Source organism: Ovis aries, chromosome 5 (assembly GCF_016772045.2).
Source record: "Ovis aries strain OAR_USU_Benz2616 breed Rambouillet chromosome 5, ARS-UI_Ramb_v3.0, whole genome shotgun sequence".
In the NCBI taxonomy this organism is placed as follows: Eukaryota; Metazoa; Chordata; class Mammalia; order Artiodactyla; family Bovidae; genus Ovis; species Ovis aries.
In genome coordinates this window covers 61,239,369-62,392,801 of record NC_056058.1, presented here as the reverse complement: position 1 = coordinate 62,392,801, position 1,153,433 = coordinate 61,239,369, and the positions used below count along the sequence as shown (strand labels likewise).

The 1,153,433-nt window shown below is 39.9% G+C and overlaps 2 protein-coding genes, 1 long non-coding RNA gene, 1 other non-coding gene and 1 pseudogene across 4 annotated transcripts; 3 read left to right on the top strand and 2 right to left on the bottom strand.

Moving 5' to 3' along the window:
- The first annotated feature begins 202,261 nt into the window (after positions 1–202,261).
- On the top strand, positions 202,262–701,652 carry LOC121819660 (uncharacterized). The gene is made up of 5 exons (XR_006059999.2): positions 202,262–202,362; positions 477,773–477,943; positions 564,064–564,164; positions 641,061–641,148; positions 701,554–701,652. It is a non-coding gene; the product is annotated as an uncharacterized LOC121819660 (long non-coding RNA).
- Positions 215,990–216,467, bottom strand: LOC101112058 (large ribosomal subunit protein uL22-like). The gene has a single exon (XM_042250656.2). The coding sequence runs from the start codon at positions 216,450–216,452 to the stop codon at positions 216,012–216,014; it is 441 nt and encodes a 146-aa protein (XP_042106590.1). The 5' UTR covers positions 216,453–216,467; the 3' UTR covers positions 215,990–216,011.
- A 73,403-nt stretch (positions 701,653–775,055) lies between the features above and the next one.
- LOC105606728 (small ribosomal subunit protein uS3-like) lies at positions 775,056–775,664 on the bottom strand (annotated as a pseudogene).
- Positions 775,665–983,115: 207,451 nt separating this feature from the next.
- Positions 983,116–1,003,133, top strand: NMUR2 (neuromedin U receptor 2). Its single transcript, XM_004008998.6, has 4 exons — positions 983,116–983,994; positions 993,701–993,785; positions 995,949–996,074; positions 999,114–1,003,133. The coding sequence occupies exons 1-4, from the start codon at positions 983,278–983,280 to the stop codon at positions 999,407–999,409; spliced, it is 1,224 nt and encodes a 407-aa protein (XP_004009047.1). The 5' UTR covers positions 983,116–983,277; the 3' UTR covers positions 999,410–1,003,133.
- Positions 1,003,134–1,060,229: 57,096 nt separating this feature from the next.
- Positions 1,060,230–1,060,301, top strand: TRNAS-GGA (transfer RNA serine (anticodon GGA)). The gene has a single exon. It is a non-coding gene; the product is annotated as a tRNA-Ser (tRNA).
- The last annotated feature ends 93,132 nt before the right edge of the window (positions 1,060,302–1,153,433 follow it).

Here is a 1,153,433-nt window from a genome sequence, read left to right as displayed (position 1 = left end):
ACTTCAGTATTCTTGCCTGGAAAATCCCATGGACGGAGGAGCCTGGTAGGCTGCAGTCCATGGGGTCACGAAGAGTCAGACACGACTAGGCGACTTCACTTTCACTTTTCACTGTCACGCATTGGAGAAGGAAATGGCAACCCACTCCAGTGTTCTTGCTTGAAGAATCCCAGGGACGGGGAAGCCTGGTGGGCTGCCGTCTATGGGGTCGCACAGAGTCGAACACGACTGAAGCGACTTAGCAGCAGCAGCAGCAGCGTATATGCTTCCATGCTACTCTCTCCATTGGTCCCACCACCTCCTTCTCCCACACCCCCGTGTACACAAGTCTGTTCTCTATGTCTGTGTCTTCATTGCTGCCCTGCAAATAAGTTCATCATTACCATCTCTCTAGATTCTGTATATTTGTATTTATATATTTGTTTTTCTCTTTCTGACTCACTTCACTCTGCATAACAGACTCATCCACCTCATTAAAGATTTGATGTCTTCTTAAAGCATTGGAAGCATGTGACAAAGACAGAGGCCTTAGGCTGCTTAGTTGTAGGACTAGGATGGACTCATGGGCAAGACCAAATATTTCTTCAGTAGACAGTCCTTGGTCTGTGAAAACCTTGGACAAAAGGACAACTGAGGTCCCACAGGTTGGCACCATGGAGCAAAATTTTAGAGCTCATGGTCTGTGGAGGTGAACTGTCCTATGGCTGGCCCATCAGCCCTATAAGCAAGACTTTAACTAATGTATTATATATCTCAAACTCTGTAGCAAATTACTCTAAAACTTAGTGGCAGAAGACAAGACACTTATGATCTCACAGTGTCTGTCGGTCACGGAGTGGGTAGAGTTGTTGATGGGTAGTTCTGACTGAGGATAGTTTAAGGGGCTGCTGTTGAGGTATTGGTTGGAGCTGCAGTAATTTCAAAGCTTTACTTGGGGAGGATCTGATTCCAAGAAATGGCTTGTTCACACAGCTGTTGGCAGTTACCAGAAAACCCACTTCCAAACTTGCTCATGCGGACCCTTGTATAGTGTTGCCTCAGGAAGTGGTAGCTGCCTTCCTCCAAAGCAAGCGATCCAAGACAGAGCAAGAGGGAAAACTCCCACAACATTGTTAACTGGCTATACTCCAACACAAAATAAAAAGTTTTAAAAAAGAGAAAGAAAGAAAACCAAAAATGGAAGTCGTAACCTTTTGGTAACCTCATCTCAGAAATGACACACCATTACTTTTGGAGTATTCTGTTCAGTAGAAACTAGTTAATAAGTTCAACCTACATTCAGAGGACAGGATTACCTAAGAGCCTATCACATTAATTTATAATTTTATTTGATAAAATCTGCCCTGCTACAAATAAATAAAAATGTTTGAGAAGAGCTTCCACTGACTATGGCCATGATTAGACTAGAGCAGTTGTTTTCGATTCACCTGGGTTTCTTCAAAAAAATACTGATATCTGGGTCCCATTACTGCAGAGTCTTATTTAACTGGTGTGTGATGCAGGATGGGAAATGAGATTTTTCAAAAGCTTCCAAAATAATTCTAACATGTGGCCAAGATTAAGAACTGTTGGCCTAAAATATTTTCCCAGGAGGGGGTTCTCATCATCGAACATGATCATTTAAATATACCTCAGTAGCAAATTTTAATAACACCAAACTTTGAATATTGTGACACCATGGTGAACTCTCAGAGATAAACTAGTTGTGAAAGGTATTAAAGATCAAATGAATTGATCTGTTCCGGGGGGTTGTTAGCATTGAGCCAACTCAGTGTTTTGAGGTGTTAGAGAGGGTATCTGCCAAAAATGATGTTAGTTTCAAACCAGTTGAAGTTTGGAGCTGTTTATTTTTGGAAACAGTGTGATACCAGGGCTAATGGTATACTGAGGACACTTGCTCATGAAAATAAACCTTCATCAGGAAAGTTATAGGAAGACGCTCTTCTATTTATTCACTCTATCAGGAAAACCTGCAACTAGCTTTTCAGAAGTGGTCTAAAGGTAGAAAACACTAGTTTTGAAAGAACAGACTCTTTTTTAATCCCCACTTGAATCATTAGTTGATCCAATAAGATTTTTTCTCCTCTATGGGTCCTGCTTCTTTTAGTGGGATTCAGGTGACCATCCTCTATACATATACCTGACATAGTGAAGAGGGAGGCATCATAATGAAGTCAGACATCTCAGCTCAGATTTTGAGGATACTTTCCTCTTGCTTCAGTTAATTTATTAGTTTCATCTGATAGGAATATATGTTGCTGCTGCTGCTACTAAGGTGCTTCAGTCGTGTCTGACCCTGTGCGACCCCATGAACAGGCTCCTGTGTCCCTGGGATTCTCCAGGCAAGAACACTGGAGTGGGTTGCCATTTCCTTCTCCAATGCAGGAAAGTGAAAAGTGAAAGTGAAGTCGCTCAGTCGTGTCCGACTCTTAGCGACCCCATGGACTTCAGCCCACCAAGCTCCTCCATCCATGGGATTCTCCAGGCAAGAGTACTGGAGTGGGGTGCCATTGCCTTCTCCTGGGATATATGTTACATTAATCTAAAATACTTTTTGGTAAAGTTTCTCTTCATATGTGCATACACATACAATTTTGTTGTTGCTGTTCAGTCACTCAGTCATGTCCTACTCTTTGTGCCTCTATGGACTGCAGCACACCAGGCTTTCGTGACTCTATCTCCCAGAGTTTGCTCAGACTCATGTACATTGAATCAGTGATGTCATCCAAACATCTCATCCCTGTGGTCCCCTGCTCCTCCTGCCTTCTGTCTTTCCCAGCATCGTGGTCTTTTCTAATGAGTTGGCTCTTCCCACCAGGTGGCCAAAGTATTGGAGCTTCAGGTTCAGCACTATTCCGTCCAATGAATATTCGGGACTGATTTCCTTTAGGATGGACTGCTTTGATCTCCTTGTTGTTTAAGGAACATTCATGAGTTTTCTCCAGCACCACAGTTTGAAGCATCAATTCTTTGGCTCTCAGCCTTCTTTATCGTCCAACTTTAATATCCATCCATACCTGACGACTGGAAAAACCATAGCTTTGACTAGACTGACCTTTGTCAGCAACGTTATGTCTATGCTTTTTAATATGCTGTCTAGGTTTCTCATAGCTTTTCTTCCAAGGAGCAAGCATCTTTTAATTTCATGGCTGCAGTCACAGTCTGCAGTGATTTTGGAGCCCAAGAAAATAAAATCTGTCACTGTTGTCACTTCTTCCCCATCTATTTGACATGAAGGGATGGGACTGGATACCATCATCTTAATTTTTTGAATATTGAGTTTTAAATCAGCTTTTTCACTCTCCTTTTTCACCTTCATCAAGAAGTCTTTAGTTCCTCTTCACTTTTTGCCTTTAGGGTGGTGTCATGTGCATATCTGAGGTTATTGATATTTCTCCTGGCAATCTTAATTCCATCTTGAGCTTCATCCAACCTGGCATGTCAGATGATGTACTCTGCATATAAGTTGAATAAGCAAGGTGACAATATACAGCCTTGACATACTCTTTTTCCTAATGTTGAACCAGTTTGTTGTTCTATGTCTGGTTCTAACTGTTGCTTCTTGACCTGAATACAGGTTTCTCAGGAGGGATGTAAGGTGTTCTGGTATTCCTATTTCTGTAAAAAATTTTCAGTTTGTTGTGATCCACACAGTCAAAGTCTTTAGCATATTCAGTGAAGCAGAAATAGATGTTTTTCCGGAATTCTCCCCTGCCCACCGCCCCCGCCAATTTTGATTTAGTGGATGTTGCCAATTTGATCTCTGGTTCCTCTGCCTTTTGTAAATCCAGCTTGTACATCTGGAAGTTCTCAGTTCACATACTGTTGAAGCCTAGCTTGAAGGATTTTGAACATTACCTTACTAGCATGTGCAATAAGTGCTATTGTGTGGTAGTTTGAACATTCTACTACTACGGCTGTGCGGCACTTGAGTGGCGTCTATGTGGTGCTGGAGTGGTGGCTGCATGGTGCTGGAGTGACTTTGAGGAGATACCCCAGGTCCAAGGGCAAAGGAGAAGCTCCAGAAAGATGGTAGGAGGGGCAAAAATGCATTTAGAATCAAACCCCATACACGCCAGAGAGGCTCAGAGGGTTCAAACAAACCTTGTGTGCACCAGGACCCAGATATCCCACAGAGACTGAGATAGAACTGTGTTTGAGTGTCTCCTGAGGAGGTACAGGTCAGCACTGGACTGCTGCAGGGGCAGGGGCTCTGGGTGCAGTAGACCTGGGTATGGCATAAGCTCTCTTGGAGGAGGTCGCCATTAGCCCCACCATAGAGCTGCCAGAACTTAAACAGGAATGGAAACAGACTCTTGGAGGGCACAAACAAAACCTTGTGTGCACCAAGACCCAGGAGAAAGAAGCAGTGACCCCACAAGAGACTGACCCAGACTTGCCTATGAGTGTCCAGGCATCTCTGGAGGAGGCGTGGGTCAGCAGTGGTCTCCTACAGGGTTGGGGGTGTGCACGAGACCTTTGGAAGGAGGTTGCCGTTGTCTCCATCACCTCCACCATAGTTTGGCCTCAGGTCAAATAGCAGGGAGGGAACACAAGCCTGCTCATCAACAGAATATTAGATTAAAGATTTACTGAGCATGGCCCCACCCATCAGAACAAGACCCAGTTTCCTCCTTAGTCAGTCTCTCCCATTAGGAAGCTTCCATAAGCCTCTTATCCTTCTCCATCAGAGGGCAGACAGAATGAAAACCACAATCACAAAAAACTAAACAATCTGATCACATGGACCACAGCCTTGTCTAACTCAATGAAAGTATGAGCCATGCCATGTAGGGCCACCCAAGACGGACGGGTCATGGTGGAGAGTTTTGACAAAATGCGGTTTACTAGAGAAGGGAATTGCAAACCACTTTAGTCGTCTTGCCTTGAGAACCCCATGAACAGTATGAAAAGGCAAAAAGATAGGACACTGGAAGATGAATTCCCCAGGTCGGTAGGTGCCAATATGCTACTGGAGATAAGTGGAGAAATAACTCCAGAAAGAATGAGGTGATGAAGCCAAAGCAAAAACAACACCCAGCTGTGGATGTGAGTGGTAATGGAGGTAAAGTCTGATGCTGTAAAGAACAATATTACATAGGAACCTGGAATGTTAGGTCCATGAATTGAGGCAAATTGGAAGTGGTCAAATAAGAGATGGCAAGAGTGAACAAGATGACCATTACATTTACTACTGTTGGTAAAAAATTCCTTAGAAGAGATGGTGCAGCCATCAGAGTCAACAGAAAAGCCCAAAATGCAGGGCTTGGATGCAATATCCAAAACGACAGAATGATCTCTGTTCCTTTCCAAGGCAAACCATTCAAGATCATAGTAATCCAAGTTAATGCCCTGACCAGTAATGCTGAAGAAGTTGAAGTTGAACGATTCTATGAAGACCTACAAGAACTTCTAGAACTAACACCCAAAAAAGATGTGCATTTCATTACAGGGGGACTGGAATGCAAAAGCAGGAAGTCAAGAAATACCTGGAGTAGCAGGCAAATTTGGCCTTGGAGAATGAATGAAGCAGGGCAAAAGCTAATAGAGTTTTGCAAAGAGAATGCACTGGTCATAGCAAACACCCTCTTCCAACAACACAAGAGAAGACTCTACACATGGACATCACCAGATGGTCAACACCGAAATCAGATTGGTTATGTTCTTTGCAGCCAAAGATGGAGAAGCTCTATACAGTCAGCAAAAACATGACTGGGAGCTGACTGTGGCTCAGATTATGAACTCCTTACTGCCAAACTCAGACGTAAATTGAAGAATGTAGGGAAGACCACTACACCATTCACATATCACCTAAATCAAATCCCTTACAATTATACAGTGGAAGTGAGAAACAGATTTAAGGGACTAGATCTGATAGACAAGAGTGCCTGAAGAACTATGGATGGAGGTTCATGACATTGTACAGGAGGCAATGATCAAGACCATTCCCAAGGAAAAGAAATGTAAAAAGGCAAAATGGTTGTCTGAAGAGGCCTTACAAATAGCTGAAAAAGAAGAGAAGCGAAAAGCAAAGGAAAAATGAAAGATATACCCATTTGAATGCAGAGTTCCAAAGAATAGCAAGGAGAGATAAGAAAGCCTTCCTCAGTGATCAGTGCAACAAAACAGAGGAAAACAATAGAGTGGGAAAGACGAGAGATCTCTTCAAGAAAATAGGAGATAGCAAGGGAACATTTCATGCAAAGATGGGCACAATAAAAGACAGAAATAGTATGGTCCTAACAGAAACAGAAGATATTAAGAAGAGGTGGCAAGAATACACAGAAGAACTATACAAAAAAGATCTTCACAACCCAGATAATCACTATGGTATGATCACTTACCTAGAGCCAGACATCCTGGAATATGAGGTCAAGTGGGCCTTAGGAAGCATCATTATGAACAAAGCTAGTAGAGGTGATTGAATTCTAGCTAAGCTATTTCAAATCCTAAAAGATGATGCCGTGAAAGTGCTGCACTCAGTATGCCAGCAAATTGGGAAACTCAGCAGTGGCCACAGGACTGGAAAGGGTTAGTTTTCATTCCAGTTTCAAAGAAAGGCCATGCCAGAGAATGCTCAAACTACCTCACAATTGCACTGAGTAAAGTAATGCTCAAAATTTTCCAAGCCAGGCTTCAACAGTACGTGAACCGTGAACTTCCAAATGTTCAAGCTGGATTTAGAAAAGGCAGAGGAAGCAGAGATCAAATTGCCAGCATCTGTTGGATCTTCAAAAAAGCAAGACAGTTCCAGAAAAAGATCTACTTCTGCCTTACTGACTATACCAAAGCCTTTTATTGTGCGGATCACAACAAACTGTGGAAAATTCTTCAAGAGATGGAATATCAGACCACCTGACCTGCCTCTTGAGAAATCTGTATGCAGGTCAGTAAGCAACAGTTAGAGCTGGACATGGACAACAGACTGGTTCCAAATAGGGAAAGGAGTAAGTCAAGGCTGTATATTGTCACCCTGCTTATTTAACTTATATCCAGAGTACCTCATGAGAAATGCTGGGCTGGAGGAAGCACAAGCTGGAATCAAGATTGCCAGGAGAAATATCAATAACCTCAGATATGCAGATGACACCACCCTTATGGAGATAGTGAAGAGTAACTAAAAAGCCTCTTGATGAAAGTGAAAGAGGAGAGTGGAAAAGTTGGCTTAAAGCTCAACATTCAGAAAATGAATGTGGTATTGGAGAAGATTCTTGAGAGTCCCTTGGACTGCAAGAAGATCCAGCCATTCCATCTTAAAGGAAATCAGTACTGAATATTCACTGGAAGGACTGATGCTGAAGCTGAAACTCCAATACTTTGACTACCTGATGTGAAGAACTGACTCATTTGAAAAGCCCCTGATGCTGGGGATGATTGAAGGTTGGAAGAGAAGGAGAAGACAGAGGATGAGATGGTTGGATGGCATCACCAGCTTAATGGACATGAGTTAATGGACTTAATAGACTATACCTTCCACCTGTACATTAACCACAGAGATTACACAATGATGCTCAAGAATCGTGAGAAAAAATGTAACGTACATGCTTGTTTCACAGATGCTCCTTGATGCCAGGACAGGTATGATGTAGTCATGAGGAGAAAATGAATAATACTTTTTCACATTGGAGTTGTTAATATTGGGTATGAATTATAAAAGCTATTAATTATATTAATACTATAATAAATATATAACAATAATATAATTATAATTCATTATAATACTATAATAATTATATATTATATATAATATAATTATATATTATATATATAATATAATTATATATTATATAATTACTACCATGACCTCCACTGAACTGAGTAGGGGCCTAGTTATTGTACTGAAATTGAAAGTGTTAGTTTCTCAGCTGTGTCTGATTCTTCACGACCTCGTGGACTGCAGTCCACCAGGCTCCTTTGTCCTTGGGATTCTCCAGGCCAGAATACTGGAGTGGGTTGCCATTCCCTTCTCCAGGGGTCTTCCTGACCCAGGGATTGAACCCAGGTCTCCTGCATTGCAGGCAGATTCTTTATCATCTAAGCAACCAGAGAAGCCCTACTTACTCTATTAACCACTTTATAAACATTATTTTCTTTCATTCTACAGTGGTTCTGTGAGTTAAGAATTACTGCTTCTGTTTTATTCATGAGGAAATGGAAGCACAGATAGAGTAAGTAACTTTTCTAAAGTCACACAGACAGGATGTGATAGAGCCAGGGCTTTTAATTCAGATCTGTTGATCTTTGAACGTACACTCTTTGGATGATATGAAGTGTTACATGAGCGAGGTGACCTGCACTATACAAGTTTAGGGAAAAATCATTTTTGTGGGCTGAGTTTCAGATCATTTTGCTCACTCCTGTGATTCAGAGTTCCTGAGTTGGTAGGATCCCATGATTCTGAAAGACAAGTTCTTTGGCCTCATGGGCCTTTGTATCATGGCCCTTGACTCTAAGGCACAGAATGAAAGGCTAGAGGAAATGTGCACAGTTTATGTTGTATCTTTGGAGAAGGCAATGGCACCCCACTCCAGTACTCTTGCCTGGGAAATTCCATGGACGGAGGAGCCTGGTAGGCTCCTCCATGGGGTTGCAAAGAGTCGGACACAACTGAGCGACTTCTTTCACTTTTCACTTTTATGCATTGGAGAGGGAAATGGCAACCTACTCCAGTGTTCTTGCCTGGAGAACCCCAGGGATGGTGGAGCCTGGTGGGCTGCCATCTCTGGGGTTGCATGGGGTTGGACACGACTGAAGCAACTTAGCAGCAGCATGTTGTATCTTAAAGATTTCTTCACAAAATAATAAAAGTCCAACTGTGATAGTGAAATAGTCCTAAATCTAAAGCAGAGCTGCTCTTTAGGAAGGCTGTTGACTTGAGCAATGCAGAGTACAATGTGTCACGGAAGAAACCATCATGCATTTTAGATGAGATTTATTGTTAGCTCACCTGCTTGCTAGGATTTAAGATAGAATGAAAAATGTGCTGTAAATCTATGCAAGTCATGTTAAGAGGGCTAAGGTAATTCTAAATGATCCAGAGTTGGGATGAAAAGTGGAAACACAGGAATATCCTAGAAGATGCAGTCACTTGATCTGACCCTTGAAGAATGTGTAAGACTTCTACAAGCAGACAAGGGGAGTTGTTAAATGCTGGGGCTCACTCCTGAGAGCTGAACGTATACAGTTCAGCTCAGTTCAGTCACTCAGTCGTGTCTGACTCTTTGCGACCCCATGATCCACAGCACACCAGGCTTCCCTGCCCAACATCAACTCCCAGGGTCCACATAAACCCATGTCCATCGAGTCATTGATGCCATCCGACCATCTCATCCTGTCTTCCCCTTTTCCTACTGCCCTCAATCTTTCCGAGCATCAGGGTCCTTTCAAATGAGTCAGCTCTTTGCATCAGGTGGCCAAAGTATTGGCGTTTCACCTTTAACATCAGTCCTTCCAATGAACTCCCAGGACTGATCTTCTTTAGGGTAGACTGGTTGGATCTCCTTGCAGTCCAAGGGACTCTCAAGAGTCTTCTCCAACACCACAGTTCAAAAGCATCAACTCTTCAGCACTCAGCTTTCTTTATAGTCCAACTCTCACATCCATACATGACTACTGGAAAAACCATAGCCTTGACTAGATAGACCTTTGTTGGCAAAGTAATGTCTCTGCTTTTTAATATGCTATCTAGGTTGGTCATAACTTTCCTTCCAAGGAGTAAGCATCTTTTAATTTCATGGCTGCAATCACCATCTGCAGTGATTTTGGAGCCCAGAAAAATAAAGTCAGCCACTGTTTCCCCATCTATTTGCCATGAAGTGATGGGACCGGATGCCATGATCTTCATTTTCTGAATGTTGAGCTTTAAGCCAACCTTTTCACTCTCCTCTTTCACTTTCAACAGGAGGCTTTTTAGTTCTTCTTCACTTTCTGCCATAAGGGTGGTGTCATCTGCATATCTGAGGTTATTGATATTTCTCCTGGCAATCTTGATTCCAGCTTGTGCTTCTCCCAGCCCAGCGTTTCTCATGATGTACTCTGCATAGAAGTTAAATAAGTAGGGTGACAATATACAGCCTTGATGTACTCCTTTTCCTATTTGGAACCAGTCTGTTGTTCCATCTCCAGTTCTAACTGTTGCTCCTGACCTGCATATAGGTTTCTCAAGAGGCAGGTCAGGTGGTCTGGTATCCCCATCTGTTTCAGAATTTTCCACAGTTTATTGTGATCCACACACTCAAAGGTTTTGGCATAATCAGTAAAACAGAAATAGATGTTTTTCTGGAACTCTCTTGCTTTTTCCATGATCCAGCGGATGTTGGCAATTTGAGCTCTGGTTCCTCTGCCTTTTCTAAAAGCAGCTTGAACCTCTGGAAGTTCATAGTTCATGTACTGCTGAAGCCTGGCTTGGAGAATTTTAAGTATTACTTTACTAGCGTGTGAGATAAATGCAATTATGTGGTAGTTTGAACATTCTTTGGTGTTACCTTTCTTTGAAATTGGAATAAAAACTGACTTTTTCCAATCCTGTGGCCACTGCTGACTTTTCCAAATTTGCTGACATATTGAGAATGTGCACATTTTTCCATTAATCAGTATTGCACCATGGAAATTGGAAAACCCTATGTAACAGTACCAGGTTAACACTAAAAAGAAAACTAGGAATCCTTTGCAATTTTAGATGTCCAAAAGTGTAAATACACATTAGGGGAAGTTTGGTGACCTTGGAGGACGGAGTGGTGGGTGAAGTTGACAAGATAGGATTGAGTCAGGTTATGAGAGCCCTTGAACATTGGTGGGGGAGGCTTGATTTCATTTTACAGACATCACACTCATCATGAACTTCCCAAGTGGCTCAGTGGTAAAGAATCCCCCTGCCAATGACAGAGATGCAGGAGAGGCGGGTTCGATCCCTGGGTCAATCCCTTGGTTGGGAAGTTCCCTTGGAGGAGGAAAAGGCAACCCACTCCAGTATTCTTGCCTGAAAAAGTCCCATGGACAGAGGATCCTGACAGGCTACAGTAGAAAGGGTCACAAAGAGTTGGACACAACTGAGTGATCACACCACTCATCAAAGACACTTTATGATGCCATTTGTACAATGGGTAATGCTTTCAGTCCTAGAGTCACAATTCGACCAGAAAAGTGAGAGATTAGAAGCGGGAGACCAGTTGAGTAGCTGAAGTAGTACGTAGGACAATGGGAATCGGACAGAAACCTGGAAAGGGTAGTAACAGTAATATGAGAGAGAATGAAAGAGACAGAATGACATGGGTTGACAATTGACTGATTGGAAGTTATTGGGGTAAGATAGGTGTCCAGTATTACTAAAGTCAGTCACTTCTTGGAGTCAGTTTGTGGTGTTATTTGCAAATATAGGAAAGACAGGGGAACAGTATGAGTAAAAAGTAGTACCCTTAGTTGGACATATTGTATTAAAAGATTTTATGGTCCTTAAGAAATTGCAGTGTAAATCTCCGGAGAAAGGTCTGGGATAGAGATAAATAGCTGGTAATAAAAGTCAAGGAAGTAGAGAATAGGACACAGGAAGAGAGCACAGGGACGCAGGGCAGTAATGGAACATTCCGGTAAAGCTTTGTTGTTTAGTCACTCAGTTGTGTCCAACTCTTTGCAGTCCCATGGACTGCAGCACGCCAGTCCTGTCCCTCACTGTCTTCAGAGCTTGCTCAAACTCATGTTGATCGAGTCAATGATGCCATCCAAACATCTCATCCTCTGTCATCCCCTTCCCCTCCTGTCTCCAATCTTTCCTAGCATCAGGGGCTTTTCTAATGAGTCGACTCCAGTAAAGCTTTTCCTCTTCCCTTTCCTTCATTTACTAATCTATGTATTTTAAAATCTTCCATTGTGAATTGTGTAACCATATATCCTACTTCATCTGGGCTGCCCTCAGATTATATTTTTTGATGCAGTATAAGCTTCCCTGGTGGCTTAGTGGTCAAGAATCCTCCTGTCAATGAAGGAGATGTGGCTTTGATCCCTGGGTCGGGAAGATCTCCTGGAGTTGGAAATGGCAGTCCTCTCCAATATTCTTGCCTGGAAAATGCTATGAACAGAGGATCCTGGTGGGCCACAGTCCATGAAGTCACAAAAGAGACCTCGCAAGTAAACAATAACAACAATGTAATTGCATCAAGAAATAGCATCACTTCACACTGGCAGAAGTATCTCTGTTTGGATGATAAATCATATCCTTAATTATGTGCCCAAAACAGTGCTGTCAGTCAAGAATTTAACAAAATATCTCATGTAGATCCTGCTATTAACGAGCTCAAAAAAAAAAAATGCTGTTCTTGTGGGTTGTGAAAGTAAATTAAGATTTATGCCTTCTCTCTTATTTAATTTACAATCTGGAGGTAGGAATGTCCTTATCTACTTACACTATAATTCAAGTACTGGAAAGCAGAGTACGAGTGCCAACACCATAGCATCCATCAGTAGGAACTAAAATACTAGAGAAAGAGATCCATCATTGGGATTGATGTTTTCATTTTGTCTTCAGATCTGCTTTTTGAGTATCTTCACCTTCCTTTGTGCCCAAGGAGCCTGATAGGCATTGATAGTATCAATGGGCTCCTTTGTTTTTTGATTTCCAGTGGATTTAATGAATGGAAGGAACCAGAAAGTAGATCCTAAGACAGTGGAACTGGGAGGCTTATTCCTTAGGCTCCATTAATGCTGAGCCACTGTAATTGCTTCATCCCTCTGCTAAGCACAGCTCTGGATAGCTACACTCTTTGGGTTCTAGTAATAACGCCCTCATCTTTCAGTGCCCTTCATGTGTACAGGTCCTTTCCAGGCCCTGTCAATGTATTGATATGGTCACGTGTTTTTGGATACTTTGTTAAATAGTGTCTCCTAATAGAATCCTGCAGTGGCCATAGGACTGGAAAAGGTGTTTTCATTCCAATTCCAAAGAAAGGCAATACCAAAGAATGTTCAAACTACTGCACAATTGCACTCATCTCACATGCTAGTAAAGTAATGCTCAAATTCTCCAAGCTAGGCTTCAGCAATACGTGAACCGTGAACTCCCTGATTTTCAAGCTGGTTTTAGAAAAGGCAGAGGAACCAGAGCTCAAATTGCCAACATCCCCTGGATCATGGAAAAAGCAAGAGAGTTCCAGAAAAACATCTATTTCTGCTTTATTGACTACGCCAAAGCCTTTGACTGTGTGGATCACAATAAACTGTGGAAAATTCTTCAAGAGATGGGAATACAGACCACCTGACCTGCCTCTTGAGGAATCTGTATGCAGGTCAGGAAGCAGCAGTTAGAACTGGACATGAAACATCAGACTGGTTCCAAATAGGAAAAGGAGTACGTCAAGGCTGTATATTGTCACCCTGCTTATTTTACTTATATGCAAAATACATCATGAGAAATGCTGGACTGGAAGAAACACAAGCTGGAATCAAGATTGCTGGGAGAAATATCAATAACCTCAGATATGCAGATGACACCACCCTTATGGCAGAAAGTGAAGAGGAGCTAAAAGCCTCTTGATGAAAGTGAAAGAGGAGAGTGAAAAAGTTGGCCTAAAGCTCAGCATTCAGAAAATGAAGATCATGGCATCTGGTCCCATCACTTCATGGGAAATAGATGGGGGAACAGTGGAAACAGTGTCAGACTTTATTTTTGGGGGGGCTCCAAAATCACTGCAGATGGTGGTTGCAGCCATGAAATTAAAAGATGCTTCCTCCTTGGAAGAAAAGTTATCACCAACCTAGATAGTATATTCAAAAGCAGAGACATTACTTTGCCGACTAAGGTCTGTCTAGTCAAGGCTATGGTTTTTCCTGTGGTCATGTATGGATGTGAGAGTTGGACTGTGAAGAAGGCTGATGCTGAAGAATTGATGCTTTTGACCTGTGGTGTTGGAGAAGACTCGAGAGTTCCTTGGACTGCAAGGATATCCACCCAGTCCATTCTGAAGGAGATCAACTCTGGGATTTCGTTGCAAGAAATGATGCTAAAGCTGAAATTCCAGTACTTTGGTCACTTCATGCGAAGAGTTGACTCATTAGAAAAGACTCTGATGCTGGGAGGGATTGGGGGCAGGAGGAGAAGGGGACGACAGAGGATGAGATGGCTGGATGGCATCACTACTCGATGGGCGTGAGTCTGAGTTAACTCCTGGAGTTGGTGATGGACAGGGAAGCCTGGCATACTGTGATTCATGGGGTCACAAAGAGTTGGACACGACTGAGTGACTGAACTGAACTGAAACATGATCCTCAAGATTGCATGTCTTAATCCCTGGAGCCTGTAAATATGATTAGATATTACTTCATGATTATGTAGTATCATAGTACTGCAGAATTGGCATTAATTTAGGAATTCAGGGTGGGATTGATCTAATCACAAAAGCCCTTAACTATGGAGAGCTTTCTACAACTGGAGGCAGAAGAGGAAGGCAGAAAGATTTAAAGCAGGCTTGGGATTTAATATATCACCACTGGCGTGAAGATGGAGAGGGTCACAAAAAAGAGGTCACAAAGTAAGGGTCACCGGCACCTTTAAGGAAGTGATGGAAACCCTCAGTTGACAGCTTTTAAGGAAACAAGGACCCCAGTCTTGTAGCTGTAAATTCCTAAATCCGGCCAACAACCTGAATCAACTTAGAAGCAGATTTTCCCCCAGATGCTCCAAGTGTGGACACAGCCTGGCATCTTGATTTTAGCTTTGTGATATCCTGAGCAGAAGTTTTAGAGAACTTCTGACTTAGAGAACTATGAGCTAACAAATGGGTGTTGTTTTTAGCTGTTAAGATTTGGATAGTGGATTGTACACCAGCTTCAGCTTCTGTGGAATAGGATAGCCTTCTCTTTCTACTCCAGTTTACCTTTATACTACTTCTCTGTGTCAGGTAATTTGAGGAATCTCATTATGGGTAGCGTGAGTTGGTTATTTATTTAGTTTGGATTGAGTGGGACATCAACTTTTTCTTTCATTAAAAAGTATGACAACACATTTATAGGAGACTTGGAAAATACAGAACAAAGTTACATATAGCTCCACTATATTACAATTATTTTTTAAGTAGAGAAATTAAGATTTTTAGTTGGAGTTTTAATATCAAACTCTCAAAAGTTAATAGAATGAATAGACAGAAAAGTAGAAGGATGTAGTAGACCTGAAAAGCACCATGAACCAATTCAACATCATTAAGATTATGCAATTTTCACACAACAGTAGGGTACAAACTCTGTTCAAGTTCCCATAGACTATAAACTAGGAGACACTGAAATATATCCAGGGACATAAAACAAGGTGCAAAGATTTCATGGTCTAAAGGTATTGAAATCATACAGAGTCTGTTCTCTTATCACTATGGATTTATGTTAGAAATCAAAATCAAAAGATATTTGAAAATCACTAGTGGGACATCATTTTTATATGGTTCACAGTCACTTCTGTGAATAGACTACTGTGGGTAGTCTTCCTGGTAGAGGAATGGCTTCCAGAAGTACTCCTATAACCTCCTGCGATGGTTCATCTGACATCACGATAAGAAAATGCCTGGCCAGAGCTGAATTGTGACATGTCGGACAGTGCCTGATACAGAAGTAACTGGGTCCCAGAGAAGTAAGATTTGAAATATATACAGCCAAAAACCTAGTCTGTAGAAAATTCTTCCAAATCTTACATGACACATTAAAAGAAACGTGGTAAACATTTTCCAATCATAATTTCAATGTCATCCTAAACATTTATATGACATTACCTAAAACAAGTTATGGAACTGAAGTAAATAAAAAAAGATACTTACGGGTTTTCTCAACTTTGATTTAAATGGTAACCAATTTACATATCATCACCAATAACAATTTATGAAGCAAATCACTGTTGTTTGACAAAACAGTCAAAGAATATGCAGCTAAAAATTTAGGGAGAAAGTGATACAGCATTTCATGAGACAATTAATGAAACTATGCTCTTTTTTTCTAGCTTTTGCAGTGTTTATGGCAGTTGTTTAAGCTTTGCTTGCGCTTGTAATTGTTTTCCTATTTGAAAGCATTCATTTATAGTATAAACAGTATATTCTTTTTGTTAAAGTTAATCAAGTGCATAAGTGAGTAAACTTCGGGTGCCACAGACCCTGGATCTCCAACTGTTGTTGAACTTAGAGTTCTGTGCTTTCTTGTTTGTTTCTTTCAACCTTGCTTGCATGGAGGAAAAAGTGCTTTATTCATTCCCCTCAAATTGCCCAGTACTTTTTCTTCATGGTTTCCAACTGGTACCCTCAGTGTTATCTTGAGTGACATTAAACCATGGATTAAACAATGGGAGGAGAGTGGGCTTTCCTGGGCAAAAGGAGAACGGAAGAGAAGGAGGGAGTAGCCTTTCCTGGGCAAAAGAGTTGCAGGAGCTGAAGAAAGGATAAGGGCACATGAAAGGCTTTGAGCGGGGCTGGAGCAGTAGTGGGGATTCATATGCACATTAAAGCTGAAAATTTAAAAGTCCCACATCCATAAACCGACACTAGCTGAATTTGTCCAACTGTTATTTTTGCTTATAGTCTGTGGCATTTTTGCTATTGTTATGCACGTTTTGTGTTGGTCTTGGAGATGATCGACACTGACAGATTTGGAAGCTTCTTTCTGCTAAATTACTGAACATTAGGAAGCTTATTGGGCTTCTCTGGCAGCTCAGACAGTACAGAATCTACCTGCAATGCAGGAAACCTGGGTTTGATCCCTGGGTTGGGAAGATCGCCTGGAAAAGAGAATGGCTACCCACTCCAGTATTCTTGCCTGGAGAATTCCATGGACGGAGGAACCTGGCAGGCTACAGTCCATGGGGTGGTAGAGAGTCGGACACAACTAATCAACTAACACATTCACTTTCAGGAAGCTTTTGGGAGGATCAGGGTAGTGTTGTCACTGTATGTATTATATACATATGTACATTATACAAGTACACATGCAACCACACCATCAAGTGGAGATATCACCACAAACCTAATTTGGCCTCTCAGTGGATGATAGAGAATACTGTTCCCCTAAAAGATGGCTGAACATTTCTAAAACATTGCAAAGGGTGAAAATGGGACTGCTGGATGTTGGTACCAAAACTTTAGACAGGACTCCTTGTTAAAATAGAAATGCCCTACTGGTGAAATTTACCACTCCTTCATTTTACTTTTTTTAATAACTTAAAAACTTAACTCATGTTCAGTGGAAAAATACTAAAAATACAACAGAAGAGAAATTAAATTAATTACATAGCAGTATTTTACTATGTGCTTCTGAATTTTTTTCTGTACATGTCTATATTTTAGACAGCCTTGTCCTACAAATACACTTTTTATAACTACCTTTTTAAATTATAAATAGAGAATGATTTTTCTCAGATCACAAGTATTCTTCTCTATCTCAATTTAGACAACTTCTGTTGTTTTGCCTGCTAAGCAACCAAAACAATGACCAAAAAAAATCAAGAAACACACCATCCACAACTGTCATAATCATTTTGATTAATGATAGCCTTTATTAACATTTTAATGCAATGTAATTTTTAATGCCTATATTATATTTCATCATATGACTAAGCTGTAATTTAGTGAAAGAATCCCACACATTAGATAATAGCTTGTTTTCAGTTTTTTCTGTCATAGATAAACTTAAGATGAACACTCTTGTTCATCCACTTTTGTGTGTATATATATATGTGTGTGTGTCTGTGTGTGTATATATATATATATATCTGATTATCTTCTTAGGATGAATTCTAGTTTTAATTCTTGGCATGCTTTAATGCTGTAGAAGTCTAAAGTGATAAACTGTTCCTCATTAAGCCAGGTGTCCAGGGCTTTACAACCTTCCTCAAAGAATAGGCTCTCTAGGGCAGCCACATTATCTGTTGATTTGCTGGGAGAACATTAGAACCAAAAACTAATAATTCAAAGAGCTTAATATTGTCTGTCTTGCCCAAGGTAAGAGAAACCCAAGTAAAATGGTAGATGTTGCAAGAGGGCATCAGAGGGCAGACACACTGAAACCATACTCACAGAAATCTAGTCAATCTAATCACACTAGGACGACAGCCTTGTCTAACTCAATGAAACTAAGCCATGCCCACAGGGCAACCCAAGACGGGCAGGACATGGTGGAGAGGTCTGACGGAATGTGGTCCACTGGAGAAGGGAATGGTGAACCACTTCAGTATTCGTGCCTTGAGAACCCCATGAACAGTAGGAAAAGGCAAAATGATAGGATACTGAAAGAGGAACTCCCCAGGTCAGTAGGTGCCCAATATGCTACTGGAGGTCAGTGGAGAAATAAGTCCAGAAAGAATGAAGGGATGGAGCCAAAGCAAAAACAATACCCAGCTGTGGATGTGACTGGTGATAGAAGCAAGGGCCGATGCCATAAAGAGCAATATTGCATAGGAACCTGGAATGTCAGGTCTATGAATCAAGGCAGATTGGAAGTGGTCAAACAGGAGATGGCAAGAGTGAACGTTGCAGTGAACTAAAATGGACCGGAAAGGGTGAATTTAACTCAGATGACCATTATATCTACTACTGCAGGCAGGAATCCCTCAGAAGAAATGGAGTAGCCATCATGGTCAACAGAAGAGTCTAAAATGCAGTACTTGGATGCAATCTCAAAAACGACAGAAAGATCTCTGTTCGTTTCCAAGGCAAACCATTCACTGTCACAGTAATCCAAGTCTATGCCCCAACCAGTAATGCTGAAGAAGGTGAAGTTGAATGGTTCTATGAAGACCTACAAGACCTTTTAGAACTAACACCGAAAAAAGATGTCCTTTTCATGATAGAGGGCTGGAATGCAAAAGTCAGAAGTCAAGAAACACTTGGAGTAACAGGCAAATTTGGCCTTGGAATACGGAATGAAGCAGGGCAAAGACTACTAGAGTTTTGCCAAGATAATGCACTGGTCATAGCAAACACCCTCTTCCAGCAACACAAGAGAAGACTGTACACATGGATATCACTAGATGGTCAACACCGAAATCAGATTGATTATATTCTCTGCAGCCAAAGATGGAGAAGCTCTATACAGTCAACAAAGCAAGACCAGGACCTGACTGTGGCTCAGATCATGAACTCCTTATTACCAAATTCAGACTTAAATTGAAGAAAGCAGGGAAAATGGCTAGACCATTCAGGTTATGACCTAAATCAAATCCCTTATGATTATACAGTGGAAGTGAGAAATAGATTTAAGGGCCTCGATCTGATAGATAGAGTGCCTGATGAACTATGGAATGAGGTTCATCACATTGTAGAGCAGATAGGATTCAAGACCATCCCCATGGAAAAGAAATGCAAAAAAGCAAAATGGCTGTCTGGGGAGGCCTTACAAATAGCTGTGAAAAGAAGAGAGGTGAAAAGCAAAGGAGAAAAGGAAAGATATAAGCATCTGAATGCAGAGTTCCAAAGAATAGCAAGAAGAGATAAGAAAGCCTTCTTCAGCGATCAATGCAAAGAAATAGAGGAAAAGAACAGAATGGGAAAGACTAGAGATCTCTTAAAGAAAATTAGAGATCTCAAGGGAAGGTTTCATGCAAAGATGGGCTTGATAAAGGACAGAAATGGTATGGACCTAACAGAAGCAGAAGATGTTAAGAAGAGATGGCAAGAATACACAGAAGAACTGTACAAAAGGATCTTCATGACCCGGATAATCACGGTGGTGTTATCACTAATCTAGAACCAGACATCTTGGAATGTGAAGTCAAGTGGGCCTTAGAAAGCATCACTACGAACAAAGCTAGTGGAGGTGATGGAATTCCAGTAGAGCTATTTCAAATCCTGAAAGATGATGCTGTAAAAGTGCTGCACTCATTATGCCAGTAAATTTGGAAAACTGAGCAGTGGCCGCAGGACTGGAAAAGGTCAGTTTTCATTCGAATCCCAAAGAAAGGCAATGCCAAAGAATGATCAAACTACCACACAATTGCACTCATCTCACATGCTAGTAAAGTAATGCTCAAAATTCTCCAAGGTAGGCTTCAGCAATATGTGAACCGTGAACTCCCTGATGTAAAAGCTGGTTTTAGAAAAGGCAGAGGAACCAGAGATCAAATTGCCAATATCCACTGGATCATGGAAAAAGCAAGAGAGTTCCAGAAAAACATCTATTTCTGCTTTATTGACTATGCCAAAGACTTTGACTGTGTGGATCACAATAAACTGTGGAAAATTCTGAAAGAGATGGGAATACAGACCACCTGACCTGCCTCTTGAGAAATCTGTATGCAGGTCAGGAAGCAGCAGTTAGAACTGGACATGGAACAACAGACTGGTTCCAAATAGGAAAAGGAGTACATCAAGGCTGTATATTGTCACCCTGCTTATTTAACTTCTATGCAGAGTACATCATGAGAAACACTGGACTGGAAGAAGCAGAAGCTGGAGTCAAGATTGCAGGGAGAAATATCAATAACTTCAGATATGCAGATGACACCACCCTTATGGCAGAAAGTGAAGAGGAACTAAAAGCCTCTTGTTGAAAGTGAAAGAGAAGAGTGAAATAGTCGACTTAAAGCTCAACATTCAGAAAACAAAGATCATGGCATCTGGTTCCATCACTCCATGGGAAATAGATGGGGAAACAGTGGAAACAGTGTCAGACTTTATTTTTGTGCTCCAAAATCACTGCAGATGGTGGTTGCAGCCATGAAATTAAAAGATGCTTACTCCTTGGAAGAAAAGTTATGACCAACCTAAATAGCATATTGAAAAGCAGAGATATTACTTTGCTGACTAAGGTCCATCTAGTCAAGGCTATGGTTTTCCAGTAGTCATGTATGGATGTGAGAGTTGGACTGTGAAGAAAGCTGAGTGCTGAAGATTTGATGCTTTTGAACTGTGGTGTTGGAGAAGACTCTTGAGAGTCCCTTGGACTGCAAGGAGATCCAACCAGTCCATTCTGAAGGAGATCAGCCCTGGGATTTCTTTGGAAGGAATGGTGCTAAAGCTGAAACTCCAGTAGCTGGGCCACCTCATGCAAAGAGTTGACTCATTGAAAAAGACTCTGATGCTGGGAGGGATTGGGGGCAGGAGAAGAAGGGGACGACAGAGGATGAGATGGTTGGATGGCATCACTGACTCGATGGACGTGAGTCTGAGTGAACTCCAGGAGTTGGTGATGGACAGGGAGGCCTGGCGTACTGCAATTCATGGGGTTGCAAAGAGTCGGACACAACTGAGCGACTGAACTGAGCTGAAGTTTAATTACATCTAATCATTATCAAACATGTAGCTGGCATTCCAAAGTGTTTTCCTTAGTATATTTAAAATGTGTTCTTAGAGAAAATATCATTTTCCTGTAAAATCAGTTCTCCTTTTCTTGACTGTCAAATTATTTTTGTTGTTGTTTAGTTGCTCAGTCATGCCCAGCTCTTTTGCAACCCTATGGTCTGTAGCCTACCAGGTTCCTCTTTCCGTGGGATTTCCCAGGCAAGAATTCTGGTGTGGGTTGCCATTTCCTTCTCCCGGGTATCTTCCTGATTCAGGGATCAAACCTGCCTCTCCTGCATTTGTAGGCAGATTCTTTACCGCTGAGCCACCTGAGAAGCTCATGCCCACATTCTTAGTATGCATCAACATCTTGTTTAACGGTTCATAGTATTTTGGGTACAGTCATAGATTACTTCAAGGAGAACATATCTCCTCTAAGTTATAAAGCATCTTAGGACTCTGACTCCCCCCAGACCACAAGCATATTTACTACATTCCTGCTCAGAGGTCCTCAAAGAGTCATGTTTCTCTTGAGTACTTCACTAACATCAAGTGAACCCTATCCTTCTTGAGAATCCTTTTTGAGTATCTTTGGGGAATTTTCATACTTGCTCTGATTTCTGCTTATCACCTCCTGCTCTGGACTTATCCATAAGTTCCCTCTTGTAGCTAAAAAACATTTATTCATACCATGCCACTCTCTGTAATCTATTTTCACTGAGATAAGAATTAAGTCCCTCTCTTAGAAAAAGCTAATGTCAAATTGTAGAATTGATAGTACTTAATGAAAAGCTAGGGAGTAGAGAGAATTACAGTACAAAGATGGTAGAGATGTGAAATTAAATACTGGGAATAGTAGCTAAAATATATCGCTACTGTGGCACCCACAGAAGATTTCCCGGTGGTAATCTTTCTCCTGCGAGCCTGGTCTGAAGCCACATTGAGGTGCCCATTGGTCTCCCATAGATTAGAGACCCCATTTCTGTCTTCTCCACTCTGATCTAGACTCAAACGTAAAGGGGACTGAAGATTGTAGCTGTTGGTAAAAGTATAATAAACTTTTGCAGGGAGGGAACTGCCCCCCCATGAATGACACCTTTTATATTCATAAGTAAAATGCTTTGCCTGAAACATTTGGAATATGCCACTGCTTTGGGCTTTTCTAAGAACCATCAGTGGATACTTTCCTGAAATATCTCTGACTCAGTGACTCACCAAAGTGGTCTCTTGAAACAAAGGGCAGGCCAGCTTGAAGAACGCATTCTAGCTTCACTCGAGAATGCAGAGCAGATTTCTGACATCCTTCCCCATTCCATCATTTTCGGAAGTCCAATGATAATTTTAGTAACTCATCTCCTATACCTAAAATAAATTGCTGGCAGATTTAAATACCAATTTGTCTTTCTCACATAACCATACCATTGGGCAGAATATTGTTAGATGTTTTAGGTCTTCTCCAACCCTACCAGTCCCTTACATAGATTCAATTCATAGCCACTTGCTCCATTCAATACTTTTTAACTTTTTCTCTTACCTCTACTGATATCTATTTCTTCTGAAAACTGTCTACATCACAGAGGATTACTTGCTAGATTAATGGTCTACTTCGCAAACACTGGTCTAGATATTTTTTTAGTATAGTTGATTTATAATATTATATTAGTTTTAGGTATACAGCATTGTGATTTGGAGATATACCTGAATTTTTGTTGATTTTTTTCCTTTATAGATTATTACAAGATGTTGAATATTAGTTCTCTGATCTATACAGTAAATCCTTGTTGTTTATCTCTTTTTACCTATTGAGTATATATCTGTTAATCCCATATTCCTAATTTATCTGTCTCTCCCCCCTTCCCCTTTGTTAACCATGCTTATTTTCTATGCCTGTGAAACTGTTTTGTAAATCATTTGTATCATGTTTCAGATACATATAAGTGATATGGTATTTGTCTTTCTCTTTCTGACTGACTTCACTTACTATGATAATCTCTAGGTCCATCCATATTGCCGCAAATGGCACTATTTCCTTCTTCTTTTGGCCTAGTAATATTCCTTTTTAATATATCTCACATCTTCTTTATTCTTTTGTTGATGGATACTTGAGTTGTTTGCATTGGTTTAGATTTTTGACTGCAAGCTTTTTGAAGGCAGAGGCTTTGTCCTTACTTTCTTCAGAGATGCTATTGATTGTTAGATTGCTGGGCATACACACCAAGGAAACCAGAATGGAAAGAGACACATGTACCCCAATGTTCATCGCAGCACTGTTTATAATAGCCAGGACATGGAAACAACCTAGATGTCCATCAGCAGATGAATGGATAAGAGAGCTGTGGTACATATACACAATGGAGTATTACTCAGCCGTTAAAAAGAATTCATTTGAATCAGTTCTGATGAGATGGATGAAACTGGAGCCGATTATACAGAGTGAAGTAAGCCAGAAAGAAAAACACCAATACAGTATACTAACACATATATATGCAATTTAGGAAGATGGCAATGACGACCCTGTATGCAAGATAGGAAAAAAGACACAGATGTGTATAACGGACTTTTGGACTCAGAGGGAGAGGATGGGATGATTTGGGAGAATGGCATTCTAACATGTATACTATCATGTAAGAATTGAATCGCCAGTCTATGTCTGACGCAGGATACAGCATGCTTGGGGCTGGTGCATGGGGATGACCCAGAGAGATGTTATGGGGAGGGAGGTGGGAGGGGGTTCATGTTTGGGAACGCATGTAAGAATTAAAGATTTTAAAATTTAAAAAAATAGCTAAAAAAATAAAAATAAAAAACAATAAAACAAACGATTAAAAAAAAAGATTGCTCCATTATTTAATAAATGCTCTTCAGAAAACAAACCAAAATCCCACTTCATTAAATGTATATGTAGGTTCATAACTCATCCCAGGTTTAGAAGCATTTATATTGGGATAGAGGGAATAAAGACATCCATCCTACTTAGAGGAAATATGGCCTCTCATAGCTCTGAGGTCTTTTAGAGGGCAATTATTCCAGCCTCTCAGCAGATGCTCTTCCCAGAGCAAGTGTGCTTAAAGTGAATGAGTGGAATGCTGGTAATCATGGGTTCTCTGAATTTATAAGCAAACATGTGTTTGTGTGTTTGTGTACAGGCTTTTCTTTAGAAAGGATCAGCATATTTTATTAACCTCTTAAAGCAGTTAATAACCTCAGCATTATTAAGAACAACTAACTGAAATAACCCTAGTGGGTGGTCATCCAGTCTAGGTCTGAATATCTGCAGAGGGAGTCCATTCAGTCAGCTCTTCCAACTGTTAAGGTGCCTTGGCTAAAGTTGACCTAAAATTTTCTGCCATGTGTTTCTTGTTCCAGAATATATTTGTTTGTCAGATGCTTTGTTATAAATAATAATGATGATAGACATTGATTCATAGCTTGAGTGACATATGTTGGCTTACTAATGGTCACAAAGAGTCAGACATGTCTGAGTAATTGAAATGAACTAATGTTAGAAAGACTTTTGTGAAGACCATGAACTATTATTTCTTTTCTTGTCAAACCAGTGAAGTTTTTATTGTTCTTTTTTTTTTTTTTTGTCTAATTTAGCATGCAAATCATTTAAGAAGTAAGTTAGTTTGGTGAAGGAATATCATATAGTTAATGCTCAGTAAAAGTTAACTGAGTGGATCAATTAAGGAAAGAATGATAAATGAATGATTAAATGGAAAGATAACTGAGATGTGTGGAGTATGAATTTGTGAATGAATGAATGTATAGATTAAGATAATATGCAAATTAACACGTGTGAATCTAAGATGCTACATTTCCTATATGTCAATTATTGAAGTTCTCTGTTGGACTGTACCAATATTATTTATAGTCACAAATTCAATATAAGAAGTCTACCTCTTCTGAATATAGTCTTTCAATCTTATATCCTTCCAGCTAGCCATTCATCCACCCAGCAAACACAGCGACAATCCTGTATGTATCAGATGAAGGAAATATGATTTAGTGATACATATTAGACAGTGACAAACAACAGTGGACAAGAAAAGCCCATACTGCGAATGATAGCTGCCACCAAAATTGCAGGGAATGCAGGATTTGCCAGTTAAGGTACACATTACTGATTATACTTGTCCAAATTCCTCTGCTTGTCGACAGGAAAAACAGTCCCAGAAAAAGACATCACCAGAAGAAGGTCTGTATTGAGTAGATTCATGGTCCCTAAAATGTTAGACAAAATAGGATGAGGCATACATAGTTAAGAAGGCTTTTAGTTTAGGGGGAAAGTGCAGCTGATTTCATAAACATATTCTTGAAATAAACTGATATAAACCCTGGGAAATGAATCACCAAAATTCAGTTACCTGCATTCTTACATTCCTCCTATATAACTATTTCCCCCCCTGTTGACAAGTGCTAAGGAGGCAGCATGTAGTGAAGAAACATCAGGAAGGCTCAGAAGGGCAAGGGGCTGGCCTTAGCTCTGCCAATGATGTGTCACGTGTGTTTTGAGCAAGTGGCCATCTCTCTGTTTGAATGACTCATCTGTAAACCAAGAGGGCCAGATGCAAATTCCCTCTGGATTTCTCAGATCAAAGACACCTACTGATACAACAACCTGTAAGGACTACTTCTTTCTGGGAGGGGTTTTTGTTTGTTTTTTGGAAGTGCTTCCTGACACCGGGAGATGGCAGGTATGAACTCTTCAAGGCAGTCTTCTCCTTTGGCAAACCATGGTAGTTTTGCTCCAGCTGTGTTGTAACCTCTTCCAGATTTCATGAAATAGTGCTTCATTGAACTTCATGTTTTTTTCCAAATACTTGATCTTTCTTTCTTTTTGTGTTCCTGGCATAGAAGAAATCACAAACTTGGCTACGCATCTTGAAGGAAGAAGGGAGGAAAAACTCAGGAATCCTTTATGAACTTTTTACAGCATCATGGAGCGCGTCATAAGGCATTGATTGTCACCAATGTAACTTTTTATTTTGTTTTGTTTGCTGTAGCCACTAACATGCTTTTATGTTAAAAAGTGAGTGCAGACAGAGCAGCCATTCAGAGAATGAGGAGTATTTAAAACTTCGGAGGGGTTGGAGTTGTGGGGAAAATGGGAGGCATGTATCTAGAGGAAAGGTCACTCAGACTCTGGATTGTGTTCAGCTGCTCCAAAACCACTAGGAACAGACCCAAAGAGGGGTGATTAAGAGAGAAGGGAGGAAACACTGACATCTGTTGAATGTGTTAGATTTGTTAAGTATCTTTGTGGAAGCTCTTCATGAGTATTGCTGGGTCAAGTCAGCTTCAATCAACTTTTCATTCAACAATTATTAAAAATCTGCTACATGCCAGAAGCTTTGCTGAGTGCCAGCTAGGGATCAAAACAGCCCTGTCTCTCCTAGAGTTTAGCAGTGGAGCTCATGACTTATCCTTTTAGTTTAAAAACTTTTCTCTGAAAGAAGCAAGATAGGGGTCTGTCAAACTGGTCCTGGGGAAAATATTTTGGTACATAGAGTATATATTCAAGATCATCCTAGGAAGTCCAGTGAGGGGATTGGTAAGTGAGACAATGGAAGTGAACTGAGAAGGGGCTTGTGAATGAGTGGATCGCCAGTGTGGGCAAGTAGGACTTGTCCTGCTGGGGACCCTCTGAGGGACTGTGTAGACAGGACATCTCAGAATTGACCTTCACCAGGTACAAGGAAGCCAAGGTGTTCATCCACAAACTTCTGTCCTTTCTGGATTGAGGCTGCTCCAGTCATTAACTCCCTGGCAGTCATGTTGGATTTAGCCCTAAACTTGTGAAGTCTAATGCTATCTCTAAGCAGATTGCATCAGAATTGAGTTAAGTTTTATGACCCCCAACTGGTGTCAGAGACTTGCTTATTGTGGGGAAAACTGTCCCCACCTTTGGTGACCAGACATGTTCTCAGAAGTATGTGTGTGAGTAGTAAAGAAAACCACACAGGAAGTAGACCAAAGTAAAGTTTTTCCTTACAATGGGTGGAAAACTGACTTTTACTAAGCCCTGGTTCTGAGCCCTGGGTTGGTATGACATGAGGGTAAGAGAAGCGAATGAGTGAGCTGTAGTATCTTTTTCATCCTGAAGGTTTATAAAACCCAGTTGGAAGCACATGATGTTATGAACAGCCTGCTGCTGCTGGTAAGTCACTTCAGTCGTGTCCGACTCTGTGTGACCCCATAGACGGCAGCCCACCAGTCTCCCCCGTCCCTGGGATTCTCCAGGCAAGAACACTGGAGTGGGTTGCCATTTCCTTCTCCAATGCACGAAAGTGAAAAGTGAAAGGGAAGTCGCTCAGTCATGTCTGACCCTTAGCATGGACTGCAGCCTACCAGGCTCCTCCATCCATGGGATTTTCCAGGCAAGAGGACTGGAGTGGGGTGCCGTTAGTGTCATGGACATTCAGTAAGAGTCAAGTGTTGGGTCCAGTTTTGATTTGCTGGTTAAACTTCTTCACTCTGGAAGCAAGCCATTTCCTCATTTATAAAAGAAATGTCATCTGTGTCACAGGGTTGCTGTTCCGATTGTCTGAGGATTAGATGAAATACTGTGTGTCTTAGCCTAGGCTCCCTGGACGGTAGAGTCTGAGACACAGTTCACATATAACACATACTTGAGTGTTAATGCTTTTTGGGGGGTTAGGTTGAAACCTCAGACTGGCCTGAGAGATGGAGCAAGAGTGAGCACAGTATCTGCTCACCCTGTCTTTGGCCCTCACTTGTAAAATATTGTCCCTTTGAGAGATTTTACCCTCCTGGTAGTTACTGGAGGACAGTCATCATTTGGGATGGGGGTACAAACTGACACAGGAGTCCCATGACTCTCACCCCCAGGGAGGCTCTGGTGCACATGGCCAGAGATTTATGACCATGAGACTGATGTGTGCTGCTGCTGGCTGCTCCTGGATCAGATCCAAGAGCTGAGTAGGGGGAGGGGAACAGACAGGATTGAGAAGTTTGAGAAAGAACACAATCTTGGTCAGAGACAGTATATGCAAAGTATCTTTTTATGTGTGATGTATTAGGCAATATAAGGCAAGTCATTATAAATGACTTTGGATCTCCAGATTTGAGTTCTGGTACCTAATTTTATATTTTTTCTTTCTTTCCTCTGTTGTGACTTGTCTCAGACAAATACGTTCTTTCTACTGTATGCGTTCTTACAAAATAACTTAAAAATGTTTAGTGAAGACATGAGTGAAGAATCTTGCCTAATTTTATAGGCATCTATTTTTGTAAGGGCCCAAATATAATTGTTTTCCTCTAAAGAAAAAATAGTTGATATTTATTGTGAACTTACTTGCGTACTGGGAAATATACCTCTCGTGTACCACCTCACTTAATCCTCTTTCAGTGTCATTGTTATCCCTGTTTTACAGGCGAGGAAACTGAGACTTAGAGAAGTTAAAGGTGCTGCTCAAAGTCACACTTGTGAGTTCCTCGTGAGATGCAAGAAATGTGCTAGAGTTTTGTGACTTCTGCTTTCTGCTCAATTACTGTGTCTTCCTTTTGCATATTAGGGTTCCCAGACTGAGTCTGTTTAACTGAGGTAGAGGAAGTATTACTGGCCATTATTGTCATGTTTCTATGATCCTTGACTCTGGAGACAACTTTAAAAGCTGTATCTGCAAACTTGATTGGACATATTCCTATTAGAATCTTGCTCTCAGGTCAGTGTTACTGAATAGTAAGCTCCGCAAGGACAGAATCTGTGTCTGCTTCATCTTTGCTTACTCCAAGTCTAGAAGAGCACTGGGATGTATTAAGCCAGTTGTAGAACAGATTATATACAGGCTGGAGGTAAGACTCGAGCATTAGAAGTGACTGCTAACACAGAGGCTGGCAAATCATGGTGTATGGGCCAAATTCAACACGTTGTCTGCCTACGTAATTAAAGATTTACTGAACATTTGCTCATTTGTTCATGCATCTTCTTATGACTGCTTTTGTGCGTGTGCTACAACAGTGGAGATGAGAAGTTCTAATAGAGACTGTGTGGCTCACAAAGTCAGAAGTGCTTCCTATTTGGCCATTTGAGTTCTCCCACCCAGGCTCTAAGGTGTGCTTGAAGTAGACCCAGAAGCTACAATAAAATGTCTAGATGAATGGAAGTGATTTGAGCTATCAAAGTGCCTTCTGACTTCCCCTCCCTTCTCTCTAATGAAAATAGTTATCATAATGTCAGATTAAATGTATAAAAATGGAACCAAGTGTCTAACAATTGAGAGGTGATTAAATACATTGTAGAATGCTGTGCCATCACTAAAAATGCTGCCATCAATAGAAACAGGTTTATAGTATAATAAAAGTAAAATAAATAAAAATACTGAATTCCATTTAGTTCTACTTTTGTGCTGAAAGATATGTACAGTTCAGTTCAGTTCAGTTCAGTTGCTCAGTTGTGTCCAACTCTTTGTGACCCCATGACCTGCAGCACGCCAGGCCTCCCTGTCCATCACCAACTCCCAGAGTTGATATGTACACTTATCAAATAAAAGGTAGGGGGAAAAACCCAGAAGGTTACCAATGTTCAGGTGAGAAGATATTGCTCATTTTGTTTTTTTGTTTTATGTTTAACTGCATCTTCTATCTTTTTCTACAATGCACAGGCATTTTTCCTTGATAAAAGCATTTAATTTTGAAAATGTTGGGAAATATAGACTATCTCATAATGTGATAAAAAAAAAAAAAAGTCCAGACAATTGTCTCTGTGAATAGGGTGGCTAGTTATGGGCCCATCCAACTTCTTTTCCTTAAATGTCCTTTTTTCTCTGGGGGCTTCTTCTCCATTAGATTATTGTGGCCTTTACTACATCAGTCTCCAGGGAGCCCCTATTCCCCCTTAAAAATTGCAAATGTATGAATTGAAACAACTTTTCTTGTTTTCCTTTGCTCAGCTGAGACAGGCTGACATTTTCAAAAGGAACTTTAATACTCAGAGAGCAAAAAGGCAATAATTACAGAAAATACAAAAGGCATAACAGTTGTCATGTTTAAAATGCAGGTTTCCCCTTCTCAAAAGAACTAGCTCCTCGTGCAATCAGAAGCAGATTTGGTGCTATGCTGGAGCCTTGCCTAGTTCCCCTGAAGTGGGCACCACTGCATTTCTGCCACCTGAGATCAGTGGGGCCAATAGCCTCCACTATAGATGAGCATAAAACATCAGTTGCTAAAGCTCTATCCATCTGGGACTTTCTCACTTGGTTCTCCTCCAGAAAAGGTTCCAGTAAACCCAGAGACGACTGACAAGGTAAGAGATGTCACTTTTTGTTATTTTAGCAGCATCTCACATCACAGACATATATATGCGTAAATACCTGCACATATATAAATATATACACATATATACATTACACACATATACATGCAAACATGTATTATACACCAACAAAAACATGTAATTAGACACGCACATACATATGCTCACAGTGCAACAGTAGAGAATGTAATAACTCATTTCTAGCTTAGCGTCTTTTGTTCTTCACAGACAAGGAAGTAACCAAGTTGAAGTCCATCTGTTACTGCTTTATCACAGTTTGTGACATGCCCAAATGTCAAAAACTGCCCATATGCAGTGATAGAACATTTTCAGCATTCACCATTTTAATGTACAAGCTGAAAATCCAGAAGGCATCAAGACCCAAAACCTCTCACCTTTGCCTTGAACATGCTCTAGAGTCCCTCTGTGATATCACTTTGCCATCCTCTTGCCTCTGAGAAGCCTTCACTGCAGACCTTAGGATGAAGTGATTCCCCTCGCCACTGAAATAATAAAGTCTTGCTTGCATTTGCCTGGTAGCTTGTACCATAAAACTGACCAGTGCTGAAACTAATTGCGTCCCTCTCTTTTGTCTCTGTAAGCAGCTGAGGGTACCAACTGTTTTGTTTTTTTTTTTTTAATTATAGTATCCCCTATACAGGGATGGATTTTTAAAAGAGTGGATTGCATGTGACAGCGGTTTAATAAACAGCTACTGAATAAATGTATTTTAGTAATCATAGAGACAGTCTGACGAGGTAAATCTAGGATTAAATTGTTAAAGTTCCCAGGAGATCGATTTATACTCCGTTTTAAAAAGAACTTTCTCAGAATCCACCCTGCATAATGTTGTGATGAATTGTTCTGGAAAATTCCACTGGGCGTATTCTAGTCAAGATGAAAGTCTGCTTTTGAGGACTATTATGATGCAGATTCACGCCCGCCTGAGATGAAGGATTGAGCTAGATGTCTTCTAAAATTCTTTCCAGCTTTACCTTCCTGGTAGCTCTAAATCCAAATACAGGCAAGAAGTCTCACTGGAATACGTATTGTGATTTGCTCAGGCTGTCAACAAGCTAGGCTGCGTCTGTGTTGTGCATATCCATCATTAGGTAGTTTTCTGTTTTCCCTGTCTAGTCCTCCTTTCTCAGCTATAGCTGTTAAACTATATTAAGTGACATCATAAGAGCTAAAAGGCATTAGCAACCATTGAGATAATGGATGCTTCTTGGAAATTCACAAAATGCTTGTGTTTTGTTTGAGGATAATTTGGCTTTGAGTTAAAATATTTGCTAGGTTTCTCTCCCTATTCTTCCCTAAAACGGCTGGTTTCCTGAAACTGGGTCTTCGTTTCTGAGAATTGCCTTGTTCTACTGCCTGGCCTACCTGTGATGCTGAAATCCTATTTGCAGCAACCAAATTACTTTCTCTGAATCCAATTTATACAGTGACAGATGGGGGATTCCAAAAGGGAAAGTTTCCATTCATATCCCGCAAATCATCTCCATGGGAAGAAAGTTAGAAGTAAACTTGGTGACATACACAGCAATTTAACTTCTGGAAACCATCATCTTCCATTTTTAAATTATTTCTCTATAAAGTAAGCTGGGCCCAGAATAAGTTTGTACCTCACAATTTTCTGACATTTGAATTAACCATTAATAAGTGAGGATGAATTTATTTTACAAAGCAACATTATAAAATTTGTTTTCATTTTCTTCCTGTCTTCCTCTTTGAATACTTGTACCATTCATGTCACAAACACTACTTGATCAAGACCTAATTCATCTCAAGAAATTAAATGCTCAATTTCTGATATTTCTCCTTTTTGAAAAACTCACAGAATTACTTTGGTTCCAAACTATTGCATACAGATTTTTAATGGAATGATTCATTACTAGGCCAATTTCCTTGTCTGTTAGCTTATCTTTTGGAGGGGTATCTTGTTTCTGAAAGCCTAGACAATTGTTTCGGCTGCTGTTTAATATGTTCATAATGAAAAATCACAAGATTGAAAATATTCTGAACAGAGTGAAACAAAGCATGGTAGAATTCCATGGGAACTACACTCCTTGGAACCCCTGCACAGCTGTTGGGGAGAGGGAACTGAGGCCCTGGGGTTGTAAGTGATATGTAAAGTCACACAGAAAATTGGTGACTATAATAATAATAATCACCAACTTTCTTGTGCACTCATGGAGTTCTAGGCATCTTTTAAAATTCTTTTTCAGCTGTCAACTCATTTAATCTATTGAATCATCTATGGGATGATTGCTATTATTAGCAGTAGATGAGAAAAAAAAAAATGAGATACACTGTTAAGTGATGGAGTCAGGATCTGAACTTGAACAGAGTGGTCCCCAAACCTTGCTCTTGCTCATGAGGCTTTTCTGCCTTTTTTCAGAAACATGTAGATTCATTTTGGTCATAGTCTATAAATGTCTGCATATATGTAGGGGGTTTGGATCCCTGGCTTGGGAAGATCCCCTGGAGAAGGAAATGGCAACCCACTCCAGTATCCTTGCCTGGAAAATCTCATGGACAGAGGAGCCTGGGCTGCAGTCCATGAGGTCGCAAAGAGTCGGGCACGACTGGGAGACTAACACTTACACTTACTTATATGTAGGGGAAAAGAAAACATATACACAGTACGTATATCCTACATGTATATTGTTCTCTTTCATTTGCAAAGCTCTGCCTCTAAACAGGGAAAGGATGACTAACAGCTCCTTCTGGTAGGTTGATTATCATAATACAAGTTGCTCCAAATGGAACACCATTGCCCTAGCTAATCTTAACATCCCCACATCAGTAGCTATTTCAAGAAAAAGCAATTCCCATCTGTTATAGAAACATATTCAGTGACAGCACACATCTCCTTATCTTAGTACCATCCCATTGCAGTGCAGTGGTGAAAACAGCATGATTTTCTCCCTTAATTCTGGAAAGTGCTCTCTAAGCCAAAACATGTGAGAGGGTTCAGTGCCTTCTCTCCTTTTTTTTTTTTTTTTTTTTCAACTAAGTAAGTAAGTGTTAGTTGCTCAGTTGTGCCTGACTCTTTGCGACCCCGTGGACTGCAGCCCACCAGGCTCCTCTGTCCATGAGATTATTTTAGGCAAGGATACTGGAGTGGGTTGCATTTCCTTCTCTAGGGGATCTTCCCAACCGAGGGATAGAACCCAGATCTCCTGAATTGCAGGCAGTCTTTACCAACTGAGCTACAAGGGAAGTGCCTTCTTAATTGTAAGGTACAAAAGGGTGACTGCGAAGTGAAAAAGAAAGTGCAAGTGTTAGTTGCCAAGTCGTGTCCGCCTCTTTGCAACCCTATAGGCTATAACCCTCTAGGCTTTCTGTCCATGGGATTTCCTAGGCAAGAATCCTGGAGTGGGTAGCCATTCCCTTCTCCAGGATATCTTCCCCCCCAGCGATTGAATCCAGGTCTTCTGCTTGCAGGCAGATTCTTTACCGTCTGAGCCAAAGTGACTATATATTCTTTGTTATCTCATTTTGAATTCACCTAAGTGATCAAAGACTTCCCTGGTGGCTCAAATGGTAAAGCATCTGCCTACAATGCAGGAGACCCAGGTTTGATCCCTGGGTTGGGAAGATCCTCTGGAGAAGGAAATGACAACCCACTCCAGTAGTCTTGCCTGGAAAATCCCATGGATGGAGGAGCATGGTAGGCTACAGTCCATGGGGTCGCAGAGAGTCGGACATGACTGAGCAACTTCACTTCTTCACTTCAAGTGATCAAATGTATGTAATAAACTTTTTGGCTTTATGTGCTTTTTTCCAGAATATAATGGATCTTGATTCCTTTTCTGCACAGTATAGTTTTCCTCTGGAGAAATGGTCTACCCCAATCTGGTGGATTTGTCATTCACATGGCTCTTCCTTGCCTGTGACAGGTACAGGCTCACGACCCACTATCCAAGCAGTGAGTTCCACCTACATGAATGCTGTACATGAACAAAACCGGGACCGTCAGGGTTTCTCCCTAGATCCTCCTGCATGAGTCATTGAGGAAAGAGTTCTTTCCTCTCTTGAGGATTTCAAGGTATGAGGATAACATACCTTGGGATTGTTGAAGGCCTTTGCTGACATACTGAAACTGCCTAAGAATTCAGGGGAGAAAAAAAAAAAAGATTCAAGGGAGGGAGATAAGAGACACAGAACCTTAAATTCTTGAATTAAGCCATATCTGAAGATAGGATCTAATTGGTTTTCCATTGTGCACATTTAAAACAAACAAACAAAAAGTGTTTCTATCATTTGTAATCAGAGTCCGAGTACATGGACTCCTAGAACTGAAAATCAGAAGGGATCTTAATGATGTAATCTCCCACTGGGTAAGTGATGCCATGCATTGTACTTCTGTCTTTGTTACCTAGGTACTATCTCTGCTTGAATTCCTTAGGAGGTTTGTTATTATATGGGTTGGCCAAAAAGTTTGTTCTGAGTTTTCTACCTGAACAAACTTCTTGGTCAACTCAGTACTTGGCCGTTCATTCCACTATTAGCCAACTCTGGTTTCCAAACAGTTTGTTTTTCCTAATATCAAACAAATTGCCTTCTTGAGCCTTCCCTTCACTAATTTTACTGATGTTCTCTGAAAGAAAAGTGAAAGTGAAGTCGCTCAGTCGTGTCTGACTCTTTGTGACTCTGTGGATTGTAGCCTACCAGGCTACTCTGTCTGTGGAATTTTCCAGGCAAGACTACTGGAAAGTGAAAGTGAAAATGAAGTCACTCAGTCATGTCCGACTCTTTTGCAACCCCATGGACTGTAGCCTATCAGGCTCCTCTGTCCATGGGATTCTCCAGGCAAGAATACTTGAGTGGGTTGCCATTTCCTTCTCCAGATCTTCCCAACCCAGGGATTGAACCCGGGTCTCCCACATTGTAGGCAGATGCTTTACCATCTAAGCCACCAGGGAAGTCAAGACTATTGGAGTGGGTTGATATTTCCTCCTCCAAGGGATCTTCCCAACCCAGGGATCGAACCCAGGTCTCCCGCATTGCAGGCAGATGCTTTACCATCTGCTCAAATAAAAGTCAACTTGCTTCTTAAAATAGTTGAAGACACTTATCTTGTCTTATTTATTTCAAGCATTTCTTCAACTTTATTAGTGAATTCACCCTTTATTAGCGAATTTCTACTCTTCACCCTGCCCACATCATGATTTGTAAGCTTTCTGGTTCCACAGACCTCTAAATCTTCCATTCAGCTGTCTCAGAGACTACCCAGGGAAGGCCAAAGAGTCTGCTGTTCAACCCCACACCCTTTTTATCTATGTTTCTGTTTGTCTCTGATACCGCTTCATTTGGAAAAAAAAAATATAAATAAGAAAAGACTGTATACACATGGTATTTTGTTTGTTTTCAGTCTTCTTAAATGCTTCCCTAATGCCAATATTATGGACTTCCCTGGTGGCTCAGATGGTAAAACGTCTGCCTACAATGCAAGAGATCCAGGTTCAGTCCCTGGGTTGGGAAGATCCTCTGGAGAAGGAAATGTACTCTTGCCTGGAAAATCCCATGGACAGAGGAGCGTGGTAGGCTATAGTCCATGGGGTCACAAAGAGTCAGACACAACTGAGCAACTTCACTTCACTCATGCCAATATTAATCAGAATATGACACACACCCCTCCGGATGAGGGTTGATTTGTTCAATCTTTATTTAGATTACAGTTGTGATGCAGGAGCTATGTTTTTACTGAAGAAGGCTGGCATGGCTTCTAGCTCTGCAAAGTCCAGAATCCACTGAAATTCCCAGATCTTTGATTATGTGAATAACTACGAATCCTGAATGTTCATGTGAGTCCAGTTTTTACAGATAAAAATGGTAAAATAGATAAATGTGTTACTCTTTGAATCTGAGGAGTTTAAGTCCATTTTCTTGCTATTATCAATGGGTTTTATGTAAAATTAAGGTCACAAATGTAACCCTTATAATAAGAGGTCCATTAATTCATAAATGCTTAAGGAAAAGCCATAGTGAACTGCCTCATTGCCTCTACTTCTACTCCCTTGAGGGAATCAATGTGAATAGTCTGACTTATATTCTCCCACAAGAATCTATGAACTCATACATATGTACATATATATCAATTTAATTTTGTGAATGTCTTTTAAAAAACATATTTAAAATGGATAACCAATGTGCCATGCCAGGCTAAGTTGCTTCAGCCATGTCCGACTCTTTGTGACTCTCTGGACTATAGCCTGCCAGGCTCCTCTGTCTATGGGATTCTCCAGGAAAGAATCGAGTGGGCTGCATGCCCTCCTCCAGGGGATCTTCCACACCCAGGGACTGAGCCCACATCTCTTATATGCAGGAGCATTGGCAGGCGGGTTCTTTACACTGGTTGCCAGCTGGGAAGCCCCAGATAACCATCAAGGGTGTTCTGATGTTATGTGGCAGCCTGGCTGGGAGGGAAGTTTAGGGGAGAATGGATATATAGCTGAGTCCCTTTGCTATCCACCTAAAACTATCAAAACATTGTTAATCAACTGTACCCTAATATAAAATGAAGTTTTAAAAAACAATCCCCCCCCCTCCAAAACTTGGCCTTCCTAGAACTTGTAGTCTAATAATGGGGAGAGAGACAATGTACCGTAAAATTGAGTAAAATACATAGTAAGGAGAGAAATAAAGTAAGAGGTGGGGTTAGAAGTATTGATGGTTGCATTTTGATGTAACTGGTGAGGACTTTAGTGGGAAGAGCATCATATTTGGGGAAAGGGAAGAGTAAGTACCAGTCCCTGTGGTGGGAGTGTCCTTGCATGTTCAAGTAACAACTGGGGTAAAGTGACTGATGGAAGGATGGATTAGAAAGGATGGAGGTCAGAGTACTGATGGGGAACAGCCCCTGCTTGGCATTGAAAGTCCTTGTAAGGACTTTGGATTTTGCTCTGAAAGAGACTGAATGGTTTTGATCCAAGAAATAGCATGCCATGATTGACATTTAACAGTATCACTTTGGCTGCTGTGCGGAGAACAGATTGAAGGGTAACAAGGGTCTGAGAAGGCAGCCCAGTTGGAAGGCCGTGATAATAATCTAGGAAGGAGAGGTTGGAACAGGATGGTGGAAGTATGCGTGGCAAGAAGTGACAGCATTCTGGATAGATTTTCAAGGTTGAGTTTCCAGATTTGCTGAGGGATCAGATATGGGCTGTAAAACTAAATGCAGAGTCAAGGATGGTACCAAGGCTTTTATCCTAAAAACTCATGGAAGAGTCACCATACATTCAAGGAGACAGACTGCAAATTGAGCAGAATTTTTTAAAGCAAGACGAGAAATTAAATTTTAAGGTATGTTCAAGTTTGCAATGCTATTTAGGCATTATTTTAGTAGACATATGACATTCCATAAGGGAATTAATCTAACCATCACTTTGTTGCTTCAGTTCAGGTTATTTCAGATTTTACAAGTATAAACATTATTGCAGTTTTTCAAGGCCAGATTCCTATTGGTCAAGTGTCACCTTAAATGTCACCTGCTTAGAAGGTCCTTTCTTTATCACCCATTTCAAAGTTGCACATCATCACATCACTCTATTTAGTCTCTAGATAACATTTATCTCGTGTACTTTTCCTTATATATTTATCATCCCTCTCTGTCCCTTGGAATGCAAGCTTTGTAAGAGCAGAACCTTTGCCTATCTTTCATGATGGGCACAGAGTAGGTCTTCAATAAATGCTTGTTGAAAGAATAAACATTGTGTATGTATGCAGAATGTCATGTACCGGCACTTTTGTTTTTATAGGCTGGATTTCCCAAAAGTGATATTGCTGTGTCAAATTGTGTTTTTATCTGTACCAATACTGCCAGATTAATTTCCTAAAAGGTTATATTATAACACTTCATTCTCCCACCAAGAATTTAAGAAAGCAATCATTTCTCTGCTTCAATTGAAGTGTTAAGTGATTTTATCCTTTGATGTTTTGCTTCAGCATTGGTTTCTTATTTTTCAGTCTTTTTGCTTCTAATGGCTCCAAATAGCGTGAGTAATTCTCATACAGTTAATGAATTCTTGTACAAGGCAGCAACAATTTCTTTAGGTCTCATTGAGATTATCTTAAAGAGAGTGTTCACTTTTAACCTCCAAGAGTGTTTGATGTTGTGAGTTGAGGAGTTTATCAAGGATAGATTTAACTCTTCAGTCCTTTCCTCTTTAGGGCTTGGAACCTTGAAACCACTAAGAGAATAAGGCTTTTCCCTTTAAAATATCTAATGGTTTTTAAAAGAGAGATTTATGAAAAGAAGTTCTGTAAATCCATATTTTAAAATGCATGCATGTCGGACCATTCTAGGAGAGAGATGTGAATAATGGTATAATTAATGTAATAAATGTTGAATCCATGTTGAAAATAATTTATTTCTGCATAAAATCTATGAAGCTGTAAAGCCCTTCCATCTGAAACCGATTATTTATATCTCCACTCAAGACAGGTAGATGCTGGTTCCCACCCCTTGTCTGCTTCCCCTCCAGTGGTCCTGTCAGGATCTTCATCACATCGTTCGTCTGTGAGGAAGGTTTTCTTTGTTCCTTGACTGTCATTTGCCCTTCGTTGTTTGGTTTGAATCTCTTGTTTTCATCTAGCTGTCATATTTTCTTCCCACTCTCAGAGTCAGGATAATGTGAGAGTAACAAAGTCTGAGACTCTGTGTGTTCAGGTGCCTCCCCTGCTCTGAACCTGTTGTCTGTGAAGTTAACCCAGCATCACAAGCTCATTGTTACAGTTTTTCCAGCAAGAGCATGTTGGGTACAGGAATGTGTGCCTATTAGACTGGTGGACTTGCAATGATGAGGACTCAGTACCCCAAATCCCACCATCCAGCTAAAACGAAAGTATTATGTAAAAATTCTTGCTGATAAATTAAGTAACAGCATTTGTGAAGCGTCTGCAAACCAGATATTCTGTAAAGTCTGCCTCCGATACCGTATGTGGTGGTGGTTTAGTCACTAAGTTGTATCTGATTCTTGTGGCCCCATGGACTGTAGCCAGCCAGGCTCCTCTGTCCATGGGGTTTCCCAAGCAAGACTACAGGAGTGGGCTGACATTTCCTTCTCCAGGGGATCTTCCCAACCCAGGGATCAAGTGTCTGGCATTGCAGGCAGATTCTTTACCCCTGAGCCACCAGGGAAGCCCCACAATCTCTTATCCACAATTCCAAATCCCAAGCCTGCTAAGAACAGCAAGATTTGATCTGAACTTATCTGAGGTAAGGTAAACCTGACCTGAAATGACTTGAGCCTATTTATAGTCTTTATTCCATTTTAAATGAACAGTCACACATTTCTCTGTAGAGATAGTAATGTGGACTGTTGGGACATACTGATCAGATTTTATTGGAGGTGATAAGTAATATAAAGTTTATATAACTTTGCCTGTCAAAATATAAAATAATTGAAAGTTTGAAACTCAGAGGTTTGCAGTAAAAACTTATAAGCCTATAGGTCAATCTATATGAATATTGATTGCATAAATGATTACACTCATGGATGGAAAAATATAGAGATCACATATCCAACAGCAGTATCATATCAGTAGTGAAGGAGGTAAATGGCATTAAGGTATGCTCAAGTCTTTTCATGGATGAAGAGAGTAAAAAACAATGGTAATTTTGGGGTAATACACAATAGAAGAAGAGTATGTATTTCAAACTTACGGAAAAATTAAATATAAAATCCTTAACAAATCTCAAAACAAGGCAGAGAAGAGTAAAAAGAACATAGAACAAGGAAGGAAAATGTAAAACACACAGAAATGTACATTACATTTAATGGATCTAAACACTCTGTAGATGTTAAAAAAAAAAGAGAGATTAGAATGAAGATTAAAAAACAGGAAAGAAAAACTTATTTGGGATTTCTCCAAAAACTCAACATTCTATGCATAAAGGTACATTGAGACTGAAAATTAAGGGGGAAAAAAATACACTGGCAAACACTCACTAAAAGAATGCTAGTGTGGTCATATTAATTACTTACAGCAAAAGATTTACTAGAGATAAGATCATTTCATAATACTAAAAAGTTCGATTCATCAGGAAGACATAACAATCTTATACATATCATAACACTTTCTCAAAATATACAAAGAAAAAAATAGAAATACAAGGAGATGTAGACAAATGTATAAAACTAATCAGACAATTTTAATACATATCTTTTAATAACTGATAGAATAATTAAATCAAACATCAGTTAGGATCTAGACAAATTGAACAGTGTCATTATGGCAGAGTCCTGAGTGCAGGATGAAAGTGAAAGTCGCTTAGTCGTGTCTGACTTTTTTGCGACCCCATGGGCTATATAGTCAGTGGAATACTCCAGGCCAGAATATTGGAGTGGGTAGCCTTTGCCTTCTCCAGGGGATCTTCCCCACCCAGGGATGGAAGCCAGGTCTCCTGCATTGCAGGCAGATTCTTTTACCAGCTGAGCTATCAGGGAAGCCCCAAAAGTTGACATAGTAGTTATAAATAGAATATTAAGTTCAAATGGTGTAGAACATATATTCTTTAAAGCACATGTAAAATATTTATAAAAAATGGTCACAAAGGAAATTTGAATAAATTCCAATGTTTGAAATTACATAGAGCAGTTGTTGTAACCCCAACACAATTAATAGACAATAACATATATTTGGATATTAAGAAATATATTTCTGAATATTCTTTTGATTAAAGAAAAGATTATAATGAATATTAGAATATATTTTAAATGAATAATAAGGAAAGCACTACAATTTAAAATTGATGGGTATAGCTAAAACAGAGATTAGAAGGAAGTTCATTCCTATCAGTGTATATAGTAGAAGGTAAAAAAGCCTAAAAATTAAGAAGCTAAACATTAGAAAAAAGAATAGTAAAATAAACACAAAGAAAGCAGAGAAGACAGCAATAGAAGTTAATTTTTTTAAACTGTGAGTATGTAATAGAATCAACAAAGCCAAACAGTGTTTCTCTGAAGTAACTTTTAAATTGATAAAGCACTCGTGACTGATTGCTCCTGCTTCTCTCCAGCAAGAGGGAGATAAGACCCAAAACACTAATAATCATGAAACATGATGCTAAATCATGAAAGCATCATACTACTTTCAATCCAAAATATATATAAGAACATCTATATAAATTCTAAATTAAATACTATTAACAAATGGAATTCAGCATTATTTATTTAAAAATATAATGCAATTATAATCAAGCTGAGTTTATCTTACTAAAGTAATATTGTTTATCTTTAAATCAGTGTAATTTATCACATTTAACAATATGGATAAAATAAATTAATAGATTAGGAGAAAATCTGATAAAGCTTACCATCCAATCAGGATAAAAATTCCTAGTAAACTAAGAACAGTAGTTATGTTCTTTATATGATAAAAGGTATTTACAAAAATCACAACAGATGTCATGCTTAATGGTGAAACCTTAAATTTTTTTCATTGATATTTCCTTAGAAGCAATGTAAGCCTTTCCAATATTATGACTTCTGCTTAACACTGCATCTGGTATCCTGATCAGTACATTAAGGCAAGAAAAAAAGACATAAGGATTAGAAATAAATAACTTCCATCATTAAGAATTATTTAATCACATATGTAGACAATCCAAAATAATTTACATATAAATTACTAGATTTACATATAACTTATTATTAATTACAACAAATTATTGTAATATAATCATATAATTTAAAGTATAATTTACATTATATAAAATATAATGTATGTTATATATAGTTTGTCGTTTATAAATATATAGCATATAAATTACATACAAATTATTACATATTAATTTGCATATAAATTATTATTATAAAAAGAATTCAAGATTGTATCTAATTTGCTGAATACAAAAATCAGTGTACAAAAACTGACTTCATTCTGTTTACCAACATTAAACATTGTGAAAATACAATTTTGAAAAAGACATCATTTAGGGCAGTTTTGAAAAGAATGGAGTACTTAGCGTGAAATCTACAAAGAGATATACCAAATTCCTGCAGAGATAATTGCGGAACATTACTGAGAAAATTTAATGAAGAGCTAAATAAATGGAGGAAAATACCATAAGCATGGATTGGAATATTATGTCAGAAAATATGAATTATCACTGGTGTCTTATAGATTCAGTGAAATTCCAATCAAAATCCTAATAGTTTTTATATGTATATACATATGTGTGTAACTTGATACGAGAATTATATATATATGGAAATACAAATGAATATTGTTCAACAATAAAACGGGATGAAGTACTGAGGTATCTACATCATGGATGAACCATAAAGACATTTTGCTGAGTGAAAGAAAGCAGGCGTGAAAGGCCGTGTATTGTATGATAGCACTTCTATGAAGTGTTCAGAATAAATAATTCTATATGTAGATGAGGAAAGTAGGTTATTTTGTCTAGGGCTAGGATATTTGATTAAAAATGGAAAATGACTGGTGATAAGTATGGACTTTCCTTTCGGGTGAAGAAAATGTTTTTAAAATTTGTTTCAGTGATGATTATACAACTCTGTGAATGTATTAAAGCCATTGACTTGTACATTTTAAATGAGCAAATTACAGTGTGTAAATTGAATTTACATAGTACAGTAATATTTAAAAATCCCCAAACTGTATAGTATTTAGAAAGGCATGCTTAAGTAGTAAAATGATAAAGAAAATCAAGGAAGTGAATAAGATAAAACTCAGGAGAGTGGTTTTTTTCTATGGGAGAGAAGGAATTAAATTAGAAATATAGCAGAAGGAAGCGGGTGACTCTGGAGTGCTGTTTTTGTCTCTTGCTTTACCTGGGTTATGGCTACACATGCCTTTATTTTACATTAGTATACTGAATTGTCCACTTATGTTTTAAATATCTGTATCTGTGTTTGTGTTATGCTTCACAATAAAAATGTAACAGAATGTAAAAAAATTTATATAAAGGCATAAATAGGAAAAATGATACGGTTAGCAATACGGTAAACCTATCAGGTAGTCAGTCATGAAGACACACCTGTATTGCTGGGAAGGAAGGCTCTGGGTCTGTCTGTCAATTCTCCTCTAGACGCTCCTCCTTTCGTCTCTTGGTTAGTTGGGTCAAGTTTTCTATCCCTAGAACATTAAGAGGAGCCTGTTACCTAAGACAAAGCAGTGATGATACATTTGTTTTCTTTTGTGTCCTCCATACGTTCTTATGAGAGTAATGTAAGTAAGCAGAATGTGAGGATGATGTAGCAGTGATGATGGTGATGAGAACGGTGATGGTGGTGATGATATAATGGATAGCCTTCATTCGGACATACCCTAAGGCAGACAGTGTACTTCATCTCAGGTAGTCTTCAAAACGATCATGGAAAGCAGCTAGTGCTTTTCTTACTGATCTTTTTTTCCCTATATAAGAAACAGAGGAATGGAAATTTCAGATGAAACACATGCAAGGTCACCCATCTGGAAAATGAAAGAGCAGTGATTGAAATTCGATATATTTCCTGAATCTGTTTTTTTGTCTCTACCTTTTGAATAATAAGTTTCGTGTGACTACATCATACCCTCTCATACTGATTTTTTTCCTTTTCCATCATTTGAGAGAGACAGGGAAGGCAGTACTAATTCCAATCTATGAGAAAGAAAAGGAGTCTTAGAGGCATCAAAGCATGCTTAAATTGTGGCAGGTGACACTGTAATCCAGAGTCCAAAGGTCTACAGATTTGCCTGACATGTCATGAGGTCTCATTGGTAATTAGGTACCTGGGGCGTGTTTCTATTACTCTTTTTTTTTCTTAACTGTGGAATTACTGAGGAAACATCAATCTTACACGTGCATTTCTTCCCGAGTCACTTGAGAATGCTGTAATTAGGTTGAGTTGTTTAGCCATAGCATGTTCTAAGTGGAGCTTCCTATACTTCAAATCAAATTTCTCTGCTTCTCTGAAGAGCCTTTTCCTCCCTCCTCCCCTTAGCCTTTGCAGAAAGAGCAAAGCCTGGACCATATCCTCTGGAGATATTTCCCCCCAGTAGTCTCTTCTGCCCTCCCACAGGGATCCTGGGACCTCATTAACACCTCCTATAGGAGCTCATTCATTTCCTCCCCTCTAACCACAGGGAACTCAACAATTCGTGGAGCTCCTCTCCAGCCGAATAATAGAATGCATTGACAGTTGTTTCTTTGGCAGCCTGACATAGTTTTGCATCTCCTGCTTGTTCACACTCCTTAAGAACAAAGTGAGTTAATGACAGCATAGGGTCCTGGTTTTTCTGCTTTCCTTCACAGCATGAAAGGACTGAAAAGGAACCTATTTTTAAGAATTGTTTCTTCTTTTTCCAAACAGAAAATGCAGGCTCAGATGGGAAATGTCCTGCTTAAAGTGAGTTAGTGACTGAGAAAGGATTAGAAACCAGATCTAACTCTTAGGTTTGTATTCTTTCCGTAATTCAGGGTTGCATACATTTTTGAGATCAATTATATCTTGGTGCTTTTGTTATTTAGGTAATAGGGGTTCCAATTACAAAAGGAGCATGATGGTAGGAATATCCTGAGATGGTATGAATGTCTCTCAATTCAGGAATAGCTCAGATGGCTAAAATTCAAGGAAGCAGAAAATGTTAATGATAAAAATATGATTATAAGATGATAGAATGGATTGAGAGGAATAGTACTCAGGATTGTGATACTCAAATATGGTTAACACCATTTAAAACTTGAATGTGGGAATACTATTAATCATTGTGACAAATAATATCATTTAGGACAAGAATATTCAAAACATTATCTCTTAACCCAAATGTGAAAAAGTCTGGTTCAGACTACATGGGTAGTCTGATTGGTTGGTGGAAAAGAATATGAACTTGAAATGAGAAGGCATGGGTTGTAATTCTGACCCCAGATGTGTTTAGCAGAGATATTTCATCTCACTGATAAAATGAGAAAAAAATACATTATATCCATAGTTACTCAAATTTTTTGTACATAAGAATCACTTAGGGGACTTAGTAAAATGTAGATTCTAGGGGCCCATTTCCAGAGTTTCTGATTCATTGATTTGGGAGAGGGCTATAGAGTGTGTATTGCATTAAATTCCTGATAAATTTCTAATGAACGCACTTCTAGGACCATGCCTGAAAAAATGAAAATATACTGGGAATAAGGACCCATCAAAGATTTAACAAGTTTTTAGCATTTGCTTTCTACCAGCAGAAACCTAGAATCTAGCTGAAATTCTCTGCCATTTAATAGCACTTTCAGAACATTACCTGTTTGCTGTCTTGGGTCATAATGCCATACATTCAATTTATGTGTCAAATTTATGGGCTTGTGTGGAGGCCAATGCTATCTAGCAGGAGGGAGCATTAGTCTGAATTCCAAGGCAAAGTATTAGCCTGTTTGACCACGACTTCATTTCCTTTGATTCCCCAAGTAGATGTTATAGGTCTCTAGTGCTTTCAAAATAGTTGAACAAGGAGAGGCTCTTCCAATTTTTTAATTAAGCAAGCTTTGACCTTCAAGGCTGTAATTGCTCTTGACATCTAACTTATTGCTTAATTAAAACACAGTGAGATACAAGACTTCTCTTCTGGAAAGAGTGTCATGGTTATTTCTATTTTATTAAAGTCCCTCTTTTATCTGAAAGGTATGGGCTGAGGTGATCATAAGATAATGTCCCATTTCAGAGAGGAAGGATCCAGCAGGCCTCAACCTGAAGTAAGTCATATCTTTCCGAAACAACTAGAGCTTATGAAAGTATTAGGCAGAAAGAAAACAAACAAACAAAAAAACTAAATCATTTTGTTGTGTTATGTCAGTAGAAGAAACAATGAGAAATTAAGAATGATGGCATTTCCTTGAGCAACTGAATAGAAATAATTATTTTCCCCTCTTTTAAAAACAAATACAAAATTATACCAATTTTCTTTCTTTATATGCCTTTTTTTTCGTATGGCTTTTTAAGTGCCTTTGCATCTGCAGGAAGAAATATTCCATAAAGCTTTTTTTTTTTTTTTTTTGCAAAGTCATTGAGGGTTTTAAATGATAATGTGTTTAAAAATTAGAAAGCCAACATCTTTTCCCTCCTCTATTTTCAGAAGAAAGACTTGTGAGAAAGAATGAGGGCAACAGAAAAAGGAAATTGTTAAGTACAGAGTTATGGATGATTTCTCTAAATTATCCTGGTAACTTGAAAAATGTTTAGAAGAACTAATACTGCACCATTTAGCCTATTGGGTGTTACGGTGACTTAATTAGACAACAGAGATCAGATTTGCTAAAGAATTGTCAGCCTTCTAGCTTAACTGGCTTGAATGATTCAGCATAAAGTTTATAGTGATAAGATCATGGGTCCTCACATGTTGGAACGTGAAAGGGTCTTGGAGATCAATGATTCCAGTTCCTTCAGACATGGATTCCGAGCGGAGGAAAGGACATAGCAGGACAGTAGGTGGGAGACAGAATCAGAAGAATTCAACCCTTTCTGACTTGCTTTCCTTAATCTGGTGCCATGTTTCCATCATGGTAGGAATGAGATACAGTCTAAATGGCCACAGTAGACATCCGTTCTTGGGTTTCTCTGTTGGGAAAAATAAGCAAAGCTAGTTTGTTCCTAGAAGATGAACACATACTGCCAGTATATCTTTTAAATGTAAGTGTGCCTCTGTGTGTGTTTGAGTGAACTCTGGGAGATGATGAAGGACAGGGAAGCCTGGTGTGCGGCAGCCCATGGAGCTGCAGAGTCAAACACAACTGAGCGACTAAACAGCTGTGTGTGTATCTACATATATTTACAGTGTTTGTGTCATTTTTTTCCCCACTTCACATTGTTCTCTAAGAATTTTCCCAATGTTATTAACACTCTTTGGAAAAAATGACTTGGTAGGATTCCATCCCATTTTATCACATGGGAATAGCATATTCTTCACTCACTGGTTAATTTTCAATTAACATTTATAGTTTTAAAAATACTGATGGACACTTTTTATAGAAATCTTTGACTGAATTACTGAAGTTTTTCCTTGGTTAAATTCCTAGACTCAGAATAGCTGGGTCAAAGGGCAGACTTTTTTGTTTGTTTGTTTGCTTGCTTGTTTTTTAAATTAAGTTTTATTGAGATACAGGTGCTTTATAATAGGTCCCTACCCTCTGGGATATAACGCCTGATGATCTGAGGTGAAGCTGATATATGAGTAATAGAAATAAAGCACACAATAAATGTAATGCATTTGAATTATCCCGAAACCACCACCCCCACAGTCCATGGAAAAATGGTATCCTTGCAACTGGCTCCTGGAGCTGCAATGCTTGGGGACCACTGTTTTCTGCTGTAGAGCAAAGTGAATCGGTTATGCAAAAACACATATTCCCTCCTTATTAGATTTCTTTCCCATTTAGGTCACCACAGAGCGTTGAGTAGAGTTTTCTGTTCTATACAATAGGTTCTGATTAATTACCTGTTTTATACATGGTGGTGTATGTATATCAATCCCAACCTCCCAGTTCATCTCACCCTTTTCTTCCTCCCTTGATATCCATGCGTTTGTTCTCTACATGTAGCTGTCACCTGCTGTGCAAGTAAGTTCATCTTTACCATTTTTCTAGATATCACATATAAGTGATATTATATGATATTTGTTTTTCTCTTTTTGACTTATTTCACTATGACAGTTTCTGGTTCTGTCCACATTTCTGCAGATGACGCTGTTTCATTTCTTTTTATGCTTGAGTAATAATCCATTTTATATATGGGCTACATCCTCTTTGTCTATTCCTCTGTTGTTGGACACTTAGGTTGCTTCTATGTCCCGGCTATTGTAAATAGTGCTACCGTGAACACTGGGTTGTATGTATCTTTTTGAAAAGACCCATTTTGGGGCTTCTGATACATCTTGCCTTGGGAGTCTTCAAAGGAGGCTAATAAACAGGGCCCTTCTTTCCTGTTTAGATCCTAAACAAAGTGAGAATTAAGACAAACAGTAAGGCATATGGAAGTAAAAATGTCACACAATTGTTAAAACGGTATCAGAGCTTAAGTATTTTAGCTTAAGTATCTTAGTATACTTAGCTTAAGTATCTTAGCTTAAGAGCCCAGTGGACTTCCTAACTAAGCCCCATGGTCAAATTTACAGCATGCAGAAGAGGATAAATACCTGCTTCTTACAGGCAGTGCACTCACTGAGAGAAGAAATGGGAGCTGTTGAAGGCAGCATGCACATTTCCTTTCCCCAAATTACTGTTTGTGTGAATTACCCCACTCGCTTTTGGTGCAGCCAGAAAATGAGCAGAGATATCTGGGAGTATCTTGAATATTGAAATTCCCTCAAGAATCGAAGAAGCATTCCTTCCCCTAAGTACTCAGCAAATTGCTCCTCCATCCAACATCTCCTGACTCTACTAAGTGCCAGGTACCCTACAGAACACTGAAGGGAACTGGATGAATTAAGACACACTGTGTGCTCTGAGGTGACTTTAGTCAATATTTCTCAAAGACCTTTCACATACCCAGTTTGATGGGGTTTCTATGTGCAGTGCCCTGTGAGATAAAAGAGCACTCCATCTTAGGACTTGGGCATCTAGCCTACTAGCAGCAGAGAAAACCAGTAGCTAGAATTGTATTGATCCCCCATTCCCTGAGAGCAGGATGACAACCTGAGAAATTAATTTTGCTTCAAGACAAAGGATGCTGTTCAAAGGTTATAATAGTACTTGGTCTGTCCGGGTAGTAATGGTGGTAATAATAGCAGGAGTTATTATGTATTGAACACTTACTAGATGTCAGCCTCTGTGTAAAGCCCTTCGGGATGATTTCTCCTTGAATACTATTCATAACTCTAGGAGTCAGGTGCCAAACTGAGGCTCAGGGAGGTTGTTAGTAGTAAGTCCAAGGGTATCAGTTACTGGGGGATAGATTCAAAGTCAAGTGTGTTTAACAGCAGGGCTTGAACTTTTAACTATTACATTTCAGATGGAGGAGAAGAACAAGTGATTCCTCAGATGTATAGAGCAGTCAGGAAATCTTGGGAGAAAGGCTAGTTCACAGGTTCAGAGAGATGATCAGTAAGCACCTGGGAAATCTCTTAGCGGGTTCCATGGCTCGTGTTGAAGACACAAAGGGAAAGACAGAAAAAATCAGGTCACAACCCTAAGAGTGTGTACCAGAAGCAGAATTTTCAGAAAGAGTGGCTGTGATACAGACTGTAAATGAAGCAGAAGTTTAGTTCTTAAAAACAGAGTCTAAAATTTGAAAATGCACAATGCTCCTCTTGTATTTGTCAGAAAGACCTATTCCTCTGTTTTCTTAGGTTCAAGAGTTGGGGGTGGGAGGGTGAGAATTAAACAAACAAACAAAAAAGAGTAACAGGAGAAAAAGCATGTAAGTATTATTTATGTTTAATTGCACTGGTGTTCACAGAAAATAAGTGAAACTCAAAGAGGCTAGGCTTGAGGGCTTATAAATCCTTTTAGCAAAAGAGAAGGGATATGGGCTTCAGAGACTGGTGCATTGTGGAGAAGTATAGGGATGAAACTAATGGGCGACAACAGTTGTTTTAGTGAGGTCTGTTTGTACGGACTTATCTCAGGCTGACTCTTTGCCTCCAATAATGTGTCACCCTCTTCTTCTTGGTATGGGGGAGGGGTACACTGTCACAAGGAAAATTTACGCCATCTGCATAAAAAGAGATTTATGCTTTACCTTTAGGCAGAAGAGGATGAGGGCAGAGAACTCTTTCTGCATCTGTTGATTCTCAGTTACATGCAGGCCAAAGTATTTCTTAGGTCAAAGTGGCATATTTTAGGGTAGTGTATCCTGATCCCTTTTACTGTGTGTCCTCTTCTAACAAATCTAATAAAGTGGGATTGATGCTTTATGATTGGCAATCATAAATGGAGTTATCAGTCTACTCTTTCCAAGGCAGAGGATATGTCCTTGGAACAGAATTCTCTGAAATGGTTAATTGGCTGAGATGAGTGCATCAGTCTGGGTCCTCCGTGAAACAGGCACCAAGATGGGACTGAATGTGCAAGGATTTTATTTTAGGGACAATACTTGTGTAAAAGAAAAGAGGGAATGAATCAGGAAGGTTGAGAGAGTTGCAGTGCCATGAGACAATGTGAAAGAGAGATAGAAGGTGGAATGAATCATCATGAATTGCCATGCAATCTATGAAAGGTTCAGCCAAGACATTAGAGAGTCTCAATATGATGCAGGACATTAGTGGTGTCTGTCTCCTAGGATGGCTCTGTCTTAGGGGCCCCTCTGGACCTAGTCCTTAGCTGGCAGCCAGAGGGAGTCATGGTGCCTGTGCCAGTGTGGGGGTGGATTTCAAAGTTCATCAGTTGGGATCCTAAGTCACCCTCCCTTTGGTGACAAAGGTCTGGATAGTCAAAGCTATAATTTTTTCCAGTAGTCAGTACAGTCCAGATTTTAGTGACAGTCACTCAGTCGTGTCTGACTTTTTGTGACCCCATGGACTATACAGTCCATGGAATTCTCCAGGCCAGAATACTAGTGTGAGTAGCCATTCCCTTCTCCAGGGGATCTTCCCAACCCAGGGATTGAATCCAGGTCTCTCACATTGCAGGTAGATTCTTTACCAGTTGAGCCACCAGGGAAGGTTCCAGATGTGAGATTTGGACTGTAAAGAAGGCTGAGCACTGCAGAATGGATGCCTCTGAACTGTGGTGCTGGAGAAGACTCCTGAGGGTCCTTTGGACTGCAGGGAGATCAAACCAGTCAATCCTAAAGGAAATCAACCCTGAATATTCATTGGAAGGACTGATACTGAAGCTCCAAAACTTTGGCCAACTGATGTGAAGAGCTGACTCATTGGAAAAGATGCTGGTGCTGGGAAAGATTCAAGGCAGGAGGAGAAGAAGGCAACAGAGGATGAGATGATTGGATGGCATCACTGCCTCAATGGACACTAGTTTGAGCAAACTCTGGGAGCTGGTGAAGGGCAGGGAAGCCCGGCATGCTGCAGTCCATGGGGTCACAAAGAGGTGGACATGACTGAGCGACTGAACAACAACTATAGAAGGTGATCAAGGAACATTCTCAGGACTGTACAAGTATATATCAGAGCATGCTTCAGTAGCATGCAGCTGAGAAACTGAGACACAGTGAGATTGATGAATTTCCTCCAGATGAATGCTGGCTCTGAGATAGAAACTGAGGTTGCCTGGGTGTGAAGTTCCTCTCTCTCAGAACTACTCAGTATAGAGTTCTGCTGTAGAAGTTTTCTCAAACTTGAATGTGCATCAGAATCCCCTGGAGCCTTGTTAAGATGGTGAATTCTTGGAACCATCCCCAGAGTTTCTGAGTCTAGAGATCAAAGCAGGGCCTGGGAATTGGCATTTCTAACAGATTCCCAGGTGAAGCTGATATTGCCAGTGAGGGAAATAAGCTTCGAGAACCTCTGTACTCAGTGTTTTATGTTTTTTGGTTCTCTGCGTGCGCACACACACGTGTGTGTGTGTGTGTGTGACTAGAGGTAGGGGGCAGGGGAAAATGTCTTATTTATTTTATAAACTCCCCCTTGCACAGTTGAAATACTGTGCCTAAGCTGTCATAGGTATGTAATAAATATTTGTGAAATTGGATTGCCTTTACTTGAGGAAAATTTTATGAAATACTCAATATCATGAAAATAGACTCATCTTTTCAGAGGAAAAACATTGGTGCTGACTCATATTTCTGCCAGAAAGGACTTCTCCTTGGGAGAAACAGAAGCTGCCTTGTCTGTTTTCCCTATCCCTGTGGCAGTTAACACCTCTCCTACTTCAACCATATTCACTGAAGACAGGGAACAAAAGAGGGCAGAAGCAGGGTGGCAAAGTCAATGTGATGTCTAGTTTGTGGAAGGTTCTATTTTACTTATGCAGACACACACACACACACACACATACACAAACACATACATATGCATATGTGCTCAGTTGTGCCTGACTCTTTGCGACCCTTTGGACTATAGCCCGCCAGGCTCCTCTGTCAATGGGATTTTTCAGGCAAGAATACTAGAGCGGGTGCCATTTCCTCCTCCAGGGCATCTTCTTGAACCAGGGCTCGAACCCGTGTCTCCTGTGTCTCCGGCCTTGCAGGTGAATTCTTTATGTGCTGAGCAATCAGGCAAGCCCATGTATACATATGCATAAATATATATTAAATAAATATATATGTAAATAAATACACATACATAAAACATATATATGTATGTGTATATATAAAAGACTATGTATTATAGAATAGAGTATTATGTATAAATATACAATAGAATTTATTTATCTTTGATGCATGCAACAGCAAGTACAAGGGAAGATATTGTGGCTGCTGCTGTTGCTGCTAAGTCGCTTCAGTCGTGTCTGACTCTATATGACTCCATAGACGGCAGTCCACCAGGCTCCCCATCCCTGGGATTCTCCAGGCAAGAACACTGGAGTGGGTTGCCATTTCCTTCTCCAATGCATGAAAGTGAGAAGTGAAAGTGAAGTTGCTCAGTCGTGTCTGACTCTTTGTGACCCCATGGACTGTAGCCTACCAGGCTCCTCCGTCCATGGGATTTTCCAGGCAAGAGTACTGGAGTGGGTTGCCATTGCCTGCATGCATCAGAGATAAATAAATTCTATTGTATAAGTAGAATTTATTTATCTCTGATGCATGCAACAGCAAGTACAAGGCAAGATGTGGTGGCTGCTAGTTTTCCCATCTGATGATAAGGTGAAGTGAAGTCGCTCAGTTTTGTCCGACTCTTTGCAACCCTGTGGACTGTAACCTACTAGGCTTCTCCGTCCATTGGATTCTTCAGGCAAGAATACTGGAGTGGATTGCCATTTCCACCTCCAGGGGATCTTCCCGACCCAGGGATAGAACCCCGGTCTCCGGCATTGGAGGCAGACGCTTTAACCTCTGAGCTCACTTCCTTCCCTGGGGCTTCTGGGTTTGTTACTTTGTATAGTCAGATGGTAAGCAAAAGTTCATGGAAAGACTTAATCTTTGATGCAGCTCCTGCCTGGTGAGGCCCTGACCTGCCCAGTCCTGTCTGCGGTAGTCCTGAATATTAAGAGTATTGTGTGCCTGGCACTGATCTAAGAGCTTCACATGCACAATTTACTTATTAACCACACACACAAAAAAACTATACAATGTCGGTCTTATTCTTATTCCCATGTCACCAGTTAAAAGAATGGGGCAGAGAGTGAATAGAATGGTCTGCATTCGGGGCTGGCAAATGCTGGATCTATGATTTGAACCCTGTTCTATTTGGCTACAGTATCTTTTCACTCAACCACAACTTCCCTTGTGCTGATCAGCTTGCAAGGATCACTGAACCCTCCCCATACACAGCAATGAGATAACTAAGCAGAAAGAAAGCAGGAGATTTTCTTTATGTCATACAGTGAAGTAACAACAGAATCAGAACTAGAACGAAGGTCTCCGTGTTTCCTGAGTCAATGTCAATGACTTTCCTAGTTGCCATGCCTAAGCATCATTATTCCTCTCTCTGTTTGGTTCTTCTCCATGACAACTGGGCATCTTTTAGTTGTCCCTCTCATGACTCAACGCTAACATAATTTCTGTCCCATCTCTGCTTGCTGTTGCTGCTGCTGCTAAGTCGCTTCGGTCGTATCCGACTCTGTGTGACCCCATAGACGGCAGCCCACCAGCCTCCCCCGTCCCTGGGATTCTCCAGCCAAGAACACTGGAGTGGGTTGCCATTTCCTTCTCCGATGCGTGAAAGTGAAAAATGAAAGTGAAGTCACTCAGTCATGTCCTACTCTTAGTGACCCCATGGACTGCAGCCTACCAGGCTCTTCCGTCCATGGGATTTAGGCTTAAAGTCCATTTTCATTCTCTCCCATTCCTATTATCCCAGGAGGCCCTAGGATCTCCTTCAGTTATACACATAATTTCTCCACAAGCCATTTACCTAGATGTTAGGTCTGATATCTCATTGCTGAGGGAATGATGCTCTGAATATCATGGCTGATCATTTGCTCACGCCTCTTCATTATATATAATTACCAAGGAACCCAAAAAGGAACTTGTCAGGACTTTCATCACATGGGCAAGCCAATGATTACAATCAGTATGCTCACTCATCTCCTTCAGACCTGGAGAAAAGGGGGACCAGCTAGCTATAGGGCCTTTGTAATCATATCTTCCAAGGCAGAGAAACTACCCAAGTGAGAAGAAACTGCTTTTCCATTGCCTCCCGGAAACACTGTGTCATCGCTTTTCATTAGTGTCCTGTGAAATTTAGGATGCCACCTCCATTTTGGGTTACTAGAGAGGGTGCTACAAATAATTATGATGTTGATATTAATAATCAACATTAATAACAATAATATGAATAGCAATATTGTGAATGCAATACTAATGTGGCTAGTGAGTAGGAAAAAAAAAGAATTCAAGCAAGGTTGAGGACTTATTTACCTCATCTCCCACCAAACTCATATAAAAATAAATGCCTTCCATGTCCTCTTAGATTCTTTTATTGGGTTTAAATTATTCCAACTAATTATTCACATGTTCTCTGTTACTATTTGTCATAGAGGTTCTGGGCCTTATTACCCAAAGTGTGGGAACTGTTGATCCTCTGGAGTGGTGGTTTCCAAATTCTGGTACAAGAATGGATGCTTGCACGATGTCTATACTATTGCATGGAAGAATGAATAAATAAATCTATACAGGGTACAGACTGCAAAGGTTGTTACTCCCTAATCTCCTCCATGGGACCTCCACTGGCTCTTGGCTGCTTCCTCATCACAGTATTTCCATTCCCAGGAACAGTGCAGCATACAACAGGCTTTCATTACATATCCTTTCAGTAAGTGAATGAATGCATTGTCTTGTTTAGGGAAGAGTTTTTTCTTTTCTGTGATTATGTCCTTTTTGGTGCTAAAATATCTTTTTCAAAAGAAAATAATATTAATAAATAGAAAATATTTTTGATGCCCTTACATGGCAAAACTAAAAGCTAAGGATCCTGTCTTGGTCACTTAAATTTGATTTTTTAAATTTCACTGGGTTGGGTATATAACAACCTGGAAATCACTGGTGTAATGTATTTCTTAATGTTAAAATGGAGAAATTACTGTCCAGAGAGAGGAAATAACTTGCCTGAGACCCCAGTATATAGATTTTTATCTGTCCCCCTATCCCCCCTTTTGTTATATGGAGTTATAGGTTGATTCTTTTTCTCCTTCCTTCCTCCCATCTGTTAATTTTTTTAGTCTTGCGTTTTCATAGATTATCGTGGTCTCTACAAATTGTAAGCTCTTTGAAAATGTGAAAAAGTGAAGTCACTCAGTCGTGTCCGACTCTTTGTGACCCCATGGACTGTAGCCCACCAGGCTCCTCCATCCATGGGATTCTCCAGGCAAGAATACTAGACTGGGAAATGTGGGTCATGCTATATCCTTATTTTATGGAGTTAAAAACACCCTTTGTTTAGGATGGTGCTATCTGTGATATGGCAGTTTGGCCTTGAAGATTAAACTTTGTGGATACAAATAAAAGCAAGGAGCTCTTTTCCTTTCCTTTTTGGATATTAATCCCTTTTCTGACATATGGTTTGCTAATTTCCCCCCATTCTGTAGACTTTCTTTTCTTTCTATTAGTTATTTCTTTTGCTAAGCAGAAGCTTTTGAGTTTGATGTGGTCGTGTTTGTTGATTGTTGCTTTTGTTGTGTAGTTGATGTCCTGTCCAGAAAATCTTTGCCAAGACTAATATTGATGAACTTCATCGCAATGCTTTATTCTGACAGTTTCATGGTATCAGGTTTTATGTTTAAGCCTTTGATGCATTTTAAATTAATTTTTATGAGTTGTGTGAGATAGGAGTTCAGTTTCATTTTTCTGCATGTGTTTCTCCACTGCTTTCCAGCACTATCTTTTCTTCATTGGGTATTCTTGGCTCCCTTGTCAAATATTAATTGACCATATATACTGAGACTTAATTTTTGACCTTCCGTTCTACTTCATTTTCATATTTCCCTGATGCTGGGAAAGATTGAGGGCAGGAGAAGGGGACGACAGAGGGTGAGATGGTTGGATGGCATCACTGACTCAATGGACATGGGTTTGGGTAAACTCCAGGAGTTAGTGATGGACAGAGAGGCCTGGTGTGCTGCAGTTCATGGGGTCGCAAAGAGTCAGACACCACTGAGCGACTGAACTGAACTGATTCTGCTTCATTGGTCTATATGTTTGTTTTTCTGCTAGTACCATAACTGTTTTTATTGCTACGGCTTTGTAGTATGATGTAAAAATCAGGAAGCCACAGGAAGATGCAAAGATGCTCAAATCAAAAAATCAGAGGAAAACATATTAAAACTTCAATGAACTATCACCTCACATCTGTTGAAATGGTTATCATCAAGAAGACAAGACATCAGGTGCTGCTGAGGATGTAATGAAAAGTGAACTCTTTTATACTGTTGGTGGGAATGCAAATTTTTCCAACTATTATGGAAAACAATATGGGGTTTTATCAAAAAATTAGAAATAAGTTGTTGTTGTTGTTCAGTTGCTAAGTCACGTCCGTTGGGTAGTCTTTGCTACCCCTGATTTCTATTACAATTGACTGATTCAATCTTCTTGTAGTTCAAGGGACTCTCAAGAGTCTTCTCCAGCACCACAGTTAGAAAGTATCCATTCTTTTGTGCTCAGCCTTCTTAATGGTCCAACTCTCCCATCCATCCATGATTACTGGAAAACCACAGCTTTGACTATGTGGACCTTGAGGTCTACCCTACAATCTGGCAGTTCTATTCTAGGATAATATTCCCAAAAGAAATGGAAACAGGATTTTGAAGATATGTATGTATATATACTCCCATGTTTATTGCAGTGCCATTTACAATAGCCAAGTTATGGGAACAACACAAATAATCATCAGTGGATAAATGGATAAAAAAGATATTGTATACATATACACAATAGAATATTATCCAGATGTGATAAAGGAGGATATCTTCTCATCTGCAGTGACACAAATGGACCTTGAGCACATCGTGTTCAATGAGATTAAGTCAGACAGAGAGAGACAAATGCAGTATGATATCACCTGAATGTTTAACTTAGAATTTCATAAAAAAGAGTAAAATGGTTGCTAGGGGATGGGCGGTAGGGGAAAGACTGATGGTGTTTAAAGGTACAAACCTGCAATTAGTAGTAAATCAGACACTGAGATCTAATGCACAATATAGTGAACATAGGCAACACTATTATACTACAATTTTGTAATGTAATAAAAATCACTATGACAATGATATATAAACATATATTCATATAAACTTATCAAAATAATACAGTGTACACCTTGTTGCTTGGTCACACAATTGTGTCCAACTTTGCGAACCCACCGACTGCAGCATACCAGGCTTCTCTGTCCTTCACCATCTCCCAGAGCTTACTCAATCTCAAGTCCATTGAGTCAGTGGTGCCATCCAAACAACTCATCCTCTGTTGGCCCCTTCTCCTCCTGCACTCAATCTTCCCAGCATCAGGGTCATTTCCAATGAGTCAGTTCTTTGCATAAGGGGCCAAGTATTGGAGCTTCAGCTTCAGCATCAGTCCTTCTGGTGAATATTTAGGAGTGATTTCCTTTAGAATTGGCTGGTTTGATCTCTTTGCAATCCAAGAAACTCTCAAGAGACTTATCCAACAACACAGTTCAAAAGCATTAATTCTTCAGCGCTCAGCCTTATGGTCCAATTCTCATATCTATACATGTACATCTTAATTTTACTTAATGGTATACAAAAAAAGTTATATAACAAATATGTTATAAAACAAAAATATAAACCATTGTATCTGCTACTGTGGGCAAGAATCCCGTAGAAGAAATGGAGTAGCCCTCATAGTCAACAAAAGAGTCTGAAATACATTACTTGGGTACAGTTTCAAAAAGGACAGGATGATCTCTGTTCATTTCCAAAGCAAACCATTCAATATCCAAGTCTATGCCTCAACCAGTAATGCTGAAGAGGCTGAAGCTGAATGATTCTATGAAGACTTACAAGACCTTCTAGAACTAACACCTCCAAAAGATGTCCTTTTCATCATAGGGGACTGGAATGCAAAAGTAGGAAGTCAAGAGATAAGTGGAGTAACAGGTAAATTTGGCCTTGGAGTACAGAATGAAGCAGGGCAAAGGCTAATAGAGTTTTGCCAACAGAATGCACTAGCCATAGCAAACAGCTTCTTTCAACAACACAAGAGAAGACTACATATGGATATCACCCGATGATCAATACCGAAGTCAGATTGATTATATTCTTCACAGCAAAAGATGGAGAGGCTCTATAAAGTCAGCAAAAGTAAGACTGGAAGCTGAGTGTGGCTCAGATCATGAAATCCTTATTGTAAAATTCAGACTTAAATTGAAGAAAGTAGGGGAAATCACTAGACCATTCAGGTATGACCTAAATCAAATCCCTTATGATTATACGATTCATGGGGTCACAAACAGTTGGACACGACTGAGTGACTGAACTGAACTATGATTATACAGTGGAAGTCACAAATAGATTCAAGGGATTAGATCTGATAGATAGAGTACCTGAACAACTATGGATGGAGGTTCATTACACTGTACAGGGGGCAATGATTAAGACCATCTCCAACTAAAAGAAATATAAAAAGGCAAAATGATTGTCTGAGGCCTTATAAATGGCTGAGAACAGAAGAGAAGCTAAAGGCAAAGGAGAAAAGGAAAGATATTCCCATCTGAATGCAGAATTCCAAAGAATAGTAAGGAGAGATAAGAAAACCTTCCTCAATGATCAATGCAAAAATAAAGAGGAAAAAAATAGAATGGGAAAGACAAGAGATCTCTTCAAGAAAGTTGAAGATACCAAGGGAACATTTCATGCAAAGATGAGCTCAATAAAGGACAGAAACAGTATGGACCTAACAGAAGCAGAAGATATTAAGAAGAGGTGGCAAAAATACACAGAAGAGCTATGCAAAAAAGATCTTCATGACCCAGATAACCACGATGGTGTGATCACTCACCTAGAGCCAGACATCCTGGAATGTGAAGTCAAGTGGGCCTTAGGAAGCACCACTATGGACAAAGCTAGTAGAGGTGATGGAATTCCAGTTGAGCTCTTTCAAATCCTAAAAGATGATGCTGTGAAAGTGCTGCACTCAATATGCCAGCAAATTTGGAAAACTCAGCAGTGGCCACAGGACTGGAAAAATTAGTTTTCATTCCAATCCCAAACAATGTTCACACTACCACACAATTGCACTCATCTCACACGCTAGCAAAGTAATGCTCAAAATTCTCCAAGCCAGGCTTCAACAGAACATGAACCATGAACTTTCAAATGTTCAAGCTGGATTTAAAAAAGGCAGAGGAATCAGAGATCTAATTGCCAACATCTGCTGGATCATCAAAAAAGCAAGAGAATTTCAGAAAAACATCTACTTCTGTTTTCTTGACTATGCCTGAGCCTTTAACTGTGTAGATCACAACAGTCTGGAAAATTTTTAGAAATGAGAATACTAGCCCACCTTACCTTCCTCTTGAGAAATCTGTATGCAAGTCAAGGAGCAACAGTTAAAGCTGGACATGGAACAACAGAGTGCTTCCACATTAGAAAAGGAGTTTGTTAAGGCTGTATATTGTCACCCTGCTTATTTAACTTATATGCAGAGTACATCATGGGAAATGCCAGGCTGGATGAACACAAGCTGAAATCAAGAATGCTAGGAGAAATATCAATAACTTCAGATATGCAGATGACACCACTCTTATGGCAGAAAGCAAAGAACTAAATAGCCTCTTGATGAAACTGAATGAGGAGAGTGAAAAAGTAAGCTTAAAACTCAACATTCAGGAAACTAAGATCATGGCATGCTGTCCCATCACTCATGACAAATAGATGGGGAAAAAATAGAAGCAGTGAGAGATTTATTTATTTATTTATTTATTTTGTGGGGGGGGCCTCCAAAATCACTGCAGATGGTGACTGCAGCCATGAAGTCAATAGACTCTTGCTCCTTGGAAGAAAAGCTATGACCAACATGGACAGCGTATTAAAAAGCAGAGACATAACTTTGCCGACTAAGGTTTGCCAAGTGAAAGCTATGGTTTTTCCAGTGGTCATGTATGGATGTGAGAGTTGGACTCTAAAGAAAGCTGAGTGCCAAAGAATTGATGCTTTTGAACTGTGGTGTTGGAGAAGACTCTTGAGAGTCCTTTGGACTGCAAGGAGATCCAATCAGTCTATCCTAAAGGAAGTCAGTCCTGAATATCCATTGGAAGCACTGATACTGAACCTGAAACTCCAATACTTTGGCCACCAGATGAGAAGAACTGACTCATTGGAAAAGACCCTGATGCTGTGAAAGATTGAAGGTAGGAAGAGAAGGGGACGACCGAGGATGAGATGGTTGGATGGCATCACTGACTCTATGGACATGAGTTTAAGAAAGCTCTAGGAGCTGGTGATGGACAGGGAAGCCTGGCGTGCTACATTCCGTGGGGTTGCAAAGGGTCATACACGAATGCATGACTGGACTGAACTGAATACAGCAAATTAATCCAATTAAAATCAAGGAAATCCTATTAACCATCACTCTTGTTTCAGAATATAATTGGAGACAAGGAAAAATAAACCTGAAAGTGACTTGTAAACCCTATAAAATTTTGTCATCTGCAGTCCTAATAGGGAAAAAATTGATTTATAGCAGATCAATTAGTTCGTAAAAGTGGAATGACACATAGAGCATTCACCTTGAACATGGATTTTGAGACTAGATTTGCAAAGTTGATTGATATCCCCTGCCTACCCAGCTCTGAGTCCTGGGATATTTTTAAAATATAAAGGACCACGTTTCTAATATTTAAACCAAAGATATATATGTAGATGTGCCTGTGTGCTAAGTCACTCCAGTTGTGTCTGACTCTTTGCGACCCTGTGGACCATAACCCGCCAGGCTCTTCTGTCCTTGGGATTCTCCAGGTAAGAATGCTGGAGTGGGTTGCCATGCCCTCCTCCAGGGGTCTTCCTGACCCAGGGGTTGAACCCACATCTCTTAAATCTCCTGCACTGGGAGGCAGGTTTCTATCACTGGTGCCACATGGGAAGCTCCCATATATGTAGATACAAACACCTAAATGAAATTAACTTTATTAATGATTCAATGAACGTCACATAGATCTAAAAAGAAATGTAATAATTTACTTTTGTCTAGGTATTTGCTCTAGATGCCTGACAAGACACAATAGATGTCTCTTTAACTCTATTCTGTTACTTTCTGCACCTTTTCACTTTACCTAGTATTAGTTATTCATAAAAATCTAATTAGTAATTTGGTTGAAAGTTCCTTTTATACTAATTGGTCAGAGTGGACGTTCTTACTAAAATTGACCTGATCTACTAAGGTCTGTTCTTTTCCTGTCTGGTTCTAATTCCAATTATGTTTTATTTTACTTCTAACTTTGATTATAATTTCTTATTTAAGTTGTTCTTGTTTAATATATATTTATGTACTTCTAATATCTCAAATAATAGTGTAATAGGGAAAGCTTCCTTTTATTTTCTTTGCCTTTTTATATTATCTGAGTTTATACCCTTGCACACATTAATTGTGCAAATTAAAAATCAAGCAAAATCAAAATGAAATTAAGCCCTAATCAACTAAAAGATCAACCAAGTCCCTGTGTCTTCTGCCTCATTCAAACTTTGTCCATGTTAATAAAACCAATGAAAACAAAACAAATAAAACCTGATAAACTTGGGGGAATTTTTACTGTGATCTTCTATTATTATTATATCAGGAACCCTTAAATACGGCCCTAAGTGTTGCCGTAAGATAGGTCATTAAGGATGAACCCAGCTCCCAACATGGTTTTCAGTACAACATGCCCATATGCCAAAAGGGTGGGGGCGTGAGTTATTTGGGCATGGCAGCTCCCAGAAGACACATTCAGTATCAGTGTTCCAATCAGACACTTGGCTATGAGCCTCTGGATCCCACTTGTCTTCCTCCTACTGCTGAATGTCAACTGAGGAGAGCCTGTTCTTAATAGGAAGAAAAAAGAGATAATAGAGAAGGAAGCGATCCTTCTAAAATTGATTTGATGCTCTCAGTTCAGCCATAGCCTCAGAGGATGAAGTCATACAGTCAGGCTCCTGCCCTGTGGGGGACAGAGTATCCCATCCCAGGTCTAATCACAGGACCTTAATAAGTTCTAGGAGAAAAACAAAGCTCCTTGTGTGTACATCCATACCAATGGATCAAATGAGTTATGTCCAGCCCACTCATGTGGTTCTTCCACTTGTCTTGGGGACTGACCTGGCATTGTAGACAGTCTGAGATGTGTCTGTGCAGGGGCATGAGTGTGTGTGTAAGTGCTTGGGGGTGGACATGGGGCATATTTATGAAATGGATGTGATATGCAATGCCAGGACAAAAATTTCTGGTGAGTTTGAGTAGTGAATTTAGGAAAGGTTGCATTTTAAGTTTTACCTATTATTTATACCACATATATCCATTTGCAAAGTGCTTTCACATTGCAGTCTCTAAATTAATCCTAACTAGATTCCAATGACATTAATAAGACAGGCATAATTATCTTCCCCCTCCCCCCCCCAGATGGTACAACTAGGTTACACTACTTGCCTGCGGTCACATATTCAGAGTTGCTAAGTGGTACAGTCATGGCATAGGACTTATCTCTAAAAACAGTGTCTCTCTCTATTTCCAAACTTGCTGTAAACATATAATAACTAGTTAGTTTGCTAGTTTCAACTCTTTAAAACTTTAAATTCTGACTATATCAAATAACTGTGGGGAATCTGGTTTATCCTTTCAGGGTGAGGGCATTTTTCCCCTCTGGTGTAAAAAGAAAATTTTCTCATAAAGTTGCAGTAATAATACTGCTGACATTCAGATTCTCTTCACACAGATTATCTCATTTGAATTGCAGAACAACTCTTTGAGATGAGCAGGCAGGATATAGTTCTTATGACAGTTTAGTGTTCCTAGCAGTTCATTTCTTACTTATATGAAGTGTCACAGCCCATCAAATGCACTTCCAGCCTTGGAAAATTTCTCCAGCCTTTGTTGGTAACATTGTGTGTTTTCCTTCATCCTTTTTTTTTTTTTTACCCATATCCTGCAGTCTACCCTTTGACCCAGCCCTGGCACCGAATACTCTGAACTTGCCTGAGAGTTACACATTCTTACTTATTTGGGAAAAGAGTCAGTTAAACTGCTTTGACAGAAAGAGAAACTGAGACCAGCAAAGCTCAATGACTCACCTAGAGCCTGCTTATAACTTCCGACCAATAAAGATGCAGGAATTTTGTCATTATGAAGACCCATCCAGAGTCTCCCACACCAGAACTGACATCTGAAACAAGCCAAGCTACCGTGTATCTTTGATGTACTTCTTATATATCAAATAAGGAAAATTCTTTTTGGTGTAGTTAATTCAGGGGCCATTATGTTTCTCTAAATAGCTTCTCCAATGGATTATTGATAGCTGGAATTTCATTTTGGTAAACACTTCATTTATGTCTTTCACTTGTCCCTAGGAGATCAGAAATGTCATTGAGAGGGGTAACAAACTACTGACCTCTTTTAACTATTATCTAATGGCATCCAGTCCCATCACTTCATGGCAAATAGAAAAAGGCAATGCCAAAGAATGCTCAAACTACTGCACAATTGCACTCATCTCACACGCTAGTAAAGTAATGCTCAAAATTCTCCAAGCCAGGCTTCAGCAATACATGAACCGTGAACTCCCTGATGTTCAAGCTGGTTTTAGAAAAGGCAGAGGAATCAGAGATCAAATTGCCAACATCCACTGGATCATGGAAAAAGCAAGAGAGTTCCAGAAAAACATCTGTTTCTGCTTTATTGACTATGCCAAAGCCTTTGACTGTATGGATCACAATAAACTGTGGAAAATTCTGAAAGAGATGGGAATACAGACCACCTGACCTGCCTCTTGAGAAATCTGTATGCAGGTCAGGAAACAACAGTTAGAACTGGATATGGAACAACAGACTGGTTCCAAATAGGAAAAGGAGTACATCAAGGCTGTATATTGTCACCCTGCTTATTTCACTTATATGCAGAGTACATCATGAGAAATGCTGGGCTGGAAGAAGCACAAGCTGGAATCAAGATTGCCAGGAGAAATATCGATAACCTCAGATATGCAGATGACACCACCCTTATGGCAGAAAGTGAAGAGGAGCTAAAAAGCCTCTTGATGAAAGTGAAAGAACAGAGCGACAAAGTTGTCTTAAAGCTCAACATTCAGAAAATGAAGATCATGGCATCTAGTCCCATCACTTCATGGGATATAGATGGGGAAACAGTAGAAACAGTGCCAGACTTTATTTTTTTGGGCTCCAAAATCACTGCAGATGGTGACTGCAGCCATGAAATAAAAAGATGCTTACTCCTTGGAAGAAAAGTTATGACCAACCTATACAGCATATTAAAAAGCAGAGACATTACTTTGCCAACAAAGGTCCATCTAGTCAAGGCTATGGTTTTTCCAATAGTCTTGTATGGATGTGAGAGTTGGACTATAAAGAAAGCTGAGTGCAGAATAATTGATGCTTTTGAACTGTGGTATTGGAGAAGACTCTTAAGAGTCCCTTGGACTGCAAGGAGATCCAACCAGTCCCTTCTAAAGGAAATCAGTCCTGAATATTCACTGGAAGGCTTGATGTTGAAGCTGAAACTCCAATACTTTAGCCACCTGATGCGAAGAGCTAACTCATTTAAAAAGACCCTGATGCTGGGAAAGATTGAAGGCAGGAGGAGAAGGGGACGAGAGAGGATGAGATGGTTTGGATTGCATCACCGATTCAATGGAAATGAGTTTGAGTAAACTCTGGGAGTTGGTGATGGACAGGGAGGCCTGATGTGCTCCAGTCCATGGGGTCACAAGGAGTCGGACGTGATTGAGCGACTGAACTGAACTGACGTAAACAAAAGTTTTAGTCCCTTTGCGAACAGGATTGAGGAGACAGAACATGAAGATAGATCATGGTGGGGAAGCGTAATCAATAGCAGTCACAACGATGGCTAATTACTGTTCTCCTGTCATTTTTACATAACTCTACCTATCTTTTATCATCTACTCTTCAAAAAAAGAAGGAAAAAAACAGTTCATAGTGCATAATATCATCGGAAGAGGAAATCAGTTTATGTAGAAGGAATAACTGTTTCAAGGCCATCATGGTTGAAACAGATTTTGTTTGTTGATATGCCCAATATCATGCCTTTCTTCTGTGCTCTCTGTCTCAGGCTCTATTCTTTCAAGGAATAATACAAAATAGACTTCTTAAATGCAGAAGTAGCCATAGAACTTCCTGTTATTCCAATGGAAGAGACAGATATGGCCTACTTCTCTATGAAGACCCGTCACTCTTCTGTAACATCACCCTAGGGCCTAAACTTTTACTTAGGTACACTTCTTTTTAATTATGCTATGTTCGTCTCAGACTTGCAGACTCTGTTAGCCTACTCAGAAATTTTTAGGAAGAAAGACCAATAAGGACTGTTTTTTTCCCCACCTGATTGAAGTCATAGAAACACTGAAGACTGTCACTGAAGCCCAGAGCAATTACTACTGGAAGCTGTTCAGCCCACACTTGCCCCAGGCACAGACCTCAGTCACAGGGAAGTCAGAAATGAGTCTGTGCCCTTCCTAGGATAGCTAGTTGATCCTTTATCCTTCTCCTGCTTTTCTCTGGAAGCCCAGGATGTAGCTCATTCCATTTCTGTTGTGCATTTCTGACTCTTTTCTACATGTGCAAACAAAGGTGAGGCTTTTCTGGGGGAAAAATATTAGGCATTGTTCAGTAGGTTGGGGAGGAAGTTCCTGCACCTTTGAAAGTGTATCCCAAAGAAAACACTGTGGTGGAAAGAGCATTGAGCTGGGAATCAGGGGCACCTTGATCCTGGGCTGAGTTCTGACACTGAGCTGCCTTCTGACCATGGATAACACACTGGGTGGCCACACTCCTCCCAGCAATTCAGTGTGCCTGTAGTGCCAGCTACCTTTGCTCAGTTCTGCCCCACAGAAGGTGAGGACTGCTATTGTTGAAGTGCCCAGAAAAGTCTCTTCTCAGGCTCTTTTTTATCTTTAATTTTTATTAATTAATTACTTAATTTATATTTTTGGCTGCAGTGGGTATTCATTGCTGTGTGTAGGTTTTCTCCAGTTGCAGCACTCAGGGGCTCCTCTCTAGCTGCAGTGGGAGGGCTTCTCATTGAGGTGGATTCTCTTGCTACACAGCATGGGCTCCAGAGCGCATGCGCTTCTATAGTGGTGGCTCACCGGCTTTGTTGCTCTGTGGCATGTGGAATCTTCCTGGACTAGGGATCAAACCCATGTCCCCTGCATTGGCAGGTGGGTGTTAACCACTGGACAACCAGAGAAGTCCTCTTCTCAGGCTGTTGGTCCTTCAAAATAAGTGGACAAATATGACACATAGAGATCATCTCTAAAACCATCAACAGAGGCTAAGTTTCATGAATTGTGAAATGGGGAGTGACTGCTAATAAGTACAGGTTTCTTCACTGGGTGATTTAAAAAGTGTTCTATGATTATAGCAATGATAGTAAAATCCTGTAAATGTTCCAAAAAGCATTGAATTGGGGTGAATTGTATGTTATATGTCCTGGGGGAGGACATGGCAACCCACTCCAGTATACTTGCCTAGAGAATCCCATGGACAGAAGAGCCTGGCGGGTTACAGTCCATGGGGTCACACAGAGTTGGACACGACTGAAGTGAGTTAGCACACACATATACACATATGCTATATGGATTATATCTCAATAGAGCTACTGTTATTCCTTTTTAAAGGACTTACAGGTCATAAGTTAATTGTTTTCTTGCCTCAGCACATTCTTTTGTTAATTTTGACCTTGAGAAATATTGCCCTTTGTGACAAGGCGTGCTTTTCCCAAAATAAATGAAATATATTCTTTCCACTGAATATTTAGGGCAAGGGGACATCGTGGGCGCACTGTTTGTACAGCTTGATAGGCAAGAACAGTACATTTTCTTCTTGGTATGACATTAGTCACACTTTTCTGGAGACAAATTAAAGATTTGAGGGTGACTAAGTAGGCCCACCATCCCAAATACCTACCTCTACCCCCAAAAAGTCAATTATTCAACCTGAGGGAATGATATTTGCAGTTTCTGGTTTCTTTGAGAAACTGAATCTTACTTTGAATGAATACTTTAAATCTTCAAGTGAATAGGCTCATCCAGTCTGTTCCCTATATGAATGTGGTGTTTCCAACAGTGTTGAAATTCTTGAAGAAGATGTTGAAAAGTGAGGTGTGGATTTGAAGTGGGAGAGAACAGAAAGAGGAAATGAAGGCACCAGAACCAGTCTTCACTGAACTTTCAGTCCATGATCTAAAGCTGCTGTGGATGTTGAGGCAAGGAGGGGTTAAAATTCAGAAGTCAGGATGTTTTCATTTTCATGCACAAGCTAGGTGCAAGTTGAAACTGGGAAAATAATGTTGTTCAGAAGAAAAGGGTAATTTAATTGGAATTTTTAAAAAATGGTTCACTCTACATGTGTGTGCCCTTAGAAAATGTGTTTGAATTAGAGAGCAAAAGGAGGAAGAAAAGGAAATGATTTTTAAAAAGGAGATGACAGCAACAGAATTAAGCCCAAACCCTTTACATTAAAGACCAGAAGTGTTCCTTTCATCTAGGATTCCATTAACCTCAAGCTACACGGTTCTTCCCCCTCAGCAACTGGGGTGACTCAGCACAGGATGTGATGCAGGGAATACTTGTGTGGGAGGTTAGGGTTTTTATGCCCAGCCATCCTACCCCTCCCAGTACAAAAGATTCCTCTGGGAAGTGGCCCTTCACAGACTCCACTCATAAGTTTCCTGTGGAAACAGGCATGTTTTCACCTGGTCTCTCCCAGCTGGCCAGAACTGTTGTCTAAGAGTGAACATATGACTAATCTATATAAACAAGTCTCTTCCTTAGGATTTCTCGTGCCCAGTGCTTGTTTTCTGAGTAAATGATTGAGCAAAGTTCAATATAGAACACAGTATTATTTTAACACCTAAGTACCCAAAGGGATCTCTGAACAGAATATTTTCAGTTAGCGCTTCTAATAAAGTGTGGTGTTGTCATTTGCTTCACAGATAGTACTGCATGGAACTGGATACCCTGCGGCTGCCCCCCCCACCAAAAAAAAAAAAAAACAAAACACCTCTCAGGCTATTGAGAAATTGATATCACTTAAATTGATTTATAATAGCTCAAACCACACACAATAAACCAGTAACTGAATTGAACACATCATAAACATCCATCTTGACTTTACCTCCTAGCTGAGCAGATGATGCTGCCTTAAGCTTGATAAAATATTTAAGCTGATGTAATATAATAATAGGGTATTCGCATCAGGGATAAGATCGCTTCTCTTTGGCTTTGCTCCTTTAAGGGGGGAGAATGTATGAATGTATTGCTGTTACTAATGATATTTCAAGATCAATATCATAGCAATTCCTAGGTAAATATTTTTGACATAGAAGAAGCTACCTGATGTGGAGAATAGCCTAAAACCTTCTTCTGTCCTGCCCATCTAGCCATGTGAACTGAAACAAAATCTTTCCCCCTTTGAGTCTTGGTTGCCCCCATTATAAAATTATGGTATAAGATTAGATAAACTTTAAGTCTTGAATCTAAACATGGTATATATCACTAAACTAAGGCCTTTAACAAGACAGGGGCTTCCTTGGTAACTCAGACAGTAAAAAATATGCCCCCAAGGCGGGAGACCTGGGTTCAGTCCCTGGGTGGGGAAGATATTCTGGAGAAGGGAATGGCAACCCACTCCAGTAATCTTGCCTGGAGAATTCCATAGGCAGAAGAGCCTGGCGGACTATAGTCCATGGGGTCACAATGAGTCAGACACGACTGAGCGACTAACGCTGAGCTGAATCAGACAAACTCTAAATACTGCCAGTGCTCTGTGAATAATTTTATAAAAAGAGTTCACAATTTCGGGTTCAGAGGCACTAGTATGTAAATGCCACATCTGCCATGTATTAGTCATGTTTTGACGAAGCCACTTAGATGATCTGAAGCTCAGTTTCCCTGAAATTCAAAGTGGGAATAAGTCAATAAAATAATACCTTACTGAGTTCTTGTAGAGTGCAAAGGATGTATTGCATGGGAAGAACCTTAAGCTTTTTTGTGTTTTTCATGGTAGTAAAACATGGTAGAAATAGTAGCAGTAAGTAGTAGTATTCAAGTGATTGTGATATCAACTTATGTTTATTGAGCACTAGTTATATACCATATGCTGATCTGAGCATTATATGTGCACTGTCTCATTTCATCCCCATAACAGGCCTTTCAGAAAAGTACCTAATTTACCTACTTTCTAGTTAGAGCAAAGGGCTTATAAAACCAAAGTTAACTTGCTCAAAGACACAGTAAATAAATGGTGGTACTCAGATGCAAACCTGGGGCAGTCTGAGTCTGGAATGTGAGCTTTTACCTACTGTGTTATACTGATTTATTCCTCCAGTATAAAATAGATTCAGATTTATATGTGGAAATTTCTTCTTCCAGGAACGTTCTTACTTGAAATGAAGAGTTCCATTGAGAATACCAGAAAAGCTATACCCCCAAAAGATCTGTTTAAAGATGTTGGGGAAGTAGTAAGGCAGAGAGCAATTAACAGACAAGCCACCAGAGAGAAAAGGAGCTCAGAGAAGTGAAACCGACATTCAGCACATTTTTTTTTTTTAAATTGAGTCACTGACCAATTAGAAAAACTGCTTTAAATTTTTTTAAACTGAAAAACTGAGCAGAACTTTCATGAGTTTCATTGGACTAAGAGCCATACTGGCCACCAAAACGAGGGTCCTTAGTAAATAATCCAGGTTTTAATCATGGACTCATTCTAATAGCAGAGGTGACCTGGAAATAGATGAATCCTCATAAAATATTGAGGTCTCCCTCGAAATTAACCCAATCCACAGCAGTGTTAAAATAACTGTTCCTGTTCAAACTGCCTTGTTGTTTAGTTGCTCAGTGATGTACGACTGTTTGTGACCTCATGGACGGCAGCACACCAGGCTTCCCTGTCCTTTGCTGTTTCCTGGAGTTTGCTCAAACTCATATCCATTGAGTCAGTGATGCCATTCAACCATCTCATCCTCTGTCATTCCCTTCTCCTCCTGCCCTCAATCTTTCCCAGCATCAGGGTCTTTTCCAATGAATCGGCTCTCATCATCAGGTGGCCAAAGTATTGGAGCTTCAGCTTCAGCATCAGTCCTTCCAAAGAACATTCAGGGGTGATTTCCTTTAGGATTGACAGGTTTGATCTCCTGGCAGTCCAACGAACTTTCAAGAGTCTTCTCCAATACCACAGTTCAAAAGCACCAATTCTCCGATGCTCAGCCTTCTTTATTGTCCAACTCTCACATCCATACTTGGCTACAGGAAAAACCATAGCTTTGACTATATGGATGTTTGTTGGCAAAGTAACATTTCTGCTTCTTAATATAATGTCTAGGTTTGTCAACTAGACAAATGTATATTTTGTCTACAGTGTAATACACTGTCTAGCTTTTCTACCAAGAGCAAGCATCTTTTAATTTCATGACTGTTGTCATTGTCCACAGTGATTTTGGAGCCCAATGCCTGATAGAAACAGAAGCCAGTCTCTACGGGCATCTAGAGCCTCAAATATCCTCTGAAACTGTTCATATAATGAAAATAAAGAATTGAATAAAAAAGACAAACAACTTGAGTGACTCAGCATAGAACTGACCAGTGATGATGAGAACACAATAGGACTTCAAGAAACTCAGATGTTAAGAGTTAGGAATTTTAATTAGTTGTAACTAGCATTATATCTGCTACTGCAGGCAGGAAGCCCTTAGAAGAAATGGAGTAGCCATCATGGTCAACAAAAGATTCCGAAATGTAGTACTTGGATACAATCTCAAAACGACAGAATGATCTCTGTTCATTTCCAAGGCAAACCATTCAATATCACAGTAATCCAAGTCTATACCCCAACCAGTAATGCTAAAGAAGCTGAGGCTGAACAGTTCTATGAAGACTTACAAGACCTTTTAGAACTAACACCCAAAAAAGCTGTCGTTTTCATGATAGGGGACTGGAATGCAAAAGTCAGAAGTCCAGAAACACCTGGAGTAACACAAATTTGGCCTTGGAATACGGAATGAAGCAGGGTAAAGACTAATAGAGTTTTGCCAAGAAAATGCACTGGTCATAGCAAACACCCTCTTCCAACAACACAAGAGAAGACTCTACACATGGTCACCACCAGATGGTCAACACCGAAATCAGATTGATTATATTCTTTGCAGCCAAAGATGGAGAAACTCTATACAATCGGCAGAAACAAGACCAGGAGCTGACTGTGGCTCAGATCATGAACACCTTATTGCCAAATTCAGACTTAAAAGGAAGAAAGTAAGGAAAACCACTAGACCATTCAGGTATGACCTAAATCAAATCCCTCATGATTATACAGTAGAAGTGAGAAATAGATTTAAGGGACTAGATCTGGTAGATAGAGTGCCTGATGAACTACGGAGGGAAGTTCGTGACATTGTACAGGAGACAGGGATCAAGACCATCCCCATGGAAAAGAAATGCAAAAAAGCAAAATGGCTGTCTGGGGAGGCCTTACAAATAGCTGTGAAAAGAAGAGAAGCGAAAAGCAAAGGAGAAAAGGAAAGATATAAGCATCTGAATGCAGAGTTCCAAAGAATAGCAAGGAGAGATAAGAAAGCCTTTCTCAGAGATCAATGCAAAGAAATAGAGGAAAACAACAGAATGGAAAAGATTAGAGATCTCTTCAAGAAAATTAGAGATACCAAGGGAACATTTCATGCAAAGATGGGCTCGATAAAGGACAGAAATGGTATGGACCTAATAGAAGTGGAAGATATTAAGAAGAGGTGGCAAGAATACATGGAAGAACTGTACAAAAAGGATCTTCATGACCCGGATAATCACGGTGGTGTTATCACTAATCTAGAACCAGACATCTTGGAATGTGAAGTCAAGTGGGCCTTAGAAAGCATTACTACGAACAAAGCTAGCGGAGGTGATGGAATTCCAGTTGAGCTGTTTCAAATCCTGAAAGATGATGCTGTGAAAGTGCTGCACTTAATATGCCAGCAAATTTGGAAAACTGAGCAGTGGCCACAGGACTGGAAAAGGTCAGTTTTTATTGCAATCCCAAAGAGAGGCAATGCCAAAGAATGCTCAACCTCCCGCACAATTGCACTCATCTCACACGCTAGTAAAGTAATGCTCAAAATTCTCCAAGCCAGGCTTCAGCAATACATGAACCGTGAACTTCCAGATGTTCAAGCTGGATTTAAAAAAGGCACAAGAACCAGAGATCAAATTGCCAACATCCGCTGGATCATGGAAAATCAAGAGAGTTCCAGAAAAACATCTATTTCTGCTTTATTGACTATGCCAAAGCCTATGACTGTGTGGATCACAATCAACTGTGGAAAATTCTGAAAGAGATGAGAATACCAGACCACCTGACCTGCCTCTTGAGAAACCTATATGCAGGTTAGGAAGCAACAGTTAGAACTGGATATGGAACAATAGACTGGTTCCAAATAGGAAAAGGAGTCCGTCAAGGCTGTATATTGTCACCCTGCCTATTTAATTTATATGCAGAGTACATCATGAGAAACGCTGGACTGGAAGAAGCACAAGTTGGAATCAAGATTGCTGGGAGAAATATCAATAACCTCAGATATAGAGATGACCACCCTTAGGGCAGAAAGTGAAGAGGAACTAAAAAGCCTCCTGATGAAAGTGGAAGAGGAAAGTGAAAAAGTTGGCTTAAAGCTCAACATTCAGAAAACGAAGATCATGGCATCTTGTCCCATCACTTCATGGGAAATAGATGAGGAAACAGTGGAAACAGGGTCAGACTTTATTTTGGGGGGCTCCAAAATCACTGCAGATGGGACTGCATCCATGAAATTAAAAGACACTTACTCCTTGGAAGGAAAGTTATGACCAACCTAGACAGCATATTTAAAAGCAGAAACTTTACTTTGCCAACAAAGGTCCATCTAGTCAAGGCTATGGTTTTTCCAGTGATCATGTATGGATGTGAGAGTTGTACTGTGAAGAAAGCTGTACCGAAGAATTGATGCTTTTGAACTGTGGTATTGGAGAAGACTCTAGAGAGTCCCTTGGACTGCAAGGAGATCCAACCTGTCCGTTCTGAAGGAGATCAGTCCTGGGATTTCTTTGGAGGGAATGATGCTGGCCACCTCATGAGAAGAGTTGACTCATTTGAAAAAACTCTGATGCTGGGAGGGATTGGGGGCAGGAAGAGAAGGGGATGACAGAGGATAAGATGGCTGGATGGCATCACTGACTTGATGGACATGAGTCTGAGTGAGCCCCAGAAGTTGGTGATGGACAAGGAGGCCTGGTGTGCTGCGATTCATGGAGTCACAGAGTCGGACATGACTGAGTGACTTAATTGAACTGAACTGAGCATGTTCAAAATATTAAATGACAAGATGGAGAATATTCATAGAAAACTGATCTATTCAAAAACTAGGAGTCATAATATCTCAAGTTAGTAATAGTAGATAAGTATAAGAGTATATTTGCAGAGTAGAGAACTAGAAGAAAGGTCGGAAAGAAATACATAGTCTGAATCACAGACAATCGTATGAAAATGCAGAAAAAGACAGAATGCACATGTAAATACATTCGAAGGATTAAGCATAATTAGAGGCCCAGAGGGAAAGATAGAGCGGAAGCAATACTTTAAGAAAAAGTGACTTGGAATTTTCCAAAATAATAATTATATGTATAAGGACATGTGTACAGAGAAGGCAATGACACCCCACTCCAGTACTCTTGCCTGGAAAATCCCATGGATGGAGGAGGCTGGTGGGCTGCAGTCCATGGGGTCACTGAGAGTTGGACGACTCAGTGACTTCACTTTCACTTTTCACTTTCATGCATTGGAGAAGGAAATGGCAACCCACTCCAGTGTTCTTGCCTGGAGAATCCCAGGGACAGGGAACCTGGTGGGCTGCCATCTCTGGGGTCGAACAGAGTTGGACATGACTGAAGCGACTTAGCAGCAGCAGCACATGTGTATACATTACTGCCCCTATATGTGTGTGTGTGTGTATGTATGTGTGTGTGTATGTATGTGTGTGTGTGTATATATATATATATATTTCCTCTTTTGTCATTGTATTATTAATACAAGTGCATAGTCTGTGATTCTTCTTCTTCTCTCTTAAGGTAAATGAAAATTTCAAGCTGTTGAAATAGTTGAAGAAATGTGGATATTTAGGAAACTTGTACTTTAAGAGCAGAAGGGCCCTTTGATGATGTGAGATTTGTTTGAGTGAATGAGAAATGTTGGGGAAAAAAATGAGTACCAGAGGCATAATGAGTCTGGCTTCAGAGTCCTTGCTTCCTTACATACGATGGAACAGCAGATCATGGTTTGGGGATCAGGAGGATGTGAGGCAGAATTGTTTTTGTTTTGAGAATAGGGAAGTGCCTACTCCCTATCTACTCCCTCATCAGTTGTGTCATTCAGCCTCTTTAAGCTTCAGCATCCTCCTCTAAATGTAAGAATAACAGTGCAATTTCCCCAGTTTTTTTAATAAGTTACTGACCATGTATGCTAAGAACTGGTGCAATGCCTGGCACATGCATGGTGCCCTGTTAATAGTAGTGCCCCCTACACACCTTTTGTCTTTCTTTAATTAATTATGAAAGTATTTTCTGACTTTAACATAGGATTTCATATGTCTCTATTAAGAGAGTGATGATTTTCTGCCCAGCAGAACCAGAAAACAAGGAATAACAAGAATTCAGGTGCAGTATTGATTTTATGGTCAGTAATATCAGTACCTCTGAGAATATTTGGTTACCCAGAGGCTGGGACAGAAGAGACACAGTAAATATTTAGAATTAACAGTAACTTCTTGAAAAGTTAGCACCCCAGTGAGCAGGGAAGGGATCTGGTAAGAGAGAAATTGCCCAGACTTCAAGAACACTAACCAGTGGTCACAGAACTATTTGGGGAGAACCCACCCATGTGTTTACTTCCAGTGGAATGGTTTTATTCTATTAGCGTATTGTGGTTTCCTTTTCTGTTTTATCCCTTGAGATATTTCCCTTTCCATAATAGCAAGTGATTTGATGTTTCTTGTATTCCAGTTTCTCTCTGGTGGCATAGTTTCAAAATTCTTATTAAATATATTTGTCCCATTGGAGTTCATATTTTATATAATATGCACCTACTCATAATGTGATATGAGATAACAGGTAGTACACATTTTTTACCCAAGGATAACAAAAGCAAAATGTTTAAGAGTTGGAAGTGGGATATGTCTAGTATCTGTCCTGTGGTGAATCAAGGTCTTTGAGTTGCCCAAATCATACTTCCGAAGGGCCTAAACCATCAAAATGCATGTTGTCTTTCTTCCATATTTATTAGCTAGTAATAGTGTCTTGAGAACTGGATGAGGTATCACAGGTAGAGTTATACATAGAAAACCTTCAATAATTATTAGTTGTTATAATGGTGAGTTCAGTTCAGTTCAGTCGCTCACTTGTGTCCGACTCTTTGAACTGCAGCACACCTCCCTGTCCATCACCAACTCCCGGAGTCTACCCAAACTTATGTCCATTGAGTCAGTGATGCCATCCAACCATCTCATCCTCTGTCATCCCCTTCTCATCTCGCCTTTAATCTTTCCCAGCATCAGGGTCTTTTCAAATGAGTCAGCTCTTCACATCAGGTGGCTAAAGTATTGGAGTTTCAGCTTCAACATCAGTCCTTCCAATGAACATCCAAGACTGATCTCCCTTAGGATGGACAGCTTGGATCTCCTTGCAGTCTAAGGGACTCTCAAGAATCTTCTCCAACACCACAGTTCAAGAGCATCAATTCTTCAGCACTCAGCTTTCTTTAGAGTCCAACTGTCACATCCATGACTACTGGAAAAACCATAAACTTGACTAGATGGACCTTTTTTGACAAAGTAGTGTCTCTGCTTTTTAATATGGTGTCTAGGTTGGTCATAACTTTCCTTCCAAGGAGTAAGCATCTTTTAATTTCATGGCTGCAATCACTATCTGCAGTGATCCTGGAGCCCAAAAAAATAAAGTCAGCCACTGTTTCCCCATCTATTTCCCATGAAGTGATGGGACCAGATGCCATGATCTTTGTTTTCTGAATGTTGAGCTTTAAGCCAACTTTTTCACTCTCCTCTTTCACTTTCATCAACAGGCTTTTTAGTTCCTCTTCACTTTCTGCCATAAGGGTGGTGTCATCTGCATGTCTGAAGTTATTGATATTTCTCCCGGCAATCTTGATTCCAGCTTGTGCTTCTTCCAGCCCAGTGTTTCTCATGATGTACTCTGCATATAAGTTAAAGAAGCAGGATGACAATATACAGCCTTGACGTACTCCTTTTCCTATTTGAAACCAGTCTGTTGTTCCATGTCCAGTTCTAACTGTTGCTTCCTGACCTGCATACAGATTTCTCAAGAGGCAGGTCAGGTGGTCTGGTATTCTCATCTCTTTCAGAATTTTCCACAGTTTATTGTGATCCACACACTCAAAGGCTTTGGTATAGTCAATAAAGCAGAAATAGTTATTTTCCTGGAACTCTCTTGCTTTTTTGATGATCCAGCAGATGTTGGCAATTTGATCTCTGGTTCCTCTGCCTTTTCTAAAACCAGCTTGAACATCTGGAAGTTCACGGTGGTGAAGCTGATGATAATGATGGCTGCCAGGGTTTTCTAGCAGGAGTCGCAGAAGAGTGTAAAATGAATAAAAGGAAGTATTCCTCTTCTGTATAAAATCTATAAAGCATGCTGGATACAGAGATTCTACAGGTTGAAACTATAGGTTTGTGGAAGATGAAACTAAATGAGATAAACCACTGAATCTACCACAGGTTATCCAAGGGATGAGATAACTTTGTCTTGTGATCATGGATTTAAGTCCTGCGGAAAGCCTTCATAGTTGACTGCCCTTAACTCTTTGGGACAAATACTCACTCTCTAACAAAATGCAAACAAGCCAGGTAATTTGTCACATGAGGATGACTGAGAGTCATTCTCTGTGTTTGTTTGCTTGTTTTTTAAATTTCAATGTAGTTGATTTACAATATTGTGCTATGTTCTTAAATGAGAGTGTTTCTTCCTACCTCTAGTAAATTTTGGCTTAAAAGGAAGAACCAATCTGTGCTTCAGAGATACGCTTCTACAGACAAGTTTCATAATATTAGGTTGGCTAAAAAGTTTATTCACTTTTTCTGTAACATATTATGGAAAAACCTGAACATACTTTTTGGCCAACTTAATATTTAGGAAGCAACAGGACATCCCTGTTAGAAAGTTAGGAAGATGAGAAAAATGTCACTTGGCTCTGCTAATCATTGATAAGATTGGTGATGAAAGGGAAATGTACTATTCAGTTTGCCCTTCAAAGAGGACTGGAGCTTCAGGCTGCTCGGAACTCTTCAGCTGGTAACATCTTCATGCTGTCAAGAGTCAACCTCATCCAACATCATGGCCTTCCTAGATGGCCCACATCCAATAACTGATCAAGGTTGGGATATAAAAGCCCAGCCACTTGGGGCTAATGTAAGCCATTTAGTTCTGGAATTTTCTGTAGGTTGGCTAAGAATGTTGCTGGGTCTGCTTCACAGCTCTCTGCTGAATCCTGATTTCCTCTCCTCCCTTCTATAGGTGTTAATTCAAAGGGCACCCACCCCCAATAAAATGCTGCACCTTTAAAATGTTTCAGAGTCTGTTCCCCATAAAACTCAAATTGTGACATATTTCTACTACATGAGGTAAGTATAAAAAACTCTGAATTTAAAGTCTAAATATTAGGAATTCTAGCACTGTCTATGTCACTTGTTTTCAGACATCTCACATCTCTCAATGGTAGGTTTTTGTGTGTTTATGTGTGTGTGTGTGTGTGTGTGTGTGTGTGTGTGTGTGTGTAAAATACAGATAGAAATACCTTCCTCACCATGTCAAATAAGAAATAAAAGAAAGAATGATGGTAAAATTGCTATAAATATGATAAGACAATTTGTAAAACCCAAAGCATAATGATGATGATAATTACTGAACCCTCATTGTGTGTTTATTTAACCCCTGAACAAGACTTTTGCAGATTATTGTTTCTATATTAATACATAAACACAAATATTAACACGTTACATTCTTGAATGCTCTGGGAAAACCTTTCAAAGAAGTTCTTAAACAGTTATGAGCTTGGAAAATACAGAAATATATGTTTTTCTCCAAATGAATAGGTAAAAATATAATGGTAAAAAATGATGGCCAGAACTTTATTGTAATTACCCATATTTGTATTCATGTAACACAACTGTATATACTTTCATCTCAAAATTGAGATTTCTATGAAAGACAAATAAATACAGGGAGCTTCTGTTTGATATTTAGTTTGAACTGTATGCTTTTTTCCATTTTCCTCCAGAGTAAAGTTTTAATGTTTCATATATTGAAGATGCCATAAAGAACAAAAAAGAGAGCATTTAATTAATTAGGCAACCATGCATCTTATACTCCTATAAGGAAATCAGGAATCCAAAAATTCATTTCCAGTGCAGAAAACTAGATATTTACAACTTGTTTCAGGGAGGCTATAGTTTCAGGGAGGCTATAATCTATAGTTATGCCTGTAGATTTCAAGTAAAAAGAAAAAGTCTATTAATTAACCAGACTTTCAAGCCTCAAATAGTCCTTTATATTTATTCGTACATTCATTCACCCATGATAATTTAATGTGGTACAGTGTACAAAGCTCATGGCTCCTTGAAAGCAGCATTTACTTCTCATTTTTGTTCATTGTTACATCCCAAAGGGTCTGGTCCAGTGGTTGGCACAGGGTCCATGTTCAGGAGTATTTGTTGAATTGGTGCATGGATAAATGAACAGCTGAAAGCCGAAATGGATTAGACCTGCATCATAGGTCCTTGTCTCCTCCTACCACTTGCACCACCTGTCTCCTCCAGCCAGACTATCGATTTTGCTGATTGTCCACATTTTTGCTTTTACCTCAGCAAGTTCATCAAGCTCAGTATTCTTTTTCTTTCAATTAACTGGAAAGAAACATTTGAAAAGTATACAGATCCTAAGTAGAATCGTGACTTTGTACAAGATGAATAAATACATTCATAAAACTAGCACTAGGTCAGAATGTATATGACCAACCATCCGGAAAGCCTAGTCTATCATGATTCCCTGTATTTCACAATTTTAGTTTTCATAAGCTTTTAGTTTTAGCTGAACTTGAATTTTTAACAAATGGAAATACACGGAATGTATTCTTTCATATCTGGCTTCTTTGGCTGCATACTGTATTTGAGATTGATCTCTGTTGGATATCTTCATTTCTGGACACCATCCATTGTGTGAATATACTATGACTTATTTATCCTTCTCTAAATAGACATGTGGCACTTGACTTCTTTTCAGTTTTGGCTACTAGGGTTAATGCTGCTGTCAGTGATCTTATGTATCCTTTGGTACACAAATTAAGCATTGTGTTAAGCATGCATTTGGGAGGGTGACAGGGTATGTACTTTTCAGTTTATGTATTACCGAAGAGTTCTTCAAAATGATTGTATTGGAAAACACTCAGTGTATGAGTGTTCCAGCTCCCCCACATTCCTGCCAATACTTGCTATTTTTTTTTCCATCCCAGTGTGTGTGTAATGGTATGGCATTGTGGTTTTAATTTGCATTTCCTTAATTAAATTGAGCTCTTTTTCATATGTTTATGGGTCATTTAGAAATCCTCTTTGGTAAAGTGGCTGCTTGACCATTTTTCTGTTTCTCTAAAAAAATAGGAGTTTTAGAAGTTTTAGTATATGCTGGTTGTGAATTCTTTGTAGATGAATGTATTACAAGCATATTTTCCCACTCTATTCCCTATCTTTTACTCTTTCTATGTTGTTTTCATTTTTTTTTCTGATGAAAGAAATTTCTAAATTTGAAATAGTCCTGTATAAGAAATCTGTCTTTTCCCCTCAGTTCATAAAGATAAACTCCTATGTGTCTTCTAAAAGCTTATTGTTTTCCTTTCTCTGTTTAGATGAACATTCTACCTAGAGTTTTGTATACAGTTTGAAATAGGACTTAAAGTCTATATATATTTCCATATGGATATCCAGTGTATCTAGCATAATTTATTGAAGAGACAGTGGTTTTCCTTCTTCTCTGTAGTATCTGTCACCTTTACCATCAGTCATGTGACTGTATGTGTGAGTCTATTTCTAGACTCTGTGAAAGTGAAATCACTCAGTTGTGTCTGATTCTTTGCAACTCCATGGACTATACAGTCCATTAAATTCTCCAGGCCAGAATACTGGAGTGGGTAGCCTTTCCCTACTCCAGGGGGTCTTCCCAACCCAGGGATCAAACCCAGGTCTCCCCACATTGCAGGCAGATTCTTTACCAGCTGAGCCATAAGGAAAGTCCATCTAGACTCTTTATTCCGTTTTATTTCATCAGTCTTTTTATTTCTATCCGTGTGCTAATAATATAGCACTACCATTATTGTTGTTACTTTGTAATCAAATCTAATACTTGGTAAGTCTTCCAGCTTTGTTCTTCCTTCCAAATAGTTTTAACTCTTTTCCTTTGAATTTCTGTAACATTTTGTAATCTGCATATAAATTATCTCCTCTCTCCTGTGCTTCCATCTACTCTCCTCTTCCCTTCCTTAACAAAAGAAAAAAACTAAAACAAAAACTCTTGAGTAAGATTGAAAATTTGAAAATTTGAGCATCAATAAATGCAACTTACAAGACTACCAGAAAAAGGGAAAAAAAAACCACAGATATTTTAACTCCACATATACTTTGAACTCCACAATACACTATTCTATATGTTTTTATTATTTTTAAATTTTCATGTTATTGTTATTCATTTTTGTTATTCTCTATTTCCATTGCTTATTGCACTTCATGCTTACATGTAGTATCATGTTCTTTGTCCCTGAGGAATCACATGTACCTATATATCTGAATTCATATGTATGTATATAGTCTTACCAATTTTGGCCATTTTATAGTAGTTCAAAAGCTACTTTCTTCCTGAGTCATGTGCTACCTTTGTGTCCATGACAAATCTCTTCTGATTTTCTTCATTCCACACTGGCTGCAGCTTCTCTGTCCCTTGTAGGCTCACTTCCTTGTGTCTGGCCCTTCAGTATTAATATCTTACAGGGTTCTGGACTGTCATCATTCACTGACTTCACCTTGTCGTGCTAAGACCCAAGGCAAACAGATGAGCAGAGAAACCCTGGTGGAAGGATGTAAGTCATGAAGCTTGTGTCTTTATCAAAAGGAGAAGTGTGTTAAACATAAGTCAATAATACTGCTTTTCATCTCTTTCTGGTGATTGAAGGAAGGAGCTATCCATTTCTGACTTTTAAATGCCAACTCCTAAACTTGTAGAACTTGCTCAGATTTTCACCAGAGCATTTTCAATTATTGAATGAATGATCACGTTTAAATATCCTGCAAATACTAAATGCTCAATAAGTCCAGAATAAACGTATAACTCAGACCTGTCCTACCCTACTGGCTACCAATGCTTTGTGAATAATACCGTCATTGACCCAACTGCTTAAGCCAGAATCCTCGGAGTACTCTATATTTCCTTGCTGTCAATACTTAGCTCAGAAGTTGCAACCTCCCAACTCCCTGTCCCAGGGATTTTAGCTGCACCGTGCGCGCATGCGCGCGCGTGTGTGTGTGTGTGTGTGTGTGTGTGTGTGTGTGTGTGAGAGAGAGAGAGAGAGATTGTATATATCATATTTTATCTTTGACATGTCTGTACTCTCTAACTGACTGTAATAAGACAGGCAGAGCTGTGTCTTATTCATCTCTGAGTACCTAGTGTCTCACTACATTGTAAATATTTTTAACCACTTTGCATATTTCAAGGTAAAGTGGGAAAAGTGTCATGGAAATAGAGCAGCTTTAGTGGTCACCAGTAGAAAAGGATCCTTGAGACTGGGGACATCACAAAAAGGCTTCATTGAGCAAGTCGCAGGTAGCATTGGATGCTAGACTGACACTTAATATTGATGTTTCCTAGGACAATTTATATAACATGTATAATCCTATGTGGCCTTATATGTAAATTGGGGATCGTCATATTTTTTCTTCTTTTTTTTTTTGCTATATCTCTGAGAATGAAATGAGATGGTCCATGTAATACACTAAGGAAAAGGCCTGGCATCTACAATAACCGCCCAATAAACCTGGGCTGTCTATACTAATAAAATAACTCAGGCACTGACAGCTGGGAGAGTTCAGGGCGCAGATGGAGGGCAGGGAATCTGTGTGGTTCATAAAACAAGACACGGAGGAGAATACTACAAATTTAGGTTAGAAAGGGACGTGAGATTTAATTCGACAGAAATGAGTCAATGTCCTCCTAAATGGTCTTAATTCTAAAATATATAATAGTCTGAATAATAGGACTTAATTAATGGGAAAAAGAGTGGGCATATGGCTGGCGTGTAAACTTTTACTTCCTGAATTCTGTGATCACGTCAGACAGCACTAACTGATGTTACATCCAGATGTGGCTTCCAAATTCTCAATAGATTGGTCCAGATAGGCTTTCTCAATCAATCAGGAACTGACTTACCATCTCTTAGTAGCAAGTGTCTCTGTGGCTCCATTTAAATTTGTGTGTGCTGACATAGCTAAATCAAGGGAAGAAGCTCAAAGATCTCTGAGTAAATAATATGAGAATAATTGAAAGAATAATTGTTAGTACAAAAAGCACATTTCTAGTCTATACCCTGAAATTCTCAGGCTGGTTTTTTTTTTTTTTAATATCTTGCATTAGTATGACCCATCAGAGCTTTCAAAATCCATACATATGATTTCATCCTCAGAACAATCCAGGAGGGTTTGAAACTAAATTTACAGAATCCACTTCAGACATAAGTAAACTGATGTTTTGTGATACCTTAAAATTATCAAAGTGAATTAATGTTAGCACCAAGGTTGAAACACTGACCTTGGACACTTACTTCAGAGCTGGGAGAAGTGGGGGTTGATTGTTACTAGTAGGTTTGGCCCTTTAGCTCAGTATTCTAGTTTGGATCCAGTTTCTAATTAACAGACATGATTATACAGTGGAAGTGAGAAATACATTTAAGGGACTCAATCTGATGGATAGAGTGCCTGATGAATTATGGACAGAGGTTCGTAACATTGTCAGGAGACAGGAATCAAGACCATTCCCATGGAAAAGAAATGCAAAAAAGCAAAATGGCTGTCTGGAGAGGCCTTACAAATAGCTGTGAAAGAAGAGAAGTGAAAACCAAAGGAGAAAAGGAAAGATACACCCATTTGAATGCAGAGCTCCAAAGAATAGCAAGGAGAGATAAGAAAACCTTCCTAAGCAATCAATGCAAAGAAATAGAGGCAAACAAGAGGATGGGAAAGACTAGAGAACTCTTCAAGAAACTTAGAGATACCGAGGGAACATTAAATGCACAGATGGGCTCGATAAAGGACAGAAATAGTATGGATGTAACAGAAGCAGAAGATATTCAGAGGAGGGGGCAAGAATACACAAAAGAACTGTACAAAAAAGATCTTCACGACCCAGACAATCACGATGGTATGATCACTCACCTAGAGCCAGACATCCTGGAATGTGAAGTCAAGTGGGCCTTAGAAAGCATCACTACGAACATAGCTAGTGGAGGTGATGGAGTTCCAGTTGAGCTTTTTCAAATCCTGAAAGATGATGCTGTGAAAGTGCTGCACTCAATATGCCAGCAAATTTGGAAAACTCAGCAGTGGCCACAGGACTGGAAAAGGTCAGTTTTCATTCCAATCCCAAAGAAAGGCAATGCCAAAGAATGCTCAACCTCCCACACAATTGCACTCATCTCACACACTAGTAAAGTAATGCTCAAAATTCTCCAAGCCAGCCTTCAGCAATGTTAGCCGTGAACTTCCAGAAGTTCAAGCTGGTTTTAGAAAAGGCAGAGGAGCCAGAGATCAAATTGCCAATGTCCGCTGGATCATGGAAAAAGCAAGAGAGTTCCAGAAAAACATCGATTTCTGCTTTATTGACTATGCCAAAGCCTTTGACTGTGTGGATCACAATCAACTGTGGAAAATTCTTCAAGAGATGGGAATACCAGACCACCTGACCTGCCTCTTGAGAAACCTATATGCAGAAAGGGAAGAGGAGCTAAAAGCCTCTTGATGAAAGTGAAAGAGGAGAGCGAAAAAGTCAACTTAAAGCTCAACATTCAGAAAAGTAAGATCATGGCATCCAGTCCCATCACTTCATGAGAAATAGATGGGAAACAGTGGAAACAGTGTCAGACTTTTTTTTGTGCTCCAAAATCACTGCAGATGGTGACTGCAGCCATGAAGTTATAAGACGCTTACTCCTTAGAAGAAAGGTTATGCTCAACCTAGATAGCATGTTGAAAAGCAGAAACTTGACTTTGCCAACAAAGGTCCATCTAGTCAAGGCTATGGTTTTTCCTGTGGTCATGTATGGATGTGAGAGTTGAACTGTGAAGAAAGCTGAGTGCCGAAGAATTGATGCTTTTGAACTGTGGTGTTGGAGAAGACTCTAGAGAGTCTCTTGGACTGCAAGGAGATCCAACCAGTCCATTCTGAAGGAGATCAGCCCTGGGATTTCTTTGGAAGGAATGATGGTAAAGCTGAAACTCCAGAACTTTGGCCCCCTCATGAGAAGAGTTGACTCATTGGAAAAGACTCTGATGCTGGAAGGGATTGGGGGCAGGAGGAGAAGGGGACGACCGAGGATGAGATGGCTGGATGGCATCACTGACTCAATGGACGTGAGTCTGAGTGAACTCCTGGAGTTGGTGATGGACAGGGAGGCCTGGCGTGCTGCATTTCAGGGGGTCATAGTCAGACACGACTGAGCAACTGAACTGAACTGAATGTCATTGGAAATAAAGGACTGATGTTATTATCATTCAACCACCCAGAAAATGTGACACACTCAGCACTGTTCTAGCCTGTTGTTCAGATGGAACATAAAGCAATATGCTGCTTCTGCAAAGAGACCTAACCCTAGGACGCAAAAAATTAGGACCCATGATTTTACTAGAGTATGCTTCCAAGTCTTTATTTGAACTTTTCTATTATTTCCTTTGAAGATAGCTAAATCTTCCTTAGTATATGTTTTTCAAAAGTGTATATAGAGAAGGGTATTAGGAAACTTTAAACTTGATTGTTGCTTATTGAGGGTCAATCATAGACAGTGATTAAAATAGAATATAATCTGTTCAAGCTGTGGAAAATAGAAATTGATTTGCCAACATTAATTACATTTTTTAAACTTAGGGGTACTGAATGAAGGCTGTGTGTAGAGTGGTTAAGTGTTGAGTGGTTAATAAGACATAGTTTGGTTTCAGACAAGGGCATAGTTTGCAAGCTGACCATTGTATGTTGCCAAAGGGAGACCTGGGTTCAATCCCTGGGTTGGGAAGATCCCCTGGAGAAGGTAATGGCAATCCACTCCAGTACTATTGTCTGGAAAATCCCATGGACAGAGGAGCCTGGTAGGCTACAATCTAGGTGTTCACCAAGAGTTGGACATGACTGAGTGACTTCACTTTCACTTTCATGTGACTTTTAGCCTTAGTTTCCTCATTAGAAAAACTGGAATATCAATTCATGTGGGCTGTAAAGAAAACTGAATGAGGTAACACATCTATAGATAATCCCAAGGATTTATTAAATATCTCATCTACTTTAGTTATTCCTTAATCTTACTGTTGAACCTAGGGTACCATACTGAGAGGTGGATTGTATAGAATCTTTTCCATATCCATTACAAACTGCTTGAGCTATAGAAGTATACAGGATGTACAAGCTAGTCAGGACATTCGGTTCAGTTCAGTTCAGTTGCCCAGTCGTATCCTGCTCTTTGTGACCCCATGAATCACAGCATGCCAGGCCTCCCTGTCCATCACCAACTCCAGGAGTTCACTCAGACTCATATCCATCAAGTCAGTGATGCCATCCAGACATCTCATCTTCTGTCGTCCCTTTCCCTCCTGCCCCCAATCCCTCCCAGCATCAAAGTCTTTTCCAATAAGTCAACTCTTCACATGAGGTGGCCAAAGTACTGGAGTTTCAGCTTTAGCATCATTCCCTCCAAAGAAATCCCAGGGCTGATCTCCTTCAGAATGGACTGGTTAGAGATCATCTAATTTCAAGCCATCGTTTCCCAAAATGTTCCTGATGATCAATCTATTGTACTGTTTAGAACCCAGATCACTATACAAAGTTCATCCTCTTCATTCCAAAGGGACATTCGACAGTGCAGTGGGGCACAGGTTGGGAAAGGGGCCTGGAGACATGAAGAGCTTAAAGGGAGATGAGAGGAAATTTAACCTGTTGGAAAGGAAACTTGGAATAAGTGTAGACTTGTATCAGAGGAGAAATATGCCCCTAAGCCCTTTTCGCAAAAGCCCGTAGCCAAAGGCAATCACTTGGAGCAAAAGAAAAAGTTGAGTGGAATGAATTAAAAGTGTGTGCCAAGGCGGAACAGACTTGCTAACAGTGAGAGACTCATTTAATGAATATCAGCCAAGGTATAGATTTATGCACAATAAAATTCTGCATTTGACAGATTTTCACTATTCTACATTTCAAGCTTATTCAAAAAGCTAACAGTTTTTCTCAATAGGGTCATTCTTCCCAGATGCATTTAATCAGTGATAAGAACAACAAAGAGGCCTCATTCTGTGCCTCAGCCTTTATAGTTCTCTGTATGCTTTTTCTGTTTTTAAAATAAAATTACTCTTTGGGGGAAAAAAAAAAAAACTGACAGGCCTAGGCAATGCTCAAAGCATTCAAAATGTGGGTGAGTTTTTAAGAATATCAAAGCTAGAAGTGTCCTTAGGGGTCATATTAGAAGTCATTTTCAGTACAGGAAACTAAGACACCAACGTGATTTAGAGCAGTAAACAAGTTCTTCTGTAGAAATGCTTTATAAATTTCTAGGTTCTGAAGTCTTATGCTTGGGGAAAGTAAAGTAGGTGTTTATCTACTTGTTATGATTGAGATGCTTCATCTGTACTACCCCTATAAGGTGTTGATGCTTGAAAAGCCAGTGGTCTTTGTGTCAGGCTTTACTTTTGTCATCCAAGGAGTGTAATGGTCATATGCTACTTGTACCCAGCAGGGCAAGTATAACATGGGGGTTTTTCAAGAGAAAAATTATAGAAGTGGTAGACTGCATAGGCCAGGCTTAACAGCTCTGCAGGTATTATGGCCAACCATTTGGAAGAGAGGCCCTGACGAATGCTCTACATACTTACAGGGTCAGAGGGACAAGGAACATCCATTGACTGTTTCAGTAGTGCAATGGGCAGGCTTCCACTGCATTGTAAAGCTGGTTGTGCTCACCTTTTCTCAGCTGTGCCTTTGTGACTTCACACCACTAGCTTGGTGTTGGCCATGGTGAGAGCACTTGCATGTAAGATATTGATGAACTTTGCAAAGTGGGAATTTTTTTACTTTTTGGAGGTGGTGGGGAGCTATTCTAGTAACATGCAGCTGCAACTATGTGATAATGGAAGCACTCTGGTTAGAGGTATACCCTTGTTAGAAAGGTGAAGACTTGAGTACTCAGACCTCTTAAGCTCACTTTAGTAAAGCTACTCAGAAAATGTGTGTGCATGTGTGAGTATGTGAGCTGGGGGTGGGGAGGTGGGCATGAACATTACAGGGCCATCCAGACCTGTCTCTCACCAGCTCTCTTGTAAAAGCTCCAAAGAGTGAAGATAATTCTTATAACACTAGCTGATATCAAAAAGCCCTTACCATGTGCCAGTTACTTGGCTAATTTGCCATTTAGTTCTCAAAGCAATAGTTGAGTTGATACAGCTACTACCATTTTGTAGATGAGAAAACCAAGGCCTATAACATACTAATAACTTGCTTGAGAAATAAGAGTATTAAGAGGCAATGGGAAAGTTCTGTCAGGTTCTAGACCTTGAACTTCTTTTTTTTTAATTTTTAAAAATTATTTTAATTGCAGGCTAATTACTTTACAATATTGTAGCGTTTTTTTTGCCATATATTGACATGAATCAACCATGGGTGTACATGTGTCCCCCATCCTGAACCCCCCTCCACCTCCCTCCCCATCATATCCCTCAGGGTCATCCCAGTGCACTGGCCCTGAGTGCCCTGTCTCATGCATCGAATCTGGACTGGCCATCTGTTTCACATATGATAATATACATGTTTCAATGCTATTCTCTCAAATCATCTAACCCTCGCCTTCTCTCACAGAGTCCGAAAGTCTGTTCGTAACACGTGTGTCTCTTTTGCTGTCTTGCGTATAGGGTCATCATTCAGTTCAGTTCAGTTCAGTCGCTCAGTCGTGTCTGACTCTTTCTGACCCCATGAACCACAGCACACCAGGCCTCCTATCCATCACCAACTCCTGGAGTCCACCCAAACCCATGTCCATTGAGTCGGTGATGCTATCCAGTTATCTCATCCTCTGTCGTCCCCTTCTCCTCCTGCCCTCAATCTTGCCTCGCATCAGGGTCTTTTCAAATGAGTCAGCTCTTCGCATCAGGTGGCCAAAGTATTGGAGTTTCAGCTTCACGATCAGTCCTACCAAAGAACACCCAGGGCTGATCTCCTTTAGGATGGACTGGTTGGATCTCCTTGCAGTCTGAGGGACTCTCAAGAGTCTTCTCCAACACCACAGTTCAAAAGCATCATTACCATCTTTCTAAATTCCATATATATGCATTAATATACTGTATTGGTGTTTTTCTTTCTGACTTACTTCACTCTGTATGATAGGCTCAAATTTCATCCACTTCATCAGAACTGATTCAAATGTATTCTTTTTAATGGCTGAGTAATACTCCATTGTGTATATGTACCACAGCTTTCTTATCCATTCATCTGTTGACGGGCATCTAAGTTGCTTCCATGTCCTGGCTATTGTAAACAGTGCTGCAATGAACATTGAGGTACACGTGTCTCTTACAATTCTGGTTTCCTTGGTGTTTATGCCCAGTGGTGGGGTTGCTGGGTCATATGACATTACTATTTTCAGTTTTTAAAGGAATCTCCCCCCTGGTCTCTGTAGTGGCTGTACTAGTTTGCATTCTCACCAACAGTGTAAGAGGGTTCCCTTTTCTCCACACCCTCTCCAGCATTTATTGCTTGTAGACTTTTTGATGGTAGCCATTCTGACTGGTGTGAGATGGTACCTCATTGTGGTTTTGATTTGCATTTCTCTGATAATGAGTGATGTTGAGCATCTTTTCATGTGTTTGTTAGCCATCTGTATGTCTTCTTTGGAGAAATGTCTGTTTAGTTCCTTGGCTCATTTTTTGATTGGGTTGTTTATTTTTCTGGAATTGAGCTGCAGGAGTTGCTTGTATATTTTTGAGATTAATTCTTTGTCAGTCGCTTCATTTGCTATTATTTTCTCCCATCTGAAGGCTGTCTTTTCACCTTGCTTATAGTTTCCTTCATTGTGCAAAAGCTTTTAATTTTAATTAGGTCCCATTTGTTTATCTTTGCTTTTATTTCCATTACTCTAGGAGATGGGTCATAGAGGATCTTGCTGTAATTTATGTCAGAGAGTTTTTTGCCTATGTTTTCCTCTAGCAGTTTTATAGTTTCTGGTATTATATTTAGATCTTTAGTCTATTTTGAGTTAATTTTTGTGTATGGTGTTAGAAAGTGTTCTAGTTTCGTTCTTTTATAAGTAGTTGACTTGTTGTCCCAGCACCACTTGTTAAAGAGATTGTCTTTAATCCATTGTATATTCTTCCCTCCTTTGTCAAAGATAAAGTGTCCATAGGTACATGGATTTATCTCTGGGCTTTCTATTTTGTTCCATTGATCTATATTTCTGTCTTTGTGCCAGTACCATACTGTCTTCATGACTGTAGCTTTGTAGTATAGTGTGAAGTCAGGCAGGTTGATTCCTCCAGTTCCATTTTTCTTTCTCAAGATTGCTCTGGCTATTCGAGGTGTTTTTATATTTCCATGCAAATCGTGAAATTATTTGTTCTAGTTCTGTGACAAATACCATTGGTAGCTTGATAGGTATTGCATTGAATCTATAGATTGCTTTGGGTCGTATACTCATTTTCACTATATTGATTCTGTCAGCCCAAGAACATGGTATATTTCTCCATCTATTTGTGTCCTCTTTGATTTTTCACATCAGTGTTTTATAGTTTTTTATACATAGGTCTTTTGTTTCTTTAGGTAGATTTATTTCTAAGTATTTTATTCTTTTCATTGCAATGGTGAATGGAGTTGTTTCCTTAATTTCTTTTTCTGTTTTCTCATTGTTAGTGTATAAGAATGCAAGGGATTTATCTGTGTTAATTTTATATCCTGCAACTTAACTATGTTCATTGTTTAGCTCTAGTAATTTCCTGGTATAACCTTTTAGGGTTTTCTATGTAGAGGATCATGTTATCTGCAAACAGTGAGAGTTTTGCTTTTTCTTTTCCAATCTGTATTCCTTTTATTTCTTTTTCTTCTCTGATTGCTGGGTCTAAAACTTCCAAAACTATGTTAAATAGTAGTGGTGAAAGTGGGCACCCTTGTCTTGTTCGTGATTTTAGGGGAAATGCTTTCAAGTTTTCACCATTGAGGATAATGTTTGCTGTGAGTCTGTCATATGTGGCTTTTACTATGTTGAGGTATATTCCTTCTATTCCTGCTTTCTGGAAGGTTTTTATCATAAAATGTTGAACTTTGTCAAAGGCTTTCTTTGCATCTATTGAGATAATCATATGGTTTTTATCTTTCAATTTGTTAATGTGGTATATCACATTGATTGATTTGTGAATATTGAAGAATCCTTGCATCCCTGGGATAAAGCCCACTTGGTCATGATGTATGATCTTTTTAATATGTTGTTGGATTCTATTTGCTAGAACTTTGTTAAGGATTTTTACATCTACATTCATCAGTGATACTGGCCTGTAGTTTTCTTTCTTTCTTTTTCTTTTTTTTTTTGTGTGGCATGTTTGTCTGTTTTTGGTATTAGGGTGATAGTGGCCTCATAGAATGAGTTTGGAAGTTTACCTTCCTTGGCAATTTTCTGGAAGAGTTTGAGTAGATAGGTGTTAGCTCTTCTCTAAATTTTTGGTAGAATTCAGCTGTGAAGCCATCTGTAGACCTGGAACTTCTAAACATGGTTCTTTTCTATAGATTATTCTTAAGATAGTGGTTTCCAGCTTATGGACTGTGGATCCCAGGGAGAGGGAGGTATACAATGAGCTGAGAAGACTTGAAGGGGTTGTTTAATCTATATACACAGAAATCATTATGTATGAACCAAGAATAATTATCTCACATGTATTTATACTACTGTATTCAAAATTATGTGAAGATTGTTGAGATGAATACATATTTACTTTTTGAATTTATATTCGTATTCATTAAATGTCTACTATGTTCTAGACATTTCACCATATACAGGGCATGCAACAACAAAATAGATAAATGTGGTCTGTGACCTAATATAGTTTCTTTAAAAATTAATGCTAAATACTATGATGTATTGGAGAAGACTCTTGAGAGTCCCTTGGACTGTGAGGAGATCCAACCAGTCCATCCTAAAGGAAATTAGTCCTGAATATTCATTGCAAGGACTGATGCTGAAGCTGAAGCTGAAACTCCAGTACTTTGGCCACCTGATGCAAAGAACCAATTCATTTGAAAACACCCTGATGGTGGGAAAGATTGAAGGGGGAGGAGAAGGGGACAACAGAGGATGAGATGGTTGGATGGCATTACCGAGTTGATGGACATGAGTTTGAGTAAAATCCGGAAGTTGGTGATGGACAGGGACGCCTGGTGTGCTGCAGTCCACGGGGTCACAAAGAGTTGGACACAACTGAGCGACTGAACTGAACTATGATGTGAAGGCTGCCTGGTGGCTCAGATAGTAACAAATCTGCCTGAAATGTGAGAGACCCAGGTTCGATCCCTGGTTTAGGAAGATCCCCTGGAGAAGGAAATGGCAACTTACTCTAGTATTCTTCCCTGGAGAATTTTGTGGACAGAGGGGCCTGGCAGGCTACAGTCCATGGGGATACAAAGAGTTGGACGTGGCTGAGCAACTAACACTTTCACTTTTTTTTCACATAATATGAGATAATAAAAATTTTGGTAATACAAGAAATACCTTGTTTTGGATATGTTCAGGAACTCCTGCCTCTGAAGGGAATGTCCCTTGCCCTAGCAGTCTTCCCCCGCCCCCCAGCAGTCTTGTCCCTAAAACTAACTGCCACTTGTGCTATACGTGCTGCTAGTATCCCATCATTAGGACTCCTGTAACAGCTCCTAACCGATCTGTAACCCTCCATTTCCTCTTTAACCCAATCTCCCCTCCATGCACTGTCCTGTTCTTCTTCCTAATGCTTAGATATGATAAAATCATTTTTTTTAAAAAACTGGATGATAGTCAAGTCTGACCAACAGAATATGGATCTGAGAATCAATGTATTTTTCTCCAGATTTGGTGTAAGTCCAAAGTGGCCCAGTGCTAAAGACTCCACCTGCCAACACAGGAGATGCTGGAGACATGAGTTCGATCCCTGGGCCAGGAAGGTCCTTTGGAGCAGAAAATGACAACCCACTCCAGTATTCTTGCCTGGGAAATCCCATGGACAGAGGAGCCTGGTGGGCTACAGTCCAAAGGGTCACAAAGAGTCAGATATGACTGAGCATGTGCACATAGGTGTGCTGTATAAGTGAACTATACTCATGTCAAACTCAACATTCAGAAAACTAAGATCATGGCATCTGGTCCCATCATTTCATGGCAAATAGATGGAGAAACAATGGACACAGTGAGAGACTTTTCTTTTTTGGGCTCCAAAATCACTGCAGACGGTGACCCAGCCATGAAATTAAAAGATGCTTGCTCTTTGGAAGAAAAGCTGTGATCAACCTGGACAGCATATTAAAAAGCAGAGACATGACTTTATTGACAATGTCTGTCTAGTCAAACTATGGTTTTCCAAGTAGTCGTGTATAGATGTGAAAGTTGGACTATGAAGACTGCTGAGTGCTGAAGAATCAATGCTTTTGAACTGTGGTGCTGGAGAAGACTCTTGAGAGTCCCTTAGACTGCAAGAAGATCCAACCAGTCCCATCCTGAAGGAAATCAGTCCTGAATATTCATCAGAAGGACTGATGCTGAAGCTCAAACTCCAATTCTGATGCAAAGAACTGACTCATTGGAAAAGACCCTGAAGCTGGGAAGGATTGAAGGGGATGACAAAGGATGATATGGTTGGATGGCATCACCGACTTCATGGACATGATTTTGAGTAAACTCCATGAGTTGGTAATGGACAGGGAAGCCTGGTGTGCTGCACTTCCTGGCCACAACTGAGTAACTGAACTGAATTGACTGACCCATGTCACTTTAGTGTTTATTATTTAGTTATTGTGCTTCCTTCATCCTCCTCAAGATCTCTGTTTTCTATTCTCTCTTCTGTTTCCTCCTCTCTCGCCTCTTCTTTTATGCTCTCTCTCTCTACCTCTCTCACCTATGTGTATACACCAAAAGAAAAAACAAAACAAGAAAAAACAGTACCCAAATAATAAACAATATTTTAAAAACATTTAAAAGGCTTTACTGAAGCTAAGACCTCATCTGACTAAAAGTTTAGATACTTATAACCTTTGCAAATATTTTTCCAGCAAGTCATAAGACTTTTCTCTGTCAAATCTAAAATCTGTATCTTTTTCTAATCCACCTGCACTTTTCTTTTCACATAGGTTATTTTCAAACATAATTGATGACTGAAAAATACTGTATATTAAGCATCAGATAGCAGGACATCCTGGAATGTGAAGTCAAGTGGGCCTTAGAAAGCATCAATATGAACAAAGCTAGTGGAGGTGATGGAATTCCAGTTGAGCTATTTCAAATTCTGAAAGATGATGCTGTGAAAGTGCTGCACTCAATATGCCAGCAAATTTGGAAAACTCAGCAGTGGCCACAGGGCTGGAAAAAGTCAGTTTTCATTCCAATCCCAAAGAAAGGCAGTGCCAAAGAATGCTCAAATTCCTGCACAATTGCACTCATCTCACATGCTAGTAAAGTAATGCTCAAAATTCTCCAAGCCAGGCTTCAGCAATATGTGAACTGTGAACTTCCAGAAGTTCAAGCTGGTTTTAGAAAAGGCAGAGGAACCAGAGATCAAATTGCCAGCATCTGCTGGATCATGGAAAAAGCAAGAGAGTTCCAGAAAAACATGTATTTCTGCTTTATTGACTATGCCAAAACCTTTGACTGTGTAGATCAAAATAAACTGTGGCAAGTTCTGAAAGAGATTGGAATACCAGCCCACCTGACCTGCCTCTTGAGAAATCTGTATGCAGGTCAAGAAGCAACAGTTAGAACTGGACATGGAACAACAGACTGGTCTTGATGAAAGTGAAAGAGGAGAGTGAAAAAGTTGGCTTAAAGCTCAACGTTCAGAAAACTAAGATCATGGCATCTGGTCCCTTCACTTCATGGGAAATAGATGGGGAAACAGTGGAAACAGTGTCAGACTTTATTTTTTGGGGCTCCAAAGTCACTGCAGATGGTGATTGCAACCATGAAATTAAAAGACGCTCACTACTTGAAAGGAAAGTTATTACCAACCTAGACAGCACATTAAAAGGCAGAGACATTACTTTGTGAACAAAAGTCCATGTAGTCAAGGCTATGGTTTTTCCTGTGGTCATGTATGGATGTGAGCGTTGGACTATGAAGAAAGCTGAGCGCCGAAGAATTGATGCTTTTGAACTGTGGTATTAGAGAAGACTCTTGTGAGTCCCTTGGACTGCAAGGAGATCCAACCAGTCCATTCTGAAGGAGATCAGCCCTGGGATTTCTTTGGAGGGAATGATGCTGAAGCTGAAACTCCAGTACTTTGGCCCCCTCATGCGAAGAGTTGACTCATTGGAAAAGACTCTGATGCTGGGAGGGATTGGGGGCAAGAGGAGAAGGGGACGACTGAGGATGAGATGGCTGGATGGCATCACTGACTCGATGGACATGAGTCTGAGTGAACTCCAGGAGTTGGTGATGGACAGGGAGGCCTGGCGTGCTGTGATTCATGGAGTTACAAGAATTGAACACGACTGAGTGACTGAACTGAACTGCACTGAACAGATCTAGATATATTATCAGGTTGTTATTGCTCAACTAATGTGCTTTTGAAAATCAATTGGTGTTTAACCTGAGAAAACCACCTTTTAAAATCTTAATGAAAACTTATTATGAAAAAGTTAATTAAAATATGTCACTCTTCCCTCTCCCCTCTTCCCCAAGTATAAGGTCTTGCTTTGTATGTGTGTAATCGTGATCTGCAAGGGGAAGTTTTCCATATTCATTTTCAGAGACTGCTGTTTGAAATGAATGCACACAATATTATTTTAGGAAACATGATCAATATATTCCTCCACATGGTGTAGAGAATGCCAGAATGAATCAAGCATGATTGGGGGGCTGATTTCTAGTTTCACTGGGCCAGTGTAGAGATGCTTAAACTGGCTTGGTGACAAAAGCCAAGGACATCATGGATAAGTGGCAGGGGTAGGGCATCCTTTCCATTCCCCTCCCTCCCATCAAGTCTCCAACATTGTGCGTTTGTAGAAATGTTTCTGGACTGGGATACTTCCTGCATGGCCTCCTACTTGTAAAACCACATGCTAACACTCTACAATTTCATTAATGAAAGAAGGCTAATCGGGAGATCTCCATTAAATTTCAAAGTGAACATCTGGTATGGAACATTTGTTAATTTTTTTCTTTTCTTTTTTTTTTTCTTTTGTCTTCCAAGGAGGTCCTCACATTCAATATCAGGATGGGAGTATAATTGAGACCTTCCCTGCTGTCAGTATAACTGTCTTTCATTGCTAAAGCACAAATAATTACTTATAAAACAGAAGGTGGTCTGCTTAAAAAATTCAAGTAAATGTTGTTGGTATTTTTAGATGTCCTTTGCTATAGACCTTTTTTATTCTCTCCTGGATCAAGTGGCCACTCTTAAAAGAGCCAGTTAGCATGTGTATACTCTGACATCTGTTTCCTATAGGTGCATTTGCCTTTCACTTCTCTTTTATTTTCCCACTTGTTGAAGATTGACCTTGTTTCATCCCTAAAGTTGTCTCTGTCTGAAGTGTATGGGGATCTGTGTTTTTATTTATACAGTTATATCATCCAAGGATCCAATCATGAACTTAGCACCTCATCGTATTTGCCTATCTTCATCACCAAGTGAGCACAGAGAAGTGAAGTTGTTTGTTGAGAGAAAATGATGGAGCTTAAAATTTAGTATATCAAGTTGGATTGAGGTGTGGTGCCAAATCCAACCATATCTCAAAACTGAATTTTCTACCCATATTCCTGAGTATGTTTTTATTTTTTATTTTTTTCTGTCCTGCTGTCTGTAAAAGCTCCCCAAATTGTTGGTTATTTGGAAAGCTACTATTGTCAGAGTGATATCATGCATTATAAGCAAGATAAACCTAATGTTTCTAATTTAACACATTTTTAAAGGACACTAGCATCACACAGCAGAGAAGGCAATGGCACCCCACTCACGTACTCTTGCCTGGAAAATCCCATGGACAGAGGAGCCTGGTGGGCTGCAGTCCATGGGATCGCTAAGAGTTGGACAGGACTAAGCGACTGCACTTTCACTTTTCACTTTCATGCATTGGAGAAGGAAATGGCAACCCATTCCAGTGTTCTTGCCTGGAGAATCCCAGCGACGGTGGAGTCTGTTGGGCTGCCATCTATGGAGTCGCGCAGAGTCGGACACGACGGAAGCAACTTAGCAGCATCACACAGAACCAGTAGGAAGGCTGAGAGACCAGTTGTGGACATACGGAGAAACTAATTCATATTCTGTCTTTGTTTTGTAAGACTGGTAGTTGCCTAAATTAGGGTGTATGCCCACTATCATTTAGCTAGATGATAGGAGAATGAATCTGGTGTAAGATACCTCAAGGAAGTCCTTAACCATGGCAGAGTATCTCAAATAGCCTCCTCAACTAAGTCATAGAACAGAGAAAATGGTTTGTATGACCCTTTTCTTAATTCTTTTAAGAATGGTGTATAACTACTACCATTCTACATGTGTGGGGAGAAAAATAATTATGTACAATGGCTGCTTAGACATCAAAACTTTATTCTTTTCTTTTTAAAAAAATTTTTATTTTTACTTTATTTTACTTTACAATACTGTATTGGTTTTGCCATACATTGACATGAATCCACCATGGGTGTACTTTCTTTTCTGATATACAGTTGGCTTCATTAGATAAAATAGACATCTTAGTTTACTGCCCTGCACTCAAGAGTAGATACACTTCCTCAAAAGGAAATCAGAGTGCTATTAGAAAGTAGAAGCGGAGTAGACAAAACAACATTTCTACTCTGCTACATATACAGTCTATTTTTGACACAAGTCAGTGCTTTCTAAAGTGTTTTATGTGAAATACTAATAGCCCTCTAGCCACTGATAGGTATTTCTAGGCAAAAGTGTTCCTTAAAAATGTTTCAGAAATACTCTATACAGTAATCTTTTTCTAGGAGATTAATAATATGAAAGGCTCTAAGAATTCCTACAATAAGTAGTCAAGAGATCTGTTTAACTGTGTTTCCCAAACTTCCGTAACTTTTTAAATCTTTGGATAGAATATCCCATAGAATTACTATTGTAAAGAATTTACTTTAGAAAAATAGTCTTAAAGAAATATGTTCTGATACTTTTAGGTATTCTCCAATTTGCTACTACTACTCCAGGGCTTAAATACCCATGATGGAAATGGTAATAGCCAAAGGTGAGGATATTGAAATAATGTCTAAATTATTTATTTGTTGTTCCTTGCCTAATTATCCACTATTTTCCTACCTCTTGTCATATGGCTGTGCCCATAGAAAATGAGAATTTTTTTTTAATGTGGTCTTTTCTTCCCTTGGATGTACATTGGAGAATTACCTGGAGAACTTTAAAAACTATTGTCTTCCATCTTGAACTATGAACTTAGCCTTATGTGTAAACAGTACCTTGACAGAATATCCAGTGATGGTGGGAAGCCATTATGACTTGAAAAAAACTAAGTTTATGTTACACAAAGGCATATTGGAACTTAAGATTCTAAAACTTTATTATGTGCCAGAAACATCTGGCAGGCTAGAGGTCACACCTCAGAGTTTCTCGTTCAGTAGGTCTGTGATGGGCCCTGAAGATTTAACACTTCTACTGAGTTTCTGGATGATGCTGTTGCTGTTGGTCTCAGGGATGTACTTTGAGAAGCATTTTTCTAGAAGATGAAAATATACAGTCAAATGTGTTTTTAGCCTAGTGGTCCTGTTTGCTTCCCAAGTTGGCACAAGAATTTGTTTATATGAGATCATACTATTTTTTGTCATGTGCTATGTACACCTCTGGGAATCCCTGGTGGTTTAGATGGTAAGGAATCTGCCTGCAACACAGGAGACCCACGTTCAATCCCTAGCTTAGGAAGAAGGGAATGTCTACCCACTCCAGTGTTCTTGCCTAGAGAATTCCATGGACAGAGGAGCCTGGCAGGGTACAGTCCATGGGGTCACGAAGAGTAGGACACGATTGAGCAATTGACACGCACACCTGCAAGTTTATTACTCTATTTTCACTGTAGCTTGTATCGCATCTTGAACTGGTATTGTGTTGTTCAGACTTGTCCACTATACAATGAAGGAAAGCTATATTCTCAGAATTGATTTTTTTTTTTGATTTGCCTCAAAATCCTTTATTTGACCATGCATTGGGATTATTTCTGCTGATTAATCAGAATAATTATTCTGATTATTAATCAACCATAAGAATTGATTTTTGTGAAGAACATAGATTTTTGTTCACTGGGGATTGGAAGCAACAAAAAATATATGAAGTATGTCTATAGGGATAGAGGTCAAGAGGAATTTTTCTATATTCGTTTTCAGAGACTGTTTCTTCAAAGAAAGAAGCAAGTAAGCTCTTACTTTGAAAATACTGATAGTTCCTGTGTTTGTGGAGGTACCCAAAATAAAATCAGGAGTGGTTTAAATTATTTTCTCAGTGAAGTTCTGAAAAATCACATCTTTGTGAGAATCTTCTTCAGCTCTTAAAGTATTACATTAATAGAAACATGACCTGAAACTTAAAACCAAAGCTTCAAATTGGTTTGCCACAAAATGTTAAATCAGTATTTTTTGAAATAATAAATGATCGTCACATTGTATACCAATAATAAATGGTATCAAATTAAATTTTCTTTTAATATTTTATAATCTATTTTAATATTATTTATTTTATTCTCTAAAACATATAAAATTGTTTTATGACATAATATGTTAAAATACTAGGGCTTATATATACTTTATAGTTAAATAAATATGTATATACCAGAGTATAAGCACATTTATGTATGAATAAACTTTTTACTGATATAATTTACAGGAAAAACATTTTGGAAATTAATTCTTTAAGAAATTCTTAGAGATGCTATTTGAAATTGAGACTCTTGTGTGCCTGGATCAATTCATCTAAATTGATTCTGTCAACGTACCAGCCCTAGTACCCACCAGCTAATATTAAACCATCTCTATATGTTGTCAATTCCAAGGCCAAATTTGCCTGTTACTCCAAGTGTTTCTTGACTTCTGACTTTTGCATTCCAGTCCCCTATCATGAAAAGGACATCTTTTTTTGGGTGTTAGTTCTAAAAGGTCTTTTAGGTCTTCATAGAACCATTCAGCTTCACCTTCTTCAGCATTACTGGTTGGGGCATAGACTTGGATTACTGTGATATTGAATGGTTTGCCTTGGAAACGAACAGAGATCATTCTGTCATTTTTGAGACTGCATCCAAGTACTGCATTTTGGACTCTCTTGTTGACCATGATGGCTACTCCATTTCTTCTAAGGTATTCCTGCCCACAGTAGTAGATATAATGGTCATCTGAGTTAAATTCACCCATTCCAGTCCATTTTAGTTCGCTGATTCCTAGAAGTCAACGTTCACTCTTGCCATCTCCTGTTTGACCACTTCCAGTTTGCCTTGATTCATGGACCTGACATTCCAGGTTCCTATGCAATATTGCTCTTTACGGCATTGGACCTTGCTTCTATCACCAGTCACATCCACAGCTGGGTATTGTTTTTGCTTTGGCTCCATCCCTTCATTCTTTCTGGAGTTATTTCTCCACTGATCTCCAGTATCATATTGGGCACCTACTGACCTGGGGAGTTCCTCTTTCAGTATCCTATCATTTTGCCTTTTCCTACTGTTCATGGGGTTCTCAAGGCAAGAATACTGAAGTGGTTTGCCATTCCCTTCTCCAGTGGACCACATTGTGTCAGACCTCTCCACCATGCCCGCCCGTCTTGGATGGCCCCACAGGGCATGGCTTAGTTTCATTGAGTTAGACAAGGCTATGGTCCTAGTGTGATTAGATTGACTAGTTTTCTGTGATTATGGTTCAGTGTGTCTGCCCTCTTGCAACACCTACCATCTTTCTTGGGTTTCTCTTACCTTGGACGTGGGTTATCCCTTCACGGCTGCTCCAGCAAAGCACAGCTGCTGCTCCTTACCTTGGATGAGGGGTATCTCCTCACTGCTGCCCCTCCCGACATTGAACGTGGAATAGCTCCTCTAGGCCCTCTGGCGCCCCTGCAGCCACCGCTCCTTGGACGTGGGGTCACTTCTCCTGGCCACTGCCCCTGGCCTCAGGTGGGGGTAGCTCCTCCCGGCCGCCGTCCCTCCAGCATGGGCTCCTCCTGACTTCTGTCCCTGACCTCGGACGTGGGGCAGGCTGCACTCTGCGCGTCGTCGCAGCCGCCATTGACAACACATCTGAGGTGTCGTCACATCTAAGATATGCAGATGACACCACCCTTATGGCAGAAAGTGAAGAGGAACTAAAAAGCCTCTTGATGAAAGTGTAAATGGAGAGTGAAAACGCTGGCTTAAAGCTCAACATTCAGAAAACGAAGATCATGGTATCTGGTCCCATCACTTCATGGAAAATAGATGCAGAAACAGTGGAAACAGTGTCAGACTTTATTTTTGGGGGGCTCCAAAATCACTGCAGATGGTGACTGCAGCCATGAAATTAAAAGACACTTACTCCTTGGAAGAAAAGTTATGACCAACCTAAATAGCATATTGAAAAGCAGAGACATTACTTTGCCAACAAAGGTCCGCCTAGTCAAGGCTATGGTTTTTCCAGTGGTCATATGTGGATGTGAGAATTGGACTGTGAAGAAAGCTGAGCGCCGAAGAATTGATGCTTTTGAACTGTGGTGTTGGAGAAGACTCTTGAGAGTCCTTTGGACTGCAAGGAGATCCAACCAGTCCATTCTGAAGGAGATCAGCCTGGCGATTTCTTTGGAGGGAATGATCTTGAAGCTGAAACTCCAGTACTCTGGCCACCTCATGCAAAGAGTTGACTCATTGGAAAAGACTCTGATGCTGGGAGGGATTGGGGGCAGGAGGAGAACGGGACGACAGAGGATGAGATGGCTGGATGGCATCACTGACTCGATGGCCGTGAGTCTGAGTGAACCCCAGGAGTTGGTGATGGACGGAGAGGCCTGGCATGCTGCGATTCATGGGGTCGCACAGAGTTGAACATGACTGAGCAACTGAACTGAATTGACCTGATATGTTGTCAATAAGTTAGTAAGTTAACTTGCAGTTGAATAGCCACTAAATACCAAAGTCTTAGACTGGGTTTTGGTGAAGAGGGGATTTCTTTGAACCAAAGCTGGCTTTTAACTCATGAAAACAGCAATCCTATGCATTTATTACCACACGTTAAATTAGCGCAGCATCAGTGGCAAAAGGTGGGTAGTCCACTAAAGTGCTAGCCATGATCAATGGTTGCTAAGCAAATGCTTATTCATAGAAGGCCATTGCCTTCTGTTATCCAACTAGCCAACTCTAAGCATAATTGACAGGAGAAAAAGCATAAAGGGAAACATGGTGGGCTTGTTAATTGTATGGGATGAAGAAAGTGCCAGAGCTCATTTCTGGTGTATTTCTGATTCCTTGAATACTAGAATGTTAGAGTGCATCCCAGGCTGTGCAGACTGTATATATTCCACAGGTCTTCAGGACAGGTCCTTAATGAACTCCTAGAAGATAACCTCTAAGTCATCAGAATATACGGCCCAGTAAGAGCATCTTTGTACATATGAAGACTTGGGCCATGCCAGATAGTTTATGCTAATAGTGTAATTTATAGTGAACATGTGTTTTTATGGGCTTCCCAGATGACTCAGTGTTAAAGAATCCACCTGCCAATGCAAGAGATGTGGGTTCAATCTCTGGGACAAGAAGATTCCCTGGAGAAGGAAGTGGCAACCCATTTCAGTATTCTTGTTTGCGAAATCCCATAGATAGAGGAACTTGGCGGGCTACAGTGCACAGGGTCGCGAAGACTCAGATGCAATTTAACAAGGAAACAACAACCTGTTTTTGCTCATCTGGGGCCCTGGACCATGCTGTATCAGTTTGACCTCCAGGGTCAATGCTGAAGATTGAGTAACTAAGATTAGTCCTACAGGAGTCCCCTGCCTGTATGACCAACTTCCACTGTGGATACCAAGGCTCAGGTGAGCTTCCTTGCTGGGCATGTTTTCTACATGTTGTCACACATTATTGTTGGGAGAATTAAGCATTGCTGTGTGCCTCTGCTGGGAAAAGATAGCTGGAAGCTTGCACCTGGTTTCTCTTGGACTCTGTCCTATTGCATTTTACCTTTACTGATTATCATCTGAAGGTGGTCTTGAGGATTCCTGGCACCTCACCCAAGCCTCCACCTGCCCATAATTTTATCTCCATTAGGTCAGGGATCATATTCATTTTTATGCATATTTTTTGTCTACAGTGTATTAGGTCTTCATTTTTATTTGTTGACTAAATAAGATACTTCTGTAATAAGGGAAGAGATCTTTCCATGGTAAGTTTTCAAGCTGTTCATCATCATTGTCAGAGGCCAAGCTGGGTCCTGTCTTGGCCCCACCCTTCCTTGCTGCACTGTGGGTTCCTCATTTCCCTAATCATGGACTGTGGCTTTGGTAGCACTGTCTCTGTCCTCTTTCTCAAAGTTTGGGGTAAATGCCAAGGGTCCTTTTACAGAAAGTCCGTGGCCTGTAAATAGTGAAATTTCCCCTTAAACAAGCACCACAGAAGAAGTATGTAGTACATAGCAAAGAGGCATCTGAGAAGGGAGAATTCACTTCCTTTCATGGGTTCCCAAAAAGTACATTGAAATTAAATATTAGAAAAGAAAGTGAAAGTTAGTCATACAGTTGTGTCCAACTCTTTGTGACCCCATGGAATGCAGCCTCCCTAGCTCCTCTGTTCATGGAATTCTCCAGGCAACAGGGTGCTGGAGTGGGTTGCCATCTCCAGGGGATCTTCCAGACCCAGGAATCAAACCCAGATCTCCGGCATTTCAGGCAGATTCTTTACCAACTGAGCCACCAGGGAAAATGTTAAAAGGGGCAGAGAAAAAGGGCCTTTCTGGAAGGTGGGAAAAATAGAAATCAATATCAAGTTAAGAAAAAGTTTGTCATAAATTAAAAATATTAGGTACTCAGGGTGTGCATGAATTTCCTAGCAGAAACTCAACCAAGCCGCGTGTTCATCATTCAGCAGAATTTTAATTAATTTTCCAGTTCTAAGGGAAATGACTAAAATCAATTAGGAAAACATCTTTCTATGCAGTCCTTAGGGAAAGCTCCAGTGAAGCAGATGTAAAAGAGACTCTAGAAGAAATGGTTATTCTCTACCAGACTTCTGTAAATAAATGATCAGACTAGGTTTAATGAAAGGAAACTGATTTTGGAAACCAGCGAGTCTCCATTTGGTGATCTTTGGTAGAAATTAAGAGAGACAGAAATTGTCTCAGCAGAAACTCATACACAGTTATGAATGTTAGAATGCTTAGATGGTAAAGAGTCCACCTGCAATGCAAGAGATCTGGGTTCGATCCCTGGGTCAGCAGGATTCCCTGGAGAAGGGCATGGCAACCTACTCCAGTATTCTTGCCTGGAGAATCCTGTGGACAGAGGAGCCAGGCAGGCTATAGTCCATTGGTCACCAAGAGTCAGTCAGACACGACTGAGCAACTAACACTAGTTTGGGTGAAATCTAGGTATATTGAGTAATTTTTTTTTTTTTAATACATGAATTCAGTCAATGGTCTTAAGTAAGAGCCAAACTAAGACATTTGAATTTTACCCTTAATTCACTGGGAGCCTTTGAAAGGTTCACAAGTAGGAAATCAAATGGTAAGCTGCATCTTGAGAAGCTGCAAGCTAGGTTGGTTTCAATGAGAAAGAGACTACAGAAGGATAAACCAGTTAGGAGGCTTTTATGAAATAAGTTGAGGAGGAAACAGCAAAATCTGCTTTTTAGTCTTAACACCAGTTTGCAACAGAACTGTGAGTTCCTGAATTATCAAAAGCAGCCGCATGTTCATTCTTTTGGAACCTTGGAACTGGCTTCCTCCTCAAAGGAAGCATTTTGAACCCATTGTAAAAATCATATGTCAGCTGGGAACCACAGAGTTCCCCTAACAATTTTCTAAGAGCATTAGAGGTAATAGGAATGACTTAGGTTAAAATCAGCGTGAAATCCCAATGACAAATAAGATACCCTCTCGTATATCACAATTTAACTTTTGTTAGTATAGGTTTATTAGTAGCTTTATTGATTTATATTGAATCTAAACATGCAAAGTGGACACAGGCCAGAATTGGGGCAGTTATTAAGCCAATGACCATTAAAAGTGAATGAACTGATTTCTGGAATTATATTCCTAAATTCATTTCATGAGCAATAACTTGAAACTCTGAATTATTTTCATTTCATATATCCCTTTCCCTGACAACCCCTTCTCTCTAACTCTGCCTGTAGTACCTCAACAATCCTTTGGTCTTACAAGGTCCTCCATTCCATGATCCTACAAGATTTTCACTGTCCCTCTTCCTTGTGATACCCTCACTATCCCCTTATCCTGCATCAGTTGTTGCAGTCAGTTCCTTGATTCTCTTCTCCCTTTCATGGACTGGCAAAACTTCATCTGGTTGTAGGGAGCTCAGCTCAGTGCTCTGTGATGACCTAGATGGGTGGTATTGTAGGGGGAGGTCCAAGAGGCTGAAGATATATATATGTATACATATATATATATATACACACATATAGCTGATTCACTTCATTATACAGCAGAAATATAAATATTATATATATTGTAAAGCAACTATACCCCCAATTTAGAAAAAGTAAAAAATTAAACACTATCTGGCTCAATCCACTTTTCCTTGTACTCTCAGTCACATGGGTCCCCAAAGTCCAGGATCTAATGCCTGATGAACTGAGGTGGAGCTGATGTAATAATAATAGAAATAAAGTGTACAATGCATGTAAATGCATGTAAATCATCTCAAAACCATCCCCCTACCCCCAGTTCAGTTCAGTTCAGTCACTCAGGCATGTCCAATTCTTTGTGATTCTTTGGACTGCAGCACTCCAGGCTTCCCTGTCCATCACCAACTCCTGGAGCTTGTTCAAACTCATGTCTGTCGAGTTGGTGATGCCATCTAACCACCTTATTCTCTGTCATCTCCTTCTCCTCCTGCCTTCAATCTTTCCCAGCTTCAGGGTCTTTTCCAGTGAGTTATTTCTTTGCATCAGGTGGTCAAAGTGTTGGAGTTTCAGCTTAGGAATCAGTCCTTCCAGTGAGTATTCAGGGTTGATTTCCTTTAAGATTGACTGGTTTGATCTCCTTGCAGTCCAAGGGACTCTCCAACACCACAGTTTAAAAGCATCTGCCATACGACCCAGCAATCCCACTGCTGGGCATTCACACCGAGGAAACCAGAATTGAAAGAGACACGTGTACCCCAGTGTTCATCACGGCACTATTTATAATAGCCAGGACATGGAAGCAAGCTAGATGTCCATAAGCAGATGAATGGATAAGAAAGCTGTGGTACATATACACAGTGAAGTATTACTCAGCCATTAAAAAGAATTCATTTGAATCAGTTCTAATGAGGTGAATGAAACTGGAGCCTATTATACAGAGTGAAGTAAACCAGAAAGAAAAACACCAATACAGTATACTAATGCATATATATGGAATTTAGAAAGATGGTAACGATAACCCTGTATGCGAGACAGCAAAAGAGACACAGATGTATAGAACAGTCTTTTAGACTCTGTGGGAGAGGGTGAGGGTGGGATGATTTGGGAGCGTGGCATTGAAACATGTATAATATCATATGGGAAACGAATCATCAGTCCAGGATGCATGATACAGGATGCACAGGGCTGGTGCACTGGGATAACCCAGGGGGATGGTACAGGGAGGAAGGAGGGAGGACGATTCAGAATGGGGAACACGTGTACACCCGTGGCAGATTCATGTTGATGTATGGCAAAACCAATACAATATTGTAAAGTAATTAGCCTCCAATTAAAATAAATAAATTCATATATAAAAAAGGATTAACATTAAAAAAAGCATCAATTCTTCGCTGCTCAACTTTCTTTATGGTCCAAGTCTCACATCCATACATGACTGCTGTTAAAACCATAGCTTTGACTAGATGGACCTTTGTTGACAAAGTAATATCTCTGCTTTTTGTCCCTGGTGCTGAAGAAGTAGGGATCTCTGCTCTAGGACACAACCTTCTCTTGTTTTTTTCTTCTATTTCCCTGACTGATTGCTCTTCTTCTTCCCATCCTCTTAATGACTGGGATTGCTCATTCTATGTACACTCTACTCTCTCTATTCATGCTTCTTTGTTGATCTCATCTCATCTTGGCTTTGAATACCATCCGGATGCATGCATGCCTCCATCCGAGATCTCCTAATTTGCATATCCAGTGTTTACTCAGCATCTTATGTGGTTTAGCTAATGACTCTTAGCCTTAAATCTGCTCTCTGAAACTGCTCATTGATCCAGTCTTGGGACTGAGATACATTTTCCAGATTCCTTTGCCACTGACTTTATCTTAGATGCTCCTAAATGGAGTCCTGAGAGAGAATTGGGTCGCTTGCCTTATCTGCCCTTGATGTGTCTTTTATTTCAGCTGCAGTGTGGGGAGCAGTGTCATGCAAGTTCAGTGTTCTACCTCAAGGGCTTGCCATTATCTTTCAGCTCTTATGCCTCAGAGTTTTTTCCTGGGCCAGAGGACTCATTTAACCTCTATACAGGTACAGTACAGAATTTCAAAAGAGTGAACATCCTTGCATAAAACCCTCATCCAGTGGGACTGGTTAAATATCCCATCCTTTTGGCCTTCACATGAACAGTCCTGGAAGGAATTCTGGATATGTGATTGTGTGCTCAGTCAAGTCTGACTCTGTGACCACATGGACTGTACCCCACCAAGGCACCTCTGTCCCTGGAATTTCCCAGGTAAAAATACTGGAATAGGTTGCCATTTCCTCCTCCAGGGAATCTTCCCAACCCAGGGATCGAACCTGCATCTCCTGTGCCTCCTGCATTGCAAGCAGATTCTTTACTGTTGAGCCACTAGGGAAGCCCTGAGATTCTGGATACTTCTCATTAAAAGAATCCACCTCTTGTTGCTTAAAATCAACAACCTTCATAATATATTCATTTGTGTTGCTTTTTCTTTTGCAAATTGTTTTCACTTCCTCACTTCTGCTTTCTGGGATCATATTTCAATAAACTACCTGTACCCAAGTCCTTGTGGTTTACTGTCAGAGAACTCAGACTAAGACACAGAATTCAAAGGGAGTTCTCTTTGATTGTTTTATTTTCTAGATCTTTCAGGGTCATTCCCAAGTGGCAGCAATAGCCCAGCTTCTGGCTCCCATCAGCATGCTAGATCCCCTTTAATCTACTCTAGCACTTATCACCTTCTCATATGCTATTTGGTTTACTTGTTTACTATTACTTATAGTTTATTTATTGCAACTCTAAGTTCTTTGAGGACAGAGATCTTGCTTACTTATTCACTGATGCATCTCAGCTGCCAAAAAGCATGTCTGAGCACATGGTAAGCGTTCAATAAGTATTTATTAAAACAAAGACTGAACAAAAGTACCATGCCTGGTACTTAGTGAGTCATTGCTACATATTTAGTTATTAGTGTTGATACTTCCTCCAATGCATCATAGAAATTGGACAATCAGACACACCATTCACATTTTCTCAGGCAAAACATAGCAACTAGACAGATTTGTTGTTTAATCACAGGCCATTGGCATGGTTTATGCCCACCCAGCCCAACTCTGTCACCTCCTGTTACCTGAAGTTGACTCCATATTACCTAGGGCTACACACTGCCTTCCTTGGAGTTCAATTGAGAATTTATAGCTAGGTACACTCAGGTTTTTCATGATTAAAATTGAACCTTCGATTCACTCTACCTTCAGGAGAAGGTAGATAAGAAGCCAGATAAGAAGTTAATTAATAGAGTGTTCAGTGTGTACTACAGCCAGAAATTCAGTGTTTTATAGAATGTGTTTTTCCTTTTGATCGAAAAAAAATTTTTTTTCCAAACTGCCATAGAATTTTTTTTTTAATTTTTCCCCCCTCTGCCTAAGTCATAGAGACACTGGATATTTGAAGCTGACCTTTAAGATACCCTGGTAGACCAGTGTTATATACTGGTGTGGAGGGCAACAGTGATACATCAGAAATAAATCCAGCTCCCTGTAAAGGCTACAGGCATACAGAATAAGAGAACAGGCTATTAGAGGGAGACTTAGTTTCTCAACATTCCCAAGCAGGTCAGTGGCACAGGGAGAACTGAACACCTAGTTACCCTACCCTTGGTTAATAACCACCTGGTTAATTTGTTCATCTTTATAGAAATACCACATGTAGTTCTTGAAAAATCAAAATCACACATAAAGGGAAAAATCTGCCTTATCCTCTTTTAAACAAGTCTTGAATTTTGTCTTTATTATGCAGGGAGGATTAGGTTTTCATCTTCCTCTTCCCTCTTCATTGGGCTTGGATTCTTTTACATGTTTTAAATGCTGCATAAAGAGGGAAAAAAAAAATCCCCCAAATGGACCACATGCTGACAAGCTCGTGGTGTTACCACATGGATCTAGGGCATTATGTTTCACAATTTCCTGGGTGAGAACCCTGCCTTCTACATTGGTGCTTTCAACTGGGGGACTAAATGTTCTCTGGAGAAGGAGATACGGAGGAAACACTGGCCAAATGGAATTAAAAGTCAAGAGCCTCTTTGTTAGGAAATGATGCCTTTGATAACCTAGATTTTTGGAAACCAGACTTCAATGTACAAGTATTTTGGTATCCCAAACTCCTGCCCATTAAGAACAGAAAAATAATTTTCCTAGGCACATCAGCAGATGGAATTAAGCTGAAACTGGTGTCCCATCATCTGTTCCCATCTGACAGTGAAGCTCTCCAAGTACTTACTAGAGAAAAAAAAAACAACAAACAAAGCATATTAAGCCCTATAAGCTCTCAATTTTGTACCCAAGTTGAATATCAAACTGCTTCAAAACTTTCTCTTGTCATATCCAGGCATGTTAGACTTGAAAAAAAATCCCTGCTGTGGGTCATATCATCTTAATTCCATGCCTATACATATGGGATTCCTTCCATCTAGAACACTCATTGCCCTCCTCCTGCCCACCATCCTCTTGCCCAGTGTTTAAGAACAGTCCTCCTTGAGTTCCGGTCCTAGGTCTACACTAACTAGTTGTGTAACACTATAGGAAAAGAGCTGGATCTCTGTGAGCCTTACTGTCCTCATCCAGAAAATGGAAACAGTATCGCAGAAGATTTTCATGAGATTTTCTAACGTGAGGAATAAACCCATATTAGTGGAGAAGGCAATGGCACTCCACTCCAGTACTCTTGCCTAAAAAAACCCATGGATGGAAGAGCCTGGTAGGCTGCAGTCCATGGGGTCGCTGAGGGTCAGACATGACTGAGCAACTTCACTTTCACTTTTCGCTTTCATGCATTGGAGAAGGAAATGGCAACCCACTCCATTGTTCTTGCCTGGAGAATCCCAGGGACTGGGGAGCCTGGTGGGCTGCCATCTATGGGATCACACAGAGTCAGACATGACTGTGCGACTTAGCAGCAGCAGCAGCAGCAGCAGCAGCAGAACATTTGGAAAAGTGATGGACACATGGTGAATGCTCTGTAAACATCAATCTAATAATTGTTATGAACATGCTTGAATTTTGGAGTCAGACACACTTGAATCAAATCTAATTGATTCCTAGCTTGGCTACTAGCTAGCTGTGTTTCTTACATTTATGTTTCCTCATCTGTAAAAGGTGAGGCGACCATCATCACCTCTTCATCATCTAACTTCTTCATAACATGTTATAAGCATTGAATGTGTTAGCAGTATGCCTGGAATATGATTAAAACTAATAATACCTAATAATTCCATAGTTAGTAATTCTCTCATTTTTAAGTCTTAGCTGTGCTACTTTTCTCAGAAAAAAATCTGTATTCGTTAAGTCCAAATGACTTCCCTGGTGGCTCAGATGATTAAGCGTCTGTCTACAATGTGGGAGACCTGGGTTCCATCCCTGGGTCGGGAAGATCCCCTGAAGAAGGAAATGGCAATCCACTCCAGTACTATTGCCTGGAAAATCCCATGGACAGAGAAGCCTGGTAGGCTACAGCCCATGGGGTCGCAAAGAGTCGGACACGACTGAGTGACTTTACCTTAAGTCCAAATGATATGCTGTCTTGACTGAGCCTCACACCCTGAACGGCTGTGACTAGCCTTACCATAGTGTAATTTCTGTTTGTTTGCCTATTTACCATTCTAGACTCTGAACTTCACTAAGGCAGGAATATTGCCTGGTTTATTCCCCACTGTATCCCAATTAACCAGCACATGGCCTGGTACATGGTAGATTCAATAAAAGAATGAAAGCCTTATTTCTATCAGTCTCTTCTCATCCTGTTTTTTTTTTTTTTTTCCTCTCATTCCCCCTATGCTAAAGTCATCCATGTGTATTTCTTTAAAGACTATGCTGACCTGGAAAAACCTGGGATTGAATGATTTTTTGCTAGACAATATAGAATTTAAACATTTTTAACTTAGTTGTCAGTCATCTAAAAACTGAAGACTTAATAATCAAATCTGGTTTTCTGGATTCTCATGAAAAAAAATTTGATATTTGACAAGACTGAGGCCCATATGTAAGTTTCACTTAAATATGTTCAGAGTTTAAGGATCCATTTTCCAAAACTAGGCTATCGTTTGTGGACTGCAAACAAATGCACAACCTGAAAGGTGAGATTTATGTTTTATTTGGCAGACTGCTGAAGACTTAAGCTCAGAAGACAGCCCCTCATATAGCTCTGAGGGACTGCTCTGAAGATCCAGGGGAGGAGCCAGGATATGTAGAAGTTTTACAACAAAAACTAGATAGTCAGAACATCAAAAGATTAATGTTAATTAAAGAAAACCACATATCTCAAGTTAGTGAATTTAGTATTTTTCTATGAATGATGCACAAGTCTGGGCTCATTGGAACCACTCCTTTGATGTATACCTTGACTGTCTAGGCCAGATGACATTGTTTGTCCACAAGCCAAATAGTATTTGCTTCTTTGGGGATGGTTTGAACTCTTCACTCAGTCTATTTCACTCGTTTGTGTGCTCTTTCTGACCATAAAGGCTTTGACTTTAAAATCCTTTGGCTAAGATGAATAAACAAACTGACAATGGGTATGAAGGGAGGAGAGTAAAAAATTGATAAGATCCCATGATCAAGAAGGATATTTTTCTATACTTTTATTGAAATATGTTTGATATATGTGAAAGTCAGTCATGTCCAACTCTTTGCAACCCCATGGACTGATCCAGAATTCTCCAGATCAGAATACTGGAATGGGTAGCTGTTTCTTTCTAACAATGTATAAATTTAAGGTATGTGTGTGTGTGAGCTCCTCAGTCATGTCTGACCCTTTGTGACTCCATGGACTGTAGCTCACCAGGTTCCTCTGTCTGTGGAATTCTCCAGGCAAGAATACTGGAGTGGATTGCTATTCCCTTCTCCAGGGGATCTTCCCAACCCAGGGATCGGACCCAGATCTCCCGCATTGCAGGAGATGCTCTTCCATCTGAGCTACCAGGGAAGCCAAATTTAAGGTATACAGCATGTTCATTTGATACACATAAATTTTAATAGCCATTGTAGTGATAATTAGTACCTTTATCACATTAGATAAGTGTCCTTTCCTTTTAGTGGTTGGAAACATTTATTTCTTGTCTCTTAGAAAGTTTGATAATTGTAATATAGTACTGTTGTCTATATTCATTATACTGTACATTAGATCCTAGGGCTTATTTACTACTCATTATAAGGTACCATTAAAAAAGTACATGTCCTATCCCTCCACTCCTCAGCCCCTGGTAACCACCTTTACTCTGTTTTTACAAGTTTGACTTTTTTTTAGATTCTACATGTGAGTGCTATCATACAGTAGTTATGGGCTTCCCTTATGGCTCAGCAGTACAGAATCTGCCTGCAATGCAGGAAATGCAGGTTTGATCCCTGAGTTGGGAAGATCCCTTGGAGGGGGAAATGGCAACCCACTCCAGTATTCTTGCCTGGGAAATCCCATGGATGGCAGACTGTAGTCCACAGGGTTGCAAAGAGTTGGGCATGACCCAAGCAACTAAACAGCAACAGAGTACAGTACTTGCCTTTCTCTGTCTGACTTCTCATTTAGTATGATGTGCTTAGGGTCCACCCATGTTGTTATAAATGGCTTCATTTTATATGTGTATATATATTAATATATATAAATACACACACATATATATATATACATTACATATATATACAGATAAATATGTATACATTTAAATGTATGTATGTTTGTGTGTGTGTGTGTATAAGTGTATATACATTTTTATCCATTCATCTGTGATGGGCTCTTAAATTGTTTCTGTATCTTGGCAACTGTGAATAATGCTGGAATAAATATGACAGTGCACATGTCTCTTTGATATCTTGCTTGAAGGGTATTTTTTCTCAACCTAAAAAAAAAAATACCTTTTTATGTTCTTTAAATGAGTATGTACTAAGCTGCTGTACTCCATGACAGGCAAAGTTATCTTGCTGTTGTTTAGTTGTTAGTCGTGTCCAACATTTTTGTAACCCCATGATTGTAACCTGTCAGGCTCCTCTGTCCATGGGATTCCCCAGACAAGAATACTGGAGTGGGTTGCCATCTCCTTTTCCAGGGGATCTTCCTGACTCAGGAATTGAACCTGTGTTTCCTGCACTGGCAAGTGGACTCTTTACTGACAAGCCCCCTGGGAAGGCCAGGTGACATGATAGGAAGCGTCTAAAAGTCAAAATGTATCTACTTCCTTGCATAATCCCCTCTGACTATGGATGAATGGCAGTAGCTGCATGGGCTAGTATTTTCATCTGAAAACATGGCTAATGCTGTGTCACCACAAACACATCACCACCACTTTATACCATGCCAGGTCAGTTTAATGCGAGCATTAAGAGGTGTGATTATGGAACCTGAAAGAGTAAGGTTCTGCTTACTAGGAGCATGATCTGGGGTGATTTTTAAAACCTCTGTGAATTCAGTTTCCTCTTTATAAAACTGGGATAGTTATATTACCTGCCTCTATGTGTTGTTACAGAGATTAAATGGGATGATTCATCTAAAGAACTTATGAGCTCACACGTGTAATAAACTTCAGATGATAGTGTTTGCAGCAGTTGAAACAGTATAAAGGAATTTGTTGCTGAGGAGGTTGTGGAATAATGAACAAAGACTTCTGAAGGATAAGAAGTTTTCAGAAGCCATCCACTTTATAGAAGAAATACTTTTTGAAGTAAATACAAGGACTATTAGACAATAATAATGTTCCGCACACATAAAACGTTTCCTCTGATCCCTGACTTATAGGAATTAATAGAGTAGTTTTTATATCATAATCAAAGAATAGAAGCCAGGGAGGCATGGGGATTTTAATGGCTTGTTTATAACTGACTTGTTGGAATAAGTAGAGGACACTGACTGCTTTTAAAATGATACCTTCCCAGTAAAAATATTTACATACTAGTTAAGATAATGAGCTTTGGGTTGAGATTAATTGAGTTTGAATTTTGGCACTACTGCTTAACAACTGTATGCTCATGGGCAAGTTGTTTAAATTCTCTGTGCCTCAGTTTCTATATGGATAAAATAATAAACTCAAGCATGTCCTAAAGCATATTGTGTGGAATAAATTAGTTAAAATGTGTAAAACACTTAGGACATATAATGTGCAGAACATTATAAATGCTTACTAATTTTTTTCTCATATATTTAAGATGACTTGAACCAGAGTTAGCTTACAGATATTGCCATAAAATTGTAATTTTATATAATTACTAATTCATGCACAAGAGAATTGAATTCCTTCATTTGTGTTGTACTCTTCATTGTTGTTTTTTATTCTTTTTTTTTTTTCAAAGATCAGTTTCCCTTATGGTTCATTTTCAGTAGTGTTGTGTACATTTTGTGGGTTTGGACAAATGCCCAATGACAAGAATACATCATTATACTATTATACAGATTATTTCCATTGTCCTGAGAATTACCTACACTCAAGCTATTTATTAGGGGCCTTCCCAGGTGATGCTAATGGTAAAGAATCTGCCTGCCAATGCAGGAGACATAAGAGATGTGGGTTTGATTCCTGGGTCAGGAAGATCCGCTGGAAAAGAGAATGGCTACCTACTCCAGTATTCTTGCCTATAGAATCCCATGGGCAGAGGAGCCTGGTGGGCTACAATCCATAGGTCTGCAAAGAGTTGGGCATGACCAAAGCAACTTAGCACACACAAGCTATTTATTGCCCCATCTCTGTCACCCCAGGAAACCACTGATAATATGGTTTTTGTTGTTGTTTAGTAGCTAAGTTGTGTTCAACTCCTGTGACCCCATCATATGGTAGCTTTCAGGTTTGTTTTTTTTTTTTTTTTTCTTTTAAGGAGTCTCCAAACTATTTTCCATAGTGGCTAGAATTCGTAAACACATTACTAAGTATAAGAAACTAATATGAAAAGGGTACATGATAAATGATTCCAAAGATATAGTATGTTAAAAACATATGCTGTTTTCTTATTCTTAATGCGCTTCCCTCATATGACCTAACCAGGAAAATTGACTGGAGTTATACTAGAATGTAGAATACAGCCCTGAATTTAATTACAACCTAAAAGATATCTTTTATTCAGTCCAGACTTTTGCCAATAAAATGAGTTTCCCAGAAGGCTGGCAAACCATTAGGTATAAAGAGGCATTTGTAGAAAGACAAAATATGGAAGGATAAAATGGATTCTGATTCTGAGGATTCTCACAGTCTTAAGATTGCACACAGGATCTATTGCCAACATGGTAAAGAATTATCAGATATTGTATTCCTAGATGACTTAAAATTTTACTGAAGAAAATTATAATGATGGTGTATTTTTAAGAATTTCTTCAAACTTTTCTGTAGAAACAGAGAACTAGGATAGGAAAACAATGTTCATCAATAATATCTATAATAAACCTGCAATTTGGAAAGCTGGAGACAAACCACCAGCTATGTGTGTGCTATGTTGGAATCTATGTGGAAGAAAGCAGAGGGAAGTAATGGGGTGTTGGATAAAACTGAGACTAGGAGAATTCTTTTTTTTTTTTTTTTTTTTTACAGGTTCTAATTTTATTTTATTTTATTTATTTTTTTTGTGTTTATTATTTTTTATTTTTTATTTTTTAGTTTTTTATTTTTTAAATTTTAAAATCTTTAATTCTTACATGCATTCCCAAACATGAACCCCCCTCCCACCTCCCTCCCCATAACATCTTTCTGGGTCATCCCCATGAACCAGCCCCAAGCATGCTGCATCCTGCGTCAGACATAGACTGGCGATTCAATTCAAATGATAGTATACATGTTAGAATGTCATTCTCTCAAATCTTCCCACCCTCTCCCTCTCCCTCTGAGTCCAAAAAGTCCGTTATACACATCTGTGTCTCTTTCACTGTCTTGCATACAGGGTCGTCATTGCCATCTTCCTAAATTCCATATATATGTGTTAGCATACTGTATTGGTGTTTTTCTTTCTGGCTTACTTCACAGGAAACCATGGTGGGTTAATTTAAGAAGAGCAGTAGACATCTAAGGACTCTGCATATTCTAGCTCAAGAGTGAGCACAAGGCATTGATAGTAAGGTATAAGGTATCCAAAATATGATGCACCCAAATACTGACAAAATAATGTCTCTGCTTTTGAATATGCTGTAAGGTTGGTCATAAGTCTTTTAATTTCATGGCTGCAATCAGCATCTGCAGTGAATTTGGAGCCCCCCAAAATAAAGTCAGCCACAGTTTCCCCATCTATTTGCCATGAAGTGATGGGGCCAGATGCCATCATCTTAGTTTTCTGAATGTTGAGTTTTAGCCAACTTTTTCACTCTCCTCTTTAACTTTCATCAAGAGGCTTTTTAGTTCTCCTTCACTTTCTGCCATAAGGGTGGTATCATCTGCGTATCTGAGGTTATTGATATTTCTCCCAGCAATCTTGATTCCAGCTTGTGCTTACTCCAGCCCAGCATTTCTCGTGGTGTACTCTGCATATAAGTTAAATAAGCAGGATGACAATATACAGCCTTAATGTACTCCTTCTCCTATTTGGAACCAGTCCGTTGTTCCATGTCCAATTCTAACTGTTGCTTCCTATTAACAAGGGAACATTTCATGCAAAGATGGGCTCAATAAATGACAAAAATGGTATGGACCTAACAGAATCATAAGATATTAAGAAGAGGTGACAAGAATACACAGAAGAACTATCCAAAAAAGATCTTCATGACCCAGATAATCACGATGGTGTGATCACTCACCTAGAGCCAGACATCCTGGAATGTGAAGTCAAGTTGGCCTTAGGAAGTATCACTATGAACAAAGCTAGTGGAGGTGATGGAATTCCAGTAGAGCTATTTCAAATCCTGAAAGATGATACTCTGAAAGTGTTGCGCTCAATATGTCAGCAAATTTGCAAAACTTAGCAGTGGCCATAGGACTGGAAAAGGGCAGTTTTCATTCCAATTCCAAAGAAAGGAAATGCCAAAGAATGTTCAAACTACTGCATAATTTCACTCATCTCACACGCTAGTAAAGTAATCCTCAAAATTCGCCAAACAGGCTTCCGCAATACGTGAATTGTGAAGGTCCAGATATTCAAACTGGTTTTAAAAAAGGCAGAGGAACCATAGATCAAATTGCCAACATCTGCTGGATCATCGAGAAAGCAAGATCTATTTCTGCTTGATTGACTATGCCAAAGACTTTGACTGTGTGGATCACAATAAACTGTGGAAAATTCTGAATGAGATGGCAATACTAGACCACCTGACCTGCCTCTTGAGAAACCTGTTTGCAGGTCAGGAAGCAACAGTTAGAACTGGACTTGGAACAACAAGCTGGTTCCAAATAGGAAAAGGAGTATATTAAGGCTGTATATTGTCACCCTGCTTATTTAACTTATATGCAGAGAAAATCATGAGAAATGCTGGGCTGGATGAAACACAAGCTGGAACCAAGATTGCTGGGAGAAATATCAATAACCTCAGATATGCAGATGATACCACCCTTATGGCAGAAAGTAAAGAGGAACTAAAAAACCTCTTGATGAAAGTGAAAGAGGAGAGTGAAAAAGTTGGCTTAAAGCTAAGTTCAGTTTAGTCGCTCAGTCGTGTCTGACTCTTCGTGATGCCATGAATCGCAGCATGCCAGGCCTCCCTGTCCATCACCATCTCCTGGAGTTCACTCAGACTCACGTCCATCGAGTCCGTGATGCCATCTAGCCATCTCATCCTCGGTCGTCCCCTTCTTCTCTTGCCCTCAATCCCTCCCAGCATCAGAGTCTTTTCCAATGAGTCAACTCTTCCCATGAGGTGGCCAAAGTACTGGAGTTTCCGCTTTAGCATCATTCCTTCCAAGGAAATCCCAGGGTTGATCTCCTTCAGAATCGACTGGTTGGATCTCCTTGCAGTCCAAGGGACTCTCAAGAGTCTTCTCCAACAACACAGTTCAAAAGCATCAGTTCTTCAGCGCTCAGCCTTCTTCACAGTCCAACTCTCACATCCATACATGACCAGAGGAAAAACCATAGCCTTGACTAGACGGACCTTAATCGGCAAAGTAATGTCTCTGCTTTTCAATATGCTATCTAGTTTGGTCATAACTTTTCTTCCAAGGAGTAAGTGTCTTTTAATTTCATGGCTGCAGTCACCATCTGCAGTGATTTTAGAGCCCAGAAAAATAAAGTCTGACACCATTTCAACTGTTTCCCCATCTATTTGCCATGAAGTGATGGGACCAGATGCCATGATCTTCGTTTTCTGAATGTTGAGCTTTAAGCCAACATTTTCGCTCTCCTCTGTCACTTTCATCAAGAGGCTTTTTAGCTCCTCTTCACTTTCTGCCATAAGGGTGGTGTCATCTGCATATCTGAGGTTATTGATATTTCTCCCCACAATCTTGATTCCAGCTTTTGTTTCTTCCAGTCCAGCGTTTCTCATGATGTATTTTGCATATAAGTTAAATAAGCACGGTGACAATATATAGCCTTGACATACTCCTTTTCCTATTTGGAACCAGTCTGTTGTTCCATGTCCAGTTCTAACTGTTGCTTCCTGACCTGCATACAGATTTTTCAAGAGGCAGGTCAGGTGGCCTGGTATTCCCATCTCTTTCAGAATTTTCCACAGTTTATTGTGATCCACACAGTCAAAGGCTTTGGCATAGTCAATAAAGCAGAAATAAATGTTTTTCTGGAACTCTCTTGCTTTTTCCATGATCCAGTGGACGTTGGCAATTTGATTTCTGGTTCCTCTGCCTTTTCTAAAACCAGCTTAACATCAGGGAGTTCACGGTTCACATGTTGCTGAAGCCTGGATTGGAGAATTTTGAGCATTACTTTACTAGGGTGTGAGATGAGTGCAATTGTGCGGTAGTTTGAGCATTCTTTGGCATTTCCTTTCTTTGGGATTGGAATGAAAACTGACTTTTTCCAGTCCTGTGGCCACTGCTGGCATATTGAGTGCAGCACTTTAACAGCATCATCTTTCAGGATTTGAAACAGCTCAACTGGAATTCCATCACCTCCACTATCTTTGTTCGTAGTGATGCTTTCTAAGGCCCACTTGACTTCACATTCCAAGATGTCTGGTTCTAGACTAGTGATCACATCATCATGATTATCTGGGTCATGAAGATCTTTTTTGTACAGACATCCAGGAAATGAAGATCATGGCATCTGGTCCCATCACTTCATGGAAAATAGATGGGGAAACAGTGGAAACAGTGTCAGACTTTGTTTTTCTCGGCTGCAAAATCACTGCAGATAGTGACTGCAGCCATGAAATTAAAAGATGCTTGCTCCTTGGAAGAAAAGTTATGACTAACCTAGACAGCATATTAAAAAGCAGAGACATTACTTTGCCAACAAAGGTCCATCTAGTCAAGCCCAGGTTTTTTCAGTGGTCATGTATGGATGTGAGAGTTGGACTGTGAAGAAAGTTGAGCACTGAAGAATTGATGCTTTTGAACTGTGGTGTTGGAGAAGACTCTTGAGAGTCCCTTGGACTGCAAGGAGATCTAACCAGTCCATCCTAAAGGAGATCAGTCCTGGGTGTTCATTGGAGGGTCTGATGCTGAAGCTGAAGCTCCAGTACTTGGCCACCTCATGCGAAGGGTTGACTCATTGGAATAGACCCTGATGCTGAGAGGGATTGGGGGCAGGAGGAGAAGGGGACGACAGAGGATCAGATGGCTTGAATGCATCAACAACCTGATGGCCATGAGTTTGGGTAAACTCCAGGAGTTGGTGATGGACAGGGAGGCCTGGTGTGCTGCAATTCATGGGGTTTCAAAGAGTCAGACACGACTGAGTGACTGAACTGAACTGAACCTATTAAGAGGGGAAAAAAAAAAAACAACAACAATTTTCTGACTTGTTAGCAAAGTAAAATGTTGCTATATACAATGTGGATACCTAAAATAACGTGCTTGAAGGGGAGGGGAAATTTGGACAGAGAAATGCACATAAAAAGAAAGAGAAAGTCATGATATTGCTACCATACAAGGCGAAATATAACAAAAAGGCATAACAGAGACAGGAGGAAAACTAGAGGTTCCGCTTCACAATGAAGTTATGCCAGTGGGATATCTTTGGAGGGAATGAGGCTGAAGCTGAAACTCCAGTACTTTGGCCACCTCGTGTGAAGAGTTGACTCATTGGAAAAGACTGATGCTGGGAGGGATTGGGGGCAGGACGAGAAGGGGACTATAGAGGATGAGATGGCTGGATGGCATCACCAACTCAATGCATATGACTCTGAGTGAATTCCGGGAGTTGGTGATGGACAGGGAGGCCTGGCGTGCTGTGATTCATGGGGTCGCAAAGAGTCAGACACGACTGAGCGACTGAACTGAACTGAACTGAACACAGTATTTTCATTAAGGAGAAACAAAAGCAAGATGAAAAGATAAAGTAACAGACACACTGATTATAAGGAAATGTTCATATATTTTTCTCAATCTTAACAAGGAACATGAACTAAAAGTGAGTTGAAATGTAGAAGACTTAAATAATGTAACCAATAAAATAAATCTTGTTGGTATCCAACTGTAAGCCCAGATAATGGAGAATATACTTTCTTTCTAAGTGTACATGCAGTGCCCACAGGAATTGATCATATAGACCAAAAAGAAAAAGTTAATTTGAAATAATGCAGATGATACTAAGAGCATTCTCTGGTTGCTATGCACTAGAATAAGCTATAATGAATTCAAAACTGTTAATGTCCTTAGCCTGGAAATGAAAAAAAAAAAAAAAAAAAGGAAAAAATCCTGCTACTAAACAACTCTTGGGTCACTGTATTTCTTAAAAATTAACAGGATTGTCCCCCCATCCCCCTATACACACCCACATACACTAGAATCAATGGTATATAGCTAAAGCAGTACTAGAGAAAATTTGAGAACATTGAATATCCCCAATACCAAAAATCAAACTGTGAATGTAAGCAAATTAAAAACAAAAAACAAAAGCTAGTAAAGAAAACCACAGTAATGGGAAAGAGACCAGAAGAAATTCATAAAAGCAGAATTTAGTTAGAAAACAAAGAATGAGTAGAATTAATAAGTCCAAAAGCTGATTCTTTGAAAGCAAAAATAAATATAGACAAGCTCCTAGGTAACATAAACAGAAAAAAGAACACATGCCTATATAGAATTAGCAATGACAAGGAAGAAATAATCTTCAAACAGAAGAAATTTAAAGTCATGAGAGACTATTTTGTACAACTCCGTGCATTTAAGTTTGAAAACCTAAATGAACTGGATGATTTTAAAGAATACAACTTATCAAAATTGGCCTCATTAAAGACACAAAGTCTAGAAAGATTAGACATGTATAGAAGAAATAGATAAAATGTTTAATGTACTCACTCCCCAAAAGCATCGTGCCTTATATACCCCCTTCCCCGCCCCCAACACTGCCAAGGGACCTAAGCCAATTTGAAGATGCTCTCCCTGGCCATTTGAATGTAAAGAGTAGCTGTCAAAGACTGAAGCATGCAAAATATCTCATCTATGATGACAACAAAACAAATCCAAACTGGTTACCCTGGAAGGATACTAGTAAACCCACATGGAATTTTGAAAACTACGGAATAACAAGAAAGAATCATGCATTTATCCTATTTTCCTATATGAACCATATTGCTTGGTACCCAAATAGATGGTGAAGGCAAGTTTCTCTTTATAGAAGTATTACAGCTAATAAATGAATATCATCATTTCACAATCTGTAATGAATTAATGGATCATGGTATATATCTTAAAGTTCTGCTAACATTACAAAAAGAGAGACAACCGGATCTCATATGCCTCCTGATACAACAATATAGTGTCACTTGTGAATTAGTCCTGCCAAAACAAAAGCAAAAGAAATCAATCCTCAATCTGATTATGACTTTAGATCCAAATAGTTCCCAAATAGCCCAGGGATACAAGCATAAAATCTATACTTCAGGAAGCTCTACAGGACAAATAATCTGGTTTCTTTATTAAATAAATTGAAGAAAAAAAAGAGATGGAGAGGAACTTATAGATTAAATCAATATTAAGGCATATATCGTCTCAAATATAGACTTTATTTGGATCATCATTAAAGTGGTGAAAAAGCGAACATGACATAATTGGAAATGGGATCATGGATTGAATATTTGTTAACATTAAAGAATAATTATTATTAACTTTTGATTGAGGAGTCATAATGATCTTATTTTTGTTACAAAAAGAAAAAAGCCTTTACCTTACAATTTCAACACTGCAATATTTACAGATAAAATATGTCTGGGATTTCATTCAAATAAGGAGAAAATAGAAATAAGTAAAGCAAGATTGGCCATTAGTTGAAAATTGTTAAAGCTGGTTTATGTATATATGAGAGTTCATGATACTATTCTTTTTATTTTTGTGCATGTTTGAAGTTTTTCATAATATAAAAATTAATAAAAAAATGCATTGCTAAAATTAGGGCATAACCCTTATGAATATCACATGGTTTTGATTAACAGAAGTGGGAGAAAGTGTTCCATTATCTCTGCTTTAACCTATTTGAGATCGCTCCAACTTCAATAGCAAAGGAAGTATCGAAACGCTAACAGGGGCAATAAATTCTGTCATTGTTCCTCTGATTCTTTCTCCATTTCCAGACATTCATTCAGCTTGCAGTTATAGAGCTGCTGATATTGTAAAAATGTTGCTTAGCAACATGTTAATGGGGAAAAACACTCCTTAAACCACTAAGGTTTTTGTCTTTTGAAATGTACTAGTTCAGCATATGATACCTCCCACAGCTCAGTTTAACAAGAGGAAAAGTATCAAGTCTCTGAATATAGTTTTTTGTTTTTGTTGTTGTTGTTTAGTCTTCATAGCTGGGTCTGAATTTAATAAGACTATAAGAAATGGAGTCTGACATTGACTCTGAGTAGTTTAGAGATGATAGACTATAGCACTCTACCCCTTACCTAATATCTGGGGTAAGGATGGAGGTCGTGAGGCCCAGAGGATATATAGAGAAAATGCCCCAATCTTTATCATCCACTTGGTATCACTGCCTAAGAAAATGAATCAACTACTTTACCATCTAGAAGTTGGGCCCAGGGAGTCACTCTTGAAGCCTTCGTTCCTTTTTCCAGGAAATCAGGGTATTTGACCAAATGCTCCTAAAGAGCTTTTCTGTTATGCCATGTTTCTTTATGGAAGAACCCCTAGTCCAGCCCTTCTCAAACTTCAGTGTGTCAGCTGTGCCTTTCCTGGGCATCCTATGAACATGTGGATGCTGATTTAGCAGGCCTGGGTGGGGCTTTGAGTTTCTGCATGTCTCACACCTCTTAGGAGACGCTAATTATGCTGGTTGGTGAAGGGGAGGGAATCACGCTCTTACAGCCAGTCTCCCCAGAACTTTGAATAAGCAGAGAAATTAGAGTATGTGATTTGTTAGTCTTGGCATGGTATATGGCTAAGAGGACAGCTTGAGCATTGAAGAGATTTAGGTTCAAATCTTGGCACTGTCTTTAGAAGTGTGACTGAGCCATGCTGCCCTTCAAATTCGTCATCTGCAAAATGAGCATTTTGGAGAAGGTTGAAGATTGAATAAGAACAATATCACTTGTAACGGTCTTAACCAGGCACATGGTAAGCACTCTGTAAGTGTTAACTATTGTTGGAATAAAGAAAGGCAAAAGAGCACTGATGAAGGGCTATGTTCCAGTATGAGTCTTTGTCCCCTTATTTATGAGTGGGGCACTACGAAAAATTGGAAAGAACTTGGGCTGACTCAGGTTGGAGTTTCTCTTCACTGCTGCAAATATGGCTGTCATATCCTTCACTGGGCTTCAATTTACACACCTTCCCAGTGAAAAGGCTGAACTCATTCCTACCTGGTCCGAACAGCCAAGGATGTGTTTTAGCTCCTCAAGTGACACGGTCCCTGGGCTGCACCAAGGAGTTCAAGTAATCCGCTCCGTATTTAATAAATTGAGGGGAGAGGAGAGTTAGGTGGCAAAAAGCTTATCAGAATTGAATGAAAATCCTAGACCCACAAGAATTTGCTAAGCAATAGATCTATTTTATTTTTTTTTTTTTTTTTTTTTTTTTTTCTGTTTTATATTTTTATTATTTAATAATTTTAAAGTTGTTTTTCCAAAAGAACGCCACATCTAACAGAGTTTTGCTTCCACTTTTCTTAAAAATAAATAAAAATCAGAGACCTGTATGCTTTCCATTTATTTTCAAAACACAATCTGATCTAATCAGTTAAAACTTCACCTCTTAAACAGCTCAGACTGAACTGTGATCAATCTTTTCTCAGACACCTCATGCACACTCACTTCCTTTCTGACACCGTTCAAATACAGCTTTAGTTTTGAAGGTTCTCCCAGCAGCTGACAATGTCTATCAGCATGATGACCTCTGACATCTTAAACCAGCTGGTCTATTTTTTTTTTTTTTTTAATTTTTAAAATTTTAAAATCTTTAATTCTTACATGCATTCCCAAACATGAAGCCCCCTCCCACCTCCCTCCCCATAACATCTTTCTGGGTCATCCCCATGCACCAGCCCCAAGCATGCTGCATCCTGCGTCAGACATAGACTAATCCAGGTCTTTGTAGCAACAGAGAGCCAGGGCCGTGATTTAATTACCAATGGGCTACATCAGAAGCAGAATTGGAGCCAGTATCCCTGGAGTAGGGTGAAGCACAGGTTAACCAGTTCTGGAAAGAACAGGTTAACTTTTGAACCTTCCTATTACTTTCCTGCTCATACATCTTCTAGGTCTCCAATGTGCCAAGCTTTAGATTTTTAATCAAATGTCTTTGGGACTATAAAATTTTGTCCATTTTCTAAAGGATTTTCTAAGCATCTGTCAGCTCCTGTCTGAATCATACATAAATGTGCAATGAATCACTTCCTGTTTCACACCAGGATCCCCACCCCCACTCTTTCACAGACATCCTTCTCCTTCCCCACCATCCCCCACCATTTGAATAGGATAAATGAGGAAACTGATTGTGTCATAGATAGCATCGTTTCTCTTTCAGAACCACCAGGGCTCAGAAACTCTTGGGGGAGACTTCCTCATGAGAGAGAGTTTAGGGGATCTGTAAGAGTGGGGCTGGCACTGAGAGCAAGGAGCTCATTCTACGGAGGGTTTAGTGACTGACATGGCTGCTCTGAACTAGAAAAGAGCTTGAGGATCCTGTGAGCATCAGCGTAGTGATAAAGGAAATCCTGAATTCTTAGGGAAGCAGCATAAACACGACATAATGAAACCTAAGGAATTTCGCAGCAAGCACAAGGTTTTAAACGAGATAACTTTGACTCAGATTCCTGCTTCATCACAGGACAAATTTGCCTAACTCAATAGGCAAGGTCAACTAAATAGGTGACCTTGAAGAAGTTACCTTACCTTTCTCATCCTCCTTTCCCTCTATTGTAAAAAGGATAGCAAAATACCTTTGTCTCAGGATTCTTGTAAAGATAAAATGAGATTTCACATTTAAAGTACTTGGGATGGTGTCTTAAACAATAATAGTATAATAATAGAAAATTGTCCAATTGAGTAGATTTTCCAATTGCTTTTCTAAGTTCTCCAGCATAGGATTTAGAGTGAAGGTGTCACCCAGAGAGCGTATAGGCTGGATTTTACCTGCACGTTTATTTTAGACTGCCCTTTGCAGCAGTGGTCAAGGAGCTTTTTTGTTGTTGTTGCTAGTCTTTAAATTGAGAGATTTTATAATTTTGCATCCTCATCTACATTTCTTGAAACGTTATGAATTATCGGAAAATCTGGCAAACACAAACCCCACATTCCTGCATGATAATTACTAGCCAGAAGTGAGAAGGGGTTGCCTCCCCCTTTTTTTTTTAATTGGAGGTTAATTGCTTTATGGCGTTATGTTGGTTTCTGTCATACAGCAATGTGAATCAGTCATAAGTATATGTATACATATCCCTTCCATCTTGAGCCTCCCTTCCACCCTACCTCTTCCATCCCATCCCTCTAGGTCATCACAGAGTGCCACACTGGGCTCCCTATTCTATACAGCAGCTTTCCGATAGCTATCTGTTTTGCACATGGTAGTATATATATGTCAGTGCTACTCTCTCAATACACCTGACTCTCTCCTTCTTCTCACTGTGTCCACAAGTCTGTTCTCTACGTCTTCATTTCTATTGCTGCCCTGCAAATAGGTTCTTCAGTACCATTTTTCTAGATTCCATACTTACATATTAATATAATTTTTTTCTTCTTGACCACAGTCTCCACCATCCCTTGCCCCTTGCTCTAATACTGTTAGGTAGCTAGAACAGGAAAAAGGACTCCAAAATAGTGTTGGCTAAAAGGCTAGAAGTGGTGGCTAAAAGGAAAAAGCCCACGGAAATAGAATGAAGACCAGAGTGAGAACTTCAGGTGGAACAAATCGCCCTCCTGGCTAGCCCAATTTACATAGGGCAGGCTCAGTGGGAGGAGAAAAAACATAAAAAGAGAAGCCAAAATTGAACCTCTCTTCTCTTTGCATTTTTTGGGTTGGCCCATCTTCATGCCTCAAAGATGTGTTTTCCTTTGCTTGCCAAATAAAACTGAGCTCTAACCAAGCTGTAACACTGGCCCAGCATTTATGCTGAGCTGTAACTGAGCAGTAACACTGGTCATATTTTTGCTGCAGTGACACAGAACCGAGGAAATTACACACTCGCCCAACATTACTGTTACACTATTTTACTTCATGTTCATTGCATTCTGTGTTAGAATTGATATTAGTGTCTGCCTTCCCTTGATATGGTACCTACAATGTAACACCATGCTTTAGTGTGGTTTGCTTGACAAAGACAACTGTGAGCATGTTATTAGACACAGAGGCATCCGCTAGTGATTTAAGGGAATGTCGTGTATCAGGGTACATTATTAGAGTAGCCCATTTTGGGGTACCTTCCCAGATCACACACTCTTTAAAATTATTTTCTCTTCCCACCCACAACCCTGCTGAAGGGGTGTGGGGATTAGCTTGAAAACACCAGAAACCTTGTGAGACGACCCTCAGCTTGGTCAGAGAAGGGTGGAACAAAAAGTCAACTCCTGATCTGAGACAGACCAATCAGATTCTCTCTCCCACAAGTTCTGAACTGCAACAGTGTGAAGCTGGCTCTGTGGCTGCTGACAACGGTACTGAAACGAACAGTCCATGTAGAATTGGTTCTGGATGGGGGTGATAGGAGATGTAGCCATAAGGCCATGCAAACCAAAGTTCCGGAGGAGCATATGGTAGCCAGGAGTCACTAAAGAAGTAAGTCTGTTGAGAGAAAGGCAGAGGAGACTTAGCGGATGTGAGCAGTGGAAATAACCTTGTGGCCTTCCAGAAAGAAAAAAAAAAAAGGTATCCATTACTGACCTTCCAGTTTGGGTTGGAAATGCCTCAACATGTTCAATCACTTTTTCCTTGACCTTCCTTTCTGATCTCTATGACACCTCTCATTACTCTCCTACCTCTCAGAATCCTTCTGCCAGCCCCTGATTTTGACTTCTTTTCTAACACTGAACTCAAGATGTGGAGTTTCCTGGACTCCATTCTAAGTTCTCTTCTCTTTTCAATTCACATTTGCTCTGCCATGGGCTGAAAGTCTGTGTCCCCCTTGCCCCGGATTCACATGTTGAAATTTTGGAGTTGGGGCTTTTGGGATGATAAGGTCTTGAGAGTGGAATCCTCAGGAATAGGATTGGTCCTCTTATATAAGAGACCTGGAGAGCACCCTTACCACTTTTACCTTGTGACGATACACCAAGAGAACAGCTGTCTATGATCCAGAAGCATGTTCTTACCAGATACTGAATCTGCCGGCACATTGATCTTGGGTTTCTCAGCCTTTACATCTGTGAGAAATGAATGGCTGTTGTTTATAAGCCACCCAGCCCATGGTATTCTGTTATAGCAGTTTGAACAAAGACATCTTTTACAGATGATCTCAGTGTAATACTAGTTATATGCTGATGTAGGCTGTATTTTTCTTTTTTTTTTTTTTTAATTGTCTTACTCCTCATTAGGATGTGAGTTCAGTCACCTTGGGCAAACTTTACGTGTCTGGTTTATAGAAGTACCTGACACATTATACTTAATGAAAGTGTGCTAAATGAATGGATGGATGAATAAATGAACTGGATTTATGTTTTCTGCCTGGACCCAAGCTATCCTCCCTGTGTTTGGTACTAAGCCCCTCATACTGGATGCCTCTCCAGTTCTCTAATTTGACAAGATCTTTCCTCCTTAAAGTCTTAAAAATTACATTGCTTTTGCCTACAAAGTTTTCCTTGGGTTCTTCCTTCAAGTGTGGACATAAAAGCTTTGTCCTCCATGGTATCCCACTATTTCCCACATGCTTTCTGTAATGATATACTATTCATTACATGCATAGCCTCACATTGTTTTCTTAATTTGTAAATATGTGTGAGCTTTCTGTTGCCATATATTTGCCTGTTTCCCAACCTACTTTTCATTTCTTTTCTCCAATATACTGTTAACTTCATGATGCATCTTCAGTTCAGTTCAGTCACTCAGTTGTGTCCGACTCTTGTGACCCCATGAATCGCAGGACGCCAGGCCTCCCTGTTCATCAGCATCTCCCGGAGTTCACTCAGACTCACGTCCATCAAGTCCGTGATGCCATCCAGCCATCTTATCCTCGGTCGTCCCCTTCTCCTCCTGCCCCCAGTCCCTCCCAGCATCAGAGTCTTTTCGAATGAGTCAACTCTTCTCATGAGGTGGTCAAAGTACTGTAGTTTCAGCTTCAACATTATTCCTTCCAAAAAAATCCCAGGGTTGATCTCCTTCAAATTGGACTGGTTGGATCTCCTTGCAGTCCAAGGGACTCTCAAGAGTCTTCTCCAACACCACAGTTCAAAACCATCAATTCTTTGGCGCTTAGCCTTCTTCACAGTCCAACTCTCACATCCATACATGACTAGAGGACTAGACGGACCTTAGTCGGCAAAGTAATGTCTCTGCTTTTGAATATACTATCTAGGTTGGTCATAACTTTTCTTCCAAGGAGTAAGCGTCTTTTAATTTCATGGCTGCAATCACCATCTGCAGTGATTTTGGAGCCCAAAACAAATAAAGTCTGACACTGTTTCCACTGTTTCCCCATCTATTTCCCATGAAGTGATGGGACTGGATGCCATGATCTTCGTTCTCTGAATGTTGAGCTTTAGGTCAACCTTTTCACTCTCCACTTTCACTTTCATCAAGAGGCTTTTTAGCTCTTCTTCACTTTCTGCCATAAGGGTGGTGTCATCTGCATATCTGAGGTTATCGATATTTCCCCCAGCAATCTTGATTCCAGCTTGTGTTTCTTTCAGTCCAGAGTTTCTCATGATGTACTCTGCATAGAAGTTAAATAAGCACGGTGACAATATACAGCCTTGATGTACTCCTTTTGCTATTTGGAAGCAGTCTGTTATTCCATGTCCAGTTCTAACTGCATACAGATTTCTCAAGAGGCAGGTCAGGTGGTCTGGTATTCCCATCTCTTTCAGAATTTTCCACAGTTTATTGTGATCCACACAGTCAAAGGCTTTGGCATAGTCAATAAAGCAGAAATAGATGTTTTTCTGGAACTCTCTTGCTTTTTCCATGATCCAGGGGATGCTGGCAATTTGATCTCTGATTCCTCTGCCTTTTCTAAAACCAGCTTGAACGTCAGGAAGTTCACGGTTCACGTATTGCTGAAGCCTGGCTTGGAGAATTTTGAGCATTACTTTACTAGCATGTGAGATGAGTGCAATTATGCAGTAGTTTGAACATTCTTTGGCATTTCCTTTCTTTGGAATTGGAATGAAAACCAACCTTTTCCAGTCCTGTGGCCACTGCTGAGTTTTCCAAATTTGCTGGCATATTGAGTGCAGCACTTTCACAGCATCATCTTTCAGGATTTGAAACAGCTCAACTGGAATTCCATCACCTCCACTAGCTTTGTTCGTAGTGATGCTTTCTAAGGCCCACTTGACTTCACTTTCCAAGATGTCTGGTTCTAGATTAGTGATCACATCATCATGATTATCTGGGTCATGAAGATCTTTTTGTACAGTTCTTCCATGTATTCTTGCCACCTCTTCTTAATATCTTCTGCTTCTGTTAGGTCCATACCATTTCTGTCCTTTATTGAGCCCATCTTTGCATGAAATGTTCCCTTGGTATCTCTAATTTTCTTGAAGAGATCTCTAGTCTTTCTCGTTCTGTTGTTTTCCTCTATTTCTTTGCATTGATCACTGAAGGCTTTCTTATCTCTTCTTGCTATTCTTTGGAACTCTGCATTCAGATGCTTATATCTTTCCTTTTCTCCTTTGCTTTTTGCCTCTCTTCTCTTCACAGCTATTTGTAAAGTCTCCCCAGAGAGCCATTTTGCTTTTTTGCATTTCTTTTCCATGGGGATGGTCTTGATCCCTGTCTCCTGTACAGTGTCACGAACCTCATTCCATAGTTCATCAGGCACTCTATCTGTTAGATCTAGGCCCTTAAATCTATTTCTCACTTCCACTGAATAATAAGGTCATACCTGAATGGTCTAGCGGTTTTCCCTAGTTTCTTCAATTTGAGTCTGAATTTGGTAATAAGGAGTTCATGATCTGAGCCACAGTCAGTTCTTGGTCTTGTTTTTGTTGACTGTATAGAGCTTCTCATTCTTTTGCTGCAGAGAATATAATCAATCTGATTTTGATGTTGACCATCTGATGATGTCCATGTGTAGAGTCTTGTCTTGTGTTGTTGGAAGAGGGTGTTTGCTATGACCAGTACATTTTCTTGGCAAAACTCTATTAGTCTTTGCCCTGCTTCATTCTGCATTCCAAGGCCAAATTTGCCTGTTACTCCAGGTGTTTCTTGACTTCCTACTTTTGCATTCCAGTCCCCTATAATGAAAAGGACATCTTTTTTGGGTGTTAGTTCTAAAAGGTCTTGTAGGTCTTCATAGAACCGTTCAACTTCAGCTGCTTCAGCATTACTGGTTGGACTGGAATGGGTGAATTTAACTCAGATGACCATTATATCTACTACTGTGGGCAGGAATCCCATAGAAGAAACGGATTAGCCATCATGGTCAACAAAAGAGTCTGAAATGCAGTACTTGGATGCAATATAAAAAAAAATGACAGAATGATCTCTGTTCGTCGCCAAGGCAAACCATTCAATATCACAGTTATCCAAGTCTATGCCCCAACCAGTAATGCTGATGCATCTTAATATATTGAATACCAAGCACAATTTCTAGAACAGAGTAAATATTCAATAATATGTTCTTAATGGATGAATGGATACTCATGTTATATTATTCTCTACACAAACCTCCTTTTTACATGAGCAGTTTGATTTGATTATTGTTTTTTTGTAATCAGAGAGCTTTGACTATTGCAATTATTAGTGATGAGCAGAAATTTATACAATTTTAGGTGCTTTTGTGAGTACCCTCTTAATAGACTTGAAAAATACAAAAACATTACAGATGACTTTCTAATGACATTAATCATGTATGTTTCTATAGTCTAAAAAGTGAATTTACATCTATTCTCAGAGTTTATTCTCATGACAGTCTTGCACAGTAGAGGATAATTGAGACAGGTCAAAGATCTAATAGGAGACACAACCAGAGCCCAAGTTTTCTGTTTATCTGCCTCTTGTGCTTTTGCTATATCACAATGCAGCAATGTGCCTAAATTGTTAAATTTATACTGCTGTCACTGCTGCTACTAAGACTACTACTAGCTATGATTTATTGAGGGTTTACTACAAACTAGGCACTGAGCTATGTGGCTTCCTTTAATTACATCAGTTAATATTCACAATGACCTCGTGAGTTTGATACTTTTATAGTTCTTTTAAGACAGATAAAGAAAGTAGGCAGAGAGATGTCAGAAATCAAAGTGGATAAACCAAGATGTGAGCCCAGATTTTTCTGATCTCTGAAACCACACTACAAGTTACTAATGTCTTCCTTGTTACAAAGAGAAGTAAAAGAACATCTGGGACTTTGGAAGTCACTCATGCAGGATAATCTTGTCACTCAAATTTTTGGTAATAAACCCAAACCCTTTGAGGTATAATGACAAGTTATTCAAAACCTTATGGGAAGAGGAAGCACAGAAAGATGGGACTGAATATGAGCGGCTTCATCAACATCCCCTTTGAAATGGGGACTTAATTAATGTACTTAATTGTTGAGAGATACATAATGAGATTATTCAGAGCCTTGGCTGTGCAGTCTTTCCTATTGTTAACTGTGTTAATTTGCAAAGACACTGGTTGAATGAAAACAGGTTAAATGGAAACTCTCTTTTTTTCAGAGTGGGATAAAAGGTAATCACACTGCGTAATTTGATTTTGATGCACGGCTTTCTCCTCTTTTTAAATACACATACTCTTTATAAATAGGTGAAAGAGTGTGATCATCTGGTGAGCAATGGAAGGCTGATTATCACATATGTGACAAAAGGAATGCTGTCAAGCCTTCCTCCATGAGGAAGATTCCTGGCTCATTTTCCATTCAAGTAGAATAGAAAGGAAGGAGGGAAGAATAAAGAGAATATATTCAAAGCATGTGCCTCTGTAGAAAGCATTGTCTCAGGATCCCTCAGACCCATTCTTTAGCTTAATCATGGGATGAGTTGAGAGAGTAGCATTGACATATATACACTGCTGCTGCTGCTGCTAAGTCACTTCAGTCGTGTCTGACTCTGTGCGACCCCATAGACAGCAGCCCATCAGGCTCCTCCATCCATGGGATTTTCCAGGCAAGAGTACTAGAGTAGGGTGCCATTGCCTTCTCTGATATATACACTGCCATGTGTTAAATAGATGCCTAGTGGTAAGCTGCTGTATAGCACAGGAAGCTCAGCTTGCTGCTCTATGATGTCCTAGAGGGACTGGATGGGGAAGGTGGGGTAGGAGGGAGGCTCAAGAGGGAGGGGATATATGTATACATATAGCTGACTCACTTTGTTGTATAGCAGAAACTCATGCAACATTGTAAAGTGATTATAGCCTAATTTAACTTAAAAAAATTTTTTTTAAAGTAAAGTTGGATTATTCTAAGACCCCATCAGTTACAAGGCCTGTAGACATGGAGTTTCCAGGATTAAGGCATTAAATGAGACCCTAAAAGTACTTAGAGTTTAAATAGAATATGGTCATGTGTAAGCATTTAGAAACAAACTGACATTTTCCTTTCCCTCAATGTATGTGTCTAGTTTTCTTATTGGATGAAAATAAGTGTGTTGGCATTCCTTGTATTAGTAAATGAAAAAAAAAAAAAAAAGAAGAAGAAAGAAAGAAAAAAAAGCTCCTGTGTACAGATTGAAAGGCACCCATTTTGAAGATGAAAGGAGTCCTTGACATGATTCCTCCTATGCCAGGAACTAAGGAAATAGTTAAAATACCCAACTATCACATCTAGGATTATACCAAGGGGACACATTAAGAGATGTGGGGAAAAATAGAAAAGAGGGATGGGGACAGAGGTAGGGCTGTGGAATTGGGATTATATATTAGCATCAAAGAACCCAAGTACCTATATTCCCAAACTTGATTTGATATTCATTGAATTAGATAGTCAAATACATGCAGTTTAAAAATATATTCAGTTACCTAATTGAAACTTATAATAATAGTAATGTTAATAAAAATTTGTATTCTAAATGTATTTTTCATTTTATTCCCATACTCCCCTGCCCCAAATGACTTAATCACATTTGAGTCCTTATGTTGCCCTTCTTTCAACCTTCCAAATCCAAGGTTTGGTTAAAAAGCAAATTATCATTATAAACAGCCCAACCCTCTGGTCTCTGGACCTCACAGAGAATGGTTTTTGAAATAATTTTTCACTCAATTCACACTCTGAAAGATCAAAGAACTCTTCTCTGTGCCCCTTCCAGAAGCCCCTGTGGGATTAGCCAATCATGAATATAAATCACTGTGTTTGTTATGTTTCCAAAATACCCATTCATAATCCATCTTCACATTGTTCAAAGAAATGCGGGGTCAGATCAGCTCTCACCTTCACAAGGCTTTGTGCTTCTGTTTGTGCAGCCAAAGTAGCATTGCACTTGAGGCAATTAGCTGCTTGCTGCTGTGGCTGCAGCCAAAGGTCTTCCTGAGGGAGCGGAGAGGAGACCTCCTCAGGAGGCTGCTCCATTCAGGCATCAAGTGTGGCTCTTAGCCAAGAAGACAGCGCCTCTTTCTACCCTCTGACTCAGTGCCTTTTGTGTGCAGCCAGATAAAAGTGAACAATGGCCACCTCCTCTCTCCTGGAGGTGACAAGCAGAGGAAAGTAGAAAGCTAGCTTTTGAAAACTCAGCCATTAAACTCCATGCCACCCCAAGAGCCTGACCTGAATCCACTTTCTGACAACCACAGGAAGCTATTGTGCTTTTCTTTAAGAAGCTCTCAGCTTGGAGAAAGACCACCAGGAGGGAAAGGGAGTGCCTTCCTAAAGCGTCTTAGAGAACATCAAACCTGGAAGGTCTCAGTGACTTTTGAGACCCACCTCCTTAATTTATAAATGAAACCCTGAGGACAAGAAGGATTTAATTTAAACCATACAGCCCAATGCAGGCTCCTCCATAAGTCATCAGAACAACCTGTTGATAAGTCAGAGCTGACTTTATCACTCACTGTGGGAAGAGAAAACACTACCTACATAGCCAGTCTTGATTGCATCTAGCTGGGGAGGAGCAGTTAGGGTGATTGTTGAAGCCTGGCTTAAGGTGGGTCCTTTAGGGGAGGAGGGGTGTCTTGTTAGGATTGGATGGGATCATGATATGATAGTTTAGAGTTGGTAGACACAACAAGGCAAGGACTTTGAGGTAAACAATTAAAAGAATCTGGGGCTATAAATAGTCAGCTAGTATTTTCTGTTGAAGAATTGATGGATCTTTCAGATAAGTTCTTGGAATGTACAATAAAGTTGTTTTCTCTTCCTGGGAAAAATTTTCTGGAATAGTGAATCTATGCTGATGAAGACAGAGGACTGGTAAAGTCATATCACAGTAGGCAGGAAGCTGAGTGGGGATAGATAGTTCAGGGTCTCAGAATTCATGCCCGCAATTTATAAATGAAACCTTGCTACAAGCCACACAGCCCTTTACTGCAGAAACATGAATTGGAAACCAGGTACCAAACTCTGCTCCTACTGCTCATTTTATGACCCAATGATGGATTATGTGAACCAAATGAATAAAATCAATTTCTGGACTTAAAAACTTTTTATTTGAAAGGTTGGAGAAAGAAAAGATAGGAATGAAATTAAGAGTATTGTGTGTGGGAGAAATTCTGAAACATCTTTCTGAGGAGCTGACATTAGAGATGTGACCAGAAGATGCAAAGAACTCAGGAGTTCTTCAAGCTCAAAGAGAGAAAGTTGGGGTTTGAGGAAAAGAAAGAGTATGTGTGACTTGAACCCAGTGAGCAAAAGAAGAGAGGTAGGATATGAGGTGAGCCTGGAAGATAGGACCAGATTCCTGGAGGACTTTCGGGTGCTCTCAGAATGCCTGGCCAGGATAGATGGGCCTGATGTTGCATATGCAAAATGTGCTCTGCTTGTTTACCTCATGAACACTCACAGTACAAGCCATTCCACCATAAGTGTTGGATACTTGATCCACATTTTCCAAGGAGAGGGTTGGGAAGATACTCAGATATTCACTTGTTCATTTTTGCATGAACAAAGTGAGAAATACATCAATTAAGCCAGCTGTGGGGCTTCACAGAGCAATAAATTATCTCTTTTTTTTGGTTTGTTTGCAAGAAATGCTTGTGATTCCAGGATATTCTCCTCTTATTCTTTGCCATTATCACGCTCCAGCATTCATTTTCAATTTCTAATGTTGAGCTGGATGGTTTTTATGGCATCTCAGCTAGAGAAAAATTAAAACGAATATACAAAATGAAAGGCAAGATTTATTTGAGGGTGGGGGGTACTCTTTTGTAGTTCATTCTCAAGCAAAAAAGAACCTTTTTGTAGGATTTAATTATGTGCACCATTTTCTTTTAAAATGCAGATGCAGGCACTAATTGGACAATTCACATCTTCTACGCCCAGTATTATCAACAGATGATGATTAAAAAAGTTTAAGAGCATTGCTTGATGCTTTCATGAAACCACTCAATAGTTTATATGCAAGCTTATCAAGGCTGTGTAACAGATCTGAAAAGCCAGAAAATCAGTGAGTAATAGAAAATAGTTAAGTACTCAATTCATTAACTGGAATACTCATTTTTATTTCATGAATTCAGATGCAGAAAAGTATTTGTGTACTGACACTTGGATGTGTGAAAGCTGTTTTAAAATTCATTCTATTTTCATTATTACTTCTCAAGAAATGAACACCACCATTGCAGATAAATGCATTGGGCAGTCTGGGAAGTTCAAAGGTGTTAGTTTCAGGGTAGACCTTCCCTCAGGACAGGGCAGGACATTGTAAATGATCTGGGAGGAAGAATGGCTCAGCAGTTAAAGGTGTGAATTTTCAGTTTTGAATCTCACTTTTATTCTGGAATATTCTGTCCGTGAACTTCAAGATGTTCAAACTGGATATAGAAAAGGCAGAGGAACCAGAGATCAAATTGCCAACATCCGCTAGATCGCTGAAAAAGCAAGAGAGTTCCAGAAAAACATCTGTTTCTGCTTTATTGACTATCCCAAAGCTTTGACTATGTAGATCAGAACAAACTGTGAAAATTCTGAAAGAGATGGGAATATCAGACCACGTGACCTGCCTCCTGAGAAATCTGTATGCAGGTCAAGAAGCAGCAGTTAGAACTGAACATGGAACAACAGACTGGTTCCAAATCGAGAAAGGAGTACGTCAAGACTGCATATTGTCACCCTGCTTATTCAACTTATATGAAGGGTATATCATGTGAAATACTGGGCTGAATGAAGCACAAGCTGGAATGAAGATTGCCAGGAGAAATCTTGGCAGAAAGTGAAGAAGAACTAAAGAGCCTCTTGGTGAAAGTGAAAGAGGAGAGTGAAAAAGTTGGCTTAAAGCTCAATATTCAGAAAACTAAGATCATGGCATCTGGTCCCATCACTTCATGGCAAATAGATGTGGGAACAGTGGAAACAGTGACAGAGTTTATCTTTTTGGGCTCCAAAATCACTGCAAATGGTGACTGTAGCCGTGAAATTTAAAATGCTTGCTCCTCGGAAGAAAAGGCATGGCAACCTGGAAAGCATATTAAAAGCAGAGACACTACTTTGCCAACAAAGGTCCTTCTGGTCAAAGCTACGGTTTTTCCAGTGGTCATGTATGGATGTGAGAGTTGGACTATAAAGAAAGCTGAGCACCAAAAAATTCATGCTTTTGAACTGTGGTGTTGGAAAAGACTCTTGAGAGTCTCTTGGACAGCAAGGAGATCCAACCAGTCCATCCTAAAGGAAATCAGTCCTGAATATTCATTGGAAGGACTGATGTTGAAGGTGAAACTCTAATAATTTGGCCACCTGATGTGAAGAGCTGACTCATCTGAAAAGACCCTGATGCTGGGAAAGATTGAAAGCAGGAGGAAAAGGGGATGACAGAGGATGAATTGGTTGGATGGCATCACTGATTCAATGGACATAAGTTTGAGTAAACTCCGGGAGTTGGTGATGGACAGGGAGGCCTGGCGTGCTGCAGTCCATGAAGTCACAAAGAGTCAGACATGACTGAGTGACTGAACTGAACTGAACTGAATCTTACTTTTATTCTGAAAATCTACTCCATGACCTTGAGAAAGTTATTTAACCTCTATGATCCTTAGTCTTCCAGCTTTTAATATGGGAGTAATAATAGTAATGATCTCATATGTTAATGTATGTCTCTGAGGATTAAATCAGACTAGCTAAAGCTTTTTTACTTCTTCCAGCTTTATTGACATGTAATTGACATACAGCACTATATAAGTTTAAGGTGTATAGCATAATGATTTTACTTATATGTATCATGAAATAATTTTAGTAAATTTACTGAACATCTATCATCTACAGATACAGAATTAAATAAATAGAAATATTTGTCCTTGTGATGAGAATTTCTAGGACTTAATCTCTTAAAAACTTTCATGTATAACATACAGTAGTGTTAGTTTATTGGGTTGATTTATGTATCTTATAACTGGATGTTAGTGCATTTTGGCCATTTTTGTCTAAATCCCCTCCCCCCTCCTCCCCTCACTCCCCACCACTGGTAACCACAAATGTAATCTATTTTTCTATGCATTTCTTTACTTCTGAAGTATGATTGACCTATGTTAGTTCCTATTACACAGAATAGTGATTCTATATTTCTCTACTTTTTGAAATGATCATATCGGTTAACCAAGTTATCATCTGTCACCAAAGCAAGATATTATGTAGTTGTTCATTGTATTCCCCACGCTGTACATTTCATATTCATGACTCATTTATTTCACAGCTGGCACTTTGTACCTCAGTCTCCCTCACCTTTTACTTTCGTCTCCTCATCTCCTCCCCTCTGGCTAGCTCTGGGTTGTTCTCTGTATCTTTATGTCTGTTTCTGTTTTGTTATGCTTTTGCATTTGTGTTTTAGATTCCACATATAAGTGAAATTGAACCGTATTTGTCATTCTCTGATTTATTTCACTGATGACAATACCTTTAACTCAAGACCTAAAATTTTTAATATTTTGACTTATTATCATATAGAATGATTAAGATATATTAATATGCTACAGTCAGTTCCAGAGGAAAAGGGCTGCTACTCTTGAGTGTGTGTGTGAGCATACATATCTGTGTTTCTTTCTGTACACAAGGGTTCATGTATAAGGCAAAATATAGTTTACAGTGAAAAACTACAGTCCCCCTGCTTGCCTTTTTCTATTCTTTGTCGTGTTCCTCAGAGATAAACTATCTTAACTATTTCTATTTTTCTTTTTTTTCCTGAAGATAGCCCCATGTATCTAAATAGTCTGTCTGCACACCATTTCTTGATTCATCAGCTTTAGGCAATATCTTTTTACTCCATTGTATAAGAACTGAAGATTTATTCATTCTATTATTTTCCCCTCTTATCTTCCCCATATGTTTGATGATTATATTAGTATTTTTATTTCTTCTATTGCTCATTTTTATAACTTTTAAACAGTAAAGTTATATGTATATATTTTTATTCTATCCACTTTAGAAACTGTCTGGACTTCTCTCTATAACTTGAAAGTTTTAGTTCCTCAGACCTTTCTTCTTTAATTTCTTTTTTTTAAACTTTTTTATCTTGTATTGGGGTATAGTCAATTAACAATATTGTGAGAATTTCAGGTGAACAGTGAAGGTACTCAACCATATATATACATGTATCCATTCTCCTCTAACCTCCCCTCTCCTCTAGGCTGCCACATAACATTGAAGGGTTTCATGTGCTATACAGTAGATCCTTTTTGGTTATTCATTTTAAATATAGCAGTGTGTCCATGTCCATCCCAAACCCCCTAATTATCCCTCCGTGGCCCAGCAACCATAAGTTCGTTGTCTAAGTCTGTGAGTCTCTTTCTGCTTTGTAAGTAGGTTCATTAGCCTAATTTCTTTTCAGATTCCACACATAAGGGATGTCACATCATGTCTCTACTCCCTAATTTCTGAATACTGTCTCTGTGTGTGTCTGGAAGATGTCTTAGGAAAGAGTTTCTCTAAGTAGAACTTGCCATTGGGATTCCTGTGCCTGTGATTGATGAACAGCATGCTTCCAGGGGGAACCTGTAAAGGAATACGGGAGTCCGAGCAGGGAAAGGGCAGAACTGGGGAAGGATGTGGTTTTCAGCTAGGGTCTGGTTTCTGCCTCCTCTCATGAGGAACTCTAGATTATAAATTGTACCCCAGAATAAGGCCAACCTTTGGAGATCCCTTGAGATTCCCTGGTGGCTCAGAAGGTAAAGAGTCTGCCTGTGATGCAGGAGACCTGAGTTTGATCCCTGAGTCAGGAAGATTCCCTGGAGAAGAAAGTGGCAACCCATTCCAGTATTCTTGCCTGGAAAATCCCATGGATGGAGGAACCTGGCTGGCTATCATCCATAGCATTGCAAAGAGTCAGACACGACTATGAGACTTCACTGTATTTCTTACTGGAGGTCCCTTATTTGGCAGTCACTGTCTGTAGGCTCCCTGCAGGAGGAAGAGCATGGCTTCCTTCAGGGGGAGAACTACACTCTGGGAGCTGAGGCCAGTGCTCTGAGCAGAGGGCAGCTGTGAGCTCTTATCAGCCAGCAGTCTCAGCAGCTATAAGATGGGCACCCAGGCCAGATCAGGGGGTCTGGGTGGAGTACTAACAATTCAACAGTCCCTAGCATGTAGGTGATAACAAGGAGGGTATGATGAAGACAGTGTTCTCTCAACTTTTACATTATTTGGGATTTGCGGTTTACAAAGCATTTTTGCTTATTTTTCATTTGGTCTTCATTCAAACACACACACCATCACCATACTACCATCACCATCACCAACAACATCAACAAAGCAATAGGAGGTAATGTTGGTGTTATTTTCTCTATTTTAAAAACTAAATACATGATCATATGTGGCTTGTCCAATACACATAGTAACTAGGGAAAATTGGAACTAATTCCAGTTTCAGAATATAGTTTCTATATAAACATCTTTGGTTTCTATCTTCATAGTTCTTTCAAATAGTATTCAGTCTATTTGCTGTATATTTATGTTCCTCTATGTTTAGCCTGGAGAAGGAAATGGCACCCCACTTCAGCGTTTTTGCCTGGAGAATCTCATGGATGGAGGAGCCTGGTGGGCTGCCGTCCATGGGGTCACAAAGAGTCGGACACAACTGAGCGACTTCACTTTCATGTTTCATTTTCATGCATTGGAGAAGGAAATGGCAACCCACTCCAGTGTTCTTGCCTGGAGAATCCCAGGGGCGGCAGAGCCTGGTGGGCTGCCATCTATGGGGTTGCACAGAGTCAGACACAACTGAAGTAACTTAGCAGCATCAGCCTTTCCCTCTAGAACCTCTTCCCACCATTAATATACACGTATATATGCATGCATGTGGAAGGAGGGGAGATAAAGATAGGTAGATAGATGGATCAATAGATACATTCATTTAGATTACTTCCTTTTTGTGTGTAGCTGATTAGTTCCCTGATGGTGAAGTACCAATTAATGAGGCTTTTGTTGCTTTCTTTTTATATTGAAGTTCTGCGACTAGAGCACAGTGTGATCTGGTAACTTTGTAACTTTTTAATGAAACTGGGGAGTACTTGTCTGAGACCTGTCTTACTCTAGCACACTGTCTACTTGTTGTCTGTGAATGGACTGTTCTGAGGCAGACCTTGGGAAATACACCATCAACCGCTGTGAGTGTCTGTCACCTAGATTACTCTCTCTGGAGAATCGTGGGTTGGGATGTATGCACATTTGAAAGAGTTATGAGGAAAGCAGAAGCAAATGACAGTAAGCATTTACTTTCTGGGAGGGCAAGAGTTGATGCACACAATTCTGAAACAACTATGGGCAAAATCACATTCAATGACAGGAGAGCCAAGTGTCCAGTGTGCATTCCTCAGATATTACTTGCAATGTTGGAAGATTATGGTCAAGAAATGGACTTCTGGAGATCTGCAGGATGATGGTTTAGTTCCAAGTATAAGAAAACCCAATTGGCAGTTGCTTATAATAAAAGGGCCTTTATTGACTCAGATAAATAGGAATAGCTGAACATAGGGTTTAACTGATGTCAAGTTCTGCTGGATAAAGCAGTGTTCGTCAGAACGCTATGCTCATCAGCGCCGTCATCAGGGCCTGGTCATCTGTCATCCTTACTCTGTTGACAAGATTTGCAGATCCATATAGTGGCAAGATGGCACACCAGCTCTGGGTTCACATCCTTTTATGTTCAAATAGGACAAGGACAAGGAGCTTCTTTTTTAATACCTTCATCAAAGGGCTTGAGATACACTGTTTAGTCAGTTCAAATGAGCCTAAGGAAGGAGCTACTTTGAACTTCAACCTAAATCACTCTCAAATTAGTGGTGGTGTCTCAACCAAATCGTACAGTCTATGAATGGGGTTGAGGGTGACTTGCCGGAAGAAGTATGTAGTCAGAAGAATGAACCTTGGGCTTTAGACATCTGCCCACTCCAATGTTTTAAAGGAAAGACTGACCTCTAAAGTCTGGAAAAACTGAAGATCAGCTGGGTTATACTTTTTTGAAAGGGAATTTCACCAGCAAAAGAAAAATTCTCTTGTGCTGGTTTGAATACTTCTCGGAGAGTGGTTGTATGGGATTCTCACAAGCCAAGTGGTTTGTCCCCATGAGCTTTATAGTGACGAATAAAAGACCACAGCACAGCTTCCTACTGCAGCCCCCATGACTCAGGAAAGTGAACCTAAGCTCTCCTAAAGCCATCTCCCTGCCAGAGCAAGTGGTAAATAAAACATAAACCACTTTTGTACATGTTTCAAATTTTGGTGTAGATGAAAGGCAATTTACTTGTGGCTCAAAACAGAATTCCTGGCAAAAAGCAAAGCCTATTAACAAATGGAACAGTCCCCTGGTGACAAGATGGAGGCGTGCAACTGGGTACGTTTGTCATTTTAACTCCAGGGACAGACTTGAGGTATTTTAATCATGCTGAAGTAGAATTATAGGTAGAAATAGCATCCTATTTGATATAGGAAAAGCTGCCAGCATTGCTCCTCTGAACAGGTTTCCTTCTACATTTGAGTGATTTGATAAGAGAACTTAATATTCTGCATTTACTTAATTCCTCAGTATCTAAAAACACATAAATGTCAAATCTATTTTTTTTTCAAATTCATGTTTCCGTCCATATGCTTGCAAGTTACTCCTTTGAATGTACTCTTGTAACCAAGCTATCCTTCTGCTTAAAGACTTTCAGAAGCTTTCATTGTCCACAAAAGAGCTGTGATTCAGTAGCTAAGTATATGAGGCCTTCTGAAGGAAACACCTGAAGTATAGACTTTATTTCTACCATTTCTGTATGAACGAGGAGAGGCTAGTTTCTGTTGGGTGTCTTAGTTGTCTACCATTGTGTAGCAAACAATGACAGACCTCAGAGTTGAAAGCAATGTTCATTTCTTCTCTCCTACTTTCTGTGGGTCAAGAATCTGGGCACAGCTTGCTTGGCTCCTCTGTTCAGGGTCTCACAGGCTACAGTCTAGGTACAGGCTAGACTGCTATTCTTTCTGGAGTTTGAGGGCATCTTCCAAGTTTACCTGATTGCTGGCAGAATTCAATTCCTTGCAGATGTACGTGGGCGAGGGGTTCTAGTCCTGTCTTTCCTGTGACTGTCAGCTAGAGGTCACTCTCAGCCCCTAAAGGCCCACCATGCTTTGTCACATGGTCTTTTCAGACCATGGCCATCTACATCTTCACAGCCAGAGTGGGATCTGTTAAGATGGAGTCTACTGTTACATAAGGTGATCGCAGAGATACTTTGCCACCACCTTTGCCATATTTAGGACTTCCCTGGTTGCTCAGACGGTAAAGTGTCCGTCTATAATGTGGGAAACCCGGGTTCAATCCCTGGGCCGGGAAGATCCCCTGGAGAAGGAAATGGCAATCCACTCCAGTACTCTTGCCTGGAAAATCCCATGGGCGGAGGAGCCTGGTAGGCTACAGTCCATGGGATCGCAAAGAGTCGGACATGACTGAGCTCCTTCCCTTTCTTTCACTTTGCCATATTTGGTTGATTAGAAGAGGGTCACTAAAGAGGAGAGGATTACACAAAAGTGAGGAGACCATGGGGTGGAAATCATGTAGACTATCCGAGAATTCTGTCTACCACAGTGTGATAACAACCAGCCACTATGTTTCTGTGCCTTAAAACAGTAATGGCTTGCGTCTGTCAAGGGCTGGCTGAGGGCCTTGGTTGGCTTTGTGTCTTTGACAGGGAACCAGTCTGAAGGAGACTCTGACTCCACACTCCATTGCTGCCCAGGTAGAGTAAATGCATGGAGCAAAACTTGAAAAAAGTGAAAGTGTTAGTTGCTCAGTCATGTCTGACTGTGACCCCATGGACTGTAGCCCACCAGACTCCTCTGCCTATGGGATTCTCCAGGCAAGAATACTGGAGTGGGCTGCCATTCCCTTCTCCAGGGGAATCTTCCTGACCCAGGGATTGAACCCAGGTTTCCTGCATTGCAAGCAGATTCTTTACCATCTGAGTCACCAAGGAAGCAGCAAATCTTGCTTCTTCTCAAATCTCTATCAAGTGGCTTCTCTTAGTTTTAAGGGGTTGGGGAAGGTACCCCAACATAGCACTGGAACTGTTTGGTGCATGGCACAAATGAGGACTGACTTCTCCACCAACAAAATCTCTTTTTGCTGTGTTCTAGATAGAGCTTACTCTTTCTCTTTTCACGGCATTGGTCCATTGTCTTTTGTCAATCGGAATGACTTTTCTGCCACCTTTTCTTTACAAATTCCTCCTGGTTCAGTGCAAAAGTTACTTCTTCAGTTAAGTAATTTCTGATCTTTCCCATTAAAATTAATTTTCTCTCCTTGGATCTCCCATAACACTCCTCTGTGCTTTCTCCGTCTGTCTTCTACGGCTTTTATTTTATTCCATCTGGAGAAAATTATAATTTGAAAAGGTACATGCACCTTTGTTCACAGCAGCACTGCTTACAGTAGCCAAGACATGGAAACAGCCTGACTGTTCATGAACAGATGAATGGATAAAGAAGGTATATATCTATCTCTCTACATAGGCTCTCTCTATATAAATATAGGCTTTATCCATATATATAGGCTTCCCAGGTGGCACAGTGGTAAAGAATCTGCTTGCCAATACAGAGGGCACAGGAGATGCAAGTTTGATCTCTGGGTTGGGAAGATCCCCTGGAGTAGGTAATGGCAACCCACTCTAGTATTCTTGCCTGGAAAGTTTCGTGGACAGAGGAGCCTGGCAGTCTACAGTCCATGGGGTCACAAAGAGTCAGACACAACTGACCACGTAGTTGTGGTATGTGTGTGTGTCTCTGTGGGTGTGCATGTATGGATTATATGGCATTTACAATTTCTTAATTTTATCTCAGCTAAATATGTTAGATGTCTTAGCTCCCTATTGGATTGTGAACATTGTGAGGATGGTAAATTTGTCTGAGTCACAGCTCTTTACTCTAAAGGGTCCAGTACGCAATCCAGGGCTATACTGAATGTAGTGATACTGTTCTGGGTTGAGTGAAATTGATCTTGCTTCCCCAGAATGTCTATTTACAACGATAGCCAAACTTTGAATTATTTAGGGAAAAGATTTGCCTAATTTCCTTATTCTATCATAAACTCTTAATTTTTTTCCAGTTAAACTCATTTCTGAATATAACCTAAATCTCTCCTTAAAGCAGAAAAGCAGTGCTTTTTTTTTTTTCTCATTTCCTCTTGTTTATCCATAATGAAGATCATAGATCACACTACACAGTTGGAAGAACCTTAAAGATTGTCTAGGTCAGTGATTTGAAAGTTTTTGTTTATTTTAAGAAGCTGACTCCTCAATTCAAATGAAACTTAAGCAGAGCACAAAACTAAAAAATAGCAACAATAACAACAAAAAGCTGATTATCTGATTGAAATGAGAATGACAAGTTCAGAATCCTGGTCACTTAATGTCTTCTGACCAATCACCAGTCCCAAGTGGACTTTGGGACAACTCTATGAAATACTAGACGTTTAGTTTGAAATCCCTTGGTGTTGATTCAGCTTTTCATATTGCAGATAGGAAAAATGAAGCTTGAGACACAAAGGCCTTTTCAAGACATGGAGCTGGAGAATCTATTTCCATAAACATTTATGGAACACCTACCAAGAGTTTGAATACAAAAATACAGCAAGATTCTTGATATAGGTACTAATAGAAGCCTCATTTCCTAACTCTCTGCCTCATGACTTAGATGGGTCCATTGGTCAAGACTTGTTTCCTCTGAGTCCACTTCGGTGACTTAGCAAAGTCAAGGTCAAAGAATAAATGGTTAATTTCAAGTCAGTGTCTACAGTAGATTTGAGAATTGGGTTCATGCTGAGTTCAAAGCCAAATGAGATCCTAGCTCACAGTCAGAGCCTCCTGTGAAGGTGTGTGGCAGCGCCATTTATTCACCTTGAATTCCTGGAACTCTTCCCTCTCGTCAAACACAGGAGAAAGGTCAGTCTCTTAGAGAAGCTCACTCTTGCTGGGAATTCATTTATATTTTATGCAGATTGGCATCCATGTGCATGAACAAGATCAGAAGGAATAAGATGATCTTATCCATCCAGCTGCTTTTGCACAGGGTGGTCCTGTGGCTGGTTAGCTATAATTAGAAATTGACTTTTCCTCCCACTTGTGGGTGGCTTCAGTCACAAGTGGGAGGAAGTGGGTGGCTTCATTGGCATCCATTCAACATCAGTTGTTGCCCATAACAATATATCCTCCCCTTATCATCATGGAATTTGTATACTGTTAGGAAGTTTGAAGAATTGCACAGACAAATGGAAAATATATTAATATATGAATAAGTTCTAAATTATGCAGTATGAGCTCTAACTGCTGCTGGAGTTTGAAAATGGCACAAATCAGTATATATAAGAATAATTGGTAGAAATGTTCCTTGGGGAGGAAGTGTCAATGAGGATCCTGAGAGATAAGTCAAATTTGAATTCAATAGTTGAGTGGTGGTTAGCAGAGATGAGTGTTATTTTAGGCCCTGGCTATGTCATGGGAAGAGACATGAAAGGTGCAATGAGTATATTTTCCTGGTAACTAAAATAAATTGAGAACCTAAAATGTATGATGATTGTATTTCTCATTTGACTGTGATAATCTGAATAGTCTCATGAGGAAGAGAGTTGTTTTACAAATGAAGAACTAAAAGTGGTTAAGTAATTTTAGATTTAACAGTTAGTGAACTATGGAGCTAGAATAACGCAGGTTTGTATTTCTGATGCCAGAAATGGCATTATTAAACAAATCTGTGGTCTTTTGGCACATGTAGGAAGTAGTGAGGGCAAGAATGTGATGGTCCAGGGTAAGGTACATTGGAGAAAGAACGATAAGAAGATGTGTAGATAAGGTGGAATCAGAACAGGTTTACAGTCTTCAAGAGGGATGATGTTGCCCTCCAGAGACATTTTTGGTTGTCAAAACTTGGGCAGGCAGAGCTGCTTCTGGCTTCTAGGGCTAGACACCAGGGATGCTGCTCATCACTGTAAAGTGCACAGGAATTGAAAAAAAGTGAAGTGTTATTTGCTAAGTTGTGTCCGACTCTTTAAGACCACATGGACTGTAGCCCATCAGGCTCCTCTGTCCATGGAATTCTCCAGGCAAGAACACTGGAGTAAGTAGTCATTCCCTTGTCCAAGGGATCTTCCCAACCCTAAGCTTGAACCTAGGTTTCTTGTGGCTCCTGCATAGGCAGGTTGGTTCTTTACTGTCTGAATCACCAGGGAAGCCAAATATTGGTAGTGCTGAGAAAGTTTCTTTTAGATAGAATGAGAAAACTGCACTTGTCTCTTTAGGGAGAAGATCCTTGGCTAGAGAACGGAAAAGGCTGATGTGACCTTCTAGGTTTGATATCTCGCGTCAGTGGTCATTCATCACCTAGTTCTCTGAAGCAGACTCATCATCCCTCACCCCTCAGTTCAGTCGCTCAGTCGTGTCCGACTCTTTGCGACCTCATGAATCACAGCACTCCAGGCCTCCCTGTCCATCACCATCTCCTGAAGTTCACTCAGACTCACTTCCATCGAGTCCGTGATGCCATCCAGCCATCTTATCCTCTGTCGTCCCCTTCCCCACCTGCCCCCAATCTCTCCCAGCATCAGAGTCTTTTCCAATGAGTCAACTCTTCTCATGAGGTGGCCAAAGTACTGGAGTTTCAGCTTTAGCATCATTCCTTCCAAAAAAATCCCAGGGTTGATCTCCTTCAGAGTGGACTGGTTGGATCTCCTTGCAGTCCAAGGGACTCTCAGGAGTCTTCTCCAACACCACAGTTCAAAAGCATCAGTTCTTCAGTGCTCAGCCTTCTTCACAGTCCAACTCTCACATCCATACATGACCACAGGAAAAACCATAGCCTTGTCTAGATGGACCTTAGTCGGCAAAGTAATGTCCCTGTTTTTCAATATGCTATCTAGGTTGGTCATAACTTTTCTTCCAAGGAGTAAGCATCTTTTAATTTCATGGCTGCAGTCACCATCTGCAGTGATTTTGGAGCCCCCAAAAATAAAGTCTGACACTGTTTCCACTGTTTCCCCATCTATTTCCCAAGAAGTGATGGGACCAGATGCCATGATCTTTGTTTTCTGAATGTTGAGCTTTAAGCCAACTTTTTCGCTCTCCTCTGTCACTTGCATCAAGAGGCTTTTAAGCTCCTCTTCACTTTCTGCAATAAAGGTGGTGTCATCTGCATATCTGAGGTTATTGATATTTCTCCCAGCAATCTTGATTCCAGCTTCTGTTTCTTTCAGTCCAGCGTTTCTCATGATATATTTTGCATATAAGTTAAATAAGCAGGGTGACAATATACAGCCTTGATGTACTCCTTTTCCTATTTGGAACCAGTTTGTTGTTCCATGTCCAGTTCTAACTGTTGCTTCCTGACCTGCATACAGATTTCTCAAGAAGCAGGTCAGGTGGTCTGGTATTCCCATCTCTTTCAGAATTTTCCACAGTTTATTGTGATCCACACAGTCAAAGGCTTTGGCATAGTCAATAAAGCAGAAATAAATGTTTTTCTGGAACTCTCTTGCTTTTTCCATGATCCCTGGTTCCTCTGCCTTTTCTAAAACCAGCTTGAATGTCAGGAAGTTCACTGTTCACGTATTGCTGAAGCCTGGCTTGAAGAATTTTGAGCATTACTTTACTAGCATGTGAGTTGAGTGCAATTGTGCGGTAGTTTGAGCATTCTTTGGCATTGCCTTTCTTTGGAATTGGAATGAAAACTGACCTTTTCGAGTCCCGTGGCCACTGCTGAGTTTTCCAAATTTGCTGGCATATTGAGGGCAGCACTTTCACAGCATCATCTTTCAGGATTTGAAACAGCTCAACTGGAATTCCATCACCTCCCCTAGCTTTGTTTGTAGTGATGCTTTCTAAGGCCCACTTGACTTCACTTTCCAAGATGTCTGGCTCTAGATTAGTGATCACATCATCATGATTATCTGGGTTGTGAAGATCATTTTTGTATAGTTCTTCCATATATTCTTGCCACCTCTTCTTAATATCTTCTGCTTCTGTTAGGTCCATACCATTTCTGTCCTTTATCAAGTCCATCCTTGCATGAAATGTTCCCTTAGTATCTCTAATTTTTTTTGAAGAGATCTCTAATCTTTCCCATTCTGTTGTTTTCCTCTATTTCTTTGCATTGATCACTGAAGAAGGCTTTCTTATCTCTTCTTGCTATTCTTTGGAACTCTGCTTTCAGATGCTTATATCTGTCCTTTTCTCCTTTGCTTTTCGCCTCTCTTCTCTTCACAGCTATTTGTAAGGCCTCTCCAGACAGCCATTTTGCTTTTTTGCATTTCTTTTCTATGGGGATGGTCTTGATCCCTGTCTCCTGTAGAATGTCACAAACCTCATTCCATAGTTCATCAGGCACTCTAACTATCAGATCTAGGCCCTTAAATCTATTTCTCACTTCCACTGAATAATCATAAGGGATTTTATTTAGGTCATACCTGAATGGTCTAGTAGTTTTCCCTACTTTCTTCAATTTAAGTCTGAATTTGGCAATAAGGAGTTCATGATCTGAGCCACAGTCAGCTCCTGGTCTTGCTTTGTTGACTGTATAGAGCTTCTCCATCTTTGGCTGCAAAGAATATAATCAGTATGATTTCGGTGTTGACCATCTGATGATGTCCATGTGTAGAGTCTTGTCTTGTGTTGTTGGAAGAGGGTGTTTGCTATGACCAGTGCATTTTCTTGGCAAAACTCTATTAGTCTTTGCCCTGCTTCATTCCGCATTCCAAGGCCAAATTTACCTGTTACTCCAGGTGTTTCTTGACTTCCTACTTTTGCATTCCAGTCGTCTATCATGAAAAGGACATCTTTTTTGGGTGTTAGTTCTAAAAGGTCTTGTAGGTCTTCATAAAACCATTCAAATTCAGCTTCTTCAGCATTACTGGTTGGGGCATAGACTTGGATAACTGTGATATTGAATGGTTTGCCTTGGAGACAAACAGAGATCATTCTGTCATTTTTGAGATTGCATCCAAGTACTGCATTTCAGACTCTTTTGTTGACCATGATGGGTACTCCATTTCTTCTGAGCGATTCCTGCCCACAGTAGTAGATATAATGGTCCTGTGAGTTAAATTCACCCCTTCCAGTCCATTTTAGGTCGCTGATTCCTAGAATGTCGACGTTCACCCTTGCCATCTCTTGTTTGACCACTTCCAATTTGCCTTGATTCATGGACCTGACATTCCATGTTCCTATGCAATATTGCTCTTTACAGCATCGGATCTTGCTTCTATCACCAGTCACATCCACAACTGGGTATTGTTTTTGCTTTGGCTCCATCGCTTCATTCTTTCTGGAGTTATTTCTCCACTGATCTCCAGTAGCATGTTGGGCACCTACTGACCTGGGGAGTTCCTTTTTCGGTATCCTATCATTTTGCCTTTTTCTACTGTTCATGGGGTTCTCAAGGCAAGAATACTAAAGTGGCTTGCCATTCCCTTCTCCAGTGGACCACATTCTGTCAGACCTCTCCACCATGACCTGCCCGTCTTGGGTTGCCCCGCGGGCATGGCTTGGTTTCATTGAGTTAGACAAGGCTCTGGTCCTAGTGTGATCAGATTGACTAGTTTTCTGTCAGTATGGTTTCAGTGTGTCTGCCCTCTGAAGCCCTCTTGCAACACCTACCATCTTACTTGGGTTTCTCTTACCTTGGGCATGGGGTATCTCTTCACGGCTGCTCCAGCAAAGCACAGCCTTTGCTCCTTACCTTCCACGAGGGGTATCTCCTTACTGCTGCCCTTCCTGACCTTCAACATGAGATAGCTCCTCTAGGCCCTCCTGGGCCTGCGCAGCCACTGCTCCTCGCGATGCTCCTCCAGGCCTCTGGCCCTGGCCTTGGGTGTGGGTGGCTCCTCGCAGCTGCCGCCCCTGGCCTTGGGCTCGGGATGGCTCCTCAAGGTCACAGCCCCTGGCCTCGGGTGCAAGGTGTCTCCTCCCAGCTGCCGCCCTTGACCTCGGGTGCGAGGTGGCTTCTCCCGGCCGTCCCTGACCTCGGACGCGGGGTGTCTCCTCCCGGCTGCCCCTGACCTTGGACCTGGGGTGTCTCCTCCCGGCTGCCACCCCTGACCTTGGATGCGGGGTGTCTCCTCTCGGCTGCCGCCCCTGTTCTCCGACACAGGGTAGCTCCTCTTGGCTATTCCTGCGCCGTCGCAGCCTGGCACTCTGTGCTGCTGCCCCTGACCTCCGACGTGGGGTAGCTCCCCTCGGCCGCACTTCGTGCGCCAGGGCTCTCGCAGCTGCCTGCGCCCTCACCCCTAGATGGTCTGTTTTCAGTGTTTCCTTGCATTGCTCTTTTGTCTTTCCACTCATCTTCCGCTCCACCTCCCGCACTCTGTGGAGCCTCCATCGTCTCCTACCTGGAGTATGGCGCTGACCTTCTCCTTCCTTGAAGTTCTCTACAGAGTAGTTGAAATCATTCTGATAAAAAAGCAAATCTGGGCAAGTTACCTTAGTGCATAAAGCTCTCCAAGATGCTCGTAGAGGGCCCAGCCTGGTCTTTTCATCACAAGTCTTTCTCTCCTGACCTTTTTCTTTCAGTTCCTGGAAGGCCCTCTCCACCCACCCTCTTCTTTTTCTCTAGGACTTATATCACTTCTTCCTTTGCTTTGCAGCTTAGCCCATACCCCGTCCCTTATTCTTTATCTTTCAGTCTGGATCGTGTGTCCTCATCCTTCAGATTTCAGCTTAAACATCACTTTCTTAGAGAGAACTAAGTCAGGATGTTGTTGTTTAGTCGCTAAGTCATGTCTGACTCTTTGTGACCACATGGGCTGTAGCCCACTGTCCATAGGATTTTCCAGGCAAGAACACTGAGTTACCATTTCCTTCTCCAGGGGATCTTCCCAACCCAGAGATCAAACTCACATCCCCTACATTAGTGGTGGATTCTTTATCATTGAGCTGTCCCCAGGGAAGCCCCAAATCATGACCTACCACCTTGTATTTCCCCTTTCAAAATACTTCTCAGAGGACTGACTATTAGATCAACATCTGATATCCCTGATGGACTATAAACTTCAAGTAGGTGGGAACCGTTTCTGTCAATACCATATCCTCAGCACTTAGTAGGGACTCAGTAAATATTTGTTGAATTAGCTAATAATTGAGCATAGTCAAGGGCACTGAATAGGAGAAGATATGCTTGATTCTCCGTCCATTTAAAGCTCTTGTATTTCAAAATGTGTACAGCATGGGCAGGAATAGAAGTTAGCACAGATGTTTCTCATTCAAAGAAAAGGAATACTAGGCAAATGAGAAATTCAAGTGGACACCGGATTTGGCTAATTTGATGACAAAAACCTTTTTGGAGACACAGTGAAAGCTATAATATCCTGAACAAGCAAAGCCTTTCTTTTCTCTTCAGCATCATCACGATGGCTTGGTAAAATCTGGACTTTTTGTTGGCTAGGAACATTACAGCCCGGCAGAATGCAGACAGTTCATACAGTTATTTATACCTTAAGCTGCTGCTTTCCCCTCAACCCGAGAAGACACAGACAAGGTACAGAACATTCTCCCTCAGAGCAGCCAGCCACTAAAATATCATTTTTAATGGGAGAACAAGTGCTTCCCACATTTTCTCTATGAAAATGTCAAATCTTTCTCCCTTTTTATTGCTACTAATCCCTAGCCTTCCATCAGAAAGTAGATTCATTACAGGACCAAAGCTGCCACAACTTAACAAAGAGAAACTGGTAACACCCTAGGCAGAAATTTACTGCCATCTGACACACTAGATCCCCTGAGTGGTATAAGGATAATTATTTTCTTACATATTTATTTATTTATTGAGAGGTAAAGAGGTAGCCCATTACAGTTTTATTTTTCTTCCTTGCATAATTGTTTATAATGATCTTTAATTTTACTCTTGGAGTGAAAATTCAAGTCTCATTACTGGGAACTTGATTAATTGGACTTTAGCTATGAATGACAAATTACATGAATAAAGCACCTTGTTTGAAGACAATGTCTGTTCTGTTCTATAGAAGATAATCAATAGCACAATTCCCTATTCTTTGCTGTTTTTGAAGGGTGAGTGTAACTTTATGAGTACAAATTTGGTGTCACAGAGTTATTGTTTTTAATGGAATCAAGCATGTAGCCAGTTCTAAAGGCTTTTTTTTTTTTTTTTTACAGGCAATTTCTATTTGCCTTTCCTCCCTCCCTTTCTTCTTTCCTTTCTCCATCCTGCTTTCTTTTCTTCCTTTCTTCTTTCCTTCCTTCCTCTGTCCCTTCCTCCCTTCCATTTCCCCTCACTCTCTTCCTATAAATGCACATTAAATTCCACTCTGGACATTATTCTGTCTAGACTTTGGGAATTCAGTAGAGAATTACATACAGATGACTAGCTTTTATAGACCTTATGTTGTAACAAAAGGGAAAAAATAAAGACACAATAGAAAATTAAGTGAAATACAAAAACCAGTATAATTGCTGTAAATAACACAGAAAAAGAAAACAGAAAATGATGAGGTTAGGCTGGTCATATAAAGATTTGAGAGATGTATGTTCTAGACAGCAGCAAAGTCCAAGATCTTGACCTAGACTACAACATGGCATGTTTGCAAAAGGAAGGCTAGTGTGGCTGGATCAGAGTGAACTCTGTGTGTGGGAAGGGGATAACTGGAGTGGTCAAAGAAATAACACAGAGACTTGATGTTGTGGGGTTTTAAGAGTTATGATCAAGATTAAAATAACACTCTAATGTTGAGTAAATATGGGAAGAGTTTTAAGAAGAAACAGTACAAACATTTTTTACACATATAGTAAAAGTTTATTTTACATTTGAGAAGTTTAGTCTGGCTTATCTGTGGAGGAGAAATTTTAGTGGGTGATCATATTGGAGAGAGGAGATGTTTCATGAGGAGATGTTTCATTGCAGTGTTGTAGGAGAGAGATAATGATGATCTGTGATTATCTGTGAGATAATGATGACCAGGTGATCATAGTGGAGACAGAGTGGATGGACTTGTCCTACTTATGGGCTGCTGTGCTGTGTGGTGGGGAGGAAGGTAAAGAGCATTCATTTTGCAATGTCAGTGAATAACACCTCCTGGACCACAACTCCATTGTGTTTGAGGATACCCAACGAATTTGGGGCTTCCCAGGTGGCACTAGTGCTAAAGAACCCTTCTGCCAATGCAGGAGCCATATGAGATGCAGGTCGGATCCCTGGGTCTGGGAAACACCCTGGAGGAGGAAATGGCAACCCACTCCATTATTCTTGTCTGGAAAATCCAAAGGACAGAGGAGCCTTGCGGGCTACAGTCCACGGGGTCACAAAGAGCTGGACACGACTGAAGCAACTTGGCACAGCATGGCATAACCCCACTTAGTGGGCTTCTAAGGTGGCTCAGTTGTAAGAATCCACGGAGACCTAAGAGATGTAGGTTTGATCCTTCGATCAGGAAGATTCCCTGAAGTAGGAAATGGCAACCCTCTCCAGTGTTCTTGCCTGGAAAATCCCATGGACAGGGGAGTCTGGTGGGCTGCAGTCCATGGTGTCACAAATAATTTGACATAACTAAGCATGCACCCACAACCCCTTTTGGAATCAAATAGTAGTAGTATAGGGTTTGAGAGATCCGTAAATTATTAACTAGTCAGCTCCCTAGGAATCTCTATTTATCCTGAATAAATTTCAACTTTTAAAATTCTTCTTATCGTAACACATTGAGAACTTTTAGGATTCTAAAATGATTATATAAATTTTTATTGCTTCTTCCAGCTTTGCAGCATCTGCAAATTTGATTCAAATGCAATCAATGTCCTTATCTATCTCAGATATAAAAATATTTACTGGAACTTGATTGAGGATGAGGCTGTGTGGCAAGAAGACTAGAGTCTGATCTCCTATTTAACATCAGTGCACTAATCCACACTCTAATTAGGGTGATTTACTTGTTTTAAAATCCAGTTAAATACACCATTGTTAGTCTTTCTAACTGATGGAAATTTTAATGTTACAGTTCATTTAAGGGTAGATATATTTAGTCATATGAGTCTTTTATGCTCCTCATTTTACACCATGCAGACACCCCTTTCAATTGTATACAGCAATATCTAAACTTGTGGTTTTGCCTGTAATTTCTATTCTAGAGCTAGGGTGCGACAAAAGGAAATATAATTTTGGAAGTGATGAGGTTAAATGAAAATTTGCTTTATTTTACTTTACAAAAAAACCTTTTTTGCATGCTGTGAAAATATCATGTTATCTCCTTTTTGATTGCCTGCTAAGAAGCTCAAAAGCTATATTAATTTAGATTTTTAGGATGTAATTTCAATTTTATGTGTTTGGTGTTTGCTAAACTGTTTTCTATGTTATAAACATCTTTTCTCATTAGTGCATTTTATTGTAAACCACTTCAAGATATTTTATACTTATCTGATACTTTTAAGTACCAAGTAAGTAAGTAAGTGTGTTAGTCGCTCAGTCATGTCTGATTCTTTGTGACCCATAGACTGGAGCCCACCAGGATCCTCTGTCCTTGGAATTCTCCAGGTAAGGATACTGGAGTGGGTTGCCATTCCCCTCTCCAGAGGATTTTCCTGACCCAGGGATCGAACCCAGGTCTCCTACATTGCAGGCAGATTCTTTACTGTCTGAGCCACCAGCAAAGCACCACTTCAAGATATTTCATATTTATCTAATACTTTTAAGTAGACTTATACGTTTATAACTAATGTATTGCTCAAAATGTGTGTGCATAAACAATAAAAGATGCATATGCATGATGTAATCATGATTTCATTCCCCAGAACTAAAATTGATAAAACTTTAATCTTACTATAATTTTAGATATTACATAATCCCAATATCTCCCCAATATTTTTGAAGGTTGGATTTAGTAGTCCTAATTTTCGATCAGCTACAGTATTAGGCAAGGTGGCTTTCCCAATAGCCAGTGGTAGTTGTGCATTTGTGTGTATGTGTGTGTCTGCACACCATGTGTTGAAACAGGCTTCAGCAATGATGGCATTATTTTGAAATGTTATTCATTATCTCATGTATGAAGTTGAGACGTGGCACTCAAGAAGGGGGTTAGAGCTGTCAGCATATAATGCTTAAAACTGTGGACTGTTGGAAAGTTGAACTAATAAAAGACAAGGGCTGTCTGTTAGGTATGAATTAAAATACACTCATAATGAATGACAGTGCTTCAAACACTGGAAGAGTGATGCTTAACCTCTGAATGTTCTTTGGTTCAGACAGCTACAGCCTAACAGAGAGGCTTGTTGTTCTGTAGGGTTAACAAATTGTACAATCCCAAGTCTCACCTACCTTATAAACAGGCATCTGCTTCCAGCCTCTCATCAGTAACTCTAGACTCTGAAAGTTCAGGCTCTCTCCCATTGGGAGGATTTGATGAGGTGGTGAATATAAAGCACTTAGATGGGTGGGGGTGGTGTTCAGTCGCCAAGTTGTGTCTGACTCTTTGCAACCCCATGGACTGTAGCAGGCCAAGCTTCTTTGTCCCTCACCATCTCCTGGAGTTTGCCCAAGTTCATGTCCCATTGAATCAGTGATGCCATCCAATCATCTCATCCTCTGTCACCTTCTTCTCCTTCCAGCTTCAATCTTTCCCAGAATCAGGGTCTTTTCTAATGACTCAGAACTTTGCATCAGGTGGCCAAAGGATTGGAGCTTCAGCTTCAGTCCTTCCAGTGAGGATTCAGTGTTGATTTTCTTTAGGATTGACTGGTTTTATCTCCTTGCTGTCCAAGGGATTCTCCAAAGTCTTCTCCAGCTCTATATTTGGAGATGGATGGTGCAGTGGTAACGAACCCACCTGCCACTGCAGGAGATGCAAGAGATGCAGGTTCAATCCCTGGGTCGGTACCGGGGTCCAGCCCCGGTGGATCCAGGGAATTCGAAGGGTGGACGGCGTTGGCGTGGAAAGACTTGTTTATTGATTGATATAAGATTAGATTAAGAAACTAGAGCATAGTAGGAAGATTAAGTGGAGGAAGAGGGCTGAATAGCTTGGTTTATGCGGAAGACCAATAAAATTCCAGACAAGGAATTTGCACCATCTACGTTGGGCCACCGGCGCCCGCTTGAATATCTAAGGGTGCCTCGCCTTAAGCTCCCTTTCGCGCGGGTCTTTACAGCCAGGGCAAGTAAGTAGACCTGGTGAGCCTCCGCGCCCCAGGTGGAGATTCAGCCTGAAATTAAAGTAAAGAGCAGAGAGAGGGAAAGGGAGAGAAGAAGAGAGAGAGAAAGACACGGGGGGGGGGAGCCAGATTCCCAAGAAACTAGGCCGAGAGACTAGTTCGAGAAACTGGTCCAGGAAACTGGTCCCATCCTTTATTGTTCAGAAGGCCTTTTATACTTTTGATAAAACATGGAGATCAATGGGTAACACAAAATTATGTAGCATTCGCAGCCCAGACTCTTTCTATACATCATTTTGTATACAAAAGGTCTCAGGTGATTTACATTATCTTCTGGCCAAGAGGCTTGTTAACACTTTTGGCTCTCTTCCTTAATGAATGTTCATTTTGTTTCCCCTGAAGTGTTTTTTCTTTAATCTACATCTCCTTAAAGCGCTAAAGTTACAACTCTATAGAACAAAGGCGCAGTGGGTTATAACAAAAAAGGTACTTAACTCAAGGATCTAATGTTGCTAATACAAGGTCTACTACTTGTTTTTCTATATACCAACTATATCTAAAAATAAAGGATATGAAAATTTGGCAGCAAGCATTGACTCAACAAATGAAACTTTTAATCAGTCCTATTCTAAAGATTTTGACTCTTCGGAAGCCCCTACATTCCTGGGATGTTTTAAGCTTCCTGTGCCTCCTGTGGTCAGGAGGCCTCAAACAATCACATGCACAGCTGTACGAGTCCTGCAGGCAGGCTAGAAAGCCATCGGAGGGGTTTTTGGATTGAAACACTCTTTCAAATGCAGAAGACTAAAGCCCTGAATTGACTTTTTTTCCAGAAAATGTCAGAAGAGTGGAAAAGCAGAGCACAAAGCCCAGCAGATTTTTGTTGGGGTACATGCTTAGGAATTTCCAGAGAGGTCCCTGAAGTCTGAGCACGCCTTGCGTATGTCAGCTTCCTTCCTCATGACCTTGTCACGGGTGGGATTCCTCACACTGGCTCCTGGCAGGTCGGGAAGATCCTCTGGAGGAAGAAATGGCAACCCAATCCAGTATTCTTGCCTGGAAAATTCCATGGACAGGGGAGCCTGGCGGGCTACAGTCCATGGGGTCGCAAAGAGTCAGACATGACTGAGACTGAGCACACACAGATGGGTGAATGGCACCCAGTCAGCAGTGGCTACACACTGGCTCTTACTGTTCCTCTGAAGGAAGTAAAGTTTGTCCCTTTTCTCTCTCAGGTGAGGGTTCTGAGAGCTGCTCATAAGAGCTGCTCATAAGAGTAATGGGTTGCTTGTATTGGTGACCAGGTTGGTAGCCCTTCTTCCTCTGAGTGGTTTTTCCTCCTTCCCTCTTCATTCCCATGTGCCTCGAAAAATTTTCAGGCCTTTGCCTCAAATGCTCTTTTCAGATGACATCCAGGAGAATATAATTATGTGCAGCACACTTTAGGGCAGATTATCCCGAAAAGCATTCATTTGCTCACTCATTGAAAATATGTTTAGTGAGCAGTTACTCCTTGAAATAAACTAAGACAAGTATGATCTTTGAGTCTTCTCATTTTTGACAGCAGACATAATCAATGGTACAGTTTAGGAAGTAGCTATAAACTGTCCTCCATAACTGATGTTATTCCATATTTGTCAGTTATGTAACAATATAATAGTTAATTTGTTGAACACTGATTATGTTTTGAAGTGCTTTCTGTGAATTATCTTGTTTAATCCTAAAACATATCCTATGAAGTAGGTTCTATTATCCCAATATTAGAGATGATGGAAAAGAGGCTAAAGAGACTACATTACTTCATAGAATCTCTAGTAAAGTAGCTGGCCTGAGACCAGAGAAACACTTTTAATCACTACTTTGTTCTATATGCAGCAACTCGATCTTCTCTCTCTCTCTCACGTTTACTTGACACTTAACTTATTTAAAGAGTATATAATCAAGAATTACAGCATATGAACCATGAGAAAGATAGTGGTAACCTCACCATTTCTTCTCATTTTATGGCTGGAAAAACTGATGCTAAAAGCATGCTGCAATCTGACCAGATACATGGTAATGGACAAAAGAAAAGTGAATTAGTAGAGCTTCAGGAACACATCTGACTCACCATTTCTCCTAGCACCTTATACTTCGATTCCTTTTTCATTTTCATTTTATTGGCTTCTATTTGATTTACAGTGTTATATTAGTTTCACATGTACAGCAAAGTGATTCAGCTATAAGTGCATATATGTACATATATTCATTCTTTTTAAGATTCTTTTCTCATACAGGTTATCACAGAATATTAAGTGGCATCTCCTGTGCTATGCAGTATGTCCTTGTCAGGCTTCCCAGGTAGGGCTAGTGGTAAAGAACCCACCTGCCAGTGCAGGAGACAAAGGAGACTGGGGTTTGTTCTCTAGAGGAGGGCATGCCAACTCACCCCAGTATTCTTGCCTGGAGAATCCCATGGACAGAGTTGCCTGGTGGGCTACAGTCCATGAAGTTGCAGAGATTCGGACACGACTGACATGGATTAGCACAGCGCAGCACATACAGAATGTCCTTGATGGTTATCTAGATTCCTTTTAAACTAAAAAAATCATGGTGAGAACATTTAAAATCTACTCTCAGCAAATTTCAGTCGTATGATGATACAGTATTGTTAACAATGGTCACCATGCTGTATATTAGATTTCCCGGAATTTATCTTGCTTGACTGAAACTGTGTACTCTTTGGCCAGCATCACTCATTTCCCCTTTCCTCCAGCTCCCAGAGATCACTATTCTACTCTATTTCTATGAGTTTGGTTATTTTAGATTCCATGTATAAGTGAGATCATGTACTGTTTGTCTTCCTGTGTCTGACTTATTTCACTTAGTGTAATGTCTCCAGGTTATTTTATATTATTACAAATGGCAGAGTTTCCTCATAGTGTGTGTATGTGTGTGTGTGTGTGTGTGTGTACTTCTTTACTTGTTCATTCATTGACATTTAGATTATTTTCATATCTTAGCTGTTGTAAATAATGCTGCACTGAATATGCAAGAGTTACACTTAGATTCTTAATAATTATTTGAAAGATGAATAGGTAGAGGTGTTGATAAGATAGAATATTCACTAGAATAATTATTATAGCCATAAAATAATATTTTTGTCATTGACCCTTTAATGTTCTTTTTTTTACAGACTACATTCTGAGTGCAAGAAGTGAGAGTGTTTGAAAATATTCAGTAACATTGTATTATATGTTAAATTGTTCGTGATGATACATATAGGGAAACGAGTTGTCTTTTACACTGTTGGTGGAAGTGAAAATGAAATGAACCGAAAAGCCATTTGGTGGACTATTGCCCCAGGAAGAAGTAGCACATTTTGCTGTTTTTCTTCCCTTGTGATAAATGATAATTTATAATTAAAGTGAAAACTTATGTATATATTTTTGTTTGCTTTCAGAGAGAGATGTTCTGTTGTTCTCTAAACCTATGAAAGAAATTGTGGTAGAATTTCTCTATTTAAATCTTTATCTATATTGTCTTGGAATTTTTATTTCTCTTTTGTTCTCTGGACTCAATCCTTTCCATATTTTCAGAAACTTAAGGAAGATTAAAATGTTTATCTCTTATGCCTCCAAGCATTTTCTGAGTATTTCTTAGGCAAAATTTGCAGGGAGAGGGAGTCAACAGATTGTTTGGGGATAGAGTATTGCAATTTTACAGTGTTACTTGTCGAGGAAAATGTCTGAGTAAATGCCATGTAAATATAACCAGAGAATCAGTTTACCTTGTTTCAGGTCTTGGTCCATATGGCTGTTAGAGTTCCCAAGGGTCTCTCTAAACTTTGTAGAGGGAGATAATCAAAATGTGCTAGTAATATCCTTCTAACACAATAAGCCAAAATGTCCAAAATTATGAATGATCTGTTAATTTCTAGAATGTAGGAACTGCTGTTTTGGGACTCTGGTCCCAGTCTCTCAGCATCCCTAAGCAACATTAAATCAGTTTGAGAATTAAATCAGGCAGGAGTATATTCAGCTACAAGAAAATAGAAAACCCCCCACTTTATTGGCTTTAAGAAATAAGAGTGCTATAAGCAGTTAGGAGGTAGGCAATCCAGGAGGAGGTGCTGTAGTAGTGTTGTGATCCTTTGTCATCTCATGGTTATAAGATGGCTGCTGTATCTCTAGGTCTCATTTTCCCTTTCCAGGAAGAAGGAATTAAAGGCCTATTTCTAGCAGGTCTCTGTCTTTATGTGCAGAAAATAGATCCTTTCCCAGAAACATTTTCTCAATCTCATTGTTTATCTCTGTGTACAGGGCCATTCTTATATGCAAGTAACAGCAAGAAATCAAAAAATTTAGCTTTTCTATCTTTTGTAGTATAGAAGGATAAGAGAAACGTGGGTTGTGCATAAACTTGGGATAGCATTCTGTAGGACTCTCAACTTGATAACCAAAATAGCACAAGTTTTTATGCACAGAGCCATGGAAGATATGAATCTAACCATCATGATTTGTTTCTATGCCCAAGTGCTAGACTGGTTTTGCCAGCTCACTCCTCAAAACTAATTTATTTCAAGGCATGCACAATAATTGAATGACTAATTTCTACTGAGATTATTTCCCAATAAAAGGTTACTGATTAATATAGAGTTTATGTTTTGTCCTTCCATAGCGAACATCTGTTCTATTCGCTGCCAAAATCCATTCCTCCTTCCTCTGGCAATAGAAAATCCAGCTTTCCTTTCTGGAGCCAAACCACCCACATGTGCAGTCTGTATGATTGGAATGAGGCTGATTCTATCTCTGCAGGGGCCAGTGAGTCATGCATAAGCCAAGTGGGCACATGACTTTCACTAAGATTGATTGGACTGGTTGATTTCTTAGCGATGGACATGTGACACAATTTAGGTCAATGAGAGAGAAGCCTAAAGCCCTAGCTGATACTGCTGAGGAAGAGAGACTTTCTTTTCTGCTAGCTTAGAGCTCTGAGGCTCTAAACCTGGAAATATTGTAGGACGCTACATGGAGAGACCGTGTAGTGAAGGCGATACTGACCTGGAGGACAGCAGAACAGAGGTGGAAAGTAAGGCTGTACTGGGTCCAGCCATGTCTGATGCCAGTATATCCCTAAGCTTTCTAGCTACGTTAACCAGTAAATTCCCATTCTTTTTATTTTGCTTAAGCCACTTTGAGTGTTGGTCTCCTTCTCTGACACTGCCCTGAAAAATACAATATCTAAAGGAAATTTTAAAGTAGACTATATTCTTAGTCAGAGAAATAAATTTCTATTGGGAAAATCTGAGCACAAGTTCATACCAGTGTGGGAGGTATATTTCTATCCTTTGAATCATGTTATATATGTGACCAAATACTTCCACATGAGTAGATACAAAGATAACAGGAAATTTTGGTTTACCAGCAGGCAGAATATGTGTTTAGGGACCAAAGTTCTAGTTCTGACTCACACACAAAAAATGACTGTTTTATGATCCAGTTCAAGTGGCTTCAGCTTTCTGCACCTTAACACTTGCATTTCTAAAATTGGGTTCAACAAAACACCTGCTATGTCAAACTGCCAGTTGAGGCTCCAAGGAGACAATATATTTCATGGCCCTATATAAAACCCACAGCAGCAAACAAGCAAAACACATCATCTAAAACAAGGATCACCGAACTTTGTCCACTAGCCAAATTCTGTCTGCCACCTGTTTTGTAAATAAAACTTTTTGGAATACGGCTGTGTTTCATCATATAAGCATTGTCTATGGCTACTTTGTTCTAAAGTGAGGAGTTTCACCAGAAATTATACAGCCTAATTATTTACTATCTTGTTCAATTGTTCAGTTGCTAAGTCATGTCCAGCTCTTTGTGACTCCATGGACTGAAGATGTCCATTGAATCGGTGATGCTATTTAACCACCTCATCCTCTGCTGTCCCATTCTCCTATTGCCTTCAACCTTTCCCAGCATCAGGGTCTTTTCCAGTGAGTCAGCATTTCACATCATATGGCCAAAGTATTGGAGCTTCAGCATCAGCTATTCCAATGAGTATTCTGGGTTGGTCTCCTTTAAGATTGACTACTCGTGCCACGTAGATCTATCTACTATCTAGACCTTTGCAATAAAAGTTTGCTGTCTTTCAGTCTAGAATTAGGAAATCCTTTTAGCACTAAAGAGAAATACTCTCATGTCTAATCAGCATCCTCTGAGAGATTAGTGGGTATTCACTGTGCTCCTTCCTTCTTTTCAACTCTTCTCAACTGTAGTTGTAATAGCATCAATATAGAAACACTGAGCTGCATGGAAAAATGGAAATGGGAATAATTCACAAAAAAAATTTTCTTTTTAAATATGCATTGCACACAGCTGTTGAACTATAATTTGATTATTATTCTGTTGGAACAAAGGCATTTTGGATGGCTAAATTGGTGCTTTAAAATACAAGCAAAAAATGTCTCAAGTTGGAGTCCAAAGAAAAGTTTCTGCTTCATCAGCTTGTGTGTATCACATCAGCATATGGTTGAAAAAGTTGAATCAATTGCTTGAAGAGCCTTGTCCTCAGGTTTTATAAAGATGAGGACAGAATGGAAGTATTGCTATGTAGAATGGGTCACTGGGCACAGCTCTGCATCATGCATTTATTCATTGATGCAAAGTATATTTGCTGAGAGCCTGATATGGGCCCGTCATGGTGTGGAACACTGCAGTTAAGACTTCGGGCAAGACAGGGTGATTGCTCATCATCTCTGCCCTCATGAACTTCACTTCTACTGAAGATGCAGTTTTCATTTAGTTCCTTCTTGATTTCTTTTTTTGGCTGTACTGACTCCTCATTGCTGTGCATGGGCTTTCTGCTACTCTACTAGTGGAGGTGTGCCGTCTTCTCATTGTGGTCGCTTCTCCTGTCGTGGAGCACAGGCTTTAGAGTGTGGGCTCAGTAGTTGTGGCCCAGGGGCTAGGTTGCCCTGCAGCTTGTGGAATCCTAGTTCCTGGACCAGGGATCAAACCCATGGCCCCTGCATTGCAGGCAAATTCTCAACCACTGGACCACCAGGGAAGTCCCAGTTTCTTCTTGATTCTGATATGCTGGTGTCTAACTTTTGCTTGAACACAATAGAAATGCAGCATACATTTCTTAATTGAGTAGATATGTTCATTAGAGAATTCATTATTATTATTGCTCTTAGTATTAATCTGAAATAAAGTTTCTTGTACCACCCCTTTTTGTCCTGGAAGTATGCTCAGAACATCACAGATCACATTTGCTCTCATTTTCACATAGAAGTCTTTCCGATAAAGTGTTCTCATGATCCATTGCTTAGCTCCAAGCTGAAAGATCCATATTTCTTGCAAATGTAGATTGTAGAAATTTGATATTCTGTGCTGTGCTTTGTCGCTTGGTTGTGTCCGACTCTGCCACCCCATGGGCTGTCACCCACCAGCCTCCTATTTTTCAGGTGAGAATACTGGAGTGGGTTGCCATTTCTTCCTCCAGGGGATCTTCCCAACCCAGGAGTCCAACCCGAATCTCCTATGCCTCCTGCATTGCAGGCAGATTCTTTACCTGCTGAACCATTGGTGTAGCCCAATGTTACTTTCATTCCAAATCATCCTCGGTGTGTTAGGATACGCCTGTTGAAATTTGTAACAAAAGTCTCATTAGACTGAATTTAATTTATTTTGCTCCTGAATACAATAATAATAAAACCTAACAACTCCTTATTAGGGCTATTTCTAATGCTATGAAATTAATCTTATTATTCACATTAGTTGTGAGAATGGGTACTAGTTACTAGCTTGAAAATTGAATTGGGGGCATATGAAAAGCTAGTGGAGGTGATGGAATTCCAGTTGAGCTATTTCAAATCCTGAAAGATGATGCTGTGAAAGTGTTGCACTCAACATGCCAGCAAATTTGGAAAACTCAGCAGTGGCCACAGGACTGGAAAAGGTCAGATTTCATTCCAATCCTAAAGAAAGGCAATGCCAAAGAATGCTCTAACTCCCGCACAATTGCACTCATCTTACACGCTAGTAAAGTAATGCTCAAAATTCTCCAAGCCAGGCTTCAGCAATACGTGAACGGTGAACTTCCAGATGTTCAAGCTGGTTTTAGAAAAGGCAGAAGAACCAGAGATCAAATTGCCAACATCCGCTGGATCATGGAAAAGCAAGAGAGTTCCAGAAAAACATCTATTTCTGCTTTATTGACTATGCCAAAACCTTTGACTGTGTGGAATATTCTGAAAGAGATTGGAATACCAGCCCACCTCACCTGCCTCTTGAGAAACCTATTTGCAGGTCAGGAAGTAATAGTTAGAACTGGACATGGAACAACAGAATGGTTCCAAATAGGAAAAGGAGTATGTCAAGGCTGTATATTGTCACCTTGCTTATTTAAATTATATGCAGAGTACATCATGAGAAATGCTGGGCTGGAAGAATCACAAGCTGGAATCAAGATTGCTGGGAGAAATATCAATAAGCTCAGATATGCAGATGACACCACCCTTATGGCAGAAAGTGAGGAGGAACTAAAAAACCTCTCGATGAAAGTGAAAGAGGGGAGTGAAAATGTTGGCTTAAAGCTCAACATTCAGAAAACGAAGATCATGGCATCCGGTCCCATCACTTCTTGGGAAATAGATGGGGAAACAGTGGAAACAGTGTCAGACTTCAGTTTTTTGGACTCCAAAATCACTGCAGATGGTGACTGCAGCCATGAAATTAAAAGACGCTTACTCCTTGGAAGAAAAGTTATGACCAACCTAGATAGCATATTGAAAAGCAGAGACATTACTTTGCCAACAAAGGTCCGTCTAGTCAAGGCTATGGTTTTTCCTCTGGTCATGTATGGATGTGAGAGTTGGACTGCGAAGAAGGCCGAGCACTGAAGAATTGATGCTTTTGAACTGTGGTGTTGGAGAAGACTCTTGAGAGTCCCTTGGACTGCAGGGAAATCCAACTAGTCCATCCTAAAGGAAATCAGTCCTGAATGTTCATTGGAAGGACTGATATTGAAGCTGAAACTCCAATACTTTGGCCACTTGATGCAAAGAGGTGACTCTGGAAAAGATCCTGATGTTGGGAAAGATTGAAGGTGGGAGGAGAAGGGGATGACAGAGGATGAGATGTTTGGATGGCATCACTGATTCAATGGACATGAGTTTGTTTAAACTCTGGGAGTTGGTGTTGGACAGGGAGGCCTGGCATGCTGTGGATCATGAGGTCACAGAGAGTCAGACACGACTGAGCGACTGAGCTGAACTAAACTGATAGTTCACTAGTATTCATTTCTTCTTTTTAATTGTTTTCCCCCATATGTTTCATTTGAAGCTGTTTATATTGCTATGAATTCAAATTTACTAATCTTTCCTTTTGAAATGCCGAAGCTGCTATTAATTCCACCAGTTTATTTTTTCATCTGAGATATTGCATTTTTCTTCCCTTGAAGTTTTTTCAGGTCCTCTTTGTATCTTCAGCATTTCTGTTTAAATCTGATCGTATATAATACAATTGTAACAGCTGTCTTTACGTCATTGTTTACTAGTTCTAATTTTTGTGATCATTTTTTATTGGTTTTGATTGATTTTAATTGATTACTCTTCTTATAATGAGTTATGTTTTCCTGCTTCTTTGCCTCTCTGGTAATCATTGATTGGATTCATAATTTGTTGGGTGATGCATATTTCTTGAGGTTTAATATGGTATGTGGTTTAGTTATTTGAAAACAGTTTGAATTTTTTAGGCTCCTGATTTTATGATTCCTTAGGTGGGACAGAGCAGTACTTCATCTAGAATTAATTTTTCCCTTACTAATGAGGCAAGTCCTTCCTTAATATTTAGCCCAGTGCCTCATGACTCTCCCATGAATTTTCATTTCCAGCTTGTGGGAACCAGTTATATTTCCAGCCTGGTTTGAGAGTCAGTTGCTGCTGCTGCTGCTAAGTCCCTTCAGTCGTGTCCAACTCTGTGTGACCCCATAGATGGCAGCCTCCCAAGCTCCGCTGTCCCTGGGATTCTTCAGGCAAGAACAATGGAATGGGTTGCCATCTCCTCCTCCATGAGAGTCGGTTACTCCTCCCTCTAATCCCATCAGAGGTGTTGTGTTTTTTTTTTTTTTTTTCCTCCTCTGATCTTGAGTAGTTTACACACACGTGCATACACACACATTCATCCACTCATTAATATTCGGCTGAATACCTGAGGGAGATACTCCTTAGGCCTCTTTGAATACTTTCTCCTTTCTGCTGCTTTCTATGGATTCTAGTTACTTTGGTTTTTCCAAATTCTTAGCTGTTTCCTCAACTCAGGGGGTTTGAGGTAGATCTCAGATCTCTCTCTCTGTCCAGAGCCTGAAAACACTCCCAATACAGTAACCTGGGGCAATCATGGGATTTACTTTGTTTATTTATTGTCTCATTGCCTTATGTCCAGGGTCGTGAAACCATTGTTTTATATATTTTGTTTGTATTTAGTAGTTTAATATAGGAGAACTAATTGGGTCTCTTTTATTCCATCTTGGTCAGATATGAAAGTCAGAAACTCATGTTTAAAAGTCATATTCATGGAATGGTTTCTGAGTGATCCTGCCCTAAAGCAGATGAATGAATGAAATCACCTGCTCAAGTCTGTCCCCCTCTATCGCCTTGAGTCCTGAATTCTGCTACTTGGATGCTGTTCTGAGACGGGAATTTCTCCAGCAATCTGGATTTCCTTTGGAGGTCCATGATTTGCCTAGCCTGAATCATATCAGGCTGTAACCATATTTAGCTCTTGAGAAGGAATTTTTAAGTGCTGTCACTCTCAGGCTGCAGGCCTTCACAAGCTGACATTGTCATTATTACCTTTATCTGATTCAGTGTCATAGAAACTCAAGTCTCAGACACATCAATAGAGTGTTTAAAAAGGCTAACATCTGATAAATAATCACCCACCTGTCTCACCCACACATACTTTTATGGACAAAAAATTGCTTCTGAGTCTTCCTGAAAAATGAAGGCACTGCCATGATTATTATTGTTAAGAGGTGGTGAATGTAGAGCTGGAGGTTTACCTCTCCTTGTCGTTCTTTGCCCATTTTAGCTTTTAATCTGAAGTGCTATAGTCCTACCTATGGTAGGACTTGGGCAATTACAACTTGTTAGAAATACTGAATGGGCTTTGGAGGTAGAAGCAGGACTTGATTCTTAAAGCCAGGTATTATCCATGGGAGTCCATGGTATTTCTTAACAGTGGTGTTGGCCTACTATTGTCTCTCTCTCTTCCCTCTGGATCTCCTGGGCTCCCCAGCCAGGGCCTCAGCTCCGTGGGAACCTATTACAACATATTGACTCTTTGACTCTAGAGTAGAGCCTCTTATTGTTCAGTTAGCTTTTAGTTGTGAAACATGAGATTAAAGCTGCAAAGACCTAATCCAATCCTCTTTAGAGATAGGGAAGTGGAGGTTTTGGAGAATATGGGAGATGCCCAGGTCATACGATGAGGCTGTGACTAAACCAGTGACAGAATACAGCACGCTCCACTTGCTAGCAAAGTTAAATACCATAGTCACCAAATCAAGTTCTCTAGAAATACCCACCTAAAATGATGGATATTGCCTATACTCCTTCATAAAATTTTCACAGGATTAGAGTTTGTGGCAGCATTTCTTTGGATGATCTCATTATGTAGGAGGTGAATCAGGCCCCCAGTTTATATCTTTTTCAAACTCCTTGCTCAGACTTCTTTGCCAAAACTCTTCAGATCCTAATACTAATTCTATATAATAGGAGGAGGACACTATCTTCTGTTTTGGTATATGACTGTATACTTTTAAAAGCAGTAGTATTTAAGTTTTGTGTTTTTTTTTTTTTCATTTTTTCTGTAAAGGAGACTGGTCATATTGAGCCATCCCCTAATCACCCACTCCGTCTTCCTGACAGAAAGGCGTGTGTGTGATGGGTGTGAGAGGTTTCTTTTCCTGTAGATCCCCTAGAGTAGGAAGTGGCAATCCACTCCAGTATTCTTACCTGGAGAATCCCAGGGACAGAGGACCTGGCGGGCTACAGTCTATAGGGTCTGTATACAGTCTATAGAGCCTGACACGACTAAGCCATGGAGCATGCAGGCATGTGGTCTCAGTCAGACTGCAAATAGAGTTGCCCTGAGTTTTACTGTACCTATCAGTGTTACTAGGAGTTTTATTTCTGCAGATTTTTCCTTTTACTGGCCTTATATAGACAAAGGATGTCATGTGACTCAAGATTTTTCCAATCAGACTGTCTCTCCCAGGACTACAGATATTAAATATGTCGCTTCAGGATGAGGACCAATTTAGAGGTCATTCATTAGGCTTGTAATAGATATAAAATTAATGTTGTGACAGATTTCACTATAAAGATCAGATAATCATTTGTCATTAAAAGCTAACTAATATCTTACTTGCCTTCAAAAATATGGGTCCAGGGATGTGCCAAGATTGTGAATGATATTCAACAGCAATTATTTGGATAGAGCATTTCCATTTCCTTCAGTTTTCTTTGATTTTTTCCACTAAGTGAACTCAAATGTCAGCAGCTTGCTTGAAAGGAAACTTCATCAAATCTGAGGCACATACTTCATAAGTGAGAATCCTCCAAGCCTGATTGATGAAGGTACTTATCAAATTAGACAGTATCTAACTCAACAGTATATATACTCAACAGACTGTACTGGAAACATATTTGATTTATTTACATATTTAGATAATTTCCCCTGTAGGGTTCATGGTCCTGGCTTTACTTTCATGTGACCCCCTGCTACACTAGCATCCTTTCATAGGCAGGGGGTCAAGGAGTGTCTGCTGACATGGAAAATGTTTATTCCCATCAGTTTCCAATTCTGTAGCTTGTCTGATAACCTCCTAATAAAGTCCTTCCTATTGCTTAAGCTATCTGGAACACCTTCTATTACTTGTAGTCAAAGAATTGTAAGTGATACACATCTTCACACTGCCTGAAGAAGTCAGTCATGGCTGAGCTTGGTACATACATTTACTGTATAATGAAACTGAAGCTTAAAGAGAGTCAATTACTCAACATTTTAAGATTGTTAGCACATTATAAGTGAGTTAGCTGCTGCTGCTACTGCTAAGTCGCTTCAGTAGTGTCCGACTCTGTGCGACCCCATAGACGGCAGCCCACTAGGCTCCGCAGTCCCTAGGATTCTCCAGGCAAGAATACTGGAGTGGGTTGCCATTTCCTTCTCCAATGCATGAAAGTAAAAAGTGAAAGTAAAGTCGCTCAGTTGTGTCCAATTCTTAGCGACCCCATGGACTGCAACCTACCAGGCTCCTTCATCCATGGGATTTTCCAGGCGAGAGTACTGGAGTGGGGTGCCATTGCCTTCTCCCAGTGAGTTTGCTGCAAAGCTGGAATTACAGTTTGTCTCTTGACTTTTAATTCTGTACCTTAATTTAACTATGTTGATTTAAGCACTGTATGCTTTTTATTTACTTATTTATTTTAGATTTTTGTATGTGGACCATTTTTAAAGTCTGTTGGATTTGTTACAATATTGCTTCTGTTGTATGTTTTTGGTTTTTGGCAGTAAGGCATGTGGGATCTTAGCTCCCCGACCAGGGAGTGAACCTGCACCCCATGCATTGGAGGGCAAAGCCTTAACCACTGACCACCAGGGAAGTCCCTTGTGTGTTTTTTATTTTATTTTTTAATAAAATTATTTATCTTAATTGGAGGATAATTGCTTTACAGTATTGTATTAGTTTCTGCCATACATCAACATGAATCAGCCATGGGTATATATATGTTCCCTCTGTCTTGAACCTCCCTCCCACCCCCCACCCCAGTCCAGCCCTCTAGGTTTTCCAAGAGCACCAGCTTTGAGCTCCCTGTGGCGTACAGCAAGTTCCCGCTGACTGCCTACTTTATGTATGGCAGTGGATATGTTCCAGTGCTACTCTTTTCATTCGTCCCGCTCTTTCCTTCTCTCACTGTGTCCTCTACTCTGTTCTCTAGTCTGTGTCTCCATTGCTTCCCTGCAAATAGCACCATGAATACTCTTTCTAGAGTCCATATATACACATTAATATATAAAATTTGTTTTTCTCTTTCTGACTTACTTTGCTCTGTATATAGGTTCTAGGTTCATCCATCTCATTAGTACTGACTCAAATGTGTTCCTTTTTATGGCTGAGTGATATTCCATTGTATATATGTACAACAACTTCTTTATCCATTCATCTGTCATTGGACATCTAGGTTGACACTTGATAAAAGAACACTCTCTGAATTCAGGCTGTCATAGACTTAGGTCCTGAAATAATGACTGGAACACAAATAGTTGATCTGGAACATGATTCCAGGAAACACCAGTAAAGGATTGAGGAACTGAGATATAAGGGGAGACCGATAAAGGGTGTGTTCTCAATATCTGGAGCTTACCCCCCTAGAGAGTTCTGAAAGCCTCTATTATGGACTGACTTGTGTCCCCCTAAATGTGTATGGAAGCCTCCACTTCCCATGTGACTACATTTGGAGATAGGGCCTTTAGAGTGGTAATTAAGGTTAAATGAGGTCCTAAGGGCAGGACCCTAATTCACTTAGACTGGTCTTCTTTCAAGTAGAACAAAAGATACTAGGGAAACATGTGTACAGAGCAAAGGCCACTTGAGGACATAGTGAGAAGGCAACCATTTGAGGCATGTGGAGAGAGGTGCAGGCTGAAACCCTAATCTTGGAATTCTAGGCTCCAGAACTGTGAGAAAATACGTTTCTGTTATTAAGCCACCCAATCTGTGGCAGCTTATTATAGCAGCCCAAACACTAATGTGGCCAGTGCACACCACATGCCTCAGAGTTATCCCACCTGAGGCATGACAGCAGCAGGATATATACATCCTGGTGGTTCTCAGAGTGTGATGTCTGGACCAGCAGAATCTCCATCATTTGGCAGCTTTCAGAAATGCAGGTTCTCAGTCCCATCCCAGACCTACTGAATCAGAAACTCTGGGATAGGCCCTGCAGCACATGAACCAATCGAAGCCTCACCACTTGTAAAAACACCTGGTGTTTCCCACTGAAATTTGAGAACTTCTGTTATCGACAAGTTCTCATCAAAAATTAGTTAAGGACTGCTCTTTAAGCCTGCCCCTGCATCTCTGGCTGGCCAGGCAGGTGAACAGAGTGGGTTTTAGTTGTTCGTGAAAGCCACAGACAGACTCATGTTTGGAAGGTAAGCTGGTATGAGCTAAAATGAGAAGGGCCAAGAAAGATATGTGTGAAGTAGCACCTGCTCAACTATTCATGATGACTGTTCTGAGGAAGTATCTTCTATTATTGGGCACTAGAAGTCAGCAGCACTTCTTTGCAACTTCTCTCTGGTCTTCCCTTTAGTTGAAATTTCCGAGACTAATGTTTGTCTCTCCACATGTGTGGTAATATTTTTGAGAACAGCAAAGCATAGAGAGAGAGGGGGAAAAAAACCCTATGTATTACATTTCAGGAACTGCAATCAGGACCTTAAATGTGGTTAATCTTTGCAATAATCCTGAAGAGTAAATATCATTATCCTAATTTTACAGATGAGGAGGTTGATATATAGAAAAAAAACTTGGCCAAGATCCCATAGAAAAGGAAATGGTGAAGCTAGGATCTGAACCTGTGTGGGCCTGACTCTAAATATTCATGATCTTTCCACTCTCTGAACCCCTAGGAGTTCATAGTGATTTCTCACATATGATATATTTTGACATTTTGTTGTGAGCATGTCTGGAAGAGTGAACATTTTAGCCTGCAGTTGGAAACTTTCACTTAATCTACATGAGCACTGAGGAGAGGAAGCCAAGCCTTAGACTGTAACTATCACGAACACTGGAATTTGCTCAAAAGGCAAAAAAAAAAAGGGGGGGGGTCTATTACGAATGCTTGTTCCTAAGAGATTCCTAGTCTCCTCTAATAAACTCTTTCCAATGCAGCTTTCTTAGGAGGCCTGGGCACCAGGCCAGCACGCCTAGCTGTGGTCTTGTACTTCTCATCTGTTGAGTTTAATTGTGTGCACAATGTTCCTTTAATAAGAAAGCTGGGGCACCTCTGTTTTCACTGCTCTAGCAATGTGGGGAGCCCATAGAAAGATTCTCACACAGGAAAACTACTTAGGAAAAAATCCTCATTGGTACCAAATTCCTGAATAGGTGCAAATTAGAAGATTTTTGATTGAAGAGAACTCTCTCAGTGCCATTCAGTCTAAACTTACCCTTAAGGATGAAATCCTCCTTGGAACAGATGGTAAGCATAGGCCTCCTTGGACCACCGAGCACACAAGCTGTGAGGCCTCCACTTCCAGTGGAGAGCAATTGGAAAATCAAAATGAAAACCAGAGTTTTTCAGAGACTTATGACCTGAACGTGTCCTGCATTAGCGGGAACAAAGCATGACTCTTTGTACTGGGATATATTGCTATCAAGCTCCATCTTTCATTATTTCTTCCAGTTATCAGTAGGGAAATGGTGAAATAGGCAATATTTATCTCTAGGTCCCCAACCCTTCATCTTTTGATTTCACCTCCATTGTAGGGGACCAGGAGATCAGACAGTGAGGGCTCACATGTCTCTGCTCATAAATGTATAGATGCCAGCTTCTCTCCACGCTGTTGTCCAGGAGATCTTTAACCATCATTAAGTGAAGCCATTCCTGCCAGACCTCTTCCTGGGCACTTGCTCTTGTTAAAAGCAACTCAATGGCAAACAAACCTGCAATCTGGGCATCTATTCCTATGCCTAGACATAAGATTCTTACTTACAATCATGGCTTGTTTATTCTGTCCATGGTATCTTACTGTCTTTGGAATACTGCTTGGAAGTAAGAGTCACTTGATCTTTCACTGAATCTTTTTCTCTAGTTTCTCTTGAAGTGGCCTGATTTTTCCCCCTGGAGTGCTCCCTAGAACCCCACAGAATCAGTATTTTTAAGTTATACACTTCTAAACTCATTATTCAAAATTAATGAATATCTTTCTAGCATTTTTCATGTAATGTAGTATCATACAAAGAAATAGATTGCAAAATATTTATAAAGCTATGACTATATAGTATATATATAGTATACATACGTGACTGTATTCTCTTCACAGATGATTTTAAAATCAATAATTATGTCAGCTGGCACTTTTTCATCTTCTTTTGAGAGACTTGGATAAAATTACTTTCAGGTGCCTAATTTCTTGTCCTTGTCCTTTATTAAATAATGTTTTTTAATTAAAGTATAATTAATTTGCAATGTTGTGTTAGTGTCAGGTGTATAGCAAAGTGACTCAATTATATATATATATGTATATGTATTTAAATATATACTTTTTGTTTTTCAGACTCTTTTCTGTAATAGGTCATTATAAGACATTGTATATAGTTTCTTGTACTATACGGCAGAATCCTTGTTGTGTTTCTGTACATGGTGGTGAGTATATGTGAATCCCCAATGCCCTATTTTTTTCAGTTAACTATTTATTTTAATTGGAGGATAGGTACTTTACAGCATTGGGGTGGTTTTTGCCATACGTTGGCATGAATAACCCATGGGTGCGCATGTGTCCCCGCATTCTGAACCCCTCCCACTTCCATCCCCAGGCCATCCCCCTGGTCTGTCCCAGTGCACTGGCTTTGAGTGCCCTACTTCATGCATCAAACTTGCACCAATCACCTATTTTACGTGTGGTAATATACATGTTTCAGTGGTCTTCTCTCAAATCATCCCACCCTCACCTTCTCCCACAGAGTCTAAAAGTCTGTTCTTTACATCTGTGTCTCTCTTGCTGCCTTGCATATAAGGTCATCTTTACCATCTTTCTAAATTCCATATGTGTGTGTCAATATACTGTATTGGTGTTTCTCTTTCTGACTTACTTCACTCTGTATAATAGGCTCCAGCTTCATCCATCTCATTAGAACTGACTCAAATGTGTTCTTTTTTAATAGCTGAGTAACATACTGATGTGTATATGCACTACAACTTCCTTATCCATTCATCTGCACATGGACATGTAGGTTGTTTCCATGTCCTTATTTGAGGCTCTAATATTGAGGCTTTTGAACTGTGGTGTTGGAGAAGACTCTTGAGAGTCCCTTGGACTGCAAGGAGATCTAATCATTCCATCCTAAAGGAGACCAGTCCTGGGTGTTCATTGGAAGGACTATGCTGAGGCTGAAACTCCAATACTCTGGCCACCTCATGAGAAGAGTTGACTAATTGGAAAAGACCCTGATGCTGGGAGGGATGGGGGGCAGGAGGAGAAGGGGACGACAGAGGATGAGATGGCTGGATGGCTTCACGGACTCGATGGATGCGAGTCTGAGTGAACTCCAGGAGTTGGTGATGGACAGGGAGGCCTGGCGTGCTGTGATTCATGGGGTCACAAAGAGTCAGACACAACTGAGCAACTGAACTGAACTGAATATATATAACTGATTATAGAGGGCACTAAATTATATTCTCAGCAGCGGAGAATAAGAGTTTTTGATTCTCTCTGTCCTAAGTGTTACCCTTCTTCTTCCTCTCAGGTAAAATTATACCCCTGTCCTGACTAGACTTTGACACAAAATAGAGATTCTAGAGAAAGCAAACCACTAAAATAGAAAGATGCAATAAATTCATACACACACACACACACACACACACACATTGTCCCATGGTTGTATTTTCTTAATTAACCTTGTAAATTAAATTCTTCTGCATTGATGAAAATATATTTTCTTCTGCCTGACTCAATTTGGGCTGTGAAACATTATCCTTCAGACTATTTCTGCTATTGGTCTCTTCTTGAATATAAGTTGTAGCTTTTAATGACACATATAATATGCATGTTCAGTAATGTTTAACAATCGTTTTTCAAGTCTGTGCTAAGAGCAGGGCTATGCCAGACATGGAGAAGGACATGGCAGCCCACTCCAGCATTCTTGCCTAGAGAATCCTGTGGATGGAGGAGCCTGGTGGGCTGCCATCTATGGGGTCGCGCAGAGTCAGACATGACTGAAGCGACTTAGCAGAAGCAGCATACCTGACACTGGGCAATGCTGGGGGAAGAAATGAATATGACATGGCCCTTGTGCATTGTGAGCTTTCTCACAACTGAGTGAACGATTGTAGTTGTAACCCAAGGTCCACTGGGTATGCAGAGGCTGTATCAGAGGAATCAAACTCAGTGAGATAACAGATAAATTATAGTAATATGGTCGCTCCCCTTAAAACTACTTTAAATGCTCATTGTGAAACGTGTTAATAATTTATTAAGTGCTTCAGATATCCTATTTCATTCAGTCATCATCACATCAATGTGAACTAGCTACTGTCATCCATTTTTCAAACAGGATGGGTCTTCCCAGGTGGTGCAATGGTAAAGAATCTGTCTGCCAATGTAAGAGATGCAGGTTTGATCCCTGAGTTAGGAAGATCCCCTGGAGAAGGAAATGGCAACCTGCCCCAGTATTCATGCCTAGGAAACCCCATGCACAGAGGAGCCTGGCAGGCAACAGTCTATGGTGTCACAAAAGAACTGGACATGACTTAGTGACTAGACAACAAAACAAAAACTGTGGATAAGCAAGTTGCCTGCAATTGCATTGTTAGAAAGTATTGGAGGCAATGGAGAGCCTTTTGGGAAAGGTAGGGTATGTGATCTAGAAGAAGGGTCAGGCTTCAGCAGACATCTTGGAGTTAGAGGGATCAGGCAGGGAATAGAGCCTGAGAAAACCACTGCAGTAGGACAGGCAAGGCCAGCTATAAAGAAACAGGATTAAGGAACAGAAGCCAGGAGATGACAGAAGATAAAGGAGGATAGGATCTAGTACGGAAAGCCTAGAATGCCAGATTCAGGGTTGCAGCTTTTACCATGTTGGCAGCCCAAAGGTCATGTTCTAGAGCCTGTGCAGAGGCTGAGATCTGATCAGAGCATCAGAAGGTAAGCATCATTTGACTGGATGAGACTAGGAGTTCTGTACAGAATGATAGATGAAGTCATGGTATATTTATATATCTAAGTGTTATATTTGAGATCTTAGGGCTAGAAATGTAAACATAGAAACAATTATGATTCAGATTTCGTTGTCGTTTGTTCCTGAAATTGAACTGTCCCTAGGAACCCCACAGCACTCTCCATCTATCTCACTGAGCAGTTTCATCTCACCAGTTTGTAGCCCAAATGTGCACACTTGTGTTCAACTCAAAAGAACAAAGGTAGATAAATTTGTAAGGAGCTTTCCACCATTCCCTTTTGTTATCTCTGTATATTTTAAAATCTAATTTCTAAATAGACTTGGTGCTTTTTGAATGTAGGATTAGCCTTCAATTTATGTTTTTCTAAGTACACAACACTTAACACAGTATTTTTATGTATTCGGTATTAAGCATGGAATGAATAAACCACAGATGAAATCCAGACTAGTATCCCATACTTTGTTGTCTATGCCTGAACACATACCTAGAGCTGCATCTGGATCTCTACTGAGCTCGAGCCAATGTCCATTAACAGGGATAACATTTAGCACATTTAGACACGAGAAACCTATTTACATTTATATTGGTGTCTAAAATCATCTGTTGGGACTGAGCTCATTTTAATTTATTACAGTCTTTACCGCCTGCCAGGAAGCAATGAAGTACTCAAATTTCACTTGCGTTTCTTAGTAGGAGCCCAGCCTCAATCAATATTTGGGGGGATGACAGTTTTGGGGGAGGCTCAAGATCTGATTCTAGCTGATACGTTACAGTCATTCATAATAGAACTATCATGAGGATTCTGATGAAAGAATTTGCCAACAGCTGTTCCCTGTATTTAGAATTGTTTCTGAATCCCATGGATAATCAGCGAGCACATTTCTCTGAGGATAGATCTTGGTCGCTAGAAGCTACTTATAAAAAGAGCACTGGATGGGGAGTCTGGAGATCAGCTTTCTCTCTAGAGCTTAGTTACCAGTGAGCTCTGTGAAATTGATAATTGGTCTTCTGAAAGACGGAGGTGATAATTCAGCCTCAGTTCAGTTCAGTTCAATTCAGTTGCTTAGTTGTGTCTGGCTCTATGCGACCCCATGAATTGTAGCACGCCAGGCCTCCCTGTCCATCACCAACTCCCGGAGTTCACTCAGACTCACATCCATCGAGTCGGTGATGCCATCCAGCCATCTCATCCTCTGTCGTCCCCTTCTCCTCCTGCCCTCAATCCCTCCCAGCATCAGAGTCTTTTCCAGTGAGTCAACTCTTCGCATGAGGTGCCCAAAGTACTGGAGTTTCAGCTTGAGCATCATTATTCCAAAGAAATCCCAGGGCTGATCTCCTTCAGAATGGACTGGTTGGATCTCCTTGCAGTCCAAGGGACTCTCAAGAGTCTTCTCCAACACCACAGTTCAAAAGCATCAATTCTTCGGTGCTCAGCTTCCTTCACAGTCCAACTCTTACATCCATCCATGACCACTGGGAAAACCATAGCCTTGACTAGACGGACCTTTGTTGGCAAAGTAATGTCTCTGCTTTTCAATATGCTATCTAGGTTGGCCATAACTTTCCTTCCAAGGAGTAAGAGTCTTTTAATTTCACGGCTGCAGTCACCATCTGCAGTGATTTTGGAGCCCAAAAAAATAGAGTCTGACACTATTTCCACTGTTTCCCCATCTATTTCCCAAGAAGTGATAGGACCAGATGCCATGATCTTCATTTTCTGAATGTCGAGCTTTAAGCCAGCCTTTTCACTCTCCTCTTTTACTTTCATCAAGAGGCTTTTAGTTCCTCTTCACTTTCTGCCATAAGGGTGGTCATCTGCATATCTGAGCTTATTGATATTTCTCCCAGCAATCTTGATTCCAGCTTGTGTTTCTTCCAGTCTAGCATTTCTCATGATGTGCTCTGCATATAAGTTAAATAAGCAGGGTGACAATATATAGCCTTGATGTACTCCTTTTCCTATTTGGAACCAGTCTGTTGTCCCATGTCCAGTTCTAACTGTTGTTCCTGACCTGCATACAGGTTTCTCAAGAGGTAAGTCAGGTGGTCTGGTATTCCTATCTCTTTCAGAATTTTCCACGGTTTATTGTGATCCACACAGCCACAGGCTTTGGCATAGTCAATAAAGCAGAAATAGATGTTTTTCTAGAACTCTCTTGCTTTTTTGATGGTCCAGTGGATGTTGGCAGTTTGATCTCTGGTTCCTCTGCCTTTTCTAAAACCAGCTTGAACATCTGGAAGTTCACGGTTCATGTATTGCTGAAGCCTGGCTTGGAGAATTTTGAGCATTACTTTACTAACGTATGAGATGAGTGCAATTGTGCGGTAGTTTGAGCATTCTTTGGCATTGCCTTTCTTTAGGATTGGAATGAAAATTGACCTTTTCCAGTCCTGTGGCCACTGCTGAGTTTTCCAAATTTCTGGCATATTGAGTGCAGCACTTTCACAGCATCATCTTTCAGGATTTGAAATAGCTCCACTGGAATTCCATCACCTCCACTAGCTTTGTTCATAGTGATGCTTTCTAAGGCCCACTTGACTTCACATTCCAGGATGTCTGGCTCTAGGTGAGTGATCACACCATCATGATTATCTTGGTCATGAAGATATTTTTGTACAGTTCTTCTGTGTATTCTTGCCACCTGTTCTTAATACCTTTTTCTTCTGTTAGGTCCATACCATTTCTGTCCTTTATTGAGCCCATCTTTGCATGAAATATTCCCTTCGTATCTCTCATTTTCTTGAAGAGATCTCTAATCTTTCCCTCAGGAAAACACTCAGCCTCAGGACTTTAGAATCATCTTAAGGCCAACTTGCTCTAGGCATAGCCAATAAAGCCATCATAGTCAACTGAGAAGCAGGTGGGAAGAAACTCTACTGAGGAAATCTGATCAAAATTAGATCAAATCAAGTTTTTGGGAGTGAGAAGAAAATTTGGAACCACTCCATGGAAATCTCCCTATTTGCTTTATAGTCCATCAGCTTTTATAATCTTTATTGAGATCTCTTTAGCTGAAGTCATATTTTGCTTTACATCTCTCTCCTGTAACTTTATTGCCATTCCCTTCAGATCTTTACAAACCTTCATGCTTCGTGGAAAAATACTTGGGAGGTAAGGAAACAGGCCTACATTAGCAAAACAGAAAAAAGAAGAGGTTATCATGAGTGCATTTTCAGGACGTTTTTTAAAAAAATTATTGGAGTGTAGCTGCTTTACAGTATTGTATTCTTTCTGCTCTACAGCAAAGTGAATCAGCTATAGTATACATATATCCCCTCTTTTAGGATTTCATTCCCATTTAGATCACCACAGAACACTGAGTAGAATTCCTTGTGCTATACAGCAGGTTCTCATTAGTTATCTATTTGATACATAATCATTTATATGTATCAATTCTAATCTCCCAATTTATTCCACCCCTCTTTACCCTCTGTGTCCATACATTTGTTCTCTACATCTGTGTCTCTGTATAGGTTCATATGTAGAAGATGTGGAACATATACAATGGACCTCTTTCTTTGCTCTCTTGGAGTCAGAGGATGAGATACTTGGATATCATCACTGATTCAATGGCGATGAGGTTGAGCAAGGTCTGGGAGATGGTGGAGGACAAGGAAGCCTGACGTGCTGCAGTCCATGGGGCTATAAAGAGTCAGACACCACTGAGTGACTGAACAATAACATGGAGTCAGACAGAATGGGTTTGTGTGTGAGCTGTATTGTAAGATGGTTCGCATAAACTTGTACAGACACTTGCTTAACTTCTACCAGTCTTTGTGCCCTCATGTGTAAAAGCGGAAATGATAAATGTATGTGCTTTAAAGGGTTACTGGAAGATTAAGGTATTTAAAGTGCTCCTGGGTAGGCCTATGTTGATGAACAGAGCGGTTACTCTCAGAGGGTGTACTCCCCTTGATATTTTGGAGCATGCAAAGTTGAATGCGGTGAGGGCATCTTCTATAGCAGTCCATATGTTGTCTGATGGTTGACATATACCCTCCAGATTGAGCATCATGGAAATGCAGAGAAAGCATATATTTCAAGTGAAAAATGGAGAATCTGGAAATCATACAGCAGGTGATACTGGATCAGAGAAATGAAGGATGGAAGAATTGGGTTAAGGTGAGGGAGTAGGTAGCTGTATGTATTATATGCTGTATGTATGAGGCAGGTACCACCATCCTCCAATCTACCCATCTTTCCCTCATTTACCTTCCGGTGAATTATATAGTGCCTCTTGGTAACTTTGAATCTCCTTGAGGACAGTCAGTGATATTCTATTTTAACATTCTTTCACCTACATATATATATACTGCAAGGCTCTTCCTATAATATTCTGAGCTCCTTACTACCCACATTCCAATAGCCTTCCCTAGTGTTCTTTCTCTTTCCCCCTAATCATTTCTATACTTTTTTATAGCACTAAATTTCCAGCCAGTGAAAGGAAGATGGTGGAGTTACTGAACTCCCTCTATGAACCAGACTCTATAGGGAGCATTTTATATACCCTATCACAGGTGTATAGGTAGGTAGTATTATCTCATTAGAGTTTAGGAAATTGCAGCTGAGAAAAGTTAAGTATTCTGTCAGTAGAAGTCAGGATAAGAAATAAGAAGCATAGTAACGTAAAAAACCTTGAATTTCAGAGTTTCAAAATAACAAATATGTGTTTCTTTGCCTTTCTCATGTTCCTTTCCATCCTGGGTTGTCTGGTAGCTCCATTTGACATGTGTTCAGCCTGGCACTCAGGCCAGTAGAATGGACATTCCCAGTGATGATCTGCCCATGAGGCAGAGGGTCAGAGGAAGCATGATGCATGTTGTGCTGCTTTGGAAGCATTCCACCCGGAAAGGACATGTGTTACTTCTCATCTTTCAGTGGACATGGCGAGTCACAAGGCCATATTTCCTCCCGAGGGAGAAGGAAGTCCAATCTCATAATCTAATCCAGGAAGAACTTAGAATGTTAGTGAACAGACTAGTGACTGCCATATTGCCCAATGATGCCTTGGTCCATCCAGTTCGTAAATGTGTGCTCTTAGAGACAGCAACCCCTGCCTCTTAGCTAGGGATCAGATAAGCCCCACTAAGCTAACAATTGACCTTTAAGAAGCAAATATTTGTTTGACTTCTAACGGTGAAATTTCAGACCCTGCTTAAGGTAGAGATGAAAGATTTAAGCTAAGGGCCTTGAGGGGCTCTTCAGATTACACAGTATAGGACTCTGTTCTGTGGCCTATGAGATCTCCCCCCACTTTTTTTTTTTTTTTCTTTTTTAGCTCTCCTTTTTAAGTCTGTACCAATTCCTGATGGAGATGAGTCAGACTCGGGATTGTAAACAGAGAGGCAGGCAAAGAAGTGACAAGAGCGTTAGACACCTATGCAAGAGCTAGATCTTGCCCACAGCTTTGCCATTGATAACCCATAAGCTGTATGAACTTGGACACATGCATTCCCCTTTCTGAGCCTCAGTTTTTCCTCCTGAAAGATGGAGCTGTTTTAGATGGACTACTTCTCAAGCTGCAATGTGTTTATGAATGCCTTGGATAGTTCTTTAAAATGCAGATTCTGAATCAGTAGATCTGATGTGAGGCCTGAAAGTCTTCATCTCAACAAACTTCTAGGTGATACTGAAACTAGACCCCTGGATTGTACTTTGAGGGCCAAGACCTAGTTTCTAAGGCCAATTCTTAGAAGTCAGCTCACATCATTTGCTTCCTCTTATGTGCCAGGCACTCTGCTAAGGGCTGTTGATACTGAGATAAAGAAGGCACAGGTTCTACCAACTAGAAATACATTCCAATGAGGAAGCAAGACAAGTAGAGCATTTCAGAATAGTATGAGAAATAACAAAGTAGAAGTTTGTTACAAGGAAATGAGATGCCATAGAACCAGGGAGGAGTGACTGAATTGATGAGGGTGGGAGGGTGATGGTATAGGGGTCAGAAAGTCACAGATCCTGTGGACAAGTGCTAAAAACTGTCAAATGTACATATAAAGGGAGTCTCTTTATCTCCGTGGACATTCAAGAACTCCTTTGACCAAGGGAGGCACAGCTGTGGGGACTGGAGAGGAATTATTTTGATCAGTAATCTTGACTACTTCATCTCTCTCCGTGATTGCTTTCTCTGTGGCTTCTCATACACAGCTGTCTGTGGGCACCACGCTGATGAAAGATTTACTCCCCTGGTGGAAAGCTGGGGTCTGTTTGGAAGCTCCGGCAAACAGGAAGCTGGTGAGTTTACCGCAGAGGCAGCACCTTCGCCCCCGCTCAGCTCCCAACAGGCCAGAAGCAGTGAGTCAGGGAAGGAAAAGCAGGTGGGTGGAGAGAGGATGCAGTCTACATCTGTACCAGGCAGGGATTAGGTTTCCGAAAAGAACACCTGAACACACAGCCAGCCACCCGGAAGGAGACAGGAGGTGTTCCCATCCCTGAATAACAGGGGGCTAAGCAGAAAGCAGCTTGATTCAAGGACTGTGGAGAAGGGGAGAGGGCAGGGAAAGGAGGAAACATCCAGGGGTGCAATCTTCCTCTGGCTGAGCATAGGTTTATACTGAAACAGTTAATGTGATGCCAAAAGGTGGTCACACTAAAAAGGGGCCTCAGGTGTCAGTTGGGAGAAGTGGCTTCTGGCACCAGCTTACGGTGTGACCTTGGGGAGGTCAGCCTCTTTCTGAGACTCAGTTTTCCCAGCTATGTGGTGGGAGTGTTGGGCACAATTTCTTGGGCGACTTCTCACTTGAAGAGTCTCTGATTAAATTTCCATGTCGAAGTTCAGTTACCCTGTCCCATCTGTATCTAACAGAGATCACCTCTTGCATCCTCAGCACCTCCACCTGCCACTTCTCCTGTACGACTAGATTTGTGGTTGAATTTGGTAACCTCAGAATCTGTATGTTTGTCCCCACTGATCAGATAACTATCCAGATAAATACATCTTTATTCAGGCTGTGAGCCTGAACTTTTGTATATGTGTTTGGCTGTGCCAGGTCTTAGTTACAGCTTGTGGGATCTAATTTTCTGACCAGAAATTGAACCCAAGCCCCCTGCATGGGTAGTGCAGAGTCTTAGCCCCTGGACCCAAGGGAAGTCCTCTGAAACTTCATTGCTTTCAGAGAAGGAACTGTGCTTTGAAAAGCACCATCATCCATGCTGGGTCTATTGTAGCAGTTTCCTGGCCACTCTGGAGGCACTCTTGTAACCCCGACACTTCCTTATCCAGGTGTAGTCCAGAAGATCTTCTGTCATGTAAATAAGATGGCGTCACTCCCTGCTTACATTGGCCTCCTTATGTGTACAGTAAAATACAGACTTCCATGTGGCCTACAAAATCCTCTATCTTCTGACCCCCATTAGCCTCTGAAGTCCCAATGTTGTAGCCATGCGTTCTAAGAAACAAACTCACTCAGAAGGACAATGCAGATAGCGGAGTGCAGTTTATTACACTGGCAGACCCAAGGCAGAGTCTCCTCTTAGCCAAGGACCCGGACCAGTTTTTGTGAAAACCTTATATACCCTAAGTGTCCCTGCACAAACCCACTTCCCCAAATTCCCTGACAATCAAAGTTAACCTGTGATTCATATGCCTTAAGCCTAGGTAGTTAACAGTGGACAATTATCAGTAGGCCTGTGGTCACTCCCCAATAAGCATAATAGAATGTATGATTCTATTTGGTTATACAGGTAATTAGGGTATTCTTTTAGCAATGGAGAGCCCTGAGGGTCTTCCTTCCAGGGGTCTGGTTTTCCAGTTGGTATGTCATTTCCATAGATACTGGGCATATAGCTCAAAGTCCACAGTCTGGCCCAAGATGGAGTCCTGCTTTCAAGGTAGAGCCTGTTTTGTTTCCTCCTTCACCAATACTTAACCTCTTCCCAAGTCTACTGTGTCCTACCCTTCCACATCTATCTTCTGTTCCTTGAAAACTCCAAGCTTGGTCCTACCCCAGGGCCTTTAATCTTGCTGTTACTGTTGCCGGAAATGTCCTCTCTCCAGACCTGTACACGTGAGGCTCATTCTCATTCAGTTCTCAGTGCAAATGATGCCTCATCACTGAGACCACCCTTGACCACACCAGCCCAGGTACTTCCCCTACAATGTCATCCTCTGGCTCTTAACTTTGGTTTGTTGTCTTTAAAGCGTTAATCATGACCTGGTATTACACTACTTACCCTTTGCTTCCTGTGTGCTTTCAGCACCCCTAACATACAAGAGCTCTGAGACCAGAAACTTTGTCGTCTTGCCTCTAGAGTAGTGTATGTACCTCTAAAGTAGGTGCTCAGGGAATATGAGATGGATAAATGGATGGAAAATGGAAGAAAGAGTGGGACAAAAGGCAACAAAGGGGAAAGGAGATATAGGTGAGAGAAAGTCACATTACTGACAAGACATAGTCCTGAATGTTTTTCTTTATCAGTCTTGTGATATAACTTAATCTTTATACCACACCGCATGGAAGTGGAGAAGCACTCTGTTTGAATCCAGTCCTTGGTGGCTTCGAAACCTAGAGAGGTTAGTTAAGCAAGCTGTTGGACAGGCCTGAGCCCCTAACAGGTGGAATGTGATGCCACTTAAGTAAAAAATTTCAGCCAGAGAAGAAAGGACGCAGTTTCAAAGAGATAGAAATGGCTTCCAGCTCCACAGTGCTTCCTGGACTCCCTGGATGGGGTCTTAACCACGCTCCATCAGAGCATCAGAGCCTGAGGGGGTAGCTTAAGACTTCGATCCTTATTTATTTATTTTTTTTTATTCTTGTTTTTTCAACCAATTTTTTTTTTAAATTTTAGTTTTTTATTTTTTAAATTTTGAAATCTTTAATTCTTACATGCATTCCCAAACATGAACCGCCCTCCCACCTCCCTCCCCATAACAACTTTCTGGGTCATCCCCATGCACCAGCCCCAAGCATGCTGCATCCTGCATCAGACATAGACTGGCGATTCAATTCACATGATAGTATACATGTTAGAATGTCCTTATTTTTAAAGCAAATCCATCTGAGGGGGGTAAGGCTTGTAGCTCTTTTATTTTGTGACTAACATTAGCATGAGTAGGTTTAAGTGTGTGTTGAGAGATGGGAGGTGAGGACAGAGGGGCAGACCCTGAAAGACACCATGAAGAAGGATTGTCAAGCCTGGCTGCACATTACAGCCTCTGGGAAGATTTTAAAGATATTCATGCCCAAATTCATTCCAAGTTGCTCTGGGGGCAGGCCCAGGCTAAGATACTTTCTGAAATCTCCCTAGATCAGTTATATAATGCAGCCAGAGTTGGGATACCTAAAGAGAGGGATCCAGGAAGACACAGCTTGTTCCAAGACATCCCCTTCATCATCTGGGGATTTTGCTGTGAGATTGCCAGGCAATCAACAATCTCTGAAAGCCAGCCACATCTAAGATCTGGGGATAGAAGCTTTGGGGAAGATGGCAGAAAATTTTCTCAGACAGGTCTCTTACCCCCAGGACCTTGCAAAACAAACAAATATGGATTGCATACATTAACTGTCAAATAAATTAAGAGCAGGGTTTTTCAACCTTGTCACCATAGACAATTATTTGTAGTGGGGGTTGCCCTGGGCATCACAAAATGTTTAGCAGCATCCCTAGCCTCCCCCCACTAGATGCCAGCAGTGCCTGTTCCCAGTTTATAGCAACCAAAAATGTTTCCAGACATTGCTATCTGGCCCTTGGGGAGTAAGATCGCCCTTGTTTGAAAACATTTGTGGTTTACAATCAAAGCCTCTATGGTGAGGTGTCAATGTAATGAAATCTTCATTTCATTAGGGAAGATGTCAATGAATATAAAACTGAGGGAAAAAAAAAAAAAAACCCTGAGGATAAGAATGCATTAAATTCTTAAAATGTATGCATGATGAAATTTTGAAGATAATAGTTGGCAATTTTTCTTTTATTTGAAGGATACAGTTAAGTAGCCTTTTGCAGATGATTTGAAATGATGGAAATGGTAGCAGAGAAGTTGTGCCTGACACCAATAAGGCAAACACCAAAGAAACAACTGATTTTGAAACTTTGAAAGGTCCGAGGAGATCTTTGAAGCTTTATTATCTGGGGAGAGGAGCAGATTCATGTTTCAAGAGCAGAACATAGGTGGCCCTCTTCCAAAGATAGGGTTGATTGTACTACTTGGGATTCTGACAGGGGACTTAGGATTTTTGTGGGCTTCTGAGGCAGAAACGCTAATCTCTCACTGCAGTGCCCTTGAGGTGGTACCACTTTCCAATGCGGGAATACCTGAAATGGATGCTCACCAGCGTTGGGAATTTATCCCCTTGACCTTGGCAGCTGGAACTTGTTTGCAAAATTGGGGAGATTGATAGCTCAATCACAGTTCAAGTTGCCTTCATTTTAAATTACTGTTGAACCGCCAGGTAATGTGCGGTATGAGGAAAGTGCACCGAAGGTGCAAGAGGACACAAGCAGCCTCCAGGGTCATTTTAGTCTGCAGGGAGGGAGGGACCCTCCAGGTTGGAGAAGCAAAGGAACCGTGGACTCCGTGACTTTTGCCGCTGGTATAGTTTAAAGGGCCATTGACTTCAGTCACATACTTTCATGCCAACTGGCTTGAGTGGGACCCCCAAAGTGGCTGTCCCCTAAGCAGGTGGGAGGCCCTAGTTGCTGATTGCAACCATGGAGGTGTGATGACAGCATTACTGGAGTGCTGAGGACTACACAGCCTTTGCTCCCATTTTTTCTGGAATACAAGGGGCCCAGGCAGCTATGTAGCTCAGGGGAGTGGTAGAGCAGCAGGGAGGGGGATGAATGTTAAAGCCGCTGGGGACACAGGGCTGGGTTGCTTTGATTCTAAGAAAATAAAGCCATGTGTTATCTCTTGTACTTGAGTTGCATCGAGTAATTCATTCGTGTTATAATAATGAATCTATTTTAGAATTGTATCTTAATGAACTAAACACAATTGTATGAAAGGGTTTAGCTACAGGGATGTTCATTACCCCACTTTCTGTTAGAGTGAAAAATTGACAAAAGATGTAGATGTTTATTGATTTAATACCAGGTAAATAGATTTTAGTTCATTTATACCAAGTGGTATGCAAACTATAAATATAGTATTGTGGAAATCCCTTTAATTAGTAGGGGGAATTGAGTATCTTTTAAACAGAAAATAGGTTACAAACACCACACATTTTTGAAAACTGAGATGGAACCAGCTTAGGTACACATATATCTAAAGAATCTGGGACATATATATTAAGGGCTAATAGGAATTTCTCACTGGTGGGATAATATGTTATTTAATTTTTTTCTTTGTGTTTGTATTTATTCCGATTTCTCTACAGTGAGTATGTGTTGCGTGTAAAACAAGAAAATGCATTTTGAAAGATAAGGGAGTAAGTATTGGAGGAAGAAGAGCAAATCTCACCCAACGGTACTTGGCAATATTGAAGAAACAGGGATTGGAAACGGATTTCGCTCTTCTTTGGAGAATACCCCTTCTCTTACCTTTGTTCCCTTGATAAAACACTCTTGGTGGTGGAGTGGCAATGGATTATTTCACTTTGTCTAAAACCCTATCTTCTTTCAACTCCTGAAACGTTCCACTGTACTGACTGAGGGGGAGCATTTTCATTAGAAGGTTGCCTGTGTTTCTCAAGGAGGAATAAGGGCAAGAGGTGCAGCTCTTCCTCCCCTTCCCCAATGCAATTCCAGTCTGCTTTTTTCTTTTCCTCTTTAAACTCCCAGGGCATTTATTTTTATACTGTACAATTTAGATGGATTGCAGGGCATTTTACATTGTTTTCTAATGATGTATGAGTCTTTTCCTCAAGCTTGATTAAACCTCAGATCCAGGATCCATCTTTTACAGATTTTTAGGTTGTTATTCTCTTATTATCATGACCACAATTGTTGGGTGGCTGAGGAAGAATTTCTCAGAGAGATGGAGTTTGAGTTTTGATAAGATTTGACTTTGATGATATGTTGGTCAAACTATATTCCATAAACCCAAGGGCAAATGGAAAATATTACTCAATATTTACAATAGTAAAATAGTAATACTGTGTTTGTGAACAGTGTATAAGTATTGTATTCTTCCAAATCATGTTCACTTATATTCATCAATCCTCCGAATATTGAAGTGAGTAGGGTAAATGAGTAGGAACTTTCTCCATTTTTACAGATAAGAAAAATAAAATACAGAGAAATTAAGTGACCATCTAAAATGACTTACAGTGGATTAGTTGCAGATCTGAGACTAGAATGTTGGTTTCTTGATTTCATAACTGAAACTGGTTTCATATCAGCACAAAACCACAACTCTTGGCTGAACTTTAATATGAGCTTATTTGTTTTTGGATTTTCAAGTCACATAAACAGTAGTCCTCTCCTCTAACATTTGTAAACTATAGACCGTTTGTAATGAAGACCAGGGAACTTAAAGATGGAACAAATGTTGGAACTTAATTCTGAACCAAGGAAGAATATACACAAGGGGCATTAGTTCAGTGTAATAAATGTTGACAATGTTTTTAACATCCATGGAAGCAACCCAATATTCCACCAAGGGTGGGGCAGTCTCAGAGGATGGACCGAGGAAATGAACTCTAACCATGAGACTGACTAGGATCTTCTCCCTTCCCAAACCATCCTTTCCATCACATATTTGGCAGAACTGGGTCCACAGAGCAGAACTTGAGGCTAGCTGCAAGGGCAAAATGGACCACTGTGCAGCTGGAGAATGGCCATCTTGCACACCGCAGGGAGACCCACTTAACCAGGTTGCCTAGGTATGCAGTGGAAAATGGGGCCTAGCCAGTTTCCTGACTTTAAGTGGCAGAGGTCATTCTCATTTGTAAAACTTTGCCCAAGGGACAATGTTGGGATGCCAAGGTCTGGGAGCATGATTCCTACCTTCTTCCTTGGGTAGAGGAGGGGTAGTGGATGTTCATTCCAGTCTTCATGTTTCAGGAAAAAAACAAGAGTAATACCGAAGTCAATAGAGGTTATCTGTTGATTACTCTCTGAGTTAAACCCAGCTTCTTACTCTGACCCGAGACTGCGCTGTATTGACTCCCTGTTCTTTCTTTGGCTTCATTTCTTATTCTTCTCGCTTTCTTCTCCCCTGTCCATCCCCTCCCCACTTCCTTTGCTCTAGCTGCACTGGTCTTCAGGCTGTTTTCCAACCATGCCTGACATATTCCCGTCTCAGGACTTTTGCAATGGCTATTGCCTTTATTTAGAGCAGTCCTCATCCAGTTATCCACATGATTCAGCCTTTCACCTTCTTCAAATCGCCATGCCAATATCATCCCCTCATTGAGAACTTCCATATCTACTGTCTGTTGTATCCCATACGCCCTTGCTATATCTTACTTCAATAGCACTCATCACCATCTAACATACCGTGTTTTTAGTTTGCTCTGCTTTGATCATTGCCTTCTCCCCTCACTAACATACACTTTGTGAGAGCAGATCCTTATCATCTGTCTTGGCCGTTGCTATATTCACATGGCCTCTGTGACAGGCGCAGACTATTCAATATGTATTGTTGAATGAATGAGTGAACAGATAACCTTATTGACATGATATGTGGGCAGATGGAGGCCCAGAGAAATGAAGTGACTTTCCCAAGGTGACTGGAGAAGTGTCCTGGCAGAGAGAATTTATCACCTGATGGAACCCAGGTCTTCTGACTCCCACGTTAGTTCACATCTCACCACATTAGTATGTATTTCCAAATAGGGTGTCCTGATGTTATTCAATGGCTATGCACTTAAAGATTACAGAGTGGCATTTTACTTTCACAGATTAACATAGAGACAAAGGGGAAAAATTCAGTTCTCCAGGGAGAGTGGGCAGCCCCTGCTGGTTGGACTTTTAGAATTGAGGTTTTCCATTCTTATCCTCCCCAAGAACTTCTTTTGAACCAGGGAAATGTAGCTTTCATGAGAATGAAATTGAAAACACCAAAACTTTCTCATCTGGTGGAGAACTTCAATAGCTATTTCAGGAACAGAGTACAAACTCACAAACTAGGGTAGAGATTGCCCGCCCTTATGGTTTGTGTTGGACTTCATGATATTCCTTTTTTCATACAGCCCTCCATAATATTCAGGAGTCATCAACTTACAGGAGCCTAGCCCTTTAAAAGTGCAAGGCCGCAGGGAAGCTGTAGGGCTGTATAGTGAGTAACCTTTAAGAAGCTGGGAGTTAAAGATGTACCTATTCTGTGAGAACTCAGTACCTTTATCTATACATGATGGGTTAGTACAGAGATTAGAAAAGACCTCACTAGCGGATGGAATATTTCTTAAGCCCAAACACGATCTCATGACTTTCTTGGTCTGTGACATCCAGAGGTTTTTCCATCTGAGTTTCAGTTTCCTCTCAATATCGTAGCACCAGATAAAGTCATACGTGTCATTTTCTTGCACAAACCAGTCTGATAGCTTCCCACGGACATACATGCCTCCTGTCACACCTCCTCACCTTTCATTTCCTGCTCATTTGTTTTTTCCTTTTCTATGCGTGGTGCCCTTCTTTTATGCATGGTGCCACTGGCCCTGTTCCCTCCCATGTAGAGACTTCCCCACAGGACACCTCATGATGCTCTTGCTGAGTAAATGGTTCCCAGCTTTCAAATCTACACTGAGATGTGCTGCCTTCTCCAGGGAGCATCTCCTCCTCCGGCCCTCCAATTGGGTGTTTAGGCACCATTATAACAGCTCTCATAGAACCCTGCTCTACTGTGCTGGATGTCTTTGGTTTGCCCCACTTCTGATCCATGTTGACCCTTCCCCCTCATCCTATGTGTCAGGGAAGGCTGATCTTCAGGCTATACTGCAATAAGATCTTTGCCTGCAGCTTCTGTTTCAGGTTTATTAGGCAGGAGATGAGAGGCAAGGGAGGAAGAGGGTGGGCTGCTGTGGGTTGTTTCTGTCTCTCCCCAGGCTATAGCTTCTATCAGGCAGCTGCCTCTGCACAGCTCTCCCCTTGGTAATCATCCTTTCCACTGGCTTTTCAGATTCAGACATCATAAGAGCTCCCAGCTCTTGTAACTTCAGTTGTTCTGTCACTAAGTTGTATCCAACTCCGTGTGACCCCATGGACTGCAGCACACCAGGCTTCCCTGTCCTTCACTGTCTCCCAGAGTTTGCTCAAACTCCTCTCCCTTGGGCTGGTGATGTCATCCAACCAACTCATCCTCAGTTGCCCCCTTCTCCTGCCCTCAATCTTCCCCAACATCAGGGTCTTTCCCAATGAGTCAGCTCTTCGCATCAGGTGGCCAAAGTTAGTGGAGATTCAGCTTGAGCATGAATATTCAGCTTCCAGTGAATATTCAGGGTTGATTTCCTTTAGGATTGACTGGTTTGATCTCCTTGCTGTCCAAAGGACTCTCAAGAGTCTTCTCCAACTCCACGATTCGAAAGCATCAATTCTCCAGTGCTCAGCCTTCCTTATCGTCCAACTCTCATATTGTACATGGTTACTGGAAAAACCATAGCTTTGGTTATATGAACTCAACTTTTGTCAGCAAAGTGATGTCTCTGCTTTGTAATATACTGTCTAACTTCAGGGCACTGCACTATTCCTTGTGGGTTTCCTCTACTCATACCTTTAAGAAGCAGTCTATCTATTACCCTAAAATACATATCCCATTTGTTCCTCTCAGACTAGACTGATGCATTTGTAAATTACATTTGTTAATTCCCTAGTTTTCTATCTTGTCTCTATTCCCTCCCATTTTATCCATCCTCCCTCCAAGTAGAGAGTAGATTCCATTGGAGAAAGGAGCTTCCTTGTTCCCATCTGTGCTTAAGACACTTTTGGAATTACGATTGCACACTGTCAATATTAGATTTTTTGGAATAAATTTAAAACAAAATATAGTGGATTGGTTTGTGTGTTTTTATTTGCCCATGAAAATCTTGGTTTTTGAGTTTGGTTTCATTTGTAAGATATAATAAGATTATCTTATAATAAAAGTCAAAAATTTAAGTGAATGGCAAGGAGAACTGTGGGTGGGAAGGGGTTTTTATTGTTGTTTAAAGGCCAACCAAACTGGGGAGGAACTGAAGAAAAGATTCATATGACATGGACTTTGGGAAGCAGGTATAGACTATTAGTTAAAGAAATGTGCAGAGAAAAAGTCATGGGTGTAACTATCTGACACAGACTTCAGACACCTGAGGTTTGTCTTGATTTAACCCTTCCTTTCAGTGGCATTTATGAGATACTTCATTGTCAAATGCATTATCTCAGCCTATAGCTTTTTCCCCACAATAAAATGTCTTTAGGAAAGTTGAATAAATATTTTTCTTCAAGTGGTGTACTTGGTTTGCTAATAGAACATGTGTTTCAGTCTTTGGAGAACCAAGGCCAGTTTTATCTCCTTTCTTCATTAGATGTTTTGTAAATTGACTTTTTTTTTTTTTTTTACAACAGCCACATTCTATAAAGTGAACTAATCAAAAAGCATCTTTAGATAGATAGAAAATTATCAGGCTTTATTTAATTCCGACTATTGTATTTGAAATCTGCTAAGCCATTCTTCAATGGAAGTTTAAGAAATGTAAATACACACACACACACACACACACATATGCCACTCAGTCATGTCTGACTCTTTGCAAACCCATGGACTGTAGCATGCCAGGCTCCTAGGTCCATGGAATTATCCAGGCAAGAATATTGGAGTGGGTTGCCATTTCTTCCTCCAGAGGATATGTATTTGTATGTGTGTATGTATATATATATGTATATATATGTGTGTGTGTGTGTGTGTGTATACACGCATATATATCAAATAAAACAGTATGATTTAGGGAAGCTATCCAAAAAAGAAAAAAAAAAACAAAAAACTAAAAGCATCTAGGTACTTAATCCTCTAATGACTATAAGCAAGTAATAATATAATGTAATTATTTAAGCTATTTTGAGGTTAAGTAATTGAACTACATAATTTTTGAACTAGAAAGTAAGTAAAATATTGTTGTAAAACACAATAAATCATCAGGTAGTTTTGTAAATGACTTTTTATTCATTTATTTTATAAATAATTACTGAGCATCCTGACTTTGTGAATTCAACAGTGATTCCTGCCTCATTGACTGTCCAATATAATGTAAGTATCTCACTTTAGGTCCATGAATCACCTGCTGAATCTTTGGAGAGACTCTTGGAAATGTATTTTCCAAAAGCTTCCCAGGAGATATATCATAATCACTAATTGACCTCTGCAAAATTTGGTAAATCCATGGACTGAAAGCTGGCTTGGAGTTGGGGAGAAACATCTGCTATCCACCAAGGGTCCTGGATAAAATGCAGGAAGTTATTTAAATACACAGCTGACCTTGTTAGACCTTGAGGACATTTCAGATTCAGTTCAGTCGCTCAGTCGTGTCTGGCTGTTTGTGACCCCATAGACGGCAGCACGCCAGGCCTCCCTGTCCATCTCCAACTCCCGGAGTTTACCCAAACTCATGTCCATTGAGTCAGTGATGCCATCCACCCATCTCATCCTCTGTCGTTGCCTTCTCCGCGTGCCCTCAATCTTTCCTAGCATCAAGGTCTTTTCAAATGAGTCATTTATTCACATCAGGTGGCTAAAGTATTGGAGTTTCAGCTTCAACATCAGTCCTTCCAATGAACACCCAGGACTGATCTCCTTTAGGATGGACTGGTTGGCTCTCCTTGCAGTCCAAGGGATTCTCAAGAGTCTTCTCCAACACTACATTTCAAAAGCATCAATTCTTCAGTGCTCAACTTTCTTAATAATCTGACTCTCACATCCATACATGACTACTGGAATAAGCCATAGCTTTGACTAGATGGACCTTTCTTGGCAAAGTAATAAGCTCTGCTTTTTAATATGCTGTCTAGGTTGGTCATAACTTTTCTTCCAAGGAGTAAGTGTCTTTTTGTTTCATGGCTGAAATCACCATCTGCAGTCATTTTAAAACCCCCCAAAATAAAGCCTGCCACTATTTCCAGTGTTTCTCTATTTATTTGCCATGAAATGATGGGACTGGATGTCATGATCTTTGTTTTCTGAATGTCAAGCTTTAAGCCAACTTTTTCACTCTCCTCTTTCACTTTCATCAAGAGGCTCTTTAGTTCTTCTTCACTTTCTGCCATAAGGGTGGTGTCATATGCGTATCTGAGGTTATTGATATTTCTCCCAGCAATCTTGATTCCAGCTTGTGCTTCATTCATTCAGCCCAGCGTTTCTCATGATGTACTCTGCATATAAGTTAAATAAGCAGGGTGACAATATATAGCCTTGACCTACTCCTTTCCCTATTTGGAAGCAGTCTGTTGTTCCATGTCCAGTTCTAACTGTTGCTTCCTGACCTACATACAGATTTCTCAAGAGGAAGGTCAGGTGGTCTGGTATTCCCATCTCTTTGAGAATTTTCATAGTTTATTGTGATACACATAGTCAAAGGCTTTGGCATAGTCAATAAAGCAGAAGTAGATGTTTTTCTGGAAGTCGCTTGCTTTTTCAGTGACCCGGGGGATGTTGGCAATTTGATCTCTGGTTCCTCTGCCTTTTCTGAAACCAGCCTGAAGTTCACGGTTCACATGTTGTTGAAGCCTGCCTTGGAGAATTTTGAGCATTACTATACTAGCGTGTGAGATGAGTGCAATTGTGCAGTAGTTTGAGCATTCTTTGGCATTGCCTTTCTTAGGGATTGGAATGAAAACTGACCTTTTCCAGTCCTGTGGCCTCTGATGTGTTTTCCAAATTTGCTGGCATATTGAGTGCAGCACTTTCACAGCATCATCTTTTAGGATTTGAAATAGTTCAACTGGAATTCCATCATCTCCATTAGCTTTGTTCATAGTGATGCTTTCTAAGGCCCACTTGACTTCACATTCCAGGATGTCTGGCTCTAGGTGAGTGATCACACCATCGTGATTATCTTGGTCATGAAGATCTGTTTTGTACAATTCTTCTGTGTATTCTTGCCACCTCTTCTTAATATCTTCTGCTTCTGTTAGGTCCATACCATTTCTGCCCTTTATCGAGCCCATCTTTGCATGAAATATTCTCTTGGTATCTCTAATTTTCTTGAAGAGATTTCTCATCTTTCCCATTGTATTGTTTTCCTCTATTTCTTTGTACTGATCACTGAGGAAGGCTTTCTTATCTCTCCTTGCTATTCTTTGGAACTCTGCATTCAAATGGATATAGCTTTCCTTTTCTCCTTTGCTTTTTGCTTCTCTTCTTTTCACAGCTATTTGTATGGCCTCCTCAGACAGCCATTTTACTTTTTTGCATTTCTTTTCCATGGGAATGGTCTTGCTCCCTGTCTCCTGTACAATGTCATGAACCTCCATCCATAGTTCATCAGGCACTCTATCAGATCTAGTTCCTTAAATCTATTTCTCATTTTCATGTATAATCATTAGAGATTTAATTTAGGTCACACCTGAATGGCCTAATGGTTTTCCCTACTTTCTTCAATTTAAGTCTGAATTTGGCAACAAGGAGTTCATGATCTGAGACACAGTCAGCTCCTGGTCTTGTTTTCGCTGACTGTATAGAGCTTCTCCATCTTTGGCTGCAAAGAATATAATCAGTCTGATTTCAGTGTTGACCATCCAGTGATGTCCATGTGTAGAGTCCTCTCTTGTTTTGTTGGAAGAGGGTATTTGCTATGACCAGTGTGTCCTCTTGGCTGAATGCTATTAGCCTTTGCCCTGCTTCATTCCATACTCCAAGGCCAAATTTTCCTATTATTCCAGGTTTTTCTTGACTTCCTACTTTTGCATTCCAGTCCCCTATAATGAAAAGGACCTTCTAGACATTCTAGAAGGTCTTGTAGGTCTTCATAGAACCATTCAACTTCTGCTTCTTCAGCATTACTGGTTGGGACATAGACTTGAGTTACTTTGATATTGACTGGTTTGCCTTGGAAATGAACAGAGATCATTCTGCCATTTTTGAGACGGCATCCAAGTACTGCATTTTGGACTCTTTTGCTGACTATGATGGCTACTCCATTTCTTCTAAGGGATTTCTGCCCACAGTAGTAGATATAATGGTCATCTGAGTTAAATTTTTCCATTGCAGTCCATTTTAGTTTGCTGATTCCTAAAATGTCAATGTTCACTGAGTCCTAAAATGTCAGCGTTCACTCTTGCCACCTCCTGTTTGATTACTTACAATTTGCCTTAATTCATAGACCTAGCATTCCATGTTCCCTTGCAGTATTGCTCGTTACAGCATTGGACCTTGCATCCATCACCAGTCACATCCACAACTGGGTGTTGCTTTTGCTCTGGCTCTGTCTTCTCATTCTTTCTGGAGTTATTTCTCCACTGATCTCCAGTAGCATATTGGGCACCTTACCGACCTGAGGAGTTCATCTTTCAGTGTCCTATCTTTTTGCCATTTTATACTGTTCGTGGGGTTCTCAAGGCAGGAATACTGAAGTGGTTTGCTGCTCCCTTCTCCATTTGACCACATATTGTCAGAACTCTCCACCATGACCAGTCTGTCCTGGGTGGCCCTACAGGCATGGCTCATAGTTTCATTGAGTTAGACAAGGCTGTGGTCCATGTGATTAAATTGAGGACAATTTACAGGATCCAAAAACAAAGATCAAGGGAATCCAGTCTACTAAAGCAAAGAATTAAGCCTGAAAGAGTGGCTGCCTCGAGGGACACTAGGAACCTTAGTCTGGGGTTCCAGCAGTCACACGAAGAGCAGGAGACCAAAGCCTTCATATGCAGCTGTTGGATGTTTGTGGATGAGAGTCCACTCCAACCCTTGCCTGGTAGAGACTCTCTGGGAAAGGTGACCCCACATTCTTGCTTTCCCTGAACATTCCTGGCTTATACCTGTTGTCTCTGTATTGCTACTAATAGTACTTGCCTCCCTATCATCAATACCCAGGCTTGGACAATGAATGACTTTGTTCATCTACTGAAGGGCTCTTCAGTGGAAGAATGGGCAAGGAAAAAGAGAAAGCATCCAGCTTCAGACAGAGAGATTGGGAGATGCTGAAAAAGAAAGAAAATATCCATTTTGGCCTTGACTATGGTAAAAGAGATTTGTGTGTTTATTTGCTCAGTCATGTCCAACTCTTTTGTGAGCCCATGGACTGTAGCCCCCCAGGCTCCTCTGTCCATGGGATTATTCAGACAAAAATACTGGAATGGGTTGCCACTTCCTCCTTTAGATCTTCCCAACCAGGGATCAAACCTGTATCTTCTGTGACTGCTGCACTGCAGATAGATTTTTCACTCACTGAGCCATTAGAAAACACTACTAAAATATATATCTCCTGAAAATTAACAAGTAGACTGCATCCTTACTTAGCATGCAGGTCAAAACGTTGTATATATGCATTGTGCTTAAAACCTGAGACATTTTTAAAGAGGGACAATCACTTACAGTTTAACCAAATAAAAATAATGTTATACTGTCTTTTTTACCCTCTCTTCATTTTTTTTAGACAAGTTTATTTTTTCTTCATTTTTATATTGGATAATATTTTATGAAGAAACATTATGTACTGAATTTCACTCAACATAATGAAAAGTTTTATTTACATGTTATAAACGATATTTAGGATGCCTGTTTTATTCTACTGAGTAACTGCAATTCAAGGAAAACTGTTATACTGATCATTTAAAGTGTTACCAATGTTTGCTGTTTGAACAAATATCATGATAGGCATTTTGAGTATAAATATTTCCTGACATTTAAAATAGATTCTCCGTAGTGAAATTACTGGGTCAAATAAAAAGGTCACTGTTAAACTTCTTGATCCATGTTATCACCAATTGGTTTCCAAAAGGCTGAATCAATTTTCACTCTGTTTCATTTTGACAGGATTGGACAGTCAGTTATTGAAACATCTTTCTGCACAGGTTATGAATATCTATAGCCCTTTGGAAATGAGCACTGTTCCTCCTCCACTGAAGGCCCTGCCCAGGAATTATCCATAAATAACTGGCAAGATGAGGAAAGGAGAAGGGGAAGAAACCACAGGAGCCACAGCCTGTCACTGTGAATTTGGCAGTAGGAATTCCATAACTCAGACAGCCAAGGTATAAAAGGAATATTAAAGCTGTAAATAATTTCCAGTTAGCACCATTATCTATGTCCTGGGCTGCCTTGCACCCAGATTTCTGTTGGTAACAAGAGCTGAGATGCTCCTTCAGCATGTGGAAGAAAAGCCCTCACATCTTCTCTGGCAGAAGAGAGAGAATACCCATAGCACAGCCCAATGGTCTTTCTTGGGTTCTAAAGTACACAGACCTATTCAATGCCTAAATACGTCCATTGTATTTGGGAGAATCTGGAGACTTACAGGTATTTCTGAAGATGGATGATTCATAATAGAAATGGAAAGAACATGGAATGTGAGGAATAAAGGATGGGGGTTGAAGTTTTCCTTTTCCAAAATAACTATATGACATTGGATGAAGGTGAGGGGGATGATAATGTGATAAAGATCTATTCAGTAGATAGTTATACCATTTCTGCAGTGCATCAGATAGCATTCCTGACTCTGGAGATGTGTTAGTGAATGAAGCAGACAAACACTGCCCTGGTGGAGCTGACTTACATGCTCTCAATATATGACAGGCAAGAAACATAATAAGTATGCTGTGTAGTGGGTTAGAGGGTAATATGATGGCTAGTTTTATACACTAACTTAGCTGGGCCACAGTGTCTAGATATATAGTCAAACATTATTCTGGATGTTCCTATGAAGCTGGTTTTTTATTTTTATTTTTTTCTTTTTAAGATGAGATGGACATTAAAATAGGTGGACTCTGAGTAAAACAGATTACCCTCCATAGTGTGGGTTGTCCATATCCATTAAATTGAAGGCCTTAATAGAGCAAAGATTGACCTCACTCAAAAGAAAAAGAACTATATTGGGTTGGTCAAAAAGTTTGTTTGGGTGTTTCCACACAATAATATGGAAAAACCTGAATGAACATTTTGGCCAATCCGATATCAACGGAAGAACTTTGACCTTAAACTGCAACATCATTTCTTCCCTGGAACTCAGGCCTGCAGCCTGCAGATTTTGGTGTTGTCTGCCTCTATAATTTTCTAAGTCAATCCCTTCAAATAAAACTTCTCTCTCTCTCCTCTCTCTATCTCTCTCTTCTCTCTCTATTTCTCTCTCCTCTCTCTCAGTATATTCTGTTGGTTCTATTTTGATGGACAGCCCTAACATAGGTGATAAACATTATGAGAAAAATAGGAAAATGAGAAAGGAGATTGAAAATCTGTTGATTTCCTCCTTGAATCTTACCTCTTTCTCCTCCACTCTGATTCCAAAAATGTGGATTTAATACTGGGAATCGGTGCATGTGTTGTTTCTTTTATAAGCAATTCCGTGGATCTTAATAGGCAGCCAATATTTGGTTTATTCTTTCAAAATCATCTGTCTGGATTTGAATCCCCAAGGTTTACTTACCCATGGAGATCATGATTATTGTCTCCTCAGGAGCAGAAAATGACTTTTTTCCTTCTAGCAACAGAGTTTATGGCCTCTTTGAGCTAACAGATACAATAGAAGTTCTGGAGTTTCGCCATGTTCCAACTTTAATGATTATAAAAATCAGCTGGTATGATGGTGAAAATACATAATCTTAGGCACCAGTCCTAGAATTCTGATATAAATGGGCTTGGGCCCAGGCATCTGATTCAGTCGCTGATGAAAAGACACATTCTCTGAGAAGCATGATCTCATTCAGATGTCTCAGCTAAGGCCAGAAATGGGAAGTGATGGACTTAAGGTTACTAAGTGCGCCAGGAATATAGGTCCAATCCTTTTTCCCTTTTCAGCTCTGGCCTCTTACCCTCTGCCAGTGTCTTCCCTGGACCAGCAGCATTAGTATCCCCTGCAATCTTACAGGGAAAGCATATTCTTAGGCCTACTGAGTCAGAAACTCCAGACCCTGAAATCTGTATTTTATAACTTCTCCAGGTGATTCTGGTGCTTGCTAATTTGAGAATCCCTGCTTTACCCCCCATTTCTTGGTGAGGGGCTACTTTCAGTATGTAATAGTCAAAAGGTAACCATGTGGCCCTTATTAGAGGTGTTAGGCGTCTCCATGGTGACGTGGCATGATCCAGCCCCCTTTAGCCAGGTGTTGTCCATCAGCGTAATTGTGCTTCTACTTACCTGAAGCTAGAGCCAGGCTTCTGCTTTTTTCCAGTCTGCTCCTTGGGCCTGGAAGCCTGCTTGTCTGTCCCGCTTCTCCCTTGGTGCCCACAGCACGCTTCCACCTTCAGTGTCAACACCAGGGTGAGTCACTTCTAATTATTAGATTTTATGGTGTATCATTTCCTCAGGGAGGCAAGGACTTGGGTCAGAATCTGGCCTAAGAATTTCAAAGCATCCGTGAAAGGAGAATAAGGTACATTTTCTATTAAGGACCGTGGGCTCAAAAATCAGATGTGAAAATTTCCTCCTGTGCCACATTTTCTCCTGTCACTGGACAGGGACCGATTCAGTCCTTTTCTTCACCCAAGAAGGGAAGGATGGGGAGGCCGAGTTGTGCTCATCTCACCCGAACGGTTGCTTAATGATAATGAGCTGTGTTTTTACGGTGCCTTTTATCCAAATAATTTTACAGGCTGATTTTCTTTTCACCACTGCTTAAAACATACTTCATAGAGTCCCAAGGGTGTACTCTCAGAACCCCGTAACCTCTGCATTTGTTAAGTCTTCCCTGCTCCCTCTGCTTACACAGTCTGCAAAGAAAGATGGGTAATGAGCAGCGGAGTTTCTGTAATTAAGCTTGCAGACTGACAGAAAGGAGATTTGATCTATTCTTACTCTCCGGTGTGGCACCAGGTCCAATTCATTGATGTGTTCTTCCGATTTTACATCTTTGTCAGGGTTTCTCTGGGGAGGAATTGTGTTAGAGTGTGAGGGAGGTGCGGCTGAACTACTAAAAAGCCAGTCTGAATGCTGCAGACCATTTGTAGGAGAGCAGTGCTCTGGGATTGGCTCTCCTCTGATGAGTCCATTGCCAGGAATCAGCTTCCCAGAGTGTGGGGCCATGAGAGAAAGCCACGTTGAAGTGTATGGACCCTTACACTTTTAGAATTAGCCAGTAGGGAGAGAGTGTAGGACCACAAAGCAAGCTGCTTCCAAGTCTCTAAACCTGAAGGTAGCATGTGATTGGGCTATGATGTGCATGGCTTTTTGTTGAGGCACAGGGAAGGGTATAATTGGGAGACCAGGTGGAGATTAGGCGAGAGGACCTGTCCTAGATAGTGGGCGGGTCCTCTCTCGATGGCCATTGGAATAGCCTCTCGAGCAAACAGGAGGGCAAAAGAGTCTATGAGAGTGTAATTCCTTTTCAAAAAATCCTGGAATGAGTTGTTTCATCTGTAGATATACAGACAGAAATGTTTTTGTATGTCCTTTGTGTTTATCCTTAACTCCTTATATGCTCAAAAGTAAAAATCTCAGCAATTCCGTTTAGACCTGTCACCCAACTAAACTTGAGTTTGCTCACCTGCAAGCAGTAAAGCCAGTCTACTGACTCTGGGTTGTGATGAAACAAAGTACAAGGAGTCCAGGGCAGCTGGTGCTCAAAAGACCCAACATTCTCAAAAGCTTTCAGGGAGAAGTTTTCAAAGGTGGGGTGAAGGGGGATGTGGTGTGTATAATCAGCTTGTAGATGTTCATCTGATTGGTTGGTGGTGAGGTAATCAGGAGTCAGCATCAACAACTTTCTAGCTTCAGCCCCTATGAGGTCTGTTACGTGTTTTGAGGCAGCATATAGTTTAACTTCTTCCACCTGGTGTGGGTTTCAGTATCTGTAAAACCTTCAGGACATGGCTCAGAATATTACCAATAGCCCTTGAGTAGATAAGGTTCTTGAGTTTAATGACTGAACTATTATTATTTTGTCTTGCTTGACTGTTGCCCTTTCTTTCTGCATTTGTTCACTTCTCTAAATTTAGTGATTGACTAAAATTTTTCTACAGACAAAAGGCAGATGGAGGACATGGGACAGGAGGAGTGGGCTGGGTATCTGTTCTGGGAAGGCCCCATAGTGTCCTGCTCAGTCACAGACCTGCTGAATGAGATCTGCTCTCCAAAGGTGTGACCCAGGGAATCCTATTATTAAAAGCTGCTATAGAGGTTGATGGATGCGCTTGGATACTTTTGGCACTTGGTCCACAGGAAACGTCTAATTACAACTCAAATTTGGGATTTATCTACAAGTGTCCACTCAGTTTCCACTTTTTGCTGTTCAGGTCACCCGCCATCTCTCTGTTATTCAGGTTTGATTCCTGACTTAGGCTGATTGATAGAGTGGTGACGATTTGGCTGCATTTCCTGAACATTTGCTGGTTACCAAATCTGAACCATTTGTTCATGCATGACCTTCTTTAATTCTCCCAATCATAGGTCTAGTGCTCGAGGCAACTGAAATTCAAAATTATTTGTTCCCGGTGACGCAGTTAGAAAGTGATGAAGCCAATATTTGAACCCAAGTATATTTGACTGTACATCCTACACTTTTGATAACCATGATGTATCAAGACTCATGTATGATCTTTTAAAATTATGTAGATAAAGCAATGAGTCTGGAAGAGTGGAAGAGAAGGCTCTAAGTCCAATAACGTTATAGACAGTGATAGAACCTTTCTATGACTCCTTTTTCAGCCCTGGATTCTTTTCCAGGTGCTTGATCTGTACACATGTAGGCCACAGACTCCTTGCCAGAGTCCATCCTGTCTCTAGTCTTGTCTTCTGTAAGAACACAAGGACTTCTCATCTATATGACATCTTGCTTTCATTCTCCATCCCAGTGTGGAAAGTTGCTCTCTTTTGATTCTACACCTCTAGCTCATTCAGTAAAGCATGTGTTACATTTGTCTTGGCATAACCTGTCTCTTTGCAAGTGTGTGATCAGTCCAGAGATTTAGGCTTTCCGGAACTGCCCAATTCACAGTAAAGAGTCTGACTGAGTTACAAAACTGATTGCTAGGTAGAGCATCATTAAGTGCAGGGGTGGGGGGGGGACTGAAAAACTGACAAGGAATCTATGAGTCATGAGTTAATTTTGTGGAATCTTTTCCTTTTTTAAAATAGTTTTCCTAAGAGATGCAATATACACAGCTGTATAATAGCAGATGTGTCTCCAATGACCCTTAAAGGCTGCTCTCTTTTGCATGACTGGTGGATTCTTTTCAAATCTGGGTCATACGTTTTAATCCCTCAGGGTTATTAAGAGACTTACTACTGGGATGTGAAACAGACTATGGTACACAGCAGGCACCTATGGAATAGGTAAATGAATTAATGAAGGCAGTATTTCCCAAAGATAGAATGAGTACCACAGGTATGCAAGACAAGTTGGGCAGATTCATGGGCATTTTTCAAATTTTAGTAGTTACCTCTAATTGGTATTACAGAAAAACTAGCACACTGAGCTGTACACTAGGATGTAAATTTCAGTAGAAGTGAGTTATGGTAATTGAATGAGTTGTACAAGTATGGCATATATGCATACTTTACATGGCAGTTCATCTTTAGAAACAATAGGTGAGTTTGTAGTAAGATACTAAATTTGATCATCTAAAATGGGAATAGGAGAAATGTGTGGCAGGGGGCTTCATTGGCAGTCCCATGGTTAGGACTCCGCGTTTTCACCACTGAGGGCCTGGGTTTGATGCCTGGCTGGGGGACAAAGATCCCACAAGCCTCATGGCATGACACCCCAAAAAGATGTGGTATGCAAAGGCAGGGAACACTAAAATGAAGAGGGGTGCCTTGAAAGGAGAAAGGTATCCAGAGGAACCACCTGACGCTAGAAAGTAACACTGATCTTTTCCATGTTTTATCTGTAGGTTTAACCTCGCTACTCTCTCTGGGGAGCTCTTATAATCATCCTGCTTTGAAAGCTCCCTTACCAGTATTAGAAGGGTTTCACAGTTGTTCATTGTTGAGAGAAATCCCATCCTAGATTCTTAGAACAAAATAAAACTGGTTCATTTTTCCTCTGACTTGGAGCTAGATGGGGAAGGAACGACTGCAGGAAATCTGGAGGCATGTTTATTGATCCAGTAAAAGTCATAAAATAGTCATGGTGGGCTGGGGGACAGGTATCACTTCCTAATGATCTCTCAGTCTTGGGAGATACCAGAAAGACCTTAGAAAATTGCTTTGTTCAGGACTGTTCCACGTCTTTGGAGATGAGTGTCTGAGGCTCAAAGATAAGCAGTGACATGAGAAAAGCAGCACAGTGACAGGCCAATTGCCCTTCTTGCTAGTTTGGGAGCTAATGGTGGGTTCCATATAAGCTTTCCTGGAGTAGCCCGGGGGCTCTTGGGGGAGAGAGAAGGAAGTAGGGGAGAGATGCAATGAAAGCGTTCAGTAAATCTGTATTGGCAATTGAGGAAGTTAGACTTTCTCAATATGTTCTCCAAGTATTGTTCAACCCCATCTTTTACTAAAGCAGTAATTAAAAAACCTTTTTTTTTTTTTTTGAATCAAGAACATTTTGGGAATCTAATAAAAATAAAATCTGCACAAATAATTTTATATTTAAAAGAATATAGTCTCCCCCTAAATCTAAAGACCCCTGAATGGTGGCCTTCAAAATTTGCATCAGTGTCCTAATTCTTAAAACCTGTGAATATTATTTATAAGAGTAAATATTACCTTATATGCCAAAAGATCTGTTTAAGGATTTTGAGAGAAGGATCTTATCCTGGATTATCTAGGTGGATCTTAGAACAGTAAGTGTTCTTACAGGTTGTGAAGAGAGGGAGATTTGACCAACATAGTAGAGGAGATGATATGACCAGAGGAGCAGATGTTGATATAATACGGCCCTAAGTCAAGAATACTGACAAGTTACCAGAGGCTGGAAGAGGCAGAGAATGGGTTCTCTCCTAGCACCTTTGGAGGGAGTTTGGAGATGCTGGCACCATGACTTCAGACTTCTGCCTCCAAGACAGTGAAGAAATTTCTATTGCTTTAACTTATCCAGCTTATGAGAATTTGTTACAGCAATCAAGGCAAACAAATACAGCCTCCTGTTCCAGAAAGTAAATACAAGGCTCTTGAGAATCCATATTGCCATGATTAAGAAGCATGTAATGGGAAGGTGACAGTGTAGTTTTCACTGTCTTGTTTATACCCACAAAAGCTCAGTGTGCTGATGATCTTTAGTTTAAATTTTTCCATAAACCTGGTTCCTTTTCACCAAACTTAATTTCCCCTTATCTTTGGATCCCTTGTGAATGGGAATGATGTCCTTAGCATATTTGGAAAGGATAAACATGAGTCATGATGGATACATTCTGGTTTAAACTGTCTGTTTCAATAGTTGCTGACCATTTTAAACTATTTCTAACAAGGCAAACTATTTCTGCCAAGACACAAAGTCTCTATATTAATGTTAATTTTGAAATCCCTAATTAAAATGAAGAGGGTAAAGTGAAAATTAGATTCAGTTTTGATAAAATTATAAGAATAAAGAAATCCTAATTCTGGTGCATGATCAATAAGGAAACAAATCACAGAGAAACAGAACCTGTTTCTGCTGAACAGGACTTGAAGGAAAACCCTGTATAAGATCTAGTTCCTGTCTGGAAATGAAGTGGTACTTTTCCATAATGTGTTAAACTCACTTTGAGCCCACAGGTCACTGGTTCCCTAATGTCCCTAATGTGCTGGGACAACCCAGGTCACTTACTAAGATTAAGATCCTGGGGCCTTCCACAGTAATCCATTGAAAAAAATCTTGGGAGGACTGGCCAGGGAATCTGCATTTGTAAGTAAGTTTCCCAGTGGATTATTTTCCAGGACGTTTATGTAGCATATTTTAAGATTCATCACCTTCAACTTTTCTCTAGAAGATTGTCTTGATGGGATCCAGAGATGGGATATTAAGATCCAAGTGGAAAAATAATTGTTTTTATATCATCCCCTAGCCTGTCCAACTAGATAGAATGATCATATCAGGCAATGATCATGTAATGGGATCAACTTGGGAGAAGAAGGAGAGATTGGTATCACTTCTTCATCCAAACTGGCAATATATTTTTCAAGTGTCTGGTATTCACTGGTTAATTTGATCAGCCCATGTGAACTTGTCAGCAGATGAATGGATAAGAAAGCTGTGGTACAGATACACAATGGAGTATTACTCAGCCATTAAAAAGAATACATTTGAATCAGTTCTAAAGAGATGGATGAAACTGGAGCCGATTATACAGAGTGAAGTAAGCCAGAAAGAAAAACATCAATATAGTATTCTAACACATATATATAGAATTTAGAATGGTAATGATAACCCTGTATGCGGGACAGCAAAAGAGACACAGATGTTTAGAACAGACTTTTGGACTCTGTGGGAGAGGGAGAGGGTGGGATGATTTGGGAGAATGGCATTGAAACATGTATACTATCATGTAAGAATCGAATCGCCAGTCTATGTCCGATGCAGGATACAGCAGGCTTGGGGCTGGTGCACGGGATGACCCAGAGGGATGTTGTGGGGAGGGAGGTGGGAGGGGGGTTCATGTTTGGGAACGCATGTACACCCGTGGTGGATTCATGTAAATGTATGGCAAAACCAATACAGTATTGTAAAGTAAAATAAAGTAAAAATAAAAATTAAAAAAAATTTTAAAAAAAGAAATGTAAATTGGGGAAATATAGAAATTGAATTGATATTATAGATTACTATAAGAAATGAACTCTGTGGCTTTTAATTAACCTGTGTGAGCAACTATCAAAACATACTTTGCAAGAACTATAATATCACTTTCAAATTCCTTTTTCAACATTTTATTATCATGTACTACCAAGCAATCACATTTGAGATCTGAATTTCTATAAATTGTATTTAATTCAGTTTTTATCCTTGGTTAGTGATAGACATATCATCTCTTTTTATTGGACACTATTATTTTTGGCCAGCAACCCATAAAATTAAAATTTATTTATACTTGCCTACTAGAAAGAAAAGTATAACAATGTTTTATCAAGGAACAAACAGGGAAAGAAAAGAGGAAAGATATTAATTAATGAATTTCAACCAGAAGAATGAAATAATGTAAAAGTTTTACCAAAGCTAGATTGGAGGGGGAAAGTAATCCACTTTCATCAGAATGTAAAAGGTGAATTATTTTACCTTAATTTAACATAAAATGTAAAATTCAAACAAAATAAATTATATTAAAATTCACAGCAAATGTAAAATTAGATACAATAAAAATATCCTTGATATTTAGAGCATGATATTCAAGAATATATTTTAATTAAATTTTTTTACAAATAAGTATATTACAGAAAATATATCTAGGATCATTGATCTTGACTTTTTTTTCATTAGAATAGTTTATCCATTGTTATCCTTAGTACTGTCTATTCCGAATATCTTAGTTTCCACTAACATTCAGATAACAATACAATAAAATGAAATAAAATCTTTAAGATAATGCTTCTGATTTATTTTAAAAAATGAAATGAGGATACTATTTTGTCTTGTCATATTTGCTGCCACTCGGATATTTACACTTTAAGAAATGCTGAAAAATGTATAAAATTAACAAAATGACCCACGACATATTTTGCTTTGAGTAGAAACTGATCCAATAAACTTTACAGGAAGAATAAAGTAAAACGAAAAAAAAAAAAAAAAAGATGGTACTCCCTTTTCTGTTATTTTTCCCAAGCCAGGTTATTGCCTCCTTGTGCTAATGTGTCTCTGTCTTATACCTAGTGTTCCATTATGTGCCTTCATTCAGGGGTTGTTAGTAGAAAACAATAGTAACCACCTTTGGTTAGTTTCAAAAGAAGATGATATTTATTAAAAGAATGGATAGTAGCATATAAAGAGTATTCAGGAGAGCCAGAAAACCAAGCTTTGAGGTCATGAAGTTAAAAACAATGCCCCAAATTTGTCTCAAGTTGATTTAGAGGATTTCCTCTGCAGCTGGTTATGTGACAAATTGTCCTTACTTCAGCATCCAGCTTCTGATGAAGAGCCTGGGATGGGATCATTTGATATAACAAACCCAGGTCATGTGTCCATGCCTAAACTGAAAGGGCTAACTGGAAATAAGATCATATATTTTCAACTTCTGTATTGGCCAATTCTTTCTTACATAGTAGGGAACTTCTCAGACACAGGAAAAAGGTTCCTTTTCCATTGATTGTCAAACATTATGTTTTAATTCCAACTTCTTTATTTCCTCCTTTACAGTTTTTACCCATCCTTCAAGTGTCAATACACATTTAGCCTTTTCTAACAATGTTCTTAATGACTCAAACTACATTGATCTTTCTTTTCTGCTCTATCTCACTAATAGACTGAGTCACACAATACAAATTATAAACCATTTTGGTCTCTTTGCCTATTGTCTCTTGTGCATACATCTATTCTCCCAAAGATCAATCATCAGCAACTCCAGAATAGACTCTCTATTGACTGCTTACACAGTTGGGTATTGGGGAGCATGTGTGGCTCTGTTGGGGGCCATCTGCTAATGCTTGTTGATGGGCTTCAGCAATTATAAGCAGAAAAATATGAATTGCCTGCAGTGTGTAAAATGAATATGAGCATAATAAATAAGAGAAGAAAGATCAGAAGCAAACATAGCAGGGACTCAGTCATAAAAGAAATCAGCTTTAGAGAGGGAGCCAGAATAATGACACCTAATCTAATGATGAAATCACTTTCAAAGTGACTGGAAGATAATATTTACAGAAAAGAAATCTGTTTCCAGCCCAGCAGCAGACTCATCCAGAACTTTTTCCCAATAAGTTTCTTGTTCTCCTGGGTAGTAATAGTTGGAGTAAAACATGTGAACACGTCTTTAAAAATTGCTGGGCAGTGTCTTCTTGCAATGATGTTTTTTGCACAATGGCAGTGTCTATCAGATGGACTAATTAAAGAGATTAATTAGTTCCCACAGACCCCCAGTCTCCAAAATCTAATGTCCGATGATCTGAGGTGGAGCAGATGTAATAACAGAAATAAAGTGCACAGTAAATGTAATGCACTTGAATCTTCCCCAAACTGTCCCCTCCACCCCTCTCCCCCAGTCTGTGGAAAATTTGTCTTCCATGAAACCAGCTCCTGGTGCCAAAAAGGTTGGAGACTGCTGCTCTATAGTATCCTCAGTATCTTTTTTCCCATTTAAATCTGTCACTAGTGAAGGTACTTGATATCTCAGTAACCTTGAGTTCTTTGATCATCAGTCTGTGAGAATAAATGAAGTCAAACTAACTTTTAATTGACAAGTTAAATTTCTAAGTGATCTGCTCTCTGGGAAGATTCATTTTAGCCACACCTCTGTCTTTTCATCCTTCCCAGCTATACAGTGGATTTTCTCAAATCTCCAGGAAGGTGTGCATGGGTGCTCGTGAGTGTGTCCACCCTGCAGGGCACCAAGCTTCAAGGGGTGTATTAGCCAGTGTGCTGGAGCCTCCCTGGTGTCATGGCTATACAATGATGTATGGTCAAGTGACCAGAAGGCCCCTCAGTACTGCACCAGTAGGTGGCCCCCAAAGCAGTGCTGCTTGGCTCACCCAAGTTTATTCCGGTAAACTAACTACACCATTCTTTCCTCTCTGAGTTAATCAAGAAATTTCTTCCTGCCCCCTATTTCCCTCCTTCATGCCCTATCTGGATGTGTCTAGGGTCAGATTAAGTATGCATCTGTAATAGCTGTCATAGTGTGTGCAAGGTCTGGACTTCCGCACTGTGGTCAACTGCCACTGTGTCAAGATGGTTCTGCTTGACATCTTTCTTTCATGGGATAGGCTGTTTTGCAGGAGGTCCGTTGGCCCTCTTGTTTCTCTCTGTTTCTACTCAAAGGGATTTCCAGCATCAGCAAGCTGATGTGGGAGATTTGAATGTGGAGGCAGGAAGGAAAGTAGGGAAGATGGACACTTCTAACTAGTCTTGTCTTGAAAAGGTATCAGATTTTGAACCTCCAATGAAGATGTTCTTTGCTCCCAATCTTTTGCTTAGTCATGATAGTAAATTTGCTTCTAAACCTGATCAAAGATATTGTATAGGAAGGACTGCCAGTTAATGAACTTCAGTTCTTAAAATTTTCCAGCTTATTTTGTCTTAGTGTGCGCTTGTGTGCATGCCTAGTCACTCGGTCGTGTCGGACTCTCTGTGACCCCTTAGACTGCAGCCTGCTAGGCTCCTCTATTCATGAGATTCTCCAGGCAAGAATATTGGAGTGCGTAGCCATTCCCTTCTCAAGGGGATCTTCCTGAACCAGGGATTGAACCTGGGTCTCCTGCATTTCAGGTGGATTCTAAGGACAGTCTGATGCTCAAATCTTAAGTCAGTATCTTTTTTTCCATTTAAATCTGTCACTAGTGAAGGTACTTGAATCTCAGTAACCTTGAGTTCTTTGATCATCAGCCTGTGAGAATAAATGAGGTCAAACTTTTTATTGACAAATTAAATGGGCTCCAGCACACTGGCTAATACACACCTTGAAGCTTGGTGCTCTGTAGAGTGGACACACTCATGAGCATCCATGCACACCTTCCTGGAGATTTGAGAAAATCCACTGCATAGTTGGGAAGGAGGAAAAGACAGAGGTGTGGCTAAAATGAATCTTCCCAGAGGGCAGATCACTTAGGAAGCTACCCATGAAGACCTTTAATACTATAGTCACCACGAGAGCAGATCTCATCAGGAAGATATCAGATGTACCCATGTGGTTCCTCTTGCCTGAGCCATGTTGTCAGGCTGAGGGTTTTTCATCTCTGGGTCCTGGTTCTTCCAGGGGCATCTATGCTCCAGGAATCCAGGGGATTTGACATGGCTTATGGGTTTTGGTGAGGTAGAGAAGCAGAAAGAGTGAGCCTTGAATACTCAGAGCAGTATGAGGAAAGGCACCTTTGGGCTAAGGAAACTAAAGCTTTATTAGTAAGCCTCTCTGAGCAGGCTGTAAGAAGTCAGGGGAAAAAATAGAGGGTAGACTGTTGCAAACTAAGTTCTATTTAACAAGCACTTATTGACCATATTTTATGATCCATAAAATAGTCACCATATTTTATGTGTTAACCTTGCATTATGTTTGAGCATATTAGTTATTAATTAGAGCTGGACATTGGAATTGTCTGCAGAATTTGTTTTTGAAAAAGTGCACCAAGGAGATCAGCCCTGAGATTTCTTTGGAGGGAATGATGCTGAAGCTGAAACTCCAGTACTTTGGCCACCTCATGCAAAGAGTTGACTCATTGGAAAAGACTCGGATGCTGGGAGGGATTGGGGGCAGGAGGAGAAGGGGACGACAGAGAATGAGATGGCTGGAAGGCATCACTGACTCAATGGACGTGAATCTGAGTGAACTCTGGGAGTTGGTGATGGACAGGAAGGCCTGGCGTGCTGCGATTCATGGGGTCGCAAAGAGTCGGACACGACTGAGCAACTGAACTGAATGTCTTTTCTTGGTCTACATATACCTCATTGATTTCTTTGGGGACAGAATTTGCAGATCTAAATGAAAACAATACAAAAACCAGGTCAAAAAGTCCTCTATAGCTGATTCTATGCCCATGCCCATTTAAGACCTTCTCTGCGATTGTGAAATGGAAAATTCACAGTGCTTGTTCTTGAGATGCTAGTAGGAGAATCTGGTATGTCAACAATTAAGACCATGTGACTTCTAATGGTTTAGAATGTTCATGAGTAGTGTAAAGATCACAGCATACCCTATCCCCAGTCTTTTTACACTTGTGTAGACAAAGGAAATGGTCTAATTTTTTTTTTTAACTTTTTTGGTTTGGTGTCAAACTATACTATCTCATTTTTTTCTCTTGTTTTCCTACTTTCTGCATCTATTACATTATATAAGAAGTATCTACTCCTTGCTGGTTAGTGTCATTGATGGTGGATTAAAAAAAAATTATTGAGTGAAATATTTCTGATTGCTAATTTTTGTTTTCTCCTGTTCTGGGTGGTTTTGATAATTAGTATTTTTGTTTAAAAAACAGCCATTTTATTTGTTTTTGTATTTATCTTTTTTAACAAAATTGGAGTATAGTTGTTTTACAGGGCTGTTTCTGCTCTACAACAATATGAATCAGCCATATGTATACATATCTCCTCTCTGTTGAGCCTCCCTGTCACCACCCCTACATTCCACTCCTCTAGGTCATCGCAGAGCACCATGCTAAGCTTCCTGTGCTATACAGCAGCTTCCCAGTAGCTATTGTACACATTGTAGTGTATATGTTGGAGAAGGCAATGGCACCCCACTGCAGTACTCTTGCCTGGAAAATCCCATGGACGGAGGAGCCTGGTAGGCTGCAGTCCATGGGGTCTCGAAGAATCGGACATGACTGAGCCACTTCTCTTTCACTTCTCTTTCATGCACTGGAGAAGGAAATGGCAACCCACTCCAGTGTTCTTGCCTGGAGAATCCCAGGGACGGGGGAGCCTGGTGGGCTGTCTCTGGGGTCTCACAGAGTCAGACATGACTGAAGCAACTTAGCAGCAGCAGTGTATGTATGTCAATGCTACTTTCCAAATTTGTCTCACCCTTGCCGTCCCCCTTTATGCCCACGTGTCCATTCTCTACACTGATGTCTCTATTTCTTCCCTGAAAATAGGTTCATCTGTACCATTGTTTTTTAACATCCCATATTTATGTGTTACGATACGGTATTTGTTTTTCTCTATTTGAGTGAATGAATGTGAAAGTCACTCAGTTTTGTCCAACTCTTTGTGACCTCAGGACTATATAGACCATGGAATTTGCTAGGCCAGAATACTGGACTGGATACCATTCCCTTTTCCAGAGGATCTTTACAACCCAGGGATCTAACCCAGGTCTCCCACATTGCAGGCAGTTTCTTTACCAGCTGAGCCACCAGAAAAGCCTTTCTGACTGACTTCAGTCTGTATGTCAGACTCTAGGTTCGTCCAAACCAGTACATATGAGCTAGTTTCATAGACAAAATGTTTTTGTATATATGTTTGTCATTCAGATAACACATAGAAACTCTATGCTATCTCCAGTGATGTCATTTCTTTTTCTCAGTATTTTCCCTCCAATAAGCTGAGCTGGAGCTTGTCTAGCTCATAAGATAGTGTTTTTTACTTTATTTACCATTTTTTAAAATCACAGTTGTGTTTTCTTTAAAAAGAAACATACGTGTTTTTGGCTGTGCTCAGTCTTCCTTGCCGCTTAGCAGGCTTTCTGTGGTTGTGGCGAGTGAGGATCACCTTCTAGGTGCAGTGCCTGGGCTTCTCATGGGGTGGCTTGTCTCGTGGAGCATGCGCTCTAGGCAAGCAGGCTTCACTAGCTGTGTCGCTTGCGCTCAGTAGTTGAGGTGCAATGGCTTAGTTGCCTGGCAGCTTGTGCAATCTTTCTGGACCAAGGATCAAACCTGTGTCCCCTGCATTGGCAGGCAGGTTCTACCAACAGGAAAGTTTGTCATCATGTTTTCTATTATGCTTTGATGTTTACGTATTTATTCTTTCATCTTCTTTCATTTGGCCTATTATGTTCTGTTTCAGCTTTTGTAGGGAGATGCTTATTTAAAGTTTTAAAAAATAAATTCAGTTGGCTATAATTCTAAGCACCATTTTAGCTCCTTCCAGTGGTAACATATGATATTTTGATTGTCATTCAGTTAAAAGCATATCCAATTCTTACAAGAATATTTCCAGTTTGATTTTCTTTATAGCATGAGTTATTTTAAGCTTCCAAATCTTTAAGGTTCTTCTTGTTGTTGTTTTCTAATATAATAAATTGTGGTCATTGGTCCTTTGTGGTATAGAACCTTCACACTTTCTATAAGTCACATGAGTTTTGAAACATGTATATTTTTTACTTATTGGGTGAAGGGATATATATGTCCCAGTGTGTTACCAAATTTTTCTTATAAATAAGTAAGGCTTCAATTTTTTTACTTGCATTTATTTTTTGCAGCATTTATTCCCGGGCCATAAGTTTTTGTTTCTTCAGTTTCTTCTGGGGTATCTTTTTCTTCTGTGCAACCTCCTCTTCTGGTTTAGGAACGATCTGTTCTTTTTCAGTAAGGATCATCTCAGTGTGGCAGGGAGAGCTCATGTAGGGGTTGATCTGACTGTGAGTTCTGTAAGTCCTGCGCCACATCTTGGGGGCTTTGTTCACCTGGATGTGCTCAATGACCAGAGAATCTACATCTAAGCCCTTAAGTTCAGCATTACTCTCTGCATTTTTGAGCATGTGTAGTAAAAATTCAGCACTCTTTTTGGGCCACCGACCCTGCATCCAGCCCCACTGTTTGGCCTGTGCATACCTGCCAACTCCACTGTTGTGACGACGGAATGGCACACGTTGCTTCATTAAAGTGACATCCTTCAGGTACTTGGTGGCTTTTCGAATATGCATACCCTTAACGGCCTGGACAGTTTCACTAGTGTTCTTAAAATGAACACGATTTGAACCTCTTGATTTGCATGATTTTGTGGGGTTTTCTGGGTTGAGTGAATAGTACACCACTTTTAGGGGTCATCTCAGGCCGCTTACTGAAAAAAAAAAAGAGGCATCAGTTTTTTACTATACAAGTAGATTACAAATCTGTCACTAAAGTTTTTCTTCTATTTCTCAAGCTATGCATATGGCAGAACATGCAAGATGTTTCAACCTTTAACTTCAAAATAATTTTTTAGTTTCCAGAAAAGTGGTTTTAATAATAAAAAGAATATCTATATACACTTGACCTAGATTCATGGATTGTTAACATTTTACTCATTTTGTGTTTTATCATTAATAAGTATAGTCTGTATGTGTGTACACACATGCAATTTTTGGTGAACTATTTGAGAGTGTTGTGTCATTGCCCTTTAAACTGAATGCTTAAGTATATATTTCCTAAGAACAGGATACCTTCTTAAATAAAGGGCAGTTATCAACTTCAGTGGGCATCCCAGGTGACACAGTGGTAGAGAATCCACCTGCTAATGCAGAAGACACAAGAGATGAGGGTTCGATTCTGGGGTCAGAAAGATCCCCTGGAGGAGGAAATGGCAACCCACTCTAGTATTCTTGCCTGGAGAATTCTATGGACAGAGGAGCCTGGCAGGCTACAGTCCGTGGGGTCACAAAGAGTCAGACATGGCTGAGCACATGTACACACATCAACTGTAAAAAATATAATATTAATATAATGGTTAAATATATTATCTACATTCCATTTTTATCAGTTGACCCAGTGTCATTTATAGTATTTTTCCCTTTTAATACAAACTCCAGTCTAGAGTCAGGTGCTGCATTTAGTTATCATGTCTCCTTTAATTTGATACATTTCTCTAGCCTTCCCTGTTTTTAGGATATTGACACATTTGAAGAATAAAAGCTGCATTCTCCTCTCTCCTTTTTAATGGGCTCGCTCTTGTTTTTCATTTATCTTCCCTCAGGGTTGTTTTTAAATTATGTGTCTGAGTTGGACAACTGCACAGTGGCCTGTCATTCTTGGGGACTTGCTGGGTAAGTCTGCCCCTCATCTGTGATGTCAACTTTGATCACCTAGTCAAAGTGTTGTCTTATTTCTCCACAGTGTATGTTTTTACCTTACAACTTGGTACTTGAAAACCAATTAGCAGGAATAATCTTGAATTCAAGACTCAATCCTGATTAAATGGGATGGACTCAATGCAAAATTTGATTTAAATGATGACAGTGATGATGCCACATACATAGAAAGAGGGCATGAAAAGATATATTACTCCAATGAAGACGTTTTCTTTTCTTTTACTTTGTGGTTAGACAGCAGGACAGTCAACTTCCCAAACAGGCCCTTGAGAGAGAGCAGGGAATGGAGACTGGCATTTACAATGGTTAGGGGCTTGGACCTGGTAAGACTGCCTATAGGTGGGCAGGAGCTTGATGGATTTGAAACTCCTGCCAATAAATGGAGTATTGTGGCCTCCTTATCCTTTTACTCAGAGGGGGACCAGAGAGGGAAAAGAGAGGAATGAGACTTAAAACCCGTCACTAGTTAAACATCAAATACTGAAGCCAGGCTCTTTATTACAAAATATAAAACCTTTCATGTCTTGATTCTGAGCATCATATCCCCCATTAATGATTCTTGCATGAATTAGTCTATATTATAATTCAATGAAAATACTGACTTTATTTTCCCAATTATTCTAGCTTGCTTTCCACATTTTTCTGGTCAGCCTTCAATATTTTACTGTAAACAGGAGCCCAACATTCTGAGTGTTCCCTCCTAAATTGGTCTTCTTTGTTAAAACTGTGTAGTGATCCACTGTTATTTCAAACAAAAAGTTTAAGTATAGTACACTATACAGCTTTCTCTATAGGTACCCCAAAATTTACCAATATTTTAAATCAAGATTTCTGTTCTTTGGTAACCTCTACACTTTCTAATTGAGTTCACTTTTCTTCTCTTAATAGTTGATTTGGGTAAATTATCTTAGTTCTCATATACCTGTAAATAATTGTCTAATGGATTTTGAATAATTGAATGGATAACATTTCTTGGTTGATGAGGTTTTTGTTGTTGCTTTTATTTTCACTTTTTTAGCACTGCCCAGAATGGACAGTGATTAAAAATCGGCTTTCAGATTATTTGAGGATAAAATATAAAATATCCTTCATTTGAAGATAGTTGGTCTTTGATCCTTGATAATTTGAGCTTTTCTTCCTTCCTGAAGGGTGATGATAATGTTTCCATATGTAGACTTACTGTATTTATCCTTGGCAGTAGCAGTTCTCTTTTAATCTAAAATGTGAGTTTTCTTTCATTTTGAGAAAAAAAAAATCAACTACTTTTATTCAAATTTTGCTCTTCCACCTTCCTCTTATTGTTTCTTTAGAGCTTCTACAAAATCCATGCCAGGACCCTCCGTCTGTCTTCTCTGTCACTTAATTGCTCTTCCGTCTCACTCTCGCCTCTTTCTGTCATTGCCTGCTTGGGCAGTGTTTTGGGGTAGACTGATGTTGATAGTGTGCTAAGGTCTATTCCTTTCTTTAATGGTAAGGGTTTTTTGCTTGTTTACTTTTTATTCAACTCAACAGAAGGATGTCTTTTGGTTTTATTATTCTCAGACTGTGATGGAGTGAAGATTTCATCTGTGCTATTTCTTAATAACAAAGTCTGCAAGATAGCAAATGAATCAAATAGTTGTTCTTTTTTATTGTTTTCATATGTTGTTACTGTTTTGTTTGCTTTGCTTTTGCCCTCCATAACACATTTTCTTCTTGAGCCTCCATACTCCATAGTTTAAGTATTTCTTCAAAATACACTCAATGGCACATTATATTTGGGGGGAGAGAAAAAAATTCTGATTAACAATCATTTTTGACCCTGAGTGTCATTTTGGATTCTCTGATTTGGCAGACATAAAGATCCATGAAACTGTTACTGTTTTATGTTCATATAAATGTCAAGTTACGTGACTGGTATATTGGCTACTTTGAGGTTTAGATAATTAGAATTTCAAGCTGAGTGTAAATAATGAATCCAGTCTGAGTATAAGCCAATAGTGATATCTGACACTATGAAAGACATTCTCCATTTTAGCTCCTATTGAAAAAGTTAAACAAAACCCTGGATATGAATAAACACAAAGAACTCTTCTACGTATAATGAGTTCAGATCAAGTGGTGTATAGGTAGCCTGGGAAATACATTCATCTAGACATTTACGTTTTCTCTGTGAGGACAAGTGTTAAACTAGTCTGATATGAGTGACAACTATTTCCACTGATCACTCAGATTCTCAGTGTTTTATGTGAAGTCTCTGTTCACAGTCAGTTTTTTTTTTTTTTTCAAGTTTTCAATTAGGTATTGTCCCTAAATTTAAACAGTTCTATATTTGTCCCCTACAAAAATTTTTGGTGTATAGACATAGTTAGTTGATGTTTTGACTTGTTAAATCATTGAGTCCAACTATTTCTGTCTGTCATCCCAACTATAAATGACAAGTGTTCACCCAGTTTTGTGGAAGAACCACCAAACCATGACTATATATATTTGGTCAGGATGTTCTAAAGGAGAAATGGAATAATATTACAAAATGCAAATGTATTAATTCCTGAAGCCCCCCTCCATTGTTAAACCATTTTAAATCCAGTGTTCACTGCTAATTAGGATGTTAGACAGTAATTAACCTGACTGTTACACAATCAGATCTGTAGTCTTTTTCCCTTGAAAGGTGTTCTTTTTTTAAACTTGCATTCAAATTGCACCTGGCTTTGTTTACTCAGTTATTCTTGCTTATGTTTGCCCAGGCTGGTAGCACTTCTCAAAGTGGAAAGATGACTTTTACAGGGGTGGCTGAAACCACGCTGGGGACTCCGGAGACCACAGGGAGCTCTGAAAGCCAGGCTCAGTGGCAGGTGAAAATGTGATTCTGAGAGGCGTGACTGCGATTTTGAAGCCATAATGCGTCGTCATCTTCCCCCCAAGTGACCATGTGCACCTGCTCTCTCTCCAGATATTTACATTTTCTCAGAATATCACTGTTTAAAAAAAAAAAAAAAAACAACCCAAAAACAATACCATGGATTCTGTCATCCTGAATTGAATTTCCTATGTGGCTAGGGCGAGGAAACAATGGTGATAAATATGCAGGGAAGAAAGCTAGATGCCTTTTTGAAAAGGTTCACACGGGTTTCATTTGGAAGGTGTTTAAAAGGTTCTGTTTTTAAATTATTTATTCCCCCCTGGGGAGGCCTAATATCCAATCAGAAAGCAGAATGAGGCTGCATTGTGCAGATTCGCAGAAGCCTTTAGACTTTGCCCTCTCCCTCTAAGCTTAGGCTGATGAAGAATTCCATTTTCTTCTGGGTCTCATAGTTCTCCTGCCCTCCTGTTGTTCTCATACACCCCTCTGCTAACAGAGGAGGAAACTTGGGGCTTTTTGTTTCCTTTTTTGCTGTGATGAACATACAGGTGAGTTTCAGGGAGGAGGAAAGTCTCTCCTATTCTTGGTTCTTTTGGCTGTTGCAGTAAATAAATGGACACAATGGAGGAAAAAGATAATAACTCCTATGGGAGTTCATAGGAATATGAGACTCAAATGACCAAAGCAGACAGCTGTTTTACTGTTTGCGGGGGCGGGGGGGAGGTGCGGGTAGGGGGGTACAATACATTTGTAAAGAGTTGACAAGACAGAGGGGTTTGGGTGAAGGGTAGTAAATTAGAAAGTAAAGTGGTAAAGAAATAGCAAGGTTTGTTGATAGAGCCTTCTCTGGTGATAGGACTTCCTGGTACAGGGAGGGATCCTTTGACATGGGGGATTTATTGCCTGCTTTTGTTAACACAAGTTTATATGTCTGGTGCACAGTGAGGTCAGACAAACTGAAACATCAGAGTTTGGAGCGGAGAAAGGTTTATTGTAGGGTCAAGCAAGGAGAAGCGTGTCTCATGCTCTAAAGGCCCCAAACTCACTGAAGGGTTTTGGCCAGGCGTTTTTAAAAGACAGATGAGGGAGAGTTTGTAGGGTCTGTGATGTTTTGTGCACCGTTCTCTGACTGGCTGATGGTGAGGTAACGGGGCGGTGCCACAGGGGTAAACAGCATGAGAAGGCCTCGGGTTATGTGCTCATGGTCATCAAGTAGTTAACACCTTCCCTTTGTTGGTGAGGGAGAGGTTTTTTTTACATCTGCTAAACAACTCAGGAAATGCTCATCAAATACTGTTGTCTAGGTACTTCAGAGAGGAGCTAAAGCAGAGGATATGAGGGAATGCCCCATGGGATCCTGCTAGGTTTCACTTTCCAGGATCAAGGAGGGTCAGTGTGTCCTTCTCGTATCAGTTGTTCAAGTAACTTTAACTGCAAACAATTGATATACCAAAGTGACATATTTGGGGTAGCCTTCCCTAAACTCCATCATAAGGAAAAAAAAATGAAGCAAAGTATCTTTCCATAATATCAGTAGTAGTAATGATTATAATGCTAATAGCAGCAATTATTTGAGATAAGTAAGGTTACCTTTTCCTCAGATTTTAATCACGCTCTCACTGAATCATCAATAGAAGTCACCATTTTAGTTACCATATTTCATTTGAGAAAAATGACTCTCAACCAAGTGAGGTAGCTCCCTCAGGTCACACTGCAAGGATGAGATGGTTGGATGGCATCACCAACTCAATGGACATGTGTTTGAGCAAGCTCCAGAAGACGGTAAAGGACAGGGAAGCCTGGCGTGCTGCAGTCCATGGAGTCACAAAGAGTTGGACAAGACTGAACGTCTGAACAACAACATAGGAAATGAACAGTTATCAAACAGCTAACAATTATCTTGTGATTACTACTGTGAAGTGTAACAAAGAATAGGAAGTGCTTATAGCAAGAGAGCCTATCTTGTATGGATATATCTTCTTCATGGCAGCCTCTGCCTCTCATCCTAGAAGCTACAAGCATACTTTGTTTACCCACTTCCTTTTCAATTAGAAAAAAGGAAAAGAAATGTAGCCCATGCTGACCGCTTGGAGCTGGGAAGCTGTTGAAGTGCTTCTGGGAAATGTTTTACATCCTGATAAAGGCAGACATGGAGAAGACAATGGCACCCCACTCCAGTACTCTTGCCTAGAAAATCCCATGGACGGAGGAGCCCAGTAGGCTGCAGTCCATGGGGTCGCAAAGAGTCAGACACGACTGAGTGACTTCCCTTTCAGTTTTCACTTTCACGCATTGGAGAAGGAAAGGGCAACCCACTCCAGTGTTCTTGCCTGGAGAATCCCAGAGATGGGGGAGCCTGGTGGGCTGCTGTCTATGGGGTCACACAGAGTCAGACACGACTGAAGTGACTTAGCAGTAGCAGTAGCAAAGACAGACATGGAAGGAGGGACCTCTCCATTCTCTGGATGCTAAGGGTCTCCCTGTGATGGCTGGGACTCTTGTAGCTGTCTTAGGAACCTAGGAAACAGCAGACAAGTAGGGAGAACGTAGGGACCTGATGAGCTGTCTGAACACCAGTGTTAGCCCTGGAACTCTATCCCCAGGTGGATTTTTATGTGAGGAAATACATTTATTTTTGTTTAAGCCATTTACATTATAGCGTGCTATTGATTGCAGCTGCAGAGTTCCTACATGGTAAGGAGGCTTCCCCAAAGAGGCATTAGTGGTGGCATATAAAGGATCAGTAGTTGTTAGCTGGATGAAGAAGGGGTAAGAAGAGTTGCACACACAGGCAGGACAGAAGACCCCAAGGTTGAAGTGGCATGTCATATTTGTAAAATGGAAATTAGAACAGTATGGAATCAAGTTTTAAAAATGAGAGGGAAAGCAGTGCATGATGAATTGAGAAGTGAGAAGATGCCAGATCATGTAAGGACTGCAGGCCATGGCAATGGGATGGAACATAAACCCAAGAGTGAGAAGTTTACTCTAAGGTTTGTTTTGTTAGCAAGAGTTCATGTGCCTGGCACAGTGAAATCAAACGAAGTGAAATGGCAGAGTTTGGATCAGAGAAAGGTTTATTTTAGGGGCAAGCAAGGAAAATGGGTGTCTCATGCTCAAAAAACCTGAACTCCCTGATGGTTTGTGGGAGAAGTATTTATAGGCAAATTGTGGGTGAGACCTGCAGGACATATGATTTTCTTCTCATTGATTGGTGGTGGGTGACAGGATGGTGCTCCAGGAATCTTGTGCTCAGCCTGAAACGACCACCCTCCATCTAGATGAGAGCCTTGCTTCCTTCAGAAGAACTAAAAAATGCTGTTTTGTATATCCCTTGAAGAGGAATCAGGATTCTGTCTTAATAGCTGCAATATTGTTCCTTTGCCCTTTTTCCTTACTTCCCTGGTTAGCAACTTAAATCTGCTCTTTGGTAGGAGGCTGAAGCCTTTATCCTGCAAATAAGAAAGGGGGACACAGAGTGGCTTCTGTGCCCAGGGTCCTGCTTGGATTCAATTTTCAGCAGAGTTCTATTAAGCACAGTGACTTGGAGTATCTATAAGCACCAGAGAAAGTGGAAGGAAGCATGGGAGACTAGAGAATGGAAGATACAGAAGAGAGGGACTGGCACAGTGGCTGTTGGGAGGAAGATCAAGCAGAAGTTTGCAGATTATGTCAAGAGTAACAGCTGTTCTGCTCATGTGTAAGTGGGCTTGAGGTCAGTAACTCTGCCTGTGGACTTTCTATTCATCCTGGCCCTCAGCCCCACAGGCACAGACATGTGACCATGAGGGTCTTTAGAACACTTACGTAGTCATCATCCTTCTCCAAAACCTTGTTTTGTTTCAGAAAATGTGGCGACTAAGACTGGCCTATCTCTGCTCAAATTCTCATCTGAATTAGAGGCATGTTTGTCCCTGGAGCCCTGGTCTTATGGCTCCCAGTCAAGCAATCTTTCCAAATTACCATTTTTCTCCACAGTTATTTCTAGAAGATGTTTAAGACTTAAATAGGATCATCCAGAATCTTATTTTGTTTATAAATCTGTGGCATTACTGCATTAATCCTTTGTCAGACAGTCACAATGTCTAATTCTTCTCTCCCCACCCTCACCTCTCATGGCCTTGCTGATGATCAGAGGGGTAAAGTACAGAATGCGAGCTAAGAAATATACAAGTGGTTGGGGCAAGGATATGGGGACAGTTTGTCTCAGATTTGTTAAATAAGACAAGGAGGCAATGAGACTAAGGGGGCTCTACTGCCATGGAGGCCTAATAAGCAGCAAATAAGGCTGGAAATAGGCCAAGGTTATGAAATTGAAAGCTATGGGCCACTGATCACCAACAGCAAAGTAGGGTTTAGGCTATAGCCATCAATGACTTTCTTTTCTTCCTTTTCTCTGTAAATTTCTTTGCTGAGCTTCTGTTGCTGGAGCACTCCTGAACACTTGTGGTTTGGTGTTTGATTTGAAATTGATTTTTGCTAAAATAAACTGAAAAGTGAAGGTGAAGGTCACTCAGTCATGTCTGACTCTTTGCAACCCCATGGCCTATGCATTCCATGGAATTCTCTAGGCCAGAATACAGAAGTAGCCTTTCCCTTCTCCAGGGGAATCTTCCCAACCCAGGTATCGAACCCAGGTCTCCCACATTGAAGGCAGATTCTCTACCAGCTGAGCCACCAGGGAAGTCCAAGAATACTGGAGTGGGTAGCTTATCCCTTCTCCAGCGGATTTTTCCAACCCAGGAATCGCACCGGGGTCTCCTGCATTACAGGCAAATTCTTTATCAATTGAGTTATCAAGGAAGCCCTTAAACTGAAGCATATGTGAAAAAAAAATTAAAAAGGTCTTTTACCAGTTCAAAACTACTGATTTGGGGCTTGATTGGTTACTATTAAATCCTCATATTAATATTACTAATTCAGAAGCCCAGTATTAGAACAGAATTTATTTCCTCTGGTCAGGAATAGACTGGAAGTCTTTTCTTTCACTAATTGTCTTTCATTGTTCTCTTTGTCTCCTTAGGAAATTGCTTTTGAATACTTGGCTAACTCTTTTTTTATTTTCTCAATTGGTGCCTTCTTATGGCTGCCTGATAAAAATCTAATTTCCTTCATCTGGTATATTTTAGATCTAGCTTCCTTTACCTGCTGTATCATATATTCATAACTTGAGTCTTTAAAGCACGGTGCCAGATTTGAATATGGCAAGAAAACTGGGAAGGTCTAGAGTGGCTGGCAATGTCTCCCACCCTCAAGTCTAAATTGGATTCTTTAGTCACGGGATGTCACAAATAGCCCAGAAAGGGAAAACCATAGCTGTTATTCTGATCATTCCAAGACATTGGTTATGATGATGATGGAAGGAAACTGAAGTTGGGAGGAAATTTTTAAAAAATACATGATGTATTGGGTAGTGATTTGTGTATGCATTCCTCATGAATGTCCCTTGGTTTAAGGAAGCGTTGGCGACTAGATGTTTTCTTCTATTCATGTTAATAAAGTCTCCTGAGATAGAGTATGGTCTCTGCCTCCATCTTGATCATATAACATTAAGATTCCATAACCCAGAATAGAGGGTATTGGTACAGACACTTCATATACATTCATGAAATAGTTGATTATTTAAATGTCATCTATACATGCACAGCTATTAGAATCCTGGGTTGCAGAGGAAGAAAACTATTTTATCCTTTTAGGTTCTTGTGTCTGGTCAAAGAATTAAGTTGACATGAGACTGATTCGTAGGAAAAAGTCAAATTTAATTTCATATGCATGGGAACCCCACTTACATGAGAGGACCCCCCAAAATATGAGAGATTCAGGTACAGAAATGTAAAATGAAGTATATACAGTTGAACCTGCAAAATGTGGGAATTGGGGCACCAATCCCCAAACAGTTGAAAACTGGCGTGTCATTCTACAGATTGTCCTCTCCATTTGTGGTTCCACGTTCCTGGAACACAATTTTTTGAACAACTGGACTTCTCTGGTGACTCAGACGGTACAGCGTCTGTCTACAATGCGGGAGACCCGGGTTCGATCCCTGGGTTAGGAAGATCCCCTGGAGAAGGAAATGGCAATCCACTCCAGTACTATTGCCTGGAAAATCCCATGGACAGAGGAGCCTGGTAGGCTACAGTCCATGGGGTCGCAAAGAGTCGGGCATGACTGAGCGACGTTCCTGTAGATTATGCAGTACTGTAGTATGTGTCTATTGAAAAAAAATGCCTGTATAAATTGACCCACACAGTTCAAACCTGTAGGTTTGACACAGTTCAGTGAGAGTCACCTGTACACCATCCTGAACTAGGGGATGAGATAGGGCCCTGGGGCTTCCAAGAATAAGAGGGTTATTCACAGAAGAAGAGAGGATGTTTGTTGTGCCATACTGATGGGCCAACATCTAAATTTTACCTCTGGTCATAACTCTTTTTCTAGGGAAGATAACCCAATTTAAATTTTTCTCGGTAGTTAAGGGGCCACGGTTTGTCTTGAGCCCACATGGTCTCCCTTGCCATTAGCTCAAAAAAATCCACATGCCAGAGTAGTATTGGGATGGCCAAAAACTTTATTGGGGTTTTTCTGTAACATCTTATGGAAAAACCCAAATGAACTTTTTGGTCAACCCAGTACATATTGGGGAGGCCTTTTTTGAACAGCTTCACTGGGTTTTGTGTACGGAGAGTCTGTTCCCTGTCTTTCTCTATTTCAGCACAAGTAGAAAAATGCCACATGCTAGTTTAAGGAGGAATAACTGAAGTGTATGTGGAACAGAGGCTACAGCTAGTCAAGACGCAAGGCAAGCAGTTAATATGAGCTGGGTAGGCTTCTTGTTTTACCCAGAGAGGATGTTTGCAGCCTGTTATGTTTATTCCCTTTTCCTAGTTAACACTTTGTGCTTCTATGAGAAAGAAGACATTACTTACAGGGCACCCTTCTGCCTTCTGTCTTATATTCTGATTCTATGGGAACATTTTAAAATTCTGTAAATTGCAGATATCTTGTAGGCATGTGGATTCTGTCTGGTCTGGAAGAGGTTCAGTTCAGTCGCGTCTGACTCTTTGCGACCCTGTGGACTGCAGCACCTCCCTGTCCATCACCAACTCTTAAGAGTTTACTCAAACTCATGACCATTGAGTCAGTGATGCCATCCAACCAGAACAAAATCTTTAACATAAGTTAATTTTTATACCTATAGGGGAACCATGATTTTTACCTTTCCCTGATTTTTTTAAAAAAAAAAAAAAACGATAGATTTACCCTATTGTGACTCTGTAGTGTTGGGAGCTCACGTTCTAAAGTTCATAAAAATCAACCTGATACTTGAATCTGAGTATCAGTCCTGTTGATAGAATGAGAAATTAGGCTTTATTAACCCAACCCTCCTCCAACACACTATTTAGATATGACCAGTTTTCTCTCTCTCACTGAAAATCTTCCTTTTTGCCTCAATCTACTTGGATATGCGCAGTTTCTTTCTTGGAAATAATGAAGTGACAAGTTTTCTATAAATAGGAGAGAAATCATGAATATTTTCCCATTGTTTTGACAGTTCAAAGGACTTTAGTGCTTAAAATGATGGTTGGGAGATGTAAGTTTCGTGATAGAACAGTTTGTTCCCTGGGATTACGTACTTGAATTGTTTTCTGTCTGCAGCATAGATGAAACCACCAGCTATAGATTAATAAATTCATCAGCCTAGATGTTTGGCATAAAGGGAAGCCATAGGAAGTGATACAAAATAAATAATTTAAATCTCATGTTCTTCTGATTGACAGCTATTGTTCCCAAGAATATGACAGGATCAGTTACACCTATGAAAATCAAACATCTTTCTAGCCTCTTGCTTTGCAAGTGCAAAGCTCTCCTTCACTGCAGAAGCACACCTAAAGAAATAGATCTTTTTGGCAGGACCATTATCTTTCTTGATGAGATATGAACATATTAGAGTTGATTCTCATGTGAAATTACCGATGGTGTTAGACTGAAAGATAAAATAAATGAATTCAGTTCAGACTAACAAGATGTGAAATCAGATACGAGAGATGGATGGATATACACCTTAAACCTTATTTTTAAAACATAAAGATCACAAACACCTGGGAGATGTTTTGTGTTCAGCTGGAAAGTAAAAGTGCAATATGTTTAGAAGTATCTGGAGGCCTGATTGCATTTATTTTTGGAAGGATGAGGTGCTGGTAATACAAACACTGGTACATCCCCAGAGTTTCAAAGCAAGCTTAAGGTGGTTTCACTTAGGAAGCATGTCCCACTTCTTGAAATATTCTTGCCTTGATAATAAATAGTAATCTGGAGAGAATCTTGTACTGAAATGGGAATGCCTTTATTAATACTTTTTTTTTGAATATTTAGTTTGGATTTCATACCTGGGCTGAAAATAAAATTTTTATCCTGTTGGGTCAGAAGGCAAGCAGAGACTTCAGTAGTGCTGTTATTTTAAGCACTCTCTTCCTTTTCCAGCTCTTAAATTCTAAAATTACTTTTTGAAAACTGTGCATTATTATGAATATTGTTGGTTTGTGTGATGGATGGCTCCTTCCATTAGGGTCTAGAAATGCACTTGTGAGGCTATGTATTCATCCCATGAGCCTAGGAAGGTCTGAATAAAGACAGATAGGAACATACTTGCCTGTTAATTTTACTCTCCTAACAAGGAGGGTTGACAGTGAACAGGTAAGAATAGTTCTGGCAAACGAAGCTCCCTTCTTATCCGTTACTTTGATGGATGTATCAATCACCTTATGTGAGTTTTTTTTTTTTTAAATTTTAAAGCCACTAGGTCAAGTCCAGCTCTTTTGCGACCCCATGGACTATAGCCCGCCAGGCTCCTCAGCCCATGGAATTCTCCAGGCAAGAATACTTGAGTGGGTTGGCATTTCCTACTCCAGGGGATCTTCCCAACCCAGGGATTCAACTCACATCTCCTGCATTTGTAGGCAAATGCTTTACCACTGAGCCACCTGGGAAACCCTATGTGATAAATACTGACAGAAAAAAATGGGGATTCATTGGTAAATATTGAGACTCAGATCTTATTTTCATAGCTTAAGGTTAACAAAGAAGTCAGAGATTTTAAAGGAATAACCTACAAATAAATCACTAAGTGTTAAGTCACTAAATATTTACCTCTCTTCACATCAACACCAGTGCAGGCATTGAAAAAGTTCTTTCTCCTGATTGTGTCAAAGTCCTCTGTAGAAAGATATTTTTCTCCATATTTTCAATTGAATGAGCCTGATATTAGCTGGAATGACTTTTATGATGTTCCCTTCCATTTCTCTTTGCCAACAGAACCATCAGCAATTAATGATGAGGATAAAGGGACAATCATAAGGGAACAGGAGGAGGTAGAACAGCAAACAGGACCTGGAGGGGAACTAATGTTGAGGGGAAAATTGTATAAAAAGAATGATAATCTGACGTGTTGTTTTTCTTGACTTTGCTATTGTAAAGAAATAGGGAACTGACCTCTCTTAAGGCTGTCATGACAAATGATAGCAAAATCGATAATGATTATATCAGTATCTCAAAGTGTTAGTGTTACCAATGAACGAAAGAAACATTTCTAGTAAAAATAATTACAGTCACCTTTAGGATAGGTACAGAAATTTGAGCAAATGAATATTAACTTTACTCTCTGCTGACCTTGGAGTTCTGCAGTACTAACATGAGCTTGATTTCCAAAAAGAAACTCACAAGATGATTCTTTGTGGGCTGCTGCTCCTGGTTTTCTTTTGTTTGTTCATTTGTTTCTGACCAGTCCTCTTGATGGCTAAGTGAAATGGAAATTCCCTGAATCGGGAGCACTGGTCTTCATCCCTTTGGAAGGCCCATTGGCAAGCTAATGTTAAGTGTTCTTATACAGGTGTAATTCTGGAAAGAGTTTTCACCTCGAATGCCACCATATAAATCAGTCTTAATGCCCCATTAAAACAAATGAACATGTGCTAATGATACCAACTCATGCTTCTTTCATGAACAACAGTTGGGGCTGGGGATACAGAGCTCTTCTGTGTCCAGTGGAATGTGTCCGTGGAGACGGGATTGCTCACTTTCATGGACAAGCTAATCAAACACAGCTCAAACAGAAATCGAAATAAATCTCTTAATCAATGACTCATTCCAGCATATTCCAGCCCCTGCAATCAACCAGGTAATTGCTTCACCTGGCACTGCCTCGTGGGCGCTGGAAAGTGAGGGTCTGCTGTGCTCTACAGAGCTTAGATTTCAGAGAAAACTGTTTTGGATCATTGCCAAGAAATTTAACCCTCGCTATAGGTTTCTATGATTTTTTTTCTTTCAGGTTTGGGTTCAGCCTTAGGAGATAGAGGTTACCCCAGTTTTTCAGAGGAGATATGACAGATGTTATTGTATCCAAGTCACACAGCCATTATGTATCACAACCAGAATTCAAGCCAATTCTGGTTTACAGCGAAGCATGCATTTTCAACCTGGAATCCTATTGTCTGTGCTCATCGCTCAGAACAGAGCCTAGATGAATGGGCTTGTTGTGTGAGTCCATAATCTTTGGTTGGGAGGAAACTCCAAAACCTGAAATCTATTCCTTGGCAATATTTATCATTACTTGTTTCTATAACTTGTTTATAGAGATTGAGAATGAAAACTGCTTGTCATGAAACTGTCCTAGCATATTAAAATGAAAGTGAAGTCACTCAGCCGTGTCTGACTCTTTGCAACCCCATGGACTGTAGTCTACCAGGCTCCTCTGTCCATGGAATTTTCCAGGCAAGAGTACTGGAGTGGGTTGCCATTTCCTTCTCCAGGGGATCTTCCCAACCAAGGGATCAAACCCAGGTCTCCTGCATTGCAGGCAGTCACTTTACCATCTGAGCCCCTAGGGAAGCCCTACGCCATCAAGATTTCCACTTTGTTTTGGTCATTTCTCTGTGCTTTGTTCTCTTTTCTGCATTTTCCCCCCACTCCTCCAGCAACTACTCTGTGGTCAGTGTTCCTTTTTTACGTTAAATTGTCCCTATTTTTTCTCCTCTAATCTGGCAGGATAATGGACTTCTAAATAAGAGCAAGTTAAATGATGCTTGCATTTGCTTGTACATTTTACTCTTCCCTTGTTCTGAGGAAATTTAATCACCTAGTGAACAACAAAGTTTATTAAATTTGTGAAGTCTCAAGGATATTTGGACACCTGATGTTTGAAGGGAACAACCTTAAACAGAAGAGCAAACACTAGACATGTCTTACAAAGAAACCGAAAACACCCCATAAATAACTGCCATGTGGGGCTTTGTGGTGGGTGGGCTTAGAAGCTGCAAAAGGCAGTGAATCTTTGCCTTTTTAGATAAAGTTTCATGCTTCTGTTGTATGTATGTCCATATGGCTGCGTCCTATGCTTTCCCCTTCATGACATTTCTCACAGTTGCAAAGACTCATTGCAGTAGCTTCTTCTACTAGACTATAAATCTATGAAGATGAGCACCAATCTGTCAGCTGCTATTCTCTGACCACAGTGACAGGTATAGAATTGCATTTCATAATGTTTTAATTAATTGATTTCATTACCATCTTAGTAGATTTCATTACCATTTTAGTAGATTTCATTGATCACTTGAACACTTACTTTGTCAAGGTTTGGGGCTCAGTGTTATGAATTAGGAAGGAGTATGCTTCCAATCTTTTATTGAACTCACAATTCAGTGGGGAAAGAATCAAGAGACATATTTATGACATTTATTAAAGTGATAGTAGCTGACACGGGTGTTGAGTGCTGTTGTTGATTAAGAGTCAGTTGTGTCTGATTCTTTGTGACTCCATGAATTTTAGCCCACCAGGCTCTTCTGTCCATGGGATTTTCCAGGCAAGAATACTGGTGTGTGTTGCCAATTCCTCCTCTAGGGGATCTTCCTGACCCAGATTCTTTACCACTGAGCCACCTTAGGTAATTATTAATGATGATGTAGTCACCCTTGATTTAAAATTTACTTTGTCAAGTGTGTTGTACATGTTATCTGATGTCAATTACATAGACTGCCCCAGGCTGAAGTCATCTTAGGTTTAAATTAATGATGACTGAAATGGCTTAATTAGCTTATATGCAAAGTACATCATGAGAAATGCTGGGCTGGATGAAGCACAAGCTGGAATCAAGATTGCAGGGAGAAATATCAATAACCTCAGATATGCAGATGACACCACCCTTATGGCAGAAAGTGAAGAGGGACTAAAAAGCCTTTTGATGAAAGCGAGAGAGGAGAGTGAAAAAGTTGGCTTAAAACTCAACATTCAGAAAACTAAGATCATGGCATCTGGTCCCATCACTTCATGGCAAATAGATGGAGAAACAGTGGAAACAGTGACTTTATCTTTTTGGGCTCCAAAATCACTACAAATGGTGACTGGAGCCATGAAATTAAAAGAAACTTGCTCCTTGGAAGAAAAGTTATGACCGACATGAACAGCATATTAAAAAGCAGAGACACTGCTTTGCCGAAAAAGGTCTGTCTAGTCAAAGCAATGGTTTTTCCAGTAGTCATGTGCGGATGTGAGACTTGGACTATAAAGAGAGCTGAGCACCAAAGAACTGATGCTTTTGAACTGTGGTGTTGGTGAAGACTCTTGAGAGTCCCTTGGACTATAAGGAGATCCAACCAGTCCATCCTAAAAATAATCAGTCCTGAATATTCATTGGAAGTACTGATACTAAAGCTGAAACTCCAATACTTTGGCTACCTGATGTGAAGAACTGACTCCTTGGAAAAGACCTGGATGCTGGGAAAGATAGAAGGCAGGAGGAGAAGGGGACGACAGAGGATGAGATGGTTGGATGGTAACACTGACTTGATAGACATGAGTTTTAGTAAACTCCAGGAAAATTGGCAATGGACAGGAAAGCCTGGTGTCCTGCAGTCCATGGGGTTACAAAGAGTCAGACGCAGCTGAACTGAAACTGCTCTCAGGCACGTAATCATTTGGCATAATCAAGTGGCAGATCTGGGATCTAAAGCTAAATTATCTGACTTTAAAGACAGAACACTCATTCCCAAAGTATGTTGCTTTACGTAATAATCTCCCTACCTCTGTAAGAAGAGAAAACAAACACAGATTTGAGAGTTGGACTCCAGGAAGTCTTCTGGAGAAGGTGATACCTTGGAGAGACTTTCAAGGAGTTAGGATCCAGCCAGGTGAATTTGAATTGTATGTGCAGATCAGAATAAAATATACATTTCAAGAAGCGTGGGCAGTGGAGGCTAGATAAAAGGCCATGTCCCCAAATAGCATATTTACTAGGGGATGGAATTTATTTTATAAGTATAGGAGGAGTTTAAGATGTGACCAAAGCAAGGGTGTTTGAGGTAAGCTTTTTAGACAGGAGAAGTGGAAACTTTATTCACTTAAAGTCATGATAAATCTATCAGGTGAATGTTATGTGCTTCCATAAAAATCAAGGCTTCTATTCTGTGGAAGCAGACATCTAATAAGCAAGTAAATGAGATAATTAAGGACTGCGATACACTCTTTGATGGGTGTGAGCAAGGTAAAAGTGATGTTGAAAAGCTACTTTTTGTTGGGAAAGTTGAGAGTGCCCCTCAGAAGAACTGCTTTTTGAGGCAATATCTGAAAAATGGGGACAGAATTAACCACACTGTCAAGGCATTGCGGCCTGTGAGTGTGAAGAGGAAAGTTTTAAAAAGTACAAAATAGTGCAATGTACTGAAAGGCAGCCAAAGGTGTGGTGTGAAGGTAGTTTGGCTAGCGATTCATATGAAATCACAGAGATGTGTAAGCCATGGCAAGAAGGTGAGAATCTGAACAATTTACTAAACTTCGTAACTTGGTCTGATTTACTTTTTTAAGTGATCACTTTTTTTGCTCAAATAAAGAATATTATTGTCGATTCTAGTGACAATAAACATACTGGGGTTAGATACATAGGGGAAAAAAATGTAGAGAACACATTCTGAGACTGACATGGAACTTGATGAAATCATCAGGGACTGAGGCTTCTGCTTTTTTGCTCCACTATCTTTAGACCTGGTTTGCATCCTCACATATGCACAATGGCTGCTAGAACTCCAGCATCGTTTCCATCATCCACATAGTAGGGAGACAGGATAGGGGGTGATAGCTGTCTGACTGGTCCTGGTTCCATTTCCTGCAAGTTTGGTTCATTGACTTCCAAATATTAATCATTAGCTACTGCTAACTGCAGGAGAGATCAGGAAATAGAGCCTTTTAAGCTGAGTGTAGTGCTATGCATAAGAAAACCAAATTTCTGTTACTAGGCAAGGGTGCTTACTGGGAAGGCAAGCAGCAGCTTCTGCCACAAATGTAGTGTGGGCAGTGGATTGGAGATGACAAAGTATAAATGAGAGGGATCATTGAAATCTAGAAGATTGAAATTTTTGGCTCAAGCTACAAGGGAGAGTTGGGGTGGTGATGGAGTAAAAAGTTAGAGATGAAGAAAAGGGTGAGCTTGAGAGCTATTTTAAAGTTGGAACAGACAGGGGTTTACTGAGATTTCCCTCTCCATTATTCATGCAGTCAAGACTTTGAGAACAATTTTTTTGATTTTTAACATGTTTCTTTCTTTCTGTTATAAAGTAAGAAAGGAAAGACATGGAAAGTTACTGGACAGGGTAGGGATAAATGTAAAATTTATATTTTGGTTTGAAGGTAACACACACTATAAATATAGGCCACTAGATAACCAAGTTACCTACAGACCTAAGAATTTCTTCTGTGAGAGGGTCCTCAGGAGACTAAAGGAAACCCTTTCAATCTTTTCTTCAAAAACAGATTCACACCACGCTGGGTTTTATGCATTTGACAGCTTCCCAATGTACATAAATTCTGTAAATACTTTTTTTTTTTTTTCCACAACTTCAAAATTTTTTTTTAATTTTAGTTTTTTATTTTTTAAATTTTAAAATCTTTAATTCTTACATGCATTCCCAAACATGAACCCCCCTCCCGCCTCCCTCCCCATAACAACTTTCTGGGTCATCCCCATGCACCAGCCCCAAGCATGCTGCATCCTGCGTCAGACATAGACTGGCGATTCAATTCACATGATAGTATACATGTTAGAATGTCATTCTCCCAAATCATCCCACCCTCTCCCTCTCCCTCTGAGTCCAAAAGTCCGTTATACACATCTGTGTCTCTTTCCCTGTCTTGCATACAGGGTCGTCATTGCCATCTTCCTAAATTCCATATATATGTGTTAGTATACTGTATTGGTGTTTTTCTTTCTGGCTTACTTCACTCTGTATAATCGGCTCCAGTTTCATCCATCTCATCAGAACTGATTCAAATGAATTCTTTTTAACGGCTGAGTAATACTCCATTGTGTATATGTACCACAGCTTTCTTATCCATTCATCTGCTGATGGACATCTAGGTTGTTTCCATGTCCTGGCTATTATAAACAGTGCTGCGATGAACATTGGGGTACATGTGTCTCTTTCAATTCTGGTTTCCTCGGTGTGTATGCCCAGAAGTGGGATTGCTGGGTCATAAGGTAGTTCTATTTGCAATTTTTTAAGGAATCTCCACACCGTGCAGAGTCGCCAGAGTCAAAAAAGAAAAGGGGGGAAAAATGCGATGCTTTGCAAATTTGGGAAGAGCGAGCATTTTAGCAGCTTTCAATCTATTTGATTAAATGTAATATAAGATTTCCTTATGTCAGATACAGCCCAGTGCATACTAAACAATGTTGTCATGAAGCAGAGAAAATCAGGTTAAGCCAACTTATGAGTCTGGGTAGATTGACAGGCCTTCGTATTGGAATTCAAATATTTAGAAGCAATAAAGCATGTGCTTTCAGATCATGACGACTGTGAAGGGGCTTACAATGTAGTGAACTGAAATATTAGCCAAGAAATTAATGCGCACACAGTACAGCATAATTTGTTTTCAGCACAACACTTGTCAAATTTCCACCTGGGGACGTACTAGGATAAAATAGTCTTTTTCAAAAATGAAGATTGCACACAGATACTTACTAGATTTATGTTAACTTAAGGCAGATGATTTCCACAGGGTCCTAGACAGAATTACGTAGTAGCCGAAGGGTGCTAGTTGTATGTTTCAGGAGACGAGTTTCAGCCTTGGCTTCATTCCTTCTAGGCTTTGTGACCTGAGGTCATGTAAACTGTCTAATCTTCAGTTTTCTGCTGTGAAAGTGGAAGTAAGCTTTTATTACTGGCTTACTATGGATATTTTGACAATGTGGGACAACAATGAGTTATTGATGGTATTGAGAAGTCACTTAGGACAAAATAAGAGAAGAATCCTCTGAAATAACTAATTTTTCCACCTCCCTTACTAGTAAGTTGTTTTGCCTTTTGGTTGGCTGATAAGAATAAAAATGATACTCTAGTCTCTTGATGGGTGAATGCAGCCTACAGGCACACTCACATGTGTATATACACACATGTATACATGTGTGAATGCGGTCACTTCATTTGCGTCCGACTCTGTGACCCCATGGGCTGTAGCCTGCCAGGCTCCTCTGTCCATGGGATTCTCCAGGTAAGAATACTGGAGAGGATTGCCATGCCCTCCTCCAGGGGATCTTCCTGACCCTAGGATCAAGCCTGCATCTCTAAAGTCTCCTGCATTGGCAGGCGGGTTCTTCACCACTAGCGCCACCTGAGAAGCCCTCATGTATATATACATACATACAAATGTATACACACCATCTCTACCAACTGAGCCCTGCTTTTACCCACAGGTATGTACCTACACACACATGTTTCTCCCTATGTGGTATTGTTTTGTAATGATTTTTCACAATTGAATTAATTGCCAACTAATTTCATATACATGTATGGACTCCTGGCTTCATACAATTTTTTTAAAAAGTCACATTTTCCTAAATGACATCTCTAAGCAGAGTTTGTATACCATTTTAGGGGGGCACAGACTTTCCAGTTTACTATAGTTGCTAAGAACCACTGTGCGTTTAACTTTGCCAATTGATCCCTGAAGATATTTGAGTTTTCTGCCCTTGAATTAGAGTATGATTTGACAAAAGGTAAGTTGCAACCACTTGAATCTTCTCTCTTGATAATGTTATCTGGCACAGCTAGTCACTTTTGAAATAGGTGAAACTTCTACAGGACAGGCCATTCAAGAGTACAAGATTGAGTCCAACCATTTTACTTAAGAAAAACATAATTTGCTTATAATAATGAAAGACAATTTGAACTGGCCAAGAAAGACGATTCACTATTGAAAGAGTGTCATCTCTGTAGTGTTTTATACCAAGGGAACTAGTTGTCAAGCTTCCTTGAAACAGGCGTAGATTTGCCTTGGGCCATCTGTGAGCTGCATCCTTCCCCTTGCTGAGATAAAAGATGGGATCTTCTAAAGCTAACACATCCATAGTTTTTAACTAGTAACCTTGACCGACTGAGCCTTGCTATTAAGCTTTGACTCAAAGTCAACCAGAGAGAGTCTCTTCCAATGTAGTGAATTAATATTAGCAACTAAGCACACACACACACAGGGAATTAAATATATAAGCAACATAACATATAATCTGATTTCAGCTAGACCTGAGTTTACACAGCATCTTTGTTTTAGAATATTTAGTATCATTCAAAGCAGTAGTTCTCAACTGGAGGCAATTTTAGGTCCCCAGGAAATAGTTGGCATTGTCTGAAGATATTTTTGATTGTGAGAACCCTATTTAACTTGTAGATTCCAAGGTGCTGCTGAACACTTTATAATGCATAGCAAAGCCCCCTGTTAAAAGATTTACCAAACATACAATGCCAGTAATGCTCAGGTTGAGAAACACTTTTTAAAGACCTTTGCAGCTTTCTGATATTTAAGATAAATTTATACCAGGTATTTAATACAAGTTTCCATTTCTTGTTGATGTTCACTTACTCAGTCATGTCAGACTCTTTGAGACCCCATGGACTGTAACATGCCAGGCTTCCCTGTCCTTCACCAACTCCTGGAGATTGCTCAAACTCTGTCTGTTGAGTCAGTGATGCCATCCAACCATTTCGGTCTCTGTAGTCCCCTTCTCCTTCCACCTTCAATCTTTCCCAGCATCAGGGTCTTTTCTAATGAGTCAGTTCTTCGCATCAGGTAGCCAAAGTCATCAGATGAATAGTCAGGATTGATTTCTTTCAGGATTAACTGGTTTGATTTCTTTGCAGTTCGAGGGACTCTCAAGAGTCTTCTCCAACACCACAGTTCAAAAGCATCAGTTCTTCAGTGTTCAGCTTTCTTTATGGTCCAACTTTCACATCCATAAATGACTGCTGGAAAAACTGTATCTTTAACTATATGGGCCTTTGTTGGCAAAATAATAACTCTGCAGAAATACAATTTGTGTACTGAACACCATTTCCAAGTCACAAATTCTTTAATAATAATTGAAGTTAATTTTGTTATGCTAATCTAGCTAAACTGAAACTAAACTTCCAGGAGTTTCCTTTCTTACCTAGTTATGGATTAGCATGGACCACAGGACATTTTGAATGAGATTTGGAAGTCAGAATGATAACTATCTTGCCTTTTTAGATTGAGCTGTTGCAGGCTGGCCGGGAATAACAGGTGAGCCTGTAGCAACTAAAATTACTTTTTCTTTCAGCTTTTTTGACTTCTGAGCAAGATGGGTATTGCTCCACATGTTTTATTCTCTTGGGTCTGTTTGTGTGTGTGTGTATGGATGAAACAGCTAGGTCTCTATTTTTAACTTTTTGAGGAGCTGCCAAACTTTTCCAAAGTGCCTGTTTTGAGCTTCTCCACATCCTTACCAACACTTATCTGTCCAATTGATAATTGCCATTCTAGTGGATATGAATTGGTATCTCACTGTTGTTTTAATTTCCATTTTCCTGATAACTAATGGTGTTAAGCATCTTTTCAAGTGCTTACTGACTGTATATCTTTGGAGGATTGTCTATCCAGACCCTTGGTCACTTTTTTTGTCTTTATTTCTGAGTTGTAATGGTTCTTTATATATTCTGGGTATAGGCCTTTATCAGGTTGTTTTGCTTTCAGGTAGTATTGTTTTACTTTCTTAATGGTGCCTGCTAAAGCACAAAAGTTTACAGTTTTGGTAATGTCAGGTTTATCTCTGTTGTTTCTTTCAGCTTTTACTGTCATATCTAAGAAACCATGGCTTAATCCAAGATCTTGAAGATTTAGACCTATGTTTTCTTCTTAGCATTTTATAGTTGTAGCTATAAAATAGTAGGTCTTTGATCTGTTCTGAGTTACTTTTCATATGTGGTGTGAAGTTGGCACAACTTCAGTCTATTATATGTGGATATCCAGTTGCCCCAGAATCATTTGTTAAAAAGACTGCCCTTTCCCTCATTGAGTTGTTTTGGCATCCTTGTTAAGAATCAAATGACTGTGAATTGGGAGATTTATGTCTAGACTCTCAGTTCTATTCCACTGATCTATATGGCTATCCTTGTGCCAGTTTCAGACTGCCTTGATTACTCTAGCTTTGTAGTAAGTTTTGTGACTGGAAATTGTGAATCCTCCAACTTCTTTTTCAAGATCATTTTGGCTATCTGTGTCCCTTGAATTTCCATAGGAATTCTAAAATAAGTTTGTTACTTTCTGCCAAAAGTGAGTGTTGTTTTAAGACACTAAGCTTTGGGATAATTTGTTACACAGCAATAGATAACTACCACACAGCCAATCTGTGTGGTACAATCCTCTGTCGTAGAGGAGGCACTCAACTAGATAGAAAGTGTATCTGCAACATGTGAAGGCAGAAGATGCAGTGGGAATAAGAGAGGCTTCTGCTCATCTGTCTCCTGTTTTACATTTCTGTCTCTCTTAAAAATTTCTGTAAAAACTTCTGAAGCTATTGAACACATAGCAAGATGTAAGTAAATTATGGACTTTTGTTTATTATACATATTAAATAGTGGGTCAGACAGCTTGAACAGGGATGTTCCTGAGCATAGCTGGTAATATATTGAAATGTTTTACAGGTCAATGAGGGGTCAGAAAGTGATCACTCTATTTTATAGCCTTGTCTGTTTCCAGACATGTTCTAATGAAAAAGTTTGCTTAATCTTTCTGAGAAGACAGAATATTCATGTTAAAAATTCAGGTTCTGGAATAAGAGCTAGAAATTGAATTCAATCCTGTTGACCATATTTATCAGATATCTGATTTAGGCTATCTCCATCACCTCTCTAAATCCCAACTTCCTTTTCTATAAAAAAAAAAAAAAGGAGAAAATTTAGAGTACAAACTTCAGAGATATTTATGACGATTAAGCCAGATTGGATTCATAAGCACATAGTAGATGCCTGGTCCATAAATAGTGGTTAGGCCTATTAGTGGGTTTCCCAGGTGGTGCAGTGGTAAAGAATCCACCTGCTGATACAGGAGACAAGGGTTCAATCTCTGGGTTGGGAGTATCCCCTGGAGAAGGAAGTATTCTTGCCTGGGAGATTCCATGGACAGAGGAGTCTGGGGGGATACAGTCCATGGGGTCACAAAGAATTAGACACGATTGAGCACACGCACTCATCATGCACCTATTAATAATAACAGCTTATGCACTCAAACAGAGTTAAGCCCACTTTAAACAAACACCAAGATGCAGTTAAATGATCTTGTGAAAGAGGAAAATTGGGAAATGATTTACCCAGAGAGGCCTCTAAACAGGTGACTCCACTTAGAATACAGATGCTATATGATACCATATTCTGGGAGCACAAAATTCTTGTCTAGGCTCTGTTTCCAATTGTATTGTACATTGAGAAAGTCGCTTCCCATTCTCTAGAAATCCTTTTACACTGATAGTATAAAGTCATGGAATTAAGCAGCCATGTCTTAAAGCTCTTTCTAGATCTTGAAGCTGCAGTAAAATCTGTGTTAGGACCTGGGGCCGGGCAGGGGGTGGTGGTTGGTGAAGAGGAGAGAACTAGAAGTGTTGGAAGATGTTGCCTACTAAAGATCCATGAGAAGTGAAAAATCAAGTGGGTTTTGAATCCTAATGGGAGTCAGTTTTTTTCTGCACATGCATTGATTTTATAAAACAAGGCATGCTGTGATGTTACTTAATTACTTGCCACACTATAGAGCAAGTATCATTTTAACATGAAAAGGTGAGCTGAGTAAATGAAGCATTGACCATGTAGCTTTGCCATGACATGGGTGAAAGATTGACAGATAACATTGCTTAAGAGAAAAGGACAGAGACTCAGAATCAAGGTTCTACCATCCTTGACTTTTACCATCTCAACATGTCTGTCATTCTGTATTTATTTTTTGTTTTGCTGGCGTGGCACACTGTGTCTTAGTTTCCCTGCGAGGGATCAAATCTGTGTCCCCTATACAGGAAGCATGGAGTTTTAACCACTGGATTGCCAGGGAAGTCCCTGTCCTTCCATACTGTTATGCAGAACAACACTGCTTATTCATGAGGCCAGGTACATACACGACAAATCAGAAGTCTGGATGAGGTCGAGGATTTGGAAGCATTTTAGTTCCTGTCAATAGTGCGACAGGTCTCTTGGTTGTAGACTCAAACTGATGTTAGGGGAAAAAAGAAATACATAAATTCAGTTTCTTTCTTTCTTTCTTTCTTTTTTTAAAGTGCATTATTTGAGGCACAGCTGTAATCAGGGGTTGCAGTGATGTGAACTGCATCATCAGGTCCTTCCCTCCACCCCAAAGTCTTAGAGTTCTGCTTCCCCTGTTAGCATCCTCCTACAGCAGGCTATCTGCATGTAATGCACTTGCCTCAGCTGAGTACCGTGCTGGTCACTGAACCAGTTTCTGTGCCTCTGATTCTCCAGTCCTGGCCTCAGTCTTCCCTGAAGCTGAGGGACAGGGTGAACCTACTCTTCCTCCCTCCGAAAACTGAAAAATGGCACGATTTGAAAGTGGAGAAGATGGGTTGTATTAGCAGGAGACATGAATGCTCGGCTATTAAAAATAAAGGCTCACTGTTGAGGTGGTGTGTGGAGCTTGCTTTTTTTTTTTTTCCTTCTGGTTTGCTTTCCCTGTTAAGTTCACTTTCATAAGCTTTTTCCCACAGATGAACTTACTTACAGAAGGTTGCACAGGGTGGGTGAGATGAGAAATAACTCATCTCTAACTCCTAATCTAAGGATCATTTTACCATCATATACTGTTACCTCCAATGAGACAACCAGAAAAGTTATGGTTTTTTTTTTTTGAAGCAATGCTGATAATTGAGAAAATGTGTAGAGAAAAGTGATGGGGATCATTAGAGACCCAGAAAACATACTGTGCAAGGAATAGTAAACTAATTTGAGGTATTTGCTTGGAACAAGGGAAGACTAGATGACCTGGGGAAAATGGAAGGCAGGGGGAGATAAAAGATAGTTGAGGGTTACTGTTGGAAGAATGCCATAGAGCAGGGCTCCCCAGCCTCTGGGACCTAATGCCTGATGATCTGAGGTGAATCTGGTGTAACAACGATAGAAACAAACTGCACAAGAAATGTAATGAGCTTGAATCATCCTAAAATCATGCCTACCTGTCACCTGCCTAAAATCTACCTGCCCCATGTCCTCCAGTCAGTGGAGAATTTGTTTTCCATGAAACCAGTGCCTGGTGCTAAAATGGCTTGGGACCACTGCCATAGAGCCTGATGATTTTCAATGTATAAAATATGCAGGAAGACATTTTATGGTTTAACAAAAAGAATTATTTCTAATATGCAGCCTTGAAGCCACAGAATGGATTTTCTCAAGGACAAGAGAATGCTCAGTCTGGAGAGGTTTTCAAGAAAGCCTAGTTGAATATTTGTCAGGAATTCTACATAACAGCATTGTCCAAAAGATACACAGCGAAGCCACATATGTTAATTGACATAGTTCAGTTCAGAGAAGGCAATGGCAACCCACTCCAGTACTCTTGCCAGGAGAATCCCAAGGACAGAGGAGCCTGGTAGGCTAGAGTCCATGGAGTCGCTAAGAGTCAGACATGACTGAGCGACTTCACTTTCACTTTTCACTTTTGTGCGTTGGAGAAGGAAATGGCAACCCACTCCAGTATTCTTGCCTGGAGAATCCCAGAGACAGAAGAGCCTGTTGGGCTGCCATCTATGGGGTGGCAGAGTCGGACACAACTGACGTGACTTAGCAGCAGTTCAGTTCGGTTGCTCAGTCGTGTCTTACTCTCTGAGGCCCCATGAACCGAAGCATGCCAGGCTTTCCTGTCCATCCTAACTTCCAGAGCTTGCTCAGACTCATGTCCATTGAGTTGGTGATGCCAACCAACCATCTCATTCTCTGTCATCCCCTTGTACCCCCTCTCCAATCTTTCCCAGCATCAGGGTCTTTTCCAAGGAGTCAGTTCTTCACATCAGATAGCCAAAGTATTGGCGCCTCAGCATCAGTCCTTCCAATGAATATTCAGGACTGATTTCCTTTAGGATGGACTGGTTGGATCTCCTTGCAGTCCAATGAGTTCTCAAGAGTCTTCTCCAACACCATAGTACAAAATCATCAATTCTTTGGTGCTCAGCTTTCTTTATGGTCCACCTCTTACATCCATACATGACTACTAGAAAAACCATAGCTCTGAGTAGATAGACATTTGTTGACAAAGTAATGTCTCTGCTTTTTAATATGCTGTCTAGGTTGGTCATAGCTTTTCTTCCAAGGAGCAAGTATGTTTTAATTTCATGGCTGCAGTCACCATCTGCAGTGATTTTGGAGCTCAAAAAAATAAAGTCTGTCACTATTTCCGTTGTTTCTCCATTTATTTGCCATGAAGTGATGGGATTGGATGCCATGGTCTTAGTTTTCTAATGTTTTAAGCCAGCTTTTTCACTCTCCTCTTTCACTTTCATCAAGAGGCTTTTTAGCTCCTCTTCACTTTCTGCCATACGGATGGTGTCATCTGCATGTCTGAGGTTATCGCTATTTCTCCTGGCAATCTTGATTCCAGCTTGTGCTTCTTCCAGCCCAGTGTTTCTCATGATGTACTCTGCATAGAAGTTAAATAAGCAGGGTGACAATATACAGCCTTTATGCACTCCTTTCTCTATTTGGAACCAGTCCATTGTTCCATGTCCAGTTCTAACTGTTGCCTCTTGACCTGCATACGGATTTTTGTGGAGGCAGGTAAGGTGGTCTGGTATTCCCATCTCTTTCAGAATTTTCCACAGTTTATTGTGCTCCACACAGTCAAAGGCTTAGGCATAATTGATAAAGCAAAAGTAGAGGTTTTTCTGGAATTCTCTTGCTTTTTTGATGATCCAGCAGACATTGACAATTTGGTCTCTGGTTCCTCTGCCTTTTCTAAATCCAGCTTGAACATCTGAAAGTTCACAGTTCATGTACTGTTGAAGTCTGACTTGGAGATTTTTGAGGCTTAGTTTGCTAATGTGTCAGTTGAGTACAATTGTGTGGTAGTTTGAGCATTCTTTAGCATTGCCCTGCTTTGGGACTGGAATGAAAATTGACCTTTTCCAGTCCTGTGGCCACTACTGAGTTTTCCAAATTTGTTGGCATATGGAGTGCAACAATTTCACAGCATCATCTTTTAGGATTTGAAATAGCTCAAATTAGAGTCCCATCACCTCCACTAGCTTTGTTTGTAGTGATGCTTCCTAAGGCCCATTTGACTTCACATTCCAGGATGTCTGGCTCAAGGTAAATGATCACACCATTGCGATTATCTGGGTCATAATTTTTTTGTACAGTTCTTCTGTGTATTCTTGCCACCTCTTCTTAATATCTTTTGCTTCTGTTAGGTCCATACCATTTCTGTCCTTTACTATGCCGATCTTTGCATGAAATGTTCCCTTTGTATCTCTTATTTTCTTGAAGAGATCTCTAGTCTTTCCCATTCTATTGTTTTCCTCTATTTCTTTGCACTGATCACCAAGGAAGGCTTTATCTGTCCTTGCTATTCTTTGAAACTGCATTCCAATGGCTATATCTTTCCTTTTCTAGTGGCTACACATTCTAGACGTATTCTCGTGGGCACATAAAATCAAACAGATGAAATTAATTTTAGTAATATACTTAACCCCATACAGTCAATCCTCTGAAACTCTGTGTTCAACATCCACATATTGAGCCAACCTCAGATCTTGAGCTGTGTAGAGCCACAGTTGGTTGAATCTATGGATTTGGAATCTGTCGATATGGACAGCCAACTGGGGATTTGAGCCTGAGCAGATTTTGGTTTTCTGCACTGTTTTTGGTATCCCTCCACAGATAACGAGGGAGCACTGTGTACCAAAAATGCTACTGTATCTATTGTTAACCATTTTTTTCAAAAGTTTTAATGAGATCTTACCTTGTTGTTTATAACAAATCTTCAAAATCCAGTGTGCGTTTCACACTTAGAACACATCTCCTCTGGGACTAGCTGCATATCAAGTGTTGAACAGCCATATGTGACTAGTGCAAAATGCAGCTATGAACGCCATGGGGAGGGTATTTATAACTTCAAAGTTATTTCAACTCAGAGTTTCTGAGTCTGTGGGAGGAATAGCTGCCATCCAATCATTTCCTTCTTGGAAACCGTCACCAGCTTTCTAGCACCTGCAGAAAAAGAAGCGTAAACTGAGTTGTATGATTCATGGTATGCTCTATGGTAAGGTTTTGGAGGTCAGGGACTATTTCTTTCATGTTCATCTTTGTTCCCGAGGACTAAACATAGTTCTAGTCTTTTAGAAAGTAGTGATTTTTTTTTAAAAGATGGATGGATGATTTGGAGTTAATCTTGCTCTGCATTTTATCTCCTGATTCTCGCTTGTTGGTGTTGGTGGTTTAGTGATTCGGTCATGTCCGACTCATTGTGACCCTATGAACTGTAGCTCACCAGGCTCCTCTGTCTGTGGAATTTTCCAGACAAGAATACTGGAGTGGGTTGCCAGATCCTTCTCTAGGGGATCTTTGGACCCAGGGATCGAACCCACATCTCTTGCTTGGCAGGAAGATTCTTTACCACTGAGCCACCTGGAAAGCTGATTCTCTCTTGAATTAACCCTACATTCTACCTTAATGTAGCTCCAGTTAATTACACTCTTACTAATGAGAGCTGTTCTATTAAGATTTTTCTTTGAAAGGGCAGAAGCTGTAACTTCTTTAGATTGGCAAACTTTCACACATTGGTGAGAATCAAATTTCATTTAGAATAGGGACTCCAGTACCTCTGAGGCGTTGCATGGACCAGAGCCTTCTGACTATAACTGTTCTACTTTCAGCTCTTGCTTTCACCCAGAGTGCTGACAGTCTAGGTCCAGTATGAGGGGACTTCTCAATTCACCATGAAATGAAGCAGCAGTGTAGACCCTATGGTCTCTCTCCTTCTCTTTCAGTTGTGCATGGGTGAGAACCTTTGGTTGAGTGGAAAAATGAGTTGGATTCACATCTTGGGAATTGAGATGCTACTTTAACTTCAGCACTTTGAAATGTATGACCTTGAATGTGGCTCTAAACCTCTGTGTACTTCAATACTCTATTTTTAAATTGACTGTAATGATAGTTGCTCCAATTAAAATAAGGGATATGACCAACTTATGCTGTGTTGTCAGTCAATCACTGGTTAAATGCCAGATATAGTCACATTGCTTAGATTCGAATCTCTACTTCAATCCCTCTCTCTCTCTCTTTTTTTTTTTTTTCCTGAATGACTTAAAGTTATTCAGCCTCTGAGCCTCTTTCTTTTGTATTTTAAATTGGGAATCATAAATTTCTTGCAAGAATTCGCTATGGTATTGTGTGAAAAAGCATTTACAAATGCTATTAAACATTTGCTTTTTTGTTGCTATTGGTGTAATTGAAAGAACATGACTGATGTGACTTATGGCCAGTTCTTCCGGGCTCTGAGCCTTCCTTTCATTTTAGAAAAGAAGTCTTAACATTCATGCTGTTCTTACAAAGTTTTTGTATGAGAAAAAGAAAAAAAAGTGATATATGTGAGAGGATTTTGTGAAGCACAAAGTGCCATATTGCATGTGTTACAACAGCAAGGCAAACGTGTTTGTGATGTCTAAGCTGGACTGTGTTCATACGAGGCTGCCAGCTCCAGGGAAGCAAGGCCTTTCTGTTTCTTCTCCATACTTTATCCCCTAGGACCAAGCACTGTGCCTGATAGACTATCAGTGCTGGTTGGATAAGCACAGGGCCTGATCACCCATTTGGCAACAGAAGTGGAAATTTCTCTCCCTACAAGGAAAACATTCAGGGTCTCCTGTTATTCTTTTATCTGAAAGCACAATGGCACCATTGCAAGAGCTACCAAAATAGAAAATGAAATCATTTTAGTCAAACACTTTCTCTGTGATTAGAGACTTTGTTTCCAGTGAGCTGACATCCTATTGAAACTTTGTAGAGGGAACTATTTTAGAAGCCAGGTGGCATTATGCAGTCTGTGTTTGCTTATCTTTTCATTTCCTCTCTTTTTTCAGTGTCTAAAGTGATTTGCATAACAACAGATTCTTTGTTTTCCTAAAGTTGAGGTTTCTGAGTTGGGCCTCACCTGAACTCAAATTCTGGGATGGTGATATTATAGTCATTGGGGTAGAAATGCCTCGGTGACTGAGCAGATTGGGGCCAGTCTGGTTCAGAGACTGTCTTGTTGCCAATACTGTTGGTAATTGATTTTGGTTTTCATTTTCCTAATGGTCTCTGAGGACCTGGATCTCTGTGGCACTGGCTTTCTGGTGGGTATTTGGAATAAAGAAGGAACGGATGTAAAACAAATGCATACGAGAACAAAGACATACATAATAAAACTCATAAAGTAGGGTAAAGTAGTTTTGAGGGTTGAATAGGGGAGTACAGGCTAGTTTTCATTTTCCAAATGATGCCCGCTCTTTCTGAGTAGTGGGAAGTGATATGGCAAGCTAGTAACACAGGTCATGGTTGCAACTGGCTGTTTCTTCAGGGGTCGTCTTATTAACTCACTCTTTAGGGCATTTCCTTAAGCACATTCCTGAATGAAGTTAATTGTACTAGTCTGCAAATTATTCGAGTTCTTACAATTCCACAATATCTGAGACCCTGTACTGTGGTTTGGGGATACCATAGTGAACTAGAGACAGGGTTCCGGTATATCTGGAGCTCATTGTCCAGTGATAGTAACCATATCTTTATATGGCTATGTATTCAGAGGTTATCACAATCATGTGATAGAAAAGAAAAGTGCAAGATGCGACAGGAAAGAGGAAAGTATGGATCTGAATTACATCATGAGACCCAGGAAGACTTTTCTGAAGGTCAGAGTTGCCTGAAGTCTAGTGAAGATTGGAGGCCAGAAGCGTCTATGGAGGGGAGATGGGACTGTGTCCCATTCCTGGGATGATGTGTGGCCTGACCAGGAAGAGCTGGACCTGCATGGCTCTGCACACCAGAGTCAGGGTGAAGCTGTAGAACAGATAGGGGCTGGATGGTGCCAAGTCTTACAGGCCATGGTGAGAAGTGCGAGTTTCATCCAGAGTACAGTGGGAAACCACAGCAGAGTATTAGAGGTGGGTGAGTGGGTAACATTCAAAGAGCACATCAGGTTGGTCCACCCCTCATAGTGAGGTTCCTTCCTCACAGAGAAGCTTAGCCCCTTCTTGAGCAGCTTTTCCATTATTAGGAAGCTGAATTGAACACCATACACATTATATATTCACTTTGTACTCTTCTCTCCATTGTGTTGCAGAACGACAGATCTCTTTTTTTGAAGCCTCTTCCATGAGTTGCATCAGGGTAGCATGATAGACAGAGCCCATCTTTGAAGACAGACAGACAGACATAGGCTCTGTTGCATTTTACCTGGGTCTCTTGAAGCAAGAACCTTCACTTTTCTGAGTCTCAAGTTTCCTCATGGGTAATACAAGTTCTTGTCAAGACTGATACAACAGTGTGTCAAAGGCACCTGGCATACATATCAGAGACTCAGTAAATCTTGGCTGCTATGATTAGATTTGACCTGCAGGCTCACAGAAATCATCTCACAATGAGCCTCTTGGCAGGTATCCTGCTAAGTATCTGTCTGTTTACTTTATTATTATTAAACTTTACAATATTTTATTGGTTTTGCCATACATCAACATGAATCCTCCACAGGTGTACACATGTTACCCAATCTGAACCCCTCTCCCACCTCCCTCCCCATACCATCCCTCTGGATCATCCAAGTGCACCAGCCCCAAGCATCCTGTATCATGCATCTAACCTGGACTGGGGATTCGTTTCATATATGATATTATACATGTTTCAATGCCATTCTCCCAAATCATCCCACCATCTCCCTCTCCCTCTCCCAGAGTCCAAAAGACTGTTCTATACATCTGTGTATCTTTTGCTGTCTCACATACAAGGTTATTGTTACCATCTTTCTAAATTCCATATATATGTGTTAGTATACTGTATTGGTGTTTTTCTTTCTGGCTTACTTCACTCTGTATAATAGGCTCTAGTTTCATCCACTTCATTAGAACTGATTCAAATGTATTCTTTTTAATGGCTGAGTAATACTCCATTGTGTATATGTACCACAGCTTTCTTATCCATTCATCTGCTGATGGACATCTAGGTTGCTTCCATGTCCTGGCTATCATAAACAGTGCTGCGATGAACATTTGGGTACACGTATTTCTTTCAATTCTGGTTTCCTTGGTGTGTATGCCCAGTAGTGGGATTGCTTAGTCATATGACAGTTCTATTTCCAGTTTAAGGAATCTCCACACTGTTCTCCATAGTGGCTGTACTAGTTTGCATTCCCACCAACAGTGTAAGAGGGTTCCCTTTTCTCCACACCCTCTCCAGCGTTTATTGCTTGTAGACTTTTGGATAGCAGACATTTTGACTGGTGTGAAATGGTACCTCATTGTGGTTTTGATTTGCATTTCTCTGATAATGAGTGATGTTGAGCATCTTTTCATGTGTTTGTTAGCCGTATGTATGTCTTCTTTGGAGAAATATCTGTTTAGTTCTTTGGCCCATTTTTTGAATTGGGTCGTTTATTTTTCTGGACTTGAGCTGCATAAGTTGCTTGTGTATTTTTGAAATTAGTTCTTTGTCAGTTGCTTCATATGCTATTATTTTCTCCCATTCTGAAGGTTGTCTTTTCACCTTGCTTATAGTTTCCTTTGTTGTGCAGAAGCTTTTAATTTTAATTAGGTCCCATTTGTTTATTTTTGCTTTTATTTCCAATATTCTGGGAGGTGGGTCATAGAGGATCCTGCTGTGATTTATGCTGGAGAGTGTTTTGCCTATGTTCTTCTCTAAGAGTTTTATAGTTTCTGGTCTTAGGTTTAGATCTTTAATCCATTTTGAGTTTATTTTTGTGTGCGGTGTTAGAAAGTGTTCTAGTTTCATTCTTTTACAAGTGGTTGACTAGTTTTCTTAGCACGACTTGTTAAAGAGATTGTCTTTACTCCATTGTATATTCTTGCCTCCTTTGTCAAAGATAAGGTGACCATAGGTGCATGGATTTATCTCTGGGCTTTCTGTTTTGTTCCATTGATCTATATTTCTGTCTTTGTGCCAGTACCATACTGTCTTGATGACTGTGGCTTTGTAGTAGAGCCTGAAGTCAGGCAGGTTGATTCCTTCAGTTCCATTCTTCTTTCTCAAGATTGCTTTGGCTATTTGAGGTTTTTTGTATTACCATGCAAATTGTGAAATTATTTGTTCTAGTTTTGTGAAAAATACCATTTGTAGCTTGATAAGAATTGCACTGAATCTATAGATTGCTTTGGGTAGTATACTCATTTTCACTATCTTTATTCTTCTGATCGATGAACATGGTATATTTTTCCATTTTTAGTGTCCTCTTTGATTTCTTTCACCAGTGTTTTATAGTTTATACATATAGGTCTTCAGTTTCTTTAGGTAGATATATTCCTAAGTGTTTTATTCTTTTCGTTGCAATGGTGAATGGAATTTTTTCCTTAATTTCTCTATTTTCTCATTATTAGTGTATAGGAATGCAAGGGATTTCTCTGTGTTGATTTTATATCCTGCAACTTTACTATATTCATTGATTAGCTCTAGTAATTTTCTGGTGGAGTCTTTAGGGTTTTCTGTGTAGAGGATCATGTCATCTGCAAACAGTGAGAGTTTTACGTCTTCTTTTCCAATTTGGATTCCTTTTATTTTTCTACTCTGATTGCCATGGCCAAAACTTCCAAAACTATGTTAAATAGTAGTGGTGAGAGTGGGCATCCTTGTCTTGTTCCTGACTTGAGGGGAAATGCTTTCCATTTTTCACCATTGAGGATAATGTTGCTGTGGGTTTGTCATATTATGTTGAGGTATGTGCCTTCTATTCCTGCTTTCTGGAGAGGTTTTTTTTTTTATCATAAAGCAATGTTGAATTTTGTCAAAGGCTTTCTCTCTATATATTGAGATAATCATATGGCTTTTATTTTTCCATTTGTTAATGTGGTGATTCAGTTCAGTTCAGTCTCTCAGTCGTGTCCGACTCTTTGCGACCCCATGAATCGCAGCACGCCAGGCCTCCCTGTCCATCACCATCTCCTGGAGTTCACTCAGACTCACGTCCATCGAGTCTGTGATGCCATCCAGCCATCTCATCCTCGGTTGTCCCCTTCTCCTCCTGCCCCCAATCCCTCCCAGCATCGAAGTCTTTTCCCATGAGTCAACTCTTCACATGAGGTGGCCAAAGTACTGGAGCTTTAGCTTTAGCATCATTCCTTCCAAAGAAATCCCAGGGTTGATCTTCAGAATGGACTGGTTGGATCTCCTTGCAGTCCAAGGGACTCTCGAGTCTTCTCCAACACCACAGTTCAAAAGCATCAATTCTTCGGTGCTCAGCCTTCTTCCCAGTCCAACTCTCACATCCATACATGACCACAGGAAAAACCATTGATTTGTGGATATTGAAGAATCCTTGCATCCCTGGGATAAAGCCCACTTGGTTATGGTGTATGATCTTTTTAATGTGTTGTTGGATTCTGATTGCTAGAATTTTGTTAAGGATTTTTGCATCTATATTCATCAGTGATATTGGCCTGTAGTTTCAGGTTATGTTATTAGGTTGATCGTGGCCTCATAGAATGAGTTTGGAAGCTTACCTTCCTCTGCAACTTTCTGGAAGAGTGTGAGTAGGGATAGGTGTTAGCTCTTCTCTAAATTTTTGGTAGAATTCAGCTGTGAAGCCATCTGGACCTGGGCTTTTGTTTGCTGGAAGATTTCTGATTACAGTTTCAATTACCATGTTTGTGATGGGTCTTTTAAGATTTCTATTTCTTCCTGGTTCAGTTTTAGAGAGTTGTACTTTTCTAGAATTTGTTCATTTCTTCCAAGTTGTCCATTTAATTGGCATATAATTGCTGATAGTAGTCTCTTATGATCCTTTGTATTTCTGTGTTGTCTGTTGTGATCTCTCTATTTTCATTTTTATTTAACTGATTTGATTTTCCTCCCTTTGTTTCTTGATGAGTCTGGCTAATGATTTGTCAATTTTATTTATCCTTTTAAAGAACCAGCTTTTGGATTTGTTGATTTTTGTTATGGTCTCTTTTGTTTCTTTTGCATTTATTTCTGCCCTAATTTTTAAGATTTGTTTCCTTCTACTAACCATGGGGTTCTTCATTTCTTCCTTTTCTAGTTACTTTAGGTGTAGAGTTAGGTTATTTATTTGACTTTTTTTTTTATTTATTTCTTGAGGTATGCCCGTATTGCTATGAACCTTCCCCTTACCACTGCTTTTACAGTGTCCCACAGGTTTTGGGTTGTTGTGTTTTCATTTTCATTCGTTTCTATGCATATTTTGATTTCTTTTTGATTTCTTCTGTGATTTGTTGGTTATTCCAAAGCATGTTGTTCAGCCTCCATATGTTGGAATTTTTAATAGTGTTTTTTCTCCTGTAATTGAGATCTAATCTTACTGCATCGTGGTCAGAAAAGATGCTTGGAATAATTTCAATTTTTTTGAATTTACCAAGGCTAGATTTATGGCCCAGGATGTGATCTATCCTGGAGAAGGTTCCATGTGCGCTTGAGAAAAAGGTGAAATTCATTGTTTTGTGGTGAAATGTCCTATAGATATCAAGGTCTAACTGTTCTATTGTATCATTTAAAGTTTGTGTTTCCTTGTTAATTTTCTATCCATAGGTGTGAGTGGGGTATTAAAGTCTCCCACTATTATTGTGTTATTGTTAATTTCCCCTTTCATACTTGTTAGCTAGCATTTGTATTACATATTGCGGTGTTCCTATGTTGGCTGCATATATATTAATAATTGTTATATCTTCTTCTTGGATTGATCCTTTGATCATTATGTAGTGTCCTTCTTTGTCTCTTTTAATAGCCTCTGTTTTAAAGTCTATTTTATCTGATATGAGCATTGCTACTCCTGCTTTCTTACCAATAGCTGTGAAAAGAAGAGAAGCAAAAGCAAAGGAGAAAAGGAAAGATATAAGCATCTAAATGCAGAGTTCCAAAGAATGGCAAGAAGAGATAAGAAAGCCTTCTTCAGCGATCAATGCAAAGAAATAGAGGAAAAGAACAGAATGGGAAAGACTAGAGATCTCTTCAAGAAAATTTAGAGAAACCAAGGGAACATTTCATGCAAAGATGGGCTCGATAAAGGACAGAAATGGTCTGGACCTAACAGAAGCAGAAGATATTAAGAAGAGGTGGCAGGAATACACAGAAGAACTGTACAAAAAAGATCTTCACGGCCCAGATAATCACCATGGTGTGATCACTCATCTAGAGCCAGACATCCTGGAAGTGAAGTCAAGTGGGCCTTAGAAAGCATCACTACAAACAAAACTAGTGGAGGTGATGGAATTCTAGTTGAGCTATTTCAAATCGTGAAAGATGATGCTGTGAAAGTGCTACACTCAATATGCCAGCAAATTGGAAAACTCAGCAGTGGCCACAGGACTGGAAGAGGTCAGTTTTCATTCTAATCGCAAAGAAACGCAATGCCAAAGAATGTTCAAACTACCACACAATTGCACTCATCTCACATGCTAGTAAAGTAATGCTCAAGATTCTCCAAGCCAGGCTTCAGCAATACGTGAAACATAAACTTCCTGAGATTCAAGCTGGTTTTAGAAAAGGCAGAGGAACCAGGGATCAAATTGCCAACATCTGCTGGATCATGGAACAGGCATGAGAATTCCAGAAAAACATCTATTTCTGCTTTATTGACTATGCCAAAGCCTTTGACTGTGTGGATCACAATCAACTGTGGAAAATTCTGAAAGACATGGGAATACCAGACCACCTGACCTGCCTCTTGAGAAATCTGTATGCAGGTCAGGAAGCAACAGTTAGAACTGGACATGGAAAACAGACTGGTTCCAAATAGAAAAAGGAGTGTGTCAAGGCTATATATTGTCACCCTGCTTATTTAACTTCTATGCAGAGTACATCATGAGAAACGCTGGACTGGAAGAAACACAAGCTGGAATCAAGATTGCCGGGAGAAATATCAATAACCTCAGATATGCAGATGACACCACCCTCATGGCAGAAAGTGGAGAAGAGCTAAAAAGCCACTTGATGAAAGTGAAAGAGGAGAGTGAAAAAGTTGGCTTAAAGCTCAGCATTCAGAAAACGAAGATCATGGCATCTGGTCCCATCACTTCATGGGAAATAGATGGGGAAACAGTAGAAACAATTCCAGACTTTATTCTTTTGTGTTCCCAAATCACTGCAGATGGTGACTGCAGCCATGAAATTAAGAAACGCTTACTCCTTGGAAGAAAAGTTATGACCAACCTGGATAGCATATTCAAAAGCAGAGACATTACTTTGCCAACTAAGGTCCGTCTGGTCAAGGCTATGGTTTTTCCTATGGTCATGTATGGATGTGAAGTTGGACTGTGAAGAAAGCTGAGCGCCAAGAATTGATGCTTTTGAACTGTGGTGTTGGAGAAGACTCTTGAGAATCCCTTGGACTGCAGGGAGATCCAACCAGTCCATTCTAAAGGAGATCAGGCCTCGGTGTTCATTGGAAGGAATGATGCTAAAGCTGAAAGTCCAGTACTTTGGCCACCTCATGTGAAGAGTTGACTCATTGGAAAAGACTCTGATGCTGGGAGGGATTGAGGCAAGAGGAGAAGGGGATGACAGAGGATGAGATGGCTGGATGGCATCACAAACTCGATGGACGTGAGTCTGAGTGAACTCCAGGAGTTGGTGATGGACAGGGAGGCCTGGCGTGTTGCGATTATGGGGTCCCAAAGAATCGGAAACGACTGAGCAACTGAACTGAACTGAACTTCGTGGAATATATTTTTCCAGTGCTTCACTTTCAGCCTGCATGTGTCCCCTGTTTTGAAGTGGGTCTCTTGTAAGACAACATATATAGGAGTCTTGTTTTTGTATCCATTCAGCCAGTCTTTGTTTTTTTGTTGGGGCATTCAACCCATTTATGTTTAAGGTAATTATTTATAAGTATGATCCTGTTGCCACTTACTTTGTTGTTTTGGATTCGAGTTTATACACCCTTTTTGGGTTTCCTGTCTAGGAGAGCTGGTTTGGTGGTGCTGAATTCTCTCAGCTTTTGCTTGTCTGTAAAGCTTTTGATTTCTCCTTTATATTTGAATGAGATCCTTGCTGGGTACAGTAATCTGGGCTGTAGGTTATTTTCTTTCATCACTTTAAGTATGTCCTGCCATTGCCTCATGGCCTGAAGCATTTCTATTGAAAGATCATCTGTTATCCTTATGGGAATCCCCTTGTGTGTTATTTGTTGTTTTTCCCTTGCTGCTTTTAATATTTGTTCTTTGTGTTTGATCTTTGTTAATTTGATTAATATGTGTCTTGTGGTGTTTCACTTTGGGTTTATCCTGTTTGGGACTCTCTGGATTTCTTGGACTTGGGTGATTATTTCCTTCCCCATTTTAGGGAAGTTTTCAACTATTATCTCCTCAAGTACTTTCTCATGGTCTGTCTTTTTGTCTTCTTTTTCTGGGACTCCTATGATTTGAATGTTGGGGCATTTAATATTGTCCTGGAGGTCTCTGAGATTGTCCTCATTTCTTTTAATTCATTTTTCTTTTTTCCTCTCTGATTCATTTATTTCTACCATTCTGTCTTCTACTTCACTAATCCTATCTTCTGCCTCTGTTATTCTACTATTTGTTCCCTCCAGAATGTTTTTGATCTCATTTATTGCATTATTCATTATATACTGACTCTTTTTTATTTTTTCTAGGTCCTTGTTAAACCTTTCTTGCATCTTCTCATTCCTTGTCTCCAGGCTATTTATGTGTGATTCCATTATGATTTCAAGATTTTGGATCATTTTCACTATCATTATTCATAATTCTTTATCAGGTAGATTCCCTATCTCTTCCTCTTTTCTTTGGTTTGGTGGGCATTTATCCTGTTCCTTTACCTGTTGTGTATTCCTCTGTCTCTTCATCCTGTTTATATTGGTGTGTTTGGGGTGGCCTTTCTCTATTGTGGCAGTTTTTGGAGTTCTCTTTATTGTGGAGTTTCTTTGCCGTGGTGGGGTTCTAAGGGTGGCTTGTCAAGGTTTCCTGGTTAGGGAAGCTTGTGTCAGTGTTCTGGTGGGTGGAGCTGGATTTCTTCTCTCTGGAATGCAATGAAGTGTTCAGTAATAAGTTATGAGATGTCAGTGGGTTTGGAGTGACTTTGGGTAGCCTGTATATTGAAGCTCAGGGCTGTGTTGCTGGAGAATTTGTGTGTTATGTCTTGCTTTGGAACTTGTCAACCTTTGGGTGGTGCTTGGTTTCTGTGTAGGTATGGAGGCATTTGATGACCTCCTGTCGATTAATGTTCCCTAGAGTCAGGAGTTCTCTGGTGTTCTCAGGATTTGGACTTAAGCTTCCTGCTTCTGGTTTTCAGTCTTATTTTTACAGTAGCCTCAAGACTTCTCCATCTATACAGAACCATTGATAAAATATCTCCTTTCGAAGACAATGGGCTGCTTTTCTGGGTGCCCGATGTCCTCTCTTGGCATTTAGCAGTTGTTTTGTGGAATTTACTGAGCGTTCAAAGGTTCTTTTGATGAATTTGTGGGAAAGAAAGTGGTCTCCCCGTCCTATTCCTCTGCAGTCTTAGGACCACCCTCTGTCCGGTTACTTTAAACAGAATTGTAAACCTCCAGGAATTCTGGGGCACCTGAGGTGTGGGTTGGCCCCCTTCCCCAGGCTCCGCCCCTCCAGCTTATTTGCATTGCCTCTTCCTCCCTAAGGTGAACTTGGAGTCTCCAGGACTCTCTTCTCTTTCCTCTTTGGATGTGGTCTCTCTTTATTTTTCCTTTTCTTAAATTGTCTGTCTCTCTATCTCTCTCATTGCCTACTTTCCCTCTGTTTTTCCTTCCTCTGCATTATCTCTCTCAGCTTCCTTATGCAGGGCAAATTCTGGCCCTCTAGCTGACATTCCTTCTTACCTGTTGCTCAGCTGTACACAGCGGGGGTGAAGAGGTACATGATTCCCACACCAAATCCTCTCTACAGTTCTTAAATGCATTTGTCCTTTGCTTTGATTCATACCATATCCTACAATGGCTTCTCTAAAACCAAAACAGATTTATTTTTCCCACTTGTTTCACAACAGGTGACATAGATTTGTGTTTCCTTGGAGAAAATAAAATTTATTCCTATAAATGCACAAAGCAGAATTCATTTACTTACTTGTTTCTGCCTCTCTTTTAGGCTGAAATATAAGTATTCCCCTATTTTTTTTTATTCTTTCCAAAACACTGTGCTGGATGCTATCCATCCAGACATTGGTAAGATACAGTTTTGTAAGGAGTTTGCATTTTAATGGAGAGAGACATCAAATGTATAACCACCAAAATGATGTCATTAGAATTATGGGAATTGTTAGGAAGAAAACATAGCAAATATAACCTCATTTTGGCAGGTAAAGTAGTCTCCACTGTGAAAATGATGCCTATGGTTTAACATAAATTAAGAATGAGTATGAGATAGGAAGCTTAAAGAAACGACACTTTTAATGGCCCAAAGTAGGCAAGACTTCAGCTTGTAGGAATAAAAAAAAAAGTGCAACTGTTTCTAGATTTGGAATATAGTCATTCAGGGAGAAGGTTTGGGAAAGAGACAGAGACTTGGACAATAGTTCAGTGAGACTTCTATAAGGCTGGTGATGCCAGTAGTACATTGATGTGGAAGAGCTAGCCACCAAAGGAATTCTGAGATGACAAGTGTTTCTTCTGTATGACAGAAGAAATGGTTAGTTTGGAATCAAAGCTTCTACTATCCTTCCTGTCAGCCACAGAAACACAATTAGGAAAGACTGTTGAGTGTAGAATGTGACAACTTATGTTCCTCAAGATCTGATACTATTTCTTTGGTACCCAAAGAATCAAGTGCCCAAAAGCTGATGAAAGAAAAATAATGTGTATTTTAAAATAAAGGGATACACCACATGAGCAGCTGGAGAGAAAGTTTGGGTTTCTATGGAAACCTCTCCTAAAATGTCTCCTTTAGGCAACAGAGCCAACTTCCCAAATGCCAGCAAGAAGCAGAACATGGGCTGAGGCAGTGCTTATTGGACTGTCACACTGAGTGAAGCTCTGGTGGTTGGAAGGAGAGGACTTCGAAATGAGCCAAAGGACTCCTCATCCAAGTTTCTCCCCTGGAGATGACAGGAAGGTTGGGGATGACAGCTCTGGGTATGACATCAGGTATTTTCTTGCAAGGTGCTGAGACAAGAATGGCATAGATGACATCACATTACAAACAAAAATAAAAGGAAACAGAAAACTGATGTGCAGTTTAGCCATGAGGAAATGATGGTGATATAAGAGGCACAGGATCTGAGCCCTCCCCTGCTTACATCCCTATGACGTACAGAGCCCACCCACCCCTCCAACATCATTTGGGGTAATTCTCCCCCAAACTCAGCTTCTTCATTCTCCCTGCTGGTCTTCAAAAACCCAGGGCACATTCCTTCGTCTCTGTTTCTGCTTGGTTCCCTTTGCCTGTGTTCCCACTCAGATCTGTGTGTAGCTGGCTTCTTATGTGCCAGACATTGGGGCTTCAAAAGCCCTCCTTCCCCCTCTATCAAATGTAGGTCCAGGGAATTCCCTGGTGGTCCAGAGGTTAAGACATCACCTTCCAGGGTGTGAGTTTCATCCCTGGTCAGGGAGCTAAGATCCCACATGCCTTGGGGCCAGAAAACCAAAGCATACAACAAAATCAATTTTGTGACATTCAGTAAAGATTTGAAAAATGGTCCATGTCAAAAAAAATTCTTCTAAAAAAAAGTAGGTCCATATATTTGCTACCTCGGGGAATATTGGTCACATGATTTCTTGTTGTTGTTGAGTCACTCAGTGTGTCTGACTGTCTGCCTCCCCATGAACTTCAGCATGCCAGGTTTCCCTGTCCTTCACTATTTCCCAGAGTTTGTTCAAATTCAGGCAATGATGCCATCCAACAGTCTCATCCTCTGTCATCCCCTTCTCCTCCTGCCCTCAGTCTTTTCAGCATCAGGGTCTTTTCCAATGAGTCAGTTCTTCACATCAGGTGGCCAAAGTACTGGAGTTTCAGCTTTAGCATCAGTCTTTCCAATGAATATTCAGGACTGATTTCCTTAAGGATTGACTGGTTGGATCTCCTTGCAGTCCAAGGGACTCTCAAGAGTCTTCTCCAACACCACAATTAAAAAGCATCAATTACTCTCACATCCATATATGACTACTGGAAAAGTCATAGCTTTGACTAGATGGACATTTGTGGGCAAAGTGATGTCTCTACTTTTTAATATGCTATCTAGTTTGCCATAGCTTTTCTTGCAAGGAGCAAGCACCTTTTAATTTCATGGCTGCAGTCACCATCTGCAGTGATTGAGTCCAAGAAAATAAAGTCTGTCATTGTTTCCTTCCCCCCCCCATCTATTTGTCATGAAGGGGCTTCCCTTGTGGCTCAGCTGGTAAAGAATCTGCCTGCAGTGCGGGAGACCTGGGTTCAATCCCTGGGTTGGGAAGATCCCTTGGAGAAGGAAAAGGCTACCCACTCCAGTATTCTGGCCTAGAGAATTTCATGGACTGTATAGTCCATGGGGTCACAAACAGCTGGACACGAGCAACTTTCACTTGCTTTGAAGTGATGGGATCAGATGCCATGATCTTTGTTTTCAGAATGTTGAGATTTAAGCCAACTTTTTCACTCTCCTCTTTCACTTTCATCAAGAGGCTTTTTAGTTCCTCTTCACTTTCTGCCATAAGGGTGGTGTCATCTGCATATCTGAGGTTATTGATAATTCTCCTGGCAATCTTGATTGCAGCTTGTGCTTCTTCTAACCCAGCATTTCTCATGATGTACTCTGCATAGAAGTTAAATAAACAGGGTGACAATATATAGCCTTGATGTACTCCTTTCCTGATTTGAAACCAGTCCTGTGTTCCATGTCCAGATCCAACTGTTGCTTCTTGACCTGCATACAGGTTTCTCAGGAGACAGGTAAGGTGGTGTGGCATTCCCATCTCTTTCAGAATTTTCCACAGTTTATTGTGATCCACACAGTCAAAGGCTTTAGCATAATCAATGAAGCAGAAGTAGATGATGTTTTTATGTAATTCTCACCCCACCTTACTTTTTTTTAATCCAACGGATATTGGCAATTTGATCTCTGGTTCCTTTGCCTTTTGTAAATCCAGCTTGAACATCTGGAAGCTCTCAGTTCACATACTATTGAAGCCTAGCTAGAAGGATTTTGAGCATTATCTTACAAGCATGTGAAGTGAGTGCAATTGTGTGGTAGTTTGAACATTTTTTGGCATTGCCCTTCTGTGGGATTGGTATGAATATTGATCTTTTCCAGTCCTGTGGCCACTGCTGAGTTTTCCAAGTTTTCTGGCATACTGAGTGTAGCACTTTAAAAGCTTTTAGGATCTGAAATAAGTCAGCTGGATTTACACCACCTCTGCTAGCTTTGTTGGTAGTAATTCTTCCTAAGACTCACGTGACTTCACACTCCATTGTGTTTGGCTCTAGGAGAGTGACCATACCATCGTGGTTATCTGGGTCATTAAGACCTTTTTTGTGCAGTTCTGTGTATTCTTGCCACCTCTGCTTAGTCTCTTCAGCTTCTTTTAGGTCCATCCTGTTTCTGCCCTTTATTGTAGGCCACTTTGCATGAAATATTTCCTTGGTATCTCTGTCTTTCTTGAAGAAGTCTCTAGTCTTTCCCATTCTATTGTTTTCCTTTGTTTCTTTGCATTGTTCACTTAGAAAGGCTTTCTTATCTCTCCTTGCTATTCTTTAAAACTCTGCATTCAGCTGGGTATGTCTTTCCCTTTCTCCCATGTCTTTCTCTTCTCTCCCTTTCTCAGCTGTTTGGTTATTTCATTTATACCATTTGCGAGGATCTTCTTTTTAATTTTTGTTTTATTATTTAATGTTTTATTTCAGTTCATTGTTGATCAGCAGCTTCTCCTTAGAATGTGAGATCCATGGGAGCAAAGGAAGCCAATCTCCTTGAGAGTGCCAGGGCTGAGAAAAATCTCCAGCAGGGACAAGATACTTTAAAAAGTACTGAATGAATGATCCATATCCTCAGGAAGTGTGTATATGGTAACTGATGATGGTGAGGAGGCACACACATGATAGGAGATACTGTCACACAGCTCTGGATGACCAAGGGTTAATGAATCTGCATCTCATGAGGGAAAAATGTCTATGTAAAACCACCTCTGCAGTAAGCCTTAGGATTGCAATCTTTTGGTAAAGAAACAAGATCAGAGAAGCTAAGCTTGTGAAGTTGGAATTTGAACTATATCTTGTTGGTCTAGATTTGATTTCCAGGGAAACAACTTTTTGTAGAATGAGAATTTTGTGGTTTAAAACTTGAGGTTTTTGAGACAGAAAGGATTTGGGTAGAGAACAGATAGCATGCTAGAACTGAGTGGTGACAGAGGGCGAGAATAGTCCATGGGGGATTTCTGTAGGGGTTGGAGGCAAGAAGATATGTAGGATTGGCTGAGAGAGACAACCAAGTGCTCAGCATGTGGGTTGAATCCCCAGGTATCCATCCATCCCCAGGCTCAGGAATTGGATGCTTCCATGGTTTCACAGTAGAGTTGGTATCAGACGTAGTAGAAGGAGGTGAGGTTGAGTGGGCTGGTTTGGACTGGATAATGCAGGATCCTTGAACTCCAAAGTATGGAGTTTACATTTAATACAAAATGTTTCTAATATGTTTACAGATTTTTCATTCATCTGAGCCTGCCCTAAATTATATTTATGTCTGGAATGCTTGTTAATTTACAGAGAGTTCACCTATGCTCATCTCCTTTCACATACTCAGGTATTATTATAACCATTTGAAAAAAGAGGCAACAGAAACTTGAAAGATTGATACCTGGTGAAAGCCACTTACGGTGCTGGTTCTAAAGTGCAATATTTGGACTCTTGGTGCTGTATTATTTTCCATAGGTGAATAGTTCTTGATGTTGGGAACTTTTTTGATAGTATTCTAAAATATTACCTTGTACAGTTTTCTTTCTTATACGTAAAAGTTAAATACAAAAACCAGGACTTCTTTACATGAAACAGATGTAGACATCAGCACGAATTCTTCAAAGCATGAGTAAAACAGAAAATGTTAACCATTTTCTTCCCCCACAATCATTTATACTCTGTTGACTTCAGTGCTTCTGTGAAAGTATTCTTAGAAGAAGAATAATTTATTGTGTTTTCTATAAATGATGCTCAGCATCAGTTTTCCTTTTTTCATAAATTAATGAGTCATCTCTTGCAGTGCATATTTTTATAATATTGGCAAGTCACTTAATCTCTGAGCCAGTATTCCTACTTAATTCTCTTTCCTTTGTTACTTCATTCCTATCAGTGGTATTAATAATGCCTTTCAGTCTGCCTTTGAAATTTGTTGTGGGTTCCAATGACAGAGTGGATGTGAAAATATCGTGTAAACTAGAAAGCATCATATAGCCTTCTATATACTCTTTTATCACTGTGCTATACTGTGCTTAGTTGCTCAGTCATGTCCGACTCTCTGCGGCCCCATGGACTGTAGCCTGCTAGGCACTATGCAATATCATATTGTTTGTCTTTTTCTAGAAGTATTCCCCAGTGTGTTTAGCTTCAGGTTCCTTTCTTGTCCTTTGATCATAATTAAATTTGTCACTCTCTCCTTTAAGTGCTAGGTTTACGAGTCATATTTTTCACATATGTGTAGGAGAAGGAAATCACAGATGTCCATCCCATTGGGTTCTGAGTGACTGTCAGCACGGCATGAAATCCAGAAAGACATGAGGCGATAGTCACAAATGGGCAGTTCATAGTACCTACGAGGGCGTAGGAATGTGTTTCATCTAATTTAAAAATAAACAAACATGTAAAATAGGCAGCTAGTGGGAACATGCTAAATAGCACTGGGAGCTTAGCTCAGGGCTCTGTGTTGACCTAGAGGGATGGGATGGGAACACAGTGGGAGGTCCAAGAGGGAGAGGATATATAGTTGATTCACATTGTTGTACAGCAGAAATGAATGTGGAATTGTAAAGCAATTATATTTCTATTAAAAAAAAAAAACCGACACATAAGCTTTGAACTAACTTTAAAAGCCAGAAAAATGCATATAAGCATTTATATTTCTGACTTCTCTTGGAAGCTTATAATATCTGATAATGTTTGTTTCTGATTGTTTTTATTCTTAATAGTTGGGGCATAGCACTTTAGAATGGGATATGAGTTCCTCAGTCTGGTAGATGTACCACCACTTGCAATTGTCTGCCTGAAACCAAGACCTGTTGTCAATTTCCATGTATTATCCAAAGACCTGCTGTCTTTCCTACTGTGAAGAAATCTCTCTCAAAAGTGTGAAAATGAAAAATAAATGAAGAAGACTGCCATGTTTCCAAAAAGTGAGACAGAATACTTGTTTGTGGAAATGAAAACTATGCCTGTGTGTTTAAGATTCCAGCAAAGCATCTGATTTTCCTCATACCTGGCCTACTTCATTCATTTGCATGACTTGCCTGCCTCCTGGAGGTATTTGAGTTTACCTCCCCCTGCCTCCACCCCATACTGTTTGAGCTTTGCTCAGCCTTTCCTTGGGGGTAAGGGGTGTGTCTCATCTACTACTTTTATTCTTGCAGCCCAGAAAGGTTACCCTTTTACCTGAATCATGCCTCATCGCCTCTGTATTTCCTTATTGGAGGGAGGGTGCCCATGGGGAGAAGGGGGATGCCTCTTGCCATTCCTAGCTCTGGGGCACTTATTCCACATCACTGCATCCTTACCTCTGACAGGTAAGCTTCAGGGCTCTGTCCTTTCTGAAGACTGACAAGAGAACTTTGTCTCTCCCCTTCCTTCATCTCTGACTGTCCGAGAATTCTTCTGTGCCCAGGGAACCTCATCTGTCTGGAATCCAGGTCTGTGGATGCCTGCTTTTGACTTTTAGTAGTTCAGATCATCTGTTTCTATGTTTTGTCGGAGTTTAGCAGTGGGCAAAGTATAGTAGGACCAATAAGATATACGCACCTTTCTAGAAAACTTCATAATTTAAAACACTTCAAGAGAGAATTCAAGATGACAGATATATCCTAACAATGAGAAATTGAGTGGTGTGTATGCAGCTTCTTTTCTTGCCTTTTTACTTTCTAAGTTAACCACATAACACACATTACTTTTGCTATCTGAAAATGAAATTGATGGGGAAAAAATATGAAAAGCATTCTGCATGATCTAATTTGAACTTTAGTGGAAAAGATTAGGCTAGTACCTAAGGAATAAAACATGAATCACAGGGACTTCCCTGCTGGTCCAGTGGTTAAGAATCCACTCACCAATGCAGAGGACATGGGTTCAATCTCTGGTCCAGAAAGATCCCACATTCCATGGGGCAACTAAGCCTGTGCTGAAGCCTATGTGCCCTGGAGCCTATGTTCTACAACAAGAGAAGCCTGAGCTTCTACCACAACTAGAAATTAGCCCTCACTTGTTGCAACTGGAGAAAGCCTATGCATTGCAACAAAGACAAAGCACAACCAAAAATAAATAAATCTTAAAACAGCAACAACATGAAGCACCGTCAAGGCATTTCCTCCCCCTGATTCTTCATCAGACCGTACCCCATTGGCCAGAATCCTGGTTCTCTAAATTGCTCTATTTTGTTTTGAGCTTTTGCACTTTAGATCAAGAATATTGTCTTAAAGTTGAGGCAGTAAGATGCGGATTCTTGTTTATTTATTTGTTTATTTTTCTGTAAGGTAGAAGCGTACAGAGCAGGAGCCGGGCAGATGAGGTGAGTGAAGAAGGTAGGGTGTGAAAGAAAAGGGTGCCGGGAACTGTTAGGGGCTGGGCAGTGTGTGCTCCGTCCTTGCAGAGGAGGGCCAGCCTGGCTCTGGTAGGTCGTTACCAGTAGGAGTAGGAGTGCAGGGCAAGTCTAACCTTATTTCATGACTTTGAAGCTGAACATCCACTCTATACATACGAGATGTCCTAATTATTGTTTGCCTTCACAAACAGCATTCTGTGTCCTCTGGTACAGCTGCAAAGGGATATCTCACTGCCAGCCATGCAACTTTTTAAGTCATCGAACTTCTCCAGGCCTCATTTTCCACCTTTTTTGGGGAAGCAGAAGATAATACCTGCCTGGAAAAATTGACATGGGGGTTGTCAACAAGGAAACTCTGTTGAAGTAACTACTTATTGGACAACTCTTCTGTTGGGGTTAGCTAGAGGACTAAAGCAAGAAGCAACCTCAGGGTTCTTAAGTTGCAAACAGTGGAAGATAGATCTCATTAAACAGAAAAGGAATTCAGTAACTAGCTAAGAATCTTGAGGAAGATAGGAGAAGTAGATTCAGAGACTGTGGACCCAGCAACATCTAAAATCATGCAACAGGATCCACCAAGATAGTACAATCTTTGGGCACCAGATACCTCACCATATATTGTTTTTTTCTTTTCTTTTTAAAAATTAATTCATTTTAATTGGAGGATAATTACTTTACAATATTGTAATGGTTTTTACCATACATCAACATGAATCAGCCACAGATATACATGTGTCCCCCCCATCATGAACCCACCTCCCCACCGTGTATTGATGAAAGCAGCAATGCTGCATACCACACCCACAAACATGGGAACTGCTCATCATGTTTTGCTGCCATCACAGAAAAACCCAGTGCTCCCATTACTCATATGTAGTTCAACACTTGGTGCTGATAGGTGTGTTTGGCAGAGCCCAGGAGCCATGTCCAGGCCCTAGACCCCAAGAGTCTCAATTTTATCTCCTATGGAAACACGTAGATTGGGTTTTGTGAAACACTGGATTCCCTAATACAAGAAGGAGGTTTAGATACTCAGGGCCAACCAAAGAACCATATCCCCTAGAGTTCCTGTCCTCCAGGAATTTTCAGTCAAATTGGAAATACATAATCATGTTTTCAATATGTAACACAATTTTAATCTATGACTGGTTTCTATTAGTAGACATTTAGCTGTCTCACTACTCTGAATATACCTAGAAAGATTACCCAGTGGAGGTACTGTTGCTAGCTTTTCTTCTGGGACACCCAGCTGCTCCCCAGCACCTGTGTCTCCAGAAGTCTGTATCTTCCCATTATTGCTGGCCTTTCCTCAGCTGGAAGTACTGAGCAGATTGGGATGCTGTGATCATCTCTAAGAATAGAAAGCTAAAAATACCTTGGGGAGAGGGCTGGCTCCTTCTGGGTTGAATAGGGCCAGCTGATCTGCAATCCATCTTCTCTGTCTACCTTCATTTATACACCTTTGTGTTTTCCCAGAGTTTTGGGAGTGATGACAGTGTTTTGCAAAATTGTCTTCGGACTCTTCTGACCTATGGATCTTACTGTTAGATTCTGTGCCTCTGTGAAAAGATGGACTGAACTCTAGGTGATCTTGAAGCTTTCCCCTTACCCATTGCAGAAATCCCATTAGAACATCTCAATAATCCTTATGAGACTTTAAACTGTGGAAGGCACGGACATTATCTTTGATTATTACACTTTACCCCTAGTGATTAATACCCTGCATGGCTCATGATTGGCACTCAGACATTTGTGGAGTGAATGATCATGCATTACTCAGTGTTTTTTTTTTTTTAATCACTTGGAAATGAAGGAAACTCAAGACCCAAGTAAAGTGAAGTGAAAGGGGAGGGGGTGTCTTAAGTAGAACATGTAACTGTGAAATCCCAGGGTACCTTTAAGCATGGGTGGCTCCAGAAACTCTGTTCTCTCCTCATCCTGAGTCTGCTCTACAGGGATACATTCTTTCAGGCAGAACTTTCCTCTAACTTTGCCAACAGTTCTGGGAGAAAATGGTTTTACCCTATTAACATCTTGAAAATAACCCAAGATGGAATCTATTAATAAATGGATGGCTAGATTGCAGGCTGATCCAGACAGACTTTGCAGATGGGTTATTGATGGGTTTGGTCTATGCCATGGATTCACCCTCGGAGTCCAGGAGAGCCTAATCAAATTCTGTGGGTTGAGCAGGAAGTAATTGGAGTATCCTAATAGGAAAAGGAGTGTCAAGGCTGTATATTGTCAGCCTGCTTATTTAACTTATATGCAGAGTACATCATGAGAAATCCTGGACTGGAAGAAACACAAGCTGGAATCAAGATTGCTGGGAGAAATATCAATAACCTCAGATACGCATATGACACCACCCTTGTGGCAGAAAGTGAAGAGGAACTAAAAAGCCTCTTGATGAAAGTGAAAGAGGAGAGTGAAAAAGTTGGCTTAAAGCTCAACATTCAGAAAACGAAGATCATGGGATCTGGTCCATCACTTCATGGGAAATAGATGGGGAAACAGTGGAAAGAGTGTCAGACTTTATTTTTGGGGGCTCCAAAATCACTGCAGATGGTGACTGCAGCCATGAAATTAAAAGACGCTTACTCCTTGGAAGGAAAGTTATAACCAACCTAGATAGCATATTCAAAAGCAGAGACATTACTTTGCCAACTAAGGTCCATCTAGTCAAGGCTATGGTTTTTCCAGTAGTCATGTATGGATGTAAGAGTTGGACTGTGAAGAAAGCTGAGCCCCAAAGAATTGATGCGTTTGAACTGTGGTGCTGGAGAAGACTCTTGGACTGTAAGGAGATCCAACCAGTCCATTCTGAAGGAGATCAGCCCTGGGATTTCTTTGGAATGAATGATGCTGAAGCTGAAACTCCAGTACTTTGGCCACCTCATGCAAAGAGTTGACTCATTGGAAAAGACTCTGATGCTGGGAGGGATTGGGGGGCAGGAGAAGGGGATGACCGAGGATGAGATGGCTGGATGGCATTACTGACTCGATGAACGTGAGTCTGAGTGAACTCCGGGAGTTGGTGATGGACAGGGAGGCCTGGCATGCTGCGATTCATGGGGTCGCAAAGAGCCAGACATGACTGAGCAACTGAACTGAAAGGAAAACTGAGGTAGTATTACCAGTAGGCAGGAGAATAGATACTAGATGGAGTGACTTGAGTAGCGTCCCCCAAGAGACCAAGAGATATGTCTACCTGGCACCTGTGGATGTGACTTTATTTGGAAAAAGGATCTTCGTATGTGTAGTTAAGGATCTCAAAATGAGATCATCTGGGATTTGTGTGGGCTCCCTAAACCCAGTGATTGGTATCCTTGGAAGAGAAAGAAGATGAATGGAATCAACAGTGCAAACATGGAAGTACATACTGGAGTGATGGATGGGTAAGCCAAGAAATCCTATGGATGGCCAGCATTCACTGAAGCCAGGAGACAGGCATGGGGACAATTTCTTACTCAGGGCCTCCAGAAGGAAGCAGCCCCAAGGACACCTGGATTTTTACATTTCTGGCCTCCAAATTTCCACTCTTTGAAGCTAGCAGTTAACTATAATTTGTTAAAGCACATACATGGGGGAAATAGAAACAAGTGATGTTTACTATGATCAGCAAGTTAGCTTACTCTGGTCTGCAGTGTTCCCTGAAAGTCAGGAGACCACAAGAGATTCGGTGGGGATTTGTACTGACTTCAGCCAGTGTTTACTTCACTCTCACTCCAGTCCATTAGGAACCCAGCTGTGCTGTCAGCTTCTAGGATAGACCTAGTTTAACAGAATATATGAAATTTAAGCTATGCATTTCACCACTAGAAAAAAGATAACAGACCCACAGGACTGTGACGTGTGTGTGGCAGACGGCCCAGAGCTAATGTCTGCGAGAATGAGGAGGCTGCACTTGTCCTTGTTTGCCACATGGAGTTTCCCACTCATCCACTTCTGAGACTTAAAATGTAAAACCTTCTCCTGTGAATAACTTAGACAGAGGGTTCTACTGTGTTGTCCCAGAGATGCTGCGCTTCAACTCTTGTAACATAGCATCTCCTGGTGCTTATGATCATAGGCGAGAGGGACAGACAGACACTCAGAGACAAACACACAGACCCACATCATATACGTAGTGAGACAGAGAGGAGAGAGACCAGACACCAAGGTGTAACCTGGTGTGAGTGTTTGGTGGTGGGGAGATGTTTTTCTTTTTTTTTTCCCTTGGACTCGATTTACCTTTTCCTGAGAATAGGACACATTTAATCTCTATACTGATTCTTCCAAGTGTGTTATTTTTCCAGTTCATTAGCTGCATTTCTTTCCCTCCCCCCACCCCCCCGGGCCTCAAGCAACACTAACAGAAGCAGCATCCTAGCATGATTTGTCAGAGGCTGACTGCCACCGTGCAGACCAGGGCGCCTGGGAGAGCAGGGCCTCAGTGTGCCATGTGGGGCTGTCTGGGTTAGGGAAAAAGGCACTCAGGAGATGCTGGGCTTCAGTTTATGTGTTTTCAGAGGGTCAGGTAAGAGGATGTACTGAAAGATGGATTTAAAAAATCAATTGTGTATCAGTCATACTCCCACCTTAAGGTCAATACAAGTGACTTCTCATTAGGCAGGTTAAACATGTTCAGTTTGTCTTAGATTCCCTAAGAGAAAGGGAAGGAAGGAGAGAGGCAAGGGGAAGGAGGGCAAAGGAAAGAGGAGAACAAAGAGTATCTTTTTGTTGTTAAAATTGAAACAACTACAAGTTGACTAACCTGCTTTTAAGTGAAATTTAAATCTCAATGCCCTGGCTGCATGTTATGTGAATTTGCACCAAAGACACCCATCAAGAACTGAATTACTTAAAAAAAAAAAAAAGTCTTTTATGGGTCCAGTGCCATCAAATACAGAGTTAAGAACTCAAAACAGATAGATAGCTTAAATCTGTCAAGCAAAGGACATTTTAGTTGAAAAGTAAAGTTATTTAAGTTTATATCTTTTAATTTTTTTATTTTGGTAAAAATCACATAAGTGATTCTATTTTAACCATATTTAACTGTACAATTGAGTGGCACTAAGTATATTCACATTGTCAAACTCTCACCATCATCCATGTCCCAGATTTTTCATTTTTCTCAGCTGAAACTCAGTCTCGAAACACTAAGTCCCCATTCCCAATCCCCTCTTGGCTCCCGGCATCATATAAATGGAATCAAATAGTATTTGTCTGCACCTAATATATATTGGTAAACACCTAATGTATATTGATAATGTGTATTGGTAAACCTAATGAATATTAACGAACACCCTCTTCCAAGAACACAAGAAAAGACTCTACACATGGACATCGCAAGATGGTCAACTCAAAAATCAGATTGATATTCTTTGCAGCCAAAGATGGAGAAGCTCTATACAGTCAGCAAAAAAAAAGAAAAAAAAAAAAGACCAGGAACTGACTGTGGCTCAGATCATGGACTCCTTATTGCCAAATTCAGACTTAAATTGAAGAAAGTGGGGAACACCATGAGGCCATTCAGGTATGACCTAAATAAAATCCCTTGTGATTATACAGTGAAAGTGAGAAATAGATTTAAGGAACTTGATCTGATAGAGTGCCTGATGAACTATGGATGGAGGTTCATGACATTGTACAGGAGGCAAGGATCAAGACCATCCCCAAGAAAAAAAAATGTAGAAAAGCGAAATGGCTGGGAGGCCTTACAAATAGCTGTGAAAAGAAAAGAAGCGAAAAGCAGTGGAGAAAAGGAAAGATATACCCATTTGAATGCAGAGTTCCAAAGAAGAGCAAGGAGAGATAAGAAAACCTTCCTCAGTGATCAGTGCAAAGAAATAAAGGAAAACAAAAGAATGGGAAAGACCAGAGATCTCTTCAAGAAAATTAGAGATACTGAGGGAACATTTCATGCACAGATGGGCTCAATAAAGGACAGAAACGGTATGGACTTAACAGAAGCAGAAGATAATAAGAGGTGGCAAGAATACACAGAAGAGCTATACAAAAAAGATCTTCACGACCCAGACGATTACGATGGTGTGATCACTCACCTAGAGCCAGATATCCTAAAATGTGAAGTCAAGTGGGCCTTAGGAAGCATCACTACAAAGAAAGCTAGTGGACGTGATGGGATTCCAGTTGAGCTCTTCCAAATCCTAAAAGATGATACTGTGAAAGTGCTGCACTCAATATGCCAGCAAATTTGGAAAACTCAGCAGTGGCCACAGGACTGGAAGAGGTCAGTTTTCATTCCAATCCCAAAGAAAGGCAATGCCAAAGAATGCTCAAACTACTGCACAATTGCACTCATCTCACACGCTAGTAAAGTAACACTCAAAATTCTCCAAGCCAGGCTTCAGCAGTACGTGAACCATGAACTTCCAGATATTCAAGCTGGTTTTAGAAAAGGCAGAGGAACCAGGGATCAAATTGCCAACATCCGCTGGATCATGGAAAAAGCAAGAGAGTTCCAGAAAAACATCTATTTCTGCTTTATTGACTATGCCAAAGCCTTTGACTGTATGGATCATGATAAGCTGTAGAAAATTCTGAAAGAGATGGGAATACCAGACTACCTGGGCTGCCTCTTGAGAAACCTGTATGCAGGTCAGGAAGCAACAGTTAGAACTGGACATGGAACAACAGACTGGTTCCAAATAGGAAAAGGAGTGCGTCAAGGCTGTATACTGTCACCCTGCTTATTTAACTTCTATGCAGAGTACATCATGAGAAACGTTGGGCTGGAGGAAGCACAAGCTGGAATCAAGATTGCCAGGAGAAGTATCAATAACCTCAGATATGCAGATGACACCACTCTTATGGCAGAAAGTGAAGAAGAACTAAAGAGCCTCTTGATGAAAGTGAAAGAGAAGAGCGAAAAAGTTGGCTTAAAGTTCAACATTCAGGAAACTAAGATCATGGCATCTAGTCCTATCACTTCATGGCAAATAGATGGGGAAACAGTAGAAATAGTGTCAGACTTTATTTTGGGGGGCTCCAAAATCACTGCAGATGGTTATTGTAGCCATGAAATTAAAAGACACTCCTTGGGAGGAAAGTTATGACCAACCTAGATAGCATATTCAAAAGCAGAGACATTACTTTGGTAACAAAGGTACATCTAGTCAAGGCTATGGTTTTTCCAGTAGTCATGTATGGATGTGAGAGTTGGACTATAAAGAGAGCTGAGTGCTGAAGAATTGATGCTTTTGAACTGTGGTGTCAGAGAAGACTCTTGAGAGTCCCTTGGACTGCAAGGAGATCCAACAAGTCCATCCTAAAGGAGATTAGTCCTTGGTGTTCATTGGAAGGATTGATGTTGAAGCTGAAACTCCAATACTTTGGCCACCTGATGCGAAGAGCTGACTCATTTGAAAAGACCCTGATGCTGGGAAAAACTGAGGAGAGGAGGTGAAGGGGATGACAGAGGATGAGATGGTTGGATGGCATGACTGACTCAGTGGACATGAGTTTGTGTAAGCTCTGGGAGTTGGTGATGGACAGAGAAGACTGACTTGCTGCAGTTCTTGGGGTTCCAAAGAGTCACACACGACTGAGCAACTGAACTGAATATATACGGGCATGCATTTTTAAGGTTAACAATATATATCCTACAAACAGATTTTACCTTCTCACCCCCAACCCTGGTTCTGTACGATAGGTTCTCATTAATTATCCATCTTATACTTGTGTGTGTGTCAAACTTGATCTCCCTGTTTTCCCACCCTGACTTTCCCCCTTGTCATCCATATGTTTGTTCTCTACCATCTCTGTGTCTATTTCTGCTTTGCAAATCGGTCCATCGGTAGCATTTTTTCTATACTCCATATAATATGTTTGTATACAATAGTTTTCTCTTTCTGCCTTATTTCGCATCATATGACAGTCTCTAGGTCTATCCGCATCTCTGTAAATGGCACAATTTTATTCCTTTTTATGTCTGCGTAGTATTCCTTTGTATATATGTACCACATCTTCATAACGTTTTTCTGACAATGGACCTTTAGGTTGCTTCCATTTCCTGACTATTGTAAATTGTGCTGCTATGAAGATTGGATGCATGTATTTTTTGAAATTACAGTTTTCTCTGGATTAGGTTTATACTGTTAAATATAACTGTTTTGCCCTGATTTGGAGTAGTGTGTTGAGTAGGAGCCTCAGGCACAGACCAAAGGAATAGTACACTCACCACAGGTCCTCAATTTCCAGTGGTCATTCTAAGGTGGAATTTTTTACAAAGCCCTTTTGTTGATTTCTGTTTATCCTTGTCTTCATTCTTCATTTGCTCTTCTTCTACCTTCTCCTCTTAACTTCAATAAAAAGGGCTTCCTCTTATTTATTTATATATTTTAAATATTGGGTTACTTTTAATGTACAAAATCTAAATATTTGGGTAGACTTTGAGAAGGAAAGATGTTTCTGGGTACCATCAAGTCTTAATTAGTGGGTTGCTTTATTTGGGGCTCTTCTTTTCTACTTTAAAACAACTTTGTTCTTTTAAGTACCATCCTACCTAGGATTATCTGTTTATCAAGCACTTGTAAGTAGAGCTCTCTGTAACTGATTTAATGAAGACAAAAAGTTCTTTCTAAAGAGAGTTCCCTATTTGGCCATAAGGTGCTAATGCCTGGTGACTCATGTGTGACAGAGGTTCCTGGATATGTTTTCCTAGAACACAGGAAGCATGGAGTGGCTGGGTGACCTCACACAAGTCTCTGAGCTGGGCTGGGCTCCTTTTATTTTCTGAAAAAGCGCTATACCAATTGATGGCTAAGATCACTTAGGGCTCAGAAATTCTTCATTCTGTGACTTGAGTTATATTGATAATTAAAAATAATAGGTCAGATTTATTGAGCACTAGGCTTCCATCGGACATGACTGAAGTGACTTAGCAGCAGCAGGCTTCCCAGGTGGTACTAGTGGTAAATAATCTTCCTGCCAATGTCAGAGACATAAGAGATGTGGGTTCGATCCCTGGGTCAGGAAGATCCCTTGGAGAAGGAAATGGCAACCTCTTCCAGAATTCTTGCCTGGAGAATCCCATGAACAGAAGGACCTGGTGGGCTATAGTCCATGGAGTCCCAAAGAGTCAGATATGACTGAAGGGGGTTAGCATGCAGCTCCATTGTAATCTTTGTGCAAAGCATCTGACAGCCCCTATTCCATGTGATCTTGGAATCACAGATCTTGGAACCACACCAATCTAGTAATAAATAAGGTACTGTTAATATGCCCATTTTACATGTGAGAAGACTGAGGCTTAGGGAGGTTAATGGATAGGTCCTCACTTGGGACACAGCTGCACTCTACTGTAGATTTCATTCTAGCTTCTGTTAAGCTTATCAAATAGGGTTTGAATTAATGGGATTTTACTGAACTAGGGAATATTTCTTGCTTAACGTCTTCCCATCCATCCTGCTAATTGCTCTGATAATTTTAGGCTCAGAGGCTTTCATCCTGCTCGACTTGGAAGGATGAGGGATGGAATAAAGGGCACGGTACCTGCAATGCTTGCTTTGACCTTCCACATCAGGGCCTTTACTCAGTTAAATTCCTCTGTATTATACAGGAATGAACACCAACCCCGTGAGACTCTGTGACTCACAAGATCATACTCTTGTTCCAAATCCTGATGGGCTCAGATTTAGTTCTGCCAATGCATTTGTTAATGACCAAACAAACCGACATCCCATTTTTGTCTCCTGTTCAGGACTCCTAAGCAGCCACACTTCTTGTCTACTTACTGTGCTTTTCTTTCTGTGCAAAATAAAGGGGAGAATGCATTATCAGTGCAGGTGATCCATTACTGATTTTGTCAGGAAAAAAGAGATACCCTGCAAGCTACCATATTTAGACAGCAATCTTGGTGTTCAGCCTTCCTCCTCCCAGTTGCTACTTTATTTCTCTCTAAGCATCTCTCTCTCTTTGCTTCCTGGATTCCTCCCACTCTGGCTTTAGGTGCTGGCATCCTCTGCTAACATTCTGGAGAGAGCACCTTTTTATTTATCTTTTTTTTAAAAAAATACTTGTGGCCTCTAGAGAAATGCTTTGCATTGGAGGTGTGTGGGAGCTTGTTCCGGGTGTGTGAAGGACAATCAGTAGCCTCCCAGGGCTTCAGGAAAACAAGTAGGGGTTCCTTATAGGGTTCTTTGCTGCATGGAATTCTCTGGGAAGTTTTCTTTTTTTTTTTAAAGAGTTCCTATGATGTGTTCTTAGATTTTTGTTTTTAAACAGAGAAAGGAATAAAGAACCCTTATGGAGTCTTGCAGCATGAATGCAGGACCTATTGCTGTTACTTTGAATGCCACCCAAGCTCTGATACCCCTGAGATTTTCCTTGACCCTTTTGTGAAACCTCAATACATGGGTGAAACCTTGGCAATTGTCTCTTTTTCACCAGTTTCTCATGATCTGTTCAGTTTCACATTGCCTGTGTCACCCCCAAAGCACTTCTTTGGAAGGAATGATGCTGAAGCTGAAGCTCCAGTACTTTGGCCACCTCATGCGAAGAGTTGACTCATTGGAAAAGACTCTGATGCTGGGAGGGATTGGGGGCAGGAGGAGAAGGGGATGACCAAGGATGAGACGGCTGGATGGCATCACTGACTCGATGGACGTGAGTCTGAGTGAACTCTGGGAGATGGTGATGGACAGGGAGGCCTGGTGTGCTGTGATTCATGGGGTCGCAAAGAGCTGGACACGACTGAGTGACTGAAGTGAACTGAGCATAGAAGCTAACAGATTAAAAAAAGACACTCATTCACTCACTGAGTGCCCCATCAGTAGTCAGACACTATCCAGATGCTGTAACCACAATGTTTCCTTTAATCTTGACAGAAGCTCTAATAGGTGGTAGTGGTCTTGTCTTCATTGCACATACAGGGGCAAGAAGCTTAAAGAAACTGGTCACACTAGGAGTAATGGAAGAAACAGCAGCAGCATGTGTATCTCTGTAATTTCCCATACCATGTCTGCACCAGTCTGAAGCTAAACGATCTCTCTGAGACTTCCTGTAGAAAATCCTTGGGTAAGGATCACGAAGAGTCAGACGCAACTGAGCAACTGAACTGAACTGAAGGAGACATGGGCTGGAGCCTTACCTCGTCAGCGTAGGAGTGAATACTTGTTTGTGACTCAGAGAAATGGGTGTGTCATGCACTTTGTCAATATCTAATGAGGATGAATATTGGCATACCCTAATAGCCAGCTATTGTACATATATAGTGTTAATTATATCCTAGGAAGACTAGTATTCTGTGCCAAAAGAGACACATCTGAGAACATCTATTGCATCATTGTTGCCATGGTAAAAACTGGAAACAAATGTCCACTAATCAGTGAATGGGCTAATGAATTGTAACTTTTCATGACATAATAATAGAATAAGTTTACAGTGATTATAGTATAGTACATTTACAGTAAACTTATACTCGCCATTTACAATAAATGACTTTACATCAGTTTGTCAGTATAGACAAAACTAAAATCCTTTGCATTTCAAAAGTAAATGGTATCATGTTTGGGAATGCATGTAAGAATTAAAGATTTTAAAATTTAAAAAATAAAAACTAAAAAAAAAAAGTAAATGGTAAAAATGTGACCCATATGAAAATGTTAAAAATGTACAAAACGTTATGTTGATTATGTAAATTAATATTATGAACATGTGTAAGAAACATAACATGAATGGGAGAGTTATGCACCTATTTCAGGGTAGTGGTTTCCTGCAAAGGTGGAAGAGAATGAGGTGGTGGCTAGTAGAGGGTACAGAGGTTCCAGTGTATTCATGATACTTTTTTTTTTCCCAGTAGAAATTCTGAAAAAAAAGTGTGGGAGAATGTTTGATTATTAAATTCCAGGCAATATGAGCACACAGGTGCTGCTGACATGTTTCGTTACTTCACTGTCAGGGTGATGCAGGCCAGTGACTCGGAGTTGAGGTGCTCACTGCCAAGTAGGGTTGAGGGTGATTCATGGCAGCATCTCCTGTTCTTTCACTTAAGGTTGTACTCTGAGGAAGTGTGCTGCTAGAGAATCTAAGAGAGGAGCCTTTTTGTTATGTACATACATATACATATGTATGTATACATGTGCATGCAACATTTCTTTCTTTTCTTTGACATAAATAAGGAAGAATTCGGTTTATTCAAGGTTTATGAAGATCTTAATGCAAGGAAACCATGTCTCACTAACAAGTCTGTAAGTGATGCTTTCTTGTTCATTTCCTACCCACTGAGATTTATTCAAGTAATAATCCCTACAACAGGGTGAAAAAATGAGGCAATAAATGCATAATGTGCTTGATTAAATGAAATCAGCCAGGCCATTCATGGAAAGTGAAGCACAGAGCTGGAGAGGGTAGAATGATGGCTTGAGGAGCTGAGGCATTTTTCTTGGCTGTGGTTCGGGTGTGCTGGGTCAATGTCTGTGTCTCTCAGAGCCCAGCTCAGCAGTAGATGGTCTCTGAGGAGTCTCTGCTGTGGAAACCTCATGGGCTTTGTGTTCGGACAACCATGTATCTCACTGGCTTTATTTGCTGCCATTTAGTCTTCCAGGAGGTCCCGTGGACTGCAAGCAAGGGATTAGGGTTATTACTCACAGATCTGGAATGATTTCAGGGTGTGGTATGGTCTTTGTCTTTTTAGGTCCCAGATTCTCAATTTTCAGAAAAGTCATTGTTTAAAGATATCATTAAAGCTGAGGAAGATTGTGGCACTGTGCTTTGTCTCATTGTCTATTTTTTGCATGTACTTAAGATTGCCGGGAGAAATATCAATAACCTCATATGCAGATGACACCACCCTCATGGCAGAAAGTGAAGAGGAACTGAAGAGCCTCTTGATGAAAGTGAAAGAGGAGAGTGAAAAAGTTGGCTTAAAGCTCAACATTCAGAAAACGAAGATCATGGCATCTGGTCCCATCACTTCATGGGAAATAGATGGGGAAACAGTGGAAAGAGTGTCAGACTTTATTTTTTGGGGCTCCAGAATCACTGCAGATGGTGACTGCAGCCATGAAATTAAAAGATGCTTACTCCTTGGAAGGAAAGTTATGACCAACCTAGATAGCATATTCAAAAGCAAAGACATTACTTTGCCAACGAAGGTCCGTCTAGTCAAGGCAATGGTTTTTCCAGTGGTCATGTATGGATGTGAGAGTTGGACTGTGAAGAAAGCTGAGCACTGAAGAATTGATGCTTTTGGACTGTGGTGTTGGAGAAGACTCTTGAGAGTCCCTTGGACTGCAAGGAGATTCAGCCAGTCCATTCTAAAGGAGATCAGCCCTTGGTGTTCATTGGAAGGACTGATGCTAAAGCTGAAGCTCCAATACTTTGGCCACCTCATGTGAAGAGTTAACTCATTGGAAAAGACTCTGATGCTGGGAGGGATTGGGGGCAGGAGGAGAAGGGGACAACAGAAGGTGAGATGGCTGGATGGCATCACCGACTCGATGGACATGAGCTTGAGTGAACTCCGGGAGTTGGTGATGGACAGGGAGGCCTGGCATGCTGCAATTCATGGGGTCACAAAGAGTCGAACGCGACTGAGTGACTGAACTGAACTTAAGTGAGGACCTTGGTTTAGTAATGCACTGTGGTTAATATTTCCATGGGTCCCCACCCCCAAACTTTAAAGGGGATTTGCGTTAATTCATGGGAAGGGAATACTGGAGAGGCCAGAAGATGGGGTGTATACGAGGCAAGAGGGAGATTGATTTAGAAAGAAGATAAATACAGGCTGGCAGAGAAGACCTCCAACTCAAAGTAACATCAAGTGGTTTGGGGCATCAGCTTCTAAGTGTTGAAGTTAGGGGTAGAGTAGAGTGTGGCACTTTTCAGAAGCTTTCTGTAGGTTACATTGTGACACTGTTAAGTCACTCAGTTCTGTCCAACTCTTTGTGACTCCATGGACTTCATCAGGCCAGGCTTCCCTGTCCTATTTCCCAGAGTTTGCACAAATTCATGTCCATCGAGTCAATGATGCCATCCAACTATCTTATCCTCTGTCACTCCCTTCTCCTCGTGCTGTCACTCTTTCCCAGTATCAGAGTTTTTTCCAATGAGTCAGCTCTTTGCACCAGGTGGCCAAAGTATTGTAGCTTCAGCTTCACCATCAGTCCTTCCAATGAACATTCAAGGTTGATTTACTTTAGGATTGACTGGTTTGATCTCTTTGCAGTCCAAAGGACTCTCACCACAGTTTGAAAATATCAATTCTTCAGTGCTCAGCCTTCTTTATGGTCCAACTGTCACATCCATACTTGACTACTGGAAAAATCATTTTACACTATAGAACTCATTGAATAGTCCTTGTGAGGCTTGGGTTAATATTGGAAAGTTTATAACTTTGGCTGTACAAATATGCATGTTTAAAGGCAGTTCTGACCTTCTAAGGACTTACTGAATCCCTGGGATTTATGCAGGTTACATATGCTAAATTTCCCCCAAAGGAAGCCTAAGGTAGGTCCTGCTAGATCTAAATGGATTTAAATGTTAAATATATTTTCCTTCCTTTACCTTTTTTTGTGATTAGGTGGTAAGAAATTCAACTTTGGCATCTAGAGGGAAAGAGCATTAGTGACAGAAATGTTGAAGATAAGGCTGATCTGTGACTTAAACATTGAAAAAGAGAATTATGGGGTCAATTTATTCAGTAAATCAGAGCCAGAAAAAAAAGCAAGGTTTTTTTGACAAAAGTTTTTAATGGTTGGTTTTGAAAACCGCTGGGTTGGGATTATCCCCAGAGAAGGGAATCGCTACCTGCTACAGTATGCTTGGGTAGAGAATTCCATGAACAGAGTAGCCAGGAAGGGTAATAAAGAATGGACATGACTGAGCAACTAACACACAACACTTCAGGGGATTTTAGTATAAAGAGCTTTTTTTAATGAACACATTGATTTCTCAGATATTTTGGTCTGATTTTTGGTTGTTTACCTGGAAAGATATGGAGACAGGAATCAAGACCATCCCCAAGAAAAAGAAATGCAAAAAGCAAAATGGCTGTCTGAGGAGGCCTTACAAATAGCTGTGAAAAGAAGGAAAGCAAAAAGCAAAGAAAAAAAAAAAAGGAAAGATATACCCATTTGAATACAGAGTTCCAAAGAATAGCAAGGAGAGACAAGAAAGCTTCCTCAGCGATCAATGAAAAGAAATAGAGGAAAACAATAGGATGGGAAAGACAAGAGATCTCTTCAAGAAAATTAGAGATACCAAGGAAACATTTCATGCAAACATGGGCTCCATAAAGGACAGAAATGTTAGGGACCTAACAGAAGCAGAAGATATTAAGAAGAGGTGGCAAGAATACATGGAAGAACTGTACAAAAAAGATCTTCACGACCCAGATAATCACCATGGTGTGATCCCTCACCTAGAGCCAGACATCCTAAAATGTAAAGTCAAGTGGGCCTTAGAAAGCATCACTATGAACAAAGCTAGTGGAGGTGATGGAATTCCAGTGGAGCTATTTCAAATCCTGAGAGATGATGCTGTGAAAGTGCTGCACTCAATATGCCAGCAAATTTGGAAAACTCAGCAGTGGCCACAGGACTGGAAGAGGTCAGTTTTCATTCCAATCCCAAAGAAAGGCAATGCCAAAGAATGCTCAAACTACTGCACAATTGCACTCATCTCACACGCTAGTAAAGTAATACTCAAAATTCTCCAAGCCAGCTTCAGCAATACGTGAACCATGAACTTCCAGATATTCAAGCTGGTTTTAGAAAAGGCAGAGGAACCAGGGATCAAATTGCCAACATCCGCTGGATCATGGAAAAAGCAAGAGAGTTCCAGAAAAACATCTATTTCTGCTTTATTGACTATGCCAAAGCCTTTGACTGTATGGATCATGATAAACTGTCGAAAATTCTGAAAGAGATGGGAATACCAGACCACCCAGGCTGCCTCTTGAGAAACCTGTATGCAGGTCAGGAAGCAACAGTTAGAACTGGACATGGAACAACAGACTGGTTCCAAATAGGAAAAGGAGTGTGTCAAGGCTGTATATTGTCACCCTGCTTATTTAACTTCTATGCCGAGTACATTATGAGAAATGCTGGGCTGGAGGAAGCACAAGCTGGAATCAAGATTGCCAGGAGAAATATCAATCACCCTCAGATATGCAGATGACACCACCCTTATGGCAGAAAGTGAAGAGGGACTAAAAAGCCTCTTGATGAAAGTGAAAGAGGAGAGTGAAAAAGCTGGCTTAAAACACAACATTCAGAAAACTAAGATTATAGCATCTGGTCCCATCACTTCATGGGAAATAGATGGGGAAACAGTATCAGACTTTATTTTTCTGGGCTCCAAAATCACTGCAGATGGTGACTGCAGCCATGAAATTAAAAGACGCTTACTCCTTGGAAGGAAAGTTATGACCAGTCTAGACAGCATATTCAAAAGCAGAGACATTACTTTGCCAACTAAGGTCTGTCTAGTCAAGGCTATGGTTTTTCCAGTAGCCATGTATGGATGTGAGAGTTGGACTATAAAGAAAGCTGAGCGCTGAGGAATTGAGGCTTTTGAACTGTGGTGTTGGAGAAGACTCTTGAGAGTCCCTTGGACTGCAAGGAGATCCAACCATTCCATCCTAAAGGAGATCAGTCCTTGGTGTTCATTGGAAGGATTAATGCTAAAGCTGAAACTCCAATACTTTGGCCACCTGATGCAAAGAGCTGACTCATTGGAAAAGACCCTGATGCTGGGAAAGATTGAGTGCAGGAGGAGAAGGGGATGACGGAGGATGAAATGTTTGGATGGCATCACCAACTCGATGCACTTGGTTTTGGGTGGACTATGGGAGTTGGTGATAGATAGGGAGTCCTGGCATCCTCCGGTTCATGGGGTTGCAGAGTCGGATACGAGTGAGTGACTGAACTGAACTGAACTAGAAAGATAAACGTGATATGATATTTAAAAGCTTAGGCTTCTGATATGTCAAACCTGTACTTGCTCCTTAGTTTCACCATTTTATTTACTTGCTCTTGGTCTAGAGGACATTTCTTAAATTCTGAGCTTTATCTTCTCATTTCTAAAATGTGAATCATAATTTGATGCCTATCTCATAGGATGTTATGCGAACATATGTGATAAAAGCAATCTACTTAATACAGAATATATAAACATTCCATATATTTGCTCCTTTTTATTATTTTCTATTTGAAATGTATTGTGTGTGTGTGTATAAGGGGTTAAGGGAGACAGGGAGAGTTGAAAGAGTTTTTTGAAAATCTGATTCCTTTCTCTACCCAACAAAGGAAAAGTGGTATTTTCCAACATGACTAGGGTGGGTCAAATGTGTATGGCTATGGAAATCATTGGATAATAGTTATTTGGCAAACATTTATTTTGAGCCTATGTTCTTGGCACTATGTTAAGGAGTTGAGAATTAGTGAAGAACAATATATAGTTCTTCTGTGAAAGACTTTATGTTCCAGTGACGGAGGCCATATCTGTGATAGGAAATTCAAACACAATGTGGTGAGCTTGAAGCAAAGTAATTTGTAAGATTATTTTTAAGAACTAAATGAGATAATAAATGTGAGATGCTTTAGAGTACTGGGGAGATCACTTTTTTTTTTTTTGCATCTGTGTATATCCAACACCTAGCACATGACCTGATACATAGTAGTTATATAATTAATATGTGCCAATTGAATAACGAGTACTGACATAGAGCCTATACAAGTGTTGCCATCATATGTGTTACTGCATGGGGACTGTAAGTATGAGATTAGTTAGGGGAATCAGCAAAGAAGGAGATAATATTCAATCTAAGACCCAAGGAGGACAGGTTGAGATTAGTTACGCAAAAGACAGGATTTTCTCAGCAGTGAGAGTGGCAGATGTAAATATCTCAGGATGAGAGAGAGCTGGGCATGTCGATGGAACTACAAATGCCTTATTCCCCATGGCTGAAGCACAGTGGAAGGTGGGGATGGCTGAATGGTGGCACTGAGAAGGAGGGAGGGATTGTCAAGGCTCTTTGCCCAGTCAAGAAATGTGGACTTGAATCTGGAGACCAGGGACCACTGCGGGTTACAAGGCTGAATTGACCTTTTAGGTGTCCAGGTAATGCTGCCTTCAGTGCTCAAAAAAACCTAGTGATGGGCTACCTTGAAGAGAAAGAGTGGTTTAGGAATACAGGAGAGAGGCGGTGGGAGGCCTCATTAATTGGTAGGAGAGAAGAAAAGAGTTGAGACAAAGGACTGGTAAAATCCAAAAGTTAGAGAAGAGTATCAGAAAAGGAAGACATGGTGCATGAACACAGTGGAATATTAATCATTCCTGATGAAAGTGAAAGAGAGTGAAAAAGCTGGCTTAAAAGCCAACATTCAAAAAGCAAAGATCAGGCAAAAGATGGGGAAACAATGGGAACAGTGATAGACTTTATTTTCGGGGGCTCCAAAATCACTGTAGATGGTGACTGCAGCCATGAATTTAAAAGACACTTGCTCCTTGGAGGAAAAGCTATGACATACCCAAACAGCATATTAAAAATCAGAGACATTACTTGGCCAATAAAGGTCTGTCTAGTCAAAGCTATGGTTTTTCCAGTAGTCATGTATGGATGTGAGAATTGGATTATAAAGAAAGCAGAGCACTGAAGAATTGATGCATTTTTTTTCTTTTAAAAATAAATATTTGTTTTTCAATTGAAGGATAATTGCTTTATAGAATTTTTTTGTTTTCTGTCAAACCTCAGCATGAATCAGCCATTGGTATACATATATCTGCCCCCCTGCCTTTTAAACCTCCGTCCCATCTCCCTCCCCATCTCACCCTTCTAGGTTGATTCAGAGCCCCTGTTTGAATTTTCTGAGCCATACAGCAAATTCCCATTGGCTATCTATTTTACACATGGTAATGTAAGTTACCATGTTACTCTTTCCATACATCTCACCCTCTCTTCCCCTCTCCCTATGTCCATCAGTCTATTCTCTGTCTGTTTCTCCATTGCTGCCCTGTAAATAAATTCTTCAGTACCATTTTTCTAGATTCCATATATATGCATTAGAATATGATATTTATCTTTCTGAATTACTTCACTCTGTATAATAAGTCTCTAGATTCATCCACCTCATTGGAACTAACTCAAATGCATTCTTTTTTATGGCTGAGTAATATTCCATTGTGTATCTGTACTGCAACTTCTTTACCCATTCATCTGCCAATGCACATCTAGGTTGCTTCCATGTTCTAGGTATTGCAAATAGTGTGGCAATGAAAAATGGGATACATGTGTCTTCTTCAATTTTTGTTTCCTCAGGGTATCTGCTTAGGAGTGCAATTGCTGGGTAATATGATGGTTTTGTTCCTGTTGTTTTTTTTTTATTATTTTAAGGAATCTCCATACCATCTTCCATAGTGGCTCTATCAATTTAAATTCCCACTGGCAATTCAAGAGCATTCCTTTTTCTCCACATCCTATCCAGCATTTATTGCTTGTAGACTTTTTGATGATGGCCATTCTGACCAGTGTGAGGTGATATCTCATGGTAGTTTTGATTTGCATTTCTCTTATAATGAGCAATGTTGAGCATCTTTTGATGTGTTTGTTAGCCATCTGTATTTCTTCTTTGGAGAAATGTCTGTTTAGGTCTTTTCCCCACTTTTTGATTGGGTTGTTTGTTTTTCTGGTATTGAGTTGTATGAGCTGCTTGTACATTTTGGAAATTAAACTTTTGTCAGTTTTTTCACTTGCTATTATATTCTCCCATTCTGAGGATTGACTTTTCACCTTGCTTATTGTTTCCTTTGCTGTGAAAATGCTTTTAATTTTAGTCAGGTCCCACTTGTTTAGTTCTTATTTCCAATACTCTAGGAGGTGGGTCATAGAGGATCTTGCTTTGATTTATGTCATCAAGTGTTTTGTCTGTTTTCCTCTTAAGAGTTTTATAGTATCTGGTCTTACATGTAGGTCTTTAACCCATTTTGAGTTTATCTTTGGATGTGGTGTTAGGAAGTGTTCTAATTCCATTCTTTTGCATGTAGTTGCCCAGTTTTCCCAGCACCATTTATTGAAGAGGCTGTATTTGCCCATTTTAAATTCTTGCCTCCTTTGTCAAAATAAGGTACCCATAGGTGCATGCATTGGTTTATTTCTGGGTTTTTCTATCTTGTTCCATTGGTCTATATTTCTGTTTTTGTGCCAGTACCATACAGTCTTGATGACTGTAGCTTTGTAGTATAATCTGAAGTCGAGAAGGTTGATTCCTCCAGCTCCATTCTCCTTTTTCAAGACTGCTTTGGCTATTCGTGGTCTATTGTGTTTCCATATGAGTTGTGAATTTTTTTGTTCTAGTTCTGTGAAAAATGCCATTGGTAATTTGATAGGGATCACACTGAAACTGTAGATTGCATTTTTGTAGTATAGTCAGTTTCACAGTATTGATTCTTCCTACCCAGGAACATGGAATATCTCTCCATCTGTTTATGTTGTCTTTGATTTCTTTCATTATTGTCTTATAATTTTCCATGTATATTTCTTTTGTCTCTGTACGTTAGTTTATTCCTAGATACTTTATTCTTTTTGTTGCAATGGTGAATGGGATTGATTCCTTAATTTCTCTTTCTGATTTTTCATTATTAGTATATAGGAATGCAAGTGGTTTTTGTGTATTGATTTTATATCCTGCAACTTTGCTAAATTCACTGATTAGCTCTAGTAATTTTCTGATAGTATCTTTAGAGTTTTCTATATATAGTATAATGTCATCTGCAAACAGTGAGAGCTTTACTTCTTCCTTTCCAATCTGTATTCCTTTTATTTCTTTTTCTTCTTTGATTGCTTTAGCGAGGACCTCCAAAACTATGTTGAATAATAGTAGTGAAACGGGGACATCCTTGTCTTGTTCCTGATATAGGGGAACTGTTTTCAATTTTTCACCATTGAGAATAATGTTTACTATAGGTTTATCATATATAGCTTTTACTGTGTTGAGGTATGCTCCTTCTATGCCCATTCTTTGAAGAATTTTAATCATAAATGGGTGCTAAATTTTGTCAAAGACTTTTTCTGCATCTATTGAGATTAATATATGGTTTTTATCTTTCAGTTTGTTAATATGGTGTATCACATTGATTTCTGTATATTGAAGAATCCTTGCATCCCTGGAATAAACCCAACTTGATCATGGTGTATGAGCTTTTTGATGTGTTGCTGAATTCTGTTTGCTAAAATTTTGTTGAGGATTTTGCATCTATATTCATCAGTGACATTGGTCTGTAGTTTTCTTTTTTTGTGTTTCTTTGTCTGGTTTTGATATCAGGGTGATGGTAGCCTCATAGAATGAGTTTAAAAGTGTTCCTTCCTCTGCAATTTTTTGAAAGAGTTTTTGAAGGATAGGCATTAGTTTTTCTTTAAATGTTTGATAGAATTCTCCTGTGAAGCCATCTGATCCTTGGCTTTTGTTTTTTGGGAGGTTTTTGATCATAGCTTCGATTTCAGTGCTTGTAATTGGGTTGTTCATAATTTCGGTTTCTTTTGGTTTCAGTCTTGGGAGATTGAACTTTTCTAAGAATCTGTCCATTTCTTCCAGGTTATCCATTTGTTGCCATATAGTTGTTTATAATAGTCTCCTATAATCCTTTGTATTTCTGCATTGTCTGTTGTAACCTCTCCTTATCCATTTCTAATTTTGTTGATTTGATTCTTCTCTCTTTTTTTCATGGTGAGTCTGGCTAAGGGTTTTTCAATTTTGTTTATCTTCTCAAAGAACCAGCTTTTAGTGTTATTAATCATTACTGTTGTTTATTTTGGAGAAGGCAATGGCATCCCACTCCAGTGCTCTTGCCTGAAGAATCCCATGGACAGAGGAGCCTGGTAGGCTGCAATCTGTGGGGTCGCAAAGAGTCAGACACAACTGAGCGACTTCACTTTCACTTTTCACTTTCATGCATTGGAGAAGGAAATGGCAACTCACTCCAGTGTTCTTGCCTGGAGAATCCCAGGGACAGCAGAGCCTGGCCAGCTGCCATTTATGGGGTCGCACAGAGTTGGACACGACTGAAGTGACTTAGCAGCAGCAGCAGCATTGTTTATTTCACTTTATTTTCATTTATTTCTGCTTAGGTCTTTCTTTCTTTCCTTCTACTAATTTTGAGATTTTTTGGTTCTTTTTCCAGTTGTTTTAGGTATAAAATTAGGTTGTCCATTGATGTTTTTCTTGTCTCTTGAGGTAGGATTGTATTGCTATAAGCTTCTCTCTTAGAACTGCTTTTGATGTATCCCATAGGTTTTGAGTTGTTGTGTTTTCATTGTCATTTGTTTCTAGAAATTTTTTGATTTCCCATTTGATTTCTTCAGTAATCAGTTCAGTCAGTTAAGTCGCTCAGTCGTGTCCAACCCCCTGCAACCCCATGAACCATAGCACGCCAGTCCACCCTGTCCATCACCAACTCCCGGAGTCCACCCGAACCCATGTCCATCGAGTTGATGATGCCATCCAACCATCTCATCCACCGTCATCCCCTTCTCCTCCTGCCCTCAATCTTTCCCAGCATCAGGGTCTTTTCCAATGAGTCAGCCCTTCGCATCAGATGGCCAATGTATTGGAGTTTCAGCTTCAACATCAATCCTTCCAATGAACACCCAAGACTGATCTTTAGAATGGACGGGTTGGATCTCCTTGCAGTCCAAGGGACTCTCAAGAGTCTTCTCCGACACCACAGGTCAAAAGCATCAATTCTTTGGCTCTCAGCTTTCTTTATAGTCCAACTCTCATATCCATACATGGCTACTGGAAAAAACCATAGCCTTGATTAGACAGACCTTTGTTGGCAAAGTAATGTCTCTGCTTTATATTGTGCTCTCTAGGTTGATCATAACTTTCCTTCCAAGGAGTAAGTGTCTTTTAATTTCATGGCTGCAATCACCATCTGCAGTGATTTTGGAGCTCCCTCAAATAAAGTCAGCCACTCTTTCCCCATCTATTTGCCATGAAATGATGGGACTGGATGTCATGATCTTAGTTTCCTGAATATTGACCTTTAGACTAACTTTTTCACTCTCCTCTTTTACTTTCATCAAGAGGCTCTTTAGTTCTTCTTCACTTTCTGCCATAAGGGTGGTGTCGTCTGCATATTTGACCTAGATATTTACAATTGTCATGTCTTCCTCGTGGATTGATCCCTGATCATTATGTAGTGTCCTTCATTATCTCACGTAATATCCTTTATTTTAAGGTCTATTTTGTCTGATATGAGAATTGCTACTCCAGCTTTCTATTGCTTCCCATTTGCATGGAAAGTATTTTTCCATCCTCTCACTTTCAGTCTATATGTGTCTTGAGGTCTGGAGTAGATAGACAGCATATATATGGGTCTTGTTTTTGTATCCATTTAGCCAGTCTGTGTCTTGTGGTTGGAGCATTTAATTCATTTACATTTAAAGTAATTATTGATATATATGTTCCTATTGCCATTTTTGTAATTGTTTTCAGTTGATTTTGTAGATCATTTTCTTGATTGTATTTCTTGATTATATATGTCCCTTTAATATTTGTTTTAAAGTTGATTTGGTGGCACTGAATTCCCTTAACTTTTGCTTGTCTGAAAAGCTTTTTATTTCTCCATCAATTTTGAATGATGGGTACAGTAATCTTTGTTGTAGATTTTTCCCTTTTAGTACTTTAAATATATCCTGCCATCTCCTTCTGGCCTGCTGAGTTTCTGCTGAAAGATCAGCTAGTAAATGTATGAGGTTTCCCTTGTGTGTTACTTGCTGCTTTTCCATTGCTGCTTTTAATATTCTTTCTTTGTATTCAGTCTTTGTTAGTTTGATTAGTATTTGTCTTGGTCTCTTTCTCCTTGGGTTTATCCTGTATGGGACTGTCTGTGCCTCTTGAACTTTATTGACTCTTTCCATGTTGGGGAAATTTTCAACTATAATCTCTTCAAAAATTTTCTCATACCCTTTATTTTTCTCTTCTTCTTCTGGGATCCATATAATTCGAATGCTGATGCATTTGATATTGTCCCAGAGGTCTCTGAGACTATCCTCAGTTTTTAAAAAATTCTTTTTACTTTATTCTGCTCTTCAGAAGTTATTGCCACCATTTTATCTTCCAGCTCACTGATTCATTCTTCTGCTTCAGATATTCTGCTATTGATTCCTTCTAGAGTATTTTTAATTTCAGTAATTGTGTTGTTTGTATCTTTATGTTTATTCTTTAATTCTTCTAGGTCTTTGTTAATTGGTTCTTGCATTTTCCCAATTCTGTTTTCAAAGTTTTTGATCATCTTTACTATCGTTATTCTGAATTATTTTTCAGGTAGTTTGCCTATTTCCTCTTCATTTATTTGGACTTCTGTGTTTCTAGTTTGTTCGTTCATTTGTGTAGTATTTCTCTTCCTTTATTTTTTTTTAAACTTGCTGTGTTTGAGGTCTCCTTTTCCCAGGCTTCAGGGTTGAATTCTTTCTTCCTTTTCATTTCTGCTATCCTAAGTTTGGCCCAGTGATTTGTGTAATGGGGAGGTTTGTGCTAAGGTTGTTTTGTTTTTCCTCTGATGCGCAAGGCTGAGGTGATAATCCTGTCTGCTGATGACTGGGTTTGTATTTTGTTTTGCTTGTTTAGATGAGGTATCCATCACCGGGTGCTACTGGTGGTTGGGCGAAGCCAGGCCTTGTATTCAAGTGGTTTTCCTCCGTGTGAGTTCTCACTATTTGATACCCCTATGGTTAGTTCTCTGGTTGTCTATGGTCTTGGAGTCAGTGCTCCCACTCCAAAGACTCAGGGCTTGATCTCAAGCATTGTGTGGTTCTATATATTCTTTTCTGCTGATCAGGTACTCCTGTCTGCTCTCAGCTGGTGTTCTGCATGCACTTCTGTGTTTGAAGGTGTATTCCTGATGTATCCATGAAGTGAGATGTACTCCATGTCCACCTACTCCTCCAATATCTTGTTCTCTGAATTGATATTTTTGAACTGTGGTTTTGGAGAAGACTCTTGAGAGTCCCTTGGACTTCAAGAAGATTAGACTAGTCAATCCTAAAGGAAATCAGTCTTGAATATTCATTGAAAGGACTAATACTAAAGCTGAAACTCAAATACTTTGGCCACCTGATGTGAAGAACTGACTCATTTGAAAAGACCCTGATGCTGGGAAAGATTGAAGGCAGGAGGAAAAGGGGATGGCAGAGGATGAGATGGTTGAATGCCATCACTGACTGAATGGACGTGAGTTTCAGCAAGCTCTGGGAGTTGGTGAAGGACAGGGAAGTCTAGTGTGCACAGGTCATGGGATCACAAAGAGTCAGCCACGACTAAGCAACTAACTGTACTTAAGAGCAATGAAATTGGGTTATTTTCAGAGATGTGGATGGACCTGTTGACTCATACAGAGTGAAGTCAGAGGAAATAAAATATTGTATGTTAACTCATATTTGCAGAATATAGAAAAATGGTACCAATGAACCTATTTTCAGGGCATGAGTAGAGATATAGACAAAAATGTATGGACATGGTCGGGGGGAAGGGGATGGGACAAATTGGGATATTGGGATTGACATGTATACCCTACCATGTGTGCAGTAGATAGCTGGTGGGAAGCTGCTGCATAGCCCAGGAAGCTCAGATCTGGTGCTCTGTGGTGACCTATTGGGGTGTGAATGGGGGCGGGTGGGAGGGAGATCCAAGAGGGAAGGGGTAATTACACACAGAGACACATACATGAGCGTGCATGCATGCTTCCCTGATAGCTCAGTTGGTAAAGAATCTGCCTGCAATGTGGGAAACCACGATTCGATTCCTGGGTTGGAAACATCTGCTGGAGAAGATCTTCAGTATGCTTGGGCTTTCTTTGTGGCTCAGCTGGTAAAGAATCCGCCTACAGTGCGGGAGACCTGGGTTCGATCCCTGGATTGCAAAGATCCCCTGGAGAAGGAAAGGCTACCCACTCCAGTATTCTGGCCTGGAGAATTCCATGGACTGTACAGTCCGTGGGGTCACAAAGAGTCAGACACAACTGAGTGACTTTCACACACACATGCATTTCTGATTCACCTTGTTGTACAGCAGAAAGTAACACAATATTGGAAAGCAACTATACTGCAGTTAAAAAAAATTTTTTTTTAAAGAGTAAAGGCAAGATGTTTGAGGATCAGTAGAAGTTGTCTAGGTATAAATAATTTTGATGGAAGAAAGAAATCTGATATTTTTATAATACCTACAAAATAACTTTTTGCTCTGGGTTTCTCATGGCCACTATTAGTTCTTTTTGGCACTACAGACATCATTAACTGGAGGAATACAGCACATGTGAGAGCTGTAACTTTATTAAGCTCTTTTATCAGGTTCAGTAACTCTATCTCTCTCTCTTTTTTTTAACCACTGGATTGAGTCACTCTATCAACATCAAAAACAAAACAGCCTCAGTCACTCTTGTATCTTTGAGTGAGCCACTTGCCGCCTATAGACTGGCATCAAAATAGTGGACTTAGACTGTCTTGTCTGTGCTGTCCCCAGAATCCAAGGCAAGTAGCACTATCAGCTTCTTTATTTCTTTTTTCATTGATGTTTATAGCAATTATGATAGTTATTATCAAAATATGTATGAAAGAATTAAAATTTAATATGATGAAAATGCAAGCTTAGCTTGACTTCCCCTCTAATATTATCAGATTCTTGGAAATGAGAAGGAAATAGAGAAAACTGGCATTAATGCCTTAGGATGCTAATCACTCCAAATCCTAGCCTAGGTAAGATTGTACTATGATTCCCACTTGCCTAGATCTTTTGCCTCAGTCTCTCTCCCCTGAAAGAAATAAGTCAAATATCACAGGAACACTAGGTTTTTCACACCCTCTGAGATCTTGGAAAAATGAGGTGCTCTGTGACAACAAGGTATTATTAGAAGGAAAAGTTCTCACAAACAAAGTACATTCTCACTTGCTTTATAAGCCTGGCAAAGTGAAGAAGGTCAGAAAATGTCTTTAAAACTCGGCATAACCCAAAGCAGGACTTCTCCCAACCCTCTTTTTTCCTATCTTGCCTCTCTTGCTTCTCTACCTCTACTCTAGTTAAGACTATCATATATGTTGGTTAATAGTCCTTAACATGTTGAATTTTCCAGATGCATCCTCTTGATGCTATTTTGCTCAAGTGATATAAAACCTAATAGCAAAAGGAGCCTCCAGCCAGCATGACCTGAGGATGGCTTCCTTGAGAAGGACGAAAGTTGGGCAGGCAATTTGTACTTTGCGTTAAACTGGACATGGTAGTTTCTGCCTTCTCAGAACTTCTCTCCTTGAAAAATAATACATTCCTCTCCCCACTTTCAAGACACCCTTGCTCATATGCAGATTGACTTCCATTCCAAGTTCCAGGAACTGAATGGATGGGAGTCCTAGCCAGTGGCCCTGTACAATCCTGGTCTTGGTGAAAAGTCTGGACACGTGGCCTGAGTCAGACCAATAAGATAAGCTACTGGGACTTCAGTTTGAAATATTCAGAAAGAAAAGCCAGCTATGTCCAGTGGTTTAGTGATCTGTGGTGATGTGAGCCTGGTTCTGCTGGTGACTATCTTTGTCTTCATTTGGTAGGAAGCCTACTTGAGAATAAAGCCTTCACAGTGGACAAAGTGGAGTTGAGATGGAAAGTACTGACAGTATTTGATTTTCTTGGCCCAGGAAGGGCTAAAATCTATTTTAACTCGAGCTTGTTTGTGGCCCATTAGGATTACCCTGGCTTCTTCCTGTATCTAGATCTGCCAAGTCCAACTTCCATGGCCAAATGTCTTCTCATTACATGTTTAAATCAGATCAATTGAGGGAGGACTCCTATTGTTTTTGCTCATCTTTTTGAGCCATAGATTGCTGTCCAGACCTTTGGTTGGCTGCCATTGGGCTTAGTGTCAAACTCTGCACATGGAACTCAGCAATGCATATTTTAACAAATACAGGTGATCCTGATGCATGTAACAATTTGAGAATACCTGCTCTAATGCATGTAACAATTTGAGAATACCTGCTCTAGTATGGCACCCCACTCCAGTACTCTTGCCTGGAGAATGCCATGGACGGAGGAGCCTGGTAGGCTGCAGTCCATGGGGTCGCTAAGAGTCGGACACGACTGAGCAACTTCACTTTCTCTTTTCACTTTCAGGCCCTGGAGAAGGAAATGGCAACCCACTCCAGTGTTCTTGCCTGGAGAATCCCAGGGACAGGGAAGCCTGGTGGGCTGCCATCTATGGGGTCACACAGAGTTGGACATGACTGAAGTGACTTAGCAGCAGCAGAAGCTCTAATATAAAATTCTATCACATAATCTTTTATTGAGCCTTTGCTGTCCCAAGTTACTTTTCAATTTTATTTCACAATTTTCTGCATAGTATACTCTTTGTGCTAGGATTAGCTGTTTGTTTGTTTGTTTTTTTTTTTTCATTGTCTTATTGGCATGTGTTTTTGAGTAATAGTTTAAAGTAACAGAAAACCTAAGTAACATTGGCTGGAGCAGAAAGAATTTCTTGGCTGAAGCAAAGCAATCGGGAAGTTCAGGAAGTAATTCTGGTTGGTTTTAGACTTGGCTGGATCCAGGTGTTCAAATCACCAGAGATTGCTCTAATTTTTTCCATGTTGGTTTTCTCCTCAGGCCAGTTCTCCCTGAGATTACAGTTCTTGGCCTCTCCAGGTTTATTCCCTAAATCAACCTAGCAATCTCTGCAGAAAAGTGTGCTGTTCTTTGCTAATAGTTCAGAATTGACCTCCTTTTTGAACTGAATCAAGTAGCTAATAGGGAGTATGTTGAGTTTTATTTTTATTTTTTAACTTTTATTTTATATTGAAGTATAGTCGATTAACACTGTTTCAGGTGAACAGCAAAGGGACTCAGCCATACATATACCTGTTCTCCCCCAAACTCCCCTCCCATCCAGATTACCATATAACATTGAGCGGAGTTCCCTGTGCTATACAGTAGGTTCTTATTCGTTCTTATTGGTTATCCATCTTAAATACAACAGTGTGTACAAACTCTCTAACTATCCCTTCCCTCCAGGGAGGATGTCCAATTTTGATAAGCCACACCAAAACCAGCTGCCATTCCTAACATCCTGTGCATAGTATCACCTGAGGGTGAGTGAGGGGTAGCTCCCCAAAGGAAAATTGGGGCTCTGTACCAGAATAAATATAATGACTATGTAGGCAAAAGAATAGATCCCCACTGTCAGGAATGATCATTTCAGATTTGAAACACTGTGCATTTCTTCCTACCTTATCTACCTTTTCAAAGTACACTTTTCCTTTAAAAACCCTATTACTATCTACCTCCTGCCATGAACATTCTCTGATGCTTGCTGTCGATACAGTGTGCCAAATGTCCTTGTGAGCCATCCACGTGACCCTGCATGTATGTCTGTGTAGTCATCCCCTCCAAGCTATGAGCAACCCAATGGTAGGATGACTTCTACTAATGATATCATTAACTCTTGAATTTTCATCTGCATTGAGTGAAGGAATGTGTGTGTGTGAGTGAATGCATGCCATCAGAAACAAATGAATGAGCAGAGAAGTCAAATGAATAATAAGCAGGTACAGAAGTCTAGTATGATATATGGATTTTGTGAGTAAAGTCTGTCCTGGCTTGAATTCTAGTTCTGAGATTTCTTCCAGTGCTGAATCATGCATTGTGAGCATTAACCACTGAAGTGAAAGTTGCTCAAGTCATGTCCAACTCGTTTGTGACCTCATGGACTAGAGTTCAAGGAATTCTCTAGGCCAGAAAACTGGAGTGGGTACCCTTTCCTTTCTCCAGGGGACCTTCCCAACCCAGGGATTGAACCCATGTCTCCTGCATTGCAGGCAGATTCTTTACCAGCTGAGCCACAAGGGAAGCCCAAGAATGTTGGAGTGGGTAGCCTATCCCTTCTCCAGTGGATCTTCCTGACTCAGGAATTGAACTGGGGTCTCCTGCATTGCAGGAAGATTCTTTACCAACTGAGCTATCAGGGAACTACTTCTCTTCTCACTTACGTTCAGTAGTAATAGTTCTTAAGCCTATAGGTAAGGGAGTCTTGAATCATGTGGTAAAGCATACAAGACAGACTTCTCAAACCCAGGATAAAATTAGAGGCATAAATATTAGAGATAGAAGGAACTTGAAGTTTATTAGAATTGCAGTCTAATTTCCTAAATTTTACATAAAATACTTGGGTTCAGATATCAACACATTCCCTTTTCAAAATCTTCTCAAACCAGTGAGTCAATAATTGAACACCACACCCCTTGTACTTCCACACAATCAAATGTACCATATACCGTTTATTTATTTCCACAAGGATATAAAGCCATGAAGGTCAGAATTTTTGTTCTGACTTGCCACCTCTACTGTGGAAGAAGCCAATTTTGCATTTATTTACAAACTCATTTAGATATTCATAGTTATTAAATGTGCCTGTTCTTTGAACTTCCTGGTTTAGTATCTCCATGGTTCTTTATTAGTAATCAATTAAATAAAATCCTTAATATATGGTTATTTTATATCTGTGTGAAAGTCCTGATTTTACAGCTTTTTAAAAATTATCCTTTAAAAGTTGTATTAGATATTGTTGCATCTAAAGAGTCAGAATAGTACTTGTCACATAGTAGGCACTAAATAAGTATTTGTAAAAATACAAAAAGTTTTAGTGAGCACCATTGGCTAGAAATGCACATCAATCCCAGGTAGTTTTAGGGCTGAATTGACTCACATTGTCAAGTTCAGCAGATATTCTTCTGGTAGTACTCTTTGAAAACTCTTTTCCTACTTTCCATTGTTACTTTGCATCAATGTCAAGAAAGAAAACTACTTTCTTGATCAATGATTCAAACCCCCACTTAATTGCATGTAAACTTTACACCAAGATGTCATAACTGTTTAAGAAATAATGTGTTAGCCCTTTAGATTTTTATATTATTCATAAAAATGAGATAAAATATATTAATTTTTAAATATTCAGTACCTATCACCTCCCCCCACTCCCCTCACCTCCCCATTTGGAGCTGCTGATGAAAGGCAGAATTATTTCTGGACTTGGCCAGCCACTGCTAGAGAAGGTGTTAGTTTCAGTTGTATAGCAAAATGGTTCAGTTATATACTGAATATATTTCAGTGCGCACAAAATAGATACAAAATGGGTATCTATTTTTCAAATTCTTTTCCCATTTAGGTTTCTACAGAGTATTGGGCAGGTTCCTATTTTAGATAAATATCCATATATATATATATATATATATATATATGTATGTATGTATATATGTATATATATCTATGTATATATGTGTATATATATATATTTAATCTCAAGACACCTGAGAGGTAAGTGGTATCAGCCCCATTTTTAGATAAAGGAAATAATCTTGAGAAGTAAATTATTTTTCCAAGGTGATGCCACTAGTACTTAAATCTTGAAATCACTTTCCAGTTGTTAAATGGATGTCCAAGGCTGTTTTACAGTTGTCTAAAGTACTTTGGAGATCTTGACACTTCTTTTCAGTATGATGCTTTTGAAAAAATGAAATTGAAGAATGTAATTTTGATCAAAGGCATGCTTTGATACTATAAACTTAGCAGAAATTGAGAAATTTTGAGAGTTTAACTAAAGTACTAAAAAATTATATAGTTGTTTAAACATGAATTTCAAAGAGCTGTCTTAAAGCAATTTAGTAACATTTTCCTTCATTTTTGAGCATGCTGATAAATCTATGTAGTCTCAAACTTACCACCTTTGTATGACCCTAAAATTCCACCCTGATGAGATGTCTCTTGCCTGTTCCATTGAAATGCCTGTTCCCATTCTTTCACACTGTAGTGTTCTGCCTAACTAAATGTTCATAAATACTTCTGCTTCCAGAAAGATACAAGTAAGTTTCTGTATTCTTCCCACTAAGTAAAATTAAAAGTCCCTAGACATAAAATACATAAAACAAACATAAGACTCTAAGAAGTGGGGAGAAGAAAGCAGACCAGCTCCATAGTTTCATTAGCAAATTATACTGGAGCAATGAGACATTCCATAGGCAAAAGAAATGACAACAAAACCCCAAAACAGTTTGGCCCAAGTGTCACACCTTACAGAAACATTAATTCAAGATGGGTCATGAACTTAATTGTAATATGTAAAACTATAAAGCTTTACTTTAAAAAGAGAGAAAATCTTTGGGATCTAGGACTCCCTAAACAACTTCTCAGACTTCACATCAACAATGCAACCCATAAAAATGAAAAAGTGACACATGGGACTTCATTGAAATGAAAACTTGCTCTTTGAGAGACTCTAGTAACAGGATAAAAAAAAACAACAAATGGGGAGAAGATATTTGCAAATCATACATCCAACAAGCCACTAGTCTCTAAAATATATAAAGAGCTCTTGAAGCGTGAGTATAAAGCAAACAATTTAATTAGGAAACAGGAATAATATATGAAAAACTTTTCACTGAAGAGAGTATGCAGATTGCAAATAAGGCCATGAAAAGATATGTAACGTCATTAGCCATTAGGAAAGTGCAGAATAAAACCAATATATTGTCATACACTTAGCAGAATGGCTAAGATTAAAAAAAAAAAAAAAAGAACAACACAAAATGGTGACAAGAACGTGAAGAAACTGGATCACTCATACATTGTTGATAGAAATATAAAATAGTACAGCTACTCTGGCAAAGAGATAGGCAGTGTTCTTTTTTTTTTTAAACTAATCAAGCTACAATGTGATCCAGAAATTATACTCTGAAGCATTATCCTAGAGAAATAAAGGTAAGTTCATATAAAAACCTGTACCCAAATGTTTATTTATAACAGCTTTATTTGTAATTACTCCAAACTGGAAACAATCCAAATTCAGTGGGGGAATAGTTAAACATACTCTGGTATATATGTACCAAGGACTACCACTCGGCAATAAAAATAAACCAGCAAAGCATACAACAACCTAGGTAAATCAACGGAGATTTATTCTGAGTGAAAAAAGTCTATCTCAAAAGGTCACCAACTAGGTGTTTCTATTTATACATTAATAATCTTGAAAGGACAAAATTTTATAAAGAGGTTACTGGTTGATACTGGTTTAAGACAAGTAGGTGTGGGAGAGACATGGTGTGTCTATAAAAATGTAACGTGAGTGATCTTGTGATGATGGAAATATTTTGTATCTTGATTATATTAACAAAAGTATCTTGAGAGACTGTGCTACATTTTGGTACCATAAGATGGTACCTTTGGGGAGAAATAAGTAAAAAATACATACGATCCCTTCATAGTATTTCTTAAAATGCTTGTGAATTAACAATTACCTTAAAGTTTCATTAAAAATCTTTAAAATAACCAAAATATTCTAATGAACAGTATAAAAAAGGGTTCAAGAATCATCATAATGAATCACATAAAGCTGTAAGAGTAGTGCTTGGTATGTCATAAACTCTGGATAAGTATTCTTTTTCCCAGTAATTTTATTTGCTTTTGACTGTGCTGAGTCTTTGTTGCTATGCAGGCTTTTCTCTAGTTTTGGAGAACGGGGACAATGGTCTAGCTGTGGTGCACAGGCTCCTCATTGCAGTGGCTTTTCTTGTTGCAGAGCGTGGACTCTTGGGTGGGCAGGCTTCAATAGCTGCAGCACGTGGTCTCTAGAGCCAGTCAGCCGCAGCTACTGAACCACAACTATTGAAACCCATACGCCCTAGAGCCCATGCTCTGCAATAAGAGAAGTCACTGCAATGAGAAGTTTCCATGTTTCCTGCACTGGCAGGTGGATTCTTTATCACTGAGCCTCCAGGGAAGCCATGAATGAAGTATAGTGGATTTACAATGTTGTGTTAATTTCTGCTGCATAGCAAAGTGATTCAGTTATTTATAAAATATGCATTTATAAATATACATACATATATACACATAAATATATATAAATGATATATACAATTGAATCATTTTACTATACAGCAGAAATTAACACAACATTGTAAATGTTTACATATATATGTGTGTACATTCTTTAAAAAAAAAAAAAATTTAGTTTTGGCTGTGCTGGATCTTCGTTGCTTTGCCCAAGCATTCGTCTCATTGTGGCAAATGGAGGCTACTCTTCGTTACAGTGTGCAGGCTCCTCATTGCAGTGGCTTCTGGTTGCAGAGCACAGGCCCTAGGTGTGTGGGCTTCAGTAGCTGCAGTGTGGGCTCAGCAGTTGTGGCTTCCCGGCTCTAGAGTGGTGGCTCAGCACTTGTGGCACAAGGGTTTGGCACTCCATAGCATGTGGAATCATCCCAGACCTGGGATCAAACTCATGTCCCTTGCATTGTAAGACAGATTCTTAACCACTGGACCACCAGGGAAACCCTACATATTCTTTTTTGATATTCTTTTCCATGGTGGTTTATCACAGAATATTGATAATTATTTTAATGGTGATAATGATTCGGTTGTAGGAAGATAACCCTGGTAGTGATGAAATAGGTATAAGGAAAGAAGCTTGAAGATAGGTGCACAAACTGTGAGGACCCTCCTTATCTGTCTAGACTCCCAAGAAAGTTAAATAATACCATCCATGAACCTCTGGTTCAAAGTTAGCAGAGAGAGTTTTGCATTCTTCTCATGCTTTATTTACCCTGTGGATCATCTGGGTTCCCAAGGGACCATTTGATATGTTAGAGTGCAGATTTAACAGGAGTGAAGTCAATTGCATCTTTAAAAAAAATCTATAGACTTACAACCTTAGCAATTCTGAAAGTATCATAATGACAGCTTATAGGTTAAGTGGATTTAGATGTAGAGGGAGGTTTTCCTTTGTCAGCAAATTAAGTTGAAACAGATTGACGCTTCTGGAATGCATTAGGACAACACTACCATGATTCTACAGTGAGATATTTTCTTGGGGCAAAATACCTGATCGTGTTTTTCAGCAGGGGTGCTGTTAACCTTCCTGAGGGATCCTTTTAACCTTGCAGGGCTGTATTAACTATTGAGCTGTTGGGAGTCCTGGCTGTGTTCATTAAATGTCACAGTCCCCCCTTAGCCCTTGTGATGACCACATATCACCCTCTCCACTACCACCATCACCCACAACATAAAAGGGTACATTTCCAAAAGTTCTTGCATAGTGGCAGGTAGGTACACACCTGATTGAGACCCATTTGAAGAAGCTATCTGGTAGAGGAAAGGCTAGTTAGATGCAAATCCAACCTGTCTACAGATAATTTAGCAATTAAGAGTTGGAACTTAGCAGTCTGACCTTGAATAAGAAAGTTACCCCTTCTGATGCCGCAGTCTCTTCTGTAAAATGGAAAAAAAATGGTAATATTTAGTACAAATTTATACAGTTCTAATAGTTGTATATCTGAAGAGTTTTCTGAGAATTGGCTCTTTGGCATCTTGTCTGGTACACGAAAAGTGCACAATAAAAAGCACTACCACATTTAATCAAGCCTAAGATGCTACAAAAAACTTCTGCTTCATTGACTATGCTTAAAGCCTTTGGCCATGTGGATCACAACAAACTGCAGACAATTCTTAGAGATGGCTTGCCTGTCTCTTGAGAAACCTGTATGCTGATCAAGAAACAACAGTTGGGAGATAGTTTATGTGACCCCTCAAACTTAGATCGCCCCTGGACTTTCAAATACAAACATCCACAATGCTGTAATATGATCACTGAATAAAAGTATACCACTTTAAAATAGAAGAACAGTTGAAACTAGACATGGAACAACCGACTGGTTCAAAATTGGGAAAGGAGTATAGCAAAGATGTATGTTGCTACCTGCTTATTTAACTTGTATGCAGGGTACACCATGCAAAATGCTGGGCTGAATGAAGCACAAGCTGGAATCAAGATTGCTGAGAAAAATATCAACAACCTCAGATATGCAGATAATACCACTTTAATGGCAGAAAGTAAAGCAGAACTAAAGAGCCTCTTTATGAGTGTTAAGAGAGTGAAAAAGTTGGTTTAAAACTAATTAAAAAGACTTAAGATTATGGCATCCAGTCCCATTACCTCATGGCAAATAGTTGGGGGAAAAATGGAGACAGTGACAGATTTTATTTTCTTGGCCTTCAAATGGTGACTCCAACCTTGAAATTAAAAGACACTTGCTCCTTGGAAGAGAAGTTATGACAAACCTAGACAGCATATTCAAAAGCAGAGACATCACTTTGCTGACAAAGGTCCATGTAGTCAAAGCTATGGTTTTTTTCCAGTAGTCATGTGCAGATGTGAGAGTTGGACCATAAAGAAGGCTAAACACTGTAGAATTGATGCTTTTGAACTGTGGTGCTAGAGAAGACTCTTGAGAGTTCCTGAGTTGGGACTGCAGGGAGATTAAACCAGTCAATCCGAAGGGAAATTGACCCTTCCAATGAATATCCAGGACTGATGTTGAAACTGAAGCTCCAATACTTTGGCCATCTAATGGGAAGAGCTAACTCATTGGAAAAGACCCTGATGCTGGGAAAGACTAAAGGCAAAAGAAGAAGGAGATCACAGAAACTGAGATGGTTATATAAGCATCAACTAACTCAGTAGACATGATTTGAGCAAACTCTGGGAGATAGTGAAGGACAGGGCAGCCTGGTGTGTTGCAGTCTATGGGGTTGCAAAGAGTCAGACACAACTGAGCGACTGAGCAACAACAACAATAAGATGCCATGGATTATAAAACTCACCATCACTTTTAAACTAAAGAGGAAGAAAAAACTGCCAATTAAATGGTGACACACTGCTCTCTCATCATTTAGAATACCTGGGTATTTATACCATGATATAAATATATACTTTAGATTTATTTGGAGACTTTTTAATCCTTTATTAGTGTTGTGCCTATTTTAAAACAAAAAATGAACAAATAAACTGTTCCTAAAACTTTGTTCAGAATTGAACTCTGACACACTTTTAACTGGATCATCAGTAGTGTTTTATAATCTGTCAGCCAAGCCAGTCTGGAGTTGAACCAATTTTTTTGCAATACAAAATCCTCCTCTCTGTCATCCAGAGCACTTACAATGGAGCATTTTTAGAGCCGGCACCTGAATAAAAGCCGACCTCTGAAGGTGGCTTTGCAGCATAGTAGACCAAGCCTACTTGTGGTGGCTACTTAAGCAACATTTGGAAAAAACTGACTTACCTCTACTGTCTCCACACATCATTCGCCTCCTCGATTGCCTTCAGGATTTCCTCTAAGCTACTGACACCCGTTTTGTTTTGTTTTACATATTTCTTGTTGTTTGTTAATTATTTTTAAATTTTATATTGGAATATGTGTCTTCTTTTTAAGTATTTTATTTTGTATTGAGGTATAGCAGATTAGCATTGTTGTGATAGTTTGAGGTGAACAATGAAGGACCATACATACACATGTATCCATTCTCCCCCAAACCTCCCACATTTCATTTATAATGTTGTGTTAGTTTTAGGTGTGCAACATAGCGATATATCCAGAGCTTCCCTGATGGCACAAATGGTAAAGATTCCGCCTGCCAGTGCAGGAGATTTGATCTCTGGGTTAGGAAGATCCCCTGGAGAAGGGAATGGCTATCTGCTCTAGTATTCTTGCCTGGAGAACTCCATGGACAGAGGAGCCTGGCAGGCTATGGTCCATGGTGTCGCAAAGAGTTGGACATGACTGAGCAGCTAACACTTTCACTTTTCATACATATATACTTTCTTTTTCAAATTTTTTCCCCATAAGGGTTGTTAGAGTATTCAATAGAGTTCCTTGTGATCTAGATTATGTCCTTTTTGATTATCCATTTTATATATACTAGTGTATATTTGTTAATCCTCACAATTTATCCTGATTTATCCCTAATTTACCCCTCCTAATTTGTCCCTCTCTCCCCACTTTCCCCCTTAACCATAAGTTTGTTTTTTTCTGCATTTTTGGTGCTTAGATTTTGATGTTTCCAGGTGCCCAGGCAGTGGTACCTTCAATATAACTCAAGTCCAGCACTTGGCTGACAGCTTATAGAACACTGTGAATTGCAGAGGGCATCCTCATTTCAGAGACGTGAAAAGATTAAAAGGTAGAAAATTTTACTTCTGAAAAGATAAAAGCTGTTAATCAAAATATGCATAGTTTTAGTGAAAGAAAAAGTTATGTGTGGACTACCTATGTATATGAAATAAATCTTATCCTGAGCCCTCTATCAAGTGACAATTTGTCATATGATTCCGTGTGACTCAAAGGATGCTCTATGGACCGTGACATGGGGACATGTCAGAAATGCAGAATCTCGGTCTCTGGCACACACTTGTTAAAATGCAGATTCTCATTTAGTAAGATCTCCAAGTGACTGTTATGTCTGTTAAAGTTTCAGAAACACTTCTGCTTTTCTTTTTTTTTTTTTTTTTTGGCTGTTGTTATAGAGCCAATGTATTTCTTGGCTGGTTTGCTTAAAATGGGACTTCCTTGCATATGCACTAACACACCCGGCCCCCTCCCACCTTGCACCCTCTCCTTTTCTGCTAATTCAGGTCACAGGTAAGAAACGTATTTGGAACATCCTCTTGTGTTGGTTTCAAAACTGAGATGTTATCACATTTATCCTCTTCACCTGTCTCATCACATTTATAGGGGCAAACAGGCAGTACCGCTTTAGTGAAAATTCACCCACAAGTTACAGCCTTTTCTAGAAGGCACCAGGCTAGCAGGGGAGACTAGAATTTTACTAATAAAAATCCACATGCATTGAGATTGGCCCGTTTTCTTACTGGCATTTCTCAAACCTGTTTGACACATTAATCCTAATGATGCTGGGATTATAAGCTATCTTTTCCTGGCGTGGCTTTTTGAAACTCACTGATTGAGTTGGCTTCTTCAAACCAGAGGCTGGGAAAAAGCGGCTCAGAAGAGGAGCAGAGGAAAGCCTAGCGGCATTGTTCTGGAAGCAGTGTGTGTCTTGATCTGACCTTTGAAACACCTTCTGTTTGGAAACACTATCTGCCCTGAAAACAGGCCCTGGCCTCTACCTGTACTCCTCTTGCTGTCTCAAGGCCAGTTTGCAGCTATGTTAACAGAATTGGAAGACTCAGAATTTATTTTGCAAGTATAAAGTGGTCCACTTAAAAAGTAAATAAATAAATAAAAGAAGCTTCACTCTGTGGTGCTACTACAGGCTAAGTGTAAGGTCATTCTGGGTTAGAGACTGGCCCAGAAAGGGCCGTTCTTAAGACTCGCTAAACCTCGGTTTCCTCCTCTGATGTGGGTCGTAGTAGATGGCCTCATGGAGGATAGACCACTTGGAGATGGAGGGGATGCTAAAACGATAGGGAAAAGAAGTACCACGGGACCACAGGCCCTACCTTAGCATCCCTCGCGGCCAAAGACAAACAGGAAGGAGGAGGTGTTGGGCAGAGACAGGGCTCATTTTGTAATACTCTTTCAGTTTCTCCTAGCTGATTCCAAGGATTACAGCTGCCCGATAGTATAGGGCAAAATCAACAGAGGATTTGCAGCTTCCAAACATAGATCCATGGAGTGGAAAACCACCAGGTAGGTACTGTAGAAGCTGAGTTCCAGAGAGAGAATGGACTTGGCCAAGGTTACCCCAGATCTTAATAGCGGACTATGTAAATATATATATATATAAAAAAACAACTCTTATTCAGTTCTAAATACTGTTTTAAACATTTGCTGTACGTGTATTATTTGATGGAACTCTTTTAGTACCCTGGAGAAGGGAATGGCAATCCACTCCAGTATTCTTACTTGGAGAATTCTGTGGACAAAGGAGCCTGATGGGCTACAGTCTATGAGATGGTAAAGAGTCAGATACAACTGAGCAACTAACACACACACGCACATCATCATTATTAATATTCTCCTTATTATAAGGAAATTTGGCACAGAGAAGTTAAGTAAATTTCCTAAGGTCACATAGCCAACATATTGCTGGTATTCAATCCCAGGTCTTGTGGGCCAACTATATCCTATTATTATCATTCTGCAAACTGTGTCTTAGAGAGTTTCTATAACTCCACTTCATGGTAGAATCTGACCTTGAATGCTGACAGCCTGACGTCTATGCTCATTCTCTTAACTGCACTGTTTTGGAATCCAAGTCCCTAGACTCTTCACCAGTGCTCCTAACTGTTCTCTAGCTTGCCATGAAACTGGGTGATTGGATGGAATGAATGGAAACAGGAAAACTGGTCCAAGAGATACTATTACTAGAGCTCAAATAGGGCTCTAAAGTAGAGGTAATTTTTGTTTTGTTTTCCTTCCTCTCTTCTATATGCTTAGTTATAAGTTTAAGGGCTCTATCAGCATCTCTGGTTATGTTTTATAATAACATTTTATGGAATAATTGCTATTGTACTAGATGCAGTACTAAATGTTCTATGATAGCTATTATCTCTATTTTATATATATGAAAATATCTAATATTTATCTACTGAACTCTACTTTTTAACTCTATCGGATAAAATCATTTGCACCTGAATTTCAAGCTCCCAGACTTAGTTACGATTTTAACATAGATTCTGGCACTTACTGGCAAGTATAGTCTTGAAAATGTATTTAACTTCTCTAAGATTCAGTATCTTATTATATATGAAGTCATTTACAACAGTAGTCACTGATAGGATAATTGAGATAACTGAAAGAGATGCTGCAATGTAAACATTTAAGTGATGCCTAGTATACAATATGGAGAAGGCCATGGCACCCCACTCCAGTACTCTTGCCTAGAAAATCCCATGAACAGAGTTGCCTGGTAGGCTGCAGTCCATTGGGTCGCTAAGAGTCAGACACGACTGAGCGACTTCACTTTATCTTGTCACTTTCATGCATTGGAGAAGGAAATGGCAACCCGCTCCAGTGTTCTTGCCTGGAGAATCTCAGGGACAGGGGAGCTTGGAGGGCTGCCATCTATGGGGTCACACAGAGTCAGACATGACTGAAGTGACTTAGCAGTAGAAGTATACGGTAAGTCCTTCATAAAGGATAGCCCACTATGCTTGACCTTCAGAGGCAGGTGGAATCTTATGACTTGTCTATTTTGATGTTCTCATATTCTAGATTTCTGGGTAAGGAAGAGGCTCGTTCAAGGTCACACAGCAGCTAGCAGTGCTGGGCACACGGTTGTACATAGTTGATCTTATGCAAAGTAGAAATTGTGATATTAACACAATAATATTCTCCTTTGTAATGTTATGTATATATGTATTAACATGTAAGTAAGTAGGGAAAACCACTAAACCATTCAGGTATGACATAAATCAAATTCCTTATGATTATACAGTGGAAGTGAGAAATAGATTTAAGGGTCTAGATCTGATGGATAGAGTGCCTGAAGAACTATGGAATGAGGTTTGTGACATTGTACAGGAGACAGGCATCGAGACCATCCACATAGAAAAGAAATGCAAAAAAGCAAAATGGCTGTCTGGGGAGCCCTTACAAATGGTAGTGAAAAGCAAAGGCAAAAAGGAAAGATATAAGCATCTGAATGCAGAGTTCCAAAGAATAGCAAGAGATAAGAAAGCCTTCTTCAGCAATCAATGCAAAGAAATAGAGGAAACAACAGAATGGGAAAGACTAGATATCTCTTCAAGAAAATTAGAGAACCAAGGGAACATTTCATGCAAAGATGGGCTCCATAAAGGACAGAAATGGTCTGGACCTAACAGAAACAGAAGATATTAAGAAGAGGTGGCAAGAATACACAGAAGAACTGTACAAAAAAGATCTTCAAGACTCAGATAATCATGATGATGTGGTCACTAATCTAGAGCCAGACATCTTGGAATGTGAAGTCAAATGGGCCTTAGAAAGCATCACTACGAACAAAGCTAGTGGAGGTGATGGAATTCCAGTTGAGCTGTTTCAAATCCTGAAAGATGATGCTGTGAAAGTGCTACACTCAATGTGCCAGCAAATTTGGAAAACTCAGCAGTGGCCACAGGACTGGAAGAGGTCAGTTTTCATTCCAATCCCAAAGAAAGGCAATGCCAAAGAATGCTCAAACTACAGCACAATTGCACTCATCTCACATGCTAGTAAAGTAATGCTCAAAATTCTCCAAGCCAGGCTTCAGCAATACGTGAACCGTGAACTCCCTGATGTTCAAGCTGGTTTTAGAAAAGGCAGAAGAACCAGAGATCAAATTGCCAACATCCGCTGGATCATGGAACAAGCAAGACAGTTCCAGAAAAACATCTATTTCTGCTTTATTGACTATGCCAAAGCCTTTGACTGTGTGGATCACAATAAACTGTGGAAAATTCTGAAAGGGATGGGAATACCAGACCACCTGACCTGCCTCTTGAGAAATCTGTATGCAGCTCAGGAAGCAACAGTTAGAACTGGACATGGAACAACAGACTGGTTCCAAATAGGAAAAGGAGTGCATCAAGGCTGTATATTGTCACCCTGCTTATTTAACTTCTATGCAGAGTACATCATGAGAAACCCTGGACTGGAAGAAACACAAGCGGGAATCAAGATTGCTGGGAGAAATATCAATAACCTCAGATATGCAGATGACCACCCATATGGCAGAAAGTGAAGAGGAGCTAAAAGCCTCTTGATGAAAGTGAAAGAGGAGAGTAAAAAAGTTGGCTTAAAGCTCAACATTCAGAGAACCAAGATCATGGCATCTGGTCCCATCACTTCATGGGAAATAGATGGGAAACAGTAGAAACAGTGTCAGACTTTGCTTTTTTGGGTTCCAAAATCACTGCAGATGGTGACTGCAGCCATGAAATTAAAAGACGCTTACTCCTTGGAAGAAAAGTTGTGACCTACCTAGATAGTATATTCAAAAGCAGAGACATTACTTTGCCGAATAAGGTCCGCCTAGTCAAGGCTATGGTTTTTCCTGTGGTCATGTATGGATGTGAGAGTTGGACTGTGAAGTAGGCTGAGCGCTGAAGAATTGATGCTTTTGAACTGTGGTGTTGGAGAAGACTTGTGAGAGTCCCTTGGACTGCAAGGAGATCCAACCAGTCCATCCTGAAGGAGATCAGTCCTGATTGTTCATTGGAAGTACTGATGCTGAGGCTGAAACTCCAGTACTTTGGCCACTTCATGCGAAGAGCTGACTCATTGGAAAAGACTCTGATGCTGGGAGGGATTGGGGGCAGGAGGAGAAGGGGACGACCGAGGATGAGATGGCTGGAATGCATCACGGACTTGATGGACGTGAGTCTGAGTGAACTCCAGGAGATGTTGATGAACAGGGAGGCCTGGCGTGCTGCGATTCATGGGGTCACAAAGAGTCAGACACGACTGAGCGACTGAACTGAACTGAGGAGGACTGATCTAGAGGGTTGTTTAGCACTTGCTTCAAATTGTAGCCAAAAAAAGTGAAGGATTTTCTTGCTTCTAGCTAAGACTGATTCTAGTCTTTAACGATAAATGAAGATTCCGTTCAGTTCAGTTCACTCACTCAGTCATGTCTGACTCTTTGTGACCCCATGAATCACAGCACACCAGGCCTCCCTGTGCATCACCAACTCCTGGAGTTCACTCAGACTCACATCCATTGAGTCCATGATGCCATCCAGCCATCTCATCCTCTGTCGTCCCCTTTTCCTCCTGTCCCGAATCCCTCCCAGCATCAGAGTCTTTTCCAATGAGTCAACTCTTCACATGAGGTGGCCAAAGTACTGGAGTTTCAGCTTTAGCATCATTCCTTCCAAAGACATCCCAGGGCTGATCTCCTTCAGGATGGACTGGTTGGATCTTCTTGCAGTCCAAGGGACTCTCAAGAGTCTTCTCCAACACCACAGTTCAAAAGCATCAATTCTTTGGTGCTCAGCCTTCTTCACAGTCCAACACTCACATCCATACATGACCACAGGAAAAACCATAGCCTTGACTAGACGGACCTTAGTCAGCAAAGTAATGTCTCTGGTTTTGAATATGCTATCTAGGTTGGTCGTAACTTTCCTTCCAAGGAGTAAGTGTCTTTTAATTTCATGGCTGCAATCACCCCCAGAAAGAAGTCATGATCTTAGAAGGTCAAAAACATTTTAGATGCACTGTTTGATAAGCCATAATGTTCATGAAGGGTTGTTGAGAATTTTCCAGTGATGTCATGAACACTTTCAGAAGCCAATGCTGATAATACTTATGTTTGAATGAGACTTAGTCTTAAATACTTTATCACAGCTTTTCTACTCATTATTCTAGTTGAGATACCGGATTAGATGATCAGTTACCATATATTTGGATTTAAGAAGTAATATTTTAAAAACAAGTAAAGGAAATCTCTGACATGGATTCACCAAATATTTTTCCCCCTTAACTAGAAGTTTAAATGACAAGAACAAAACATACGAAAACCAGTCACTATTTTTTATAGTAAGAGAAATATTTTAACTCTCCAAGTGTAGGTAATACATGAACTCAGGATGAAGGGTACTGATTAAAAGGGAATATAATTTTTGTGTAAAAAAAAAAAGTCATTATTTTTCTAGTTTTATTTCAGGTGATGAAAACTTAGGGATAGACCAGCACTGTCCCTGACCTATTCTAGAAATTGTTAGACCAGAATCTTGGGAGTCTCAAAGCCCTCCCGCTTCCCTAGGGTACATAGCACCATAACCTACTGAAGGTTTTCCCAAGGCACATACTCCTCCCTCTGTGGAGGCCCTACCATGTGTGCCTCCTGGTTTCTTTAATCTATCCATATGCTATGGATTCTTGGTCATTATGAACTCCCATTACTGCTGGAGTATGTGACATCTCCTGAGCAGTGTGTTGTTGTAGGAAAACAAACCCCCCTAAATGAATCTGTTGATCATCAGATCAACAGATCAACCAGGGGTTATGAGTGAAAGTCTGTTCCAGTGGAGCCCATGATTTTCATATCCACAGAATTTACCTGGTGCATTGGTTTGATGCTCTACACAAGAATAGAGTGGTGGTATGGGAGGAAAAAGCAATGAGATTACCCAGTACTGGCTTCCGTCCAGTGTACATGTTGCTTCTATCATCAGGGACTAGACAGAATTAAAAAAATCCACCCTTCAGATTTAGGCTAGATTGATTTACCAGTTACCTGTGTCAGGAGTGACGCTGGGCTTCCTCTGTGCTCTCTGTTACGCACTTGGCTCTCTCTGGCCATCTTCTCCTGCTAGGTGAGGCAAGTGAGGCTCCGACAGGCTCAGCGCCTGTGTCACGCAGTCAGTAGCCACAGGCAGATGCTCTTAGCCTGTATTTTTCTTGTTGGGATGTTCATGGGTTGTAACTCAGGGACCACCTTTAATATCTCACTCTTGTTTGTACGAAGCGTCTGTTTATCCTATTAAACTAACATTTCTTTCTGTCTCTGCCAGTCTTCCATCACCAGCACCGAGCACCTGGGTAGCAAACAGAGTATCATAATACAGTAGCCCCTGCTACTATCAGCTCTGCAACGGCCATGGGCAGTTTCCCTCTCTGCATTCTCATTTGCTGTCTACAAAATGAGCACCATGACAGTACCTACCTCCTGGAGTTCTTGTTAGGCAAAAGGGGTATAAACACTGTCGACACATAAAGATGCATCCTGTGAGATCCATGAGTTTCAGTTTTATTTGGGGATTTCCTGACAGCTTCTCTGATAGCTCTGAGGAACTGCTCCAAAAAGGTAATGGAATAGGTCAGTATAGATGTGATTTTGATGAAGGGCACATGTGCAGCCAAGCACACATCTGGTTAGAAGCTTGCTGCTAGTCACTAGGAACAGATACCTCAGTTAACGATTTTAGTGCTTTTCTAAGTATGGGAAGATGAAAGAATCCAAGAACAAAAGATTTCTCCTGAAAATAACAACTATCTAAAGGCTTGTTCTGCCAGTTTTTCTAGCGCACAAAGTGCTTCATTCCTGATTACCTCCTTGACCTCCTTTCGGGATGTGTTGACGTTCCAAGGCTATAGTGACTAGTGACTGAATTCTTATACAACCACTTGTTGTTCAGTTGCTAAGATGTGTCTGACTCTTTGCAACCCTATGAGCTGTAGCACACCAGGCTTCCCTGTCCTTCACTATTTCCCAGAGTTTGCTCAAACTTATGTCCGTTGATTTGGTGATAACATCCAACCATGTCATCCTCTGTCTCTTCCTTCTTCATTTGGCAAGTGACATTTTTAAAGTTGGTATTACTTAGCCCAAATCTTGACATGTCTTATCCATCATTGCCATTAGCTCTTCAGTTCAGTTCAATCACTCAGTTGTGTCCGACTCTTTGCGACCCCATGAATCGCAGCACACCAGGCCTCCCTGTCCATCACCAACTCCTGGAGTTCACTCAGACTCATGTCCATCGAGTCCATGATGCCATCCAGCCATCTCATCCTCTGTCGTCCCCTTCTTCTCCTGCCCCCAATCCCTCCCAGCATCAGAGTCTTTCCCAATGAGTCAACTATTCACATGAGGTGGCCAAAGTACTGGAGTTTCAGCTTTAGCATCATTCCTTCCAAAGAAATCCCAGGGCTGATCTCTTAGTGTTATATAAATAGAATTTTAAAATATCAATTGTAGATATTTAAATCAGCTCTTCATATTGCACACAATTTCTTCAAAATGTTTGGTAAATTGTACTGTACTAGCCTGTCTATCCTAAAACATCTGGTTCCTGTTGCTTTTCTCCTTCCATTTTCCTTATCACACAGTGATTTAGTAGCTGAAATCAGAAAGATGTCATAGTTTTCCTAAGGCATGGCTCTTTAAAGGTTGCTTGGGACAAAAGCAAAGAGGAAAAGTGAGTCTGGTGTGGTGAAGAAAGCCTCAAAGCTGTGTACTCAGCCCCTGCCCAGTGCCTTGAGAGTAGAAAGCACTCAGCTTTTAATTGAATGAATGTTTCAAAACATTATGCACACACGAGGATGTTTTAGATCAGTGGATTGTAATTGGGCCTCAGTGTATGCGACGACAGGCTTTTGTTAGAACATATTTAATCATTAAAACTCTGGGATGATGGGACTTCCCTGGCAGTCAGTGGTTTGGTTAGCATGCATCCAATGCAGAGTGTGTGGGTTCAATCTTTGGTCGGGGAACTGAGATCCCACATGCTGTGCAGTATGGCCAAAACAAACCGAAACTCGTGAATGAGTGGCTAAAGACAGACAGAAGTGAGATACAGGGGTTTTAGTCACAAAGAGTAGTAGATGCTCGTGCTTTGCATTGCTTTGTATACATCTTTATTTTATTTTTTTAAATGGGAAACAGTACAAGCTTGTAGAAATCAAATGTTACAGAACGTATTTTTGGGGAAGAAATATTTTTTCTACCCTTCTGGGTCCTCGTGACTGGTTTAGAAATTACATTTGAATTAACATGAGACTGATTAACAGAGAAAACCAAAATTTAATAACATGTATACATCAGAGAGGCCCAGAAAAACCAGAATGCTTGAAACTCTCACTTTAAGTACTATCTTTAGCTTAAGATAAAGGAAGCTGTCTGTTGAGAGTAAAGGTTTGGCACTTCAGAGGGGAAGGCAAGCAATTTACCTGGAGATGGAAAAGCAAATTTTGGTGAATAAATGTTTGATGGGCCATGCAGAGACATGGGACAAGAGTAGATTCTGATCTCTAGGCCTGATCCCCCCCACCCCCATTCCCCCTGCCACATCACACCTACCTATATTCACTGCAGATATCTCTGGTGATAGAGAGACTATTGCAGGAATAGAATATCAAAATTCTTCAGGCAGTTAAAGGGAAGGAAACTTTCTCCCTGAGTCTTTATACATGTATTCGTTTGGCTGCACTGGGTCTTCGTTGCGGCACGTGGTTTCTAGTTCCCTGGTCAGGAATCAAACCCAGGCCTTCTGAATTGGAAGCAGAGTCTTAGCCAGTGCTCCCCCAGGCAAGTCCCTCTTTTGAGCCTTGATTGCTTTCAGCTCAAAATAATCAGCATGCCAGAGAGACATTTTCGGGTGGCCAGTCTTGTTCCTCTGTAATGTATGATGAATATGTACTTGTCTAAGTCATTTTCATTGGTTGACCCTTTCATAACAAGTAAGATCTTTAATACTATTTTTGCTTTCCCACAGCCTCCAAAATAGATCTGGGCCCATAATTGTAGCTCAGTGTATGAATAGAGGGAAATTATCACTGAAAGATCATCTGTTCCTCCAAGGGGGAGACTTTGTATCAATTGTTAAATAGTATGCTTAAGAGGGGAACAGAAACCCTGCTCTGAGGTACCGTGACTCAGGTACCGTGACTCACTCGTGATTGTGCCTCCAACTTCTTTGAGCCTCTTTTGTACCATTTGTAAAATGGGGATAATAATATCTACTCTATAGAGCTGATATGAAGACCAAATGGGATGTGAAGATTATTTGAAGCCCCTAGTGCAGTGCCAGACACAAAATCAAAGTACTTCAGAGCAGCTGGTGAAAGACATGCTTACCCATCATCCACCAGATTTATTCTTTTCCTGTCCTTCTGAACCTGTAACCATGACCAGTGAGATTTAATGAGCTCTTAGCTCATCGTTTGTACAGTAGAAATGCTAATACTTAATACATCACAAATCTTGTAGAAATTCTCTAGGTAAAATGAAAGAACATTCAGCAGAGAAAAGTTAATTTGGAAATAATTTAGAATTGTAGGCCAACTCATAATCACTTGCAGGTGACGTTCATTCTCTATCAGCTAAAAAACCTCAATTCTTTTCTCAGCTTTTAATCCATGTCTTGACTACCTTCCAGCTGTCCTTTGGGTAGAAATTAATGTAATTTAAATCAAAAAGTTAAGTAATTGATAGAGACAGAAAATAGGTCCCTGGAACTCAATTCTTTGGCAACAAATTTGGGTTCAGTTTGAATTTAGAAGATGTTTGGAGGAAGAGATTCATGGAATGTATGACATTGACAATGACTCCATTGAATGAATGAAGGAGGAAAAGGAATGTCTTCACCCTTGGTCTCGCTGACATCTGAAGTCTCTTCTAAATCTGAGAACCAAAGACTCCACAAGTCTTAGTTTCTTTGCTTTTAGTTTAATGAAAAAAAAAATACAAAAATCAAGAGATGAAATAAAGAACATGTAATTGCCTTTTCCGCCTTGCACCTGACAAAGCCACAGGAAGGAGAAGAAGTAGATTAACTGCAGGGAAAATTGCCCTCACTTTTCTCTGCTAATGCACATTAGTCCCCCACAGAGGAGCTCTGATTTTTCCAGTGGTGTACATTTGCACAGTTGGGTTCATATTTTGCTCTCAAGTGCAATAGTGCTTACATCAAAGCTAATGCAATAAAGCTGGAACTGACATGAGGTTCCTGGGAACATCATTCCTGTGTTCTTGGCAGTTACCTCTAGGACCCTCAACCTGTTATTAGGGAGACACAGAGGAACACTGTGTCCACAGCTTATGAAAGGATGTTTTGCATCTGAAGATACGGCTCTTGAGTTTACTCTAATCTTAAGACATTCCTAAAGACAGCCCAGCCTGTGAGTTTAACATTACTTTTTCTTGAGCAAGTTGGGATTGTGTTTTCAGTTACTTGCAACCAAAGTGTTTGATAAATGTGCCAACTCTGTGTTGGATCATGGCCGAGGCTTTGGAAATTCTATGGAAATCAACCACTGTTGCCTGTCCTTATATGACATACATAATTTAGAGGAACAGACACGTTAATTGGGGAAGCACCAATTTAGTAGATACTTCTAAAACATCTACTCAAAAAAATATAATACTTAGTTCAATGAGAATTTATAATGGACTGAAAAAGAACAGTAGAAAAGGCTTTCCTGAAAAAGTAATTCTTAAACCTGCAGAATCACTAGAAATGAAGTAGGTGAGCAGAAAAGGCAAAGGCATTTCAAAGAGAGGAAATGACATAGATGGAGAAAACATGGCATAAATGCCCTGTGATAGGAGGAACAAGGCATGGTCAGAGATGGGGAAAAGATCTGTACAGCAAGTTTTGAGAACAAGAAGCAGATTGATTGGGGTAATGGTGGCTGGAAAGATGAGTAGGGAGATTGTGCAAGGCCTCAAAGGCTATTTTAAGGAGTTTTGTCTTTTATTGTAAGAATAGTAAAAAGCTGTGTAGTCCATGCTCTTATAATGTAAATTCAAGGCTCCTAGAGGAAAACTAGGTTTTTCCAAGGTTGGATGTCCCTCATTCAGCAAAGTTCAGCCCCGAACACAAGCCTCTCACTCTCAGGTGACCTACAGAAAGAACTGGTGATAGTCGCTAGTATTTGGAACATGCCTATGGGGCAAAGACCTTGAATGGACTTGAGAAATCACAAAGTTTGCTTTGAATATACAGTCTTCACATAAAACAGATTATACCTGTCAAAATCTGTATAGACAGGAAGTAGAGTAATGGTTCCCAGGGGCTGACTGAAGGGATAAAGTTACTGTTTGTGTTTTAATTGGAGTGTAATTGCCTTACGATGTTGTGTTAGTTTCTTCTGTACAACAAAGTGAATCAGGTATAGCTACACATATATTCCCTCCCTCTTGGACCTCTCCTACCACCCCCCATCCCACTCCTCTAAGTCATCACAGAGCACTGAACGGAGCCCTGTGTGCTATACAGCACGTTCCCACTGGCTGTCTGTTTTACACGTAGCAGTGTATACATCAGAGAAGGCAGTGGCGACCCACGCCACTGCTCTTGCCTGGAGAATCCCATGGACGGAGGAGCCCGGCGGGCTGCAGTCCATGGGGGTCACGAAGAGCCAGACACGACTGAAGTGACTTCCCTTTCACTTTTCACTTTCATGCATTGGAGAAGGAACTGGCAACCCACTCCAGTATTCTTGCCTGGAGAATCCCAGGGATGGGGGAGCCCGGTGGGCTGCCGTCTGTGGGGTCGCACAGAGTTGAACATGACTGAAGCGACTTAGTAGCAGCAGCAGCAGCAGCAGCAGCAGCAGCAGCAGCAGCAGTGTATACATCAGAGAAGGCAGTGGCGACCCACTCCAGTACTCTTGCCTGGAAAATCCCATGGACGGAGGAGCCTGGTAGGCTGCAGTCCATGGGGTCGCGGAGAGTCAGACACGACTGAGGTGACTTAGCAGCAGCAGCAGCGTATATATGTTAATACTATTCAATTTGTCCACCCTTTCCTACACACCGCTGAGACCACATGTCCTTTCTCTGCATGTGCATCTCTATTACTGCTGTGGAAATAGGTTCATCTGGATCAGTTTTCTCAATTCCACATGTGTGTGTTAATTTCTGATATTTGTTTTTCTGACTTCATTCTGTATGACAGACTGTATGTCCATCTACCTTTCTACGGATAACCTGATTTTGTTTCTTTTAATGGCTGAGTAATATTCCATTGCAAATTTATAGTTTAATGGATAGGGTTTCTCTGTGGGGTGATGAAAACATTCTAGATATGGATAGTGGTGATGGTTTCACAAAAATGGGAATGTAGTTAAGGCCACTTAAGATAGTTAATATCTAAACTTTATATTTTACTGCAATAAAAAATCTTAAGATATATATTGTTACTTCTCTCTTTATATTCATACTGTAAATACATTTATGCTGTAAGTAAAATAAGAATGTATTACTTGATAAAACTATAAAGAAAAATTACATACGTTTCCTCCTGTTAGTTTACTCACATAAAGGATGTCCTTTCTCCAATAGAGAAGGCAATGCTTCTAAAAGATTTTTTCTTAATAAAAAGAGATGGCAGAAGAAATAAAAGCAGTCATGAACTTTTATTGTGTGTTACTCCACCACAAGAAGATGCTCTGCCTAAGGAGTGCTTTTTATAGTTCTTTTATGTATTTGTTAACTCTATAAATAAATAGAGCATGTAGTTTCAGATTTCTGTAACACTGAGATTATCACTTCAGAACTAACTTAAAACTCAGTGGTTTTTTTTTTTTTTAATCACTTACCCTCTCCCTAGGTAAGAAGTCTATTCCAGTTTAGATTATTTAGACAGTTACATACGGTTTTAGAGTAAGTCTTTTCCTAGAGTGCTTTATACTGGAGTTCCCCAGTCTTGGTTTCCTATCCTTGATGTTCAGCTTCCCGGAAGGAAATAGACCAATGAGAATAGCAAGGTGCACACTTGATATTTCTGGGAAGAGTATCTTCGTTGAGCTGATTTGCCCCGTAAGATGACCAGATATGTGAAGAGTCCTTCAAATGCCATAAGTTAATGATTGTATTTCCCATGCACTATCTTCCTTAGGAAGTATCTCTTGTCTGTTCAAGTGTTTCTGAGAGGACCTGTGTTCTAAGCCTCTCACCAGAGCGGTAGCCCTGGTGGAGGTCCCCTTGAAACCTTGGCCCTTGGGAGTAAACACCATACTCCAAACTACTTAGATAAATGAAGAAATAGAGGACTGTTGTTACCTCCTTAATTTTAGTCATTACATTTTACTTAACATTACCTTCAGCCTTTATGAAAACCTCTGTTAATTCTGCTTTTTTCTTACTTAAGTTTGATCTTCTCATTTTCCTGCTGAAATCCATTCTGTGTCAGCCCATTGTTCTTACTAAAACATTAAAGATTCCCAATATAGTCTGTTGGGGAAGGCAGTGGCACCCTACTCCAGTACTCTTGCCTGGAAAATCCCATGAACAGAGGAGCCTGGTAGGCTGCAGTCCATGGGGTCACTCGGAGTTGGACATGATTGAGTGACCTCACTTGCACTTTTCACTTTCATGCATTGGAGAAGGAAATGGCAACCCACTCCAGTGTTCTTGCCTGGAGAATCCCAGGGACGGGGGAACCTGCTGGGCTGCCATCTATGGGGTCGTACAGAGTGGGACACGAGTGAAGTGACTTAGCAGCAGCAACGGCAATATAGTCTCTAGGGAAAAACTTTGATGTAATGGAAAAGGGAGTCCAAGGTTTTTTTAAATTTTGTTTTGTTTTTTAATCTTCCTCTTCCTACCCAACTTGATGTGCTTGGCTTCTTTCAGCCTTCATTAGTCTTCCTAAATGTAGCACATTAAGAGGTTCAAAATGTACATTTTGAATCATCATGAAAATATGCTTAGCTGTGCACTTTTACAGTCTAATTTTTCCCCTTGTGGGGTATTCCACCTCTGTAACTTAATTCTCTGTCTGGCGATTTTTACACCTGGGAAAAAATAGAATGTCTGAGCAAGTACATTGCATTCTTCCCCCCGTCCCTCTTTCCCTAAATAATAGTTACACCCATTACTGTCTCTGGGAATACCATCTGATAATAATCATCTATTGTAATGAAAAGGTTATGTAACCCTTCCAGTGGAAGCCATATCACTTAAACATTTTGAATCAAGTACTCATTTGTTTTTAGGGAAACTGTTGTTTAGCCCTTTGCTAGATTCAGCAGTGAGATGGAACTTCCAAAACTGTTTTTGCTTTTAAGTAATAACCTTTGCTGTTACATAAAGACAGGGCTATCACAGCTTTGAATACAGTTTAACAAGGACTTTCATGTACATTATCTCTCTAATCCTTTCAATAATTCTTTCAAGGCTGTTTAGGAATCAACACTCAGTTTTACAGTTGACAAATTTGCATCTTAGAGAATTAAGTGGCTTACTCCAAGATTCACTACTGGTAGGAATAGGCGTGGGAACATAGACAGAGCTCTTCTGACTTCTAGTCCATTGTGACTTTGGGATGTAGTATTTCAAGCAGTGTTTCTACTGATTATAAAAGTAACTTTTTTTTTTTTGTAGAAAATAAAGAGAAAATAGGAAAATATGTAAAGGTGAAAATTAGAGATGCTTTCATTCCCACCATCCAGTGAGCCACTGTTAACATCTTAGTGTTTTTCCTTCCAAAGTCATCTATATGGATGCGTGTGAGCAGTTTTGTGTATGCATGCATGTGAATCCTCAGCAAATTTGACTCATGTTGTATTGTAACTGAATGAGAACAGGTGCACAGCAATGATGATGAGACTACCTCAGTGTGTGTCATATAAACTGGATTTGTTTTTCTTGTCTTTCTACCCGTTAAGAAGAAAAGTACTGATTAGGACCAGAGAAAGTGTTTGTCCCAGTTCAATCTGTTTTTGCTCTCTTCCAAGAGAGAAAATGTTCCTGGGAATTTAACACCACTAAGTCGTTAAGATGCTGTCATCTGGGTGAGATGTATGTCCAGCTCCAGCTATGCCTCGCTCCAAGAGTGTGTCTGAGTCCTTTTCTAGTAGAAAATGAACAACCTCAATGACAAAATAAGGAGGCCATAGGAAGGCTTGGACGTAAAATCTTTCAGGATGTAATTACCAGGGATTTCATTCTTAGACTATGATAAGAACTTGACTTTGTACTGATGCCACTGGAAACAAACTAGAAAATAGCAGATTGTGTCATTGTTGCTTGGTGATGGTCCAGAAGGGACTGATTTTTCCCATTGGGTGGGATTAATTCCAGATTCCACTGGAAAATTAGCCAGATCATTATATCTGTGAGAATGACTCTAGCATTTGATAAATTAGATCATGGAATCAAAATGTCTGGGAATGGATACAAGTCCTACTTGAACCTAGTAGTGGTGCTCTATGTAGGTTACTGAACTTTCATTAGCAGGCCTATACATGGTAAATAAATTGTTCCCTAGAGTATTACTTTATTGTGAGGTTTAAGAAAGGTGATGTGTCTAGAACAGGGCCTATTATATACAAAGCCCCATATAAGATGTTGTAACGGAGGTCATTTTTCAGCTCCATTGGTTGAAAAGCTGTCTCTTAAGGGAGAAGTAATCTCTTGGCACTAGATGTTAGGCCTTTGTGCCATGGAGTATTGAAGCGTCTCAGCTGTCCAAGTACAGGAGTTTAAGTTTCTCTTCTTTTGTATTTATCCCTCCATGACCCCAAAGTGAAAAGTGACTCTTTGAATGGTCATGCTAAGAGTGTGTATCTTGGTACTTGAAAATAGCTCCCCAAATCCCCCCCATCATTCTCCCCCCCCCGCCATTCTTAAGGGCCACATTATGCACCTGTATGACTGTGTAGCCCATCAGCTCTTCTTCTTTAAACTGAAAAATAGTTGCTTTACAAGGTTGTATTAGTTTCTGCTGTACAATGTGGTCAATCAGCTATATGTATACATATATGCCGACACTCTTGAACCTCCCTCCCTCACACCCGTGCCATGCCATCCATGTAGGCCATCACAGAGCACTGGGCTGAGCTCGCTGTGCTACACAGCGAGTTCCCACTAGCTATGTATTATTTTACACATGGTAGTGTAATATGTCAATCTAAATCTTTCAGTGATAAGCCTCTATCCTTCTCCATCAGAGGTCAGACAGACTGAAAACCACAATCACAGAAAATTAACCAATCTGATCACATGGACCACAGCCTTGCTTAACACAATGAAACTATGAGCCATGCCATGTAGGGCCACCCAAGATGGATGGATTATGGTGGGGAGTTCTGACAAAACAAGGTCCAATGCAGAAGGGAATAGCAAACAACTTCAATATTCTTGCTTTGAGCACCCCATGAACGGTATGAAAATGCAAAAAGATAGGACACTGAAAGATGAACTCCTCAGGTAAGTAAGTGCCCACTATGCTACTGGAGATCAGTGGAGAAATAACTCCAGAAAGAATGAAGAGATGGAACCAAAGCAAAAACAACACCCAGTTGTGGAGGTGACTGGAGACAGAAGTCAAGTCTGATGCCGTAAAGAGAAATATTGCATAGAAATCTGAAATGTTAGGTCCATGAATCAAGGCAAAATAGAAGTGGTCAAAAAGGAGATAGCAAGAGTGAACGTTGACATTTTAGGAGTCAGCGAACTAAAATGGATAGGAATGGGTGAATTTAATTCAGATGACCATTATATCTACTACTATGGGCAGGAATCCCTCAGAAGAAATGGAATAGCCATCATAGTCAACAAAAGAGTCCAAAAAGGAGTACTTGGATACAGTCTCAAACATGACACAATGATCTCTGTTCATTTCCAAGGCAAACCATTTAATATCACGGTAATCTAAGTCTATGTCCTGACCAGTAATGCTGAAGAAGCTGAAGTTGAATGGTTCTATGAAGATCTACAAGACCTGCTAGAACTAATACCCCCAAAAGATGTCCTTTTCATTATAGGGGACTGGAATGCAAAAGTAGGAAGTCAAGAAACACCTGGAGTAACAGGCAAATTCGGCCTTGGAGTACAGAATGAAGCATGGCAAAGGCTAATAGAATTTTGCCAAGAGAATACACTGGTCAGAGGAGACACCCTCTTCCAACAACACAAGAGGAGACTCTACACATGGACATCTCCAGCTGGTCAATATCAAAATCAAATTGATTATATTCTTTGCAGCCAAAGATGGAGAAGCTCTATACAGTCAGCAAAAACAAGACTGGGAGCTGACAGTCGCTCAGATCATGAGCTCCTTATTGCCAAATTCAGACTTAAATTGAAGAAAATAGGGAAAACCACTAGACCATTCAGGTATGACCTAAATCAAATCCCTTGAGATTATACAGTGGAAGTGAGAAATAGATTCAAGGGATTAGATCTGATAGCCAGAGTGCCTGAAGAACTATGGATGGAGGTTCATGATATTTTACAGGAGGCAGTGATCAAGACCATCCCCAAGAAAAAGAAATGCAAAAAGGCAAAATGGCTGTCTGAGGAGGCCTTACAAATAGCTGAGAAAAGAAGAGAAGCAAAAAGCAAAGGAAAAAAGGAAAGATACACCCATTTGAAGGCAGAGTTCCAAAGAATAGCAAGGAGATGATAAGAAAGCTTTCCTCAGTGAAGAGTGCAAAGGAATAGAGGAAAACAATAGAATGGGAAAGACTAGAGATCTCAAGAAAATTAGAGAACCCAAGGGAACATATCATGCAAAGATGGGCTCAATAAAGGACAGAAATGGTCTGGACCTAACAGAAGCAGAACATATTGAGAAGAGGTGGCAAGAATACACAGAAGAACTATACAAAAAGATCTTCATGACCCAGATAACCACGATACTGTGGTCACTCACCTAGAGTGAGACATCCTGGAATGTGGGTCAAGTGGAAGTTAGGAAGCAACATTATAAGCAAAGCTAGTGGAGGTGATGGAATTCCAGATGAGCTGTTTCAAATCCTAAAAGATGATGCTGTGAAAGTGCTGCACTCAATATGCCAGCAAATTTGGCATACTCAGCACTGGCCACAGGACTAGAAAATGTCAGTTTTCATTCCAACCCAAAGAAAGGCAAAGCCAAAGAATGCTCAAAATACTGTACAGCTGCACTCATCTCACACACTAGTAGAGTAATACTCAAAATTCTACAAGCCAGGCTTCAACAGTACATGAACTGTGAACTTCCAGATATTCAAGCTAGATTTAGAAAAGGCAGAGGAACCAGAAATCAAATTGCCAACATCCGCTGTATCATCAAAAAAGTGAGAGAGTTCTTGAAAAACATCTACTTCTGCGTTATTGATTATGCCAAATTCTATGCATGGATCACAACAAACTGTGGAAATTTCTGGAAGCAATGGGAATACCAGACCACCTGGCCTGCCTCACGAAAAATTTCTATGCAGGTCAAGAAGCAACGGTCAGAACTGGACATGGAACAACAGACTGGTTCCAAATAGGGAAACGAGTATGTCAAGGCTGCATATTGTCTCCTACTTATTTAACTTATATGCAGAGTACATCATGAGAAGCGCTGGGCTGGATGAAACACAAGCTGGAATTCAAGATTGGTGGGGGAAATATCAATAACCGCAGATATGCAGAAGACACCACCCTTATGGCCAAAAGGAAGAACTAAAGAGCCGCTTGATGAAAGTGACAGAGGAGAGTAAAAAAGTTGGCTTAAAGCTCAACATTCAGAAAACAAAGATCATGGTATCTGGTCCCATCACTTCATGGCAAATCGATGGGGAAACAATGACAGATTTTATTTCGGGGGGCTCTCAAAGCACTGCAGATGGTGACTCCATCATGAAGTTAAAAGATGCTTGTTCCTTGGAAGAAAAGCTATGACCAACCTAGACAGCATATTAAAAAGCTGAGACACTACTTTGCCGACTAAGGTCTGTCTAGTCAAAGCTGTTGTTTTTCCGGTGGTCATGTATGGATGTGAGAGTTGGACTATAAAGAAAGCTGAGTGCCAGAGAATTGATGCTTTTGAACTGTCATGTTGGAGAAGACTCTTGAGAGTCCTTTGGACAGCAAGAAGTTCCTACCAGTCCATCCTAAAGGAGATCAGTCATGAGTGTTCAAAGGGAGGACTGATGCTGAAGCTGAAATCCAGTTCTTTGGCCACCTGCTGTGAAGAACTGACTCATTTGAAAAGTCCCTGATGCTGGGAAAGATTGAAGGCAGGAGGAGAAGGGGATGACAGAGGATGAGATGGTTGGATGGAATCACTGACTCAATGGACACGAGTTTGAGTAATTTCCGGGAGTTGGTGATGGACAGGGAGTCCTGGCATGCTGCAGTTCATGTGGTCTCAAAGAGTTGTACACGACTGAGCGACTGAACTGAACTGAATCTCTCAGTTTGTCCCACCCACCCCCCCCACACCACTTCTGCATGTCCGTTTTCTACATGTGCATCTCTATTCCTTTCCTGCAAATAGATTCATCTTTACCATCTTTCTATATTCTACGTATGTGTTCTTGAAGAGCCACTCATTCATAATCACACCAGGACACTCTTTACTCTCTTCACTGCATTGATGTGTTACTGATTTTCAGAAGCAACGGTAGTAAAATTCGATGGTGCCTTGGCACATTAGTAAAGAATGGCTTCAAACCATCCTATAAGTCATCTTATTCCTCATTCATGCACATGTGCAATGTGTTTTCTTTAACATGCCAGTTTCACTTAGAGATGCCTTTCATAAAGCCGTAAAAATCATTAGTATTATTAAACCTAGACCTTTGAGTACACATCTTTTTAATAGCCTATGTGATATGGCAAGTATATGTAAAACACCGTGATGGTTGATGAGAGAAACTCATATTGCTGCTTGAACTACAAGCCAGACTAGCAAGTTTTCTCATGGTACTCCATCTAAGTTTAAAATGAAGCTATAGTCATGCAAACTTTGTTTTTTTTATGGAAATTTTCTCCAAAGTGATCAAAGTGAGCTTGTCACTTCAAAGAAAACAACTCAATAGTATTTGTTGCCAGTAATAGAAATTTTTGAAGCAAAATTTAGAATTTGAGGAAGCTCCTATCTAACTCTACAGTGAGCCTAACAGTTTCTTTTAATTCAGATTGTTCTGAGATTGATGGTGATATAAACAAAGGTGTTCTTTTGATATTTTACAATCAAGTGTGTCAACATTGAGAAGATTTGCACTAGTCAGATAAATAATATTTTCTGGATATACGATGTTACAAAATTGTGAGTGGGTAAAAGGTCCATTCAAAATACAAGATGACTGGTAGATTTTACTGTAATACGGTATCAAATTTCATTAATATGATTATTTCACATTGTAATGTCTTAAAAATATACCACTTATTAAATTTTAGTATAGTATCAAAGAATAACCATAATTACCTTGAAAAGTCTACTAAAATATTCTTCCTTTTTAAAACTGCATGTACTATATGTGAGATGAGATTTTATTCATGTATTTCAAAATAGCATATCAAAACAAACATAAGAAAGCAGCTATTTTTATTACACCAGCTATTAAAGAGATTTGCAAAATGAATGTAAAACAATGCCACACTCAGTTACTTGTTTCTTATTTTGAAAATAATTTCTATATTAGTATATAATAGATTGAGAATAATTTTAAACAAATTAATGCATAAATTTTTATCTGTTTTAATTCCTTCTTCTTGTTCAGTCACTAAGTCATGTCTGACTCTTTGAGTCCCCATGAGCTTCAGGATGTCAGGCTTCCCTATCTTTCACTATCTCCTGGTGTTTGCCCAAGCTCATGTCCGTCGAGTCGGTGATGCCATCCAACCATCTCATCCTCTCTCATCCCCTTCTGCTCCTGCCTTCAATCTTTCCCAGCGTCAGGATCTTTTCCAGTGAGTTGGCTCTTTCCATCAGGTGGCCAAAGTACTGAAGCTTCAGCATCAGTCCTTCCAATGAACATTCAGGGTTAATGTCTTTTAGGATTGACTGATTTTAATTCCTAATGTGGACATATTGGTAGATAACAACCCATATATATAAAAAAAAAAAACTATTTGGAGTCCACAGTAATTTTTAGGAGGATAAAGTGATTCTAAAAGTTTAAAAATTACTGGTGTAATCAAAGACACATGCCTAGTTAAGAGAGTTCATAAGAGGAGTTATTTTTCTTAAATGTATACCCGAAAGAGAATCAAAGAACAGAGGAGGAAGGAGAGGGGTGGGGGAGAAAGAGAAGTGTCAAATTTGTAGTCTTTTTGTTTGTTTGCTGCCTCTTATTCCAAATATGATATTCTCAAATTCTCAGGAATGTCTCATTTTTATGCATGATGCTATGAGAAAAGGAGACAGACTCCAGAGTAGGAAAGAATATTTGTATGTGTTTGGAGGGGAGAGGTGTAGATTGGATGATTATGGGGAAAACCACATCATTTTCTTGATCATAAATTTTCATGTTTTAAAGAGGTTTAGTGTGAATGGTTTATAATTGTCTGCCACAGCTTCAGAGAATTCTTCAGACCAATGAGACTGTTAATCTAAGAAGAAAGCCCCCAAAGCAAGATGATCCTCTAAATACCTTTGGGCAGATTGGAAAAGAAAAGTTGAACATCTGGACTGAAGCTTAAGACAGTCTTGTAAATGTTTATAAGCTTGGACTTAATGAAGCTCTTAGTTCACGAAATAACTTAACAACTTGCTGAGTTTTCCCCTGGAAAAAGGTACTTCTGAATATAACCCTTCCTGTTTAGCAAAACAAAACAAAACAAAACTTTATTTTATATAGGAGTTTAGCCAGTTAACAATGTTCTGATAGTTTAATGTGGATAGCAAAGGGACTCAGTTATACATATGCATGTATCCATACTCCCCCTAATCCCCTCCCATGCAGGCTGCCACATAACATTGAGCAGAGTTCCCTGTGCTGTAAAGTAGGTCTATGTTATCTATTTTAAATACAGCAGTGTGTCTATTTGTCAATCTCAAATTCCATTAACTATCCCTTCCTCTGGTAACCATAAGTCTTCTGTAAGTCTGTTGTCTGTTACTCTTTTGTGAATAAGTTCGTTTGTGCCATTTCTTTTTAGATAAACACAATCCTTTCTGGTTGAACTGGGTGATACCATATAGAAGGACCCTGAACTATTCTGAACACATTTTTGCACTCAGTATCTTTTTTTAAAAATTGAATATAGTTGATTTATAATATTGTGTTAGTTTTAGTTGCTCAGTTGTGTCCAACTTCTGTGACCCCATGAACTATAGCTGCCAGGCTCCTCTGTCCATGGGATTCTCCAGGCAAGAATACTGGAGTGGGTTACCATTTCTTTTTCCAGGGGATCTTCCCAATACAGGGATCAAACCTGGGTCTCCTGCATTGTAGGCAGATTCTTTACCATCTGAGCCACCAGGGAAGCCCCGGTAAATATCTATATATATATTTTTTCAATTCTTTTCCATTACAAGTCATTGCAAAATATTTCACTTTCGTATTTGTAAAACAACTCAAGAAATATACCTCCGTACTGTTTTCTAGGGAGGTCAGAGGGAGCTGAAGTGGAGGATGTAGGGGAGGGGTGTGTCTGGGGAAGGCCTCATAGGGAACTACTTAGTTACATATCTATTTCCCTTTGTGTGTATCCAGGAGGATAGGATATCTGTGTATAAATGGCACAGTGTGGATACTGGCACTCTTGCTTGAGAAACTGTAGTTTTCTTTATTCTGTGTGTGTGTGTGTGTGTGTATTTAAAGGAACTTTGATTCACTCATCTGCCCTTCCTAAGAGGTAATATTTTAAATCCTTACTATCCAGTGGTTCCTTTACATGTCTTCCCTCACTGAATCCCCATAGCCACCCTGCAACCTGGGTTCTATGACTCTCCTCATTTTCCATTGTATTCAAAGCCACACAGCTAGTTGAGTCATAGAATTAGGATTCAAACCCACATCTGTTTTACTCTAGAGCCTATTTTATTTTCAGGTCTATTATACTTATGGAGCAAAATAATTCTACAATCAGCCCCCAGATTTATTACCTCTTTTAATGAATGTCTCTGTCTGTACCACCAAAATAAATAATCATACTAGAAAATGCAGGGCAAAAGATGCAGTTTTCATAGGGAAGGGAAAAGGACCAGTCTCTTGCACATGCTCCTACTTTTTTTCTCCTTGGGCTGCCTGGTGCTAAATGGTTTTTAAATAGCAATTGAACCACCCACAGAGAGACCTTGATTTACAATTTTTTTTTCTGTACATCAGTGCTGTTACTCTGCCTGTTTTTGGAGGTTCGGTTGAGTTTGTGCTTAAAATAATGGATGGATATAACGTGTAAGCACAACGCAAGTGACTAAATTTGAAAAAGAAAAATGTGTTTATATACATATTTTCCTTTCAGTCTGTTTCTGTGGAGATTAAAAAATATCTGGCACCTGAAGCTGCAGTTGTAGCAGAGAGAAATATTTTAAAATACTTAGAGTCACAGAATGTTATAGCTGGAAGGGATCATGTCTGGGAGCTGGTGACAGAGAACACATAGCCCATTCTATCTAAGATCTCGTATCAAGGGAGTGGTTGTGGTGTGGCTTGTGAATCATAGTTTATTCATCAAGGGGAGAGGGATGGCTTACCTTCTAAGCCTAATTTTCCTTCATTTGTAAAAGGTAGGCAGTAAGAGTGCTTACCCCAGAGGGCAGTTGTTACACACCTCATACAAAGATTGCTTATCACTAGGCCTGACCTACATGGGCTCAAGAAATGCCAGCTGTCCTCCTTTTTCTGCTCCTTTCATTCTTCTATATTATCATTAAAACTTTAGTGACTTATTTTTTTAAGACTTCTGTGTTTTGCATGCTCTTTCCTTTGATGCTAGAGATTTGTCATTTTTATTTGGAAAGTGAGTGATCATTGTTCTTTCTTTGTAGGTTTCAATAGATGTCATTGCCCCCTTCATTTTCAAACAAAACCTAGTTCTGGTATCTTCACAATTTAGACCATTATTCGCTTCTGTCATTCCCATAAAAATTCTGGGGTGTTTCCTAGAGGTCAATCACTGAACCTGATGTTTACATACACATCACTATTTCATTCACCTTATGCAAAACGGCTAAAGTCAACATTATCTTCACTTTTTGGTTGAATAAGTTAATCGGGAGAGGTTATGCAACTTATCCCAAGTTATAGCTTGTAAGAGGCAGAGCCTCTGTGCTATTTTAAGTCCAAGCACAGTATCTTACCTACTGTGCCATAAAGCCAACAGGGACCAAGAATACTTAACCTTCTGTCATGGAACTAGTTACTTGATTACAACATTGTTGCCAACCCTTCCATGATTCAGGGTTAAGCTTCAGGGCCAGTGGAGAAGACCAAACCCACCATGGCAACTGTGCATCACTTTCACCTGAATGTGTCTACTAGAACTCTAGAAAAGCCTGTATTCATGTGAGTTTTAACTCCAAAACAACCCATGGATCATTTCTTCCTACATTTGGCCTCTTGTATGAAGATCTCGCTGGACAGCAGCTGTCCCCTTGATGGCAGCGTTGAATGTGGGATCCACCTTCTGAGTTGTGTAAGTCTCAAGTTCTCCTACTTCCAATGAACAGGAGTTCTCTTATCTATGGGAGGGGGGAGGTCATGCTTTTCTGTGTGAATATATTAAGTACCCCTATTTCATAACATAGTTCATCCCTTTGGGCAGTTCTAATTACTGTTCATTTTTACCAGAACACTATTGTATTCCTTAGTAATTCTTTACGTTTATACCGATGATGAATTTCTTTCACAAGACTTAACATTTTACCTTTTTTTTTTTAATATACATATTCCTTCTGAAGGATTATCTACCTACAACAAGGGCATCATCTTTGCCTCTTCAAACGACCCATCATTTGGATTTAATTTCAGAAGCTGTCTCAGGCACAAAATCTTCCTGATCTTTTTATCTGACTCTTTCCTTCAAACCCTACCCCACAAGAGACAGACAAAAAACTAGACAAAACTACACCTGATCCTCAACAGAGTTTTAGGTTTTCCTCTCCTGTGACATTTAACACTGTATACCTTGTTTCTCTGCACTTGCTCCATCCTCTAGTCTGTGCTTCAGCAATGATGTAGAGATTATTGTATAATTAGGGTGCTTTGAATCTTTAAGAAACAGAATACCCAAATAAAATTGACTTATGTAGTGACATATTTGTTATCTCATTGAACGGAAGTTCTGAATTAACAGAGTTCTAGAATTTCTTAATTCAACCTCTCCACAGTTCTAGGCCTGCACATTTTGTTCTGTGAATTTCTTCATTTGCCCCTCATGGACTCAAGGTGGCTGCCACAGCAGCAAACACCACCTCCATAGGGGTGAAGGAAGGAGAAGAGGAAGAAAGCAGGTCCATTGCCTCTGTAAACCTGGGAAACATAATCCCCAGTCATTCATCTGGAAGAAGAGATTTCCCAAGAGTTCTCCATTGGTATTTCTCTATGTCTCGTTAGCCAGAAATGCATCACAAGCCTGCCTTCAAACCAATGACCAGCGAAGGAGAATGAATGGATTATCACTATTGGCTAAGATCGGTCTAAGTTTCAGTTCAGTTGCTCAGTCGTGTCCGACTCTTTGCGACCCCATGAATCATGGCACGCCAGGCCTCCCTGTCCATCACCAACTCCCGGAGTTCACGCAGACTTACGTCCATCGAGTCAGTGATGCCATTCAGCCATCTCATCCTCTGTCATCCCCTTCTCCTCCTGCCCCCAATCCCTCCCAGCATCAGAGTCTTTTCCAATGAGTCAACTCTTCTCATGAGGTGGCCAAAGTACTGGAGTTTCAGCCTCAGCATCAGTACTTCCAATGAACACTCAGGACTGATCTCCTTCAGGATGGACTGGTTAGATCTCCTTGCAGTCCAAGGGACTCTCAAGAGTCTTCTCCAACAAACAGTTCAAAAGCATCAATTCTTCGGTGCTCAGCCTTCTTCACAGTCCAACTCTCACATCCATACATGACCAGAGGAAAAACCATGGCGTTGACTAGACAGACCTTAGTTGGCAAAGTAATGTCTCTGCTTTTGAATATGCTATCTAGGTTGATCATAACTTTTCTTCCAAGGAGTAAGGGTCTTTTAATTTCATGGCTGCAGTGATTTTGGGGCCCCCCAAAAATAAAGTCCGACACTGTTTCCACTGTTTCCCCATCTATTTGCCATGAAGTTATGGGACCAGATGCCATGATCTTCCTTTTCTGAATGTTGCGCTTTAAGCCAACTTTTCCACTCTCCCTCTCAGTTTCATCAAGAGGCTTTTTAGTTCCTCTTCACTTTCTGCCATAAGGGTGGTGTCATCTGCCTATCTGAGGTTATTGATATTTCTCCTGGGAATCTTGATTCCAGCTTGTGTTTCTTCAAGGCCAGAGTTTCTCATGAGGTACCCTGCATAGAAGTTAAATAAGCAGGTTGACAATATACAGCCTTGACGTACTCCTTTCCCTATTTGGAACCAGTCTGTTGTTCCATGTCCAGTTCTAACAGTTACTTCCTGACCTGCATATAGGTTTCTCAAGAGGCAGGTCTGGTGGTCTAGTATTCCCATCCCTTTCAGAATTTTCCACAGTTTATAGTGATCCACACAGTCAAAGGCTTTGGCATAGTCAATAAAGCAGAAATAGATGTTTTTCTGGAACTCTCCTGCTTCTTCAATGATCCTCTGGGTGTTGGCAATTTGATCTCTGGATCCTCTGCCTTTTTTAAAACCAGCTTGAACATCTGGAAGTTCACAGTTCACATATTGCTGAAGCCTAGCTTGGAGAATTTTGAGCATTACTTTACAAGCGTGTGAGATGAGTGCAATTGTGCGGGAGGTTGAGCATTCTTTGTCATTGCCTCTCTTTGGGATTGCAATAAAAACTGACCTTTTCCAGTTCTGTAGCACTGCTGAGTTTCCCAAATTTGCTGGCATATTGAGTGCAGCACTTTCACAGCATCATCCTTCAGGATTTGAAAGAGCTCAACTGGAATTCCATCACTTCCACTAGCTTTGTTCATAGTGATGCTTTCTAAGGCCCATTTGACTTCACATTCCAAGATGTCTGGCTCTAGATGAGTGATCACACCATAGTGATTATCTGGGTCATGAAGATCTTTTTTGTATAGTTCTTCCATGTATTCTTGCCACCTCTTCTTAATATCTTCTGCTTCTGTTAGGTCCATACCATTTCTGTCCTTTATCGAGCCCATCTTTGCATGAAATGTTCCCTTGGTATCTCTAATTTTCTTGAAGAGATCTCTAGTCTTTCCCATTCTGTTGTTTTCCTCTATTTCTTTGCATTGATCACTGAAGAAGGCATTCTTATCTCTTCTTGCTATTCTTTGGAACTCTGCATTCAGATGCTTATATCTTTCCTTTTCTCCTTTGCTTTTCACCTCTCTTCTTTTCACAGCTATTTGTAAGGCCTCCCCAGACAGCCATTTTGCTCTTTTGCATTTCTTTTCCATGGGGATGGTCTTGATCCCTGTCTCCTGTACAATGTCATGAACCTCATTCCATAGTTCATCAGGCACTCTATCTATCAGATCTAGTCCCTTAAATCTATTTCTCACTTCCACTGTATAATCATAAGAGATTTGATTTAGGTCATACCTGAATGGTCTAGCGGTTTTCCCTACTTTCTTCAATTTGAGTCTGAATTTGGTAATAAGGAGTTCATGATATGAGCCACAGTTAGCTCCTGGTCTTGTTTTTGTTGACTGTGTAGAGCTTCTCCATCTTTGGCTGCAAAGAATATAATCAATCTGATTTTGGTGTTGACCATCTGGTGGTGTCCATGTATAGAGTCTTCTCTTGTGTTGCTGGAAGAGGGTGTTTGCTATGACCAGTGCATTTTCTTGGCAAAACTCTATTAGACTTTGCCCTGCTTCATTACGTATTCCAAGGCCAAATTTGCCTGTTACTCCAGGTGTTTCTTGACTTCCTACTTTTGTATTCCAGTCCCCTATAATGAAAAGGACATCTTTTTGGGGTGTTAGTTCTAGCAGGTCTTGTAAGTCTTCATAGAACCATTCACCTTCAGCTTCTTCAGCGTTACTGGTTGGGGCATAGACTTGGATTACTGTGATATTAAATGGTTTGCCTTGGAAACGAACAGAGATCATTCTATCATTTTTGAGAGTGGATCCAAGTACTGCATTTCAGACTCTCTTGTTGACCATGATGGCTACTCCATTTCTTCTGAGGGATTCCTGCCCATAGTAGTAGATATAATGGTCATCTGAGTTAAATTCATCCATTCCAGTCCATTTTAGTTCGCTGATTCCTAGAATGTTGATGTTCACTCTTGCCATCTCTTGTTTGACCACTTCCAATTTGCCTTGATTCATGGACCTGACATTCCAGGTTCCTATGCAATATTGCTCTTTACAGCATTGGACCTTGCCTACTGACCTGGGGATTTCTTCTTTCAGTATCCTATCATTTTGCCTTTTCATACTGTTCGTGGGGTTTTCAAGGCAAGAATACTGAAGTGGTTTGCCATTCCCTTCCCCAGTGGACTACATTCTGTCAGATCTCTCCACCATGACCCGCCGGTCTTGGGTTGTCTCACCGGCATGGCTTAGTTTCATTGAGTTAGACAAGTCTGTGGTCCTAGTGTGATTAGATTGACTAGTTTTCTGTGAGTATGGTTTCAGTGTGTCTGCCCTCTGATCAGTCAAAATCTATCCCCTGGGGCTAAGGGAGGGGCCTGTCTTTGATGAGCCATTGCCATCTGTCTGCTGAATAAAATTGGAGTTCTATTAGCAATCACAGAGGAAATGGCTCTATTTAAATACACTGAATCTGTGTTCTATAGATGAAATATTTGCCACAGCTTTGACTTAGCTATCTCTGCATTTCTCAAAATTGCTGCTCAGATGTCAATGAATACTAGTGGATGTATTGTTTCATTAATTTATTTTATTTCACAAATATTAATTTAAAGATTTACTATATAATGAGACTGTTCTGCTGCTGCTGCTGCTACTGCTAAGTGGCTTCAGTTGTGTCCGACTCTGTGCGACCCCATAGATGGCAGCCCACTAGGTTCCTCTGTCCCTGGGATTCTCCAGGCAAGAATACTGGAGTGAGTTGCCATTTCCTTCTCCAATGCATGAAAGTGAAAAGTGAAAGTGAAGTTGCTCGGTTGTGCCTGACTGTTAGTGACCCCATGGACTGCAGCCTACCAGGCTCCTCCATCCATGGGATTTTCCAGGCAAGAGTACTGGAGTGGGTTGCCATTGCCATCTCCGTGAGACTGTCCTAGGGATTATATACAATAGTATATATAATCTGATGGGGTCCCTGCCATTAATATCAAAATTAAAGCTATGCTTACAATGTACCAGGGACTTCCCAGGTGGCACTAGTGGTAAAGAACTCAGCCAACCAGTGCAGGAGATGTAAGAGATGCAGGTTCAGTCCCTGGGTTGGAAGGATCCCCTGGAGCAGGGCATGGCAACCCATTCCAGTTTCTTGCCTAGAGAATCCTGTAGTCTGAGGAGCCTGCCTGGCTACAGTCCATGGGGTCACTAAGAGTTGAACACAACTGAAATGGCTTAGCACACACGGTGCTAAAACTTTATGCATTATTTTAATCCTCAAAAAATTCTACAGGATTAGTTCTATTAAAAATAACCATGTTTTTCTTTTCTTTTTTTTTTTTTAGTTTTTTATTTTTTAAATTTTAAAATCTTTAATTCTTACATGCATTCCCAAACATGAACCCCCCTCCCACCTCCCTCCCCATAACGTCTTTCTGGGTCATCCCCATGCACCAGCCCCAAGCATGCTGCATCCTGCGTCAGACATAGACTGGCGATTCAATTCACATGATAGTATACATGTTAGAATGTCATTCTCCCAAATCATCCCACCCTCTCCCTCTCCCTCTGAGTCCAAAAGTCCGTTATACACATCTGTGTCTCTTTCCCTGTCTTGCATACAGGGTCGTCATTGCCATCTTCCTAAATTCCATATATATGTGTTAGTATACTGTATTGGTGTTTTTCTTTCTGGCTTACTTCACTCTGTATAATCGGCTCCAGTTTCATCCATCTCATCAGAACTGATTCAAATGAATTCTTTTTAATGGCTGAGTAATATTCCATTGTGTATATGTACCACAGCTTTCTTATCCATTCATCTGCTGATGGACATCTAGGTTGTTTCCATGTCCTGGCTATTATAAACAGTGCTGCGATGAACATTGGGGTACATGTGTCTCTTTCAATTCTGGTTTCCTCGGTGTGTATGCCCAGAAGTGGGATTGCTGGGTCATAAGGTAGTTCTATTTGCAATTTTTAAGGAATCTCCACACTGTTCTCCATAGTGGCTGTACTAGTTTGCATTCCCACCAACAGTGTAGGAGGGTTCCCTTTTCTCCACACCCTCTCCAGCATTTATTGCTTGCAGATTTTTGGATTGCAGCCATTCTGACTGGTGTGAAGTGGTACCTCATTGTGGTTTTGATTTGCATTTCTCTAATAATGAGTGATGTTGAGCATCTTTTCATGTGTTTGTTAGCCATCCGTATGTCTTCTTTGGAGAAATGTCTATTTAGTTCTTTGGCCCATTTTTTGATTGGGTCGTTTATTTTTCTGGAGTTGAGCTGCAGAAGTTGCTTGTATATTTTTGAGATTAGTTGTTTGTCAGTTGCTTCATTTGCTATTTTTTTCTCCCATTCAGATGGCTGTCTTTTCACCTTGCTTATAGTTTCCTTTGTTGTGCAGAAGCTTTTAATTTTAATTAGATCCCATTTGTTTATTTTTGCTTTTATTTCCAGCATTCTGGGAGGTGGATCATAGAGGATCCTGCTGTGATTTATGTCTGAGAGTGTTTTGCCTATGTTCTCCTCTAGGAGTTTTATAGTTTCTGATCTTACATTTAGATCTTTAATCCATTTTGAGTTTATTTTTGTGTGCGGTGTTAGAAAGTGATCTAGTTTCGTTCTTTTACAACATGTTTTTCTAACAAGAACACTGTGTGACCCAAAGCAGTTAAGAATCTTGACAAAGTTGACAAAGATGCATCAAGCCAAGTTTTGCATAAACCCTTTTTACATGTGTGTGTACATGTATGTCATAGATAGACCTATCTTGCTTGTTGGAGTAGTGAGCTCTTGGATTTTATTTTGATTTACAGGCTATCTTTTTATGTTCTCATAAATTCCATAAAAGCCCCTTGTATCTTACAGGGGTTTGGAGGAAGAACCTACAAAGTGCTTTTGATGATGATCCTCACCTTATTTTGTGACTTCACTTTCTGAAGAGAAAGCTCTGGCTTTTGAGGAATCCACTTGTAGACTGGGAAAGTAATTTCAGTCATTATTTTACCTCTTAGTTTGAACTACCTTCTGTTTTCATCAGTACCACGAAATAAACTTCATGGCTTGGTGCTAATTAAACACAATGTAGACAACAGACCTATTTTATTCTCCCTGTATAATATCTTAGAAATTAAGCTACCCATGCTAAAAAGTGGAATTGTTTCACGTTGAACGGGGATTTCCACCCAGTAATGAAAAACAAACTGATAGCACTGGGTGTGCGTGTTGGCAAGGGTGTGTAACAGGGCAACTGTTGGCAGGAGCCGAGTAGCTGCTGCCTATCTTGGATGGGGCCAAGACACCAGTGTGCCACCATAGCAAACATTTTACAGCCCATTGCTTTACTCATTTTAGGTGTCTGCTATATTAGTCAGCATCTGCTATAGCCAGCAGCTCCAAAACTTTAGTAACAACATCAAAAATTGAGTGCAACAACAAGCATTGCTCGCCCAGGTTGTGTGAGACCTGGGGCTCAGCCGGAGCTCTGGCAAGTGGCAGGGATCTGTGGATGTACTGCCTATAGGTAGGATCACAGAGGGCCTTACGCTGAGAGGGGTCCCGCTTTTGATTGAAGCTTCTGTTGTCTTGCTCTCAATTTGCAAGGGGCCCTAGATTGCCATTTTTCACCAGGTTCTGAAAACCATGGAGCCAATTCTGGTGTGAGGCACACCAGGTCTCAGACTGGAGGAGCAGCCACTTCCAGCACATGCTGTTCTCATGGCAGAGGCTTAAGGTCATGGGGTTAGAGTCACCACAGCATGCCTCTTTTTAAAAGTATTTTATTGAAGTATGGTTGGTTTACAATGTGCTAATTTCTGCTATATAGCAAAGTAACTCAGTTGAACATACCTATATTCTTTTCCATACAGTTGATCACAGACTACTGAGTATAGTTAGTTCCCTGTGCCGTACAGTAGGACCTTGCTGTTTATCCATCCCATGGATGGTAGTTTGCACCTGCGACTCCCAATCCTTTCCTCCCCGCACGACCAGGCAACCACAAATTTGTCCTCTGTCTTTGAGTCTGCTTCTGTTTCATAGATACATTCGCTTGTGTCATATTTCAGATTTCACATGTAAAAGTAAAGTTCCTCACTCATGTCTGACTCTTTGCGACCCCATAGACTGTAGTCTACCAGGCTCCTCTGTCCATGGGATTTTCCAGGCAATAGTACTGGAATGGATTGCCATTTCCTTCTCCAGGGGATCTTCCCAACCCAGGACTCGAACCCAGGTCTCCCGCATTGTAGACAGATGCTTTACCATCTGAGCCACCAGGGAAGTCCTTTCACATGTAAGTGTTAACCTGTTTTCACATTCTGACTTATTTTGCTTAGTTTGATATTCTCTGGGTCTATCCATGGACTGCATGTTGCTACAAATGGCAACATTTTATTCTTTTTAATGGCTGAGTAATATTTCACTGTGTATATATACCACATTTTTTTAATCCATTCATCTGCTGATAGACATTTAGGTTGTTACCATGTCCTGTCTATTGTGAATAGTGCTGCTTTGAACATAGGGGTGTATGTATTTCTTTTTGGACTATAGTTTTTCTCTGGGTATATGCCTAGGAGCAGGATTGCTGGATCCTATGGTAGCTCTATTTTTAGGGTTTTGAGGAACCTCCATACTGTTCTCCATAGTGGCTGCACCAATTTACATTCCCACCAACAGTGTAAGAGGGCTATTTTTCCTCTGCACCTTCTCCAATATGTATTATTTGTAGACTTTTGAATGATGGTCCTTCTGACTGGTGTGAGAAGCCTCTACCAGGAGCTAGTACATGGCAACTTTCCATGAGTCAGGCATGTTGTCTTGTAATCTAGCCCACATACATAGTTGTGAGGAAGAATGCTTCACTCAAGAACGCATCTATCCTGCCCTGGGATTTGTCACACTTGAAGCAGTGACAAATTCCATTCCTATACACCTGATATCCTGTCTTGAGCTGATGATCAAGGCTTAGTTGGATAGAGTGCCCAGTTGGTAATGTCATGGGATTTATAAGGTAATACCAAATGGCAGGTAATCAGTTTACCTAGAGCTGATAGTGGAGTCTTTAAAAGGTGTAAAACCAATCATGTTGGCTATAGTTTTTCTCACAAATTATTCCTTGTTCAGATTAAAGACTAATTTGAATCTTATTCAAAATGCACCATGAGTCGTTTTACGGTGTTTTAGTACTAATTTGTCTTCATCATGGGTGTCGTTTTTTCCACTTGGTTTTTCAAGCAAAGATGATAAAATTAAATAAATTGACAGTCTATTTAGCTTTAATATAAAGATCTTTTGTGGAATATTAGTGCTCCCTAATTAATTGAGTTTTCAATTATCTTGTGACTTATAGAATCTTCAGTCATGACGTATACCCCATCTGCAATGTCAGGACCTAATTTTAGGCTTCGTTATCATGATTGAGCTGAGAATCATGGCTTTATGAATCTTTATAAAAAGAACATATAGATGCCTTTAACATTCTGTCCCTGTTACATAAAAAATTCCTTTTGACAATCCCCAGAAATTCCTTTGTTAACAGAGAAATCTGTAGTTCACACAGAAGACAGATTTCTGAATCTGAACTGAGGTTGTGGGGCAGTCAGTCACTAAGCTCAGACTTGCAGGCTGTGGTTCAGGCTGTGCATCTGAAGTGGGAATTCTCTGATCACAGGGCAGAGCGGTACTGAGGGAGCTGTGGTCTCAAGGAAGGCAATGAAATAGGGCTAGGTTTGTTGGGTTGAGACCTTGGTTAGGAATTTGTACTGAACTATATGACAGTTTCAATATTCAGTTCCTAAAATGTTGCCAGGAGGCAATCTTACCACAAAATCTTAAGTAATTATGAAAAGCCTGACCACTTTGTTGGTGTCATGCCATCAGGTTTTTCAAAGATTCCATCCACCCATTCTCTCATGTGCTCATTACAACATTCAGGTGCCCAAGGTAGTCCCATATTACTATTATTTCTATTTTACATACAAGGAGATGGTAATCCAGGGGTCAAACAGTCTGCAAGGGGAAGAAAGAAGGGAGATTTCCTAAATGCTGGCCATTGCTGTGGCTCTGCTGGGATCGAAGTTAATATATCCAGTAGAAATGCGTTCCCTCCACGATTTATCTATGTAGAGCTAGACAAATGTGCAGGTTTCAGATTTGGAAAGAACTGGGTTTGGCTCCCAACCTCCTTACTAGCTGAGAGACCTCAGGTAAGGTATACAAACTACCTCAGGTTCCTCAAACACATGCGTTATTATCTTGATTACTTGAAATATAGCATGAAAAACATTGAGTATGGTTACTGGGACGTATTAGTCATGGAGGTCCTAGAATAAACTTCCTGTAAAGCTTTGATCAGAGAAATAACAGAAAAACTAGAGACCAAAACGTCACCTTATGTAATGATAGAGGGCAGGTTGGAAAATATAGCTTTAAGTCTAACTGCCAAATGGACTTGATAATAAGCAAGCTCAGAATGAGTCCCCAGTCATGGAAGTACTTTTCTGAGATAGGCCCCCCTCACAAAAGAGCCACAGGTGACATGGATAAGCAGAGGAGGAGCTGTGTTCTCCAACAAGGCAAGGGAAAAGCTGATGAAACATTCTTAGTTACTCTAAACAAACTTGTCAGTCAGAAAATCCTCTCCATTACATGGGGGACAAAGTGAATAAAAGAGTGGAGACAGGCTATTTAAGCTCTTCTCGTAAGAAATTAATATTAAGAGTGCAGAAATACTCAGCACTAACATAATTTTTAAATAAACCCTACCTATTAGTGTTATTGGAGTTAAAGTAGGAGATTTAAAAGTATACTCAAGTGTCCATGACTAGAATGTTTCCAAAGTTACACAAAGCCCCAAAGTTTCACAAGTTTCCAAAGTGACACAAGTCCTCACTTGGGTTAATCCCACAATAAGATTGCTTTTAGATGGGGCCGAAAACAATTTGTTATCAGAAGAAGGTTCCATAAACAAGCTAATCTGTACCCAGGACTTAGCTCTATCAAAATTCTAGATTCCTTTAGAAGTAGAAGCTATGCCTTTGTATGTTTATCTTTCCCACAGTGCCTTGCAGACCCTTTGCCACTAATAATTACACTGATTGCTCATCTAGCTTGCAAAGCACTTCTGTGTTGATGATCTCATTTGGTCTTTTCACCAGTCCTGAGAGGGAGGGAGGGAGGAAGGGGAAAGGTTACTCACCTCATTTCACATTTGAGGATGTTGAGACCCAGAGCAGCCGCACAAGCTGTGTGACTTGTCCAGCTTAGGAAGCAGAATGCCAACGTTTGATTCTCCAAATGGAATATGGGTCACTGACTCTTAACACAGTGTGCTTTCCATTAATATTTTATTATTTTATCTGAATGGTATTGATTTCTTTGGAAATAGTTGACCTAACATGTATGATCGTAGGAATTCCAGCAGCATTCAAAAGACAAGGTAAACTTCCCAGACTGGGAGGGTTTGGAGACTTGATTTACTTAGGGTTTTTGATGATAACTCCATGTTGTTCATCCATTCAAATGAGATAGCACCAAATTTGGAGGTGAAAATGATTGTCATAAAGGGAGAAGGCATTATAAAGTTGGTAACATCTCTTCTAGGTCTGCTACCTGAGTTATTGTCTCCCAGAGATACAAAAGCCATTAAGAAAAAGGCGATTTTAGCAGTAAGAACAAATTAAGTTATGTTTTGTCTTGAGCATCATTCATTAGAGCCATATCACTGTGTCACTAGCCCCAGTCATACCCCACAGCACAATGGAAAAAAGACTATGGTGGGCAGAATAATAACCGTCTCCAATGTCCACATTCTAACGCTCGGAGCATATGACTTCATTACCTTGCATGGCAAATGGACTTTGAAGCTGTGATTAAGTTAAGGATCTTGAAATGGGGAAATTATCTTGGGTTTTCTATGGGGCCCAATAAGATAACAATTGTGTAAATGGGAGGAGACAGGAGAGTCAAAGAAGAGTGTTATAAATAAAGTACAAGTTGGAATGATACAGTTCATGGCTGGGGCCCATGAGCCAAGGAATGAGGCTACCGTTAGAAGGTAGAAGAAGCAAGAGGAGATTTCTTCCCTCAAGTCACCAGAAGAAACAAAAGAATTGCAGCACTTCCATCACCTTGATTTTAGCCTTGAGAGACACATTTTGGAGATCTGGCCTCTAGAACTGTGAGGTGATAAGTTTGTTTTTATGCCACTAAATGTTCAGTAACTTTTTACAGTAGCAAGAAGAAACAATGTAAGCCGCATAGGGTTTAAATTTTGGTTCCTGAATTTAGTTGCCTCATACTTTAGGCAAGCTATAACTAAGTAGCAATTAACAGTATTTACATCATTGTAATGATAATAGTGCTTTATTCATCAAATTGTTGTTGCTAGTTGAGATAATATATGAAAGACATTTGAGCCCTGTGTTTCACATACTAGGACACTGATGAATAATTACTATAATGCCATTAAATATCACTGTGTGTTTTTTACTTTAGTATTTCATCAGCTGCAAAATCATAGAAATTAACTTCTAAATCTAAGAATCGCAACAAGTCTATGAATACCAGAGTTGACCTCAAGGGGAAAAAAAAATCAGCTTGTATTTCTTCTATGGGGTGTCCCTTGGGGCTCAATGGTAAAGAATCCACCTGCAATGCGGGAGACCCAGATTTGATCCCTGGGCTGGGAAGATCCCTTAGAGAAGGAAATGGCAACCCACTCCAGTATTCTTACCTGGAAAATCTCATGGACAGAGGAGCCTAGCGGGCTACAGTCCATGGGGTCACAAAGCGCTGGACACGACTTAGGACTAAACAACAATTTATCCTATATACAAGAAAATAAGAAATCAGATCTGATTCACCTTAGGAATGGGAAGTAGGTTATAGAGAGGGTTATCTTACAGGTTCCTTAAGAGAATATTGAGAGGGGCTCAGAAATATAGTCAGTACTAACTACAGGTTTGTAGCAAGTTACTTCAAGTTTTCCAACAGAGTCTAGATTTTGAGGAAAATATAAACTATGAATTTACATAATTTATACTTATTAAAAAAAAAAAAACAAAAAAAAAAACCTTTAGCTGGAGCACTGCCTCCTTCACCTGTGCAGCTAGTAGCAGTTCCTGTTCACCAATCAGCCTTGGCTTCTTACCCTTCTTCGTGGAAAGAGTTTCCTATCCCCCACCCTCCCACCCTCCTGCCTTTCTCAAGACACAGCCACAGCACTGCTGTGTAACTGTGCGTTCTGCTTTTCTGTCTTTCTCTTTGACATTAAGTTCCTTGAAAGAAGGGATGGTGCCCTTCTTGTTCACTCATCTCTGGGCACATGCCTCACTAAGTACGTATTTGAGGAAAGGAAGGATGGCAGGTGCTTCTTTGAGTCCTATCCTGGACATTATGAGCCTTGTAACCTTGCCAATCTTCTAAGCCTCCATTTCTAAATGTGTCAACTATAGTGTTTTTCCCATCAGTCTTGTAGGTTCATAGTGGGGTCTAAGGAAAGTAACTCAAATCCAGGAGTGCATGGTGGGTTATATAAGGGACACATCTCTGCTTCAGATCCACACAATGCTCCAGTTTCATCTGGTGAGCACACATGGGTGCCTTCCATCTTGAGCATGGTTTTCAGCCTTGAATGTAGCATGAATAGAACAGGCTGTCTTTGTTCTAATAAAGTATAAAGGTCTAGTGGCTAATTCACAAGAGCACAGGAAAGATCACCTTCTTTATCTGAGTAAAAGGATCTTCTTTCCATTTTCCAAGAAGATTCGAAGAACACATGTTAGCCTGTGTAAGGAATAAGGAAGTGAAGGAACGTTTTTACCCTGTGCTGTACTCAGTCACTTCAGTCGTGTCTGACTCTTTGCGACCCTATGGACTGTAGCCCACAAGACTCTGTCCATGGGATTCTCCAGGCAAGAATACTGGAGTCGGTTGCCTGCCTTCCTCCAGAGGATCTTCCTGATCCAGGGATCAAACCTGGGCCTCCTGCATTGCAGGTGGATTCTTTACCTCTGAGCCACCAGGGAAACCCATTTTTACTCTACATAAGTCCAAGTCTAACAGGGAGTAAATATATATGTAGACAGCTCAGAGATAAAGGCAGCCCATGGCTTCATCTCTAATATCAGTCCCACCAGGGGCATGAGGGATGACAAAACAGTGGTGCCTCACTTTTTGGAAAGAAATGGAATCTGAGTTGAGTTGAGTTGTTGTTGTTCAGTCTCACAGTCATGTCTGACTCTTTGTGACCCCATGGACTGCCAGGCTTCCATGTCCATCACCAACTTCCAGAGCTTGTTTAAACTCATGTCCATTGAGTCAGTGAATGCCATCCAACCATCTCATCCTCTGTCATCCCGTTCTCCTCCTGCCCTCAATCTTTCCCAGCATCAGGGTCTGTTCTAATGAATTGATCTTAATCAATTGAGTGTTTGTGTATGCAGGGTAGATCATAATCTATGTAATTACTTGTATGGAGGCTGAAAAGGAGGGACTGATTACTAAGAAAACAGAAAAGCCTGATGTGACATGATGTAGAGTGTTTTAATTAGATAGCAAAGGAAGGATGTTGGAAGATAAAACTATAAAGTATATTGGGACCCATGATTTAGACCTCCAAATAGCTGTTGAGATAAGGCTTGATTCTAATGACAGAGAATCATTACCGATTTGTGAACAGAATATTGCCGCAGAACAAAAAAAAAAAAATAGGGACTAGAGGGGGAATCATAATTTGTTGCTTCCTACTTCTGCCTGTTAGTGCCTTCAATTATGGTCCTATCACCATCTTCCCATATGATTAGAGATTGCACCCTTTATCCCCACATTGAGATTTGTATTCCTGGGTAAACTATATATGTTTTTCTTTTGTTGATGGTAGACTGTTATGTTGACTGTATTGACCTAACATAGTTGTGATATTTTGGTTAACTTCCTCCCCTCTCCCTACTTTATTTCCCTCTTTATTTCCTTCCTTTCTTCCTTCATTGCGCTATAACTGACACACAGTAAGCCTCACATATTTAGAGTATACAGTTTTGATACATGCATATACCTGCAATGTGTGCCTGCTCAGTCGTGTCTGACTCTTCTATGATCCCATGGACTGTAGCCCACCAGGCTTCTCTGTCCATGGAATTCTCCACGCAAGAATATTGGAATGGGTGGCCATTTTCTTCTCCAGGGGATCTTCCCAACCCAGGGATCAAACCTGCATCTCCTGTGTCTCCTGCATTGGCAGGCAGATTCTTTACTACTGAGCCACTTGGGAAGCCCATATACCCGCAAAACCTTCATCACAATCAAGATAGTTAATACATCCATTTTCTCAAAGTTTGCTCCTGATTCTTTGTAATCTCTCCCTCCATTCCTTCATGATTCCCTAACACTGGGCAACTGGTGAGCTGCCTTGTGTCACTATAGATTGGTTTGCATTTTCTAGACTCTTACATAAATGGAATAACACAGTATGTTTTTTTTTTTTTTTTTGCATGATTTCTTTCACTCAACATTGTCTTGAGGGTCATTTGTCCTATTGCACACGTTAGAGTCTTCCTTTTTATTTCTCAGTGGAATTCTAAGGCACAAATATGCTACAGTTTTTTTATGCATTCACCTTCTGATACGGGTGTTTGGGCTGTTTCCAGTTTTGTAACTGTTAAAAACAACCTGCTGTGAACATTGGTGGGTAAGTCTTTGTGTGATCATAGGTTTTATTTTCCCTTGTTTTTTTTCATTTCTTTGTCTTCATTCCTTTCCCCTGAAGACAGAGTACCTGAGTAGCCCCAGGCAGTGGGTAAACAGCAAAAGGACACACAGAGTATTGGATCCTGTGTTTCTGTGAATTTTCTTTCATGAGCAATGGAGTGGTAGGAAGACACCATCAGGAGCTTGCTTGGAGGTTTGGGGAATTCTAAATAATGAAACATAAAGTAATGATTCATAAAGGTTGAAAATGTGTGCACCTAAAAAATGAAAGTGAGGAAGAACTTCCTACATGCTTGAACTATTTAAGAGTGGGATTGGGATTTTATTAGAGCAGATGAACTTTAAGCTAGGAATGGCATGCAACAGGAACCTGGGCAAACACTCATGGGGGATATATTTATCTTTAGTTCATTTCAGTCCATAAGTGTATATTGAATGTGTATTGTTTGCCGGACACTAGGGCTATGATGACAGATAAATCACAACACGCTCACAACCTAGCATGGGAGACTAGCAAGTGAGCCAGCGATTGCAATATAGTATAATAAGCATTTGTAATCAAGCATTTGCAGAGAGTGACAGGGGAACATCTTATCAGAAACATCTGGGCCATTGAGGGGGGTGGAGCAGTTAGCGGAGGACTCCAGGAAGAGGGCCTGCTGCTCTCATTTAGGGAATGCTGGGCAAGAGAGGGAGAGGAATGGTGAACCAAGGAGAGATAGATGGTGCAGACAAGGAGAGCAGTGTGTGCAAAGATGGGAGGCCTAAGAAAGATGACATTGCTGGGAAAAGTAGGTTCTGAGTCCCGGGTACATGACATGAGGTGAGAATTTCTGATGAATGCCAATCCCATGTGTTTTACTTTCCATTTTTCTCTTTTTACTGTATCATACATAGATTTTTATATGCCCTTAAAGCATGAAGAGCTGGTGTGCCAAGCTGTGGAGTTTGGCAGTCAGGATCCATAGTAAGGGCTTTCAGTGGATCCAGACACAGATTGGCTTTAGAAAAATAAAGTCAGCAGGATGTCAAACATACCTGCATGGGGAAAGGCGCCACACTGCATGGTAACATGGGAACCTGAACTAAGGTGAGGATAGAAGAATAGAGAAAAGTAACAGTTCTGAGAGGTTTCTAACATTAGGAAGGTATCTGATAACCTTACACCAAATCTTTTACCTAGATGCAGGGGTCCCCAACCTCAGGAATTTAATGCCTGTTGATCTGAGGTGGAGCTAATGCAACAATAATAGAAATAAAGTGCACAATGAATTGTGATGCTGAATCATTCCTAAACCATCACTCTAACCTCAGTCAATGGGAAAAATATCCTCTATGAAACTGGTTCCCGATGCCAAAAAGATTGGGGACCACTGAGTCCTAGGGAGTCAATGAATCTATCAGAGTTTGCTGCAAGAAATACCCAAATGATAAATAAAAAGTCTCGCCCACCACACATACTAGCACAGAGGGACAATGACCACCAGGGCATTTGTAGATTGCAGTAGCCAGACCTGGGATTTCTAGTTGCAAGTGTCTCTCTCCTGACTCCCAGACTCAAGGAGCATTGGTGGAAGTTGCCTCGCTGGGGACATTTTTGATGAATGCCAATCCCCTGTTTACTTTCCATTTTTCTCCCTTTCATGTTTCGAACATCGAGTTTTATGTGCCCCTATTTCATCTGCGTAACTCTTTTGTTGCCATGGAAATCAGCTTCAATTTTCTCCCATTCTGGCAATTGTGTTTTTATAGTCTCCTGCTTTCAAAAAGATAAGCTGTCTTATATTTATTTCTTGTGGATGCCACAAGTTGACCTCGCTCAAGACACAGCCAACCTTTACTTCAAGAGTACACTGCAGTTATTTATTGTAGCTGATGTCATTTTGATTTCTGCCTGTGAGATTGGTTTCCAATAAAATTTATTCTGGCTTTTGCATACCTCTGCTATCCAGGGGCTAGAGCTTGGCAAGTCTGCAAGATTAAATTCTAGGTGCACTCAGGCTCAGGACACTGAGATCGAGCTATAAACTCTCTATGAAAGATGAGGGAAACCAGTTTGGATCAAAGGAGGAAGTTACAAGCAGTGAGTTCTATTCCCAGCTCATCTGCTAATTGGCTCTTTCAACTTAGTCTTACCACTTCTATCTGTATCTGCATTTCCCCATCTCTAAAACCAGGAGGATTGAGGAGATTAGATCTAGTCATGAAGTGAAGCAGTGTAAGAAAAAGATAAAAGTACAACTTGGTTAAAGTAGGGAGAAAATAATTATCTTGATTTGAGAGATTTCTGACCATTTTTATCTTTTGGATTCAAGAGGATTTTCTGTAACTATGAAAAGCCTGCGGTTATGAGAGTTGTTTCTATTGTCTGATGTCTGGTTGCCATAGTCGCAGCTTGAAATTAATTGTAATTAGCTCATTTCTCCTGGGGTTTTCTGATTTGGTGTATCCTGAGTTGCTCAAGTCTGTGTGCGGTCACAGACCCACCAATCCTACATGTATCTTGAATTCAAACTACAGGGCATGCAATAGTATTGGGTTGGCCTATTTTTCACTGTTCAGATGTTTTATTAGACATTGTAATGAAATATGAAACTTCTATGGAAATCTAAGATTTTGTAGGGCATGGTTACAGTAAGAATAATTCATTCAGTAAACATAGATTGAATGTGAGAGGCACGAACCATGTTAAACACTGATGATAAAGCTGCAAATGAAGAGGATCCCATCCTCAAGGAAGCTACAGTTCAGTAGGTGCATCAAGCATGTGGAAGACTAATGTGTACAGTGTGTTGAATGCCTGTCTCATAGAGGGAGGCATACTAGGCTTGTCATCTAGGCACAGAGCTGGTGGTGGAGGTGGTGGCTGCAATGGATGTATAAAGCTTCTCCTAAGAGATGAATGCTGAACGGAATCAATGTGAACCCAATAGGAAAGGGCAGAGTGGTAATAGTAGTGTTTGTTGCTCAGTTGTGTCCAACGCTGTGTGACCCCATGGACTGTAGCCTGCCAGGCTTCTCCGTCCATGGAAATTCTCCAGGCAAGAATACTGCAGTGGGCAAACATTCCCTTCTCCAGGGCATCTTCCTGTTCCAGGGATCAAACCCAGGGCTTCTGCATTGGAAGGCAGATTTTTTACCATCTGAATCACCAGACCCTAGGGCAGTGCAGGGAGGGAAAGTGTAAGGGAGTAAGAAGAGAATAGGATGCAGAGGCTGATGAGGGCCACATCTTGAAATGTCTTGTTTATGGCTTTGTATATGGACAGTGACGCTTGGTGTTTATCACTGAAACAGTGAGGAAATGTCAGTGTCCTAAAGTAGCTATTTGACAGAAACCACCTCAAAGTGACTAAATAATGTTTATTTTGTCACAAATATAAAAGTATCTTAATCTAAGAAGGGATACAATGGGTCATCAAAAAGAGACTGAAAATACACAGATGTCAAGAGCCTTTAGTATCCCCTCTCTTTGCCTCCCATGGCTTCTAGGCTTCTCTCTGCTTGTCTTCTCCATCCTTCTTTCTCAAAAAATTGCCTTGCCTTGTTAGTCAGGGCCCACGGTAGGTATTGATAACTCCCACATATACAACTTATGATTCTGGCTCCAAGGAGACCTGTGTATAAAGTTTCAAGCGCATACAAGTTCACATTTACAAGAGAGAGAATCAGATTGGCTTAGAAACCACTCTGTCTCTATGGATTAGAGAAAGGAGTGGGATGAGATGGAATAATTACCAAATAATTAAAAATATGGTTTTGACATTGAAAGGGGCTTAACAGCCTTTGAAGGATAAATGAGTGCAATCATCAGATTAAAAAAAAAATTCTGAATGTGGTATGTATTCATGTTAACAGGTGCTACCAACAGAGAATACAAAAAAAATAATCCCCCTGACATTCTCCCCTTCTCATTTTTATTCAATGACCTAGTTGTTTAGTAAATACTGAAAAGCACATAATATATGTAAGACAGCAGGCTGGGCACAGAACAGAACTGAGAGAAGACAGATATAGTCCCTGCCTTGACAAAGCTTATAGTCTAAAGTTATTTTTAAAAATATTTTTTAGTGCATCTTTCTAAAAATATTGCATGGGTTTATAGGAAATGTGTTTATAGATATAATTTTAGTCTACAGATCATTTCATCTGCATTATATATAATATATATTGTATGTATGTATATGAGTGTATATATATATAATTTGTGGCCTATTTAAATTTAAAGTATAAATCTGGGAGATAATCTTCTATCAGCATGTGCAGAACTTCTTCCCTCCTTACAGCACAGGACCCAGTCAGATATTCTGGCTGTCTTGGACCATCTCTACCCTAAGGGTGCTATCAGCCTGAAATATGGCCCTTATTCTCTGTCCAGCCCCTTTTTACCCTCCACCTACCAAGTCTCAGTGGTGGGGTCTGTTCATCTCTTACACAGACCCCACAGAAATAACTGACTGACTCTCAGCTCAGTGATGCTCTGTATTCCTACGGGATACGTGGAAACTTGTTCTCTTTTCTGTGCTGTGGTACTTAGGTTCTACATAGTTGCCAGGAACACTGGCTTCGTGATAAAACTATTACCCCTAAGGGAAATAAAGAATTAATTTCCTACAGGCTCTGGTCACAACATTTTCATCAACTGATCAATATATAAGCTTGTTTGATGTGTGTTTCTGTTCAGAGACCTCATGCTTAACGTATATCGCTAATTGATCAGCATTGAATTCACAATCCACAGTGATGTAACTCATGCCAGCACAGAACTTACCTTATGCACTTGCTTCCTCCATAAGGCACATCACGGCTCTCTTATGCTTAGGGACACTAGACACACTTCAGCACTCTGCTCAGGGGGACTCTCTTAAACAGTGATAGCAGCAAATACAAACACAAAAATGTGGAAAACATGGGATTCAATAGACTGTGAAAGGACTCTTGTTTCTAGGATGAGAACTGACGCAGGAAGGCAGAGTGTCCTTTTGTCTGACGTCATCTGGGGACATGCTTGCTCTGTGGTTCAGATTTTCAGTGCTCTTTGCCTGTCTGCAAATGACTGCAAAGGCGCCGTGAGCATGGAGAGCAGCACTGGGGAGCAGAAGTGGTTGTACTCCAGGAGTACTGAAGAGCCTGGAAGATGAAGAGTTCCATCTCCAGAATCATTCTGTTTAATTTTTTGAGGCCACTCTTTTTGGATCCCACCCAACTTGGAAGTCTCCTTTGGAATTCTAAATTAAAAGCTAATCATGAACTGACTTACAAAAAGCTGATCGCAACTTTTGTAAAATCATTTCTTTGGAATTTCTGTGCCAAGAAGGGGTTTAGTGGGGTATGTAGTATTAAATATTTAGTTACATATGAAAGAATTTATAGGTTATTTCCAGCTGTAAGCTATTGAGAATTTGTTCATTACAGATTCTTTTTATATTTAGCATCTTTGTAAGAAGAGAGTCATAGGAAAATCACTAGCACTGTAATCTCAGGACAGAAGAATATGTGCATTTAAAAATTTGATAAATACTGTATAATTGTGCTGCGTGTGTTGTGCCAAAATTTCTTATATTGGGATAAAAATACATAAAATGCAAAAAGTGGACCAGCAATACCTATGGGTATTGTATGCTAGTGGTAAAGAATCTGCTTGCCAATGCAGGACACGTAAGAGAAGTGGGTTCGATTCCTGGGTCAGGAAGATCCCCTGGAGGAGGGCATGATGACCCACTCCAGTATTCTTACCTGGAGAATCCCATGGACAGAGGAGCCTGGCAGGCTACAGTTCATAGGATCGCAGAGTCAGACATGACTGAAGTGACTTAGCATACATACACACCCAATATGTATACACACACACACTCAGCAGTAGAATATACCAAGTATCTCATAAGTTTGGCAGTTGTGACCATTACCATATTTTAAGGTATCTTAAAAATGTTACGCCGTTTTTAAAATTTTCTTTTCTTTAAATACACTTGATGCTGAGCATCTTATGTTATTTGGTTTTCTCTGAATTGCCTTTGCATGTTTTCCAATTTGCCCAGTTGTTTCATCAATTTCTAAGAGCCTTTTAAAAATTTTTGCATTGAAGAAATTATTCCTTTATTTCCTCATTTAGGACATGAACTATGATATAAACACCTGGGGGGAATGCCAGCAACAGAAGATAATGAGTATAGGTGCCAATTGAGAGGTAGCGATGATAAGAAAAAACAGGGACATTCCAGAGAAATTGGAGCACAGGGTAAGAATCTGAAAATGATTTTACCTCTGTGGTCTGAATTTGTGTGGCCTGTCCTCTAGCAGATTAGCAGCCTTATCACCATTCTGTTCCAACACTGTCTCGCTCACTCATGTGGCCCAAGGAGGTCCTGCCAGCTGGGAACATAGAAGCAGTACAGAGGTTAGGAACCAGAGCATCACTAAACTCCACACCACCGCTGCTGGCTTCCATGGGTATAGGTCAGACCATTAGGAATGTGTTCATATCTTCCCTGTTTTGCTGCAGGTCAGGGTGATGAGTTGTATTATTGGTGCCACAGTTCAAAACTCTCATTGGACTGAATAGATTTAGATCATGCTGGAATCAGCTGAGATGGGAGAGGAGAAGCTTTACTAGAGGTGTAGGAGGGGGAGGGTGTCCTAGAGGTGGAAAATGGCAAATGTACATGGAAATATACCATGACTTGAACAACAGCAGTGTGAAAGTTATAAGCATGAAATAAATCTGTAAAGTGGTAGACTGTGGTCAGATTGTGGGACCTTTTCTTACCAGCCTACATATTTGGTAGCAAGAAGGAGCTACTAAGGCTTGGGCAGGGCTGTGGAAGTCCCTGCTTTGAGAAAGAGTAGAAGGTGGTGAATCTGTCTCCAGGATTCAGCTCGAGTGGCTGAATTTTGTAGACTGTGTCACTTTATGCAGCTTAGTCTCTGAAAGTTGGTTTCACCTTGTATATAATGAGGTAAAACCAATATGAACATCATAAGATTACTATGAGAATTATAGAAGGTACTACATAAAAAAGTGCCTAGCTCACATCCTAGAAAATAGTAAGCTCTCTCTAAGTATTAGTAGTTATTGATGACTACTGAAAATAATTAACACATTTTTTAGAAGGAAAATGTGCTTCTATATTGAGAATCTATATTTTAACATATTCTTTTACCACATGGCATTTAATTTTTTTTTGCAGATTTCTAAAATTGTACCACTTGCTAACATAGCCTGAAGCCTCAAGTATAATAAATGAACACCACTTTAAATATTTTAAAAAATCTAAACAACGCCCTCCAAATATACAACAAGCAGAAGCATTTTATACATAACAGTGCTGAATACAAATAGCCCTTCTGGCCAAGCTGATATATAGGTAGGTTGATTTTTTGCTTTGTTGCTGAAGTTTAGAAAGGGAGTGTGTGCTAAGTCACTTCAATCATGTCTGATTCTTTGCAACACCTTGGTCTGTAGCCTGCCAGGCTCCCCTGTCCATGAAATTTTTCCAGGCGAGAATACTGGAGTGGGTTGCCATGCCCTCCTCCAGGGGATCTTCCCCACCCAGGGATCAAACCTGAGTATCCTACATTAAAGGCAGATTCTTTACCACTAGCATCACCGGAGAAGCCCAGAAAAGGAGTGAATATAGTCAACTGTAGCTACAGCAGTATAGACAGGAAATAGTCTTTCTCCAAAATATTCTTCTTCCTTCACCAAGGGGTGAGCCAGCCCCTGTAAGGATGACTCAAATATTGTGACCAAAAAAAGTACAAATAAGGTAAATCTCTGCCTTTATGAATTTATAGTGCAGTTAGGTACATCAGATGTTGTAGTCAGGTTAAAGACACAAAATTTGAAGTTTCCAAAAAATGAAATTGAATCCAGGATCCATCCCTTATTAAATGACACCTTGTATACCCTGCTCCCTCTGAGCATTTTCTCATTTGTAAAATAGAGATGATAAAACTATTCATAGAACAGTAGTGATAATTAAATAAGTGCACAGCAGACTTTGTGTGCCCTGTATAAATGGAGTATTTTAGAGTGCTACATACAGGATGGAAGGAATGCTCCATGAAATTAGAACACAAGTTGCCTGATCTTGCAATTCAATAATTCCATCACACTTTCTTTCCTGGGCCCTTGTTGCTTCAATAATACAAGATTGGATTGAATCAATGGCTATTACACTTTAGCACATGTCAGATTCACTTGGCAAGTTAGTTAAAACATCGATCTCTGGGCTCTACTATAGAGTTTCTGACTTGGTAACCCATGAATTTGCATTTCTAATGAGTTTTACTAAGTTCCCAGGGTACGCTGGGGGCTTTTCTCTGATAATCACTGGCCTGCATTATGTTCCTTTTTCCAGAAAGAAGAGACTCTTTCCATGTCAAGAAATTCAAGGTCCTAATCCTGTCTTTGTTGTCACAATGACTGTACTTAGTGTCCTTTGATTGAATAACCCTACAATAACCAAAAAAAAAAAAAAAAAAAACCACACACACACACACTGAACTGAATGAGTTTTTATTAATTTCAGCCAGGCTTGTTAAAGAATAGTTAATGTCTTTGAATTTGTATCATCAGCCTCTTGTGGATTGTTGCATTTTTGAAATGTCAGACCACACATTAGAATACTTTAACAATTAATTGCAAAGCAAATTTTCAAGTCTTAAAAAGATGCAGGATTTTGTAAAGTTTAGGGATGTGCCACTGGAATATGATGCAAATTCATTGGCAAATAAGGTGCTAACAGTGAGTCAATTGAGGAAGATCAAATCATCAAGGGTGATAAAACAAGGACATAAATGATGATTATTGAAGGTAAAGCAGAGTCCTCAAATAAATTGATAAGGCTCGCAAATATGATGGCCAAAAACAAGCTGCTTAACTATAATGTTGCAAGCATAAAATAAAAGATGTTGTTCTTGTGCTGCCATATGCTTTTGCTATAAAAAACAACATAAAAGCACTAGTCTCATCCCCAATCTTTGATTCATGCCTTTGTTATTCTAAACATCAGTGCTTGTCTATAAAAACCTAAATCCTGTTAAATATATGCAATGGTAATTCTCAAGAGAAGTCTCAAATGTATTGTTGTTTGTAGTTTGCTATGAAACTTTAGTATCTACTTTAATGGAGCCACTTTTAAGTATCCTTTACTCTGAGAGTGGACTTTTTTTTTTTTCCCACAGATAGCTAAGTTAGTCAATGAATGAATGATGGATAAGCCTTAAAAGAATATAGAAGAATGAGGAGAGAAATCAAATCAAGTTAGGTAGTTAAGGAAAAATATGTCAGTAGAAAGTTAACTAGGCCTTAATGAATAAGTTTCAAGAAAAGGAGATAAAACCTAGTATGGATGCTTCATAAGGAATTTGACCTTGGAAAGTATCCCACCACAAAATTTTGATGCAGTGGCAACATCACTGGTTTTAGTGTGAATACATTTCAGACAACTGAAAAGTTTTCATCTGTAGCAAATTGAATTAAGTGACTATGTTTCCCCAGTTGTTGGACTGCCACCAAATAGCCAAAGTGACTGAATTGTGCAGTCCACTGAGACAAGCAGGTGACTCGATGGGGATGACCCAGAAAGATGTTATGGGGAGGGAGGTGGGAGGGGGGTTCATGTTTGGGAATGCATGTAAGAATTAAAGATTTTAAAATTTAAAAAAATTAAAAAAAAAAAAAAACTCATTGTTCTTAGCTATGTGAGTGTCCATGACTTGGTTACCATCAGATGCCTCAATCAGCAGCTTTATGATCTGATCAGAAAGTTGAGAGAAGAGACCCTTTGGATCTTCCTCAGCAACACCCTTGGTACCCTTTGCTATTACCTTGCTTTCAGTCAGTAAGGTGACTTGGTGGCACTTGTCTTGGTGGCAAAGTGACTCTTTAACTGAGGCTCTCTGGGAGGAAGGCCACATGTTACTTCTTCTGCCGTGGAGGCAGGATTGGGACTACCTACCCTGACTGCTAATGCTTCTATTAGTATCCTCAAAGCTTGGCTTGGCAGTTTTCATGGTGAATGATGGGTAAGCTTCCACCAATTAGACAGGATCTTACTTCTTACTTTATCTGTTGGCATGACAGGTGACATGAAAAAAGGACTATTCTTAGACTTGAATGCATTTTAGAAACCTAAACAAGTGCTTGCATATATTTGGAGTACTTATTTAAGATCTGAAAGTTCTATACAGTCAGCAAAAACTAGACCAGGAGCTGACTGTGGTTAAGATCCTGAACTCCTTATTGCCAAATTCAGACTTAAAGAAAGTAGGGAAAACCACTAGACCATTCAGGTATGACCAAAATCAAATCCCTTACAATTATACAGTGGAAGTGACAAACAGATTCAAGGAATTAGATCTGATAGACACAGTGCCTGAAGAACTACGTGACATTGTACAGGAGACATTGATCAAGACCATCCCCAAGAAAAAGAAATGCAAAAAGGCAAAATGGTTATCTGAGGAGGCATAACAAATAGCTGTGAAAAGAAGAGGAAGCTAAAGGCAAAGGAGAAAAGGAAAGATATACCCATTTGAATGCAGAGTTCCAAAGAATAGCAAGGAGAGATAAGAAAGCCTTCCTCAGCGATCAATGAAAAGAAATAGAGGAAAACAATAGAATGGGAAAGACTAGAGATCTCTTCAAGAAAATTAGAGATAAACAAGGGAACATTTCATGCAAAGATGAGCACAACAAAGGACAGAAATGGTATGGACCTAACAGAAGCAGAAGACATTCAGAAGAGATGGTAAGAGTACACAGAAGAACTATACAAAAAAAAAAAAAAAAAAAAAAACTTCAAGAGTCAGATAACCATGATGGTACGATCACTCACCTAGAGCCAAACATCCTGGAATGCGAAGTCAAGTGGGCCTTAGGAAGCATCACTATGAACAAAGCTAGTGACACTGATAGAATTCCAGTTGAGCTCTTTCAAATCCTAAAAGATGATACTGTGAAACCGCTGCACTCAATATGCCAGCAAATCTGGAAAACTCAGCAGTAGCCACAGGACTGGAAAAGGTCAGTTTTCATTCCAATCCTAACAAAGAATATTCAAACTACCATACACTTGCACTCATCTCACATGCTAGTAAAGTAATGCTCAAAATTCTCCAAACCAGGCTTCAACAGTACGTGAACCGTGAACTTCCAGATGTTCAAGCTGGTTTTAGAAAAGGTAGAGAAATCAGAGGTCAAATTGCTAACATCCACTGGATCATTGAAAAAGCAAGAGAGTTCCAGAAAACATCTATTTCTGCCTTATTGCCTACACCAAAGCCTTTGACTGTATGGATCATGATAAACTGGAAGATTCTGAAAGAGATGGGAATACCAGACCACCTAACCTGCCTCTTGAGAAATCTCTATGCAGGTCAGGAAGCAATAGTTAGAACAGAACATGGAACAACAGACTGGTTTCAAATAGGGAAAGGAGTACGTCAAGGCTGTATATTGTCACCCTGCTTCTTTAACTTATATACAGAGTACATCATGTGAATTGCTGGGCTGGATGAAGCACAAGCTGGAATCAAGATTGCCGGGAGAAATATCAATAACCTCAGATATGCAGATGACACCACCCTTATGGCAGAAAGCAAAGAAGAACTAAACAGCCTCTTGATGCAAGTGAAAGAGGAGAGTGAAAAAGTTAGCTTTTTTTAAAAACCAAACATTCAGAAAACTAAAATCCTGGCCTCTGATCCCATCACTTCATGTCTTAAAGATGGAGAAACATTGGAAACAGTAACAGACTTTATTTTCTTGGGCTCCAAAATCACTGAAGATGGTAACTGTATCCATGAAATCAAAAGATGCTTGCTCCTTGGAAAAAAAAAAAAAAACTGTGACCAATCTAGACAGTATATTAAAAAGCAGAGACATTACTTTGCCAACAAAGGTCCATCTAGTCAAACCTATGTTTTTTCCAGTAGTCATGTATGGATGTGAGAGTTGGACTATAATGAAAGCTGAGCACCAAAGAATTGATGCTTTTAAACTATGGTGTTGAAGAAGACTCTTGAGAGTCCCTTGGACAGCAAAGAGATCAAGCCAGTCATTCCTAAAGGAAATCAGTCCTGAATATTCATTGGAAGGACTGATGCTAAAGCTGAAGCCCCAGTACTTTGGCCACCTGATGTGATGAACCAACAAGTTGGAAAAGACCCTGATGCTGGAAAAATTAAAGGTGGGAGGAGAAGGGGACAACAGAAGATGAAATGGTTGGATGGTGTCACTGATGGGATTGACATGAGTTTGAGTAGGCTCTGGAAGTTGGTGATGGACAGGGAAGCCTGGTGTGTTGCAATCCACGGGGTCACAAAGAGTCAGACATGACTGAGCAACTGAACTCAACTGAGAAGTTTCAAAGAATGCAGATTTAAGTGAACATTAGTAAGAACCCCTGAGAAACCTGCAAAAGATGCTTAAGAAAAGTCCAGTATGAATCACATAGATAAGAGATCAAAATAGAGGGTCATGATTATTATAGACAAAGGATTTTGATGGGCGAGAGGCATTTAAAACATCCCAGGACTAACTGAATAAAAATACTAGGTGCAAATAGTCGAGCAGCCTTAATCAAAACATAAAATTATAGAAAATCTTGAGTTACCATGAGAGTGTTATTAATGTCACTGTAGATGTTAGGGAAAAAGTCACACACCCAATACATAGCAGTGTTTTATGAATGCATAAACTCTGCCTGAATAGGGGATGTTTTGCCTGGTGTACCTACTTACTGCTAGTCCAGGATCACAAACTCTGAACTTCCTGGGTTCAGACAGTTAACCAAGTTGATGCATATAGACATTTGTGGACTGGAGTGAACCACAGTGCACACAACTCGTAACACTGGGAAGCCACTGTAGAGCTCCCACAGGTTTCATGTAGTATCACTAATCCAGCTGGTTAGGTCTTCTAGTTTTTAGGAGAGTCAGGATATTTACATGAGAATTATTATTTAAAAATTTTGGCATTAAATAAAAGCAAAAACCAACATTGTGTAGTAAGAAAATACTCTCTCTAGACAATAAAACTGAGGCTCAGAGAGAAGAAGGGGTTCGCTCAAAATGACCTGGTCAACCAGGGTTGGCAGAGCTAGGCTTAGAATATGGGATCCTAAAGCTCTAAGTTGCCTCTTGTGACAGAATCTGTGTTTAGGTCTTTGCATTTTCCCATCAAAAAAGAGGAGAGATGTTTAGGTACCAGATTGGACCATTTAAAAGCCTACAGGTTCAAGAGTAGTTGGTAGCAAACTGGTAGTAGTGAAAATATTAGTCGTTCAGTCGTTTCTGACTCTTGGCGATCCCATGAACTGCAGCAAGCTGGTAGCTAGCATTATATACATGCAACTTTAAGCCCAAGGAAAAGTTGACTCAGTCTCCTCTTAAAATGTCTTTAAAGAAGGGGTGCCACTCTTGTTGCCTGAACTTTTCAAGAATCAGAATGTCTCAGAGGTTGCTTGTCAAAGCAAAGAGCCTCATTTTCTATACTTTGAAAGGGCACAGAGAGGTTCAGGGGAAAACGTTTGAGAACTCTCCTAAAAGGGATGGGGGAGAATGATCCTCTGAGGCACTGACTGAGTTCTGAACTGCATCTCATTGGAAGAAAGCAGCAGCCAGCAAGAAACACTTAAAGCCTTGATGATCGAGTCCCAGACACTGTCTGAGAGATGAAACTGCTCTCACTACTTGTTATCAGTGGGTTCTTGATGCCAGAGATTTCCAGACTTATCAATTCCAGGGAAAGTTTCTAATTCTGAGTGCTTTGTTCTTATTCCATAAACCACCAACTGCTGAACTGTATAATTTCCCTATTGTCCAATCATGGAAAAATAACATAGGGAAATACAAAGATTTTCTGAATGTGGATTCAGAGATGGAAGGTCCAGGAGAGGAAATTATACTTAGGAAATCTGGGTTCTGGTCTTGGATCTGACCCTGCCAGGTTGCGTGACCTTGAAGATTTCACTCCATGTCTTTGGATCTGAATGGCCTCAAAGAGAGGGGGAATTCACAATAGGTCAAACAAATGTCTGATTCATTTTAAATAAAGAAGAACAACACCTCTGCCTATATGATTGTGGAGTGCTTCATGTCAGTTGCCAGGTATTTCTGAAACTGCTCTCCTTGAACCAAAGAACCAGTCAGCCATGGTGCCATCTGGGGCATCAGTATGGGTGAACAGCCTGCCCAGAGAAGACTTTTCTACACATCACCCTCATCCTTTAGAAAGGACAATTGTTTGCTTGTTTCTGGATTTTGTGTATGTCTTCCCTACCACTGGCCCCAGCACTCGAAATCACTGACTTTCTGGGAACCTCAGAGACCATGTTAACTGTTGCCAAGTGGAGGATGAACATCTTAGATGTAGCCCTGCTGGCAGTCCTTGAGCCCTTCCATTCATGGAACACCCAGGACCTTTTGAGGGGCTTCCCTGGTGGCTCAGATGGTAAAGCATCTGTCTGCAATGCAGGAGACCCGGGTTCAATCCCTGGGTCAGGAAGATCCCCTGGAGAAGGAAATGGCACTCCAGTACTCTTGCCTGGAAAATCCCATGGATGGAGGAGCCTGGTACGCTATAGTCCATGGGGTGGCAAAGAGTCGGACACGACTGAGCAATGTCACTTCCAGGTGGCTCCGTGGGTAAGGAATCCGCCTACAATGCAGGAGAATCAGAAAACATAAATTTCATCCCTAGGTGGGGAAGATCCCCTGGAGGAGGGCATGACAACCCACTCCAATATTCTTACCTGGAGAATCCCAAGGACAGAGGAGCCTGGTGGGCTATGGTTTATAGGGTCGCATAGAGCTGGACATGACTGAAGCCCCTGAGCATGCACGCATGCAGAAACTTTGGAGGTAGGCCCCTCTGTCATTGCTCACTTGAAGAAGAGATGAGAGACCAAGTTCACCACTTCACAGACCTGGTGCCAAATCCCTCCTTTACTAGGTGGTTGATTCTAAGGGAAGACTGAACCGTAAACACGTGCTTCAGATTCTAATATGAATCCCAAACATGTTCTTTTGCGAAAACAGACATTTTTAGAAAAACTTTTATTTTAGTGAGGGGGGGGGGCTGTTTTTTTTCTTCCAAGTAAGCCACAAAAATGGTTACAGGGTGTTGCCTTGAATAAGCAGAGTTTATGTTTCCCTGGGGCCATGTATTGCTTCTTTTCTAGTTATTGTCATTGCTGCATGGACCTTAATTATTGTTTTCCATGGATGGAAAGTTGCATTTGTGCCGTGTTGTGCTCAGTTGTTTGAATGTTTTTTCTTCCTTATTCTTTGCCTAATATGAGCAACACACAATCTGACATGATCTATCTTGTCACCTCTACATTGTCAGGGCCTGGAGCACAGGATGTCCTCTTATTTGTTCAGCAGGGTGGTGGTGCATGTTGCCCTGTCTGTCTGGCATTCTCTGTTCTATTCTTTGCTACATCTGTTCATTGTTAAGATCTAAGCTTAAATGTCATTCATTTTCGAAGTTGTTCCCTGACTTCCTAATCCACATTAAACTCTCACTTAACAGACTTCGAGAATGAATTTATAGCTACCTAGGGGGAAGGAGTAGTTAGGGAGTTTGGGATTGATATGTATGTACTACTGTATTTAAAATAGATAATCAACAAGGACCTACTGTATAGAACAGGGAGTCCTGCTCAATATTAGGTAACAATCTAAATGGAAAAAAAATTGAAAAAGAATAGATACATGTATATGTATAACTGAATCACTTTGTTGTGCTCCTGAAACTAACATAACATTGTTAATCAACTATACTCCGATATAAAATAAAAAGTTAAACGTAAATTCTCCCTTTATAGTCTGTAGACCATCTCTTACTGTGTCACACCTAACTAGTTGTCCTATATGTACTCTTATCAAAAGCTTCTCTTTCCTTGTACTTTAGTTCCATTAGGGAAAGGACAGTGCTTTTACTATTTATCATTGTGTTCCTTTTAATTATCACTGAACCTGCTACAGAGAAGATGCTCCATAAATATTGGTGAAAATTGGTGAAAAATCCACAGGAAAGATTATATTAGCCCAAGGAAATGGCAACCCACTCCAGTGTTCTTGCCTGGAGAATCCCAGGAAAGGTGGAGCCTGGTGGGCTGCCATCTATTGGGTCGCGCAGAGTTGGACATGACTGAAGCGACTTAGCAGCAGCAGCATTCTCTTAAGGGTGAAATTGTGCTTGTGTGTGCTTATTTGCTCAGTAGTGTTCAACTCTTTGAGACCCCATGGACTGTAGCCCGCCAGGCTCCTCTGTCCATGGAGATTCTCCGGGCAAGAATACTGGAGTGGATTGCCAGTATTGGGTTGCCGTGCCCTCCTCCAAGGGATCTTCCCAACCCTGGGATCGAACTCGGTCTCATGCATTGCAGACAGATTCTTTACCATCTGAGCCACCAGTGAAGCCCCAACTAAATGACATAAAGTCATATAAAAAATTACAGGGCTCATTTAAAAATGTATAGTATTCAACTAGCTATAACCATATGTTGATTGTCAATTCTGGCTAGGTGTCTAAATATTTCATCTTTCAGTAATGCCACCATCCTCCCAGATAGATTCAATTATTCTTATTTAAGTGAAAAATTTGAAGCACATGAGATTCCAATTCATAAAGCTATTGAGTATTGGAATCTGGAGTTGAGTTTGACATCAGAGCCTATATTCTCTCTTCTATGCCATGCTGCCTAGCATGTTGCCCTGTGTGAGCTTATACACACATATATACATAGTACAACACGTGTGTTAGATGTAAACTCCAAAGCCTAAATTTCCAATCTGTAAACTGGCCAGCCTACAGCTCAGCAGCAAGTGTCTTCTCTCTCCATAAACCTAATCAGGGGAGTGAAATCACGCAGAAGAGTCTCTCTGCCAATATGTTTCTGTCCCAAATGTTATTGCTCAGCCATATGGCTTTTTAAAAGTCACTTGCAAATATAAGGTGAGGCTTGAGAACAATAATTAAAAGTCATAGATCACAGGTTAATTAATCCCCAGCTTCACTTAGCACCTGGCCGCTAAAATATCCAACACCATGAATGACCTGCAAATCACAGGCCAAATAAACAGACGTTAACTGGCTTCTTCAACTGGGTAGTCATCCTGACAACCTGCAGTATATACAGTGAAGTCTAGTGCATCAAAGGCATTTTAATTAAATTTTTTCTCTTTTAATTTTCAAAGAGCTGTGTGAGCATGGCCAGACAGGTATTAGCATCTTTGCTGGATTTGTTTTCATCAGGTGACATTTAATGACCCATTAATAAATGTCCAGAATCTTTGCTAAGTACTGTATCTCCTCTTAGGTCATTTAGTCCTCACAGAAGCTCTGAAAGCTAGGGAATATTATTATTCTTGTTTACAACTGAATGAGCTGAGGTTTCGAGGATTCAGTGCCTTCTGCAGAGTCATCTGGCTGATTGTGGTTAGAGCAGAGTCATTGCCACATCACTTGTATTAGCATCATTTTCTTCTTTTATCAACAAGTGCTTTCTGTTACCAAGGACTCTTGTGATTGCTTGGCACAAATAGTTCTGGTCCCTGTGGACCATGTAATCCTATGAAATGCGTAATAGCATCATTCCTATTTCACTAAGTGAAAGAATTGTAACTAAAAAGAATCTTATAACTTGTCCATGACCGTAAAGCTGGTGAGTGGCAGAACAGGACTTGAACTCAGCAAGCAGTGTCTTTATTTCTGCAATCCTGAACTAACTGCAGCCCTGGACTAACTCACTTTTGATCCTTAGTCTACTGTCCCTGGTGATACATCGTTTTGTCTTTAATATATGCAGGATCTGAGAATCTTCTCCTTGCTGAAGTTTCCCAGTATGCATGTAGGAATACATGTGATGGAGTAAGTGGAAGACTTACATTTAGTAAATTTCCAGAGGTCATAACATTGTGTCTATGGGACTTCCAGTGGTTGCTGGCTGGGAATGACCATTAACAAGCAAGCTTCCCCTGTATCTTCCCAGAACTGAACAGAGCTGTGGATGGGCAAGAGCAGGTGGTCCAGCAAAAGTAGCGCCATATGGTGATTACTTAGGACCATGTGTCAGAGTCAGCAGACACCTGAGGTTTGGCTGAAGCTCTGCTAAAGGTTAGGAAAGAAGTCACGCTTCATACATCAGGTTTGGTGTGGGCTATCGGAAAGTGGGATACTTCAGATTTGAACTCACCTGCAGCATCTTCTTTGATCTCTAAATATCAGCACTTCCTCCTCCCTATTTCTGCAAATGTAGCCCATCCCTGAGGCACCTCCTGTCATATTGTCTTTTCCTTCACAAACTATCTTATCTGCTTTTAGTCTGTTTTCATCTGTAATTTAGATGTTTATATTAGTTTCTATTAATCAATACAAAAATGATTGTTAAAAGAAAAAAAAAAAGAAAGAGAATGGAACTTGTAATTATGAGACACATGGTTGTCAGATTTAATCTATTTAAAGTGTTTCATTCCCTTGTCTATAAAGTGAAGAAGACCTTCTTAGGTATATTATGTGAAAACCCCTCTGAGACATACAATTCATTCATTCATTCACATTCAAGCAGGATGGAATGGGTGCCCAGCACATGACTTTAGCTACACTCTAAGTTTTGGAGAAAGACCGAGGTGGTTGTCACTGGACTTCTGCGCTACTCATAGGCTTTCCAGTAGTACCCACCTCCACAAATGTGCTTGAGGGCCCAACAGTATTATTTATTTAAATGTGCTTTGTATTCGCTAAATCAGGACTTGGGAAGTTTCTTCTGTAAAGGGTCAGATGGTAAATAGTTTGTGTGTTGTGGGCTAGCTGATGAGTCTCTGTCTAAACCATTCATTCAGCTCTATCATTATTGAGTAAAAACGGTCATACACACACAAATGAAAAAGAATTTAAGTCCCTCTGATGCCTTGTTTAAAGTTGTGTGAGTGTCTAGTGCTAGGGTGAACGTGTGTGTGTGTGTGTGTGTGTTCATTACAGTTTTTTTAACTGGGGTATAGTTGCTGTACAATGTTGTGTTAGTTTGTGCTGTACAACCAAGTGAATCAGCTATGTGTATAACATATACCTCCACCCTCTTGGACCTTCCTCCCACCCCCCATCCCACCCTCTCTAGGTAATCAGAGAGCACGGAGCTGAGCTCCCTGTGCTGCACAGCGGGTTCCCACCAGCTGTCTGTTTTATACATGTTAGTGTGTGTATGTCAGGCCCAGTCTCCCAAGTCATCCTATTCCCCTCCCCCACCCATGTCCACAAATCAGTTTTCTATGTCTGCAGCTCTATTCCTGCCCTGCAAATAGGTTCATCGGTACTATTTTTCTAGATTCCACATATGTGTGTTAAAAAACAATACTTGTTTCTATCTTCTGACTGTATCTGCTCTTGTATGAAAATCACTGAAGATGGTGATTGCAGCCATGAAATTAAAAGACCCTCGCTCCTTGGAAGAAAAGTTATGACCAACCTAGACAGTTTATTAAAAAGCACAGGCATTACTTTGCCAATAAAGGTCTGTGTAGTCAAAGCTATAGTTTTTCCAATAGTCATGTGAGAGTTGACTGCAAAGAAAGCTGAGCAGCGAAGAATTGATGCTTTTGAACTGTGGTGTTAGAGAAGACTCTTGAGAGTCCCTTGGACTGTAAGGAGATCCAACCAGTCCATCCTAAAGGAAATCAGTCCTGAATGTTCATTGGAAGGGCTGGTGTTGAAGCTGAAACTCCAGTACTTTTGCCACCTGATGTGAAGAACTGACTCATTGGAAAAGACCCTGATGCTGGGAAATATTGATGGCAGAAAGAGAAGAGAAGGGGGCAACAGATGATGAGATGGATGGATGGCATCACCGACTCAATGGACATGAGTCTGGGTAAACTCCAGGAGTTGGTGATGGACAGGGAGGCCTGGTATGTTGCAGTCCATGGGGTCGCAAAGAGTTGGACATGATTGAGTGGCTGAACTGATGCTAAGTGTCACTCAGTCTCAACATCCAGCTGATACCCTTCTTTCCCCAGAACTTCCTGTTCTCTCCATCCCAAATACCACCGTCCTCCAAGATGAGATACTTAATAGAGCAGCTCTTCTCCTTTTCTTCATAAATCTTACTGATAGGAAAATAGTGAGAGCACCTGGTTACTTGCTTTATTGTTGTACTTGGCCCAGAGTAAGATCTTACGTGATGTTAAGTATTAGCATCTTCTTCCAACTCATTTGTTCCTTCTAGAATATAAGCTGCATGAAAGCTGGAACTGTGTCTGTCTTGTTTGCAGCATCTAACAGTTCCTTACACCATGCACATATTAAATATTGGTGGAGGGAATGGACACACCAAGTGCCTTCTGTGTGCCAGCCATGACGCTAGAGCATTTTACATGTCTTTTCTTATCAAGTACTTATAATGCTGACCTGGAGTAGACCCTGCTGTTAGCAGATGGGGAAACTGAAAAACAGGTAGGGGAAGTATTGCTCAAAGTCATACTGCTGAGCCAGACTCAAAGGCCGTTCCATCTGGGTCCTAGATTCCATGTTCTTTTATTATTTGCAGTGTTTCTTTCTTGGTTGAAAACACCTGCTGTCTCATTGGCTTCCAGATATGCTTTTGTACCCTAATGGTGGATAAAAGTTTGTGTATCCTAATGGTGGCCCCTGAAGGAGGGGCCATGTCTCATTTCATTTTATGGTTTACATGTACCCTAGCATTATGCTTGGCACAGAATGGAAGATTAATATCATTATTTTGCACATGACTTGACTGGCACTGAAGGAATTACTCCCTGTGTGTTTTAGTGCTGCCTGGGATTTGATCTTTCTCCAAGTGGAGTTGCTTGTAGTTTTATTATAACACTATTTTCTGCATCCTCAGGGACCAAATGCACTCTGTATACCCTAAATGCAAAGACTTGACATCTCTAAATAGAAGAGTAATTACAGGTGGTACCTCAAGGGCTTACAAGAAGCAGCAAGGCCTCCCATTTAATTAACTTAGAGCTGGAACGAACTGGGGCCAGGCTGGTAAAGAGGTAGAACAGATTTTACAGTGTATTACTGAGGTAAGGCAAATGTATTTTTATGCTTGTGATGCTTCTGACAGAGAGACAGCATGGACATTTGGTGCTTTTCCCTGAAGGTCACTGGATCTGCTCCCGCTGTCCAAGGTGCTCTGTTGAATTTATGGTGAGGAGGAGAACAGTGTGAGCCTAGGCTAAGGTGCTGGATGTTTCCCCTCCACCTGTCATTAAGCATCTGTCCCAGACCTGGGAGGTGATATGTCACCTTCCTGGTTAGGCATTTTCTTAACCTGGGGTAAGGCTATATTCAGACATGAGCTTAGGCCTCCAACAAATCTCTCAAAGTGCTGCTCCGTCTTTTGCCAAGACCCTGTTAAACTAGGAGAAAGATGACTCATGTTTTTTAAGTGTGTCATTACAAACAATCAATGCTTATATATCATAACAACTCACTCACTGCTTTAGCCTTGGGAACAAAATTTATCTGCCTTTATTGAATAGCTATTTTTGTTACCTACTATGTATAAGACTAAGTATTTAGTTCTAGGTGTTAAAACATTCTCCTCCTCCTTATCACCATCATCATCATCACCATGATTTTACAAAAACAACTAATATTTTTTAGCATTTGCTTTGGCCCGGGTGCTGTCTCAGAGAAGAGAAGGTATTATCTCCTATCATTTTCATATTACAATTTGAAGATGTCATTTTTCTGTTTTGGGAAACTAAAACACAGATACATAATTCCTGGCCTTAAAAAGCGGCCCAACAGCTGGAGCCTGGGTACCCATGGTCAAAGTCAAAGCAAGGCTGATGAATCATATAAAAGGTTAAGCTGAATACCTATGTGAAGATGAAAGAGTCACAGCAGATAGGTCACCTCTCCTCCCCCACACACGATAGACATTGCTAATTAATCATGACACTCTTTCCTACTGGTCTCAAATATGGCCTGAAAATTTCTTTCCACAAAGCTTTCCAGATATCCATGCCAGCTGATCAGTTTTTATCTAATGTGACTACTTGTCATCTATGACCAATGAGCTTAAGAAATGAGAGAACCTTTAATGGGGACATAAAAAAATCTCAGTGCTCATTTGAAATGCATTCATTCAAGAAGTAATAATTGAGGAATTATTCTAGGCTGCCTTAGGATGATGGTAATGCCTAAAATAAGGAGCTGCTGCTCTTAGAAGGGGGAGTAGATCATAACTTTAAAAATATATATGGATATTGTTATATCTGATAATACATTCTGTTAAGAAAAACAATGCAGAATAATTTAATTTTTAAAACCCAGTTATTTTTTAATTTAATTTTTATTTTATATTAAACAGTATAGTTTTGATTTACAATGCTGTGTTTTAGGTATATTAGCAAAGTAATTCAAATTTATATAGTGATTCATATATATATATATATATATATACACACACACACATGTATATGTATATATGGTTTGTGGAAAGACATTCTCAGACTATTAGGACCAGTAGGAAAGAATGTTATGATTAATTATATATAAATATATAAAACCTATATATAGGTATTATATATAGCCTATATATAGGTAATATATTACCTGTGGAATGTAAATACATATTTATATTTCCATTCTTTTTCAGATTCTTTTCTCATATAGATTACTGCAGGATATTGAGTAGAGTTCCTTCTGAAATCTGGTTAAAGTGAGAAGGGGAATGTGATTACCTTCGATAGCATTTCAGACAGAGAACTCTGGCTGACTATGGAAGACCAAGAACAGACAGGGAGATCCTTTCAAAAGAAGTCATACTGTGTTTTTTTCCATGCATAAAATTTCCGCTGTCTTCCATTACAGTGGAAAACATCCAGTGTCCTAACCTGTATTACAAGTCCAGCAGATCTGGCTCCTGGCCGCCTCTCTGAACTCTTCCACCATCCACTTCATTTGTCTGCAACTATCCTATCTTCCAGTGTTTTCTAACACTTTTGCCTCACAGGCTTTGTACTTTTTGGATGCTATCAGGTCTTTCTTGGGCTTCCCTAGTGGCGCAATGGTACAGAATCCACCTGCCAATGTAGGAGATGTAGGTTCGATCCTGAAGAAAGAAATGCTGATCCACTTCAGTATTTTTGCCTGGGAAATCCCATGGATAGAGGAGCCTGGCAGGCCACAGTCCATGGGGTCTGCAAAGGAGTCAGACATGACTTAGTGGCTGAACTGCAAGGTCTGTCTTATCTTTGAGTCATTTCAGGTAGAGGCAGATCTGTAACTCATCTTCTGATTCCAAATCTCCAAGTTTTTGTAAAGAGATGCACATACGAAGTTCACTACCAGGTGTTCTGAGCTAAAAACTATCAAAGCCTCAAAGTCTTGGTAAGTATGACCCCTGCTCCTTGGCTCTGCCCCCTACAGTTGTGGTGGCCAGTTAGAATCAATAGGATGAGTGAGTGAGTTAGCCCTGTACAGTAGGCTAATTCCATGCATCAAAGTCTGGTGACTCTTAAAGACAAAAAATAATTTAAGAGCTGACACAATCTCTGCACGTCCCTGTGGAAAGGTTTAACTAATAGCTTGTAACTTGCAGATGTCTCCTAAAGTTGTAGTTCTATCCATAGAAGTCAATTTGTGGAAAGCTATACTAATTGACTCATCTGTTTACCACTGTGACCAGCAACTTTCTTTAGTGAGTTAGTAAACTGGGATTTGGAGGGACATCTGTGGTAGCCAGCCTCCGAGATGGTCCCCAGTGATTGCCACTTCCTGGGGTTTGTGCCCCTGCATAGTCCTGTTACACACCGAATCAAGGCTGATATCTACAGAATACCTTGGACAGTCTGGGGCAGCATGTGATTTCTGAACCCTGTGTTACAAGATATGGAGCTTCTACTTTGAGCTCTTGGGTCACTCACTCTGCATGAAGCCAGCAGCCATATTGTAAAAGGATACTCAAGCAGCCTTGTGGAGGGGCCCGCATAGACAGGCACTGAGCTTTTCCAAATGGCCAGCACCAATCTGGCGGCCATGTGTGTCAGCCACTTTGGAAGCAGATCCTCCAGCCCAGTGGAGCCTTCAGGTGACTGCTGTCTTGGCTGACATCTACCCAAGCCAGAATTGTCCGGTCAAACCATTCTTGAATTCTTGACTTATAAACATTTTGAGTTAAGTGATTCTTGTTTTGTATGCACTATGTTTTGGGGGGATTTGTCATGTATACCAGTAGGTAACTAAAATAACATTGCTAATACTTTAGGGTTATATCCTTCTGTTCTTTGAATTAAGTCCAGAATTGTTGCCATGACTCCCGAGGCCCTGGTGATCTGACTCCTGACTGCCTCCTCAGACCCATCTTTTGAGAAATGCTGGTGTGGACAATAGGATTATATATAGAATCCTAGCCTCAGGGTGATCAGAGTAGCTTTCCTCAACAGGGTGGCCAACTGTCTTTGTTGATCTGGGACTGAGAGGCATTCTGGGAAGTAAGAGTTGCAGTGTTGATACTGGGAAAGTCCTAGGAAATCCAAAATAAGTTGGTCATGCTGTTCCTAGAGGATGTCAGAGAGGGTCAGGATCCTCAAGGATGATCAAAGAAATAAGGTAGGACTTTTTATGTTAGCGTAAGTTTAGCATCCTTATTGGAGAAGGCAATGGCACCCCACTCCAGTACTCTTGCCTGGAAAATCCCATGGACGGAGAAGCCTGGTAGGCTGCAGTTCATGGGATAGCTAAGAGTCAGACACGACTGAGCGACTTCACTGTCACTTTTCACTTTCATGCATTGGAGAAGGAAATGGCAACCCACTCCAGTGTTTTTGTCTAGAGAATCCCAGGGACAGGGGAGCCTGGTGGACTGCCATCTATGGGGTCGCACAGAGTCAGACACGAGTGAAGTGACTTAGCAGCAGCAGCATCCTTGTTAAAGTGGGCAGAGTAGGGAAGGAGTATGTGAAGGGAAAATTTCTCTTACATTCAGTATGGGTTCCCAGTGGCACTAGTGGTAAAGAACCCATCTGCCAATGCAGTAGACATAAGAGATGTAGGTTTGATCCCTGGATCGGGAAGGTCCCCTGAAGAAGGAAATGGCAACCCACTCCAGTATTCCTGCCTGGAGAATCCCATGGACAGAGGAGCCTGACAAGCTACAGTCCATAGGATTACCGAGTCAGACACAACTGAAGCAATTTAGCATGCACGCATGTTCAATTCTGCATTCTCAGCACTTAAAAAGAGACATTGCTTAGAATGACTTCTCCAGTCCAAACCCATGTTCTTATCCTTTTTTCATTACCTTGAAGCTACTGCTATATTCCTTCTGTTCTTTAACACACCAGGTTCTTTGTATAATTCATGGCTTTTGCCCTTGCTATTCCATTTGCCTGGAATATGCTTTATCCAGATTTTCATGTGGATGTCTTATCTCTAATATCTCTTTTTGTACTGTCTAAGAGAAAAACATCCCTACATGCCCTGCCTCAGTCAGTCTACATTGCATTTTTCCATTTTATTATCCTCAAAGTACATATAATGATCAGAAATTATCTCATGAGTGCATGTGTTATTTTTCATGCTTGGTGAGAACATGGGCCTTTTATGTTTGTTTTTCACTAAATCTCTTTGCTGATAGCTGTGCTGTCAAATAGAAGATGCACTGTTAATCTCTGTTGAATGAATAATAAATGAATGCATTAAGGCAAAGTGTGGCCAAATAATGGGCCTCATCTTATTATTCTCAGATTTAAGATCCTTCAGGGTCTTCCTATTGCTATAAGGAGGAAAGGCCAGCTCCGTAACATAGTCTGAAGTATTTATTATCCAGATTCTAAGTACCCTTTTTAGCTTTAACTCTTGCCTGTCCATCTTTGATTCTGGGCTTTAGGCATATTAACATTGTTAGGTATATTTGGGTTTTTTCAGACAAGGTTCCTACTTTGTACCAGCTAACTCACACCCATCCTCTGGGTCTTTAAAAGAAAAAAAAAAAATCTGACAAATTCTTTCCTGACATCACCTGACTCTGTTCCAAAAAGCAGTACTTCCTATGGGCCTACAAAGCACCTGTTATTCCTGTCGTAATACTTATAACACTGCCAGTTGCCTATTCACTTTTTTCTGTGCTAGATTGTGTACTTCATGAGAGCAGAGAACCCTAGGACTGAGTCACAACTATAGTTGTTGTTGTTCAGTCACTAAGTCATATCCAACCCTTTGCAACCCCATGGACTGAAGCATATCAGGCTCCCCTGTCCTTCACTACCTCCCAGAGTTTGCTCAGATTCATGTCCATTGAGTCAGTGATGCCATACAACCATTTCATCCTCTGTTGCCCCCTTCTCCTCCTGCCCTCAGTCTTTGCCAGCATCAGGGTCTTTTCCAATGAGTCAGTTCTTTGCACCAGGCGGTCTAAGTATTGGAGCTTCAGGATCAGTCTTTCCAATTAATATTCAGGGTTGATTTCCTTTAGGATTGACTGGTTTGATCTCCTTGCGTCTAAGGGACTCTCAAGAGTCTTCTGAAGCATCAGAATTCAAAAGTGTCAATTCTTTAGCTCTCAGCCTTCTCTATGGTCCAACTCTCACATCCATTCATGACTACTGGAAAAACCACAGCTTTGACTTTACGGACCTTTGTCAGCAAAGTGACTACGGAAGAGTTGACAAAAAAGTCAGTAAATTACTCTCAGCAAATCTTAGGCCTAAAGTACAAAAGCTTGAAGCAAGTGTAAAGGATGAAAAAAAATATGTAAGAATGCTGAATTCTCACCATGATAGGGTTCTCCAGAAGCATTGGTAGAGTGCCTAGGAGTCAGGTATTTGACCCCAGCTAGCTAAGCAAGTCCTCTCTAGCTTCAGAAATCCTTTTCAGTGGAATCACACCGCCAGAATATTGGAGCCCCACCCTCAAGTCTACTGTGATGGGTTACCTCTTTTAGCTTATTGCCTTGGGGAAATAGGCAATGTTTATCTATTGCCAGTGCAAAGCTGAGCAGATGGTAAATGTCTTGTGATCTGCCAACAAGAGTTAAGAAGAATAACTGGAATTAATTTACTTGAGACAAACTCTAGCCAGGGATTTAACTGAGAGTTGGCAAAGATAAGCTGTTAGCTTATGATTGACTTCTCAGTTCCAAGGAAAGAAGGGTGTCTGTTTGGTGGCCCTTGCAATTATCATGGATTATACAGAAATCCTTCATTAGAATTCCTATAGCATCTCCCCATCCCCCGAATACCAACCATCTCTTTCCGTGATCCTTCGTTTGATTTTCTTCCCTGTCTTTTTGCCTTGTCTTCTCTACTACGGAAATTTCAGCTGGTCTTGCAAAGGCTCCTTTAAAAAGGAGGAGTCATGGAGACATAGAATCACAGAATAAACTTTTCCTTTTGTTCTGTGATTTCCAAAGGGCAGCTGGTTCATGAAGTTGTATCAGGTTGGCTTTTTGAGAACCACTGGTGGAACTCTGAAAAATATGGATATCCAGGTCTCATCCTTAGAAATCCTAATTCAGTAGTTCTGGAGCTCTAATGTCACTTGTGCTTGTTTGTTTATTTTGGCCATCAGAAGAGATAATTTAGTTGCATGACTCCAATACTAAAATAAATCTAAATATGAAATGCATTTCACAGGGAAAATTTCTTTACTCTCCCTTTTTATTTTTTTTCTTCTATCTGATTTCTATAAATCAAAGGTGAAGATATCTATAATTTTTAGTTTTAAATGATATCTGTTTATTGATATTCAGGTTACTTAAAATATTTTCTAGAATAAACATTGTAATCATTTTAGTTCTATGATTGCTATTACTTTATTGTGATTATGACAGAGTCCTCAGGCCTATATTCTACTAAAAACCTGGTGATATTACTCTGTATTGATGGAATCCAGATCCAAAAAAAAAAAAATAATAACATGGAGAATAAAACCAAGAGGGAGCAATTTACAATGGACAGGCCACAGTTACCTGTGTTTTTAAACCTTTTTGAGGAAACATTGAATTAGGGTCTATTTAACAATTTGATTTTGTATCTGACTCTAAAATATCCTGATGGTGCTCAAATAACCCCTGTTCAAAAACACAAAATATTTCAAAGAAGGTTCTTGCCAACTGACCTCTGCAAACTGACCTGACCTAATGGGTCATTTGTAATTATATGATGATTCTGGTTAATATGGGTAGCCTCAGTGATTTAGAAGTAGATGCATGCTTATAGATTTATTCCTTCATGAGTTTACAACCAATTTATATGCTATAAAAATGTAATTCACAAACTAATATCTACCACAAATATAAACAAGTAGGCAGACAAGTCCTTGGCCATATGAAAAGTTAAATATAAGTTTACTTAAATTGTGGAAGCTTCTAACTGGAGTCAGGTGATACAATATTCCACATTAATATCTAAACTAACAAGCTTATGAATCCTAATCCTAGGCACCATTCTGAAGGATGTCTCTAGGGTTGCCACATTCTTATATCTTTGCATATAACAGTGTATTATAATATTTCTTAAGCTAATTAAGCAAACCTTTGATTTTGGTTAGAGAGAAAGGTAGCTAAATCATGTGTAAGCCTCTGTTTGTAGAATGAGCATTTCCTATTAAAGTAGGGAAAATACTAAAAGAAAAAAAAGTAGGAAAAATGCTAGCTTTCAGGTTGTATACTGAAACTAAATCATACATGCATATATAAAACCATACCAAAATATGTTAAATTATAGTCACAATAAGAACTGGAGACTGTGGGGAGATAATATATTAAGTCTTTGATAACAAAAATGTTGGAGAACATAATAAGAAAATGCCAAACATTTACACTTGTACAGAGAAGGTGAGAAAATCAGAGCAATTGCTTCTACATAGCATTGCCAAATTTGCTATCCTTTGAGTTAGATAAATCTCTCTTTTTGATACATTGTTTGTAAGTATTAAGTTCAAGAATGCCTTTGCTTTTCTTGCCTTAACTTTTCTCATTTGGAATAAAAGAAATTGGACATTTCTCACATGCAAATAAAAGAGATTGAACATTTAAAATAGTTGTTCATTTGCACTTAATATTTTATAAATCATGAGCATTTTCTCATTTTTTGCATTTTCTCATTCTTTATAAATGCATGTCCACACATGCACAGATTAACTCATTAACATAGAGGATAAATTTCCAAATCAGTTGATAAAATTTGCCTAAAGTAAAACAGTAAGTAAATTGGATACATGCAATACAATCTATTGAATAATGTGAATTTGATAAAATTCAGAACAATTATGATACTTTTAAATTAATTTCACTTAGTTAAGATACTTTTAAAAAGCCCAATAAATTGAATGCAACATTAGTTTTATTATTTATATTCATTTTAAGAAGTCTGTTTTCTAACTCAAAAAATTAGGAAAATGTATGTTTTTGTGTTTGTGTATTTTTAGTAGTAGAACCCAAAGTTTTCTAGTCTCAAACTAAGTTGATATCCATCTGGAATTTTGGAATGTCTACACTAATTGTAATTAGTGTACATATGTGTACATGTGAATTGCTGACAAAGATGTGGGTCCTGCATGGGAGAGTAATATTGAATTGGTGCTAAACAATATGGGATTGCGATTGTGTCAAAAACTTATTCTCACTACCACACTCAAACTTTGACACCAGATGGCTGGGTCTTTTTCTCATACCAAGCAATTCTCTATGACACCATCCATGTCCTACAATTCAGTTCTGACACTAACCAGCTAAGGACTCAGTCCCATGAGACTGGCCCTCACTTCAAATGCCAATCTCAAGTAGATTACCATACAGTTTCTGTCCAACTTGACCACAAATTGGAAATTCTCATGACCCCCATCATAGTTGTCTTTTTATTGTGCCCTCATGTGGCAGAAAGGCAAAGGAGGTCTCTGGCAGCCCTTTCCCATTTGTAGGAGAACAAATTCATGAAGACTCTAGTCATATTTGGAATTATTCCTGAGAGGTCCTACCCCTAAATATAACATAAACTGGGAGGATACAAGCATTCAGTATATACCATTCTGCCCCTGACCCCCCGATTCACATCCTTCTCTCATGAAAAAATGCATTCATTTCATTCTAGTGCCCCTGTCAACTAAAAAATATATAAATAAATAATACATGCAACCTAAAAGTTGAGAGTTACTTTTATTTGGTGGAAATTTTTAGGACTTAAGCCTGGGAGACAGGATCTCAAGGACACCTGAGAGAACTGCTCTAAGAAGGTGAGGGAAGAAGCCAGGTGACACAAAAGTTTTGCAAAAATGAGCAGGTAGTCTGAACATCAAAAGATTATTGTTATTTAAATAATCTAATATCCCAAGTTAAGGTATTTGGCAATTTTCTATATATGTACTCAGTTGCTTCACTTGTGTCTGACTCATTGCCACCCCGTGGACTGTATCGTGCCAGGCTCCTCCGTCCACGGGATTCCCCAGGCAAGAATACTGGAGTGGGTTGCCATGCCCTTCTCTAGAGGATCTTCCCAACTCAGGTATCGACCCTGCATCTCTTATGCCTCCTACATTGGCAGGCAGGTTCTTTACCATTAGCACCACCTGGGAAGCCTTTTCTTTGTAAAGGAAGAAGTGAGTCTGGGGTAACTGAAACCATTCCTTTGATTGGCACCTCACATGTCTGGAGCCAATTTCCTGTGTTTTTCACATGCTAAACTTCCTCAGGGCTCACCATAGAGCGTGGCTACAGTTGGATGGTTGCTAGATGGCAGATACTCTTTCTTTCCTGAGTTCCTTCAGGGCTCACCACCTGTGGTGGGGCTGCAGCTGCTGGTGAATGTGACATGCTTGTTTACTGACATGGCAGGAAATATTTCCTTTCTCACTCCCAAAGTCTTACCTCAATCCAGTATCCACTTTAAAGTCTAAGTCCAGCATCGCATGTAAATATCATTTAAATCAGATATGAGTGAGACTTTGAGGTGTGATTTATTCTGAAGAAAATTTCTTCTCTACCTGTGAACCTGTTAGAGCAAATAAATCACATATTTTCAAACTATAATGATGGAGCAAGTACAGGATAGGCTTTCTATTTCCCAAAGGGAAATAGACTAAAGAAGGAGGCAGTGACTGGTCCCAAGGACATTGAAAACCCAATGGTGCAAATTTCATGAGCCCTTAAGGCTTGAGAATAGTCTTTGCCTTGGCGTTCTTCTTTCCCAGCCCAGTGGGGTGTAACCATGACCCCCATGATTTGCTGGGACTGCCCCACAGCAATGACTTTCGGCTTGGGTGCTGTCTTGTCTCCACTGTGGTTCTCTGCTAGGGCCTCACCCCTGCAGCTCTTCCAGGCTGGGTTCCACAATCCATGGCTCTTCTGTGTGGCCTCACCTCATAGCTCCAGTAGACACGGCACATGCTGCAAGCTTCTGTGAGGGCCTTACCCCTGACGCACTAGGCAGGGGAATCCTGAAACTTCTCTGCCCCTAATCCCTTGCACTCCGATCCTGTGGTGAGAGTGTGGGGTTCCCTGAATCACCTTCAGTGTCATTCTTCCATTGTCTTGAAGAATAGCATCTGACCTCTGTCAAGGAGGCTGATATACACTAATACACTAATACATATACATATAAAATATCATTTATATATAATTATATATCTTATAATTTTATATAATTTATACATTTTATAAAATTTTATAATTTATATTATATGCTATATATTATTTGTATATATAACATATATGTAATTTTATTTATTTATCGGCTGTGCTAGGTCTTTGTTGCTGTGAGGGCTTTTCTCCAGTTGTGAGGAGAGGAGAGTGTCTACTCTCTAGTTGTAGTGCGTGAGTTTCTCACTGCAGTTGCAAAACAACTCTGTGGAGCACAGGCTCTAGGGCACTTAGACTTCAGTAGTTGCTGAGCGAGGGTTCAATAGTGGCGGTTCCTGGGCTCTGGAGCACAGGCTCAGTAGTTGTGGTGCTTGGGCTCAGTTTCTCCATGGCATGTGGGATCTTCCCAGACCAGGGATAGGACCTGTGTCTCCTGCATTGGCAGACAAATTCTTGGGCTCCCCTGTGGCTCAGCTGGTAAAGAATCTGCCTGCCATGAGACCTGGGTTCAATCCCTGGGTTGGGAAGATCCCCTGGATAAGGGAAAGGCTACCCACTCCAGTATTCTGGCCTGGATAATTCCATGGACTGTATAGTCCATGGGGTTGCAAAGAGTCGGTACAGGACTGAACGACTTTCACTTGTCTTTCAACATATTGCTTAAAAACTTCCTCAGCTAAATATCCAGTTTCATCACTTGCAGGTTCTACCTTCCATAAAGCACTAGAACACAAACACAGTTCAGCTGATTGATTTGACATGTTTTAACAAGGACTGCCTGGCTTTCAGTTTCCAATAACATTTTCTTCATTCCAGCCTGAAATTTTACCAAAATGGCCTTTATTATCCATATTTCCATAAATATCCTGTCCAGGATTACTTAGGTATTCTTTAAGAAGACTGAGGCTTTCTATGAGCTCTTCTCTTTTCCTTCTGAGCTCTTACCAGAATCACCTTTAAAGATTCTTTCATAGCCATGTAGGCTTTTTCTTGCATGCACCTTGAAACTCTATCAGCCTCTATTTCTTAGCTAGTTCCAAAGCCACTTTTATTACCTTTTTAGGTATTTGTTATAGCACCCAGCTCTTGGAATCAGTTTAAGTATTAATCAAGATTCCCTAGAGACAGATACACACACACACACACACACACACACACACACACACACACACACACACACACACACACACACACACACACACACACACACACACACACACACACACACACACACACACACACACACACACACACACAGATTTATTCTAAGAAATTGACTCACACAATTATGACAGCTGAAATAGTTGTCCCATGAGCTTCTATCTGTCAGCTGGAGACCCAGGAAGGCTGCTGGAGTAGTTCAGTCTAAGTCTGAAAGCCTAAGAACCAGGGATGTTGAAGGTTAGGTTCCAGTCTGGATCTGAAGGTTTAAGAACCAGGATTGTGGAGGGCAGGTGGATATCCTAGCTCAAGTATTCAAGCAGGAATGGCTGAATCCTTTCTTCTTCAGCCTCTTTGTTCCCTTCTGGATTGGATAATGACCACCCACTTTGGGGAGGGCAAATCACTTTATGGCAGTTCTCTGACTGAAATGTTCAGGTCATCTAGCAAATGAAGCAACTGACAAACAACTAATCTCAAAAATATACAAGCAACTTCTGCAGCTCAATTCCAGAAAAATAAACGACCCAATCAAAAAATGGGCCAAAGAACTAAATAGACATTTCTCCAAAGAAGACATACGGATGGCTAACAAACACATGAAAAGATGCTCAACATCACTCATTATTAGAGAAATGCAAATCAAAACCACAATGAGGTACCACTTCACACCAGTCAGAATGGCTGCAATCCAAAAATCTGCAAGCAATAAATGCTGGAGAGGGTGTGGAGAAAAGGGAACCCTCCTACACTGTTGGTGGGAATGCAAGCTAGTACAGCCACTATGGAGAACAGTGTGGAGATTCCTTAAAAAATTGCAAATAGAACTACCTTATGACCCAGCAATCCCACTGCTGGGCATACACACCGAGGAAACCAGAATTGAAAGAGACACATGTACCCCAATGTTCATCGCAGCACTGTTTATAATAGCCAGGACATGGAAACAACCTAGATGTCCATCAGCAGATGAATGGATAAGAAAGCTGTGGTACATATACACAATGGAGTATTACTCAGCCATTAAAAAGAATTCATTTGAATCAGTTCTGATGAGATGGATGAAACTGGAGCGGATTATACAGAGTGAAGTAAGCCAGAAAGAAAAACACCAATACAGTATACTAACACATATATATGGAATTTAGGAAGATGGCAATGACGACCCTGTATGCAAGACAGGGAAAGAGACATAGATGTGTATAACGGACTTTTGGACTCGGAGGGAGAGGGAGAGGGTGGGATGATTTGGGAGAATGACATTCTAACATGTATACTATCATGTAAGAATTGAATCGCCAGTCTATGTCTGACGCAGGATGCAGCATGCTTGGGGCTGGTGCATGGGGATGACCCAGAGAGATGTTATGGGGAGAGAGGTGGGAGGGGGGTTCATGTTTGGGAACGCATGTAAGAATTAAAGATATTAAAATTAAAAGAAAATAGAAATACCCTCACTCACACAAAAATAATGTGTAACCAAATATCTGAGCACATGTGGTCCAGTTAAATTGACACACAAAATTAATCATCACATGGATGACTTTCTCTCTCCTATAACAGCAATGATACTCATTCATATTTTTGACATGAGATCTCAGGATGGCAAAGGTTATTGGATAAAGCCATATAACTAACTAAATCATACAAGACAGAGAATGGGCAGATCTTTCTTAAGTATCTCAGAGAAAAGAACAAAATTTAAGGTAGAATGTAATGGATAAAACAACTCTACCAAATCTAGAGTTTTGTTGCAGGGGGGAAGACAGATTTAAGCCCAATTTATTGATGATGATATTAGTAAAATCTATGCTAGAAAACATGCTAATTTTTTTACATAAGAAATCACATTTAAACCTCATAAGAACCTGTGAGTCATGACAACTGTCAATAATTTGTAACTGAGGAAACTGAAATATAAAAAAAGTTAGTCATTTAAAAGGTTACAGCTAATAAGGGGCAGAGTCAGGATTTAAAATCCGATCAGTATGAATTCATGGCCTATGTTCTCACATTCTCTTGTCTCTTTCCTGTAATCTTGACTTTCTTGGGCAAATCCCTTTTCCTTTTCTAAACCACTTTTACTTATCATGAAGAGATATGCTTTTTACAGTATTTAAGCATTTACCTTACTGGAAAAAATAAATGTGACTGTAAATATTTATTTGAGTAGAAGAGATGATCTCTGCCTTAATCCTATCCCCTTAAAGAATATTCTTTCAAGTGTTGAGCTTAATAAGATGTTGCTATATTATATAGGCCAAGCTCAATTTATGAATTAGTCATCTGTTCCAACTAGAATTTCTTAGAAATCCGTAAGACTGTGACACCGAGTGAGTATGAGATAAATGTCTTCCCAGTGAATGAACTCAGTTCAGTGATGCTGTTATTTCATGCTCATCAGGGCAGGAGTCCTGAGTTAGTCAGGAGTCCTGACAGCCTGAAAAAAGACTTAGGTCCCAACTTAAACTGTCTTACAAAAACTAGGAATGTATTGGCTTATATCAGTGAAAAATCCCATAGTCAATAGCTTCAGATACAAACAGATTTAGGGTGGGTGTTTTTGGTAATCCATTTCTGTCCTCTCTGCTTGTCTTTCTTCTGTGTTGGCTTCTTAGTCATGCAAGATTTCATAACATGACTTTCCCGATAGATCCAGGAGAGTCTCAGAGTTGATGTTAATTTTATTGAGCATTAGTCCTGTTATGAACCTTTCAATGAAACAAGGAAATACAGTGTCCTGTTTGGACTGGTTGTGTGTCTCCTCCACTCCTGGAGCTAAGTAGAGTGAATCCCTTTTGAACAACTTAGATTCAGAGTTAGGGAAGAATGGTTTTTCCAGGGAAAATTGGAAAGTTACTGCCAACTGAAGGGAATTGGGAGAAACACTGGCAAGGATGAAACATTTGCCTCTCCCCTGAGTCTTCTCTTCTCTGGTATAAGGAGCTCTAGTTTTTCAAACATTCTTCAAATGTCACCATTCAGGGTCCTCCTAATAGTGTGGCTATTCTCCCCTGATAACTTCTAGAGGATTTATCCTCTATAGAAGATTGTAGGCAAGATACTGAGTAATGTGTAGATGAAGTAAGAAATGGCTGAAGGGAATTTTCTCAGGGTGTGGATTGGGTGGTGAGATTCAGTATTTGGGAGACAAAAGGGAGAGGTGAGTGCTTCTTTCTGGTTTTAAACAGTGTGTGAGTTTGAGAAAGTAGGGAGATGAAGTTAATGGAAGGTACAGCTTTTTGTTAATTGATGTTCACCAGTGTTTTAGAAATCTGAGACTGGAGATGCCCATAATTGTGTAACTATATATCATTTACAATGTGTCAGTTGGTATTTCTTTGTTGTTGTTGTTGTTGTTATTTTAACTTTGCATTTTGTTTTAGTGTATGGCCAATTAACAATGCTGTTGACAGTTTTAGGTAGATAGCAAAGCGACTAAGCCATACATATACATGTATCCATTCTCCCCCACACTCCCCTCTCATCCAGGCTGCCACATAACATTGAGTAGAGTTCCCTGTGCTATACAGTAGGACCTTGTTATCCATTTAAAATATAGCAGAGTGTACATGTCAATCCCAAACTCCCTAGCTCTCTTTCCCTCACTCGCCAGCCCCCGCATGACAACCATATATTTGTTCTCTAAGTCTGCTTGTATTTCATAAATAAGTTCATTTGTATCATTTCTTTTCACATGTAAGGGATGTCATGATATTTCTCTCCTGTCTGATTTATTTCACTCAGTATGACAATCTCTAGGTCCATCCACCAAAGCTCCAGATGTCATTATTTCATTATTTTTAATGGCTGAGTGATGTTCCATTGTGTATATATACCACATCTTCTTTATCCAGTCCTCTGCCAATGGACATCTAGGTGGCTTCCATGTCTTGGCTATTGCAAACAGTGCTGCAATGAACACTGGGGGTGCATGTATCCTTTCAGACCATGTTACTCTCTGGGTATATGCTCAGGAGTGGGATTGCAGGCTTACATAGCCCCATTTTTAGTTTTTAAAGGAACCTCCATCCTGTTCTCCAGAGTGGCTGTCCCAGTTTACATCCCCACCAACTGTTAGGAGGGCTTCCTTCTCTCCACACACTCTCCATCATTTATTGTTTGTAGATTTTTAAATGATAGCCATTTTCACTGATAGGCAGTGTTTTAAAATATAAATTTTGGGATTTCCCAGGTGGTCCAGTGGTTAATACCACACTTCCTATGCAGGGGGCACAGGTTTTATCCCTACTTACCAGGGACAGGGGAGACTGGTGGGCTGCCATCTCTGAGGTCGCACAGAGTTGGACACAACTGAAGCGACGCAGCAGCAGCAGCAGCAGCAGCAGCAGCAGCAGCAGCAGCAGCAGCAGCAGCAGCAGCAGCGTACTAGAATTCCACATGCTGCACAGTGTGGCTGAAAAATAAAATAAAATATAAATGTTAACTCATTAATCTTGAGAATCACATACTTTGATTATCCCCACTTTCCAAGAGTGGAAATTGAGGCTAGACAAGTTAAATAACTTGCTAAAACCCACTCAAATACTAAGTTGTAGAGTCAGAGCTAGAACTGAGATAGTTTGTGCTTTTAATCATTTCTGTATATTTGGGGTTAAAAAGAACCAGTAGACAATTGAAAGTAGAATCAGGAAAATCTATAAAATAGACCAAAAATGTAAAGAGTTGGAAAATTAGAGAACAAATAAAATGAAAGAATCATTACAAGATGACCACCACTGCACAAATGAAGAGGAAGAAATGTTAAAGGGTTAGTACAGAGAAAAAGATTCGTTCACCTGAAGAAGGTGTTTCTACATTGAACAGACCAAACCATCACATCTTTACCATGATTTTTCAAACCAATAAGATAAAAAGAGCTCATAAGTGTGTGAAGATGTGAAAGGAATAGGGAAATAAGGAACAGATATCAGAATAACACTAGATATTAGATAAAACTAGAACAAAACTGGAATAGCATTTAAACATTTTTGAGGACAAATTAGTTTCAACCTAGATTTATTTACCAAGCTAAATTATCAGTCAACCATGAAGATATATATATATATATATATATAGTTTCTAGTTTCCCTGGAAGAAACAATATGCTGTTGACATAAGAGCAATGCCGGGGTTAGGGATGCTGAACCTCCAAGCAGTAGAAAATCCTCATATAACTGTATAGTGGGCCCTCTCTAGCCGTGATTCTGCATCCATGAATCATGTAGTACCATATTATGTTTTTAGTGGAGACAATCCTCATATTGTGCACTTGTGTACCTCAAACCCCTGTTGCTGAAGAGTCAACTGTACTTATTATTTACATTAATCCTTATGAAGTTATTTTGTAGATGTAGTTCACATTATAATCAAGATGATTATCTATCCTTGATAATGTGTTGAGTCTCATTCATTAAGTTGAAAAGTTTTTAAGAGCAAAATAGAGGTCTGCCTGAAGAAGAAATTCTGATTGTGGAGTGCAGATTCAGCTCCTTCCCTAGAGTAGAGATTGTGGACTTGCCAGCCCCCTCAACTGGGTAAACTAGTTCCCTGAAATAAATCTCCATGTACAAGCCTATGTTTATCTGCATAATAGGTACATTGAAAGTGTTATGCTGCTGGCTAAGAAGATAGATTGATACTGAAGCTCCAATACTTTGGCCACTTGAGAGGAGCTGACTCATTAGAAAAGACCCTGATTCTGGGGAAGATTGAAGGCAGGAGGAGAAGGGGGTGACAGAGGATGAGATGGTTGGATGGTATCACTGACTCAATGGACATGAGTTTGAGCAAGCTCCAGAAGATGGTGAAGGACAGGGAAACCTGGCGTCCTGCAGTCCATGTGGTCACAAAGAGTCAGACACAACTGGGTGACTGAACAACAAAGAAAATGGAGGAAGGGGCAAGTAGCCAAGGAATGCATTTAGCCTCTTAAAGCTGGAAAACTCACAGAAATGGATTCTCCCCTTCCAGAAGAATTGCAACTCTTGATTTTAGTCCAGTGAGAATCATTTTTGACTTCTGAATTCCAGAACTGTAAGGTAAGTCTGTTTTAAGCCACAAAGTTTATGCTTGTCAGTGCATCTATTGTGCATTATCTGCTGTAAACCTTAAAACCATCACTGCCATCAAGTCATGCTTTATACGTGAGAGACCTGAAATTCAGAGGCATATTGTAACTTAGGCCAGACCAGAGAGTAACCATCACAGCTAGGAATTGGACCTAGTTCTTAAAACTTACAAGTCAGTGTTCCCTCTTTGTCTAGCATAAATTCTCATGGTATATCTGAAAGTTGACTCTATGGACTGGTTGGATCTCCTTGCAGTCCAAGACATTTCTACCTGTTATGAGTTAATAACAACAACCACCAAAAAAAAAAAAAAGATAAAGAGGGAAAAAATTGAGGAAACCTAAGTATTTGGCTTTCTAGTTGATGTTTCCTTTGTTGGTGAGTAAACCATCTGTCTGAATGCCTTGTTAGGTAGCACTGAGTGATTAATTGTATAGCTCATCTCTGTGAACCAAGATGATGACTTGTCCAAGATGTGCCAGGCTGTAAACACCAGTAACTGCTTTAATGAAGTACTGAGACTCCTTTTTTCTACAAAGTCTTTTGATGGTCCTTTCTAATACTTCAGTTCAATTCAGTTGCTCAGTTGTGTCCAACTCTTTGCGACTCCATGAATCACAGCACGCCAGGCCTCCCTGTCCATCACCAACTCCTGGAGTTCATTCAAACTCATGTCCATCGAGTCCATGATGCCATCCAGCCATCTCATCCTCTGTCGTCCACTTCTCCTCCTGCCCCCAATCCCTCCCAGCATCAGAGTCTTTTCCAATAAGCCAACTCTTTGCATGAGGTGGCCAAAGTACTGGAGTTTCAGCTTCAACATCAGTCCTTCCAAAGAACACCGGGACTGATCTCCTTCAGAATGGACTGGATAGATCTCCTTGCAGTCCAAGGGACTCTCAAGAGTCTTCTCCAACACCACAATTCAAAAGCATCTGTTCTTTGGCACTCAGCCTTCTTCACAGTCCAACTCTCACATCCATACAAGACCACAGGAAAAACCATAGCCTTGACTAGACAGACTTTTGTTGGCAAAGTAATGTCTCTGATTTTTAATGTACTATCTAGATTGGTCATAACTTTCCTTCCAAGGAGTAAGCGTCTTGTAATTTCATGGCTGCAGTCACCATCTGCAGTGATTTTGGAGCCCAGAAAAATAAAGTCTGATACTGTTTCCCCATCTATTTCCCATGAAGTGATGGGACCAGATGCCATGATCTTCGTTTTCTGAATGTTGAGCCTTAAGCCAACTTTTTCACTCTCCTCTTTCACTTTCATCAAGAGGCTTTTTAGCTCCTCTTCACTTTCTGCCATGAGGGTGGTGTCATCTGCATATCTGAGGTCATTGATATTTCTCTTGACAATCTTGATTCCAGCTTGTGCTTCTTCCAGTCCAGCATTTGTCATGATGTACTCTGAAAAAAAGTTAAATAAGCAGAGTGACAATATACAGCCTTGACGTACTCCTTTTCTTATTTGGAACCAGTCTGTTGTTCCATGTCCAGTTCTAACTGTTGCTTCCTGACCTGCATATAGGTTTCTCAAGAGGCAGGTCAGGTGGTCTGATATTCCCATCTCTTTCAGAATTTTCCACAATTTATTGTGTTCCACATGTCAAAGGCTTCGGCATAGTCAATAAGGCAGAAATAGATATTTTTCTGGAACTCTCTTACTTTTTCAATGATCCAGCAGATGTTGGCAATTTGATCTCTGGTTCCTCTGCCTTTTCTAAAACCAGCTTGTACATCCGGAAGTTCATGGTTCACGTATTGCTGAAGCCTAACAAACCACTAATCGTGGAAAGGCCATTTCAAATTCCTCAGCCATGGAGAGGATTGTATTTGCCTCTTCTCCCATTTTACCCCATACAGACTTTCTTCTGAATGCTATAGTTGTTTTTATTTTTGGAACAGGGCTTTCTTTTCCCACTTTTCCATGAAATTTACCCAAATTATATATTTTTCTTTTTTACAGTTTGCATAATTTTTATTAATCATGAATAGCACAATTTCAGAAATTATAATTAAGGCAAAACAAGATGTGTAATTTTAAAATTGTAGTTAAGAAACAGGAAATCTTCATGGAAACAGATCAACCGAAAATATTGGTGCAATTAAGAGATTATTTTGCTTTAAAAAGTCTCACAGGAAAACCAACTGGTAATATCGATTTTCATATTTGTATATTGCTTAATAAAATGCTTAAATTATAAATGTCGTGATAATTTATACCAGTTATGAAGAAGTAGGTGACTTGACACCAGAAAGAAAAACTGTGTTACTGATTCTACTCTGTGTGGACCTCCATATTGATAGGGAAGTTGAAGACTGGAAACTCAGGTGTTAACCGATCACTTTTGGTTCATGAGGGGAGAAAGTCATGTAGGGCTTGACATGGAGGGAGAGGATCAGGGCTGGAGGGCGGGTTCAGGCAAGACCAAGAGCAGAAGCAGGTAGTAGATGGTGAGTGGACTTCAGAAACAAGAGGCAATAGTGGGCGGGGCTCGGTGTATTCAATAACTATATTTTATTTTCTATTCCTTATGATGATTTCACATCTTAAAAATCATGATGGTCCATAAAGGACACTGCCTCCAAGGGTCAACCAATTCTTAGAAACAGAAAAGAGCTCTAACAAGACCTCATCCTTCAGATGAAAACCAACCAATCCGTACCCCATAATGCCCAATCACCCTATTTGATCCACCCCTCAGTCCCAAACTCACTATTTCCCTTACCCTAAATCACCCACTACAGACAACAGCTACTGAAGGTCACCTCTTCAACCCAGAGGAATCATTTGCAGGAGAAGATCCTAAAGAATTCTCCCTTTCCAGCTTTGCCTCCTTCTTTGGGATTGGAATGAAAACTGACCTTTTCCAGTCCTGAGGCCACTGCTGAGTTTTCCAAATTTGCTGGCATATTGAGTGCAGCACTTTCACAGCATCATCTTTTAGGATTTGAAATAGCTCAGCTGGAATTCCATCAAATCTACTAGCTTTGTTCATAGTGATGCTTCCTAAGGGCCTACTTCCTTGCACTCCAGGATATCTGGCTCTAGCTGATAGATTGCACCATTGTGGTTATCTGGGTCATGAAGATCTTTTTTGTATACTTCTGTGTATTCTTGCCACCTCTTAATATCTCCTGCTTCTGTTAGGTCCATACCATTTCTGTCCTTTATTGTGCTCACCTTTGCATGAAATGCTCTCTTGGTATCTCTAACTTTCTTGAAGAGATCTCTAGTCTTTCCCATTCTATTGTTTTCCTCCATTTCTTAGCATTTTTCACTAATGAAGGCTTTCTTATCTCTCCTTGCTATTCTTTGAAAAGAAAGAAAAAAAAATTGTAGTTATAAGGTATACATTTTCAATTGATCGTGCATTGAAATGCCTAGTTTTTAAAACCCAAAGTAATTTGCCTTCTAGAATGCTATTTCAAATGGAATGTATATGAAAGCAGTGGGAGGATAAAACTGTTGCAGACTTTCACTTTGTTTTTCCTGTTGTAAATTCTTACTTTTCATAAAACTTATCATCATGGAAAATTTCAAAGATATACAGAAACATATCATATAATATTCAACTAAACCCCCATGTACCTATCCTCTAGCTTGAACAATTATTAACTTAGAGCTAATCTTGTTTGATTTATTTCAATTCATTTATACAAATTGGATTATTTTGAAGCAGAGTTCTAGTTTCAAAATGTTGTTTGCAAGGGTTTGGAGGTGAGGGGTGAACTGTTATCTATTCATCAAGGGGAACCATTTGTATCAAAGCCATAGTTTGATGAATTTTTTCACAATTTAATTTCTGAGAATTAAATGCTTCTGGAGTTCTTCATTTCTAAAGTATACTGTCTTATTAATTAATTTGGCAAATTGAATTCTCAGTGTGTGTCAGAAAGAATACTAGATTTTGGTGATACAGTGATGACTAAGAAGAAAACATTAGGGCTCAAAACATTATGATCTCATAGGGTGAGTAAGTAGATTAATGAGTGATGAGAATAACAATATGCTTATGTGAGATTATAAAACAGAAACATTTGATCCAGTCTTGGAGGGTCCAGACATCTAAAGAGGGACTAGAAATAAACAAGACTGAGAGGTAAGGAGGGTAGGGGTGGGGCATAGTTGACATCTACTGGGAGGGAGAATCTATGTGCAGGTCTGTGAGTAGGGACATGTGTCTTTCTCCCCTGGGTACAGGTTTGAATATGAAGGGAGAGTTGTAAGAGGTAAGACTGGAGAGGTAAGCAAGGAGTTTAGTTTTTATCTAAAAGGATTTTATTTGGGAAGCTGACAAGATGTATCAGAAAAAGTGTTACTCCAGTCTAGTAGTGAGAGGAATTGATCTGAGAGATTAACTACTAATTTAAAGACATCAGAAAAATAGTCATCCCCATGCCTGGGTCTCTAGTCTTCTGACTTGAGTTCCAAGATATTGCATATTATTCTGTTCTTTGTTTTATGATTTTTATTTAAAATTTCAGTCAGTAAAATCGGCCAGTAATTCCCCTTAGTTGCAATCATCTAGCCTTGATTATTAACCCATAGTATAAGACAGAAAGCTAAGGAGTAAGACTCCTGAGTGCAGTTTCCTCAGTAGTAATCATTGTAGAGCTATTCAAACCATTGACTATCTGCTGGTTAGTCTAGTCTCTCTTCTCCCTTAGTCTTTATTCCTGCTATCTGACTTCCTGACATTGAAAGCATATGTGACTAAACCCACAGATCTGTGCCCAGTGAAGTTTTGCTGGGGTAAGGTTAGGTGGAAATAAACGACTTATGGGCATAGGGAAGGCAATCCAACTCTTTGAATCTGGGGACTTTGGCGACTTTGCCAACTGGAGTACTAGGTTTGAGCAAAGCAAAGGGGTAATATTGGTTGCTGGAACAGCTGGAGAGCAGGGGTTAGTAAATTTCAATTGATCAAATTCATATTATTGCCTACCTTTTATCAGTAAAGTTTGATTGGAACACTGCTGTGTTTATCTTTATATCTCCTGTGGCTACCACTATACTACAATGGCAAAGTTGAGTAGTTGCACTAGAGGGAATATGACCTGCAAAGCTTAAAGTATTTACTTTATGACATTTTACAGAAATAGATGGCCAACTTGTCCTACAGAGGGAGAGTCAGTGAGGGTGGATCTTGGCCTTGATTGTTCTCTGAGATCCAAAGAAACTCATGAGGCTAGAGTCTTTAGGGGGCTCTCAGAGGTGGATCTGGGGCCTTCATTTCTATGAGGCTGAGGAGTCCCTTGGATCCTATAAGACTTTGCTTCTGGTAGGATGCTTGAGGAGATTGCTTTTCAATTCATTGAACCCCAGAGGGGCTTTCACTTGAGACTACCTAATATAAGCTCAGTGGTGGTACAAGGGCACTTGTACCATCTGGGGGCTGGTGAATTTCCACTCCTGTATGGCATTTGTTTTATGGCATTGGAGCAATGAACAGCACTTTCACTTCCAGCTGTGAGGCATCTGGCTCGGATCCCTCCTCTCCTCTTAGCTACAGTGTTCTTGATGATCCCGCTGTGTGTTCTGAAGCAGATTGGCATATATCTTCCCCTTTGCAGTGTCCTTTAGGCTTTGCCCAATCCATCTTCTGCTGACTCAGCAGGCCTGCCCACTGGAAGCCTTCCTACCCTTGGGGAAACAGCAGAGTTTCTGTTTTGACTACAAAGACTCACAGAGCTATACAGAAACTGGATTTTGTTAATTCACCTATAATTATACCTCTTTTCAGCATCAACCTTGTGTATAGATAGGGGCCTGTGTGAAACACTTGAATCACTGAAAGATCTTCCCTGATCCAAAAAATATTATCTACTGACCTTACTGTGCTGCTTGAGCTATTTCAATTTGGATGAAGAAAGCTGAGCACTTATTGCAATAATGGTTCCCTTTGCAGAGTAACTCACCCAGCCATTAGCTGCCCCTAAAGCTAAACAGGAAGGAGTTTAATGGAGTCACTAAAGGAGAAATCTAAATCTCCAACTAAATGGAAAAAGTAAGATTTGAAAGGGTGAGGAATCTAGGTGATACTGGGGACAGACAGGACCACTGGCACATTCAGAAGGAAATACCTAGATAGTGCATATCAGGGAGATAAGACATCAAATTGGAGCAAAGAGCATGAAAGGTGCTATAACATAGAACTGATGGAGTAGAAAAGTTGGAAGAGACCAACTTGTTGACAGATGAGACCACTGAAGGACAGGGCGGGTCTAAGACTTCCCTGAGATACTGCAGAAAGTCATTGGCAGAGCACCTACCTCTGTGCTCTTTCTTAGCCTTTCCCAAAGTGTGCTCTGGAAAATTCTACATCTGCAAAAAATAACCATATTTTACCTGGAGAAAAAAATATAGTGGTTAAATAAATTTAGGAAACATGATTAGAAAGAGGCCTATCAGGGCAAAGTACTCCTCTACAGTCTTGGGACTTGAGCTCCAGCCATTTAGACAATAGATATTTAATGAGAACCTATTATGAAAGGATATACCTATAATAAATACTGTGCTGATGGCTAGAGGTTAATCATGAACAAGAAAGAGAGATGACTTTTGGTTTCATCATTTGCCAGCCTGTTCCACTACTGGAAGATATTAATAGATATTGATCAAATATTCATACAGGCACATAATGTGTTTGCCTGTTGAGTAGGGCCCTGCAGAGAGGCAGTTAAGTTCTCCAGGAGCATATGTCAAAGGGTTCTGATGATGCAGTGGTTCAGGGATAGCTTCTGGGGTGAAAAGTTTCTTCAGCTGGTCAATGAAGGATAAGTATGAGCTATCTTTATATAACTTATATAACTTATGAGAGGAGCAGTTCAAGCACAAGGGACAGCATGGACGGGAAAGCGTGGGGCATTGGAGAGTCAAGGTCCACCCATAGCCAGAGGAGGGGACAGGTGGACTGGGACCCTAATCTTCATCCTCTGAACACAACAGGTGTTGTATATTTCTCCCACTGGGTCTTACAAATATTGTTATTCTCTATGCTGTGAAACAATTGGGAAGTATAACATCAAGGTGACAAAAGGTGGAATTTGGTGAGTTAGGACAGTAGTGAGAAATGAGCATGGAACATCAAGGAGGAGTCCTAAAATTTGGATCTTAATCCTAAAAGCGATTGTTCCACCACTAACTCCTGAGTCCCATACTCTTTTCAGACTTCAGTATGTTCTTCCAAAATTGGACAAGATCATTTTGCTTGGTTTTTTTTTTTTTTTCTTTTTAAACTCAAGTAAAGGTAGTTGGCTCTGGAGAAAGCTGTACCACACTGGTCCTAACGGGGCGCTGAGTTACTTACTGTCTTGGCCTAAGATGATGTAGTCTGAATAGTCCTGCATGGTGATAGTGAGTTGTGATTTTTCATAATTCATTTTTGCTGGTACCCACCCATCTACTGCCCGGGGTCAGGAGCCTAAGATCCTCATGGCTTTCTATTTTAAACATGGCAGCTTCCCTCTTCACAGAGTTACATTTGCTGTGGGAGGAAGGGAAGTGGCAAAACCCAGCCCGACTGGTGGGTAGGGAGCTAGAGCTCTGTTTAGCACCACCACTTCCCTCAGGTACTTTTAAGCCATTATTGACAAACACACATTCCCACAAAAAATGAACAAACAGAGCAAAACCCCTCTTTCCAGAGTTGGCATTTCTCCCCAGACTCCAAGAATGTGTGATGGCTGTCTCACTACCTCCTGTTAGCCCTCTGCGACTGTGTGGCATTCCTATTTCACACATCATATGTAGGTAACTGAAGATGGGTACCTAGGGATGCGATGCTAGTGTTCTTAACAAAACATGTGGTGTAACCAGGAACTTTCTGGGCTGAAGCAATAAATGTAAATGGACTGGAAGAATCTGCCTTCTAGGAACTCCTGAGAACTTAGAGATGCTTGCTTAATGAACAGAGAGTTTATCCCTGAACTGGCCTAGACAGAGAACCTCAGATGAAGGGAATGAAGGACAGGGGAGGAGTGGCAGCACTTGAGCTCTGTGGTAGAGGCACAGGCTTCAAGCCCCAGTTCTGTTATTTACTGGTTTTGTGCCTTGAGTGAGTTAGATTCTGTGTATCCCAGTTTTTTCATCCTTTCAATGCAGATTTTAATAAAGTTGGGATATAAATTAAATGGAGCAATGGATGAAAGCATTTCACATAGTGTCAGGCATGTAGTAAACATTTCAACAGTTTATATAAACACTGTTTATACAAAAGCATTTGTATAAATAATAAAATTAAATATACAATAACTATCTCATAGTCTTAAGTGTATATTCTATTTATTCCTTTTAAAAAATTAAAAATTTTTCTATAATTTTTCAAAAGTTACACTCAATTTACAGTTATTACAAAATATTGCCTACCTCATTGTGGTCTTGATTCAGCAAAAGAGACACAGATGTGTAGAGCAGACTTTTGGACTCTGAGGGAGAGGGTGGGATGATTTGGGAGAATGGCATTGAAACATGTATGCTATCATGTAAGAAACGAATCACCAGTCTGTGTCCGATGCAGGATACAGGATGCTTGGGGCTGGTGCATGGGGATGATCCAGAGAGATGATATGGGGTGGGAGGTGGGAGGGGGGGTCCATGTTTGGGGACTCATGTATACCCGTGGTGGATTCATGTCAATGTATGGCAAAACCAATACAGTATTGTAAAGTAAAATAAAGTAAAAAAAAAAAAGTTGCCTATACTCCTTGCGACATAAAATATATCCCTGTAGCCTGTCTTAGGCCAACAAGTTTGTACCTCTCACTCCCCTACCGCTATATGGCCCCTCTCTTGCTCCTCACTGGTAACCACTAGTTTGTTCTCTGCATCTGTGAGTCTACTTCTGTCTTGTTACATTTACTAATTTGTTGTATTTTTTAGATTCCTCATAAAAGCAATAATGTACAATATTTGATAAGTCTTTCTGACTTATTTCACTTAGCATAATACTCTCTTAAGTCCGTCTTATTGCTGAAAATGGCGAAATTTCATTCTTTTTTATGACTGAGTAGTATTCCATTGTGAGTGTGTGTGTGTGTGTACACCACACCTTCTTTACCATTCATATATTGATGGACACTTAGGTTGCTTTCTTGCCTTGGCAGTTGTAAATAATGCTGCTATGAAAACTAGGGTGTATGTATACTTTCAAATTGGTGTTTTGGGGTTTTTTTTCAGATATATATCTAGGAATGGAATCGGTAGGTCATATTGGAGAAGGAAATGGCAACCCACTCCAGTATTCTTGCCTGGGAAATCCCAGGGACAGAGGAACCTGGTGAGCTACAGTCTCTGGGATTGCAAAGAGTCGGACATGACTGAGCATGCAGGCACACATATTAGTTCTGTTTTTCGATTTTTTGAGAAGCTGCCATACTGTTTTTCACAGTGGCCGCTATTTCTTTCTTCCTTTCCTTCTTCCTTCCTTCTTTCTTTTTACTACTACTTCGAGAGAACCATATTTTTCTTCTTGCAAGTACTTCTTTAAAAGCTCCATCTGTGCCTCCTTTTTAGGCTTGACTGACATCAGGGTCTCTGTTGCCAAGACTCCTGTTCAGTGTCATGGGAAACTGTTATCAGGAAGACACCTTCCAGGGCTGAGTCGTCCACATGTTCCTTATGAGTTCTTTCATCTGTGCAGCACATGACCATTTATCAAATGCCACTGGTTCATGAGACCACTTAACAAAGAGCAGAAAAAGCTGGTGAGTAGTAGTCAGAACCAAATGGAGAAGATTAGGTTTATATCTCTAAAGGGCATTGGAAGCCCTCAGGAAGCAGTTGCTTCCCACAGACATCCTGGACCTGTTCTGGCCACAGTTTCTGTGAGTTTTGTATGAATTATTCTTTAGCCCCAAAGGACTATTATTCCTGCCTTCAGGTTGTGTGGCTGTTGGCCCAGCTAAACTGCCTATCTGTGTGCCTGTGTTGTCATCACTGCCTTAAACCCTGAGACCTCATGTGTAGCCTTGACCCTGAATGCTTCTGAGGCACAATTCTGGTTGCTTTCAGTCCACAGGTACCAGGTATTCCCTGATGGCCACACATCCTGTGTGCTGATTCCTTGCTGCCTCATTAGTCTGTCATTAATTCTTGATTCTTTCTCTCCATGTCATCCATGTGACCCAGCAATAGACAGGACATGCTAAGGAGGATCAGTGGCTCTTCCTTTGGTGGCCATATAAAAGGGAAAGTAGAGGGAGTTCCCAGGTGGTCCAGGGCTTATGAATCCATCTTCAAATGGAGGAGATGTGGCTTAGATCCCTGGTAGGGGAACTAAGATCCCATGTCCAGTGGGGCAACTAAGCCCAGGCACCACGGCTACTGAGCCTGTGTGCTCTGGAGCCCACACGCCACAAGTGAGTCTGTGCATCACAATGAAAGACCCCACAGGACTCAATAAAGATCCCGTGTGCTGCAGGTAAGACCCAACACAGCCAAGTAAATATATATATTTTTTTTAAGAAAGGAAATTAGAGAGGTTATTTCAACTTAGTACTAGTGCACTCTAGGAGAAATTGGTATTTATCACTCAAGGGGCTTTAGAAGTAACCTTCTATGGCAGGATGTTCTTCATGATTTAATCTACCTGCATAGTTTTTATTAATTACCTTCTCTACCCCACCGTCTCATTCATCCAGGAACTCTTGTTGCTTACTTACCCTCTAGGAAACTCTTCTCTATGCTGGGAATATAGTGAAGGGTAAGCAGGTGGTCCTGTTCTTATGGACTTAAAATCTAGAGAGAGAAAGAGAAATCACGAGTTTATAAAACTACATGTCTGATGAGGGTAATTGAAGGTATTAGGAGAGCACTTACACAGCACAGAAATGAAAGATGAGTAAATGTTTGTTGTCTAGGCAAGGGATTATGGGGATTTGTATGTGTGTGAGAAGAAAAAATACAGTTGCCAAATCATATCTGTAAGTTTGGTCTTTGTTGTTAGGGTAACAGTGATCTCTTGAAGATTATTGAGCAGGAGAATGATACATGATAAGAGAGACATTTTAGAATTATCAGTCTGAATGCAATGAATAAGAGGGCACGAGCCTTGAGGAGAGAACATCCTTGTGGAAGCTCCTAGAGCACTCATAGGATTTGAAGTAGAAGCCAGGGAATTGGTGGTTGATTGGATATGAGGGTGAGGATGGGTAGCAGGAGGAAGAGTGAAGAATCACAGTTGACTTCTATGTTTCTGGGTTGATTAACTGGGTGAATGATAATGCTTTTCTAATAAGACAGGGATCTGGAAGAAGAAACAAGCTATTAAAATGTTAATAGGGAATAGTTTCCTTTTAGGATGAATGATCCAGCTGGGTATATTGTAACAATTCATGGGTCTAAATCTAGAAATACCTCCTGGTCTTTCAGCAGCAGATCTTGTTCTTTGGGTAGAGAAGGTAGCAAGCTCAACCCAGAGCCACTCTAATCTTACAGCTGTGGTCAAGGGCAAATGTGAGTACCAAGGCCTTCAAGGTCAGTTAACTGGATAGTTTTGGCTACATTTATATGGTTATATGCTGACAACATTAATTTCCATAACAGCTTATTGTCTTTATGGTCCAACCTTCCTCATTTCCTAATTGGTAAGTTGATGCTTATAACAAGCAACCTTCCACCCCAACTTTGAGTTTGGGAATATGTTTTCTTCATCATTTTAATTATATTAAGTGTAGGGTCATATCAATCAAGAGACAGGTACAAACATTTGCTAAAGATGTATTGAATGTGGAGAAGAGATGAGGCTCTGAAGTGTTAGGAAAAATGAAACTGAAATTCAGGAGAATAGTTTTGTATTCTGACAGCCATTTATTTGCTCTGTGACAGAAGGGTGACTCTCCTGGTTTCACTTTAGCTGTCTGTAAAGGAAGGAAGCTGGACCCAAATATGGCTTTTGTCATTAATATTTTATAATGTGCTTATGCTTCCCTCGTGGCTCAGAGGTTAAAGTGTCTGCCTGCAATGCGGGAGACCTGGGTTCAATCCCTGGGTCGAGAAGATCCCCCGGAGAAGGACATGACAACCCACTCCAGTATTCTCGTCCAGAGAATCCCATGTATGGAGGGGCCTGGTGGGCTACAGTCCATGGGGTAGCAAAGAATCGGACACAGCTGAGCGACTTCACTTCACTATGTGACACAGTGCAGATTGAGAAGGCTGTATATTTAGATTTCCATGTCTGTCTCTATCTGAGGCTTACAGCTGTCATTCATAGGCATTGCTGATTAGCATATTCATTCATTACCCTATAAACTTCTGGCTCCTGGAGGTAATACATTTTTAAATAGCTTTTTAAAAAAGTAAAGTCATTTTAGGCTATAGAAAGAGTATATTTCTCAAGTAAAAGGAAGAGATAAATCCCAGTTACTCTATGTTGACCTGGTCATACATGAAATATGTCTCTCTTTCTCTCCCCCTAATTTGTTTTCTTCAAATAAACACACATATGTACCTAATATGCACCAAGTACTATTTTAGGCATAAAGATGTTTTTATGATTAAAACATGGCTCTTCTCTTCAGAAGATTGCAGTTTGGTGATGACAGAAAAAAAATTAACCAATAATTATAATACAGCATAAATGTTCTGGCAGATATATAAATTACAGTGCTGTGGAAAACATGGGCTATTCATCCATCCATCTGTCTATCTAACAAGTATTTGAGTGGCTGCCATATCTTATTATACAAAGCCTGATCCAATTGCTATCAAAATAGACAAAGTTCCTCCCTTAACAGAACTTAAAGTCTCTTAGAAGAAGAGAGAAAAAGAATCAATAGCAAACATAAAGGCTTTCAGATAGTTAGAAATACTGTATGGAGAAATTCAAACTAGGGAATAGGCAATGGTGACGAGGACAGCAATTTTCTATAGAGTGGTCAGAAAGTTTTGTTGATAAGACATTTGATCAGTAAGCTAAGGTAAGTGGGGGAATGACGCAGGATCTAGAGGAACAGTGGTTCAGATGGAAGGAATGGCAGGTGCACAGACCCTGTGACGAGTGTGTGCTTGACCTGTTTGAGGAATACTGGGGAGGCCAGCCTGGGTAAAATGAGTCTGAACAACTAGAAGAGTGACTTGTCCATTGACTGAGTGAGGGAAGACTGCAGGAGGAGCAGTCGTGTCCAGAAAGGGACATCTGGGGTTTGATTTTGGACATACTAAATTTGCAATGTCTCTTAAGCATCTAAGAAGGATGACATGGGGACAGATAGATTCTTGGTTCTGGAGTTCACATGGTATGTCCAGGCTGCAGATGTAGATGTGGGTGTTATCACCATATAAATGCAGTTAAAATTTAAATATTTAATATGGTTGGAAGATATCTCTCCCAGGGAATAACTGTCAGTAGACATCTAGGTGAAGCAAAACGGCCAGCAAAGGAAAACTGAGGGAGTTTGGTCAGAAAACATAGGAAAATTGAGACTGTTGACCTCAAAGTTAAGTGAAGAAAGAGAAGGGGTTTCAAGAAGGTGGAAACAATCAGTTGTGCCAATGCTTCTGATAGCTCAAAAACTGACACACAGGGAAGAGAATTTTTGAGGACCAGTGGAAGATAGACTGGAGGGATTCAAGGCCAACGGCTGGAAGGGTGAGAGAAAGGTGGTCCAAGACGCATAAGTAGTGTGGTGGAGCAAAACTGAGGAAGCCAATGAGATGGACTGATTGGACTGGATACTGCAGGAGTGTTTATGGCACACCTTCATAGGAAAATAGGAAAAGGGGGCTGCTTTCCAGAATTCAGATCTCAATCACTGAAGAAGTGGAATTGTGATGCCATGCACTGACCGTGGGAACACTGGAAGAGGGGGCGTGTTTAGGGAGAGGAAGATGGTAAGTGTTTTGGGCAAATTGATTTTGAAATTCATGAGCTACCAAAGTGAATATTGGGAAATTGCCTGTGAAGTTGAAGCATGAGGGACAGCTTGAAGGTATTTCGTCTGTGGCTTGTGTTTTCATATTTTTACTGATGTAAAGGCAATGAGTACATGTTCAGAGAAAAGCAGCAGGAGAATACATGATCTAGAAACCTTATTAAAAAGAGGAAAATGTGGAGAAGCTGGTTGTCAGCCATCCTGGGTTCTAAGCTGAGCACGTTATGGGCTAGTTGTATGAGTTTTGGCAACAATCTGGTCAGCATTCTCTACTCTGTAAGATATATGCAATAACAACTTTAAGGTAACTTGACAATCCAGGCTGCTAGTAAATGGAGAGAGCATTCAAATTTATTCCACATGTTTATATCATTATAGCTACTTCTGCCATTACTACTACTACTACTGTTATATTATACCTACAAGACAATTTATTACTAATGAAATCTCCTCATCTCCATCATAATGAGGACAACCAGTTTTTTAAAGATTACATTTATAAAAGGGACCCCTTCTACTTTCTGCCATTAAAATATACTTCTTTTCTCCATCAAACTCTCATTAGTTTCTGATTTAAACTCAAGGGAGGCTATTATTTCCATGTATCTGGGAAACTAAGTCCATGCCCATTAACTAGACTCAATCATTTGGGGAAAAAAACAAGACAGTTTTAAGATTTCTTTAATAAGAACCCACTAGGATGAATTTCCATTTGCCTGTATCCGTCTATGTCATATATAACATCTTTTCAACTTCTGCTTTTGACAAACACCTGATTTTAGGTTCCTTAACTTGGCTAACAGCATCACCTCCCTGATGTGTGCGTCTTCCTGTGGCTGGAAGAGAGGAGGCAGGTGATTGTGTCTTTCAGCACTTAGCAGCCTTTCCTTACATCACTGTCACTTGCCATCCTAATGGCCAGCCTGGCCTGGACATCCTTAGTAGCTACTAAGAGTACTGAGTGTGACTGCCCTGCAGGGAAAACTGAAGGCTGGGCCAGTTCTCTTGTAGTGATGGTGTGGGTCTCATTCATTGATTGATTTCACTCATTTGTTCAATGGACAAAGGTAATTGGACACCCACAATGAGGATGAGGATAATGATCACTAGCATTTAGCACCCATGCCAGACTCTGTGCTAAGAAGTTTAAATATGTTTTATCCACTAAAGTTTCTAAGAATAATAGGTGTTGGGCACATAGCTATTCTTTCAGCTGAGAAAAATAAGAATTTAGAAAATCAAGTCATTTTCTCAGGTTCCTCCTGAGGTTGGTTAGAGCTGAATCATACATTAAGGTCTTTAAAATTTTTTTTGTTTTTATTTATTTTTATTTTTTACAAAAGCAGTAAATGTGGATGTAGAAAATATAGAGCTGGGGGCCCCCAAGAACCTTTTAGGAGAATCTAAAAGATCAATACAATTTTCATTCTAATACTAAGACATTATTTGCTTTTGACATTCTTGATCTTTCACGAGTATACAGTGGAGTTTTCCAGAGGTTAACATGATATACAATACGAAATACATACAGAAACATATGTAAGAATCCAGTTGTGTTTTACTGAGCCAGATGTCAGAGATTTTTCTCCAGTATTCTTTCTTGCCTGGAGAATTCCATGAACAGAGGAGCCTGGTGAGCTCCTTTATCCATGTGATCACAAAGAGTCGGACATGACTGAGCACTAACACACAGACAGAGTTTATTTTTTTTTAACGTGAAACAATGCCACTCTTCTCACTAACTTTATTTTGGAATAAATAAAAATATTTTATAATAGTAAATAAACATATTTTCATAAAAATATTTATGTTAACATGAAATGGGTTTGTTATTTGAAATGAAATAGACATCTTTTAAAACTCCATTTTTATGGAGGAATTAAACTTCCTGACTTCTGACTATATTATGAAGCTACAGTCATCAAAACAGTATGGTACTGGCACAAAGATAGAAATAGAAATATAGATCAATGGAACAAAATAGGACCTAATTCAATTTAAAAACTTTTGCACAATGAAGGAACTATAAGCAAGGTGAAAAGACAGCCTTCAGAATGGGACAAAATAACAGCAAATGAAACAACTGACAAAGAATTAATCTCAAAAATATATGAGCAACACATGCAGCTCAATACCAGAAAAATGAACAATCCAATCAAAAAGTGGACAGAAGACCTAAACAGACATTTCTCCAAAGAAGACATACAGATGGCTAATAAACACATAAAAAGATGCTCAACATCACTCATTAGAGAAATACAAATCAATACCACAATGTGGTATCATCTCATGCCAGTCGGAATGGCCATCATCGAAAAGTCTATAAACAATAAATGCTGGAGAGGGTGTGGAGGAAAGAGAACCCTCTTACACTGTTGGTGGGAATGCAAACTGGTACAGCCACTATGGAGAAAAATGTGGAGATTTCTTGAAAAACTGGGAATAGAATTGCCACACCTTCCAGCAATCCTCCTGCTGAGCATATGGGCTGAGGAAACCAGAATTTAGAGAGACACATGTACCCCAATGTTCATTGCAACACTATTTATAATAGCTAAGACATGGAAGCAACCAAATATCCATTGCCAGATGAATGGATAAGGAAGTTATGGTAATATACACAATGGAATATTACTCAGTTCTAACCAAAAAAATGCATTTGAGTCAGTTTTAAAGAGGTGGATGAACCTAGAGCCTGTTATAGAGTGATGTAAGTCAGAGAATGAAAATATTATATATTAATGCATATATATGGAATTTAGAAAGATGGTACCGATGATCATACGTGCAGGGCAGCACAGGAGACACAGACTTATAGGACAGACTTGGGGGTGGGATAATTTGAGAGAATAGCATTAAAACATGTACATTACCATATGTAAAATAGACAACCAATGCAAGTTCGATGCATGAAGCAGGGCACACAAAGCCAGTGCTCTGGGACAACCCAGAAGGATGGGGTGGGGAGGGAGGTGGGAGTGGAGTTCAGGATAGGAGAACACATGTATACCTGTGACTGATTCATGTTGATGTGTGGCAAAACCCATCACAATATTGTAAAGTAATCATCCTGCAATTAAAATAAATAGTTTATTTAAATTCCCCCCCCCCAAAAAAAGAAAATATAGAGCTAAAATAAGTAAATAAAACACCACATCCTTGCTATGCAGAAATCACCATTATGTTTTCTTAGGCTAGGTGTCCATCTATATCATTACATCTTCCATGCACATATGTAGAGATTTTCAACTGCTTCTAAAAAACTGACCCCTGTGCTTTGACATCTCTGTATGAAAAATTTCATCTTAGTCATTGAATTCCGTCCACTTACCACCTTACAGACAGGAGAGTGCTGTCTGAGGCAAAATCCTACAAATGCAGAACTTGCCAAATGAACTTGCTGTTTCAAAGGCGAACCCTCTTCAACTTCTTCCTGCTCTTGTTTGCACTCTAGTGCTATTGTTCTACTTTTAACGTTTTTATTTGAATTGGGGTATAGTAGATTAACGATGTTGTGTTAGTTTTGGGCAACACACTCTAGTGTTTTTAAATAGTCACGGTTTATATATTGTCCTGTGTTTAAAGATGTTATTTACAGGAGGGCTAATCCAGCACACACTTTTCTGCTCTTGCTGGTACCAAAACCACCTCATGTTGCTTTAGTTTGTGTTTCTCTTAGGACTTGAGGGTCTGTTTCATAGAGAGTCATGGTCTTTATTTTATGTGGATTCTCTGTCATGTGCTTTGCCTATTTTTTTTTCTATTGTGTTTTTTGTCTTTCTCTTATTTTCTGATTATTCTTTTTTATTTTGGAGAGAGTAGCTTTTTGTCTATGATATGAATTACAAATATTTTCCCACTTATTTTCAGATATTATTTCATATATTTGAAAATTTTGTTATAGTTATTTTAGTTACCTTTAAAAAGTTATCTTTTATATTATTGATTCTGTATTTTGAATCTTTGTTACAAAAATCTCATCCACTCTGATTTTAAAGGAGTATACTCCATATTTTCTTCATACAGATTCCCCTTTCCTCCCTTACACTGTGATCTTTAATCCATTTGAACTTTTTCTTGGTATATGACATGAAGTAAGGATCCAAGCTTGTAATTTTTCTAAAAGGTATGCATCTTTCTTAGTATCATTTAAAAATACATCTTAGGCCCACTCATTAGAATGCCTCCTTTTTAGCCTATTCTAAACTTTAATTTGTTTGAGGGGTAATTCTGGATTTCTTACTCTCTTCTATGTATATTTCTATCCATTTATGCACCAATATAATCCTAACTAAAGTATCGTAGTAGTGGGTTTTAATATAAGACTGATAGGACTGTCCCCACTTATTTCTTATTCTTGCTTGTCAGACCAAGTCTTTTTGCCACAAAATTTCATACTTTTGTCTAGTGTGTTATACAGGCCAGTACTCTATCTGTTCATATACCACATCATCACAGAAAATTGCAAACCTGTTTATGCTGGTCTTTGTGTTAGAGAGCCCTATCTTCAGTGAGCTTGAGTAGAATCCTAGTAGTTTTTATTTATTTATTTATTTGGAGGCTAATTACTTTATAATATTGTGGTTTCTGCCATACATTGACATGAATCAACCATGGATGTATATGTGTCCACTAGCCTGAACCCCCCTCCCACATTGCTCTGCATCCCATCCCTCAGGGTTGTCCCAGTGCACCAGCTTTGAGTGTTCTGTTTCTTGCATCAAACTTGGACTGGTCATCTATTTTACATATGATGATATACATGTTTCAATGCTATTCTCTCAGGTGATCCCACCCTCCTTCTCCCACAGAGCCCAAAAGTCTGTTCTTTATATCTGTGTCTCTTTTGCTGTCTAGTATATAGAGTCATTACCATCTTTCTAAATTCCATATATATGCATTCACATACTGTATTGGTGTTTTTCTTTCTGACTTAATTCACTCTGTATAATAGGTTCCAGTTTCATCCACCTCATTAGAACTGAATCAAATGTGTTATTTTTAATAGCTGAGTAATATTCCATTGTGTATATGTACCACAGCTTTCTTATACATTCGTCTGCCAATGGACATCTAGGTTGCTTCCACGTCCTAGCTATTGTGAACAGTGCTACAATGAACACTGGGTAAACATATTTCTTTCAATTCTGATTTCCTCAGTGTGTATGCCCAGAAGTGGGATTGCTGGGTCCTATGGCAGTTCTATTTCCAGTTCTTAAGGGAATCTCCACACTGTTCTTCATAGTGGCTGTACTAGTTTGCAGTCCCACCAACAGTGTGAGAGGGTTCACTTTTCTCCACACCCTTTCCAGCATTTATTGCTTGCAGACTTTTTGATAGTAGCATTCTGACCAATGTGAAATGGTACCTCATTTGCATTTCTCTGATAATGAGTGATGTTCAGTATCTTTTCATGTGTTTGTTAGCCATCTGTATGTCTTCTTTGGAGAAATGTCTGCTTAGTTCTTTGGCCCATTTTTTGATTGGGTCGATTATTTTTCTGATATTGAGCTGCAGGAGCTGCTTGTATATTTTTCAGATTAATTCTTTGTCAGTTGCTTTATTTGCTATTATTTTCTCCCACTCTGAAGGCTGTTTTTCATCTTGTTTATAGTTTTCTTTGTTGTGCAAAAGCTTTTAAGTTTAATTAGGTCCCATTTCTTTATTTTTGCTATTATTTCCATTACTCTGGGAGGTGGATCATAAAGGTTCTTGCTGTGATTTATGTCAGAGTGTGTTTTGCCTTTGTTTTCCTCTAGCAGTTTTATAGTTTCTGGTCTTACATTTAGATCTTTAATCCATTTTGAGTTTATTTTTCTGTACAGTGTTAGAAAGCATTCTAGTTTCATTATTTTACAGGTGGTTAACCAGTTTTCCCAGCAGGACTTGTTAAAGTGATTGTCTTTTCTCCACTGTATATTCTTGCCTCCTTTGTCAAGGATAAGGTGTCCATAGGTGCATGGATTTATCTCTGGGCTTTCTATTTTGTTCCATTGATCTAAATTTTGTCTTTGTGCCAGTACCATACTGTCTTGATGACTGTAGCTTTGTAGTATAGTCTGAAATCAGGCAGGTTGATTCCTCCAGTTCCATTCTTCTTTCTCAAGATTGCTTTGGCTATTTGAGTTTTTTTGTATTTCCATACAAATTGTAAAATTATTTGTTCTAGTTCTGTGAAAAATACCATTGGTAGCTTGATAGAGATTGTATTGCATCTATAGATTGCTTTGGGTAGTATACTCATTTTCCCTATGTTGTTTCTTCTGATCCATGAACATGATATATTTCTCCATCTATTTGTGTCATCTTTGATTTCTTCAGTGTTTTGTAGTTTTCTATATATAGGTCATTTTTTTCTTTAGGCAGATTTATTCTTAGTATTTTATTCTTTGTATCACAATGGTGAATGGGATTGTTTCCTTTATTTCTCTTTCTGTTTTCTCATTGTTAGTGTACAGGAATGCAAGGGATTTTGTGTATTAATTTTGTATTCTGCAACCTTACTATATTCATTGATTAGCTCTAGTAATTTTCTGGTGGAGTTTTTAGGGTTTTCTATGTAGAGGATCATGTCATCTGCAAATAGAGTTTTGCTTCTTCTTTTCCAATCTGGATTATTTTTATTTCTTTTTCTTATCTGATTGCTGTGGCTAAAACTTCCAAAACTATGTTGAATAGTAGTGGTGAGAGTGGGCACCCTTGTCTTATTCCTGACTTTAGGGGCAATGCTTTCAATTTTTCACCATTTAGGGTAATATTTGCTGTGGGTTTATCATATATGGCTTTTATTATGTTGAGGTATGTTCCTTCTTTGCCTGCTTTTTGGAGAGTTTTATCATAAATAGATGCTGAATTTTGTCAAAGGCTTTCTCTACATCTATTGAGATAATCATATGGTTTTTATCTTTCAAATTGTTAATGTGGTCTATTGCTTTGATTGATCTGTGAATATTGAAGAATCCTTGCATCCCTGGGATAAAGCCCACTTGGTCATGATGTAAGATCTTTTCAATATGTTGTTGGATTCTGTTTGCTAGAATTTTGTGAAGATTTTTGCTTCTATATTCATCAGTGATATTGGCCTGTGGTTTTCTTTTTTTGTGTCATCTTTGCCTGGTTTTGGTATTAGGGTGATGGTGGCCTCATAGAATGAGTTTGGGAGTTTACCTTCCTTGGCAATTTTTTGGAAGAGTTTGAGTAGTATAGGTGTTAGCTCTTCTCTGGTTCAGTTTTGGAAGGTTATACTTTTATAAGAATTCATCCACTCCTTCCAAGTTGTCTACTTTATTGGCATATAGTTGCTGATAGTAGTGTTTTATGATCCTTTGTACTTCTGTGTTGTCTGTTGTGATTTCTCCATTTTCATATCTAATTTTGTTGATTTTATTCTTCTTCCTTTTTTTCTTGATGAGTCTGGCTAATGGTTTGTCTATTTTATTTATCTTCTCAAATAAACAGCTTTTAGTTTTGTTGATTTTTTCCATAGTCTCCTTTGTTTCTTTTTCATTTATTTCTGCCCTAATTTTTATGATTTCTTTCCTTCTACTAACCCTGGGGTTCTTCATTTCTTCTTTTTTTAGGTGCTTTATTTATTTGATTTTTCTCTTGTGTCTTGAGGTAAGCTTGTAAGGCTATGAACCTTTCCCTTAGCTTGGCTTTTACTGAATCCCATAGGGTTTTTCTTTTCATTTGTTTCTATGTATATTTTGATTTCCTTTTTTTTTTTTTTTAAATTGCTTCCATGATTTGTTGGTTATTCAAAAGCAACTGGAACACATATGGGATACAAAGTTCTGAGCACTAATCTATGCATCTGTGTTTGAAAATCCCATGGGTGATTTCTGAAGAGCCATCAGATTTTAGAATAAATGGATTCTGAGAAGAAATAATAACCCAAGGCCTCCAATCTGGTAATTTCCTTATTTCCTGTCATATCATAAATATAATACATACTTCCAAATTGGAAGGGATCTCAAAGATCCAAATTCAGTCTGCTTATTTAACTTATGTGGAAATAGGTCTAGCTATAACGTAATCTGCTTAATATTCAGTGTCTTTTTTTGGCCAGGAAATGAACATTTATTTCAGTTTCGTTTTTCTTCTTCATTACGCCATGCTGAGACCTCATTGAACAAGCCAGTATCTCGTGCCTGAAAGGTGTGAAATTAATTTAATTCATATGTAAACATTGCTAAAGCATTCATTAGGCCAGGGTTGCTTTCACTCAATATTTTGAACACGATTTCTAAATTTATTCATTATCTGTTTGTTCATACATTTATTCATTTACTGATTAAACACATTTCCCGAGAGTTGTGCATCTTGGTTGATGAGATGAAATAGCAAACATTGAATATGTATTCAAGTATTTTAAAATTAACTGTATATGTAAGATACATATACAAGAGATATTAACAAACAATGTATAATTTGGATAGAATACAATACAGATGATTCAAGGAATGTTGCAAAGCATTTATATGCCACCTGAGTGAAATAAAGAGAAGTCAGTGTGGCCTGGGAGTTGTTAGAGAACGTGCTGAGGAGGAGGTGATTGTTTTGTTTGGTTAGATACTGGGGAAATGTGAAATGTATTTGATACCAGAAAATACAGATACATGTGCACCTAGCAATTGAGCCTCCCCAGTGGCTCAGCAGGAAAGAATCCACCTGCCAATGCAGGAGACCTAGGTTTAATCTCTGGTTCAGGAAGATCCCCTGGAGAAGGAAATGGCAACCCACTCCTGTATTCTTGCCTAGAAAATCCCATGGACAGAGGAGCCTAGTGGGCTACAGTCCATGTGGTCTGAAAGAATTGGACACGACTTAAAGACTAAACAATAACAACAAGCCTAGCAATTATGAGAAGCAATGAGAGACTTCTGTCTCTTTGCCTGACCTTTAGCAGAGCATTTTTTCCCTCCTTCTAGCCATGTACCTCTGTTTTACAACATTTCTCTTTTCAAACAATAGGAATGATTTGAATGAAAGCAATCAATAAATATACTACACAAATAAAAAATCCTCCCCAAAGAGCTAACATCATTGAGGCATGTAGTGTTTGATAAAAACTGAATTTTTCAGATTATTGAAGCTTACTCTCAACAAGTCAAAACGTTTTCTTTAATATATTTTACCCATTTTGTATATAAATACAGAATAGTTTTTCGACCACCTTAACTTAAGAATTTATGATACACCTTCTGAACTCCTCCTCAAGACTAGAGTTATCATAAGAAATGTGTTCTTTCTCTCTGCACAATTGAATAGCTCTGTTTGTCATTCAACTAAAATTTTTGTCAATGGTAATACATGTGAATTTATTTTGTCTTTTTAGTTTCCTTATTTCCTCTCTCATGGTGTCTTGTTATGTATTCCTGTGTTTTGGATATCTATTTTGCACAGCCTAGTTTCTCTTCTGAAAGTAACTTGTGTCCATTACTCATAAAAGAATAAATGAGAAATGAATTTGGAGAGGGCTTGCAGTATAAGGAAAGGAGCTGAACTGGGAGTTCTGGGAACTGGGTTTTATTAATGGCTTTGCCAACAGCCAGCTGATAACCTTAGGAAAGTTGCTTTCTTTCATTCCTGGGTTTCTCAGTTTAAAAGGCAGCATGATGATGCGGATATGATGATGTGTTGGATAGGAACCTAGGGGCTTAGTGAAAGCTCTTGGTCATTCCTTTCCTCCCCTCGATACTTTAACTCAACTATCCTAGCTTCTCTGTACCTCTGATATTTTCATAGAAAATATTCCATAACTTTTTTTTTCATTGAGAATGACACTGAATTAGAGTTGTAATGGCTGTGTTTTATTCATATATTGAATATCTCTGTGTTCCCAAATTTATCCTAGGCTTTTTATACATATCACCTCTAATGTTCACAAATTCTTAAAAGATGGTGGAGCACTATTATCCTCACTTCGCTTTTGAAAAAATGAGCCTTGGCTGTTTAAGAAACTTTCCAAAGAATAGATAGCCAATAAAAGTATAGGAATATGATTCTAGCTCTGTCTGACAAGACTCAAGAACTGGTGAAAGTTTCACATTGTCTTATAGTATGATGCCCTGCACTTCCACATGCTTATCACGGCTAGACATTGTATAGTTGCATCTAAACCAACTGCAAGAAAAACCTCAGAGTGAAGTGCTTTTCTATTAGGAAATTGTGTTACAATGTGAATTAGTGACATTTGTTCTTGCTTCTCTTGACCTTTTTGCTCCTCTTTTTTTCTGGCTCATGATCATGTTCTGAATATAGGTTCACCCTTATAGCTTTTAAATGGCATCATATTTACCATTTAAAACATGTAAAGATGCATCAATTGACTGTATGGGAGAACATGGACAAAAGAGAAATACAGTTTTGAGAAATCCCAAGTTATATTCCTAAAACAATATGAGTACTAAACTTGGAAAATACCATTTTTCAATTTGGAAAACCGATCTTCTATGTATTTGGTAAATTTCCACCCCAAAGTGAACTTCAGTGGCTTTTCTGTTCTTTAAATTCCTTTTGCCAAGGTCACAGGAGAAAGCTGTCTCTGTTGGCAGGAAGAAAGAACTTAAATAATAAACTGAAACCAGAGAATGGCGAAGACACAAGTGCATGCACACATGCGTGCGCGCACACACACACACACACACACACACACACACACCTTTGTCTCTGAATAGCAGTAATTACTAGTTCCCTGCACCTTTTATTCTTTCTACTCTGAGCTGTCAAACTTCTCACCTACCTTTAAAAAAAAATTAACAAAGGTTAATGTTCTTGCTTTTTCAATGAAAAAGTTCCAATTTAAGAGAGCAACCTAGAAACGCCCAAAGATTTTTCCCCAGTTGCCTGGTTTTCATCCTAAAGCTACATTTTTTTCCCCTCCTTGTCAGCAGATAGTGTGAGGGCAGAGCTTGACCTTCAGTATTTAATACAGTGCCTCACTGCTCTTTCCTAGTTTTTTGAACTCCGATTTCCATAGCCAAGGCTGAGTGTGGTCTTTGTCCTGAGGTTTCTTGACTTCTCAGAGGGAAAGTATACCCTTGAATAAGCCATATCCCCTTTGTTCTGGTTTGTGTTTCAGGGAGACATGACTTGGAATTCCTGAACATCTTTTACAATTCTCTGAGGCTCCTGTCCTCTATAAAACATTTTTTTTTCTTTAGGAGTGCATGAAAGCTGAAAAGCAAAGTAGAGTGTGACCAAACACCACGTACTTTATCTTACTCAAGTAGGTAGAGTTAACCTTAGGCAGAGTTAACCTAGCAAGTACTATGCAATAATAATCACAGGATTTAGGGGAGTACAGATTTATTTCAAATTCATCATTAATCTTTACTTCTATTTTCATGTTCTTGAGAAAATCTTTTCTTTTTTAAATTTTAAAAATTTTGACTGAACTGAGTCTTTGTTGTGGCACACAGGCTTTTCTCTAGTCGCAACGCACGGGCTTCCCTTGTTGCTGCACATGGGCTCTAGAGCACACGAGCTCTCTAGTTGCAGTGTGCAGGCTGTTTCCCCATAGCCCGTGGGGTCTTAGTTCCCCAGCCACGGATTGAACCCACATCCCCTACATTGGAAGGTGGACTCTTAATCACTAGAACACCAGGGAAATCTTTTAAGACTTTTCTTACAGAACAGTTTACCTGAGATATAATTCATATGCCATAAATTTACCTTTTAAAAGTATGTCATTCATTGGCCTTTAAAAACCTCAGATATGCTTCCATCACCACCACCTATTTCCAGACTGTTTGCATCATTTAAAAAAAAAACAAACACAACAACCACTACTCGTTTGTGGCCACTCCCAATTCTCTCTCCTTTACCTCCACCCCTGGTAACTCCTAATCTATGATTTGTCTACTCTGGACACTTCATCTAAATGGAATCACAATACATGACTTTTGGGGTTTACATTTTTCCACTTAGTATAATATTTGCAAGGTTCCTCTACTTTGTAATGTATTAGTGCATCATTTCTTCATATAACAGAATAATATTTCCCTCAATACCATATTTTGTTCATCTCTTCATCAGCTGATGGAAATTGAGGTTGTTTCCACTTTTGGCTGTTATGTAGAATGCTAGTATGAATGTACATGTACAAGTTTTCATGTGGATATGTTTTTAATTCTCTTGATTATGAACCTAGAAATGAAATGGCTGAGTTGTATGGTAATCCCATGCTTAGTTTTTCTGAGGCATGCAAGATTGCTTTACAAAGCGGTACATCTTACATTCCCACCAGCAGTGTTAACATTCCAAATTAGCATTCCAGTTTCTCCAAATTCTCACCAATACTTCTTGTTTTCCAGTTGTCTTATTATTACAGTTTTCCTAAGGGACGCAAAATGGCATTTCATTGTGCTTTTGATTTGCATTTCCCTCACTAGTAACACTGAGCATCTTTTATGCACATTCTGGACATTGAAGATCTTCCCTGGAGAAAACTATTCAAATCCTCAGTCCATTTTAAATTGAGTTGTTGATCTTTTTATTATTAGGTTGTAAGAGTTCTTTATATATTCTATATAAAAGTCCCTCATCAGATAAATTCTTTTCATGCATTTTCTCTCATTCTCTCTACTATCTTCTCACTTTATTGATGATATCCTTTCAAGACAATTTTTTAAAATGTTGTGAGCCCAGTTTCTATTTCTTTTTATTGCTTGTATTATTGGTGTTAAATCTAGGAAACTGTTGCCTAATTCAATGCCATGTATATTTGCCTATTATTTTCTTCTAAGATTTTTCAGGGCTTTCAGCACTTATATCTAGGTCTATAGTTTATTTTGAGTTACTTTTTGGTTATCGGTTGAGAATTTTTGTGTATGGGTCATTTCTTATACATATGTCTGTTCAGCTGTGCCTGCATTATTCACTGAAAAGACCATTCTTTGACTATTGAATTGTCTAAATCAATTGACTGTAACGTAAGGTTTTATTTCTGAGCACTCAGTTCTACTCTATTGATTTCTATGGTAATGTCTATGCTAGGACCACACTGTCTTACTATTGTTTTGTAGTAACTTTTGCCAGGTGGTTTTGGCTAATCAGGGTCTCTTGCATACCCATGTGCATCTTAGAATCAGCTTCTCAATTTCTCTAAGGAAAAAAAGTCTTCAGATCCATGAACGTGAGACATCTTTCCATTCATTTAGGTCTTCTAAATATTCATGTCATGCTGCTTCATATTTTTTGTCTAATTTTCACAATGGTTCATTCTATTTGGCAGGGGCTTCCCAGGTGGCTATGTGGTAAAGAATCCTCCTGCTAGTGCAAAAGAGGCAAGTTCAATCCCTGGGTCAGGAAGAACCCCAGGAGTAGGACATGGCAACATACTCTACTATTTTGCCTGGAAATTTTCATGGACAGAGAAGCCTGGCAGGTTGCAGTCCATGGGTTCACAAAGAGTTGGACACAACTGAGCATACACATAATGTTAGTGTAAAATCTCCTTGTTAAGTTTATTGTTGAATATCATTTTTTTGGATGTCATTGTAAGTGAAATTGAGTTCTTTGTTTCATTTTCGGATTGTTTATGTTGCTATATACAGATATAATTGATTTTTGTATAGCCCTCTGTATCCTTACTGAACAAGTATATTAGCAGTAATACTTTTTGCTGTTCACGTATAATTTTCTATATACAAAATCATGTAACTTGCAAAGAGATATCGTTTTAATTATTTTCTCTAGTCTAGATGCTAATTTTTATTTTTCTTGCCCAAATTCGCAATCTTCAACCTCCATTACAGTGTGAATAGAAGAGGCAAGAGTGGATGTTCTTGCCTTGTTCCTGTTATTAAGGGAGAGTTTTTAATCTCTCAGCACTCCAGTTGATAGCCTTGGAATTTTGGTGGATGCCTGTTTCTTTAGGTTACTCTTACTATAAACTTATTGACTTAAGACAATGGAAATATATTTTCTCACAGATATGTAGACTTAGAGTTCAGAATCTGGTTGAGTTGCACTCTCTTAGAGAGCTCTACTGGGAAACTTACCCTTTGCCTTTTTCAGCTTCTGGTGATCACTCTGTCATTCCTAGACTTGTGGCCATATCACTCCAGTTTCTGTCTCCATCTTCACTTCACTTTCTCTGCTGTGTGTCTGTATTTTATAAGTGCATATCATTGCATTAGGGCCTACCTAGATAATCCAGGATAAGCTCCTCCTCTTAAGATCCTTAATGAAATTACACACATTTCAGTGTAAGATAATACTCTTTTTACAAAAAAGGTAAAATGTACAGGCTCTAGTGATTAGGAGGCAGACATATCTTTTGGGGTGTCACCATTCAACCTTATATTGTGTTGAAGTTCCTTTCTGTTCCTGAGTTGTTGAGGGGTTTTGTTTTATCATGCAAGGTAGTTTGTAAAATTCTGTCTCTACATTAATTGAGATGTAATTTTATTGTCTCTTTCTATTAATATGTTGTAGTACATAGATTACCTTTGTTGTATTAAAGCAGCCTTGCGTTCCTAAGACAAATTCCACTTAATTATACTATTAATCATTTCTATGTTGCTCAATTCATTTTGTTAGTATTATGCTGAGTATTTATATATCTATATTCAGAAGGGTTATGGTCTGTAGTTTTCTTATTTTGTTGTATCTTTTTCTGATTTTGGTATCAGAGAAATGCTGTCTCAAGGAATGACTTGTGAAGTGTTTGGTTGTCTTCTCAGTTTTGGAAGAATTTATGGAAGATTTGTATTAATTCTCTTTTAAACATTTGGGAGAATTCACCTACCCATGAAACCATCTGTTCCTGGATATTTTTCTGCATGGGGGAAGTTTTTCATTTAATCTCTTTACTTAATGTTAGTCTATTTATAGTTTATACTTCTTCTGTTTCAATAGTTTGTGTCTCTCTAAGAAATAGTCCTTTTAATTTAAGTTAATTAATTTGATGGCTTATAGTACTTATAGTATTCCATTATGATTTTTTTTAGTTTCTAAAAAGTTGACAATGATATCAGCTTATATTTAATTCTTGATTTTAGCAGATTCTCCTTTCTTGTTTCACTCTACCTTGATCATTATAACTAAAATTTAATTAATTTTGTTGAATTTTTTCAAAGAAACAGCTTTTAGGTTTATTTTCTCTATTGTTTCATTTTTCTATTTTTTCAAATTTTTTTCTTTCTCAGTCTTTATTATTTTCTTCCTTCTGCTTTCTTTGGGTTGTTCCCCCCCCCCTTTATTAAGTTATTTTAAGGTGAAATGTTTGATTGTTAATTTCAATTTTTTTTCATCTTTTAAAATATGTGTTAATAGCTATATATTTCCTCTAAGCTCTGCTTTAGCTAAATTGCATAAGTCTTGATTATGTTTTCATTTACTTCAATATTTTCTAACTTCCTTTGTGATTTCTGTTTTCACATACTGGGTATTTAGAAGTTTGTTCTGAATTCTCATGTATTTTTGAAGTTACCAAATTTAGTTATTAATTTGTAATTTTAATTAATTGCAGCCAGAGAACATATATTGTATGATTTAAATATTTTTATATTTATTAAGATTTGTTTATTGGCCTTATATATTAAAAACTTGTAGAATATTATTCTTGTTCTTGAGAAGGATATATATTTTGCTGTTGATAGGAGGTCTGTTCTATAGGTGTGTTGTCAAGCAGGTCTACTAGCAATAAATTTGCTCAGACTTTGTCTTTCCTGGGAATGTCATAATTTCTCATTAATTTTAAATTTTAATTTTGATATGGTTTTATTTAACCACTTATATCATCTTAGTGCCTTCTGCTTTTGATGATAAGTCAGCTGTTAGTCTTATTGAGGATCCCTTGTAGGCGGTTAGTCCCGACAGATTCTCTTGTGAATTTTAATATTTCTTTGTTTTTACTTTCAGCAATTCGACTATGATGCCTCTAGAGGTGAAATCCTTTGAATTTATTCTTGAAGTTCACTAAGCTTCTTGAACATGTACCTTAATATTTTAAAATCAAATTTGGGAAAATTTTGACAATTATTTCTTCAATTATTCTTTCTGCCCCATTCATTCTCTTCTTTCCTTCTAGTTTTTCACTGTGCCAGGTTTTGTTTATTTTTCTTGATTCTTTTTTCTTTCTTTTCCTCAGATTGGATAATCCCAATTTGTAATCTAGTTCACTGATTCTTTCTTCTACCATTTCAGATATGCTGTTGGGCAATTTCACTGAAATTTCTATATCAGTTAATTTTTATTTTTGGCTTCAAAAATTTTTATACCAAATTACCTCTTTATTGATATACTCTATTTGGTGATACATTGTTCTCATGCTTTAATTTCTTTTAATTTTTAAAAATTCTTTATCATGTCTAAAATAACTGATTAAGTCTTTGTTAAGTCCAACATCTTGGCTCCTTTAGGAACAATTTCTATTGATTGATTTTGACATTTCCTGTGTTGTACTTTCCTATTTGTCTCTCATCTTGTGTTGAAAACTAGACATGTTAAAAAATATGGTTTGGTAATTCTGGAAATCAAATTCTCCTCCTTCCAGGATTTATTCTTATTGATGCTTGTCTGTTTAGTGACTCTTAGACTAATTCCTTAATGTCTGTATTTTTTGCCATGTGTGTTCACTGAAGTCTCTCTGCTTAGTCAGATTAATAGACAGAGATTTCCTTAAATACCTCAAATCATTGTATTATTCAGTCTTTGTCAGGGGGCTGTGTCTATTGGTTGGAGGATACATTCAACACTCAAGCAGAGTTTATAGCCCTTTCTTCACATATACATATCCTACTGGTGAAGTGCTTCAAAGTCAGCCAACTGTCTTTTTTTGATATTTCCTTTGGCATACCCACAGGCGTATGCTTACACACATTATTCTAGGTTCCTACATATGTCAGGGCTTTACAAAGTCTCCTGTAAACATCTTATTGCTCAGTTTTACCCATAAGATTTTTCTTTTTTCTCTAATTAATTTATTTTATCTGGAGGCTAATAACTTTACAATATTATCGTGGTTTTTGCCATACATTGACATGAATCAGACATGTTTCTCCCGTACTGAACCTCCTCCTGCCGCCCACCCCATCCGATCCCTCTGCTTGCTAAACACATTGGAAAGGTCACCTCAGACAGTTGCCAAGTTAAACAGTTGCAACCAATTGTTTTGACAAGTACCCTTCGATTAGGGTTCTTGAATTCCTGTTGAGCTATTTCAAACCTGAAAGTTGATGATGCAAAAGTGCTGCACTCATTATGCCAGCAAATTTGGAAAACTCAGCAGTGGCCACAGGACTGGAAAAGGTCAGTTTTCATTCCAATCCCAAATAAAGGCAATGCCAAAGAATGCTCAAACTACCACAAAATTGCAGTAATCTCACACACTTCTAAAGTAACGCTCAAAATTCTTCAAGCTAGGCTTCAGCAATAAGTGAACCGTGAACTCCCTGATGTTCAAGCTGGTTTTAGAAAAGGCAAAGGAACCAGAGATCAAATTGCCAACATTCCTGGGTCATGGAAAAAGCGAGAGAGTTCCGGAAAACCATCTATTTCTGCTTTATTGACTATGCCAAAGCCTTTGACTGTGTGGATCACAATAAACTGTGGAAAATTCTGAAAGACATGGGAATACCAGAGCTCCTGACCTGCCTCTTGAGAAACTTATATGCAGGTCAGGAAGCAACAGTTAGAACTGGACATGGAACAACAGATTGGTTCCAAACAGGAAAAGGCGTACATCAAGGCTGTATATTGTCACCCTGCTTATTTAACTTCTATGCAGAGTACATCATAAGAAATGCTAGACTGGAAGAAGCACAAGCTGGAATCAAGATTGCTGGGAGAAATATAAAAAACCTCAGATACGCAGATGACACCACCCTTATGGCAGAAAGTGAAGAGGAACTAAAGAGCTTCTTGATGAAAGTGAAAGATGAGAGTGAAAAAGTCGGCTTAAACCTCAACATTCAGAAAACGAAGATCATGGCATCCGGTCCCATCACTTCATGGGAAATAGATGGGGAAACAGTGGAAACAGTGTCAGACTTTATTTTTCTGGGCTCCGAAATCACTGAAGATGGTGACTGCACCCATGAAATTAAAAGACGCTTACTCCTTGGAAGGAAAGTTATGACCAACCTAGACAGCATATTAAAAATCAGAGACATTATTTTGCTACAAAAGTCCATCTAGTCAAGGCTATGGTTTTTCCAGTAGTAATGTATGGATGTGAGAGTTGGACTGTGAGGAAAGCTGAGGGCCGAAGAATTGATGCTTTTGAACTGCGGTGTTGGAGAAGACTTTTGAGAGTCCCTTGTACTGCAAGGAGACCCAACCAGTCCATCCTAAAGGAGATCAGTCCTGAGTGTTCATTGGAAGGACTGATGCTAAAGCTGAAACTCCGATACTCTGGCCACCTCACACACAGAGTTGACTCACTGGAAAAGACTGATGTCAGGAGGGATTGGGGGCAGGAGGAGAAGGGGATGACAGAGAGGTGGTTTCTATGCTGCTGTTATTCCTAAACTCTATATTTTCAAGTTGGTTTTTCAGACTACCATGGTACTGAGGAGACAGAAATGGAATAAGGGTAAGTTAAATTGCCACAAAGCTTGCTGTCTTAACAAGATACTTGAATTAACACTCCAGGTTGTTGCAAGCCTTTAGTTAATTTCCAGAGTTCTAGAACTGCTAATTTTTGACAGATTTTACTCATGTCTTCCCTACTTTTATGGAGGAACAGGTTTTACAAAGGTCTTCATTCTACCATTCTGAAAGTCACTTCCTTAGGAAAGTCTTCTGAATTTATTGAGTGTTTCTTTCTTAGCTTTGAGGACTTATGATCTCCTCCACCCAGTTCTCAAGCCTGCTCATACCTGGAAAACATTTTAAAATTCTGTTGTCTCAACTTTATCTCTAGAATTCAAATTTAATTGATCTGATATAGTGCTATTTATATGTTTAAGATATGTAGGTACCTTTAATGTGTATATAGAATGGAGAACAGCTAGTCCATTTCTTTTACAGATACAAAAAGTTAGAATAAGCAAGAGAAAGAAAGGTGCCCTAAATCATATGGCCCAATGTTGGCAGAGGCTGAACATGAGCCTGAGTTTTCCTGTCTCCTTGCTGAAGATTGATTAAAACGATCTCACATCATGTCATTTCCCTGAAATGATCTTTCTCTCTGCCTTGTTCCCACATTCATGCAGACATGTGTGACATGATTGATGTCCCCAGGCCTTCAGTTCAGTTCAGTTCATTTGCTCAGTCTTGTCTGACTCTTTGTGACCCAATGAATCGCAGCATGCCAGGCCTCCCTGTCCATCACCAACTCCTGGAGTTTACTCAAACTCATATCCATCTAGTTGGTGATGCCATCCAGCCATCTCATCCTCGGTCGTTCCCTTCTCCTCTTGCCACCATCCTTCCCAGCATCAGAGTCTTTTCCAGTGAGTCAATTCTTTGCATAAGTTGGCAAAGTATTGGAGTTTCAGCTTTAGCAACAGTCCTTCCATTGAACACTGAGGACTGATCTCCTTTAGAATGGACTGGTTGGATCTCCTTGCAATCCAAGGGACTCTCAAGGGTCTTCTCCAACACCACAGTTCAAAAGCATCAATTCTTTGGCACTCAGCTTTCTTCACAGTCCAACTCTCACATCCATACATGACTACTGGAAAAACCATAGCCTTGACTAGACGGACCTTTGTAGCGAAGTAATGTCTGCTTTTTTTTTTTTTTTAATTTTATTTTTACTTTATTTTACTTTACAATACTGTATTGGTTTTGCCATACATTGACATGAATCTACCATGGTTGTACATGCGTTCCAAACATGAACCCCCCTCCCACCTTCCTCCCCATAACATCTCTCTGGGTCATCCATGTGCACCAGCCCCAAGCATGTTGTATCCTGCATCGGACATAGACTGGCGATTCGTTTCTTACATGATGGTATACATGTTTCAATGCCATTCTCTCAAATCATCCCACCCTCTCCCTCTCCCTCAGAGTCCAAAAGTCCGCTCTACACATCTGTGTCTCTTTTGCTGTCTCTCATACAGGGTCATCATTGCCATCTTTCTAAATTCCATATATATGTGTTAGTATACTGTATTGATGTTTTTCTTTCTGGCTTACTTCACTCTGTATAATCGGCTCCAGTTTCATCCATCTCTTTAGAACTGATTCAAATGTATTCTTTCTAATGGCTGAGTAATACTCCATTGTGTATATGTACCACAGCTTTCTTATCCATTCATCTGCTGATGGACATCTAGGTTGTTTCCATGTTCTGGCTATTATAAACAGTGCTGTGATGAACATTGGGGTACACGTGTCTCTTTCAATTGTGGTTTCCTTGGTGTGTATGCCCAGCAGTGGGATTGCTGGGCCATAAGGCAGTTCTATTTGCAATTTTTTAAGGAATCCCCACACTGTTCTCCAAAGTGGCTGTACTAGTTTGCATTCCCCCCAACAGTGTAAGAGGGTTCCCTTTTCTCCACACCCTCTCCAGCATTTATTGCTTGCAGACTTTTAGATTGCAGACATTCTGACTGGTGTGAAGTGGTACCTCATGTGGTTTTGATTTGCATTTCTCTAATAATGAGTGATGTTGAGCATCTTTTCATGTGTTTGTTAGCCATCCATATGTCTTCTTTGGAGAAATGCCTATTTAGTTCTTTGGCCCATTTTTTGATTGGGTCATTTATTTTTCCAGAATTGAGCTGCATGGGTTGCTTGTATATTTTTGAGTTGTCAGTTGTCAACTATATTTGTCAATATAGTTGTCAATATAGTTGTCAACTATATTTTAGTTGTTTGTCAGTTGCTTCATATGCTATTATTTTCTCCCATTCAGAAGGCTGTCTTTTCACCTTGCTTATAGTTTCCTTTGTTGTGCAGAAGCTTTTACCTTTAATTAGATCTCATTTGTTTATTGTTGCTTTTATTTCCAGAATTCTTGGGGGTGGATCATAGAGAATCCTGCTGTGATTATGCTGGAGAGTGTTTTGCCTATGTTCTCCTCTAGGAGTTTTATAGTTTCTGGTCTTACATTTAGATCTTTAATCCATTTTGAGTTTATTTTTGTGTGTGGTGTTAGAAAGTGGTCTAGTTTCATTCTTTTACAAGTGCTTGACCAGTTTTCCCAGCACCACTTGTTAAAGAGATTGTCTTTACTCCATTGTATATTCTTGCCTCCTTTGTCAAAGATAAGGTGTCCATATGTGTGTGGGTTTATCTCTGGGCTTTCTATTTTGTTCCATTGATCTATATGTCTGTCTTTGTGCCAGTACCATACTGTCTTGATGACTGTGGCTTTGTAGTAGAGCCCGAAGACAGGCAGGTTGATTCTGCCAGTTCCATTCTTCTTTCTCAAGATTGCTTTGGCTATTCGAGGTTTTTTGTATTTCCATACAAATCTTGAAATTATTTGTTCTAGTTCTGTTAAAAATATTGCTGGTAGCTTGATAGGGATTGCATTGAAATTGTAGATGGCTTTGGGTTGTATACTCATTTTTACTATATTGATTCTTCCAATCCATGAACATGGTATATTTCTCCATCTATTAGTGTCCTCTTTGATTTCTTTCATCAGTGTTTTATAGTTTCCTATACATAGGTCTTTAGTTTCTTTAGGTAGATATATTCCTAAGTATTTTATTCTTTCCGTTGCAATGGTGAATGGAATTGTTTCCTTAATTTCTTTTCTACTTTCTCATTATTAGTGTATAGGAATGCAAGGGATTTCTGTGTGTTGATTTTACATCCTGCAAGTTTACTATATTCATTGATTAGCTCTAGTAATTTTCTGGTGGAGTCTTTAGGGTTTCCTATGTAGAGGATCATGTCATCTGCAAACAGTGAGAGTTTTACTTCTTGTTTTCCAATTTGCATTCCTTTTATTTCTTTTTCTGCTCTGATTGCTGTGGCCAAAACTTCCAGAACTATGTTGAATAGTTGCAGTAAAAGTGGGCACCCTTGTCTTGCTCCTGACTTTAGGGGAAATGCTTTCAATTTTTCACCTTTGAGGATAATGTTTGCTGTGGGTTTGTCATATATAGCTTTTATTATGTTGAGGTATATTCCTTCTATTCCTGCTTTCTGGAGTGTTTTTTTTTTTTAATCATAAATGGATGTTGAATTTTGTCAAAGGCCTTTTCTGCATCCATTGAGATGATCATATGGCTTTTATTTTTCAATTTGTTAATGTGGTGTATTACATTGATTGATTTGAGAATATTGAAGAATCCTTGCATCCCTGGGATACAGCCCACTTGGTCATGGTGTATGATCTTTTTAATGTGTTGTTGGATTCTGATTGCTAGAATTTTGTTGAGGATTTTTGCATCTATGTTCATCAGTGATATTGGCCTGTAGTTTTCTTTTTTGTGTGGCATCTTTGTCAGATTTTGGTATTGGGGTGATGGTGGCCTCATAGAATGAGTTTGGAAGTTTACCTTCCTCTGCAATTTTCTGGAAGAGTTTGAGAAGGATAGGTGTTAGCTCTTCTTGAAATATTTGGTAGAACTCAGCTGTGAAGTCGTCTGGACCTGGGCTTTTGTTTGCTGGAAGATTTCTGATTACAGTTTCAATTTCCGTGCTTGTGATGGATCTGTTAAGATATTCTATTTCTTCCTGGTTCAGTTTTGGAAAGTTGTACTTTTCTAAGAATTTGTCCACTTCTTCCATGTTGTCCATTTTATTGGCATATAATTGCTGATAGTAGTCTCTTATGATCCTTTGTATTTCTGTGTTGTCTGTTGTGATCTCTCCATTTTCATTTCTCATTTTATTGATTTGATTTTTCTCTCTTTGCTTCTTGATGAGTCTGGCTAATGGTTTGTCAATTTTATTTATGCTTTCAAAGAACCAGCTTTTGGCTTTGTTGATTTTTGCTATGGTCCCTTTTGTTTCTTTTGCAATTATTTCTGCCCTGATTTTTAAGATTTCTTTCCTTCTACTAACTCTGGGGTTCTCCATTTCTTCCTTTTCTAGTTGCTTTAGGTATAGAATTAGGTTATTTATTTGACTTTTTTCTTGCTTCCTGAGGTATGCCTGTATTGCTATGAACTTTCCTCTTAGCACTGCTTTTATAGTGCCCCACAGGTTTTGGGTTGTTGTGTTTTCATTTTCATTAGTTTCTATGCATATTTTTATTTCTTTTTGATTTCTTCTGTGATTTGTTGGTTATTCAGAAGTGTGTTGTTCAGCCTCCATATGTTGGAATTTTTAATAGTTTTTCTCCTGTAGTTGAGATCTAATCTTAATGCATTATGGTCAGGAAAGATGCTTGGAATGATTTCGATTTTTTTAAATTTATCAAGGTTCGATTTATGGCCCAGGATGTGATCTATACTGGAAAAGGTTCCATGAGCACTTGAGAAAAAGGTGAAATTCATTGTTTTGGGGTGAAATGTCTTATAGATATCAATTAGGTCTAACTGGTCTATTGTATCATTTAAAGTTTGCATTTCTTTGTTAATTTTCTGTTTAGTTGATCTGTCCATATGCGTGTTTGTTATTATTGTGTTATTGTTAATTTCCCCTTTCATACTTGTTAGCATTTGTCTTACATATTGTGGTGCTCCTATATTGGGTGCTTATATATTTATAATTGCTATATCTTCTTCTTGGATTGATCCTTTGATAATTATGTAGTGGCCTTCTTTGTCTCTTTTTACAACCTTTGTTTTAAAGTCTATTTTATCGGATATGAGTATTGCCACTCCTGCTTTCTTTTGGTCTCTATTTGCGTAGAATATCTTTTTCCAGCCCTTCACTTTCAGTCTGTATGTGTCCCTTGTTTTGAGGTGGGTCTCTTGTAGGAAGCATATATAGGGGTCTTGTTTTTGTATCCATTCAGCCAGCCTTTGCCTTTTGGTTGCGGCATTCAACCCATTTACGTTTAAGGTAATTATTGATAAGTATGATCCTGTTACCATTTACTTTATTGTTTTGAGTTTGGGTTTATACACCCTTTTTGTGTTTCCTATCTAGAGAATATCCTTTAGCATTTGTTGGAGAGCTGGTTTGGTGGTGCTGAATTCTCTCAGCTTTTGCTTGTCTGTAAAGCTTTTGATTTCTCCTTCATATTTGAATGAGATCCTTGCTGTGTACAGTAATCTGGGTTGTAGGCTATTTTCTTTCATCGCTTTCAGTATGTCTTGCCATTCCCTCCTGGCCTGAAGCATTTCTATTGAAAGATCAGCTGTTATCCTTATGGGAATCCCCTTGTGTGTTATTTGTTGTTTTTCCCTTGCTGCTTTTAATATTTGTTCTTTGTGTTTGATCTTTGTTAGTTTGGTTAATATGTGTCTTGGGGTGTTTCACCTTGGGTTTATCCTATTTGGAACTCTCTGGGTTTCTTGGACTTGGGTGATTATTTCCTTCCCCATTTTAGGGAAGTTTTCTTTTCTTTTCTTTTTTTTTCTGGGTAATTATATACACAAGATTTATTTATACCATAAATATTTCAACAAATTCCACTTTCTAGGATGAGTTCAATCTTCACAAAAGTAGGATGAACAGCACCTGTTTCCACTAGGATCCATAGCATTGCACAAAGTGACAGTGAGTGTGAAAATCTTAATGATGACCACCAGAAAGAAGGTCAGCACGGCTGATATCACAGATTTTTCAGTGTTCCAATACAAGTTCTACCCAAATCCATAAATAAAGACATACACATAGGAAACTACAAATTGAAAGCAAGTCTATTGAGATAAATACTGGACGTCAGTTGTATGAATCTTTAACGCATAACTACAGACATTCCTCAGACATTCTTCAAATTCATAGAATGACAACAAAGTATGGCTATGTACAATCCATTCAGTTTTATAAACCACTCATGAATAACCTCACAAGCCATTTAAAACCAGATGACAATTTCAAATAGCTTTGATCTACAAACAAGGCTGTAAGACAGAAAGTTAAAATCGAAATACATGAACTAAATCCTCAATAGATATGAAAACATCCCATGGTAGTGAAGTCAATTAACATTAGTTATTAGGGCTTTCATGCACAGACTCATCTCCGATCGATGTGATCTCAATTCATATTTGGCAAAAAATACGAAAGCTGATCTTAACAGTCATATTATTTTTCTTTGTACCCCTAAAAAGAAAAATGAACATGAAAAACTAAATTAAACTTGGAGACTCACATTTCCCAATCGGTATACAAAGCAACAGCATGTCAAACTTTCTAATTCACATATGCATTTAAATGAAATTGGATGAAATACCCCTAAATAAACACATACTGCTATGCCCAATGTTTCACAAGGCAGAAAACACTCAATGAATGAAACTGAGAGGTTAACAGCCAGGAAGGCCAGGGGTCTCCAAAGGGAGGAAATGGGGTGCAAGTGTCAGACAGTTGTTATCTGTCACTTCCGAGGCAGGAGGAAACAAGCTGTTATCTTTTTTCCCCTTCTCGATACAAATTTAAAAAGAGGTTTTCTCTTACAATTCTGTGTTGCTATAATGACACCTGGTTCCACCTGAACTTCACTTTTCTCATACTTTGAGCTGACTATGTATTTACCCTAGACTCTATCTTCAAGTAGGTTCTGCCTAAAGGCTCAGAACTGACTTGACAAACCAATATGCTTTACTCATACATGGTTCTCCTGATCTATGTGAATGAAGCTATCTATTTGCTCATATCAATCGTTTTATGGCCCAGGATGACTCACCTGGTGCCACGGTCATCTCCATATATCTTGTGGGTGAGGGGTCTGCTGCCATTCCTTTCTCTAATGAGTAGACTGCTAGTAGCTAGATAACATCCAGCTAAAGATGAGTAGGGGGCACTCTTTCTGCCCCCTTCTGATGTCTATGTCAGAAGCTTTCTCTGTTTTATACTTTAATAAAACGTTGTGACACAAAAGCTCTGAGTGATCAAGCCTCATCACTGGCCCTGGGTTGAAGTCTTCCTCTAAGGAGCCCAAGAATTCAAGCACCTTTCATGGTTAGACAACAACCTTTCCAAACAATGGTCTTTTCACAAAAAAAATGATGATAAATGATGAGTATGGATATGTCTACGAATGAAATGGGACCCATATGTCAAACCACATAAAAATATGTCTTCCCACAACATACATATAACAAAATCAGGCCTTCATATGCATCGATTCTCCAACTATCAAGTCATACAAATATGGATGTAAAATATCACAATACATTCCAAAGTTTAAAAGTGATGGATATTGACTTTCGCTCGCTGGTGCTTCTTTTTATGTCATCTCCTTTATATTAGCTATGACAATGAATCATGTGCTCTGCTAAGTCACTTACATTGTGTCCATCTCTTTGGGATCATATGGACTAGGCCCCACCAGGCTCCTCTCTCCATGAGATTCTCCAGGCAAGGACACTGGAGTGGGTTGCCATGCTCTCCCTCAGGAGATCTTCCTGCCCCAGGGATCGAATCCATATCTCCCATGTCGCCTGCATGGGTATGTTCTGCATGTTCTTTACCACTAGAACCACCTGGGAAGCCCCAAGACACATGAACATCAGTGGATTTGGGGATCCACGGGGCATATACAGAACCATTCCTCCAACAAAACTGAAGAATGACTTTAAAATCTCAAGCAAAACATGAGTATATGTGTTCACAAACTTCATGGAGCAAGGGTTTCTTCGATCTGAAAACTGGCGTCAATGAAGGACTGTGTGAAGAATACTTCAAAGTCTATTTGGCAAACAGCCTACGTTGGCTATATTTAGTCCTCAGATGAATGGAATGTCATGAGCACTGGTCGTTTCAAATAAGTAGCCTGTGAAGCTGTTTACACTTATTGGGATGCGTGGTATACCACATTCACACATTTCAGTAGCATTGGTGCAAAAACGATACATTTCTCAGGGGAAGCTTCTACATGGACTCTTGGGATCAGAGCTCTAACTCATACACACGTACTTTTCCTTTTAAAATGATTCTGCATGATAAACAAAACACTGGATGAACACCTAGATGGTGAGCTCTGTACTAAATGATTTTAAAGCCAGTAGATGGAATGAGCTGATGAGGAAGACTACAAACGAGTCATCTTCTTCAACTTGGTCAAACTGCTCATAGTCATACAAGTGAATGAAAAGTTGAGCCTGTTGTCATTAGATCCAGATGAAGTTCAGGGGAAGCTGTGATGCTCACTGCCCTTGAAGGAGTCCACATGGAATGAAGAAGTACTGTGGGAAGTATATTAGTAACCACCATGTCTTGGGTCCTCTGGATGACCAGAATTCTGGAGAGGTCAGGTGATGGGAGGCTCCAGTTCAGAGGTCCTACCAACCTCCCAGGATCCACTTCGCTGGAATCCATCTCAGCTGAGTGATGTGTGTGCCCCCAAGAAGGATCCCAATTCAGAATGCCTGTGTTCCAAGCCCTTCGCTCTGCTCGCTGGATGCCAATCGACGGGGACCCAGGAGCCCACGAAACGAGCATTCCCAGCTGCAATGGCGAGCCCTGAGAGCACAACTGGGAACCTCTGGCCCCGACGCGCCGCCATGTTCATCCCGCCCCACCATTTTAGGGAAGTTTTCAACTATTATCTCCTCAAGGATTTTCTCATGGTCTTTCTTTTTGTCTTTTTCTTCTGGGACTCCTATGATTTGAATGTTGGAGCATTTCATACTGTCCTGGAGGTCTCTGAGATTGTCCTCATTTCTTTTAATTTGTTTTTCTTTTTTCCTCTCTGATTCATTTATTTCTACCATTCTATCTTCTATTTCACTAATCCTATCTTCTGCCTCCGCTATTCTACTATTTGTTGCTTCCAGAGTGTTTCTGATCTCATTTATTGCATTTTTCATTATATATTGACTCTTTTTTATTTCTTCTAGGTCCTTGTTAAACCTTTCTTGCATCTTCTCAGTCCTTGTCTCTAGGCTCTTTATCTGTGATTCCATTTTGATTTCAAGATTTTGGATCATTTTCACTATCAATATTCGGAATTCTTTCTCAGGTAGATTCCCTACCTCTTCCTCTTTTGTTTGGTTTGGTGGGCATTTCTCCTGTTCCTTTACCTGCTAAGTATTCCTCTGTCTCTTCATCTTGATTATATTGCTGCATTTGGGGTGGCCTTTCTATATTCTGGGAATTTGTGGAGTTCTCTTTATTACGGAGCTTCCTCACTGTGGGTGGCGTTGTATCAGTGGCTTGTCAAGGTTTCCTGGTTAGGGAGGCTTGTGTTGGAGTTCTGGTGGGTGGAGCTGGATTTCTTCTCTCTGTTTTTGAAGACAATGATCTGCTTTTCTGGGTGCCTGATGTCCTCTGCCAGCATTCAGAAGTTGTTTTGTGGAGTTTGCTCAGCAAAATGTTCTTTTGAGGAATTTGTGAGGGAGAAAGTGGTCTCCCCGTCCTATTCCTGTGCCATCTTAGGACGGCCCCTGTCTCTGCTTTTTAATATGCTATCTAGGTTGGTCATAATTTTCCTTCCAAGGCCTTAGCAGAGCTCAATTCTAGAAGAGGGGAGAAAGACGCCTCTTAAAATATATCCTAGGTCAGCTGAGGCTGTCAAAGTAGAGATTCTTGCTGGTTAAATCTCAACGCTCAGTTTTAGCTTTATCCCAAGTCTTTGCCAAGTTTTTCTCTCCTCCCTAAGAAGCAGTTTGAAAAGCACAGTCTCTTTAGATCCTGTTCTTTGTGTTAGCCACTATGCTAGCTTAGTTGATTATCTCTGGGTATCCATGAATAATTTTAAGAATCTTTGATTTTATTGTGTTTTCCATACATATTTTACTTTTATGAACTTGGACTCTCCTAAACCAGTCTGTGGCTTTGTCCAACTGCTGAGTGTCTTGTATTCTGAACAGCTGTAGTCCATCCTGTGTGCTTCTCAGTTATGGAAGAAAAGAAAGAAGCCTCCTTTACTGCCATTTAAAACACTCCCTTCTTCATGGGTAAAACAAATGGTGGTCTTAGACAGGAGGAGAACCCTGTGTTGTTTATTGGGTAGTCTGTAGAACTTAGTTTTGCTTGCTTGAGGAGTGGAAAAGGGAACAGATGAGACTCAAGAAAGATCTTATTATCTTCTTTCAGCTCCTAGACTTATGATGAATCTTTCCTTCTGGAAGCCTTGTCTCTGCCTTGAGATGGGAGTGGCTATGAAGCAACATGGGGATGGCAAGTTGGTAGTGAATGGCAAAGGAAGAAAGACATAACATTTATAGCCATGTCAAGCATTTATTAATTTTTCCAAGCAAAATATTTCAGAAAGACTGTTATGGATAACAGATCCCAGAGATGTGCAAATCAGTAGTCAGTGTCAGATGAGAGGAAGATAGAATGTGAACCTAAGACATGGGGTAAAAGTGGAGCAGAAGACTGCTGGTCGGAAGACCCAGATTCATCTACTGTGTGAGCTTCCAGTCCCAGAGAGGCAACTGCATTCACTAGTTTCTTATCTTTAGAGTGAGGAACAACTTTAGACTAACTAAATTCCTCCCTGCTTAGATAACCAGTGATTTGGGATATAATATATACTCTCAAAACACTTCTGAGGGATCTCATGTCCTCAGTTACATCCAGTGATGGACAAGTGATGACTTTGGGTGGCTCATGATGAGAAGGTAACTGAGATTTGGCACTCTGTATACATTTTCTCATTAAATACTCATATCCTGAAAACATGGTGGTATTATCCCATTTTCTAGGTGAAAAAAACAAACAAACAATAAGGCTCAGAAAGATTTAGGCAGGCACAAATTACCCTGGAATACCAAAAATTAATCTAGTGAAAGAGAATGAAGTAATGCAAGTTTCTCTCATTAGGTATCAGAATGAAACAAAATAAATGAAAAATCATTCTGGATATACCAGCAATACTTAATGATGTCTTCAGAGCAACTGTATGTATACTCACATCATGCATTAACAAAAAATAATGGGAATACAGTAATAAGGAGGAGAAGGAGAAAAGGTGGAATAACCAACTTACTGAATATCTACTTCTTTCCAGGCATTATGTATAAGTCCTCCAGTGGACCAGGTCCTTTAATCTCTAATTCATAAAAATTCTGTGAAGTTGGTTCTATTATGGACCCCATTTTCAGGTGAAAAACAAGCAAACACACAGGTTTAAAGTGGCGGGAAGTGAATTGTTCAGCTTATACAAAACATTGACTATAGAGCTGAATCAACACCAGAGAGTCTGACTCTGAAAAATGTATACTTTGCCACTGTACTATATAAAAGCCAGAATGCTTTTATTAACAGGAAGAATCAAGTAAGGGTTCATGAAGGAGATGGTGTTTGAGATGTTGCTAAAGATAAATAGGATTTTGTTTGAAGAAAATGAGCCAGGACTGCCCCTTAAAGAAGAGGCATGAGCTAAAATACAGAAAGATAGTAATTTCAGATGAAGATACAATGGTCTTCATAGGAGGAACAAATGTGTGTGTGAGGAAGGAATAGGAATAAAAGGCTAAAAGGTAATTTGAACCTTGATATTAAGTATTTCTTGAATGATAGTTTAAAGCCTTTGATCATTTTCCTGCAGGAACTGGAAAATGAGCAAATGACCATGATGAAATGCATGTCCATATCTGTGTTTAGAGAAGACTCTGACTTCAAGGTGATAAACTCTGACCAGCCTCTACTTGTGTTCCCAACCTCAGTGGGGCTTCTGGATAGAGTCTGTAACCCATCTGTGAAAAATCTAAATACTGGTCATATTCTCCAGTTTGAATGGACACCTGTGGTTCTGACCTCAACTTGCTATCAGAGCCTGAATAAAAGTGTGTTTCTCCAACATGATCATTAATTCATCCATAGGTCTACCAGCTTTGGCTCACTGACTTGTTCAGTCACCAACATTTAATGGACAACTAGTCTATGTCAGGTACTATGCTATGTATTGGAATTCAAAATTTAATGAAATACAACTTCTGCTCTAAGCTGTCTCATTGTACCAGAGTGGAGATAAACATTTCAGCCAACAATTGCAATATAAATGATAAGTACAATCAGACAGATGTGTAAAGAGAACACACTAGGCAAGACCAGTAAAATTTGTTTGAGTCATATCAAAAGATATGATATTGAGAAGGTTCTTTAAAAGAAAATAATGGAAATGAAACAAGAAAAAAGAGCATGCTCAGAATACTTGAACTAGGATTTGAGTGGTGTGATGTGTGATGGAAAGGGGCAAAAAGAAAGTCATCCGAAGCAACAGAATTAACATTTTTATACCTGGAGCATTAACATGTTTTAGACTGCCTTATGTTTTATTCCTCTACATAACAGAATTTTAAAGAATTCTTAGGTAAGACTAAATAATGTATTAGACACTAGGTTCAAACAGATGTGATTCTACACTCATGAAATTTAAGTGAAGTGTGAAGAGTGACCTTAATTGTCATTACTTAACAATATAATTCCACGTGGTGGTTTAATGAGATGACAGGATTGTGGAGCTATGAGTGAGATTCCTGAGACTGGGTGTAAATGTCTGTGCATGGATCTGAGTGAAGGGTGGAGGGTGAGTACCATTTGGGGTAGAATGAAACACTAGGGGCAGATCACAGAGGGTTTTGTACCCCAGGAATAGAAATGTGCACTTTATCCTTAATGGGTGAGAAATTATAAATGAAATATAAAGCCAGGAAGCTTAGTTGTGTATATTTGAGATACTTTATAACAGTTTAAAAAACTGGTTTGAGGTAGGTAAGACTAAAGGCGACAAGAGTAATAAGCAGGTTCTTCTTAAATTTCTAATGAGAGATAGAATAGCCTAATGCTGTGACTATGAGGAGGGAGAGAAGATTAAAGAAGAATTAGTGATGTTAGGGAAGTAAAAGCAACGGGACTTGCTGGCCAGTTGGTTTCATGGTATTATTTCCCATGGAGTAGCTGGGAACCTACTTACATTAAAAATCCCATCCTACAGACAGAGTCCAACTCCCAGAAGCAGAGTTAGGTACATTTAAGTCACTCTCCTCCCACTCCCCCCAGCTGATGCTGATGTACGTAGTGTTCAGTACCCACCGATGTCAGGGATGGGGTGGACACACCGAAGACAGCCTGTGGTTTCTGACTGAGATTTTGGAAGAAAGCAGGATGATTGGTTCACAGACTCTAATGTGCTCACGAATCCACTGAGGTATTTGTTATAATGCAGATCCCCAGGCTGTCCTACGAGAGACTGTTTTCCCCTGGACTACGTGTGGGTCTTGGGAATCTCATTCCCCAGGTTATCACAGGTCATACCACAGCAAGAGGAATCATTTAAAGAGAACTCATGGCTGGACCACTGACCTAGCTCACCTCAACATTTTGCCCCTCTCCTTGCTTCCAGTCATCTCAAACTCCTTACTGACGTAAATACTAAGAAATGAAACCAAAGTAGAAGCGTTGTCCCTCAAGGTTTTTTGTTTGTTTGTTTGTTGTTTTCTCTCGCACTGGACTCTAAACCTGCTGAGTTCGGGTCTTTCTCTGTTTCATCCTAAATATAATACAATGCTCTGCACATAATAGGCTTGTAACATGTTTCCTGAAATTCCAACATGGAGAAAATTCCAATAGGAAAAGCAAAGCCCTATATGAGAGAAGTTTTAAATTCAGTACCGATTAATAAAGTAGCAATAGAACTTTAGGGAATGCCATTCATGAATGTAATATTTCTTCTCTAAATGGCTGTGTTCTGGTCCCCCCTCCCCAACCCCATACAAACTAAAATTAATGCTGGCTAAAACTGACATCAGGTACCACTGTGGAGGTAGCTTGAGCTGCTAGCATGTTTTTAGAGTCTTCAAAATTGTCACTGTAATTGTTCATATAAAATACCTGCTTGGCATGAGGTACTACACTAATTTTAATTTACACATTATGGCAAGTCTTGCGAAGTAGACATTATGGCTGCCTGTCAGTTATAAAAGCCCTGACTTAATATTGTTCCTCACGAGGTTGAATATCATTTTTTAAAACAGCTTTCATTGGAAGTTGCATCTATCTTTTCATTTTATCTCCTCTCCCTGCAAGAAAATATTATATAATCACGTGTAACTTACTTGATGACTGGATCAAAAAAATATTTATTGATGTGATACATCACTTCCATTTTCCTTTTCCTGCTGCTTCTGGAAGCTGCAGAATCTGTTGTTCAATTAACTAAAGGTCAGAGAGCTGTCAGCGTTTTCTGACTGTTCCCTCACTGTCAGTTCAGTGAGAGTGAGAAGAGCAAAAGCCCCCAGGATGGGTGAGGACTACCGGAAGTAATCTCCTGTGAGCTGTGTGTGGCCGCATCTCTACACAGACATCCGATCCCTGTGACACACCAAGCCCCCGGGCATGTAGGAATCACACTTTTTCATTACAGTTTGAAAAGAACCAAAGATGAGTAGATAAAATAGTCAGGATGTCAAAGCCATCACGTTTATTCACAAAAGCAGCAGCAGCTAAAGTTGAGCTTCCCTGATGGCTCAGTGGTAAGGCATCCACTTGCCAGTGCAGGAGATGCAGTTTCAGTGCCTGGGTCGGGGATATCCCCTGGAGTAGGAAATGGCAACCCACTCCAGTATTCTTGCCTTGAAAATCCCATGCACAGAGTAGCCTGGCAGCCTACAGTCCATGGGGTCACAAAAGAGTCAGACACGACTTAGTGACTAAAACAAACTAAGGTTAGCTTAGAGACCAGATGCCCCCACTGAGAAAATCCAAGTTCCGAGATTCAGTTTCCATCTCTGTGACCTTGATGAGATAGTCTCATCTGCTTCAGATCAGGGTATTCTGAATTAATCTTCAAAAGTTCATTTATTTGCTTGTTCATTTATTCATTCATCTTTCTGTTTTTCTATCAATCAGGTGGGGCTTAATGTTCTTTAAAGGGGATCATCTGCCTTTGTTCATTCCAGTTAACTGAGAAAGTAGGCATCTACATTTTTTTGGTAAAGAGTCACATAGTAAATATTTTAGTCTATGTAACCATATGCTTCCTGTTGTAGCTATTCCAATCTTTCCTATGCAAAGCAGCTGTGGACAATATATAAACAAATGAACAAGACTTTTCTTTATAAAATCTTTATTTTCAGAAGCAGGTGGTGACCTACATGCTCTAGTTTTCTGTTTCCTGAACTAGGACCATCCTAGAGTTGATGCAAGCATCCAGTATTTCAGAAAATCCTGGTTAAAGTTGGCATGAGTGGCTTGATACCCACAGGGTGTGACATGAAGACAAAAGAAACAGTACTAAATAAGGGTGCTGCTGCTGCTGCTAAGTCGCTTGAGTCATGTCCAACTCTGTGCGATCCCATAGATGGCAGCCCACCAGGCTCCCCCATCCCTGGGATTCTCTAGGCAAGAATACTGGAGTGGGTTGCCATTTCCTTCTCCAATGCATTGAAGTGAAAAATGAAAGTGAAGTCGCTCAGTCGTGTCCGACTCTTTGTGACCCCGTGGACTGCAGCCTACCAGGCTCCTCTGTCCATGGGATTCTCCAGGCAAGAGTACTGGAGTGGGGTGCCATTGCCTTCTCCACTAAACAAGGGTAGGGTTGCAGTTTAGCACTGAAGCTGCCTTCTGCTGTGACCAAGGATAATTGCATCACTTCTCTCTACTCCCATATCTTTACTTAGGTTTCTTCTCCTGGACTTAGAGACTAATGAGGGCCTCTTCAATGAATGGTCAAAATGAGAGATATTTAAACCCTAGTTGTAGGGTGAGCAGCAGAGTAATCATTCAGTGAAAGCCACCAAATAACGTGTGATCACTGAGATACAAATCACAACGATTGAAGGCTTTACTTGCAGCTGACGTGCACAAGATAAAATTGATGTGTTTTTTTTTTTTTTCAGGAAAAGAGCCTGTCTCTTTTGAAAGCACAGATCATGAGAAATGCTTTTCAGTAAGCATGGGAGCTAGAGAAAATGTAAGAATACAAATTGGCCCTGGAACTAAGCTCTTGTTTTTCAGTTCAATAGAAAAGTGAAATAAGCAAAAGCTATTTCATAATCATAGCACTCATTCATTTGAAAACGGTCTTGATAATGATCAAAGAAATCCTTCCTGCATTACTAAGAAGATATCCATGGGGTGTGACTTGAGTGAGTTTCTGGCAACTGTCCAATTAATCTATCCATCACCAAGATCCTGCTTTCTAGATATGATTGTTCTCTGCTTCATGGATGACATGTGGCTAAAACTAGTCCAGATGAGAAACGCAGACACAGATTGCCCAATTTGAATATGGATCAATACACAGAAATGCTTTGAACATTATCTTCTGTTTTATAGGGAATACAGCATTATTAGGCTAAGTGTTACCAAGCATCAGAACATGCACAGCAGGTATTTCATAGTTGTCAGATGAAAGATCTGGATGCTAGCTTCCTACCAAACCTGGAGGGAGAAGGGTTGACTTTTGCAGGTGGTCAGGAAAACTCAGAGGACAAAGTAAAAACTTGATGCATGAAAGGTAAGGGTTCTCTTCAAGATATAAAGGCAGGATATGGGGTGAAAAGTGGAGTGAAACTGACGTTTCTCAGTCGTGTCTGACTCTTTGCCACCCAGTAGACTGTAGCCTACTAGGCTCCTCCATGTATGGGATTTTCCAGGCAAGAGTACTGGAGGGGGCTGCCATTTCCTTCTCCAGGGGATCTTCCTGACCCAGGGATCGAACTTAGGTGTCCTGCGTTGCAGACAGACGCTTTACCATCTGAGCCATCAGGGAAGCCCAGCATATGGGGTATGGAAAAGAGAAAAGCATATTGAAAGTACACAACGTAGACTGGTAAATGAAGGAGCCAGTGAGTGAATCGGGAAAACAGGTTAGGTTACATTGGAAAGGACTTCAAGTTACACCATGGAAGGCTTGTAATTCTGTACCTGCAGTGACAAAATAGGGAATATAAATAAGCGGAATGAACAAAGAGCAGAGGGAGGAGAGAAGGAGAGAGCAAGAGGAAGCAGGCAAGAGGGAAAGCAGGTCACCAAGGCCCCTGCTAAGGGGCAGCTGGCTTTCAGTTCAGGGGTATTTTGTGTCCCAGGGATGTGAGCTCAATGTTGTCCATCACATAACTTTTCAGATTGAGTGGAGGATCTAGGACTTTATGTGAAATATTCTGCGTATTAGACTAACCAACTAAACACTTCTAAAGCGCTGTGTGAAGCAAAATAACAGCAATAGCAAAACCCCAAACCTGTAAGGACATAATCTGCTGGTGACATTTGTAGCTTCTGGGCTGGCCAGAAAGCCCTGGGAAGCACCTGTTGCTGATAAGGAATCTGGAAAGGATGGCATTTAGGAGGGACTGAGAGGGAGAAGCTTGAGAGCTCCTATGAGATTGTCAGAGTGGTCCAGGTGGGGTCAGTCAGATGGACTTGACCGTGGTTCTGGAAAGTGAGAGGGAAAGAAGATGGTATATGGGACACAGTGTGTGGCTGCAGAGGGAGGTCCAGTAAGAAGGAATCTTTCTGGGAAAGCCGAGAGATAGGCTGTGCTCCATTTCTCCACAGATGGCCCTGCCTGTGTTTTGTCCTGCGTGGGACACACCCTCAGTGGACATTTCGCTGAGCTGATAATGTTTGAATTGCTATGCTATTATTTATTGACTTTCCCAGTTCAACACTTTCATCCCCCTCCTCCCCAGGTAAACTTGAATGCAGGTCCAACTGAAGGCTGTAATCTTTAATACTGCCAAGTAGGCACTCATCTTACAGGCATATTTTGATGTGTTTTTTTTTCTCTTGCATTTCAAGTTGAAGAAGATCAAGGGCTTGCAACTAAATGATTTTAGAGATAAATGATCATAGGAAAATGTAGTACTTTTGAAGAGGAATATTCTATTTTCTCTTTTTGTGGCAATGCTCTTCTCTTTGAAGAAACTTCTAACCACTGCAGCACATCATAATCCTTTATTTATATATTTTGGACCTTTTAAAACTTTCCAGGTTATAGTTCATTTTCACAATATAAAGATTTACTTTATTCTCTGGTTTAAGGATTGTATACTTACTAAAACAATGTTTTCCAAAAAATACAAAACAGAAATTTAAACATCCCCACTGCTATATGTTTGTTTTAAATGGTGTTTTCTATATATTGTTCCAAAACCTGAAACTTCTCATTTAATAATAAATGTGTATATGAAAAGTAAAAGCTGCTCAGTCATGTTCAACTCTATGACCTTTCCAGGCTACTCTGTCCATGGAATTCTCCAGACCAGAATACAGGAGTGGATAGCCATATCCTTCTTCAGGGGATCTTCCCAACCCAGGGATGGAACCCAGTCTCCCACATTGCAGGTAGATTATTTACTGTCTAAGCCACCAGGGAAGCCCAAATACATATATACATTTCAATAAATATAAAATTGCATTGGCATTTTTAATAGCTGTGTTCTAGTGAAAAAGTTGGCTTAAAGCTCAACATTCAGAAAATAAAGATCATGGCATCTGGTCCCATCACTTTATGGGAAATAGATGGGGAAACAGTGGAAACAGTGTCAGACTTTATTTTTTGGGGCACCAAAATCACTGCAGATGGTGACTGCAGCCATGAAATTAAAAGACGCTTACTCCTTGGAAGAAAAGTTATGACCAACCTAGATAGTATGTTCAAGAGCAGAGAGATTACTTTGCCGACTAAGGTCCGCCTAGTCAAGGCTATGGTTTTTCCTGTGGTCATGTATGGATGTGAGAGTTGGACTGTGAAGAAGGCTGAGCACGGAAGAATTGATGTGTTTGAACTGTGATATTGGAGAAGACTCTTGAGGGTCCCTTGGACTGCAAGGAGATCCAACCAGTCCATTCTGAAGGAGATCAACCCTGGGATTTCTTTGAAAGGAATGATGCTAAAGCTGAAGCTCCAGTACTTGGGACACCTCATGCGAAGAGTTGACTCGTTGGAAAAGACTCTGATGCTGGGAGAGATTGGGGGCAGGAGGAGAAGGGGACGACCGAGGATGAGATGGCTGGATGACATCACGGACTTGATGGACCTGAGTTTGGGTGAACTCCGGGAGATGGTGATGGACAGGGAGGCCTGGCGTGCTGCGACTCATGGGGTCTCAAAGAGTCGGACACGATTGAGTGACTGAACTGAACTGACTGACTAGATATATCTGTGTGTATATCTACATAAATGTAACGATATATGATTGCCTTTTCAGTGGCTATTTAGATTGTTTCCAAATTTTCCAAAGTCTTATCAGTGAAGTAGACATCCTTTATGTTCATTTTTATGTGATTATCCAGTGATTCCCTTAAGATACAGAATTAAGATAGTTGAATCAAAAGTAAAAAATTTTAAGGATATTTGTCTATTTTTCCTCATAAGTGTTGTCACATTTACTTCCAGTAACAAATGGAAGTGTGGCCCCTTCCCTACAGTCATAAACGTTAGCAACATTTAGATATTTAATTATTCAAAAGGTAGAATTTTGTCTCTTCGGTTTCTATAAAATGTTTGTTTCCCTCATTTTGGGGATTTAGATGCTCAGTGAATTTTTTGACATTTAAAGACCTTGAAAATATTTGTCTTTCCTGTTAAAATATGAAGACGTAAGATGCTGCTTCCATTTATGACAGCCATCTCTAGCGTGGCTCTATCACCTTCATTTCTTCATTTGTTTTCAGTGGCCTTCCAGCCTTATTTCACTTTGCATCAGTTCAGTTCAGTTCAGTTCAATTCAGTTGCTCAGTCGTGTCTGACTCTTTGCGACCCCATAAATTGCAGCACGCCAGGCCTCCCTGTCCATCACCAACTCCCAGAGTTCACCCAAACTCAGGTCCATCGAGTCTGTGATGCCATCCAGCCATTTCATCCTCGGTCGTCCCCTTCTCCTCCTGCCCCCAATCCCTCCCAGCATCAGAGTCTTCTCCAATGAGTCTACTGTTTGCATGAGGTGGCCAAAATATTGGAGTTTCAGCTTTAGCATCAGTCCTTCCAAAGAACACCCAGGACTGATCTCCTTCAGAACGGACTGATTGGATTTTCTTGCAGTCCAAGGGACTCTCAAGAGTCTTCCCCAACACCACAGTTCAAAAGCATCAATTCTTTGGCACTCAGCTTTCTTCACAGTCCAACTCTCACATCCATACATGACCACAGGAAAAACCATAGCCTTGACTAGATGGACCTTTGTTGGCAAGGTAGTGTCTCTGCTTTTGAATATGCTATCTAGGTTGGTCATAACTTTTCTTCTAAGGAGTAAGCACCTTTTAATTTCATGGCTATAATCACCATCTGCAGTGATTTTGGAGCCCAGAAAAATAAAGTCTGACACTGTTTCCACTGTTTCCCCATCTATTTGCCATGAAGTGATGGGACTAGATGCCATGATCTTAGTTTCCTGAATGTTGAGCTTTAAGCCAACTTTTCGCTCTCCTCTTTCACTTTCATCAAGATTTAGTTCCTCTTTACTTTCTGCCATATGGGTGTTGTCATCTGCATATCTGAGGTTATTGATATTTCTCCCGGCAATCTCTATTCCAGCTTGTGCTTCTTCCAGCCCAGCGTTTCTCATGATGTACTCTGCATAGAAGTTAAATAAGCAGGGTGACAATATACTGCCTTGACATACTCTTTTTCCTATTTGGAACCAGTCTGTTGTTCCATGTCCAGTTCTAACTGTTGCTTCCTGACCTGCATACAGGTTTCTCAAGAGGCAGATCAGGTGGTTTGGTATTCCCATCTCTTTCAGAATTTTCCACAGTTTATTGTGATCTACACAGTCAAAGGCTTTGGCATAGTCAATAAAGTAGAAATAGATGTTTTTCTGGAACTCTCTTGCTTTTTTGATGATCCAGCGGATGTTGGCAATTTGATCTCTGGTTCCTCTGCCTTTTGTAAATCCAGCTTGAACATCTAGCAGTTCATGGTTCACGTATTGCTGAAGCCTGGCTTGGAGAATTTTGAGCATTACTTTACTAGCGTGTGAGATGAGTGCAATTGTGCGGTAGTTTGAGCATTCTTTGACATTGCCTTTCTTCACCTTGCATACCCTCCCCGCCCCCCTAAATAAGGAATCATGAGATTAAAAAATAAATTAGTAATATGCTTTTCATCTCCAAAGCAGCAAACATTTATTAATAGCCTATTCTGTGTTAATTTTTCATTCCTGCTAGGAAAAAAAAAGCCCCTGTAAACCCTGCTAGTGACATATATGTTAAATATAAATGCAGCCAAGGTTTAGAGCTACACTGTCCAATAAAACAGCCAATCGTTACATGGATCTAGTGAGTATTTGAATAATGGCTTGTCTGAATTGAGATATGTTGTAAGTATGAAATACACATTGATTTTGTAGGCTTAGGAAAAAATCCTACAAATAATTCTATATTGATTGCATTTTGAACTGATAATATTGTGGATATGTTGAACTCAATATGCTAGGCTAATTCATTTCACCTGTCTCCAACAATTTTTTCTTTTTAGTGTAGCTACTAGAAAAAAAAGTTAATACCGTGGCCTGCATGTGTGATTCACATTTTCTTATCTCTCTTTTTTTTGGCCATGCTGGGTCTTCATTGCTGCCAGGCGTTTCTCTAGTTGTGGAGAGTGGTGGCTACTCTGGTTGCAGTGCAAGCTTGTTGCAGTGGCTTCTCTTGTTGCAAAGAACAGACTCAAGAGCACTTAGACTTCAGAAGTTGTGGCATGTGAGCTCATTAGTTGCAGATCCTGGGCTCTGGAGCACAAGCTCAATTGTTGTTGCACACAGGCTTAGTTGCTCCAGGGCATGTGGGATCTTCCTGGACCAGGAATCAAACCTGTGTCTCATGCACTGGCAGGCAGATTCTTTACCACTGAGCCACCAGGGAAGCCCTCTCTAGTTTTTTTTGTTGTTGTTGTTAACTTTTTCATTTTTATTTTATTTTGGAGTACAGTTGATTAACAATGTTATGTCAGTTTCAGTTGTACAACAAAGTGATTCAGTTATTCATACACATGTATCTAGTCTTTTTCAAATTCTTCTCCCATTTAGATTGTCACAGAATATTAAGCAGCGTTCCCTGTGCTATATTGTAGGTCCTTGTTGGTTATGTTTTAAATATAGCAGTGTGTATATGTGTATATAGTGTGTATATGTCAGTCCCAAACTCCTGATCAACCGTTCATTCTTTAAGTTTGGGTGTCTGCTTCTGTTTTGTAAATAAATTAATTTGTATAATTTTTTTTAAAGATTCTGCATATAAGTGATATCATATATTTGTCTTTCTCTGACTTACTTTACTTAGTATGATAATATTTCCATCTAATGGTGCTGCTCTAGACATTTTTGCAGTATAAATAAATATTAAGACCATAAAAGGCCAACCTGAATGTACTAGCAGATGGTCTTCAGGTCAGAATTTCATCATTCTTTTGCAATAAGAAAGAAAGCCAAGCTCTCTAATACCATTGTCATACTGGCTAATGTTTGCCTTGTCTTTCATCTGAGGGAGCTTTGATGAAAGGAAACAGCTTCAACCAGAATAGTTTATAGCCCCTTTGGAAAGAAGCTTATATTGAAAAGGAAGAGATAAATTGAAATAGTTCTGACTTTGAACAACTGCTCATGTCACCACAAAGCCAAGGCCACTGTGTGATCTGTCAGCTGGCTGCAGAAAGAGGGCAAATCACTTGTCTCCTCAAAAGGTTGGGTATTGCAGAATCCTGAAGGCAGCACAGAGCTGATGGAAGCTCAGCCTGAGCCGTGAGGAGGGATCTTTATCTGGCTTGCTCGTCCTTCTGTCTGTAGGAGCGGAGGAAAGAGAATGGCTCTTCACGCAGGGTCCCGATGATCTTCCCAGTAATGATGTTTCTTTAGGGGCAATGTGGCCTCCCTCCCATTAAAATGGACACTTGCAGCACTTTGCAGTTGGCTTTCTCATTTTGTACATGAGATACATGGCTAGTGAAGTAAATGACCCAGACCCTAGAATGGAAGTGTCTGTTGAAGTAGAAGTCAAATTCAAGTTTTCACATTTATGGTGCAAAGTTCCTTTTGTAGCAGTTTGAACTGCCTATCATAGTTCTTTTAAGAGGGATATATCTTAGCTTTTTCTCCACACAGGTTTCAATTCTCATTTCTCCTTGAATGAGCTTCATCAGTTGGCTCTGGACAAAGCCTGTTCTATACTAGGTATTTATCTAACTTCTTTCCTCTATCCTCCTAACATTTGGCTTTACTGTTTGTTTTTTATTTTTTGTTATTATTGTATTTTTGCTATTTTTTCCTGTTATTGTACACATAGATTTGTGTGTAAAATAGTTATTTTTATTGTGTTTTTCTGTTATTATTGTTATTTTATTTATTTATTTTTTCCTGTGTTAATGTATGCCTTTGGATTGGCAGGAATATAGCTTGAACTGATCAAAATCAGAGTGGGTCTCAAACCCCTAACCCTGCAAATGAATGCAACTTCTTCATTCATTCATCTGTTGATAGACATCTAGATTGCTTCCATGTCCTAGCTATTGTAAATAGTGCTTCAGTGAACATTGGGATACATGTGTCTTTTTCAGTTACCGTTTTCTCAGGGTATAGTGGGATTGTTGGGTCATATGGTCATATAGATTTTATCCCTAGTTTTTTAAGGAATCTCCATACCATTCTCCATAGTGACTATACCAGGTTACATTCCCATCAACAATACAAGAAGGTTTCCTTTTCTCCATATCCTCTCCAGCATTTATTGTTTGCAGTTTTTTTTTGATAATGGCCATTCTGACTGGTGATACCTCATTGTATTTTTGATGTGCATTTTTCTAATAATGAGCGATGTTGAGCATCTTTTCATGTGTTGTTAGCCATCTGTATGTCATCTTTGGAGAAATGTCTGTTTAGGTCTTCTGAGATACAGGCATAGGCTTGTGGACACAGTCTGGGAAGGAATGATGCAGGGAGCTCAAACCTGGTGCTCTGTGACAACCTAGAGAAGTGGGATGCGGTGGGAAGTGGGAGGAGGGACATATGTATGTATGGAGGACGTGTGTATGTAAGGGGATATATGTATGCCTATGGCTGATTCATGTTGATATATGGCAGAAACGAACACAATATTATAAAGCAATTATCCTCCAGTTAAAAATAAACAAAAAATAAAACAAAATCCTACCCTTAACTTTCATCTTTGCATATTAGAAGAAGGTACTTAGATATCACACATCCAGATCTTACTAAATGTGTGTAGTATGTGGGTGTCCCTAGGTGTTGAAGGATATGAAAAAGGCATTTGTCTCACATATATTCTATAGAAATACTGGATTTGGGAAAAAAAATTAATATCCTACTAAAATGAAAGGACCAGGGAGCAAGCTACTACATTATCTATAAGTTATTTTGTGTAACCTCTTTCATTCTTACATTTAATGAGTTTATTCATTTTTCTACCCATCCACAACCTACTAAATACAGACGACTTTTGACTATGTATTGGGTTGGCCAAAAAGTTCATTCAGGTTTTCAGGTACTTCATACAGAAAAACCTGAATGAAATTTTGGCCGACCCAATATGTTACATTTGCTATTCTAGGAGAGACAGTCATAAGACAAGACCCCACTGTCCAGGATCTTATGGTAAAGTTATGATTCTCATATTAAGAGTATCAGGATGTTGAGAAAAGATGGTGAATGTTGAACTCTAGGAACCTGGGTTGGGTAAGGGATTGTCCTCTGTAAAAGGCCTTGGGCATCCATGGAGTGGTATGTGGCCTGTTGATAACTGATGAATAAAAGATGAGAGGACAGCAGAGATGGTTCATAGATAGGGGATGATAAACTTCATTTCCTTCCTAATTTTGTTAATGGTGGCCCATAAAAGAAGAGTTATACATTTAAACTGTACAACTCCGAGGGATTCATCAGACTCTGTGTCTTTGGACTTTAAAGAGAAAACGTTTACCATGGTCTAGCAGTCTGGGGAAGATTTGTCTTTCTTGATAAGAGAAATTTTGAGGAAGAGAAATGATTTTATTCTCTCCAATTTTCATTTTCTTTGAAACTAGAAACATAAGGCTTAGCAAGCCTGGGATTAGGGAAACAAAGACCCTTCATCTCGCAGTAAATAGCCATTTCCTGTAACAAGTCTGATTCCTTCCCCAGATGCTTGGAATTTGCAAGCCTTGTGATTCTATTTCTAGAATTGTTTATAATGGGCCTATCTTTCCTCATTTCCTCACCCTTTCTTTCTCCTGCATTCTGAATATACTGTTACTACTCTCTAGCTCTCTTCTCAATCTCAAAGATAGCCAAGGTCATGGCAGAGCAAAATAGGGCTAAATGTTAAGATTCGGCTAAATAAAATCTTTTGGAAACTCTGGAATTCATTATTTGGAAAACATATAATGTGCACTTGTTTAGGAGTAATGAAGAATATTATAGAAGATTAAGTAAGTGTTTCTGCCATGTAGTGACACATGCTTGTCTGCTAGAAATAGCTTCATAAACAACTGCACTTCCCAGGTGGTGCTAGTGGTGAAGAATCCACCTGCCAATGCCAGAGATACAAGAGATGGGGGTTTGATCCCTGGGTTGGGAAGATGCCCTGGAGAAGGAAATGGCAACCCACTCCAGTATTCTTGCCTGAAAAGTTCCATGGACAGAGAAGCCTGGTAGGCGACAGTCCATGGGGTCACAAAGAGTCAGATATGACTGAGCAAGTGAGTGCACACACATTAAACAATTGCTTGAGGTTTGGAAGTCATGCCATCTTAGGTGTGATTCTTGAGTAGTGTGACTGACTCAGTAGCGTACCCATCTTGGCCCGTTTCTCCATTTGTACACTCAATGATTGGTCCAGTTTAGTTTTGGTGACCTCTTATCTACTGAGATAATAATATGAGGTAATATATATCTCTTGAGCCCTTAATATGAAACAGCAGCTGTGCTAATGACAGAAGTGAATTCCCTGTTTTAATTCTTACAGGCTGTTCGACAGCTTGTTAGGTTAGGTAATAATGCTGTCCTCATTTTATAGAAAAGGAAGCCGTGATTTAAGTATGAGCCCAAAACTGAAGGGGCTAGTACTTGAAATAAGGTTGTTGAACTCTGGAGCTGAACTCTAGGCAACTGATATCTTCCTATGTCATCTGTTGCTTGATTGAATATTAAAGATGGAACAAGATTCATGACTAGAGAGTAATCTCAAAGTTAAAAAAAAAAGTTTGCTATATTTTTCAATTTGAGGTTCTACAATATGAACTTAAAGAAAACTGAAAGGAAAAAAAAATGTACTTGATGTTTGGGGGGATATTTGTATAGAAAAGAAAGAAGAATGCCAACCTTTCAGGTTGAGCCAAGAGAGATATATGTCAGAAGTGAACTGAGTGAGTGAGTCTGGGGAGTATAAAATGGTTAGGTTGGCTTTTAAGCAAGTCTCTGGGTAGATGAGATTGAATAGATAATAACATTAGTTAATGGACAGCATCAGGCTTCCCTGGTGGCTCAGAGGGTAAAAAGTCTGCCTGCAATGCAGGAGACCTGGGTTTGATTCCTGGGTTGGGAAGATCCCCTGGAGAAGGAAATGGCAACCCACTCCAGTATTCTTGCTGGAGAATCCCATGGACTGAAGAGCCTGGTGGGCTATAGTCCATGGGATCGCAAAGAGTCGGACATGACTGAGCGACTTCGCTTTCACTTTCACTATGGACAGCGTCAAATATCATGCTCAGTAAAAAGGAATAAATTCACTCATTCAAAATATATTGACAGAAATGAAACATAGATACTTTCATGAGTGCATAACCTAATACAGAATGAGTGTTCCTTTTGGGTTTGAATCACGGCTCTGCCATTTGCTAGTTCTTTGGCTTGAGTTAGTGATTTAACATCTCTGGACTTTAGTTTTTCATCTGTGGAATGGAAATAATGATGCATGTTACATAATTCTATGAGAATTCAAACTTGTATCTGAGATACCTCCAAAATCGTGTACTCAATGGAGCAAATGATATACTCAGTCTATAGCACTGCTGTTATTTCCTGAATTAAAAAATAATATATGCAAAGTATCTGATACAAGGTCTAGCCCTTTGTAAGCCCAGAATAAATGTGAACTCTTTCTGCTGCTACTTCTAGTGTAAGACAGATAAGCAGCCTCAAATTGTAATCTAGTAGAGAGAAAAGCCAAATACAGTTCATGAAAATGCAATGTAATTGTTATGGAGATATTACAAGGTACACTGTAAATATCAATGAAGAGACACCAAGGTTAGCCAAGAAAATGTGGATAATCCGTGAAAGCTTTATAGAGTAAACCACATTTAGGGAAAGCATCTTAAAAATAAAGAGGAATTGGAGTAGATGAAGAAGCCGGTGAAGGGTATTTTGACAGGAAACCCAAGCAGGAAGATGTTAGAGATCATGGAGCACGACCTGAAAACAAGTAGGAAGTGAACTGCTGAGACATGATGTGAGAAGAGGGAATGGCAGGAAATGGGGACCCACCACCAGATAAGGCTGGACCTTATCCACCACGTGAAGTCATTTAAGATTCCACATGGAACACAACAGGGGAACAGCATCTAACTGACATGGTCATGATCGTGAAAAGGAGACTTTTCATGATCATGTAAAGGAGTCTGAAAATGTCAGACTGTCCAAAGGGAGGGAGCTGCTTTTTGCATTTTTAAAACTGCTAACTGAAGGTGTGAGTCCTCTCCAAATCGAGGTGTTAGACTCCAGACTGCGGTGGGGAATTAGTGGCATCAATCTTCGCTTTGAATTCTGTCCTCTCACAATTGGGGAATGACAGTCTTTAGCTTGCATCAAAGGAAGCAAAGTTACATGGGAACAGTGTGTCAGATTGGTGGTGAAAATGACAGCTTGACACAAAAAGTATTGATTCTAACTGTTAGCAGATACTTTTGTGACCTGGGAGTCACAAAACATACTGTTCACCTTGTCAAAAAAGAGGTTGATGTACATTAAAATTTTATGATGAAATGAAACAAGCATGGACTTTGGAGCTCTTTCTCCTGGGTGGATCTGCCCCCCTTCAACTGCCCACTTGCCCGTCTACCTTTCTTCCTTCCAAAATATTTAGTGAGCACTTGCTGTGTAACCTTAGACAAATTACTTTACCCCTCTGAGACTTATTCCTCACTTGCAAATTGGAAATTAGCTCCCCAATGGCTGAGCAGTAAAGAACCTACCTGCAATGCAGGAGATGCAGGTTCAATCCCTGGGTCAGGAAGATCCCCTGGAGAAGGAAATGGCTACCCACTCCAGCTTCTTTCCCGGAGAAAACCAAGGACAGAGGTGCCTGGCAGGCTACAGTCCTTGGGATTACAAAGAGTCAGACATGACTGAGTGACAGATCACACACACACACACACACACACACACACACACACAACAATGCCTCCTTCAAAACTGAGAATCAATAAGGCAATGTATTTGTCCTTTTAACAGTTATTGTTGGACTATAGTTGCCTTCCAGGGTTACATTAGTTTCTGCTGTACAGTGAAGTGAATCAGCTGTATGTATACATATTGTTATTGTTGTTCAGTCACTAAGTCGTGTCAGATTCCCTGCAACCCCAGGGCTACAGCACGTCAGATTTCCCTGTTCTTCACTATCTCGCAGAGTTTGCTCAGACTTCTGTCCACTGAGCTGGTGATGTCATCCAACCATCTCATCCCCTTCTCTGCCTGCCTTCAATCATTCCCAGCATCAGGGTCTTTTCTAATGAGTTGGCTGTTGGCATCAGGTGGCCAGAGAATTGGAGCTTCAGCATCACTTCTTCCAATGAGTATTCAGGGTTGATTTCCTTTAGGATTGACTGGTTTGATCTCCTTGCTGTCCAAAGGACACTCAAAAGTCTTTTCCAGCAATCACAGTTTGCGGTAAATATATATATCCACTCTCTTTTGGACTTCGTTCCCTTTAGGTCACCACAGAGCACTGAGTAGAGCTCCCTGTGCTATTTGAAAACATTCACTCCAGGTCTAACAACATGGTAGGTGCTCAACAAGCACTTCTCCTTTGTACTCACTGTTCCATAGATATTCACTCAGTACCGTTTGTGTTCCAGGCATGAGTGTGAACACTGGCCAGGAACAGAACAAGCAGACTCTCCTGAAGCTTTCAGTGGGGAAACAGGAAATAAATGAGTTTTAAAAAAAAAGCAATATCTGATAGTATTAAATGTGACAGTTAAAACAGTGATGTAAAAGGCAGCATGCACTGGAGAGTGTGCTAATTTTGTAGGGTGGTAAGTTGTATTATCCTGGAGGCATGGTATTTTGAAGCAGAAACATGAATAAAAATTGGAGCCTAATGTGCCCATTTCTGGGAACATGCTTTCCAGGCAGAGGGATCTCTTATTTGGTTGGTGCTGAAGTACAAACCTGGGGCATCAGTGAAGCAGAGCAGAGGCCAGAACCTGACCCATGAGGGGGAAAGTAACCTTAGCAAGTTTGAGGATAGTAGTCAGCAGCCACTGTAAACCAGCAGTCCTCACTAGCAGAGTAAGGTGCTGCTGTCAGAAATGATACAGTTAGAAGACCAGCATCCTCTAAAGCAGCCTTCTTCCTGTACATGAATCCCTCCTACATGACCTTGCCAAGTGCATTTAAGAGGGGCTTGGACATCTGGACTAAACAGATAATTTTCCTATTTCCTTTAAGCCAGCAGTTTTCAAAAGCACAAACTCAGACCTTCAATCTTTCTTTTATCTCTCGGTTTGTGGCACATGTCACTTTTGAAGATACACATTTTATGATAAAATCATAGAGCTTACAAGGTTATGGTAGAGATAAGTGCACACAGTAGAGGTGATACTATAGCAGAATTCCAGAAGCTCTGTGAAAATGCAGAAGATAGGCAAAATCTACATGTGTGGTCTGAAAAGTCTTCACAGAGGAAGTTTTAAGTCAAATGTTGCTGGTCTCCAAAGGTGGAAGGTGTAGTCTTCTTCCCTCGTTTTTTTATTTTGTTGTTGTTCTTTATAAATATGTCCAGATTTTACCAACCTAAATAATTCTAGATTTCTTCTAATTCATTTCTTCCTGCTTTTCTTTAGAATTGCCTTTAACATGAAGATTTTTTAAAAAAATTTGTCCCAATTCAGGATGAGGTGTTCCCATATCTTAGATGTGACCGTTCTCATTTATATTTTCTTTTATAACCTCCAGTAAGGTGATATGATTTAATTTGCAGTGAAGTGTCAGTTCCCAACACTTACAATAATTAAACATTATCTAAAATTATAGCTTTGTTAGAACCCAGAAAGCTCTAGCATCTCTTCCAGTTGCCACTCCAAAATTATATGATCACCCTCGTTAAAAGCAAAGACACATAAGAGAAAGTGTTTTCTCTCTTTACAAAGCACAAGCAACATTTTCCTCTTTTTCTCCCTCATATATTTATTATGCACTAATTAGATGTCAAGCTTGGCCGTAAGGATTCTGGCTTAGAACATGCAGTTTGGTGGGGAGAGGGAATGGAGCAAAGGTTATAGAACTGGGAAGAACAGTGTGGTCATTTCTGGGTTCTTGAAGAAGCTTCTGAGAAGGGGATATACAAGGCTTTTTTCTGAATAGAAAGGCCATTTCCTGGAAGGAGATATGTAAGTAGATCCTGGGTCCTAAATATCCAAAGAAAGGATGTTTATTTATTTAAATTCAACTGTAGACTGAGTGGTCGCAACTATTTGTGCTGGAGAAAGAGGTCAGGAATAATCACCTACCCAGAGATATATGGATTTTTTTTCAGACAGTCATTACCATAATTCTAAATCTTCAGTTCAGTTCAGTCTCTCAGTCATGTCCAACTCTTTACGACCCCAGCACACATCGCAGCAGGCCAGGCCTCCCTGTCCATCACCAACTCCCAGAGTTCACTCAGACTCATGTCCATCGAGTCAGTGATGCCATCCAGCCATCTCATCTTCCATCATCCCCTTCTCCTCTTGCCCCCAATCCCTCCCAGCATCAGAGTCTTTTCCAATGAGTCAACTCTTTGCATGAGGTGGCCAAAGTACTGGAGTTTCAGCTTAAGCATTAGTCCCTCCAAAGAACACCCAGGATTGATCTCCTTTAGAATGGACTGGTTGGATCTCCTTGCAGTCCAAGGGACTCTCAAGAGTATTCTCCAACACCACAGCTGAAAAGCATCAGTTCTTCGGTGCTCAGCCTTCTTCACAGTCCAACTCTCACATCCATACATGACCACTGGAAAAACCATAGCCTTGACTAGGCGGACCTTTGTTGGCAAAGTAATGTCTCTGCTTTTGAATATACTATCTAGGTTGGTCATCACTCTTCTTCCAAGGAGTAAGCGTCTTTTAATTTCATGGCTGCAGTCACCATCTGCAGTGATTTTGGAGCGCAAATACTGATACAGGTCGTATTTATAGTTCACCTTCCTCCAAACGATTTGCTGCCTGAAGAAAAATAGACTCATGAAATCTAGCCAACTTTTGTAGTGCTCTGTGGGTAGGTGCATTCATTCCATTTGCTGATTTGTCTCCAGCATACTCAGGATGAAGAAGCATAGGTGAGTTATTATTCTTATCTGTAGCTGCAATAATATTTTGTTGAATGTAGCTTATTTTCTCTGATAACAGTAAAAGCTCATTGAACAAAATTTGGGAAATTGAGCATAAATAATAGGAGACAGATGAGCTATAACTTTAGATCTCAAGGAAAATTCACTTTATCATTTGCATCTTGCTTCTATTGCACGCATATTTGTGCTAAGGACAGCTTGCTCTCCATAAACTTTTTAATAATGTGAGGTACCTAAATGGCCTACCATAAAAATGAGCCATACTGCTTTTTTTTTAAAGCTTTTTATTTTATACTGAAGTGTAGGTGATTAACAATGTTGTGATACTTTCAGGTGAACAGCAAGGGACACACACACACACACACACACAGACACACACACACACAGACACACACACAGACACACACAGACACACACACACACAGACACACACACACACACAGACACACACACACACAGACACACAGACACACACACACACACACAGACACACACACAGACACACACACAGACACACACACAGACCCTGTATCCATTATCCCCCAAGTCCCTCTCCCATCTAGGTTGCCACGTAACATCGAGCAAGGTTCCCCTGGTCCTTGTTGGTTATCTATTTCTTACTGCTTTTAAATGGCAGGGATATGCCCAGTGTTCACTGTGATTGTTTCTCTTTCTGTTCTCATTGAGTTGCTATGATAGAAGCAGTATATTGGAGAGGTTCTGACTCAGTTCTGGAGCCAGAATATCTGGGTTTGAGCCCAAGGTCACAATAGCTGTGTGACCTTGATTAAGTTTCCTAATATCTTAGTACCTTGGTTTCTTCATCTGCAAACTGGAGATAAAAGGAGTACTGAGTAGTGACTCGGTACTTTGTTGAGTGAGTTAATATGTAGGGACCAGAAGAATTCCTGGCACATACAGTGTGTGGAATTATGTAAGCTATTAACCACAGGGGGACACAAACTCTAATGCCTATAAAGGGATCAAGGAGATGATGTAATAAAGTCAGGTGTAAAATAATGCAGCTCTTTTGGAAAGTGCAGCTCTAGCAGTATATTCAAAATAAGAGGATGGAGGACATGTCTCAAACATGAAGGGGAAAAAGGTCCCTTGAAAGCATAATAAATGCAGATAACTCTTATTTATTGTTGGAAAATAGTAATAAATAATCAGGACCATAGACAGAGGACTTGGAAGCTAGATGTACTAAGATCCACACAACTTCTGCCAAGAGAAGCTGGAACACTAGATTAATATGTGAAATTTCCCAGTGTTTAAATGTTAGCACCCAAGGCAAACTTGAAAAAAAAAAAATTGTGTGTGTGTAACCTAAGCAGCTAATGCCCTTAAGCTACATTTGACCCCGAAGTTGGCAGTTTAATAACTCTGAACTTCGACTAAGTAAGTACTATTTTTGAGTTCTAGCCAAGGAGTCCTGGACTCCTTCTATGACAGCTGGCTGTAATGTCACACATTTATTGACCACTTTAACTCTTGGATTGAAAGGACCAAAAGATGTGACCCACACTGGTACTCTGCCCATTGCTAGCATTGGTATATATGGATCATCCAGGGGCTGCAGTAAGGAGTGATCAGTCAGAGAAAATAGCACTGTCTCTAGTTCCTGTCCCTGTCCCTTGGCCACACAATAACTATTTTGTCTTAGTTGGGAATCCCAGCCTCTGCCTAAATCACTGTCTACTTACTGGCTGATGATGGAGGCTTTCCAAATCTTCCATCTGACTTTGGAAATGTCACTGTGCTACTCATTCTGTTTAATTGCTCCCTCCTGTGGAAACACTGTGATGTCCCTGCTGCTCCTTCGAGTGGAGAATAACATGTCTTTAGGTTTTTCTTGGCTCTTACTTGCTGAGGAAGGAGATGATAAATGCTCGGTGCTGAGGGGGCTGCTTTCTGAACCACCCTGAGGCGACAATTGCTTATTCAGACTTAAGAAAAGGAGGCAGGCATGCAGGGAGTAGCTTTTGAATAAAACAGTTTCTGATCAGGGAAGGCAAAGGAGAAAGGCAGACTTGACCTCTGGGGATGTCCTCTCACCACGACAAAGAGCAGGCTGAAAGGAGAAGTACTGCAGGGGACCAGAGTGCAGCATTTAGAACCAGCCAAAGGGCTGCCTCGGAGCAGGCTGTTTGGCTTTACGATAACTGTCTCTAACAGCTGGTCAAATAGAATGAAATAGGGAAATTCCGACAACCCTGTTGCTCTCCAAATCTCAGACTCTCCTCCACCCCCCTGCCACCCCAACAAACTTCCAAGTATATTTGTAGAGAGAAATCTTACATAGTCATTTCTTTAACTAGTCCTATCTAATGAGACTCCATTCTTTTGATTTCTGTCTTATCTAATCCCACTACGCTCTAGTCTTCTCACTTGCTATACACTGTCTTTGCCTTTGCACATGGACTTTTCTGTCTGGAATACCCATCTCTTATCTCAACCTACAGAAATCCTGGGCTTACTTCAAACTTTGTCTCTACCAATAAATCTGTCTGGATTTCTCCCAGTGCAATAGAAATCATGAGCCTCTAGGAAGGAAAAGACATTCTTTGCTTTTCTTCCCACCCATTCTTCCTTCCTGCATCCTATTCCAAGGAAAATATATAAATCTGATTGGCCAAATTCTAATACTTTTATTGGGAAATTTTTTCTAATGGTAGAATCACTTTACTTCCAAAGCTATGTATCAAGATGTTTCTCTCTCTCTCTACACTGTGTTTTGTTCTTATAGTGAGAGGAGTGATTGCAACTAGGGTCTGCCCTCCTGGAGATGACACAACCAGCTTTCCAGGAAACCCTTCTCTTTTGTCTTGAGTCTTTCCTTTCCTACACTGATATTGTAGAACTGAGGTGGTCATGAGACAGGAATCTGAGTTTTTGTCCATGGAGCTGAAGAACAGAATCCACAAACACACATTCATGGTAGCAAGTGAAGAGGATTTATTAAACAGAGGAAAGTACAAAGCTCTCAGCATCCACACTGAGAGGGAGTAAAGAGTCCCCCCAAGGTGGGACTTACAGCAGTTTTTATATCCTTCCTTAAATCACATTATTTCTTACCAACCAATTTAAAGGTCAAGATACTTGACATCTTTATGGCTTCTCTAGATCCTTGGATTAAGTCACCACCCTTTCTCATGCCCTCTGGCCATTTTACCATGGACCAAATGTATGGGTTTAAGATTAATGATCACCAGTTTTTGTTTTTCCCTCAAGGACATGAAACAGAGTTTAATTACTGCCCTTCCTTGGATCTGAGTGCTGATAATTTATCAGACTAAAGACACATTCCAGGAATTCAGGACAATGGAGTGGGATGTTTACTGAAAACACAACTGAGGTCTCAGAGTTCTACACTGACTGCCTAGTAATTTCTACCTTAGCTTAGGAATCCAGCACTTTCACTTTTCCCTCTCATGCATTGGAGAAGGAAATGGCAACCCACTCCAGTGTTCTTGCCTGGAGAATCCCAGGGATGGAGGAGCCTGGTGGGCTGCTGTCTATGGGGTCGCACAGAGTCGGACATGACTGAAGTGACTTAGCAGCAGCAGCAGCAAGGAATCCAGGGTACAATTTGGGAGTAATGGGAGATTCTTAAGCCTTCATGTTAGTGTATATGTTCTAGCTCCTTTCATCAGAGCTTCCTTGCACTATGCTTAGGTTTACAAGTTCAGTAAATGGGAAAAAGAATATTTGCGTTAAATTTACGGATGTTCTTATCTCCTCTGGGGACTCTTTAGGCATGGTTTCAAACCCCACTCCCTTTTCAGGAGGCAGGAAATTGGCCTGAAGAAAACAATGTTTGAAGCTAGACTCCCTGGATTCAAATCCAAGTTCCGCCACTGAATAGATGTGTGATTTTAAGACAGTTATCCAACTTCTGTGCTTCGTTTCCTCATCTGGATTATGAGAGTGGTTATAGTGCTAGCCTCTTAGGATAGTCCAGGAAATCAATTAAAATATTATCTCCAAAATGCTAAGAGCAGCTCCCTGGAGCATAGTCAATTACCAAATGTTAGTCTTCATCCTCATCATCATTTGCACGCCTAAGTGTTGTTGTTCGGTCACCAAGTCATGTCCAACTCTTTGTGATCCCTTGGGATGCAGCATGCCAGGCTCCTCTGTCCTCTACTATCTCTTGGAGTTTGCTCAAACTCATGTCCATTGAATCAGTGAGTCTATCTAACCATCTCGTCTTCTGTTGTCCCCTTCTGCCCTTACCTTTCCTAGCATCAGGGTCTTTTCCAATGAATCAGCTCTTCACATTGGGTGGCCAAAGTGTTGGAGCTTCAGCATCAGTCCTTCCAGTGAAAATTCAGGGTTGATTTCCTTTAGGATTAACTGGTTTGATCTCCTTGCAGTCCAAGGGACTCTCAAGAGTCTTCTCCAACACTACAGTTTGAAGGTATAAATTCTTTGGTGCTCCGCCTTCTTTATGGTTCAACTCTCACATCCATACATGACTACTGGAAAAACCATAGCTTTCACTATATGGACCTTTGTGGGCAAAGTGATACCTCTGCCTTTTAATATGCTGTCTATGTTTGTCATAGCGTTCCTTCCAAGGAGCAGTGTCTTTTAATTTTCTGGCTGCCGTCACCATCCGCAATAAACATCCGCATGTACGATGTCATGACAAATTTTAGAACTGAAATAAACTTTACAGATTATTGAGTCCAAATTCTTCTTTTTAAAGATAAGAAATCTAAGGCCCAGAATGTAGAGGAAACCCCTGAACCTCCCAATCTGCAGAAGGCTCGTCCCTGCTGCCCAGTTGTCAGAGCACATCATTGGACACCTTTGTCTCTGCAGTGCCACTGTGGGGAGCGAACAAACCCTTCAGTGCTCCAGAGTCTCACTGGGGGCTTTAAAAATTAAGGGTGGTGGTTATCTTTGCATCCAAGATAAGAAATAGTGTGTTTAAATGTCTCTCCAGATGGCTATATTTCCAGTTTAATAGGCACATTGCTCTTGTATGTTAATTAGACACCAAGTTCCTGTTTGAAAGGATACCTCATAAGGTTTTATAAATAAGTTTAGAGGCCAGTGCTCTGTGACTCCCTACTGAATAATTAGTTTCACCTGTTTATGATGACTATTACCAGCAGGATTAACACAATCATGTATACAGTGTAATAAGTATAGCAGCTGATCTTTCTACACTTCTCCTAGTCTATGCCTTTACCTGCATTCATTCCCAATTTACTTGTAAACTACGTGGCTTCTTTCAGCATTTGGACAGTTGCCAAACAGTTTTTAAAGACTTTAAATTGATAACTAATTGATATGTGAAAGGATGAACTTACATTTGTTTCCTACTATTCATTAAACACAAGCAATTTTCTTGTAAGTTTCATGGGCTCTTTCCAAGTGCCCTGTAACGAGTAACAGTGTCTTTGTAATTTATATGTCATTGTTTGCTAATCTCACAATCAGTAATTAAAAAACCAGTGAAGGTCCTTTCAGAAATCTGCAGACATTAATCTGATATGGAACATTTCACCAAGGGTAATAAAATAGATATGCACAGGAGATATTAAACATTGATGAAAACTCTACAACAACAACAACAACAACAAAATAATTTTAAGTCATTGGAGAAATAATCCTCCTTGTATTCAATAGTCTATCCAGCTACCAAACGACAGATTGTGCTTGCGCACTTTCTATGTATAAATATCATCCTAGTCTTACAATAAGATAGAATCCTATGTCCCAAGGTGTTTATTGTACAGTGAGAAAGATAAGGCATCTCCTGAAAGAATGTTCCTTCAAAGTATAAAGTGGAAAAAATGTCAGGAAGTTCATACAAAGGGCATTTATATTAGAATACAGGAGATACACATAGGATAAGGGTTAGAGACACAGGCTTTGGGAGGCAAAGAGATAAGGAATCAATCCTGCCTGATAGTATGCCAGTTTGGGGATAACCAAGTTGTTTAAATCATCACAACCTCAATTTCTTCACTTTAGGAATTAAATTGGCACAGTAATGAAACTGCCTGTGTCTGATGTTTTATACACTGAGAGTCTTAGAGAGGTGATGTTTATACTAGTACTTGAAGAATGAAAATATTTGGATAGGTGATGATGAGTGAGATATAGTGTGTCTAAGGAGAAGAAACTAAAGCAGATACCAGACAACCATGGCATTGAAAGGAGACGAGTGTTAAAAATAGGTAGTGTGTCAAGGGAATATTTAAAGATGAAACTAAAAAAGTTAGGGCCAGGTAATAGAGTGATGTATCAAGAGATTCTGTGTAATACGTGATTTCCATATCATTGCATTGATGGGGCCAAAAATTATCCTGCTTTTGTCATGGTTAAGAATGTGAGCCCAGTAGATAGTCTGTGTGGCTTTTTCTCTTAGCTTTACTTTTTGCTATCTGGGTGATTTCAGGAAGTTTTAGCTTAACTTCTCTGCCTCACTCATAAAATAGAGCTTACGTTAGTAAATATGCTTTCTATGTTCACTCTTATTATTGTGTTTCTCTCAAAAATGACTCTTTTCATCTCATTTCAGTCTTTCAGTCATGTCCGACTCTTTGAGACCCCATGAATCGCAGCACACCAGGCCTCCCTGTTCATCACCATCTCCCAGAGTTCACCCAAACTCAGGTCCATCGAGTCCGTGATGCCATCCAGCCATCTCATCCTCTGTCGTCCCCTTCTCCACCTGCCCCCAAACCCTCCCAGCATCAGAGTCTTTTCCAATGAATCAACTCTTCACGTGAGGTGGCCAAAGTACTGGAGTTTCAGCTTTAGCATCATTCCTTCCAAAGAAATCCCAGGGTTGATCTCCTTCAGAATGGACTGGTTGAATCTCCTTGCAGTCCAAGGGACTCTCAAGAGTCTTCTCCAACACCACAGTTCAAAAGCATCAATTCTTCAGCACTCAGCTTTCTTCACAGTCCAACTCTCACATCCATACATGACCACAGGAAAAACCATAGCCTTGACTAGACGGACCTTAGTCGGCAAAGTAATCTCTCTGCTTTTGAATATACTATCTAGGTTGGTCATCACTCTTCTTCCAAGGACTAAGCGTCTTTTAATTTCATGGCTGCAGTCACCATCTGCAGTGATTTTGGAGCCCCCAAAAATAAAGTCTGACAGTGTTTCCACTGTTTCCCCATCTATTTCCCATGAAGTGATGGGACCGGATGCCATGATCTTTGTTTTCTGAATGTTGAGCTTTAAGCCAACTTTTTTACTCTCCTCTTTCACTTTCATCAAGAGGCTTTTTAGCTCCTCTTCACTTTCTGCCATAAGGGTGGTGTCATCTGCATATCTGAGGTTATTGATATTTCTCCTGGCAATCTTGATTCCAGCTTGTGTTTCCTCCAGTCCAGCATTTCTCATGATGTACTCTGCATATAAGTTAAATAAGCAGGGTGACAATATACAGCCTTGACTTACTCCTTTTCCTATTTGAAACCAGTCTGTTGTTCCATGTCCAGTTCTAACTGTTGCTTCCTGACCTGCATACAGATTTCTCAAGAGGCAGGTCTGGTGGTCTGGTATTCCCATCTCTTTCAGAATATTCCACAGTTTATTGTGATCCACACAGTCAAAGGCTTTGGCATAGTCAATAAAGCAGACTCTTTTCGATGGGATGAAAAGAAAATCTTCTCTGAACAATAATAATTTTTAGCTCCCTTATCCTTCTATCATCTACTTCTAGGAATAATGACCTAGATTCTTGAAACTCTTTTGCTCACATTGCCCAAAATTCTGCTAATAACACTGGACCAAATAAATATTTTAATTCACCTTAAAAAAAAAAAAAAACCTATAGAGCTAAAAGATAATGGCGCATTACCATGCCAAGGGAAAGGCTGTAGAAAAGATAACCCTGGGCATACAATAAGGAAATATGGCCCTTCCCCATGACATATGGTTGGAACTGAGACTCTCCCACCCTATCTGGATATGGGTAGTGAAAACATGTACAACATATGCTGGGGACTGTCCAAAAGTATTAGAAGCATGAATGTGGGTGAATCTCCTTAGATGACAAACTTTACTCCCGTCAGAATGCATAAGCCCTCACCCATATATACTACTTGAGTACTGTTCTTTCATATTCAGTTTAGTTTGATGCTCAGTTGTGTCTGATTCTTTGCATCACCATGTACTGAAGCATGTCAGGGTTCCATGTCCATCACCACGTCCATCCCTGAGATTGCTTAATGTCATGTCCATTGAGTCAGTGATGCAATCCAACCATCTCATTCTTTGTCGTCCCCTTCTCCTCTTGCCTTCAAACTTTCCCAGCATCAGGGTCTTTTCCAATGAGTCAGTTCTTCACATCAGGTGGCCAAAGTATTAGAACTTCAACATCAGTCCTCCCAATGAATATTAAGGATTGATTTCCTTTAGCTTTGACTGGTTTGATCTCTCTGCTGTCCAAGGGACTCTCAAGAGTCTTCTCCAACACCACAGTTCAAAAGCGTTAATTGTTAAGCACTCAGCTTTCTTTAAGGTCCAAATCTCACATCTATACATGACTACTGGAAAAACCATAACTTTGACTAGATGGAAATTTGTCAGCAAAGTAATGTCTCTGGTTTTTAATATGCTGTCTAGGTTGCTCATAGCTTTTCTTTCAAGGAGCAAGTTTCTTTTAATATCATGACTGCCGTCACCATCTGCAGTGATTTTGGAGCCCAAGAAAGTAAAGTATGTCACTGTTTCTGTTGTTTCCCCATGTATTTGCCATGAAGTGATGGGACCAGATGACATGATCTTAGTTTTCTGAAAATTGAATTCTAAACCAACTTTTTCACTCTCCTGTTTCACTTTCATCAAGAGGCTCTTTTAATTTCTCTTCATTTTCTTCCATAAGGGTGGTGTCATCTGCATATCTGAGGTTATTGATATTTCTCCCAGCAATCTTGATTTCACCTTGTACTTCATCCAGCCCGGCATTTCACATGATGTACTCTGCAATTAAGCAGGGTGACAAGATACAGCCTTGACATACTCCTTTCCCCATTTGGAACCAGTCTGTTGTTCCTTGCTTGGCTCTAACTGTTGCTTCTTGACCTGCATACAGATTTTCTCAGGAGGCAGGTCAGGTGGTCTGATATTCCCATCTCTTTGAGAATTTTCCATAGTGTTTTGTGATCTACACAGTCAAAGGTTTGGTGTAGTTAATAAAGCAGAAGTAGAAGTTTTTATGGAACTCTCATGCTTTTTTTAATGATCCAGTGGACATTGGCAATTTGATCTCTGGTTCCTCTGCCTTTTCTAAATCCAGCTTGAAACATCCGGAATTTCATGGTTCACATACTGTTAAAGCCTGGCTTAGAGAATTTTGAGCATTCTTTGCTAGCATGTGAGATGAGTGCAACTGTGCAGTGGTTTGAACATTCTTTGGCATTGCCTTTCTTTGGGATTGGAATGAAAACTGACCTTTTCCAGTCCTGCGGCCACTGCTGAGTTTTCCAAATTTGCTGACATATTGAGTGCAGCACTTTCAAACATCATATTTTAGGACTTGAAATAACTCAGCTGGAATTCCATCACCTCCACTAGCTTTGTTTGTAGTGATGCTTCCTAAGGCCCACTTGACTTCACATTCCAGGATGTCTGGCTCTAGGTGAGTGATCACACCATCATGGTTGTCTGAGTCATGCAGATCTTTTATTTTGTATAGTTCTTACATGTACTCTTGGCACCTCTTCTTAATATCTTCTGCTTCTATTAGGTCCATGCCATTTCTGTCCTTTATTATGCCCATCTTTGCATGAAATGTTCACTTGGTGTCTCTAATTTTCTTGAAGAGATCTCTAGTCTTTCTCATTCTGTTGTTTTCCTCTATCTCTTACATCAATCACTGAGGAAGGCTTTCTTATCTCTCCTTGCTAGTTTTGGAACTCTGCATTCAAATGGGTATATCTTTCCTTTTCTCCTTTGCCTTTAGCTTCTCTTCTTTTCCCAGCCATTTGTAAGGCCTCCTCAGACAGCCATTTTGCCTTTTTGCATTTCTTTTTCTTGGGGGTGGTCTTGATCACTGCATCCTGTACAGTGTCATGAACCTCTGTCCATAGTTCTGCAGGCACTCTTTCAGATCTAATCCCTTGAATCTGTTTGTCATTTTCACTGTATAATCATAAGGGATTTGATTTAGGTCATACTGAGTGATTAGTGGTTTTCCGTACTTTCTTAAATTTAAGTTGGTATTTTGCAATAAGAGGTGCAATTACTTGAGAAACTACCAAAAATGAGAAGGGCTCACTTTTTGTTTGTTAATGCTGCATGCTTCTTAACCAGCCTTAGAGTTAAGGGTTAGGACTAGAATCTGTTTTACTTACTCAGAAAATATACATTCTATGATGACTGATACAAACACTATGAAAGACGTTTTTACATTCCTTAGCCTATCGTTGATCACTCTATTTTGTAGGTAGTATTGTCATCTTTATAAATGAGGAAACAAGGATGCAGAGAGGTTAAAGATCTTGTCCTTGTTTGCTCAGCCAGTGGATGGCAGATGAGGAATATAAACTCAGAGCCTGTGGTTTTTCTAGGATACCAAATTGCTCCACTAGAAATTTCATTTTCAGTCTGTAGGAACTAGATGTATTAAAAGCCCGTTTTAAAAATTTCAGAGCTTTTGGATTCTTTCTTATATGTAGGACAGGTTCTTTTTGTTTTTGACAAGTGTACTTGATTAACAATGTTAGTTTCAAGTGTACAAGCATAGTCATTCATTATCTTTACAGATTATACTCCATTTAAATTTACTACAAAATAATGGCTGCATTTCCCTGTGCTGTACAATATACCCTTGTTGTTTATCTATTTCAGTAGATAGCAGTTTGTATCTTTTAATTCCCTACCTGGGGAAGGAGCATGTTTTCTTTCCCTATGCCCAGAGATATCTTATCTGAAGCCATGTCCTTGAATTTACTTACCTAGGAGTGTGCAAGCCAGCCTAGAATTGAACAAAAGATTAACAGATGGATTTAGAGATTCACTTGTATTTTACAAGACGAAAATAAGTGGGAGAAAGAGTGATGAGATGGGAAAAAGTGACCATACAAATTCTTCAAAAATATTAACAAATGGAAAACCCAAAGTAGTGGAATTACTGGTCCATGCACAATCAGGTCTGAAAGGACCCCAAGAAATAGAGGATTCAGCCCCCATTGTAAAATCATGAGGAGTAGAAACGGCCATTTCCCGAGTGAAGGAGCAAAGCATGCTTGCTGGAGACTCGGTTCTCTTCCAACATGCAGGGCTGAACACACATGGGGAAGTTTAGGGCAAAGCCTGCTTTGGGGCAGATAGTGTTTAGTGCTTTTGCTCCCAGAAACACACAGATTTACTATGGTGATATTTCTGGTGAGTTAGAGATACATTTTATAGTTCCAAATTTGAAACTAAGAGTAAACTCTCTTTCTATAACTGAGTGGGCTCTCATGGGGAATACAACATTCTCTAGGTAAGAATTTTAAAAAATAAATCTTAATGACACTTCTTGCCACTTCAGAGCCAGTGGAAGGAAAAGGAGGGCCTTGAACTCAGGGGAGAATAAGGGTCATGTTCTTACCTCCCCAAACAGAGTGATATGTCCAATGAACCAATGATGGGAAGAAGTAGGCATCATTCCACAATATTCAGGTCTCCTGTGATTCTGGATCACCTTGTCCACTCGTGGCAAAGACAGCAGTTCTGGCCACAAGTTCTATTCATTACTTTGGCGCAGACTTAAGTGTATGTACCTTCCTCCATCAGGGTGTCACATGTGTACTCAGTGACTCAGTCACGTCTTAACTCTTTGCAGCCCCATGGACTGTAGCCCAACAGGCTTCTCAGTCCATGGAATTTTTGAGGCAAGAGTACTGGAGTGGGTTACCATTTCCTCCTCTGGGGATCTTCCTGACCCAGGGATCAAACCTGCGTCTTCTGCATCTTCTGCACTGGCAGGCAGCTTCTTTACCACTGAGCCACCTGGGAAGTCTCATCAGGATGTTCAGTTCAGTTCAGCCGCTCAGTCGTGTCTGACTCTTTGTGACTCCATGAACTGCAGCATGCCAGACCTCCCTGTCCATCACCAACTCCCGGAGTCCACCCAAACCCATGTCCATCAAGTCGATTATGCCATCCAACCATCTCATCCTCTGTCATCTCCTTTTCCTCCTGCCCTCAATCATTCCCAGCATCAGGGTCTTTTCCAATGAGTCAGCTCTCCACATCAGGTGCCCAAAGTATTAGAGTTTTAGCTTCAACATTATTCCTTCCAGTGAACACCCAGGACTGATCTCCTTTAGGATGGACTGGTTGGACCTCCTTGCAGTCCAAGGGACTCTCAAGAGTCTTCTCCAACACCACAGTTCAAAAGCATCAATTCTTCTGCACTCAGCTTTCTTTATAGTCCAATTCTCACATCCATACATGACAACTGGAAAAACCATAGCCTTGACTAGACGGACCTTATTGGCAAATTAATGTCTCTGCTTTTTAATATGCTGTCTAGGTTGGTCATAGCTTTCCTTCCAAGGAGTAAGTGTCTTAATTTCATGGCTGCAATCATCATCTACAGTGATTTTGGAGCCCCCCAAAATAAAGTCTGACAATGTTTCCACTGTTTCCCCATCTGTTACCCATGAAGTGATGGGGCCAGATGCCATGATCTTCGTTTTCTGAATTTTGATCAGGATGTTAGAGAGCCAAAATGCTTTCTCTCAGGCTGAAAGGTACACCCACAACTCTTAACAAAAGTCAGGCACTGTAGACCTCATGTATACAAGTTCCCTGCACCTCTCCTCAAGCATTTAAAACCAAGCCTACTCTTAGAGTCACATGAAATTTTTACCTAAAGTCAAACTGTCCTATGAAATATCTTGCATAATTCAAGGACTAGAGGACCATTCTCTGGTCCAAGGCAGGAAGCCTCTTTACAAAACAGCACTTATTTGGAGGGTCTGGGTACCTTACATGAGAGAGATCCTCCCATTTTCCCACCACTGTAGCCAAAAGGAAGAATTTGAAAAATGACACTTGCTGAATGGTTACAGTGTGCCAAGTGCTATGCTGATTATTTTACATAAGCTACCTGTGAAGCTCAAAGCATTTAAGGAAAAACTATTATTCTAAACTCCCAGAGAAGTTAAGGAAATCACCTAAGTGTATAAATAGTTAATATTTAGGTGCTATAAATGAGATTTAATAGAGGTCTACCTTTTAAATTTTTTGTTTTTTCCACTGTACCTATTTCCAATAAGAAGTTATTCAGAGTAACAGTGTTGTTGATCCTGTACAGTTAAGACAAGAAAAGATAACATTTATCTAGAGAGATACAGTCTTCCTTTGAATAGAAAATGATACTAGTTGTAGGTGACGATTACTTAGAATATTAAATCACTGTTCATTTCTAAAATATATTAGGTATTAACATATTCTTCCTCCATTCATGAATTATTTCAGTACAATACACTGAACTGCTTTGAGTGCTTATGGCTTCAAATTGACTATATTGTTCTCATGAAGTTTCATTTTTTTCTTCATTTGTGTATTAAGACATCTCAGCAGACAGAATTCAAAGACTATGGCTATTTTTCCATGTATATTTGTTGCCTAATTTCTGCCTAATGAGCTTTATGAGAATAAAGAAAGCTAGAAAAATAAAAGCAACTCTATTTGTCTTTTTTTTTTTTTTTTGGATAGCTAATGCACTTAAAAATGTGTTTTTCTAGAGAAATTGTTTGGCTCTGTATGCTTATTTTTATTTTTACTTTTGTTGCCATTATTATTCAAAGCACCTCCTGCTTCTCTACAAGAAGATAAAAGTATTTCACATTCTTAAAGTGCCTCATAATATCCCCAGGGAATAGCATTGCAAAATTAACCCCATTTTTCAGCTAAAGAGGCATGGAGCTGTAGACTAGTTTTCCTGGGTCAAATGATTGATTTCATTGAAAATCTAGGATCTGGGGGTCCTTCTGAGTTCCACTATTCAGTTTTGGGATTGAGGGAAATCTAACTTTTATCCTTGTGTGTGCTTTCAACTGCTCATAACCCAGGGACAGATATGGGGAGATCTATTAGCTATGTTATGAGCTTCTCTGGTGGCTCAGTGGTGAAGAACCTGCTTGAAATACAGGAGACAAAAGAGACACAGGTTCAGTCCCTGGGTTGGGAAGATCCTCTGGAGGAGGGCAATGCAAATGACTGCATTATTCTTGCCTAGAGATTCCCATGGACAGAGGAGCCTGGCGGGCTACAGTCCATAGGATCACAGTCAAACATGACTAAAGTGACTGACCATACATTATCTATGTTATACATCTCATTCTCTTTTCCCACACTTGTGTTAAATTATATTGGAGGAAGCACAGAATAATAATCTTTCCCAATATCAACAAACTTCAAAATGTGCATGTTTTCCACCGCTTCCTGGCCCCCAACCTAACTATAACACACTACCCAGTACTGAGTCTCTACAATCTACATTTTTACAAAAGCATTTACGATGGCTCTGGGACTCAGCAAGAAGGGTTTGGGAAGTATTAAGTTGTCCCTGGTTTATCTGATACGTGAAGACGCTTCTGAATCTCTAGTTTCAGTGATCATTTTGGAAGTAGTATGGCTTGGATTTGATTACTAGTTCTGCCCCTTGCTAACTAGTTAATCTTAGATAAATTACGTCACATCTCTGAATATCATGTGGATTGACAAGTTTAAAAGTTTAGATATATAAAGATAAAGTACCTAGGAACAAAAACAACTAAACAGAATAATGATGCAATTAATTTCTGCTAGTTGAAATAGTGTAGGGGTAAGAGAAGTAACATTGGCCCTCTGACAGCCTATTCCATTTGTACCTATTTATTAGATGATCTTACTTATGAAACTAAAAGATGCTTGCTCCTTGGAAGAAAACCTATGACCAACCTAGACAGAATATTAAAAAGCAGAGACATTACTTTGCCAACAAAGGTCAGTCTAGTCAAGGCTATGGTTTTTCCAGTGGTCATGTATGGATGTGAGAGTTGGACTATAATGAAAGCTGAGCGCCGAAGAATTGAGGGTTTTGAACAGTGGTGTTGGAGAAGACTCTTGAGAGTCCCTTGGACTGCAAAGAGATCCAACCAGTCCATCTTAAAGGAGATCAGTCCTGAGTGTTCACTGGAAGGATTGATGTTGAAGCTGAAACTCCAAGACTTTGGCCACCTGATGCAGAGAGCTGACTCATTTGAAAAGACCCTGATGTTGAAGGCGGGAGGAGAAGGGAACGACAGAGGATGAGATGGTTGGATGGCATCACTGACTCAATGGAGATGAGTTTGAGTAAACTCTAGGAGTTAGTGATGGACAGGGAGGCCTGGCGTGCTGCAGTCCATGGAGTCACGAAGAGTTGGACACGGCTGAGCAACTGAACTGAACTCAGCTTAGATTGAGGGGATGTTTTATGTTACTTCAGTTTCTGGCAATCATTGTTGGGCATACCTTCTTAACGGTGAATAACTTGTATTTATTATTCCCCATGAGAGGTCTACTCAACTATTTGCTAAAATCTCTTCTACCCTCATCCATTTCTTTTCTCTAGATCTGTTCCTTCAACAGTAGCACATTAAGAAATGACCCTGGTCCTGGTGTGTAGTTTGAGAACTGTAGAATATCCCTGATTGATCTTCTCTACTAAGGAACCCCTCTGACCCGTAGTGGACCAGTATTTCCATACCATTGTAAAACCAGACCTGAAGACAGTATGTCCACTACAACAATGCTTAGCCAACTTGAATATGCTTATGAGTCACCTGGGAATCTGGTTAGGATAAGGACACTAATCCAAGAGGTCTGGAATGAGGCCCAATATTGTGCATTTCTTACCCCTCCCCAGGTGTTGCTGATGCTGCTGGTCCCTGGGCTTCATCTTGAGGAAAGATGCACTACACCACTAACTGTTCTTTATACACAGCTTTATGTGGTAAAATCTTTCTTTAATCATACAGAAAATAAAATAAAAATAAAATAGTCTCTGCATATGAATTTATATAATGTCTACTGTCAGAAAATGGCATCACTGCAACTCAGTCACAGTTTCCTTTTGGAAAAAAACTTGACAAAAATCACTGTCCACCTGTTAGATCCTCTGTGCTGTTTCCCACAACCATCTATCATGTCAGATATGGGCATATAAAATTGACATGTGTGTATACCCAAACAGTTGAACATGTTACCAGTTCCATGTTCTGTGTTTCAGACTGTACATATTTTGACTTATGGCAACCCACTCCAGTGTTCTTGCCTGGAGAATCCCAGGGATGGTGGAGCCTGGTGGGCTGCCATCTGTGGGGTCACACAGAGTCGGACATGACTGAAGCGACTTAGCAATATGGTTTTAAAGCTTAAAAGTCTCCTGTAAACATTCCCCTGTTCTATGTTCAACAGCATCATTAAAAATGGTAATATTAGTGCATCAGTGTACATTTTGTTTGTTGTTCAGTAGTATCCAGCTCTTTGCAACACCATGGACTCCTCTGTCCATGGGAATTCTCCAGGCAGGAATACTGGAGTGGGTAGCCATTCCCTTCTCCAGGAGATCTTCCCTACTCAGGGATAGAACCTACATCTCCCACATTGCAGGCAAATTCTTTATAGTCTGTGCCACCAGGGAAGCCCCAGTTCTTTATTATTGGAGGATTTGTTTCCATTCCTTCCAAAGAAACCCCAGGGCTGATCTCCTTCCGAATGGACTGGTTGGATCTCCTTGCAGTCCAAGGGACTCTCAAGAGTCTTCTCCAACACCACAGTTCAAAAGCATCAATTCTTCGGCACTCAGCTTTGTTCACAGTCCAACTCTCACATCCATACATGACTACAGGAAAAACCATAGCCTTGACTAGACGGACCTTAGTCAGCAAAGTAATGTCTCTGCTTTTGAATATGCTATCTAGGTTGGTCATAACTTTTCTTCCAAGGAGTAAGCGTCTTGTAATTTCATGGCTGCAATCACCATCTGCAGTGATTTTGGAGCCCCCAAAAATAAAGTCTGACACTGTTTCCACTGTTTCCCCATCTATTTCCCATAAAGTGATGGGACCGGATGCCATGATCTTTGATTTCTGAATGTTGAGCTTTAAGCCAACTTTTTACTCTCCTCTTTCACTTTCCTCAAGAGGCTTTTTAGCTCCTCTTCACTTTCTGCCATAAGGGTGGTGTCATCTGCATATCTGAGGTTATTGATATTTCTCCCAGCAATCTTGATTCCAGTTTGTGATTCTTCCAGTCCAGTGTTTCTCATGATGTACTCTGCATATAAGTTAAATAAGCAGGGTGACAATATACAGCCTTGATGTACTCCTTTTCCTATTTGGAACCAGTCTGTTGTTCCATGTCCATTTCTAACTGTTGCTTCCTGACCTGCATATAGGTTTCTCAAGAGGCAGAACTGAACTGTTTCCATTTTGTTTCTAGTTTTTTCCACTATTTTACATGTTGCTCAAAAAATAGTACTCCAATACTTTGACCGCCTGATGTGAAGAACTGACTTATTTGAAAAGACCTTGATGCTGGGGAAAGATTGAAGGCGGGAGCAGAAGGGGATGACAGAGGATGAGATGGTTGGATGGAATCACCAACTCAATGGACATGAGTTTGAGTAAACTTGGGTATTGGTGATGGACAGGGAGGCCTGATGTTATGCAGTCCATGGGGTCGCAAAGAGTCAGGCATGACTGGGTGACTGAACTGAACTAAGTGTTGTTCAGTAAATGTCCTTACAAAGAACTGCTTGTGTATTGTATACACTCACAATGATTTTCTTAAAATTCCCCTCAATTCGATTAATGGGTTAAAGCTTTACGCATATTTTAGATGCTTTTGATGCATTTTTAAATGCCAGCATCTGTATATGAGCACGCACCTTTCACTGTATTTCTGCCAGCTCACAATCTTGATGTATTTTAATCCTTTCTAGGTTGATAGATGAACATGATATTTTATTATTTGCTTTATGTTATTAAAGTGAATGATGTTTGTACTGTTAGCATGTTTTATCTTTTGTAATCTGCATACAATATAATCTTCTTTGGTATATTTTACTAGTTTGGCTGTCTCCTTATTTCCAGATTAGAAGAGTTTCTAATTTATAATGTTGCCTTTTCCTGTCACTGATATTGCAAATATCCCTCATTTTCAGTTACTTTTTCACACTCTTCAAGATAGATTTCTTTTATTCTGTGATTTTAAAAGCCTTTTTTTTTTTTTTTTTTTTTTTGCTCTTTTCATTTGTGGTTTGTGCATTCAATGTTTAAAAATGTCTCATGCTGTCTAATTATTTGGGAAAAAAAAATCCCTAGCTTTTCTTTGTATAGTTCTTTTTAACAATTATTTATTCAGTTAATCCAAGATTATTTTAGGATGTTACATGAAACAAAGGTCCAGCTCTCCTTTCCTCTGAGCACAATTTATTGAACAATCCATCCTTTAATTGGAAATGTTAAATTCACATTTATCCTAAACTGAATTTTGTTATATGTGTGTGTGTTTCATGTATTTCACTTCTTTTTTATTCATCCGAATGCCTGTTCTGTAGCCATTGCCAGTAGCAACCAAGTTATTATACATATTTAGAGTGGTTGGAAATATGCTACTCAGTGTCTTTGAAAGTTTTCTTCACTCTTCTTTCTCATTTACTCCTTTGATACTAATTTTGTTCAGTTATGAAGAAAGCATAATTTCCATTGAGAATCAATGAGAATTACACTGAATTTTAAAATTAATTAGAGGACTATGAAGATACATAAAACTGTGAACTTTTCTCCAAAAATGGCAATTATTTTCAATTCTACAAATCATCTTTTATGTCACTAACTAAAGATTTATTTTGAATGGATCCTATACATTTTTAGTTAAGTTTAGCGGAATGAATATTCCGTCTTTGATTGCTGTATGAATAAGATTGTTAAAAATCACATTTCTGACTGGTTTTTGTAGGATTCTAGGCATTGTTCCTTTTTTTTTTTTTTTAGTAATAGATTATCTTACAAAACTCTCGAGATTTAATAATTATTCCATTTCCCCTTAAGCTCATTATATGAATCATCTTATCCGCAGTACTTCAGCAGTTAATGAAAATTTGGCATTAACTTTTAAAATAAATTTCATATTTGTATTCATTTATCTTATGTTATTTTTTACCCTATCTTAATGTCTAGAATTTCCAGAATCTAATGATGATAGCATTGTTTTCTTTTTTCAGGTTTTAGTTGGAAAGCCAATGTAGTTTTACCTTAAGTACAGTGTTGACAGTTAATTTTAGACACACTTTTTCCATGTTAATTTAGCGGCATTCTTTTTTATAAATTGCCAGGAGGTGTTTTTTTGTTATTTCTGGTTTTTTTTTTTTTTTTTAGCTATAATGTCTGTTGAATTCTGTCAGTTGAATCCTGGCCTCATTTGAGATAATGCTATTTCTCCTTTGATCTGTTTATCAATAAATTACACTGATAGGTTTCCTTATATTGTACCATTATTGTTTGCCTAAATAGTATCTGTTTGTTCATGATATGTTATGCTTTTTAAATGACTTTAACTCAGATCTGTTTTATTAGAGGTATACACATATACACATCTTGATTAGGTTTTATTTTCAGAATTATGTTAGCTTGGTGAGAATAGTCAGGAAGATTCCCTGCTTGTTAAAGCCTTTGAGCAGGTTGTAGGAGATAACATATCTTGGGACCAGTTTCATCCCCTCCCCATAAAGAATACAGATATGTTATTAGCTGTCTATATACTCCCTATTTTTAGAGCCATCTAAAAAGTTTGTACCTCTGAAACAGCCCTTATGAAATGGTGGGAACACTTATGTTTTATCCCTAATTTGTTTTTCATTTGAACCAAGACTGCTTTCCAGTTGTTCAGAAATTTCTCTGTCTTCTCTTATCTTTCCAAATGAGTTTTAGATGTAGCTACTTGATTTTAACTCTCTTACACCATATGATTCTGAAGTCCAACCTTTTAAATTCAGGTTTAAAAACTAAACCAGCAAACACTGCAAGTAAAAACTGTAGTTTAACTTGACAGTTGGGGGATCCACCCATGTGTGCAGAGGTGGATGGGCAGTGGTTGAGCAAGAGAAGTTGGAAATAGTCAACAATTCCTTCTTTACATTCGCTACAATAGCTGCAAATTAGCTGGGGTAACCTGTCTCTAACCTAGGAGTGGTCTTTTGCAGGAGATTCAACTACTGTGCTCCTATTCTTTTGGTAAAATAAGCACAAATATTCCATACAGGTGCTTTCTAAATACATTACTAAAATGACAATATGTTATTTATTAATTTTTTTATTTGATCCCTTTATAATTTAGAAAATATAGATAAGTGGATGTTCATTAGAGATTCACTTTATCAGCCAACACGTCTTATACATATGGTCAATAATGGGCCAGCGTATCCATTTTTCAGTTTAGTGTTTTCTGTATCTTTTTTCCAAAATATATACCTTTTTCTGTAGCATAGGCAGCCCCTTTCCTCAATACCATTCCTAGTTTGAATTTCTCCCCTCATTGTATACTTTTGGTCATGTGAGTGGGAAAGCAGAATGAAAAGAAAGATGTGCATAAAGATAAAACCGTGTCCTCACTTCCCAAAATTTCCTCATAGGTACGTGTTGCCTTTGACTTCACCCTGAGGACACTTGGCCAAGGAAATCAATGAGAAAAGTTGCCCCATGTAGATTTCATATAAATCTAAGGGTAAGCTTCTCATGTTGTAGAGACTTGAGGAAAAGGTATTGTAGGCATTTAGGGAGCAAAGAGCTAGCTCAGATCTTTGTGTGAGAGGGTTTTCAGCATCAGTGACCCCATGGCATATGTGAATGGGGGGTAACTATCAACAGTAGGACACATGGTCCCCCAGTTATGTATGTGAGAGTCAGACATTCTTCTCATGGGCACCTAAAGCACAAATATTTCACTACCTTCATATGCTTTATAAAGACTCATCTCTTGATTCCACATACATTTAAGAATCAATTTGTTCTTGACAGTGCCCACCTACAGAGTGAGGCCTGAAAAACTAGGGTTATATTTTACGTAGATAGCTAGGAAAATGCCTGCCATTTTGTAAACAAGGAAACTGAGGGTCACTAAGGTAGCCAATGTCACCAAGCTAGTCAATGATATGAAACAGGACTAGAGACCCAGGTCCTTAGACAACTAGTGTATGGTCTTTTCCATGCTGCTGTTTATTTTTAAGTCATTTCAGGATTTTGGTGCCACATCTTTACAGGGAAATTTCACAGAAGCCATTTCTATTTCTGACCCAGATTGTAAAACCCAAACCTGAAGCAATTGACTCTTTACCAAATGAAGCGTTTTCCCTTAGATTTTTCAGAGGAGTTAGCCAAAGGAAAATTCAATAATGCACCTAGAAAATTGAATACTACTGTACTATTCTATAGGCAGTTCATTCTCTGACCCCAGCTTGAGCTCACTGCATACCCTGACGCCAGGGGATTAATTGGCCATGTAATTGTTATTCTTGCTAGTAACTGCACAAGCTGTTCTTATTCATATAAGCACCTAATCCTTTTCCAAATTCTTTTTGCTTCAATTTGCCTCAATAATATCCTGCAGTAGTGGATAATTGCACATTGTGTAGAGAAGGATTTCCTTTGATCTTCTCTAAATTTAGGCCCTGCTAATTTCATTTGCTCTCCCCTTCTGGGTAGGCAACAGGACCAGGTAGCAAGGAACACCCAATTAGATGCCCTATGGCATATCATTCAGATCCCTCTGTCGTATCAAATAGCACTTCATTCTCTCCATCTCCCTGCTGAGGAGACTGACTCTTTTTGTCCCTGCCTGAAATATTTCCCTGTTACACTTCCCCAGCCATTCTAATTATTTCTGCTGCAATCTGATAGACCTGGCTGCATTGCTCAGGTTCAAAGGAAGAATAAATGGAGATAAAATCATTGATTTCAAGTGTCTGGAGGGATATCACAGGGATAAAGGATGAGACTTAGCCTGAAGAGTTTAAGATTCTGAAATAACAATTATATAAGTCGTTGAAAAATGGACTTCAGCTGAATGAGAAGTAGGGATTATATATTTAATCGAGTTATCTAGCTAGGAAATGGTTACCTCAGAACAAGCTTTCCTATAGGAGACTTTGAAGCTGGTAAATGGTGAGCTAAGGATCTGTTGATTCTAGGGCGTTTAACTTCTTTCTGTCCTTCTAACTTCCTCTATGTAAATAGATATGAGCACCTATTTGGAAACACTTGTATAACCATTAATTACCATCATAATTATTCATCTGAGTGAAGGTCAAGAGCCAAGAGAGCAGGATTTGAGATATATGTAGGAGACAAAATCAGAAGTACTTTGAATTGTTTTGAGGATGAACAAGATTTCAGGCACAACTTTCTTGCTTTTAAGGATCTCACATTTGTGGAGGAAAAAAATACATATGAAATATAAGATATTTTGCATACGTATTTTTATTTGTATGTTTTTCCCCACAAATACTTTTGTGGACAGAAAGATACGTGCAAGAAATATATATATATAAAGTATCACTTTGCATGTGTTGAATGTTATAATAAATTTAATAAAGGTGAAGTTAGGAAAGGGGCTTTCCAGGTGGCTCAGTGGTAAAGAAGCCACCTGCCAATGCAGGAGATGTGGGTTTGATCCCTAGATCAGGAAGGTCCCCTGGAAAAGGAGATGGCCACCCAATCCAATCTTCTTGCCTGGGAAATCCCATGGACAGAGGAGCCTGGCTGGTTACAATCCATGAAGTTGCAAAATAGTCAAACATGACTTAGTGACTAAACAGCAAAGTAGGAAAGGTCAAGGAATGCTCCACAGAGGTAGTGATGGAGCTGTGTTGTAACCTGGAAGAAGCATTAGAAGCAGGGCAAAGGCGTGCTGAGCCAAGAATGGTGATGATAATGATGGCACCAGTGATGACATTTACTGACTATTCTATCTGAGGATCTCTGCAAAGGAAGTTTATGTAGAATCTGAAAGAACTTTCTTTCTCATATGAAAGAACTGAGTTTCAGAAAGATTGAGTAATGTCTCCACAGCTGCATATCCATCTATTACTGTCAAATCCATCAATTACTATTACTGCATAGTCATTGATGGAGGAAGGGATTCCAACCCACAGCCACTGTCTTTAATGACTTTGGAAAACGACTTGAGATAGATACATTAAGAGAGATTCTTAGAAATGTGTCTATCTTTAGGAGACGTTGTGAGTACATGGAGGGCTAAGTTTGCATTGATAAATTTTTCAGAGAAAGGGTTCTAGGATAGAGCAGCAGAGATGGAAAAGAGGAAGGCGTAGAGGAAGCTGATGATGCTGGGAAAACTGCAACCAAAGGGAGCCCCAAAATGGACATTGAGGTGAGGGGTCACACAACATTCAATTATATGCCAAAAAAAAAAGAGGAATGGCCAGGAAGGATGAGGCTGTGAGCAGAGAAAATTCCCAAAATAAACTTGTGTGACATCAAGTTAGCTTCAGGGTCAAAATAGGATTCATTCTGATGAAAATAAACAAGTATAAATTCATGAACATGATTTCAGAGATCTCTTAGTTCAAGCTACTCCATCCTGTTTCCCTCATTAAACAAAATGTGATTAGGCTGCCAGGAGAAGGCTAAAATAAAGGACACTGTGTGATATGGTTGCAGAGAAATGAGAGTATCCAGGAATGGGTAATGAAACCCCTCAGAGCCTCAGTTAAGCTTAAAATGAAAACTATACAGTTAGAACCTAGGCAAATAGCTCAGTGTTTTAAGTGGCCTCTGTTTTGTGCTTACTTGGACATTTATCTTTGCCTTGATTGCTGGGAGAATATCATAACCTCAGATATGCAGATGACACCAGCCTTATGGTAGAAAGGGAAGAGGAACTAAAGAGCTTCTTGTTGAAGGTAAAAAAGGGGAGTGAAAAAACTGGCTTAAAGCTCAACATTCAAAAAATGAAGATCATGGCATCCTGTCCCATCACTTCATGGCAAATAGATGGGGAAACAATAGAAACAGTGACAGACTTTAATTTCTTTGGCTCCAAAATCACTGCAGTTGGTGACTGCAGCCATGAAATTAAATGACACCTGCTCCTTGGAAGAAAAGCTATGACAATCTTAGACAGTGTATTAAAAAACAGAGACATTACTTTACCAACAAAGGTCCATCTAGTCAAAGCTATGGTTTTTCCAGTAGTCATGTGTGGATGTGAGAGTTGGACCATAAAGAAGGCTGAGCACTAAAGAATTGATACTTTTGAACTGTGTTGTTGGATAAGACTCTTCAGAGTCCCTTGAACTGCAGGGAGGTCAAACCAGTGAATCCTAAAGGAAATCAACCCTGAGTATTCATTAGAAGGACTGATGCTGAAGCCCCAATACTCCGGCCACCTGATGCAAAGAACTGACTCATTGGAAATGGATGCTGGGAAAGGTTGAGGACAGGAGAAGGGGACGACAGGGAACAAAAAGGTTGGATGACATCACCGACTCAATGGACACAAGTTTGAGCAAGCTCCGGGAGTTGGTGATTGACAGGAAAGCCCGGCAAGCTGCAGTCCAGGGGACCACAAAGACTCAGACATGACTGAGCAACTGAACAACAACCTCATCTTGAACATGAAGCAACATCGCTGCCCAAATCCCATTTCTGTGCAACCTCTCACCAAAAAGACTTCCATGGATTGGCTTCCAGTTTCCATGAATCATACTTTAGATTTACAAGAGAAAAACAATCTAGTTGTCATTGATTCCACAGTATACTCTAGTGTTCTTTTTAGGATCTGAGAGCACAGAACACAGGGATAGACATGTCTGCAACAGGTAGTATCCTAGAGGAGAAGCTATTTGAAAAAAGTTACACAGCCCAGGCTTCAAGATTTGCTCAGGACCCACTGCATCATTCTGAGATGCCCCCAAGGAGTTCTCTTAACAGTGCTGCAATGGCGAGAGTTAAACAAGCTGCAATAGGAAAGAAAGCAAGTGGTAATAATTTGAGATGGCATTATTGCACTTTTATTTGACTGTGAATTTAAAATAACTTTACAAAAATAACAGGGAGACACTCCCTGCCACCCACATCCTTTCCATCAGTGGCTTAGCAAGTCAGCTAATATATAAGATCCCTTCTGGGGGAGGGGGAAAAAAAAGTTTGGTGATTCTAGGATAGGCAATAAATATTGACAGTTGTGACCTCAGGGGGGCAGCTGATACCCAGAAAAGGGAAGAAATTAGTCCATAGTAGAGAGTAGATCAGTGGCTAAGCTAGATCTAGAACACTGGTACCTTAATTTCCAGTCTGAGACTAGAATCCAGCTTTCTGAAGATTGGTGTTATCTCATATGTCAAGTCCAGTTGGCCAGTCTGTATTGTTTTTGTAGGATTCCAACACCAATTCTTAACAGAAAAGAGCTCTGTGATTAATTTGTAATGTCTGTATCGATGTAGGAAAAGGGGATGGTGGGCTGTGTGTTTACCATAATACATTTGTTGGTCTTCTTTTCCTCCGTTCCTCATTGTGGCTGGGCTACTCCTCAGAAAAGCAATAAACTACATTTCACATGCAGTGGGTTTTTTTTTTTTTTTTTTCTATACATGATGGTATCTTTTACGAGCATTCTAATCTGTTCTGTCTCAACAGGAGGGGATTGATTAGAGTTAAATTTATTTTAGCTAAAGTGATAATGTGGAATACTTGTTCAGTTGTTTCCAATAAACATCTGTCTTCTACTAATTTATTTGCCTTGAAAGGAAATCAGAATTTTATAGATACACTGAAACCACTAATGGTAATAATCACTTATGTTTATAGTACTTTAAATTATAACTAATTCTTTTTATTTTTTTCCATTTTTATGTTTAAAGAAATGATATAAATCAGCAGGCCTAAGAGGAAAATATTTTTGTGTGTTCTGTACTATAATAGGTCCCTGTATAAAATGCACTTAAACTCAAGCAGGTGACATGAAACAGAATCATATATAATGTTACTGCCGCTTGTGTTATTTCTTATAGCTATTCTACCGTGTTTTCACTATAGGCCATTGGATCATTATTAGATAGAATTCCTAAAAGCATTGCACTCTAGTGCAAGGGACATTGAACCACAGAAATAGTAGCCTGGGTTTTGTGTCAGATTGTGTGAAACAGAAAGTGTTAGTTGCCCAGTCATGTTGGACTCTGCAACCCCATGGACTGTAGCCCACCAGGCTCTTCTGTCCATGGAATTCTACAGGCAGGAATACTAGTGTGGGTTGCCATTCCCTTCTCTAGGGGATCTCCCCGACCTAAGGATAAAACCTGGGTCTCCTGCATTGCAGGCAGATTCTTTACCATCTGAGGCATAAGGGAAGCCCTGGTGTGACTTTATTAAAATATCACCAACTTGGATACCTCTTATTGTACACATATTGGACCTTATGTTTTTATAGGAGGATATACTTGGAAAGTATTTGATTCCTCAACATTAGGCCATATTCAAAATCACTTCCTCTCTCTGAGGAGTCTGTGTACAGTGACAGAAAATATTTCTGGTCTCTTAAAATAGCTCTAATCTATTGGCTATGGTTTGAGTATTCTTTGGCATTGCCTTTCTTTGGGATTGGAATGAAAACTGACCTTTTCCAGTCCTGTGGCCACTGCTGAGTCTTCCAAATTTGTTGGCATATTGAGTGCAGCACTTTCACAGCATCATCTTTCAGGATTTGAAATAGCTCAACTGGAATTCCATCACCTCCACTAGTTTTGTTTGTAGTGATGTTTTCTTAAGGCCCACTTGACTTCACATTCCAGGACTCATTGGAAAAGACTCTGATGGTGGGAGGGATTGGGGGCAGGAGGAAAAGGGGGCAACAGAGGATAAGATGGCTAGATGGCATCACCAACTTGGCGGACGTAGGTTTGGGTGAATTCCAGGAGTAGGTGATGGACAGGGAGGCCTGGTGTGCTACAGTTCATGGGGTTGCGAAGGGTCTGACACAACTGAGTGACTGAATTGAACTGAACTGATTGACTATGGTTGTGCTTGGATTAGAAAGATACAGAGAATACATGTAACATTAGCCAAAGGAATGTTAGGGAACTCTAAACAATACATGACAGAGAGGTATGCTGAGCCGTTTGCTTAATAAAATTTTAAATATTGCCCCCCTTACCATATTCTTAGTTCTTTTTCCCAGGATGTGATTCGTCCATGTTCAAGTGGGTCTAAACCATAGTAATTAATAAGTCTACAAGTTAAGACTACCACCCTACCTACTTCTACTCATCAGGAGAATGATCTTTCCCAGGAATTCTTTTTTTAGTTTCTAGAATCCTCATCTAATCATACTCAAAGATCTATTCTCAGTGACCAGTCTCATAGACATTCCAAAGGTAGACGTGCTCACATCCCTCATCCCTGGCTGTCTGCGCTTCCCCTCTTTCAGAACCTGATACCTCTGCCGAGTGATGCATGAGATGCACAGTTGGGTGCTTGGGGCAACACTGTGACACTTGGATTACCAATTGGGAGCCCCACGTTCTTATCCTATTTCCATTTTCTATTTTGTGTGCCCTGGGAAAGACACCTCATTTCCTAATGAAGAACAGAGAGGAGTCACCATCCTCCTCCTCAACAGCAGAAGGTCAGAGTGGTGGCTGCTCAAGGCTTCCCAGCTTCAGGGATAGCCCCCAGACCCAGTAGTCTTTCTACCACATTTTTGCTGCTGCCATAGTCCCATCCTCTGAGTTCTGAAGTCAGTTCTGTAGAAAGAAACGGGAAAATGGTTTAGTTAAAAAATGGGAGCCTTCAGAAGCCATTTGTTTGCAGCTTCTTCCAGCTCCCATCTAGTTAACCCATCTGTCCATTGAGCCCTTCATCCTGATGTGATTTGACTTTAAAGATACAGACATATTTTCCTTGGGAATATAGAGATTCAAGAAAGTCAGTCAGTTGTCAAATTAACAAATCGCTTCCTCCTCCCTTTCATGCTGAGAACTCTAAGGAGCACACCCTTTTAAGCTCATTTTAATGCCGAGAAGACAGAGCCCCTAATTCTGGCTATTTATGTTTTTCATTATTGTTGAAACCCTTAGTTTTCACTTATAGACTAAGAATTCAGTGGCAAGTGCCTAAGAATTAAACTAGTCAGATCACCTCAATGTACATAGAAGGAACTTGAGACCTATAGATGAGATTTCCTAAGGTTAGATAATATATCAATAATGGAACTTGGACTAGAACCCAGGTCCCTGGAAGAGTGCTCCTACAAGGTAGCTGGTCAACCTCCTTCAACAAATATTTTTCAAAATTTGGTGGGCCTTCGCTCCAGATGCCTATTGTTATGTTGGAAAACATCCTAATGTTAAAAGACATTCTGAGATGTTAGTGGCATAAAACAGTCATTTTCTTATGTTTATTGATTACACACATCAGGAATCAGAACAGGCACCACCAGAACAGCTCTGCTTTGCTCTGTGATTTTATAATTTCCAGGGCTTTTTCTGGGATGACTTAAATGAGGACTGCATCACCTGATGCTGAAGGATCTACTTGCAGGATAGACTCTACTCGCATACCTGAGTCTTGGGTTGGGATAGCTAAAGAAAAGGATCAGCTTAGATTATTTACCAACACTCCCATGTGTGGCCCCTCCCGCATGGTAGTCCATAAGTAATGGATTTCTTATGTGGCAGCACAAGGATCTGTGTGTGAGCATTCCCAGCAAACAAGGCAGAAGCTGCATGTCCCTTCATGACTTACTCTCGAAAGTCACAAAGCATCCCTTCCACTCTATCTTATTTATTAAAGCTTTCCCAGATTTAAGAGCCAGGAACATAGATCTTACCTCTCAGTGGAAAGAGTATCAAAGAATTTACAGCCAGGTTCTAAACCTGCCATAGCCAGTTATCTTCTATAATAAGTCAGTGTCTTAGGTAGACATAACCACTAAGATTCCTCTCTTAATGGAGCTGATCTCTTTAAGAAATGGACAGACTAAAATAAGTAAATAAAATAATATAAATAAGAAAATAATTAGATTTGGACACATGCAGTAAAAGAAATACATGGGATACTTTGATCAGTGTTTAATACATCAGGATAGAATCATGGGCTGAAACATGAAGGGATCAAGAATTGTTTCTTGAAAGAGATAGTATTTAAGCAAAAACTTGCAGGATGAGAAGGAGCTAGCCATGTAAAGTCATGGAAAAAGCATTCTAGGGAGAGAAAAGAGTGTAAAGGCCCTAGGGCAGGAATCAATTTAAGCAAACCAGTGATGAGGCCAGACAATTGAGATAGAACAAATGTTGGGAAAAGAAAAGAGGTTGCAGCGGAGGGTTGCAGGTCATGAAAAGAACCTGTGTGTCCTGATTTATTTTAAAAAATACAACTTTTCTCTCAAGTTTGATGGGAAGCCATGAAAAGGTTTTAAAATTATTTTAGCGATATGGATGAGAACAATTGGATTGGGTTAATATTGGTAGTGGGAAACTATTTACATGCATGTGGTAGTGTCCCAGGAACAAATTGCAGGATACATGTGATGAAATGGATTTTAAGAAAAGTAGATAGAATGCAGAATATGTTGGAGGCAAAGAGACACACTTTTCTAGTAGATTTGAAGTGAGAAATTCTTTCTTAAAAGCCAAAGGTAATTTCTAGATTTGGGGCTTGACCAGTTGGGCTGATATTGCTGCCACTTGCTAAGACAGTTTCATCTTCCATGTTAGCTCTGATCAGTCGTGTATGCCTCCTCAAGCATTGCATTCATGTGCGTGCTTTTGAATGCAAGTAACAAAATCTTTGATTCAAATCTCTTTAAACTAGAGTGTGTTTATTATGTCTATAACTGAAAGTTCAGAAGCGGATAAGTCTTAATAATGTTACTATGGACCCAGTTTTTTCCATGTCTCCACTCTGTCTTCCTCAGTATTCCTTTTATTATAATGCTGATTCCTATATGGGAGCAATGTGATGTCTTTTGATATTTGTAACCATGTGATGTTTTGTTTATTTTCTGTAGAAAAGAGAGAGACAGCTACACAAACCTACTGAGGTTGAAGCCAGTCAACCAAGCATAGTCTGTGATGTTCCATTTGTACTAAATGAGGTCATCTCTGAACCCCATAAGTCATCCAGAAAAGACCACGGGCTGCTAACTTGGACCAATCAAAATCTGTACCTGGATTAGATGGTAAGGTCATCTTTCCTTGAATTATATTTGAAAAATTTAGCAACCTGAATGTATGCAGAGTTCTAAAAAGAATAAACAGAGGAGAAAGGAATGTTGAGTGCCTAATAAAAACTGTTGAAGGCTCTGACCATGCCATAGCTGGACTTAGAGGAGAAAACTGACTTTGTCCAAAGAAATTACTTTGTTGTAAAAATTTCAGATATTTAAATTGGACAGAAGCATGTCTCTCATGCTTCTGATGAGGGACATTTTGTTGATAGTTAAACTGTTTCTAAGCATCATCTCTCATGAATTATGGCCCACCCCATTCTCCTTCCAAGAAACCTGGTGCAGTGGAAAGTGATGGCTGTAATACATTTTTGTGGGCCAAACAAGCAGGCACTCTCAGAAAGAGGAACTCTGGTAGAAAGAGATACCTGTCACCTTATGCTGCTGCTGCTGCTAAGTTACTTCAGTCGTGTCCGACTCTGTGCGACCCCATAGATGGCAGCCCTCCAGGCTCCCCCGTCCCTGGGATTCTCCAGGCAAGAACACTGGAGTGGGTTGCCATTTCCTTCTCCAATGCATGAAAGTGAAAAGTGAAAGTGAAGTCACTGAGTCGTGTCCGACTCTCAGCGACCCCATGGACTGCAGCCTACCAAGCTCCTCCGTCCATGGGATTTTCCAGGCAAGAGTACTGGAGTGGGGTGCCACTGCCTTCTCCCACCCGTCACCTTATACTTACCTTTTAACTTCTGAAACACCATGGTGCTACTTTTTTTTAAAGTTAACTATGAAACAATTTCTGCTATTTCATATAAGTAAACTGCCTTATAGAAGAATATGAAGAGTAAAAAGATTTTATGATTTATAATAGGTAAGGTTAGAGTAAAAAGTCAAGGTTCCTGAGTATTGTTAGTATGACCATATAATTTACTGTCCAAATTGGGACAGTTCTGAGGATGTTGACAATCACTTGGGGACATCAGCATAAGCTGGGGCCCTCTTGGGCAAACGGAGACTCGTTTGCTCTAAAGTATGTATGGTGAGAATATTTTGTGGCTGCAAGAGATAAGTGACTTAAAGTTAGTTTAATATAGCATAGGAATATTAGTCAATTATTGCTTCTTTAGTCTAAGTTTGTAGGGGTTTTTTTCCTGTATCATAACAGTTATATTATTTACTGCTTTTTACCCTGGCTAATTTTCATAGTTTGATTTCTATCCATGGATATAAATATGAATAAACATATATCCATAGTTTTTAAAAGATGAAACTGTCATATTTTGAATTGTGGTCCCAACAAAATAGTTTCCACTATAGATTATCAGTTCAGTCCAGTTCAGTCACTCAGTCATGTCTGACTCTTTAGGGCCCCATGGACTACAGCATACCAGGATTCCCTGTCCATAAGCAACTACTGGAGCTTGCTCAAACTCATGTCCATTCAGTTGGTGATGCCACCCAACCATCTCATCCTCTGTCATCCCCTTCTCCTCCTGCCTTCAATTTTTCCCACCATCAGAGTCTTTTCCAGTGAGTCAGTTCTTTGCATCAGGTGGACAAAGTATTGGAGTTTCAGCTTCAGCATCAGTCCTTCCAATGAATATTTAGGACTGATTTCCTTTAGGACAGACTGATTTGATCTCCTTGCTGTCCAAGGGATACTCAAGAATCTTCTCCAACAACACATTTCAAAAACATCAGCTCTTTGGTGCTCAGCTTTCTTTATAATCCAACTGTCACATCTACACACAACTACTGGAAAAACCATAGCTTTGTCTAGATGGCCCTTTGTCAGCAAAGCAATGTCTCTGCTTTTTAATATGCTGTCTAGGTTGGTCGTAGCTTTTCTTCCAAGGGACAAGTGTCTTTTAATTTCATGACTGCAGTCACCATCTGCAGTGATTTTGGAGCCCAACAAAATAAAGCCTGTCATTGTTTCCCCTTCTATTTTCCATGAAGTGATGGGACCAGATGCCATGATCTTACTTTTTTGAATGTTGAGTTTTAAGCCAGCGTTTTCACTCTCCTCTTTCAGTTTCATGAAGAGGCTCTTTAGTTCCTCTTTGCTTTCTGTCATAAGGATGATGTCATCTGCATATCTGAGGTTATTGATATTTCTCCATGCAATCTTGATTCCAGCTTGTGCTTCATCCAGTTGAGCTTTTCACATGATGTACTCTGCATATAAGTTAAAAAAGCAAGGTGACAATATACAGCCTTGACATACTCCTATAGATTTTACTGAATTTTTATTTTTAAAATGCAAAAATATAGGGAATAAGCATTAAATATACTCAGTCTTGTTTTCCCTTGTACATTATTTTACATTGTACTTAAAGCACATCTTCAAAATATATAGTGTGAACTGATGTAAACTTACACATGAAGACACACCATATGTAGTTTGATTTTGATAATTCTGTTTCCACAGTGCTACTTGGATAGCCCTCTCCTCTGCTTTCCCCTAAGCCCTAACTCTGAGGTTATTCTTGTGGGAATTTGGATTATTACTTGGAGTGTTGAAATCACTTTTTTACAATCAAGGAATTCCAGTCATGGTTAAGAATCGCAGCTTTGGAGTCACACCTGAACTTGACCCATATCTCAGCTACTGTGAACTAGAGCCGTGTTTACTTGTCTGCACCTCAGTTTTCTCATCAAAGCCTCAATATCTTCATCTTTGATTTCACCTTAGGGCTGTGTAGAGTAAAATAGAATATTTATAAGGCATTTTGCAGTGTACTGGCACATAGCAAGTAATCAGAAATAGTAGTTTGAAGAAGGGGATGGCAATAAAGAATCAGTGTGGGAGACTCAAGGACATATAAAAAATTCAAAGGCAAAGCTTGGTGACACTTGATAGTCAATTAGGTCTTTCAGACATCTGAGAGGATAGCTCTGGTTATTTATTAAAGGAGATGATTCATTTTTCATAATGCTATTTTACTTAATTGTATAATTAAAACACTTGATTATAAGACACTTTTATTTCAATACAATATTTTAAGAGAAAATAGCTGTAGGTATCACATTAAATGCATGCATCAATGTTAAGACTCATCCTAATTTCAGAAATAGTTTAAGAAAATTACAAAAACCATTACCATAGAATTGAGAAACAGGGGATTTACAGAGTGTAAGAGAAATGTTAAGCACTTACCTTTATTAGATCCATAATATTTGAGAACCACTGTGATTCTCCTCATATGCCTAATGTCTTTGACGCTCTTAGTTACCAAGAGAAACTTGTCGTCTCTTTATTTGGAGTTGCATGTTGATAGAATTTGGAAAAAAAATTATTACATAATTGCTTTGGGCCAAACAATGTTCTGATAACCCTACTTTTCGTATCTCATTTAATTTGGCACCAGTGCAGTGATTAGTAATTACCAATGCCCTTGTGTACAAGAACCAGAAGTGGCCAACATCTTTGGACTAGACGGTGGCAGGAGTCAGTTTGGAATCCAGGGTTGTGTGACTAAAAAGCCTCTACTCCCATTTTACTAAATCAGCTCTCTGCATAATTTGCCTGCCTTAGTATCTAACAAATGCATCACCCCTTTCAGCCTGGGTAGTAGGAATAAGTGGCAGAGCTCAAAGAAACCACTCACTCAGTCTCAGCGCTCTCCACTGCAATTCCTCTTCTAGATCCCTCTGACAGCCATAATTAACATGGACTCTGAGGATTGGGGGAAAACAGCAGAGGTGATTTCTTCACTGCTGGCTTGCTCTGGTTAAAGTCATTGCCCATATTTAAGGTTTCAGGAGAAGAGCATCCCTGAAAAAAGAGTCAGAGGGAAGGATAATGGGAGTATGGGAAGGAAAAAAAAGAGTTTAATTATAGCGGATGCTGCTAATTTGGAGCTGTGACATTATACTAATTTTTTCTTCTTCTAACTAGGTTTGTAAAGTTTATGTTCAGGTCAGTCACTCAGTCGTGTCCAACTCTTTGCGACCACATGAACTACAGCACACCAGGACTCCCCATCACCAACTCCCAACTTGCCTCTTGGTGAAAGTGAAAAAGGAGAGTGAAAAAGTTGGCTTAAAGCTCAACATTCAGAAAACTAAAACCATGGCATCTGGTCCCATCACTTCATGGCAAATAGGTGGAGAAGCATTAGAAACAGTGACAGACTTTATTTTTGGGGGCTCCAAAATCACTGCAGATGGTGATTGCAGCCATGAAATTAAAAGACACTTGCTCCTTGGAAGAAAAGCTATGACCAATCTAGACAGCTTATTAAAAACTGGAGACATTACTTTGCCAACAAAGGTCCGTCTAATCAAAGCTATAGTTTTCCACTAGTCATGTATGGAGGTGAGAGTTGAACTATAAAGAAAGCTGAGTACTGAAGAATTGATGCTTTTGAACTGTTGTGTTGGAGAAAACTCTTGAGAGTCCCTTGGACTGCAAGGAGATCCAACCAGTCCATCCTAAAGGAAATCAGTCTTGAATATTCATTGGAAGGTCTGATGCTGAATCTGAAACTCCAATCCTTTGTCCACCTGATGCGAAGAACTGACTCATTGGAAAAGACCTTGATGCTGGGAAAGATTGAAGGCTGGAGAAGGGCATGAGAGAGGATGAGATGGTTGGGTGGCATCACCAACTGAATGGACATGAGTTTGAGTAAACTCAGGGAGTTGGCGATGGACAGGGAGGCCTGGCGTGCTGCAGTTCGTGGGGTTGCAGAGAATCGGACACTACTGAGAGGCTGAACTGAACGGAAAAATACAAAACATGTCTGTTTGCGGTCCTGACTTCCTCAAACTATGGGAGTCATTCTACCAGCTTTGGCTACACTGATGGCAATTTGCTGAATGTTCTAATCAAATTAGTAGTTGATGAGTGTATTAAGTTTGTTAATTGAATTCTGCTTGCGTAAAATCCTTACTTTTCAGCAATTAGTATTTTGGAAAAAAGCAATGGATTTTTCATCCTGGTACTGAAAAACAATTTTGAACAATTGGAGAAAGAAATATATAATATACATAGTATAGCACAGACTTCTAAAAAGATTTCTTTGGCAGTTTGCGCAATTATTATCTTAAAAACAAAATGCATCTTTCATGAACACATCCACTGCGTTTCACCTCTGACTTCTTCCCCCTAAAAAATGGTAGGGTCTCTTATGAGCTGGAACAGGATTTTAGGAAACCTAGTTCTGTTTTTAGTGATGGAACTTTTCAAACAAAAGAGAAACAAAATTCAAACGTATAAAACAGAGAAAAGTGGGACTCCTTTCATTGGCAGGGTGAGTAGAGGACACAGAATCCAGCCCACTAGATACTTTTCAACCCCATAGACCCTTTTGGCAGAGCATTTGAACCTCCTGATCGTAACCAACCCCTCAATATACGAAAAAGGAATTGCAATTCATGCGGGCTTAGTGACTTACTCACGATCACACATTGAGATAATGGCAAGGTCAAAGCTTCTACCTGGGTGTCTGACCTTCAAATCAGTGCTATGAGATAGAACTCTTGCCATATGGCTGAATTTTAGTGATGTTCATTATACATTATCTTTATACAGAAGATCAGTGAAGTTTCGCCTCTCTCTTTTCTCCTGTTGTTTATTTTGTAGCCTATTTAAATAATTTAAGACTCAAAAGCATTTGCAATTGTATTAGTAAGTTCTAACAATATTTTTGTTAGATTATTTGTTTGTATATATGTATTTTCTGTATTAGAGTTTCCTTTAGGGTAAAGCCTCAGTGTCCAGCATATATTTTTAATAAGCATGTCTTAACATAATGAATGTGTAATAATAACCTGGAACATATGTTTATAGAAACTTTTTTATTAAAAATAAAGACAAACAAGACACACACACACAAATCAGGCATATAGAATGCTTCCACTTCAACATCCTGGTAGCAAATTTTTGTGACATTTGAACACCACAAACACTTACATTTGAAGACCAGAAGCACTTATTGACTGAAGTCCTATTTGGAAATGTTTTTATGACTGTTCTTCCTAGGTAGATTTTTCTGTTGATATATCTCACATTCTAAATTAATCTGTGCACATTTCTTCTTGACTTATCATATTGTGCTATCATATGTATTCTATCACATTATTACTAGAGACATTAAAATTATTTAGCAACTGGTATACAACACAGACCCTGACCAAGCAGAATGGATACTAGCTATTAACAATGAAAAGCCATCACAGCCCTCTCTGTGCTGTCTGCAGAGTATTCATGTCATGCACTCCACATGGAACAAGGAGCAGGCTCCTGTGGGAATCTTCTTTTTTGTCCTCACCAGCCTCCCCCTTACTCAGCAATTCTGTCCATGTTCTACTTTCAGTCTGCTCTACCAGACCTTAATGAAGCTAGTTATCTTCCCGAAGAATTTGTGCAAACATGAAAGGATGTTATAGTACATAAATTTCACTTTTCAAATACACATCACACTTCTGTGCTTTTTTTCAGCAAATATTAATTAAATGCCATAAACCATAAGGTATCTTCTTCTCCATTACCTTCTTTTCAGCTTCTGTGTCTCCAGATCTCTCACTTTCCCTTCCACCCTTCCCCATGGGCAGCCATCAGCCCAGTCCTCCTCCCAAATCTTCCTCCCAAGCTCTCTGTATTCTTGTTTTCTTTTCCAGAATGATTCTAGTCAGCCACCGGCCAGCCATATCCATCATTAATACATGGTTCAATATGAAGATGTTTGCAGAAAGATGATGTGAGCTCACTGAACAAATGCTGCTCAGTTGTTAGGCTTAGTCTCCTTAGAAACAGGAAGAGGAAAAATAACTATTTGTGTCAGAAGATAATTTTTAAGATAACAATTTCTATTATTATGTATACAGTGAAGTGCATATAATAGATGCTCTGATAATATATAGAAAGAAAAATCAGGGAAATAAGTTAATTCAGCAATCCTCTTTTCTTATTTTTAAAGTATCTACTAAAATATATACAATGTTGGATGCTGATACTAAATGGAAGGCATTTATTCAACCATCAATACATCAATTTTTGACAGCTTGCTGTTTTGATGTGAGAGAATGGGGATCTGAAGGATAATAACAAGAAACCCTTGCTTTTCAGTGGAGGAGATGGACAGTGGGGGTAGTGTGGCCAGAATTATGACAGAGGAATGCACAGTCCATTCTATGGGAGGGGCATTCAAGGCAAGTGAGGTGCACTGGAGACCACCAGAATGTGATCCACAGAACACAGAATACCTTCCAGGACTTTGAAAGAAGGAGTAGGAATTACTTAGGTGAAAGGGGTCCACACATTCCAGATAGTTGAAGCAGGTCATGTATAAACCACAAAGAGCATGGTAACTTCAGGGCACAGCACAGGCTCAGTAGAGGGTAACTGGAGGTGTGAATAGGGGGTCTGGGAAAGCAGAGGGTGCAGAGATAGGCACCTTCTGTTTTCTTTTGTTTGCCTGATTTTAATCACTTTATTTTGATAAAATTTCAAACTTAGGGAAACATCGTCAGAAGAGTACAAAGTACTCTTTTTAAAATTGGAGTATAATTGTTATACAATGTTGTATTAATTTCTGCTATATAACACAGTGGATTAGCTGTAGATACTTGTGTGTGTGTGTATGTATATATATATATACATACACACACATACACATACATACTTATATATACACATACACATCTCCCTCTTGAGCCTCCCTCCCCACCCACCCTCTAAGTTATCACAGAGCAAAGTACTCTTATTTCCATTGTGTCCTATTGACCTTCCACTTCTCCCTCTCCCTCCCATCTCTGTCTCTCTGTAATTTTGTTTTAGCTAAAAGTTCCTGATATGTTGCCTTTGGGGGCTTCCTAGTTGGCTCTGCTGCTGCTAAGTCACTTCAGTCGTGTCTGACTCCGTGCAGCCCCATAGACGGCAGCCCACCAGGCTCCTCTGTCCCTGGGATTCTCCAGGCAAGAGTACTGGAGTGGGTTGCCATTTCCTTCTCCAATGCATGAGAGTGAAAAGTGAAAGTGAAGTCGCTCCGTAGTGTCCGACCCTCAGTGACCCCATGGACTGCAGCCTTCCAGGCTCCTCCACCCATGGGATTTTCCAGGCAAGAGTACTAGCTGGCTCTAGTGGTTAAGAATTCACCTGCCAATGCAGGAGTCTTAAGCGACGCAGTTTCAGTCCCTGGGTTGGGAAGATTCCCTGAAGGAGGAAATGGCAACCCACTCCAGCATTCTTATCAGGAGAATCCCATGGACAGAGGAGCCTGGAGGGCTACAGTCCATGGGGTCACACAGAGTCAGACATGACTGAATTGACTTAGCACAGCACACAGTATACAAAACGTGTTGTCCTTTTGATATTTCACACACTGAAGTGTGTATTCCTAAGAACAAGAATATTCTCTTACGTATGACCACAATACAGTTCTTGAACTTACATATTTTAGCATAGATGTAATGCTGATATTTCTTGATACTCATACTTTGCTACTTACCCAGGACTGTTCTTAGGTGGGGGAACTCATAGGTGGGGGAGGGAGTCTCCCCCTCCCCTCAATTCAATACCCAGTCCAGGAACAGTCATTGCATCTGCTGTCAGATATCTTTAGTCTCCTTTAATTTAGGACAGTTCCTCTGTTTTTCTTGACATTTTTGGAGAGTACATACTAGTTATTTTGTAGAATGCCTCACACTTTGGGTTCCTCTGACTTTTTCTTATGATTAGATTTAAATGTTACATTTTTTGGCAGGAATTTTGCAAAAGTGATACTGTGTTCTTCTCAGAACATCACATCCGGAGGCACAAGATGTCCTTTTATTGGTGACCTTAACTGTGATCACTTTGTTGTGATGATGTCAGTCAGGTCCAACTATAGTTACTATTTTTACCTATTGTAAAAAATAGGTTAAAATTTGTAAATTTCTAAAAAAAAATACAATAGGTAAAGATTCTATAAGTAGTTTATGGGAGATACTTTGAGGCTGTTAATCTCACAAGAGTTTCACCCACTGATTAGGATCTCTTGATTTTTTTGTCTGAGTCACTTACTAGTGTGGCGGTTGAAAATATTGATCTAACTCCATCGTCTAGATTTATTGGCATTCTATTGTTAAGAAAGGCTTTCCCTCCTCTTCCTTTATTCGTTTATCATCAGCGTGTAATCCTGGGTTCTTAATTTAGGCAATGGGTTACTATCTAGTGCTGTCATTTATTTTGAGGCTGAAATTGGCCAGGGGGAATCCCTTCAGGTTGTCTCCTGCGAACTTTTAACATGTCTTCATCATTTTCCTATAGTATTTTTTTCTTTCTGGCACTAGATATTATGAGCTCAATTTATCTTTCCCCTGCCCCAGACCCTGAATCAGTTGTTTTGATTCTTCTCTTTGAGCAGGGCTTTCTTCAGGTTTGAAGTTTAGACTATGGGACACTCTGTAGGTTGTTTGGCAACATCGAAGGGTTTCAGGTGGGCAAGTGACATATTTGTGTTTGTTTTTGAAACTGATGATGTTAGCTCGAGAGTAAGAATGGACTGGAGGCAGTACAACTCTCCAGACCAAGCTCAGATAAACCAGTGACTCTAAGCTTTGCTGGAAGTTAGTTAAACCCTAACCCTAATAACCCTTTGACAAATCTTCATGCTCAACAGGACTCCGTGACTTATTAATCAGAATCTCTGAGAATGAGACAAAGATATAGGTACTTTAAAAAAAATTCAGATAATTCTCATATGTACCCAAGACTGAGCATCAGTGTGTTAGGGGCCCTTGCAATATCCAGGGTTAAGATGATAATGGTCTCTGAAGTAATAGCTGTGGATTACTGAGTATGACCTTTGTGTCAAATCTTTGGGTTTAGAACTTATTTCCATTTTCTTGCTTGTTTCTGTGCCATCTTGAGTTCCAGGTTCTTTCCTTAAAGGACATACTTTGTTTTGCCTTTTTTTTTTTTTTTTTTTACAAAATTTTTATAAAAATAAGGTAAAACCATAGATGAGAGGAGTGTCTGTTCACATGCAAATGCTTTAACTGTAAAGTTGTAGTATTATAATCATTTCATTGATTGAATAAGTAAATTAGATAAATAAATAAAGCCTTTTGCATCCTTTGCCAGATCCTTAGTTTTGCTGTCAGATTCTTTTATTCTTTCAACCAGTATTAATTATGCATGGGTACCAAACACTGAGACTACAGTAATAACGAGGAAAGACAAGATTCTAAGGCTCGTGTTTCTTACAGTCTCGCTGAGTGAGGTAGACATTAATTCAGTGGAAGTAAATGCAAATGTACAATGTGGTAAGTCCTGGAAAAAAGAGGATTACAGTGCTAAAAGCAAATGTAGATAAAGGAAATTTAATTGGGAATAATTCAGAATGAGTTATTTGAAGGAATGAGAGATGCAGATTAACCTAAATGTCAAAAGGATATTAAAAATTAACAATGCGGGCAGGTGTGTATATCTATAAAGTAAACCATACATCTTGGTTTGCTTAGGGAAATCTTGGTTTATACCATCTGGCTTACATTTAATTAGATTTTTCTCTCTTTTGTTCCCCCTGCCTTCAGTAAGGTATAGTCAAAGTGCAATAAACAGTGCATGTTTACTGTATGAAATTTGATGCATGTGTACACTTGTGAAGCTATCACCCTAAACAAGATAATGGATATCTCCATCTTCCCAGAAGTTTTCTCGAGCATTTTGCAACCTGGCCCTTCCTTACCCACCACCAAGTCTCACTTTGTCCCAAGGGAGCCATTGATCTACCTTCTGTCTTTATATGTCTGTCTTCATTTTCAGCAGATTTATATAATAGAATCATCAAGTATACACTCTTGTTGGTATGTGAGATGAGAGTCTGGCTTCTCTCACTGAGTGTAATTATTTGAGATTCATCCATGTTGTTGCCTGTGCCAGTCTTTTTTTTTTTTTTTTAATTGCTAAGTAGTGCTCTTTCGTATAGATATACTACAATGGTTTTACCCTTTCTACAGATGAACATGTGAGTTGTTTCCAGTTTGGGGCTATAACAAAAAAGCTGTTAATGAACATTTGTGTACAAGTAAATATTTGGGTAAAGATTTGTTTTCATTTCTCTTGAGTAAATACATAGGAGTGGAGTAATTATGTTATGGTAGAATATGTTCAAGAAAGTCCCAAACTTTACTCTTCCAAAGAATCTAATCTGTAATGTATGAGACTTCCCATTCCTCCTTATCTCTGGCAGCATTTGGTATTATCAGTTTTTTAAATTGTAGCCATTCTAATGGGTGTGCATCTTACATTATTAATTTACATTTTCTTAATGACAAATGGTAAGCATCTTTTCATATGGTTATTTGCCATCTTCATATCTTCTTTGAAGTGTTTGTTCAAATTTTGACCAATATTTCTAAGTCAAGTTATTTATAAAAACAAAGATATTAAAACAAAGCAAAGGTTTTTTGTTGTTCTATTTTACTTTACTTTTAGAGATCAGTCTTGCAAAATTATTTTCTCCCAGCCTGTGGATTGCCTTTATTTTTTCTTCACCATTTTATGAGGAGCATAGGTTTAAATTTTGATGAAATTTAATTGATTTCTTTTATCATTTGTTCTGTTTGTGTCTTGTTTAAAAATATTTTCCGCACTATGTGTCACAGAGTTTTTCTCATATTCTTTTCTATTCTAGAAGGCTTATAGTCTTAGCACTTACTTTTAGGTCAATTTTGAGTTGGTGTTTTATGGATGGCATGATGTGGATTGAGGTTTTTTTCAGTTTGTTTTGCATATGACCAACCAGTTGTTGAGGCAACATTCATTGATAGCTTGCCCTTTCTCTATTGAGTTGCCTTGGCACCTTTGTTGAAAATCAATCAAAAACATATGTGTGGGTCTATTTCTGAACTCAACAGTCAATAATTGTTTCATGAATGAATCTCCAGTCCAGGTTGGATACAGGATGCTTGGGGCTGGTGCACTGGGATGACCCAGAGGAATGGTACAGGGAGGGAGGTGGGAGGGGGGTTCAGGATGGGGAACACGTGTATACCCATGGTGGATTCATGTTGATGTGTGGCAAAACCAATACAATATTGTAAAGTAATTAGCCTCCAATTGAAATAAATAAATTTAAATTAGATTTTTAAAAAGGAAAGAAAGCATTCATAAAACTTAAAAAAAAAAATTGTTTCATGAAGACATTCTCCAAAACAAAGATTTAATGCTTCTGATGCAGAAGGTACATTTGCAGAGCACTCTGTGAAACATCGCTTTTCTTATGAGATAACATTCTCATATTTACATGTGCGTCTATGTATCCTGGGAGGCTTGTTCAAACAAAGACAGCTGAGGTCTACCTCCAGAGTTTTTGCTTCAGGTAGGTTTGGGTTGGGGGTCAAAGAATTTGCATTTTTTAACAAATGTCTAATCAAAAATCAAATTAATACTCTATGTTTAATTTTGCTCATTCGTATTTCTAAGTTTTCTGCGAATGCCCAGGAAATGAGACAATAATTGATAATACATGGCTTCAGTTTAGCAGAAAAAGGACTTTGCAAGTTGCTAATGATGCCTGTGTTCCATTGCTACCATCAAATGCTTCTATTATAAAATTAATTCATTCCAGTCATGAATCAATGTTAACCATTTCATGGAATCAATGTAAAACTTTGTAAACTTCATCTGTCAGTGGTGAAATATGACATTATTTTGATTGTTAATATAAATTCAATTTAAAATTTCATCATTGAAAATAATTTTTATGATGGTAAAATGCACATTTTGCTGGGATGTAATATTATATTCATTCTAAATTAAGTGTTCTTACTAAATTAAATTTATGAAGCTGAAATGTACTTGGCACTATTTGTTAGACATCCATATTTATAACTGCCTCCAAGCAACATAAGAGGTTTTTTTTTGTTATTGTTTTTAACCAATCAAAATAGACACAGCAGTTGTCAAAATTTACAACCATTTTTATGCAGGAAGAATTAGGATAAGTAAACCATGACATTTGTTTAACAAAGATAGGATTGAATGTATTTTTTTTTTAAACCTTCGTTGTGGTGATACTTACTTTTTCTCTTTGCTGCCCAAATTCAGTTGATTTTCAGAAATGTTTAAGTTTTTATTAAAGTCACCTGATGGAGTCTTATTATATTATTGATTTTTGTAAACAAACCCTCTACATTTTTTTTGTTTTGTTTTCATAAAAATTTGTAGACAGTCTTTATTCAAATATTAGTACAGTGGAGTACAAAGTACATCCACCTTTTTTTTTTCAGCCCCTTAAAGTATATTTGTTTTCTGGCCTGAGTTTTAATTACCTGAGTACTAATTACTTTGGGAAAATATTAGTAATTATGACATGAGTTTCCAATATTCATATTAATTAGAGCTACCACATAACTCCAACCTTGAATTAATTTTTTTTTTTCTGGTCTGTTTGTTTTTAAGAGCTTTTCTTAGAAATAATTTCACCGTGGTATGATTTACTTACCTTAAAATTCACTCCCTCTGTTGTATATTTCTATTTATTTTGATAAGCTTCTTTAATCTTATAACTACCACCACAATCAAGGTATATAATGGTTCTATCAAAGTCTCCTTATGTCCTATATAGTCAGTCCCTTTCCTACTCTCACTCTCCATTCCTGTATTTTTTCCCTTTTCCAGAATGGAATGTAAGTTGAATCATACAGTATGAATCCTATGAGTTTGGATTCTTTCACTTAGGGTAATGCATTGTTCATTCCTCTGTAGTGTAGTACTTCAGGGTATGGATGCACCAGAGTTCTTTTACCTATTAACAATTTGGAGGATACTTGGGACTATACTCAGGCTTCCCTGGTGGCTCAGATGGTAAAGCGTCTGCCTGCAGTGCAGGAGACCCGGGTTCAACCCCTGGGTCAGGAAGACCCCCTGGAGGAGGAAATGGCAACCCACTCCAGTATTCTTGCCTGGAAAATCCCATGGAGAGGAGCCTGGTGGGCTACAGTCCATGGGGTGGCGAAGAGTCGGACACAACTGCGTGACTTCACTTTCACTTTCACTTTGGACTACATTCAGCTTTTGGCAATTAAGGACAGAGTTGCTATCAACATTCACATACACATTTTTGTGTGAACGTAACTTTTTATTTCTCTTGGGTAAATACCCAGGAGAGGAATTGCTGGGTGATTTAATGAGTATATGTTTTTCTAACTGTATAAGAAACTACCATACCACTTTCTAAAATGGCTGCCACTGTTGTTACAAAGCTTGCAAACTAAACAACAGTAAAAAAACTTTCCCTATAAAATGAGGAGGAGCCAGTCACATTAAATCATGAGATTGCAAATGTTATGCTGAATTTTAAACTTGAAATTCTAGAATTGGGATATTATCTTGATGTATAAGGAAAACCTTTTGATGAAGCTCATATTCTAAATGGATAAATTTTTACTCCCTACTGAAAAGGAATGAAATTGCAATGACATATGAATGTGCTTTATCAGCTTAAAAATATCAAGTCAATCATGGAGGTAAGTTACTTGGAAGAATTTTTTCCCATAAAAATATTTCTTACGTCAAAGCTAAAAAAGTATGAAAACGTTTGTATACAAAGACTATTTTCCATTTAGCAGAATGGACATCTAATAAGTGTATGCCATATCTAGAGAAGTTTTATAATTTAAAAAAATTTTTGTAGAAAAAAGTTAAGTTGTCAATTTTTTCAAATTTATTAAACACAAAATGCAACTTTGAAGAAACTTGCAAGTAATTTTAAAGAAAAAGTAGCAATAATAACAAAGACATCAGTTCAGTTCAGTCTCTCAGTCGTGCCTGACTCTTTGTGACCCCATGAATCACAGCACGCCAGGCCTCCCTGTTCATCACCAACTCCCAGAGTTCACTCAGACTCACATCCAATGAGTCCGTGATGTCATCCAGCCATCTCATCCTCGGTCGTCCCCTTCTCCTACTGCCCCTAATCCCTCCCAGCATCAGAGTCTTTTCCAATGAGTCAACTCTTCTCATGAGGTGGCCAAAGTACTGGAGTTTCAGCTTGGGCATCATTCCTTCCAAAGAAATCCCAGGGTTGATCTCCTTCCGAATGGGCTGGTTGGATCTCCTTGCAGTCCAAGGGACTCTCAAGAGTCTTCTCCAACACCACAGTTCAAAAGCATCAATTCTTCAGTGCTCAGCCTTCTTCACACTCCAACTCTCACATCCATACATGACCACAGGAAAAACCATAGCCTTGACTAGACAGACCTTAGTTGGCAATGTCTCTGCTTTTGAATATACTATCTAGGTTGGTCATAACTTTCCTTCCAAGGAGCAAGCGTCTTTTAATTTCATGGCTTCCATCACCATCTGCAGTGATTTTGGAGCCCAAAAAAAGAAAGTCTGACACTGTTTCCGCTGTTTCACCATCTATTTCCCATGAAGTGATGGGACCGGATGCCATGATCTTCGTTTTCTGAATGTTGAGCTTTAAGCCAATTTTTCACTCTCCTCTTTCACTTTCATCAAGAGGCTTATTAGCTCCTCTTCACTTTCTGCCATAAGGGTGGTGTCATCTGCATATCTGAGGTTATTGATATTTCTCCTGGCAATCTTGATTCCAGCTTGTGTTTCTTCCAGGCCAGCGTTTCTTATGATGTACTCTGCATAGAAGTTAAATAAGCAGGGTGACAATATACAACCTTGATGTACTCCTTTTCCTATTTGGAACCAGTCTGTTGTTCCATGTCCAGTTCTAACTGTTGCTTCCTGACCTGCATACAGATTTCTCAAGAGGCAGGTTAGGTGACCTGGTATTCCCATCTCTCTCAGAATTTTACACAGTTTATTGTGATCCACACAGTCAAAGGCTTTGGCATAGTCAATAAAGCAGAAATAGATGTGTTTCTGAAACTCTCTTGATTTTTCGATGATCCATCGGATGTTGGCAATTTGATCTCTGGTTCCTCTGCCTTTTCTAAAACCAGCTTGAACATCAGGGAGTTCACGGTTCACGTATTGCTGAAGCCTGGCTTGGAGAATTCTGAGCATTACTTTACTAGCATGTGATATGAGTGCATTGTGCGGTAGTTAGAGTATTCTTTGGCATTGCCTTTCTTTGAGATTGGAATGAAAACTGACCTTTTCCAGTCCTGTTGCCACTGCTGAGTTTTCCAAACTTGCTGGCATATTGAATGCAGCACTTTCACAGCATCATCTTTCAGGATTTGAAACAGCTCAACTGGAATTCCATCACCTCCACTAGCTTTGTTCGGAGTGATGCTTTCTAAGGCCCACTTGACTTCACTTTCCAAGATATCTGGCTCCAGATTAGTGATCACATCATCATGATTATCTGGGTCGTGAAGATCTTTTTTGTACAGTTCTTCCGTGTCTTCTTGCCACCTCTTCTTAATGTCTTCTGCTTCTGTTAGGTCCATACCATTTCTGTCCTTTATCGAGCCCATCTTTGCATGAAATGTTCTCTTGGTATCTCTAATTTTCTTGAAGAGATCTCTTTCCCATTCCGTTGTTTTCCTCTATTTCTTTGCATTGATCGCTGAAGAAGGCTTTCTTATCTCTTCTTGCTATTCTTTGGAACTCTGCATTCAGAAGCTTATATCTTTCCTTTTCTCCTTTGCTTTTCACCTCTCTTCTTTTCACAGATATTTGTAAGGCCTCCTCAGACAGCCATTTTGCTTTTTTGCATTTCTTTTCCATGGGGATGGTCTTGATCCCTGTCTCCTGTCCAATGTCACGAATCTCATTCCATAGTTTATCAGGCACTCTATCTATCAGATCTAGGCCCTTAAATCTATTTCTCACTTCCACTGTATAATCATAAGGGATTTGACTTAGGTCATACCTGAATGGTCTAGCGGTTTTCCCTATTTTCTTCAATTTGAGTCTGTTTGGTAATAAGGAGTTCATGATCTGAGCCACAGTCATCTCCTGGTCTTGTTTTTGTTGACTGTATAGAGCTTCTCCATCTCTGGCTGCAGAGAATATAATCAATCTAATTTCGGTTTTGATCATCTGGTGATGTCCATGTGTAGAGTCTTCTCTTGTGTTGTTGGAAGAGGGTGTTTGCTATGACCAGTGCATTTTCTTGGCAAAACTCTATTAGTCTTTGCCCTGCTTCATTCCTCATTCCAAGGCCAAATTTGCCTGTTACTCCAGATATTTCTTGACTTCCTACTTTTGCATTCCAGTCCTCTATCATGAAAAGGACATTTTTTGGGGGTGTTAGTTCTAAAAGGTCTTGTAGGTCTTCATAAAACTGTTCAACTTCAGTTTCTTCAGCATTACTGGTTGGGGCATAAACTTGGATAACTGTGATATTGAATGGTTTGCCTTGGAGATGAACAGAGATCATTCTGTCATTTTTGAGATTGCATCCAAGTACTGCATTTCGGACTCTTTTGTTGACCATGATGGCTACCCCATTTCTTTTGAGGGATTCCTGCCCACAGTAGTAGATGTAATGGTCATCTGAGTTAAATTCACCCATTCCAGTCCATTTTAGTTCGCTGATTCCTAGAATGTCAACGTTCACCCTTGCCATCTCTTGTTTGACCACTTCCAATTTGCCTTGATTCATGGACCTGACATTCCAGGTTCCTATGCAATATTGCTCTTTACAGCATTGGATCTTGCTTCTATCACCAGTCACATCCACAACTGGGTATTGTTTTTGCTTTGGCTCCATCCCTTCATTCTTTCTGGAGTTATTTCTCCACTGATCTCCAGTAGCATATTGGGCACCTAATGACCTGGGGAGTTCCTCTTTGGTATCCTATCATTTTGCCTTTTCATAATGTTCATGGGTATCTCAAGGCAAGAATACTGAAGTGGCTTGCCATTCCCTTCTCCAGTGGACCACATTCTGTCAGATCAGGGGAAAACATACATTCCTCAGAAAAAAATAAATAAATAATATATTTGATAAAAGACAAATATGGCTGGGAAACTGACTAAAGTACTCGATTATCTCTTTTACCGATCATTTTATTTTTAATATTTAAGCAGTCAATATAAAGTTTTATAAAATTTGCATGCAAATATATGTTGCTTTTATATTTTAAGAAATACTTTTACTTTTGAGGATAGTTTAGGAATAGGACAATAAATATAAAACAATAAAAAATATAAAATAAAAATAAAACCAGTTTAAGAGTGCATAATCATTTCAGTCGGGCTTCCCTGGTGGCTCAGATGATAAAGAATCTGCTTGCAATGTCAGATACCTGGTTTCAGTCCCTGGGTTGGGAAGATCACCTGGCAAAAGAAATTTCTACCCACTCCAGTACTTTTGCCTGGAAAATCCCATGGACAGAGAAGCCTGGTACTCTACAGTCAATGGAGTCGCTAAGAGTCGGACATGACTGAGCAACTTCACTTTCACTTTTCGCTTTCATGCATTGGAGAAGGAAATGGCAACCCACTCCAGTATTCTTGCCTGGAGAATCCCAGGGATGGAGCAGCCTGGTGTATGGAGCAGCCGTCTTTGTAGTCGCACAGAGTCGGACAGGACTGAAGTGGCTTAGCAGCAACAGCAGCTAGTACTCTTGCTTGGAGAATTCCATGGATAGAGGAACCTGGCAGGCAACAGTCCATGGGGTCACAAAGAGTTGGACTGACTGAGCAACTAACACTTTCACTTTTGTTTTCACTATCTAAACTGTTCTGGCTTGAAGCATAATTTCTATTGTCATCCAGCTTGAAGAAAATGTAGTTTTGACTAAATGATCAGTATTTTAATATTAGTGCAATTTTGTGTGCCCAATGCACAGCAAGGCTAAACAAGCTGAAACATCAGAATTTGGAGCAAAGAAAGATTTACTGCTGGGCCATGCAAAGAGATGGGTGGCTCATGCTCTAAAAACACCCTGAATTCCTGGAAAGTTTTCTGCAAAGCATTTTTAAAAGCCAAGTGAGGAAGGAGGATGGCAGGGTGTGTGTTCAGCTCATGTGCAATCCTCTGATTGGCTGATGGTGAGATAACAAGGTGGTGTCACACAGGTTATCAGTCCTTGGGTTCCAGGAGCCCTGGAGCTATGTGTTCATGGTCATCAAGTAAAGTATTTCATTGATTGGGTGGGCGGGGGGTGGTTTAACATCTGTAAAACAATTTGGGAAATGTGCCTCAGATGCAGAGGATATGGGGGAGGCCCTATCCCAGGAAGGCCCCTTAGAGTCCTGCTCAGTTACACTAAGAGACAAGAACTTAGGTATTTGTAAATTGAAAAGAGGGCTTCCCAGGTGGCACAGTGCTTAAGGAAGCCACCTGCCAATGCAGGAGACTTCATCCCGGGTTGGGAAGATCTCCTGAAGGAGGAAGTGGCAAACCACTGCGGTATTCCTGCCTGGAGAATCCCATGGACAGAGGAGCCTGGCAGGCTACAGTCCATGGGGTCACAGAGAGACACGACTAGAACACAAATTGAAAAGAAGGCCGGTGAAGACTTTCTGTGCTGCAAGATTTCAGATCAGCCTCATTATCGACTCTCTTTTTCCTGATACATAGAAATGACACTGCCTTGTAGCCAAGGATGTGCTTTCTAGTAAGTGAGAATCTGCAAAGACCTGCCACTTGTACAAGATCCAGCCACTCATTTAGAATAAATACAGGCTGCTATTTAATAACCGAATTAGCATTCATCTGGCTGTGCTTCAGCTTCGAACTGGGTGTAATTGGACCCTATTGTATTATTCTTTCTTACTCTATTTCAGTTAACATATGCTAATTTTGTTGGAGACTAAAGAGAACAATAACAAAAACAAAGATAAAAATTCTTCCTTAAGGTGCTTCCTCTGAGGACAGTTCAGGAGCATTGATCTTGCCTGGTGACTTCTTTAAAAATTGCCTCTGCCTAAGAGAAGATTTTCCAGTGGTCATGTATGGATGCGAGAGTTGGACTGTGAAGAACGCTGAGAGCTGAAGAATTGATGCTTTTGAACTGTGGTGTTGGAGAACACTCTTGAGAGTCCCTTGGACTGCAGGGAGATCCAACCAGTCCATTGTAAAGGAGATTAGCCCTCGGTGTTCATTGGAAGGAATGATGCTGAAGTTGAAACTCCAGTACTTTGGCCACCTCATGCGAAGAGCTGACTCATTGGAAAAGACTCTGATGCTGGGAGGGATTGGGGGTAGGAGGAGAAGGGGACAACAGAGGATGATATGGTTGGATGGCATCACTGACTCGATGGATGTGAGTGTGAGTGAATTCCGGGAGTTGGTGATGGACAGGGAGGCCTGGTGTGCTGCGATTCATGGGGTCGCAAAGAGTTGGACAAGACTGAGCGACTGAACTGAACTAAAGAGAAGATTCTCAGGTTAGATGCCCCACCTGCTGAGAAGGTATTAAAAGGGACCTAAGTGATCAAACATGGAAGCTCTTTCCTTTATTTTTATGGCAGCCATGCAATATTGTTGCAGGAAGGGGGACCCCATTCAGGACCTGAGAGTTGCCTCTTGTGTAACGTTCATAAATAGTCTGAGGAGACACACAAACTAACAAAGCAAGAGACTTTATTGGGAACGAGTGCCTGGATGGAGAGCAGCACGGTAAGGGAACCCAACAGTACTGCTCTGCCACGTGGCTTACAGTCTCAGGTTTTATGGTGATGGGGTTAATTTCCAGGTTCCATTCAGTTCAGTCACTCAGTCGTGTCTGACTCTTCACAACCCCATGAATCGCAGCACACCAGGCCTCCTTGTCCATCACCATCTCCCGGAGTTCACTCAGACTCACGTCCATCGAGTCCGTGATGCCATCCAGCCATCTCATCCTCTGTTGTCCCCTTCTCCTCCTGTCCCCAATCCCTCCCAGCATCAGAGTCTTTTCCAATGAGTCAACTCTTCGCATGAGGTGCCCAGAGTACTGGAGTTTCAGCTTGGGCATCATTCCTTCCAAAGAAATCCCAGGGTTGATCTCCTTCCGAATGGACTGGTTGGATCTCCTTGCAGTCCAAGGGACTCTCAAGAGTCTTCTCCAACACCACAGTTCAAAAGTATCAATTCTTTGGCGCTCAGCGTTCTTCACAGTCCAACTCTCACATCCATACATGACCACTGGAAAAACCATAGCCTTGACTAGACTGGTTATCTCTAGCTTATTATTCTCACTTGGGGTCCCGGTGCTGTGTGTGTTGCTCAGCCAAGATAGATTCCAGAAAAGGTTCTGGGAGGTAGGTAGGACATATGGGTTGGTGTCTTCTCTCTCCTTTGACCTTTCCCAAATTCTCTGTTTGGTAGTAGCTTGTAAGTTTCATGTTCCTTACCAGTAGTGCCTGTTGTTAAGATAACTCAAGCAAGTGGCTACTCTGATGCCTGGTCATGGCGGATGGATTCAGTCAGTTTCCCCAACAATATCATGAAAAAAAAAAGCGTATGTATATATAGTCTCAAATATACATTTGACATATATATATATATATACATACATGAGTGAAAGTATTAGTTAGTCATGTCCAACTCTTTGCAACCCCATGGACTGTAGCCCACCAAGCTCCTCAGTTTATGGAGTTCTCCAGCAAGAATACTGTAGTTGGTTGCCATTTGCTTCTCCAGGGGATTTTCCCAATGCAGGAACTGAACACAGATCTTTCACACTGAAGGCAGTTTCTTTACAGACTGTGCCACCAGGGAAGTCCATATATATATATATATATATATATATATATATATATATGAAGTCTTCCTAGTAGCCTACCAAGGTTCCATTAAGAATCATTAAAGTTTACTGCTCTTCTTCCTCCTCAGTTACTTAGACTATCACTTATATTGTTGACTGAGCTCTAAATGTATATGTTTTTAACCAAGGACTCTACACATTCATTGACAACATTGAAAATCTCTTTCATTCCCTCCACACACCAGAGTTTCTTGCTTTTTCCAGTAAGATCCTTGATGAGCTGGCTGTAGTTTTCAATTGCTGCACTTCTGTTAGGTTAGACTTCTTTGGGTTATTTTGTGCTTTCATGATAAACAATCTTATACCCTTATAACTATTTTGATTCTTATGATTTATCACCAAATTCTATCCCTCCACACACATCCCAAAAGCTAGTAGTGGATTAAGTTGGTAAACCAAGGGATTTTCTTCATTTAGAGAAACTGTGGTATTAAAATAAAAATCAGTGCTGTACCTGAAGGTACATCTTCAAGTAATTTAAGCCTGACTGGGTTTAGAGGGGTAGCAGGAAAAGATTTTTGGAGTAATCTTGATTAGCCATGGAGGATGAAAGGGAACTGGCATTAGTTCATTTATTCATTTGAATTACATGAAACACTTTAATTGTGCTGTTCTAGGAACTGAGGAAAAGGTAAAGTATATTGCTCAGGTGCTTAGTCCAGTTGGGGAACTAAGCCATGACATAGAAAAGTGAAAGTCACTCATTCATGTCTGACTCTTTGCAACTCCCTGGACTGTATAGTCCCTGGAATTCTCCAGGCCAGAATACTGGAGTGGGTAACCTTTCCCTTCTTCAGGGGATCTTCCCAACCCAGGGATTGAACCCAGGTCTTCCACATTGCAGGCAGATTCTTTACCAGCTGAGCCACAGGGGAAGCCCAAGAATACTGGAGTGGGTAGCCTATCCCTTCTCCAGGGGATCTTTCTGTTCCAGGAACCAACATAGAAATAAGTTCAGTAACTATATTAGCCAGCATAAGTTTAAGCATCCAAAAACTTTGCTAATAGTATGTTACAAGGACTCGTAGAAAGGTTATCATCAGTGCAGGAGACTTCAAAGAAAGCTTTGTAGATGAACACAGGATTAGCAGCATATTAAAAAGCAGACAGCATATTAAAAAAACAGAGACGTTACTTTGCCGACAAAAGGTCAGTCTATTCAAAGCTTTGGTTTTTCCAGTAGTCGTGTATGGATGTTAGAATTGGACTGTAATGAAAGCTGAGTGCCAAAGAATGGATGCTTTTGAACTGTGGTATTGGAGAAGACTCCAATATTTGGCCACCTGATGAGAACTGACTCATTGGAAAAGACCCTGATGCTGGGAAACATTGAAGGCAGGAGGAGAAAGGGACGACAGAGGATGAGATGGTTGGATGGCATCACCAACTTGATGGACATGAGTTTGAGTAAGTTCCTGGAGTTGGTAATGGACAGGGAAGCCTGGCATGCTGCAGTCCATGGTGTCGCAAAGAGTTGAACACAACTGAGCAACTGAACTGAACAGAATTGGGATAGATTTTGAAGGAGTAGTCTTTGAAAAACTAAAGGGAGAAAGAGATAAGACACTTACGGTCATAATTCAAGATTTTCAAATGTTCGTCCAAACATAGTATTTACTCCTTCAGGTCAGTGTGGTCTACTCTGTTCTAGAAACAAAGAATGTTCCCCATGACTGTAGCAGGGAGGAAAATGTAAGCATTATGCTATATTTATTGTTAGTTAACACTGAAAGATACATATCTTAGGGACTTCCTCAGAGTCTGTAAACTTCTTGAGAGCAGGCACCATCTATTTCCCACCCACCTCCACACCTTCTGCCTTCACGACTTATACAACATATTCAGCACAGTGCTTTGTCTGAAATGTTTGGTAAATATGTATCTTCATGAAAACTTGAGCACCTTGACTCTGGTAGAATTTTCCTTGGTTCGCAGAATTTCATTTGAATTAGATTACATTTAGATTAGAAATTTAGGCAGAATGAAGGTGAAATTCCTGGCTAAATCTCAGCCATTGACAAACTCACAGATTGCTTATCAAATCTGCCTCTTATATTGTGAGTTGCTGGGGGCGGGGAGAGGGGAGGAATCCCTGATTATGATTATCTCTTTCTTCCAAATCCAATGCACCTGCAATCCAATGCACTTGCTATCTAATTTAATAGACAGGTGATCATATGCTGAGTGAAATTGACATAATCAAAACAGAAGAGTTGTAAAGGTCTGAAGACCTGAGATTCATTCCTGTCTCTTTCTGACTTGAAAGTCTCCTGTATTCTGTGGAACCCATGCATAAAAATTTTAACATCTTACTGATTTTACCACTGTTTATGATTATTTTTTCAAGGGTTTGGAAGCATATACTTCCTGCTTTGAAAGGGTTTCCCTTGCAACTTCTTTATGTCTTGCCCTGGATGTTTATGAGACATTTAGCAGCTGTTCCCGTTCTATGAAAAATGAAGTGAGTAGATTTGACAGCTGTTTCCATGTTGTTTTGGGATACATGAGCTTACACTATTCTTGTAAATGAAATGTATTAATCATTCTCCATTCAAGTGTTTACATTTTATAGGCAGCTTCAGAAATGAAAAAGAAAAAAGTTCAACTTGTGCACAGACACCTAAAAGTAATTAAATGTTAATTCCAACAATTGTTCATAATAACAAATATAGTGATTTTTAGATGTCCTTATTAAAATATTTTATGGATTAGACAAACTTAAAGTTTAGGTTTGAAGTCTCATTGTGTAAGAAACTTTGGGCAGGGGATTGGCAGAGAGTGGGTGAGGAAGATGGAATGGGTGAGGAGGAGGAATAGTATTATACCCAGATATCTATGTACCTATGTGAAGAAACAGACATCTGACTCCAAATGAAAGGATAGGAGAAATGGGTATAGCATAGGAGACAAATATTAACTAAACATAGGACCTTTCTAAAGTCAGCCCAGGGATGGAGCTCACACTAGGACCTTTCTAAAGTCAGTCCAGGGAATGGAGCTCACACTAGGACCTTTCTAAAGTCGGTCCAGGGAATGGAGCTCACACTAGGAGCTTTCTAAAGTCAGCCCAGAGATGGAGCACACACTAGGAGCTTTCTAAAGTCCGCCCAGGGAATGGAGCTCACACTAGGAGCTTTCTAAAGTCAGCCCAGAGATGGAGCACACACTAGGAGCTTTCTAAAGTCCGCCCAGGGATGGAGCTCACACTAGGAGCTTTCTGAAGTCTGCCCAGGGATGGAGCACACATATGGCTATGAATTCCCAGTCTCTTGGGGCATTTGGGTGTATGGCAACATTGAGAACTACTTGATTTGGATGTCTTTCAGTTTCAAGTGAAAAATAGCAACAACAACAACAAAAAATCAAAACTCTTCAGTCAATTTCAAGGAAAGAGAGAATTTATTATTTCAGGTGGCTAAATAGTAAAATCCCAGCAGCATCCAGGGGTTCGATTAATATCACAGGACCTAGTGTCTACCTATGTCCTGACTCTGCTCTCTTCAGTGATGGATCTATACGTTTTCATTGATCAGCTTTATTGCTCCAGGCAAGTCCTGGCCCCTCATACAGGCAAGATGGCTTCTAGAAAAGTCATATTTACATGCTATGGATCAGTTCTGAGTTTAATGAAAATAACAAATCCTCTCTGTCTAGTGTTCATCTTGGTCTCAGCACTGGCTCAGAGTTGGTATGAGTCCCTTGACCTTCACCATGGCTTCATCATAGCCCAGGTCTAGATAAGAATTGCTTCTCCTACCCAGAGTTATCTTTACTGCTATCTTGGCAGACAGTATCCAGTATGTGAAGTGTATTCTATGAAGCAAAATCAAGTCTCTAGTGGTATGAGAAGAAATGAAAGGTCAGTAGCAAAAGTGACAAGTTTCCATCATAGTACTGGAGCCCTTGAGAAGTGATAAGATCAGATCAACTATTTTTAGTAAATTTATAGCAGTGAATTAATATTCAGTTCAGTGGCTCTGTCATGTCCAACTCTTTGCAACCCCATGGACTGCAGCACACCAGACTTCCCTCTCCATCATCGACTCCCAGAGCCTGTTCAAACTCATGTCCATTGAGTCGGTGATGCCATCCAACCATGTCATCCTCTCTTGTCCGCTTCTCTTCCTGCCTTCAGTCTTTCCCAGCATCAGGGTCATTTCCAGTGAGTCAATTCTTCACATCAGGTGGCCCAAGTACTGGAGTTTCAGTTTCAGCAATGCATTGTTTCATGAAATATATCTGTGTGTGTGTGTGTGTGTGTGTGCATGTATAAAACATAAAGAATCCTCTTCTGGTTGAAGCAGGCTGAATGCCTAATTAAACAGAATGAGTGACAAATTAAACAGTGCCTTCACCCCTATTTATATCCCCCTCTGAAATCTGCTGAGCAGGATAAATAGTAAGACTCCATAGAATCTTGAGTCTGTGATTATTATATCAATTTGGTCCTTCTGTCTGATGGAATCTTACTGTGCTTAATCAATATTTGTTGGGTTGAATTTTAATGAGATGAATTTAGCGAGGGGGGGATACCTGTGTGCCCTTCATGTATCATTTGCATTTTCCAAGGCATTTTTGCTTATGTGGTCATTTGTTTTTAATGATATCCCGTGAGCTAGGTTATTTTCATTTTCTAAATCTTTATTTTGGTATACTTATATGAACACTAAGGAGGAATAATATAATGAACCACTTTGAACTCACCAGCTAACATTTTTCAAGTTTTAATGTTGTATATACTCTAGTTCTCTTTCTCCATTTTTATGACGAAAACTTTACAGTTAAAATTTCCTATATTCTACTTACATTCATTTCCCTCCCTCTCTGCCCAGAAATAAACATTATCATGTATTTGAACATTTACAGTCTCCATGAATATTTTATTATTTTTCTGCTACCTATTTGATTATCCAAAAATATGAATGCATATACTTTGTATTTAATATAAATAACATTAACCATATGTATCCATCTTTTGTGTTTGTGTTTTTGTTTTTACCTAAATGATTTTGAAACTTGTACTGATACATATTGGAGTTGGAAATGGCAACCCACTCTAGAATTCTTGCCTGGAAAATTCCATGCAAAAAAAGTCCATGGGTTTACAAAGAAGTGGATACAACTGAGTAACTTAGCATGCACACACCAATACATATAGATATAGCTTGTTTTTACTGTTGGAAGGAGTTAAAATGATCAGTTTAATCCAAATGATATAAATGTTAACTCAGTAGTATGTTTAAGTGGTTTTTTTTCCCCTGTGTTTTTCGTTTGTTTGTTTTTCAATGAACATTGATCATGAATCAAGGGATTTAACAAACATGAGACACCATCACACTGTGCAAAGCTAGATCTAATCTACAAAATACAGACACGTGGCCATATCTCCATAGTAATTGTTCCTGCCCTAGGATCTCTGTGTAAGATCCAGGAACTCCATGAAAATCCTGAAGCAGATTGTGGAAACTTGATGTTTGTATTAGAATGTCTCAGAGAAGGATCTGATTTTATCTTCGGAATCTCAGAGAGTACTATAACCTGCAAAATATAAGAACACTGCCTTAGATGTTTTATAAAACATTTACAAGTCATCTCCAACTTAGAGAATTAAAACAAATTTCTAGCAGGTAGAATAGGGGTACTTTGTAGTCCCTTTCTCAGCAGCCTACAGAAATGACATTCATTATTTTTTATTCCCTCTATGTCTCAAAAAGCAGGGGGTGAAGTTTAGCAAATGAATAATCATGGCAAAACTGTATTAATCTATTCGTTTCATATACTTCCATATCACAAGACTTGCGAAACCAAAAGCCAGCCTGACCTTTTGTTCTTTTGTGGTCAGCATGTTATGATAACATATCATTGCTTCTAAACCCACTGAGCTCAACACAGTAAGAAACCAACTCAACACACTCATTGAGAACTTAGAGGAAACTACTTCTCAGCACGTGGAAAGTAAGGTGAAGAAAGAACCCTCTACCTTTTCCAACCCCATTCTGCCTAAACTTCTAACCAGAGAAGCTTGAATTTTAGAGTATATCTTAAATATAGATCCCATGTCTGTGTCTCAAGCTAGAGACCCTTCAACCCATGGGTCCAGGTTGAACAGATGATACAGTTGGGTTTCTGTTCAGCTACCTTATAAATTCCTTATTCTCCACTAAGCTTGGAGAACTGCTTTAAACATTGTTATCCTATATTTGATACCCTACATTTACCACCCTATATTTTTCTTAACCTCCCTATCCCTCTTTTCAACTACTACAGAAGTCTAATACCAAAAAACAGTAACAGCAAGTGTAACAGTAACCAGTGGTTACTGACTGCTGGCTCTAAGTCAGATACCATGCTAAGCACTTGATTCATGATTCATTTGTCAGTTCATTTATCTATTCAAGTAATATTTGCTGTATACATACCATGTTATCTGCCAGGGATAATCAATGCTGAACATAGACACTATTCCTTGATGTCATCGAGCTTACAGTCTAATGCGGAGGTAGATATGAACCAAACATCAGCTAACGAATGTGAACTTGCAGTTGTGATCAGAACTACAAAGGAGAATTGTATAATTATACAGGAACAGGTAATGAAGGAATTTGAACTGGCTAGGAAGGAAATGAATGGATTTCCTCAAGAAATGATGATGGCTTTGACATAAGAAGGATCAGTAAGAGTTAACTAGGCACAGGAGATGGAATGGAACTCTACATAGAACAAACATTATGTATAAAGGTTCTAGATGATGAGAAGGAACATGCTGGATTCTAGGCAAGATTTCATTTTACTGTTGAATTTAGGCTAAGTGAATTTAAGTGGGGAAGTAGCAGGACCAAATCAAATTAATGTCTAGCCTCAAAAGGTGTATGCTTAAAACCAGATCCCTCGTTTGCCTCATGAAAGGAGCCACAGACCCAGATGATTCACAGAGGAATTCTAACAAAGATAGAAAGATCACATAGTCTCAGTACTTATTTTAGATAATAAAAAAAGAACAAATCTCTAATGTTTCTTTTTTTATGAGACATCTCATGGCCAATCTTGTTTCTTTCATATGTGTGATTTTTAATCAAACCCTGTCATGTCATTTCAGTCATAAATATACCAGGATATATCTCTAAAAATATTCTTTAAAGATATAACATCTAATATTATCATGTCCAAGTAGATACAAATATTAATAATAGTGATTAAAGTATTCAAATGTTCTCAATTGTCTCAGAAGCTCTGTGTCCCTGTGTCTCTCTTATTTTCTGCTTTTCACAAATGTTTCCAAAAATAAAACTTAGGTCTGTAAATTTTTAATTGATTAATAAGTCTTTTAAGTTCCTTAATCTTTAGGTTCTCTTTCCATCTCTTACCTTTTTCTTCTAATATATTTGTTGAAGAAACAATTTTAAAAAGGAAAAAGTTTTTCTTTATAGTTTCCCATATTCCTGATTCTCATTATTTCATATTTTTCTCTCAAAAATTTCTGCAATTTGGAAATTACAGCAGTAGCTTTTTTTGTGTGTGTGAGGAGAATCTTCATAAGTGGAAAATACATAATAGCTATTTTATTTGTTGAATGCATCAATGGTTGAACTGAAAATGGTTGGCTGGAAATTTCCATTCATGTATCCCAAGTTCAGTTCAGTTCAGTCGCTCAGTCGTGTCTGACTCTTTGCGACCCCATGAATTGCAGCACGCCAGGCCTCCCTGTTCATCACCATCTCCCGGAGTTCACTAAGACTCACATCCATCGGGTCAGTGATGCCATCCAGCCATCTCATCCTCTGTCGGCCCCTTTTCCTCCTGCCCCCAATCCCTCCCAGCATCAGAGTCTTTTCCAATGAATCAACTCTTCTCATGAGGTGGCCAAAGTACTGGTGTTTCAGCTTTAGCATCATTCCTTCCAAAGAAATCCCAGGGCTGATCTCCTTCAGAATGGACTGGTTGGATCTCCTTGCAGTCCAAGGGACTCTGAAGAGTCTTCTCCAACACCACAGTTCAAAAGCATCAATTCTTCAGCGCTCAGCCTTCTTCACAGTCCAACTCTCACATCCATACATGACCACAGGAAAAACCATAGCCTTGACTAGTCGGACCTTAGTCGGCAAAGTAATGTCTCTGCTTTTGAATATACTATCTAGGTTGGTCATAACTTTTCTTCCAAGGAGTAAGTGTCTTTTAATTTCATGGCTGCAGTCACTGTCTGCAGTGGTTTTGGAGCCCAAAAAAATAAAGTCTGACACTGTTTCCACTGTTTCCCATCTATTTCCCATAAAGTGATGGGACCGGATGCCATGATCTTCGTTTTCTGAATGTTGAGATTTAAGCCAGCTTTTTCACTTTCATCAAGAGGCTTTTAGGTCCTCTTCACTTTCTGCCATAAGGGTGGTGTCATCTGCATATCTGAGGTTATTGATATTTCTCCCAGCAATCTTGATTCCAGCTTGTGTTTCTTCCAGGCCAGCATTTCTCATGATGTATTTTGCATATAAGTTAAATAAGCAGGGTGACAATATACAGCCTTGACGTACTCCTTTTCCTATTTGGAACCAGTCTGTTGTTCCATGTCCAGTTCTAACGGTTGCTTCCTGACCTGCATACAGATTTCTCAAGAGGCAGGTTAGGTGGTCTGGTATTCCCATCTCTCTCAGAATTTTCCAGTTTATTGTGATCCACACAGTCAAAGGCTTTGGCATAGTCAATAAAGCAGAAATAGATGTGTTTCTGGAACTCTCTTGCTTTTTCCATGATCCAGCAGATGTTGGCAATTTGATCTCTGGTTCCTCTGCCTTTTCTAAAACCAGCTTGAACATCAGGGAATTCACAGTTCACATATTGCTGAAGCCTGGCTTGGAGAATTTTGAGCATTACTTTTCTAGCGTGTGAGATGAGTTCAGTTGTGCGGTAGTTTGAGCATTCTTTGGCATTGCCTTTCTGTGGAATTGGAATGAAAACTGAACTTTTCCAATCCTGTGGCCACTGCTGAGTTTTCCAAATTTGCTGGCATATTGAGTGCAGCACTTTCACAACATCATCTTTCAGGATTTCAAACAGCTCAACTGGAATTCCATCACCTCCACTAGCTTTGTTCGTAGTGATGCTTTCTAAGGCCCACTTGACTTCACTTTCCAAGATGTCTGGTTGTAGGTTAGTGATCACATCATCATCATTATCTGGGTCATGAAGATCTTTTTTGTACAGTTCGTCCGTGTTTTCTTGCCACCTCTTCTTAATATCTTCTGCTTCTGTTAGGTCCAGACCATTTCTGTCCTTTATCGAGCCCATCTTTGCATGAGATGTTCTCTTGGTATCTCTAATTTTCTTGAAGAGATCTCTAGTCTTTCCCATTCTGTTCTTTTCCTCTATTTCTTTGTATTGATCGCTGAAGAAGGCTTTCTTATCTCTTCTTGCTATTCTTTGGAACTCTGCATTCAGATGCTTATATCTTTCCTTTTCTCCTTTGTTTTTCGCCTCTCTTCTTTTCACAGCTATTTGTAAGGCCTCCTCAGACAGCCATTTTGCTTTTTTGCATTTCTTTTCCGTGGGGATGGTCTTGATCCCTGTCTCCTGTACAATGTCACGAACCTCATTTCATAGTTCATCAGGCACTCTATCTATCAGATCTAGGCCCTTAAATCTATTTCTCACTTCCACTGTATAATCATAAGGGATTTGATTTAGGTCATACCTGAGTGGTCTAGAGGTTTTCCCTACTTTCTTCAATTTGTCTGAATTTGGTAATAAGGAGTTCATGATCTGAGCCACAGTCAGCTCCTGGTCTTCTTTTTATTGACTGTATAGAGCTTCTCCATCTTTGGCTGCAGAGAATATAATCAGTCTGATTTTGGTGTTGACCATCTGGTGGTGTCCATGTGTAGAGTCTTTTCTTGTGTTGTTGGAAGAGGGTGTTTGCTATGACCAGTGCTATTCACATAAAATAAGTAGGATAAATACTTGACTCAGTTCCTCTGTTTACCAGCTTTCAAATAGATAAACTCTGTCTTCTGGCATATGCTAGTATTGACCAATATGTTTTTCTCACATACTGTTACTTGGTTTTATTATGAACTAATACATTTATTTGGAGAAGGCAATGGCACCCCACTCCAGTAGTCTTGCCTGGAAAATCCAGTGGACGGAGGAGCCTGGTGGGCTGCTCCATGGGGTCCATGGAGTCACTGGGAGTCCATGGGGTCGCTAAGAGTCGGACATGACTGAGTGACTTCACTTTCACTTTTCACTTTCATGCATTGGAGAAGGAAATGGCCACCCACTCCAGTATTCTTGCCTGGAAAATCCCAGGGATGGGGGAGCCCAGTGGGCTGCCGTCTCTGAGGTCACACACAGTTGGACATGACTGAAGCGACTTAGCTAAGTAGCAATACATTTATTACAAAGTTATAAAATTATTAGATATATTTTAAGTCACTGCAGTTATTTTTCTTATTGAGCAAAGCCCTGTAACATTCCTAGCTAAGCCCATTCAAACTGGCTCCTGAGTCTCTTTGACATGATATTGTTTTGGTTCAGTTGCTGAGGCATATTCCTACTCTTTGCAACCCCATGGACTGCATGAAGCATGCCAGGTTTCCCTGTCTATCACCATGTCCTGGAATTTGCTCAAACTCATGTCAAGTGAATCAGTGATTCCATCCAACTATCTCATCCTCTGTCATCCTCTTCTGCCTTCCATCTTTCCCAGCATCAGAGTCTTTTTCAATGAATCAACTCTTCTCATCAAGTGGCCAAAGTATTGGAACTTTAGCCTCAGTCCTTCCAATGAATATTCAGGGTGATTTCCTTTAGTATTGACTTCTTTTTTAAATTTATTTTAATTGGAGGCTAATTATTTTATAATAATGTGGTGGTTTTTGCCATACATTCACATGAATCATCCATGGGTGTGACTGCTTTGATCTCCTTGATCTCTCTCTCTCTTGATCTCAAGAGTCTACTCCAACACCACAGTTTGATAGCATCAATTCTTTAGCATTCAGCCTTCTTTACGGGTGAACTCTCACATCCGTACATGACTACTGGAAAAATCATAGCTTTGACCATATGGTCCTTTGTTGGCAAAGTGATGTTTCTGCTTTTTAATGTGCTGTCTAGGTTTGTCATTCCTTTTTTTCCAAGGAGCAAGTGTCTTTTAATTTCGTGCCTGCAGTCATTGTCCGCAGTGATTTTGGAAACCAAGAAAATAAAATCTGTCACTGTTTCCACTTTTACCCAATATATTTGCATGATATGGTGGGGCTGGATGCCATGATCTTAGTTTTTTTGAGTTTTAAGCCATCTTTTTCACTCTCCTCTTTCGCCTTCTTCAAGAGGCTCTTTAGTTCTTCACTTTCTGCAATTAGGGTGGTGTCATCAGCATATGTGAGGTTGTTGATATTTCTCCCAGCAGTCTTGATTCCAGCTTGTGATTCATCCAGCTTGACTTTTCATGTGATATACTCTGCATTTAAGTTAAATAAGGAGGGTGACAACATACAGCCTTGACGTACTCCTTTCCCAACTGGGAACCAGTCCATTGTTCCATGTCTGGTTCTAACTGTTGCTTCTTGACCTGCATACAGATTTCTCAGGAGGCAGGTAGGTAGTCTGGTATTCCCATCTCTTTAAGAATTTTCCACACTTTATTATGATCCACGCAGCCAAAGACCTTAGTGTAGTCAATGAAGCAGAAGTAGATGTTTCTCTGGATGGCTCTTGCTTTTTCTGTGATCCAGTGGATGTTGGCAATTTGATCTCTGGTTCTCCTGCCTTTTCTAAATCTAGCTTGTATATCTGGAAGTACTTGGTTCACGTACTATTGAACCCTAACTTAAAGGATTTTGAGCATTACCTCACTAACATGTGAAATGAGTATACTAACATGATACTAGTAGTAATTGATAACTTCTTTGATGCCTAATATGACACAATTCTAGGGTTCTCTTATTATTTATCTCAAACTTTAATCATTCTTCCTTAAAAATCCCTGGTGCCTTTAAGTTAGGAAGTTACATTTGGAGGCTAAAATGTGTATACTCAGAGTATTCACTGCTACCAGGTGAAGGTATCATTTATAGTCCTTCTCAGTGGATAGGTAGGAAAGAAACAGTGAAAAAAATAAAAGAAGAAAAACACATACTTCTTGAATATGTATTAGTATTTACAATTGAAACTTGTGATTATAAGACTGTAACCTTCTTTATTTTATATCACATTTCTCATATTAAAATTCATATTTTCTAAAGCTAAGTCTAGATTTTTTTCTCTATCCTCTAACTTATTTATAATTACATTAAAAGTACATTGTCAATAGTATTTTTACTAATAGTATTGTAACTGAAGGCTGCTAAAACTTCGTTTCAGTTACCTCTGTCTTTGGGATATATAACCCTAAACCGAAAGTACTTCTGAATTACAGTGCTTCAAAAATCACTTAAAATAATTCTTTTCTCTGTGGATATGCACATTTGGTATGTGCTTGAATTCTTTCATCCCCACCTTCATTTTGGAAAAAGAGAAAAATTATCTTGTTTTCTAATTATGTAAAACACTAACAGGGTATTTAAATAAGTAGGGCACAATAAGGAAGAAGTATTATGCTTTCTTGGCGGTTAAAATATGACCAAGAGCAGTGAATGCAGTGGTAGAGTGAATATACGAATTGGAGAGTACTGGATCCACAGCAACCTTTGTACTCCACAGCAGCAGGCTTGATTTTCTGGGTTTATTAGTTTCACTTCTGATCTACAGGGTGAGGAACAGTACGGCTTGTATTGGTCAGGATTCTTTTGATTACTGGAAACAAAATTTAGTTTCTATGTTTATGAAAAATACTTTAAAATTTTTTAAAAAATCTCTATTTAGATGTTGTTATATTAGAGGCACAAAACAAAACCTGAGCAAAGCTGACTCACTCATTAGCTTTTTGGATTTCCTTCTCTTTTTGAATTTGCTTTTAGATTGGGTTCTTTTCATGTCATAGCCAAGTGAGGCTAACTCATACAGACCATTGTTCAAATTCTGGCTTTATACCTGAAGACTTGTTTATCTCTAGAAAATTCATATAATCTCTTTGCCTCAGTTTCTTTATCCATAAAATGAAGATTCTACTTTAGGAATCTTGTGAAGATTAAATGAGATAATACATGTAAAATACCTGGTGCTATGTCTGGCACATACTAAGATTCCAATTGCTGTTGGGTTTTGCTATAGATATTGTTTTTTTTAATGTGTCTCTGATTATAATTGGTGCAAACTATATATTTTTTTGTTCTCCTTTCTTTGTCACGTTCTTCCTTGAAAACTGCAAAGACTTTGTGCCCTATAATTTTTCATTCAGTTCTACTCGTCAACCAAAACTTAGCTAAAGATAGCTCTCTAAACTTAGACTTCTTAAAAGAGAAAAGGGGGAAGATGTTTGAGCCTTTCTTTAATCTGAGCTAGCTTGGTTCTATATTTTGAATTCTCAGCACCAAGCCAGGAATCAGACGCGTGTGGCTCCTCTTTCCTCCTGGAGAAAGGCACTATGTGGATTTCAAGGTATATGATGCAATAATATGGGAAACATGGTGGCCTCTGAGCCCCTGATCCCTGCATTAGCCAGTTCATGATTTAGGTGATCTTGGGAAATTTGCTTCCTTTCTCTATGCCCAAGTCTGTCTGTGAAATTAGGTCACTCAAAGAGATCTGAATTTGCTTCCAGTTTTTGAAGTGTTTAGTTCTATTATATCAACTCTCTCCTTGATGTATTTCATGTAGTTTTGTGACTGCTGTAATGCATGCTTCTTTTGCTCAATGTTTGGTATCCTTCCTTTTCTAAATGATAAACCTTATGGAGTCTGTAGGTTTTCCTTTCTCCTTCTTGGCTGCCAATAAGCCTGAAGTTAATTTTCATAGAAAGTTGTAGTAACTCTAGTTAGAGTTTTTTTCATACAACAACACCCTTCTCCATCTCTTAACTGTGTGGATTTTATTCTTTTGACATACTTCTCAGTTCAAGTAATATCTGTCTTATTTTATACCATCTTAACCACATTGTTGCTATTATGAGACCCTTTATGGATTATAAATAATATTTCTGTGTCCAAATTGCTTCATGACTATTTAGGAGGAAATAATCCCACTCATGTATGGATGTGAGAGTTGGACTGTGAAGAAGGCTGAGCGCCAAAGAATTGATGCTTTTGAATTGTGGTGTTGGAGAAGACTCTTGAGAGTCCCTTGGACTGCAAGGAAATCCAACCAGTCCATTCTGAAGGAGATCAGCCCTGGGATTTCTTTGGAAGGAATGATGCTAAAGCTGAAACTCCAGTACTCTGGCCACTTCATGCGAAGAGTTGACTCATTGGAAAAGACTCTGATGCTGGGAGGGATTGGGGGCAGGAGGAGAAGGGGCCGACAGAGGATGAGATGGCTGGATGACATCACTGACTCGATGGATGTGAATCTGAGTGAACTCTGGGAGTTGGTGATGGACAGGGAGGCCTGGCGTGCTGTGATTCATGGGGTCGCAAAGAGTCTGACATGACTGAGCGACTAAACTGAACTGAATCCCACTCCAACCTATTCTGTTATGATATAAAAGTGACTGTATAAAAATTGAGGGAATTGATAATTTTTATAAATATAAAATTAAGGAAATTATGTAGTTCATGCTGAAGGCCTGTTTCCTCAGCTATGTACAGAGGACTAGTTCCTTATTGGATTTAAACCAAGACTCAAATGGTCAAGAACCTGTCTGCCAGTACAGGATATGTGGGTTATATCTCTGGGTTGGGAAGGTCCCCTAGAGAAGGAAGTGGCAACCCACTCAGTATTCTTGCCTGGAGAATTCCACAGACAGAGAAGCTTGGTGAGCTACAGTCCATGGGGACGTAAAGAGTTGAAAACGACTGAGCGATGAACCCTTTCAAGGAGATTATAGTTTTTAGATATAGTTTTCAGTTACTACTATAAAGGAGTTAAACATAACTACAAAGGGATAATAATTGTTACATTAGTATGTTAAAAACATTATCTAAAATCCAGTATTTTAGCCTTATACAAAGATTCTAGTACAGAAACTGCTGTCCCCTAAATGGTGATCAAAATATTCTTCTCCTCAGAGTAAGCTGTTGTTTAGTTACAGAGTTGTGTCTGACTCTTTTGTGACCCCATGGACTGTAGTCCATCATCTCCTCTGTCCATGGAATTTCCCAGGCAAGAATGCTGGAGTGGGTTGCCATTTCCTTCTCCAGGGACTTTTCCCAGACCAGGGACTGAACCCTCATCTCCTGCATTGGCAGGTGGGTTCTTTACCACTGAGTCACAGGGAAGCCCAGTAAGTTGTTTCACTATGTGAAGCAAATTATAGGACTGTTGCTATAGCTTTCTTGGAAACACTGACAAGTAATTTGCCAGTTGGTATGATAAGGTTCTAATTGACTTTTCAAATGTTCTCATGGATTCTAGGATGGACAAAGAGCCCAATCCTTGGTAAAAAGAAAAATCACATAAAAACTAACAGTGTTATTTCCTCAGCCTAGTTCTATTGATCACTTCTGCTAGTAACTTGTACATTGCATACTGATTACATTTGTACATGACACCATAAGAATTGAAGAAAAGTCACGAAGAGTATGGCCCTGGAGTTCCAACCTGTGTTGGAATCCCAGCACCTCTACACACTATTTTCATAACCCTCTACAGACAGAATTGAGAATAAAGCCTAATTGCTGCAGGAAGACAGACTTCAACTCATAACACGGAGGACTTTTCTAGAGAAAAAGCTTAAATGACCTTTAACTATATTGCTGGTTCTAGAACAAGAAGGAAATGGTAAAGATCAAGAGTTTTTATTATGTATTTAAATTCTGAACTTGTAAACTCTGAATTAGATTATTGGTAATTTTTTTTAATTTTTATTTTTTATTTGACTGCACCAAGGCATAGTGGGATCTTTGCTCTTCCTTGCAGTATGTGGGATTTTTAGTTGTAGCATGCAGGATCCTTTGTTGTGGCTTGTGAGATCTAGTTCCCTCACCCAGGAACCCAGACCCCCTGCATTGGGAGTGCAGTCTTAGCAACTGGATTACCAGGAAGCCCTCTAAATTAGAGTATTAATTGCTGTTGTGATAATGGCAGTGGACAATGGTTGATGAATGGGACTGATGACATTGTTGGCCCTGTCCCACTTAGGATTTATAAGATCACACACTTCTAGGGATAAGAAGAATGTCGCTGAATTTTAATGAATAGGGAGCTACAAGACCAAGCAGAGATGACTATGAAACCAGAATGAAGGAAATGGGGATATTTAATGAGATGTTTAGTTTTGGGAACATATCTTTAATGTCATGTACAATGCACCTTTTATGATTGTTCAGACAGTAGAATAAGAACTAGTGGTTTGAAGCTCCAGAGAAACTTACTTCAGTTCAATACAAAAAATTACAGCGAAAAAATTTGGATATTAGATTGCCTTAGGTTTGAGTTCCAGCTTGGCCATTTACTGTGTTACCATTTTAACGTCTTTAATGTCTTTCATCTATCTCAACTATTTCATTTATCTCATCTATCTCAACTTTCCCCTATCTCAACTGTGAAGTGGAGGTGATATTAGACTTTTACCTCATAGGACATTTATACAGATTAAAATGAGATATCACGTGAAGATAAATAACACAATGTCCAACACATAGTGCGTGCATCCTCGGTTGTGTCTGATTCTGTGACTCCATGGACTGTAGCCTCCCAGGCTCCTCTGTCCATTGGATTCTCCAGGCGAGAATACTGGAGTAGACTGCCATTTCCCACACCAGAGATCTTCCCAACTGAGGGATCAAAATTGCATCTCTTGTGTCTCCTGCATTGGTAGGCAGATTCTTTACCACTGTGACACCTGGGGGTACATACTTATAATTGTTATTATAGTTGTGGCTCGTAATCTTGTTAACATTACTAGTAGTTAGGTCTAAAATATAATGAAAGTTTGCATGCTTCAAGGGGAGGCAACAAGGTAGCTGTCATTGGGTATTATTTTTAAAACGTGGGAAACAAAATGGAGATGATTTGACATGAGATGGACATGTCCATGACCCATTCATTCTCGAAGTGCCTTTCTGGCATCATGCTGAGGGTATCCATGGTACATTTTCACTGATGCCAAGTTTTCCTGGGTTCTTCTATCCTAGGTCCCCTATCCCTATGATCTACTTAGGCATCTGCTGGACCAGATTTAGCAGTCTCTCTACCGTATAATTATCTGTAACTGCTTGAGCACTTACATGCCTAAATTTTTCATAAACCACTTTATGCTTTAATACCAATGGCTAATCATAGAGCCTTTGATTATAATCTCTCCAACATCAGTCTTTCTCTCTTGTTTACAACTGATTGGCCAGAGTTTATAATAGTAGCAGACATTGAATACATAATGGCTAAATGAATGGATGCATGCTTGAATGCATGAATAAATGGAGAAAGATGCAAGTAAACTGGTAAAATTTCATATGTATATGAGCAGTCATTATGTTTAATATTCCATTCAATGCCTAAATATTTATATTTGATACTTCTTCCAGGTGGCTATTTGGCCTCTACTTGAGAACCTTCTACAGTAGGGAATTTATCACCTCTTCAGGCATCTCATTTTTCCTTTGGACAAGTTTATTAGCATAGGCTTGCAGTGTTTCACCATATATTGAACCTAATTTCATCACTCAGCTAATAAATGAATATATTGCCTCTCCTAGTAGTATTTGAATTTTAACAGGAGATTCCTAGAAGTGCATTCTTTAAATAAAATAATTTAATTTTGAGGACAGAATTTTAGATACCAAGGCTTGCAAAAGGAAGCTACGCTAATTTGCTTCTTCACAAATATGAGATCTGTTGTTGTATAGTTGTGGGGGATATAGGATGACAGATGTTTGCAGTATTTCTATGTTACAATAAGAAATGGATTTTGCACATCAGTAGGTTTGTGGGAGATGAAATATAAACTATGATAGAACTAAATACATAGTAGTCATGCTTCATGAATATATAAACAGTTGCATAAACTTTCTTAAAACTAAAAGAAAAATATAGCTCTTAGTTTTCAGAAATGCTATAGAAGCGCATTGTATTTTTATTTTAACTCAACAGCTCTTTTAACTTAGAAAACCATGAGAGTCACTGTATTTGAGTCAAACATTTTAAAAAATGGTTTATTCTAAGGAGCAATTAAGACTTAAATGTCATTATTTGATGTCTCCTGAGAAAGCATTTGTTTGCCATCCTCTGACTGAGCTGCAAAATTGGCCACATCTGGAGACAAAACAAAGACAATGTGCTATCATATCTAATTTTCAGAGGGAACATCTGCTTCTTGAGGGGAAAAAAAAATAAGACAACCAAAGATAAACCAAAGAACCATAGTGAATATGTGAAGGTGAGTGATAAACAAGTTATACTATGGAGAAATGTTGGATTAATTTGTGTCCTACTTACCAGTGTGTCTCTGTAATATGATGATGCCTCTGGATGGGGCAGAGACTTCTAGAAAGAAAGATATCACAGGACAAAGCTCTAGGTAGACTGATGGACATGTAATCAGACTATAATGATCCTGTTTCTCTGACAGCTGCCAGAAAGAGTTACTCAGAGGGTTAAGCTCCAGAAGCCAGGTTTATATGATGTGATCCTATCTCCCTCTCATGGTCATAACTGAAAGGACCTGTGTAGACACTTGGCTTGAAGTTGATCAGTCTTTGCAGGTATTTGGCACTTGGTTTGAAATATCTCTCACTCTGGCCAGTTTGCTTGAATAGAGGAAATGTTAACCTTAGAACTTTGAGGAAGCTGTGTTTGTCCAAGTGCTGGGGAGGAGTAGATGAAAGATGGAAGTAAATCACTGCCATAGTTCTGAATGGATTTCTAGTCTCTGGTTCTGGACCTTTCCTTATCCTTGGCCTCTAAGATATTACCCCAAAACTCTAGCATATTTATCTTAATTGGTTGAAATATTTGAAGTCAGTTTCTGTAAATTGGAAGATAAGAATATCAACTTAAAAGATGTAAAAATTGATGCCATTATCTTGGTTTCTCAGTGGTCAGTGACTAAGTTTTTCAGAATATTCAAACCAGGGAGACTTTCTTTAGTACTTCCTCTGTACTAGATGATGAAGAAAACATAGAGAAATTATAAATTGCTATATTATCCTCTTCTTTTTCTCTTTTTAAAAGAAATTTCACTGAAGCATATTTGATTTACAAACTTGTGTTAATTTCTGCCATACAGCAAAGTGACTCAGGTATACATACATAGATTATTTTTCATATTCTTTTTCATTGCAGTTTATCACAGGATGCTGAATACAATTTCCTGTTTTGTACACTAGATCCTTGTTTATTCATCCTATGTATACTAGTTTGCATCTGCTAATCCCAAACTCCCAATCCTTTCATCTGCCCTCCCACCTTGGCAAGCACAAGGCTCCTCTGTGAGTCTGTTTCTATTTCATAGATATGTTCATTTGTGTTGTATTTTAGATTCCAAATGTAAGTGATATCATACGGTATTTGTCTTTCTTTTCTGACATACTTCACTTAGTATGATAATCTTTAGGTCCATCCGTGTTGCTGAAAATGACATTATTTCACTCTTCTTATTCTCCTATCACTGCGTGATATGTCAATATCATATCCATACTAGGCTTTTCTAGGGAAAGTGAAACTTGGTGGAAGTAGATGTTCCTATATCTTTAAGGTTAAAAACAAGTCTGAAAGGACATTATGCTTCCAGTGTTCTCATTTTAGCATTGACTAAAAGGTAATGTTCCTCTTAATAAATGACCATCTCCATCTTCTAACATGGGAGCAGTGATTACTCTTTTAATTAGATAGCAACTTCTCCTCAGCTTAAGAGGAGTGAGTTGTATTAATTTTATGTTATTAGTAAAGTCACTCACTCAGTTGTGTCCAACTCTTTGCGACCCCATGGGCTGTAGCCTACCAGGCTTCTCTGTCCATGGGATTTTCTAGGCAATAGTACTGGAGTGGATTGCCATTTCCTACTCCAGGGGATCTTCCCGACCCAGGGATTGAACCTGGGTCTCCCACATTGTAGACAGACGCTTAACCATCTGAGCCACCAGGGAAGTCCTGGTTATTAGTAAAATTAATAATTATGTTATTAGTAAAATTAATAATTCATTGATTAATTTTCCATTTCTCTCTGGAATGGGAGGAGGGGAATATGAGATTTCCTCAGTGGGGAAAGCCTGAGAGACTTGAATTTATCATGAAGTCTCCTTGTAGGACCACAGGGTTACAGAAACTGAAATGAATCAGTGGGTTTGAGTAAAAGAATAGATTTCATGGAGGCTATTCACCATCACTTTATAATGGGCTTTCCTTCTTTCTCTCTTTCTTTTTTAATTAGTTTTTATTGGAATACAGTTGCTTTGCAATGTTTTGTTGGTTTTGACTGTAGCAAAATGCATCAGCCATACATACAGCTATATCCCTCCTCTTTTGCTTTCCTTCTCATTTGGGTCACCACAGGGCATTAAGCAGAGTTCTTGTGCTATACAGTACGTTCTCCTTAGTTATCTATTTTATATGTAGTATCAATAGTATATAAGTGCCTCTCCCATACTCCCACGCCCTCTTGCTTTCACATATCTGTCTATGGTTATTTACCTCAGTACTTTCAAATCGAAATTCCATGTTTATTAAATATTAAGTTAGTAAATAAGAACTTGAAGTTTCTATTAATTTTGGAAATTAAAATCCAGTCAGTAATTTAGCATCCTGTACCTTACAAAACTAACCTTCAAAACTGAAGAAGAAATAGACTTTCTCAGACAAATAGAAACTGAGGAAATGTGTTGCCAGTAGAACTGCTTTATAAGAAATGTTTCAAAAATTGAGAAAGAAAATGATACAGGTCAGAAACACAAATCTATATAAAGAAAGGACATCAAAATATGAATATGTAAAAATAAAATACAATATTTTGCTTTTTTATTCCTAATTGATATGGTATAATGATTTGTTGAAAATAATAACAGCAACAATATATGCTTATGCTTATGTATCAGTAAAATGAATGATGATAATGATACAGTGGACAAGAGGAGGGAATTAGAAATGCTGTGTTGTTATAAGTTGCACTGTTCAGGAAGTGGATAGTGTTACTTGAAAATGAATTTGAATTAGTTGGAAATACATATTGTAAACTCTAGGTCAATGACTTAAAAATGTTAACGAGATAGATAGGAAAATAAATAGAATTAATTTTCTAAGAAAAGAAAATGAGATCATCTAAAATGCTCAGAATGACACAAATCAGCAAAAGTGTGCAAGGTAAAAAAAATGTAACAAAGGATAGGTTAATACTTTTTTTAAAAAATAATCAGTATGGTAGATATTAATATAACTAGCAAAGGAGAAGCCTCAACAAGATGGTAGTGGGGGCGCAATAGCATTTAAAATCAAATCTCAGACCTGCCAGAGATGCTCAGAGGGTGCTAACAAAATCGTGTGCACACCAGGACCCATGAGAGACTGAGCCAGACCTGCCTTTGAGTGTTTGAGTGACTCCTGCGGAGGCAAGGGTCAGCAGTGACCTGCCTCGGGGACAGGGGCTCTGGCTGCCTGGGAGGCCTAGTGTGCAACATAAGTCCCCCAGGAGGTTGCCATGAGTTCCACAATAGAGCCACCAAACAGATGAGCTACAAACTGGAGAACAATTATACCAAAGAAGTTTTTGTAATACACAGAGTTTCTAGGGCCAACAACAGATTTCCCAACCTGGGGATCTGGCAAAGAGGCTGAGGACCCTCAGGGAATTTGTTTGAAGGCCAGTGGGATTTGATTACAGAACTTCCACAGGATTGAGGAAAAGACTCTTGGAGTGTGCACCTCGTGCTCACCAGGACCCCGCAGAAAGGAGCAGTGACCCCGCAAAAGACTGTGCCAGCCTTGCCTCTGAGTGTCAGAGGGTCTCCAGCAGAGGCATGGGTCAATAGTGGCCTGCTGTGGGGTGAGAGGCACTAGCTACAACAGTCCCAGAAGCTGTGGCATGCTGTAATAAGTTCTTTTGAAGGCAGTCACCATTACTGCCATTGCCCCTACGTACTTTGGCCTCAGACTAAACTTCAGGTAGGGAACACAGCCCAACCCATCAACAGAAAATTGGATTAAAGATTTGCTCTGCATGGCCTTGCCCACCGAAACAAGACTCAGTCATACACATGATAGATGAAATGAAAATCACCATCACAGGAAACTAATCAGACAAATCATATGGATGACAGCCTAGTATAACTTAATGAAACTATGAGCAATGCTGTGTAGGCCTACCCAGGACAACTGGGTCATGGTGGAGAGTTCTGCCAAAATGCAGCCCATTGGAGAAGGGAATGGCAAACCACTTCATCATTCTTGCCTTGAGAACCCCATGAAGAGTATGAAAAGGCAAAAGATGTGACACTGAAAAATGAACTCCCCAGGCTGGTAGGTGCCCAAGATGCTACTGAAGAACAGCGGAGAAATAGCTCCAGAAGGAATGAAGAGTCTGAGCCAAAGCAGAAACAATGCCCAGTTGAGGATGTGACTGGTGATGGAAGTAAAGTTACTGTTAGAACAAAATTGCATAGGAACCTAGAATGTTAGGTCCTTGAATCAAGGTAAATTGGAAGTGGTCGAATAGGAGATAGCAAGAGTGACCATCAACACTTTAGGAATCAGTGAACTAAAATAGGCCAGAATAGGTGAATTTAATTCAGATGATCATTATATCTACTACTTTCCAGTAGTCATATATGGATGTGAGAGTTGGACTGTGAAGAAGGCTGAGTGCCAAAGAATTGATGCTTTTGAATTGTGGTGTTGGAGAAGACTCTTGAGAGCCCCTTGGACTGCAAGGAGATCCAACCAGTCCATTCTGAGGGAGATGAGCCCTGGGATTTCTTTGGAAGGAATGTTTCTAAAGCTGAAACTCCACTACTTGGCCAACTCATGCAAAGTGTTGACTCATTGGAAAAGACTCTGATGCTGGGAGGGATTGGGGGCAGGAGGAAAAGGGGATGACAGAGGATAAGATGGCTGGATGGCATCACTGACTCGATGGATGTGAATCTGAATGAACTCTGGGAGTTGGTGATGGACAGGGAGGCCTTGCGTGCTGCGATTCATGGGGTCACAAAGAGTCAGACCTGACTGAGTGACTGAACTGAACTGATGGGCAAGAAACCTTAGAAGCAGTGGAGTGGTCCTCAGAGTCTACAAGAGAGTCTGAAATGAATGCAGTACTTGAATGCAATCTCAAAAATGACAGAGTAATCTCTGTTTGTTTCCAAGGGAAACCATTCAATACCACAGTAATTCAAGTCTATGCCTCAACCACTAATGTCAAAGAAGCTGAAGTTGACAGTTCTATGAAGACCTACAAGACCTTCTAGAACTAACACCAAAAATAGATGTCCTTTTCATCATAGGGACTGAAATGCAAAGTAGGAAGTCAAGAGATACCTCAAGTAACAGGCAGTTTGGCCTTGGAGAACAAAATGAAGAAGGGAAAAGGCTAACAGTTTTTCTAAGAGAATGCACTGGTCATAGCAAACACCCTTTCCAACAAACACAAGAGAAGACTCTACACCAGGACATCACCAGATGGTCAATACTGAAATTAGATTGATTATATTCTTGCAGCCAAAGATGGAGAAGCTCTATAGAATCAGCAAAAAAAAAAAAAAAAAAAAGTCTGGGAGCTGACTGTGGCTCAGATCTAAACTCCTTATTGCAAAATTCAGAGTCAAATGGAAGAAAGTAGGGAAAACCATTAGGGCATTCAGGTATGACCTAAATCAAATCCCTTATGATTATACAGTGGGAATGAGAAATAGATTCAAGGGATTAGATCTGATACACAGAGAACCTGAAGAACTATGAACGGAGGCTCATGACATTGTACAGGAGGCAGTGATCAAAACCATCCCAAGAAAAAGAAATCCAAAAAGACAAATGGTTGTCTGAGGAGGTCTTACAAATAGTTGAGAAAAGAAGAAAAGATAAATGCAAAAAAGAAAAGGAAAGATATACCCATTTGAATGCAGAGTTCCAAAGAGTAGCAAGGAGAGATAAGAAAGTGTTCCTAAGTGAACAATGCAAAGAAATAAAGGAAAACAACAGAATGGGAAAGACTAGAGATCTCTTCAAGAAAATTAGATACCAAGGGAACATCTCATGCAAAGATGCTTACGATAAAGGCCAGAAACGGTATGGACCTAACAGAGCAGAAGATATTAAGAAGAGGTGGCAAGAATACACAGAACTATACAAAAAAGATCTTGATGACTCAAATAACCATGGTGGTGTGATCACTCACCTAGAAGCAGACATCCTGGAATGTGAAGTCAAGTGGGCCTTAGTAAGCATCACTAAGAACAAAGCTAGTGGAGGTGATGGAATTCCAGTTGGGTTATTTCAAATCCTAAAAGATGATGCTGTGAAAGTGCTGCACTCACTATGCCAGCAAATTTGGAAAACTCAGCAGTAGCCACAGGACTGGAAAAGGTCAGTTTTCATTCTAGTCCCGAACAAGGGCAGTGCTAAACAATGCCCAAACTACTGCACAATTGCACTCATTTGACATGCTGGCAAGGTAATGCTCAAAATTGTCCAAGCCAGGCTTTAACAGTACGTGAACCAAGAACTTCCAGGTGTTCACGTTGGATTTAGTAAAGGCAGAGGAACCAGGGATGAAATTTTCAACATCCATAGTATCATAGAAAAAGCAAGAGCATTCCAGATAAACATCTACTTCTGCTTCATTGACTACACTAAAGCCTTTGACTATGTGGATTGCTACAAACTGTGGAAAATTCTTAGAGATGGAAATATCAGACCATCTTACCTGCCTCCTCAGAAATCTGGATGCAGGTAAAGAAGCAACAGTTAGAAGCAGAGATGGAACAATGGACTGGTTTCAAATGCAGAAAGGAATATGTCAAGGCTGTATATTGTCACCCTGCTTATTTAAATTATATGCAGAGTACATCATGAGAAATACAGGGCTGGATGAAGCACAAGCTGAAATCAAGATGGCAGGGAGAAATATCAATAACCTCAGATATGCAGATGATACCACTCTCATGGCAGAAAGCAAAGAGGAAGTAAAGAGCCTCTTGATGAAAGTGAAAGTGGAGAGTGAAAAAGCTGGCTTAAAATTCAACATTCAAAAAACAAAGATCATGGCTTCCGGTTCCATCATTTCATGGCAAATGGATGGGGAAACAATGAAAACAGTGACAGATTTTGTTTTCTTGGGTTCTAAAATCACTGCAGATGGTGACTGCAGCCATGAAATTAAAAGACGCTTGCTCCTTGGAAGAAAAGCTATGACAACCCTAGACAGTGTATTAAAAAGCAGAGACATTATTTTATCAACATAGGTCCATATATTCAAAGCTGTGATTTTTCCTTTAGCCATGTATGGATGTGTGAGAATTGGACTGCAAATAAGGCTGAGTGCTGAGGAATGGATACTTCTGAACTGTGGTGTTGGAGTAGACTCTTCAGACTCCTGTGGACTCCAAGGAGATCAAACCAGTCAATCCTAAAAGTAATCAGCACTGACTATTCTTTTGAAGTATTTTGCTGAAGCTCCAATACTTTGGCCACCTGATGCAAAAAGCTGACTCACTGGAAAGCCCCCAGTCCTGGGAAGGGTCAGAGGCAGGAGCAGAAGGAGACAAAAGAGGATAAGATGGTTGGATGGCATCACAGACTTATTGAACATGAGTTTGAGCAAGCTCTGGGAGACGGTGAAGGACAGGGAAGCCTGGCATGCTGCAGTCCACAGGGTCACAAAGAGTTTGTCATGACTGAGTGACTGAACAACAACAGTAATCACTTTAAACATCAGTAGTGTAAGAAGAGCAGTTTAAATAATAGAAATTTTGAGAATGAATCAAAGAAAAACACAGCTAATGCTGTCTACAAGAAACCCACTTTGAATACATAGAAACATATAGAATAAAATTGTGTGGATGGAGAAAAAATATATCATGGTAACACTAATCAAAGAAAATTAGGAGTGTATAACTTTCAGATGGAGCAAATTTCAGAGCAAGAAAAATTAATGGGCATAGAGAAAGGCTTTGGAAAATAAAGGATTCTATACTTCAAAGAAGACAAAACAATCTTTACTGTGTGAAAAAAGAATATAAAATATGCAAGGCAAAAACTGTTAGAACTGCAAGTACTAATGGATGAGTCCACTATTATAGCTGGAGAGTTTACCATCTCTTTATGGACCAATATAGCAGACAGAAAATCTGTAAGGACATATTTGAACTCAACAGCACCATCAACCAACTGGATACAATTAATATTTATTGACTACTTAACCCAACCACAGAAGAATATATGCTCTTCTCACAGTCACAGGGACTATCCACCAAGAGAGATAACAACCTGGACCATAAAACACAGTCCAAAGAAAGCAAAAAAAATTAAAAGTACAAATCATAAAATGTCTGCTCTTGAGGGAAAATTATATTTTAAACTACAAATCAGTAACAAAAGAAAATTGGAAAATCTTCCAAATACTTGGTGATTAAAAACACATTTTAATAACATATAAATCAAGGAGAAATTTCATGAGGAATTTTAAAATATTTTGAACTTAATAAAAATGAAAATACAGCTTATCAAAATTTGTAGGAATCTGTGAAAGTAGTGCTTAGAGGAAATTTATAGCATTAAATACACATACTTGAGAAAGACCTAAAATCAGTCATATAAATTTCTACCTTCAAGAAATAGACAATCCAAAATTAGCAAGAGAAAAAAATAATAAAAAATAAAGCAAAATTCAATGAAATTGAAGACAGAAAATCAATAGGAAAAATCAATAAAACTTAAAGATGGTTTCCAGAAAAGACAAATAAAATGTATTAATCTTTAGCCAGGCTAATTAAGTAACAAGAGAAGACGTAATTACTAGTATCAGGAATGAAAGAGTGGCCATCACTACAGATCCCATAGAAAGTAAAAGTATAATAAAGGAGTATTCTGAATGTTTTGTGCTCACATATTTGATAACCTAGATTAAATGGATGAATTCCTGGGAAAACACAATCTACAAAAACTCACATAAGAAGAAATATACAAAAAGTACTCTCTGTACTTTCCACTCACCTTTTCTATGGACTTAAAACTATTCTGAAAATAGTTTCTTAAAGAAAAAAGAAGAAAAAAAACCCTGGACCCCAACAGGCAGGATAAAAAATCAGAGTAGAAATTTACTTTTGTAATTAGTGTATTTTTAAAGGAATGCTTTTATAAATGTTAGGCATGAGCAAAATAAAACCATTTATATTGTTTTAACCATTATTGTTTAACTCCATGTGAACAAGGGCAAAATATATCTTCCCCAAATCTTCCTCCATCTCTCACACTGAAGTCTTCTCAAGTATTTCTGGAATTCACTATGTCTTAAGGCAAGCTCTAAGTCATAGTAGGTAAGAGCACAGCTTTAGAGTTCTGCTATTCACCATATGACCATGGGCAAATAAAAACTCCGAGAACCCCTGTGTTTTCCTAAATACAATGAGGGAAATTATAGAACTTCCCTGCTAGGATTGCTATAAGCACTCAAGGAGACAATGCATGCCAAATTCTTATGCAGGGCTTGGTACGTGTGAGTATTCAACACTTGATCATTTCTATTCTAATCTTTTGTTCTTAGTCAGCCTATTACATTAACCCTTTCATCCTGCCCTGCTTGGCATACTTAACCCAAAGTCATATGGTCATGTCTTATTGCTAAAGGCAAGATTTTAACTGAAAATCTTGAAGTAGTTACTCACTACAGATATTGTTCTCAGTCTCTCTTGAGCAAGATTCACTCTCATTACTCCACCAAAGAGTCTGATGCTGTAAAGAGCAATATTGCATAGGAACCAGGAATGTTAGGTCCATGAATCAAGGCAAATTGGAAGTGGTCAAACAGGAGATGACAAGAATAATCATCGACATTCTAGGAATTAGCAAACTAAAATGGACTGGGATGGGTAAATTTAACTCAGATGACCATTATATCTATTACTGTGGACAAGAATCCCTTAGAAGAAATGGAGTAGCCATCATAGTCAACAAAAGAGTGCAAAATGCAGTATTGGATGCAATCTCACAAATGACAGCATGATCTCTGTCCATTTCCAAGGCAAACCATTCAATATCATGGTAATCCAAGTCTATGCCCTGACCTGTAATGCTGAAGAAGCTGAAGTTGAATGGGTCTGTGAACTTCTATAAGACCTTCTAGAACTAACAACCAAAAGAGATGTCCTCTTCGTTATAGGGGACTGGAATGCAAAAGTAGGGAGTCAAGAGACACCTGGAATAGGAGGGAAATTTGGTCTTGGAGTACAGAATGAAGCAGGGCAAAGGCTAATAGAGTTTTGCCAAGAGAATGCACTGGTCATAGCAAACACCCTCTTCCAACAACATAAGAGAAGACTCTATACATGGACATTACCACATGGTCAATACTGAAATAAGATTGATTATGTTCTTTGCAGCCAAAGATGGAGAAGCTCTATATAGTCAGCAAAAACAGGACTAGGAGCTAACTATGACTCAGATTATGAATTCCTTATTGCCAAATTCAGACTTAAATTGAAGAAAGTGGGGAAAACCACTAGACCATTCAGGTATGACCTAAATCAAATCTCTTATGATTATACAGTGGAAGTGAGAAATAGATTCAACGGATTAGCTCTGATAATCTGACAGAGTGCCTGAAGAACTATGGACAGAGATTTGTGACATTGTACAGGAGGCAGGGATCAAGAACATCCACAAGAAAAAGAAATGCAAAATGCCAAAAAGGTTTTATGAGGAGGCCTTACAAATAACTGTGAAAAGAAGAAAAGTGAAAAGCAAAGTAGAAAAGGAAAGATATACCCATTTGAATGCAGAGTTCCAAAAGAATAGCAAGGAGAGATAAGAAAGCCTTTTTCAGTGATCAGTGCAAAGAAATAGTGGAAAACAATAGAATGGGAAAGACTAGAGATCTCTTCAAGAAAATTAGAGATATCAAGGGAACATTTCATGCAAAGATGGGCACAATAAAGGACAGAAATGGTATGGCCTTGACAGATGCAGAAGATATTAAGAACAGGTGGCAAGAATACACAGAAGAACTATACAAAAAAGATCTTCATGACCCAGATAATCACTATGGTGTGATCACTCACCTAGAGCCAGACATCCTGGAATGTGAAGTCAAGTGGGCCCTAGAAAGCACCGCTACAGACAAAGCTAGTAGAAGTGTTGGAGTTCCAGTTGTGCTCTTTCAAATCCTAAGAGATGATGCTGTGAAAGTGCTGCATTCACTATGCCAGCAAATTTGGAAAACTCAGCAGTGGCCACAAGACTGGAAAAGGTCAGTTTTCATTCCAATCCCAAAGAAAGGCAATGCCAAAGAATGCTCAAACTACCACACAATTGCACTCATTTGATATGATAGTAAAGTAATGCTCAAAATTCTCCAAGTCAGGCTTCAACAGTACATGAACCATGAACTTCCAGAAGTTAATGCTGGATGAAGCAAAACCAGAGATCAAATTGCAAACATCCATTGGATCATCAAAAAAGCAAGAGAGTTCCAGAAAAACATCTACTTCTGCTTTATTGACTATGCCAATGCCTTTGTGTGGATCACAAAAAGCTGTGGAATATTCTTCAAGAGATGGGAATAACAGACCACCTTACCTGCCTCTTGAGAAATCTGTTTGCAGTTCAGGAAGCAACAGTTAGAACTGGACATGGAACAACAGACTGGTTCCAAATCAGGAAAGGAGTATGTCAAAGCAGTATATTGTCACCCTGCTTATTTAACTTATATGCAGAGTACATCATGAGAAACACTGGGCTGGATGAAGCACAAGCTGGATCAGGATTTCTCGGAGAAATGTCAATAACCTCGGATATGCAGATGTCACCACCCTTATGGCAGAAAGTGAAGAACTAAAGAGCATCTTGATGAAATGAAAGAGAAGAGTGAAAAAGTTGTCTTAAAACTCAACATTCAGAAAGCTAAGATCATGGCATCTGGTCCCATCAATTCATGGGAAATAGATGCAGAAACAGTGGAAACAGGGTCAGACTTTATTTTTCTTGGGCTCCAAAATCACTGCAGATGGTGACTGCAGCCATGAAATTAAAAGAGGAAGAAAAGTTATGACCAACCTAGACAGCATATTCAAAAGCAGAGATATTACTTTGCCAACAAAGTTCCATCTAGTCAAAGCTATGGTTTTTCTAGTACTCATGTATGGATGTGAGAGTTTAACTATAAAAATGCTAAGTTCCAAAGAACTGAAGCTTTTGAATAGTGGTGTTGGAGAAGACTCTTGAGAGTCCTTTGGACAGCAAGGAGATCCAACCAGTCCATCCTAAAGGAAATCAGTCCTGAATATTCACTGGAAAGACTGATGCTAAAGCTGAAACTCCAATAATTGTCCACCTGATGTGAAGAACTGACTCATTTGAAAAGACTCTGAGGCTGGGAAAGATTGAAGGCAGGAGGAGAAGGGAATGACAGAGGATGAGATGGTTGGGTGACATCACTGACTCAATGGGCATGAGTTTGCGTAAGTTCCTGGAGTTGGTGATTGACAGGGAAGCCTGACGTGCTGCAGTGCATGTGGTCGCAAAGATTTGGACATGACCAAACAACTGAACTGAACTGAAGTAGTGTCCTAGTGTGAGCCACTTACATCTCTGCAGTAGCCTCCTGATTAATCCTGGCTGCAATTACAGTTAATATACCATGAGCTGGTTCAGTTCAGTTCAGTTCAGTCGCTCAGTTGTGTTTGCCTTTTTGCGACCCCATGAATCGCAGCACGCCAGGCCTCCCTGTCCATCACCAACTCCCGGAGTTCACTCAGACTCACCTCCATCAAGTCAGTGATGCCATCCAGCCATCTCATCCTCTGTCATCCCCTTCTCCTCCTGCCTCTAATCATCCCAGCATTAGAGTCTTTTCCAATGAGTCAACTTTTCACATGAGGTGGCCAAAGTACTGGTGTTTCAGCTTTAGCATCATTCCTTCCAAAAGAAATCCCAGGGCTGATCTCCTTCAGAATGGACTGGTTGGATCTCCTTGCAGTCCAAGGGGCTCTCAAGAGTCTTCTCCAACACCTCAGTTCAAAAGCATCAATTCTTTAGTGCTCAGCCTTCTTCACAGTCCAACTCTCACATCCATACATGACCACAGGAAAAACCATAGCCTTGACTAGACGGACCTTAGTCAGCAAAGTAATGTCTCTGCTTTGAGCTGTTTATATTCTGCTAAAATGTGATTGAGTGAGTTTCTTTCATCCCCTAATTTGTTTCCATATACAGTCTGATACTAACATCTCATACAGTGATCTCAAAAGAAGAGTTTCCTTTGCTCCCACATTTCAGGACAGTTTTGTACGTGAGATACTTTTTCCCTTCCCAGACCCACCAGTCATGAACCTGTAATGCAGTGTCTGAGATGCTTATTGACACTCATTACTTGTCCACACTCTCCATCTTCCTTTACTACTCAAGCCATCCTTTTATTTCCCCCCTCTCACCTTCTGATGATCCACACTCCCCCATTGTTTGTAAAGCAGCGCTCTTTATTATCCTTCAGGTTTTGCTATAAAAACTGAGAAGCTAGCAGTCTTTATTTACATGTGTCATAGCCATGCCCATGGTATTCTGTGTAATAGACATGTATATAGCTGCCAAACTCTACAGAAGAGAAGAAGCACAGAAAGTGGGAAGGATAAATGATGCATTGTACAGTTGATCAGAATGTGTTAGAATCACATTTTTTAAATGGAGTTTTTCTGAATTGTCTCTTAGGAAGCTTTGCATTATTTTTCTTGTGAAATAGAAAAGAAGCCACAGTGATAAATGATGATATCCAAGGGGTACAAGTTAGTTAGGCAGAAGAGCACTTTGGAAGGTGGAGTGAGAAAACACTCTTTTATGAGCTAACATAATTCTTATGCTCAGGAGGAAAGTACAAGAAAGAAGGCACGGGATCTACCTTTTTTGTTCAGAAGCCCAGGAACATATGGACAGTTTATACTTGATCCCTTCAGCCATGTGAAGATGCCTTGAAAAGAAACAAGTTGTTTCCAAGTTTCCAGAGAAACAGCACAATTCGCTTTCTGATTAGCTTTTCTAGGGAACTGCTCAGTTTCAAATTCAGCAGACTTTTATTATGGACAAAGCTGTGTAAAAAGCACAGTAGAAAACATTTTAACAAAAATTTTTATAACAACCCTGTGAAGCAGGTGTTCAGTCATCTAGTCTTCTTATCTCTGTCCTCTCTTTCCATCATCTATAGTTCACCTCTTATGTACCATGCCCCTGATGCCAAGAATCATAAGGCATTGTCCTTGCCCTCAGTGTGAGATTGGTTACATAAGCTGAGTATGTATTCTAGTCTATGGATGATTTGAAGAATGTTTAAGTGTCCCTTTGTTTATATGTGGCTTTCTCATTATCCCTAAATGAGATCTACATTTTCTGTTAAAAGTAATTCCATTGTATGTCCTATATATCACCACCCCACTACTTTGTCTCAAGTTACTGTAGATGGGGTACACACTTTCTTCTACATTAATCAAGTGTTTCTGAGCCTTCAAGGCTAAGTTTCCATAAAACACTATTAGTTCCCCTAGCCTAAAACATCACTCCTCTTCTGTTTACCCCCCAGCATCTGTGTTGGCATCTAATTATACGTCTCATTCTACCTTGCCTCAGCTGATAGCAGTTGTGATGTCTCGCTTTTCCACTGGACCAGAAAGTTCCTTGAGGGCACTGGGAAACTGTGGTTCTCTTTACTTTGCTTGGGATGGTCAACACTGGACTATCGCTGAATACATGTTTATTGAGCTAAAACACACACACACACACACACACACACACACACATATACACACTTGGGAATGGGAGAATATCCTAGCTCTTCTAAGTGGAGGCTTATTGTTGTTGTTGTTTAGTTGCTAAGTCATGTCTGACTCTTTGCAATCAGGCTATTCCCATGTAAATAATCTATGGGTATTTTTTTAAATTATTATTATTAAGAAAGTACTTTCTTCAGTGATTTAGCCTTGAGGTCCGTTTTCTAATTAGCCATGGTGTAACTAATGTCTATAAAACTGACATTGGTTAATTACAAGTGTTGCAAAGATAAATTTAGTTAGAAAAACACTGCATAAACATTAGGAGATCTGCATTCTACTTTGAGCTCTGACAATAATGTGCTCTGTCACCTGAGTGAGTTCCTTCCTATTTCTGAGCCTTAGCTGCCTGAAGTATAAAAGGAAAACAATAATCTGTGCAGTACTTTTTCTATAGTTCTACTAAAGTACCTTCTAAACCAGTGCTTCCCAATGCTGGTTTCCCATCAGAGTGTCTAAGGAGTTTTAATTTAAAAAAACAAAATGAATAACAACGAAAGTAAAACCCAGATGCCTAGGTTCTTTGTCCAGAGATTCTGATTTCAGCATGTTTGAAGTGGGGGCTGGGATTCATGTGCACCAGAGCACTATCATTTAAAAAGCACCCCATGTTGTTGCAGTATACAAACAAATTTGGAAACAATTGTCCCAAATGAAGAGGGAGTGAATATATACTGCAATAAGTATAGGGGAATGGGCTTCCCAGGTGGCTTAGTGGTTAAGAATCTGCCTTCCAAAGCAGGAGATATGTGTTCAATTCCTGGGTGTGGAGGATCCCTGGGGAAGGAAATGGCAACCCAGTCCAGTATTCTTGCCTGGGAAATCTCATGGACAGTGGAGCCTGGCAGGCTACAGTCCATGGGGTACAAAAGAGTCAGACATGACTGAGTGACTGATCACACATAGAAGTATAGAGGGATAGTCTGAAGCAATGCAAGATCTCAATTTCTTTGAAGTGTCACAATATGTCTTAAGAGTAGTTTGCAACTGTTTTATTGTTTAAAATCTATGCTTGTTTTACTCTAAAATGTATGTTTTCATTTACTCACAATTGAATACAATTCTTTTCTAGAATGATGTGCAGTTGCCTTATGGCTTTGCGTATCCTCTGGTGCACCACTGAAATACATACACTCCAGGTTCAGAAACACAGGGTTTAATAGTCTTCTGAGCTCATTTCCAGTTCATACAACTATTGAGAAATATTTAGAGCTGGATACATGTTGTCCAGCTTTAAATGTGCTGTTTCCACCCTCTGGATCTTGCATACAAAATGACATGAACATTGTCCTCGCCTACGCAGTGAAATGAGGCTTTGAGAAATTCTTTTAATGAGGTCTAATTAGCTCAGAGATGCTGGCAGATTAAATAATGTTGATTTTTATTACATTAGGTATCATTCTTTAAAAAGCTAAGTCTATTAAAAGCATTGGCAGCTATGATGGAATCAAGAAGTATCTTCACAGTTTCTCCCCAATTCGTTCTGAACCTCTCTGGAAGAATGTCTTGCCTTTATAGATGTATTCTCAAAGTTTTTTTTTAATATAGAAGTAAGTGCATAGACCACCAAAAAGGAGAAAGAGGAGAGAATAAGGTTTAATAAAACATGTTAGGTTCACTGACATAATATTCAAGAAAAAAAGAGAAAACCACACAGCTTCTGAAAAGCATTGCATGCAGCATTGCATACAAGAGGCTTGGAAAGGAGAAAAAAGTCATATGAGGAATGTCTCTTGAAAAACATAAAATATTGTAAGATTTTAAAATTAATTTTGACACTTTGGATTGTATTTCCATTTAAGCTATTTGGGGGTGTAGACTAATTTTTAAAGCATTTCACAACCTTACAAATTTCAGGGTATTAAAATGAAAATAATGTAATTCAAAGCTAGTGAGACACAATCTGAGTGTGCAAGGGAATTCACAATATTAACTCTAGGGAGTATACAACTATGAAGATAATTTCTAGTTCTCTGTGTAAAATATTTGTTCTTTTTCCTGCTTGAGTCACAGGCCCTGGATTCAGTGAGATGGACAGTTTGTATGAAATCAGCACACTATTTCAGTCAAGCAAGCAGGTGTTCTTGAAAGTAGGTTATCACACCAACTCTCCTGAGGTGGCAACTGCCTACTGTCATTGAAGGTTTAATGGCAGCTGTATGTGATAGAATTGTCAAAACAAACAAAAGAAAGCCGAGCAAAGAAATGACATCTGGACCACCTATGGTTGCCAAGCATGAACTCTGCCATGTGTTTTCTTAAAGAATACTTGCCTCTAATAATTCCATATTCTTATCTGCCCTAGACATGTTTTATTTTTATAATCTTTTAAAGATTCACAATGAATGACAAAATGCAATAAAGTTTACAATAGAAAAAATGAGCAGGGACTAAGGAAATAATATATTATGATTTAAAAAAAATAGTATTATGGAGTAGAGTAAAACATCCATTCCCAGAGAGAGATCACTGAGTTTCACATCAAACAATAGACTACTGACTCATGTCAAGGAAACCAGCTTCTGCCCTATTATTATGATATGCTGATGGTTTTTCTCCTACACCAGTCACCCCAAATCTGTAGTCTTATGATACTCAAAATATCCATGTTTAAATTGAAAATAAGTCATTATGCCAAGAACTGGGAAGATCTAAAACTGAATGATGAAAGGTAACATTGAATGCCAGCACCAAGATGAAAGAAATGTTAGAATCATTTGACAAAGACTTGAAAGCAACCATCTGGAAAAATGAAAGATAAACAATTATGAACATCCTTGGAACAAGTGAAAAGAAAGTTTCAGCAAAAAAAAAAAAAAAAAGAAGAAAGTAGAACTAAATGGAAAATTTTAACCTTAAAAATACAGTAACCAAATCAAACTTAATGGGTGAATAAATAGCAAATACAGAAGACAGAGAAAAGAATCAGGAAGCTTGATACTAGTGATACAGTGTGAAACACAGAGAGAAAGTAGACTGGGGGAAAAAAAATGAAGAGAGCTTCAGGGACATGTGGGAAGAAAAGATAGAACATTCTTATTACTGAAGTCTTAGAAGGAGAGGATGAAAAAGGCATGGCTAATAAAGTAATTAAAGCTTCTAAAATTGGGTAAAAGATTAAACATAGAGATTCAAGGATCTTAGCAAATAGTATAAACTTCAAAAAATACACTTCACGACTCACTGTACACAAACTTGTGAAAACTAGAGACAAAGGAAAAATCATGGGAAGAAGGGAATTAAGAGAAAGGACAGCTTAACTATTGAGATACACTCCAAATGACAGCAGATTTCCCCCCAGAAACCATAGATGCCAGGAGGAATTAGCACCGCATTATCAAGTTACTGAAAGAAATGTCAACTCAAAATTCTATATCCAACAAAAATGTCCTTTCTCTAAAAAAAGAAAAAAGAAAAAGAGAGAGATATTCTCAGATGAAGTAAAACAATTTATTCCAGCAAATTTACCTTAAAAGAATGGAGGGAAAAAAGAATAGCAAAAGAAAGTTGTCTGAACAGAAAGGACACAATAAAAAAGGATTCTTGGAACATTAGAAAGGAAGAACAGGTAAGCCAAAAATAAGGATAAATATAGTAAGTGTCTGTCTCAAGTTTTCTTCATTGTTTAAAGGGGCTTCCCTTATGGCTCAGCACTAAAGAATCTGCTTACAATGCAGGGAATGTAGGTTTGATTCCTGGGTCAGAAAAATTCCCTGGAGGAAGAAATAGCAACCCACTCCAGTATTCTTGCCTGGCAAATACCATGGACAGAGAAGCCTGGCAGGCTATAGTCCATGGGACCACAAAGAGTCGAACATGACTGAGCAACTGAGCACAAACACATGCCTAAAGCAAGACCCAGTACAGCCAAATAAACAGACAAATATTTTTAAAAAAAAAGAAGAAGAAGAGGATTGCAGTACAAGATTGAGGGATTGCAGTACAAGACTGAGGGACTCCAGGAGCACAGAGGAGAAAATGCGTAGCTCTACTGGCCAAAGTCCATGAGCACCTACTTACTATGTGCTCAGCTCTGTGAGTGAGTCTTCTTCTGAGTCATCTTGTTTGGCAATAGAAGCAAAAGTTTTAGTACTCTTTCATGTGACCCTAAATGTGTTTGAAAATATAAATAAGGCGACTATACTTTTTTAAATGCTATGAGCTGAATTGTACTTCCCCAGATTCAGATGTTGAAACCTTCCCCTAATGTGATATTTGGAGATGGGACTTTTGGGAGACAGTTAAGCTTAGATGAGGTCATGAGGGTAGTGCCCTCATGATGAAATTAGTACCCTTATATAATAAGAAGACTGCAAACTGCGTGCTTTCTCTCTCTCCATGTCTCCTTGTTCCCCTCTCTTACTCCTTCCCCACACCACGAAAGAAAATAGTATGAAGATGGCCTTCTGCAAGTCAGAAACAGAGTGCTTACCACAACTAGGTCATGTTGGCAACCTCACCTTGGACTTCTAGCCTCAAGAACTGTGAGGAATGAAGTTCTGTTGTCTATGTCCTAAGTCTGTGGCATTTTTGCTACAGTAGCCTGAACTAAGCCACAAATGGAAGAAGAAAAAAGGACATAAAAGTAAGAAAAATCTGTATCTTTCATTTAAACTATTAACAGATGACATTGTAGCCTATTAAGTTATACACACACAGAGAACCCACTATAAAAGTTATACAAAAATATACTGCAGAGCACTGGAGATTATCAATCAAACTGGAATTCTAAAAATATTCAATCCATCTACAGAAAAACAGAAGGAAAAAAACAAAGAAATAAAAAATGGAGAGCAAACATAAGTCAAAAATACAATGGCAGACTTAAGCCCTATTATATCAATAATTGCATTAAATTAAAATGGTCTAAACATACCTATTTGAAGACATAGATGGACAGAATGAAAAAATATCAACATGCTATCTATAAGAAAATCACTTCAAGTGTGATATAGACAGAGACAGTAAAATGTCTCATTCAAGTAGTCATCAAAAGAAAGGAGGAGTGCCTATATTGATATCTGATGAAGCAGATTTCCCCACAGAGAAAATTACCAAGAGTAGAATGGAATATTAAGAACCTATGGAACTCTAAATAACAAAACTGCAAATTACACAACAGTTTATAACTGCAAGGAGAGATAGACAAATCCACTCTTACAGAACAAACTTATGGTTACCAGGGGATGAAGTAGGGGAGGAATAAATTGGGAGATTGGGATTGATATATACATACTACTATATATAAAATAGATAACTAATAAAGACCTACTACTATATAGAACAGGGAACTCTATTCAATACTCTGTAATGGCCTATAAGGGAAAAGAATCTGAAAAAGAGTAGACATGTATATATATAACTGATCTGTTTTGTTGTACACCTGAAACTAACACAACATTATAAATCAGCTATACTCCAATAAAAATTACAACAAAACACATACACACAATCATATCTGCACTTACAGCTGAAAACTTTAACATACGTTTGTCAACAATCGATGAAACAACTAGACAGAAAATCAGGAAGGATACAGAAGAATCTACCAAGCCCATCCATTGACAAAATCTAGTTATTATCTATAGAATGCTCTACCCAACAAAAGTAAAATATAAATTCTTTTCAAGTGCACAGAGAGCATATTCCAAGACAGACCATATACTGAGCATGAAACAAACCTCAGCAAATTTAAATGAACTGAAATAACTATAAAATAATCAAATTAGAAATCATTAACTGAAAGGTGACTGCAGTGTCTTCAAAGACTTGGAAACTAAATCAAGTATGTCTAAATAACTCAAAAAAGAAGTTTCAAGAGAAAAAACTTTAGCTAAAGCACAGCTGAGAGGAGCAGCTAAAACACTACATACATATATAAGAAACAAGGAAAACTCTCCCATCAATAATCTAAGGTCCAACCACAGAAACTCAGAAGAAGAATAGCAAATTAAAGGCAAAGCAAGCAGACAGATGGAAATAATAAATAGAAGAACAATAACAAATGAAATGAAAAACAAAGTACCTACCTCATAATATTCATTCAAAAATAGTAATTATCATCCTTATTTATTCAGTGGTTTTCAAACTCTTTTGACCTTATTTTTCTTAGAACATTTTTGAGTGTACTCAAATATATGAGTATTTACTGTTTATAGATTATGTATAGGTATTAGTCTACACCTATCTGCACATGCTAAGCATACACAAAATTTTAAATAGGAAGAGATAAAATTAATTAAAATATAGTATCCTCATTGTTTGCCAGTGAATTGTCTTGGATACTTTAATTGAGTATCGCTAGTTGAACATCATTATCAACTAAGGACTATCCCTTCTTTAAATTTAGCTGAAGTAGCATCATTTCCAGGAGGCTTCTGCTAATCCCATGAGTCCTCATGAAAACTTCCTTTCTCCAAAATTATATGTTAATTTTACTGTGCCTTTGATTTTATACATATACTATTTTGATTGTCTTAGTTCAATTCAGTTCAGTCACTGAGTCATGTCTGACTCTTTGCAACCCCATTGACTGCAGCAGGCTAGGCCTCCCTGTCCATCGCCAATTCCCTGAGTTTACTTAAACTCACGTCCATTGAGTGAGTGATGCCATCCAACCATCTCATCCTCTGTCATCCCCTTCTCCTCCCGCCTTCAATCTTTCCCAGCATCAGGGTCTTTTCCAAGGAGTCAGTTCTTCATATCTGGTGGCCAAAGTATTGGAGTTTCAGCTTCAGCATCAGTCCTTCCAATGAATGTTCAGGACTGATTTCCTTTAGGATAGACTGGCTGGATCTCCTTGCAGTCCAAGGGACTCTCAAGAGTCTTCTCTTACACAACAGTTCAAAAACATCAATTATTTGGTTCCCAGCTTTCTTTATAGTCCAACTCTCTCATCCAAACATGACTACTGGAAAAACCATAGCTTTGACTAGATGGACCTTTGTTGGCAAAGTAATGTCTCCAACTTTTTAATATGCTATCTAGGTTTGTCATAACTTTTCTTTCAAGGAGCAAGTGTCTTTCAAATTCATGGCTGCAGTCACCATCTGCAGTGATTTTGGAGCCCCCCAAAGAAGTGTGTCACTGTTTCCACTGTTTCCCCATCTATTTGCCATGAAGTGATGAGACCAGATTCCATGATCTTAGTTTTCTAAATGTTGAGTTTTAAACCAACTTTTTCACTCTCTTTCACTTTCATCAAGAGGCTCTTTAGTTTTTCTTTGCTTTTTCCCATCAGGGCGGTGTCATCTACGTATATGTGGTTATTGATATTTCTCCTGGCAAGCTTTATTCCAGCTTGTGCTTCATCCAGCCTGGCATTTCAGATTATGTACTCTGCATATAAGTTAAATAATCAGGGTGACAACATACAGCCTTGATGTACTCCTTTCCCCATTTGGAACCAGTCTGTTCCATGTCCAGTTCTAACTGTTGCTTCCTGACCTGCATACAGATTTCTAAAGAGGAAGGTTAGGTGGTCTGGGATTCCTGTCTCTTGAAGAATTTTCCACAGTTTGTTATAACCATTTGCCTAATAAATTTCCTGATATAAATATGATCCTAAAAAAACCACATATAAAAATCTGAGGGATTGAGCACTTGACAAAAAACATGAGAAGGAAAATGTCAAACATTCTCACAAAGATACATAAAATATTAAAAATCTAGAAGTTGATGGAACTATAACTGTGTAATCATTTTTTCCATATATATATTGAAGGATCATAACCTGGCTGTCCAAAGACCAGGCTACACAGACATGTGATCTGTTTGGCACAGTGCTTTGGATTATGTTTTCTGTTACTGCTTTTATAATGGGCATGCACTCTCCCTTTCAGCCATCATTCCATTATTCTCAACTTTTAATACCTGAGTGCTTCCAGTATTTTTACTTATAAGTCACCTGATGTTAACTTTGACAACTCTCTGAGGGTGTTCATACTTTATAGACCAGCACACTAAAGTACAAAGAATAATAGTGGAAGAATCCAAAGATCTGAGTTTCTGGCTCATGTGCCACTTGCTAGCTGTGTCATCTTGAGAAAATCATGTTACTTTCTAAAGCACAGTTCCTTCAACTGCATAATAGAGATGGCAATTCCTGCCCAGTGGCGTCTCATGGGATAAATGAGAAGACTGGTTGAAAAACTGTAAAACTGTTGAACAAATATTACAGTTATTGTCAGATGACCTTGGTTCCCTTCCTACTGTGAAATATTTTGTTCCTATCATTTCTGGGAAATCGTGGGTAATTACAACTTCATTTCCTAACAAAGTCATCAATCCCGTAGCTATAAATATGCTACTTAGAGTTATGAGGATAAAAATGTTAGAAATCCTTGGCTGGTTTTCTGATAGAATTATAATTATAATACATGAAAAGAATGCATTGGGTGTTAAATGTTGACATCTCAGGAAATTGTGTGATACAGTTTGATAAGAGCCTGCCTGTAAGATTAATTGTAAATTGGCTTGGATATGAACACTGTCATCAGGATTGAACATTGTCAAAAAAAAACATAATGACAAGGGTGACAATGGGTGGCATCACAGGCTTCAAGAAGGTCAGGGTGTCTACAAGAGGGGTTTCTGGGATCAGAGATCAGTGAAATCTCATTACCATCTTCATTAACCACTCTAGAAAAGGGCTGCATGTTTTCCTAGAGAAATTTGCACAGGATTCTTAGTTGGCAGGGGCTGTAAACAGAGATGCAAAATTATCGCAAGAAATCAGACAGATTACAGTGGAATTTTAGGCACACATAAAAACCAAATTCTTCTAGGGACATAGACGTTTGAGATCATGATCTCTGAAATGCTTTCCTTAACTCTGTCTACTGAATTAAAGTTGTACTCTTGACAATTTAGAGACCCCTCTTTCTTGAGGTTTCCTTGATCCCTTCAAAGAGAACTACTCTGTCTTGTGAAATTCTACAGATTCTCCTATCTTATGCTACTTATTTGGGCTTATTGATATGAAACCAAGTTTTACCCCCATCCAAGTCATAAATACTTTGAGAGAGAGGATCACTGTATTAATTATTCATGAATATCATGGTAATCAGCATGATGGCACATTCACATAACTTTAGAATTTGAATCTGCTTTTCTTCCCTATCTCCACTGACCTGTTCCCAACCCTTTATGTCTTTCTCAGAATATGTGGCATTGCCTCCTAATTGTTCCCCCTCTGTTTAATCACTTCTACTCTCTTTGACTCTGCCCTTTAATCCATCTTTTATAAGCAGCCATGAGAATCTTCCTGATGTTCTTACTTAGTCATGCACTTCCTCTTTTCTGAAGCATTCTTGGCTCCTACTTGCTACTGGATTATGCATAAACACCTTAGCCTGGATCCTGAGACTCTCATTGATCTGTTTCCAGCTGTTTCTACCTAGTTTCTTACTATTTATCTCAACAAGTGGCTTTTGCTGACTTTCTGCTTACCCAAACCACCCCTCCCCATTGGCCTGCCTCTTGCCTTTTGATTACTTTTGATTACACTTGCCTCACCTCCTGTTTGCATTCCCCAATTCTCCTACTGAAACATTTACCCTAGTTTCCTGCTTTCCTATTACCTTTTGTTTGTTTTGAGATAACTGCACAAACTTGCCTTTGATCCTAACACTTCCCTCTCTCATCCCAAGCTCCTACATCCAATCCAAACCTCCTGTTATGACTAAGTACCTCTGAATTTATCCCCTGGTAATCACTCTAATGGGCTTCCCTGGTGGCACAGACGGTAAAGAATCTGCTTGGATTGCAGGAGACCTGGGTTTGATCCCTGGGTCAGGAAGATACCCTGGAGAAGGAAATGGCAACCTACTCCAGTATTCTTGCCTGGAGAATTCTATGGACAGAGAAGCCTGGTGAGATACAGTCCATGGGGTTGAAAGAGTCAGACACAACTGAAGGATTAACACTTTCAATCACTTTAAAAGTCAATTTCTCAAACCTCTATTGCTAACAGCACAGCAGACTGTCTCCTGGACTTGACTATGCATTCCTAGTTGGTCTCCCACTAGATTCTTGCTTGCTCTGCAGTACAATCTAATAAAGGTTTTCCTATCCTATGCTTAAAACCCTACAAATGTTTGTTGTTGTTTATCCTTGTCATTTAGTTGCTTAGTTATGTCTGACTCTTTGAGGCCATAGGGACTGTAGTCTGCCAGGCTCCTCTGTCCATGGGATTCTCCAGACAAGAATACTTGAGTGGGTTGTCATTTTTTTCTCCAGGGGATCTTCCTGACCCAGGGATTGAACCTACATCTCTTAGGTAACTGCATTGCAGGTGGATTTTTTTTTTTTTTTTAACCACTGAGCCATTGGTGAAATGCTCCTAGTGTTTTGGTTACTATAAAATCAGAATACATGCCATAGCCCACCAAAGCCCTATAAGTTTGGCCACTATCTCCACAATTTGACTCCATGCTAGCCTATCCAAAGGACAGACTAGTTCTCAGTATCCTAACCACTCTGTCCTTCCAGATTCTCAAATAGACCATGCTTCTTTGTCCCTGAAATTACTTGACCACACTATGTCCTCCATATGAAATATTCCTCTTTTTTCCATCTTCTTAACCTGAAATCTGTCCCCAGAGTCTTAATTGAAACATAAACTTTTCCAGAAGAACTTTTATTGATGCCTCAGAGATGCCCTGCTCTGTGTTGTCATAGTACCCTGTGCTCCTTGACTATAAGCCATTCTCTATGTAATGTGATCCTGGTACATTATTTGAATAATGTCTTTCTCTCCTGCTAAGGCTGTATCTCTCTATAAGGGCAATACATTTTGGCATTTTGTACATAAGTATATTCTCATCTCTTCACACAATGGATTCATATTTTCATACATTCATATTTTAAAATGATGAAAGACCAAAAACTATTAGCTTAAAGCTAATAAGCTTTTTTTTCCTATCTGTACATTATTATATTGTCATGCAATTTAAATGCAAAATGTTAGTAAAATATTCAGCGAAGTATCTGTAACATAATAAATATTTTTTAATGATGTTTTAATTGTAGTCATGTTTGACACTTACCACCCAGTTTCTTGGATATAGACCAGATCTCCTTTTTTAAAGTCTAATTTTGTGTATTCCTTGTGATACTTTCATCAGAGAAAGCCACAAACAATGTGTATGTGTATATATATATATATATATATATATATGTATGCATACACACACACATATAGTGTACACATGTATATATGCTTAGTCACTCAGTCGTGTCCAACTCTGTGAGCCTTTACATTGTAGCCTGCCAGGCTTCTTTGTCCATGGAATTTTCCAGGCAAGAATACTGGAGTGGGGCTACCATTTCCTCCTCAAAGGGATCTCCCTGACCCAGGGATCAAACCTGCATCTCCTGCATTGCATATGGACTCTTTAGTGCTGAGCCATCAGGGAAGTACATATGTATATACAGTGCATACGTATATAGTGTATATGTATGTGCATGTGGGCTCAGTTGTGTCCCATTCTTTGTGACCCCATGGATTATAGCCTGCCAGGCTCCACTGCCTGTTGAATTTTCCAGGCAAGAATACTGTAGTGAGTTGCCATGCCCTCCTGTAGGGGATCTTCCCAACCGATGGATTGAACCCACGTCTCCTGAGTCTCTTGTGTTAGCAGGTGGTTTCTTTACTGCTGTGCCACCTGAGAAGCCCATATATATACCTGTGTGTATATACATATACAATATTAACATATACACATATTTCTGTGTGTGCGTCTGTATACACACACACACACACACACACACACATATAACATCTTTACAAGTAAGTCTGTTATGGATTCTGTTATCCTTATCACCATGTCTCTACCATTTCTCGATCTCACCGCCACAGTGAATTTCTAAGCATATAGTAGATACAGGTGAAAAGTTTCTCTTAGAGATAAAGGAAAGCAGGATTGCATCTTGGAATAAAGTGGTTCTCAAGGTACTCACAGGTCAACAAGACTATCATCTGATTAGGCATGACAACATGCCTGAAAACACTCATGTGTCAAGAATGGTCATAAGATGCAATTCCAACCAACAAGAAACAATAGCACCTTTCTCTGAGATTTATAGGAATACATTCTTGTTTTCCCTGTGGTGTGAAATCAACAGACCATGTTGTTGTTCAGTTGCTCAGTCATGTCTGACTCTGTGTGACCCCATGGACTGCAGCACACCAGGCCTCCTTGTCCCTCACCATCTTCCAGAGTTTGCCCAAGTTCATGTCCATTGCTCTGGTGATGCCGAACAACCATCTCATCCTTTGGCACCCTCTTCTCCTTCTGCCTTGATCTTTCCCAGCATCAGAGACTTTTCCAATGAGTTGTCTATTCAGATCAGATGACCAAAATCAAATCAGATGAGCTTCAGCTTCAGCATCAGTCCTTCCAGTGACTGATGATTCAGGGTTGATCTCCCTTAAGATTAATTGGTTTGATCTCCTTGCTTTCCAAGGGACTTTCAGGAGTCTTCTCCAGCACCACAGTTTGAAGGCATCAATTCTTTGGCATTCTACCTTCTTTACAGTCCGACTCTCACAACCATACATGACCATTGGGAAGACCATAGCCTTGACTATACAGACCTTTGTCAACATAGTAATGTCTCTATTTTTCAACACATTGTCTATATTTACTATTGCTTTCCTGCCAAGAAGCAATTGTCTTCCAATTTCATGGCTTCAGTCACCATCCGCAGTGATTTTGGAGCCCAAGAAAAGAAAATCTGTCATTACTTCCACCTTTTCCCCTTCTATTGGTCATGCAGTAGTGGGGCCAGGTGCCATGATCTTAGTTTTTGTTTTTAATATTTAGTCTTAAGCTAACTATTTTCACTCTCCTCTTTCACCCTCATCAAGATACTCTTTAGTTCCTCTTCACTTTCTGCCGTTAGGGTAGTACCATTGCATATTTGAGGTCGATGTTTTTCCCACCTATCTTGATTCCAGTTTGTAACTCATCCAGCCTGGCATTTCTTATAATATGCTCAGTGTATAGATTAAGCAAATAAGGTGACAGCAGACAGCCATGTCATAGACCTTTCTTGATCTTGAACCAATCAATTGTTCCTTTCAGGGTTCTAACTGTTGCTTCTTGACCTGCATACAGGTTTCTCAGGAGATAGGTAAGATGGTCTGGTATTCCCATCTCTCTAAGTGTTTTCAAGTTTGTCATGATCCACACAGTCAAAGGCTTTAGCATAGTCCATGAAACAGAGATAGATATAAGCAGAGATAGATAGATAGACCATAGGGTCTGTTTATAGGGTCTAGAGTTCATGGAGAAGAACAAATGTTTGAAACAAAGAGACCTGGAACTTGGTGATATTTTCTTGAAACAAGCTATTTTTAAAATTTTATTTATTTTTTAATTGAAGGATAATTGCTTTACAGAATGTTGTTGTTTTCTGTCAAGCATCAACATGAATCAGCCATAGGTATACCTATGTCCTCTTCTCTTGAACCTCCCTCCCATCTCCCTCCCCAAGCAAGCTATTCTTAAAGCCAGATTTCCCTTAGAAATGCTAAGGGAAATATACATAAGCTACATAAGACAATAAATGTCCTTTTAAAATATAAGCCAGTTAGAATTGAGTTTTCTCAGTTGCAATCAAAATAATCAAGAGTGATTCATGGCTTCAAAGATGAAGACTAAGCCAAATCTTAAAGATGGCAAGGTCTGTTACAAAAGACCCAGGCAAAGGGAATAACAGGTCCAAGACATGAAAACTGGTATAACATTATGGGCTTGGGGAACTGCAAATATGGGTTGATTCTTGTTTCAGGGTAAAAGAAAAGAGATTGTTTAGTTTGTGAGCATGCCTCATTTCTGAGAGGCACTTCCCACCATAGTTTCTGCCATGGTCTCTGCTCATAGTCACCTAAACAAATGTTAAATTCATAAGAAAATATTAACAGAAATATGAAAAATGCACAGAAATCCCAAGAGGAAAGAGAAATATTAGGGGCAAGGAGGGGGAAAAAACTAATTTCTTCCTATACTGCATTTAAAGATTGGAGAGAAAGACAGACTTTAAAAGCTATCTGCTGGCTACTGTAGAGATATTAATGTCATAAAGCATGCAAATTAAAATCCTGCTGAAGACAGATAAAATTTCATTAGCCATTCAGTGTTTATTCTGAGACTAATAATAATTCTAGCTCAAAGAATGGTTATTAATTGGTACCCCTGATGCTGTCAGGCCACCTTGTCCTCATATATCCAGGAGCCCTGCTTGAATGTCAGGGACATGTAAGCTGTCTGGAGACCACCCATCACCAATTATATTGTTTTGTTTATCCTTGAAATCATTGCATTATGATGTAGAACAGACAGGAAGTCTCACCATATTAAAGAAAAGGAAACTGAGACTTACTGCTGTCAAGTCACTCACCCATGATCACTCCTTAAGGAAGTATCAAGCTGAAATTAAACCCCAGATTGTCTGTTTCTAGTGATTTTTTTCCTTCTGCAAGAAATGATAAAAAATGTTTATTTCTGATGTTTTTCTGAAGTTGACTGGATCAGTTAGATCCATTCATTGCAGTATCTTTTGATAAGGAAAGGAATATTGAGGGCCTAAGAGATACAGGGAAGATAGGTGGTGATGGAAAACAGAGAGGAGCAATGAAGAGGATCAGGGGAATACAGTAAAAGAATCAAATGATACAGCCTGATGTTGGTCTGAGGTACCAGATAACATACTGCTGCTGCTGCTGCTGCTGCTGCTAAGATGGTTTAATCATGTCCAACTCTGTGCGACCCCATAGATGGCAGCCCACCAGGCTCCGCCATCCCTGGGATTCTCCAGGCAAGAACACTGGAGTGGGTTGCCCTTGCCTTCTCTGAAATAATATACTAGTGTCTTGCAATTAGTAAGACAGGAGTTGTGTTGTAGATTGCTTCAAATATTTAAGCAATTGCTGTACAACTCATTTACTTTTATTTAAAAATACACCCCTCTTTCTCCTCCATACCACTTTATATGTAATTTTGTTTAAATTTTGAGGTAATCATAGCTTGATGAGCAGTTTCAAGAAATAATACAGAAGGCTTCTGCTTATTATTTACTCAGTTTACCACAATATAACATCTTGTGAAACTATAAAACAATATTACCATCTGGGATAATGACAATGATACAGTCAAGATACAGAAAAATTCCACCACTTCAAAAGTGGTGCAGCTCTTTTTTTTTAATAGGGGTATAATTGCTTTACGATGTTGTGTTTCTCCTGCTGTGTAGCACAGTCAATCAGCTATGCATATACATATATCCCCTCTCTTTTGGGCCTCCTTCTCACCCCCTAGAGGGGTGGGATGTACTAGTTTTGTTTTGTTTTGTTTTTTTAATAATTCACATGGTGAAGGGCATCTAGATTGTTTTTGATGGAATAGTTTGGGGATATTATGAATAAAGCTGCTATAAACATTTGTGTACTGGTTAGGTGTGAACATAAATTTTCATTTCTCTGGGACAAAGCTCAGGATTATAATTTTTTGGTCCCATCATATTCATGTTTTATATATTTTTTAAGAAACTGCCAAATTGTTTTCCTGAGTGGCTGTATCATTTTACATTTCCCAGTAATATGATCAAGTGATCAAAAATGTCTGGCTCCTTTCAAACATTTGGAGGTTTTGTTTCATTTTTCTTTTCTTTTTTTTATTTTAGCTATTCTTCTAGGTATGTAATGATATCTCACTGTGGTTTTGACATGCACTTCCCAAAGGCTAATGGTATGAGCCATTTTTCACGTGCTTGTCATCTGTTTATCCTCTTTTGTGAAATACTTATTCATGTCTTTTGCCTATTTTCTAATTTGAACTTTTGATTTTTCAGTATTACATTTTGAGAATTTTTTTATATTTTGTAGATACTAGTCATTTGTCAGATACATGTTTTATAAATGTATTCTCCCACTCTGTAACTTGTCTTTTCATCTCTCAACATAGTCTCTCATAGAGCAAGTTTTTTTAATGTAAATTAAGTTCAGTTTCTTTCTTTTATGGCTTATGCTTTTGATGTCAAGACTAAAGACTCTTTGCCTAGAACTAGATTCTAACGATTTTATCTTACTTTTCTCTAGAATATATATAGATTTTCAAAATAATATTTAAATTTATGATTTGTTTTGAGTTAATTTTTATTGGGAATGATATTTAGGGTTTTTTACTTGTTTGTTTTGGCTACTGATTTCCAGCATCATTTGTTAAAAAGGGTCTCTTACCTCTGTCAAATTGCTTTTGTATATTTATCCAAATTGAGTTGGACATATTTGTTTGCATCTATTTCTGAGTTCTCTCTTTTGTTCCATTGATCTCTATGGCTATACCTTGGCCACTATATCAGTCTTGATTATATGGCTATATTTTAAAGACAGAAATCAAGTAGAAAATTTTCCTGTATTATTCTTTTTTTTTAAATGTTAGTACCTATTAAAGTTCCTTTGCATTCCATATATTAATACATAGTTCCTTTGTGGAGCATTTAAGTACAAAAAAAAATCTTTCTGCAAAAAAATATTTTAATGACAATTATGTTAAATCTATATATCACTGTGAGGAGAATTGATGTCTTTACTGTATTGTGTTCTTTTTTTTTTCAGTTACTTTTTATTTTTATTTATTTATTTACTTTTTACTTTATTTTACTTTACAATACTGTATTGGTTTTGCCATACATCAACATGAATCCACCATGGGTGTACACGTGTTCCCAATCCTGAACCCCCCCTCCCACCTCCCTCCCCATACGACCTCTCTGGGTCATCCCAGTGCAACAACCGCAAGCATCCTGTATCCTGCATTGAACCTAGACTGGCGACTCATTTCTTATGATATTATACATGTTTCAATGCCATTCTCCCAAATCATCCTACCCTCTCCCTCTCCCACAGAGTCCAAAAGACTGTTGTATACATCTGTGTCTCTTTTGCTATCTCGCATACAGGGTTATCATTACCATCTTTCTAAATTCCATATATATGCATTAGTATACTGTATTGCTGTTTTTCTTTCTGGCTTACTTCACTCTGTATAATTGGCTCCAGTTTCATCCACCTCATTAGAACTGATTCAAATGTATTCTTTTTAATGCCTGAGTAATACTCCATTGTGTATATGTACCACAGCTTTCTTATCCATTCATCTGCTGATGGACATCTAGGTTGCTTCCATGTCCTGGCTATTATAAACAGTGCTGTGACGAGCATTGGGGTACACGTGTCTCTTTCAATTCTGGTTTCCTTGTGTTTATGCCTAGCAGTGGGATTGCTGGGTCATAAGGCAGTTCTATTTGCAATTTTTAAGGAATCTCCACACTGTTCTCCACAGTGGCTGTACTAGTTTGCATTCCCACCAACAGTGTAAGAGGGTTCCCTCTTCTCCACACCCTCTCCAGCATTTATTGCTTGTAGACTTTTGGATCACAGCCATTCTGACTGGTGTGAAATGGTACCTCATTGTGGTTTTGATTTGCATTTCTCTGAGAATGAGTGATGTTGAGCATCTTTTCATGTGTTTGTTAGCCATCTGTATGTCTTCTCTGGAGAAATATCTATTTAGTTCTTTGGCCGATTTTTTGATTGGGTTATTTTTTCTGGAGTTGAGCTGCAGGAGTTGCTTGTATATTTTTGAGATTAGTTATTTGTCAGTTGCTTCATTTGCTATTATTTTCTCCCATTCCAAAGGCTGTCTTTTCTCCTTGCTTATAGTTTCCTTCGTTGTGCAGAAGCTTTTAATTTTAATTAGATCCCATTTGTTTATTTTTGCTTTTATTCCAGTATACTGGGAGGTGGGTCATAGAGGATCCTGCTGTGATTTATGTCGGAGAGTGTTTTGCCTATGTTCTCTTCTAGGAGTTTTATAGTTTCTGGTCTTACATTTAGATCTTTAAGATCTTTAATCCATTTTGACTTTATTTTTGTGTAGTGTTAGAAAGTGTTCTAGTTTCATTCTTTTGCAAGTGGTTGACCAGTTTTCCCAGCACCACTTGTTAAAGAGATTGTCTTTACTCCATTGTATATTCTTGCCTCCTTTGTCAAAGATAAGGTGTCCATAGGTGCGTGGGTTTATCTCTGGGCTTTCTATTTTGTTCCATTGATCTATATTTCTGTCTTTGTGCCAGTACCATACTGTCTTGATGACTTTGGCTTTGTAGTAGAGCCTGAAGACAGGCAGGTTGATTCTGCCAGTTCCGTTCTTCTTTCTCAAGATTGCTTTGGCTATTCGAGGTTTTTTGTGTTTCCATACAAATTGTGAAATTATTTGTTTTAGCTCTGTGAAAAATATCGCTGGTAGCTTGATAGGGATTGCATTGAATCTGTAGATTGCTTTGGGTAGTATACTCATTTTCACTATATTGATTCTTCCGATCCATGAACATGGTATATTTCTCCATCTATCAGTATCCTCTTTGATTTCTTTCACCAGTGTTTTATACTTTTCTATATATAGGTCTTTAGTTTCTTTAGGTAGATATATTCCTAAGTATTTTATTCTTTTCGTTGCAATGGTGAATGGAATTGTTTCCTTAATTTCTTTTTCTACTTTCTCATTATTAGTGTATAGGAATGCAAGGGATTTCTGTGTGTTGATTTTATAACCTGCAACTTTATTATATTCATTGATAGCTCTAGTAATTTTCTGGTGGAGTCTTTAGGGTTTTCTATGTAGAGGATCCTGTCATCTGCAAACAGTGAGAGTTTTACTTCCTCTTTTCCAATTTGGATTCCTTTTATTTCTTTTTCTGCTCTGATTGCTGTGGCCAAAACTTCCAGAACTATGTTGAATAGTAGCACGGAAAGTGGGCACCCTTGTTCCTGACTTTAGAGGAAATGCTTTCAATTTTTCACCATTGAGGATAATGTTTGCTGTGGGTTTGTCATATATAGCTTTTATTATGTTGAGGTATGTTCCTTCTATTCCTGCTTTCTGGAGAGTTTTTATCATAAATGGATGTTGAATTTTGTCAAAGGCCTTCTCTGCATCTATTGAGATAATCATATGGCTTTTACTTTTCAATTTGTTAATGTGGTGAATTACATTGATTTTTGGATATTGAAGAATCCTTGCATCCCTGGGATAAAGCCCACTTGGTCATGGTGTATGATCTTTTTAATGTGTTGCTGGATTCTGATTGGTAGAATTTTGTTAAGGATTTTTGAATCTATGTTCATCAGTGATATTGGCCTGTAGTTTTCTTTTTTGGTGTGTGTGTGTGGCTCTTTGTCAGGTTTTGGTATTAGGGTGATGGTGGCCTCATAGAATGAGTTTGGAAGTTTACCTTCCTCTGCAATTTTCTGGAAGAGTTTCAGTAGGATAGTTGTTAGCTCTTCTCTAAATTTTTGGTAGAACTCAGCTGTGAGGCCGTCTGGACCTGGGCTTTTGTTTGCTGGAAGATTTCTGATTACAGTTTCAATTTCCATGCTTGTGATGAGTCTGTTAAGATTTTCTATTTCTTCCTGGTTCAGTTTTGGAAAGTTGTACCTTTCTAAGAATTTGTCCACTTCTTCCACGTTGTCCATTTTATTGGCATATAATTGCTGATAGTAGTCTTTTATGATCCTTTGTATTTCTGTGTTGTCTGTTGTGATCTCTCCATTTTCATTTCTAATTTTATTGATTTGATTTTTCTCCCTTTGTTTCTTGGTGAGTCTGACTAATGGTTTGTCATTTTATTTATCCTTTCAAAGAACTAGCTTTTGGATTTGTTGATTTTCGCTATGGTCTCTTTTGTTTCTTTTGCATTTTTTCTGCCCTACTTTTTAAGATTTCTTTCCTTCTACAAACCTGGGGTTCTCAATTTCTTCCTTTTCTAGTTGCTTTAGGTGTAGAGTTAGGTTATTTATTTGACTTTTTTCTTATTTCTTTAGGTATGCCTGTATTGCTATGAACTTTCCTCTTAGCATTGCTTTTATAGTATCCCATAGGTTTTGGGTTGTTGTGTTTTCATTTTCATTAGTTTCTATGCATATTTTTATTTCTTTTTTGATTTCTTCTGTGATTTGTTGGTTATTCAGAAGCGTGTTGTTCAGCCTCCATATGTTGAAATTTTTAATAGTTTTTCTCCTTTAATTGAGATCTAATCTTACTGCATTGTGGTCAGAAAAGAGGCTTGGAATGATTTCAATTTTTTTTGAATTTACCAAGGCTAGATTTATGGCCCAGGATGTGATCTATCCTGGAGAAGGTTCCATGAGCACTTGAGAAAAAGGTGAAATTCATTGTTTTGGGGTGAAATGTCCTATAGATATCAAATAGGTCTAACTGGTGTATTGTATCATTTAAAGTTTGTGTTTCTTTGTGAATTTTCTGTTTAGTTGATCTATCCATAGGTGTGAGTGGGGTATTAAAGTCTCCCACTATTATTGTTATTGTTAATTTCCCCTTTCATACTTGTTAGCATTTGTCTTACATATTGTGGTACTCCTACGTTGGGTGCTTATACATTTATAATTGTTATATCTTCTTCTTGGATTGATACTTTGATCATTATGTAGTGTCCTTTGTCTCTTTTCACAGCCTTTGTTTTAAAATCTATTTTATCTGATATGAGTATTGTTACTCCTGCTTTCTTTTGGTCTCTATTTGCGTGGAATATCTTTTTCCAGCCCTTCACTTTCAGTCTGTATGTGTCTCTTGTTTCAAGGTGCCTCTCTTGTAGACAACATATATAGGGGTCTTGTTTTTGTATCCATTCAGCCAGTCTTTGCCTTTTGGTTGGGGCATGCAACCCATTTATGATTAAGGTAATTATTTATAAGTATGATCCTGTTGCCATTTACTTTACTGTTTGGGGTTCGGGTTTATATGCCTTTTTCATGTTTCCTGTCTAGGGAATATCCTTTAGCATTTGTTGGAGAGCTGGTTTGGTGGTGAATTCTCTCAGCTTTTGCTTGTCTCTAAGGCTTTTGATTTCTCCTTCATATTTGAATGAGATCCTTGCTGGGTACAGTAATCTGGGCTGTAGGTTATTTTCTTTCCTCACTTTAAGTATGTCTTGCCATTCCCTCCTGGCCTGAAGAGTTTCTGTTTAAAGATCAGCTGTTATACTTATGGGAATCCCCTTGTGTGTTATTTGTTGTTTTTCCCTTGCTGCTTTTAATATTTGTTCTTTGTGTTTGATCTTTGTTAATTTGATTAATATGTATCTTGGAGTGTTTCACCTTTGGTTTATCCTGTTTGGGACTCTGGGTTTCTTGGACTTGGGCAATTATTTCCTTCCCCATTTAGGGAATTTTTCAACTATTATCTCCTCAAGGATTTTCTCACGGTCTTTCTTTTTGTCTTCTTCTTCTGGGACTCCTATAATTCGAATGTTGGAGTGTTTCATATTGTCCTGGAGGTCTCTGAGATTGTCCTCATTTCTTTTAATTCGTTTTTCTTTTTTCCTCTCTGATTCATTTATTTCTACCATTCTATCTTCTACTTCACTAATCCTGTCTTCTGCCTCCGTCATTCTACTATTTGTTGCCTCCAGAGTGTTTTTGATCTCATTTATTGCATTATTCATTATATATTGACTCTTTTTTATTTCTTCTAGGTCCTTGTTAAATCTTCCTTGCATCTTCTCAATCTCCAGGCTATTTATCTGTGATTCCATTTTGATTTCAAGATTTTGGATCATTTTCACTATCCTTATTCAGAATTCTTTAACAGGTAGATTCCCTTTCTCTTCCTCTTTGGTTTGGTTTAGTGGGCATTTATCCTGTTCCTTTACCTGCTAGGTATTCTCTGTCTCTTCATTGTTGTTTATATTACTGCATTTGGGGTGGCCTTTCTGTATTCTGGCAGTTTGTGGAGTTCTTTTTATTGTGGAGTTTCGTCACTGTGGGTGGGGTTGTATCAGTGGCTTGTCAAGGTTTCTTGGTTAGGGAAGCTTGTGTTGGTGTTCTGGTGGGTGGAGCTGGATTTCATCTCTCTGGAGTGCAATGAAGTGTCCAGTAATGAGTTATGAGATGTCAGTGGGTTTGGAGTAACTTTGGGCAGCCTGTATATTGAAGCTCAGGGCTATGTTCTTGTGTTGCTGGAGAATTTGTGTGGTATGTCTTGCTCTGGAACTTGTTGGCCCTTGGGTGGTGTTTGGTTTCAGTGTAGGTATGGAGGCATTTGATGAGCTCCTGTAGATTAATGTTCCCTGAAGTCAGGAGTTCTCTGATGTTCTCAGGATTTGGACTTAAGCCTCCAGTTTCTGGTTTTCAGTCTTATTTTTACAGTAGTCTCAAGACTTCTCCTTCTATACCACAGATAACATCTAGGTTAAAGGTGAAAAGTTTTTAGCTTAAAGCAGTCTCATTAATTTATCTCATAAGAGCCAGTTTAGTGGTGAACTTCTTTACTTTTTGCTTAACTAGGAAGCTCTTGATTTCTCCTTCAACTTTGAATGATAACCATGATGGATAGAGAATTCTTGATTGGAAATTAATTTTCCTTTCAGCACTTTGAATACATTATGTCATTACCTTCTGGCCTATAAAGTTTCTGGGGGAATTCTATTCATAATATTACAGGATTTCCTTTGTATATAACAAGTTATTTTTCTCTTGCTATTTTTAGGATTCTCTCTTTGTATTTTCTGTCAGGCCTCTCCACCATGACCCACCCGTCTTGGGTTGCCCTGCAGGCATGGGTGGGTTTCATTGAGTTAGACAAGGCTGTGGTCCTAGTGTGATTAGATTGACTAGTTTTCTGTGAGAATGGTTTCAGTGTGTCTGCCCTCTGATGGCCTCTTGCAACACTTACCATCTTACTTGGGTTTCTCTTACCTTGGCATGGGGTATCTCTTCACAGCTGCTCCAGCTAAGCACAGCCGCTGTTCCTTACCTTGGACGAGGGGTATCTCCTTACTGCTGCCGTTCCTGACAGAATGTGGTCCACTGGAGAAGGGAATGGCAAGCCACTTCAGTATCCTTGCCTTGAGAAACGCATGAACAGTAGGAAAAAGCAAAATGATAGGATACCAAAGAGGAACTCCCCAGGTCACTAGGTGCCCAATATGCTACTGGAGATCAGTGGAGAAATAACTCCAGAAAGAATGAAGGGGTGGAGCCAAAGCAAAAACCCAGTTGTGGATGTGACTGGTGATAGAAGCAAGATCCAATGCTGTAAAGAGCAATATTGCATAGGAACCTGGAATGTCAGGTCCATGAATCAAGGCAAATTGGAAGTAGTCAAACAAGAGATGGCAAGGGTGAACGTCGACATTCTAGGAATCAGCAAACTAAAATGGACCGGAATGGGTGAATTTAACTCAGATGACCATTACATCTACTACTGTGGGCAGGAATCCTTCAGAAGAAATGGAGTAGCTATCATGGTCAACAAGAGAGTCTGAAATGCAGTACTTGGATGCAATCTCAAAAATGACAGAATGATCTCTGTTCCTCTCCAAGGCAAATAATTCAATATCACCCAACCAGTAATGCTGAAGAAGCTGAAGCTGAATGGTTTTATGAAGACCTACAAGATCTTTTAGAACTAACACCCAAAAAAGATGTCCTTTTCATGATAGAGGACTGGAATGCAAAAGTAGGAAGTCAAGAAACACGTGAAGTAACAGGCAAATTGGGCCTCGGAATGTGGAATGAAGCAGGGCAAAGGCTAATAGAGTTTTGCCAAGAAAATGCACTGGTCATAGCAAACACCCTCTTCCAACAACACAAGAGAAGACTCTACACATGGACATCACCAGATGGTCAACACTGAAATCAGATAGATTATATTCTCTGCAGCCAAAGATGAAGAAGCTCTATACAGTCAACAGAAACAAGACCGGGAGCTGAAGGTGGCTCAATCATGAACTCCTTATTACCAAATTCAGACTTAAGTTGAAGAAAGTAGAGAAAACCGCTAGACCATTTAGGTATGACCTAAATCAAATCCCTTATGATTACACAGTGGAAGTGAGAAATAGATTTAAGGGCCTAGATCTGATAGATAGAGTGCCTGATGAACTATGGAATGAGGTTTGTGACATTGTACAGGAGACAGGGATCAAGACCATACCCATGGAAAAGAAATGCAAAAAAGCAAACTGGCTGTCTGAGCAGGCCTTACAAATAGCTGTGAAAAGAAGAGGCGAAAAGCAAAGGAGAAAAGGAAAGATATAAGCATCTGAATGCAGAGTTCCAAAGAATAGCAAGAAGAGATAAGAAAGCCTTCAGTGATCAATGCAAAGAAATAGAGGAAAACAACAGAATGGGAAAGACTAGAGATCTCTTCAAGAAAATTAGAGATACCAAGGGAACATTTCATGCAAAGATGGGCTCGATAAAAGACAGAAATGATATGGACCTAACAGAAGCAGAAGATATTAAGAAGAGGTGGCAAGAATACAGGGAAGAACTGCATAAAAAAGATCTTCACGACCCAGATAATCATGATGATGTGATCACTAATCTAGAGCCAGACATCTTAGAAAGTAAAGTCAAGTGGGCCTTAGAAAGCATCACTATGAACAAAGCTAGTGGAGGTGATGGAATTCCAGTTGAGCTGTTTCAAATCCTGAAAGATGATGCTATGAAAGTGTTGCACTCAATATACCAGCAAGTTTGGAAAACTCAGCAGTGGCCACAGGACTGGAAAAGGTCAGTTTTCATTCCAATTCCAAAGAAAGGCAATGCAAAAGAATGCTCCAACTACCGCACAATTGCACTCATCTCACATGCTAGTAAAGTAATGCTCAAAATTCTCCAAGCCAGAATTCAGCAATATGTGAACCTAGAAGTCCCTGATGATCAAGCTGGCTTTAGAAAAGGCAGAGGAACCAGAGATCAAATTGCCAGCATCCCCTGGATCATGGAACAAGCAAGAGAGTTCCAGAAAAACATCTATTTCTGCTTTATTGACTATGCCAAAGCCTTTGACTGTGTGGATCCCAATAAACTGGAAAATTCTGAAAGAGATGGGAATACCAGACCACCTAACCTGCCTCTTGAGAAATCTGTATGCAGGTCAAGAAGCAACAATTAGAACTGGACATGGAACAACAGACTGGTTCCAAATAGGAAAAGGAGTACATCAAGGCTGTATATTGTCACCCTGCTTATTTAACTTCTATGCAGAGTACATCATGAGAAACGCTGGACTGGAAGAAACACAAGCTGGAATCAAGACTGCCGGGAGAAATATCAATAACCTCAGATATGCAGATGATACCACCCTTATGGCAGAAAGTGTAGAGGAGCCAAAAAGCCTCTTGATGAAAGTGAAAGAGGAGAGCGAAAAAGTTGGCTTAAAGCGCAACATTCAGAAAACGAAGATCATGGCAACTGGTCCCTTCACTTCACGGGAAATAGATGGGGAAACAGTGGAAACAGTGTCAGACTTTATTTTGGGGAGCTCCAAAATCACTGCAGATGGTGACTGCAGCCATGAAATTAAAAGACGCTTACTCCTTGGAAGAAAAGTTATGACCAACCTAGACAGCATATTCAAAAGCAGAGACATTACTTTGCCGACTAAGGTCCGTCTAGTCAAGGCTATGGTTTTTCCTGTGGTCGTGTATGGATGTGAGAGTTGGACTGTGAAGAAGGCTGAGCACCAAAGAATTGATGCGTTTGAACTGTGGTATTGGAGAAGACTCTTGAAGGTCCCTTGGACTGCAGGGCATCCAACCAGTCCATTCTGAAGGAGATCAGCCCTGGGATTTCTTTGAAAGGAATGATGCTAAAGCTGAAGCTCCAGTACTTTGGCCACCTCATGCGAAGAGTTGACTCATTGGAAAAAAACTCTGATGCTGGGAGAGATTGGGGGCAGGAGGAGAAGGGGGCAACCCAGAATGAGATGGCTGGATGGCATCACAGACTTGATGGACGTGAGTCTGAGTGAACTCCGGGAGATGGCGATGGAGAGGGAGGCCTGGCGTGCTGCGATTCATGGGGTCGCAAAGAGTTGGACACAACTGAGTGACTGAACTGAACTGAACTGAACTCTCTAACTCTTACCAATTTAAGTATAATATGTCTTAATGGTTATCTCTTTGAGTTCATTTTATTTGGAACTCTCTGCCCTTCCAGGACCTCAATGTTTGCTTCTTTCTCCATATTAGGGAAATTTTCAGATACTATTTCTTCAAATAATTTTTTGGCCCTCTACCTCTCTTTTCTCCTTCTGAGATAACTACAATGTGAGTGTTACTATGCTTAAGGTTGCTCCTAAAATTCCTTAGGGTATCTTATCTCTGTATTTGTTGGTTTTGCTATTCTGTTTGGGTGAATTCTACTGTTTTCTGTTATGGCTCACTGTTTCATTCTTCTACTTCATTCTGGTACCTTTTACCTGTTCTGTTGAAACCTTCTTGTGTTTTCTAGTACTCTTATCACTTGCATTGGTACTTTCTTATATTTTCCATCCCTTTGTTGAAGTTCTCATACGTTCATGCCTTATTCTTCCAATTTCAGTGAGCATCTTTATGATTATTATTTTGAACTTTTATCAGATAGGATGCTTATCTTTGTTTTGTTTAGTTCTTTTTCTGAGTTTTACCTTGTTCTTTCAGTCAGAACATATTCCCCTGTCTCCTCATTTTGCCTCATTTTATGTGTTTATTTCTATGAATTAAATATATCAACTTCCTCTCCCAATCTTAAAAAAAGTGGCCTTTTTTTAGGATATGTCTTGTAGGGCTCAGAAGCACAATACAAGAGAGTTCAACAGACACTGAATGAGGTATAAGAGTGAAATAGTGATAAAACAGTAGAATTCACCCAAACAGAAAAGCAAAATGAAAAATGACCTCCAGATTTAGGTACTCAGTGATGTTCCCCTGTGTAGGCTGTGTTTGCCTTCCTGTTTTGTGGGGTCACAGAGGGCTGGTATGTGGTGTTAATGCTCAGCCAGCTGTGGGGCTGAGCAGAAGTGCAGGGTATGCCAATTGACACTAACAGGTTAAATGGAGAATTCCAAAATGACACCTACTAGCATTGATATTATCAAGTTAAGCTGAGATCACATAAGTGGCTCCTGCCAATTCCTCACGTGGTGTCCCACCTGATTGCTGCATATCCTCAGATGATTCGAGATTAGTATGTGAGTTCCCTTTGCCTATGCTCCATGCACTTTTAGCTGATGTTTTTGCACTGGTTTTCAGGTCAAGTGAGTCTGTACACAAACCCTTTATGAGTAAATTTTCCATTCACTGCAGTTATGTAATTTTGGGGGGCATATTCACTATTGATTTACAAAGTCAGTTGTTTCATGGGGCTTGTCTCTGCAGTGAAGGACCTAGGGGTTATGGTGCTTGATGTGGAGCTCAAATTACTCATTTCTCAGGGAATATTTGTACCTTTGTGATTGCTCTCAATTGTGGATTGCTGCAGCTATGGTGTGTATTTTCCTAGACCAGCGCATATCTTTGCCTCTTCTAACTGTGTTGATGCTGTCCTTTTACCTGTTTTTGTGGAGGCTTTGTTCATCCAATTTTCAGGTCCCTTTCTGAGAGAATTACTCTATATTTAGTTATAGATTTGTTATGTCAGTGGGAGGAAGTAAGTTCAGGGTCTTCCTACATGACCACCAAGAGACTTCTGAATGTTGAACCAGCCTTGCATCTCTGGAACAAATTCTACTTTATAATTCTTTTTATATATTATTTATTTTGCTAATGTTTTGTTAAGGATTTTTGTGGTCATATTCATAAAACATAGTGGTCTATAGTTTCTTTCTTTATACTGTCTTTGTCTGGTTTGGAATCACCTTGATGCTATCTTCATAAATGAATTAGAAAGTATTGCTTCCTCTTCTGCATTCCAGAAGAGATTGTGTAGAATTGGTGTTACTTCTTTTTAATAATTTGATAGAATTTTTCAGTGAAACATTCTGGGCTTGGAGATTTTACTTTGATGGGAGTTTTTAAATTATAAGCCTCATTTCCTTAATAGTTAAAAGGCTAGTCTTAATATTTCATATTTAGTGTATTATGGGAGCTTCCAGGAATTGGTCCATTTCATCTGTTTTCCAAGTTATGTGTATAAAATTGATCATAGTATTTCTTTATTATCTCTTTTATGTCTCAGGGTTTGTGATAATAACCCTTGTCATTACTGATAATAATAATTTACATCTTTTCCCTTTTTGTGCTTGTCAGTCTTGTGAGAGGTTTGTCAATTTTATTGATTTTTTTCAAAGAGCCACTTGTTTATCTCATTGATTTTTCTCTATTTTTGTTTACATTTTTATCTATTTCTGCTCTTACATTTATTAACATGAGAATTTTATTCTTTTCTAATGTATGTATTTGGGAGGTTCCCTTGTAGCTCAGCTGGTAAAGAATCCACTTGCAATATAGGAGAGCCCAGTTTGATTCCTGGGTTGGGAAGATCCACTGGAGAAGGGTTAGGCCACCCACTCCAGTATTTCTGGGCTTCCCTAGTGGTTCAGGTGGTAAAGAATGCACCTGCAATGTGGGAGACCTCATTCAATCCCTGGGTTGGGATGATCCCCTGGAGAAGGGAATGACTGCCCACTCCAGTATCCTGGAGAATTCTGTGGACAGAGGAGCCTGAGCTATATTCCATGGTTGCAGAGTTGGATACAACTGAGTGACTTTCACTTTCACTTTCACTGTATGTTAGTACTGTAAGTTTTTCTCATAGCAATGTGTTAGCAGTGCCACATGAATTTTTATATACTGTGTGTTTCTTTGTTTATTTACAACTATTTTTAAGTAGTTTAAGTTTCATAACAAAATTAAAGAGAATGTAGAGATTTCCTAAATGCCCCTTGCCTCTATATACGTATAAGCCTTTGTCTTTATCAACATCCCCACCTGAGTGGTACATTTATTAAAATTGATTGAGCCTCCATTGACACATCATAATCACCCCAAATCCATAGTTTGTCTTAGAATTCATTCTAGGTGTTCTACATTCTATGTGTTTTGATAAACATATAATGACAATTGTCCATCATTTTACTATCATATTCAATAGTTTTGCTGTCCTGAAAATCCTCTGTGCTCTTCTTATTCATCCTGCCCTCCCCCTTAACCCCTGGGAATCACTGATCCTTTTATTGTGTCCATGGTTTGCCTTTTCTGGTATGTCATATACTTAAAATTATTTTATGGTATGTAACCTTTTCAGATTGGGTTCCTTCCCTCAGTAATAGCCATTTAAGATTCTTACATGTCTTTTCAAGTCGTAATCCTTTATTTCTTTTTGGTGCTAAATAGTATTCCATTGTCTGGATGTACCACTGTTCATCTGTTTATTCACCTACTGAAGGTAGGTTGCTTTAAAGTCCTGGCAGTTATAAATATAAAGCTGCTGTAAACATATGTGTGCATATTTTTGTGTGGACACAAGTTTTCAACACCTTTGTGTAAATACAAAGGAGTATGATTCCTGGGTCATGAGGTAAGAGAATGTTTAGTTGTTTTATAGTTGTTGTCTAGTCACCAAGTCATGTCCAGCTCTTTGCAACCCCATGGACTGTCACACACCAGGCCTCTCTGTCCCTCACCATCTCCCAGAGTTTGCCTAAGTTCATGTCCATTGAATTAGTGGTGCCATCCATTCATCTCATTGGCTGTTGCCCTTTTCTCCTTCTGCTTTCAATCTTTCCCAACATCAGGGTCTTTTCCAGTGAGTCAGCTGTTTGCATCAGGTGGCCAAATACTGGAGCTTAATCGTATAAGAAACCACAAAACTGTCTTCCAAAGTTGCTGCACCATTTTGTATTCCTGCCATCAATGAGTGAGATTTCCTGCTGTTCCACATCCTAACCAGCATTTGATGGATTCAGTGTTTTGGATTTTGACCATTCTAATTATTGTTAATTTGCATTTTTCTCATAACCCATGAGGTGCAGCATTTTTTCATAGGCCTGTCATCTGTATGTCTTCTTTGATATGTCATATTTTTGTTGCCACTTATTTCAATACATTTTTTCCATTTCTCTTGAGCCTTTCTTTTTGATCCATGGATTATTTGGGAATGTTAAAACTTTCATTTGTTTTTTGTTTTTTTTCTTTTCATAGGCATACAAATCCCTGAGGCTGTTTATTTTTTGTTCATTTTCTCTTTGTTCATATTGCATAATTTCTATTCTTTCTTTTCCCTACATTTTCTTTTGAGCCTATTCATTGACTTTTTTTGGAGAGGGGTAGCTACTATATTTGAAGATGTATACTTTCTATTTGTTTCTTCTTTATACCCATTTCTTTGTTGAGACTTTATTTTTCTATTTTGTTTCAAATATGTTCTTAATTACTTGGTGATGCATTTTTATGATAGTTGCTATGAAACCTTTTTCAGAAAAGCCTAGCCTCTCTTTCAACTCAATGCTGGCATCTATTAATTGTTTCTTTCATTCTGTTTGAGGTCTTTGTGGTTCTTCCTTCATATGTTGAGTGCTTTTTATTAAAACCTAGATATATGGGATAGTGTCATTCCAGATCATATTTATAGCTTGTGTTTTTACTGGCACTTTCTGACTTCATCTGGCAGTGCAAGTGTAGGAGGGTTTTACCTTGTTGCGGCCAGTTAGAAGTAGCAGTCCAGGTTTCCCACTTGGCCTCCATTCAGGCCACGGTTTCCTCTTTAGGCTGCCACCTCCACCTCACCTTTCAGAATTTCTTATATTTGTTTGATATAAGAAGCTTCATTTGTAGTTAGCAGGAAAAATAGGGAAATGTTTATTCTTTTCTCCTACCATCAGAAGCGTATTGTCCTTTTAATGGCAGGCATGTTCTTAGAAGCAGGTCTAATGTTAAAATGGTCTATACAAGTAGACCTTTTAATGTCTGTAGAACCTGAGGATTCAGAGAAATCAACCAAGGATCAGAGAAGGAAAAGTTGATCAAGTTTTCAGTGACTGGCAAGTAATCATATGTAGCTGTGATGTAGTAGATATGTGGTAATGCCAAAGGAGAGTGGCTAGAGATAAGGACTTTGAAGAATTTGGAATTCTTTTTCATGGGCAGTCATGGAAGCCTATTTCTTAGAGAAGAACAAAGCTCAAGGACACTTTCAAAGTTCCCTTCGTCTATCCCCAGTAACATCCTCATCTGGGCCAATAAGCTAGAGACAGGTCCAAATTTCCTGGAGGTGGAGGTGGAGGTGGGGACAGAAATATAACACTGAATGTATTACACAGGTCACTGAAACACTTAGCATGGCAATTGGAATATAGTTGTACATGGTCAAAATGAAGACTGGATTATGTATTGAACAAAAAAATGCCAACTGTGATTTACACAAAAGCTAGTAACACATCCTGCTGATTACCATGTTTACCTGTAATCTCTGCAGTTTATTTCATAATAATAAATTACGCAATTAGGCTTCTGTCAGTATAGATTCAAACACTACAGAAAAACTGATTATGGCTTTGTATTCCCTTGGTGCATTTGTCAAATCAATTATGCTGTATTTTCAATATAACAAACTGCTGGAGAGATTGCATGTGATTTTTTTCTTCCTCATTTTTGTGTTGTAATTCAACAGGCAAAAATCGCTGTTACTGAGAGTAAGAAACATTTTTTTTTCAAGTTTGCTTTTGCTCTCCTGTCTTTCAGGACTGTGTGTTTTCAGCCACTTTCTGCTAGCTTGGAGCAAATGCATGGACATTCTCCTTTGGAGACAGGCTATGGATGGAGTCAAAGAACTTAAGATGAAGGTATATCTTCTAAATATTGTATTTTAATGACTATTTAATTTTTCCAGTGAATCGTTTTTCTGTTGGGTCTTTGTTGCTGCAAATGATTTATCTTTGGGTCTTTGTTGCTGAAAATGATCTTTCTCTAGTTGTGGTGAGCAGCTCAGACTTCTCATTGTGGTGGCTTCTCTCATTGCAGAGCACAGGCTCAGTGGATGTGACCTGTGGGCTTAGTTGCCATGACAGGTAGGATCTTCCCAAACCAGGGGTTGAGTGCATATCCCCTGCATTGACAGGTGGATTTTTAACCACTGGACAACCAGGGAAGCCCCCAGTGAATCATTTTTAGATGAAATTTCATCTTAACCTCAGTGCAGAAAAAAAAGAATGGCAAGGAAGTTCTTTGAAGCATTATGGGTGTGCCTAGATCTCTCTGCCTACCTCTGACCCCTAGAGATACATCTTGAGATACTTAGACATAGTTTGAAATATTAGAGTTTCTATATGACCTGGTTTCATCCTTTGATTTTAGCAATGGGAAAGTCCATTCATTCATTTATTCCACAAATATTTATTGAGTAGCCACAGCATCAAGCACAATGTTTGGAATTGAGAATACAATAGTAAACAAAATATAGGATGAAATGCACAGACTACTGACTTTTAGTCCGCATCCTTCTCTAGTATACTGTGCCCCCTTTAGCACCCATACATGTGTCAGGCTGCCCTTATTCCTCGGTGTTTGCCCTTTTCTTCTCCTGTTCAAGTGGGCAGTAACCTCATATTCTCTGCCTTCCTGTTAGGTCCCCCAAATAAAGTATATGTGCCATACACCTTCTAAGCGTACTTAATTCCTCCATAATATGATTGAAAGTAGGTAGGAGCTTCTAGCAGAGCACCAGGAGAGTCATGTGTATATAAGCCATGGTCCTTATGTAATTGTAGTGGTGAGCCTTTCTTTTCTGAGACCCATATTGATGAAATTTCTGCTGTTCTAGCCTGTTCTTATTCTAGATGTTTTCTTCTTTGAAAGAAAAATTGCCTAGCCCACAAACTGTAATTCTTGCCTTATTTATCTAGTTTGGAGAGGCAATAGAACTAGCTTGTCAGATTTAGGGAAAAATACAGAATATCCAGTTAAATGTTTATTTTAATTGACATGTAATAGATGTATAGCATTATATTAGGTTTAGGTGGACAGCATAATGATTCAATATTTGTATACATTGCAAAATGATCACCACAATAAGACTAATTAATATTTATCACTGTATATAGTTACAAATGTTTTTCTTGCGGTGAGAACTTGTAAGATCTATTCTCTTAGCCACTTTCAAATGTGCAATACAGTGTTATTAGTTACCATGCTTCATGTTACATCCCTGTAATGTATTCTATGACTGGTTAAAATTTAAATTTGAAATACAGATAAACAAAAAATACATTTTAATGTATGCAGATGCCAAAAATTGCATGGCACATGATTCTACTAAAAAGAAAAATTTAAATCCTATTTTTAGTATAAACATGCCCACAAGTACTGCATGGGTTATACTTATACTAAAATATTATTTGGTGTTAATCTGAAATTTATGCTTAACTGAATGTCATGTATGTGTTCTCTCTCTTTCTATGTATGTGTGGAAATATATACATATGTATATATACACACACATATAATTGTATATATATGCACACACTAGATACAGTATATACATACTAGACATATCGTGTGTGTGTTCTGCTTCATAGAGCAATCTTGCTATAAGTACGGAAGGGAAAAATTATCACTCTGCTAACACCATTTCAGGATTATTGAGCAAGGGAAAGCAGAACTATAGAAATGGGAGCTGTTATTATGCAGTTAGGTTTCCTGACCCATTGGAGGGGAAAAAAAAAAAAATCTGTGGTTAATTTAAAAGTTATTTTCATTGCTTATAGAATACCACACATACAATTTCAGTCTGTCAAATCCCTTTTCAAGGATCTGTAAAGCTTAAATGAATTTTGTCAGCCATGTTCAGAAAATCAAGACATATGCTTCTGATTCATTTGCATTGAATCAATCAAATTAATCTTTTATCCTTTCCCAACTCATAAATGCTCGCAAGGTTTTCAGTAAATATTTTATTTTGGTGTTCTAGAGTTGGCTGCTATTAACTGAGATACTGGTGATAATTCCTCCACCTCCTTCTTTTCCGTAGTTTAATTACTGATCGCACAGGAGGTGAAATTATAAAGCAGCAGTTCTCTGTGTTGGATTGTTTCCATCTGGGAAATTGAATGAATGCTAATGGCATCAGTCTTTTGGAAAATAAGAGTTTCAAAGAATACCAGCAATCAAGTTTGTATCTGAAACTGCTAGAAGGAGGATATCTAACATGTTCAGTTCCCTAATAACTAATACTGATAGATAGCAAAGATACCTGAAGCTCTTGGTGTTTAGTTTTGTGCCTGTAGAAAAAAAGCAGAGTCATCTGAGGTTTAAGTGTGGTAAGGAGCACTTCATCTGTCCATTTGTCTATTTTAAATAACCACAAACACCAAAAAGAAACAGAATTTTATTTCATTGTGGTAGATTCAAACCAAGGTTATAAAAGCTCCAGAATAATGACTAGTAAACTCTGTGAAAAGATTCTGTTAACTGCTTAACAATGACCTGCAAGACAGGAACTATAATTACTTTTGTTTTCTCAAAAATATCAAAATGACAACTGAATAGAAAAATTTCCTGTAATTCATATGGATGAATATTCCCAGAATATGATATAAATTTGACCAAAAAGTGAAACCTTAGAGGTAGACCATCTCATTTACCCACTTAATCTTAATAATTCTTATACCTTATAAAGTACTTTCACAAGTGGCTGACTGAGGCTAAGACTTTGTGGCTGAGTTCAAGGTTGCTGTTGATTCATGACTGAATGATTATTTTGTGGTTCAATTTAATCTTAAAGGATACTGGAGGCTATAGGATTAACACCATACCTAATTTACTTTAGTGATGTGGTATTGGGAATCTTAAGGGGTAAAGTTAAAAACAGGTAGGCTGTACTTAGGAATAGCCAGTCTTTCCTTTACTAAACCCTCAAAGGCTGTTTTTGTCAATTTCCCCAAATAATTAAGCTACTCTGTATTTTAGTTACGTGGGCACAGTGATTTTACCTGCTAGACTATGAGCTGAATTAGGACATCTCTCTACAGAGTCTGATTCAACTTTGTTTCCTTTTAATCCTTTGTGCAGTATGTTTACTGTATTAAGTTCTCAGTAAATATTATCCTTAATCCATGTTTAAGGATTGGGGATCTTTCTACAGGCATGGATAAAAAGCAGGGTTGGCTGGCTTTCCATGTCCAGTTTATAGTTAGGCCTAACAGGCCCGTCTGTAGCCAGAGCTAATAAATCTATGATGGTTTTTAACATGAAAAACACTGTAGGCTATAGAGCTTATCAGACATACCCAGGGAGCTACGATTTGGTATCAGAAGACCTGAGTATTTGCCTGACCTCCACTATGTGCTGTAAGTACTCTCTGTGAAATGTTAGGGAAATTCCTAAATTTCTGGAATTTAATCTCTTTTGTAGCACTCAGTTACCCTGTTTCCCCTTAGAGTTTCTGCAAAACTACAGCCGAGAGGGTCTTGCACTTCTCAGAATCTGTCCTGTAGAAAAACTCAGGAATGTGCAAGGATAAACTGACAAGGAAGTTAAACAAGTGCTAGCCCACCCATGTTCAAGACTATGTGATTATTAATGGTGCAGATCTATATATTGATAAGGAGAATCTCTATGATCTATTTTTTATTTGAAAATAAAATTTAAAAAATTGTTGTAGCTTATAGTCTTATTTAAATAAAATAGAGATAAAATGTTCATAAGTGGATGAATGTTTAGATTGAGAACTTTAGGGTACCCACCAGGTGTGGCTGGCTTTTGAGTGGAGGAGTAATGAAATGGATAAAAAGAATAGCTGATATTGATGAAGCTCTTATATGTACCAGGCACTATTCTAAATTGTACAGTCGTAAAGTGATCCCTATCATAACTCTTTTACAGAGGTCCTACTGTTTTTTCCATTTAACAGAGATGAGGTAAAGAGAATTGAAATCGCATGTCTGGAGTTAAAACAGAAAATTATCCCAAAGAGGTGAAAACCGGGTACAAGTTCATTTAGTTGGACTATGTAGAGTCTTACCTAAGTCATTGCATCATACGGGGTAAACTGGGCATTCACTTCAGAAATACTTTTTTTCAATTTTGTATGCTTCTATGAGGTTTGAATATCTTCATCAAACACATATTACTTAATAACTCTAATACAATGCATTTGCAAAATGAAATCATATATGTGAAAGCACTGTTTTATAGCCTGTCACTTGCTGTACTTACAGAAATTCAAAGCTCTAAGAGAGGCTCATTATATTAAAAAAAAAAAAAAAGGTTGGCTCACACATCAATACCTCTTTATTCCGTCTTTGCTAGGATAAGGGAAGTCAAAAATAAGTCAGTTGCATCCCCAGTTTTACTTGCATTTTCTTCATAATGCGGCTCATGATTGCTTTGCAGATGCACTCTGATTATCAAATTGTGCCTCCTTCTAAACGCACTCGTGTCAATTGCACATCAGACAATAACTAGCAAGTGGTGTCAGCGCCCCATCGTCAGAGCTACTGTCTGCCACAAAGCATCTGGGCCAAGAATAAGAATGACAAGTGTATACATTTCCAGCTTTGCAATCAACATGGAAATTAGTCAGCTTATAGATGCTGAGTGGTCTTATAGAGAGGGCCCCAGCTGCAGACAAAATGCCAAACTGATGCTGATAAACAGAGCAGAGACATTTAGCAGCTTTTCTTTTCAGCTGCTTGAAGTTTGAAAGCCTTGGCAGTAGGGCGGGGCTGGCAGGAGTTGCTGAATTATTTCAGAACTGGAGGGGGATCTTCAAGGAGGATTGTTCTGTGAGGATCCTGAGGCTCAGGAAGGGACTAATGGGAGATCACGTGGCAAAGTAGGAGAGGCGGGAGGTGAGGTGTGAGTCCAGCATAAGGGTGCAGCCTTTGGCATTTTCTTTGCATCATTGAATTCATAGGTTTATTCATTCATTCATGCGTGAATGTATTTGGGCACTTAATTATTAAATAAGTATCTTTTGAATGCTGGTGATTCATTCTGCTCATTGTTCAGTTCAGTTCAGTTCAGTCGCTCAGTCGTGTCTGACTCTTTGCGACCCCATGAATCACAGCACGCCAGGCCTTCCTGTCCATCACCAACTCTCAGAGTTCACTCAGACTCACATCCATCGAGTCTGTGATGCCATCCAGCCATCTCATCCTCTGTTGTCCCCTTCTCCTCCTGCCCCCAACCCCTCCCAGCATCAGAGTCTTTTCCAATGAGTCAACTCTTCGCATGAGGTGGCCAAAGTACTGGAGTTTCAGCTTTAGCATCATTCCTTCCAAAAGAAATCCCAGGGCTGATCTCCTTCAGAATGGACTGGTTGGATCTGCTTGCAGTCCAAGGGACTCTCAAGAGTCTTCTCTGACACCACAGTTCAAAAGCATCAATTCTTCGGTGCTCAGCCTTCTTCACAGTCCAACTCTCACATCCATACATGACCACAGGAAAAACCATAGCCTTGACTAGACGGACCTTAGTCGGCAAAGTAATGTCTCTGCTTTTGAATATGCTATCTAGGTTGCTCATAACTTTTCTTCCAAGAAGTAAGCGTCTTTTAATTTCATGGCTGCAGTCACCATCTGCAGTGATTTTGGAGCCCCCAAAATAAAGTCTGACACTGTTTCCACTGTTTCCCCATCTATTTGCCCATGAAGTGATGGGACCGGATGCCATGATCTTCGTTTTCTGAATGTTGAGCTTTAAGCCAACTTTTTCGCTCTCCTCTTTCACTTTCATCAAGCGGCTTTTTAACTCCTCTTCACTTTCTGCCATAAGAGTGGTATTATCTGCATATCTGAGGTTATTGATTGATCAAGTAAAAGATTTCATGGAATCTCTTTATTTCCTTTATTTTAGGTTAGATATAGGGTAGCAAATAGGATTTAACTCATTCCCAAATCAAAATAAATTGAAGTGAAGTGTTAGTCACTCAGTCATGCTCGACTCTTTGCAACCCCATGGACAGTAGCCCACAAGGCTCCCCTATCCTTGGGATTTCCCAGGCAAGAATACTGGAGTAGGTTGCTGTTTATTTCTTCAGGGGATCTTCCTGACCCAGGAATCAAACCCAGGTCTCCTGCATTGCAGGCAGATTCTTTACCAGCTGAGCCACCAGGGATAACTCCAAAATATGTGGGTGCTGTTCAAATCATAATCAGAATTCACATGGATTCAATCAAACGTGGTAAGTATAGACATCATCATGAGGGCAGATCTGACCTCCCATGTTGGCTGGCACTCAACTAAAGTCGTCTTTTAAAATTCTTACATCTCTTCTCCCTAAAACATTCCAGTAGCCTCACATTGCTCTTTAAATATAATCCCAATGCTATTACTAAGACCTGTGAAGCCAAATAGGATTTGTTCCTCGCTTGCCTCTGTTAAGTCATCTTGTACCACTTTCATCCCTCATCATCTCCATCGCTACTCTTGGGGAAGAAAAATAACTTTCCCTCTCCCCTTCTAAGTTCTTGTTGCTGTTCGCTCACTCAGCTGTGTCTGACTCTTTGCAACCCCGTGGACTGCAACACCCTAGACTTCCCTGTCCTTCACCATCTCCTGGAGCTTGCTCAAACTCATGTCCATTGAGTCAGTGATGCCATCCAACCATCTCGTACTCTGTTGTCCCCTTTTCCTCCTGCCTTCAATATTTCCCATCAGGGTGTTTTCTAATGAATCATCTCTTTGCATCAGGTGACCAAAGTATTTGAGCTTCAGCATCAGTCCTTTCAATGAATATTCAGGGTTGATTTCCTTTAGAATTGACTGGTGTGATTTTCTTGCAGTCCATGTTACTCTCAAGAGTCTTCTCCAACACCACAGTTCAAAAGCATCAGTTCTCCAGTACTCAGCCTTCTTTATGGCCCAACTCTCACATTCATGCCTGACTACTGGAAAAACCACAGCTTTGACTACAGGGATCTTTGTTGGAAAAGTAATGTCTCTGCTTTTTAATACACTTTCTAGGTTTGCCATAGCTTTTCTTCCAAGGCAAAAGCTGCAGTCACCATCTGCAGTGATTTTAGAGCCCAAGAAAATAAAGTCTTGTCATTGTTTCTATTGTTTCCCCATCTATTTGCCATGAAGTGATGGAACTGGATGCCATGATCTTTGCTGTATAAATGTTGAGTTTTAAGCCAGCTTTTTCACTCTCCTCTTTCACCTTCATCAAGAGGCTCTTTGGTTCCTCTTTACTTTCTGCCATAAGAGTGGTATCATCTGCATATCTGAGGTTATTGATATTTTCCCCTCAGCAATCTTAAATCCATCTTGTGCTTCATCCAGCCTGGCATTTAGCATGATGTATTCTGCATATATGTTAAATAAGCACGATGACAATATACAGCCTTGATGTACAGCTTTCCCAATTTGGTACCAGTCCTTTGTTCCATGTCCAGTTCTAGCTGTTGCTTCTAGATCTATGCAGAGTACATCATGTGAAATGCCGGGCTGGATGAAGCACAAGTTGGAATCAAGTTTGCTAGGAGAAATATCAATAACCTCAGATATGCAGATGATACCACCTTATGGCAGATAGTGAAGAGGAACTAAAGAGCCTCTTGATGAAAGTGAAAGAGGAGAGTGAAAAAGCTGGTTTAAAACTCAACATTCATAAAACTAAGATTAGGGCATCTGGTCTCATCACTCCATGGTAAATAGATGGAGAAACAATGGAAACCATAATAGACTTTATTTTCTTGAGCTCCAAAATCACTGCAGATGGTGACTGCATCCATGAAAGGAAAAGATGCTTACTCCTTGGAAGAAAAGCTGTGGCCAACCTAGACAGCATATTAAAAAGCAGAGACATTAATTTGCCAACAAAGGTCTATCTAGTCAAAACTGTGGTTTTCCCAGTAGTCATGTATAGATGTAAGAGTCAGACTATAAAGAAACTGAGCCCTGAAGAATTGATGCTTTTGAACTGTGGTGTTGGAAAAGACTCTTGAGAGTCCCTTGGGCTGCAAGGAGATCCAGCCAGTCCATCCTAAAGGAAATCAGTCCTGAATATTCATTGGAAGGACTGATGCTGAAGCTGAAACTCCAATACTTTGGCCACCTGATGCGAAGAACTGATTCATTGGAAAAGACCCTAATGCTAAGAAAGATTGAGGGCAGGAGGAAAAGGGGACAACAGAGGATGAGATGGTTGGATGGTGTCACCGACTCAGTGGACATGACTCTGAGCAAGCTCCAGGAATTGGTGATGAACAGGAAATCCTGGCATGCTGCAGTCCATGGGGTCACAAAGAGTTAGACACGACTGAGCAACTGAACTGAGATTGCATACAGATTTCTCAGGAGGCAGGTGATATCGTTTGGTATTCCCATTTCTCTCTAAGAATTTTCTGTTTGTTGTGACCCACAGAGTCAAAGCCTTAAGCATTGTCAGTGAGGCAGAAGTAAATGTTGTCCTGGAATTCTCTTGGTTTTCTATGATTCAATGGATGTTGGCAATTTAATCTCTGGTTCCTCTGCCATTTCTAAATCTAGTTTGTATCTCTGGAAGTGAAACCATTTACTTCAGGTTGGGACTCAAACCCACCTGGTTGGGACTTGAACCCAACCAAAACCCAGTTTGGGATTTAAATTCATATGGCTGGGACTCAAATCCAGCCAAAACCCTGCTTGGGACTTGAACCTACATGGCTGGGACTTGAACCCAGCCAAAACCCACAGTATCTGGTTTCCAGACCTAATGAAACTCAGGTTCTTGATGTTCCATCGTGGAAAGAATTCAGTGAGAGACAAAGTGATAGGTAAGAAGTGGATTTATTCAAATAAAGAGAGAAGCACACTCCAGGGACAGAGTGTGGGTGTACAGAGCAAATGTGGCCGCAAAATTTGGTGCAGTTAATTTTTACCGGCTGGGTAATTTCATATGCTAATAAATGGGAGGATTATTCCAACTATTTTGGGAAAGGGGTGGAGATTTCCCTGAGTGGGGCCACTGCCACTCCTTGGTCTTTTAACAGTGCCATGGAACTGTCATGGCACCTCTGGGCATGTCATTTCACTTGTTGATTGAGGGTTAAGGTCTAGTCTTGTCTGCCACTTTGGTCCCATTTGATTCTAATTGGTTTATGTTGTGTCCTTGGGCTATGTCATTCTTCAGAAGTTGTGCCCTGCCCTTTTCTCGCCTGTTACAGAAGTTCTTGATTCATATACTGTTGAAGCATAGCTTGGAGAATTTTGAGCATTACTTTGCTAACATGAGAAATGAATGCAATTGTATGGTAGTTTGAATATTCTTTAGCATTGCTCTTCTTTGAGATTGAAATGAAAACTGACCATTTCCAGTCCTGTGGCCACTGCTGCATTTTCCAAATTTGCTGGCATATTGAGCGCAGCACTTTCACAGAATCATCTTTCAGGATTTGAAATAGCTCAGCTGGAATAGCAATGATGAAAAGGATATCTTTCTAGGTTCTTGATTGAGAATTAAAAGACTCAGCCATAACCCATAAAGGCTCATGGTAGAAGATACAAGCAAGAGAAAAAAACAAGCTACTTGGGAAACTGAGTGACTCCCTGAAGTGGTCCGTGTTACTATTAGTCGCTCAGTCATGTGACTCTTTCCGACCACATGGGCTGTAACCTGCCAGGTTCCTTGTCCATGGGATTTTGCCAGGCAGAAATACTGGAGTAGGTCACCATTCCTTTCTCCAGGGGATCTTCCTGACTCAGGGATTGAACTGAAGTCTCCTGCATTGCAGGCATATTCTTTACCATCTGAGCCACAAGGGAAACCTGAAGTGGCCCAAGCCACCACATTAAATACCATCTCCAGTTAAAGACAACAGATGTTGGGAATGAAAAGACACTTGTGGGGGTTTTCAGGCAAAGCATAGTAAACAAGGGTGTGGAGTTATGCAGAATTTCACTCTCTGTCTTCTCTGTTGATAAGAGATAAGAGTTTATAAAGTTCAGTCCTCTCCTTTCTGGTACACAGAGGGAGACATCCTTACATATGGAGATTTCTCTTACAAATGTAAATATCTCTTACAAATGGATAACTTCTGCTTGATTGTCAGAGCTTCACCTACATCTGCTATTTGTTAGAAAATAATCAGCCTAAAATCATCTTATGCCAGTAAGGTATATTTGTTGTTGCTGTTGTTGTTCTTTCCCAGGTCTTGTCTGACTCTTTGCAACTCCACGGACTGCAGCATTCCAGGCCTCCCTGTCCCTCACCAACTCCCGAAGTATACCCAAGTTCATGTCCATTGCAAGGTGATACCATCAAGCTATCTCATCCTTTGTCAGCCACCCCCTTCTCCTTCTGCCCTCAATCTTTACCAGCATCAGGGACTTTTCGAATGAGTCAGCTATTCACATCAGATGACTACAATACTGGAGTTTCAGCCTCAGCATCAGTCTTTCCAATGAGAAGTCAGGGTTGATTTCCTTTAAGATTGACTAGTTTGATCTCCTTGCTGTTCAGAGGGCTTTCATGAGTCTTCTCCAGCACTACAGTTTGAAGGCATCCATTCTTTCATGCTCTGACTTCTTTACAGTCCAGCTCTCACTACTGTACGTGACCACTTGGAAGACCATACCCTTGACTATAGGGACCTTTGTCAGCAGAGTAATGTCTCTACTTTCCAATACACTGTCCAGACTTGTCATAGTCTTCCTGCCAAGAAGCAATCACCTTCTGATTTCATGGCTGCAGTTACCATTGCAGTGATCTTAGAAACCAAGAGGAATCTGCCACTGCTTTCACCTTTTCTCCCTCTATTTGCCATGACCTACTGGTCAGGAAGTAAGTTAGAACTGGACATGGAACAACAGACTGGTTCCAAATTGGAAAAGGAGTACATCAAGGATGTATATTGTCACCTGCCTATTTAACTTCTGTGCAGAGTACGTAATGAGAAATGCTGGGCTGGAAGAAGCACAGGCTGGAGTCAAGATTGCCAGCAGAAGTATCAATAACCTCAGATATGCAGATGATATCACCCTTATAGCAGAAAGTGAAGAAGAACTAAAAGCCTCTTGATGAAAGTGAAAGAGGAGAGTGAAAAGTTGGCTTAAAGCTCAACATTCAGAAAATGAAGATCATGGCATCTGGTCCCATCATTACTTGGGAAATACATGTGGAAACAGTGGCTGACTTTATTTTGGGGGGCTCCAAAATCACTGCAGATGGTGATTGGAGCCATGAAATTAAAAGACACTTACTCCTTGGAAGGAAAGTTATGACCAACCTAGATAACATGTTGAAAAACAGAGACATTACTTTGTCAACAAAGGTCCAAAGCTATGGCTTTTCCAGTAGTCATGTATGGATGTGAGAGTTGGACTGTGCAGAAAGCTGAGTGCCGAAGAATTGATGCTTTTGAACTGTGGTGTTGGAGAAGACTCTTGAGAGTCCCTTGGGCTGCAAGGAGATCCAACCAGGATATCAGTGGTCTTTTTTTTTTTTTTTTTTTCAGTATTTAGTTTTAAGCCAGCTTTTTCTCTCTCCTCCTTCACCCTCATCAAGAGGTTCTTTAGGTCCCCTTCACTTTCTGCCATTAGAGTGGTATCATCCACTTATTTGAGGTTGTTAATGTTTCTCCTGCCTATCTTGATTCCAGCTTGTAACTCATCCAGCCTGGCATTTCTCATGATGCGTTCAGCATATAGGTTAAAGAAACAAGGTGACTTGGGTATACTTGGGGAGGGAGGTGACAACTTCTGCTCCCTGTCACCAACATACAGCCACATGTCAGGTGTTCTGCCCTCAGGTTATACTAACCCCTCCCTACCAAGCCTCAGGTCTTTGTATTTGCTGTTTCCTCTGCCTAGAATATTCCTTCTGGATCTTACATGGCTGGCTCGTCATGTTTTAGCCTTAGTATAAAAGCTAACTACCCAGAGAGGTCTGCCTTTAGCATCCTATCTAAATTACCCTACCATTGATTTTGGGTGGCCTCACCTGCAACAGCTTAAAACAAGATTTTGGTACCTGAACAGAGATGGAGGTCAGGTCACTGCAGGGAGGGCACCAAATCCTAGCCACTAGACCACCAGTAACCAGTGGCCAGTGGCAAGGCCCTGGTTTATCAGCTGTGTAGAAATGAATTTCCACATAGAGACAGAAACTAGTGAGACAAAGTGTTTATTATGAGGAAAAGGAGAACAGGATGTGTGGATAGACACAGGAGTGGTGAGAGTCCCGACTTTGCGGTAGTTTGAATCACTTTTATGGGGCATTTCTTTTGCATTTCCTTTGGCCAGTCATCTTGCTTTGCCAGGTTCAGAGTCTGTCTTTGATATATCTCAGGTCCTCCCATGTGTGTGTGCACATCTCTTAGCTAAGATGGACTCTAGCAAAGAGGTCTATGAGTAGGTTGACTGCACTTACTATGAGGTGACGCCCCCTCTCTTTTGACCTCCAAAGAGCCCTTCTGTTCATGTATAGTTGGGAAGGTCTCCTTTGCTTGAAGAATGAGGAATATGTGGTCATTTCTCTCCTATCTGGGCAAGGCTCAGCTCCTCTCTCACTCCTGCTATTCTAGAGTATCTGTCCACAGGGGGAGATCTCTGGCTACTTAGCCTGGGGCCCATCCATCTCTTGCCTCACCAGAATTCATATTCTGGCCCCTGCTCCTCCCTCTTGGTGCTTCCCTGCTGTATGCGTGTATGTTTATCTGTCGCTTGTCTTGTACATGGTCATAATCCTGGTTGTGCCTGACGGAGAGCAGGTGTTAGAAGTATTTGTGAAGGGAGTAGGTTATCCACTAGAGCTGAGATGCTCTGTCCTAGGTGTCAGGGCTGCCGTGGTGAATAAAAAAATCCCTGGCTTGAGGCACTGATAATCATAGGAAGGTTGAAAATAGAAAACAAACAAGCATTAAAACATGACAATCTGTTGATCTGTATGTCAACCTTACAAACCTAATCCCCCCACGGACACTTTTTAAAAAATATTTGTAATATTCTCCTTTCATATCCTCATACAGAGTTTATAGTTAATGTAACCAACTTTGATGGATACTTTTATAAAATCAAAGGAATGCTATAAATAAAATATGAAAGAGAAATGAGAGAAAACCAATTTATAGTAAACTGATATTATTCAGCACCTGGATACCATTATACTAGAACACACATCTACTTGTAAGGACTGTGTTTGGATTTGAGAGAAGCAAGACAATATCTAAATGAGTATAATCAACACTTTTCTTACAGCCGCTCTTTTGAAATTGGGGCTTATACACATTGACACACACATTTAGAATCACAATGACTGTCACAGCTACAAATGCAAACTGACACAAGTGTGTTGTAGCAGCAAGCCGAATACTAGGAACAACAATACTGTTGATCACATGCCTTACCAAAGTGGTGAATGATTCTTGGCAAAGTTGTGGACAAAATAAAATATAATCATCCCATGACTTACCCTGAAGTTATAGGCCTAGAAAATTCATTTTAAAAAGCCATGCCAAAGTATAATTTTTTGCATAGGTAAAATGGAATTAGGTTCTAGCTGTAAGTGAATTATAAACTGTTTTTTTTTTTTTTTTTACTTCCATAGGAATCTCAGAATATTCAAGAATTTTGGGGGGAAAGGACAATTGTTCTTATGGTGGATCTTATGCAGTATAATTTGTAACATTTCTGATTTAGGGGAAGAAAAATCTTCCTAGATTCTATTAATTAAACTGGTCTATTAATTACATTGACCTAAGACATTAGCAGGATAAAAACAGATTTGATTGTATATGTATGGGGTCCCCATAAGAATATGTGACCCAAGGTCAAATCAGTCAGTTGGGAATATATAGAACATCCTGAGCTAAGGAAACTGATAAAAACTTGGAGTTCAGAGGGTAGAAGGGTAATTCAAAGAATAGTAAGAAGAGCAGACTCTTGGTAATTAGATATTTGCCCTGCTGTATAGAGAGGTCACTCAGGTAAAAGTTATCTCTAGGAATAGCTTCCTCTTTGAGCCAGGATCACCATCTCAATTCTTTTTAGTAGTTAAGGGAGAGGTTAAAAACTTTTAGTTGGCTGTGTCTTGATTGTCTTGAGCTCAAAATGAACTTCAGTTCAGTTCAATCGTTCAATTGTGTCCAACTCTTTGTGACCCCATGAACCACAGCACATCAGGCCTCCCTGTCCATCACCAACTCCCAGAGTTTACCCAAACTCATGTCTGCTGAGTCAGTGATGCCATCCAACCATCTCATCCTCTGTCATCCCCTTCTCCTCCTGCCTTCAATCTTTCCCAGTATCAGGGACTTTTCAAATGAGTCAGCTCTTTGCATCAGGTGACCAAAGTATTGGAGTTTCAGCTTCAACATCAGTCCTTCCAGTGAACACCCAGGACTGATCTCCTATAGGATGGACTGGTTGAATGTCCTTGTAGCCCAAGGGACTTTTAAGAGTCTTCTCCAACACCACAGTTCAAAAGCATATAATAAAAAGGACATCTTTTTTGGGTGTTAGTTCTAAAAGGTCTTGGAGGTCTTCATAAAACCGTTCAACTTCAGTTTCTTCAGTGTTACTGGTTAGGTTTTTTACAAAATCATATATCTAAAATGATGACCTGACAATATGAATAATAATGCCAAGGCATTTGGAGAACAGAGTCAAAATCACACTGAGGACTTTAGATGGGTCACAACATGTGACCTGTGGACATTTGTTCCCATTTCAGTTACTCCCAGACTTGAAGAAATATCCATAGCTAGTAGATTTGAAGAAATATCCTTCTCTACTGGAAAATCTTCTGAAAATCAAAATAAAATGCAGGTACTTAAAGCATGTTTATGTCATCCAAACATTAGAAATACATAGGAGACTGGGAAATACAGATATGATGTTATCTGAAAGTGAAATATTTTTAATAAGTGTAAACTATTGCCCAAACTTGAATATGTATGCAGAAGGGAACCAAAAATAATGTGGAAAATTCAAATCCACAAAATCAGCCTATGATTTGAATCTATTTTGAATTAATGAATAAATATTTATTAAATATGTAGCATGTGCATTTCTGTACATTACTTGTTTTTATAGTTTTAATCTTTTTAACTAATCTGCCTCTTGAGAAATCTGTATGCAGGTCAGGAAGCAACAGTTAGAACTGGACATGGAACAACAGACTGGTTCTAAATCGGAAAAGGAGTACGTCAAGGCTGTATATTGTCACCCTCCTTATTTAACTTCTATGCAGAGTACATCATGAGAAACACTGGACTGGAAGAAACACAAGCTGGAATCAAGACTGCCGGGAGAAATATCAATAACCTCAGATATACAGATGACACCACCCTTATGGCAGAAAGTGAAGAGGAGCAAAAAGCGTCTTGATGAAAGTGAAAGAGGAGAGCGAAAAGTTGGCTTAAAGCTCAACATTCAGAAAACAAAGATCATGAAATCCGGTCCCATTACTTCATGGCAAATCGATGGGGAAACAGTGGCTGACTTTATTTTGGGGGGCTCCAAAAATCACTGCAGATGGTGACTGCAGCCATGAAATTAAAAGATGCTTACTCCTTGGAAGGAAAGTTATGACCAACCTAGATAGCATATTCAAAAGCAGAGACATTACTTTGCCGACTAAGGTCCGCCTAGTCAAGGCTATGGTTTTTCCTGTGGTCATGTATGGATGTGAGAGTTGGACTGTGAAGAAGGCTGAGCACCGAAGAATTGATGCTTTTGAACTGTGGTGTTGGAGAAGACTCTTGAGAGTTCCTTGGACTGCAAGGAGATCCAACCAGTCCATTCTGAAGGAGATCAACCCTGGGATTTCTTTGGAAGGAATGATGCTAAAGCTAAAACTCCAGTACTTTGGCCACCTCATGCAAAGAGTTGACTCATTGGAAAAGACTCTGATGCTGGGAGAGATTGGGGGCAGGAGGAGAAGGGGATGACAGAGGATGAGCTGGCTGGATGGCATCACTGACTCGATGGACATGAGTCTGAGTGAACTCCGGGAGATGGTGATGGACAGGGAGGCCTGGCTGCAATTCATTTGGTCACAAAGAGTCGGACACGACTGAGCAACTGAACTGAACTGAACTGAACTGAATCTTTTTAAATCAAACTTTCCAGCAGAAGCCAATCTTTTCCATTCTCTTAGAATCTACTGGTGCCTAGCATAATACTTGACACAGAATGAACATGTATTATTGTCTTAGGGGAAGGGGTTCTCAAAGTGCACTAAAATCACCTGGAAGGTGGAGTTAGTGATTCAGTAGTGTGGGGTGGTATCTGAGAATTTATAGTGCTAACAAGTTCCCAGGTAATGCTGATACTGATGATTTAGGGAACACATCTGGAGGATCATTGACTTAAAGCATAATATTGTTGAGAAGAATTCAGGCTTTAGAATCAGGTAGGCATAGTTTTGTGGGGAAGGCAATGGCACCCCACTCCAGTACTCTTGCCTGGAAAGTCCCATGGATGTAGGAACCTGGTGGGCTGCAGTCCATGCGGTTGTGAAGAGCTGGACACGACTGAGCGACTTCCCTTTCACTTTTGACTTTCTTGCATTGGAGAAGGAAATGGCAACCCACTCCAGTGTTCTTGCCTGGAGAATCCCAAGGACAATGTAGCCTGGTGGGCTGCCATCTATGGGGTCACACAGAGTTGGACACGACTGAAGTGACTTAACAGCAGCAGCAGCAGGCATAGTTTTGAAGCCTAGCTGCATTACCTGTAGCTGTATCTTCTTGGATCACCTCCTGATCTTTTAGAGATCAGGTAATGAGATTATGTAATGAGATTATGAAGATGATAACTCCTATTTCATCAGTTGTGAGGATAAAATTATATAGTAAATAGAAAGCATTGTGTAACTGGCATACAGTATGTGCTCAGCAGACATTAGTTATTTTTATGAAAGTTTCTCCACTAAGAAAAGGCTTGGAAAGTGAAAGTGAAGTCGCTCAGTCATGTCCAACTCTTTGTGACCCCATGGACCATAGCCTATCAGGCTGCTCCGTCCATGGGATTTTCCAGGCAGGAGTGCTGGAGTGGATTGCCATTTCCTTCTCCAGGGGATCTTCCCGACTCAGGAATCGAACCCAGGTCTCCCGCATTGCAGGCAGATGCTTTACCATCTGAGCCACCAGGGAAGCATGGGGTCACTTGCAAAAGATTTTAATTTGAAATGTATATGATAAATATTATAATAGAAATTTTAGGAGATGTATCAACTTTGTGTTTAATGATCTTCCTCTGGGTCTATCTGAAACAGGGAGGTCATTCAGAGGATTTTGATGTGGGGGAAAAAAAAAAAAAAACCAACAAGCCAGTCAAGTACCCATTCAAGTTGGTAATTAAAACATTGTTGAAGCATCGGCTGTATTTATATGAAAACAGCTCAATTTGCCTACAGCAGAAAGTAGCTGTCTGGGAAGAAATGTAATATTCAAACAGCCTGTAATCAAAACAGCTACCCCACACCTGGGAAGAGCATCTTAGTAATTTTTTTGAGTAGGACAAGGGTGGAAATTAAATGCTTTTCTTTGCAGCAGCAGTAATAACAGTAATTGTAAAAAGACTTTTTTTTTTCCCCCTGCAATATGATGATTCCTTTGATTGTCACTGAGCACAGGAAGTAGCAAGGTTTGAGAGTATAGCTTGTGTCCTCATGAAGGAAAAGGGATCGGGCACTTCAGAGAATAGCCTATACTGTTTGAATATGATGCTGTCAGTGAATTATCCATGCAGCCCTGGATGAACCATCTGAATTATAATCTCCTGGGGCTAGAGAAGAACTTAATGATGATCTGGTCTCCCCCTGCTCCATTTGAAGTTTGAATTTCTTCTAACAATTCCTTTCCAAGCTGTCAGATGTATTCTTCAATACCTCTGATAGCATGGGACACAACTCCAAAGGCAGTGTGCTCTGACCTTGATCAGCATTTACTGTAAGAACTATCTTCTTTACATGGAGCTGAAAGCCCATCATTTTTTCACTTATATGAAATCAGTGACTGGGGCTCACCTAAGTCTTCTTTTGTCTTGGCAAATATTTCCATGTCCAAGGGACCAATAAGAAATAATAATTCTAAGAATTCAAATATAGGAAAACTTATGGGTTTAATCCTATAATAAATTACTCAGCATTAATAATAATAAAAAAAATCCACAGATGTTCAGAGCTCAGATGTGAGCCAGGCATGACTTAAGGCTTCTCTCCCACCTAGGTCTTCACTTTCCTCTGACTTTTCATTTAAGGTTCCACTGGGCTCTAAGATATGGGCTCATATGGCACTCACAGAGACATCCACATTAGACAGATGCATTCTTCTATTTGTTTACCAAAGAAATAGTTATCCCTGAGCATAGTCTGTCTCTCGAGCTTCTTCATTGTTCAGTAGGATTGCAGCGACTTGACTATGGATGACTGGCATGAGCAAAGAAAGCCTCCAGCCTCAGTTTGTTGCAGTATATTTGTGGAGTCTATTCTGAATATCAGAGTGCATAAATATATGCCAAATTAGTATTACAGGTAAGAAATGTTGCCAGGAGAAAGAAGAAATAGATTACCATGGACTGGAACCACCTAAAGAAATGTGCCTTGAACTTGTTTGGATAGAAAGGAGTAAAACATTTCAGGCAAAAGAAGGAACAGATGTAAAAATAGAAAGGAATAGACACATTGTGTTTGGGGACACAGATGAAATCAACAGACACTTGTCCCAGGAAAAAGGACAAGGAGAGGTTTAATAAATACAAGTGTTGCCAAAGTCGAGTCAGGAAGTCCAGAAAGACTCATGTGTAGTTCTTCTATCTGAATACTAGTAACTGAGAACTAGGAACAAAACAGAAGAGGTGCTTCTCTTTTGCCACTGACTTTCAGCCGAGAGACAAGCTTAGAGCAGATGAGTTCATTTGCCTAAACCATGAGCCCACCTATTCAAGTTCACATTTGTAAATGTAGAAAATGGTTTATTCTGCACAAAGGAAATGAATGCAGTTTCGTAATTCTTTTTACAGTGTCACTGTAATGTATGCACGTGTGCATGCTCAGTTGTGTCTGACTCTTTGTGACTCGATGGACTGTAGCCTCTCGGGCTCCTTTGTCCATGGGATTTTCCATGCAAGAATACTGGAGTGGGTTGCCATTTCCTTCTCCAGGGGATCTTTCTGACCCAGGGATCAAACCCATATCTCCTGCATTGGCAGACAGATTCTTTATCACTGAGTCACTTGGAGATCCGCATTACTCTGACAGTACCCTTTAAAATCATTGTGCAGATATATGAAACAAAACTGGAATTTTTGAAAAATCTCTTGTATAACATTGAAGTTTAATTGCAAGACAGAAAGCAAGTTGGCAATATCCCAAGAGCCTCTATTCTCAATTGGCACAGTATTGACATCAAGGAGGTAAAAGTTGATCCTTGAAAGGTAGGGCAAAATAATTTACTCCTTATGCATAAAGTGCAGATATATATAGTATATAAACTGATATGCAACATATCTGTGACATTAAAATTTCATAGGGCAGCAGTTAGGTTGAAAAAAAAAATCCCAAATTAGTTTAAAAGGCTGATTTAAGCAGTAATAATGAAAAAATGTTTGACAAATAGTGCTTTAATGGAAGAGGAACTGTCAAGCAAAACAAGATTCAGGCTGGAAAGTTTAGAAATCTTGTTTTTGTTAGTAAATACAGTGGAGACTCAGCTTTCAAGAGTGTTTTCATCATTTATCACAATCATAGAAACTGATAAAGGCTCCAGAATACCTACAGTGTTTCTCATTGTAAATGGATAAAGGGTTACATGAGCTGAAGTATCTATGTAGCTTGCCTAACATCACAGCCTTTCTATACAGAAGGCTATGTGCGAAACCAAATACACACACACATACACACACACACAATCAAGACTTCTCTTCAACAGCATAAACCAGATAAGAAATTTACATATTTGATTTCAAATGTGTGATAGCAAATTTTAGCAGACCCTTTCACAGCTAATTTCCTTTTTAGGAATAAACCTGCCATGGGAACTGGGAGTTCTCATGAGTGAGTCAGAGACCTAATTTCCTTGGATGGTTGCTGCTACTTTTTGCTACTGGCAGACCATTTTCTTACGCTTTTGTACCTGACCACTCAGGTTAGTCATTTCTTATTCAAATTGTTATATCATATCTGGTTGTCAATATTGTTTAAGGTGACTTTCCATACCTCTAATCTCATCAGTTTCTGTTGCTGAACTCTGAGCAGGCAGTAGTGTGCATGTCTAGGTTGCAACAGCTTTTCACACTACTCCTGTACAAATCTTGCTATGCTGGCATGGCTTCAGAACCTGCCTGAATAGTATGGTTCAGGGAGCTTTTTGTTCTCAAGTATGACTTAGGCGCTAGAAACAGACTACAGGGCTCCATCCACACCCACTGTGAAAGTATTTCTGAAGGTAGGCCTGAGGAATTTGCATTTTTATAAGTGCAAGGCAAGTGTAGAGAAAAAGAGAGTGAGCCTGGCAGTCAGGCAAGAAAAGGAAATTTATTAGAGGGAAAAGAGAGGGCGACTGGCTCCTAAGGAGAACCAGCGTTCTCCCTTTCTGACAGAGTCATTCTTATGCCCCACCAATGAAAAATTCTCTGAAGGGATGGTCACGTAGCCAGAGGTCTGGAATCCGGTAGTCTTGTAGCTTTGAGAAGATAAGCACCAGTGAGATAACAGGATGCCATTTGGGCAATTTGGTCAGTCTCATAGATCACAGTGATTTTATTTTTTGTTTACAAGGTCGACATAACAAACCATCTTATCAATGAGACGCCACGTGGACCCTATCAATAAGAACTCTGTATGATTGCTTCTGACCTCTCTTGAAGCTTGAGCAACACTGTTCTGGTTGCTCTGAGACTTCTCTGTGGCAAGAGTTTCCTGTTGCGGGAAGGGTGATCAGACCTCCTTTTCTAGGTCAATGTCAACCCAGTGACTCTGGTATGAGCTGCCTTTCTATATTTAATATAAATACTTGGGTATGTCAGTCCTAACCCTCAAGCACCACTGGTAAGGTTATAGGATAAAAGGTTTGCTGTCACAGATTTTATCATCACATTTTATCCCAAAGCATATAAAATGTTCCTAAGTGAATTTATTTTTCACTTTGATGGAACAGTCCTCTTTCAACTCTCTAATTTCTTGGAAGAATTATGTTGGAATTATGGAAAGATTTCTGGGGTAGAGTCTGAAATTTGGAGTTAAAGCCTAGCCCTGTAATAATCATGTCTTTTCTTGGTAAGTAACTAGCTTAGCATCTTTGGGCTGTAGTCATCTAATTGGCTAAAATAGGATCAAAGATTTCCTAGGTATTTAATAAGATATGTGGAAAATCAAATAAGGGAATGGTTGTTATGGCACCATGAAAAAATGTAAAAGAATACATAAGAATTTAAGGTATCATTATTGAAAACTTATTCCAAAATGTAGACATGCTTGTGATGGGTATAATTATTTTTTCCTATATTATGTTAAGATAATGGTGATGGGTTTGAGGAATGTTGAGTTGAAGATAATTTCAAGGAAACGAGATTAAATTTATAAATAATCACTGAAAGTGAACATATGTTCATGAACGTGAAATGACACCCCCAGAATTTCCCAGGAACCAAGAGTGATATTTAAGCAATTGAAAACATCAGTGGAACAAATCAACTCACAGAACACAAATTTATATCAAGAATGAAATATAAGTGTAGTGTTGCATCTGAAAAAAAGAAGAGAGACTTTCAAGAACATTAATAACATGTCTATCACATGGCCTTCTCTACCCAAGAGAAAAAATCCTTTCCCTATAAATCCACCCTAGAGACAATGTCCTTCTTATTTTTCTAAAGAACAGCTCTGCTTGTGCCAAAAGTTCCTTTAAAATCTGTGGTGTTTCCTATTTCTACTCTAAGCTCAGCTCTTTGGTATAAGATTGAAGACTTTCCCAAATATAATTCTATCCTGCATTTCCAAACTCATTCTCTCACTATGTCCCTTCACTCATTATAGTTGCAACCAACATCATGCTTTGTATTTCTCAGACTAATCTGTATTTTTCATATCTCTACCCTCTTTCTAGAGCTCCACCTTTTAACTCTTTCTCATGCATACGCATCTAATATCTGCCAGTCTATCAAGACCAAGTTAAAATATCACTGTTCACAGTTATAAATTAAAATCCCACATTAAACTGGTTTAATTTATACCATAAAAGTGAAAAGATCAGACATTGCATTCACTTAAGGTATAACTGCTAGCTGCTAAAAGGATATCGTCAGTAAATCTGTATGTTCCTACCTCTTAGCTCTGATTTCTTTTGTACCGAACAGATTTTTCATCAAGATCTCCTTTTGGAGTAAAAAAAAAAAAAAAAAAAAACTTCCAATAGCTCCAATTTCTACTACTTTACCAGCTCTACTAAAGTGAGAAAATCTGTAAAATTTATTTATTGTTATTGTGTCCAAAAAAGGTTCTGGGTAGGGTCCTCATGGCTGCCAATGGATCATGTGTCCATCTCTAAGGTGACTGCCGTGGCTGGGGAATGTGGTACTCTGATTGACAAAGTCATATGCTGAACCTGGTCCTGAGGGTGAGGTTATGTCCATCTATACAACAGGGACTAAGAGTAATGGAGGATGAATCCTGGGAGCAAAATACTAATTCTACTAACAGAATAAAGGGGAATGGATGTTGGGATGGCACAGACATGATATTTTACTTCAACTATTTCTTCTATCTGGAAGTAGCATCTTATTCTATTAAAATCCCCATAGCAATTTACAGCTTTCTGTCTTGCATTCCAGTTATTTGTGCATCCATGTCATTTCCCCATTAAACTTTTGAAGATCCTGGAGATGACGTGGAAGCTCCAGATCATCAATTTCTTTCCCACACTGCTTTGCAGGATGCTTTGTTCTTCTTTGTTTTCTGTGGAACACTGGAATTACAAACAAGGCACTTAACCTCCTTGGACCTCTTTCTTGAAAAAGAGGCATTGTAATCATTTCTAAGCTCCTTTCTAGTGTCACAATTCTTTGATTCTACTATATAATCAAATAGTTGTTGAGTGAATGACTGAATATAACACAGGGAAAATGCAAATACTGTCATACCTTAGATTTGTTTACATATGCTTCAGGAATGTCAATTATGGACTGAATTAAAAACCCAAATCCAGGAACCCAGCATGGTCAGTATAAAACATTATCTGACAGAGCTTTTTCCCCCTCCTCTGGTTTTCTACACATGTAATGTATAGGATTAAGAATTGTTTTCCTGTTTGTTACATTCACAAAGGTAGATGTGAAGGCTCAGTGTTCCGTGGGAGGAAAGTGAATGAGAGTTTGTTTTGTTAGCTGAAGTGAGAGTTGCTGGGTTACTAAGCCCAGGAACCTGAGTAAAAATGAAGATGCAAGAGGTAAATAACTGGAAGTGAATAGATTCTATAATACTTCAGTTAGTATAATATAATAACCTTAAAGTCCTTGCTAAGTGTGAGGCAGTATACTGATTATATATTTTGTATTATCTGATTTTTACAATGATCCTATGAACTAGGTCTGGTATTTGCATTATAAAAAAGGAAAAATAAGAATTAAGATTCAGACTAAACAGCTTGTAAGAACTGACTCAGCAGCAGAGATGTTAAACCCAAGTGGTTCTCTTCTGAATCCAGAACCCAAACATTCACATCAGCATATCCTATTGTGTTTAGGGTCATCCTGCATCAGGATGTAATTTCGTACTCAGTGTAATTTTGTTAAACCATGAACTAACCACAGCAGATAACTTAAGGTATTTTCATCAGCAGCCTTCCTATGGCTTTCTTAAAAGAAGCAAATTTGTAGGCTTCTCTATGATAACAGCAAAATGTATAGAATGTGGCATGAATGATTAGGGTCCAACTTGAAACCAGAGTTCACCTCTGTCCCCTGTTCTCATATCTGTCCCTCTGACAAGATTTCTAGAACCAGTAGTAGTGTCCCAGTATTTTCCACATCTGCTCTTAAGTGTGTGCAAGATATAGGGCAAGTCCATTGCTAGGCGCTTTTTCTTATGACCCTTGTAGCCAAATGGGTAGCCAAGCTGTCTTGTGAGTGCCCAGACATGTCAGATGTGCTGTATCTGACCTCTAGGCTTTCCAATCCTCTATTCCATGTGGCCCCCAATAGCTGTGTTTCTTTAAAGCAGAGAACATAGAAGGAAGTCCTTGATCTTTCTCTAGTTATAATTCCACAGAAAGTGGCAGACAAAATAAATATAATGGAACAAAGCATGTCGTCATGTAGATTCCCCTTATGTTTGCCCCAAATTCATTGATGCTGAGTCTTATTAGAGATGACAGGAGAAAAACCTGAAGAGTCAGTTTCTGTTTGAAGATGCCAACCTCCTCAGCAGGCCTGGTCAAGTCAGCTGTCACTTCGTTAGCCAGGAATTGGACAGGCTTTACGAAGTGGTTCTTAATTCATTAGTGCTAAGTGACACGATTGATTTACAAGTATTAATGATTTGACACTTTTATCACAGGGTCACTGGAGAGGGCATTGCATGGAGGATATCTAAGTTCTCCAGAGCTCAGTGGCCAGTTTTTTTTAATGAGCATTTAACTCCAGTTGGTTGCCTTATTTTCTTGATTCTAGGGTATCATCATTTTAATAATAGCTTTCCAAAGAAAACTCTATTGTTTGAAATGGGATTGATATTCAATGTACACTAAAGGTAATGTAGATGATATGCATATTTATTATTTTACATATTATATATTATTTTCTAGATACTATATTACCTATTATCTAGACCCACTCCAGTATTCTTGCCTAGAGAATCCTGTGGATGGAGGAGCCTGATGGGCTGTGTCCATAGGGTCGCACAGAGTTGGACGTGACTGAAGCGACTTAGCATGCATGCATGCATTGGAGAAGGAAATGGCAACCCACTCCAGTCTTCTTGCCTGGAGAATCCCAGGAACAGAGGAGCCTTGTGGGCTGCCATCTATGGGGTCGCACAGGGTCGGACATGACTGAAGCGACTTAGCAGCAGCAGCAGCAGCAGCAGCGCTCTGTAGGTAAGTGGAAAGATGTTATCCTAGTTTAAATTTTAAAATATACAAGAAGTAGATTTAGATCATTTTAAGTGAGTGTGTGAGTATTCTTGCCTGGAGAATCCCAAGGACAGGGGAGCCTGGTAGGCAACAGTCCATGGGGTCACAAAGAGTTGGGCCTAACTGAAGCGACTTAGTACGCACGTGTGTGCATACCTGTCCACGTATATGGATATTTATGTTTCCTTTCTACTATTATCAGTAGGATGTTGTCAGTGTGTATGTGCATGCTCAGTCATGTCCAACTCTTTGGATGCCCTGGACCTTTATCCATGGAATTGTTCAGTCAAGAATACTGAAGTGGGTTGCCATTTCCTTCTCCAGGGGATCTTTGGAACCCAGGGATAGAACCTGGGTCTCCTGCATTGCAGGCAGTTTATTTACCACTGTGCTGTCTGGGAAGCTGTGGTGCTAATGGAAAGCCACCCACTAAAAATACTTCTGAGTTGACAGGAAATATTGAGTACCTCCAGATCAAGCCTAGGTGGCCTAGGTTTAATGTCAGCCTTTCAGCAAGATATAATGGTATTTGTGATTGTAATGAAGAGTATACTATGTCCAAATAATGACACCATGCTGTCTGAAAAATAAATGAGCTATCCCAAGCAAGATTAATCTACATTTCTATCAAAGTAGAGAGAAGAGGAGTAAAGTTTGATAATATCTCTCAAACATATTCAGGAAAGAAGATTCTGTACCCCACCCAGAAGTTTTTAGTATCTGTGTCACAGTATTTATAGATTTACTCATCATTTCTTTGGCAAATGACAGAGTAGTATATTTTCTGCAATACACTGTATTGAGCTTGAAAGATATGACTGTAAACAAAACAAACAAACAAAAAAAACTTTATACCTTTCCCAAACAGACAAAAGGGAAGGTAATAAATAATGAATGTATAATTAAGTCATGGATGACAGACTATGAAAAGTACAAAGAAAGAAATAAACAGGTATGCCAGGTGCAAGTTCAGCTTAGTTCAGTCTCTCAGTCACGTCCAACTCTTTGCGACCCCATGGATTGCAGCACGCCAGACTTCCCTGTCCATCACCAGCTCCCAGAGCTTATTCAAACTCATGTCCATTGAGTCAGTGATGCCATCCAACCATCTCATCCTCTGTCGTCCCCTTCTCCTCCTGCCTTCAATCTTTTCCAGCATCAGGGTATTTCCCAATGAGTCGGTTTTTGCATCAGGTGGCCAAAGTATTGGAGTTTCAGATTCAGCATCAGACCTTTCAATGAATATTCAGGACTGATATCTTTAGGATGGACTGGTTGGATCTCCTTGCAGTCCAAGGGACTCTCAAGAGTCTTCTCCAACACCACAGTTCAAAAGCATCAATTCTTTAGTGCTCAGCTTTCTTTATAGTCCAACTCTCACATCCACATATGACTACTGGAAAAACCATAGCTTTGACTAGTTGGACCTTTGTTGACAAAATAATGTCCCTGCTTTTAAATATGCTGTCTAGGTTGGTCATAGCTTTTCTTCCAAGGAGCAAGTGTCTTTTAATTTCATGGCTGCAGTCACTATCTGCAGTGATTTTGGAGCCCAAAAAAATAGTCTCTCTCAGTTTCCATAGTTTATCCATTTATTGCCATGAAGTGATGGGACTGGATGCGATGATCTTAGTTTTCTGAATGTTGAGTTTTTAGCCGACTTTTTCACTCTCCTCTTTCACTTTCATCAAGGGGCTGTTTAGTTCTTCACTTTGTGCCATAACGGTGGTGTCATCTGCATATCTGAGGTTATTGATATTTCTCCCAGAAATCTTGATTCTAGCTAATGCTCCATCCCATCCAGCATTTTGCATAATGTACTCTGCATATGAATTAAACAGGCAAGGTGACAATATACAGCCTTGACATACTCCTCTCTCAATTTGGAACCAGTATGTTCTTCCATGTCCAGTTCTAACTGTTGCTTCTTGACCTGCATACAGATTTCTCAAAGGCAGATCAGGTGCTCTGGTATTCCCATCTCTTGAAGAATTTTCCACAGTTTGTTGTGATCCACACCGTCAAAGGCTTTGGCATAGTCAATAAAGCAAAAAAGCAAAAGTCAATGTTTTTCTGGAACCCTCTTGCTTGTTCCATGATCCAGCAGATGTTGGCAATTTGATCTCTGGTCCCTCTGCCTTTTCTAAATCCAGATTGAACATCTGGAAGTTCATGGTTCATGTACTGTTGAAACCTGGCTTTGATAATTTTGAGCATTACTTTGCTAGCATGTGAGGTGAGTGCAATTTTATGGCAGTTTGAACATTCTTTGGCATTGCCTTTCTTAGGGATTGGAATGAAAACTGACCTTTTCCAGTCCTGTGGCCACTGCTGAGTTTTCCAAATTTGCTGGCATATTGAGTGCAGCACTTCCACAGCATCATCTTCTAGGATTTGAAAGAGCTCAACTGGAATTCCATCACCTCCACTAGCTTTGTTCGTAGTAATGTTTCCTAATGCCCAGTTTGACTTCGCATTCAAGGATGCCTGGCTATAGGTGAGTGAATACACCATCATGGTTATCTGAGTCATGAAGATCTTTATGTATAGTTCTGTCTATTCCTGCTACCTCTTCTTAATATCTTCTGCTTCTGTTAGGTCCATATCATTTCTGTCCTTTACTGAGCCCATCTTTGCATGAAATGTTGTCTTGGTATCTAATTTTCTTGAAGAGATCTCTAGTCTTTCCCATTCTATTGTTTTCTTCTATTTCTTGGCCTTGATCCCTGAGGAAGGCTTTCTTATCTCTTCTTGCTATTCTTTGGAACTCTGCATTCAAATGAGTATATTTTTCTTTTTCTCTGTTGCCTTTCGCTTCTATTCTTTTCTCAGCCATTTGTAAGGCCTCCTCGGGCAACCGTTTTGTCTTTTTGCATTTCTTTATCTTGGGGATGGTCTTGATCACTGCCTCCTGTAAGATGTCATGAACCTCCGTCCATAGTTCTTCAGGCACTCTGTCTATCCAATCTAATCCCTTGAATCTATTTCTCACTTCCATTGTATGATTATAAGGGATTTGATTTAGGTCATATATGAATGGTCCAGTGGTTTTCCCTACTTTCTTCAGTTTAAGTCTGAATTTGGCAGTTAGGAGTTCGTGATCTGAGCCATAGTGAGCTCACAGTCTTTTAACTGACTATATAGAACTTCTCCATGTTTGGCTTCAAAGAATATAATCAGTCTGATTTAGGCATTGACCGTCTGGTGATGTTCATGTGTAAATTCTTCTCTTCCAATAGGAAGAGGGTGTTTGCTATGACTGGTGCATTCTCTTGGCAAAACTCTGTTAGCCTTTGACCTGCTTTGTTTTTTACTCCAAGGCCAAATTTGCCTGTTACTTATATTTCTTGACTTCCTACATTTGCATTCCAGTCCCATATAATGAAAAAGCTGGGACTAAATTCCAGGGAGTTGGTCATAAATAGAATGTGGGGAAAAACATTCTAGAAAAAGGGGAAAAGAGTTAAAGACCCTAAATAAAAATCTCATAATAAGCAAATGTAGCCAGAAGACAGAGCAGAAAGGAGAGTGTAATGAAAGGAACTTGAAGTACATAGGTTGGGTCACACAGTGCCGTGTAGACTTCTGCATGAAGTTTATTTATTAATCTAGTTCAAATATCTGTTCAGTGCCTGTGTTGCTTCTCTCTCTCTCTCTCTCTCTCTCTCGTTTCATGTGCTGTATCCTCTGGTACATGTTAAGGAGAAGAAATAGAGACTACCCTTATCTTTTTTTTATTAATTTTCAGGATTGCATCTAAAATGTAGTCACTAAATATATTTGCTCTAGTTTTCTCATGGATAGCCTTTGTCAGGCTAAGAAAATCATCTTCTGTTTTTTAAATGAGAATTATTTTCTTCATAAAAAATTTTTGACTCGAATGCTTGATCTGTCTCTGATAAGATGATCACATTTTGATTGCTGTATCTATTTAAGTGGTATATTTTATAGACTTGATTATTTTAAATAATCTTACAATCTTGACAAAGCCTACTTATTCTACATATGTCTATCTATATATTTATTGTATTTATTATAATATGCTTTTAAATTCAGCAGACATTTATTTTCTTTGGTCTTTTTGATCTGTGTGCTTAGGAGAGTGGTTTGTGATTCTTTTCTGTACTGTCCTTTTCTTATTTAGAATTAAGGTTATATGCACCTCATACAATGAATTGAGTAGTTCCCCTCCTCTTCTATTTTCTGAAATGTTTTTAAAATTTGACGTAATAACTATGGATTTTGGATCTCCTGTGAAGGGACACTTTTTCTTGTATTCAGTTTTTCAGTGCCCATTGGTTCATACTGGTTTGGGTTATTCATAGTTTTCTAGAAAACAATCCTGTTTTCTTTTCAAAATTATTGACATAAAATTATTCATTAATAATGATTAAAGATTCTTCTCTGAATTGCTGTATGCTGGTAAATTGTAACCCCCAAAGTAACTTTAATCTGTTGCTGCTGCTAAGTCCGACTCTATGCGACCCCATAGACGGCAGCCCACCAGGCTCCCCCATCCCTGGTATTCTCCAGGCAAGAACACTGGAGTGGGTTGCCGTTTCCTTCTCCAATGCATGAAAGTGAAAAGTGAAAGGGAAATCGCTCAGTCGTGTCTGATTCTTCGCGACCCCATGGACTGTAGCCTACCAGGCTCTTCCATCCATGGGATTTTCCCGGCAAGAGTACTGGGGTGGGGTGCCGTTTCCTTCTCCCAACTTTAATCTGCAGCATTAGTCAGTTTCTATGGCGTAAATACTTTGCCACAGTAGGTTTCAAGCTATCAGCATGGCATCAGTGAACATGGAATTGGTCCATTATGAGCTCTCTAGTATCTTCTACCTTCTGCATACCAGTAAGTTATACTTTTTTCTTTTCTCCTTTCCGATTTTATTTATTTGTGCTCTTTCTCTGCTCCCTCCCCCAGCCACATCAATTCATAAATTAGTCTTGTTAGAGAATGTTGTATTTTATTAGACTATCTTAAAAGAATGAATTTCCAGTTTGTAAAGTCCCTCTTTTGTTCCTTTGTTTTCTCTCTTATAAATGTTCACAATCTTTAATGTAAACTTCCTGTTCTTAGGGTTGGTCTTAAAATTAAAAACTAGAAATTTAAAAGCATTTGTTTTCTATTTGTTTAGTAACAAATTAACTTAAACATATAGATTTATAAATACTTTTTAGCTGCATGACACAAATTTTCATTTAGTATTCTCATATGTCAATCCTACAGATTCAGCGGTCTATAAAATGTTTTATTTCAGGTGTCTAAAATGTATTGCTTTGCTTTTTGATAAGGAGGGCTTCCCTTTCATGAATAATTCCTAACTAATACCTGTAAGGCAAAGATTAAATGATAGCACTTCTTTGAAATCTGAAACCAAATGTGTGACTTTGCTCCAGTTTATGCATGCCTGAATGAGTGTATTGTCTTTAAAATCATTTCTACCTTATGAAATATTTAATTCCAGTGTTTGTAATACAGATATGTGTTTACTATTTGTTTTGGTAGAAAGCATTTTAAAACATCCCTGAGGCACACCTCCTCAAAACAACCACTGTATTAATACACATCTCAACAAACACAACTCCTTGAAAAGTTAAATGTAATTATCCAAAACTGTAGAACAGTATCTTCAAATAAATTACTCCATAATGTCTCTCTTCCACAGTTTTCCATGTAGCAGTCTTTTAATTTTTAAACACTGATCACTTAGAACTTTGCTAACAAAGCATACATATGCTACTCATGTTTATATAACTGAACTTCAAGAAAAAAATTTACTAAAAACAATGAAAGCAGTGCAAATGATGCGTTACATTATCATTGCCACCAACTAAAAAAACAAGAATGCAAATACAAAGATGAATGATAGCTCTCATTTCTTGCTGCTCAAAAGATACTCAAAATTCAAATTCAACATGGTAAGAAGCAATAGGGAGTTACATTCAATTCCTTTAAATCGTTATAATTCTTGTACTCCTAAGAGAATATCTTAGAGTATTACTTTAACAGATGTAGAGATAAATGTATAGATTTACAGACATATATGCCTATTTTTATTCATTTAAGATTCTTAGTCTTGCTAATTTTTTCTTCTCCTTCATCTGTCAGTTTCTCATAAAGGTGTTTTAAAATATCCCAATACAATTGTGGATTTGTCAATTCCCTTTTATGCTGTTGGATTTTACTTCACATACTTTAATGCCAGAATGATGTGAACATTCAGAGTTCACGGGTTTTATATCTGTTCAGTGAATTATTCTTTTTATTACCGTGTAGTGTTCCTCTTTATTCCTGTTAATGAGATCTGCCCTGTATTATAAGTTATTCCCATTTTTAATATTGCTATCCAGCTCATTTTAATTTCAACTTAATTTCAGGAGTGTCGCAGATGTGTTTCTTATAAATAGGTCATTGCTATATATTGCTATCTTTCTGTAATATGGTAATATTTGTCTTCTAACCAGTGAGTTCAATTTCATTATATTCACTACAATTATTTATATATTTGGACTTATTTCGACCACATGGTTACCATCTTTTTTCTGTGTTTCTTATCCTCTCCTCTGCCTTTTGTTACATTGACAAAAAATTTAATTTTTAAATATATAAAAATTATATAGCTATTCAGGATTTCTATTCTTTTCCAGGCCAAGAAAGAACCCATGGCATATTTTAACTAACAATTTTACCTTGTTACTTTTGTTTTACTAAACAAATAAAAATAGTTGTCATATTAATTTGATTATTAACACAACCTAACAATAAAGAAAACAAATCCTGAAATCTCAGTGGCATGACAAAACACACTTGAAAATGTTTCTTTCCATGCAAAGTCCATATTAGGCAGCTTCCTTCCAAGCAGACTTGGAAACCCTCTTAGCTTCTACCTTGCAAGAGGTCACAGTGATCTTTCACGCTTACAATTAGAAGTTTAGAATTACTGCCTCTTCCATGATGTCAGGATGGTGTCAGATCCAAAGCTAGTGCACTGCTTGGCCTTGTTCCCAAGACTGAGTACACATCTATGTTCCTTGCCTCCTGGGCCTTTAGATCGGACAAAGCTTTCCCAGTTAAAAATTGGCAACCTTTATCAGAATATTGTGGGAAAAATGATCTCCCAGAATTAGACATTTTTTATCCCAGGCTCTGGCTAGAAGCTGTGAACCTCCCTCTAGGTCACTACCTTTAAAGAGTTCCCACTGCCTGCTTTGCTCCCTGACCCAGGGGACCTTTCCCTTCTGCCTTGGCCATGTGTATTCTGAATCCGGTCCACTGAGCCAAAAAAGGATTATAATCATAAACTCGCCACTGCACAGATATCCAATTGCTTCTTTTATACCTACCTCTCATTTCATATCTTTCATTCCATGGTTGTGATTCATTTTAGTATGTTAATAAAAGTGACTTACCTACATTTTGAACATCATAAATATACACTAGTATACATTTTGAAGTCTATTACAAATCATCCCCTAAGATTAATTCTATGTGTGCTTTCTTGCAAAGAGACATTATAGCTACTATTACTTTCACTCAAGAGCTGAACTACATCCACCATCATCTATGATGGGTCCAGAGCAGCTCATGGCTTTGGTTCTTCTCTTGCTTTGTTTCAAATCCATTTCTCTTTATCTTGTTTTGGGACCCTGTTGTATATTTGTTCATTTGTGTTTTGCATATCATTGTGATGTATTCGGAGTGGAGTAAGCAAATCAAAGCATGAAATTACTGTTACCTAGATCAGAATTATCATTTCAATGTATTTCATTATTCCAAGGAAATGGGAGATTGAGTTTAAACAAAGGAGTTTTTCCCAATATGTTTGATTTACTTTAATGATATTATTTATTTTTAAATTTAAAATAGCATTAGTTTTCTTTTTTTTTAATGTTTAGCATATGGCCACATGGATTAAAATAAACTGTTGTGATGTATTTCTCTCAACCTCGTTACTCCTACGTGCTCTGTCATAGATCCATAAATGCACACTACAGCATGTTTTTAGACCCTGTGAACAACACGTAATAACATGATCTGCTTCAGTTCAGGTGGGAGGACTGTTATGAACCCCTTTGACTTCAGTGAAGAATAGAAAAAACCTTAGGTTGAGAGCTCTTAAAGACTTTCCCATTACTTGAAGAGCTTTTCGAGAATGGGAGCTGTGGACGTAACTCTCAAATATATTTGCCTCCTTTTCGGTTACTGCAGACAAGATAAAAAATGGTCTGCACTCTGCTCACAAGAGAGTCAATGCTGAAATGATTCATTTATGCTTCATGTGAACTAAGAAACACAGGAAACATTATTAAAAAAAAAAAACCACAAAGGCTTAAGCTGTCTATTGATCATGTTGTCAACAAATAGTTGTTGAGTCACCAGTATGTTCCGGGTATTGTCCTTTGTTGTTCAGTCACTCAGTCTTGTCTGATTCTTTGCAACCTCATCACACCAGGATCCTCTCTCCTCCACTATCTCCCAGAATTTGCTCAGAATCATATCCATTGAGTTGGTAATGATATCTAACCATCTCATCCTCTGTTTCCCCCTTTTCCTTTTGCCTTCAGTCTTTCCAAGCATCAGAGTCTTTCCCAGTGAGTCGACTCCCTACATCAGATGGCCAATTTATTGGAATTTCAACACCATCCTTCCAATGAATATTCAGAGTTGATTTCCTTTAGGAGGGATTTTTCAAGGTACTGGCAGTATAAAAATACACAAAACATAGTTTAAAAATTCTTGCCTATATAGATATAGAAACAAGTAATATATGTAAAATGTTGGACAGATTATATATACTATACTATAAAACAAAGCAGGGAAGTCATGTTTAAAATTGTCATTTTAAACTGAGTGTTAATTGAGGAGGTGATACTGCTACAAAATATAAGAATGTGAGCAAGTCATATGGACCGTGTGAGGGACAGCTTTAGGGCAGGGGCTACTGAAGCAGCTAAATAGGTGTGAGAGTACTCAGAGAACACTTAAAAGTAGGATTTCTGGATTATATGGGAGTTATTTTTAATTTTTTGAGGGACCACTCTATATTATTTTCTTTAGAGGCTGTATCAATTGACATTCCCACCAACAGTGCACCAGAGTTCCATTTTCTCTATGTCCTCACAAACATTTTTAATCTCTTGTCTTTTTGAAAACAGCCATATTCTAACAGGAATGTGGTGGTATCTCATTGTGGTTTTGATTTGCATTTCCCTGATGATTAGTGATGTTGAATATCTTTTAATGTACTTATTAGCTATTTGTGTGTCAACTTCAGAAAAATGTGACTAAGTCCTTTGCCCAATTTTTAATCACACTGCTCCTTCATTAATTTATTTGTTTAACACTTTTGAGTTGTATGAGTTGCTTATATATTTTGGATATTGATCCCTTTTTAGATATATGATACACAAAAATTTTCTTCCATTCTCTATTGATTATTTCTTTTCCTGTGCATTTAGTTTGATGTAATTCCACTTATTTTTTCTTTTATTGCTAAATGCTTTTCATGTCATATCCAAAAAATTGTTGCAAAATCTATGTCAAGAAGCTTTTATCCTTATGTTTTCTTCTAAGAGGTTTATGGTTTCAAGCCTTATATATATGTCTTTCATTCACTTTAAGTTAACTTAGGTAAGTGATATAAGATAGGGATCCAATTTAATTTTTCTGCATGAATTTATCTAGGTTTTCCAACATCATTTTTTAAAGAGGCTGTGCTTTACCACTGAGTATTCTTGGCTCCATTTTCAAATATTAGTTGATCATATATGTGGGAGTTTATTTCAGGGATCTTGATTCTCTCTCATTGGTATACATGTCTTTTAATGCAAGCCTCACACAGCTTTGATTACTATAGCTTTGAAGTACAGTTTGAAATCAGGAAGTGTGATCCCTCTAGCCTTGTTCTTCTTCCTCAGAATTGCTTTAGCTATTCGGAATCTTCTATGGGTCCATACAAAATTTAAGGTTGTTTTTTCTATTTTTGTGAAATACGTCATTGGAATTATGACAGAAATTGCATTGAATGTGTAGGTGACTTTGGATAGTATAGACATTTTAATAATATTAACTTTTCTGAACCATGAACATGAGATATGTTTTGATTTATTTGTGTCTTCTTAATTTTATTAATCAGTATATAGATCTTTCACTTCTTTGGTTTAATTTATTCTTCAGTTCGTTCAGTCATATCCAACTCTTTGTGACCTCATGAATTGCAGCACGCCAGGCCTCCCTGTCTATCACCATCTCCCGGAGTTCACTCAAACTCACGTCTGTCGAGACGGTGATGCCATCCAGCCATCTCATCCTCTGTCATCCCCTTCTCCTCCTGCCCCCAATCCCTCCCAGCATCAGAGTCTTTTCCAATGAGTCAACTCTTCTCATGAGGTGGCCAAAGTACTGGAGTTTCAGCTTTAGCATCAGTCCTTCCAAAGAACACCCAGGGCTGATCTCCTTTAGAATGAACTGGTTGGATTTCCTTGCAGTCCAAGGGACTCTCAAGAGTCTTCTCCAACACCACAGTTCAAAAACATCAATTCATCGGCACTCGGCTTTCTTCACAGTCCAACTCTCGCATCCACACATGACCGCTGGAAAACCATAGCCTTGACTAAACGGACCTTTGTTGGCAAAGTAATGTCTCTGCTTTTGAATATGCTATCTAGGTTGGTCATAACTTTTCTTCCAAGGAGTAAGCATCTTTTAATTTCATGGCTGCAGTCACTATCTGCAGTGATTTTGGAGCCCAAAAAGATAAAGTCTGACACTGTTTCCACTGTTTCCCCATCTATTTGCCATGAAGTGATGGGACCAGATGCCATGATCTTTGTTTTCTGAATGTTGAGCTTTAAGCCAACTTTTTCACTCTCCTCTTTCACTTTCATCAATTTATTCTTATGTATTTTATTATTTTGATGCTATTATAAGTAGGATTGTTTTCTTTACTTTTTCATACATCTTATTGTCAGAATATAGAAGTACAATTGATTTTTATATATTGATATTGTATCCTGAAACTTTACTGAGTTTATTTGTTCTAACAATATTTTGCTAATCTTAATATTTTCTATATAAAAGATGTCATCAGCAAACAGCAGTTTTACTTCTTCCTTTCCAGTTTGGTTAACTTTTATTTCTTTTCCTTGCCTAATTACTTAGCTAGGACTTTCTGAACTATGTTGAATAGAATTGGTGGGAGTAGACATCCTTGTTTTGTTCCTGGCCTTGAAGCCAAAGCTTTTAAACTTTAATTCTTGAGTATAATATTAACTGTGGATTTGCCATATATGACCTTGATTATATTGAGGTATGTTACTTCTATATCCAGTTTGTTGAGTTTTTTTCATAAATGGATTTTAAATTTTGTCAAATGTATCACTTAATCTATTGTGATAAGATTTTTTGTCTTTAATCCTATATATGGCTTATATCTGGAAAAGGCAATGGCAACCTACTCCAATAATCTTGCCTGGGAAATCCCATGCATGGAGGAGCCTGGTAGGCTACAGTCCATGGGGTCACGAAGAGTCAGACACGACTGAGCAACTTCACATTTCACTTTCATGCACTGGAGAAGGAAATGGCAACACACTCCAGTGTTCTTGCCTGGAGAATCCCAGGGACAGGAGCCTGGTGGGCTGCCATCTATGGGGTTTCAGAGTCAGACATGACTGACATGACTTAGTAGCAGCAGCAGCATGGCTTATATCACATTGCATATGTTGAATCATGCATGCATCCCAGGGATAAATCCCTCTTGATCCTGGTGTATGATCCCATAATGTGCTGTTGAATTCAGTTTGTTAATGTTTTCTTGAGAATTTTTGTTTTTATATTCATACAGTACACTGACTTATAGTTATATTTCCTTATAGTATTGTTGCCTGACCTTGATATCGGGTAATACTGGCATCATAAAATGAGTTTAGGAGTTAATTCCTCTTCAGTTTCTTAGAGCAGTTGGCTTTAAGTACTTGGTAGAATTTACCTGTGAAATCAAATTGTCCTGAGCTTTTCTTTGTTGGAGGTTTTTTATTATCGTTTTAATCTTCTTGTTTTTGGTCAATTAAGATTTTCCTTTTATTTATGATTCAAATCTCTTAGATTGTATAGTTATAGAAATTTATCCATTATTTGGCCAATTGATTGGCATATAATTGTTCATAGTATTTCCTTATAACCCTTTGTATTTGTGTGATGTTATAATGTCTTCTTTTTCATTTATAATTTCAAAATAATTTATAGTTTTTTAAAACATAAATTTATTTATTTTAATTGGAGGCTAATTACTTTACATTATCATACTGGTTTTGCCATACATTGATCTGAATCCACCATGGGTGTACACATGTTCACCATCCTTAACCCCCTCCCACCTCCCTCCCCATTCCATCCCTCTAGGTCATCCCAGTGCACCAGCCCTGAGCATCCTGTATCATGCATCAAACCTGGACTGTTGATTCATTTCACATATGATATTATACATGTTTCAATGCCATTCCCCAAATCATCCCACCCTCGCCCTATCCCACAGAGTCCAAAAGACTGTTCTATACATCTGTGTCTCTTTTTCTGTCTTGCATACAGGGTTATCATTACCATCTTTCTAAATTCCATATGTAGCATTAGTATACTGTATTGGTGTTTTTCTTTCTGGCTTACTTCACTTTGTCTAACAGGCTCCAGTTTCATCCACCTCATTAGAACTGAATCAAATGTATTCTTTTTAATGGCTGAGTAATACTCCATTGTGTATATGTACCACAGCTTTCTTATCCATTAGTCTGCTGATGGACATTTAGGTTGCTTCCATGTCCTGGCTATTATCATAATTCATAATAATTTATAGTTTTAACATTCTAAAAAGTGTATCTTATTTTTGTTTGTTTGTTCTATTGTTTTCCTGTTTTCTATTTCATTTATTTCTGCTATGCTCTTTATTTCCTTCCTTCTGCTAACTTTAGGATTCATTTTGTTGTTCTTTTTATAGTACTTTAATGTGTAAACCACTGTAGATGGTGACTGCAGCCATGAAATTAAAAGACACTTACTCCTTGGAAGGAAAGTTATGACCAACCTAGATAGCATATTCAAAAGCAGAGACATTACTTTGCCAACAAAGGTCCATCTAGTCAAGGCTATGGTTTTTCCAGTGGTCATGTATGGATGAGAGAGTTGGACTGTGAAGAAAGCTGAGTGCCAGAGAATTGATGTTTTGAACTGTGGTGTTGGAGAAGACTCTTGAAAGTCCCTTGGACTGCAAGGACATCCAACCAGTCCATTATAAAGGAGATCAGCCCTGGGTGTTCTTTGTAAGGAATGATGCTAAAGCTGAAGCTCGAGTACTATGGCCACCTCATGCGGAGAGTTGACTCATTGGAAAAGACTCTGATGCTGGGAGGGATTGGGGGCAGGAGGAAAAGGGGATGACAGAGGATGAGATGGCTGGATGGCATCATTGACTCAATGGATGTGAGTTTGAGTGAACTCTGGGAGATGGTGATGGACAGGGAGGCCTGGCGTGCTGTGATTCATGGGGTCGCAAAGAGTCGGACATGACTGAGCAACTGAACTGAACTTAAAATGTAAAGTTAGGCTGTTTGAGATTTTTTTTTTAATATAGGCATTATTAGTATAAATTTCCCTCTTAGTAATAACTTTGCTCTATTTGATGTGTTTTGGTATGTTGTGTTTTAATTTTTATTTGTTTCAAAATATTTATTTCCCTTTTCAGTTCTTCATGGACCAATCAGAGGTTTAGAAGTGTGTAGTTTAATTTCCACAGTTTGTGAATATTGCAGTTTTTCTTCCATTACTAATTTAAGTTTTATACCATTGTGGTCAGAAATATTTGGTAAAATATTGATTTCAATATTTTTTAAAAATTATTATGGTTCTGAAGAATGTTCTCTGTGCACTTGAGAAGACTGCATTCTACTGTTGTTGGACAGAATGGTCTGTGTATTTCTCTTAGATCTATTAGGATTAAAGTATAGTTTAAAACAAATCTTTTCTTATCCATTTTTGGTATGGATGATATAAATGGGGTATTGAAGTCTTTAACTCACAGTGAGTGTTGACTGATACTCCCTTCAAATCTGTTAGTATTTGCTTACAATATTTAGATATTCCAATGTGTGTTCTGTTCAGTTCAGTCACTCATTCGTATCGGATTGTTTGTAAACCGATGGACTGCAGCATGCCAGGCCTCCCTCTCCATCACCAAATCCCAGAGTTTACTCAAACTCATGTCCATTGAGTTGGTGATGCCATCAAACCATCTCATCCTATGTCGTCCCCTTCGCCTCCTGCCTTCAAACTTTCCCAGCATCAGGGTCTTTTCAAATGAGTCAGTTCTTCACATCAGATGACCAAAGTATTGTAGTTTCAGCTTCAACATCAGTCCTTCCAATGAATATTCAGGACTGATTTCCCTTAGGATTGACTGGATCTCCTTGCAGTCCAAGGGACTCTGAAGAGTCTTCTCCAGCACCACAGTTCAAAAGCATCAATTCTTTGGTGCTCAGCTTTCTTTATAGTCTAACTCTCACATCCATACATAACTACTGGAGAAACCATAGCCTTTACTAGACAGACATTTGTGGGCAAAGTAATGTCTCTGCTTTTTAATATGCCATCTAGTTGGTCATAACTTTTCTTCCAAGGAGTAAGTGTCTTTTAATTTCATGGCTGTAGTCACCATCTGCAGTGATTTTGGTCCCCAAGACAATAAAGTCTGTTAGTTTCCACTGTTTGCCATTCTATTTCTTCTGTGTCGTGAAGTGATGGGATCAGATGCCATGATCTTAGTTTTCTGAATGTTGAGCTTTAAGCCAACTTTTTCTCTCTCTACTTTCACTTTAACCAATAGGATCTTTAGTTCTTCACTTTCTGCCATAAGGGTGGTGTCATCTGAATATCTGAGGTTATTGATATTTCTCCAGGCAATCTTAATTCCAGCTTCTGCTTCTTCCAACCCAGCGTTTCTCATGATGTACTCTGCATATAAGTTAAATACGCAGGGTGACATATACAGCTTTGACGTACTCCTTTCCCTATTTGGAACCAGTCTGTTGTTCCATGTCAGCTCTAACTGCTGCTCCTTGACCTGCATACACATTTCTCAAGAGGTTGTGGTCTGGTATTCCCATCTCTTTCAGAAATTTCCACAGTTTGTGGTGATCCACACAGTCAAAGGCTTTGGCATAGTCAATAAAGCAGACATAGATGTTTTTCTGGAACTCTCTTGCTTTATCAATAATCCAAAGAATGTTGGCAATTTGATCTCCGGTTCCTCTGCCTTTTCTAAATCCAGCTTGAATATCTGGAAGTTCACAGTTCACTATTTTTAAAGACTGGCTTGGAGAATTTTGAGCATTACTTTACTAGCGTGTGAGATGACTGCAACTGTGTGGTAGCTTGAACATTCTTTGGAATTGCCTTTCTTTGGGATTGGAATGAAAACTGACCTTTGCAGTCCTGTGGCCACTGCTGTTTTCCAAATTTGCTGGCATATTGAGTTTAGCACTTTCACAGCATCACCTTTTAGGATTTGAAAGAGCTCAACTGGAATTACATCACCTCCACTAGCTTTGTTCGTAGTGATAGTTCCTAAGTACCTCTTGACTTCGCATTCCAGGATGTCTGGCTCTAGGTGAGTGATCACACCATCGTGATTATCTGGGTCATGAAAATGTTTTTTTGTATAGTTCTTCTGTGTATTCTTGCCATCTCTTCATAATATCTTCTGCTTCTGTTAGATCCATAACATATCTGTCACTTATTGAGCCCATCATTGCTTGAAATGTTCCCTTTATATGTCTAATTTTCTTGAAGAGATCTCTAGTATTTCCCATTCTATTATTTTTATTTAGTTCTTTGCACTGATCCCTGATTGTTGGGGTCCAGCCCTGGTGGATCCAGGGTAATTCAAAGGTGGGGACAGAATCGGCGTCCTAGAAAAAAACTTATTTAATTACAGGTATAGAGAGAGATTAGAAAAGGATAGTGTAGTAGGAAATATTAGTGGAGAAAAAGAGGCTGAATAACTTGGTTTACGTGGGATACCAATAACATTCCCAGACAAGGAATTTGCACCATATACATTGGGCGACCGGTGCCACTTGAATATCGGAAGGTGCCCCTCCTTGGGCTCCTTCTCGTATGGAACTTAAAAACCGGGGCAAGTAAGTAGACATGGTGAGCACCCACGCTCCAGATGGGAATTCAGCCAGAAAAACGGGGAGCAAGAAAGAAATGACATGGGGGGATTAGTCTTTCCAGAAAGTGATCCCATTTCTTTATTTTTTAGGTTTGCTTATATACCCTTTTTTATACATAGGGATGAATACAGAGTCACACGGGGGTCAGCAGTCCTGACCCTTATCAAAATCAGGTGCTTCACATAAATGTATAAAAAAAAGGTCTTAGGGGTTTTACATCATCTTCAGGGCATGAGACCTGCTGATATTTTATTATCCTTTCTTTCTGATAACAGTCAGTTAACCAGAAAACTTTTTTTTTCCAAGGGCGTTTTTTCTTAAACCAGGCACCACCCTCCAAATAAAGTTGCATTCCTATAGGGTGAGGGTGTAGTGGGTTATAATCAAGAAAGGAATTTATTTAACCTAAGGTTAACATGATTAATCTTAAAGGTTAATACTTATTTCTCCTATATGCTAGTTATATTCATTAAAAGGGCAGGGAATATGGAAATTTAGCAGCAAACATCAGCCCAACAAATGAAAACCCATCACCAATGTTCCCCTTAAGATCTATTTAGTCTTAAGATAGTGATAAAGTTACATTTTTACATAGCAAGGACACAGTGATTTATAACAAAGTACAGTGATCTATAACAAAAGAGAAAATTCATTAACTCAAAAAGTCTAGTATTGCTAACATCAAAAACTACCATATTTCCTTTTCTATATTCCAAATACATTGATTAATATATTCCCAGGTGCCTAAGGATATGGAGGCCTGGCGGCAATCATTGACTCAACGATGAGAAAAGCCCTATGCTAATTAAGACTTTCAAAATACCCCAAACTCTCTGTGCTGTTTCTGGTTGAGAGGTTGTCACACAAGCTAGTCTGTCAGCAGAGAGGTTTGACCTGAGACACCCTTGTCACACCCAGGGCAGGGAATTAGCAGCAATTATTGGCACAAAAAATGAAAAACCCTTCACCAATATAATTCCTAACCAACCCACTATACTAAGAATTTCTAACTTCCCAAAAGAATCTGCCTTTAGTAAGTCTAAAGCATCTCATGCCTCTCACGGTTGGGAGGCTGTAAACAATCACATGTGGTTGGATGAACCTGTACAGGCAGGCTAGATAACCTTCAGAGGAGTTCCTAAGTTGAAATACTCTTGTCATACCCAGGAATTTTTATTGACTTGGAGCTGTAAGTTAACTCCTTCTCCGAGAGAGGTAATGGGGGTCAGCCCCCGTAAAGTCAGAGGTATAGGTGAGAGCATGAAACAGTAAAGTAGGTAGACTCTAGTTTTGGGGGTAGATGCTCAGGAACAGGGGGTTTCCTGAGGCTCGATCCGCCTTTGCATATGCCTAAGCCTCTTTCCTCATGACCTTTGCCATGGGCGGAGTTCCTCATGCTGGCTCCAGGCACCTGAGAAAGGCTTTCTTATCTCTCCTTGCTATTCTTTGGAACTCTGCATTCAAATGGGTATATCTTTCCTTTTTTTCTTTGCTTTTTGCTTCTCTTCTTTTCACAGCTATTTGTAAGGCCTCCTCAGACAGCCATTTTGCCTTTTTTGCATTTTGTTTTCTTGGGGATGGTCTTAATCCCTGTCTCCTGTACAATGTCAGGAACCTCCATCCATAGTTCATCAGGCACTCTGTCTATCAGATCGAATCCCTTGAATCTATTTGTCTTTTCCACTGTATAGTCCTAAGGGATTTGATTTAGGTCATACCTGAACGAGTATGGCCACCTCATGCAAAGAGTTGACTCATTGGAAAAGACTTTGATGCTGGGAGGGATTGGGGGCAGGAGAAGAAGGGGACGACTGAGGATGGGATGGCTGGATGGCATCACTGACTCGATGGATGCAAGTCTGGGTGAACTCCACGAGCTGGTGATGGACAGGGAGGCCTGGCGTGCTGCGATTCATGGGGTCGCAAAGAGTCGGACACGACTGAGCGACTGAACTGAACTGAACTGAACTGAATGGTCTAATGGTTTTCCCTACTTTCTTCAATTTAAGTCTGAATTTGGCAAAAAGGAGTTCATGATCTGCGCCATAGTCATCTCCCAGTCTTGTTTTTGCTGATTGTATAGAGCTTCTCCATCTTGGCTGCAAAGAATATAATCAATCTGATTTTGGTGTTGACCATCTGGTGATGTCCATGTGTAGAGTCCTCTCTTGTGTTGTTGGAAGAGGGTGTTTGCTATGACCAGTGCATTTTCATGGCAAAAGTCTAATATCTTTGCACTGCTTCATTCTATACTGCAAGGCCAAATTTGCCTGTTACTCCAGGTGTTTCTGGACTTCCTACTTTTGCATTCCAGTCCCCATAAGGAAAAGGACATCTTTTAGTTCTAGAAGATCTTGTATATCTTCATAGAACTGTTCAACTTCAGCTTCTTCGGCATTACTGGTTGGGGCATAGGCCTCGATTACCATAATAGTGAGTGTTTTGTCTTGGAAATGAACAGAGATCATTCTGTCATTTTTGAGATTGCATGCAAGTACTGCATTTTGGACTCTTTGTTGACTATGATGGCTACTCCACTTCTTCTAAGGGATTCTTTCCTACAGGAGTAGATATAATGGTCATCTGAGTTAAAGTCACCCATTCCAGTCCATTTTAGTTTGCTGATTCCTAAAATGTCTATGTTCACTCTTGCCATCTCCTGTTGACCGCTTCCTATTAACCTTGATTCATGGTCCTAGCATTCCAGGTTCCTATGCAATATTGCTCTTTACAGCACTGGACTTTACTTCCATCACCAGTCACATCCACAACCGGGTGTTGTTTTTGTTTTGGCTCTGTCTCTTCATTCTTTCTGGAGTTATTTCTCTACTGATCTCCAGTAGCATGTTGGGCACCTACTGACCTGGGGAGTTCATCTTTCAGTGTACTATCTTTTTGCCTTTTAATACTGTTGATGGAGTTCTCAAGGCAGGAATAGTGAAGTGGTTTGCCATTCCCTTCTCCAGTGGACCAGATTTTTGTCAGAACTCTCCACCATGACTTGTCCTTCTTGGGTGGCCCTACACAGCATGGCTCATAGTTTCATTGAGTTAGACAAGGCTGTGGTCCATGTGATCAGATTGGCTAGTTTTCTGTGATTTCGGTTTTCAGTCTGTCTATCCTCTGATGGAGAAGGATAAGAGGCTTATGGAAGCTTCCTAATGAGAGAGACTGACTGAGGGGGAAACTGGGTCTTGTTTTAATGGGAGGGGCCATGCCCAATAAATCTTTAATCCAGTTTTCTGTTGATGGGTGGAGCTGTGTTCCCTCCCTGCTATTTACCTGGGGCCAAACTATGGTGGTAGGACTTCCCTTCATGGACTCGATGGACATGAGACTGAGTGAACTCCTGGAGATGGTGATGGACAGGGAGGCCTGGCATGCTACAATTCATGGGGTCGCAAAGAGTTGGACACGACTGAGTGACTGAACTGAACTGACTGAACTGAGGACTTCCCTGGTGGCTCAGACGGTTAAGTGTCTGTCTACAATGTGGGAGACCCGGGTTGGATCCCTGGGTTGGGAAGATCCCCTGGAGAAGGAAATGGCAATCCACTCCAGTACTATTGCCTGGAAAATCCCATGGACAGAGGAACCTGGTAGGCTACAGCCCATGGGGTCGCAAAGAGTCAGACATGACTGAGTGACTTTATCTTTTTAAACTATGGTGGTAATGAAGATAATGGCGACCTCCTTCAAAAGATCCCATGCGTGTACTGCTACACTCACTGCCCCCAACCCTGCAGCAGGCCAACACCCACCCATGCCTCTGCTGGAGACTCCTGGACACTCCCAGGCAAGTCTGGGTTTCTCCTGGGTTCTGGTACACATAAGGTTCTGTTTTTGCCCTGCAAGAGTCTGTTTCCCCAGTCCTGTGTAAGTTCTCGCAGTGCTATGGTGGGGTTAATGATGACTTCCTCTAAGAGGGTTTATGCCATACCCAAGTCTGCTTCACCCAGAGCCCTGCCCTTGTGGCAGGCCACTGCTGACCCGTACCTCCACAGGAGATGCTCACACACAGTTCTGTCTCAGTCTCTGTAGGGTTCCTGGTGCCCACAAAGGTTTGTTTGAGCCCTCTGAGTGTCTCCAGCAGGATTGGGGTTTGATTCTAAACATGAATTTGCCCCTCCTACCATCTTGCTGGGGCTTCTCCTTTGCCCTTGGGCATGGGGTATCTCCTCACAGCCACTCCAGTGCCTACCATCTTGCTGGGCGCTCTCTGACCTTGATTGTGGTATATCTCCTCATAGCTGCTCCAGCGCCACATATGTAAGTTTAAAATTGTTATATCCTCCTGATGATTTGATCCTTTTATCAATATATAACAACCATCTGGTCCCTTATTATGGTTTTTAACTTAAAGTTTATTTTGTCTGATATAAATATAGCTATTTGTTTCTTTCAGTTTCCATTTGTATAAAATATCTTTTTCTCTGCCTTCACTTTTGAGTTTGTGTGTTCCTGAAACTGCAGAGTCTCTTATAGACTGCATATAGTTGGGTCTTTTGTTTCTTTAAATTCAGTCGTCCACCCGTGTGTCTTTCGATTAGAGGATTGGATCCATTTATATTTAAAGTAACTATTGACTGAAAAAGACTTACTATTGCCATCTTATTTAGGTCTTTTTGGCTCTTTTGTCATGCTTTTTTTTTTCTTTTTTTCTTTTTTTTGCTTTCTTCCTTCTTCCTGCCCACCTTTGTGAATAGCTGATTTTCTATAATAGTATATTTCTCTTCTTTTTATTTTGTATGTATCAACTACTGGTTTTTGTAGGTACTTTGAGGCTTTCTGAAATATCTTATCAATTTAATCATCTGTTTTAAACTGCTAATGCTCCACTGTCCTTTATATATCCTGAAAACTGGGAGGTGAATCCAAAGACGTGTTTAGACTCAGGTTTGACCTCTTATGAATGATGAATGATTTTTTTTTTTTTTTTGTGGTACTAAGTTCTTTCATCAGGAGATACCTAACATCTAGTTTTTGTTCTTTGTGATGTTAACACCTATTTCTGCTTAAAATCAGTATACATTACTTCATTGGAGCTTGTAAAATATAATATCTTAATACTGTTTTGTGATCTACTTGGAGAAAAATTTTATGACAGAGTATTTCCCCTCATCCCCTGTTTGATTGCAAATAATAGAATTCATATAGGAAAGACAAGATGCATGCATATTTCTTTTCTTTTATAAATCTATATTTCAAAACAAATGTCACCTGTCAGTCTCATAGAGTGAATATTACCATTACAGACAGTCCCTGATTTTGCTGGTCTCACTTAGGATTTTTTGAGTTTATTATGGTTCAAAAGATATGCAGTTTCAGTAGAAATCACATTTTGAGTTTTGAATTTGATCTCTTCCTGAGCTATCACTATGAGGTACTGTTCTCTCTCATGGTGCTAGGCAGTAACAGTGAGCCACAGCTCTCTGCCAGTCATGCAGTTACAACCTAAATACTTAGACCCATTCTGTACTCAGACAGTTATTTTTTCACTTTTAGTACAGAATTCAATAAATTGCACAAGATATTCAAGAACTGCATAATAAAACAGCCTTCTTGTTATATGATTTTACCTAAGCAGGCTAATGTAAGTATTCTAAGAATACTTAAGGTTCAGCTCAGTTCAGTTCAGTCGCTCAGTTGTGTAGGAAGTCAAGAAACACCTGGAGTAACAGGCAAATTTGGCCTTGCAGTATAGAATGAAGCAGTGCAAAGATAATAGATTTTTGCCATGAAAATGCACTGGTCATAGCAAACACCCTCTTCCAACAACACAAGAGAGGACTCTACACATGGACATCACCAGATGGTCAACACCAAAATCAGATTGATTATATTCTTTGCAGCCAAGATGGAGAAGCTCTATACAATCAGCAAAAACAAGACTGGGAGATGACTATGGCGCAGATCATGAACTCCTTTTTGCCAAATTCAGACTTAAATTGAAGAAAGTAGGGAAAACCATTAGACCATTCAGTTCAGTTCAGTTCAGTTCAGTTCAGTCGCTCAGTCGTGTCCGACTCTTTGCGACCCCATGAATCGCAGCACGCCAGGCCTCCCTGTCCATCACCATCTCCCGGAGTTCACTCAGACTCAAGTCCATCGAGTCAGTGATGCCACCCAGCCATCTCACCCTCTCTCACCCTTCTCTCCTGTCCCCAATCCCTCCCAGCATCAAAGTCTTTTCCAATGAGTCAACTCTTTGCATGAAGAGGCCATAGTACTGGAGTTTCAGCTTTAGCATCATTCCTTCCAAAGAAATCCCAGGGCTGATCTCCTTCAGAATGGACTGGTTGCATCTCTTCGCAGTCCAAGAGACTCTCAAGAGTCTTCTCCAATACCACAGTTCACAAGCATCAATTCTTTAGTGCTCAGCCTTCTTCACAGTTCAACTTTCACATCCATACATGACCACAGGAAAAACCATAGCCTTGACTAGACAGACCTTAGTCGGCAAAGTAATGTCTCTGCTTTTGAATATGCTGTCTAGGTTGATCATAACTTTTCTTCCAAGGAGTAAGCGTCTTTAAATTTCATGGCTGCAGTCATAATCTGCAGCGATTTTGGAGCCCCCCAAAATAAAGTCTGACACTGTTTCCACTGTTTCCCCATCTATTTGCCATGAAGTCATGGGACCAGATGCCATGATCTTCGTTTTCTGAATGTTGAGCTTTAAGCCAACTTTTTCACTCTCCAATTTCACTTTCACTTTCATCAAGAGGCTTTTTAGTTCCTCTTCACTTTCTGCCACAAGGGTGGTGTCATCTGCATATCTGAGGTTATTGATTTTTCTGCTGGCAATCTTGATTCCAGCTTGTGCTTCTTCCAGCCCAGCATTTCTCATGATATACTCTGCATACAAGTTAAATAAGCAGGGTGACAATATATAGCATTGATGTACTCCTTTTCCTATTTGGAACCAGTCTGTTGTTCCATTTCCAGTTTTAACTGTTGCTTCTGGACCTGCATATAGGTTTCTCAAGAGGCAGGTCAGGTGGTCTGGTATTCCGATCTCTTTCAGAATTTTCCACAGTTTATTGTGATCCAATAAACTACCTACTTAAAGTAGGTGTGGTTAAATGTATTAACTGCTTTTTAAATTTATTTTTTATTTATATTTTCTATTTGTGATTAATTTATTGGGATATAATAATATCATAAGTTAAGGAAGATCTGTATAAAATTGTGAATGCAGCATTTTTGAAAGTCCGCAAAAAAATTTCTAATTTTCTAGGAAACATCACTTGCCCAAACAAGTCTTGTGAAGATAGATGGTGTTAAGCAGATACTTTTCTATTGGGGATGATAGTGAGAAATAACAGTGAAATTCCCATAGAAAACAAAATAAAGTAAAACATTAGCACAAATGCTTTTACAAAATTTTAATAACCATTTAGATAACACTAAAACCTGAACTTTTTCTGACCATAATAGATATAAATGCTTTTTATGAGCAAAGTTTATCAGTGATAATAAAGCCTGATTTTTTTCAAGTTCACAAGATACTATAAACCCCTTGCTTAAAATATTGATGCAAAATCATAAATAAAAATAATATCAAGCAAAATTTAATTAGAAATCATATATCATGACCTGGTGAGGTTTGTTTTAGGAATGCAGGAATAGTGTGATGTTAGGAAATCCTGACCTTTAATCCATCATTGTAAGAGAAATAAAAATAAAAATTATAGGATCATCACCATAGATGCTAAAAACATATTTTTACAAAATTTAGTATCAGTTTCTGATAGTTGAAGATTATGAGAAGAAGATATTAATTTCCTTATCATGATAAAAATATATACATTACATTCTCAAAGTCAGCATGTATACACAATTTATATCTCAATAAAGTTTAAAGATAGCAACTGAATTTATGATTTTGTCATACACACACACACACACACAAACAAGGAATACATTTAGCAAGACACATATAAGACTAGTGCAGTGTAAACTATAAAATGCTCTTGAGTGAAATAGAAGAATATCTAAATAAATGGAGAGTTATTTGATGTTCATGAATTAAAAGTTTCAGTGTTTTTTAAAGTGTTAAGTCTCCCTAGAATGACCTATAGCGAGCTTTCTTTACCTCCACACTCTTGACACTTTGAACTAAATAATTTATTTTTTTACTTAATTTATTTTTTTATTGCCAGGGGAGTGGCTTTGACGTTCTGTGAGTTGTTGGATATTTAGCAATATACATGACCTCTGCTTACTGATACTTTGCCCAGTTATGACAACAAAAACTGTCCTTGCTGCTGCCGCTAAGTCGCTTCAGTCGTGTCCGACTCTGTGCGACCCCATAGACAGCAGCCCACCAGGCTCCCCTGTCCCTGGAGTTCTCCAGGCAAGAACACTGGGATGGGTTGCCATTTCCTTCTCCAGTGCAAGAAAGTGAAAAGTGAAAGTGAAGATGCTCAGTCATGTCTGACTCTTAGCAACCCCATGGACTGCAGCCTACCAGGCTCCTCCATCCATGGGATTTTCCAGGCAAGAGTACTGGAGTCGGATGCCATTGCCTTCTCCTTAGGCATTGTCAAATGTCCCCTGGGGAAGGAAATCACCCCAGCTGAAAATCACTATCTCTAGGTCAGTGTAATTTCAAACATAATCCCAGGCGGACTTCTGTAGAAGTTAACATAATTTAAGTAATTAACCTCCAATTAAAATAAATAAATTTATATAAATAAATAAATAAATAAATAAATAAAAATTTGTATAGATAAGCAAAGCACCTAAGCTACTAAAGCACTCCCCCATCCAGCCCCTCTCAATAATACTAGTTAACACCCATCACCATACGTGGTGCACTTCCCTGGTGATTCCGAAGGTCCTGCAGTGCAGAGACCTGTGTTTGATCCCTGGGTCAAGAAGACCCCCTGGAAGAAGGGAATGGCTACTCCCTCCATATGTCAATATACAGCCTTGACGTACTCCTTTTCCTATTTGGAACCATATAGGTTATTGCAGAATATTGAGTAAAGTTCCCTGTGCTATACAGTAGGTCCTTATTAATTATCAATTTTATATGTAGTACTGTGGATATGTTAATCCAGATCTCCTAATTTATCACTTCCTCTCTTGGTTCCCCTTTCGTAACCTTAAGTTTCATTTTGAGATCTATGAGTCTGTTTCTGTTTTGTTAATAAATCCATTCGTATCATTTTTATTACATTCCACATATAAGTGATATCATATGATATTTATCTTTCTCTTTCTGACTTACATCACTTAGCTGAGGGTCTCTAGATCAGTCCTTGTTGCTGCAAATGGCATTATTTCATCATTTTTTACAGCTGAATGTTATTCCATTGTGTATATATATATATATATCCATTTGTCTGCTGATAGACCTTTGTGCTGTGTGCTCAGTCGCGTCCACCTGTTTGTGATTCCATGGGCCATAGCCCACCAGGCTCCCCTGTCCATGGAATTCTCCAGGCAAGAATACTGGAGTAGGTTTCCATTTCTTTCTCCAGTTGATAGACCTTTAGGTTGCTTCCATGTCTTGTCTACAGTAAATAGTCCTGCATTGAACATTGGGGTGCATGTGTCATTTCAAATTGTGGTTTTTTTTTTTCCAGGTATATACCCAGGAGTGTCATTGCTAGATCATATGGTAGTTTTACATTTAGTTTTTAAGGAACTTCCATACTGTTCTCTACATTCCCACCAACAGTGTAACAGTGTGGTCCCTTTTCTCTACACCCTGTCCAGTATTTATTGTTTGTGGATTTTTTGATGATGGCCATTCTGACCAGTGTGAGGAAATATCTCATTGCACTTTTGATGTGCATTTATCTAATAATTAGTGATGCTGAGGATCTTTCCATGTGCTTGTTGGCCATCTGTATGTCTTCTTTGGAGAAATGTCTATTTAGATCTTCTGCTCTTTCTTTGATTGGGTTGTGTTTTTTATTGTTGTTGTTTTTGTTGTTGTTTGTTTGTTTTGTTTTTTAATGTTGAGCTGCCTGAGCTGTTTGTATATTTTGAAATTAATCCCTTGTTGTTTGCTTCATTTGTGAATATTTTCTCCCATTCTGTGGGTTGTCTTTTCATTTTGTTCATGGTTTCCTTTGCTGTGCAAAAGTTTATAAGTTTACTTTGGTCCCATTTGTTTTTTGTTTTATTTTCATTACTCTAGGAGGAAGATCAAAAAAGACTTGCTGCAATTTACGTCAGAGAGTGTTCTGCCTATTTTTCCCTCTGAGTTTTATACTATCCAGTCTTATAGTTAGGTCTTTAATCCATTTTGAGTTTATTTTTATGTATAGTGTTAAGGAACCTTCTAATTTCATCCTTTTACATATAGCTGTCAAATGTCCCAGGACCAATTATTGAAGAGTCTGTCCTTTCTCCAATATATTTTCTTGCCTCCTTTATCATAGATTAGTTGACTATAGATGCTGGAGGAACCAGGCTCCTTGACTTCAGATTGTATACCACAAGGCTATAATAATCAAAACAGTATTATACTGACACAAAAATAGAAATATAGGTTATTGGAATAGGACAGAAAGTCCTGACATATGTCTTTTTTATTGTATCTAAATGTTTGACTTTATGTACTGTCTTAGTGGTGAAAATTTAAATCACTGGATGCCTGATATTACCTATTTTATCGAACATTTTTTAATTTCTAAGATTTGATTAAAATAATTTTTGAAGGTAAAGGTGAAGTGGCTCAGTTGTGTCTGACTCTTTGCGACCCTGTGGACTGTAGCCTACCAGGTTTCTCTTTCCATGGGATTCTCCAGGCAAGAATACTAGAGTGGGTTACCATTTCCTTCTCCAGGGGATCTTCCTGACCCAGGGATCGAACTCGAGTCTCCTGCATTGGAGGCAGACGCTTTAACCTCTGAGCCATCAGGGAAGCCCTTTTGCATACATTATAAATGGTGTCTGCCATCAAGTAGAATGTTAAGTACTTTAAATATTTTATCTCAAAGCAACCCCAAGTGACATAATAATCCTTACTTAGTTAGCAGAGGATGTAATAGAAGTTCAGAGAAATTAACTGAATTATTTCAACCCAAACTACTAGTAAGAAGTGAAACTAGAATTTATTCAAAGGAGTTTTATTGCCAAAATGAAACTGAAACTGAAATTCTTTTTTGTTATGCTGTGCTGCAGCTGTTTTTATTGACCTAATTGTGGGTTGTGAGCTCCATGAAGGCAGGAACCATATTGTATGTGCTCAGTTTATAAACTATACTCACCTTCAAGGAGCCAGTACTAAATAAAGATATATTAAGTTCATAAATGAGCTAACAAACCCACTCTTGGCAAAATGCATTTAATCAATAAGATATTAACTATCAGAGGTGCTTTGGCAGCATTTTAAGAGAAGGAGTAAGCCTGTCTCCTTTGATGATGATTTATGTGGTAAAAGTTGGCAGGTAGGAGATATTTGGAGGAACAAGTATCAAGTATTTCAAGAGTTTCTGATGTCTTTCCACATACACAGTCACTACCTATGCTCAGCCTGTCACCTTTTCTTCCTCTAGGTAAGAGTTATATATACATGAAGTGGTGTGTCCATTTACAGTTAACCATCTGATATAACTTGAAATTCATTGTGGACATCTAAAGCAAGACAACACTGAGATACTACTATCATGAAACTTAAAATCCAGGAAATTTGTTTGGAATTTTCATAAGAAAACCTATTCAGAGTTCTTCTGTACCTGATAAACATTCTGTACATTGTACTTAGACATAACATACATGATTAAAACAATAGCCAGATTATATATTTATTTTTTAAAGTGTAGACTAGAAAAGGGGCAAGCCTACCATTGTAGTTTAGTTAAATTTATTATTATTCAGTAGTTATCAGTGGCTCACACAATGTTGCATTTGGTTTAATTAGTAGTGATACAAATAGAGTAGGTAATTTATATTTTTTTAAGAAATTCATAATGTATCTGAGTGAAGAAGTCATATTAGCATTGCCTAAATTGTGATTATCTTATTGGGGAGCATCTTAGGATTCAATACTTCAATACCGTCTGTTCCTGCTGACGTGGCCACTGAGTTGTGGTAGACAGGTTTCAACTGGAGAAGGCAATGGCAACGCATTCCAGTGTTCTTGCCTGGAGAATCCCAGGGTTGGCAGAGCCTGTTGGGCTGCCGTCTATGGGGTCGTACAGAGTTGGACACAACTGAAGCAACTTAGCAGCAGGTTTCAATTACCGACTGTTTCAGGGACCTTGTGTTTTTCTACCATTTCTTTCTTCCTAGGAGAAGGCAATGGCAACCCACTCCGGTACTCTTGCCTGGAAAATCCCATGGACAGAGGAGCCTGGTAGGTTGCAGTCCATGGGGTCGCGAAGAGTTGGACACGACTGAGTGACTCACTTTCACTTTTCACTTTCATGCATTGGAGAAGGAAATGGCAACCCACTCCAGTGTTCTTGCCTGGAGAATCCCAGGGATGGGGGAGCCTGGTGGGCTGCCGTTTATGGGGTCACGCAGAGTTGAACATGACTGAAGCGACTTAGCAGCAGCAACATGTATCATATTTTCATTTTGCTCCAGAATCTCTCTGTATTTCACCTTTAAATATTGTTTTCTAAAAAGCACAATTTCAGGAATCAGAAAAATAAGCATAGCTTTACCATTCACTGGTGTGACCTTAAATGTTACATAACTTTTTTAGAACCAGTTTTCTAAAATGAGAGTAATAACAAACATGTTATAGAATAATATATGAGGTAATGAAAGAAAGGATTCCACTTTGGGTTACGATGGAGCAGCTTAAAAGCTTAACCTTCGTGCGAAGAACAATTACATAAATTAAGGGAACTAAAAAGAAACAGCACATGAAGACACTGAAGAGCAACACAAGGCATCCGGGATGGAGAGGCCCAGTTTTCAGAGAAAGTCTAGAACTGCAAAGAAACGTGTCCACTCTTGTGTCTGACTTCCCCTCAATGAGTCTGCCTCTTCCTAAATTGCACAGAGCAACAGTATGAAAACCAAGGGAAGAGGAGAAACTGGGAAGGCAAGTTGAGATGTCAGCCCAATAATTGGAATTCAGATTTCCCCAAAAGAGGGACTGTGTAGATACTCCAGCTTTCAGTTGAAGACTCTAAATTAAGTTGAAGACTCATAGGACACATCAAAATAGAGCAGGGCTTTACAAGAGTAAAGCTCAGCCATGAAAAATTGCCATTCCTGGTTGAATTCAGGTGCTTGCACCTCTAGTCTAACTTCCTGTCAAGAACAAAACTAATTCATGTCTGAAAAAAGATTCCCCCATCCTGCATCTCTGTCATTTTCAATATGAAATGTCTGGCATTCAATAAAAGGTTGCCAGGTTCACAATGAAAAAAAGGAATATCTTCAGGTATAACAAAAATAAACTCAGAAGTGTGAAAATACAGGAGTTGAAGAACACAAGAAAGGGCAAATATATAAAAACACTAAGTGAATACTGTAAACTTAAAACAACAATGATAATGTGTTTTGGAGTTTTAAATATGTAAAATTTAAATATGATTACAATATCACAAAAGGTATGAAGGGCTAAATGATACATGAGTTTTAAAGGTATTTTGTCTGGAAAGTGGAAAAACATGAATTTATGATAAATGCTAATAAGTTAATGCATAGTAGCATATCTAGAGTAATTAAAAATAATTTATATGTAACTAGAAACAAAATGAAAATGGAAAAATCAGTAAAACAATAATAGATTAATTTTCAAATGGCAAGAAAAGTAACATGAGATAGTTGACTTAAATAGAAAATAGTAAGTAGAATGATTTATTTAAGCCCAAATATTTAAGTGGTCATATGCATCTCAATGGACTAAATATTCCATTTAAAATATTAAGTTGGTCAGGTCAGAGTTAAATCATGCAATGCTACTTTCAAGAGATACAGTTTAAATAACAGGAACACAGATAAAAATGAAATACATTAGAAAGTATACTGTGTATATCCTAAACAAATGAGAACTAATATCAAACAATGTAAAATTAAAAAAAAATAGAATTACCAGAGCTTAAGTGGAAAATGACAATCTACATACATACACCCACAAAATTAACATAACTCCAAAGTACAGAATGAGAAAAAGAACCAGGCAAAAGGAAAGAAGAACTAGTCGATCAATTATCCTTATTAAAGATTTTTAATATATCTCAATAACAGAACAAAAACAGTAATAATAGCAAAGCTTTTTACAACACATCTCACAAAATTGATCACACGCATATAAACAGTACTGAAACATGTTTTAAGTCTACATGAAATATTTATCAGTAGTTACCAACTGATGTCATTTAATCAATTTCAAACAAATATCAAGTTTTAAATCATACAGAATAGTTTTTTTTAAGCTAAGCAGAATTATATAAAAATTAGTAACACCAAAAATTTTAAATTAACTTTAAAATCCTTAAATATTTAGAAATTAATCAGAACACATCTGAATAACTGAAACTTCCAAGAAGAAATAAAAATAGAAATTAGGAAATATTTTTAAATACTTTGTGATGACAGTACTCATAAAATCTTATGAGATGTGGTTTAAAAAGCCCTTAACAGGAAAATTAATTAGAGTCTTAAATGCATAAATTATAAAAGAACACTTCAGCATATGAAAAAAAAATCTCACATAATAATCCAATGGGATTTATACCTGGAATGCAAGATTAGTTCAACATATGAAAATCAATTAAAATGACATATCACATAAATAAAGGAAAAGATATTTTATGTGATAATTTCAAAAGATTCATACAAAATATTTGATAAAATTCAACCTCCCTTTCATGATTAAAAAAATAAAATAAAACTCACTCAACAATTGTGGGGGAAAATGGAATTTCTTTGACTCAAAAATGGACTTCTATGAAAAATCCATGCTATCATCAGACTTAAGTGTGAATATCTGAAAGCTTTCCTTCTGGAATCAGGAACAGGACACAGATGTTTATTCTCACTGCTTCTATTCAACTTGGAACTGGAGGTTCTAACCATATCAATTAGCAAGGGGATAAAAGGTGATTCAGACCAAAAAAGAAGTAAAAATCACTATTTGCAAATAACAATTTCATTCATAGAGAACCCCAGAAGAATCCACAAAAAATTATTAGTGCTAATAAATGACTCAGAAAAGATTCTACAGATTAATAGACAAAAAGTAGTTATATTCTTATGGAAATAATGAATCTGGAACTTGCATTAAAATATATAAAGAACTCTTACAACTCAATAAGAAAAAGACACTAGCCCAGAAATGATCAAAGTATTTGAAAAGTCATTTTTTAAGAGTAAAAAAACTTAATATTTTATTAAATTTAACATTAAGTTTAAATAGCCACATAAATCTACTACAATGGTGAACAAAGCCTTACACATTCTCTTTTCTCTTTTTAAAAAATTTTTTGGGGTTTGGACTATATTTATAGTCTCTATTTTTTTTTCATTGTTTTATTTTATTTTTTAAATATAAATTTATTTATTTTAATTGGAGGTTAATTACTTTACAATATTGTATTGGTTTTGCTATATAAATGGCCAATCAACACACACAAAAAAACTGAAAGGCTGCCGTCTATGGGGTCACACAGCGTTGGACACGACTGAAGTGACTTAGCACTAAAGGTAAAATCACTCAGTTGTGTCCAACTCTTTGCGACCCCATGGGCTGTAGCCTACCAGGCTCCTCTGTCCATGGGATTTTCCAGGCAAGAGTACTGGAGTGGGTTGCCATTTCCTTCTCCAGGGGATCTTCCCGACCCAGGGATCAAACCCGGGTCTCCCATATTGTAGACAGACACTTAACCATCTGAGCCACCAGGGAAGTCCATTAGCAGCAGCAAAAGTATCAAACTAGAAGAAATAAAACTATTTGTTCAGACAACATGATAGTGTACATGCAAAATCAAAATGAACCGACAGGTAAATTATAAGTTCATTTAGCAACATTCAAGATACAAGGTAAATAAAGCTTTCAAGTTTTTTAAAAGGGCTGCAATTTATAATTGCATTAAACAATCAAGTGCTGTGCTCAGTCGCATTCAACTCTTTGCGACCTATGGACTATAGCCAGCCATAATCCTCTGTCCATGGCATTCTCCAGGCAAGAATACTGGAGTGGGTTGCCATGGCCTCCTCCAGAGGATCTTCTCAACCCAGGAAATCAAGTACCTAAGAACAAATTTAACAAAAGTTATGAATAGCCTTTGCACAGAGAATACAAAACATTACTGAGGTGAGAAAATGGCCTCCTTCCCCAAATATGGGAGGTATCGTGCACATGTAGTGGAAAAATTGATGTAACAACAATGTCAGTTTTTCCTTAATGAATTATGATTTCACTGCAATCTGAAGCAGTATCAGTTTGTCAAGATCAATAAGCTGATTTGAAAATGTATATGAAAAGACAAAGAGCTGAGACAGTCTTTAAGAAAAATTAAATTGGAGGCCCTAATTGCTGAATACACTTTTTATAAAACACAGCAATTGACCCAATGTATTAACAAAAATGTACAAAGAGACTATCAGAACAGAAGAATAGAAAACATTGGTGAACTTATAAAAAAGAAAGCAGTTCACTGCAGTGGGAGAAAGACTAAACTGAATACTTTAATAGACAGGATAATGCCTCCCCAAATATGTTCACATCCTAATATCCAGAATTTGTGACTAGGTTATTATGCATGGCAAAGAGGAATTAATGTTTCAGATGAGACCAGCTTGCTAGTCAGCTGACCTTAAAATAGGGAGATTATCCCAAATTTTACGGACAGGCTCAAAGTAATTGTGGTGGTCATTTAGTCACTCAGCTGTGTCCGACTCTTGTGATCCCATGAACTATAGCCAGCTAGGCTCCTCTGTCCATGGGATTTCCAAGGCAAGAATACTGGAATGGGTTTCCATTTCCTTTTCCAGGAGACCTTCCAGACTCAGGAATCAAAACCAGGTCTTCTGCATTGCAGGCAGATTCTTTACTAAATAAACTATGGGAGAAGCCCCCAGAGTAATTGAAATGGTTCTTAAAAGTAGAAGGATCCCTAGATGTCCGTCAGCAGACGAATGGATAAGAAAGCTGTGGTACATATACACAATGGAGTATTACTCAGCCATTAAAAAGAATACATTTGAATCAGTTCTAATGAGGTGGATGAAACTGGAGCCTATTAGACAGAGTGAAGTAAGCCAGAAAGAAAAACACCAATACAGTATACTAACACATATATATGGAATTTAGAAACATGGCAATGATAACCCTCTATGCAAGACAGCAAAAGAGACACAGATGTATAGAACGGACTTTTAGACTCTGTGGGAGAGGGAGAGGATGGGATGATTTGGGAGAATGGCATTGAAATATATATACTATCAGGTAAGAAATGAATCGCCAGTCTATGTTTGATACAGGATACAGGATGCTTGGGGCTGGTGCATGGGGATGATCCAGAGAGATGATATGGGGTGGGAGGTGGGAGGGGGGTTCAGGATTGGGAACTCATGTACACCCATGGCTGATTCATGTCAATGTATGGCAAAACCAATACAGTACTGTAAAATACTGTAAAATAAAGTAAAAATAAAAATTTAAAAAAAAGTAGGAGGAGGAGGAAGAGGAGGTCAGAGTATGATTCAGCTACAGAAGAATTTGTTTCATTATTGCTGGCTTTGAAAAGGGAAGAAGCGGATGAACTGAGGAATGTGAATGACCTCTAGAAATGAAAAAGGCAAGAAAATGGATTTTCCCTTAGAGTGTCCAAAAGGAAATACCACCCTGCAACCACTTCATTTTAGCTGGGTGAGACTCATGTCAGACTTCTGACCTAGGTAATTACAAGATAATAAGCTGTATTGTTCTAAGCCATCAAGTTTGTGGTAATGTATTAAAGTAGCAATATAAAAGTAACACAAGTTCCAGTATGGAAAAGTATGAACTCTAGCCCCTGACATCATACCATGAACAAAAATAGATTCCAGAAATTTGCCTACCTAAATGAGAAAAGGTAGACGAATGGAGAGAGAAAGAAATAGAAAAGGAAGGAAGAAAGCTTCCAAAGGAAATGCAGCAAAACATCTTCATAACCTTGGTGTATACAAATTTTCTTAAACAGGGAAAAACTACACAAGGCATAGGTAGTAGCCAATGGTTCTACTTTTAACGTAATGAAGCATTACATAAAATAAACATGTAATAATAGGAATTCTACTTTCTTAATGATAATAGATACCAGGAGCAAAATGAAATGCAAGCTATGAAGTAGAAAAAAATAATTCCCTGGACTCTATAAATTAACATGTAACAGACAGACAACTCAATACAAAAATCAAAAAGACTTGGGCAGACACTTCATCAGAGAGGCCACATTTGTCCAGCAATAAAATGAACATATGGCAACTGCATACAAAATCACAGATGACTGTCACACACAAAATGGAAAAGAAGCCAGGCACACAAGAGGGCATACTGTGTGCTTGCATTTATATAATGTTCAAAAGCAAGTCTAATTACCCTGTGGTTTTAGAAGTCAGGACAGTGCTTACCCAGGGCACAAGGTTTGTGACTGGAAGGGTGACTGAGGAAGGCTTCTTCGAGTAAATGTCTGCTTGTTTCTCTAGATGCTTGTTACACACCATGTATGTTCAAATGTGTCAAGGTGAACACTTGCAATTTGTGCGTTTAATAATACATATATTATCCTTTGATAGAAAATTTGACCATAAACAAGTGTAAGAAAAACACTTGCTGTCTCTTATTAATCCCTCTATAGGTGGTAGCTATTAAATTACTTTTTTTGGCCTTTTTTTCTCCTACTTTTTGCTAATACATTAGGGGGAAAAAAACCCTCTCTTATTTTGCTACTCCACATTCATCCAGACATGAAAAAAACTAGTGTTATGCATAATTATGAATGTATGCTGTAAGGTTCTAAAATGCATTTAAGTGTTTAGCTATCCCCTTCAGAATCTCTATAAAAGGTATCTATTTCCTGTACTTCCTCTAATTAAATTCATTTTTCTTCAAGTATCAGTAATCAGTATTTTTAAAAATATATTCTGATTACATTTCATTGTATTTACTTTCAACTCCTACTGCCTACTTGTGTAACAGTGTTTTCTACAGTTTTACTGTATAGATAAGTTACTATGCTATACATATACACGCATTCACACATACACACACACATGCCTTAATACATATATTATTATGTAGGCATGCATATATACTGTGTGTATAGTATTCCTAATACAGTTCAGATTCGATATGTTTTTATCAGAATGTACCTTCTAAAATTGTATTCATTGAAAAATATATTCTATGTTTTAAAGTATAGACTATAAAATGAGCTTTATGAACGTAACCATATATCTAAAAAAAAAAAAAAACTTCTAGAAGGCACATACAAATGTGGTTGATTGTTCTCAGTTATTTACTATGTATACTATTTTACTATATATCCATAATTTTTCTTTAAAAATTGTTCCATGACGGACCAGGGCAAGTATTAGTCTTTGTATTTTACACATGTGGAAAGTGAGGCTCAGTAAAGTTACATGATTATCTTAAGTTAAATTAGCTCCAGATTCAAGGAAAAAACAAAAACCATAAAGCCTAGGACTTCTTTTTCTAATTAAATCCATTATTTTTGTCCCCTGGACTCCAGTCTCCTCTCTCTCCCACTCAACTCAACCAGCTCCTCTGTATTCTTCTGGGCGCATCTTGTACTCAGAATAAGGAAGGCTCATGTGGGTGCTAAGACTATACAGAGAAGTTGATAACAGTACAGGGGAATCTTAAGAATATAAGCTCTGGAGTACAGTTAGGGTTTGGATTGGTGTTGAGCAGAGAGAAGAGCCATGTTGATGGGGAATGGTACCACCAAACAGGTGATCAGCAGCTGGTGACGAGCACACTGAACTTTGAATTGACTGACAGTGTTGAGATGGGAAGAGAGAGAAGTTAGAAACAATTACAAATAATTCAACCTGCACTGCAGTATTTTCACCCAGAGAATCAGAATTAATTAATGAAACACTCCAGCAGTCTGTTGGACTTTAAGGGTTTTACGGGTGTTTGTTTCCTGTTTAGCTCAGTTAGGAATAAAGGAGAAGGAAGTCTCCCCAGATGGGAATTTGTCTCATAGAGCAAAATCTTGAGCATATTTCAAATGATAGATGTTTATCTTGACCTATTCAAATCTCTTCAGTGCAGTTTGCCTTACTAAATATATTTTCATATATTTAAAACAAATTATTGGAATATAGTTGCTTTAAAATCTTTTAAATTCTTCTGTACAGCAAAGTGAATCAGATATATGTATACACACATCCCCTCTTGTTTGTATCTCCTTCTCATTTAGGTCGCCCCAAAACACTGAGTTCCCTGTGATATACAGTAGATTCTCATCAATTATCTATTTTATAATAGCAGTGTGTATCCCAGTCTCCCAGTTCATCCCATACCCCATTCTGCCTTTGAGGTACAGACATTTGTTCTCAATTTCTGTGTCTCCATTTTTGCTTTGCAAATAGCTTTATCTGTACCATTTTTCTAGATTCCACACATATGCATTAATATATAATGTTTGTTTTTCTCTTTCTGATTTAAGTCACTCTGTAGGACAGTTTCTAGGTCCATCCATGTCTCTGCAAATATGTTTTTGAAAACTGTCATTCAAAAGAATTTCATGATTAAAAGACTATTCTATGTAGAGAGAGGGAAGCATACAAACATTGTTCTTTACAGGGCAGGGATGGGAGAGGAAAATGCAAGAAAAATACCCTTACTTTGTTACAGTTATTTTAAAAGTCATTCTGGTATTCCCTTTCTTCTATTTCTGAATTTGAACTTACACTCAGTCCTATCATTTTCCATCCTGAATATACTGTGACTCTAGTTTTGTTCCAGTTATCACTTTGACTGTATCTTTCTATTGGTCCAGGGTTTGCTTTCTTACCACTGTCCAATCTGTTGAAACAATTGTTAGATCCAAAGATTTTTGGCAAAGATCCAAAAATCAGACATTTTCTTCAAAGAAAAAAAAAAAAAAAGAAATCCAAGTTATGTTATATATTGTTAGAATGCAGACTGTTATATTACCTATAGAGAACTTAATGGCAATATCTAGGAACACCTCTTATACATGTTTTTACCTGGCAACCCACCTCTATTATTCTATCCTTAAATTATTCAAGCCAAAAAGATGAAAAAATACATGCATCAGGCTGTGAATTATAGTACTATACAATTGCAAGACTGGAAACCACCCATGTGTCCCTCTGTAGAGGACTTGTTGAATTAACAGTGCTGCATTTACCTTGGAGATACTGTAAAAAGGATAAGACATATCTCTGTATGCTACCATACCATGAGCATTACCACTTATCTAAGGGAAGAGGGAGATACAAATACAAATGCACACTTGCTGATAAATTTTCCTAACGTGTAGGTGAGGACTCGATAAAACGCCTCTGGTTGAATTGTTGAAGCTAGGTGATAGATACATTAGAAGTTTACTATGGTGAACTTGGTATTTTCTCTTTTCACTATGGTATTTTCTCTTTTTTTATATGTATTCATTTCCTGTAATAATTAAAAAGATAGAAAAGGAAACCCTGACTGAATTGGCCGTTACCATCTTGCACCCTACTTCACTTGGAACCTTGCATTCATGCTTGAGCCACCTTATCCACACTTAACTTTTATATCCTTTCTAAGCACCGCTCCTAAGCAAGTCTTGTTTGTGCTATTTCCTGTGTATGGGATATTCTTCCTTAGGCCTTTGTATCTCCTTAACTCCTGCTGCTGCTGCTAAGTCGCTTCAGTTGTGTCTGACTCTGTACGACCCCATAGACAGCAGCCCACCAGGCTCCCCCGTCCCTAGGATTCTCCAGGCAAGAACACTGGAGTGGGTTGCCATTTCCTTCTCCAATGCATGAAAGTGAAGTCGCTCAGTCGTGTCCGACTCTTGGCGACCCCATGGACTCCAGCCCTCCAGGCTCCTCGGCCCGTGGGATTTTCCAGGCAAGAGTACTGGAGTGGGGTGCCATTGCCTTAACTTCTCCTCCACCCTTAAGACTCTGGCACAGTTTTACTTCCTCCAGGATACCTCTGATTTCTCTGATTTCCTCAGATCTCCATGCTGTAGGCTGTTGAGGTACCAGCTACCACTCCTTTCTAGCAATCACCACACTTGTAATTTTATACTCATTTACATGATAATTTTTTTTTTCTGGTCAGCCCCCAAAGAGTCTTGGGCACCTAAGGATATAGGCCACATCTATTTTGTTTAACATAGTACCTGAGTATTTGTCTCAATATATAGTACTCTTGTTAAAGAAAAAAAATTGCATGGGACCTTTTTTTTTTAAAATTTCAAGACAGATTTTATTCAGTACTGCTGCAGTAGGAGGAGATTTCCTGGTGGCTTAGTGGTAAAGTATCTGCCTGCAATGCAGGACACTTGTGTTTGATCCCTGGGTCAGGAAGATCCCTTGGAAAAGGAAAAGGCAACCCCACTCCAGTATTCTTGCCTGAGAAATCCCATGGGCAGAGGAACCTGGTGGGCTACAGTCAATGGGGTTGCAGTCAGACATGACTGAGGGACCAAGAGAGAGTCTTCAGGAGACAGTTTTTTAGAGGGACAAGTGAAGTTACATGGAGGAAGAATGAGCAAGGCTTAAGCAGAGAAAGGAAATTAGAAAAATTGCAAAAAGCAGGTGTAGGATTGTTCAGCTTGGTATGATTCTGTGTCAGCTAACCAGTGCTTAATGAAGTTAGGCTGCTATTCTCCTTCAGAGATGGGAAGACAGGATTCCCGTCTGTACTGATGATTACATTTCCAGGGGATAACTCTGAGGTTCTTGAGAAAGACATTCCTGGGTTAAAGAAGATGCAACGCATCTCAGAGACAGAGGAAAGAATTTACAATTTCCAAAGCAAATGCTCCAGGGAAAGGGGCCTGTAGTCAGGGTTTCAACTGGAATGAACAGCAAATTGTGTTTGAACCTTCTCAGGCAGACGTTGGAGAAAGCTGAGGTAGTCATCATAAGAATGTGGCCTTGAGCTGATAGAGGGGTTGGTAGTGTCTGTTGCCTCTTAGTGTGAGGGTGGGAGAAACCATTTTTGCTGTGGGTTGCAGTTTTACAGATGTAGGCTGAAGACTAGTTGAGAAGAGGGCTTAGTGAAGCTTGCCTAGACTTTGGTCAAGGAGAGAGTCTTTGTCACTCTATAAACACTTGTTGAATGTTTTACTATATTGGTAAGGAACAAATGTACAGGAAGTAAGCCAGAGTTGTTTACATTGGGGATAAAAAGAGCTCAAGTTTTAATGAGTGTAGAAGAGAAAAAAAGTGCTTATTCTATAATAGGTGGAAAAATTTGGAGCAAGGTTTTCTTATCCATTGATATAAAAATAAAGAAAGAATCCTAGTGTTATGAGATCCATCTATTTCCAGTACTAACGATAGACATGATTGTAAGTAGAGAAGATAAACTGAGATGTAGTTCTCTGTGTCCATCTCTGCTTTAGGCTTTAAAACAAAAAGAATACATTTTTTGTAATATGACTATAAACTTCTGTGACGTTACCAAAACTGAATTCACAGATGGCTATAATTTTCCATAGGTTGAAGTGACCTCTAAGCGACCTCTAGGTTGAAAATGTTGGCTGGATTCTGCTTTACGGTTCTGACAGGCAGAAGAAACTGATACGTACATGGTCAACAAGCCGGGAGTCATTTACCTCAGTGGTTTTTTTTTTTGTTTGTTTTTCCCTCCCTCTCTTTTCTGGAAGCCTCCACAATATGCCTTTATTAACTGCAGCATAAGGAATGTGATGTGGTCTTCTCAAAAATTCATTATTCAGAGCACAGAATGTAGCTAATTACAGAAATAATGAATACATGCAGCTTTCTATCTCTTTAATTATTTTATGTTTCCTTCTTTTGCAAAACACAAGCCAGTTGCCTGCTGAGATGCAATTCCTCATTCACAGAGGAAAACCAAATTGTAAGCTACAGCTAGTTGGGATCAGTAAATCTTCCTAGGTTAATTCTTGGGAAGGATAAGTCTTAGTCACTCAGTTGTGTCTGACTTTTTGTGACCTCATGGACTGTGGCCGTCCAGGCTACTCTCTCCATGGGATTCTCCAGGTAAGAATAGAGGAGTTGGTTGTCATTCCCTTCTCCAAGCAATCTTCTTGACCCATGGATCAAACCCAGGTCTCTTGCCTTGCAGGCAGATTCTTTACCATCTCAGCCACCAGGGAAACCCCTTGGAAAGGAATCATACTGTAAAAATTAAGGTATATGTGTTTTCTTCGGGGAAGGGATTTACTTTTATTCTTTTACTTTAAAAAGAGATCCAACCAGTCCATCCTAAAGAAAATCAGTCCTGAATATTCACTGGAAGGACTGAAGCTAAAGCTGAAACTCCAATAATTCAGCCACCTGATGCAAAGAACTGAGTCATTTGAAAAGACCCTGATGCTGGGAAAGATTGAAGGCAGGAGGAGAAAGGGACAACAGAGGATGAGATGGTTGGGTGGCATCACTGTCTCAATGGACATGAGTTTGCGTAAACTCTGGGAGTTGGTGATAGATAGGGAGGCCTGGTGTGCTGCAGTCTATGGGGTCACAAAGAGTCAGACATGACTGAGCAACTGAACTGAACTCAACTGAAAGATCAGCTTCACTGTGAACTGGTCCTGTGGAACAAGCTGTAGAAACTTGGAAATTCTTAAAGAAACATAAAAATATAAAAACTGAATATTCTGTTATATATATAGGCCACATTTTCTTAATCTAATTATCCATCAGTGGGCACTTAGATTCTTTCCATATCTTATCTTGTGTAAATAATACTGCAGGGATCATGGAGGTGCATATATAATATTGAGGCAGTGTTTTTCCTTTCTTTAGATAAATTCCCAGAAGTGGAATTGCTGGATCACATATTAGCTCTCATTTAGCTTATTACAAGCCCCCATACTGTTTTCCAGGGTAGCTGCATGAATTTATATTATTATCAACAGTACACAAGGATTCGCTTTTATCTACATTGTCACCAACACTTACTATCACTTGTCTTTTTGATAATAGCTATTCTAACAGGTATGAGGTGATATCTTACTGTGATTTTGATTTACATTTACCTGGCGTGCTGCAATTCATGGGGTCGCAAAGAGTTGGAGATGACTGAGCAACTGAACTGACTGATGATTAGCGATGCTAAGTATTTCTTCATTTGTCTGTTGGCCACCTGTATGTCTTCTTCAGAAAAATCAATATTTAGATCCTCTTCTCATTTAAAAAATTTTTATTTATGTATTTTATTTTGTCTGTGTTGGGTCTTCATTGCTGTGTGGGCTTTTATCTAGTTGCAGTGAGTGGGGGCTCCTCTCTAATTGAGGTGCACAGGCTTCTCATTGTGGTGGCTTCTCTTGCTACAGAGTATGGCCTCCAGTGTGTAAGGGCTTCAGTACCTGCAGTGTGAGAACTCTGGAGTTGTGGCCTGAGGACGCAGGAGTGTCTGCGCCCAGGCTCTAGAGCACAGGCTCAATACTTGTTCCACATGGGCTCAGTTGTTTCATGGCACATGGGATCTTCCCAGACTATGGATTGAACCCCTTTCTCCTGCCCTGGCAGGCAGATTCCTTACCACTAAGCTACAAGGGAAGCCCCTCTTCCATGATTTTAATTGGATTGTTTAGTTTTTATTTGATTGTAAGAGTTCTTTCTTTATTCAGGGTATAAACCTCTTATACCCAGTACTTTGGCCACCTCACGCAAAGAGTTGGCTCATTGGAAAAGGCTCTGATGCTGGGAGGGATTGAGGGCAGGAGGAGAAGGGGACGACAGAGGACGAGATGGCTGGATGGCATCCCTGACTCGATGGACATGAGTCGGAGTGAACTCCTGGAGTTGGTGATGGACAGGGAGGCCTGGTATGCTGCGATTCATGGGGTCACAAAGAGTCGGACACAACTGAGACTGAACTGAACTGAACTGAACCCTCTTATCTGATATATGCTTTGCAAATATCTTCTCCCATTCAGTAGGCTGGCTTTTTATTTTGTTGATGGTTTTTAGATTGATATAATTAAACTTCTGATTATTCATATTATTCTGCAAACTGTGCAGAAGCTCTATAGTTTGATATAATCCCATTTGTTTATTTTGGTTTTTGTTGCCATTGCCTTTGGATTCTGGTCAGAAAACAAAAACAAAAGCAAAAACAAAAACAAAAAACCAACTCTATAAAACTAAGAATACACAGAAGAATACAAGAATACACAGAAGAACTGTACAAAAAAGATCTTTACAACCCAGATAATCACGATGGTGTGATCATTCACCTAGAGCCAGACATCCTGGAATATAAAGTCAAATGGGCCTTAGGAAGCATCACTACAAACAAAACTAGTGGAGGTGATGGAATTCCAGTTGAACTATTTCAACTCCTAAAAGGTGATGCTATGAAAGTGCTGCACTCAATATGCCAGCAAATTTGGAAAACTCAGCAGTGGCCACAAGACTAGAAAAGGACAGTTTTCATTCCAATCCTAAAAAAAGGCAATGCCAAAGAATGCTCAAACCACCACGCAATTGCACTGATCTCACAAGCTAGTAAAGCAATGTTCAAAATTCTCCAAGCCAGGCTTCAACAATATGTGAATCGTGAACTTCCAGATGTTCAAGCTGGTTTTAGAAAAGGCAGAGGAACCAGAGATCAAATTGCCAACATCCATTGCATCATCAAAAAAGCAAGAGAGTTCCAGAAAAACATCCATTTCTGCTTTATTGACTATGCCGAAGCCTTTGACTGTGTGGATCACAATAAACTGTGGAAAATTCTGAAAGAGATGGGAATACCAGACCACCTGACCTGCCTCTTGAGAAACTTGTATGCAGGTCAGGAAGCAACAGTTAGAACTGGACGTGGAACAACAGACTGGTTCCAAATGGGAAAGGGAGTATGCCAAGGCTGTATATTGCCACCTTGCTTATTTAACTTCTATGCAGAGTACATCATGAGAAACGCTGGGCTTGAAGAAGCACAAGCTGGAATCAAGATTGCCAGCAGAAATATCAATAACCTCAGATATGCAGATGACACCACGCTTATGGCAGAAAGTGCAGAACTAAAAAGTCTCTTGATGAAAGTGAAAGAGGAGAGTGAAAAAGTTGGCTTAAAACTGAACATTCAGAAAACGAAGATCATGGCATCTGGTCCCATCACTTCATGGCAAATAGATGGAGAAACAGTAGAAACAGTGACAGACTTTATTTTGGGGAGGCTCCAAAATCACTGCAGGTGTTGACTGCAGCCACGAAATTAAAAGATGCTTACTCCTTGGAAGAAAAGTTATGACCAACCTAGACAGCATATTCAGAAGCAGAGATGTTACTTTGTCAACAAAGGTCTGTCTTGTCAAGGCTATGGTTTTTCCAGTAGTCATATATGGATGTGAGAGTTGGACTATAAAGAAAGCTGAGCACAGAAAATTGATGCTTTCGAACTGTGATGTTGGAGAAGACTCTTGAGAGTCCCTTGGACTGCAAGGTGATCCAACCAGTCCATCCTAAAGGAGATCAGTCCTGGGTGTTCATTGGAAGGACTGATGTTGAAGCTGACTCTAATACTTTGGCCACCTGATGTGAAGAACTGACTCACTGGAGAAGACCCTGATGCTAGAAAAGATTGAACGCGGAAGGAGAAGGGATGACAGAGGATGAGATGGTTGTATGGCATCACCGACTCAATGGACATGAATTTGAGTAAACTCTAGGATTTGGTGATAGACAGGAAAGCCTAGCATGCTGCAGTCCATTGGGTTGCAAAGAGTCGGATATGACTTAGCAACTAAACTGAACTGATAAGACTAACATCAAGGAGGTTTCTACCAGTTTTTTATGTAAGAGTTGTATAGTTTCTGCTCTTACATTCAAGTTTTCAATCCATTTTCAGTTAATTTTTGTGTATGATTTAAAATAGATTTCTAGTTTCATTATTCTGTACATGACTGTCAAGATTTTCCATCATTTATTGAAGAGATTGTTAGGTACCCTTGTATACGCTTGCCTCTTCTGTTGCAAATTAATTGACCTTATATGCATGGGTTTGCTTCTGGGTTCTTGGTTCATTTCCACTAACCTATGTGTCTCTTTTTATGCCAAAACTGTGCTATTTTAATTACTATAGCTTTGTAGTAGTTGGAATCAGGAGGCATGATGCCTTCAACTTTGTTTTTACTTTTCATAGTTTTACTTCTTCTTTTTCTAGATTGCTTTGACTATTCAGGATTTTTTGAGTTTCCATATAGATTTGAGGATTGTTCTAGTTCTTTGAAAAATGCCATTGAAACTTTGATATGGATTGCAAAGAGTCTGTAGATTGCTTTTGGTATAATGGACAGTTTAACTGTATTCATTCTTTGAATCCATGAGTGTGAGATATCTTTGTATTTACTTTTGTCTTTTTGATTTCTTTTCATTAGTATCTTATAATTTTTAGTATAGAGTTCTTTTACCTCCTTCAGTTCAGTTCAGTCACTCAGTCATGTCTGACTCCTTGCGACCCCATGAATTGCAGCACACCAGGCCTCCCTGTCCATCACCAACTCCCAGAGTTCATCCAAATTCACATCCATCGAGTCAGTGATGCCATCCAGCCATCTCATCCTCTGTCAGCCCCTTTTCCTCCTGCCCCCAATCCCTCCCAGCATCAGAGTCTTTTCCAATGAGTCAACTCTTCGCATGAGGTGGCCAAAGTACTGGAGTTTCAGCTTTAGCATCATTCCTTTCAAAGAACACCCAGGACTGATCTCCTTTAGAATAGACTGGTTACCTCCTTGGTTAAATTCATTTCTTGGTGTCTTTCAAATGTAAGTGGGATTGTTTTCTTAATCTCTCTGATATTTTGTTGTTAGTGTATAAAAATGGAAATGATTTTATATATTTAATTTATACCCTGCAAATTTACTAAATTCATTTATTCTAACAGATTTTTATGTAATCTTTAGGATTTTCTATATATAAAAGCATCATATCCACAGGTGATAGTTTTACTTCTTCCTTTCCAACTTGAATGCATTTTACATATTTTTCTTGATTAACTGCTGTGGGTAGGAATTCCAATACTTTGGTGAATAAAAGTAGCAAGAATGAACATCCTTGTCTTCTTCCTGATCTTTAAAATTTTCAGATTTTCACCATGGAGAATGACACTAGCTCTGGGTTTGTCATATATGACCTTTATAATGTTAAGGTACATTTTCTCTATACCTATTTTGTTGAGAGTCTTTATTCTCAATGAATATTGAATTTGGTCAAAATGATTTTTCTGTATTTATTGAGATGATAATATTTTTGTCAAGGTGAATCATCACTTTGCATCCTGGAATAAATTCTGCTTGATCAAGGTATATGATCCTTTTAATGTATTATTTAATTTGGTTTGCTAATACATTGTTGATATTTTTGTGTCTGTGTTCATCAGGGATATTGGCCTGTAATTTTCTTCTCTTGTAGGATCCTTGTCTGGTTTTATGATCAGAGTAATGCTGGCCTCATAAATGAGTTTAAAAGTGTTCCCCCCTGTTCTATTTTATGAAGAGTTGAAAAGGACTGGTATTAATTATTCTTCAAATATTTTGATATCATTCATTAGTGAAGCTGTTTGGCCTGGACTTTTGTTTGTTGGGAGGTTTTTGATTGCTGATTCAGTATCCTTACTAACAATCAATCTGATCAGCTTTTCTGTTTCTTCATAATTCAGTATTGGTAGATTTCATGTTTCTAGGAATTTATCTATTTCTGCTAGATTTTCCAATTTGTTGGCATTTAATTGTTCATAATAGTCTCTTATTAATGTTTGTATTTCTGTGGTATTATTTGTAATGTCTCCTCTTTCATTTCTGATTATATTTGAGTTCTTTTTTTTGTTGTTGTTGACAGTAGGTAAAGTTTTGTTAATTTTGTTTACCTCTTTAAAGATCTAATTTTTAGTTTCATTGATTTTCAGTTGTCTTTTTCTTCTCTATTTCATTTAATCATTATAGTTTATATTTATTTTTTATTCACTCTGATTTATGTTATTTCATTTCTCCTACTAACTTTGAGTTTCTAGTTATTTGAAGTGTGAAGTTAGGTTGTTTATCTGAGAATGTCCTTGTTTAGGAAGTCATACTCTCAGATGATGGCTTGTTAATAACAAATATAAACAAATATTTATAAAATTATATAAATATAAGTATAAATACTGCTAACCATCAAAGCCAGGCAATCTAGAACTATCCCCTGGACATCAGTTGTAAAAATCAGGGACCCAGATGAGTGTACAAGATTGTTTCCAGGAAATACCAGCAATTGGAGTGAGGGAGGAGAGTGTAAACAAGGAAGCAACCATCCTCCCTGCCCTGAGTTTATCTCAGTAGGCTCCTGAATGTGCCAGACCAGAAGCCTGCCCCTCAGGTTAAAGCTCCAGGACAAGCCAGTAGACACCCTTCACAAGAAACCTGGAGCTATATTTCAGTCTGTTCTCTGTGCAGTATCTTGGGATCTCTAACTGGTGAAGAATTGTCTCTCCTGTTATTACCATCCTCAGGGACCCAGGAATGAAAACCCATTAGCCACCAGAGCCAGTACATTATGAAGTGTCCCCTGGGTGACAATCGCAAAAACTGGGGCACTAGTTATGATAATTGCAGCACCAAACATGTGTAAAAGCTCCCCTCCAGAAGATACTAGCTCTCTGGAATACAGCAGATATATAGAGAGCAGTGATTTAGTCACTCAGTCGTGTCTGATTCTTGCAACCCCATGGACGTAGCCCACCAGGCTGTTTTGTCCATAGTGTTTTCCAGGCAAGAACACTGGTGTGGGCTGCCATTTCCATCTCCAGGGAATCTTCCTGACCCTGGGATCAAACCCATGTCTCCTGCATCTCCAGGTTCTTTACCACTAGCGCCACCTTGGAGGCCCAGGAGTACAGCAGGTGGAGTGTGCAAAGAGGATCCACACTCGGGAGTTTCTGAAAAGGGTTACAGTGAGCTCTTAGAAGCTATGAAGCTAAGTTAATAGGACTCTTTCGAGGAAAAGATTGTGCCACTGGGACCATTGCCTCTTGCTTTGCTCTGGGAGTAGCAGCTGCTCAAGAACTCTCTCTATTGGTTATGGTCCTATGGAATCGACAGACATAACCCTCACTGGCTACAAGAGCATGTGGGTGGCAGGCAGCCACAAAACTCAGGGTGACAGAACAGGGTACAAGCCTCTTTCTAGGAGATCCTGGGAGCTGGAATGAAGTAGAAGGAGAGCACAAAGATGGCACCCACTAGCCTTCATTCCCAGAGCGTACTTCAGCCAGTACCCAGATGTATGTTAGGTTAGATGCCTGCCTCTCAGGCAACACTTTAAACTCTTTTGCATGAAAGGTCCAAACAGGGTTTTATCAGAGAGGAGGTGGCCTCACCTTGAGGCCTGTAGCCCATGGGAGGCTTTGTTCAATCTCTTCCTCATCTTATGCTTAGAACAGGAAGATTTATTTATTGTCCATAAAGAACAATATGTGCTTGCTCCCTCGCTCAGTCATGTCCGACTCTGTGCAACCCCATGGACTGTAGCCCATCAGGCTCCTCCGTCCATGGGATTCTCCAGGCAAGAGTACTGGAGTGGGTTGCCATTTCCTTCTCCAGGGGATCTTCCCGACCCAGGGATCAAACCCGGGTCCTCCCTCATTCCAGGCAGACGCTTTAACCTCTGAGCCACCAGGGAAGCCCAAACAATATGTGAGTCTCTGCCAGTTCCCTTTGTGTCTGCATTTTAGGGGCTTCTAAATTCTAATAACAGTCCGCTCGGCCTTGGTAATTCGCCAGAAATATTGGCTAAACTATACTCACCCACCTGAATGGTGGGTCTGTCTTCTTCTATGCTCTTAGGAAAGCCAGTGCCTACATCTCCTTGCAGGTGCCTGTCTCTCCCTGTATTTCAAAATAGCTGGTTGCCCTGAGACCTCAGTTTCTGAAGGATTCAGGAAAATTTATGCTTTCAGAAATTATGCCATTTTTTCTCTTAATGTTCAAAGTGAAAGCAACACCTTCTAGCTTTTGATATCTTGAGTAGAAGCCAGAAATCCACTTTAACTTCTTATGCATATGTTTAGAGTTTTTCCTCAGTAATATAATCCTAATCCAAAATATTATCAATGCATTAATTGTGATTGATTATATCTCATTTAAAACTACTAGAAGATTTTCTTACTTTACCTGTGTCTGATTTTGAGGTCTCTAAAAGCAATTGATCTCATTTTAATCTTCACTGAATATTGTATTAAAAAAAAAACAACCCTTGCTAAAATTGTATCTGTTGCTCATCACATGTTCAAATTTTGACAAATAACAGAGTTTTCAATCTCCTAGAGAAATTGTCTCATCAGCTGCTATTTTTTCCTCTGATCATAATGTCCCTCCAACATTTTAATATATTCTGGTTTAATTCCCATCTCGAAAATCCTCACTGATCTCTAGTTTCCTCAAGACCTTAAAAATATGAGAATTCTGAAATTTAATTAGTAGTGGCTATCAGCCCTGGGATTTCTTTGGAAGGAATGATGCTAAAGCTGGAACTCCAGTACTTTGGCCACCTCATGCGAAGAGTTGACTCATTGGAAAAGACTTTGATGCTGGGAGGGATTGGGGGCAGGAGGAGTAGGGGACGACCGAGGATGAGATGGTTGGATCCATCACTGACTGGATGGGCGTGAGTCTGAGTGAACTCCAGGAGCTGGTGATGGACAGGGAGGCCTGGCGTGCTGCGATTCATGGAGTCGTAAAGAGTCGGACACGACTGAGCGACTGAACTGAACTGAATCGCTAAATTGCTAAGTGGCATTGAGCTCTGGTCCTTTGTGTCTCAGCAGAGAAAGAATTCAATGAGAGGCAAAGTGATAGATAAGAAGTGATTCATTAGAATTGGATGCTTGTGAGGCTTACAAGTTGGTGGGCGAGAGGGTGCCATGCCCGCTACAGTTTTATAGTCAGAAGAAAAGTGGGGCGGGGGAAAGACCGATTTTCTTTCCCATTCTTGAGTAGACCTCAAGCTTCTATCCTCCAGGTTGAGGGGGTGGGTAGTTTTCTTGTCCCTACTTGATCAAGCTAGGACTGTCATGGCACTATGGAAAAATTATTTCAGGTGTCAGTACAGTGAGTGCCTTTCAGTCTGAAATGTTGCATTTCCATAATTTTTGTTTTAAACCATGTGCAGAGAGCATGTCCCAGGGGTCGTTAACTTGCCGAGCTCGCTGGGCAGGGTGTGGGCTCATGTCACCGTTTTTGATTGTTTAGGGGTGTGTCTCATGCTTCTGCTGCATTATTTTGCTGAGAAGCAAGTCTGCTTGGTTTTGTGGTTAGCAAATCTGCTTTCTTGAGTAATCAATAACATACAGGATCTCCTATACTTTTTTCTTTACTTACAATCCCCTAGTGGGATTAACTATTTAATCACTTATTTTGCCCCTTTACTCTGTCCCTACCGGAACCAAAGCTGCTTCATGAAAACTAGAAATTCACTGGAAGTAAGTACATTGATCAGCCCTTCCATGATAAACTCAAACATCTATCTCAAGAAATATCGGTTGTACACGATGTGTTCTGCCTGGCCTGTTCTGTTTCCAACAGTTAGGAAGATGTCGGGAAGGGAAATTTCTAGAGATGTGTATTGTTTACTGCATACATCCTTGGCATTTTATAGTAGCATTTGACAAGTGCCCCCTAACATAAAATTGATCTAGATCCTGAAGAAAAGTCATTTTAACCAAAATCTTTATCCAAGATCTTAATCCACCTGTATTCAAATAAACCATTGCCAAGGTTTGAATAATTCTAAAGTGGTACATTTTTAAGAATTAGTATGTATCAGTTAGCTACTGCCACCAGGCACTCTTCTATGAATATTATATGCATAATTTTATTTAATTTTTTCAATATAATGAGATAGATAATATTTATCTACATTTTGCAGATGAACAGATTGAGGCTTTGAGAAGACAAGAAATATTCCTAGGTTCCCAAAGCTAGTGAGAAGAGAAGCCAAGTCTATTTGTCTCCACATGCTGCTCAACTATACGATATGCTGTGCCTATAATGGCATTTCTACATTTTAATATCTGGAACAGCATGATATTGAAAGGAAGAGCACTGTATTGAGGGTCCTCCTTTTTTGAGTTCCAAAGCTGATTATAAAACTAGCTGTGGATTCCTGATCAAACCATCCCCGTCTCCCGCCCTCAATGACTTAGTCTGATTGCAAGAGATTGAATTAGGTGATCTTTCAGATTCTTCTAATTCAGGAATTTGCCCAGAAGATAGGAAGAAAACTGAATAAGCTAATTCCTACTAAGCTATCAACGACCATCTTCTGACCCTTCAGGGGCATTTGCATTTTCCAAGAGGAAGTAAAAGATGTCAGGCAACTAGGATTTTTGCCATCCCTTATTTCACCTGTAGTGGCTATCCAGTTTTCCTCAATCTTTAACAGCCTTTCTTTTTCATTTGCTTCTTCTGATTATTGTTCAGCTAAAGATTCTATTAGCTATATGCTGAAACAGGAGAGATATAAGATCATTTTAAAATGTAAGATTCCAAAACACCGAAATTGAAAACAAACCCAGTGAAGGAGTAGGGAAAAAGACCCTTCTGTGAGTCCACAGTAAGAGATGTATTTGAGTTAACTTATTTATCACTATTAGACGGGGCTACCCATTTCTTAGCACCTGTTTTCATCCCAAAGTCCAAATGACACTAGAAATGGTCAATGTTATACTTCTCCATAGTACGCGGTCAATACAGTAAAACTTACTACTTTTCAGCATCATTAGAAACAGGCTGAAAACCTTGGATGGGGCAGTTGAAGAGTTATGAATACCTCTTTTCTCTCTTAGACAACGAAAAAAGTACTCTTACTGTAGTGCATACCTAAGTTACTGATCTTTCACAAACGGTATCCTAGGGTAAATTTACCTGCTCCAGTTGTCTCTTAACTAAATCTCAGGTTTAGCAGAGTCATTTCTATAATAAGTCAAAGAGAAATAATATAGAATATTTAAGTTCTTTGGCTTGAGTAAGAGACATACCTAGATTTGAAATTGCAGTGTCCTTTATGAGTTGTGTGTCCTTGAGATGTTTATTTAATTTAGTTAAAGTTCAATTCTCTTCTCTGTAAAAGAATGGAAGCAAATGGTGTTAAAAAAAAATTTAACTGAATAAATTTTAAATACCTTACTGGCTGTATTCAACAAATCATGAATTGGGCAGCATCCAATCTAGCAGATAATAAAATGGAGCTCTGAGGAGCTGTACAGAATAGCAAACTTTTATAGGGAGAAGGGAGCAGGAACAAGGAAGTTATATACTAAACAAACAAAGCAGATTGGTTGTTCCAAGGTCACTCTCCCTTCTGTGTTTGCAGGGGTCTACCAGGAAGATTACTAACTAACGCCGATCAGGCGATTCCCGATTGACTGGTTTAAGATTGCATTTTTGAAGGAGTTGAAACTGTAAGTCTCAATTTGGTGATGTGGGGTTTGGCATAAATGATTCCCTGTTGGTCATGTTGCCTTGTTTGCCACCAATGCATAATAAATGACAATGCCGCTTCATACTGATTGTGAGGGTCAAGTAGAATATTGCATTTAAAGCAGTCTCTGTTTAACAATAAGAATTATTTGGTAGTTTAAAGTTGGTTTTGGTAATGTCTAAAGATGTTCAACCTTTTTTTCCTCCCTATATAATAACTTCAAAATTTTATTTTTTAAATTATTGGAATGTAACTACTTTACAGTGTCATGTTAGTTTCTGCTGTACAGCAAAGTGAATCAGCTATATGTATACGGATATTCCCTCTTTTCTGGATTTCCTTCCCATTTAGGTCACCATAGAGCTCTGAGTAGAGTTTCCTAAGTTATACAGTAGGTTCTCACTAGTTATCTTAGAGCTTGAGAGACTAATTTAAATGCTTCCACTTAAAGATCAAAGGGGACACGTGACATTTCTTTGACATCACAAATTGAATGGCAGTTCCTAGACTATATTTTACTTAACCTCTTCCCAGACCAACGCTCGCGCTTCCTTTGTCACCTTCTAGTGATGGAAAAGTTTGTATTCAAAAATATTGTTTTACGGTTATGGAATAGTTAAACTTATTAATCCTGGAAATAGAGTTGAGTTCAAATATCCCACCCCACTCCCCTAACTATACGACCATATGGAGGTTATTTTATCACTCTTTGCCTCAGTCTTTGCACATGTGAAATAACGAAGACCAATAAGGCAATATCTCTAGCCAAGACTTTCACAACCTCTGAAGTGAGTAAGACAGTAAACAGTTATTATGATGTGTGATCTGAGTGATGGAGGATGGCCTGGCTGCTAAGAGATCAGGTGCATGACAGGTTGAAGAACATCACCCTGAGAGCAAAGAAAGTAACTTCTGACAGTTGGGATTGAAAGGTTGTCTTCACCCCTTATGGCCTGTGTAACCTTCGGCAAGGTGCTCAAACTTTCTATCCCTCAGTATCTTCATCTTCGAAATGGAAATTGCAAGGATATCTACCCCATAGAAATGACATGAGGCTGAAATAAATCAAAGCATTTAAAATTAAGACTGCCACTTAGTTATTAATAACAGCTGTCATTAATAGATTTTATTAAATTCTGTGCCATTTTATTTATTAAATAAAAGAGCCTATTCTACTTTTCAAAGTATTATGACTTGGAACTTTTATCAAAGCCTCAAAATTCTATAGCCTACTGCCCACCGACATTTCTGTTTCTATATCTTGCATTACAGTTTGGATGCCTTAAATTGGTCTTGTTTTACTTTTAAACTCTGTGTTTCTTCTATAGATTTCTCTGCTTCAATCACTGGTACTCCATCTACCCAAGTACCCAAGCTAGAAATATGAGGACCCGCCTAGACTCTTCCTTCTTTCTCACCATCACTCCCCACTTGTGAATAGTCACTGGATTCTGCCACTTTTCCCTCCTAATATATTCATCTTTCCATACTCCAAGGAGTAAGTCCTACAAGGGCAGGAATTACAGGTCGGTTCAGGCACTTAGTCGTGTCCAACTCTTTGCGACTCTTGGATGGCAGCACACCAGGCTTCCCTGTCCATCACCAACTCCAGGAGACTACTCAAACTCATGTCCGTTGAGGCAGTGATGCCATCCAACCATGTCATCCTCTGTCGTCCCTTCTCCTCGTGCATTCAATCTTTCCCAGCATCAGGATATTTTCCATGAGTCAGTTCTTCACATCAGGTGGCCAAAGTATTGGAGTTTCAGCTTCAGTCCTTCCAATGAATATTCAGGACTGATATTCAGAATGGACTGGTTGGATCTCCTTGCAGTCCAAGAGACTCTCAAGAATCTTCTCCAACACACGGTTCAAAAGCATCAATTCTCCTGTGCTCAGCTTTCTTTATAGTCCAACTCTCACATCCATACATGACTACTTGAAAAACCATAGCCTTGGATAGATGGACCTTTGTTGGCAAAGTAATGTCTCTGCTTTTCAATATGCTATCTAGGTTGGTCATAACTTTTCTTCCAAGGAGTAAGTGTCTTTTAATTTCATGGCTGCAATCACCATCTTCAGTGATTTTGGAGCCCCCCAAAATAAAGTCAGCCACTGTTTCCACTGTTTCCCCATCTATTTCCCATGAAGTGATGGGACCAGATGCCATGACCTTTGTTTTCTGAATGTTGAGCTTTAAGCCAACTGTTTAACTATCCTCTTTCACTTTCAAGAGGCTCTTTAGTTCTTCTTCACTTTCTGCCATAAGGGTGGTGTCATCTGCATATCTGAGGTTTCTGATGTTTCTCCCAGCAATCTTAATTCCAGTTTGTGCTTCTTCTAGCCCAGCATTTCTCATGATGTACTCTGCATAGAAGTTAAATAAGCAGGGTGACAATATACAGCCTTGACTTACTCCTTTTCCTATTTGGAACCAGTCTGTTGTTCCATGTCCAGTTCTAACTGTAGCTTCCTGACCTGCATATAGGTTTCTCAAGAGGCAGGTTATGTGGTCTGGTATTCCCATCTCTTTGAGAATTTTCCACAGTTTATTGTGATCCACACAGTCAAAGGCTTTGGCATAGTCAATAAAGCAGAAATAGATGTTTTACTGGAACTCTCTTGCTTGTTCCATGATCCTGCAGATGTTGGCATTTTGATCTCTGGTTCCTCTACCTTTTCTAAAACCAACTTGAACATCAGGAAGTTCACAGTTCACATATTGCTGAAGCCTGGCTTGGAGAATTTTGAGCATTACTTTACAAGCATGTGAGATGCATGCAATTGTGTGGGAGTTTGAGCATTCTTTGACGTTGCCTTTCTTTGGAACTGGAATGAAAACTGTCTTTTTCCAGTCTTGTGGCCTCTGCTGAGTTTTCCAAATTTGCTGGCATATTGAGTGCAGCACTTTCACAGCATCATCTTTAAGATTTGAAATAACCCAACTGGAATTCCATCACCTCCACTAGCTTTGATTGTAATGATGGTTCCTAAGGCTCCCTTGATTTCACATTCCAGGATGTCTGGCTCTAGGTGAGTGATCATACCATTGTGATTATCTGGGCCATGAAGATCTTTTTTTGTACAGTTCTTCTGTGTATTCTTGCTACCTCCTCCTAATATCTTCTACTTCTGTTAGGTCCATACTATTTCTGTCCTTTATTGTGTCCATCTTTGTATGAAATGTTCCCTTGGTATCTCTAATTTTCTTGAAGAGATTTCTAGTCTTTCCCATTCTGTTGTTCTCTCTGTTTCTTTGGATTGCTCACCGAGGAAAGCTTTCTTATCTCTCCTTTCTATTCTTTGGAACTCAGCATTCAAATGGGTATATCTTTCCTTTTCTCCTTTGCTTTTTGCTCCTTTCATTCACAGCTATTTGTAAGTTCTTCTCAGACAACCATTTTGCCTTTTTGCATTTCCTTTACTTCGGGATAAGAGGCTTATGGTAGCTTCCTGATGGGAGAGACTGACTGAGGGGGAAAGTGGGTCTTGTTCTGATGGGCAGGGCCATATTCAGTAAATCTTTAGTCCAATTTTCTGTTTATGGGAGTCCTGTGTTCCCTCCTTGTGTTTTGACCTGAGGCCAAACCTGAGGAAGTAATGAAAATAACTGCAACCTCCTTCAAAATAGTCCATGTTCGCACTGGTACATGTGTAGGGCCCCCAGCCCTGCAGCAGGCCACTGCTGACCCACGCCTCCACCAAAGACTCCTGGACACTCATGGGTTAGTCTGGGTCAGTCTCTTGTGGGGTCACTGCTCCCTTCTCCTGGCTTCTGCTGCACACAAGGTATTGTTTGTACCCTCCGAGAGTCTGTTTCCCCAGACCTGTGTAAATTCTGGTGGCTCTATGATGGGATTAATGGTGACTTTCTTCAAGTGGGCTTATGCCATACCCAGGTCTACTGCACCCAGAGCCCCTGCCCCTGCAGCAGTCCACTCTGACCTGTACGTCTGCAGGAGACACTTAAACACAGTTCTGTCTCAGTCTTTGTGGGGTCTTTGGGTCCTGGTGCACACAAGGTTTGGTTGAGCCCTCTTTGAGTGTCTCTGGCAGGTATGGGGTTTGGTTCTAAATGCACTTTTGCCCCTCCTACCATCTTGCTGGGGCTTCTCCTTTTCCCTTGGATGTGGAGTATCTCCTCAGTTACAGTTCTATAGTTGTTTCATGTATACTCTTAGAGCTGGAGATAATCAGCCAGCCAGTAGAACTTATGATTAAATGGATGAGACAGCTATTTCACAAATAACTGGAGGTATTTCTCACTTAATTTTAAGTCATTATTAGTACTAAGGTGGAAAAGTATAGAAAGCAACATGAGTGTATCAAAATGGCATGACATATATGTGAGTAACCTGAGGCCCTGACTAGGTCCAAGGGATTTACTTTCAGAGTCTGGACCAACCGAATGTCTTCTGACCCCTTGAACTGGAGACTTTTACCCCAATCCCTTTTGTCTTATCCAAACAAAAGCACATCCTTTTCCACAGAGGAGCCTGGCAACAGGAGGTCTCCTCAAAGAATGTGTTCTCATCAAGGCAACAATGCCTCAGTTGAGCTCCTGTCTTCAAAACCAGAGCAAGAGTTAACAGGGTCGTGATGGCATTTAGTGTCTGTAGGATTACTAAGTCCTGTTGATTGGACCTCCTTAATGCCTCTGGAATCCATCAATTTCTCTCCATTCTCATTGCCTCTGATCTAAATCAAGGTAGCATTCCCAGGTGGAGCAGTGGTAAAGAACCTGCCTTCTCAGGTAGGAGACATAGGAGACATATGTTTGATCCCTGGTATGGGGATCCTCCCTGGAGAAGGGTATGATAAATAAACCACCATAGTATTCCTGCCTGGACAATCCCATGGACAGAGGGCCCTGGAGTGCTATAGTCATTGGGTTGCACAAGTATAGGACACAACTGAGCACACACACACACAGCATTTCTTGTTACAAAATTATTGCCACAGTCACCTCCTCACTGCCCAATATCCTCTCTAGAGATCACAATCCCTTCCATCTGTTTTAAATTTGTTTAAAATAAATATTTAACTATGCTCCTCCATAGGCTAAATTTCTATAGTGGCTTATGAGCAAACCTGAACTCCTAAACAATACTGACATGCCCCTGCATCTGAAGTCCTACCTTTCTCCATTGCTCTTATTTTTCTCTACAGAAGATCGTCTCCTTCCACTCACTTGGGATCTTCATGGCTCTTACTCCTACCTGGGAAACTCTCACCCAAGCCCCCTGTCTTTAAGCCTCATCTTGCACAAAAGACCTTCTTTGAATTCTTCCCAACCATCACCACACATGCACACATACCAATGATTCCCAACTTCAGTGTGCAAAAGAAAGACCTAAGTAGTTTGTTAAAAATGTAGCTTCCTGGGGCCCATATCCAGAGTATCTCAGGTGTTGATCCAAGCATTTTACATTTTTACTAACAAATATCCTGGGGATTTCTGACCAGGTAGCTCTCAGACCACACTTGGAGAAGCCCTGAGTGATGTTAACTTCTTTTACTAAATGATGTTAGAGTACCTTTGTTATAGCCTCCATGAAAGTCCCTCATTATTCATTTCAGGTCTGTGGTCCTCACTAATGTGTGTGCACTGCTACGGCAGCAACCTGTGTTGTTTAGCCACAATCCATAGCAGAGTGGATGCTTCATAAATGTTTGTTAAATTGATGATAATCCCTTACTTTTGTAAACCACAGTAATTTATGAAGAACAATACACGTAAACCAGGAAACAGGTGCTGTGAGAAGAGGCGGAGTATCCCACTGTATAAGACACCAGGCTTGAAATCTTGGGAAGGCCCTGACTTCTGAAAGGTGGCTAATCTGCTTGTTAAAGCTCATTGATTTTAGCTGCCTCCACTCAGGTCTCTTCCTTTTCCTCCTCCACATACTCTGGTAACACTCAAGCCTTAACTGAACAGTGAAGTTCCTGTCACCTTCCAGTGACTCTGCTGATGAGTTGTCAAAATAGAAAGCACCAGGGACAAAATGCTGCTACCAGCAAAAAGTCTCCTGGTGAATCAAACATTCCACAGCAGCTCTATGCTCTAAGAGGTCAGTCTTTGGGGATGAAGTGTAGTTGATGAGGAAATTGAATTATCATTCCCATGGGCTTCTTTCCATTTCCACAGAAGCATTTAGCTAGGAAAGGACTGACTGATCCCTACAATCTCAAACCTGGCTCGTGTGACTAAGAGGCAGCAATGATCCCAGGTCACATTGTCAACACAATGTGTAGAAAGTGAAACAGGCTCAACATTCTTGAGTTAACAATCCTGAATGAACCAAAGCACCTGGGCACATTGTTGTTTAGTCACCAAGTCACATCCAGCTCTTTTAGAGACCCCATGGACTGTAGCCTGCCAGGCTCCTCTGTCCATAGAATTCTCCAGGCAAAAGTGCTGGAGTGGGTTGCCCTTTCTTTCTCCAGGGGATCTTCTTGACCCAGGGAATAAAGCCGAGTCTCCTGAATTGGCATGTAGATTCTTTACCGCTGAGCCACCATGGAAGCCCAAGGTACTTGGTGGTAGTTCGTTAATGGAGAGTTAGGACTATCAAAAAATGAAAGTTCTAGGATGTACCCTTGTAGACTGTGAACCAGGATATCTTAGGTTGGCCTTCCCAGTTCCATTTACTAAAGTACCTTTCCTAATAATCCTGGTGCGAGTGGTCCTCTGCTACTGCTAAGTCACTTCAGTCGTGTCCGACTCTGTGCGACCACAGAGACAGCAGCCCACCAGGCTCCACCGCCCCTGGGATTCTCCAGGCAAGCACACTGGAGTGGGTTGTCATTTCCTTCTCCAATGCATGAAAGTGAAAAGTGAAAGTGAAGCCACTCAGTCGTGTCCGACCCTCAGCGACCCCATGGACTGCAGCCTTCCAGGCTCCTCTGTCGATAGGATTTTCCAGGCAAGAGTACTGGAGTGGGGTGCCATTGCCTTCTCCGGTGGTCCTCAGACCACACCTTGAAAACTAGTGTTTTGACTTAGATGAGTTAGATGTATTTTCTGAACCTCAGTTTCAAGTGCAAAATAGAGCTGAAAACTCTAGCCTGATCTACTTCATAGGTCTGTTTGAAGGGATTGTGAATTTTGTGACAATTCTAAAGTGCTATAAACATATAGAGATTTTTGTTGCTAGCTTTGTTGATGACAGTGTTATTTCTAGGAAATGTATGAATTGCAATAGAGGCTTTCTAAATGTAACTATGTAACCCAAAGGAATACCTAAAAACTGAAATTTAAAGGTTAAATGAATTAATGAGGTATAGGCCATATCTGTCTTGATTTATGATATATCTTCAGAGCTTGACATGAAATAAATGCTCAAAAAAAAAAAAAGCTGTTGAAATTAGTAAAGGATGTGCTGGCTCTTTGATAGCTAGTATTTGTTGCTGTTCAGCTGCTAAGAGATGTCCAGCTCTTTGCAATCCCATGTTTTTCACCACACCAGGCTTACCCATCCTTCACCATCTCCCAGAGTTTGCTCAAACTCATGTTCATTGAGTCAATGATGCTCTCCAACCATCTCATCCTCTGTCGTCCCCTTCTCCTCCTGCCCTCAATCTTTCCCAGCATGATGGTCTTTTCCAGCTAACTCCCCCTGCCTCCTGAGGTTTGCTCACTTTAGCTTCCTTCACCAGGACCAGCACTGGATATGCAAAGCATCAGGGACCCACAGGAACACTGATTTTATTGACTTAAGATCCCTCCTTCCTGAGCACCAGCTTCCTGCTTAGCACTGTCCTAGGCCTACAGCATCACTTGTGGATTTGTTTTCTGGATAGACATCACAGGAGAGAACCACATTTTGGGGATGAAGAGAATTTTCTTGAAAAGCACCTCCTTGTAAATGCCTTGCTCTTTCAAAGGAAGGGATGACAGGATCCCTATCTATGTGGCAGGGATAACCTTCCCAGATCCTCTAAGAATATCAACCTCCCTTTCCCCCACACCATCCTTTTATGCTTACCTGTATTCTGGCATATCTATTAGTCTTTAGCATAGACAGAACTTCTGAACCCCCCTTGTGTTCAATAAAAGGCAGTGTGCTAGGTAGAAAACAGAAAGAGCAGGTGGGTGGTTCCAGTCTGCAGGGGCAGTGCTGGGAGACCTGCCAACTGCAGCAAGGGTGGCTAAATCGCCATGGCAACAAGCGAGTTGATCACTTAGGCACCATAACCCACTCCATAGACACAGCCTTCACGGACAAAAGGAGCACACATCCCTCCTGAGGGCTTTGATATTAATGCAGGGGCTGCCTTCTCTACAAGGTGCCTAAATTTCTGGTCTATTTTAGAGTTTTGTTATTCTTTCAGGCTTCTTTGAAATCTCAAGGAAGCAATTAAACTGCACATAATGCTTTTGTAAGAAAGAACAATCTTTTCCTTTTAAGCTCTATAGCACTATTTGTATTTGTTTATTTGATAACGATTTACTGAATATGAAATTAGAGATATATTCTATCCTCAAGTCCTTTTAGTCTAGAAGGAAAATAAAGACATAAGCAGAAATTCCTATAATTAAAAAAAAAAAAGGAATAGGCCCTGGAAAATGTTCTTTAGGTGCTTTGTATTCACAGATTTAATATTCATGATTTTGATGATTCAAAAGTTATTGCAGTGACCCATGGCATGATAGAATTGTAGATGATTGAATTCTGTGTGGGGCAAGACTGGTATTTAAGAATAAATCACATCATTTGTAAATGAACTAATCTGTCTTCCTCATATCTCTGTAGTGTGGCTTGGTTGCTTTCTCTTCATTGGCGTCTGCACAGCAACTATTAGTAAGCATCCGGAGTGTTGATAAAGATTTTATTTCTAAATGTCTGACTTTTTGTGGAAAGTGATATGGTGGTATTCTTGAAGATATTATGTGGCTTTCTTGAAGATATTAACGTAGACTGAAGTGTTAAGTCTCTTCAGTCACGTCTGATTCTTTGTGACCCTACGAACTGTAGCCCACCAGGTTCTCCTGTCCATGGAATTTTCCAGGCAAGATTACTGGAGTGGGTTTCCATGCCCTCCTGCAGGAGACCTTCCCGACCCAGGGACTGAACCTGCCTCTCTCTTGTCTCCTGCATTGGCAGGCAGTTTCTTTACCACTAACACCACTTGTGAAGTCTTTTTCAAATATTAAGGACTTATTTTAGTAATAAAGGATATCAGCAATTTTAAAAAGGAAGTTCATTTGGTAGATAAGATGGATATTTTGAGAGGGACTTTAAGGAGTAAGGGGCAATGAAATCAGCTTTGAATGGAAAGAGTTTTCCTATTTTGAGGGAAGGTATAGAAATGTGCACAGATTAAATCAACAATGAAATACCACTAACACATCTGGGCTTCCCTTGTGGCTCAGATGGTAAAGAATCTGCCTGCAATGTGGGAGACCTAGGTTCAATCCCTGGGTTGGGAAGATCCCCTGGAGAAGGGAAAGGCTACCCACTCCAGTATTCTGGCCTGGAGAATTCCATGGACTATATAGTCCATGGGGTCACAAAGAGTCAGACACGACTGAGTGACTTTCACACTTCAACACATCTGTGAAAATGACTTTAAATTGTCAATAACAAATGCTCACAAGAATATGGAACCATAGAAACTCTCATTGATTGATGGTATGAATCCAAAATGGTCCAGCTACTTGGAAAGACACTTTGTCAGTTTCTTCCAAAGATAAATATAGTCAAAATCTTAGGTATTTTGTTTAAAGCAGTTTATTAACCGTTAGTGATAAATGGAAGCAATCAAGATGTCCTTTAATAGGTGAATGGATAAACCATGATACAGCCATACAATGGAATGTTATTTAGTGAAAAAAAGAGATGAGCTATTAAGCTAATAAAAAGACAAGGAAGAACCTTAAATGCATATTGCTAAGTAAAGAAACCATATGAAAAGGGTACATACTATATGATTCAAATTATATGACTTTCTGGAAAAGGTGAAACCATAGGATAATGAAAGATCAGTGGTTGCCAGGATGTCAGGGGAATGGGACAGGATTGAATAGATGAAACACATGGTTTTCTTTTAGGGTAGTAAAAATATTCTATATGATACCATAATAGATACCATGTAGATACGTGACTTTATGCATTTGTCAAAATCCATTGACGTTTATAGCATAAAAATTATGAAGTGTAATGTACTGATAGATAAAATAAATCATTTAGGAGGTGGAGTGATCCCAGAAGGTTGTAGACTTTGACAAGAGAATCTGACTGTACTATGGATGTATGAAAACAACTTTACTGAAGAGGGTGGTGCAAAAAGGTGCTGACCTAAGTAACCTAGGAAATGAGTCAGAAAGTCTAAAAACAAAAGGAACTACATACAATGACTATTCTCTAGTTGGTAAAATTGTATCTCATAGAGATAGAGGTTAACAATTATGATATTGTTATACATGTAAACTGGAACCAAATGACTAAGTAACTGGATGGCAGATGGTGGGAGCCAGGTCTCTCACTGTAAGTGTCGGAGTTTATAGATAAGGAGAGAAAGCTAGAATGATTCATCTGGTGATAAAGTTGGGGACATAAATCTGAACTCATAATGAATGTTGTAAAGGCATATATGATTTCATACAGAAATAGTGGTCTGTGTGTGTTTACAGGTTAGTAAATACACATGTATTCCTTATTCTATCACCTAAGAAGATCTAGAAACAATGACACCGCAGTAAGTGTGTACAACTACACCCAGATCTTGATTTCAAATACCATTTTCCAGTAAAATAGACCGGGGCAGAAAATATGCACGATAAGCTGGGAGCACTTTTCAGTGCCAAAAAGAAAGTGCTTAAAAACTACAGACCCATGTTGTTGTGGGTATGTCAGAGGGACACAGAAGCTAACTAAGAGAGTTTCCAATGGAGAAAGCAGAATTAATTTGACAAAAAAAATAAGGTATTAGATTTTAACCCACAGTATAAAGTAAATATCAACAATGTATCTATGCTGATATATATATATATACACACACACATAGGTGAATAAATATACTGGGGAAAAGGGACACATCACCCATGCAGAAGAATTCCAAATAATTTATGTAGATAATCCACTTTCAAGGAGCAGAATAACTCTTTACTCAAGTGTCAGCTGTGCATAATGACTTCCTTCTGAAGAACGCAGTATGTGAAGGGTGAAAAGGTGTAATTTTATAATAGAGAAACTTGACATACACCTCATGTTGATAGTACAGTTTTGATATGATGCAAGTGGCACTTGATCCCTGGTCTTGTTCACCAAAACCCCTCATAACTCCAATCTAACAATATAGAGAAAAAATACCAGTCAAATTATAGTAAAGAACATTCTATAAAGCATGACCAATACTCTTCAAAACTGCCAAAAGACATCACAAGCAAGGAAAGTCTGAGAGACTGTCACGCCAAGAGAATTTAAGAACCATGACACCTACATGTGTTTCCCAAAAGAAAAGGGACATTAAATCAAAGCTTTCTTCAGAAGTCTGAATAAAGTATGAGATTTAATTGATAATAATTTATCAATATCAGTTTAATAGTTATAACAAATATACCAACTAAAGTTAGATATTAACAATGGAGAAATTGTGTGTGGGATATATAATAACTCCCTGTACGAACTTCTTATTTTCTTTTTCTGTAAATCTGAAATGGTTCTTAAAAATGTCTGTGTTTTTTGAAACATAGGGGGCAGAATTGTTGGGGGAATAGTAAATAGTTGGGTTGGAAGAGGGACTGTACAGTACTGCAGTGGGAAATCAGGCAGGGATCATATAATGGAAAGCATTATTGTCTACTCTGATAGACAGTAGAGGCTGGCTACATCAAAACCCATTCACAATCCACTTTATTGCTCACTTTCACCTTAAAGACTGGGAAGAAAAAAAAACAAACTTTCCTGCATTAAGAAATGAATAAATGGCACATTTTAATGAAGTCTCAGGATATCTGGAAAGCTCTTACTATCCAGAAAAATAGGGTAGATGTTTTTATTACTACCACTTCCACCTTCTCTGTCTTGAGTATTTTCATGCTGCCCAGTTCTACAACCACTGTCCCATGACCATGCAGCTCCAAACCATTATGGTAAAAGAGTAAGGATGAAGACAGAGATTATATCTTTGATACATCTTTTAGCGCCTATTAGGTCAAGACTGCGTATCTCCAGGTTTCTTACTATAAAACCTAATTGAGTGTCTTTATTACTTAAACTACTGCTGATCATCTATGTTGTTAGTTGAATATGAAAGTATTCCTAACAGAGTGACTTTGGAGGCTAAGATAGAGAGACAGGACTCCATTTGCCAGGCAGTGAGGAGCTCATCTTAGCATTTTATTCATTTATTCATTCATCTTCTATAATCATTAAGCCATTTAGGTTTTCCAGTTCAGCTAAAGTGTTAACATTTCCTATACGTCAGGCACAATTCTAGGTTTTATGGATATCCTTTTATTATCAAGATTACATAGTTTGGTTGGGGGGGGGCAGATAAATCAACCATTTTAGTGGTTCTTAAATGCTGAGAAGAGGAATAAATCAGGGGAAAAATACAGAGATGAGTGTATTCTAGATCGATGGGTCAGGGCATCCTCATTGATAAGTCCACATTTAATAAGAAACCTAAATAAAGTGAAAGAGAACACCATGTGTGTGCCTAGGGAGAAAACAGTCTGGACATGGGGAAGAACAGGGAAAGTGCTTGAATCATTACTGCACTTGAGGAAAAGCCAAGGGGCAGTGGAGTTGGGTGAGAAAGAAAGGAGAGGACAGGAGGTAGGATATAACGTCAGACCAAGAATGGGGCTGTCATAGATGGCCTTACAGGCCATGGTGGACTTTGGCTCAGCATAAGGTAAGCATGAAACCACTGGGGAATACATAGGAAGAAAATGATGGCATGGAAATGATGTTTTAACAAAAAAGAGACAAAATAATGTTGGTTAGGGTTACTGACATTGCAATAATATGGGTAAAAGGTAATGGTCATTTCATCAAGAGTGATAAATGAAAAGCAGTCAGATTCTAAGAAATCACTTCTGTGTATATTTCCTCTTGTAAACTAAACTGCAAGACCAGAGTGAACAGGGAACATATTTTAAACTTCTTTCCTGATGTCTTCTCTTGCCCTAACACATTGTGTATAGCAGAATAAAGAAATATGCTCTTGAAATGAACACAATTTCTTGAAGGGTAAAGACAGACAGTGAGAAGGAAGTACAGGTTGGCTTGAAGCACAGTCAGGGTACCAGATGCAGGCATTGCTAAGCCTTTTCTTCCTTTGAGCCCATCTGGCCAACCACTGAGAAGTAGCCCTGTACTTGGAGTCCAGCGCAGACACAACTGAGCCTCAGCATGTTCCACAAATCTGTTCCTACAAGAGGTGGGTGCCATCTCTAAGGCTCTGTGGAAGAATCCTGGAGAAATCTTGTTTGAGAGGTGTCAGCAGACATATTATCCCAGTGCTTAGGGATTCACAAATTGCTTGTAAATGCAGCTGAGAAAACCTATGATCAATTTCCTTGTAAGTGCTATTCATGAGGGCTATTTGGGGACAATCAACATATTATTCTGCAAGGCTTCCTTCTCAGGCACAACTCCAATTTTGTTTGATGAGAGTTTTTCTGAAGGCTCTTGCAACATGATCTCATATTATAACGATAATCAGCAGAACCTGCTCACCCCTTAATGCAAGCAACTGAGACCAAGAGCTGGAATGGCAGAGATAAAATCACAGCTTTACTACGTAGCCCATTAACTGGGTAGGAACTGCATCCTGAGGTCATAAATAGTTATTAGCCAGTTAATGGTAGCTATAGTCAAATCGTTATATTTACATCTGATGAACAGGGATGAGGCCTTTTATAGTTTTTCAGCACTCAGACCATTTACTATAGGGTTTTAATATTCCAAGCAGTAGAATTTCTAAAATTAAAAAGACCAGTCCTTCCACTGATCTTGAAGAAACACAGTAAATGAATATAAGAATTATATAAATGTTCTTCGATTATTCCACCTGATATTAATTCCTATCATCTTTGTGTTCCTAAAGTTCTTATATCTCATTGGAGGGGAATTGAGGCTGGAACCAAGTCTCCTGTCCACATTGTATGACTCTGCTTGGGTCATTTAACATTTAACTCTGCTTCAGTCATCTCACCTGTGACACGAGGTTAGACTAGCTCACCTCCAAGCTCTTTCTCACAGAAAATCCATGCTATGACACTGAGACCTTGTTCCAAATGGCAGGAACCCACTGAGTCTTGATATGTTCTCTTATGCTATTTTTAAAAGCACATATTTTATCTTGTCCTATTTCCCTAAGTGGCTCCTGAAATTGAGAAATTTAAAATATTGGTTAAATCTAGCAATAGCCCTTCTCCAGCAATAAATGCAAATTAATCCACAATATATTGTTTGTTGTTGATTTTATACCCAAAGATATGTAGTTTGAGCTTGTTTTCTACTTTGTTTAACAAAGGGTTTATGCTTTAATTGGAGCTATTTGGATGAGGGAAGAATATTTGCTCTGGCAGGCTCTCTGATAAGAACAGAAAACAAAATATGATCCACTGGTATCACTGAAAGGTGGGCAGATTTGGAAGTCTTCAGTTTAGAATTTCTGAGAACAGCTCTAGGAATTGAAGGGTAAACATTATGTTAACTGTGATTCTGCAACTTCTCTTCCCTCATTAACAGTTACCATTAGTCCAAATTTGAACTTATGTGCGTAGGCTGAGAGCACCCTACTCCAGTACCCTTGCCTGGAAAATCCCATGGGCGGAGGAGCCTGGTAGGCTGTAGTCCATGGGGTCGCTAAGAGTCAGACATGACTGAGCGTCTTCACTTTCACTTTTCACTTTCATGCATTGGAGAAGGAAACAACCCACTCCAGAGTTCTTGCCTGGAGAATCCCAGGGACGGGGAGCCTGGTGGGCTGCCATCTATGGGGTCGCACAGAGTCGGACACGACTGAAGCGACTTAGCAGCAGCAGCATAGGCTAAATACTGGGATATATGAAAGATGTGTAGTTAGGGGATGAAGTTTTACATGTATATCACAGCTAACAAGCATTTATTAAGGTTCATTATCACTTACTGTGCGTCCAGGCCCCAGTAAGTTACAGATGGCTTAAAATACAATAGGAAGAGGATTACAATGTGATCATTGTCCTCAAGGATTTTCAGATTTATTTTAGACTATAAGACTAAATATAGAATAATGAAAGTGTGTAGAACCAGTATTTGTTTGTTGAGTTCTGACACCAACTGCTATTGATGTTTTTCTGAACAGATAGAATAATTACGGAAGGCCTCCTTGATCTTAGGGGACCTTGAAGGAGGCTGGCGACTTGGAACGGTGATGACGAAGGGAAAGAAAGGGCATCTGCCTGTAGAGAAGCCTCCTCCCCAGACATCTCATTACAAAAAAATGTTATAAATAATGTCATTTCCTCAACTTTCTTCTTGCTCTGCTTTCCAGAATGAAAAGAAATATAACTGGGCTGATAGTGCCCGTTGGCATAGCCGACTCAAGTTTGCTACCACAACTGCCACGTGTTCCTTCTTCCAGCACCCCACCCTGCCCCCTCCCCCCGCAAATACCAACCGAGACAGTTCCAGGAACTGTGAGTGTTTATCTTTCCCTTTGTCTTCGTCTCAAACTGCTTCTCTTCTCTTCCTACTTAGCCTTCTCTCACTTTGCCCTCCAGCATGCCAGACAAAAAGGACCTCTCAACCAGCAGACACAATAGGATTCCACTGCACAGCACCCAAATCAAAGGGACACACAAACACAACAATCCTGTGTTCTTTCCTCCTAAGATTCCAGCTGCCCTTTGAAGTTGGTAACATTATTACATAGGCTAACTGTGGGGGCAGGGTCGGGGGGTGGGTGTGGAGGAAGGGATAAGATGACAAAAACCGTATTCTTCTTTAATATAGAAAGAATCCTATATTCTTACTAACATTTATTGACAGTTAACTGAAGTGGAATTATAACCATATTTCCATGGTTACCCCTTACCATATCTCTAATGTTTTAAGGAGCTCCCTCTTTAGAGATTGCTGAGACTGTAGGTGAGACCCTCCCACAGTTATGTAATATTTAGGGACAGAAACAAAAAAACACACGTGTGGATCAAACTAATTTTCCTGAGGGTAAGGTAGTTTTAATTGAATAGAGAAGGACAGGTTAGCATCATGTTTTAAAATTGCAATAACCTGAAGACAGGGAAATAGACGAGCTACACTCTTTCTAAGCCTCCTTGTGCTGAACAGGGCCAAGCGGGTACCCATCTCACAGAGTGTCTGTAATGATAATGTAGGAACAGGTTGCACACAGCACCTGAGAGAGAGAATTTCACTGAGTGTTAGCTTCTGCCTTTGGCGAAGGTAGTAGGTGTGAGCATCATGCAGGGAAATGCAAACAACACAGGGTTTGGAGTCACAGAATCCCACTTTGAATCTCAGCCTTGTCAATTACTGCATGGGATTGGATGAATAACTATCTGTGTGAACACAATTTTGAAAAACTAGAAAGTGGGTATCAGAAGATCTCCTTTTAGTCTTACCTCATAGACTTTTTTAGGACCTCAGATGAAACAAGGCACATGAATGTGTGAAGTATGAAGTCCTCTAAAATTGAACTTGTTTTGTTCTCAGCCATACATCCAACCAAGCTGGGGCCTACACAGCTTGGCTGCTTCTCATGAACGTTTCCTATGCCTTCTTTCTGGAAGGATGCCACTGCCCAGGGCCCCAGAAACTTCTCCGTGAAATGAGTGATTAAAAGGGTCCAGTGATTTGCTTGGCTGGCTGCATGCAGGATTGTATTTGGAAGGCATGGAAATCTAATCAGATTTTCTGACTCGTGAGACTGAGCAGCTCCAAATGCAATTTTTCGGAGTATCTCTCTGGAGCAGTTTATGGGCCAGTGGTGAGATGGTGTCAGCCTGGAGTCAGGAGCAGGTGGGGGTGGTCACGTGGGGCAGAGGAGCGAGCAATCAATAAAAAACTCAGGGAAGCAGAGGCCTCCTGGTGGCCTGCTGACTGCTTTTACAGTTTCCTGGGCTTTGTGACACTAATCTCCGAAAAGGGACTCATTTTGGAAGAATGGTCAGCCACCTACCAATTAGTAAGATAAAGAGAATGGAATTTAAATCCTGGCTACACAGTAAGGGGATTCAAAATGCAATATACATTTCAGCAGGTAATCGAATTCATTCCAAAGCCTAGCGCTTCTTGCCACTTTAGTGAGTGGAGAGCCCATTACCGTCTCCAAGAAGGAAAGGGGTTGACACGTGTAAATTGCTTTGTCGGTTGACTGATTTGCAGATCAGCTGCTCCAGAGTGATAGCAGGTTTCCCTCCATATTAGTCTATGTGTCGAAATAAATTTCCTAAGCGTGGCCTGAGCCCCTGGATATTTTCACGTCAGTGACTGCTGTCAGGTTCAAATTTATAGCACAGGAGAAGAGGACTTTCAAAGCCTACGTTTTCTGCTTCTATACTTTCTGACTTTTAAGAATAAAAGTCTCCTTCAGAGGCGTTGTTGTATCTGGGCTGGAATGACAAGACTGCTCATTTGACAATGAATCCATGTATATAATGCTGGAAGTGACTGTGCTCATTCTGTTTTGGTGCATCCCTCTTTTAAAATCATGTCATTTAGAGATTGAGAGCTCTGTTGAGGTATTGAGGAAAAACTGTTGATTGGTAATAAAAGAAGAAAGTCAAATAGTGTGGGAAGCCTTTGACTCCAACTACCCCCCGGCCCCTGTGGTAATGACAGTCACTTAGCATTCATTGGTTCAATGCTCTGGGGCTGTGCACAAGGTTTTCTGTAAAAGACAGGAAAATTTTTTGATATGGATGTGGATGGTGATCTTTGATAGTTCTTCTTTGTCAGTAGTAGCTGCTGTGTGTCCTGTGTTTTGTCTGTGTCTAGCTCAATCATAGCAGCACCACAGCAGAGTGAAAAGAACACTGCCTAGGGAGTCAGAAGACTAGGCACTATTCCTGCCCATGGTTAACATGTGCCTTCAGTAAAGTCATCTGCACCACAATCTCTACCCAAGATTTGCGCCCACCTTTTGGCTTTAGTACTAAAAACATCTCTGGGGCTTCCCTGGTGGTCCAGTGGTTAAGACATTGCGCTTCCAATGCAGGGAGCATGGGTTCGATCCCTGGTGGGAAAACTAAGATCCTACATTGTGTGGCCAAAAAAATAAAGACCTTTCTTTCCCCAGACTCCCTGCCCAGTATCAGTGCATCCCTTATTCCTTTATGGCAGCATCAGTTGCTGTGAACTGATTTATGCTCTTTCTTCCTCTCCTCTGCCTCATATATCCATCCATTAACAAATTTCCTTATTAACTAGAATGTACAAAGTGACTACTAACCAACATGTGGACCAAGCTCTCATTTAGACATCAATCTTGTCCTCAAGGAACTTACAGACATAATTTTGTTATTCAGTTGCTCAGTCATGTCTGACACTTTGTGACCCCATGGAATGCACCACGCCAGGCTTCCCTGTCCTTCACCATCTCCCAGAGTTTGCTCAAACTCACGTTCATGGAGTTGGTGATGCCATCCAACCATTTCATGCTCTGTCGTCCCCTTCTCCTCCTGCCTTCAATCTTTCCAGCATCAGGGTCTTTTCTAAGCTTTGGCTCTTCACATCGTGTGGCCAAAATATTAGAGCTTCAGCTTCAGCATCAGTCCTTCCAATGAATATTCAGGATTAATTTCTTTAGGATTGACAGTTTTGATCTCCTGGCTGTTCAAGGGAGCCTCAAGAGTTTTCTCTAGCACCACATTCGAAGACATTAATTCTTCGGTGCTCAGCTTTTCTCATTGTCCAGCTCTCACATCTGTAAATGACTACTGTAGAACCATAGCTTTGACTAGACGGACCTTTATTGGCAAAGTAATGCCTCTGCTTTTTAATATGCTATCTAGATTTGTCATAGCTTTTCTTCCAAGGAGCAAGCCTATAAATTACATTCTCCTCTTTCCTGTAGCTATAAATGCCTGTGTTTAAGAGACTAAGCCTGTATTTAAGAGAATATAACTCTTTCCTGTAGTTTTAAATACCTGTGTAAGAGAAGTTCAGATGTAGTGCCATTAGCACACAAAGATAAAAAACATAATTCCAAGAGGCAGTATCAGGGGTAACTTCTGGGAGGACATTGCAATTGCCATCAGGCTAAGGTATGGACAATTATTATTAGAAACCTTATACATGAGCTGATATACCATGAATTGCTGGGATGAGTCCATTGTCTTTTCTTACTCCCTCTCCCAGGGTGACAGCTGAGGAGAGAAGCACAGATCACAGACGTGAAAAAAGGCTCATCAGATGCAGATGCTGGGAAAGCATTCACTATCATACACAGTTTTACTCACACAGTTTCATCCTTTTTAGTTGCATAGGGTTATCCTCACAGACCATCAATGGGGACAGCCTCCAGACCACCGAGTTATTATTATAAATCAGACATATGTTATTTTTTTTCCACATTGTACTTTAAAAGGGACAGAATGGGGGTAGGAGCTGGAAAAATTGAATGAGTAAATATCGAGAGTGAGGCATCCTAGAAGAGAAATGAACATAAACTTTCAAAAGTAGGAAAAAAGGAATTTTCAAAGCTGTACCCTTACTATAATGGTAAAAGTTTACCGAATGAATTTCAAGACACATGGGGAAAAAGCCTCTTACGACTAACAGAGGAATCACATTGAACCTTTAAACCAATGTGTATAGAATAGCCATCTTGGAAATACCTAGTTTTCCAACCCATAAATTTGGTATGTCTCTCCATTTACCTAGATCTTCTTTAACTATGGTTGACAACTTTTTGTATTTTTTGAAAAATAATTTTATATTGTAGTTGATTAACAAAGATGTGTTACAGAAAAGTGATTCAGTTACACATACACATGTATCTATTCTTTTCCAAATTCTTTTCCCATTTTGGTTATTAAAGAGTATTGAGCACAGTTCTCTGTGCTATACACTAGGTCTTGTTGGTTATCTGTTTTAAATATACCAGTGTGTGTAAGTCAATCGCAAAATTCCCAATCTCTCTCTCCCCGGAACCCTTTCAACCTGGGAACCATAAATTCATTTTCCAAGTCTGTGAGTCTGTTTCCCTTTTGTAAATAAGTTCAATTGTATCATTTTGTGTAGATTCCACATATAAATGATATTATATGATATCTGCCTTTTTTCTGTCTTTCTTCACTGGGTGTGATAATCTCTACATCCATCCATGTAGCTGCAAATGGTATTACTCCATCCTTGTTTGTGGCTGAGTAATATGAAATTAAAAGATGCTTACTCCTTGGAAGAAAAGTTATGACCAACCTAGATAGCATATTCAAAAGCAAAGACATTATTTTACTGACTAAGGTCCATCTAGTCAAGACTATGGTTTTTCCAGTGGTCATGTATGGATGACCACTGAGCGCCGAAGAATTGGTGCTTTTGAACTGCGGTGTTGGAGAAGACTCTTGAGAGTCTCTTGGACTGCAAGGAGATCCAACCAGTCCGTCCTAAAGGAAATTGGTCCTGGGATTTCTTTGGAAGGAATGATGCTAAAGCTGAAACTCCAGTACTTTGGCCACCTCATGCGAAGAGTTGACTCATTGGAAAAGACTTTGATATTGAGAGGGATTGAGGGCAGGAGGAGAATGGGACAGCAGAGGATGAGATGGCTGGATGACATCACTGACTCGATGGACGTGAATCTGAGTGAACTCTGGGAGTTGGTGATGGACAGGGAGGCCTGGTGTGCTGCAGTTCATGGGGTTGCAAAGAGTCGGACACGACTGAGTGACTGAACTGAACTGAATATTCCATTGTATATATATACAACTTCTTTACTCATTTATCTGTTGATGGACACTTAATTTGCTTCCATGTGTTAGCTATCATAAATACCACTGCAATGAACACTGGGATGCATGTATTCTTTAGAACTATGTTTCTCTCTCTGAATATATGCCCAGGATTGGGATTGGGATCATATTATAGTTCTACTTTCAGTTTTTAAAGGAATCTCCATACTGTTTTCCAGAGAGGCTGCACCAATTTACATTTCCACCAATAGTAGGGGGATACCCTTTTCTCCACACCCTCTCCAGCATTTACTGTCTGTAGACTTTTTGATGATGGCCATTCTGACTGGTGTGAGGTGATATTTCATTGTAGTTTTGATTTGCATTTCTCTAATAATTGCAGTGTTGAGCATCTTTTCTTGGTCACCTGTACGTCTTCTTTGGAGAAATGTCTACTTAACTCTTCTCATTTTTTGATTTGGTTAGTTTGTTTGTTTGTTTGATATTCAGCCTGATGAACTATTTGTAAATTTTGGAGATTAATCCGTTGTCAGTCACATCATTTGCAAATATTTTCTCCCATTCTGGGGTTGTATTTTTGTTTTGTGTCTGGGTTTCTCTGCTTTGCAAAAGGCTTTTGAGTTTAATTGGGTCTCATTTGTATATTTTTGTTTGCTTCCAGTACTCAAAAAGACAGATCAAAAAAGATATTGCTGTGAATTATATTGAAGAGAGTAGAGCTTGTTTTCCACAGAGTTTTACAGTATAGAGTTTTATATTCAGGTCTCTCATCCAATTTGAGTTAACTTTTGTGTATGGGGCTAAATAATATTTTAATTTCATTTTTTTACATGCAGATATCAAGTTTTCCCAGGACCATTTATTAAAGACTATCTTTTCTCCATTGTATAGTCTTTTGTTTCTCCATTAAAAAAATTGTTATAGTGAAAAAATTGTTCTGTGAAAGAAAAATGCAATTAGTAATCTGACAGGTATTCCAATGAACCTGTAGATTGCTTTGGGTAGTATATTCATTTTGACAATATTGATTCTTCTGATCCAAAAACATGGTATAGCTTTCCATCTGTTTCTTCCATCTTCATTTTTTTCATCAATATTTTATAGATTTTGGAATACTGGTCTTTTGGCTCTTTAGGTAGGTTTATTCCTAGGTGTTTTATTCTTTTTGATGTAATGGTAAATGAAATTGTTTCTTTAATTTATCTTTCTGATCTTTTGTTGTTAATGTATACAAATGTTCATTTTCTCTGTATTGATTTTGCATCCTGCAACTTTATCAAACTCATTGATGAACTCTAGTGTTTTCTCATAGCATCTTTAGGATGTTCTATGTATAATATCATGTCATATGCAAACAGGAACGATTTTACTTGTTTTCCAATCTGGATTCCTTTTACTTATTTTTCTTTTCTAACTGCCATGGGTAGGCCTTCCAAAAACTATGTTGAATAAAAGTAGAGAGAGTGGACATCTTTGTATTGTTCTTGATCTTAGAGGAAATGTTTTCAGCTTTTCACTGTTGAATATTATGTTAGCAGTAGGTTTGTCATATATGGCTCTTATTATGTTGACATACAGAGAAGGCAATGGCAACCCACTCCAGTACTCTTGCCTGGAAAATCCCATGGACAGAGGAGCCTGGTATGCTTCAATCCATGGGGTTGCACAGAGTTGGATGCGACTGAGTGACTTCACTTTCACTTTTCACTTTCATGCATTGGAGAAGGAAATGGCAACCCACTCCAGTGTTCTTGCCTGGAGAATCCTAGGGATGGGGGAGCCTAGTGGGCTGCCGTCTATGGGGTCTCACAGGGTCGGACACGACTGAAGTGACTTAGCAGCAGCAGCATATTGAGGTAGCTCCCCTCTATGCCAACTTTCTGGAGAGTTTTTTTCATAAATGGATGCTGATTTTTGTTAAAAAAAATTTTCTGCATCTATTGAGATACATATGGTTTCTATTCTTTAATTTATTGATGTGGTGTATCATACTGATTTATTTGCAGATATTAAAAAAATCCTTGTATCCCTGGGATAAATCCCACTTGATCATGGTGTATGATCATTTTAAAATATTGTTGGATCTGGATTGCTAGCATTTGTTGAGAATTTTTGCATCTATATTAATCAGTGATACTGTCTTATAATTTTCTCTTTTTGTGCTGTCTTTGTCTAGTTTTGGAATCAGGATGGCGGAGGCCTCATAGAATAACTTTGGGGAGTGTTCCTGTCTTTGAAATTTTTTGGAAAATTTTCAAAGGATAGATATTAATTCTTCTCTAAATGTTTAATAGAATTTGCCTGTGAAACCATCTGGTCTTGGATTTTTATTTTTGGGACTTTTAAAATCACCATTTCAATTTCAGTACTTATAATTGGTTTGTTCATATTTTTTATTTCTTGTGGGTCCAGTCTTAGAAGTTTATACATTTCTAAGAATTTGTTTCTTCTAGATTGTCTATATTTTGGGGCATAGAGTTACTTGTAGTAGTCTCTTATGATCTTTTGCATTTCTGTGGTGTCTGTTGTAACATCTTTTTCATTTCCATTTTTTTTTTTAAATTTTAGTTTTTTTATTTTTAAATTTTAAAATCTTTAATTCTTACATGCATTCCAAACATGAACCCCCTCCACCTCCTCCCCATAACAACTTTCTGGTCATCCCCATGCACCAGCCCCAAGCATGCTGCATCCTGCGTCAGACATAGACTGGTGATTCAATTCACATGATAGTATACATGTTAGAATGTCATTCTCCCAAATCATCCCACCCTCTCCCTCTCCCTCTGAGTCCAAAAGTCCGTTATACACATCTGTGTCTCTTTCCTGTCTTGCATACAGGGTCGTCATTGCCATCTTCCTAAATTCCATATATGTGTTAGTATACTGTATTGGTGTTTTTCTGGCTTACTTCACTCTGTATAATCGGCTCCAGTTTCATCCATCTCATCAGAACTGATTCAAATGAATTCTTTTAACAGCTGAGTAATACTCCATTGTGTATATGTACCACAGCTTTCTTATCCATTCATCTGCTGATGGACATCTAGGTTGTTTCCATGTCCTGGCTATTATAAACAGTGCTGCAATGAACATTGGGGTACATGTCTCTTCAATTCTGGTTTCTCGGTGTATGCCCAGAAGTGGGATTGCTGGGTCATAAGGTAGTTCTATTTGCAATTTTTAAGGAATCTCACACCGTTCTCCATAGTGGCTGTACTAGTTTGCATTCCCACCAACAGTGTAGGAGGGTTCCTTTTCTCCACCCTCTCCAGCATTTATTGCTTGTAGATTTTTGGATCGCAGCCATTCTGACTGGTGTGAAGTGGTACCTCATTGTGGTTTTGATTTGCATTTCTCTGATAATGAGTGATGTTGAGCATCTTTTCATGTGTTTGTTAGCCATCCGTATGTCTTCTTTGGAGAAATGTCTATTTAGTTCTTTGGCCCATTTTTTTGATTGGGTCGTTTATTTTTCTGTAATTGAGCTGCATAAGTTGCTTGTATATTTTGAGATTAGTTGTTTGTCAGTTGCTTCATTTGCTATTATTTTCTATTAAGGAAACAATTCCATTCACCATTGCAACGAAAAGAATAAAATACTTAGGAATATATCTACCTAAAGAAACTAATGACCTGTATATAGAAAACTATAAAACACTGATGAAAGAAATCAAAGAGGACACTAATAGATGGAGAAATATACCATGTTCATGGATTGGAAGAATCAATATAGTGAAATGAGTATACTACCCAAAGCAATTTACAAATTCAATGCAATCCCTATCAAGCTACCAGCCACATTTTCACAGAACTAGAACAAATAATTTCAAGATTTGTATGGAAATACAAAAACCTCGAATAGCCAAAGCAATCTTGCGAAGAATGGAACTGGAGGAATCAACTTGCCTGACTTCAGGCTCTACTACAAAGCCACAGTCATCAAGACAGTATGGTACTGGCACAAAGACAGACATATAGATCAATGGAACAAAATAGAAAGCCCAGAGATAAATCCACACATATGGACACCTTATCTTTGACAAAGGAGGCAAGAATATACAATGGAGTAAAGACAATCTCTTTAACAAGTGGTGCTGGGAAAACTGGTCAACCACTTGTAAAGAATGAAACTAGATCACTTTCTAACACCGCACACAAAAATAAACTCAAAATGGATTAAAGATCTAAATGTAAGATCAAACTATAAAACTCCTAGAGAGAACATAGGCAAAACACTCAGACATAAATCACAGCAGGATCCTCTATGATCCACCTCCCAGAATTCTGGAAATAAAGCAAAAATAAATAAATGGGATCTAATTAAAATTAAAAGCTTCTGCACAACAAAGGAAACTATAAGCAAGGTGAAAGACAGCCTTCTGAATGGGAGAAAATAATAGCAAATGAAGCAACTGACAAACAACTAATCTCAAAAATATACAAGCATTTCCAATTTTTTTTATTTGAGCCCTCTCCCACTTTTTCTTGATGAGTCTGATTTAAAGTTTATCAATTTTGTTTATTTTTCCAAGAATGAGCTTTCAGTTTCATTGGTCTTTTCCAGTGTTTTCTTCATCTCTATATTTCATTTATTTCTGCTCTTATCTTTATGATTTCTTTCCGTCTACTAACTTTGGGTTTTGTTTGTTTGTTTTTTTTCTAGTTGTTTTGGTGTAAGATTAGGTTGTTTGATTTTTCTTTTCCTTGAGATAACACTGTATCACTATAAACTTCTCTGTTAGAACTGCTTCTGCTGAGTCCCATAGGTTTTGGACCATTGTGCTTTGGTTTTCATTTGTCCCTAGGTTTTGTTTTGTTTTGTTTTTTTCTTTTGAATTTCTTCAGTGATCCTTTGGTTGTTTGCTAGCGTATTGTTTAGCCTCCACATATTGGGTTTTTCACAGTTTTTTTTTTTCCTTATTATTTATTTATTTAAGTTGAGAATTTTTTTATTCAGCAGACTTTTGGGGGCTCTAGCCCAGGAGACAGTCTCTCAGATAGCTCTGAGGTACTGTTCTGAAGGATATACAAGAATTTTGCAACAAAAGCAGGTAGTCAGAACATCAAAGGTTGCTATTAGAGAAAACCAATCATCTCACATGAATGAATTTAGCTTTTTTCTTGTAGTGGAAGAAGCAAGAATCTGGGCTCAATGAAATTATTCCTTTGCTATGCAGCTTAGCTATCCAATGCCAATATCTTGTTCTTTTTCATCCTGAATCCCCTCAGGATACACCACTGGGAGAGTCTGCAGTGGATGAAGGCTTGGCAATAGTCCGCCCACTGGTCTCCATACTGGAGTCCCTCAGGGTTCACCAACCAGGCCACAGTATTGGCTGATGGCTAGACAGCTGAGGCATCCTTTGTTGATAGAGCAGCAAATTGTCCATTCTCAGCTTAAAGGACATTGAGCCTTGGTTTTCTCCAAGCCAGCTTCCTTCCGGTGGTTCCTCTGCCCATTAAGAGGATCAGTGGGCCTGTGGCCCTGGGTCTGGAGAAGTAAAAAGAAATGAAGTTTTGAGAAAATAATATATAGGAGATTCTTCATGACCTTGAGGTGAGCAGGTAGCAAAGAATTCTTAAACAGGACTCAAACAGGACTAATCATAATAAAAAATAAGTTGAACTTAATTAATATTTGGCTACAGGCTTTTAAAAATTATCTTTCCATTTACAAAAAAATGAAAATTGCTCTTTAAAAAGGACATTGAAAATCAGATGGTAATGGTGTATTTTCTATCACAGCACACCCCACTCATACTCCTCTACCCTCTCTCCTTCCCCATTGATTGCCCAGAAAAAAATTTTTCTACAACAATCATACTTGTCATTGACAGGATAACTGGTTTGGTGATATGTTATAAAGCAAAAGAATATTCACATTTAGAAAAATAATTGGATTACACTTTCCTTGATGCCATGGACTAGTTTAGACTTATCCTGGTAATTAATCTGACTTGATCATCAGTAACAGTCATAACAAACTTAATCTGCAAGACTCCAGAGAGAAACAAGACTCAATGAGAAATCAAAGTGAGTAGCACTAGAGTCTTAAAAGGGCCTGGAATCTAACTTAAAATAGCTCCCAAACCAATTAGTGTCATGTATGGTCATAGTTTAGAAGAGGTAAGGTAACTGGGAGTAGAAGCAGCAGGATGAAACCTACTGGCAGAAAATCACATTTTCTCATAGTGTATAAAAAAGAAGTAGGATCATACAATCACAAGACCAAGAATTAGAGAAGGGCATTTACGGGCAGAGGAAATGGCGCATCATGTGGCGTGAACGATGGAATGATGGAATACTCAATGTCCTGCATCATGAGGGGGAAAACAGTATAAGTTATGATCTGAAAGTAATCAATGGTAATAGGGGAGATTAAAGGAGCAAATTGAATTGCTGGCTTAGAAAGGGTTTTGTAAAAACATACTAATGTATTCAGATGTCATTCTGTAGGTAAAGCTTTTTGAGTAGGCAATTAACACTTCTAATTTTCAGAATTTGATAACTCTAAAAATGCAAATAAAATATAAAATAAGTGGTACTGAATTTGGAGACTTTCTTTAATTGGCAAAGAGTACATGCTCATTGTAAATAATCAAACAAGATGCTGATGTATTAAGAAAAGGGGAACACATGTACACCCATGGTGGATTCATGTTGATGTATGGCAAAACCAATACAATATTGTAATTAGTCTCCAATTAAAATAAATATATTTATATTAAAAAAGAAAAAAAAAAGGGATATTACCCACCATTCTCCCCTAACCCTAAGCAGTTCTTCTTGGATGTGTTGCTAATCACTCAATCATGTCCTACTCTTTGTGACCCCATGGACTATAGCCCACCAGGCTCCTCTGTCCATTGGCATTCTCCAGGCAAGAATACTGGAGTGGGTTGACATGCCCTTCTCTAGGGGATACTCCCAACCCAGGGATAGGACCCTGGTCTCCCACATTTCAGGCAACTTCTTTACCATCTGAGATACCTAACCAGTGTTAACAGTTTGATATTTATCATGTTATACTTTTATCTACAATGAAAACATAGTAAAACATATGCATGGCTACACATACAATTTTATAAAAATAGGATAATTCTATAGGCATTGCCCCTGAATTTTTTTTCTAATTTCAAAAGTTATTACTTTATAGTAATTATAAAGAGTGATAATGTAAAAAAAAAAAAAATTTACTATATGTGCCTGGTCCTCTTTTAACAATTTTATTCACAGTATTTCATTTAACCCTCATTATAATCATGTGGTTATATTTATTATTATTTTCTCTATTTAAAGATAAGAAAGTTGAAACTCAGAGAGGTTAAAGAACTCTCCTAAGATCAGATCACCCAGCTGTGTTAAGACCAATGTCAATGAGTGTATTGCATATATTTTATTCTAAGAGTTTAATAATTTTCAGTCTTACATTTAGTAAGACTTACACTTTGAGTGTAAACTCTTACACTTTGAGTTTATTTTTGTATGTGGAGTGAGAAAAGGTTCTAGTTTCACTTTTTCATGTGGCTGACCATATTTCTCAACTGCACTTATTGAAGACACTGTCTTTTCCCTATTGTATATTCATGCTCCCTTTGTAGTAGAGTAATTGGCCAAATGTGGGATTCTTTCTGGGTTCTATTCTGTTCCATTGATCTGTGTGTCTCTCTTTGTGCCATTTCATACTGTTATAATTACTGTAGTTCTGTATTATAGTCTGAAGTCAGGGAGTGTAATACCTCTGTCTTTGATCTCTTTTCTCAAGATTGTTTTGCCTATTCAGGGTCTTTTTTGGTCCTACACAAATGTTAATATTATTTGTTCTAATTCTGTGAAAAATGTCAAGAGTATTTTGATAGGGATTGCATTAAATCTATAGATAGTAAGGATAGTTTTTTAGCTTTACTTATTTTTTAATCAGTGGAAAATTGCTTTACAATTTTGTGTTGGTTTCTGCAGTAAAACTGTGTGAATCAGTTGTAACTACGTGTCTGTGTGTGTCTGTGTGTGTCTGTGTGTGTGTGTGTATCCCTTCTCTCCCTCCTGTCCCAGGATATTTTAACAATATTAATTCTTCCAATCCATGAAAACATAATATCTTTCCATTTATTTGTGTCATCTTCAATTTATTTTAGCAGTGTCTTACAGTTTTTGAGTATTCATACATATACTCTTTTTTATTTGATTATAATCAAATACTTTTGATTATAAATGAAATTGTTTTCTTTCTGATAGTTCATTATTACTGTATAGAAAAGTAACAGATTTCTGTATATTGTATTCTGAAACTTAGCTGAGTTTATTTATTCTAAAAATTTTTTGGTGGAGAACTTAGGGTTTTCTAAACATATTATAGCATCATGTCATCTGCAAAGAGTGACAATTTTACTTCTTCCCTTCCGATTTGTATGCCTTTTATTTCTTTTACTTCCCTAGTTGCTGTGACTAGGACTTATAATATTATGTTAAACAGAAGTGATGGTAATGGTCATCTTTGTCTTATTGCTGAATTTAGAGGAAAGGCTGGAAAGCCTTTCACCATTGCGTCTGATGTTAGCTGTGGGTTTGTTTTAAAAAGATTTAATATGTTGAGATATGTTCCCTCTGTATGCACTTTGGTGAGAATTTTTAGCATGGATTGATGTTGAATTTTGTCAAATGCTTTTCTTCATACATTGAGGAAATTATGTGCTTTTATCCTTCCTTTTGTTAATGTAGTGTACGTTGCATATGTTAAAACATCCTTGTGGACCTGGAATAAATCCCACTTGATCGTGGTATAGGATCCTATTTATACATTGTGGAATTCTGTTTGCTAATATTTTGCTGAGGATTTTTGTGCCTGTGTTCATCCAGGATTATTGTTATTCAGTCCCTTCAGTCATCTCCAAGTTTTGCGACTCCATGGCCTGCAGGACACCAGGCTTCACTGTCCTTCACCAGCTCCCAGAATTTGCTAAACTCATGTCCAATGAGTCAGTGATGCCAGGCAACCATCTCATCCTCTGTCATCTCCTGCTCCTCCTGCCTTCAATCTTTCCCAGCATCAGGGTCTTTTCCAATGATTTGGATCTTTGCATCATGTGGCCAAAGTACTGGAGCTTCAGCTTCACCATCAGTCCTTGCAATGAATATTCAGGGTTAATTTCTTATAGGATTGACTGGTTTGATCTCCCTGCTGTCCAAGGGTCTCTCAAGTGTCTTCTCCAGCATCACCATTCGAAGGCATTAATTCTTTGGGGCTCAGCCTTTTGTATGGTCTAACTCTCACATCCATACGTGACTAATGGAAAAATCATAGCTTTGACTATACAGATCTTTGTCAACAAAATAATGTCTTGGGTTTTAATATGCTGTCTAGGCTGGTCATAGCTTTTCTTCCAAGGAGCAAGCACCTTTTAATTTCATGGCTGCAGTCACCATCTTCAGATGGTGAAAATAAAGAAAATAAAGTCTGTCACTGTTTCCATTGTTTCCCCATCTCTTTCTCATGAAGTGATGGGACCGGATGCCATGATCTTGATTTTTTGAATGTTGAGTTTTAAGCCAGCTCTTTCACTCTTCTGTTTCACCTTCATCAAGAGACTCTAGTTCCTCTTCAATTTCTGCCATTAGGGTACTGTTATTTCGATATCTGAGATTATTGATATTTCTCTCAGCATCTTGACTTCCGCTTGTGCTTCATGCAGCCTGGCATTTTGCATGATGCACTATGCATATAAGTCAAATTAGCAGGGTAACAATATACAGCCTTGACGTACTCCTTTCCCCATTTGGAACCGGTTTGTTGTTTCATGGTTCTAACTGTTGCTTCTTGACCTGCATACAAAATTTCTCAGGAGGTAGGTAAGGTGGTAGAAAAGGTATGCCCATTTCTTTCAGAATTTTCCACATTCTGTTGTGATCCACACAGTCAAAGGCTTTAGCGTAGTCAGTGAAGCAGATGTTTTTCTGGAATTCTCTTGCTTGTTCTATGATCCCACGGATGTTGGCAATTTGATCGCTGGTTCCTCTGCCTCTTCTAAATCCAGTTTGTACATCTGAAAGTTCTTGGTTCACATACTATTGAAACCTAGCTTGAAGGATTTTGAGCATGACCTTGCTAGTGTATGAAATGAATGCAATGGTGTGGCAGTTTGAACATTCTTTGGCATTGCCTTTCTTTGGGATTGGAATTAAAACTGACTTTTTCCAGTCCTGTGGCCACTGCTGAGTTTTCCAAATTTGCTGGCATACTGAGTGCAGCACTTTCACAGCATCATCTTTCAGGATTTGAAATAGCTCAACTGGAATTCCATCACCTCAACTAGCTTTGTTCATAGTGATGCTTCCTAAGGCCCATTTGACTTTGCCCTCCAGGATGTCTGAATGATCACACCATCATGGTTATCTGGTCATGAAGATCTTTTTTGTACAGTTCTTCTGTGTATTCTTGCCATCTCATCTTAATATCTTCTGCTTCTGTTAGGTCCATACCATTTCTGTCCTTTATTGTGCCCATCTTTGCATGAAATATTCCCTTGGTATCTATAATTTTCTTGAGATCTCTAGCCTTTCCTGTTCTGTTGTTTTCCTCTATATTTTTGCATTATTCTCTTAAAAGATTTTCTTATATCTCCATGCTATTCTTTGGAACTCTGCCTTCAGATGGATATATCTTTCCTTTTCTTCTTTGCCTTTTGCTTGTCTTCTTTTCTCAACTATTTGTAAGGCCTTGTCAGAGAACCATTTTGCCTTTTTGCATTTCTTTTTCTTAGGGATGGTCTTGATCACTGCCTCCTGAACAATGTTACAAACCTCTGTCCATAGTTCTTCGGGCACTCTGTCTATCATATCTAATCCCTTGAATCTATTTGTCACTTCCACTGTATAATCATAAGAGATTTGATTTAGGCCATACCTGAAGGGCCTAGTGGTGTTCCATACTTTCTTCACGTCTGAGTCTGAATTTTGCAAGAAGTAGTTATAATCTGAGCCATAGTCAGCTCTCAGTCTTGTTTGCTGACTATATAGAGCATCATCTTTGGCTACAAAGAATATAATCAATCTGATTTCGGTATTGACCATCTGATGACGTCCATGTATAGAGTCGTCTCTTGTGTTGCTGGAAGAGGGTATTTGCTATAACCAGTGTGTTCTCTTGGTAAAACTTTTGGCGAGGATATTGACCTATTTTGTTTGTTTGTTTGTTTGTAGTGTGTTGGTCTGGTTTTGATATTAGAGTAATAATGCTGGCCTTGTAGAATGAGTTGGGACTAATTTCCTCCTCTTCAATTTCTTGGAATGGTTCATGAAGGATAGGTATTGACTCTTTAAATGTTTGCTGGAATTCCATTGTGAAGCCATCTGATCCTGAACTTTCATTTGTTGTGATTTTTTTTATTACTGATTCAATTTAAATACTACTAATTAGTCTGTTGACATTTTCTATTTCTTTATGATTCAGTCTTAGAAAATTATGTTTCTAAGATTTATCTATTTCTTCTAGGCTGTCCAACATGTTGGTGTGTAACTGCTCATAGTTCTCTGTTATGATTGCTGATATATTTGTTATATTGGAAATAACTTTAATGTTTAATTTCTATTTTTGTTTGAGACTTTTTTCTCTTAATGAGTCTAGCTAAAGGTCTATCAATTTTGTTTATCTTTTCCAAGACCAGCTGTTACTTCTATTGACCTTTTACCTTTTTTTTTTTTCTTTTGGGAGGAGAAAAAAGGCATCTTAGTTTTATTTCCTCTCTGATCTTTATTATTTCCTTCCTTCTGCTGACTTTAGGCTTTGTTTGGTCTCCTTTTTCTCTTAATTCCTTTAAATGGAAAGTTGCGTTATGAATTTGAGATTTGTCTTGTTTCTTGAGGTAGCCCTTTGTCACTATAAACATGTCTTAGAACTACATTTGCTGAGTTCTGTAGATTTGGGGAAATTTTGTTTCTATTTTCATTTGTCTCCTGGTATCTGATTCCTCTTTGATTTTTCAGTGACCCATTGTTTTTTTTAGTTGGCCTGTTGTTTTAGTCTCCACATGTTTTGGGTTCTTTCTCTATTTTTCTTATGGTAATTAATATCTAGTTTCATATCATTACGGTCAACAGAGATGTTTAATATAATTTCAATCTTCTTAAATTTATTAAGACTTGATTTCTGGCCTAGCATGTGCTCTGTCCTGGAGAAAATTCTATGTGCACTTGAAAAGAATGTACGTTCTACTGATTTGGGGTGTATTGTATAGATATCTATTAAGTCTATCCGGTCTCATACGTTTTTGAAGGCCACTGTTTCCTTATTGATTTTCTGTCTCGATAATCTATCCATTGATGTAAAAGTCCTGTACTACTAATGTGTTACTGTCAGTTTCTCCCATTATGTAAGTTCACATTTGCTTTATATATGTAGGCTCTTATATCAGGTGTATAGGTTCACAAAAGTTTCTTCTCGGACCGACTCCTTTATCATTATATAAAGATCTTCTTTGTCTTTTGTTATAGGCTTTGTTTTAAAGTCTGTTTTGTCTGACATAAATATTGCTACCTCAGGTTCCTTTTTATTTTCATTTACATGGAATAACTTTTTCATCTCTTCACTTTTAGTCTCTGTATCTTTAGCTGTGAAGTGAGCCTTTACAGACAACACACAGCTGGGTGTTACTTTTTATCCATTCATGCACCCTATACTTTTTGATTGGAGCATTTATTCCACTGACATTTAAAGTGAGTATTCATAGTTATGTGATTTTTGCTATTTTGTTACTTATTTTCCCACTGTTTGTTGTGGTTCTTCTATGTTCTTCTTTTAGCCTCTTCCCTATGGATTGATGGTTTCCTTTAGATTTGTATTTGGGTTCCTATCTCAGTGTTTGTTGTGTGTGTGTGTGTGTGTGTGCATCTATTGTAGGTTTTGAATGGTAGTGACAAAAAGGTTTATATATATACCAACCTGTTACTATCTGCTTGCTTTAAATAAGTTCAAACACATTCTATAAGCACGACAACTTTACTGTGTTTTATGTTTTAGCATTATATTTTACATCTTTCCAGCTATCCCTCAAGTGTTTACTGTAGTTATACTTGATTTTACAATTTTGTGTTTTAACCCTTATAATAGCTTAACTGCCTTTACTATATATTACTGCCTTTACTATATATTTACCTTTATCAGTGAGATCATTGTCCTTCATATATTTTATTACAGCCTATTATAGCCTTTTCCTTTTTGCTTCAAGAAGACCTTTTCCATTTCCTGTAAGGCCTAAAAGTGGCGATGAACTCTTACTTTTTCCTTGTCTGGGAAACTCTTTATCTTTCAATTCTGATGGAAAACCATGCTGAGCAGAGTATCTCAGTTGCAGATTTTTTCCTTTTATCACTTTAAATATATGCTACTCCCTTCTGGCCTGCAAAGTGTCTGCTGAAAAATCAGCCAATAGTCTTATGTTGGTTCCCTTGTATGTGGCTCTTTGATTTTTCTTGACACCTTTAAAATTCTCTTTAACTTTTGCCCTTTCAATTATGCTATGTCTTGGTGTGAGTCTCTTTAGGTTAACCTTGTTTGAGACTCTCTATGCTTCCTGAACCGGGATATCTGTTTCCTCCTTCAGGCTAGGGAAGTTTTCAGCCGTAATTTCATCAAATATATTTTCTGCCCCTTTCTCTTCTTCTTCTGTGAGCCCTGTAATACAGATGTTAGGATGATTGATGTTGCCCGCAGAGTCCCTTAAACTGTCTTTTTTCTCCCTCTTCTATTTGGGTGATTTCGGCTATTTTGGTTTTCAAGTTGTTCATGCATTCTTCTGTGTCACATAATCTGCTGTGAAGTCCTTCTAGGATACTTTTCATTTTAATTCTTTTATTCTTCTGCTCTGATTGCTTATTGTTTCAAGTTAAGTTTCCCAGTTCTTTAAGTTCTCATTGTGTGGTTCTATTCATTTCCTGAGCTCACTGTATATTTTTATGCCTATTGAACTCTTTATTAGGTAAATTAGGTTTAGTTCAGTTGCTCAGTCGTGTCTGACTCTTTGCGACCCCATGGACTGCAACAGGCCAGGCCTCCCTGTCCATCACCAATTAAGTAAATTATTTATCTCTAATTCATTAGGTTTTATCTCTCATTTCATGATGGTTTTCCTCTGGAAGATATTTGTCTGCTTCTAATGTTGTTGGACTTTCTCTGTCTCTGTGATATAAGGTAAAACTGTTACCCATCCTAATCCTGAAGATGTGTCCTAGTATGGGAGTGTCCCTATGCAATCTCGTGAGCCTAGTCGTTTTTAGCAGGAAAGCTGCATCGGAAGTGAGCATGGGCTGTATTTCCTTGCTGGGGGTGTGCTAATGACTGCCACCTCGGTGGGGGTGGTGCATGGCTGAGATCAGAGGGGCTAGCACAGGAGCCTGGTGTGAGCCAGGGTTGTCTGATGGTGGCCACTGCCTGTTGGGGTGTGGGGTCAGGGCCCGAGGGGCTGGAACAGGAGCCGTGAGGGTGTCTGGCTTCTCCATAGGGTGGTGGTGGGGAGGGTCTCAGACTTGACTGAGGATGGGGCTGGAGATAAGCCATCACTGCTTCTCTCCTATGTAGTGATGTCTCTGCCTTGATTAGGGGTGGGATTGAGACCTAAGGTATGAGAATAGCAGTTCCCAGTAAGGTATGTTTCTCCTCAGTGTGTGTGGTGACCTGGGTTGGATCCTTGGGTTGGAAAGATCCCCTGGAGGAAGGCACAGCCACCCACTTGAGTATTCTTGCCTGGAGAATCCCATGGACAGAGGAGCCCTGTAGATTACAGTCCACGGGATTGCAAAGAGTTGGACATGACTAAGCAGCTAACACTTTCACTTTTCAGTGCCTGTGGTGGCAGTCTCTACCTTGGTCAGGAGCGGTGCCAGAGCAGGAGGGGCCGAAGCAGGACTGAGCCTGGTGCAGACTGCAGGGTGTGCTGGAGGGTTCTGGCAGGCCCATCAGAACAGTCAGGCGGTTTTTAATCTGCTGCCTTTGTTCCAGGACTGGGAGCAACAGGTGTATGTGTGCTCTCTTAGGAGCAGAGTCTTGGTTTCCTACATCCCTTTGGTAAGCCCCAGGGAGGCTCCTTCCCAGGGTTGGAATGCCCAATATGGCACTTGAACCTCTCTTCTTTTAGGGAGGATATGAGAGTCTATGGTAACTCCATCCTCTTCTAGGTCTCCCACGAGGGGTATTTTTCCTAGATCACTTCTCTCCTGCTGCCATACTCTATATGGTTCTTTCTTTACAATCTTGGTTGTAGAAGAGCTATTCTGACAGTCATCAGGTTGTTCTCAGAGAAAGATGTAGTTGTAGTTTTGATGTGTTCATGGTGGAGAGGAGCTGTGTTGGTAAGCTCTGGATTCCCTATTCCACCACCTTGATCCTGCTTCAGTTTCGAATCATCTCTCTTATTGAGATAGGGGAAGAAATTTGGAAAGTGCTTGGCTGTCTTTCTTGATCTGTTGTCTTGAGATCTGCATGTGTGCATATATACGTACACATATGTACATTGCACATGTGCACCTCCTGTGTAGGCTTTGGCTTTAACCCGAGCACAGTAGTGCTGTTGAAACAGCCTGCAATGTTTGTGCTACTTGGCATGTGACTGGGTAGTAAAGAATCTGCCTGCAGTGCAGGAGACCTGGGTTCCATCCCTGAGTCAGGGAGATCCCCTGGAGAAGGGAATGGCAATCCACTCCAGTATTTTTGCCTGGAGAATCCCCATGGACAGAGGAGCCTGGTGGGCTACAGTCCATGGGTTGTATGAAGGGGTTAGAAATTGCACTTTGTAACCAGAACCTAGGGTTCCTTCTATCCAACTTTATCAGGATTCTGCTAATATTCAGGGTCTAGTCTTGTACCTGTGTTTTTTCTCCACTAGTCCTGAACTTGATGTGGCAGGGGACCATCAATTATTGAGCAAAACCAGAGTGGCATACCGAATTTGATGCTCATTCAGTGCAGGAGATGTCCAATTAACCTTCCAGCAGAGGTGAAAGCTGTTGGCCCATGAGGAGTAAGAACTATTCAGAAGAAATGCATGAAGAGAAAGCACATAAGGAGACACAATGAGGGTCTAAAATTCCTGATTAAATTGTTTTGAATATATTCTCTGAGCTACTAGAAGACAGAAAAGCTCTAAGCCAATGCATGTTTTGAAATGTATATGCATTTATTGATCTATTATTATGCTAAAGTGACAGCTACTGAAATTTGTAGGTAATATAGCAATGGTTGATTGTTGTCTTCTTCTCTCTCCTGCACCATGGGCCTGTCTTGGGGCTCAAGGAAAGATATCTTGCTGTGGCATTTAGGGAAGTAAAAGAGAGGGCATTGGTGCAGGAATCTGAAAATAAATTGCTATGATCCTACAGCTATATTAAACTGTCATAAGCAATATTCCCATTGGACCCCTCGATAAAATACTGGCTTTAAACAGTGCCTCATTACTAGGTCCACAACTCTAAATTATGTCTGGGTTAGCCGCTTGTTACAAAGTAAGACGGATGCCTAGGAATAAACCATGCCATCTGAAGCCCTCCAGAAAGTGGACAGAGATGACACATGTTGATGGGGGGCTATACTTCAGACTGAGACATTAAAAATGGATTCACTGGAGAGGTAGTGATTCTTGGTAGAACTCGGCCTGTGTTGATTCCCTTGTTGCCCTTGGAAAAAGGGAGACTCCTGAAGCTGTCCCAGTGGTGCAGAAATGATGGAATTGACCTAAGCTAGAAATATTAATATCATTCCTAGGCCCAACTCTGTAAATGGTAAATCAATAGCTTGTGAGACATATATATATAATATATCTTCTCACCAAGAATGAGAGTTTTAAAATTACGTGATTTCTGTGAACACTTAAGAGTCGGAACTCTGTGCTTGGGTTAAATGAAAGGGTTTCTTATCAAATGAATAGTGCTTTAAAAAAATCTTTGTTATATTACAGGCTTACTTTTCTATGAGGCTCACTGAGCCTTTTATTAAATCTCCCCAAATATTACATTTTTTCCAACACTTAAGTATTCTTAATTTGCTTAAAAGTGGTAACAATATTGTGCTTACTTAGGAGAAGATATTTTAATTATGCTGGACAACTTAGGAGTAAGGGTTATAATGACTGCAGCTTTCAATATTTTAGGGTAAAAAAAGTTGATTTTATTTGTAATGTAAACATATATTTATCTCATTGAATTTTGGCTTCCTAAAGCCTTTATGATTAAGATTCTTAAAATTCATTCAAGGCTCTGAAGAATCTGGACCCAGACTAATTCTTCACTTTTGTCTTGTGCCAATCTCTCCTTTGACTAGAAAACTTTAGCCATTTGCAATCCACAATATATCATACATGTACCATACCTTTTACCGCCTCAGAGTCTTTGAAACTGCGGTTCCTTTTTAGCCTACATCGAACTTTCTATCCTTCCTCACAGTTCTTCTGTTACTTGTAGACTACTCAGTTCAGTCGCTCAGTTGTGTCCGACTCTTTGCGACCCCATGAATCACAGCACGCCAGGCCTCCCTGTCCATCACCAACTCCTGAAGTTCACTCAGACTCATGTCCATGAAGTCAGTGATGCCATCCAGCCATCTCATCCTCATTTGTCCCCTTCTCCTCCTGCCCTCAATCCCTCCCAGCATCAGAGTCTTTTCCAATGAGTCAACTCTTCGCATGAGGTGGCCAAAGTACTGGAGTTTCAGCTTCAGCATCATTCCCTCCAAAGGAATCCCAGGGCTGATTTCCTTCAGAATGGACTGGTTGGATCTCCTTGCAGTCCAAGGAGATCTTCTCCAACACCACAGTTCAAAAGCATCAATTCTTTGGTGCTCAGCTGTCTTCACAGTCCAACTCTCACATCCATACATGACCACAGGAAAAACCATAGCCTTGACTAGACGGACCTTTGTTGGAAAAGTAATGTCTCTACATTTCAATATGCTATCTAGGTTGGTCATAACATTCCTTCCAAGGAGTAAGCGTCTTTTATTTTCATGGCTGCAGTCACCATCTGCAGTGATTTTGGAGCCCTCCCAAAGATAAAGTCTAACACTGTTTCCACTATTCCCCATCTATTCTCCATGAAGTGATGGGACCAGATGCCATGATCTTTGTTTTCTGAATGTTGAGCTTTAAGCCAACTTTTTCACTCTCCACTTTCATCAAGAGGCTTTTTAGTTCCCCTTTACTTTCTGCCATAAGGGTGGTGTCATCTGCATATCTGAGGTTATTGATATTTCTCCCAGCAATCTGGATTCCAGCTTGTGCTTCTTCCAGCCCAGCTTTTCTCATGATGTACTCTGTATATAAGTTAAATAAGCAGGGTGACAATATACAGCCTTGACGGACTCCTTTTCCTATTTGGAACCAGTCTGTTGTTTCATGTCCAGTTCTAACTGTTGCTTCCTGACCTGCATATAGGTTTCTCAAGAGGCAGGTCAGGTGGTCTGGTATTCCCATCTCTTTCAGAATTTTCCACAGTTTCTTGTGATCCACACAGTCAAAGGCTTTGGCATAGTCAATAAAGCAGAAATAGATGTGTTTCTGGAACTCTCTTGCTTTTTCCATGATCCAGCAGATGTTGGCAATTTGATCTCTGGTTCCTCTGCCTTTTCTAAAACCAGCTTGAACATCTGGAAGTTCACAGTTCACGTATTGCTGAAGCCTGGCTTGGAGAATTTTGAGCATTACTTTACTAGCGTGTGAGATGAGTGCAACTGTGCAGTAGTTGGAGCATTCTTTGGCATTGCCTTTCTTTGGGATTGGAATGAAAACTGACCTGTGGCCACTGCTGAGTTTTCCAAATTTGCTGGCATATTGAGTGCAGCACTTTCACAGCATCATCTTTCGGGATTTGAAATAGCTCAACTGGAATTCCATCACCTCCACTAGCTTTGGTCATAGTGATGCTTTCTAAGGCCCACTTGACTTCACATTCCAGGATGTCTAGCTCTAGGTGAGTGAGCACACCATCGTGATTATGTTGGTCATGAAGATCTTTTTTGTACAGTTCTTCTGTGTATTCTTGCCACCTCTTAATATCTTCTGCTTCTGTTAGGTCCATACCATTTCTGTCCTTTATCAAGCCCATCTTTGCATGAGTTGTTCCCTTGATGTCTCTAATTTTCTTGAAGAGATCTCTAGTCTTTCCCATTCTGTTGTTTTCCTCTATTCCTTTGCATTGTTTGCTGAGGAAGGCTTTCTTATGCCTTCTTGCTCTTCTTTGGAATTCTGCATTCAGTTGCTTATATCTTTCTTTTTCTCTTCTCTTCTTTTCACCACTATTTGTAAGGCCTCCTGAGACAGTCATTTTGGTTTTTTGCATTTCTTTTCCATGGGGATGGTCTTGATCCCTGTCTCCTGTACAATGTCACGAACCTCCATCCATAGTTCGTCAGGCACTCTCTCTGTCAGATCTAGTCCCTTAAATCTATTTCTTACTTCTACTGTACACTCATAAGGGATTTGATTTAGGTCATAGTACTCTAACTTGTAGAGTACTACTCAGCTTTTGCTTAGTTGTTTGCGTGCTCAGTTATGTCTGACTCTTTGTGACCCCATGGCCAGGGTCTCCTCTGTCTATGGGATCTTCCTGACCCAGGGGTTGACCCACATCTCCTGCACTGGCCATCAGATTCTTCTCCACTGAGCCACCTGGGAAGCCTTTGCTTGGTTATGCCACAATAACAAACATCCCCCCATCCCATATCACAGTGGCTAACAACAAGGATGTTTATATTCTCAGTCTTTCTTTGGCTCTCATATCAGCCTGTTAAGAACCCTAGGAAATGTATTTGCTTTACTGGGATTTCTCCTTCATCTATAAAACAGGTTATGGTATCCATCCTTCCCCTGTCATAGACCTTTTCACTGTACTAGGTGATAATCCAAAGCCCTTAAGTGCAGCCTATGTGTCCTGAACACAGCCTCAAACTCTGACCTTATTGTGAATTCCTTTCCATCTTCCTCACCTTGCTGCCTTGACAGGTGTCTCCTTCTGGCTTTTGGGAAGCAGACTGCCACTCATTCAGTGGCAAGCAATGTTCTCTGTCTTAGAAGGGTTTTACCCCTCATGCATAGCTGTCTTCTACTCTCTAGTTCTCAGCTAAAATATCCATACTCAGAGAAGTCTTTGGAGTATTGTAGCTTAAAAGGAAGAGCTTCACTGCTGGTTTATTTTTTTAATGTATCTTTGGTTGGAGGATAATTGCTTTACAATGTTGTGTTGCTTTCTGTCATACAACATGAATCAGCATAAGTATACAGATATCCCCTCCCTCTTGAGTCTCCCTGTTGTATGGCAGCTTCCCACTAGCTAGCTATCTTACACTTGGTAGTGAATATATGTCAGTGCTACAATCTATCTTCCTCTACTGTGCCCACAAGTCTCCTCTCTATGTCTGCATCTTTATTCCTGCCCTGCAAAAAGTCGCATCACTTTACCATTTTTCTAGATTCCATATATATGCCTTAATACCAATATTTGTTTTTCTCTTTTTGACTTAACTCTGTATAACAGGCTCTTGTTACTCATTATTTTCTTTCATAGGCCAAGGGAGTAAGTGGGGTGTTTAACAATGGAGGCTCTAGAGTCAGATACTTGGGTTTGAATCTCAGCTCTGATACTTATCTTCCACGTCTTTACAGGAATGGAACATCGCTCAGTCATGTCCGACTCTTTGCAACCCCATGGACTGTAGCCCACCAGGCTCCTCTGTCTATGGGATTTTCCAGGCAAGAGTACTGGAGTGGATTGCCATTTCCTTCTCCAGCGTCCACATCTTAAAAGGGGCATAAAAACAACTTTGGGAAATGGTGAAGGACAGGGAAGCCTGGCTTGTTGCAGTCCACAGTGTCACAAAGAGTGGTACATGACTCAGCACCTGAATAACAACAATAAAAACAGAAGGCTGTCATGACTATGGTGTGAATGAATTTAAAGGACTAGCACAATTTCTGATGCATGTAAAGAAATTAATTATACTTACTGTGATTTTAAATAATTTATCACAACATTGTAAATTATTATCATAGATATGTAGGTATACTTCTTAAGCAATTGGCCTTTCAAGTTGAAAGAAATCTTAAAATCTTACATGATCACTCCCACAATTCCAATTGTTTTTCTCTATTATTGTTACCTAGATCTTGTTTAAACAATTCCTTGGAAGAATTCACTATATCATAAAGCAACCTTCAATGTCTGTAGATTTATATTCTTGTAAATTCTACCACTTAACTCTTCCTTTTAGAATAGACCACCGCAATCTGTTCTCTTTTCTACTTCATAACTGGCAGCTTTCCTGGCAACCCAGGGAGCACCATTTCCAGTGCTAACAACCCAGGTCCCTACATCACCACTCTTCCAGTCACCTTTCCAATCTGGAGCCTCTTCTCCATGACATATGAGTTTGTCAACATTTGTTTTATGGAGCTCAGTGCTGAATATTCCAAAGTGTTAAATGTATGATTTAGATCTAATGTGAAGGGGTGAGGAAGTCCTATGCAGAAATAAAGGTTTAGTAGAGAGTGCTGATAACATGTTTGGAATGTAAACACTAAATGCTCTCAGCTGATAAGACTCTCCCAGATTCCTCCTTCTCATCTATATACTCTCCTCCCTCCAGAACATTTCAAGAAATCATTTGGTCAATCATAACTTGCTTGGTACTAGTGATATGCCAGGCTCAGAGCACAGGGGTATGGATGCTCTGTGCACATGGGGAGATTAGAGTCATGGACATTTCCAGTCTAGATAGGAGGGGATTCATAAGTGAACTGATAGTGGAGTTTTAGGCTTTTATACGTATTGGATTTAATAAAATGACAGGCTGTATCTGCATCTATAAGCCTTTGGCAGTAATTATTGAGTACCTACTGTGTGTCTGCCACTGTAGATGCTAAAGTGAAATAAACAAGAAGGCAAGAAGATAGAGTAATCACAAGTCAACAGAAAGGGTAAAGATGTGAAGTCATGAGGACTATCCTTCAGGTGTTCCTGAGGCTACTAGAGTGGGGGCAAGTCATGGGCTTCATGGAGGGGAAAGAATAGGACTATCAAAAGTGTAGATTTTAGAACCTTAAAATGAGATGAACTGTTTATCAAGTTCCTTGTCCATCTCAGCATTCAGAAAGTTGAAAATCTGCTCATTTTGGAAGTGAAGAATGCATCCTGTCTTAGTCAAAAATCTCTGGGGACAGACTTTAGACTTTTTGTGATTTAATTACACCCATTTTTCCTCCCTTCTATTTGCAATATTTCTTGCCTCATTGAGGAGAAAATGGACTTATTTTGTCTGACAATCATATAGACAATCTGATCAGCACCCTGCCCTGTCAAGTGATTTTGCCATTTCAATTGCAAAACTTCCAGGACCAGTTAGAGGCAGCAACATTATTTGGTTTGCAGCTAAGCTAGAAAGGCTGCTTCAGTGAAAATGCTCTGACTTCATTCACTAAGCTATTTGGTTCTGTTATTAACACTGGTCCAGAAAGGTTGCTGGTAGTGAGAAAGATTCCTTTCTACCCTAGGCAGAGAGATTCTACCACCAGAGAAAAGACAGTGATGATGGAAAAGCTCAAAGCCATTGATGCCCTGGACAGATTTATGGAACAAGCAGAACGAGGATGCTTGTGCCATTGGGTTATATAAAATATGCAATTTTAATTCACTAAGCAGTTTATCTTTTCCCACAGCTTAGTTTGCTGGGATAATTACCTTCCTGAGCAGTGCATGTCATGTACAAGGCAAAGCGTGTGCAAAATACACAAATCTGTGTATACCATTGGAAAATACGGCAGAGAGAGGAGTATTAAATTTTAGAAAAACATGCTGTAGGACAGACAGTTAATCCAGGAAATCTGCTGAAAATTGTGCTGTTGTTGTTGTGAAACTAAGTAAGCTTAACTTTATCTTATCACAATGATAGGTAATAGAGCCCTGTGCTCAGTATTTTTCAAGCTCTGCAAAGGTTAAATAACTTACCCAAAACAAGCATTCAGTGACGGCATGTGGAGGCTGAGTCTGACCCCAGGAAATGTGCCCCAGAGCCTGGGTCATCTTCCCTGAAAGAAGCTCTCTCTACTTCCTTCAATGACCAGCACCTCCACTGGTGGACTAGGCCCCATGCCTTCTTGCCTTGTGGGACATAGCTCCCGCACATCTCCTCCACTCCCTCCTGGGACATGTGTTTTCCTTTCTCTTTTGCATCTTTTCCCATCAGCATATACAAATGTTGCAGCTTGTTTCATCCTAAGGAACTCCTGTTGATCTCATTTTTCCTTCCAGTTATCACCTCATAGCTAGGCTTTCCTTGATAACAAAACTTCTTAAAGACTTTATATTTAGTCTCCACTTCTGATTTTCCTCCTGAACTCATTCTACTTAGGCTTTTGCTGCTGCTAAGTTGCCTCAGTTCTGTCTGACTTTTTGCAACCTGTAGACTATAGCCCTCCAGGCTTCTCTGTCCATGGACTTCTCCAGGCAAGAATACTGGAGTGGGTTGCCATGCCCTCCTCCTCCAGGTGACCTTTCCAACACAGGGATTGAATCTGCATCTCCTGCTTTGGCAAGCAGGTTATTTACCACTAGCGCCACCTGAGAAGCCCTCCTTAGGCTTTTCTCTCCATGCTTCTGACACTGGGCTGCTTTAATGGTCACCTGTCCATTGTAGCATGTGATATTGATTACTCTCTCTTAAAGCATTTTCTATGTTTGGCTTCCAAAAATACACTCTCCTAGTTTCCTTCTGTCTTTGCCCTCCACTCCTTCACATATCCCTTCTTGGTTTCATTTCCATAAAGTTTTCACAGTGAAGTAGAAGTAGTATAGAGTTTTAGGACTTCTCTTTTCTACGTTCACTCCCTTGTGCCATGACGCTAGGCCTTTATCTCCATCATGACACCCTTCCAATACCCATATTCTTACTTAATGTCATTTGAATGTCTACTAGCCATCTCAAACTCAACATATCTTAAACATACCTTGAGACTTTCCCCCAACACACAATTCGTGGCCAAATCAGAGCCATCTAATTATCCATACCTCTGCTGATAAAAACTTCTTCTTTCCAATTGCTCAAGCCAAAATCATGAGGTCCTCTTTGACTCCTCTGTTTCTCTCCCACTCCACATCTAATCTTTCAAGAAATCCTATTTGTCCCATCTTCAATATCTATCCACTCTTGGCACTACTCACCACCTACACTGATACCACCCTAATCCTCCTCTAACAAATTTATTTAAAATGGAACACCCCCACACATATATTCACACATAATCTTTTGCTCTTCCCTGCATTATTATTTCCATACTATTTATTGTCCTTTCACATACTACATAATGTACTTACCCATTTTGTTTCCTGTCTTCACCTCTCAACTCAATACCAGTTCCTGGAAAGTAATGGTTTTGTCTGTTTTTTTCATGGCTGTATCCAAGAACTTAGAGGAGTGCTAGAAACATTGCTAAGAGACTGTTTGTTGAACTAATCTGTCCTAATACTGCGAACCTAGAGAATGGTGGAAATGACATCCATCACAGCCACAGGCCCATCTTCCAAAAGGGCTGGTGTGCTGCCTGGATTAGTATCAGGAATGCTACCTATAACTCCATCAGTGTGACATCTGCATTTACCTGTGAAAGGGTTATGTGTGCAGTCCTGAAGCCAGGACTCTTGGGTATGGATTCCACCCTGGGTACTTATTAGCATTTTGAATAAGTTCCTAAAATTTATTGTGCCTCATTTTTTTCACATCTGTAAAATTAAGGTAATAATATCATTTGCCCCAGAGGGTTGTTGTAAGGATCCATTAAGTTAAAATATATAAAGTGCTTAGGCCAGTACCCTATAAAAGTCATATTAATAATAACAATGATAAAGCTAACAGTCACATTTCTGTTTATCAAGAGATCAAAGATGTTGATCAAAGAATACAAACTTTCAATTACAAGATGAATAAATTCAGAGGATCTAATGTACAACATGATGACTACACTCAATGACACTGTATTGTATACTTCAAAGTTGACAGTGAGATGAGAGTTTTAATATTCTAACCATGAGAACAACAAAGTAGCAATTATTTGAGGTAAAGGACAAGGTAACTAACCTCACTGTGGTACATATTTCACTATATATATATGTGTATATAGATGTGTGTATACATAATCACATTGTAAACCTTAAATTTACACAATGTGACATTATATGCCAATTATATCTCAATAAAGCCAGGGAAAATAGAGAGCAAAGAAACACTATGGAAGTTTCTATGAAAACCCTTCCATTTCCAAAGAAAGCAAAATGTAAACGGTAGCCCATAAGAACTACATCTTAGCAACTAACCTTTTCTGAGCACTTACTCAGTAGTAGGTACTGTTCTAAGTACTTTGTATGTTTTAACTCACTTACTCCTCACAAGAAAACTATAATATATGTACTAATCTTAAAGATGTGGAAAATGAGAGCAGAGAAACAAACAAATCTACTGAAGATGGATTTGCATAGCTGCTATAATAGAAGAAAATGTTTCATTTGATGTATCTAAGGTAAAAAAGGATACTTGCTGCCTAAGAAATTTATTACTGATTACAGCAGGACAGGTCACAAATGCAAAAACTTCAATAGTAGGCACTCAGATGTATCTCCCCAACTTTTCAAGCACAGTAGTTCTCAATGTATGGTCATACACTAATAAGCAATTGTAAGTTAGGTCCTGAATAATCTTCCCTCTAACAAAGTACTGAAATTGGAAAATGATTTAAACAATAGAGCAGATACAATTTTATCACTGTAATTATGCCACACTTACTATGATATCATTTCTAAACATAAAGAAAAAGAGACAGTTACAGCTAGGATGTTTAGAATCACCCTGAATGGACATTACTCATGCCATAGCAACATTTAGTGGGGAATGATCACTGGTATGTAATTAATAGGTCAATTACTGTAGCACTTACAAGGTTTTGAGGCTATATCAAGATGCAGTTGTGCCCATGGGAAACCATCACTCATTGGAACTCCATGTGTTGTATATGCTATAGCAGAAAAGGGTTGATACCTTCTAGGCCAGATGGTGAGGGTTAGAACTTATAAGAAATTGCTTAGTTAAGGTTCCTCTCTGTACTTTAGAAGACTGATAATTAGTTGAAGACCTCTGGTCTTACATGCAAAGAGTATACAAAAAGAGGTACTGATTGCAAGGCCAGTACAGCTCATAAATGGGCAGCGGTCAGTAAAGAGTTTGTCATCAAGCCTTATGCTGAACCCAGACACAGGAATGGGAATTGATGGGCAAAGAGAAGCTAGGTGCCTCCATCAGGGAAAGATGTTATTCTCTCATTAAGAGGTACTTCAACTAGTTCCTGCCTTCAGGAAGAGTAAAGCCTAAACCCTAGCTCTCTTCATATTCCTAGGAAGCCCCATCACTCTCCACCCCTCATGTGCATCATCCTGTGACTACTGTCACCACAAGCAACCCAGGACTCCTTGGGAACCCATTTTCCTCCAGGTGCTAACACCTACATGACTCTGTATGTAGATCACTGTTACCCCAGTTCCTCTCCTCCCCCGTATCCTGCAACCATCTTATTGTCACCAGTGGGCTCCTTCCACAAACTCTCCATACTTTCTATGTCTTCAAGCTTGCCTTCAAGAACCTTCAGCCTTGGCAGGCAGATTCACAGTTAATATAAATGCTTAGGATACACTTGAAAGTGAAAGTGAAGTCGCTCAGTCGTGTCCGACTCTTTGCGACCTGTGGACTGTAGCCCACCAAGCTTCTCCATCCATGGGATTCTCCAGGCAAGAATACTGGAGTGGGTTGCCATTTCCTTCTCCAGGGGATCTTCCCAACCCAGGGATTGAACTCAGGTCTCCTGCATTGCAGGCAGGTGCTTTAACCTCTGAGCCACCAGGGAAGCCCCAGGATACACTTGAGAAGACCCTAAGTGCTTATCTTGGGCTTACTTTGAGTTTCTGCAGAAGTAGAAGGCTAAGTCAGGGTCGTTATTGCCTGGCAGAATGCTGACTTCAATATCCCAATTTATGTAATGGATAAAACTAGAGTATCAAGTAGAAAATAGAAAATTTGAAAACAGAATAAACTAACTAAATATAACAGATACCTATAGATATTCTAGCCACAGGGATGCAAGGATTCTTCAATATCCACAAATCAATGTAATTCACCACGTTAACATGTTGAAAAATAAAAGCCATATGATTATCTCAATAGATGCAGAGAAGGCCTTTGACAAAATTCAACATCCATTTATGATAAAACCTCTCCAGAAAGCAGGAATAGAAGGAACATACCTCAACATAATAAAAGCTATATATGACAAACCCACCGCAAACATTATCCTCAATGGTGAAAAATTGAAAGCATTTCCCTAAAGTCAGGAACAAAACAAGGGTGCCCACTTTCACTACTACTATTCAACATAGTTCTGGAAGTTTTGGCCACAGCAATCAGAGCAGAAAAAGCGAATCCAAATTGGAAAAGAGGAAGTAAAACTCTCACTGTTTGCAGATGACATGATCCTCTACATGGAAAACCCTAAAGACTCCACCAGAAAATTACTAGAGCTAATCAATGAATATAGTTGCAGGATATAAAATCAACACACAGAAATCTCTTGCATTCCTATACACTAATAATGAGAAAGTAGAAAAAGAAATTAAGGAAACAATTCCATTTACCGTTGCAACAAAAAGAATAAAATACTTAGGAATATATCTACCTAAAGAAACTAAAGACCTATATATAGAAAACTATAAAGCACTGATGAAAGAAATCAAAGAGGACGCTAGTAGATGGAGAAATATACCATGTTCATGGATCAAAAGAATCAATATAGTGAAAATGAGTATACTACCCAAAGCAATCTACTAATTCAATGCAATCCCTATCAAGCTACCAGCGATATTTTTCACAGAACTAGAACAAATAATTTCAAGATTTGTATGGAAATACAAAAAACCTCGAATAGCCAAAGCAATCTTGGGAAAGAAGAATGGAACTGGAGGAATCAACTTGCCTGACTTCAGGCTCTACTACAAAGCCACAGTCATCAAGACAGTATGGTACTGGCACAAAGACAGACATATGGATCAATGGAACAAAATATAAGGCCCAGAGATAAATCCACATGTGGACACCTTATCTTTGACAAAGGAGGCAAGAATATACAATGGAGTAAAGATAATCTCTTTAACAAGTGGTGCTGGGAAAACTGGTCAACCACTTGTAAAAGAATGAAACTAGATCACTTTCTAACACCACACACAAAAATAAACTCAAAATGGATTAAAGATCTAAATGTAAGACCAGAAACTATAAAACTCCTAGAGGAGAACATAGGCAAAACAGTCTCCAACATAAATCACAGCAGGATCCTCTATGATCCACCCCCCCCCCCCCCAGAATTCTGGAAATAAAAGCAAAAATAAACAAATAGGATCTAATTAAAATTAAAAGCTCCTGCACAACAAAGGAAACTATAAGCAAGGTGAAAAGACAGCCTTCTGAATGGGAGAAAATAATAGCAAATGAAGCAACTGACAAACAACTAATCTCAAAAATATACAAGCAACTTATGTAGCTCAATTCCAGAAAAATAAACGACCCAATCAAAAAATGGGCCAAAGAACTAAATAGACATTTCTCCAAAGAAGACATACGGATGGCTAACACACACATGAAAAGATGCTCAACATCACTCATTATTAGAGAAATGCAAATCAAAACCACAGTAAGGTACCACTTCACACCAGTCAGAATGTCTGCGATCCAAAAGTCTGCAAGCAACAAATGCTGGAGAGGATGTGGAGAAAAGGGAACCCTCCTACACTGTTGGTGGGAATGCAAGCTAGTACAGCCACTATGGAGAATAGTGTGGAGATTCCTTAAAAAATTGCAAATAGGACTGCCTTATGACCCAGCAATCCCACTTCTGGGCATACACACCGAGGAAACCAGAATTGAAAGAGACACATTTACTCCAATGTTCATCACAGCACTGTTTATAATAGCCAGAACTTGGAAACAACCTAGATGTCCATCAGCAGATGAATGGATAAGAAAGCTGTGGTACATATACACGATGGAGTATTATTCTGCCATTAAAAAGAATACATTTGAATCAGTTCTAATGAGATTGAAACTGGAGCCGATTATACAGAGTGAAGTAAGCCAGAAAGAAAAATACCAATACAGTATACTGACACATATATGTGGAATTTAGAAAGATGGCAATGATGACCCTGTATGCAAGACAGCAAAAGAGACACAGATGTGTAAAGCAGACTTTTGGACTCAGCGGGAGAGGGAGAGGGAGAGGGTGGGATAATTTTGGAGAATGGCATTGAAACATGTATACTATCATGTAAGAAATGAAGTGCCAGTCTATGTTCGATACAGGATACAGGATGCTTGGGGCTGGTGCACAGGGATGACCCAGAGAGATGTTATGGGGAGGTAGGTGGGAGGGGGTTCATGTTTGGGAATGCATGTACACCCATGGTGGATTTATGTCAATGTATGGCAAAACTAATACAGTATTGTAAAGTAAAGTAAAAATTAAAAATTTTTTAAAAAGTACCTTTTCAAACTACCCCCCCAAAAAAAATATTCTAGCCAACAACAGTTAGAATAAGTATTCTTCTCAAGAACAGACCCTATATTAAACCACAAAACAATTTGCAATAAATTTTAAATGACTGAAATCATAAAAAGTATGTTTTCCAAGCACAATGGAATGAAATTGGGAATCAATAACAGAAGCAAATTTGGTACATTTATAAATATGAATAAATAAAGCAACACACTCATAAATAACCAATGAGCCAAGGAAGAAATCACAAGGGAAATTTGAAAACATTTCAAGATGAATGTAAACAAAGTAACAACACACAAAATTTAAAGATGGAGCTAAAGTAATACTTACAAAGAAATTTATAGCTCTAAGTGACTCAATTAAAAAAGAAAGACGTTTCTCTGATGAAGAAAATAGATATACAAATGACCAATAAACTGTGAAAAATGCTCATAATCATCAAGGAATTCAAAGCAAAATGACAATGAGATATAACTTCACAACCACTAGGATGGATACAATATTTGAAAAGTATTTGGAAGACTATGGAGAAATTAGAACATCATACATTGCTAGTGAGAAAGTAAAATGATAGAGCTACTTTGTAGAACATTTTGCAAGTTCCTCAGTGCAAATGAAAACAAAAGTCCATACAAAATCTATTACTTGAATGTTCATAGAAACATTAATAAATGGTGAAAAGAATATGGTATATTGATATGATGGACTGTTATTCAGCCACATAAAATATTGAAGTGTTGCCCCATACTACCACATAGATAAATCTTGGAAAATTCTAAGTAAATGAAGCCAGAATTATAAGCCATTCATTTTATTATTTAATTTTACACAAACGTGCCAAATAAGCAAATCCACAGGGACAAAGTAGATTAGTGGCTTCTAGGAGCAGGAATGGGGAATGACCACTGAGTATGGAAATTTCTTTTGGGGTGATAAAAACATTCTAGAATTAGATAATGGTGTTATATGTACAACTGTACTATAAAAGCCATTGGATCGTATATTTTCAAGGGGTAAACTTTATGTCAACAAAGTGAAAATTAGGGCAGAAATATACATATTAATCCTGACTGGGAAAATGATAAAAGACTTCATGAGTAGTGTGCAGCATCTGCATTGGAGCAAGATCATGAATGCTCTGCAAATAGGGAAACACTGTCCTGAGAATAGAGGGAAGGCAGCATGACTAATTAATGCCTTTCTCTTTGATTACAGGATAGTATTCTGGAATGACATTAGAGTATTATACGTGGCTAGATTTGAGAGCAGCAACACTAGACCTCTGTGTATATAGCAGATCGGCTCTTACGACTGCTGGCTGAAATCAAATCATGGAAGATGTAAGGTGTGCTCCTTAAGGATCTCTAATTCTGCTTTTATTACTCTTGATTCTGCACATCTCAGATTGTCCCATTGGGAGTTTTCCAGGTAAACAGTAAAGGAATCCAAATCCAGATTTCTCTCAAAGCCACAGAATGCAGGTCATGTCCTGCTCTACATAATTGTGGGGTTAGGTCTGTATTTCACATTTCAAAATAGCTTTTTGGGGCTGAATGTAGGTGACTCTGGTCCAAGCCACATTCCCAAGAACTAGAAAGAAATCCAGAGTTAACAGAAGAGCACATCTCCCCAAAGAGGATTCAAATTGTTTGGTTTATAGTTTAGAGAAACAAAATATTTTTCTACCTATAACAAGAATTTTTTAGCTTTATTGGCTGCTTAAAAGCAGAGGGTTTGCCTGTACCTAGGGAAAAAGAGAGATTAGGGCAAGAGAAATAGGAACCCAGGGTATATCGGGTTTTGCTTTTAGCTTTTACATATAATGGTAAATAATATACACATGTGAATGTTATACTGGAGTAGGAAATAGCAACCCACTCCAGTATTCTTGCCTGGAAAATTCCATGGACAGAGGAGCCCAGTGGGCTACAGTACACAAAGGGTCAGACACAACTGAGCAACAGAGCATATAAAGGTTATATATAAAGGTTAATACCAAAAGAATATCCATATAAATCCAAAGAATAGAAATAAGTCAAGAAATACAACCTGTATGTGTGGTCATACCACAGCAACTCAAAGAGGAAAGGATAATCTTTTCAACAAATGGTGCTGGAACAATTAGATATATCCATACACAGACAATGAACAAAAACCCTTAATTCACACTATATGCAGAACTTAACTTGAGATGCATCATAAGCCTAAATGTGAGAGCTACAAATACGTAACTTCTAAAAGAATATAAAAGAGAAAGCCCTTGTGACGTTGTATTAGGCAAAGTTTTCTCAGACATGACACCAAAAGCATAGCCTTAAAGAAAAAAAAAAAAAAAGGTTAATCTTATTCAAACTTAGCTCTTTCGCTCTTTAAAATATACCATTAAGTAAATGAAAAGAAAAACTACAAAGTAGAAGAATAACCACAGACTATTTACCAATTGTGTGTATGATCAGTCATGTTCAACTCTTTGTGACCCTATGAACAGCAGCACATCAGACTCTTCTGCCCATGGAATTTTCTTAAAAGCTTTTGCTCACTAAAGGAAACTACAAACAAGGTGAAGAAAACCCTCAGAATGGGAGAAAATAATAGCAAATGAAACAACTGATAATGGATTAACCTCCAAAACATACAAGCAGCTCAATACCAGAAAAACAAACCCAATCAAAACGTAGGCAGAAGACCTAAACAGACATTTCTCTAAGAAGACATACAGAAAGTGAAAGAAAGAAAGTGAAGTCGCTCAGTCATGTCCAACTCTTTGCAACCCCATGGACACCAGGCCCCTCCGTCCATGGGATTTTCTAGGCAAGAGTACTGGAGTGGGTTGCCTTTTCCTTCTACAGGGAACTTCCCGACCCAGGGATCAAACCCGGGTCTCCTGCATTGAAGACAGACGCTTTACCGTCTGAGCCACCAAGATGGTTAATAAATACATAAAAAGATGCTCAACATTGCTTGTTATTAGAGAAGTGAACATCAAAACTACACTGAGGTATCACCTAACACCAGTCAGAATGGCCATCATCAAAGATCTACAAACAAGAAAAGCTGGAGAGGGTATGGAGAAAAGGGAACCCTCCTACACTGTTGGGGGGAATCTAAATTGATACAGCCTCTATGGAGAACAGTATGGAGATTCCTTAAAAAAAAAAAAAAAAACTAGGCATAAATCTACCTTATGACCCAACAATCCCACTACTGGGCTTATACTCTGAGGAAAACATAACTGAAAAAGACACCTGTACCCCCATGTTCATCACAGCACTATTTACAGTAGTGAGGACTGGAAAGCAACCTAGATGTCCATCAACAGATGAAAGGATAAAGCAGCTGTGGTACATATATACAGTGGCATATTACTCAGCCACAATGCATTTGCATTTGAGTCAGTCCTAATGAGGTGGATGAACCTAGAGCCTATTATACAGAATGAAGTCAGAAAGAGAAAAAAAATGTCATACACTAATGAAAATACATGGAATCTAGAAAGATGGTACTGATGAACCTATTTGCAGGGCAGCAGTGGAGACGCAGACATAAATAACAAGCTTGTGAACACAGTGGAGGAAGGAAAGGGTGGAAGAACTTGAAAGAGTAGCACTGAAACATACACATGACCACATGTATAATTAGATAGCCAGTGGGGATTTGCTGTATGACACAGGGTGCTCAGATCCAGTGCTCTCTGACAGCCTGGAGGGGTGGGGAGGGGTAGGAGGGAGGTTCAAGAGGGAGGGGACATATGTATACTTATGGCTGATTCATGCTGATGTATGGTATGTACATCACATTTGTATAATACTGTAAAGCAATTATCCTCCTATTAAAAATAAACTAAAAGAAGACTGGAGTGGGTTATTTCCTACTCCCAGGGATCTTTCCAATCCAGCGATCAAACTGGTGCCTCTTGTATTTCCTGCATTGGTAGGCAGATTCTTTACCACTAGTGGCACCTGGGAAACCCAATTACAAATCTAATAAATGACTACTGTCCAGAATATATAAAGAATTCTTACAACTGAAAGATAATTTTTTTAATAGCTATATTTTTATTTGAGAATCTTTAGTAATAAGAACTGTATAATTTGAACTGTGGTGCTGGAGAAGACTCGTGAGTGTCCCTTGAATAGCAAGTACATCAAACCAGTTAATTCTAAAGGAAACCAACCCTGAATATTCACTGGAAGGACTGATGCTGAAGCTCCAATACACTGGCCACTTGATGCGAAGAGCTGACTCATTTGAAAAGACCCTGATGCAGCAAGAAGATTGAGGGCAGGAGGAGAAGGGGCTGACAGAGGATGAGATGGTTGAATGGCATCATTGACTCAATGGATAAGAGTTTGAACAGAACTCCAGGACATAGTGAAGGATAGGGAAGCCTGGTGTGCCGCACTTCATGAGGTCACAAAGAGCTGGACACAACTGAGCAAATGAATAACAAAAATGTATTAAGACAAAATAAATCTTACCAGCTCATCCTCCAAACCTTAGGTTTTTTCATATGCCAGAGAGATAGAGAATCAATTTTGAGTAGATTTTGTTTCTAAGGAAAATCCAGGCTTTTCCTACATTATTAAGACATATATTTTGCATTTGTTAAGGGTACCTTAACTTCCCTGGTGGCTCAGATGGTAAAGCGTCTGCCTACAACGCAGGAGACCTGGGTTCGATCCCTGGGTTGGTAAGATCTCCTGGAGAAGGAAATGGCAACCCACTCCAGTATTCTTGCCTGGAAAATCCCACGGATGGAGGAACCTGGTAGGCTACAGTCCATGGGGTTGCAAAGAGTCGGACACGACTGAATGACTTACCTTACCTTACCTTAAGGGTATCTATTCAGAATTTTCCTCCTCTTGGAATACTGTCAAATTAATATGAGTATCTTTTCCACCATGACATTTTAGAAATCTTAGTCCTGTACAGCATGTTACAATGTTCTCGTCCTCCATAACCTCAGTGAAGCTAGGGCCAGGGGTAGCAGCAGTCATTGGGGATGATAAAAAGAAATCCAGACTGTTTTGCCATGGTGAGTCCCAGCTAGGTGCTGTCTGTGGGTCTGGACATGTCACACAATTCCCATACTGCTGCATTTACCCCCAAAACTGGAAGTCCTATATCTAACTTTACCTTAGTCATCAGTGTTGTGAAGGTCAAATGAGATGAATGAAGCTTTTCAAGATGCTTTCCCATGTATTCAGTGTCATCCAAGGCCACATCTTAGTGTTATTAACAACAGCAAGTACATAAGTTAGAAAATTTAACTTGCTTTCAGTTGTGCAGCTTTTAAAATTGAGGTTATAATGAGTTCCTTGAAAAGTGCCTTATCTGCAAATATTACATTTCTCCATTTAGTATAGGAATGGGTTCTCTAATGATCTGCATACCAAGCTTGAATTTGATATGATCCCAATGGCAGTATACTTCTGTTGAAGGAGACTGGCTGTAAATGTGGGAGTCTTCAACATCATTTCCACCTCCACCACACCTAAGATGGACAACACGTAGCATGGCCATTGATGACACTCCCCAGGCTGAGATGGCAGTTATGGACAGAGGATGGGAAGAGCATTTTCCTATAGAACTTGACTAGAAGCTTTGGAGGTTAAGGAGTTACTGGTTTGAGGCCCAGGTCCTGCTCGTGGAAGATTCTGACATGCCTTTCTAGGGTATAAAGTCCTCTCTGAGAATGAAAAAAGTAATAGAAGGATGGAAACAGCTAACACTTATCAACTACTATAAAGAAGACATTGCACTAAGCACTCTGTTTATATTTGCTCCTAATTAGTCTTTTACATAGAAACTAAAGAGATTTGGGAAGTAAAGTAAATTAGATTACATCATACCAGTGCTTATAAAATCCTTTCATGGATCGCCTTTCCATATAAAGCAAAATCTCCCTAAATCTTGCCCTGTCTGAAAGATCAGATCGTGTGTGGTCTGTCTCTACCTGTCTTTCTGACCTAGCATGTGCCCCTCTTCCTATGGCTCATTCACTCCAGCCACAATGGCTCAGGCATGCATGCATCCTAAGTTGCTTCAGTTGTGTCTGATTCTTTCAGATCCCATGGACTGTAGACTGCCAGGCTCCTCTGTCCATGGGATTTTCCAGGCAAGGATACGGAGTGGGTTGCCATTTCCTACTCCAGGGGATCTTCCTGACCCAGGAATTGAACAGGCATCTCTTACGTCTCCTGCATTGGCAGGCAGGTTCTGTACCACTAGCGCCATCTGAGAAGTCCCTACCCCGGCTCACAGCTTTTGCCTTTGCTCTTTCTTTTCCCAGGAGAGTCCTCACTCTTGATGACCATGGAGTGGGCTCCTTTAGCTCCTAGCTCAATGCCATCTCTACAGAAAGGCCTTTCCTGACCGTCCCCTCTTGAAATAGACTCAAAGGGATTAATTCACCTGACACACATGAGCAAAGCAATAATTTGCCTCTAAGACCTTCCAAAGCGAGGGTCAAAAAAAGCTATTGCTGAAAGAAGGAAAGTAGAGATTTGTCTTTATCTTAAGAAAACAATTAAAACAAAATCTCTCATATTCCAAGTTGAAACAAAAATTCTTCTTGCCTGTGGGTTGGGTTTTTCTTTTTAGTCCAGAAAGAACTAAAATCAATAGAATTAAATAAGGCCACATTTCAGAATGACAGAGAAGGAGAAAGTTATAAAGGAGATGAAAGTGAAGGAAATTTCAGATCTTCTATCTCCCTTTAGGATAGCTTCACTGTTTCTCCTCATCAAAGTAATTGTTGGTCTAATGCCAGATCTTTCCATCAGAAAGGCCCAATAAGACATTGGAAATTGAATAAACACACTGCCTAATGACAAGTGATAGAGGCAAAAGGTGAAATTTCTATTTAGAAATAGCTATTCCTTGTTGAAATTTCCCAAGGGCAAAGGGTCACCCAGTTGAGATAATTGCTAATTAAGATTGGACAGTCCAGGCAAGAAGCCAGACCAGTACCCCAATGTCACAATGGGTCAGCCATTGATTAGATTTCTGGCTCTTGATTAAATGTCACCAAATAATTAACTGATTAATCCTCAGGCCTTTCTGAAAGAGACCCTAGTTCAGCATACTAAGCTATAGCCCAGTAATTCTTGTTCAATTCTTCTCTTGTGCATAGAATTCTTTTGAAAAAAAAAAAATGTGAATCACTCTATTCTGCTTTCTTCCTAGTAGCCTTGTTCAGCTTCTCTTTCACTTTGTAATGACTAATAAGTGTACTCCCTTCTTCTCTAAAGGTATGGCTTGGTTAATTTAATATTCCCCTCTGTATCCTTACCTATCTATACAAATCATCAGGTAAGAATGCATAGGACCAAGAAAGCATAATGCAAATTGTAAGTGCCTATATCTTGACTAATTTGGGAGGCAGTAAGCAAACTCCAGGAGATAGTGGAAGCCTGGCACAGTGCAGTCCATGGGGTCACAAAAAGTCAGACATGACTTAGCGTCTAAACGACAACAAAGTCAAATGCCTGGGTTCATACTCAGCTCCAATTTCACCTTGGTGAAGGTACGTCTCTAAATTTCAGGCTTGGTTCTATAGCAGGAGGAAAATAATACTGTTTATCTCAAAGGGTTATTGAAAATTAAATAATATTATGTAAAAAGCAGTTGAACATATACTGAATTGCTTATAAACATTTATAGAATGAGGCTAATAAAGAACTAGTAGAAATATCAGACTGCAAACATAGCCCTCTTACCATATCGGGCTTTCCCAGGGGAGTGACTAGGAATATCCCTGTTCTCTTAGACAGAGTTCAGAGAAAGCAGAGGTAAATCCTGCTAGCTCATAATAGACTAAATCTGATAATAAATCCCATTATTGTCCTGGAAAATGTGACTTTTTATCAAATGATGAGAGAATTATACCAATTGCTAAGTATTGTGTGTATATTTTCTTATGTTCCAGTCACTATGCTGAGCACTTTATACCTGTGAGATCATGTAATCCTCCTAAAACCCAGTGAAGTCAGTATTAAGAATGGCAGAGTCAGCAGGCAAATTCCGAGACCACTGCCATGTGACTCCAGAGTGAGGCACTGTAAGCCCTCCCTTGCATGCTCTGAATTCCCATCTAGTCAGTTCCTGTACTTGTTCACTGAATGTCATCTTGAATCTTTTCAAAAACATCACTCCAGCAATTTGATCCATTCTCTAATACATCATCAAGAAATGTATTCCCTCACTATTTGATTTTTTCCATCAAATCATATTGGATTGGCCAAAAAGTCATTTGGGTTATCTTATGGAAAACCCAAATGACTTTATAGCCACCTCACTACATATGCCATCATCTTTCCCATCGTACAAACCAAAATGACAACAAAACAACTTCATCCTACCTTCTTCTCTAGCTGCCTCCCCACTGCTCTGCTTCTCTTCCCAGCATAGCTCCTGGAAGGATTTCTGTATCACTCACTTTTTCCAAAGTTCCTCTTCCAGTATTTTCTTGAATCAACTCCCATTTGACTTTCACCTTCTCTCTTTTAAGATTGGGCTTCCCAGGTGGCACAGTGGTCAAGAATCCTCTTGCTGATTCACAAGATATGAGCTATTAAGATCACCATTGCTCTATACATATTGCTAAATCCAGTGATCTATTTTCCTTTCTCATGTTTCTTGACCTATCAGTAGTATTGCTCCTCTTTAGTACATTTACTCACTTTGTTTCCAGGATACCGCGCTGTCCTGGTTTTGCTTCTACCCTTTCCATCTTAATCCCTGTGCCGCTTCAAGATACTGGAGCAATCCACGCCTCCATCCATGGTCCTCTTTTCTTCTCTGTCTGTACATATTCCCCTGTTCAGTCAGTTCAGTCACTCAGTCATGTCTAACTCTTTGCGACCATGAACTGCAGCATGCCAGGCCTCCCTGTCCATTACCAACTCCCGGAGTTTACTCAAACTCACGTCCATCAAATCGGTGATGCCATCCAGCCATCTTATCCTCTGTCTTTCCTTTCTTCTCCTGCTCCCAATCCCTCCCAGCATCAGAGTCTTTTCCAACAAGTCAACTCTTTGCATGAGGTGGCCAAAGTATTGGAGTTTCAGCTTTAGCATCAGTCCTTCCAATGAACACCCAGGACTGATCCCCTTTAGAATGGACTGGTTGAATCTCCTTGCAGTCCAAGGGACTCTCAAGAGTCTTCTCCAACACCACAGTTCACAAGCATCAATTCTTTGGTGCTCAGCTTCCTTCACAGTCCAACTCTCACATCCATACATGACCACTGAAAAAACCATAGCCTTGACTAGATGGACCTTTGTTGGCAAAGTAATGTCTCTGCTTTTTAATGTTATCCAGGTTGGTCACAACTTTCCTTCCAAGAGTAAGTGTCTTTTAATTTCATGGCTGCAATCACCATCTGCAGTGATTTAATCTCATCTTTTTGTAGTATGTAAATACAACCTAAATGTTGATGACTACTTACTAAAGGTGAAGTATCTGCTGTCTAGAACTCTCTCCAAACTGTAAATTTGTTTAAATAACTATAGGCTTCCCAGGTGGCACAGTGGTAATCTGTCTACCAGTGCAAGAGACCCCAGGGATGCGGGTTTGATCCCTGGATCAGGAAGATCCCCTGGAGTAGGACATGACAACCCAATATTATTGCATGGAAAATTCCATGAACAGAAGAGTCTGGTGTGCTGCAGTCCATGGGGTAGCAGAGAGTCTGACATGACTGAGCACATGAACATACATACACACATAGCTCTTAAAATGTGTGCAAATTATCTTGCATTGTTTCTTCTTTCCTCTTAGAATACTTTAGAGTCGTTATTTGTGCACCCCACATCCAAAGCAGGGCAGATTTCTTACACAACCAATATATTATGCTATAAATGTCTATATAGAAATTCTCTATTCTCTATAGTTTTCAAGCTTGTGTGGAGATCATTAATGAAGCAATAAGCTAAGGAAATCCTGGCCTAGTGAAGAGAGAACCTGTGATTTCAACAAGGACAATACTTTTGATTAAGGTACCATTAAAATTCAAGTGTCTATTTGTACCAGAAGTTTTATACCACCATGCTCTTCTTTTGTTGTTGTTAGCCCTTTTATATCAATGGCTCCTTGATATCTATTATGGATGTTGAAAGACTGCAAAGAATGCTTCACAGAAACAAATTTTTACTATTCACAGCAAATGTCCTATTAGTACTGGAATATTTCTGTCATCCTTGCATTATAACTGTGCCATACTGTTTTAATGAGTATTTCATTCATTTAATAGTTCTTAACGTTTCTCTTCTTTCCAAGAAGATAACGATAACCTTCATCCCAAAACTCCAGTTTATGAAATTAGAGTAGCCTCAATTTACTCATATATAAAGTGGTGATATAAACTCCGAATTTCAATGGGCAAAATAAAGACTGATTCAGAAAATATGGTATTAGTTACTAAAGTGTTATCAAAATGAAAAAAATTGCTTATGTTTATATGTATGAAATCCCATTTTTCACAGGGAACAATGTCCAACATGTGGCCCAAATTCAGAACAGTATTTGTAGCATTTTAACTATAAGCGGACAGTTCAGTTGCCTAATTTCATAGCACAGCTAAAACCTACGCTCTTAAATCTCAATTTACATCAAGAGTGTTCATTTCCTGAAAACAATCTCTTTACTTAACGTAGTGTATAGTTCTTCCACAATTAAAGAGATGGTTCTATTTCCTTCTTATAGCTTCATTAAATCTCCCCTTAAAGTTTTAAGAAACCGAAAATGAGAATTGTCTTGTCTAAAAAGACTGAAGATAAATTTCTCATGCTTCTTATAACACACTCCCCTTCTCTTTCTCCTGTAAGTTCATGTGCCTTGAAAACCGAGGTCTAAGAATGAATGTCAAGACAACTGCTATAGTTATTTTAACCTCTTGATGATGAAGGTTTAAGTATTATATTAAAGTTATTTTGTAGAAGTTGGTAACCAGTTTCTTTTTAGGCATGAGACCAAAGAAAAAACCAAATGGATAGACACAAACTACTACTGGAATGTGGAGATTATGAGAAAATGCAAATTATTTACTTAAGAGGTTCTATGGGAATTACAACCTACCCTTATTAATATACAATTTGGACCTCTTCTTGAATACTTACTGGGGGCCTGGCATTGCACCCAGAACTTCTTATATAACTTTTAAAATCTTCTCAACAATCATTTTGGTAATGGGGTAGGTCTTAGTTTTATGCCCAATTTACATAATAGCTAAGGGAGCTTACGTACCTGGCCCAAGCTAACAAATTTCAAATGGTTTTCACAGTGCAAAAGTATTCTCCATTGAGATAATCAAGTACTGTTCTGTCTGGGGATTCAAAACACATGAAACTCATCTCTGGACAAACTAATAGAAAGAGACATGTATCTTTAATATAAGGTGCAAACAAGTGTATGCCTAGGAGACAAGAAGTTGTGACCTGGCAGGAGTGGAATGATATTTGAAGAAAATGTGGCATGCAACAGATACTGTGAGAACTGTGAGATGTAGGATTGCGATTAAGTGAGTGTGCGGTTTTTTCAGTGCCATCCTCTAAGGAGGACACTATTGCCGTAGAGGAGGCAATAAGAGAAAACTTGCAAGAGAGAAAAACGATCTTAAAGCTTGGTCCCATGGAGAATATTTCAACAACCTCAGGTATTTAACTGGAAAGAAAAGATTCTAGTGCTTATGGTATCAAATGAAGAGACCGTCTTGCTGAGAAAAGATTCATCATGTACCTTATGAGAGTAAGAATTGAATTTCTAGAAGTGGCAAGAAGTCAGAGACGTCTTTCTTACATTGAATTTAAATAGAACAGTGAGCTATCCAAGTTCAGATGAGAATAAACAGCTTTGAATGGTAACAGGATTCCTACTCTGAGGTATGAAAGCAGAAACAGGAGGGCTAGTGTAGGGAAAAGTCAAGCACTGGGTTTGGAATAGACGAGATTACTCTTAAAGCTCTCCCAAGAGAATATTCACGATCTTTGATACAGTTTCTTCTGCTTTTGATTGTGATAACAGAGTCTTTAAGAACTATCTAGCTTTCAAGGATTCTTATCGCAAAGGTGGAAAGTCAGTCATTAGCTGAGAAGCCTGTGGGCATTACACATGTTGCTCTCAATTTAAGGTTAACAACTTCATTGCTTTTCTTGTTCACTGTTTCTCTCAGAATGCCAAGGACACTGCATCAATTTCTAAGTTATTTGTCAAAGTAAATTTACTAAGCTTTTCCTTTCCAAATAAAAAAATATTTTGTTAGCTATAGATATAAGAAGGGTCACAACTAACTTCTATAAGATTTTTCATGACTAGGTTTTGATGTAACTTGACTACAGGTTCAGCAACAAGGTTAAACTAAACAATCCTAAGTCTTTCACAAATGATAAATTTTCCAGCCTTTGAGACTTAAACCATTGTGTTCTTCATTATATAGTCATGGAAACTGTGGCTTCAAGAAGTAAAATATCTCGTCCAATGTCTCACAGGAAGTCAGGTGGCACAATTGTGTGCCCACCTCAGATCTGAGTGACTTGACTTTCTAACCAGGCTATGAGCAGAGGTCAACCAAGCTGGGAACCCACCTGTCTGCCAGTTGACAATGACCACACCACAGCAGAAGGCATGTGACTATTTGCATTAACTTGGCAAAAACTCAGGAACCAGGGGAAAAAACAACAACAACAACAACAAAAGTACTGCCTGTTGCCTTGAAAAATAACTGCCTTAGAAGGTATGGCCAGATGGCCTCAGTGCCTTAGAGTTTAGCTTGAAGGAAAGCATTGGTGTGATGGATATTCCCTTTGTAGAGGACTGTGAAGCACACATCTACCCATACAACTAATCTTAGAGGGGTTTGGGGGATGGTATGTGTGTTCAGTTGTCTGACTCTTTGCTACCTGCCAGGAGCCAGCGTGAGGAACTCCGCCCATGGCAAAGGTCATGAGGAAGGAGGCTTGGCATACGCAAAGGCATGATCAAGCCTCAGGAAAACCCCTGTCCCCGAGCATCTAACCCCAAAACCAGAGTCTGTTTTATACTCTCACCTACACCTCTGACTTTACGGGGGGCTCTCCCCCATAACCATTTCTCTCGGAGAAGGAGTTAACTTGCAGCTCCAAGTCAATAAAAATTCCTGGGCGTGACAAGAGTGTTTTAGCTTATGGACTCCTCTGAAGGTTATCTAGCCCACCTGTATAGGTTCATCCGGCCACATGTGATTGTTTACAGCCTCCCAATCTGAGAGGCACGAGATGTTTTAGACTTACTAAAGGCAAATTCTTTCGGGGAGTTGGAAATTATTAGTATAGTGGGTTGGTTAGGAATTACATTGGTGAAGGGTTTTTCATTTGTTGTGTCAATAATTGCTGCTAATTCCCTGCTCTGGGTGGGACAAGGATGTCTCAGGTCAAACCTCTCTGCTGACAGACTAGCTTGTGTGACAGGATTATCCATACTGCTGCCACACATGATTGTTTACTACCTCTCAACCATAAACAGCACAGAGAGTTTTGGAGTATTTTGAGAGTCTTAATTAGCATAGGGCTTTTTCTTCTTGTTGAGTCAATGATTGCCGCCAGGCCTCCATATCTTTAGGCACCTGGGAATATATTAATCAATATATTTGGACTATAGAAAAGGAAATATGGTAGTTTTTGATGTTAGCAATACTAGGCTTTTTGAGTTAATGGATTTTCTCTTTTGTAATAGATTTTCTCTTGTATTATAAATCACTGTGTCCTTGTTATGTAAAAATGTAACTTTATCACTATTTTAAGACTAAATAGATCTTAAGGGGAGCATTGGTGAAAGGATTTTCATTTGTTGGGCTGATGTTTGCTGCTAAATCTCCATATTCCCTGCCCTTATAATGAATATAACTAACATATAGGAGAAATAAGTATTAACCTTTAAGATTAATCATGTTAACCTTGGGTTAAATAAATTCCTTTCTTGATTGTAACTCACTACACCCTCACCCTATAGGAATGTAACTTTATTTGGAGGGTGGTGCCTGGTTTAAGAAAAAACACCCTTGGAAAACATAAGTTTTTTAGTTATCAGAGAGAAAGGATCATAAAATCCCTAAGACCTTTTTATGTGAAGCACCTGATTTTGATAAAGGTTAGGACTGCTGACCCCCCCCCTCCCCCGTGACTCTGTAGTCATCCCTATGTGTAACAAAAGGTATATAAGCAAACCTAAAAATAAAGAAAATGGATCAGTTTCCAGAAAGACTGATTCCCCCATGTTGCTTCTTTCTTGCTCCCGTTTTTCTGGCTGAATTCCCATCTGGAGCATGGATGCTATTCCACGTAATCCAAGTTATTCAGCCTCTTTTTCTCCACTAATCTTCCTACTACACTATCCGTTTCTAATCTCTCTATATATCTGTAATTAAATATGTATTTTTTCAAAGACGCCGACTCCGTCCCCCCACCTTCGAATCACCCTGGATCCACCGGGGCTGGACCCCAGCAGCTACCCAATGGAATGTAGCTCACCAGGCTCCTCTGCCCACGGAATTCTCCAGGCAAGAATACTGGCATGGGGTGCCATTCCCTTCTCCAGGGGATCCTCCCAACCCAGGAATCAAACCCACATCTCTTGGTCTCCTGCATTGGCAGGTGGGTTCTTTACCACTAGCACCAGCTGGAGGTGCTATGAAACAGAAGCCTCCTCCAGAGCTCCCCTGGGTGGGTCAGCCTGCTCCCTCAGCCACAGGCTTTCAGCAAGGATTGCACTGAGCTCACTCACAGTGGGAATGACAACCTTGTCCACAGCTATGCAAGAAAACATCCTCCACTCTTGGGTCAAAACTTTTGTACTTACATGCATGTTAATAGAGAATGATAATCCTATAGGAAATAAGCCCTTTAATTACTTTTTTTTGCCCTGGAACAGAGCATTTACTATGTGCTACGCACTCCAGTACTCTTGCCTGGCAAATCCCATGGATGAAGGAGCCTGGTAGGCTGCAGTCGGACACGACTGAGCGACTTCACTTTCACTTTTCACTTTCATGCATTGGAGAAGGAAATGGCAACCCACTCCAATGTTGTTGCCTGGAGAATCCCAGGGACAGGGGAGCCTGGTGGGCTGCCGTCTCTGGGGTTGCACAGAGTCGGACACGACTGAAGCTACTTAGCAGCAGCATCATGTTAATATATTAACTTACCCTATTCCTTTGCTATCAAAGTAGGTCATATACCAATGCACCACTATCTGAGTGACTTCTTACTCTCATTATACCATCTTATTTCTTTCCTGATTATTATTTTAATGAAAAATTGTTTCCACTTCAATCAGCGCCCCTCCCACACCTTCCCTTCTCAGCTGTCCCTCTCACAGGGCAGGCTTCCGTTTTCTCTAACTTTCCTTATAACTTCACAATTCAATCACACTTATTCCTTCCTATGGAATTTTGGAAGATCTGTATTTACAGAGTGCTTCCTCAACCCAAACCACTGGAGAAACTTTTTTTTTTTTTTTTTCAGAACAAGTCTGAAAAAGCCAAAGGGTTAAAAAAGGAAATTATGATTTAACTTAAAAAAAGAGTCACACCAATGAGAAAATAAACTGTATATGTTTTGTTTTCTTTTTGAAATCCCAGAGTTCAGACAGAAATATCAGACAACTGTAACCTGCTTCTCTTGTGTATACAATTGTATATTCATACCGCCTGAGGTCATTTTCATACTATGGGGTCAGAAAGAAAATACTGAGTCATATGGCGGTTAGGTGTGAACAGTGGTGGGCAGGCAAGTACTTCTGTCCCTAAGTCCCTCAGAGCTTGGCTGGAGAAAAGGCAACAAAAACAAAGAAAGATGACAGTTTCTACACTCTGACAGACCTGGGCTATATTATTAATATCCACTCAAGATTTATTTGCTCTATTGCCTTACATTATCTCATTTCATTCTCAGAACAGTAAGGTCACTACTATGGCTACTGATTTTGAAGAAAAGGAAGCTGAGACACAAGCAGCTGAATGGACTTACCCAACGTGTTAGGGGAAGCCCACACCACCTACCCTGACCAGGCACCAAAGTAACCATTTGCATGAGTTAATTTATAACAGGAGGTTCTGGTAAGGAACACGGAACTAAGAAGCTACCACCCACCAGAAAAGTTTTAGAATAGTCAAAAGGAGACACCACATGTCTGACCACCTCTGAGAATCCTTCTTGCTGGCACATCTTGGCTGAGCAATGTGTGTGCCACCAGGAAGGACCCTGAGTCAGAGTGATTGGCCAAAGACATCGTGGAAACTAATCCCATCACCATAAAACCCAAGACTGGAGCCACCAGGCAGAACAGTTCTCCTAGATTCCCTTACCCTACTGCTCTCCACCTGGGGTTAGGGGGTCTTTCCCAATAAAGTCTCTTGCTTTGTCAGCACGTGTGTCTCCTCAGGCAACTCATTTCCGAGTATTAGACAAGAGTCCACTCTCAGGCCCTGTAAGGAGTCCCTCTTCCTGCAATAAAAGTCTACTTAACCAAAGTTTTTCCTGTACATCTATTGTTGCCAGTTTCTAAATGATGAAGTCTGAGGGAAATTTGACTTACTTTTTTGATTACCGTCCGATAACATATGTAAGGCTATGTATTGTTCATGAAAAAAAAAAAAAAAAAAGCCCAAACCAAAATACTAAGTCCTACTATTCCTCTCAAAAAAAAAAAAAAAAAGACTGACACAAGATCTCTACCATTGTGATGGCTGAAATTCCTCATGTATACAATTATTTATCTAGAATTGCTCACTGAGAGGCAAACACAATAATAGCCATTAATAGCCATTTTAGAATGTCAGAGCAGGGATAAACAATGTTGAGTGGGAAGGGGAAACTGTTGAGACTTCAGACAAGTCTGCCCAGACTTGAACTGTTTGTATTATCCTGCAAGACTAGGGTGGAGGATGAGGCTTTGGTTACCTAGACAGCAAAGGCAAATTGGAAAGGAGTAAAGAGATGAAGACTAGGGATAGACCTAGTACAAAGAAGAGAACTCATAACAGGCCTGTTAGGAGTAACAGGACTGGGTTTGGGTCCCAAATCCTTCCCAGCCTCCTTTAAGTCACTGAGCTGAGTTCTCTTATTTGCGTAAGAGAACTAAATAGTATTGTCTCTCTATGAGTTGTCCTGGGGATCAGATGCACATAAATAAGACACTGATTTACAAACTTTAAAGTACTAAGAAGTTACAAATGGGGGGCCCAGGACCAGTCAGGTTGATGGATGTTTTAAGTTTGGCCTGAAAGATTGGTCCTTCACAAAAGAGAAAAAGATGATGATAGTGATAAAGGAGAATAATTTTAGGCCACGGAATGAACTCCTTTGTTGACCACTGGCTCCACCAGTCCTGGACACCTTATATTTGGCTACTTGACTCTCCTTTCAGTTAGACTGGAAGTGAAACAACAGACTGGTTCCAAATAGGAAAAGGAGTACGTCAAGGCTGTATATTGGCACCCTGCTTACTTAACTTCTATGCACAGTACATCATGAGAAATGCTGGGCTGGAAGAAACACAAGCTGGAATCAAGACTGCCGGGAGAAATGTCAATAACCTCAGATATGCAGATGACACCACCCTTATGGCAGAAAGTGAAGAGGAACTAAAAAGCCTCTTGATGAAATGAATGAGGAGAGTGAAAAAGTTGGCTTAAACCTCAACATTCAGAAAACGAAGATCACGGCATCCGGTCCCATCACTCCATGGCAAATAGATGGGGAACAGTGGAAACAGTGTCAGACTTTATGTTTTTGGGCTCCAAAATCACTGCAGATGGTGATTTCAGCCATGAAATTAAAAGACGCTTACTCCTTGGAAGAAAAGTCATGACCAACCTAGTTAGCATATTCAAAAGCAGAGACATTACTTTGCCGACTAAGGTCCATCTAGTCAAGGCTATGGTTTTTCTAGTGGTCATGTATGGATGTGAGAGTTGGACTGTGAAGAAGGCTGAGCGCCGAAGAATTGATGATTTTGAACTGTCGTGTTGGAGAAGACTCTTGAGAGTCCCTTGGACTGCAAGGAGATGCAACCAGTACATTCTGAAGGAGATCATCCCTGGGATTTCTTTGGAGGGAATGATGCTAAAGCTGAAACTCCAGTACTTTGGCCACCTCATGCGAAGAGTTGACTCACTGGAAAAGACTCTGATGCTGGGAGGGATTTGGGGCAGGAGGAGGAGGGGACGACCGAGGATAAGATGGCTGGATGGCATCACTGACTCGATGGATGTGAGCCTGAGTGAACTTCGGGAGTTGGTGATGGATAGGGAGGCCTGGCGTGCTGTGATTCATGGGGTCGCAAAGAGTCAGACACGACTGAGCAACTGAACTGAACTGAATCGAATCATACTTTATGATCAAGATGGCATACAATGAATTTTACTTGTGTCACCAGTTAATTCAACCTTCTGTAAGATATAATGGAGCAAGTGAAAGTGATAGTCACTCAGTTGTGTCCGACTTTTTGCGATCCCATGGACTGTAGCCAACCAGGCTCCTCTGTCCATGGAATTCTCCAGGAAAGAATACTGGAGTGGGTTGGCATTTCCTTCTCCAGAGGATCTTCCCAACCCAGGGATCAAACCCAGGTCTCCTGCATTGCAGGCAGATTCTTTATCTCTTTAGCCATCAGGGAAGCCCAAGTTGGAGCAAAGGTCTACACTATAGGATGAAGTGGTGACAATTTGGGTAAGAGCATCTCCCAGAAACACTTTCAATGCAGAGGACAAAGAGCAGCAGAACACACAGCGCAATTTTATGAGATCTCTCCTGACACTCTACATCAGCTACCACTCTCCTAGTTCTTCAACTGATGCTGTTGAGGCTGGGAAGGAAGGGGATATAATCATAACACTATCATACCCATTTTTCACAGGTAGTCTTAGCACCCAGGAATTTATAAATTTAACAGATGCTATATAGCATATTAAAAAGCAGAGACATTACTTTGCCAACAGAGGTCCGTCTAGTCAAATTGTGGTTTTTCCATTAGTCATGTATGGAAGGGAGAGTTGTTGGACTGTGAAGAAAGCTGAGCGCCGAAGAATTAATGTTTGTGAACTGTGGTGTTGGAGAAGACTCTTGAGAGTCCCTTGGACTGCAAGGAGATCCAACCAGTCAATCCTAAAGGAAATCGGTCCTGAATATTCATTGGAAGGACTGATGCTGAAGCTGAAGCTCCAGTAGTTTGGCCACCAGATGCAAACAACTGACTCATTCGAAAAGACCCTCATGCTAGGAAAGATTGAAGGCAGGAGGAGAAGGGCATTACAGAGGATGAGATGGTTGGATGGCATCACCAACTCAATGGACATGAGTTTGAGCAAGCTCTGGATGTTGGTGTTGGACAGGGAAGCTTGGTGTGCTGTAGTCCACATGGTCGCAAATAGTCAGACAGGACTGAGTGACTGAACTAAAATGAACTGACACCAGCCAGAGTAACAAGAAAAAACAAAAGCACAAAATATATGAGAGGAAAATGCATTTTGGCATCTAAAAGGACCAATCGTTAAGCAGCAGTAAGAATTTAAAAGCCCATCTCTGAAAGGCCTCAAACAAGGGCCTCTGGAGTGTTCTGGCAGGCCGGTGAAGAGGACAAATTCAGGAATTCCAGTTTACGTAGCAACTGCCCATTCATCCTGAAAATAAATCTACACTGGTTGCTATTTATCAAAGCAGTTATCTTTGATTACTAAATGAATCTGCAGTACCTTGTGTTTGTTCCCGAATTCTTTGATGTCTAGTGTCAACCAGGCGTTTAATAACTGTCAACCAAGATACTGTATTTGAAAGAATATATTCAGTGAAAGATTAAATTAGTCACTGCAGCCAGACCACCAACTATGCAGGAAAATATTCCATGCTAGAAAATAACATTACTGGCATGAGGATAAAAAGAATTTCAAATGAGAGACTTAGGATTTTCCATCCCAAAATGCAAGGTGTGAGTTTTTATCCTCAAGCTAGGATGTGTGTGCCTTAGCCTAGTTTCAAATGCTCCCCTGGCCCAGCCATTGTCTATCAGGCCTTTGAGGCTCATTTCTGCCCAGAAGTTTTCGCTGATTATCCCTACCACATGCATCATTCTTTCATCTCAACTCCTTAAGTCAAAACATTCAGGCCAAAAGGAACAGAAATAACATTGAACTTCAGTCAAAACACTGGAGCTTGAATAATAATTCCCTTCCTCTAGGCCACGTGACCTGGTCTTTCCTGGACCTCAGATCCCTCATCAATAGAATGTAATGTTATGTAAGTGTACGTACTATTAGAGCTTTAACATGTAAAACATGGCCTTGTAATAGTTGTCCTATTGTTTCAGTATGTGCTCTTTGTTAAACTTGATTAGCCCCTTAGCAACAGTCCCCAACATTTTTGGCAACCAGGAACCGGTCTGGTGGGAAAGAATTTTTCCATGGACCTGGAAGGGGGGATGGTTTAAGGATGATTCCAGCGCACTACATATATTATGTACTTTATTTGTATTATTTTTCTATGAGTTCCACCTCAGATCACCAGGCATTAGATTCCAGAGGACTTAGAGGACTATTAGAAGTAGACTTAATATAATGAAATACTATAGCCAACATGTTGTATATATATGTTAGTTGTTCATTCATCTCTGACTTTGTGACTCCATGGACTGTCGGGCATTTCTGTTAATGGGGTTTACCAGGCAATAATACAATTTACCAGGGAAGGTAGCCATTCCCTTCAGGGGAGCTTCCTGACCCATGGATCAAACCAGGGTCTTCTGCATTGCAGGTTGGTCTTCTGCACTGCAGGTTGGTCTTCTGCATTGCAGCCACCAGGGAAGCCCTCAAAACATGTTAGATGTGTTCAAGGTTACAGAAGAAGAGGACAGATGCTAATCATGCAGGGAAAAATGCAAACAGGAGAGTGGTGGTTGTTATGGATTAAATAAGAACAACTGTAGTGACAGGTATGAACTCTGCCCCATGGCAAAAACTGTCTTTAGTCGTGCCATCATCTCACTCCCAGACTGAGCTCAACCAAAAAGTTAATCACGCAAACCTGGAAAGTCAGGAAGCTAAGGGTGAACCAACAGTGGGATAAGTCATCTTCTCTCTGTAGGTCCCATGACACTTTAAGACATATATCTGTCATCAAATGTGGCTTCAGTTCAGTTCACTCACTCAGTTGTATTCGACTCTTTGCAACCCCATGAACCGCAGCATGCCAGGCCTCCCTGTCCATCACCAACTCCCAGAGTTTACCCAAACTCACATCCATCAAGTCGGTGATGCCATCCAATCATCCCATCCTCTATTTTCCCTTTCTCCTCCTGCCCTCAATCTTTCCTAGCATCAGGGTCTTTTCTAATGAGTCAGCTCTTCACATGAGGTGGCCAAAGTACTGGAGTTTCAGCTTCAAAAGCAGGCCTTCCAATGAACACCCAGGATTGATCTCCTTTAGGATGGACTGGTTGGACCTCCTTGCAGTCCAAGGGACTCTCAAGAGTCTTCTCCAACATGACAGTTCAAAAGCATCAATTCTTTGGTGCTCAGCTTTCTTTACAGTCCAACTCTCACATCCATACATGACCATTGGAAAAACCATAGCCTTGACTAGATGGACCTTTGTTGGCAAAGTAATGTCTCCGCTTTTCAATATGCTATCTAGATTGGTCATAACTTTCCTTCCAAGGAGTAAGCATCTTTTATTTTCATGGCTGCAGTCACCATCTGCAGTGATTTTGGAGCCAAAATAAATAAATAATAAAGTCAGCCACTGTTTCCCCATCTATTTGCCATGAAGTGATGGGACCGGATGCCATGATCTTCATTTTCTGAATGTTGAGCCAACTGTTTCACTCTCCTCTCTCACTTTCATCAAGAGGCTCTTTAGTTATTCACTTTCTGCCATAAGGGTGGTGTCATCTGCATATCTGAGGTTATTGATATTTCTCCCGGCAGTCTTGATTCCAGCTTGTGCTTCTTCCAGCCCAGTGTTTCTCATGATATACTCTGCATATAAGTTAAATAAGCAGGGTAACAATATACAGCCTTGACGTACTCCTTTCCCTATTTGGAACCAGTCTGTTGTTCCATGTCCAGTTCTATCTGTTGCTTCCTGACCTGCATATAGGTTTCTCAAGAGGCAGGTAAGGCAGTCTGGTATTCCCACCTGTTACAGAATTTTCTACAGTTTATTGTGATCCACACAGTCAAGGCTTTGGCATACTCAATAAAGTAGAAATAGATATTTTTCTGGAACTCTCTTGCTTTTTCAAATTGTGGTTTAGTGCAAACATAAATATCAAGAGCTACTCCAAAAAGCCACAGGCTATACACATTCAAAGAGTCACACCTTTGCTAGTAGTAAGGGGCTTTCAATGTAATTTGATTCTCTACTTGAAAGAAATATAGCATTCTCAGAAACACAGTTGCTATACAATAGAAAAAGTGATAATATTTGCTTTTGTTATTGTTTTTATTTTTTAATTCATTCACTTTCTTTTTTCATTGATTATATTAAAAATAGCCATTGGAGGTTCAAAAGGGAGAGGGCATATGTATACCTATGGCTTATTCATGTTGATATATGGCAGAAACCAACACAATATTGTAAAGCAATTATCCTCCTATTAAAAATAAAAAAAATTTCAAAAAATACATATGGAGAGATATTCCACGTTCCTGAGTTTAAAGAATCAACACTGTGAAAATGCCTATACTATCAAATGCAACCTACAGATTCAGTATGATCATTATCAAATTACCAATGGCATTTTTCACAGAACTAGAACAAAACCCCTCACAATTCATGGAAACACAAAAGACCCTAAATAGCCAAAGCAATCTTGAGAAAGAAGAATGAAGCTAACGGAATCAACCTTCCCGACTTCAGACTATATTACAAAGCTACAGTCAGCAAGACAGTATGGTGCTGGCACAAAAACAGACATATAGACCAATGGAACAAGTTAGAGAATCTAGAGAATAAACCCACACACCTATGGGCACCTTATTTTTAACAAAGGAGGCAAGAATACACAATGGGGCAAAGACAGTCTCCAATAAGTGCTGCTGGGAAAATTGACAGCTATGTGTAAAAGAATGAAATTAGAACAGCTTCTAACAGTATGTGTGCTAAGTCACTTCAATCATGTCCAACTCTATGCATCCCTATGGACTGTAGCCTAGCAGGTTCCTCTATCTATGGAATTCTCCAGGCAAGAATACTGGAGTCAGTTGCCATTTCCTTCTCCAGGGGATCTTTCCTATCCAGGGATTGAACCTATATCTCTTACACCTCCTGCATTGGTAGACAGGTTCTGTACCACTAGCACAACCTGGGAAGCTTCAAAAATAAAGACGAAATGAATTAAAGACCTAAATATAAGACCATACCAGAAACTATAAAACTCTTAGAAGAAAACATAGGTAGAACACTCTATGACATAAATCACAGCAAGATCCTCTATGACTCATCTCCTAGAGTAATGGAAATAAAAATAAACAAGTGGGACCAAATTAAAAGCTTTTGCACAGCGAAGGAAACTATAAACAACATCAAAAGACAACCCTTAGAATGGGAGAAAATAATAGCAAATGAAACAACTGACAAAGGATTAACCTCAAAAATGTACAAACAGCTAATGTAACTCAATACTAGAAAAACGAACAGCCCAATCAAAAAATGGGCAAAAGACCTAAACAGACATTTCTCCAAAGAAGACATACAGATGGCTAATAACCAGATGAAAAGATGCTCAGTGTTGCCCATTATTAGAGAAATGCAAATCAAAACTACAATGAGATATCACCTAACACTGGTCAGAGTGGCCTCATCAAAAAATCTACAAACAATAATGTTAGAAAGGGTGTGGAGAAAACGGAACACTCTTGCACTATTGGTGGGAATGTAAATTGATACAGCCACTATGGAAGATGGTATGGAGATTCCTTAAAATCTAGAAATATTTCACTATTGAGGATAATGTTTGCTGTGGGTTTGTCATATATAGCTTTTATTATGTTGAGGTATGTTCCTTCTATTCCTGCTTTTTGGAGAATTTTTATCATAAATGGATGTTGAATTTTGTCAAAGGCCTTCTCTGCATCTATTGAGATAATCATATGGCTTTTATTTTTCAGTTTGTTAATGTGGTGAATTACATTGATTGATTTGCAGGATGTCCTTGCATCCCTGGGATAAAGCCCACTTGGTCATGGTGTATGATCTTTTTAATATGTTGTTGGATTCTGATTGCTAGAATTTTGTTGAGGATTTTTGCATCTATGTTCATCAGTGATATTGGCCTGTAGTTTTTTTTTGTGACATCTTTGTCAGGTTTTGGTATTAGGGTGATGGTGGCCTCATAGAATGAGTTTGGAAGTTTACCTTCCTCTGCAATTTTCTGGAAGAGTTTGAGTAGGATAGGTGTTAGCTCTTCTCGAAATTTTTGGTAGACTTCAGCTGTGAAGCCTTCTGGACCTGGGCTTTTGTTTGCTGGAAGATTTCTGATTACAGTTTCAATTTCCGTGCTTGTGATGGGTCTGTTAAGATTTTCTATTTCTTCCTGGTTTGGAAAGTTGTACTTTTCTAAGAATTTGTCCATTTCTTCCATGTTGTCCATTTTATTGGCATATAATTGCTGATAGTAGTCTCTTATGATCCTCTGTATTTCTGTGTTGTCTGTTGTGATCTCTCCATTTTCATTTCTAATTTTATTGATTTTATTCTTCTCCCTTTGTTTCTTGATGAGTCTGGGTAATGGTTTGTCAATTTAATTTATCTTTTCAAAGAACCAGCTTTTGGCTTTGTTGATTTTTGCTATGGTCTCTTTTGTTTCTTTTGCATTTATTTCTGCCCTAATTTTTAAGATTTCTTTCCTTCTACTAACTCTGGGGTTCTCCAATTCTTCCTTTTCTAGTTGCTTTAGGTGTAGAGTTAGGTTATTTATTTGACTTTTTTCTTGAGGTATGCCTGTATTGCTATGAACTTTCCTCTAAGCACTGCTTTTATAGTGTCCCACAGGTTTTGGGATGTTGTATTTTCATTTTCATTTGTTTCTATGCATAATTTGATTTCTTTTTTTATTTCTTCTGTGATTTGTTGGTTATTCAGAAGCATGGTGTTCAGCCTCCATATGTTGGGATTTTTAATAGTTTTTCTCCTGTAGTTGAGATCTAATCTTAGTGCATTATGGTCAGAAATGATGCTTGGAATGATTTCAATTTTTTGAATTTATCAAGGTTAGATTTATGGCCCAGGATGTGATCTATACTGGAGAAGGTTCGGTGAACACTTGAGAAAACTGGTCAACCATTTGTAAAAGAATGAAACTAGATCACTTTCTAACACCACACACAAAAATAAACTCAAAATGGATTAAAGATCTAAATGCAAGACCAGAAACTATAAAACTCCTAGAGGAGAACATAGGCAAAACACTCTCCGACATAAATCACAGCAGGATCCTCTATGATCCACCTCCCAGAATTCTGGAAATAAAAGCAAAAATAAACAAATGGGATCTAATTAAAATTAAAAGCTTCTGCACAACAAAGGAAACTATAAGTAAGGTGAAAAGACAACCTTCTGAATGGGAGAAAACAATAGCAAATGAAGCAACTGACAACTAATCTCAAAAATATACAAACAACTTATGCAGCTCAATTCCAGAAAAATAAACGACCCAATCAAAAAATGGGCCAAAGAACTAAATAGGCATTTCTCCAAAGAAGACATATGGATGGCTAACAAACACATGAAAAGATGCTCAACATCACTCATTATCAGAGAAATGCAAATCAAGACCACAATGAGGTACCATTTCACACCAGTCAGAATGGCTGCAATCCAAAAGTCTACAAGCAATAAATGCTGGAGAGGATGTGGAGAAAAGGGAACCCTCTTACACTGTTGGTGGGAATGCAAACTAGTACAGCCACTATGGAGAACAGTGTGGAGATTCCTTAAAAAATTGCAAATAGAGCTGCCTTATGGCCCAGCAATCCCACTTCTGGGCATACACACTGAGGAAACCAGAATTGAAAGAGACACATGTACCCCAATGTTCATCGCAGCACTGTTTATAATAGCCAGGACATGGAAACAACCTAGATGTCCATCAGCAGATGAATGGATAAGAAAGCTGTGGTACATATACACAATGGAGTGTTACTCAGCCATTAAAAAGAATACATTTGAATCAGTTCTGATGAGATGGATGAAACTGGAGCCGATTATACAGAGTGAAGTAAGCCAGAAAGAAAAACACCAATACAGTATACTGACACATATATACAGAATTTAAAAAGATAGTAATGATGACCCTGTATGCGAGACAGCAAAAGAGACACAGATGTGTAGAACGGACTTTTGGACTCTGAGGGGGAGGGAGAGGGAGAGGGTGGGATGATTTGGGAGAATGGCATTGAAACATGTATACTATCATGTAAGAAACAAAGTGCCAGTCTATGTTCGATACAGGATACAGGATGCTTGGGGCTGGTGCATGGGGATGATCCAGAGAGATGATATGGGGTGGGAGGTGGGAGGGGGATTCAGGATTGGGAGCTCGTATACACCCGTGGTGGATTCATGTCAATGTATGGCAAAATCAATACAGTATTGTAAAGTAAAATAAAGTAAAAATAAAATTTTTTAAAAAAATCTAGGAATAAAACCACCATGCTGCTGCTGCTGCTGCTGCTGCTAAGTCGCTTTAGTTGTGTCCGACTCTGTGCGACCCCTTAGACAGCAGCCCACTAAGCTTCCCCGTCCCTAGGATTCTCCAGGCAAGAACACTGGAGTGGGTTGCCATTTCCTTCTCCAATGCATGATAGTGAAAAGTGAAAGTGAAGTCACTCAGTCGTGTCTAACTCTTAGCGACATCATGGACTGCAGCCTACCAGGCTTCTCCATCCATGGATTCTCCAGGCCAGGAGTACTGGAGTGGGGTGCCATTGCCTTCCCACTACTAGGAATATACCCTGAGGAAAGCAAAACTGAAAAAGACACATGTACCCCAAAGTTCATTGCAGCACTGTTTGCAATAACTAGGACATGGAAGCAATCTAGATGCCCATGGACAGATGAGTGGATAAAGAAGATGTGGTACATATATTCAATGGAATATTACTCAGCCACAAAAAGGAATATATTTGAGTCAGTTCTAATGAGGTGGATGAACCTAAGCCTGTTATACAGAGTGAAGTCAGTCAGAAAGAGAAAAACAAATATCACATGTTAATGCCTATATATAGAATCTAGAAAGGTGGTACTGATGAACCTATTTGCAGAGCAGCAAATCTGCAGAGATACAGACATAAGAGAACAGACTTATGGACATGGTGGGGGAGAACAGAGGATGGGATGTAAGAAAGAGTAACATGGAAACATTCATAACCATATGTACAGATAGCCAGTGGAAATTTTCTGTGTGACTCCGGGAACTCAAACCAGGCCTCTAACAACCTCGAGGGGTGGGATGAGGAGAAAGTAGGAGGGAGGTACAAGAGGGAGGGGACATGGGTATACCTATGGCTGATTCATGTTTATGTTTGGCAGAAACCAACACAATATTGTAGAGCTATTATTCTAAAACATAAGTAAAAATTGCAAAATACCCATTGAACCTGTTTAGTTGTCAAATGTTGTACAAATATTTTATATAGCAGTATTTTACTTAATCTTCTTCACCAAACCTTTTTTAGATAAGAAAATGGAAACAGAGAATGAAGTGCCAGGTTCTTTCAAGAATTAATAATTGCTAAAGTCAGAACATGCATTCAATTCTGTGTGATTCCATTGGGAGAGTTTTTATAACCTGAGATATTTTGTCTGACATTGCTCTTTCCTCTACTAGGAACATGTTGCTGTTATTGCTGTTTAGTCACTAGTCCTGTCTGACTCTTGTGACCTCATGTAGCCTGCCAGGCTCCTCTGAAATCTTCCAAAAAGGGAAGACCAAGCTGAATGGCTATGGCCAATCTCTGGGCTTTTCTTTTCAGTATCTGAAGGCATCTCTGGATTACTTACAACCTCCAATTCATTCTGTCATACTACTTGGTTTTCCTTTCTCTGTGGAAACCAGCTAGAAACATCTTAAGCCCCAGGGAATAATCTGATTTGTAGTCACTTCCTCAGCCTAGTGTCCATCTATTTTATTTGACCCATTTATTAGTAAGTTTAAACTCACCGGGAAATTTTTCAAAACCACTAAGATCTTATTATTAACAGGTCACATGAGCAGATTTGAACAGACAGGAAGGACATAGAATACCATGAATTCTAGTTACATAGCTGTCTCCAAGCCTGTATTTCATAATTATGGGATGAAATATGGTCCCTCTGAGTTGATAAGGTATTTTCTAAGTGAGATAGGAAAATTATTATAGGAAAACAATAATTTTCCAGGGGATCTTCCCAATTCAGGGATCAAACCTGGGTCTCCTGCATTGCAGGTGGATTCTACCAGCTGAGCTACCAGCAAAGCCCCTGGTAAAGTTTTAACTTATAAAGCTAAAAACATTTATAATTTAGCTTTAACAGTCTAATCTGCTAAAGAAAGCAAATATTTTGACTATGCACCCAAATATTTTTTAGACTGTTAAGATGACAAAACATTTTATAATTTTTTTCCTTTCCACTAGTAAATTGCTTCTTAAATAAGAACACTGAACACAGTATTCTGAGAGATATTGCTGTTCAATTCAGTTCAGTTCAGTCACTCGATCATGTCCGACTCTTTGTGACCCCATGGACTGCAGCATACCAGGCTTCCCTGTCCATCACCAGCTCCTGAAGCTTACTCAAACTCATGTCCATTGAGTCAGTGATGCCATCCAACCATCTCATTCTCTGTTGTCCCCTTCTCCTCCCACATTTAATCTTTCCCAGCATGAGGGTTTTTTCTAGTGAGTCAGTTCTTCACATCAGGTGACAAAAGTATTGGAGTTTCGGCTTCAACATCAGTTCTTCCAATGAATATTCAGGACTGATCTCCTTTAGGATGGACTGGTTGGATCTCCTTGCAGTTCAAGGGACTCTCAAGAGTCTTCTCCAACACCACAGTTCAAAAGCATCAATCCTTTGGTGCTCAGCTTTCCTTATAGTCCAACTCTCACATCCACACATGACTACTGGAAAAACCATAGCTTTGACTAGATGGACCTTTGTTGGTAAAGTAATGTCTCTAATTTTTAATATGTTGTCTAGGTTGATCATAGCTTTACTTCCAAGGAGCAAGTATCTTTTAATTTCATGGCTGCAGTCACCATCTGCAGTGATTTTGGAGCCCTCTCAAGTAAAGTTTTTCACTGTTTGCATTATTTCCCCATCTATTTGCCATGAAGCGATTAGGCTGGATGCCATGATCTCAGTTTTCTGAGTGTTGAGTTTTAAGCCAACTTTTTCACTTTCCTCTTTCACTTTCATCAAAAGACTCTTTGGTTCTTCTTCTCTTTCTGCCATAAGGGTGGTGTCATCTGCATATCTGAGGTCATTGATATTTCTCCCAGCAATCTTGATTTCAGCTTGTTCTTAATTCCAGTCCCACATTTCTCATGATGTACCCTGCATATAAGTTAAATAAGCAGGGTGACAATATGCAGCCTTGATGCACTCTTTTCCTGATTTGGAACCAGCCTGTTGTTCCATGTCCAGTTCTAACTGTTGCTTCTTGACCTGCATACACATTTCTTGGGAGGCAGGTCAGGTGGTCTGGTTTTCCCATCTCTTAAAGAATTTTCCACAGTTTGTTGTGATCCACACAGTCAAAGGTTTTGTCTTAGTCAATGAAGCAGAAATAGATGTTTTTCTGGAACTCTCTTGCTTTTATGATGATCCAACAGATGTTGGCAATTTTGATTCTGGTTCCTCTGCCTTTTCTAAATCCATTTACTGTTCAGACAATGTAAATTTTTTTAAATGATAACAAATAATAAAAATTGGATAAACATTAATGAAAGAAATATGTTAAATACCTGACCTTGGTTGAAGACTGGGGAACTTTTTCCTTATTAAACTCTACTCCTCCCTACTACTTAACATTTTATCCCTACACTTTTAATTCTTGTGGTCTCTGAGCTTCTGTAATTGGCATCTCAGATTTACTATTTGCTTAAGAGTCTGGGATCTTCAGCATACAAATTTGTGGCATGTCTGAAATGCTCAGTTTGGCTGCTTCAAAGAGCCATCTGGATTGAGTCAGCTGTGATGCATCTGGGTAGATTGGGTATAGGCCAGGTTTAAAAAAAAAATAGACTAGATGGAGTTACCTTTCAAGAGTCTGTTTATTCTTGCTTTAAATACTTGGCCATAAAATCATAAATTAGAAAGTAGCTTCAATGAGTGGAAACCCTTTCAAAGAACCACCTAGTCTAATCTTGCCTTTCTATTTTAGAAACTCTTCCTCACATTTAAACAAACTTTTTCTTGCTACAGTTAACAAAGAAGCCACATTGTTTGGTTTAACTTCAGCGCTGACTGGGAAGTCTTCCATGCCATCCCACAAAGTTATGAAAACTATCACAACGAAAGCATAAATCACATAGATGATATGAGTTTCGACTACCTGGGGACTTCAGATAGCTGACAGCTGGCTTGGCTAAAAATAATTTAAAACTTTCATCAGTGATTATTTACATTGAGGATGAGATGGATAGATAGCCTCACCAACTCAGTGGACATGAATTTGAGTAAACTCAAGGAGATAGTGAAGGACAGGGGAGGCTAGCATGCTGCAGTCCATGGGGTCACAAAGAGTCAGACACAACTTGGTGATTGAATAACAACAACAATAGCAACATTGACAATCTGCCTCCAAAATATCTGATTTTACTTTCTAGACATAGTAACTTTTACTCCTTTTTCTGTTCTTTAATGATATCTTTTTTATGTATGGTAAGTTATTAGGTTTCATTTCTATGGACCATCTCAAGTGATGACACTGACTTTCTAAAGTGGAGAGGCTTAAGAGGCAACCATTATTACACAGAACCTCCTATGCTATATAATTTATATTTTACTTTATCACCCCAGGTGATTTTTCAAGACATGCTGTCATTCATTTATCCTCTGCTTCACAAGCTTGGTCTGAATAGAACACTAGGGAATGAAGGTAGCTCATCCAAGAATACTGGGGTCTTAGAATGGCTCACCTCCTTAGGGATGACCTATCACAAGGTATCTAGTCACTTCTTAACCTTCCTCTGAGAAATGTGCCCAAGTCAGACTTTTTTTTTTTTTTTTTTTTTGCATCCCAGAAAAAGTCATTACTTTCCATCCATGTCTCAAGCCAAACACCTAGGAGTCATTCTTGACTAATTTTTTTCCTCTTCTAGAATAGTCGATCCGTAAGTCCTAACTACCCCTACACCAAAATTATTTCTCTGATTTATCAACTTCTCACCAATTCCACTATAATCCACCTTGAGATTGATTGTTTTTTCTCAAGTGCAACAACTTTCCACCTGGACTCCCAATTTCCACTCTTCTTCTATTTGCCATCCATTATTTGTATGCAAATGAGAACACCATAACCTTAATCTTACACTCGGGGATCACCGCCAAGGTTAACACCTTAGTCTATGTCTTTATGGATCTTTTCTCCACATGTATGTGTGTCTGCATGTGTTTTTTTTTAACCAAAGTGAGAACAAAGTGTCTCTACTGTTCAGTAACTTGTACCTTGGTTGACAGTGTTGCATCTGCATTTCCGTAATCTTTAAAATCTCTCCAATGATCTTGAAATGTCTTGAGATACACTTTCCCTCTCTTCCAGGATCATAATTTCATCATACTCTTAATCTAGCATAGCCCCTTTTTTCTATTTCTGACTTATTGAAAAGATAGGGCCAATTTTCTTAAATTTTCTTCACAAAGAAGTCTGACTTTCGTTCCTATATATGTAAATCAGATCAGACTATTCTCTTTTTTAAGCCTATGAATGGCTTCTCACTTGCATGTAACAGAATAAAATCCAAACTCCTACTATGGTCCTCTAGGCCTTAAGATCGGGCCTCTGCCTAACCTCACTGACATGATCTTCTCATCACTGCTTCTCTCTTGCTCACCAAGTATGAGTTATCCAGGCCTAATCATAGATCCTCAGGAATACCAAGCTATTCTTACCTCAGCACCTCTGTTCTTATCCTCCTGTCTCTGATTTTCTTACACCCTTCTGGTCTAAGTTCAGATATCACTGTTTCTCAGAGGTTTCAATCACTTCCCATATAAAGCATTTACCACCAACTGAAATAATCATTTTATCTACCTGATACAGTTCATCTCCTGCCATTGTAAGCTCGATAACAGACATATTGTTAGGATATGACCACTGTATGTATCATCGGTGCCTATGGCAGTAACCAGCACCTAGTAGACACTCAATAAAATTTATTTGGTGAATGAACAGAAAGCTCCAAGACTCTTAATAAAAAGATATAAAAAGATGAGATGGAGTAAATCCAAAGACCATTTAGGTCAATCTTTCTTGGTGAGAAAGTGGTAGCCCAGGACTGGGGTGGTGGGGGGTGGGCGCAGGAAGGACGCGACCTGTAGCATCTGAATTTGGAGCTGTTTTCCTAAACTCTGCCTGGAGTAGGGCTCTCTAGGGCTTGGGAAGGCAGTCTTGGGCATATGCCTGCTCTTTCAGTGCTAACCTGTCACAATTGCACATTGGGGCTTGAAATGCCTAGTGGTGACCTAGACCCTCACAGATGCCAGGTTTCCCAGCTTCTACTAGAGGACTTTTCCATTCAAACATCCTGCCCTTGAGCTTTGTTTTTTCTCCCAAAAAATAATATTGCCCAGTTTTACTCTGTGACAGTGACCTAAGTACTTACATGGATCAGCTCACCAGTCTCTATTTAATTGTTTACAATATATCAGGGCCTCTGCTAAGTGATTCCTTTGCATTATTCTACTTAAAGTTTGTAGCATCTCTTTTTTTAACTTTTTGTTTTATATTACAGTCTAGTTTATGAACAAGGCTGTGTTGGTTTCAGGTGCATAGCAAATTGATTCAGTTATACATGTGTATGTATTCTTTTTTAGATTCTTTCCTCTTATAAGCAATCACAGAATATTGAGTAGAGTTCCCTGCTCTATACACTAGATCCTTGTTGATTATCCATTTGATCATGTATTATTTTTAATTGGAGGATAATCACTTTGCAGTGTTGTGTTGGTTTTTGCTGTTCGTTTGTACAACAATGTGAATTAACTATATGTATACATATATCCCTTCCTGCGTGAGCCTCCCTTCCCCCTACCTCCCGCCTCTAGGTCATCACAGAGCACCGAGCTGAGCTCCCTGTACTATACAGCTACTTCCCATTAGCTATCTGTTTTACACATGGCAATGTATATATGTCAACGCATAGCATCTCTCAGAGGTAAACACTATTCTTGTCCCCACTGTACTGGTGAATAACATGTGCATGAAAGAACTTAGGTAACATGTCCAAAGTTAACAACTAAAATAAGAGAAGAAGTACTGCTTCAAATGTCTATCTGTAATCTGCAAATCTTACCATCCAGTGCCTTCTCTCTGTAATGGCTCAACCCTCAAGCACCTACACATGCCAACCCCAGCCCAGTTCTCAACCCTGGGCGCCTTTCATAGCAAATCTCACTAGAAGTTGCCTCATTCCTTTGTGTTCAAATAAGCTGTCAGGTATAAGCTGAGAATCAGTGAATGTTTACATGATATGTCAGACTTCCTAAGTGGCTCAGGAGTAGTTTATGCCTTAACTCCCCCCAAAAGCACTTAATCTTGCATCTTTCAAATGTGCTAGCAGCCTAGTGAGGAACATATTTGATGAGAAAGGAACTATAAGAGCTGGGCTGTATGAAAGATAACTTCCCCTGTATCTCCATTTTGGCATATTCTGCCCTATGTAAATATTTAGTGCTGTTTAGTGGTGGGAAATAGTCATTTAACTTAGAACCTCCAGCTTAAAAAATTACAAAGCACATTTACTCTGGGGTTTTTAGTAATACAGACTTTTCTATCCATCCTTTCATGCAAATACAGTATATAAAAGATCTGAATCACATGTCTCCGATTGAAAGAGGTACATGCACATTTGGTGGCTGCAGTGGTAGAAATGAGAACTTAGTGATACTTGGCTCCCTGTCTTCCTGATTTGGTCACACAGCCTGAAGCAGAAGAAAGCCACCAACCCAAGGTCACACAGTTTTCCAGATAATCATAGTTACCTGTGAGCATTGGCCCCTAACATGTTCAGTGCTAAAATGCACAATTTAATTCAATGTGTGTACCTCATTTGTACCAGGGTAGCAGGCAGTGCTTTTTCTTTTCCTGCCTCAGCTGACTCTGAATAAGGAATCCCTTCTCTGTATTTTCCAGGCCCACCTCCCTGGAGTCCCTCGTGGTGCACACTGTTTGCTGCCTCCAGACTGGGTTGCTTAGCAACCAAGCTCGGCAGGCTTCCTAATAGACAAAGGTTTTTCCTTCCAGTCCAACTGCTGAACTAATGCTCATTGTTGACAAGGGAACAGTTCCCTGCTGAGCATACTCTGTAATCTGGAGGCAGATTTGGGGGCTTATTGCCAGGAGCCATGGACATCTCTCCTAAATGGGGAGGAGGCACAGAAGTCTGAGGACAAAATCATATTGAATGGACTGTTTCCTGTGTTGATCGATGACTACACAGGCATTTCAACTTGGTCACTTACCAGAGATTGTATCACAGGAGACATTTGGTTACAGTAGTATCCAAATTCATAGAATAATTCACATTGCCATCTTCTTGTCCTATACAAACCACAAAGAAATCATCTCCTATTGCCAGGTACACAGCCACAACATTTGACGTTATTTCATAGGCATGAACTAAGCTACCAGATTGAAGCTCCATTAAACTAGAAAGGCTTGAATCCATGGACTGCTTTCAAATCCATCTCACGGGATCCTAACATTGGGCCATCCTCAAGGTAGGCAAAACATGGAAAAGCATTCCCACTTAGTAGAAGATGAGGTGACTCACCCAAAAGTAGACAGGGAAAAGGAGGCAAAGCTTCTTCTTCAAAACCAGCTCTTTAGAGTCCTCTGGCTCCAGGTGCATGTTCAGCTCTCGGACAGATACATCTTCATGTGGAAAACAGTTTGATATTTGTGGTTCACCTGCAGAGAAAGGAGGGCAGAGGGTTAGTTTGTAAATTACTAAATAAGCTTGGAGAAATGTAACAACTTATTCTGGGTTACTCTGTGAAGCTGTGACTCTCTCACCTTTCTGAATCAAGGCAATAGCCATTAAACTCTACATTACTTACGTCTCCATGGCTTTATTATGAGACAGCTTGTGAATGCACTTAGAAACATATGCAAGCAACTAAACTTTAAGTATAGATGAATGACAAATTGCAGTTAATACACCCTACCATTGAATGTGGCAGGATTTTATAATCATTTCCCCCTCCCAGGACAAAGCAAGATAATAAACTTAATGAGAATAGGTGTTATGTTTCTTTCCCTTTCCTTGGGTCTTGTATATGTCTACAAAGAGCCTGCGTATCACAAATATTAATAGAAGGAAAGAATAAAAAAATGGTCAAGGTCAAGCCCAAGTTCAAAGATAAGTTCAAGGCCAAGGTCAAAGTCAAGAGCAAGTCCAAGGCCCTTAACTAATCTAGTGCCAGACATATACAGGTATATTGAATATATTTATTCTTTTCCAGATACTTAGTAGCATTCCACTCCTGTTCTTATTGCCTTATCTGTGAGGAGTTTCTCCCTTTTTCCTTTGTTTTAATAACTGTATCTTTTCCTCAGACTTGTATACCTATTTAGATACCGCATGAACTCTTTGTCTTCAACCACAAGAAATATAGGAGCAGAATACAGCATGTAGAAATATGAATTTTATATAGATAAGAAAATATGTACGATTCCAAAACTAATGGTCATGTCTGTTCAGAGATACAATGATGCAGGAAGACATTAGCAGAAAGTAGACACAAAGTGAGTAGAATCATACCAACTAATCAGAATGCCTCTAGAATGGAATCTACCAAATAAGTTACTTTCCTGGTTAATAGTAATTAAATTTACAGATTTTTTTTTTTTAAAAGAATTCTTATGTTATTTGAGTCTCACAATGAGCCCAGTGGTAACTATTAGCCCAAGACAACAAATGACAAAACTAAGGCCTAGAGAGACTCAGTTACTTATTGTTTACGATTACATAAGCAGGAACTGATTTTTGGATCTTCCAGCTGAAAATTCCATAGCTTTTTCATGTTACTATATAACATCTGATCAGCCAAAAATTAACTTAGACCACTTTTTTTTTGGGGGGGGGGGTGACGTCCAGAAATTTTTGTTTTAATGATTGCTTCAGGTGATTTTGATGCATCCTAAAATTAGAGAAGCACTGCTGTCATAGACCAGCCTTCACTGTATTCTCTTTTTATTTTATTTTTGATTAGAGGATAATTGCTTTTCAATGTTGTGTTAGTTTCTGCTGTACAACAACATGAATCAGCTATAAGTATACATATGTCCCCTCCCTCTTGAGCCTCCTCCCATCCCATCCCTACGTAACCTAGACCACTTATTTAGAAGTCTTATTAAAATTGTTCTAAAGCATTTTCATACACTTGACTCAGGAGGCAAGTATAATCCCAATTATCTACAAATTCTAGAAAATGCAAACGAATTCATAATGACAGAGAGTAGCAGGAGTTACCTGGGGATGGGGAAGGGAGGGCTGGATTACAAAGGGACAGAAGGAAACTTTTGGAAATGATGGGTATGTTCATTATCTTAATTGTTTAGCTTAAAACCATTTAGAAAATGGTTTTCTAGATGTAATATATGTCAAAGCTCATCAAATTCTCCACCTTAAATATGTGCATATTACTGTACATCAATTATATTGAAATAAAGTTGCAAAAGACAAAAGAATGAAAAGAAAAATGAGGAAGCACTCTATTAGCCAATTACCAAAAATAGCTTATATCTCAATACTACTCATATTATCTAATTAGACTAAATAACACCACTTTAGATTCAAAATCAGGAAGAATTTTCTGTCATTTTCTGGCATTTTAGTATCATTAAAATCTTGGAATATTGTCCAGAGAAAACATAAAAGATCCTCCCTGTGAAACAAGACGGGCTACCCAACTGTAAGGCCAGTTCAGTTCAGTTGCTCAGTCGTGTCCGACTCTTTGCGACCACATGAATCACAGCACACCAGGCCTCCCTGTCCATCACAAACTCCCGGAGTTCACTCAAACTCATGTCCATTGAGTCGGTGATGCCATCCAGCCATCTCATTCTCTGTCGTCTCATTCTCCTCCTGCCCCCAATCCCTCCCAGCATCAGGGTCTTTTCCAGTGAGTCAACTCTTCGCATGAGGTGGCCATAGTACTGGAGTTTCAGCTTCAGCATCAGTCCTTCCAGTGAATACCCAGGACTGATCTCCTTTAGAATGGACTGGTTGAATCTCCTTGCAGTCCAAGGGACTCTCAAGAGTCTTCTCCAACACCACAGTTCAAAAGCATCAATTCTTCTGTGCTCAGCTTTCTTCAGAGTCCAACCTCACATCCATACATGACCACTGGAGAAACCATAGCCTTGACTAGACAGACCTTTGTTGGCAAAGTAATATCTCTGCTTTTCAACATGCTATCTAGGTTGGTCATAACTTTCCTTTCAAGGAGTAAGCATCTGCCTTACATAATTTAGATTGGGAAGAAGAAGAAAAGTCAGTCAAACCAGAAATGCCCTTCTAGCCCTCAGTATTTTAATTCTTCCTTTCCATATTATTCCATCCTTCACCGCAATGAAAGATCATTACAGATCTTTTGCTTAGCTAGTTCTATAATCTATTCTTTTGAGGGCAAGTTCATCATACAGCATAATAATCAAGAATATAAAATTCAGACTCAAGTTGGCCCAGGTAAAAGGCCTTTCCTACTAGTGGTTGTTTAGATACTTAGGCCTCTTTGAACCAGTTTCCCTATACACAAAATGGGAATTATCATAGCACTTATGTCAGAATGCGGCCATAGACATTTAATGAGGCAATGCTTAGTAAAGCTTTTGACTCAGATCTGACATACAGGACTCAATAAAGTTAGTCATTAATTTAAAAGAACATAGCAAGTACTATAACTTTAGTTTTATATATGATTTTTTTCTTCAAAGAGCCCATATTCTTTGAACGAGGTTCCAAGATATCCCACACTTTTCAATCAACTGATGGGATGAGTGCCTTGTGCATTTCCAAGAAACATGTGTTCAAACAGTATTTAACCAAGGTTAATACCTTTCTAGGTCCAGGGAAGAAATTCTAGAGAAGCAGCATTCTAGACCTTTTCCATGTAGGACTGTGCTGTTGGTATCCCACTATTTCCTTTTACTTCCCACCTTCACCACCAGAAGGAGGAATAATTCAGTACACATGGTTCCTGCCCCTTCCTGTGCTGGATGGGAACATACCATGTGTTTCCCTCACATGCTAGATTTTTCTGACACCATCTGTTCTCCTAAGTCTACGGCACACAGTTTGCCTTGCTGTCACAACTCTCTTTGAAAATGTCGAGAAGATATGTGATGAATGATTCTAAGGAATGTTGTTTACCTACCAACCATCTAACTGCTGAGTGCTGGCTGGAGCTGGGTAACGGTCCCAGACCTTCAGTACTGGGATTCTCTGTGTAGCCCTACCTTATATGTCACAGAGGCTGAATGATAGAGACAGGGCTGATTCCAAACATTTTTAACTCAGTAAGGACACACTGCTACAGATCCTAGGTTAACTCTCAACTACTGAGGTGTTAGTTTCCACTGGGAACGATGGTAGTCACCTTCTACACATAATACAATTCTCACAAAACTCCAACAAGAAGGAAGACACCCTAATCATCTACATGTGTAATTGAGAAACTAGAGACTTAAATAGATGAGTTGTTCTTCTCCTGGTCACATTGCTAGTAATGGCAGAGTTAGGATATGAACCCAAGCTGTCTGTCTCCAGATTCTCTGTCCTTGCCTACAATGCCTCCAACAAGAGCAGTAAACTACGGAGCAACTGCCTTGCAATCTCCAATGCAACCTTTAAGAAGATTTTTTGTCCCCTGGAGTTATAGTTCCATTTTTCTCTCTTTTTTTTTATTTTTATAATAAATGTATTGTAGAATACATCAGATGATACATTAAGAAGAAATATTTATGTGTTAATTAAGGCATATGACAACCCAGAACTTTATAATCTGGAACTAAAAGTTTCAATATTTGACATTTTATATAAATTTACACATTTCATATGTTATACTGATATATGTATATTGTATATACATATATTTTTCCCAATATGTACTTACATATTTATTTCCCAAAGTATTTGCATTTTATTTTTTATTATTTATTTATTTTTTACTTTATTTTATATTACTTTGTTTCCTAAACTGGACGGAAGTTCATTAAGGGCAGAGACCATGAGCTACTTATATTTATACACCCAGCCACACAAATACACACCTCTCACACCACCTTTGATCACTTTGTTGGTTGTTGTTCAGTTGTTAAGTCATGTCTGACTTTGTGGCCCCATGGACTGCAGTGCACCAGGTTTCCCCATCCTCCACTATCTCCCGGAGCTTGCTCAAACTTTTGTCCACTGAGTCAGTGATGCCATCCAACCATCTCATCCTCTGCTGTCCCCTTCTGACCTAAGTCTTTCCCAGCATCGTGCACAGTAGGTGCTCAGTAAATATCAGTGATGGATAGCACCTCAAATGTGATCAATCACTTTTATATTACAAGCATAATCAAGTAATTTATCATCCAAATCAGGGCATGTTTGAGAGGGAAATGGGTCCTACTAAAAATTATGCTGGAAAAATAGCCATCGAGATCATCCAAGACAAACTGGACCAGGTGGTTATCCTAATTATAACCCCTCTCTTACTGTATCTATTCAACATTATGAGTTTCCTCTAAGATAAAACTAACAGACAGCCATGGAAACAGTTAAACTGAAACATGGAAAAAATGGAGCCATCTATTCCAAACACAAACCCCAAAACAGAGACTATCAAAAAGACAACCTGGATGTCACCCTGATTCTGTTTTCGCTTTTATAAATGTGTTTATGATTTTTTTTTCCCTTTCCTCAGCAGATGCTACCTGATTTGTGCTCCGGCTAATGTCACTCATGTCAACAGCATTGCCAAATGCAATGAGGTGTGACTGACACCAGGAAAGATGATGAGCAACGAGAATGGCAGCTGGCTGCATTTCCTTCTTGTAGAATTTTAATGAATCAAGGAGCACCCTGATAGAGTACATCCGTACTTGCTAGAAGCAAAGCTGAATGCTCTCATCCCCAACTCTGAGATCTGAGAAACCCAAAGAGGGCTCCACCCTCATGATAGGGCTAGATGGGTCCTGAATAGAGGATGAGGACTGAGGAATATAAGAAACAGCCACAGGAGAAGACTACAGCCATTGGGAAAACTGCGGAGAGGTGGGAAAGAAACCTGAGTTCTCTCTCACTCTGTCCTACTCATTAGTTTTGTGACTTAGGCTAATTATTTGTCTTATTGGGACTCTATTTTTTAATGTAAGCAAACACGGAGGCTATCTTAAGTAAAGACAATAAAATAAGTTGTTTATTTCAAGGATGCACAGGCATTTCACGGAAGTCAAAGGGAGAAACACACAGTCTCGTGAGTACTGGGTAAAGGAGCTACAATGCCACTGCGTGCCTAGGAGGAAAACGTTTTCCTCTTTCCTCATTGCTTCCTTCTGTGAATCTGCTTCTTTCTCACTTCAGTCAATCATTTTTTTGCTACCTAGTATGCCTGGTGGAATAACCCAAGTTTGAATGGTATAGGTCCAGCCACAAGGAACAACCGATTCTCAATTCTTATTTCTGCGCCCGATTCCCAGTCAAAGATCTGAGCAGCCTAGCTAGTGCCAGGTGTCTTCCCCAGACCCCCAAAGGATTAACAGAGTATACATCAATTCTAGATACCATGCCTGGGGCCTAGTTCTATGGCCCAATAGAAGGCAGGTCCATCCCTGTCACAAAGGGACTGTTTGTGAGCTGAGACAACACTTTCAAAGGTATCCCATTAGCTTACGTAACTTTACTCCCTCAATATTAAAATCTGCCTTTTCTTTCCTCATGAGGTTTTTAAGTCTTAAATAATACCATGTCTGGGGGAAAATGTGGAATTCAAATGACATTCCATCTGTCAGGTACTAGCTTTAACCTTAAATCACCCCATAAGTCAGGTGTAAAGCAGTCATATTTAAACCTATATCCTCTAGATCCCCAAGTTGTAGCCTTCCTTTCACAGATACCTGGAGGTCAATGTCATTGCCAGAAAAAAAGAAAAAGCTTTCCTAGTGTGAACATTATAGGTCTTAGAGTTCACTGACAAGCCAGAACATTCTTCCTTTTCTAGGTTTGTAATTAATTCCCCTGTTTGCATTATGTAAATAGTGCTTTGTATAATTTCATATCCATAATTGTTATCAATAAATTCAGTTGTCATTTCTCTAACTGAACTCTGTGATGCTTAATTATTAGAACTGTAAACAGAATATAAGGGGTGCAGAAAGCATGAATATTTAGTGATACTGACAGATTTTGTTCATGACCTGCCACAACTATTAATATTACTATTAATTTTTCCAGGGTAGGTTGTCAACATCAGTACAGAGTACGAAGCAAAGAAAACTCCTTTACCCAGAACTTAATAGTCCAAGGAATACTACTAAAAAGGAAAGGATACACATCTCAGAGAAGCCCTGAGAAAATAATAAATTGATTAACAGACCTCTACTAAGGCCTGTGATGGATAATGACTCAATAATGTCAGGGGGCAGGAAAGGGCTGGAAGGTAAAATAAAATTCTGTAATATTCCCCACATGTCTGATCTAAACACTCCCTCCTCCCCAACCCTCCACATAAATGATTTTGTGAAAAGAGCACCAAGTCCTAACCTGATTCTGTAAATTACTGGCCTGAAATTCCTCACCATTAAAAGGGAAATAATTCAAATATCCAATCTGCCTAGCTGGAACTAGCAGAAAGGAACTCCTTTGTCAAGAAGCAGCAGAGAAAAGCTGAAATTCAAGATTTGAGGCATGTTTTTCTCAAGAAAGTCTAAAGTGATAAGCGCCCTGCATAAACATGAGCTACCTTGCATAGAACTGTTGAGAAACCAAGTAGATCCAGCCTGTGAGTCCCCCTCTAGGTATACACAAAGAGGCTCTAAGAGAACAAGGGTACAGTACAGGTCACTAAGTGGTGGTAATCACCCAAGAGGGCAAAACTTACAGAGATGAGGGAGGGAAAGTGATAGAGAGGGGCTAGGAAAAGGGGAGGGAAAGGGAGAAAAAATATGGGATTATACTGACCGGGCTATTTAAAGAAAACATCAACTAGAGGAGTGACTGTTTTTTATAGCCTCAAGGGGGCACATGTGCAAACACAGAGACACACGTGGTTAAGTATTCCCTCCACCCACAGACACTACATATGTACACAGTATCCTTATATTCCTCAATATGTACAACTTGTGTGTCCGTCCGTTGTTTAGTCACTAAGTCATGTCCAACTGTTTTGCAACCCCATGGACTATAGCCTGCCAGGCTCAGGGGTTTCCTAGGCAAGAATACTGGAGTGGGTTGCCATTTTCTTCTCCAGGGGATCTTCCTGACCCAGGGATTCAAACCACGCCTCCTGCATTGGCAGATAAATTCTTTACCATCTGAGCTACTAGGGAAGCCTTCATTTGTCCATGCACACCTACGAATCATACCCCCCCACACACACACTTTCCACCCTGCTTATACCCACAAGAGTAGCAGCAGCACCTCAGCAAGCTGTCTGAAACAGATGCAGAAATGGAGCGCGCAAATGCTTTAAAGACAGGCAGACAGTCATAGGGACAGAGGTTGCCAGTGTCAATCAGAAAAACAGGGAGACCTATCCAAATGCCGACAGGAAGATCAGCATGACAGATACCTGCTTCCCTGAGCAACTGGTGAGTATTCTGTACTTCTATAAATAGAATTGAAGAGGGAAGAAATTCAGGTTAATGGCTAAGTGTTATCATTAGCCAGATCACTGCCCATTTTGGAAAGGATATTTTAGTGACATGTTTGTCAAAGGGTCTAATTCAAATACTAACTAAAATAGAAAATTATAAAAAATGTAAATTATTCTCCTTGATCCATCTCCTCAAAAGCACAGAGGAATCAAGTATGATACAAACATACAAACATACACTTGAACATCTGTAATTATCAAATATCACTCCCAATGCCCATTATCCAGCTGTGAGTTATCAAATAAATTTTTAACTATTATATCTGAAGGTCATATTGCATGGGATGGGATAAGCTGAAGGAATGGGCTGTTGAGTTCACTTGAAAGCTACCATTTATTAAAAACTAACTGTGCGGACACTGCTCCAGCATCTTCACATTATCTCACTTAATCTTTTTAACAACTCTATGAAATAGGTACTATTATAATCTCCATATTGTGGATGAGGAAACAGAGAGATAAATCATGCTGAGGAAATATGCATAATATCATAAATAATATGCTGAAAGAGAGGCAGAGCTTGAACTTGAACTCAGATGGTCTAGTTCTAGAGCGTTAGGCTAAACTGAGGATATTTCATCCCCATGTCAATTATCAGCTATCAGTAACCATCTGTGATGCTATATGGAGAACTGTTTTTGACTGTATTCGAACCTGACAAGGAGTGCTACAGTCAATGGGGGAAGTGGACTACCCATAGGAAGATAGGAGAGATGCGCATAGTGAGTATTTACAACACAGACCTGAGATCCAAAGACTGAACCACCACCAACCACAAGTGCAACCTTGCCCAAATATGACAGATACAAGTAAAATAATCAAAGATAAGGTCACAGGTTTAGCAGTATTGCTATGGGTTTGAACACTGGTGAGGACCTCTTAGCACAATGCTGGATGGCTAAAATAGCTTAATATACTAAGATCTTAGATCATTATCCTCTAGTTCAAAACATGATTTCACAGTTCCAATCTTTGTTGTTTTAAACTCCATCCATCTCCATGTTTATTACTAAAAATAACAGAATACACTCAACAATAAAACTCCTCTGTGTGCTTCAAACTAGTGTGGACTGAAACGCACGTCTAAAAGTCAGGTAACAGTTAAAGAAAGTGAATTACCATATGCAAAACAATTCCATGCAGAAGAAAAAGGAAAGGACAGTTGAAATTCTCACACTTAAACAACATCCCAAAGGTTTGGCAGTTCGACTAGCTCTTAAAAAAAAAAAAAAAAAAAGCCAACAATATTTTTCCTGAACACTGATATGAGTAAGGGGAGTGCTCTGTGTCAATTTAATCCTTACAGCAACTTCCAAAAGCCCTATTAGAACACTTATCCTAGGTCATCCAGCCATTCTGATCAGATGAGAACTCCAAATAGCTAAAACTAGCTCATTTTTTTCTATGGCCTCAAGATTGCCATTTGAGGCAACTGGACAAATAAAGCATGTCTCAATTTCTCTTATAACCAAGAGTCTATAGACTGGTGATGGGCAGGAAAGAGAGCTATGGACTATGACTGCAGGATGGCTTGGCATTCAGCCTGGCTTCATTTGAATCACACTCTCCAGTGACAGAATTAACCAGCCATGGAGATTGAGTTCACTGAACAGGAAAAATGAGGCTGCCAAGAAAAAAAAAAAAGCTAATGAAATCTAAGGCTGTGTTAAATAGAACAACAGCCATTTATTTATTCTCTCCCCTCCTCCAAAAACGATTTAAAGGGGCAGTAAACAACAGTGTCCTGAAACAAATGAAAAAATCATTCCATTTCTGTTTTTTTGGCAACATATTGGAGACAGTCCTAAATTCCACAAGAAATACTTCACAGGGTCTTTGGAGAAACTAGAGTTCATTTATTTAGAGTGTCCAGGATGCAGATGGGCAAAAAATCGTGGCATGTAGCAAATGACTGAACATGAAAGAACCTGAGGATATTTACTATAATGAAAAGACCTTGAAAACAGTTACCTTGTTTTACCTAATACTTAAAAGTTCAGTTCAGTCACTCAGTCATGTCTGACTCTTTGCAACCCCATGGACTGCAGCACGCCAGGCTTCCCTGTCCATCACCAGCTCCCAGAGCTTGCTCAAACTCATGTCCTTAGAGTAGGTGATGCCATCCAATCATCTCATCCTCTGAAATCCCCTTCTCCTGCCTTCAGTCTTTCCCAGCATCAGGGTCTTTTCCAATGAGTCATTTCTTCACACCAGGTAGCCTAAGTATTGGAGCTTCAGCTTCACATTCACTCCTTCTAATGAATATTCAGGCCTGATTTCCTTTATGATGGACTAGTTGGATCTCCTTACAGTTCAAGGGACTCTCAAGAGTCTTCTCCAACACCACAGTTCAAAAGCATCAATTCTTCAGTGCTCAGCTTTCTTTATAGTCCATCTCTCATATCTATACATGACCACTGGAAAAACCATAGCTTTGACTAGATGGACCTTTGTTGACAAAGTAATGTCTCTGCTTTTCAATATGCTGTCTCTGTTGCTCATAGCTTTCCTTCCAAGGAGTAAGCATCTTTTAACTTCATGGCTACAGTCACCATTTGCAGTGATTTTGGAGCCCAAAAACATAAAGTCGCTCACTGTTTCCATTGTTTCCCCTTCTATTTGCCATGAAGTGATGAGACCAGATGCCATATCTCAGCTTTCTGAATGTTGAGTTTTAAGCCAGTTTTTTCACTCTCCTCTTTCACTTTCATCAAGAGGCTCTTTAGTTCTTTGCTTTCTGCCATAAGGGTGGTGCCATCTGCATATCTGAGGTTATTGATATTTCTCCCAGCAATTTGATTCCAGTTTGTGCTTCATCCAACCCAGCATTTTGCACAATGTATTCTTCATGTAAGTTAAATAAGTAGGATGACAATATACAGCCTTGATGTACTCCTTTGCCAATTTGGAACCAATCTGTTTTTCCATGGACAGTTCTAACTGTTGCTTCTTGACCTGCATACAGATGTCTCAGGTGATAGGTAAGGTGGTCTGGTATTCCCATCTTTTGAAGAATTTTCCACAGTTTGTGATAATCCACACAGTCAAAGGCTTTGGTCTAGTCAGTAAAGCAGAAATAGATGTTTTTATATGGAACTCTCTTGCTTTTTCAATGATCTAATGGATGTTGGCAATTTGATATCTGGTTCCTCTGCCTTTTCTAAAACCAGCTTGAATGTCTCGAAGTTCATGGTTCATGTATTGCTGAAGCGTGGCTTGGAGAATTTTGAGCATTACTTAGCTAGCATGTGAGATAAATGCAATTGTGTGATAGTTTGAGCATTCTTTGGCATTGCCTTTCTCTGGGACTGGAATAAAAACTGACCTTTTCCAGTCCTTTGGCCACCACTGAGTTTTCCAAATTTGCTGGCATACTGAGTGCAGCACCTTAACAGCATCATCTTTCAGGATTTGAAATAGCTCAGCTGGAATTCCATCACCTCCACTAGCTTTGTTTGTAGTGATGCTTTCTAAGGCCCAGTTGACTTCACATTCCAGGATGTCTGGCTCTAGGTGAGTGATCACACCACTGTGGTTATCTGGGTCGTATAACCCAGATACAGTTTTTTGTATAGTTCTTCTTTGTATTCTTGCCACCTGTTCTTAATATCTTCTGATTTGTTAGGTCCATACCATTTCTGTCCTTTATTGTGCCCATCTTTGCATGAAATTTTCCCTTGGTATCTCTAATTTTCTTGAAGAGAATTCTATTATTTCCTATTCTATTGTTTTCCTGTATTTCTTTGCATTAATCACTGAGGAAATTTTTCTTATCCCTCCTTGCTATTCCTTGGAACTCTGCATTCAAGTGGGTCTATCTTTCCTTTTTTCCTTTGCTTTCTGTCATATTGAAGAGTGCTTAAATTTTTAGAATATGGTTTCAGAGAACAGAATATAGCTGATAGTGGACATACCAAAACCTATCCAAAAATGATAAACACAGCCTATGAAATAGTGAGAGTTACTAATATCTCAGGTATTGAAGAAGAGGCACGGTTATAAATCTCTCGACAAATGCTTCATGTCAGGTGGCAAGGAAGGACTTTTGAAAAAGTCATGCATTTAACCAACTCATAAGTATGTACATTGAAAGATTCTTTTCCTCTTTACTAGGCAATGGTGTGAAAGATTTGGCATAGTTTATGTGCTAAGCACAAGAAGTAAGGTGCTAGGAAGAAGAATGAAGGAATTTCTATGAAAAGGCATAGAATTTTTCAATCAAAATTAAGTAGAAGTGAAATATGTCACATTACTGAATAGACCAAGATGGCTGGAGTGAGATATCACTGACTTCAATCATCATAGGATTTGCTCTTTTATTTTTCCCCATATAAGAGCAAAAAATATCCCCTCTTTACAGACTTCTGAGCTGTAGATTATACCATCAGCCATTCAAGAAAATTGGACAATAGCAAATCATTTATCACTAGTGGGAAGCATTAGCCCAGCTTCTTTGAACTGAAAGGGGCTTCAGAAGCAATCCTGGGACCCCATTCTTTTCCTTCTTTAAAAATGTGACTAAGTCATCATCCTTGCAAGAATCAGCCCACCTGATCAAGCTATTTGTAATGCAGTTAGTGACCTCATCACCTCTACCCTAGTTGAATACCTTATTATACGTGGAAAAAAAAAGAATGAAGCTGGTTTTTTTCATCTGCAATTTCCAGATTAAAAAGAAATATCTCTGCATTTTCAGAAGGTTTTATATCAGATTTCCTTTTCCTTACTTTGCTGATACAGCAGTACACACAATAGCTGTGAGGGGCAAATTTTGAGCCAACTTTCTGCAACTGAGCAATGAAGGATGAGAGATTGTGTTCAGAATTTCCAGTATCACAGTTCTGTCTTTCCAGATGACTAAGATCATGGCTTTCATTCACATACAAGGACAATAAAAATAACAGTAATTAAAAAAGAAAAAAATCAGATTTTAGGTTACTTATAAAAATATGCTAAGATAGTATACCCATATGTGCAAATGTGTTTGATAATTTGTTATGTAAGGGGGTGTTATGAAAATGAAACCTTTTTGGTTTGATCTGTTTCTCTCAAATAAGAAATAACTAGTAACATTTTACATCAAGTTTATAAAGTCTGATTTTTTCCTCCATGAATGCAACTAATTTTTATAAGTAAATGCTGGGTTTTATGAGCTTCCTCAGTGGCTCAGGGGTCAAGAATCCATCTGCAAAGCAGGAGACACGGAGACCAGGGTTTGATCTCTGGGTCAGGAAGATCTCCTGAAGAAGGAAATGGCAACCCACTCTAGTCTTCTTGCCTGGAAAATTCCATGGACAGAGGAACTTGGTGGGCTAAAGTCCCTGGTATCACAAGGAGTCTGACACAACTGAGTGACTGAACAACAACGATAGCAGGGGAATATATTTCGATTGAAGACCATAAATAAGATCATAAATTAAGAAGTCTAATATTTTAAAGGCCCAGGGAGAGATAATGCAGATATCTGAAAAGGATGGATTTGAGGCAACAGAAAGCAGTGTTGATGTCCAGTTGGAAATTCTGTGCTCTGTCTATACATACTATAGTTCAATAATATAAATAGCAACAACATTTTAAAAATGTGCCTTCACAAAATAATTGAATGTTCACAGCTTAGACTCCCATTTGAGCTGCAAAGGTCTTTTTTTTTTTTTTTTTTTAAACCAGAGGTCTTAAAAGATCACCTGATCTGGGTATTTTCAACTCTGACACCACATTCAAACCCCTGGATCTAAAAAATACTAATGCCTGGCTCCCATACCAGATCAACTGGATGAGCATCTCTGAGGGTGGGAAACAATCTCACCAGGTGATTCTTAATATACAGCAAGGCATGAGAAACAAGAAGTGAGAAAACTAAAGCTGAAAGAAGTAAAGGGATTTGTTTAATCATATCAGCATTTGGTAGAGAGCAAGCCCTTCCTTAATCATCAATGATCAAGTTCCAATAGAAAAGATGCCCAAAAGCAAATGCATAGGGGACGCAATAAAAGGAGAATGTACAAAAGTTGTCAAGACTCTTATTTGATTATAGCAATATTGCAAATATTTGGCTTTGTGGAAATTTAGTTGCTTTGATGATGCAATGCATTTTTTTAGTGCCAATAATGTGCCCAGAATCACTAAACACTTGATGTATAGTTATAAGTTTTAACAATTCATTAAACAGATGAAGACGGTAATGCACAGAAAGATAAATTATATTGCCAAGTATATAAAGCTAAGAAATATAGAATACATTTACACCTGTCTCTTTGAGATAAAATTTACATGAAACAAAATGTACAGATTTCAGCATACCATTACATGTGTTTGGCAAATATATACATACACCCATGTAACTAAACCTATAATCAAGATATTAAATATTCCCATTACCTTAAAAATTCCCCCATATCCCCTTCTAGTCAGTCCACACCCCACAGGCAACTATGATTCCAATTTCTATCATTATGGACTAGAACGTCCATAAGTGAAATTATATAGTGGGTTCTCATTTGTTTCTGTTTTTACATTTTTTAAAGATTTTGTTTATTTTTATTTCTGGCTGCTCTGGGTCTTCGTCGCTGCCCTTGGGCTTTCTCTATTTGCAGTACACGTGTTCCTCATGGCAATGACGTCTCTTGTCATGGAGCATGGGCACAGTAGCTGCCGTGCATGCGCGTAGTCGCCCCGCGGCATATGGGATCTTCCTGGACCAGGGAATGAACCCGTGTGCCCTGTATTAACTGGCGGAATCTTTACCATTGGACCACAAGGGAAATCCCCTCATTTGTTTCTTACCGGTTTGTTCAACATCATTTTTTTTTTAAATATGCGTCTATATTATTCCTTGCATCAGTAGTGAGTTGCCTTTATGTAGCTGAGGAGTATGCTATCATATGAATATACCACAGTTTGTTCCCAGTTGTCTTGCTGATAATCATTTGTCTGTTTTTAAGTAGTGATTTTTGCCTGATTATTAATAAAGCTGCTATAAATGTGTTTAACTTTAGGAGAAACTACCAAACTATTTTCTAAAGTGCATGTCTGTTTACATACCTACTTCCCAGAGCAATACATGAGTTGTATGACTTCACACTGTCAACAGCATCTGTTGATGCAACAAGAAAGTGGTATTACATTATGGTTTTAATTTGCATTTCTCTGGTTAACTAATGATATCAAGTTCTTTTTCATGTTCATATTCACCATTCATACATTCTTCCTGGTGAAGTGTTCAGATCTTTTGCCTCATTGTATAAAACTTGCTTGTGATTTTATTATTGGCTTTTTCCTTATTTACCCTGGATCAAGTTTATTGTAAAATATATACTGTAAACATTTTCTCCCATATTGTAGTTAAACTTTTAATTTTCTTTTGCTGAGTAGAGGTATTATTTGGTGACATTCAAGGTATCTTTTTTCTGTGGCTTTTTCTTTCACTCCAAGAAACCTCTACCTGTTCAAAGATCATAAATATATGCTTCCATGTTTATTTTTAAAAAGTTATGATGTTTTAGTTTTTACAATTAGGTCTATGCTGCTGCTGCTGCTGCTGCTAAGTCACTTCAGTCATGTCCGACTCTGTGTGACCCCATAGACGGCAGCCCACCAGGCTCCCCCGTCCCTGAGATTCTCCAGGCAAGAACACTGGAGTGGGTTGCCATTTCCTTCTCCAATGCATGAAAGTAAAAAGTGAAAGTGAAGTAGCCCAGTCGTGTCCGACTCTTAGTGACTCCATGGACTGCAGCCTACCAGGTTCCACTGTCCATGGGATTTTCCAGGCAAGAGTACTGGAGTGGGGTGCCATTGCCTTCTAATTAGGTCTGTAATTTATCTAAATTAATTTTGTGGATGATGTAAAGTTGAGATTCATATTTCCATGTTTATCCCATTATTCCAGTACCATTTGTTTAAAAGATTTTTTTTCTCCTGAACTGCCTTGAAGTTTCTATGCAATTTATTATATGTATACTATTCTAGTGCTGAACTATACTTTGCCTCAACCTATATATCTTTATATAACACAATACTGTCTTGATTACTGTGGCTTATATCAAGTAAATACAATTCTCCTGATTTGTTATTATTCAAGACAATTTCAAATATTGTATATTCTCTACATTTTCATATAAATTTCAGAATAAGATTTTCTGTTTCCACACAAAAAATTTATGGAAAAAGTTTTGCTTGAGATTGAAAAGGGAAAGTCAGTTGTCTCCTTTGCAACCTCAGGGACTGTAGCCTGCCAAGTTCCACTGTCCATGGGATTCTCCAGGCCAGAATACTGGAGTGGGTAGCCATTCTATTCTCCAGGGATCTTCCCAACCCAGGGATTGGACCGAGGCCTCCCACATTGCAGGCGGATTCTTCGCCATCTGAGCCATCAGGGAAGCCCAAGAATATTGGAGTGGGTAGCCTATCCCTTCTCCAGCAGATCTTCCCCACCCAGGAATTGAACCGGGATCTTCTGAATTGCAGGCAGATTCTTTACCTGCTAAGCTACCAGGGAAGCCCCTGCTTGAGATTATGTTTAATCAAAACAACACTGAATCTTTTAGTTCATGATATCTCCACCAATTTAGGTCTTCTTTAAATCTTTTAGGAATATTTTAGAATTTTTAGTAGAGAAATCTCATGTATTTTTTTTTGTTAAATTTATCCTTAGATTTTGGGGGTATCTTTTATGCTATTGTACATGGTGTATTTAAAGTTTATGTTCCAAATGTGTGCCACTGGATATATATTGACAGTATATCAATCACTACCTACTGAATACCTATAATGTGCCATAGACTATACTAAACATGTTCCACCCCAAAATCTTTACAGAAATCCCTTTAAGAGACAAGTAAACTCATTTGTAGAGACATGGATGGATCTAGAGACCATCATGCAGAGTGAAGTAAGACGAAAGAGAGAAACAAATACCATATATCAAAAATGGCATAGTTGAACTTATTTGCAAAACAGAAATAAAGACACTGGTGTAGAAAACAAACATGGACACCAAGGGGGAAAGGGGGAGGAACAGGGTGATTTGGGAGATTGGGACTGACTTATACACACCACTGACACTATGCATAAAGCATAACTAATGAGAACCTAGTGTACAGCTCAGAGAACTCTGCCCATTGCTCTGTGATGACCTAAATGGAAAGGAAGTTCAAAAAAAGAGGGGATATGTATACATACAACTGATTCACTTTGATTACAGTAGAAACTAACACAACATTATAAAGCAACTATACTCCAACAAAAATTAATTTTTAAAACAGGCACAAGCAAACTAAGACAGAGATAAATTTAATTTTATATAGCTAAGCCTACAAAGCAATAAAGTTCCAAAGGTGAATTAGAACTTAATTCACCTTAATGTTAAAGTCTATGTTCAAACCACTGTGCTTTGCTTATGTTATAATATGGGGGACCTTGAATACCATGTCTTTGGGGATATAATCCTACCATTCATTGGGTTTCCACAGTAGATTCATTAGCAAGGAAATAACATTTGGAAGAGCTGTTCTAAGAATCCTATACAGATTGAGGTGGGAAGAATGAAATAGATGGGGTGATGAGAGACAGACTACATTTGTCCAGCATCCCACACTCTGCCACCTCCAATTTGACTTCATTTCCTTAAGCTCACCAGGACTGAAATTCCATGCCACAGCTTTGGAAAATGGGGGCTTCCCAGGTGGCTCAAATGGTAAAGACTCCACCTGCTAATGCAGGAGAAGTAGGTTCAATCCATGGAGATCCCCTGGAGGAAGAAAAGGCAACCTACTCCAGTATTCTTGCCAGGAAAATGTCATGGACAGAGGAGCCTGGCAGGCTACAGTCTATGGGGTTGCAAGAGTTGGACATGACGGAGTGCGTGTGCATGCACACACACACACACACACACACCTTGGAAAATAGTCTGCATGCATGCTGTCTCTTCAGTCATGTCTGACTATTTGCAACCCCATGGACTATAGCCCTCTAGGCTCCTCTGTTCATGAGATTATCCCAGCAAGATTACTGGAGTGGATTGCCATTTTCCTTCTCCAAGGGATCTTCCCCAACTAGGGATGGAACCCATGTCTCCTGTGCCTCCTGCCTTACAGGAAGATTCTTTACTGCTGACCTAGGGGAAAAGCCTGAAAATAGTCTTCAAATGATTGTATATAGAGTTAACAATTCTACAACTAGTTATGTACCCAAGAAAAATTAAAACATGCCATCACAAAAACGTGTGTGCACTAAAAAGAATGAATATACATACATGTATAGCTGAATCATTTTGCTGAATACCTGAACCTAACAGAACTAAATCAACTACACACCAATGAAATAATGTATGCAAATATTTACAGCACTATTATTCATAGGAGCCAAAAGGTAGAAACAACACAAATGTCCATCAACTAATGAATAGATAAGCAAAATGTGATATATACAAATAATGGAATATTTTGACCATAAAAACAAATAGAGTACTGATAAATACTAGAACATGAATGGACCCTGAAAACATTATGAGAAATGAAAGAAGTCAATCACTAATGACTATATATTATATGACTCTATTCTTATAAAATGTCCAGAATATAAAAGTAAATCACTGATTGGTTAGGGCTAGTAGGGGACAAATTTGCAGGAGAAGGGGATATCTAACTGGTATGGGGTTTCATTCTGAGATGATGAAAATGTTCTAAAATTGAACATCTGAAATATATTGCATATATTTGTAAAAATACTAAAAAATATTGAATTTCATTATTTAAATGTATGAATTTTACAGTATGTGAATTGTATCTCAGTAGAGCTATTAAAAAATAAAAGCAATATTCCTATTCTTTTTGATAGCACAATGCTTGACACCTACTAAGTACCAATAAATATTTGTTGGAAATATTAAAGGAAGAATAAATCCATTAGAAATAGGCCTCTCATGTTCAGGTAAGCGGTTACAATAAGGGATAAATGTGTTAAAAATTTGACAAAGTATAATGTCATTCCCCTTACTTTTACATATACATAATAAATCACCTTGAACACTATTTACTATTCTAGGTTTCAATGGACTAAATACTTTACATATTTAGATCTTTCTGGAGTATTGTTGCCATCCATTATTCCTGGCATTTTCAGCACTGCCTTGTGACATGACCTTTGGTAGCTCTCTCTACTTTTCCTAGTTTGTTTCCATTAGAATTATTTAAAGCAGCCTGAGAGGCTGACTGATGCCAAGAGCCAGGGAATCTGAAAAGGATACAGCTGGAAACTACAACAGAGCTATAAGAATGACTAAACAAGAAGAACTCTTTGTATCCCTTGGCATTTTTGCCTCCATAATTTTGCACTAACAAGAAAGACAATTTTTTGACTATGTCAGCAGGGAGCATTGCAATCTACACCACAAATATAGGTCATTCTCACTTCTCAGAGAGAATAAAACAGCATTGTCACTGAAGCTGCTTTGTTTTGTTTTTTACTTTTTTCTTTTAAGTCCTGTTAAGCATTAAATGGTACAATAGAAAGAGACCTTAGAGAGTCTTCTGTCCAGTGCTTTCCAAACTTTAATGTGAACCATCGGAGGATTTTGACAAAATGCAGAATCTGATACAATAGGTCTGAAAACAAGTAATCCCAGGCAATGTGGGTGCTGCTCTTTCATGGACTGGACTTAGAGTAGCAAAGTTCAGTTCCAACCTCTTCATGTGATGCATTTTAAAAAAATGAAGAGGTACAGAAAAAAAGGAGACTTACTCAAGGTCACAAACTTTTGCAGTAAAAAGATCAAGACCAGACATGAAGTCTCTAAAATACCAACTCAGAATTGTTCCTACTACATAGCTTTTATCAGAAATCCCAAACACATTCTTCCTTCATTCCCATGTCATCAAATCTTAGTCCTGAGATTATGACATTTAACAAGCAAAAATCTCTGTATGAGTTTGTTCTCTGCCCTACCAAATACTTAAGAACATGGAACATGAGAAAACAAAACCAAACCTGTTTTGGGGCATTAAGGACCAACTGTTTTCCTCATCAACGGCCATTCTAACATCCCAGCATAAGGTGAGCCTCTGTTTTGCCTCTGGCCATTATCAGAAAGCGATTATAAATACAGATATAGTTTAGCTTAAGCAGACTATGCTTATGGCACATCTACTGAGAAAAAAAAGGTTTATAAAATCTCTTAAGAGAGTAACTCCCTAAAGTTTGAGTGTTCTCTGGTTTCTTATCCTACCAGTATGGATTAATGAGAAAGGATTTTATAACTCAAATATTTATAAACTTAATATATGCAGTAGTATTTACATGTGTGTGTTGGTACATGCATAGAAAACCTCTGAAAGATGATGCAAAGCTAATAAGATAAATTACATCACTATTTAATAAACAAGAATGCAGAAATATTGGTAGGAAAAAGCAGAGGAGTCTTTTAATTTTCACACTATCTTTTTTTTTGTCTTATCTTTATTTATTATGTATATATGTTTAATTTTTTAAGCCAGAAATGTTTTAGTAATGTAAATAAAAGATAGCATAGAAGACTGTAGTTTCTTAAAATAATCACAATATTTTTAGTTCCACATGTGCCTCCAAAACCTTGCAACTCCACATCGAAAGTTGTAGTTGGGACTTCCCTGGGGGGAGTGGTTAAGAATCTTCCTTGCAAGGCAGAGGACTCAGGTTCAATCCCTGATTGAGGAACTAATATCCCACAAGCACAGAGCAACTAAGCCCACACTGTGTATAGGCCACAGGACACAGCTACTCAGCCCTCACCCTCTGGAGCCCACATGCCACAACTAGAGAATACTGCACCACGGGGAAGATCCCACGGGCCATGACTAGCACCTGATGCAGCCAAATACATAAATAATAAGTATCTAAATTATTTTTTAATTGTAGTTTATTTCCATTCCTCTCAAACTTGGGAAGGCTAGTGACTTTTAACCAACCAAATGAGTGTAGCAATACTTCATTTTCTGGGGCTGGGTCTTTAAAATAAATACAGCTTTCACTTGAAAGTGAAAGTGAAAGTGAAGTCGCTCAGTCCTGTCCGACTCTTTGCGACCCCGTGGACTATAGCCCACCAGGCTCCTCCGTCCGTGGGATTCTCCAGGCAAGAATACTGGAGTTGGTTGCCATTTCCTTCTCCAGGTCTCTCGCATTGTGGGCAGACGCTTTAACCTCTGAGCCACCAGGGAAGCCCTTTTTTGGGAGTGGGGTATGTTTGCTTTAAGAAACCAACCACCATGCTGTGAAGAGGTCCACATTCACCCACATGAAAAGATCACATGGAGAGAGATCCATGTGGAAAGCAGTTGAGACCTCAGTCAACAGCCTTGCTCAACCACCATACTGAATCAACATGCCTTCACATGATTCCAGTCCTCAGGATGAATCGTCTAGCTTAAACTCAAACATCACGGAGGAGAGACACAACATCCCCTATACACCCTGTCTAAACTCCTAACTCAGAGAATCCACAAACACAACAGATGATTATTCTATATCCTAAACTTCATAGTAATTTGTTGTGCAGCACCAAATAATGGAAACAGATTTTTATACCTGGAAGTAGGGAAATGCCATTACAAAAATACCTAAAACCAGTGGGTGACTTGGAGGTGGGCAGAGACTGGTGAAACATTGAGGAGGTTATTTCTGAAAACTTCAAGGGTCTTATAAAGTCAGTCAGGAAACCTTGATGGCTCTTCAGAAGATTGAAAGTGAGGGATTAAAGGCATGGAAGAAAAGTGTCACTAGAAGCTGAAAGAAAGCCCCGTATTCATTTATCCAGACCATTCAATCCATCTTCATGATTCCATATTATCACAGGAGATAGTGTTCCTAAACTTTCCATCACCACATCACAAGTGTTTTCTTTCTTTCAGCTTCTAGGAACACTTCCAGAGTCAGCCGTTCGTTGTGTTTGTGAATTCTATGAGTTAGAAATTTAGACAGGCTGTAGGGGAGCTGGTTTCCTTTGCTGTGCAAAAACTTTAACATTTAATTAGTTCCTGTCTTTAATGTTTACTCTTATTTTGATTACACTCGGAAATGGATTCTCCCACAAATTGCTGTGATTTATGTAAAACAGTGTTCTGCCTATGGTTTCCTCTAGGATTTTTATAGTATCTGGTCTTACATTTAGGTCTTAATCTATTTTGAGTTTATTTTTGTATATAGTGTTAAGGAATATTCTAATTTCATTCTTTTGCCTGTAGCTTTCCCAGCACCACTTATTGAAGAGACTGTCTTTCCTCCCCTGTATATTCTTGCCTCCCTTGCTGTGGCTTAATTTACCACAAGTGTGTAGCTCTATTTCTGAGATCTCTATCCTGTTTCATTAATCTATGTGTCTGTTTTTCTGCTAGTACCACATGATTTTAATTACTGTAACTTTGCAGTATAGTCTGAAGCCAAGGAGCACAATTCTCCAGCTCTGCTCTTTCTCAAGATTGTTTGGGTTATTCAGTGTCCTTTGTGTTTTCATACAAATTTTAAAATTATTTGCTCTAGTTTTGTGAAAAATGCCATGGTGTTTTGGTAGAGATTGCATTGAATCCATAGACTGTCTTGGCTAGTATGGTTATTTAACAATACTAATTCTTCCAATCCAAGAACATGGTTGTGCTGACTTCAGTTTCTTTCATCAGTGTCTTACAGTTTTCAGAGTACAGTCTTTTACCTCCTTAAGTTGGTTTAACCCTACATATTTTATTCTTTTTCATGCAATGGTAAATGGGATTGATTCCTTAATTTCTCTTTCAGATATTTTGTTAATGTTTAGAAATGCAACAGATTTCTATATATTAATTTTCTAGCCTACAGTTTTACCAAATTCATTGATGAGTTCTGGTATTCTCTGGTAGTATCTTTAGGGTTTTTTAATGTATCATATCAGTTTGTCATTTGCAAACAGTGACAATTTTACTTCAACCTTAACTAATGCAACTGTAAGGCTCTGGTCAGGAAAATTCAGGATAAATGACAGAAAATGGTTTAGAATCCTATACTCAGATCTTCAGATCTCTCAAGCACCTTATAATTCATCCAAGTAAGCCCCCCCCCCCCATTTGACCACTGAGGAAAATTAACCTTTGCCTCAGGCCACATGACTACTTAACATCAAAGGACCACAGAGTCATTTATTATTCCAAAGTTATTTTTTCTTTAAGTCTGGCAAATTCATTACTTCCAAATAGCTATGCAGAACTAAAAGACAGATTTAGGAAAATATATCATCAAAGGAGAACAGGATGTCTTCATCATGTCCCAAACCTTTGAAACTAGAATCTCCAAGGTCAGTTTCTTCCAACTTTGTCTCCTGAGTTATTGCTTGCAAGAGATTGTGATGTGGAGATCTTTAGGAGATACTACTGATTTGTGTCTAGATTTCTTGCTGTATATAAGTGGAAACTGAGATTCAGAAAAGATTAGGGGTTTTCTTAATTTTCAGTTACAGAGACAAGATTATCCCCATAATCTTATCTTCAATTAATTAAGATTTGAAAGTGAAAATGAAAGTCACTCAGTCATGCCTGACTCTTTGTGACCCCATGGGCTACACAGTCCATGGAATTCTCTAGGCCAGAACAGTGGAGTGGGTAGACTTTCCCTTCTCCAGGGGATCTTCCCAACCCAGGGATCAAACCCAGGTCTCCCTCATTGCAGGCAGATTCTTTACCAACTGAGCCACCGGCAAAGCCCAAGAATACTAGAGTGGGTAGCCTATCCCTTCTCCAGCAGATCTTCCCAACCCAGGAATAGAACTGGGGTCTCCTGCATTGCAGGTGGATTCTTTACCAACTGAGCTATCAGGGAAGCCCCAAGTCAAAGTTTATTGATTACTAAATACCATACATTAGGCTAAGTGTTTTACCATCATCTTTTTAAAATCACCTACCAATGATATGGTGGAAGCAATCAGAAACATCTCCAGTTGATAGATGAGAAAAATGTAGAACGTACATCATTTGCCCCAAATCAGTCAGCTAATTAGTTGTGGATCTGGATTTTAAACCCAAATACACCTGAATCTAAAGTCTATGACATAGGTTATAAAAAGAATCATTTCTGATTCAGCATGGAAGTATAGATTCTTTGACCCAATGGGGTTACTCCCAGGCTCTCCTTCCCGTGAGTTTTGGGTTCTGTGATAAGACATACATCTAATTAAAGGAGGTCTCTCTTAATGAAAGAGAAGTACCTTTTGTAAAGAACACTTATTCCTACTGACCATTACTTTTCTGTCTCCCTTATTTCCTCCAAAATGTCTTCATCACTGTTGCACTTCATGGTCATCTACAGGGTCTCAGATTTCATCACACCTTCTCCAGGGAAACCTCTTGTGTGTTCTCCTTCATTTGCTAAGATGAGGAATGGGGTGGGGAGAAAGTCAGCTAGTCTGCATTGGACCAGCTGGTCTGCGGAAGCAGGAACATTCGTGCCAAGATGCAGGTCCTGAAGAAGGAGGCCAAAAGCCTGCCACATTCCATTTGTTTTCTTTCAAAGGCCACTGCACTGGCTGTAGACAGATGTCTGACAGGCTGCATCTGAGGACGTTTATTCCACGCCTACCCACAGATGGCTTTACCAACTTCCGCAGCATAAGTTCGATTTCTTTCCAAGCTTCAGCTTATAACTAGGGCATCACAAAGTTATAGCTGAAGAGATTATCCTTATGACTTATATTTGAATACCTCGCATTTGAATACCCATGTGCTTGACAATGTAGAAAACAATACCTCATTTAACCCTCATGCCAAGCTTATAAAGTAACCATTATCACTATTCTCATTCTACTAATGAATTAACTAAGAATTAGAAGACCAAAGTCACTTGCCTAAGGCCACACAGCTAATAAGAAACAAAGTTGGCTTTTAAATCCAAGTAGAGTTTCACTTCATAGTCTACATTCTTTCCTGTTTTTCCATAAAAGCTAATAGAGATGATGATAGTGATGGTGATGGTATTATTGTTGTTAAGGATAAAAATATCAGCAACAACAAAAGACAACTGTGGTCCCCGCATTATGCCAAGTGCTTTACATGTACTCCTTCATTTAATGGTCACTCCTTCATTTAATTCTTCATGTGGCATGGTATTAATATCTGCTATTTACCTGAAGAATCTGAGCTAATTTAGAGAGGCTAGTAACATGCTCAGGGCTACAAACCAGTGACAGCACCTAAACGGGCCCATTCTGTCTAACCCTAGCTCAAGCTCTTACCAATTATGACCATTGCCATCTTATTCTAAAGCTGGGGAAACTGAAGCTCAGAAAGGGAAAGCTCCAGGGGCCTATTTCTAGAACATGGTAGCCTACCAGTCTAGCTGTGACATTCCTCCAGCTTGGCTTACCAGCTCCTAGGAAAGGGCCAACTACTTAGCACCACATATGAGAAAACCCAACCAGCCTTCATTTTCAGGAGTATGAAATTAAAAGACACTTACTCCTTGGAAGAAAAGTTATGACCAACCTAGATAGCATATTCAAAAGCAGCGACATTACTTTGCTGACTAAGGTCTGTCTAGTCAAGGCTATGGTTTTTCCAGTAGTCATGCACGGATGTGAGAGTTGGACTGTGAAGAAGGCTGAGCACCAAAGAACTGATGCTTTTGAATTATGGTGTTGGAGAAGACTCTTGAGAGTCCCTTGGACTGCAAGGAGATCCAACCAGTCCCTTCTGAAGGAGATCAGCCCTGGGATTTCTTTGGAAGGAATGATGCTAAAGCTGAAACTCTAGTACTTTGGCCACCTCATGCGAAGAGTTGACTCATTGGAGAAGACGTTGATGCTGGGAGGGATTGGGGGCAGGAGGAGAAGGGGACGACAGAGGATGAGATGGCTGGATGGCATCACTGACTCGATGGACGTGAGTCTGAGTGAACTCCGGGAGTTGGTGATGGACAGGGAGGCCTGGCATGCTGCGATACATGGGGTCTCAAAGAGTTGGACATGACTGAGCGACTGAACTGAACTGAACTGAGGAGTATTGTGATAAACAATGAGGGATAGTGGTTTGAGAGCCAGAAAGTAAGACATGAGCCATTTATTAGGCTGCTTCACTTTGACTGCTTCAATTTCACTGCTTCAATTGACTTTGACAATTTAAGTTGTCTCAGGCCCCTCCTTTTCTACAAGGGAGCTTATTATATGATTGGGAACTTCTGCTGTTAGGGACTATTCCAAGATGGTGTGTAGGCAAGAGCTAAATGAGCTTGTAAAAATATTAAGTGCTATCATTTGAGACTAAATAGATCACTATGGGTCAAAGTAATAAAAGTGTGTTAATTGAGAAGGTGGCACCTAAGGTTGATTTGAAACATATGAGAATAATGACTATGTTATTATTTTTTACTACGTTCTTACCACACATTAGATCCTGACATAGGTAATTTATGTGTATAAGTTTATCCTTATGAAATTTTTATGTTTACTGTTATTGTGCTTCCTGTTCTAGAAGTGTAGAAACTGAGGCCCAAACAGGCGCAAAGTTAAAGAACTAGCAGGCAACACAGTTGAAATTCAAGCTCAGGGGTCTAGCCTCAATCACTACACCACACTGTCTTTCTGGGTTGGTTAAATAGACAATTGTGGGGACAGCTTCAGTGAAAGCAAGAAGCATCCAGGGAGTTAAATTTCCTGCAGCAACTATGCATGCATTCCACAATATGGAATTTGCATTTCAGACCCTAAAATGATAACCTGGCCATGCCCTGTGCTTTCAGGCAGGGCAAATATCACCACTGTGTACTTCAGAAGAGTTGAAGGATACTCCCAAGGTCAGGCATCTAAGTTATCACCCCTTCCATATCAGTGTTTCTTCCTTAGTCCCTTGCCATGAAGCACTGTTTAAATTCATGGGCATCCAGGTTTCAGGTAATAATGTATCTGTCTACCTTACATGTATTGGTTTTATAGACCACAGATTACAAAGAAAGGTGCCAAGATGTACTAAATTTCCTTCAGAGACAGAAAACTATATAAACACAAGATATGTGGAAATCTAGAATAAAAGGCCTTAGACAAGATCATAAACAGCTGGCCAAATGGAAACTGAAACACATGGGCTTTTCTGGTCAACAGAGTGTTAAAGCTAGAAGAAGCCTTAGAAGTCAGGTTATGCAAACCCGTCATGTTACCGACAGGGAAACCGAGGGGCAAAGTCTACTATGATGTGCATGAGGGTCCACGGATGGCTGATGTTCAGCCTAGGCCAGAACCCTAGCTCTGCAATTTGTAGCCTTTTTTTTTTTTTTTGCCATCCAGTCCTCTCCCTCACATTTCATCACTGTCAGGTCTAACCTACCGCTTCTCATTCTAATCACTTGGCAGTTTCTATGAAGCCATGGCCCCAGGATCCATTGCTTCTTAACTATCTGTCCCTCATTACGGCATTCTCTCTGCTGGCCTTTCCACCCTCGGCATGCTTGGTTCCCTCAGAGGGAGGCACTGGAAGCTTCTCATTAACTGAGAGGATGCTGATGGGACTCTTACAGGTGCAAATGTGCCCATCCCACTGAGCGGGCCCTGGTTATGCCAAGCGGAAAGGGTCTTCCCTCTGATAGGAAGCCCAAGAGAATTCTGAAGCAGGACAACTGTCAGTGTGGAGACAGAATAGCCTGCTGCGAGCAGAAAAGCTTTCTCTGTATAGAAACCCACATGACTGCACAAAATGGCAGCTGAGAGGACCTGGAGTGAATGATGGTGGAGCTTCATTTACATTTTAAATGAACACAACATTTTCCTGGGGGCATTGCTCCCTCCTAATGATCTAATCTATAAAATACATCATTCCATTTTCTACTAGAAGAATCATTTTTCTTAAAGTCAATAAACAAATAAATTTCTGCTGCCAAAAGCTGTTACCATGTGTATATCTTTTAAGCACAAAATCAAGACTATGCCTTTAACGAATGCTGATCTAAGCCATAGAGGCATTTTCACATGAGTTAATAGATGGAATGACTCCTGAGATTCTCTTTATTTAAAATGCAAAGAATTCTCAATGGGGACAGGTTCCTCAGCCAGACTTCCAATCTCCCCTTTCCTTGCAGAGGGAGAAAAAGAAATATTGCTTGGCAATAATGGTTTCACAGATGTTTCGGTGATTCCCCAGGTAATTCCACAGAGAGAAAAATTCATGCCTTTTAGGCACCCAGGTCACAGGAACTGAGTGTTTGCTTTACCACAAAGAGTATTTTTCATTCGGTGAAATTACATTTTTGAAACAGAATCAACAGAGGATACCAAGAGTCATGGAAGAGAACTCAAACAGGGGAAAGAGTGATGAATTTTCTTAGCACTGGCTTCTCTAATACATGTTTACGGGGCCTGGGTGTAACTAAGGCTTGCCAGCGTTATCCAGCAGAAAAAGACAAAAACAAAAACTAAAGTCTATGACCCCTCCAACTCCCATAACCACATCAAGGCACATACATTTTCCCCATCACTGCAAGAAAAACAGTTGTTTCATGGGAGGCTTTGGTTCCCAGCTACCTATCTTCCTTTATTCTATTCGAGCAGTTGTTTCTGCTTTTTTAAGAATCTTGCTTTTGTTGGGACCCAGGGTACATTGCCCCAAAATACACCTTAATGAAATATTGATTATTTTGAATTAAACTTACTTAAGAAAGAACTGATGTGAAAGAAATACTTTGACCTCCTCTCAGCCTCATTGAATGCAGGAAATTTACCTCCTATGTGAAAGGTACCCTTCCTGTGTCTGGAGGTAGAAAGACACCCTCATCTCTAGAGATAAGGAACTGGGCCCGGAAGACTATATAAATAAACCTTGTCACTTCCTGAATTTACTATCCAGTAATATACTATTATAATACATATAAAAGGGCTTCCCTGGTGGCTCAGAGCGTTAAGAATCTGCCTGCAATGTGGGAGACCCAGGTTCAATCCCTGGGTCAGGAAGATCCCCTGGAGAAGGAAAAGGCAACCCACTCCAGTATCCCATGGACAGAGGAGCCTGGTGGGCTACAGTCCATAAGGTCCCAAGGAGTTGGATATATAAATGTAAGATATATTCCCTCCCCTGCCTCTTGCTAGGCAGGCATTCCACTTTGAAAACCTCTGACCTAAATCAGCACTGAGTGACCCCTGCCTGCACACTTTGTCTCACTATTTTTCTGCGTGAAATCAACCTGGACCCAGACAATAACCACCGATAGAGCAACTATCAAGTTCAAGTGAGGAGCAGCTAGTGTGAGAGATCTCAGACCTTGAAGGCCCTGTGCTTATGAAAACTCAGCTCTTGAACTATTGTTCTGGGGTTCTGCCACCACACGTTCTACCACCTCCATAATACTTTTCTGATCATTTGGATCTGAAATACTCTTTTTACCCCAACAAAAGTCTATTGTCAAGTTGTTGGGGACCAGGCATTTTGCTAAAGGCTTTTCATCTATTTATATAATTCCAACACTCTAAGAACAAAGAAGCTTAATTCCCTTTTTCCCAGATTATAAAAACAAAGTTGGTTGGAATCTCACAGCTAAGTGAGAGGTAGACCTAGGGCATTCAAACACTGGTCTCGCACGAAATTATGTCAACTACACTGGGCTTCCCTGATGGCTTAGCTGATAAAGAATCCAACTGCAATGCAGGAGACCTAGGTTCGATCCCTGGGCTGGGAAGAAGGGAAGGGCTACCCATTCCAGGATTCTAGCCTGGAAAATTCCGTGGACTATATAGTTCATGGAGTCACAAGGAGTTGGACATGACTCAGAGACTTTCACTTTCACACTGCCTTTGGACTTCGTGATGGTTCAGATGGTAAAAATCTGCCTGAAATGCAGGAGACCATGATTTGATCCCTGGTTCAGGGAGATCCCCTGCAGAAGGGAATAGCTATCCACTCCAGCATTCTTGCCTGGAGAATTCCATGGACAGAGGGGCCTGGCAAAGTACAGTCCATGGGATCACAAAGAGTTGGACACGACTGAACAATTAACACTTTCACACTTCTCATTTTCACACTGTCTTTACAATAATGCATATCACCTGTGCCATTAATTTGACATTTAACACATAAGCCTTTTTCAAAAATAATAATTTGCTCGACTTTAGGCTCCTTCAGTAAGCCATTTGTGAGAGTGCCTGCTTTGAAGTTGTCTTTCAGCATTGAAATTCCTCCATGAACTTGCATTGAGAAAATGCTATGTGCTAGAAATAGTCCATGAGTTATCTCACTTGTCTTGGTCATTTTTCAGCATTTGTAACTGTATCCATTTTAAAAATGAAAAACATATATCAGATTTGTTAAGGGAAAAAAAAAACTTCTAAATTAAATCAGTAATTTTGTAAGAGATAGAGTCAGAAATTGAGCTGTGCTTAATTCCCAAATCCCATTAGTGTCCATTTTCACACATCCCTTATCATAGGTAAGTCCTTCACTGCACATTTCACTAATGTGCTGCTACCTGTACATGTCATATGTTCTTGTTATATATAGCTAATGCCTCTCACAGTATCATTTACCATGGTAAGTACTCAGCACATAATATATATATTTTTAATTCTTCAGATGGACTGCTTTTGAACAGGAACACTTGCTGTTGGATGCAAAAGAATGTGCTGGACTTCATTTCATATAAATGAATCTGACAATATGTTAACTGTGTGTGACTTTTCACTCAGCATATTATTTTCAAGGTTCATCTATGTAACATACAAGGTTCATGTGTGTTTATCTAAGCATATGTTTGTATACACTAGCACTTCATTCCTTATCATAGGAGAATAATATTTTACATTTAACTGCATAGATATACCACATTCTGTTTATCCATTCATCAGTTAATAGACATGTGTGTTGTTTCACTTTCTGGCTATCATGAAAAATGTGGCTATGAAAAACTGCATAGAAGTTTTTGCGTGGACATACATTTTCATTTTTCTTTGGTATATATCTAGGGAGAACGGAAAACAAAAAATATTTTAGAAAAATAATGGCTGAAAACTCTCCAAATTTGAGGATGCAAACAAAAGAAGAACAAAAAGCATTTCACTTGCCATCCAGGTCTACAAAAGTTAACACACTACAGTCACTGACCAATAGGGCATTCTTTGCCTTTAGAAAGAAGAAATTAAAGACAATAATACAATGCTCTGTGCTTTGGACAGTTAGGCCCCTTAGATAGTTAGGAACATTTCAGGAATAATTTTAATGAACCCAGATTCTTTCTAACTAACACTTGCTAACTAACATCTTCCCATACATGGAAAAGCACTTTAATCATTCATTTGAGATAGCTGTTCTTTGTGACAGGCAGTAATCCTTACCAAGACGTATGCTTGACTACATGTATTCCCTAGATGAAGAAAAAATCATATATAAGCTAGCCTGTTCCCCTACCTCTTTGGAGCAGAGCTATCTGAGAAGCTGTCTTTCAGGCTATAGTCCTCAGTAAGGCCATAAATGAAACAACTTGAAACTGATATGTTGGGCATTTTCCTTTCAGTTGACAATGAAAAACAGTAACCTACACATCCAACAGTATCAATTAACTCCAAGTAAGATAACTCAGATATGCAGATGACACCACCTTTATGGAAGAAAGTGAAGAGGAATTAAAAAGCCTCAGAGACACATGTACCCCAATGTTCATTGCAGCACTGTTTATCATAGCCAGGACATGGAAACAACCTAGATGTCCATCAGCAGATGAATGGATAAGAAAGCTGTGGTACATATACACAATGGAGTATTACTCAGCTGTTAAAAAGAATTCATTTGAATCAGTTCTGATGAGATGGATGAAACTGGAGCCGATTATACAGAGTGAAGTCAGCCAGAAAGAAAAACACCAATACAGTATACTAACACATATATATGGAATTTAGGAAGAAGGCAATGACGACCCTGTATGCAAGACAGGGAAAGAGACACAGATGTGTATAACGGACTTTTGGACTCAGAGGGAGAGGGAGAGGGTGGGATGATTTGGGAGAATGACATTCTAACATGTATACTATCATGTGAATTGAATCGCCAGTCTATGTCTGACGCAGGATGCAGCATGCTTGGGGCTGGGCATGGGGATGACCCAGAAAGTTGTTATGGGGAGGGAGGTGGGAGGGGGGTTCATGTTTGGGAATGCATGTAAGAATTAAAGATTTTAAAATTTAAAAAAAAATAAAATAAAATAAAAAATAAAAAAAATAAAAAGCCTCTTAATGAAAGCTAAAGTGGAGAGTGAAAAGTTGGCTTAAAGCTCAACATTCAGAAAATGAAGATCATGGCATCCGGTCCTATCACTTCATGGGAAATAGATGGGGAAACAGTGGAAACAGTGTCAGACTTTATTTTTTGGGGCTCCAAAATCACTGCAGATGGTGACTGCAGCCATGAAATTAAAAGACGCTCACTCCTTGGAAGAAAAGTTATGACCAACCTAGATAGCATATTCAAAAGCAGAGACATTACTTTGCCGACTAAGGTCTGTCTAGTCAAGGCTATGGTTTTTCCAGTGGTCATATATGGATGTGACAGTTGGACTGTGAAGAAAGCTGAGTGCTGAAGAATTGATGCTTTTGAACTGTGATGTTGGAGAAGACTCTTGAGAGTCCCTTGGACTGCAAGGAAATCCAACCAGTCCATTATGAAGGAGATCAGCCCTGGGATTTCTTTGGAAGGAATGATGCTAAAGCTGAAACTCTAGTACTTTGGCCACCTCATGCGAAGAGTTGTCTCATTGGAAAAGACTCTGATGCTGGGAGGGATTGGAGGCAGGAGGAGAAGGGGACGACGGAGGATGAGATGGCTGGATGGCATCACTGACTTGATGGGCGTGAGTCTGAGTAAACTCCGGGAGTTGGTGATGGACAGGGAGGCCTGGCTTGCTGTGATTCATGGGATCACAAAAAGTCGGACACGACTGAGCAACTGAAATGAACTGAACTGAAGATAACTCAAAGTGTTCTACAAGTAGACACATCATGTTCTACAAGTAGACAATCAAAGAGAAAATCTGGAAAGCTGCAAGTAAAAAAGTATTCTTCACATCCAGAGTCCTCAGAAACATTAAGAGTATACTTTACATCAGAAAACATGGAGGCTGGAATGCAATGGTGTGACACAGTCAAAACGCTGAAAGAAAGGGTATCGATAAAGAATTCTATATCCAGCAAAATCTAGGCAAATCTGCAAAGACAAAAAGAAGATTAGTGATTGCCAGGGACTGAGAGGTGTGGAGGGAATTGCTAATAAGTACAAGGTTTTCTTGATGGGGTGATGAAACATATTCTAAAATTAGATAGTAGTAACAGTTACACAATTATGTGGATATACTAAAATCCAATGACTTGTGTACATTAAAAGGTACATAATTCTATGATATGCCAATTATATATCAATAAAGTTGCTTAAAAACAACATGATTCAGTGCATGGTAAATGTATCAGGGATAGTCATCATTGTTACTATTTTTCATTATTTTTATTATTTCTATTTTAAAAACCATGGGTCTTTCTGGTTACTGTGTGCAGAATGGGTTGCTTGGAGGCAACTGGGTAAAAAACTAACTGTAGTAAATTGATGAGGTGACTGAAGATTAAGGGAAGTGGCAGGATTCAGGATACATTTTGAGGGAGAACACATCTTGTGTGAAAGAAAGAACTATTCTTGGATAGGATGTCTGAGTGACTGGATGCATGCAATAACCCTTAGTGAACAAACCCCCTCAGTAAATACAGCTGCTTTCAAAGGGACTCTTTGAGCAGAGAGACTATTTTATTTTCTTGCCTTGAAGACAACATTTCTTTAAGCAGATAGGTCTAAAGATTTTCCTGTGGCAAGTCTTGAGGACATCCATAATGATGAAATACAACCTGAAGGAGAGGATCCAGTTTGGACTCATGATCCAAAGAATGGGTGGTTTGCTTCTTGGTTCAGCAAATATTGATTGATTATACCTTGAAATTCAAGTAAAGTGTCAAAGTGAGTAAGTTCTTGATTCATGCTGCAATAAGCAAGGAAACATTAGCCCTCAATTGGTAAGGAGGAGCTGCCAAAAAGCATGGGATTCTAGGCCATTTCCTGTCACTCATTAATCTCAGGCATGGTATTGAAAGCCCTCAGTGGTTTCCATGCAGAGCTCTAATTTAGCTAAAGTGGGCTGGTCAGGTAATAATTAAGACCACAGAGGTCTTATCCTCAGCTATAATAATTCTCAGGGGAAAATGCCTGAATTGGACTATTATGGAGAGTTGATTAATTCTGAAAATAATATATTGAAAAAGCCCCCTACCAAATTAGGCATTAAAAATAAAGTCATTCTATACTGGGGCTCTTGAAGATAATATTAACATTTAATGAGTGCTAGTAACATCCTAAGAGTGCACAGACTACTTTAAATGCATTGTTTCATTTACTCTTAATAATTTCATGTGGTAGATACCATTACTGCCCATATTTTGAGAGACCTAACTTTATACCTATTAAGTACTAGAGCTGGGATTGAAATTCAGAGTAGGCAGAAGACACATTGTTAAAGATAATCACTGTTTTCCTTTAGCCTAATGTGAAGATATTCAAGATGATGACATGCTGAGCCCCTTCATGTCTTTTGACCAACTTTAATCACCCCTTCAACTGGTATTTGTTGTTGTTTAGTTGCTAAGTTATGTCCAACTCTTTCACAACCCCATGGACTGTAGCCTGCCAGGCTCCTCTGTCTATGGGATTTCCCATGCAAGAATACTGGAATGTATTGCCATTTCCTTCTCCAGGGGATGTTACTGACTCAGGGATCGAACCCAAGCCTCCTGCATTGGCAGGTGGATTCTTTACCACTAAGCCACCAAGGAAGCATCAGACTGGTATTTATTAATAGCTTAATATGTGTCAGGTATTTCATCAATTAAGAAACATGAACACAGTGTCCAACAAAATGTCAAGCAATGAAAATTTTTTTTAAATATATGCTTATTTCTCTGTTAGACATTTTCAGTGGGAAATGCAAAGGTCATATAGGATTTAGCAATAAAATATTTTTGAAGCTAGAGAAGTAACCAACCAACCTTACAGAATACAATCCAAGGCAGCATTTAACTATATGCTCTGCTGTGTGATCTATAAAATGTACACTGTGAGCATTAAGAAAATAAAACTAGTTATGAATGAATTTCATACACCTTCAAAGATTGGTATGATTATAAAGCTCTCCATTTTAGTAAATGCCTTGACTGGCAGTGAATAAATTTGATAGAAAGGAGGAATCTTTTTTTACATTAAGAACAATTATGGTCTATAGGATTCATATAAGACTCTCAAAAACTGTTTCTGTCTCCCTTTGAATTGCAGAATTATGGAATAGTAAGGTAATTCATAAGACAGCAAACAACCTTGAAATATAAGAAAAGAAGGATATAAAGAACCTATCTCTAAAGGCATGCATGACTATCCCAAAAACTAGCAGTAGAGGAAAAAAACAGAAGTAGAGAAAACATTCCCACTCACTTGCATTTACTAATAGGGACATTATAATAATGCAGCACTTTTTAATTGTCTGTAATTAGAAGGTGGACATTTTGTTGTCTTTAAAGTTATGGTAAAAAATATCAGTGCGCTCAGGGAGCTCAGCTGGGTGCTCTGTGATGACCTAGAAAGGTGGGATTGGGAGGTGGGAGAGAAGCTCAAGAGGAAGGGGATATATGTCACACATAGCTGACTCACTTTGAAAAAAAGTAAAAATAAAAATGTTTGCAAGGAAAAAACCCAGTGTAGTGAAAATCCAGTCATCTGGATCCATAATGGTTTGGCCTAATTTTAATATTATCCTATTATACCTATGATATATTAGTCCAATGTGATAGCATCCTTACACATACATATATATAATATTCCATGTCCCCTCTTATAACATCCCACATTACTCATTGTCCCCTCTAGATAAAACCCAGTCAACTACTTGAAGTCTGCCCTATATTTCCACTCTCCTTGCTAGATTGCTCTCTTCTTTGAACTCATGTGACATGTTCTGCTTAAGCCTTACAATATAATCACTTTATTATTCCCTTGAACTAATCTGATTTTCCATGCAGAAAAAAAGAAGCAAGTCTGTATCCTATATCTCTCAGGAATTTCTGGTGTAGCCCAGTAAAAATGTGGACACAGGATAGATGGGCAATGATAGGACAGATAATTTATGTTCCAACTAACAGGCTACCCTATTCAATTGACTTCTTACAAGCACAGATAAATAGTTGCTGAGGAAATAAAAATTGAGATATTGAGGTGATATGCTGGAAGTCTCACAAGTATCAAATAGCATGAATTCTGCTCCTCCCCAACCCAAGCCTGATGTGATTTGGTTGGTTACATGATTGCCTAGTACTCTTCTATTTCCTCTTCATGGAATAACTCTATTAGCAATTATTTGTTGTTTTTAATTTCTTTCTTCCCTAATAAGTCTGTGAACACCATAGGGGTAAGACTCAGGTTAACATGAGTCCTTTCTCGAGTCTCCATGTAGAGACACTAACTATGCGTGGAAGAAAGGGAAGAGGCAAGCTAGAAGCGGGATTGTTGAGAAACATCAGACTAGAACCAGAGTGAAAACCTGGGTTTTGGACTTGGCTTGTGTTCCAGTGGCTAAAGATCCAAATTCCAATGCAGGGGATATGAGTTTGATCCCTGCTTCTGGAAGATTCCACATGCCTTGGGACAACTAAGCCTGGGTACCACAACTACTGAAGCCCATGTGCCACAATACTGAGGCCTGTGCACCCTAGGGCCCATGTGAAGTGAAGCGAAGATGCTCAGTCGTGTCTGACTCTTTGTGACCCCATGGACTGTAGCCTACTTTGCTCCTCTGTCCATGGGATTTTCCAGGTGAGAGTACTGGAATGGGTTGTCATTTCCTTCTCCATCTAGGGCCCATACTCCACGACAAAGAGTAGCCCCTTCTCACTACAACTAGAGAAAGCCGATGCAGTGATGAAGACCCAATGCGGTCATAATTAATTAATTAAATTTTGAAAAAACATCTGGTTTTTAATTTCTTCTCCATTTGACCTGCCTCTTAAGAAACCTGTAATGCAGGTCAGGAAGCAACAGTTAGAACTGGACATGGAACAACAGACTGGTTCCAAATAGGAAAAGGAGTACGTCAAGGCTGTATATTGTCACCCTGCTTATTTAACTTATATGCAGAGTACATCATGAGAAACCCTGGGCTGGAAGAAGCACAAGCTGTAATCAAGATTGCTGGGAGAAATATCAATAACCTCAGATATGCAGATAACAACACCCTTATGGCAGAAAGTGAAGAACTAAAGAGCCTCTTGATGAAAGTGAAAGAAGAGAGTGAAAAAGTTGGCTTAAAGCTCAACACTCAGAAAATGAAGATCATGGCATCTGGTCCCATCACTTCATAGGAAATAGATGGGGAAACAGCGGCTGACTTTATTTTTCTGGGCTCCAAGGTCACTGCAGATGGTGATTGCAACCATGACATTAAAAGACACTTGCTCCTTGGAAGAAAACTATGACCAACCTAGACAGCATATTAAAAAGCGGAGACTGTAGTCTCAAGACTTCTCCTTCTATACAGCACCAATGATAAAACATCTAGGTTAAAGATGAAAAGTTTCTCCACAGTGAGGGACACCCAGAGAGGTTCACAGAGTTACAAGGAGAAGAGGAGGAGGAGGAGGGAGTTAGAGGTGACCTGAATGAGATGAGGTAGAATCAATAGAGGAGAGAGTAAGCTAGCCAGCAATCACTTCCTTATGTGCACTCCACAACTGGACCACTCAGAGATGTTCACAGAGTTATACAGAGAAGAGAAGAGGGAGGAAGGAGACAGAGGTGGCCAGGAGGATTAAAGGGGGGGGGGGAATCAAAAGAAGAGAGACAGATCCAGCCAGTAACCAGTTCCCTAAGTGTTCTCCAACGTCTGGAACACACAGAAATTCACAAAATTGGGTAGAGAAGAGAGGGGGTAGGGAGGAGACACAGGCAACCTGGTGGGGAAAAAGGAGAGTCCAAAGGGGAAAAGAGCAGTCAAGCCAGTAATCTCACTCCCAAGTAAAAATGGGTACTGAAGATTGGGTTCTTAAAGGTACAAAATTGATAACAAATACCAAAAAGGAAAGATTAAAAATCTAGAGTAGAGTTTAGAATTTCAAAAATAGAATATTAAAGAAAAGAAGAAAAAAAAAGGAAGAGAAAAAAAGTCACAAAAATTATTTTAAAATATATATTTTGAAGTTTGCTTTTAAAAAATAGGGTCTTTTTTTTGCAAAGTAATAGTAGGTTATAAAAGTGAAAATTAAAGGAGTAATAGAGGACTTAAAATTAAAAAAAAAAGAATGATTGTAAAAATGGTAAAAATATATCTAGGACTTTCTCTGGTGTTGTTCTGGGTATTGTGGGGTCAGTTCATTTTCAGATAGTTCCTTGGTCTGGCTTATATTTCTCAAGATCCATAGGCCCCTTCCTATGTAATTGGTAGTAACGACAGGGTTTTAATCTATTGCACCTGTCACTTCCAAGGCGGTTCCCTCTGCTTTAGCTTCTCCTGTTTGCTGGTCTCTTCAGTGTCTGATTTCCACCCTGACACAAAGGGAACGGTGGTGGACACTTTTTTTAGGCTCACTTGTTCAGTCGCGCTGTGGGGAGGGAAGGGCGCTGCAAACAAATAACACTGGTGTGTGCTCTCAGTGCGTCAGCCACACTGGGCCTGCCCCCACTCTCGGCACGTGTGCCCTCCCTGCCCACACTGCTCAGGCTCTATGTTGCTCCGCCAGGAACTATCCAAGGCCGGCCCTGGGCTGCATGCACCTCCCAGGTCTAAGTCGCGCAGGCTCAGGCACTCGGGTAGCCCTCAGAGGCACAGACTCGGTTGGGCCTGTGTTTTGTGCCTTTCCCAGGTCTGAGCAGCTCAGGTGAGGAGGTGTTTGGTGAGCACGGTTGCTGTGACTTACACCTCTCCCGTCCCTGCCACTCGGTTTTCTGGGTGTACAACTGGCGCACCTTCTCAGGCGGGTTTTGACCGTCCAGAACCCCAAGAAGTCTTAGCAAAGAAGCCTACTTAACAGTTTTGCAGATAATGTCTCTCTGGGGCTGCAATTGCCCCCTTCCGGCTCTGGCTGCCTGTCACCGGTCGGGGATGGTCTGCAGCTGGCTATCTCTGTTCAGTCCTTTGTTCTGTGCATGGGCCTGGTGGTGTCTTAGGTTAGGGCTGGCTTTTTGCGTGGTAGTTACCCCACAGTCTGCTTTGCTAGCCCAAGTTAGTTCTCTCAGATTGCCCTTGGGGCATTCAGGCCACATCCTTACTCTAAGCAATGCAGCCCGTGCCTCCCTGCCCAGCCCCCGCTTGCTAGTGGCGAGTGTAGGCATCTGCAGTGCTTCTCCGCTGGGGGAGTTACTGTTGGTCTCGAAATCTGTGGGCTTTACTTATTTATTTATTTTCCCTCCCTGTTATGTTGCCCTCTGTTCTTCCAAGGCTCACCACAGACTCAGCAGTGAGAGTGTTTCCTGGTATTTGGAAATTTCTCTTTTTAAGACTTGCTTCCCAGGGCGGAACTCTGTCCCAACATCTTTTGTCTCTTTTTTTGTCTTTTATGTTTTTTCCTACCTCCTTTCAAAGACAATGGGCTGCTTTTAAAAGTCTACAAGCAATAAATGCTGGAGAGGGTGTAGAGAAAAGGGAACCCTCTTACACTGTTGGTGGGAATGCAAACTAGTACAGCCACTATGGAAAACAGTGTGGAGAGTCCTTAAAAAACTGGAACTAGAACTGCTTTATGACCCAGCAATCCCACTGCTGGGCATACACACTGAGGAAACCAAAATTGAAAGAGACATGTGTACACCAATGTTCATCGCAGCACTGTTTATAATAGCCAGGACATGGAAGCAACCTAAATGTCCATCAGCAGATGAATGGATAAGAAAGCTGTGGTACGTATACACAATGGAGTATTACTCAGCCATTAAAAAGAATACATTTGAATCAGTTCTAATGAGGTGGATGAAACTGGAGCTGATTATACAGAGTCAAGTACGCCAGAAAGAAAAACACCAATACAGTATACTAATGCTACATATGGAATTTAGAAAGATGGTAATGATAACCCTGTATGCGAGACAGCAAAAGAGACACAGATGTATAGAACAGTCTTTTGGATTCTGCGGGAGAGGGAGAGGGTGGGATGATTTGGGAGAATGGCATTAAAACATGTATAATATCATATATGAAATGAATCGCCAGTCCAGGTTCAATGCATGATAGTGGATGCTTGGGGCTGGTGCACTGGGATGACCCAGAGGGATGGTATGGGGAGGGAGGAGGAAGAGGGGTTCAGGATGAGGAACATGTGTATACCCCTGTGGCAGATTCATGTTGATGTATGGCAAAACCAATACAATATTGTAAAGTAATTAACCTCCAATTAAAATAAAGTAATTTATATTAAAAAAATAAAAAGCAGAGACATTACTTTGTCAACAAAGGTCCATCTATTCAAGGCTATGGTTTTTCCAGTGGTCATGTATGGATGTGAAAGTTGGACTATAAAGAAAACTGAGCACAGAAGAATTGATGTTTTTGAAATGTGGTGTTGGAGAAGACTCTTGAGAGTCCCTTGGACTGCCAGGAGATCCAACCAGTCCATCCTAAAGGAGATCAGTCCTGGGTGTTCACTGGAAGGACTGATGTTGAAGCTGAAACTCCAATACTTTGGCCACCTGATGCGAAGCGCTGACTTATTTGAAAAGACCCTGATGCTGGGAAAGATTGAGGGTGGGAGGAGAAGGGGACGACAGAGAATGAGATGGTTGGATGGCATCACCACCTCAATGGACATGGGTTTGGGTAAACTCTGGGAGTTGGTGATGGACAGGGAGGCCTGGTGTGCTGCAGTTCATGGGGTCACAAAGAGTCAGACACGACTGAGCAACTGAACTGAGCTGAACTATCTGACATGCATATATAGGTATATTCAATTAGACTCATTCTTGGGCAGTGGGGATGAACAATAAGTGAAAAGATGAGAGAGAGAACAGGAGAGTGTGATTCCACACATCATTCCCCTCAGTGGGGACTTAAAGTGACTGTTCCTCATAAGGTCCCCTCCTCACTTGACTGCACCTTCCCTCTTGAGTGAGCATCTTATAAGGTTGTGTGTGATTCATCTTAAAGACATATTGCACTTTCTTCCATATAACACAACCCTGAAAATACTTCATATTCATGCAAATAAAGAGGTTCTGTCACTGGAGGTGACACTGGAAAACAAGCACCTCTTTTCTCTGGAGGAAAAACTGGAAGAAGTCCTGATTGGACTTCTCAGGTTTTGTGCCACCTGCATAGGTATTTTCAAGGGTGGATTTAATGAGACCACTTTTGCCTTACATACTGACTTGAGCCCCTACCTCTTCTCTTGAGATGAGACCTGCCTGCCTTGTTAGTCTTCATTGATCCACTAGTTCTATTAAACTTGCCTTTTACATAACATCTTGAAATTATGTAATTCTAGGACAGAATCTTCTATTGCCTTTCTTTTTCTTCTCTATGACTCACAAAATACTTGTGCATCTAAACAGAAATCACCCTTTCATTTAGAATACTTGTAACATACTGTAGGCTAAGTTCAAATCTGACCCACAAAGAAAAACCTTTTGCACACCTTAGAGAACTGCACAAAGTGTTCTGTAGAATCAGTAGGACTGTAATGCACTCAGTATTTAGCTGACCTTGGAGAAAGGGTACTCACCTTAGAAAGCAGAGATTCTCTCCTATTGAAGCTATAAGGTTAAGTAATTGCTATATGGGAAAGGATTTGCTGTCCTCAGAAATTGAGACTTGGTTTTCAAACCCAACCCTTCTGTGACCTTGGAACATTTACTACCTAACTCCCATCTTTGAATTCAATGTCCTCATCAAATTAGAGAAAAGTCAAAGCAAGTAATATATATAGTTGTCTCTATTCTTGGCAAGGTGACTCTCTACTCTAGCTACCTTAAGTGAGTATATTAAAGTCAAACAATGTGTCAATATCAAGACAAGCTTACCAGGCCATTTAAGACTCTCCCATAGGGAAATTATGGTGTCACCACTATCTGTAACTATAGTCCTGGTATGAAAAGGAAGTAATATAGGAGAGAAAAAGCCAATTTGTGTCTGTCATGTATTTCAAATCTAAGTAAAATTACCAAAATAATTCCTGGGGCTAATTTTAACTATATAGTGAAAAATAAAAGCTCATTGTGTTGGCTTTGGCGGTATGTCCAGGTTAACTCAGAGAAGGCAATGGCACCCCACACCAGTACTCTTGCCTAGAAAATCCTATGGATGGAGGAGCCTGGTAGACTGCAGTCCATGGGTCGCTAAGTCAGACATGAGTGAGCAACTTCATTTTCACTTTTCACTTTCATGCATTGGAGAAGGAAATAGCAACCCACTCCAGTGTTCTTGCCTGGAGAATCCCAGGGACGGGGGAGCCTGGTGGGCTGCCAACTATGGGGTCGCACAGAGTCGGACATGACTGAAGCAACTTAGCAGCAGCAGCAGCAGCCAGGTTAACTAACAATTTATTTCACAGTCCCAGATAACCTTCAGAAATTTTACTTTTAAAGATATATTTTTCTGGGCTGATGGATCTTCTAAGTTCCACTGTTAGAAGGCAAAACCTATTGGCAGGACAACCCCTTTCTTACTTAAAGGCTGGACATGAAAGTCACACTTCACTTATCTCCTAATTCACAAGGTTGCCTCCCACACTTGGGTCTCTAGATTTGATAGATGAATGCTTCATATGGCTCTGCCAAAGAGACTACCCACTCTGCCAAATGTCTGTGATAGAAAACCTCACAGAAGAGAAAGCCTCTTCATTCTATTTGCTGAAAAACACTTCAGTCCTGGAAATTTAAAAAGTATAAGAATTCAGTCAAGACCCTAGAGCACAGCCACAGTTGGATGGAGAGCAGGAGAATATTTCTACCTTAGTTATGACTTTAAAGGAATCAACAAAAACAAAGGCATGCATGAGATTGCATCCAACTCAGAGGAAACAGAGTTGGAGCAAGACATTGGGAATCATGGCCAACACAGGCAAAGGGTGATAGTCTTTCATGTGAGTATACCCCCATTAATCCACACACAACAAGTAGACTTAACCTACCAACTCCTTCCCATGGTAATCCCTCATGACAGATCAATTCTCACCCTCTCATTTACATTTGGGCTGTAGCACAGCATCGAAAAAAGAAAAAAAAAAGGTAATTACTTATGTATAGACATAAAACTAGTTTTAGTAGTAAAAAATGGAATAGAATTCTATCTTTCCCGTATATAACTTTGTCGGTAGCTATGTGTGTAATGGGGTCTTAAATTATCCTGATTTCCCCCATAAACAATTTTTTTTTTCCAGAAACATGCCAAGTTGTGAGCAATGACAAGAGTCATAGGAGTCATTCATTTCATTCTCAGGACAGACAAAGAAAGAGGTACCTAAATTTTAAAAAAAAAAAAAAAAAACTTAGAATTATCTAGTCCTTTCCACCGGGAACAGATATCCATGCTGATTTATGTCAGTTCCCTTCCCACAGTCATGTCTCCCATTTATAATTGCTAAATAAGCCAGATTCACGACGTTTCCCCATTTGGGTCCCCTGTTTGAATTTATTTATAAATACTCATTCTCCAAATGTTCTAGTAGAATACACAAAATATTCACTTCAGCACAGAGTGTATAAATTCAGGGCCAGAGGAGGTGTGTGGCATACCGCATAAAGGCACTAATTCAGGATCAGCTTATAGAGGTATTGATAGAGCTCACAGTATGCTTGCCATGGAACCTTGAGGACCTTAGTTTTTCCTCTTTGAATATGTTCCCTGATCATCAAATTGGGGGAAACTAGATTTCTCATGTTCCTCTTATGGATAAGTAGAAAACCATATGAAATCACAGATAGACTTATTAAACCTTTTCATGATCCTCACTTTGAGAATAAAGGGGAAAAGCTATAATATCAGGCAAGTGCTTAGAGAAATTACAAGGAAATCCAGGGCCCAGCGAAATGGACTCTAGTTCCAATATTTCCATCAGCTTGCTCACACTTCTCCTCTGGAAACTATCCATAAAATCAGAGGCTGAATGGTCTCTTATGTCTCCCTCAGTTCTATTTCTGGGTTATTGAATCTCTGCACCATTATTAAGAATACTGTCACTGTAGCTTGAATTTAAATATACTTATATTAGTCCAAGGAGTGGTGGCTGTGCAGGCACAAGAGGGCCGAGAGGAGCTACTCAACATTCAAGGTCAGGAGAGACGGCAGTGAGGAGGTACCCCTCATCCAAGGTAAGGAGCAGTGGTGGTGCTTTGCTGGAGCAGCTGTGAAGAGATATCCCACATCCAAGGTAAGAGAAACCCAAGTAAGGTGGTAGGTATTGCAAGAGGGCATCAGAGGGCAGGCACACTGAAACCATAATCACAGAAAACTAGTCAATCTACTCACATGAACCACAGCCTTGTCTAACTCAATGAAACTAAGCCATGCCCTGGGGGGCCACCCAAGATGGGCAGGTCATGGTGGAGAGGTCTGACAGAATGTGGTCCACTGAAGGCAAACCACTTCAGTATTCTTGCCTTGAAACCCCATGAACAGTATGAAAAAGGCAAAATGATAGGATACTGAAAGAGGACTCCCCAGGTCAGTAGGGGCCCAATATGCTACTGGAGAGCAGTGGAGAAATAACTCCAGAAAGAATGAAGGGATGGAGCCAAAGCAAAAACAATACCCAGTTGTGGGTGTGACTGGTGATAGAAGCAAGGTCCGATGCTGTAAAGAGCAAAATTGCATAGGAACCTGGAATGTCAGGTCTATGAATCAAAACAAATTGGAAGTGGTCAAACAGGATATGGCAAGCGTAGACGTCGACATTCTAGAAATCAGCGAACTACAATGGACTGGAATGGGTGAATTTAACTCAGATGACCATTATATCTACTACTGCGGGCAGGATCCCTCAGAAGAAATGGAGTAGCCATTATGGTCAACAAAAGAGTACGAAATGCAGTACTTGGATGCAATCTCAAAAACGACAGAATGATCTCTGTTTGTTTCCAAGGCAAACCATTCAATATCACAGTAATCCAAGTCTATACCCTAACCAGTAATGCTGAAGAAGCTGAAGTTGAACGGTTCTATGAAGACCTATAAGACCTTTTAGAACTAACACATCCTAAAGATGTCCTTTTCATGATAGGGGACTGGAATGCAAAAGTAGGAAGTCAAGAAACACCTGGAGTAACAGACAAATTTGGCCTTGGAATACGGACTGAAGCAGGCAAAGGCTAATAGAGTTTTGCCAAGAGAATGCACTGGTCATAGCAAACACTCTCTTCCAACAATACAAGAGAAGACTCTACACATGGACATCACCAAAATCAGATTGATTACATTCTTGTCAGCCAAAGATGGAGAAGCTCTATACAGTCAGCAAAAACAAGATCAGGAGCTGACTATGGCTCAGATCATGAACTCCTTATTGCCAAATTCAGACTTAAATTGAAGAAAGTAGGGAAAACCATTAGACCATTCAGGTATGACCTAAATCAAATCCCTTATGATTTTACAGTGGAAGTGAGAAATAGATTTAAGGGACTAGATCTGAGAGATAGAGTGTGTGATGACGTATGGACTGAGGTTCGTGACATTGTACAGGAGACAGGGATCAAGACCATCCCTGTGGAAAAGAAATGCAAAAAAGCAAAATGGCTGTCTGAGGAGGTCTTATAAATAGCTGTGAAAAGAAGAGAAGTGAAAAGCAAAGGAGAAAAGGAAAGATATAAGCATCTGAATGCAGAGTTCCAAAGAATAGCAAGAAGACATAAGAAAGCCTTCTTTAGTGATCAATGCAAAGAAATAGAGGAAAACAACAGAATGGAAAGACTAGAGATCACTTCAAGAAAATTAGAGATACCAAGGGAACATTTCATGCAAAGATGGGCTCGATAAAGGACAGAAATGGTCTGGACCTAACAGAAGCAGAAGATATTAAGAAGAGGTGGCAAGAATACACAGAAGAACTGTACAAAAAAGATCTTCATGACCAAGATAATCACGATGGTGTGATCACTCACCTAGAGCCAGACATCTTGGAATGTGAAGTCAAGTGGGCCTTAGAAAGCATCACTATGAACAAAGCTAGTGGAGGTGATGGAATTCCAGTTGAGCTGTTTCAAATCCTGAAAGATGATGCTGTGAAAGTGCTCCACTCAATATGCCAGCAAATTTGGAAAACTCAGCAGTGGCCACAGGACTGGAAAAGGTCAGTTTTCATTCCAATCCCAAAAAGGCAATGCCAAAGAATGCTCAAACTACCGCACAATTGTACTCATCTCACATGCTAGTAAAGCAATGCTCAAAATTCTCCAAGCCAGGCTTCAGTAGTATGTGAACTGTGAACTTCCAGATGTTCAAGCTGGTTTTAGAAAAGGTAGAGGAACCAGAGATCAAATTGCTAACATCCTCTGGGTCATCGAAAAAGCAAGAGAGTTCCAGAAAAACATCTATTTCTGCTTTATTGACTATGCCAAAGCCTTTGACTGTGTGGATCACAAGAAACTGTGGAAAATTCTGAAAGAGATGGGAATACCAGACCACCTGACCTGCCTCTTGAGAAATCTTCTAGGTCAGGAAGCAACAGTTAGAACTGGACATGGAACAACAGACTGGTTCCAAATAGGAAAAGGAGTACGTCAAGGCTGTATATTGTCACCCTGCTTATTTAACTTCTATGCAGAGTACATCATGAGAAACGCTGGACTGGAAGAAGCACAAACTGGAATCCTGATTACCGGGAGAAATATCAATAACCTCAGATATGCAGATGACACCACCCTTATGGCACACAGTGAAGAGGAACTAAAGAGCCTTTTGATGAAAGTGAAAGAGGAGAGTGAAAAAGTTGGCTTAAAGCTCAACATTCAGAAAATGAAGATCATGGCATCTGGTCCCATCACTTCATGGGAAATAGATGGGGAAACAATGGAAACAGTGTCAGATTTTTTTTTGTGGGGGGGCTCCAAAATCACTGCAGATGGTGATTACAGCCATGAAATTAAAAGATGCTTACTCCTTGGAAGGAAAGTTATGACCAACCTAGATAGCATGTTGAAAAGCAGAGACATTACTTTGCCAACAAAGGTCCGTCTAGTCAAGGCTAAGGTTTTTCCTGTGGTCATGTATGGATGTGAGAGTTGGACTATGAAGAAAGCTGAGTGCCGAAGAATTGATGCCTTTGAACTCTGATGTTGGAGAAGACTCTTGAGAGTCCATTGGATTGCAAGTAGATTTAACCAGTCCATTCTAAAGGAGATAAGTCCTGAGTGTTCTTTGGAAGGAATGATGCTAAAGCTGAAATTCCAAAGCTTTGGCCACCTGATGTGAAGAGTTGACTCATTGGAAAAAACTGATGCTGGGAGGGCTTGGGGACAGAAGGAGAAGGGGACAACAGAGGATGAATTGGCTGGATGGTATCACCGACTCGATGGACATGAGTTTGAGTGAACTCCATGAGTTGGTGATGGACAGGGAGGCCTGGTGTGCTGCACTCATGGAGTCGCAAAGAGTCGGGCACAATTGAGCAATTGAAATGAACTGAACTGAACTGATATCAGTACTTGAATTGGGCCTTTGGCTGCCTTCAGAGCCAGCATTCAGGCACTGTAGCTGTTACTGTTTAGTCTCTAAGTCATGTCTGACTCACTGTGACCCCGTGGACTGTAGCCTGCTTGGCTCCTCTGTCCATGGGATTTCCAGGCATGAATACAGGAGTAGGTTGCCATTTCCTTCCCCAGAGGATCTTCCCAACTGAGGAATTGAAGCTGGGTCCCCTGAAGTTCAGGCAGATTTTTTACCACTGTGTCACCTGGGAAACCCCAAATTTGGTATATATAACAACTAAAAACAATGCAGGACCCTAAATTTGATCTCAGAACAGCATAGAGATAATTAATGAAAAGAAATGGTGAAATATAAATAAAGTTCATAGTTGGTAGGAATAATGGTCCAATGATATGATTTTTGGATACATATACTGTATTATTAAGTAAAATGTTAACTTTAAAAGCTGGATGAAATATTCATGAGAACTATCTGTACTATCTTTGTAACTCTTCTATAAGTCTAACATTATTTCAAAAGAAAAAGTTAAAACACTATTTCATAGGAATCACATCAAGTACATGTTGAAAATGCAAAATTCTCCAATTTCAGGGCATGAAAATAGTAGTCCTGGAGCAGGGTCCAAGAATCTGCATTCTAATTGGCACACAAGGAGATTCTAATGCAATTTCTTAGGCGTCATACTTGGAGAAACTGTGGTCTGAAACAAATACCGCTTCAGAGAAAAATAAGTGATGATTAGAGGTGAGTAAATGGAAACTACAACCTGAGACTCTTGTGTGAGATCTCGATTTTTTTTTTTTTCATTTTCTGAACAGATTTTACTTAAGGTCTTTATAGACCAACATGCAGACTCTCCAGATCCAGCTGTCAAGGAAACCTTGTTATGCCAGGCATACTGCTGGGGCATAGCAGGCAACTCTGGCTTCCTATCCTTCTGTTCTGAGACAGAGGTGGCTGGCAGTGTCTCAACTCTGGGTCCCCAATGCTCACATGGTCAAGCAGGGGCTTCTTTAAGGCCAATCTTACCAGTTAGGTCGCAGGACAGCATAATCTTCACTTGATGCCCAGTGCACCCTGTCTTAGCATGACATGGTACATGGTGACATCAACATAGCATTTAACAAGGTCCCCAGTGTGGACCAATAGGCCATCCACAGTCTTCATGGATTTAGCCCTCTGTCCACAGAATTTCCCAGACACCATGACCTCAGAGTCTCTGGCCCCATTCTCCATGATGAACAGAGCACACCATAGCAGGCCCTCCAGATAGCAATGCAGAGACTTTGCCTGGGCAGTGGCATACAGACCTCTTGTGACTGCCATTTTAGGATACCTCCACCAGCTTATGTATAAATTTAGGAAAGTTATTAATCTGCTAGGCCTCAGATTCCTCATTTATAAAAGAAGGTGAACCTATGGAATTCTAATGATCATCCCTGTATAGTACATAAAAGGAAAGGACAAGGGTTTCTGCAGCATTACTCCCATGCATGCAAAGGTCTGATCCTGCAGTGAGTTAAACACAGTCACAAAGGAGGCACAACCATGTTGAAAATACACAGTCACTGTGACAATGCCAGCAGCGAGGGACATTAGGTTTTGCATTTGCTTTAGAATTTGCTTTACTGAATCGAGAAGCAGACACTGTAGTTGTTATAGCATGCCCTTTTGCTTTGTGAAACAGAAATCCTCTCTGCCATCTGTGAAGACTCTGGGGAAAGGAAGTGAGGTCTCTGGCTCCAGGCCTTTCATTAGAGAACAGTTTTGTACCAGATGAGGCCACAGACTCAGAACTACCATGTCTCTGCAGAGACCCTGCCTCGGATATGAAGAAGGATGGAATTAAGTCAGCTCAGAGCAACTGAAGTTAGAAGTGGCACTGACTGACTAGAATCTTGGGATTGCCTCTGGCTTCTTGCTAGACTGGCTATCTCTGCTAAGTATGTGTGCATATACACATTAGCATGTGTGTAAACCTTTCAAGTCGGAGGGAATATGGTATTTATTTGAACAAAAATTCCTATAGGGCAGGAAATATGCCAACCTCATCTCATTCCAGTTCTGTTGACCTGACTCAACAGTTTAGAGGGGGCTCAAGTGGTAAAGAATCTGCCTACAATGCAGGAGATCAGGGTTCAGTCCCTGGGATGGGAAGATTTCCTGGAGGAGGAAATGCAACCCCCTCCAGTATTCTTGCCTGGAAAATCCCATAGAGGAGGCTGGTGGGCTACAGTCCATGGGATTGCAAAGAGTCAGACACAACTGAGCAACTAACACACACATAACACACATGAATTAAATCTAAGTTTTGTTTTCCCATACAGAAATGAGATCAAAAGAACATATGACACTAAAGTCTTCTGAGTACAAATATGCTATGTGTTATTAAAGAACATGATTGTATAGCATACTTAACTTCATGTACCTTGTTTTTTCATTTCTGAAAAGAGCTAATAACACCTACAAAATTTTGTTTGAATCTTGACAAAAATTCTATGAATTTTATGTTAAATTATCCATATATATATATATATATATATATGAAAAAGGAAAGTGAGCTTAAACATCCAAATTTCTCAGTTTAGACATTAATCATAGTTTAGTGCAAGAGCTGACATTTGAATCCAGATTCAACAACTTGAAAACTCACACATCCATTAGGATGACTCCAGGCAAACAACTGTTAACTCCAGTCTCTTCATGAAAGCCAAAATGAATTTATATCTCTAAAGCATAAAAAGAAGATAAAAATGGATAGGGAAGGATGGTTTATCTCTTTCATATCTGTCCATGGGTTTTTCAGTGTGATGGTTTGTGATTAAGTATGGATTCCTATGAATGAAATGTATTTGCTGAGTAGAAACAGTTCCTATGACATCTGGAAATCAATATCTACCTCAAGGTAAAGTACAATGAACTGAAAAGATTTCTATTTATTCCAGATATATTGGTCTTCTGGCTTAGGAATTAGAGATGACAAAGTAGGAAGAACTGAGCAAGTTAATAAAGTGCAGGACAGTGGTATAACTGAATCAGGAGTTTGGTTTTCCTTTAGGTTTGCTCTCTTTTATTTTGTGTATATCAAGAAAAGAGCATGTTATTTGTTTTGTGAGGACCACTGCTTACTATTGTGCAAGTTTTCTGTCTCCCAACACTAGAGGGCACGTTCCTAATCCCTCTGTGTGTGTGTCAGTCACTTGGTCACGTCTGACTCTTTGAGACCCCATGGCCTGTAGCTCACCAGGCTTCTCTGTCCATGGAATTCTCCAGGCAAGAATACTGGAGTGGGTAGCCATTCCCTTCTCCAGGAATCTTCCCAACCCAGGGATTAAACCCACGCCCCACCTGCACTGCAGAGTCTTTACTGGTTGAGCCACCAGAGAAGCACCAATCCCTATATTTATGTGCTGAGGTACTACTGTAATTTTCAAGCAGATGGCAATAAAAAAACTTGAGAAAGTCTACATTGAAAATACTTGCTCAAGTTTACTTTCTTGACATCTGCTCTCAAGTTAGTATATTACCATACCATTATTTGTGATGATATATTTTTAAATGTAGACAGTTCCAGATTTTAAGCTATATTACAAAGCTGTAGTAATCAAAACAATATGGTTCTGGCATAAAAACAGACAAATAGGTCATTAGGTCAGAACAGAGAGCCTAGACATAAATCCATGCATATATGGTCAGTTCATTTTGGACAGTGGTGCCAAGAACATCCAATAAGAAAGGGATAACTTTCTTCAATAAATGCTGTTGAGAAAACTTGATAGTCACATGCAAAGAAACAAAACTGGACACTTACTTTATACTACTCACAAAACTTAACTCAAAATGGATCAAAGACTTAAATGTAAGACCCAGAACCATAAAAATTCTAGAAGAAAACAGAAAAAAAAAAAAAGTTTCCTTGGCGATGATTTCTTGGATAAGACACCCAAAGCATAGGAAACTATTAAAATAAGTGAATGAGAGTGTATCAAACTAAAAAGTTTCTGCAGAGCAAAGTAAATAATAAATCAAAAGACAATCTACAGAAGAGGATATGATACTTGCAAAATATACATTTAAAAGGGTTTAATGGCCAAAATATATAAAGAACTCATACAACTCAATAGCAAAAACAAACAAAAAATGGGCAAAGGACCCAAACAGACATTTTTCCAAAGGCATTCAAATGGGCAATAGATATATAAAAAGGGGCTCAGCATCACAAATCATCAGTGAAATGTAACTCAAAAGCATCATAAGATATCACTTCACACATGTTAAGATAGAAAGTGAAAATGAAAGTGTTAATCATTCAGTTGGGCCTGACTCTTTGTAACCCCGAAGGGTGTATGTAGCCTGCCAGGCTCCTCTGTCAATGGGATTCTCCAGGCAAGAATACTGGAGTGGGTTGCCATTCCCTTCCCCAAGGGATCATCCTGGCCCAGGGATCAAACCCAGGTCTCCCACACTGCAGGCAGATTCTTTACCATCTAAGCCACCAGGGAAGCCAGCTATTTATCAAACAGACAAGAGAAAACAAATATTGGTGAGGATATGGGGAAAAGAGGATCTTACATACTGTTGGTGGTAATGTAAATTGGTACAGCCATTTTGGAAAACAGTATGGCTACTCCTCAAAAACCTAAAGAACTACCATATGATCCGTCAGTCCTGCTCCTCAGTATATATTGGGCTTCCCTCATAGCTCGGTCGGTAAAGAATCTGTCTGCAATGCAGGAGACCCAGGTTCGATTCCGGGGTCTGGAAGATCCCCTGGAGAAGGAAATGGCAACTCACCTAGAGAATTTTTGCCTGGAGAATTCCATGGACAAAAGAGCCTCACAGGCTACAGTCCATGGGTTCATAAGAGTTGGACATGACTTAGCAACTAAACCACTACCATATACCTAAAGGAATCGAAATCAGTATCTTGAAGAGATATCTGCACACCCATGTTCACTGCAGCATTATTCCTAATAGCTAAGATACTAAAGCAACCTAAATATCCTCCAAAAGATGAATAGATAAGAAAAATGTGAGATGTATGAACACAGACAGTCCCCAACTTATAATGGTTCGGCTTATAGTTTTCAGTTTTACAATGCCATGAAAGTAATATGCATTCACTGGAAACAGTCCTTCAAGTTTTGAATTTTAACCTTTTCCTGGGCTAGTAATATGCTGTAGGGTGCCTCTTTGGTAGAGAACCCACCTGCTGATGCAGGAGACTTAAAAAGTAGGTTTGATTCATGGGTTGGGAAGATCCCGTGGAGGAAGGCACGCAGCCCACTCTGGTATTCTTGCCTGGAGAATCCCTTAGACAGAGGAGACTACTGTCCATGGGATTGCAGAGAGTCAGACATGACTGAAGCTACTTGGCATGCACGCATTCTGGTGATACTGGGCAGTGGCAGTGAGCCAGCCATGGGGTGAGGAGGGTAAAAACCCTCCTCATATGTACAGTGGTTTTGTATTCTCACAACCATTCTGTTTTTTACTTTCATTATAGTATTCAATAAACTACATAAGATATTCAACACTTTACTATAGAATAGACTTTGTGTTAGGTGATTTTGCCCAGCTGTAGGCCAATGTATGTGTTCTGAGCACAGTTAATGTAGGCTAGGTTAAGCTGTGATGTTTGATAGGTTAGTTGTAACAAACATATTTTGACTTATGATACTTTCAACTGATGATGGGTTTATCAGAATATAAACCAACTTTAAGTGGAGGAACACCTGTATATATGTGTATAAATACATGATTTCTCTTTGTATATATATCCTATATCTTATATCTTATATCGCATATATCACATATATGTAGTGGAATATTATTCAGCCATAAAAACAGGAATTTTGTTATTTGCAACAACATGGATGGACCTGGCATACATTATGCTAAGTAAATAAGCCACTCAAAGAAAGGCAAATACCCTATAATATCACTTACATGTGGAATCAAAAAGTATCACATACATGTGGAAACTGTATAAAAAGAGAGAGAGAGAGAGAAAAGGGGGAAAAAAAGCCAATTTCATAGAAATAGAAAATACATTTGTGGTTACCAAGGACTGAAGCAGAGGAAGAAATGTGGTGATGCAGATCAAAGGGTACAAACCTTAAATTATAATTTCTGAGTACCTAATGTACAGCATTTTGAATATAGTTAATATAGCATTTTATAATGAAAGTTGCTAAAAGTAGATTTTAAGCATTTTTAACAAACACACATACACACACAGAGTTAACTATGTGAGGAGATGAATTTATTAATTATCTTGATCTTGGTAATTATTCCACAATGTATATCAAATCATCACACTCTATACTTTGAATATGTACAGTTATATTTGTCAATTATTGTTCACTAAAGATGGAAAATGTTTACCATCCGATACTGGTGTTCTGTTTTGCCTTAAAATCACAAAGAGAGGAAAAGGAAAGAATCATCTGAAGGCTGTTGAAAGTCATAGCATAAAATCTAGCATTGTTGTAGGTAAGATACCCAGACAGGAAAAAAAAAAAAAAAATCCAGTGATAGCAGGGAAATGATGATGTGCTCAGCACACTTCTTGCTTTCTTCCCCTGTCTTCCATCTCACTTGATTTCCACACACATTTAGAAAGCTCATAATTTTGGATCAGTTCTACAATGCTTTCTCAGATCAAGTAGTCCAACATCCCTGGAGAAATTAAATTTACTGGAGAATTCCTCAGTCTTTCCCTCCAGAAACTGCTTTCTCTTTATATACTCATGCTTCTTTTTTAACCCTTTATTTATGTATATTCAACCACAGTTTGTTCAACTTCACCTGCCTGAAACACAGTTTATCTAAATTCACATTCTCCCATGCAAATTGCTTTTTCTTTTTCCTATAAATATTCTAGATGTCATATGGTGGTACCATGAAGTTGTAAATCTAAAATTCATCCCTTACTCTCATCATTCTCTCATCTTTATATACAGCATAATTATTCTTCTAATCAGTCATTAGAAATTGTACTGATTTTGTCTTCTAAATGCTTCTTGAATCTGATTTTTGTACCTCTAATGTCTTTCGTGGCTACTCTGTTTTTAGATATCAATCCTCTTTTGAATAGCCTCCTAATAATGTGACTGTCTCTTGTGCTGATTTTTTTTTTCCCAACCATTCTTCTACATGGTCCCAGAAGTATTTTTATAAAATGAAAACCTGAACACATTGAAGCTTTGCCTAACATACTTTGCTGGATACCTAGTGACCAACTTTTCCAACTTCATCTCTCCCTTGAGCTCCACACCTGCTTAAAACAACTCATTCTTGGCCTTTTCCTTAAGGCTTCAGAAAAATCCAAATTTATGGGTAATTCTTTATGTATAGCTCCATAACTCTGCTCATATTATCTCCTTTTAATAAAATGTACTTTAACTCTGCTCTTTTCTCTATGAAAATTCTTCATCTAACTTTACTTTCACTTCAGAACTTATCTCAGCCATTATCTTTTCCAGGAAGACTTCTGTAAGCAGCATTGTTACCAGACTAAATTAGTGGCTGTGACAGAGATCTCACTGCCTGAAAAGTCAAAAACATTAAGTATATGGCCCTTTCAAGAAAAAGTCTGTCAACCTCTATCTTGGAGGAAACTAATTATTTCACTCATTTTTTTCATCCCTTCACATTATCAAGAGATTTTCATACTGCAGGAGTTTGATATTTGTCTAATAAATTCTATCAAATTAATAAAGGTGGTTCTGAAGTTGCTTGATCTATCCATTAATTATTCAGTTCAGTCACTCAGTCATGTCCAACTCTTTGCGACCCCATGGACTGCAGCACACCAGGATTTTCTGTCAATCACCAACTCTCAGAGCCTACTCAAACTCATATCCATCCAAGACGATGCCATCCAATCGTCTCATCCTGTGATCCCCTTCTCCTCCTGCCTTCAATCTTTCCCAGCATCAGGGTCTTTTCCAATGAGTCAGTTCTTCTCATCAGGTGGCCAAAGTTTTGGAGTTTCAGCTTCAGCACCAGTCCTTCCAATGAATATTCAGGACTTATTTCCTTTAGGATGGACTGGCTGGATCTCCTTGCCATCCAAGGGATTCTCAAGAGACTTCTCTAATACCACAGTTCAAAAGCATCAATTCTTCAGCATTCAGCTTTCTTTATAGTCCAACTCTCATATCCATAAATAACTACTGGAAAAAAAACATAGCTTTGACTAGATGGACCTTTGTTGATAAAGTACTGTCTCTGCTTTTTAATATGCTGTCTAAGTTGGTCATAGCTTGATTTACCAATGCAAATTATGTAATAGTCAAATCATGATATTAAAAAATTTAATGTAACTCTAATGACAGAAGGGCCCTCTGTAGGTATTTTAGCAGTTTCTCCTTAGGAAATCAATTTTAGACATTATTTTTAGTGACGTTAAGTATCTTCTAACAACTGGGTATGTAGGTCCTTTCTTTAATTCCCTCTCTCTTTCCCTTCCTCCCTCACTCTCTTTCCTAGAAGAGGACTTAACTTAGGTGCAAGTCTTGGTCTTGATTTTCTGGTAAAGAGATGAATGCACAATGACTATTTCATTTTATTCATAACTGTATTCAAAACATCTGGATTTCCCCTAGACTGGCTTAATGAAAATGATCCAGAGGGGAAGTTAACTGATTTTATGTAATAACTGATTCAACGAGTAGTTTCTGAGTAACAGCGAATAATGTAGACATCCTTCTAAGCATTGCTGGTCACACAACTCTGGTAAGAAACTATGTCCTACTATCACAAAGACTCTCCACCAGTGGTGAAACTGATTCATACATACAAGCCCATGAGGTTTCAAAAATATACCACATGCTGCTCAGCAAACAAAAGATCATATGGCTGTGAGGAGACTCTGGTTCTGCGTAAGAAAGTAATCACACACTGCTCTATCTCTCCTACTAAATGTGGCTAAAGTGTCTGGGCAAAATGCATGCAGCAGTTATTTCTTAACTGATGGCTCCGCTGGTAAAGAACCTGCCTGCCAAAGCAGTAGACACAAAAGACACGGGTTCAATCCCTGGGTCAGGAAGATCCCCTGGATAATGAAATGGCAATCCACTCCAGTATTCTTGCCTGGAAAATTCCATGGACAGAGGAGCCTGGTGGGCTATAGCCCATGAGGGTGCAAAGAGCCAGACACAACTGAGGGAACATGCATGCTATGAGGTATAATTGATATACAAAAACACTGCACATATTTAATCCTATAATTAAAAGAGTTTGCATATAAGCATACACCTATGAAACCATTTCCACAATCAAAGTAATGCACATATCCATTACCCCTAAAGTTTGTGTCCCCTCTTCTTTTTTGGAACACTTCACATGAGATCTACCCTTTTAACAAAATTTAAGTGGACTGCACAGTATTGCTAATTATACTGTACAGCAGGTCTCTAGAACTTACTCATCTTGAATAACTGAAATTTTACATCAAGTGAACATCTCTCCACTTGCCCCCCTCCTCAACTCTTGGTAAGTAGTTCTCTTTGTTTCATGCAGTGGTTACTGAAGACTCTAACAAGTCAAAGTGGCAGACAGACTGAGGAAGGAGAGCACAATTTCCAGTACCACCCAACTGGAAGTAGAACTGCCACACTCATTTTCCTCCTGCATCATCCCCATATCTAAATTCAACATGGTTCAAAATTGGGAAGTGGGAACTAATTGGACCAAGAGAGATCCCAGAGAAGACCTCTGCTGCTGCTAAGTCGCTTCAGTCGTGTCCGACTCTGTGCGACCCCATAGACGGCAGCCCACCAGGCGCCCCAGTCCCTGGGATCCTCCAGGCAAGAATACTGGAGTGGGTTGCCATTTCCTTCTCCAATTCATGAAAGTGAAAACTGAAAGGGAAGTCGCTCAGTCATGTCTGACTCCTAGCGACCCCATGGACTGCAGCCTACCAGGCTCCTCTGTCCATGGGATTTTCCAGGCAAGAGTGCTAGAGTGGGTTGCCATTATCTTCTTCAAAGACCTCTAGGAGTGACTTGAGGAGTGGGAAAGGAGAGTAGAAACCTACTGTTTTTCCAATTCTCTTTTGTCCTGGCCCCCCAACAATCTTATAGCAATTGGCAGCAGTGACAATAAAAAGAGCCACAGGACCCAAAACTCCAAGGGAAGACTATTGTCCTCTCTGATTAAAGGAACTGTGGTCCTAAGAGTGAGTGATTTTCTTCCCCCTCTATCCTTCCACTGCCTGGCCCTAAACTGTGATGCTTTTGCCAGAATTGCATGGTAGAATAGAAGAACTAGTCTCAGCTTTCTGGCCAGATTGAGAAGAAAACTCCAGGAAAACAAAAAGTACTGGGGAGATTGTAGAGAGGAAAAAACTCAGAAAGAGACTTCATAATATGGTTTTTTATGAACTGCTGGACTTAAATTAGGTTGAACATGTATGTATCTGACTCTAAACAGCATACAAAGACTTTGAGAACTAAATTATAGTGGGACAAATGCCCTACTAGGAAGCTGCTATAAAGCACAGGAAGCTCAGCTCAGCGCTCTGTGATGACCTAGAGGTGGGCAGGATGAGGGGGTGGGATGGGAGGGAGGTCCAAGAGGGAGGGAATATATGTGTACCTGTGGCTGATTTACTTCATTGTACAGCAGAAACCAACACAACATTGTAAAGCAATTACTTTCCAATAAAAATAAGTTCCCCACTAGATGGCACACATGAAGGACAGGTCCAAATATCACTGCAGAGGCTTTGATCACAGAACTGACACTGAGATTCAGTTCAATTCAGTTGCTCAGTTGTGTCCAACTCTTTGCAACCCCATGGACTACAGCATACCAGGCTTCCCTGTCCATCACCAACTCCCACAGTTTATTCAAACTCATGTCCATTGAGTCAGTGATGCCATCCAACCATCTCATCCTCTGTTGTCCCCTTCTCCTCCTGCCTTCAATCTTTCCCAGAATCAGGGTCTTTTCTAATGAGTCAGTTTTTTGCATCAGGTGGCCAAAATACTGGAGCTTCAGCTTCAGCACCAGTCCTTCCATGGAATATTTACAACTGATTTCCTTTAGGATGGACTGGTTAGATCTCTTTGCAGTCCAAGGGACTCTCAAGAGTCTTCTCCAACACCACAGTTCAAAAGCATCAGTGCTCAGCTTTCTTTATAGTCCAACTCTCACACCCATACATGGCTACTGGAAAAACCACAGCTTTGACTAGACAGACCTTTGTTGGTAAAGTAATGTCTCTGCTTTTTTAATATGTGGTCTAGGTTGGTCATAACTTTTCTTCCAAGGAGCAAGTGTCTTTTAATTTCATGGCTGCATTCACAATCTGCAGTGATTTTGGAGCCCAGAAAAATAAAGTCTGTCACTGTCTCCACTGTTTCCCCATCTATTTCCCATGAAGTGATGGCACTGAGACAACTGTCTATATAAAACTGCTCAAGACTTGTGGCCTAAACCCAAGCAGACTTAATACGTGCTAAAACAAAAGTGATGAAATTCTTTGAAGGGCTTAAATAAGAACTAGACTCACAAAATAAAATTTAAGAAGTCTAGAATACAAGCCAAAATTACATGGCATTTAAATAATCAGGAGAACCTCACTTCATGTGGAAAAAGACAATTAAGAAATACCAATCCCAGATGACCCAGATATTGTAATTGTCTGACAGACTTTAACTCCAAGTAATTGTGAACACTCTTGATATGACTGGAATGTTTAAAAGTTTAAGAAAAGAAATAGAAGATGTAAAGGAGAACAAAATAGAAATGAAAAACAGAATAACTGAAGTATTATTAAATTCACTAAATAGGCAAATAGCAGAATGAAGAGGACAGAGGGAATAGTTAAAAATGATCTAATGTGAAAAATAGAAGAAAATGACTGAAAAAGTTAAGAGAGCATCCGTTACTTGCAGAACAATGCCAAAGAGTCAAACATTCATGTCAAAGAATCAGAGTAAGATGAAAAAAGGTACAGCATAATAAAAATATTTGGAGACATATGACTGAAAAGTTCCTAAATTTGAGGAAAACTTATAAACCTACAAATTCAGTAATCTCAGAATATACAAAATAGGATAAACATGAAGAAATCCATGCCAGGAAAATCACAAACACTACAAACTAAACACAAAGAAAAATACGGAAAGCAGAGTAAAATTATGCATTACTTATAGATGAACAAAAATTGAAATAGCTGCATGTTTCTCATTAGAAATCACAGAGCCAAGAAAATAGAACAATATATTTCAAGTGCTAAAAGAAAATGACTGCAAAACCAGAATTCTGTATTCAGAGAAAATATCCTTCATGAATGAAAACAAAGAGATTCTCAGATGAAACAAAATTTTCATAAACCATTGCTCTAAAATAATTGCTACAGGAAGCTCTTCAAGGGACATGATGTAAGAAGGAAACCTGGAATACCAGGCATGAATAGAGAGCAACAGAAGTGGTAAATATATGATTAATACATGATATTACTCTTCTATTGGTTTTTCATCTGTGTCCTCAGACACTTATTTTTTATCAAAATATAGTTGGTGTACAGTATTAGTTTCAGGTGTACAATGTAGTTTTTTGACAATCAAATACATTGTGAAAAGATTGCCACAGTAAGTCTAATTGACATCTATTACCACACAAAAGTATTGTTGACTGTGTTCCTTGTGCTACATCACACCCTTGTGACTTATTTATTTTATAACTGAGAGTATGTACTGCAATTCTCTTCACCTATTTTGCCAACCCTACCCCACTCCTCTGGCAACCACGAGTTTGGTCTGTGTATCTGTGAGTTTGTTTCTGTTTTGTTTTGTTTTTCCGATTCCACATGTAATTGAAATCATACAATATTTGTCTTCCTCTGATTTATTTCACTTAGCATAATACCCTCTAGGTCAGCAATTCTACTTTCAGATGTTTTTCCAAAGAAAGCAAAAACATTAGTTTAAAAGTATATATACGCTCACCCTATATTCATTGTAATATTATTTATGTCAAGATATGGAAGCAATATAAAACAAAGATGAGATACTTATATATAACTCAGGCATAAAAAAGAATGAAATCTTACCATTCACAACAATATGTATGGACCCAGAGGGTACTTTTAAATAATATGTTGAACTGCTGAACATTAAAATAATGGTTTAAAGAGGTTTTCAATGGTTGTGTATATAATACTTAAGAAAACTGCAACATAAAGGGAGTAGGAAAAATAAATCTATATGGTTTTAATATTTTACTTTAAGTGGTAAAATACTGATTCTACAAGGAAGTTAATTATTTTCTTATAATCCCAAGTGAATTCACTACCAAAGGTATAGAATAAGGTAAAGTTTAAAAACACAGTAGATAGAGTATTTTTAAAAAATATTCAAATAACACCAGAGAAAACAAAGAAACCAAAAAAAGAGATAATAGAAAACAAATAATAAAATAATAGTCCTAAATCCAAACATGTCAATAATTATGTTAAATTTAAATGGCCTAACCGAAGAAATTGAAAATCAAAGGTTTTCAGAATGTAGATAAGCGATCTAGCTATATCTCTGAGAAAAATCACTTCTAATGTTATGATATAATTAGGTTAAAAGCCAAAAGGATGAAAAAGAAATATATCATACACATATTAACCAAAATAGGGTTGTGTTAATGAAAGACAAATGAGACATCAGAGCAAAGAAAAGTAACAAGGAAAAAGAAGAACAATAATGATAACAGGATCAAGACATCCACAAAGAATAAAAATAAACTTAATTGCATATACATCTAATAATAGAGCTTAAAAATGAAGCAGCAATTGATGGTAGAGAGTCAAACCCACAATTATAGGTGGAGACTTCAACAGTCCTTTCTCAGTAATGGATAAAACAGGTAAATAAATCAGTAAAAATATAGTAATAGAATAATGGTACTATATCATCAACCAATTGAATCTAATTGACAATTTTAGAACACTGATCCAACAACAGTAAAATACATATTCTTTCCAAGTGCACACAGGATATTCAACAAGATACATCATCTCTCTGTTTATAAAACAAACTTTAGCAAATTTTAAGGAAGTGAAATCATTCACAGCAATTTCTATGCCCATAATAAAAGTAAACTAGGACTAAGTTACAGAAGGACAGTAATAAAATCTCCAAATACTTGAAAATTAAATAATCCACAGATCCAACAAGGAGTCTCCAAGAAAATTAGAAAATATTGTGATTTTAACAAAAATGAGAATACTATGTTCCAATATTTGTGGAATTCAGCTAAAGTACTGCAAGCCGTACTTTATAGTACATGTACATGTATAGCAGTAATGTTTCCATTAGAAAAGGAAAATGATCTCAAGTAAGTAATCCAGACTTTCATCTTAAGAAAGTAGAAAAATAACAGCAAATGTAAGGAAGGAAATAATGAAGGTAAGGGAAGTCAATAAAATATAAAACACATGAAATAGAGAAAAATCAATGACACCAAAAGCTAGTTCTTCCGAAAGGTCTTTAAACTTTATAAATCTCTGACAAAACTGGAAGAGAGAGAGACAGAGATGAAAGAGGGGATTCCTGTACAGATTCTGCAGACATTAAAATAAGCATATATTATAAAAAAAATTCCATGCACATAAGTTTAACAGCTTGAATAAAATTGACAGCTTGCTAAAAAATACAAATGCAAGAGAAATGAAATGAATAACATGAGTAGTTATATAATCATTAAAGAAATTGAATTCATACTTAAAAATCTTTAGAAAAAAAATCCCAAGCCCAAATGGTTTCTCTGATAAATTCTACCAGATATTAAAAGAAGAAATAACATCAATTCTACCAAATATATTTAGAAAACTTAAAATAAGGAAACATTTCTCTACTGCTTGTATAAGATCTGTTACCCTAATACCAGAATCCAGTAATGACATTAATCACCTCCCAGTGAACTCAATACCTAGGTCTATATGATTCAAAATTATGGAAATCATATTTCTGCCTATTTTGTTTGTATTAGCTAACTCATTAATAAACACATAAAATAAAAATTTAAAAACAGATGATAGCTCTTGAAGTCAAACGTAAAAGCCAACATCTCTATTAAAGATAAAATTTTTTACCAAATGTTAGCAGTATAATCCAACACTCCATGAAAAGAATGATACAACACAACAAAGTGTGGCTTATCACAGGAATGCATGGTTGGTTCAATATTTGAGAATCAATCTATTTAACCCAGTATATTAATAATCTAAAGAATAAAAGCTACAGGATAATATAAATGGACACAGAAAAAGCTTTTTAACAAAACAACATCTTTTCATGATAACACTATTAATATAAGCACAGTAGGAATGGACAGGAACTTCCTCGACTGAAAGAGGGTATATCTTTATCAAGACTGCAACTTCCAGTCTTATATTTAAGTCTAATTTATTTTTGTATATGGTATCAAGAACTTAAATGTAAGACTGAAAACCATAAAACTCATAGAGGAAACCACAGGCAAAACACTCTTTGACAGAAGTAGCATTATTTTTTAAATCTTTCTCCTAAAACAAAGGAAATAAAACAAACAAAAATAAGCAAATGGAACCTTATTACACTTAAAAGCTTTTGCCCAGTAAAGAAATCCATTGACAAATGAAAAGACAACTTACTGAAAGGGAGAAACAAATTTGTAAATGTTGTGACCGAAATAGAGTTACTATCCAACATACTTAAATAGCTCATACAACTCAACATAAAAAAAAAAAAAATCAAAACATGGGCAGAAGAACTAAATAGACATTTTTCCAAACAAAATGCAGATGACCAACAGGCACATGAAAAGTTGTTCAACATCGCAAAGCATCAGGGAAAAGCAAATCAAAACCACAACAAGAAAACTTCACACTTGTCAGAATGGCTGTTATCAAAAAGAACACAGATAAAAAATGTTAGTGAGGATGTGAAGAAAAGGAAATCCTCATACACTGTTGGTGCAGCTGTAAATTGGTGTAGCCACTGTGGAAAATAGTATGGAGGTTTCTCAAAAAGAACTTAAAAGAGAGCTACCATATGACCCCAGCAATTCCATTCCTGGGTATAAGTCAGATAAAAAACAAAACCACTAATTCAAAAATATGCATGCACCCCAATGTTCAAAGCAGCTTTATTTACAATAGCCGAGACACAGAAACAACCTGTGTGTATCAACAGATGGATGAATTAAAAAGATGTGGTATATAGATACAATGGCATACTACTCAGCATAAAAAAGAGCGAATTTTTGCCACTTGCAGCAATATGGATGGACTTAGAGCTTATTAAGCTAAGCAAAAGAAAATCTGAGAAAGACAAATACTGTATGGCGTCACTTATACATGAAATCCAAAGAATACAAAAAACTAGAATCTAGGAAATAACAAAAAAAAAAGAAGCAGACTCACAGATATAAAGAACAAACTAGAGGAGAGAGGTAAGCGACAATATAAGGGTAGAGAATTAAGAAGAGTATCATAAGCTACAAAAATATATTGTACAACAAGGGGAATGTAATCAGTATATTATAAGAATTGTAAACAGAGTATAACAATTAAAAGTTGCAAATCACTATATTGTACACCTATAACATATAATATTGTACAGTGACTATACTTCAATTTAAAAAATAAAAGATTATGGCTAACATCATAGTCATATGATGTTATGATGCTTCACTTTCATAAAAGTGAAGGACAGAATGCTTTCCCCCTAAGACTGTGAACATGGCATGGCTGTGTACTCTCACCTCTTATTCAACATCATACTGGAAGTCTTGGCCAGGAAAGGAAGCTTAAAACAAGAAATATTAAGTGAGACAGACTGGGAAGGAATATGATGGGAGAAAATCCCAACAAGCCACAACAACTTCTTAGAACTAATCACTGATTTTACATAGGTCATAGAATACAATGTTAACACACAAAACTCAATTGTATTTCTATATATGCACAATGACAAACTGGAAACAGAATTATTTTTAAATGTGTAAGAGTTCCAAAATAATGAAATATATGACTATAAATCTAATGAAATGTTAATAGTGTCTGTATACTGAACACTACAAATGTTGATAGCATAAAAACACTTGGATAAAATGGAGTGATATAGGATATTCATAAATTGAAAGACTTTTTATATTGATGATGCTTTTGAATTGTGGTGTTGGAGAAGACTCTTGAGAGTCCCTTGGACTGCAAGGAGATCCAACCAGCCCATTCTAAAGGAAATCAGTCCTGAATATTCATTGGAAGATCTGATGCTGAAGCTGAAACTCCAATACTTTGGTCACCTCATGCGAAGAACTGACTCACTGGAAAAGATCCTGATGCTGGGAAAGACTGAAGGTGGCAGGAGAAGGGGATAACAGGGGATGAGATGGTTGGATGGCATCACTGATGTGATGGACATGAGTTTGAGTAGGCTCTGGGAGTTGGTGATGGACAGGGAAACCTGGCGTTCTGCAGTCCATGGGGTCTCAATGAGTTGGACACGACTGAGCAACTGAATTGAACTGAACTGTACATAGCACTTGGGGCTTCCCAGGTGGCACAAATGGTAAAGAACCTGCACACCAATGCAGGAGATGCAAGAGATGCAAGTTACTACATGAAGATGAAGCAGCTAGAGAAAAGTTTGAAAAAAAATTCTAAGGAAAAAGTGATGTATTGTTGCAGAAGTTGGACTGTTGAGAAATCAAGCACCAAACTTGGGGAGTTGGAAAACTCAGGTTTTTTATGCTGGCAGATGCAGAGGTGTTAACACTCCAAGCTCTGAGCCCTGAACAAAGGGGTTACAAAGTTTTACAGACTGTGCATGACATCAGACTATAGTGGGCAATGCTAACTGTTAATAGGCTGGTTTAAACTAGGGATAACAGAGGTTAGGAAAAGGCAGGAGAATGTCTGACCTTTATACAGACAACATGGTTAAGCAGGATTACAGCAGCTGGGCAATTGAAAAAGCAGGGCAAGGGTGAGTGAGATAAACTTTAGTTTCTAGTATTGTTGCAAGTCTCCATTTTCTCAAGACTATGTGACTTACGTGATCCAGGCTTTGCAAGGAGCAAGCTGAGTTACAGAAGCGGAGCAAGCTGAGTTACAGAAGCAGAACAAGCAAGAAATTAATGTAAATTTTAACTTTTCCTCTTCAATATCACTGAATACTGAGAAACATAATTTTAGTGAGAAGAGATGGAAGGAAAAAACCTAAACATCTCCCTGTCTGAAAGTAGAAAATAACCTGCCTCATTTGAGAAAAGTCCAGTTTGCTTAAATAGATAATTTGGAGATAGGGCAAAAACTTAGCTTAGGGACTGATCATAAAACTTCAAATCCCAGGCAGAGGAGTTTGTTCCTAATTTATATCCTATGTAGCATACCTGACAATAAAATAATTTCATATCCTATCATTTGGCCTTATCATGCATGCTAAGTCACTCAGTCGTGTCTGACTCTTTGTGACCCCATGGACTGTAGCCCACCAGGCTCCTTTGTCCATGGGATTCTCCAAGCAAGAATACTGGAGTGCGTTGCCATTCTCTTCTCCAGAGGATCTTCCCAACCCAGGGATTGAACCTGGGTCTCCTGCACTGCAGGCAGATTCTTTAACCTATCAGCTATAGGGACTTATCAGTTGGATCCTATTTGGAAAAAAAAAAAAAAGTAAAAAGGAATTTGCATCACTAAGGCCAACACTCAGAGTTAGAAGATGGATTCCATATTCTATCAATGATTTACCATATGAATAACATTGGCAAATTAACCTCAGCACCTGCTTTTTTCCATGCATAACATACAAGGAATTATGCCAACATTTCCTATTTTGTGAAGCTTAATGACAAATGAATCTGATGAAAATGTAAAATGAATTTTTAAAGAATAGTGTGAAGCATTTTCTCTAAGTGTGGTCCTTGAATCAGCAACTTTAGGACAACCTGGTAACTTTTTAGAAATGCAAATTCTTACACCCCACCCCAGACTTACTGAATCAGAAATGCTGGTGCATACTCAAGCTTAAGAACCACTGACATAAGACATTATACAAATATACTCAAGTGCTATGAAACCCAAACTATGCATACCTTAGTCCATGATGAATACCACAATCTCAGGAAGGGAAAATGTCTTATTTGAAACCAGAAAATCAGATATTTTTCATTGGCATTTTGCTTCCCACAACTCATGAAGCTCGCAAAAGCTGATTTTCCTAGAGGAATAATTACTTTCAGAAATATTCAGCACTCTGTATCAGAAGGTCCAGGAGTGATTTCTTTGAGGGAAGGAAAATAGGGAATTTTTCTTCACTGGTTTGTATTTTGATAAAGCAATTTTGCTCAAGATAATTGATGTCAGCACACTGACCCTCAGTCACAATAAATTTGTGTCAGTTTACTCAATGAATTATCTAATATCAACATTTTCCCCTATACCCAAGTGCTCTTAAACATTATAAATTCCTGCCGCAAAAAAAGATAAACGGTAAAGACTTTCTAGTCGGAGGACAGAGCATAAATGACAAGGAGATAGGGAGGATACTTTTCTCCCTCAGTGCAAAATAATAAACAAGAATATATTTCTATGTAATATATTTCAACACAAGATATGATCAGAATAAATAATTGAAATACATTGCCTAGTGCCTCACTCAATTGAACAATTAAGAAACAGTGAAACTGTTAATGTTTTTTAATCTGTATGCTTTCTTTCATTATATATAACCTATACAAGGTTATACATAACAAAGTGCTTAGACAAAACACCTGTGTTTGTTGTAAGACTTTGCAGTTATCTGTTGGCATTCCTTGGCTTCATCCTTGGGTACTTCATACCCAAATCCCTGTCAAATTAAGCCCCTCTCTTCTCTTTTACAATTGAGATAGAAGATTATCAGTTAGGTAAAATGATGTGTGGCCATGACTCATTACTAGGAACTTAAACATGACCTTCTTGTCAAAGACTCTTTCAAATGCCATCTTCTACATCTAGTCTTTCATTTGCATGATATATGATCTCTTTGGGCTACATTTCTATTACACTTTCTGCAGCTCTGGGTAAAGGGTTTAACTTATTTCACCTTGTAGTGAAGTGTATTGGGTATAGGGCACAAGTTACACCATATATCATTTTATATTCTGACATCAGGGATTGTGAATTTTTGCTCTTTAACTCCAACATCATTTAGCACTGTGCCTGGAATATTTCTAAATCTGCCCCAAATGAGAAACTGCTAAAAGTGGACTTTAATTCATTGAATTAAAATAAGCATGCATACGTGACTATCTATTCTTGTCCCAGCATAAGCACTAAACGCAGTCACCTCCACTGTAATAGACTCCTACGCACACATGTCTATGAAGTAAACATCCTGTGCCCTACAGATTCTAGTATTCTTTATCCTGTGGATTTTACTATGAAAAAAGGCAGACACTGGATAGGAAAAATGCTGCCTGGGCTGGGAGACTAGAGAGGAAGCAAAGCACAAAACTTTTCCAACACTATAAACACCGATTCCTTTCTAAAATACTTTTCCTTCCTTAAAACTGTATTTACTAAAAGTTGTTGTCAGGCTGTAACTGAATACATTGATCACCAACTCCTCCCTGTTAACAAGACTAGCAATCAGCCCTCGTAGAGGAGGTCTGATTGCCCCCATTGTGAAGGCCTAAATATTCCAGATGGCTTTGCACAGATTCTTGGGTTTTGTCCAGTCCCGTGGACAGCTCCACTTATTCATCCACAATAGCCTGTGTACAAGTGCTCCCCAGAAGTGTTATTATGCATCCTTTGTCTAGCAGTTGTCACAATCCTAAGTATATATTTTTCTCTTCCACTGAGAGAGACAGTGGCATTTTAAGATGAAATATCCAACATTTCATGTGCATTAGACTTCTCTCTGAGCCATCACCAAGCTTTACAGCAAGTTTTTTGATAAAGTACATAAAATGATGACAAAAAAGTAATTTCTGCCAAATCTCTAAAGAATCTTAATACTGCCATCTTTTTTGTTGTTGTTGTTTAGTGACTGAGAGTTTTTATGAGTCATTATTACTTTTTTTTAAGTATCATCACCAATATTAGGGTGTCATTGCAGAGGAAAAGAAAGAAAAACATCTGAAACTATCACTGGCGAGGCATGAGATTTTAGATGAGGAAAGAACTGTTAGAGTTTTACTGAAAGTAAGTGTTCTGCTGATGACTGATTTGTTTCAATAGGAGGAAAAGTAATCACAGAAACCATAGCTACACATAGAATGTTGGCATCCCATTGTCAGATCACAAAAGCTTAGCACCCCAGTCACTCCCAAGAAGCTCAGACTCAGTGAGGTCAATGAGACTCTATCCCCCTCTAGCGTCTCTAGTGTTTGATGGGAATCCATTTCCCTGCTGGTTTTGACAAATTTTTTTCAAGTATACTTGCAAGACAATCTATTTGTATTGTACTTCTCATTCCAAGTGTTAATAAAGAATCTTGATAAACCCTCAAATATCTTCCTATAATCCAATCTAAAGCTGCTCACACTGGAAATAATAGCAAAGATTTCCTCTAGTAACTAACCAATGGCCATATTTGCAGACAATCAAGGAGTTAAGATGGATTAGAAGATCTGTTAGTCATTCTGACATTGCGGGCATCAATTAATATCACATGACATGTACCTATAAATAGTGCCCCTTACCTAGTCAATCTGTTCATAAATGTGATTAAAAGATAGTATGCTTTAACCCTGATGCTATTACTAGCGCAATATATAACAATGAATAAACGATGCCTTCTCCCTGCAAAAAATTTCCTCTTTAAAATGACAGGTTTAAACAAGATGAGCTCAAGAGTTCTAGAATTCTGTGAAATAGCACAGTTTCTTGTCACATCATTTTAGGCCTCTAATCCTCAGTCTCTTCACTTATGAAGATAATAAAATATGTCTTCTCTACTTCACAGATCAAAGGTAGATTATTAACAGAGCATTCTAGAATTATTTCAGCTAGACAACTCTGTTGTGCTTTCTTTTGGCAGAGTTACATGTCATCAAGAGCCAATTCATAGCCAAGAAGTATAGGTACTCTTGAGCAGCATCATTACTTATAAGCTATCTTAGTTTAAGGAATTTGATTATAACCTCCCTTGGTATAAATTCCCTCAGTTTTAAAATAAAAAGGACAAGAAAAAAAAAAAAAGAGAAAGAGAGAGAGAGAAGGAAGAGGAGAAGAAAGAAGATGCTATTAAAATCATTAAATGAGAAATCTATCCAAAACACTCAAACATGGTAATAATTATTATGTCTACAAATGATATCATCTGCCTGGCAGAGTTAAATCAAGAAAATAGGCTACAGCAACTTAGACAATAAGAGCAGAAACTGCTTTGGCGGCACTGGGCCACTTCCCATGAACTGGGAAGTGTGTAGTGTGCTTTCTATGTCTTGCGTCCTCCGTTTCCTTACCCGTGCCCCTCTTCTCCACTTCATTTTACTAATGGCCAGTCTGAAAAATGAGATCATTTCAGCATTCTTTTGTGAATAACATCCTATGATTAGAGAACAGTCTCATACGTTCTCTCTCATTTGATTCCAGAGGCAAGCGAGGGGTTATTTATCGAAGTAATTTTTATTCCCGTTTTGCAGAGGCAGAATGTTCAGAGAGACTGCAGAGTCCAACCACATCTCCTGGTTTCAAGTCTGGTCTTCCTGTCATCCTACCTCACTGTCTCCTGCTGCAAAGACTCTCCGGGTGAGCAAGGGGCATAGGTCTAATTGCTGATAGGCACTGCAATGGAATGGTGCCCCACTGAGGAGGAAATCTCAGCACATGAAGAGCTCCTGTTCTGGCCAAGGAGTTGTTTTATTCATCAAATGCCAGAGGGTTGAATTTTTATGTATGCTTAGGAATGGGACGGCTGGCCAGAAGAAGGCAAATGAAAACTGCATGAAGTCTGCAGCAGGCTGGGGGTGGGTGGCAGGAGTCTCCCTGCTGACTTGGCCTTTGCTGCCTGAAAGAGTAAGCTGAACCTCAACAAGCCTTATGTGCTTCTTAGCAAATCTCATTTTACAAAAATCTAAGTCTTCCATATGAAGGGAAATTCACAAGGCTGTAAAAGCTAGACAAGCTGATCATTCAATTTTTTTTTTTTTTCAAGAAGGAAATATGAGAAATAGCAGCTCTCCTTTTTCCTCATTGTTCTTGGAGATATATTTAATGTCCACTTGTATCTGGACTTTCGCTAGGAATTTGAAAGCCAATATAAGACACATCATATCTTTATGCTCAAAGAATTAAATACAATAAGGACCAATGCTGGGCTATGAAGAATAGAAAGAGAGAGGCCCAGCTTCAAGGAGCTCACATCTAATCAGAAAATAGACACTAATAGCAAACTGCAATACGACAAGTGCTACTGTGCTAGTATCAATGCTACCAGAGGCAGACTCTTAAGTATTATCACAGAACTGATTAAGTACCATAAGAGGGAAAAGGTGGGAAGCCTTCACAAAGGAGATGAGAATTTAGGGAGATCAGTGATAATATTTGAATATCAGTATTTCAGGAAAAAATAAGACCCAGAAATGCTGAGGCATTCAAAGGAGGCTGAACAGTGGAGGCAGTCCTCCCACTCTAGAAATATCTTTTTTCTTTAAAATAACATCTTCATGGAAGCTAATGGAAGCAGTGGAGTGGGAAGAAAGTGACTACTGCTAATGTGATACAGCAAAAGCAGAACAGGAAAGCGTTTAAGAGCTGGCACTGGCAATCGACTGCTCCCAACTTCAAATATCACCATTGCCATTTTTGAGGCTTGATTAACTCATGGCAAGTCTCCAAACCTCTGTTGCCTCAACTGTAAGAGAAGGTAACACAACTAACTTAGAGTTGATGTGGACATATTAGTAAGCTTGTTATTAATATGTAAATTGTAAAAGTGTATAGTATTTAATGGAAGAGAAAGAAGACAGAGCCTTGACTGACGGCCAGGAATTGGGCCAGGAAATAGTGGATGATTAGGTTTATGGGAATAAAAAAGTGGGAAAGAAAAATAGAAATAACTCAATTGGAGTTGAATGGTTTTACCTGATATTCAGCCTTTGGGTTGTGCATTATTACAGCTAAAGGCCAAGTAGAGAAGAACCAGGATCAGAGGGAAGCATCATCCCTTGCCTATTTTGAGCTCTTCAACGGATGGTTTTGCCTTTGGAACAAAAATGGGCAATGTCCAAACGCATTTGCCTAAGGAGGCATGGATTTGTAACTGTCCTTTGCCACCTGGAGAAGTAAACTATATCAGGATGCTCTACAGAAGAAGCCCTGCAGATAAGGAAAATATGAAAGATTCAAGAAAGATGAAAATTTCAGTAAATCAAAACTTTATTATTCCTCATGCTCTTACCAGTTCTTGAAAAGCTTGGGGTTCTCTTGACTCCTAACTTTCTCTCTTAAGGACACCTGCTCCACCTGTTCTACTTTTAAAAGGTGTCCAGAATCTGATCCTAAAGCTGTCCCTTTAGTCCAAGCCACCATCATCCCTCACTGGACTATGACAAAGGTTTCTGAACCAGTCTCCATTTTCTATTCTTTCCCCCCTACAATCTCTTTTCCATGTAATAGCCAGAGAGATGGTTCAAAATCCTATCAAATGGTGTCATTCCTTTGCTCAGATTCCCTCAAAGTCCTCCCATTCACTCAGTTTTTTTTTGTTGTTGTTGTTTGTTCTTGTTTTTTAAAGGTTGCCTGTATGGTGGTTTAGTTGCTAGGTCATGTCTGCCACGATCCTCTGTCCATGGGATTCTCCAGGCATTAATACTGGCATGACTTGCCATTTCCTTCTCCAGGGGCTCTTCCTGCTCCAAGGACTGAACCTGGGTCTCCTGCGTGGCAGACAGATTCTTTCCCATCTGAGCCACCAGACAAGCCCTAAATTCTCTCTTTCCTGCTCGGCCTTCTACTGCTATGCTGGCTTCTTCGCTCTTCCACAAACACACCAATCACCCACATCAAGACCCGTATACCTCTTTCTCTCCCCGGGTTGCTCTCCTCCTAAGTAGCATCCTGAGTTACTAGCTCACCTTATTCATGCTATAATAAAATAGTAAGGTATTAAGATTAACATGTCCCAAATGAATAATTCTAAAAGAGCAACCAGTCCCTCCAATCACTCTCTTCCCATCTTGCTATTTACTCCACAGTATTTATCACCCTTTGATAGATTAAATATATTATTCTCAATCACCTGTTTCCCCTTACCAGGCTGAAGGACTAACACTGTGGTTTGTTCTCTGCTATATCTTCAATGTCTATTATATATACTTAGTACAGTTTTGTTGAATAAATACTACCAGAGTCAGCTTTAGGAAATGAATTGTAATAGACTCACCAACCATGTAATACAAAAATCCATTTTAAGATATTGCTGTTCATTGACTTAATGCTAAAATGAGATGCTAAAAACCTGAAATGTTTATTAATGCACACATCAATGTGGAATGAAATCTACAATATTATACACATCCTAAGTTATTGGATTTTACAAACTCTATGTTGCTTTTTATTAAAGGTAGAAGATGAATTGCAAACACCAAGTTGAAATGAAAAAAAAAAAAAAAAGAAAAGAGAAGAAACTGAGCCCTGCTACTTTAAACAGCAACCTCATAAATGAAAAAAATATATATATTTTTCTCCTCATTAAAAGTAATGGTCAAAATTTACTATAGAGTTATGCTGGAGCTAGCATACCCACTCATCTCTTTTCATTCAGTATAGTCACTCAGTCATGTCTGTCTCTCTATGACCCCATGGACTGCAGCACGCCAGGCCTCCCTGTCTATCACCAACTCCCAAAACTTGCTCAAACTCATGTCCATTGAGTTGATGATGCCATCCAACATCTCATCCTCTGTCATCCCCTCCTTCTCCTGCTTTCAATATTTCCCAGCATCAGGGTCTTTTCCAAGGAGTCAGTTCCTTGCATCAGGTGGCCAAAGTATTGGAGTTTCAGCTTTAGCATCATTCCTTCCAATGAACAGCCAGGACTGATCTCCTTTAGGATGGATTGGTTGGATCTCTTTATAGTCCAAGGGACTCTCAAGAGTCTTCTCCAACACCACAGTTCAAAAGCATCAATTTTTCAGCACTCAGCTTTCTTTACAGTCCAACTCTCACATCCATATATGACTACTGGAAAAACCATAGCTTTGACTAGATGGACCTTTGTCAGCAAAGTAATATCTCTGTTTTTTAATATGCTGTCTAGGTTGGTCATAACTTTCCTTCCAAGCAGTTAGTGTCTTTTAATTTCATGGCTGCAGTCACCATCTGCAGTGATTTTGGAGCCCAAGAAAATAAAGTCTCTCACTATTTCCATTCTTTCCCCATCTATTTGCCATGTAGTGATGGGACTAGATGCCATGATCTTAGTTTTTTGAATGTTGAGTTTTAAGCCAGCTTTTTCACTCTCTTCTTTCACTTTCATCAAGAGCCTCTTTAGTCCCTCTGAGTTTTCTGCCATAAGGGTTGTATCATAGGCATATCTGAGGTTATTGATGTTTCTCCCAGCAATCTTGATCCCAGCTTGTACTTCATCCAGCATGGCATTTCACATGATGCACTCTGCATATAAGTTAAATAAGCAGGGTGACAATATGCAGCCTTGATGTATTCCTTTCCCAATTTGGAACCAGTCCACTGTTCCATATCAGGTTCAAACTGTTGCTTTTAGACCTGCATACAGATTTCTCAGGAGGCAGGTAAGGTGTTATGGTATTCCCATCTTTTGAAGAATTTTCCACAGTTTGTCATGATCCACACAGTCAAAGGCTTTAGTGTCGTCAATGAAGCAGAAGTAAATGTTTCTCTGGAATTCTTTTGCTTTTCTATGATGCAACAGATCTTGGCCATTTGATTTCTGGCTTCTCTGCCTTTTCTAAGTCCAACTTGAACATCTGGCAGTTCTCAGCTCATGTACTATTGAAGCCTAGCTTAGAGAATTTTGAGCATTACTTTACTAGCATGTGAGGTGAGTCCAATTGTGCAGTAGTTTGAACATTCTTTGGCATTACCCTTCTTTGGGACTGGGATGAAAACTGACCTTTTCCAGTCCTGTAGCCACAGTTGAGTTTTCCAAATTTATTGGCATATTGAATACAGCACTTTCACAGCATCATCCTTTAGGATTTAAAATAGCTCATCTGGAATCCCATCACCTCCACTAGCTTTATTCATAGTGATGCTTCCTAAAACCCACTTGACTTTACCCTGTGTTCTTTATTTTTATTTTATTTAACAAATGTTTTAGTCTTATGAAAGCCCTTAAGATTTTGGAAGTGTAAAGTGCCACACAACCAAACTTTTAAAATGGTTTCAGATTTAATTTATCATGTGATTCGGGAGGGCTGTGATTTAACTCATGTTTCTATATCTATTAATGCTTTGAATAAAAGCAACATAGATATTTTTTAGATTTCTAAAAATGAGCCAAAAGAAAAATATTAAGGAAATAATAGTAGACGTATTACTTGGATGTGGCAAAAACTGCGAAGGTGGTTTGTGAATTACTCAAGTTTGGAAAATGCTGACACACAGTCTTTCACTTTAGCCTTGCAGAAATTCTGTGAAGAAGATACCATTAATCCCATCTCTCCTTTCAGATAAAATATTAATACTCAGGGAGATGAAGCAAATGACTCAAGGCCTCAGAGCTAATGAACTACAGAACTGAAACTAAACCCAGGTCTCCCTGACTTGGTTTTAGTCAAGACCACACAGTTAGTATCCTTTCCTGTAATCTACCAGAATCAGAGACCTCTTCCATCTCAAAACCAACAGTGGCTATCAAAGACTAGACCAGGACTATAAACTAGTAACCCATTATCTGCATCTGGCCCACAGAGGGGTTCTGTTTATCCTACCTGGTATTTCTGATAAATGTGAACTCAAAGGAGATATTTTTTTACAAGTCAAGAAATTTCCTATTAAAAAGTATGTATCTTTCTGGCTTCATTTGAAAACTCCAGACAGACAACAAAGGGTTGTCCAAGTCATCCCGTGGATGTGTGCATACTCTATAGAGAGAAGTAGAATCCCCAGCAGTACAGTTTTGGTCCCTGGCTAGCTGTTATTATAGGCATTTTTGAGCACTGAGACCACTGGATTATAGAAGAATTATTTTATCATAAATGAGGTTCTGGGTTCTTCTCCTGAAAGTTGAACAGAAGACACTGGATGAAATTCAAACAAGATCAATAACAGGACCACACATGTTTAGTTCAGGACCTGAGGCAGAATCAGTACTAAAGAATCACTAGAGTTCTGCTTTCTAGTCTATTTTTATCCCCCTGCTGTATTGAAAGGGATGTTCTAGGATGTTACAGTATTTCTCAAAGAGTGGTCCATTGATCACTTCCTTCATACTGATCTGGAATGCTTGATTAAAATGAGCATTTTCTAGGTCCCAGGTTGAGATATGTTTGGTTAGAGCTTACACAAGAATAGGACCTCATTTCTGGACCATCACTGGAATCCAGTCACTTCCAGCTGGAACTGTGCTTCAAGGGATGGCACTCACACAAGAGGCAACATGAATCATGTCCTGAAATTACACAATATGCCAGCCCCAAGTCCCAGGACTGGGTTTCCAGGATGCCAGAAAAACACTGGAACAAAAGTAAAAACATCTTCAGAAAAATAAGAAAACTATGGAAACACACAGATTTCCATGGAGACAGCGCAAAGTCAAATGGAGACAGGCCAGGTAAGTCAAACTAAGTAGTCTCCAGCAGCCACAGATAGCAATTTATCGTATACACCAGCAACTGTAAGCAAAGTCTTGGCCCATCAGTCTATAATGATTTCATCACAAGGTTAATTCTTCACATCACTTCAAAATCCTGCCTGTGAAAGTCAATTCCCCAAACACCTCTGTCACATAAGTAGAATTATTCTCTATTTGGAAAGAATGGAAATAATTCCAAGGTGACTAAATATCAATTTCAGAATGGACAGTCAATCCTTCACCAACAAGGGAGGGGGCTCCTCCTCCACCGTACCTCTAAAGCTCATGAATGGGCCATGGCAGAGCCCAGGAGGCAGGATGAAGCATTTTGGAATCAGCTGCTAGAAGAGCTGCTGCAAGACCATGAAATTAGACATACACTAAAGGTCCTTCATCTCCCTGAGATTCTAGCCTTCCATTTTCTATCTGAAAAATAATATAAACCATAACTCTTAGAATTATGGCCAACGTGCTGGCCATGGAATAAAGCCTGAACCGGCCTTTCATATACAGATGGAATTCACCCCCAGTAAGACTAGAGGACTAACAAAACAGGTAAGGCCAGTTACTTACTACCTTTCTGTCACATGGCTTTATATCCGTGTCAGCCCTATAGAAGCAGTGAACATGCTTCTTACCATAGCTATTTAAATATTAAACAATAACAGCCACACGATTTGTTTGCAGTACAGGGAGTTAGAAAGCAATCTTGTTCCCGCACTTGTAAGCACCATGAAGACATCTCAGAGGAATACGACCACACAAAGACTGTCAGATAGCATTATGCACAAATTCAGCTTCTGGCTGGAGTGAATATGCACTGCCCCCTTGTGGTCACAAGAGGCCACAAGTGATTGTCCACAAAGGACGCAACACCCAGGAAGCCTTGGAAATGGGGTTCAAAGTGGCACATTTGGCATGATTGATGGTGCTGATTTATGAAGCCATGTTTTCCCTGCTTAGGTGGCAATTGCAGGAACTTGCTGCATTGAATTCGTCTGATGACATAAAAATCCCCAAAACATACACAGCTCCTTTTGAACATGGAACAATCTTCTATGATACTAAATCTTTCATTGACTTATCAGCATTTACTCAATAAATATTTATTGCCTACTAAGAGTAAAGAATTTTTCTGGACATTGAGAATATCTGTGGGAAAACTAGTCTCGCTCTCATCATGCTGTTTTGTGCATACCGTGAAAAAAAAAAATATATATATATATAATAATAATCATGACCTTGAGTTTTCTGAATTCAAAGTGCGTCAGGATCACACTGAATCCTCCTCCCCGAGATGTAGAAAAGAAGACAGGAAGATATGGTCTTGCCCTATGCCATTCTGCCATTCAAAATCATACACTGTGTTGGAAGCGTTTCAAAAGACCCTTTGATTTGCAGTGGTAGCAAGACAGAGTTGTGATCAAGAGTACGGAGTTTAGGTTCCACTGTCAAGGATTCACATTCTGGATCTACGTGTGCAAGTCATGGTAAATTTTTCTGAATCTCCATACCCTATGGAGATACTTCGCAGATACCATAAAGTTCAAAATGAACCTATTTTAAAGCAGAAATAGAGACACAGACATACAGAGCAAACATATGGGCACCAAAGAGGGAAGAGGGGGTATGAATCGGGAGACTGGGATTGACATATACACTCTACCTTATATAAAACAGGTAACCAATGGAAGCCTACTATATGGCACCAGGAACTCTACTCAGTGCCCTGTGGTGGCCTAAATGGGAAGGAAATCCAAAACGGAGGGAGTTATATGTAAACGTATGGCTGACTCACTTTGCTGTGCAGCAGAAACACAACAACGTAAAGCAACTATACACCAATAAAAATTGTTTAAAAAGAAAAAGATCAAGAAGTAAAGTGCCCAGCCAAGCAACTGACAGGGGTGTTTTAGAGACGTGAAGGGGGTCACCCTTCAGAGGTGGCAGCAGAGAGCTGTTCCATGAATGACTCCTCCCGTACCCTTGCTTTTCATTTTTATCTAGAGGGGGGGACAAATGTACTTTCCACACAGTTGCAGAACAAACAGAACTGTGACTTTCGTTTCACATTGTACATTTATGTTGTCTTGAAAGGTTCAGACGGTCACGGTCACATCTTACCCTCCTTTCACATATCATGGGAGTGTGTCTAGTTGTCATGCCAGGCCATTAGGAAAGAGCATGTGAGGGTGCTGATGCTGCCCTTAAGGTGAGTTACTTAGAACTGCATTCAATAAGTGTTTAAAAAGTCATTCGTGCTTTGATACTATTAGAGACAATAATTATTGTTATTAATAATTTTGTGTGTCTGTACTCACTCATGTCCGACTCTTTGCAACCCCATGGACTGTAGCCCAAAAGGCTCCTCTGTCCATGGGGTTTTCTAGGCAAGAATATTGGAGTGGACTGACATTTCCTTCTCTGGGGGATCTTCCCGACTCAGGGATCGACTCGCGTCTGCTGTGTCTCCTGTATTGCCAGGTTGATTATTAACCACTAACACCACCTGGGAAGCCCTTATTAATAATTAGTAAGATTTCAATTATTATGACTACTACTACTTTAAGCAGATCTAAAATGGCCCTCAGGCAACAAAGAACAGCCCTAAAAATCTATGAGCTTAGTTCAAAGTATGTTAGCTTGCATCATTTTGGACATTGTCCCTGAGAAACTGATGGCTCATGGAGTCAGGACACACAACAGAAGTAAGACTGCCAGGTCACCATGAATAGCAAGATTAAGGCCACCACAATTGTGCAGACTCTTATTCTTAGCCCTTTAAGGTGGGTGCTTCCATGGTGATATATCATACTATGATGATATAAGCAAAGAACTTCTCATCTATGATTGGCCCCTCTGGTTTTTCAGAAATCAAATGATACGTTCAAGGTGGGTAGGGAACAGCATGCTGGTTTGGGTAAGAAATGCAACCCAGATGGAAAGAAAACACTTGGAGAAAAGAAGGGTATATTTAAGCTGAATTATTCTCATTTTTTGTGCCTCTATAGTCTACATCAGGAAAGAGTAATCCAGCTAATGTAATGCGATGTAGGGCCATAATCATCTTTAAATAGGAAAAGGGAATAATAGAAGAGCCTAATTACCAACCTAAAATTCCTCCTGGGATTCAGTTAAGTTTTGGTTTTAGCCCCATTTTGAGATCTAACCAGCCAGTGATGTGGAAAAGTCACTTTTTCTCTATAGCTCCCCTGGGATGATTAATCTCCCCCACCTTTAATTCCAAAGTTGTTCAGCTTTATCTTTTTTTGATGATTGAAACAAATATCTAGGAATCTAGAACCTAGGAGGAACCACAGATGCTCAATCCCACATTGGAGGGAACCATGAAGAAGGTAATATTGGGCCCTTGACCTTGAGTTTTGGAATTTCTCTTCACTGCTCTCAAGAATCTGGCCCCAGGGCCAAAGCAGAGCCCACCATTACTGCTAGAAAGATGCTGTTGAAGAAAAGGGGCGATTGGACAAGAGAGAACAGTGCGTAAAAACTTACTCCCATGTTTAAATACATTGCTTAAGAAGTTGGCATCCTCTATATTTCTGGGTTCTGGGTCTCTACATCTAGTTCATGGCTTAATCTAAAGAGAGTCTTTTTTCAGGTGCTATGAACAGAAGTCTGTTCCTCCAAAATTTGTCTATTAAAGCCTCAGTATGGCTGTATTGGGAGATAGGGCGTAATTAAAGTTCAATGAGGTCATAAGAGTGAGGTCCTAATACAATTTTTAAAAATTAGAGCTTTCTAAGAAGAGAAAGAGGGAAATCTCCATACCCACATGCACACACAGAGAAAGGGTCTGTACGGACATATGGAAAAGGCAGTCAAGACCTTGAACTTGGACTTCCAAGCCTCTGGAACTATGAAAAATAAATGTCCGTTGCTTAAGCCATCCAGCCTGTGGTGTTTTGCTATGGTGGCCAAGATGATAAAGATATCAGGTTCATCTCATACACTTGGATGGTGCTTTGACTACTCTAAGCATGTTCACTTTTATTTTATGCTCTCATGGATACTGGGCAATAGAAAAGTTGGGAGCCCTTGACTCTGAAATGTGGAGACATACAAAGAGATGTCAAGGGACTTGCTCGAGGTGTGGAGCAGGTGGGAAGCACTGGACCTTGAAGCCAGCTCCACACCCAGCTCTCCTTCCCAGAAGCAGATGCTCCTGTGCTGAGAATCAGCCTCCTTAAACAGTGAGCATTCTCTCCTAACAAAGGGGCTTTGGTGACACGGTGCTAGCTTCACACCGGTCACCTTTCACCCTACAGCATGTTTCTAATTAGTACGAGAGGGAGCTGGGAAAAGAAATGACACTTTGAAGCTGGGCAGAGGAAGGGAGGGAGAGAGAAGGATTAATTGCTTCCCAACTGTCAGGACAGTAATTAAATTCAGGTTGTTGACTCCAACCTTGCTTAGATTATGTGAAATAAATCTACGAACGTGTTCACATTTCTGTTGCCTCTTGCTTCTGTGCACAAGGCAGGGTGGCTTGAACAACCTGCAACAGAGAGAGAGTGACTTGTCTTTGGCCAGCCACCAGGCCACGCAGCCTCTGGTTGCTGAGCAAGGTTAAGGCTTTCTAACTTTCAGTGCTCTTTATCAAAGAGAACCACTCAAACTGTGTATGCATATAGGATTACCTTTGGAGGGGATGAAATCTATGTATTTTGGAAGTAGTTTCAGAAAAAGAGACCCATCTGCTATTCACTAGCTTGGGGAGTTTAAATCATTCCAAAGGGAGGGTGGGTTTTTTGATCAGTGATGACCTGCAGGTCTGGAATCCCAGGCTCCTGGACTAGAAATCCTGGGTCCTGACATTCAGTCTCTCTGACTTTGAGTACAATGTATATTTCACCTCTGGACCTCAGGTTAAATCCCAACCCTATTCAGTCCCTTCTGGATGGATGAGAAGATTAGACTGATTCCCTCCCAGGGCTATTGTCCTTGATTCTAAGATATGATCTTCCCACTTTCCATGAAGATATGTTCATGTCTAAATATTCTAGGCTTCTTCCCTAATAAAATTGTAGCTGCTAAGTAGCCAGAACTTTCCTCTGGCCTACAGATACCTAGGAAAAGGGAATATTAGCCAAGTAAGTAGAACATACCATGTGCATCCTCAGCTGCTAAGTCCTGTCCAACTCTTTGCAACCCCATGGTCTGCAGCCCACCAGGCTCCTCTGTCCATGGGATTTCCCAGGCAAGAATGCTAGAGTGGGTTGCCATTTCCTTCTCTAGGGAATCTTTCCAACCCAGGAATCGAACCTGTGTCTCCTGCACTGGCAGGGAGATTCTTTACCACTAAGCCACCACGGAAGTCCACATGTTGTGAACTTTAATGACCACAGATCTTACCTGTACCTGCTCTCTGATGCCTGGAATTGTTTGGTGAGAAAAGTCTTTATGCCCTTGGAGTCAAAGTATTAAAATCCCCCAGGAGAGGGAACTCAAAGGCCATCTCCCCAAAATGCAGTGGCTGTTGGCAGAGTCTTTACTTTGCCAAGTGAAGATACTGAGAAATATCTTGTCATTTCTTGACATCTAGGATTGGAGGTGTCAGGAGGACCTGGTGCAAGGGAACAGGAAACAGGTGAGGTGTGCACTATTTTGTCCAACACCAAGCTCGTCTACCAAGCTTTGCTACCAAGATAAAATTGCATTTTTTTTTTGTAAGAAAAAGAGGAAGCACACAGAGAAACTAGCTTCTCATTGGAAGGCTTATGACAATGATGTTTCCCACCAGAACTATTACAAACATTAAGGAGATGAGGATGCAAAATACTTTCAATGTTGCTATTTCAATGGAAAGATAATGTTAGACATTTGTAAGGATGAACTGAAAAATTACTAACAAAGTGTACAGAGGACTGGATATGGGTCAGGGACCCTGATAAATGCTTTCCCTTCATTACTTCATTTAATCCCCCATCAGCCTTGTGATGTAAGCACTATCTCCTCCCCACCATCAGCATTTTTCAGATGGAAGTTCAGAGACATTAAGTCATTTATTCAAGGAAAGCCCTGCTGATAAATTGTGAGTCCAGTATTCAAGTAAGCTTTTCTGATTTCAGAAACTTCCTTTTAAATTAACTAAACCCTATAATGTGAGAGTGTTTTCCATCAGTGGAGAGGTCCAAGAGACTGGAGAAACAAGTGTCATGAACACTGAGTGTGACATTTCTCTTTAAGGTTGGAGCCAATCAATAGAGGCTTCTAAGGCTATTCTTAGAGAAGGTAGATTCTACAGACACAGCCAGTGGTTTAAATGCCAGCTGAACTTTACTTCCAGGGCATTCCTCAACATCCGAGGTGTTAAACAGTCAAAGATGAGCTGATTTCTCCAAGAAGACTGTCTTTCTTCCAGCAAGAATGTACCTTCTATCTACTTGGTTGCATAACAAACCCCTGGTGTCTCAGAACGTGCGTTTGCTCTTCCTCATCCTATTACTTGGGCTTCCCTGATGGCTCAGTGGGTAAAGAATCCACCTGCAATGACCCTTTACCTCGCAGGAGGCGCATGTTTGATCCCTGGGTTGGGAAGATCCCCTGGAGAATGAAATGGCAACCCACTTCAGTATTCTTGCCTGAAAAATCCCATGGACAGAGGAGCCTGATGGCCTGCAGCCCAAAAGGTCACAAAGAGTTGGACACGACGAAGCACTCAAGCGTGCACTTGTCCACTCACAGTCAGATCCTCTCTATTTGGTGCACTCCACCGTGGCTTATGGTGCTCAATCCCCATGCCCTCTCATTAACCCAATTTTCTCTCCCATGACCTGGAACAAAACCATGACTAATATCACTTCCTTGGCTCTGTGCTATGGGCCCTGAATATCTGCCTCTAGTTAATGACAACAAAAGGTAATTAAACCACCCAGGTACCATTACTTCTGTGTAAAAGGCTATTGTTAATATTTTTAGAAGCTCTAAGATTAATCTTTATAGAATAGGAAATGTGCCTTTGGATGGAATGAGAACATCCACATCCCCCTAGCTTCTGCTCATGGCCTGATTTTAATAAGCAGTCATTTACTCAGTATCTACTGTGTGTGCAGGCCTGTGCTTAAATTAATAAACTGTAAAAATTACAGAGAGGACACATTATTTCCCTGATATGGATGGGAAATAAAATGTTATTCATAAGGGAATTCTCCTTAATTAAAATGTATTCCTTTGACTCCGAAACTTTATTTTTTTCAAAGTAGCCCCTTTTTTTCCTTTAAAATTTCTGTAATGAGTTAAATATTTCTTCATCTACTGGAACAGAGTATACATGTAATTAGATAATCCTGCTACTTATAACTTAAGAGTCAGGCACAACAGTTAGTAAGCAATGCTAGAACACATGAATGCTCCTAGGGATCCAACAGGATTTTGCCTTCATGTTAAATGTCCCACAAACTGCTGTGATTTTGGAAATCTTGAGCCTTTTATATGTTTATGTGTTTTCTACCACCACCCACCTACACACACATACAGTCATACCAATACAAATATTATTTAACTGATCAACTATTTGAGTCTCTGTCATTAGCCATGCATTCTAAACTATACTTTGTATCATTTAAGTTCTGAGAACTAGGTATAGTAGTTTATCTGCAACTGTGGCTGACAACAATTCCTCCCATCGATAGGCAGATCTGTTTGAATCTGAGTCAGCCCTATTCTGCTTTGACGAACACAATTCTCCAGAGGTGATGCTATGCTGGTTTGGACCCCAGGTCTGACAGCTTCTCTTTCACTCTAGGAAGCCAATCTCCACGCTGCAAAGAAATTCACAACAGACTACCAAGTGACGAGAGGCCAAGAGAAGAGGGAGGCCTACACAGTGGGAGGCCTTCCCGGGCACTGCAGCCACATTCCGTGAGCTCGGCTGACACGAAACAGATCCACTCAGCTGAGCTCAGGAAACCTCAGATTTATGAAAAAATAACTGTTGGTGACTTAAGCCACTTAGTTTTGGGCGGTAAGATATATTTTGAAATCATATATGATGAGAATGAAGCAGCTCTGTGTATACATTTGGGCCACACTATACATTAAATGTATTATATTTAGTAATAGACTCTGATATCTATTTAAATAGTGAGAAAGCAAATTTTCTCATCTTTCTGGTTATGATTATAAAGGTGATGGTAGTAAATGAATGAAGATCTATTAAAAAGTGGAGAGAAGTCTTTTCTCAAAAGGTGTCTAAAGAAAAGATGCAAAGGTAAGGCCGAATGTAGTCTGAGGCAAGACAGGAAGGTGAGCCTGGTAATGACATCAAAACATTCATGTTAGGAACCAAAATAAAGGGTTAAAAGGTATGCATAAAGGAGATGGGTCCTGGGTGTTCTTTAGAAGGAATGATGCTAAAGCTGAAACTCCAGTACTTTGGCCACCTCACAAGAATAGTTGACTCATTGGAAAAGACTCTGATGCTGGGAGGGATTGGGGGCAAGAGGAGAAGGGGATGACAGAGGATGAGATGGCTGGATGGCATCACCGACTCAATGGACGTGAGTCTGAATGAACTCCGGGAGTTGGTGATGGATAGGGAGGCCTGGCAATGAGTTGGACACAACTGAGCAACTGAGCTGAACAATATGTAAATAACAAAGGAGCATAGGAGGATTTACAACGTAGCTGAGAACTTTCTCTGTGAGTGAAAGTTGCTCAGCTGTGTTTGACCCTTTGTGATCCCATGGAATAGTCCATAGAATTCTCCAGGCCAGAAGTAGCCGTTCCCTTCTCCAGGGGATCTTCCCAACGCAGGGATCAAACCCAGGTTTCCTGCATTACGAGTGAATTCTTTACCAGCTGAGCCACCAGGTGTGTTTTTTAAACAATAGAATGTCAACTCTAACCATGAGGTGAATTATACAAGAATAGCTGTTACATCCTTAGCTGGGACTAACTGGAAGTTTATAATTGTGCTGAAAGGGTTTTATAAACTCTCAAAAAGCTCGCAGATAAGTTGGAAAGAGTGTAAAGTAAGTTATGTTCCATCAACTCATTCAATCAATATTTACTGACTACCTCTTCCAGATGATAGAAATACATCAGTGAAACACACAGCCAAACAGCTGTGTTTTTGAAGATTGCATTCTAGCTGGGGGAGAGAGATAACAAGTCTAATAAGTAGGTGAATTTTAGATAAGAGCTATGGAAAGAAACAGAACAGTGACCTAAGAGCAGTAGCTTGAATGTCGTCACAGAAGAACAAGGGCTAAATCAGTGAACTTATTTAAGAGGTTATTTACTTGATTCAGTGGAGAATTAATAGTCTCAGGTCAGGATGTACACACACACACACACAGACCCAAGAATGATTAGAATTTTGAAAGACTTGGGGAAGAACTAGTCATGGGGTCATAAATATGAAGTGTCTTACCCTGAGACTTCTGGACCTTGGACAGATACTTGCAAGGTGAGATTCTAGGGGACTCAAGAGCCCTGCTCACCCCAACAGCCTTGTCCTTCTTCGAATGCTTCCTGAAACTTCAGGAAAAAGTTCCTTCTTCCTTAGGATCTCCTTCTTTTTCTTTAGGATTCAGTTCCAATTTAGATGTGAATTACCTGGAGGACCTGAACACTGTAGATCTTTGTCACTTACACATACATTTGAATGAAGAAACTGAAAAAACTGCTGCTAGATAAAGGGGTCAGGACTTGCTCTACACATATTCTAAGAGAAACACTTCCTCTTATGTGGAAGCTAAAGAAACAGTGATTATAAAAGAAAAAAAGTGTGACTAATAAATACAATTGCCATTGGCACATGTTGGGTCACAGAGAAGACTCTTCATTTTGGTCAGCCATGAAAGAAAGGGAGGTGAAAGGCAGGGCCTGTGAGAGGTAAAGCACCCTGTGTGTGCACTGGAATCACAAAACAGTGGCAGTGAATGTGTGCTGCGTGTATATGTGTCCAGAAAGGGATCAAGCGGTGTGCAAAGAAGCTGATGTGGCAGACAGCACATGAGTGGGGCTGAAACACCATAGCATGTTCTCAAGACAAGTAGTAGAGGCAGCTAAGCCAGACTGAGCAATCAGGAAGAGGTTGTCAGGATGCGAGTTTCTAAACTGAGATCTAAAGAATGAGCAGACATTTAATAGGAGGGAGTGGAGATGGGAAGCAATGTAATACTCCAAGCAAGGGCAAAGCCCTTAAGGTGAAAAAGGGGGAGTCGGCTGTTTCAAAAGAAATAGAAGAGGTCATTTGCAGAGACATGGATGGACCTAAAGATTGTCATACAGAGTGAAGTAAATGAAAAACAGAAAAAAAATCATACATGAATGCACATACGTGGAATCTAGAAAAATGGTATGTGATCTTACTTGCAAAGCAGAAATGGAGACACAGACATAGAGAAAAATGTGACAGATGGACACAAAGAGGGCAAGGGGAGGGGTGGGATGAACTGGAAGATTGGGACTGACACACATACACCATTGATAATATGTATAAAATCGACAACTAATGAGAACCTACTGTATAGTACAGGGAACTCTATACTCAGTGCTCTGCCGTGAACTAAATGGGAAGGAAATCCAAAGAGGAGGAGATATATCGATGCACGTAGCTAATTCACTTTGCTATATAGCAGAAACTAACACAACACTGTAAATCAATTATACCCCAATTAAAAAAGAAAGGAAAGTTCACTGTGCCATGATGGAGGTGGGTCTGGGGACTGGGCAAGAGCAGCAGCGGGAGAAACATGGTCAAACACTTAACAGAGGCAAAGGCAACAGGATCAGTTGAAAAGCTTTCTCTAAGGGACAGTCAGGACTAGATTCACAGTTTATGTGACTTTGTCTGTTGCTGTGAGCAGACAATCCACTACCTGCTGCCATCCAGGAAAAAGATGATGGTGGTCTAGAGAGTGAAGACCCCCAAAAGTTAAGATATTTAGAAGTACTTAAGAATGTACTCACCCACTACATATGGCAGAGAAGTGAGAGGGAACTAGAGATGGTGGCCAAATTTCTTTCTGTAATAAATACATACCCTTTATCAAACTTCACTCAACTCATATTTTTAAAATGACATTTCAGATTTTAAAGATTAAGCAGTATGCAGTGGAAAGAGCACAACACATAGAGTCAGGAAACCTGGATTCTATTCTCAATTCTGCCATAGGCTGTGTAACCTTACCCTGCTACATGAGCTAGGAAATACATTGATCTTTGGAAAATAGAAGGCTTCCGCTTGGCAATGGGAGCCAGGCTGCCGCTGCAGACAGAGGAGCCATCTCTCTCTCCCTGACATTCTGGCAGAGGGCCATATAATACACGGATTCCATTTGGCTGCAGCAAAGTAGTTAATGAAAACTCCTCTTTCAAGATGTGACATGTTCTGCGTGAGCTGTCAGAAGGAAAGTTTACATAATGAAGAGTACTGGCATGGATCAAAGCCATCTGGAACAGCCCAGTTTCCCTTGGGGCATCTTGTGACTGCGGAGTCTTTCCGAAGGGAAAGCAGGGATGAATTCTGGTTCTGTCAATGGCTAACCAAAGGGATTAGCTCATAGGACTCCAAAAGTTGAGATCAGAGGTTTGATTTTTAGGGGATCATTGAATGTAACGTTTCCTGATGTGTTATTTTTTGGATAGAGGACACAGAATGCACTGTAACTCCAGCAATGAACAGCCCACTGTTTCAAGTTTCGACTCTTCCATGTAACACAAGTACCTAGGTGGCACTCCATTGCTCAAGGCCTCACAAGTGGTTCTGGGTGGGCATGAGACACATGTGAGTCCAATCAGAGAACAATCTCTTTTCTGAAAATTCCGTGGTCGAGGGGCTCCCCTCTCCAACCATCCTCCCTACTCCCCCCTGCTCTCGCCTCACTAAAGATCTGCATCTGGAAAGATATAATTCTAGGAACCTACTCACACTTCTCCAGCAACACTGACAGGTGAAGCTCATGTAGCCAGTGGTAGAATTGTGACTAGAATCCAGATTTCCCGACTGCCACACCTGCACCCTTTCCACTGTGTGTTACTTCATCTTTAAAATATGGAAGGGTCTTTTGTAAACATGAGTTGAGTAAGCACGTGAGAAAGAGGGCTTATCTCACAATGGAACCAATCAAGAGAGCAAGGAGAGGAGTGACAGGTCATGACTTCATTATTTGAGCCCTGAAGCCAGCCCTCTCTGGACTTCTTAGCAATAAGAGTCGATAAACTCATGTTGATCTTTAGACCATGAGGTGCTACAGTTCGGTTGCTTGTATTACAAAGATTTCTGACTGACACATAGACTCTTTCTCTAAGTCCAAAGACTTTTCTCAAACTAATCCATGATTTTACTAGCACGTGACACTGAATGTTAAAACAGAGGTAGAGGAGAATCCATACTAGTCTTCTCTCCATCAAGAAGAGGGGCAAATGGTACAGCAGCCTGTATTCTAACTTCAAGATCTGGCCACATTTCATTCACGCTCCCAAGGCACAAAATATGTGGCCTCAGGGTTCCTGTAAGTAAGGGACAGGTAATGTCCCATTCCATAACTTCTCATGCGGCTGCTGGGGGTACGAAATTATATCATATTTGTGAGAGAATTCAGGCAGGTCTAAAGCCTGATCTACAATAACTGGCTCAAAAGATGTGCTCTTATTTATATGCTTTTAGTATCACAATGAGTTATGAAAAACAACCTGGCCATGTAGAGTACATGAGTATGTGTGGTGCTATAACAGGCAAGTTGAGAAAGTTAAAGACATTCAAGTGAATATTAGCCATGAGATTAAAAATCAGCACATCTATAATGCACACTGCTATTTTAATGAAAAGTTCTATTTTTACAGAACAAAGCATATAATGACATTTTACTTTTTTTTTTCTTTCTTTATCAGTTAGAGGTGATTCCCTGGGCTCCAGAACCTAAACTAATGTACCATGATTATACAGAGAAAAAAATGTGTATGAACATTGCCCCCAGAGGAATCTACATTCTATAATGCAAGTTCCTGACAATTTTTAAAATCAATGAAGCTGACAGAAGTGACAGCTGAGAAACACAGCTATTTGCCAGCACCCCCTACCATGGACATTTCATCTGCATAATGACTGCATCTCCCTGCATAAATCACTTATCTCTAAAGCCTGAATAGCTATACACTCAGAAAAGAAAATCCAAACTAAGGACGGACAGCTTTAAAAACAGTCAAGTTATTTTTAAGCCAATTTCTTATCCTTTTATCTCCCTCATAAAGTGTTTCCTCCCAAAAGCTTTCAGGAGCGTTCCCCAACCTCATCAGCTAGCTTCTTTCTAGCACTATTAAAATAGAATAGTTTTCATCCTATTTTTAGTCATTTATAATTGTTTACTCTTATTAAAATAACACTTCTTGGGACTTCCCTGGTGGTCCAGTGGTTAAGACTTCCCACTTCCAGGGCAGGGGTGCATGGGTTTAATCCCCAGTCAGGGAGCTAAGAAGCAAAATATGAAGGGGAAAAAAATAGAAGCAATACTGTAACAAATGAAATAAAGACTTAAAATTTTTTTCTTATATAGTATTTAGTTTATTATATGTCTTGCAAGTATGGACCTTGCCTAACTGTTTCAGGGGAAGAAATATTTTCCTAGTGAATCACCTAGTAGAGACGGCAGCTGATCAAATGTGATGGGTTGATACTGTGAGGTGCACTGGCAATTTAGTTCTATTAAAAAGCATGCATTAGGAAGTGACCACTGGACTGGAAAACAAAGACCAGGCGTGCCTCGGGACACAGCATGGTGCACTTGATGGAACTGACATAGACACTGGCTGATTTCTGCATGGCCCCAGCCCCCAGCCTCCACTTATCCACACTGTTCTCACTTAGCAAGCTCCAGCCAGTCTTCTTCAGTCCCTCCCACATGCCAAGCAGTTCCTTTCCTTATGGACTTTTTCTCTTCTCTCTTCCCTAAGAATCTTTCTCTAACTGCTCCTTCCAGTCCTTCAGGTCTCACCTTAAAGGTGGTGACAAGTTTTATCACAGCATTCTTTAAAATACATCCTCTCCCATTTTTTTTTTCGCTTATAATCTCATGTATTTCTTTCACAGCATCCAAAATAATTCCTTATTTAAAATGTATTATTTATTTAAAGTTATTTCCTAGTTGTTTATCAGTTCTCCTAGAACTATGCTGTGCAGCTCAAAAGCCACACTAATCTAAATGAATTAAAACTGTTGTTTGTTCAGTTGGTAAGTCATGTCCTACTCTTCATGTCCACATGGGCTATAGCATGCCAGACTCCTCTATCCTCCACTACTCCCAGAGTTTGCTCAGATTCATGTCCATTGAGTCAGTAATGCTATCTAGCCATCTCGTTCTCTGCTGTCCCCTTCTCCTTCTGACTTCAATGTTTCCTAGCATAAATTGAAAACCCAGTTTCTTAGTCATGCTAGTCATGCTTCAATGCTCAGTAGCCACAAGCAGTGGGTGGTACCCCAATAGGAAGCAGATATAGGACAACAGAAAATTATGACATGGTCCTGGAGTATGAGCTCTTCAAGACCGAGTTCACCATCCATCCTGCTTGCTGTGTACTCTAGCGCCCATCACAGCGCTTAGAATGTGGTAGGCATGCTAATATTTGTTGAATACTTGTATGAATTAAAGAAATAGAAGGATTATCCAATAAAGACAATCTTAAATTAAGACTAAGAATCAGAATAATAGATTCTGGGGCAGATAATTGGAAATTATCTGGGGCAGATAATTGGGGCAGATTATTTGGAAATGATTCAAGCCCAGCCTTAGACACTGTTTGCCATAAAATGCGTCATATGTAATTACTGTTGATTTATGCCCTCCCCACGCTAGGGAGAATATAAGCTCCCTAGGAGCAGGGATTTTCCTTGTTTGCTGCTGTATTTTCAACACCCTGGACAGAGTTTCTCAATGGGAAAAAAACACAGACCATTTAATGCCTTTCCATAGCGAGAAATGAAATGACAATCTTTAGAGAAGATTGCTTGTATTCCCCAAATATCCCACTTGTATCACTGGCCTTCATAATACCTGCCCAGTTTTGTCAGTTCTTTTGTTTTTAATCTGCAGGTTCCTCCTTGCTCTAGGTAGATGCTTCAAGCCTCCCTGGAAGCAGGTGCAGGACTCCCTCCCCTGAGTCCCACTGCCCTTCTCCATTCCACAAGTGACCCACATCTTCAGACAGTGGCTTGTGCTCAGCCCTTCCTCTTTCCATCTGCGCCCATACTGGGGTATCCACTTCAATTAGCAATTTGTTAGCAATTCTAACAAGTAGCTGTCACCATCCAGCTAAGAATGTAATGGCTGCCAATAGGTTCGAGCGTTCCTTCTCCAAGGTGACATGAATCCTGAGCAGGATTCCTTGGAGTTGAATTAATTCTGAATCTTACTGACCTCTCAAGGGCCCAGCTTAGAACTCTTCTTCATAAAGCCTTCCCTTTCTTCTGGAATTAAATGTGAACACACTTTTGCCTTTAGTCTAAGCACATTTGAAGGAAATCATTTACTTTTAGCCAAAACCTGCCCAAGTACGGCACTCTATAGCCCCTCTCCAACAAAGTAATTTCTTTATCCTCTCACCTCTCATGGCAATTTATCTATTCGTCTCTGATGACACATATTACTATCCATCTTGTATTGTAATGATTTATGTCCAGGTCTTATCTCTATAAGGCAGCAATTCATCTTTATATATCATCCAGCCTTACACAGAATAGCATTCAATAAGTGATTTTCACATGAATGAGATGGAGCGTCTTGTGTTGGGTCCATGGTTTGGATTTGAAATTCTTCTCTAATAATTTTGTGTTAAATGTTTGCAAGATGTACAGAAGAGAGCAAGTCTTTTTACCCTAGAAATAGACAATATCAACAGCAACATAGAAAAATTACATGGAATACATAAGGTCTAATATGCTATGATTTTTAAATTACCAAAAGCTCCTCTCTAGTCTAAAATTTCACTCATACAGATATATCATTATAAGGGCAATAGCTAGGGAAGGAGGAGAAGCCATGTTCTGAGAGTGGCACATTTTCATTATTTGATAATAGGTCAGAATGAAGATATTGCAGAGACTGTGAGGAAAACAAATATGATAGCCAAGAAAACAGAAGCATGGCAAGGCAGACAGAAAAGCAGTCAAAGGCAGATAGATGTTTTTCAGCTAATTACTCTGTCCCCAGATGACGGCACCAACCCTGTCATCGCTCCAATGCTCCTTCAGTGTTATGACCCACTTCTGGTTAAAGCACCTCAAATTCCTGCATCTGAGACATATACATCTGAGTTATAACTTTTTATTTCTAAGAGACTCTCATAAATTGTAAAATCCTTTTCAATGGTTAACATACTGAGATTAATAGATGAATAAAGGAAAAAAGCTGTCCACTAAGAAATGAAGTGAAATAACCGGCTCTGTCACCTTTCTGGGGAACCCTGTTGGCTTCTCCTCAGCTGCCTGGTATGCAAACTGAGTCTGGTATGTACACACACAGACACATGGACAGGCACTTATTTTATATAGCTACATTCAATATAAAGTGTGCAGTATATATAAATGAAGGCTATAAAAGACTGTTCATTTCATAGAAAATTAAAATGGTCAGGTAACATATAAAGACCAACTGATTTATATTTTCTATTTTACAAATGGGGAAATTGTGACCCAAAGCACAGATATCTTTTCCTAGAAAATGGTTTTATCATTTCCTTTTCTTCTGGTGTAATTTTCCTATGAGGAATACATCACTTTCACAATTCCAGATTTTGAGACTCAAGAGAAATCATATTTGTTCTCAACTTTCAGATTGGGACTATCCAAGAACAGGGGCAGCATTCACAACATTTAACATCTGGATGGCATAAATATCAGCTGCAGACAACTGTAGCTGCCCAGGCAAGAACTGAGCAGTGTCGTCTCTGCACAGGAGTAAACACATTAGACGGCTCCATTCCCGCTGGTATAGTGACAGGTGACTGGTGTAAGAATGGTCACCATTCCTAAAGAGACAAGAGACAAGTCAGGCCAAAGAGTGAAGTGAAGGCCTTGTGAGACTTATCAAAGAAAGACATTTTCTCCCTCTTTGGAGGTTCTTAAATGATCAGAGACAACTAATCATAAAGTGCTTGAGACTCAGAGAAAAGCACCAATACAGAGGGAAGAAGAGCTAAAGAGATGGAGAAATATATTTCCCTATAATACTGCTTGTACTCCAGCCAGAATCGACCTGGCACATTTTCAGTATGTGAGCCGGCACCCTCCTGTTTTTGCTGAGACCAGTTTAACTTGTTCTTGCAGACAAATAAGACCTGAATAATAACCAAGATTACCTAGGAAATGTAACAGGCCAAGATTCAAATCTAACTATGTCTCTTAACTTTAAATTTTCTTTTCATTACATCAGAGGTTCTCATTAGGGGAGTGGGGGAAGATGTTAGGTGGAGGAACTTTAAAAAATATACATTTGCTCTTAACACTTCCCTGCCCCCAAGGAAACCAAAAGAAAGAAAGAATGGGGGTGGGGGTAGCAGAAATATGGAGGTGAAAATGTAAGCATATATATTTTGAGAAAGGCCCTGCAGTGATTGACAGACCCTTAGTTCTATAACAACTCTACAATCTCAGGTTGCTTTGTTGCACTGAGTGCCAAGGGCTCAATTAGAGCATAGAAGTGAAACTTTGATTTAAAGCACTGCCTTAAGCCTTATGAATCAAATAGCTGGTTTCTGAGTTAGTAACAATGAGCAATGTACAAGGAAATGACCTTCCTAAAAGGAAATGATTGACTTCTCTGGGTACCTAAAATAAAATTAATTTTTAGAGTTGTAGGGAATAAGTGCACAACAGTCATGCTTTTGAAGCAGGTAATTCACCAATGACTACTGGAGGGCTGCTTTGTCTCCTCACAAGCAGAAATGACAAGATCCTCAAAGATGCAGAACCAACAAAAGCACGGGATTTGTCAGCTCCTATACAAATTTCATGTTCTTGGGAATGTTTACATAATTTTGCTTGAAGTGCAATAATGCAGGCTATCTTGTTAATAGTTTTTAGACATAATAAAGGGAGTGATAAATTCTCTTTGCATATTACCTGGAAAAGAAAATGGGGTTTCGAATATGGCTTTGGACTGAAAGGCTGAGGCAGACCTTTAGGCCAATTCTGAATACTTCACAGTGCCTGTTGGGGACGCAAAACTGAGAACTGAGAAGTCCCATCTGGATGCGGTAGGAAAGAGGTCATGATGGATGACTGATGTCCATCACGGTCATGGAAAGGGAAAGCAGAGGTTGAGTGCAGTTTACGTATCCTCTCTGATTTAAATCATCCACAAACTGCCTGATAAAGGCCTGCAGTTGCATTTTTCAACTTGTGCAATCTCTTGTAGATACACTCTAATAAATAATCTCACTGGCATCTGGCCATTATTTTTGAGCTAAATAGCAATTAATTGACGTATTTCGAGAAATAACCCTTAAGCTGTGTTGTCTGTGTCTGCCAACTGCATCTCTACTGCCCTTTCCAGGGAAACTTCTCTTTCACTATTTCCTACTGTCTAGCACAAGTGAAAAGGATGGATGGCAACTGGTAACTTTCACTCTTAGGGAGAAACACACTCTGGGAAGAGCTGTTACATCAGTTAAAACTGTAGGTACCGATCCTGTTTCTTCTAAGTACTGGTTGTGCATCTTTGTGCTCATCAGTTGGCCTTTCTGAGCTTTGGGTTCTTCATCTGTACCACAGAGAGACCTGTTAGCTATGCTGATGACCACTGGAATAATGCATAGGAAAATGATTTGGATATTGAGAAGTGCCATGTAATATACAAGTGCTATGAATAGGAGCTATTACTAAGTGAAAATATTCTGGAGAGCTCACTCTGTAACATCAAGAGATCTTCAACAATTACAGGCCCCTAAACCTCTATCGATTTCAATTATGGTTAAGTAAACTCAATCCTACCACACAGGGTGATAACCCTGGGAAGCAAATATTATGCTGACTCACCTGATGCCTTCAGCCTTGTCGCCCTGTCGAGCATTAGTCCAGTCTCCGTCCAGGCTCGTTAGAGCTCTCTTTATGAGCTCTACTTCTGTCCACCTCCATCCTCTAATAGATTAGAACTTTTCATGGTATAAATTCCTATCCCATTAATCTGATATCCTCACCCCTGCCCAGGTTTCCACTGTTGCCTCGATCTTTGGCCTATAAACACAGGTTCCAAACTCCTCAAACCTCTAACTGTGCTCTTTCACTGAATTATCTGAGCAAGTTCAGCAGCCTCCATCTTAGTATCTAAACCAATATTTTTGCCATCATCATTTTATGATCTTTGCATTTCTATTCCTAAATACTTATGTCCTAACTTCGTATTCTCTTTTTCTCACTCATATCTTTTTCTAAGTCTTTTAAAGCATAAAAATAAGAGGTACTTCAGAAGCATTATTTCATTTAATTCTCTTAACAAACCTATGAGGTTTGAAGATGAGAAAATGAATACACACATAGACAAATAAAACTGTCCAAGGTCACAGAGATAGTATGTGATACAGACAAAATTTAAATCTAGGTCTACCTAACTCAGAAGTCATACTCCTTCCAGAGTATCAGGCTGTTTTCCAAATCCTCATCCATCTTGTAATTATCTCCATCCTGTTCTTCACATGATGATTGTGCCAGAAAGGTTTCTAATGCAATCTGTTCATCATCCAAGAAAGATACACCATTGTTGCAAACAGCATCTAAATACCAGTCAGCATTACTAAAGTTGACCATAGGCCTCTATATATCTCTGTGTATAGTATCTGTGGACTTTGAAAAACAATAAGGAGAAAATTATGGGGTCAGTATCACTGGTCATATAATTAGGACAGAGTAAGACTCTTACTGGGAAAACCGCATGGACAGAGGGACCTGCCAGGCTGCAGTCCATAGGGTTACAAGGAGTTGGATACAACTAAGTGACTGAACGTACACACAAGACATTAAGAGCTTCTATTTTAAAGCTGGAAATGAAGATGCAGGTCAAACCCTTGTGTTTCTCATGAGTTATGTCAGAGGCTTAGAATAGACACTCAATTTGTTCCAAAACTCTGGGCTCCTGGGAAACTACCAGTTTTAAAATTAGAGAAATCAGTTTATTTTCCAACCCTATCATTTGAGAGAGTGCAATTCAGATCAGAAAGGTCAAGTAGTTTACTTACAATCACTGCAGCTAACACTACTCAAAGTGTCAGACTTGTAATAGAATATAAATCAGCATATATGGCTTCCTTCATCAAGAAAGTTTTGCTACCTCCCGAAAAAAAATCATTTGAACCATATAGTCTGCTGAGTGATGTAACTGATTGACATTCTGTGCATGCTCATTATGTAATGCAGTCTAGCACTAAGAAGTTTGTGAACTTGCAGTCCCTTATTTTACTAGCATTGACGGCAGCTAAGTTGTTTACACAGGATTGGCAATTCATATCCAGATACCAAACTTAACGCTCTTTCAATTCAACTAGCATTTCCTACAACTCACTCCATGAAGCAGTATTCCTAAAAGGCATTTGGTAATAGGTGTTCCATACTCTCAATAAGTTTGAAAACCATCCTCAAGCCCATTTATTTCTTTTTCACACTCCTGAATTTTGGTGGTTTTACTATGTCCATATTCTCCATGACATTCAGGACAAAAGAATCTATGTATCATTCTCCAAAACTCATTGCTCAAACACTCATTAGAATAATTGATCCACATTTTGGATTAAATGCTACACTCCCCAGGCAGGTTTCTGCTCTACTCTTTCACTCCTGTTTATGAATAAAAGCCTGAATAGCAGAAACCTCTATAACACAGCCAGAGTTCACACAGCTCCAGGGTCAAGATAAAAATGCTGGCAACAGACAAACCAAGCAAGCACAAACAGCTCATTTCTCCTTTGGGTAGGCTAGGATCACTTCTTGCTGAGTGAGCTGAGAGTCTGTCTACTCTGTGATAAGCACTTTGGTAGAGGACAAAAGCCAAAACACCTTGTTATGGGCCTTGAAAGGCTGTCAATGGCAACTACAGAATTTCTATACACAGGAACATTAGGGGGGCAGTTAGGATGAATGGGGATTTGGGAAGAGTTCAGTGACTTACCCTGAATTTGAGTTTGCATAGAAAAATCATTGTGAGCTGCTATAATTTGTTGAAGGGTAAATTTGGTGGAGTTGCAAGAAATTTAAAGATGACATCTCCTGAGCAACACCTCAGTTCCATCATTAGAAACAGGTCTTTTGATGGAAGAGACAGATGACAAAACATTATGATAGGAAGAGGAGCTCTCTAAACAAGGAAAAGCATATTGAGCTCAGGGAGACCAGAAAAGGGAGTGACTCTGGGGACATTTTTATCTACATCCATAATAGAAAAAAAAAATACTTTGAATTACTGTCATACTGACATATGGGGGGAAAAAATAACATGGTATTCTCACTTATGCCCTAGTGAAGGAGACATTGTGTAACAGTCTTTTGGAATAATAATTAAAAAAAAAAAAAAAAAAAACAATGTTCCAGATGGATGCTTTCTGTTCTTATTATCAAAACCTCACTATCAGAACTGGGAATAGAAAATGTAGGTTTTCATACTGTCACCCTTCAACCAAAATGACCTTGAACAAATCCTTTAATATCTATGTGACTCAGCTTATTCATCCACAATTTGGGAGACTTAAAGTACTCAGTTCAAAAATGAGGTAATTTCATAATACTCTTCAATGCCTCTGAGATATTCAGACAGTGATTAAATGATTGGGCTCTTTGCTACTTACTGTTTGTATGACTTTGAACAAATTAATTAGTCTCTCTTGGTCTTATTTTTCTAATTAATAAAATAGAGATGATAATAATAATGACAATACCTATCCCATATGTTTGGAGAGGATTAAATGAAATAAAGTATTTAAACCAGTTAACTGAGTTGCTAGCACCTGGTTACAGCTCAATACATAGCAGAAATTACCAGCGACACTATTAGTTGGTGGTTTTTTTTTTAACTTTTTTTAAATTGAAGAATGATTGCTTTACAGAATTTTGTTTTCTGTCAAACCTCAACATGAATCAGTGGTAGGTATACATATATCCCCTCCCTTTTGAACCCCCCTTCCATCTCCCATCCCATCCCACCACTCTAGATTGATACAGAGCCCCTGTTTGAGTTTCCTGAGCCATACAGCAAATTCCCGTTGCCTATTTATTTTACATGTAATGAAAGTTTCCATGTTACTCTTTGCATACATTTCACCCTCTCTTCATGTTCATAAGTCTATTCTTTCTGCCTGTTTCTCCATTGCTGCCCTGTAAACAAATTATTCAGTACCATTTTCTAGATTCTGTATATATGTATTAGAATATAGTACTTATCTTTCTCTTTCTGAATTACTTCACTCTGTATAATAGGTTCAGATTCATCCACCTCATCAGAACTGACACAAATGTGTTCCTTTTTATGGCTGAGTAGACGATGCCAAAGCCTTTGACTGTGGATCACAATAAACTGTGGAAAATTCTTCAAGAGATGGGAATACCAGACCACATGACCTGCCTCTTGAGAAATCTGTATGCAGGTCAGGAAGCAACAGTTAGAACTGGACATGGAACAACAGACTGGTTCCAAATAGGAAAAGGAGTATGTCAAGGCTGTATATTGTCACCCTGCTTATTTAACTTATATGCGGAGTACATCATGAGAAACGCTGGGCTGGAAGAAGCACAAGCTGGAATCAAGATTGCCAGGAGAAATATCAATAACCTCAGATATGCAGATGACACCACCCTTATGGCAGAAAGTGAAGAGGGGCTAAAAGCCTCTTGATGAAAGTGAAAGAGGAGAGTGAAAAAGCTGGCTTAAAGCTCAACATTCAGAAAATGAAGATTGTGGCATCCGGTCCCATCACTTCATGGGAAATAGATGGGGAAACAGTGGAAACAGTGTCAGACTTAATTTTTTTGGGCTCCAAAATCACTGCAGACAGTGACTGCAGCCATGAAATTAAAAGATGCTTACTCCTTGGAAGAAAAGTCATGACCAACCTAGATAGCATATTCAAAAGCAGAGACATTACTTTGCCAACAAAGTCCATCTAGTCAATGCTATGGTTTTTCCAATGGTCATGTATGGATGTGAGAGTTGGACTGTGAAGAAAGCTGAGCACTGAAGAATTGATGTTTTGAACTGTGGTGTTGGAGAAGACTCTTGAGAGTCCCTTGGACTGCAAGGAGATCCAACCAGTCCATTCTGAAGGAGATCAGCCCTGGGATTTCTTTGGAGGGAATGATGCTGAAGCTGAAACTCCAGTCCTTTGGCCACCTCATGCGAAGAGTTGACTCATTGGAAAAGACTCTGATGCTTGAGGGATTGAGGCAGGAGGAGAAGGGGACGGACGACAGAGGATGAGATGGCTGGATGGCATCACGGACTCAATGGACGTGAGTCTGAGTGAACTCCGGGAGTTGGTGATGGACAGGGAGGCCTGGTGTGCTGTGATTCATGGGGTCGCAAAGAGTCAGACATGACTGAGCGACTGAACTGAACTGAATATTCCATTGTGTATATGTACCACAACTTCTTGATCCATTCATCTGTTGATGGACATCTAGATTGCTTCCACGTTCTAGCTATTGTAAATGGTTCTGCAATAAACAATGAGATACATGTGTCTTTTTCAATTTTTGTTTCCTCAGGGTATATGCCTAGGAGTGGGATTTCTGGGTCATATGGTGGTTTTACTCCTAATTTTTTAAGGAATCTCCATGCTGTCTTCCATAGTGGCTGTATCAGTTTATGTTCCCACCAACAGTGCAAGAGCATCCCCTTTTCTCCACACCCTCCCCAGCATTTATTGCTTGTAGACTTTTTGATGATGGTCATTCTGACCAGTGTGAGGTGATGCCTCACTGCAGTTTTGATTTGCATTTCTCTAATAATGAGTGATGTTGAGCCTCTTTTCATGTGTTTGTTAGCCATCTGTATGTCTTCTTTGGATAAATGTCTGTTTAGGTCTTTTTCCCACTTTTTGATTGGGTTGTTTATTTTTCTGGCATTAAACTATATGAGCTGCTTGTATATTTTAGAAATTAATTCTTTGTCAGTTGTTTCATTTGTTATTATTTTCTGCCATGCTGAGGGTTGTCTTTTCACCTTGCTATAGTTTCCTTTTCTGTACAAAAGCTTTTAAGTTTAATCAAGTCCCACTTGTTTACTTTTGTTTTTATTTCCATTGCTTTAGGAGGTGGGTCAGAGAGGATCTTGCTTTGATTTATGTCATCGAGGGTTCTGCCTATGTTTTCCTCTAAGGGTTTTATAGTTTCTCATCTTACATTTAGGTCTTTAATCCATTTTGAGTTTATCTTTGTGTACGGTGTTAGGAAGTGTTCTAATATCATTCTTTTCCAAGTAGTTCTCCAGTTTCCCAGCACCACTTATTGAAGAGGCTGTCTTTGCCCCACTGTATATTCTTCTGCCTTTGTTAAAAATAAGGTGCCCATAGGTGCATGGGTTTATTTCTGGGCTATTTATCTTATTCCATTGGTCTATATTATTGGTTTTGTGCCAGTACCATACTGTCTTGATGATTGTAGCTTTGTAGTATAATCTGATGTCAGGAAGGTTATTTCCTCCAGCTCCAGTCTTCTTTCTCAGGACTGCTTTGGCTGTTCTGGGTCTTCTGTGTTTCCATATGAACTGTGAAACTTTTTGTTCTAGTTCTGTGAAAAATGCCATTGGTAATTTGATAGGAATCACACTGAATCTGTAGATTGTATTTAGTAGTATAGTCATTTTCACAATATTGATTCTTCCTACCCAGGAACATGGAATAACTCTCTATATGTTTATGTATCTGATTTCTTTCATTAGTATCTTTTAATTTTCTATGTACAGTTCTCTTGTCTTCTTGTGTCTTAGTCGCTCAATTGTGCCCAACTCTTTGAGACCCCAGGGACTGCAGTCCACCAGGTTCCTCTGTCCATGAGCTTTTCCAGGCAAGGATACTGGAGTGGGTTGCCATTTCCTTCTCCAGGGGATCTTCCCAACCCAGGGATTGAACCCTGGTCTCCTGCACTGCAGGCAAATTCTTTACTGACTGCGTTACAAGGGAAGCCCTATGAACAGTTCTCTTGTCTTCTTAGGTAAGTTTATTCATAAATATTTACTTTTTATTTCAATGGTGAATGGGATTGATTCCTTAATTTCTCTTTCTGATTTTTCATTGTTAGTATATGGAAATGCAAGTGATTTCTGTGTATTGATTTTGTATCCTACAACTTTGCTAAATCCACTGATTAGCTCTAGTAATTTTCTGATAGTATCTTTAGGGTTGTCTACGTACAGTATCATGTCATCTGCAAACACTGAGAGCTTTACTTCTTTTCTGATCTGGATTCCTTTCATTTCTTTTTCTTCTGATTGCTGTAGCTAGGACTTCCAGAACTATATTGAATAAGAGCAGTGAAAGTGGACACCCTTGTCTGGTTCCTGATCTTAAGGGGAATGCTTTCAGTTTTTCACCATTGAGAATAATGTTTACTGTAGGCTTATCATATATGGCCTTTACTATGTTGAGGTAGGTTCCCCCTATGTCCATATTTTAAAGAATTTTAACCATAAATGTGTGCTGAATTTTGTCAAAGGCTTTTTCTGCATCTATTGAGATGATAATATGGTTTTTTTTCAATTTGCTAATATAGTGCATCACATTGATTGATTCGCATATATTGAAGAATCCCTGCATTCTTGGAATAAAACCAACTTGATCATGATGTATGAGTTTTTTGATGTGCTGCTGAATTGTGTTTGCTAAAATTTTGTGGAGGATTTTTGCATCTACGTTCATCAGTGATATTGGCCTGTAGTTTTCTTTTCTTGTGTTGTCTTTGCCTGGTTTTGGTATCAGGGTGATGGTGGCCTCGTAGAATGAGTTTGGAAGTGTTCCTTCCTCTGCAATTTTTTGAAACAGTTTTAGAAGGATAGGCATTAACTCTTCTCCAAATGTTTGACAGAATTCTCCTGTGAAGCCATCTGGTCCTGGGCTTTTGTTTCTTGGGATATTTTTGATCACAGCTTCAATTTCAGTGCTTTTAATTGGGTTGTTCACAATTTCTATTTCTTCCTGGTTCAGTGTTAGAAGATTGAACTTTGCTAAAAATCTGTCCATATCTTCCAGGTTATCCATTTTATTGCCATATAGTTGTTCCTGGCAAATAGATAGGGAAACAGTGGCTGACTTTATTTTTCTGGGCTCCAAAATCACTGCAGATGGTGATTGCAGCCATGAAATTAAAAGACGCTTACTCCTTGGAAGGAAAGTTATGACCAACCTAGACAGCATATGGCAACCCACTCCAGTGTTCTTGTGTGGAGAATTCCAGGGACAGGGGAGCCTAGTGAGCTGCCGTCTATGGGGTTGCACAGAGTCGGACACGACTGAAGCGACTTAGCAGCAGCAGCAGCAGGCAGCATATTAAAAAGCAGAGACATTACTCTGCCAACAAAGGTCCATCTAGTCAAGGCTATGGTTTTTCCAGTAGTCACATATGGATGTGAGAGTTGGACTATAAAGAAAGCTGAGTGCAGAAGAATTGATGCTTTTGAACTGTGGTGTTGGAGAAGACTCTTGAGAGTCCCTTGGGCTGCAAGGAGATCCAACCAGTCCATCCTAAAGGAGATCAGTCCTGGGTGTTCATTGGAAGGACTGATGCTGAAGCTGAAACTCCAATACTTTGGCCACCTGATGCAAAGAGCTGACTCATTTGAAAAGACCCTGATGCTGGAAAAGATTGAGGGTGGGAGGAGAAGGGGACGACAGAGGATGAGATGGTTGGATGGCATCATTGACTCAATGGACACGGGTTTGGGTGGACTCCAGGAATTGGTGATGGACAGGGAGGCCTGGTGTGCTGCGATTCATGGGGTCGCAAAGAGTCGGACACGACAGAGACTGAACTGAACTGTTCCTAGTAGTCTCTTATAATCCTTTGTGTTACTGCACTGTCTGTTGTAACCTCTCCTTTTTCATTTCTAATTTTGTTGATTCAATTCTTCTCTCTTTTCTTTCTTGATGAGTCTGGCTAAAGACTTCTCAAATAACAAGCTTTTAGTTTTATTAATCTTTAATATTGTTTCTCTCATTTCATTTTAATTTGTTTCTGCTTGGATCTTTATGATTTCTTTCCTTCTACTACGTTTGGGTTTTCTTTGTTCTTCTTTTTCCATTTGTTTTAGGTGTAAAGTTAGGTTGTCTATTCAATGTTTTTCTTGTTTCTCGAGGTTAGATTGTATTGCTATAAGCTTCCCTCTTAGAACTGCTTTTGCTACATCCCATAGGTTTTGAGTTGTTGTGTTTTCATTGTCACATGTTTCTAGAATTCTTTTTGCTTTTCCTTTTGATTTCTCAGTAACCTGTTGGTTATTTAGAAATGTGTTGTTGAATCTCCATGTGTTTGTTTCTTACAGCTTTTTTTCTTGTAATTGATACCTACTCTCATAGCATTGTGGTCAGAGAAGATGCTTGATATGATTTCAATTTTCTTAAATTTACTGAGCTTTGATTTGTAACCCAAGATGTGGTCTATCCTGGAGAATGTTCCATGTGTACTTAAGAAGAGTATTCTTCTGCATTTGGATGGAATGTCCTGATGATATCAATAAGATCCAGCTCATCTAACATATCATTTCAGACTTGTGTTTCCTTATTAATTTTCTGTTTTGATGATCTGTCCATTGGTGTGAGTGGGTGTTAAAGTTTCCCACTATTATTGTGTTACTGTTAATTTCTTCTTTTATGTCTGTTAGTGTCTCTCTTATGTATTGAGGTGCTCCTATGTTGGAAGCATAGATATTTACAATGGTTACACTTTCCTCTTGGATTGATCCCTCGATCATTATGTAGTGTTCTCCCTTATCTCTTGTAATCTTCTATAAGGTCTATTTTGTCTGATATGAGGATTGCTACTCCAGCTTTCTTTTGCTTCCCATGTGCATCGAAAATATTTTCCATCCTCTCATTTTCAGTCTATATGTGTCTTTAGGTCTGAAGTGGGTTTCTTGTAGACAGCATATATATGGGTCTTGTTTTTGTATCCATTCAGCCTGTCTGTGTCTTTTGGTTGGAGTATTTAATCCATTTACATTTAAAAGTAATTATTGATATATAAGTTCCTGTTGTCATTTTCTTAAATGTTTGAAGTTGATTTTGTAGATCTTTTTTCTTCTGTTTTATATCTTGACTATGTAAGTCCCTTTAGCATTTGTTGTAAAACCGGTTTGGTGGTACTGAATTCTCTTAACTTTTGATTATCTGAAAAGCTTTTTATTTCTCCATCAATTTTGAATGAGATCCTTGCCAGGTACTGTAATCTTGGTTGTAGACTTTTCCCTTTCAATACTTTAAATATATCCTGCCATTCCCTTCTTGCCTACAGAGTTTCTGCTGAAAGATCAACTGTTAAGCATATGCGGTTTCCCTTGTATGTTACTTGTTGCTCCTCCCTTGTTGCTTTTAATATTCCTTCTTTGTGTTTATTTTTTGTTAGCTTGATTAGTATGTGTCTTGGCATGTTTCTCTTTGGGTTTATCCTGTATGAGACTCTGTGCCTTTTGGACTTGATTGACTATTACCTTTTCCATATTGGCGAAATTTTCAACTACAATCTCTTCAAAAAATTTCTCATACCCTTTTTTTTCTCTCTTCTTTTTCTGGGACCCCTATAATTAGAAAGTTGGTACATTTGATATTGTCCCAGAGGTCTCTGAGACTATCCTCAGTTCTTTTCATTCTTTTTACTTTACACGGCTCTTAAGTTATTTCCACCATTTTGTCTTCCAGTTCGCTGGTTCATTCTTCTGCTTCAGATATTCTGCTATTGATTCCTTCTAGAGTATTTTTACTTTCAGTAATTGTGTTGTTTGTCTCTGTATGTTTATTCTTTAATAATTCTAGGTCTTTGTTAATTGATTCTTGCATTTTCTCCATTTTGTTTTCAAGGTTTTTGATCATCTTTATTATCATTATTCTGAATTATTTTTCAGGTAGTTTGCCTATTTCCTCCTCATTCATTTGGACTTCTGTGTTTTCAGTTTGGTCCTTTATTTGTATAGTATTTCTATGCCTTTTCATTATTTTTTTTTTAACTTATTGTGCTTGAGGTCTTCTTTTCCCAGGCTTCAAGGTTTAATTCTTCCTTCCTTTTGGTTTCTGCCCTACTAAGGTTGGTCCTTGTCATACTGTTCATGGGGTTCTCAAGGCAAGAATACTGAAGTGAATTGCCATTCCCTTCTCCAGTGGACCATGCTGCTGTTTCAAATCCTGAAAGATGATGCTGTGAAAGTGCTGTACTCAATATGCCAGCAAGTTTGGAAAACTCAGCAGCGGCCACAGGACTCGAAAAGGTTAGTTTTCATTCCAATCCCAAAGAAAGGCAATGCCAAAGAATGCTCAAACTACCGCACAATTGCACTCATCTCACATGCTAGTAAAGTAATGCTCAAAATTCTCCACGCCAGGCTTCAGCAATACGTGAACTGTGAACTCCCTGATGTTCAAGCTGGTTTTAGAAAAGTCAGAGGAACCAGAGATCAAATTGCCAACATCCGCTGGAACATGGAAAAAGCAAAAGAGTTCCAGAAAAACATCTATTTCTGCCTTATTGACTATGCCAAAGCCTTTGACAGTGTGGATCACAATAAACTGGAAAATTCTTCAAGAGATGGGAATACCAGACCACCTAACCTGCCTCTTGAGAAATCTGTATGCAGGCTAGGAAGCAACAGTTAGAACTGGACATGGGACAACAGACTGGTTCCAAATAGGAAAAGGAGTGCATCAGGGCTGTATATTGTCACCCTGCTTATTTAACTTATATGCAGAGTACATCATGTGAAATGCTGGACTGGCAGAAACACAAGCTGGAATCAGGATTGCCGGGAGAAATATTAATAAGCTCAGATATGCTGATGACACCACCCTTATGGCAGAAAGTGAAGAGGAGCTAAAAAGCTTCTTGATGAAAGTGAAAGAGGAGAGTGAAAAAGTGAAGAAGGCTGAGCGCCAAAGAATTGATGTTTTTGAACTGTGGTGTTGGGGAAGACTCTTGTGAGTCCCTTGGACTGCAAGGAGATCCAACCAGTCCATTCTGAAGGAGATCAGCCCTTGGATTTCTTTGGAAGTCATGATGCTGAAGCTGAAACTCCAGTACTTTGGCCACCTCATGCGAAGAGTTGACTCATTGGAAAAGACTCTGATGCTGGGAGGGATTGGGGGCAGGAGGAGAAGGGGACGACAGAGGATGAGATGGCTGGATGGCATCACTGACTTGATGGACGTAAGTCTGAGTGAACTCCGGGAGACGGTGATGAACAGGGAGGCCTGGCGTGCTGCGATTCATGGGGTCGCAAAGAGTTGGACACGACTGAGTGACTGAACTGAACTGAAGGTTGGTCAGGTGATTTGTGAAAGCTTCTTACAGGGTGAGATTTGTGCTGAGTTTCTGTTTGTTTTTCCTCCAAGGGGCAAGGCTGAGTGAGGTGGTCATCCTGTCTGCTGATGATTGGGTTTGTGTTTTTGTTTTGTTTGTTGTTCAGATGAGGCATCCTGCACAGGGTGCTACAGGTGGTTGGGTGATGCCAGGTCTTGTAGTCCAGTGATTTCCCTTGTGTGAGTTCTCACTATTTGATACTCCCTAGGGTTAGTTCTCTGGTAGTCTAGTGTCTTGGAGTCAGTGCTCCCACCCAAAGGCTCAGGGCTTGATCTCTTTTCAGGAATAAAGATCCCACACGTGGTTTGTTATGGCATGAAGTGAGAGTAAAACAAATATCCAAAAGTGAGAAACCAAAGATAAACCCCAGACAAATGGCAGTTACAAAATCAGGCAAATAATAATTAAAATAATGAATATACACATATACCTATACACCCATGAGCAAAGTGAAAACAGTCCAACAAAAATAAAGTACAGTATACTAACACATATATATGGAATTTAGAAAGATGGTAATGATAACCCTGTATGCAAGACAGCAAAAGAGACACAGATGTATAGAACAGTCTTTTGGACTCTGGGAGAGGGAGAGGGTGTGATGATTTGGGAGAAAGGCACTGAGACATCTATAATGTCATATAAGAAATGAATCGCCAGTCCAGGTTCGATGTAGGATACAGGATGCTTGGGGCTGGTGCACTGGGATGACCCAGAGGGATGATACAGGGAGGGAGGAGGGAGGGGGTTCAGGATGGGGAACAAGTGTATACCCATGGTGGATTCATGTTGACGTATGGCAAAACCAATACAATATTGTAAAGTAAAAAAATAAAATAAAAATATTTCTGTTAAGAAAAAGTACAGTAGATTGACCCAGTGTACAAAGGAAATTAAAAATTATATTTACCAGTTAAGAACAAAACTAACTAAAGCACAAACTGGAAAACAAAACTAACGCAAGGTGTCAAGTTGGGAACAAAGCAATGAAAAGAAAAAAACTAACAAATATGTTGAGAGGAAAGGAAAGAAAGAAAAGACAGAATAGATATGCAAAGTTAAATAGATGAAGATTTATATACATTAAAGATTAACTGCAAGGGGAAAAGAACGTAGGAAAGGCAATCAAAGGAATAAATGTAGAAAAAAGTAGTAGTTTTTTTTTTTAATTAAAACTTAGAATTATACAAAATAGAAAGAAAAAAAAAACAGAAGAAAGAAAATAGGGGGAAAAAATAAAGGCAAACTCCATAGAACTGCAAAAGCCCAATGTAGAGGCAAAGGTTTATAGCAACAATAAAGAAGTGTGACTGAATATACACATATACATTTACACCCATAAGCAAAATCAAAACAGTCCAACAAAAATATAGTACAATAGATTGACCCAGAGAACAAAGGAAACCAAAAATTATATCTACTAGAATAACAAAATGTTATTAATAACAAAATGTTGACAGGAAAAGAAAGAATAGACATGCAAAGTTAAAAAGAGGTAGATAAAGATCTATATACATTAAAGAGTAACTGCAAGGGGAAAAGAACAGTAGGAAAGGCAAACAAAGGAATAAATGCACAAAAAATATAATTGGTTTAAAAAAATTAAAATTATAAAAAAGAGAAAAGAAAAAAATGGAAGAAGAAAGAACAAAAAAGGAAAACTCCACAGCACTGCAAAAGCCCAACATAGAGGCAGAGGTTTATAACAACAATAAAAAATGTGGCTGGAAAAAAAAAAAAAGCTGAAATGCTTAATTAGATTTCATAGTGCCAATAAAATCGACAACTACAGCAGAGGGGGAAGAAAAGAAGATAAACCAAATAAAAGAAAAGGCTCCAAAAGAATCTACAGAACAAGTCAAAACATCAGAATAATGAAGGTTTTTCTTGAGTCATGGCTATCAAAGTCCTTTCCCTCTCTGGGAGTCACAGTCCACCTCACCTCCCTAGGATGCCCTCCAACACTGCGCTGATCTCTGGACCTGCTGTGGGGGCAGCTCAGATTCTAATCCAGTCCTACTCCTCTGTGTTCTTGCCTCCAATGTCCACAGCTTCAGAATTAGTGCATTTTCTTTTGTGGGAGCTTTCAATGACATTTTATATATTCCATAGACTCAGAATCTGCATAATTGATTGTGTGGATTTAATCTGCAGCTTGTACAGCTGGTAGGAAGGTTTTGGGTCTTCTTCCTTAGTCACACTGCCCCTTGGTTTCAACTGTGGTTTTATTTCCACCTCTACATGTGGGTCGTCCACTGGGGGTTGCTCCTGAGGCTGCCCTGGAGGACTTGGGTTTGCCCCTGTGAGGGCCAGGTGTGGAGGTGGTGCAGCTGCTTGGTTTGCAGGGGTTCTGGCAGTAGCAGGTCCTCAGGGGAGTTGGCAGCTAGGGCAGCAGGAAATATAGTGCTCTAGAAGGGTATGGCCGGAGAAGGCAATGGCACCCCACTCCAGTACTCTTGCCTGGAAAATCCCATGGAGGGAGGAGCCTGGAAGGCTGCAGTCCACGGGGTCGCTGAGGGTCAGACACGACTAAGTGACTTCACTTTCACTTTCATGCATTGGAGAAGGAAATGGCAACCCACTCCAGTGTTCTTCCCTGGAGAATCCCAGGGACAGCGGAGCCTGGTGGGCTGCCATCTCTGGGGTCGCAGAGAGTCGGACACAACTGAAGCGACTTAGCAGCAGCAGAAGGGTATGGCAACCAGTATTGGCCAATACACTGCAGTATTCTTGCTTGGAGAACCCCCCTCGCTGACAAAGAAGCCTGGCAGGCCACAGTCTACAAGGTCACAAAGAGTCAAACAGGACCGAAGCAACCCTGTGTGCAGAGACGCAAGATTTTTTGCCTGTGGCTGCTCTGCCCCAGTGAGAGTTGAGGGTGAAGGTGGTGAAGCTGGTTTGCTTGCAGGGACCCTGGCAGTGCCAAGTGTGCAGGGACACGGACTGCCACGGGGGCAGAAGTTATGGCCCTATCAGAGTTTTTTTTCGAGCCTCTTGTAGCTGGTGATCAGAAGGCCTCTTTGGCCAGTCTTTCTCTGTAACTCCGCTTCCAGGCACTTAGAGGGCTCCCTTGCCTGGGGTCCTTCTCTGTTGTTCGGCACATAAGGCACATAGATGGGGCCCTCTGACTGGGTTCTTACCTGTAGATCAGTGAGTCAGGCACTTAAAGGGGCACCCTAGGTGGGGTCCTACTCTAGATTGGCCACCAGTCACTTAAAAGAGCACCCTGGGTGGGGTCCTACTCTGTAGTTCAGTGTGAGAGGCATTTGATGGGTCAACCTCTCTATTGTTCAGCTGCTGATGCTGGGGTGTAGGGAGAGCGAGGCTAAGGACTCGGCAGCATTGCTTGCTTCCATGGCTGCCTGGCTTTCCTCCATAGGCATTTTCCATCACAATCTCCTCCCTCACCTCCTCTCAATCCATCTCTCCAGTCAGCAGCAGCCTTCGCCCTGGGATCGCGCCACACTCCGCAAGCTCTAGCTCCCAGCTGCTGCACCTTCCAGGGACCTGCATCCCTGTCCGGGGCATGTACGGCTATGGCAAGGACTGTCTGATTCTCATTCCATTTAGGCTGCCACAGATCAGCTGTTTCACTCTCAGCCTTAAATGTTTCTGCTCTGACTCAGACAATTGCCCAGATATGGAGATCGGACACCTGGCTTCAGTTCCCCACCCACCGAGGGCAGGTCCAGTCCTACTAACACCCCTGTTTCTCTGCCTAGCTCCTGCGTCCTCCTGAGTTTTGTGTGGTTCTATACATTCTTTTCCTCTGGTCAGGCACTCCGGCCAGCTCTCAGCTGGTGTTCTGCATGCACTTCTGTGTCTGAAGGTGTATTCCTGATGTATCCGTGGAGAGAGATGTGCTCCACGTCCACCTGCTCCTCCACCATCTTGTTCTCTCAGGTTTTGTTTTGTTTAACATTTTTCAGTGTTCATCATACTGTCTGGCATACAGTTTCCAGTGAACAGCTGCTGAGCAGGGCACATCCCAGGTCTATATTCAGCCATTAACCTTATTTTGATTTCTTGAGCCTAGTTCTATACAGAAAATTTATTTGTTCAACAAATACTTGATGTATCACTTATTAAGTGCCGATTCATACCCCTCTGGGCACTTGAAAAATATTAGCATATTTAATCTTTCCACAACCCTAGGAATTAGATATGATAATATCTTCTCACTTTATAATTGAGAAAACTGAGGCACAACAAGGATAAACAGCAGGCCCCAAAACATGGGTCCCCAGCCTCTGGGATGTAATGCCTGATGATCTGAGGTAGAGATGAAGTCACAATAATAATAAAGTGCACAATACATGTAATGCACTTGAAATATACCCAAACCATCCCCAATCCTGTTGGTGGAAAAATTGTCTTCCACAAAATCAGTCCCTGGTGCCAGAATGGTTGGGGGCCCCTGCCCTAAAGCATGTGCCAACAGTTAGCTCCTGCTAGGGCTGGGCTTTGGACCCAGGGAGCCTGGCTCTGGAGTCCACACTCTTAACTATCATGCTACATTTCCAGTCTTCTATCTGACCTCTGTGACTCCCTTTCTAGATAGTTCACTGTCCTCCTCGCATCCCCCAAACAGTGCAAGCTGATTGGCCCATTCATAGCACTATGCTTCCAACCCCACCTCCCACACCCGGCCAACCTCTTCCTAACCCATCGAGTGGCATCTCCCATTCCTACACTCTATTTACCTGAATCTAAGATGCTGTTCAAGATTTACAGTTTCCCCCTCCCCGCACGAAGAAGTCAACTTTCCTTCTGTTCACTCTAATTTCTCCTGTCTCAGTCCATTCCACTTGCAAGTAAGGACAATAACTTGTCTTCTTTCCTCCTATCCCGCTGAACTGTAATTACTGAGAGAGCAGGGCCCAAAGGATTCTTTTGCATTTGTGTCTTGAGAATGACTCTCTTAATGCCTTAAGACAGCCGCAGAAAATTCCTCATGATTTGAAGCATTAGGATGCAGGGCACATACTCCGTCTCATTTTTCCTCCTCTGAGCATATTTGGAAACAAGGGATAAGGCAGTCTCATTTGACAAAAGCTAGTCTAGAGTGACATCTGGTGGTCATTTCTCAAAAGATCACACACGTTCACTGTTCCTTGTATGTCACAATTGTGCTACCCATTAGGACAGCAGGAAGAATCTGGTGAGACCAGGTGAACAGAAAGCCCTCTATACTCAATCATAAAAACACAGCGCACCTTCCCTCAAGATGGGAGACCTTGGGTGCTAAGGCCCAGATTTAGAGAAAGAAGGTAAAGTCCCATATTTCAGTCCTGGCTATTCACCCCTACAGAACAGGCAAGCTTCTTCCCCTCTCTGGGCCTCAGTTGCTTACGGGTTTTTTTCCCCAACTGGGATTAAACTCTAAGTACTTTCCTCTCTTAGGGCTTCCCTGGTGGTTCAATGATAAGGAATCTGCTTGTCAATGCAGCAGACACAGGTTTGATCCCTGGGTCAGGAATATCCCCTGGAGAAGGAAACGGAACCCACTCCAGTATACTTGCCTGGGAAATCCCATGGACAGAGGAGCCTGGAGGCTACAGTTCATGGGGTTACAAAACAGTTGGATAACACTTCGCAACTAAACAATAATAACACTTTTCTCTCTACAAAATAGAGTATCTCCTGTAAATAAAAACATAAAATCCTCCTAAATTCCCAGGACCAAGGAAAGTTGGTAGTTACAATCTATTTAAATACTCCTTTGCTTTAAAAAAAAAATTATTGGAGTACAGTGACTTGATAATGTTGTATTAGTTTCTGCTGTATAGCAAGGTGAATCAACCATACATATACTCATATCCCCTCTGTTTTGGATTTCCTTCCCGCGTAGGTCACCACAGGGCACCGAGTAGACTTCCCAGTGCTACACAGCAGGTCCTCATTCATTCTCTGTTTTGCACACAGCAGTGTAAATGTGTCATGCCCAGCCTCCCAGTTCATCCCACCTCTCCTTTCCCCCTTTGCTGCCCATGTTTGCTCTGTGTCTGTAAATACCACTTAACACTAGTCCTTAAACAACAACAAAAAAAATGAACCAAAATAAAGAAGCTAAAGGTATGCTCATAAAAGTAGTAAGAACAGTGCCACTCATACCCTTAAGAGTGTAGGGGTTAACACAAGCTGTGCTAAGTAGCTTTCTTTGTGTTGCTTCACACTGTTGGATACCGACAGAATGCTGGGAACTCATCACCAGCAGGCAGTAAGTCACAACTTACGTACTTGTTTTTCCAGGAGCCACTGAGAAAGAGGAAGGGACCTCACAAAAGCCCCCACATTGAGACATACACCATAGGCATCAACACTGGATTAAGAACTCTGCCTGCCCTCGCCTGACTGTGCTCCCCTTTCCCACAGCCCTTCTGCAGCCATACAGGAGTGAGACGCAGCCTTGTAAGTGAACAATCTGGAATGGAAAGACAGAGGAGCAGGTAGCAGAGCTAACCCACTGTTTCCCAACTTTTCCGCTGGAGGCAGCCAAGAAGGAACCAGGCTTAAACTGGAGGAGGGGTCAAGTTTGAAACTGGAAGGAACACTGAGGCTCTGATGTTAGAATGAATGGATTTTTTTTTTTTAGCCTGGAAAATGAGACTATTTATTATTATTTTTGAAAGTGACAGAAAAAGCTATAAAACATACCCAATGTATTGTCAGGGACGGCAAAAAGAGGTCTGACATAATACAGAAGGACAGCGATGGGGGAAAAGATCAAACTTGTTTTCTGTTTGAGAAGGACTTATCCTATCCAGTTCACTCACTAACCCATATGTACTCTCTGAACGCAGTAAAACAGTCCATTTTGAAAGAAAACTAAGCAAAAGCAAGAACCCCCCACAAAACCTCTGAAAGAATGGAAGAGGCATGAAATACAAGAACACAGCATGCTCCAGCTGCTTGGCTCTGTCAAGGAAATTAGATAAAACATAAAGGGCCTGAAGCAGGAAATAAATTTATAACACACAGTGAAAAGAAAGCTAGCAGAGGAAAGGAATACAGATACTATGTGAACTCTCTAAAACGACAGGGAGTTATCCACAGCAGATTTGGCATTCACTAAAAATAATGAGTTGGTGACACGAGGGCAGGCTTGAGAAAAATCACAGAATGCAGACGTGAAAAGAAAAAAAAGACTAAGGTGGTGAGAGAAAATCTAATATATATTTTGTGAAAGATCATAGAGGGCTATTATATTAAAATTGCTCTCCCTGAAGAGGAGAAAAAAAAAATAATTGCAACAGAAAAGAATTATTCAAATATACTGGGGGGGAAAGTAATTTAAAAGACGAGTTTATCTGAAGGCCCAGTGAGTTTCCTGTTTTCCAGGAAATGTTAATAAATACTACCACAAATATATTCTGATTGAGGTATATTTTAAAATTAAAAGTATCCTACAAGAATAGGGAACAGAAGGAGTGGCTATTGAAATAGGAAATATATATATATAATAGGCCCTGATCCTCCGTGTACATGCAAGCAGTTAAGAGCTATGTCAACATAGTTTGGAAAGGGAACGACATATTTAAAGAATAGTCCATCCAACAAATTTTTCAATATATATATTTTATATATTGTATCAGTTCACTTCAGTTCAGTCGCTCAGTCGTGTCTGACTCTTTGTGACGCCATGACTCGCAGCACGCCAGGCCTCCCTGTCCATCAGCATCTCCCGGAGTTCACTCAGACTCACATCCATCAAGTCAGTGATGCCATCCAGCCATCTCATCCTCTGTCGTCCCCTTCTCCTCCTTCCCCCAATCCCTTCCAGCATCAGAGTCTTTTCCAATGAGTCAACTCTTCGCATGAGGTGGCCAAAGTACTGGAGCTTCAGCTTTAGCATCATTCCTTCCAAAGAAATCCCAGGGCTGATCTTCAGAATGGACTGGTTGGATCTCTTTGCAGTCCAAGGGACTCTCACGAGTCTTGTCCAACACCACAGTTCAAAAGCATCAATTCTTCGGCACTCAGCTTTCTTCACATCCATACATGACCACACGAGAAACCATAGCCTTGACTAGATGGACCTTAGTCAGCAATGTAATGTCTCTGCTTTTGAATATACTGTCTAGGTTGGTCATAACTTTTCTTCCAAGGAGTAAGTGTCTTTTAATTTCATGGCTGCAGTCACCATCTGCAGTGATTCTGGAGCCCAAAAATATAAAGTCTGACACTGTTTCTACTGTTTCCCCATCTATTTCCCATGAAGTGATGGGACCAGATGCAATGATCTTCATTTTCTGAATGTTGAGCTTTAAGCCAACTTTTTCGCTCTCCTCTTTCACTTTCATCAAGAGGCTTTTTAGCTCCTCTTCACTTTCTGCCATAAGGGTGGTGTCATCTGTATATCTGAGGTTATTGATATTTCTCCCGGCAATCTCTATTCCAGCTTGTGTTTCTTCCAGTCCAGCATTTCTCATGATGTACTCTGCATATAAGTTAAATAAGCAGGGTGACAATATACAGCCTTGACGTACTCCTTTTCCTATTTGGAACCAGTCTGTTGTTCCATGTCCGGTTCTAACGGTTGCTTCCTGACCTGCATACAGATTTCTCAAGAGGCAGGTCAGGTGGTCTGTATTCCCATCTCTTGAAGAATTTTCCACAGTTTATTGTGATCCACACTGTCAAAGGCTTTGGCATAGTCAATCAAGCAGAAATAGATGTTTTTCTGGAACTCTCTTGCTTTTTCCATGATACAGCGGTTGTTGGCAATTTGATCTCTGGTTCCTCTGTCTTTTCTAAAACCAGCTTGAACATCAGGGAGTTCACGGTTCACATATTGCTGAAGCCTGGCTTGGAGAATTTTGAGCATTACTTTACTAGCACGTGAGATGAGTGCAATTGTGCGGTAGTTTGAGCATTCTTTGGCATTGCCTTTCTTTGGGATTGGAATGAAAACTGACCTTTTCCAGTCCTGTGGCCACTGCTGAGTTTTCCAAACTTGCTGGCATATTGAGTGCAGCACTTTCACAGCATCATCTTTCAGGATTTGAAATAGCTCTCCTGGAATTCCATCACCTCCACTAGCTTTGTTCGTAGTGATGCTTTCTAAGGCCCACCTGACTTCACATTCCAAGATGTCTGGTTCTAGATTAGTGATCACATCATCATGATTATCTGGGTCGTGAAGATCTTTTTTGTACATTTCTTCTGTGTATTCTTGCCACCTCTTCTTAATATCTTCTGCTTCTGTTAGGTCCAGACCATTTCTGTCCTTTATCAAGCCCATCTTTGCATGAAATGTTCCCTTGGTATCTCTAATTTTCTTGAAGAGATCTCTAGTCTTTCCCATTCTGTTGTTTTCCTCTATTTCTTTGCATTGATCGCTGAAGAAGTCTTTCTTATCTCTTCTTGCTATTCTTTGGAAATCTGCATTCAGACGCTTATATCTTTCCTTTTCTCCTTTGCTTTTCGTCTCTCTTCTTTTCACAGCTATTTGTAAGGCCTCCCTAGACAGCCATTTTGCTTTTTTTATTGTATATATACATTTACATGTATTTCTGTACACACACACACACATATACACATTCAGATTTATGTGTTTACTCTGACCTGGTCTCCTGAATTCCAAACTCATTCAAGTTCTATCCTGTATCTCCCCATGATCATCTGATAGACGTTTCAAAGTATAATTTCCAAAACCAAACTTCCAATCTTCCCCTGAAAACTAGGTTCCAGTTTTTAATTTAGGTAAATGAAAAATGCAATTTCTAGTTACTCAAACAAAAAGAAAAAAATAGTGGAGTTATCTTATGTTTCACACACACATACACACAGACACACCCCTCTCTCTCTCTCTCTCTCTGAGTGTTTGGAAACTGCACTGGATCTACTTTGAAAGCACAGCCCAAAGCAAACCTTTCTTACTGCCTCCACTGCTATCACCAATTCCATGGCACTGTCATTTCTCACTGGAATTATTAGAATAGCTTCCAACTGTCTCTCTGCTTTTATCCTTGCCCTCATACTGTCCATGCTTAGGGTGATCCCATGTTTCCTCGTCTAACCTAGGACATTGTGAATGTGAAAGAGGCCAGGACAATAGGCATAAACTAAGACTGTCCTGCACAAGCGAGGGCGTGTGGTCACCCTATCTAAACATGCAGCCAATAAGTCTTTTTAAAACAAAAGTCACACTCTGTGAGTCCCCTGCTCAGAGATTTCTCAGCTCACTTGCTGTAGAAGCCACAGTGCTTCCAGTGTCCCAGAAAGCTCCCCATGATCCAGCACCCTGAGGCTTCTCATTGCCTCCCTGCCTCCACATTGCCTCCTTTTCTCCTTCCCCATTTGCTCCAACCCCACGTTCCTGATTTTTCTAGAAATTGTCAGGCACATTCCTGCATCAGAGCCTCTGTCTTGGGGTTCCTACCTGGAACACTTTTTCCTCCTGCATTTTAGCTGTATATATTATTTTCTCAATCCCTTCCACTTTTTGCTCAGATATCAGCTTCTCAGCAGAACATCCTGACAATCTTATTTAAAAATGGTAACCTCCTATGTTATTTCTTTCTCTATTTTGCTTCACTCAGGATGACAATCTCTAGGTCCATCCATGCTGCTGCAAATGGCATCATTTCATTCTTTTTATGGCCGAGTAATGTTCCATTGTATATATATACCACATCTTCTTTGTCCTTTCCTCTGTTGATGGGCATACAGAGGTTACCATATCTTGGCTATTGTAAATAGTGTTGCTACGACATTGGGATACATTCTTTTGGACCATGTTTTTCTCCATAAACATGCCTATGAGTGGGACTGCAGGATCACATGGTTTTTTAGTTTTTATTTATTTATTTATTTATTTTTTTTTTTGTGATTTCACATTTTATTTTTTTTATTTTTTTTTTTTTATGTTTGTAATCAACCTTTAGTGGGAGATCCCCTGGGGAAGATCTCCTTGAAATCTTTTTTTTTTTTTTTTAAATTTTTATTTTTTAGTTTTTTATTTTTTAAATTTTAAAATCTTTAATTCTTACATGCATTCCCAAACATGAACCCCCCTCCCATCTCCCTCCCCATAACATCTTTCTGGGTCGGAACCTCCATACTGTTCCCCATAGTGGCTGTACCAATTTATATTCTCACCAACTGTGCAGGTGAGTTCTTTTGGAAGTAATGACCTAAATATGAAAAGAATTTTAAAAAGAATAGATCATGTATAACTGAATCACTTTGCTGTATATTCAGAACAATCACAACATTGTTAATTAACTATAGTTCAATATAAAATTACTAGTTGTTTTTTTTTTATTTTTTATTTTTTTTTTAGTTTTTTATTTTTTAAATTTTACAATCTTTAATTCTTACATGCATTCCCAAACATGAACCCCCCCTCCCACCTCCCCTCCCCATAACATCTTTCTGGGTCATCCCCATGCACCAGCCCCAAGCATGCTGCATCCTGCGTCAGACATAGACTGGCGATTCAATTCACATGATAGTATACATGTTAGAATGTCATTCTCCCAAATCATCCCACCCTCTCCCTCTCCCTCTGAGTCCAAAAGTCCGTTATACACATCTGTGTCTCTTTCCCTGTCTTGCATACAGGGTCGTCATTGCCATCTTCCTAAATTCCATATATATGTGTTAGTATACTGTATTGGTGTTTTTCTTTCTGGCTTACTTCACTCTGTATAAATTACTAGTTTTTAAAAACATGGTAACCTCCTACCCCAGGCCCCCCATGTTTCTCCCCTTGCTCATTTTTATAGCGTTCATAACCTACATATATTCTACATAATTTGTTTATCATGCTCTTTGTCTTCTCCCATCACTGTCCTGTAAGTTTCATAAAGGCAGAATTTTACGTTTTTGTTCTTTCTCTTGTCTAGTACTCATAATATGGCAGAATGTGGAAATAAACAAATGCTATTTACTCTGAGCTTGCTAGGGCAAGTGTCTTGGCCACAATCACTGAGTATTCACAGAGACTTAACGGCGGGGAGAAGACTGGGGAGGCTTTATAGTGCCAAGAGAGATCTGAGATGTGCCCTGATTGGAAGCTGTCAGCCTGGAGAAGCTAAAGGTAGGCAAATTATTGATAGAAGTAGGCATCCACATGATCGGTTAGGAAATGCATAGTCAGCCTTCTGTGCAGATTCTAAGTTGGAAGAGGGACAAATACTAAGGATATTATGAGTTACTAATCAAATCCTTAGCATTTGGGGCCAATTGTTACACAAAATTTTGTTTGCCTTCCTGGAGATAGCGGAATATGACTTCCTGTAAGTCTGACTCATAGCAGGCTGGCTTCTGGGCTGGTTAATGGAGACAGGAGGGTTGGTTTCTGGACAGATTGCTATAGACGGTGGGTCAGAGTTTCGTTTTTGTATATGGTCAGGTCATTGTCCATTTGTGCATTCAGTCTCTCAAGCACCTAGCGTAGGATAGGTGCTCAATTAATAATTGCTGAGTAAATGAATATCACCTTATTTCTATAAAATTTCAAACTTTGTAATTGCAAACAAAATAATGCTTAAAGATAGAAACATACATGATAGAAATATGACTATAAACAGTGATAATTATAAACTATATATTTAAATGAAATATATATTATCTGAAATAAGGATAAACCAAAATATAATGAAGTTCTGATACTAAAGTGGTCAACATGCTATTTGTATCATAGATGTGATGATGAAAGAGAATTTCTTTATAATAAACATTATAATCTAGTAAAAAAATAAGCTGCCATCAATCAATCTTTTAGCACTTAAAGATACAGTACTGACATGCATAAAGTAACCTCTGGAGACACTGAAGGAAAAAGTTACAAAAAATAGTGGGAAACTACTTATCTCATAAAACTTGACATTTTTAGTGAATAAAAGTAAATTATTATTAAGGGGATTTTAATAATATAGTAAACAAGATGAAATACACTCCTTAAGGTATCAATATAGCATTTTTAAAAATTGACTACCTAATATGGCACAAGGAAAAACTTTTTTAAAAAGCTATTAAGTAAGAAAATACTAACTTTATTTTTTAATCTTTGCAATAAAAACAGATATAAATAATAAAAAGCAAAAGCCAAATAGGAAAAACAGCAGCAGTAACACTGGCAGCTTATAAAATGTAACTGAACAACTTAGAAATGCAAATCTCTCTCCTAATAGCTCTTCTATCACAAAAGAAATAAAACTTCAAGTATAGACTTGCATCTAGCAATGTGGTGCACTGGATTTTTAACAAGATCTGGATAAATTATAACCAACATATTTGTTAGTTCATTGCTAAGCATTCAAGAAAATAAGGGGATGTAAACAGCAATGGTTTGCTGAAATCAGAGTCCTAAGCTAATATAATAGCCACGGTTGCCCTCAAAGCAAATGGACAAAAGACAATGGGAGACTCTAAACCCTTACATAGTTTGATGGTAAATTCTTGGCTTGGCTTCTTAGCCTGGAGAGGCTTTTCAAATCCTTGTGAAAAAGCGAATTCCGTGTAAATATCTAAGATTCCTTGTGAAAAGTTACAGCAGAGTGTAGATGGTCAGTGACTATTTCTGCTGCTCTTATGTAAACAAACAGGCCAAAGTTAATAAGACTAGACTAATTCTGCAACAAGTTAGTCTTACTATGATTATCTTTGATAAAAATGAAGATGTCCCAAGAGAAAGAAATGGCAACCCATTCCAGTATTCTTGCCTGGGAAATCCCATGGACAGAGGAGCCTGGTGGGCTACAGTCCATGAGGTTGCAAAGAGTCGGACATGACTGAGCATGCATATAGGCCCTTGTAAAGTTCTGGAGTTGAACTTAGACTTCCCATTAAGCCAAGAACCACAAAGCAGTGTTACATGCTGAAAGAGTCTGCCTACCAGCAAGGGGAAACTTCTAGGAATCCTAGCTACAATATCTCCACATCGAAGAATCCTTTGAGAATATTAACTCCTAGCCTGCTCTCACCTAGGTCTAGAATTAAAATAGATAGCATCTGCCTGGCCATGGAAAGCCCAAGCCAAGAAGATAAAGGAGTCCCTGATTCACAGCACCTCCTGGTGTCTAACAGAAGCAAATAAGACGTGAACCCAGACCTCCCTATCTTAGGGTCTGTGATATTCTGTGATCAAGTTCAATGCTAAAAGTGCTCATTAAAATACAAAACAAAAAATATAGAAACCATAAATGAGAGTCAGCTGATTTTGACCCCAGAGGATTTCAAATATTGGAATTACCAATAGACAGAATAGGTAAATCTCAATATATTAATTTTTGAGAGCTATGAAATGAAATAAAAGTGAATAAGAAAACGCAAATTTTAGAAAAAGATTTTATGGCAAGAGGATGCCACAGGAGCCCACACAGGCGTCTTGACAGAAGGGACACTGTTCCTTTTCTTAGGGCAGAGGGTGGGATCACAGGTGTTGGGTTATTATTATGTACCATAACATACATCCAATATTATGAATAACCTTTGTTTCAAATACTGCATGAAAAGCAACTTGAACAGTTAAAAATCTTTGTGCACATTTTGTTTCTTCCTGAAACCTCATAAAATATTTCAAATATTTTTAATGGTGTAAATCAAGCCACAAGAACAAAAAGAACAGGAGAGGTGAAACAGGTATACAGAGGAGGGTGGGTGCTTCCTGGAGTTCTCTAGTCTCCCACACCAGCCCCTGCAGCCCAGCAGTGCTTCTCCATCTGGCTGCTTCCAGCTCCACTTTCATCTTCTACTCCCAGAAACATACCCCACAGGCTTTTGATGCTGGCTTCCCCTTATCCTGCCAGACTACACTCTTGCACAGCATCTTTTTAAAAAACAACTCTGTGCCTTGATATCTATCACAGGTATTGTATTTAGACTGATGGATCCATAGCTTTGTGTCCTCTGAAGGGACTTCATTAGATATAGACTACTTGCTCTTTCCCAGGCACAACTCAAGCACCAGGGCCTATTTCCTCCAGCAACCAAATCAATCTCCTTTCTTATTCCACAAACTCAGGCAAATGCTTCTTCCCTTCATCCATTCTGGCAAAAAGGTTTACCCTTTGGGAGGGTAAACAGAAGGTTCCTGAGCACCAGGCACAGGACACCACAACAAAGCAGCGATACCACAACACAAACAGGAGCATTAAGAACCATGTCCAATTCACATGATAGTATACATGTTAGAATGTCATTCTCCCAAATCATCCCACCCTCTCCCTCTCCCTCTGAGTCCAAAAGTCCGTTATACACATCTGTGTCTCTTTCCCTGTCTTGCATACAGGGTCGTCATCTTCCTAAATTCCATATATATGTGTTAGTATACTGTATTGGTGTTTTTCTTTCTGGCTTACTTCACTCTGTATAATCGGCTCCAGTTTCATCCATCTCATCAGAACTGATTCAAATGAATTCTTTTTAACGGCTGAGTAATACTCCATTGTGTATATGTACCACAGCTTTCTTATCCATTCATCTGCTGATGGACATCTAGGTTGTTTCCATGTCCTGGCTATTATAAACAGTGCTGCGATGAACATTGGGGTACATGTGTCTCTTTCAATTCTGGTTTCCTCGGTGTGTATGCCCAGCAGTGTGTGAATTGAATCGCCAGTCTATGTCTGACGCAGGATGCAGCATGCTTGGGGCTGGTGCATGGGGATGACCCAGAAAGATGTTATGGGGAGGGAGGTGGGAGGGGGGTTCATGTTTGGGAATGCACGTAAGAATTAAAGATTTTAAAATTCAAAAAATAAAAAACTAAAAAAAAAAAAAAAAAAAAAAAAAAAAAAAAAAAGAACCATGTCCATCAAAATACGAAAATTCATAAGACACGGCACATCTAGGTACAATGTAATGTTTGAGTGGGTTGCCATTTTCTTCTCCAGGGGATCTTCCTGACCCAGAGATCAAACCCGGGTCTCTCACACTGCGAGCAAATTTTTTACCATCTGAGCTATCCAGGAAGTCAACTGTAGAGCACTAAATCAAAAAGAAGGATTTAAAAACTAGAGAGGAGAGATGGTTTTTCTGTTAAAAAGAACAATTTAACTACGGTAGGTTTCTTAACAGCAAAAATTGAAGCCAGAGAGTAAATGTCAATCTAGAAATATGCACCTGATAAAACTATCTAGAAATAATGTTTTCAGCAAATAATTCTGAGAGCTTGCCATCAGCAGAACCTTAAGAAATTCCCAAAGGTAGTCCCAATTCAAGTTCCTAATTTCATGATTGTGAAAAACTACAAAGGACCTAGATAGAAGTTCTGAAGTTTTTTAAAAGGGAGAAAAAATTTGATAAATGTCAACATATAAACTTTGTATTAAAATAGTATCAGTTGTCATCTTCAAAAAATGATAAACACTAGAAAAACTGCATTAAATTGGGAGTGATCAGAGATAAAATACTCTAAGTCCCTTGCAATTTGAGTAGAAAAGGTTAATAAGCTAGCTCACCTCAGATTTTTAATTATGTATTACTGAGACATTGAAATAAATAGAAACCATGGGGATTTATCATAAACCTGTAATTTCCTCCTTTTTTCTGCTCAGTGGGTGACCTTTCTCTGTCTCTGAAGGAAAATTCTTCTGGTCGCCAAGACTTTTCTTATCACTTTTAGATAACAGAAAGTCTGGCAATCCTTAAAACATAACAGTATATAATATGCATAATTTGTCTCAGTTCAATACCCAGCAGTTTCCGGTCACATGTAGTGATGAACACCTTAATCTTTACATCAAAGTGAGTTTCCTTCCCCCTTCCTGATTCAACTCTAAATTGACTGTGCTTTGGTTGTGAATGACAGGGTACTATGTTCTTTTTCTCTTCCTTCTGTGGACGTTTCTTCTTTTCCAGACTGCCAATAGTTACTGTTGAATAGTCACCAATAGTTACTATGACCTTTGAGTTCCAGCGTCCTCTGCCCCTTCTTGGTCTCAGAAAACTAACAGTCTGGCCTAGTCTGTCAGACAGAACATTACGAGCATCTCCTCTGGGAATCTGATGAGTGTAAGAGGAAAAACCTTAAGATATTCACATTTGGGGGATACCCCCATGAAAACACTTCCTCCAGATTACCCTCAGTAAAACCCTCTTTGGAGGAACACCAATCTTACACCCAAAATTCCACTTGATTTCAAGCGCCCTAGTCTTAAACAAGAAAAACACACCAAGGAGCACAAACATCTTAGAAACTCATTTTTAGAAGCCCCCAATATAGAATGCAACCAACAGAAAGCCAAGAAATGAGAAGGACCTTAAATAAAATGATAATGGTATCCGCCCCCCCAGACTTCCAGCACATTAAAAGCAGATTTTTCATCGATAAAACATGAATAGTACATGAAAAGGGGTATGTTTCTGAAAACCAGAGTTCTTACATATTAAAAAGATCAGCAGAAATTTCAGCTTCACCATAGGAATAGAAAATAAGTAAAGGGAAACTAGAAAATAGAGCAAAGAGACAGGGAGAGAACACAGAACGCACTGACATGTATATACTGCTATATTTAAAACAGACAACCAACAAGGACCTACCTATAACACAGGGAACTCTGCTCGATATTATGTAACAATCAAAATGGGAACAAAACTTGAAAAAAAAATAGACACATGTATATGTATAACTGAGTCACTATACTGTACACCTGAAACTAACAGGACATTGTTAATCAACCATGCTCCAATATAAAACGAAAATTAAATGGATAAATAAAACCACTTTGGCAAAATTTACTTCTCAGATCCACAGATCAGTTCCTCTCCATCTTGAGCACCTTTTAAATGGTCATGACATCCATCTAGTTGCTCAAGTATTTATTCCTGATTCTCTATTTTCCCACTTCTAATCCATCAGAAAGTCCTACCAACTCCATCTGCAAAGTTTACTTTGCCTTTGTTTCCTCTTCCCTCTCCCTACTGCTGTCCTAATCCTAGCCCATCTCCACTCACCCAGATTGCAGCATGAGCCTCTCAACTGGTCTTGCTCCCCCCTCTTGGTCTTCTCCAACTGAGGCATCTTTTAGAATGTAAGATCATGTCATCCCTCTGATTATAACCCTTCAATTATTTTCTGCTTCTCTTAAGATAAAACTCAACCCCATTATAAAAACTGCAATGAGTTCAAGGGATTTTTGTAGCTGATGATGGGGAGAAGTGACCACAAGATCAAGCAGCTCAACAAGCTTTATTTGGGTGATGCTCAGACAGACTGTGGCTTCCCTTCTGGCTCAGACAGTAGGGAACCTGCCTGCAATGCAGGAGACCTGGGTTTGATTCCTAGGGAATGCAACCCACTCCAGTATTCTTGCCTGGAGAATTCCATGGACAGAGGAGCCTGGAGGGCTACAGGACTGAGCGACTAACACGTTTACTTTCTGACAGTTTGAATGAGGGGAAGGGATGGGGGTAAGTCCCTCAAAGTATGAGACCATTCCAGTAAGAAGACAAGATGTTCTTGGGGAAGGGGACAGAAGGGGCTCACAGGTCTAGGTGATCTTGCTCAGCAGCTCAGAGGGGTCTGGGTCAGAACACTCCAAAGAACAGCAGAGGCTGAAGGTCTTGTATAGCTCAGGGGGTTTATCATGCTTATGACCAGCTGATGTTGAGTGCAGTCAACAGTTTGTGCAAAGTAGGCAGGCTCTACATGGGAGTTTGGCTATATGATCTGAAGTCCCCATGTAACCTTGGTCTTCTGTAAACCTTCAAGGTATACTTAAGTGCTGATTTTTCCATTGATTGTTCCTTTCTTGTGTTTGTTCATTCACTCATTAGGCATCTGCTTAGTAATAAGCATTTTTCTCAAGCAGGAAACACTGGTGTGAACAAGGCAGATACAGTTCTTCCCTTTTAAGTTCTTATAGTCCAGTAGGCAATGAAGGTAACTATTCATCCTATACTAGGTGCTAGGACCAGTGTACTGCAGGATATACATGACACCGTACAGAAGGGTCACCTACAGCAAGGCCAGAAGTCAGGGCCGCTTTTCAATGATAGTGAATCTCAGCTGAAACCCATGCCAGACACACAGTGTAGGGGTGTTGTTGGGATGGGGGTTACGAAGGGGTCAATTCCAGAAGAGCCTGTATAGAAGCCTGGTCAAAGAATACATATAAAGAAATGGATAAAAGGTAAAAATTAACAGGGAGTGGTGTGGAAGGCAAGTGGTGTTTGGAATAGGAAATGCCTCTTAAACCCCATGAAGGAAATGAGAATTCTAGGTACTCAACCCAAGTGCACCATGAAAAGCCACAGGAGGGGTGTCAGCAGAAGAATCGCGTGGGATGGATTACTCATCCACGGTGTGAAAAACAGATGGGAAGGAGCCATGCTAGAGGCTAGAAGACCTGTTAGGAAGCTGTTGTAGCTATTCTCAAGGACAAAGACGATGTCCTGCGTTAGGGGTTCAGGATGGGGAACACATGTACACCCGTGGCAGATTCATGTTGATGTATGGCAAAACCAATACAATATTGTAAAGTAATTAGTCTCCAATTAAAATAAATACATTTACATTTTTTTAAAAAGATGGTGAGAAGAAACACTCTGAACAGACTCAGGAGAATTTTGTAGAGATTCAGTAGAGCTTCAGATGGATTCAAAGGAGCTTGGGGAGTTCTATCAATGGGACTCTGTAGACTTGAGTGGTGAAGGAGAAACAAGGATGGTAAGCCTTCCACAGCTGCCCTTCTCGCTGAGCTGACTCCTCGACACTATTGCAATCCACAGCATCACCTTCACCCCAATGCTAGCAACAGAGCTATCCACAGAGGGCAGTCTTAACCCCATCTCACATACAAATCAGGAAAGAGGTATGATCAGTTAGGAGTGTGTTATATTATCCCCATATGTTAACATACATTCTCAAGCGTTGGGATTCTATACGTTCAGGTGTTTCATATTAGACAACTATCAGAACCAAACACTGAACATCCCAATTAAATATAATCAACACATTTTAGAACTTGGCTGAACCTCAGAGGCAACATGGTTTGATAGTAACTGATTCCCAGGAACAGTATGTAAACCACAGAACAAGGTCTGCAACTCAGGTTTCTAAATCTGTCCATCCCAATTGCTTTACTCTATCTAGCAGAATTCAAGGGATCATAAGGCTTCAAAAACTGATTAATGGGTTTAAATCCAAACTCCTGTAATTACTAGCTTTGTGATTTAGTGAAAGTTATCAAAATCTTCATGTCTATTTACTCAAATTAAAATGAGAACTGTAATACCTACCTCAGAGGATTGCTATGAAATTTAAATGAGATCATATATAAAATTAATTAACACAGTGCTAGAACAGTAACTGCAATACATCAAGGTTAGCACCTACCATCACTGCTGTTGCTAATACTAACATCATCTTTTATTACTATTTTAATTACTCTTCATTAGTAATTACTCTATTGCTCAATTAACTCTATCTCTTATAGAGGTAGTTCAATTAATTCACTTATCCTTTCTACTTCCTCTTTAAGTCCAAATGAGTTCAAACAGATACTGGTATTCTGGATGAGCTCTATAATTCAAAAATTTTTTTTTCTGTTGCTCTGAATTTATCCTCTTCTCTGATATTCTTTCTGTTACCTATTCATATCTTTTTCATATTTGAAAAGTCAGGTCACTTCATAGTGTTTTAGTGACAATTTCCCTGTGACCTTACCCTCTGGGTTTCCTTTTCCTTCCATTTATAATTTACAATTCAATATTGAGTCATTGCACCTGGCATTTTTTTTTCCTGAGGACAACAGCCATGTTTTATTCTTAAATATTCTCTCTCTTCTTATCCCTCTTTCCCTCCATCTCTTCATCCCTCCTTCCCTCCTCCCTCCCTCCCTCCCTTCTCTCTCTCTCTCTCACGCACACATACTAGAAAATCTCTGTATATTTATGGCAATCTGAAATCACTTTGGTAAATAAATTCAGATATTCAGGATATTAACTTGCTGACTCACGTTTGCTAATTTCTTTTCTCTACTATGCCTCTCCTAGTTGTGGACCCCACAGTAAGCTAAATATGTGGTCCATAGCCAAAACATTGAAATGTTTTTCTTATTTAGGACAACTGATTAAGATTTCAATTTAGTTATTTTTAATCAATCTTTTCTGTGGTTGCTCTATCAAAACACATTTTCCTTACCTCCACTAGATGGCACCCGCATCAGTCCATTAATCTTGGAAAATCAAAAAAATAAATAAATAAGGCAATAAAAAGGACTGATATAGAAATGGCAGTATCCCACAGCCAATTAGATGTGATACATACATATGACATAGAGGAAGTAGAAAGAGGATGTGTGTATGGAATTTAATACAATAAAAACTGCTCCAAGTTTTGTTTTGTTTTTTTACAAAACTAGACACACTCTTTCTGTACAATCCAGCAATCGTACTCCTCAGTTTTTACCCAAGTGAGTTGGAAATTTATTTCTACATAAAAACCAGCACATGGGTGATTACAGTAGCTTAACCCACAATTGACAAAATCTGGAAGCCACCATGATGTTTTTCAGTAGGTGATGGATCAACAAATATGAGACATTCAGACAATGAACACTATTAATAGAAAAAGTAATCAAGCCATGACAAGACATGGGATAAAGTTAAACACATATTATTAAAAGAAAAGCATCGTAAGAGTTGTATGTTGTATGATTCCAACTATATGACATTTTGGAAAAGACAAAGATATGGAAACAGTAAAGGGTCAGTGGTTACCAAGTTTTGCAGGGAGAACGGATGAATATGGCAGAGCACAGAGCATGTCAGGGCAGTGAAACTATTCTGTATGATACTGTGAAGTCGGATACGTGTCATTTTTATCTGTCAAAACCCACAGATTATGTAACCCCACTGAACCCTAATGTAAACTGTGGACTTTGAGTGATAATCACATCATAGATTGTAACAAATCTACCACTCTATGGATGGAGGAGCCTGGTGGTCTGCAGTCCATGGGGTCGCTAAGAGTCGGGCATGATTGAGTGACTTCACTTTCACTTTTCACTTTCATGCATTGGAGAAGGAAATGGCAACCCACTCCAGTGTTCTTGCCTGGAGAATCCCAGGACAGAGGAGCCTGGTGGGCTGCCGTCTATGGGGTCGCACAGAGTCAGACATGACTGAAGCGACTTAGCAGTAGCAGCAGCAGTGAGGTGCTAATAGTAGGGGAGATTATGCATGTGTTTAGGAAAGTATATATGGGTACTTTCTCTTCAATTTTGCCATGAACCTAAAATTTCCTGTAAAACTTAAGTCTATTAAAAAGAAAAAGCACTAAGACATTGATTCTTTGTATCCGTTTTCCCTCTAGTGCTGTTCATCCAAATGCTCAGCCCAACAGATTGATCATATCAGGACTTCTTTTGGTCACTTATTTCACCCATTAGGAAATCCCACAGCCCCTGTCTCCAACCATATACTCAGAATCTGATCACTTTTCATTCATTCCACTCCCCTCATCTTGGTCTAAGCCACTGTCATCTCTCAACTGCATTATTACAACAGCCTTAAACTAGTCCCCTTGCTTCCACTCTCTTGTTTCAGTCCATTCACAAAACAGGAGTCAGGATGAGTACTGTATGAGCAGAAAATAGACCATGTCACTCTCTATGTTAACCCTGCTCCACTGGCTCCAAACTAATAAAATCCAAACTCTACTGCATGGCTCACAAGTCCCATACTGTCTTGTAACTGCCTCCCTCTTTAAAGAGGTTCATTTCATGTAGAGGATCATGTCATCTGCAAACAGTGAGAGTTTTACTTCTTTCCAATTTGGATTCCTTTTATTTCTTTTTCTGCTCTGATTGCTGTGGCCAAAACTTCCAGAACTATGTTGAATAGTAGCGGTGAAAGTGGACACCCTTGTCTTGTTCCTGACTTTAGGGGAAATGCTTTCAATTTTTCACCATTGAGGATAATGTTTGCTGTGGGTTTGTCATAGATAGCTTTTATTATGTTGAGGTATGTTCCTTCTATTCCTGCTTTCTGGAGAGTTTTTATCATAAATGGATGTTGAATTTTGTCAAAGGCCTTCTCTGCATCTATTGAGATAATCATATGGTTTTTATTTTTCAATTTGTTAATGTGGTGAATTACATTGATTGATTTGCGGATATTGAAGAATCCTTGCATCCCTGGGATAAAGCCCACTTGGTCATGGTGTATGATCTTTTTAATGTGTTGTTGGATTCTGATTGCTAGAATTTTGTTGAGGATTTTTGCATCTATGTTCATCAGAGATATTGGCCTGTAGTTTTCTTTTTTTGTGACATCTTTGTCAGGTTTTGGTATTAGGGTGATGGTGGCCTCATAGAATGAGTTTGGAAGTTTACCTTCTTCTGCAATTTTCTGGAAGAGTTTGAGTAGGATAGGTGTTAGCTCTTCTCGAAATTTTTGGTAGAATTCAGCTGGCGAGGGTGTGGAGAAAAGGGAACCCTCCTACACTGTTGGTGGGAATGCAAACTAGTACAGCCACTATGGAGAACAGTGTGGAGATTCCTTAAAAAATTGCAAATAGAACTACCTTATGACCCAGCAATCCCACTTCTGGGCATACACACCGAGGAAACCAGAATTGAAAGAGACACATGTACCCCAATGTTCATCGCAGCACTGTTTATAATAGCCAGGACATGGAAACAACCTAGATGTCCATCAGCAGATGAATGGATAAGAAAGCTGTGGTACATATACACAATGGAGTATTACTCAGCCGTTAAAAAGAATTCATTTGAATCAGTTCTGATGAGATGGATGAAACTGGAGCCGATTATACAGAGTGAAGTAAGCCAGAAAGAAAAACACCAATACAGTATACTAACACATATATATGGAATTTAGGAAGATGGCAATGACGACCCTGTATGCAAGACAGGGAAAGAGACACAGATGTGTATAACGGACTTTTGGACTCAGAGGGAGAGGGAGAGGGTGGGATGATTTGGGAGAATGACATTCTAACATGTATACTATCATGTGAATTGAATCGCCAGTCTATGTCTGACGCAGGATGCAGCATGCTTGGGGCTGGTGCATGGGGATGACCCAGAAAGATGTTATGGGGAGGGAGGTGGGAGGGGGGTTCATGTTTGGGAATGCATGTAAGAATTAAAGATTTTAAAATTTAAAAAATAAAAAACTAAAAAAAAAAAAAAGAAAAAAAAAAATAAAGAGGTTCATTTCAATGGTTCTTCTAGGCCTACTGGCCTCCTCTTATGATCAATTTATATCTACTTCAGGGTCTTTGCACTTACTCTTTTGCTCATTGCATATATTCACATCACTAATCCTTTCTAATGATTCAGGTCTTAGCCAATTTTACCTCTCCACAGAGGTCTCATCTTTATACTCTAGGCAAGGTGCCCTATGGGGCTTTCCTATTGGCTCAGTGGTAAGGAATCCAACCACAAGGCAGGAACCACAGGAGACTGGGTTTTGATCCCTGGGTCTGGACGATCCCCTGGAGGAGAGCATGACAACCCACTCCAGTATTCTTCCCTGGAGAATTCCACAGACAGAGGAGTTTGGTGGGCTACTGTCCATGAAGTTGCAAAGAGTCGGACACGACTGAAGTGACTTAGCACGCACGCATGCAAGGTGCCCCATCCAACAGTTCTCCATCTTATAGCTTTGTTCACTTTCTTTATAAATTACCATCTGACATTGTACTTCATATGTCAATCATCTGATTCCCCACAGTAGAACGTCATGGCCATCTGCATGATGGACAGACTCTAAGGGGCTGTTGGTAAGCCCCACTTTCTGTAACAACTCTTGTGTAATCCCTTCCCTTGAATGTTAGTTGCACATATCCCTATTAGAATACAGCAAAGTTGGTGTGATGTCAACTTGGAGATGACATATTATACTGTACATTACCCTCTCTTCTCTGCAAGTTGGAAGAAGCAAGTTACCATGTGTTAAGATGCCTCCTGGAGAGCACCGCATGGCAAGGAACTGAGGGTGGACTCTGGCCAAAGGCCAGGGAGAGACTGAGGCCTGAGGGCTCACAGCCTGTGAGGAACTGAACCTGCCCAACAATGTAGAGGCTTAGAAGATTGCCTCCCTAGTTGAGTTTTCAAATGAGGTATATTTTCAATATTTAGAGACGTGATGAATATTGAGAAGTTTGGGGCTCTAAAGGCCTGTATGTTACAGGGAAATGAGACTAATCCTGAGGGTCCTCAGACTTTCCTAGTATTCTCTGAGGAAACAATAATTAAAATAGATTGAGGGGTGATTTAATCAGAGGGTTAATGGGACAAAGTTCACAAAGTCGGCTGCATTTTTTCTCGACATCTTATACTCATACCAGGGTTTTGAAAATTTTGCATGCTGCTTCATCTAGTACTCAGATCTCAGTTTCTAAATATCATACTCTGTAGTCTTCTAGTGCTAATTCCAGGTTGGCAGAGGCAGAGTACAAGATGAGCCTGGGACAGTCTGTGCCAGGATGTGAGGCGATGATCAAGTACCTGCAAGAACAGAAGAGCCAGCTTCAAGGAGCTCTCGTTGACCCAATGTGCAACATCTTGAGTTTCAGTAAAAGGGAAATGGTGGCAATGGGTTAAAATACTTTGGATTTTAAAAAATTCAAAGTCACACCCAAGAGAAGGGGAAAACAGTTCTTTTGAAAAGAATGGAAATAATGTATAAAAAATAAGAAAATTACCATTTTCCACTTCCACAGTAATAATGATGCTACACTTCACCTATAGAGGCTTAAAACTTTGATGTCAAAATGTATCTGAAAACTGAATGTTCACACCGGCTCAAAGCATCAACCCACAAATACTTATAACCAAAAGAATGTGACTTTACAACAGAAATACCTAGGAGTTTCCAACTTAAATGATCAAACTTAGTAGCACCAATAGTTTTAATCTACCTCCTGAAATGTTCAAAAAGTCAACATTATGCAAAATAAAATGTTAGTTTGAGGGGGTATCATGCTAAATTATAAGAAACCACAGGGCTATAACAAACAAATGTAATATACTAACTCGGTTATATCCTGGATTGAAAAATGACCTAAAAGCATGGGACAATTAAAGAAATTTAAATATAAATATTAGACAGTATTACAGAATTATTATTTTTTAGCTATGTTAATGGCATATGGTTATATTGAAAAATATCTTTATTTTTGGTGATGTACACAGAATAATTTATGAGCAGAAGGTATAATATATACAGCTTTCAAATATTAATAACTGGTGAACCTAGGAAAAGGGTGTTTGGGTATCACCTATTCTTTCAAGTCTTTTACAGGCTTGGAATTCAGGGATAAAAGGCAAGGAAAACAATTTTTAAAATGAAACATTTTTTTCACAAGGCGGATAGAGAAAGACCCAGAAAGACAGAGATCAAATGACCAGGAATTATGACAGAGGGTTGTGTTTCATTGGAGAAGGCAATGGCAGCCCACTCCAGTACTCTTGCCTGGAAAATCCCATGGACAAATGAGCCTGGTAGGCTGCACTCCATGATGTTGCTAAGAGTCAGACACGACCGAACGACTTCACTTTCATGCATTGGAGAAGGAAATGGCAACCCACTCCAGTGTTCTTGCCTGGAGAATCCCAGGGACTGGCGAGCCTGGGGGGCTGCCGTTTATGGGGTCACACAGAGTCGGACACGACTGAGCGACTTAGCAGCAGCAGCAGCATTGTGTTTCATCTTAAATCTCAAGAGGACTCTGAGCTGAAGACCCTCCATTCAAGAGAGAAAAACATGAACCAACTTCATATTATTAATACACAGCCTAGAGGGAGCACAGCCATGACTCAAAATAGGCATACAATGGCCCTCTGTATCTTAAATATGACATGTGATAATGCTTTTTTTTGTCATTTCTCTCCCCTAGCTGAATGGAGGTAAAATGAAAGTCAACAAAATCAAAACACAGTGCCATAATATATCTTCAGATGTGTATACTTAGAAAATCCCTCAACAGCAGATGCAGACGAACACTTGTGACCTCTCAGTGAGCTACTGGGATGTTTTAATACCATGCCATAAGTTTCACGGTATGCACAGAGATGTTTCCAAAAGATCTGGGAGACTTATCACTTATCACATCTATCACTTTTGTAACGATGACTGAACAGTCTCTGATGGGGAGAACTTATATAATTGGAGATGGATACAAAAGCCTACACACTGGACACGAAACGAAGAAGCCTGGTGACCCTAAGTGAGCTGCTGTCCTTCCCTGGGCTGTGAAAGCAGGAGACTCAAGATGTTAATCTTGAACTCTCTTTTGTACTAATGTCCTATGCTTCTGAACCCCTAAAATGCCCCTTAATCTCAGACTATCTTTTGTGTTAACATCCTATACATCAGTTCAGTTCAGTCGCTCAGTCGTGTCCGACTCTTTGCGACCCCATGAATCGCAGCATGCCAGGCCTCCCTGACCATCACCATCTCCTGGAGTTCACTCAGACTCACGTCCATCGAGTCCATGATGCCAGCCAGCCATCTCATCCTCGGTCGTCCCCTTCTCCTCCTGCCCCCAATCTCTCCCAGCATCAGAGTCTTTTCCAATGAGTCAACTCTTCGCATGAGGTGGCCAAAGTACTGGAGTTTCAGCTTCAGCATCATTCCCTCCAAAGAAATCCCAGGGTTGATCTCCTTCAGAATGGACTGGTTGGATCTCCTTGCAGTCCAAGGGACTCTCAAGAGTCTTTTCCAACACCACACAGTTCAAAAGCATCAATTCTTCGGCTCTCAGCCTTCTATATGAACCCCTAAAATCTCCCTTGGTCTTCTGATTTTGCCAAATCACAATTCAGCCTGAGTATTGGTCTGACTCAGTTTATACCTCTCCATTGTGTATCTAAATATCTAAATAATGTATCCATTCATGTTACTTATCACTTTAGATAAATTTCACTCAAACACTGCTAGTATTTTTTGAGCTGAAGTTGACTCAGAATCCACTAGATGGCGATCTTGTCCATTTTTCTTCCAAGACATAAAAGCTTCACTTCTAGGACATTCCCTGAACACGTGCCATGCATCAAACGCAGAGGGCTAAGAGCCTGCCTTCATGAGCATCACAATGCAATAACATCTCTGAGGGCTCAGTGCCATCCACTTTACTTTTTTTAATCAATAATCAGTACTTAAATTCTCTCTTCGTGTTCAAGTTATGGCACTATCTTCTCAATCACAGTTAGACATTTAAATAAATATTGCCATTGAGAAAGAAAAAAAACGGTAGGGAAATCTAAGTACTTCTAGAGGTTCCTTATCCCGTCCACATGTCTTTAATTTTCATTTGTAATGATTTGCTGATGAACTCTAAAGAGAATGCCAAGTTTGCTTCCTTCAGGGCCCTTACCATGGAGGGCAGGGTCAGGTTAGAAGGACACTGAACTTCGGAAGAGCTAAGCCTCTGACACTGGACTAAACAGAGGCCTATCTCACTGCTGTGCCCTGATTGAGACTCTGAGTAACTTTAACTTTACAAACCACAGCATCTGTCTCCATAAAATGGGGATAATTAGATATCTACTTATAGGATTTTCTGAGAATTGAATAAGATAATGAAAGTAAAGCTCTTAGACTAGTCCCTGGGGGAAAGTGCTCAATAAACCATAGCTACTCCGTTGTTACTACTACTGTTATTAGCGGTTTTTTTAATAGTAAGTTTAATAATTATAATCATTCTTGCTGCTAATTATAGTATTGCTACTATGATTGACCTAGTAAGTAAGTATTGACAGTATTATGATGATCATTGTTTGATCTAACAACCTTATGAGATAAATATATCATTCACACCTAAGGATTAGCTCTCGTGAGTTTAGTAACTGGACCCAATCCACAGATTCAGCCAGAAGACCAGTAAAGGTTCTCTGCCCATGGAGCCAGGACTTTAACATACATAGACTACAATCAAGTGATGGGTACAGCGCTCTTTTGCAGGGAAGACAAATAATGGACCTCTGTTTTACATTCCTACAGTGTTAGTGGCTTGCCAAGGACACACAAAGGGCTAAGTGCCTGCCTAACAAGTAGAAATCAAATCCCTTCATGCTTAACCTAATGTCTTTTATCTTATACCAGCATTTCTTCAAGTGCGCATCAAGTAGCTGGATGTGACTATGGAACCTTTCTGACAAACATCACCTTGCATGCTTGGTGTCCTGTGGAACAGGTATGAAATGATTCCCTATGTGGATACTCTTCTTCAAACAATACTGAACTTTTGCCAGTGTAACTGGTACGCTGGCCATCAGAGCTCTGGAGTGATTATTTCTGGCAGTGCACATCCCTGGTGGACATTGACATAAACAGAAACAGGATAACTATTTCATTATGTCCAGCCTCTTTGGAAACAGCCTAGGAAATAAGACAGCAAGTGATGTGAAAAATATTGATGGAAAGTAGATGTCAGGAGGGCAAAGCCGGTGACAACAGTGTGTTGGCCTAAGAGTGGAGAACTGGTATTGACTATTTTAAAATTTGCTTCAAAGGTACTGAATCATTACATCACAAATGCTAAGACTAGGAAATCTGTTCCACTTATTCTTCTCCCACAGAAGATGTGTTCTTACAGCATGCCAGAAAGATTCCATAGTCAACATGCTCTTAAAAATGAGGAATCAGATTTGTCAAGTTGTGTGAATATTAAAAAAGAAATTCATAGTACACTGCTACAATCAAGAAGTACACATAGATCTAAATTTCCTTGCTTAGAATTTTAAGTCTTTGGTGAAAATAGTAAATATTTCACAGTTCCTTTACTACGCACTTACTTATATGTGTATACTCGTCTCATCTTCCCCTTTTAGCTTTTCCACTACTTTCTGTCTTTTGTGTAATCTTCATATAAACAGTGACTGCCCATCCCCTAGTCTTTGCTTTGTTTCATATTCAAGAGACAGCAATCAGAAGCAATTACAAGCAATCACAGTCTTACTGGTGTCCCTCAATAACACACAAGGAACTCTAATTCACATTCCATAGAAATACTGTTTCAAATCATCTTTTCCTGTTGTCACCTCACACCTGCTCTGAAGCCTCTTTTCTGTGCCAATTCACTCTCAACCTCACTAAAACTCTCAGCATCATTAACCTCCTTCATGGTTCCATTCTTCTACCCATTGTCTTTGCAGTCCCAGTCTACTAGCCTCCCCTATCCCTCATGATGCTTTCTCCCTCCAACCCACGCTTTATCCTCTCCCGCTTCTCACAGCATATCTACCTCCCTTCCCAAGACGACTTACCATCTGAGGAAAAGCTCACACACCGAGTGACCCAAGACAGAATTCTCTTATATGGAAAAAGATTGTTTGATACATTTTCTTCTAATACTACCAATATCAGGTAACAAGGAAAGGTGGAGAGGCCCCAGTGGACTTGGCCTAGCAGCCCTTATCTCTCTTCAAACTGAAAGTGTTAACACCAGTTTGAAAATACTTCTTCTTTCCAAATTCCCTCCTCCAAACTGAGTACAATACTTGTCCATCAATCTTTCTCCTGACCTTTCTCACTCTCATCCTCACTTCTACCTCCACACTTCATGGCTGTTTAACCCCCTCGCTCTACCAACCTCCTGATGTTTTTCCTCTCTTCTGCCTGTTTCTCAGGCTTGCTGGTGGTTCCCAAAGGCATGGCTAAGAATGTTCAAGGTCATGAGAAGTGGAAAATGATTACCCACTTTTCAAAAATGAGAAAAGAAGAAAAGCAAGGAAGGAAGAGAGGAAGGGACGAAGAGAGAAGGAAGATGGATCCTTTGGTAAATAGAGATAACTAAGTCTTCAGTATGCAGAAACACGGCTTATATTTCCCTGTTTTCAGAAAATGTTCTGAACAATAAGAGTGTTTTCTCAGTGCTCAATCTTTTTTGGCAAAGAAATGTAGCCCTTGAGATGTGAAGCAAATGGCTTGTGAGACACTGTCTGGGTATCAACATTCACTCCATCCTGCCCCATGCAGTTGCCTAATAACCATTAAGTGAGTGTGCCAGCTGTGCTCTAAATCCAGCTGGTCTCTGGCCCACCTTCCCCATACTACAGCTCTTCTCCTAGAAGGATCAGATCTTGGGCCAGCAGCCATTCTGATCCAACTAGTAACTGCCTTCTTTCCAAATGAAGATGGTAAAAATGCTCAGATAGTATGAAGAGAGGAAGTCATGATCAGCTGAGGAATACACAGGCTGGGGTGAAGCAATGCCACCAAACTGTCATTAAACTGAGTTGGCATCTTCACACAAAGCAACTGGCCTTTGAGGATTTATATAAAAACAGCTTTGCACACACACACACACAAGCAACTTGATAAAAGAAAGTCAGTGATCAGCTGGTGTGACCTCATATTTGACTGACGAGGAAACTGAGGTTCCAACAGGAACAGTGATACGACCTTTCCTAGCACACAGAACATAGGCCTGATAGCAGTAGAGCCTGCTAAGTCGCTGCAGTCATGTCCGACTCTGTGCGACCACATGGACTGCAGCCCACCAGGCTCCTCCGCCCATGGGATTTTCCAGGCAAGAGTACTGGAGTGGGGTGCCATTGCCTTCTGCCATTATGCAGTAGAGCATAATGCTCTCTTATTCTGGCTCTCTCTCCGCTGTATCAGTTTGTTCAAAAACCATGTCCCTCAGTTCACAAGTGAGTGTTCTGTGAGAAGCTAAAAAGGAAAAAGCAACAGGGTTTCTTGATCAAAGGATCTTAGGAAGTATGGGAAGGACAAAGTTAATGTTGTTCTTTACTGCCTGACTCAGAATTTCCAGTATGCCTTTATGCACTGTGAATCTGTAAATGGGAATATTAATTTTGGGGTCTGTTCCCTATACTTCTTTGGCCACAGAGCAATCCTATCTGCATCTTGTTTTTTTTGTTGTTGTTAAAGTAACATCCTCTTAAACCAGTAGTCCATGAAGTAAGCTAGATTTACAACACATGTATTCTCTTTTGATGCAACTGACACAATGACCAGCCATTCCATCCTTGTCATACCAGCAAGAGTTGGTATGCACCCAAGCACTTCACAGGATCTGCTTTGAAGCAGTGGTTAGTGTGGTGCCTGCAGGAACATTATGTGATCTTTGCATTTCCATGGTAACCTCCTTTCTCCAAGACCATTTTCTCTTGACTGATCTTTTTTCTGTAATCTCACTGGTTTCCCTTCTATTTTTTTTCCCCTCTGAGACATGTTCTCTATTCATTAACCATTACAGGACTTTAAAAATCTACAGCAGAGCAAGTTACCCACCTTGAAATAATTTCCCATTATGGCTTCCCAAGATCTTCACCAGGAGTATGAGGTTCAATGATCAAGTTCTTGCCTTTTTTCTGGCATCATCTAATACCAACTTTCCTTTTGTTTGCAATGCCACCATCAACCTGTCCCTTTCTTCTCTTCCTTGAACATGAGGAGCCTCTTCTAAGCTTAAGGACCTCTGCTCTCGCTGGTGTCTTTCTACATCCTTTTGTCCCTGTGTCATCAACTGGCTGATTGGGTCTTTCCCTTTAGGTCTCTTCAGATGTCAGCTTCTTAGAATATGTTCCTAATCTGATCTCTGCTACATACCCCTAGTTTACTTTCTTCAAAGTGCATTACTGAAATTACTTTTGTTCATTGTTTACCATCTGTCTCCTCTAGAAGGGTTTCAATTGTATTATTTACTCCTAAAACTTCAGTTTCTAGGATAATTTCTGGCACACAGTAGGTATTCCACAGATACTTGTTAAATAAATGAATGAATACAATGACAACCCTTTGCCTTCCCGGGTTCTCAGAATATGGGCACCCTTCCAAAATTGAACATAGCTTATATGTAGCAAAATATGTACATTACTATATATGAATATTTTAACAGTTATTAGGTATTTTATGTGTGAAAAGCTAAGGAAGGTTTTGCTATCATCTGAAATATTTTTCTTTCAAGAGTGATTATTATTTTAAGAAGATCTCAGTTCAAAAGTTATCAGAAGGTGTGATTTTGTAAACAACAGACCAAGAAAGGCATGATTCACAGTGCCCTGTCCTGCAGCTCAGGTTACCAAGATCTCCATCAATACATGCCACTCACTCTGCATCATCTGAGGCAAGACGCTTCTTTGCTCTGAGGCTCAACCTCCTCATTTGCAAAATGCAAGAGTGAATGAAATGATAGTCAAGCCCCTTTAAAGCCTTGAATTCTGATTGCTAAAGTCAGAAGTTTGATTATAATATTCAATCTTCTTTAACTCTCAGCAATGTACTCTCTTTTGGGGGGCTCTTAGGAAGAAAATTCTTTTCATTACACATGCAACATAAATCAAGAAATCCCTACATTAAAATGGAGAAGTAACAGAATTTGTAACAGCTTTTTTTCATTAATTCTAATAATCACTAAGCACCTATAACCAGGCACTGTTCTGATCTGTTAGAGCTTTCATTATTCTAGTTGATGAGACAGATAGTAAATATTATACAGAAGTAAAATATTCAGTAAATAGACAATGTTGAGTACTAAGGACACAAAATAGGCAGTCACCATTGTCAGCAGGCAAATATGTGCTTCTTATGTCCATACTTTAGGTTCTGTGGTTCTAGAGGTGCTGATTCTCAGAAGGGAGCAATTATAGCAGCAGACATAGTATGAGAGCCACTGAATTTAAAGCAAAGATGCCACTTACTTACTTTAAGGTTCTGCGTCAATAGACCAGTATCCACAGAAAAAAGTTTTCATACTGTCAGGAAGAATTCATCCCAATGGTCATAAGGGGACCATTAAATAGTATTAAAGAGAAAAGACATCACTTTGCCAACAAAGGTCCATATAATCAAAGTTATAGTTTTTCCAGTCGTCAAGTACGGACGTGAGAGTTGGACCATACAGAAGGCTGAATCCAAAGAACAGAAGCTTTTGAACTGTGGTGTTGGAGCAGACTCTTGAGAGTCCCTTGGACTGCAAGGAGATCCAACCAGTCTATTCTGAAGGAAAGTCCTGAATATTCACTAGAAGGACTGATGCTGAAGCTGAAGTTTCAATACTTTGGCCACCTGATGCGAAGGGCCACGTCATTGGAAAAGACCCTGACTGCTGGGAAAGATTAAAAGCAGGAGAAGGGGATGACAGAGGATGAGATGGTTGGATGGCATCACCAACTCGATAGACATGAGTTTAAACAAACTCCAGGAGATGGTGAAGGACAGGGAAGCGTGGCGTGCTGCAGTCCATGGGGTCACAGAGACTAGGACACAACTGAGCGACTGCACAGCAACATGAGGGGACAGGGAGGCTGTCACTTAAGCAGGAGGGGACATTTCTTACACTCAGATAATCTAGCAGGGCATCTCTTGACAGTCTCGTGTTTAATTTCAACTCTAAATGGCAAAGTATGGGAAAGAGCAGTCACAGCCTGATAAGGGCTTAATAACCAGGGGACTCAGGTCTCCTGGGATGAGGGTCTGGATCATCCAACACCTGAGAAGTACTGGCTGAGAATTGTCTACAATGGGCTGTGGAGAAAGGAGATGATGAGAACCAGTCACAACCTCAGGACCAAAAGCAATAGCTCGGGAGTTCATCCCACTAATCCTCCTCCTGAAAATCTCCCCAGGAAACAAACCTCGAATCCTGGAGAAAGATATGGTTGGATGGAATGAACATGTGAGAAGCAAGTGGTTATGAGCAATGCAAGAACTGGACTCCACGAGACACTGCAATGCTCTGCCTGGACAACTTTCCTGGACTGGCACACGAAGACCCCAGACTCTCCAAGGCATCAGCTATGGGGTTTGCTCTGTCCTTCCTCCCTGGGGAACTGTCTCCAGTTGGCATGACTTATCTCACCCAGGAAATTATGTACACACCCCCTTCTAAGGGTAGCCCACAGCTGGTAGCTACCTTACACAAAGTACAAAAGGCTGTCCCTTTGCTCTAAAGTGGAACACCTCTACAGGGCAGTTTACACTTCAGAGATTCCCCACACCTCCGCAGAGCAGAGATTAGATTTTACCTGAGACCACACTCTCGCTCTCCTCCTTCACCTTTCCTTAACCTGCTATACTCCCTCCCTTGTAAGTTTGCCCCTGAATCCCTGTCTGGAGTGCTGTTTCTACAAAAACTCATCCTGAGACACTAATAGTATAAACAGTTGGGGGCGGTGATTCTCATTTATGAAATCAGGGAACCATGAGTCCCAGGATAGTACAACAGTTCCCAAGTCATCAGTGACTCAGGCTCTTTCTGTCTTTCTCTCCCTGCATCCTTAGCTTGTGGCTACTGCCATCACATCCAAGTTGCAGGCAGAAGAGAAGAAATGATACCAACATAATAGTATATCCTATCATGCTTAGTCCTGCCTCAAGGCTCTCAGGGAAGAATTGTTCAGTGACTTTTGTTCATGACTAGTGGCCCTACCCATGCTGTAAGAGACACTGGAAAAGGCAGAAGTTTGACTGGGCACAGTAACACACCCAGGAACAAAGTCTGTTAGGAAGAAGAAAGGGCAGAGATTGTAACAGTCTTGCTACAGGGCCTGACTGTGACAGTGGGTCTTAAAAGGGGATCCAAACCTTCTAAAACAGGAGCCTCTCATAGAGCACTTCATTAGATGTAGCTCAAAACTGAACAAGAAGTACGTGAAGAGGAGTAGATATCCCTGGTAGGAGTAAAGTAGTGACAATACACATGTTATTCAGGGCAGTCTGGGGCCTATTCATGTGTTCATATATTCAAAATATTGGGCTTCCCTGTGGCTCAGCTGGTAAAGAATCCGCCTGCAATGCAGGAGACCTGGGTTCAATCCCTGGGTTGGGAAGATCCCCTGGAGGAGGGAAAGGCTACCCACTCCAGTATTCTGGCCTGGATGCAAAGAGTTGGACATGACTAAGAAAATTTCACTTTCACTTTTAGGGGATAGAGAATGGGCAGACATTTTTTGATCCTGAATCCTTCCTTTAGAAGTCACATTTTTTTCTCTCTCTCTAGTCACACACTGTAATCTGCGAGTAGAAGTCACCATATCAAGGTTTTAACAAAAATGCTCAGGGCTCCTGAGAGCTTACAATTCATTTATCATGCAATTTCTAAATGCTTAGAATCATCCGTGGTACAACCAATTATCATAGCTGTGAAATCTCTGGAAGAATTATCAGAATCAGTTTGTATCTTCCAAAATCACTCAATGGGGGAAATAATCACATTAAATTTCTGCTGAACATTACAAAGCAACAATGTTTAACTCTAAATTGTTTTTCCTCCCAAAAGTTATATTAAACCATGAGGAAACGAACTGCTGAAGAGCCTTAACATATAAAAAAGTTTTTCCAATTCTTTTTTTTTTTTTGGCCACACCACATGGCATGTGGGATCTTAGTTCCCCAACCAGGGATTGAGCTGGTATCTCCTGCTTTGGAAGCATAGAGTCTTAACCACTGAACCACCAGGGAAATCCCTAAAAGTATTTTCTGAATAACTTCACTTTTTCAAAATAAGAAATATGCAATCAACTTGGAACTTATTGCATTTAAAGAAAGCATATCATTAAAACAGTTGGGCTCCAAAATCACTGCAGATGGTGATTGCAGCCATGAAATTAAAAGACGCTTACTCCTTGGAAGAAAAGTTATGACCAACACAGACAGCATATTCAAAAGCAGAGATATTACTTTGCTGACTAAGGTCCGTCTAGTCAAGGCTATGGTTTTTCCTGTGGTCATGTATGGATGTGAGAGTTGGACTGTGAAGAAGGCTGAGCGCCAAAGAATTGATGCTTTTGAACTGTGGTGGTGGAGAAGACTCTTGAGAGTCCCTTGGACTGCAAGGAGATCCAACTAGTCCATTCTGAAGGAGATCAGCCCTGGGATTTTTTTGGAAGGAATGATGCTAAAGCTGAAACTCCAGTACTTTGGCCACCTTATGTGAAGAGTTGACTCACTGGAAAAGACTTTGATGCTGGGAGAGATTGGGGGCAGGAGGAGAAGGGGACGACAGAGGATAAGATGGCTGGATGGCATCACTGACTCGATGGACGTGAGTCTGAGTGAACTCCAGGAGTTGGTGATGGACAGGGAGGCCTGGCGTGCTGCGATTCATGGGGTCGCAAAGAGTCGGACACGACTGAGCGACTGAACTGAACTGATGATAAATACGGTAAGAAAATAACTTTAAATTTCAAACCAAACAAGGTAAATGAGGGACAGGATCCAGTCAATAAGAATAAGCAATGTAGAGGCAATAGAGTACTAAAATCAGTGCTTAATTAGACATAGGAATGGGAAAAAAAAAACAACTGATTCTATCTCATAACAGTTTCCCACCCATATCTCAGTACTGAAGTTAACTTTAGAAATATGATTTTAACAACTAGAAATAATAAAGATGTAAATCAGGTTTATTAAAGTTATTTGTTTAGTGGTACATAGAAGGCTTCAGAAAATTCAAGTTTGACAAAAAATGGAAGTATAATCAAAGAAAGTGCACTTAAAGCTATTTGCCAGCAATTAAAAAGTAGCCTACTATTACTATACTGCTTATTATTAGAAGCTTTTTAATCACAAAAATAGTATAGTCATAAAAACAATTCTCTTTCAAAAGTAGCACAATAAATTTTTAAATAAAAGCAACCCAAAACGTTGGCCCTTTGCATTTTCATGTGTCTGCCATTTCTGGAATTTGGAAATGTTCTGTCTCCTATAATTCTACTTCACTAGGTCCTAATAATGTCTTCACTCCAAAGAGATCACTTAAAGAATAATCATATTGACTATGTTTCCATTGTAAAATCTTTTAATTCAACAAGTAAAATCACTTTTATAATTAAATCACAGTATTTTTGTGAAACAAAAGAAAATGAATATAATTTATATTACTTTTAGAACTAAAGGTAGAGGTCAGCTTCCTAGGTGGTGCTAGTGGTAAAGAAGACAAGGGTTGGATCCCTGAGTTGGGAAGATCCCCCCAGAGAAGGCAACCCACTCCAGTATTCTTGCCTGGAGAATCTCATGGACAGCTGGCAGGCTATGTAGTCCATAGGGTTGCACAGAGTCGGATATGAATGAAGTGATTGCATGCATGCAGAGGTCAGATAAATCAGAGAACAAAAACTTCCTGGTTCATATTTCCATGCTCTGACCAACTAGATACATTGTCTTTTCTTTTCATTTTTATCTTCACTTTACTCTAGGTGGAAGAACCTGCAAATGATCCTCCAGGGTCCATTTTTCCTTTCCTCCTTTTAGTAATAGAACATGCCAAATTTTCACCAAGAATGTGGTTGTCCAGATTGAGGTGGCATTTTCCCATCTCACTCACAGCTAGGTGTAGCCACCTAAATAACGCTGGAAGTGATATGCAAAACCTCCAACCATGCTCTTAGAGATGGAGCTGTGTCCCTGTATGCCCTTTGTTCCCCACACTGCTGGCTGGGAAATGAGGATTGTAGAAATGCTGGAAGCCTGTCCTGAAGATCATAGAGCAATGCCACTAGCCTCAGACCTCTCACCTCTGAACATCTACGTGCTGCAGAAGGAAACTTACATGTTATCTAAGCCACTGTATTGGATGATCTCTTTTCCCAGCTCCATTCAATAAGGAGCCCCACTTTAAGGCTCATTTAAAATGAAATGAGTTCACAACCAAGCACAGCAAGGTAGCTAGAAATCATATCCCAAGAGAGACTACCTGAAAGACGTAGAAATATATAACTTTAGGAAGAGAGGAAAAAGAAATACCAGAGGCATTTCCCTTCATATTCTTTAAAGATCATCATATGAGAAAATTATCACCCTTGTACCCACATATCTCAAGGTAATAAAGTTACCCTGCAGAAGCCCAGTAGGAACAAATTTCAGCCTTGTTAAAGGATGAGCTTTCTCATAATCACAGTAAAAGATGAACAGAATACCCTGAATACTAATGAGCCCGCTGTCAGGGGAGGTATGCAAGGAAAACGATGTGAGAGCATATAGAATACAGTAAGGAGTCTAACTGAACCAAGTCCTAATTCTTGCTATGGTATTATCCATTGTTGTTTCTTAATATTTATGAGCCAAGTCTTCAGTTATAAAATGGGGTTAATGTTAATATTTCTCTAATAGGGTTGTAAATAGCAAAAGAGAAACTACATGTGACTGTCCAATGAAGATGCTGGAATATATATATATATGTATGTATATATATGAAGTCAAGAAACACCTGGAGTAACAGGCAAATTTGGCCTTGGAGTACAGAATGAAGCAGGGCAAAGACTAATAGAGTTTTGCCAAGAAAATGCACTGGTTAGAGCAAACACCCTCTTCCAACAACACAAGAGAAGACTCTACACATGGACATCACTAGATGGTCAACACCGAAATCAGATTGATTATATTCTTTGCAGCCAAAGATGGAGAAGCTCTATACAGTCAACAAAAACAAGACCAGGAGCTGACTGTGGCTCAGATCATGAACTCCTTATTACCAAATTCAGACTCAAATTGAAGAAAGTAGGGAAAACCACTAGACCATTCAGGTATGACCTAAATCAAATCCCTTATGATTATACAGTGGAAGTGAGAAATAGATTTAAGGGCCTAGATCTGATAGAGTGCCTGATGAACTATGGAATGAGGTCCGTGACACTGTACGGGAGACAGGGATCAAGACAATCCCCATGGAAAAGAAATGCAAAAAAGCAAAATGGCTGTCTGGGGAAGTCTTACAAATAGCTGTGAAAAGAAGAGAGGCGAAAAGCAAAGGAGAAAAGGAAAGACATAAGCATCTGAATGCAGAGTTCCAAAGAATAGCAAGAAGAGATAAGAAAGTCTTCCTCAGCAATCAATGCAAAGAAGTAGAGGAAAAGAACAGAATAGGAAAGACAAGAGATCTCTTCAAGAAAATTAGAGATACCAAGGGAACATTTCATGCAAAGATGGGCTCAATAAAGGACAGAAATGGTATGGACCTAACAGGAGCAGAAGATATTAAGAAGAGGTGGCAAGAATACACAGAAGAACTGTACAAAAAAGATCTTCACGAACCAGATAATCATGATGGTGTGCTCGCTCATCTAGAGCCAGACATCCTGGAATGTGAAGTCAAGTGGGCCTTAGAAAGCATCACTACGAACAAAGCTAGTGGAGGTGATGGAATTCCAGTGGAGCTGTTTCAAATCCTGAAAGATGAAATATGGAAAACTCAGCAGTGGCCACAGAACTGGAAAAGGTCAGTTTTCATTCCAATTCCAAAGAAAGGCAATGCCAAACAATGCTCAAATTGCACTCATTTCACATGCTAGTAAAGTAATGCTCAAAATTCTCCAAGCCAGGCTTCAGCAGTATGTGAACAATGAACTTCCAGGTGTTCAAGCTGGTTTTAGAAAAGGCAGAGGAACCAGAGATCAAATTGCCAACATCCGCTGGATCATGGAAAAAGCAAGGGAGTTGCAGAAAAACATCTATTTCTGCTTTATTGACTATGCCAAAGTCTTTGACTGTGTGGATCACAGTATACTGTGGAAAATTCTGAGAGAGATGGGAATACCAGGTCACCTAACCTGCCTCTTGAGAAATCTGTATGCAGGTCAGGAAGCAACAGTTAGAACTGGACATGGAACAACAGACTGGTTCCAAATTGGAAAAGGAGTACATTAAGGCTGTATATTGTCACCCTGCTTATTTAACTTCTATGCAGAGTACATCATGAGAAACACTGGGCTGGAAGAAACACAAGCTGGAATCAAGCTTGCCGGGAGAAATATCAATAACCTCAGATATGCAGAAGACACCACCCTTATGGCAGAAAGTGAAGAGGAACTAAAAAGCCTCCTGATGAAACTGAAAGAGGAGAGTGAAAAAGTTGGCTTAAAGCTCAACATTCAGAAAACGAAGATCATTGCATCTGGTCCCATCACTTCATGGGAAATAGATAGGGAAACAGCAGAAACAGTGTCAGACTTTATTTTTCTGGGCTCCAGAATCACTGCAGATGGTGACTGCAGCCATGAAATTAAAAGATGCTTACTCCTTGGAAGAAAAGTTATGACCAACCTAGATAGCATATTCAAAAGCAGAGATGTTACTTTGCCAACTAAGGTCCATCCAGTCAAGGCTATGGTTTTTCCTGTGGTCATGTATGGATGTGAGAGTTGGACTATGAAGAAGGCTGAGCGCCAAAGAATTGATGTGTTTGACCTGTGGTGTTGGAGAAAACTCTTGAGAGTCCCTTGGACTGCAAGGAGATCCAACCAGTCCATTCTGAAGGAGATCAGCCCTGGGATTACTTTGGAAGGAATGATGCTAAAGCTGAAACTCCAGTACTTTGGCTACCTCATGCAAAGAGTTGACTCATTGGAAAACACTCTGATGCTGGGAGGGATTGGGAGCAGGAGGAGAAGGGGACGACAGAGGATGAGATGGCTGGATGGCATCACTGACTCAATGGACGTGAGTCTGAGTGAACTCCGGCAGTTGGTGATGGATAGGGAGGCCTGGAGTGCTGCTCTTCATGGAGTTGCAAAGAGTCAGGCACAACTGAATGACTGAACTATAGCTATGAAATATATAACCTATTTGGTGGAGTGAAGAATGGTCATGATAAACAGCATTGCAATTCTATGATTCTGAAATATTTATTTCCCTTTCAGCAATGTATAAGCATGTTGCTGAATGAAAAAGCTTGGCTAACAAACAAAGTTTGCAAATCATGTCTCCCTCTGTGAGCACCAGACGTTTCATAGATAATTAAATTGAGTGGCCCTCACTCACAACCACCTCCCATTCCACACCGTAGTAAAGCCCAGAACACTGAAGCATCACTGTTGGATGGGAGCATTGCAATTCCTTAATGGCCTGGAAGTTCTGCCATCAAAGTTTTCCTATTTAGACTCCTATTTGGACCAAAACTTGGAGAGAATAAGGGGTATGTGTGAGACAAGAAGTACCTGTGACACAGAGGAAATAACTAATACTTGGGAGAGTTAAGACAAGTGAGCTCTGGTCTAATGACTGACACTTACTGAATTTGAGATCTTGAACATGTTGGCACCTCTTTAGAATCTGTATACATGTCTAAAAGACAAAGGGTTTAGGAAAGATACTCCAAGGGTCCTTCCAGGTCAGAATGCTATTATTTTAATTCGAAGAAGTAAAACAATCCTATCCTTAGAAGCCTGGATCACTTCTACAAGTTCAAAAGCTACTGAAGCCCAGGGCATAGAATCTAGAATAATATCCTGAGGAATCCAGAATATCCTTTGATTCTATAAAAATTTTAATAAGTCATTAGAATTAAGACATAGCCTCTCAACATACACCACCATTCTCCTTAGTACAGTCAGTTTGTAGATACCCTTTCTACCTAGTCAGCCACCATTTGTGAAATTTTTATGCTAGTTTACAGAGCTGGAGTTTTACACAAGCCAATTTAGACACATTTTTGCCTTGGGAATCAAGACAATTATAACTGCAATACCAAAAGTCTACTTTTTAAATAATCAACATCACTGTTATAATTATTTAGCAACAAAAAGGGACACTTTCAAAGCAGAAGAGTTTTATAGCCAGGATATTATTAAATATGAATCCCCAAAAGATAATTTCATAGAAGAACCAACAATGTGTTCTATTAAAAATAACTATCCGTTAGCAAATTCTTCACATAAATAATGGACATTATGTAAACTGATTTGGCTTTGCTGTTTCTAAAATCTCTTTGCAAAACTTTAGAACTTATTTTATGTCACTGAAAATATTGACAAGGTCTACTTTTTAAATTTTTTCCAAAATACAAGTAATGGTACATATTATTTTTAATTCCTGTAAAATTGTATTTGTACTGATAGCTTCCATTATTAAGACCAATTCATTTAGTGAAAATACAGAAATAATTTCTTATCATATAGATTTATGTATGCTGCTCCACATGACAGTCTTCAGTCAGTTGTAACCACTGAACACTTGACATGTGGCTAGTAAGACCAAGGAAATGAATTTTTATTGATTTATTTTTGTTTGGTTGGGCTTTAAATTTTTAAACTGGAATACAGTTCATTTATAATGTATTAGTTTCAGGTGCACATCATAGTGACTGTATTTTTAAAGATTCTATTCAATTAAAAGTGATTACCAAGATGTATGCTCACTCACTCAGTCTTATCTGACTCTGCGACCCCATGGACCACAGCCCACCAGGCTCCTCTGTCCAAGGAATTTTCCAGAGGAGAATAATGGAGTGAGTAGCCATTTCCTCCTCCAGAGGATCTTCCTGACCCAGGGACTGAACCCACATCTCCTGTGTCTCCTGCATTGACAGGCAAATTCTTTACAACTGCACCACGCGGGAGTCCCTAGTACAAGATAATTATAATTCCCAGGGCTATACATTATATCTTTGTTGCTTATTTTATACATAGTAGTTTATATTTTTTTAATTTTTAAAAACTTTTATATAATTTTACAAGGTTATTTTCCCTTTGGACTTATTTCAAAATATTGGTTATATATCCTATATACCTCCTTGTAGCCTATATATACCCTCCTTGTAGCCTATCTTAACACCCATTCTTCTATCCCTATATTGTCCCTCTCCACCCTCACTGCTAACCACTAGCCTGTTCTCTGTATCTGTGGACCTGTTTTTTTTTTTGTTATATTCACTACTTTGTTTTTTTTAGATTCCACATATAAGTGATATCATATAGTATATGTCTTTCTCTGATTTATTTCACTTTATAATGCCCTCAAGTCTATCCATCCATGTTGCTATAAATGGCAAATTTTCATTCTTTTTTATTGTTGAGTAGTATCCCATATTCTGTGTATACCACATCTTCTTTATCCATTTATCTGTTGGTGGACAGTTAGGTTGCTTCCAGATCTTGGCAACTGTATATAATACTGCTATGAACACTGAGGTGCTTGTATCCTTTTGAATTAGTGCTTTTTTTTTTTTTTTGGTCAGGTATATACCCAGGAGTGGAATTACTGGGTCATACGGTAGTTCTATTTTTAGTTTTTTGAGAAATCGTCATACTGTTTTCCACAGTGGCTGCACCAGTTTATGTTCCCACAAATGTGTACAATTTCATATTACTGATATAAATTTATAAAATAAGGTAATATACTTTTACATTTAAAATAATTATGAATTCGGTAATATTACATTTCCTCTTTAGCTGTTATAAATTTAGCATCTATCTGAAAGAGGAGAGTGAAAAAGCTGATTTAAAATTCAACATTCAAAAAACTAAGATCATAGCATCCAGTCCCATCACTCCATGGCAAATAGATGGAGAAACAATGGAAACAGTGACAGACTTTATTTTCTTGGGCTCCAAAATCACTGCAGATGCTGACTGAAAGCCATGAAATAAAAAGATGCTTACTCCTTGGAAGAAAAGTTATAACCAACCTAGACATCATATTAAAAAACAGAGACATTACTTTGCCAACAAAGTTCCATCTAGCCAAAGCTATGGTTTTTCCAGTAGTCATGTATGGATGTGAGAGTTGGACCATAAAGAAATCTGAGTGTCAAAGAATTGATGCTTTTTAACTGTGGTATTGGAGAAGACTCTTGAGAGTCCCTTGGACTGCAAGGAGATCAAACCAGTCAATCGTAAAGGAAATCATCCTGAATATACATTGGAAGGACTGATGCTGAAGCTGAAGCTTCAATACTTTGGCCACCTGATGTGAAGAAGCGACTCACTAGAAAAGACCCTCATGCTAGGAAAGATTGAAGGTTAGAGGAAAAGGGGACAACAGAGGATGAGATGGTTGGATGGCATCACCAACTTGATGGATATGAGTTTGAGCAAGCTCTGGGAGTTGGTGAGGGACAGGGAAGCCTGGCGTGCTGCAGTCCATGGGGTCGCAAAGAGTTGGACACAACTGAGCGACTGAACTGAACTGAAAGCATGTTCTTCAAACTAAAGGAAAATGATGATAGATTTTGATTCTATAAACTCATTTAGAGCATAGTCAGTCACAAATATATGGTAAATATCTAGAGGGCATTATGCTAAGTAAAATAAGTCAGACAGAGAAAGACAAACACTGAATGATATAATTTACATGCTGAATCTAAAAAATACCACAAACTAGTGCACAGAACAAAAAAGAAAGACTCAAAAAACAAACTAGTGGTTACCAGCGGTTACCAGAGAGGAAAGTGGGGAGGGGCATATAGGGGTAAGGGATTGAAAGGTACACATATGATGTATAAAATAAGCTACAAGGATATATTTTACAACAAATAAGAGATAGCCAATATTTTATAATTACATAAATGAAGTATAACCTTTAAAATTCCAAATCATTATATTGTAACTTGTGTAATGTTGTACATCAGCTGTATGTCAACAAAAATAAAAATACAGGGAAACCAGGAAAAAATGCAAATTATAATCTAAAACAATCAACAAAACAGAGTAGAGCTAAAAAGCCAATAAAATAAACTACTAAATCTGTCTGATTAACCTAAAATATGGAATAAAAGAAGATATGGGGAAACCATAAGTAAACAAGCAATCCAGCCAATATGAATAAAAACAAATAGCAAAATGATAGACTTAAACCTAACAGATTAATGTAGTTACATTACATTTAATGTAGTTACATTAAAGAAAAATGGACTGAATACTTCAATTAAAAGTGAAAGATGACTGGACCAAAAATAAAAAACAAGAACTATAAGCTTTCTAAAAATACTGCTATTTAAAGATAATCTAAAAGTAAAAGAATGAAAGATGATTTATCATACATATAATAAACATAATGAAACTGGAGTGACATATTAATAGTAAAGTAGAATTTAAGGCAAGGAGTATTTTAAGAGATGATGAAAATCAATTCATAACGACAAAATTGTTAATTTCTTTTTTTTCGGTCACCTAAACTTTTATTTTTTTTATTTTTTTATTTTATTTTATTTCTATTTATTTTACTTTACAATACTGTATTGGTTTTGCCATACATTGACATGAATCCACCACAGGTGTATATGAGTTCCCAACCCTGAAGCCCCTCCCACCACCCTCCCCATTTCATCTCTCTGGGTCATCCCAGTGCATCAGCCCCAAGCACCTAATTTCTTAGGAAGACAACAATTAGAAATTTATGTGCCTATTAAGAGATCTTTGAAAAACATCAAGCAAAATTGAAAGACATAAAGGGAGAGACAGACAAATCCACAGTACTCATTAACATCTTCAACATTCCTCTCTGAGTAACTTACAGAAGATCAGGAAAATAAAATCAGTAAGAACATAGAAAATCAGAGCATTATTAACTACTTTGACCTAGATAACATTTACAGAGCACTATGCTCAGCAAATAGCAATTACAAGAAGACAACATACTCTTCAAGTGTATATAGAATGTTCAAAAAAGAGAATGTTCAAAAAAGAGACTATGTGCTAAGCCATTAAAAAAAAATTCTCAAAATGTTTTAAAAGATTGCTGTATTAGGGTCTGTATTCTTTGACACACTGGAATCAAACAGAAATCAATAAAAAATATTTGACAAGAAAACAACAAAATCCTGTAAGGCAATTATCCTTCAATTAAAAAATATAGTTTAAAAAATCTATAAAACCCTACGTATTTGGAAATTAAACAGTACACATAGAAGCAATGCATGGATCAAAGTTACGGAGATTTTTAAAAGTATTTCAAACTGAGTGACAGTGAAACACATCACACAGAAATGTGCTGCATATACTAAAAGAGCAGCTGGTGAGAAATGTGCAGACCTACATGCTTATCTTAGAAAGGGAGATGCATTCTTTCATCAACAGTCTGCTTCCATCCTAAAAACCTAGGCAAATTACATTCAACATAAGCAGAAGAAAGGAAATTCTACAGAAAAGAGCTGAAATAAATGAGATGAAGAACAAATAGTAGAGAAGATTAAAATCCAAGGCAGTTTCTTTGAAAAGATTAATTAAAAAGATCAAGTCCGCATAAAAAAAATTATATGGATAAAACAGGGAGAAAGCACAATTATCAACATCAGGAATGAAAGAAGGAACATCAGGGCAAACCTTATAGCTATTAGAAAGGATGATACGAATACTGTGTTATGTGGGGAAAAAAAATCAAAGTACAAAAAAAGAAGCTACAAGTTGCCTTTAGGTAAGTAAGAAGGGAAAAAAAAAAACATAGAAATCTCGTTTGCACAAGAAGAAATATAGAAATGATAAGCTAGAAATAGAAGAGACGGATTACCTACGGTGTAAGTACAGGATAAAGGGGATGGAGGACTGGGAACTGGACAAAAAGGAATGGCAGAGGAGGAGTGACACTTTTGAGTATAATTTTTTGTACAGTACTGACTATTAAAATATATTTTTAGTGTACATAAAATATAAATAAAATCAACAAGGATTGGGGAAATAGAATATAAGCAGAAACAAATTAACATAATTAATTCAAATGAATAACATAATCCCAGTGAAGAAGAAAACTGAACCTTTCCAAGTTAACTACTGAATACCTTACTTTTGCCCTCTACCCTCAAGCTAAAAACAAAAGCAGTAAACACAGGGTAGACGCTAGACAATAGATGTGTTTTTCAGTTTTAGCAAAACTAAATTGACCAAATTGAGCATTGCAAATTCAAATACTAGTTAGAAATACTAAAATTACATGTACTCTAGGACCAAGGAAATAATATATTTTGGATAATTAGAGTTAAGTTTCTCAATGTCAGAGAAAAGAATGATACGTTTGGAAAAGGGGAGTGAAGAACTCTCTAACATTGGAAATAACAGTGTGAAGTCACAGTTCTAGATACAGCTGTGTATGTCTTTTGATGTACATAACCACAAATATCTATGGAGTTCTTATCTAAGCCTACTTAGGGGACGTATAAGCATCGACACCCAGTAACTTGTCATGTCCAGATCATAGTTTTTAAATATGGCCATCAATGAAAGGACCTATGGTTCTTTGGAGAAAGGCTGACTCTAGGACTAGGGCAGACCAAGTGAAATATGAACCTGGAGCTTTCCATTAGTAAGAAAGTGCTCAAAGAATGACTGTGGATGTGTGCTCAGCTGCTTCAGTCACATCCGGCTTTTTTGTGACCCCATGGACTGGAGCCTGCCAGATTCTTCTATCCATGGGATTCTCCAGGCAAGAATACTCAAGGATGATTAATATACATCAAAGGACACAGAAACTAGTTGAAAGTGAATCCCCCTGGCCAACTCTAGGAAAATCTGAGAAAAAATAATGAACCATATCAATAGATCTTGTCCAACAAATAAGAATCCAAGAGACAATAAATGAGAAAATTAGATGGGGAATAAGCAAAAAAAAAAAAAAAAAAAAAAACCCTTTCTATACTACAATGCCAACTAAAATGTAGAAATGAATGATGAGGTTTAAGTCACCATTTGTGAATCACCACAGTAATAATTGTCTCAGGCTAGAACCATTGATTGATGCTAAAACTAATAGGTGAGTGCTTAATGAGAAACAGACTGTTTTCATAGTCTCAGAGTATTAATACTTTCTAATTATGAGGGGCAAAGTAGCAACTTTATGGTGGAGAAAATGTGTAGACACTGACAAAGTCAAGTGATGAAAGTTGACAACACTGCAAACAATTCCAGTAGATATAATATGCCTACTGATTCGATTTGCTGGAAAGGACACAACATCATTTCTGAGATATTTCTGACAGAAACTTACAACTCAAATATAGTAACAAGAAAATTATTTTTCCAAAGGCAGAAATCAAAGGACATTCTACAAAAATGCCAAGGTTATGAGAGACAAAGACGTAGAAACTAGCAGACTAAAGGGGACTAAAGAGACAACACTCAAATGAAGTGTGCGCACTGGAACTTGGAACAGAAAACTTCTGCTTTTGTTGATTTTTTTTCTCTTCCCTATGAAGGTTATTTAATTAAGCAATTGGTAAAATTTGAATAAAGTCTGTTTATCAGGTAGTACCAGTGTTAATTTCCTGATTTTGAAAATTGTATTATAAAAGAGAATTCTTTGTTTTTAGGAAAGACATACTGATGTGTTTAGTGGGTAAAGGATAGTTATATCTGTAAGTTACTCAGTACTCTGTAAACTGAGTCCAGAGATTTATACTTATTACATTATATAATATTTGTATACATTTAATAGATGCACATGTATAAAAGGAAGCAAAAGAGAAAACAAAGCACATGTATTAAATGTTAACATTTAAGGAATTTGATTAAAAAGAGTACATTAATTGTATTATTTTTGTGACTGTTGTTTAACTCTGGAATCAAGCCCACAATATCTCTGAGGTACGCCTGCATATGCTTGAAATGATGTCTTTTTATTCTGAAACCTCTAATGTATTAGAGAAGAAATCCTCAAAAGAACAGGAATGGCTATAACAAGCAGTGTGTAATAACACAGTAAAGGTCACTGAATACATGGATCCTCAGCTATTTTGTGCTCTGAGTTACCCCAGGCAATGCTCCCCTACCTTCTCCCCTTTCTCCAATCCAGATCTCAGCTCCTGGAAAGAAATACTAGCAGCTAGAACCCAAGCAGATGCTGTGTCACTCACCTAATATAAACGACAGTGCTATGCAGTCGTTTGATATGATTTCTAACGCATTTCTTTATAAAGAATTAATGATGTTCTTAAGATTGAAATTGTTTTCAAGAATGAAGTTATCATTTTTATATAGTAAAAGGGAAATTATGCATCAGGATGTCAACGTGTCTGTGTTTTCTGATAAGTCCTCTAGCTCAGGTGCAGAGGGGCCCTGCTGGGGGCTTATCAAGCAACTATTAAAAAGCAACTATGGAGAGGGAACATTTAGACTATAAACACCCACATTTGTGACGACTATTTAAAAATGGCTGGTTTGGACAAGGCCACCCTTCAGTTCAGTTCAGTTGCTCAGTTGTGTCCCACTCTTTGCAACCCCATGAATCACAGCATGACAGGCCTCGCTGTCCATCACCATCTCCCAGAGTTCACTCAGACTCATGTCCATCAAGTCCGTGATGCCATCCAGCCATCTCATCCTCTGTTGTCCCCTTCTCCTCCTGCCCACAACCCTCCCAGCATCAGAGTCTTTTCCAATGAGTCAACTATTCTCATGAGGTGGCCAAAGTACTGGAGTTTCAGCTTTAGTATCATTCCTTCCAAAGAAATCCAAGGGCTGATCTCCTTCAGAATGGACTGGTTGGATCTCCTTGCAGTCCAAGGGACTTGCAAGAGTCTCCTCCAACACCACAGTTCAAAAGCATCAATTCTTCGGCGCTCAGCCTTCTTCATAGTCCAACTCTCACATCCATACATGACCACAGGAAAACCATAGCCTTGACTAGAAGGACCTTAGTCGGCAAAGTAATGTCTCTGCTTTTGAATAAACTATCTAGGTTGGTCATAACTTTTCTTCCAAGGAGTAAGCATCTTTTAATTTCATGGTTATAGTCACCATCTGCAGTGATTTTGGAGCCCCCAAAATAAAGTCTGACACTGTTTCTACTGTTTCCCCATCTATTTCCCATGAAGTGATGAGACTGGATGCCATGATCTTCGTTTTCTGAATGTTGAGCTTTAAGCCAACTTTTTCGCTCTCCTCTTTCAATTTCATCAAGAGGCTTTTTAGCTCCTCTTCACTTTCTGCCATAAGAGTGGTGTCATCTGTATATCTGAGGTTATTGATATTTCTCCTGGCAATCTCTATTCCAGCTTGTGTTTCTTCCAGTCCAGTGTTTCTCATGATGTACTCTGCATAGAAGTTAAATAAGCAGGGTGACAATATACAGCCTTAACGTACTCCTTTTCCTATTTGGAGCCGGTCTGTTGTCCCATATCCAGTTCTAGCTATTGCTTCCTGGCCTGCATACAGATTTCTCAAGAGGCAGGTCAGGTGGTCTGGTATTCCCATCTCTTGAAGAATTTTCTACAGTTTATTGTGATCCACGCAGTCAAAGGCTTTGGCATAGTCAATCAAGCAGAAATAGATGTTTTTCTGGAACTCTTGCTTTTTCCATGTTCCAGCGGTTGTTGGCAATTTGATCTCTGGTTCCTCTGCCTTTTCTAAAACCAGCTTGAACATCAGGGAGTTCACGGTTCACATATTGCTGAAGCCTGGCTTGGAGAATTTTGAGCATTACTTTACTAGCACGTGAGATGAGTGCAATTGTGCGGTAGTTTGAACATTCTTTGGCGTTGCCTTTCTTTGGGATTGGAATGAAAACTGACCTTTTCCAGTTCTGTGGCCACTGCTGAGTTTTCCAAATGTGCTGGCATATTGAGTGCAGCACTTTCACAGCATCATCTTTCAGGATTTGAAACAGCTCAACTGGAATTCAGTCATCTCCACTAGCTTTGTTCGTAGTGATGCTTTCTAAGGCCCAGTTGACTTCACATTCCAAGATGTCTGGCTCTAGATTAGTGATCACACCATCCTGATTATCTGGGTTATGAAGATCTTTTTGTACAGTTCTTCTGTGTATTCTTGTCACCTCTTCTTAATATCTTCTGCTTCTGTTAGGTCCAGACCATTTCTGTCTTTTATCAAGCGCATCCTTGCATGAAATGTTCCCTTGGTATCTCTAATTTTCTTGAAGTGATCTCTAGACTTCCCATTCTGTTGTTTTCTTCTATTTCTTTGCATTGATCACTGAAGAAGGCTTTCTTATCTCTTCTTGCTATTCTTTGGAACTCTGCATTCATATGCTGATATCTTTCCTTTTCTCCTTTTCTTTTCAGCTCTCTTCTTTTCACAGCTATTTGTAAGGCCTCCCAGACAGCCATTTTGTTTTTTTGCATTTCTTTTCCATGGGGATTGTCTTGATTCCTGTCTCCTGTACAATGTCACGAACCTCATTCCATAGTTCATCAGGCACTCTATCTATCAGATCTTGACACTTAAATCTATTTCTCACTTCCACTGTATAATCATAAGAGATTTGATTTAGGTCATACCTGAATGGTCTAGCGGTTTTCCCTACTTTCTTCAATTTGAGTCTGAATTTGGTAATAAGGAGTTCATGATCTGAGCAGCTGACAGTCAGCTTCTGGTCTTGTGTTTGTTGACTGTATAGAGCTTCTCCATCTTTGGCTGCAAAGAATATAATCCATCTGATTTCGGTGTTGACTGTCCTTAGCTGATCTAAATACCTCTCCAAAGACCTTGAGGCATTAGCTCCTGCCATGATAAAGGCTCTTCTTTTACTGGCATTGGTGAAAGCCCATGTAGCAGCTCTGTGAAGACTTTCATCTTGCCTGTCAACACCACCTCATCATTCCCTAGCAACATGCTCTAGCAACTTGAAGGCTTTACTTTTGTTTGGCCAACAAATGGTTAAACCATTTATCTCTGAGAACCAACTCCATAAAGGTAGTCCTCAAAGTACATTTGGACTTTTTCCCCTCATCTCCCCTCTGGGGAACAATAATGTAATTAATCTATCATTTGTTTGGAGTATGTTATTTATTTGTTGGCTCGTTAAGCCATTATTCTCTACTACTAGCTTGTGAAATTATTTAAGCCCCATAGTAAATCTGTGTTTAAAACGTTGGCAAAGATGGTCTCACTGTCTGAGCCTCATTTGCCACCCTCAAATCAAAGAGATGATAAATATAAGAAAAAGGGGGAAAAATGTGATTTGGGAATAAATAAACGAACCACAATGTTTTAGTGGAAATGAGACATTTGAGTCATTTTTATAAAAGAATTTCTTTCACTTTGTGGGATAATCAACCAGGATGGCATTTATGAATAGGCAATTTGGCAACCTCAAACAAAATGACATTGAGAATTTCTTTTCCTCAGCAATTTCACTTCTAGGAACCCATTCTGTAGAAACAGGAACTGTTTTGCATCTGTAAACTCCATCAGCATGCCTGCTTCTGCACAGCCTAAGGAGAATCAGATTAGGCATGAAAGGCTGGATCCAGCATCTCCACTACATCAACCAAGCTCAATACTCTAATTACATAAAATTAGACAAAAATAAACCTGCCAGATTACTATTAATTTTCATGGCATCATTCCTGTTGCTTTTAGTGTCATCTTAGCATCTTGGATCATCTTCTCAGATGATGATCTGAGAAGGCCTGTACCTTCTTGAGAGCCTGGGTTCTTAAGACCATTTCTTTCTCCTACTGTAATCTGTGTGTGTAGATTTTCTAATAGAACAGTATAAAAAGTCAGTGTTAGGGACATTTCTGTAGTTCAATATACTAAGAAAGATAGGCTGCAGTGACGAGAATATACCAAACATTGTGGGAACTTACAGTATCTTTGAGGAGATCCTCAAAAGAATATACAGAGTCTCTTTGAATCTAGCAAATATCAGAGCTCTTAAACACTATAGAATATGGCCTCACTCACGTGGATGTCACAATACACTCTTAGAGGTTATCTTTCAGAGTCTAGAACTATGTTACAGCACTCTCCTATATCCCCTTCCTGCTTTTCCTAATTCCTCAACTTTCGCATAACAAACCCATATTTTTCTCTCCAAATAATTTTTCTGGGGTCACTCTTCAGCAGCTGAAGATGCCTGCTTTCCCTTGATACAAAAGGGAAATAGTTTTAATGCACCATAAAAAAATGGTTACAGCTAACTCAGATTCTATAAAGAAAATTATCAGCTATAGAATATTAAGCATATTAAACTTTCAGTCTTCTTATTGGTAAAATGGATAACTGAGGTATCTACCTCATATATGAATCTGAGGATTAAGTGAAGTCATACACACTTAATAGGCCTGCAGGAAGAACTGACTCTTTCTGTCATTTTTAGTAGTAGTATATTAATAGCTTCACTTGGAGAAGGTTCCTGACTCTCTTTCTTGACTACCTTCTGATTTACTCAACCTGTAGAATAACTAAAAAGGAGAGGACTACAAACAATCCATATTTGTTGCTTCTTTCTTCTCCTCCCCCATCCCTATAATATCTAAACAAATAAATTGCTTAAACATATTTTATTTCAGAAGTTGTGGAAGGTAAATTTCCTAAGTAGAATCAGCACTATCAGTAGAGAATGAATAGGAGTTAAGGTTCATGCTAATGCCATGTTCATTTCAGACATTTAAAGACAGGCTTCAAGTCTGTAGATGGGAGGGTCACCTGCTTATCTCTTCAACATCCAGCCACTCTTTAACTAGGCACAAGCTGGGCAGCCAACAGACCCTATATAATCCCTCCAAACTATACCCTAAACTACCTGAGAAGTTGCTCCTTCTTTGCACAAACTGCTCACAAAAATTTAAACAAGGCAGAGTCGTATTCCAAGTTTCATAAGCACAACATTTATACTTTAAAATATGCTCAATATTCAGAAATATTTTATATGAGAAATATATAATCTTTCAAGAATGATTTTCTTTGACAGAGTTCAAGGGTCCAATGTAGATACTGTGTGATTTTTAATATTCATAGAATATAGTATACTAAGTTAAATCCTTAATGTCCTATAAAATACATTCTTTTTTTTTCCCTTCAGGTTATTACTACAATTGAGGTAGTCCTCTGCTTATCTTCTTCCTAAATTTGAATTTAACCCCCATCTGTTCAGAAATTTTTGACTTGTAGAGTTATGAACCAATAACCATTTAAACCAATAACCAATGACCCCATAAGTGACTGACCCAGACATGCCTGTGAGTGTCCAAGAATCTCTGGTGGAGGCATGGGCTGGCAGTGGCCTGCTGCAGGATGGGGTCCACTGAGTTCAGCAGTGCATGCATGGGGCCTTTTAAGGGAAGTCAGCATTATCTTCATTACCTCCACCATAGTTTGGAGGTACAAAAAACAGGGAGGGACCACAGTCCTTCCCATCAACAGAAAATTGGATTAAAGACTTACTGAGCATGGCACACCCATCAGAAGTATATCCAGGTTCCCCCCCAGTCAGTCTCTCCAAACAGGAAGCTTACGTAAGTCTCTTATCCTTATCCATCAGAGGGTACACAGAATGAAAACCACAATCATAGAAAACTAATCAAACTGATCACATGGACCACAGCCTTGTCTAACTCAATAAAACTATGAGCCATGCCATGTAGGGCCACCCAAGATGGATGGATCATGGTGGAAAGTTCTGACAAAATGTGGTCCACTGAAGAAGAGAATGGCAAACCACTTAAGTATTCTTGCCCTGAGAACCCCAGGAACAATATGAAAAGGCAAAAAGACAAGACACTGAAATATGAACTCATCAGGTCAGTAGGTGACAAATATGCTACTGGAGAAGAGTGGAGAAAGAATGAAGAGACGGAGCAAAACTGAAAACAACGTCCAGTTGTGGATGTGAATGGTGATGGAAGTAGAGTCCAATGCTGTAGAGAGCAATACTACATAGGAATCTAGAGCGTTAGGTCCATGAATCAAGGTAACTTAGAAGTGGTCAAACAGGAGATGGTAAGAGTGAATGTCGACATTTTAGGAGTCAGTGAACTAAAATGGACTGGAAAGTGCAAACTTCATTCAGCTGACCATTATATCTACTACTGTGGGCAAGAATCCCTTAGAAGAAATGGAGTAGCCCTCATAGTCAACAAAAGAGTCCAAAATGCAGTAATTGAGGATAAGCTCAAAAATGACAGAATGATCTCTCTTCATTTCCAGGGCAAATCATTCAATATTCCAGTAATCCAAGTCTTTGCTCCAACCAGTAATGCTGAAGAAGCTGAAGTTGAACAGTTCTATGAAGACCTATAAGATCTTCTAGAACTAACACCCAAACAAGATGCCCTTCCATTACAGGGGATTGCAATGCAAAAGAAGGAGGTCAAGAGATACCTGGAGTAACAGGCAAATTTGGCCTTGGGTACAGAATGAAGCAGGACAAAGGCTAACAGAGTTTTTTCAAGAGAACGCGTTGGTCATAGCAAACACCCTCTTTCAACAACACAAGAAGAGACTCTACACATGGACATCACCCGATGGTCAATACTGAAATCAGATTGATTATAATCTTTCAGCCAAAAATGGAGAAGCTCTATACAGTCAACAAAAACAAGACTAGGAGCTGACTGTAGATCACATCATGAACACCTTACTGCCAAATTCAGAATTACATCAAAGAAAGTAGGGAAAACCACTAGACCATTCAGGTATGACCTAAATCAAATCCCTTACTATTATATAGTGGAAGTGCCAAATAGATTCACAGGATTAGATCTGAATGACAGAATGCCTGAAGAACTATGGATGGTGGTTTATAACACTGTACAGGAGGCAATGATTAAGACCATCACCAAGAAAAAGAAATGCAAAAAGGCAAAATGGTTGTCTGAGGAGGCCTTACACATAGCTGAGAAAAGAAGATAAGCTAAAGGAGAGAAAAGGGAAGATATACCAATCTGGAAGCAGAGTTCTAAAGAATAGCAAGGAGAGGTAAGAAAGCCTTCTTCAGTGATCAATGCAAAGAAATAGAGGAAACAATAGAATGGGAAAGACTAGAGATCTCCTAAAGAAAATTGGAGATACCAAGGGAACACTTCATGCAAAGATGGGCGCAATAAAGGCCAGAAATGTTATTTACCTAACAGAAGTAGAAGATACTAAGAAGAGGTGGCAAGAATACACAGAAGAACTGTACAAGAAAGATCTTAATGACCTGATAACCACAATGGTATTATCACTCTCCTACAGCCAGACATCCTGGAGTGCAAAGTCAAGAGTGCCTTAGGAAGCATCACTACAATCAAAGCTAGTGGAGGTGATGGAATTCCAACTGAGCTATTTCAAATCCTAAAAGATGATGCTGTGAAAGTGCTGCACTCAATATGCCAGCAAACTTGGAAATCTCAGCAGCGGCCACAGGACTGGAAAAGGTCACTTTTCATTTCAATCTCAAAGAAAGACAATGCCAAAGATTGTTCAAACTACTGCATAACTGCACTCATCTCACATGCTAGTAAAGTAATGCTCAAAATTCTCCAAGCCAGACTTCAAACAGTACGTGAACTGTGAAATTCCAGATGTTCAAGCTGGATTTAGAAAAGTCAGAGGAACCAGAGATCAAATTGCCAACATCCACTGGATCATCGAAAAAGCAAGAGAGTTCCAGAAAAACATATATTTCTGCGTTATTGATTATGCCAAAGCCTTTGACTGTGTAGATCACAACAAACTGTGAAAAATTCTTCAAGAGATAGGAATACCAGACCACTTTACCTGCCTCCTGAGAAATCTGTTTGCAAAACTGAAAACAATGTCCAGTTGTGGATGTGACTGGTATTGGAAGTAGAGTCCAATGCTGTAAAGAGCAATACTACATAGGAATCTGGAACGTTAGGTCCATGAATCAAGGTAACTTAGAAGTGGTCAAACAGGAGATGAAGCACAGGTCAAGAAGCACAGTTAAAATCGGACATGGAACAAGGACTGGTTCCAAATTGAGAAAGGAGTGTGTAAAGGCTGTATCTTGTCATCCTGCTTATTTAACTTATATGCAGAGTACATACATCATGTAAAATGCCTGGCCGGATGACACACAAGCTGGAATCAAGAATTTCTGGGGAGAAATATCAATAAACTCAGATATGCAGAAAGCGTAGAAGAACTCAAGAGCCTCTTGATGAAAGTGAAAGAGGAGAGTAAAAAGCTCGCTTAAAACAGCATTCGGAAAACTAAGATCATGGTATCTGGTCTCATTGCTGCTGCTGCTGCTGCTGCTGCTAAGTCACGTCAGTCATGTCTGACTCTGTGCAACCCCATATATGGCAGCCCACCAGGCTTCTCTGTCCCTGGGATTCTCCTGACAAGAATACTGGAGTGGGTTGCCATTTCCTTCTCCAGTGCATGAAAGTGAAAAGTGAAAGTGAAGTCGCTCAGTCACGTCTGACCCTTCGTAACCCCATGGACTGCAGCCTGCCAGGCTACTCCGTCCATGGGATTTCCCGGGCAAGAGTACTGGAGTGAGCTGCTATTGCCTTCTCCTTCCAGTCTTATTACTTCATGGCAAATAGGAAGGGAGTTCAGTTCAGTGCAGTTCAGTAGCTCAGTCATGTCCTACTCTTTGCAACCCCATGAATCTCAGCACGTCAGGCCTCCCTGTCCATCACCATCCCCTAGAGTTCACTCAGACTCACGTCCATCGAGTCAGTGATGCCATCCAGCCATCTCATTCTCTGTCGTCCCCTTCTCCTCCTGCCCCCAATCCCTCCCAGCATCAGAGTCTTTTCCAATGAGTCAACTCTTCGCATGAGGTGGCCAAAGTACTGGAGTTTCAGCTTTAGCATCATTCCTTCCAAAGAAATCCCAGGGCTGATCTCCTTCAGAATGGACTGGGTGGATCTCCTTGCAGTCCCAGGGACTCTCAAGAGTCTTCTCCAACACCACAGTTCAAAAGCATCAACTCTTCGGCGCTCAGCCTTCTTCACAGTCCAACTCTCACATCCATACATGACCACTGGAAAAACCATAGCCTTGACTAGACGGACCTTAGTTGGCAAAGTAATGTCTCTGCTCTAGGTTGGTCATAACTTTTCTTCCGAGGAGTGTCTTTTAATTTCATAGCTGCAGTCATAATCTGCAGTGATTTTGGAGCCCAGAAAAATAAAGTCTGACACTGTTTCTACTGTTTCTCCATCTATTTCCCATGAAGTGATGGGACCAGATGCCATGATCTTAGTTTTCTGAATGTTGAGCTTTAAGCCAACTTTTTCACTCTCCTCTTTCAATTTCATCAAGAGGCTTTTTAGCTCCTCTTCATTTTCTGCCATAAGGGTGGTGTCTTCTGCATATCTGAGGTTATTGATATTTCTCCCAGCAATCTTGATTCCAGCTTGTGTTTCTTCCAGTCCAGTGTTTCTCATGATGTACTCTGCATAGAAGTTAAATAAGCAGGGTGACAAATATACTTGACATACTCCTTTCCCTATTTGGAACCAGTCTGTTGTTCCATGTCCAGTTCTAACTGTTGCTTCCTGACCTGCATACAGATTTCTCAAGAGGCAGGTCAGGTGGTCTGGTATTCCCATCTCTTGAAGAATTTTCCACAGTTTATTGTGATCCACACAGTCAAAGGCTTTGGCATAGTCAATCAAGCAGAAATAGATGTTTTTCTGGAACTCTCTTGCTTTTTCCATGATCCAGCGGTTGTTGGCAATTTGATCTCTGGTTCCTCTGTCTTTTCTAAAACCAGCTTGAACATCTGGAAGTTCATGGTTCACGTATTGCTGAAGGCTGGCTTGGAGAATTTTGAGCATTACTTTACTAGCATGTGAGATGAGTGCAATTGTGTGGTAGTTTGAGCATTCTTTGGCATTGCCTTTCTTTGGGATTGGAATGAAAACTGACATTTTCCAGTCCTGTGGCCACTGCTGAGTTTTCCAAATTTGCTGGCATATTGAGTGTAGCACTTTCACAGCATCATCTTTCAGGATTTGAAACAGCTCAACTGGAATTCTGTCACCTCCACTAGCTTTTCATGGTGATGCTTTCTAAGGCCCACTTGACTTCACATTCCAAGATGTCTGGCTCTAGATTAGTGATCACATCATCATGACTGTATGGGTCATGAAGTTCTTTTTTGTACAGTTCTTCTGTGTATTCTTGCCACCTCTTCTTAATATCTTCTGCTTCTGTTAGGTCCAGACCATTTCTGTCCTTTATTGAGCGCATCCTTGCATGAAATGTTCCCTTGGTATCTCTAATTTTCTGGAAGAGATCTCTAGTCTTTCCCATTCTGTTCTTTTCCTCTATTTCTTTGCATTGATCGCTGAAGGCTTTCTTATCTCTTCTTGCTATTCTTTGGAACTCTGCATTCAGATGCTTATATCTTTCCTTTTCTCCTTTGCTTTTCGCCTCTCTTCTTTTCACAGCTATTTGTAAGGCCTCCCCAGACAGCCATTTTGTTTTTTTGCATTTCTTTTCCATGGGGATGGTCTTGATCCCTGTCTCCCGTACAGTGTCACGAACCTCATTCCATAGTTCATCAGGCACTATCTATCAGATCTAGGCCCTTAAATCTATTTCTCACTTCCACTGTATAATCATAAGGGATTTGATTTAGGTCACACCTGAATGGTCTAGCGGTTTTCCCTACTTTCTTCAATTTGAGTCTGAATTTGGTAATAAGGAGTTCATGATCTGAGCAGCTGACAGTCAGCTCCTGATCTTGTTTTTGCTGACTGTATAGAGCTTCCCCATCTTTGGCTGTAAAGAATATAATCAATCTGATTTCGGTGTTGACCATCTAGTGATGTCCATGTGTAGAGTCTTCTCTTGTGTTGTTGGAAGAGGGTGTTTGCTATGACCAGTGCATTTTCTTGGCAAAACTCTATTAGCCTTTACCCTGCTTCATTCCGCATTCCAAGACCAAATGTGCCTGTTACTCCAGGTGTTTCTTGACTTCCACTTTTGCATTCCAGTCCCCTATAATGAAAAGGACATCTTTTTGGGGTATTAGTTCTATAAGGTCTTGTAGGTCTTCATAAAACCTTTCAACTTCATGGAAATAGTGAGAGGCTTTATTTTTGAGGCTCTAAAATTACTGCAGATGGTGACTGCAGCCATGAAATTAAAAGACGCTTGCCTCTTTGAAGAAAAACTATGATCAACCTAGACAGCATATTAAAAAACAGAGACATTACTTTGCCATCAAAGGTCCATCTAGTGAAAGCCAATAGTCATGTATGGATGTGAGAGTTGGACTATAAAGTAAGCTGAGTGCAGAAGAATTGGTGCTTTTGAACTGTGGTGTTGGAGAAGACTCTTGAGAGTCCCCTGGACTGCAAGGGGATACAGCCATCCCATCCGAAAGGAAATCAGTCCTGAATATTCATTGGAACAACTGATGCTGAAGCTGTAGCTGCAATACTTTGGCTACCTGATGCTTAGAACTTACTCCTTAGAAAAGACCCTGATGCTGGGACTGATTGACAGCAGAAGAAGGGGATGATAGAGGAAAAGATGGTCAGATGGCATCACCAACTCTATGGACATGAGTTTGAGCAAGCTCTGGGAGTTTTTGATGTACAGGGAAGCCTGGTGCGCTGCAGTCTATGGGGTCACAAAGAGTCAGACACAACTGAGCAACTGAAATGAACTGAACCATTTAAACAGCCAGTCCAGCAGTCTCCTATCTAGGGGAAGGGTCCCGAGTTTGGGGTGCAGATTGGAAAGTGGGCTCTGGAGTTAGAAGTAGAAACCCTGCTTCTACCTGCTGATAATTTTCTCAACTTGTAGGAGTAACTTGTAGTGAAGTGAAGTGAAGTCGCTCAGTCGTGTCCGACTCTTTGGACGCCATGGACTGTAGCCTATCCAGCTCCTCCATCCACGGGATTTTCCAGGCAAGAGTGCTGGAGTGGATTGCCATTTCCTTCTCCGGGGGATCTTCCCAACCCGGGAGTCAAACCCAGGTCTCTTGCGTTGCTGGCAGATGCTTTACCATCTGAGCCACCAGAGAAGCCAAACTTGTAGCAGTTGGCCTTTTATGGCCTGTACAACATGGCTACTATCTGCATCAATGTTATCAGGTTGTTCTGGGGACTAAATGAGAAAGGAAATGCCAATCACTTAGCACCATGCCTAGTTTAAAATAAAGGCTTAATTTATTGTCATTTTCAGCAACTATCTCCTGGAAATAGCCTAAAATAAGATTCAAGGGATATTTATTTTTCCCGGACAGGGGAGCCTGGTGGGCTGCTGTCTATGGGGTCGCACAGAATCGGACACGACTGAAGTGACTTAGCAGCAGCAGCAGGTTTATCAATGACCACCTCTTTGGGTAGCTACTTTCCTAGTTTTCAGTTTCCTCAGCCGTACATGTGAATAGATAGATCCATTTTTTTTTAGAATTTTTTAATTGAAGTATCTTTGACTACAATAAGCCAATTTTCCTGGGTTATTTTAGCTCTTAAATCCTTTTAGAATCTTTTCTTATTTATTCAGAGTCAATAAGGTGAATATCAGTAATCCTTTTATTCTTTTGACACACTGATTATAACAAACACTTTCAAAGACTAAGAAAGCATACTGGAAAGACTGCCATGTGCTTGTCAGTAATGTATCTGTGACAGCTGCAAATGACAGGGGATTATGATACAGTGCAATTCATACTCTAATAAGGGAAATTCAAGGTGCTGGTGGAGAGAGAGTGTAGAAAGAGCTCACAGTGATCCCCGAGCAGAAGTAACGTCCAAATTGAGAACTGGTATGTAGGTATTACTCTCAAAACACAGAGATAACCGCAGTGTATTTAAAATATGAGTTTTAAAGAGAATGTATTTGGAGGGGGTCACTATTCAACAACTTTTTACTTTTTAAAAAATGTTTGCATTGTTAGTTTACTATATCACTGATCTCCAGATAAGCAATTTTCTTTTTTTTTAGGCCAGGTGGAAAGATAGGGAAAAGCAATTGGACATTTATCACAAGGGTTTTTCTTTTTAGGTAAAAATTGTATATTACAGAGCCATACTTAATTTTGAAAAAAATATTCCTCACACATATTCTTTAATATTTCGTAACACTGCCTAGTGGAAGTATTAGGAACTTAATGTCTAAGTTAATACAAGAAAAAGAGCCTGATAAAAATTCTATCATATTAGGTAGAATTTTGTTTTTAAAGAGAATAGATGAGAAACATCTACTTGGCCTGTTAGAGAAGTACTTTTCACCAAAAACAGGGCAAATAAGAATAGAAAGAAAGCCATGGAATTGATAGTAACAAGACAAAGCCAGCCTTGACTGCGAAGTGTACATCATACATTTAGGTTTGGAAAAAATAGTTACTTTAGGGACATTTGTGCTGGGTTTTTTTTTAGCTTTAATTTGACTCAATTAACAGACTACCTACATTTCAGGTATTTCCTGCTAGATGAATTACTGGGTGATAATTTTTGAAATAACTATCCAGCATTTCTTCACTCACCTAAAAGAAAATGAGAAGGTGGTTTGTTGAACTACTACATATTTGGCTTAAAAAAAAACCCACAAAATTAGTAAAATAAGAGATATTGTAGCTATATATTTCATGTCTACTTAGAACATACAGGATATTTTTTAAAAGGAATAAAAATAAACCATTACAAGTTAAGTATCTTGAAGATTTATGTAACTCCAGCTCTATAATGTAATTATTTTTAAGGGAACAGAGTTCAAGACACACTGCTGCTGCTGCTGCTGCTAAGTTGCTTCAGTCGTGTCTGACTTTGTGCGACCCCATAGATGGCAGCCCACCAGGCTCCCCCATCCCTGGGATTCTCCCATCAAGAACACTGGAGAGGGTTGCCATTTCCTTCTCCAATGCATGAAAGTGAAAAGTGAAAGTGAAGTCGCTCAGTCCTGTCCAACTCTTAGCGACCCCATGGACTGCAGCCTACCAGGCTCCTCTGTCCATGGGATTTTCCAGGCAAGAGTGTTGGAGTGGGGTGCCATTGCCTTCTCCGCAAGACACACTATTCTTTTCTAATTGGGATCAAAAATCTTTTAGAACTTCCTTTCAGAACAGACTTGGGACAACTGTAGGTAAATGATACACGCTCAATGAATATCTTTCTTTTTCTACAGCATTAAACTATCTTGGCACCAAGCACATCTAAGTGAGGTTGAAACTTAATCAGTGTTTCTGAAACCCTCAGGTCAAGTAACTAATGCAAAGTCGGCCCCAGGCTGCTCAAGTGCGCATTCTTAGAATGCTCACCAGAAGCCAGAGCAAAAACACTGTAGACAGACATAGGAGCCTCAATTGCCCAAGATTCTACCAGATAAAGCACCACTGAGAAAAGAACATAATTTAAAAGTATTAAACACACAGGAAACTCTCCATCATTAATGAAAATTAAACATAATAGGATAATTAGACTTCCCTGGTGGCTCAGATGGTAAAGCGTCTGTCTACAATGAGGGAGACCTGGGTTCGATCCCTGGGTCGGGAAGATTCCCTGGAGAAGGAAATGGCAACCCACTCCAGTACTATTGCCTGGAAAATCCCACGGACGGAGGAGCTTGGTGCAGACTACTGTCCATGGGATCGCAAAGAGTTGGGCACGACTGAGCGACTTCACTTTCATTTTCACTTAAAACCCCCAAGAACTTTGGATAACAGGAAATCTAAAGAGACTATAAAATAACTCTAAGACAATTAAAAACATCAACCATTAAGAAATCAAGAAGAACAAAAAATTGAGAGAAACAGAACTTTAAATACTAAGTAATGGAAGACCTAAAGACAAATAATAAAGTTACTGAAATTTAACAATTTTCTAACTACCAGGTCAGCAAGAATTAGAAAAGCTGCCAATAACAAGTGTTGGTAAGGATGTGGAAGAATGCAGAATGGAAACTCATTCCTGTACTTCCAGTTAGAAATGCAAATTGGTACAACCACATGAAGCAAATTGCTATTACTCTAGGAAATGGAAGATATTCACATTCATTTATCCTCTACCCAATTCTGCAATTCTCTTCCTAATCAAATACCCTAGGGAAATTTTTGCCCTTCTGCAATAAAATTTGTACAAGAATTTCTATAGAAGTATCAACCACAAGAGAATTGAAAAAGTGTGGTATATTTACATAATACAATGCCATAAAATGGAGAAAAAGGAATAAATAGATATCAACATAAACATATCAGGAAAAAACGCTTTAGAGGAAAAAGTCAAGTTGAAAACCAAAGTATGACTCCATCTTTATAAAAAGTCAAAAATGTGTAAGACTAGAAACTATGTTATTTAGATAATAATAATTATGCATTTTAAAAGGAAAAGGATGCTAAATTAAGAGATCAAACTTTGCCTGATTTCAAAATAAACAAAAAATTGTATTTCAATTAAGAAACAAGTTTATTAAGGTGTACTTAAATAGATCTAATTTCCATTTTTTCTTTATCTGTACCCATTGTCTCCTTTAGCTGATCTATTTTTTGTGGGTGGGGTAATTTCTAGTTTATTCTTCTGATATTTTACCTTATACACAGAAAGCAGCATACTATATCTAATATTTTACTTATCTACTATAACAATCAGCGTTCTCCAAAGGAAAAGAACCGATAGGATACACAAAATTTGCAGGCTAGAAATTCAGGAAAGAGCTGACGTTACAGTCTTGAGTCTGAAACCTGTAGGGCAGGCCAGCAGGTTGGAAACTCAGGCAAGAATTCTGTGTTAGTCTAGAGGCAGAATTCCTTCTCTGAGAAACCTGAATTTTGCTCCAGTGGCCTTCAGCTGATTGGTTGAGGCTCACCTACATTGTGGATGCTAACTTGCTTTCCTTAAGGCCAACTTCCCTGAGAGCTCAATTGGAAAAGATCTGCCTGCAATGCCGGAGACCTGGGTTCAATCCCTAGGTTGAGAAGATTCCCTGGAGAAGAGAAACACCAGCCACTCCAATATTCTGGCCTGGAGAATTCCATGGACTGTATAGTCCATGTGGTTGCAAAGAGTTGGACACGACTGAGTGACTTTCACTTTCACTAAGGCCAACTGATTGTAAATGTTAATCATATCTAGAAAATGCCTCCACAGCAACATCTACATTAGTATTTGACCAAACAAGTGAGCACCACAGCCTAGCCAAGATATCATACAAAGTTAACCATCTCATCTACTTCCCTTCCTTTTGTTCTTACTTTTCCATTTGACCATCTAGCCTAGAGATGTCTCTATATATGTGGTCATGTATAATATGTCAAATATTTTCCTTCCTTTTTTTAAATGGCAGCTTAACATTCTATTGTATAGATACATTTATTTAACCAGATGATTCCATTGTTTTATAAATATGGTACAATAAAAAATCCTGCAAATACATTGCTTCATATTTGTTCCAGTATATTTTAGGAGTAGATTCCTAAAAGGCATATACATGCATAATTTTCTTTCATGTCATCACATTTCCCCTCCACTGGGGTCAGATCTATCAGCACTATGCCCAGCAACATTGAAGAAAGCCTGTTTTGCCATAATCTCATCAAAAGCAAATTTTTAAAAAAAATTTTATAAAATGTGTATTTTCTTCTCAGTTGGATAAGTTAAGAATGGAAGCTCAGTAGAGTAAGAAAAATCTCCTTCTGAAAAGGGGTGGGAAACTCTCACCTCCCAGTCCCAGGCCAGAGCCACCCTCCACTAAGGGGATGTCAGGAAACTCACCTGAAGTCCTAAATTATCACCATTGAATGAGGGGTAGGAAACTTGCTCTCAAACAAGACTCCCTGAGACAAGACAGAATTTGGCAGCCCAGAGGGAAGAACAGGAATACTGAGAAAATCCCACCCCTGAGGCTAAAGTACACAGAACCTAAGACAGAGGCTGGAAATGAGTAAGAACATCTCTTGCCCATCAAAAGCCTTATAGTGAATAATGATCAATGTCAGGATTTTCTGAGGACAGATCAGCTTCCCTGGAACAACATGGGTCTCCAAACAAGAATCAGAAGCTGATGGGAATGGTGCACGTTTACTAGGGGGACAACCACAGATGGCCAATGCAGACTGAACTCTTAAGTGAGCTTCTTCAAGTGGAAGAAGAAAACAGGTTTGGCATTTCCTTTTAAGGGAGGCAACTCCCTAAGTGGAGAGTCCTATACTTATTTGGTAGCTTGTATTTTTACAGGTCCTTCACTAGAGGTCCAGTGAAGGGTGAGGATGAAATGGGAAAGGGGAACAGGTAAAGGTATTCAGGATCTAACTTGACAGGTAAGATCTACCCTGTTGATTTGGTGGAAGAACAAAGTTTTTTAAGAAATGGCAGTCTTTTACTATCTTCTCACTAGTTTGCTCTTCTAGCAGTTAAATTGTGCTCTAACAACTGGCTATCACTGCACTGCTCAAGTTATGTGTCTGCAGTCACGTATCTTAAATATTGAGAAGCAATACCATGAGACATGTTTGAGGGAAGAGTCTATTCTTTTGTTACCATTTCAGTGACACTTTCATCATTACTCAGGAGCTGTCCTAAACTGGCAGCAGGTTCACACTCAGTCCCCAGTGGCAGAGTCACCCTCCACCAGTGAGTCATCAAGTTTGGACAGTGAGCTCCCTACATGACCATGGAGAGCTGAACTTCATGGCTGTTCTCTGGCCATGACCCAGAGACATACAGGATAATCTGGTCCTTGAGTAAAATTAGGGAGAGAGAAGGTGCCTCAAACCTTAACAGATGGAATGGTAGGTCTCAGAGTTGAATTCAGTTTGATACAGAGAAATGAATTGATGTGGTATTTCTTTTACTGGGATATGTGGAATGAAATTTATACTCATTACACATAAATGAATTTCAACTATATATTAGGGAATAATTCATCTAATACCAAAAATGAAAGTTCTCAATTTTCTCCAAGCCTTATTTTTAAAAGAATTTTATTCTTTAAATATATGTTTGATTTCAGCAGAAAAGGTTTAAGCACAAGAGGACAATTTGTTTTACATATGTTATGACAATTACATCTCCGACCTGGCCAAGCAGCTGTTCCACTTAGAGTTGTGGAAGGACTAAATTGTCTTTCAAAGTTCCCTGGAATACAAATACTGACATTTTTGCAAATATATTTCAGTGTAATGTTTTTGTACCAAATGCTGGAGGTAGACAGAAATGATACAGTCCTTTTCAGTAGACATTATTCCTCCAATGCTTTCTATTTAAGAGGTCCACTAGAGACTGTGATAGTTACAGCAGTTTAAGGAGTGTTGGCAAGAGGGAGAAATCCAATAACCTAAGTGCCATGAGAAATTAATCTAAATGTTAATACTTCCACATCCCAGACTCCTCTGGGTGTGGGTTTGAAAGAATGGTAGCAAGGCAGAATGTTACTGGGGGAATTGCCAGAGGGACAGCACCAGAGGAAGCACCGTACAATCTCTTTCATGATAAGATGGAATCCAATTAGAACTTGGCCACATAGGTAATGGTTTTCTTTTTTTTTTTAATTTTATTTTTTTTTATTTTAAAATCTTTAATTCTTACATGCATTCCCAAACATGAACCCCCCTCCCACCTCCCTCCCCATAACATCTTTCTGGGTCATCCCCATGCACCAGCCCCAAGCATGCTGCGTCCTGTGTCAGACATAGACTGGCGATTCAATTCACATGATAGTATACATGTTAGAATGGCATTCTCCCAAATCATCCCACCCTCTCCCTCTCCCTCTGAGTCCAAAAGTCCGTTATACACATCTGTGTCTCTTTCCCTGTCTTGCATACAGGGTCGTCATTGCCATCTTCCTAAATTCCATATATATGTGTTAGTATACTGTATTGGTGTTTTTCTTTCTGGCTTACTTCACTCTGTATAATCGGCTCCAGTTTCATCCATCTCAACAGAACTGATTCAAATGAATTCTTTTTAACGGCTGAGTAATACTCCATTGTGTATATGTACCACAGCTTTCTTATCCATTCATCTGCTGATGGACATCTAGGTTGTTTCCATGTCCTGGCTATTATAAACAATGCTGCGATGAACATTGGGGTACATGTGTCTCTTTCCATTCTGGTTTCCTCGGTGTGTATGCCCAGAAGTGGGATTGCTGGGTCATAAGGTAGTTCTATTTGCAATTTTTTAAGGAATCTCCACACTGTTCTCCATAGTGGCTGTACTAGTTTGCATTCCCACCAACAGTGTAGGAGGGTTCCCTTTTCTCCACACCCTCTCCAGCATTTATTGCTTGCAGATTTTTGGATCGCAGCCATTCTGACTGGTGTGAAGTGGTACCTCATTGTGGTTTTGATTTGCATTTCTCTAATAATGAGTGATGTTGAGCATCTTTTCATGTGTGTGTTAGCCATCCGTATGTCTTCTTTGGAGAAATGTCTATTTAGTTCTTTGGCCCATTTTTTGATTGGGTCATTTATTTTTCTGGAGTTGAGCTGCAGAAGTTGCTTGTATATTTTTGAGATTAGTTGTTTGTCAGTTGCTTCATTTGCTATTATTTTCTCCCATTCAGATGGCTGTCTTTTCACCTTGCTTATATTTTCCTTTGTTGTGCAGAAGCTTTTAATTTTAATTAGATCCCATTTGTTTATTTTTGCTTTTATTTCCAGAATTCTGGGAGGTGGATCATAGAGGATCCTGCTGTGATTTATGTCTGAGAGTGTTTTGCCTATAGGTAATGGTTTTCAGGTAAATCAATGTGTGATCTTTCCAGATGTCTATATCCAGACTCCAACTGAAGGTAAGGAGGGTTTTAGTCTAGGTGCTGCTAGAAATGGAATGTTCCTTAGCTGAGTGTCTCTAAATGAGAGAGTATGTTCATCTGTAGGCACTAATTAGGAACCAATGACCTATTAAACCCTGCGACAGTCACTAGAAAGTTGTAATTCATCACATATGGAGTATTTTTGGACACATTGCCATTTACAAGTCAGTTTCTCTCTCTCTCTTACACACAAACAGACACACACACACTAAAATTCTATATATGTACTTCAAGAAACTTATAGTTTAGATCGTGGATGAGAGAGTGAAAACAGATGTTGCTGCTGCTAAGTCACTCCAGTCATGTTCAACTCTGTGCGACCCCATAGACGGCAGCTCACCAGGCTCCACCATCCCTGGGATTCTCCAGGCAAGAACACTGGAGTGGATTGCCATTTCCTTCTCCAATGCATGAAAGTGAAAAGGGAAAGTGAAGCCGCTCAGTCATGTCTGGCTCTTAGCAACCCTAAGGACTGCAGCCCACCAGGCTCCTCCATCCATGGGAATTTCCAGGCAAGAGTACTGGAGTGGGGTGCCATTGCCTTCTCCTGTATATTCCTTAAACAACTAAAAACACACAGCTCTAATTTTATACTTTAAACAACATAAAGTTAAACACTTACTGTTCCAGGAATTGTGTTGATGACATATTAAATGGACTTAAAATATATGGAAACAGGTGCTCTGTACAGTGCTAGGAGGCAAGGAGGATGCAATGATTGGCTTAAAAAATAGACATCCTTGTTCTCCTGAAATCCACACTTGTTTGGTACCAAATGCTGGAGGCAGACAGAACTGATACAATTGGTAAGATAGCTATTAATCCAACATAACCCTACCAGGTGGCACTCCCGCCTGCCATTACAGGAGACATAAGAGACATGGGATTGACCCCTGGGCTTGGATGATCCCCTGGAAGATGGCATGGCAACCCATTCCAGTATTCTTGCCTGGAGAATCCCATGGGCAGAAGAACCTGGCGGACTATAGTCCACAGGGTCAAAAAAGAATTGGAATTGACTGAAATGACTTAGCACACACATTTCTCACCAACTCATTTTCTTCCCCTCTTTTCAACTTTATGAGAAGCATCCTGCTGTGATTCTCTTTTGAATTTTGTTGATCTTGGTCACTGTGGTTATCTATTCTCTCTTCTATGCATTTCCTTATTTCAAGATATCAAAACCTCCCTTCTGCACCCAAGGAGCTGTAGGAGAAGATTATTCCATCCTTCTTAAGGGTAAAATATGTGACTCAGGCATAAACTGATTAGGAGATTCTCACCTCTGATTAATCAAAATTGGATCAATAAGAGGTGAGGCATGAGTTTGTTGAAAGTTTAAGCTTCCTTGTTCTAGGAAAACATCTTAAAGAGACATTTATTACACTGTATCTGGATGAAGAAGCTTGCTGCCCCAGGAACTGTTGGCGGCCTTATTCTGACCACAGAAAAAAAGCTGTTATGGAATAGGGCTAAGGCAAGAGATGAAGTGATATAGACAGATCTTTGATGGTATCACTGAAATGCTGAGTCCAACTAGCTCTGAAACTCACTTAATCTCTAGATTTACCAGTTATTTGAGCCAATAAATCTCCTTTATTGTTTAAGTCAATTTGAACTAAGCTTTTTCTTATTTGTAGCTGTAATGTATCCTAAATGATATTGATTATCCCATTAAACAGGGCAATTTGGCAATGTTCAGAAGCCTCAAAAATGGATGTACCCTCTGAGCCAGCAGTTCCTAAGGAAATAGTTGTACAGCTATGAAGATTTATAAGCACAAGACTCTTTGCAATACTCTTTAGAATAGTCGAATACTTAGAAGGACTTAAATTTCTAATGTACAGCTAATCAAGTAAACTGGACTGTCACGATACTGCTGAATACCAAGCAGCCACGGAACTTGATGAAGATAGTGACACATACCTGGCAATAAAAACTGCATATCATATAGAAAAATAGAAATACAGTGAGAGCATGTTTTATTAATTCATTTTCTTTTCAGAAACACAGTATAATAATGGTGCTCATGCCTTTCTGAGTTCTAAGTATTGAGAGCTTTGCACACATTATTGTAGTGTTTTTCAGTCCTGGCTGCATCACAGACATCTAGAGAACAGTTTAGAAAAAAAGACAGGACAAGCCAGGGCAATATAATGAAGTCAGTACTCTGAGGAAGTGGGGTAATCAGAATTTTTCAAGGATTTTGGGTGATTCTTATGCACAGTCAAGACTGAGAATCATAATATTAGCTCTTCCTTGGGACAACATTCCTAGTATTATTTGCATAGTAGTTGTATTCCTCATACACTTGAGGAAATCTTAGAAAGGTTAAGTAACTAGGTTCCCGTAACATGGAAGAAATCAAACTCTACTCAGGGTTGTCTAATTAGAAAATGACAATCTTGGTGATGATATCAAAATGTCTTTTAGTGAATGAGGGTGATTATGTGAGGAATTTGGGTGCCACAAAAAAAGACCAGAAGATACACAGAAGGGTTGTGTCTCTAGGAGGTGAGATTATAAGTAACTTAGACTTTCTTTCTTATAGATAGAAATGTCATTTTTAATACTCAGGATGCCTTTGTATTATAAATATATACATACAGGTACATGTGATAGCTGATGGTGAATGATGCCAGATTTGACATCTCCGAAGACGAAGACAGCTTTGGGACCAGGGACAAGCCTTGATCACTCAAGAGCTTTTGTGAAGCAGAGTTTTATTAAAGTAAGAAAAGGGACAAAGAAAGCTTCTGACATAGACAGCAGAAAGGGGATGGAGAATGCCCCCCTTGCTAGTGTTATCAAGGCCTTATATACATTTTTCAGACCCACTCCTACAACATACATCTTAAATTAACAAGATTAGAATGAAAAATAGAAAGATTTTACCAGACCCACTCCCAAAATATATATTTTAAGATGACAGGATTGGTCAGAAGGTTCTTGTTAAGGAGAAATATGTCCTTGAGCAAGATACATTGTTATATTAACTAAGACAAAGCAATGTAGAAAAGAACATTTGTCCTTTTCTCCTTGAGAGCCCCAGACAGCTTTCTCCTTCTTGAGGGCTCCAGACCCTTTTCATCTCATCGGGAACCCTGGACTTCTTATCAACCTAACTAGGAACTGACTCTCTCATACGTATGTATGCATATGTTTACATACACATGTAAACATGTGTATACATACACCTACATATAGGGCTTCCCTGATGGCTCAGATGGTAAAGCATCTGCCTGCAATGTGGCTTTGGTTTGGTTCCTGGGTTGGGAAGATCCCCTGGAGAAGGAAATGGCTACTCACTCTAGTATTCTTGCCTGGACAATCTCATGGACAGAGGAGCCTGCGGGCTACAGTCCATGGGGTCACAAAGAGTGGGATATGACTGAGTGACTAACACTTTCTTTTTCTCATATACCTACATATATGCCATGTCAGAGTCACTGCTGTGTCACCATCATTTCACTGCTCTTCCAAACCTCTCCTCCAGGTTACTAGCTCATCCGTAGCACTGCTGTCTAGAGTAGCACCCCATCTTCTCCTAGGAGAATCATACTGTGTCTGAATATCAAAATGCCCCCTATCCCCAGTTTCTAAACTATCATTTTGAGTTGCAAGGTAACATTCCTGTATTGAAAATAGCCATTAAAAAATTAATAAATAAACAAACAAGCAGCACAATTATTAGTGAAATGCAAATCAAAACGACACTGAGGATATATCCAACATCTGCTGGATCATCAAAAAAGCAAGAGAGTTCCAGAAAAACATCTATTTCTACTTTATTGACTATGCCAAAGCCTTTGACTATGTGGATCACAATAAACTGTGGAAAATTCTGAAAGAGATGGGAATACCAGACCACCTGACCTGCCTCTTGAGAAACCTGTATGCAGGTCAGGAAGCAACAGTTAGAGCTGGACATGGAACAACAGACTGGTTCCAAATAGGAAAAGGAGTACGTCAAGGCTGTATATTGTCACCCTACTTATTTAACTTACATGCAGAGTACATCATGAGAAATGCTGGGCTAGAAGAAGCACAGGATGGAATCAAGATTGCCGGGAGAAATATCAATAACCTCAGATATGCAGATGACACCACCTTTATGGCAGAAAGTGAAGAGGAACTAAAAGCCTCTTGATCAAAGTGAAAGAGGAGGGTGAAAAAGTTGGCTTAAAGCTCAACATTCAGAAAATGAAGATCATGGCATCCGGTCCCATCACTTCATGGGAAATAGATGGGAAACAGTGGAAACAGTGTCAGACTATTTTTCTGGGATCCAAAATCACTGCAGATGGTGACCGCAGCCATGAATTAAAAGACGCTTACTCCTTGGAAGAAAAGTTATGACCAATCTAGATAGCATATTCAAAAACAGAGACATTACTTTGCCAACAAAGGTCCATGTAGTCAAGGCTATGGTTTTTCCAGTTGTCATGTATGGATGTGAGAGTTGGACTATGCAGAAGGCTGAGCGCCGAAGAATTGATGCTTTTGAAATGTGGTGTTGGAGAAGACTCTTGAGAGTCCCTTGGACTGCAAGGAGATCCAACCAGTCCATCCTAAAGGAGATCAGCCCTGGGATTTCTTTTGGAAGGAATGATGCTAAAGCTGAAACTCCAGTACTTTGGCCATCTCATGCGAAGAGTTGACTCATTGGAAAAGACCCTGATGCTGGGAGGGTTGGGGGCAGGAGGAGAAGGGGACGACAGAGGATGAGGTGGCTGGATGGCATCACTGACTCGATGGACGTGAGTCTGAGTTAACTCCGGGAGTTGGTGATGGACAGGGAGGCCTGGTGTGCTGCGATTCATGGGGTCGCAAAGAGTCGGACATGACTGAGCGACTGAACTGAACTGACTAAAGACAACTTAGTATTAAAGATAAAATATCAATATGATAAGAAATTGAATCTTTTTATAAAAAGTGTAAAATGCTCTCTTTCTGTATCCATTTTCTCCCTTTTGAAGATAGCTGGCAAATCATTTTATTTGTGAGCTTTGAGGGTCTTTTCCTCCTTCTAGGGAAAGACTTCAAAATGACTCTGGCAGTCTACCTCTGTCACTGAAAAAGACAACTCAGTTTACCTATTGACAGATTATGAATATAAACTGATACCTTGTGTTTGAAATGAAAATTTATAGACACACCTGAATCTATTAAGTTGCTATCCAAGAAATGAATTTTGGGTTTTGAGGAGGACTAAAATGCCTCCTGAAAAGCCTGTATGCAGGTCAACAAGCACCAGTTAGAACTGGACATGGAACAACAGACTGGTTCCAAATTGGGAAAGGAGTACATCAAGACTGTATATTGTTACCCTGCTTATTTAACTTATATGCAGAATACATCATGAGAAATGCTGGACTGGATGAAGCACAATCTGGAATCAAGATTGCTGGGAAAAATATCAATAATCTCAGATATGCAGATGACACCACCCTTATGAAAGAAAGTGAAGAGAAACTAAAGAGCCTCTTAATGAAGGTGAAAGAGGAGAGTGAAAAAGCTGACAAATATCAACATTCAAACAAAAAATATCATGGCATCTACTCCTATAACTTCATGGCAAGTAGATGGGGAAACAATGGAAACAGAGAGAGACTTTATGTTTGGGGGCTCAAAAATCACAGCAGATGGTGACTGCAGCCATGCAAGTAACAGATGCTTGCTCCTTGGAAGAAAAGCTATGACAAACCTCGACAGTATATTAAAAAGAAGAGACATTACTTTGCCGACAAAGGTCCATTTAGTCAAAGCTACATTTTTTCCAATAGTCATGTATGGATGTGAGAGTTAGACCATAAAGAAAACTGAGTGCCAAAGAATTGACGCGTTCCAACTGTGGTGTTGGTGAAGATTCTTGAGTCCCTTGGACTGCAAGGAGCTCAAACTAATCAATCCTAAAGGAAATCAACCCTGAATATTCATTGGAAGGACTGATGCCGAAGCTGAAGCTGAAGCTCCAATATTTTGGCCACCTAATGTGAAGAGCCAACTCATTAGAAAAAACCCTAATATAGGAAAGATTGAAGGCAGGAGGAGAAAGGGATGAGAGAAGATGAGATAGTAGGATGGCATCAACGACTCAATGGACTTGAGTTTGAGCAAGTTCCAGGAGATGGGGGAGGACAGGGAAGCCTGGTGTGCTGCAGTTCATGGGGTTGCAGAGTCGGACATGACTGAGCAGCTGAAGAACAAACAAAAATAGGGCTGGTAATTTTTGTGTTATTTCTTCCTATAGCTTCTGATGTTTTACCATAATTGCATATTCAATTCAGTTCAGTCACTCAGTCGTGTCCGATTCTTTGCAGCCCCATGGACTGCAGGGTGCCAGGCCTCCCTGTCCCTCACCAACTCCCAGAGTTTACTCAAACTCATGTTCACTGAGTCAATGATGACATTCCAACCATCTCATCCTCTGTCGTCCCCTTCTCCTCCTGCCTTCAATCTTTCCCAGCATCAGCATCTTTTTAAATGAGTCAGTTCTTCTCATCAGATGGCCAAAGTATTGGAGTTTCAGCTTCAACATCAGTCCTTCCAATGAATATTGAGGACTGATTTCCTTTAGGATTTACTGGTTGGATCTCCTTGTAGTCCAAGGGCCTCTCAAGAATCTTTTCCAACACCGCAGTTCAAAAGCATCCATTCTTCAGTGCTCAGCTTTCTTTATAATCCAGTTCTCACATCCATACATGACTACTGGAAAAACCATAGTTTTGACTAGACGGAACTTGGTTGGCAAAGTAATGTCTCTGCTTTTTAATATGCTGTCTAGGTTAGTCATAACTTTTCTTCGAAAGAGCAAGCGTCTTTGACTTTCATGGCTGCAGCAGTCATCATCTGAGTGATATTACTTTGTAATAAAAAAAACTTTAGCATCTCTCAAAAAAAAAAAAAAACAACCACAAAACACTGAGGTATTACCTCTCAACAGTCAGAATGATCATCATTAGAAAGTCCACAAATAACAAATGCTCAGGAGGGTGTGGAGAAAAGGGAATCCTCCTGTACTGTTAGTGGGAATGTAATCTGGTATAACCTCTATGGAAAATAGTATAGAGGTTCCTCAAAAAGCTAAAAATAGAGTTTCTATATTGATCTAGCAGTCCCACTCCTGGGCATATACCCAGAGAAAACCATAATTTGAAAAGATATACATACACTTACGTTCACTGCAGCACTATATACAATAACCAAGACATGGAATCAGCCTAAATGTTGATCAACAGGGGAATGGATAAAGGAAATATGGTATATACATACAACGGAATAGTACTCAGCCATAAAAAATAATGAAATAATGCCATTTGTAGCAGCATGGATAGACCTAGAGATTATCATATTAAGGGAAGTAAGTCAGACAGAAAAAGACAAATATATAATACAACTTATATGTGGAATCTAAAATATGACTCAAATGAACCTATCTATGAAACAGAATCATGTACCCAGAGAACAGACTGGTAGCTGCCAAAGGGGAGAAGGGTTTGGGGAAGGGATGGGTTGAGATTTGGAGACTAGCTGATGCAAGCTAGAATACACAGGATCTATAAACAACAAGGTCCTACTATATAGAACAGGGATCTATATTCAATACCCTGTGATAAACCTTAATTGAAAATATAAGGATGTAGCTGAATCACTTTGCTGTACACTTGAAATTAACCTAATAGTGTAAATCAATTATACTTCAAAAAAATTTAAAAAAATACCAGCACAAGAGTACTAAGGCTTACCAAAGAACTAAAGTTGCTAACAACAACAACAAGTCACATGTGAATCAGAAGCTAGCTCCTAAGTTCGAACACATCCATTTGAAAGTTAATAGTATGATCAAATAAACTATTTTGGCATCATTTAAAACAACTGAAGAGTTGTTTCACTGAACATTTTACAAAGTTGACTTAGTAAAATTCTGTTCTGTTAATATAGCTTTAGACAAGTTTTCCCCTCTGATTTTATCCTAGCTTGCTAAAGAAATACAGACTGTACGTTCACAGGGAGATAAACACCTCATTCAAAACAGAAATGCGCTATTTTCAATTTTCTGACAGAACAATTTTCAAGGTACTTGTTCTGATAATCAATATTACCAGATATATTGCCCTTAAAAATTTTCCTATGCAGGATTAAGAGGTACAAACTATCATGTATAAAATAAGCTACAAGGGTATGTTGTACAGCCCAGATAGCCAATGTTTTATAATAACTATAAATGTTGCATAACCTTTAAAACTGTGAATCACTATAATATACACCTATAACATATTTTACATCATCTATATTTCAATAAAAATATTTTTCCCAGGACTTCCCTGGTGGTCCAGTGTTAAAAGATTCTGCACATCTAATGCAGGGGGTGCAGGTTTGATCCCTGGTCAGGGAACTAAGATCTCAAAAGCCACGAAGGATGGCCATTTCTACAAAACTTCTACAAGAAAGCAAAGAATAATACCCTTATGCCCTTGACAAAAGCAGTGATTTCTCTAAGAAGACCAATGACATTAGCCATAAAATATACAATATGGAAAGAAAGAAATGTGCCTCCATTCCAATAAAAATTCAAAAATAATAATTTCCCCATGTATATTATTCAAGAAATCCAGAGAGGTGGATCTCTAAGCCCCACTGCTGTCCCTCCACAGGAGCTGCTCCCCTAGATGAACTCTCTCGGCAGCCTGCCCTTCAGAAGGAACATGGCCTTCAGGACGGAACACAACTTTCTGATACCCATGCCAGACTGACTTCCAGTACTGTAAGATAATAGCCCTGCATTGTTTTTAAGTCATTATGGCTGTGGTAATTTATTATAGCAGAAATGGAAATGAATTGTAGCAGAGATGGGATTGTCATTGCCAGTGACACTGACAATACAGGGTCACTCTCCTATATTGAGGACAGTGGGCTCCTGCCCACTAGGCTCCAGGCCTCCCTGCTTCAATAGAGGCTCCAGGCCTCCCTACTTCTTCTATGTAACAGTCCTTTTGAAGAAAAGTTATGTGAGTAAAAACGTTTGAAATCAACTCATTGGAACCAACTCCTTTATTTATCAGATGAAGGAAAAGGTAGCTCACAGACTGTCAAAAGCTCATGGAGTACAGTCTCTTCCATGATGAAGAACTTGAGTCTAGGACTCCAACCCTCAGTCCAGGACAGTGAGTATATTCATTTCCATTGCTGCTATATCAAATTACCACAACCTTAGCAGCTTAAAAACAACACATGGTTATTATCTTATAGTACTTGAGGTCAAAATTCTGACATGGGTATCACAAGGCTGTGTTCCTTTCTAGAGGCTCTAGGGGAAAATGTCTTCTTGCTTTTTGCAGCCTCTAGAGGCTGCCTGCATCCCTTGGCTTGTGGCCCCTTCCTCTATCTTCATTTAAAGCTGTTAATGTTGGGTTGAGTTCTGGTCACACTGCTATCTCTCTGGTTCTCTCTTCCATAGTCTTATCTCCCTCTGAACATAGCCAAGAAAAGTTTTACACTTTTAAAAGCTCACGTGATTACATGGGTCAGAATGGCCATTATCAAAAAATTCAGAAACAATCAATACTGGAGAGGATGTGGAGAAAAGGGAACCCTCTTGCACAATTGATGGGAATGTAAGTTGATACAGCCACCAAGGAGAATACTATGAAATTTCCTTTAAAAACTAGGAATAAAACTACCACATGACTCAGCAATCCCACTACTGGGAATATACCTTGAGAAAACTACAATTCTAAAAATATATGTACCCCAATATTCATTGCAGCGTTATTTACAATAGCCAGGACATGGAAGCAACCTAGATGTCCACTGACAGAAGAATGGATAAAGAAGTGGTACATATATGCAATGGAATATTCTACAGCCATTAACATGGGTTTAAATCAGTTCTAGTGAGGTGGATGAACTTAGAGCCCGTTATACAGATTGAAGTAAGTAACAAAGAGAAAAACAAATATCATATATTAATGCATATATATATATGTATATATACAGAATCGAGAAAAATAGTACCTATTTGCAAGGCAGCAACAGAGCTGTAGATGTAAAGAATAGATTTGTGGACACAGCAGGGGAAGGAGAGGGAGGGATGACTTGAGAGGGTATCCCTGAAACATATGCATTACCATATGTAAAGTAGAAAGCCAGCGGTAACTTGCTGTATGATGCAGGGAGCTCAACCCAGTGCACTGTGACAACCTAGAGGGGTAGGAGGGGGTGGGACGAGTGAAGGAGGTTCAAGAGGGAGGGGACTATGTATGCTTCATGCTGATGTGCGGCAGAAACCAACCCAACACTGTAAAGCAATTATCCTCCAATTCAAAATATACAAATTAAAAAAACAAATTCATGTGATTACATTAGACTCATCTAGATAATCCAGAATAATCTTCCTGTCTCAAGATCTTTAATTTAATCACATCAGCACAATCCTTTTTGCCTTGGAAAGAAATAGTCACAGGTACTAGAAATTAAGATGTTGACATTTGGGGGGAGCCATTATTCCACCTACCCCCATGACTATCAATACTGTTTTCTGTCCTAGCAGGACTGATAGACACAGCATACACATTAATATTAATTCCAACTTGCCAAGGCCATGATTCCCAAGCATAGACGTGTACACTGCTAGAGAAGTCCATAAGGAGAGGGACAGAGATGAGAGAGGGAAATCTTTTTTCAAAGGTTTCAGGCATTGGTTTTATTTTGTTTTGTTTTTAAAACCACAGATGCCCTGTATTTCATGCATGGTATAAACTCTTAGCACAGTGATTATATTAATACCAACATTTCCTTTTGTGTATTCTCTCTCTTTTTTTTTTTATTAGTGTTATTTTATTTTATTTTTAGTTTTTTATTTTTTAAATTTTAAAATCTTTAATTCTTACATGCATTCCCAAACATGAACCCCCCTCCCACCTCCCTCCCCATAACATCTTTCTGGGTCATCCCCATGCACCAGCCCCAAGCATGCTGCATCCTGGTCAGACATAGACTGGCGATTCAATTCACATGATAGTATACATGTTAGAATGTCATTCTCCCAAATCATCCCACCCTCTCCCTCTCCCTCTGAGTCCAAAAGTCCGTTATACACATCTGTGTCTCTTTCCCTGTCTTGCATACAGGGTCGTCATTGCCATCTTCCTAAATTCCATATATATGTGTTAGTATACTGTATTGGTGTTTTTCTTTCTGGGTTACTTCACTCTGTATAATCGGCTCCAGTTTCATCCATCTCATCAGAACTGATTCAAATGAATTCTTTTTAATGGCTGAGTAATACTCCATTGTGTATATGTACCACAGCTTTCTTATCCATTCATCTGCTGATGGACATCTAATTCTATGAAAGAGACATTTTACTGATATAGGGCACATAAGAAGCAAGAAAGGAAGAATAGAAGCATTTTTCTAAAAACTATATCATGTAGATTTTAATGTAAGGACTTGGTAAGTTAGAATTCAGTTTGCATACTATCACATATAATTAATTTTGGACCCATCTCATGCAAAATGGTGAATGTCATTGCCAAGAAAACACATGTCCTTAACTGGCTGAGTAACATGAGGAAATATTTTGGAAAACAAACTTGTAACTCAAGTTCCTGAGGAAAAAAACTGTCAAGTCTCTTAGTCAAATAGCCCTTTTGCATTAGCAAGCTGCTGGAGGCAATGTCACAGCCTTGAATCAAGGCTGGTAATTCCTCACAGGAGGTGAAAAATCCCCCAGGAGCTCTGGAATCTCTGCTATCTGTATGCCCTCCACACAGATCTCAGCTGTGCTGATCGCACTGACAGAGATGTGGCACTTACCCGCAAAGCCACCCTTCCTTTTCCTACCTTCAAATCTCTAGCTCTCTCTCACTCTCTCTCTCCTCCTATTAGAGGGTGTACAGTATCCTTCAATCACAGAAAACGATGTCATTCCCCTCTTCAAACACGAGAGTTTAGAGAATGTGAGATTATGCTTCAAACACTAAGATCGTACATTCTTGACATCTCTGGAGAACCCCAGAGGACAGTCATTTAACAAACATGCACTGAGAACCTTTTTCGCTAATTTCTGGGCAATGGGTTTTAATCTGGGTTATACCATGGAATCACCAGGCAAAATCTTTTAAGAAGCATATTGATGGCTGTGGTTCTAACTCTGAGAGTCTGATATAATTGTCTGGGATATGGTTCATTAAACATGCAAACCCTATGGCTGCTTACACATCCTTTACTGCCTCATGAAATTATTTTCTAGAGGAGCGAGGTGGGCCCCAGAAATAGTTATGTTAATAAACATCTCAGGCCAATGATAGTGGTTCTCAGAATATACTTTGAGTACCAAAGTGATAGCTGACAAAGAATTTTAGGGCAGCAGAGAAAGGCTGAACTAGGAAGTATGCTCATTTGAGACATGATATGTTTTAGTGACGATTACAGGGTAAAAACAAAGAAACATTGAACGAAAAGCAAACTATTTTCTCATGAACAACAGCAAAGAAACAGGAAGTCTGGAATCCAAATCCAGAAATTCTAACTTCTATGCTGTTTCCTTCCTTACTGTCTCCACCATTTTATGATTTATAAATATGTCACGAAATCTTCAGAATGGGAATATTTCACCCAACTGAAAGCAGCCTTAAATGTTGATAGTATGTAAAATAGATAGCTAGTGGGAATCTACTATATAAAACAAGGAGCTCAGCTTGGTGCTTTGTGATGACCTAGAAGGTAGATAGCATATTAAAAAGCAGAGACATTACTTTGCAGCAAAGGTCCATCTAGCCAAAGCTATGGTTTTTCCAGTGGTCATGTATGGATGTGAGTGTCAGACTATAAAGAATGCTGAGCACTGAAGAATTGATGTTTTTGAACTGTGGTGTTGGAGAAGACTCTTCAGAGTCACTTGGACTGCAAGGAGATCCGACCAGTCCATCCTAAAGGAAATCAGTCCTGAATATTCATTGGAAGGACTGATGTTGAAGCTGAAACTCCAATACTTTGGCCACCTGATGAGAAGAACTGACTCATTTGAAAAGATGCTGATGCTGGGAAAATTGAAGGCAGGAGTAGAAGGGGCTGACAGAGGATGAGATGGTTGGATGGCATCACTGATTCAATGGACATAAGTTTGAGTAAATTCTAGGAGCTGGTGATGGACAGGGAGGCCTGGTGTGCTGCAGTCCACAGGGTCACAAAGAGTCAGACACGACTGAGCCACTGAAATGAACTGAACTGAGAAGGGTGGGATGGGATGGAATGGGGGAAGGTGGGAGGGAGGTTCAAAAGGGAGGGGATTTATACCTAAAGCTGATTTATCTCTTTGTACAGAAGAAACAAACACAACATTGTACAGCAGTTATACTCTAATTAAAAAAAATTTTTTTGATGATAACCTGCTCCCTGCCTAGAAGACAGCAATTCCAAAATGAGATCAATAACTTCATACTTTGCCATCACTTAATAAAGATCATTTTCTAAGCCATGCCCTTTCCAGGCTGGTTTGCTCCTTGTAGATCCTAAAGCTGAAATTTGAACCCTTCTCTCATTAGAAATCACTGAACCTGTAGTCTGTCTGCATGTTGTACTTCTTCATGCACAGATACAGAGAAAATAACTAACAAGTTACCTAGCTGGGGCTTTCTGTAAGAGTTCTGATGAAAAAGTGTGTATGTTGTTTTAAAGCACTTAATCTACAGATTCCCATTTGGGTATTTAAAGGATGACAAAAGTTGCTATTTGAAACAAATTTGAAAGAGCAAAAATTCAAAGAAAAGTTGACTCCAATCTTTCAACTTGATTCAATCTCAGCTTAACCCTTAAGTTGATTCCCCAGGCTAAATAGAACAAGGCTAATTTTAACTTCAGAGTCTGAATTCTTTAATACAGTATACTGTCTCTAGCCTTCCTTTTATTCCTGGGCACAATTTCTGAGAGACAAACTGCTTGTTCCTGGCACATCATAAGAACAGAAAAGATCATGACCTTTGCTCTCATCTTTATTTGTCAAACCTCAAGCTAAATTTGGAGAAGGCAATGGCACCCCACTCCAGTACTCTTGCCTGGAAAATCCCATGGAAGGAGGAGCCTGGTGGGCTGCAGTCCATGGGGTCGCTAAGAGTCAGACATGACTGAGCGACTTCACTTTCACTTTTCACTTTCATGCATTGGAGAAGGAAATGGCAACCCACTCCAGTGTTCTTGCCTGGAGAATCCCAGGGACAGGGAAGCCTGGTGGGCTGCCGTCTATGGGGTCGCAGAGTCAGACACGACTGAAGCAACTTAGCAGCAGCAGCAACAAGCTAAATTACTTATTTGCTGTATCTAACATACTTAGAAATTCAGTTGCAAAGAAAGCTTCACTTACTTTGCATCTGATCTTTATAAATGACCTTTCAGTCTTACTATGCTATTTCCTCTTTTCCTTAAGGAAAAAAAAGGAATGCACTTGACTAAGGGATGACCTACCTACCAGTTCAATGTTCCCTGGCTTAACTTAGCAGTTATTACTGTGGAGAAGCTCTTCACATGTCTTTGACTTGGTCACTTAATGAGAATTCAGTTCAATAAATCTTTCCGGGGCTCAAGGACCGTTCCACCATTATCTTCCCCAAACCTGCATCTAGGTTCTTAAGAGGATTTATCTTTTCTTTATTAGCACAACACATTCACATACACACACACACCCCAAAACAAAAGAGTATTTATATCTAAAGATATAGGTACATATTGTACAAGTCAAACAATACCATAAACAAGAATAAAAATGTAGATGCCTTCTGCTTGGCTCTGCCACAAGCCAGGGAGAAGAGGTATTGTAAATTGCCTCATCAAACTAGGGTGAGGAGACTCTGCGGAAGTTTTCTTGAAGAGGTATATTTGCTAATAAAGGTGTGATTCCCACAAGGGGGAAACAAACAAACAAACAAACAAAGCTTCTAAAAAGAGTCTGGTCAATATCTGGGAACCCGGCCTCTAAAGTTTCCCCCAGAGCACTGCAAACAACCACCTGCCCTTCTAATCCCACTTCTGCAAACAACTTCTGCTGAATAGCCAACATGCCTACACCTCCTGGGGTGGGTGGTTTGAAGGCAGTAAAATTGACAGCAAATTCGCCTTTGCATTTATTCATTAACTTCACTCTCCCTCTCAAACACAGTTGAGGAAGAGCAAGACCTCGTCTCCTCTCTCCTATAACCAAAGAGTGGGAGAAAGTCTATTCGTTTTCCCTTTCCCTCCCAAGAATAGAAACAGGAGAGTTAACACGAATTTCCATCAGTTATGCCCATTCGTTGGTCATAGTGCGGTCCTCCTTGGAACAAAGATACAATTTCTCTCCAACTTTCATATATTCATAAGAACACATAGATTTGTGAGAATATTTCCAATTCATGTTTCCTTTTTCATTCAGGTCAGTCTTTCCACTTTTATCAGCTCACAATATCATTTTCTCAATCATCTCCTGTGTGGGTGGATGAATTATTACCTCCTGAGTATCCAGCCTCAGGATACCGCCCCCCTTGTCACATCCTTCCTTCTCGAACCCGTTTAACTCTTCCTAGCCTGTTTCATTTTCAGCCACTTCAGCCTCTTTGTCTTTTCACAACTGCTGTCCCAGTCTCCATCTCTGTTTTTCCCTCCCCAGGTCTCCCTCGAACATTTTCTGAAGCTTTGGTCCCCCATGCCCTCTGGCTATGCCACACAGATGGCTGGGTCTTCTGCCAACACAGAAGAGAAACCTATTGGCTTCAATTGTTTATTGGTTCAAATAATGAAAATAATTTCCCACAGAGACGGCAAGAACCTGACTCCCTTCACATCATGAAGCTGGATGAGCCTCTCTCCTCTCAATCTGAACACATGGTATCTTTTCCCTCAGAAATCCCAGGCCAGGTGATTCTTGCCCTCAGAGACAGGAGGGAAAGGGGCAGGGCACAGCTGCTGGATAAATGCAGAAAGGGAACAGCACTTAGAATGCAATAAAAACTGGCTGCAACCAGCTGAAATCAATGAGGACCATGTGGTCACTGACCTTTAGCTCATTATGCCTTCATTATAATACTAAAAAATCACTGCCCCTTAAAACCATGACATTTTCAGGGCAGAACCGAAAAATAGGCAGTGGCCCAGTTCCTGAGAGTCTCTACCTTCCCCAAAACAGCAGGAATACAGCCATATCTTCAAAGAAGACATACAGATGGCCAAAAAACACAAAGAAGCTCAACATCGCTCCTTGTTAGAGAAATGCAAATCAAAACTACAATGAGGTAACACCTCACACCTATCAGAATGGCCATCATCAAAAAAATCTACAAACAATGAATGCTGGAGAGGATGTGGAGAAAGCACCTCTTATACTACTGGTGGGAATGTAAATCCATACAGCCACTGTAGAGAACAGTATGGAGATTCTTTAAAAAAAAAAAAAACAAACAAACAAACTAGGAATAAAACTACCATATGACCCAGCAATCCCACTACTGGGCATATACCCTGAGAAAACCATAATTCAGACGGACACATGTACCCCAGTGTTCACTGTAGCACTATTTACAGTAGCCAAGACATGGACACAACCTAGATATTCTTCGAGAGATGAATGGACAAAGAAATCGTGGTGCATATACACAATGGAAGGAATGAATTTGAGTCAGCTGTAGTACGCTGGATGAACCCAGAACCTGTTATATGGAGAGAAGTCAGAGAAAAATATCTTATATTAACACAAATATATGGAATCTAGAAAACTAGTACTGATGAACCTAATTAGAGGAAAGGAATGGAGACCCAGACATAGAGAACAGACTTGTGGGCATAGCAAGGGAAGAGGAGGGTGGGACAAATTGAGAAAGTAGCATTGACATACATATGCTATCAAACATCAAATAGCTAGCTAGTGGGAAGCTGCCATTTGACACAGGGAGGCCAGCCTGGTGCTCTGACTTAGAGGAGTGGGATAGAAGCACGGAGGGAGGCTCAAGAGGGAAAGGGGACACGGACACACACAGACACACAGACACACACACACACAGACACACACACACACACACACGACAGGGCTGATTTGTGTTGTTTTACCACAGAAACCAACATACTGTAAAGCAATTATTCTCCAGTTAAATTTAAGTAAAAACTAAAGGATAACTCACTTTACTCAACTTTTTCAAGAACTACCAATAAAAGGACTGTCATCTTCCATTTCATTGATTCAACTTCAATAGATATGTTTGAACTAAAAAAAAAAAAAAAGAAAAATTAACAGGAATACTCCTCCTAACCAACAGTGTATGAAATTACTCAGCCTATAAAAAAAACCAACAACCCCAAGCCCCAGGGCTGCCTCTCACTCTCTGAGATAGTGGGCATTCTGCCTACGGAGTAGCATCTCTCTAAACTCGCTTTTGCTTTCCTTTGACTCATTGCTGCATTCTTTCCTTCAGAAAGCCAAGGACTCTCACTCGGCAGTTGGTCCCAGGGACTCGAGAATGATTGTTTCCCTTTCCTGCAGCACCTCTATCACTGTCAAAACACATGGGCCTCTGATAAGTTCAAGTGCTTGCAATACACAGGGGAACTAGGCAAGAGCCACCTCCGATGTGGAAAACTCAGAACAGTCATAGAGTTGGATACCACATAAGTCTTGTTCCTATTTTCATCGATTTCTACTAGTGGCTGGAAAGCAGCCACTGGAACTTAGTGCATCTATGATGCCCCAGTTAAGCCCTCCCTCTCCCTCAGTGCCCTGTGGACTGTAAGTCTCAGCCCAAGTCCAAGCTTCAGTGGAGTGCAAGGTCCTCCTGCCAGTGGAACCCAGGAGCAATAGACCAGGTTCTGTCTGAATGACCTAGAGATACAGCTAGTTTTCAAAACGCACCTAACAAGCTTTCAGGCATATACCTCTAGGGAAAGAGGGTACCATCAAAGACACAAAATAAAAGCCCTAGGATCATTCATGCTTGCCTTCTCTTCCCCATCTCCCCAAACTGACATCAGACATCCCTCATCACTGAAAACTTCACCAAGTGCCAGCACAAGGCAAGACCACTCCAACTCCTGCTAGGCTCTTGGCTTTTCAAACAGGAGTGGAAGACCCAACAAACCCTAGGGAGACCCTCAAGTGCCAGAAACCAATAGAAATAGGCTCAAGCTAATGCTAAGCTCTAGATACCTGCTCCCCTGAGTCTAGGTTCACCCGTGCTGCCTGGAACCCTGGAACAAAGCTGACATGAGTCCAAGGACGTCAGACTCAGACACACCCCTCAAAGCCTCACTCTCTCAGCGAAGGCCAAGGGAGGCACTGCCTGCGGTCAGCTCTGCCCTCCTTGGTAGTAGTGGCCTTGTGCTCTAGACCTGACTAGCTCTCCAAATCTGAAGGACACACAGATATAAGCATTTTGAAGACTTCTCTGGTAGTCAAGTGGTTAAGAATCCACCTGCCAATGCAGGGGACATGGATTCGATCCCTGGTCTGGGAAGATTCCATGTGCTGCAGAGCAGCTAAGCCCTTGCACAACTGCTGAGCCTGTGCCCTAGAGCCTGTGCTTCACAACATGCACACTGCCATAAGCCCACGCACTGCAACTAGAGAAAGTCTGCAAACAGCAAGAAAGACCCCTATGCAGCCAAAAATAAATAAATATTTTTTAAAAGATATAGGGTTTCGAAAATCCTGTCAGCTACAAAGTTTTCTCACTGAAAATTCATTCTGCTCCCAGAAACATTCAGTCTTTCCTTCATCCGCCTGCCGAAAGGTGGGGAGGCTGTCTTGGCAAAACTTGTCTATCAGCAAGCCCAGAACAGGGCTGACCAACACTTACCTCTAAACCAGGAGAAGAGACGCCAACCTCCCGGTCAGAGATCTGATCCTGTTCTCTTGATGGACATCTTGCAGCCTCTCTATTCTGTAAAAGGAGAAACATGCTGTGAGTTTCCTATAAGTTACAGCAGGTGTGAGGAGGATGGAAGATGGCTTCAGAGAAACACGTGCGCACAGAGGGGACCAACAGGAGATTGTAGGGATGGTTTTCAAAGCCCTACTGTGTACAAAATCACCTGGGAATGGTAAACATAAATGGTTCTGGGCTTCAGTCACAAAGATTCTGTTCAATGATAAATACCTTGGCTACACCTAGTGCATATACATTGCCAACACCAAAGAGACGAGTCTAGAATGATGACAACCCAAGAGGATAGACCTTTCTACTTTACGAGAGCTTTCTGTTTCCAGGAAAAGAGTGGCTCTGGCCTCTGGCTGATTCCATGATAATAACAATTTAAAAAGTTACCTTTTACACAGTGCTTGCTCTCTGCCAGGTACTATGTGGGGTGCTCTACTTGTATTATTTAGTTATCCTTCACTAAGAGATGGTAATATCATCCCCATTTTATAAAAGAGGCAAGATTGGTTGCTACGTGCCTGAGGCAACACAGCTGTAAGTAATTAACACTAAGCAGAACTCTTATTTTTCCAACTCAAATCCCTGATCTCTATTAACAGTAATTCTCATATCCTGGTAATGTCCCTCTGTGCCACTGAAAATACTGAAACATGTCATGACCAGCCCACTGTGGGAAGCCACTTCCCACAAACTCTGTGCTTATGTATGCTCTTAGAGAGTTCTGAACCTTTGGTGTAGCTGCCTGGGATCACAGCCTCTGGAGTAAGCTGTAGAGGACGAAAGCAGCAAATACTTACTCAGCCCTCACTCTCTGTTAGTGAGATTCTAAGAGCTCTACATGAGTAACTCATTTTGACTACAGCCCTACCAACATCAGTATGTAGATTAGGAAACACTAAGATCTAAAGAAATTTAAAAGTTATGAGAGACTGATTATACACTTGGACAAGGCAGGACCATATATAAAAACAGAACTCTGATGCATAACATGCAACAACCTGCCCAGGAAACCAATGCCCTTATTTATAGTAAACAGCCCAGGGAGCCAGTCTGCTGTAAGTCAGACTTGTAAGAAGTCTAATTACTATCGTTAGTAACAATCCAAGACACTGCATGATAACTTACGTAATAATCAGGTGAGCTTACACTGATACTCTGCTAGGCACAATAGAAGAGCCAGATAAAAAGAACCATGATTCTTACTCTCAATAAAGCTAATTGTATAAGGGCACTAAGTATGATTTGCAAAGAGCCTTTTTAAGGTGCGGGTGAGGGAAAAGGGCTAAGAGAAAAGTAGCCAGCTACTCGGTAATAATGTACGAACCACCAGTTTTTCTTTTTACTGCTGTATCCCTACTGCCTGTAATAGTGCCTGACACGCAGTAGGGACTCAATAAATGTTTGCAAAATGGATGCATGAATGAATTGGACCATTCAGTGCTATGGATTTTCCCCATTTTCTTCATGTATTTGGATGACCTCAACATAAAAGTCCCAGACCTACCACAACACAGATATAATGGAAGAGTCGAAACTTAACCTTTATTTTCTATTTCGTTGATGACATTTCTCAACATTTTGTTCCTGAATTAACACAGCACTTGACAAAATGTCTCTGATGTCCTTGTAGTGTTTGAACTGAGATCTAGAATTTGATTCTTGAGATTCTAGGAGAGGTACTTGAGAAGTTTCTAAGTAAAAAAGTTAGCAGGTAAACTATTACCAATTTGTCCTTTAAGAAGCTAAGAAATCTTGCCAAAGAAAAGCATCCCTAATCAGAATAATTCGACTAAAGCACCACGGCACACACCTTGCCTAGGCCTGTGCTCTGTGAGTGCTGAAAAGAGGGGTGAGAAGTGGCTCATGCCCCTGATGTCTCTGGTATAGCAGGAGATGAGGAAATGATGGAAAGACCTGATGCCCTGAAGATGCCCTGAAGACTTAACGGTCTTCACAGATGCTCAGTCTTAGCCATCTTTGAAGATATAATTGAATTACCATCACTTTGGAATTAGCCTCTCCTTTTTTGCCACTTGTTTGATCTCTTACATTGATCTCTATCTTACATTAAATTCATTTTTTAGTATATGTCATGTGCCAGGTCTGACTGTGACACCTTATAATTCTACAGTATTTTATGGTTAAAAGGAAAAAAAAGTAATTCCAGCCCCCAATTTCATTCTCTTTTTAGTCTTGAACAAAACTGTCTGAGGCAGGAAGAAGTGATATAACCATAGCCAGTTTACAGGTAAGGATATTAAGAGTGGAAAAGTCTGGGTTTCGACAGGCTGAGGTTTGAATTCTAGCTCTGCTATTCACTAACCATGTGACTCTGAATGCGCATTTTATTACTCTGAGACTCAGCTTCCTGAAAATGGGAGATAACGTCAAGTCTTACTTATAGTTGTGAAGATCAAGTATAATAAAGAGCTCAGCACAAAGTGATTGACAATGAGTTAATAAGCCATAGCAATAAATCAATAAAGAGTGTGTGTTACATGACAAGTTAAAAGGTGTATTTTGAACCCAGATCTCAATTCCAAGTCCAGAACTCTTTTAGATATATCCTACACTGACTATTTTACATCATAACCTTCTTCATGACAGAAAATTCACTTACGGCATCTTTATACCTATAGGAAGGTTTGGCACAGTAATTTTCAATTAATAAGGGTTCAAAATTGTTAAAGAGAAATAACTGTTTTACTTAATTGCCAGACGTCTTTAGTCACTTTTTTAATGTTCCAGAGTACCTCATATATACAATCAAAGTATGTATTATTTAGGATAGTGTTTGGCTGTGAGCAACAGAAAGCAAGACAACAGTAGCTTAATGCATAGAAGATTATTTATCCCATGAAAGAATGGACTCAGGGGGCCCAGGGCTTGTACCAGAGCACAACAATGCTGTCAGGGAATCAGGCTCTATTTTCTTGCTCTCCTCTTTGTTTCCATTATATTAACACGGCTACTGAAACTTGAACTAACATGTACATCCCCAGGCCCATAATCCAGGCAGAGAGAAAAGCAAATAAAGATGTGTAAATAACCAAAGGACAAGAACTGTTTTACTGACCACTCTTAGCTGCAAGGGAGGCATAGATCATACATAGACATAGATAAAGAATTTGGATATAGACAGAGGTATACAAGCCTCTTGGAGAAGGAAATGGCAACCCACTCCAGTATTCTTGCCTGGAGAATCCCATGGACAGAGGAGCTTGGTGGGCTACAGTCCACCGCTGGCAAAGAGTCGGACACGACTGAGCAACTTCACTTTCACTTTTACTATACAAGCCTCTAGTGTTGTAAATCAGACAAAAAAGAGGAATCAGGATGGGGGGATCAGATAGGTGTAGAGAGAGCCAAAATATATTATCTGACTCAGGCATATCTGATAAATTTATTTTATATCAGTTTAGTTCAGTTCAGTCACTCAGTCGTGTCCGACTCTTTGTGACCCCATGAATCGCAGCACACCAGGCCTCCCTGTCCATCACCAACTCCCGGAGTTCACTCAGACTCGCGTTCATCGGGTCAGTGATGCCATCCAGCCATCTCATCCTCCGTCGTCCCCTTCTTCTCCTGCCTCCAGTTACGTCAAATGTCAAATTATTGCTTTCATCTTTTATCAAGATGAGTTTAGATGTGGCTTAAAATTCTTACTTTTCAGGATGGTGAAAACTTAAACATCAGTCATATTTTTGAGTCTCTGCCCAGAATCATAAATGTTGAAATGTTGGGTAGGGATGTGCATATGTGCTCAGTTGTTCAGTCATGTCCACCTCTTTGTGACCTCCATGGACTGTGGCCCACCAGGCTCCTCTATCCACGAGATTTTCTAGATGAGAATGCTGGAGTGGGTTGCCATTTCCTACTCCAGGGGATCTTCCTGACCCAGGGATCAAATCTGAGTCTCCTGTGTTTCCTGCATCAGTAGGCTGGGAAGTCCCTAAGGGAAGACATATATGGTATCATTCAAAAAGAGGAAAAGTCTCAAGTCTTCCATCCATTATGGCTTCCACTAAATTGTTCATTGATATATCCAACAGCACAGATAAATATTAAAGGCATTTTGATAAGTAAAAAAAGGCAAACCCCCCAAACTGCCTATTGCATGATTTCAACTTATAAGACATTTCAGAAAACACAAGACTATAAGAAAGGAAAATAGATTAGTGGCTGCTAAAAAATGGTGGAGGCAGAAATGGGTGAGTACAAAGGGGAACTGAGACAGGGAGGGATTGGATAGGTCTAGAGTGAGCCAACATACAGTATCTGTCTCAGGAAGATTTGATATGTTTCTTTTACATTAGGTTGCATGAAATATTAAATTACTATAGTCTTCAGAGGAAATTTTATGGAGTTGTTCTATATGCTACTGTAGTGTTAGACATATGACACCATACTCCATGCATTTATCAAAAATTCATAGAATTTTACATCACAAAGAATAAACATTGAAGTATATAACTTATAAAATAAAAATAAGTAACTAGAATGTTAAGAGATTCCCAAGATAAAGTACAGACTAAAAATGTTAGTTTAACTACATATTATAAATATATAACATAACTGTAATATAAGAGGAAGGGAGAAATAGAGATGACCTAAGTCACTCTGAAAGTGTGTTTAGACTGAAAACTATAAGGGCAAAGAAAAAATTATGCATAGAGAGTACATTCTAGTTGTCAAAGCTGTTTATCATGGGGACACATGAAACTTCTTTATATGTATACTGGGGGTTGAAAAAATAAATAAATGGATGGTAAGTGCCAGAATTCTCATTACTGGAAAGAAACCTTACTGCATGAATAGAAGACTGAATAACCTTGTTGTACATCAATATACATCTATGTGTAGTTAAATATGCACATACAGATGGATGGATAGAGAAATAGTTGTAGATAAGTACATGGGTTAGTATGTACATATACCACCAAGCTCTACCAAGCAATGTCACTCTAGAAGCAACCATTATTCCCAGGGCCCAGATCTTGGTTTCAAAATACCATCCTCCAATAAAATAATCCAGCTTCCTTGAATAAATGCCTGAATGTAGGGCCATGGCAAGGAGATTAAGAGCTAAGCCTGACACATTTGGTAGTATCAGGAGGTTAGAAAATTCCCAAGAAATAAAACAATGACACCTTGGAGGGACATAAGAACTAAATTAATGGAACTCTCAGTGACCAAATCTGGAAAGCATGAAATATCAATAACAGCATACTGGATCATAACACAAAATATAAACTAAATATGCATAGTATCTTGGGCAATTAGGGCTGTGACAACAAATACCACATACTGGGTGGTTTATACACAAGAGTAATTTAATTCGCACACTTCTGGAGGCCAGAAGTCTAAGACCATCAGCACTGTCGTGTTCTTTAGGTAAGGGATTATCGGTACTCTCTGTACCCTCTTTGCAACTTTCTAGTAAATCTAAAGTCATTCCAAATTAAATATTCTTTTAAATATTTACACTCTTACTTAATATTTACATTAAATTGTAGTTACATTTAACTTAATAAAATAATTTCACTTCAAATCCTCAAATGTCAGGATGGAAAAATACTTTTAAATTGTCACATTTGAGTACCTCAGTGGAATCATTTATTCACTGAGGTGGTGGTAAGTGAGAAGGGACTTACATACGACCAACAAAATAGAGAAGAGAGATGTCTGGTCTTCAGTTCTTTACGGCTGCCATTTCATTGCTTACTGTCCATGACCATCTGATCTATCTGAAGATGGGCCAGTGTTAATGTAGGTGCATCTTGTCATGCTCACTGACCACCTCCCATCCCCACCCAATGTACACCCTCAACACAGAGCCTATCTCCTCTCTGGGTGCTTTGAGGAAAGACTCAGTGGTACAGTTTAGACATACATGGTTTCGTTGCCCTATTGACTCATTCTAGGAGGAGCTAAACCTCTTTCCTTTGGGACAGGCCAGTTTTACTTTGTGTCTGGCAACTGTCATTTGCAGTCCTGAAAAACAAGTGTTTTGTTTTTACCAAATCCTTGACAACTGAGATCCCTATGTACACACTGTTATATACAAAATGGACAACCAAAAAGGACCTACTGCGTAGCACCGGGAACTCTGCTCAACATTATGTGGCAGCCTGGATGGGAGGGGCAATCTGGGGAGAATGGGCAAGAGGCACAAGAAACATGTTCGATCCCTGAGTTGGGAGACTCCCTGGAGTACGAAATGGCAACCCACTCCAGTATTCTGGAAAAGTCCATGGACGGTTTAGGACAGTCCATGAAAAGTCCATGGACAGAGGAGCCTGGTGGGCTACAGTCCAAGGGGTCGTAGAGTCGAACACAACTGAGAAACGAAACGCACACACATCACATCTGTGCGATAACAACAGAAGCAGGACAAATAACAAAAACATCTTGATGGTTTATTGTGCTGCCGCTACATGCCAGACATACGTAGAGCCGAGTCGCTCTGCTTTGCACCTGAAACCATGACAACGTTGTTGCTCAGCTATACTTTAATGTAAAATTATAAGGTTTTTTTTTAATCCTAGACAAAACGGCAGGCTCAAAGGCTCCTACACATGTGGGAAGAAGTTGTGCTCCCCACCCCCCACCGCCACCACACACACACACACACATATATTTTTGGTCTCTTATAGCTGGAAAAGACCATGTTAAAATAATGCTTCAATAAGCTGATGTGGCCCTCCTTTATTAATTCATTCTACGACTTCACACATCAGTATATACTTGTCTATCTCAACGCCACACTGTGATTTCCTTGAGTTTAGAACTGTTTCATATTTTTCCTCCTGAACCCAGAAGAGAGTACGGTGTCTGACACCTAGTATAAGTCATCAGTAAAAATGTGTAAAATGGATAAATGTGACTTTAATAAGCCCATGACTTCAGTCTCTCCACTTAGGCTTGATCAACAGAGCCACATGTTAGAAACACTTGGCAAGTTCTGGAGTTCAGTGATCATCACTGAGCTGAAACCCAGCTGGATTTCCACACAGATAGGGTACCAAGGCACTGGGGTCCCACTTCTGAATTCCCCACTAGTACTGTCTTCATAATGCCAGTGATGCTGACTAGATCAGGATCCCAGAGGCAAACTGTTTTTGGTATAAATGGCCATCATCCTCATGCCCAGCACTATGCCAACATTCTTGCCAAGAAATATTTATTGGTTATTACATAAGATTCACTCTGCTAACCCATGCCAAGAGTTCTCTCTGGAAACTTCACAGTGCCAACTCAGGGTTGCCTGCAGGAACCTGTCTTTCATCTGATAAAAACAATCAGTGCTAAGGCTGAGATGTTTCATTAGGGTGGAGGTGGAGTACCAGTTTAAAAAAAAAGAAAAAGTTGCTAGAGTCTGCTAATCTCTCCGCAGCCAGCAGCTAAGATTTTAAAATTGAACATGAACTTTAATGTAATTTAGTGTATTTGCTCAGTGTGCCATTTTACCCCTGGGTTAACATGGGATAATGAAGAAAAAACTAATTGCACCATTATCACTTTAACATAATGGGCCAGTGCCCCAGAGCAGCCGCTGTTCTTATTAGATGGTGTCACCAGGGGGATATACTATTTCCTCTTTCCTTAGGTTCAACTTCTTCTGTGCAGTAACTGTGTTTACAGGACACCCTTGTCTGGTTTTGCCACTCTAGGTCTGGGGGCATTGCTGCGCCCTCACTATAGCTTTCTTGCTCCCATAAACTCAGTTTCAGGCTTTTATCTCTGATACAGCTACTCTGTTTTTGAAGGTAATGAATCTCTGGAAATCATTAATAAAATGTGGCAAACAGAATACTTCAACAGATCCCGAGTCCTATTCCTATCTCTTACCCACTGCATGTTCTTGGGCAAGTTAATTCCCTTGAACCTCAGTTTCCTCATCTATAAAATGGAGATTATAATAGGAGTGATCTCTGATGGTTGTGAGGAATAAATGAAGCAAGTGAGTGGCTTAGCCCTGTGTCTAGTATGCAGTAAATGCATCACTGTTACATAGCATGCTTTTTAATTAAAAAATGTGATTAATTCAAATTATCTGTTTAAAACACATTCTATATACCATCCAAAATTATTAAAAGCAATGGCAAAGGATAATAAAGGGTAATGGCAAAAACATGAAGAAAAGATGTCTTGGCAGCATTCTCTAAGTAAAGCAATAAAATGAGAAGTAGCAAAAAGTAGGGGTAATGTTTTTAGTTCTCTTTTTAATTTATACTACAGCAGATTACTCTTTCGTTGTCTATGATTTGTGGGGGGGTGGATAGATGTAGTGACAAAGACGATAAAGAAGAAGAACAACAAGCTCTGATTTAATAAAATAACTAATGTTTGGATGGTATGTAAGAGTTTTTAATTATTTCCTCAAATAATTTACTGAAAGCTATAAAATACATAAATTATGAATGAAGGAACAGAGATTTGGGGTTAGAAAGGGGTTATACCTTTAAGTCTCAGCTCTGCCTTTCACCAACTGTACAAACTGAGGCAAGAACCTCAATTTTTCTGAGTCTTTTTCACTGTGTGACACAGGTACAATGCTGTTTCATTTATTGTACCCTCAATTGGGTGGTGATGAAGACTCTTGAAAGTCCCTTGGGCTGTAAGCAGATCAAACCAGTCAACCCTAAAGGAAATCAACCCTGAATACTCATTGGAAGGACTCGTGCTGAACCTGAAGCTCCAATACTTTGGCCACCTGATGCAAAGAGCCAACACTTTGGAAAAGACTCTGACGCTGGGAAAGAATGAAAGCAAAAGGAGAAGGGGACAGCAGAGGATCAGATGGTTAGATAGCATCACTGACTCAACAGACATGAATTTGAGTAAACTCTGGGAGACAGTCAAGGACAGGGGAGCAGCCTGGCATGCCACAGTCCACGGGGTCACAAAGAATCAGACACAATTCAGCCACCAAATAAGAACAGTAACAAATATTTTGAAAATAAAAATTAAAAAATGAAGTTAGAAATGCCTCAAACATTTAATTGCCCCCCATACACATACATACACAAACCCTGCACATGAATGTTTACAGTAGCTTCATTTATAATCTCCACCAAAGGAGATTATGGAGGCCACCAAAATGTCCTTTATAAGTGAATGGATAAACTGGCACCAGTCTCGTTTGCTAATGTCATTCTCCAGGAAAAGGATTCAGAGTTCACTGAAGAAAAGGCAAACTCTATAACTGAGGCGGGAAATATGTAAGAGGGATGTGTGGCATCAAGGAGGATGGAAGGAAGGGAGGGAAGAAGGGATGGAAGAAAGAGAAGAAACCCATGGCGACTGGGTATGCCAAAGGAACACAACCGTCAACCAACGATCAAGGCTGAAACAGTCTGAGTAATGAAATGCAATAGTATCAGAGAGTAACTGAAATAAGAAAGTAAATATCCACGAGTTCATACTGATACAAATAAGTGACTGGATAAACAGATGGGGAAAAGAGACAAATCTCCCACATAAAAAAATTTCAAATGCTTTATGTAAATACTCAAAGAGGTGAAAGATACCTCCCTATACCTTAAGTGTGGGTGTGTATAGTGACACCTTTCCAATGAGGTGGGGAGAAACAACTTTATAAACTGGAGAAATCTGACAAACAGTGCCTCAGCCAGGTCATTGAGGGCAACATCAACAGTCATACTCATTGTCTGCAGCCTGAATAGGATGTGATAAAAGTGTAATTTTATGGCTGTGATCTTCTAAAAAACCCATGATCATAGTCTAATCTTGAGAAAAGCAACAGACACATTCCAAAACAGGGACACCATATAATATACCTGACCAGTACTGCTCAAAATTCTCAAGGTTATAAAAAAAATAGTCTGAGAAATGTTCACAACTTTACAACCAAGAGCTTAACAAATGACGACAGCTATACATAATGTGACATTCCGGATGGATGAGCATCCAAAGGACATTACTGTCATTGCTGTTTAGTCGCAAAGTCATATCTGACTCTTTGGGACCTTATAGATTGTAGCCTGCCAGGCTCCTCTGTCCACGAATTTCCCAGGCAAGAATACTGGAATGGGTTGCCATTTCTCTTCTCCAGGGTATCTTCCTGGCTCAGAGATCAAAACCACATCTCCTGCACTGGCAGGCAGATTCTTTATCGCTGATCCACAAATAGATTATAAACTTCAGTTAATAATATCAGTTATATCAATTCATTAATATAACAAATTTACCATACTAATATAAGATGTTAATTGTAGGGGAAGCTGTGTGCAGAAGAATACAGGAACCCTCTGTATAATCTTCTCAGTCTTCCTATAAATCTAAAACTTCCAAAAAGGTTTATTTAAAATCAAAATAAAACAAATAACAATCTAATGTGCTGCACAGTTGTAATAGCTTATTAGTTCACGTGACTCCCGCAACCACCCCAGTGGCAGCAGGGGAGTTCTTAATATCCCTGATTAACTGATGAGAAGCTTAGAATGAAACAGGAGGAATTTGCCCAGAACACTACAGCTATGAAGTTCTGAATGCAGATGTCCTGCTCAGGCTTTCTTATCCCTTCCTTAATTCCACGCTACTCTTTCCATTCTACCAAATACTAAGGCTCATGAGTAGGGACTATATACATTGAGGTCATCACCACTGTATACTCATCATCTAGATCAGAGGCTGGCCCATGACAGCCACTTAATAGATAATTCATGATAGAGTAAATGATCACTTCTCTGAGATATGAACTCATTAAGGGCTTAATCCCCAGACCTGACCCACAGCCGCAGGGCATACTACTTGTGTCCTTTGGGCATCTGCCATTACTGTAATTACAAAGGTTTGTTCATGTAAGCATGTCCTTAAGGGCTGGCAAATCCTGTCAATAGAGTGTTAAGTGACCAATGTTCAATTACATTTGTTAAAAATCACAAAGAATCTCTTGCGTACATGAAAGAAAGCCTTGTATCAGGAAAAGGGGTATAGACGACCCAAAGTCCTGTCTGGACAAATGAAATGAGAATCAAAGAGTACTTTGTGCAGATAGTTTCTGTAAGAGAAGAATGAAGTGAAGTGAAGTGAAGTCGCTCAGTCGTGTCTGACTCTTTGTGATCCCATGGACTGTCGTCTACCAGGCTCCTCCGTCCATGGGATTTTCCAGGCAAGAGTACTGGAGTGGGTTGCCATTTCCTTCTCCAGGGGATCTTCCTGACCCAGGGATCAAACCCAGGTCTCCTGCATTGCAGGCAGATGCTTTACCTTCTGATAAAAGACCTAAAACCCCAGATTTGTCAAATGTGAAGAGAGATGGGGGGGGGGGGGAGAGGGGTTGTTAAATAAAACCTCAGACCCAAAGAGAATTTGTAACAATAAAGATTTTCTAACAGTAATCTGACTGACCGATCTGAAACTGTACTCCCTAGTTTGATCTCAAGAAGAGGAATATCAGATATGAAATCTTTGGATTAAGTCAGTACCGTATGCTTTCCTCAACTCTGTCAGTTGTCAGGGTCAAAACTGACCTTCTGCCATCCCCTTCCCAGACTGAAGAAGGGAAGGGAAGAAGAGGTGATGAAGGCAGAGGCACACGCAGGATCCACCTGAGAAAAACTCAGAAGACAGGCACCCGCTGTCTTCTATGTCAACAGGACTACATGTTTGCAGAGAATATAGCTGTAGAAAGTACTTTCTCTCTCAGACCATCTCACTCAGCAGCTCAAAATGCTCCAGCAGCTTTGCAACATACTTAACATAAAACCCAATTTTATTAACATCACCTGTGAGAGCCTACATGATTTGATCCCTGCTTTCCTTTCTGACCTTCTGTCCTAATGTTCTTTTCCTCACTCTCCACATTTCAGCTCACTGTCCTTTTCCCTGTTTCTTGAACATGCCAAGCACATCCCTGCCTTATAACATTTGCACTTGACATTCTGTTTTCCTAAAATGCTCTTCCTCTAGATGTCACCTCAACCATCTTCTCTGCCAACAAGCATTTCCTGACATACACTGAAATGAGCAGTTCCTCCCCTGAATTAGTTGAAGTCCTCTGAGAAGCAGGCACCAAGTGATATTAGACATGTAAGAGACATATTGGGAGACAACGCCTGTGAGGGAGTTGGGGATGGGGGCATCACTGTGATGTAAGTTTTACCCCTGTGAACAGAGAGAAAAGGAAGAAGGTTTGGGTAAGAAGCATCTTAGACTATGCTACAGTCCTAATGACATTTCGGCAAGGCTGATGTCCAGTCCTCAAGCTGTAGTCACTATTAGAAGAGTCCTTCATCCCATAGCAATGAGCCAGCATTAGAACTCTGTCCTCCCACATGCTGAGTGACTGGCTGGAAGTGGCCCTTGGTGAGGACAACTTCAGCATGAATATGGCCATGGATTCTGGGCGCAGCAGATGAGGCCCTCCGTCACTGATATTCTTCAGAGTAAGAGATTTCTCGCAGTCACCACACCCCCTACTGGAGCTATGCTCCATCACATCCATTTGTTTCTTCATAGCATATCTGATAAGATCTTATTAATTTAATATCCCCTCTCTTTCTCGTTATCACTGAAAAAAATATAAAATTTTAGTTGTCTTTCTCACCATTGTATCCTAGCATCCAACACTTCCTGGCATACAGTAGGTGTTCAAAAAAAGTGTTAAACAGAATTTTATGTCCTTGACAAGGGGAAAAGGAAAGAAGGGCTATTTCATGTTTCTTCTCTTCACTGGAACACTCTGACAGTGCGTGTGTGCACGTTAAGCCACTTCAGTCATGTCCGACTCTGTGACTCTATGGACTAGAGCCCACCAGCCTTCTCTGTCCATGGGGATTCTCCAGGCAAGAATATGGGTTGCTGTGCCCTGCTCCAGGGGATCTTCCCAACCCAGGGATCGAACCCAAATTGTATTCTGTTGTAAAAACCGTTCAACTTCATATAGGTTAGAAAAGAAATCTGTTAACTGTAACTTGCTCTCTCCCCCTTCACACTTAACTAGATTGTCCATTATAACTACTATTTTCCCTGATTTTTTTCTATGTTTTCCTACGTGGAGATATTCTATTTAATCTACAACCAAATGAGAAAAGTTATAATAATATAGTTATACAGTATTTTATATTCTTAGTTTATAAAGCACATCCATATACATTATCTCATTGAATTCTCTCAACAATCCTATAGGGCACTTATTATTATTATCCTTACATTCTAGAGGAGGAAACGGAACATAAACGAAAAAGAAGCAAAGTGGACACATTAGGAAGCCTATGCTAATGTGCTCAATAGAAAGGGAGAGAGAATACATTTAGTCCACATGGAATTCTTTAATTATTCCTCCAGAGGTCCAACCTGAGTCAATGCAGCAATTCTTTATAAGATTAGAAAATGAATTTTAAAGCAAAATCTGTTATCTGGCCTACTTCTATTTCAAGTATTTTGCTTTCCTGACTCCAGATTTTGAACACAAAAACTGATTACACAATGGTAATTTTCTGGGTGTCCACATTTCTGTGCTAAGAGACTCCTACCCTGACCTCTAAATAGCATGTTGGCTACCTAGCAAACTCCAGGCACCAGCACTTCATGACGAGATTTGGGAAAGTAAGTCCTTATTCATCCTTCTTTGTGAAGTTATTTCTCTTTCACAGACTATGGACTTTTTTTAGGAGTCAAGAAAAATAAACCTATTTAGCCAGCAATATGGTCCTTCTGCTTGCCCACTTTTCCCTATATTTTCTTTAACAATAAACTCAACTGAAAATAAAATTAATATTACCCATCATTATAAAACTGCTTATGATGTTAACATATTTACATGTTACATATAAACATATGCTATTTCTTATAGCGTAGGTAGTGATTCGTATATTGCTTGACTGGATCATTATTTATTGATGACTTACTGTGTGAATATCCCTGTGCAAGATGTCATGAGACAGCTTGCCTGTGTAGGAAAGTTAAGCTATGATCTCCTTTAAGAGCTTCATGGAGGCTGGGACATGAACTGGACCATGAAACAGAAATCAGGAGGAAAGCTTCAAGCCTAAAAAACAGGCAAGAAATTCTAGGATAAGAAAAGGAATAGCTCCAAAGCACTTGTATTTCTATCATGGTATCTGTGTTTCCTACAGATGGCAATTCTGATGGAGTTCATCTCTTTTCACTGCTTCTACCTGAGGATTTTCCAGATGCTCCAAAGATATATATAACAGGCAGAATATCACAGCCTCAGGGTCAACTTTATCTGTGTGCATGTATCCTCTCAAAAAGGTGGACATGCCAAGTGCAGGCCCACCTACATGTGGAACACACGCTGTTGTGACCTACTCCAAGCTGCATGCTAGTCATGGCTCACAGATCCCAGCTCTTATACTTAACCTCCTTAGATGTCTTTACATTCAACTGTCCCTGGAATCTATTGGAATGGGCCCTATAGATGAACCAACCTGCCGCTCCAGACCTTACTCTCCTGGCAACAAGAAGACAGTTGAAAGCATCTTGTCACTTTCCTTTTTTTTTTTTTTTTTTTAACATTGATTCAATTTCAGTTTACATCCCAATGAAGTCTCATAATGAAAGTTAAAGTTTCTTAGAAGTTTCTTTTTTTTTTTTTTTTTTTTGCAGCCTGCCTATGCATCATTAGGACTTCCCTGGTGGCTCAGACAGTTAAGCGTCTGTCTACAATGCAGGAGACCTGGGTTCAGTCCCTGGGTCAGGAAGATCCCCTGGAGAAGGAAATGGCAATCCACTCCAGTACTCTTGCCTGGAAAATCCCATGGATGAAGGATCCTGGTAGGCTACAGTCCATGGGGTCGCAAAGAGTCAGACACGACTGAGTGACTTCACTTCCACTATGCATCATTATCAAAATAACATGATGAGGAGAGCTCAGATGTGTTCAAATTTCATTTGACAAATGAGAAAACAGACAGGAAATGAGTGAAAATGACATATCCAAGGTTGTTGCTGCTAAGTCACTTCAGTCGTGTCTGACTCTGTGCGACCCCATAGATAGCAGCTCACCAGGCTCCACAGTCCCTGGGATTCTCCAGGCAAGAACACTGGAGTGGGTTGCCATTTCCTTCTCCGGTGCATGAAAGTGAAAAGTGAAAGTGAAGTCACTCAGTCGTGTCGACTCTTAGCGACCCCATGGACTGCAGCCTACCAGGCCCCTCCACCCATGGGATTTTCCAGGCAAGAGTACTGGAGTGAGGTGCTATTGCCTTCTCTGATATCCAAGGTTACACAGTAATTTTTTGCAAACCTAGGTCTCCTCATTCTTACTCAGTCCCTTCACTAGCAATCAAATAACAAGCTTTTGCATACAATGTGCTCCATGGTGTGGGATATTACAGATTTTCTAAGTACTTAACCCTGAAATTAAGTCAGGGGGATTTGCAACATAGTAAAAATATCTAAATTGTTGAGTTCTGCATGCAGTTTACTTTAGGTATTTTAGTTGTGTTCTAGGAAATACCATTTCAGAAATATTGATCTAGTTCAACCTCCTCCCTTTTCATTTGTGAGAAAGCTGAAGCCCAAGAGGTTATGACGTCTTTATAAAGAAATATACAGAGAAGTAGAGTCAGAACTAAAAATTAGGTCTCTTCATAACTACCTTTGTTTTATACTCCACCTAAAAGTATCTTTAAAGGCAGCATGGGAGGGGAGGGTGGTTCTATCAAGACACACGGAAGAGTTAATAATAGAGACCCTGGGTAAAGTGATTGGGAAATTGGAATCTCAATCTAAGCAAGGCTTTAGAACAAATATATTTGTATTTGTTTATAAGCACTGCACAGTCTAGGTTTCCAGACTCTTCTTCAGAAACTGCAGTATCATTCTGCATCCTATTTTTACAGGTACGCAGTCTAAATTGAAAATAAATTCCAAAGAAGCTCTAAGGGGAAGACTGCAGTAATTTCAGCCTAGATGAGCTGAAACAAATCACCTCTGAGCTAGACCATAAGTCCCAGCTATTTTATAGTTTTCTCTGTTCTACTCTTTGGTTTGTTGAAAACAATAATAATTTCCTTAGTGAAAATACAGTTTTTAAAAAGTTTAGAATGCAAAAGTAGATCTTAAGAGTTTCCATCGGGATAGTACTATCCAAGGGCTTGATTCCCCATATGGCTGGCTATCTCTTGAGCTTTAGAAAGTCTGTCTGGGAGTTACTCTGGGTTTTCATGCAGCACAGAACTCAGGCTGATCTTGAGGCAGCTCTAGACCAGGTGATGCTGGCTCCTACCAGGTACTCTTGCTTTCTGGCCTCATGTGATGCACAGCCCACCTCAGCCAAGGCAACAGTCTCTTGCTGGGGGCAAGGAAATGATTTAGCCAGGGTTCTTCTCCTCCATGATGAAGTACAAAGAGATACAAGAAAAATTACCTAACTAAACAACAATTATGGGCTTCCCAGGTGGTGCTAGTGGTAAAGAACCTGCCTGCCAACACAGGAGACATAAGAGACTCAAGTTCAATCCCTGGGTCAGGAAGATCCCCTGGAGGAGAGCATGGCAACCCGCTGCAGTATTCTTGCCTCTTAGAGAATCCCATGGACAGAGGAACCTGGTGGGCTACAGTCTACATAGAGTTGCAAAGAATCAGACACGACTGAGGGACTGACACTTTCATTTTTCAGACAATAATTGAGGGATTAATAGAAATCTGGTCAAGAGATGATAAAGGTATAGATTTCACCTTCACTCTTTGTGTGTGATCATATAAGATATTTTAAATATTGTAAACAGGTCTTACATTTATATGAAACACTAGGCTCAGCTTCATTTTCTTTTTTCCAGCTGCAAAGATTTTTTTCTTTGTTCAGCAATGTGTCTCAGTCTTCCTGCCTGAATCCCCATCCTGTTATTACACACACTCAACAATGTGACAGAACTTTTTTTTAAAAGGTTGGTGAGTCAAGCCTTAAGCAGACTGCAAAATTTCCGGTCAGGTGGATATTTGCCTTCATCAATGTGTCCTCAGACAATTTAGATGGTGACCCTGTAGGGGTTCTTCTGGAGAGAGATTTTTGGGCCAAGAGAGGCCAAGACCAGAACCATCCTGATGCAAAAATAAATGTTCTTAAAATTGCATTTATACAATGCCCTATACTATGTAAAGCACTTTTCCAAAACATTCAGTGGTTCTTAAACCTACATGCACATGAGAATCACTTGGATAAAATGCAACTCCGGAAGCCAGAGCTTCTGAATCAAAAGTGTGTAATCAAAACCATCCGATTCTATTAAATACCCGCAAGAAACTGATGCAGGTGGTCTGTAGACCAAATTTAGAAAAAGTTTGACTTATTATTATACATAAGCCTGATAATGGCTATATCAGCTAATTATCACTTTTCAGATAATTTTAGAGACCTTAGAGATAAAGAAATTAATCATCAGACAGACTTAAATACTTGTTAAGGATGTCACATGTAATGGGACAGCTAGATCTCAATGTATGTAATAATAATGTCTGATCCCAAATCCAAAGGCATTCACATTAAAATGCTGGATTTATTGTGCATAAATAAAAATGTGAGTATGAAAGAAAACACTGCCATATTAAAGAAAGGAATATTGTGCATGGACAGGCCTGAGAAAGGAAAGAGAGAAAGCATTTGTGACAATGAAGGACAAAATGGAAGCTTTTCCTTAACACCAGGAGTCAGATGGTCCCTCCTCAGCCTTAGTTCAAGGGTCATGCATGCTGTCCTTGTCTCTGGCCCCCTGGCTATGACCTGGTCAGTCTAGAAACGCTAGACCTCCTCACTGCTTTAAGAATATAGACCAATCTTGTATGAGAAGCAAGTGAGGATATTTATTTCATTTTTAACTCTGTATCTTCTCTTTCTATTGTTGTCTTCTCAAACCCTGAGTTCCTTTCCTATTTCATACAGGATCCTGACTCTGAACAAGAGGAAAATGATCTTTTTTCCCAGTAATTCCTTGAACCATTCACAAACTGAAGTTGGCCTCTGAATTCTGATATTATATGTACTCTCTATCACTAATTTGATGTGTGATCATGGGTAAGTTATTTAACCTGCCTGGGCTTTGCAGAGTACAGTAATCAAACTAGATTTCCTCAAAGAGCCCTTCCTACTCTGAAATTCTGAGATTCAGATTCTTTACAGACTCAGACAGTTCAGGAGACCCAGGAGACCCAGGTTCAATCCCTGGGTCAGGAAGATCCCCTGGAGAAGGAAATGACAACCTACTCCAGTATTCTTGACTGGAGAATCCCATGGACAGAGGAATCTGGCAGGCTAAGTTGTAAAAGTTGGCCATGACTTAGCAACTAAACCACCATGGTGAGCACTGAAAATGTGTAAGGTTCTATGCTAGGCATGGAGGACAAGAATCGGACATGGACCCTCGGTAAGGTGCTGCACGGCTCACCAAGCAGGATGTCATAACTATGGGATTTAGTAGATCACTGGAGAAAATTTAAGATGATAGGGGATTCATGAGAGAAAGAAGAAATACGAAGCTGGGAGATAGGGTGTCTCTATCATTTCTTGCCTATTTAGATGCTGCCTTCATAGAGGTGATTCTCTAGAGAGATTTTTGGACCAAGAGAGGCAAAGACCAGGGCCATTTGGGTACAAAAATAAATGTTCTTAAAATTGCACTTATATAATGCCTTACACTGTATAAAGCACGTTTTCTAAATCATTTGTGTGTGCTTAGTTCCTCAGTCATGTATGACTCCTTGTGACCCTTTGGATTAGAGCCTGCCAGGCTCCTCTGTCCATGGGATTCTCCAGGCAAGAATACTGGAGTGGGTTGCCATTTCCTCCTCCAAGGAATCTTCCTGACCCAGGGATTGAACCTGCATTTCCTGTGTCTCCTGCACTACAGGAAGATTCTTTACCCAGTGAGCCATTGGGTAAGCTCTAAATCATTTAGTGGTTCTTAAACCTAAATGCACATGAGAATCACTTGGATAAAATCCAACTCTGAGAGCCAGAGATTCTGAATCGAAAGGTCTAGAACAGAGCCCAGGAATATGCATAATTAATATAATAGCACCTACTTTTAACTCTTCCAATCCATTTGCCACCTTGCATCCTGAGTCATCTTCTCATAATGCACAACTATTCACAATACCCACAAAAAAACCTTTACAGTCTTCACATGGAACCTACAACTTCAATTCCTTACTATGACCTGAAAGTCAGCACACATGCTTGTTTTGTTCTCTTGTATCCACCCCTAGAGCCTAACACAGGATAGATAAATATTTCTTGAATAAATAAATAAATGAGTGAATGAATGAGTAAACTGCATCTAGGCACACGGGCTGGCCCTTAAAGGGAAGGAGAGCTGCATGGGGGAAACTCTGGAAAGATAGCCGGGCAAAGTTTCAGGGGTGACACAGGGGAGAAGGAGAGGGATTCAGTCCCTGTGTTAGACAAGGAACCAGCAGATGAGGTCTGAATGCACAGAAAATCCTCCTTACTCCACCATGAATAAACACCAGAGATGCAGAGTGGGAGCCTGCAAACACAGCGAAGGTTTGTCCTCTTTTCAAGAGAACTAAAATTGTCAGAGCCCTTGGTATTACTGGCACCAAAACAGTACTGACAAGTTTAGTCACTGGTGCTGATGGGCAATTCTGCTGCTTTCAGAGCCAAGGGACTTGTAGGGAAGACCCAGGAATCAACTTTGTTATCTTGCAGACAGTTTTCACATCAGAAACTCATTTCCCCTCATTAGATTCCACGCCTTACTCTTTTCTTTACCTATTTATTCCTTTTATTTTGTCAGTCTGACCACTTAGAGCTGCACAAGCCTGGTTTTGGGGCCCATTGGAGCCTGAGAATGGATAATCAGTGCTTCATGTTCACTATGCTTCTCTTATCTGATGAGATCTCCTAGGAAAAGTGGGGCAAACCAATTCAGAGCAGTCACAAACCTGTCTTAGCCAGACAGCTACACCTTGTATCGAGCACAGGGCTGAGCCTCCGCATGCTTTGTCCAGAGACAGTTATAGCCGAGTTGTTGAGGGTGTGGGCTGCAGATCCAGATACTGTTGTTTCTCTCCTGGTCTCTTCTCACCAGCTAGGTGACAACGGGTGTGATGATTAACCTCTATGTTTCCTTTACCTCACTTGTAAAATAGGGATAATACTAACATCTGCTTCATAGGTGGGATTAAATGAGTTAATATATGTAAGTCCTTAGAATAATTCTTGGCTCATAAGAAAGTGTTAGTTGCTCAGTCATGTCCAATTCTTTGTGATCCCATGGACTGTAGCCTAGCAGGCTTCTCTGTCCATGGGATTCTCCAGGCACAAATACTGGAATGGGTAGTCATTTCCTTTTCCAGGGGATCTTCCTGATCTTAATGCAGGTCACCTGCATTACAGGCAGACTCTTTTACCATCTGAGCCACCAGGAACCCTAGTGGCTCATAAGAAGTATCACATAATTATCTGATGCTGCTGGTGGTACTAATGGGGGTGATGTTGCTGCTGATACTATTACTACTACTTCTCAGTTAATCCTTTAAAAAAATAATTATGAAGTATGAATTGAAATTCTTTAGGAAATTGAGAATTGGAGAGTTTAACTGACTAGCCCAAGGTCACACAATTAGCAAGGGGTGGAGCTCCATAAAACTGAAGTTATTCTGTCCCTGAAGTCCATGCCTACACCAGAGCCAAAGTTTTCATTATCTCAAATGCTGAGACAAGTGGAACCAGAACTGCAAAAGGAAGCAGGAGCTGAAAAGATGAATGAAGGAATAAACAAAAGAAAGATGCTACGGATGCAGTCCTACTGTGCAACTTCGGGTGAAGTGTTTAGCCTCGGTTTCCTGATCTGCAAAATCAGGGCAAGCGCAGTTTAGACAGCAAAACATGGCAGTAAGCACACATCTGAACCATCACTCCGAACCACCTTACACTCAGAAAAATAATGTACAGAGAGATCACACAGCTAAATTCTTTCATTACCGCTCATTACTGTAACTGAGGAGGACCCCACGGGGTCTTCCCAGGGAGTGGTGGGTAGATATTCCCTACATATACTCTGCTTTAGCTCCTCTCTGAAGTACCTAGATCACAGTGTCTGAGGCACATTTCCTGAGTTGTTTTACAGACGTGAAAACCCCCCACCAAGTGGAAGATGTTAACTATTGATGGCCATGAGCACATAGCCCCCAGCTCTCCAGGAGCCTAAGGATTGATAATGTTAATTCCTGTGATCCTCTTGTTACCTCACCATCAACAAATCAGAGAATGGTGCACAAGCTGATCACACATCCTGTGATCCTTCTCCCTCATGCATGCTTAGTCACTCAGTTGTGTCTGACTCTGTGACCCACAGACTGTAGCCCGCCAGGCTCCCCTGTCCATGGGATTCTCCAGGTCAGAATACTAGAGTGGGTTGCTATTTCCTCCTCCAGGGGATCTTCTGAACCCATGGGATAAAATCCAAGTCTCTTGCATTGGTGGGTGGATTCTTCACTACCAAGCCACCTGGGAACCCCTGCCCTCATCGCCTTGGCCTTTAAAAATGCTCTGTTGAAATCCTTTGAGGAGTTTGGGATGTTGTTTTGAGCAGGAACCACCCATTTTCCTTGAATGACCCTGCAACAAACCTTTCTCTGCTCCAAACTCCAACATGGAGGTTTGTTTGGCCTCACTGTGTGTTGGGCACACAAACCTGTGTTCAGTAACACCATAAGAAGTAAAAGTTGAAGAAATGAGGATGAGAAACTCCACTGGACTCTAAAGTCCATCAGGTGAAGGACTGAATCACTCTTGTTCAAAAGTACGGTAATTGGTAATTCGGAGGTTATCCATAAAAATATTGAATTAAAGGAATAAGCACAGTGCCCAAGAAGCACACATGAACAAGACCAATAAGTTCTTGCCCTTAACAGATCTTTTCCTGGGAGGAAATGTGAGCATTCAACATCTCATTATGTAATTGTTGGCATGGATGTTGTGGCTGCAAAAAAAAAAAAAAAAACAGAAGAAACTGACCTTGTCTAAGGTGTGAGAGAAAAGTCTTTTCAGGAAGTGTCGTGAGACCTAAAACCAGAAGTATGAGTAGGAGGAACCAGGTAAGTGGATGGCACCAAGACTGGGAGACAGGGTATGTGATGTATGTGACGTGATTGTTTCTTCCTAAAAGATGTACAATTACATTTTACGATTCTACAGAAAAACTAGCACACTTGTTCTTTGTTGATCAACAAAAAAGAACAAAACCAAGGAAAGAGCTCTGAAGCAGGGAGTCAGTCTGAAGGCTGTAGTGAATTCATGGTCACAGAGGTGGTACAGCAGAGACGAAGGAGAAAATTAACAACTCCTCTTGTTATAGAGTGGGTGCTTTCAATAGAGGAGAGTTGAAGGCTACAGTCTCCAAATTCTTTCCCAACCCTTGTTGTTTTAGTTCAGTTGCTAAGTCATGTACGACTCTTTGCAACCCTATGGACCACAGCATGCCAGGATTCCCTGACTTTCACTGTCTCCCAGAGTTTGCCCAAACTCATGTCCATTGAGTCAGTGATGTCATTCAACCATCCCATCCTCTGTCACCCCATTCTCCTCTTGCCCTCAATCTTTCCCAGCATCAGGGTCTTTTCCAATGAGTTGGCTCATGCATCAGGTGGCCAAAGAATTGGAGCTCAGCTTCAGCACCAGTCATTCCAATGAACAGTCAGGGTTGAGCTCCTTTAGGATTGACTGGTTTGATCTCCTTGCTGTCCCAGGGACTCTTAAGACTCTTCTCCAACACCACAGTTCAAAAGCAACAGTTTTTCAATGTTCAGCCTTCTTTATGGTCCAAGTCGCACATCCACACATGACTACTGGAAAAACCATAGCTTTGACTATAAGTACCTTTACTGGCAAAGTGATGTCTCTGCTTTTTAATATGCTGTCTAGGTTTCCCAGCCCTGAGCCTCTGTAATTCTAATTGGAATTAGGGTTGCCTTGTCTCCCAGCAGCAATCCCAGCATGAGGGCAAAGCCAAACAAGGAAAGGCAAATTAATCTCCATAACCAGCCCTCCTCAGCCCTGGGAAGTTGGCTTTCAAGGCTTTTTTGTCTCTTTTTAATTGGCCAGTCCTCCCACACAACTGTGTTCTTCATGCTGTTCTAGTCCTTCCTCTCATGGAGAAAATGGCAGGAGAGACAAATTAATCCATATTTTTGTGATAATGACTCTTTCCTAATTCTTTCTGGCCTATCTACTGGTGACAGAATGGCAGACTTGGTAAGAGTATAAGTCTAGAATCAGAGAAGTCTGGATCGAATCACAGTCCTATCAGCTATAAACTGTGTGATTTTCATCATCTCTCTGAACTTTGTACTTCCATATGTGACATGGGAATAATTACTGTATATATTCTCTGTGTGTATCTCCATCATGGTTGTCATGAGGAATAAATGAGATAATGGGCTGGCATAGCATAATCCCTCAACCCAATCAACATGTTTATTATCAATAATAACAAGAAGCGAGTGAAGTAGCTCAGTTGTGTCCGATTCTTTGCAACCCCATGGGCTGTAGCCTACCAAGCTCCTCCATCCATGGAATTTTCCAAGCAAGAGTACTGGAGTAGGTTGCCATTTCCTTCTCCAGGGGATCTTCCCAACCCAGGAACCAAACCCGGTCTCCCACATTGCAGGCAGATGCTTTACCATCTGAGCCACCAAGATCTCGCTAAAAAGATAATGCTTTCTTGAAGGATATTACATTATAATGCTGACATTAGTTCAATTCAGTTCAGTTGCTCAGTTGTGTCTGACTCTTTGTGACCCCATGGACCGAAGCACGCCAGGCCTCCCTGTCCATGTTGACATTACTAGCACTGAAATAAGGGAGGTAGCGGTATTCTGGGAGTCAGGCAATCAATGGCTATTTATTCATAAAGCAAAACTTAGTATGACAATAGTTTCTAGTATAAAAATTGTTATTAATGCATTGACAGTCTGAGAGGGGTTAAGTAATTTGCCCTAAGACACTCATAATGTAATGGAGCTTTCATCAGAACATGGGCAATTCTGATGCCAGAGCCCAGGCAAGCATGCAGTTTCAATTAGTTCTAGCTAGGTCCTAGGTGTTCTTTGGAAGGAATGATGCTAAAGCTGAAACTCCAGTACTTTGGCCACCTCATGCGAAGAGTTGACTCACTGGAAAAGACTCTGATGCTGGGAGGGATTTGGGGCAGGAGGAGAAGGGGACGACAGAGGATGAGACGGCTGGATGGCATCACCGACTCAATGGATGTGAGTTTGAGTAAACTCCGGAAGTTGGTGATGGGCAGAGAGGCCTGGCGTGCTGCGATTCATGGGGTCACAAAGAGTCAGACACGACTGAGAGACTGAATTGAACTGAACTGAAGCCAGCTGTAAAACAAAGCCACTGACTTTAAAAAAAGAAAAGGCAATATGGCATGGGGGTGATGTGTGGAGTTAGACCTGCTGGGTTTAAATTCTAACTTTTCTGTCTACTAGCTTGCTGAGCTTTTTCAATTTCCTTAACCTTGTTAAGCCTTGGTTTCCTCATCTACAAAATATGAGACACGATAATAGTATTTACCTGTTTCATTTTCATGAGTATCAAATAACATTCTTAACTGAATGCCAAGCCCATGATAAGTGATGATATGTGAAAACTAGTAAACTTGAAAAGGCAGATAAACCTTAAAAATCATCCCTAGTTCCTGGATTTATAAGGAGATAAGTAAAAGGACCAAGAAGTAAAGAGAAACCCTTGCTCAAAGTTATCTAGATCATTAGAAGGTACTGCAATAACTCCCAGTCCAGGGCTCCTTAGTGGCAGGAATTGAATCTGACTCATCCTGCATCTCTCAGGTGCCTAGTGTTCCAGGGATGCAGGAGAGGAAATGATGGAAAGGATGAAAAAGTATGGAGTAAAGGAGGGAGAATCAAAGGCAGGAGGAGAGGCTACCCCAGAGGAGTCCGTGGTCTACTCTGAGCAATTTTGATCATATTGAACTTCCAGCTCTTGTTCTCACCTCAACATTAATGATTTTCTGTAATAGCACTCTTCTCAAGGCTGCAGCCAGTTCCTTCCCAACTCTTACTGCTGTCAGCTGCTATTCAGTCTCTCATCAGAAGCTTGGTTGGGGGGATGGGGGGATATTCTAATGCAAGGGGCACTAGCTGGGATCTGGCAAGTAGCGAAGTCTACCATTGCAAGTATCAGGTTGGCAAAAAGATCTGACCCAGGATCTGAAGACGGGTAAGAACCAAATCGTTCTGAACAGGCAAGGTCTCTCTGAGATCCTGACCCCGGCAAGTGCAGCAGTGGGCACTTGCCCTGCCGCTCGCAACCTGATTCTGCCACCGCCCGAAGTGTGCTTGCACCTCTGCTTCACTCTCTCGAAATTTCCCAGTCAGCAGGAGCGCTGAGCTAGCAATCTGAAATCCTATGCCCAGACTCAGGGAGCAGGGAACAGTCCCAGGACCTTTAGGAAGAAATATGTCCTGCTTTCCACCAACAACCCCTAAAGAAGAATTCTCCCATAACATGAAAAGGCTGAGTGGCCAAAAATAATAAACGTATTTGTAACACAGTAATTGACTTGACTATACCTCTGAGCAGACTGTGAGCCTCATGAGAGCAGGAGTTGGACTTTTCTGGTTGCTGAAGGATGCCTAAATCCTAATCTAAATTCTGTCATAAAAGCTACCCAAGGACTTTCATTTAAAAATCCACAAACAATAAAGGCTGGAGAGGGAAAAGAGAGAAGGGTAATAAATTCTTACTGTTGGGGGGAACTTAACTTGGTATAGCCACTATGGAAAACAGGATGGAGGTTCCTGAAAAAACTAAAAATAGAGCTGGTAAAGAATCCGCCGCAATTGACCTGAGTTCAGTCCCTGGGTTGGGAAGATCCCCTGGAGAAGGGAAAGGCTACCCACTGCAGTATTCTGGCCTGGAGAAGTCCATGGACTGTAGAGCCCATGAGGTCGCAAAGAGTCAGACATGATTGAGCGACTTTCACTTTCAGAGCTACCACATGATCCTGCAATCCCACCCCTGGGCATACATCCAGAGAAAAGCGTGGTTCAAAAGGATACACACACCCCAAACACTGCAGCACTGTCTACAACAGCCAAGATATGGCAGCAACCAAAATATCCATCAAAAGAGGAGTGGATAAAGAAGACATGGTGCATATAAACAACGGAATATTACTAAGGCATTAAAAAGAATGAAATAATGCCATTTACAATATCCTAGATGGACCTAGAGATTGTCATACTGAGTGAAGTAAGTCAGAGAAGGAGAAATATCATGTGACATCCCTTATATGTGGAATCTAAAAAGAAATGATACAAATGAACTTATTTACAAAACAGATACAGATTCACAGGCATAGAGAAGGAATTTATGGTTTCCAGGGGGAAGGATGGGTGGAAGGGATAGGTAGGGAGTTTGTGATCTACATATAGACTGCTATAAGAAAGTTGTTATGGGGAGGGAGGTGGGAGGGGGTTCAAGTTTGGGAATGCATGTAAGAATTAAAGATTTTAAAATTTAAAAAATAAAAACTAAAATTAAAAAAAAAAGAATAACCAACAAAGTCCTACTGTATAGCACAGGGAACTCTGCTCAATGTTATGTGGCAGCCTAGAGGTGAAGGGAGTTTGGGGGAGAATGGATACATATTATATGTGTGGCTGAGTTCCTTTGCTGCCCAACTGAATTACCATAATATTGTTAATCAGCTATACTCTAATATACAATAAAAAGTTAAAAACAAAATAAAATTTAAAACATGAAAAAAAACAGTATCCAAGAATGTATGATTAATGAACAAAAGAAATGTTTTGGGGGTGGTCTCTAGAAAGGGGTATATTTGTCAGGATAAGAAAGAAGTAGGACTTACACACAGGGGCAATACCACGACCAGAGGGGCAGAAAGGTAGGAACTCACAGGGGAAGGGAGGAAGAAAATGGTCTCAGTGAGCAGAAGGTTCAGTAATAGATGAGGCTAATCAATAAGACAGAGTCAAATTAAGGAGAGTCTTCCAGCCTTAGAAGCATTGGAAAGGCAGTGGAGGCAGCAGCCACCATATGTTCTTTTCTGTTAACAGCTTTTTAATGGTATCATCGACCACTATGCTTAATGTTTAAATTTTGATAAGTTTAACAAATGTATACACCTGTAAAACTATCACTATAATAAACACAATCAAGATAATGAACATATTTATCCTCCTAAAAATGTCCCCATAGCCCTCTCTAATTCCTCTGCCCTGCCTTTTCTTATTGTCTTCTTACCCCATTCCCAAGCAACACTGACGTGGTTTTGGTCACTACAGATTGCACTTTATAGAATTTTATAAAAGTGGAATACACAGTAAGTGCTTTTTTTGTCTGGCTTTTTTTACTCAGCACAATTATGTTGAGATGCATCCGTCCTGGTGTATGTATCAGTATATTAAATTCCTTTTATTATTGAGTAGTATTACATTGTATGGATATACTACAATATGTTTATCCATTCAACTATTGATGGGAATTTGACTTTTTCCCGATGTTTGGCTATTACAAATGAACATATGAATGTTTGTATATGAAGCACTATTTGGATATACTTTTTTAAATTTAAATTTATTAATTTTAATTGGAGGCTAATTACTTTACAATATTGTATTGGTTTTGCCATACATCAACATGAATCTGCCATGGGTGTACATGTGTTCCCCATCCTGAACCTCCCCACCTCCTCCCTCCCCGTACCATCCCTCTGGGTCATCCCAGTGCACCAGCCCTGAGCATCCTGTATCTTGCATCGAACCTGGACTGGCAATCGTTTCTTATATCATATTATACATGTTTCAATGCCATTCTCCCAAATCATCCCACCCTCTCCCTCTCCCACAGAGTCCAAAAAACTGTTCTATACATCTGTGTCTCTTATGCTATCTCTCATACAGGGTTATCGTTACCATCTTTCTAAATTCCATATATATGTATTAGTATACTGTATTGGTGTTTTTCTTTCTGGCTTACTTCACTCTGTATAATCAGCTCCAGTTTCATCCATTTCATTAGAACTGATTCAAATGTATCCTTTTAATTCTTTTTGATAAATACCTAGGAGAAGCAAGGTTGGGTCACATGGTAGTGGTATCTTTAGCTTTTTAAGAAAGTGCCAGATTCTTTTCTAAAGTGGCTTTACAATGTGTATTCCTGTCAGAAGTGTATGGGAACTCCAGTTGCTCCACATCTTTGCCAACACTTATTATAGTCATTAGTACTGTTAACTGGTATTACAATTTTAGGCATTCTGAGAGGTATAAAGTGGTACCTCTACATATAAGTTATGCAGAATACATATAACTTATATGCAGAGTACATCATATGAAATGCTGGACTGGATGAAGCACAAGCTGGAATCAAGATTGTCGGGAGAAATATCAATAACCTCAGATACGCAGATGACACCACCCTTATGGCAGAAAGCGAAGAAGAACTAAAGAGCCTCTTGATGAAAGTGAAAGAGGAGAGTGAAAAAGTTGGCCTAAAATTCAACATTCAAAAAGCTAAGATCATGAAATCCAGTCCAATCACTTCATGGCAAATAGACAAGGAAACAGTGAAAACAGTGAGGGACTTTATTTTGGGAGGCTCCAAAATCACTGCAGATGGTGACTGCAGTCATGAAATTAAAAGACACTTGCTCCTTGGAAGAAAAGTTATGACCAACCTATACAGCATATTCAAAAGCAGAGACATTACTTTGCCAACAAAGGTCCATCTAGTCAAATCTATGGTTTTTCCATTAGTCATGTATGGATGTGAGAGGTGGACTATAAGGAAAGCTGAGCACCGAAGAATTGATGCTTTTGAACTGTGGTGTTGGAAAAGACTCTTGAGAGGTCCTTAGACTATAAGGTGATCAAACCAGTCAATCCTAAAGGAAATCAGTCCTGAATATTCATTGGCAGGACTGATGCTGAAGGTGAAACTCCCAATACTTTGGCCACCTGATGAGAAGAACTGACTCACTGGAAAAGACCCTGATGCTGGGAAAGATTGAAGGTGGGATGAGAAGAGGACAACACAGGATGAGATGGTTGGATGGCATCACCAACTCAATGAATGTGAGTTTGAGTAAACTCCCAGAGTTGGTGATGGATAGGGAGGCCTGGTGTGCTGCAGCCCATGGGGTCTCAAAGAGTTGGTCATGACTGAATGACTGAACTAAACTGAAACTGGTACTTCATTATGGTTTTTATTTGGTTATTCATGTATTCCTTAATGAATAATAATGTCAAGCATCTTTTTCGTATGCCTGTTTTCCATCTGTACGCCTTATTAAGTCTTTTTAAATCTTTTGCCCATCTTAATTGGGTGGGTTTTTTTGTTGTTGTATTTAACCACTGAATTTATACAATTTTTAATAAATACTGGAATCAAGCCCTATATCCAGGTTTTGCGTGTGTTTTTTTAATAGTAGTTGTAGTAATAACACAAGAACTAACAGTAACCAAGAACTAACATTTATTTAGGACTAATGCTGTGTTACGTACTTCAAACACATTGTCTCAACATTTCCAACAATCTTATAAGGAAGATGCCACAAGTATTCCAGTCCTGCAGTGAGAATCCCAAGGCTTGCAGGATTAGGTAATGTTCAAGATCTCACTGCTAATAAGAGGTGGAACCAGAACTTGAACTCCAAAATCCTTGCTTTTTATCTCATCTTCAGAGACATAGGAAAACCAATCCTTGCTTAAGCAAGCTCTCCAAGGGAAAAAAAAAAAAGAAAAAAAAAAAAACAATATACTTCTATCATGAGAGAAAAAAGTGTTTATAAAAATATTTTCCCATATACCTAGGAAGTCTTTTCCTAAAATATCTAGTAGGTCTTTAAAGAACTTTGAGTGCCCATAATCCATTTTGGAACAGAGAGTTCTGTTCCAGAGCTAAACGGGTAAGGTTAATCATAGCTTGGCTGTGCTTAGCTTTGTTCCCTAGCTGAGGCCACCTGCATGAATCAATCATCAATCAGCAGCAGTGTTGGAAGGTGTAATCTCAAGAGGAAGACGATGTAAGAAACTGTGATGAGGGCACTTTAAAATTTAGGGAACAAAAAAATGACATCTTAATTCTTCCTGGTAAAAGCGACTTAACTGTCCTTAGAAACAACTCATTTCACAGACTTTTGAAGTTAGCTTCATTTGCACTCAGTATGCCCTGGGGTAGATGTTCATATATCTACCCACCTTCAATTCAACAACAACTATTCCATGCCCATTTTTCTGCTAGCACTGTAAAGAGACACAATAAATAATAAGAATTATGAAACACAATATTCAGGAGTTCTATTAAAAATATTTAAACATTGGTATAGCAATGTGTACTGATCAACCAGACCAGTGAAACCATCTGATACGTACAGAGAAACCCAAGCCTTACAGTAAACATTATCATATTATAGTGTTTTACAGGTAACAAGACTTTTTTATATCAAGCATCTCATTTGAATTTCATAAAAGGCAGTTAGGCATGATTATCCCCACTTCACATATAAAAATGATCAGAAAGGTAAATGATTTTTTCCACTGCTTTTTTTTAGAGCCAGTAAATGGTATAGATGGGAATTGTCAGGTGTTATGACTCAATGATCCACAAACATTCTACTATTCCCCACAGTCTCTGGCTCTAAGGAATGATCCTGTTGGAATAATATACACACACCTATGAGACAAAGATAATACACTGAGTGGAGTAAACATATATTAGACACAGGTGCTTTGGGCTCAGGGAAGGAACAAGGAGAATCAAAGGTTAAAAACTAACCTTCCAAAAATGGTGGGAACTATTAAATAGTTCTGTGAGGACGTTCAGAGCTCCAAATATCCTTGATCAAATGCACCTCCGACATACCCTCCCAGCCCTGGTGCTCTCATACTAGTCCAAGCCTACAGAGCGTCAGTCCTCAAAGTGCAGTCCTCAAGCCAGCAGCCTCAGCATCAGCTTGCCTCGCGTTTGAAAAGCAGAATCTCAACCCCTGTCTCCTCTGCTCCCTAAGACTCACTCAGTCTGAATTTTCACAATATCCCAAGGAGACTTGTAGGTGCCTTGATGTTTGAGAAGTATTATTCTGGATCAACAGTCATTGCTCAGATAAGCTATGAACCTCCTCTAATTTGATTTCACAGCTATTATTAACCACCACCACCATCCGTTTGAGCTTTTCTTCTCAGTTCTCTAGAACTTATGGTCTATCCCAGAAAACTCCCTGGTTCTTCCAACTTCTTTTTAGCTTCTCCATCACATAATGATGTATGTGCTCCTTGTGAAACCAGGTTCCTTCCTGTGGAACTCCTGTCCCCTGTAGGGCTCTTAGATGAAAGGTGTTTTTCCTTCCACATTGCACAGAGCCTGGAGGTGAGACTGGGCACTCTCCACGTTCCTCACAATCATTTATAGTCAATTATTTCCTCCCTCTTTCTTTAAAAACCCACAATTTTTTAAGCATGGGCCATCAAGCTCGACCAGCCATCATCCTGCTTTGTTGCAGTCACAAGCCACCCGTCTTAGCTTCCTTAGTCACTGAAGACCTAACCTCAATGCATGTCTTACTCTGCCCCCTTTCTATACTGCTCTCTCACAGCCGTATCACTACTCTTCACCTCCTTCACTCGATGACTACGTCTTAAAGTCTTGATCTTTTCCACATAAATGTCAATGTCACTATTCAACTCCTGAGCTTCTCCACCCTTTACTATCTCACCTCCAGTTTTATCCTTCATCTCTATGGCCACCCAATACCATGGCCATAGTTTGTTGCTGTTACTAATAACTGCATTGCTTGTGAAATATTTTTTCAAATATCTGCCCTTATTTTTACAACTATGTTAATTTTATACCCTCCCTTCTTCTCCTTCACAAATCATTGACCTACCTCAGGACCTTCAGCCCACTGGACCCACCATTTTTCATTGTCCATTACCTATCTCATCTCCCCAGTTTCTTCCTTATTTTTCTCCAGTTCAACGATCAGTCTCTACAACCACTCCTTTCATATCTTCCCCAAATCCCTGTCTCCTCTCTCCTCTTTTACCCTAGCTTGGCAAAACCCCAAGTTTAGTTTAACTCAATCCTCCCCCTAGTTTGCAACAATATTCAAGCAGCAGAAAGGGGCTGGAGAAAAACTCACTAACAGTCTAACTTGTCTCTCAGTAAATGTATGACCAACATACTGAAAGTGGGCTTCTAGTACTGCCCAGAAATCTCACTCTATGTCCCTTACTAACCCACTCTTTCAACCTCTGGGATGGATGTTGACATGTTCTCATCTCTTCTGAAATCTTCAGCACTCTCTCCTTTTCCTCTCTCTCAGCTTTTGACATTTTATTTTGGTGAGAAACCCAAAGAAAACAAAAGAGAACCAGTGCATCTTTCTACCACCTAGCTTCTCAAGCCACCTGCCTCTTCTTTCATAAACTCTGTTTTCACACTTACATAAAACCAAATCCTCTATGTGTGTACTGGATCACATCCCTCTCACAGACCCAAGAGTTTGCCCTTGTGACCCACATTTCTTTCTCCTCAGAATCAATTTCCTCCTAAATATGGGCTCATTCCCAAGAGCACACAAATAGACTGTGCTTTAATCTATATTTTGAAAGATCCCTTCATTGGCCGCATGTCTGTCTCTCGCTGTTTCATTTCTCTACTCATCTTAGGGAAAAATTCTATGAAATATTAGTCTTCTTTCACTCCTATGCTGTTTTTAACCCACTTTGGACAGGTTCTCCTTCCACCATCACACAGAAGCTACTATAATCAGAATCACTAACAAATCCCATCTTGCCAAACCCAGGGCTAGTTCACAACTCCAGTCTGTGCCCTGCACTCCTTCCCCCGCTTTCTGGTCCCTCTTGTGCCTCAGGCATCTTGGTGGGCCCTGGCGTGACCTCAATAACAACTGATTCTCAACAAACCGGAATGAAGTATTAATACTTTCAATTTTACACACTCCTTATCCTAGAGAAAAGCAAATTTAATAACAGGCTTTTATTAAAAAAAAAAAAAAAAACTAAAAAAAGCAGCATGCTCCAAGGAATGTATCATGTAATGATATTTCAGGTATTATTACAGAATGCTTTGTCATTTATTCACTGTGGAGACATAAAGCATTTCATGTCATCTCTCCAGGCCTCCATTTATCCATTAGTAAGATGAATATGTTAGAACAATTCTAAGACAGTTGAAGTGTAAGAAAGAAATTCTAAGCATCCCTGAAAATGAAATGTATCATTGGTCAGTGGCTAAAGTTAGAACCAGTTACACGTGAAGATTAAAGAACTGATCATATTACTGGTGTAAGGGAGGGTGCCCTAATTCTTTGTCAAATATGAAAAATATGAGAGCCGTCAATCTAGATTTATATCAGGGCCCTGGAAATTATGGTCCAATCACAGAACTTCATGGAAATATGCTCCCTCCTCACTTCTCAGAGCATGAAATGTATTTAATAGGAAAAAAGAGCTCTCATTTTACAGTTAGACAGAAGGTGTATGATTCAGAGATCCAGGCCCATCGGAGGAAAGAGAAGGAGAGTGGGAGAAGAAGGCTAGAAATGCAGGAGAGACATCTCAGGAAGGATAAAGAATGGGAAGGTCTGAGTTTCCAAAAAATGCTACTGACTTCATAGTTTGCTATATACTTGCTCTCTGACTTCTATATTGCAACTGAGAAAGCATAGCTATCTTTCACCAGTGCTCAAGAATTCTTAAATATTTTAGAAAAAAAAAAGTCAATTGCTTATCTTCTTACAGTGCCAAATATGCCTTATTCTATTCACTTTAGCATTTCAGAGCAGGAAGGATCTTAAAGATCACAATCCAAACATCATCTTTACAGATGATAGCACAGAAGGTCAATATATCAAAAACAGATAAAGCAAAGACTCTCAATGGAGCTGAAAATTCTCTGGTTTTTACTCAAACAATAAGTAAAAGCTGTAAATAATGGCTATCTTTTATGGATGCATAACTAAAATGTTAGTAGTAGTTACCTCCAGGCAGAGGGGGAAAAAGGGTGGTATTTATTTTTTTCTTCAAATTTTCTGAAAAGTTTGCAGTAATTCTTTCTAATTAGAAAATATGACATGGCTATTTTCATTAAGATAGTTTAATGAAATAAGTAATAAATAAACTAATCCTTTTAGGTATTGACTTAAATACATTATTTTGTTAGTGTCAGTATAGAAGTTTTCCAGTTTCCAGTGACTTCATCATTTTTTGTACTTGTAACTCCTGCCAAAACTGAATTTACTCACTTTAGATAATTTAATTTCAAACTATATGCATCACTTGGAAGTTGACAAAATATTTAAATAAATGACTGAAATTTGAAAATAAAACACAAAATCTCCAAGTAATGCATACTGATTTCATGGGCCAAGTATTTTAGGCCCCGAATACTCTAAAATTTTAGTATTTTTAGATAGGCTAGTATTTTACACGATTATTTCATTTAACCTTGTCAACAGCTTATGACTTTGTTACTATTATTTTGCTTCTCTCATAGACAAGGTAACTTATCTTAGAACGGTTAAGTCATTATCACAAGTCTTGTCAAATTCAAATCCAGGCTCCTGGTTCCATAGCTTCACCTCTTCAACAAGACCATACCTTCTCTATTTTGCCACTGGATGCAGGGTAGGTAATGAGTACTGAAACCTGAATGTATGTCAGACATTTCCACTATTTCCAAAACTGGCTCTAAATGAGGACCTCCCTGCCAGGGCTTAGGTGTGTGTAATCTGGGATGAAATGGGGAATTTGGAGGAGTCGTGCTGGGAAAATTCTGGTGGACCTACAAATAGAACAGATGGAGAACAACGTGAGGCCATAATACTGTTCCCTTCTGTTTGGCCACTGCTCTTGGCTCCCAGAGTACTCTTGAAAAGACCCATCATGCATCATGGGCAGAGAATATTTTGTTCACTGGCAAGACATTCTGAAGCTTGATCTCCCCTCAGGGATTATAAATTTTATGGCGTGAATAGTAATTGATTAATAGCAATTCTATTTTAACCAATATACCCGGACATGATTCCAGATGACCACTGCTATTTTAAAAGTAACTGCCTTTTAAGGCTATTCAGATGAATTGATGAAAGGGACATCAACAATCTAGGTTAGATTTAAATAATGTTCAAGGTGGAAAAAGATCTCTTTGGCTCCTCTGGTCTAATCTTCTCATTGTAACCATGAGAGAAATTAAAGTGCCAAAGTAGGCACCTAACTTATCCAGTATCATATTGTAAGCAGAAGCCTTTCTAGTCTAGAATTCACATTTCCAGACTTCCAGTCTTGTGTTCTCATGACTACAACTTTTGGTTTAATAAATTCTGTATGCCAAACTGAACACATAGCTCAAGCAAGCAAAGGAAAATATAAAAGAAGAAACAAATAGATCCAAGAGACTAGGAAGTGACAGCCACAGAATGGAAGAGGCACATTTCCTCTCCTATTTGTAGTTGAGAGAGTGCCTAGGAGAGGTGCTGTTAGAACATATTTTCATCTATAATGAACCAAAAACTCCGAGAGTGATGTATCGATTCACTCACTTGTCATGTAGCAAACTTTATTGAGTGCTTGCTAGGTGCCAGTCATTGTTCCAGATGTTGGAAACACACCCATAAGTGGAATATAGTTCCAACTTTCATGAAGCTTACATTCCAAAGGAATAGACAGACCAAAGAAGATAAAGCAAGTAAACACAAGAGAAGAAAGTGATTATTACCAAAAAAAAATGAAATACAAATTGAGATTGCTGCAAAGATAAGAAATCAAAGGTTATGACAGAAAATAATATGGTACACTTGTTTCTAGGAAAAGTATTCAGGGAAAATCTCTGAGCAAGGGTCATTTAAGCTGAGAACTGAAGTAGGAGAAAGAGGCTGTTTTGCAAGTCTCCAAGGGAAGGAACATCAGAGGCTGAAATAGATGCATAGGCAAGACCTGGAGGCAGGAAAGGAAGGTGGGTTGGAAGAACTAAAAGAAGTCTTTTGTTGCTGAAATACATTGAGAAAGAGTGAGCAAGGAGAAAGATGAGGGAGAAGTGGGGAGAGATCAAATGGTGTGAGATCTTGCAGAACTAGTTGACGGCGTTGGGATTTATTCTAACAGCAAAGGGAAGCTAATGAAGGATTTCAAGTTGGAGAAAGACGTGATTCGTTTTGCAGTTTATGAAGATGACTTCTTCAAGATTAGATGGGCTACATTAAACTCCAGCCAGAAAAAAACGAATATCATATATTAACACATATATGGAATGAAATTTAGGAAATCGAATATAGGAAAAATGTATGCTGCTACTGCTAAGTCACCTCAATTGTGTCCGACTCTGTGCAACCCCATAGACGGCAGCCCACCAGGCTCCCTCGTCCCTGAGATTCTCCAGGCAAGAATATCGGAGTGGGTTGCCATTTCCTTCTCCAATGCATGAAAGTGAAAAGTGAAGTCGCTCAGTCGTGTCCGGCTCTTAGCGACCCCATGGACTGCAGCCCACCAGGCTCCTCCATCCAAGGGAATTTCCAGGCAAGAGTACTGGAGTGGGTTGCCATTGCCTTCTCTGAGGAAAAAATGTATAGATGATCTTATTTACAAAGCAGAAATAGAGAGCTCAGATATAGAAAACAAATGTATGAATACCAAGGGGGAAAGAAGGGGTGGGATGAATTGGGAGATTGGGATTGCCATATATACACTATTGATACTATGTATAAAAGAGATAGCTAATGAGAACCTACTGTATTGCACAGGGAACTCTAGTCAGTGCTCTGTGGTGACAAAGAGGGGAAATATGTATACATAGAGCTGATTCACTTTGCTGTACAGTAGAAATGAATGCAACCTTGTAAAGCAACCCTACTCCAATAAAAATTAATTTAAAAAAACAAATCTTTCAATTCCAAATAAATAAATAAAACCCAGCCAGGACTAAAACTCTGGCATCCCAGCTCTGCCTGGTGATGAACATGTCAGTTTTCCCTCCCATGTCCACCTCTCATCATTGGTGTCAACATTAAGTGAACTGACGGATATGAAATCCCTTTGAAGAAACAATCTGAGCCAAATGGCCCCCAAGAGCACAGAGGCCCCTTGTACCTTTCTTCACACAGTGCCAGTACACACAGGGTGCTGAGTACAAGCTGGAAACAGTAAGAACCCTAGTCCAGTTCTCTTGCATGTCCTCATCTTTTCCTCACAACGATCCTGACAGGAGATGCAATTCTGAGCCTGATTCATTTATGAGGGAACTGAGGCAGAGAGAGGTTAAAATAACTTTTCCATCAACAGAAAGTCAGCATTTGTTTCTAAGATCCTTGACATCTATCCCAAATCTCAATTAATTATATTCATTATTATGTCTCTTCTCAAGCATAAAGTTCTTAAGATCATCAGCTTTTGACAGTGGTAAAAAGGCAACATAAAGTCCCAAATTAACCTTAATTTTAATAAAATAGATATACATTTCTACCAAGGTTCACCAATGTCTCCAAGAGACCCACATGTTTTGGTCTAAACTGTAATTGTCACAGTAATACTCTGACATCATCCAATGATGTGAGGTCACCAAGACTTATCACAAATACCGATGGAGCTCTAGAAGGAACAGAGAAATATATCAAAGGATGCCTAAGCTAATGGGCTTGGAGACTAAGAAACCAGAGATAAAAGAGTCTTGCTGTCAGATTGACTGAGACATGTATTGAGAAGCCTGCTTTGAGCAATGATACTGCTCATCTCCTCAAGGTTTCAGATCCATTAGTAATAACTTCCAAGTGAGCCAGGCTCTATTAGGAGGCTAGGTCAGTGGCTTTAAATGCCTAAATCAATCTTAATGTTAAGCAAGATCCCTGGATTTATTTTTATCCCCATCAACTTTCTTTCCAACAAGGAAGAAAAGATTTGTTCCCTGAAAGCCTTTTGTTAAAGAAGAATTTAGTGGAAGAGCCTATCAGAAAGGTGGTGGGTGGGGGGGTGCGGGGCGGGAATGCTTTTCATTCAAAATTAATCAATCTGCCTCTTGGTTACTGAGTATCTTAAACAGTATCCATCTCTCCCCACCTCTAGCCCCTGTTTCCCCATCTACAAGTCAAAAATTCAGCTTAGGTTATATTTAAGGGTTCTACTGCTCTAAAGGTCCTTGATCTTGATTTAAACACCCAAATTAACTACTCTCAATAAGTCATGAATCTCAGCTATTCATAGTCAGTAAAGTGCTTATAAGAAGTCATCCATGATCTCCTAGTTCCATTTGTTAACAGTGGTGAATCTTTGTGATACTTGGATCATAGGAGAACAGTCTATGCCTATGCAACAGAGAAGAGGGAAAGACTGTCCACTCTTCAAGGTGCTGGTCTATGTCTTTGCTAACCTTCAAATTTTTATGAAATAGCTATGTGAGGACCCGTATCCATCCCATTAGCTGCCAAGGGCTCCTTTCCAGTAACTCAAATATCCCTTCATTGAAGAAGCTCATACATAAGGAAGAAAGGAGATGGATTTACAACACCTTACTGATCCACTGCCTCTAACTTGGGATAAGTTTATGATGGTCTGTATTCAGGCCTATATTCCAGGATCACCATGGTAATACTTCCCATCAGTAAAAAATGAGATGGTAATGAAGATGGCTGCTGTATAATAATCGCGCATAAACAAGGGCAGAGCTTCTAGAGGGTAAAGGGGAAGGAATACATACTTGTATTCTAAGCTTTATCAGAAGGGTGTCCCTGGAAGAGGTAAATTGATTATACACAGTTCTTATGTCAAGACTTGGAGTTGAATGCTACATTTCTGTTCCTGATTTGTGGCCTTCTCATCAGCCTTGTCCCCTGTGCTCTTCTATAAATTGCACCTTGATCATCCAGATATTTGTTTCCCACTCACATTATAAATGGGCCAGTTTAGGGGAACTCATTTGGTGGTATATGGAGCTTTATTTCTTTTCAGGGTCCAAGTCTATCTTTTCCTCACTTGCAGTAAATAAAAAGCAATCAAAGAGCTGAAAATCTTCTGGGAGTGCAGTAGGGAGTATCAACTGGGGAAACCCAATAGTCTTACCTCATCTTTCTATCTCCCCCATGTAGCAGTCCTCTTGCTGATATTCCTGTTACACTGTTCTCTGCCTGCCCCAAAAAGTATTGTCTAGTTTCTCAGTTCCTGACACCTCTACCTGGGTAATTGGCTGCATGCTGCAGCACCTCCAGGAATGGGATATAACTTAGCCACTGCTGCTGCTGAAGTGACTTAGCTTAGCTTATGTGCTTATCAGAGTACCCAATGACTTCAGTCGTGCCCAAATCTGTGCAACCTCATAGATTGCGGCCTACCAGCCTCCCCCGTCCCTGGGATTCTCCAAGCAAGAACACTGGAGTGGGTTGCCATTTCCTTCTCCAATGCATGAAAGTGAAAAGGGAAAAGGAATTCACTCAGTCCTGTCTGACTCTTAGCGACCCCATGGACTGCCACCTACCAGGCTCCTCCGTCCATGGGATTTTCCAGGCAAGAGTACTGGAGTGGGGTGCTTAGGTTAATATAATCAGAATCTTAGCCAAACTTACAGCTCTGCAATGCCTCATGTTCATCTGTCTGCCTTTCTGCCTGAACTGCAGAAAGGGCCACTCCATCACTCTCATACTCAGTTCAGTTCAGCTGCAGTCGCTCAGTTGTGTCTGACTCTTTGCGACCCCATGGACTGCAACACGCCAGGCCTCCCTGTCCATCACCAACTCCCAGAACTTGCACAAACTCATGTCCACCGAGTCAGTGATGCCATCCAACCACCTCATCCTCTGTTGTCCCCTTCTCCCACCTTCAATCTTTCCCAGCATCAGGGCCTTTTCCATTGAGTCAGTTATTCACATCAGGTGGCCAAAGGGTTGAAGTTTCAGCCTCAGCATTAGTCCTTCCAATGAAAAATCAGGGTAGATTTCCCTTAGGATTGACTGGTTTGATCTCCTTGCAGGCCAAGGTACTCGCAAGAGTCTTCTCCAACACCAGTTCAAAAGCATCTATTCTTCGGTGCTCAGCTTTCCTTAAAGTCCAACTCTCACATCCATACATGACTACTGGAAAAACCATAGATATGACTAGATGGACCTTTTTCAGCAAAGTAGTGTCTCTGCTTTTTAATATGCTGTCTAGGTTGGCCATAGCTTTCTTCCAAAGAGTAAGTGTCTTTTAATTTCAGGGTTTCAGTCATCATCTCAGTGATTTTGGAGCCCAGGAAAATAAAGTCTCTCACTATTTCCATTGTTTCCCCATCTATTTGCCATGAAGTGATGGGATCGGATGTCATGATCTTTGTTTTTTGAATACTGAACTTTAAGCCAGCTTTTTCACTCTCCTCTTTCACTTTCATCAAGAGGGTCTTCAGTTCCGCTTTGCTTTCTGCCATAAGGGTGGTGTCATCTGCATATCTGAGGTTATGATATTTCTCCCAGCAATTTTGATTCCACCTTGTACTTAATCCATTCTCGCATTTCACATGATGAACTCTGCATGTAAGTTAAATAAGCAGGGGGACAATATACGGCCTTGATGTACTCCTTTCCGAATTTGGAACCAGTCCACTGTTCTATGTGTGGTTTTAACTGGTGCTTCTTGGTCTGCATACAGATTTCTTAGGAGGCAGGTAAGGTGATCTGGTATTCCCATCTCTTGAAGAATCTTCCACAGTTTGTTTTGATTCATACAGTCAAAGGCTTTGGTGTAGTCAATAAGGCAGAAGTAGATGTTTTTCTGGAACTCCTTTGCTTTTTCTATGATCCAATGGATGTTGGCAATTTGATCTCTGGTTCCTCTGGCTTTTCTAAATCCAGTTTGTTATCTGGAAGTTCTCGGTTCACTTACTGTTGAAGCCTAGCTTGGAGAATTTTGAGCATTACTTCGCTGGCATGTGAGATGACTGCAACTATGTGGTGGTCTGAACATTTGGCATTGCCTTTCTTTGGGATTGGAATGAAAACTGACCCTTTCCAGTCCTATGGCCACTGCTGAGTTTTCCAAATTTGCTGGCATATTGAGTGCAGCACTTTAACAGCATCATCTTTTAGAACATGAAATAGCTCAGCTAGAATTCCATCATCTCCACTAGCTTTTTGTCTCAAGAAAAGGAAATGCAAAAGGCAAAATGGTTGCCTGAGGAGGCCTTCCAAATAGCTGAGAAAAGAAGAGAAGCTAAAAGTAAATGAGAAAAGGAAAGATATACCAATCTGAAAGCACAGTTCTAAAGAACAGCAAGGAGAGATAAGAAAGCTTTCCTCAGTGATCACTGCAAAGAAATAGAGGAAAACGATAGAATGGGAAAGGCTAGAGATCTCTTCAAGAAAATTAAAGATATCAAGGGAACATTTCATGCAAAGACAGGCATAATAAAGGACAGAAATGGTATGGACCTAACAGAAGCAGAAGATACTAAGAAAAGGTGGCAAGAATACACAGAAGAACTATACAAAAAACCAGATAACCATGATGGTGTGATCACTCACCTAGAGTCAGACATTCTGGAGTCCAAAGTTAGGTGGGCCTTAGGAAGCATCACTATGAACAAAGCTAGTGGAGGTGATGGAATTCCAGCTGAGCTATTCTCATACTGGGTACAACATACTACTCCATACCAGAACCCTTACACCAGTTGCCTGATGGCAATTCAATCACTGCTGTCTTCTTCCAGCATGTTCTGCCTGCCAGACAAGGGTCTTTCAGAACACCATGGAACTTTCTGGTTCCTTCCAGTGGATGTGACCACATTCAGTCATCTCAAGCGGCGCGTCAGAAGTCTTGAGGGAGACAGGAAGTTTCCCTGTCTGCTGATCTGCTTTATCCAAGGCCTGCTGTGCATGGACCTGCTTGGAGTGTTTCTGTTAGATTCTCTCGCCATGAAGAGCCAGTAGGACAATTCAAAAGCCACTACTTCCTCAGCTGAAAAGCTTAAACCTGGATTTTCAAAAATTCCTACCAGACAGCCCTGGGTTCTCATCTCAGTTCTGCCAATTATTAATTCTATAGCCTGAAGTAACCAAGTCTCTGAGAATCAGCTTCCCTATCTGCAACTGAGATAATAGTAATGGGAATATCCTGAAGAACAAATAATATGTAAAATGCTTAGGCAAGACTGACACTCTGACAAGGAACAAAAGCCCTGCTGAGAATCATGAGATCACATACACCATCCTGTCTCTTCACTCACTGCTGTTAGAACTAATGTCTCAGGCGTGTATTTCATTCCTCAAAGACTCTGGTACCTGGTTTAGAGCATCTCTCTCCACAAAGCCCATCATGATGTTGGTGCTTCACCTCCACATGTATAAATCCATTCGACACTCTGCCCATTCAGTTTCATGACCATCTCCTCTGTAGTGGCCCCCTCAACTCCATCTGAGCCAATCTGTCTTATACCATACTCTAGACTTTTCATTTAAGTATAATTATTCCATCTATAAAACCACGTATCTATGAATCCCACTCAACCACATCCCCTATTCTTCCAGTTTGCCTCTTCAGCTATCCCCAAGCCAACTTTACTCCTCTTTAAATTTCTATTATTTTAGTCTCCATGATCAATTATTTAAAATACACTTAATGATACTCAAACTCCATTGTTTCTCTGGTTGTTGTTTTTTTTTTTTTAATTTACACTTTTCAGGCAAATCTCTACCCGATTTGTAAAACTTTACTGTATTTATGACTAGAATCCAACAATCAAGCATGATTGGTTAAAATCATAGAATAAAGACGAGTAGTTTAGTAACATATCTATAGTTAAGTCGCTTGCTCAGTCGTGTCCGACTCTCTGCGACCCCATGGACTGTAGCCCACCAGGCTCCCCACCAGGCTCCTCTGTCCATGGGATTTTCCAGGCAAGAATACTGGAGTGGGTTGCCAAACATATCTATACTTGAAAGAAAAACAAGTTTTCTTGTGGAGCCAAGAAGCCTCCATCACTCAGCACCCTGTCACTAACAAGTAGGTTCCTCAATAGGAGACAGTTTTCCCTCTCGCTCACTACTATATCCTGAGGACAGAGCAATATCTGGCTCCACAAATATATGCTGGCTGATGGACTGACCAGCCTAACGTGGACCTTCATTAACCCAGAAACCTTACAGCTTTTACTGATTAACTCAGTTTCCTCCTTGCTGATAAGCCTAAATGAGTCATTCTCTACTGTCCCCAAACTTCCACCAGACCTCTGACTTTTTGCCACTTCCCTCTCCCAGTCACTTCTTTGATGCCTCTGGAAGTCATTTCTTTGTGCTTCACAAAGAAACTAGAAGCTCCCAGACACAGGCCAGAGTCACTCAACTTTCTGCTACAAAATCTAGAAACCATCTTCCCTTCTCTCACAATAGAGAAGCTGTCTTTTTGTCTTTGTCAAGGTCAATTCTCCCAACTCTGGAGGTGTATGCCCCATTTCCCACCTACTAACCAATCTTACACACCTATAGTGTTCTTTTGCTCTTTTTACGTTCTCTCTCTTCTATCTTTCATCCATTTTTCTCTCTGGTTCAAAGGGATTCTTTCTGCTTTAAAAAAAATCTCTTCTATTAAAAATAGCAGTAATCCCATAACCCAAAATTTACTCTCTAGCTTCAATCTCATCTCTCTTCTTCCCCTTCACAGCCAAACTTCTCAAAATAACTTCTACAATTACTACCTATTCAAAAGTCCTCATTTCCTTACTTCCTTCTGTCTCCTCAGATCCGTGCAATCCACAATCTCCATCATTGCAATTATACACCTTTTGTAGAGTCAAGAATAATTGTCTTGACTTCTTAGAGAATCTCTTAGGCTCCTGGGTGAGGTTCATCTTCTATTTTGAAATTAAATGTTGGAATTTCTCAGGGATCTGATCTAGATCCCCTCTCATTTGTACTCTTTCCACAGGCAACCTCACCCACACCAAGAGCTTTAATTATCCTCTACCAACAAATCCTCACACAGTTACATGTATAGTCAAGATCTTCTTTGTGAGTTCTAGTTATGTATATCCAACCACTTCTGGATTTTTACAAATAGCTATAATCAAGATGTGTCAAAGCCAACATGTCTAAAATGAAACATAATCCCCCCTAAGTGTAGGCTTATTTCCACCTTTTTTATTAATGTGAATTTACCTATATTTTGGCTGGTATGATTGACTAGATCATCATCCATTCAATTACACCAGGCCAAACCTAGGAATCATAGTGATCACTCTCTTCTCCTTTTCTCTATATCCAAATCACCAAATTTGTCTGTTTTACTTCTTAAATATCTTCCAAATCTAATTCTCTTTATCTTTGCTCCAATCTAGTGGAAGCCCTCCTCATTCATCTCATCTACTTCTACAATTATCTCCTGATATACTCTACATCGACTCCTTACCCCTCAAACTATTCATACAGTAACTGGAGGTATTATTTTAAAATGTAAAGTTGGTCCTGTCACTCCCATGCTTATGATCCAATAGATTTTTATTATCTTAAGCTAAACACCAGAATACTTAAAATGATTCATTAAGTTCCACAAGACTGTACTACACTCTCCAAATGCTTTCATTTGTTCTCTGCATTTCTAGCACATGATCTTTCATTCCATTTCTCAAATAAATCATGCTTCTGATAGGCATGGACCCTTTCCATATTCATCTCTGTGTAAATCTTTATTCCTGAGCTCCCTTCACCTGGTTAATTTCTACACATCCTCTGATATCCTTATCTCCTCAGAAACGTCTTTGCCCTGCCAGGTAAGACCAAGTATCTATATTACATTCTCCCTACAACTAATGAATTTCTCTTGCATCATAGTTACTCCAAATATAACCATAAATCATTTTATGTGTTTATTTCACTAAATGACTGTCTTGCCATTAGATTCTAAGCACCATGGGGGCAGAATTATATTATATTATATATATTAATATATAATTAATTATATCAATTATGTCCTGTTTGATAAATAGCTTAAATATTAATACTGAACAAATTACTCAATAAATTGCTGTGGTGGTTGTGATAATAGTAATTATAAGGGTGGTATTATAACACTCTTTCTATGAAGACAAACAAATCTAGAGAAAGAGAATACTCTGAACTCAAGCTTAGCCATGTTCTCTTATGTGGCAAGCTATGTTCTCATTCTCCTGGGTTTTGAATACACCCATGGCTTAATCTGGCAGATCAAAGAGGAAACAGTGAGATGAATATATAAAGACGTGACTTTCACAGGTTAGGTAATGGACCTCTGTTGTTATTGCCTGTCTAGTTCTCTCCTCCCATCTTCTAGTGGGGAACTGGACCTCCTCTGTAATTCACAGAATTAGGCAAGAAACCTAAGCTAAGTCAATCTCTTTATTCCTTTGGAGAATGTGATTCTGAAGCAGAAATCCTAAGGGAGAGAATATAGTTGGAATCAGGTAACAACAGTGTCCCAAAGACACTGCTCATAAGTATCTACTGCCTGACTCTTCAGAGTTAAGTTCCTCTCCTGCTTGAGGCTGCTGCTGCTGCTGCTAAGTCGCTTCAGTCGTGTCCAACTCTGTTCGACCCCATAGATGGCAGCCCACCAGGCTCCCCTGTCCCTGGGATTCTCCAGGCAAGAACACTGGAGTGGGTTGCCATTTCCTTCCCCAGTGCATGAAAGTGAAAAGTGAAAGTGAAGTCACTCAGTCCTATCTGACTCTTAGTGACCCCATGGACTGCAGCCTACCAGGTTCCTCCACCCATGGAATTTTCCAGGCAAGAGTACTGGAGTGGGATGCCACTGCCTTAATCCTGTGAAATACCCTTAATCCTGCGAATTACCAAGTAGGCTACAACTAAACAAGTTGTGTTTGTTTGTTTGCTTCTACACCATCATTGGTGCTCTCCATCAAAGAAAACTACCTGATAAGATGAAATTATATGGAACAGATTTTCTCATATCAAAAATACATTTCCTCTTCAAGTTTCCATACAACATTTATAAAAATGAATCATAGATTAGAACTAAAGAAAAATCTCAGTAATTTCAAAAGGTAGACGTTGAATCAATATTTTAACATAAAAGATTTTAAAAATTCAATCATGTAAAAAAAATCACAGACTTATAAATTGCCTTCAACTGAAATGTGATTGAGGACAAAAATCAATATTATATTTATGCATTCTACTTCAAACCATTTATTGGATGCCTGCTTGGTACCAGTATAATGACCATTGATCAAATCTTTTATTAGTAGATCAAACTCCTTGAACTGTTAGTGCAGGAAAATAGCATTTATTGAATACTTGCTCTGACCAACATAGACAGCATATTTAAAAGCAGAGACATTACTTTGCCAACAAAGGTCCATCTAGTCAAAGCTATGGTTTTTCCAGTAGTCATGTATGGATGTGAGAGTTGGACTATAAAGAAAGCTGAGCACCAAAGAACTGATGCTTTTGAACTGTGGTGTTGGAGAAGACTCTTGAGAGTCCCTTGGACTGCAAGGAGATCCAACCTGTCCATCCTAAAGGAAATCAGTCCTGAATATTCATTGGAAGGACTGATGCTGAAGCTCCAATACTTTGGCCACCTGATATGAAGAACTTGAAGAACAGGGTCTTGAAAAGACTCTGATGCTGTGAAAGATTGAAGGTGGGAGGAGAAGGGGATGACACAGAATGAGATGGTTGGATGGCATCACCAACTCTATGGACATGAGTTTGAGTAAGCTCTAGGAGTTGGACAGGGAAGCTGGGCGTGCTACAGTCCATGGGGTCTCAAAGAGTTGGACATGACTGAGCGACTGAACTGAACTGCTGTACACCAAAGATTATGCTTAATTATTTATACACATTTTGCATTTAATCCTCACAACAATGCTAATGAGTCAGGAATTGTTAATCCCATTTTGGTCTTAACTGGTGTCTCAGTGGTAAAGAATCTACCTGTTAAGCAGGAGATGTGGGTTCGATCCTTGAATTGGGAAGATTCCCTGGCCTTGTGAATAGGTGATATAAGAATAATTCATATTTTTCTGCATAAGGACATGGAAGTACACATATATAAAATAACTTGGCCAAGGACCCATTATGCTAAAAGGAAATGGCAACCCACTCCAGTATTCTTGCCTGGGAAATCCCATGAACAGAGGATACTGGTGGGCTACAGCTCATGGGATCACAAAAGAGTTGGACATGACTTAGCAAATGATCACATATGCAATCCTATTTTACTGATATGAAATTGATGTTTAGATAGGGTACATAACTTACCCAATGTAATATAGATTCAAGCAGCAAAGTTAAATCTAGGTCTGCCTAACCACAGAACCCTGGTTCTTCTCACTATACTACTGACCAGTTCAGTATCATCAATGAAAAAGCAAAACCTATGAAAGAAACATGAGACCAGAAGACCAGAAAGAAACTTGGAGAAAACCTAATCATCACAAATAAGACTCTAGTGTCACACAAGCTGAAAGCTTCCTGTCCTTCCAACTTTCTTCCCTCCTCCTTCCTTCCTTCAGGAATGTATCCATCCACTTAACCAGGCTTGATTGAGTGCTCTTTGTGCTTTTATGTGGCAATGCTGTCCTAGCCACAGAAGTGGAATAATGAGTAAGAGAGAGTGCCCTGCAATTATTAATCTTAATGTATTTATTGGGAAAACTGACAGCTTCCTTATTACTGGTGTGTGTGTGTGTGTGTGTGTGTGTGTGTGTGTGTGTGTGTGTGTGTGTGTGTTAGTGGCTCAGTTGTGTCCAACTCTTTGTGACCCCATGGACTGTAGCCCGCCAGGCTTCTCTGTCCATGAAATTCTCCAGGCAAGAATACTGGAGTGGGTTGCCATTTCCTTCTCCAGGGGATCTTCCCAACCCAGGGATCAAACCTAGGTCTCCCGCATTGCAGGCAGATGCTTTACCATCTGAGCTACTAGGGAAGCCCCATAGTTGACAAGTAATAAACTACAAAAATCTCTTGGGAGCTACAAATTATTTTCCCAAAGTATTGTGAGAACTACAAAAGCCTTGTGAATAGGTGATATAAGAATAATTCATATTTTTCTGCATAAGGACATGGAAGTACACATATATAAAATAACTTGGCCAAGGAGCCATTACGCTGAACATCCCTGAGATAGTGGAACTGGGGTTATATACAGGTCTTCAAGTCACTAGGATTAGGACTGCTGATCAACATTAAACATTAAACAACTAAGATTATGGCATCCAGTCCCATCACTTCATGGCAAATAGATGGGGAAACAATGGAAACAGTGACAGACTTTATTTTCTTGGGTTCCACAATCACTGTGGATGGTGATTGTAGCCACAAAATAAAAAGATGCTTGCTCCTTGTAAGAAAACCTATGACAAACCTAGACAGTGTATTAAAAAGCAGAGACATTGCTTTGCCAACAAAGGTCCTTATAGTCAGAGATATAGTTTTCCAGTAGTCATGTATGGAAGTGAGAATTGGACCATAAAGAAGGCTGAGTGCCAAAGAATTGATGATTTTGAATTCTAGAGCCAGTTCTCTTGTGAGAACTCTTGTGAGTCCCTTGAACCGCAAGGAAATAAAACCAGTCAGTCCTAAAGGAAATCAGTGCTGGATATTCACTGAAAGGACTGATGTTGAAGCTGAAGCTCCAATACTTTGGTCATCTGATGGGAAAAGTCAACTCATTAGAAAAGACCCTGATGCTTAGAAAGAGTGAGAGCAGGAGGACAAGGGGGCAACAGAGGATGATACGGTTAGATGTGATCACTGACTCCATGTACATGAGTTTGAGTGGACTCTGGGAGATAGTGAAGGACAGCAAAGCCTGGTGTGCTGCATTCCATGGGGTTGCAGAGTTGGACATGACTTAGCGACTGAATAACAACTTAACTCTTCCCCATTTAATTCTCTGGTCTAGATCAAGACTTTTTATTGAAACGAATGGCAAACCTCAGCTGGAGAGCCTGAGGGCAAACTAAGGAAGAGTATATGTTATGCTGAAAAGTTCTGGTATTCTTAGTTTACATTCCTTTCCATTTCGACTGCTGTTCATACTGCTCTTCACAGCCTGCTCTGTTAAGCCTGGAAAAGGCTCCTTCTGTGGTATTACAATCCCCTCTCTCCTTGGTTTTGGTATTTGGCCCTGAGGACAGACACCAGATTAATCCAAAAAGCAGGCTAACCTGTGAATTCTGTGTATGTTAGAGGCGGAGAGGAAAGAGATGGAGGAGCAGACAGATAGCAAGCTAGGGAGAGAACAAACTTGGTTAGAAGTTGAAGTACAAAGAAACTATCACTTTTAATTTTAACCTGAGCAAGCGACTCCCCCTTTCTGCCCTTCAGTCCTTTCTGCATAAAATAAAGCTATGGAAAACGACAACAACACTATAAACCAGATAATCCCCAACTGTCTTTCACCCTGAGAGTCAACTGTTCAATATTCACTCTGTAAGAAGCAACCCACTTCTTCCTGTATCACCACAGGCACTGCTATTAACTTGATGCAGAAATGCATGGGGAAGTTAGAAAAACCCAACAAGCCCTGCCAGCTCAATGGGACCTCCTCCACCATCCTCATGCCATGCCCAAGATCCTCCTCCAGAGATCATGCCTAAGTTCACAGGGTCATTCCAATTAACAAAGAACTATTGAAGTTATTTAGACCGGTGTTCCTCACACTTTAATATACTCCTGGGAGTCCTGCTGAAATGCACTCTCTGATTGAGGAAGTATGAGCTGGAACCCAAATTCTGCAAGTCTAATAAGCTCCCATGTGACTCTCACACTGCTGGTCTGTGGAGGACACTCTGAAAAGTAAAAAACTCATTCATCCTTGTCTGATTTATAATCTTTTCCAGCCCTTCTGAGAGGTCTCTAGGCTCCCTTGAATGTCTTCTCTGCTAGGAAAGTCCCTGCCTCTCAGACAGCTTCCTTTATTCGTATTCAGAGAATTCAGAGAACCATTAGAAATCTCTTCCTTATTTAACTTGCTACATACCTGCTTGTAGCATCATTATTTGGGTCAAAGAAGCACCATGGGAAATGTTTATGTTCCACATGACAATCTTCCAAAGTGCTCTTTCCTCCAGAACCAATCCTCCTGGGGGCTTTGTACTGCCACTTTGATGATTTCTAACCTCCTTACTGCTGTGGTTGCCCTCATCTGACTCCTCAAAATTCTAACTATTTACTGGAATGTAGCCTTTTAGTCTGTTTCTATGGTGTTATCAGAAGTCTTCTTTACTATTTATTACTTATGTTGGGCAAGTTATGTGAAAAAAAATGGAGACCATTAAACATGAAAAGATAGTGAAATTTAAACTAAAAATGAAATAATGCTGCAATCCTAAAAGGAAACTTTGCTGATGTTTAGTGTTGGCAAGGTTTGGATGTGGGGGTTGGGGGGGTGGGGCATACGGAGTTCCAGCCTCCTCAGTGGGACTATAACTCTGAAGAGCTTTAGGGAAGGATGAAAATGTGAAAGTTAACTTTTTTTTTTTTTCAGTCTCTCTATCACCAGGCTTTACAAAGAAGTCACAAAAGGCAGTTACAAAGAAGTATATTTCAGGTCAATTACTTTTAATTCTATCTTTTTGACCTAGGAATTTTACTTATCCAGTTATTGCAAATGTTTTCATCCTGCTCAGCTCTTCATCCTGCATTTGGCAATATGACTATTATTACCATGATGACTTCTTCTACAACAAATATGAATAACAACTAATACTTACTTAGCATTTACCATGTGCTGGGTACCCATGTCAACTCACAATAACCTTGAAGTAGATACTATTGTGGTTTGAATTTCTACAGAGGTGTAAACAGTGACTCAGAAAGATTAAGGATTTTCTTTTTTTTTTTTTTTTTTTTTTTTTTTGATTAAGGATTTTCTTAAGGTCACACAGACAGGAATAGGTAGCCACTTAGTCCTGTTGACATTCTTCTCTATTTATATCTCCTCCCATCATCTCCACTGTTGTGAACTAAGTCCAAGTGAATGTGATCTCTTACTTGTATTACAAGAAGCAAGAAAAGCCTTTATCTCCTCACAGTCCTCATCTCCATCCATTTCCCTACTACAGTCAAAAGAGATCTTTCTGAAGATTGTGTCATTATCCTGCTTAAAACTGACACTGGCTTCTTTAGTAGCAAACTGAAATAAAATCGAAGAAAGTCCCTGGCATGGTCTACACTTGTCCTTGCATGGTCCCATCTCACAGCATGACTCCCCTGATTCAGAGGCCCTCTCACTCCCTCCTCCTGTACTAGACTGTTCCCCTCCCACCACAGGATATTTGCACATGCTCTTTGCTTGGCTTGGCATGCTCTTCTCCAAACTCCCACCTTCAACACTTCCTTCTAGTTGTTTTTCATCTTTCAGGTCTTAGATTTAGATCACATCTTATAGTTTTCTTAATAAAGCACATCTCTTATGCAACCCATTCAAGCTAGTTTTAGAAAAGGTAGAGGAGCCAGAGACCATATGCCAACATCCACTGGATCATGGAAAAAGCAAGAGAGTTCCCGAAAAACATCTATTTCTGCTTTATTGACTATGCTAAAGCCTTTGACTGTGTGGAACACAATAAACTGTGGAAAATTCTAAAAGAGATGGGAATACCAGACCATCTGACCTGCCTCTTGAGAAACCTATATGCAGGTCAGGAAGCAACAGTTAGAACTGGACATGGAACAACAGATTGGTTCCAAATAGCAAAAGGAGTACCTCAAGGCTGTATATTGTCACCCTACTTATTTAACTTATGTGCAGGGTACATCATGAGAAATGCTGGGCTGGAGGAAGCACAAGCTGGAATCAAGATTGCTGGGAGAAATATCAATAACCTCAGATATGCAGATGACACCACCCTTATGGCAGAAAGTGAAGAGGAGCTAAAAAGCCTCTTGATGACAGTGAAAGAGGAGAGTGAAAAAAGTTGGCTTAAAGCTCAACATTCAGAAAACTAAGACCATAGCATCCAGTCCCATCATTTCATGGCAAATAGATAGGGAGAAACAGTAGAAACAGTAGCTGACTTTATTTTTCTGGGCTCCAAAATCACTGCAGATGGTGACTGCAGTCATGAAATTAAAAGAAGCTTACTCCTTGGAAGGAAAGTATGACCAACCTAGACAGTATATTGAAAAGCAGAGACATTACTTTGTCAACAAAGGTCCATCTAGTCAGTTCAGTTGCTCAGTCATGTCTGACTCTTTGCGACCCCATGAACTGCAGCACACCAGGCCTCCCTGTCCATCACCAACTCCCAAAGTCCACCGAAACCCATGTCCATTGAGTTGATGCTGCCATCCAACCATCTAATCCTCTGTCATCCCCTTCTCCTCCTGCCCTCAATCCTTCCCAGCATCAGGGTCTTTTCCAATGAGTCAACTTTTCACATGAGGTGGCCTAAGTATTGGAGTTTCAGCTTCAGCATCAGTCCTTCAAGTGAATATTCAGGACTGATTTCCTTTAGGATGGACTGGTTGTATCTCCTTGCAGTCCAAGGGACTCTCAAGAGTCTTCCCCAACACCACAGTTCAAAAGCCTCAATTCTTCTGCACTCAGCTTTCTTTATAGTCCAACTCTCACATCCATATATGACCACTGGAAAAACCATAGCCTTGACTAGACAGACATTTGTTGACAAAGTAATGTCTCTGCTTTTTAATACGCTGTCTAGGTTGGTCATAACTTTCCTTCCAAGGAGTAAGCATCATTTAATTTCATGGCTGCAATCACTGTCTAGTCAAAGCTATGGTTTATCCAGTGGTCATATATGAATGTGAGAATTGGACTATATAGAAAACTGAGAGCTGAAGAATTGATGCTTTCGAACTGTGGTGTTGGAGAAGTCTCTTGAGTCCCTTGGACTGCATGGAGATCCAATCAGCCCATCCTAAAGGAAATCAGTCCTGGGTGTTCATTGGTAGGACAGATGTTGAAGCTGAAACTCCAATACTTTGGCTACCTGATGTTAAGAACTGACTCATTTGAAAAGACGCTGATGCTTGGAAAGATTGAGGCAGGAGGAGAAGGGGATGACAGAGGATGAGATGGTTGGATGGCATCACTGACAAATGGATATGGGTTTGAGTGGACTCTAGGAGTTGATGATGGACTGGGAGGCCTGGTGTGCTGCGGTTCATGGGATCTCAAAGAGTTGGACACGACTGAGCGACTGAACTGAACTTATACAACCCTGCAATAATTGTATACTATTTATGAGATTACTTGATTAGTCTGTCTCTTCAACTAGATCACCAAAAAAACCTGCATACTTTTATTCAAAATACTTCCCACACTGACAAAGACACTGAATGGTGTCATTTACAAGTGAATGCTTCCATGTTCAATGGTGTCCAACTCTTTGCAACCCTATGGACTGTGTAGCCCGCCTGATTCCTCTGTCCATGGGATTCTCCAGGCAAGAATACTGGACTGGGTTGCCATTTCCTTTTCCATGGGATCTTCCTGACCCAGGGATTGAACCCATGTCCTCTTCATCTGCTGCATTGGCAGGTGGATTATTTACCTCTGATCCACCTGGGAAGCTGTATCTACAAGTAGCCCTGTTATACAAAGAGCACTAATATGGAAAATTGCCATTTACTTTAATCTGTGGGCCAATTTTTAACAGAAAATCTAGATATGCTCCTACATGAAAGTTTGACAGGTTCTAATAACTTGAATGCTTAAAATTTAATGTTTTAACTTAAATCAGAGGTCCTTTAAAATGTGAATCCCAGAACTGAGTACAAGTCAGCTATGGACTGACCTCCATGTGAATATGTTGGGTCCATAGGAATACTCTGTTTGAAAGTAGATATCCCAGAAATACATGGCTCAGTAGTTCACATGAGAATAAAATAGCATTTGTTGCATGATAATTCTGACTCATGAATAAGGCAAAAGCAATGGGTTAGGTCCTGTTCAGGTCCTGGCACTAATGATAATTAACTATGTGACTTCACGAGGCATTTAACTGCTCTAAATCCTGGATTTTCTTGCCTGTAAAGTGGGAGTGATAAAACAACCTCTTCATTGGGTTGTCTCAAGGATTGTATTAGAGGATTCAAGTAAAGCTCTTAGCTCAGTTCCTGGCACCTAGTTAACATTCTATCATGGAATCTGGCACCGCTGCTGATGCTACTGCTGCTCCCAATAAGGAGGATGAGGCTGAGGAGAAGGATATTTTCCCTCAAAAAGATGAGAAATTCAAAGAAATAATATGATTTTAGCAATTTCAGGGCAGGACATTTAGCCAGTAGGGCTTTTCTCTACTTGTGAATCACACCGTCTGAGGTTGACTTCCATTGAGCCCCCTTCTGATCTGCAGAGAAAACTATTCCAAGTGACACCTTCATAAAGAGGTAATTACTAAACCCTCCATTTACTAGTGGTTTAAGCACCCTTAGTCATTTTCTCTTTCCAATTAATATAAGTCATTGAGACTGAAGCTGAAACTAACTTTATTTCCATCAGATAGCTTAGAAAGAAATCAACAGCTACCATGATTCTCTTCCTGGATACATAGCATCGCCTGCCACAGAAGCCCTCACTGACCTTCTGGGAAATTATGAAACCAGAGAAGCCTTTGTGAAAATTAGGGTAAATTAAGGTCCTCTTCTTCTTTCTGTCCTATAAACCTACCGAAGTGCAGATCCACTGGGCTTTGTAAACAAAAGACAAGATTAGTCACCAAAGGTAAAAGGACTACCATATTTGCAAAATGCCATCAGTATTATAGAATATTAGGGCTTTAGGAGTCTTAGCCTTGGTGATAAGGAAACTCACACCTTGAGAGATTTAGTAACTTATTTACAGATAACTGAAGACAGAGTCAAGACCATGATGAAAACATTCAGACATCTAGAAGTAATTATAAAATGGACTACAATAATTATATAAGGCAGCATAGATATGCTAAAAAATGAGATGTCAGGTCACCAGGTGGAATCTCAAAATCATTTCTTAACTAAGTGAGTATTTATTGAGTGATTAGTCTATCCAAAGCATTATGCTAAATACTAGTAATACTATCATTAGTAAGACCTGGGTCCTACACTTTGATATATGGTTGAATATAACACTGTAAACCTGGTGTTTTCTATAAGGAGCCTGTTACAGACTGAGTTTTGTCCACTCCAAAATCCACATGTTGTCTAATGAGGTGGATGAAATAGGAGCCTATTATACAGAGTGAAGTAAGTCAGAATGAAAAACACCAATACAGTATACTAACTCATATATATGGAATTTAGAAAGATGCTAACAATGACTTTATATGTGAGATAGCAAAAGAGACACAGATGTATAGAACAGTCTTTTGGACTCTGTGGAAGAAGGCAAGGGTGGGATGATTTGAGAGAAGAGGATTGAAACATGTATATTATCATATGTGAAACAGATCACCAGTCCAGGTTAGATGTATGAGACAAGGTGCTCAGGGTTGGTGCATTGGGATGACCCTGAGGGATGGGATGAGGAGGGAGGTGGGAGGGGGGTTCAGGATGGGGAACACATGTACACTGATGGCTGATTCATGTCAATGTATGGCAAAACCCACTACAATACTGTAAAGTAATTAGCCTCCAATTAAAATAAATAAATTTCAAAAAAATCTGAAAAATAAAAATAAAAAACAAAATCCACATGTTGAATTCCTAACCCCGATAACCTCTCAGTATCATCTTATTTAGAGATCAGGTCTAATAGAGGTAATCAACTTAAAATAAGGTCACATGGTAGACCATAATTCAATATGACTGGTGTCCTTATAAAAGGGGGACATTTTGAGACAGAATAGGACACAGGGAAAACACCACGTGACCATCAAGACAGAGACTAGGGTGATATGTCTACAAGCCAATGAATGCTGAAAATTGCCGGCAAGCCATCAGAAGAAGGAAAAGGCATGGGACAGATTCATTGCCACAACCCTCAGTAGGAGCCTACCCTGCCAATATCCTGATCTTGGACCTCAAGCCTCCAGAACTGGGAAACAGTAAATTTCTATTGCTCAAGTCACACAATCTGTGGTTCTCTGATATGGCAGCCCTAGAAAATTAATATACAACCCAATAGTAATTATTTGAGGTTTGGTGAACCACTCAGTCCTTTCATCTCTGTCCTTTGTCACACAAAAGCAGCCACAGACAAAGCATAAACAAACAAATGTGGCATTCTAATAATACTTTATTTACCAAAACATATGACAGGATGTATTTGGTCTCTGGACTGTTTTTCCGACCCTGCTATGAAGTGTTAAGGTGAAGGCATATAAAAGGTAACAGTAGCACACAAGGAGGACACCTCACTCAGTCTGGAAATACAGGCGACGTCTTCTCATAAAATGTGTTGCATAAACTGAATTCTGTATGATGCAGACATGCTAACAGAGTGAAGGGAGATGAAGAAGGAGGGAAGATGACCTCAAGAAGAGGGAACAACATACACAGAGGTCTGATGATCTTTGTGGGGGAACTGCCAGCAACATACTGTGGCAAGAGCATGTTTATAAAGGAGACTTAGGAACTAAAGTCAGAAGAGAAGGAAAGAGATCATGAATGACTTTACAAGTCATATTAAGGCAATGGAGACCCTGGAAGGATCTGAAGTAGAAGAGATATATGGTCATATATGCATTTTAGAAACGCTATTCTAGCTACAAGACAAGATGGGACAGGAGATGGAGCAAAGTAGAAGTGGGGGACCAGCTAGAAATCCAGTGGAGAGATGATGGTGGTCTGGAAGAGGGCAGAGGGAGTGAGAATGGAGAATAGTGGATGATATATACACACATATACGTGTGTGGGTGGGTGGGTGTGTATATATATATTCACACGCATATATACTTGAGATAGAAAGGTATAATGGACAGGAAAGATTTGCACACAAACCAGATGACAGTGGGTAAATGAGAGGGTGGAGTGAGTAAAATACACACCTCTCTAGCTTGGACAACTAAGCGCATGGTAATTCACTCACTGAACAGAGAATATAGGAGAAGCACTTTTTAAAGGTGGAAGATGATGCATAAACTTGGTTTTAGACATGTTAGCTTTGAGGCACATATTAGATACCAAGAGGAGATACTGAGTAAGCAATAGCACATGTGCAGCACTATGCGACTGTTCTCAGGAATCCTAAAGGTAAACTAATACTAACTGACATAACCTGATAAAATATTAACAGATGGCCAATCAGCCTTAGTTGAGGGACTTTAGTGACATGGGTGATCCACTGCCATTGTAATCTACTCCAAATGCTCAAAATCTTCCTCTTATATTGACAAGCTATTGCACTCAGTTCTGCCCCAGGAAGTGAATTAGGATAAATAAAATTCTTCTTCCATTACAAATGTACATTTTTTAAATAGTTGAAGGCAGGAATAATGTCTAAGCCAAGCTTCCTCTTTCCTAGAACAGTAATTCCAAATTCCTCTACCAATTCAGTTGTCCTCGGTAAACAGTGTCAACTTATTAAGTTCCTCTTTAAAAGCAGGAGTCAAGACTAGAGCCAGTAATCTTGGGCTGGCCTAATTAGTGTGTAACAGAATTGATGATAACCTTCCTTGTTTTACACATGACATTTTTGTCAATGTTATCCAAGGTCATGAGCATTTCCTGTCCCATGAGGATGCCAAAGTTAAAAAATGGGAATGTTATGCCTCTTTCTAAACCAAGCTTCTGTTCTCACTCCAGAGTCTCTGAGAAATGTGTTCAAACTGCTCACATCTATAACAGAAACACTTTCTTATGAGATGGTGACAAGTTTCCTAATTACTCCTTCATCAAGTATGATTGCTTCATAGAAAATCTAGTTTCTATAACACCTCTTTATTTATAATCCATTTGCTGAGTACATTTTCAATACCCAGAGCACTACTAGATGTTAAAGGATGAAGAAAAGTCCCCAGAAAGATGGGACTGAGAAGCTACACGCTCATATCAGGTCTTCCTAACAGTCTCATCACTGTGTTTTGAATGGTAGACTTTTCCATGTTATCCTGGATGAAGAGAGTATCTATAAAGCTTTTTCTCCCCAGCCCAATCAATGTATAGCACAAAAAAGACATCAGCTTTTGTTGTTTAAAGTTACTGAGAGTTTGTGTTGTTTGTTACTGCAGCATAAATGCAGTCCAATTTATTAACTCATAACTGGATATGGAAGGAGAGCACTGCTGTAACAAAAACTCTAAAATACATGGCATTAAACAAAAACTACAATGAGCTACCAACGAACAAATGCTGGAAAAGGTGTGGAAAAAATGGAACCTTCCTACACTGTTGGTGGGAATATAAGTTGGTACAGTCACTGTGGAAAATAGTATGGAGGTTCCTCAGAAAACTAAAAATAGAATTACCATGTGACACAGCAATCCTGCTCCTGGGCATATATCTGAACAGAATTCAAAAATATGCATGCAGCCTTAAGTTCATAGCAACACTATTCACAGTAGTGAAGACATAGAAACAACCTAAATGTCCATCCACATAAAGAAGATTTGGTCCATGTATATGATGGAATACTACTCAGCCATTAAAAAGAATGAAATAATGCCATTTGCAGCAGCACGGATGCAACTAGAAGTTATCATAGTAAGTGAAGTAAATCAGAAAGAGAAAAACAAAAACCATATGATCCCACCAAAATGTGGACACAAATGAACCTATCTACGAAAGCGAAACAGAATCATGGACAGACTGGTGAGAGAACAGACTAGTGATTGCCGAGGGGGAGGCGGTTTGTGGAGGGAAGGAGTAGGAGTTAGGGGTTAGCAAACATGAGCTTTTATATACAGAATGGATAAACAAGGGCCTCCTGTATAACACAGAACTATATTCAATATCCTATGATGAACCATAATATTTTTAAAAGAATATATATATATATATTCAATTCAGTTCAGTCGCTCAGTTGTGTCCGACTCTTTGTGATCCCATGAATCGCAGCATGCCAGGCCTCCCTGTCCATCACCAACTCCCAGAGTTCACTCAGACTCACGTCCATCGAGTCAGTGATGCCGTACAGCCATCTCATCCTCTGTCATCCCCTTCTCCTCCTGCCCCCAATCCCTCCCAGCATCACAGTCTTTTCCAATGAGTCAACTCTTCACATGAGGTGGCCAAAGTACTGGAGTTTCAGCTTCAGCATCAGTCCTTCCAAAAAAAACCCAGGGCTGATCTCCTTCAGAATGGACTGGTTGGATCTCCTTGCAGTCCAAGGGACTCTCAAGAGTCTTCTCCAACATCACAGTTCAAAAGCATCAATTCTTCGGCACTCAGCTTTCTTCACAGTCCAACTCTCACATCCATTTGACTACTGGCAAAACCATAGCCTTGACTAGATGGACATTTGTTGACGAAGTAATGTCTCTGCTTTTGAATATGCTATCTAGGCTGGTCATAACTTTTCTTCCAAGGAGTAAGCGTCTTTTAATTTCATGGCTGCACTCACCATCTGCAGTGATTTTGGAGCCCCCCAAAATAAAGTCTGACACTGTTTCCACTGTTTCCCCATCTATTTGCCATGAAGTGATGGGACCAGATACCATGATCCTCATTTTCTGAATGTTGAGCTTTAAGCCAACTTTTTCACTCTCCTCTTTCACTTTCATCAAGAGGATATATATATATATATATATATAACTGAGACACTGTGCTGAACAGCAGAAATTAACACAACACTGCAAATCAACTATACTTCAATAAAAAATATTTTTAATGCATCACATTAGTTTAAGGATGAGATGGTGGCAATGAGAAAGATGTTATTAGAGGCTGGAAGAATCCATAGCGGAGGCTGATGAGTTGTCGTTTGATTTATAGGTCTCTGGAACGAAAGGAGCCACATACAGATCTGACGGAGGGCAAACCATGTGTGTACATATTGTTCACAATAGTGCCTAGGAAGAATAAGTGCTCAATAAATATGAGCTATTGTAATTTTTTGAAAGCTTTACATAGTTGCCACTTGTACCCCCACATCACATCCCCCTGCCCCCCTGATTTCTACTCCTATTCAGACACAACTGTAAAAGTCTAGGAACTCTGAGTGGGTCGTGGTTTTCTATCCATCAGATCTGCATGTGTCTTCTCCTGTTCCAGATACCTGTAAACTAAAGAACAAATTATCAGTCCCCCACCACCACCACCATGGATCCTTCCAGCCTCTAATAGCATCTTCGTCACTGCCCACTATCACCCTTAGACAAACGGCATGTATTTTATTTTGGCCCACAGCTACAGAGAGTAGCCCTGTGCTTGTTCAGATTTACCTCTGTTGATAGAGTTACACAGTGAATTCATTCTGCACGTCTATTTTCTTACCCATAATATGGAAGCCTGTTCAATCCATGGGCAAGAACAGTCCAGAGACATAAGGGAATTATTGCCCCCAGGAGCAATCCTCCTGCTCAAAACTGTCCATAGATTCTCTGCGGCTTGAACCAGATCCAAAGTCCCTGCAGTTTAAATAAGATCCAAACTTATTATCAGATCCTAGAAAAATGTATATAATATGGTCCCTTCCAGTCTTTTCGATCTCAACTCTCATATTCTCCTGTCCACTCATTAAGTTCCAGCTGCAGTGGCCTTCTTGATGTTTTTGAAACACATCAAGCTCATTACTGCCTCAAGACCTCTGTACTTGCTATTACTTGTTCTGGGAATACACTTCCCTTAGCTCTTACATGATTGATCTTTCATCAGTCAGAACTCAGCCCAAATGACATCTTGATTAAAAGAAAGAACAGCTGTAGCCTTATGTTTGTATGGCCCCTTTTCTTCACAGCACGGATTATGACGTGCAACTCTATTAATTCACTTATTAGTTTGCTTGGGCATTTTCAGAAATCTCTACCAGAAGAAACGTTCACATGGGCAGAGACTTCATCTTGTTTGTTCACTGATGTTGCTTCAAAGCCTTGAACACTCCTTGGTACACAATAAATCCTCAAGAAGTATGTATTGAATACAATAACACAACTCTTCAGTTAACAGATAAGAAAATGTAGATCTGAGAGTTTGAGTTACTTTCCCAAAGGTTTACAGAATTTCTTACAGGTGTGCCTGATTCTAAATCCTTTTGCTTCAGCAAGGTACTGTCAAAAATGAAGTGTCAGAAAGCAGGCAGGGCTAGGTGATGAGCAGGTGTTGGATTCTATCATGGAGGCAATCAAAGCCAAAAAGGCATACTGATCACACTTTGCCCCAGGAGCCCTGAATTTTCAATGGAACAAGATACTTGAAAAATCTATTGATCTCCCATTTTTGTTATGCTGTACAGGTGACGAGGATTTGTACTTTTCTACGCACAACGTTGCAACCTCAATTTGTATTTCCACCCAGATTCCCACAACTTTGCAGAATGCACTGCTCTGAGTGCCCACACCTTACCTAATCTAGTGCCACCGTTTATGACAGTTCTGCGTTCCCAGCTCCTTCCAATTCAGAGAAACGTCTCCCCTCCTCTCCGGCTCCCTGCTCAGGAAACCAGCGCGCCCCACCCAGCTGCCCTCTCACTGAACGTCTGACAAGTGCATTGGCCCACAGCCCGCGAAGGGGCGGGGCTTCTGTCTCGGGGGCTCTTCAAAAGGGATCCGAGGTCTGAGCAGTTTCTGAAGCACTAGCCCTCTCCGGGCCTCCTTCCCCAAGCCTGTGCTTTCCTGCCTGCTTTCTTTTTCTTTTCTGGCTCAGCTTGGGAAAGAGGCTTATTCCCGAGGAGGCTCAGGTCTTGCATTTTAATAGCAGTTATGGAAAAACATGAGAATGTTTCCTGGATCTACCAACAGGAACTGGAAGATCCCTTCAAGGAATACCTGAACAACACAGACGACTACCTAGCTTTGCTCTGCGGGCCTCGTCGCAGCCACCTCTTCCTCCCGGTGACTGCGGTGTATGCTCTGATTTTTGTGGTGGGGGTCGTTGGCAATCTCCTGGTGTGCCTGGTGATTCTTCGACACCAGACGATGAAGACCCCCACCAATTACTACCTCTTCAGCTTGGCTGTCTCCGACCTCCTAGTCCTGCTTCTCGGGATGCCCCTGGAGGTCTATGAGATGTGGCGCAACTACCCCTTCCTGTTTGGGCCGGTGGGCTGCTACTTCAAGACGGCCCTCTTCGAGACCGTGTGCTTCGCCTCCATCCTCAGCGTCACCACGGTCAGCGTGGAGCGCTACGTGGCCGTCCTCCACCCGTTCCGGGCCAAACTGAAGAGCACCCGGCGCAGGGCCCTCCGCATCCTCGGCATCGTCTGGGGCCTCTCTGTTCTCTTTTCTGTGCCCAACACCAGCATCCACGGCATCAAGCTCCACTACTTCCCCAACGGGTCCTTCATCCCAGGCTCTGCCACCTGTACAGTCATCAAGCCCATGTGGATCTATAATTTCATTATCCAGGTCACCTCCTTCCTCTTCTACATCCTCCCCATGACGGTCATCAGTGTCCTCTACTACCTCATGGGGCTCAAGGTGAGTATCCAGACTGGCTGCAGTCCTTAAGGTGGCGTTCCTTCTGTTTTCTCTGACTCAAAGTTCAGAGAAACACTTAGAACTGGAGAAATTCAGAACTGGAAGGAACCTTAGAGAAAAACAGGGTGAACTCAGAGGGGAAATTCAGAAGCTAACAGACTGGCTTTCAGTTGGACAGACAGTAACCACAGCTATAAATCATTTTCCTTAACTCACTTTTCATCATTCTTCCCTCTGTAACTGTGGTTCTCAAACCTAGGTATTCCTACAAACCACCTTGAAACTTTACTATGGGAACTGATGTGTGGGTCCCTTCCTACAGAGAAGTCTGATTTAGTAGGTCTGGGATAGAGCTTCATTTTAAATAGCACAAGGCAGCCACCCCTGGAGAGACTGTTTCATACCCTGTGGTCTCTTTCCTGCCCTCACCTGCTTTGCCTGCACTGAAATTTTCCTCTGCACCTACTTGGTCTGAATATAAAATAAACTATCCCTGTGTAGTTTATCGGAGAAGGCAATGGCACCCCACTCCAGTACTCTTGCCTGGAAAATCCTATGGACACAGGAGCCTGACTGAGCGACTTCGCTTTCACTTTTCACTTCCATGCATTGGAGAAGGAAATGGCAGCCCACTCCAGTGTTCTTGCCTGGAGAATCCCAGGGACAGGGGGAGCCTGGTGGGCTGCTGTCTATGGGGTCGCACAGAGTCGGACATGACTGAAGTGACTTAGCAGCAGCAGTGTAGTTTATACTCCAAGACAGATATACAGTTTTAAAGTCAGATACTTCCTTGTGGTGGTTGCTTTGATCCTTTCGTAGAAATATCAGATTAAAATGCAAAAATATGGCCTGAGTGAAATCAACTGGACAAGTGGAGTTTGAAGGACAAAGAGGTAAACAGAGTGCCTAAAATAGATTAGAAGACAGTGTGAATAAGATATAGCTGGAATTAATAGAATATTATTACTTAGTTTGCAACATTTTATAATTAGGGTTTACCTTCATGTGCTCATGATGATAAACTTATTTCTTTTTTTTTTTTCTTTTTTTCTGGATCTAAATTATCTGAAACTGTTGTCTTGTTTTTAATGAAAGGAGAAGTGAGTCTGTATGATTCCTTTCCTGGTATATTCTGCATCAAAAATCACAGAGAGGAAAACTAAACATGACAGTTTTATACCCATTTAAGGAGGTAGTTATGTAGGAAATAGTCATGAGACCATTTAGACTCCGAGTTATGAAGCTCACATATAAGATGCCTTTAGGTAATGTCACACAATTCTCTCCTGGAATTAGATTTTGTATTTATAAAATGAGAAGTTTACATCAGATCTTATGTATTAGCACTCCTGATCACTCTAACAGTCTGTGGTTCCTTAAGAAAAGGAAAAGGAAATCTTTGAGTGGGAGCAATGTGAGTTACAAATGAAAGGAAAACAAAACAGGCATCACATTCACATCCTATGTTGTAAGATGGCTCTGGTACCATGTATTATGTGGTAATTAATATACTCCCATCTCAGTGCATCTCTGAGAAAGTTGTATGTCAAAAATGAGTGTCCCACAGGTGGTCCTTTCGAATGAATACTGTGCCTAAAGTGAATGGCAAAGTCGAAGGTGGAAGAACAGATTTTTCAGTACACAGGAGTAAATCTAATCAGGCAGAGAACTTTGCCAGTCTCCTCCTGGTGGACTGGCCCCTGTAATTCCAGAGACATGTGCCAAACCAGACTAGCTCACAGTCACCATGTCTTTAGCAAGCCCTGTGCATCGCACTGTGGGGAAAGGACTTCTGCATGATTCCATGAGCCCTATGAGAAATGTCCACCCCAAATGTACCAATACAATCTCTACTAACAGTGAACCATCACTTGTCTCAGGTTAAATTGGAGGAACTATCTAACTCTGAATAGGAAACACATGTTTCCCTTTCCAAACAATTACTTGAAGTGTCGCTTTGTTGTGATGTCATGAGTCTACTGCTCCCTGGTTATCAGGAGCTATGTGATAGATAACAGCTGAGAAACCACCCCAGTCTGCTTTGTGTATACAGTGCAACTTACAGCATCCTATTCTCAGGAAGGATGAGGTGTTACCCAGAGGACACTGGAAAGGAACTATATGCTTAGAATGTCTCTTCTATAGGAATTTAAAGATTTCTAGACTGGGAGTCAAAAGTAGACCCTAATCTGTGGCATTGATCTCAAGACCTTTGCACCTTTTGCTGTTTTTTTTTTGTTTTTTGTTTTTTTGTTTGTTTGTTTGTTTTTGCCGGAAACATCCCTACTGCCCACCACCACAATCCTTTTTGCCTTTCTAACTCTCACATATCCTTTAAGTCATACTTTATTCACACTTACTCCGGGAAGTTCTCCCTGATTCCCTAACTGCCTGGTTCCCCTGTAGATGCTCATGATTCCTAGCAATTTCCCATCATTGCATTTATCACAATTTATAATTCTATATTTGTGGGTTCCTTAACTTCCTCTCCAACTAGACTGTAAGATCAGTGAATGAGTGAATGAGCCAAAATTATTTCCTTTATTGTTGGACTTCACCTTCTCTACCTTCAAAATAGGAGACATGGAAATGTTCTCTCAGAGGGCTTTTTTGATCTGAAAGATTTTAAAGAGATTTGTTCAACTCTGATGAGTACTGATTCTCATGGCAAATCTAAAGATATGACTGAATCTGGACAAATGCCTTCAGAAGGCAGAAAACCAAGACTGATGAAATCCCAGGAGCAAAAGAGAAGGAAGGGAGCCATATGAGGGCTCAAAATTGACCACTCAGAGATTCTTCATCATTCCAGGACTCAAGTCTCCAATGAGCTGCTCTCTATGGTTCTAACATGATGGAGATGGAAAATAGCCAATCCCAGGGCAAGTCCCTCCCCATCTCCTGCATGCAACATTAATGCTTGAACTGAAGACGATGTATTACGAATAGGAGCAGAATTCAGCGAGGGCAAACAGAATTGGACTGTTGGTTTTTTTTTTTTTTTTTTTAATTAACAGATTTTGTTCAGATTGTGGAGATACTTACACAAAAGCTATAATTATAACTTGGTATTCTAAAGTTGGACTTCCCTGGTGGCTCAGATGGTAAAGTGTCTGCCTACAATGCAGGAGACCCGGGTTCAATCCCTGGGTCTGGAAGATCTCCTGGAGAAGGAAATGGCACCCCACTCTGGTACTCTTGCCTGGAAAATCCCATGGACAGAAGAGCCTGGTAGGCTACAGTCCATGGGGTCGCAAAGAGTCAGACACAACTGAGCGACTTAAGGTTATATAAATGAACTCACAAACTATATAAATGAATCACTGGTAAAATGATTTTAATCAATATAAACAACTGATCGGGATTATCTGATTGATAATCAACCCCATGTCTCCCTTCACCTTTTATCATACATAGCTAAAAGGAGTGGAGCAGCAAGACTTCTGAACTTCCTACAGAGTGATGACAATTTTCCTCTCCTCTTTTTGTAACCTCACTTTTAAAATAAATGTTTAGGGTTGGGTGGGAATAATCAATAGGTAAATATATACTTTGTTAAACATCTGAAGGGAAATGAAATTATTCAACAAGAAATAATGCAGCATTTAGGAGAGGATGTGGAGAAAAAGGAACCCTCTTACACTGTTGGTGGGAATGCAAACTAGTACAGCCACTATGGAGAACAGTGTGGAGATTCCTTAAAAAACTGCAAATAGAACTACCTTATGACCCAGCAATCCCACTGCTGGGCATACACACCTAGGAAACCAGAATTGAAAGAGACACATGTACCCCAATGTTCATCGCAGCACTGTTTATAATAGCCAGGACATGGAAGCAACCTAGATGCCCATCAGCAGATGAATGGATAAGAAAGCTGTGGTACATATACACAATGGAGTATTACTCAGCCGTTAAAAAGAATACATTTGAATCAGTTCTAATGAGGTGGATGAAACTGGAGCCGATTATACAGAGTGAAGTAAGCCAGAAAAAAAAACACCAATACAGTATACTAACACATATATATGGAATTTAGAAAGATGGTAACAATAACCCTGTGTGCAAGACAGCAAAAGAGACACAGATGTACAGAACAGTCTTTTGGACTCTGTGGGAGAGGGAGAAGGTGGGATGATTTGGGAGAATGGCATTGAAACATGTATAATATCATATATGAAACAAATCGCCAGTCCAGGTTCGATGCATGATACTGGATGCTTGGGGCTGGTGCCCTGGGATGACCCAGAGGGATGGTACGGAGAGGGAGGAGGGAGGGGGGTTCAGGATGGCGAACACATGTATACCTGTGGCGGATTCATGTTGATGTATGGCAAAACCAATACAATATTGTAAAGTAATTAGCCTCCAATTAAAATAAATAATTTTAATTTATTATTTTTATTTTATTAAAAAAAGAAATAATGCAGCATTTAATATTGGCTAAACAAATTGTTTGGATTCTATTCTGCTATGTTAACCCCTTCAAATTCTGTTGAAACCATGTAACACATATAAAAATTCTGTTTCTTACTCTTCTTCTAGTTGAATAGTTGTGTCACTGTAACCTAAGAAAGCCAAAATGTAAGTAATGATTAATACACACATGAATTTTCTTTTCAGTGCAAACTACACTGAAAAAGAAGCCTATTCCTAAAAGGATTGTGCGAGCCATTTGCCAGCTGTTTGATTTAAGGAAACTGTTCTCTGGAGTAGAAAAATTTCTAATGAGAACTGTTGAATGCACCCAGAGAAGTGACTAATAGATCTTAATAATCTTTCATTGCTCTTGATTATAGACTGGAATCAAATAATGGAATAACTATCTTGTAATAAGGACAAATGTTTTAAATGGTATGAAATAATCAGAAACTTTAGTAGATTTAATTGAAGGTGAGTTAGAAAGATTAGTTTGATTTATTGCTCTAACCTTAAGCACAAGTGTTTCTCTTCTCAGTGTATCTGGATCCTTATTTGTGTCAACACAAGTACAGCTTGTGGGTGAGTGGTACCATGAGAATTTCTAGAAGGGACTCCATAATACAGATGAGTGGGCCCACAGCTATAAATAAATATTTCATGAAAATTTATTATGCCTTTTGAGGAGACTCAGGACAATAATCAGAATCACAATATATGATTTTTGTTTTTCTTTGGGCCACACCACATGGCTTTCAGGATCTCAGTTCCCTGACCAGGGATTGAACCCTGGCCACAGCAGTGAAACCCCAAGAATCCTAACCACGAGGCCATCAGGGAACTCCCAGAATCACAATACATAATTTACTGAATATCATGTGCCAGCCAGTGAGTTAAGAACTCTATCTGCATTGTTTTCTTTTACTCTGATATTCCTGGGAAGCCCTTATTCTTATATAAATAACATCTTATCATCTTTAGTTCCTTCTCATTTATTTCTAATAATTTCACAATCAGTTCAGTTCAGTTCAGTCACTCAGTCGTGTCCGACTCTGCGACCCCATGAATCACAGGACGCCAGGCCTCCCTGTCCATCTCCGACTCCTGGAGTTCACCCAAACTCATGTTCATCAAGTCAGTGATGCCATCCAGCCATCTCATCCTCTGTCATCCCTTTCTCCTCCTGCCCTCAACCCTTCCCAGCATCAGAGTCTTTTCCAATGAGTCAACTCTTCGCATCAGGTGGCCAAAGTATTGGAGTTTCAGCTTTAGCATCAGTCCTTCCAATGAACACCCAGGACTGATCTCCTTTAGAATGGACTGGTTGGATCTCCTTGCAGTCCAAGGGACTCTCAAGAGTCTTCTCCAACACCACAGGTCAAAAGCATCAATTCTTTGGCACTCAGCTTTCTTCACAGTACAACTCTCACATCCATACGTGACCACTGGAAAAACCATAGCCTTGACCAGATGGACCTTTGTTGGCAAAGTAATGTCTCTGCTTTTTAATATGCTATCTAGGTTGGTCATAACTTTCCTTCCAAGGAGTAATCATCTTTTAATTTCATGGCTGCAATCACCATCTGCAGTGATTTTGGAGCCCAGAAAATTAAAGTCAGCCACTGTTTCCACTGTTTCCCCATCTATTCCCCATGATGTGATGGGACCAGATGTCATGATCTTAGTTTTCTGAATGTTGAGCTTTAAACCAACTCTTTCACCCTCCTCTTTCACTTTTATCAAGAGGCTTTTTGGTTCCTCTTCACTTTCTTCCATAAGGGTGGGGTTATCTGCATATCTGAAGTTATTGATATTTCTCCCGGCAATCTTGATTCCAGCTTGTGCTTCTTCCAGCCCAGCATTTCTCATGATGTATTCTGCATATAAGTTAAATAAGCAGGGTGACAATATACAGCCTTGACATACTCCTTTTGCTATTTGGAACCAGTCTGTTGTTCCATGTCCAGTTCTAACTGTTGCTTCCTAACCTGCATACAGGTTTCTCAAGAGGCAGGTCAGGTGGTCTGGTATTCCCATCTCTTTCAGAATTTTCCAGTTTATTGTGATCCACACAGTCAAAGGCTTTGGCATAGTCAATAAAGCAGAAATAGATGTTTTTCTGGAACTCTCTTGCTTTTTCCATGATCCAGCTGATATTGGCAATTTGATCTCTGATTCCTCTGCCTTTTCTAATTCCCTCTATTTCTTTCCAAGTTCTAGATAACTACCGCTAAGTAGCTTCAGTCATGTCAGACTCTGTGCGACCCCATGGACAGCAGCCCACCAGGCTCCCCCATCCCTGGGATTCTCCAGGCAAGAACACTGGAGTGGGTTGCCATTTCCTTCTCCAATGCATGAAAGTGAAAATTGAAAGTGAAGTCGCTCAGTCATGTCTGACTCCTAGTGACCCCATGGACTGAAGCCTTCCAGGCTCCTCTGTCCATGGGATTTGCCAGGCAAGAGTACTAGAGCGGGGTGCCATTGCCTTCTCCGTGTAGATGACTGCAAAGGGTCAAATCTCATGGAACCTTAGTCCCCTACTTTCTGAAGACACAGGAATATGTAGAGAACACCAGTATATTCAAGATGGCCAGGTTTATTAATCATCCACGCAGATACTTCAGGGCAGTGCAGCATGGAGAGCTACCTGACTTCAAGGAGCATATCGGTCTTTTAGGAAGACAGGATATTGATTTGTTGAACTTTGGAGGCAACTTTTAATGATCCTTTCTTCCAAGTCCCATTTAATTTTAAATACCTTCTCTAAAATATTTTGTAAAAACACCATCTAGCCCAGGAAGATCACTGATTCTTAAAGAAATCTAAGTCTGTTCCATTGTTGCACAGACCACACTAATTTTTTCCTAGCTGGAACTGAAATGTCTCCTTATAACTCAATCAATTGATCCTAATCTACACAGGTTATAAAACAGGTAGAATTTTCCTCCCACTGAAGGCCTCCCTCAGTTTGTCAGGACTTTCCACACTGAGAAGAGGAAACTCCAAGTCAATCTGACTAAATACAAGATGGAGCATAGACCCGAAACATCTAGAGGGAGAGCTGGCTCTTAGGGAAGATTAATCTAGTAAGACACACAGTGACAGCAAGGATCTCGCTTTATTTCTGTTTCTTTGCTCTTCTGTCTGTGGTGTTGGTTTCAACCTCGAAATCTGCATAACAGTCCATTGGTGGCTCCAAGCACATCGCTCATGGTGAGGAGGAAAAAAACAAACAAGCAAACAACTCTCCCTGGCAGTTCCAATAAAAGAGGAATGAAACTTTCATTCCTAAAAGTAGAAGGAAGTATCTGAAATCTCACTGGTTTCATTCATCCAACCACTCTGACTGAAGGATGACAGCTAAATTATATAGGGATATAGTAGTTCTGGGATTTCCCTGGTGGCTCAGCGGTAAAGAACCTGTCTACCAATATGGGAGACATGGGTTCTATCCCTGGAGAAATGGTCACCCAATTCAGTATTCTTGCTGGGAAATCCCACGGACAGAGGTGCCTGGCAGGCTACAGTCTATGGGGTCACAAAAGAGTCTAACATAACTGAGCAACTAAACAACAACAGCAAAAACAAATGTGTATCTGGAGATGGGATCATTCAGATCCAAATGAATGACTGTGAACTGGAGAATGAATAAATTCCCTAAAGGAAAATCAGGCAGGAGAAGGGAGAGTAAGCGCTATACTATCTTCTAGATATTTGATAGTAGTTTATTATGAGTCCTTAAAGCTTCTTTTATCTGGCTGAACATCCCCACAAACTTGAAATACATAAAGAGAAAAAAAATTCACAACTAGATGAATGATGTAAACCGTCGGTGCTATTGAAGTTCACAGGAAGAAGGTGATAATTGTCTACAGTTGCCACAAAAGTCTCCCAGGGGTAGGTGGCACTTAACTGGGTGAGAGAGGCTGTATGTACAGGAAATGTTAATATTTGAAATTATCAGATGCTACTTTACAGATCACCGTATCTGCCAGTAAGGAGAAGTTATTTTAACATCTAAACTCAGAAACGTATGAACCTTTATGGATAGTATTTGTAAAACAGAGTTTTCCAAATTGTGCTTCTCAAGATGGTACCAGGTATTCCACTGAAAAGGGTTGGGAAGGGTATTGTTTAGTCTAAGAAGCACTATCCCCTGAGAGGACAGGAGATGTGGGATGATGAAGGTGGAGGTGGAGGAAAGATGATACACTGTCTCCCGTGAATGAGTTATACCCATTAGCATTTTGAGCCTCAAAGAAGATCCACAATAAAGACTATAAAGATCATAAAGCAGAAATAATACCCGTCTTTGTTTTCTACTGCCTATCCATCTCATAACAGAGGGATTTCATTCTAATAGATGTCTAATAATTATATAATAAATGAATGAATGAATGGAAAAGCCTAACTTTTTAACTTTAGGAATTTTTTTCATGGAATGTCTATTAATAAGCTACAAAACAACGGTTTTACAGAATAGCATAGGTTAAATGAAAGTGAAAGCGTTAGTCACTCAGTCTTGCCCGACTCTTAAAGATCCCATGGACTGTAGTCCACCAGGCTTCTCTGTCCATATAATTCTCCAGATAAGAATACTGGAGTGGGTTACCATTCTCTTCTCCAGGGGATCTTCCCGACCCAGGGATTAAACCCAGGTCACCTGCATTGTAGGCAGATTCTTTACCATCTGAGCCACCAGAGAAGCCTATAGGACAAATGGTTGCCTGTAACTTGGCCCCATCTATACAGCTGAGTTAGGTGACCTGAGTCCAATTCCACCTCCAACTTATTGTTAAACATTTAGCTAATTCTTACATTTCTCTGGGGCTTCCCTGGTAGCTCAGCTGGTAAAGAATCCACCTGCAATGCAGGAGACCCCAATTCGATTTCTTGGTCAGGAAGATCCTCTAGAGAGGGAAGGGATAGGCTGCCCACTCCAGTATTCTTGGGCTGCCCTGGTGAGTCAGACAGTAAAGAATCCACCTGCAATGCAAGAGACCTGGGTTCCATCCCTGGATGGAAAATCCCCTGGAGAAGGAATAGGCTACCCACTACAGTATTTTGGCCTGGAGAATTCCTTGGACAGAGAAGCCTGGCAGGCTACAGTCCATGGGGTTGTAAAGAGTCGGACATGACTGAGTGACTTTCACTTTCACTTTACATTTCTCTTAGTGTTTTTTTTTTTTTAAACTTGCACAATGAGTGTTAGACTCACACTTCTTAGATCTTAATAGGAGGAAAAACTGTTTCCCTTCCTTTATATCTCTTTGCATTTCCCTTGCAGCTGAAGAAAGACCAACACCTTGAGGCAGATAAAGTGACTGCAAATATTCAAAGACCATCGAGAAAATCAGTCACTAAAATGCTGTGTGAGTCCTCTATTTTGTAATTGTTTGTTTGTTAAGGGAAAGCAGTTATATTTGGTATGATTAAGTATTGCTGGTATCAGATCAAAATTCTCTTCAAGCAAAATATCACGTCCTGTTCTTCCATGGCTTCCTCAAGCATCTAGGGCCTGCCTATTTTGTTCTGTTTCAAAGACCTCAGAACAACACACTAAACTGTATCCATTATAATACACTCTGTTCAGTTTTTGGTAAATCATATCCACTCTCAGAGTCTTCAAGTATCTGTTTTCCCTTTTAAAATGAGCAGGTGGTTCTTAACCTATTTTGTATTATGAGTTTCTTTAAAAGTATTATGGAAACAGTGAATTTTCCATTCAGAAAATACATAAATGAGCATCCATCAAATGTTTGATAGTCCATTTCAGAGGATCAAAAAACCCTCTGATATCAAGCTTGGACTTCATGAAATCTTTTATTTCCAGAATAAGAACAGCTAGTTAAGAATATTCTAAGCAGTCATTCCTCCTATGACATTGAATGATCTTATATAAACAGTACACTCTTTTGTATAGATAAGATTTTAAAACAAAATCCAGGCATTGATCCACACTCTCCCAAAAGAATGTTATAAAAATATAAGATCCAGCACTAGTCTAACAAGATACGGATCAGTTAGAGAAAGGAATTTTGTGATATACTTTCCAACTCAAAATGTGAGATTTAGAAGAAAAAAAAAATCTTCCAGGATAATATGCATATGAAACATTCACTACAACTATGTGATATATTTGAACAACAACAACAAAACCTGTGAGGTCACTAAAATATGTCTTTCAGCTCTACTAATCATCTTCTTGGAAATTTTTTACCACCTGTTAGCACCTGACCTTCCCTACCAAGCAATCTAGTCCCTTCAGTATTTCTTTCCCTTCCTTTTTGAACATAATCTTTCACTAAGAGACTTGAAGTGTACTCACATTAAAGTTACAATGATAAAATACACTGTGAACCCTTTGCCTTCTGCAAGCAGAGGGTGTAATTTTAACAGGAATTATAAATTTTAACTAGAGGAAATTGTAGACAGTAGTAAGCAGATTAGGGACATTTTATTCAAGGGTAAATTCAGAAGAATCTTCCAAACAGTCCTGAAACCACATAAAGCAGGCAGACAACTTACTCTGAGTATGTTTAGTGCCAATGGGAAACATATGTACTGTTTACTATGAAACACATAAATGTGCTCATGAGTTCAGAGAACTGTAAAGTGATCACCAAAGTACCCATCATCCAGCTTTAAAAGTTATCAGTGCATAGCTAATCTTGCTTCCTCTACATCTCTATCTCTCCTTTAGCCCCTACAAGATTATTTTGAAGTAGATCTCAAAAGAAAAGGAAGGAAAAGTATTTTACAACTCCAGGAGAGAAGAAAAAACATACATATTTATATTCGTGCAGATTAAATGCCCTATAGAGAAACTCTGGTAGCACCAATCTCTGTCTGGGGAACTGAAAATAAGAAACTAGAAGGTACAACTTCCTGTGAATCTGTAATGATTTAAAAATAAAAAGTAAAAACAAACATAAAGCAACTGGAAGGAATTCTGTACCCTAGTAATTTATAATAGATACATCCCCATTCCAGTCCAGAGATGCTTGTAGTATGATCATGGTTGTTCAGTCTTTCCCTTCTCCCTGACTTCTTGCAGAATTTTAAATGATTAAAATTATAAAAGCTTCTATTTTTTCTAGAATAACAATATAAATTCATACTGCACTTCATAGTTTATTAATCTACAACTTCAAAGAACACGGACTTGCTTGAGCACAGTCGTTTTACTTATATATCCAGTTTATGTGGTTACAACAGTCTACTGGCAATAATTTATGTTCCACAGTAGAATGTTTTCAGGACTTTGAATACATTCAATACTATTTTAATACCTTAAAGGAAACTTACATTATATAAGAAACCTTGTACGACCATTTGGGAAACTGATTCTCAATCCTATAAAATTCATTCTTATGTTTACATAGTCTGTGTAGAAATTCTGTAGGATCTAGTGACCTTTAGGAAGTATAACTTAACAAAGATGAAGGGTAAATGCTAGCAGGAACTCAGAGGGAGTTGTATACCTCTTCTTGCTCTGACTGCCTCCTACTCTCCCCTTCATCCTCGTTTTCCAGTTGTCTTGGTCTTAGTGTTTGCTATCTGCTGGGCCCCATTCCACATTGATCGGCTATTCTTCAGCTTTGTGGACGAGTGGACTGAACCGCTGGCTGCTGTGTTCAATCTCATCCATGTGGTGTCAGGTAAAAGTGTAGATCCTTTGGGTGCATCACAAGTGTTCAGGTAGTTGCAGCTTTTTCATCTTGCTTACAGCAAGTAGGTTCTATCTGTATATACCAATTTATCATGGAGATTTGCCATGCATATATATATATACATATAATGAAGACATTTGATTTTTATTGTATTTAAATATTAAATATTTAAATATTATTAGGTATTAAATATTGATTAAGTAGGTTACTGGCTCAAAATAAATAGACCATATTACTACTTTAGACACTATTTATGAAAACCCTCAACTCGAAACATGATGATCACAGCAAGAAAATGGTCTAAGAAATGATTGCTTTGGTTTTTCTGCCAATGGCCATGGGAGTTAATTGGTTCTTTTTATTAAACAACCATGTCCCTGAAACCCGGTATTGTCTTCAGCAAGTGTTACATCCTCCTGAAAGCCAGCCAGAGGACATTCATGGAGCATCAAGTTCTGCTTTTAGGCCACTTTAATGCTGGTCATTAAGGACATCACAGACTATGGTGGAGTGTGGTGGAAAGGTTGCTGAATCAGAGGGCCTGGATTTGCACCTCAGTACCCTTGAGTGACTCATTGGAAAAGACTCTGATGCTGGGAGGGATTGGGGGCAGGAGGAGAAGGGGATGACAGAGGATGAGATGGCTGGATGGCATCACTGACTTGATGGACGTGAGTCTGAGTGAACTCCGGGAGTTGGTGATGAACAGGGAGGCCTGGCATGCTGCAATTCATGGGGTCGCAGAGAGTCGGACACAACTGAGCAACTGAACTGAACTGACCTTTAATATTCTTAGCTATAAGCAAAACATGGATTCCTTCTTTTCCCAAGTTTCCTCAACTATAATATGGCAATAATGCCTGTTCTCTACACACCACAGGCTGATGCATGCTAACTCACTTCAGTCATGTCTGACTCTTTGCGACCCCATGGACTGTAGCCTCTCAGGCTCCTCTGTCCATGGAATCTTCCAGGTAAGAAAACCAGAGTGGGTTGGCATTTCCTACTCCAGGGGATCTTCCTGATCTAGGGATGGAACTGCATCTCTCACATTTCCTGCATTGACAGGTGGGTTCTTAACCACTAGCGCCACCTGGAAAGCCCACAGGCTGACGGTGAGAAGCCAATAAAATAATAGCTATTAAAGAACTTTTTAAACTATAGTATATCTTTCTATGACTATGACAAATTTGTAAAGTAAACATTATCATCAACATTTTATTGTTAAAGAAACAGTTCTACAAAGAAATGACTTGTCCAAAGATAATGGGCAAATAGTAAAGTTAAGATTCAGGCTTGAGTCACCTAACTTCAAGTTCAGGGTTCTTTCCTCTCAAATGGAGCAAAGGACGGCCCTCCAAGTCTTTCGTTCTCAGTTAGTGTAACTGTTAGCCTTACGTTCAGACCGCTTTTATCCCTCTACCTCTGCTTGTCACTGGCTGGTTCCACAAGCTCTTTATCAAAGACAAAGACATCATTATGGAGGAAAGATAAGAGAAATTTGTAAAAATTAAAGTCCAGATATGCACAGAGCAATAACATTCATATGTATACTGAATACCATATATATTATCTGTTTTCTATCACCATTTTTTTTCTTTTTATTCAGCAGGGCTTGTGTACAGTTTATACCTGGACATTAGGACCTTCTTCTGTGTTAAACTATTTATTATTCTGGACAATATCTCAAAAATGTTTATAGCTCTGATCTTTGTGGTTTGTCTGAGAAATGGAAGTGTTTAAGTAATATACACATACTCTACATATATAATAGATAACTAATAAAGACCCACTGTGTAGCACAGTCTTCTTGGTCCTGCCTCAGGGCCTTTGCTCATCTTGATACCTGGTATGTTCTTTCCCTCAGTTCAGTTCATTCGCTCAGTCGTGTACGACTGTTTGCGACCCCATGAATCGCAGCACACCAGGCCTCCCTGTCCATCACCAACTCCCGGAGTTCACCCAAACTCGTGTCCATCGAGTCGGTGATGCCATCCAGCCATCTCATCCTCTGTCGTCCCCTTCTTCTCCCGCCCCAATCCCTCCCAGCATCAGAGTCTTTTCCAATGAGTCAACTCTTCACATGAGATGGCCAAAGTATTGGAGTTTCAGCTTTAGCATCAGTCCTTCCAATGAACACCCAGGACTGATCTCCTTTAGAATGGACTGGATGGATCTCCTTACAGTCCAAGGGACTCTCAAGAATCTTCTCCAATACCTCAGTTCAAAAGCATCAATTCTTCGGCACTCAGCTTTCTTCACAGTCCAACTTTCACATCCATACATGACCACTGGAAAAACCATAGCCTTGACTAGACAGACCTTTGTTGGCAAAGTAATGTCTCTGCTTTTGAATATGCTACCTAGGTTGGTCAATAAAATGAAATAAAATGAGATATGGTAATAAATGAAACATGTGTATCAACCAAGAAAATGGCAGTGTGTAAGGCATTTGGTGGAGAAAACAAATGGAAAACAATACAAGAATTCATTAGGGTTGGAAATAAGGTGGGAAGAGCCATCAAGGGGAAGGAATTGGCAGGAAAAGGACACTGGGGAATGCTTCTTTGAAGAGCTATTTGGCATCATAAGGAGTCTTAACAGAGATTATGCCTTGACTGATTTACTATTCCTCCATTACTTGCAGTTTCAAATGATAGATTGAAGCATAAGATAAAAACATCTCTTTCCTCTGATACTTAAGCATCTCACGTTAATGTTATGGGAACATGTTCTTTAATTAAACAAGTGGGGATCAAAGGAAGTTGCTAAACATCTCAGAGAGATCCCATGCCAGCTTAAATTTTTCCAAGACTCTTTAATCTCTCTAGGTTTGATTCCTAAAGTACACAGGTGGTAGATCTGTTCAGAGTATTTTGTATTCTCAATTAGAGTCTTGTATATATCATCACTTCCAAAAGAGGCAATCAAAGGGACGTGAGACCTTTATTAAATATTTATGCTTCTCCATGTGGTGCCTCCCCCTCAGTTTTTCCTCAGCCTATCTCTTAATCCTCTGCATTCCAGGTGTCTTCTTCTACCTGAGCTCAGCAGTCAACCCCATTATTTACAACCTCCTCTCTCACCGCTTCCAAGCAGCATTCCGGACCGTGATCCCTCCTTCCTGCCAACAGCAGCACTCCCATAACCACTCACCGGGGCCATCTGTGCAGCGGAACATCTTCCTGACAGAATGTCACCTTGTGGAGCTGACTGAAGATGCAGGTTCCCAGTTCCCTTGTCAGCTGTCTATCCTCAGCTCGCACCTTCCCACAGCCCTCTGTACTGGACAGGCACCCAGAAAGGAACTCTCAAAGAGTTGACATCCCTGTGTGGTTCTGTACTCTGGAGGGGTAGGGTGATGTCCCATAATTTATGCCTTCTTATAGGATATTAAGGAGATAAAATGACTCTTGGAACTTACATATCCAATCCAAGGTTTTTCCCCAAAGAATGTGAAAATTGCTACTTAAATCTTGATTTAAAACCCAAAACCTCTTGATTTTTAGTTAGCTTTCCACTGTCTTAACTGCTTCATGTCCTTCACTAGTTCATGAAAAGGGCATGACTAACAAGTCACAGCACCTATACATTGAGTCATTCTCATAATTGGGAATGACTTGTCTTGCTATTCACACTCTGAGTCAGGCTGTCATGCTTGCAACCAGTGGTCGCTATGAGCCACAAAGGGAGACATGGGAATGCTGTTAATGTGATTTGAGGGGCCCGTGCCAGTTCTTCCACAGCAATCTGTCTACCCTGCTTCCTACCGTTCAATTACCATGTGATTCCTTGGAGTCCTGAAGCCTTTGACTTAAAGAGTCCTGATAGCATAAGCATGCTCTTCAGAATTATTATTCCCACCATTCTATCAATGATCCCCAAGTCACTATCAGTCATTCCTCACCAGGGATGAAATCAGATACAAGTTCCCCTTGGAGAAGAATGGGAAGAAAGAGATTATGGTGGAAGGTCCAAAGAGTCAACCTACACTACTTACTTGTCTTCATCACTTGGTCTAGACCTGGATTTCTATTAACTTGTGTCATAAATAGATGTATGTCTACTGTCTCATAAAAAGAACAGGTCAAGTGATAGCTACTGGTCTCAAACTCACGGCTTTTCCTACTCAATCCTTCATTGCCTCTATAGCCCTCGTCACTCCTAGAGTGGCCGCCAGTGCATCGTCACAACTACTATGCATTTCTACTCAAGTTCAATTACTTGCTGTGTAATTTGTTTGCTTACAGAATCCTCTCTATACCTCCAGTCTTCATCAGATGTGATCCTACCCATTCTTCAATATCTAGCTCATTGTGGTGCCTCTTCCATGAAGCCTTGCTTGATTTATTCAAATAGGAGTAAAATCTGACTTTTCTATCAGTTTATGTATCTTAAGCTTTTCCTTCAGCCTGCTTTGTATTTCCATGATTTATATTCTTGCTTTACTAGAATGTAAATTTGTCAAAGACATTAAGTATCTTGTGTTCCTTTTTGCTGTTACTGGAGTCCTGACAATATATCAGTCACAATAAATATGTAGTAAATAAGTTGACCTCACATTCCAACATACTGAGCCAAGAAATGGCTCCACAGGAAACCACGGTAAAGAGCTCAAAGACCAAGATTCTATTTCTGACAGGGACATCTGACCTTCAGTTGGCCATTTAATCAGCTGTGATTATAATGGCATGCCTGCTGTGTCTGCAGTGTGAGAAGACTCTTCTCTGCCCCAGGCCATACTGATGCTGAAACATGCAAGCTCCAGCTTTAGTCTGAATTTTCCCCAAGTTGAAGGACCATTCTACTAATAAATGAGGATACTGGTCTCTGACATTATTTTCTAACTGAACACTCATCTTCAAAGCAATTCAATATATTTTTAAAATCTCTTAGCTAATTATAAGCCAACTTTAATGAATCTGAATTCTTAGTGATGGTTTATGTTGGTGAGCAAAAATTCTCTGGACATTTAGGGATTAAATTGAAAAGACTCAACAAAAGAAAAACCTCAAAAAATGGACAATTGAGTTTCTTTCTTGACTTTTGAAGGTCTAGCTCAATTACTGTCTTTAACATCAACTCCAAAAGAAACAATACTAAAACTGAAGCCAGTAATCTGGTTGCTTGATTAAAACTTTAGTCTCTTTTTTAAAATCCTCATTTTCCTTTCTTCTCTTAAAGATGTAAAAATAAAAAAATGCTTATTAATTCTTTCATTCAACAAATTTTCAGAACCCATTAGGTAATGTGCATTGTGGCATCACCTGAGCTTTAAATTATTTATCTAGTAGAAGAAATGATTATTTTTGAAAATCATCACACAATTGTTTAAATCTAATTGTGAAGTGTGCCACAAAATCCAAATATAAGCACTGTGGGACTATATATAAAAAAACAGTGTTTGATCAAGTCAGAGAGCAATAGGTTTAACTAAGCGTAAGGCTAAAAAAGGAGGGAAAAGTGTTAAGGTTTTGTCGATAGAGACACACAGACATATGCACATACATACATACAGGAAGCTTATATTTCCTATAATACAAGGAATATTTCCTTCAATGAAAGTTGAAGTCCTAGAGTTACCTTATATAATAGTTGGCACAAAATTAGTAGAATAAAGGGAGAAACTAAAATTGTTCAGTGTTACTCAATAGTGCACGTCATCATCTCTTGAGTTCCTTGTGATCCCTGAATTTTAGGATAATGATAGAAGAGGCCAGATAGTAAACACAATTAACAAAGTATTGGCAATTCAACTCTACTGCAATGACATAGTGATTTTTGAGCTCTCTAGTGATTTACAAACTTAGTGAACAGAAGCAAAGATATTCCGAATGTTGCTTGCCAAATTAGTTTGGCCCAAAGAGATAGCAGTGATTATTAACCTGAGACCCATGGAAAAGTTTCAGGAGGTATAAGAATCCCCTAAAAATCACAGTCATAATTCTTAGAGTGTACTCTTTTTCCTTGTAGAGAAAATTTATAGCTTTGATTTGCTCTTCAATGTAGTCTATGACTTAAATGATTATAATCACTGTTCTAAAGGGTCCTTAACAGTCTTACATAAAGCTTCTCTCTTAATGGATGAGTTGCAGTTGAATGAAGGTACTGCAGGATAATTAACAAGTATCATTATTCCAACATAATTGTCCAGTATGTAAGAATTAGCTATTTGTGTGTTGGCTTGAAATTGCTTATAGAAGTTTATTATTACCTATTTAAAATTTTGAGAGGAAGCTGTCAAAGGATGGGTAGCTTGACATCAGCCACAGTGGAAATATTTATGCCATAGAAACTGGCCAACACTGCTCATCAAAGACCTGGCTTATCAGCACATCATTATCAATATGCTGGCAATCCTCCATCTTGCTACAATATATGTGATTTGTTTGTAGAACAGATCCCCAATTGCACTGCTCTTATTACAGACTGATTAAAGTTGCAGTTAACTCACTGAAAAAAAAAAAAGTCAATGGACCAGATTTTGACCAAAGAGGTAAGAGATAAAAATAAGCTAAAGCATACTAATTATGACATGAAAGACTCATCAGCGTTTTATAATTAACATAGAGTGGAAGAATTACCCTTGGATGATATCCATTAAAATTAGTGCAGAAAAAAGCAACAGATCACATTTTCTTCCCTATACATCTGTTTTTAAATGCCCTACAGGATTCATTGCAAAAAGATGCAAAATTTCTACATTCTCTCTCCTTGGCTTGAGACCTCATTTTTTAAATATGTGGAAAGTGCAAGCCAAGCAAAAGTTCAGTTCATCTAAACAATCTATTTTCCTCTCTTTTTATCCTTTTAAATCATTAAACCATATTTAGACTCTACATTAGATATGCATATGTTATACTTTGGAAATATTTTCCAGGTTATGTCAATGTTTGAAAGTTTTAACTAACCTAGCCTAGAAATTGTTGCATACAGCCAAATTACACATGAGAAATATACACACTGTGAAAAAATGTACATATGAATTTAGTAGGCTAAAATGTTTAGATTGAGCTGGTTAAAATAAAATAAAAAGCCCATTCTAAAGGAAAAGCACTTCATTCATTTCTAATACATGAAATTACTTGTATATTAAGAACCCCATGTTAATGCATAGATAAGAACATATTGTTAGTAAAAAAAATATTTTGAAACTAGATCTTAATGGAGTTTGGGTAAATATTGCTTATTTGAATATTATAGTAACATATAGCGTATCATAATTTCATACTTCCCTTTATAAACACTGAAAAGTTTAATACTGACCCTAACTTAATACCAATTCTTTAACAATAGAAAGTGACATAAGTTTTACTTCATAACATTCATCTGTACTCTTATTTCAGTAAGTTCTCACAGCTTCACTAAGAGGGAGGTATTGTATTCCCCCTTTACAGTTGACAAAATCTGACTTAGCCTCACTTTACACTCAGGGAAACAGACAAGCAAGCACAAAGTGTGAGTGAGACATACCATGGTAAGTATTTACGTCTCCCTCATACACCTACAGGTTGTAGCTGGGCTGGCTCCACTCCTACTGAGGCGGGGCACTGATGAAGACCCAGGGCCACCTGGAGTACCTGCTTCTCGTGGCCAGCAAGTCACATGATCAACCCCAAAGTCAGGGGGCCCGGCAGTACACGTCAATCTCTATGAGACCCTGGCCCCACCAAGGGTGGGAGGTATAGCACTGCCACAGGGAGTGAAATGAGGGGTCAAGGACACGCATCCAGTAAGCAGTACAGTGAGCTTGAACCCAGAACTATCTGACTCCAGTATCTGCGGTTCCCCACATCACTACACTGATTCCAAGTGAGACTTACTTCATCAAAAAGCCTCTCAGTTTAATGTCATCCCCAAATATCACCTCTCCATTGACTTTCCATTAGATCATTAATACAGACAAGACAGCAGACGCAGAATTCAAGTGTGTGGACACAAGAGTCTGATGCCTGCGTTCAAGTTCTGGCTGTAAGATGATTAGTCGTGTGACCTTGGGCATGTTACCTAATCTCCCTGTGGCTCAGTTTCCTTGTGCATAAAATGGACATAATGACAGTATCTATATCTGAGCGATGACATAAGGATTAAATAAGTTAATATATGATTTGTAACATTCTTAGGACATGGTCTGACACCTAGGAAGTGCTATAATAAGTGTGGGAAAATGACACATAGGAATGGGAACATTTGTTTCATGAAGATATATTTTTAAACACCATTTTATTTTGTTTACAGTTTTTATGAACTGTAAACCCATTGACAGCATTCAAATGTAAGGTGATTTGAACAAGTGCTACACCAAGAGCTGTGTCAGGCATTTTTGTTTTTGTTTTGCAGCCATTTCCACCACATAAACAAGCTGCCCAAGATGCTATCACCAACTGCTAAGGTTTCATGAATAATAATAAGGCACAAATATGTATTAAAGACTGTTTCTCTATTACATAAAGATGAATCAATATTTTGATATGGCAGTCAGCAGAACTACAAGGTATCAGGCTGCTAAGGTACAGCCATGCATATTAATTGCTTCTGAAGCCCTTCAGCCTGTCTTCATCTAGGGAATTAAATGTCTGATTTTTGGCTTTCCAAATGGGAAGACAGGGCTAAGGCTCCAATTAATGTGGTCACTCTAGTATAAACACCAAGCTCGGAGATGAGTAACAAGGAGAAAAGCCATTGGGGTGTTAACTGGTACACTATTCCCAGTACATGTAGAAAAGGATATTTAGCTACATCCTCAAAACTCAGTATCAAGTTTATATCATATGTGGCTATTTTATTGGACACTTACTAAGAGGCAGATCCTGGGCTATGTACTTGACATCTTCATCAAGCACATCCTAAAACAATCCCCATTTGACAGATGGCGTAACTAAGGCTTGACAACGATGACTGAGCTGCAATTCATACAAACAAATAAATGAAAGGGCCAGGAGCCAAAGGCAAGAAGTAGGACAGGAAATTCATTCACTGCTGTGCATCTATATTCTATTCAGTGCCCCACCCCAGCAAATACTAAATACACGTCAAGTAGCAGACATTGACATCAATCTAAAGACACAGAGAATGGGGACTTCCCTGGTGGTTCAGTGGCTAAGATTCCATGCCCCCAATACAGGAGGACCACGTTCAACACCTGATCAAGGAACTAGATCTCTCATGCCACAACTGAGAATTCCCTTGTCACAACTAAAGTTCCCACATGCCATAACTGAGACCTGAGACAAGTCAAACAAATAATAAATATTTTAAAAATAAAACACAGAATGAATAACAAGTAACTCCTTATCCTTAACCCACTGAATCTGTGGTTATTCAAATTTACTGATTGAAAGGAAATTTATATTCATTTTTTTCATTTGTATTCTTAACTTCCTACTTTTGCATTCCAATCCCCTATAATGAAAAGGACATCATTTTGGGGTGTTAGTTCTAAAAGGTCTTGTAGGTCTTCATAAAACTGTTCAACTTCAGCTTCTTCAGCGTTACTGATTGGGGCATAGGCTTGGATTACTGTGATATTGAATGGTTTGCCTTGGAAACAAACAGAGATCATTCTGTCGTTTTTGAGATAGCATCCAAGTACTGCATTTTGGACTCTTACTGACCATGATGGCGACTCCATTTCTTCTAAGGGATTCCTGCCCACAGTAGTAGATATAATGGTCATCTGAGTTAAAGTCACCCATTCCAGTCCATTTTAGTTCGCTGATTCCTAGAATGTTGACGTTCACTCTTGCCATCTCCTGTTTGACCACTTCAAATTTGCCTTGATTCATGGACCTAACATTACAGGTTCCTATGCAATATTGCTCTTTACAGCATCCAAAATCACTGCAGATGGTGATTGCAGCCATGAAATTAAAAGACTCTTACTCCTTGGAAAGAAAGTTATGACCAAACTAGATAGCATATTCAAAAGCAGAGACATTACTTTGCCAACAAAGGTCCATCTAGTCAAGGCTATGGTTTTTCCAGTGGTCATGTATGGATGTGAGTATTGGACAGTGAAGAAAGCTGAGCACTGAAGAATTGATGCTTTTGAACTGTGGTGTTGTAGAAAACTCTTGAGAGTCCCTTGGACTGCAAGGAGATCCAACCAGTACATTCTGAAAGAGATCAGCCCTGGGATTTCTTTGAAGGGAATGATGCTGAAGCTGAAACTCCAGTACTTTGGCCACCTCATGCGAAGAGTTGACTCACTGGAAAAGACTGTGATCCTGGGAGGGATTGGGGGCAGGAGGAGAAGGGGATGACAGAGGATGAGATAGCTGAATGGCACCGCCGACTCAATGGACATGAGTTTGAGTAAACTCTGGGAGTTGGTGATCGACAGGGAGGCCTGGCGTGCTATGATTCATGGGGTTGCAAAGAGTCGGACACGACTGAGCAACTGAACTGAACTGAATTCTTAACTCTGACCTTGACTGAATGGAGACAAGTAACCAGTTTTATACTCTTATATAACTTATGAAATTCATAGAGATTTAGAGAATGGAGTCTTCAAGACCATCTAACCCAATATTTCTTCCATACATCCATAATAGTTATTGATACTTTTCCAGCTACCCCACTGAGAGCTTTATATTTACCATCTGATTTAATCTTCCCCAAATCCTACGAGATGAGCATTATTATAATCCTCATTCCATAGAAGAAAGATACATTTGAACACAGTGGTTATGGAACTCGCCCATGGTCACACAGCTAATAATTGTTGAAGAAGAAGTTTAACTAACTGCTGATGAAAGTGAAAGAGGAGAGTGAAAAAGTTGGCTTAAAGCTCAACATTCAGAAAACGAAGATCATGGCATCCGGTCCCATCACTTCATGGCAAATAGATGGGGAAACAGTGGAAACACTGTCAGACTTTACTTTTTTGGCCTCCAAAATCACTGCAGATGGTGACTGCAGCCATGAAATTAAAAGACGCTTACTCCTTGGAAGAAAAGTTATGATCAACCTAGATAGCATATTCAAAAGCAGAGATATTACTTTGCTGACTAAGGTCCATCTAGTCAAGGCTATGGTTTTTCCAGTAGTCATGCATGGATGTGAGAGTTGGACTGTGCAGAAGGCTGAATGCCAAAGAATTGATGCTTTTGAACTGTGGTGTTGGAGAAGACTCTTGAGAGTCCCTTGGACTGCAAGAAGATCCAACCAGTCCATTCTGAAGGAGATCAGCCCTGGGATTTCTTTGGAAGGAATGATGCTAAAGCTGAAACTCCAGTAATTTGGCTGCCTCATGTGAAGAATTGACTCATTGGAAAAGACTGATGCTGGGAGGGATTTGGGGCAGGAGGAAAAGGGAACGACAGAGGATGAGATGGCTGGATGGCATCACGGACTCGATGGACGTGAGTCTGAGTGAACTCTGGGAGTTGGTGATGGACAGGGAGGCCTGGCATGCTGCGATTCATGGGGTCGCAAGGAGTCAGACACGACTGAGCGACTGAACTGAACTGAACTGAACTGAAGTATAGATCTCTAGCTCTGAGTTACAAATCTATACAACACACCTAAAGCACAAAACAGAAAAGTGCTTTGTCCAAGGTAAAACAGTGAGTGTCAAGGCCAGTATCAGGACTAATTTCCTCCCTCTCTTATTCATAGCTCCTCTTATATCTCACTATGTCTGAATGAATGACAAGAAGCGAGAGCCTGGATAGTTCAGAAGATAAAGTATATCTTTTTAAAAAGCATAATTTTAAACCTATAATATTGGTCTTTCGACCTCATGAAAGAAAATTTCATCAATGGGTTTATGTCTATTTGATTAGCTATAAAATTAGTTTCTATTCCCTACACACAGACCAATTCCTGACAGAAGGTTGCAGCTTTAAAACATGCCTAGGTAACTGTTACATGATTCACATTAAGAGTTTTAAAAAATCTAAATATACTTTGACTCAAATTGAAAAAATGTCTGAGAATCTAGGTTTAATCTGTCTACTGAAATTTTTATTTACTGGAGCTGTCATTGCACTGCGGTGTTAAATGAAATAAAAATTGCACCAGACACATTAAAAATAGCAAGGAAGACTTTTTCAAGACTATTTTAATGAGGAATAGAGGCTATTACAATGGAGAGAAGAGATCAACTCATATATAAGAGGACCACATAGGGATTTATGGACATAGGCCTGGGTGAGGAAGTAGATATAAAATTACCAAGAGAAACATGGTTAGGCATCAAGAGTGGGGAAGGGAAGAGCAATTTGATTAGATAAAGGATATAAATAGGAAAAGAGCTTGATTGGCTATCAATGATAACAAGGATGATCTATAAACTGACTTAGCAGGATTCTTTGCTACAACTAGACTCAGACAAAGATGTGGATATATGTATACCTATGGCTGATTCATGTTGAGGTTTAACAGTAAACAACAAATTCTGTAAAGCAATTATTCTTCCACTAAAAAAATAAAAATTAAAAAAAAAGATGGGGACCAAAGAGAGGCCTCAGCAAAAAGAGGGCTCCAAGGAGGCTGACAGAGGTCTGACCAAAGAGAACATACCTTGTTAATGGCTTTCAGGAGTTGAGAAAGGCAACAGGAGGACCCTGTGGTGGACAAAGAAATGTCCCAAGCACTACATAGTACTGGGACCTGGAATATGATGCTTAGAAAAGTTGTGACTTGCTTGAAATTCTTCCAATCATCTTAAGAGACAGAGAGACAGAAAGAGATTAATCATAAGGAACTGGTTTCTGTGATTATGAAGGCAGAGAAGAGCCAGGATCTGGAGCAAGCTGGAGACCCAGTACCAGAGAACTGGTAGTGTAGTCACAGAGTCTGCACCTGAAAGCCCGAGAACCAGGAAAGGCTGGTCCATCATATAATTTCCAGCCCAAGGACAGGGGAAGGCCAGTAGCCCAGCTTAATCAGCCAAGCAGGCAAAGTTCCCTCTAACTCAGCTCTTTTGTCCTGTTCAGGTCCTTAGTTGACTGAGTGAGGTCCACTTGCATTAGAGAGGGCAACTTGCTTTACTCATTCTTCTAATTCAAATGAATTCAAATGTTAACCTCATTCAGAAACACCCTTATAGGAACACCCAGAAAACAGTCTGACCAAATGTTTGGGTCCCACCCCATGATCCTGTCAAGCTGACACATAAAATTCACCATCACAGAGGTGTACTTTCACACAATCACTTCTGTGGAGACTGGAAATTATTCTCCAGTAGTTTCATTTTTTTTTTCCTATGGAATAAGTATTTTTCATGGTTAATATGAATAATGTCTTACCTCCATCCCACTCCCTGACAGTGTCACTGAAAACAGACTCTCATCTCTAGGCCTTGAATTTCTGCCTCCAAAGATCCTTTCTGTTTTAAACTACAAATACCTATTAAGTTAGTAACTCTTGTGTATTTATTAATTTATAGATTTTTTCTTAATGGGAAATATCAAAATATCAAAACTCAAATTAATGCAGAAATTAACTCATGTATTTGTTAATTTATAGTTTTTTTTCTTTTTCTTTTCTTAGTGGAGAAAAATCAAAATATTGCAGAAAAGGAAATCATTTTTATTGTTAGATTAAGTACAACTCTGCCTAGATCTGTGGCCCTCACATTCCAGAGACATTTTGATTGTCACAAATTTCTGACATCAAGTGAGAGTAGGGATCTGCTTATCACCCTACAAGGTCCAAGGCAACCTCCGCCATCCAACAACCACAAAGAATTATTGCTGAGGTCCTTTAATGGACCGGAACCTGGTAGTTCAGAGTCGACCGATAAGAAAGTAAAGGAGAGAGAAAGAGGCTGGTATTCCTTGGTTTACGCAGAAAGCCAACAAAGCCCCTTCATGAGGCTTGCTCTGTTCACGAAAGCCTCAGGCACCCTCTCAATGGGGTGAAGGCTCAGGGCAACTTCTTGAGAGGGTCTTAGAAGTCCGGGCAGGAAAGTGAACTCAAAGAGCCTCTGCGCTCCAGGGGATCAGCCTGAAAAAGAGAGAGAGAGAGAGAGAGAGAGAGAGAGAGAGAAAGAGAGAGAGAGAGAAAGAGAGAGAGAGAGAAAGAAAGAGAAAGAGAAAGAAAGACAAGGGGAAAAAAGCTCTGATGGAGCAAAGGTGTTTTAATCAACATGGTGTGGGCATATATACTGTCTTACAAGGTAGTTATTCTCAGCAAAGATAAAGATTAAAATTCTAGACTTACAAAACATAGGTGACCCATATTAAAGAGAGAGAGTGTTGTAAACAATCACTTTTACCATATGGTTCACAAGAAGGAAGAGGGTACTTATCACCGTATAGAAAAACTAATGAAGGAAATGCCTGGATCCCTCAGTCCCTGGGAGAGGCTTTTCTCTCCCTTAATTCCTGAGTATTCAGGAATTAATAAGGAACAGAGAATTCCTGACAGATCCAAAACAGCACACAGGAAGCCTCCTGTTAAATGCTTCCTATTTTATTATATTTGTAAAAAAGTTCTTGACCAAATGAGTTTGGTTAGTATTAAGTGAAAGAAAGTGAAAGTGAAAGTGAAGTCGTGTCCGACTCTTTGCAACCCTGTGAACTGAAGCCCACCAGGCTCCTCCGTCCTTGGGATTCTTCAGGCAAGAATACTGGAGTAGGTTGCCATTTCCTTCTCCAGGGGAACTTTCCGACCCAGGGATCGAACCCAGGTCTCCTGCATTGCAGGCAGACGCTTTAACCTCTGAGCCACCAGTATTGGTGTATTAGTATTAACCAACCTTACAGAGAGGTGATGGCAAACAACAAATATAGTTATCAAGACAATCACCAAAGTTACAGTTCTAGGCCTGATATTCTGGGTAATACTTTGAAACCATCCTCGTGGGTCTAGCCCGGATAATTTGTCCAGCTAAAGTTTCCAAATTAGGGGAAGAGAGCAGTTTTAGAAAAAGTTTTAAAGATTTTCTTATGTAGTAATTGTACATTCAGAGAGGCATTATCATGTATACTTTGTAAATGAAATTTGATTTGTTCCCAGTTGTAGGCACTATTATTGAATTGAACAGGACTAAACAGTGTCAGACTTTATTTTTTGGGGCTCCAAAATCACTGCAGATGGTGACTGCAGCCAGGAAATTAAAAGACGCTTACTCCTTGGAAGAAAAGTTATGACCAATCTAGAGAGTATATTCAAAAGCAGAGACATTACTTTGCCAACTAAGGTCCTTCTAGTCAAGGCTATGGTTTTTCCTGTTTGGTGATGGACAGGGAGGCCTGGCATGCTGCGATTCATGGGGTCACAAAGAGTCGGACACGACTGAGCGACTGAACTGAACTGAACTATATGGATGTGAGAGTTGGACTGTGAAGAAGGCTGAGCGCCAAAGAATTGATGCTTTTGAGCTGTGGTGTTGGAGAAGACTCTTGAGAGTCCCTTGGACTGCAAGGAGATCCAACCAGTCCATTCTGAAGATCAGCCCTGGGATTTCTTTGGAAGGAATGATGCTAAAGCTGAAGCTCCAATACTTTGGCCACCTCATGCAAAGAGTTGACTCATTGGAAAGGACTCTGATGCTGGGAGGGATTGGAGGCAGGAGGAGAAGGGGACGACAGATGTTAAGACGTCTGGATGATGTCACTGACTCGATGGATATGAGTGTGAGTGAACTCCAGGAGTTGGAGATGGACAGGGAGGCCTGGCGTGCTGCAATTCATGGGGTCCCAAAGAGTTGGACACAACTGAGCAACTGAACTGAACTGAATCTAGCTAAAAAACAGTATACATTTCATTAGATCCCTGAACTTTAAATAAGTAATGAAGTAAAGTAGAAAAGTGATGGGGCTTTCCAGTCTTTTCACCCATGTCTTAGTACTTACCGGCCTCAATAGGCCCTTGGGTCACTCTGTCCGAGAATCTGCCTACGTGTACCAAGTCCCTTTTCGGGCACCACTTGTTGAGATCCTTTAATGGACCAGAACCTGGTGTTCCAGTGTCTACTGATAAGAAAGTAAAGGAGAGAGAAAGAGGCTGGTATTCCTTGGTTTATGCGGAAAGCCAATAAAGCCCCTGCATGAGGCTTGCTCTGTTCACAAAGGCCTCAGGCACCCTCTCTATGGGGTGTAGGCGCAGGGCACCTTCTTGAGAGGGTCTTAGAAGTCTGGGCAGGAAAGTGAACTCAGAGAGCCTCTGCGCTCCAGGGGATCAGCCTGAAAAAGAGAGAGAGAAAGAGAAAGAAAGACAAGGGGAAAAAAGCTCTGATGGAGCAAAGGTGTTTTAATCAACATGGTGTGGGCATATATACTGTCTTACAAAGTAGTTATTCTCAGCAAAGATAAAGATTAAAATTCCAGACTTATAAAACATAGGTGACCCATATTAAAGAGAGAGAGTGTTGTAAACAATCACTTTTACCATATGGTTCACAAGAAGGAAGAGGGTACTTATCACCGTATAGAAAAACTAATGAAGGAAATGCCTGGATCCCTCAGTCCCTGGGAGAGGCTTTTCTCTCCCTTAATTCCTGAGTATTCAGGAATTAATAAGGAACAGATAATTCCTGATAGATCCAAAACAGCACACAGTAAGCCTCCTGTTAAATGAAATGCTTCCTGACAAATTATCAGCCTCAAATATCAACAGTGCTGAGGCTGAGAAATTCTTGTTTAAAGGAATGAGAGTTGAACAGAACAGAACCTTTCTTGTTGGAAAACAATATCCAAACTAGAAGGGATCTTATTAATAAAGAGTGCAACCCCAAAGTCCTAATTTGAGATTAACATATACATACAACTATATATAAAATAGATAATCCACAAAGACTTACTGCATAGCACAGGGAACACTACTCAATATTGTGGGATAACCTATATGAAAAAAGAATCTGAAAAATAATGGATATACATATATGTATAACTGAATCAGTTTGTTGTACACCTGAAACTAACATAACATTATAAATCAACTATACTCTAATATAAAATAAAAATTAAATTCTTAAAAAAGAATATAATCAAATTGTCTCTCTTTGTTGATAACGAAACCAAGATTCGGGACTTAAATCTGGGGTATACAGCTGGTCAGCACAGAGGAAAGGCCAGAACTCATGTTGACTGACATCAGGGCACACAGGTTCTGGTTATTCCACCTGTAAAGTGGAAATCTGATTAAGTGCTGAACACTGTTTTCGCAGTAATTCGCACAAGAAATAACTTAAAATCACATAACTGTTAAATCTGTCCAGTGTTAAGCAGCCTATAAAATGGCCCCTTGCAATGATCCCTATCCCTTGGAATTCATGTCTTTTGTAACTCCCTTCCCTTAAGTCTGGGCAAGATGATACCAACTTGCTTCTAATGAACAGCATATGATGGAATGTCACTTTTAAGATTAAATTACAGAAAAGACTGGCTTCTTTCCTGGCATGCCCTCCTTTTCCCTCTCTCTTAGCTAGCTTTCTCCAGAGGAGCCAGCTGCCAGTGATCTTGAAAGCAGATTGTCTCCCAGTCAAGCCCTGAAAAGACAGCAGGCCTGTGGACATCTTGATGGTAGCCTTCTGAGAAATTCTGAGCCAGGTTTACCTAGCTAAACTGCACCGAAGCTCCTGGCCCACAGAAACTGTGCGATAATAAAGTTTCATTATTTCAAGCCACCAAGTTTCATAGTAATTTGTTATTATAGTAAAAAATAAAATAGTAAAAATTCTGAAACTGTTTAAAAGGAGAATAATTCATGTGTTGGCTGATCTTCACAACTCAGGAATTTTCAAACCACCTTGGGACTATCTTAGTGAACTGAATATTATAAAATTACCATTATAGAGTTAACTCAAATATCATTCAGCTTCTGGGCATATCTGTTGCTGATAAAAGAGTTTTACTCTGTATGTTGTTTTTAAATCTCTGGGCATTACGGGTGGTGGGGTGGGGGAAGGAAATGAAATCTGTGTTTGCCTATAATTCCTATTGTGTTTGTTTATGCACTAGAAGAAACTGTCACTTACAAAATAAAAGAAATAACACAACAACTAGTTGGTGCTACTTACATCTAATGTATTTGCAGAGAAAATACTGAAAACCCCCTGGAGATACTGAAAAATACTTTACTACCCCCAAGTGGACATATAAGTTATTTTTACAGAAATAAAGTGCAAAATTGGCATTGTCTTCGAAAAACAACAACAACAACAAATGGTATGCAATGCTTATATATCAGACTCAGAATCTCAGAGTTAGGTGGGACTATAAAACTTAGAACTTTAAAATTTAGAATCCTGGAATAAGTGAGATATTTGAATTTCTTCTACAATGTATCTCATGCTTGAACTTTTTTTTTAGTTATGTAAGCTTGCTGCCTACCCAGGCAGCTCATTCTCTTTGTAGACAGCTCCATACAGTTATTCTAGTAAGTCTTCGTTTTCCTTGTGAACTGTCTGCAATCCAAGCAAGCCCGCTAAGGTAGCCTATACTATTCTTAATGCTTTTAGTGATTTCCAGAAAAGGAGATGCTACAACTCTCCAGAAAGCATATTGAAATAAGGCAGAGAACTAGATTTTAACATCTCTGGGGCCTTCGCCTAAAAACCCATTCAATTATTGTTTCCTTTGTGAGAACGACTCAACTATCCCTAACATACACAGAATTCCTGTAAAGAAATAATAAACAGAAATCTTAATTAAATAGAATTGGGATACCAGAAAGGGGAGTTTCCAGGCCCTCCAGTGACAGTAGAACCCTTCAAGAAAAAGAAAAACTCCTCCCCCTTCCTGACAAGGATTCAGCCAATGAAAAGCCATGGACTGTCTGTTAACTATAGCCCTCCCAACTTCCTCTTCCCCCTATAAAAGCTTTCTCCTTCCTTTGTTATATGAGACTCACATGCATCTCACCATGGTTGCAGATCCTGAATTGCAACTCCCTGGTGATCCTGGATAAATCCATTTTGGCTAGAGAAATACCTACCTGGTAATCTATTTGTTCTAGGTCAACATTTTGATGCCCCATACAGGGACACCCCTCCCCCCAAAAAAAGGCCCTACAGCTGGTGAGCAAACTGGTCTGGTACCCAAAATTGAACCCATTGAGCTCATTGTTTTTCTTGCTGATCCCTGGAGTTTAAATGTGTATCTTTCTCCTGGATCCAAGCTCACACTCTCTGTGCTTTTGAAGCTCCCCAGTCCCTTTAGGGATCTGTTTTAAGATTTCATCTTTCTGGTTAAGGTTTTCTTCTGTATGCAAGTAGTCATTTGACACTTCAGTCTGATTTTGAGATCAGACTGTTTCAAGTGAAGCTGGCTGAAACGCCAGCAGCTCATTCCTTCAAGAACAAGGGCTGCTTCACTGAATCTGTGCCAGTTCAGCCATTGGCCCATTCCTTTAAAATAGGGACTGTCAGAGACTAAGCTGCCTCCTTAGAATTGGCAGGTGTTAGGCCTGCAGGCTGTGAATTGCAAGCTGTCTACACTGAGCTGTGTGAGCTACTTGAAAACTGCTCTTTTCCTCTAGAGAAAAATATCCAAGAAATGGGATCCAGTTATCTGAATATCTTGAGGGTGCCTCCCCTGACCCCCACCCCACAGGGACTCTGGCAGATTTTGTGTTTAAAAACTGTTCCTTCCTCATGTGCATTTTTAACTAAATGCACCAACCTGACCAAGGTAATTTACATTATCAATGGTCATTATGGGGAACTTTTGAAATCCTCAAACGTAATTTTCTTAAAACTGAACTGGATTAGAATAGCTCAAAAATGTCCAAATTGGATGGAAAGCCTATTTCAACTGGTATCTTGGGGTTTTCTGACCTTTTCAGGAGTCTAAAATCTCCCCTCTGCAAAGTAAGATTTTAAAGTAACGGAGACAAACAAATCACTGAAGAAAGAAAAACTGTCTCCTGAAGCCTCAGTCTAGTCTTCTTCGGCTCCTTTGTCTCAGGCTTGCCTCTGGTGCCATCTTGTCTCTGGCGCCATCTCGTCTCTCTCCCTTAGTTCCTCAAGATTAGACTCCAGCTCTGGCACAGTCATTTGCATTCATTTCTATGCTCCTATCCCCTGGAGAAGGGAAAGACTACCCACTCCAGTATTCTGGCCTGGAGAATTCCATAGACTCTATAGTCCATGGGGTCGCAAAGAGTCGGACACCACTGAGTGACTTTCACTTTACTTCACTGCCACTTATGACCCTTCGATGCCCTCAGTTCCCCCATACCAATTCTCCTGCTAACCAATTCTCCTGCTAAACTTCCCCTGTCCTCTGAAACTCTCCCTACTCCCTTTTTCTCTGAACATCTCAGAACTTTTCCCTTTAAAATTAAGCTCTAAACACCTAATCTCTTATATTCTCTGGACTAAAGCTGATAATGTCAGCCGTAATCAAAGTCTTTCCCAAAGTAATCAAAGATCCTCACAGATTAGCTGAGGAATGTTATATAGTCACTCAAATTTATCAGTCTGGTTTCTCTGACTTATATCAGCTAGCTCACATGCTTTTCAGTGAAGACAAGCCCAGCGCTGGATGAAAACTCCTGACTGGGAAAATCCTAAAAGGTTTCTAGAATTACAACTGGGAAATAAGCCCCCTAACTTATATGATCAGACAAGGCAACTTCATTGAGCAGTTCTTAGGGCTTTACCCAAGCTGGAACTTTGTATGCAAAAACATAATGAATCTATTCACAGCTATTACAATTGACTTCAGATTATTTTTAAATAAAATTCTAGTTTTCATTCAGATGTTAATTCCAACCAGGTACTTTTAACTCTTTATTAATGGACTGAACTGGAACCCTTCTAATAAAAAGGACCAGGATGGAATAAAAAACTAAGCCTACTCCAGATTCAGTTAATCTGGCAAAACCAGCTCTCTCATACTGTAAATGAGCCATCTCAAAGGAAGGCAGCCAAAATTCTTCAACTCCAACAAATAAAACTCCTATACAAAAGCAAAACCATCTAGTTTCTGCTAGTACTGCAAATGCATGACATTGGAAGCAACATTCTTACAAATTTAAGCACTTCAGGTGGCTTCAGCCCTCCAAAGCCCTCCCAATTCTCAGTGATGGGACTCCAAAGAGCTACCAGGACTTGTCCCATTCCTTCCTCTTAACCAGCTTGAAAAACCTTTTCACAGATTGGGGAAGAATATCTTTCAGTTCTAATTGGCACCAGAACCACACTCTTGGTGCTCAACTTCACTAACATAAAACAGCCTCTGCTCAGAGCAAATTGTTCAAATACTGGCATCTTTAACAGACCTCAAGAGGTTTCAGTCTCTGAACCTAATTCCTTTGTTTAGGCCCTTTGAGATAGATGAGCATTTTTCTCCTTAGTTCTTCTATGCCTATCTATCCATTTTACTAGTCAAGACTTCTTAGAGAAACATCCCAGAATTTCTTATTCACAAAAGGGGGAAATAATTCTAGGAATTGACAGTAATGATCAAAGTAACAAACCAGGGAATTTAATGACCCTTTTTTTTGGTCCTGTCCCTGATGGCACTAGAGCTGATTCTGGAAACATCAATCATTTGTCCCTGTTGAATCAGCTACTACCCTGCTTATAAGCAAAAGCTCCAAGTGAGCAAAATTCACAGTGTACCCCACATCAAGATTCAAATAGATCTCTCAAAACCTCTACCCAGAATTTATCAGTACCTTATAAGTAAAGAAGTCCTTCGAGGCACAGAGCCCATAACAGAATATTACAAGGCACAAGGCCTCATTTATTCCCTGTACTAGGCCCTGTGGCACTCCCATTTTGCTGGTAAGAAAACCGAAGGGCTGAGGGTGGAGATTCGCCAGGAATCCCCACCCAATAATCAACCCTGTTATCCCTCACACCCTGTTGTTCCTAACCCTTGTACATTACTGATATCCACTCCTACTGGAAGCAAATTCCTTAAGAGTAATTGATATATGCAGTGCATTCTTTAGTATTCCTGTTGATGAAGCTAGTCAGTACATTTTGGCCTTCCCTCAGGAAGAACAATCCACCTGGACAGTAACACTCCAGGGTTTTACTGAGAGTCCTTATTTCTCACAAAGCCTGGAGGCTAATCCATCTGGATGATATAAGGTTCCCTAGAGGCTCAACTTTGTTGCTGTATGTGGATGATTTGCTTCTTTGCTCTCTTTCTCAAACCTCTTCACAGGGAGACAGTATCCACTGGCTAAAGCTTTTAACCTTGAAGAAACATAAGGTCACCAAAGAAAAACTGTATTTGCCCAAATCCAGGATTGATATTTAGAGAGTTTGATATCAGAACTATAGCTGCAAATAGATCCAGATATATTTCATAGTGTCCTATGTTGCCAAAACCCAAAACTAAGGACCAACCATGACGATTTCTTAGGCCAGTTGGTTATCACCTAAACTAGATTCCAGATTTCTCTCTTATGGTCAAATCTCTGTATGCCTTAGAAAACAATAACAACCCCAACCCAATTTTATGGGAAGAACAGAACAACATAGCTTTTAAGCACTTAAAGGAGAGTTTGATAAACCTACCTGCCCTTGTCATCTCAATTATCAGATTCTTTCCTTTTTATGAATAGAAAGGAAGCCATTTCTCTTGGGGTACTCACCCAAAAACATGAGGACCACCATCAGTTCAGAAGATATAACCAGCAACTGAATCCTGTGGCATGGGGATGTCCCACTTGCCTGAAAGCTAGAACAGCCACTGGTTTTTTAAATTTTTTTTCCTTTAATACCACTAAGACATTTTCTGTGTCATCTCCTTTAACCAATTTTGGACCTCATGCAGTAGAAGCTCTCCTGAATTCTTGTAACACTCAACATTTCTCATTCAGCCACCTCACCTCCTACGAAGTCCTTTTGTTAACTGCCTCTCACATAATTCTTTTATGCTGTAATAACTACTCTTCTGCCCTCCATCACTGAGCAAGTCCCTTACAACTACTTAATACTAACTTACCACCTCCTGACTCCTCACTATGATCTACAGGAAACTCCCCTGGGCAACGCTGACTTCTTATGATTCAATGGTAGTTTTTATTTAAGAGATGCCAATGGTGAATATTGTGCTGGGTATGCTATTGCAACTCATTTTGATGTTGTTGAGGCAGCATCTTTACCTATGGTTACTTCAGCCCAACAGGCTGAATTATACACTCTTACACACACAATTGTACTTTGGTCAAGGGCAAAACTGCCAATATTTAACTGATAGAAGATGCTTTCAGAGTATCTCGCAATTTGGACTGTTGCAGAAGCAACATGGCTTCCTTATTTCCAGCAGAAATAAAATTTAAAATGGCCCCTATGTTTAGGAATTATTGGATGAAATAATTTTACCTGCCACTTTTGCTGTTATTAAATTCCAGGACAATCTAAACTTGACTCTCTGGAAGCTAAAGGAAATCATGTTGCTGATATTTCTGCAAGAAATTCTGTCCTTAAAGAGATCAAGAGCAGTCAAATCACTGCCATGATCTAAAAGGATATTTCCACAAATGATAATTTAGAAAACATGGCAAGAGAACCTCACAATTGGCCTCAGAAAAAGAAAAATAAGACTAGAAATTCAACAAATGTCAGTTTGATAAAAAGAGGAAGCTCTGTCTTAGAACAAAAAACAACCCAGTCCTACTAAAAACTCTAAAATCTGCACTCCTCTCCATTGTATGTGGGTTAAACTATCAGTCTACTGACAAAGTGACAGCATTTGTGAATCAACATTGGTTATTCAAGCAGGAACAAGGCTACAAAAAGTACCTATCTCACTTATCCTGTTTGTCCCAAATACAACACAGGAAAACATTTGAATTGCTGCTGGACTTTTAAAATTGCCTAATGGACCATTTGAGATCTGGCAAATGGGTTTCATACAAATTCTTCCATCTGATGAAAACAAATAAGTTTCAGTCACAGATTGTATGTTTTCTCACTGGATTGAAACTTCCCTTACAGATAGGCCACTGCCTCTTACAGACTAAAATCCTTTTGGAGAAGACTGTCCCTATCTTGGGGAATTCCTGTCCAACTTCACAGTGACCAAAGAACCCATTTTACAGGTCAGGTAATTCAACAAGAGTGTGCTGTTGGACCGGCTTTTCACTGTCACTGTGCTTATCACTCTCAATTGTCTGATTTAGTTGAATGCATCAAAGATATTATTAAGATTTAATGTACAAAATTTGTAGAGACCCTCCAAATACCTTAGCCAAAAACATTGCCCTTTGTCCTTCTAAGTCTCAGACTCACCCCGTTTAGATTTTTTTTTAATTTTTATTTTTACTTTATTTTACTTTACAATACTGTATTGGTTTTGCCATACATTGACATGAATCCGCCACGGGTGGATCCGTTTAGAATTTATAACCCCTCACTCTTTGAAATAGTCACAGATGCCCTATGCACTTGCCTCCTGTTTGTTTTATGGTGATAAAAGGAAAGATGGAGACTCCAATATGCAAAAAGCCAATTGTTTCTATTAAAAATAACCCTATTTCAGAAGAAAAATCTTTTCTCAGTGTAGTCTTAGGAGACAAAGACCTGAAGTGTCACACTTTGCAACTTGAGGATTCCATCTATTGGATAAGACACCTCCAGAATAACTCTCTTCAGCCTTGCTAGAAATGCCCCTGTGACCAAACTCCAAGGAATACACAGTTGGATTCACACCTAGAGAAGGCACCAAACCCTGCTGGGCCTGCACATTATCTTGTGGCCTGACCATAAACGTGAGTGTATGACTATTCACAAGATGTTAATTTTGGCATTACTGATTAAAGCGGGGGTGGGGGGGGGGGAGATTTCCCAGAATTGAAGCAGACATCTGATGAGATGGTTTTCCCAAGATATCCAGACAAGGCTTGTTGGAATTTATTGCCAAACCTTTGATGATAATGTAATGGCTTCCGATGCCCTTCAGTGTCTATGATATTGATAACATATGGACTTTAGATAAAAAGTGCCTGAGAGTTCTCCCTTGTTACTCATATGTGACCTCAATAAGTTTCCAATGTGCACATTCCTGCCAACACTACACCCAGGAAAGTTTCTTCCTAGAGTTGAGGGACCAAAAAACAAAAACACTGAAACTGACAACTCTACTCTTGAACCACAATGCTTTCAAAGAAAGATCTTGATCAAATGGGGGAGAATGCAAAATAAAATTAATTTGTAAACCTTAATTATTGAATAAGGAAAAATAAAGGACAGAAATGGTATGGACCTAACAGAAGCAGAAGATATTAAAGAGGAGGTAGCAAGAATACACAGAAGAGCTATACAAAAAATATCTTTATGATCCAGATAACCACATTGGTGTGATCACTCACCTAGGGCCAGACATCCTGGAATGCAAAGTAAGTGGGTCTTAGGAAGTATCACTATGAACAAAGCTAGTGGAGGTGATGGAATTCCAGTTGAGCTATTTCAAATCCTAAAATATGATGCTGCGAAAGTGCTGCACTCAATATGCCAGCAAATTTGGAAAACTCAGCAGTGGCCACAGGACTGGAAAAGGTCAGTTTTCATTCCAATTCCAAAGAAAGTCAATGCCAAAGAATGCTCAAACTACTGCACAATCACATGCTAGCAAAGTAATGCACAAAATTCTCAAAGTCAGGCTTCAACAGTACATGAACTGTGAATTTTCAGATGTTCAAGCTGGATTTAAAAAGATAGAGGAACCAGAGATAAATCGCCAACATCTGTTGGATCATCAAAAAAGTAAAAGAATTCCAGAAAAACACTTACTTCTGCTTTACTGACTATGCCAAAACCTTTGACTGTGTAGATCACAACAAACTGGAAAATTCTATAGATGGGAATACCAGACCACGTTACCTGCCTCCTGAGAAATCTGTATGCAGATCAAGAAGCAACAGTTAGAACTGGACATGAACAACAGACTGGTTCCAAATTGGAAAAGGAGTACGTCAAGGTTGTATGGTGTCACCCTGCTTATTTAACTTGTATGCAGAGTACATCATGTGAAATGCTGGGCTGTATGAAGCACAAGCTGGAATCAAGATTGCTGGGAGACATAACAATAACCTCAGATAAGCAGGTGACACCTCCCTTGTGGCAGAAAGCAAAGAAGAACTAAAGAACCTCTTGATGAAAGTGAAAGAGGAGGGTGAAAAAGTTGGCTTAAAGCTCAAAATTCAGAAGACTAAGATCATGGCACACAGTCCCATTACTTCATGGCAAATAGATGGGGAAACAGTGGAAACAGTGTCAGACTTTATTTTGGGGGGCTCCAAAATCAGTGCAGATGGTGACTGCAGCCATGAAATTAAAAGAGAGTTGCTCCTTGGAAGAAAGGAAGCTATGACTAACTTGGACAGCATATTAAAAAGCAGAGACATTACTTTGCCAACAAAGGTCCGTATAGTCAAGGCTATGGTTTTTCCAGTAGTCATGTACGGATGTGGGAGTTGGACTATAAAGAAAGCTGAGCACCAAAGAATTGATGCTTTTGAACTGTAGTGTTGAAGAAGACTCTTGAGAGTCCCTTGGACTGCAAGGAGATGCAACCAGTCCATCCTAAAAGAAATCAGTCCTGAACATTCATTGAAAGGACTGATGCTGAAGCTGAAACTCCAAGACTTTGGCCACCTGATGTGAAGAACTGACTCACTGGAAAATATCCTGATGGTGGGGAGGACTGAGGCAGGAGGAGAAGGGGATGACAGAGGATGCGATGGTTGGGTGGCATCACCGACTCGATGGACATGAGTTTGAGCAAGCTCCAGGAGCCGGTGTAGACAGGGAAGCCTGGCATACTGCAGTCCATGGGGTCACAAAGAGTCTGACAGGACTGAGTGAGTGAACCAAACTGAACTGAATAACAGACCTTGAAGACCAGAAGGGGAAGCTCTCATGCCCTGTAAGAAAGCAGAGCCCAGGGGGAGGAAGACTCCTTTCCTGGCAAGGAATGGAAGCCATGAACATTTTTTCATACATAGCCCTGCCAACTTGCTTTTCTCCCTTTCTTTCCTTGTTTCCCTTGCTGTGTGGGGACTTATATGTGGCTCACCACAATTGTAAACCTCAATTTTTGATTCTCTACTTATCTTAAATAAACCTATCTTGGCTACAAATATACCTGGCATGTAACTTTCCATTCATTCCCTTCAACTTCCTTTATCCATAGCCTGACATGAGACAGTAATATTCCAAGATTTAAATCAGGGGGAGGATAGGAAGTCTCTTGTGTGGTCTTAAATTATAAATTGTGTATTTTACTAAGGCTTTTTACAGGAGAGCCCTGTATTGGAGTTTTGGACACTTGAGCAGCTACTGATAAAGTGGCAGTTTGTTCTCACTTCAGTTTTCCTTAGAGATATTGCTTGTCAAGGGAATTTATGGAAAGAAGGGTCATCTTTCAGCCACGAATTTGGGCCTTTTTAGGAATCAGAACCATCATACCATCCTATTAATAACAATCCTAAAACTTCATTCTTAAACCTGCAAAGCACACTTTATCCCCCTTTTAGGGACTCACGGTCATAGTGGTATTTTAAGGCTCTGTGAAGTCGTGCAGTAAAAGATTTGTTTAACCTTATTTACCCTGGAGTTTCCATGCCTGTGTGTTCACTGTATCCCACTGTGGTAATGTCACTGAGAGCACATTTTGGGAAACAGGAGTATAGACTTGTGGGTCAGCAGACTTTTTCTATAAAGGGTCACATAGTAAGTATCAGATCTGTACAGCCATCCACTCTGTTTCATAACTACTCAGTACTGTGGTTGTAGCATAAAAGGAATCACTGACAACATGTAAATCAATTAGCATAGTTGTGATTCAAAAAAACTTTATTTACAGAAAACAGGTAATAAGCCAGATTTAGTCTATCAGTTATGGTTTGCTGATCCTAGTACAGACTAAAAATAAGCAATTTTATTTTTTGGCATTTTCTCCTAGGTTCACAGCCTAATGTTATTTTTAGAGGTCTTATTTCTTTGATGGGGAAAAATATTGGAAGAAAAAGAAAAAAATTGATTCATCATTTTCAGCTAAACCAATTAGAGTTAGTTTTTGCTTTGAATTTTACTGTTTTGATTTTTCTGTTGTTCTCTCTCTTTTTTAATCTGCAATTAAGAGTTCTGGCCAGGACAACTTGCTTTCTGGAAAGGGAAATTCAAAAGGACTGGGCAGAAACCCAAAACAGGGGAAAAGAGTATCATGGCCAAGAAAAAATGAGAACAAGTGGGAGAGATCCTAAAAGGGACAAGAGAGCCTTTGCCCAGGACAGAGCTGCAGTTTCCCCCTTTATGTTTTCCTCTCGAACCTTTGCCACTAGCAAGGTGGCCTGGCTGGTTCTCAGAGTCCATTTCATCCCTGATCCATAGGCAGTCTTTCTCCTCCCTGGGGATAGTGAGAGGCGAAAGGAGTAAACAGAGAAGACAGTCTTGTGTCAGTAAGTATTAGTGTAGGAATTAGGCAGTCTCAAGGGTCCATCTAAGATTAAATGCCCAATAATTATAAATAAATCCATTCGCCTTCCTTGGCTGTGTTTTTTAAAAAATTTTGATCCCCTAAACAATCATTTTTGTGCACACTATATACTTTCCCTCCATTTATTTGCTTCTCTTTTATAGCAAAATTCCATCAGAGTCTATATTCTCTGTCTCTACTTTCTCAGCTTCCACTTTTTCTCGAAATCACTATAGTAAGGCTTTTTTTCTCCACTACTCCAAGGAAACCACATTTATTAAGCCCACCAGTGACTCCAGGGGTCAATTACCAAGGCTCTTTTTGCTCATCTTTGCCATAGAATTGGTTGAATTCATCTTCCTCCCTATTGAATTCTTTCTTCACTTGGCTCCGTGGACACTACACTCACCCTCCGTCCACTTCTCAAACATTTCTTCACTACCACTTTAATCCAAGCCCTCTTCCCTTATCTTATCAAAAAACTTCTTAGCTACTTTTCTTGATCCCACTTTTGTTTCCCATACACAGGAGATGGAGTGATAGTTGATTTCATGCTTTAAGAAGTCTCAATCTGTTCAAAATCTACGAAGGACATGCCAACACACTTAGAACAAAAGCCAAAACTACCTCATGGCCTAGAGAGGCCATAGAATGCATAGAATGTGATCCTAACAGCTCTCTGACTTGCACTCAGTCACACTCCACCCACATGGAGTAATGAAAACATATACTATATCCATGCAAAAAATAAATCTAACTACTATTACCTGTTCTTTATAGATCAGCAGAGGGGCTCTGCTTATTGCAATTACTCAGGGACCTAGGATGATGAAGTGACTGTCATTCCTACCAACAAATGTCAGTTATTCTAACAATTATTCTTAGCTCATTCCCATCTCATGGGATGTGTGCTTGCTGTACTATCTCTCTGTAACACACTTCTCCCAGATGTTTTGCCAGCTTGCATGTTACTTTATGTCAATGTCTAGTCAAATATCACATCTAGGAAAAGCTTTCCCTAACCAATACTTCCTCTTCATTGTCTATCCTCCTTATCTTACTTTAATTTTATGTGAAATACTTATCACATCTTAATTATGCCATATATTTATTTCTTGGGTGGTCTGTCTGTCCCTTTAGAAAATGAACCCCATGAGAACTGAGATTCTTATACTGTTCATAATTCTATTTATAGCACTTAGAATATTTCCTGGAATAGAGATGTTCACTAAATATATCTTGACTGAGTTGGGCACTAGAATATAAAATACTTACAATACTTGGCCTTAAAAAGACTCTGTAAATTGAATTAAGTATGGATTAGGAAGCAATGGAGAATCATACATACAACTGGAAAGATACAAGGCAGACTGTTAGCTATTAATAAAAAAGTTAAATTTTATGAAAGTGTGATTGAGCTAGACATTACCTCTAACTAGGGGGAGATTCTACAGAGCAGAAGACATTAAGATGAACATTCAGTTCAGTCACTCAGTCGTGTCTGACTCTTTGCGACCCCATGGACCACAACATGCCAGGCCTCCCCGTCCATCACCAAATCCTGGAGTTTACCCAAACTCATGTCCATTGAGTCGGTGATGCCATCCAACCCCATCTCATCCTCTGTCACCCTATTCTCCTCCTGCCTTCAATCTTTCCCAGCATCAGGGTCTTTTCAAATGAATCAGCTCTTCCTGTCAGGTGATCAACGTATTGGAGTTTCAGCTTCAGAATCACTCCTTCCAATGAACACTCATGACACTCCTTTAGGATGGACTGGTTGGATCTCCTTGCAGTCCAAGGGACTCTCAAGAGTCTTCTCCAACACCACAGTTCAAAAGCATCAGTTCTTCAGCACTAAACTTTCTATATAATCCACCTCTCACATCCACACATGACTACTGGAAAAACCATAGCCTTCACTAGATGGACCTTTATTGGCAAAGTAATGTCTCTGCTTTTAATAAACTGTCTAGGTTGGCCATAACTTCCTTCCAAGGAGTAAGCATCTTTTAATTTCATGGCTGCAGTCATCATCTGCACTGATTTTGGAGCTCAAAAAAATAAAGCCAGACACTGTTTCCACTGTTTCCCCATCCATTTCCCATGAAGTGATGGGACTGGATGCCATGATCTTCATTTTCTGAATGTTGAGCTTTAAGCCAACTTTTTCACTCTCCTATTTCACTTTCATCAAGAGGCTCTTTAGTTCCTCTTCACTTTCTGCCATAAGGGTGGTGTCATCTGCATATCTCAGGTTATTGGTATTTCTCCCAGTAATCTTGATTCCAGCTTGTGCTTCTTCCAGCCCAGCATTTCTCATGATGTACTCTGCATATAATTTAAGTAAGCAAGGTGACAATATATAGCCTTGACGTACTGCTTTTCCTATTTGGAACCAGTCTGTTGTTCCATGTTCAATTCTAACTGTGTTTCCTGACCTGCATACAGATTTCTCAAGAGGCAGGTCAGGTGGTCTGTATTCCCATCTCTTTCAGAATTTTCCACAGTTTATTGTGACCCACACAGTCAAAGGCTTTCACATAGTCAATAAAGCAGAAATAGATGTTTTTCTGGAACTCTCTTGCTTTTTTGATGATCCATTGGATGTTGGCAATATGATCTCTGATTCCTCTGCCTTTTATAAATCAAGCTTGAACCTCTGCAAGTTCATGGTTCATGTACTGTTGAAGCCTGGCTTTGAGAATTTTGAGCATTACTTTACTAGCATGTGAGATGAGTCCAACTGTGTGGTAGTTTGAGCATTCTTTGGCATTGCCTTTCTTTGGGATTAGAATGAAAACTGACCTTTTCCAGCCCTGTGGCAACTACTGAGCTTTCCACATTTGCTGGCATATTGGGTGTAGCACTTTCACAGCATCATCTTTTAGCATTTGAAATAGCTCAACTGGAATTCTATCACCTCCACTAGCTTAGTTCCTAGTGATGCTTCCTAAGGCCCACTTGACTTCACATTCCAGGATGTCTGCCTCTAGGTGATGAGTGATCACACCATCATGATCATCCAGGTCATGAAGATCTTGAAGAATACGAAGGTCATGAAGAATACACAGTTCTTCTGTGTATTCTTGCCACCTTTTCTTAATATCTTCTGCTTCTGTTAGGTCTCTATTTCTGTCCTTTATTGAGCGCATCTTTGCATGAAATGTTCCCTTGGTACCTCTGATTTTCTTGAAGAGACCTCTAGTTTTTTCTATTCTATTGTTTTCCTCTATATCTTTGCATTGATCACTGAGGAAGACTTTCTTATCTCTCCTTGCTATTCTTTGGAACTCTGCATTCAAATGGGTTTATCTTTCCTATTCTCGTTTGCTTTTCACTTCTCTCCTTTTCACAGCCATTTGTAAGGCCTCCTCAGACAGCCATTTTGCTTTTTTGCATTTCCTTTGCTTGGACTTTTGCATTTCTTTTTCTTTTCCTTTGCATTTCTTTTTCTTTCTAATCACATGGAATACAGCCTTGTCTAACTCAATGAAACTAAGCCATGCCATGTAGGGCCACCTAAGATGGAAGGGTCATGGTGGAGAATTCTGAATAAATGTGGTCCACTGGAGAAGGGAATGGCAAACCACTTCAGTATTCTTGCCTTAAGAACCCCATGAACAGTATGAAAAGGCAAAAAGATAGGACATCGAAAGATGAACTCCCCAGGTCGGTAGGTGCCCATATGTTACTGGAGATCAGTGGAGAAACAACTCCAGACGGAACCAAAGCAAAAACAATACCCAGTTGTGGATGTGACTGGTGATAGAAGCAAGGTCTGATGCTGTAAAGAGCAATATTGCATAGGAACCTAGAATGTTAGGTCCATGAATCAAGGCAAACTGGATGTAGTCAAGCAGGAGATGATAAGAGTGAATGTTGGCATTCTAGGAATCAGCAAACTAAAATGGACTGGAATGGGTGAATTTAACTCAGATGACCATTATATCTACTACTGCGGGCAGGAATCCCTTAGAAGAAATGGAGCCATCATAGTCAACAAATGAGTCCGAAATGCAGTACTTGGATGCAGTCTCAAAAAGGACAGAATGATCTCTGTTCATTTCCAAGGCAAACCATTCAATATCGCAGTAATCCAAGTCTGTGTCCCGACCAGTAATGCTAAAGAAGCTGAAATTGAACAGCTCTATGAAGACCTACAAGAATTTCTAGAACACCCAAAAAAGATGTCCTTTTCATTATAGAGGACTGGAATGCAAAGTAGGAAGTCAAGAAACACCTGGAGTAACAGGCAAATTTGGCCTTGGAGTATGGAATGAAGTAGGTCAAAGGCTAGTCAAAGTAGGTCAGAGTTTTGCCAAGAGAACACACTGGTCATAGCAAACACCCTCTTCCAACAACTCAAGAGAAGACTGTACACATGGACATCACCAGATGTCCAACACCGAAATCAGATTGATTATATTCTTTGCAGCCAAAGTTGGAGAAGCTCTATACAGTCAGCAAAAACAAGACCAAGAGCTGACTATAGCTCAGATCTTGAACTCCTTATTGCCAAATTCAGACTTAAATTGAAGAAAGTAGGGAAAACATAGGCCAGTCAGGTATGACCTAAATCAAATCCTTTACAATTATACAGTGGACATGAGAAATAGATTTAAGGGACTAGATCTGATAGACAGAGTGCCTGATGAACTATGGATGGAGGTTCATGACACTGTACAGGAGACAGGGATCAAGACCATCCCCGAGAAAAAGATGAACATTAGAGAATATGTAGTGTTTTGCTTGAAAGAAGAGTAAGAAGGAATAGCATGAAAAAATGCTAGGGAAGCAGGAAAGGATGTCCATTCATTCATTTAATGAATATTTATTGATTTTTCTATTATGAGTTTGCTAAGCATTGTTCTAAATGCTGGGTTTTGGGAATGACTAAAACAGAGAATACAAATTACAGCCTCAAAAAGTTTGTTCAAGTGGGAAGAGTTAGTCAAATAGGAAAATGAACATAGAAATATACCCAACAATTTCAGATCATGAAATAAGCAGGGTCATAAAACATTAGAAGATGGGATGAACAGCTCCAAAGGATTGTGCAAGAGATAGAGAGACTGCTTGGGACAGACTTTTACAGAAGTTCTCTCAGGGAAGTCCTGCAAGCTAAAAGGTGAGAAGGACGCAGCTCTGCACATAGATAAAGGAAAATCATATCAAGTCAAGGAAATAGCAAGGACCCAGGCAAAGAAGTTATTAGTATGCTTGCTGACGAATGCTGGTTCTCCACGTCCCAAACACATGCAGAATTGCATTTCCTTGTTCTTGTATTAGATGGGGTCTCATGGTTAATTCCAGCCTCTAAATTGTGAACAGAAGTAATCTGTATAACTTAATTGCTGATGTGAGATCTTCCAGAGTTATGTTTTCCTTCTAGATTGGGAACTAACAACTATTGGTAGGAATCTTGGCCACTTCATCATCCTAGGTCCTCAAGTAACTTCAATAAGTAGAGTCCCTCTGCTGATCTATAGTGAAGAGATAATATTAGTTAGTTCATACTTTGTGAGGGCAAATGTGTTCATTTCTCTTGGGTAGATAAATCTAGGAATGGAATTTCTTGGTTATATCATAATTCAATATTTAACATTCAAAATAGTAAGCAAACAGTTTTCCAAAGCAGGTGTACCATTTTACATCTCTAACATCAATATATGAAGGTTCCCATTTCTCTGCGTCCTCACTGACACTTGTTATTGTCCATCTTTTTAATCATATTTATAACCATTCCAATGTGTATGAAATGGTATGCTGTGGTTTGGACTTAATGATTTCCTTAATGATTAAAGAACAGCTGATTTAATTGACACAAGGCAAGGAATTATACAAGAAAATCACTGAAGAAGCTCTTTCAAAAGTCCAATAATAAATGACGGTCAAGGTGTTAACAGTAAGGGGGCTGTGAACACTGAACTCCCAGGGCACAAACACTGTGCTGAGGGAACTGACTGAACTATAGACTGTTTTCCACCTGCACTAGCTCATGTCCCTAAAGGTGACTGCAGCCCAGGGCTGAGTCTTTGCTCAAGAAAATGCAACGCTGCCAAGCTGCAGAATGTGCATTGTTCCAACTCTCACTGCCAAACCATTTTCGGTAGTTCTCTGCTTATTCCTCTCTGTAATTTTCCATTTTCCTACAGTCCCTTATTCCTTTTCGCCCCCCCCCCCCTTTTCTCTCTCCCATAGCCCATTTGTGATCTCTGTCTCTGTTTTCCATTTAAAAATCTCAGTTATCTTTGTCTTAGTTGGAGCTAAGTTCATTTTATACTAGAGTCTCTATCCCTTACTATATCAGTCTGAATAAAATCTGTCTGGCCACCTTTAACAAGTTTTTGGAGCTGCTGCTGTTTGACCAGGTAAAGAAAATGTATTTCAGAACTAGAATGAAACATTGTGATGAAGGATTGTAAATAGAAATGAAAGTAAGGAACAAATCAAGGTTGACTCCTGGGATTTCAGCCTGAAGTCTCTCTGAGTGGGTTCTTAAGTAGATGAAGGAGTCATTTAATGATACAAAATTGTCTTGGTGGAAGTGGGGAGCATGGAAGAAGAGGGCGAAAAATTTTTTAATTCTGTTTTGAAAATGATAATTTGACAGGCCTATCATATATTCAGTTATAAATAGTAAAGAGATGGATATATAAATCTGGAACACAGGAAAGAATACAGGATGCAGATTCACATTTGGGAGCCATTTTCATCCATTTGGTATTTAAAGCCATGAGGTAGCTGAGATCACTGTGGGAAAATGTGCAGACTGAGAACTGATCTGGGACCAATTAGTGGAGAACTCAAACAATTAAAGGCAGGATTGTGAAGGAAAAATGTGGGAGTGGGGAAGAAAGGAGGACATAAAAAGGCAAGTAAAATATTATGCGAGGATGGGATCCTAGATACCAAGATGAGGATTTTAAGAAATAAAGTATGCTGCTGCAAAGTCGCTTCAGTCGTGTCCAACTCTCTGCGACCCCATAGATGGCAGCTCACCAGGCTCCCTCGTCCCTGGGGTTCTCCAGGCAAGAACACTGGAGTGGGTTGCCATTTCCTTCTCCAATGCATGAAAGTGAAAAGTGAAACTGAAGTTGCTCAGTCGTGTCAGACTCTTAGCGACCCCATGGACTGCAGTCCACCCGGCTCCTCCATCCATGGGATTTTCCAGGCAAGAGTACTGGAGTGGGGTGCCATTGCCTTTTCCTAAGTAAAGTGTAGTCAACAGTAAGTAATGAGTAAGACGTTTGAAGTTGTGTTCATTAGCTTTGGCAATATGATGATCATGGCTAGGAAAGGCTTTAAAGAAGTATTGATAGTGAAAGCTAGACTGAAGCAGATTAAAGAAACAGTGAAAGGTAAGGACAAGGATCCAGTGACTGTAGACTGATTCTTCAAGATTTACTGTGAAGGAGAATAGAGAAATATGATGGTAGTAGAAATAGAATTCAGATCACGAAAGGGTAAACTGTGAGCAACTGCAGTATATTTATATGCAGTGGGAATGATTTGGATAAAAGGAAACAACTGTGATGCAGGAGATGGGGAAACTACAGGAGCAAACACATGAGGATGCTGCAAGGCCTGGGATAGACAGCACAGGGGACACTGGCCCTTGATAGAAGCAGAGAAAGAATGACAAATAGAGTCATCTTTTTAGACAAATATGGGTCTAAATAAGGATATGTTCTCATTTGATAATGTGAATTACAAGAGATCCCTCTGTTTCTATTTTTAAGCAAAGTTATCAGATAAGAGAGAGGGCATGGAAGTGGGAAGACATCTGAAAGAGTTAAGTGTAGAAGAGTTGTCCGAGAGGAAGCAAAGAAATAAATCCAGACAGTGTGAGTGCTTATCTGGGGTTTGTAATCTTAAACTTCAGTGGATTAGTCATAATACTGTATGTGTCTTTTCCATTGAGGTACAGATGTTAATCTGTTTAGATGTAGATACAGATGGCTCAGTAGTAAAGAATTTGCTTGCCAATGCAGGAGACCCAGGTTCGATCCCTGGGTCAGAAAGATCTGCTGGAGAAGGAAATGGCAACCCACTGCAATATTCTTGCATGAGAAATCCCACTGACAGAGGACTCTAGTAGGTTGTAGTCCACAGGGCCGCAAATGAGTCAGACACAACTTAGCGACTGAACACCACCACCACAACAGACAAGGTAAGTGATAAGATTCAATCTGCTGCCTTAGATTTAACAAGGTGAACACATCATGGGGTTAGAAAGGCAAGATTATGGAGGGTTTTTATAAGAGAATTATTTCTATGGTGGACAAGAGAGCCTGAACTGAAATAGAGGCAAATAGAGATAAGAGGGGAATAGTCAGTGGTGCAAATGGGTGAGGTCAATGCATTGGAGACCTAGTTGGGGTGAAAATATTGTTGGGAGGGCTAAATGATTAATCAAGTCAAAGCACAGAGGTAGGTGATCCGAGAGAAAGATACTTGAAGATTTCAAGGTGACAGTGAATGATATAAAGGTTTAGGATGAGGTGGGGCAGAAGATAAGAATAATACTGGAGATGAAGGTGACCAATGGACCACCTTTTTAGACACTGAAGTCATTGAATACTCTGATAAGCACATAAGCTAAGCTAAGTCACTTCAGTCGTGTCCGACTCTGTGCGACCCCATAGATGGCAGCCCACCAGGCTCCCCTGTCCCTGGGATTCTCCAGGCAAGAACACTGGAGTGGGTTGCCATTTCCTTCTCCATGAAAATACTCCATAAATGAATTTCAGTATCTCTTAAACATTCCGCAAAATTTCCTAAGAACCTGTGAGAGTATAATACCTGGCAATCCTCTCTAAAACAGAAATTCACCTATCTGCTACATTACTGCTGATGATCTGAAATGTACATGATCTCTAAAAAATAACAGTACTAAATAAAACTGAAAGGATCATCCAAGTTCCTACTTAATAACAAAGTATTTATCCAGGATTACTGAATACATCATAGCAATTTGGTATCCTTTTCAGAAAAAAAAAAATCTCAGAACTTACAAGCATGTGGCATTTCGCACTGTACCAACTGAGTAACAGTAAATGAAGGTATAACCTCTACAACTTCTTCACCAACTTTTGTGTCCTGAAATATGATGTCTGCCCCTGGCAGCTACCATTCCAGTTCCACAGGGTATTTTCCAGTCAGACAAGCTGTACAATGATCATTCTTTTCAAAACATTCCAGACCATTCTCATTTTCTTGAATCATAATATCTTCCTTTGTACAATAATGGTTCATCATTAAAGGTCAACGACACAGATTGCAGATATTATCAAAATCTGCAGTAAGCTTTCCCAGGCATTATTGAAGTCTACAAGAATGGTGCACCATGAAACTGGTACTGCACAGCTTGTGTAGCTGCACCAAAGTACCGTGGACATACTGAGCCTGACCAATGGTCTAGTCCAGGTGTTCTGGGGAGTCATCTGGAGATGATCTGCTCCATTTCTCCCCCAGGGATAATTGGCAATATCTGGAGACACTTTGGATTGTTATAACTTCAGGGGATGCTGATGGTGTGTGTGTTAGCTGCTCAGTTTTGTCATGTCTGACTCTTTGCAAACCCATATATAGCCCACAGGCTCCTCTGTCCATAGAATGCTCCAGGCATGAATACTGGAAAGGGTTGCCATTCCCTTCCCCAAGGTATCTTCCCAACCCAGGGATAGAACCTGGGTCTCTCACATTACAGGCAGATTCCTTAACATCTGAGCCACCAGGGAATATCCTCTACCAGATAGGATGGTTCTCTACGATAAAGAATTATATGACTCAAAACGTCAACAGTACTAAAGTTAAGAAACACCAATCTAGTCCTAGAAGCTTTTTGGGGGGAGGGGGGCCTTTCCTGTATTTTTCTTCTATGAGCAAACAAATACATTGTGTGTGTGGGTGCATGTGCATGGGCGTGCACATGCTTAGTCACTCAGTCATGTCCAACTCTGCAACCCCATGGACGGTAGCCCACCAGGCTCCTTTGTCCAAGGGATTTCCCAGGCAAGAATACTGGAGTGGGATTCCATTTCCTGCTCCAGGGGTCTCCATTGCTCAAACATAAAAAACTATGGTGATTTCTGTGTAACAGCATGGGGTTCATGTAGACTCCTAACAAGTGGTCCTTGTCCTAATCTCTCCTCCTTTTCCCACTGATGCTTCTTATGTAACTTATTCTCATTCCTGGCTGGAGATAGAGAAAGCATTTGTAATCACTAAGTCATTCAATTAATTACCTGATGCATAAAATTAAGGTAATTAAAAAGGAAGAATTAGGTCAATCCTTCTCAACTGGCCACACTCTAGTTATCCTATAAGCTATTAGTCTAATTGTGGAGGCTCCCTGGACTCTGAGAAACGCCCCAGAGGTACTTCTTGCCTACCCACAGACACTTGCAACTTGCCAAAGTGCTTGTAATGGGAGTTCTCTGTTAAGTATCCAATACCTGGGGCAGCAAGTCCTGAATAAAGTGCTACTTGCCCTAAGACCTTTACTTGTTGTTTTGCAACACAATAGGTATTTATTTCAGAAACCAGTTCCTCTTCTCAGCTCTGTCACCAACTTGTCATGTACCATGGAGAGGTCACTTTCTATCACTGGATTCAATTCTTTGCCTAAAACTTGCAGGGGAGGGACAAATGAGGTTCTGTCCAAAGCTAGAGTTTTAAGAATCTCAGATTCACTTTGATAGGTACCAATATACTTAACAGGGCTTCCCAGGTGGCATTAGTGGTAAAGAAGCCGTTTGCCAATGCAGGAGACATAAGAGATGCAGGTTCGATCTCTGGGTTGGGAAGATCCCCTGGAGGAAGGCATGGCAACCCACTCCAGTGATCTTGCCTGGAAAATCCCATGGACAGAAGAGCCTGGAGAGCGATGGTCCAAGGGGTCACAAAGAGTCGGACACGACTGAAGCAGCTCAGCCTAGCACAGCACACACAATAGACTTAACAGTGAACCTCACAGACATACTCTCCAGTGATGGGAAGACAGCTACTAAACACATAACAGTGAAAGGTGATGAGTGCATACAGCAGATGGCCATAACACTGTCAGGGTCTTACATTCAAAGTGTGGTTCTAGGACCCACTTTACTGGCCTTACTTAAAAGGCAAAACCCAGGTTCCTACTCCAGACTTAGTGAATCAGAATCTGCACTGTATCAAGATCCTCCAAGTGACTCATGCAAGCTTTAAAGTTTGAGCAGCACTGGTCTAGTGATCAGGAGGATGTTTACACATTTTTAACAAGTGGATGGTGGTGGGAATAAAGCTGGAAAGATTGGCTAGGGCCAGGTTAAGCAGCATCAGTCTTGTTTAGACATAGGTATTTTATTATCCATGGGTTGCTCTTCATTGCCAAAAATGATCAACTTTTAAAAAATAAGGAAATAAACCCATGTATCGGGAAACATAAATAAATAAAGTAAAAAGATATAGGTAAAACACTTCCCTTTTCTGGAGCTCTATCATCAGCCAGTTGTGACAGTTAGGTTAGTCTCCTTGGACTATTAAACTCTGACATCCTAGAATTCAACCATTCAATGGTATCCATTCACTCAATAAAATTTACTGAGAACCTATCAAATAGGTCTTGGTATTAGTGCCAATGTTGGGGGCAGGTGTGGGGAAGGGAAGACAGTCCCACATCAACAAGCAATTCTCGGCACCCCACTGGTTGCTCCACAATTCCACTCAACTGTGACACTCTCTACCTAGACACAGGTTTTGCTGGTGGCACAGAGTAAAAGAATCTGCCTGCAATGCAGGAGATGCAAGTTTGGGAAGATGCCCTGAAGAAGGAAATGACAACCCATTCCAGTATTCTTGCCTGGGAATTCCACAGACAGAGGAGCCTGGAGGGCTATAGTCCATGGGGTCACAAAAGAGTTGGACCAACTTGTAGACTAAACAACAAAATAACTACCCAGACAGCATCAGGTTCCACCAGTTAAGGGTCAACCCTACCGCCATCAGACTTAAAACATCAGCCACAAGCCTAAGTTGTTACCTGTACTTCTGAACAATTGGCTATAACTCACAGATTCCCAAGACCCCTTCCTCTGATTTAACTGACTTCCTAGAGCAGCTCACAGAACTCAGAGAAATAGTTTACTTACTAGATTGCAGGATTGTTATAAAAGGATATAACTCAGGAACAACCAGACAGAAGAGAGGTGTAGGGAAGTGCAGGTAAGGTGTATGGGAAGGACAGGCAACTTCAAAGCCTTCTCCAGGTGTGTCATTAGCCATCTTCCCAGCACCTCCAAAAATACACACAACCCAAAAAGTGAAAGTTACATTTTGTTCAGTGGTAATTTTTAGGACTTTCAGCCCAGAACACAGCATCTCAAATAATCCTGGGAGAACTGCTCTGATGAGACAAGGGCAGGAGCGAGATTATATAGAAGTTTCACAACAAAGGGCAAGTAGCCTGAATATCAAGAAATTATTGCAAATTAAAGGAAATCAGTTATCTCAAGTTAAGGAGTTTAGCACTTTTCTGCGTATGGGAATTTGCAAGAGTCTGTTCTCACTGAAATCATTCCTTTCATATGCACCTCACTATCTGTGGCCAGCATCCTGTGTATTAAGAAGAGGTAGCAAGAATCCACAAAGAACTATACAAAAAATTCTTAATAACCCCAGATAACCACGATGGTGTGATCATTCACCTAGAGCCAGATATTCTGGAATACAAAGTCAAATGAGCCTTAGGAAGCATCACTATGAACAAAGCTAGTGGAGGTGATGGAATTCCAGTTGAGCTATTTCAAATCCTAAAAGATGGTGCTGTGAAAGTGCTGCATTCAATGTGCCAGCAAGTTTGGAAATGTCAGCAGTGGCCACAGGACTGGAAAAGGTCAGTTTTCACTCCAATCTCAAAGAAAGGCAATGCCAAAGAATGCTCAAACTACTGCACAATTGCACTCATCCCACATGCTAGTAAAGTAATGCTCAAAATTCTCCAAGCCAGGCTTCAACAATACTTGAACCGTGAACTTCCAGATGTTCAAGTTGGTTTTAGAAAAGGCAGAGGAACCAGAGATCAAATTGGCAACATCCATTGGCTCATAGAAAAAGCAATATAATTCCAAAAGAACATCTATTTCTGCTTCACTGACTACTCTAAAGGATCCCAAAAAACTGTGGAAAATTCTGAAAGAGATGGGAAGACCAGAACAACTTACCTACCTCCTGGGAAATCTATATGCAGGTCAAGAAGCAACAGTTAGAACTGCACATAAAACAACAGACTGGTTCCAATTTGGGAAGGGAATACATCAAGGCTGTATGTTGTCACCTTGCTTATTTAACTTACATGCAGAGTACATCATGTGAAATGCCAGATCGGATGAGGCACAAGCTGGAATCAAGATTGTAGGGAGAAATATCAACAACCACCCTTATGGCAGAAAGGGAAGAGGAACTAAAGAGCCACTTGATGAAGATGAAAGAAGAGAGTGAAAAAGCTGGCTTAAAACTCAACATTCAAAAAACTGAGATCATGGCATCCAGTCTCATCACTTCATGGGGAAGTAGATGGGGAAACAATGGAAACAGCAACAGACTTTATTTTCTTGGGCTTAAAAATCACTGCAGATAATAACTGCAGCCATGAAATTAAAAGTTACTTGGTCCTTGAAAGAAAAGTTATGACAAACCTAGACAGCATATTAAAAAGTAGAGACATTACTTTGCTTCCAAAGGTCCATATAGTCAAAGCTATGGTCTTTCCGGTAGTCATATATGAATGTGAAAGTTGAACCATAATGAAAGCTGAGCACCAAAGAATTGGTGCTTTTGAACTGTAGTGTTGAAGAAGACTCTTGTGAGTCCCTTGGACTGTAAGGAGATCCAACCAACCCATCCTAAAGGAAATCAATCCTGAGTATTCATTGGAAGGACTGATGCTGAAACTGAAGCTCCATATTTGGCCACCTGATGTGAAGAACTGACTCACTGGAAAAGATCCTGATACTGGGAAAGATTGAAGGCAGGAGGAGAAGGGGACGACAAAGGATGGGATGGTTGGATGGCATCACCGACTCTACAGACATGTGTTTGAGTAGGCTCCAGGAGTTGGTGATGGACAGGGAAACCTGCCTTGCTGCAGTCCATGGGGTCACAAAGAGTTGAATATGACTGAGGGTCTGAACTGAACTGGACTGATCCTGTGTTCTCACACCCTGACCCTCCTTCGGGCTCTGTGTAGGGAGCAGCTGCAGCCTCATGGCTGCCAGCTCACGAGGTATTCTGCTTCTTCCTGAGTGCCCTGGAGGGCTGGAATCCCACTGATGACTGTAACACACTTGTCTATTGATATGGCAGGAAATACTCCATTTCTCATCACCAACCCAAAAGCTTTCCAAACCCTGTCTTTGATGGTTCATTTCAGATGCATGAATGATCATCGTTAAAGTCTCTAGCTCCACCCAACCCTCTAATCACAAAGTTGGTTCTTCTGGCCACCAGTGCCTCATCCTTAGGTTAACGAAGGGTTTTCAACAAGTCACCTCATTAACATAACAAAATATGCCTTCATTTTGTTGCCGTGAAAAGGAAAAAAGAGGAGTGAGTTTTTCTCTTTCCCTCTCCTGAGAATAAAGAAGACTGAACAGTGAGCAGACCTGAACATTCCATTTTTTTTTTTAACTGTTAACTACTCCTAACTCTGTATGTCTGTAACTAAATTTGCTTTTCTGCCCCCTAATCCTGCAGGAGCTACAATTCACATTTTTTTTCCTTTGACTCTACGCTAAACATATCCTGTGTCTGGTGTTAACCCTTACAAACACATGCCCCCTCTAGTTACACAGCAGAAAGAAGGCCACAGAGAGATCCAACTCCCAGACTCAATTTCTAGGTCAGTGATGACAGTCTATGATTGAAACAATATGAGAGGAAGAAATGAAGATCTTATCACCATTGTTTCTTATCACCAACTTTTGACTGTAAGCCCCTGCCTTGTACAAGCCCCTAGACTCCTCATGGATTCAGGGGGCACAGTTGTTGAGGCATGAGCCTACTGTGTTCCCCTCTCTGCCAGCTGAGAATTAAAGCCAACTTTTTATTTCCTCCAAACTCAGTCTCTGTATTTTTCATTCAGCTTTGGTGGGCAGAGAAGGCCAAGATTTTGGCTAGCGACAGGCACTGCTAACCTGGTTCTATAACTAAAGCTACAAGTCCACTGAGAGAACCACCATTGGTACTGTTTGCCCAAGTTGCCCCAACTTGAATACAAAGACCTAAATCAACAGAGTTGAGGTATTAAGACAGGCACACATTTCTGTAAAACAACACTTGTTCTGGGGCTCTTGAGGATGACTTCAGTGACCCTTCAGAAGTGCTTGAATAAACTGATAGAATTTCAGGAAAGCAGCCTTTACCTGAGGGGCTAAAAATGTTATTTAGTTGCTCAGTCATGTTGGACTCTTTTGTGACCCCATGGACTATAGTCTGCTAGGCAAATCTGTCCATGGGATTCTCCAGAAAATAATACTGGAACAGGTTGCCATTTCTTTCTCTAGGGGAACTTCCTGACTTAGGGATCAAAGCCACGTCTTCTACTTGCCACTGGAAGGTCTGTTGCTGAAACTGAAGCTACAATATTTTGGCCACCTGATGCAAAGAGCCAACTCATTGGAAAAGACCGTGATGTTGGCAAAGATTGAAGGCAAAAGGAGAAGAGGGTAGCAGAAGATGAGATGTTTAGATAGCATCACTGACTCAATTGATATGAATTTACACATTCTCTGGGAGATAGTGAAGGACAGGGAAGCCTGGAGTGCTTGTAGTTCATGGAGTTGCAAAGAGTCAGACACAACTTTGAAACTGAACAACAACATTAATAAGCTGTACAATTTTACATCAAAATATGGATAAAAATTATTATATACAATATACTATCACATTTAATCACTCATGATTATTTGAGAATAAGTTGAATAAAAAGCCATTCAGCTAACATGAATCAATGAAATCTTTCACAATATCTACACTGTGATTCTCTGAGCTTTTATACTAACTGTAAAATTATCTGAAAGTAGAGATATATGTCATGTATAAAAATGATCAAAATATATTTATAGCCTCAGAATAAATAGATTTCTACCCCAGGCCTCGATCCTAATAAAATCATCACCCTAGCCAAAACAACTCCTCTTCTGTGACCTTCAGTGCTTTGTTTTGTTTAAAGAAAGGAATTCTCTCTGGAGTTATATAACAAAGGTCTGGGGCTTTCCTGGTGGCTCAATGTAAAGAATCTACCTGCATTGTGAGAGACCTGGGTTAGATCCCTGGGTTGGGAAGATCCCCTGGAAGAGGTCATGGCAACCCATTCAAGTATTCTTGCCTGGAGAATCCCCATGGACAGAGGAGCCTGGCTGGCTACAGTCCATGAGGTCAAAAGAGATGGACATGACCGAGTGACTAAGCACAACACAGGTCCAGGAATAAAAGAATATTGAAGTCAACTACCACACAATTGCACTCATCTCACATGCTAGTAAAGTAATGCTCAAAATTCTCCAAGCCAGGCTTCAGCAGTACGTGAATCGTGAACTTCCAGATGTTCAAGCTGGTTTTAGAAAAGGCAAAGGAACCAGAGATCAAATTGCCAACATCCGCTGGATCATCAAAAAAGCAAGAGAGTTCCAGAAAAACATCTATTTCTGCTTTATCGACTATGCCAAAGCCTTTGACTGTGTGGATCACAATAAACTGGAAAATTCTGAAAGAGATGGGAATACCAGACCACCTGACCTGCCTCTTGAGAAACCTGTATGCAGGTCAGGAAGCAACAGTTAGAACTGGAAAAAGGAGTACGTCAAGGCTGTATACTGTCACCTTGCTTATTTAACTTATGTGCACAGTACATCATGAGAAACTCTGGGCTGGAAGAAGCACAAGCTGGAATCAAGATTCCCGGGAGAAATATCAATAACCTCAGATATGCAGATGATGCCATCCTTATAAAATGAAGAGGAACTAAAAAGCCTCTTGATGAAAATGAAAGAGGAGAGTGAAAAAGTTGGCTTAAAGCTCAACATTCAGAAAATGAAGATCATGGCATCTGGTCCCATCACTTCATGGGAAATAGATGGGAAAACAGTGGAAACAGTGTCAGACTTTATTTTTCTGGGCTCCAAAATCACTGCAGCCATGAAATTAGAAGACGCTTACTCCTTGGAAGGAAAGTTATGACCAACCTAGATAGCATGTTGAAAAGCAGAGATATTACTTTGCCAACAAGGGTCTAGTCAAGGCTATGGTTTTTCCAGTGGTCATGTATGGATGTGAGAGTTGGACTGTGAAGGAAGCTGAGTGCCAAAGAATTGATGCTTTTGAACTGTGGTGTTGGAGAAGACTCTTGAGAGTCACATGGAATACAAGGAGATCCAACCAGTCCATCCTAAAGGAGATCAGTCCTGGGTGTTCATTGGAAGGACTGATGTTGAAGCTAAAACTCAATACTTTGGCCACCTGATGCAAAGAGCTGACTCATTTGAGAAGAGACCCTGATGTTGGGAAAGTTTGAGGGCAGGAGGAGAAGGGAACAACAGAGGATGAGATGGCTGGATGGCATCATCAACTCTACGGACATGGGTTTGGGTGAACTCTGGGAGTTGGTGATGGACAGGGAGGCCCGGTGTGCTATGGTTCATGGGGTCGCAAAGAGTCGGACACAACTGAGCAACTGAACTGAACTGAACTGAAGTCAAGTGTGAGAAATGCTGCAAAGTATGTATTCTCCCTTGATATTCATAATTGACATTAGTATACTAATCGTTCTAAGCTGCTTGCTGTTTAGTCACTAAGTTGCACCTGACTCTTTGTGAGCCCATGGACTTTAGCCCACCAGGCTTCTCCGTCAGTGGAATTTTCCAGGCAAGAATACTGGAGTGGGTTGCCATTTCCTTTTCCACTGGTTCTGAGAATTGCTTTAATTAAAAATATGTAATCATGCAAGTTTTTTTGTAGATGTCAACAAACTAATTCTAAAGTTTATGTGGAAAGTCAGTAGACCTAGACTAGCCAATGAATACTGAAGAACATTTTCAAGACACACTACCCAATTTCAAGGCTTATAACCAATTACTATATACCAATGGTGTGCTTTTTGTGAAAGAATGGAAACACGGGTCAGAGGAATAAAATGGTGCCCAGAAATAAACCAGGACAAATATTGTCAAATGGTTTTGGACAAAGGCAATTAAATGGATAAAGGGTAGTATTTTCAACAAACGATGATGAATAGTTGGAAACCTATATGCAAAATGAACCTACACACAGACCTTATACTTTAAACGCAAAATGGGTCATAAAAAGGTAAAACTAAAATTTCTAGAAGAAAAATATAGAGGACTTAGAAGTTGGTAAAGAAACTGCCTGCAATGCAGGAGACCCTGGTTTGATTCCTGGGTCAGGAAGATCCTCTGGAGAAGGGATAGGCTACTCACGCCAGTATTCTTGGGCTTCCCTGGTGACTCAGGCCGTAAAATATCCACCTGCAATGAGGGAGACCTGGGTTCGATCCCTGCGTTGGAAAGATACCCTGGAGAAGGGAATAGCTACCCACTCTAGTATTCTGACCTGGAGAATTCCACGGACAGAGGAGCCTGGCAGGCTACAGTCCATGGTGTCGTAAAGAGTCAGACATGACTGAATGACTTTCACTTTTACTTTTAAAATATAATACCATGATTATGATTATAAAAGAGAAAAATTAGTAGGTTGGGCTTTATTAAAATTATAAACTTCGATCCTGTGAAAGCCACTGTTAAGACAAACCACAAACTAAGAGAATATAATATACACAATGGAGTATTACTCAACCATTAAAAAGAATACATTTGAATCAGTTCTAATGAGATGGATGAAACTGGAGCCGCTTATACAGAGTGAAGTAAGCCAGAAAGAAAAACACCGATACAGTATACTAACACATATATATGGAATTTAGAAAGATGGTAATGATGACCTTGTATGCGAGACAGCAAAATAGACACAGATGTGTAGAGCGGACTTTTGGACTCTGAGGGAGAGGGAGAGGGTGGGATGATTTGGGAGAATGGCATTGAAACATGTATACTATCATGTAAGAAATGAATCGCCAGTCTATGTTTGACGCAGGATACAGGATGCTTGGGGCTGGTGCACCGGGATGATCCAGAGAGATGATATGGGGTGGGAGGTGGGAGGGGGGGTTCATGTTTGGGAATGCATGTACACCCATGGTGGATTCATGTCAATGTATGGCAAAACCAATACAGTATTGTAAAGTAAAATAAAGTAAAAATAAAAATTAAAAAAAAAAAGAAATCAAAAAAAAAAAAAAAAAGTTTCTTTAAAAAAAAAAAAACCTATCTAGTAAAGGACTTGATTCAAAATATACACATACAAAATTTTAATCAAGGATAAAAAACAACCTACTTTAAAATGTGCAAAAGATATGATAAGACATTTTACCAGAGAAGATACAGGATGGCAAGAAAAACTATTTAACATCAATTGTTATTTTAAAAAATGCTAATGAAAATGGGACACTACTGTGTACCTATTCAAACGGCTAACATAAAAAAAAATAATACCAATTGCTAGCAAGGATGTGGAGCAACAGAAACTCTCATCCATTGCTAGTGAGAATGCAAAATGGTATAGCTACTTCGGAAGACAGTATAGTAGTTTCTTATAATATGAAACACAGTCTTACCACACACTCAAGCAACCACACTGCTAGGTACACACAATTGATTAGGAAACTCATGTCCATATAAAAACTTGCCCACAAATGTTTACAGAATCTATGCTAATAACCTTCAAAAACTGGAAGCAACCAAAAATATCCTTCACTAGGTGAATGGGTAAATCAACTGTGGTATGTTCAAACAATGGAATACTACTCAGAGACTAGAAAAGAATAAGCTATCAAACCATGTAAAGACAAGGATGAATCTTAAATGCATTTTGCTAAGTGGAGGAAGCCAATCTGAGAAAATTCCATACCTTATGACTTCATGTATACCATGTGTATAAAAGAATGAATGTAACAGGCCTGAGACTGCTATCCTTAGAAAGATCTGTTTGTAAGCTCCTCCTTGCCTGGTATTTCAAGAAGTAGATTTCAGGAAGATTCTCATCATTGCAAGCATTTATAAGAGAAGATCCTTGTGATGAAAATGCTTGTACCATGTGGTGGATGCTAAACATCTTTTCTTCTAGGAGCCTGGAATTTTGGTATATGCTAGACAGACTGCCTTTAGGACCAGCCTCTGATGAAAATCCTTGACACTGAGTCTCTAATGAGTTTCCCCAGTAGACAACACTTATCATGCTGTAACTCGGTGCTAGAAGAATTAAGCACATCCACTAATTCCCCTGGGAGAGAACTCTTAGAAACTTGTGCCTGGTTTCATCTTGACTTTGCCCTATGTGCCTTTTCCCTGTGCTGGCTATTGCTTTGCATTCTTTCACTGTAGTAGATCTTAGCTGTGAGTATTACATGCTGAGTCCTGTAAGTTCTCCTAGCAAATCATCAAACCTGGGATGTCTTGAAGATCCCATATATATTACTTTCTGGAAGGACAAATTCATAGAATCAGTAAACTGATAACTTGTTTCCAGGAGTTGAAGAGGGGCATTAAAGCATAGAGGATTTTTCAGGGCAGTGAAACTATTCTATGTGGTACTGTAATGGTGGATAGATGATATTATACATTTGTCAAAACTTATAAAACTTTGTAACACAAAGAATGAACCTAACATACAAACTTTAAAAAAAAATAATGATTTAGAAAATCAGAGGGTCTCAGGATGAAATACAGGCTGTGATAGAGGAATTTAACTGTAGTACAAATGTATGAAGCACCCTTACTTGTAGTAATGGAATAAACCCAACTTTGAAAATTGTGGAGCCTGTAAGATTAAAGGCAAAGGGAACTACACATAAGCATTGTACTCTAGTGATAAAACCTTTCCTCCCATGAGGGTACAGAGCAACTCTAAAACAATTAAGCACGCATCCTGGATTGGGACAATTAAGATTGATTAACAGATGGTGGGAGGCAGGTTTTTCATTGCTGAAACCAGAAATTACACATAAGCAAGGGGAGTAGGTTATAATGATCCATGTGGAAATGGATTAGAGACACCAAGATAAACCCTTATTTAAGTTAATATAGACACAGATAGTTAAAAAGAGAAATATATATATATACACACACACACGTTCATATATTGTATTGCTCTGTCATCTGAGACTGCCTAGAAGCTGTGGTACCCAAGCTACAAAAAGCACATCAAGCACCCAGTTCTTGGTTCCAATGTCACACAGAGAGAGAGAGAGAGAACCAACTAAGCCCTCTTTGTAAAAATGGCTCAGTCTACTGATTCTAGAACTGGGACAGAAGATGTGTAAGATGTGCCTGAAACATCCCATAGTCCCAGAGAGTAAGGAAGTGCTAATTCATTCACAAATAAATATCCACAATGATGAAGGTATGTCAGAAGAACACAGGAAACAACTTAAAAAGCTCCCAATGGCCAAAGATGAGCAACAAAATAAAATCACATTGAATTACAGTAATAATTTTTTTTAATTACAGTAATAATAATTATTATTATACCTGGATTTACAAGTATTACCCTTCTAAATGGCCACATGCAAGCTACTACTTCCCAGGAGTAAAAGAATAAATGTCTGGTTTTGGTTGGTTCACAGTATCCTTGAAGATTCCTCTAAAACTCCTGCTCTGCTCTTCCAGGTTCAGGTTTGCCCTCTAGGACACAGTTGAAGCATGACTGGATTCCACTGCTAAAACAGAACCTGGTTTGAAACAGCAATTTCTGTTCAGGTCCTTACCTGACAGATGAGCTGCAACTGACTGACCTTCCATTTGGATCCAGCTTTATGTTGCCTTCTACTTGGTGCGATGTGAGTTCAAGCCACGGTTCTCCTTACAAAGTGATGAGCTTGGAAGCCTCATTTAACCCAAGCGTCAGCATCTTCACCTTTGAAAAAGAGATCATTCAGTTACCAAGTTCTTCTCATGAAAATGTCATCGCAGTCAAATGAGAAAGTGAACACTGGCAACAAGCACCATGAACCACAGACCATTACCTCCTGTGAAAGCGAACATTACCTACCCTTGTACACATCACGTATAAGCCTTTGCTAACAATGTCATCCTTATAAGGATCCCAACCAACTCTCATTCGGGAAACTCATTCACGCATGGCTTATCTCAAACGCGACTACTTTTTCAAACCTTTCCCAATTTCCAGGTCAATATTTCCATAGTTCTCAGGCCAGTACATCACCTACATATAAACGTTCAAGTTGTGAACTTTCAAAGATGGGAACATACATTTGGTTCCAGCAAGGAGCCAGAACCTGTGCCATCAGCACCAGGCATGAGTGAAACTGCAGCTGACCCTCAGCCTCCTATTGCTGATGGTGCTTCGGCTCTGCCCTCTCTACTCCCTCTCGCCCCTCCAGTCAGTGACTTTTCTTGCCTGTTCACCCTATGCCAGTCCCTGCAGGCCTGCTGTTGCCCTGTACTACTACTGTATTTTTCAAGGTACTGTACTACAAGATTAAAAATGTTTTCTTATTTGTTTCTATGTATTATTTGAATGAAAAATATTATATACCTATTACAGTACAGTACTATATAGTTGAATGTGTTAGTAGGGTACCTAAGCTAATTTTGTAAGACTTACAAACAAACTGGATTTACCAATGCACTTTCAGAACAGAATTTGTTTATACATAGGGGACTTACTGTACTATTTTATACTGCTATTCATCCCTTCCCTTGTATTTCATTTTCTATCCTGAGTGGACATCTCATTCAAGATGTATCCAAATGGCATTCTTAGTTTCTCTTCCCTCACTTACTGCACACATTCAGCAATAATTAATCCTGTTTTTCTGACCTTCTTGGTATTTCATGCCCCTCTTCCCATTGCCCCTACTCTTGCCTACATCTCTGTTGCCTGTCACTTGGATAACTGAAATAGCAATCTTTTTTTTTCCTTAGAAGTAAAACTTTAATTGAGAATGAAATAATGTGTACATAGGAATAAGAATCTTAAAAAAACTACCAGAAATAATGAGTTTACAAGCTTGTAGGATACAAAGTCAAAATACAAAGTTATGTTGTATTTTTATATCCTAGCAACAAACAGTTGAGATTTTTTTTTTTAATGTTTAAAATAGCATGCAATAGCCATCTTAACACATCCGTCAAGCTCTGGTCTTAGCTCCACTCAACTCTTCATTGTGCTACCAGAAAAATGTTTTTCTTTTAAATCAAATACAGTCATGTCACTGTTCATATCTTTCAGTAGCTCTCCACTGCCCTTGGGGTGAAACTCAAATGTGCTATACTCCTTATATAACACAGCTGTACTATCTTGATGGTCTAGCCTCATTTCTCTCCACTCTAATCTAGTCATACAGAATTCTCTAAAGTTTTCTAAATGCATTAAATTTTTTCATGGTTCATCCTTTCTACTGCCTAAATTCTCCCATCCACACGCTGCCACAGCTGACCCACACCCTTCATCTGAATATCCTCATTCTCTTCTTTAAGATTTTATCCAGGCATCATCTTCTCCATAAAAATTGCTTTGACCTCCTTCAATGTTCAACTATGTTTTACAGTGCTCTGGACATAACGCATAAAAGGAAACCAGAATATATCGTTCCAAAATTTGACCCTTTAACAAAATATGGTCATAAGCTGGAGGCAATCAACAAGCAGTAAACACAGAAAAAAAATCTTTCTTTTCTGTCTATGGACACAATATAAATACTTCTCTTTCTAGAGACAGACTTTTATCAGCCCAGAGGAATCTACAAGCTAACCTTGTTAAACTAACCCTCATCATGATCTAATCTTAGTTGGACTATCCCTAGGTCAAACCCCTTTGTCTTATCAATTCACAAATTTATTCTTTCTTTGTCTGAAAGTTATAGCTTCATGGTCTGATCACTTTTTAGAATCTTCAATCTCTTGTGAAGACTCTCATATACATGTTAAAATTCAGTTTGTATACTTTTCTCCTGTCAGTCTATCTTTAATAACTTAGTTTTCAGACATAGCCAGGTTCCCTAAAAGGGTAATGGAAAGCTTTTCCCCCAATTACAATGCAAAAACTAAGTGAATCTCCTATATACTTACTATATTATTTTATCTATCTACCCATTGCTTCCCTGGTAGCTAAGCTGGTAAAGAATCCACCTGCAATGTGGGAGACCTGGGTTCAATCCCTGGGTTGGGAAGATCCCGGAGAAGGGAATGGCTACCCATTCCAGTATTCTGGCCTGGAATACAGTCCATGGGGTTGCAAAGAGTCAGACATGACTAAGCAACTTTCATTTTCTTTCCCCATTGGACTGTGAGTTCCTTATCAGATAAAGAGATACATGAATGAGATCCGTACCATATTCCACTCTGTATCATAAACCAGGGTGGATTTTGTTAGGAAAGACTGCTCTAAAACTAGTACTTTCCTTCTGAAGTACCTGGGCCCATGGCCTAGTTTCTGGGAAATTAGCCTAGTTTATTACAGATTATGGGGCTTCCCAGGTGGCTCAAGTGGTAAAGAATCCTCCTGCCAATTCGGGAGATGCAAGAGACTCGGATTCAGCCTCTGGGTCAGGAAGATCCCCTGGAGGAGGAAATGGCAACCCACTCCAGTACTCCTGCCTGGGAAATCCCAGAGCCTGGTGGGCTACAGTCCACGGGGCCACAAAGAGTCAGACATGATTAAGCAACCAAGCATATACATTATAGACTATAAACTAGTCTTCCCCTGGTTGTTGGAGACCTGGAACAGATTAATTTAAGATACCAACATTTTACTCAAGGACTTTATGGTCTAAATCCAGTTGGAGGGATGATAAAATAATTTAATTCAGTGAAACAATTAGCTACAGTCACTAATTACGTGTTTTCAAATCAAACTGTTATTTCTGCCAAATATAAAACTGTCCAATTTCACAGAGTCAAATTCTTGACCCGTTGGTCCAATGCCCCCACATTGTTCTCAAGAAGCCAAATGATGTCCTCTCATGCATGGACTGAGTAGGTGGAAAACTACCCAGTGTGTGATGATGGGCAAGGAAAGGCCTAGAACAGAGGTCCCTCTGAAACTCCACCCAGGAAAATCTCTTCCCTTTTAGAGAATTTTTGATACCAACTTTGCTAACTCATTCCTTTCGCTACAGCAAATCAAATTCCTGCAATTGATCCAGAACACAGGTCCCATGTAGTGGTTTGGTATGATGTCCAATCTGCTTGTTTCTGACAAAAATGAAGTTATTTCTAAGAATGAAGCTGTTTTGATATAAAGGTGAAACTGTGTGTCAGGATGTCATCATCCAAATCTGTGGCTGTCAGTAACCACTTGGGAGCTCAGCTGGACACTTATTCACAAGAACACGAAGAAGCAACTATGGTGGGATGTTTAGACTAAATCCTCAGAGTTGATAAGGACTGTAGAATGGTGTTACATCTGGGCAAGGTGACCCTTTGCTGATCTCTAATGACCCTGAGGCATTAGCTCCTTCCATGGTAAAAGTGATTCTTTTACTAGCAGTCAAGAAAGCTGTGAAAAGGCCCCTTAGGAGATCATCTAGCCTGTCAACAGTGATGCCGCTGTTCCCTAGCAACAAGCTCTAACAACAGGTGACTTTTGCTTTTGTGCTGACAGCTGGATACCAGTTCTCAGTTGACTAAAACCTCCCCTGTTAACCAACTGGTTGGTTTTGCACATCTCAACTGAGTTTTGACTTTATTGCTTTCATCTCCCCTTGCCTGGAACTGGAGTGTAATTAATCTATCATTGGCTCAAAATGCTATTTCTTGATGGCTTAAGAGCCATTGTCCTGCCTGTTACTTGCTTGTGGAATCATTGTAATTCCCACAGTGAACTTGTATTCAATAAAATTGGCAAGGACAATCCTAGCCAGGGAGCATCAGCTGTCTCAAACAAAGCAAGGGGTCAGCAAACTTTTTCTTAAAGGGCTTGGTAATAAGTAACTTGTTTTGTGGGCCAGAAACAAAATTGAGGCTATTACACAATTTTGAGGCTATTAAGTACTGATACAGTCATTTAAACTGTAATAAATCAGTTAAAAATGTATAAAATCCATCCACAGTTTGCAAGTTGTTTGGTTGGATTTGGCCTGTAGGCTGTAATTTGCAAAGCCATGTACTAGAGTGTTGTCTGTTCTCCCCATGATAGCTCTTGGGATATCTGAAGATAGCACTCATGCTAGCACACCCCCAAACACTGCCCAAACCCAATCCCCAGACATAGTGATGGCTTCTTTATCCCTTCCCTTTCAAGGTCTCCAGACCTCCTCTTGCTCTTAGTATGAGTTATAATGAGTTACCCACCTTGGCACTCTGGCCCTTGTTTGTGTCACATAAATTTTGGCCAGGAGCACTTATTCAGAATCCATATTTCTATTTAGCACATCCTTCTGTTCTCTCCTCTTAGCTCTGCTTCACATAGTAAGGTCCTACTCATCATTTAAATCTCAGTGTAAAACTCCTCAAAGCAGCCTCCTCTTATCACCATATTCCCAAATCATATAGTCCTTCCCCACCTTCCCTATGTTGCATGTTCAGTGATGTCCAACTCTTTGCAATGCTACGGACTATAGCCTGCCAGGCTCCTCTATCCATGGGATTCTCCAGGCAAGCATACCGGAGTGGGTTGCCCTTTCCTCCTTCAGGGGATCATCTCAATCCAGGGATCAACCCACATCTCCTCTGTCTCCTGAGTTGGCAGGCTATTCTTTACTACTGCATCAGGCCTGGGAAGGTCTGTTTCAGTGCCTTTGTTTTCTTCATAGCATGGATCCTGATTTGTAATCATTTTCCTTTTTTTTAATTAAAATTTTTATTTTATTTTTATTTATTACTTTTTGAGTATCTTCATTTTATTATTTTTTTTTACTTTACAATATTGTATTGGTTTTGCCATACATCAGCATGAATCCACCATTTTCTCTTTTTTTTTTTTTTTTTGCCCAGTTCCTGTATTCATTTTATTTTATTTTATTTTATTTTACTTTATTTTACTTTACAATTCTGTATTGGTTTTGCCATACATTGACATGAATCCACCGTGGGTGTACATGCGTTCCCAAACATGAACCCCACTCCCACCTCCCTCCCCATAATATCTCTCTGGGTCATCACCGTGCACCAGCCCCAAGCATGCTGTATCCTGCATCGGACATAGACTGGCGATTCGATTCTTACATGATAGTATACATGTTACAATGCCATTCTCCCAAATCATCCCACCCTCTCCCTCTCCCTCTGAGTCCAAAAGTCTGTTATACACATCTGTCTTCTTTGCTGTCTTGCATACAGGGTCGTCATTGCCATCTTTCTAAATTCCATATATATGTGTTAGTATACTGTATTGGTGTTTTTCTTTCTGGCTTACTTCACTCTGTATAATCGGCTCCAGTTTCATCCATATCATCAGAACTGATTCAAATGTATTCTTTTTAATGGCTGAGTAATACTCCATTGCGTATATGTACCACAGCTTTCCTATCCATTCATCTGCTGATGGACATCTAGGTTGTTTCCATGTCCTGGCTATTATAAACAGTGCTACAATTTGCCTTTTTGTTTGGAGGATTTTTTTGTTTGTTTCCTCTCCCAACAGGATGAAGTATAAATGTAAGACACAAGGTTAAATTCTAGTTCTACCCTTGATGGAGTAGATGATATCAGATTTAATCTGTCCTATAAAACTGAACAACAACAAAACGGATACAAAATTGTTTTCATGTGTTGGACAGTTACTAATGCAGGGCAATCAGAAGAGAAGCACATGGGAGAAAAGCTTCCCATTCACACCAGCTTTCTTCTTGAGGGCACTTTCCAAATGGTGAGGCAAAGAAATAGTTTCTCTGCGTTAAGGAAAAAGATCAGAGTTCACTGCTGCTGAGATGACTGGGATTTGAGGTGCAGAGAAAGCAGAGAGCAGCAGAGAAGGAACCTCAAAGACCTATGCAAAAATTCCCCTCTTGTGTCTGAGGAAGTGACTATGAGCAATAATGATGAGGACAAACTATGTCCTTTGTAGACATAAAATTCATTGAAGTTTTCCACTTCTTGGTATTTATCCAAAATAACTGAAAGCAGGATCTGGTAGAGACATGTGTATACCCATATTCAATGCAGCGTGATGCATAAGAGCCAAGAGGTGGAAGCAAGGCAAATGTTGTCAATAGATGAATGAATAACGAAAACATTGTCTATGCACACAATGAAATGTTATTCAGCCTTAAAAGGAAAAGAAATTCCGCTATACGCTGCTACATGATGGACCTTGAGAACATTAAGCTAAGTGAAATAAGCTAGTACAGAGAGAAAAATACTGTATGATTCCACTTAGATCAAATATAGTCAGAGTTATAGAGATCCAAGGATTGCCGCTACCAGGGGCTGAGGGAGTTGGTCTATCAGGACAGTTAAGGTTTTTCAAGATAAAAATATTCTAGAGATTCGCTAAACAAAGCTAACACCACTGAATTATACATTTAACTATTTAGATAGCAAATGCTTTATTTTCTGTGGCATCTACCACAATTTAAAACAAGCAGATAAAATTTTTAAAAAATCATTGGATTTACAAATTGTATACACACATCTCACCTCACTAACCCTTATAACAATCAATGCAGAGGAGGTGAAATGAGGACAGAAAAGTTCAGAAAAGTTTTAATGGGCAATGGAAGACATATTTGCAGTCAATAGAAAGGCTAGAGGGCCTCCAAGGTGGTACTAGTGGTAAAGAATCTGTCTGCCATTGAAGGAAACACGAGAGACATGTTTGATCCCTGGGTTGGGAAGATCCCCTGGAGGAGGGAATGGCAATCCACTCCAGTATTCTTGCCTGATAATCAACACAGAGGAGCCTGGTGGGCTACAGACCATGGAGTTGCAAAAAGCTGGACATTACTAAGTGACTCAAAAGGGCTAGAACTTTTTGGAAGGTGATGAGATCAAAATAACTTATTTATAAATAGATCATATAGATATATATAAAACTATAATGATTTTGACTAGCATTTATTGCCCATCCCCTCTACGCAGATACCATGCTAAGCCCTTTCCATCAAAGACTTCTTTTCAACAGCACATGTGCTCTAAGAAGTATTATTAACAACCATGTTCCACCCTCATCGCCAGAGCCTCCACCTCTGATGCTTTTTCACGGTAACCCAACTTCATATTTTATTTGTGCTTCCTTGGAACTGAGACTGTCAGTAACCGGAATCATTAACACCATTTCTTTAGTTTATTTGTCTGGATGGGAGAAGTAAATCTGTTTCCTAGCAACTCTGTCCCCTGCTCCCTCAATTTCCCCTCCTCATTATCTTCCTCATGATCAACTACAAATTAGCCAAATTATGGGCAGGTTTTAGACTTCCCAGAAACAGAAGGGGCACTTGCAAACATTTGTTCTCTTGGCATAAAGTGGCTCTGAGGACCCATGCTTGCTGAGGACGAGGCAGGAGAGTGGAAATGGCCATTCATCTTAATGCGCCTGTGGATTTTGGAGCCAGGCCTCCCAGGATAGTCACTTAAGTGCAATCTTTTGGCCATTTCATGTAAAACCTAATGTTAACCCCAAGAGGAGTCATCATTTTGGTTAAAAGGGGATCCCCATGACAGTAATTGCCAATATGGTAATTTTACTCTGAGCTTTACTGTGAAATCTCGAAATGACTCCCCGCCCCCAATGCTACACTTAATATCCTGAGAATCAGACAACTATTCCAACTCTTGTGGAAGCATGAAAAAATGACCCCTACTCAAAATGTAGAATGCCATTAGGGACTCATGTAGCCCAGATCCTCTTCAAGCTCAGGCCTTTCCAATCATGAATAACCTATATGGGGACATTTTTTCCCAAAAGTAGTCCTTTCTGGAGTTATTTCCTAAGATATTCCAACTAAGATAGTTTCAGAATTGCGTCAGGAACCACGGTTAATCCTGGGTGATACGGACTGTTAGTTTACTTTCGTTTGTTTATTCAGTCCATATTTTTAAGCACCTACTATGTACCAGACACTGTTCTAAATGCTGGGGATGTGGTAGAAAACAAGCCAAAATCCCTGCGCTAGGTTTTATGAATGGGTCTCTTCTTTGAGGCCCATAAGAGGAAGAGTATACTTCCCTGCCTACATGAAGTAAGGGCTTGATGTAGCCAATGAAATATGAGCTATACTGATGCATGTCAGTTTGGGGTGCAAGCTTTAAAAACCAAGATCTTCTTGCCATGTTCTCCTTTCCCTCTGCCTCAGCAACTAGCCTAGGTCCTGGAGTTAGAAAACTTCATAGGAGAACCCCCCAGGAGACCCGGTATAGATATACAACATCAGCAACAAACAAACCTTTGTCACTGTATGTAACTGGAAAACATTGCGTTAAAATATAATCTTTGTGATTGATAGAGCCCATTTGCTAGGGACACATATATTCAACATTCAATATCTTAAGACATCTACCTGAGTTCTCTTAACCTGACCATATGGCATGAAAGCTAACAGTCACCCAAGACAAACCCTGTTTCTCTGATATAAAAGAATGTTGGCCTGTATTTCTTTAACTCTAAAGGCAGCAAAAAGATTTAAAGAAAAAAAAAAAAAGGAACCCTAGACTAGAAGTACGTAAATCTAGGCTCTTGCTGTTGTAGGCTATCTCAGAATCTACTGTGTGCAGGCAACTGAGGGCCTCATAAGTCTGAGGTCTCTGAACTTGACCCAACATTAGATTCACCATTTGATCTTGTCAAAACAATTCTCTCAGCAGATCACTAGATCTGGGCAGGTGCCCTGAGATTAACCTCCCCAGGTGATTCTGACGCATCATGCAGCTTTTGCTGTCATTGCTCTGAGTCATAAGCCTGCTCATAACGCATGTAATGTGGCCTGCCCACGTGAGGCAACCTCTATGTTGGTTCCTGATTTGCATGCCTACTCACATTCCATTCTAGGCCTAAGCTTACTGAACTGGAACCTTGACCACACTCACGCCAGTATCTTTCTTCTGGGAACTGAGACCTGTCACTCAAACTACCAGCCACTGGCTTGAGTCCTGCTTAATGCAGATGACAGGGGACAGACACATGACACCTCTGTGATTAAAGAAAGCGTGACACCACTGGTTAAAAAAGAAGCCCTGCTGGAACTCTACTCAATGTTGTCTGGTAGCCTGGATGGGAGGAGAGCTTGGGGGAGAAAGGATATACGTACATGTATGGCTAAATCACTTTTCTGTCCACCTGAAACAATCACAACACTGTTAATCGGCTATACCCCAACACAAAATAAAAAGGCTTTTGTTTTTTAAAAAAGAAGAAGCTCTACTGAGACTCACTGTGGGATGTAATGTTAGGAGACCAGTAAAAGGCCACCTCCTCTACTCCGAGAATTTCCCTCTCAGCCTCTGTTGTTCAGTTCAGTCACTTAGTCATGTCTGACTCCTTGCGACCTCATGGACTGCAGCATGCCAGGCTTCCCTGTCCATCACCAACTCCCGGAGCTTACTCCAGCTCATGTCCATCGATTTGGTGATACCATCCACCCATCTCATCCTCTGTCGTCCCCTTCTCCTCCCACCTTCAATCTTTCCTAGCATCAGGGTCTTTACCAATGATTCAGTTCTTCACATCAGGTGGCCAAAGTATTGGAGCTTCAGCTTCAGCTTCAGTCCTTCCAGTGAATATTCAGGACTGATCTCCTCTAGAATGGACTGGTTGGGTTTCCTTGCAGTCCTAGGGGCTCTCAAGAGTCTTCTCCAACACCACAGTTCAAAAACATCAATTCTTCAGTGCTCAGCTTTCTTCACAGTCCAACTCTCACATCCATACATGACCACAGGAAAAACCATAGCCTTGACTAGATGGACCTTTGTTGAAAAAGTAATGTCTCTGCTTTTGAATATGCTATCTAGGTTGGTCATAACTTTCCTTCCAGGGAGTAAGCCTCTTTTAATTTCATGGCTGCAGTCACCATCTGCAGTGATTCTGGAGCCCCCCAAAATAAAGTCTCTCACTGTTTCCATTGTTTCCTCATCTATTTGCCATGAACTGATGGGACCGGGTGCCATGATCTTAGTTTTCTGAATGTTTATTTTTAAGCCTACTTTTTCACTCTCCTCTTTCACTTTCATAAAAAGGCTCTTTAGTTCTTCTTCACTTTCTGTAGTAAGGGTGGTGCCATCTGCACATCTGAGGCTATTGATATTTCTCCTGGCAATCTTGATTCCGGCTTGCACTTCCTCCAGCCCAATTTTGCATGATGTGCTCTGCATATAAGTTAAATAAGCAGGGTGACAGTATACAGCCTTGACATACTCCTTTCCCAATTTGGAACCAGTCTGTTGTTCCACGTCCAGTTCTAACTGTTGTTCCTTTACCTGCATACAGGTTTCTCAGAAGGCAGGTGAGGTGGTCTAGTATTCCCATCTCTTTAAGGATTTTCCACACTTTGTTGTGATCTACACAGTCAAAGGCTTTGGTGTAGTCAAGCAGAAGTAGATGTTTTTCTGGAACTCTCTTGCTTTTACAATGATCCAACAGATGTTGGGAACTGAGCCAGGCATCATGGAACGTGAAGTCAAGTGGACCTTAGGAAGCATCACTACAAAGCTAGTGGAGGTGATGGAATTCCAATTGAGCTATTTCAAACCTTAAAAGACAATGCTGTTAATGTGCTGCACTAAATATACCAGTAAATTTGGAAAACTCAGCCCTGGACACAGGACTGGAAAGGATCAGTTTTCATTTCAATCCTAAAGAAAGGCAATGCCAAAGAATGTTCAAACTACCTCACAATTACACACATCTCACACATTAGCAAAGTAATGCTGAAAATTCTCCAAGCCAGTCTTCAACAGTACATGAACTGTGAACTTCCAGATGTTCAACCTGGATTTAGAAAAGGCAGAGGAACCAGAAATCAAATTGCCAACATCCGTTGGATCATAGAAAAAAACCTCTGTTGAGCAGTAAATATAAGTAGGTGTGTTTTACCATATGACCCATTACAAGTCACAGACAATTGTACAACCTAACACACACAAAAAAGGCAATACAAGGAAAGCCAAGCCACTAAATGGCTAGCAAATAATGAATGTTCTTCCTTGAGAATGTGAGTAAAGAAAAGAAAAAAATAACTCTATAATCAGACACAAGTATATGTTTAAACTTATTCTTTAAAATAAAATAACTCTATAATCAGACACAAGTATATGTTTAAACAAGTATATGTTTAAAAGGTCATGTGGAGACTTGGAGTAATAATGGGGTAGTCATTTTCAGCCACTTTCTTACTGACAAGTTGTCTTAGAAAGCTGTATTATAGAGAGAAACCAATCAGCATTTTTAAATGCAACCAGAGAGAGGAAAATGAACAAAAGAGGAAACCCAGTCATTAGGACCTTTTCAGCTAAGCATATACCTTTCTGAAGCAAAGTACAGTTGACTCTTGAAGACCCTGGGGTTAGAGGCACACAGCTGAAAATCTGTGTCTAACTCTACAGTCAGCCTTTTGTACCTATTGTTCTGTGTCCACAGATTCAACCTGCAGAGGACAGTGTGGCACTGTTCTATGCATTTACTAAAAAAAAAAAAAACCTGAATATAAGATAATCCATATAGTTCACAGTTGTGTTGTTCCAGGGTCAAAGTATATAGTTATGTTTCATTTTTATGAAATGCCCATGTCAGCTTTCAAAACTCTCCTTTACTCACACCAGCCTGAATGGAAACAGTTATTCACAAATAAAAAGATTTGCCTATGCTGAATTGCCTTCAGGTGGTAAACACTGGTCTTACTCTGGCCTAAAGCTGCTTCCTGGATATGACAAAATAGACTATTTCCCACACTAAAGCCATGTTCTCCCACCAGCCTGCCCACTAAAGTCCTAACATTACTATCCGCTGAGTCAGTCTTAATTATGTAAATATCTTTCCAGCTTTCCGGATCTATAATTGACAAATAAAATTGCAATATGTTTAAAGTGTACAACATGATGATTTGATGTGTAAACATTATGAAAGGATTCATACCATCTAGCTAATTAACATATCCATCACCTCACATATTTTTTGATGAGAACACATGCTCTACTCTGTTAGCAAAATTCAGTTATACAATACAGGGGTTTTTCCTGATGTTTTCTTATAAATTTATATGTGCCTTGATTTAAGAAAATTTATTTAAATATTATTTATTTAAGCATTGCAACTTGTAATAATTGATGAGGGTAAATTTGCTTTTCTAAATCAGCTCTTCACATTTAGAGCACTCTCCTTTCACAAATAGGCATATATTTCAAATATTAAAAACTGCCCAGAAAAATTTAGTGGGAGAGGAAGAAAAGACAACAGTTCTAACTGAAGAATATCTTAGTGACCCATGAATATCAGTAGGAAAGCAGGATTTTATTTGCATAGATTGCCAGGACATGCCACTTATTAGTGATAGGCAAGCCACAGTGCCTATGACTCCAGAGACTCTGGAATGAGTTTATCTGACTGAAACCTCATTCAAACACAGTCAAGACAATCCCCAGAAAATGATATCACAGCACTGTTCTTTCCAGGAATCAAGTCTTACTGCAAGCTGGTTACATTTGTCTCCTCTTTGCACAACACAGATATCATAATGCTAAGAGCCCTTCCTGGCTGCCTCCACATCTTCAATTTTTTTTTTCCACTTTCAGTTTTGTTTAGATATAATTGAAATAGAGCCCTGTATAATTTTAAGGTATTCAGCATAATGATTTGACTTCATACCATGATGAAGTGGCTACCACTATAAGGTTAGTTAACACCATCATCTCTGAGCTTATACTTCTTACTCTCCCTCACCTATTTCTCTCCTTCCCCACCTCCACTATCCTCTAGCAACCACCTATTTGTTCTCTGTATCTACGATTCTGTTTTCCTTTAGTTATATTTGCTTATTTGTTTTGCTGTTTAGATTTCACATATAAGTGAATCACCTTAATGTACCAATTCTTTCTTTTTACTGAAATGCAACTGGTAGGACCCAAGAGACTCACTTCGAAAAGAAAACTGAATTCTCTACCAGATTCACCAGTGTTTGCTGAGCCAAACTCTCCTTACTACTTCTTTCTTTCTTAGAATTAGAAAGAAAAAATCAAACATCAACTTATTGGAAGACTGGTGTTAACAGTACATTTAGTTACTCATCTATAGGAATTAATAATGGATGTTCAATATAATTAACATATTATTAGTGATTATATTTTTGTTAAATTTCTACATGAGAATTCTAGAAAAAAAAATAATTTAAAAATATTTATTATAGCATAGTGGTTAAGAATGAGTCAGTTGCCTGGGTTTAAATCAGGGCTAAATCACATACCAGTTGTTATTCACAGACATGACATCAACCTTCCAAGGTTTAGTTTCCTTGTCTTTAAAATGGGAATAAAAATAGAAATAACTTCGCAAGATCATTGTATAAGTTAAATGATATAACTCATGTGTGATGATTAATTTTATATGTCAGCATGACTGGGCAATGGTGGTGCTTGGGGTGATACACTATCACCCCAAACCCAGATAAACTATCTGGGTTTATCTGATAAGCCCAGATAGTTTATCAAATGTTATTCTGGGTATATATTTTAGAATGGTTTTGGATGACATTAACGATTGAATCAATGGACTGAGTAAAGCAGATTGCCCTCCCTAATGTAGCCAGGCTTCCCTGGTGGCTCAAAGGTTAAAGCATCTGCCTGGAATGCGGGAGACCCAGGTTCGATCCCTGGGTAGGGAAGATCCCCTGGAGAAGGAAATGGCAACCCACTCCAGTACTCTTGCCTGGAGAATCCCATGGAGGGAGGAGCCTGGTAGGTAGGCTACAGTCCACGGGGTCGCAAAGAGTCAGACACGACTGAGTGACTTCACTCAATGCAGGTGGGACTTATCTGATCAGCTGAAAGCCTCATCCTTCAGAAGACTGACACTCCTCCAAATAAGAGGGAATTCTTATCGTAAAAAAAAAAAAAACCTTATGTATATTTGTTGTTGATTCTGTTTCTCTAGAGAATCCTAACTAGTACAATACATAAAGCATTTAGCACAATGTCAGATTCACAGTAAGCAAGTGATGAAAGTATAGCTATTATTATAAATAACAGACTATACTGGGCAATGGAGAAGGCAATCACTGAGATGACTCAAACATTTGCCTTCAGGAAACTCACAGATTAATAGGAAAGACAGAGTGTGCATACTACTAAAGATTATACTCTTGCTTAAAATCTTTCAAAGGCAATTTATAAGCTACAGGATAAAATGGTCAACTTCTGAGAATGGATTACAAACCCCTTCATTATCTAGTCCTGGCAACACCTTTGCTCGCCCTCTGTATTGAAGTGGTCTCTTCCCATCACACACTGAATTCCCTCTTGCTCCCTCTGCCTCTGATGATGCATCCTCTCTGTACTCCTGAAGAACTATTCATCTATCAAACTGCATCTCATTTCACATTAGCTGTTCCTCTCTATAGCTTCCCTTTAGCAATATATTCCTTCTGCTTTAAAGCATACTTTACAATACACCACCACTGTGGGTTTGCAGATTCTGTAGAGGTCCCAGCATGAGTCTGAATCACAGCCGTCTAGGATGCCGACATATTGAAGAATTCCCGAAGAGCAACCTGAGGACACAGATTAGTGTAAAGAGCCCAGTACTCTCTCGGGAGAGCCTAACCTCACAGAAGATGGAGTCTGCCACACCTGCTTGGCCCATGAACAAAGTCTCAAGCCTGGACAGGGGGGTGCTTGTAAGTAAGTAAATATCAGAAACTGGTGCTCATCTTATTTCTCTTTTGGTAGAAATATTAATTTCATTTTTACTTTCTCAGCGCAGACTTCATTCTTTTAACTTCCTAGAACATAGGACAGAATAAATTTGTATGGCCAATTCAGCCCATGAAAAGTTTAAATTTATTTTCTTGAAACTAGGGTGTGGATGGTTACCTCAGTAGTTGCTGCTGCTGCTGCTAAGTCACTTCAGTTGTGCCCAACTCTGTGCGACCCCATAGACGGCAGCCCACCAGGCTCCCCCGTCCCTGGGATTCTCCAGGCAAGAACATTGGAGTGGGTTGCCATTTCCTTCTCCATGAATGAAAGTGAAAAGTGGAAGTGAAGTCTCTCAGTCGTGTGGATCCATTCACTTTGCAAACCAAAAAAAAAAAAAAAAAAAAACCCTACAGCCTGGATGTATTTAATGTAATATGAAAAAATTTCCATCTAAAATGAAACTGGAGGATATAGAATGGAGACTCTTACTCACTTGCCCTCAGAAGAATGGAATTTAACCGAGTGATTGATTTTCCACAAATGCTTGATTTACAGAAGATGAACATTTATCTCCTGACTAATATCTCTTTCTATCATCAGGTCAGCTAACTTCCTGCCTGAACTCTAGCTGGACTTCAACCTCTTTTCACTCCTTGCCCATAAACACAGCTCATCCCAAACCCTCAACTGACTCACTTATAGCTTACTAGTCCATGTGTTTCCCAAATGGCAACTCCTCTACTATTTCCAAATAACCTCGATTCCTGGTAATCTGAGCTTGTCTCAGTTTACCCCTTATTTAAGTTGACACTGGGCCTTCCCTGATTGCTCAATTGGTTTAAAAAAAAAAAAATCCACCTGCAATGCAAGATACCCCGGTTCGAATCCTGGGTCGGGAAGATCTGCTAGAGAAGGGGTAGGCTACCCACTCCAGTATCCTTGGGCTCCCCTTGCTGCTCAGCTGGTAAAGAATCCACCTGCAATGCGGGAGACCTGGGTTCATCCCATGGACTGTGTAGTCCATGGGGTCACAAAGTTTCAGACACGACTGAGTGCCTTTCACTTTCACATTGACACTAACATGTAGGCAAGGATGCAGAATATGACCCAATAAGAGGGACAGAGCATCCTTTCCGTCAGTAAAACAAAACAACGTGCCCCACTTTGGGGATGTAGCAGAAGCCATGCCTGATGCTTTGCTGTCCCCAGTCTCTTCCCACAGCTTCCCAACCGCCATGGCTGAGGCCATTCGGTCCACTCTGTAGGTTCAGACACACTCAAGAGACAAGAGCCAAATTCTGAGCAGAAACATAATTTTATGTGCTGTGCTGTGCTTAGTCACTGCGGTGTCCAGCTCTTTGTGACCCCATGGCCTGTAGCCCATCAGGCTCCTCTGTCCATGGGGATTCTCCAGGCAAGAATACTGGAGTGGGTTGCCACGCCCTCCTCCAGGGAATCTTTCTAATCCAGGGATCGATCCCAGGCCTCCTGAATTACAGGTGAATTCTTTACCATCTGAGCCACCAGGGAAGCCCAAGAATACTGGAGTGGGTAGCCTATCCATCCCTTCTCCAGGGGATCTTCCTGACCCAGGAATTGAACCGGGGTCTCCTGCATTGCATGCAGATTTTTTACCAGCTGAGCTACCAGGGAAGCCCATACAATCCTTAAAAGCATTCATTCTTATTTTAACTCACTACAAGTTCAATGTGAAAAAAAAAATGGAAATTAACAGACAAGCTCAAAAAATAGTTATCTCTAATTTAATCACTCCGAGCAACAAAGTGATATGGATTTTGTATATATCCTTCCAGTGTTATATATATACACATACACACAGTTTTATTATATCAAAATATTGTTGACTTGCTGTTTTCACTAACTACATAACTTGGATATTCTCTCATATCATTAAACAATCTTCCTCCTTATTTTGATGGCTTTGAAACACTTTATTGAATGGAAGTACTTTAATGCAGTTAACCAATCTCCCTTTTGTTGGATGGCAAGTTCTTTCCACTTTTTTGTTATTCCAAACAAGCACACAATTAATGTTCTTGAGTCATAATGAGTCATAATCCTTCTAAGCCTTAGGTATTTCCTGGCTAAATACTTGGAGGTGGAATTTCTGGATCAAAAGTCATGTACATTCTTAAGAATTTTGGAGCAGATTTATGAATAGTCTCATAGCAGGGTACCTGAGGCAGAGTATATTCCTCTGACAGTACATGAAACTGATTCAGAAGGATTGAAAGAGGCCTAAGCTAATAGAGCAGGAGGGCTTTCCTGGTGGCTGAGTGGTAAAGAATCTGCCTGCCAATATAGAGGACATGGGTTTGATCCCTGGGTGGGGAAGATCCCCTGGAGAGGGAAATGGCAATGCTCTCCAGCATTTTTGCCTGGGAAACCCCATGGACAGAGGAGCCTGCTGGGCTACAGTCTATGGGGGCAAAAGAGTCTGACAGGAATGAGTGACTAAGCAACAGCAAAGCTAATAGAGAGATAACACAGCAGCCAGCTAGCCAGTCACACGTATGATAAATACTTATTGACTGGATGCCCTACACACGTTCAAGGAACAGAGTAGTAAGAAGGACAGATAATCCCTGCCCTCCCTGCACTCACAATCACGCAGTGAAAGAGACCAACGACGACAAAATTGACTCCTGTTGCCTCGATACTGCTTCCACTCTGACAGCATGTCTCATTTTAAGTGTAAGGCTCCTGCTTTGTTGCTGGGACAAGCATGCTGGAGAGTGGGTCTCTTTCTTCCTACATCAGGAGCCATGTCTTGCTCTCAGGAGTTCTCTTGGAGATGCTACAGGATCCCGAACCAGCTGCCAACCCCAATGAGAACACCCCTGCCCCCGTCTATGCAAATTGCCTGTGCCAGACTCCAACTGCACACTACTCCTTTTCTGGGAAAGTAATAAAGATCATGGACACTTTGGGCTTTACTCACTCTGTTCCAGGCCCTATAAGAGGCACTTAATATAAATTACTTCATCTAAACAACAATGCTATGAGACTTACTATTGCTATTTCATTTTATGAATCAGGAACAGGAGATTCAGAGAGTTTTTAACTTGCCTGTTATGAGACAACAGAGCTGGGATCCAGACTGAAGTCTCTCTTACCTGCATTTCTCGGCACTGTTTACCCAGGTCTCTGTCTATGCCCTTCCTTCAATGCCTTGTCCTGCCAGGTGAGACATTCCCTGACCATCTATTTCTAGGTCCATCTCCAAATGCCTATCATACCCAATGGCAGCTGTGGCCTGGCACTCTTCAAACTCTACTCTAAAAATGTATCAGACTTGCCTGGGAAAATGCAGTGATCTCCACTGCTAACAGTTCCCAAGTATGGATCAAAGATAACCTGCTGCAGAAACTAGGGAGGACCTTGTTTAAATGAACAAGCAAAATGCTAGATGTGCACACAATGAAATATTACTCAGCCATGAAAAGGAATATGGTACTAGGACATGATTCAACATGGATGAACCTCAAAGCACTACACACAGTGAAATATGCCAGATGCAACAAGATAAATACTGGATGATTTCCTCTCTATGAAATTTCTAGATCAGCTAGATCCACAGAGACAGAAAGTAAACTGATGATTGCCAAAGGCTGGGGAGGACTGGGGCCTGGGGGTGAGCGCTTAGTGGATGTGGGATCTCCTTGGCGGTGAGGAAAATGTTTTAGAACTACACAGAGGTAATAGTTGCACAAAATTATGAGTGTACTAAATGGCACCACATTGTTCACCTTAGGATGGTTAAATTTATGCCATCTGACATTTACTTCAATTTAAAAAGAAGGAGGGGCATGACAACCTGCTAAATCTAAATATTTGGCCCCAGAAATGTCCTTTTATACAAGCTCCCACGTGATACTGGTGCACACTGCCATTTGGAAAACATTGGCTACATAGGACAGTCCTCCCAAAGAAGCCCCAAATTAAGTTTTTTTCAAAGCTTGGTTTTAAGAAAATGAATCCTCAAGCAAAAGCTAACCAGCACATAAAGCTCGAAAGTGAGGGGGCATCAGTGATCTGCCTGATGCCATTATTTCCAGTTAGCAAGGAATTCAAAGCATTTCCCCAGACCATGTACATATGTCCAGTCCAGTCCCCGAGGTGGGTGAAATGAGGACATAAAGCAGGGTTCAAGGAAGGAAGGGTGACACATGTGAAGAAGGAGAGACATGAAGCCACAGCGATGGGCTCTTGGCTAATCAACCTGACCAGGCAAAGTAATGGCATCGCTCCTGCATAATCCTGAATGAAAGCAAATGGAATCAGTGAGCTGAAAAGCATGGATTCAATAACGCTATTAAGTCAAGGCAATTCCTTTTGAGGCAAATTAATTCCTCTGTGGCTGTCTCCTGTTGCTCCCAGGATGCAATACTCTCTTGGCAAGGGCTTTGGGAGGCATTGCTCCCAACAAAGGTTTTGTCATCATTTGTCTCCTGCCACTCAATATATCCCAGTGGAAGGGGTCTTCTTGGCTTTGGCTGTCTTCCATCAGCACATTGTTCTTGCTTCAGCCCCTAAGTCAATTGCTCTTTGTTTCAAGGGAAACCACTTAATCTCATCTGCTAACACCTAACAAGGGGCCAGGTCTCTTGATGGTTAATACTGCTGTTGGCACCCTTTCCAAGGAAATATATCATTACCATGCGTTCCTTTGCTCATGAACACAGTAAGGAGACTTACTGCGTGACTGGTGTTGCATTAAGGATATAAAACGCATTTGTCTTATTAATAGGGCCTGCAATGACCCTATGAGATAGGCACTACTGAGTCCACTGAGTGGATGAAGGAACCAAGTCTTGAATGGCTTAGTAGCTGTTCAGTGTCTCAAGTCTCCAAAACCTCCCTCAGGACTACCATGTCACACAGTCTCCACATACTTCTTCAAAGGAAAGCCTCCAACATTCCAGGACGCGACTGAGTTCCACCCCACCTGGCACCCGCCAGAGTCAGAGAGGATGCCTGAGAGCATGAGCCACCTGAGGAGGAGTGAATGTCCTCCTGAACACAAAATCTACGTTCTGAGGGACACCCACCAGCAGACGTCCCCAGCTCCCTGCTCTCTTACCGGCAGAAATTCTCATTAGTGCTGACCAGGCAGGAGAGAGGAGGGAGGTATTTCAGGTGAGCGGGTATTAAGGATGAGTAACCTAGATTGGCTGCAAGGAGAACCCTCATGCAATACACAGAGGGTAAACTCAAGCCACTGCTTTGGAGTTGAACAAGCTGGGACCTAATTCCCAGCTCTGCCTTTCATTTATATGACCTCCGGCAGTTCTGGCCTTGCGGAGAATCCACATTCCCACCTGTAAATTGAAGATGTGCATCTCACGGGGCGGCTAGGGAGAGTGGAGGGGTATTCCAGCAATAGTATCTAGTGTGTGCCTGCCTCAGAATGAATTCTTAAGTGCTAGCTGCAGGTATCATTACCAAGACCAGACCACTGCCAGGCCTACACCACACCACACCACACACACACACACAGAGCCACACACACACACAGAGCCACACACTCAGCCACACACTCAGCCACACACACACACACACACAGAGCCTTAGGCCTGTCTGGCAAATTTAGAGTCTGGTCTCAAAGACTGTTCTTTCCCACTAACCTGTGTGCCAGTGGCTATTTAAACTCTCTGACCTGAGTTTACTCAGCAAGTAAACAGGTATAACACTATTGTACACCTTCTAGGTTTGCGGTCTAGAATATTAAAACGAAAAAGATTTTAGTGATTTAGTGATAGCCTGGTTCCGTATTTTATAGGTGAAGATCACCCATCGTAGTGCCCTCTTTGCCCAGAGTTTTAGACTCCACTATTTTTCTGCCCCAGCACAGCAAAATATGTTGATTGGGAATTAATGCAGTGTTTTAAAGCTGTGCAGGGCACAAGGCCAGAGCAGAGCAGAGCAGCCAAGACTCCCTGCTCAAGGCACTTGGAGTCTCTAGCCACTAGGGGCCGCTGGTAAGCCATAGAAAGCAGCAAGGATGCCTCCCTGGCAGGATTTCAAAACAGGTTTCTTATTTAAAGGCCGATATCAGCGGATAAGGCAATGGCAGCCCACTCCAGTACTCTTGTCTGGAGAATCCCATGGACGGAGGAGCCTGATAGGCTACATTCCATGGGGTCACTAAGAGTCCGACACCACTGAGTGACTTCATTTCACGCACTGGAGAAGGAAATGGCAACCCACTCCAGTGTTCTTGCCTAGAGAATCCCAGGGACGGGGGAGCTTATTGGGCTGCCGTCTAAGGGGTCGCACAGAGTCGGACAAGACTGAAGTGACTTAGCAGCAGCAGCATGGACTATCAGAAAATGGCAACCCACTTCAGTATTCTTGTCTGAAAAATCCCATAGACAGAGGAGCCTGGTGAGCTACAGTCCAAAGGGCCACAAAGAGTCAGACATGACTGAGCAACTGAGCACTCCCACACACACATGGACTATCAGAACTCCAGCTCAGAGTCCCCGCTTTATTTTCTAGAAGGGAGTTAACCCGTTTCCCCTGGAGGTGGAAGGAAAAGAAGACGGGCTGTAGCCTGCTGCCACCTAGTCTCTGAGCCACAAGGGTAGAAGAAGAGAAAATATCTGTGCGACAAAACTGTGAAGATCCTCCACCTGCAAGAGCTGCCCCAGTGCCTAGTGACTGAGGAGCTTCCCAGATGGCACAGTGGTAAAGAATCTGCCAATGCGGGAGATGCAGGTTTGATCCCTGAGTCAGGAAGATCCCTGGAGAAGGAAAGGGCAGCCCACTCCAGTGTTCTTGCCTGGAGAATCCCACGTGGACAGAGGAGCCTGACGGGCCATAGCCCATGGTGCTGCAAAGAGTCACATGTGACTGACCGTGCACACCCTGACTGAGATCCCTTTAAGTCTTACAATCACTGTAAACTTCCAAAGCCCACAGATAATTGTAGATATTCAGGGAAGGGGGCATGTGTCAGGATACTAGTAAATGCTGTTACACACGGGGTGGGGGAGAAATCCATGCACAAAGAAAAGTGTGTAAACCTAGAGTTCCCAGATACAGGTTTGAATTCTAGCTTAGCCAGATATTAGCTGTGAAGACTTGGGTAAGTTACTTAATATCTCTGAACTTCAGTTTCCTTTGAAACTCCGACTTCACCAGCTTTATATGTGGGCTGAATTGAATGAGGTAATATATAGAACATTTCAGCCATGTCAAAAGACTAATTTGCATCAGCTGTTATTCCTCTTCGGTCAGATTAAAGTAAGCTGCACTTAGGGTGTGGAAAGCAGGCATGTTGGCAGGGATTAGGGGTTTCGGAAGAGGAATGGGGTGACAGGAGTTAAAAAGTCAGGAGGAAACCAAACTACATGTCTCTCAGTTCACTGCCATCCAAATGAAGCAAGTCAAGAAGCTTCAAGATGTGTGTTCCCATATTGAGAAATCTTTTCCTGTTGTGTTTATAGGCTGCATCATGCAAAGGGCATGAAAAATGACCAGTGGTGTAACTATAGCTCAACTTTATATCCCCAAAGCTAGAAAACATGTAGAGTCCCCTGAAGCAGGATGCTTGAGGCAAAATGAGACTGGAAAAGATATCCATCGTCAGAGGATCAGGAAGAATGATGGAGAAGGCAATGGCACCCCACTCCAGTACTCTTGCCTGGAAAATCCCATGGACGGTGGAGCCCAGTAGGCTGCAGTCCATGGGGTCTCGAAGAGTCGGACACTACCGAACGACTTCACTTTCATTTTTCACTTTCATGCATTGGAGAAGGAAATGGCAACCCACTCCAGTGTTCTTGCCTGGAGAATCCCAGGGATGGCAGAACCTGGTGGGCTGCTGTCTATGGGGTCGCACAGAGTTAGACACAACTGAAGTGACTTAGCAGCAGCAGCAGCAGCAGGAAGAATGAAGGAGACTGTAAGACTGCCCAGTTCTGAATCCCATACTGTGATAAGTGCAAAGTAAATCAGAGCACATCCATAGGAAAAAGAGTGGTTTGGGTGGGGAACACAAACAGTCCCCAGAGATGAGCTGAAGAAATGTGGGGTGATCCTCTAGAAAAAGAGAACCAAAAAAGAAATTGCATTTCTGCTTTATTGACTATGCTAAAGCCTTTGACTGAGTGGATCACAATAAACTGTGGAAAATTCTGAAAGAGATGGGAATACCAGACCACCTGACCTGCCTCTTGAGAAACCTATATGCAGATTAGGAAGCAACAGTTAGTACTGGACATGGAACAACAGACTGGTTCCAAATTAGGAAAGGAGTATGTCAAGGCTGTATATTGCCATCCTGCTTATTTAACTTATATGCAGAGTACATCATGAGAAACACTGGGCTGAAAGAAGCACAAGCTGGAATCAAGATTGCCAGGAGAAATATCAATAATCTCAGATATGCAGATGACACCACCCTTATGGCAGAAAGTGAAGAGGAACTAAAGAGGCTCTTGATGAAAGTGAAAGAGGAGAGTGAAAAAGTTGGCTTAAAGCTCAACATTCAGAAAACGAAGATCATGGCATCCGGTCCCATCACTTCATGGCAAATAGATGGGGAAACAGTGTCAGACTTTATTTTGGGGGGCTCCAAAATCACTGCCGATGGTGATTGCAGCCATGAAATTAAAAGATGCTTACTCCTTGGAAGGAAAGTTATGGCCAACCTAGATAGCATATTCAAAAGCAGAGACATTACTTTGCCAACAAAGGTCCATCTAGTCAAGGCTATGGTTTTTCCTGTGGTCATGTATGGATGTGAGAGTTGGACCATAAAGAAAGCTGAGCCCTGAAGAATTGATGCTTTTGAACTGTGGTGTTGGAGAAGACTCTTGAGAGTCCCTTGGACTGCAAGGAGATCCAACCAGTCCATTCTAAAGGAGATCAGCCCTGGGTGTTCATTGGAAGGACTGATGCTGAAGCTGAAACTCCAATACTTGGGCCACCTCATGCGAAGACTTGACTCATTGGAAAAGACCCTGACGCTGGGAGGGCTTGGGGTAGGAGGAGAAGGGGGCGACAGAAGTTAAGATGGTTGGATGGCATCACCGACTCGATGGACGCAAGTTTGCGTGAGCTCCGGGTTGGTGATGGACAGGGAGGCCTGGCATGCTGCAATTCATGGGGTCGCAAAGAGTCAGACATGACTGAGCGACTGAACTGAACTGAATGTTTGGGGAGCTCAAAGACTGTGGGGAACTAGAAGCAGTCAGCTGATTTATGACATGAACCCAAGAAGATAAACTTAGGATAAAGGAGCATTGGAGAGTCCACAAGTCTGCTAATATTAACTTCACAGTGAGTGTGTGTGTACGCATGTGCTGTACATATTGTGCATCTTTTAGGGGAAAAAGATCTGCAGTTTTCATCAGATTCTCACAACCTCAAATAAGAATCCCTGATATAAATAATAGCAGCTAATATTTATCAGGCAATTACTAAATACCAAGCACTGGGCCAGGCTCTTTATGTTAGTCTTTGAATCCTCACAAGAACCCTCAAGAGGCAGTATAACCAACTATGAATGCAAGCTTTGCAGCCAGCCTGCCTCTGTTTATATCCCTATTCTACCAGTTGCTAGCTACCTAATCTTGGACAACTTACTTTCTCAGTTTCCCAATCTGTAAAATGGGGATAATAATGACACCTTCAAAAGTTGTTTATAAGAATCAAGTTAGTTAGTACCTATAAGGCTCTTAGAACAATATGTGGCTGATAATACACTTTATAACTGTTAGCTATTCTGTGGCATGCTGGTTAAAATTTTTTAAAACAGTTCTTGAAGAAAATAAAGCTGTGATTGCAATAGTATTTGACAATTTTTGTGTATAAGTACTCCCATCTCGGCCAATTTCAAGCTTTTCATGAAACGATACAAGCCAGCTCCAGCACATCATGATATTAAAGTTCTCTCTCTCCCTCTACATCTTTCTCTTTACCTCTCTCTCTCTCTCTCTCACTGATTGGAGATAGCTAACAGATAGCTTCCTAATTCCCTGAAGGTGTGGAGTTTATGAAGAATAGGGAGAAGAAAAGTTCATGTTCTGTTGCAGGCAACAAGTTAGATAAAGGGAGTTCAAGGGAAGCTGGCAAGAGAATAGAATCCGTTTGGGTCAAAGACTGTTTCTGCAATTGGTGCACTTTGATCTTCCTTGCTGTAAGGAACAAATCCACAGCTACCACGTATCGAGGGTTCATTAAATGCAAGGTGCTTTCCCTTCAGTCTTCTATTTGTTCGTCACAACAGCCCTGATGTTGGTGGTCCTTGCCCCACGTTCACAGAGGATGGAAAGGGCGCTCTTTGTTGTTGTTGTTCAGTGGCTAAGTCATGTCCAACTCTAAGACAATAAGAAATCTGTCCAAAGGTGTGCAGCAGGAGGGGTAAGAGCTGAGAGCGGAGCCCAGGCTATGAGACGCTAACGTCCTCACTTTGCCCACTTTCCTGTGCTGCTGCTCAGGAAAGAGCACTTGCTAAGGGTGGAAAGAGACATGCATGAAGCTCCCTGGGTAAATTCTAAAGAGGGAGGCTCAACTTTCATCATCTTTCCATTGGCCCACTCTGGAAAGCCCCTTTGCAGATGAATTTTTCAAGCTCCTCCCTGAACAGAAGGCTCCCTCAGCCACCCACATCTCCAGGACGTTCCTTTTGCTGTTGCCGCTGTGGGCTCACTCTCTCATGGTGGTGCTCTGGAACTGTTCCTGGCCCTTATCCATGAGGGTTCTTCGAGTACGTTCAAGTGCCCAACCTGAAGCCATTTTGGGAGACAGCAGCCATGGAGCTGAAGTCACATGACCCACAAAGACATGCAGAACGCTAGGCCTCCAGGACCCCTGACGGATATTTTTATTCCTCTAAAGAAGCGACGCAGGATATGATCAGGACGACAGCTTCAGGAATTCGAGTCTTCAGTTCCAATCATGGCCATGTCATTTGATAATGATGTGACTTTGGGTGGTTGATTACATCATCTCTTTGTGCCTCAGTTTCCTCATTTATAAAATGGAGATGAGCATTTCAAAGCACTGTTGTCGGGATTCCGTAAGATAATATTGAAAAGTGTTTTCAAGGGGGCTTAAAGTTATATTGTGAACATATTCATACACTCAATAAATATTAACTATTAGAGCCTGTCCATAGATCCATCTTCCAAACACAATGTAGGAAAACTTATTGGCCCCACCTCTCCCATCCTGGAACTCTGGTTCTAAGACTCCTTGACTTGCTTTAATTATCCCCAAACAGTGGTTCACAATCCTTTGAAAAGTTGCTTATGTATCCTCTTTCCAGTATAATACACATATGCAAATTTTACACATATTTTCTGAAGAATACGCTGACCTCCCAAAGCCCATCTTCAGCCATGTCCACCAGGTTAAAATTGTCTGCCTTCCATTTAAATTTGTCCATCCTTAATTTGGCTCTCAGATCCTTGCTTCTACTTGCTCCTTTTCTATCCCCCTCTGTTTTCTCTGATCCTTTTCACATGTAAGGGTTTTGCAGCCTCTCCTTCTTGCCTGCCTCCAATCCCTTATTAATATAGCTCTGATACCCAAATAAATCGGGTTGATTATATCCTTTGCAGCCAACGATGGAGAAGCTCTATACAGTCAGTAAAAACAAGACTGGGAGCTGACTGTGGCTCAGATCATGAATTCCTTATTATAAAATTCAGACTTAAATTGAAGAAAATAGGGAAAACCACTAGACCATTCAGATATGACCTAAACCAAATCCCTTATGATTATACAGTGGAAAGTGACAAACAGATTCAAGGGATTAGACTTGACAGACAGAAGAAGAACTTGACAGACAGCCTGAAGAACTGTGGATGGAGGTTCACGACATTTTGTAGGAGGCAGTGATCAAGCCATCTCCAAGAAGAAGAAATGCAAAAAGGCAAAACAGTTATCTGAGGAGGCCTTAAAAATAGCTTAGAAAAGAAGAGAAGGTAAAGGCAAAGGAGAAAAGGAAAGATATTCCAATTTGAATGCAGAGTTCCAAAGAATAGCAAGGGGAGATAAGAAAGCCTTCCTCAGTGATCAATGCAAAGAAATAGAGAAAAACAATAGAATGGGAAAGACTAGAAACCTCTTCAAGAAAATTAGAGATACCAAGGGAACATTTCATGCAAAAATGAGCACAATAAAGGACAGAAATGGTATGGACCTAACAGAAGCAGAAGATATTAAGAAGAGGTGGCAGGAATACACAGAAAAACTATGCAAAAAAGATCTTAATGACCCAGATAACCATGATGGTGTGATCACTCACCTAGAGCCAGACATCCTGGAATGTGAAGTCAAGTGGGCCTTAGGAAGCATCACTACAAACAAAGCTAGTGGAGGTGATGGAATTCCAGTTGAACTATTTTAAATCCTAAAAGATGATGCTGTGAAAGTGCTGCACTCAATATGCCAGCAAATTTGGAAATCTCAGCAGTGGTCACAGGGCTGGAAAAGGTCAGATTTCATTCAATCCCAAAGAAAGGCAATGCCAGAGAATGTTCAAACTACCACACAATTGCCACACTCATCTCACATGCTAGCAAAACAATTCTCAAAATTCTCCAAGCCAGGCTTCAGTAGCATGTGAACCGTGAACTTCCAGATGTTCAAGCTGGATTTAGAAAAGGCAGAGGAACCAGAGATCAAATTGCCAACATCCGTTGGATCATAAAAAAAGCAAGAGAGCTCCTTAAGAACATCTATTTTTGTTTTATTGACTACACCAAAACCTTTCACTATGTGGATCACAACAAACTGTGGAAGATTCTTCAAGAGATGGGAATACCAGATCACCTTACCTGCCTCCTAAGAAATCTGTATGCAGGTCAAGAAGCGACATTTAGAATGGAACATGAAACAATAGACTGGTTCAAAATCAGGAAAGGAGTACGTTAAGGTTGTATATTGTCACCTTGCTTATTTAAATTATATACAGAGTACATCATGTGAAATGACAGGCTGGATGAAACACAAGTTGGAATCATGATTGCCAGGAGAAATGACAATAACCTCAGATATGCAGATGACCTTACCCTTAATGGCAGAAAATGGAGAAGAACTAAAGAGCCTCTTGATGAAAGTGAAAGAGTGAAACTCAACATTCAGAAAACAGACCATGGCATCTGGTTTCATCACTTCATGGCAAATAGATGGGGAAACAATGGAAACAGTGAGGAATCTTAGTTTCTGTGGCTCTAAAATCACTGCAGATGGTGACTGCAGCCATGAAATTAGAAGATGCTTGCTCCTTGGAAGAAGAGCTATGATCATCCTAGACAGCATATTAAAAAGCAAAGACATTACTTTACCAACAAAAGTCCATCTAGTCAAAGCTATGATTTTTTTCCAGTAGTCATGTATGGATGTAAGAGGTGGACTATAAAGAAAGCTGAGCACAGAAGAATTGATGCTTTTGAACTGTGGTGTTGGAGAAGACTCTTGAGAGTCCCTTGGACAGCAAGGAGATCCAACCAGTCAATCCTAAAGGAAATCAGTCCTGATTATTCATTTGAAGGACTGATGCTGAAGCTCCAATACTTTGGCCACCTGATGCAAAGAACTGACTCATTGGAGAAAACCCTGATGTTGAGAAAGATTGAAGGCAGGAGGAGAAGGGGATGACAGAGGATGAGATGATTGGATGGCAACATCAACTTGATGGACATGAGTTTGGGCAAGCTCCGGGAGTTGGTGATGGACAAGGAAGCCTGGCGTGCTGCAGTCCATGGGGTTGCAAAGAGTCGGACACAAATGAGGGACTGAACTGACCTGACATCCAAATGCAACATCCATAACCACTGAGAATCAAAAAAATTTGGTCCATACTTTCAAGTATATGTTGACAAGGCTAGAGGGAATTATCATACTGTACACAGAAGATTCTGAATTATCTTCCTTTTAACACCTACTGTTTGTTAGACTCCAGTGTATATGCCACCATACCCAGTTTTGTCATTTTTGAAAACATCTCTCAGCCCATAATAACACTTTCAGTATTATGAGGCAAGTTGAACAATCTTGATACTTTAGCAACTTGTCTGCCATGAAAGCTAAGTCCAAAACAGACGTCTTCCAAAGGCAACACTTCACTGGGATCTAGACTGAAATTCAGCAGGTCCCAGAGATAGTACACTCTCGCTAGAAATAGATAGCATGTTTAATGAGTAGAAAGGTCATATCCTTTTTCACATTACGCAGACCTGTATGTATCATCATATGAGTGACCATCAGCAAATTCTTCTGAGCCTTGCCTTATTTATCTGTAAAACGGAGGTAGGAAAAGGAGTGAAGGTGGTGGTGAGCGCTGGATAAGAAAGCCTGCATATCAGTCAGCAGTCATCCATCAATTTAATACCCATTTATGGAGAACTTGCTATGAGCTGGTTGGCCATTATGGTGAGTCTGAGAATGTGACTCTGAGCAAGACAGAATGTCTCTCTCAAGTTGCTCCCAGTCCTTTTTGGAAAACAGATCTTGCCAACTCTGTGCTAGAAGAATGAACAGGATGCTCTAGAAACCTAGAGAATGGTCACATAAAAATGCTTAGCATATAGCCTATGCTGAGCAAACATGACTTTGTTTCCTCTCTCAGCTGACAGTTAGACTCTCCAGTAACCAACTGAATGATCTTTTTACAGATGATGCCCCAGAAGAGAAGTTCCTGGTATTGCCTGTCTTCTCAGACACAAACGGCTGCCATCTCCCATTATCCACCCAAAGTGCAAGCAGGGGAGAAATCCCCAAAGCTTCATTAGGCAGAGGACAGAGAGCCATTTAGACCCAGTGAGTTGAGCCCAAGTGCTCACTGCATTCGTTATTGCACGGACTGTTCTCATCTTGTGGCCAGGAGAGCAATAAGAGAGAAAGCAGACAGGAAAATTAATCAGGATCCAGAGAATTTTAATAAAATGTTATTAGAACTCACTGCAAACTGTGGGAAGGAGAGGGAGTGCAGCCTCTGGAGCACCTGCTTCTTTTTTAATTGGATGACTCAGGTCTAGCCAGTCAAAAAACATGCCCCACTGATGGCTAAGCTTGGCTTGTAGGTGGGCTTATTTCACCTGCAGTGGAATAGCATTTCTTAGCTCTTCTTCTTCAGGCCCTACTCTGCCCAAAACCTGTCCCATTTTTATTAGTAACCCCTGCCCTCCATTCCAGAGGCCCCCACTTATAGTGTATCCATGGCCCTTTCTGGGGCAGTCAAGTACCCAGTATTAGAAGTGAAAGAACCTGGCTTTTTTTTTAAAATTATAGGTTAACTGTTTTGCAGTATTTTGTAGGTATCTACTGTGGAACAATGTGAATAATTAAAGAACTCAGCTTTTGGTCCTAGCATCTGCTTCTAACTCACCACAGAACCATGATCAAATTTACCCCTCACTAAGCCTCAGTTTTCTCATCTGTAAATGGGGGGCATTGGAATAAACCTTCTGTTGTCTTTCCACAGTTCTTTGATTCTAAGATGTATATATACATACCCTGTGACTTGCAATAAAAGGGTTTTAGTAACAGTTGTACCTCTAGCTGATATTAGAGGATAGAATGATCTTGCTTTATTCTTTCCTGCTCCTAGTGAAAATTCAGACTTGAATAAAGTTGGATTCTTTGCCTGCTTAATATGAACTAGCTTTCTTTTTCTATCTTCCTATTCATCCTTCCACTGCATTCAATGATTTTAGCACTTCAGCCTTCCCTCACTTGTGTTGCTGGGCCAGTTCCTTTCATGCTCTGGAGTGCTTTCTTCTTTAAAAACCTGGCTCATTTGTTGGGTTGCCCCAAAATTATTTGGGTTTTTCATGACATCTTATGGAAAAACCCAAAGAAACTTTTCAGTCAACCCAATATTATCTTCCTTGACCTTCTCAATATTTCCCATCTTATTTATAAGGAAACTGAGCCTGAGAAAATTTAACTGAATTGCTAACATTATGCATCAATTAAGTTATAGTCTAAACTGAGACTCCATCTTCCAACCACTGCTCTTTCCACTGTATTAGCATACTCTGCTTAAACAACTCTGACAACCTTCCAAAACTAACTTTCTGATAATCTAGGAGAGTAACAGCGTGATGTTAATTCAAAAATTACTAATGAATACAGACTTAAAAATAATTGAGAAATAGATGAAAGTATAAGAAGGCCAAAGGCTCGATACGGAAAGAAAAGAAAGAATAATTTTTTGGCATCACCAAAGAAAATAATACCAACTATAATGAAGGTGGATCAGCTTGTCAGCACTAGGAAAAGATATTGCAAACACAGCTTTGAGATTAAATTTTTTAGAAAGAGCCACGTAAGGATTTTTTTTCCTTTTCTTTTAGTTTTTTATTTGCTTTTTTATTAATATTCTGCATTTCATAGTTACGAAAAAACGGTCTACAGCATAGTGAAAATAAATTGTTAAGGTCAGCATTTTCTCTTCACAGCTGGATCCCAGGCTGATAATGTTTTTCTCTCATAAAACCATAATCCCATAAAATTTAAGGTTATTAAGTTGCAGGTGAATAATTCATGAGGCAATTATGAAACATTTATGATGGAATATTATGAGCTTCCACATAAAAGAAAACATTTGGGGTCGCCGAACTGACAAAATTTGGTCACTATGCTTAGATCTCTCGAGGGATGTACATGGGCATTCTCTGCTGCCTTGGGTTCAGAGATGGGCTAACATCCCTCCAAGAGGTGTCTGGAACATATCCCAACAACACAGATGGCTGGCGTCACAATCCACTGCAAGAAACCTAAGTACTGGCTGAGGCCAGTAGTAATAGTACAAGGAACAAAACTTTGCGGAGCGCATGCTCTGTGCAAGGCCCCATGAAAACTACTTCACATGTATCGTGTGTGTCAGTCTCATTATGACCCTCTGAAATCAGTATTACCCCTACCATCCACACTACACAGAACAGGAAACTGAGACTCAGCAAGTTTAATAACTTGCCAAAGATCTTATATCCAACAAGAGGCAGAGCCAGGATCCTAACCACGCAGTCTAGCCCTTGAATCTCCACTCTCAAAAAACATAACTCTGTTAAGACTATCAGGCAAGATAATGACTAGAGAAAGACAAATTGTGACATCATTAATGTATCATTTTCACATAGCGTGTCCTGTTCTTCAAAGAACTCCCATATACATTTTTCTATCCTCACAAGGCTTTGTAACATTATTGTTGGATATTGTTGGACAGGTTTTTTTATTTTTAATTTGTTTATTTTTTAATTGAAGGATAATTGCTTTACAGAATTGTGTTGGTTTCTGCTAAATATCAACGTGAATCAGTCATCAGTTCAGTTCAGTCTCTCTGTCGTGTCCTACACTTTGTGACCCCATGAATCACAGCACACCAGGCCTCCCTGTTTATCACCATCTCCTGGAGTTCACTCAAACTCACGTCCATCGAGTCGGTGATGCCATCCAGCCATCTCATCCTCTATCATCCCCTTTTCCTCCTGCCCCCAATCCCTCCCAGCATCAGAGTCTTATACATATGTTGAAAGTGAAGTCGCTCAGTTGTGTCCGACTCTTTGCGATCCCATGGACTATAGCCCACCAGGATCCTCTGTCCATGGGATTCTCCAGGCAAGAATACTGGAGTGGGTTGCCATTTCCTTCTCCAGGGGATCTTCCCAACCCAGGGATCAAACCCAGGTCTCCGGCATTGCAGGCAGACGCTTTACCCTCTGAGCCACCAGGGAAGCCTTATACATATGTTGGACAGCTATTATTGTCTCCATTTTTTCAGATTAATAAACTGAGGTCCTTTGGGTTAGATGACCTTGTCAAGGTCACATAGCAAGTCAGAAGATATATCACAACTAGAACTTCAAGGTTTAATCATAATGACCTCTGGGTTGGGAAGATCCCCTGGAGGAGGGCATGGCAACCCACTCCAGCATTCTTGCCAGGGAGAATCCCCATGGACAGAGGAGTTTGGTGGGCTACAGTCTATAGGATCACAAAGAGTCAGACACAACTGTAATCAACTGTAATGCTTGATTCTTTAGGTCACTCCAAGGTCCTTGTTAAACGAGGACATCAGGGAGGAGAATTTCAACTCAAGGTAGAAATGACAGAAATCCAACTGCGCCCTAAGTCAGCAACTTCTGCCTGCCCATCAATAATGTCAGACTAGTACTTCACTCAAATCAGAGTTCTACATTGAAGGACCAAAGATGAGAGCTCGGTAAGCAACTCTATCACAAAAGACTGTAACATCACTTGAGTATCAATATTCTGCAAATAATATTCAGTTGCCAATATTCTTTAAGCAAAATTTGATTACTCATTCTCTTCAGACAGCATGCTGCTACCAACTTGCTGGCACAGATACTCATTTTTCTGCTTGTTTTCTGCCTAGATGTGAGGACAATTCAGCATCTCCAGATAGCACTGCATCCCCACACGCTAAGTGGAGGAGACTCAACAAAGGAGAGGTTTAGGGCAGAAATCTGCCCAACACATCTTAAACTACATTCATCTTACCTAGATGGTGCACAACAAATATATTTTTAAATGAAACATGCTTGGGGCTGGTGCATGGGGATGACCCACAGAGATGTTATGGGGAAGGAGGTGGGAGGGGGATTCATGTTTGGGAACACATGTAAGAATTAAGGATTTTAAAATTAAAAAAATAAAAAACTGAAAAGAAAAATAAATAAATAAATAAATAAGAAAAAATAAAAAAATAAATGAAACAAAAGAATCTGCTTTCTTTCACATATTTCAAGGTTAAGGAAATATTTGTAATTGTTCACATCTAAAATATTTTGATTTAAAATGGATAACCAACAAGGACTTACTGTATAGCACAGAGAACTCTGCTCAGTGTTATGGGGCAGCTTGGATGGGAGGGGAGCTTGGAGGAGAAAGGATACATGTATATGTATTGCTGAGTCCCTTTGCTGTCCACCTGAAACTATCACATTGTTAATCGGCTATACTCTAACACTAAATAAAAAGTTTAAAAAATATTATTTTGACTTGACATGATAGGAATTGGGGTGATGGGGTTATAAGAGAGGTAAGACCACCTCCACCTCCCTCACAGTCACTGTCTGGTACCAACCACTAAGACAGGACCAGGAAAAGGACCCCCCAAAAATGAAAGCCAGGTGGTCAGCCAGTCCCGAAATTTCCCATGAAGGTTCCCAGCTCTGTACTTTTCCACCCGCCTCCAACCCCACGTGGAGACATTGCAATTCCCAACACACACAGACCGCAGGAGGTAGCATATAGATCCCAAGCAGGTGAGCTTGCATCAGAGAGCTCAAGCAGTAAAGCTCCAGTTACACATAAACACCTGCAGCAGGCGGCGCAAGGGTCTGATTATCCAGCCAGCATTTCTGAAGGATTAAGGGGACTCTCTCATGGGGATAGCAGAATTTTAATTGAAATTCAAGTTGCTATACTTGCATCTCTAGAGAGATCCTGGGCCTTCAGGGTTCCCAAAGGGTGAGCTCTATCACTCTAAGAATCCAGCTCATCTTAACAGTTATGAGCACAAGGGTATTGCAAGCATACCGTCTTCTTTTATATCCCGCAACCCCCCTGTACCTAACTGGGGATCCAGAGAGTGGAATCTCACATGAGCGTAGAAGTTATAGCACACTCTCCTCATTTGCTTCTGATTTTCAATTACGTTGGCATAATGTACTTAAAATCTGTCTTTTATTTGGAAAGATAAACACAGCAGTTTGGTAATTTCATTGCTGTGTCAATTTGCAAAGAAAATTCTATTTAAACTCAGTGACTGGCCCACTGCCACCATCCCAGCCAGCGGCAAGCTGTCTAAAGGGACAAGAGAGGTGCCAGCTGAGTCTCCTGGGGGAATGACACAGCTGACAGGAAATCTCCCTTCATCCCCTAGTTGTCCCCTGAGATGTGCCGGGGGTTTTCTCAGTGTCCAAAGCCCATACTTAGAAACAAAGATTGATTTTTTTTCTTATTTTTTTTTCCAGCTGGTTTGCATGTAACTAACAATATCACTTAGATATCTATGATACATCTGGCAGTAAGCTAAGCATTTTTTACACACTCTGATACTCATGACCATCCTTTGAAAGAGCTATTGCTATCCTTCATGGAATGGGTAAGAAAACAAAACTTAGAAAAATGGCATGAACAGATTCTCACATTGTATAGTCCCAATGCAGTTCCAGGTTGTCTGTCCACAGCTCACATATTTAACCACTATTGTAAACTGACTTTTACTCCATTTATCTGGACCACCTCTAGCCTACATGGAAAAAGTACACACTCAGCATAAGCATGTTAAAGAAATGAATAGCTGGATGGCCTTGCACTTACTCCTGAAGTTGGCCATATGTGTTGTACTGGTTAAGCCCTAATCCAGACCACATGCTGACTCCAATCTCAGCTTCAGACTGACCCTACAAGTCTGGTTATGATATACAACCCTGTGATTCCAGGCAGAGGGTGACTCTTCACCACCGTGTATGCATCCTAGCCCGTGACCCTGCCCAGGTGATCTTCTTTAGGCTCTCCAAACTCAAGCTTGCAGAGCTTGAGTTTGCCAGAACAAGAAGCTTGTTTCCCCAGTAAGCTTTCTCCAGTTGACAGAGGAACAGTTGCCTTGTTCTCCAGGGCACTTAGGGTGGACAGTGACTCATTCTGCAGCCAGGGCTGAGTTTTAGGCCATAGCTAGAATCAGAGACCACTCTGGCTGGAGTCAGAGGATCACCCTGAGAGGACAGAAATTCTCTAGATTATAAGGACCTCAAACTCTTAGGTGTTATTTTGCTTTGTATAGGATAAAACAGAACACAGGGAATCAGGGTTGTCATTGGTTCAACTGCAAGAAGTTATGGTAGAAGCAGCACCAATGAGGAGACAAGAAATCTGAGTTCCTATCCTGCATGGGCCACTGACTCCCTTGGGTGGGTCCCTACTGGCTCTCTGCATTAGCACCTCTGTGGGCAGCCACAGGGTCCCCAACTGTAAAATCAGTGGGTTGGATCACAGCAGTGGTTCTTACTCTTGGTCTATATTGGAGTTGCCTGGGGAGCTTTAAGAAACAACACTGGTAGCCTGACCCCAATCCTAAAGATCGTGACATTTGTGTGGGGTAAGCCCTCCACCACTGAGTTTTAAGATATCACCAAAGAATTCTAATGTGCAACAGTCAAGTGTGAAAACCAAAAAAAAAAAAAAAAAAAAAAGGAGATCTGTGGTGGGGGTGGGGGGACTCTTTCAGCCCCAGTATGCCATAATTTTACAATGTAAGACAGCAGTTCTCAAAATTTCATATGCATAAGGATCATCTGGGAAGCCTATTTTAAAAATTTACATTTCTCACTATATATCACTTTTATGTGTACTCTAAAATACGACACAAATAAACATACCTACAAAACAGAAACAGACTCACAGGTATGGAGAGCAGACTTGTGGTCGCTAAGGTGGGGAGGTAGAGGAGGGAAGGACTGAGCGTCTGGGATTAGCAAATGGAAACTAGTACATATAGGATGAATAAACAATAGAGTCTAATGTAGAGCAGTGGAACTATATTCAATTTCCTGTAATAAAGCATTATGAAAAGGAATATGAAAAAGAAAAAAAAACACTGTTAAAAATCAACCTTTAAAACTGAACTATGACAAGAAGCTCTTAATCTGAGGAATTTTCACTATAGAAAATTTCTTAAATTCATTTCAGCATGTATTTATATTTGAAATATGGATTCCATTTGTAATTAAGCCCCATTACAACTAAGTCAAATAAAGATGATCTAAATAATGAAAAAAAAATACATTTCTGGGGCCCATCTGTAGAGATTCCAATTCTGTAGATAGGAGCTGGACCCCAGGAAGCTGCATTTCAAAGCACCCCAGTTCTAAGGAATACACTGTGAGACACACTAGTCTCAACATTAGCTCACAGGCAGGACTTCATTTCTCATTATCATTGTAATCATCAAACAGGCTTTCAGACCCAAAGCTCACAGCTAGGAAGGATAATGGTTAAGGCAGAACTGCCCAACCACCAGAATCAGGCTCATCACTTGGCCTATCAGAGGCCTGACAGATGGCAGGAGGAGGGCCCCTTGGTTTTCAGGAGGAATAACGTGGCGCTGCAGTATGCCACTGCAGAGGCAGAGACAGCCTAAGATTGATGGTCCACGATGCTGCGGAAACCTACCATCACCTGAGCATCTCGTGACATCAGCAGCGATGCCACTGGTCATTATCAAATCACCCAGGGTGCCCAAGATTGATTTACAGCTCTGGAAACGACACCTACCATCACTAGGTGCACAGGCAGAAAACAAGTTCCAAAAGCTGATGGTAATTTAGCATTCATTTGCATTTTTAAATTAGTTAGGCTGTGGACCGTTGCAAAGCAATGACAGAGAATTTTTATAATAATTAGCCTTGTGGGATGGGGTGGTGGGGTGGGGAGAGGGAGGCAGAGAATAGTTCTGCCTCACCATTTCACTAGAAGGAAAAACACCATTCAGCATCTCAGGTCACCAGAGCTGATAATGATTTCCTGGTCCCCACTGACCTTGTGGACCAAGACAGGTTCTCCGGATTCTCAGCTGAACATGCAGGTCCGTATCTGTCCTCCTTTGCTAGGGCTAACCCTCAACTCCCCACTGCTTCTCTTCCTAAGTAGCCCAACTAGCATTTCCTTCTGTTGGCTGAATGCCACTACATACTCTTTTGTTCTCTTTCTTTGTGGCTGAATTCTGCTCCATTCTGTACAAATACTCACTCAATATGTGTCAACAACATGATGTGTCTGCTAAAAATAACTGACATTGAGAGAGAGCTTCCCAATTTGCAAACAACTTTCCCATCCATTATTTCAAATGAGTTTCCCACCATTCTCTGGGAGGGGGAGTAACCAGGGTAGCAGTCATGGTCCCATATTTTATAGACAAGAAAACTGAGGCTTGGTGGGGAGATAGAGTGACTTGCCCAACATCATGCAGCTATTAAACAGCTTTGCCAAGACTGAAATGGGATCTTTGAACTTCAAAATCTATACTAGGTTGTTTCCATCCCGAGATGCATTAGAAGGGGTACAGAGTCCAGGATGAAGAAGGGCAAAGTTCTGCCCTCTGCACAGCTCAGATCATTCAAATGCAGCAAGGGGTACCCTCTCTGAACACTAGGCTTGATGAGGAGTTTTGAGAAGAAAACTGCTACCTGGAAAAGCAAAGGAGATTTTTTAAATGCTGTCATGCAAGGAATGACAGAAACTAGGAACACTGAATCTAGAGAGCACTCAGAAGGCTGATAGAAGCTATCTTCAAGCAACTGAAAGGGATTCATAGGAAAGAAAAGGCATTTGTTCTGCATGGCTACAGAGGAATTTTAAGGAGGCAAATTTCAACCTGTTATGAGAAAATCAGCTGCACGATGGTTAAGGGCTCTGCAATCAAACTGCCTAGGTTCAAATCCAAGCTCCACTACTTCCACATAGGTGATTTGGGCCAAATTTGTCACTTCTATTCAGCAGTCTACTTATTTGTACAAAAGAAGCACTGATGACTACTTTATAGGACTGTTGGTGCCATCAAACAAACTAATGCAAACAAAGCCACCAATGCTTTAAAATATTCATTAGGTAATAGTTATGGTTATAACTTTGTTGTGTACACCAACAAAAGAGTTTTACACTTACTTTACCCAGAAAATCTAATAAGTGGATTTTGGTCATTCATCTATACTCGAAGAATAGTTGTAAAACAGAGTAAGGGAGAAAGCAATGGCACCCCACTCTAGTCCTCTTGCCTGGAAAATCCCATGGAAGGAGGAGCCTGGTGGGCTGCAGTCCATGGGATCGTGAAGAGTCAGACACGACTGAGCAACTTCACTTTCACTTTTCACTTTCATGCATTGGAGAAGGAAATGGCAACCCACTCCAGTGTTCTTGCCTGGAGAATCCCAGGAACGGGGGAGCCTGGTGGGTGCCATCTATGGGGTCGCACAGAGTCGGACACGACTGAAGCGACTTAGCAGCAGTAGCAGCCAAGTAAGGGAAGAGGAAGCAACAAATAATTCTGCTTAGTCACAGGAACCCTTGCATACAATCACCAAACCACTGATTCCTTTCACTAAGGTGGTTTACGGAGACCAAATCAATGAAATAAGTTATGTTGGTTTGAGAGACAGATGCCCCACACTGAGGAGAAACTACTGGCTGCACACTTTGACTTCATTTATACAATGTTGTTTTGGTCTTAGCTATTGTAATAAAATCAGGAAAGCAGAGTAATAGCAAAAATACATGTGCAAAATTTTTCAAAATCTACAGATGAACTATTTCAATTAAGTAAATCAAGTGTGATCACTAGATACAATGTCAATCTATAAAAATCAGTTGGATTTTCATTTATTTGCAACATAGGAACTTACAAAAATAAATTTTTTAAAGTATTTATCACTTGTAATATCATTAAAAACCACCAAATTCCTAGGAATAAATTTTATAAAATATATATAGACCTCTACACTAAAAACTACAGAAAATTATTAAGAAAAACTGAAGAGCTAAGTAAAGATTAGACAGATTAGACACATTAGCATATTGCAAATCTATCAGTTCTCCCCATTTTGATCTACAAATTCAAAATCTCATCAGATTTTATACTGCCAACTGACTGACTATTTCTAAAATTATTATGGGAATTTAAAGTGCCAACAACAGCCAAGGAAACCTTAAAGAAGAAAAACAAAGCTGCAGACATATGCTACCAGATTTCAAGACCTATTATAATGCTGCTGAATATGCATACACACACACACACAGGTACACATATACTATAATTCTGTTTTTCTTTTATCTCTTGTTTTTAGTATATAGGGTTATGCATTCTTTTGTTACATTTATTTCTAGAAATTTGATGGATTTTGACACTATCATAAATAATGTACTCTTGTAATACACATATAAATAGTGATGTCCTTGCAGTTTTTATGCAAGAAAATAGCGAACTAATACTTGACAATGGTGACACTACAGTTTAGTGGGTAAAGAATATTTTAATTTAAAAAAATGTAGATCTACTGGATATCCATATGAAGAAAAATAAATCTTGATCTTTACTGATACCTACCGTACACATACACACACACACACAATCATTGCCAGGTAGATTTAAAATCTATAGTAATAAAAAAGAAATAATAAAGCTTATAGAAAAAAATCTGTAAAAACATCTTTGTAATTTTGAAAATGGCAAAAATTTATTAAACATGATTCATAAAGTACCATGAGGAAAAAAGATGAATTGTAATGTATTAGGTTCAGAAACCTCTGTTCATCAAACAAAATTCTTAAGCAAAAAGGCAATCCAGAGAGTCAGAGACAAAGTTCACAAGATGTAAACCTGACAAAATAGTCACACTTGGAACATAAAAAACTTCTACAAAGAACAGATAATCCCACAAGAAAAAAAAAAAAAAAGACAAGCACATCGCAGAAAAGAGTATCTAAATACCCAATAAATTTATGAAATGGTGCTTTACCTTTTAGTCATTAAGGAAATACCAATTTAAATCACAATGAGGTTTCCCCATATACCCACCAGAATTTCTCCAAAGGAAAAAGAACAACAATAAACACCATCAATAAAAATCCAAGTGTTGACAAGGAGCCTTAGCATAAATTGGAATTCTCAATTAGCCCTGATAGGCCTATATATCAATATAAATACCTGGGGATGATTAGGTAGCCTGTAACCTATGACTCAATTACACACTTAGGCATTAACTCAACGGAAATGCATAAATGTGTTAACCAAAAAGCATGTAACATGATGTTCATAGCAACACTATTCATAATAGCTGCAAAGTACAAGCCACAAATGTCTATAAACAGTATAATTAATAAATCATGTAAAACATGCAAAATGGAAATCAGCAATGAGAATAAACAAACTACCACTACATGAAATGACATGGTTGAATTTCACAAATGTAAGTTGAGGGAAAGTAGCTGACTCATTGGAAAAGACCCTGATGGCAAAGATTGAGGGCAGGAGGAGAAGAGGGCAGAGCTGAGATGGTTGGATGGCATCATTGGCTCAATGGACATGAGTCTGAGCAAACTCTGAGAGATAGTAAAGGACAGTGAAGCCTGGTGTGCTGCAGTCCTTGGGGTTGCAAAGAATAGGACACGACTGAGTCACTGAACAACATCCACAACAAAGTCAGACAAATTAAAGATCAAAAAGAGCTAAAACTGACCTATAACTGTTAGAAATCAGGATAGAAGAGAGAATGAGGAGGGCTTCTGGGGCACTGGCAATTAATGTTCTGTTTCTTGATTTAGTGTCAGTTATCAGTATATGTCTTAATATAAGATATTAAGAAGAGGTGGCAAGAATACACAGAAGAACTGTACAAAAAAGATCTTCACAACCCAGGTAATCACAATGGTGTGATCACTCACCTAGAGCCAGACATCCTGGAATGTGAAGTCAAGTGGGCCTTAAGAAGCATCACTACGACCAAAGCTGATGGAGGTGATGGAACTCCAGTTGAGCTATTTCAAATCCTAAGAGATGATGCTGTGAAAGTGCTGCACTCAATATGCCAGCAAATTTGGAAAACTCAGCAGTGGCCACAGGACTGGAAAAGGTCAGTTTTCATTCCAATCCCAAAGAAAGGCAATGCCAAAGAATGCTCCAACTACCGCACAATTGCACTCATCTCACATGCTAGTAAAGTAATGCTCAAAATTCTCCAAGCCAGGCTTCAGCAATACATGGAACGTGAACTTCCAGATGTTCAAGCTGGATTTAGAAAAGGCAAGGGAACCAGAGATCAAATTGCCAGCATCCGCTGGATCATGGAAAAAGCAAGAGAGTTCTGGAAAAACATCTATTTTTGCTTTATTGACTATGCCAAAGCCTTTGAACTGTGTGGATCACAATAAACTAGAAAATTCTGAAAGAGATGGGAATACCAGATCACCTGACCTGCCTCTTGAGAAACCTATATGCAGGCCAAGAGGCAACAGTTAGAACTGGACAAGGAACAACAGACAGGTTCCAAATTGGAATAGGAGTACATCAAGACTGTATATTGTCACCCTGCTTATTTAATTTATATGCAGAGTACATCATGAGAAATGCTGGGCTGGAAGAAGGACAAGCTGGAATCAAGATTTCCGGAAGAAATATCAATAACCTCAGATATGCAGAGACACCATCCTTATGGCAGAAAGTAAAGAAGAACTGAAGAGCCTCTTGATGAAAGTGAGAAAGGAGAGTAAAAAAGTTGGCTTAAAGTTCAACATTCAGAAAACTAAGATCATGGCATCCAGTTCCATCACTTCATGGCAAATAGATGAGGAAACAGTGGAAATAGCGGCTGACTTTATGTTTCTGGGCTTGAAAATCACTACAGCTGGTGATTGCAGCCATGAAATTAAAAGACGCTTACTCCTTGGAAGGAAAGTTATGATTAATCTAGACAGCATATTAAAAAGCAGAGACATTACTTTGTCAAAACAGGTCTGTCTAGTCAAGGTAATGGTTTTTCCAGTGGTCATGTATGGATGTGAGAGTTGAACTATAAAGAAGGCTGAGTACAGAAGATTGATGCTTTTGAACTGTGGTGTTGGAGAAGACTCTTGAGAGTCCCTTGGACTGAAAGTAGATCCAACCAGTCCATCCTAAAGGAGATCAGTCCCGGGTGTTCATTGGAAGGACTGATGTTGAAGCTGAAACTCTAATACTTTGGCCACCTGATGCAAAGAGCTGACTCATTTGAAAAGACCCTGATGCTGGGAAAGACTGACAGCAGGAGGAGAAGGGGACAACAGAGGATAAGATGGTTGGATGGCATCACCAACTCAGTGGACATGAGTTTGGGTGAGCTCCGGGAGTTGGTGATGGACAGGGAGGCCTGGCGTGCTGCAGTTCATGGGGTCACACAAAGTTGGACATGACTGAGTGACTGAACTGAACTGATAAGCATATGTCAACATTCTAAAAATTCATTAAGCTGTATACTTAGAATACTGATATTTTGCTATGCACATGTAATAATTCCATAAAAATCTCAAAAACAATTTTAAAACATGAAATAAGGGATAACTTTTTGGGCTGGATCACAAGGTACTTCAAGGGGAATAGAGATAAATAAAACAAGAATAATTAGTTAGGTCCACATTTGTATAGCATCTTTTAATTCATGGCTGCAGACACCACCCACAATGATTTGGAGGCCAATAAAAATAGGTCTTTCATTGTTTCCAAAGTAAATTGGAAGTGGTCAAACAGGAGATGGCAAGAGTGAACACAGACATATTAGGAATCAGTGAACTAAAATGGACAGGAATGGGTGAATTTAATTCAGATTACCATTATATCTATTACTGTGGGCAAGAATTACTTAGAAGGAATGGAGTAGTCCTCTTAGTCAACAAGAGTCTGAAATATAGTACTTGGGTGCTATCTCAAAAACGACAGAATGATCTTGGTTTGTTTCCAAGACAAAGCATTCAACATCATAGTAACCCAAGGCTATGCACCCACCCACTAGTGCTGAAGAAGCTGAAGTTGAACAGTTCTATGAACCTACAAGAGTTTCTAGAACAGAAAATAAAACACAAAATGATGTTCTTTTCATCATAGGGGATTGGAATGCAAAAGTAGAAAGTCAAGAGATACCTGGAGTAACAGGCAAGTTTGGCATTAGAGTACAAAATGAAGTGGGGCAAAAGCTAACAGAGCTTTGCCAAGAGAACACCCTGGTCATAGCAAATACTCTTTTCCAACAACACAAGAGACGACTCTACACATGGACATCACCAGATGGTCAATACTGAAATCAGACTGATTATATTCTTGGCAGTCAATGATGGAGAAGCTCCATACAGTCATAAAAACAAGACTGGGAGCTGACTGTGTCTCAGATCATGAACTACGTATTGACAAATTCAGACTTAAATTGAAGAAAGTACGAAAAATCACTAACCATTCAGGTATGACCTAAATCAAATCCCTTATGATTATACAGGATTATACAGTGGAAGTGACAAATAGATTCAAGGGATTAGATTTGATAGATGGAGTGCCTGAAGAACTATGGACAGAGGTTCATAACACTGTCCAGGAGGTGGTGATCACACCATCCTCAAGAAAAAGAAATGCAAAAAGGCAAAATGGTTGTCTGAGGAAGCATTACAAATAGCTGTGAAAAGAAGAGTAGTGAAAGGCAAAGAAGAAAAGGAAAGATATAAGCATCTGAATGCAGAGTTCCAAAGAACAGCAAGATGAGATAAGAAAGCCTTCCTCAGTGATCAATGCAAAGAAATAAAACAAAACAACCAGGTGCGAAGGGCTAGAGATCTCTTCAAGAAAATTAGAGATACCAAGGGAAATTTTCATGCAAAGACAGGCACAATAAAGGACAGAAATGGCATGGATCTAACAGAAGCAGAAGATTAAGAGGAGGTGGCAAGAATACACAGGAGAGCTACACAAAAAAGATCTTCGTCATCCAGATAATCACAATTGTGTGATCACTCACCTAGAGCCAAACATCCTGGAGAGTGAAGTCAAGTGAGCCTTAGGAAGCATCACAATGAACAAAGCTAGTGGAAGTGATGGAATTCTAGCTGAGCTATTTCAAATCCTAAAAGATGATGCTATTAAAATGCTGCATTCAATATGCTAGCAAATGGGGAAAACTCAACAGTGGCCACAGGACTGAAAAAGGTCAATTTTCATTCCAATCCCAAAGAAAGGCAATGCCAAAGAATGCTCAAACTATCATACAGTTGCACTCATTTCACATGCTAGCAAGGTCGTGTTCAAAATCCTTCAAGCTACGCTTCAACAGTATGTGAACCAAGAACTTCCATATGTACAAGCTGGATTTAGAAAAGGCAGAGTAACCAGAGATCAAATTGCCAATATCCGCTGGATCAAAAAAAAAAAAAGCAAGAGAATTCCAAAAGAATACCTACTTCTGCTTTATTGACTTCGCTAAAGCCTTTGACTGTGTGGATCACACCAAACTGGAAAATTCTGAAACAGATGGGAATACCAGACCACCTGACATGCCTCTTAAGAAACCTGTATGCAGATCAGGAAGCAACATGGGACATGGAACAACAGACTGGTTCAAAATTGGGAAACGAGTGTGTCAAAGCTGTATACTGTCATGCTGCTTATTTAAATTATATGCAGAATACATCATGTGAAATGCCAAACTGGCTGAAACACAAGCTGGAATCAAGATTGCTAGGAGAAATATCAATAACCTCAGACATGCAGATGACACCACACTTATGCAGAAAGCAAAGAGGAAGTAAAGAGCCCCTTGATGAAGGTGAAAGAAGAGAGTGAAAAAGCTGGCTTAAAATTACACATTCAAAAAATGAAGATCATGGCATCTGGTTCCATCGCTTCTTGGCAAATAGATGGGGAAACAATGAAACACTGAGAGACTTTATTTTCTTGGGCTCCAAAATCACTGTGTGTGCAGTCATGAAATGTAAAGATGTTTTCTTCTTAGAAGGAAAGTTATGACAAACCTAGACAGCGTATTAAAAAGCAGAGACATCACCTTGCTGACAGAGTTGGACCATAAAGAAGACGGAGTGCTGAAGAGCTGATATTTTTGAACTGTGGTGTTGGAGAAGACTCTTGAGAGTCCCTTGGACTGCAAGGAGATCCAACCAGTCCATCCTAAAGGAAATCAGTCCTGGGTGTTCACTGGAAGGACTGATGCTAAAGCTCCAATACTTTGCCCTCTTGATATGAAGAGGTGACTCATTAGAAAGGACCCCAAAGCTGGAAAAGATTGAAGACAGGAAGAGAACGTAATGACAGAGGACAAGATGGTTGGATGGCATCACCGACTTAATGGACCTGAGTTTGAGTAAGCTCCAGGAGATAGTGAAGGACAGGGAAGCGTGGCCTGCTGCAGTCCAGGGGATCACAAAGAGTAGGACACGACTGAGCAACTGAACAACAACAAATATGAGCAAAGACCTCAATTGCCAGGTATAGACATCTGAACATCTTTCTCTAGACCAGGATGCAGGAAACTTCTTTAGCAAAGGGCTAAATGGTAAATATTTTAGGTTTTGTAGGCCATAAGCTCTCTGTCACAAGCACCCAACCCTAACACTGCAGTGTGAAAGCAGCTGTAGATAACATGAAAATAGATGATCATAACAGTTCTAATAAAACTTTATTTACAAAAACAGAAGGAGGGCCAGGTTGCCCATGGCTGCTCAGGACAGTGATATCCATGGAGTAGTTTTGAGCATTTAGTGCTGTGAACAAGAGTGATGATTCAGGAAAATCATTCTGACAGCAAAGATAGAGTTATCAGGGAGACCACAGCACTCATCCAGAAAGACAAAACTGGGGTAGAAGACTAGGAACACAGGGAAATTCAATAGCTTTTTTCCATTTGATCTTTTTGGAGTCTTCATAGCTGCTATCTCCCTCCCAAAGATGAAATGAGGTGAAAGGTAAAAACCTCACCACCACCTCCACCCCATCACCCCATCCCCAGACATAAGTGACATGATTATGTGGTTGGTCAGAGTCTAGAAAATGAATTAGGCTTTTTATTCTAAAGGTGGTGTTTTCTGAGAGACATACACAGGCTTAATAACACTTCCTGTGGGATCTCTGTCCAACCACCCCCACATCTCAGGATGTTTTCCCTTCCCTTGCTTTGTAGCCCGGCCTTAGCCTCATCTAGCCTGAAACAGCTTAAGGGGACAATGGAAGAGAATGCCATCTTTCCATCTCTCTCTCTCTCTCTCTTTGCTGTCAGCAGATGTACATTTTCATAGCACCATACTGCTGCTGCTGCTGCTGCTGCTGCTGCTAAGTCGCTTCAGTCGTGTCCGACTCTGTGCGACCCCATAGATGGCACCCACCAGGCTCCCCTGTCCCTGGGATTCTCCAGGCAAGAACACTGGAGTGAGTTGCCATTTCCTTCTCCAATGCAGGAAAGTGAAAAGTGAAAGTGAAGTCACTCAGTCATGTCCGACTCTTTGCGACCCCATGGACTGCCATACTGGGAGGGATCTAAATTTGGGAGAAAAGTATGTCATTGAGACTTTACTTGCCCCTTGGACTGCCTCTGGTCTCAAGAGGAGAAAGTTAATACCTGATCCAGGCCATCCTTACTTTGAGCTAATAACAGAGTTATTTTTGCATACATCTCTTTGAGGAAGCACATAAGAAGAATAGCTGGACCAAGGCAGGATTTGTGTACGCCTGGATCCTCTGGCCACATATAATCATAGTCGCCCCCTTGCATGGCACTGCAGTACCCCCATCATCTAACACTACTCTCCAGGCAAGCCAGCTCTCCAGGCAAACAGAAGAGGAATTACCTGACTGAAATTTCTCGAAGGTGGAGAAAATGGATTAGGAAAATGCATCCTTCTGGTTTTTTCTTTCCTTTCCTCTGGAGTCCTTCCAGTCCCCTTTCTTCTTCCCCGCAACCCCACCTCAACCCCCAGCTTGTACCACCGAATGAATGAGACAGAGCAAAAGAGAGAGCAGAGAACCAGCCTCTCCTGGCCTCCGAACTTAATTAAAATTCTCACAGCTCCTGAAAATGAAGCAGGAAAGGCCTGTGGTTTCCCGTCCTAAGCCATTTTCCTGCTGGCACTTCCTCTCCACCCCTCCTTCCTCCAGGCAGAGATTTCACCTTGTTAATCATTCGACCTGCATCAGAAAACATTACCTCCATGACCACAAAATAGCAGCCTCATTACTGGAACCACAGCCCGCGGTCAGATGGATTTCCCCAAAGGCCCCCAAACCTTTCCCATTTTATTACCATGTCACTCCTCATTTTAACACATATTAATCACAAAGATACATTTTTCTTGGGCTATGGATTTAAGTAGCCCTTTCTAAGCACTCGGTAAAGGTTGGTTCAGGGGAGGAGGAAAAAAAGGAATGATTAAATTTGAAAAGTCGAGGTACTAGCCCAATCTGTAGATGCCTAGAGCAGGAATGTTTGGTTTGTCACAGACTTCAAAAATGTGTTAGAGACTGAGTCCTTTTGTCGGTGGGAAGCTGTAAAGCAGACTAAGTAAAGATCTGAAGTTTACATCATCCTGGCATAAACCATGGCTTCACTGCTTACTAGCAAATGATCTCCCTTTTCTGATCCTCAGTTTCCTCACCTGTGTAATGGGAATGGTGGTGGTGGCTTAGTTGCTGAGTCATGTCTACTCTTTGCGACCCCATGGGCTGTCGTCTGCTAGGCTTCTATGTACATGGGGTTCTCCAGGCACCAATACTGGAGTGGGTTGCTATTTCCTTCTCCAAGGGATCTTTCCAACCCAGGGATCAAACCTGGGTCTCCTGAATATTGCAGGTGGATTCTTTACCAGCTGAGCCACCAGGGAAGCCACATAACGGGAATACTTCTTTCCAAGGTGACTGCAGGCTTAAATAACACCGATCCAGGGCCCCGGCCACAGGAAGTGCTCAGTATACTACTATAGCCAGCGTTTTTCTTGTTTTCTCGTGGTTCAAGGAGCCACACTAAGAACTTCATCTCACTTTATAAGAGGCCCACTCTGGCTGCTTTCTTCCTCCCACTTTCCTGAGACTTACAAAGAGGGACTAGTGTTTGTCCTTACACTGTTCATTCTCTGCCATCTTTAAGGGAAAAAGCAAAGAGTCTCCTCTCTTTCAGTGTTTAATAAACTTCTGTCTCTGCTTTTTCTGTTTCAGAAATGGAACCCTTCCATCTTTCTAGGATAGAGAAGATAAATTATTGAGTAGGGTCAGAATGTCTGTGACAAAGAAGAAGATTAAGGTGAGTACCTCTCTCACGCAAAGACAATGTTTTGATGGGTCTTGAGGTCTGCTGCTTGGGTAGTGACCTGGGCTGTTTGGATCCAACCTCGGTCTCCCACACCAGCCCCCCATCCCCTCTTCTGAACCAATAGCCTGCAATGCCAGAGGGTGCAGGCATGGTCTATGACACAAGGGAAAGCTCATTAGATTTTTTGAGGATGAAAACTATTATTGTGGTCGTGCAGGGGCTGAACTTAATTTTACAGCCTAAGTTCAGGATGGGAAGAGGCAGAATAAATACAAGGCTCAGTGTCAGGGGATCTGAATTTGAAGCTGAGGTCTTCCCCCAAATGACTATGGGAAAATGACCAAGTCACACGTTACCTTCCAGCCTCAGGTGTCTTTGATATTAAATTAAGATATTGTGCTGGATGCCCCCAGGGCCCACATTGACCCAAAATTAGTAAGTGTAGACATATTAGAAGGGGAGACCCCCATCCATGTAGGGACAACTCTTTCGTATATTCTTAGCCAGGGATACCCACTGCTCTAACTCTAGCATAGGAAAGGGAAGCTAAATAGATCAGCACTGAATGATACTCAGAATTAAAAGGGGATAAATGAATATCATAAATGTCAGGGCTTGGACTTCGCTGGTGGCCCAGTGGTCAAGAATCTGCCTGTCAATGCAGGGGACATGAGTTCAGTTCCTGGCTGGAGAAGATTCCACATGCTGTGGGGGGACTAAGCCCATGCATGGAACTACTAAAAGCCATGCGCCCTAGAACCCACGCTCCACAGTCAGAGAAGCCACCGCAATGAGAAGCCCGTGCACCGCAGCTAGAGAGTTGCTCCCACGCAGCAACAAAGACCCAGCACAGCCATAAATAAATAAACAAAGGGTTTTGTGAAGCCAGGGAAGAAGGAGGGTCTGGGGTTTTCTATGGAAGCAATTTGTGGTCTTTTTTTCTCCTGCAGCTTTAGAAAGCCTCTGCCCCAGGTTCTTGCCTTTCTTACATGCTTCCATTGAGATCCAAGTTCTGAGGAAGGAGAATAAGGTTGGTCTTAGGCCACCTGTCCTTTCTGTGGTAGGGAACCAGAGGGTCCTGTGATTGGCAACATGCCAAAGCCACACAGTGGGAAAGGAGGGTAGTTCTCCTGAGGTGGACAAAAGGCAGTCCACGTGCATCAGGCTGGAGAAATTCACCTCCCACCACGGAGGCTTGGCCTGTTGGGTTTTGTCTGCCAGTTCATGAAAAAGGAAAAGGATTAGGGTTTGTCCTCTCAAGCCTAAAATAGTGAGGTCATGGCTATGTGGCTTGAGCGGATTTTCCTGGGTGGTTTTTCCAAGTCCGGCATCTACTCTGAGCCAGGCCCTCTGCTTTTGAACTTCTGAAAGACAGGCAATATTAACCCCTTATCTACCAGTGGAAACCAAGCCTCAGAGAGACTAGGTGAGGTTTTCCATGCCACAGAGCAAGTAAGAAGAAAAGTTAGGATTGAACCCACATCTGTTTGGCTACAAAGCCTGACTCTTTTCATGGCACTGCATACTAACAGAGTAAGGAGCAGGCATGCTTTCTAGGCCCCGATGTGGGCTAGTAGTCTGAAGGCTTGCATGAGACTTTTTGTCTGAGGGCTTGCATGAGACTTTTTGCTTTGATCTTTCCGAAGTAGCAGCATTCCCTCCACAGAGAAAAGTTGGGAAACCAAGAAGGAACCTCAAGGAGGCAGAGAAGTGATGAGACTTCACCCTATATAAACACAGTTCATACCTCTGGTTACTTTTACTAAGCTTTGCAACTGCGTGAAAAAAAAGTGAAAATGTTAGCTGCTCAGCCATGTCCAACTCTTTGCTACCCAATGGACGGTAGCCCACCAGGCTCCTCTATCCAGGGGATTCTCCAGGTAAGAATATTGGAGTGGGTTGCCATTCCCTTCTCCAGGGGATCTTCCTGACCCAGTGATCAAACCTGGGTCTCCCGCACTGGCAGGCGGATTCTTTACTGTCTAAGCTACCAGGGAAGCCCACAGTCCTTGATAAATAAGAAGGAAAAAGCAAATATGATTTTTAAACTTCAAATTTGGAGAGGGAGAGAAAATGCACTCCTCTTTCAATGTTCTCCAATGCTTCTACTCCTTAGAATTTATTTATGCTCCATAAAGGAACTGGCTTAAATAATGGGGAAAAAATATAAAACCTAGCTCAAAACAGTCAGAAGTTATGTGTCTCCTTTTGAGATGAGGTTTCTAGATCTGCTTCATCCCTATTAGATGAGAATGAATGACCCCAAGGTTCCCTTTTTCTCAAATAATGAATCTTCCACATGTGACTTTGAATTGAATCTGATTTGTCTTTCATTGATCTTAGCCCGAGAAAACACCACTGCAATGATAGGCCTCTCGTACTTTTGCAACTAGGGGACTAAAGGATCTGAACTTTCTATTTCAGGTAAGAAAACTTAAGACCAGAACATGGAGGTGCTTTCTCAAAGTTAATATCAGGACAGGGCCATGTATTACTTACTATGAAAACACATCCTTTCTCTCTCCTCCAAAAAAAAAAAAAATGCATGTCTATGTGCTCCTTAGAGTCAAGATGATAAATAGATATTTTTCTGCCAACTCTGACCCACTGATGCAGTGACTACCAGAATCACTGAGTAGTGAGAGTTTGGGAAGACATGGTCAGGATTTAGTTCATTGATTGCCAATGTCTGGTTTGGTGATAGGAGTGACAGCATATGTTCTGTATGTGTTGAGTCATACAGCACAATTTTGATTCAAGATAGGTAAGATGAGAGTCTTGAATCTGTTGAGGGGAATAGGAGAGGAAAGAACGGAAAAATACACTTGCTATGTAGTTGACTCTCACCGGGCAAGGCATAGAGCTGATCCTCTTCCCTACAATAATAACTTACCCTACTGTTCCACCTTCCGGTCCTTGTCCTTTGAACCCCTGGGGCTTTGGGGAACTTCTAAAGTCCTAAGAGAGGAGGCACTGTTTGGGGTCTTTCCCTTCTAGCTTGCCATTTACTAGCTCATACCTTAATTATCAAGCAGTATCCTAATTATCGGGCTTCCCTGGTGGCTCAGTGGTAAAGAATCCATCTGCCAATGCAGTAGACACAGTTTCGATCCCTGGGTCAGGAAGATCCCCTAGAGAAGGAAACGGCAACCCACCCCAGTATTCTTGCCTGGGGAATCTCACGGACAGAGGAGCCCAGCAGGCTATAGTCCATGGGGTTGCAAAGAGTGGGACACGACTTAGTGACTGAACGCATACACACACATCCATCTTAGTTATCAGGAACACAGTGATTCTCAATCTTCTTTGCACATTACAGTTACCTGGGGAGCTTTTAGAACCCTCAATGCCCAGCTCACATCTCAACTAAATCAATAGCTGGGGGTAAGGCCCAGGCATCAGTAATTTTAAAGGATCCTCAGGTTATTCTAATGTGCAAAGTTTGTGAATTAGGGAGCTAACGTCTAAGCAATCAAAAACAAAGAAGGTGCCAGAAACACAGAAGTAACAAATGAGTGAATGTAACAGAATTAAAGTTCTGGCTCATACCTCTGTGGAGGTTCACCCAATTCTGACAAAGTCAGATGAAGGGCTCCCATGTGAAGACCTCAAAAAAATCCCTTAAGACAAAGGAAAGGAAGTTGTATTTACAGCAGGAATTCACTGACATATGAGGAACAGTGAATGAAAGTTGCTCAGTCATGTCCGACTCTTCGCGACCCCATGGACTACACAGTCCGTGGAATTCTCCAGGCCAGAATACTGGAGCTGGTAGCCTTTCCCTTCTCCAGGGGATCTTCCCAACCCAGGGATAGAACCCTGGTTTCCCTCATTGCAGACGGATTCTTCACCAGTTGAGCCACAAGGGAAGCCCGATGAGGGGTAGAAGATAATATAAACAGGCTTATTTTTTTTAATTAGTTAATTGTTTTAATTGGAGGCTAATTACAATATTATAGTGGTCTTTGCCATGCATTGACATGAATCAGCCATGGGTGTACATGTGTTCCCCTCCATAAAAATAAAATAAACTGGTTTACACTATTTTAGATAGATCCATGTGTGACAAGTAAGCATATTATTAGAATCATAGAATGTTTAAGTGGGGACAAGCACAAGATATCATCTACTCCATACATAGTATGGATGGGGAAACTGAGACTCAGAACAAAAGGTACTTACAGCCACTCAGTGCCTTAATGGCTGTTTCAGACCTTATGCAAGGTCCTCAAACCCATGGCCCTCTATTGGTGTCCCTGTTCCTCATCGTCTCTCTGCCCTTTTCTTTATAGTCCAACAAGTTCAAAATGGAACTAGTTATTCCTCTACTCCCACCCCATTCACTCCCAACTTCCAGGGGCCTTACACAAAATTATTGTGACCATCCCTCTCCACAGCCAGCCCATCATCAGGTCCTTTAGATTCTATCTCCAAAACAGATAATGAATCTGTCTGTATCTTGCTGTCTTGTCATCACTCCAATTCAAAACCACTCAACTCTTGCTTGTTTCATGGGTACAGTGTCTTGTTTGGGCCCCTGGCTTTCATCTCTGGTCCATTCTTCACATAAGCGACTCGGTTTACCTTCTTAAAATGCAAAGCAGATCACACGGCTTTCAAAGGATTCCTATAGCTCTTATAATTCCAAGTTCTTATTATAGCAGGCACTCTCTGAACACCCTGGGCTCTGTCTCTGCCCAGTCTCAGCTCAGGCCACTCTGCTTCCTCACTAAGCTGTGGCCACCCTGTTTTCTTTAGGATCCTGTAGGGAAAGAGCAAATTAGCCAAGATGGCAGTGGTCAGGCTCTCTTGCCCCACACCCTCTCATGTCTTCAGTTCCTATGGCTCCTTGAGTTTTCTTTCAGCCTCTCAGCTCACACCTTGCCTCACTGAGTTCAGCAAATATTGTGCACAGTGAGGTACAGCAAGACAGTTCCTAACCCCCCTGAATCCTCTCCAGCCTTAGCACTCCATCCATGAAATTTTCTTCTGGAAACTCAGCTCCCTTGATACCCCTGCTCCTCTCACTGGATGTCAGCTCTCAATTTCAAAGTCTGTTCTCTGTCTTCCTTCTGATCACCCTCTCTGCCTGTTATATCCAATCTTGGCTCTTTTTTAATTTCCTTTTGAACATTTGATACAAATTATAATTATTTATGTACTGCTTTGCTTATTAAATTATTTTTCTCTTCCAGTAAAATATAAACTTCATAAAGGAAGAAACACACACACACACACATCTGGCTTGTTTACTGTTCCATTTATTCCTGGCACCCAGCAGAAACCTGTTCATTAAAGAACCCATGAATGAATGAAAGAATGAACTAATTTTAAAAAGTGAACTATATTACTATGACTTAAGCTATCTTCCTGGAGGCTTTAAGGGCCAAGTCAGGACTAGAACTCAGGACTCCTAATGACAAACAAATGATCTCCACTCAGATTATGCCACCTAGTAAAGAGAATCAGCAGAGTGTAGGATAATTGAACAGACTCTCTTAGCAACCTCAAGAAGACAAACTCCTTGCATGACAAAGCTTAGCATCTCTTTTTTATGAACGATGTTACAAACACATTCAGCAGCTCTGACTACAGCTGTGGTTGCAGAAAGCAGCAAGCCAGACATGGGCACGTACTTGGCTCTTGTTCCAGTTCTGGCTCTGCCATTTCCAGTGTGACTTGGAGTCACCAGTGTGACCTGCCTGAGTCTCAGTGTCCCCATCTGTCAATTGGGAATAATACGTCTATTCTGAATGTTACTAGAATAAACGTGAGGAACAAGGGAAAGAGAGTGGGAGGATCAGAAGGCATCACAGTCCTGTCAACAGGCATTCAATATCGTTGCCGTAATGGTTAGCTTTACTATTTACAGAACATTCTGCTTCTCTAAACCCTTTCCTTTGCCCGCCCTCTTCTGCTAGCCTTAGCATTTCTTTTTTGTTCAGCAATAATAATGAGGAGCAAGAGAAGAATTAGGAGGGACAAAAGGAGAAAGAGGAGGAGGAGTAGAACAAGAAGGGGAGAAGCAGCATTTGCTGATCACCTTCTAGATGTCAGACTCCTTGGATAGCAACCCTAATCTTCACCAACTCCTATTTGGAAAGTGCTATTATCATTCCTGTTTTATAGATTCCCAAGGCTCAGAGATAAGTCAAGTTCTCTCAAGCACAGTAAGTAAACAGCAACCTGGGATTCAGATACAGGCCTATGTGACTCCAAAGCCCAGGCTTATTCTGCCACACCACGCTGTCTCCCTGGATTCAGGAAAGAAGTTCTGGGCAGGAGTGAAGAGTAAAAGCAAATCACACCAACACGCAGACTGTGGGCATGTTTATAGCTGCCGGCTGTTCATTACTGTATTTTACTACCAAAGCAGCTGTGAGAAATCAGTTTAGACACATAGATGGGCATGAGAACCACACCTGTTTGCAAATGGTCCACAAACCTGGCCCACTTGTTTATGGAAACTTTAAAAAAAATTGTGGTGAAATGCAGATGACACAAACTTTACCACTGTAACCCTTTCAACCCATTCCAGTATTCTTGCCTGGAGAGTCCCCGTGGACAGAGGAGCCTGGCGGGCTACAGTCCATGGGGTCATAAAGAGTCAGACACGACTGAGCAACTAAGCCCACAGCACAACCCTTTTAAAAGGCACAATTCTGGTGCATTTTTTACACTCACAAAGTTGCACAACCATCACCACCACCTAGTTTGAGAGCAGTTTCATCACCCTCAAAGGAGATCCCATGGTAACCATTAAGTAATTACTCCCCAGGACCTCCCCCCCTCCTCAGCTGCTGGTAACCACTCATTACTTTCCGTCTCTATGGGTTTAGGCAAAGTCTTAGCTTCCTCTTGAATGACATACTTGGACAAGACCCTTGAAAGATGGTGGTTTCAGAAAACAGCAGCTCCCTTTCCACTCAGGGCTCTGCCCCAGTGTTTCCATCAGGTTCCCCAGGGAGCTACCTGCTCATTACCTAATAGAAGAGCACAGGAGCTGGAGATCGCGTGGCTCCCTCCCCCAGGGGAGCAACTGCACCAGCAATTGAAGATGCCTAGGTGATGGACAGGGAGGCCTGGCGTGCTGCGATTCGTGGGGTCGCAAAGAGTCGGACACGACTGAGCGACTGAACTGAACTGATCTGAAGAATATTAATGACCATTAGAAGCTGTTCTGATCTCTGGGGACAAGCTAGCCTTTCCAGGAACAGAGGTGGGCAGGGCTGCAGGGGGATTCAGAAATAAGTGAAGAGTGTGGAGCTGGACGGGCTTGAATCTGAACCCTGGCTCCTCCATATTAGCCATATGACAAGGATCAGGTCACTCTACCTTCTAGGGCCTCTCTTTCCAAAGATGTAAAACTGAGAAGGTGAAACCCACCTTGTTGGGGTAGTGGGGAGGTTAAAAGGGGTTGAATGAGACGCAATACACATCTACTATTTCTTTACTCCTTGGACTCCTACTAACTCAGGCAGAAGTTGTATCTACTACACTGCTACTGCTGCTAAGTCACTTCAGTCGTGTCCGACTCTGTGCGACCCCATAGACGGCAGCCCACCAGGCTCCCCCGTCCCTGGGATTCTCCAGGCAAGAACACTGGAGTGGGTTGCCATTTCCTTCTCCAACGCATGAAAGTGAAAAGTGAAAGGGAAGTCGCTCAGTCATGTCCGACTCTTCGCGCAGGATCTGAATTTTAAACCAAGCAAGAACCTATCTTTACCATGTGGAAAAATAAATAGGCATTATATTACCTTTACTGAAACGAAAGACAGATCAACCTATTTCAACATATTTGATACAGCGGGGAAATCCATTATGGAAAACAAACCATGACCTAGTCATTGTGCCACGTTTAGTTCGAAAGGTGATATGCTAGACACCATTCTGAGTTCTGAGGTTAAATGATTAATAAAACAAAATAGTGTAATCAGACAGCCTTGGCTTCAAATGCTAACTACACTAGCTACATGACATTGACCGAATAACTTCCAGGCTCAATTCACTCTTTTATAAATATAAGAATAGTACTAACTTCATAAGGTTATTTGAGGGTTAAATGAGATAATCTATATAAAGCATTTAGCATGGTATACCAAGTCAGCAGTCAATAAATGTTAGATATTAGAATTATAATTTTTAATAATAAAAAGCAAGCAAAATAACATAAAAAGATGAGTTCTGTTGGATAAAAGCATTGGGAGCCCCCGAGAGAGTCCAGGATTGTTTTGGGGGGAAGTGACATCTTAAAGGATGTATATGAATTAACCAGATGGGAAGGGCAAGGTCATTTTTTCTGTGATGTGTTTTATTAATTTTTTTATTTTTTAATTTATTTTCAGTTCAGTTCAGTTGCTCAGTCGTGTCCGACTCTTTGTGACCCCATGAATCGCAGCACGCCAGGCCTCCCTGTCCATCACCAACTCCCGGAGTTCACCCAAACTCATGTCCATCGAGTCGGTGATGCCATCCAGCCATCTCATCCTCTGTCATCCCCTTCTCCTCCTGCCCCCAATCCCTCCTAGGATCAAGGTCTTTTCCAATGAGTCAACTCTTCGCATGAGGTGGCCAAAGTACTGGAGTCCCAGCTTTAGTATCAGTCCTTCCCATGAATACCCAGGACTGATTGGATAATTGGAGGCTAATTACTTTATAATATTGTAGTGGCTTTTGCCATACATTGCATGAATCAGCCATGGGTGTACATGTGTTCCCCATCCTGAATCCCTCTCCCACCTCCCTCCCCATCCCATCCCTCAGAGTCATCCCAGTGCACCAGCCCTGAGCGCCCTGTCTCATGCATGAACCTGGACTGGCGATCTGTTTCACATTGCGATGCAAGATCATTCTAAGAGAAGTGAACAGCATAAGAAAAGGCAAGGTCAGAGCAACGCACTCACAGTGTTACAGCAGCTGTGAGCAGCTCACTGGGAGGGAAGGGGGGAGGGAAAGACCAGATGAAGACAGCACCGTAGGCCATCCTACAACTTGGTCTATACCCTGAGGGCAGTAAGGAACCACTGAAATGTTTTAAGCACAGTTATCAGAGGCTCCGCTCCGCCTTTGAGAGGCATCCCTCTGGCAGCCGCAAGCAGGATGAATTTCAGCAAAAGAATTCAGGAAGCAGGGACAGCTATCAGGAAGCTGTTGAAATACTTCAAAGGAGAAGATAGCAAACTGAACTAAGACAATAGTAGCAAAAACAAAGAGGATAATAAAATGTGGCGATTGACTGAATTCAGGTTGAAGCAGGGGTTGCCTAGAGGTTTCAAAGTTTGTAGCGGTGGAGGGTCTTTATTCTAACAGGACACGCTTAAGGCAGGCAAGGTCTCCGGAGGGTAAGGAGTTCCCTTTATTTATGGAACAAAGAGTGTGAGGGAATTGACTAACCTGTGATGTGCTGCTCAGACACCCCTCCGAGAATGGAGGTCTAGGCAACTGTGTGCCCGCCTGCAGTGACTGACGGACCGAAGGGCTGCCTCAGGCCAACTGAGGACAGTGCTGAAGGGTCTTCTCCATGCAGAGCTACCCGTGAGGCCTCTGTCCTCCAACCCAACCTGCTGCCCTGCCTCTCCTCTCACAAGAGCGGCTCCTAAGAGCAGCTCGAGTGAACTTCCGGCCTGCCCGTCTCCCCTGGAGTCAGCTTCCTGGGGAACGCAGCCTGCCACAGGTGTGTCCCTTTCACTCCCACAACAGCTCTGGGAAGAGTGGAAGACGAGGAGGAGGATCTCTGTGTAACAGGTGAGGACCTGTTACAAATTGAGCTTGAGAGCGCGTAGGTGGTTAGAGTTGAATCAGATTGAGACACCTCAAGTGTGCTACTCTAGAAGTTTCTCTCCGTGGTACCTCTCAGCAGATTCTTGAGCCCTGCTGCACATGAGCATCATCTTAGGAGTTTTTACTTTAAATATCAGTTCAGTTAAGTTCAGTTCAGTCGCTCAATCGTGTCCGACTCTGCGACCCCATGAATCGCAGCACGCCAGGCCTCCCTGTCCATCACCATCTCCCGGAGTTCACTCAGACTCACGTCCATAGAGTCCGTGATGCCATCCAGCCGTCTCATCCTCTGTTGTTCCCTTCTCCTCCTGCCCCCAATCCCTCCCAGCATCAGAGTCTTTTCCAATGAGTCAACTCTTTGCATGAGGTGGCCAAAGTACTGGAGTTTCAGCTTTAGCATCATTCCTTCCAAAGAAATCCCAGGGCTGATCTCCTTCAGAATGGACTGGTTGGATCTCCTTGCAGTCCAAGGAACTCTCAAGAGTCTTCTCCAACACCACAGTGCAAAAATCAGTCTGTATCAATTCACATTCCCACCAACAGTGCAAAAGCGTTCCCTTTTCTCCACACCCTCTCCAGGATTTATTGTTTGTAGACTTTTTGATGATGGCCATTCTGACTGGTGTGAGGTGATATCTCATTGTAGTTTTGATTTGCATTTCTCTAATAATGAGCAATGTTGAGCATCTTTTCATGTGTTTGTTAGCCATCTGCATGCCTTCTTTGGATAAATGTCTATTTAGGCCTTTTCCCCACTTTTTTATTGGGCTGCTTGTTTTTCTGGTATTGAGTTCTGTGAGCTGCTTGTATCTTTTGGAAATTAATCCTCTGTCAGTTGTTTCATTTGCTATTATTTTCTCCCATTCTGAGGGTTGTCTTTTCACCTTGCTTATAATTTCCTTTGCTGTGCAAAAGCTTTTAAGTTTAATCAGGTCCCACTTGTTTATTTTTATTTCCATTACTCTAGGAGGTGGGTCATAGAGGATCTTGCTTTGATTTATGTCATGAAGTGTCTACCTATGTTTTCCTCTAAGAGTTTTTTTAATTTCTGGTCTTACATTTAGCCCTTTAATCCATTTTACCTTTGTGTGTGGTGTTAGGAAGTGTTCTAATTCCATTCTTTTACATATAGCTGTCCAGGTTCCCGGCACCATTTATTGAAGAGGCTGTCTTTGCCCCGATGAATGGATAAAGAAGTTGTGGTACATATACACAATGGAATACTACTCAGCCGTTAAAAGGAACGCATTTGAGTCAGTTCTAATGAGGTGGGTGAACCTAGAGCCTATTATACAGAATGAAGTAAGTCAGAAAGAGAAATTGTATTCTAACACACATATACGGAATCTGGAAAAATGGTCTTGAAGAATTGATTTACAGGGCAGCAATGGAGAAACAGACATAGAGAATAGACTTATGGACATGGGAAGAGGGAAGGAGAGGGTGAGATGTATGGAAAGAGTAACATGGAAACTTACATTACCATATGTAAAATAGATAGCCAATGGGAATTTGCTGTATGGCTCAGGAAACTCAAACAGGGGCTCTGTATCAACCTAGAGGGGTGGGATGGGGAGGGAGATGGGAAGGAGGTTCAAGAGTGAGGGGATATATGTATACTGATGGCATCCCACTCTAGTACTCTTGCCTGGAAAATCCCATAGATGGAAAAGCCTGGTAGGCTACAGTCCATGGGGTCGCGAAGAGTCGGACATGACTGAGCGACTTCACTTTCACTTTTCACTTTCATGCATTGGAGAAGGAAATGGCAACCCACTCCAGTGTTCTTGCCTGGAGAATTCCAGGGATGGCAGAGCCTGGTGGGCTGCCGTCTGTGGGGTCGCACAGAGTCAGACACGACTGAAGCGACTTAGCAGCAGCAGCATGGCTGATTCATGTCGAGGTTTGACAGACAACAAAATTCTGTAAAGCAATTATCTTCCATTAAAAAATAAATAAATTAAAAAATATATATATCTGTCTGGAACCCAGCACCAGAGATTCTGATTTGGTGGGTCTGGAATGGGGTCCCTGTCAGTTATTAGAAATCTCCTTCCTGGCAAGTGACAAAGCCCAACTTACACCAGCCTTGGCAATAAGAAAAAAGTGTGTTGGGGAATAATTTACAAGGATAGTAGGGTATCTCAATAAGGGTAAAGATGAAATGCAGCTAAGCCTCAGAAATAAGGAACTGAAGTCTCAGTGCAATCAGAAGTTGTATTCTTTTCCTTTTCTCTTTTTCTCCTCATGTGCCTGCTTCAGTTCTGTTCTGCTCCTTCCTTCAGGTATCATGGCATTCATGGCTGAAGACAAAAATGACCACTGGCGGACCCCAAGATTTACATCAGTAAAGATACTCAAAGAATCTAGATTCTCTTACTCAAGACTAGAATCAAATTCTCCATGAGATACTCTGATTAGCCCAAATTTGGGCAGATGCCTACAAGCCCCTGAATCAATTAGTTTATGTCTTAAAGGTGAGGTTATAGTATAATATAATCTTTCTGCAGTGATTTTGATGATGACAAGGGGTAACTCTTTGCAAAGGGATGCTGGGCAGACAATTCCAAAGCTGTTCACTGCATCATCACCTCACGCCAGCCCTTGGCTTCCTTCTGTCTCTTTACCCCCATTTTCTAATCCTAGCATGGACATGATTTGAAATTTTCCCTATTGGTGGTCTAACTTTTATGTGTTCTCAACTTTGAAAAGGCTAGAGAGGAGAGGAAGTCAACTGGAATCAAGAACATACAATCAGGGAAGCCTCTGAGATTAGAGATAGAGGAAAGGCTGAGATCCTCCCCTCAAACCCTGCCATTTTTTGTTTCATTTGGGGAAGCTGACATGCAAAGAGATTCAAGATTTCTCAAGATCACATTTTATGAGATTGCAGAGTTGGACGTGGCACCCAGTTTTCCAGCCTTTCAGTCTAGTGTTCTTTTCTTTACAATCAATAAATGTCTTGAAGCAAGTACCAACCAAAAAGAATTCAAAAATTAAAATCAAACACCTCCAAGATAAAGTAAATCAATGAAATTTGATTTGTACAAATTTTATTTGTACACCACTTTTCTCAATATTTACTTATTCTATAAATCAAGGACAACCCACAACAATCACACTGTCTCTAATGCTCATATGGTTTCAAGGTAGCTACCATGACAAATAATTGTGAAATAAATTATTTTTATCCATGAATGGAAGCAATAGGGGGTTTAGAATTTGTCAAGCAGACCCATAATTAACAGATTGATTGCTTGGGGCTTTAAGAAGGATGATCAGAGGAGGATTGTGGGGCACTACAGGCAAATAGAAAGCTCACTGAGGAGATGGGAGGCTGGGATTCTTGTCCAACTCCACCCCTGGTTCTGAGCCAGATATTCCCCTTCTCTGGGTCCCAGTGGCCCTATATGTAAAAGGAGGAGTTTGAATGAGAAATGCATTTCCCCAACTATGGCAATGCCATCTTGGTGCTTCTTCAAGATGGCATGACTACTTCATCATAACTTATTTAATAATCTGTCTTTACCTCAAGTCTCTTTGCTTAAATTTTAATAAGAAAACCTTATCACTGTTAAAAAACCAGCATCACTTACATCAGTTGAGGATAACTATCTCAGCATATATGTAATTATTCAAATAAACAAAAATGTTCACCTGCATTCCATTAAAAAAAATTCCCTTGTTACTACCACTGGTATATGTACCCTGTGATGGGGATCCCTGGACCAAACAATCTCTAGGGACTTCTTGCTTCAACTTGGGATGCCCCTTAGGAATGGTCAGAGGTCAAATGAGATAGAAGTCAAAGGACCTCACACATAAGAGAATTTTTGGACTTAAAACTCAACATTCAGAAAACTAAGATCATGATATCTGGTCCCATCACTTCATGGAAAGTAAATGGGGAAATAACAGAAACAGTGAGCGACTTTATTATTATTATTTTTTTTTTGGCTCCAAAATCACTGCAGATGGTGACTGCCACCATGAAATTAAAAGATGGTTTTTCCTGGAAGGAAAGCTATGACCAACTTAGACAGCATATTAAAAAACAGAGACATTACTTTGCCAACAAAAGTCCATCTAGTCAAAACTATGGTTTTTCCAGTAGTCATGTATGGATGTGAGACCTGAACTATAAAGAAGGCTGAGCGCTGAAGAATTAATGCTTTTGAACTGTGATGTTAGAGAAGACTCTTGAGAGTCCCTTGGACTGCAAGGAGATTCAATCAGTCAATTCTCAAAGAAATCAGTCCTGAATATTCACTGGAAGGACTGATGCTGAAGCTAAAACTCCAATACTTTGGCCACCTGATGCAAAGGACTCATTGGAAAAGACCCTGATGCTGGGAAAGATTGAAGGCGGGAGAAGAAGAGGATGACAGAGGATGAAATAGTTGGATGGCATCACTGACTAGGTAGACATGAGTTTGAGTAGGCTCCTGGAGTTGGTGATGGACAGGGAAGCCTGGCGTGCTGCAGTCCATGGGGTTGCAGAGTCGGATACGACTGAGCGACTGAACTGAACTGAACTCCCTGTTGCAGGACCTGGTTCTCTGCTGTTTACCTTTCCCATCACTGCCCTGGAAACGCAGCCCATGGACCTGGCCTAGGCTTGCTGACTTATCTTTTCAAGGCCACTCAATCCAAACGCTGCTGTCAGGTTGGCTTTAAGAAGGAATGACCTAATAACAATTTCCAGCTTTGTACTATTTCAGGAAATTCTGGATTTTAGTAGAGGTCAGTGCCTTAACACATACCACACACACACACACACACACACACACACACACCCCACATGCACACAGTTTCTAATTCCAGTGTTGGAACTTCAGGCAGCTCTAGCAAAGGATATGGAAGGATATAGGCAGGACACTTCCCCGATTTCACCTGTGTCTCAATCTGTTGTCTGTCACATCCACCTTTCATGGTTCCCTCCCTCTCTCCCTCTTATTCTTCCTTCCTATTGTCATTTTTTCCTTGTCTACTGTTTTCTTTCTTTGTATTTCTTTTTCAGCCACTTCCCACCCTGCTCTAACTCTATTTTCTCTTTATGTTCTTCCATCTCATTTTTTTCTCTCCCAAATTTCTTCAACATCAGCTTGGCAAATACTTATTCAGTGCCCTCTCGCTGACAGACGTTGGTGCCAATCCCCCTCAGTACCTCTCCCTCCCTTATTCCACCACCCGTTCATCCATCTATGCAATCTCACCCCATCCATCCATCCATCCAGCCAGCCAGCCAGTATTTATTCAGAACCCACCTCTCAGCCTCTGCTTACTCCTTTACCATCAGCTTTCTGAACCCTATCTTGGCCCATCTTCTGGCCCCACCAGTTGCTGGCTGATCAGGCACAGAAGCCCTCAGAGGGGCTAAAGCAAAGAACAAGACTGCTGACTCCAGCTAAATTTGTGGCAAATGTCCCAGATTGGTCTGAAACTTTAAAATGCATCCAGAACTACCAAAAATGGACCACAGAACTAGACTCCCAGCACCAGCCTCCAGTTGCAGCTTGGGGATGGGAGGGCTGGTGTCTGCTGGATGGGCAATAGCACCGTCCTCTCCCTTACCCAGGCAGTGGCAGGTGGACACTGCAGTTCCAAGTCCAGCCTCTGGCCCAGACCAGACAGCCCACGTGGCCAGACGTCCCAGCCCTGAGTATCTCCAGACTTTGCAGAGGCTGAGAATGGACTTAATGTAGTCTCCAGTGGTAGAATCACAACCTAGGAGAGCTGGCAGTATTCAGCCTGAGGCTATTCTGTTTGAAAGTGAAAGTGTTAGTCACTCAGTTGTGTCCAACTCTGTGACCCCATGGACTGTATAGCCTGCCAGGCTCCTCTGTCCATGGAATTCTCCAGGCAGGAATGCTGGAGTGGGTTGCCATTTCTCTCTACAGGATCTTCCTGACCCAGGGAGTGAACCCAGGTCAGTCTCCTGCATTGCAGGCAGATTCTTTACCATCTGAGCCACCACAGGAAGCCTACTCTGTTTATGGGTGAGAGAAATGAGAGCTAAATAGTGAGCTTTATAGACCCCAGGCCACAGAGGAGTTAGTGGCAGAGGTGAATTAGAACCCAGACAATCTGACAACTAACCTCCAACCCCATCAGTGAAGCTTTCTCACCTTCCTTCCTGCCTCCCTAAAAGCCACTTTGGATGAATTACATGGTGAGTGTTTGCACTTTCTACAAAGAGAGAGTCTAATGATGCTGCTCCATTTTCTCCACTGTTTGAGCCGGATGCCTCATAAAGCCAGTACGTGCATGCTAAGTTGCTTCAGTCATGTCTGATTCTTTGTTACCCCATGGACTGTAGCCTTCCAGGCCCCTCTGTCCATGGAATTCTCCAGGCAAGAATACTGGAGTGAGTTTCCATGCCCTCCTCCAGGCAAGTTTCCCAACCCAGGGATCAAACCTACGTCTCTTATGTCTCCTGTATTGGCAGGTGGGTTCTTTACCACTAGTGCCACCTGGGAACCCCCAGCATGACAATAATGAAAAAAAAAATTATCAAATGTTTACCACATTAAGTCCTTTACATGCATTATCTCATTTAAATCTCACAGCAGCCCTTGGATGTAGATATTAATGTGATCCCTAATTTATAGATGAAGAAAGAGGCCTGTAGAGAATTCATGAGGCCACATGGTTAGCAATTGTTAAAACCTAATGGAGCAGCTCACATTCTTTACATCAGACCAGACAAGGTATCTCAAAAGTAGCAGTTTCAGAAAGAGCATATATATATATGCACGACAAAGTAGATAAGCACGGAGTCAAGGCTGCTGAGATGCACGAATCCTTGCTCCAGGTCCTGGGTCCCTGATACTATAGAAAACGGTGGTATGAAAGCAAAACACCAGCAAGGGCCATTCCCAAGGCAGGAGGTGGATGGGGCAGGGGAAGGGTGTGAGGGGTGTGGGTGAAGGCTGGCACTTAAAGCCAGATGGATGGAGACAATTGGATATGCAGAAGGGCCCTGCTAGGGGCTGCAGCATATGAGGTTTGGTCCCGAGAAGACAACAGCCCGATAATCAGAACAAAGGCACAATGCTAGAGGAAGGATACATAGCCTGAGAAACTTTGTCACCTGCGTTGGCCAACTGTGGGCTCTCTCATGAGAGGCTGGTGGGTTCTAGGAGGCTGAGGGAGGCTTAGGCTTGTGATAAGGGCTGAACACGTGGCCCTGGCTATAAAACTGGGGTACCAGTGTTGCACCAGAAGATCAAACATCTGAGTTCTAATCTGGGTGAAACTAGGCATGTATCCCCTTACCAAAACCTTTCAATGCCCTCACCCCCACCCCTACTCCCAGTGACCAACTCAAGGTCCCTAGCAAGGCATTCAGGGCATTTTAAGATCCAAGTTCCATGATTTCTTTGATTTTCCATTCTTCGTTTTTTAAAATTCTCAGGCCATTTCTCCAGGCCATGCTTTTGCTTGTGCTATCTTCCCAACCCCTTCACCTAGATTACAGCTCTTCAGCCTTAAATCTCAGGCATCACCTCCTCCTGGAAGCCTTCCCTGATTACCACTCCTCCTTAGGCTAAACTGGGTGTTCTTCTCTTTCCTTTAATGTCCTCTGACATATGGATGTCACTATGCTAACCAAATAATACAATTTCTTATTCATGTTCCTGTGCTGATTTTCCTTGCTAATGGGTGTTCCTCCAGGTCAGGTCAATGTCTGGATTATCTCTCCATGCCTAAGGTTTGCTGAACAAATGACTGCAGAAATAGCTTTGCCCTTATATGACGTACCTGATATCCCATGACTCAGTTTACCCACCTAAGGATAGGACTCCCTATTCTTCCTGGCTTATAGGACTACCGAGAGGATCGAATTAGGTGGTATACGTGAAATGCTCTGAGAGCTTTAAAGCCTACAGGAGTGTAAGGGATTCTTATTATCTCATGCCTCCCTTGGGCTGCCTGAGCAGCTCTACTATCTTCTACTGCCTTGTCAGTCTTCAGAGGAAGTTTCCCTCCAAAAGAAACCAATTCAAATTTGCTCCGATAAATGATGATAGAAATCATACCAGTACTCCTCCTCCTCCTCCTTGCTCTATTTTCATGAAAACGGGCTACCCCAGGGGAAAGAAGTAAGTGGAAATGTGACTAGCATGTTCTCCCTAGTGATACCTCTGCATGCTGTGGCAAGACGGAGGACTTCTTGTGCAAAAGCAAGGGGTCGGGGGAGGCAGGAACACTCACCTGAGAGCCCAGGAATTCAGGTCACAAGTAGCCAATGGGATGAATGCTGTTTTCCCATTGATATTTGAGACTTGTTTTTTGCCTGAAGAACAAGGGGTTGAGTGGACATATAGGATGCAGGGCACCTGGTCGCAGGGATGGGCTTTGGCCAGACTCAGGATCTAACTAACTGTGTGGTCCCAGGCAGGTCCCCTTCGGTCTGTGGCCCCCACAGGTCTTCATCTATGAAAGAGGACAACCGTGATATGACAACTGAAGTTGAAGGAGAACCAATCATGTTCCAGGCTGCCTCAACTCTGTGCTTTGCACAGGTTTCTTCCTTGGATCCCATCCCATTCTTTCCCAACACTCATTTCATCTTCACAGAAGAGAGGGATGCCACTCAGAGTGGCTAAGTACCTTACCTGCAATCACAGAGCTGCTGAGTTGTGAGGAGGGGGGCCTGACTTCAAAGACCTCACACCTACTTCATTTCCCAGTCTGAACAAGCATCCTCATAAAAACCCATATAAGGGATTTTTAGGGGAAAGTTAAAATTCCACACAATCAGGGGGTATTACTATGAAAATACAGGTTATCCCCAGTGATGTATTAGCTTTCAGGAGATAACGATGCTTTTTACAAAGCTGAAAGGGAGAATGAGAGAAAGGGAGAGAAGGAACTAGATAAGATATTTGTGTTTAATCTCCTGCCCAAGATAGTTATTATAACTTTATGGGAATGGATCAGGCATATTAAGCAGGCGTCCATTTTTTACCCAAGTGTTTTAGGCAAAAGAAGAGGTAAAAAAAAAAAAAGTATTCTGTTAAGAAGCCCAGAGTCTCCAAATGCCACTGCTAGTTTAACCTTGGACATGACACAGTATATCAGCAATTAGATGCAAAGTCTTGAAAAATGAACAGGCAGGGCTAGATCCCCAGCTCTGAGGCTTACATGACTACCACTATTCATCTTTCTTCATCTGGAGAAAAAAGTAATGGGACCTGGAAGTGACAGTCCCAACCGTGACTTAGTATGTGTCCCATGTGCCTGAAGCTGGCCTAGTGACAATTAGCCAGCCGGGGAGGCATCAGATACTTTAACTATAGCCAGAAGACTATGGCACGGGAGGACATGGAAAGTTCTAGAGAGACTTCCAGGCTACGCGTTGAGGCACAAGCCCCAATTCTGTCCTGCTTCAAGGGGACTGAGTGACTCACTCACCTTCCTCAAGCCACAGTTCTTTCTCCTCTGTAAAAATACATCTCTGCAATAGAGTCCCCCTTGCCCACTTTGCAGAATTAACATGAAGGTCACTGATTCCCCAACCGTGATGGTAGGACCTATCTATAAGTCACTTCAGGGCTGTCCACCCTCCTCTGATGGTGCCTTGTGATGGACAGCTTCCCTTCGTGTCCTTGCCTACATCACCTCCCTGGGGAGACCCTTGTGGAACCCCTATGCCAGCTCAAGCCTCCATGTTAAACACACTCAGGGAAGCATGGAATCTGCTTTCACAGCACTTTCCGGTGTTCATAATAAGACATTCTGGGATTATTTGATTAATGAGCCTCCGCCTAGGAGACCATAATCTTCTCAAAGGTGGGGACTATGCCAGTTTTGCCCATTGGTATATTCGCAGCACCAGCACAGCATGTGGGAAGTTGTAGGTGCTGAATAGATGTTAGTTGGTTGAATAAATGAATGAATCAAAGGAATGAAAGAAAGAGGGATGGAGGGAGGGAAAGAATCAGTCACTCAGGGAGCCAGTCCGGGACGTTCACTGAATGTCTTAACATCTCTCAGGTGTACCTTGTCACTTCCCATAGTGGGGACAACGTCGGAGAGTGGGAAGATGGTATGGGATAAAAATTTCAGATAAGTGAAACTTCAGAGATTCTAGAGACCTCTGACCCCATCACAGTCTAAGTTAGAGCCAGTTATTCTCTATCTCAGAACTACTCTCTTCCTTCCTAGCACTGGTCACACTGTTTGGTAGATTTCCATGTATATCTATTGTCCTTATGGCTCATCACCAGTAGCCTAGTGCCTGGTGTAGTACTGGCAGCTGATTGGATTCTGAATGAATGTCAATCACAAGCCTAGGGCCAACAGGATCAGGGTTACAGAGAGGAGATGGACGAGACACCTGGTCTTAAGAACCCATCAATCCAGTGGGGAGAATGTGAAATACCTTGTTAAATGCTGTGTGAATAAAAACGATTACTGAGTTCTTTCTTGTGAACATAATATGCTGAAGTTTCTGATGCTAGAAAATTCTGGGGGAAAAAAGCTGAAAGTAGGGTGTTTTTAGAGACGAATTCTCTTCTAACGTATCATCTGTTCATTCAACCAATTCTTTCTGAGCACCTACTATGTGCCATGTAATGCGGCAGTGAGAAGAGGTCAGTAAGCAGGACTGGTTAGATCCTAGCTCTCAGGGAGCTGGAATCGCTCAGAAATAATAACACTTTCCTCCTTTTTTCTCATCTTCAGTACCTTACTTGCCTGTTAACAAAGGGCCTGCTGTCATATACTGCAGGATTGCTATTCTGGGCTCATTAAAAGAAAAAAAAAAAAAAAAAGGCATTTACACTGAAGAAACTAGTCTGCCAGGCATCTAGAAGCTGCTTATGGATTTACAAGAGTCATACATCAGCCTAAGTGTCTCAACTTGAATTATCCAGCTTCCCACCACTATTTTCTCTGTGGTCCTCACCCCACACCCCTTTCATTTCTCTTACACAGGCCTCCTACCCCCAGCTTCCCTGTGGTCTAACAGCATCTTCCTTTTCAATTTCTAAAATGAACAACCACCCCAGACACAAGACAAGAAGGATCCAGGGAGGCCCAGAACAGGAGCATAAGCCAACCGTCTGTCCCCAAGTCATTTGGGGAGCAATTTAGACAGCTTGGAGGGAGGAAAATGATGCTTTGGCTTCTGGGGAAGCATAAAACAGTCGTTCAAGTTCCAAAGACAGCTATAACTGCCTCCAGTCAAAACTGACTTGATGAAGACCTGCCCAATGACAGCCCAACAATGTCCACACCCAAAGTGTCACCATTCTCTGGACTGATGATCTGAATCACACAGATGCCATGATTCTTCAGGGAGGGGCGCATAGTAAGCTTCTATCCTGCATTCAACCCAGCCTTCTGAGCACCAGGCAAGAGGAGAGCCATGCTGGGGAACAGGGCACCGTGACAGTAGATGATAGCAACTCCCCTGGAGCCAGAGACAAGTACACGTGGAGCAGCTAACACTTCCAACCTCAAAAAAAGGGAGCAAAGGGGCAGAGGCACTAATTTGTCATGGCAGCTAGGCGGGTGATGGCTCTCTCAGACCTTCAGTTTCTCCAACTCCAGAATGAGGGACACAGGCTGCCTGTCTGGCTCTTGTGTTCTCTGCATACCTGCCTTTCACTTCCTGGATCTGTTGTCCTTGTTCCCCCAGAGAACACACCAAGCCAGCCAGTAATGTGCTGCGAGGCCTGGTGCAGCATGATTTACTGCAAGGCAGTCTGCATGCCCAACGGCACCTTTGGAACAAGCTCGCCATCCACAATCTTGAGTGTCATCATTATTGGCCTCTCGGGAGGAGTTTGTTTCTTCCCTGCCCTTCGATTCTTAGCACAAGGTGAGAGGCTCCTGCTTCTTTCCCTGAGCTATGCAAGATCTACAACTCAGAACACAGGGACAAATCCATTACAGGGGCTGGCTTTGGGCACAGGAGAAATGGCCGGCCCAGACACAGGATCAGTAGGGTACGGTTCATTCATTCCACAAATCCGTTTTGAGTTCCTACTATGTGGTCCCTACTGTGTGTCTCTCTCTGCCTCATCCCAATCCATTCTCTGCAAGGTCTCGCTCTGCCTGGAATGCTTTTACTGCCCCCCTTTTTAAACCTCTAAAATGTCTTATCATACAGGTTCCCCTACAGAGAGCATCTTCCCTATGAAGTCCTCCCTGATATGCCCACCAAACTGCTCCTCCCTGTGCTTTAGTCTAGGACTTGCTGATACCTGCACTTTCTCTCCAGGTTAACCTTCTATGTTCTGTAGTTAATGAATTGTACATCTCTCTTTCAACTGATAGATTGCATATCCACTGAGGTGAAGGAAGACATCATCTCTCTAACTGATTCCAACCAACATCTTGCATATTCATGGCCCTTTAGGTATGTTTTCTCAATCAGAGGAAGAAAAGTAAGAAAAATCTGAATGGAACACACTTACGAATCCAGTGGCTGCTGTCAGCTAACACTTCTGAGTGGATTTTTGCCATGGCACACTGAGAATACTCTCTCCAGTCCTGCATCTTTTAATACCATCCTAGGCTAACAACTCCCGGAGTTGGTACTTCCACCTCTGACTTGTATGCTGACAGTACCCTCTCTTCTCTGAGATATTCAGTATCCATCTCAATGCAATTCATATGCCCCTAACAGAACTCTGAATTTTCACCTCCAAATGTTTTTATCCCCAGTCTTCCCCAGCTCAGTAAATGGTACTACCAGGCATCCAGTTGCTCAAACCTCACACGTAGAGGCTTCATTGACTTCTTACTTGGCCTCGTTTCCTGCAAGTCCCCTCAGCTCCACCTCCAGAGTATTCCCTGGCTCTGTCCTCTTCTCTCCATGTCCATTGCTAAGAACCCAGCCCAAGCCTCCATTGTCTCAAACCTGGACAACCCCCAACAGTCTCACTGACCACCCACTTCCACTCTGCTCCTGTACAATCCGTCTACAGCCTAAGTGACCTTTTAAACACATGAACCATACAATCTCACTCCACTACTCAAAGCCCTCTGATGGATTCCCAAGGCCATCAGAACAGAATTGCCTTTGGGCCTGCTTATCTGATCAGCCTCGTGCCCTGAAAGCTCCCTCTAGTCAAACACTCTGCTCATCAAGCTGACCAAGCTCATTCCTGCAGGACGCTCCCTCTGCCTGAACCAATGCACTTCCAGATCTTCAGATGGCTGTCTCCTCTTTATCAGGAAGACCTCCACTAAGCTGTCCCTTCCTTCCCTGACTGCTCAGTTTAAAATGTCTCCCCACGCTCCATCCAACATTCTGTCATATTGCCCGGTTTTAACTTTTTTTAGCACTTATCACTCACTGAGATTATCACCTTTCTTCACTTATTTGCCATGATTCCACTATCGTGGTTATTCAGTTGCTAAGTCATGTCTGACTCTTTGGGATGCCATGCACCACAGCACATGAGGCTTCCCTGTCCTTCACTATCTCTCAGAGTTTGCTCAAACTTGTGTATGTTGAGTTGATGATGCCATCCAAACATCTCATCCTCTGCCACCCCCTTCTCCTCCTGCCCTCAATTTTCCAGCATCAGGGTCTTTTCCAATAAGAAGGTAAATTCTTCGAGATTATATAACTTGTCTATCTATCTTCACATCCTTAGGATCAAAAGCAGTATCTGGCCCATGTTAGATATCACAATACCACAGTCAGCCAAAGGAAATAAGAGGAATGATGCTGAGGGGAGGAATAGCCTGGCAGAACAGTGGGGACTCCTGGTCCCAGCGTTACAACTGGTGACAAAGCCCAGGCTGGGAATGAAGACTGATGGGGCATCTTGCTGCCTCCTCCTGTCAGCCAGTTTCCAAGTTTTGTTCTGGAATCTTCATGCTTAGACAAGGGAAAAACAAGGACTTAATTGATCTATAATATTTATGAGAAAACAGTGAAAGCAAATCCCTTACATAACTGGTATATAAATCATTTCAGATGTGAGTAATGAGGCCAGGACTGGCCATTTATTTTAAATATTAGAGACGTGTAAAGTCTAGTTTAGTTGTATTTAAAATTCTTTCTAGAAATAGAACAGGCTACCCTGGGAAGAAATGAGTTCCCTGGCACTGGAGGTATTCAAGCCAAGATCAGCCAGCCATGCGGCATGGATGCGAGAGAATATTAAGTCATGGGTGCTGGAGAATATTAAGTCATCAGACCAAGGTTGGACTGGATATGCCCTATGGACCATTCAGAGGTCTGATTGCAACTTGCCAGTAGCACTAACAAAAATGCTGATGAAGATGTTAACGACACCGAGGTGAGGATGCTGAGACTGCTGTAGCTCATGGTGATGATGACGACATGACAGCTGCTATTATCGGGCTCTATCTGTGCTCGATTATTTGTTGTTGTTTAGTCACTAAGTCGTGTCCGACTCTTTGAGACTCAATGGACTCTAGCCTACCAGGTTCCTCTGTCCATGGGATTTCCCAGGCAAGAATACTGGAGTGGGTTTCCATTTCCTTCTGCATGGGATCGTCCTGACCCAGGGATGGAATTCTCCTTCATTGGCAGAATTTTTTAGCACTGAGCCACCAAGGAACCCTACATGTGATTTCAAACACTTACATGTTTCGTATTAATTATCTCAGATAATCCTCAAAATACACCTGAGAAGGAAGAAATATCCTCTTTATTTAGAAAATGAGGAAGTGGAGACAAAAAGAACTTTAAACATTTATTCAAAGTCACCCAACTTGTTGGGAAGTGGGAGGGCAGATATTTCAGTAGAGTTCTCAGTGACATACTATAACTATACTGCTCAGTTTTATGGGTACAACTGCAGAATATGGTATATGCTTCTTTGGTACTGGGACATAGTAAAGAAAAAGATAATTCTGCTGCTACTGCTGCTAAGTGGCTTCAGTCATGTCCGACTCTGTGCAACCCCATAGAACCCCATAGATGGCAGCCCATCAGGCTCCCCCGTCCTTGGGATTCCCCAGGCAAGAGTACTGGAGTGGGGTGCCATTGCCTTCTCTGAAAGATAATTCTAGCAGAAATCTTAAATATAGGATATGCTGGCTACTCATGCATAAATTCATAGAGGAATGACTTACTGAGGTGAACTACAGCACCCAACCATAACTCAGAAAATATTGATTCCAATGTGAGACCTGTCACAGCCTTGCTGGGTGACCCAGGCACATTGCTTTCCCTTTCTGTACAACCTCAGTATAAAATGAAAAAAGGAAAAGAAATGATTCCTGAAGTTAATTTCAGAAGTGTCTAGGTATTCAGGGAAACTAAATCCTATCTATTTATCTATCAGTCTACATTTAGATGTGAATATCAAGTAAATTATCTCCTTATTGTGTATTTAAGCCAAATGAAAATTCAAAAATCCCCAAGTACTCCTCAAAACAACACAGATCTCAAGGTATGGATCAAATGAGGAAATGGAAGGCATTTCTAAAGCAAAAGACTAGAAACTCCAGAGAGCATCTATTTCTTCTCTAAGAGTCCCAAGAGTAAAGGGAAAAAGATGACTCCTAAAATTGCTGGTCCATTATTTAATGCAGTATATAGTCCGCATCCTAAGCCAAATTAGAGTTCTTGTGCTCTACACTGAGGGAAGAAGGCATTCAGAGCATCACTGCAACATTCAGCAGGTAAATAAGCACATTTTACCCTCTTCTGCAGATCTCATAAGAGAGCATTGCTTCCTTGAAGACTGCCATGAGCTATGAGGAATGTGTCTTAAATCAGAATAATGTCCGCTTATTAAAAGAAAAAAAAAAGCTACCTTCCAAAAAGAGTCACTGTGCTGGTTTTCTGATTAACTGTCTGCAAGCTGTGATTTCCCATGTGGATTCAGACCGTGAATCTGCTAGTTTTGCTTCAACCTGACTCTGATCTCCTTTGGGAAACACAGAAAAAGCATTTTCTAGTCTCTGCCATCTTCTGGTCATGTGACCTTCAGTGGGTTTCTGCACCTTTCCAAACTCACCTCACCTCCTTCAGGGGAGTTTTACTGATAATGGAAATCAGCCAGTTTAAAGCAAATCCACTTAAATCAAGTTCTAAAACATTCTAGTAAACAGTGGAAGAGATACCATTGGGACCTTAGTTTAAAAATAAAATCAAAATCTTTAAAAGAAGTTATTTCTAACTTATATTTAGTGAATTGTAACTCCATGCTAACTCTCAGAAGCAACAAAGAATAAATCAAGTATGGAGGGCTGAGGGCGCACTTAAAAAAAAACAAAAAAAGGAAAACACAAAACAAGATGCAACCCTTGTTTAGGTTTGATGTTCACAGATGATCATTAATTATTTATGTTTTCAGAAATGTTAAAGAATTTTGAAAAATTCCCAAGGGTTTCTCATAGTCCTTCAATTAAACATTTTCTTTGAAAAAGTCTATCATATTTAATCCTCAGTGATTCTCTCTTTTCAACTGTTAGTTCTAAAAACTCAGATCCTTTTTTGGTTATAGTCCAAGCACTTTTCCAACATAACTTTTAGCAGATTCATTACCTTTACTATCACTGGTCATTTAACTTTACAACTGATTAACTGCTTTTGCTGTATTAGTCGATGTCTGTTATACCTATCACTTATCAGCAGACTTGCCAAAAATATTGATGTGATGGGCGGGGAAACAATTGTTAAGCAGAGAAGAATGTTTCAGTCGGGCTAATTTTACAAAGGGGCAATTCATCAGTGAATATTTTCATGTTAAAATGAGTTTTGCTCCCCTGCACACCATGACATGGCCTTAGATGACAGCTCCCCCATACTCGCCTGACCTCTCTCACCTTTCTTAGGTCTTGCCTCAAATGCCACTTCAATAAAGTCTTTCATGAAAATCTTATTTTAAATGGCATTCCCATTCCAAGCTAATACATCTCCACTTCATTTACCCTTTTTCTGTTTTTGGCTTCTTTGTAGCACTTACCAATACCTAACATACTGTATATTTACGTCTTTATTTGTTTATTGTCTGACCTTCTCCTGTTCCCACTAGAATGAAAGTTCCATGAGAGCAGGGAATTTTGTCTGCTTTATTCATGGGCTTCCCAGGTGGCACAGTGGGAAAGAACCACCTGCCAATGCAGATTCGATCCCTGGGTCAGGAAGGTCCCTTGGCGTAGGAAATGGCAACCCATCCCAGTATTCTTGCCTGGAAAATCCCATGGACAGAGGAGCCTGGAGGGTTACAATCCATGGGGTCTCAAGGAGCTGTATACATGACTGAACACACACACACATTTATTACTTATCTCCATTAGCAAGAACTGTGCTTGGAATCTAGCAGGAGCTTTAAAAAAAAAAAATGTGTTAAATGAATTATATTCAAATAAGAAAAATCTCCAGGATCTCAAAGATTAGAGAACATTGCTGGTAGTACCAGTGTTGTGGGTCTCTTTTGTGCTAAGGAAGACAAATAGGTTCCATCACAACTTTGTCACTGGCCCTCTGGAGCCCTGTGTGGAAATGAATGATAAGACTGATTAGTGATATCTGCCCTAGGGCATCAAAAGTACCCAGGGGAATGATGGCTAAGTATTCTTCCCTCCTACCTATACTGTTGCACAATCATCCTCCACTCCATGGGAGACTTTTCAGTAGTGTCTACCATGACACACACACGTGCAACTAAGACAAAAGTGTAGCATGGCTCACATTGTTTTTAAAGGTAACAGGCATTTTTCAGATCTCAACCAAGATAACTTCAACTTTATGCTCTGTTTTAGCTGCCAGCTAATTACTAACTGCCAACCTGGTATAAGTAGTCATCAAATAAAGTAGCATCCTTGGGAATCAGACTCTTGGTTATAAGAAACTTTAGAAATAATCTGATTCAAACTGATCATTTTACAGATGGAGAAACCAAGGCTTAAAAGATTAAGCATTTGTTCTCAAATCTCGCAGCTAAATTCATACAAATGAGAACTGTATATCTTTAGCATTTATAAACAAAAGACAAATCAGAGACCCAAGGACATTTTTAACAAATTAAAAAGAAAGACACAAAACAGCAAGAACAAGACCAGGAACTGACTGTGGCTCAGATCATGAACTCCTTATTGCCAAATTCAGACTGCAATTGAAGAAAATGGAGAAAACCACTAAACCATTCAGGTATGACCTAATCAAATCCCTTACGACTATACAGTGGAAACGAGAAATATATTTAAGGGACTAGATCTGATAGACAGAGTGCCTGATGAACAATGGAGGGAGGTTTGTGACATTATACAGGAGACAGGAATCAAGACAATCCCCAAGAAAAAGAAATGCAAAAAAGCAAAATGGCTGTCTGAGGAGGCCTTACAAATAGCTGTGAAAAGAAGAGAGGCAAAAAGCAAAGGAGAAAAGGAAAGATATACCCATTTGAATGCAGAGTTCCAAAGAATGCAAGGAGAGATAAGAAAGCCTTCCTCAGCAGTCAATGCAAAGAAATAGAGGAAAACAATAGGATGGGAAACACTAGAGATTTCTTCAAGGAAATTAGAGATACCAAGGGAATATTTCATGCAAAGATGGGCTCAATAAAGGAAAGAAATAGTAGGGGCCTAACAGGAGCAGAAGATATTAAGAAGAGGTGGCAAGAATACACGGAAGAACTGTACAAAAAAGATCTTCACGACCCAGATAATCATGATGGTGTGATCACTCACCTAGAGCCAGATATCCTGGAATGTGACGTCAAGTGGGCCTTAGGAAGCATCACTAGGAACTAAGTTAATGGAGGTGATGGAATTCCAGTTGAGCTGTTTCAAATCCTGAAAGATGATGCTGTGAAAGTGCTGCACTCAATATGCCAGCAAATTTAGAAAACTCAGCAGTGGCCACAGGACTGGAAAAGGTTACTTTCCATTCCAGTCCCAAAGAAAGGCAATGCTAAAGAATGCTCAAACTACCGCACAATTGCACTCATCTCACACGCTAGTAAAGTAATGCTCAAAATTCTCCAAGCCAGGCTTCAGCAATAAGTCAACTGTGAACTTCCAGAGGTTCAAGCTGGATTTAGAAAAGGCAGAGGAACCAGAGATCAAATTGCCAACATCTGCTGGATCATCGAAAAAGCAAGAGAGATCCAGAAAAACATCTATCTCTGCTTTATCGACTATGCCAAAGCCTTTCACTGTGTGGATCACAATAAACTGTGGAAAACTCTTAAAGAGGTGGGAATACCAGACCACCTGACCTGCCTTTTGAGAAACCTGTATGCAGGTCAGGAGGCAACAGTTAGAACTGGACATGGAACAACAGACTGGTTCCAAATAGGAAAAGCAGTACATCAAGGCTGTATATTGTCACCCTGCTTATTTAACTTCTATGCAGAGTACATCATGAGAAACGCTGGGCTGGAGGAAGCACAAGCCGGAATCAAGATTGCTGGGAGAAATATCAATAACCTCAGATATGCAGATGACACCACTCTTATGGCAGAAAGTGAAGAGGAAGTAAAGAGGCTCTTGATGAAAGTGAAAGAGGAGAGTGAAAAAGTAGGCTTAAAGCTCAACATTCAGAAAACGAAGATCATGGCATCTGGTCCCATCACTTCACGGGAATTAGATGGGGAAACAGTGGAAACAATGTCAGAACTTTATTTGGGGGGGGCTCCAAAATCACTGCAGATGGTGATGGCAGCCATGAAATTAAAAGATGCTTACTCCTTGGAAGGAAAGTTATGACCAACCTAGATAGCATATTCAAAAGCAGAGACATTACTTTGCCAACAAAGGTCCATCTAGTCAAGGTTATAGTTTTTCCAGTGGTCATGTATAGATGTGAGAGTTGGACTATAAAGAAAGCTGAGCACCGAAGAATTGATGCTTTTGAACTGTGGTGTTGGAGAAGACTCTTGAGAGTCCCTTGGACTGCAAGGAGATCCAACCAATCCATTCTAAAGGAGAACAGTCCTGGGTGTTCCTTGGAAGGACTAATGCTGAAGCTGAAACTCCAGTACTTTGGCCACCTCATGCAAAGAGTTGACTCATTGGAAAAGACCTTGATCCTGGGAGGGATTGGGGGCAGGAGGAGAAGGGGACGACAGAGGATGAGATGGCTGGATGGCATCACCAACCTGATGGATATGAGTTTGAGTGAACTCTGGGAGATGGTGATGGGCAGGGAGGCCTGGTGTGCTGCAATTCATGGGGTCGCAAAGAGTCAGACATGACTGAGCGACTGAACTGAACTGAACTGAACTGAACTGAAAAGGGAAGAGAAGAAAATAAAAAGCCTGGGCAGATGCTAGTTAGGGCACTATTATTTTGGGCTGATTTTGGAGCCCAAAATAATAAAGTCTGATACTGTTTCCCCATCTGTATGCCATGAAGTGATGGGACCAGATGACATGATCTTAGTTCTCTGAATGTTGAGCTTTAAGCCAAGTTTTTCACTCTCCTCTTTCACTTTGATCAAGAGCCTCTTTAGTTCCTCTTCACTTTCTGCCATAAGGGTGGTGTCATCTGCACATCTGAGGTTATTGATATTTCTCCCGGTAATCTTGATTCCGGCTTGTGCTTCCTCCAGCCCAGCATTTCTCATGATGTACTCTGCAGAGAAGTTAAATAAGCAGGGTGACAATATATAGCCTTGACATACTGCTTTTCCTATTTGGAACCAGTCTGTTGTTCCATGTCTAGTTCTAACTGTTGCCTTCTGACCTGCATACAGGTTTCTCAAAAGGCAGGTCAGGTGGTCTGGTATTCCCATCTCTTTCGGAATTTTCCACAGTTTATTGTGATCCACACAGTGAAAGGCTTTGGCATAGTCGATAAAGCAGAAATAGATGTTTTTCTGGATCTCTCTTGCTTTTTCGATGATCCAGCAGATGTTGGCAATTTGATCTCTGGTTCCTCTGCCTTTTCTAAATCCAGCTTGAACGTCTGGAAGTTCATGGTTCACTCTAATGTTCACCGCAGCACTATTTACAATGGCCAGACATGGAAGTAACACAAATGTCTATTCACAGATCAATGAATAACGAAGATGTGGTATATTTATATAATGGAATTTTACTCAGCCATAAAAAAATGAAATCATACCATTTGTAGCAATATGAATGGACCTAGAGATGATCACTACAGTAATTGAAGTAAGTCATAAAGAGAAAGACAAATATCATATGATATCACTTATATCTGGAGTCTTAAAAAAAACTGATAGGAATGAAATTATATAAAAAACAATGGTTACCAAAGAAGAAATGTGGAAGGAGGATTAAATTAGGAGTTTGGGATTAACATAAGCATACCCCATACCCATCTGTGCTCAGTCGCTCTGATTCTTTGTGACCTCATGGACTGTAGCCCACCAGACTCCTGTCGATGGGATTTTCCAGGCAAGACCTCTGGAATGGGTTGCCATTTCCTCCTCCAGGGGATCTTCCTTACCCAGGATTGAACCTGTGTCTCTTGCATTGGCAAGCAGATTCTTTACTACTGAGCTACCTGGGAAGCCCAAGATAAGCATACATAAATTAGATAACCAACAAGAACCTACTTACAGCACAGGAAACTCTACTCACTATTTTGTAATAACCTATGTCTGTCCGTGTTAGTCGCTTAGTTGTGTCCGACTATTTGCAACACCATGCACTGGGAGCCACCAGGCTCTTCTGTCCATGAGATTCTCCAAGCAAAAATACTGGAGTGGATAGCCATTCCCATCACCAGGAGATCTTCCTGACCGAGGGATTGAACCCGGGCCTCCTGCATTGCAGGCTGATTCTTTACCATCTGAGCCACCAGGTAAGTCTGGTAGAGAAATCTGAAAATATATATATATGTGTGTATATATAACTAAATAATATATATAGATGAATAATTTATATATTATATAGTAATATATATATAACTGAATCACTTTGCTATCTACCTAAAACTAGTACAATATTATAAATCATTTATACTTCAATGTTAAAAAATGAAATTAATAAATAAATCCAAGAAAAAATAAAATAAAATGGGGATATCCTTAGGGAGATAGCTTCATTTAAAATGGGAATCCTGGGGAGGGAGGTGGGAGAGGAGTTCAGGATGGTAAGACGCATGTACACGCATGGCTAAATCATGTCAATGTATGGCAAAAAACGCCACAATGTTGTAAAGTAATTAGCTCCAATTAAAATGAATTAATTAATTAAAAAAAAACAAAATGGAAATCCATTCCTCTGACCTGGAATAGCCCTTCTCTCAGACAAACGGTTGCATTTCCTCTAGGCTGTCTCATAAAGTTCTTTCTCGCCATGACCAGGGATACAGGGCACCCAAGACAGCGTTTCCAACTGTCAAGTCTCTATTCTCCTGAAAATACCTGCTAGAAAATTCCAACAAAGCTTTCCTATATGAATAGGAAAGTTTATCAAAATTATAGAAGCCAGCCAGCAATTCCTTTTTAGCTTCCTCATGCCGGTATTATGTTTTAGTGCATCAAAACTCATAGAACTTTCACAAACTCATGGGAAATTTACAGAGGAACCAGGGGTAGGGGAGATTTGACAGTGAGATCATGCTTGCGTTTGCCTCATTCCCTGCTTCTCTTCAAGCCTTCCCCAGGCAGGACTTCCAGCTCCGCCAAGCTAGGAAAGAGAGATATCTTGATTAGAAAAACCATCCTGGAGGCTGCCAAGCCCTGTGTACACAGGAGAGCTTGCTCGGCAAATGAAGGGGTCACCCAAGAGTCCTAGATAAACAGACACATGCTGAGGTTTCAGTGACCCAGAATGTCCTGGAAAAAAATATATGGTTTCACATAGGAATAAGAAAAGATATTTTCCACCTAAAACAGCTGATGGGTATTTTTCCCTCTCCAAATGGACAAAATAATACCTTGAGGTAGAGGGGGGAAATGGGACTCTTTTTAATTCCCCAAGGAGAAATCCTTGGGAGAATTAAGAGCCAGCAAGAAGGATCAGCTGGAATCGGAGCCCTGCTGCAGTGAGATCTGTGCCAAACAAGGACAGAGCATGGCCAAGTCTATTTTCAGTGGCACTCATGCCCCCTGCCGATGATGTCTGTGACCTAACAGGCTGTGTGCTTCATGAGGGCAAGGACAGTGCCCTGCCCGCCACAGTAACCCTGGTTCCTTCCACACGGCTGGCCCATCGTAGGTACTCAGTAACTCCTTAGAGAATGAGTTCGTAAGTCTTACCCCTTTTTCCTACCTTGTCTCACCCCTACCTTGTTCTAACCTTTAGACCATGATACCAAATGCTGGAGGACCTCCATGAGCTTATTAGCTTCCCAATACATTAATCTAACTTATATTAAGGACTGTACGCCAATACAGTGACAAAAGCTGTCTCTAATATATCGTTTAAGCCTCGCAATTTATTTATGAGCAAGGTACTAGTTTGTTTTAATCTGCAATTGTACAGATGAAAAAACTGAGGCTCAGATACTAAGGAACCTGCTTAAGGTCACAACACAGTTTAGATTCAAAACCAGACCTGACTCTAAAGCCTGTGCCTTGATCCCAACTCCAAAGGACCTGCGAATGACTTGGATTATCTCTAATATAGTGTCTCTCAAGCTCTCCTATTCACTCAAATCAAAAGGCAAATTCTAATTCAGAGGAACTGGGCTGAGCCTAAGTCCCAGCATTTCTACCAAGTTCCCACATAATCTGTAGACTCTTCTTTGGATATCCAGGCTGTCTGATGCATTTTTTCTTTTTGATGTCCACCATTTCTATTAAACAATAAGCTGCCTTTTTTTTTTTTAACCTAAAAAATGTTTGATTTCACCATGTATTGGTAGCTGGTGATATATTAAGCAAAAGCTTTCTGGTATATTGCAAAGTCTCAGGGGTCTGCCTCAGAGCCTGGAGGGAACCTCAAAGGTTTGAGAGCAGAGATGTGACGCATGATCTTATTTGCATTTTAGAAGGTATCTCTGGCTGCAGCATAGGGCGGAGTTTAGGGAAAGACAAGATTGGAAGTGGCAGAGCAGGGCGGAAGCTATGGTAGTGGTCCCGGCAAGAAATGATGGTTGCTTACAGAGGCTCGCCTGCTTCCTCTCTTCTAGTTTTAATTCTGCCACTAATGTGCAATGATTAGAATCATAGGAGCTCAGGGGGAACTAGCATTTAACCTAATTGCATAGAGGCAAACTATTATATATAGGGTGGATAAACAACAAGGCCCTACTGTTTACCACAAGGAACCATGTTCAATATCCTATGATAAACCATAATGGTAAAGAATATGAAAAAGAATATATAAATATAAAACTGAATCACCTTGCTGTATAGTAGAAATGAACATAACACTGTAAATCAAATATACTTCAGTAAAATAAATTTAACCTAATTATCTAATCTTATAGATAAAGACTGAGGTTAAGAAAGAAATTCCCAAAGTCATACACTTGATCTGCCATAGCATTTTTCAAAGCACTTTCTATAGGATATTAACAGGTGTTGGGAACAAAAAATAAAAAATGAAAAGAGGTTCAAAGGTATTTAAGAAATATTTTATTAGATAGTTCAGCAGTTTTCTTTCCTACTTCTCAGAGGCTTTAATAAGCTAATGTTCCCTGTGGATCTTCTAGAGTGAGATAAACATATTTCTCAGATGATTAGAGAATTTTTTAAGACTTCTGCTTCATAAAAATATTTTGGGAAACTGCTGTCTGGTGACCCTTCTTGGATCACATCATTTGGCTTCTCATCGCTTGGACAATTCAGCTGCATCTTCCTGGTACAGACATGCCCTACATTCTACCTCTCAGAAAACCTCCTCGTAGCCCATATATTTGCCCAGGTAACTATTCTCTTTTAATTTCTATCACTTTCAGTTTTTTGTCAAGTATGTTTATTTTTTCAAGAAGTATGAATTAACTTGGTTTATCTGTACTATCTGATCCCCAAATAGGGAAAGTAAAGTGTTAGGCATTCAGTCTTGTCCGACTCTTTGCGACTCCACGGACTGCAACCCACCAGGTTCCTCTGTCTGTGGGATTCTCCAGGCCAAAATACTGGAGTGGGTAGCCAGTCCCTTCTTCAGGGGATCTTCCAGATCCAGGGATTGAACCCAGGTCTCCCACATTGCAGGCAGATTCTTTATCATCTGAGCCACAAGAGAAACCCTAAGAGGGAAAGTTACTTTCAAATTAAGGAAGACAAAGTTTTAAGAATGAATGTAAACCCAGACACAGAGAACATGCCTGTGGTTGCTAAGTGAGGGAGGGCGGGGCAGTGAAGGAGGAATGGATTGGGAGTCTGGGATTAGCAGATACAAACCATTGTATATATATAATGGGTAAGCATCAAAGTCATACTGTATACCACAGAGAACTGTATTCAATATCCTGAGATAAATCATCATGGAAGGTATATAAAAACATATATAATATAACTGAATCACTTTGCTGTACAGCAAAAATTAACAGTGTTGTAAATCAACTATACTTTGATTAAAAAAAGACTGAATGCAAACCATAGCTTTGTTAATATCTTTTTATATAATCATAAAAAGTATAACCCATTGACGCTTAACTTTTTTTCTCATTCTTCAGATGATATGGCATAACCAGATTATCTCTATAAAGATAAATTCTTTCATTCTGTAAAGTCAATGTCCTGGTTAAACTCTCTTTGATCTCTCTTACCAAGGTCAGACATAATCTGACAGGTTGATGACTTTATTGAACTCAAGCTTCTGTATTGTATGCCCACGTTCTCCCTTGGAGCTTCTGTTTACTGCCCCTGAGAGCTATGCTACCCTCATATCTATTAAAACACACCTTCTATCCATCCTCGTATCCAGACACAGAGTTGGGAGTGGTCCTTCTGAGAATGCACTGCTGTTTTTTCATGAGCACCTGATTCGCATCACTAAAAGATGCTAGTGGCCCAGCAAAGATACCCCAGTTTCTTGCCCAGCTCTCTCCCAAGCACCAAGACCCTTGGATTACACCAAACAACTCCTCACTCCAAGCTTCTGTGGTAATCACCAAAGCTGCCACCCATCAGAGAGTGACACAAATTCCTATCAGGTCCACACTCTGTCATCGCCAGCCTCAGAGCTGCCGGCCCAGGCTGCTATAGCCAATCCAGGCCACTTTGGTCATGACGGGACAGCCTCAGGGAAAATCGGTGGCTCATTCAGCCTCGCTCCAGCTGCGAGCAAAACCTGCCAGAACTCATTCTCCTCCTCTCTTCCTTCATTTCCCTCTTCCTTGTCCTATCCCATCATCTTTCGGAGAGGCTTCCTAAGGGAGTGTCACTTGCGGTTGGACTCTGTGTGCATATGGAAATATGACCTGAATAATGTATCACTCCCAATGTGTTCTTCTTCCCCTGAGTAAAGAGGTATGGGTCTCTATCTGTATCAGGGGAGACAGAGAGGTTTTTATATATCAAATGTGTTTCTGCATAAAAATATGCTATTTGCCAGCTTCCCAGGTGGCACTAGTGGTAAAGAACCTGCAATGCACAGATGTAAGAGACGTGGGTTCTATTCCTGGGTCAGGAAGATTCCCTGGAGGAGGGCATGGCAACCCACTGCAGTATTCTTGCCTGGAGAATCCCATGGACAGAAGAGAATGGAGGGTTACAGAAGAGTCAGACACGACTGAAGCAATTGAGCACACACGCACGCCATGTGCTAGTCACTGGACAGGCTCTATGCTTTAACACTCCCGTGTCATTGCTCAGGTTAGTCCCTTGCCTAAGATGGACCTTCTGTCCTTCTATTTCCTACTGATATCCCACCTACCTATGGAAGAGTTCTATTTGTCAGCCTTGGATAATAAAATGCCAACACATTTTCCCTTTGAGAAGCTACTCCTTGGAATTAAGTTCATGTGGTTTGTGTGGGAATGACCCCACTCAGGCTCAGGGATAGATATATGACCCAGTCTTGGTCAGTCAAAGCCTACAGTCACCTGGCCATTGGGATAGGTTCAAGGATATGCACTCCAGGAGGCCAGTGGAAGCCCAGAAATTTTGCTAGAAATTTTGAGAAAGAGAGCCTTTCCACTGAGATGCTAGTAGGGCAGAATGTAAGCCCAGAGCTATGACATCTTTCTCTGCCACACTCTGGAGTGTGAAAGAAGCCAACGGAAAGGAAAGCAGAGGCCAGAGAATAAGACATAGTAGGGAAAATATCATTTGAGATTCTGAATCCAGCTGTGCTTAAAACTAGCCCTGTCCATTGACTTTTCAGATCTGGGAGCCAATAAATGATGATGGTAATAATGATGATGAGATAATAATGACTACAGCAACTGCCCAAGTCAGCATTAGAACGGATGCTGCAGGGTGCCACCCTCATCCCCCTCTAGGCTCAAGGCACTCATTCCATCAGTGGACAAATGCTGTCTGCTGATGGTCCAGCAATTCCCTTTAACTAAATGAAAGCGTCTCACCCAAGGTTATATTTCCTCCCCAGAAACAGGTTATATTTCCTCCCCTGATGACTGATCACTGCAGAGGTACATAGGCCCAGACCCCTTATCTCTATTCCAGACAATTCTGAAAGACTGTCCCAGATCCAACATCCCCACAGAATTGACTGAAGCTTCTGTTGCAACTGAACTCAGCTGAACTCCTCCTTCTGCCTAATCCAGTTTCCCTTAGAGCATCAAAGGCACTACCCTCAAGAAGAGTCTCCAGGAAACTCATTTAGACATGGCCATTCCTATGCCCAAGATAAGAGAAACCCAAGTAAGATGGTAGGTGTTGCAAGAGGGCATCAGAGGGCAGACACACTGAAACCATACTCACAGAAAACTAGTCAATCTAATCACACTAGGTCCACAGCCTGGTCTAACTCAGTGAAACTAAGCCATGCCCGCAGGGCAACCCAAGACGGGCGGGTCGTGGTAGAGAGGTCTGACAGAATGTGGTCCACTGGAGAAGGGAATGGCAAACCACTTCAGTATTCTTGCCTTGAGAACCCCATGAACAGTATGAAAAGGCAATATGATAGGATAATGAAAGAGGAACACTCCCCAGTAGGTGCCCAACATGCTACTGGAGATCAGTGGAGAAATAACCCCAGAAAGAATGAAGGAATAGAGCCAAAGCAAAAACAATACCCAGCTGTGGATGTGACTGGTGATAGAAGCAAGATCCGATGCTGTAAAGAGCAATATTGCATCGGAACCTGGAATGTCAGGTCCATGAATCAAGGCAAATTGGAAGTGGTCAAACAAGAGATGGCAAGAGTGAACGTTGACATTCTAGGAATCAGTGAACTAAAATGGACTGGAATGGGTGAATTTAACTCAGGTGACCATTATATCTACTACTGTGGGCAGGAATCCCTTAGAAGAAATGGAGTAGCCATCATGGTCAACAAAAGAGTCTGAAAGGCAGTACTTGGATGCAGTCTCAAAAATGACAGAATGATCTCTGTTTGTCTCCAAGGAAAACCATTCAATATCACAGTAATCCAAGCCTATGCCCCAATCAGTAATGCTGAAGAAGCTGAAGTCGAACGGTTCTATGAAGACCTATAAGACCTTTCAGAACTAACACTCAAAAAAGATGCCTTTTTCATTATAGGGGACTGGAATGCAAAAGTAGGAAGGCAAGAAACACCTGGAGTAACAGGCAAATTTGGCCTTGGAATGCAGAATGAAGCAGGGCAAAGACTAATAGAGTTTTGCCAAGAAAATGCACTGGTCATAGCAAACACCCTCTTCCAACAACACAAGAGAATATTCTACACATGGACATCACCAGATGGTCAACATCGAAATCAGATTGATTATATTCTTTGCAGCCAAAGATGGAGAAGCTCTATACAGTCAACAAACACAAGACCAGGAGCTGACTGGGGCTCAGATCATGAACTCCTCATTGCCAAATTCAGACTTAAATTGAAGAAAGTAGGGGAAACCACTAGACAATTCAGGTATGACCTAAATCAAATCCCTTATGATTATATGGTGGAAGTGAGAAATAGATTTAAGGGCCTAGATCTGATAGAGTGCCTGATGAACTATGGAATGAGGTTCATGACATTGTACAGGAGACAGGGATCAAGACCATCCCCATGGAAAACAAATGCAGAAAAGCAAAATGGCTGTCTGAGGAGGCCTTATAAATATCTGTGAAAAGAAGAAAGGCGAAAAGCAAAGGAGAAAAGGAAAGATATAAGCATCTGAATGCAGAGTTCCAAAGAATAGCAAGAAGAGATAAGAAAACCTTCTTCAGCAATCAATGCAAAGAAGTAGAGGAAAAGAACAGAATGGGAAAGACTAGAGATCTCTTCAAGAAAATTAGAGATACCAAGGGAATATTTCATGCAAAGATGGGCTCGATAAAGGACAGAAATGGTATGGACCTAACAGAAGCAGAAGATATTAAGAAGAGGTGGCAAGAATACACAGAAGAACTGTACAAAAAAGATCTTCATGACCCGGATAATCATGATGGTGTGATCACTCATCTAGAGCCAGACATCCTGGAATGTGAAGTCAAGTGGGCCTTAGAAAGCATCTCTACAAACAAAGCTAGTGGAGGTGATGGAATTCCAGTTGAGCTGTTTCAAATCCTGAAAGATGATGCTGTCAAAGTGCTGCGCTCAATATGCTAGCAAATTTGGGAAACTCAGCAGTGGCCACAGGACTGGAAAAGGTCAGTTTTCATTCCAATCCCAAAGAAAGGCAATGCCAAAGAATGCTCAAACTACCGCACAATTGCACTCATCTCACACGCTAGTAAAACAATGCTCAAAATTCTCCAAGCCAGGCTTCAGCAATACGTGAACCGTAAATTCCCTGATGTTCAAGCGGGTTTCAGAAAAGGCAGAGGAACCAGAGATTAAATTGCCAACATCCGCTGGATCATTGGAAAAGCAAGAGAGTTCCAGAAAAACATCTATTTCTGCTTTATTGACTATGCCAAAGCCTTTGACTGTGTGGATCACAATAAACTGTGGAAAATTTGAAAGAGATGGGAATACCAGGCCACCCTATCTGCTTCTTGAGAAACCTATATGCAGGTCAGGAAGCAACAGTTAGAACTAGACATGGAACAACAGACTGGTTCCAAATAGGAAAAGGAGTACGTCAAGGCTGTATATTGTCACCCTGCTTATTTAACTTATATGCAGAGTACATCATGAGAAACACTGGGCTGGAAGAAACACAAGCTGGAATTAAGATTGCCAGGAGAAATATCAATAAGCTCAGATATGCAGATGACACCACCCTTATGGCAGAAAGTGAAGAGGAACTAAAGAGCCTCTTGATGAAAGTGAAAGAGGAGAGTGAAAAAGTTGGCTTAAAGCTCAACATTCAGAAAACGAAGATCATGGCATCTGGTCCCATCACTTCATGGGAAATAGATGGGAAAACAGTGGAAACAGTGTCAGACTTTTTTGGGGGGGCTCCAAAATCACTGCCGATGGTGATTGCAGCCATGAAATTAAAAGACACTTACTCCTTGGAAGGAAAGTTATGACCAACTAGATAGCATATTCAAAAGCAGAGACATTACTTTGCTGACTAAGGTCCATCTAGTCAAGGCTATGGTTTTTCCTGTGGTCATGTATGGATGTGAGAGTTGGACAGTGAAGAAGGCTGAGCACCGAAGAATTGATGTTTTTGAACTGTGGTGTTGGAGAAGACTCTTGAGAGTCCCTTGGACTGCAAGGAGATCCAACCAGTCCATTCTTAAGGAGATCAGCCCTGGGATTTCTTGGAAAGAATGATGCTAAAGCTGAAACTCCAGTACTTTGGCCACCTGATGCGAAGAGTTGACTCATTGGGAAAGACTCTGATGCTGGGAGGGATTGAGGGGAGGAGGAGAAAGGGACGACAGAGGATGAGATGGCTGGATGGCATCACTGACTCGATGGATGTGAGTCTGAGTGAACTCTGGGAGTTGGTGATGGACAGAGAGACCTGGAATGCTGCGATTCATGGGGTTGCAAAGAGTCGGACACAACCGAGTGACTGAACTGAACTGAACTGAACTTTTTCCTACTCACGTTACAGCTGATGGTCTAGCTCCTCCTACAGAACTGCTGTATCTCTAAGTCTCTTCCGTGTCCACCTGAGTCCTGATCTACTGCACACAGCTAGCACTCACCATAAACTGAGAGTCACCACAAGAAGTACCCACTTGAAATTCCTCACTGTGATCACTGTGAGGAGGTGTTCAGGATTGTATTATGAATAGTTACCTGTCACTGTGTAACAAAATATCTCCAACTTTTGTAGCATGAAACAAGATACACATATTCTCTCACCAGCTTCTGAGGGTAGAAAACCTGGAAGCAGCTTAGCTGAGAGGCTCTGGCTCAGGTGTCTCATAGGATTGTATACCAGGCAGAGCTGTAGACACATGAGACCTAACTGAAGCTGAAGGATCTTCTTCCAAGACAACTAACTCACAAGGCTGTGGCAGGATCCCACCACAGGGCTGCTTGGCAGCTGGCTTTCCCTAGAGGGAGGGATCCTCGACAGAGGGAGAGAGAGACAGGGAAAGCCGTGGTGCCTTTTATCTCTGAATGTCAGAAGTCTCACAGTCAATAAGGGAAGAATTTGAACCAACCCCACCCACTTTGGAAGAGAGGAATCTCAAAAACCTTGTGGATGTATTTTAAAATCACCACAAGGAGGCTGCCTGCTACTCTGCCCAGCTTCCTCTCTGAGCTATGGGAGGATCTTCTCCAATCCCACTAGGAAAGATTATAACACTTTTCATTTTTCATAGGCAGCCTGTTTCTAACTTCTGTGAACTGTAAACTAAGTAACTGATCTTATTTTACTCTTTGCCTCTCAGAAACTCAAAACCAGATTTATAGCCCACCTCCATCATGGGTAAAATATTTCATAGCATATATTTTATATTCTATCCTCATTTCTAAGCTTTGCTTTTCTCTTCCCTGCTTTCCCTTTTGCATCATTTTTCTTATTTAAATTTTACTTTACTTTGCTATATTCTACGCATGTTAAGAAGCTGCCTTATATCCTTTTTCAGGACAAGTCTAGGTATAAATAAATAAGTACAAGCATACAAATGTACACTTACATACCTAAAATAGGGCTCTGGATTTACTAGTATATATCCCTGGATTCTGAACAGTGAATCATTTAAACAAATCCAGGTCATTTTATCTGACAAATTCTGTGGTAGGAATAGCAACACTTAGTAACACTTGTAAGAATAACAACTCTAATATTCATTGTATGTTAACAATGTACCAGGTACCATGTGCAAAAATTGCACCCATTTCTTGATTTAATCTTCATGGTGTCCCTTTAAGGTAGATACTATCGTGATTCCCACTTTTCAGATAAGGCTTGGAGGAGTGAAGAAACTTCCCTGGGGTCATATTTCCAGCCAGTGGCAGAGGCAAGTTTCTAATGCAAGATCACTGGGTCTCAGAGTCAAAGCTATATGCTGCTTCTGCTTTCTTTTAGGGTAAATGGAAAATACGTTTTAGCATATCATCAGTGAGAAGACTGATGACCATGGAGGTGAATTTGAAGTCATCAGGTGCTCTGGTGCCCGGTGATGTGGCAAGATACTTGGGGTGTGCAGAGGAAGGGGGAAATGTACAACTGAAGATTTCATAGTCCAAGCAAGAATAGGTAAGTTACAAATGCTAAGCGATTTTAAAATAGAAATTATATGAGACAAAATGAATGGAGAAAACTCTATGATCTGAGGTTACAGAAGGCTTCCAGGCAAAGGTGAGGTTCAAGATAGACTAAAACTAGGTAGATAAAGAAGGTACAGCTTGGAAAGAAACACACAAATGAAATTCTCCAGCATCATGTAAATAATGCGATAACCCTTAGTCCCTTAGGAACTACCTTTTAGATCACCCAGTTCACATGCCTGGTAACTGGAGAGGAAGCATGCAGCACACACACACACGCATATACACAGGTTTCAAATGCGGAAAGGAAACGTCAAAAGCAGCAAGAAGCATACAGGTACTGAAACAGAAAATCAGAGACGATGCAACAGTAGCTCTCTCAAAAAAGAAAATCAGGAATATTCAGGGCACAGAGTAGCTCTAAACCACTCCCTTGTCCGTCCTGGTTTATAAGATGAATCAACAAGCATGGTTAAACTCTGGAGGGAGAGAACTACGCGTGAGGTCATAAGCCATGTACCCTAGTCTCAGCTTGGCCAAGAATGATGGGCCTCCTGAGGTCTGTTTGCACATCTATAAAATGGGGATGGTATAAATCTTTTCTGTGTGAGATCAAATCAGATAATTTACAATAAAATATTCTCCAGCTCATAACACAGAATAGTAATCCCCATAAAGAATCTGCCTGCAATGCAGGAGACCCGGGTTTGACTCCTGGGTCTAGAAGATCCCCTGGAGAAGGAAATGGCAATCCACTCCAGTATTCTTGCCTGGAAAATCCCATGGACAGAGGAGCCTGGCGGACTACAGTCCATGGGGTTGCAAGAGTCAGACACGACTTAGCGACTAAACTACCACTGCCTAGGACAAATCACTACTAGATACAAAGCTAACACAGCTGTTAGAGACTGCCTGGTACAAACATCTTCTTAATGTCTGAATGCCCACCATAAACTCTGTGACTTATGTGTGAACTTCTCCAGGGTCAGGGAGCTTCCTTCTACACAAGACTGGAGTTGTATGTGTATCCCATTTGGGAAGATCCTAAATTGAATTAAGGACTTGCCTTCTGATATTTTTCACTGATCTTGGTTTTATCCTCTGGGATGCACACAAAAAATGTATTCATCGTGATATATATTAGCTTTTCAATTATTTACAACAAATAATCAACCGCTATTGCCCACATTTCAACCAAAATCCTAGACTATTCTCCAAAACCCAGTTGCACTCCTTAAAAGGTCTTTCAGGTAACACGGTGCCAAGACCTCACACCAACCCTCTGTCAGATACTCTGTAGACGCTCAGCATGGTGGAGAACAGTCCTCTAAACGTAGCTGAGCTTAGAGTATAGGGCTGACTCCAGGCCACATAATCCTACATTCCATGCTTCTAGACCACCTCTGTTGACTGTAATTATACAGATACTTGACTGTTTCAACAGTCAAGTATCAACAGATAAATGAGCACACACCAAGAAGACGCCAATTAAAATATATATTAAGTAAGCCAAAGTAACTAGTGTTTATTGGGTACATATCATGCTCCGCTAGGATATGCTAGATAAGAAAGGCATTATTGTTACTTGGGTCTTGTCTGTCTCCTCTGTCTGAATACATGCTTCATTAGAGGAAGGAGTTTGTCTTGTTTTTGTGTTCCCAAGTCCAAAAAACAAATGCCTGAAAACTAGAAGGTACTTGACAAATAATTTATTAACAGATTAATCAATGAGATCCTGCCCTACAGATAAGCTAAACAAAAAAGCAAAAGGGGGGAAAGGGGGCAGTGCATATTAAATGAAGCCCTCTAGAGTACAGGGGTTCCTTGCTTACTTACCGCCCATCTTTACTCCACCTCAAGCCAATGAGACTTTCATCAGTTTGCTCCAACACTGGGACTGAAGATGTGCTGTGATTGCAGGTGGAAAGGGTCAGCGTTCATTAAAAGCCAGACTTTAGGTGCAGCTTGCCCTTTTCTACTGATGCACAACAGTTGGAATCTAGAGCAATATTGTCCAGATGTCATTTTTCCAGCATTGAAATCTCTGAAAGTGAAAGTGTGAGTTGCTCAGCTGTGTCTGACTCTTTTGCAACCCCATGGACTGTAGCTGCCAGGTTCCTGTGTCCATGGAATTCTCCAGGCAAGAAGACGGGAATGGGTTGCCATTTCCTCCTCCAAGGGATCTTCCTGACCCAGGGATCGAACCCAGGTCTCCTGCACTGAAGGCAGATTATTTACCATCTGAGCCACCAAGGTATTAAAATCTCTAGAACTCCAATAAGTGATGTGGCTTGAACTATAAATGTTAGAGTTTTTCAGGGAAAGAAGATCAATAGGATGGAAACTGGCTGGTTTTAGAGAAGTTGAAATGCTTGACCTAAGCTTTGGAGGATAAAGGCAGCCAAGTCGATGCAGAAGTATGAACAGAGGGACAGGAATCCTTCAACTGAAGGTGAGCTCAAGAGATGGAAAACTTGGAATGCTTTGCTAAGCTGTTCACATCTTATTCTATAGGCAATGGGGAGCTATTGAAGGATGCTGAGCCGTGGTGTAGCAGGATAACAACATCTTTATGGAAAGAAGAATTGTTAACTGGCCTTTGTGATGCCTTTAAAGAGAGCAAATCCTGTAAAGGGTTTATAACCTAAACTCTGCCCTTAATGTGTAGATTTATCCTGGATAAATGCTTTATTTGATGGGTTTGATTTGCCCTGCATATCAAAGGAAAAGCAATGAAGGTAGTTAGTGTGTCTCATTGCAAGTGCCAACTCCACACACTCAGCAGCGGATCTCTAAAGCACCGTGTTTAGAAGTATTCTGAGATCTTATCAGGGCTTAAAAGAAGAGTGCTGCCTTCAGCTAGTAATGTCTGCCACAGGTGCAGGAATGAGGGTATACGAAGCCATGCCACATGTTTGACACTGATGGTAGGTCAGATGGGAAAATTTTAATAGTTTTGCAAAACTCTTCCTTTGTCAACATCACTATCATTCTCTTCTTACTAGTTCCACCCATCCCCTATACCTGATCATTCCTGGAATCTAGGATTAGAATGTTCACAGTTTTCTCTGTCATGGGAAAGTATCAATAGAAATGAGCCACAAAGAGTCTCCCAGTCTCACTTTCTGTGCTTCTACCAGGGGCTCATTGGAAGCACCTCTGGGTGACCTCTTGCTCATTCTCCCAGTCCACCCTCTAGACAGATCTGCCTGGAGAACAAGGTGAACAGAACCATTTCTTTCCTTGCAAATGTCCCCTTCATGGGTAATGAGGCAAGCTGCAGCAGCTGGATGCGCTGTGTAAGGCTGAATGTCTCGAAATAGAATATGGCTCAGGTTTTCCATGGGGTACCTGCATCAGCGATTCTGTAAGTAAGTCACCAAGGGGAAGCAACTTTCTCTCGGGCATCTTTTGCCCCTAGCAAATCACAGCTGTGCAAAGAGGAAAAGTAGGATAAAGAGATGAGGCCATGGCTTGGGGCGGGGCAAGAGGAAGAAAACAGTCAAGAGAAAAGAAGTAAGCAGAGCACCATCCTCATCTCTCCCCACCCATTTTCACAGTTTTTCTCTCCGTACTAAACTACACAATGTAGGCTGCTGTTTCTCTCTTCCAGGCTTTTGCATGTGCTATTTCTTCTTCCTGGAATGCTCCACATTTGCTTAACAGGACTCTCTCTTAAGGTATTAACTGGGTGTCACCTCCTCCAGGAAGCCTTCTGAAACCTAAATAAATAAACCACCCCTGAATATTCATTGAAAGGACTGACACTGAAGTTGAAGTTCCAATACTTAGGCCACCCGATACGAAGAGCCAACTCACTGGAAAAGACCCTGATGCTGGCAAAGATTGAGGGCAAGAGGTGAAGGGGGCAACAGAAGATGAGATGGTTGGATGGCATCTCTGACTTAATGGACACTGAGTTTGAGAAAATTCTAGGAGATGGTGAAGGACAGGGAAGCCTGACATGCTGCAGTCCATAGGGTCACAAAGAGCTGGACATGACTTGGTGACTGAACAACAGCCACCAATACTTTCCCTATCATAGCATTGATCACACCATATCCTAATTATCTTACTTATTTGTCTTTCACTAATAAAAAGAATCAGCCAAAGCTGACTTAGTGGTTAATATGAGTTAGGCACTGCACCAAGCTTATGACAGAGATTATTTCACTTCATAGCACAGAAATTCTATAAGGTGACATCTCCATTTTATAAACAGAAAAATAGGCTCAGAGAGGTTAAATACCTTGACCAAGATAACAAAGGTATTACATCCAGCAAGTGGCAGGGCCATGTTTAGAATCCAGATCTGCCTACATGATCTTTACCACCACGCTACATCACATCCCCTTCCATGTGCTGGGCTTCAAGGGGCAAGGACTGGGTCCAAGTCACCCAGAAGAGGGTCCTCACAAGGACATGACCCTCTTGGCACTCAGATTTCAGACATCCAACCTCCAGAACTGTGAGAAGTAAATGTCTGTTGTTTACAAGCCCCAGTCTGTGGAACTTTGTTATAGCAGCCCAACCAGACTAAGATGGAATGAATAAATACAGCAATGAATGAATAGAATCATTACACATTAGAAATAAAAGATTCCATTGGGTCAACTCCAATTTAAAGAAATGAGGCTAATTGAAGGGAATTACTCTCATGAGAGCACACGTTTCTCAGGGCATTTAGGGGGAGAAAACAAACAGAATTCATTCTAATTGACAAGGGAAGCCCGAAGTCAGAACCAGAGAAGTAGTGCTAAGGGTCAGGCCCAAGAAGGAAGCCATGGATAGGAGATAAGGCAAGGAGTCAGGAGCTGTGGCGGCAAGGATTAGGTAATATGCAAGGTGGGCTAGAAAGATAAGAAGAGAAAGGAAGGACAGTAAATGAAGGGGGTAACTGGAAGTCTGTTGTCACTGGTGCTAGTCATGCAGGGTAGAGTATAGGCTGGTTGCCTCCCACCACGGACAGATGGGTAAAAGTATAAATTCCATAAAGATCCCTGACTTGAACCGGAAACTGACCCCACACCTACACCCTGGTCACTACCACATGCTGCTTTCCTAAGCAATGTCTGGTTCCTCACAGCATTTTTCTTTGTTCAATTCTAAAAACACAGATTCTCTGGACTAGCCACTTTTCCCCCACAATTGTTCTTATGGCAGGAGTCTCAAATATGGTAGTCCAAAACACACATAAGTTAAGAAACAGGGTGAGGAATACCCTTTGAAGTTCTGGGGTGGGTAAGCAGCAGTTCATTTATAAGTTGTCTTATGTACTACACTGGACCATTAAACTCCATTCCTGCAAAATCCATTTATTATCCATGGTTGCTTAAAACTTTAAAAATTCTATAAATGCCTATTTGGTGCCTTTTTGAGTTCCAGGCACTAAGGTGAAAGACACAGAGATGAATAACACAAGGTTAATTTCTACAAGCCCAGCAAAGAACTCTCTGTTCAATGCAGGAGTTTAAAATGAGAAGACCTGAGTTCAAGGCTTGGTCCCTATCCAGGTCCTCTGGGCTCAAATAGTGACTACTCACTCAATCACTGTGATCTGGGACAAGTTAAATAACCTCTCTGTGTCCTAGTTGCCTCATCTATAAAATGTAAAATTGGCATCCTTACCTCATAAGGTTGTCAAGGGAATTAAGTAAATTAGCATATGGGGTAACATTTTGCAAAATTGTAAAGCCCTAGGCATATTCAATTGTCATTACTAAAAATGTCTCTACCTTTATAAAGCACCATCCTATTTCACAGGTGGGTTTAGCCAAATGCCTGGGATAGATTTCAATCTCACAAACATAGACTTTTTAACAAATAAAAGAAACCTCCCTTGAGTCCAATTGATCTGAATTCATGTGTACGGAGGACCCATACCACACAAAACAGAAAAGTATCATCTAGCCTCATGCCAGCTGTGTCAGCTAAGTATTACTTTCTCTATTTTTAAGAGGTAAGGTAACTGGTTTGAGTTACACAACAAATAAATAAAACATATTTGTACACAGGTCAGTGAGTCTTACCTCTATGACGTGGCCTTTTCTGAGCAAAAGTTTTATTCTGTCTGTAAATGCTGCTCACCTCCAGTCCCTGAATCAGTGACCCCTAGACAGTCCCGCACACTGGAGCTCCATACTTTCCTAACCCAATGATAACTTTTCTCTTCTCTTTGTGATTCCATTATTCTGCAAGAACCCACAAGGGACAAGCATATCAGCAGTGAAAGGAAAGGCATATATAAGCCAGTTTCTTTATCAGCCTCTCCCATGCTTGTGATTTCAGGCTGTGAAGGAGGAACGGGAGCTATAAGTGATGCTAATAGCATCATCCAAGGAGCGGCAGATAACAGCTCCCATGGTCCCAGGGAGGTGCTGCCTTTGTGCTATCCTGGCTGAGACGAGATTCAGAGAAATCAGATGTGATGGGTTTAGAAATTCCACTAACTCTTGGCTGGTCCACAGCTTCCCCAAAGAGGGACAGGAACAAAAAAGGAGTTCACCTGTATAAAGCCTGGGCAGACATTTGCACTTCCTTGCAAGGTAAGGAAGATAAGCCATGCTCGTGGTGACCCTGGCATTGTAACATGGGAGGAAAGAAGTGTCAGGAGGAAGACCTGGTCACTGCTGATGGGCTTCCTTAGGGCACACAGAGGGCTGAGCGGGTGGAATTTGATTGCTGGAGGAGAAGTGATAGGGAGGCAGGTAATGAGGGGGAAATTAACATTTGGGTTAATTTCCATAATGAAGTGGGTTCACTCAAGAGGAAGTGGGTTCTTGTCTCCAAAATGCTCAAGAAAAGTTAGGAAACCTCAGAAGGTATGTTACAGAGCATTATCCATGCATTTAATGCTGGTGAGGTGATCCAATGACACCAAATTCTATTCCAAAACTAGGATTCTAAGTGAGGGTAATACAATATAGTGGTCAAGGTCATAGAATCAGAATTCTAGCTTTTCAGCTTATTACTCTTATGACCCTAAACAAGCTACTTAACCTCTCTGGCTTCAGTTTCTTCTATGAAATAGGGATTGCAATAGTAGTGACTTTAAGAATTAAATTAGTGCAATGGTTCAAGGAGTAATTGCCTCATGGAAAGTACTGATGCTAAAGCTGAAGCTGAACCTCCAATACTTTGGCCACCTAATGAGAAGAACTGACTCATTGGAAAAGACCCTGATGCTTGGAAAGATTGAAGGCAGGGGGAGAAGGGGACGACAGAGGATGAGATGGTTGGATGGCATCACCAACTCGATGCACATGAGTGTGAGAAAGCTCCAGGAGTTGGTGAAGGGCAGAGAAGCTTGGCGTACTGCAGTCCATGGGGTCACAAAGAGTCAGACACGACTGAGCGACTGAACTGAGCTACTCAGAGCTAAGCACTGACTGGGTGCTAGATACTCTTCTGAACCACAGGAATGGACAATCATATACAAAAAAGATAGATGTGTTACTCTCACGCGTAAACACATATAATTTCAGATGCTGACAAGAACTATGGAGAAAATTATAAAATATAATAAAATAGAGTATCCTTGAAGAAGAGGTGAGAGACATTAACTGGGGCAGGTGGAGAGGGTCTCTCTGAACTGAATTCTACTGAGGCAAGGGGAGCAGCCAGCCATGCTGACTGAGTTGGGGCATCCAGGCAGAGAGGATAACAAACCCAGAGAACTTGAGACAGGTCAAAGAAAAAATGGCTGTGTGTCCTGGAGCAGAGTGAGTGAGGAGAGAGAAAAAAGGGAAGATGAAATCAAAGATGTAAGGCCTTGCAGGCCATGGTGAGGAGTTTGGGATTTATTCTATGGCAAGTGGGAAGACATTGAAGATGGTAGGCAGGGTAAGATCCTGGACAACTTACATTTTAAAGAGATCATGCCGTTGACTCCTAAAAACTTTCCACGCATAATCCTCCCCATCCTTTCCCCTTTTGTGGAAGTCCCTAAAAGAGGTCAGAGTTACAGTGCAGAAGGTGTCTGGGTCTCCAGATAATCTCAAAGGTATCCTCGAGCTGGCTGGAAACACTAATGTTGGCTTGTAATGGAGTAAAAATAAGCTTTATGTATGAAGCCAAAGAGGGAGAGAGAGTCAGAGGGAGGGAGAGAGAGGGTAAGCACATTCTGACTGCTCCCTGAAGAATGCAACTGTGGGGTCCAGACGTGAACAACAGTAGAAGCAGGAGGCTTCCACCTGTCCCCATCACAAGGCCTGGAATAGGACAGTTAATTTTAAGTGAATAAGTGGACCTAGTCAAGGACCAGCTAAACTGTCAAGTTCGCCAGCTAACTGCACAAACCAGTAACTAACCATCTTCCCTGCAGGTGTTGGCCATAATGGAAAGTAGCAGACCAGGTTAGCCTGCCACTGTATCTTCCAAGTGTCCTACCTTGAGAAGCCAGATTTAAAATACATTTTTTTCCTCCATTAGACCAGCCTGCCTTTTCGAGCCTTTTGTCAGATTGGTTACATTTGCTTCTATGGTAATAAACCACAGAAAGGATCAGGAACAAACAGTTGAGTTTTAGGTAATACCCAGGCAGTTGCTAACCCTATTCATCCTCTGCTAGATACCACCACCCCAAAGAACTGCAGATCCATCATATGAAAACAGATGTGAATGTTCACTCATTCATCAAAGCATGGACCAACACCTGCTTTGTACTGGGCACTGGCCTAAGATTGGGATTATGTGCGTGCATGCTAAGTGGTGTCTGACTCTTTGCAACCCCATGGACAGCAGCCCACCAGTCTTCTCCATCCATTGGGATTCTCCAGGCAAGAGTACTGGAGTGGGTTGCCATTCCTTCCTCTTGGGGTTCTTCCCCATCCAGGGATTGAGCCTGAATCTCTTATGTCTCCTGCATTGGCAGGTGGGTTCTTTACCACTGGTGGTTTAGTTGCTAAGTCATTTCCAACTCTTTGCAACCCCCATGGACTGTAGCCTGCCAAGCTCCCCTGTTCATGGGATTCTCCAGGCAAGAATACTGGAATGGGTTGCCATTTCCTTCTCCAAGATTGGAGGTGCAGTAACAACCAAATAGACAAAGCTCGTTTTTATAACCAAGCAGGATCCAGTGGTGCCTTCCCAAAACAGACACCCCCTACTGCACCCCCACCCCCTCACATACTATGTCCTCTGTTTGCCTCTCATCTGTAGAAAAACTTCAGCTTCCTAGGCTTTCCCCAATTTCCAAAAGTAAACTCAATCAGAGAAGTGAGAAAATGCAGAAAGAAAAGGAAACAGTCAAGCAAGACAAAATAGTAACACTTTAACCGTTAAATAAAGTCAAGGACCTTCAGTTCCTCCTCGAGGGCTATAGATGATACATCTGGGAAAAGAATAAAAAACAAGTGGATATATATAATGGATTCACTTTGCTGTACAGCAGGAAGTAACACAACATTATAAATCAACTGTACTCCAATACAATTTTTTAAAATTATGTCCTTCAAAAAAAGATAAGGAATAAAATCCGACTTAGTCTTCATGTGTCATGTCTAATAAAACCATTTACATTAGCTTAAAAAGAGCCAACAACTAAGAGTCATAGAAATGCATCATTTAACGTGCATTATCCACTTCATATACAGTATGTTGTGATATTAAAAAGAAGCTATTTCTACTTAGCCAGAAATAAAGAATGAAATAATGCCATTTGCAGCAACATGGATGCAATTTGAAATTACCATACTAAGTGAAGGAAGTCAGAGAAAGACAAATACTATATGCTACCACTTATATGTGAAATCTAAAATGCAACACTGATGAACTTATCTATGAAACAGCAATGGGCTCTCAGACATTGAGAACAGACTTATGGTCACAAGATGGACTTAGAGTTGGGAGTTTGGTTTTGAACATTCCCCTGGGACCGTCACATTGTGATACCAAGTAGATGACAGGCATTGACAACATACTGAAGGGAACTGAAAGTTTTAGCCATTGTTGTGGACAATGTCCCCGCAAAAGAATTCACTGAAGTCCTAACGCCAATGTGATGGTCCTAGGAAGTGGAGCCTTTGGGATGGCTAAGTCATGAGGGTGAAGCCCTCAGGAAAGGGACTGGGATCTTTGTAAAAGAAACTCCAAAGGGCTTTCTCACTGCTTTCATCATGTAAGGAAACAATGAGAAGAAGGCTACTTATGAACCAGGAAGTAAGCCTTCACCAGACATCAACTCTGGCAGCACCATGACCCTGGACATTCCAGCCACCAGAACTACAATAAATGTTTGCTGTGAAACCCATACAGTCTGCCTTTAGTTTGCTCTGAGAGCCTGGGAGGCCCATCTTCCCTCCCTAGATCTGCTTTACCACCTGATCTGTCAACTTTCTCATTGCTCTAACACACCCTGACTCTGTCAGAACAGGGTCTGGGTAGGTTCCATCCAAAGCAAGGAGTCTAGAATACAGCCATACAGAGTGCTGAGCTGACTGAGGAACTGACCTTTAAATATCCCATTTTCTTATTGGTGCTTTGGATGGCAGCTCTCGGGGGAACTCTGAGGGTAATTGCTTTTGCCTCTGCCTTAGAAGGGGCTGACTTTGATGCAATGCTGTTCTCATCTGCAGGTTTAATTTAGCTCTTTTGTCTGCATTAAACTCACAGGGAACTATCCTTTGTGTGGTACCAAACACATCACATGGCCAGCCATTTCTAGCTGAATTTAGACTTGCCCTTTCAGCTAAGGATCCTGAGACACTCTGAGGGCCAGAGCAGGCAAGCTGACGTCTATCTCTGTCCCTTGGGATTTCTCTCCGCGAGTTTTGGGGAATCTGGACCAGCCACTGGGTGTCAGCATTGATTTTTCCAATTATAAGGGGGGAGGGGGAAAGGGTATTTGTGTGGTTTAGGAGTTGTTTATGCAGTAAGTGTGGGCTCTAAAACAAGCACAACCACAGTTCACATTTGTACAGCATTTAGTATGAAACCAAGAGCGCTCCTCTGTCTTCACTTCTGGACCCTCCCTACTCATTTCAGTCCCTTTGTGTCACTCGCCTGGATTACTGCACAGCCTTGCTTTCCATTTTTGTGTCCTTCAAGTATCTTTTTTATCTGGTTACAATCAGGACTCTAGCAGGCTCAGTTGTAAGATAATGAGGACCTTGTCATTGGCAGCTTGCAAAACAAAAGTGGCAAAACCACCTCGCAGGAATTTTTGTAGAAGAGAAACACATGTTATATATAAATAATGCATTTTATTTATATATATATATATATATAATGTGTGTTTTAATATATTTGTTTATAAAATTATAACACATATATTATAAATAAATACATGTATATGTCTTTTCCCAGCTTGAGAACCATCACTGACCCCCTGTTATCCATAACAGGGAAAATTCTAGGCTGTCTAGTGTAGCAAACAGAGCTATCTACACTCTGGATGCCCCCAATCCCCAGTCTCATCTCCTGTTTCATACATCAGGCTTCGATAAGAATGAGCTTTCCTAAGAGTACTTCACATTCTTCATGCCTTTGCTCATTCTTCTTACAGGGGACCTCTGTTCATTCTTCCAGAGCCTCCTCCAGGGAACTTGCTGATAATCCTTCCCCAATGCCTACTCTCCATCTTAAGCTTAGTGCCCTTTCTGTAGGCACCTAAGGCATGTTAACTAAATATATTAATAGAATTTACCATAGTGGGTCAAAGCTTTCTGCTATGTATCTCTCACCCAGTAGGTTATGAACTGTTTTAGAATAAGGTCTTTGAGTTTGTCATTTGCATCTCTGCCTTCTGCCACTGTCGTGTAGACTGTTGATACAATATATGTTCACTTAACTGAATTCAACTGAACCTATGTCGTTAAGCTTATTTATCTGAGTCTGCAGCACCTCTTTGGTAAATTACTTGTTCGGAGTCCCAATTGTCATCAACCTGGTTCAGAGTTTTCCAAACTTGTCACTTCCTTTGTCTGATAATTTTTTCTACCATGTGGGCTACATTTTTTTAAATACTTACATTTTACATCCACTTATATTTGTCTCAATTTTGTTTTAAAAGAAAACTTTTTATTAGTACCATAAGGAAAAAAAACGTATAACACACAAAACAACTGTTTAAAAAATAATGATGAAGTATTTCCATTTCTTTGTATTATTTTCAAACTCTTCCATCAATGTTTTATAGTTTTCAGATTATATGTCTTTTACCCCCTTGGTTAAATTTATTTCTAGGTATTTCATTCTTTTTGATGCAATTAAAACAGGATTGTTTTCTTCTTTATCTTCCTGATAATTATCAGTGTAGAGATAAGCAATACATTTCTGTATATTAATCTTATATCCTGCAAAATTCCTAAATTCATTTGCTAGTTCCAACAGTTTTCCAGTGGAGACTTTAGCATTTTCTCTATATATTGCATTATGTCATCTGCAAATAGTGACAGTTTTAACACTTTCCTTCTAATTTGGATGCCTTTTGTGTCTTATCCTTTTCTGACTGCTATGGCTAGAACTTTCAATACTAATTTAAACGGAAGTAATGAGACAGGGCATCCTTGTCTTATTCCTGATTTTAGAGGAAAAGATTTCTGCTTTCCATTGTTGAGTATAATGTTAGCTATGGCTCTGGGGTGCAAGAATTAATATTGCTAAAATGCGCATACTACCCAAAGCAATCTACAGATTTAACGTAATCCCTATCAAAACACCCAGGCCACTTTTCATAAAACTAGGGTGAATAATTCTAAGATATAGAACCACAAAAGACATTGAATTGCCAAACTATCTTGAGAAAAAATAATAAAAGTGAAAATATCATATCCTCCAACTTTGGACTATACCACAAAGCGATAGTAATGGAAACAGCATGATGCTGGCACAAAAACAGACACACAGCCCAAACAAACAGAATATAGAACCCAGAAAAAACCCTATGCACCTATGGTCAGTCTACAACAAAATGAGGCAAGAATATACAGTGGAGAAAAGACAGTCTCTTCAACAGGTGGTGCTGTGAAAACTAAACAGCTACACATTAAAGAATGAAATTTGAACATTTCCTCATACCATATACAAAAACAAATTCAAAATGGATTAAAGACTTAAATGTAAGACCTGAAACTTAAAACTCTAAGACACAGCCAGAACACTGTTTGATTTAAGTCATAGCAGTATATTTTGAATCTGTCTCCTAAGACAAAAGAAATAAAAACAAAAATTAGCAAATGGAACCTAATTAAACTTGAAAGCTTTTACGCAGTAAGGGAAACCATTGACGAAATGAAAATAAAATTTACTGAATAGAAGAAAATATTTGTACATAATCACTGACAGAGGTTAATATTGCAAATATATTAACAGCTCATATAACTCAATATAAAAAAAAATCCAGTTAAAACATGGACAGAAGATCTGAATAGACTTTTATCAAAGACATACAAATGGTCAATAGGCACATGAAAAGATGTTTGACATAGCTAGTCATCAGAGAAATGCAAATCAAAACCATAATAAAATATTACCTCATACCTTTAATAACAGCTTTCATCAAACAGACTACAAATAACACATGTTGAGGAGGATGTGGAGAAAAGGGAACCCTTGTACACTGTTAGAAATTTACGTTGGCTCAGCCACTATGAAAACTAGTAAGAAGTTTCCTCAAAAAACTGAGAATAGAACTCCCTTATGATCCAGCAATTCCACCCCTGGGTATATATACAAAGGAAATGGAAACACTAATTCAAAAAGATACATGCTCCTCAATATTCACAGAATCATTATTTACAATAGCTAAGATACAGAAGCAACCTAAATGTCCATCAACAGATGAATGAATAAAGAATTTGCAGCAAACACACAATGGAATATTACTCATCCATAAAAAAGTATTAACTTCTGACATTTGCAACTATGTGGATGAATATTAAGCTTAGTGAAATAAGTCAGACACAGCAAAATATGTTATCACCTATATATGGAATCTAAAAAATAAAACAAATGTTTATCACAACACAAAAACAGACTCATAGATATCAAAACAAACTAGTGGTTACCAGTAGAGAGTGAAAGTAGGGAGGGAAGACAGGAGCATGTCATTAAGAGATACAGACTACTATGTATAATATAGATAAGCAAAAACACTATATTGTATAGCATAGGAAACTACAGCAATATTTTATAATAACTTAGAGTATAATCTATAAAAATACTGAATCATTGTTGTACACCAGAAATCAATACAATATTATAAATTAGTTATATTCATTTTTTACAAAAGATTAATAAACTCTGAGGATCTAATCTATACTGTGGTGAATATAACCCTGCAATGTATAATTAAAATTTGCTAAGAGTAGAACTTAACATTCTCATCAGAAAAAGACAAATATGTAAAATGATGGGTGTGATAGTTAACTAGATAAGAATAATTCTTTCACTATATATATATATCAAATCACCACGATGTTCCCTTTCAATGTCTCAGAATTTTGTTAATTATGCCTCAAAAATTGCACCTTTTTTAAACTGAAAAAAAAATGAAAAACATGCTACAAAATTCTTGCTAAACAATCTTGCCTGCTATGCTAGATGTAGTGAGACTATTGCGTTTTTAATCTCCTCCTATATCTATGTCTCTTTACCACATGACTTTAAGTTCCTTTCGCTAAATAGAGTCCATTTCTCCATTCCTTGTTTCTATGTTCAGCCACAGAACATGCTCTGATCAAGAATGTGTTAGCAAATTTGACACACACAGAGGCATGAAAGATCCGAGTCTTGTATGACTGGGATCACTCTTCTGCAATGAGAATGTGCCCAGGCTAGTCTAGTGGAAGGATGTGAGAAACGCATGAAGTACAGCCCAGTTACCCCAGGAAAGAGTCATCTGAGAAGCGAACTGCAAAACTTGACAGTCAATACAGACCAACACCAAAGACACCACTTGCTTTAATGGCTGTTCAGTTCAGTTCAGTTCAGTTCAGTCACTCAGTCGTGTCCGGCTGTTTGCGACCCCATGAATTGCAGCACTCCAGGCCTCCCTGTCCATCACCAACTCCCGGAGTTCACTCAGACTCACGCCCATCAAGTCGGTGATGCCATCCAGCCATCTCATCCTCTGTCATCCCCTTCACCTCCTGCCCCCAATCCCTCCCAGCATCAGAGTCTTTTCCAATGAGTCAACTCTTCGCATCAGGTGGCCAAAGTATTGGAGTTTCAGCTTCAGTATCATTCCTTCCAAAAAATCCCAGGGCTGATCTCCTTAAGAATGGACTTCTTGGATCTCCTTGCAGTCCAAGGGACTCTCAAGAGTCTTCTCCAACACCACAATTCAAAAGCATCAGTCTTCAGCACTCAGCCTTCTTCACAGTCCAACTCTCACATCCATACATGACCACTGGAAAACCATAGCCTTGACTAGATGGACCTTTGTTGGCAAGTTAATGTCTCTGCTTGTCAATATGCTGTCTAGGTTGGTCATAACTTTCCTTCCAAGGAGTAAGCATCTTTTAATTTCATGGCTGCAATCACCATCTGCAATGATTTTGGAGCCCCCCAAAATAAAGTCTGACACTGTTTCCACTGTTTGCCCATCTATTTCCCAGGAAGTGATGGGGCCGGATGCCATGATCTTCGTTTTCTGAATGTTGAGCTTTAAGCCAACTTTTTCACTCTCCTCTTTCACTTTCATCAAGAGGCTTTTTAGTTCCTCTTCACTTTCTGCCATAAGGGTGGTATCATCTGCATATCTGAGCTTATTGATATTTCTCCTGGCAATCTTGATTTCAGCTTGTGCTTCTTCCAGCCCACCATTTCTCATGATGTACTCTGCATATAAGTTAAATAAGTAGAGTGACAATATACAGCCTTGACGTACTCCTTTTCCTATTTGGAACCAGTCTGTTGTTCCATATCCAGTTCTAACTGCTGCTTCCCGACCTGCATATAGTCTCTCTAGAGGCAGGTCAGGTGGTCTGGTATTCCCACCTTTTTAAGAGTTTTCCAC

What these genes read in the sequence shown, in the direction of transcription:
- NMUR2 (XM_004008998.6), top strand. Translation starts at nt 983,278, where the DNA reads ATGGAAAAACATGAGAATGTTTCCTGGATCTACCAACAGGAACTGGAA. An exon ending in ACTACCTCATGGGGCTCAAG is followed by an intron (nt 983,995 to 993,700) that starts GTGAGTATCCAG and finishes TTTCCCTTGCAG; the next exon opens with CTGAAGAAAGACCAACACCT. An exon ending in TCTCATCCATGTGGTGTCAG is followed by an intron (nt 996,075 to 999,113) that starts GTAAAAGTGTAG and finishes TCTGCATTCCAG; the next exon opens with GTGTCTTCTTCTACCTGAGC.
- LOC101112058 (XM_042250656.2), bottom strand. Translation starts at nt 216,452, where the DNA reads ATGCATATTCGAAAAGCCACCAAGTACCTGAAGGATGTCACTTTAATG.